This window comes from Pseudopipra pipra, chromosome 1, assembly GCF_036250125.1.
Source record: "Pseudopipra pipra isolate bDixPip1 chromosome 1, bDixPip1.hap1, whole genome shotgun sequence".
Classification (NCBI taxonomy): domain Eukaryota; kingdom Metazoa; phylum Chordata; class Aves; order Passeriformes; family Pipridae; genus Pseudopipra; species Pseudopipra pipra.
The window spans coordinates 124,391,807-125,456,122 of record NC_087549.1 but is presented as its reverse complement, the minus strand read 5'-3'; the positions used below and the strand labels follow the sequence as shown (position 1 = coordinate 125,456,122).

At 37.9% G+C, this 1,064,316-nt stretch overlaps 7 protein-coding genes and 2 long non-coding RNA genes across 31 annotated transcripts; 3 read left to right on the top strand and 6 right to left on the bottom strand.

Moving 5' to 3' along the window:
- Positions 1-127,628: 127,628 nt before the first annotated feature.
- Positions 127,629-247,147, bottom strand: SNX13 (sorting nexin 13). Of its 4 annotated transcripts, none has more exons than XM_064675807.1 (26): positions 246,959-247,147; positions 173,611-173,723; positions 168,756-168,858; positions 163,730-163,819; positions 163,176-163,297; positions 160,727-160,848; positions 160,490-160,591; positions 159,730-159,818; positions 159,236-159,319; positions 156,694-156,832; positions 156,090-156,178; positions 155,378-155,477; positions 153,648-153,841; positions 152,067-152,171; positions 150,462-150,594; positions 149,681-149,718; positions 145,239-145,308; positions 142,474-142,646; positions 140,005-140,112; positions 139,194-139,304; positions 137,832-137,993; positions 136,560-136,631; positions 134,608-134,753; positions 132,772-132,840; positions 131,687-131,799; positions 127,629-131,189 (listed from the first exon to the last, which is right to left on the bottom strand). In XM_064675807.1, exons 4-26 carry the CDS (start codon positions 163,805-163,807, stop codon positions 130,942-130,944), a joined length of 2,667 nt encoding a protein of 888 aa, XP_064531877.1. In that variant the 5' UTR covers positions 163,808-163,819; positions 168,756-168,858; positions 173,611-173,723; positions 246,959-247,147; the 3' UTR covers positions 127,629-130,941. The 4 variants fall into 4 exon arrangements, with proteins under 4 accessions (XP_064531877.1, XP_064531856.1, XP_064531846.1 ...); XM_064675786.1 differs by lacking the exon at positions 246,959-247,147 and adding an exon at positions 195,141-195,378 and having other exon boundaries at positions 142,474-142,613; XM_064675776.1 differs by lacking the exon at positions 246,959-247,147 and adding an exon at positions 195,141-195,366.
- Positions 195,369-207,251, top strand: LOC135424511 (uncharacterized). The gene is made up of 3 exons (XR_010435256.1): positions 195,369-195,542; positions 201,481-201,684; positions 204,070-207,251. It is a non-coding gene; the product is annotated as an uncharacterized LOC135424511 (long non-coding RNA).
- Positions 247,148-247,513: 366 nt separating the features above from the next.
- On the top strand, positions 247,514-707,787 carry HDAC9 (histone deacetylase 9). 16 transcript variants are annotated; one of them, XM_064675684.1, is made up of 28 exons: positions 247,514-247,726; positions 283,787-283,885; positions 433,802-433,864; positions 485,678-485,919; positions 486,891-487,041; positions 489,123-489,249; positions 491,197-491,318; positions 505,609-505,737; positions 507,580-507,695; positions 513,426-513,548; positions 515,266-515,313; positions 515,756-515,966; positions 516,362-516,579; positions 524,653-524,931; positions 563,062-563,239; positions 569,749-569,882; positions 577,511-577,631; positions 582,820-582,869; positions 597,492-597,599; positions 609,463-609,518; positions 609,761-609,848; positions 614,162-614,281; positions 614,606-614,703; positions 650,573-650,691; positions 678,430-678,563; positions 687,627-687,711; positions 692,821-692,974; positions 701,271-707,787. In XM_064675684.1, the coding sequence occupies exons 2-28, from the start codon at positions 283,867-283,869 to the stop codon at positions 701,308-701,310; spliced, it is 3,333 nt and encodes a 1,110-aa protein (XP_064531754.1). In that variant the 5' UTR covers positions 247,514-247,726; positions 283,787-283,866; the 3' UTR covers positions 701,311-707,787. The 16 variants fall into 16 exon arrangements, 15 of the variants coding, with proteins under 15 accessions (XP_064531754.1, XP_064531820.1, XP_064531831.1 ...); XM_064675750.1 differs by lacking the exon at positions 283,787-283,885; XM_064675761.1 differs by lacking the exon at positions 433,802-433,864.
- LOC135424431 (uncharacterized) lies at positions 316,810-324,506 on the bottom strand. The gene is made up of 2 exons (XR_010435222.1): positions 324,331-324,506; positions 316,810-319,104 (listed from the first exon to the last, which is right to left on the bottom strand). It is a non-coding gene; the product is annotated as an uncharacterized LOC135424431 (long non-coding RNA).
- Positions 707,788-746,018: 38,231 nt separating the features above from the next.
- On the bottom strand, positions 746,019-748,331 carry TWIST1 (twist family bHLH transcription factor 1). The gene is made up of 2 exons (XM_064675608.1): positions 747,383-748,331; positions 746,019-746,710 (listed from the first exon to the last, which is right to left on the bottom strand). Exon 1 carries the CDS (start codon positions 748,329-748,331, stop codon positions 747,426-747,428), a length of 906 nt encoding a protein of 301 aa, XP_064531678.1. The 3' UTR covers positions 746,019-746,710; positions 747,383-747,425.
- Positions 748,332-748,621: 290 nt separating this feature from the next.
- LOC135424417 (uncharacterized) lies at positions 748,622-753,619 on the top strand. Its single transcript, XM_064675621.1, has 2 exons — positions 748,622-750,079; positions 752,663-753,619. The coding sequence occupies exons 1-2, from the start codon at positions 749,920-749,922 to the stop codon at positions 753,247-753,249; spliced, it is 747 nt and encodes a 248-aa protein (XP_064531691.1). The 5' UTR covers positions 748,622-749,919; the 3' UTR covers positions 753,250-753,619.
- Positions 753,620-763,960: 10,341 nt separating this feature from the next.
- Positions 763,961-766,278, bottom strand: FERD3L (Fer3 like bHLH transcription factor). The gene has a single exon (XM_064668251.1). The coding sequence runs from the start codon at positions 765,905-765,907 to the stop codon at positions 765,338-765,340; it is 570 nt and encodes a 189-aa protein (XP_064524321.1). The 5' UTR covers positions 765,908-766,278; the 3' UTR covers positions 763,961-765,337.
- A 172,036-nt stretch (positions 766,279-938,314) lies between these two features.
- Positions 938,315-942,152, bottom strand: POLR1F (RNA polymerase I subunit F). The gene is made up of 4 exons (XM_064675598.1): positions 941,806-942,152; positions 941,579-941,720; positions 940,160-940,368; positions 938,315-938,779 (listed from the first exon to the last, which is right to left on the bottom strand). The coding sequence occupies exons 1-4, from the start codon at positions 942,135-942,137 to the stop codon at positions 938,389-938,391; spliced, it is 1,074 nt and encodes a 357-aa protein (XP_064531668.1). The 5' UTR covers positions 942,138-942,152; the 3' UTR covers positions 938,315-938,388.
- Positions 942,153-958,360: 16,208 nt separating this feature from the next.
- TMEM196 (transmembrane protein 196) lies at positions 958,361-978,181 on the bottom strand. Of its 5 annotated transcripts, none has more exons than XM_064675577.1 (5): positions 977,819-978,176; positions 966,192-966,248; positions 964,108-964,362; positions 962,143-962,216; positions 958,931-959,201 (listed from the first exon to the last, which is right to left on the bottom strand). In XM_064675577.1, exons 1-5 carry the CDS (start codon positions 977,963-977,965, stop codon positions 959,195-959,197), a joined length of 540 nt encoding a protein of 179 aa, XP_064531647.1. In that variant the 5' UTR covers positions 977,966-978,176; the 3' UTR covers positions 958,931-959,194. The 5 variants fall into 5 exon arrangements, with proteins under 5 accessions (XP_064531664.1, XP_064531647.1, XP_064531629.1 ...); XM_064675559.1 differs by having other exon boundaries at positions 977,801-978,170; XM_064675570.1 differs by having other exon boundaries at positions 977,807-978,083.
- Between the last annotated feature and the right edge of the window lie 86,135 nt (positions 978,182-1,064,316).

Here is a 1,064,316-nt window from a genome sequence, read left to right as displayed (position 1 = left end):
TACGCTCTGCAGTTTGACATTCATATCATGCATCATGTGACTTAGAGTATATGTCCTGCAGCCTCTAAAGATGCTTAGCAGGTCCGTAGCAGGTCTCAACGCGTCAAATAAAAAAGTGTAATTATTTGAAATAATTTGTATATTTTACATGTTAATTTAGCATGTGTGACTTTGGCACTGTTTGTCCTTCAGACATTCCCACAGCAAGCTTTCCCAACCTGTCCTCCAGGGGACTATTCCTAGGGGTGAGATGTAAATGCACAGTCCTGAATGCTGAACTCCTGCTAGTGTGCTGACAAAGCCCCTGACAACAGTTTTACCAGGTTTGCTGGTACATGGAACTGAAACTGTTTCTTCATTTCACCAAGAAAACAAACTTCAGAAGATCTTTTTTCAGGACAATAAAAATTTCTGGTTACTACTGACCTGGTCTGCTTCCAGCCAGTTAGAGAAAGATGAAAGATGCTTTCTTGCAGTACTTATCTGCTGAAACCTTTCAGTCTTTTCTAGCTCTGGATTGAAATATGACCAGTTTTAATCACCATATTGTTAAAACTTGTTCACTCTGACACAGTTAATGCAATGAGAATGCATCTGCACAGCAAATTGTTTGATCATTATTTCATTTTAAATGGGGGATATAAAATTACTGCAGTGCAGAAACTCCCATTTTTTAATTGAAGAACTCGTTCTTCCTGAGATTAACCATGACTCTCCCATATTTTGCCAACATTTTCTTCTCCAACTGTAACAGTGGTGTTTTCTGTGACTGCTAGGAATTCTACTAATCTACACTGAGCATTTGGCTTCAAAGGAGTAATAACGAGTAGGATAAATGACTGATATCTGCCTTCATTAATGAATCTAGTACTGTTTTAGCTAGAAAAGTATTGTCTTTCTAATGTGTGGAGTTCACTTCTTCACAGAAAGAAGGTTTTTCTTTTTTAAATTTTAGAATCTCAGGTGAAATGTGGGATTATCTTTTCTTATAATATTGTGGGCTTTTTTTGTGCCATGTGCAGTTTGTTTCCAAACAATTCAGAAATATGACTTTTGGACAAAACTATCTGTTTAGTTCAAAGCTATACTATATAATAAATGTTTTTTTCTACTTTTGAAAATTTCAACATCCTTCAACATCCTTCAACATCCTTCCCACAAAAGAAAAAAATCACAACAAAGACATACCAAGTACAGCTTTCAATATGAGAAGGTAAAAAAAAAAAAAGTAAAATGTGTTTTTTACGGAGGTTACATTTGAGAATATTGTCTGTAAGTGGTAAGCATGTTCCTTTTCTCACTTGTACTGATGTAAACCAAAGGTAATCACTGTGTAAACAAGGATATTCTAGAGAGGAATAAGGTTCAAGTGATATTAGCCAATTTTACGTTAGACATATATATATCTATATATATGCATATAAATATATTTATAGAGTGCTGTCATTTTGCTGAAAAATGTTCATGGAGGTAATTTTCATTTTATCCCACCACACAGGCAGTGTAATGATTCTGTAGGAGTTTCATTTGGAAATATGCTGTGGTTTAGTGCTAAGTTCACTTACTTTTTTTTAAATTTGCTTTGCATTTTTTTAACTATGTAGTTAAACATGTATTTGAATTACAGCACAGTTTAGTTATGGTGGCTTCTATATTCAGGGAAAACAAGGATAAATAAAGCTCTAAATAAAATAAAACCATATGCCAAGTATGAACGCTTTGAACCTTTGCAACAACAGAGGAAGTGAAATGTGAATTCTTTCCTGTGAAAACATTTGGGGAAATTATGAAATCTGGGAACTGGCTGGATTCTGCACCCTGTTTGTTTACTAGAGCAAACACATAATTGAACCAGGTTATGCAATGCACTGTCCTGTGTTACCTGTGGGCCCGTTGACAGAGAAGACTTTCAGGAAGGGAAACAGTAAAGAAAAAAAAAATCAAAAAGATCTACAATTCCCACATAAAATCAGCCCTTTCTTCTGGAAACCAATGCTTGATCCATAGCTTTGGTGAAGAGCAGCTGTTTTTGCTGGGCTGGGCGATCCCAGAGGGATCCTGACTGTGATCCTGACTGGCAGCCTTAGAGAAAACTGGGAGACAATTGGGGAATAATCTGAGGCAGACCAGCCACATGCATGATTCCTGGCCAGAGCCAAGAAAGGCCCTGGGGAGGAAGACAGAGAGAAAAACTGGGTTTGTACAAGGTGCTCACAGGGTGGACTGTGACCTACCAGGGTGGGACCAGACCTGCAAGTCAGAAGAGGAGGTCAATTTTAGGGGTCAGATGAAGGAATGGAGTCAACAAGAGGGAAAATAAAGGAAAATAAGCAGACAAAGAAGCAAAGACTCATCCAGTGCACAGCTGCCACAGAAGCCTGCCACATAAACACTAGAGACACTTTCCTTTTTCACTGCAGTTCCCCAGTGCCAGGGTTCACATCTCAGCACATCACCAGAATGGGCCTGTCTCTGACAGGGCTGAGCAGCTGGGAGCTAAAGAAACAGGCATTCCTCTGCTTAAATCCCTGACGGGCCATGGTCCGAGAGGTATTTGCAAAGCATGCTGAACACTCGTGACTGCCACATCCTTTAAACTTTGCCACAGAGGAGGGGCCCCTTGGTAGTGCTCACTTGCTCACTGGTGGGGCTAAAGCACTTGCCCAGGCTGCAGAAAAGCACTTCTGTTTCCCCAGCAGCTATCTTCAGGATCTGGGAACCCAGCCTAGACCTACACTTGTCTTTCCTAGTCAGGCCAGCAGGGAAACTATGGTCCCTAGAAGAGGTGTTGGAAATAAATTTGCATCCAGTTCATAGGAGTATCTGAGCCTTACCCGGACCAGTATGTGGTACAGATCTGGGGGAATCACATGTCTGTACCATGCTGGAGACAGGGAGAAGGACAGTCTTGTGCAAGAGGTGAACCAGCCTGACAGCATGTCCTGCAGGCGCTGCTGCAAGGTCATCTTCTCTGCAGTCTGCCAGCTGTGCTGGCTCCCAGTGCCAGGTGTCTGCTGGACCTCACGCACATCCAGGGACCCCCGGTGCAGATATCAGGGTGCTGGTAGATAGATTAGCATAAAAAAAATGGAGACCTTCAGTAAGTCAGAGCATAGTTGTCTTGGCAGGGGCAGACCTTGGCAGCAAAGGTAAAGGTGTGGTTGTTGTGCCCTGCTTGCTCTTCTGTCCCATGCAAGCCAATTTCTACTGCTTTGTATTTTTGCCATAAAAGCACCAAATAAATCTGACTGGCACTTTACATGATGTTGATTTATAGCTTCAGCTTCTAAGATTAATTTCCTCTTTTATCTCTTCTTTATTGATTTTACTTCCCTCAGTGGCATGCCATAAATGAGAGCATCCTAGTATTTATTACAGCCACATATCTTTGTTATACATCAATGCATGGCTATGGTAACAGAAGGCAATAACAAAGGAACAGTGTGAGAATAACCACTGTGTGTACAGTCACTGAAATTGTTGCTTGATTATGTTACTAAGTATGTGCTTTACTTAACCACATATAAAATTCAGTCTGTATTCCCCACATGTTGTCATCTTTAAAAACCTCTATCCTCAGGTTGAGTCCTCAGGCTCTGAATTTCTGTACATGACTCCATCGCACTCAGACCAGATTTTCCTTCATGGCCAGACTCCTCTCCATGTACTGTGTGCCTGCAGATGTGGCTCCAGGCATACCTGGAGCCTGTAATCTGGGGTGCCTGCCCCAGCATGCTTGGGGTTGAGTGCTGCCAGGCACAGCCAGGCAAGCTGCCTGCAAGACACGGCTGTGGTGGGAGGAGGCTGGCACCTGGTCACCGCTCAGCCCCTGCTGACTCTCATGACTACCTTGGAGGCAGTATTTTTCCACTAGAAAAATATTTCCCCACTTCCTCTCCACTCACACATTGGACTATGCAAAATGGAGCCCATTCCCTTTGACGAGAGCTTTAATAAGTTAGTAATTTGTTTCCTTATTCTTTTGTCAGTCTTTCTGTCCTGAGATAAAAGTGAACAAACAAAGAACTTTTTTATCCCCTTTAAAAGCTGTCAATTGTTTCATGCTCAAGCTACTGTTCCACTGATAGTGACAAATAAGTGAGAAGAAAAAAGGACAAAAAAGACACTTAAGATGGACTTAAACAGCAGTTTGTCATTTTATTTGTAAAAGGGAGGAAACACAGAAATCTGTGAAACATTTCTCAAACTAAGTTTATGTATCCCAAGTCAGGAATTACCACTGTGACCATGCTGGGAAATTAAGAGTTCTGGCCCATGGAGACCTGTCAGTGTTTGCATCTCTGCTATAACCCTTGGACAGAAATATCTTATTTTTTTCACCTAATAATCCTTGAAATCTCAACACACTTGGGTTCATTTTGAACAAAATAGGCAAGGAGTCTCCACCTCACCACCCAGCACAGTGAGTGCAAGATAAATCCTGATTTAATGACACGAGAATAATTACAGCACAACTGTAAGGGCTGAAAGTACTGATGAGAACAACCGTATACAATCCAACGACACTGTACTGGCAGCCTCAGGCAACCTTCCAGGTCTCCAGGAAAAGCAGGACTGTGGTACAACTGTGATGGCCCCAGCATCCCTCTGTGGAAAGCTACTCAACAACCTTCCCAACTACAAGTAAAGGTAAAGCACCACCTCCATCCTGATACTACCCCTCATATCTCTCTGTATATTCTGAAAACACAACCTAAGCCATAGACACTGTGATCCTTTCTGAGTACTGTTCTGTTGTTTATGTTGTAATCCCACAGAATCAGCACCCACCACACACCCCTGACATCATTTCCCCTCAAATTCCTTTGCTCTGTTCACCTCTCTCTCCGTTTACTAGTACTGTATGTCTTGGCATCAGACAGTACACACAACAAAGAAAAGATTGTGGAATTTCATTCTTTTTTATTTATTTAATAAATCTCAGGAAAAGAAATCTTTTTATAGGTTGGAAACCTTCTTTAAGGAAAGGTAAGATGAATAGACTTAGTTAGCAAGTAAGAAATCAAAACCTTTTACAATAACCCATAAAGCAACAGCTCCTGGGGTGGTATTATACATTGTTATTACATTTATTGTGGTATAATACATACATCTTTTAATATCACAGGAGTAACTCAAATTAAACCAGCTGAGAGTCCACCTACACTTTTTAAGGGGCTTTAAAAAGTTCCATAAAAGTCTAAGTGTAAGAAATGTCTGTAATCCATTGAAAAAAACCCAAAATACAGTGAAAGTATTTCACTGGGAAGTTTCTCACTGCCTGTGAGAAACTCTGTACACGTTCTGCAAACAGCTTCCAAACCAGAATATCTTAGCAGCTTTCATTTTCCAAAACAAAAAGCAATAAACTATATAATGCACTGTTACGCTGCCAAAATACTTTTTACCCTTATGGTTAGATAAGCACAAATACATCCAAAATGAATAAGGTTTGGGACTTCTCCTGTGTGTATATATGCTTTAGAACAACGATATTCATTTTTGTCTTATCCAAGGAGAATTGCTAACACTATAGTACACTACAGTTTTGGGTTTACAGCCAAAAACTTAGTCCATTGTATTCCACCTAAACTAGTCCTGTTTTGGCCATTAGGTTTTGTTTTGTGGGGGTTTTTTTCACCTCAGGAAACATAATAGGACTAGCCAGGTTCTCATTTGAGGCGTGTCTAAGATTTATTACTTGTTTTTAAAGTAAATGAAAAGAGAGAGGTGTCAGTTTAATTTGAAACATAATCTGAAGTGAGAGTGTGTATGTTATCCATTTTGAGTTTTGCCAAGAGTGATCTAAATATGTGTCTAAAACACTGGTGATGCCTGTTCGTTCTTTCAATCAGTAACACAGACCAGACCAGATCATAAGATGCTACTGCTAGCAGATCTTTGTCATCTGGACCAGAACTCCAAGTTAACACTCTGTGATTCTTAGTTGCAGATAGAAAGATTCCATTTTTATGGGAGACCTTGGGCTGAATAATCCCGTAAATTTACATATGACATCCTATTGAACCTCACCAGTAAAATCAATGCAAAAAGCAATGCATTGCACAGCTTGTCCATCTCAAAAATTTTTGTACTATACAGCAGTGGGAAGACTCATTTCACACTCCTGCCTCCCATCACCAAACTTATCCTCCCACTTCAGATCACTGTATTTGATTGAAATGTTGCCTGACCTTGAACTTCCCCAAGCAGTTGCTCTTCTTGGATACCCGGAATTCATGGGAACAGTTGAAAAAGCTATCTAGTACTTTTAATCTTGTTAATTCATGTGCACTGCTAGCAGTCACCAAGTTCCAAGTTGACACCTGGTTGACCTTATAGCTCCCACTGCTCTGGCCAGCACAGTTGAGGAGAATGGTGTTTTAGAGCTGCGAACGGTACCACAAACTGGTGTGCAGAATGCTGTTGCAGACAGTAAGACAGTATTATACAAGATAGAAACATCACACATTGATTTTCTAAAACTGTCTAAAATTGACATTAAGAAACATATTTATTTTTTTATATACCCAAAATACAGGATTGCCCAGTAGCATGTTTTTAACTAAAAGCAACACTTTTAGGGGAAGCTCGAGGATTGAAAAAGAGTATTCAATGAAAAAGGAAAATTGAAGGCCTTTCTGTTACATACTCCCTCAGGTTTAAGCTACTATTTTTCTTATTTCTGTCTCATCCAAGGTTTTGTTGAGGCAGTTCTTGGTGGATGGGAGGAACATCATTAACATGTTCTAACAGATGACACCATTACACCATTACTGAGGTGGCAGAAGCTGATGTACACCATTACCTTGAGTTTTTGTCTTCTCAGATATCCTTGTTCTGCTCATATCCACGATCTATTAAGACAGCAAGGAAACAAGGAGCTTTTCCCTGGCACAAACTATTTCTTCGCACTGCCATGCCTGGAATTTTTGTTAATGGGTTGTGGCTGGAGATTCCAGTGCTGGAGACAGTGCTACGTATGGGTCATGTACTTCTCATGTTCCTGCTTATAACAGAGCTCTCTGGTCAAAACTTAGCTAATAGTCAGTAAACATTTCTGTAAGGAGGGAAATCTAAAAAAACATCTTTTAGTCATAATATAAACAAGATTTAGGAGCTTTAGGTGTCTACATTCCACTGGAAGCTGGATCTTTAATTCCTCTAAGTTCTTCAAAAATCTTAGGCTTTGTTTGTGCAATAATCAACATCATTGCTGTCCTTCAAAAATTTGCAACTAACAAAGCCATTTAATTCTGGAATAAGCTCTCAATAATGCAAACAACGACACTAGGAAACCTGATCAAATTTAAATCTAGGCCATTGACAAATTATCTTTAATTTTTTATCAGAAGATTGCTCCTAGATTTCTTAGAAATTGAATCCAGTTATTAGCAGTAAGCTCTAATTTCCCAAGAAAATTATCTGAGTTTGAAAGCCAAAATGTTGGTTTTCAAGAACAAGTAAAATATGGTTCCAATAAATTTTATGTTCTTTTGAGTTGCTTGATCTCAGACTTGGTATTGCATGTCCTAGAAATAACTACACATTTGAAGCTCTTTCTTCAACTATTAAAGCATGGGAAAATTCAAAGTACACTTATACATTTGTATTTATTTAATCTGTTTTCTTAAAAACAATAAATGGTATTTATGGGCTCAAAAAGATCAGTAAACATTGGGTACCTACATTAAAGTGCTGTAAATTAATGTGTTATGAATTCCTAATGTAGATAAAAAAAGTGTAAATATTGACATTTACCAGCTGGACAAGTTGAAACCTTGCCTTCCTTTATTTTACAGTAAAACCTGTAAGCATACACTCACAATGTGGAGTCTGAAGCAGTATTTCAGGAAGTGACAATTGACACAGTTTAACAATCAAGTACATTTGTTCCAGGCAAGTCCATAAGTTCCTTGGGAAAACGCCTGGCAAAATGTCCAAAACTAGTTACCTATTTAATTTAGAATGGAATTCTGAATGTTGTGTAATCAAAATATTTGTAGCCCTGTGCTCAGTCACAGGGTTTTGGTGTGTCACACCTTTCTCACGGTCTACCTACCATGTGTCAAATGTGAATCAATGTGACAAACTGTCTTTCTATAGATGTGGCAGAATTTCTCATATCTTTGGCAGACTGAGCAGATTTTCTTATTCTGAAACTGCTGATGTGAGAGAAATGATATGAGTGTAAAGAAAGGAGAATTGTTGGCATAAAGAAATGAGGAAATTAAGGAAAAAACCCTGTTGTTTGTACAAGCTTCCATGTGATGACACTTCAAAGACAAACAACAAAAATGTTAGTGATCAAGGCAGGTTTAATATTGCCTTTTCTGGTCTGGAAGAGGGTGAAGCTGATCTATTGAACAGGTTTGACCCTCTGAACATGGAAGAGAATTCCAAATTTCTGAATGATTTACCACAGATAATTATGACTCCACAGAGACTCCACCATCTCTACTGCATAGTGAACACTATACTATATACAAATAAAATCAAATAGACATAAAGGTCTCAAAACCAATGCAAACAAATATAGACAGCATATGCTTGTTCCTAAGTTTATCCTAAGGCTCCAGATGACAAAAATGTTGAAACATTTGTTTCAAAACAATTAAAATTACCATGAATTCTGCTCAAGCATCAACCTGCACCATGTTTCTATTGAAAGCAGAACAAAGTCAGGGAGAGGTCACAGTCACTGCTTATTTATTTACTTGTACATTTTTGGAGGTAAGGAGGAGGATGGGAAAGAGATTGTGAAAAAAAAAAGTAGCAAACAATGATATACAGACTTTGGAGAGAGGGGCAACTCACCATTAAAAGGAAGAGGGGATGGGTTTAGAGAAAGATTGTAAAGATACCAGGGGCAAGAAGAAATTTTAAGTTCCTGAAATTTATGTGATTTCCTGTTTGAGTTCTGTCTCTTCCCATTGATTGCTAGCAGTTTTCTGCTTTTAGCTACAATTTGTTCCTCTTCACATCTGGTACAGTCTAACTCTTGAAGCTAAAGTGTCAATGTTTTTAACCTTTCTGATGGAACAGAACTGAATATCTGCTGCATCCCACCTAAATGAGTTAGACTTCAGAGATCCCACAGGCTCCCGTGGAGTGCATCTGGGGCGAGAAGATGAACAGATGTGCAGCAGATAGATAACAAGGAAGAGTTTGTTGCATAGATCAAAGTATTTATAAGTGGCAGCACTAACTCTAAATTATTATGACCCTTTGGTATGAAAGAGGGAGGTTTTAACAAGTGTTTGAGGCATCATTTTGTAGAGAGTTTAAGTGTGTGTTTAACTTACAATGCTGAAGCCACATTTGAATCAGGAAGATTTAAGTGTATTTCTTCACATATGCATTGCCTGTTGTGTTGAGAATATTTTGCAAACACTGATGTTTCTGTGCTAATAGAAAGGCTAGCAGAAGAGAAAGTATATCCCATATATATATATATATGTATATATAGAGTATATATATAGTTTCGTGTTTGAAATTTGTTTTTGTGGACAGAGACATCAAACATACAACCAAGAATAGCTATAAGAACCCATGATAAAACTTTGTGCAAATGGAAATGAAACATGATTTCTCATAAATACTGTGCTTTTGGAAAAGGTCTTTGTACTGTGTGAGAAGTGCCACATGCCAGTTTTATATTTCTACAAACCTTTATTTCCTAGAGGCAGTCATTGACTGAAGGTCCATAGAGAAGTTTTTTCCATACCTTCAGGCAGATGAAATATTTTCCTTGTGGAAACTTCTGGGCACCATAATGTCTTCAGAAAAACCTCTTTAAAATTATTTTCCACTTGGTGGCAAATACATCATGAAGGCTCCATGAAAAGCTGACAGTGATCCTGCTGATGCTGAAGAGGAACAGCTGGGCAATACACAGATAATCTGACCCCAGTTTAAATAAGCATGTTGCAGATAGGCATTCCTGTGTAAAAGAAACATAGACCATCCATATCACTTAGGTTTGAGGTGATGTGGGCCTGATGCATCTCCAACCTCCCCACTTCTGTCTACTTCCCATCCAAAGTCCCCCTTACTCAAACACTTTCAGTTGTACACCATCTCTAAACTTGTTACTCTATACCCCTGTGACATAATCTTACTTGTCTGTGTCCTATCACAATGTTCAAACACCTCTTGAGGTGCAAAACAGTGCAAATAAGCTCAAAAGCTGTTTCCATAGGCAGGCTATAACAGACAAACGTACTAGGAGGAAGACTGGAGGAGACAGACTGAATAATCCTGGAGGACTCAAACACATGGGACCTATGCAGCCATTTAAACTGCTTGAGCTTTAGCCCAGCTTTGTGTTAGCATTTCAGTTTTCTCACAGAACAGATGCTTGGTTTATGTTGTATCTTTCATATTGTGTCAATATTGAGCATTTCACAATTAACTTCGTCCATTACAAATAAACCCTGACAGAATTCAGTGCATGGGAGACAGATGTAAATGAACAGCATTGCTTTGTCCAGCTGTATCTGGCTGAACCTCAGAAGCTGTCCATGTAAAAGACAAACCCCTCACATCTTGTGAGCTCTGTGTGTGTGTGTGTGCACACGCTGCAGAGGCCTGAGCTAGAATAGCAATCATGCTAAATAGCAATCATGCTAAATGAGGAAGGAGAGAGCCTGTGATGGAGCAGCTGCTGCAACTCAGCACAGCTTCATTTAGCTTTTCCCCCTCCCACAGCAAGTGATAAATCTACCCTGCTAAAGAGGAGTTCAAACCATGAAGATATTCTCCACAGAAGAGGATTATAAAGCTCTGTGATGAACATGGAATGAAATTAAATATAGCCTGTGAAATGGGTGTGCTTTTCTTATTCTGCTCTGGGAGGCTTCATGAAGGAGATTTTGCCTCTCAAAGCAGTAAGTGCAATCTCTCATGGATCGATCCCAAGTTGTCCGCTGTGTGACAAATGTTCAAAAGAAATATGGCTGCCTTGTCTGGAGTCTTTTTTTGTGGTGTTGGGGCAATGGGAGCGTGTGTTTGCATGTGAGTATGTATATAGGAAAAGGAGGGCTCAGCCAGTCGATCAGATTTCATTAGGTTTCTGAGTGCCAGCTTTAGGCTAGTGGTTTTGGAATATTGCTTGGGAGCATTTCAAGTATTTCCAGCTTTGAAAAGTGAGTTGTTGTAATTTCTAATTAAAAGAGAGGAAAAAAAGGCCCCTTTGTCAGTTAATAAATAATGGTCATTGACACTTCAGTTCAAAAAAACAGGAAACTCTGGAGCTTTCCTTTTTCCCATCTTAGCTAAGGGCTCTTGGCAAGAGGCAGTGTCCCCAGCAGAGGACCACCTGCAGCTCAGGAGCAGCCAAGTTCTCAAGCTCAGATAGAGGAATCTTTTACATGACCATGATGTCCACTTCCACTCCAGGCCATCTTGAGACCAGATGCATTAAGATACAGAAGTGGAGGGTGCCAGATTTATAGAATAAAACACCTTCTTTTAGCATTACTCAGTCTGTGGGATCCCTGCTTGCTTTTTTTATCCCTCATAACACTAGAAAAGAATATGGATCCTGCCAAGTTTAGTAGTTTCATGTAAAGCACTGGCAAATAACCTTAGATGGTAAATTCTCCGGGAGCTCTCTTATGTCTGCAAAGTACCATGAACACTCCTGCTGAAGTATACATACATATATATCTCTAACATCATCTCAAGGTTAGGAAGAAGTTATACTTAACATTCCTTCTTGCCTCATTCATGTGACTTTTTCCACCATATTGTGAATCATGCTATCCATTCACTGATGCCAATAAGAAGGATGAATTTTCAAGTATGTCTAAGCACAGAATTCCTTACTTTGTGATGACATTGTTAGTATGGGTACATTTTTAAGGGTGTCTTCCACAACCTTATTGCCAAAAGTGAGGCAGCTATGTAAGATCCAAAGGTTGCTGAGGACTGTTGAGTCAAGAGAGAGAAATTGCTCCACGCATTTTCTTATCTCTCTCTGGTACCTGCAGAAGCAGCCTAGGCAATCGGCTTATACACAGCAATTGTTACTTGCATGCCTAAAGTCATATGAGATGAATCCAGCTCCTCCCTCTAAGTCACCACGGAGAATTCTTACCCTTGCCTAATAAAATCAAAATTATTTCATGTAGCCATTTTAGTATCTTCAGACAGTTTTGAAAACTGTAACACCTTCATATCTCCTCCAGATACATGGAGTTTGAGATCATACATACTTGACGCTGCTCAACTGAAACTACAGAATCATCCATGGGTTAATTAAAACCTAGCAGCAAAAGTAATCGTAGCTAGAGAACACCACACTCATTGCTTTTTCTGTGGCTCATGTGAATATAAGGATGGCCAGGGACAGCTAAGCTGAACCTTGTACCTCAATATGAAAAAGCAGGGTTCGTAAAAATTCTTCTGGCCTTTCAGAAACTTTTCGTCTCTATTCTGTTGCTGCATTCTGACTCAAAAATTTTTGGAAGGGTCCCTTCATAGAAGTTTTACATGACATCAGCTTTTCCTGTGACCAGCTCAAAAAACAACTATAAGAGGTATATATGGAAACAATAAAGACCTACTGTTTTTATGGAAGTGTAATGCCATCCAAATAAAATTCACCATCTATGGAAACTTTCATTAAAAACATAACTCTGAAAGGCTCAGTAGCAATAATTCAACAAAAAGAACCCTTGTTTTCTAATGTAAGTGGGAGTCCTGTAATGTCAGGGTTATCTCAGAAAAAAAAAAGAGCTATTCACAAACACATCACAGAGAAGTCTGAATATGAAGATAATGAAGGGCAGATGTTATCTTAGGGAAGATGCTGAGCTTAAGATTTTTTACAATGAATGCATCATATGCCATTGCAGAGATATATAGTTTTTTCATTGTATTTAGTAATATGCCTGTATTTTACAGGGGGACACAGAACTCCTTGGGCAAGAACAAGCTCTTCATCAGCTGCTGACAATGTGATGAATTGTCCCTACCCTTTTTTCTCTGTCTGAACACCTTTCAGTTCCCTGTACCCAGTTCTCTGCCAGTCCCAGAAAACATACGTAGAGTTAGGAGAGGGGACAGCAATTCTTTTTGATTGGTTGACGAGGGAAGAAAGGAGGTTTCAGAGTTCTCTGAGGACAAAGGTAAACTCATTGCACACCATGACCAAGGAAATCACAGGCTCACTTATGTGAAGAAATACAGACAGAATTTAGTCCCAGCTCTAAAGGGTTACAAATGCCAGTGGAAGAGGTTCCGATAACTCCTAGGAGAGATGAAAAGTAGTTTTACAAGGGCCATGCACACCTGGTGTCTGTTCACTGTGGTTAAACTACTATTTTGTCTCTTAAATACATGGAAAATTGAGCTCAGTTTATCAGAATTATCTTAGTGTATGTACAAAAATATGATTTTAAGTGGCTGAGAGAAATCACAGAATAACCTATAAATAATTAGATGACCTTTGCAAAATATACTTATTTTTAAGGTGATGAGTTAATATTAATTCAATAAAGGGGCAATAGCATAAATGGTAAACTTTTATCATGGGTAAGGATTTGGCTATAAAGCAAGAATAAGTAGTCAGCTTTCCACATGGAAAGTGATTATTAAGGTCTGTTTTTATTGAGCTGAAAAAAACCAACAGGGTGTAAAAAAGTAGATGTCTCAGAGTAATTTAGAATTTAATGTACTCCTGAAACTGTCAAGCTGAGGATCAAAGATGGCTTGCATTCATTTTAGATTACTAATTTGTTTATTTTTTCTGATGTTTTTAATTATGTTAATAAAGCAAAAAATTTTGTTTTAGTTCCTCGAGTAATAGAATTTGCACTATGCTTATAGGTGAAGAATTAGTTTGGGTCTCATAAACCATTATCTTTGGTGCTTTTCAGTGTCCAGTCCTGCTAAAAACACAGCTGCTACATATAATCTACTGACATATTTTTTTTTTTTATATACTGATGGGGAACCCTGTGAAAATGTCTTTAAAACATTTAGCAGGGGTTTAGATAACAAAGTTGCAGAGCATGGCTATCATGTAAGCACTCACTGCTTACGTGATAAGTGCACAGGGTTTGATAGGTAATACTTTGTACCTACTGTAATTGCTTGTTCTTGCAGATTGCAGAGTAATCCAGAAAGAATTCTATAGTCACCCTACATTAACAAAAAACAGGAGAGGTTGCAGTATGTACATTCCTTCTCTGATAACGGAGGCATAACAAAAAATTAAGTAGGTGTGCCACAGACCTGTTTATTTCCCACAATACAGACTGGTCGTTTCAAAGCAAAGACATCAGACATAGTAATGTGGAGAGCAGCCCTGGAGTAGCAAGTACAGCAGGTTTGGACAGGTACAGATAATGGCTAAACATTCTTACTGCATTTCAGGTGCACTCACTAAAAGCTGAATGTTGACACTACCCAGTCATTTTCAAGGCTATTACAGAATAGAGCTGGAATACATTATGGCCTGAACAAGACATTTCAATTCTAGTAGTTTTGAGGGGTGGGGGTAGGTGTGTGTTTTATCTGTATTTTCTTTAACATATGTTCATTTATCAGTTCATTTTTTTAATTTGTGTGTGGTACTTTATCAAACACTAATCTTTTTTGCATAAATAATTTCTCTTAGTTGTTCTTATTATATAAGCAAATTCTTACACTTGTCTTTGGAAGAGAAACAGGATTTATTTAAGGAAAATTAATCATTGTTAGCTTTATTCACTGTCATTGTACATTTATCAACTTTAAATGTTCCAAGATGGATTCTCAGAAAGATTAGGTGTAACCTGTTATCGATTCTTAATTTATTAATTAGAAAATGTAAGTTGCATATATCTCTAGGCAATAGCCTTCCTATGACATATTTACAGATCATAAAGCAAACATAGAGGAGGAAGCAAAATATAAAAGCCTGGGCAATATAAGCACACATGAAATCCCACCAGCAACTCAGCTGCGAAAAATAATTCAATTAATTGCATGCATTCAATTTATTCCATCTCAAAAAATTTTTATACTTTGGAGAATGACTGACAATTGTATTCAAACTAAAAAATGTCCTCACTCATATTTTGCATGATATACACACAAAACAAAACATTCATGGACACTGGTAGTGGTTGTGCTTGCGGTTGTGTCATGAACAGCATGCTACCTTTGCCAGTCCTCATTTTGCTTGTGATCACCATAAAAGATGAAAGACACACTGCCATAACTGATGCATCAGCAAATTATTTTAGGAATAACATAGCTGCACTGGTTCAAGCGAACTGCTGGCTTTCTGCTGTGCTATGGTGAGGAGATTCCCTGGGGCAAGACATATTTCTCTCACTCTTCAAATAACGGGAATGAGAAATAGCAAATGGAGCAGAGACATCCTGACAGAGTTTATCTGGGGTGAGCTGAAGGTTTGGCTTTTTGTATGGCTTAGAAGACCACAGTTTCTTATGGGAATGTGAAGGGATGGTCGAACAGGAGAGGAAAATATGAATAACAATTTTGAGGAATCCAAACTATTTTCATTAGATTTATCAAGTGCAAGAAGTTCCGGAAGTCTCACTGCACTCCATTTCTTAAAATCAGGCCTTCTAAAATGAAAATATTGCAAGTGTCCCAATCTGATGCTGGTTAACCATAACATTGCTAACGATTACCTCATACCTCAAATCTTGGCCAAGGGTTTCTATTTGCACAGGAAAAGGCTGGCAGGATCCATAGTCTTTGCTTCAGGGAAAGCCTCTCAGGTTGTTCTCCATGTTTTTCATCTTTCTAAATGCAGTCTTTTTATAAGGTTCCCTGATTTCATTCTTTCCATATGTTTTCTACTTGGCTTTTGCATGATTGCCCAAATTTGCAGGGCTGAGTTCTGCCCCAGGTGCTGTCAGAGACAGGAGTGGCCTGTGCTCCACCTGCTGCCGCCCCCTGACCTTGGCCTTCCATCACTTTCCCCCTCCAGGTGCTCCACCCCACCAAGGAGGCAGTGTCACCCTTGCTGTCCCTGCAGCCTCCAAAGAGTCCTTAGAGTCATCACCCTCCCTCCCTGTCTGGTCGGAGCACATATGGGGAACTGAGTCCAGTTGCATGAATGGGCAATTCTCAGCAGCCAAATTAGTGCCAGGCAACTGACAGAGTGCATTTAAATATCTGAAGCCAGGAGGCTCAGAAAAGACAGCCAGATGCATGTGAGGCAACTTAAGCTGGCCAACAGGAAATTCCCAGACAAGAGCAGGATTTAGTTCTCTTTTAAAAGGTAGTTCATCTGCAGATTCTTGAGTAGAGGGACAGAGGATTCTGTTAATATATACTTCACAGCTACAAATCAATTCCAGAATTAGAGTAAATGCAAAAGTGATGTTAAAAAAAGCCAAAAGAGGAAGGCTGTCATCCCAGCTGAATTCAAAGCAGTGAATCTTAATGTTCAAGTCCTCCTTGCATCTGATTTAGAGCAAGACCTTGAAACAAAATTGCTTTCCTCCCAAGAGAGTTCCCTTACTCTTAGAATAAGCTGAGCAAAGTCTGTGTTTGTTTAAGGTGATCCACGTTACACACATTAGTAGCTGTATGAGCAGAGACTGTGATCTAAATATAGTAAATTTCACACTCTGTCCAAGCTCAATGAATATTTAAGTATTTTTGCACAGTAGGACAAGAGAGACTGAGAGGATATCAGAACTGAAATCTCTGTATTTGCTTTGTAGTGGTCAGAGAATCTAGGTTTAAATTCTACACACAGATCAGGCAGAGGAAAGACCTGCAGCTGAATATCCCATCCTGCCTTAGCCCTCCCAACATTGATTTCCCAGTGATGAATGACAGGGGAAGACATGGGCTTTAATCAGTGTGTTTTGCTTGAAAACCATCAAATAGGGTCCTAAAAGAAGTTGAGAGGGAAGGCGTACTAAGATATTTCTGCAACATGCTAGAGCTTAGTCAAGAGTTACACACATTTTATGATGTCAGGATTTAGGCAGAAATATGCAAGAATTTAGGCCATGGAGATTGCAAGTGTCAAAGGCAAGTCAGGAAGGAGTACAAACTGAATGGACAGAAGGGTAAATTTAATCAATCCCTCCAAACTTTCCTAGCCTGAATATGTAGCAGAAGAAAGATGTCTTGACTTAGAGTCACGTGCTCTAGTGAGAAATTAACACTGACATGAAAGTCTATTTAACCTATGGGAAGAACTCTTGTGCTTTTCAGGGAAGAGAAAAGTTATCAGCAGGTGTATAGAAAGTCAGATCTGCTCATTTGAATTCTTTCACTGCCATGTGTTAAAATTATACACACACAGATTATCCAAAAAGCCACAATTTTAAAAGCCAGATAATTCAGAATTTAGGAAGTAGTAGACTTAAAAGTTGTTTGTGACAATAATCCAACTGTTTTGTACATATGCACTGAGGTAGGATCCCAGACCACCCTTGCCTTGTCCTATGCTCAGCATGGATGCCGTATCCCTAATAAGTAGGTATATGAAACTTAGTTTTCACTATGTGGTTTCCAGCCATTTTTACTGTGAACTGTTTAAATGCTAGTCAAGACAGCATTTATTTTTTCTCTTGTTTTTTCCTGTGTTCCTCAGGACTGTAGTGCCTGTGTGGGATAGTATCTGTATATTTTCCAGCTCAGTGGAAGTGGGAGCACACAGCAGGCTCTGTGCCTCTAAGTCTCAACTGACAGGACACTGGGGGACCTGGACTTCTTCAGCAGAGCTGTTTCACCACCGTCCTGTATACTTACCAAGTCAGCAGATCTTGGAGGCAATTAAATTTGTTAGTTAAGATCCCTATTGACATAAATACATGGAGGGGAGGAGGGTTTAAATTACTCTTTCGCATGATTCATTTGGCAGGTTTAATAACTTCATCACAGCCCAGTAATTTTCTAGCTTGCTTATTTTTCAAGACAAAACTTTGACACAATAACTCCATGCAGCACTACAGGCTAGGGGCAGAGCAACTGGAAAGAAGCCCAATGGAGAACACCTGAGGGTACTGGTCAACAGCTGGCTGAACATGAGCCAACAGTGTGCCCAGGTGGCCAAGAAGGCCAATGTCTTCCTGTCCTGTATTAGAAAAAGTATGGTCATCACGACCAGGGAAGTGATTCTTCCACTGTAGTCAGCGCTGGTGAGGCCACACCTCCAGTACTGTGTACAGTTCTGGGCTCCTCAGTTCAGGAAGGATATTGAGGTGTTGGAGGAGATCCAAAGAACAGCAATGACGCTGATGAAGGGGTCTTATGAGGAGAGGTTGAGGGAAGTGGGTTTGTTTAGCGTGGAGAAGAGGAGGCTCAGGGGTGACCTTATCACTGTCTACAACTACCTGAGAGGAGGTTGTAGCCAGGCGGGGGCTGGCCTCTTCTCCCAGGCAACCAGTGACAGGACGAGAGGACATAATTTTAAGCTGCGCCAGAGAGGTTTAAGTTGGACATTAGGAAGAAATTCTTCACAGAAAGGGTGATTAGACATTGAAATGGTCTGCCTAGGGAGGTGGTAGAGTCACTGTCCCTGGAAGCGTTTTAGGAAAGACTGAACGTGGCTTTCAGTGCCACAGTCTAGTTGGCATGATGGCGTTCAGTCTTAAGTTGGACTTGATGATCTCAGAGGTCTTTTCAAACCTATTTGATTCTGTGACATAATAGGTTCACAATGATACCTTCCTTTAGCTATTAGAGGATCCTTGTGGGACAATTTTCAACACTAAGATCCCTCAAAGGGAGTGGTCTCCACATCATCCCATGGATAATAATGATTTTACAGTTGAGTCTTCTGTGGTGCTGCCAACAGCAATGAGGACAGACTCTCTGTATCATAGAATCATTGAATGGTTTGGGTTGGAAGGGGACCTTGAAGATCATCTAGTTCCAACCCTCTTGCCTTGGGCAGAGACACCTTCCATCAGACCAGGTTGCTTAAAGCCCCATCCAACCTGGTCTTGAACACTCCCAAGGATGGGGCATCCTTAGCTTTTTGGGTAAGCTGTTCCAGTGCCCCCCTACCCTCATAGTAAAGAATTTCTTCCTAATATCTAATGTAAACCCACTCTCTGCACATGATTATCTCACACAGCACCTTCTTTCATCTTCAGAAAAGAAATTGTCATTGTTGTATGAAATACTCATCAGGCAGCAGTTTAAGATCCCAGCAAAGACGAGTTTCCTTGTCTTTTCATGCTGCTTCAGATCAGCCACACCCATTCCAGCTATTTGATTCTTGTGAAATATTTTTTGTGATTCTTGAGCACATGATAAAAAGAAACTCTATGATTTCTTTTTTTTCTGTTGTATCTTTTCGTGTTTGCCCAAAGTACCAGATACATCCTGTAAATTTTCCTCAGTACTTTCCTTGACAAATGATGAGTGGACTTCAAAAGGCAAATAGATTTTGCATCTTTAAGCACCAAGTCAAAGTAGAGATGCTCTGAAAAGTTTCTTTCTGAAATCTCTTTATGAATGCATTTGGGTTTACCAAGTTAATAAAAAGAGTAGCTAAATCATATATTGCATCTCATTTTAAAACAGAAGTCTGTTCGTTGTTCTCTAGAGAAAACAGTTGTTTCCTCAGAGTAGCTGAGCTCAGAGTACAGCTGGAGTGGTTGTGTGGTTTTCGATATGTCCTCTGTTCCTGTTTTTAATACATGGGCAAAACAAAGACAAAGGCACAGCGAATATTCCCTCATAAATTACCTTAACCTGTGGAGTCACAGTGTGATCTGAAGAAGGGATGGATCATAACGTAACCAGAGATGGTTTTTCATTATATTTCTGTCTGTCTTCTGACCTGAACTCAGGCCAGAGTTATTGTCTAGGAGTTATTAGGATGGGATTGGAAGGTTTCAGTGTTATTTTCTGCAAGTCAAGGGTTTCACCTATTAACTTCAGCTTTTCCTGTGGAAACTCTTGTGCCAGTGATTCACAAAACGGATGGTAAGTAAAGGAACAGATAAAAGAAATATGTCAACTGATTGTTGTGTACTTGTCCTTTGCCACTGTAATTAATGCTCTTGTAATGAAAACAATGGCCAGACTCATACAGGGGAACATCACTCCCTTGCTTTTATATGAGAAGAAAGTCAGGTACACTTAGAGGTTATAAACTGTCTGTTGCCTTACTCAAATCTCAGCTCTGCACTGGTAGATTTGTTGGTTTCCATTTATTATTAATTCCCTCTTCCGTGTCCTATATGTATCGGACAGATCAGCTCCAAGTACTGATTATTGCAACCACCTGGTTTCTGCAACCGACTGAAGTTGCTCTGAGGACTGAGTTCTTTCTTCCCACCCTTCTCCAAAGCCCAGAGGACTTGGAGGAGGTTTAACACCATTACAAATGCTCTTTCCTGAGAGCTGTCATGAAGGGCAAGAGCATCTACTGAGGGTCTGGACCTACAAATCTTATTGGTTATTCTCTGTGTCTAGCATAAATCACTCATAAGTGCTGCAAATCGGTGACAATTAGCGCTAGAATCCTGTGCATTCTTACTTCTTGCTGTTAAGATCTAATGAAAAGCGAAACCACGTTTCCTTGCAGATGGACAGGGAATGCAAAACTGAGCCAGAGTGTGCAACTGAAAAAATTGTGTGTTACAACAATTTTGGGAAGCTGGGCTTAATCTGCAATTTTCTCCACAGTAATTCAAATAATTTTTCTAAGTGACTTCAGTGACCTTTTTGTGGCAACACTCACGTTGCTATGGCAAGGTTTATATTAATACTAAAAGGTGCTGTCAAACCACATGCCTCCAGTGAGACATACAAACACTTGAAGGTGGGAAACCTGCCAAGATAGTCTTTCTACACAGTTAGGAAATGGAATGTATAGTTAATCATTGCTTTACTCAGAAGCAAGCAACAAGAGAGACATTTTTATCTTATGTATGCACCAGTCTTCAAGTATCAGGAAAAAGCAAGGCCCAAAACTGCACAGAGTTTTTTGTAAATATTACGAAAACATTTGAAAATACAAATGGTTTGACAGGAAGTTTTCATAATCACAAATGTTTATGTTTACACTGAAAAGAGAAGGCATGACAAAAAAAAATAAAAGAGATATTTTCAATCTCAGTTATACTGAAACTTCACTGACTTCACTGGGTTTGCAGAACTTTTGGAAATGTGTCAAAAGCTTATGAAAGTAGAAAATAAAAAAAACACATACTCAAAATTTTTATAATTATTCTAGAATGTTCTTTGCAGTGTTTGAGGATCAAATACTGCTTTCTTAACTCTCTCTGTCTTCCCACATGTAGGAAGAAGCATTTTTCAGCACTACTACTCTTTAATCTGAACACTTGCTACACCCTACTTTCTTCGGGTTTACATGAACATCGGCCAGTACATGTGGTTGATCTATACATTTCATATAAGATCCATAAGCAATAAAGGGTTAAACAAATACTTGGCTCAGTTAATTGTTTTTGAGAGCCACAAAACCTGATTTCGAGTCTGGCCTGGAGACAGAACTCTGGGTACTGCCCAGACCAGTGATGTGATGGATGGCAAACACTTCTGTATTTACAGTGGCACAGTGCCCAGCCTGTATACTGTCTGCTTCCTCCTCTTCACAGCTCATAGGGTCTTCAGTTATTTTTCAAAATTGCAGTCCTCAAATGATACCAGAATTCTAGACTACAGCTGAGACATACACATCTACAGCATACACGCTTATTTTATGAGAAATGTCAATCTCTACATAATGAATCCAAATAAGCTCTAATTAGCAGAAAGCTGAATTATATCCCTAATAACAGAATGGTCAATTATAAACCAGTGGATGAGGTCGTTATTTTCAGTCAGACTCTTCTGTCATAACTCAGAAAACAGAGGCTATTTACAAACCACTAATTTTCATTCACTTAGTAAGTAGCTTAGCAGAGTTCACATGAACATATGAATCGCTGTTTATCTTTTTTCATTAATTTATTTTATAAATGTGCCAAAGAAAACTCTTTTAAAACAACAATTTATAGTGTAATAAACTTTCCAATATGTATTAATGCTATCATTGTTACAAAATGAAGATCTCTTTTTTTTGTCTTTTCTTCTTGCTGTTTTTGAGGAAGTGAATATTTGGATTGTACATAACTATTTCAGTCCCTTTAGCAATAAAGTTCAGAATCCCTTTGGCTAATTCAATGAACAGTTCAGCAACTTTATGAACCAGCAGTTTCTGCAGACATGCTTTTGGATGGTAAGGCAACAGAGATGCAAATTAAGAGAACAAATCTATTTGATGTTTAAGTAAAAAAGTTTAGCCACTTTTAAGACTTTCTGAGCAGTGAGGATTTTTTTTTGACTTTTATACAATTGGATGAGAATGGATTTCCTCAAAAATTCACTCAAAATCTGTATAATCTAGAGCACAGTGAGGACTGAAACTCTTTTTAAAAGCCAACAAAAGATGCAACAGAGCCATTGACGAGGGTGATTCAGCTGTGGCTTGTGGAGAGTGAAATAGGTCTGTTCCCACACTTTCCCCATCTTTGAGATTTCAAATAGTCAGGTCTACTGGCTTCATCTGCTGCATTGATTTCTGTTATACCTTGCTGGGAATTGAAGAGAAATAATGAAAACAGAAATTTTAAAGTTAGTGGGAGACAATATCAATGAAAGAGAATGGAGGGTGACATCTACCAGAAGCTTTATCCCTACACATAAAGCATTGTCTTCACACAAAATAACCCTTACTGTAACAATGTTAATAGCAGAGTTTAAGCCACTTATGAAATTTGTAGATAAACATTAAGTTTTGGCTACCTACAGACTGTGAGGAATACAAATACTTTTTATAACTTACAAGGACATTCAGAATGAGATAATTGCTTCTAATACAGGGTTGGAGGGGCAGTTCTACATTAAGATTTTGTTTTGATGGTTCACAATAATGCTATTCAATGAAGCTCATGAAAGTGACTCTTGCTGGTTGGAAAACTCTGTTATACTTAAATGAAGTTCATTGTGCATTTCTACTGCTGTAATGGGGGAGGAAAAAAACTTACAAATTATTTGTTTTAAATAAGAACAATAATAAAAGTAATATGCAGCAGCTCTTTAAACTTTCACTTAAGAACTGTTTTCAAATTATACACAAAACATCTGTTACAGATATTAAAGTATGTGGGACTGTCTTCCAGATGTGAAATAATGTTTATCAAAGGATGGAACAAAAAGCAGTTATCACTGAAGTAGGTCAAGAGGGAGGTCTCTGAATTACACAGATCTACCAGCGCTTCACAATAGGCAAGGGGTTATGAAACAAACATGTGATCATGGTCAATATAGCTTTATTTGCCTTATGAATAGGGTACTTAACAGGACACATCACCAACTGAGACAAGCTGGGATTCAGTGAAATGTACTATAAATAACAAGCAACCTTATCCATACAGTTTGTGTTGTGAGTACATTTAACTTAAAGCGTATCTGTCATGTTAACAGAGAGATTAATTGTGGTGTTTAGGCACAGCTCCATCTTGAGTTACACCTTCCCTGAAGGAGTTTGGAGAGATTAAAATACTTTCCAGTACTCTGGAGCTTGTGGTGTGAACTTGGTATGTGCACCAGCTGCAAGCCTGTTCTTTGTGCCTCTCTGTGGGCTGGTCTCTTCTCAGTGAGACCATCAACACCTTCTGTGAGCAGAAACCAGCAGACCCCAAGACTGAACACAGCTCCTACTTTATAGCCATGCTAACTAATGTCACCCTTTCTACAAAGGCTTTTTCTTATAATTTGGGCTTCTAGACTTGCCTTTAAACTGCTTGTGTATCCTCTCCTCTGGAATTGGTTGTTGCCCTTTGTTTTCTTATTCAGCGATGCATCTGTTTTTTCTGTACTGCCTTTAGGAAGTTTCAAGTCATCCAGTACATATAATTTTCTCATACTGGGTGTGCAGACATTTATTTTACTGCCATTATTACAGAGTTTATTTCTCCCAATAAATGGATGTCAGAATTTTAAGAGGGCCACATCACCAGAAGCATTTTAGTATTCTGACATCATCCAGATTCAATCTTTTCGTATTCAGAAGATAGTGCAGTCCAGGGTTGTCAATTGACCCATTAAAGCTTACAAACCTTTCATAATGTATTGGTGATCCCAAAAGCCTTGTGAAGCTGTAAATATATCATGTTTTCAATGTAACCTTTGCTGATCTTGAAATCAAACATGAAAGCTAAATGAAAATATCAGGAGTGATGAGGTGAAGGCTCCTTTCACCAAAGCTAAAGACAGAGCTTGTGGCATCATGAAAGGAAAACTTCTGATCATGCACTGTTTAGCAGTGCACCACAATAATGAACAATGGTAGAATGCTGCATTCTAATGAAAAACACTTTGATCTTTGTTTTCAAGCAGAGATATTCTGTGTCCAGATACATAATGATGAGGTTGTAGTGGAATTCCTATCATGCTTCTCCAGAATTTCTCAATCTGCATTGCAAACATATAAATGAAAGGGTCAGCCTCCTGGAATTGCTCAGCGTTTGACAGCTTCACATAAATTCAGTATTTAAATGCCACCCTTTTCAGTAAGGTGCTTTACAATGGAGTTTCAAATAGATATGAGAAAATAGTTATAAACTGTCCTTCTGATAGATTAATAGATAATATGTGTATTTTTCCAATTTGAGGTTTCAAGCTCTGCCACTTTCACCTGTGTTGCCACATGCCCCTTGATTTCATGATTCCATATTTTCTTACATTCAGCTCGTTTCTAAATCAACAAGGTGTCTTTAGTCTTACTTCCCACAGTACTTCAGTAAATCCACTCCATGATCTGGCAGAGCAGGATGATTAGGTATTGCTGGTATATTGACGCAGCAAGTAGAGTTGGTTTTGATGTCTGAACAAGTCTGCACTGGCAGAAGGCCAGAAAAAAAGGAAGGAAACAAGCTCATGACCTCCAGGCAATTGCTGGCAGCTCTTTGGGGAGGTTACTGGGTCATGATAGAGAAAAAGTCATCACTGTAGGTTGTGGTATCTTGTTTCTGAGAAAAAAAATGTGTGTTCAATTTATTAAACTGTTTTACTTGTAACAAAAATTCTCTTACACTTCTAAATAGAATTATAAACCAAATTAAAGTCTTGATACATAAAGCAGATATCATCTATATACCAATTCTTCCCAATATGTAGCTATCCAAAATTTGGATACCAGAAAAAGAAACTGCTGGGCCTCAGCAGAAAGCCTTGGCTGGGGAAAAAACCTGCATTTGAGGACCACAGAGGGTGTCACCTGTTTGGAATGTCCTACCAAGATACAGACACACTGTGGTGTGATGTTATCAAGACTCTGCATAAAATCTGTTGTTGTTTTCCCCCTCCCTGTGTATCCTGTGTATTCTGTAAACATTGGATATCTCTCCTCCATGTAAATGCCCAAAAATGTAATCCTAAAATAAGTGGGTTTTCCCCATGATGTAAGTGCTAAACCCAAAAGGTGTAACTCGAGTTTTTCTCTTACCTCATCCTTGTAAAATCCCCTGTTTGTAATAGTTCGGCCCCCCTATGAGTATGTAGACCCTAATCCCTTAAAATATCAGCCCGTGTGTCCAATAAACCATTCCAGTTTCTGCCCCCAAAGCTGGGATCATGTTAGTTTCATTGACTCCTACACCAACATATATCAGTGATCCTGGTATCTGAATTCAAGAAGTACAGGGTTTTGCTTCAGATGAAAATGTGTGCTGCTTTCTCTTATACAACTGTTGACCTTTTAAAGATTACTGTTGGACTGTGAAAATACATTCTTGCAAAACAGAATCTGTGTACCTTTGCATATAATTAGATAAGCCAAAGTCTTATTTACCCAAAGAGAAAGGAAACACAATTCCCAAAAATGCCCTCTCTCCCCAGTTCAAATGAGTCATATGATTTCTACAACATCCTGGTTTTATTCAATGTTTCATCTGTGTTGATTAAGGCACCAAGAGGTCAAGTGACTTCAAGGGTGGCTTTCCCATAAAGGCAGATCCAGCAGCTGTCTACTGGAGAAAATATGAAAGCATTATAATATTGGTTAACACTGGAGCACTTAAATAACTGCAGGCCAGGAGGGGATGGCATTTTCCCATTTGCCCCAGAGCAGGCAAATCTTTAGAGAAGTTGCTAGAAAGATGGCTACAAGCAGGGGGCTTTTCACTGAGTTGGCAGCAGTAATTTTGCATTTCCTAGCACAGAGGTCTGATCTCTAAGCAATGCAGTTATGTCCACAGACATTTACCCGCTTTGTACCTATCCTCCTGATACCAAAAGAACTTTGCAATCACTTTAAAGAGAAGAGGATAGGCTCGTCACTCCTCATAAAATGTATAAAACACACATAAAATGTTAAAAATCCCTTTTAAAACCATTTATTTAGACTTATTTTCTCTTTGATTCTTAAGAATAAGGCTAGACATTAGAAGTCAATTATTTGCCAACACACTTGGGGACAAAGGGTGGGGTAAAAAGTAATAATTTCAGCCTGAACAGAGGCATAATCTCTGTGGGAGTGGTAACATGAAGAAGCTGTTGGATCAGTCCAGTGCTTGACTCCTGGTCAGAGGGCAAGGTGAGTACAGACACTGGCAGCGCTGCTTGCACAGAAACTGCCCTGCTACCTTCCTCCATGGCTTGCTACTGAAACAACGTCCAGCGTTATGCAGTGCTTTCATCAACACCACTGAGCTGGCCACCATCGGAATGGGAGCTAGGAGAAACACTCTTGCTCATATATCTTGGTCTGAATATGCTTTTTTCTTATGTCTGCCATTTGTGGGTCACATTCTGCTATGCAGACAAGATGTGGCTGGGAAGCTGAGCAAATCCTGAGTGGGGACATGCTCTTGGTGTAAAAGTAGCGCAAGTGTCCCTTGCAATAAACCTGGCCTTGACAGCCAAAAAAGCCTGATGCTCTCTTGAGTTATACAACCATTTTGAACAAAGTAGGGGAGGATAAAATCAACTGTTAGTATATCTTGCAAAGGGGACTGGTACTGTCATACAAGTTGTTCCCTTCCTCCTCTTGCAAATGAGGCATCACGTCAGAGTTCAACACAGCTCTCTCTGTTCTCTGGCTCAACTAGATTCGCTTCTGTCAACTTTGTGAAAACAAAATTTCACAAATAATTTCACTTTCAGTGAATATCTAGAGGGATTGTGGGTTTTTTGTTGTTGCTCTTTGGTTGGTTTTATTTTGGCCTTCAGTGCACTCCATGCACCTCTGTCTAGCAAAAATATCCAAAGCAGCAGCATGATTTAAGCAAGAATTCAGATATGGTGAAAGAAATTTCCCCATGTAAAACAAAGCTAATGATGTCAATTTATTCGTGGCAATAATACTTAGAAATTCCCATCAATTCCCGCAATTACTGATAATATTCATAGGCAGGAATCCAAGACTAACGCTTTTGATCTGGATAGTTTCAGTTTAAAGGGTCAGGAAGGAAAAAAGTATTAAGCAGGACAAAGTGGATCTTTGCAGCAATGCATGAGAAAGAAACTACATTATGTTCCTTGGCATTTCTAACACTTTTTCCCGGCTGCTCTGTTCTGAGCCCATTTATATAATTAAGATAAAGAAGACCTTTCTGACAAAACAAATTAATGCAGCTGACTTTTCTGCTGGAAATGTATCTTTATACAGCTGTTGCCTTAGGAAGAAAGTTTTCTTGGATCAACAGACTCCTCTAACAATACGGAGTAAATAAAGACAGGGAAGAGGGAGCCCAAAAAAATCTTAGGAAGTTTATGTAGTTAAAGAGGGATGTGCCTAGGAAGAAAAGGACACAGATTTTTAAAGAAAGCATGGATAGAGTTTCAGGATCTATACCCAAGATGGCAACACAGAAACTTACTGATACACTTGCTCTAAATCCATGAATCCTTTACTCTTTAGCATTCTTCAGCTACCGAAAATCCAACCTTGCTCTGTTTTGAAGAAGCTTTTGTCTAATTTCTCTCAAAACTGATTATAGAGAGAGATTTTTTATTTCAGGCCCCCGAGAGGAATAATTTCCCAGACCTCCTTCACCGGTCGGACCAGATGTCTCAAAAAATAGTGGTGATATTCCCTACTGTTAGTTTAGAATGTTTCCCTAAGAAATGGAAGGAAAGGTTTACACTCTTCCTCAACTTGAGGAATACTAAATCTGTATCTTCTACCTCTTATAAAAAGGCTGCCTAGCAACTGCAGAAGTTTTTAGGCCAATACATTAAGGTAAAGTGAATTCATGGCTAGTCATGCTAGACTGAAAAGTGACATTTTTAGTGCATATGGTTAAATATTCTAGTGAAGAGCATTCAGTTATGACTCCAGTGTCTATAATATTTGGTTCAAAGACACTAATTTCTAAAATGTAATCGCTGAAACAAAGGTTGTTCATGCCCATTGAGCATCTCACCTTAGAAAATGCAGATATATGGGATCTGAAGGTAAGATTCAGTACTTTAATGTTTTTTGCTGTTTTTCTCTCTCCGTGAAACAGCAATCCTTTCCTGACATTACCAAGGCATAAAATAAGAGGGCTGGAAAGTTCTCTTACCCAGAATATCCCATATCTGGTTGCAAAGTTGCTCTCCTGATAGGTGGTTTTGAAATCTTTCATCCAGACGAAAGATCTGATTTACTTCAGCTCTTAGTTCCTGTTTGTAAGCTTTAGCTACAGGGTCGTTTAACAGGTCATACCTACCCATTCATCTTTAAAAGAGTACTTTCACTGCCATGTTTTTTGGTGTCTGCATCCTTTATTAGACTGCATACAGAATTTTTAACATGAAAGTTGACTAGTGTTGATGCAACTTTCCTTCTGCTATTTCCCTTACCCTCTCTAATACAGCTTTCTTGATCTGTCTATTAACTAGTTCGACTTAAAATAGAACCCCTAGTCTGACCCAGGCAGATGTTTACAATGTGATGTATTCTGAGCAAGAACTATGTGAAAGCTGTGATTTTCCCTAAATTGTTCCTATTGTTCCTATAATCTTTTTATATCTGCTAAATCAATAAAAAATCTGGTAAACAATATTGAAATATTTAAATTAACATATAAAAGTCTGATATTAAGACTAATAAGCATATTAGTCTAATATAGACACTGGAGTTAAACACCTAAAATGTTTATGAACATGTTTTATGATGTCACACATGGACAGACAGTTTGGGCACTGAGAATAAGTTTTACTAATTCCTACCCACATTCTGTTGCTGTTTGAATCTGTTCTTGGACACTGCAGAGGAAGCTTCCCCTCATTTACAGTTTAATACATATGAGACTGACATACAGTAACCAGGCATTTTTTAAATGGAAAAATTTGGGGAGCTGGGATGGATTTGTCAATTCAGATTTGGCTGGAAGATTTTTGTGGCTTTTTTTTTTGTTTGGTTTGGTTTTTTAACTGAAATAATTAAGAGATGTTCAGTGTGTTAAATTTAATGATTCCATGACCATTCTTCCATATTCTGAATGTATCTGTTCCTAGGAAGGGTGAAAAATGAAAGTTTCTCTAATTTTTAGAGATTTGGGAAATGGCTTTCTTCAAATTACTGGTAAGCTCAAAGACTGGTGAATAGATGTGGTATTAACAGCTGTGGTTGTTACAAGACATGCAGTCTGGTCAATCATCAGGGTAAGGGTTAAATGACATCTAAAATAAAAGTTGGGGTTTTTTTCTGGCCTGTTTAAATCACTGTAAATGCCTACATTTGACAGCATCATGAGACAATGAGATCTGAGTATCAGCTGGTATCTGCACTTCACCTTCCATATGATGCAACTACAGCCCAGAAAACATTTTAGAGCATACTGCATATGGAGAGCCAGAAGTGACATGGGGTTCCAATTATGGTAAAATGAACCATATGTCTAATTAAATATATATGTTTTCTATTGATCTCCACACTAATTGCTGAAAACAGATGCACATGTTTCATCTAAACAGCAATTAGCTATGGGTAGCCATAATCTGTGATTCTCCCCCATACATCTTTTTCTCACCTGCTGTTCATCTTACCCATTGTGGAAATATTTATTTTTTTTAGGCTATAGGTTTCTTTTAACTTGGAATATGCATGAATTCTCATGCTTGTTCATATGTCACATATAATTAGCTTTCCCTGAAAGACATAAGCAAATATTTTAGAAAGTAGTGATATGATATTTCTGCAGTTTTATGGGAGACATCTTAAAGATTTCCTGAGGGTGGTGCTAAGCACATTATGAAAATCACCCCTGCAAGAACTGCCAAATTAGGAATACACAGAAATGCTGCAGATGTTTGAATGGAATTAATTTTCTTGGTTATTTCTTGATGAGGCAGATTTCAATAAAATTATTTCCCTAAAACTGTACAGAAGTAGGAGCAACAAAAGTTTTCAATGTGTTTCCAGTTTTAGCAAAACATACATAAATTATCATCTAAATAAACTGTCTTTTTTCAAGCAACATAAAAATAGAGCAGCAGTTCTTTTCATTATCCTAATCTAAGAAAAGTTATATCTCATGGTTAGACCCAGATAATGAAAAAACCTTTTCAGAAAGAAATTCCTGAAGTAAGGATGCAATTTGCAAATTTTTATGCAGTTGAAATGGGACACTGAAATCCTCCTGCCCAACTGCAGTCTTAAATGCATTCAGTTTTGTAAACAGAATTTTAACCACAAGTTAAATTGCATTTTGAATAGGGGAGCATCTTCAGCTGCATAATTCCAACCTGAACTTCCACATCCATGATTTGTCATATACAGTTTTTTCCCCATCATTTTTAAAATAATCCTTGTAGGCACTGTGCTGTGGAATATGCTCATTCTCTGAAAACATTTGGAAAGATATACAGCATAAATAAGTAAATTCTTTTAAAAGTTTTCCATTAAATATTCAGTGAGATCTTTCTATGAGAAAAAATGCTGCCTGAAACATTCCCCCAGTAAAAGATTTCTCTTTCAGTGGACAATGAGATATGTTTTTTAATTCTTGGAAGTGTATTTTTCCAAAGGCATTGCTCTGCATTGTTTCTACACCGGGTGTAGTTACACACAAATGGATATTTTCATCATTGGCATTGTCTCATTTTAGATGTGCAGCTTAGCTGTGTTTCAGCAAACTGAGAAGTTTGTCTTTTCCTCGTAGTCAAAGGGAGAAGGGTGAAAGCCTTCAAAGGACCAGGAGAGGAAAACAAGAGGAAGAGGAGTGGTACCTAAGCTAGATGTCTGAAATGGTTTAATCAGTGCCAGTGTTCAACATGATGTCAGCAGCAAATACCCCAAGCAGGCAATACTAAAGGTGAAACACAGACTGAAAACCAATTTAACTTTATTATGAGAATACCGTGATCAACAAAAAGCAGTTCATGAAAGGCTATAAATTTGCACATTTGCTGAGAAGGTGTCTGACCTTTCAGAAGAGATCAGGATGTCAAGGAATAATTCAGAGTAATGACTTCATTTGTGGGGAACTACATAACCAGGGACTTGTTTGGTTATAAGTTTTCCTTGTCTCTCTTTCAAAGTCCACAAGTTGTTTTCCCCAGTGTAGGCAGAGGTGAGCTACACTGGTTTAGCCCTGCTTTGAATGCAACCTTTCAGCTGCCATTGTGTTTCTGGACTTTGTTTTGGTCTGTTTTTTGGGAACAACGTATTCATATAACCTCTGTCAGTTATTGCTGCAAAAAACCAAAAGCCTCCAAAGATATCTCTCCTACCTCAAATCGTCATTTCCTGTTGATTATCAGAATTATTTTTGAATTTTTGAAGAAGAAGCAAATTCTACAGACATCATTATCATGAGAAATAGTCACATTTCATCAAGTGTATTCATATAGCAAGACATTTGTAACATAAGTGGGGTTGGCAAAGCTAGTCATTAGTCTGCTAGGCTGGATTCTTTAATATTACCTTTTTAATGGAATAAATTATTTTATTTGGTAACACATATTAATTTCAGCAGCAGAATCTTCTATTACAGACCTGAGAATTTGGAAAGGTCTTGTTATTACATTTACGCTTAAAGGAAAGATCTGAGTTAAATACTGTACTTCAATTCACACTTTTTTCCTGGAAAATTAGTTTCTTGCTTCACATTATGTAACACATTAGGAGATGTATTTCAGAACCATTTCTCTTTTGCCTAACTTTCAAAGTGGAATTTCTGAAATGAAAATAGATCAGATCACTTTGTTATCTTACTCTGATGAAAACTTCCCTTTCTGAAACAATCAACTCACTTTTGTTCTGTTTACATTCATGGGTCATATTGAGTAATGCCATCTGCTGACAGAAATACGGACGAGTGAGTCACACACTGCAAAAGCTAGAGCAGAAGATAAAGAGTACTCATGTTAAAGAAAGACTAAAGGCCAAAGAGCCTGACTCTGTCAAGGGTCTGAAGCTGATATTTATGAAAACAATGCATGAAAATTGTAAGAATATATGCCTCAGGTATCTGTAACATGTCTGTCTTTGAGGTACTTAATAGTGCTTAATAATCTTTGAAGGATTTTTCTTTCAAAATTCTCCTGTAGGATAAATCTTTTTGATTTAGATAAATCTGGTAGTAATTTAGGATTCAGTACCAAGTGTATCTCATGTTCCTGAGTACCACAGTGTAATCACGTGCGTGATAAATAATGTCTTTAGCTGGTTTTGTATGTTATCTTTTCTTTGAGTGTCCCCACCCCATCCTTTCTTACAAGAAACTGTTTATAATTTATTACTCAATCATTCATGAATTTCCAGAACATATGTAAAACTTTTCACCAAGTAGAATTTATATTCATACTTGGGAAAATCTCCCAGGTCCTTCTGAAGAATAATAACTATTAAGACTGCGGATTCACTACTGATCAAAACTGCCCTTTTGCTTTATGCTAACTGAAAATCCTACTCGCTTCTCTGCTTATGGGTGGGCAGCTCAAAATGAGGCAGCCATAGTGTGAGAAAGATGAGGTAAAAAGCAAGTTCAATAAAACTGGAAATACTTTTTTTCAGGTCTTCATGAAAATTCTCCATCACATATGCAGAGTTTTTTCAGCAGTGGTTGCCTTATCTTTGACTAGATGTGCAGTCTTCCGTAAGTAAAACAGCAGAGTTTTGTTTGATAACATCTGACCTTAAAAGAGTGGTTGGGGTTTTTATTGATTTTTCTGCCTAGACTGCATTTACAGTTGGGATGATTAATTAATGAATTTCTAGCTTCAGAAAGAGATTATTGTTACTTAAACTGATTAGCTAGCACAGAAGTATTTTATGGCTTTCCAGCAATTAATCTTTATAGCTCAACTGAGGCAGGAGTACCTTTTTCACTCTAGCCTATCTGGTTTGTACAGAAAACAGTATAGAAACAGTAGCTGACTGTTACTCATATCAATAAACAAAAATACAGTTATAATAGAAATGCAATGTAGAGAATGTCACAGGGCATTTGTATCATTTATTAATAGGAGAACATATTAATGACACTGTGAATTACATATGGACCTCTTTGTCATATCTTATACAGATACAACTTTGTGCACATTGTTGTGTAGATAGTATGGTTGCTTGCTTCTACAATGTACTCATTTAGACACTGAAAAAGTACTTAACTGAGCTCAAATACACAGTCTCCTCATAGTTGAGAAAAATTCCATGGATTGCTGGTAGCAATAGAGAACAAGAATATTTACAAGAAAAATAAGTTCTTTGGGTCCTGAAAAATAAGAGGCAAAAGCAAAATCAGAGAGGGAAATTGACGTTGAAATGTTGCCAGGTTTAGTTTGAATAATCATTACTTGATGTGGTGCTGTGTTATATATACAGATTAAATGTACATTACACAATATTTTTTGTAAGAACCATGCTATATTGGATAACATCTCTGCATTTAAGAAAGAACAAAAAATTCTAAAAGACTCTGCCCTTGGGAAACTGCCTCACACTGACCTAATTACTTTATTAAGCTTGGATTGAATGGTTGATCCCAAAGTAGATAAAGCTGGAAGCAGGAAAACCGAAAATTCTCCCTCTCTCCCTCTGTCTCTCTCCCTCTGGGAAGAAATGTCATTAGGATGACGCTTTGTATCACAAAAAAAAAATCTTGCTGTGTGTCTCTGTTCAGGAAATTGGCCTAGGTAGCCAATGCATTACACTGTGCAGAGCTGCAATTATTCATAAAAAAAAAGAAATAGCCTTAATCTTCACTTTGGAGAAGAGACTGCAAACAGAAAAAGGTTTGTGTTTTGTGGGGTATTTTGCACTTCAAGTACAAAGGAAAACATGTAGAAAAGAGAGGAGCTGAAACAGCAGAAAGAAAGAGAAGGTGGGAGGAAGTGCTTGGACTGCCAAAAAATGTGAATTGTGAGGGAAAGAGTGGGGAAATGGAGATTTCAAGAAAAAAATCCTCACATTTCAATCCCATCATAAATGACATAGAAAGCAGTGAATAAATCTGATGAGAAAAAATATTTTCCTCTTTTGGGGACAAAAATTGAAGAGCAAAACAAGGGAAGAGCATGATATTCCTGATGTCACTAACTACAGTGCAAGCCAGTCCCCAGAGAAAACGAATTCTTTCTGCGATCACTCCAGTATCGCCTGAGTGACCCGAAATCCCTAAACTATTTTGGATTAGCGGGATAGCAAAGGCTCTCTGCTTTCTCTCAATGTGCCTGCAAAGTACCCAAGGTACTTTGGATGCAGTATGAGGGTGCATGAAAAGACTGCAGAATATCTTTCAAGACAATTTCCAAATCTTTTTTTAAAGATTACTGGGACTGCATCAAAACAAATTCGTGCCGATGAAATAACTACAAAATTCTTTGCCTTGTCTCTGAATTGTTCATGCTTCTCCTTGTAGCTATGTGACCTTGATAATCTTTCACCAGCCATGTTCTATATATATATATCTGTATGTTAGATCCCCTTACTGTAAAACTTGATTTTCACAGACATATATGTACATATATGTAATTCTGTCTCCTAAGATACATATAAAAACAAAGGTTATAGCACTGCAGCCCTAATCTCACTAACTACACAGCAATCTGGTATTCCCTTGCCTATAGATACGTTTGCTCTCTTACCTACAGTGTTGAAGTGGGAGTTGACATTTAGCTGTCTATTTGTCATGTTTCCTAGCATATAATGTTAAAGTTTGGAATTTTTATGTTATGAGAAACTTTGAAGTTTGCATAATTTTTGTTCAAAAATTGAAGCTTCATGAGAAAATAAATAATACCAAAAATAAGTTTTCACGAGGGTGAAAACTTTCAGAATCAAGATTCTTTTCAGAATCTCCAAACTTCATCTGAAATACTACTTTTGTTTCTGTATTGTGAGAAATATTTTAACTTCATCCCATAGCATATTATGTATCTTACTGCTCACTACTCCTAATACTGAAATGTTAAAACATGACACTATATAATAGCTGGAATAGTCTATGCTATCTTTAAAGTCATTATAGACAGCTGCTATTCAGTGCTGAATGAAACATCTTATTTCCTTTTATAGATCAAAGTGTATACTGTGACACAGTATGTGACATAGCATGGCATTTGGATATTTTAAATAGATGGTCTTCAGATAATCTCTATGGACCTCAGATTTAAATTCCACTGGGAATAAAGTCACACAATCCTGACTTTTTCTTGTTTTCAAATAATTGTAACATTCCTTTCAAATGATATGGCCTTCCAGAGAAATGTGAAACATTTTAGTGTAAGAGCTTCTGAGCTCTTGAACTGAAATTTTACTGGTAGCTGGAGAGCCCACTGAAATAACAGCTTGTATATAGCCTTGAAGAAAGCTCTCAAATATGGAGAACAAGTGGACAGTAAAATAAAGAGAGGCTGGATCAGTGGCTGAATTTTCATACAGAGGCCTTTGAACTATAATCCTCAGGCTGGACAAAGCTGCCTTGACTGAATTTCCCCCATACAGGTGGTACTTTCTAAAGATTCAGGAAAAGAAAAAATTAAGTTCTACAGGTGGAGAATAAGCTTCAGTTTTGCTTCCAAGTAAAATTAACTTTTTGAACACAGTCTGTATTTAGAAAATCTACAGGGTTAAATATTTCAAAATACCTACAAACCCTTGCTGTGCTAGCCAGCTTTTTACTATATTTAATATACCTAATAAAGGCACAGATAACTTAAGTTGAAATGAACTTTAAATCACATTACTTACATATCAGATAGAAGTAAAGAGGAATAATACTGTATTTTAATCTTTTTATTCAGGAGTTTTCTTAGGGATCTGCTAAAGAATAACCAGTCACCAGACTCCAGCCTGGCTGGGTATAATATTATTCCAAAGGCCTGATGGCTGAAAATGTTCCGGAAGAATATGAGTAAACAACAATATTAATTCAACTTGTATAACTGTATATTCAGGATCCAGATGCTTGGGAGTGAACTATTAATGGCCGACTTGGCTTGTATATTAAATTGTATGTTGGATGTTTCATTCCCTGTACTCTGCTATCCATTTGGACTTGAGGCACAAACAAAAATGGGATAGTTATTCTAATGTAATAAACGGAGACAATGAATAACAAACATACTACAGTCTCCTGCTTCCCCACTGTTTTCTAAGAACAGAAGTCTTCTGAGAGTAGGACACTTTTCCCTAATTTTCTAATTGGCCATATTTTGCTTAGTTGAGCTGTTTCCATTTGCTATCATTTATTTTTATTGTCCTTTCCCCTCTCATGTAAGAGGGAGATTCTTGGGGTGGGAGGGTGGCAAGGGAGAGAGAGAGTGTTAAGGAGGAGACACAGACAGACAAAAAAATAGACAATATCATATGGCAGAAATCCTGGCTCCCTGATTTCACAGCTTTAACTCCAAACTAGTGCCATATCCTGAAAACAGATCTACTCTTTTTTTTACTGCGTAAGTTGAACAGAGTAAGGAATTTAAGTCAATTGACAAATTAAAAGCTTTCCACTGCAGCAAGCATTAATGTTTCATTGAATTATGCCCTCTCTGTCCAAAGCTACTTCACAAGATAGTGTTATTGACACAAGATTTTGTGTTTCAAAAGTCGAAGAACCACCCTGAAATCTGTTTTAAAAATATGCTTTGGAAGATTTATCCACAATACGGACATTTAATTGCATTACTTCAGTACAAAAGGACATTAGCCAATGCACTTTCCAGTACTGAGTGCAGACATGGATATTTGCAAATCTATAACATTCCACTTACTCTTGTAGAAATAAGTAAGTAATGGATGATCCTTGTATAATTATTTTATACCTCTGTAGGTAGCAAGCATCATAAATAAATAGCTTTGGAAAATTGGTTGGATACAGGCTGCAATTGAGTCATTTGGACTGAAAGTCACTTTACATTCACTTCCTCTAAAACTTTATGTTCATTTTATATGGAAAGTTATTTTTGGAATGAGAAACTGTCATGATTACATGTTTACAGAAGTTCTCATGCCAGAGGTATGCAGTGGTCATTAGAAGCACTTCTGTGGGTTTGGGAGCCATCCAGCAGGGACCAATAGGTAACTCACAGAGAGAAAATAGATACATTTGCTGAGTCAATTGAGAACTAAGAATAGTTCTCCCTGCTCTAGTGGCTTATCCCTTGGTTTGCACGTATTGCTGTTTAAGTTTGGGTTGCGCATAAACACAAATGTCATGCATAGTATGATAGTATCTGAGAAGACACCATCATACTGAATTTCTAGTCAAGGATCAGTGTCCAGATTAATTGGAAGTGACTGACAAAAAAGTATGTGAATAAGTAGATTGTTGACATTTTGACTGATCAGATACTGCTGCATCAAAGTACCCAGAAGAAATCACGTTAACACCCACCGTATTTGCACGCAAATGCCACACACATCTGATTGTGAGTTCTCTGAGCTAGCAAACTTATTTTAGGTGGAAAAAAAAAAAGATGCATAACCTGAAGGAGTTTGGAATGGCAAGAGTAATGATGAATTAATAAATTGTCCTCAAAGAACATCAGACACGATTGATACAACACAAATAGTGCCATCTCATTTTGTAAGAAGCATAATACTCATCTTTGTATACAAATAGTGCAATCCTGCCAAGTTATAAGAAAATCTCAGAGCATAAATGCAGAACTAAAGTACACTTAATACAGCTTTTACATTTAAGGAGTATTGAACTAAGGCAGATGTTTATGGGGCATGGGACTGTGGTATCTGAGAGACAAATGTTGACCCATGTTCAGCTGATTACTGTTATTACATCATTACTCTTTTCATTCCAGCTATTACTATGAAGACAATTGCAAAGACTTTATTAAACAGTTTTCCAAGTCAGTCCAAATTTATTAGTGTAAATAATTTGCATTCTGTTAGCTTTAATATGGTTCAAAGCAAAACTTTGCTATCTGGAAAAAAGCAACAGTTCTCAAAGAGTGTCAGAACTTCAGTCATGGATATCTTAAATGAGCAGTTGTACTCAATAATGATTTTTTAGGGTTTTTTTGTTTCTGAAGGCAGGGTGGACATTGTGAAAGCTCTGATACTGTTTTATGACATCTTGGGTTTTTTAAAACATGCTACTGACAAAAGGGATGTCATTGATAGTCCCACAGTCACTTCATGCATAGCAAAGATTACAATATATCAGAATACTATCAGGAATCTAGCTGTCTCTTCAAGAGATCTTCTATGTAACCCTGTGAACATCACCCCATTTATTTCTTTCTTCTGATATGAGTTTTTCCATGAGTGCATTTAGATTGAAGGTACTGACACAGGAATTGTTTAATAACAAGTCCTGATTTCTACTGGAACTCCAGGAATTACTACCACCAAATAGAAAAGTCTCTGCACAAAGAACAACTTATTTATCTGATGAAAAAAGGACAACTGGGAAGGAAGGTAAAATAGATTTTAATATATTTAGCTTTTTATACTGTATATTTGAAGAAATACATTACATTTAGTGTTCATGTCAGCTGTCATTCTGCCATTTTCTAAAGACAGGATAATGAAATTGATATTTGAAGTTGATAATGAAGTCATTTTGTAAGTATGACTTTCTCTTTACGGATCTTAACCTTGCAACTTCAGACAAATGCTGAGATAGCATAAAGTTTTGAGCTCTCCACACTTGTTGGAAAACTTGAAAGCATTTTCACAGGTACTAAGATCACGAGAAACCATTTGGATAGCCTAGCTGTCTAATGTACAGTTTTTTATCATGTACTGGTACTCATTATTTATTTATCTGTGCTTCTTGTATGTGAAATGCTTTAGCAAAACTCAGAATTCTGCATCCTAAATGTCTGATAGCTGACTAAAACTCTTCCTATACAAGTTATGAATTTCTGTTTTTTTTCTTCACAAGTTCAAGTAAAATTAGAATCATATAAGGGACTTATTGACTATGCCAACATTAAGAAATAGCACAGATTGATAGCAGTGGATCTGCTGAGTAATTAATCCCTTTGACTAGTGATAAGAACCTGATGCCCACATTACATATTTTGGGACCTTTTATTTCAGACTATCTCTAGCTGGTTTCAGTGGACTGAATGGCCAGTGATGGCTGGACCACATCAGCTCTGCATCTGGGGCATATCATTGTTTAGTTTCATCCAAAAAGGGTCAAGTTTCAGAAGCCCTAGAAACATTGATAACCAAAGTACAGCAAGAGGGGACAAACAGGAGACTGGCTTCGATACTCTTAATCTGAATAAAAAGTTACTGTGTAAATGCCAGGTTTTTTAATATCAGTTTTCAGGTACTGAAAAAAACCACCTCAAACAAAACCAAGCCACCCTGTTTTCTGAAAATCTGTGCTGGTAAGTAAGAGAAATGCTGAGAGAGTTGAGATAAATCAGTTCTCCATACCAAAGAAACAAAATAACCTTTTCTAATATCAGAGAAGGCAGACAGCTTTCTGTGTTACTTACTTGTTAGCTTTGAAGAAGAAATAAACAAAGCATCAAACCAGACTACCAGCTTCCCCAAAAGGTCATACCTGCCAGTAACATATCTCAGGGGGGCGAATTTCACAGTAGATCATGAACAAACCTGTGCTGTAAACGTCAAGGTCCCTTCAGATGTTAAAACCAAAAATTGTTGTGGATTTTGTGGAATTATGAACTCCCAACAATAAAGTGGATTTTATGTCTGGCAGCTTAAGAGTGCATTGTGCTAGTGAGTCTCAGTAATGCTGTTCTATTTGTTCTTTCTCTGGTCTATCCCTAAAATTCCAAAGATTTTAAGCTAAGCCCACTCCACCCTTGTCTGCAGGCTTCTTACGTAGGCTGCTTGAGAATAGCCAAACCACCTCTGCCTGTGATTCTCATACATTAAGAAGCAACATCTGGCTGGGCCCTAGCTTCAAGAAAAATGGAAAAATGAATAGATGGTTTGGTGCTGGAGGCCTCAGACAGCAGTTAGGAAACCTGGATTCATCCTTTTGCTCTGCCACAGGGTTTCATGTGGATCCTGGATCCAAAACCTTAAAGATTTAACATTTCTGTCATCTTCACATTGGAGCTTTCTTCTCTTTTTGAAGAAAAGACCTCACCTGCATTATCCAGCTCTGGTAGAAATAGGAAAGAATAAAAACCACTCTGCAACAGGCATTTTTAAGGACTATTATCATCCCTCCTTAATTCCTTATATCTTTCCAACTTAGATAGTTACTGTCCTTTTTTCAGGGGAAGTTTTAAGCTGTCTCTAATAACTCTTCATTTTAGAAATTTTATTAATTTTTCAAGAGAACAAGAGGTGTAATTTGTTCATTTGGCTTATCTACAGCTTTGCAGTTCTGCACCTACTGGTGGTGAAGTCAGAAGACACTTGTGGCTCTTTGCAACCTTTCAGGAAATTCTTTCTAGTAGGGCCAGTAAGGGCAACAAGGAGGAAGACTAGAGAAGATATACTGAGTTGTCAAAAGGTTTAGTGACATGCAGAATATAAACCCGTGAAAGAAAGGGATGTATCCATTGTCAAGATTCTGTTATCTGAACTATCCCTTCCTGAGATAAGATGGATGGTTTCATCTAGACCATCAGGAAAATAGTTACTTTATACAAAACCTGCCTTCTGAGTTGGCTCAGGAATCTAGAATTTCTTTTATTTGTGCATCCCAAATTCTCATCATAAGAAGTTAATGTAATCTACTTTCTTCAGTTGTACTGGGTTACTCAAACTCAGACAACTGTCACTTTTCTTAGTATTTCAAGGATGTGTGCAGTTTTCTAGGCACATGGTGAAAGATGCTATGGAAAAATGTTCTTATAAATTGAGAGTAGTAGCTCTTCTAGCTAGAGTGGTTAACCAATAATTGGTTTTCCTGGGATATTTCAGTTAAGAGAAAAAAAAGTGCTAGAGCTGAAGGAGTGGTAGCATCTTCAAAGGAGCTGTAGTTAGAATAGAAGCAACATGAATTCAGTAGAAATGTTGCACCTCTAAAGCAGTTGGAACAGCAGAAAAAGTCCTTGCCTCCTACCAGGTTCTGAGACTAACACATGTCAAAAAAGTACAAAATCCTTCTCTTGGAGATACAATGAAACAAACATAGCCTTCAACCAACACCTCCAACATAAAGCCCATTGTCTCCAAGACAGAGCTTTGCAAGCTTTTGTGAAGGTTCTTTTTTTCCATACTTCTCTATTCTCCAACTCAAAAACTTCTTTTCTGAATATACAATTTTGTAAAACAACCTTAAGCAACATCTTTCCACATCGATCATCTGAATTGGTATTACACTTGGGTTTTCTTCTAGTGGATGCATAGCCCTAGCTCTCTCTTTCAGCTACTTTCAAAAGCAGGCTGAAAAAGTAGCAGCTCTGACAAAAGATAAATCTAGCATAGCTACATTTGTTTTGTTCCACCTACATCATCTATCCAAACAAAAAGAAAGAGAAATAATTTAATGGATTATCAATGATGAAAAATGAAACATTGGTAGATTGCAGTCTTTTTTGGAAGTGTTTCACCTTGTCAAAATTTAGATCCTATCTAAGTCACTTTTTTAAGTGTACTCCAAGCCCTATGGTAGATTTCCTTTCAGTCACCAAGGAAGGGCCATGCTCAGCATAGTCCTGGGAAGAAACTATAATTTCTGTAAAATATGCAAGCTTAAATGTGTTCTGTCCCTACTATTCACTGTTTTATGACACTTTACAGGAAAATATTGTGGTATTATTTCCAAATTTCAGTTGAGAAAAGGAAAAAAAAGGGATATCTACATGTCATATCCTACAAGATTCTTAAATTTTGGATTTGTTTCTCTGAAGGTTTTCCAGAAGGAGAAATAAGACAGATATTTTTAGCATATGACCAAATGTACTGGACTATATTTCATATATCACAGGCCTGTCTAGAAAAAAGGGGCAGCTAAAACTTTGTGATTACAGGTAAATGTTTCCACTATTCAAACAAAGCCATGCAAATCAGAATCCATACGACCTCACAGTTTTCAAATCTATGCTTAAATTTAACTGATGAGAAAATCTCTGCAGATATCATTCACTACTGCCAATACCAATTCCTCAGTTTTGGTATCTGAACAGATATTTGCAAGAACCTACAGTCTGGCACGCCCCTTCTCAAAAATACCTTTACACTTGGACAGCTCCATGTTGCAACAAAACTTAAAATACCACAATACCACTGCATATGGGCCCTCCTCCCCAGATCATCTTTGGCAACACAAGCACAGCCCTTCCTGCACTGGTAGCTCTAGCTGAATCTGTAGGCTTCATACACTATAGATATTTTTCCTGCGTTTGGACAATATTTTTTTAATCTAGAAATACCCAAATGGTTTAGAGCTATTCTAGGAAGATTATCTATTTTCAATATCTCAGGTATGACTGCCTGCTAGTCTTACTGTTTGCTACTGTTGTCCCACTTCTTATAAACTTAAACTCCTGTTTCCCCTAGAGACCTTGAGATCCTGAGAGGATGCTGACATTCATAGCAGTTGCCTGAGCCAAGAAATCTAATAGCTTCACACACTCTGATTAAATACATCAATTTCTTTAAATTTATGTAGAAAAAATCCATTTCATTATATAAGTGCTCTGTTAGAGTATCTGAGGTACAATTCTAATAGCAGAGATGCTAGAACCAGTGATAGGTTTTCACCAAATATGATCAGCATGCTACAACTTCACAATGCTTAATTGAACTCTGGATTTATCACTCTGTGAAAGCAACATGAAATGCAAATCATATCAGGTGTATCTAGGAGTAGCTGTAGATCAGATTTTGAATTTTCAAGGACATCTAAAGAAAACAGCTGCAATAGCAAGGACATCTGTGAAGTAGATTAGCTGGCTTAGCATGGGGTGCCTAAACACAAACCTTTCTAACATCCGTACCAGCCATCTGTTACTCAGCCATTCTAGTCTGCTACTGCCTGTCACACACAAAGCTGGAGGATAGCCAGCTCTATTTAATCGTGCCTTCTATCATAAACCTTCTGATCCAATCTTTTCCCATCTCTGCCAGTGCTTCATAACATACCACCACTGTACGCGTGGTGTGAGCATATAACAGTCAGATCCACATAGGAAGTCCCAGGCTATCATTTTATATGGATACACCCGACTCACCCAGAGTGCCTCAGGACATATCTGTGCAATCTCACTGTTAACAGAAATGGTCTTCGTTAGTGGGAACTAACTTGTAAGTTTGTTCAGTAGCAAATATAAACCCTCTGAGTTTAACCTGCCACATGTGGGCCCTGGCAAATAAGTCATGCCAAGGTTGCTGTAGAGCCTACATTCATTCCTATGTGATCCTCTCAACACTGGTGACAATGACTACAGCAAATGAAGTCTGTCTTCACAAGTCATGTATTAACCCAAAAAGAAGACAAATGTTGCTTGAAATCACCGCAAACCAGCTTCAAGAGCTCATGGAGGACACAAAATTGAATTCATACAGATGCAGCAACTAGTTTTCATTTTCTCTGCTAAAGACTTTTTGCTACATGAGTGCAGTTTCTGGAGAATGGTCTGAAACTTCTTTGCAAGTTAGATTGATGTTGATATCAGTTATACCAGTGCCATTACACTAATGGAGACTGTTAACAGAGAAGTATAAAGCAGATAAAATAGCTTATATTAATACACTGAAGAAAAGTTCAGTTGCAGTGAATGTAAATGTAACCCACTAGTTAGTCTGGTTACCTTGTACTGGAAACAATCTTTACTTGTGACAACTCTAAATTCTTTTTAGCTGTTAGGGATCTGAAAAAAATTGTACTGCAATTGTGTATGCATGTGTATTATTTAATGAGGATTTAGGAGAACAGTATCACACAAAGTCACTAGTAATTAGCAAAGCATTAACAAGAGAGTACAAGACAAGTGTATTTAGATCTTGTATACTGGAAAACAGAAAAAAAAGGCATTCAGTCTCCTACATGTCTTTTTCTGCATACAACCTGAGTTGCCACATGCCTGTTCCTGATTTCAGGGTGAGCTAAGGAACTGCCTGTGTAGGGCTGACATGAAGTTGCTATGTGCTTCCCAAACCCATGGGTTGTGATGCCAGATTTGATATAAACATGCATACCATCCGCACTTAGGGAAAGAGGGAAATAAGATGCAGAAAGATTTTACCAACTTACGAATTTCTGGGAAATAGATCGGTATCTTCAAGGTAAGAGCCACATTTGAACCTTACAATAATAAGGAATTGGAATTATCACTTAATTTTATAATAAGTCAGCCAAGTAAAATCTGTAATCAAAATTAATGTGCAGTGCCATATGAGCCTTCTCCGATTCAGGGACGCAGAGAAAGCATCTCAGTATTATCATGTTACCAAAATATTAAATCTTTTGGAAAATAGTCTGGGGAGAGATGTTTCAGAAGAAGGAGAGGTGCTTCAGAAGGTTGCAGAGAGAATATTTTCTGCCAATCACCTTTGCAGATCTGTTCAGCCCTACTGCACACTTCTTTTGCAAGTTGCATGACAGCACACACGACTGCCTCCCTTTGACAATTCCCCACACGCACACACTGCTCTTTTCTGGCCCAGAGACACCAGTGATCCCATTCGTGGAGAGCTAATCCTCTCCAGCACTTCTATGGGTAGGAAGAGGAGAGCCTTCCAATGGGGTAGGTAGTTGAGGGGTGAGGTCTGCCTCAAAGTAGTGAGCAATGTGAGAGTCCCATTGTTGCTCTGGGTTGGGCAGTGGAGGCCAAGGCACTGCAAGCTCTTGGGACTAAGATTAGGGCTTTTCTGTAGCCCCTGCGTAACATGGAGAGGTGGTATCAGTGAATACCTAGGTGAAAGAATTATGGTAGAACTGGCACTTTAAATTTTTCCCTTTTCAATACTCCCAGTACTGACATACTATCAAACACAATGTATTCTTACTTCATTTTGCCCCTCCTCCATTCATTATAGACACACAGGCAGGATACATGCTGATGTATTTTATTGCAAAGGACTGAAACACCAGTTGAGCATTACAGGAGCCATTAGAATTCACTTATGTCCTCAGAAACAGAAAAAGATCTCTGATGGATGGCACCATATTCCTCTTTAAGAGGTGCCTTTATAAGTCCACCCTAAAGTCTCAGACATACAATAAGACTGCTGATTAGACCTTTGACAGACACTGAAAGAACTTTTACTGCATATGAAGATTAAATAAGATGTTCTTTGTCAAGTTTTTTTCTATATAAATGAACTGGATGAAGATGAAAGACAGGAAGTTACTCTAGTCTTGTATTTTCATAGAGTAGATTAAAGAAGAGTTAGTTCCGAATTTCCACTTAAAATGTCCCTTGGAATGCATAGCTAATTTCCTGCAGACATGATTCTTAGGCTTTTATGTAGTGTTGCAATAAATCTCTCAAAAATCTGTCCAAATAACTTTCAGGCACAGGATTTTGTCCTTCCTTTCAAATGTTTGTGTTCTCTTTTTGAATATAGGCATCAAGGTAAATTCCCAGTGAGGAATATTTACTGTGGTTCTGGTAGATAATCTCTTATAACTTTTTATACAGATTTTTGGAAGAATATTGCACATCGTAAAATGCAGTCCATAGAATGTAGAAGACCTCCATGGCAACACTCAATAGTACTGATTTTGTACAATGACAAATTACTTCTCCAGTTCATGTTATTGCTCAACAACACCTTGGTTTTTTTGACTGCCTTTGTAAATGAAATAAAGATTGTTGAAGATTTTAAGCTCTTACACACAGAACTTCTTCCAGTGATAGTCTCTATATCTTTCTCACTGAGGTCCTCATGTTTTCAGATAGCTTTTATTTTGGGATAAGCTTGATTTCCTCTTTGATTATGTTACAAGTCTTACCTGGCCTCATGTAGAAACATAGCCCTAGTACAAGCAGAGGTCCAGTAGAAGAGAAAGAAAGAGAAAGAAAAAGGGGAGGAGGGAAAATATTTAGAATGGTAGCATATTTCTTGCAGCACATACTTTCATTAAATAGAGTTTATGTAGATGTCATTGTCAAATATCTAATCTCAAACCATGACACATATTTATTTCTGAGTTCATAGGTCATTATCTAGAAGATAAATGTGCCTTCATATAAAAAGAAGTTAAAAATGTAACAGTTGATCTTACAGACATGTCGAATTTATTTTCATCTAGAAAAGTTATTCTTTATAGTAATTCTATATTATTTTTGGCAGATTAAAGACCATTTTTTTTTATTTTGCTAGTGACAGCTCTCATAATAAATAGGACTGGAACACACAGATATAAAAAAAAGGAAGAATTTATTAGAAAAACAAAAGTTATCCCATTGTTTGTAATAATAAAATAGCCTTTCTTAAGCATTCCAAAGATTCCAGGTACGGTAACACAGAATAAAGCCCTTCTTGGTTGTTCTATATATGTATTGAATATTTTGATAATATATGTGAGCTTTTCTTCCCACACATGCATTTGCTTTTTAACCTTTTATTTCAAATTATTGACTAATAGATATGAAGCCGTCTCTTAAAACTCCTGTAAAAGAAGCTTACTGCAGAATGACTTCAAGTTATATATTCACAGCTCACAGAGTAGCAGTGCTTGAGCTTAATGTATGTGGTTAGTGATATATTCCATGCATCTTTAAAAATATGTCCTTGGTGCATTGTTATAACTGTGACTATTTAGAATTTGGTGTTTAATGGCCTCTTCACATGACCCTCTAATTGCAAAGCCATTAACCTTTTGGACGTGCCTAAATTGCTGAAATATAACATGTTCAATATATCTGTTGGTGTTCAGTGGTGTAGATGTAGTAAACATCCAACAAGTAACCAGCTGTTGGACCTTCATTGTACGTTTCACTAATGACTTGCTTCATTCATGGAAAGCCATATATGTGGTATAGTTTCATGTAGGCAGTTGCTGAGCTGGACCTCAGTGGAGTGTGAGCTCTCAAAAGAGAAAATAACTGAACTATTTTATTAATCGGCTTTATTTAATGAGATCAGATGGTCAAAAAAGCTTTTTCCATAGATCAAAAAAGGAATTGGCAGAGGTTTTAATGGTTGGTTTATGACTTGATTTATCATTTGTTATTTTTAAAATTCTGACTGTGTCATTTACGTGCAATGATGGCAATATGAGAGTGTCAGTGACAAAATTTATTCCAGTTGTATTTGACTTCAGAGGAAAATTTTGGGATCTCCTATACACCATCTCAGCTCTCCAAGATGCCAATTCACTGCTGCTCTGGTAACAAAGTGCTTCCTCACCTCAACAGTCTCTAGGTACTAAAGAAGTAACTTGGAGTCACAATCAGTTTCTTAAATTGATCAGGAAGGAGCAATTCCGTGCAGATGGGACCTGAACTAAATTGTACAAACATGTAGAGTTTCTACCCCTGCTAAACTTCCAGAATTTTCCCCGTTCCTTTCAAAGCCACAGCTTACTGCCTAATCCTAAATTTTTGTAATCTCTGTTGGAACCCTTTTACACTGTTCTGCCTTTCACCTGGGATACTCCCCACATGGGCTGTTGTTCTTGCACAGCAGATACTTCTGTATGCTGCTTTGCAATCTTTTGAGAACTCTGCCTTCTCTGACCAGACGGGATTCCTATTGCAAATCAACAAATCACAGTATCACATGTTAGAGATGAGGTAGTTACTTGAAAACAAAATGTGGACCTCATATGGCCACACATGAATTCTGTAATATTTTCTACTATAAGCTTATGCCTGAAATGATAATTAACTCAACATAGCCATAGAGATGTATGATGCCCAGATGGAACATATTAAGTACTGAACAGAAAAAATATACCATTTGATGGCATGTCCTTTATGGGAAACTGATAACAACCTATGTGATACACTGATAACATGGTCTCTCTCCGAAATGCATGGCAAACTTGACAGCCATTTACCTTGCCATGTTTTTTTTAAGACCCTATCTTGGCATACACAAACATGAAATATCCTCCATAAAGTAAAAATAAGGGAAAAAATACTCTTAAAAGCAAAGAGACAGGAACTTTGCCCTTTACTGGTGACCTTTAAAGACAGGACTAATAAGTGGTTCTGAAAGAGCAACACTCAGGTAACCTCAGTGATCCTCTCTCTTAAATGTCACTTGATGTAAAAAAAAAAAAATCACAGTATATTTCCAGGTTTATAGAATAAAAGCTATCTGTATTACTATGTTTAGGTTAATATGCTGTTACAGAAATATGGTACCATATTACAATTGTTAAGTACACGGCTGATTCCAGAAACCCTCTGTATTTTCTAACTTAGGGGTATCATCCTCTATATACATTCACTCAGGACAAATGCATCTGTCTTGGAGGGCTTAAAGGTTACTTAATTTCTTTCTTGAATAAAAATGTTGATTTAATTCTCAGATGACCAATTTTTAGCAAGTGGTTTTCGAGTTGGTATTAGAGCTGTATAATCTTTACATTAACAGTCTAAATATTCACCTGGACCTCCCACATGAGTCAGAAAGTGCCAATTGGATTTTTATGATGTGCTGACTGCTCTGCTAAAATGACAATGAATTGATTTCTCACATACATAATATCCAACAAGTCAGTACTCCTTGTGTCCCTAAATCCTTCAGGAGCAGACCTAGTTTGTGTTGATTTGCTTTTCCATTTAGGACCTTCTCTGTATAAATGCATTTCAGCCAAAGAATTGCCAATAAGCTCTTTAATATTATTTGCAGCTTGGATATGTGACTAAAGCTACAACTAATGATCATCCAGGTTAGGTTAGATTAGAAATGCACTTTTGAAATTACTCATACAGCTTTCCTATTTTTCTGTGCTTTGGTTAAAAGAGCAAACTGGGTTCAGAGTACATGATCTGGATTGCTTATTGATGAAGCCAAGTTAGAAGATGATGCAGGTGCACAGGAAATGCAGGCTGGCTGTAGCATGAGAACTGCACAGAGAGCCACATTTTAATTTCCCTCCACAAATTTCCCAGGGAGTACAGAACTGTGCCCTATTCTGGGCACTTTGGCTTTCTCTGGGATCGTCCAGGTCATATGTAAAATTCACCACAGAAATATGCCCAGTAGAACCAGTGATGGAGATATAGGGTAGATGAAAGGACTTTTACCAATGTTTGAATAGCTGGGGAAGGAAAGAGAAGAGCATCTCTAACAATCTTAGGTTCTTCGAGTGTCAAGGCCACAAATCCTTTAGACTTGGAGCTCTAACCACCAAAGAAATTCCAGACATATTGCAAAGGGGAGAGAAATGCCTTTTGTTTGGCAAGAATAATGGCAAGCTCCCTACTTTAGCTAAAAGGAAAATCTTGTATTATTTGTAAAAATTTTTGGCTTGTATCGCTTTTGTTTTAAGGGAATAAGTAGCCCCTCGAGTAAAAGATGTGATAAGAGACTAAATTTGGATCTCCATTTGCAGACAGCTGTTAAATAAGTCACAAGTGAAATGACTTTGGCATTGTTAATTCTTGAAAACAGATACAAACCGAACATTCAACATGCCTGACTTCAGCACCTAATTTTTCACTCCATCTCGGTTTTCTGTGAGTCCTTAGACAGAACAACTTCAATTTTAAATTTATAGTCTACTGCCAAGAATTGACTGAAAAAATGTGGCTTACAAATAATGCTCTCTAGGTATACTTTTAACAGTAGAAGCTATCTTTAAAGTAGAGTAACTATTATACCATGAATTACATCTTAATAGAATTCCTTTGAATAGTTTTGAAAACTTACATTTTCATAATCTGCAGAAATTATTTTCTCCTGAATTAATTATTATGTCTCCCTTATTAGATATATTCTGGTGCATTTCTGAGCAGCAAAAATTCAGATTTTAGAACTGTATAAGATAAAATATAAGTTTTGTAAAGAAAATTATATTTTCATGTACGTGGATTTTTTAACTTAGATATCTCGAATTGCTTCTGGAGCACAGTCTGGGAGCTGACCACCACCACCACCACACCACCATTGGCAATGACCTCTTATTTAGGTTTTCATCTTTCCTTTGTCTTCCTCTTTGCTCTTGCTGACCATGAATAGTTCAACTGTATGTGAGGTTGAGTAGCTCCTTTCCTTTTCAAGTCCATCTTGACCAAATCCTTTCAGCGTGCATCTATCAGAAGGCAGTTCAACGTGCAGGAAATTTGCTTAGGATCTGGGAGATCTCTGTTCTACTCATTACTCTACTCAGGTGGCCACTGGAAAAATCGTTTGTTCCCAGTGTATGAAATGAAGACAGCAATCCTCGTTGCACATCAGACAGTAAAGACATTCAAAGACAGCTGCCTTCCCAAACTCAGTTTGGACTCCTTTACCCAACACAGTGCTCACAGTTGGCTGTAGTCACCAGTGGGAGCAGATAATCCATACTGCAGAAGCCAAGATATAGTGATTCAGTGTCTTTGGATGGTCAAAATATATTCCCAAACCATAAAAAGTATGGGATTTACTATTGCAAAAGAGATAGGTTTTAGGACAGCAGCACAAATTCAACCAGTGGACCAGCAGTGGTATCCTCTGAGGAAGTGCCTTTTAGAACAAGTATCCCTGTGAATAACACCTCTGACAGTGGTTTTACAAAAGAAGACAGATGTGGGCAGATGCCTTTTCTGAGTGAAACCCACTGAGGAACTGGAAGCCTTATCTGCTTCAGTTGTGCCCACTTGACTCCTTCTTGTCAATGAATCCCTTTCCCTTATCAAACTTGTTTTATCTTTCAGGGGATTTGACCTTTTTGAATTATACACAGAGCTCTTGTGTAACAGCCCTTATATCAGTGTGTTTACCATCTGTTCTCCCTTTCTGAATGCAGACATGTGTTACTGTTTATCCACTATGTGTCACCAGTTTACTACAACAAATTCAGTCAAGTGGAAATCAGGTCAAGGTGAAATTTATTTCAGGCACTTTTGTTCCACTTCGTTTTACAGTTTGCCACATGCTAATCATATGAATTCTGAACAAGGATCAAAAAAACAAATAAAATTATGTTCTGGCTTCTGACTGACATTTTCAATGGATTGTTTCATTCACCTTTTGGAAAACCTCATTCTGTACTTGGCTTCATTGGAAAATGTAGCTGCTGGAAATTTCAGCAGATTGTTGACTGATACGAAACCTTAATGCAAAGCTAAAAAAAGAACTATATTTTTGTCTTTTAATGCTATGTAGTGAGAAGTTGTGTACTTCCCATCATTTCCCTACGTGTACTGAATGCAAGGAAGGTAATGCACAATCCTGCAAAAAACGTCCACACCAACTGTGTAAGAACTTGCCACCATCCTAAAGATAACGCAAATTTTCATTTGATTCTCTGAAAATCAGTCTGCATTTTGCCTTTGGGTTATTGAACAATACAGTAATTCTACAAATAGAATTATTATTAATTCTATTCTGTGAGAACGAGGCATAAAGATGGGTTCAGAAGTGAGATGACTTCAGAGGTCATGTAAGAGAGGACAACCATTTACTCTGGGCCTCCATGACTGCTGCCGGCGAGATGAGGTATGATGGGTGTACTCAGCCCTTTAGCCCTCAGAGACTATCCTGGGACATTTACTTGGATTGTGCACATTGGCCTTAGCTATGGAAATTTTATGAACTGCTTTCGCTTTCCCCAGAAAAAGCAATTTTGTAGACCTTGAAGTACATACCAGAACTATTACCACCGTACTTGTGCAAAGAATCCCTTCCTCTTTACATAAACATAAATTACTTGTTTCTGTAGATCCCTGAGAAAGTTCAAATCTAGACAAGCTTTGAGGCATGGAAATTTAGTCAGTGAACAAATTTTTAACTTAAAACATGCATTTCTTTCACATGATAATATTTCTCATTATTAGATTTTCTGCAGCAGTCTATTCTTATCAAAGAAAAAAAGGACTCACAAGATGTTTTATTTGCCCCCACATGGAAGCATTTTCTGTTCACTTATTTTGTACCATTTCAGATGTATTTTATGACAGTTTATTAACAATGATCAGGTCAAAGATCTTTTAGCAGATAAAAGTAAATGGCACCAACCTCAATACCAAATAGAGTCCCAAGCAAACAAGACAGTTGCACTTTCCTCTCTCCTTTACTTCTCTTCTCCATAAGCAGATTGATCTATGATAAGATTGAGCAAGGATTCATTTCTTTGAGTAAATATATTAGGTTAGGTCAGTATAGAAAACTAACCATGGTTAAACTTAGTGAGACAAAAAGTAAGTTAATTGGAAATATGAGTTAATAGTGTTTATTCATATAGCATAAAGACTCCCAGTTTTGCTGGTTTGCACAAATGTTGAATACTTTCATAGAGCTGTGTCCTGTTGCTTGTAGATGTGACCCATGATACAGATCATATGTTGCCATATTCTGAAAAACTGATAACAGGGCACATGTAATTAAACATCATAACGTGCTAGAGTTATTTTACTTGTGACTAAATATTTATATTTTATTAATCTGGAAAAGAATCAGCTAGCATGGAGGTCCACTGAGCTAGGTAATGTAAAAAAATACAAAGGAACTGTTGCTTCTGACCCATAGAAACATGTGATCTATCTTTATATGATGGGACTATTGTAATCCCACTGAGGAAATGGAGATAAAATGTTGCATATGGGGTTTCCATAGTAATTCCATTTTAAAAAATCTATAGAAGTCTTGAAGTTAGCTGCTAATCCCACAGGATTCACTGTGCTGCCAGTGGAGATGAGGTCTCCTACGGGAGGATGCAGAACAAGAGCCTACACATTCTTTCTTGAGTTCAAAGTGAGACCATCAAGATTTCCAGGTATATGTCTTCCATGTGAACATAGAGCTACTGTCAAGGAGCCTCAAAAAGAAATTTAGGTGCTGCTGCAGTCAATGGAGTTTAGCTATAAATTCTAAGAAGGACAGAACTTCTTTGCAGGCTCTTTCTGCTCTGCCTTCATATATTCCAGCATTTGGGCTGATCTCCAGAGAAACATCATCTGTCACAGTACTATGTTTATTACCTGTAGGTTGAGGATTTAAATATTTATTTCATTTCTCTAGGCTTGATGCAACTTCTACTAGTACTTTTCTCTTAGCTGAAGAGAAATAAGTAGAAGCTTATGAACATATTAAACACATTTTTAAATAATTTGTTGCACTGACCTAGACTGGACCAGTTGCTCACCAAGCTGCTCTATCACCCCCCTCCCATGAGGACAGGGCAGGGAGAAAGTAAGATGAAAGAGAACTCATAGATCAAGATAAAGGCAGTTTAGTAATGCAAAAGACCACATGTGCAGAAGGAAAGAAAACCAAAAGACTTATTCTCTACTTCCCATCATCAGGCAATATCCATCCATTCCCTGGGAAGTAGGGCTTCAGTTCATGGAGCAATTGCTCCGGAAGAGAAACATCATAATAAAAAATGTCCCTCCTCTCCTCCTTTCTCTTAGCTTCTATTGCTGAGCAGACATCACATGGTATGGAATATTCCTTTGACCAGTTTTGGTCAGATGTCCTGGATATGTTGCCTCCAAAAATCTTGCCCAACACCTGCCTACTGGTGAGGGGGGAATGTTGGAGAGACAATGTTGATGCTGTGTGAGCTCTTCTCAACAACAGCCTGGTGTGTTACCAGCACCTTTCTAGCTGCCAATACAAAGCACAGCACAGTGAGGGCTGCTATGGGGAAAGCTAACGCCATCTCGGCCAAATTCAGTACAGTTAATTATTATATTGGGTAAATAATGTTTGATGAAGAGTTGTGTTTTTATAACCAGACATTGCCTGAATGCGTGTAAGAGTCCCTACAGAGCACTGAAACCCCTGTAGATTTAAGCAATTTTTTAAATCAGAATACAAAAATGGCTCTAAGCCCACCACTAGGGAGTTCAGAGCAACTGCAACAGCTGGAATTGATTCCTCCTTACTTCCCCAACACAGTTCACTGCAGTATGGATGTTTAGGTCACAGTTCTGTGTTAGGTTTTTGAGTCAGGAACATGGCACTTTTTGAGGCTCTAGTATTACAGTAAAGAAACATAAAACATATCCAAAATCAAAGGACAGAAAAATATGTATTTATGCCTTTTCCTTATTTAAGCTGGATTCCTAGACTGCCTTCACACATGGAATAAAGCTGTAAAATGAAAGAGTGCTGTTAAATGTTTGACCTTTGTAACCTGGCACCAGTCTCACAGCTCAGTACAAAGGTTCACCTTCCCCTCCCTCAATCTGCTTTGCACGACTGAGATCAGCATCCGTCAGCTCTGATCATGACTGCTATAAAACTCAGCCCTGTCCCCTTCTCACTAGTCCCACAATTTATCACCTACCAGATACCCAACAGAAGTGCTACTTACAGTAGCAAGCCTTGTATTTGTGGTACTGTGAGTAATGTTCAGTTCCCTCATTAAATCCATTAGGAATTTACAAATTAGTAAGTATTTTTTATGAATATTTGTTTAAAATAACAGAAAACATAAACAACTCTCTTAAATGCAAAACTTTCTGCACCTCTACTAAATATCTACTTGATTTCTGCAAAAGTGTTACAATTTGATATTAATAAAAACTCTTTCACCTCAACTCTGGAAAGCTAATATTGGTCCCTTTTGAATATCAAGAAAAAACTTTACATTATAAGCATGATAATTAAAAAACAAAAGTCCCAAAAGACTGTATAAAATTGCATGGTCTCTTCCACAATAGGAGTCCTTCAGTTGGGCTTATACAAACAGTTCATTGTATGGAAAAGATTTGATTTTTCTAATAAATAGAAAGTTTTAAATTATCTATTCCGTTGAAAAATTTGAAAAATGACTGTGTTACATCCATGGCAATATGAGTAAAGCTAAAAACTAGTATAGCTGAAGAAACAAATTTCTTATAGTAAGAAATGGAAAGAATTATTTGTGCATTATTTTAAAATATGGTATAGAATTATCTTATACAGAACTTGTCATTTATAAGATAATTCACAGTAGTTTAGTGGCATTCAATAAGTTTTTCACCATCAGTTGTTTCACTACATACACTTGAATTTATTAATTTTTTTCCATGACTGTTTTTGCTGAAGATACTTCTCTGTAGTATAAAAAAAAAAAATCAGATTCTATGAAACATGAGGAAAATAACAACCAGTATAATTTGTATCTGAAAAATAATCATATTCAGGAAAATTTTTCCATCACCCACTAGTCTGTTTCCCACTTTTCACCTAACACTGTTAGAATTCTAAGTTGATTATTCCTCACCTTTTCTTTCTTTTACCTGCAATGCCACATTTGACATTTCTACATGACAGAAATTAGCTGCAGTTACCAGAGAAAAAAATGTTGTCCACTGAAAAAATTCATTCTACACAAGAATTTAGTCTATTGATCATCACTACAAAGAGACATTAATTGTAATAACTTTATTTAAGGAAACAAAGACATATATGGCAGAACTTGGTAAAATATGTTGGCACCGTGATTTGGACATTTCACATTTGATAGGTTTCATTAGTCTTGTCACCTATATACCTCAGTGACAGTTGTCTCACCTCCATTCACAGATTTTTCCTCCTTTGGTGAGATAGTCTCATCATGTGAGTCCTTCCTTCTTTCCTTTTTCAAATTATCTGTGCAACCAATCCAAAGAATGGGGTTTCATTTTGCTCTCTGCAAGGTGTGAGGGCATTTGATGCAAATCCTGAGATGTGACCCTGGAACAAGAGCTGAGCTCACCTGAGACCTCCCCATAAGCAGATTTACTGACTCGGGTCTCTGCACCAGGCATGAACAAATGTTGGTCAAAACCAACAGGTTCCTTTCATGTGCTTCAGTAACCTTCATTCAGGTGGTTTGTAGGTCAGAAGGAATGAAGCAGAGACTGTGCTCCTCAACTAGGAGATGGAGTTTACCAACAAGGAACTGGTGTCCTCATCCCAACTCAGAGTGCCTGTCTAAGTCCAGGCCAGCCCATCTCTCTCAGGAGAGATGCTACCTGAGATCCTGGATGCAGTACAACTGTTCTGGCATGTGGTGCTGCAGCCATTCTCATGAGTAAGAGCTCTCTTGTTCATATCACTCTTGGATGTCCCCACACGTCTGCACTGGGTGCCCTGTGCTCCTACTCAGGTGTCCCCGTTTCCACATCTGCACTTGGAGGAAGATTTCCAACTGCAGCAGAAGAGAAGTATATTAAGACTGATGAACTATCATGCTGTGGTAGTGGAAGCCCAAGGGATAGATAAGGTAACATATACACAGTGATACAGTATTCTTTTTGTGAAATAAAGACATGAAAGAGCTCAATAAAATTCAATATTGAAAAAAACCTCGACAGGTGAGTTTAAATATATTTGATTTGAACAGCAGCTCTTATCTTTTATTTTTTTTTATTTTACCAGAACATTCTGTTCTGTATATTTCAGAAAAACTTCATCCTATTTATAAGAGAAAAGAGGAGAAATAAGGAAATCCAAAAACTTCCAGAAGACCATTGATCAGTCCATGAAACAATATAAAAATAAAAGAGAAGGCAGTACCTCCATATAGAAAAAGGTTAACATAATGAAAATGTCTGACTATGGAGACAATACACTTTGAAGCAACTATAATAAAGTTTCGCTTAATGGACTACTGCAAGTATTTAATAACTTGTCATATTGCCAAAGCTCAGACTAAACTATAGTTATTCTCCCTGTCAAAAACTATTCCTCTGTGCAATGTCAAGCTACCAGAAGTGGTCTTTATTGCATCCGTATGAGAAAACCTAACCACATTTCATTTTTCTAGAGTAACAGTTTTCTTTTTGTTAGCATGCTATGAATGTACTCAGAGATCAAAAATCTGTTATTTAAAACAAACTGTTAGAATGGTTCAAATTAAAAATAAATTATATTCATTTCTCTAACTGGGGAGAAAATGAGCAATCTAGTCATGTGATTGTAATTAATGCACACTAATGACATGGCAAATGAATTTACGAAATATAGGTGTATTTGTAAAGATTTGTTTGTAATATATCCATAAACTATAATCCTTCAGCTTTCAGAATATCCCAAAGTCACTCAAATATTACGATAAATTGATCATAGAATAATATCATCTGCAAGTTTTGTTGCTTAAATGTGAAAGTATCATCAGCTTACATAGTCAGGTGTGTTGGTTTAGGAACAGTACTCCCCAGTTCAGTGCCCCCACTGAGACACTCCCAAACCACATGCTGCTCTCTCATTTCCTCTTCCCCTTACCACTTCCTGATGCAGTCGGAGGGAGTTAAGGATTGGACAAACAAAAGGTGAAGATCAGGAGTTGAGATAAAAACAATTTTCTGGAAATAGCACTGAGATAAGGAAATGAAGCCACACCCTTCTTCTCCAAAGCCAAAAGGTCTCTTCCCCCATGCCCCCAGCAACGACATGATGTGATATAGAATGACCTCTGGGTCCTGGACACGGCCCCTCAGCCACATCCCCTCCCGGCTACTGCAAAAAATGAACCCTGTCCTGGCCAAAAACCAGGACATCAGGTCACCTTGTGAAATATCTCATCTGATTTTCAGAATGCACAAGTAGAGTTTGCATGTGCAGAACATGAACTATGAAGATCTCCTTTTTGACATTATACCTGACTTTTATTCTTTTATGTAGGAACTTATTAAGATGCCTTTGAAACTTTTGATCTGTTGTTTAACAAGCTGTTCAAGTTATACAGCCCTGCTACTATGGTCCAGTATTTCTCCATTCACTCGTGAACAATCTATACTTGCACCAGTTCTTTAGAAAGAATTAGCTTCCACTGGTGCATTCATAATTCCACACTGACAAAACTGTGGGCTGAGCTGTGGAGAAAAATATCTTCAGTTCTAATGTTGACTACTTTTTTTGTTCTCATTCAGTTTTTCCACAACTGGTGGACAAATGCCCACACAGACTTGGGAGATTCATTTTCTTATTGCAATAGAGGACTCCGAACCTTTAATTAGGAAATTAGGAGAGAAGTGCCACCATTTATGTATGTAAGTCTAAAATACTTTCTAAGAAAACCATGACTTGACAGACACCCAGACAATACGTTTGTTCTATTGCCTTTTATATAACTATTAAACACTTTGATGCTTTATTGCCAGCCATTGCTTAGCCTTTCTTTTTGACAGAAGTTCTACAGACAGTGGATTGTATTTAGCCAACCATAATCAGTACTTTTGTTGTAGACAGTGTCTTGCGCAATAAAAAAACATGGAGAATGAGGTCTATGGATTAAAAAGTGCCACAAAACACCTTTATAGACTGCAGATAGAGGACTTTAGAAATAAGGAAAGCTAGAAATATTAGCTACTGAAAGGTAAAAAAGAACAGGAAGTAATCTGTGTGCTGTCACATGGAAACCATAGAAAGAAGGCATCAAGAAAAAGTTAACAGAAGCATTTACAAGAAACATATGGATTGTAGGGAAAGCAACACACAGAAGGAATGTAAAAACCAGTGAAGAAGATGTAACAGCTGATATCATAGAAGAAGACGGAAACTGCCAGAAGAGAAGATGGTACCACTGATATTTCTTGGTATATATGGGCAGCAAAAGACATATCAATACCAGGATCTTAGGTAGAAAATTTAGCAAATCTTTTACTTCATTTATATGTAATGAAGCTGAAGAATAGTATTATGTAGGCATTCATTATTCAGTAGTTATTCACTGGATTCTGTTACACTTGCGAAAAAACAGATAGTCTACAGGTGTCTTCATTTGCCACAAACCTGCTTCTGCATTAATGCTAGACATTGCCTGCAAAGTTCTCAAGAACTGCTTCTTAAAGCTCTACTGTAACTGAATTCATGAGAGAAACTCATATCAATTTTAATGTTGGTTGTGGTAGGTTTTTTCCTAATTAGGATATAAAAAATTGTCTCTTTCCCGTTCATCTTCTGGAATACATTTATTTTTAAAATGTCTTATTGGAAGACTATTTTAAACACGAGCAAGCTTTTTTATCTTGCTGGGTTATTACTACAGAATTAGCAGTAGCAAAACCATCTATTGCATATTCAGTATGCTGTACAGACTTTTGCTGAGCCTTAAGGGAATATAATCCAGCAAGGAAGGAAAAATATTCCTCTCTTCTTTTTCCACAGGGTTGTTTTCATTTCCTCCTGCCTTCCACTGGAAGACATTAGACCTTCCCAAGAGAGGCCAGCTTCAGAGTCTGAAAGCCAAATGACCTAGAACAGAGAGACCTCTGGCATTATTCTTACTTTTTATATCTATTATGCATGTAAAAGCTATATAAAGAAATTAAGGAGAAATGTTTGTTAATTATTCCACTTAATCACAGTGAGAAGCTACACTGTGAGATTGTATTTATTTTATTGTGTGTGAAGACTTGTGCAAATGAACCAAAATTAATTCAGGTAGACAGGAAACAAAGGAAACTAGCAGGTCAAAAGTGCAGTAGACTTGCCATGCCTGTCTGCATAGCTTGTCCTCAGCACAGAAGACAGGGAACTGTGCATCAGTGGTAAGAAATGAGAGGAAGCAGCCAGCCCTTGAGTGTGATTATAAAATAGTCCGTCTAAATGTTATAACTAAGCTTTCAAGTGTTTGAGGTAAATGTTTAGAATAGTTCTGTTTTTCCTCCCTGATATTTTGAATTTCTAGGGTGCTATGCAACCTTATTTTACTTCTACATCCCTATCTCATGAAAGGTCATATTAGCAGTATAGGATTAATTGAACAGTACATTAAATCAGATTATCACAATTTATTTTTACATGTGCTGTTAGAATTTCAGAAAGCGGATGTTTAAAAACATTACCTAAGGCAATGCCATGGGCAGGGACAAAAATGCAAGGATTTAAGCTGTGGTGCTCTCAGACCACAATTCCCTTAATATTTTCTTCATAGAAAAAAATTCTTACACAACTTTGTAAATGGAGAATGGAATTTATCTCATGTAATTTTCACTATTTAAAAATTAACTTTTAATTAATTTTAGCTTTTAGCTAAAGTCACTATCCTAATTAATGAAGAGCTCCTTGACCCAAAGGTTTAATATAATCTCAGGATAGAGGGTAAAAAATCACTAGTTCCAGAAGCAAAGTCATCTTATTCTTTTCTCCAGTGACTATAGAGACAGGACACCCAGACAGGTATCTCAGGCTAACTATCTGACTTCTGGACACACAAAGTTAAATACACAAATGCAGTTAAAATGGCATGAGAATGCCTCTCTGATTTATTTGATATTAGGCCTCATGTCAGCAGACATGTAACAGGGCATGTGACTTCACTGTGGCTACTCACCCCTGCAGCAGATAATGTATTAGTATTGGTTTTAAGGGTTGGCACTTCGATAAGGTCTGGGAAAAGAACTATGGATACAATTTTGAAGAGCAGCTAAATTATTCTGAAATCTGGCCGCAACAAGGTAATTTTATCTCTACTGTCTAGCAAACAGGCTTGCTTGTTGTTTCCCACAGAAGAAACTATCACCTTGAGTGAAAAGTTTCAGAGCTTGCCTAGGTACAACTACAAAGAAGAGTTACACAATTTAGAAAAAATCATCTCCCCTGTGGTTGTGCTTTCTTAAACTGCAAAGAGCAAAAGTTACATAGCAAAAGCCTAAAGGTATTTCCTTTCCATACAGGACAATTCTAGAAGTCTTTGACCTTTTTTAAACTAGGTATGACTGCTGCTAATGATCAGGAGTTTTTTCCTGTAAAGTGCTTTAAAGTTTATCTGTTTCTCTAGCTTCATTTTTTTTTTTTTGTGGGAAAAACATAGTTATACTTCTAGAAGATAGATTAGAGCTCTTTCTGACAAGCCAGGACAGATGTTTATAATAGTTACATTACCACAAGCCAGAATTTCTCATTTTATCTTCAAAGACATGAATAATTTACCCAACACACTGATATTTCTTCAGACTATCAACTGTTACCTAAACAATCTAGATTTCTCTGTATGTGTAGGGGTTTTTAAAGTATTTTTAAAATTATTTATTACAAAATTTAGCTATACAGTTAATTGGGATCTCTTCTTTCTAGGCTTGTTCTACAGAACTGGTTACATCAGGGAAGAGAATGTATTTGAAAATTCACTGTTGTGTGTATCATGAAAAAAAAATATGGACAAAAGACTTAATAGAACTGAAACCCAGAAATGGTTCCTAGAACAACAGAACTAGGAAATTAGCAGAGCACCATAAAAATGTAGAGAATTGTTATTAACATTCACTAAACTTTCAGTCCTCCTGATGTTTTTAGCAAATAATTAACAGACATCAAGTTATTCATAAACTGCAATTATAAGACATAAAATCCAACCAACCCAAATATAGTAATTGCTCATCTTTATGAAAATATTTCTGAATCCTCTGGGATATCTTGAACTGATAACAAAAAATCTTTTTGCAAAGATTTTTAACAAAGACATTTAATATTAAGATTACTACTGTTTTTAAGCATCTATCAAATGGATTGAAAAAGAAGAATGTTGCCGAGCAAAATATTATTATTCATTTCGCTGCTGGTTATGCTAAGCCATACCTTGTGGGCCATTAAAGCTCTCTGTAGGTCTCTGCAATCAAAGATTAGCTGGTCCACAAACACAGGAAACTATGTTGTGTAAGGCTGGGAAGTTATGAGGGTAAGCAGTCCATAAGCACACTACAAGGAATGAGAATGTTGGCAAGGTGACAAAGTTAATTATGCAATTTGACTATTCCTGAAATATTATACAGAAGGCACCTAATCTAGGTGCATGTTCTGCATTCTCTAAAATACAACAAAAAATGCTCCAGCACTGGTTTATCTCCCAAAACTATATATGGATGTGTAATTCAAAATGAAGTATTTTGCAAAGACAGTAATATGTATCTTTGTAATATAGTACATGAGATAGGTAGATAGAGATGGACATATATTTTTGTATTCTAGATATATGTATTACACATAAAACTCTCCATAATTATTGAAAATATCCACTAATTCCTTTGTCACAAGTATTTTGGACTCCATGCAGGAATGTGGCTGATGTTCATAACATCAGGTAAGCCATCCCAAAACAGCCCTGTGGTACAACAGAGTGGACATCCCACAGTTTGCCAGGAGGGTAAGTAGAGTCTGGAATTTGTCTGACATGTCTCTGTCAAATTTATACTCATAAACAATTCAGAAGTTCATGGAATAGTGGTCTGGTAGAAACCAAGAGTGTTGCTAGTCCCCATGTTTACAGGTTAGATACAATTTTGATATGCACTGCTTTGCTTGAAGCTTGATGCAAAGGTGTTTCTTCTAGTCAGGAAGTCTCAGATTTTTCTACATTATGTTAATAGCATTCCTCCACAAACATTTTTTTATGAGGAAAGCACAAAAAGTTAAACAGCTTTTAGTGAGCTGTTGGAGGCCATTGTTAAAGGAGCGCAGAGCTGGAAGCACAGAGAGAAAGCACAAAGTCTGTACGTAAAGGGAGGTGGAGTGGCTCAGCTGGTCTGAATCAGACTAACTGACTTTATAGAAGGATTTCAGTTTGGACCATCTGAGATCAGAGCTCTAATATCAAAAAGGAAAAAAAAGGTGGAAGAGGAAATCCCACCTTCAGAAATTAAGATAAGGAATCAGCAAATTTTATTCCTATAAGTAATGTTTAGAACAACATTTAGCTTTTGGACTTTGATGAGATTACTCACTAATCTTTAAATGAGCAGACCAGAGCTAGTGCATTTTAGATTAATAGTTTCCATGATGGTTCCTAGGGTCAGTTTGCAGCTATACAGCTTAATTTGTCCAAAGTTACATAAATGAATGAACTCAGAACATAAAATCTGTTCTCTGGCTAATATAAATAAGAGAGGTAAAACCACAGATCACATATGGGGACAGAAGGGTAAGGAGTCAATTAAAGATTTAAGAAACACTTTAAGTATGCAAAACACTAATTTTTCCAGGGACTGTCTTCCAAGGACAACTCAAGGAAGCAAGATGTATTTTCAAAATAAATGTCCATTCCTTGGCCTGAAGCAGAGAAAAAACATTATAGAAAGAGACAGCCATTGGATTATCACACATTTTCAGGATTACTCATTTTTCCTGCCAGATAAGTAATTGAAATTAATTATTAATCACGATAAGGATATAATTTTTAAACAGTAAGTCTTCGGATTCTATTTTTTTACCTTAGACAGTGCATTTTTTTTTTCCTCAAGAAAAGCAATTTAAACAAGTGCCTTAGCTTTCATCAGTTTATCTTGATGGTGAATAGCAATGAATTCACATGAGCAAGACCAAAAAAACCTTACTTTGAACTGTAATTTGGAAAAATTCCATTTTTTCCTTTTGTAAACCTGGGGCTTCATTAAGCTCCCAGTCACACTGATGAACGTACCAAGTTACTCTAAAAAATCCAACCCATGTAAAGCTGTGAAAGCACCAGTGGGAAAAGCCATAGGAGAAATGTTATTCAAATAGCACATGCTGATGGCACCAGACTAAGCAGGTCACCCGGAGCCTTGCACTCACAGCTTTTCAGGACATCTAGCACGGCAGACCAAGTATAGCGAGCAAGTCCTGAAAACAGAGGTGGGATGGGATTGGATGGAATGGGATGGAACAGCATGGGAGGGGATGTGATGGGATGGAGAGGCTCAGAAAGATCATGGCCTAAGGCGAGAAATGACTGCCAACCCAAGGTCAACACAAGGGATGTCAAGAGGGCTCAGCAGCTGGCATCCTTTATGCCAAGTCATCACACAAAATGCTAAACAAACTTCCTGGACACAAGTTTCTTGCTGCCTGCATGTTGAGCAAACATGATGGTGCGAGTATAAATGGGTAAAATCCTTTTAATTTCAGTTTTAATTTTAAATTAAATAATATACTCCCGTCAGGGCTTGCATTGAGCTTTATTAAATTGTTGCTACCATATTACAACAGTATTTCCTATATCCTGTGGGGCATTGCATGTGTTTTCATAGTGCACTTTCCTGCACCCTTCCAGGAAGTTTTAGAGGCAGAAATTGAACACCTCCCACACATGTAGTATAGATGGCATTTCTACCACAGATCTACAACACCAGTGCAGGGCAGCCAGCATGCTCCTGAAGCGTGGGACACATCCCTACACTTCTGGTAGTACTGCCACTGCTAATGCTTTGGAAGTCCTGGGCTGCCCAGCACTCAGACACAAGAACAGAATGTATCCTAAGCTGAATTTGATAATAACAGTCTTTTATTCAACAGCCAAAGATCTGAATCACTCACCCATGCCACCATTCTCCATGCTTGGCCAGATAGGCATACCTTCTGAGCAAGCACTCTAGATAGAAATTTCTATCCTGTATAGAAATTTTCCTTACATGGTTTTCACAGTCCGTGTTCTTGAACTTGTGCCATCTTGAATCATCTAAATGATTTTTGACAGAGAGAATGAAATCTGAATTTTGTGACATTAAGAATGATTATAGCAGTTACTTTCATGAGATGACAAATATTTAATTAAAATCAAACAGCCTCAACAAGAGAGATCTATTCCTTTCAGTCACTGTCTGTCCCTTCCTCTGTAGTTATACACACCGATAGAAATATCACAAGCTCATTGCATTTGCTTGGGAGATGGCAAAGACTTGAAACTCAGCAAGCAGTAGGAGGCAATGAGTTTGGTTATCTCACATTTGCATGAGTGTCCAAATAACTGAATTATTGAATTAAAGATGGGCAGTGAAGCACCACTACAGCCACTACATAGGAAACAGGTAAAAGAGAAAGACTGTCCGATAGTGACAGCAGAGCCTAGCAAAGCCGAGAATCAACCTCACCATATATCTCTCTTCAGGAAATTTTTCTCCTGTAATAGCCAGTTTTCCCCTCCAAGTTTACTCCAGATCCCACAGTTCCACTGCTTTAGGTGTTAAATCTACCCTACTAAAGTTTTTTCTGGTTTTCTTTTATATTTCCCTGCAGACTGTAGTGTAGGTGTACCTGGTGAACAGACGACACGTCTTAGAAAACATAGGTCTGTGCTTTTACTAAACAGCAGATGGTCAAATAGTTACACCTCCAATGAATGCAAAGACAGATCCACTACTGTCAGAAAGCCCAGTCTTGAGGCTAATTAGTTCAGGCACAGCATCATGTTTATTCAGCTACATTTCTACTGTTACCCAAGCTAGTTATTAATGATTCAGCAAGGTATGGCATTATGCCACAGAAGCATACCAACTAGTTTGGTGATAGTTTCAGTTTCCTAACATGGCACTGAATTATTTCCATCTAGCCATGTCCTCACTGATGTAATCAAATACTGGAGAATGTGCTACTTGAGACTCTTTATCAAATTCATCATCCTTTGAGCAAGTCCCTAAAGCACAAGTTTGATCCCATCACTGTAATACTGAATTACATGGCTAAAAAATTGCATTTGACTCCTGCATCATAAGAAATCACTTTCTATCAGCATAAGCCACAGTCCATCCTATCATAAGACCACTATCCTATCAAATATGCAAAAACTGCTCAGGACATAACTGTTTCAGAAAAATGATGAAGACCTAAATTTCCACTTACAGAAGTCAAAGGGTTCAATTTTTAAGATATACAGTTCTAGTTACATAGAACTGTACGTAATGTATGTTTTTAAAACATACATCTACTGTATAGATTTATAGAACTGCATGGACCAATTTTGAAGTCAAAGGAGACCATGCTGATTATCAAGTCCAATCTCTTTCAGGTTTTTTTGGAAAAAAATATTTTTTTAATGTAGGCATACTTTGAACAATCTCAAGAAATACAATTTTTATTTCACAGAGTGATATTAAAATCCAAGAGTAAAGCTAAGAAAATTCATAGTTATAGTTTACATAATTACAACTTGTGGTTCATAGAAGACCAGAATGATGGCTCTCATGTAAGCTTTTTATATTTTTCCTAATTAAAATGGGTCTAGCTTTCTCATAACTCTGTGCTGGTGGTCTGGTAATGTGACCACAAACTCATTTTATCCTCTTACCTCATTGCTGTGAGTGCCAAATAAAACTTGTTTGTAGGTCTTCTGGAATGCATATTACATTTACTGCTGGGCTGCATATTTTTTTAGTAATTAAATAGATCTCACAAAGCTCACTAAACCTGGCTTTGCAGACAGAGGGAAAATTAGAATGGCATGCAGGAGCCCAATGAAAACTATGTAAATTGGGAATGGGTGTAAGGCTAATGTTAGATATGGAGAGAATATCAGAACAACAGCTGGGAGAATGGGTAATCCTAGAAGGCACAGAGCTAGCTGAAGATGATGGAGAAGCAAGAGAAACAAGTTGCCCTTGGTTTGAAAAATGTGTAAGCAGGAAATCAGTCAGAAACAAACCACCTTCACCTCACTAGATGTGTTAAAGGTGTAATTTTAAAAGAAGAGAATGAGAGATTTGTAAGAAGGACAGAAAAAAGTTGAAATCTAAAAACAGTTGTGAATGGGACCTATTTCAGCTTACTATATGCATGTTCCCAAATGCCATATAGTAAAAAAATTAAAATATATTATTGCCAATGTAATAGCAGATAGTTCCTTACCTTTTTTTTCCTTTTAAAGCCACAAAAGGTTTGAAAACATGGATAGTCGCAAAAAGGAAAAACACATTTAAAATGTTAAAGATTATTACTAGAATAATGACTATTAAGAATATAAAGTGTAATGTTAAATAAACATTGATTTTTTGTATTGGAAGTTGTCGGTTACTTTGACACAGAAGGAATGATTTAAAATGTAAAATAACTGCATGAAGGTGAAACACTACATTTCTATATTTTAATAGCTATTTGTAGACAGAAATGTTGATTTTTTCTGGAATTTATAGTAACTCTACAGTTACTATATCTAGGCTCAGATACTATAGAAGAGCTGTTTTAGGAGCTCATCACCAAGAAATATTTAGATTCAATGGATGAGATTCTGGTTGGGTTATTTCTGATATCCAAATCTAAGACATGGAAGAGTTGCTCTCCAAGGTTCTCTTTGCAGCTGCAAAATGTCTGTATTAAAAATATCAAGGTGACAGACATTCCTTTCTCCTGCACTGACACCAGTGACAGAAGTTTTTGCATCCAGGCTGTACCATGTCATCTAGCTAAGTAAATCCATAACCTTTTTGATTTGTTCAGTGGCTCCTCAATGGCTCCTGCTCAATGCCATTAACAATTCCAAATAGTTTTGGAGCTCTCACTTAAAGCAGAACACTATGCTATAAAGAATAGTTCAATTCAGTAAATTTTGTTCAGGGAAATAAAATAAATAGTATAGAATAAGAGCTACATTTACATTGCTATGTTTTAGATCATGGTTGTTTCCAAGCTGAGCAGAAAGTCCATACTTGTATGACAACAGGACTAAAAATTGCTACAAAATGCTGTGATACTGACAAGAAATTGCAGACAGATATCTAATTTTTGAAAACGCAGTTCATGTCTTGTTAAATTTCACCTCACAATTAGAGCTCTGAAAGTTAAAAGAAAGTTTTCTCAAAGAAGAAGCGAATGAATTCCAAGGTCTGATCACCTCTGCCACCCTTACAATTTCTCAGATGACACTTGTTCAGTAGGGTCTCAACAAAATTTTCTCCGACATATATTTAACACTTACAACCAATGTCAGCATCTCTGTGCCTTAAAAATTGGTGCTCCTTTTTTTTCATGTTGGAAAGCAAGAAATAGAAATATAATTAATTGTGTTTGCAGAAAGCTTCAATGACAAAAATACACACAAGTATAAACTTCTGCTACTATTGAAGCAAAACACAGCAGCATGTGTGTGACTTCATGGGTCTCCTGAAGTGCTGCTCTTCTGTTTCCTGTAGTTCTGGAGTTCTGGGTGCTCAGCCACTCCCAAAAACAGATCTATTTTTTATGCCTTGAATAGAGAGGACTCCAAATCAAAACCTTATCTCAGCTTTCTGTGATCTGATTTCCTTCACTATTTTGTGTTGTCACCACTCAAGAAACAGTTTCTTGTTTTTGTGCTTAAACCCATTTAAACCCAATTTGGCTCTCAGAGAAGGCTTTCACTCTGTCGTGACACTCTGGGCTCGGTTGCCTCATGGACATATTAAAACAGAAAAAAAAAGCACAACTCTTAAACTCTTTAATTTCTAAACAAAACTACTCTCAGAGGAATTTTTAAGATGTTCACAGACTTTGAAATTTAGGGAGAATGGACCCCCATCAACTTCTCTCAAGTCTGAATCTCTCTCTGGCTTGGACTCATAGGGGCCAGCTGGCTGTCCTTGACAGCAAGAGTTCATTTTGCATCCACTTTCTATAATATTGTGTTAGATATTTGTCTGAAGGACATCTTGGCATCTGCAAATAAACAACACATTCAGGAAAGCCTGTGTGTATACAGTAGTAGTAATTTGTAGAAGAGCAGGATGCTTCTGAATAAATGCTAAATTTAGACTGAAACTTCTCATTCACCAAAAACACCCTATTTGAATTTAACTCTTTTCTTTTTTTCCCTACAATTTTTAAATCTTTCCTTTTGAGTTTACCAAACCTTTATGATTTTCACTTTGATAGAATAGCCCAAAGAGAAGGTAAGCAGCAAATATTTATTCAAATAATGTTTTTCTTGGCCAAGATGTATCATCTTTTAAGTACTTTCAACTTTTCTATTGAATACTAGGATGTCCAGTGTTCTTCAAACTAACTTTGGTGTAACTTTGATTGAACTTGAGGAACAAATAAATGTTTGCTAAACAGCTCGATCTAATGCTAGACTATAAAAAGTAATTCATTAAATATACCAGTACATATGCATAGCTAACAAGTCAAAAATGTTACTTTCTTTCAAGTGAGCTTGTGTTTTCATTTCTCTACTGCTTTGAAAATTTGTATTTTTTTACAAAAAGCTTTCTAGTTGACGTAGAACTATAGCTAGATATTATTATATTATGTGGTTATATTATTATAATTAGATTTAATAGAGGATGTAAGCATAAATGGGGACAGATCTCATGAGGAGAAACAGATTTTGAAAGGACAGGGAGAGGATGGGACCAGGTAAGTGGAAAGAACCTCTGTATTATTTACAGAGAGGGCACTCTTTGGAAACAGACTGTCAGGAACTTTCATGTTTCAAGGCACTGGTTTTAAAATAACGCAAAATGTAAATATATGACATGCTGTTGAAAATGTTAGAGTTTTAACTTCTCTGAGTGGGATGCAGTGCCACAGAAAGAATGTCAGTAATGAGTTAAAGCACGTATATGTCTTGAAAAGCAGAAAAGAAAGAGATTTGTAGTGCATAGCACAGAAAACATCAGTTCCAAATCTGTAATGGGGGGAGAACTGTGTGCAACCACTGGTTGTGTTAATGCTCCTGTACAATCTTCTCCATCTACTTTTTGGACAGATCACGTCCTAATTACCAGCACAAAGTTCCCTCTTTGGGGTCCCCATACAAGTGTGCAAAGCAAAATAAAATAGGGGTGTTTGTTGGACCTGCAAACAGAAGGTACTAGTTCTGAGAGATTTCTGAATAAAGATTTTTTCATGTCATTGCAGGTATCACTGGAAATATTTTTTATGTATCATAAAGCAAAATTCTATCAAGTCTGATTCCAAGAAAAGAAACCATAGTAAAAATTACAAATAATACCACTCTGTCACATGGCTTCTTCTTAAAAATAAGTTATTCTAAATTGATATAAGATCTTTCAGTAGCTGATATTGCATTTCATTACTGAACAGTCAAGCCATCTGTATATTAATGCCCTAGGCAGCAGCTGTAATTTTATTAGGCAAAAAATAATTTGGGTTTGCTGCCATTGATAGCTGAGAATAATTCTAAAGAAAGTAAATGAACAAGCTGTCCTTTAATTAATGTATTTTTGTGGTGAAAAGGGTAGAATTAAACTGACAGATGACATGAAAAATACACTGATTCTTTTTGGCTAGGGCAAAAGCTCTGCTACCCTGACTATTTTTAGTTTAAAGGTTCTGAATGTCATAAACAGTGACACTGCATCTTCTGTAACAACATTCCTAAGAGAAAAACTTTGTGGGTTAGTGGAAATTAAATAGGGAAGATGGTGCCCACCTTTGCTTACAAGGTGAAGATATACAGGCATGGGGATTGTGTTGTGTCAGAGCAGTGGGGACAGAAGGGCAGCAGCGTTTTCTGTACAATTACACTATATTATTGGCTGGTGTGGTCAATGTCTCTTCAAATCCCCTTGCCTTTGACAGCAGAGGAGGGGAGCCAGGACTCCTCTGAGCCTGCCTTTGTGGTGTGATGGGACATCAAAGAACTCCTTTGATTTTGCCTTTGTATTTCTTGCACAAAATTTTAGAAATAATCTCATTTCTTCCAGGTTTTGTTCCCTTCCTCAGCCAAATCAGCCCCTATAATAGAGATCTGCTGTTGTGTTCTCAGAGGTGATGAACATAAATTTCATCTCAGTTAAGAAACCATTCACTTTCCCTGTAACTCCTCTAGAGTCTAGATAACTTCTGAGCAAAAATAATTCAATTTATCAAACCTAAAGTATAAAAATATAAAGAAAAAAAGTCATAAACACAGTTGCTCTGATATTAGTATGACTTAATGGTATTTTTAAATATAGTACAATTTATTTTTTTTTTATTTCTAGTGTATGGGCTTGATTCTAGTCTTTGAAGAAATGCTGCATTGTTTGTAGTTTGAGATGCCAGACTTTTAGGAAAGCCATTGCATGCAGGGTAGCTTACTCTCTGCTTTCATGTCTGCAATAGGAATTTAACTTGTGAAGCAGAAAGGCTCACTGTAAGGCAAGCATTGCAATACAGCATAATATTCCTGAGGAGAATAAGGATTCCCTCTATCTGGTTTCACCACCTCTATATAAGTCCTAGCCTGTATATGCATGAAACATACAAGGCTGAAATACCCATCTCTGCATTTCTTGCAGTGGTAGAATGTAAATTCAGGCCCTTTATAATCTGTTGCTCCTCAGAAAGGAGGGATTAATACAAAGTTTAATTGCTGGTAAAGCCTATAGTAAATATTTGTAATGTTCTTTAACTCCCTTCCCACAGCTCTGTACAACACACAAAACTTTAGCAACCTCAAGTTTCAAACCAGGATACAAAAGCACCGCCACTGTGCTGAGTTAAATGTTTTGTGTACCCAACATAGCATCACCAGGGTGAAATTCTCTGGTTTAGAGAGAGATGGCAAATTTGCAGCTTACTCCTTTTCTCCCAGAATCACAATATGCTATCCCAGTGGCTTTGAAGGAAGAAGAGCCCAGCTGTCTTGCCTTGATTTTGTATTATCTTGAGACCTGGCAGCACTACTATCCTCAAGATTTCACAGAGACGCTTCAGACTTTGAAGAAACTACACAGCACCTCTTATACAGACACAGACGTTGTTTTTGGCAGCTAGATGGAGAAGTAACACATGTGTTAGGAACATATGGCCTTGGCTGGTGCATTTTTAGCCATTTTTACTTCCCATAAATATGAAATTAACTCTGAGCTGGTAGAGCAGAGAGTTGTTCTCTTTTTTTTGCATTTTGACAGTCCAAGAGATAGCTACGTTCTTTACCGTCTGGTGATATTTGTAGCTGCACATGAAAGCCCCAAATAATACGAGTCTTACCCTATATTGACACACAGATGCATGTTGAAAAGGATATTCATATCACAGTCAAGACTTGCAGTCCCATATCCACAGCCTGAAAACATCTATATGTGTGTTACCATACTGAACTTAATGAGACAGCTTACCTAAGCATTGTTATGGACATGCATATGAGCATGACTCACCCTTCTTATAGGGAGGTGGAAAAAATATGTCCTGTGTAAATAAGCCCAAAGACTTAAGAGTCAAAGGCTGTAGACCAGCCCATCCTCCAGGCCCTCCTTCTCTTTGAAAAGCTGTCATCAATAATTATGGTGGAGCACATGGAGCTCTGTTTAAACGGGCATGGTCACCGACATGAACGGGGGATGATTGGTACCTGACAGGGCAAAGCAAGGATGTTGCAACTGTGTCAGTCATCAGGAAAGACTTGGTAAATGGAAAAGAGAAAAGGCAGCAAGAAGGCTTTTTATGGTGTGTGTTTTGGACATGTATATGACTCTTTCGGTATATCTGTTAAAGTTATGCTCAGATTAGAATGTCACCTTTATAACCTAAAAATCCTTTTAGGCTGAAAATTTCCTGAATGCATTTCATTTAACAAATTCATCAATAAACATTAATTTCTTATTGTTTATTCTCAAGCCTTCCTAAATACAAGGAATTGGCTTGAAAATGATCACAAGAAATATTTTAAATCACGTTTAAACAAAAGCTTCCTCTGTTCATCAAATAACATATACCTAACAAAAAAAGAAAAAAAAGCAGAATGTGTAAGGTTTTAGAGGGGGAGGAGTTAAGTGATTGTGAAACAGTCTGTAATTTTCCTTTAAGTAAAGATACTCAATTTAAAGCGGCCCCTGCATTGATTTGTATACTCTGTACAAGAGCAGGAGATTCCTGCGGTGTTTTGTGTTGAGCAGATTCTCATTTTGTGGGTGTTTCCGTGGACACAATGCAGAAAACAAAGCTGTGGTGATTTATTAAGTGTTTCTGGGTATGCAGATCTCTTTTCACTCCCTTCCTCTCCTTCCTCTGGCCAGGCAAAGCTCAGGAGGAAAACAGGCAAGGAGTGGAAGAGGAATTGTTACAGTAGTTGCTGGATCCCCAAACAAAGGCAGAAACACTGCAGTTTGCTCAAAAGCCCAAACCGAAGTCAAACCCCCCTCAGATATGCTTTGTCAGCGTCCTTCATGCTGAGGGGGTTAGGAGTGTTGTCCAGCTATGGTTCCTTGGGCAGGAAGGGCACTCATTTCACTAAGAAGAAGTTTATTCACTTTCAAGAGGAAAACTACTAAAAGCAAATGCACTATTTTCCCACTGAGACCACGAGACTGTGTCATTCCTGCAACCGGGTTGCCCAGGTACTTACTCCTACATATATACACTCATGTCTGTCCTGGGATATTACTGAAAGAAGAATGAAAAAAACAGCCAGCCAGACAAATCCCAGTTCAGCAAAGCAGCAAGTGTATAACACTCAGATGATTAAGCCTTCAAAGTATACCAGATGAGAACAGCCTTCTGCAAGGCACAGGCAAAAGGTTTTGGTGAAAACTATTAATTTCAATCAAAACCTGTACAATTCTTGGCATAAAAACCATCAGAGAGTGATCCTACATTTGAGGTATGGGAAATAAAAAAAAAAACTAACCCAACCCAATCTGTAGGTAAATCATCCCTTTTGCCTTGTGGCAGCTCACCAGGGAGCACAGCATGCTGCTTTGCCACACTAGAGAGCAGCTTCTTGCACATTTGCTGTACAGGAAGGTCACACAGCACTGCCAGAGAGGCAGCAATCTGTCCTGAGATGTGGTAAGTTTTCAGTGATGGATGTTCTCCATACAGTGACTATGGGGAGCTGAGGTTGATAGGATACATGACAACATTCCTGCTCTAACTGATATGTTGCACATACCCATGTACTTGGAAGCTCTTCTGAGCTGTCAGTTTGAAGAAAAATGGAAAGTTCATTAATGGTCCAAAAATGCTTTTTGTGGGGCATTGTTGTTTATGTTGGGCGGTTCACTCCAGGAGTTATTTTGGAATGTGCTTGCATTGGGGTTTGAGGTTTTATAGAAGAAAAACCATGGTTTATATTTATGTTTAAAATATACTTTTGAGGAAGAAAGGGCACAGTCCTTTGTTTTGTATATTTATCCAGGATGTACTTTATTGTTACATGTTCAGTTCCTTATCCTGCTGTCCTATAGCTTTTTGTTTAAGTCTTTGATTTAAAACATATGTATGGGCCACTGAAGGATTTTATTTGTCCTTTTCCCACCTCATCCCCTTCCCCCTGCCCCCAACTCCCCCAAAAAAAGGAAGTTTTACTGTCTTTGCGTAAAGGTACTCATCTCAAGGAAATGACAGGATAATATGGTATAGCTCCAGCCACCTACAGAACTCTTTTGGATCAGAAGACTTTAGAAAACAGTGAAATCAAGAACCAAGATAATTTTCTTAGGTAAAATAAATGATTTTAAATACTATGAAAATGCTTGTAAAATTTAAAATTATAATGCCATTTACCCCAGAGGTTATACACATCCCACTTCTCCAGCAGTAAAGGACCTGTTTAACCCATGGGTTGCAGGGGTAGTTGTAGTTCTCATGGTAAGTAGTAAGGCAGTCAATGGGTTGTGATTTGATACAAACCTGTAGTATTGTGTAGCAAGAATAAATAAGAGATTTCTTAGCCACTGTACAGGTTCTGATTCCCTGTGAAATAATTTTATCCATAAATAACTTTCATTTACCAATGGAAACAAGATTTCAAATCTACTGTTCATGAGTTAATATATCTTACTACTTTAAGCAGAAGCACAAAAACAGATTTCAGGCAACCAGAACAGTGACAAGAGTCATTGCTAAGTAATTGCAGGAGACTTACGAAGAAATAACATCCCTTCTGGAAAACAAATGCTTCACATTTTTACTTAAAAGATTAAAACTTAGAAAATATGAGGGTTAAATCTGCTCTACTGCAGCTTCTGTAGCATTTCTGGTGCTGCAGAGGAACAAAATCCCAGAAAAATAAGAAGGAGCACAATACCTCTGTGTTGTCCACTTGGCAGACCCAGTAAAGAAGGCCTGCAATGATGATGCTTGTGGTAGATACACAGTGTGTCTGGTGGGATTCCTCTGCTTCAGTATCTTCTGGAGAAGACACAGTAAAGCAAAATTTAGCAGAGCCCTGAATAAGGTTGCTCTTACCTACACTGTAGGCACAAAATGGGTAGACTAAGAAGGAGACAAGAATATTCTTTCTTTCTAAATTCTTCTCCACTTTTAGACAGAAAATGACTTGGCCAGAGCAGAGTGTCAGGGTCAGTGTATGCTTTTATTTTGACACAAAACACCATGGCCCTTTTAAGCTTAGGGGAAAGATATTGCATTCAGATGGATTTTTAGCACAGACCACAGAGAGGCTATTCTGTACTTTAAATTAACAAGGACATGCATTCCAAATTGTGCTCTGAGCAGGATCTGGCTTTGGTGGGGACAAGAGGTTTGTTGCTCCCACAACAAGGACTTATGAAACATTTTAATAAACAATAAGGCTTTGTCTGAAGAGAGACCCTTGACATCCAGTGTACAGAACTCGGATATATGCACAATACATTCAAACTGAACCACTGTTGTATTCTGAGAAACCATGGCAGACTAGTGGATGAAATCCTTATTTACACAATTGTTCACTTATTGAAGTGGCCTTTCCCATAGTATTTTCACAGGGGATTTAACTCCATGCCAGTTGTGTTTTCTCCTGTCTTCTATCCTGATGTGAGCATTTTTCACCCTTTTAGTAACAAGGGATCTTGTGTGGGAAAATGTTTTCTCATTATACCTTGCAAAGAAAAGTCCCCTCACTCTGAAATATTATGTTGCCATTAATTGCGTTAATCCCATGTTCTATTTATATGCTTATTCCAATGAATACTCTCAAAAATCTATGAACCATAGTTTTTCTTTGTTCAGGTTACTGAAAAACTACTTAGGAAAACTTTTATAGTATAAAAATTATGGGTTTTTTTCCATAGTTCTTTTAATACAAGAGAAATCAATTTAGGCAAACATAAATTAGTTTTAACAGACCTCTGCACAATTCTAGGCTTTGAATACCCACATTACTGGCCATACATGAGATACATTAGGTTCAAAAATGCTGGAATGCAAAATCACAGCTCTGGGTACAACAGCATGGTCTTTGCTTAATGGTTCAAATATGGGGACGTACTATGTCATTGCTCTCAGTCTTAGCACTCCTAGAAAACAAAGAAGTTAAAAGTTCTGCTTTGTGCACTTACATGGAGATTGAAGGACATGGAGACTCTCTGAGCTTGATTCCAGATTTCATGACTCACTAATGGCAACTTTTTCATTTTGTTTTCCAAACTATCTCGTTGTTTACTTCTACTGAAGTTCCAGGCAAAATTTCCATTGACTTCAGAGGAAGTCGGATGGCGCCAGTGAGGTTCTCACAGTTTTAGAAAGCTATCCACATTTGCCACTAGCTTCAAGAATTTGGTCTGAAAAGTCCTTTTTATATGTGGGTTAATTACTGTGGGAATAAACACAGCCACTGTGTGTACCAAGACATTTTAGCTTCTCTTAATACTGTAATTATATGTATTATCTTACATCGCTAATTAAGTTCAAATGTTCTTTTCTTAACCCTGTCATTAATAATCTGTAAAAAAACTGTCCAGAAAAAAACTAAAGAAGAAATCCACTGTAAAGACCACTTATAAGAGTGTAATCTGTTTTTTTTTTTTTACTGCTGACTTTCAGATACTGCCTCAGGGACTCCATTTGGGTGGTCAAGTAATTCTGTCTGATGAGTAATAAACAAATAATTCTACACCCAATTCTGTTTTATTCCCACTGAGTGGTAGCTTTTTATGCAAGTAGTTCCACTTCAGTATTTAGGCATGCAGTTAATCCCAGCTATTTATATGGCTAGATACCACTCCCTGAAACAAGGGATACAGTATTAGGCCGTGTAAAAAAGTAGAAAATTGCCCAATAAAATGCAAAAAATCCTATGTTGAAAAGACAGACATTATATTCAGGACCCAGGCACCAAATTAATTACAATTTTCAGGTGAAAATAAAGCTTCTCAACATCATATTTTAATACTTTTTTGTTTCTAAATTTGAGATGGGCATTCATGACATTCACATACATGTTTTTTTATCAACAGTGATTTTTTTTAATAGGTGGATTGTCCCCGCTGTCTGGATCTTGGTTAACAAGAGCTATTTTGGCACTAAGAATATTTCACTGAATGCTAAATGTTGTTTTATATTATCTTTAAGTAGTAGCTCTCAGGCTATTGTGAAAAAAACTCCAACCAACCAAACAAAAAGACACCACTTTACCTTCTGGGCACCCATACCAAAACACTTGCATGGAAAATCTAGAAGTATTTCCATTAGTGGTTTAACTAAAAACAGAGTTTGGCAGCTAATCTTCTAAACATCTAAACCTCATCAATTTCTTTCCTCTTCTGTTGGAGTGAAATGTATGCCATCCTTTGGAGAGCAATATTCAGGATGTGAAATATGAATGCATACATTTTCCTGTGCACATACTCTGGCAAAGATGTTTTTTAGGAAAATGTCACTACAACTGAAGTTAAATAAAGAACCTGAGCAGTTCAGTCTAGGATTTTTATATCTTAGTCTTTAGGAGTGAGATTTTGACCCCTTTATTCAAGTTAATTCATCAGAATTAGCAGTGAGGTTTAGTCAGCATTGGTGAAAGCTGCAGCAGGCAACAGAGACCCCTGGGTCAAAGCACTGTGAAAAACAGACTGCTTTTGTGGTTTTTTCCCTTTGTAATCTGGCTGCATTACAACTGCAGGTAGAAAACACAGCCAGCCTCACTTTACATTAATATTTAAGCATCATAAAAAGTGCTATGCCTGAAGATTGTTTCCAAACACTTTCCTATTTCATAGCACAGAGAAGCATACACTCATGCACAGCTACATGACCATCTGCACTGATACACAGTACAGCCTCAAAGAGTCCTGCTGCAAATCTCCTATTTGGAACACCTTTATTATTATTATTTTTTCTGATTTCTGTTCAGTCAAAACAAAGATAGTTTACTCAAGAAACAAAGATCATTAGTGACACTTCTGGCAAATTAGAGAACAGCATCTTAAACCTCTGATTTCAAAAACAGCATAAGGAATTTTGGTTCAGACAGTTGCCTGTCTTGCTGAACTTCAGAGATTGCATTCTCCTCTGCCTATTCTCAAGTGCTTCGAAACATAAATTTGGGAAAGCTCATGCAACTGTTGCTGGCACAGTTTTGGCTCTGCATTGTGAGGCTGAGTGCTACCGTCTTGTCTTGGTTGCTTCAAATCAAAAAATTCCCAGAATAAATCTCAAGAGCTGCCAGCAAGTTCAATTTAAAAGCAAAATCCAACAATATGAAAGAAAATGAAGTATATTTTACTGTGCTTTAAGAAAACTTTCTGTCAGTAAATTTTTTTACGTTCCTCTATTTTTTAGGTTGGCAGAAACTTTGAAAAATATATTATTCATCATCTTAATAATTCATTACTGTAATAATACAATTATTAGGAATGAAGAATAGAAATTAATTTATGTCAAATAGGATAAGGATAATTCCCAGGATGCATATACATTTGAGGACAACTGTAGTAGCTGACACCTCTGTATTAGCTCTAGAGATGCTGTACTTGGCCACAGAAAATACACATTAAAGAAATAATGAAGAACCTGTTCAATATTGCATTAATAAAGGAAGATAAAGTAAACTAGTGCCTCTCCACTGTTTCTGGAGAGGCACTGTCTTTCCATAGCACAAATCTCTAGAAAGGCCACTTCTTTGTCATCTGACAAACTACCTCAATAGAACTGGGGAGAGCACAGTTACCAACCTCTGATACCTGCAAGATACATTCCTTAGTTTGGGATCTAGCCAACAACATGTTAAACTCTTGTCCTGAGTCTTTGCTAGTTTAGCTTATCCAGTGTGATTTTTACCCTATATTCAGTTGAAGCACAGATTGTGAGTTGTCTTTGGGGCATTTTTTTGCTCCCAAATGTGAACCGAGGATGGATATGGGGAAAATCTTTCCTTCTCTAGTGCTCTGTTTTCTCACTGAATTTACTAGGAACAGCAGAAGTTTAGAAACAGTGACAACAAGCCTCTGTTACTTATGCCATGTAAACTGCTGCAACTCTGAATCTTGTTGTCAAAGTTCATTAATTCAAATTAGCATAATAAATGTTATGTTTTGGGATTTGGCTCAAAAGGGCCTCTAAAATCTATTTTGCCTATGGATTTCTCGGATACTAACTATTACAGTTTGTTTCCCTGCAAAGTACTCTATGAATAGAACAGGAATGAGGAGTGTTTGACAAGAAACAGAAGTATGTAATACAAAACACTAAAATGCTCACATTCTCTTTTACCTCCACTAGGGGTTTCTTCTTTCTTTTTTCCCCCAACCCAAGAAAGTAGTACTCTAAAGCCAGCACCCACATCCCTTTATAAGCCTGTCTTTAAATGTAGCTGTTGTTTCATTTAGGGCAGAGAACAGAAAGACTTCTTTTATCCAGATGTAACTGTAAATCTCAATAGAAGGCATCAGTTCCAGCTCACTGTGCCACACGGCTGGTTTTCGCATTTCATTAGTTTCTTTTAAGTCATCTGAGCAGACAAGGGAAGTGATTTGGACATAGCTGTGCCCTGTGATGAATCTCATGTTTTTTTAGAGCTTTGAAGGCATCCTCTCAGAGTGTGTGAACCAGTCACACCACTCTTCTGTTCATTTTAGATGGTGCTACTTCTTTAAATGATGCTACTAATGTCTTGACCATCTATTATCCTTCCTAAAGAAAAAACTGCAAGGCATGAAATTATCTGAATTTTGATGTCCACACCATACAGTGCTGCTATCAACTCCAATGGGAGTAGAGCTGTTTTAACCACTCTTTTTTATATAAGACAGTCAACTCTGCTTTAAGATCTAGGTACAGGAACACAAAGGCATGGCTGTACTAAAGAAAAAATGCTGTACAGACAAACCAAACCAACATAGCTAAAGGACAGGTACCACTCAGCAGTTTCATCTCCTGGAAATTAACTTGGAAATTCCTATGGAAGCTGAAACATCACATAATGTGGGTACTAATGGAACAGAACAAATTATACTGGGGTAGATGCACAGACCCTTGAACAACCGAAGTAGAATCCCTTTTTAGGCACCCAGCAAGCCAGGTGTTATGTCTTAATGTCCTTCTTCAATAAATAGCAAAAGAACAAGATGCAGTACATTACTAAGGACAATCCTGCTATATTCTCTATCCTGGGAAGGGTACAATGTTAAAAGATCCATTTAACTACAAACACAACTTCTTAACACAGGATGTTATCCTTACATAGAGATTTTCAAAAATAAAGATGAAGCAAACATTTGTTCAGCCACTCAATCTATCTCTATACTTCATAAGGAAGAAAGCTTTGCTATCCTTCACATAAATAAATAAACATCATGATACACTACCTAAAATTCTGTTACAATTATAAATATTTTAACCAAAAATGTTTCAAAGCAGGTGGTGATACATCTAAAAACATAAAAAACATGTGATTTTATTTCAATTAGACACAGAAACATAAAGGAAAACATTAAAATAAAATGTAGAAAATAATTCAGGAAATCTGGTTCAATTAGAACAACATCAAAGAACTCATTACTGTATCTTGAGTTAAGTAAGCGTGTTGTCACTCTAACAGACTGGTTTTAATTTATTCAAAACACTCTGTTGGGATGATTTATATTCCAGTATTTCTGGAAAACACATTTAGGAGAGTTAATTATCTTTTCTGAAAGGCACAACAGGTTTTCGTTGACTCAGCTGAGGTGCAGATATCAACACATACATTCTATAACTTTGGACAGGCTATTCGAATTGAATATTCTAATTAAGAACTTTAATCCAAATCACAATCTACCACTTTCAGTCTAAAAAAGGCCTTCTAACTTTATTTTTTATGATCTTCTTAGTTCTGGAGGCAATTTATGGAATGAAATTTATGGTGGGAACTGAGAACCATAGTGACCCCAAAAGAACAAATACTCTGTGGTAGTTCACTGACCCTTCAGCCACACCAATACAACCCTTTACAAGAAAGGGCGGGGGTTTCTTTGGGGTTTTTTTGTTTGTTTTGGGTCGGGTTTTTTGATTTTTTTTTTTAAATGTAGACCTTTTCAGTAATTCAGCTCACTGAGTAGCCCCGTATGCTGCTGTTCTTGTGCAATGAGGATGAAGTTTCTCAACAGCTTAAACCAATCTAAACCCACTTTGCCATCATCCTCCCCGTCTTTCTCTTGTGATCTCCACCCCTCTGCTGCTGGCACTGATGGTTCCCAGTGTCTCAAAGCTGGTTCAAAGGGCTTAACAGCAACCTATTAGCTCTTTCTGTAGCCTGAAACTCTCACTGCCAGTAGTAGTACAAGAGAGGTGGGGCAGAGCCAGAGCAAAGTCATGAGACCATGAATGTGATGACTCAGATTGGTTTAATTGGTCACAGAAGTGTGACCTGAGGGTATGGTAAACACCAGCATGGAGCATAGAAGGCACCAGAACAGATGGGGTGACAGGAGACTTCTAAAGCCAGCCCTTCCAGCAATGCCAATGTCTTTAGTAATTTCAGCCTATGCTCACAGCATGTCCTGCCACAAATGGGACTGCTGCAGTCCTTGTGCTGCTGAGTGCTGTAGAGGAGGGAGCAGTGGGAAGCAGAGAATCGGCAGATTTGACACAGCTAGGAGACTGTTCTCTGAAGGAAACATCTACAGGCCATGTTCAGACAGCTTTTATATTCTTATGCTCTCTTAAGTAAAACAGTTATTAAATACACTGCCTGTTATATTACTTTACAAGTTGGTTTGCTGCTTGTCTTTCTGCTCGTCCACTCGTTGCATCTTCAGTGCATTAACGAGCATGAATAGCTAACAAGTATTAATAAGCATTAATAGCTAACCCTATCACTTGGATTGTTTCTTTGGGCGATTTCTCACTGGGATCATTTTTGTGCCTTTTGTGAGCAGAATTGCAGACCAGAGTGAACACTGGTAACCCACATTTCCCAGTAAAAGGGTATTCATGTTGAAGGAGAGAAAACACAGTCAAGCCTGCAAGGATAATGTCGTGTCTGGTCAGTGGGGCAGGCCTGTGCATTCCCCTTAGAGACATAACCCTGTTAGAACTGATTCTCAGTGAGGTTTCTGAATTCTCTTTTAAGCACCACATGTAAAAACAAAGATTGTCCCCTACATTGCATTTATGTCTTTAAGGGCTAATGATTTGAAAAGCATTTTAGGATTGAAAGGGGTTCTCAGAAATTTCCTACACAACTCATTAGACAGAATATCAACAATATCACTGAGGAATTCAATTATGTTCCATATAAAATAAGCTAAAAATATAGGAAAGAGGAAGAAATAAAAGAGGAAAAAATATGGCATTTTTGTTTGTTTTGGCAAACATCCTTCTCTATGCAGTTCCGTAGAAGCTGCCAAAGAGTTTCTGGAAGGTTCAACATTTTTATTTCAATCCTTTTGGCCCATTTCAGAGGACAGTGACTGGTGGGAAGCATTATGCATGCTTACTCAGATAAATGTCCGAAATACCGCTGGAGGCTCCAGCTGTTCAAATGAGAAGGAAGAATGATTTAACTGCTGGCCATGACCAAACTTGGATGACAATAGTTAATGTGGGATTCCCATCTCAGTAGAAATTTACTTCAGCGTCTGCAATATTCAACAATAGAAGGAAATAGTGGGAACAAATAGCAGGATTTCCTTTGAAAAATCACTTTTATTCTTTCTTCCCTCAAATCCCTTTATTCTTGCCTAGTAAAAATTCTATACATCAGTAGCAGCTGAAGGGAATGCAACTTCAGGCTTGAAAACACCTCAATCCATCAGCAAAGAGGTGTGGCAGCTGGTCAGTCTGCTGTCCTGCAGGAAGGAAGCTGTAGCCTTCACTTTGAGTCATGAGAATCAGCCAAGGAGGGAATGCCTAGATGGTGGATACGGTAGGGTCAAGCTCTGAAGCAAAGTTGTGCATAGAAGATCCTACCACACAAAGCTGCTCAGGTCATCAGTTTACAGCAAATGCCAATGTTCACAACAAGAAACTGGGATCCTCTCCTTAGCAAGTGGTGGACTGTAATAGGATTATATCTTTCAACCAGCAAAGTTGTTCCTGAGGACCCAGCTTCTCCACTTCGCTCACTAGAGAGGGTTTTACAGCAGATTAGTTCTAGTCTGGCCTGATGGGTCAGAAGTGGTGTAAGCACATAAGGAGCCAGATGGATCTCTTCTGGTCGAAAGGTCTCCAGTTTGTTCCACAGTGTAATGTGGTCTTGGAGTGAACAAACTGCAAGTGGACAAAACAGGAGACTTGTTTCAGAAGCAGTCTTACAGCAGCTGGGTTTTCTCTGCTTCACTAGTGAATGGGTTGTGAGATCAATATCCTGATAACAGTCAGAAAGGAGATGTGCTGGCCTTGTTAAGTATTTACCAGCAATGATCCTCGGAAGGACAAGTCCTATCACTCCCCCTGGAGTCATCCCCCTGGAATCACATCAAAGGGATCACTGCTGGTCAGGAGTTGTGAGATCACAGCCAATCTACTGCTGAGAATAGTCAAGCAGCTATGGCATGACACAAGCTCTCCATTACAACCAAAAACACCTATATGAGAGGGTATATAGTTTAACCCCATGATAAACCTCCAATGGAAGTCTTTTCTATCTGTCACCTTTACAAGCTTTTTGAAATTTCTTAAGAACGAAGGCTGAAAAAATTTTAGCCAGACAAGAATATCATGTTCAGAGTTGGTGAGTTCTCTTTCTGTTCCTTTTCCAGAACTTATTGTGGTGCAATATAGTAGTACAAGTGCAACCAACAGCACTTGGTTGCACAAGGTAGCTGAAGCATACTGAATCAGCTCTTGATTGGCTGCCTGGCTTCCTCTGAGTTAGCAGCAGGCTCCCAAGAAAACACTTTGAAGAGTTCAGAAAGACTCTGTGAAGAAAAAGATCATATACAATAGTGTCTTCTACGCACAGTCACACTGTAACAAGCCCAAAACTTTGGAAATGCAAGTAATTTTTCTTCTATATTTATAGAAGCCTACAGGAGAAGCAGTGCTTTGTGCAGGAAACGTGAAAAAACAACTTAGCGAAACTCATATTGTGCCCACTCAGCTGACATATGCCATACATGAAACAAAAAGGAAGAAAAGCTCATCTTCTTATACTCTGATCTGGCTGTTTGACTACATGCTGTACAAAACAATAGTCAAACACACAGAAATGTTACAAAAACAATGTCAGTGTTCTGGCTTGCATATATACAGGCAGAAGAAATCAAGAATAATGGCTGAAACTCCAGCATCAACACGTACAGTGATACTCAAGGACTTCTTTGAAAAGACTTGGGATGTTTATATATCTAGGAATATGTGGACCTAGCCAATTATATGAAATTAACCTAAATCTGCATTTCCTTGTTTAACAAACTCCTACAGTTACAGGTGCTTTTTATTTAATTTTTGAGTAATTTTTCTTCCACTCAAATTTTCACCTGATTAACAAATATCGGGGAATTCACTACTCATTATTTCTTCACTGAATGCATGAAAAGACACAGATTTAAGTTTGTCTTGTATCATACATTGGGGGGAAAAAAAGGGAAAGGAAAAAAGCCAAACGATAATCCACTGAATTTGCTATGAAATTTCATTGATTTTACTGGAGCTGAGATTTTCCAGTGGTCCAACAGCAGAACAGGGAATGAGACCAGATCCTTCTTTTACTATTTTCGTTCTATATCACTCTGCCAATCTGATATTTGACTCCGCCGCTATTGTCTAATATGCTTCAACCAGAACAAGATTCATTATCATAAAAATTCTTAATTTTAAGAGGATCTATTTATTATTATTGTAATTATTAATTTAATAAAAATCCACTTTGTAATGTGTATAAAATTGTATCATGGTTCCCTGGCCCTTAAATGGCAATCCTTGAATGACCATCCTCATTCATGCAGAAATCTTTTCTGGAATGTCACAGCTCTACTTTTGATCATTTCCGTAACTGATGACTTCTGAAAATTTCCAAAGTAGAATTAAGTAACAAAAACAGTGAACTCAAGTGTTTGATATCTACTAAAAGAAAGTTTTTTATGCCTTCAGAACTTCAATCTTTAGAACAGAACACGATGTTCTTGGGTTGAGAGAAAAAGCACAGAGAAACAGCACCCCAGGACTGAAGCAGGGCTATGAAAATAAGCACACACTTCACTGTTAAGTCATCCCTTGCATTCTAAATTTGATTAATGAAAGCTGTTTTCTGCCATCAATGATCAAAGCTTTCATTAAAACTAAATGGCTTATGTGAAATTGGATGAAATTGCAATCCGTAACCTCAAAAGGAACCTCCAAAGGAGCACATGCACACACACACACACACACACACTCACATGTATCACCACCTTTCAAAATGTCTCTAGCTTGCTGATCTCAGAGTATATCTGTGGATATCTCAAGTCTGATATGATTGTGCTGAAATTGGACACTTCACACAAGGGCTTAGAGTGAACAAGTTGGAACATGTGGCCTAACTTTCCTCTCACACTCATATCAATGCAAATTAAGACTAACACTGGATTAATTTTTTTGACAAGCTGCAGAAGTTGTATGAAAGAGTCTACTTTATGGGAAACCCAGGGCTTCCAAACATTTCCAATAGGAAAGCATTTTGATCAGAAAGTATTTTCATTTTGAAACTAAATTTTTTTAAAATAAAAAATGCTAAATAAATCAAAAGTAAACCTAAACTTTATAAAACATCTCTTTGTCTTTTCTGCAAATGGAAAAATCTTACATGAAGTTGTCCATTCCATTTCCATGGTCAAAAAAATAAAGGCAAACAGATAGTTTAATATAGTGTACAAGTCTGTCCAACACGTGATGGTACAGAAAGTAATAAGGGACTCTCCTTACCCAGGACAATTTTGCTTAAACCATAAAATCAATTGATATTTTCAGACTGTTTCAGTACAGATCAGAACTGGCCTCCAGCAAATTTGATCAATTCCTTAAAGATTTCTTGCATTCAAACAGAAGAAATTACAGGGAGCTTCACAGAAAATTCGTACTCCTGAGCCCTGACTAAAGACAACGGAGTCTCACTTGCAGTGACAACACTTTTCAATGCTTGAGCAGCACAAAGTAACAATCCAAGTTATACTGAGTTCATTCTGATTTATCTTCACTTTAATTTTCCTTGTACCTCCTGGAAAGATTCAAAAGGGTCTTAACATAAACTGTGAAGCTAAGTTATACTGCCATTTGTGCTTACAACACCTCTCAATAATATGGTAATAGATGTATTGTAGCAAATAGAGTGCAGAGCACTCGGCCAGACTCTACTGGCTCCGGTTCTGACACTACCTAATGTTTCACATCTGCTCAAAAGGGAGTTAAAATGGCAATCCTTGAGATAAATCCTCATAAATTGAAATGACAATGCCTATTCTCTGCTCAAGAACAGAAGCGCATGTGTCTACTGAAAACTGTGTTAGCTGTGAGAGCAGGTTTTTTGATAGGTCCAGAACCGCAACTACCTTACTACCGCAAACTCAGTTTCTTTACTCAGTGTTGACAACTTTCAGAGCTCTTCAATCTAAGCTGATTTGAATTGCTAAAAAACAATTAAACTGTTCAATATGTAATTTGTTTCCAACTGAGATTTTTAAAATCTTCACAAGACTTTTACACATACACACCCAGTTTGCCTTGATCATCTCTGCAAATCATCAACACTATTATGACTATTTATCAGTATCACTTGACAGCCAAGACTGGCATGATGTGGCCAGAGAGCTGATCCAGTGTCCTCTAAAGGCAACAGAAATCCTCCCACTCTTTGAAGGATTAGTTCTTGATTTCTTTTTATCTTTGTAAAGCAGTTGGAACTTTATTTTCTGTACTTAGGCTTTGTTGAAAGACAGACTTTTAAAGGGTTCAATAGCCCTATGAACTGTAACATGGACTGCTATTTGGGATGTTTTAAAAGCTAGTAAAGTTTAAAAGGTTCTTCATTTCCCTAGTTATCTATCTATCTATCTATAAATCTATCAATGAATCTATCTATCTAGATTAGACTGATAGATTCAGGTTAGGCAAGTAGATATCTAGGAAAGAGGGAGGGAGAGAGTAAAACTATCAGTTCTAGATGGACAGGGTGGATTGATGGTGTCATTACTCACTAACTATTTGTTTGATTTGGGCACAGGAAAGACACTTCAAAACCTTCTCTGTCTTTGATGGAAAAGTTGAAGAATGACCATGGCTTCAAGACGCTTCTTGGCTCTTACCAGACAAAATGCCTTTTGAGTATTGTTGTCACATAGATAAGTCAGTGGGAAAAAGCAGGAGTGAAGTCATAAGAATGAGTTATGCTGTGCCAACTCTCGTAAGGAGAGAAAGGATGTTGCCAGGCCACCAACATTAACAAATTCTCAGACCTTTCCTGCACCCTGTGAAGGACTAGATCATTGTGTTGGGACTGCAGTGCATTTCCTTCCCAAACCTGAGGCAGGAAGCAGGAGCACAAGGAAACAAAAGAAGAAAGAGAAGTCCAGAGATAGTTCCATTATAATCACATGTGACACTGCAAAATATTTCCTTTCTTTCCTCCATAAAAAAAACTAAGCTATGAACCTGGATGAGAAGTGGTCTTCAGTCCTCCTTGTAGTTGCCCTCTTTTACTCCATGTTCAAATTTTGTCATATGATTGATATTGCTTATTCTTTCTTTTCCTGACCAGTAAAAACCTTGAAGTGCCTGACTAGTCAGACAGGAAAAAGACACAGGGAAATTGCTAAGTTACCAGAAAATCTGCCTGATTAACTCCGTCTCAGTTTAAAGGGGATTCGATGGATTTATTGCTTGAAAATATAATATTTTTTGTAATCGCTTTTCTTTTCCTCCTTTTCCCTGAGCAAAATATTAGTGCTCATTTTTTCCTGGAAAGATATCCACCCTAGTCTAGCAACTGAAGATTAATAAGGCACTGTTATTGCTAAATCAAAGGCACTGGAGGAATACTTACACTCCAACCCTTCATTGACTCCAGGAGACTTTGTACTGGGACCTCTAGGGGAAACATAATATGAGACTAAACAGGTTTTCCAGTAATTACATTTATTCATTCTTCCCAGTGAAACAAGATACACTAAGGGTTACTCCATACTAACCGAGAACATTTTTAGATTTCCAAATATACTTTTTGCAATTAAATGCATAGAGAAACAGCTTGAGGATACCATTTAACAGTTCCCTTCAGCACTAATCAGCAAAACACACACGCAAAAAAAAAATTATTCACACTTCCAAAGAAATAGTTAAATGTTGAAATTTAAAAAGCATCTTTCCATAACAGGATTGGGAGTATTACCTCTGGGCTAATGCATACAGTAAAGGAAATTAAAAGAGGCTGCAAAGCAAAAGTAAAAGTAGAGCTGGCTTTTACTGAAGTCAATGACAAAATTCATTTAAACTGCAGTAAGACAAGACCAAGCCCCAGCAGCCTGGATTGACTACAAAGCCAAGGGAGATTTTAAAACATGAGTAATAATAAGAAGGAACAGTACACAATTATTAACACTAAGAAGTTAGAAATATTTTAATATTTAGAACACTTCTTCAAATACACATTTTAATTTGTTTTTAGGATTAGTACAATGTTATTAATACAAAGCAAGGATCTATTTTCTCAATCTAATTTTGTTGGTTTTTCCTTCACAGTATACATGCAGTGTAAATTCATTCATATTTGTATATATCTTTACCATGTGTGCCTGCAGAGAGGGAACGGCCATAGTTACATGGGCAGGAAACAGAAAATGTTCCTTTTTCCAAGCTTATTCTTACCTTCAAATCATTACAATGCTAGATTTTATCAGGAAAGCTGTTTTAAAAAAATTAGAGAATTTCAGTTCCAGATGGAGTCTACAGTGATGTTACAAAGATAATATAAGAAACAGAAAGTGGAAACAGATGTGTCATTTTTACAGAAATGGATAAATGGATTACATTAGTGTAAAACTCTCCAAATGTTCTGTGAGTTGTGACATCTGCAGTAGTATTTTCAGACCTGGGTAGTTCTCTCCCCTTACCCCTGTGGGTTTCCTGGTTTGGATAGTAATTTCTGCCTTTGTAGCTTCATAGATTGTAAGGGACCATCTAGCCTGAGCCACTCACAGGCTGCAGAACTTCCCACAATTAATTCCGAAACCAAACCTGCCTTGAATTGCAGAATAGACAAACTGTGACTATACTTGCTAGCCATACTAATGAATTTTTTGTTGCTAAACAGAGAAGCCAAAACCAATCATTTCGGGAGAGCCATCCTCTGAGCCTGCTCACAGGATTGTCACCACTTGTGCACAGTCACTAGCTCCTCTGTTGCATTGCTCTAACATTTTATTCTTTGATGAATAACCTTCCCAAACAAAAATAAATTATTCTCTTTCTTTCTGAATCAGTACTCTGAAACCTTCCCTTTTTTTTTTGTTTATGTTTTGTTTGGTTTTTTTGGGTTTTTGTTGCTTTGGGAATTTTTAATGGTTTCCTTCATCCCCAGTCTCAGGGTACTCTAAAAACTTAATCAGAAATAATTTTCAAATTGTCTTTTATATCAGTGATGAAAGTGTTACCAATGCAAAGGCTGAGAACCACCTGTCCTCTTAGTGACAGCTCCCTGAGATGCTTAAAATTTGAGACATCGTGATGAGGTTTTAGTCTATGCTCTATTACCAATTGTCCCTTTCATGTCTTGACCAGAATGACAAATGACAGAACACTTCAGTGCCATTGTCCTTCTCAATGACACTTATCAAAACAAAACACTAAAAGCTTTTTTCTGAAAACCTTTGTCAATGGATGCTGACACTAGGACCTGCCTTTCATTTTTCATGTAGAAATTCTTCAGCAGCTTCCCACAAATCCTTCAGTTACTGGGGTCATTCCCTTGTTCTTTTAAAATATTGGTGCGAGATTAATTTTTCCCAACTCTAGGTTAGAACAAATGTCTAGAGATAAGTTTTTCAAGCTAACTTATTTAAAATATGTAGCTTCAATGGTGTGTGTTTTATGTCCTTCTTAAATACTGGATAACATGATTACTTACAGAGCATTCTGCCTCTTTGTGTCATTACAGACACTTTCCTTTACCACTGGAACAATAGAGTTGTGAGATTTCTTAGTATGTTTTAAAACTTCCCTCTTACACTCTGCATGTTGTCTCTTTGTGTAGTTTTTTTTCCTTAACAAGTGTTAAATGATTCTTACCTTCTTTAGTGTCCCTTCCAACACAAACCATTCTGTGATACTATGATTTTGACTTGTACCACTATCAAATTTGCCTTTCTTTCATTTTTATATAAATTTTCATTTTTTCTGTTTGGTTGGTTGGTTGGTTTGTTTGTTTCATATCTGTTTCCACTTTCGCTTTGAGCCACGGTTTCTTTTATTTTGTTTTGTTTGGGTGGTATTTTTTCTTTAAACCAATATGCCCTTCTCTCTCAATTGTGGCTTTTGGAGCATTTGGTAAAATATTCGTAAGCAGCTCCTAATTATCATTCACATTTTTCTGTTTAAAAGCTTTCTCCCAAATGATTTAGCTCTTAATTGTTTTCAGCTTTGTTTTTTACATTTTTTGCTAGTTGAACACTGGTTTACTTTCATATGCCTAATATAATATTGCCGAAGATGTATGATTAAGCACTAACTATACACTGGGTTTGAAATTCCCTTTTACTTAACAAGGTAAGTGCAGTTACAGAAACATTTTCAGATTTAAGAAAGGGGTAAAGAGAAAGTCCTACAGTTTTATGATGTTGAAAATAGGTATTTAATCATGATATTTAATCAATAGGTATTTAAACATCATGCTCTGCTCTGTCATTTGGTGCTGTAATATTCTTATGAGAAGAGCAAAGTTGAAAACAGGGTTTGATTTGTCATTTGTCATACTAGATAAGTAGATAAATGTCCTTCCTGCGAGACTGGTCAGATCTTTTCAAGAGACACACACCACTGCACTTCAGATTTCTACTATTCCCTTGAAATTTTCCTCAAGTGTCTTGGCTTTTGCTGGATGCTTGGTGAAGAGGCAGGCAGGTTTTTTGGTAGAATAATGAATATCTTTGGGGAACTGGGGGGGAATGGGGTTTGAGACAGCAACAGTACATCAGTTTCTATATTCAAAAGAAATAAAGCTTATATATTCAAAAGATAAATGTAATAAAAGTTTGAGTTTTCAAAGGCATTAAGACCTGAGCTACATCTATCAGCAGGTGAATTGTCACACTGTCATCAAGCTGAGTTGATAGATGCTTCCTTTTGCTCAGAAGAATTACAACAGGATGGCAATAATTTTTTTAGAACCAATCCAATCCCAAATTTTTAAATTAATTCAGAAGTGACATAGGTAAAAGTAAGAAACACTGACAAAGAATAACATCCTTTTTCATGCTTGTAGTCAAAGTTAAATACATTTTAAACAGATATTCCTTGCTGACCCACTGGAATAAGTGCAGATTTTTTTCCGCAGTGTTACATAATTTAATTATGGACTTTGTTTAATGATTCAGAGCACAATTTAGATAATTTTTCCAATGGGCTCCTTAATGAAATAATCACTATTCTCCTCTTAACAGGATTAAAAGATATGTAGTAACTCGCATGAATTATAAGAGAATTAGTGGCAGCAGTAATTTGAGAGATCCAGTGTGGAATAGGCAGAAGTAATTTGGATGCCAAGATCAATTTCCTTATTATTGTAAGGGAGCTTATACTTCCTAAGCTAACAAATTGAAAAACTGCCAAGATAATATTGCGGAATATTTTTAGTAAGTTAGTTGGAAAGGGTGAGGGATGGTCATTTATGGGGAGATTCCTAAATAAGTAGCCTTCAGATTTATGACATCAAAAGAGTTTCCAGACAACTTTTAGATATGTGGTTTGGATTCTCCTTTTGACATAATCAACTACAGCTCTCAGTGCTGACATGCTTTGTCTCTGTCTGGTCAGTAAGGAAGATCATGAGGGGACTTGAGTATTTTTGGGGAGGGAAAGTATTTTATTTAAGGTGTAGGCATGGAGATGTTTATTCTTGAGTGGCAAACACATTGACACATCAAACACTGTGCTGAATGTTCCCAGTCAAGAACTATTTCAAGAATAAGAGCAGACTTATTCTGGTCAGCTATCTCTATTTTACGTACCAGAAGAAAGGCATAGAATTTTTCAAAGCAGTCAGTCTTCATTTCACTTATTATGTCCAAGAAGTGAATGACTTAAAAAGGTAATCAGAAAAGTCTGATAACTGATTTGAAGGAAACAAAACAGTGCAGAGCAATAAGAAATAAAAATACTGATTTGGCTGAAAGAAAAAAAAAGGGTTTTAAAAGAAGGTGTCACAGACTCATATAGAAGTTTGATTTGGAGAGAGAGTACATCCTTTAAAATGTCTGTAGTAAGAGTCTGAAAAACAAAATAGTAGATTTAAAAATGCTTAAGGCTTTCACTTTTTAGCCAAAAACCCTATAAAATAATGCTCACAACTATAGGGACTTTGTTTCCATTTATTAAGGAGGTTTAAATATATGTCACCTAGTTCCTTAATAAATGCCTGAACAACCAAGTTGTAGACAGGTATTGAAAGGTTACCCTCAATCTCTCATTGCTTTTCCTCACTTCATATTAAAATACAAGACAATAATTGGAAATAATCACAGGTCTGAAATCTGCTTTCCTGTCTCCCAAGGCAACAGACCTAATTATTGTGCTAGAACGTAATTTATTTCTGTACTTCAAAAAATATTCAGATAACTGCATAAAGTGAAACCCCACTAATAAAATAGGGCAGACTGTATCTAGATACTTAAGAAGATCACTAGGGTACTCTTCAATTGCAGATTATTACTTTTATGTGTACAATGCTGTTAAAAAACTTTAGAGTTGAAAAGTACTTAGGATCTAAATCTTCCACTTTCTGAAAAAGCTCTCTGTTCTCTGGTTATTTTTCAAAAGACTGCTCAACACACCCCTCCCAATGTGTTAAGATGAATCCTGTGTGATCACTATGCATTAGGAAATGTAGAAATCACATACCTAGAAACAAAACTTTCAAAGAACTAAGGAAAGAGGAAGTCTAATTTCTTGACCCCAAAACTCATTAAGCATAAGGCAGGCTACTGACAGGAGTTTACTCAAACCAGATGAGCTTTTGGTGCACGCTCCAGTCATCATTCAAGGGACTGAAAATGTCTTTTGCCAGTCATTTCTGGGAGCTGTTGCATCAGATTTCTAGCTCTCCATCCTCTGCATGTGTACCAACTACCAAAACTGCAGCTTAGCTACTATTGTAGATCTTGCCCACCATGCATTTATCTAAACCTTTACAGGTTTCAAAGCAAATTACCAGTTCTGCATGCACAGACGTGTTCGGAAAGACCCAGTAAAACCATCTGATACTCACCAGGCTTCTGCTGGATTTCCACATACCCAGCTGTCCACTGGAGCTCAGCCTTATGCTGTTTCTTTCCACAGTTGAGGTCAAGTACAATAGTTGGTGGTCTTCTCTTCCTCCAACACTTACATTATTAACACCAGCTCAGGAATTTTGCTTTACACCGTCCATTTCCACTTCATGGGTATTACTGTCAGGCCCCAGCTGCCTGGTGAATTACCTTCCTTCCTTAGCAGCTGCATGCTAGATGGAGGTACCAAAAAACTCAGTTCTTCAAATGAGGAGTAAAACGATGATCTTAAATACATTTTGAGGTTCCAGTCGCTTCCTCAGTAACAGAGCAGAAGTGTGATTAAGGGCAAGGGAGATTGTAGGGGAGGGAAGGGAATGGAGACTTCAAATAATGGAGAGATACAAAGAGAAAAAGAAAAAAAACATATACATACATATAGACATACATAAGCAAATAAAAATGGAAACTAGTTAGAAGACAAAACAAACGGAATATAGAAGGAAGATTCAAAGAAATTGTGGTGGGAAGAAGAAAAAAAAGCAACAAATTATAAAAAAATTCAATCATCTACATTTTTAATAGTGAGGCTGAAATTAAAAGAGAAAAAAACCCCAAACCAACTTTTTCAGTTAAAAAATTCTGTTTAAGAAATGCTTTTCTTGGGAAAAAATACATTATGAAAATTTATTTATATTGCCCTGAAAAGCTTTTTTTTTCTTTTCTAAATAAAAACCACTATCAATAGGTATTACAAGTTATCTGCTGATGCAAAAAAAAATCTTTGCTCCACTGAAGTGAAGGGCAAAATTGTATATGACCATTTCAGTACAGAAATGTCAAGCATGCTTTTACAAAAGATATAAGCAGAACATTTCCAACCTGATCAGGCCACTAAAACTTGAAAAGTTACAACAAGAAGGGAAAAAAAATTACAACTGATTGAAAGAGTTTAATTAGGAGATCCTGCTGGATTGTGTCAGCTTTCCTTCTATTCAAAATTTAATCTAGTGTAAATCTGAAGCTGACATGGATAGAGTAATAATGATTAGGGGAACCAAAAGCTCTTCTCATTTAATTCTCATTTATGTATTGTTATATGACTCAGCTGGCTCTCAAACTGGGCAGAGGGAGAGACTTAAGAGAAGTAGCAACTCATCTGAATGCCAGCAGTTTTCCAGAAGAAAGAGGAAAATGAATTTTCTTTACAAAAACTCAGTTGCTTCAATGTGGCAGCATATGTCTGCGAGAAAAAACATCTATAGTGATTATAGTTAAGAGACTGAAGGTTTGCAATAGAAAAAGACTCCCTTCTAAATGAATAAGACATATACGAGATCTCTTTCCTCTGTTGATAATGGGCACGGACAGCAGTGCACTGTCACAGCTGCCCCTCTCCCCATGCCAGTGACAGGAGCGATGCTGCTGATGAAAATGAGATTTCCCTGGGTGCACATAGTGTCCAAAGATCAAATAGGAAGGGACAGTGTCAATGAGTTTTTCATTAATCATAGGAACGCTGAGGAGATTGTCAGGGAAACGAGGGTTGTGGGAAGACAGACGGCACTGAAGACTGAAGGTAATGTCTTGAAATTCTGGAGTCAAGGGCAAAACTTCTGTCATCTGCAGGGCCAGGAGCCCACCCTCTGCGTGTCAAACAATGAATGCAAAACTTACTAAAGGGAACAAATAACTTCCACATCAGAAAGAATTCTGTCAGGGAATCATCACACCCCCCTGCCCCCTTCACCATGAACACACTACGATGATTTAAAAGCAAATCTTTATGTTGCCTACTAATGGTGATGTAAATGAAGCTTAAAATGACCATGAGAAAGAAACTTCTGAAATTATTGAATGCTTGATATGGCAGCATGCTAATTTGTGACAAGAGTCACAAGACTTCTCCCACACCTGAATAATTTGGAACAAACTTCAAAGCACAACAGAGGTATGTCAGTTCTGCTACATCAAGGGAGTTACTGTGGAAAACCTCCATACACAACTACGGACCAATATGGTCTTCCTAAGATCTAACGCAATTGAATAACATATCAGTAGCCACCCTTGGTCATAATATACATATTAATCATTTTATTTTACCAAGTAACAGGAGAAATGTTACCACGGAAATAAAACTTTAGGAGCGCCAACAACCCAGAAGAGAATTAGACTGGATAAGAAGATTACATCCCGGTTTCCAAAAGCTAAAATCTACCCCAGCTTCTTCTCTCTCTACTCCTTTTCCTCTGCTGAAAAGTGACAGTGATTGATGCCTTCTCCCACCCAAAGTATGCTGCGGTTATTGCTCCTTATGGTTAGAATTAAGCTAACAGCCCAGCTCAAACACTCATCCATTTAGACGAAGTATTTATTAGCCACGACTCCTTCTGTTCTTACACCACCTCAAAGTCCTTGTGTACGTCACTGAGGAACACAAAGGGAAGGACTCTGGCATTCACTCGGAGGCTCCAGCACCAAACCCTCTAATAAGGCAAGCAGGCGTGGAACAGCTCTGAAGGCCCAGATGTTTAAACCATATGAAGCTGCAGAAGAAAATAAAGACCAGCTGAATTACAAAGGGGGGAAGGATACAATGTTTGTCTATGGTTAAACTACTGTAAACTTTGAAATCTGTATTATGGAATCCATTAAGAAACCCATAACTTTGATTTAAAAGTAATAGTCGTAAGATTCTTACTTTGCCATTATTTATGGTATAATGAGAAGGTACATTACTGGAATCCCACGAACTAAATAGATGGATTTCATTAAAACTGTCCCGATGAAGAGTAAAATTGAAGGAAAAAGGAAATAACAATTTTTATTTGATGCCAATTTATTTTCACAGGGTGCTTTGCACAGCAGAAACCTAGGAAGATGAAAAGACAGGGAAAATTTTCCCTCTCTTCCATAGCAGAGAGAAACTTTTTAATGGTATTTGAAGGGCGGAAATGACCTACTTCCAGTTGCTTCTATATTAAGAATCTGTCTATGTATTGAAGAGATGCCTGAAGAATCAAAGCAATGTACAAATTCAAATCAGGAGTTATTTGTCAACACATAGGTTAAATAGAAAATTTGTTCTAAAGAATGTGCTGTAAAAATGAGCGCTTGAAACTCTGCCCTGGTAGGGTCCTTCAGGGACATAACTCCAATGTTCACCTTGCCTCCCCCCTGCTCCCACCTGCTTTCCCTTCCTCTCTCCACTCTGATGACTGTCCTGGAGAAGCAGAAATCACAGGAGCATTATGGCTTGGTGCCCATCTTTCAGGTTGGCTTTTCACTCCAAAGGGCCCACAAACCGAGTCTGCACAAAGTGAAGCCAGGACTGTTGTGGTCACTGTAGGTTGTTATTGTATTGGATTTCCTTTTTGCGGGGATCCCCTTCCCATTGCAATCAATGAAGCCTCAAGAACTCACACATCCCACCTGGCCCCAAAACTGCTCCTGCCACAATATTTTTTCACAAGACAGAGCTCCTCCAGGAAAACCACCATAACCAGAGCAAAGTGACTGTGCTATCTTATGGATTCCATTTCAAAATATGCAACAGGTGATTGGCAACAAACAGGATTGGCAGAAGCCTGGAGGCTTCATCTCCTTGCTGATAAACCAGCACCACACCAATGTCTGCACAGGGAGTGCTGTGGAAAGGCTGCTCTCCTCTGCCTCCTCGCCAAGAACACTCCAGGGTGGTTTATGCTCGGGATATCATGAGACAGATGATAGGTCATGTAGCATCACTTCTGGGGCTTCACCTACCCCACGCACGGAGGAAGAGGAATGAATGGTCCAACATTTGCACCTTATTATCTCATGGAGAAACAGGAAGAATACAGTCCCCTCCAGAAGTCTTAAATCCAGTCTTGAGTTATAAGTATGGACATCATATAGTCTATAGTTAATTTTACAGTTAACAGAGAGGGTTCTGTCCACAAACTCTATTTTTCTGCTTTCCAGCTCAAATGGCCACTATCCCTCTACTAGGCTGTGATGCCACTTGCCTAGACTGTGTTTCTGTTATGGTTCCCAAAGCATGTTAGTGCTTTCCGACTTCAGCCCTTACTTACCATCTCCCAAGGTAAAGGACGGGAGCTGGGTGCAGCCTTCAAGGTGAGTGCTCAGCCAGGCTCAGGTCAGAGGTGCTAAAGGTCTTCCAGCTTCACTGGAAGCAAGACTTCTCCTTGATTCTAGGCCATACTTACTTTTCATATCAGCAGCCCATTAGACATCACCATAACAAGTTTCTTCTCATCTCTTCACTTGTTGCCTACAGACATGCTTATTCTTCCAAAGTCTGAGCCTTTGCATTCAATCTCAACATTGGGATGGCTGGAACCCTCATGCTCATCCATTCTTGTAGTGTTACACTCCAGTCCTTCTACCCACAACAGCAGTATTTCCCATATCTGTGTCATTCACTCACTCTGTAAGGGCCCCAGTGTGTTGTGCTGAGCCCCCAGCCCAGTGGAAGCTGAAATATGCAAAAAACTGGATCACATGGAAGACCTGGAAAAAAAGATATTTTTGTTTTCAGCTTTTCCGCATGAAGTTGCACTCTCTGGTGTGCAGATGTATCTCTGTATCTCTCAGATGCACCCTTGTGTGTACACACATAATATGAGCATTAAAAGAGCAGGCTTTAAAACTGCTCAGTCATTTTGGTAATTTTGCACTCTCAGCTATTGAACTACTGTCCCGAGCAGCTGAATTTTGCTTGGGATGTCGTGTTCTCAGACAAACTGTAAATTCAAACTATGAAGAAACTTTGATACTCCCAATTCTTGTTCCTATTCTGTTTTAAACCGTTGCTGTTGATTTATTAGGAGTAAATAATCATTGCAACAAAATAAGAGCCATTAATTCCTTTTCACTCATTTTTTTTAAGTCTACAGCCTTTTGACCGTCACTGCCTTACAGTGACACCTCCTGGAAAAATCTAGGAGGAGGCAGAGAGCTGCTCCATAGAGAAAGATAGTGTGTGTAGGATGGATATGAATCAACACAGGTCAGCTTTGGACCACTCATTTCTGGAAGACTTCTGATGTTCAAATACATGCACAGTGCTGTTACAGCCACCCTATGGCTTCAGCTCTCTTTACAAAACCAAATCTACCGCTATGTCATTAATCTGGTCATATTTGTTTTCTTCCATAAAAGAGTACTCAAGTGTAGAGGGGTCATAATATCACATTCTTCTCAACATCTCACAGAGATAAAAACAAATAAAACCAAAAGAAATTATTTTTGCTGGATTAAAGTTTATTCTGTTTGAAATACTGTCTAAAAGTGTTGCTATATGCTGAGAGACACTTGTGTAAATACTAAAAGCCTTTAAGGGAGAATAGTATCTGTGGTACACAGACTTCAGCTAGTTAGGCAAGTTATTTGATCAGGTAAGTGAAACAGGGAAAAAAAGCTCAAAATCCTTTACAGGAGAATAGCAGAAGATGTGAAAATACAGTTACCATTTCTAGAGAGCAGTTCAGCTGCTGACAATCTACTGTCATGGCACAGCTCCCAGTTTCATCTGCGGCCCCCTCAATGTTTAACACACAAAGGAGTTATGCCAGCATTGACAGTAGTTTCTGAGACCACTGTCATGAGAGTGGCTCTGCTGTGTCTCACTAAACTTACAAAAACAAAAGGCTTTGAGGTTGATTGCCATTTAAGCAAATGCAAGTTTTACAAGGAAGGTCTGGGATCTGGAGATGGCCATGTTCAGTTCGTTAGCAGTGCTATGCTGATGAACAGCTCATCCAGGAAGAGTGTAGGAGTAGAGAAAGTTTTTTATAAAAAGCTGAAATCTAACCAAAATCAGAGCTGTTAGGCCCCCACAAAGAGTATGGCAGGGTGATTTTCCAAATTCACAACTACTGACGTCAGAGGAACAAACTCCAAAATGTTTCAAAACTCTTACTCACATTGTCACTGATGACCCCTGTGCCATGAGTCTCCATTCGTTTGTATAACAGTGCTAGCTGTAAATTTCCAGCTCATTAATTAGTATACATAAGCATGAAATCAGCACAGCCATGATGATTTAAACCAGATGAGGGTCTGACCTTTGATTTGGTCACTGGATCATGTGGAGAGTATTACATGGGAAAGAGTCATTATAACTATCAAAATAACAAATTAGTCAGGTGAGCTCCACTGTACTCATAGGGGACTGAACCTTGTGCCCAAACCCACCAGCTGGCTGGCACTGACTCAGCCCAGACCGAAACACACTGTTTGGTGCCACACACTGCTGTCACCAAGCCCTCAACCCTGTGAGATGGGGCAGGCTGGCAGTGCAGTGTGACAAACTCTGGCCTGACCTGCCACCCATGCTAATAGGCTGTACCTAATGTACCTGACATGGGGACATCCCAGATTTCCAATCTCCAAAGTAATTCAGGTTGCACAATTGGTCTGTCTGGTCTCAATATGGAACCAGCACAGAGCCAACACCTGCATTAAGTCTCAAGAAACTTAAAGTTGTCCCAGTGCTGCCAACAAGAGAGGACTTCAGTTTTCAGGAGTCTGATGAGTTTACAATAGAAATCTTCCCAGTGCAGATTAGCCCAATCTTGAAGTTATTTCCAAAAGTTTCCATTTTCCTTTGTGTGCTGGTAGTTCCTTTACCTAATTGCATCTCAAAGGGCACTTTACCATTCCAAAAATAAATTGTACTTAACATCACAAAAAAGGAGTCAGGAAGACTTAGTTATCCAGACACTGTTTCCAGGAGAAAATAGGAGAAAAATCCATGGTGGAATAAAAAAAGATCTTGTACAATCAGGATTGATCACGGTTTAAAACCCATGAAGTTTCCAGATTTGTGACTTCCATCCCTTAGAACTGGCTTAGTTACGTCCTCCAGCTTCACCCAGAAAGTAAGGTCCTTAGGTAGGAAAACCATGGCAGCAGCAGGATGTTCTGAAAATACCAGGTACTGTAGGATTTGCAGTAAAGCAAAGGTAAATGAACACTGATTTTATTTCTATATATATCCAATCTCTATGTCTGTGTTGTTATTCCGAAGGCTGTGCCCTTTTGTAGCAACCCACTTAAAAGGAGGTCACAAAGTTGTGCACAATAGGTGTAATATGGAGAGTGCAAGAAGGAAGGGAACATAACATGTACTCACTGGAACTCACAGGACCAAAAAGGGAAAGAAGGATAAGCAGCAGGTATGATCAGAGACTAGTGAGGAGAGAGCAGCACGGTGATATAAGTGAAAGGGGCTTAGTGCTGGAATGCAAACTGATGGCTATCTTAAAATTTGATCTCATTGTTTTAATAAAGGGGAGTCAGATTTATCACAATAAGCTCAGACCATTTTTTGAAGACTTGCACTAGATGTCCTCACTGATTCTCTAGAAACAACACTGCAGGAGAAACATTAGAGAAACTGGAAGAAAGAAAGGCTTTTGCAAGGAACAGCTTAAGACAGTGACTATGAGGTTTTCTTTTTTTCTCAAGACCTGCTGAACGTTAAGCAAAAAATATTCAAGATACAAGGGATGCATGCATTTTTCACTGATAACTATGTGAGTCACATAGCTATAATGAGAAATTTATTTCAGACTAGATGTAAACCATTGATCTTGAAACCATGAAATTAAAGAGAGAAAGAGAGAGGGAGGTTGAGACACAGAAAGAGAGAGCATGTATATTTGCAAAAGGACACAATATGCTGGCTGATATTGCTCAATGAAGGACAGGGAGCCTTCTGTACTGTCTATGTGGTTACTACAAACTGTCCCTGAGAAAATATTTAAATGTAAATTTTATTTCAATTGAAGAAGCAACCTTCAAAAAGAACCATTTTACTGTAACAGTAATCCATATTAATTTTCTACAACAATAACAGAACTCAGTTTGCCAGTTGGTGTTTTGCTTTTACTATAAAGCTTGAAATGGAAACTGTGGCCTTGATGAAAACTGTAAAATTCCAGTAAATGGGATTAGTCATCCTTTTGTGTGCCCCAGTTCCACATATCAAATAACAAGCAGTGACACCCTCAGCTACCAAGTGGAAGTAAACATACTTCAAAAAGGGGGAAAAAAGCCTCAGAGTACATGAGTAACATTTGACATTTTAATGTTCGGAATTTCTGTAAATGTCTCTCTCCCAGAGGAGAAATATCTTCCAAAATATTTAGTTCATTGTGGTATTTCTCCTTGTTATAGTACTATAAAATCCAGGGGGGGAATCCTTAATTAAAACATCTGAATATTTAATTAACTCTTTGCAACCTGGGACCATTTAAGGCTTTTCAAATCAAGATTAGTATAGCAGATGGCAAAGGGGAATAGATTTCAATTTTAAAGACTCCTGCAGATTGTGGGAAACTTCACTGCCTGATCTCTCACCAATCCATAGCACCACGAGCCTTTTCATAGAATCATAGAATCAGCTGGGTTGGAAGGGACCTCCGAGATCATCAAGTCCAACCCTTGATCCACTACCACGGTGGTTACTAGACCATGGCACTAAGGGCCACATCCAGTCTCATCTTAAAAACCTCCAGGGACAGAGACTTCCCTGGGCAGCCCATTTCAGTGCCTGATTACCCTTTCTGTAAAAAATTTCTTCCTAATATCTAACCTAAACCTCCCCTGGCAGAGCTTAAGACCATGCTCTCTTGTCTTACTGATAGTTGCCTGGGAGAAGAGACAAACCCCATCCTCAAGAGAATTCCATTGAACAAGCAACCATTCCATTGAAAAGTAGCTATTCACTGCACAAATACTGTATGCCTAATTGTTTTGGTTTTGATGGAATATGAATAGGATGAATATGTCCATCCCAGGGTTCACTGTCCCCCATCAGAAACCTCATGTATTCACTTTCTGCACATCCTGGTTACACAGTATATTTAGTCAAAGCCTGATGTTCATGGCTGTTTGCACAAGCAAGGCAACATTGGAAAGGTTGCATATAGAAGTTTCTGGGTTAATTGTCTTTTGCCATTGAGTTAAGCACCTAACTGTTGTAAGATTTCAGCAGACTGAATGGATCTTAAACAAATTTCTGGTGCCAACACGGTATAATAGGGTTTCATTCTTCTGATCCATGGTCAAATTACAGGACAATAAAAATATATTTAAAATTTGTAGTTACAAATTTCAGTAATTGACTTAAAATGAAATCAACTGTAGCAAACCCAAATCCTTGTAAATGTTTACTGTTTTTATTATTCTCACTTCATGTCATGGATCAGAAATAAAAATCCCAACGTAACACCTCACAAGCACCAATTAAATCCTCACAATTACTGGTAACTCCACAGCATTGGAAACACCCTAATTCATTTCTCTCCATCTTGCAAGAAAGCCATGCTCCACAGCAATCCCACTCTTTAGTCTAACAAAGAAGGGTCTTCCTCCAGAAACATAGCCCTGGATGATTTCCCTTGGCAATGTTAGCATGAAAGCCAGAATGGGAGAGCTCCATGGGCCACCTATAAGTGGACAAGTGAAGTTCAGAGAGTGGTATCTCTTCTGCAATGGCAGGATGCTACAACAAAGGGCCACATCCCAGTCTTACTGCCCTGACCAACTACCCTGACAGAGTAGTGTACAGGTGAAGAATAAACTGAAGCCATCATAAAATCCACCTGCTTGACTTCTCTTGGACCCATGGTAGTAGACTTACATCTCAAAATATTTTGTCTATATTGCTGTTATAAACATTATTTGTGCCACACTCCTGTTAGAAAGGATGGAAATTTACCTTGCCTTTTGAGAAGAAAGGGATAATCCCTACTCTATAACTAAGCAATTCTTTGCACACTGCATGCAAGCATTTCGTGTACTTCAGGGTGGAATCCACAGAATTTCAGTTTAGTTTTCACAAGTTAATGTCTTACATTTAATAACAGCTCTTTACAAAGGAGCAGTAAGTTGAATGAAGAAAAATAAGGCACCCTTCACTGCATTCACTGACAGGCCATGCTAGGCAGTGCCTATGGATGAAAGAACAGCTGACATAGGTTGGCCAAAGTGCTTACATAACTGTAGGAAAAGGTTGTGTTCTCCAGGCTCACAGGAATTACAGCAGTAAGGGCACAGAGAGCACATACATGTTGCACAAAGCCTAGCAAATCCAAGTGGGGCTGCAGGCAGAGCTGGCCCCAATGCCAGCAGAAAATCACAAACGCCCTCAAAATTCTCCTTTTAAGCTGCAGCTGGCTGCCAACTGTTCAGTAACTGCAGAGAAAAGGAGGAACAGGGAAACTTTACAATTAACCAGCATATAGCTTTGGTACAAATAATTTCAAGGAGAAATGCAGGAAGAAAGAAAAAACATTAAACATACATTCCCCCGCCCCCATTTTAAAAGGAAATAAGAGAACTGTAGGAAAATTACATGGCCACTTACAGGCAGCTGTACCAGCTGAAAGACTAGTGAGAACAGAACAGACACTCTTAGCTAGATGGAAGAAGGACTGGAATTTAACTGCCCTATAGATAGCCAAAGGAGACTCTTCAAAGTATACAAAATACAAATTCACAAATCCCAGAAACGTTGACATTTAAAGAAAGCAAAGGGAGATGAAGAAATGACTCAGGACACCTGAATTAGAGCATGATTACCAAATGAGACACAAGACCCACCAGCGCACTGCTCTAGGCTCACAGCATCTGCTGACGAGAAGATGTATCACCCATAAAGCTAAATTAAGATGCACAAAGGAAGAGTGGCTTCTGGGAAGGAATTTCCAGTAAAGCCACACTGGCATGAGTAGCACAGACCACATAAGCAGACCCACCACAGAATAAAAATTAGTATCAGAGCTACATGGTTCCCCAGGCTGCCTGCTAAGGGAGACCAATAGGTAGGGCACAGAGGAGAAAAGGAGCACATTGCTGCTTTTCTAAATATATTGATATGGGAAATTTAAACTCATATGCTAATTATTTTCTCATTAAAACAGTGCTATTGTCCTATTTGCAGAGTAAGTTACTACTAAGCATTTTGTCCCTAATCTGTCCCTTAATAGGAACATATTGATACATACTCCCTCAGATGGAATACATTAGACATTAAATATAAAAGTTGTATTTATTTTTATGTAACTTCACACACAGAGAAAATAATATCCCACAGACTATATATTAATCATGTTTACTGATCTCTGCAGAGTATTAGTGCACTTTGAAGTCAGCCTACGGTGACAAGCCTCTGTCAGCTGAAGCCATAAATTTTCTTCTTTGCTCCGTGGGTAACTTTTTCTTTCTTTCCCCATGCCAGCCCTCAATGAGGCAAGATTAGATTGGAATTACATGCATTTTTATATTAGCCTGCAAGAGCTTACGAGATATGCGAAAGGATGACTTCAATTTGAAGGTACTTTTTCTAGTACCCAAGTCATCTTTTTCAGCCACTAAACATCTCAAACAGGCATTCTTTTTGAATTATTCTGCAGCAGAATGAAAGCTTTCCAAAGGTACAACTCTGCCCATTAGCACATCATTAGATAACAAAGTTTCAAGCCTAAGGCTGCAAGTTACCTTCAGAAAGCAGTGATTATAAATAAAGCCTCTGAGATACAGTTTCCCCATATTAGGGACCATAGTAATAACACATCCATAACTGAATAGGTATTTTGCATCAGAATAAAAAAACATGTTCCAGTTGGAAAACTAATACAAATAACAACAAAAATGAGCTGCTAGAACAAAATGAAAGGATATGTTGATAAAACTGAGCATAGCGTCTTGCAGAATTTTCTACCGTAACATACAAAGCAGCAGAAAAGGAGTAATCTTTCAACCATCAGCTGGTGTAGGCATGCACAGACATAACATCCACAGGGACACAGCATCAGCTAGCCAGCTAGTGGCTAAAGTTCCCAGCACCTCTCTGCAAATCCTGGTCCAGTAGAAATATCTCTTGAGAGTCTCTCAGCAAGAGTAACTAGAATTATTACAAAAGCACTTACTTTTGTAAGTATGAAAGCACTTACTGGATACCAAAGCATAAGCACTGCTTGATAAGAGCAGCTCAGAAAAGTCAGTCTAAACTATAAATCCTTCAACCATTAGCATCAGCTTCAGCAGAGCAAACAAGTAAATACACTACCACAGAAACATAATTCTGTAGCTTCACTCAGAATAGAAACACAGACTGCATATAAAGTCACACAGAAATTTTGGCTCTAGCTGGCATACAAATCAAAGCTAAGGAAGCAAGATGAATTTTCCCTGGAGTCACATCAGCACAAGTGATTGTTTGCAGCTATGCATAGTCAATATCTATATCCATCTGCATTGCATTTAAAAATCTAGGCTTCTGATTTTGACCCTCTGAAGAGTACTGAAGCAAGCTGCCTACAGTAGCTTGAAACCAGTGATGAACATACATGACCCCCAGTATATTTTTCATAGCAAAGAATTACTTCAGTCCCTCGTCACCATCTAAATACAGTCATTTAAGACCAAAGATAGCTATCTCAGCTGGAAAGGATAAAAATTAAATGGCCTTGAAAGCTTATTGACAATCTTTTTCCTCTGTCTTCCAAAAAGACAGCCCACATGCAGCTAACCAAATAGAAGTCAAGAGTGCTCAGAAAGCTAAAGTGCCTCTGAAGCTGCTGATAGCACCAAAAATAGCAGAACTGGCAAAACACGGTAGAGCACTTCAACCATATTAAGTTAACTTTATTTATTGATTTATTTATTTATATTGGAGTGAAGTGGACTTTTTTGCAGGCCAATGTTAAAAGCCAACCTGCAGTCCCAGTGAGTAAACCTGCTCCTTCAGGATGGACCCAGACTAGCAAGAAGGGGAAGAAAAAAATGTCACTACTATAGGAGAATCATGAAGGGGCTAGTACTCACCAAGCAATGTCTTCTCTATGCAGCCATGATGAGAAGTTGCTTAAACACTACTTTTCTTTGGTTAGGAAAAAGGCATATAAGGGGTATTTAAGTCAGGGATGTAACACAAGATTCTATCCCCAGCTCTGGGAAATTGTCATTGACACAACAACACCTGGAAGGCCATTGGTTTGACTGACCAAAGGGCATGTAAATGTCTTTTTTCTGACCCTGCAGCCAAACAAACGTGGCCTCTCTGAGTGTCTGAGCTGTGTGCTCCCACACCTATCTCCATCCCACTGGAGCTGCCCGTTCTGTGCTGTGCCTGTAAACATGGGATGTCAAAACCTTTCCCCAGCTTGTTATTCTCATCATTTGCTACTTTGTTTTTTTTCCCTGGCATTGTCCGGGGACAAGAACCCCAGATTCTAGCAAAGCATTTATGCTGGTTTCAGCTGAGGTAGAATTAAGTTTCTTCACAGTGTCTGGTATGGGGCTGTGTTTTGGATTTGTGCTGAACACCGAGTTGATAATATTGAGCAGTGATTACACAGAGCCAAGGCTTTTTCTGCTTTTTGTACTGCCACAGTGGCAAGGGAGTTGGAGGTGTATGGGAGGTTGGGAGGAGACACAGCCGGAACAGGTGACCCAAACTAAACAAAGGGATATTCCAGATCGTATGGCATGATGCTCAGTATATAAAGTGAGGGGAAGAAGGAGGAAGAGAGGTTTGGAATGATGACATTTGTCTTCCCAAGTCACCATCCCACACAATGGGGCCCTGCTTTCCTGGAGATGGATGAACACCTGCTTGCTCATGGGAAGCAGTGAATTAATTCTTTGTTTTTATTTGCTTGCATGAACAGTTTTGGCTTTCCCTGTTAAACTGTCTTTATCTCAACCCACGAATTTTCCAGCTTTTCCCTTCCAATTACCTCCCCAACCCTGCTGGTGAGGGAGTGACTGAGTGGCTGCGTGGGGCTTGGCTAAATCTTAAGGTTTTAAACCCACTGTCTTCCCATTACACTGTAAACATGCACACATTGAAGAGGAAAAATTATAAAATGAACACTCTCAAAAATATATTAGTAAGTGAGACTAGTCAGTGTTATGATTATGTCATGTAAGATGAAAGATTCCAATATCAAAACAAATGTATCTTATTCACAAGGGAGTTATTATTAGGGTAACAAGCCACTTGATCTCTAAATTCCCACTTTTTAGTTTTATATCTGAAATTTAACCTCATATGAATAAGATTGAGTGCATTAAGCAGAATGGCCTCCTTGGAAAAAAATACCTGCCAGCATGCTTATTGCATCCGTATCCACAGCATGCCCAGCGTGGACACACTCTTTCACCCACAAGATAAAGATAAAAGATTAGAGATCCTTTTGAATGCTTTAGAATTTGTTTCTTCTTTGAAAGGGTTAGTTATTCAGGCTGTGACACAATTCAGAGGCAGTTTTCTGATTATGCTGAAATGACTACTATTCTGGGCTGGGAAAGGATGTTACTACAACGGCTCCATTAGTCACCAAAGCATTTTTCTCTTAAATGTGCCATGTTTTGACCTTGGAGGTCAGCAATAGACTGTGTATCCGTTGTTGGTTGGTTTTCCTGAAGACTCGTATCTAAGTGCTTGTGCTGATGTTTCCCTAATTGCATTTCCTTTCTCCAGCAGTTCTCCATGTCCCCACTCGAAAAGAGGTTCATCCAACCTGGAAGTGCTTTTGAGACACTTGGGATAGAGTCTGCTACATTACTTCTGGCTGAAAAAGAACTGCCAAGCAGAGCAATCACAAAACTTGACATCCCAGTAAAACTAACCAAAGGAATTGATTCAGACCAGGTGAGGGGAAAAAAACCAATAATAACATAAAACAAAATCAGAACTATCCAACAACAGGGTCCAGTCGTCATGTGCCCAGCCACAAGGGGGCTTTTACTTGCACTCAACTAATGGCAGAGAACTTCTAGCATATGGACAATGGTATAAGAAGGAAAATAACAGAATTTAATACCAAAATCGAAAAAAACTGCAAGAAAGAAATAAATACCTTTTTCCTAAATAATTCAAACAACTGGATTAAAACTACGAAAAAAAAGAATTCTTCTTTAAGAGTCTCTCTCTTTGCAAAAGACAAATACTTCATAGCAGGTAGCATATGCTGTGACACATCAATGTTATTGATGGCAAGTGTTCTTGTTTCCAGTAACTATTTCAATCTCAAATGTGTGTTTCAGATAGCTTAAATAAATAAATTTTAAAATTGTACAAAACCCACTTCTGCCAAATAGAGAGAGGCGATATTTTTTCTTGTTTTCCTTCCATGTTACTTGAATTGCTACCTTTTTTGTGTGCATATTTTAAAGCAAATACCTTCAAAAACCTGTTTGCATTCACCCAAGTTGTGATATATAAGAAAGGCAAAACACTGAGTATTGTATATGTATCTTCTCTGTGTGTGTAAGACTTAACATTTACAGCATATGCCTCTGTGCAAAGTCATACTATCAGGCAGAAACCAGTCCCCCAGGTCACCATGGAGATGATAGATAGCAGATATGGATTAATATCTTAAATCAAAATCTGAGATCTGAGAATTCCTTTTTATTAAAAAAACCCGCAAAACACGAACAAACCCACACATAAAAAAATCCAACCAAATAAGCAGAAAACCAGGCCATCTGATCTTGATTTCCTGTTGTCATATCCTTAAACTCCACCAGTGAAAATGTTGCTCAGGAACACCATTAAACACACACGCTACCCCTGCGATCAGGATGAAGCATAAAACAAGTTTATACAGACACAGAATTGGAAACTTTTCAAAGACGTCACAAAAAATAACTTGCACAAGCTTTATGGGAAATTACATATGGGAAAAAAAAGTCCACGATGTGACATATATCACCTTGTGGCAATACTCTGCCAAATAGAAAAGCTTTTGCACGTAACCCTAAATACAGTCTGTTATTTAATGTCAAAGGATTCCAGGCTTGAAAACCAAGGAAAATATATTTAGTCTAAAACCTGCTCTTTCACACTTTATGATATAGATGAAGAAACTAAATTCATTTAGTAGAGGATTGTATAAAGCGGCTAACTCTTCCTTATTCACTAGGTGGCACTATGAGTCCATCAGTCCTTCGCTAATGAACTTAAAGTTCATCAGTATTTTCTCCTCTAGCTGTTGCAGCTGTCTGTCTGAAAAGCACTGTTATGTTTTAAAGCCTTCTTTAAGCGCTCTTCTGGGTTTGACTTAATGGTTTTTCATGTTAAGCAGGGAAACAATTTTTCAAAGAGAAAATAAACTCCCAAAATGCAGCATGTAAATATATTACTTTATATTTATAATATTCTGAATGGTGATATAAGCACACAGACTGAAAGATCTAGCATGGGGGGAGAAAGAAACAACTAATTTGTGTCTGAAGTTTGACATTTCTAAACGTTCCATTAAGGAACCTGAATAATAATAATAATAATAATAATAGCACTTATTTTGTTTGTCTCCATTTAGTTATTGATTCCTAAAACTTAAACTAATAGCCCATGTAGTAGGTTCACTGATCTTTATTGAGAAAACAATGTGAAAATGAGGGGAATTGAAGTTAGACTCTGACTTTTCTTAAACTGAAATGCTAATAACATGAGACACAATGCCCTGCTGAGGACTGTTCATTATCAAGGATGGCAGAAACCCAAGGGTTTCTTACAAAACCATGTAGAGACTGAAGAAGCAGTTAAATCCCCCAAAACTTGGGCTGATTTCTAACACTGTTTTGGTCAGTAAGTCAACCATTCACAAGGCTGCTTACAAAGAGAAAGATGGAAAGCAAAAGCTGATTTTGCTGTGATAGCAAAGGGAAGCAGCAGTCCCTGCTGCATACCTGTGCTGTTTCTCCAGCACCCTTGGTGGATTACTTTTCCTGGAGACCCCTACAGTTTTTCTCTCCACAGGTTGTGGACATGGTGGGTTCAGCTGGGAGCCACCATGGTCTCTGTCCAGTACCAGTCCATGGAGAGGAAAAGCAAAGTAAAGCCAAAATAAGAAATAGCTGTGACACTGCTCTGTCAAAGTGAAGACCCAGTGGTTGCCCATGAAAGGACAGCGCCCGCTCCCCTTGGGAGTCTTTTCCTTGCTGTGAAGGTCATGGACAGGTTCTGCTATAAAGCTCCTTTCCAATTCCACAGGAGAAAGGATCTACATGCATGAGCAACAGTTTTTAAGTGGTCTGTGGTCTAGCTATGAAACAGAGCTAATGGCAGACGCTGCTGTAGGTGAGACCTAGAAAGGAGAAACCAGGATGCCAGGGTAGGTCTGACAGGTACCCAGGGGAGAGGTATACAAGCTCTTGCAAGGGCTTATGAAGGCCACAATTCATATCTAATTGGTGCGTCACATAAGAGAGAGAACCATTCACATGTGGAAGTTCCAGACTTCCCACAGGACAAACTCCAGCCTCACTCAGGGAATAAATCATGTAGCAGGTTTCCAAATGACCAAGAGCCCTTTAGAATTATGTTTTCAAATGCACTTACCAGTTTGACTGCTTCTGAAAATCTGGATCTCAGGTGATTAAATAGGAGATGGGATAAATCTGACTCTTAGAAGCTGTCAGAATCATAAATATGAGGAATGAAAATCCCTGCTAAAACAACCCTTCTGCATCAAGCCTATTTCTAGTGTTTCCATGCAGGGCATTTTTTTAAAATCATATGTTACTGTTCACAGGAATGTGTGCTTCTGAGTAATTCCTGAGGTCCTTTAAAAGTATTTATTTGAATGTTTTTCTTCTTTCAGTTTGTCACTTGCTCACATATCAGAAGTTCAGAAAAAGGCACAGAGCACTACTGTGCTCTCAACCAACTCCTTCAATAGTCCCTCAGCAGCTGTAACTCAGCAGGAAAGTTAAGCTGCTTGGATGTGTTAATTAGTTGGCAGCTCTCCTCAAATTTTCAGCAGCAATGCTTAGTGCTATAGGTCTGTTTCCAGGCATACATTTTTATTTTGCTGTTCCATCAAGCAAATCCTGAAACAGGAAGAACAAGCACTGAATTTAATAGGAGTTAATGCATTACTTTGCAAGTGCTTCATGGCTGAGAGTCTACAGTCTTCCTTTCAGCAATGTGACTGAGACAGCTGCAAAGTGCTAGTAAATGACCTCCACTAAGTGAGTCAGTTGGTTCAGTCCAACTCCCAGCAGATAAATAACAGCAAACACATCTACGCTTCAGCTATTTACCCAACTGGGGGAAGGAAATAATGGCTGTGAGCCTTGTCCTGCTGTAGCTACACACAACCACCAGGACTCTGTACTGCAATGAGCGTGAGGTTAACCCTGCAACTGGGACCTTGCAGACACAGTGCGACTGGATGTCCCTGTCACACAAACCACCCAAGAGCATTAACAGCCTCCAATATGCATCAGTGAAAACATATTTTAGAATATTATGCCCAACTCCTCAACACCGAGGGTACTTTCAGACAGCATGTTACCTGGGATCTTCCACATTATCTGCACTGCAGGAGACTATTTCAGTTTTCAGAAACAATGCTGGACAAAACCAGAGTCACCTTTGAGCACTGGAAGGGTCCAGTTTTTAAAAGCCTAGGAATTTTCTTTTTTTCTGTTTCATCAATAAGCAATAATAAGTAGTAATAGTAAGTAATTAGCACCCTCAGTACTATTTCTACCTTGGTTTTCTGGACTCCATTAACAAAATACACACTGAAAAATTTTCTTTCATGAGTAGGTTTTCTTCTGTGGCTTTTCCTTATTTCCTGATAACAACGTAAGAGAATTTCAGTAGGCTGTATGTAGTAGATGTGAGTTCTATTCACCTGAGAAGAGGTATTGTAACCTACAGCCATATATAATTATTTGTACTTGTGTACTAAATGCATGACGTAAAAATTAAATACAATGCACTAACATATTCAGAGGTTAGTAAAAGGAGTTTACCTAGTTTTGTTTGGATGAGAGAGCATTTACACACTTCTCATACATTTTGGATAACTGGGTTTATCCTTAGTTTGGATGTATGTCTATACAACTTCCATACAGTCTGTCTGCTCTTCCCTTACAGCTGAAAAAAGGCCAGGAAAGCAATTTCATAAATAATTTTTAATTATCATGGTATAGCAAAAGTGCCACTCCAGGTGGCATTTGGATGGCAGAAAAGAGCTGACAGTGAGTGTGGCCCTTCAACACAGCAGGGCAAGAGGACTAAATTATGTTTTAATGCAAACTGTGCAAAGAGACAAACGTTGCTATTCTCTGTTATTAGTGCCCTGAGGGACAGATCAGTCAGAAAGAACCAGTAGCCAAAAAACAGCACAAGCATAACTTGGCAGCTGGGAAGAGGACTGGCCACTGTCACCCATGCACATGGCCAAGGCAAAGGCACCTGCCAAGACAGGGGATCCACGGCAGGGCTCTCCACCCACAGTGGTCCCAGCCAGGCAGTTTCGAAAAATATTCCCTTTAAAATCATTAGGGATGTAATTTGTTTATGAAATACTGTGTCATAAGGTCTGTAGCACCTCTTTCTTCAGGCTAACTTATGCCAACTGTTAAATATATGTCTTTAAAACCGGTATCTACAGTAGAAGGTAAATGTAACATTGTTTCACTGGCGAAGTGGTTCAGTTCTGATACTGCTGTTCCTACTTTTCAAGGAAGTCACTCTCGATTTGGAGCTGAGTAGGACTGCAAGTGTTTACCCATAGAGTCATACATTGAATAGAGATATTATCACAGTGCTTGAAACAACATTTGCTAGCTTCATTGCTTAAGTTGAAGAATTACAAGAAATTCTGAAAAAAAAGTGTTACTGGTAAACATCCAAGTTTTTCCAAGAGATAGTTTAAAGAGATTAAATATGAAATATTTCCCCTTTCTTATCCCCACAGGAACAAGCAGGTACTACAATTGTTTTTCCATTTTTAAGGTGGCAAAGATAGCTCTAACTGGTTGCATTTCCTGGAGCTATAATTATTTAATACCTTTATTTTTTTTATTATGTATGCCCCCCTGGATTCTAGGGCTTGAAAGGGGCCACAGAGATGACTAAAAGTGATAAACATCCTCGTAGTGATGGTAGTGGTTTCCCTGATACTCCTCTCCTCTGGTATCACAGACTCGTCACGATGTGGGAACTCAGTCTTTGACTGGCCATGCAGTCAGCTGGCACACAGTCAGAAAAGCAGGTATTAATATTGTCATCTAAAATCTGTTTAACAAAAACATCCCTTATTGCAATGCATCCAATTTAGCTCAGTTTCCAACCAGGAGGTGGCAATCTTGCTTCATATTTTGCTGTTTCCAGCCAGACTCCGGCAGCAGGACTGAGACCTGTGTGCCTGTAGAATAAATGGTGGAAACTAACTCAATTCTAAACTGGCAGCTACAGTCTTATTATAGGCACAACGTCAAAAGAAAAGGAAAAAAGCCCCTCATCTCTAGAGATAAAGGTATTCTCACGCTGAGCCTTTCAACTGAAAATAATATAATTTTTTAAAGTTGCTCTTGGTAGGTAGAATTATTCTGCATCTGGTCTTTTATTTATAATTACATTTAGGGCTGAGACACTGATCATGGGCCTATTTTATAGGCAGAACTTTTAAAGTGGAAGTAGATACAATGGAAAGCTTTTTCTTTACTGGAGGTATGATTTGCCTTCCTCACAAAATGAACACAGAGGAGCTCTGTATGGGAAAGATGTAAATTTTCCTTCCTGGAAGAACTTGGAGTAATAAAAAATTAATAGGTGTCTGAACACACAAAAAGGTTATTTGAATAGATATTCAGAAAAAAACATGCATACACTACAAAGCAATTCAGCCCTGGTTTGCAGAAAAAAATTAAAATAATTTCCCACAAATAAAGGGGAAGGAGTTACTTCTTACACAGGGCCTACTCCCACCTGCCACACCTTACTCAGTGAAAGAAATTGGGAGATTTACCACGGCAAAGTCCGTGATCACTACTGAACTGGAGAAAACCCAAGTCTGTGATGATTTTTCACTCCCCAGCTCTACTCTTCTCCCACAGCATTTCTGTGCATTTTGGGAAAGTTTGGCCATTCTGCCTTTCCAAGGTGCTGCATGTAGACAGAGACAAGCCAAGAGACAGAAGTGTATCACAGAGAACACTTTTACTCAGAACTTCTACAGGCATGGCAGCTGTACTTCTGCTCTCTGGAGGGATTACTGTAACACAAGCAATACTTGACATACTTTGGTATTTTGCACCCCAGAAATACACCAAGAAGTCCTCAGTTTGGAGAAAAGAACTCCCTCTTGCAAGCCGTGTGTAAAACCCAGAGATCAGTCTCTGCAGAGGTGTAATCAGGTAGCAATAAACTATTTCATTTCAGATGTTACAGATTTCAAAACATTTCATGCTAAAGAAGAGCTCATCCACAAACAGCACCCAGAAACCAGGCTTCTCAGCAGAGTCCACAAATGTGCTCAGTGTCAGGATTTCCTGCCACTGTACTTTAGACACATGCTAAGTCAGGCTTTTGGTGCATCAATGCATGGCTGCACCTACCACGACAGCAGCTGAAATGGGCTGTTTTCTCTGAGGCTCAGCTGTGCCTTGCAGCAGATGCTTTTTTAATCATGTAAATTTTATCAAAGAACTTTCCTAATACTTTAGGCAGTCCTATTTTAAAAGAAATACAAGCACAGAAGAGTAAAATAAAAGTATTTCTGGTTCTTTGAGTCACCATCCGTTTGAGCCATGCTGTAGCTGCTGAAGCACAGAGGCCCTCATCCTCTGGCTCTGAAAGTACTTGATTAATAGTTACTTTCAGAGGACAGCTTTGTGCCTGTAAGAGCATCAGTCTCTTCATCCTCTGCAAGTGGCTGTTGTTCTGGGCATCAGTACAGCATGGTGACTGTAAAGGACAGAAAGCAAGAATTAGGCCAGTAAATTACATATTTCAAAGCACAACAAACATTATGTTGTGCACAGATATTTGCAGTTCACTTAATGAAGTGAGAGTGAAGGCCCCAAGACCAAAGGGTGTGGAAGTCTTCAATCTGCAGACTTACACTAACTGCATGCCAACTCAACAGAAGACTAAAATAAATCACTAAGATAAGAGAAGATTCCTCCAGAAGGCTGAAAAGCACTGGAACATCTGGAAAGCGGAAAAAAAAAAAAAAAAAAAAAATATTTAGTTGAATGTGTGTTTTGGATGCTTTGTAGGAAAAATATCTGCAAGAGACTGTCTTGACTTTAAGCACTGAACATTGAGACCCAGGATGTTTCCTGGGGATTAATAACTACCTAGGAGAGTTAATGACCCAGAGAAAAGCTGAGGGTCATTAAAACCAGTCAGTCATCAGCTCATTGGGAATTGCTCTCTGCTCAAGTTTGTTACGGTTGCTGCTAGCACCCCTCCTTCTTGGTAAATATAAGAAAAGAAAAAAGCAGCAGCATACTTCTTTCTGCAGAGCCAGAAAGCCCTTCAGCCCTCCCTCTGTGAGGGAAATTGTTGGGGGGCACCACCATTGTGCTAAGCCTTGCAAAACAGACAATAAAATTTCTCCCCTTGAACTTAGATTATGTCACATAGACACTTAAATAAAACAGCGTGACAGAAGCTGTCCCTCGTCTTGCTGATAGAAGAGCATCACAGGCTGCAGGGAGGGGATGGAGAAAAATTTCTGAGCGTTTTCCATAAGTCCTCAGAAGTGAACACAGCACAACTCACATTTACAGAGGAGTTGGAAACGGATCACAAAAAACATCTCTGGGCCTGAGAACAGTTTTCCCCTCACTAACTTTTGCTGAGAGAACTGCTGCCCCACTCTCATTTCAAAGTGCTCCCTATGCAGAGCTGTGCTGCCCATCAGTCCATGCATGGGGGTCAAAGGGACACCCCCAGAGCCCAGATCACCCCTGGCAGTTCTGTCTCACCCTGGGACTGTGATACGTGTGAAACAGGAGACCTGCCAGGGCACAGAGGGTACAGCACAGGCTGGGACACTGGTGGCAATGCACCCAAAGCCCAGCAGAGCCTTAGAAAAAAACAGTGAGAAGGAAGAGAAAAGGCATGATCTAGAATATATGGTGACTGTACATTTCTTGCAAAATTTTGTATAACTATCACTTTCTTCTCATTTCCCTTAACTCTGTGGAGTTTGGGGTTGCACAAAAGGAAAGGTGATGTTATATCATGAAAGAGATTGAAAGCATCAAGTTAGACAGCCAGGCAAATCTTTGCAAGATCAAGCATTTCATATATAAAATGAGGTATGTATGATTTCCAAGGCAATTACTAGCTTGCAGTATGGGATACATACAATATCTGCACATTTCAAACATGAAAAGTAGTATTGTTCTATTTCAGTGCCTTAGATTAGGTAGAGTTGCATAGGCAAAGCCTTGGTCACCTTTCAGTAAATGCTAGATATCCATTAGTTTAACTATTACTTCAGAAGTTCTTTATCTAAAATACTAATTTTTAAAATAAGTGCAGTTACAGTTGTTAATTGGACTTTTAGCTGAATAGGGACAGAACAGGTTCCTGTTTGAAGGCACACAAATATTACCAGTTTCTTGAACTGTGATCTGGCAATGAACATTGCCAAATGTTCTTCTCTAAACATTTCATTTGTCTGAGAGCTTGCCAGTAACAAGGGGAAGTACAAGACAGGCAACAACTATAGGCATGTATTTCCTACCTTAGTTATACACCATGATACTGTTACAGGAGTCAGCAGCCAAAAGCAAAGTCACAATTCCTTTAGAAAAGACATTCTTTCAGGGAAACCTGCACCTGTGTTTAAGTTAAGGTAGTCAGCCATAAAAACCTGAGGAAGCAAAGTTTCTTTTAATGAGTAGATTTGGTAATGAAGCATGTCTAACCTAAAACTGCATTTTTACAAAACCTGAACAGTAAGAGGCAAGCTATAAAGGTAGCTTGAGCAAACAGCACCTATCAGTTATTAAGAGCTGCCATCAAAAGACGTTAAACACCAATTTTAATTCTCAGCCCTGCAAAAAGATCCAAGTGAACACAGATTGTTGACGCAGTGAAATAGCTCAGGTGCTACATGACTGGAGTCCTCCATATTGCCCTTCAGGCAGAGAACAGGAGAAGAATAACCAGGGAGAGCCCATGCCACCTCCTTCCAGCAGCAGAGGCTTCAGATAATTTTCAGAGAAACACAGAATCATTTAGGTTGAAAAGATCTTTAAGACAATCAAGTCCAGTCACTAACCAAGTCCATCACTAAATCATGTCCCTAAGCACCACATCTACGCATCTTGTAAATACCTCCAGGAACAGCAGCTCTACTGGGCAGCCTGTTCCAGTACTTGCCAACATTTTCAGACAATAAATTTGTCCTAATATCCAATCTGAACGTCCGCTGGCACAACTTGAAGCCATTTCCTCTTGTCCCGTTGCTTGTTACATGGAAGAAGAGATTGACCCTCACCTTGCTACAACCTCCTTTCGGGTAGTTGTAGAGACCAATAAGGTCTCCCCCGAGCCTCCTTTTCTCCAGGCTAAACAACTCCAGCTCCCTCATCCACTCCTCATAGGATTTGTGCTGCAGACCCTTCATCAGCTTCGTTGCTCTTCTTTTGCTGCATGGTAAAAGGTCTACTGCCTTCTTCCCCCACCAGTCTGGGGTGGGCAGTGGAGCTGTGTATGAACAATTTAAGAGACACAGGGCAAGAGTTCTGGTCTGAGAGAAAAAATTCATATAGACACTACAGTACCCATGCAATAGGGACCTGCTAAAACAGAAAGGTAATTATTCTAGAAGTCTCATTTTATAGATTTGAGTCAACTATGCAGAGCTGATAAAATAAACCTCTGTATTTTCTTCTGTACAGAATCTTGCTGCACTTTCAACTGGGAAGCTTTCTTGTTTCTCTTGACTGAACATATGGCTCATCTCAAAAGAAGCCTCTTCCTCCCCATCCCTTGCAGAAAAAGGATGCACCACTTCTTACAGACTTTGTTTGGATGTTACTCCTCATGACTTTTCAAGATGTGCTGGGGCTGAAATACTCTGAATAGCAACTTTTACTGCAGAAAAAGGAGAAAACTTCTTTTTAAGTGGTCCTACTTTAGAGCCAAGTACCTTAGTCTTTCTTTTTGGTTAGGGAATTTCTCTGTACTTAGAAAAATAAAAGTTCACCAGGATATAGAATGATCTTAGGAAGTTCAATCCAGTCTGCTCCCACAAGGGCTAATTAATCAAATATATTTTCCCAGTGTTTACTTCTCTTCCAAGCTTCACTTTTATTTTCTCTGTCTCAATGTGACAATCTTAGGCAGCATCACCCTTCATTAGAAAGAATGGAAGAGAAATTCAGCAGCTTCTACAGATTAACCTGTACATGCTGAAGTTTTATCTGACATTTCTGTAATCAGTAATAGGCACAAAAGTAACATTATTTGCCATATCAGCCTTATGATACCTTTTTGAAAGGGCAGGGTTTAATGTAAGGGTTAAAGTAAACAAGGAAAAGTGAGGAAAGAGAGAGGGAAGACTGCCAGCCTGCCATAAATCTCTTCTAACATTTCATACAAACCTACTTTTTGAGTTTAGCTAGAAATCTGTGAAAATTAGGTGCTACCATCTGCACATTTTTGACTCAAAGTAGTGGCAATCAGCACAAGTAAATATAGGCAAATAAACAAAACAATAGTCAACCTAATAATTCTATTATGACAAACTTGCAAGACTGAAAGAGATGAAAAAAACATACGGAAATTCAAAACAGAGAACCTTCCAATTTTTCTGGCATAACTTTGCCAAATATCAGGCACTATATGGAGAGCAAACCTCAGAAAAATGAAGAAAAATTAACCTTTATCGCTCAATTGATGTATCTATCTCATGCATCACACCAGGGTGATTAGGAAGGCGATTCCAAGAGCAGACCCAGGTCTCCTACCAGCTGCTGCAGCAGCCACCTGACTGCACCAGGAAACCAGAATCCCTGCTCCACATTTGCTTGAGGTGCATTTGCCATACACAGAAAATAGGTCTAAGAGAACTATAAAGTAGTACAGCTGGGACAGTTTCTTGAAGGGGGGTGTGCGAAGTCTGTTGCAAATCAAAATGAGCATGTGGAGGGTTTTTTTAAATACCATTTGCCAAAACTGCCAAAAAGGACTTTTTTCTGACTTTTGTATGGGATCTCTCTGCAGCTTAATTTTTCCTGCTACTACTTCTACAGGTTCTGGAGGACTAAAAAGGCCATGTACTCTGAAAACAACTACAGCAGGAAAAGCAGAAAATTATAATAGTCCAAGTTAAAAATATGGTCTTTGTGATAGTGCTCTGGAGAAGTAAGATTGCACTTGCCAAGGCTGAGGGAAAAAGCAAACTGCAATAACCTATATGATGATAGCCTTGACACGTGTTAAATTTCAAGCTTCAAGTAGTCACCGGCTGTGACAAGAGTGACTTTTCTAAAAATTCCTCTTTAGTCATCATGTGCGAGCAGAGATTTACTAAAAATCAAAACCTGAAGACTGAAAGATTGTTTCTTCTCAAATATCCATCCCACATCCATGAAATACATGCAGAACGGGGGTAACATTTCAATAGATGTCAGATCCTTTGCCCACCAGGAGCTTTTACAAATGCACAGAGGCAAGAAAGTAATAGAGAAGGGCAACAGAGAATGATCTGCTGAAACTAAGTACGATATTAATACAAACAATACAATTGTTTTGGGTTTGGGGAAAATAAGAGTTTCTAGAGCTTCCTTACACAGCCCCTGTGAGCTGGCAGGGCTGACAGCCACTTCCATCCAGGTCTTTGCCCTTTCCACCTACAAGATCATGTGTCTGATGCCTGCTCTGCCACCACCATCTGCAACCACAGCCTGTGCTGAACAAAAACTCTGTTAATTTAAATTTTGGTGGTTTTTTCCCCACGAAGTCACAAATATTACCCCCCCCCCAAAAAAAAAACCCAACAAAAAAACCAAAACAAAAAACTCCTAACCAAACTAAAACAAACAACAATAACATAAAACAAACAAAACCACAAACAAAACTGACCAAACAACCTTCATGCAGCTTCTCAGTTTAGGACCTATTTTCAGGAATATGTTTTCAATCTAACTACTTATTCAAAGACAACTGCTACCATATTCACTCTTCGGAACAGCTCTTTTGGGAGAAAAAGGAGCAGTATCATTTTACATAGAGAATGTACTACTATACAGGTGCTACTTTAAAACCCTATGTTTAGTGCTATTTAGGACTGTTTTATACTACACAGGACTTTTCCCAAATTAAAACAGGAAAACTTAGTAACGGCAGTCACAGTAAGTGTGACAATGAGTTTTGTAAGGCAATGAGCTTATCAGGATAGAAGTATCCTGAGCTAACAGGTTTCAGTGGTAGTCAGAGAACAGATTAGCTTCTGTAGAGCAAACTGCCTATTTAATAATATGCACCATGACATGCACACATCAACTTTTAGAAATTCACAGAGCTGACAGAAGACAAGAAACATTTGCTCAAGGAGAACAGGGCTGGCAATTTTCTTCCTTCTTGACCTGCAGCACCAAGATCCTCCACAAAGAGAAGCTCTGGAGATAAGACTGGCTTCTGTATCCTACAAATTCATCATCTTTCAGTCTGTCTGTTAATTTTGCCAGACAGACATGCATCTTATTTTTGAAGATAGCTGCTCTGGAGAGGAAGGATTAAGCTATCATAGCCTGAGGTCAAAGAAATTAAATTTGCTACTTCTCTGAATGTCACTTTGGGACTGCCTTAAACTTTTCTGGGGCACAGGGGTGGGATGTTGGATTTCTCCAGCCCTGCTGCTTTTTCTGTGCTTTCACACGGGAGGGAAGGAGAATGCAGCCCGTACATGTGACACACTCACAGTACAACTGCCAGGCAGCCTACCCTTCTGCAAATACCATTAGGAATCTTTTTGTTCAAAAAAACAAACTTAAATCAACATTAGCACCGTAATTACTGCAAAGCTGATGAATGGGCCACTCTGTTACCTAAAGTCCATTTTAATCCCAAAACAACATAGTTAGGATGGGAAAGACTTTTCAAAGGTATTTGAAATATGTATACTCCATTTCGGGTCCAGGGAATCAAGTTACCAGCCTGTAAGTGAGATAAGGCAGTAAGAGAGCACCCACATCCCGGGTGGCTGCAGGACTTGGGTAATTTGCTCAGCTCAGTCCTTGGGCTGAGCAAAGTCCCTGGTAACACCAGCTGGAACGTGCAGCCTCGGACAGCTGGGAGGAGAAAAGGCCAGTCACAAATTAAATTAAGAGGTGTAATATGGTGTGAGAAGAAAAACAAATTGAGATTGTGAAAACAGGTGCCAACTGACATTTACTCAATGCTCAGTCACACTTTCCTTTCTCTCTATGTGATTAGCAGCTAAGCTGAATTAGGATAGATTTCATGCTTCTGTGACCTTCTGGAACCCCTCTATGGGAAAAGAAAAACACCTGTAGCCAGAAAATTTTTTCTAAGAGGGTAAAAGTGCCAACTACTGTGAAGTTGGATTGACCAAGGCAAAAATAGGTGTATATGCTTGGTGACTACAACTGGATTAAATTTTACTTTTTAAAGAAGTAGCACTAAACATAGGCTTTAAAGTAGTACCAGGCTGGCAAAGTCATGGTTTTATTTATCCGAATCATTCAAGGCTGTCTTCCTAGTTATTTTTCTGAGAATAAGCTGAAACTTATGAGGACCATCCTGAAGTTCTTGGGAAGGACCAAAGTCAAAAGCAACGAGCCAAGTTGTTCCCTGCAGAGCCTCATGCTCTTTCTATGCCTCTGAAAGTAGAACTGTAATTTTGTATTAGCTCCATTTGGGGCTCCAGGAAAGAAAGGGTTTACCTGGGAAGGCATAGGAGATCATCCCAATACCACTACACCTGAGCACCATTCCTCCACTGGAGCTATAGCTGCTCATGTCACATGTTGGGATGCAAAACTCTCCTTTCACTGCCTGGGCAGTGTCTTCTGTTAAAACATGGAGGCTCCTGTGGGCTCAGCACTGAGCCTGGCCCACTCTCAGCTGGAGGACTCACCAGAGGTTTCTAGTTGTTTCTGCTCAGTGCAGACTCCACACAACCTGCTCCTACCCTCAGCCTCTCTCCTAGCAGGGAAACTACAGCAGATTTTCAGCAATTGGACCTGCAAACACACCAGTCATCTCTCTTGATGTGATTCAGATGTCAAGGAGGTCCCTAACTCTAAACCAACCTTCTGGTAGGATAATGTTAAGTAGACGACACGCTAGATTTAAATGCTAAATCCAGGATAACCTCCTTGTACATCCTCAGTCCTGGTAACTTCAGAGAAGTCTTCTCTGACAAAAGGATTGGCAGGTCTTTGGGATCAGAGAACTTCAGTAGGGTCTGTGGACACAGTGCAACTTGCAAAACAGACCTTTCCCTCTTCACAAAAGCACCAGAACTATCAGAACAAATGCCTTTGGGGGAACTTACTTCTGTCTGTGCGAGGATATGCCCATCCTGCATCATGCCTGGCTGCAGCAAAAATTCAGCCCTATCTTGTCGGGCTCAGAAACAGACTCACTCCCTCCTGCCCCCCTCAAACCAAACTGCAGAACATAATCCGCCCACATACAACCCCAAACATGCTGCAGTGCCCAAAGACTGAGTGCTAGGGGAGAAAATACTTCAAGCTACACCTTCCACTAATTAAGCTTACAGATTTTTGTGTGATAGCATGAAGTTTCAAAACTCTTGTCAAAGACAGCAGCATTGAATTAACATTTTTTTCCCAAAACCTTCCACAGCTGAACAGATGATGGCAAGCGTGCACCATAAGACCACTTTATGAAAATGTCAGGGGTCTTAGGAATAGTTCACATTCTCTGGCCTTCGGTTTCATGATCTTTATCATAGTAAAATGTTTTTGCTTATTTCTTGCACACCTGCTGTGTGTCAGTTTTCCCCCACTGCAGCTCCCTTACCACATGTACAGATCATACACAATCACTTTCTTTATACCCTGCAGATCTCAGGCACTATCACACACTGATAAAAACCACAGCACATAAAACACTTTGTGAAGAGAGAGGAATGTAGACTGGGAACGTGATTCAGGGCTAGAATAAATGAGAACAGAGGTCTGGAACTTGCTGCCATGAAGTTTTGGATGGAAATTCATAAATATTTCTAAAGTATTTATTTTCATCTCATACGACCAATTATTCTTGTGAAATGTCTGCAGCAAATCAAGCCAGGAGACAAGCTCCTTGAATTTTGAAGCCATAAAGCATAAACAAAACACTCTGCAGGGAGCGGGAAGGATAGACAAGAAGAAGGGGTGTAGATCCAAGAACTCCACTGCCTGACCTCTTTTTAACCTGTACAACTCAAGGGAGTATCAGCTCCTCTACTCCACTTCTTCCTAACTGCAGTCAGTAACTTCACTGCCTGTTCACGAGTACCTTGTCACATGCATCATTCAACTCTACACGTGCACTATGCAATCTCCTTCAAAATATATTTGCTTTTAGAAACATACAATCCCCTGCTTGTGTTTATAACAAAACAATTTGAGGAATAAAAAAATTGTTAACTTTTGACTATATAGTTGAAATAGAGCACATTTTAAAAAGTGCTTTATCTGGTTAAATTTATTTGGAAATATTTTACTTCTTTTTTAAGTTAGTTTAACAAAAAACAGTCTTTCAAAGATATTCCCACACTGATTAAACAGTTGCTGCTGCAAAACCTACTGAGCACCAACAATAAAAGAATTGCCTGGATTACTTCAAACATAAAATAAAATAAAGAGTAGAATTTTTTTAACTTGATGTTGAAAGCAAATATGGGAAATCTCAGGTAGTTATCCTTGCATTATTTTCTTCTTAGGACTTGTGAATTGAAACGACCTAAAAGATGTAGCAGGCTATTAGAACAGATTTTAACTTATATGTGGAATCGTTAATAGGAAAGAGAAGATTCATTTAAATAAAATTATTCCAGGCCCATAAAAAACAGGCACAGAAACAGAAGTCCAAAATGTGGTTTCTTTCTCATTTAACTTAAGGGAATGGCCACCATGTGGAAGGCAAAGGGCTACATGGTCAAAACAGGCTCAGACAGCAATTCAGGAATCATACACCAGAATATCCTGAGTTCAAAAGAAGCCACAAGGATCGAGTCCAGCTCCTGGCTCTGCACAGCACAACACCAAGAGTCACAACATATGCCTGAGAGTGTTGTCCAAACACTTCTTGAACTCTGGCACGCTTGGTGCTGTGACCACTGCCCTGGGGAGCCTGTTCCAGTGCTCGACCAGTATGCGCATTACTATTTTGTAATCAGCTAGTCAAGATTTCACTCTGCATTTATATTGAAAAAGTATTGTTTAACAACTCAGGTATTTCCATGCTCTGAACATCTGTAATGCCCACAAAACACAATTCTCTGTCCACATATTCTCTACAGACACAACCCCTCTACCTTTAAGCTAGTCCCACTGCTGTTTAAGCAATGCATGGCATCACTCAGAGTAAAGGTGTTTACACTGTTCATATTTTAAGAGAAACTTCATGAAAAACTTGAAGTAGCTGAAAACACTCCATGTTCCTGAAGAATATATGCAAATGTATGCCAGTCCTTTCTTTTTTTTCCTTCACCATTTTGATGTGAGAGATTATAACTAGTATAAAAGTACTGATTAGACTAAAAAAAGAAAATAATCAACCAAAAACAATTCTTCAAAACAAGTGTTAAGCTTGTCATATTTTTAAACTAAAAAATCAAAAGCATAATTTTGTTTCTCTACACACAATTTTAAAATTGCAAAGTTCCACAAAAATGGACTGAAGGAGACTTGTACACAATACTAATGCTTAATGTACCTAATGCTTTGCAACACACACATACACTTATGTAAGTATTTACAACCTAATGTTATCAAAAGTGGTTACAGATGTGTATTTTAGACTTCCTTGTTTAAGGTTTCCTTAGAAGAAGGAAAATAAGATTTGCTGATTGATTAAAAAAATAATCAGAGAAAAAGTGGACATTACCTCTGGCAATTCCTAGTGGTGGTACTTGGTCTTTTTTGTCTTAACAAAAAGAGAAATATTCTCTAGCTGAACTGACTGGTCAATGCAGATTTAACTAATTTTGATGTGATCAACAAAAGCAGTTTGCAAACACTAGGCAATTTATTTGGAGAGTGCTTCTCTCGATCTGTGATAAAACCTACAAATAGCTAATGGGAAAGGAAATGAGTACTGCTTGTGAAATAGTATTTTTCTGGTGTGAAACGCTTAATGCAAAATGTTTAAGTGTCAGAACCACGCATGCACACAATATTAGAGGTGCATGAAAATTTTAATAGACCTGCAAAATTCAATTATTTACAGTCTAATTTGTTTGAGCAGTGTGAAAGTTTAAAGTATTGGGACGGAAGGGAAGTTGGTGGGGGGTTTATTTAAGCTTTTAAAATAAATCAGAAGTTGAGAGATATTTCTGAGCCACCTCAGTTTTTCTTCTGCAGTGCTTTATTTTCAGTTTATTCAATCCTCTAAGTTAATGAACAAAGTTTGTGAGAATATTGTACTGCACATGCTGTTTCTAAATTCTGTGTACAAAATTTTACTGTTTTCTAAGAAATGGCTTAATGGACCCATTATGAGAGTACTTCTCTCAATTTACTAAACATTCACTTGACCTGGCATCAAATAAATAATCAATACAAAAGCTTTCAGTTAAAGTAACTTTTAAAATTAAATGGTAGCTTCTCATGGATTCTTTTTAGTTCTAGTCCACAATACTAAAAGAAAAAGGCTATGATGGCCACAGAATGTCACCATTTTATATGCATTGAAAACAAATATTTCACCTGATTTTCATCAACACAGATAGCTGAAGCTGTGACTGTCATTTAGATATGAATTATTAATCCAGGTTTCTTAACTATGAATTTAATAGATGATCTCGTATATAAAATAAAACTCAATCACATTTTCATATGCCATTTAGAGTTAAGAGCATAACGAGTGCCTTCTCTCTTTGCATACAGACATCACCAGAATGGACACAGAATGCAGTAGGTTTTCTTTTCCCACCTCAGTCACAAGAAAAATCAACAAATATTTTCCTGTCTAGTACCCACCTGCACTCTAGTCCATACAAGCTACTGATAATCTGTATTTAACTTCAGAAAACATATGACTGTTCAAGTAATTGTTCATGTATTCTTACTTCAGTAAGTTACCACTTTATTTGGAAAGAATGCCACTTAATATCCTCTACAGCATCACCCATGAATTTAACTCCTGTCCCCAATACTGTCGAGTTAAGAGTTCACCTATAGTGGTATAGATGTTTCAAGCACTTAACGAAATAAAAGCTCAATTTCTTTTGAAATATATAAGTAAATTACTGTTTTCGCAATATAATGTCCTTTCTTCCAAGAGATAAATTTTATGAAATTTGTAAAGACAATGCAGAGTGATGCTGACTACTCAGCTTCACAAAACTTTAGCAATTCTCACACATGCACTAGACATCAAAACCAAAATTAAACATAATGTGATAGACTGAAGAGTTAAAGAAGCCACAGACAAATATAAACCTCAGTTAGCAAATGGCAGATATTTTTATGACTTTTCTAAAAACAAGCTTATTATGGAGTATATTTTTTGCAATGAAATCACCCTAGGATAACAGCTTCAACTAATAAGAACTTGTAATCTACTAGTGAAATTCCTGAGATGTGTCTATATCCTGTAGCAAGAGCGTGAAAGCTAGAGAGAGTGGTAAGCACTTCACTCAAGGGTCAAAGAACTAACATCTCTGTAGCTCAGGACATCTTTTTGATGAATGTGAAACAGCTGGAATAAATATATCAAGGGCAACAATTGTGGTCCCATGGTACATCCAGCTGCTGCAAAAATAAACCCGGGGGGGAAAAAGAAAGAGTAAAAAAACCCTGTACATCACACAGTCCCACTGTTTCTGTGTAAGTCCTTTTAAAATACAGGACTCTTTGCAAACACTGGTCAAAAATGAACATAGAGATTAATTTGTTAAAAGCAAAATCAGTTTATAAAGCATTAAACAAAAAATAAATCACAGAATCATTGCTTTATTTAAATAGCAACAGTTTTATCTTCAGTGATTTTTCTCCAGACTTGCAAAATATTTGTACCTGCTAGTGAGAAAGTTATTTTAAAAATAAACAAAGACTCATAACAATCCTGTTAATACTTTATTAGTGTAATTTTTTAGCTTTCTATTGGACAGAACATAAATGCAAACTCCAAAAAAAAATTCAGAGTCCTCTGCCATTCAGTAGAAGTGACCATGGCAGCCTGTTTCATGTTCAATCTTTGTTACAGAAACGAGAGGAGGAGAAAGGGAGGGGAAAAGCATCAATAGAACAATTAGGCACACAGCTGACACACTGTACAATGATATGCACAAGTAATTTATAACAGTTCTATTTATGAGATGTGTTCTTCAGATTCTTCCTTTGTAACATATGAGCTTTGCTCAGGTGAGCAAAGATCATTGAGAACAAAGGAATTAACAAAAGAGTAACAAATAAGACTTTTAAAACAAGTCCTTAAATAAACTAACGCAACAACAGAATGCAAAAATTGCTCAGCTGAGAAGACATGTTTAACCTAGACTTCAGAACATTAAAAATTCATTTATTTTACAGCTATTCAAATACACATGCATTAAATGAAAATATTGCACAAAATTAAAATTTAGATTGTGGAATTTATATAGTTTTATTTTGGTACACATTCTGGTAGAACTTAAAATTTACTGTTTAGTTCTAGCAAACACCAGCAGCACAAGCTTGAGGATGAACCAAATGAAAAATTGCTCATTTTCTCTTAAAAATAATTAAGGCTAAAAAACAAGTGCATTTGTTGACAATGGCACAATTTTCAGCGGCCAGTCACAGCACCCAAAGGCCAGAAGATACATCCAGACACTGAAGTGCTGTATATTAACATTCAGTTTTGGAAACTTTCTAGGATAATAGGCTGCATGGGTTGACAGGGTAGGTATTTTAAATCATCGACAGGAAAACCATTTAAATGATGATACATACAAACTCAATTTAACAGAAAGTATTCATTTCTGATGGTTCTTGCCAGCCAACAGGCACCACTGAATCAGGAATATTCCATAATTAAATACAGAAGACTAAACTTCAATACATATATACATATGCACACATGTGTATATAAATGTGTGTATAGGTATATGTATGTAATAAATTCATTAGGTAAAACAAATAAAAAGCACGGTGTATTATGTTCAGTTCACATTCCTAGAGATATTATTTTATTTTTGTACAGATATGTACCAGATAATTAAAAAAAAAATAAATCCCAAATTTGTATATTATCACTATCCTCTTGAAATTTTTCATGGTACCTACAGATAGATAAAAGGTTCCACAGATTTGACAAAACAGTATTTGAACTTCCCACTTTCATACTGAATAACAAATCGGTGACTTAAAAGACATAAATTAGATTTTGTAGGATTAATGAGATATTTACTGTATCACCAAGAACAACTGCTGAATGATCTGTCATCAGTCAGATATCAGTTATGCTTGAGCACCCTGACATTAGAGGAAGGTATAGGCATGTAAACAATAGGAGCTGGCTATGTTGTACACTTCACACAGAACTCAAGGATTTTGTTAAATTCAAAAGCATTTAACCGTCACACTTTTACAGAATCTGCAGAGAGGAAGGGAGAGGGGTTCTTACATATTTACGAAGTTGTCTTCCTAAGGATTACAAAAGAAAGGGATTTAATTTACAGCATTTAGTTCTGCAATAAAGAAAAAAACAAGTGCACTTGAGCCCATGCATACTGTATGAGAATGTTAACAGTACAATATGATCATCATTAAGTAGTATGATAAAAGGCTACATTTCATTAATAGAGTCCATGAGAAAAAATGATCTATATAGAGGCTTCAGTCAATTTAACTAGGTCCTTCGAGAGCCTTCTATCTTCTCTTAGAATGCTTTCATAAAAGGTCTATGTTCCTCTCTCGCATAAAAGGACCATTTGTTCCCATTAAGACACAAATTACTACAAGGATCCTTGGGATCCTTGGTCCATAGCTGTATCTTACCCTGTGTTTAGCATTCAGGAAAAAAAGGGACTCTATAGGATTACTTTCTGTTCACTCAAGATAGTGATGGTCAAACAGTTGGGGACTATGAAAAAGAAAACACAAACTGAGATATGCTGTGGCCAAACAAGATTTGTTGTTACTGTATTTTTAATTGGACAGAACTTCTTCACTGAAACTAAACAGATGGATGTGGGGCCTTGATGTCAAATTTGTATTAAAATTTTACACTATGCAAAAAATAAAAAAATTATTTAAAAAAATATTGTAGTTTTATCTCCTTTTTATTTTCATATATACACTGATATGCGTTCAGAAATTTCCAAGTGTTTGCATATGACAAATGAAATCTTTTACCTGTGAGGAACCAACTAATTCTAACATTTTTCCATATGAGGCTTACACACTAAAAGGCAAAGAATCTTCCAATTAAGTAGGACATAGTCTTTTACATCCCAAAAGTGTTCCAGATTTTAATGGGGAGTTGTGTGTAAACTGTGTCTTAGTGCAATTTCCTCAGCTTCTAACACAACATCCATTCTCTTTGAAACATATACCCCCTTCCTTCTACAACTATCAACTTGACATATGTTCATATAGACCAATTGAACATAAATATGATGCTCCTTCTCCACTGAAGTTACATGCAAAATGTATGCCAGGTGCTGTAAGAGCAGCATATGGCCCTTAAAGCTACAGAATACTCAGAATAAAGGGTTTGTTTCTACTGCACCTCTGCCTTTACTAAAACCCCCATTAGATATAATGTTAGTTTAATTTTCGAAACATGAAAGGTGACATAAATGTGGCATAAAAGCCAATTACCTCAACCTTCCTTTAATAAATGTACTTTTACGATGGGGCTATAGCTATTTCTCCCTTCTCCTATGAACCTACTATTCCAGAGACTGCTTTTCCTGTTAGCTCAGCCTTTACAGGAATGTTAAAATAGCCCTACAGAGCCTCAACAGTCTTAATGTAGAACAATTCCACCTGACTCTCACACATTGCACTATCTCCCAGTGCCAAAACACCCTTTTCTTCAATTGTATCACCATAGTTGTGCTTTACTTGAACAGTCTGGCACTTTTCACTGCTGGCAAAACATCGACTCAGGAACGGAAGGGATCAGCATTCTTGTATATTGGCCCAGTTTTCTTCTCAATGTTGCATGAAGACGCACCAAATCATTTAAGACACACAAACCTTTCTGGTAGTGGTTGAATTACAAGTGAAGATGAGAAGATCCACAGGTCTTACAGATGCATTAATAATCTAATATGTGACACTAGAAGACTGGTGCAGAAATGACAGCATGTGAGTTTGAAGCCCCAGAGAATATGCCCAAGTAATTAGTCCTGGACAAACATACACCAGCTTAATAGGTTTGAAGTGTCACCTTTTCTGTAAGGAAGGCGCTTGAGTAGAGTGTAGTCTCTGCTTATATCTCTGCATCTGCTTTGACCGTGAATGCAGTTTGTTGAAGAGCTCAGGGAACTTATTTTGTGGAAATAAGGTTTCTAGGAATCTCTCCAGAAACACGTACACCATTCTCTTATTCAGTTGACTATGCTGGAACATTTCAAAGACTCGAAGAATGCCTTTCCGCGTAGTCTCAGCGCCTATGATGTGCTTCAGTTCATCTACAAAAATAGTAGTTAGCCAGAAGATTAAACTAAATTCTACATATTAACAAACATTAACTGAATGTTAAGTCTTTCAAACTATGTAGCCTGAAATTTGAAATCACAGTGCCTCTATTATACACATCTTGATTAAATTAAAAGTTCTCTTACAGCAGAAAGGATTTCTGAAAATTACTTCACTTTTACCCTATATACATGAAAACCATGTTAGTTTACAAGAAATCATACTGTATTGGAATATATTTCACACACTAAACTTAAATCCTCTAGTGGAGCTAAATACTGGGTTGGGTCTAAGAGAATTACAGTTGCAAATTCACAATACATGTGAAAATGTCCAATGCTTTAATAATTAGAAATCTCTTGATTTAAATACAGTTCATATGTTCAGTATTTCTTTTTTGATACGTCAAACAATTAAGAAGAATACTGACATTAATTTCAGTAACAACATATAGTAAGGATTATCAGGCTTCAATCCCAGACTCACTCACCTGGCATTACTTCTAGTAATTTGGTCTTCCCTGCCACTCTTGTTCTCATTCTAATAGCTTTGTCCCTTCGTGGAACAGTCTCTGCTAAAATGCCGTTGGGCCAAAAAGCATCTCTGTAACAAAAGCAAATCTGTCAAAATACATTAACATTTTATCAAGTGAAAGGCTCTTTCAAATCCCTCAAAGCTACCTCATAAAATACATACAAGAAAGTAATTTGCACACAACCTAACATACACTTCAAATATTAGAAGAGGAAAAAGAAAAGGCAAAGAAGAAATCAAAAGCAAGTAGTACAGCAAACTCAACCTATCAGTAAACCATATACTTTTTAGTACAAGAATCAGATGAAATAAAATTGTAATATTACACACCAAAACCATTCAAATACCATATAGTTCTTACACAAAATAGACCTAAGCACTACACTGAATAAAAAGTGTACTTTCTTACTCGGTTTAATTAAAGAATATCAGAATACTCATAAAGTATGATCCTTTGGTGAATACACCACCCTACTTTATGACTTTCACCCCAACAAAAAAAAAAAAACCAAACAGCAAACTATAGGAAAACAAATGGTGGGTAACTCTCAACAACAATGTAGAAGCCATTAAGACTTTTAGGAAATTGAAAGACAGAGCCTTTGATACTTTCAAATTCAAACTTCAGTTCTGTTGTACCTGTTCAATGTGAAATGTATTATCTTAGAACTAGGGCTCTTTTAGTACTAATTGTTATCCTTTAAAAGCAAGTATTGTACATGCCTTCATCGATCCAAACAAGACACTATATCCAGTAGGGATGAATGATGAAATTCCTAACTATACCCGTATTCTAACTCTTCTAGACTGATTAACAAGTTTTTTAAGGTAGAGGAGAAAACTCAAAAATACTCTTCTTCATATGACAATTACTTTCTCTCACTTAACATAGGTAAAAAGCAGTGTATGATTTGTATGATCCAACTGGTCTTCTTTGGAGTGATAATAATTTCCTCGTGTAAGAAGAATAGAAAGGATACACAGATATTAGACATCAATTGGCAAGAACTTCACATTTAACATCTATGATAAAAGACATACCTGAAGCGTTTCACTGCATCTGCTACTTGCTCAGGAGACGTCATCCAATCAACATGATCAACTATTTTTCTAAAATCAAAGCAACAAAGACCTTCATTTAATTTTTAGAACAGAGAACATATAAATGAAGCACTTTGAAGAGCACTCTAGGACAGACAAACTAAAACTTCAACTTTCTCAAATTTCATAAGTAGGTTCTATGATAGGCAAGGCAAACAGTGATTCTCAAGATAAAAATCTAAGCTCACTGATCACTCCCTAAAGATGAAGCTTTTTTCTTTTTCAGTACACGTATGATGATGAAGCTGGCTGGAAAAAATGGTGTTGCATCTCCCATCAGCTTTAGATAACTGGTTTGCTCGTAGAGCACTCCTCTTCATGGAGCACTCAAAGTTCTGCTTCTGTAAGCAAAAGACCTATTAAGAATCTCAAAATATCATACTTATGTATGCAGTTACCTCATAACCCTTAATAGGAGATATAGATGGATCATTCACCAGACCTTCCTTCATCAGCACATACACACAGTTCTATATCCAAATCTAGGATGCTTATAGAAATGATATATGCATCAGTATATCACCATAATCCTGGGACTGTTTCCCTAGCCACAATTTGAATTTAGTTTTCTAAGAAATAAAAAACCACAACTTTGCTGCAGAATGCCATTAAATCCCAGGAACTTGCCAGTATAAGGTATGACTGCTGAAGCAGATGAAGCCATGAGTATCTAGAATGACTCCAAATGCAGAAGCAAAACAGTACTGCAGCCATCTCTCCAATAAGGAAGCAGTATGCTGTGCATAAACTCTGCTACTTATTCTACAATCTGGAAACAGCAAAAAGTATTCAGAGTCATTCAACAGGGCAGCATTTTCTTGGAAGCACAGGTTTCAAGGTAGTTGTCACCTGGCCAAGAGGCATTATTTGAGAAAGACCAAGTGCCATTTTATTACATGGTTACATTCCTACTGGTACCACAAGTCTATATGTTTAACAGTGATGATGAAAATGTCATAAATATACTTGTGAAGGGTAAAAAGTAATGATACAGCTAGCAATATTATGATAAAAAAATAATAGGAAACTACTTCTCACCTGCTAGAAATTAAGTTTTTGGTTAGTGGTACTAAATCCAAAGCGACAATGTAGTGCTAAATCTGCCCCAAGAATTTTTTTTTGTTCTATATTTTTTTTTATATTTCAGAAACAAATTATTAGAAGGGCAATCCTGGAAACTGCATACCTCTAAACTGAAGGCAAGAAACATTACTTATTAAGCATTATTAACTGGCTTTGCATTTGCATGAATGAGGGTACATGTGAATTACAGAGCAAATGGAGGGGGTAGAACAGATCCCATAGCAGTCCATTTCCTTGCCCCCTTGCATCTTCTAAAGTGTGAGAGCAGAAACTTTACATAGCAACTCAGTATAGCTCACATAATTTGATAGTGTCAGTGTATCATTTGTAGCACGAAAGAGATGTAAGCAGAAATAGTACCAAAAGTAATAAACAATATTATTAACAAAAAGTGTAGTGTAAAACACAGGGCAAAAAGCATCAGTATTAAGTGATGTTCACAGAAATTTGAATTCTTGTTGGTATGTGAAAGCTTTTTTGTAAGTTCTCCGGCACATAAGAGTTACTAAGAGTTACAGTGATGTTTTGTGTTTATCTCCATTTTGCACCACATTTGTTCTTGGCTTATTGATCCTCTTCAAAGGGGAATATATGCAGATTCAAACCACAATAATTTAGTAATACCAAGAAGAATTTATAGACACAGACTACATAGTTTCACTCACACACTATTCAATATAAGAAAAGCAGTACCTATTAATTGTGTCACCATATGTTGCTCTAATAAGTTGCTGAAGCAGATTTTTTATATTTCTTCTTAACCACTGATTTCTTTCCTTTAAATCAAAGACTTCATCCATAAGAAGGAGCATTACTCTCAGTGGAATATTGTCATCCACCTGGCCACCAAGAAAAAAAAAAATCAGTAAACTTTTATTTCATTTCAAGAAAGCTACAGTTTTAGTAGCTCAGTATAAGCATAACAATGTGAAATCTTCCCTAAATCATCTGTAACACCATTAATAGCAAAGAAGGATTGAAAACTAAAGATAAACTTATATACATTGAATTTTTAAAATAAGAAGAAATAATTATTTCAAAAATCAACAGTTATCAAAAAAGTTGAGTAAAATTAATACATGTCCTAGAGAGAGAGCTGGTTCCTAACCTCTTCCTTTGGTTGCCATGCTTCCAACTCTGGAAAGAGCTGAACATGAAAACTCTGGAAAGAGCTTTTCTTTTCTGTGGCATCATTTTCTTATGGATGCTAAAAACAACGACATTTCATTGCAATGAAGTGCCTTTTTTTTAGGTATTGTTCTAACCTGCATAGCTACCAAGTGGTTTGATGTTCGGAGATTAAGAAAAGGATCATAATTTTATTATTTAAGAGATGATGTTACACAGATTTTTACAAAAAACACATTAGTATTATTATTTTGGTGGACCACACAACTACATCTTTAGATACACCTGGAACACAGACAGTGGGTTCATAACCCAGCTGGAGATTGTATAGATCCATAACTTGCTTTTACAGTACTGCTTCTCCATGTAAAATTCCATTCCAATTGCCATATTTTTGTCTAACTTAGTGACTGGAAGTTGTGAGCAAAGCATCTTAGAAGAGAAGTTGAGAGTTGAAAGGTTTTAAAATATCTGAAATCTGCCTTTAAGTAACATTTGATATGTTAACTTAGAAACTATCAAGAACTGTAGCTTCTCATCAGAAGATCAATGAAATACCTATAGAGAAGCTGCTCATATACTTGAATTATATTATTTTGTTTTGCCTGTGCAAAACAAAAGTTCCAGGAGCATCGAAGATGTTTAATTCCAACTGAAATTACAAACTTGGGGATACTTTTATTTTGTGAAAAATAATGCGGAAGAAGAAAATCCAGAAGAACTCAAGGCTATGTTAGCTGAGGAAAAATACATCTACCAAGCCTTCATAGCAGTTATGTACAGAAAAACAAACTGAAATGCTGTGATGTGACCAAAGAACTCAAAACATGAAGGGCAGAGCAGGTGCAGATTTATGACCATAGCAAATTGCATATAATCACTGGTAATCTTATGGCTTTTCTGTCCTACTTAGAGATAAAAGGTTTTTCCCCCAATTCTTTGCACATATATGATCAATGTTTCAATCAAAACAATAACAAAATACCATAGCTTATGATAACACCAGGAGCTTAAACTTCATTTTCAAGTTGCTAATATTACTACTTCACACTAGAAGTTTATTATTCAGAAACACATTCTGAAGGTTGCTTCACAATAACATAGCAAACACTTCTTTTGATCCACTAAACAAATGCTCTTTAAAAGGTCCCATCAGAAATCAGATCCATAAAATGTCAGCTGAAATTATGCTAACAGTCTGGTACCACACTATCTTTAACAGAAAGAAACTGGAGGGAGGAGTGAAAAAAAAAAAAAAAAACAAAACAACCCCCCCAACCACAAAACACGGAAGCAGTAGTATGTACACTCTCACAGTTCTTCCACATTGTGCAAACCATTTCAGTACTAACAAAAATGTTAATTTTACAAGTATTTAAGTTTCCTTTTATAAATTTAAGAACTATTTGTAATAATAATGTCAGAAAACAATAAAAAGTATAGTTTAACATAGAACAAGTAACTCATTCCTTCGCTTTCAGAGGAGTCCACTTTGAAAGGACAAATGTCAGACTCACGTTGTCATCAATTGGCGCTGCAACACGGCAGTGGTCAGGATCTGAATAGGTTTTCTGGATCAGAGGTGGCACCTATAATAAAAAAGATTATGTTTATGAAGGAAAAAATACTTTGGAGTATGAATAAATCAGATAATTTTTCATAAACAATTTGGTTATGAAACTAAAACATTTTGGTCAAAAGTCCAAAAGATAAATATACAGCAGTCCTTTCACTTTCAAAACCAAAAATCAAACATGTAGATATTCTCCTGTAGCTATCAAAGTTATCAACATCTTTAAGACAATCCAAATAATTCCTCAAGTGTCCAATGCTTCAACTGAAACCCACCTAAAAACTCATATGAGCCTGATACTGCTTCTGGCATTTCCTATTGATCTTAAGTCCTGCCTAGTCACGGACTTCCCCATGAGTATAACTGCAGATATACTGTTGGTCACACACCAGGGAAGTTACCAGCAATGAGAAAGTCCAGAGACAGTCATTTTATCCCACAAGAATTTAGAAAACCAAAAACAAAACAAAAAAACCCACCAACCACCCCCAGCTACTGATTTATTATTCCCTTTCATGGTTTAAGGGTTAACTCATTTATCTCAGTTGCTGTTTTACATCTGCCACATCTAACTGCTTTGGTAACACGAAAAGGGACAATCCCTGACCAGACCTCACAGCTACACACAGAAAGAGGAAGACAAGAGAAACGAAGGGAAGATGAAGATGTTATTACAGGACTTCTAGATGGTGTGCCATGCTACCGATTCCCCACCTCTAAGCTATCATATTTTAGAAATGTAAGAGATGAGGAAAGATGGCTAGAAAAACAGAAAGAAAACTTAATTTAAATCAGAATTCAGCAAGGAGTAAGCAGAAAAGAGGCTATCTCCCTGTTCTAAGTTTCAAAATATATGGTGGGTTTTTTCCCTCATGAATGCAGCAGATGCAGGAAATTAGCTTTATGAGAACGGTTCATTAAAAAAATATGAAAATCAGTGAATCTCATGTTCTTCTCAAGTGGCTGCACTGAATCAAGTAAAGGATCACTGTAACAGTGTGTAGATGCCACCTTAAAAGAATTTACTTAATAACAAAGAGAACTCCATATCTGTACTATAATGACTGCTGAACCTTATTAAAAAGGTGCAGGTAAAAAACAGATTGGTTTTCTGTTTAATGACTTGACTCTATAGTATATAACATTGGCTTAAGTGAGTCAATAGTGAATCTTCTATTAATTTACTTGTATGTATTAACTATCAATATTTTCTTACCTTGAAAAATGATTGCTTTATGTCTTGTCCCAATCTCTCTGACATTTTACCCATGTTGTCTGACATTTTAGTCATTCCCTCTGCCAGGCTGTCAGGGATAGACTTGACTGCATTTGATACGTTTCTCATAGAGTTACGCAGTGGGTTTACAAATGTGTCCATCTGAAGGGGAAGATGTTTAACCAGAATTGCATAATCTATGAGGGCACCAGTAAATTAATACACTATGAGAAGTATCACTATGTTCCAGAGACCAATAACATAAAAGAAAACTCAAATTATTTAACTTCATTACAGAATGCAGAATAAAGTTTTAGCTTCACTTCCATCTATATTTCTCATTCCTTACAGCCCTACTGTAGCTATCTACATCTTTCAACAGATGTTTTCCTGAGTCATTTCCACTTCCCATCCCTTGGCTTTTCTTAGCTTGAATTTATTTTCCTTTTCTTCTCCATTCAATACCATTTCTCCCTTCCAAGCTTTCTACTTCCAGATGTTTCACTTCTGCTTTCAACTCTTCATCTTTGAAACATGCCTCTTTTAAACAGCACTGGAGTAATATGCTTCAGTATAATTAAAACCATAAAGTAGTTCCATAGAAACTGTTACAATTTTTCTTTCAGTATATACTCTAAATTCAGTCCAAAAGAGACACAAATATTAGTGTGATGCCCTTAAAAAAAGTTAAGCTATAAAGAGTCTCATAAGCTGGAAATCACAAGTGACAACAGTCTCACAGATGCTTTTTATACCAAAATCACTAAAAGTTTAGAAATGACTACATTTGCAAAGCAGATGCCCGCACAAACTGGTCAACTGAACAAAGAATCACTTGTCTAAAGAGAGTTCTGTTGGCTTAACGAAGAGGATGCACAGCCCAGAGCTCTGAATTTGATCAATGACTCTAGATGGTTACAACACCTAAGTACATAACAGGTGCTTCTGAAGGGAAGCACATATCTTTTGGGCTGAAGAGTGAAAAGCATGGTAACAGCAGCAAATACAGAGTAAAGAACTGAAAAAAGAAACCAGAAGGAATGAGACCACAAAAAAAAATAAATCACAGATATCTGACAGAAAGCAACTTGCAACAAACACACTTGTCATCTTGGTGTTAAGTCCAATTTGAAAATTTTATTTCCTTGTCATACAAAAAAAAATACTTATTATAAAAATGTTAATTTTTGGTTCCACAGGTCCTTGGATACTTTGCCACTCAAAAGTATTAAAGCAACTCATTTGCAAGCTGCTTTTGAAGTGCTATATAGCTGCTTAATATCAATTCAACTTGTCTGTTTAATGCAATCATTGCACAAATGAATGCTCTGAAGTTCCCTTGACAATGCAAAACATTCTTACCTTCCGTGCAAAATCCCCCTTCCCTTTGCTGTAGGCTTTATTCTCCAGGAAGTCATACACATAATGGGCTAAGGCTGGAGAAGCTTTCATCATTTCAGGATTTAACAAGAGCTGAGTAAAATAAGTTTTAAAAGTTATTTTAATAAATAATGAACAAGACACAATCAAAGACACTGCATCTTGCAATGTATTTTTTTCATTCATTCCTCAATTTTATTCCAACATTACACTATTCTCAAGATTGAAGCAATGGGCTTCTTGGTAATTCCCATAATTTTAACCCCTATGTTCATTATGGCATCTCATACCTTTATGAACACTCAAACTGTCATTTAACAATATTTTACTCATCTTCATTATTTATTGTTAATGTATCCACTGAGTTGGTCAACAGACTTTAATGCAAAATGACCAGGAAATCCCTATGAAGCAAGACAACTGAATTCCTTTGCTTGAGCTGACACAGGTCTTACGTGAATGAAGAAGCTGTGTGGTTTCCTACACCACCAAAGTGGGTGCCACAGAAATCCATATGCAACAGCACAAGAGAAAGTGACCACAGACATGTGTGTTAATGAAGAAAGTCAGTGGTGTAAAGCTCAAAATCAACACAGCTGGAAACTCACCAGCTCAGAACAGTTGTGACAGAACTGGCTGAGAACAAACCAAAAGAGTAAAGAAAAGGCAAACCTATTAGACAATATCAAGTTCTTATGACATATTTATTAAGGACTGTATACCACCTACAACACAGCTTTTTTTTTTTTAATAATTCCAACCAAGCACAGAGCCAAAAAACGTAACAGCTTACCTGCAAATAAGCATTTAAATCTTTTTTCCTCTTTTCCAAAAATTCTCTGTCCATATTGTTAAATGTTTTTTTGCCAGGAAGTTTCAGTATATTTGCAAGGTTTTCAAACTAGAAAAAAGAAAAGATTTTTTTTTTGTTCTGTTTTCAAGAGTTTCAAATCTCCATATAAGGCCATTATATTCACCTATTCAACCATATAACATCTGAAAAAAAATTTTCTGCATCATGCCTGGCACTCAGAATCCTCAGAGAAGCCAAAATGAAAGGTACTCTGTCAACAAATGTATGAAAACTCCCAGGTGATTATCAAGAGCAAAATTTAATTTCTGAACTCACATGTGATACTCACTTTTGACATACAGACTCATACAGTGTGCAAAAGGCTTAGGCTCAAGATTTATTATTATTATTTGGGCTGAAGTTACTAGAGTTACAAGACTACATCAAGGGAACTTGTAAATCTTTCTAAAATCTCTTCCCTTTCCTATTCTGATCAAGCCTACTAAGGAATTATTAAGCTTTCATCCCTGGAGACATGGCAGCACCCAGCTTACACATAGGTTATCATACCACTCTCAGTGTGGTTATCACCTGTGCCTTTTCTACAGGGAATGACGGTGATTGGCACTGGTTGACGTGTTCCAGTTTTGCAGAAAGAATGGCAGTTCTGGGAAAGTAGCAGGGAAAGAAGAGGCCCTAACACTTAAGAAGGCTGAGTATAATTGGCACAATGCACAAAAATAAAAAAAGTGACAAGAACAAAGCTTGAAGAATCAGGACTATCCACATATCCAGACTTCCTGTAATTAATAAATAATATTCTTAAGGCAGTAAAGAGAGAAACAGAGTATCTAGGCTTCAAGAAACAACCCGAAACAGATTGCATCCTTTTCTCTCCAGAAAAGACCACAAAATTACAGTCTAATGAGATGGATTCCATTCAGTCCCTACAAGATCTCTTCCTGCATCATTAAACTTTGTAAGGTTACAAAGCTCATATAAAATTTATGGTCTGTAGGAAGCACCAAAAAATAACTCCTTCCAATTTCGCAAATCCCATTCCCTTGCAAGTAGGTCATGTGGGAAAATAACTGAACAGAAGATGGTCTCGTTTTTAATTGGAGACTTGTATCTAAGCAGAAGCAAGGTAAGCAATTAACAGTCTCTATTTTAAATACAGGTATCTATTCCAAATGACTGACTAAAATCACTGGTGTGAATTTATTCAGTACTTCAAGGAAAAAAACTCATATGGATTCTATACACAGCTAACTCCAATTCCATTTTGGATCAACTATCTGTTTTCTCTGAAGAACCTAAACAATCCCTGCCCTTCCTATTAAATCAATGATTCTAACCCTTACCCTTAAAATGCCTCAGACAAGCACATAAGACAGTAAGGATGTCTATTTTATTGTCAAGATAAAGCAAAACCGTTGGAAGTTTTGCTACAGAGAATCACAGGAATTTGTTTACTTTTTGCAATCCTAGTGTTCTAGGATAATGTTTCTATTCTCTGGAAATTCAAAGAAATCAGATTTAGCAACAACAAACACTGAGTCTTCATATTTTGAACATTTTCGCTTTTGCCATTTCTTTCTAGTCATTTGCAGTCAGGTTAGTTTTAAATGACTGCCCCGTATCAGCAGAACATTAACTCACTATAAGAATCAGAATTCTTCAAAACAGTGAAGTCATTTAAAAAAAAGAATCAATTTGAAGGAGTGCAAAAGTTGGTATTTCAAATTTATTGACAGCACTCTAAGATCATCACAAATTCAAAGGAAAGTCAGACTTTGTTTATAATTAATCCAAATATTCAACGCGTTTGCTTTTTCAATAAAGCCTTTTCCATTTTTATTACTGCTGTGACTTTTAAATGCTAACCTACCTGCACAGAATTTGTTCTCTATGCCTCTTTTTTAATGACAGAGTAAACGGATATAAATTGACACTTCTGACTAGTTCAAAGGTTATGCAGTCAAATCTGACTTCTCCAAAGGCTTGGTTTAAAAGTACTTCAGACTCCTTTTAAAAGCACTGTATTTTCATCATTTTTTTCATATCAGCAGGTTCTACTTTGTACCAGCTGGTAAATTACAACTCTCTATTTCTTCCTTTTTTCATTTTAGGAGGGTTAAAAGGCTGAGAATGCAAGTACAGCAGTAAAAGGCAGATTGTCTAGCAGTATAGTGAAGTGCTGTCAGCTCTCCCTTTTGGGACCCCACCAATTCTTAACACTTCACTTAAAACCTAAATACCTATTTCCCAAGCTCAGTTTTTACTTCTTAATCTCTAATACATAATTCCACACAACTTCCACACAAATATTTTAAAGTAAAATTAGGTAGGAAGGTGGTGGGGGGAAACTTTCTAAGTTCCATTTCCTTTTGATAGAGCAATTATACAGTCATTGGTTATTAAACTATAGAAACATGCACCTATAAAGATTTTTATGAGATTAATTACCTGCTCCGTTATCCTCATGTGAAAGTCATGGAAGTCACTGTAGCGTCGATATGTCTTCCACATCTCTTCACTATTTGGATTTCGCCGATGGACTGTGATGGCATACAGGGCATACGTCTTGCCATGATCATTACACACTCCTGCCACAGCATATGGGTCAGAGTCAGCATAGACTAGTAGTTTTAAAAACAAAAATAAAAAAGGAACAAACAGAAAGAAGGAAGACGAAAGGACACAAACGTGAAGTGAAGAAATGTCTGGAATGACAGACTTGAAAGACAAAAATGGACATGCAAGAAGAAGAGTAAGCTATCCTTTTATCCAAAATACTGTATAAGTGACACTCTCCAAAAACTTATTATGTAAACTTAAACAGAGATCAAGCAGCTTCAAAAGTTAGACGTTTCACTGACATGCAAAACATAAACAAACAGAAAAAATTTCAACTTTAAAATAATGAATAGATCTTTTAAAAAGTATTTGAACCTAAAGAACTCAAGATGGGGATGAAAAACAACTGTGAAACCAGAAGAAATTCCAGTCTGCAAAGTAGTCTAATCATATTGCAAAAGTCTGCCCATCAAAAAAAATCTATAAATACAAGACAATTATAGCAAGCTGCAAGCCTTCAGTTTTGTTAGCATCAGCAGTTTGTTACTAACTTGGCAGTTTGCTATTAACTCTAAGATAAAAAACACTCCCCTCACTATTTTAGTCAACAGAAACTATATATACAGACATATCTGTACATATATGTATACAATATATTCTCTGTGTGCATACACACATTTTATGGAAAAGTAAATTTATAAATGAAAAGAATACAGACAGCTGTCTGAAAGAAACACAAGCACGTTTTTGATCTTCATTAATACTGAAGTCCTCTTGGACATTCCTCCTTCACAGAATTTTCCCACTGTAGTTTGTTTCAAAACTTTTCATTTAGTCTAGAGAATAACCTAGAACCAATATTGTTTACAATGGGCACCTTTTAAATTGGCAACATATTGTATCTCTAAGTATTGAACCAATATCCAGTACCCACAATCTTCCCATGGCTAGAAGAAAATACTTTTTAATCAAGGTCTGTGAATTTTTCAACGCAGCCACACTCCAAAAAATATACTTTTCCTGACAAATCATCGATTTCATTGTCTGTGGTGTTTCCAATTTTGACCTCTCTGAAGTGTAATGCTTATGTCTAAGCAGCCAGGGAGCACCTATAAGATAGTGACAGCTGCTGACAGTGCCAGAATTATACACTAGAAAGGTGCACAGTGAGCACAGAGTATCATCTTGTCTTTGACATCTACCCTCTAGAAGAATATCGAGTGCTGAACCCCAAGAGGAAAGAGCAAGCAGTCAGGATGGTGCCAAGATTGCCCAGAGAATGGAGACAGGAAATCCCAGCCCCACAGATGCTGCACAAGCCCTATCCTCTATATTCACATTGACCACTTTGCCGTGCAGCCACCAGACCACATCTCAGGGGCACTGCTAAGCTACACCTTTAGGAAAACTGCTTCAGGACAGGAGCTGCAGAAAAGGAAAGAAGTTGTCCTGCTGCCCCTTATGTCATAGTCTCTTAATCAGTATTTATTTTGCAACACAAGACAGTGTGAGTCCTGAAACACATGGAGGTAAATCCTGTTTGTATACAGCCCACAAGCACAGTAAAGGATAATAATTGGCAGAGGAAAAGAGCCTGCTCACAGATGCAAGATGCACCTACTGCCAAACATGAAGTGCAAAAGATTATACCAGTTTAATACTATCTTACAATACAAACCTGTACATATTCCCTGTTTCAACTGAAGCATTATGGATATACAGAGTCAAGCTGATAGTTATCAATACATGCTGTCATCAAGACTATAAATTTTACCATTCATGTGGTTTTAAGTTTACCTCTTTTTCTTAGGTCAAAACATAGAAACTTCAAAGTTTAACTCCAAAAAAGGTATCACATACCATTGTAACAAAAAAGCAAAATGTGATTCTTAACTTTCACATTATTTTCCTCTTTCTCTAAGGACTACAATGGCACACTGACACTTGGATTGCACAGTGTTCTCACACTGGATTGGAATAACAGTTTAATATGTTGAGTAGCTGAATTCTCGCTCACAGCTCATGTGTCCACTATATAAATACACATATTTAAAAGCCTATTGCATAGTAAAATCTACTCAAAAATATATGAAGCTCAATTTAATTTAATTACCCAATCTCATTTAACTAGAATATTTGCAAATATTATCTGAGATTTTTTTAAAAGATAACTAAAAATGCCACCACTATAAAGACTGAAGTAATTTTCTTAAATTAAGCTATGTCAATAAGGAAACACGGAAATTAGGGGAAAAATATCATAGTAAGGGAAGTAAACAGTCAAGAATTATAATTGCATGACTAGAAAGAGATGGCTTCCAGAATTTCTATAAGCAATAGCTAAAATAAATACTACTCAATATTAAGTTTAATGAATGATTCTCCAGAGACAGAAGTAGTAGTAATAATACTAGTACGATAAACAACAAAAATTAAATCAATTTTTAAGTACAAATATACTATCTAGGTCTATCACCTACAGCACAAATACTGTAAAGATTTCCCTTACAAGGACTTAATGAAAAATATGAATTCAAATGTTTTATGAGGTCAAAAAAAATGAGAGGATTAGGATTTCAAGGGCCTGTAATATTAAAAAACTCAAAATAAATGGTGGAAAACAAGTAAGCAGGCATCATAACAGATTCACTTACCAGTATCTGAGATGTAAGCATGGAGCTGAACTGTCTCATCAGAAGGGACATTTGAAAGGTCATCTAAGGACTGCAGGGTGGGGGAGAAAGGGAAGAAGGAAAAAATGGGCAAAAAAAATTAGATCTGAGATACAACATTTAATTTGAGATGTGTTTGATTAGTCTACTTAATTTTCAAACTTTCAGTTCACTACTCTAATAGAATAGATTAATGCACTGTAACAATGCAAATAAGTGTTTGTACTGCCTGGTTACCAAAGCCTTTATTTTACAGAGTGTAAGGCTCTTCATTTCCCTTATCATTTTCACACAGTTTTGTGATCGCTCATATTTGATCAAACATATTTGCCACTTTAGTTTGATATCTCAACTCTAATGGAAGTATGGCTACAGATAGTCTTTTACTGAGTATTAAGCAAAAAACCCAAAAAATGTTCCAAACAACTGGGGAGATAGAGACATTGTATAACAGACCTTTTGGTTTTATTTTTATACCATTCTGTTTTCTTTCAAATGATTTAAAACACTACATAAAAGTTACAGTGCAGTAGAACTTGAACAGGTTCTCTGCTGTATGTAAAAAATCCAGCAAACATTCTTCTCAGGAATGTTTTCTGTTGTAAAAAATGAACAGGTACATTCTCGGTTGGCTAATGCCCCGTTTCCATATTCAGTAATTGCTGGGATCAAAAAAAGCCCAATGGGTCTTTTAGAGAAGCTTTGCTATTATATAAAATTATTATATCTGGCTACTAAGATTTAACATAATAAAGCTCTTCAAGTTTGTTGAATGGGCCACTACACATGTGATCCTAATCTTAAATTACCAGTTGGAGCTGCTTAAGTAGAATACACAGACACTGAGATCCCAGCTACTTTATATATTTTACCCTCAAATTCTAAAATTCTCCAAAGAAACACATTCAGAAAGAATATAGCTATCTTTTATCATTTAACCAAGCCAGTTTAACAGTGACTTGGCAGAAAAAGTTACCTAAAATGGGAATTACAGAGTAGCAGTGCCATGCCTAGGTCAAACTAAAACCTCAACCTACATCAATCCAGTTTCCAAAACTCCTGTTTCCTTACACATAAAACAATCTATGTAATTACAATTAAAAGATAGGTTTGACTTGAAAACATAAATTATTTAAAGACTCTATTCTTGCCCCTTCTACATCTGAATCTTTATCAACTCCACAATATCCCAACACAATACTCCACTCCTTCCTCCTTTAGGTCTCTGCAGGGAATGGCTCTTCTCTGCCTCAACCATCTCAATCAGCCTCTGCCTAAGTCCTCACTATGGAAGGCAAGGTATGTAACACTTCTGTTATAAAGTCTAGATACTGAATTTAATTAAAATTAAAAGAGTCTGAACACAGAAACTATGCTTTAATATATATTGCAGTAAAGAGTCTCCTGGGTATCATTCACCTTGTAGACTTACACCACTGAAGTCCCAGACTGAGAAAAGGTAGAAGAAAAAAAAGCTTATTTGGGAAATCCGTTTTGCCATTGCATGCTACTGTGCTAAAAGTTTATGTCTGTTGAATGGTAGAACAGATGAACTCATTCAAAACTACTCTGATAGCAGACATCATCTTACCTCAAGAATTCCCAAATCTATAAGTTACTGGATACTGGAGAATATTCTGGTAAAGTATCACCATAAGTGGGCTGTTCCTTTAATCTTTACCCTTGCTTTTGGTCATTGTTGGACATAGGACTAGACCTTCTCCAACTTAGTCCATTCTCAAGCAAGTCACCCTTGGACAGCAATGATGCTGTAAGGTGAGGTGCACTATACTGCAGTGTCCAAATTTAGGAGCAGAGCATAACCTGAGACTGGCAAACAGCAGGCATTTGTGGAAGCTTGGATAAGTGTTTGGCGTTCTGAAAGCTCTAGGATTTGATAAACAGTAAGATGGAAAGGATGCTATAAAAGAAGTCAATAACAGTCAACTGCTCAAATATTTTCTTTGCTACAAAATACCAACATTAAGGTAGTGTTATATTCTTTTAAAAAGCATCATTATTTCTTGTTTTCCTGCTTCTCCTCATTGTCACTCAAGTTCAGTTTTCTTTGTGATAACTGAATGGGGTTCAAACTGACATTTGGTAATGAGTGCTAGAAGTTCAACCCAGCCATTTCTGCTCTTCAAGGTCTTTGAGAGGTAACACCCATGTAACTCCTTCTGTTTACTCAATGCAAAAACAATATGTAAAGCTCCCATTATGGATCCATTTAGAAGAAATCTGCAATAGTCTATAAATATTACAATGGTGACATACCCTCAAAATGTGCCCTACTGGTTTAATGTGCCAAATTAAGAGGCAGAAATTAAGATATCTTTGTAAAATAACTGTTCCTCAAAATTGTTTTAAGCCTCTCTTTCATATTCTTCCAGTGAAAGTATAAACTGTAGGTGAGGTATTTTATAATAGAAACTTTAGGAAACACTTTGCTGTGGCAAGGCCCTGTACAGCAACAATTAATACAAGCAAATGAAAAGGTTGAAACTTGAACAGATAACACAACACACAGACACTTAATATGATCTAATATCTTTGCCATTAGGTATATTCACAGGAACACAAGTTAATTAAAAACCCAAAAATATCACATCACAACTCAATCTTATTTAATACATTGTCATTAGTTACAAGTACAGAAATTCCCTGACCTTTGAAGTAACCTCTCAAAGGTCTATTTTTCTTCATGTAACAGACTAACACAAGGGAGCTAAACTACGTGTACAGAAATTTACTTTTGACATGGAATTCAGCCAGGAAAAACTAATCTACCACTATTCGAGCACCTGTAAAAGCACTGAAGACCCTGAACGATATAAACTACAGAAAAGTAGTTCTGCATAAATAGAAATTTATTATGCATTGCTGCTAGACTGTTCTTCAGTCTTACTAAAAATAATAGATGTAGTATTCTATAAATACCCTTTTCACAACAGAAACAAAAATCAAGACTTGGAAGTGTCCCATGCAAATACCTATTTGTATTGCAAGAGTGCTTGATAAAGGCTTTAAGACTTTCTAGTTTAGCTGAGAAAGCCACATGAAACTAAGCAGCAGATAACTACTAGCTAGATAAGCCACCACAGTGACAAATCTCCATCAATAAAATATAACTCTGATAGATCAGAACATTATTAAGTACCTAAGAGATATTTGAAAGATCTTTTTAAGAGATCAGTCAATTAAAAGACTCTCTTGTGAAATGTTACCAGAATTGTATGCAAATTTATAAAAAATATGGCCAAATTAAGTTTTCTTCTGCATCTACCAGGATTTTGCATAAATTGTATCAGCTATTATTGTTCCAGCTAATGAACTCCCCTTTTTTTTTTGCATTTCAAAACATAAACAAAAGGAAAATAGTAGGAAAAAAAATCCCAGTTTAAATTAAAACAAACAAACAAACAAATCAAAACAACAAAGACCCCAACGAACACAAAAAACTAAACCCCACAAAGAAATAAACTCCACATGGAAACACATTTACATTAATGTTAAGTGTATTCCTTTAAAAAATACACTCTTATTCCTCTGCATGTAAGCATGATGTAATCAATGCAGTGGAACTCCAAAGGAGCTACAGCATTTTCCAAGAATGAACTATAAGAGCCTATGAATCACATAAGCCAGGAAATTGCATGCAAATTGTAAATCTTTATGTAAATTTTTATAAAACTAAAGGGTCTGGAAACATACTCTCATATGCTTAATTGAACATTGCATACCTTATGGCTTAGCTACACACAGTCTGAAGAAACAACTGAGAGGAAGGATAGGATATACATAAAATTTTTTACGCTTTTTCTTTTTAAATAACTGTATAAGATTTTTGGTTTTGGTACATTCAAAGTTCTGGCCAGCTGACACAGTCAAGAATCACTTAAAAAAAATACCAAAAGTTGAACTTGAAATTGGTAGAATTAGAAAACAAAGATACATTTTCAGAATAAACTCTGGATACTTTCATGTTTCCAAATCAAGTTCTAATAAAAAAAAAAAAAAACAACCAAACACCACCCTACAAAAATCTAATTAAATGGCTCATTTAACAGTCTATTTGAATTTAATCCTTTGAGATTTCTGTTTCAAAGGATTTGTTTTCACCTAACTTCAAATTTATCTCTATTTAAGAAAACCAAACAGGGATAAGAAAGTATGCTTTGCATAGATTAACTGTTCCTGTGAGAAACACTGCAAAATTTCATTAAACATCATAAAGTAAAAAAAGGGACAGTTTTATCTTACAGAGGAATTAAGAACTTGTGTCTTTCAATTTGATTCAAGAACTTTTTCAGAAATTAAACTGCAGTGAAGTAAAACCTTTAATGTACATAAGTTAAACTATTTTATAACATTTTCTGTGCTGTTGACGAGAAAAAAAAAGTTCAAAAAATCCAAGCACTTACCAGATTTATGCTGCTAGTAGGAGACCCATTAAAAGATTCTGGGAGCAATGAAGAAGAGGAAAGGAAAAAACAGGTTAGAAGCTTTTTCCCTGTTGTAGGGCCACACACAAATAAAAATGCATGGACAAAACATTATGGAAAATAAAGGAAAACTGTGGTAGGGGTAAAACGTTGCACCCAACATACAAGTGTTTCAAGTTTCCAATAAAGATACCTACAGAAATGCAAGATTATAAAAGGTATAGATACTAAATAAATACTCCAGGTAACATTTTTTTAAGTTTGTATCTCCAAATGACATTGCTTCATTAAGGAGTGAGTTTCATAGTTAAAACAATTTCCATTGTATTTGTACTTCAGTTACAAGAACAATGATTTTATTTTCTTTAAAAAGCCACATCTCCTACATACTTCCAATTTCTATTTCCAGAGGAAGACTATAGTTATATATTAAAACAACCCAACATATTGAAAAGTCTGAAATATTTTGTAATAAAAAAATAGAATGGAAGAGTTGCATATTTAGTTTAGCAACACACTTGTTACCAAGACCTGACAAAACTTTACATGAGATTAATAAACTTACTACAGAGAAAACTCTATTTGAGTCCCAAAACAATTTACGCAAAAAAGCACAAGGAAGAAGCATTAATTTAAATATCAGAGACACCACAGGAACAATTTAATTTCTTAAAAACAGTGTGGATAATTTTCTTGTTTTCATTTTAAAGCAGAGAAAAGAACAGTCCCAGGAAATAGCCCTGACAGATATAGAGCTCACCTCCTTCACCATCATCTGATCCTCTGAAACTAGGATCCTTCAGCATATCCAGCTCAGCTAACATACGCACATACAACACGTTCTGTTTGAACGAGGGGTAGAACCTTTCATCTCGCAGCATCAACTCGTACACCTTATTGAAACAAAAATGCCACCTTCAGAAACACTTTTAACATTTTTTAATTAATTGGACTACTTTTCATAAATTCTACTTGAACAACATGTATCTGTGCATACGTGTCTCTGACTTACTCTAAATGGAAAAGTTATGAGAGCTAATTGTGCCAGAAGTATAAGAGTCTCAGAAAATATCTCACTAGTGAGACATGCACGCATAGGAAGGGAAGTAGCACAATAGCTGTAAATGCTTCCATCCTCTCCTCTTAACTCTTCTAATCGCACCATAAACATATTTGGTCTTTATCCACTTCATAACAGGTTATCTCTGTGTCCTTCTTTGTTGATAAACTATAAAGATAGACCTGTAAACACTCAGGGTAAGAGGGGAGAAGAGGGAACGGATGGGCAGGAAAACACCATACGCTACCTTCCTGACAACTGCCAGTTTTAGTCAATACGGTACTACCCCGCTCAAAAAGATTTAATAACACCACTTCAAAATATGTAACTACATAGCCTACGTAGTATATATATACATATACACATACACATGTACCTACACATAGCAGAAATTATTTCATAATGTTTGGATACTCATGTCAAATCTAGAATATTTTAATTATGATTTTTTTTTCATGGAACACTGTTCAAGTGCTATCACCTGGCAAGAATGAAAAAAAAAAAATCATGCAGGTCTGAGGAAGTTCATTTCTTTTGTAACACAAGAAATTTATGCTCTTCAGCATAAATTGTCCTTGTAGCCTACTTTGAACGATACAGATTTCACAAGGTGCTTCCATTAGTCTTACATGTGGGCCTCAAGTACAACAGTGTGATTCTAAGTTCTACAGCTCAAATCACTAATTTTTAGTAAGAATGAGAACGCTAAATCAATGACCTAAAGTAAAAACCTCTCAGACTGGGTATGGAAGTTACTGTGAGAATATTAAGCACTCACTTTTCCTTTTTAAATACATCTATTAGACTTGAGTGATAAAGTCTATGTATGCAAGTTGTAAAAATACTGCTTTTCTTCAGCACTTGCTGCTTCTGACTCCTACACTGGGCAGGTTTGCAGAAACAGACCAATCAAATTAACTTCTGGAAAGAGATATAGAATTTAACACGTGACCACCACATCAACCTCTGAAAACAAGAGCTAAACTGAACTAAAACTGTACCTCTTAGTTATTCTACATGTTGCATGTTTCTTAAATTGGTGCATAAACACAAATAAAAATACCATAATTCTAAATTGTGCTTCATAATTAATTTCATACAGGATACCTACTCTTTCTGTCTATTGCTTTGAAAACCATGGGCTAAGTACAAGTTGACAGTTTAGAGCACAATTTTTACAGAATAGAAAAATGGTAGCACAGGTTTTAGATATTTGAGTTCCTTCTTTTTTTCAGTATCTGTAAAGATGTCTAATACTCTATACCATTAACAGTTCTTACGAAATACAGGATGAAGAGAGTATACCTTTCTCTGAATGTCATCAAAGATTTCAGGTGTTGGATCCTCATGGTTCAGTGTTTCTGCAAGTTTTGCTACTAAGTTGTCATCAATATTAACTCTCGGAGATGCCTGTCATAGAGATCTAAATCAACTTTTGCAGCATAAAAATAAGAAAGTTCTATTTTCACCAAAAAAAAAACCCAATCCAATGCTGCAATTCTTTAAAGGTAATGAAATTTCTTCTTGATGAATATCTCTATTAACTCTGTAGAACATACAACAGGAGTCAGATCCCATTCTCCCCCCCAAATTAACTTCAGAGTGTGTATCTAAACTTAGAAGTCTCAATATTAAACACTAAGAATTGCCTCAAAAACAATTTATGCATACTATTTTGAAGCAGTATCTAAACCAGATTTACTAAGACTTAAAAACAGATTTTATTTATTTATGAATAGAAAGATCTAGATTCAGAAATCAAGAACAAGCCAGTAAGAAAGTAAATGGATGAAGCCCTGAAAAGTCTGAGGAAAGGCTAACAGTTTTTCAACTCTGCCAATTTCTGGAGAGGTTACTGTAAACATAGTAACTTTTTATGCAGACTCTATCACAGCTACGAGCAGGCTAGTAGCAAGCATCATCTATGAGATTCCCAGACATTCCTTGGTATGAGATTTCAAACCACTGCCCATCAAGAATTCTTTTAGATGGGCCCAAATTCACACACTTTCCCCATTTTCTGTAACAGAGACAGAGAGCCAGCACTGAACCAGACTCAGCACAGCTTACTTGATAGCATAGCTGAGAGGCTGAGTTTATCAGCTTGGAACAGATCTAGTGTTAGGTGGCTTCTGACTTCAAACTTGTGAGCAGACAACTCAAGAGCAAGTTCTGCACAGACCACCATGATGATAGACTACTGAAGTGAAAAAATAAAGTAAAAGAAATTACATGGAAAGAGAATGCTACTAGATATTTGAGAGATAATTTCTTGAGGAAGCTTTTGAGCGAGAAGTGATTTTTATGCACACACAAATTTAGAACAAAGACTCTTTGTTAACACTAGTGGTTCCTTTCACAGAAGAATACATTACTGCCTATTGGAAGATATCCAATGGTGATATTTGAGCAATTTACACAGACAATTGTAGAGAGGCACAGGAAGTTATTTCATTTGAAAACCCAATCTTAATGCAAGTTTAGACAAATACTGGGCTCCAAGGGGACAGGCAAGGTTGGAGGGCAAAGTTAAAGGAAGGGAAAGGGCAGCATATGAAAAGAGACAGTATTTTTTACTCTGTCTTCACATTGTCTCTAGTTTGTCTATTCTAGAAAGTCAGCTTCTGAGGAACACATTCAGAGCATTTGACAGGATAGTCAGTGGCAGTATGAGCCTTTTAAATGGAGAAGGAGAAAAGAAAAAAAGAGGACAGCATTTTCTTACTGCTTGACATAAGGAGAGAGAGAGAGAAGATACACAATAGCTCACATGTAATTCATAAGCAACTACACCACAACCATTTCATATTAACTTAGCTGTAACTATCAAAGAAGTATCTGTACAAAGAATAAATGCCAAACAATGCAAAAATAAGTTATTCCTACCTTTTCTGATAAATATTGCTCATAAACTCCAAATGCAGCTGCCCTTAATAGACCCTTGGTCTGATTAGTCTGATGTTTTCCATCTTTCTGCCGGCTTTGAAGTACCTCCAGCTGTTGCTGGGCCGTAACCCTGTATCCTTCCACTGTCATCCAGAAAAACAGATGTGCTTGGCCACCAGTCTGCTGCATGTAATCTACAGAAAAGAGACACCACACAACTGTAGTTACTGTTGTGTATCTTAGAATAACAATTCTCTATGACATTAACTACACATGGAACTCCAGGATCTGGTTATATATCTGGAATACTTGTCATACGGAGTCAATAAAAAAAGGACTATATACAGATTGGTGATAATCAGTAAACAAAACTGAGAGCAAAGTCTAGGAACTAAGCACTGAATCCTCAAATACACATGTAAAAAGTGTGTATAACAGGCTTGTGCAGCATGATACAAAGAGGAAGTTCAAACTGGAATTCTAACAAATCAGGTTCATAGAATAGGCTGGAAAAGATGTTCAAGACCATCAATCTGCCACTGCCAAGTCCACTCCTAAACTGTGACCCTAAGCCATGCCACTAAGATTGCGACAGTGATTGTTTTCACAATCACTAATAAGTGAAGATCTACATGTTTTTTCAATACCTCCAGAGATGGTGACTCCACCACTTCCATGGGCAGCCTGTTCCAGTGCTTGACAGCCCTTCTGGTGAAGAAATGTTTTCTAATATCCAATCTAAACCTCCCCTGGCACAAATGGAGGCCATTTCCTCTTGTCTTGTCACTTGTTCCTTGGAAGAAGAGACCAACCCCTACCTCACTACACTCTCCTTTCAGGAAGTTGAACAGAGTGATAAGGTCTCCCCCGAGTCTCCTTTTTTTCAAAGCTAAACAATTCCAGCTCCCTCAGCTGCTCCTCATAAGACTCACGCTCTAGATCCCTCACCAGCTCCGTTGCCCTTCTGTGAATACACTACAGCATCTCAATGTCTTTGTGGTAGTGACAGCTCCAAAACTGAACACAGGACTCGAGGTGCAGCCTCACCAGTGCCAAGCACAGGTCACTGCCCTGGTCCTGTTGGCCACGCTATTGCTGATACAGGCCAGGATGCCATTGGCCTTCTTGGCCACCTGAGCACACTGCTGGCTCATGTTCAGCAGCTGTTGACCAGCACCCCCAGATCCTTTTCCACTGGGCAGCTTTCCAGCCATTTTTCCCCCAGCCCGTAGCACTATGTGGGGTTGCTGTGACCCAAGTGCAGGACTTAGCCCTTAGTCTTGTTGAACCTCATACAATTGGCCTTGGCCCATTGATCCAGCCTGTCCTGATCCCTCTGCAGAGACTTCCTACCCTCCAGCAGATCAACACTCCCAGCTAACTCGGCGTCATCTTCAAACTGACTGAGGGTGTTCATTTCATGCTCATTTTGCCCAAGACAATCTCCAACTATAACATCACCCACAAGTCCTCTTCGCAAACAACAGGTTCCGATTGGCACCTTTCTAGGTTGGCTGCCTCACCAACTGTGTCAAGGACTTATCTTCCACACACTTCTCGAACTTCCTGGACTGTTTCCTCTCTGTTGTAATGTATTTCCATCTACTGCATTAAAAGGATTATCACCACAAACATGGATATTCTTATTAATGACATTTAGCAACTCCATACAGTCCTGTGAGTTAGCATACTCTTCATAAATAAAACAGAATAAATGAATTAACGCTTACCCATAAAAAATTGTAGTGCAACATTGTCTACCAGAATATGGTCCAGAGGGACTGTGCAAAGTTTTCCAAAGTTTGCTGCCAGTTTCACAGTATCTATTTCCTGTAAGACACAGTTCATTATGTTCAGAGGTTTTATTTTTTTAATTAGCTTTTAAAACTTCTACTTACCACAAAGCAAACGTGATTAAAAAAAAAATTACAGATAATAAAGTAGCCTTTCAATGATTAGCTATTTTCACAATCACTAATAAGTCACGTTCTCATAATATTTGTCTTCAACATAGGCTACAGTTATTCTGCTACATGAGAAGTTGTCTGTTAACACTACTGTTCTTGTAATACCATACAGGTCAATTTAACCAACAGTGACACCAGCAGAAAATTAATTTACAAGAAGAATTAATTTCAGCATTTGATGGGCTCCAGATTACCACAACTTTAATTCATCTCTGTCCAACTTTCTTCTTTCTTGATACTACAGTAATGCCTCTGGGTCCAGCTGTAGAATCCTTTATCATTTTAGCAGTCAATATGTCCAATATTACATTATCTTGGAGCCACATCTAGGTCCAATTAAGAGAATCAAGAAACTAAGTGAAGTCAAACATACTAACTCTGTCAGCCTTAAATTACAGAACAAGCAAACAGAACAAGTAGTCAGTCATTTGCAACTTCAGTCTTTCGGAACTAAAAAAAATTTTAGAACACTTACTTTTCCTGACTGCAATCTCTGAATTCTTGAATCACATACTTTTATAACATATAATAAACTGTTTATTTGATTTTTTATAGTGTTGATATCTGAAAGCAAAAACAAAGAAGATTAAGCAATGCAGGTGAGTAAATAAACACTTGTTCTGAAATACTCTAAAAACATCATTCAAAAAGTGACAATTCACATACAAAACATATCACCTTCGAAGAGAAGGTTTTTTTCAGTTTAAATACCTTACTGATGGAAGTGAACAAAAAATACTTTTCTCTTCCCTTTTTCAGATTAATAGGTAACTGACTACCCATTGATACCTAAAGCATTACTGAAATTCAGAACCACTAGTCAAGCAGTTTCGATGTAATAGAAAGGCACTTACCTAACCAAATAGTCTATATTTAAAACAAACAATCAAACACACCAATCAATGAAACACTTACGAAAATTTAAGTTTTAACACTTCACCTGTAATTTATTTATTTTTTAAATAAAATATTTTATACTACACTGCATCAGAGCTTTTATTTTCTAAATTTTTGGAATATTTTTCAGAGCTCATGCTGGTAAATGCATTTCATATTTCACAAAACAATGCAGCACTAACCATCTCCCGCTGTATCTAGAGATCGAAGATATTGCAGTTCTTCACTTGCTTTATCTTTCACTGCTTCCAACTCTCCTATATTATCACTTAATTTAATAATATTCATAAAGGCCTCATAGTTACAGTTGGAATCACGAATCTGAAACACAAAGTGTTACACTGTGAGTTATGCAAAACATCTAAAAGCACACAACGTGATTTTTCATTAAGTGAATTACTTTGATACAGCACTGCAAAGTGGCATTTTGAAAGCTCTTTGATGCTTCTAAACATTCCTTTTGATACTGAAATTTTACGTTGACTAAGAAGGAAAAAGCATGCACAGTCAAAACCTATTTCACACCATCATTTTCTCTTTTCAAGAAGTAAAACACAGACACATGGAAAGTCCATCAACCTACTTAATGAAGATCTTCTCCAAAACCCAATCAACCTTATTCTGCTATTACCTATCTCCTTAGCTAAGTAGGCAGAAAGTGGTGAGACCACTGCAAAGGTTCAGCTTTACCAAGGTCTCCTGCAACTGTACAGGCTCCCAACATTATGGCTTCTCAAGATACAGAATTACAAAGAGAACTAAAACATTCTATAATATAATCATAACCTACAGAGGCATGGGGAGAAAAAGAAAATAACTGAATTAATATCTTCTCTGGATCCCTAATTCCGACAGCCTTGCAAATGCTATTAAGCTATTTCAATACATACTATTTTACCACTATTGGCATAGAGTGAACCTGCTCTAGGGACTCAAAGGAATTTGTGTGAGTGAAGGAAGCCTGCTGTGCTGCCAAGATCACTGGAAACTGTGTTGTGAATGCAGCATGGAGACCAGGGGAAGATTGGCAGCTTTACAACATGTGCATGCAGGTGCGGAGGGTCAAGTTCTAATGTTGTCTTTATTATCTGAAGCCCAAAAAGTCACTTCACCCACATCTCTTATAAATGCTCACTTTGATATGGAAATGTAATACTTGGTCTGTACCACAGAAGTGCATTGACATAAGTTGCATGAAGCAGAGAGAATGAAGACCGGATACCATTGATCAAAGTTAATGGAAAAATCCCGATAGAAATCTGGTTTTAGAAGTAATAGTACAAGCAGTACTTGAACTTCAAACATTTTGTAAAAATGTGAATTTCACAGTGAAGAGAAAAGTTGGAATTAACTTCTAATTTTATATTGAAGCTTTGTATTTTATTGCAAGAGAATTAATATCAAACCTTGGTATGCCTAGAAACCTGGAATTAAGCTTCTCTTTTTCAAAAACTGATTTTTTTATTCAAATCTGATTTTACGTCAAAGGTTCCAAAAGGAACCAGGATTTATTTCAGTCATCTCTACTTCTGACCTTAATTTCTGCAACAATCTTCATTTCATAAGACTTGTAATAAATTTTTGAAAGCATTTATTTTTCCTTATCTTTCCCCCAGCACATTTACTTCCTCATCTCAAAAATTAATATTTGGGACATGGTCCTGGTAATAGAAAGCTTTATAAAAAACTCAGAATTCTATCTCTGGATGCAGCCAGGGGCAGTGCTCAGTAAATAAAGAACAAGGACAAGTTACAAATAAAGAACATGCAAAGGAGGAAAGGGAAATCAAAAATTGAAAAGTCTGATCCACATGAGCAATTTTTTTTCTTACTAAAGCTATGTTCCTGTAGAATAGCAGTGTGTAAATTTTTACATTAAATGGAGGAGGTTGGAGTGAAGGAACATAGGAACATAGTACACATACACTTGATTTCATTCCATAATTCTGTACATAAGAACTTAGAAATGCAAGAGTGTTTTCAGCATAGTATTTGAATGTACACTATAAGACTGAAATACATGAATAAAAATAAAGAGAACTTGGGGAAAGAAAAATTAAATTTGATTCATGAACTCTAAAGGATAATAAACTATAAGAGCAACTTTTAACTTGCTTTGCAAAAAATCAGTAATGTTAATTAAAGCATGAATATTCTCTTTATGTTAACTTTACTATATAATACTATTTTTAAAAATTTTTTGGGCTTTTTTGCAAGTGCACTAGGGAGTTAAAGACTTTATTTCTTCCCATTCAGTTATATTATTAAGGGTTACCACAAATAGTGCTAAAACAATTGCCCTGAAATTTCCTTAGCAGAAAACAAAAAATAAATCTTACTACTTTTCATTCTTGAGGCCTCTTAAGCTTTAAAGGACAAATTGAAAACACAGTCAAGGGAAAACTTCCACAGTTACTGCTGTATTTCCTAAACAGCCAAGTAAAACAGTGAGTGGAGTCAACTTTACACTTTGTCATACATTTGTCCTAAGTCAGGCAACTTTTGACAAGCAATCACAACGAAGAGTGCAGATAATATAGAGTGTAAGTGTATGTGTGGGTGTATAAAATTTAATATAGCAGCCATAAGTTCACTATCTGCCAATATATCCATTGGTAACTTTTATACCAGACATCTATCTGCCATGATTGAAGGGAATACAGGTAAAACTTCATTTGAAAATATTTTGGAAATAGCATTTATTTTAAACATTTTAAATCTTACCATCCATATGACATACTGATTAATATAATCAGGATCACTGAGCTGGTTTATTAATGGAAGAAGAATTCCTCGGGAGAGGATTTCCTGAAAAACAAAGGACAATAAATCATTTCATACATTTATTCATAATGCTAATATATCTGCAACAATTTAAAAATCACTGTGTAGAAACTAAATAAAAAACTGTAATTACAGAAAACATTTAATAGGTACTAGCACATTCTCTTCTAGTTAGCATTACAGAATGTTAATACCTCAAGAAAAGCAACATCCATTTTATTATGCTTTTCTAATGTTGCTAAAGCTAAAACAACCTTCAAAGACATTTCACATAAACTGCTCTCTGCTACTAAATACTTATCAAGACTCTACTGCAGTTAAAATACCCTAATATTAAATTAGATCAATTTTAGAAAATAAGAGTAGCAGATTAGATCTAAAATTTTTTGAGATTAAACCAAAGAATTGGGATGGGTTTTAGAATCTGTATTTACCCTGACAAAGTATCGCATGATCTTGTTCTGGAAGTCTCCAGGAGGTAGCAATATATACAGTAAAACCTCACACAGATCCCTTAGGAATCCTAGAGAGGAAGAACAATAATTTTATATTATTTGACATCTTACCTGATGTTATAAAATCCTATAGATAAATCCTTAATTTTAATTTCAAAGATACAATCATATATATCTTACAGTCCAAGCATCACAGTAGCACCTTTCAGATGGAATATAAGCAGCACTGATGTTAACCTAATTGAGAGAGATCTACCTAAAAACCAAGACAACAAAAGCTGAATTCCAAGATTAAAAAAAAACAAACCAAAAAAACAAAAACAAACCCTAATATATTTTCCTTACTTTATATTTACAGGGTTTTTTTCCCCCTCCTTCAACACTTTGCCTAAAACGATTAACTGATTTTTTTTTTTTAATGAAGACTACAGAGTAGTGATAAGGAAGGCATATCTAACAAAAAGCAGTAAGAATCTACAAAACCATACCCTGCCTCCCAGAAAACATGTTTCTATCCTAAAATTACTCCAGTGAAAGGAGGAAGACTTATATATGTACAGACTTCATTGTAATTATAGCAATAGTATGTACAAATTAGAGTAAATATATGTGTATAGTAGATAATCTCACTGTGAAAGTCACATGCTAAGATTTTAATATATTTCATATGGCATATGCAACTGTTAGTATTTTAGTCTCCCATATTAAAATATTAACTCAGAAGATAATATTAAGAGACCTTCTTCATCTTTGGGAGAAGTGCAGACTAGATCACGACAGACTTCTTTTTCCATTTCAACTTCAACCTCAAAGAATGTATCTACAAGTTCCTCAGCTTGATCTATAGAAACGAAAATAAAAAGAAACATACTTTTGTAAAGATTAGAAACTTGAAAGCAAACTTCAGTCATAAAATATTTCACACATGTAAGATACTGGCCTGTACAGACTCAAATCAAAAAATATTTTACGTTACCTTTCATCTGATCACCTTTCTCTGCTATCCTCTGCTGAGCTTTTCTGAAAACTCGAAGATGAGTGCCAAAGTCATCAACAAGTCGTGTTGTGAAATAAGGCTGCCAATCTGTTTCTTTTGACCTATTAGACAAGGAAATCCAAGAAAATGAATTAATTTATCCTGAACAGAAAGAATAATAAATTTCTACTTTTTTTTCCTCCCTGCCAAGAACAACATTGATAGTAAACATGGTAAAACAAAGAAATAAATCAGTCTTCTAATTGCCTATTCCCTGGAAACAAACCAAGTATTTTAAACTACCACTCCTGCACCACATTAATATTTATGCATTAGTATTTGGGATAGTGTTCTGATTCATGACATTGCCAAATATCTGTGAGAAATTCTGATATAAATAGTTTACAACCTAGAATTAAAATACTCTCCAGGTCTTTTTCAGCCGTACTTTCTACCATTTTGGAAGGCACCTAAACAAAATAATTTTCTTCTGAATTTGCAGTATATGCACAAGTGAGAAAACACACATTTCACTTGAAACTAAAAGTAATCTAATATTATCAACAATTGATTCCACAGCTTATATGAGGTAATTAACATGCCCTCCAACAATGCCCATAGGTTTACAACAGAATACAGTCACTGTTACATTTGCATAAAACTATTTCCTTATTAGTATGAAAAAGACAAGAGATATTCTTATGATGTCTGTGCCTTACTAGCCAAACACAAAATGCGCTTGTGCGTTATAGGTTTAATGAAGCTTGATGTTAGTGATGGTCCTTCCCTGAACTAAGTATTCTACTACCTGAACTCTCTCAGACACCTACTTTGTTATAGCAGAATCCTTCTACAAGACTTCCTTTTTTGTATTTGCTCCCTCGCCTTCTCTTTCTTCCCTCTCGAAAGGAATAAGGAACTCTGGAAGAAAGGGAAGTCTACTGCAAAATCTAGATGGGGATAAGAAGCAGAGCTGTCCCAAAGGGCAGTCGATAATCCTGCTCCACAAACCGCAGGGTGATCGAACCGCACAAAACCACGAGGTGGCAGCCTTATACCAGGCTCCCAAGTGTGCAGCTCTCATGGAAAAAAAGAAAATTCCCCCAGTATTCATTCTCTCCAGAAGCTCACAGGGCTATATGAAATTAGTGGCGATGGTGCTAATCTAAACTGTTTCCGCTCTATCCAGCTACAGGCGTTATAAATACACTACATCATCTTCTGTGCAGAAGAACTTCTGCAGCCCTGTGAAGTTGATTTGCTTTGTACAGCAGAACAAAACCCTACAGGAGCAGCGCCTGTTTTTGAAGAGCTATAGTGCTGTAGGAAAGAAAAATAAATCTGTTATAACTTGACCTGCTTTGACACAAACTCAGTGACTGATACTGTGCAATGAAGTAACTTCGCCCAACACACAAAAGCATTGAAGCTGGGTAGCCAGGTCCATTTCATGTAACCCTAGGTTTGGTTGCTGTAACATATAGTTTATTTAGCACAGTTTTCACTATTTTCAACGCTGTTTCCTAGGATTTCCATTATCCTCCAATCAGTAAGATTATATTATAATGAATTTTTCTTCATATTAAACCTAGATCTACATCTTTGACCCTTCTTGCCAGAAAAGTACACTGACCTACATTTTCAAGTCAACAGAGAGAGGAGTAGCACACCTTAAAATTGCTAAAAAGTTAATTATATTTAGGTGACCCACAGCCTCTTCTGAAGAGAAAACAATCAGCCCAATCGGATGAATACTTGAAATAAAAACTTAACAAGGAAGTAGGTGGATTTAAAGGCATGTGATACCTGGGCTGAGAAATCATCCATACTAAAGAAGGTAAATAATTTCCCAGACAAATTGCTTAATCAAGTAGCAGGAAGTCAGGAAACAGCAGAAAAAACATGAAGAAATTAATAAACTATCCATTTGTTCTGAATCAACCCTATTATAAAAAATAATTTACATAGGTGACATACCATTTAATTCCCCAGACTACTATTCATTTAAAAATACCCATTGTTCTTACATATTGAAAAGCAATACCACTTTTAAAAGTTATCTGAGCTGATACCCAAGTTGAATCCAAGACTTTCAGATTGACTTACCTTGGGAGTGGCCCTGCTCTTAAATGAAACAGACCTGAGTACAAAGAGGTGATGATTCACAAACCCAGTGCTTAAGTTGCAAAAAAAAAAGGCTATTCAGTAATTTTAGACATTAATCTGAATTTGGAAATGGCCATTTTGCAAAAGACCATGACTACAAACATCATCATCTCCATTATTTCCTTAAGGGATCAGCAAAAGATTGTCGTTCTGAGATTACAGTCTTTAAATTTTACACATTCTTTCTATAAAATGTACTGAACTATGGCAATAGATAAACTTAAATCACTTATCTAATGCTATAAAACCCACAGTGTATTGATGTAAACACAAATAATCTTACCTGGCAGAAAACTGAACAAGTGCATACTGAAGAGCCTGCCTAATTTCCAGAAGAAATGATTCATCATCACTTAGCGTATAATACCAATACTGCACATAGTCTCTCAGGGAAAACTGGATTACCTGAAATTGAAAGGAGAAAAATAAATATGAACTAATGAAAAAGGACTAAAAAAACAAACAATAGGTTTTTCTGCCTGATAATGCAAGAGCACTTATCTTAAATGGTTAACACAGTGAACCATACTCCCTTACCATTATAAAATTGTGAGTGAAACAATATATTCACATACTGAAACCTCTTATTAATACTCGTTTCTGTGTATCATCACCACTACATTGACAGACTATAATATGCAGAAAACATACTCAGATATTGCCCAATATCCTCACCCATCCTCAGTGTTTTCTCACTTACCGCTCTCAAATATGATAAGACTTTTAAAATTCTATTTGTTGCTCAACTACTTATATATTACATAGTCAATATTTGAAAAAAAAAAAAAACAAAAAACAAACCAAACAAAAGGTTAAATAGTCCTGGTTAGAACTTACCTGTTGCAAAGGCTCATCAATTATATTCGCACCTGTCAGTCTTCTGTCAATCTTAATAGGTCTGGCTTCACGTTTCATTTCTTCTATGCACTTGAAAGAGATTGGGAAAGGTAACTTTGCACATTTTAGCTCTAATTAAAAAATAGTTCTACGGTTTATGATACATATACCTTCAGTAATGACTTTATATAACGTTTTCCCTGTTACTATAATTTATAGAAAATAAAGAATCACAGAATGATTTGGGTTAGAAGGTCATCTAGTCCAATCAATTCCCCTGCTCACTTTGACCTTGAATGTTTCCAGGGATAGGGCATCCATCACCTCCCTGAGCAACAATAATATCTCTATTTTTCACTATATAGTAAATAATGGTGAGGAACTAACCTAAAAACCTACTTCTTGCTCACTGAAAAAGAGCAAATGTTTGTTAAAATACTAAATCAGATGGAAATAAAACTCAAATAGTCAGAAAAGGAGGGAAGAGGGATACACAACAGCAGCACAAGACAGTTTTTGTGCAAGACTCCAGTTCCCTACTTGATTGTGAAATCTCAGGGAGGTAATTGTTCAGTTGGGTTTTTCTTGTTTCTTTATCTATCTCAATTTATTCTATATGCTAGAAGAAAAATTACTCTTTCATACCATTGCTACTTGACAGATGAATCTTTGGAAAGTAGTTGATGAGGGGGGAAAGAAATTACTCTATAGAAGGACTTGAAACTCAGAGCAGTTAACTCCAAGAATGACCTCAACACAGCTGAGTTTAGGTTGACATATTGAAAAAGAACACCCTTTATCAGTGCTTCTCTAAGTTGAACTAATACAGTGTCTTTCTACACAGTTCTGATTAAATATGCAATAAACACCTCTATTTTCACAGAAATAACAACCCAACAACTTACACTGCTGTTCAAAATAAGCAATCATTTTTTTTGTTCTAGAAAGAAATTTATTACTCTATTGGAAACATAGAAGAACTGCCAAAACCATAAATGAAGACATTATAAACCATACATCCAGTGTTTTTGTTCTGTGTGACTCTCCCTAAGTATTGCTCATCCAAACCACTTAACAGTGAACAGCAGTGAAATACCTGAGACCAGAAAAAAAATCAGCCTGCTACTTAACCAACTATGTATCACAACACCAAAGTATTTTGTTGCAAAATTCTCTATATTTTTTAACTTTCAAGGCAAGGGAACCATTCACTGCTACTTTAATATGAATAAAGCTGACTCACATTCAAACAATACCCCAGCTATATACTCATGATTTGTGAAATATTTTTGTCTTGATGGTTTCAAAAACACCAAAATGATACAGAACTGAATAATACTGAAAAACTTTTACTAAGCACAACATAGTTCAAGTTGTGAAACAAAGTTGTTAAAAGAGAGTTTTGATGGACTGCATCCATAAAACCACATTTGGAAAACAGAGGAAAAACAGCAGCAAAAAAAGGAGCAGCCACAAGAAAGAGAGAGAGGAACACACAGAGAATATGCAAAATTATTAGGTAAAAATCTAAATGTTCGTATGCTCACAGGATCCAAGTTTTGGTTGGAGCTTCAGGAATTCATCTTATCCAACCTCCTGCTCAAAGCAGAGCTAACTACAAGGTTAGACCATTTTTTCATATTCTTTTTCTCCAGTGAAACATTTATGTACCCACGGCATAATTTAATTTGCTTTTGGTATGTCTGAAGACATCCAAAATTTCAAATATGTGCTTTTATTCCATTACAGGTACAATAGTTGACCATAGTCTCACTTGGAAAGCATTGCTGGTTTTAAGTCTGCCTCCCAGACATGGACATAGAAGACGAACTTAAAGGAAGGACCACACACACATGACAACAACTGTTCTATTTAACTGTCACTTCACACACAGTAAGTCTGATGCACTCTACCAGTATTAAATCATGACTTAGGAAAAACAAGCATCACTTGTTATCATTAAATTTGACACCTCCTTACTTCATTTTAAGCAGGTAGGAAGCGCTCACAAGGAATGTGAGACATATACTCCATGAAGTAAGATGTAGCACAGAGTAAAGAAACCTAGGCTCCACAAGCACCTAACTGCACTGAGTGAGTAGCTTCAGACTCTTGCTTTGCTACACTAAAAGATATTTTTATGTCCTTTTTGAAACTCTGTTAGGTAATTGTTAAATACAAAATATGCTTAATTTGTACTGTGCCACTATTTCCCAAATCACGGTCACAGGATTTCCTGAGCAGACAAGGCACTCATTTACTCATCTGCATCAAATCTATAACATAGCATATGACCCACTGATTTAAAGAGATTCAGAAACTAGTCAGGGATCAAATATGCAACTCGCACTTTTAAGTTGTTCTCACTGTTATCTAACAGTAATTTGGCAATCTTATACTCAGTCTACAGAAACTCCTTGTCTTTTGGGCAAAGCATAGAGACATCAATTATGATAATAACCAAACATCTTCTGTTAAACTTGGAGTGAATCTATAATTCTAACTGAAAAGAGCATTCAAGTTAACAGTTCAGAAGGCTCTAAACTTGCCCTTCGTTCAACATGGTTTTAATATAAGCCTTCAGACTTATCTTGCAGAGACAGTACATTATTTCATCATAGAATAATACAATCAGCCAGGTTGGAAGGGACCTCTGAGATCATCAAGTCCAACCCTTGATCCACTCCCACCGCAGTTACTAGACCATGGCACTAAGGGCCACATCCAGTCTTGTCTTAAAAACCCCCAGGGACGGAGAATCCACCACTTCCCTGGGCAGACCATTCCAATGCCTGATTACCCTCTCTGTAAAGAATTTCTTCCTAATATCCAACCTAAACCTCCCTTGGCAGAGCTTAAGACCATGCCCTCTTGTCTTACTGATAGCTGTCTGGGAGAAGAGACCAACCCCCACCTGGCTACAACCTCCTTTCAGGGAGTTGTAGAGAGCGAGGAGGTCTCCCCTGAGCCTCTTCTTCTCCAGGCTAGACAACCCCAGCTCCCTCAGCCTCTCCTCATAGGACTTGTTCTCTAGTCCCTTCACCAGCCTTGTTGCTCTTCTCTGGACCTGCTCCAGCACCTCAATATCCTTCCTGAACTGAGGGGAAGTATCCTTGAGTATGTTGCTGACACAAAAGTTACGTAAGGCTTGCAAAAAGAAAAGCAAGTCCAATCCTAATTTTTAAGCCTCCCTATGTGTACGCAAACAAAAAAAAATAGCAGGAAGATATATGGTCTTCCATCAAGTGTACATTAAGTATTTCTCCTTAATGTGAAGCTTTCATTATATATTCACTAATAAGTATAATAAGCAGCAATCAGGGAAACCTACTAGCACCAAATCCTGTGTCGTAACTTACAGTACATTCTACATGTTATTTCCATCCACAATTTTGGTGCTCTGTATTATAAATAATTTCTGTAAAATTAAGCACTTGAACATTTATTTTAGTCTAAAAAAATCTCTAAATAACAAAAAAAAAAAAATCAAAACAGTCAAAAAAGTTCTGATTGTCTTTCTTGAAAAGAGCTGCTTATTTATTTCAGATTACTTCTCAGAGTACCACAAAAAAATTTTATATTAAGGTGAATTCAGTTTCTATTTGGTTCATGGAAGAAGTACAACCTATATAGACTAGCCACTAGAAAAAATATTCCTAGTTCAAGACCACTTAGGGTCACAATGGTTTTAAACATGAAAACAATTTTAAGTTAAAAATATTACTTTCCATATAGATAAGTCAGCAGAAATTTAATGCAGAAATAGCAAATAAGAATCACAAGCAAACTGCAAATTTGGTTTCGGTTAGGACTCATCTCTTCTTGCACTGTTACTGAAAAACTCAGCTACACTACCTAATGCAATTTTAATACAATGGCAAAAAAGAAATGCAAAACACTATTGTAGAAGACAAACAGATTCTAGTTGGTGAACAGCTCCAAAAAGCATTTTCTAAGTCAGCTAAAAATAAATACCTTCGGTACTACAAAACTTAAATCCAGAGATTAGTCAAGGCAGGTCAGTTGAGAAAACTGATGTGTCAATAATCCATACTCAAATCAGAAGTGAAACTACTGCAATTGCAAAGATTACACAAAAACCTCCAAAAGATTTTATTCTTTTATAAAGTAACCAGAACACACATATGTACTGAGATAAAAAAAGTAACATTAATATTAAAAAAGTGTTCATCTATGTATTGGAAATTTAAAAGACAGAAAAACTTCTTTAAATCTTCTCTCAAAACACAATGACGTAAGTAACACTCCACAATCCATATAAGCACTAAATTCTATACCACACCAGAACACTAGTCCTGTAAGATGAGGTTTCATTAGTGGAACAGAATCATTAGTTGATTGCTGACTTTCCCTTTTTCAGTCTTAACTGTTTTTCATTTGGACCACTGACCTTATTTTACAGTTTAGAACATACTTAAGTTGTAGATTTATTTCAACAATTTAAGTGAAAAGGCCACTTACCAACCAGTCACAAAAAAGTTCAGTGATTAGAAAACATAATGCTCAATCACAAGATAAATTTCTGTGTTACTACTGATAACGTTGAACATTCATGCCCTTTCATACACAACATGAAGTGTAGTTACCTGACGGCTAAGAAAGAGCAGGATGTTAGAGTAAAAACAGCTATTAGATTAAATCTAACATAGTTAGCAATCTTGGGGTTAAACTGTTTTCTCTATTCTGATGCATGCAAATGGATTAGGCCAAGATATATCTAAACTTCTGAGCTACCAAGATGTATTGGTTCATAAACCAGGAACTCCTAGAAATTCTATCTCTTGGCTACTAACAATTTTTTCTGTACTAAACAGATGCAGATTTATCCAATGAGGAACTGTGAATTTAGGTCCATTAACCAAAATGATCTGTTAAGAATTCAGAAAAGGAAAGCTGAAAAGTGGAAAAAGGCACAATTTTTAGATTAAAACTGATTATTAGTGTCATTTTAATTTCCCAAGTTATAAAATCTGATCTAGAAAATAGACCAGAAAACCTTCCTTACCTTAGGGATCCCAACTGATGTACAAGGGAGAAATGAATGTTCGCACTGTTCAAGGTATTTTTCTGAGTTGCTTTTTCCAAATAAAAGAGTAACCACAAAACCCCTAAAATGGAAAAAGAAAGACCAGCTACAACAACAGCCATCTTTCCCCACCTCTAGAAAATATTTCACAGCAAGTTACAGAATGACAATATATGACAGTTTGCTTACTCTCCTACTCTTTCACAGTGTAGTGTGCTGCTTAAAATAACTGACACAATACTGAGTATGAAGTTTCCCAGTCTTGTATTACATGTCTTCATATATTCTTATCACATAGCAGCTCTGTAAAGCACAGTTTACACTACAGAGACTGCTGCATGAGAAGAACATGTGATAACACACTGTCTATGCTCACAAATATGAAAGAGGGGTACATGGAGAGAGGGGTACATACAGAAGTTGCTCTCTTTGTATTTATACAAAGATTCTTTTACTTCGACACTATGAAGAAATAAACCTTTTAGTGATATGTTTAGGCCACTCCACTGTAGCATAAGCCACAAAAGCACAGTCCAAAAATAAACTGATGTAGTAAGCATAACTAACCACTGATTGCGTATGTTTAAAGATTGCACTCAAACTTGCTACAACAGCAATAATGTATTTACAGCTTACAGCACTAGGGCACAAAAATACATAAACATAAAGCTAGTTTTACTAAGAAAGAGATGAAAACCTAACCTTTGTGCCAATTACAGCATAAGCAAAGTATGTAGCTTTTGAAATATCAAGTGTATTGAAAAAAAAAGTCACTACTGCTCAGACTAGCCTGGGGATGGCTAAACATGCATAGCCTTTTAGAGAAATTTCAAAGCATTCCATTTAGAGGCAAGCTGACCAGTATTTGTGACCACAGGATCTCACAAAGCTATTTAGGCTTGAAATGTGGTGAAATAATACATTCTTTTAATATAGATTGCTGTTGATATATGATACTCACAAGACTAGAGAAAAATTCCTATCCAAGCTAAAATATGACATTTGAAGATTTTAATTTCCAAAATGGGAACCGTTCTTGTTAAGTCCCCCAGAGGCTCAGTAATTCAGAAGCAGGGAGGTGGTCATTTATACCTCAACAACTCCAGGAAAGAAAAAAAAAAAAAGCTACTGAAAATTATTACCAGTAACTAGGCAATGCATAAGAAAAGTTCACTCGATACTCTAATTTCCTTATAGCTGTCTTTACCCACCAAATGACAGCAAAAAATAAAAGCAGGTCTAATTGTTCTTCTGCTCCAGATAACTTTTAAATCATAACATCAATGGTGCTAGGAGCATCATAATTCAGTTCAAGGACAAGAACTTGCTTAGAAAAATTTCAATATTAGTTTCACTAATATTTGGTTGTTTTGTTTTTAATTATTAAAAAGTTTGGATTTTCTTTTGATTATCTATGACTTTTCTATTAGAAACCTCAGTTGTCTTTTAAAGAAAGCAGTATACTCAAATTTGGCCTAAAATCAGTTTTAACTTCAAACATTTATCAGCAAGTTGCTTCTCTTCTTTCATTCAGAAGGACTGAAGCCTTGGAAGTAACTACTATAGATTATATCTCTGTTTTTTCTCAAATGTGTTGATACTCTTTTAAGTTAATGACTCATTCAAAAACACTAATACCACCAATATAGTTTAAAAATATCTCATCTTCTTAGATGCCTTTAAGTATTTTCACTTTTAAGCTAGAAATACTAGGAGCTTCTGCTTCTATGCAGAAATTCTCTAATTTAAAACCTTGTGTGCCTTAGAGAAGGATACATAATCTCATGATTCAGGGCATCCATTAGCTAACCAGAATCTTGTAGTGTAAATGCTTATCTAATTCATCAAGAGGATTCTCAACATGGTGAATGAGATATGATTTTATTTTTCTCTAAATGAATTTATCAGGAAAAGGAAAAGATTGTATTTTACTTAATTTTTTAAAATTTCTTCCAAAGATTACTGGAAGGTCAGCTTTTCTCAAGGACAGAGTAACAACAGAACAAAGGTAAAAGACAGAAAAGTGAAGATGACAGATTTATCATTTTCCCCTCAAGTCTGAAAAGTAACAGCCTCAGCTGAATGCTTTGTGAAAGTCAAAAAGCAGCTTCAGAACCATTCCTGATTTGGTCAGCAGTTAGAATCATCAACATAGGCAGCCAATCACATATATATGGATGTGATTGAGTATCAATTGTTATGGGTTTTGATGACAGAGCAAATTCCCTCAAATGACAAAGCAATTGATGATCCAAGAAATTTCAATTTTTGCAACATCAGAAGCCCAAGCCTGGTGGGAGAGCCACAATTCACATAATTTTTATTTTACTTCCTTAGGACTGAAAGAAAGAAAGAAAATAAGGTAATTAATGCTTAGTAGAAAGAAAAGGCAGATGGAAACCAACAGGTCCAGCATTCAGATTGAAGGATCTGCACCAACACTTGAAAAAGAGGCAAAAAGTGTTTCATGAAGAATAACACCCTGTAATATTCTACACAGGTTAAGGAAACAATAACTATATTTCACCTCCTGTTTTTGGTGGAAAGAGCTCAGTTCCCTATGTAATGAGCTACCAGATCCTGAATCGAAAAAGGTTATCATAAATCAGCCTTGAAACAAAATGAAACAAGGAGAAATTTTGATATAGAACTTCTATTCATGTATACAAATGGTTTCAGTATTCTTCCACGTACACAAAAAACCAATACCATGTTTACTAAAAGTGATCTGTGCAAACACACAGTTGAGATTAAATCAAAAAGAAATAACTAGCACATAATAGAAGTTAAACAGTATAAACAGACTGATTATACTGATACAGATATGGCATCACCATTGTTTTCCTGCATAGCCCACTGGTGTATAATTTAAATGCTTAGGTCAATACTAAGAATGCAACCAGCTACGATTCAGCATTTTCTTTTGCTTAAACTGCAAAATGGGACAACAGCTGGACTTCCAGCTAGTGAAAGTCAGAAACCTTTGATACGGGTCACTTTTGGTTTTTTTGAGCAAAGTATAAAAACCTAGAAGTAACGTAAAATTCAACCATAAAATTCTAGCATAAAAAATCCCTGTCCAAAATTGTTATTTTGCTCCAGAAAAGGATATGATAAATATTATGGACACTACAATAATCAGGAACAAAACTACATTTTTATTTTCCAAATTTAGGTACGACATAAAATTGCAAATTGTAAGTTGAAAAGTTACTTTGTAACATTAATTTGTTTGTTTATAAGAGAAATACGATGAACCATTTGGCTAAACTTCTAGGGAATTAATTCAAAAAAAGGAAAAAGCAGGCAAGAATAATTTAGATATAAATCTGTTTGACCTAGTTGGCACTCACACTTCTGTGTGCTGAATGTTAACGTGTGTCACTCTGAAAAAGATTAAGTGTAAAAAATGGCCAGATCACAGCCTGAGCCAAAATGCATATGTTAAAGTAATGAAGTGATGACATTCTACTGGAAGGGCTGAGACTTGACATCTATGTCAAGTAAACACATCATAGGGAGATGGATACAAATTCTGCTTTAACACACACACTACCACTAGATGAATTTATCCTTAATAAGATCAATGTTTACTGACTAGCTGCAAAAATTAACCAAAGCAGCAGAAGAACCACAGAGTTTACTTGAGAATGAGTGAGCACAGGCACCACAGGCATTCTCATGGTGGTAGCTGGCTTCAGACACACTCTATGAGACACTGCTTTGACTGTTAGCTTCGAAAAGCCAAGCTACTGAAATTGAGCAAGAATGAAGAAGAAGCTCTTGTTTTTCGTACTGCAAATACTAAGGAAGTGGTAGTACAAAACAGTAAACAGAGGAAATCTTGCCCTTTGGACAGACTCTTTGCCTTTTCCTCTGGACAAACAGCCAGTAAAATACGATAAACATACATGCATCAAGACTTAACAAGACAAAAGCATTTACTTGGAGTTAGTTTGACATTAACTAAATCCTCATTCTAGAAGACTGACTATTCTGATTTCTCAGAGATGGAATGCCGAACTTAATCCAGTTCAAACCCATGCATAGCATCTGTAATCCTAGCTACAGAACTCTATTACATTTTTGATGAGACATACAGGAATATACATACATTCCATACTGTATTGAATAAGAAGGTTAAAAGAGTGTTCCAAACAAAGGGAAAAAATACTTAAAGGTAGCCCACACACCCCATTAGAATTCAGGCAGGTCTTGGAGAGCATAGAAATGTTGTTATTCTGCAGATTAGTCTTATGAGAGAGAAGAAGGAGGATCAGCCCATTAAGACATTTTGACCTGGCATCGAAAATGAAAGTTCTAATGGTTACAAGGCAGACACTATAAAATACAATGTAATAATGGTGCTAAAGACTATAAAAACTTCACCTGTTTGCTTCTTTTCTGTCTACATAAAGTACAAAATGTCTACAGCTGCTGACCTAATCTACTTGTTCAAAGTGTAGCATCATTTCCAAATACCCAAGAAAGCATCCACTAGCTTCCCTCATGAATCAAGTGTCTTAGGAAATGAGATTGTGATAGAAAAGGAAGCATAATTACTTAGTAAGTGCCTGGGAAAAGAACTGACACAGTAATAGAAAGTAGGAACTGAAATAAACATTGGTTTTACATCAGCATTTGTCCTCTAACACTCATTATAAATAGCCAAACTGAGATTTCAAGGAAAAATTTTTCATAAAAAGCTGCTCAAATGTGGAAATATTAATTACATAAAGCCACTACAGATCTTCAGAGCAAGCTATTTGCTAAAATTCACATTCAAATTTTACTTTCATAGATAATTACACAAAACACTAAGTAGTATACTTACCCACCCACAAAGCAGAGGATATAAAATGCAAAGTAAAATATAGCGAAGGGTCCAAAAGTTACTAGAAAAAGCACAAGGCCAAGACTTCCCCATCCCCATATGGAAAGACTGGTCTGTAATGAAGAACACATAGAAAAGGAACAGTTAATATGAAATTCATACAATTTTAAATCTCCAGAGCAATATTTGCAGTTTCTACAAAGCTTGATACATTGTAATTAGGTAGGAAGTAAGTTTTGCTTGATGAAATAAAAATTACCATTGTTTTAAAGACTATATTGCTATCAAATATGCCCCTGTTATATTGTGGGCTAGTAGTCCAGCTAAGCCAAAATTAGAGTATTTTTCTTTCAAATACTGTTACTCATCTCTAATTTCGGATGCAACTATCACCCTTTAGGGTGTCATTTCTTTTTCTTCTCTACCCTCATTTTGTGCACTTTTGTTCCTTGAGATTCCCCCCTTCTCCTTCCTCATGAAAAGTTCACTGACATTTCCAAGAAAAAAGCAGGTTTTCTGACAGAACGGGAAGATACAGAACACAACATTGTTTTACACACCTAAACATGTTATTTTTCTATAACCAAGCAATGCTATTCCTTCCCTAGATCAAAGCAGTTGCAAGACTAAAATGGTTTCCCTTTCTCCAGTAAAGTCACAGATGGGTCAACAGGTGCTCCAAATATTTCATGCAAGTATACTCTTACTCTCCCCCATAAACAAAAGGGAGGAAACTGATTACTACCTCTAACTATTACTACCACAGAAATTAAGGGCATTCAAACAATCCTTTGAAACATCCAAGTGTGATTTTCTTTTAAAACCAGGACATTTTATATAGATATAAAAACAATAACAAAAAAAAAAAAAAAGGCAAAAGAGATCCCAGATTAACACTTTTTCCACACAGGCATTACCACATTCTTAGAAGAGATCTGGTTTAGCAGGCAGGACTAAATACTTTGGCAGAGGTGGGGAGACAAGGGTTGTTTGAAAAATCCATGGGGCACTTAAAGCCAGCCACAAGAACATCTGTGGGATTGGTGGGATTTTGCATAAATGCAGCAGTGCTTCACCTGCACTGGTGGAGCTATCAGAAATACAAAAAAAAGCAGCAAGATTCAGGTTATTGTGCCAATACAGGTTACAGTATAAGTGCATTTATATACGCACATATATACATACACGATCTATCTACATAGACAGATGTGTGTATGCATATACGTATATGCAGGGTAATCTAAAAAACCACGGTAGGGAAAACCTGACCAATCTTAGTTTTTAGACTTCACAATGTTGCAATGCAGTCAACAAAGCTCACATAAATTTAATTCAGCCCAGTCTCTAGCTCAATCTGGAAAGCATGTTTCAGCCAAGTCCCAAGAGTGTGAAACCAATGATGACAAGTATTTATAGGCCACCGAAACCGTTCCAGTTCTGAGGTTCTCAACTTCTTTTTCTTTCTGTTGTCTAATTTACACCTTTCCTAACAGTGATCAAATGATACCCTGATGGGAACTCAGACAACTGCTATGTCAACAAGTAACACTAAGGAAGTATTTAAATAAACTTGTCTTGCAGTTTGACATTTAGAGAACAAGCAAAGATTGAACACCATATTTGCAGAGAGCTGTTTTTTAGCTTTTAATATGGAAGACAGGGGAAGCTTCGCTACAACCCATTTCTCTCAAGGACTACTTAGATTTCACAGGATTAAAAAAAAAAAAATCAACTTTTTCAAAACAAAGTTTTAAAAATCCTACAAACAACGAAGACTCTTACATAAAGTAGCTTTGATTATTTCTGAGAGCAACACCAAAAAGCAAAATCGCTCTGAGGAGAGACTGTTTCACAAATCTAAACTGTAATAATCAGAATTATTCAATTCTTCCTAGTTATAAGTTTAATGGAACATAGAGATGAATTTCTATTTTCTTCCTAGTTAAGTTTGTTAGCAAATGATATAATCTATACTGGCTTTTTTCTTAGTTTTGAGGCTGGGAAAAATTAAACATACAAGTACATAGATGAGTGTAATTAAAGTGTTGCAATTAAAATACTGCATTGAATACTGCAAGTTATTCAATTCTATTCAAGCTGAAAAAGTGGTTTATTAGATGATATAAACCATACAATCCACACAGCTAAAATGCTGAATTGGTGCTACAGTAAAAAAAAGAAAAATCTTGATCATGATTGAGTAGAAGATTTTGTTGTTTTGTTGACTCAGGATAAGTAAATGCAGTAGATAATTGTGTCCTTCCAGTACCTGAAGAGAGGCTACAGGAAAGATGGAGAGAGACTATTTACACTACACATGTAGTGTGTCCATGACAGGACAAGGGGGAATGGATTCAAACTGAAAGTGAGTAGGTTTAGATTGGATATTAGGGAAAAATTCTTTACTATGAGGGTGGTGAGGCACTGGAACAGGTTGCCCAGAGAAGTTGTGAATGCCCCATCCCTTAAATTAAGTGTTCAAGGTCAGGTTGGATCGAGCTCTGAGCAATCTGGTCTAGTAGAATGTGTTTCTACCCATTGCAAGGGGCTTAGAACTAGATGATTTTCAAGGTCCCTTCCAACCTAAACCATCCTATGATTTGATGATAAACTCTTTGGAGGGTAGAGAAGAGAGACACGCCAATCTACAAAAACAAACAAACAAAAAAACCAAAACAACCCGGACAACGCAACAATTAAAGTGAAAACAAGATCTCACTGTACCTCTAAATTTCAATATAAAAAGAAGGTTCTGCCTAATTATGCCCTCAGAAATACATTTTAAAACTTCTACAGAACACTACAAGCATCAGGAAGATAAGGAAGATATGCACACAGAAAACAACATTTAATCAGGATCTTTTTTTTGGTCAAAAAACCAGTATGCTTAATGGCATCATTTCAAAAAGTTTAAGTTCTAAATATGGGGTAAGCACTCTAAATGACTTAATTAAACTAGATGGCAGGATGCATATTCAGAGTTGGATGAATGCATAATTAACAAAGAAAGTTCTATAACTCTAATAAATAAAACAGTAACCTTTTGTCCTCTGCTCTAGTTTTGCAATTTAGCATATGGCTACAGAGATTCAAATCTCATTTGGTATTTTAATAGGATTTCTTAAAATTCATACAACTTGGTACACTGCAGCAAGTACAACAGATACTGGCCCAATTCTTGTATACTCTAAATGTGTAGTTTATAGTCTTACAGATTTTGAGACATTCAAAGGGATTTAATCATCAGGATGGTACCCTTTTGGCTGACTGTAAAAAAAACTTCTGCTAACTTCACACTTCTAAAAGGCACTTCAGCAGTATAACTCCTAGGAAAAAAATGAAAACTTTGCGTAAAGTTCCTTAAACACATCAAAATCAACTAATAAAAGAACATCTAAACATTACACAAATATGACTACACAGCTGATCAGTATAAAAATAGGTTCAGGTATTTAAATTCAAACCCTGCTTGCAACTTATTTCCAAATCAGTTTTATGATATTATTTTTTTAGAAGATTCACAGATTTACTAAAGCTCTGTCTAGCCTTACTAAAGTTAACTGCAGGGTGAATGCTTATTACTCCTGATAGAAAGAACAAGTCAGTCTTCTGAATAAATGGTATAAATGCTGGCATTTAAGTCACAGCCATCCAGACCCTTTAAAAGAAGCTGACATGCCCTAGGTTGGAAGGGCAAACTTTCAAGCTGAACTGGCATAGTGCTGTTCACTGACTTTAAAGGAAGTAGGGACAGTTACCTAAAGGTTAAAGAAGTACACAAGCCTTAGTCCCGTGGTAGGCATGTTTGGGTACATACCGTGTCCATACACACATGCACACATGGATAAAGGATCTTTATTGCAGAACAACAACTGTTCCACCTCACCAGTTGTAGCCACTTTTGCTTACCACCACTACAGATACCATATGTTTGCCCCACCATCACCACTTCTTAGCTTTCAGGTCTAAGATTTCACAGAGTTCTGCAGTGTATTACTAAGGTTATATATATACAATGGGCTAATGGAGCATCATGGTCACACACGGTAACTTTGTACAGTATGGAACTGGTTTAGCAAATTAAATTGCAGTTGAAGTAAAGGGTTGTCTGTAAGCTCAAACAGTGCACTGCAGAGCCTTATCAGGTGAGAACAGACACACACAGGTGAATATTAACACGTGTTTGATTCAGCTTTTAGAGACAACAAGACTATCACCTTGATGACACCACCACTTCGGGTTTTTTACTAGGTTTTGTCCATTTTTCCCACTGAACTCTTTTCCCACAGTATACAGCCAACTACTAAAAGTAGTACATTAAGAATTTGCTTTCTTATATACATCTGCTTTCTCTTTCTTTGGTTCCTGCTTCCTAACCACTGCGGAGGTCAATAAAATTAAGATGATCCCAGGGAGGCAAGAAGTTGGAATGCTTTTATTTGTACAAACCTGGTATTTGTATAGGTCTGAGGTACTACATATTCATAGCGGGTTTGCATATTCATAAGGAGGCTGGGTTTATTCTAAACAAGGGTTTTCACAGGGATGACATCAGGGGAAAACCCAGGTTAGCAAATCTTGATGGAGGTTTTTTCCCAGTCTCTGTCAGCCCAAGGCTTTTGTTTAAACCTAGCAGTTTTCTTTTTCTCATATCCAAATTTTGAAATCCAGCAAATCACTGCAACATTTTGATGGTCTTAGCTGCATACCCTTATGGCTAGCAGTGCTAAGCTAAGACTGACTATGTGATTTAACATGACCATTCACACAGGACCTTATATAAATCCACAACGCCAATTATTTATTCCCATAAAAAGCATAATTACATCTTACTAACAGGTAGCTCCAGGAGGTTTCTTATTTGCCTAATCCAGCTGACAAAGCTTTCAGACCTTTGCCTCTCTCCCATCTTTAAGCAAAATCCTCAGCCTTGACACACCTTTCTCTTAAAATGATTCACCAGGGTAACATAGGTTTGTTGTTTGGATTTAAACTAGTGCTGTCAATTTTAGCCTGCAACTGGCAGTAAGATATACAAGTGTCTCTAGTTTAGTGCAAAACAAGTGCTACTCCAGAAGTCCAGATGACAGGTTCTTCCTGTCCTCCTTGGTGCCGCCAAACAGTGGACACACGTGTTTTCTCTCGAGGCTCCAGGTGCCACCGTACTCTCACTCCAGCAAAAAGCTGTTCCCAGCACTTGTCTCTCTTCACAATTTCCCCACATGTTCAGAGTAACTGTGGTTACAAGGTTGGAGATGCAGTACGAGAGGAAATAAAGAACACCCATACAGAAAAGTCAGGCTGTGGAATCACCTACTTGTCAATCTTAAAGCTTCAGCAGAATACTACTTAAGTCTTACAGCAGCATCCGACAGACCTGTACCACTTGGGAAGATTGCTGATTATGACTGGTTTCAAATGTTGCAACAGAATAATTTGAACTTTGGAAGAATGGTGTCATTTAAAAATAAAAACATGTTTCTTTGCTTACGATTCCTTTACAGTGTTCATCAAATTACATTTGTCCATTCATACGTTAAAAATTACTGTAGCTGACCTGTCCCAAACAAGACATTGATAATCAAACCACTGCTTTCCATTTGGGTAGTTGAAACTATTAGAGTTTTTCTAATATGCAATACCAAATGTATTTAATGCCTCCTCTGGGTTCACATTAAAAAAAATTGTCAGAGATTACATATAAAGTAGATGTCAAGTTTAATTTTGTTAATTCTACACATCTGCCTTTTAATTTGACTTCCATTTTGAGTGTAAATGGAGCATGTTCACATATAAACCTTTCTACAATTAAGGTGAGTGTCATTTTTGTCAAGTGATTAAAAACATTATTTTAGGTTTCAAATTACTGTCTCTTCACTAGCATGACAAGTAAAATTAGAAAGCTGTACCAACTGGAGTGCCAATTTCACTCCAGAGAAATTGTTATGTTACAGTAGTCAGATAAATATTTAACAGTTGTAAAATAAACCATTAACAATTCTGTAGCTACCTTCTCCCATCTGGAAAAGTTACAGCAATCAACTGAAAGACATGTCAAAGAGGGTTTTGAAGAGTTCTGCATATTGTGGTTTCCTAACACCACTAAAGGTCTCTTTTTAACTTCTTTCTTCTTATCCTTTCTCCTTTTTCCTCCCTTAGCCCAAAAGGGCAAAGCAAAACAAAACCCTGAGCTCCACTGCCACTTCAGACTATGTAAAAATAATTGTAGTGAATCTACACAACAATTTACTGCAGTACTCACAAGAAAACTCTTGAGATTTTCTTAAATTTTTTTTAAAGGAACTTTACGTAGTCTATTTTGCTTTTACTGCTCTAAGTTTAGATTGATTATTTTTCCCAAAGCAAGCTTAAAATACTAAAGCATATAAATATACACTGATCATCCTTTAAATAAATAAAATTACACAATTAATGTTAAGAGTTAAGAAGTTTGGCCAATGAAGTTTTTTCTGGATAAGTGCTGTATTCCTGCTGATCCTTCTGGGTTAAGAGGCTGGAAACTCTCCTTCCCTGTTACACAAGAGTCCACCTGTCCACTCTCTACCTCACCTCTTCTTCTGCTCAATGCACACCTTGCATGTCAAATGGCTTAACTGGTTAACAGTTGGATTAATTCAAACGCAATCAGGTCTAATTGTATTGAGTTCAGATTTTCCTGCTGTTCCTTACACTGCACGAAACAGTAAAGCTTTTGGGATCATTTTCCCCTACCCTCCCCTACAGCTATACAAGGCAGTCTAATAAATTAGGCTTTTACGAAGAGGCAATAATTTTTCATCTATACTCTAAGACCACTATTACTGCACTGTTGACTATTCATGAAACTCTTTTTTAGAAGCGTAAACCTTTAAATGAAAATACATGTGACCATTTTCTTAAAATACATAACATTATAGTGTTTAACAAGAAAGTTTAAAAGTTATTGTGCATATTACTTCAATTTCAGTATTTATCCAACAAATTCCACTAGTAAAACCTGCCTGTTTGCTAAAGTCAGAATATTAGTATTGAATTAATAATATAATTACAATAAAAATAGAAAAATTACGTTCCATATTTTTATACAATTGGTTCTTTGCAAGAAAAAGACCAACCTTTCAGTTAACACTTCCAGTTCTACCAGAAATGGTAAACATTTTCAACATCAAACTTTATTTTCAAGTGAAAAAAGCAGAGTAAAATTCAGCCTGGAGTCAAGAATCAAGATTAGTAAAGATTATTTTTAATTCCTCTCTCACACCTGCTCTGCCAGCATTGCTGATCACTACATGAAATTAGGAAGTGAAAATTTTCATTTAAACTGACCTTCATTTTACTAACTTTTATTTTCAGCATTAGCAGCTACTTTATTATACCACAGAACTATCAGCAAGGGACAGAAGGCCTCATTTCACGTCACTGTTTCTTGAGGATGGCCCAAGTATATCTCTTATTATAAAAGCAAGAGGCAACCTTCACAGACACAGACATTCTTTTTGATAACATGCATGCATTAAAACACACTCTGAATCATGTTCCAGTTTAAAAGGATATGGAGTTTTGGTCAAATTTAAAAGAAGCATTTGAGCATCTCGGATAGCCGTGGGAAATAAGTGATGCAATCCAACTTTCAGATACTTTCTTAAATATAAAAGTGACATACTCAAACTCATATTTAATACTTTTTCCAAGAAAGTGATCCTTTTCCTTTGTAACAATCCATATTGACTTGTATCCAAGCTAATTTAGTTATTTGGACAGAAAACAAGACAAAAAGATGAAAGCATTTTGGATCACCTCAGGTGATTGAAACAGGGCCAGGTTTATTGCTTGACAGGATCACCTAGGGTGATCTAAAGTGAGAAAATAAAGTAATCCCTCTAACTCTATCTTGAATTTAAGCCAATGAGATAATCTAGACTGTTCTACATTCAGCCTCTGGATAAACAGATTACATGTATTTCAAGTCTTTCTAGTGCAAAGCAATTGCAAAGGGAAGAGAGGGGAAAGCCCTCAGAAGTTTTTATCAAGTGAAAATAAAATAAAATACTTCTGTACTCCTAAAGAGCTAAAAATAATGAAGTCACATGCTCTTTAGTCCAGAAACTGTTCTTGTGATTTCATTTGTGACTACTGCTCAAGCAGCATTTTAAGCTTTTTACTTTCTTGCCTTTAACTGCACCAAAGAGTTATTTAAAAGTTCTTTTCACCAATATTTTCTTTTTTCACTGCTAAAGAAACCTGATTCCACTGAATGAACTTAAACATCAGTTTTACTTCTAGAACAATTTCTACCACTTAAGGTTCCCCATATTTATCTGGAAGCAAATACATTAAATCAGTCTTTCTCCCTAAGAATCAGATCTTATAGGCAGTCTCTATGTCCCTTCTAATAAAAACTGGAGGGCAAAGCTCAGGGATACTACAGAAACAGTTGCATTGGACACATCTTTAAAAAGGTTCTTTATATCTTAACAGCTGAGCTTTTGGAAGGTACAAATTTCTTTAGTTTTAAGCTCTTCTTCCATGATACTGGTAACTTCAGCTCAACACACTTTCTGTCAAGCAATAAATGTCTGCCTGTTCCTTGAGCTTAAATCTCCATCATACTGCCCAATTTATGCCATTACCTGTATCAGCTCATACTTACTAAGAAAATTTATATCAAAGTTATATATAAATTGTTTGGGACACAGTCTTCAATTTAAAGGCAACCCATTCCTGCCTGTGATCTTTACAGGAAGGAGAAAGTGGAAAAAGGTGGGTTATAAGACATCTGATAAACACTGATTACTTTTCTTAAAATAAATCCATTATATTTTCTATGGAGATACCACACAATTTCACAGCAGAGGCTGTGTGCCAAATAGTTTGTGCAATATTTAATTGATAGAGTCAGCTTTAAAAAAATATGCACAGTAATCCAGTATCTGTTTTAGAAAATCTCAGTAACTTCAAAAAACCACCACCCCACAAAAACAAAAAGTGAAACAAAGTAAAAGTGCCTACTTTTTGCAAATACAAAACCGTCAAAGACATAAAGATATAAAATAAGACAAACTACATAAAATTATGAACATTTTGGAACTGCACACTGCAGCAGCAGCTATTGAGCTTTTTTTTGCTTTTCCCTAACAACTCATTTAATGTAAACAGCAGACAATACCTTCAAATTTTATACTTAAAAAATACTAAGATTTTTGTTTTTACCACTTGATGACTTGCTTGAAAGCATCAATAAGCAAATAATTATTTTCAAGCAAACTCCTTAGACTCAGTAGTTTCTTCTAAACAGACTGATAAACCATATGTTTCAATTCATATCTGCAGGATGTGTGATTTTTTTTTTTACTGAGAGTTTAACTTATATGTGTTTACACATATTTTGCATATACATAAATATTATACACACACACAAAATCTAGTACTTAAGTTTACTGTAGAAAGATCTAGTCATTAACTTCTAAACAACGTGTTAGGACTTTGGCTTCCTCAGGCTATAACATTAGTCATCCAAGAGTTTTGTTTAGTTCTTTAATCTGCTGGTGATATTATATGTGCTATTTGACACTTGTAGCACAGTTTTCAGCAGTATCCCACTAACTTTAAGATGAAACTGCTAGGGATGCAGTATAGTGGTTTACTGTGTTTTTTTATGCTTTTAATACTACATACCACAATCTAACAGTTCCCAAATAAGCAACATTCCTCATCTAGATGAAAAAGTTACTTTAAAAATACTACACTAGAAACATAACCTTAGAATATTTTTATCTAATACTAGACCAAATATAAAGATTGACATGATTCTGTGATACTTGCCTTATTAGGTCAGGATACAAATGTCAAACAGCATAAATGGAAGAAAATAATTTATATTATCTATCACAATTGCCAGAAGGAGTCCTTCAGTAATACTCACCCTCCTACCCAACATTCAACAAGTTAACAAGACTAACACCCTCCTACCCAACATTCAACAAGACTAAAAATTAATTTCTACCTTATCCTTGGTGATCAGGCTATTGTCTCTAACTAGTCAGTTATGTCATATATCTTTGTAGAATTATTTTGGTAAATGAAATTAGATGGTTTAAAAATCCCCATCCCTCACCACTCCTGTAAGAAAGTGTTTTTCTTTTAAATTACTATAATGGCCAGTCTTCGCAAGCGAAGATTTGGGAAAGGTCATAAACCCTTCGAGCCTGCGCAGTGGATTTTTTTTTTTAGGTGAGACACAGCGTGCGCTGAACTGAGCCCACCCTTTAATCCTGAGGTTCATCTGCCGGGGCCGAGCAAAGCTTGGACAGTGGCAGTGAGGTCCCCAGGACGTAGCTGGATTGCCATACAAGGCTGACGAGCTCCAGCTGCCCGGGGGGCCGGGAATTGAACCCAGGTCGCAGCGGTGCGAGTCCTGCACTCTAACCACTAGACCACCAGAGATTACTATAAAGGAGGAGAAAACCTATAAGCAACAATGTAGTGTTCAGAAGGAGAAAACACATTGGATTTCTCAGCTGTAATGTCAAATGGCACCTCGACTACAGGTAGTACTGCAACCGCTATCACGGAATCCAGAAAGCCAAAGCTCAACAGAAAGCCAATATAAAGATTTCCCGGACTATACTGACCAGAGCAGCTTTAGCACAACATCCCACAGCCTCCTTATCACAAAATTGGTGAGGTATGTGTTGGATGAGTAGATTATAAAGTAAGTGGAAAATTGACTGGATTGCTGGATGCAGAGACACCATCAGTGGTGCAAGTTCAGCACGCAGCCAGTAAGTAGGTGGGAAGCTTCAAGGATCAGTATGAGACTGATGTTGTTTTAGGTCTTAACAATGTGGGTGATGGGACACAGGGAACTGCCAGGAAGTCTGCACAGAATACCAAAGTGGGGTGAGTGCTCAGTACACTGGAGGATTCAGAGGGGTGTCAACAGGCTAGAGAAATGAGTTGACATGAACCTCAGGAAGTTCAATGAAAAACAAGCACAGGTTTGTATCTGGGGTGGACAGAATACCCTGGGCCACAATACAGTCTGGGGCCAACTCTCTGGGAAGCAGCTCTAAAGAAAGGGACCCAGAACTGGGCCATAAGGTGAACATGTGTCAGCAGTGTGCCCTCACAGCAAAGGTGGACAACAGTATTCTACCCAGTATCAACAGAAATGTCACCAGCAGGTCCAGCAAAGTGACCCTTCCTCTCTATTTGGACACTCCTAGAGTCCTGTGTCCAGTATTGGTCTCCCTACTATAAAACAAATCCATCTGGAAATGAATGTAGAATATCCAATTCCACCACAAGGGATGTTGTGCCAAAACAAAATACATCCATATAATGAAGCCACATACTGGCTATACTGGCCACCAAGAGAAGGGTAGATTTAGAAAGGTTGTTGGTGCTCCCAATTAATATTCTGACCCTCTTTTATGTGACTGAGAAGTAAAAAACAATTTTTAAAAGTATTATCCCCTTCCTCCACTCCTTGATGCTCATCTTTATCTTTAAAAATATACAAGCAAGAGCAGTAGTCTCTACACACCTACCACCAACATAATAAAAGGCATCTACTGCCTAAGCACTGGAATCTGAAGAAAGAGCTACCAACATTGTATTCACTGATTTTAATACTTAGGGGGGGTCGTTTTGTTCTTTTAATTCCAAGACCTCAACCAGTGCCAGCATCATGAACTAGTTACATGCTTGCAATGATCACCTCTACACTATATCTAATTTCTCTTGTCAAAAATTTACTGATAGTTCCCCAACATTTTTTACAAGTATGCAGTACTTTTTAATCAGCATTGTAATTAGCAAAATATAAAACAAAATGGATATAAAAATAGAAGAACTTCAAAGCAGAGTATGCACCATAAAGAAGCAGTTTTCAGTACACAAATAACAAACAGATCCCAAGCTGCAAACATAGTACATTTTTAAGAAACTTAAATCCATTGACAGAATACTAGCACCTTCCTCCAAAAACTGTGGTGTTACTCCACTGCTTCCTTCTCAAGTTTAAATTCAATAAAGTTCTTTGACTGTCATACATGTTCTCCAGTTACAAAACAGAGAAACTCTGATACAACCACTATTTCACTATAAATTCCCAGTGGTCTCTGAGAGTACATCCAAACTCCAATAAGGCCAAATTTCCTATGAAGCATACTTACTGGGTGAAGACAAAAATAACCATGGAAACAGCTGCTATACAAAATGACATAAACCTCTATAAAACTAAAGTAAGCCTCAAAACTTCCAGTTCCTGGCAGCTGTTTTTCTGGACAGAATATCATCCAGTTGCATAAAAAAAAAGCAATATTCAAGGAAGACTGCAACTTTAATAAGCAGCTGATGTCTAACTCTTGGCAGAATGGACAGTGCCAACACAAAAAATCAGCACTTTGAGGGTATGGCAAAAAATGTCCTTACTGAAGAGTGGGGGGAGTGTTTAAATATTATTGTCTTTTTCCAATGGGAGAAGTGTAATGGGAATATAATAAAAAGAAACCAAATCTTCCCCCCTCATGTATTTAATATCCTCCTTTCCTAATCCCTCTTCCAGTTCCTATTGCTTGTGTGCTTTACCCACTCACTTCCAAGAGATATTTGCCTCACCATCCCTTTTGGGAAGGCATACTTGCTTTGTGCATGGCCTTCATGGTCCCCCCTATGCACTTCTGCCTTTTCCTGAATACTGTTACTGAGAAAACCATTGTCTGCTGCCTGTGCAACCCTGAGAAACTTCACAAGTTTTATCAAGTGATTTGCTACAGAACACTGCTCACAGGCACCACAATGTGTAGCTCAGAAGCAAACAGGTAAGTGTAAGTAGGGTGGAGCCTCCTACAATTTCTTCCAATAACCTGTTCCATAACCTCTGTCCATCTGACCTCTCTATGGAAACAAAAAGTCTGTTGAGCATCCTAAATGAATCTTTTAGCCTCAAGTAGTCTTCTCCTCTCTTACAAAAAATCTAGGCCCAGAATCACCATATCAGCTGGATATCTCTCAGGTGCATATACTACCTCTCCCACTAAGACGCTGAAGAAGGAAAGAAAGCATGAATATCTACAAATAATGTTTATGTAGAGGGACACTTTTATGAACTTGCTGGAACACTTCATTCTCAAACATCAGGGCATGGAATATTCCAAGATATTCCAATGAATTTGAAGTGGGAGAGGGAAAGGAAACCACAGAAATGGTGCAAGCAGAAATGCTTGCCACTTCAAGATAATAGACTGAAACTAATTATAGATAAAACTAATTGAGTCATTTGAGTATCCAGCTCTCAGGGCAAGTTTACAGAAGATATCTAAAAACTTGAATCAATGCCACTTGGTCAAGAACAAAAAAAGAAACCTCACCAAAGTGGAGCTACCAAACCTTACTCATAACTTTTTCTGGAGTCAGAGATACATTCAGAAGTCACAGAAGGACTGATGACATTCCCTATTTTCAAAAGGACGGGAATTATTTTGGATATTGATTCCCTTTAGATGTACACAGAAGGAAATGCAGAATAGCACTACACACTCCTCTAGCACTGGACTGTGCAGCTGTTGATTTGGCACCTTCTCCCTTGTTCCCACCCTCGTATCTCTCCAGAAGGTTGGCTCACTAAGGCAAAAGAATGCAGTTGCTGTTTAGCTGCTAGACCTGATACAAGAAGAGTCAGACCAGCTTGTGCCTGGTGGGAGGGAGAAACCCTCTTTAGCAGCAGCCCAAACCAGATCCAGTCATGTCAAACATGAAGTGGCACCCCTAGCATCTCAAAATCCTTTATGCATGGAGGATATCTAAAGAATGACTATCCCAGTGACCGCAGCAGGAAAACAAAGATAAATATATAAGGAAAAAAAATAAGGAAGAAGGAAATACACAAGAACAACAAGTAATAAACCAAAGAACCATACAGACAGCAAGGTGGAAGTATTCATAGACTAACCCAGGTATACTATTCCAAAAAGCAACAATGCAATTATTTTGATCACTGGAAAACAAAAAAATGTTTTGCATAATGCATCAAAAATTAGAGAATAAGAGAAATAGGAGTTATGGGCAATTCTCTAGAAATCTAAGGAGAAAAATTAAGAAGAGTGCAAGTATCATGTTATATTAAGATTATTAAAATAGAAAAATTATTTAAAATAGGAAACAAAAACGTATGAGTAAAATAAAGCACAATTAAAAGTACCAGTAATGGGCAATGGCAGACCATCATTACTTGGAAAAGTCAATAAAGGAAAATAACCAATAAAGTAATGGAAGAACTTAGAAACATTTCTAGATATATTGTTTGCTGTTGGTGTCACTCTTGCTAATTCATAATATTCTCAAGAATTTTTTAAGCAGTTGTAGTAGTACAACTGTCAACTGAAAGACAGAAGACCAATACCATTTAAAGTCCAGACCTTAAAACCAACATGAAGAAATAAATATAAAGCTTATTTCAAAGTTTTAGGTACATATGCAAATCAAATTAATGCAAGCATGAAGCACTAGCCTAGTGTTGCGAAGAAATACCTTCTTACCAAAAAAAGAAAATTATATTCATAAAAAACAATTTTTTTTCCATAAGAATTTTTAAATTTTATAGAATAAACAAACCATATTAATTACTATTTCATTATATGTACCATCAGATTAAATCTGTAATTCAGACATTAAATCACGAGACTTAAAATTTCCATACTATATGATTTTACTTTACAAAGTTGATGACATTTCAGTTTGTTAGCATTGTGACCAGAAATACTAATTTGAGTATATAAAATATAAAAAAGTATGTTTCTTCCACATATGTTAGAAGAGGTTAGATACCTCAATCAAATATACTCTTCAATAAAAATTAAGATGTCTATCAATAAGAAATATGCCAAGATATACTGAGGGAAGGGAACCACTCACATAGCTTTTTAGAAAAAAAAAGAAAAAATTAAAAATAAGTCACACATCAAAATACAGATGTGATTTTCAAGCACAAATAGTTCCTTCAGTGGATAAGGAACAGATATCATTATTACTGATCCTATTATTTTCAAAGTATCACAAAAATAAAAAAAAATATTTTTATACAGAAATAAAAACATGTTTCAAAAAAGTAAGCTGATACAATGTTATCAAACACTACAACAGTTGGGGAAACTGAAAATAAACAAAGTTTCGAGTTATTATAGAGGACACGGAGTGCAAAGGTTTAAGTTGGCCTCACATAGGAGGAAGGACTGAAGACTCAGAGACTGCAGCAGCAGCTCAGCAACGAGCAAGGCTCCCTCATCTCTCCAAATCAAACAAGATCATCTTGACAATCAGCAAGGCTTTAAAGCAACCACTCCTTCTACAGTTACACTGGTTGCATACTTGTTTCCCAAAGCATGTACGCCACCAGATTTTCAACTCACCCTGCAGCCTGAAATGCCAAATGCTGAATAGAGGGTGACTGGGAACATCACACGTTTGTTCCTCATTGCCTTCAGTACCAATTAAGAGGTATGAGAGAAATTATCCCAGGTCTGAGGCACTGTTTCATAATCAGTGGAACTGCTGAGGTGAGAATTTCAAGATTCTAGAGTATTTTCTACTTGGCCTTGTCTAACAGCACTGACTGGAAGAGTGGAAATGCAGAGCATCCTACAGGACATGTAGCAATTCAAACTTCCTGCTCAAGTTCGTTCCCTTACATCACAAGAGACAGCCTAACCTGCACTGCTTCAGAGGCACCAGCAGAACGTTGAGTACAGTCATTTCTTAGAATTGCAAAAATATACAGAAGAACAGGAATATGTGATCTTAAAATAGTGACATTTATGAAATAATAGCATTCTGACACAAACAGATTTGATTAAAATAGAACTCGGATCACTCCGTTCCTTGAAGAAGCAAGGGATTAAGGGAAGAAAGGCAGAGGAACAGACATAAAAAATAAAAATAACACTGTAACAAATGCACAACTGCATTTAGGCAGTTAATACTCTTCAAAGTACATTCCCAAACTCATGAACATTCTTGGAGAGAAAACGTGCAAGGCTCATCCTCCTACCCAAAACTCCAACTACAACAGGATACTGAATTAAACATTTTAGACATCAGTGGTACCTGAGAACTTTTAACTAGGCCACATTGGCCCTCACTGGGATAAACACAGTGCTGTTTTTAACTGTGAAATAAAAAATAATTAAAAAAAACCCAAATCACAGTTCTTGAAATTTAATATTTCTGATTCTCAAAAGTTCTTCCAAGTGAAGTTGCAGAAAGGACACCATGCAGCCATTTGAGGCATGAAGGGATTTAATGGGAAGCAAGCCAGAAGAGACAAGTTTATCTCCTCCTGCTGGCAACTAGTGGACTGACAAACTGGTGAGGCTCAAAACAAATTAGCCTTGTGCTCACTCTCTGAGAAACACGCAAAACAGCAGGACTGAACAAATATCAGTGTCACTGGTAAAATAGTTTCAAAAAAAAGTGCTGTACTAACTGCTATGGTCCAACTCTGTATTCTGACCTTGGAAATCTCTGATTTTTCATAGAATCCCATTTGAACAAAGCTAGTAACAAATCCGTAGGACTTCTTAAATGTTTGTAAAATGCCAATTAAAATACAGTAATAAGTTTGACTCACACTATTTTAACTGTATAACTGAGATCATGTCCCCTTCGACACAGAAAACAACATAACTTCTTCAGAAAACCATCTCAGCGCTCTGACGATTTTACACAACTCCTGCTTTAGAATAATTGTGATCTTTAACAGGTATTCCCAAACTCTGACAGGGTAGGAATTGATCTCTCATGCAAAACAAATCGCAGTTATAAAAGGAGTCCCCCTAGCTGAACATAACTGTCAACTATGCTTACTCACGTTAAAAATAAACACCCATTTCACCTCATACCTGTAAATCACAATTATGCATTTATCATTTTAAGGTATGATACTATAGAAATTATGTAAACAAGGTTGGAGTGCTCTTGCTAAAGCTTGTCAATATGTTTACTTCATGAAATAATGCCTCAGGTTTTTAATTCAGAAATCAGACATTACTTTGGCAGGGGGAGAAGAACAAGCAGTTGGGCCCAAGATCACAGTGACTTTTGCTTCTTGAAGCTTCTTTCTCATGTAACTGCAAGTAACAATTGCAATTGATTTTTCTATCATTTCAGCCTTGGTATTCGCAGCCAAGCAACGGGGGAAAGTGCTAATGGGACTTCTAAATATTAATTCTTTAAGTGGTGCAAATAACTTAGATATAACCCCAATGGTTTCTTGTTTCTAATAATAGCAATTCTCTCAATGCTAGTTCAAAGGAAAACATGCTTTGTCATCTTTGTAAGGGTGGGGAGAAAAGGACAAACATATTTAAAACAGAGATAATTCCCTAGAGTGCAACTAGACCAAGGAAATCATCATGGAGCTCCTTCAGCTATCTAACCAGACAAGCTATTAGTATTTTTATTGAAGTAAGGAACTTCACACTATTCTTCTTCCACACAGCTTCGGGGAATGGTCCAGACTGATATTTTAGAGTTGTTGCAGAACTCTGCATTCAGTCTCAGCAGTTTAGGCCCAACTGTACACTCTAAGAATAGTCCTGAGTGTTTAGACACTATCTTTTACTAGTAGCCAGCAAAATATTTAAAAGCAAGTACTTGGAACATACAACAACCATTCTTTTCAGAAGATTAGTTTTCTTAATTTTACCATTCCTCACATAATTTTAACTGACACTTTACAAAATATGGAGGTATTAAAAGAGCTGCCATAGCAACAATTAGGGACAATGCAGACCTCAATTACAAAATATACTGAAGGAGAAAGAGGATTTTTACTCCCAAAGGCTTGCAACTCATGCTCCCACTAGATCTCATCTAGCAAAATACTGTCACTAAAGAAAGCCCCAGCATACAAGTTTCACAAAAGGACAGAAAACTAATTTCTTTCAGCGCACCGATAAATCTCTACACATTTGAAGCTGTCTACCAGCAGAATATAGTTCAGATACATGAAGTATCCAAGCAATTTGCCACTGCCATGTATCAAGGAAAAGAAAAAGACAGAAATGCTACAGTACATCATGCAGTTAACTGTGTTCTGTGTCTTTCAGAGCTGGACTAACATACATTACAATGTGCTACTGTTGCAGGAAGGCTAATTCACTATTATTCTAAAGCAAGTTAAAACAAGCTGCTCAGTCAACCTTTATTCTTAAAAATCAGGCTAATTTACTCAGTTTTGCTCAAAAGCAGTTCTCAATGGCTAGTATCACAGACTAACAAAAAAAGGTTTGTTAAAGAGCTCTTAAAATGTAGATTGTTTAATGGAAAGGAAATACTGCATGTAGTTAGTGAATTATCTTGACAGATGGCAATAACAAAAAATACTAACACGTCAGAGCTCATTTTGCATGGCTCACTTTTAGTTGTGGATACAAAAAAGTTTTCCTACTTCATCAAATTTCAAAAATCTTTCCAACCATCACTGGTACTGCAACAAGGTACCCTTGCTAAGCTGAGAATTAAGTTGTCAAAAATTTAGCTGCTGATAAATTCTGAAGAAAGTCCTCACTAAGCATCTCAAAGCAGTTTAATGAGTAAATGCAGGAAAAAAAAAGAAGAAATCTACTCCTCACTTTACATAAAGTGCCTTCTTCAGAGGTAGCATGGGCTGCAAATGTAGACAGCATCGGCCATCGCTTTGAGAGACATTCTAAAACTTCTCGTAAATTAAGTCAAAATCCTTTTGAATGTTTGTTCCCATCAGAATTTAAGACACTATTGACCACCAAGAGCCAAAGTGGTAAAACACCAGCTGCATCACTGTAGTCAGGGCAGTACAAGAGGCGAGCAGGACAAAGATGATTGTCCGAAAACACAAGAGACAGATCACTGCAACTTGTGCCCATCATGGCCTCGTCAGACAAGAAAGTGCTGAGACAGTAAATCACATGGAAACAGGCCACACTGGGTCTTGAAAAGCAGAGGAGACATCTGATGAACAAGAAAAGGGGAACAAGTGAAAAGACACAGAAAGGCCAACGCAGCAGACTAGGGAAACACTCACTTGCAGCAGGACTTGGAATGCGTGCAGATAGAATGTATTCAACATGATTGCAGAAATAAGTTTTGGTGGCCAAAATAATGAAAAATTGAGAAATGGCATTTGCTAAGTAGGCAAATAAGTGTATGAGCTTGGCATCCAATGACATGATTTCTGAATGCGACTAAAATAAGATGGGCAGTAAGGGCCAAATAAAAAACACAGTATTTTTTTTCCTGCCAGGAAGTGCGATCTTCCCCTGAAATTACTGATTACAAAGTCCTAACTCTAACTGCATCCACACAAAACTGAAATGAATCTGCTAGGGTCTGCACACATGGATACAGTCAAAGGATGTAGGAAACTGACCTTGACAAACTCTAAGTTATATTTTAACTTCATGATAACAATACATGTAGAAACTGATTGTGCCTTTCCTTCATGCTTAAATGTATTCAAGAAAAAATACTGTCTACATTCTTAAGTTATAAAACTTATGGATATAAATTTTTAATGGCTAAAAAAAAAAAAAAAGTAGAGTGATCTTGGTTATTCTAGACAGTAGTAAACTAGACGAGGCCACAAAAATCCAGCACCAAAAACAAGTGCACTGTTTGCAGTCCACCACACATTCCATTTCAATTTTCACATATTAAAAAAAAAAAAAAAAAAAAAAAGGAGAAGAGGAGAAATACATGTATCACTAGACTTGAAACAATCTGCATCTTTGTCCAAAGTCTGGTCACTGTTCATGTTTTAGCTACCAAGTTGCCACTGGAACACCCAAAAAAGTGTGCTGGAAAAGGACTCCTCCAGTTCACATCAGGCAGGTACTCCTGACAGGCAAGAGCTGAAGAACTCCCTACAACTGCTTTTTAAGCAAGCAAAGCCTGCAATTTTGCTTAAAATTTAAAATCATGTCCTTGGCAGAGACAAGCCTGGAATACTTTACCCTGAAGCATTTTGTCTACAAATAATTTATATACAGGAACTAGAAAGACATCAGAATCCTCCTGACACCAAGGCTAAGTATTATAACTCGTCATCACACATGTAATTACTAGGTTTTACCTCAAAAAGCCAATGGATCAAGTGTCATCCACACTGCTATCCACACTATAGCAGCATTATTAGAAAAAAAAAATTCAGTTCCCAGACAATAAAGTGTCTTGGATAGGCACACAGAGCCATCATCAAAAGGAACAAACAGTCCAGTATGAGGCACTGACCCAGAACGTTCTATGCCACCCTTAAAATAATCTAAATTACTATGGCTAATGCTTACGCGTCACACTCACCAACTCTTTTTAATGGACATTATTAATCTTGACCACCCACCAAATACCCTCAATGCAAAAATAGGTCATGTATTTTTACAGGTTTAACTCACTCCACAAATTTTACCCTCCTGGGGAAATCTGAGAGCTCGTGGCTCTACAGAACCACTTTCTTAATGCCCTAAAACTTTTAACTGATGCAAATTGAAAGGCAGAGGACACTTTTTACTGTCGTTCAGGAAAGCAAAGCTAAATTTTTCAGGTGTCAGAAAGCAAGCCTTCACCCTGAAAGACTTAAGACAAATAATTTTTGGATGAATAACCTTCACTGGAGGATAAAATGGCAAATTATAAAACACGGGTAATGCAATCATCATGTTGGAGAAGTATTTGCACTCCAGACACCTTGCTGACACAATAAAAATAGAAAATTGATTGGTCTTTGTAGAGGAAAATAGAAAACGGGGTAAAGTCTCATTCCTAGCAACTAGAAAGCACTGGCAGATAGTACTGCCAGGTTCCCCCTTTTAGAGTGCCTTTGGACACAGTAGACATTTCTGGCCCACGCTGATCCTCAAATACCTGCTTGCCTCACAGCTGAGCTGCCCGGCTGCTTCGGGACGGAAACCCCCCACTGGGGAGCGGCGAGCCAACTTCTAATGATTACCTACTGCCACGGATTCCTGCGAGCACAGCCGAGCCGCCCGGCTTAAGCCCTCCAAGGAGAAAGCAAACACGGAGCCTTCACGAAGCCTCCCCGGAGGAGGCCAGAGGGGCTGAAGCCGGAGCGGGTGCGCGGGGCCCGGGCGGGGGCACCTCCCGGCGCGGCCCGGAGCCCAGGCGGGTTCCCCCCCAGGTGCGCTCCGCTCCTCCAGCCACGGCCCCGCCGCGGGGGATCGCGGGGAGGACGGGCCGGGCCCGGCCCAGCTGCCGCACAGAGCGGGCACGGTGCGCCGCGCTCCACCGCGGCGCTGGAGAGCCCCACTCCCATCTCGCCCTGCCTGGAGAGGAGGCAGGGTGATAAGAGGGTCCCGGCGCTGCCCTGGGCGAGCCGGCCAGCGCCTCTGCCCTCCGCGGCCAAGGGGGAGGCTGCCCGCCGCCCAGGCAGCTCGGAGGCCCCGGCGGGCGGCAGAGCCGCGGCACTGAGCGCTGCCCGCCCGGGTGGGCGCAGCGCCGCTCCCCGCGCTCCCGCACCCTGCCGGCAGTGCTCTTACCTCTGTTAACATTATTATCCCGCTGCGCTGCGGCGGCGCCTCGGCGGCTCTAGCCCCGCAGCATGGTGAAGCCTGGCGGCCGCGCGGAAAGTTACCCCGCACCCCGCGGGGAGGCGAGGCGAGGCGAGCGCCGCCAGCCCCCGCCGCCGCCCCGCTCAGCGCCCGCCCGCCGCCGCCCCCGGCACCGCCGCCACCCTCGCAGCCCGGTCCGGAGCGGCCGCCATCTTGGGACGGCTACGTGCGGCGCCGCCGCCGCGCCCCGCCCGCCGTGCGGGGCCGCCCCTGCCGGGGCCGGGCTTCGCTCCCGGCCGGGCCGAGGGAACCCACCGACACCGCTGGCCCGCGCCGGGGTCCGGCCGCGGGGCACAGAGCTCGAAACGCTATCGTCGAAGGCGCTCTGCTGCATGTTGGGTTGTTTTTTTTTTCCCTATCTCCCTTGGTGTGATCTGTCTCAGAGCTCTTCGGTACCAGGCAGCTGTTCTGCGGGCGCTAATCGAAATATTTTCTTAAATTTCTGACCAAGCAGCATGCCTCTCATCCATCAGTGACGTATACAGTATTGCGCGTCGTTCCCTGCTGGAGATGTTAAGAAAGAGCACATGTCCTGCCTGGAGCACATGTCCCATGGGGAGCGGCCGAGGAGGCTGGGGTTGTTTAGCCAGGAGAAAAGGAGGCTCAGGGGAGACCTTATCCCTCCCTAAAACTACTTAAAAGGAGGTTGTATCCAGGTGTGGGTCAGCCTCTTCCCCCAGGCAACTAGTGATAGGACAAGAGGACATATTTCTTAAGCGCCATGGGAGTTTTAGGTTGGGCATCAGAAGAATTTCTTCACAGAAAGTGTGGTTAGACATTGGAATGGGCTGCCCAGGGAGGTGGTGGAGTCACTGTCCCTGGAGGTATTCAAGGAAAGACTGGAAGTGGCACTTAGTGCCATGGTCTAATTGACATGATGGTGTTTGGTCATAGGTTGGACTCCATGATCTCTGAGGTCTTTTCCAACCTAACTGATCCTGTGACTCTCTGAAAGAGACTTCTGTAAGTCTGTCACCTACAGTGCTGTTAAGTAGTGGCATATAAAACCACATCTCCTCAGAACCAGAGCCATGCCTGCCCCAGCCCAGTGAGCCCTGCTCCCTAGGCAACGTGCCCCCACAGCTCAGTATTTGAATACATGGAAAGATTCCTGTTTGAAACTTGTTGCTCTTTCTTTAAACATTGATCTGTGGGGTTTCGGTTTTTTGGCTGCTTTTAAACTAGACTTCAAAATTATAAAGTTAGCCTTAAGTGTATTAGGAGAGTAGAAACAAGATGGAATATTTTTTTCTGCATTGCCAATAATACAACATGCACACCAAAGAAATAGTAGTGGTTATCAGGAAAGATGGAGGAAAAGCAACACTACTATTATAATGTGAAGAAACCCAACCTTCTTCAATTGCAGTGTTTCTTGTCTCTGAGTAAAAGAAAAAATCTGTTTCCTTGCAGAAATGTGAAGCACATTAAGCAGGTCTTAAGGCTGGTGGGTTTTGTCAAAGTTCTGTAATTTTCTCAGGGATTGTTAAATACTTAGAACTTCAGGGTTACCTACTTCTTAGTTCAGCTGTTAGTCATGTGAATCAAAAACAGCAGACCCTCAATATTCATACTTGTTTATTTCCTATTCTAAATAATAAAAAGTACTTTTCTAAGTATCTAATATGCTTTGTACTTCTGAGTCTATATTTTGGAATGGTTTATGTTAGCATTACTCCTTCCTCCAGGGTGATCCCTCAGAGAAAATCCAAATCTCACAACACACACAACTCTAAACAATAGGCTTGACAGTAACAGAACCAAGCAGTGGTTTTGCACATGGTTTTTCACCATCTTGATAAATTAAAAATTGTTCAAAAACATTAAGCAATGGGAACTGTAAAAATACTAAATCCATTGTATTGCTTTGGTCCCCTAACATTTTGAAGGTGCTTATTTGGAAGACAGTCATATTTGTACACAGCTGTGGCTCTGTGTTCATGGCTTTCGTTACACTTCAGTTCAAGCAGATAATGCCCTGTGCTCAGATCTGTGGTAGAGGAAACCCTGAAGGTACACATAAGATAGCACAGTGGTCAGTAAACCATCAGTAGTGTAATTATGCAAAAACTTCAACATGTACTTAGCTAGATAGAAAATAGAATCAAAATACTTAAAGCATCTACTGGTCAATAAATACGTCCTCTGGGCAAGGCACAGTACCATGAACTGATAAGATAAATTACCCAGTACATAAAATGTAAGGAGTAAACAGGAGGTAAAAATCTCATTCTATTTATCAATATATGTAAATGATAGTAGTTGAAACAAAGTAATTTTCTAGCAAAAGAAACTGTCTCTTGGCACCATATTTCTTTACCTTGTATGTTTAGACATAGCAGTTAAGGTTTTCAAAAGAAATAATCCCCTTTGAAAACTTTTTGCAAAGCTGTATATATCCTGTGTGCTAGATGTAAAAGAAGAGCAAATGTTATGCAAATATACCAGCAAGATGAAGTCACAATTTGTACTTTGTACTTGAGTTTGCCTCTACTTCTGCTTGGGACTTGGCAGCCCAACAGTATACTAGTCTGGGAAGCACCTTTCATTCTGGTACTGCTGGAATAAACCTACCAATGCTTCTACTGAAAACTGTTCTCTGATTTTACACCAGTCAGCATAGCCTTAATATTATTCAAAATTGTTACTAATGGTAGAATGCTTTGTTCTAATTTTTGGTCAATAGCACCTCAACTTCAAAAGGGAAAAGCAGTGTAATTGCAATAGCAGGAATGAGGCTTTGAGGAAGGACTGAACCACATAAAGGTAGACCCAAGGCAGAAGAGGGGGAAGCATCATAAAGGAGAGGTGAGAAGAGGCAGCAGATTGGAAAGATGATATGAAGGACTTCCTGAAAAACTGCTGGGAGTAGCATAAAGGAGGAAGAGAAAAGAAAGCTACAGTTATGTTGCCTGTTCCCATTCTTAGAATAACTGAGAAATGTACAATTATTTTTCCCCGGGAATGAGAGTTTTTTCTAAATTAGTATGAACAGGTCTGGAAACAAAGCTTCAACAGAGACTGAAAGAATTATCAATGGTAGGCCATAAGCACTAGAACACTTATTTGTTTCCCTGCCCCCATCTTCAAGTGACAATAAAGCTATTAGACTTGACAAGTTATCCATAAGAGAGTTTTATCCATTTTATCTTCATGCATTCATTCCATACAGCTATGGACTGGCAGTGCAAGAAGCCAGCATATTAGCACGAGTGGAGCAGCCAAGTTAGCACCACACTCATCCAGGCAGAGCAGCACGCACCTTATTTTTCATGTCACTTCCACAAACCCGCAAACATGGTGTGAAGAACTGTGTTAGGGCAAGTATTTATATCTGTAGTCAAATGCAAACCTGGCAGAAAGTTTTTGCACCCAGTCCTTAAAATACTCACAGAATTTTTTTCTCTTAGGCCTAGACAAATGTTTAACTCAACTAGGAGTACCCAAATACTGATGGCTGCAAATACATTCATATTTATAAAACAACTACCTTTTGCTAAACATCCTGGTGGTCTTTGCATTCATTACAGTTTTCACTGTCTATAAGCAAAAAGAGTTGTCTGATGGTTTAGATCCACACTTTGAAATCCCACTGCAGCCAATGGAAGCTGTGGGGCTATCTACTGAAATGATGGATGAATGCAGCATTAAAATCTGAAATACAGCAGGAGGAGATAGGGATAGCACCATCAGGCTCTACACCCAGAAGTTTATAAAGATTTTTAAAGTAAAGCATAGCAAGTGCACTAAGTTAAGAGACAAAAATATAGTTGTGAGGAGGCGGATGCAACACACAGAAGCAGAGGCACAAGCAAGATAGAGCAATAAAAAAGCAACTGTGCCAACTTGCAGCGAAGAACAAAGGAGCACAAATTATTTTCCAAACCCTGAAAGGAGGGCAGTTCCACAACCTAAATAACTGTTAGCTCACTAGCTTATGAAAAATGAAATCAGTGACCTAATTGCCCTAACAATAACCTCTGAAAGAGCAGTAACCTGCATTTGGAGAGCAAATACAAGAAAACAAGGGAAGACTAAGGAAAGGGGAAACTACGGCAGGGTTGGGGAAGGGATGGACTGAAGGAACAACAGACCAATTTTGCTTTTCTAAGCAGTTTCATGAAAGTGGCTACAAGACTGTTTTTAATGTCATCAGCAAGCCTGAACTTCTGTGTCTTTCTCTACAGTCTAGAAAGATTTTTTACAGAATTATTTCTGAATACTGTAAATTAGTTCTGATTGTCCATAACACCTGACGTAAACCAAAAGTTGTCTTCAGTTCTCTTGTTTAAGTAGTTTGTAGCTCAGACTAGTTTGTAGCTCTGGTTGGAGTTCGCATAGAGTTGTTTAGTTTGGGATTCACTTTTTTGGGGGGGCAAAGGTGAGGTGAATTTGTAGCATTAAATGTTTCAAGTGTAAGTCTTTACTGTTTAAAAGCAATTCTCTGTGATTGCATTCTAATACATTTCAAATAAGATCACATGACCCCAAAAGTCTACCTAGTAATGTGACTGAAAGGGGAACTCAAAGCATCTTTTATGTGTGAAATTTGAATATTCCGTTATTTCAGGATGTTGCCAATTCTAAACTTTTTGGTCTGAGCTGCCTGATCAGAAGTTTTGTTTCTGATCAGGATCACAACTGTATAATTTCCAATTAAAGATTTCACTTTATGTTTTCTCAACACTCACCTGAGATGCAGCACAGACAGAAAATGCAAGGGTACATATGTGAGAGGGCCATTTGAAACATTATACTGTGAATGTTGGGCGTTTGATAAATAATTCCTGAAGAAGCATCAGCTTTAATTCCTGCTTCATCATTTGCAGTAAGGATGCAGTATCTCCCCAATGTTCATGTTCTCAGAATTGTTTACTGGAGGCTTAAATTTCTTTTAAAGCTTCTGCCAGCTTACATATCTTCACTGTAGTAAACTTTTTGCTATTCAAACAGCTGTCAGCAGCTAGACAGACACTGTTTCCCTTAGCAGCTTAATCCTAGCTGTCTAAGTAAGTATTAAATGATATTTTTAATACAAAGAAAACTCTTCCAAAATTACACTGGTGTCTTTTTCAGAAGTCTATCATGACATGACTAGAGTCATGTCAGAATTCTAACATAGATGTTAGTCATCAGCTGCTTAGCTTCTGGCTGGGGATTTTCTGTGAAAATAATGCACACAAATAGAAGGCTTCCTATGCTATTTGTACACTGCTAATATAAAGGCGAGCAAGATAGAATACAACAAACTGTTTAGAAAAGACATCTTAATTCTTAAAATTCCTTTGGAAGCAACCAAAGCAATTCTTTATCTGAATGATACCGTAATTTGAAGATAAAGCTGTTAAATGGAATTTTTAGTCTACATTGTGGTAAATGATTCTCCTCCTTTCAAGCAGGTTAAGACTCATGAGAACATGTCTGCGGTTTAAAGATATTTCTGTTGCTCTTCAGAGTATTCGCTGTTACCCATGCTTGACCTGGTATCAGCAAATACCTGTTGCAAAAAGGTTTGTCTTCTGAGATTTCAACCCTTGAGAGTATCTAGCAGGTAGATCAGCCTTTGTGATGGGCCCCCAGGTCTGAAAAGTACCTTTTCTTGGTATCCTCTCAAGCATACATATATGCATTTTTAGAACATACTGCAAACAATTTGTGTACATGGCTTTTAGTTTTGTTTGGTGATGGAGTCCTAGTGGACTCAGTTTATTTTTCTGGTAAGAAGAATTTGTTTGTATCATTATATCATTGTTATCCTTCCAGGCATTAGGTGTATATCCCAAGCAGGTGTTTGGGCCTCAATTTTACATAGTGATTACAGTGATACTGATGCTTTGATTAAATGTTACAACAATACAGAACTTTGCCAGTGACTTAAGAACAAAATTAAGCTATTCAGTGGCACGGAGAACACAAAATGGGTTATAACTAAAACACTTTGGTAGGAAATACTCAGTTAATAAAACTAACAACTAGTAAAAGGAAGACAAATAGAAAGCAAAGTTATTCAATATGCATTAAAAAAATTTAGCATCATTTACCATGTTTGTATTCTGCAAAATTGGTGTCTATTGTGTACTCTTTACATAAACCCAGATGAAGATATCATCCTGAGAAGTCTGAGAAATCTGGCTAACTGTATTGTAGTTAAGACATGGTATAAGAGGTCCTTAGTTAGGAAATACTTTAAAAAAAAAAACAAAAACTGAGCAGAGGGGAATTAGAAGTGATTCTAAACTTTCTTTTTTTTTTTTTTTTTTTTTTTTAGGTTATGTTTTCCACTGAATCCTAAATGCCTAATCCATAAGCAACAAACTTTCTAAGAGAGTTAATCTGCTTATAGGGGGTGGATGTGGGGGAGAAAATGAGAAGAACTGAATAACCAAGAGCAAAATAAATATTGTCTGCAGTATCAGCAACCTCAGGTGTTCAGAGCCATTAGCGAAGCTCTAAGAATCATGTCATTGGAACTGTAAGTTGTTTAAATTTTCCATGTCTCCTGAACCCCTAAGAAGTAGTCAAGTCATATTTTCAGGCTTTGCTTTGCAATCATAAATGCTACAGACTCTTTTAAAAGCTTACTTCTTACCTTTCTTCCCTTGTGCATCACTGATGTTTGCATCTTTTCTCTGTGTGAAGGGCTTTATTAGTGCTGTATATACTCTCAGGGTTGAAGCTTTAGTCCTTCAAGGCCACTTTGTAAGTTGCCTTCACTCCTCTGGTTGGTTGTTTTGCTGCCCACTTACAGCAGTTTGTTTATAACACATACTGATGCAAAAAACCTCTACAAAATGTAGAGATTTAATTTAATTCTTGGAAACAGCCACAATAAGTTCAACTCCTGAAATGAAATGCTGCTTGTAATGCATTAGGAAGAGGACAACACAGAGGAGTACAACAATCATTGCTTATTTGAATGGCATTTCCTCTGGTTTTGTTAAAAACAGAATACTCTCCCCTGTGTACTTTACAACACAAGTCAGTGTCTGCTCCCCTGAAAGAGCATTCAAAACTGCTCCTCTGTCAATGCCAAATTGTTTTTCATGTATTACAAGGACTACGAGATCCCTCCTTCTCCAGAAAAACCTGTTCCTCAGGCACTCCTCTTCCTCATAGTTAGACACATAGTCAGAGAGGCCATTATGAAGAATCTTTAACTGAGTAGATTTTATGAACTCATTGTGTAGTTGACTAAAGATTTGATACCTCTAATTGTTTCCGTGGTTTGTTTGCTTTATCTTCGATATTCTGTTTTACTCCTCAAATTCTTCACAAGTTTGGTTTTTTGCTTTTTTTCCCCTAATGTTACTTTTTGGAAAAAAAAAGAAAAATCTTTCTGATTGTGTGCGTTCTTCCTTCACTTTACAAGAGGACTAATTATCAATTGTCCATTTCATAACTTTCCTCCAGCTCCCAAAAAGACAGGCAGGTTTCTCCACAGTTTATTGTGAAAGAATTGGAACAATGTATGCTTTTGACATGACGACATCAGCAATACATCTAAGGTCATGAAGGATCAGTAAAGGCATAATCTTAAGTATGCTTTTGCAGAGTGACTCACATGCCTGAGTATTAATTCTTGCAGCAAAGGCATATCCTAAAGTAGGATGGTGAAATTTTCTATATTAAATTCTACCATTTCCTGGTAATTCCTGTTCTCTCTTAAAATAGTTCTTCTGGAAATGCCAACTTGAAAAGGATTTGTAAGCCTAAAATGCATGTTTTGTTTTTCCCTTTCTCTTTGATGTCAGTGGGTTTAACAAAGGGTATCACTTTTTCTTCAGGCTGAGAATACAGTACTTCAGGCTTATTTATGTCCCATATTACAAGCAGTACAGATACTGCAGTCAAATCATTGCCTTATATTAAACCAACAGTACAATCCCATGGATTTTATTTGGAAACACTGAATATAATCATCACTTGACCCAGACTACTCTGGAGTCAACATTGAGATTGCAAAGTGACAGACTGAGCTAAAATCTCTTAAACAGCTATGCACAGGAGTCTGCAATGCAGTTTTGAGTTGAAATTCAGATCTGCTTAGTCATCATACTGATAGGAGATTTTGGATTTATACAGATAACTGCTAGAAAAAGCCTAATTTACTCCAAACTCACCAGTGTTTTGAAGGTGAAAAGAGAAATGAGGAAAAATGTGTTCTGTCCAAGTCTGATACATTGCTGCTTTTAAAATTGTTATTTTGAATTTTTATTCACCTATTAAATTTTAAAATTGCCAGATAGGAACAATACTAGATACCTCAAGTTCTTCCTCAATACATGATGCAATTGAAAACTTATGTAATACCTTCACATGTTTCCAGAGTTGAAACCCAAACAGCACCTAGTTCTCTAATTTAAGTTGCAAATTATCTGACAAAAGTGACAAAGAGCAAGGCTGGAACAGAGATTTTCCAGTTACAGAACATAAATCAACTGCACTACATCTTTTCTTGCTCCTTTCTGGAGCAGTCCAATGAACACACAGCTAGAAAATCTATCAGGAAAAAGAAACAAAACTAAGCTGGAATAATATACTTATTAAGCAAATTTAAGATTAAAAAAAAAACAAAACCAACAAAATTACAGTCCCATCTACATCCAGCTGTGGAAAATAAACATCTGCCCTCCAAAGTCCAGTGTACATCTTCATCCATCTGTACTTGCTCTGCTAACTCAGTGCCTTTTTTTTTTTATTTCTTTTTGTTCCTCACCCTGCAATATCTGGAGATAATATTTTACTTCCATTCTTCCATTTTCATAGAGGGAATATACTTTCCCCTTCTTTTCAGCTCCTAGGTCCCTGGTGTGGCAACACCTCTACATTCCTTACAGAAATACTCTCTTTCTCACAGCTCAGCATAAATATGGGCTGATGTCTTCTGCTTAGCACCTGGGGAGAGAACCATCCCAGGGGAGTGAGCAAGCTCCAGGATTCATCTGTCTTCTGCCCCTCCCTCAAGCCAGAGAGCTTCTGTCTCTGAGAATATCTCCGAGAATGTGCTCTGGGATAAGGCTGATGGTAGTTACCAAAAGCATTTCTGGGTCTAATATTCTCACTAATGGGGAAAGGGTATATTTGCTCTGTAACTTTAAACTGTATAGCTTTTCAGTAAGTATGAAATAGCTTTAAATAGAAAAATCAAATAGAGTTCACCGTTACAGCAGGTCCTGTGGTTGGTTTTGTTGCTTCACCTACAGCTGCCATCTGTGAAGGCATGTGTCTGAGCCATGTGATGATGAAAGATTCTGCTGTAGGCAAGCAAGTTTTTGTCCTTCCTCTTGGAACAGAAGAGCTTAGTTATGTGAATCCTAAAGCCTTAGAAAACCAGAGAAGTAGAGAAGATGCATTTGTTTTCTGATACAGATAACCCCTTGATTCAAACCCCTCTATCTTTGATACTAATGCTCTAAGCCCTCAAAAACTTTTGCATCTCTTAACTTCACTGCTGCAATGACTTTTATAATCACTCAATGCACAGAACTAACACAAACATGTTAAAGTGTCTGTAGGATTGTGACCAAAGTACATTTAGATATCTTCTGCCCCCTGTCTGCTAATTAGGATTGGGTAGCTCTATTGTGAACCATGCTCCACAAGCAGATTAATATTTCAAAGGACATCATCAGTCTTCTTCTCCAAAATCTGGTGATTTCCAGAACTCGGAAATCACTTTATCACTTTGGCAATCTGTACCCAAAAATAACTATAAAGAGACAGAGCTTTGTTCCGCAAGGACATTTATTTCTGGGATGATAAGGAAAAAGACCTTTCTTACCTTAGGTGAGAGATGAGAGTAGAATTTCATTAATTCATTGGGATGCACATAGCTAGGACTGAACTAGTTACACAGAAGTTGTCAAAGCCTTTGTAAACTCTTTCTTAAACCTTTACATTATATCTACAGAAAGTTCATTTGTGGAATGAATTACAATGAAGTGGAATGAATCTAGAATGAACTGGAGTTATGCACTGAAGCTATCCACAGAAGACTTTCTGGGTTTTTTTTGGAGTTAGCACACTCATCATGTATGTAAAGTACACAGCTGCTGATTAGAAGATTGCAAAAGGGATGCAGAAAGTCTTTTTAAACATATAGAATGAAATAGTGTGAGTGGCATTTTGTGATTTGTTTTCCAATTAGGAACGACATTTAATTTTAAGAGTTGAGCTGTTTTTAAGATAACATTTTGTTGGTTCAGGTGCATATGCCTCTTACTATGATTACTGATTGTAATTCTCGGGATTTTAGGCAGAGAGAAGGCCACATGGTCCCTTGTGTCTCTTTTCAATAGTCTCAATTTTAATGTGTGAGACTACGCTTAATGTACAGAAACACAACCCCAAATTTATTTTTGGTTCCAGTTTTTATGTATTCCTAGATTATTAAGGAAAATGTAGGTTTTAGATCTTCACTGACTCCACTAGTATTGGAAGTAGACCTTTCTCTTCAAGAAGACAAAGGGAAAACAGAGCTTGTTATGCAGACTATAAACTGTCCTTAAGTCAGTTTTGAGTTATACAGGCATTAGCATTAATTTGAGTTTTTTATATTGAAATCCTATGGTTGAACTAATAAAATGTACTTTTTTCATAATAAATATTTTAAGTTGTTTAGCTAAAAAAGGCAAAAATAACAAGGAAAATTCACTTTTTTTAAGTATCCTAACTGTATGAAATGCTTCACAGAAATAAGTAAAACTACATCTACACTGGTAACTTGCAAATAAGAGGCTGCAGCAATGGCTACACACTCACAATTAACCTGACACAAACTGACTGTCTCCTTCTGTGTCCAGCTGCTCACTCCCATCATCTTTCTTAGTGCTGGTACAAGCACAGAGGCTTTCGAGCAGCCACAGTCAGGCATGTCAAGCAGCACATGCACCCATTTTTGCATGTAATCTGCAGGATTTAATCAAATTAAACAGATTGTATAATCATGACCTGATTCTGCAAAACTGTAATTTGAAGTTTTGCATCTTAAAGAACTACACATATTAATCATGTTATAGCTTATATGATGCTATGCACAAAACAGGAGACCTATGGCAAAGAAATCTATTTCCACTTCAGTAGGGTGCAGCTGACAGGAGTACTGTGGAAAACTGTGAGGAGGGAATTAGTAGGTCGGATGTGTGCTTTTTATATAATATCAAAAATAGGTGTGCCACGAAGTAAAAAGAGGAAGGATAAGGAACCAGATTATTTCCTGTTTTGCTTTTAGAAAATTGTTTACTTTGAAATGCTTGCATGTCTTTAAAAAATGCTTTAAGCAAACTGCCTAGATTAAATCAAAACAATAATTATGATTTCATGAGTTATTCTGTATCTTTTAGTACTGAGGCTTTGATCTCTGACATGCTGTATTATATTAGTGCTTATTACAGACCACCATGTTACTTGACAAATAGGGAATCTTTCCTTACGCTGGGACTTGCATATACTCAAAGTATCTTGCTGGGACTATAAAAATTATCTTTTTTTTTTTCTATATAAGCTTAATGCTATAGTTCAATTTTGTTTTTCATGAGCAACAGGGAAATTTTCCAAACCAAATAGAGTGCCAGCCTTTCTTTATGTACTTGCTGTTGTATAACATGCAGATTACTGCTGAAGGGTGTGTTTCAAATTGTAGTTTCAAATTTGTTTTTATAAGATAACAAAATTGCCTGTGTGGGCGCAAATGTATGTGTGTGACTGCTGTATGCATGCACGCATGCATGTTTATCTCTCAGTTTTCCATTAATGCCTTCGAGCCCTTTGGCTAATTCCAACAAAATTAACTTAGGACTGTAGCTCTAAAAATAATTATGTTCCTACAAGGCTTGGAAAATGGCCAAGTAAAATAAGGAAATCTTATCAGTGTACTGGTTAAAGGAAAAGTTGTCATGTAAGTGCATACATTATTAGATAGTAGAGAATCCACCTTGAGGACACCCTGTATAAATATCTCATATGTGGAAAAGAGGGACTTTCTTGGCTTATGCCTAAACTGGATGATGCGTGTTAAAATAAATTCAATATGCGCAGCTATCTGGTTTTACGTCTTCTTTCTTTACCAACCTTGGGAGTGTTTCCAAGTCCTCCATTCATGTGCAGCCTTTGATGTTCCAGATGGGAAGGCCCTGGAATACCCAGCTTCATGAAACTACTTGAAGAGTTATAAGGGTACCTGTTGCCTCCATCCAGCCCGTGTAGATGTTTGTTGCCTGCAGACAGCAGCACCAAACAGGCAGAGCCCTCCTGCAGGAACATACATCCAACCCTGCTAACTTGTCTTCTATCCTCTAGGATCCTCTATGGTGTGTGGAAATACACCATTCAGATAGATAACTGAAGTGTCTAAAGATAGATTTGCAGAAGCTTTTCACCCCATTTTCACCTGTGAAATCAGAGGCCAATATCCATGGACTAGCAGAGACTTGGTGCTGGCAGCCACCTTTAAAGGTCTCCAGAGCACTAGATCTCATAGCTTAAAGGAATTGAAAGGGCAAGAAAATTTGCAGGGTGTGCTCCACTTGATACTTTACAACAGTTTTGTTGTTTGGGGTTTTTTTTGATTGTCTGATACTTCCAATCCAAATACTATATGGCCAAATAAAGGTTTATCCTTTCTCATTAGTCTCATGTGTGTCTACGGTACTTTTGTCAGAGGTCTAGGGCTTACATTATCTTGATTTTCTGTTAAAATAAACAACATACACACACACACACAAAGTTTCTTAGGTTTGCAGTCAAAGAGAAAGCTTTAGGAAGTGATATAGTAATGAAAAACAAATAAAACCAAAAAGCCCACAACCTCACACTTATAATAATAATCTAAGATTTTTTGTAGACCAGTTTTATGATTCTGACTCAGGAATTGGTATGTCCTTGTATATTAATAGTCTGTCTTAACTGGACAAAGAAGTTAAGGAGGACATACAGAACACCCATAGCAACAGCAGTACTACAGTCACGTACTCCTTTCAGAATTCTTTTTGTTTGCATAGAAAAGGAAGAGGATATAACACTAAAAAAGTGTTCTAAGTTGTAATTTGGTCTTTTCTGGTTATTCTGCATGCAAATATATTCAAAATGCTTGATGAAGTACTAAAGATTCTTCTATATGAAACTGCATTTAATGTAGAAACTGGGAGAAGAAGAGATTGATTAATTGTTTTTCTTACTTGAATTGATGGGCATTGATTTCACAATAGATTTTCCAGGTTCTGAAATCCTAAGAAAATGTAAGGACAACTATTTACCTCTTTTAAAGTAATTATGGAGACATTTGGGGAAGTAATCATCATCCATGCATGAAACTATTGCTTTAAAGGCAAACACCAGTAGCTTTTTTATGTAATGGTGTATATATATATACATATTTAGTAAAAATTTGGAGGCTTTTATGTAGCAAGAATTTGGAAGCTTTTATGGAGTTTAGGATCTTTTATGGAGCTTTTTGGGAATGTTGGTATTTCTAAAATATTTTACTATAGAAACTTGTATGGAACACCACTGATATATAAACCAGAGTCTAATTATAAACTTTAAATATCTGTGGATGCATTCCATAGTTCAATCATAAAAACATATTTATAGGCAAATTGTTTTATAACTACATATATATATTTAATACAAAGGCCAATATACACAATGTAGAAAAGTTATCTGATTAAAGGTACAGTTTCTTGTTATTTTAGTTAAGGTATGAGATTTCAAAATAAAATTATTGAGGCTCCTGTAATGTCTTTCTACAAGACTTAGAATTATAAAACTTAACATTCTTGGTAATTTTAAGTTCAAAAATTACTTTTAAACTCTAGTTATAAATGATAAGAAGAAAAATAATCTGCCTTAAAAAAAGGAGATTAATACTAAAATGTGGTTTTCAGTGGATTTATGATCTAGTGATATACTCTTGCAATAATCCCATGTTGCCCCAGGTCCATGTAGCACACTCATTTCAGAACTCTGGTCTTTTCCAAGACCTTTGCTGGCTCTGTCCCTACCAATATCTCCAATGTCCACCATGATTTGCAAATATAACCCAAATACCCCAGCACCCCACATATCCTGAATCTATCTTAATTTTACTTGCTGTCTGTATGGTATGAGTAGCTCAGTTACACATGTGCTGGCTGGCCAGTGTATGTAGATCAGCAAAGCACTTCTACTTAATAGGATGTTAAATGTTTCCATTCTTTATGTCTTTCTTCTAATGAACATTAGTAGCAGCTCTTTTCTCTCTCTAGGTGTCATTTTTTTTCACTGAGGACATATACCAGCTATGAAACCTCAGTGTTTTTGTGGTCACTAATGCTACTGGGTTCCAAGCTGCCAGGAAGAGAACTTGAAGAAGAACCATTTCATAACCCTCATTTTCTGAGGGAAGTGCACAAAAAAAAAGAGAGCCAAAATTCAAGTTTAAAAAAGATCACAGTGTCTTCTGACTCTCTTTTGCATTTTTTCATAGTGGTTTTAACATAAAATCCATGAACAATTATAGAAAAGTAATTCTGAGCATGATCTTTCTGAAGCCTGTGGATTTCAGCCTGATGCATTGGCTCCTAAAATGATATTGGTTAAAGTATATGATTCTGAGCTGCTAAAAAGTGGGAAAACAACAGAAGCTGAAGAAGAATGAACCTATGAATCAATATGTCTCATGTGAAGACACATCATATTCCCTGGATAAGTATTCCAGGATGACCCTTTACTCTATGGCATATAATAGACTAGGCTGCCATTTCCACAGTCGTTTTGCCATCCCTAGATTGAGAGTACTGGGTGTCACTGATGAGCATTTCAGTTGTGAGGCTCATTCTACATTGTCTCTGTCAATCCAATTATAATTATGTTTATTCATGAAAATCTGTAGTAGTTTCTGGTGTTCTCCCAGGCTTCTAACATTAGTTCAGGAATACCGTAAGATTCTTTATTTTGCCAACTTCATAACAATCTGTCTGAATTTCCTCTTAATCACATTATCTTCTTTCTTTTTCCCATATAAGGCCTAAGAGATCTAATTTAGTGTGTTACATCTTCCACAGCGATGGCTCTACCTTTATGCTTTGCTGAAAAACTGACTAAAAATTAAAAATAAAAACTCATACAATCAAATAAGGTGTATAAATTCATGAAGTTATTTAAAAGTCATAAAATATATCTAATGCAGTTGCTATCTGTCAGACAGCCAGCCATGTCAAAACCCACACTTCTTATAAAATTTGTGACAAAATGTTTCCAAGAATTACTGTATTTTATTCATCACAACAACTGCCTGGTACAAAGTCTCTTGAAGATTAAAACCTGCATTCTCTGATGCAATACAGATCATAACTAATGGGAAATAAGTATTTTCTCCAGTCTTTGTCCCAGCTGGTGTTACTAATGTTTATAAACTTATACCTATGTTCAGTGGCCTTTTTAGGATAATTCTCTTTCTGAGAGGATTTCAGAGGCGGTCTGGTTCTTTAATGATATCAGCTGAGCCACTCAAAGCAACATTTTTGAGTTCTTTTTTTTCAGCAAGGGTGACTGCAATTTTGTAACCAGAGGAATTCTTATGGTGAATGAAGACGTGGCTCATGTCAGGGCTCCAAGTGCACAAAGAGGCTGCAATTGCTGTGAGAGGCATCACCTGGGACTTAGACCCACACAGCTGCAGCCTCTAACCCAAGATCTTCATTTAAGCTCTGTCTTCTCCCTTATTTGAAACTTAAGACCCCTACTATTGACTGTAAATGGGTGCAAAACTATGCCAAAACTCAGTTTTCTCTGTGTGCTATAAACCTATTCCTTCTGAAACCCTCTTTCTCAACATCTCAGAAGAAAGTTAATAAAACAAGTTCCCTGTCTAAAAGTCTGCAACTAATTTATTGCTTGATCTAAGTTCCCACAGTAGCATCTGAGAAAAGAGAAGAAGGAGGGGTGGGGAAAGCAAAATGAGTAAAATAAGCAAAAACATGCTTTGCTAGGAGAATCAAAGGCACTGGTTGCTCCATTGGGTTTTAAAAGGTCTTATGTGTTTTTTCACTTACCTCCCAAGTGATGTTGGTTTTATACTGGGGTTATGACTTTTATACTGAGGCTGTGAATTGTCATGCTGATCTGTCTGCCACGTGTAATTCTGCAAGAAGTGTTAAAAAATCATAGAATGGCTTGTGTTGGAAGGGACCTTAAAGATCCCATCCTGCTGCACACGCGTGTCTCTGCTATGGTCTCTGCTAGCATCCTGTGGTGATGCTCAGCAGGGCCAGCAGCCCAGAGCATGGCTGCAGGGTGGGAAATGGGGCTGTGATTCAGCCTGCTCCTTCCAGTCCTCCTACTCCACTTCAGTGGCAGCTCAGGCACCCTTATAAAGACTTTTTATTAGTTTTAGTTTCTTTTTTGTCAGAAGGTACAATTTTTACCAAATAAAACCATCAGCTATTAACTGATACCATTTTCCTGATGGGTGCCTGGAAAAACAGGACTTAGCTTGTGAAATTCAGACATAAGAACTACTTTCCTCAAGCAAGGTCTTTATCCAAACTAATCCTGCCTCTCTATCAGTACTTTGTGTATACATTAATAGTATTAAAATTTCTGAAGAAAGTCTGTAAGGACAATCAGGTATGTGTTTGCATTCTGTGTGTTCTTCATTGTGAACTTATCTCTTAGCCTATTCAGTGACAACAGAAATAAGAGCAGGTTATTAACTGCTGCTTTTTTTTGACCTCTGAATTGCAATACAGAGGGTTTCTGCAACCAGAGGCATGTTTAGAGTGAAGCAGCATCTTTCTTCAGTGCAGCATTATCTCCAATATCACTCATGTGATTTCAGTGGTCCCAGATGAAGTTGGCAAAGCATGTGACTAATGAATCAACTCAACTGCAGCAAAGCAGAATTATTAGGCAGGTAGAAACATGAATATTTGACCCCTTCTTTTGTCTTCTAAATGGGACTGAGATTCAAAATTCCAGACAGTACAGGTCATAGGTTGTGCTTGTTCACATTAAAATTGGGTCATTACAGTTTATTTTTATACCTCCTATTTCAGTGGCTGCCTGGACTACTAATAGAGTAATAGAGAACCCAGCCTCTGCATAGATTTAATAAAAGAAAAACAAAAAGGTGATCAGCTAGAAACCTAAATTTTGAAGGAATTAAGTTGTCGGAATGAAAACAAAGTATGATTTTTCAAATGTTTTTCAGGGCTTTGATAGTTGGCTATCATTGAACTTAAGTACAGAAATGCATAAGTACTCGAAGAAACCTGTCTGTATATATTGCAGATGAAAGCAGTTCTACATTTGAAAAAAATTATGACCTGCTTCTAGGGAATAATCATGCATTTATGGATAGTCCAGGTATTCACACTGCTTGTCCTAGGTATCTGAGGCTTTCAAAGACTGATTACTATGATAAATGTCACCTTTTTTTACTGAGTAAGGTGTTGTCTTGAACCTGATGATGTGGATCATCTACAAAGATAAATGTAGTTTTAATACAAAGTATGTATTAATAACTTTTGTAAAATATCACATACCATGTCCCTTTCAAATAATACTAAATTATGCTATGATTCTGAATATCCCCGGTACACTCAAAAGGAAGAACAGGATCCTTTAACTACTGCAGACAAGATATATCCCACATATTTCCTCTTTCTCTTCTATATTTAAATAATGCTACTGATAATGAAACTAAACAAACATTTCAAAATGTGTTAAGTGGATTATCTGCCATTACTATCTGTCAAACCTTCATTTAAAAGTCACTGGACTTATGCAAAATTAAGAGGATTAGAAGGAAAGGAATTGCTGTGCATGAGGGAGGTAAGAAAAGCTTAAAAGCAGAGCAGACTCACAAAGAAGGAAAGCAGTAATTCATTACTTTATAACTATACCTTGATACAGAACTATTTGACATAAGCTGAACTGCAGAGTTTCCCTGTATTGTGAGAACTCGGTACTTCAGTTGCAAGAATAGATGCAACTTTTTGAACATCTAATGGCTTTGTGCAAACCTTTTCACTACGTCAGTATCTGCGATGTGACAAGTCTTCACAAACCACGATCGTTATATAGCAACAGTAACAGCACGGCTTCTACAAATGCTTCTAAAGTGCTAATGACAGACTTAATTCTGCACAACAGCTCTGTAATGGGGAATAACATGGCTATAACATGTCAGATACTGTCTGAAATAGAATTTACTGATGGATTTGAGGCTTGCTGTAAGCTATTACAGAGGAGAGAGACATTCTGCTTCCAGCATACAGTGACAATACAGTGAATATGAACAATGAGCAATGAGAGTTTTTTATAACTTCCTTTTTGTGTTTGAGTTTTGTCAGGAGCTCCCTGTTCATCCATGAAGGCCTTTGCTTGACGACCTCCTGCCTCTCAGCCGCAGGGATCCTTGAAAAGCAACCAGCTCTTTTGGACCCCTCTTTGCTCTGATACTATTTATGGGTTTCTTCCAGGTACCTCCTGAACAGGCCAAAGTCTCATCTCCTGAAGTTCAGGGTTGTGATTTTGCTTATTTGTCTTGTTTCTTCCTCTCAGGATTCTGAACTCCACAATATCATGGACACTCCAACCAAAGCTATTAACAACCTTCACATTCCAACTAGTTCTTCCTTTTTTGTCCAGCAAAACTTGCTTCTGTTCATTCCTTAGTTGCCTGTGTTAGGAAGTGACCACCACTGCCCTCTAGAAACCTATTGGATTTCTTGTGCCCTGCTCTGATATCTGTTCATCAGATAACAGGTAGCTCCAGTCCTTCCTGACTAACATAGGGATTGCAAACATGAAGCCGCTTCAGTTGTCTGAAGAGGCCTCCTCTACTTCTCCCCGATCAGACAGTCTGTAGCAGACACCCATGACATTTCCCATTCTGGCCTGCCCTCTCATCATGGTCCATAAGCTTTCAACTTTTGTCCCTACCAGAGCAGAGCTCTGGGCATTCCTCCTGCTCTCATATATGAAGAGCAGTTCCCTCTCCTTGCTCTCCTGTGTCTGCCCTTCCTAAAAAGCCTACATCCACCCACAACAGCTCTCCAGTCATCGACCTATCCTTCAATATTGCTATAGTTCCGATGAGACTTGCAGCCACACACAGACTTCTCCTTCCCCCAACCATTCCCCATGCTCTGAGTGTTAGTTCAGGCACTCAAGAGGCACCCAGTTGCACTGATTTCCAAGAGAAAGTGTAAAATCATTTCCTGTCATGCTTTCCCCTTTGTCAATTCCTTATTTCCTCTTTCTGCCTTATCCATGTCTTCCTACAATCTTTGCTTACCAAACCTGATCTATCACTTTCTCACTCAATTGTTGGTTGTTATCTCCCTAGTTTAAATCCCTCCTCACCAGGTTGGCTGACCTGTTAAAGTAGATGCTGCTTTTTAGTCCCCATGTGGTCAGGTGAATCCATTTTCTTTCTACCCATCCTTGAATAGGTTCCCATCAACCTCAGCTGTGCAACCAGCTGTTGGCCCACACATGAGGAATTGTGATTCAATGTGCATGCCTATCCTGGGGGTGTACAGATCTTTATTTGCCAGGAATGAGATCTTGGAGGAGATCTTGAGGATATCAGCACAGTCTTTGCTCTCTTTTCAGCCTTCCATTACATGCTTGCTGCCAACAGCACTTCAGATTTTGTTAGCTGAAACTTACTGCTTTCTGTGCAAAGTTTCTGGATTCTTCTCTGCTGTAGAGAATTTCTTGCAGATAACTGTTTTTTTATTGGATGATTATTAATTTGAAAAAAATGCACAATGGATTTTTCAAAGTACGTATATTTTCTAATAACTTACAGCTGAGTATTTTCTTGATTGGATTTCATTTTCACAGGTTATTTGAGTGGTCCCAATCTCTTAATTGAAAAGAAGGCAAGGATTAGGAAATAATTAGCAAACAAATGTCAGTTGAGGGCATAAGTAATGATCTCTAGTTTGTTATAGATTTGCCTTTTATTCCTAATGCCTCTCTCCACTGCAATAGCCCCAATTATCTCTGAACCTTATCCTCCATATGGCAAACCAGGCAAAAGCCAAAAGTATGTGTTTTTTCAAATGTGCAGTTATTCACAGTTATTATGATCAGCTGGTTGCAAAAGGGGAGGGGAGATAAAATGGATTTTTTTGGCCTTTCCTTTATAGGTGGCTGTTAATTTAGATTTATCCTCTCTCTACTCAATCATAAATTTCTTCACAGCTTGTAGGAATTGAAATCTTCTTTCCAGTTCAATTTGCAGGAGCCAATGCATTAAAATCTTACTGAGGACAGGCTTCCAGACTTGTGAACATACGGCATGATTTAGTCAACCACATTGTATCAGAAAACAAGCTCAAAAAGGGTATGCTATAAGCTTATCCTACATTAAAGGACAGACAGGTGCTACTGTTAAGGGAAGGTATTGAAGTGATCTCACTTCTATTTCCCTTTCTGCCATAGACTGATATGGATCTTTTATGTACTTCTTGTTGTATCTCTAATAGGGATATAATTTTTAAAATATAAAATCTGTGTAAACTGCTCTGGGAAGTCAGATTACAGAAATCATCAGTGTCTGGAGAAGAGAGGTATTCACAGGACTCTGGTCAATGACTACCTGCCGGATTCCCCGCTGTCCTCAGCTGTCACAGCTGCCTTGATGCAGAGATTACTTTTCCACAGGGCAACACTGGATTTATCAGCACTTTCAAATTACCTGTTGGGACGGAATGGACTTTCCCCATAGCAGCACCTTAGTGCTGTGCTTTGTCTTTGTAGCTCAAGCAGTGCTGATAACACACCAGTGTTTTGGCTGTTGCAGAGCGGTGCTTGTACAGGATCAAGGCTGTCTCTTCAACCCCACCCTGCCAAAGGCCAGCAGACTGGGGGTGTGCAAGGGGTTGGGAGGCTGGGAAGGCTGTCCCAAACTGACCACAGGGATATGCCATATTATATGATATCGTGCTCAGCAGTAAAAGCTAAGGGGCAGGGGGTAGAGGAGGTGGAAATGGGGCACTTTTTATGAAGGTATTTGTCTTCTGAAGCAACTGCTATGCATACTGAGGCCCTGCTTCCCAGAAAGTGGCTGGACACTGCCTGCTGATAGGAAGTAGAAAATAAATTTTCCCTTTTTTATTGTTTTTGTTTTGCTTCTATGTACAGCCTTTGGTTCTTTCATTAAAGTGCCTTTATCTTGACCCATGAGCTTTTAATCTTCTTTTTTCCCCATCTTATTGAGGAGAGGAGCTAACAAAGCAGCTTGGGGGGCACCTGGCAGCCAGCCAAGGTCAACTCACCACACTTACTTAACATAATTAATAATATTGTAGTTTCAATACAAATTACAAAATAAAATTCAGAATTCTTGCAACAGGTATAGGGGGCAGTAGATGTTCATTTGCTTTAAAATGCATCTAGGATGAAATGAACCAGCTAATTGTGGAGACTTGCTAATATATGTGCAATCTCAATGGACCAAAAGTGACTCTCAAGTAAAACAACAGCACCTTGGTTTCAAAGAAATTTGCTCAGCCTTTTGATCACCATTAACAGAGTGAGAATAACATATGCTAGGAATGATCTCTAGTTCCTTTTTAAATAGATTTAGATAGATTTATATCTGTCAAGAAATTAAGCACATCATGAGATTCCACTTGTAATCTATGACAAATGTATAGTCCCTTTGCTAGTGTCCAAAGACTATGCTGACGAGCGGTGCCTGGGTCCTGAATATTGTAATGGTAAAGCTGTCTGCCTTGAATATATGTATCACTAATATTAACATCAAAGATTTAACTCTAGGTGGCAGTTTATTCCATATTTTTTTAAATGCAGGCTTAGCAGCAGCATAGTGATCAATAAGCTTTTGTAAATGCAACATTATAAATGCTGAAAGAGAAAGTATATCAAGCTGTGATAACAGTTTTTCTGATTTTTTAAAATAAATTTCTTCCTATAGCCAGGTCACTGACCAAATGGATTTTAGAGGGTATGACTCGGATTTTACTTTTCTGAAGATAAGTCTTTCCTATAAAAACAATAGAACTCAGGCCTGGAAAAGGTCTGAGCTTGACTCCAAAGCCCCTCTGCCAATTCTTCTTTTACCATATTTGGGGTCAGACCAGTCAGTAAGTACTGAATAAATTGACTTTAATATTCTTACTACTACTACTTCAAATGCTTGACATTGGTTGCTGCTCGTGAGCAGCCTGCATCCATTTTTCAGCCTCTGGCTGGGTTACTTACTGTTGCAGTGTCACCTTTTCTTCTGGCTTCCTGAAAGCTACTTGCATCAACAGTGTGGGTTCACAGCAAACTTCTTTGCCTGGTTGCACTTGAAAATTTGAAAAACTGCTTCCTTTTTAAGGATAAGACTTCCTCATGTTCTTTAAAAAAGAAATGAGGCACAGGAATTATAAACCATTAATTTAGGGGGAATGAAGTATCACTAAGTGATGTTGTAATATCACTGCATTGGTCCAAGGTCAAGTTAAGGCAATGCAGTTCTGGAGGGACTCTGATAAGGTCACTGACATTTTGAAGTAAAAATACAAAACAAAAAACCCCAAAACAACAATGAAAAAAACCACAAAAAAACCCAACCCAAACCAAAAAAACCCCACCCCCCAACAAACAAAATAAAAAACCCACAACCCCCTCCAAATAAGCAACCAACCAAACAAACAAAAAAAGAGCAGGTAGGAGCAGTCCAATATATAGGGGCTATGATGAAAATTTATTGGCAGGTTTCTCTATCACTGCAATTGCAAAAGATAATGAGCTTTTAGCACTAGTTGGGCTCTTTCTATTTCTCTTTGCCTTTTGATTGTGCAGGACATTGGTAAGCATTTGTCATGTAACAGGCAGATTCCTCAAAGGCCATACACACCCATCTAGAGGGTGATATCATTAGATAAGTAATGATTCTGCACTGACATAGTAGATGAAAGCTATATTCCAGTTTTCTTCTAGAGGTCAAGTTTACTGCAGATACCATTAAATGCAGTTGCATATTTAGGGAAGCAAATTTTCCAGGCTACATAATTGAAATAAGTGAGTGGAGGCTTGTACTAAACCTATTGACTTTCACAACCCTTCTCACAGATCGTTCTGCTCAGCTCATTGTCATAGCAGTTTGCCACCAACATGGTTTCAAATGGGTCTAATAACTAGAAAACAAATATAAGCACCAGTGGGTTGATGGTTGTAGCTATGTGGAGAAGAAAATAATAGGACCATAAAATAATTCAGGCTGGAAAAGAAGAGCCCTGGAGCGTCCTAGTCCTGCCTCCTGCTCAGAGCATGGTCAGCTGGAAATCAGGCCAGGTTACTCTGTTCTCTGCAGAGAGGTTCTTTTGCAGACTGATGAATTTGGTGTTCAGTTACATATGCAAAGAAAGCCAAGGGAAAGGAATGGCCATCCTTCATATTAACAGGAAGTAGTTACTCAGACTGACTATGTAACTCATAATTTAGAGAGTCAGTGGATACTATTCAGTGCTATGCATAAGAAAAATTTAACAGTTCTTTTTACCCCTACACACACCTGAACTATATGAAGAATTTTAATAGTTGTCTCAAATGACATACCATGATACTTCAGGTATATACATTTGAAATGCAGCAATGATCAAGAACTGTGATTTTCAGTTGGAAAACCGAAAATTTAAAACTAAATGAGCTGGGATTTCTGCTGCAGAACTTCTTTGCAAAACCATTATCAAACATTAATAGAAGATACAATGGCAGGCAGGTACAAAGGAAGGGCATAAATTCTTGTAAAAAAACCTCCAGCAGTTATTGCTGATGGACTAAACTCTCATCTGTCTGATAAGCTAGATGTTTAACACATGAACTAAAACAAAATTTAGGCCAAGAGCCTACCTGATCACAGAAAGTTTGTTTTCTGAAACAGCGCTAAGATCAGACTAGATGTTCTAGCGATTGATTCTAGACACAAAAAAAAAAAAAAAGAAAGCAGTGAATTCTTTGGATTTTATAGAATCATTTAGGTTGGAAAAGACTTCTAAGATCCTCCAGTCAACCATTCACATAACACTGTAAAGTCCACCTCTAAACCATGTCCATAAAGCACCACACCTACATGTCTTAAATACCTGCCTGTGACTCCACCACTTCCATGTGGCACAGGCAGTGGTAGCCTGTTCCAGTGCCTGACAGCCCTTTCAGTGAAGAAATTTTTCCTAATATCCAGTCTAAACCTTCCCTGGTGCAGCTTGAGGCTGTTCCCTCTTGTCCTATTGCTTGTTACATGGGAGAAGAGAGATCGACCTCCACCTGGCTACAATCTCCTTTCAGGTAGTTGTAAAGAGTGATAAGGTCCCCTCTGAGCCTCCTTTTTTCCTCTGGGCTGAACATCCGCAGTTCCCTCATCTGCCCCTTCTAGGACTTGGATGCTAGATCCTTCACCAGCGCTCTTTGCTTTCTGTCAGAGGAAAGTAAACACATTGTGATATGTTCTCAATCACTAAGCATTTGATAACATGGTGTAGTAGTTTAGCCTAGGCCTTCCTTGGTGACCAGTTTGTAACCAAGGAAGTACCCATATTACCCAGTATTCCCTACGATTTTTATGTAAGCCAGGAGTATAAGAAAAAAGGAGGAGAGGTCTTCGCTCTTTCCTTCTGGTGGCTCTGAGGGTGTGGGTTCCCTGCTGTTGGTTCTGCCGTATTGGGGAGTGAGGCCTGGTAAGGCCTCGTGGACCTTGGGAGGCGGAGGTTGCTGGCGGTCGTTCCAGCGCCATTTTCTGTTGTCCCAAGGAGAGTAGTAAGATATTCTTTTGCTAATTCTTTAGTTTGCTAGATCCTGAGCTTCTGATCGTGTGTATATCTATTTTGGTTTTTGCTTTGTTTTTTTTCCCTTCCCTTTCCCTTTTCCTTTTGAAATTGTACATATATTTCAATTGTATATAAATGTAATATAAGTGTAAATATATTTATATATATTGCTTTAGCTGCCTCTCTCTCGTTTCGGTTCTCTTGTTTTTTGTTTTTTTTTTTTTTGTTTTTTTTTTTTTTTGGTTGTTTTTTGTGTTTTTTGTTTTTGTGGGTTTTTTTGTTTTTGTTTTTGTTTTTTTTTGGTGTTTTTTTTTGTTGTTGTTTTTTTTTTGTTTTGTTTTGTTTTGTTTTGTTTTGTTTTTCCCTTGGTTTTGGGGGGGGAGCTCTTGCTGTGAGGTTTGGAGACTTGGCAGGGAGCCAGCTTCAAACCACCTCACAGGGAATGTTATAGATCATCCTGTTCAATTCTTTTCTGTGCGTGAAACTATAGACGAGTAAATGCAACTTTCACAGGAATTACTGTACAGTCAAACCGTTGGTATGATATGGTTCACCAAAGGAAATGTTCTAAATAACTGATATCTGAGGAAAAATAAGAGATGCATAACATGAAGATTTAAAAAAAAAAGAATGAATAGGAAGGCAAGAAGTGCAATTAAAAGAAAATGTTCGAAGTTAGGTAGAAGAGTATTAACTTGGTACACGTCGACAGTAGAAGCCAGAGAAGGAATTAAAAACATCAAGAAGGAAACTGATTTATAAACTTACTTTTTTTTTTTTTTTTTAAGTTGATTCAATAGCAGACAATCCCATCCTGCTGTTTTGCCAGTGACAAAATATTCTGTGACTTCAGCTGTGGCCACACCAGACTCACTAACTTTCAGCACCATTAGCTGAGGTGGGAACAGGTGTGTGTATACTCCATCTACCCGCATGCAGGGTTTACCATGTTAGCTGTCTGGTTTAGAGTTGACTGGGAAAGTCCTCTGTTTAGACCAAAATGTTACTTTCTTTTTTGTCTTAAACTCCTTGTGGGACAGTAAGTCAGACATAATATACTTTGGATGGTGTTTTCTAAAATTATTTCTAAAATCAGCTAAATATTCCAAAGATAAACATTAGTTTCAAAAGCGACTAAATATTTTGGGTTTAGTGGAGGGTCCTGCCTGTAGTGCAACTGATCCAATCCTGTTATATAATGTGGATTTGGCTGATAAGATTTACAGTTTCTAATTTTTAATTTAAATAGCTTTATGAAGATAATTTCAGTTTTGGGGTAGCTGTATCTATAATTTCAAAATGCAGTGTTGCAATTTCATAGATATCCAATCCCAAACTCTTATCTAATTGAGATGAGTGTGATGACTAAGGAATATAATAGATTGCTGCAAGTGAACATGGGAAGTAGTCCCAGAAATTTACATACTTATTTTTCATTTTACAAGTAAGAAACTCTCTGTGGATGACCATCAAAATCCTTGCACACAATTTAAGTGCTTTAAATGAAGTAAAGGAATTTTCTATTAACTTTGCATACTATGTATTTTCATTTTAAGTAATACTCTATTTAAAGGCATATTAGACTGTACACAACCTAGATGGACTAGAGAGACATGAGCATCAAACTGACACATTGGGTACCTAAAACCAAGCCTGATTTCTAGTGTTTCTGTAACTCTTGGTAAGATGCATGCAATCACCAAATTCCAGACAGTGGAGGTTTGATAACTAGCTCCTGATAGATCTGCAAAACATGCTTTATTCTCCCAAAGACAGAGCAAGAAACCTAGTTCAGATGTTTACAGATTATTGCCACTTCTTAGCTTCTTCCTCTGAAGGTTCTCACCCCCCCCCCAGCAGTTGGGAACACGCTTGGCTACCCAGTGTGACACTGCTAACCATGCTGGTTTAAGCTACATTGATGGGCTTTGTACAGAAGTAACCAAGACCTATGTGCATGTGCTGCACTCCGATACTTCCACTGTGGGGGTAGAGTGGCAGGACACAAGGCTCTAACAGACACCTGACGGAGCAGTGGTATCTCCATTTTCACAGCCATTTGCTAAGCACAAATCTGCCACTGTTTAAATTATAGCTGCAAATGCTTAAAACTCCCTATTCTTTATATATGCATATTGGTTCTTCCAAATGCATGTAATCAGACTTCATTTCAAACACGACAAATAAAAAGACATCCCCCAAGAGGTGTGGGTCTTCCACCATTTCTGCTTAAAACAAGTTCTAACAAGCCCAAAGCAAGCTTTCCTATCTTTTTTTTATTCACTTAACACAATTTAAGTCAAGGCAAGATATGTAATCTACTTCAATCACTAACTCCTTATATGCAATCATTAATTATCTCTCTTTTCAAAATCCCCATTCTCTTTCATTGCCACCAACAAAAATATCAGATACAGAGATCTGTAGTGTGGCCATGGAGCCCTGCTCTCATGCCTACTGAATACTGACAGCACCACTAGTTCTTAAATGGTGTCATTAAAAAAGGTTGGCATTTTGGTTCCAACGCTTTAAAAAGTTTTCCATGTGGTATAGCAGTCTCCTGAGCTTCAGCTTTTACGTTTTTATTTTTGTTCTGAAAATATCAAAATCCTGAACTCTCAGGTTTCTGCCTCAAAAGGATCTCCAGGGTTTCTTCCACCTCTTTTTCCAGATTCATAAATTCAATTAAGTATCTTAGATAAATACCTTCATACACGAGTATACCTACTGTCACTTAACTTTTTCCTCAAAAGTAAATACTCTGAAAAAAATGGTGGGCCAGTTTAGGTTGTTGACTGCAAGCTCTAGGAGGTACTCCTTCAGTTTTGGAAGTTCTGTGCCTACATGGGCATGTATCAGAAACTTTACCACCACCACAGCAGAAAGTAGGATGGTAAAACATGATTTACCATGGACCAGATGTTCCTGCAATTATGTTTATAGAGAAGTTAAGGCATCCAGAGCTGATTTTGTTTAATGCATTCTCATTTTTAAGCACCTAGTTATAGATCACAACCACTCTAAGCAGTAATATTAATTACAATTATTTTCTTGATTTATCATTACTATAACTCATCAAAACAATGTCAAACTCTACTGATTTAACAGCTGAAATTGCAATATTTCATTACTGCATGAAGAACAGAGTAAAATTTTCTTTTAAAAGAGCCTAGCTAGGAAAGGCACAAATTTCCACGGAAGAGCTAATTGTTATAAAGTAACTTGGTAGTTCTTTTTATACTCTTCTAAAGTTTAAACTGTTTTGCTTATTTCCTATGTCTCATACTCGGTTAACTTGGGAATTCCCTGACTTCATACTACTACATAAGCATGTTAGAAAATTGTCATTCATACACAGAAATAAATAGTCAGAATGGTAACTCAGCTCTAGTCAACAGAAAAAGGATGCATCTTTCTCTCATTCTCTCCTTGTGCTTAACACATTTACTACAGCTACCACTGTACCTTTTCCAATGCTGCAGAATTCCTCCAGAGCTGCACGTCTTCAAATAGATTTCCAAATGTGCTAATAGGAAGCCTCATGTTTTGAGCAGACTCATTTTCCATGTCTCTGAATGAAATTTAGGGAAAAAATTAATCTGTATTCTAAGAGAAAAAATGAAGTTTATAACCTGAGATAGCTTTCTCTGCTCTTCTTTAAACAGTACAGAAACACTATGCTATGTTATCTTCTGTCCAGATCACTGCCCTTAGCATTAGGATATCCATTACATGTAATCCTGAGATTACATGAAATTATGATGTGTTTTATTTTGACAGGTAAGTTTTGTAGATTGATTCTCCATTCTTTTGGCTATTTCTGTAATCAATTAATAACTTGCATTTAATAATTCCTGTGGAATGTGTCTATTTTCCTTTAATAATTAGCTCTTAACTGGTCTCAGGGCTATTTTAAAGATACAGAATTTCTGATACACAAGAATTCAAAGATCTTTTTAAAAACAGGTTTAATTCCAAAATATTCTTTTTGAACAATAAATAATGACTTGTTTGAAAAATTAGAGACTTCAGCTGTTTCAATGAAGATGGACCCAGGTATTTTCAAATTCTTGTTTTAGATACAGAAGACAAACAGAGATGGAAATGTCTCTCTGAAGCAGTGGGAGTTATCAGAGAAACACAGACTTCAATCAAAGAAAAATTTTATCAAAATGCAGTTGTTGTTACCCTTACAGAAAAGCAAAAGTGGATTCCCAAAACAGAAGAGTCTGGGTTGGGAATTGGGCTGCAGCAATCTATCAAAAATAGAAGTAATTAACAAAACAATAATATCTGAGCTAATTCAAGTATTAGTTATGAGAAACTTTTGATTCACTTTAAAAAGTGACTCATTTTTTTCTGGAATTATGCACTCACTGATGTTCTCAAACATCCTAGGAAGTGCTCAGAAATCATCAAAACCCAGGCCTTTTTGAATTCTGTGGTAGTTGGGTACTTAGGTCTTTTGAAAATTTCAGTCTTAAAGCAATACCACAGAGATGTAAAGGACAGGTAATTTGCCGAAATAAAGCAAGTATTGTAACAGTGCATCTGGCAGCATTATAAAGAGGAACAGAGGCAACCTTGGAAGGTGATGTAATCAATCTATCTGAACAGAACAGGAATATTATGCCAGGTCTCCTGCAGTCTCTATTGCTGTTAATTGATTCCAATGTGATGTTTGGCTTTTTCATAGCAGCATGAAACTGCTAACTCATGCTCGCTTTCCAACAGGACATAACTCTTAGTTCTTGTTTCAAAGTAACTTTGCCTAAATATTGTATTTTTGCACTCATATTGACCAAGCATAGTATTTTCACTTTTGTAATTGTATTTCATCTTTTTTTTCATGTTTCCCTGCTAATCTCTCAATAAGATTTGGAGTTCTGATCTTCTCCTTCAGTGTACCTATGGTTCTTTTTAGGTCTGTCTTTTCCTCAGGACTGTACTCTCCATTCCCTCAGATCCTGTCACTGGTCACCACAGAGAAGAGCTCAGTGCCTGCCCCTCCGCTTCCCCTTATGAGGAAGCTGTAGACCATGATCAGGTCTCCCCTCAGTCTCCTCTTCTCTAGGCTGAAGAAGCCAAGTGACATCAGTTGCTCCTTGTATGGCTTCCCCATCTTTGTTGCCCTCCTTTGGATGCTCTCTAACAGCTTAATATCTTTCCTATACTGCAGTGCCCAAAACTGCACACAATATTCAAGGTGCACCCTAGTGCAGAGCAGAGCGGGACAATCCCTCCCTCGCCTGGCTGGCGATGCTTTGCCTGATGCCCCCCAGGACATGGTTGGCCCTCCTGGCTGCCAGGGCACTGCTGACTCATATTCAACTTCCCACTGATGAGGACCCCCAGATCCCATTCTATGGTGCTGCTCTCCAGCATCTTATTCCCCAGTCTGTACGAACATCCAGGGCTGCCCCAATCCCAGCTGCAGAATCTGGTACTTGTCCTTGTTAAACTTCATGCGGTCGGTATGAAGCATTCCCCACCTAACATAAATTACTTTTTCCTTAAAAAGCCTTAGCCACAAGAACTGAACTGCTCACTTAGTCCTCACTGCATCACTTATTCATGTGTGTGAAACACAATCTTTAGACAGATCTAATGGCTTGTGGAAAATGCGCATTGAATTACTGGGCAGTGTTGCTACACTCCTGTAGTGTTCCTTTTAGAACATGTTTTACTTTAGGTAAACTTGCATATCCTGAGCTATTTTGTTCATGGAGCTGAACGTTACAGAAGAAGCCTTATGAGAAAACAACAATGAAGAGCACCATTTAGGCAAATGGTTAATTTTATCTTTGTTTTGCCAAGTCACAATTCATTGTCCTTCTTGATGGTGCACAACTAATTGGCTCTTATCACAGTCACATTACCTCCAAAGGCAGATAAAATTAATGCAAAGTAAACATCACCATGATCAGAGACTGACTGATTAAAAGGGAAATAGACTCTCATGAAGTTGATGTTGAAACCCACAACAGGCTCTCTCAGAGTTATAAATCAAGAAGTTTTTCAAGTTATCAGCTATAACACCAGTTTATTATTTTATATCCTTTGCTTTAACCTTGGATCACCCTTAATACATCTGCTCTGCAGCGATTAATATGACTGATGAAAATGAACTATGGAAGAGCAATGCTGTATTGCATAAGTAATTACTCTATTGTGTTACTTGTTTACATCTTTTAAAAATGTTTTTGTTCATATAAATAAATCAAAGCCTGTTGAGCTCTGTGTTGTGTGTGAAACGCTATCTTATCTGACTGTGAAACTTTCAAGGGGAGTAATCACTTCCAAGAAATTATACTTTGAACTGCAAAATCTCCAGCTTTTTATTTTCTTCCTTTCAATCCCTTTAATATTTGCCATGTTTGCAGGAATGTCCTGTTTGAGTGTGAGAGTAACGTTATTTCTCTCCTCAGAGTTCACACTTGAACAAATCTATATACTAAATTCCTTAAAAAAAATCTCAACTTTGGCATCAGACAATTACTATTCAGTCTGAATGGATTATGGTGGATAGGGCATGACCACTGAGGGGTCAGGATAATCATTTGCCTTTTTAAATTTAAAGATGATAATGCCAGTGACCTTATTTAATCCCAGTCTTCAAAGAAGAGTGCAGAAACATTCCTGGAAAACCACACATTTCAACTCAAAAAATAAGTTATATTTAATCAAAAGTTGCAGCTAGTTTTATGTGAAGTAAATAAAATTCTAGAAAAGATGAAGGAAAATATACGGTTATGTGGGATTTGTGTTTGAAGACTTGACAGTTATTCTGTACAGGATAACTGATTTTAGGAAATATGATTCTTAAATAAATTGAATGTCTTGGAGTCTGTTATTGGGAAAAATGTCTAAGAATTGTTAAAACCCACACTAGGAAAAGTTTAGAAATCATTGTGGTCCCCAAGTTCATACGCTGACACCTATCAACCGGGCAAATACGTAGAAGACTTGTCAAGAGGAAAGAATTAATGATTTCCCATGTGCACTGGTGATTTTACAAGAAGTCTAGAGCTTAAACTGTGAGGGAGGATGCTCACATAGATGTGCTCATACCTGGAGAACAGGGAAAGAGAAGCTTCTCTTCAAATTATTCCTGGAGAAGACAAAGCCTATCTCTTTCTCATGACCTTCATCACGGAAGATCCAAACATGACATGTTGTTCTCCAGCAAAGAATACATTTGAGATGATAGGCTTAATTAGATGGATCTATATTTAATATTTAATATTATATTTAAGATGTTTAATTTTAAATACATCAAAGAGAAGGTATTGATGTGGGAGCCTGAGAATCCAAAACATTAGGCAAAATGGGAATTTGGAGCCTCCATTCTATATGTGAAAATAGGGAGCAGCAGAAAGACAGAATCTAGAGAATGAAGAAGTTACTTGAGGAACTCAGATATCCATATGCAGTTTTCCAAAGGATAAGCCCATAATGACTGTAGGTGATATTCTGCTTATTTTATGCAATTTTTCATTTCCAATCCTTCGAATCACAATCTGAGTACCTCAATTTCTTAAAAAGCGTTACGCAGGTTTTTTATGTTGTTTTACCAACAACTTTGTCTATTTTCATGTAACATAGTGGGTGGGTTGTTGCCACAAGTAAACTAATTGTGCTCTGTATTGTCAAAGACAGAATTAATATATAAGTGGTGATGGTGTGCAGGCAATCTGGAGGCAACTAAACAGTAGGGGTTATGCTTTGTAAGCAGAGGGCCTGCACAGCATTCGCTGATAGTTCCCAGATGGTCACTGCAGAGGGTACATTGTCAGATAGTGGCTTTGAGGGTTATTTTCTTTTTGCTAGGCAAAAAGAATTGTTCATCTTGTAGGTGACAATGAGTCACTGAACTGCCTCAGTACTTCTGCAAAGCAGCAGGAGAGAAACTTTAAATTAGACAAGGCCACTCTTGGGGTAAGGATTGCTAAGTACTAGAATAGATGTCATGGGAGGTTGTGTAATCGTCTCCTTTAGAGGTTTTAGAGAGCAACAGCAAAGCAAAATCTCTCTCACAGCTGGCCTATTTTTCTGTGATACATATGTTACTTTCTAAAATCCAACATGTATAGCATTTTGCAGAAAACAAAATACATTACATTTAACATTGTTGACATGGGGTATTCAAAATATTCACTTCCAGTTTATCACCTTTCACACAGAACCCTGAGGGTGTAATAAAGACAAACCAAGCTCTTGTATCCATTTAACTGTTTTTCAATTAAATAGTTTAATCTTAGAGAGAAAAACTGCATTCTTTTGTTGTCAGTGTATTTATATAGTCATCTTTTTATAGTTATAGAACACCACCATCACTGTCTTTAAGAACAATAAACAATCACATCTGTGTTCCCTGCAATTGAATGAGTAAACAGAAGGTGAAACTTTTCTAAAGCAGCAGCTAAGTCGTCCTATAATGAGGGAATTAATGTGGGGCAAACATATTAGAGAAACAGCCAAAAGAGATAAACATGTTTTCATGTAAGTGCAATTTCTTACTTTTTAGTCCATAATTGGCCCATTCTGAATCTGAAAATCTTATTGTTGTCCTTTGTATTTCCCAGGTCTTTTGCTTTTCTACAACACATTGGTGAGGATTAGAGAACAAGCTGTTCTTTCCCTTTTCATCAAGATCAGCTTTTTATCTCACTTGGAGAAGCTTTCTTGCAAGGACTTTCCGCTGAGGCCTTTGACAAGCACCTTCTCATAGACCTTCTAACAGACAGCTAATGCCAGGCCCTCTGTGCTCCTCTCATGGCCATTAGCCTGTTGGCACCATTTCACTTAAAGTTAGCATCTTTGTATCATAGCAACACAAGAGAATGCAAAGCATAGATAATACAGAGGTGTTTTGTTACAAACAACAATTGGAGAGTTCCTGAATTGACTTTCATGTTTGAATGATTTTTATGTGCAAATTTGCAAAGCAGGTTTCCCACATCAGATACATAAATAACGGTATTCTAGCATTAAGCCAGTCCGGATGAAAAAAACCCAGCCTCTTTTCTTCTTAAAATGTATGACTATATCACCTGCTCTTCAGTCATGCAAGGAGGAACAAGTTCCACAATGTTATTGTGATGAGGGCAGGTCAACTGGTTATTTTTATCTTGAGCAAACTCCCACAAGAGGAAACATTCTTTACCTGTAGCTTATTAGCATTCAGAGCTGCACAACTCCCTCCATTTGAGCATCAAAACAGCTATTTTAGTCTTATTTTTACAACCAAATGCTTGTTGTTCAGTTTTAAGAAAAAGGTGACTCAGAAAAAAAGGCGTAATATGTTTCTGATCTAAAAAGCAAAATGTGAACACTGATTACTTAAGTCTCTGACAGTGAAGTAATTAGCACATAAACATTAGGACAGCCACTATTTGTCATTAATGACTATGGCCATTAAAATTCTCCTGGAGTTGGTAATGGAATTTTCACTGCATTTTTTAAGGTTTCTTTTAAAGTTTTCATATCTACATAGTTAAAATTTTGATGGAAGCTACACTCAAACTCAAACCTCTTTATTTAGTTCTGACATTAGGATGACATTTTAGGAGAGACATAGAATAATTCTGCTCATTGACCTGGCTGCATAGAGTCACACACCTAAGAGTTATCTTTCTCCTACTTAGCTAACCAGACACAGGTACCCAAAAGGGAATTCCAAATTAGCATCTGGAAAGGCTTGGAAGTATGATATACAGTTTAATATTAATTGCATAACTTTATAAAGGCATACCTTTATAGAGTTTCTTTAAAAAAAACCTCTCAAAAACTCCTTTTGCTTGCTGTTATCTCACAGATGTATGTCCATTGCAGGGTTAGATACTGTCTGAATTAGCAGATATATCCAAGGAATTACAAAAACAAAAAGACAGAGGGAAAAAACAATGCTTTGTTTAATTACAATACTGCACTGGTGTTACAGTGGATTAGAAAGGTAAACTTCAGTTAAATTTTTAAATTGTTAACTGTTTACCAAGAAAGAGCAGAACTTTATTTCTTTCCTTTAAAAAGAAAGGCAACTTACTTAAAATTTGTAAAATATCTGTCTTTTTTTATTATGATCAATTCTCCTTACAGATACTTGTTGATAATTCTTCTGACCACAGATGCCAACTTTTTAAAACCTGACATCAAAAAGGGCCCCATCATTCACTTTGTTGATGGAAGTCCTGAGTACTGCATTTATCAGAGACTCCTTCAGGTCCCAGTGTGCCATTTCCTATTTCCATCCATTTTAAAGATTTCCTGAAATCTTCTGCCTCCTTCTGTTCACTTACATGTCAAGAACTCCCTACCCTTTTTCCAGCCAAGTATCCTTTTTTTAAACTTCCCAAGCTTTCTGCATGTGTTCTAGGTGGTTCTTTGTTACCCTCATCTCACAGAAAATACTTCCATTCCCTCCTCTTATACTAGCATTTCTCTTTTCCAACTTCCCTCTACCCTTTTCTCTTCTCAAGATGCTAATTCTTCAGGATGCTAATGTTTAAAAGCTTCATAGTAGAGATAAATGGAGAGATGATGAAACTATTCTTTCTCTGGAAGATGTTACTAGCTGGCAAAGCCTCAGATGTCCGTCTGTCTTCAGTCACAAAGGCACTTGAAGCTGCTGGATATCTCACCATAATGTTAGCACACAAATTTGTCCTATATTTCTAATATTTTCTCCTCCAGCTTCCATTGACCCCAGTAGCTGCTTAGGAGTAGAATTCAAAAGTTCATTGCATTATATACAACAGAGGAATTAGAGCATGTAGGTAGGAGACTGGCTTTGCTAAGCAAGCAACATCACTGAAACAAGAATGTTAGAAAGTTCTCAGCAGGTAAGAGATATATAATCTGAGACAGTAGAAAAAAAGCAATGCCATTCAACACCCTCATTATTAATTGCTCCAGCTGAGTGTGATTTATGGGCAGATATGAACTTAGGGCAAATCTAAATGAACCAGAAGTAGTAATTTTGTGTGCGTGTATAAACGGATCATAGACCCGAATCAGTTATTTACTTTCTTCCTGAAATAAGTTTTTCCATTGTTTAAGGATACTTCTAACATAATGTACTGGTTGCAAGTACCTCAGTGTAAACTTGTAAAAGCTGATAAAGGCATAAACTGGTTCTCCTCCTTTAAGCATCTTTTGATGTTTTATTGAATGCCTTGCAGCATTCATGGATGTTGGACTACCCTTTCCAGTTACATTAAGAAAATGCATTTGGCGAATAGCAGTTATTAGTTTGTGAGGCTCTTCCTGTTTCTAAACTGACTATTTGGGGTCAGGTTATTATTTTATGACTTATTGTTTGAACTGAAACTAAGCTTTGAATTGACCACACGGTGTGGCCATGCTATCTGACATTCAGGTTTCTAGCACCACATCGCTGTAGACACCTGTTATGAACAATTAACTGTGTGAGAAGGAACCAATAATGATTGTGATTGGAGTGTAAGAAATCCTTAACTAGCAATTAAAGCATATAGTGTGTAGGAGTCTTGCAATTAGGACTGAATGTAAGCTTGTGCTCCTACTTGTACAGCAAATCTTTTTATTTTGGCTTCCCAGTCCATTTCCAGGTCAAGCTCCAGTCAAGAGGAAATGTTTAGTACCTTTACTGACCCCTTTAGCCAACACAGGAAGAATTTACTGTGTTCTTCCTCAAAAGCCTCATGGTTACACAGTACATTTCCCACCAATAGTGCACCTGGCAAGGGCAGGTCAGGCAAGCACGAGTAGGTCTGGAAATGGGGACCTCCAGGACTTCTTTGCACGCAGTCCTGCTGCCATGTCTCTGCTGCATCCATCACATATGAAAAAGTAACAGTTCCAGTACGCACCCTCTCCAAAGTGCAGATTGTTGTTTAATTTTGTGAATGTTCCTGTTAATTAAATTTGATTGCTGGATTGTTTTCAGTAAATAAACACAGAAGAACCATGAATGCTGCCAGAGTTAAAGCAATACTGCTGGGGAGTGATCGCCATGGTAGCAGAGACTTTTCGTGCTCAGTACTTCAAGAAACTACAATTAAGTCACAGACCTGGTAAGAGTTTGTGTACTACTGAACCTCCAGGGTAGTTAATTAGTTATGGATTGGTTGCAGTCCTAACTACATGGACTGTCAATGGCCAAGAGACAGGTCTCATTTCCCTCATCCAAAATGTTCTTTCAGCTCTCACACAGCTTCCATCATGGGATGGGAGCATATCACCAGCAGCTCCCATCTCTATCCTGTAGGAACGTTTATGGTCACATTAGGATGACTACAGGCACCAGATTAAAACTACATGACTTTTATTCAGAGTAACAAAATGGCAAATACCAGGGTACTCTTCCCACTTTTTGACCTAAGTTCTTGTTGTGATATTCAGGAGAAAGTGCCTATCAAAACCAGCCTGATATTCAGAAATTTTCACTGGTGTCAGTAGACATCCTTACGATATTTCTGTTAAATTGCTATTGATTTCCTCAAGCTAATCATTCTTCCTTTAATCTGAAAAGTTCCAACTTCCATCATTGGAAAAAAAACTGAAAAGAAAAAAGGAACAAAAAAACCCCTTAAATCTGACTTGCAACCTCTAATGAGAAAAGAAAAAAAAAATCTGTCATCTCATTCAGAAGAAAGAAAAAACGCTAGCTTTTTTAAAGTGAAATAAATGCTTTCTCTAAACATGATCGCAGTTGACAAAATGCTGGATGTTTAGGTGGCAATTATAGCCCTTTCAGAGACTGTCAAATCTTGTCACAACACATGTTATAAATGAGGACAGATTTAGACATCCTTTCTGACAGTTATGTGTAGGATGTGGATGGTTGGCAGTTAAATTTCAAATGCAGGGAAATTTTCCTTCCAATAAATCTTTGCTTGTTTATTAAGAGGGAGTTGCTGTGCACTGAATCTTCTATCTACCATGTGCAGCCTTTCATCCTTACAGCTTTTGACATTTCACTTTAACTTTATTTGTGACAGCCATCTGAACATTGTTTTAGGTAAAAAGTAACCTACGGTGCTCCGGAGATGTATGAATTCTTTTGGTGTTTTCATACTGAGATTACAGTAGGAAATGTGTCATATTATACACGGATGGATAGATAGCAAGAAAGCAAATAACTGACACTGCAACAATGCTGATTGAAGGGAGCAGCTTCACGATGCACACGGAAAATGGGATAATGCACTAGCCCACATTCATCATGTGAGATGCGCAAGATGTTGATGAAGTATTAGTAATAATAATGCGCATCACAAAGCACAATTCATGTGATGATAAATTACCCTGTGTATCATTAAAAGCCAAACCTGACATGGATTTCAAACTATTTCTGATGTTAAAAGGCCAAATGAGGAAAAGAGAGGTAAAAGGAATCATACTACCATGGGCAAGAGTCTTGGTTGGGTCAGACAGAACTTTTTTGGAAGCTCAGAAGGTGAACATGTTGGAGCAATGAGTGCAGCACAAGCCTTTTTGACTGCAACTGCCTCAATCTGTTAACCAGCAAAGACAGTGAAAAGCTTTGCATTCACCCTTTCTGCAAAGGCCCATAAAGAGGTGAGAAAAAGGGAGAGGCAACATCTCCCAGTTACATGGTGTCCAGTATACACTGCATCACATACAGTTAGGGGAGAGAAAGCAGCTACAGCTCCTTTAGTACCTGCTCCAATTTCCAATAACCCCTTCAAGCATCTCCTCCTGGAAGAAACTGGTAAGAGGAAAAAAAATCCTCTTATCCATTTTGTAGTCCTCTCACACTGGAATACGGCACATTATAGACTAACTTTTATGAATGGTGGTGTATAAAACCTCAGTGAATTAGGTAAGTGTAATGCTAACATTTCATAGAGAGAGCGAGGAAGAGATGTAATCTATGATATCAGGACCTTGTGATTCTCTTATTTAGCTATAGTAGCAGTTTAGCATAAGACAGTTATTCACGTGCATACTGTTGAGCAGATGCATGAGTCATTTGCTGGACCGAGACCAAAGTGCTCATTGCGTTGGAGGACTGAACCCATAAACTGGAACACTGTGGGCAGCTATACTTTTTTCAGAGCTGAAGTTTTAGTACTTTCTATTTTCATAAGAGTGACAGTGTTATGTAACTAGCATATAGATGAACTCGTGTTCATTCCTAAAGATCATAAAATATTCAGAAATATTTGTGCGATTCTGTCTTGAGTAGTACAGCTTAAGCCCTTGAATTCTGAATGGGTAGCTCTCCTGTTTCTGTCTGGTTACAGACCATTCACTTAGCCTTAATGACATGCATTCAAATAAATGCTTGCCATTTCACAAATGTGAAAATAAATTTACTGTTTCTGCGCTCCAAGACATCAGCATTTATTGCCTCATTTGGGAAAACAACAGACTTATTTGGTTCATTTATACTCTATTCAAATATTGCTTTGAGAACAGGGACCAGCTTCATCTCGGAGCTCTTTGGTAATAGGGCTATATCTTCCCTTCTATTCAATTGTATGAAAAAATCTTAAGGGGTAAAAGATTACCAAATGTCTCAGGTATACATAATTAATTTTCCCATAAACTACTAAAATGTAACATCAACATTTTTTTATTTATTCCGTTCCTTACTGAGTCGAGTTTGTATGTCTCATCTTGACTTTATAGGTTGATTTACTCTGTATGAATAAATTCTACCTGACTAAGTGTGAATAAATTATAGTGTCTCTCCTTCTCAAACATTTAACCCATGAAATCTTGTTGGTAATAAAATATTACAAAATGTTTGTCTGTTTGAGAAATAATTCTGACTAGTTTTAGGGAAATGTCATACTTTCATGTATGCATTCAGAATTAAAAAAAAAAAGAATTAGCTACTTCAGAAGTAATCTTCAATGTTATTGGATTGCTATGGGAGTACACCATCTAATTTTACAGCTTTAGACAGTAATTCTGATTGTGATGAAGCTTATCAGAAAATTAAAAGTACCAACAATTTCAGCCCTTTTTTAGTGTCAGAAAACTAATTTTTAGGATTATAATTGTTTAAGGTTAGTCAGACTTGTTCTCCTATATGTGCTCACATTTTTCTAATTACAGTTAAAAAAAGGAAAGATGTCCCCTCTAAGGATAAAATAAGCAAAATGTTTGTAAGGCAGCCATTGACTGAACTTAAAAAAATTAAAATGCAGTATCAAAACATTCATGTTTAGGTGGAAGCACTTGAAGTCTCTTTTCAATAAACGGCTTTCCTTCAGGTCAACTAGATATTTCAGTGCCCAGGGATATAGGTATTTCTATACTATACCTGTCCAAAATCCTGACCTCCAAATTTTTACATTAGACACCCATAAATGCTAGTTAATGGGACTGCCATTGATGCTGAGGAGGGGAAAGGATATTGTGCCATTCTGTCATATATCTACTCTTATTGTCACAGAGGTCATAGAGGCCACCTGGATCAAGATGGTAACTCTTCAAGAGAAGGAGAAATTTAACCCATGTGGGTACAAGTTCTTTAAGTTAGTGCTACAGTAATTAAATACACAGATAGCTACGGGGAAGCCCTATTCTATTTTCAGGGCACTGAGGGCACTGTCGAGCCTTACTGGCCTTGTCTTCCCTCCCTTGGAGCTCATCTCATCCTAACCAGAGCCCCATTTCATCCCCTCTTGGGGCTGTCAGTCCTTGAACCAATGAGGCAATGGGATGCTGCCACAGCCCCGCCATCACCCACCCCACCCATCCGACTCCATCCCCATGGAGTCTGCAGTCCCAAACCAAGGGAGACTTTGGCCCATATATATAATGTGCCCTCCATTAGGTAAAGAAATCTGAAACATGAAGAATCAGCAGCACAAGAAATCACATCTGCTCTCTGTCAAGCTCTACACAAACTTCATGGTGAAACCCAAGCAAAAATTATCTGATATAATGTCACCGTGCTCCATTGATGCCAGACAGAAAAACACATAACCATAGATTTGGGTGCTCAAATCCATGTACTCGTATTTGAAAGGATTTAGTGTAAATCTCAAGACCAGCACTTCATATTGAAGAAATGACTGGGTAAGTCTTCAACCTCCAGGTGCCCATGGCTGGGATTTGGAGGCTGCTTTGTATTTCAGCTTCTCAGTCTACCATTAAAAACTACCTGCAATTGCTGATAATCTGCTTCTGCATCACTGGCCAAAGCACTGGCCCAAAAATCCATAGGATGATTGTAAGATATTAATGCCCCGTATACATAATCAAATCCTGATGAGTTACTTGTTAGTTTTCTTCAGGGTTTGGGTGAAAATATAGAAGCCATTCCTTATATGAGCAGTGTATTGGGACAGGTTAACAACTTAATATGATGCTGCTAGGTGATCTCAGTGAAAAGGCAAAGAGCAATAGACAAAACACCAGAAAAATACAGTTGGGATGATTTGGTTTAGATAGAGCAACAGGAAAAAGCCAATTATTTGGACCTAATGATTGCCAAAGATCACAGAATCACAGATTATGCTGAAATGGATGGAACCCACAAGGGTCATTGAGTCCAACTCCTGGCTCTGCACAGGACCATCCCCAAGAGTCACACCATGTGCCTGAGAGTATCATCTAAATGCTTTTGAACTCTGTTGGCCTTGGTGCTGTAACCACTTCCCTTGGGAGCTTGCTCCAGTGCCCAACCACCCTCTGGGTGAAGAACATCTTTCTAATATCCAACCTAAACCTCCCCTGACACAACTTCAGGCCATTCCCTCAGGTCCTGTCACTGGTCACCACAGAGAAGAGATCAGTGTCTGCCCCTCCACCTCCCCTCATGAGGAAGTTGTAGACTGAAATGAGGTCTCCTGTCAGTCTTCTCCAGGCTGAAGAAGCCAACTGATCTCTGCTGCTCCTCATACAGCTTCCCCTCAAGGCCCTTCACCATCTTCATTACCCTCCTTTGGATGCTCTCTAACAGCTTAATATCTTTCTTATATTGCTGTGCCCAAAACTGCACACGATATTCAAGGTGAGGCCACCCCAGTGCAGAGCAGAGCAGAACAATCCCCTCCCTTGCCTGGCTGGCGATGCTTTGCCTGATGCCCCCCTGGACATGGTTGGCCTCCTGGCTACGAGGGCACTGCTGACTCATAGTCAACTTCCCACTGATGAGGACCTCCAGGTCTCTCCGTGACACTGCTTTCCAGCATCTCATTCCTCAGTCTGTATGAACATCTGGGGTTGCCCCATCCCAGTTGCAAAATCTGACACTTCCCCTTGTTGAACTTCACATGGTTGGTGATTGCCCAGTCCTCTAATTTGTCGAGGTAATTCTCATTCAGACAGTTCTATTGGCACTGGGATTCTGATGGGGTTCTAAAGAAAATGATTTTTCCATGAACTGATAATAAGGATTACCTCTTTCAAGACCAGGAGGGAGGCATCCCAACAAAGAGTAAGTCGAACAAAAACACATGGAGACAAATGTATGAATAAGGAGCTTCTGGAAAAACTTACCTTGTAGTGGGTAGAAGCATGGACAAATAGCCTGAAAAGAATACAGAGAAATTGTCCAAGCTGCCAGGGTTCAGGTTAGGAAAGCTAATAGATAGATTTAAAGATAGAATTAAATCTGACCAGGGGCATCAAGGCAACAAGAAAAACTACTACAGGTATGTCAGTGATAAGAGAAAGAATAGGGAAAATGTGTGCCCTCTCCAGATGAAAACAGAAGACCTGGTTACCTGGGATATGGAGAAGGCTGAAGTACTCAATGACTTTTTTTGCCTCAATTTTCACTGGCAAGTGCAACAGCCACATCACCCAAGTTACAGAAGACAGGGACTGGGAGAATGAAGAACCACTTGCTGTAGGAGAAGATCTGGTTCAAGACCATCTAAGTAATCTGAAGGTACACAAGTCCATGGGATGTGATGAGATGCGTCTGCACATCCTGAGCATCCTGAGGGAACTGACATATTAAGTGACTATGCCACTATCCACTATATTTGAGAAGTTGTAGTCCGGTGAAGTTGCCACTGATGGGAAAATGGGAAATGTAACCCTCATTTTCAACATAAGGAGGACATGGACTTGTTGGAGTGAGTCCAGATGAGGGCCACAAAGATAACCCGAGGGCTGGAGCACCTCTCCTACAAAGACAGGCTAAGAGAGTTGAGTTTGTTCAGCCTGGAGAAGGCTCCAGGGAGACCATAGAGCAGCCTTCCAGTAACTAAACGGGGCCTACAAGAAAGCCAGAGAAGGACTTTTTATAAGAGCAGGTAGGGATAGGACAAGGGGTAATGGACTTAAACTGCATGACGGTAGGTTTAGATTAGATTTTAGGAAGAAATTCTTTCCTGTGAGGGTGGTGAGACACACTGAAACAGTGGAACAGTGAAACAGGTTGCATAGACAAGTTGCGGATGTCTCGTCCCTGAAAGTGTTCAAAGCCAGGCTGGATGGGCCCTGAGCAACCCGGTCTAGTGGGTGGCATCCATGCCCACAGCAAAAGGGTTGGAACGACATGATCTTTAAGGTCTCTTCCAACCTAAATGATTCTATGATTCTACAATTTATGATTTCCCATTCTTTATCATCCACTAAGAAACAATGCTTCATCATTCTGTTTCAGTGGTGCTGACAATATTTAGCTTTGGAATCATATACTAAACCTTGCCAGACGCCATCCATGGCTACAGGCATAGACACAGAATTATAACAGCATGACGATTTTTATAGGATACAATAGTGAAAAAACCCTTTTTAATTCAAGATTATCAAAAGTTTGGTCATTACTGACTGGTACAGCAATCCACAACACCACCTTTGAAGACAAAAGAGGTTTGAGTAATCATAATGAAGCAGTTTCCTCACAGATTCTATTATTAGTTTTATAAGAACTGTCCATACTCTAAAGTTTTACTACTATCATACTATTATACCATAAACTAACTATAAAACAAATGCACAAATACCTTTGTAAGGCTTTGGCAAATGACCAAAATGTGTCTTGCTAGAGAATAGACAACTGTCCTTCCTTGTGTTCTCATCAAGAAACTGTACAAATTCAAACTTATTTGGGAAGGTTTGGAGGGAAAACCTGGGACCAGCAGTACCTTGATTTTGTCTTACATATACACCACTGAAAAATAAGTAAGATAATAATTGTTATATTTAGCTATATCTTTGACAGTTTATGTGATATAGGCAGCACATTCACATAGAAAAATGTATGTATTAGGTTTTGATAAATAACAGTAAAAAAATATAAACTTTCCAGTGAAAAAAATCCTTGTTTAATATGAAACTCTATACATGAATTTAAGACTTTCTAGAGTTTTGGTTAGAGGTATTACTTAAGTTGCATGGTTGCAATCCTCAGGAAAAAATGTCATAATGCTTTTCAATTGAACAGGCTTACACAAATAAATGTGTTGTTACATGAATCCTGTAACAAATAATGCAGTAGCTCTTTTATTAATCTTACTTTTTAAAATATCTGAATATTCTTTATTAGCCATATTGTATGCAGAAAAGATTTAGGGTAGAAATTATAGTTCCTCTCCCTTATATATAAAGACAAATCTAGAAAGAAGACAGTCTTTGTCTTCTTATGTAATTCTAGTACTGTGACTTGGTGGAATAGGAAGAGTTTCAAAGGATATGTACAGGTGAATTTTGTTATACTCATGAATTCCTTCTCTACAGGAAAAAGACTGCAGGAAGTTGAGATAAAATTTTTCACTTTGTGTAGGGCGATGGAGAGAGAGAGCTCTCAGATATAACATGGAATATATCTGTATGTGCATGCTTAAATATTATAAATATATTGATAAATACTTACGTATAAATATTATATATACATTTATATGATACAACTATATAATAGATATAATATATATATGTGTGTGTGTAGGATTTTATGCTGTACTGCATAATTTTTTTTAATAACCATTAGCACAAAATATATATAAGCAAGCCTCCAAGACCTGGAATATGTTACTCCTAGAGAATAGGTGATATTCAATGAGGAAGTACATTTTTTTCTTCAGGGTACAACAGATTGTGTGAAAGCTTTCAGAAACTGGTCATTCATGCAGTAAAGTGACCTCAACAGAGTTATTCAGCTACACTAAAAACAAATGGTAAGCTCTTGTTAGCAATGTTTCCTGAGTTTCTTTATCTGATAGATAATTGTGGTGAATGATTAAAAAGAAAAGAATGAAACTGTAGAGGACACAAAAAAATTAGAGTGGAATATCTAAAATAAGCTAATTACTAATAATTAGTAAAAGACACTCCTTTTTAATTCCCATTTCTGACTTTTCCCCTGAAATTACTCTCAAGACTTGTCAGGAGCCTATCAATGTCTCTAAATCACATGCATTAGTATTCTTGGTGTCCACTTCATCCTGTAGCATTAAAATTGCAAAACACCACAATTTTAGGAGTATCCATTTGATAATCTTGAACACAACACATCACCTTGATGGCATCTGCATTTGTAAGTTAATATTAATTTTAAAAATCCACAATTTACATATCTCTCCTTGGTGGTCTACAAATAAGATTTTTTTTCTGTCAACTTGACTGATAAAAATTTCCCTGTAAGACATAATGTAATAAAAAAGAAACCTTTAAAGACTGAATAAAAGACAGTAGACACCTCAAATGTGCTCAGCAGCTACATTTGAATGACAAGTTGTTCTTTGGAAGTATTCCTCTCTATTGCTTGAACAGTGAACTAAGGGTAATGCAGACATCGAAGTTAGGGCAAAAGAGTTTTGCTTCTTCTGTAAAAGCAGGATACATATTTCTGTTTGTAGGATGCGTCAGCTGGAGCATGCTAATACATTGTGATTGAGAAAGAAACGTTTTTCGGGGTTCATTGGAGAATGAAAGGTTTGACACTGCAGGCACCAAGGCTCTGTGACTCCTGTTGGCTTGGACGGGTACTGAGGGTGCTTTTTACCTCACGTGAACACCATGTCTCCTTCCTCCTGTGTGCTGAGCGCCTGCTGTGAGATGCTGAGCAACCTCAAACCTCATTAAAGTCATTGGATAGAGCCCTGAGCTATCTCATGAGATGAAGTTGCACTATTTATACTCTGAGAACATATGTATACTGTACTATTAGTGCTAATATTTTTGTCAGAACACTTTCTTAAAGCAAAATGTGAGAACATTTGTGGGCAGTAATCACAAAACAGGGTTGACAGCTCCTTCCTTCTCTTACTCAGTCACAAACGTTTTTCCTTTCAACAGATTATGAAATGTAAATGGAACTGGTCATTTTCAGAAACTAGTGTTATTTTATTGATAATACATGAACACCAAAAGGGAGCTGACAAGGTTGTTGCCAAGTAGAACTGATAATTGTAGGATGCCTGTGGCCCAACCTTAAACAGAAAGAGGAGTTACGCAGCCTGACAGTAATACTTGTAAGCAGGGAGCGCATACTACATTTACATCTTCATGAAAGGCAAGGGGGACTAAGTCCTTCTCTTCCATCACCACCTGCCTAGGTCAGTCAATTTTTATTTTACCAATAGCCTTCCATATCACTGAAGTCAATCGATAATAAGAAATACATATTTTATAATTAATATCAAATGTTACAACAAAACTACCCTACGTCTGTGTAATTATCTCTTTAACAGTGGAGTGCCATAACAGTGGAATCAATCATGACAACAGAAACACCCACAACACAGCTCATCTATCCCTGTCTGGAAATCCAAGACAATGACAACCTTTCCTCATGGTTGAAAACTGTGCATGAAAGGCTCTCTTTACATAGACATCCTGGTTCATGCTGCCCCAGCAAGAAACAATACTGGAAATAACCAATTCAGAATGAAGTAAGAAATTACAGGAAGCGATGATAATGTCAACAAATTGCTTTGTCCCCCAGAAAATGGCTTGCTCAGATGGTCTCATGGAGCTGTTTTTTGCACTTGATCATCCATGAATCATTGTCAGGCCCAAGTTGCCTGCATTGAGCTTATTGACAGTGGCTCCCAGCAGTAACTTCTGCCTGTTCTCCAGCACAACTCTGTCATCACTACAGAGAGTGGGATAATAATAAAAAAAAAAAGATAAATCAGAAAGCTGAAACAAATCCTACCTGATGAATCATTACAGTGAGAAAGATCTGCGTAATTTCAGACTCAGTCTCACTCAGAATCACATATATCCGCTAATGTAGCTAATTGTAATAACTGCGTGAAAATCTGATGCAATCATCCACCTGAACAAGCACGATCTGGTCAGGTATAATGACAGGGTGTTCCTCAGAGAGTTCCTCTTCTCAACTTAAACAGAGCTTGTTTTCACATGAATTCAATTAGGACATAAAGAAATAACATTCTTTATTCTCTAACAATGATTATGAGCAACAAATAATACACACCAAGTGCAAAGGCCAGTCATTTTATTTTTGTAATTATTAAGCACTTTTGTGAAGACTAATGCATTTGGAATTTTGTAAGCTAGATGTATTTATGAGGTGGGCAGTTCTTGATATAGTTGTGATCTATCCTTGTATCCAATTTCTGTTCAGGGGAAGTGAAGAAATACTTTAATGCCTGCTAGCTTAGTAATGGCAAAGAATAGAAACTATCTTCCAAACTGTGGATCAGCATGACAAGGCTGAAAGAGGTGCTCAGTCCTGTAAGCTGAGATTTGTACAATGAAGTGTGAATACAAATGCACTCCTTTGGTGGAACTGTATGCTGCATGCCAGGAAGAAGCAAGGACATCAGAAAATCAAGGAGACAGTAAAAAAAACACTGGGAATATGTAAACAGGACACAGAGTTATGGAACTTGCTGCTCGGCCTGAATAAGATGCTAGATAAGACTGTCACTGGAGTCTATGGTCAGATGACTTTGGGAAAGACACCAGGTTCAGAATGAATAAAGGACAAGAGATCAGAGAAGGGTTAGGACACCTGAGGGGTCCCTTGCACCAGTATAATGGGACACACCAATGTCTTCAACACAATGTTCAGATAATTAGGCAGCAGAAAAAATGGGAAAAAAGGATTCAGACAAAAAGCAGGCAAGATTGCAACAGTCAGAGGTGTTTAGGATATGGACAGAAGAGGATTCAGGATCAAGATCAGTACTGAAAAGTAAGGACAGGCTTCAGCTTCAACTCCAGTTAGACCAAAGCTAATGGAAAATCTTTCGACAGACATCCAAGCCTTTTACTTAGATCCCCTTTTCATATGAATGTTTGCAAGTTCTGCGCAGTTCACTACAGCATTGGGGGCCACTTAAAAACCTTTGCTTTGTGTGAGTAAAAGAACCACTTTAAGGGCATGGTTGTGTGCAGGCTTGGCTTCATGAGTGAGCAGCCCAGTATGGTCACTCATTTCACGACTTACTGTGTTCAAGGAAATGTGATATGTTTATATTCTCTGCATAAAAATAGGCTAAGATCAAAACACACATGACTCTATCATGTTTCTGAGAAATAGCCCACAAATTTTCAAATATTGGCTAACCACTGGCCCTAAAATAAAGGGGTAATAACATGTTTAATTTTAACCACCTGAATAGACCTGTTGAATGTAGGTATGTGTACACAATCCTGAAAGGCCAGGCACTGAAAAAGCTAATCACACATTAAATTATCTCCAATGTGCAGGAAATATATTTTCACAAGACATTTAAGTATATATAAGACAATTCTCTTTCTTTTAAATGTAAGTCTAGAAATTCCTATTATCTTTAAAATGTTAGCATCTGTGTTGATTTACTTAAATTGCAGTTAACTGTAGCAGTTAAGTGGTTATTTAAAAATTGCAGAAAACTGTCTGATCAGCTAAACTGCTGATCCTTTCTCTGGGAAAAAAACAAACACCTTCTGTAAACAAAATCAACAATTATAGCCAACCTAAAACATGTACAATTTCAATGTTTATGAGCTACTGAGCAAGATACTTACTAAAAGACTGAAAGTCTCACCCAAAAGAAGAGCTTTTAACTAATTCTCAGTCAAAATGACAGATATCACAAGTAAATTACACCCTTTCTCCTCACCCAATTTTGATAGTTTTCTTAGGGAAGGCAAATCTTAAAATTTTTAGAGAAGGACTTAATGCAAACATTCTTAATAAAATGCAAATGAGCACAACAACAGATACTCTTGTAAATATTTATACATATACAAAACATACACAGAGAATTGCACAGAGCTGGTTAGAAGGGCTACATATTTAGGCACATGGTACATGGATGGTGTGTGCAACATGCTAGGTAACAGTCCATTAATTCCATTTTAAAAAAAGTGATCTGAAGCATCAGAAGGATCTGGCCCGTTAAGGTGACAGAGGAGAGGCAGCTAGTATTGATTTCTACAGAGGAGTACACCATGACCTGGATTTCCCCAAACTTTGAAGATAAAAAGCAGAGCTATGACTTTCATTGAAAACTGGACAGGAACATAAGGAACAGATATCAGCTGAATTTTGAGGTGTTTATTCATCTTATTGAGCAAGTAGGTGGCTGCCTCCTTGAACTTCATATTGAATTTAGGAATCATCTCTGTAAAGTATGTCTTGTCAGTATGCTCTGGATGTGACTAGAAGCATGGGTGTGTTGCAAGATTACACCCGAGTATAATAATTGAAGTCTCTTGACTGCCAGAGATAATGAAAAGGATCTGCTGTCTGGCAGTCAAGGAACAGAAATACATCTAGAAGCACTGATTGTTTCAGTAAAAAGCTGGCATATATTGTCAACTAATGGAGAAGACTTAGATTTTTTTCATTCCTCAACAGTTTTCCCGCACAAACATTACTTCCATCTTATTCAGATCCGCAAGTTAACAAGTACATGTACATTGGAAATCCACTTTGGTATTGTTAAATGTTCAGGGTTTTTTCTGTTCATCTTGATTAGTTTCATTTTTTGTGAAAAGATGGTTTATGAACTGGATTGGAAAGGGACACAGCTGAGTATCATCTCAATGGTCACAAAGAACATCCTACACATTCCCTTTCGGTATCATAGTGAAAGAATTGCTCACTGCTTGATGAGTCTTAGCTGCTGCTTGATGAGCTGTTATACTTCAGTGCCTTTTTAACATTTGAGATGGTTTCCAGTGAATGCATGGAATTTCTGAAAGCTATCTTCCCACAGCATTAATGACATTAAAATATGTGTCAAATGGATTACTGAATGTTAGTGTTTTACACCTATTGCTTTTCAATATTTTCAGTGTTTCTATTTGATTAGGGGGAAAAAAAAGAAAAAAAAAAATCTCCTAGCACCTTTACTATGCACTACCTAAAGTGAGGAACCATGGGAAAGACAATTTTTCTGTTTCAGTGTGGTTTCCAAAACCTTTTGTGAGCCTCCCAAAGATTACCTTCTGTGTGAGCAATATGCAAGCTTTTTCCATTCAAAAAACTAGTAATTATTGTAAATTAGAGTGTATATGAAGGGCATCATAGCCCTACTGGTCAGCAGACACCAGTTCATAATGTGGCAGAGATGAAGCTTCAAGGATGATCCGTGTTTCTTTTCAGGCATAAAAATCTTCTGAGGATTGCAGCACCTCATCTCACGATTTATAAATTAAACTTATAAATTATACTGCAGGCATACCACATTCTTTTGTCACCCTCATGACTTTCAATAAATGTTTGTAATAACTCAGAAAGACAGTGATAAAATAGGGAATGCTACATTTGAATGAAGAGCTACACATATTCACTCCAGCAAGTCAGTCAAGTCTATAAATCATTTTTTGGTCAGTAGGATTAGAAGTAGATAATGCTGAAATGGAATAGAAATAGTAGATCTAGCAAAAGCAAGATAAAGGCTGGTGAATATTACTACCATGTACCACTTCATTACATTTATTAGCACCGAGTGGAAATAAGTGGGGCAATTGCAGCAGTAACCAAAACATGGAGGTCTCTCAGAGATGCCTGTTATTTTCCAATGTGAATTCAGAAGATCCCAGCACAGCATTACAACATTTTAAAATGCAATTATAATGCTGGTGCTTCCTTTGAGTAGACAGAGGACAAGAGTACATAATGAAACAAAAGTATGTATCAATTTGAAGCCTATCCATCTGTCAGGGAAACAGTGCTGTGTGATTTCATTAGCCAGTCTGGACTTGGATCTGTCACATGGCACTCCGTAACACCATCCAGCAATACCAGTGAAACCTATTACCAAACTAAAACACAAACCAAAACAAGCTGATGAGATTCCTCTCCAAGCTGAAACATACTCAGACACAGTTTTATTTCTAATTTTGAGAAATGAGATTAATTTTGAGGGTCACAAAAACCACTGCTTGTCACAGCTAAGTTTTCATCTGTTGTATCCCTTGAGCAGTCAACGACATTCAGGCCCAAATTCTTTAGCCACCAGCTTTACCATTTAGTCTTAGCTAGTTCTTCACCAGTCTTGAAACAACAATTTTAAAGATTTGTTTCAGGAAAGCTAACATCTGAAAGCAACACAGTGGAAAGAATAAGTACAATCAATCTAAAAATTTAAACAGATTAAAACACAGCATGAAACTTCTATGGTACTAAGGCAAATATATAAACACAAATGAAAATTCCGAAGCCTTTAGGTGGAAGATAGCTAATTCTTTTTTTTTTTAGAACTTTTTTTTTTTTTAATTGCTAAGAACTTAACTCCTTTGAAGCTAACTTTTCACTGGAAGGGGAGAAATAAAAGGTGACACTCCTTTCTCTCTTAATTAATGAAGATATCTATCCATAAATTTAGAGTAGAAATAAATGTGGCTAAGACAGATTCCACAGACTAAAGTGCTTTATATGTTGGATAAAACAGTATTCGGAAAAGAGAGTTCTGGAGACTCTTAATCATTATCAAGCAGACTTGATGTGGATTCAGAAAGATGGGCATCCTCTAGTTGAAGATACTAAGAGATACCAAGATTAATAAAAAGACCACGAGAGGAAAGCAGCGCTAGAGAAATGTGTGACCATCTCGGGGTGTGACAGCCCAAGGGAACAGAAACACCTACCACGCGAGGACCACACAGCAGCCTGCACACCTCCCTTCTCCCCGTGGCGAATGCCAGGGACCCTCTGGAAGCAGCGGCGGGTGCCGTCCAGACGCGTGTCCTCACTCCACCCCGCCGGGCCCCGCTGCCTCCCCGCGGGGGCTGCACGGCGGGGCCCAGCGCCCCTGTCCCTCGGCTGGAAGGGCAGGCAGGTGCACCCCCTGCACCGAGGGCTCACAGAGGGCTACCAGGGTGCCAAGGGCCGCGAAATAACCCCGCGGCTCCCCCGCCAGCCAGTCCCTCAGCGGGCCCGAGCAGCCGCAGTCCCTCGGGCGCGGTGCTCAAATCGCCTCCCCGTCCTCGGCCCGGGCACGGCGCCGCCCGGCGCTGTCCCCCGGCGGCGGCGCAGCGCGGCCCGGCCCGCCCGGCCCCCAGCGGCCACGGCGGGGAGCGCGGCGCAGCCCGGCCGCCTCCCCCCGCCTCCCCCCGCCCGCCGCGCCGAGCGAGCCGCTATTTTTAGCAAATCCTCCCCGCGTCGCCACGGGCGGCGATCGCAGCGCGCAGCCCCGCGCCAGCTGCCGCCGCCGCCCCGCCCGCCCGCCGCGCACGGCACAGGCTCGCCCCGCCGGCGCGATGGCCACCTAAGCGCCGCCGCGGCCGCCGCTGCCGCAACTTTTCCTCCCCGCCCCGCTTCGCTCCTGTCCCCGTCGCTCCCGTGGAAGATGGCAGTTGGGGGAAGCGCTGGAAGTTGCAGCCCGCGAGCGAAGAGATAAGGCGGAGGCGCGGAAGGTGAGTGGGACCCACCGGGCGGCTGCCCCTCCGCTCCGCCCGGCCGCGGCGGGCAGGGGGAGCGGGGCTGGCCGGTCCCGCCGCCAGGACGTCACCCTTGACTTGCCAGGGCGGTATTTTTGGGACCTTTGGGAAGGTTTCGGGAAGTTCGACCGTGTGAGGGCGGGAGAGGTGGCGTGGGCGGGGGGACACGGCTGCCCCCGGCAAGTTTTGCTTCGCGGGAGCGTGAGTGGAAGAGCAGTTCCTGGCAGAGCATGCCCGGCGGGGCGGGTGTGTCCCTTGCTGGGTTCGGGGGTTCCTCTGCGACCCCCGCGTCCTGCGGGGCCGTGTCCGTGTCTCGGGGTGCGCGGGGCACCCACGGCAGCTCGGGGGCTGGCAGGGAGCGGCCGCTGGAGCTCGGCGGGCGGTGCCAGCTCCCGGAGGTCGGCTGGGGAGCTCCAGAGGGTGTCGGGGGAGCTGCCCCGTGGGGGCCGAACAGGTGGGCGACGGCGGGGAGCGCCCCTCGGGCACCACCGCCGGGCCGGTGTCGGAGCTGCCCGGAGCAGGCGGAGGGCGGGTGCGTTTGCGTCCTGTCCTGTCCCGGCGCGTCGCGTCCCGTCCCGTCCCGTCCCGTCCCGGATGGGTGGTTGAATTTTGTGTAATTGTATTTTCGGTGGCAAAGCGGTTTGTGCATTCCGGCCGGCAGCTTCCCGGTTGCCAGTGCAGGGCATCGGGAAGGTAGTTTCCAGCAAGGGTGCAGTTGTTTTGACTCACCTAAAATGTCTGAGTTTTGATCTGAGATGGAACGTAATAGCAATCAATAATCATTCGTGCTCATCACTGTTATTGAAAAAAGCAGGTATTACCTGTTATGCACAAAATGCATATTCATCTTTGAAAGATCTACCCTGAGCCCATGGCAGTTTGTATTTTTAAGCGCTCCGAAGAGGTCTAAACCCACTGTTAAACTCTATGAGAATTTAAGAGGGGAGAAATGTTTAAAACAAATTGATCATTGAGAAGGAAGTAGCGAATCGGATTGTGGAGACCTTTTGACATATGAAAATGTATGAATGTGCTTTTCTGATGCAAAAGCTGTTGAGGTTCTCTGTCACAAACAGCATAGAACAAATGCTGACACAGAAACCGAGGAATTTTAAACATTTGTCTTTCAATGTTGTCAGCTTTAGTTCCTTGACATTTTGTTTTCTGTGACAGAAGAATAGTTTTGTGACAGTTATTCAGGATTTAATTTGCAAGCTCACAAAGGCCTGTAAGCTGTGCTGAGACCTCGTGAACAAAAACGGAAGGTGTTTCACATTAAGGTTTTTCAAATGTCCTCTCCAACTCCTCTCTCTCCTCTCCCATCTCTCACCACAGCCCTGGCTCCCCAACAGCATCCCCTACGTCTATTTGAAGCTATCTTTTTGTTGGGTGTTTCTAAATTTTCTCTCATGTCCAATGCATTCCTGTGTCAGTGGCCCCAGCTCACATTTTGTACCCTGAACACCTACTTTGTTCGGAAAGAGATGCAGGCTTGTTCTCTGTAGTAATACCAGAGCGGTCTTGGAAGGCAATTCCATCCCTTCATATGCTTAAGCTGCATTGTTATTTTTATAAAATATCCTTGTCTCAACTATATATAACTCTCCACTGTGAATGAAGCAAATAATGCACTATTTTAGCACCTCTTTTTCATTGTGATGGCAAAGATAGTATCCAAAACATTGAGAAAAAACAGGTCATGGCCCCAGAGAAAAGATGCGATCAGTCATATTTACCTACCTCATATAAGTAGCTTCCTCATATAAGTACTGAAATAGCTCTCTTTTGCATGAAAATGTCACTTCCAGTTCAGAGTTCCAAAAAAAAGAAAAACAAGCCATCATGCTTAGTGGCCAAGTTGATTCTGAGTGCAGCATCATAGTTAGTTAAGCCTACCCAAAAAACTGTGGTGTCAAATTACTTTGTATTTTGGTATTAAAGTCTGTGTGAATGTGTAGTACACTCAAATATTTTGAATCTGACATTACAATGTCATTTTTGAAAACAGTAGTGTCTGTTTTTCCATTAACCTGCTTTTCCACAAATGAAGTGCGGTCTACAGATGAAATGGGAGTAATAGTTCTTAAGCTGTTGTACATCTTTCATTCTCCACTACCTTCCTGTGCCCAAAGCAGTTTAAAAACAAAAACAAAATAGCATCTTCACTGCTGAAATTCCTAGCAAATGCTTCATTTAGAGCAGTTGTTCCTGTTAGATTTTTTCAGGGAAAAAAGGATAATACTGTGGTTGACTGGCATACGTATTTTCTAATTTCTTAATAAAAATAACATTAAAAAGAGATTTAATTATAAAAACTATATACTTTCTAAAAAGCATGTAAAGTGGAAAATAATTTTCAGTTCTTCATCTCACTAGCTGAGATAGTCCCATAGAAGTTGCCGTTAAAAATAAAATTTGCATACTGAAAATACAAATTTTTGTTTGCCTGTCCTGAAAATTATATGAATCCTGGTGTGAATTACCATGAATACTGAAGGTAACTAAATGTAGCTGAAGTAGTTTCTTAGTATTCAACTAATGCTTAGTAGGAGAAATGTAGCTTTGCGAATAATCAAATCCTGTGTGTATGAACCAACGAAAAATGAGTTGGGAGAGAGGAATGTAGCCTAGTCATCTCCAAATTGGTAAATTAAGCACATATTTACCAGACTGCCTATCTATTGTTGTTTTATATTTGTTGGCATTCAGACTAGCTAACTTTAAGGTACTTTGGGTATGTGTATTCAAACTGCAATAGAAAATATGTCTGGTTTGCAGCGTAGTCATAGTCTAACGATTTACCTGAGAGAGCTTCATGTATCTCAGGAGTGAGGGTTTTTATTCTTTTACAGAAGATATTTGTGCCAGATTTGCTGAGGATTATATGCTGTGTCCTATATGCATACTGTTTACATGAACTTCCTATAGAAATTCAAGTTAAAAGAATGAGTATTTATAAGTTTTCCAGTCTTCTCAAGCAGATGTAAGAAAATGTTCTTTAAGTTGCTGCATTGAAACAGGAAGCTACATAACACATCTGATAAGTTAACTCTCATGTAAAGACAGAACATTGGGCTATTCCATGATAAAATGTATTTGTCATGCTTCAGGGTTTCAGTAATGATTTCCAGATAAATAAGTATTTTTTTCAGAGAATGTTGCGTTGCTTAATCACTTGGTTGTTTGCTGAAAGTGATAGGTAAGACATTTTAGAGCTAACATTGCATGATGAAATCACCTTTCATTTTCTCCTTTTGGTTTTGAGTTTCTAGATTAGGATGATCATACATGACTAAAGAATTTATTCCTTATTCTATGTAACTTACATGTGATGAATGCATTATGTTGTGAACGTCATCGCATGCTGGGTGAGACTGCACTAGTGTTGAGTTTATTATTACAACTTTTATAATGAATTATGAAGTTTATGTCTTCGTGCTAATCTGTAGCTTTGCCTTCAAGCAGCTTAAAAATTACAGCAAAGTAGTGCTTAACTACTGCTCAGAAATAATGTTTTAATACTTTGAGGCCATCTTAGAATCCTTTCAGCTGCAAGGTGTAGTGTAACTTTGCCTTGAGGACGTACCCAAACTTCTCCATGCTTCTTCATTTTTATACAATATATAGTTATATAGCTTTCTGCTGAAGAGATTTTTCAATGCAAAACAGTTGAGTTCAAAACAATGATTTGGACAAGTTCTGAGATAAAAAATGTATCAAAGGCTAGAAAGCAGAGAGATAATGGCTCTGAATCAGAATGTCCCAAACTGGAAAATATTCTGAATGCTTCATAGTATTCCAAGCAAGTACCATTACAGGTTGCATTGCAGTTCCTCACTTTTCCTTATGCATTTGCTGTTGGGCATCTGTAGATAAGATCTTGGACTCTGAACAGGTCTTTGGTTCAATTAGATTTTGCTGTTCATACTTTCTTTTCCAGTCAAGGTGGGCAAGGTGATATTGCACAATTTAGAAATTCCTTTATAGGGAAAAGTGATTGAAAACTTTTGTTGCATAACCTTCAAGAAGATGTTTACTTGAATTAATTAACATTTAGTCAATATAGAATGTAGATTGTGATATGGGAAGGAAGTAGGAAGCAAATATTTATTCTTGTTTTCCAGTAATGTCTTGTTAATGGTATTTTTCAATATAAATGTTGACATTTATGACTCACAAAGCATGATACATTGTTGAAGTTTCTTTATAATGTGTAATAACTATCAGGATACTTTGTTTTAAAACTATTGCATAACTTATTTTTGTTTAAGAAAGTGAAATGGTCTTCAGTGAAGGTAGCTCAGAAATGCCTGTAAGAAGATGATTACTTACAGTACGTCTTTTGTTTTTCCCTAGTTCTTCAGTTTTGGAGTAGAAGATGTTGGATTCTGTATTTCTTCATTTGATTTCGACTCTGAGGCTCTCAGTCTTTGTTTTAGTTAATTTCTGTTCAAAACACAGAGTGCTCCTTCTCTCTCATGGATAACTGTCACTCTAGGGGCTTTGTTCACCCTTGAATCCAGTTACCTGGCTCAGGCTGAGCATGTGTGAGCCTCTCCCATCACGTTCACAGAGCCCAGCTTCTGTTGCCATGCTCTTTTAACCTGCAAGAGAAAAGAATGGTCTAATGAATGTTTTGAAAAGGTGATGCTTGGTGCAGTAGAGAAATTGGCATCCCTGAAGGAAGTCAGTCTTGTGTGTATGCAAGCTATGAGAAGGATTGAACATGAACTTGTTCGTAAAGAAGGTGGTGTGCTGCAGCATGCCTTTGGTGCCTCAACCTTTTGTGGTTCCAAGAATCTTCCATTTGCAGCTGCCTTTCTGTTGCAGCTCTGTAACTTTTCACCAAAGCTTCTAGGCAGTGTTTCCTTTCCTGTCCTCATGCTGTTGGTCTCATACTGTTACTCATGGCCTTGCACCTGCACAGTGTGCTGCTACTGTTATGTCCGGGAAGTGATTGCCACTGGTATAAATCACACTTTTTCACCATCTTTTTCTTGCACCACTTTTTGCAGCTTTTAGTATGCATTAGGAGAAAGATAAGTATCTGATAAGCATTCCCAGTAATATATGCAACACTTAACAGCCAGTTAGTTTGCAACACCAGCCTCTGATCAAAAACTACTCCAATCAGTGTTAATAACATCGTAAGTGGGGACAGGCGATAGGGAATTTGAACAGCTCCTGAGGAAACCTGTGTGGTTTCTATGGGAGAAGTGGTATGGTGGATCACCTGATGCACTGGAGAGGACACTTGGGAGAGGATGCTTAAAGGGGAATCCCCGTCAGTTCTCTTCTTGACTAGCCCCACTGGAGGGAGTTTTGCCTTTCCCCTTTTCATTTTGTCCTTTTGTTTTTCCAGTTTCCTTTCCCCTTTTCTGTGTTTTTCTCTTTCTATCTCCCTCCCCTTCTTTTTTTTTCCCCAAAAGAAACTTCTGGTTTTGGCTTTAATGCTTGTCATCAGCTATAAACTCTGCAAGTAAATCAGAAATGGACGTAGAGATGTTTACAGACTTGTAATGAGAAGTCTTGGTAAGTATGATAATAGATTGTTACATGGTCAGTTTATACCTGTGTAAATACAAACTATGTGATAACTTTCCTTGTATTACTTTTTGGTCAAACAGAAGTCATATATCCTCTGAGCCTTCATTTAGGCAGCCTAAGTTTACCTTTCTGACTTATTTTCATGTGAGAATATCTCTATTCCACCAGATATCTCTGTGCCCTTTTCTGTATCCCTTAACAATCTAAATTTATATTTCTTCAGCAAATGTGACCAGAATAGTAGTCTGGGCCCACAGAAATCTCATTACTGCCTTGTTCAAGGGTGGTAATACTCTCATCTCTTTTATAAAAAGCTTCACTGATGTGTACTAGGTTGTGTTCGGGTCAAACTGAAAGTTTCATTTCCTGTTACTTTTTGTAATGCTCACGATTACACTAAATCACAGAAACATTCCAGTTGGAAGGGACCCATTAGTCTGAGTCAACATAGAGTTCAGACCATGTTGCTTAGGGATTTGTTCAATTCTCTCTGGAAAAGCTACAAGAAAGCAATTCCACAACCTGTCTGGACAATCATACCCAATACTTAACTATCCTGATAGCAATTTTCCTTCTGTATGTTGAGTCATAGCTTCCCAGTTACAATTCATGGGTATCGTCTCCCGTTCCTGTGCCATGCATGTCTATGAAGAGCCTGGCTCCGTCTGGTTGGTATCCTCCTCATAGGCACTGACAGGCTGATGTTCGGTCCCTGCTAAAGCCACTTTATCTCCAGGCTGAACAGGTCCAGCTCTCTCAGCTTCTGACAGGGCAAGTCCTCCAACCTGCAACTGCCTGGATGGACTCTGGAGGAGGCTTCTTTCAGTTGTTTGGAACATTAAGACTGGATGCAATAGTCCAGAGGAGGTCTAGTTCTTGAGTAAAGGGGAAACTTAAGACTTCACATTGGCAAATCTACCAAATAGTAAATAGTACAAAATTCTGAAAATCCATGAATAAGGCATTAAGCAGAACTTTACTGTCTTGAAACCATAAAATTAATACAAGCTATTACATACTTTTAAGAATTTGTTATTAAGCTTACATGGAAACAAAGTTTATTTCATAGTTCTTCTCAGGAAACTTCTTGAATCTTGTTATTTTGGAGTAGGGAAGTAATGTGGCATTGTAATTTTATTTTAAAACACTTTATTAAAACATGCATTAATATATCTCCTTTATAGAACAGATGAAGAAAATTATATGACACATTCTGTATGCCTAGACTTTTAATTATACAAAATTCTGATTTTTCAAGTTTTTGATGGTTATCATTAGGTCTCCAGGGTACCTAACTATTGAACTGAAACCTTGCTTTGACAAGAGGTGGGTGAACTGCAGGCATGAATGTAAGATTTCCAAGGAAAAAAATTTAAACACCTAATTTGAAATGGGAAGTAAGCAGCATGCACATAGTAACTGTGTTTTGTGCATAAAATGTATAAATTATTGATATTTTACTTGTTTCATAGGTAGCTAGCTATTCAGTTGATCGTATATAGGTTAAAAATTATAGGGATATGCTAAAACTATAAAACAGATACAGCTACCACTTCAGTCTTTTGTGTTTCCTCATTTGGTAGGCAATAAACCCAACATTGATTAATAAGCCATAATATTAATTAAGCAGAATTTTGATATTCCATTTGGAGTTGAAGGTGGTTTAGTTGGGATATAAATAGTTACTCAAAGTCTCTTGGAAGACTGTGAAGTATCTATATTTATGCCATCACATAAACCTTGTCTTCCAGTCCATCTGGCTATACACATTTTCTTCCCCCCTCCCCAAAAGACAGAAATTGGAGTCCTGATATGAAAATGTGATTAAATATTGTTATCTTTCAATCATTTGGAACAAAGAAGGTCAAGGCTTCCGTTTGACTGGAAGATGTAGTTAGCAAGTGCTTTTTTTGGTCAAGAAGCTTTCTTCAGAAACTAGTGAAAAAGATAATTTAATGTGATTAATGGGTGTGTAACTTTAGGGTTTTACTGCATTTTAGTGAGATACATATGGCTGGAGCAGTACCAGCCTGTTAATGTGATGAGACTTCCTTTAGAACTTAAAAGAACTGTTCAACCATTTTTTGTTTTTTGCTAGTGTGTGACATTTATAGTGGTTCAGATTATGGAAAAAATGCAGATTTCAAAAGAAAGTGATGGAAAAGGACATCTTCCAAACAATTTCCTGAGAGGGACACTAATATTAACAGTATTAGGACCTTGATTGAAGAGGTCAAGGATTTTACTTGTCTATGAGGAGTTTTGCTGTTGACTATTATGAGGTCAGGATGTCACCTTGGCATGTGAAATTTTCACCTCTCAATGGGCTGTTTGTAATGAGAGAAATAGATGAAATTTCAAGGAGACCTTGTGAAAGCCCTGTTCAACGTTCAGATCTACTGAAGACGTGCACTGTGGAAGACTGTAATATAGTCATCTCTTTCTTAGCCAGGAGGAGAGACGGCAGGGGAGCATGGAAGCTGGGATTGTGGCTAGCAGCATGTAAATGTTCATTTAGTCATTAGGGCAACCAGCAGAGGCTGATTCAATTTAGACCAACAGTCAAAGCAGTGGACGAGCTAGAAGTAATTTTTGATTATTCTTCCTTGCCATCTTTTATCAATTACCTTTAAATAATTTTAGCAGATTTTGACATGTGCTCTAGGTACATTTTCCCTGCATTAAACTGTCTGCATTCTTCTGTCCCCTCCATCAGTAGTTTTCCTTATTGATGCCTAAATATAGGTTTGTAGTTTCTTCGGTATACTCTGTTTACATGCACAGCATGCTGATAGGTGTAGGAGATTTTTCTCAGTGTCTGGAAAATTAAATTCTTTTTCTCTAGGCCACAGAGTAGCAGCAGAGCTGCTTCTACAATTTTGCTGCAGTTTTTATGGAGAGTCTGTAAACATTGCATGTGAGAAATGTACAAGGGCTGATTGACTTTATAGTGACAGACTGAGTGTCGTTTCTGACCTTGCTACACATTTACTTATCCTCAGAATGGTCATCCATACTTTTGGAGAGAGTTGCCTGTGGACATCGCTTGCCTGTGGAGTCTTGTATGCATCATTTCTCCTCTCTCCATTCATTTCTGTGGAGTGTTTGTATTGCTGTCTTTGTAAAGAGACAGAGCTGGGGGAGATGGCAGGACACACAACTGAGAGTCTTTTTCAGTTGACATTTGGACCATAATTTAGGTTTTATGCATAGAAATGTCAGCTCAAAAAGCACTTCTGTGTAGATAATGAAGCAACATAATAAATCCATTATCATGTTAAGAGAAAAAGATATGTATTTTTTGCAATGATTTCAGTCTAAGTACTTCAGGAGAGAGAATTGAGAAAGCATATTTTTCATATTTTAAGGCCATAAGTATAATCAAAACAAATGAGAAATAAGCTAGATTTAAAAAGTGTTTTAAATTCTGCTTGCTTACTCTGATGGAGGGTGTTTATCTTGCATGAAATTGATTAACTATGTGGTATGTAAGCTAAAGTATTTTTCTTAAAGCATCGTATGATTGCTTTTTCTTTAGGTTGCTATTGCTGTGTTATGTACCTGGTCATTTTATGTTACTCTCCTATGTGAAAAGTAACACTATATAGCTTCCTGCTCCAAATATGTCTAATATAGGTGTAATAGTCTACTGTCTAAATAGGTCTAATATATGTATCTTGTTTAGTTCGTATTTGTTGTTTTTTTTAAGTCCAGCATCACAACAGAACGTGGACTTTGTGCTGAGCACACGTAAATCAAAGCAAAGGCAATTATTTTTCATCCTTAAAGCAGTTACTGTGCATTGGTGCAATGATCCATCAGATTTTCATATGCAGGCTGTTATTCTCTTATCTACAGACTTCTCCCGCTAATGTTGCGGCTTCAGTTAGGCAAATTTACTATATTGATATTAAGGGATTTGTTATTACTGACACATATCAAGGTAAATAAAATGAGAATCTGACTTGCATCAGGTTGTAATTGTGTAAGCTAGTGATTCACTCTAATTATACTGAATTAAATCTAATTGCATATCATCATCCAGTCCCCAGAATTTTAATAGTAATTGGATTCTCATAAAGTATGAGGGTGATTTTTAAAAATCTGAAGCATAATGTAAAGTCCATGGAACTTTCTCTGTAAAACTTAAATTTCTGGAAAAACTAAGAACTGTTTAAAGAAAATACCCATTTTGATCAGGAAGTTTTTGTCAGAAACTAATAATAAAGACGCAGGATTAATAAGAATAATAAATGTATAGCTCCAGGCTTTCCCCCTGTTTTATTATCTATTTAATGCTCTATTATGTGATACTGAATTACAGAAGTTTCATCATTGGTTATGAAAGCAGTGTACTACTACCAGTATTTCTGTTTTGAAAGATGACTGCTACATCTGACTTCTCTGCATTTACCCTGATGTGGAATAGTGTTGGCTGTGGCATCACTAGAATTAGAAATGTAGATAAAATTTTTGTGTAGAAGGTAGATGAAGAAATAATCATCTCTGAATCAAGAATTCCTATGGTTCTAACCATTTTGCAGCTGGTTAATTGTTAGAAGTCAAAGTAATGCTGTGCATATGGAGAGTAAGCATTGATGCTGCATAGCAGTTGGTCCTTGAAACCAGTTACGTTTCATTCTGCATCTGTCAATAAAGATTGTATTGATTAGACGCTAAAAACAGTGCTACTAGAAGAAATAAAGGGAAGTTTAAGGAAGTGAAAAACATTTTATTTTAATCTGTAGCAGATGAGGAAGCTCTTTAGTTCAGTAACTGCAAGGTTGTTCAGTCTGCAGTTCCCGTTTCCTAATAGTAATAAATTGGAATTCTGTCATTTCGCTTTACGTTGATGTTTCATTTGCAGTGCATCTGAAAATTAATAGAGGCTTTACCTATTTTCTTACAGTTCTGTAGTAAAAGGAGAAAAAATAAGAATTCCATGTGAGACGAAGCTAGTAAAATCTTAATGATTTAAATGGAAGTATTTCTGGGAAGCAAATGGAAGCTTGGACTTGGATAAAAAGGCTAACACAAGCAACTGGATTAGGCAAGATCATCTTGGCTGATGGCAGCTAGAAATCACTCTCTCTAACAGAAGTATCACCTGGGAGCAATAGGAAGTGCATATGTAATCAAAGAATTCTTCATCTCCATCCTACCTCTAACCTCACAATGGAAGCTGCAAGAAGAGGTCACTACAGAACTGTTCTCCATGGCATAGTATCTTGGATCTATTCCAGAGTCTCATTTTTTTTTCTTTCTCCCACTTGATCAAGGGTAATGCCAACACCTTATGTACCTTATGTACCTTTCACATAGCTATGAGACATATAATGAGTAAGATAAATATTTGAAGAGCTAATGAAAGGAGTCTCAAAGTGAAAAAAAAAAAAAAACCAAACAGAAAATCACCATATTTTTGTTATTTGAATACCCATATTCCCATTGCGCTGGAAATGTATACAATATAAGGAGTTGAATAATTTATGCTTGGATAGACAATAACATCAAATAATGGTGAAGTCTCTTTGTTTCTTGGTTTTTTTTGAAGGCCCACTCTATTTTGGTTTTGAGTTCCTGACTAGCAGGAATCATCTTTCATGATCCAATGGAAAGAAATTAGTTTTAATAATGTAATAGCATTTATTCACTATTCAGTACATAATTCCTGGAACAAGAAAGCATCGACAGGAGGGTCCTCCATTCTGTGTAAGGTTGTAAAATTTGCTATTTTTTTATAGAATGGGGTGTATTTTTTCCTTTTTTTCCTATTACTGACTCAGAGAAGGTAATTGCAGTTTTGTGTATAAGAAAGATTGGAGTCAACTGAATAACTGAAGCAAAGAAGCTGAAATAAAGGCGGCACATCCAGTACCTCACTTTTTTAGAATAGTGAGTTAAACTGTGCCCTCACCTATAAGTGAAAGAGCTAAACTCATTCCTCTCTATAACAATGTTAAATGCAGTCGATTTCAATCTGCTGTTTCAGGAGCAAAGGAGGACTTTTTCTGAATGATTCATGCAGAAAGAATGTTTATTTCTTATTCAGATTTCAATAACCCTCTAATTACTGTGTCCAGTGGGCATAAATTCTATTTAGATAAAGTGGAATGCTGTGACTAAGCACGTAGAGTTCTATCCATGATTGCTCATGAAGACTGGGGTTCGTTTTCCTGCATGGAGAAATGTTAGATGCCACTCTAAAGCAATGAATCTGATTTATTTGTGGGGAAACTGCTCTTGATTGTAGCACTAAGTTGAACTATGTGTACAATTTTATATCCTTTAGATGCTCAAGCATACATCCCAGGCCATGGCTCATCTAGATATCTAAGCATTCTCAATCATGCAAGGTGCTGGGCACATTGTCCATCAGTCCAATTAATTTTCTTATTTTCTTCCTTCTTCTGAGTACTGCATTGCACCATATCCCATAGAGAAGGGTCTGGAGTCCAGGAATATTGCAAGGTGTCTGTGTACATTGTCTCTTCTCAAACCCACTGTTACTGCTGGTTACAATAATGAGAGGAGGCATGTTACCCAGGGAAAACAGCTGGCTGGTATATTGGCCTAGTAACTGTGTAGGTAATCACAATGGTATTACCTATACCCACTAAGGAGACAACACTGAGCCAATATTGATGCAGTCTGTGCTGGTTCAAGACCTTCTTATGCATGATTGTGCCTCCTTTTGTGAGTAAGGATGTTTTCTTTCCTTTTATTTTTTTCCAACAGTGTTTTCCTGCTCCCTGTGACAACCTGAGTTCCATTCTGTCTCACAGCTCTGAACAGAAGGCTCTCCACCAACCAACACGAACAAGTCCTAGCCTAATTTTTTTCCTCTTGCTGGCCTGAATGCTGAATGATGCAGAATTTTGGATTACAGGCCTCTTAGTGAATCAGAGTCAAGAGGGACAACTTGTTGTGGCAGAAACAAAAAAAAGAGTTCATCTTTTCCTGAGGCAAGTTCTGCTATACTCAGCACCCAAATCACAAAAACCTGCTGGCTGAGTGAATTCTTCCCAGTCACAAGACCATGTACCAGCCACCATTCAGCTCTGTCTGCAACTTCTAATGCTTCTTGTCCAGCCTTCATGAAAGCCCAGTTATAGGCCAGGAGAAAGCCAACCTTTTATGGCAGGAAGGAGATAACAACCAAAAAAACCCAGGCTTAACAGACTGAAAACAGGGAAGCTTGAGCAGCATCCTGCCATTGCTCAGCATACAAGGGATTACTAGCTCACAGCACACAGTTCTGGACAAGCCAGGTATGAAACTTGGAGACAAAAGAGAGGCATGAGTGCCTCCTCAAGTGTCTTCAGTACTTGGTGCTCCAAGCCTAATCAGAGCTGTTGGTGGGGTATGCTATTAGTGCAGCATGAGTATGTGCTCCTGGCTTGGACAGCCAACAGTTTTGACCAGGTCCTGCCCACGTTACGCATTCAAAACCAGCTTATATTTACCATTTATTCCTCAAGTCTCTTGTTCTGCAAGTGGATAAATTCCCACATGCTTTTTGCCTGCTCATGACCAGGAGAATAGGTCTAAACAATATCTGGGATGTTTAAAGTACAGGGAAGTGAGCAGGTGTCTAGATAAGGTAGTTGTGAGCTTTGGCTTTGTAGACTGTGAAATACATCCTGGATAGGGCACCTAGAGAGAAAAATGGTTTATGGCAACTTGGTAATGCTCTGTCTTTATTTTGTGTGTTTCTAGACAACTAAGTGGATCGAGATACTCTTGATACAAGTTTCTCTCCTTCAGACTGGAGTAGACACTTGAAAGTGGCAGTTGTGTGCTCTCTCTCTTCATGACAACAGTGCTTCACTTGATGATCTGTCCCAGTCATATCCAGGAGTGAGCTGGCATAGCAACCCTAGAAGTGGGATGACTGTATTTGGTCCGAAATCAAGCCTGGAGGTCCTGCAGTGGAAGAAGTTTTCCAGTTTCACGTTTCTTAAGTAGCTGGGTGTCTACTGAGCTGCAGACAGGCAGTTCCAGTAGAGAACAAGAGTGCTGGGAGAACTGGAGTCTCTAGAGCTTACTCAAGAAGTCATGGCAGTACCTCAGTGCAGGGCTTAGTTGCCTGTCTTGCATGGTGGAGTTACAAGTCATTGTTTTCCTCTTGTCCTGCAGCTGGGAAAGTTCACATTTTCTCCTCCTGTCAAATACAGGTGGTATGATAGGTCTGAATTCCCCTAAGTCTCGGGACTGGCAATTGGGCAGGATATGTGCCTGTCACATCTGGCTTTCTATTCTGCTGAATCAGATTAAGGTACCTGTATGTGTACCTAGCCTTTGGCATCTCTGAGATGATTTTCATGTAAGAGCAAGTTTGGGGGTAATAGTGGAAAGGGACAGTACTGACTTAATCAGGTGTCAGCTTCCATGTTTTTACTGCTTGGTCAAGTTGTCTGGCAAATATCTAAAAGAGCATGTGTCCTCTAGACAGAACATGTATATCTTTACCCTTGAACTTCCTTTCTGTCCAACTGGCAAAATTAGTAGCTGTAGACACAAACTTAATCTAGCTCTTTCTTAGAGGAAATCAGTGAGATGCAGGAAACTTGTCTGAGTGCTCTAAGAATTTGTTTCTAGGCTGTGCTTCTGGTACGGATCTGGAAGAAGATCCTGAGGCAGGAGAAGTTGTCTGAAGGTTATTCTGGTGACTTTAGGATATGCTGTCAGAGTTTGTGGTGGCCTCTGAATGCTCTATATGGAAGGGACAGATGTTAATGCGAAGCCCAGGATAGTGCTCACAATTTCTGGATACTGAACTTTTATTAACTTCAATTTAGAACGTTTCCTTCCATTCTCTCCTGCAATACATGATGTTATTCATTGTCCTAATTTATGACCATAAAATCTTACTGGTAGCAGAATTATACATCCACATGTGGCCTTCCAATATGGCTTCCAAACCTCCCCATTGCTATATCTGTACCACCCTAATTTGTGCCAAGGGATTTCCTTTAGAAATGATATGGCTGTTTGTATAATTTTCACACACAAGCTTTGGTAGAGGATTGCTAAAGGGAGGGTGAAATACGATGGCTTGGCAATGTGGCAACAAACTGTTTTTATCTTGTTCCTTGAGTGTTTTTTTTCTAGAAAGTTATCTTTTAAGTGATACAGATTTCTTTCTTGAATTGAACATTCGAAAGGTAGGAGAACACGAAGTACTCAGCAAAGGCTACAGAAAGGCTCATATCCATAAGGACATTAGTGAGGAACTTGTTAATATCGCTGCTGCTTCTCTGCAGCTCATTACATAGAGGGATGTACACTGCTGTCACTTGAAGAGGTCACTTTTTTTCTCTGTTTGGAGTGATCATAACAATTTATCCTTCCTCCTGTGCCATTTATGGATCCCTTCTGTCAGTTTTCATTTAGATTTAGATTACACTATCAAATGTAGATATGCAGCCAGGTTATAATGTGAAAGAAGACCTCAATTCAGCTTCTAAAAATGGCATAGATAAGTGACAGCCCAAAGCTTTCTGGCTTAAGTCAGACTTATGCATCTAAATAATTTAAGTCTCTTAAACAGCAATTCATAGCTCAAAATTCACCTACAGTTGCTAGGAAATTAACAGTAAGCATATAACGAGATGAAAAAAAAAATGATTCTTTACCTCTTTCTTCCAAGTGAGCTTTTAATTTTCTGGATGAATGCTTTTTCAAAAATAAAACTTTTGTCTTTCAAATTCCTCTTTCTAACTACCTGTTTTTGAAAATATCTTTCTCCCAACTCATTTTTCCTTTGCACTATATAGTTTCTTGAATGGATTGTAAAAGCATTCGTGCTGTGGTCACTGTTCCCTAGAGTAGTTTCCATGGCATTTTTTCTTTATATCACAGTTGTACCTCTGGTGAGTTGTTGCACTGAGCAGGATTACTTTTTCAGTATTTGCAGCTTAAATACTCTTGGAGATTTCCATTTTCAGGTGCTTCTATAAGCCATGAAGACTTTTTTGTCTTAGGATTCTTAAACACAGTATTTTCTGTAAAAATGTTTAGATACCTGTAGTTTTGAATATTGCACCTTTTCCAGTTGATTTATCATAAAATCATAGATTTACGAGGGACCTGAGAGATCACCTAGTTCCAACCCCCCTGCCATGGGCAGGAACACCTGCCACTAGACCAGGTTGCTCAGAGCTCCATCCAGTCTGACCTTAAATACTTCCAGGCATGGGGCATCCACAGCTTCTCTGGGCAACCTATTCCAGTGCCTCACAGTAAAGAATTTCTTCCTATTTTCTAATCTAAACCTACCCTCCTTCATTTTAAAGTCATTGCACCTTGTCCTATCACTTCTACAGTCTGAACAATCCCAATTCTCCTAGACTTTCCTTATAGAAGAGGTTCTCCATTCTTCTAATCGTCTACTTGGTCCTCCTCTGGACTCACTCCAGCAGGTCGATGTCCTTCCTGTGCTGACAACCCCAGAGCTGGATGCAGCACTCCAGGTGAGATCTCATGAGAACAGAATAGAGGGGCAGAATCACCTCTGTCGACCTTTTGGCCATTCTTTTTGGATTTATTTCACAGGACTTTAAACTAAACTTCTTTCTTTCTAAGATACATCAGACCTTTTAAAAACCAAAGTAATGTAATTGAAAGTAAAATACTGAGTAGTAAAGTATGCATAAAACTGTGTGGAGCAAAGCTTTAAATTTTTTTTTTTGCTAAATAAAGATTTTAAGCTGTTATTTATTAAAGCATGTGGTGAAAAGCAGTTTGTGAAAAGAAAGAAATAAATTAGTACAATACACACATGCAATATTTTTGAATACAATGTATTTGGTCATACATACAGTATGTACAGAACTTAATTTCTTCTCTGCACAATTTATGTTCATTTATTTTCACATTTATTTTTAATACTAACATAGAGGAAAGTTCCCACACACCTAGCACCAGCAAATGGAATGCAGTAAGCAAGTTATAGTCAGCAACTAAATTTCATATATCCTGTGAGTTGATGTTATCAGGAATACACATCTGTTAAATCTAGCCGTGTGTTTTGAAGTTTGTTCCTTTCAAATTTCAATTTCATAATTTAGAACTTGGTCCTGCTCAGCATACATGGAAGTAACACAAAGTGAAACTAAAGACCGGTACCTTTCAAAGTACCTGTGACAGGTACTAGACTTCAGTGCTCTATAGAAGTAGAACTGTACCTGCCTAAATTTAAAGATGCTTATCCTGCTGGTTTTGATCTTTTTCTGTCAGTTTGATTATAGTAGTAATCTTTGAAGACTTACTCAGTGCTTTTATTTTTTTAAATGTAGAGAGGTTAAATATATTTTCTCTAATAATCTTGGTAGAAAGTGAGGGTTTTAGCTCAAAGCAAAGATGGCACAGATTAAGAATTTTATCTGTGTTTTCAAACCACAAAGATCTTTTGAAGAATACAATGATGACACATACCTAGATAGCAAAGCTCTTAGATTTATTTTGTGAATTTGAGTTTTCTTTTATGCTTTTTCTTCAGTTTTAGTGATGTCACTCATGTGAAATGAAGAAACCCTTTTAATATTCTTGTGTTTCAGCAACAGTGTAGTCAAAGAAAAAAACATAGTTGGGGCAAGACAAGTCATAGAATTTGGTGACAATAGTGGGCAATGTTGAAGTGAGAGGACTTTGAAAAATCAGAATAATTGTATTGACAGCTTAGGAGCACATCTAAACAGGAACATCTTTGTTATATTATTAGCAAATAAAAATAAATATATAGACAGGTATCTGAAAAGATATTACAGGAAAAAATATTACAGAAATATACAGATTTATTCCTATGCCTTAGATTGACATAGGTTGACATGGATAACCAGGCAAAATATTATTGGGATCAAAGCTGATTAGAGAAGCCCAGGTAGAAAGTGGTGCTGGATGAACACCTGGGACACACAACCAGTTGAATACATGTCATCTGGGAGTGGGAATGTGCCAGTAAAGAATGGAATTATGGAAAGTTGGTAAAGCATGATCTGAATAAGAAAAATATAAAAATTAATTGATTGTATGTAACACCGAAGTTGTTTCTCATTTTGAGGAAGCAGAGCTGTAGCTTAAAATGCTTCTCTTTCATAACGGAGGTTTTACTGTGGCAAAGAAAGAGTAATAGTACATATTTTTCATCAAAGGAGCTGCTGTAGTCTGTAATGTATTTTCTTTGGCAGATGCCCACATTTAATTGTGACTTCTGTGCCTAAACACAGGTAATGAAAGCCTCTGAATTCCAAGGGAAAAGTGTCTTTCTCTTTGACAATACTAGCAGATACTCCTAACTTGAAAAAGGTATTGTATTGTTTGAGGAAAATCTATTTTCTTTCTGAACTTCTTGCCTAATTTTCTTGCTATATGCAGTGCATCATGAAAAAACCCGCATTTCTGGTGAGTTATCAGTATCCGTTACTTTTCCCTACTACAATTAGTCATGAGTCTAGAAAAAGAGGAAAGAGAACTTTTTCTTGGGTCTTGGCACTTTGTCTGTTTTTTTGTCTGCATGTGAAGATCTTTTATTTTTCTTAAGGTAAGGATAAAAAAAGCATGAAACTTTGAAAGAGGTGATAGATGCTACTTCTTTTTTTATTGTCCAGAACTTGAACTGTGTCAATAAATAAATGTTATGAAATGGAAGTAGTAGAACATTGCCACAGATTTCAGCAGGATTGAATTTTTATTATTGCATTGATAAATGTACTTTGCACTTTTTTCCTGCTGAAATTGAAATGTTTGCTATCTTGCTGTATTTAAACTTCAAAAAAGTACATGAAACTGAGGACTCTTTGATTTGCTTACTTTATGAGTTGCCTTTTTTATTTTATTCTTAATTTTTTTCCTGTCCCCCTTGCCCCAAGCTGATGCTGTCATACTTTCATTTATTTCTGAATGGAAATTCTGCATTTCCGTACACCATTATAACTTTTACTTACTGTTTCTTTTCCTTGTCTTTTTATCATAATAGTTGACTATTTTAGCTGAAGGCATATCTTGGGATAAAGCTCAGTTCCTTACATCATATTCTGGCAGCCTAGCAAATTCTCTAAACCTTTTCCATGTCCTCCTTTGTCTTCTGTTTCTCAGCTTTGGGGTTATTTTTTCTTGACTGGCTGTAATTGGATCTTTTTACCTGCCTCTAAGAAAGTGGTTTTCTTCCTAGTTCTACTAAAAAAAAAGAGGGGTTGAAAATGTAGCACGCCAGCTTTCTAAGGCTTTGTCAGTGATAGTGAGAGATGCATCTTTTTTGTCTTTCCAGGTATTTAAAAAAAAAGGTTTTTAAAGTGATTAAACTGAACAATATTAATGAACTAATGCAGTGCATGTCCTGCATAGCTGCAGCATCTGCACAGCTGTTTTTTTAGAAAGTGAAAAGGCTACATGCCGTTAATATCCATCAGCATAGGTTCAGTTGCGTGCTTACTGTATTATTTATGGAGTTTCTTATAGTAGTGCTAGAAAAGCAATAAATAACTGTTTGTTGCTTCACATTGGTAGCTGTTTTATCAGTAGTTAGCTGTTTCATCAGTACGAAACCTCACACCAACATCTGTAACAACTTTAAATTTTTATCGGAAGCATCAAATTAGTCTTTCTTTTTGCATACTCAAAAATGTATGTAAATGTGAACTTAGAATTATTGAATGGTTTGGTTTGAAAGGGACCTTTTAAATTCACCTAGGCCCACCTACCATGGGCAGGGACATCTTTCAGAAGATCGGGTTGCTCAAAGCTCCAACCAACCTGAATTTGAACACTTGCAGTGATGGGGCATCCACAATTTCCCTGGACAACCTGTTCCATTATCTCATTACCCTCATCATAAAAAATTTCTTCCTTATGTCTGATCTAAACCTACCATCTTTCAGTTTAAAACCATCACCTCTTGTCCTGTCACTACAGGCCTTGGTAACAAACCTCTCTAATCTTCTTTATAAGTCTCCGTTATGTATATTGAAGGGCCACAGTAAGATCTCAACTTACTCATACATGACAATATCAATTCCATGAAGCTAATTTTTCATTCTACTGGAAAGTCAGTTTGTGGACTAGGGCTGAAATAGCTGAATACTCAATAATTACGGAATCACCGAATATGCCATGTTGAAATGGACCCACGAGGGTCATTGAGTCCAACTCCGGGCCCTGCACAGGACCATTCCCGAGAGTCACACCATCTGCCCGAGAGTATTGTCCAAATTCTTCTTGAACTGTCAGGCTTGGTGCTGTGACCACTTCTCTGGGGAGCCTGCTCCAGTGCCCAACCACCCTCTGGGTAAAGAACTTTTTTTTAATATCTGACCTAAACCTCCCCAAAGGTTTAGGCCATTCCCGCGGGTCCTGTCACTGGTCACCACAGAGAAGAGATCAGCATCTGCCCCTCCTCTTCCCCTCACCAGGAAGTCGTAGACTGAAATGAGGTCTTCCCCCAGGCTCCTCTTCTCCAGACTGAACAAACCAAGTGATCTCATGCAGCTTCCCCTCAAGGCCCTTCCCCATCTTCATTGCCCTCCTTTGGATGCTCTGTAAAAGCTTAATATCTTTCTTATATTGCAGTGCCCAAAACTGCACACAATATTCAAGGTGAGGCCACTCCAGTGCAGAGCAGAGCGGGACAATCCCCTCCCTTGCCTGGCTGCCTGATGCCCCCTAGGACACAGTTGGCCCTCCTGGCTGCCAGGGCACTGCTGACTCATATTCAGCTTTTCACTGATGAGGACCCCCCGGTCCCTTTCCATGGCACTGCTTTTTAGCATCTCATTCCTCAGTCTGTACATACATCCAGGGTTGTCCCATCCCAGGTGCATGATCTGGCACTTCCCCTTGTTGAACTCCATATGGTTGGTGATTACCCAGTCCTGTAATTTGATGAGGTCTCTCTGCAGGGCCTCCCTGCCTTTCAGGGAGTCAGCAGCTCCCGGTTTTGTGTCACCTGCAAACTTGCTTAGTATCCCTTCCAGTCCTGCATCCAAGTAATTTATGAAGATGTTGAAGAGCACAGGGCCTAAGATGGAGCCCTGTAGAGCCCCACTAGTGACAGGTCCCCAGTCTGATGTCACCCCATTCACGGTTACCCTCTGTGCTTGACCTGTGAAACTGCTCACCCACCACATGATGTGTTTATCCAGCTGTGTGCTGGACAGTTTGTCCGGAAGGATCCTGTGAGAGACAGTTTTGAAAGCTTTACTGAAATCCCAAAAGATTACATCAACTGACTTCCCCGATCAACTAGGTGGGTTACCTTATCATAAAAGGAAATCAGGTTTGATGAGCAGGACTTCCCTCTCATGAAGCCCTGCTGGCTGTGACTGGTGACTGCATAGTCTTTCAGGTATTTTTCAGTTCCTCCCAGAATAATGTTCTCCATAATTTTATGGGGCATGGAAGTGAGACTGACAGGACTGTAGTTTCCAGGGTCCTCCTTGTCTTTCTAGAAGTAGGCAAGTAGAAGGTTACTTTTTATTATTATTTCAATTAGTTTTACTATGCCAAATGGATATATTAATCAGAAAAATCTTTAGTCACAAATACTGGACATTGCTAGAGATCCTTGAAAAGGAGGCTTATGCTGCATTTGCCTGGTGCTGTTTTTGAAGCCTGAAATGACCTGAGATTTGGCTCACTCAAAATTTGAGTGGGTTTTGAAAGGAGGTGACGTCACTGCACTCATTTTTTGGGAAACCTCATCCGGTTTTACAGAGACTATTTTAACCACAGGTTTATGGTTTGGGATTTTTATGTTCATGAGGAAAGTAGCTTCTTCCAGCTGTGGGACAGTGTAGTTTTTCCGTAATTACTTGCTTTAAGCTCAAATTTTATATTGCCAGTAAAGCATAGTTGAAATTGAACAAAGAGCTTTCTCATTGTGAATGCCTGTGCCTTTATTTAAGTTGTCTGTCTTTATTAAATAAATAGTTTTAATTATTTAATAATTAACTAGGTTAAGCATTTTCTACTGGGTAGGGAGTATTTTTTGTTGTTTTGCTTCCTTTTGAATTTTGTGTTAGGTTTTACTTTGTACAGCTCTGTTTAGACAAATCTAACCATGAAGTTGTCCATGTGTCCTAAAGTCAAGAGGAATTTGATTACCATGCTATTAAAGTTTAAAAATAAAATAAAAAATATAGTAGTATCTTTATACTAAGTCAAAAGAACCCTGGATATACTGGAAAATATTTCAATGTGATATTTATTTACCAGTCTGTGGTATGGCATGCATAATATTCTCAAACATAATGATTCAGCTTCTTTTGAAACTTGTTTCTAGTTCAATTTTTAGTATGTTTACTGTTGTAACGAAACAAAAGGAGTTAGGTATCTGCAGTGAGGAGTCTTCAGCAGGAAATCTGCAGATGTGTGAGTGGTCATGGTCTGTGGACAGGTTGTTGGGACTCTGCCAGTAAAAATAATCTAAAATCTTTTCCTGTTTGTGTATCTGGACTTACTTGCTACAAGAATTTGCCAGCAAATCCAAATGTAACAGTATAATTTTAATTATATCCTTTTATGCTTCTTGCTTGTTGTGGGAAAAAATCTAGGACTGTTTTCATTAACTTCTCTTTTGCTATAGAAATATGGTTACCAAAGTGATTTATGCTTGAATAGGACTTTGTATGTGATTTTTATAGGGGAAAAAAAGGTGAAAATTATATTTTTCTTGGTTTAAAACCTGAGTTTTCCTAAAAGTGGACTGTTAAGCTCTATACTGAATATCTTGTAAACTCCTAAACCCCCTTTTTGATATACTCACAAACACTGTATCTGTGCCCTTTTTTTTTGTCTTTTTTCCCCTTACTACTGGAAGATCCGTCTTGCTCAAAGTTACATAGGAAAGTTGCTTGTCACATTGCTTCCCCCAGACATATGCTGCGAGCCCAGTTCTGTTCCACCTCCCCCTCCCCCCATGTATTGTGTCCCTTCCTGCCTCTGTGCCTTTGCTAAACCATCTGTACACTTTTCTTTGAGTCCCAAAGGCTTAAGAAATGTCCTATTTTGTTTGACATTAGTTTTGTGAATGTTAATCTGACAGGTGATGCTTTGATTTAGAATTGCTTCTACAACCTGAAAATTTTTTTTTGAAGGTGACATATTTCCCTTTCAGTGTCAAATTCTATCAACCTCAGTTATGCAGCAGTAATGAAAAGCATTGCATTGTCTAATGTTTGTGATTAATGTCTGATTGATTTGGATAAATCACAGACTAAGTACTACATTACCTTCCTGCTAAGACAGGGATGAATACTCTTTTTTGTGTAAGGAAATAGCTTTTACTATTTTTTTACCTATTTTATAGGCAACAGCAAGAGGAATAGTCTCACTGAACCATAAAATGAATTCTGTGATTCTTTTTGATTGGTCGACATCTGCAAACGTGTTTATTCCTACAGAATAACAAAAAAAAACCAAAACAAAACCAAAATCTTCTTTCACATCTGAGCACTCTAAGTTCATATCCTTAACAAACTGAGAAGCACCAACTGAATTTAACATGGAATCACAGAATACATATGTCCCAAGTTGGAAGGGACCCTATAACTAACCCGTATGACTAAGATCATCATCCAGATACTCCTTGACCTCTGCCATGATCTGTTCCCTGGAGAACCTGTTTCAGTGACTGACCACTGTCACTGAATAACCTTTTCCTAATGCCCAAAGGAAGTTCCCCTAATGCATCTTCATTCCATTTCCTCTTGCTCTGTCTTTTTGCCGCGAGAGAGACCAGCACTTCCCCCTGCACTGCTCCCTGTGGGGAAACTGTAGGCTGGGAGAAGGTCTCCCCTCAGCCTTCTCTTCTCCAAGCTGAACAAACCTAGTGACTTCAGCTGCTCTTACAGGGCAAGACCTTGTAAGTCTTGCCCTCAAGGCCTCTGGACAAACTCTAATAGTTTGATGACTTTCTTATATTGAGGCACCTAGAACAGTACACTGTGCTTGAGGTGTAGTGCAGTGTAGAGCGAGACAATCATGTTCCTAGACTAGCTGTTGATGTCTGATGGACCCCAGGAGATGCTTGGTCCCGTTGGCTTCCAGGGCACACTGTTGACTTGCTTTCAACTTGGTCTGGACCCCCAGATCTCTTTCCTGGCTGTTCACAAATGCAACCTCTTCCATGGATATTCAAATTACTGATTTCGAAAGATTAGGAAGAAAAATAATCAAGCTTTTAATGTATTTAAACAGCATCTTTATATGTTTCACATGTTTATGATGACAGGTGCAATGTTCTGCAGTGCTCCTTCTCAAGTGTTTGCCAAAACCATTAATTCCAAACTGTTTTCATCCAGTCAGGGTTGCTTGTTTAATTGAGAACAAACATTGAGTCATCTTTTGCCCTGGTTTTGCTTGTTGTGCTTTTGTTTTCACCTGAATCAAGTGGAATTTTTTTTTTTGTATGTGCATAGGAATGGTTTTGGGTTCTTTGTTCCGTTGTGTATGTGTGTTTTTGTGTCTGTTTTTTCCTTTTTTTTGGTTCTCCAAGTCTTCATGAAACTTGGTGGGTTTAGCTGTGATTTTTCTTGAGGTCTTGAAATCTGCAATTCAAAACTGAATTCGAGTGTTGAAAGAAGAAGCCTACACAGTTGAAACTGAAACGCCCGTGCATGTGAAATCTTTCAGATTAGAGTACTTGCCACAGTTGTAACCCTAACAAGAAGGGAAACCAAGTCACTTGGTAAGAAGTCCATTATTTTTGTATGTATGTAACTAGATGCAAAAGTGCATAGATATAGAATTTATTTTATTAAATCAGGACCTTGTTGCTAGATAAAATTTTTAAACATTTTGTTTTGGGAACTGATAGCTGATATTTGTGTCTGAGATTTACAAAGGTGTAAGCTCCTTGTAATTAACTGTATGTACAAAAAGTAATTAAGTGTATGTACAAAAAAATTTGCATTAAAAATAGTTGCAAGTATATGTATATCCATAGTAATCACTGGGGGCAAAACCAACTGGTTGGTTTGATGTGTGTTGGGTCTTATTTTATTTGCTTAACCTTGAGACACTGAGCAAGAGTGGACAAGAGCTCAGTCAAAATGTGCATTGTGTTGGGTTCCCCCACCTGCACAAGACTTACTTTCCATAACCTTTATGAATGTTATTAGCTTTTCATCTTATTGTGTCCTAGTGCTATTACTAAATGACAATATGCATTTGCAGCAGAGGTCAGCAAGTTTTGCTTTCTGTGTTGAAGTCATCACCCAGGTGCATTAATAAGTCTCTTGCATTGTGGCTGGCAAGTTCTGGTAGGAAGGACGTATTATAATACTGATGTATAAATTATCAAAGATAATTTTTTTTTTTTTACCAGCGACATTGGTGAAATCACAGAAAACTAATCATGATGAAAATAATTTTCAGACTTCTACCTGTGGTCCAGTATAACTACCTGATACAGAAAGTCTGTTTTCTTGGTTTGTATTCCACTGCTGAAAATGCCAAAGTATTAATCAAACTTCCATGTATCATTTAGTCTCTGCTGAATCATACCCTTAAAAAATGTCAGTCTAGAATTAAAACTTGTCTTGTGAAAACAAGTCAAGCTCTCCAGTAAAGAAATCTATTGTCAAAGGACATTCAATGTAAATGTTCTTCAAACCATCAGCTTTAGTGAAAGGATTACTTTCTTGTAAGACAAGTTATACAAAATTCATTGCTTATCAAACACTGCAAATAACAGTTTGAACAATTTAACATCTTGTGGTAATAGTTCTTTGAACATTGAAAAGCCAAAATTAAAGCCTAATGTATCTATAAGCTAGAGTAAAAAAAATTTGTCCAATCTTTGAGAAAATTCAATGACAGCAAAAATGATTCTTTTTGTTTGATAAATTTTTATAAAATGACTCATGTGTTTTCTGGCCAGCTATATGCTTTTCCTGAGGAAAATTTGACTGAAACTTGTTTTCAATGAACAGAAAACTACTTAACTGTTAAGCAACAAAAGCTGAAGGATTCTTCATGATAATAAAGACAAAAATCTTTTTACTGCTAAGCAGATAAACCCATTTTTCCATCATAATGAAAAATTTTGACTCAGTTACTTTTCATGCATAAAATAACATTGGACAGCATCTTGTGTAATGAATCACAACTAGGAAAAAATTCTACCTAGAAGTTACTTCTACTTCTTGCTAAGCTTGCCGACAACTTCTGTGTACCTGCAGACCCTCTACTGTGTTGATTCTCTCATTAGGGTGACTTAATCACTTTGTAAAAATCTTAAATATGTCAGTCGCCACTCGTCACTGTACCTGTACTAAGCTGTGTTGTCCCCCTCTGCTTTGTTTCCTGGCAAATGTTCCAAGGTCCTTGCAGGAGGAATTCTTTAGGTGCTACACAGGACAATCTTGTTCTCACCTGGGGTCTCTGTGTTAAATAATGGAAGTAGCTGGCTGCTTTCTGTAGGTGGTTGCCATGATTCTTGGCTTGTGTTTTACCTATTTGTAGGTGCTTCTCTTTCTTTGTATTCTTGTGACTCTTGACCTACAATGAAGTTGTCATTCGTTTTGTATTTTGCATGTCTTACTCCTGTGTACTATTTATTTTTCTCGAAAATTTTCTGTCTAGTAGAAGTCAGAATTCCCAACGATCCAAATAGGCCTGCGGATTTCAAGTTCTCTGCTTTGTATTTTCTTCAAATACTCATTTCTCAGATTAATATTTTAAGACCAATAAGAGATAAAATTCAGAAAGCATTTTAATTTTTTTTTCCTAAAACAGTATCTCATAAATGGCTTAGACTTTTCAAAAATCAGAAATATATGTAAGTATAGAAGAGTATAATAATTTAACTGTAAATGAGGTAACACTTCTATAGCTTTTTGAAGATGCCTGTGTCACTGAAGGAATGCATCTGAGACTGGGTATTATTTCTGTAGTGGAGAAGGTGGTACACATGGAAAGCTCATGTTTGAGAGCTGTGTTTTGTAGTCCACGTGAATGTACTAATTCAAGTCCATTGAGGCATGGTATAAGAGCTCTTCTGTATTTGACATTTCAGGAAAGTTTTGATAACTTTTAAAGCTCTGTTAAATAACAGAGTATCCAATGTCTTACTAAATGGTTTGAATCCTGGATGGGACATCTAGCTCTTAATTTAATAGAAGTAGCAAAAGTGGTTCAGAAGAAACCAAGATCAGTTTTTTAGCCTCTGTGGAAGGGCTGGGGAGCAGCAAAATATTATGGTGATTCACCCTGAAGTTTGTCTGGATTCATCCAAACCAAGTGTCAAAGCAAAGCTTGCATAGACATGTTGTGTTCTAAAAATATGAAGTGTTTGCAAATCAGATTCTCTTGAATATGATTATCCATGCTAATATCTCTACATAAACATACAATCTAACATGAATTTGGATTTTTCAAGGGTGTTAAGCTGTGAGTTCACTCTAGCCTTTTTGAAGGCAGTGGTGATATTGCCAAGTGTTTATATTTAGCTTTTTGATCACATCAAAATGTTTAATCATTACATAATAAGGAAAGTTTCAGTGAGGGAGAGTATGTCCTTTTGTCTTAAAACCTGGAAAACTTTATTACCATATATCTAAGTGAAATGAATGCAAATAGTTATACTGAAAGTAAATTTTTGGTGATTCCAAATTAAATTTTTATAATGTCTGGGGAACTTTATGCATAAAGCTGCTCTTCTGAAATTTTATTAAATTTTTTTCCTTTTAACTTAACCATCACATACCCTCATGTTTCCTTTAAGAACTGAGAAGGAAAGCAAGACTGATTCCTTCAGAGGGCAGCTCAGATCCCAGGCCAAGCATCTGAGATTCCCTTTGGAGGCTTTCTCTTCCAGATAAGTAGTTTCTTTTTGTAGAGTCTAAGACAGACAGACTTCCATACCGAGTTGTTTCATGAGATGTGTTCTGTTACTCTAAATAAGTACAACGTTGAAGAAATGCAAAAGTGCATTTTTGTGTGAAGGAAGCTTTGATGTTCTGATACAGTCTAGTTACAAAGTCTCACTTCTGTAAATATTTAAGTGCTGTACATCTCAGATTAAATTTAAAACATAAAAACTAGTTATACTGCCCTTGACTTGAAATGATAGAGTAAAAAAGAAATAGGGGAAAGTTGTGTCACCATCTGAAGTCCTTTATTGGTAGCTGTATGTTACCACACTGTGCAACCAGGTTCAATAGCAGCTGAAATACAATTCAGTTTAAGAGAAAAGAAGGGGGAGTCACTGAGAGAAATTTAGTTTTCAACTGGTGAAAAGGCAAATTTAAACCAAAGCTGAAATACTGTGGACAACATATTATAGGCTCAAAGGATTTTAGAAGTGCTCTGTTTACTGTCTCTTGTTCCTTTGAAGGAACTAATTTGTAGTTCTAGTGCTCTGTATTATGTTGGGTTACCTGAACTCCTGGGAAAAGTTGTGTTTTAATTACATGAATGGTAAAAGTTTGCATGGTTAACTTTTTCTTCTTACGTAGAACTATTTATTAGGAATGTGTTTTGAAGTGGTGTTTTTTATTCTGTGTATATTCAGACATAGAATAAACAGTCTGTCTACCTCATTCTCTTCTTCCCTCTACTGTAACCTGTTGTTAATAATTTTCATGGGTTAAAGTTACTCTAATCTCATGCATTTTTAGAGAAATGGATGTTCTTAGGCACACAGCAGGCAGAGATGGGTAAGAGTATGCTCAGGGTTGTTTCTTTTCACATACCTTAAAAGTGGGATTTTGTTTTGTTTTGTTTCTTTTTTGTTTTAATTATCAGTGACTAAGTTATTGATGATGATTGATAATAAATTACTGATTAATCAATTCTGGCCTCCCTAAAATATTCCCTAAATTAATCACAGTTTAGGCCAGTAGTGCAGAGCTCACACTGCTTATTTAGGTCTCTGTACTCCAGCTGTCATTTAACTTTGCTTACCACGGAAGTCTGCTTAAAATTTTTCAAGGGCAAATTTCAGAATTTAGAAAGCATTTCTAAAATAAGTGCTTGAGTTGTCTCTGGAGCTTCCTTCCCTGGAGCTTGGATAATGAGTTTTGGTAGGGCTGGGGAAGAGAGTCAAAATAAAATAAACTTAGAATTGTGATTTCCTTCAAAGTAATCTGTAGTTACTAACTTTGTCCAGCTTTTTGAAAAAAAGAAAAGGTCGTGAGAGACAGATTCTTTTAGTTGTATTCATCTGATGGAAGTTTCTCCACACGGCTGTGTAGGGGGAGAGGATTTTACCCACTTTCATACTACCTGTGAGGGCTGTTCTTTGTGTGTCTTGTAGCAGAATGGCTGAGGCTGGAAAGCTTCTCTAGAGATTGTCTAATTCAATCACAGTGCACAAAGCACAGCCAGCTGCAGTAGGTGGTCAAGGCCATGTTCACTTGGGTTTTGAGTATTTCCAAGGGTGGAGACAACACAGTCACTCTGGGCAACCTGTTCCAATGAAAAAGGCCTTTATTTCTTTGTTTCTTTCCTTATGTTTAACTGGATTTCTTCGATGGTATTTTTTTTCTGCTGCTAGCCACCAAACTTCAGTTTAGAAGTAGTATCTTCTCTTGTGAGCTACCCGTATGCTGCAGAGAACTTCTGATACTTGAACCTCTCTTTTCAACAGCTTTGTGAATACTGAGAAGTCCATTATGTTTCCCTGATTCCAGCAGAGCCTGTTGGCAGGACTCTGGGAATGCAGGAAGGAACTCTTCCCCTCTGGAAGTGCCAGTGTATGTTGATTAATGATACAGTCTCAGTTATATTTTACATTGCTTCAAGTGGTAGAAGTGACAGAAATCAAATTTATGCTTCAGTGACCTCTGTATTTAGGATTCATTTTCCCCAGGAGAAGTTCTTTTTGTTTCCAAACTGTTTATAAGCAATACTGATTAAAATCTGGCATAATTAAAAAAAAAGATCAAAATGTGGCCATAGGGAAGTCTGTCTCATTTTCTATTTCTTCTATGAAAGCATCATATAAACCAGTCCCTCACCTGGTGTGGTCCTTGCTATTGCCTGGTTGTACTTGATGCAGGATGAATCTTGTAGTTCAGTTCTTACTTTGTCAGAGCACAGCTGGATGTGCACCCCTCTTGGCACAGCCAAAGGACTGGCATGAAGAAGGGAGACAGGACAACTTAAGCTGCAGAAGCTGCATGGTAAACAAGTTCCAAAACCTGACGAGGCTCAAAAAAAGGTTGAGTTTATTTTATTTTAGCTATATCATATTTCTAACTGGTTTCATGGGGAAATGGAGCAGAAGCTTGTGCCAGTTTGATGTAATTGGCATAGCAGAAGTCCAGCCAGCAGCTTAGCAGCACATTATTTATTCCTATTGATTGAGCCCTTGGATTCTTTTTTGGTGGAAGACATGATCTCATCTTGCTCTTTAGGTATCTTGTTCGCTTCATCTCTATAGTAGATGGTGAGTGTAGAAGACATTATCAGAATGGCTGTACAGCTCTGTTGCTTGCTTAAGAGAGTTTCAGGAAGGGGGATATATCTTACTGGACAGAAGTCTGAGCCTCTCACAACAGCGTGAGCAGTGTGCTCGTGGCACGTGTGAGGTATAACACTGCTTAGTATTGCATATGAGTGATTGGAAAAGTATAAGAATTTAACCAACTGTTCAAAAGAAATAGTTATATGTTAGTAGTATAGCTCAGGATTCTTTACAGATTCTGTAAGAGGTACTTTTCCGTTAGGCAAAATGTAAAAAATTACTTTTTTGGGAAAATATAGAGGGTGACAGTCTAGAACGTGCTGCCAGAGTGGTTATTTAATACTGAACCTTCAAAGGTATGCTTGCAAAATTGTTATAGACTTCAAAAAATCTTTAAGTAGATACCTAATTAAGAATAAGATGCCTGAACATCTTGTGGTAAAATACTTAATTCTACACTGAGCTCTGCATTCTGAAGGCTTTGCTGTGGAACCGCTAAATTCTCCCTGAAAGCAGTTATATACCCAAGTATCTATTGAAAATGCTGCAAGTAAATCTGGGCTGTATTTGCATATAAAGGTCACTGCATAATAGCATATGCTGCATGATGTCCTGATTTTAGTTTAGCTTTTTCTTATTTTACAGTTGTAAACCAATTAGAATAGCCATTTGCTCTTGGAACTGATGTCTTTAAGTCCTTTGTGTTAGAATTCACACCATTCTTTAACACCTTAACACCTTTCACATATGCCAGCTCTCTTCCTAATCAAATTTAGAAGTTTCATACGAAGTTAGAAGGGTTGGATTTGGCACTCAGGATTTGGCTTACATGGGTGCAAATCACTTTAGTAAAAGTTCATTGAGATTTTTCTTCCAGTCTTTAAGTTGTCATGCCTTTTTTTTTTTAAGATCTGTAGCTTGATCTTTATTTAAATCTGATTTTCATTATATACAGTATGATTACCTATTCAATAATTTTTTCGAGTAAAATATCTTTCATTTAAAAGTGGTATTCTTTTTTAACCATCATATTTTTCATGTTCTGTAGAGAACAATTATTGTTCTTTCAGTTTATTTTTTTTTTAACCTTTCAGATTGCTTTTAATTGAGCTTTTTGCTAAACTGGTCATTGGGAAACAGAATTTGTACCATTCTGACAGCTGTTTTAGATACTTAGTTTTTTAACACACAAGCTGCTAAATGTGAGAAGTGATTACTTTTCCTTTTTGGTGACACTTGAGGCCAATGACCTTCAGCATTTTGATTTCAATTCCAAACAACAGTTTTGTTGGTAAGTAACTTAAAGCTATTTTAAAACAATATGTGCAGCAAAGAATTGACTTGATGTGTTATTAGGAGTGCTGACCTGTCATGTTCAGAATTTAATGAAGTGTATAATTCTATACTTTTATCTGCAGAATCTTCCATAATGATTTTCTAAACTCCTTTACAAATAGAGTTATTATGGAGTTGGGTAAAAAATCCTCCTTGAGGAGAAATATCTGGAAGATACCTCCAGGATGTAGTTTTGAAAACTATGGATTCATTTCAGAAGTTCTCATGAAAAATTCATCTTGAGAACAGGGAAAATAGAAGTAGGAATATATTTTTCATCTGAATTCTGTTAATTTGTATTCATTGCAGGCTATTTCAGAAACTCGATTCCCAAAAGAATTTTGAAGTATAGGCACAAGATAGAAAAAATATAGTCAGTGAATATAGTTTTGGGATGACACAGTGAGAGATGATAGTTTAAAGGAATAGTATTAACTTGAAATGCTTACTTGTGTTTGAAAATACTGTACCTACATATAGTCATGAGAAACAAGATTTGTGGTGGCTGGTGGGCATAAAGACCTACATTCCATCTTGCACTGTTCTTTTGTGGCAATTTCAAAGGTGCATCAGTCCTTGGAGCACATGAACTGTTGAATTTCTTTTGAAGAAAAAGGGGAAGGTTCCTGGGTAAGCAAATGCAACTCACTGATGTGTAGCATCACCTCCAGTGATATATGTGAAGATAGAAGTTAGTTTGCTGTATACTGTGCTATAACCTAATATTCTGAGTTGATAATGAGTAAAGGATGAATTATCATTCAGTTAAAATGTAGTGCCTTAGGAAGTGCAGTTAGTCTATACCAAATTCTGGAGCCACCTGCTGTACCTTAGTATCTTCAGGATTTGTCTGATTAGGAATTGTGTGACGTGTTTTGGGGGTGGAGTACAAATGCACCACCCAATGAGCGTAGTATCTCTCATGAAATTTTAATGTACAGTGCCCAGTGCTGTGCTTTTTTCCCTTTGGTTCAGTGCTAGCATTAAAAAATATGTTGCAGTCCCGTTTATAGGCTCTAATTTTGCAATATGACATTCCTTCAGTAAAAGAAAAGAAATTAAGCATGTCAGCTTATCAGTAGAAGTGTATTTGAATGAGAGTGTTGGCGTTGTGAGTGTAATTCTGTATATGGTGATGTGGAATTTTTCATGGTTCTTAATGTGAGCTTTGACAATATGAGCCTTATATCATATTTGCAAGGAGTTATTAAAATTGAACCTGAACAACAACATTCAGCTTAGTGAAAGCTTTGCATTTACAAGTAGTATATGGAAATAGAGTATAAGGAAGGATGCCAACTGCCACTTCATTAAATATAAGACTACCAGTGCAGTTGATTTTACAAAATTCCTTAACGGAAATCTTTTTATGGGGATCCCAGCAGAATGCTTTCTTATGCAGAAATTATTCTCAGTAGGTTTAACCACAATGAATATTCAGTGCTGATGCTGTCTATGATGATCTTGAAAAGGAAAAATCCTGAAGTTCCACATCATGTAATCACAGAGTAGCTCCAGACCTCTGGAGGTACCTAGTCCACACCCTTCCTCAAGGCTGGGTCTACTACAGCAGGTTGCCCAAGGCTGTATACAATCTCCAAGGATTGAAACTCAACGAACTCTCTGGGCAGCCTGTTCTTGAGATGTTTGACCTCAATAACAGTGAAAAAGTGCCTTGTAATTTAAATGGAATTGCCCATATCTCAGTTTGTGCACATTGACTCTTTTTCTGTCACTAGGGATCACTGAGAAGAGTCTTGTTCTGTCTTCTTCACTGCTTTTTACGTAGCTGCTCTGCAATGGAGCACCTCTTTTTCCTCTGACCTTGGTGTTCCTTCTGTTTCTCACTTTTTTTTCTGCCGCCCACCCCCTTCCCCCAACCTTGGCACATACATTCAGTAGATCCATTTTCTCTAGCCCATTGAAGTCCCTCTGAATGACAGCACAACCATCTGCTCTGTCAACCACTTCTGATTTCGAACTGTCTGTGGAATTGCTGAGGTTATGCTCTGTACCATGAGGCAGGTCCTTAATGAAAAGCAGTACTAGCACCAGTATTGACCCCGGGGGCTCCATTAAAATGACTGGCCTCCAGTTGGACTTCGGCCTGCAGATCACAACTCTTAAGGACTGGCAGTGCAGCCAATTTTCAGCCACCCCTGCTGTCCACTTTCCTATCTGTGTTTCAGAATTTTTGGGGATGTTTTGGGGGACAGTGTTGAAAGCCTTGCTAAAGTCAAGATAAACAACATTCTCAGCTCATCCATGTTCTAACTATTTCATTGTAGAAAGCTATCATGTTGGCCAAGCATGATTTTCCTTCAGAAGTATATGCTGCCTATTTCCCATCACCTTCCTGTCCTTCATGTGCTTGCAAATTGTTTCCAGGATTATTTTCTTCATCACCTTCCAAGAAATTGGGGTGATGTGGTCTGGCCTTTGGTTCTCTGTCTTCTCCTTCCTATCCTTCTTGAAGACAGGAGTGATGTCTGCTTTTTTATAGTCTATTTGAACCTCCCATAGTCATGATCTCTCAAAGGTGTTTTGAGAGTGGCCTTGCAGTGATACTGTCCAGATCCCTCAGCACTCAGGGAAGCATCCATCCCATCAGGTCACATAAAGTTTTGTACGTCCAGCTTGTTTAAATCTTCCCTAACCTAATTCTTCTCCAAGGATAAGTGTTCCTTGCTCCAGAAGAGCAAGGAAGAGCTATGAAGTGTCTTCTTTCTACAGAGTTTCAACAAAGCTGGTATCCATAACCCAATACGAGATTGATGGGATCACTGTTTTGAGTGTGGCATGTCAGTATTTTCACTGACAGGAGCGTGCTAGTCATATCTACTGATCTCTCTCACACACAGCTATCCAAATTACTTGAAATTACCTTTATTGGTGAAAAAAGGTAAAGATTTGTTTGTGAGGAGAAAGCTTAGCCATCTGAGAATGCAGTCTGAACTGACTACATGTCCTCTGGTCATACTAGCTTCAAATATCCATTGGGGTGGGAGGGTCTATGCAAAATGAACTTACACATAATTATAGTTTTAGCTATTGTGACTGTAAGTGAATTTAGAATATTAGAATATTGTCAAATTCTAATACCCACAATTTTCCTAATGCCCAAAAATATTATGTATTATGTTTACTTTAAACGTATACTGAAAATTTACTCTTGTAAAGTCCATAGGTGAAGCATTAATGTTCATTGTCTACTTTCTGAAACATACTGCACAGTCCCAGCTGGGGCTGGATACTGAATGAATGGATGTTGGATTCACTGGAAAGTATTTTTTCACGATCTTTGTAGCTGCTAAGATAATAATGAGCTCTCTAAAATCAAGTAGAATCTTAAAACTCCTCAATTGCATGTTGATTGTCCTTATATTGATGGATCTTGGAGCTGTACACCTGCCTCAGTCAAAGTAAGGATGTGCCCAAATGCAGGTTTTGGATTAGATTAACTGTAGAGTCTGTTCAGTTTAATAGCAGTTCCATCTGGTATTTGATGAATTTTGACACATCAGGTAAGCAAGGGAAAGTAATTAGGATTTTCATGAAGTATGAATTTTGGTTTTACAGGTACTATCTGTTGGAGTGCTGGATTTGTCCAGATGTCATCCCTATTTGAGTAGTGTATGTCCAGCTTGCTTTATGGGGCATAAAAGCAGAAGTTACTTATCTAAATGTGTGATTTACCTTTCTTGAATGATAATGATGCTAAACTTAAGTGATTATACTTGGTTAAAATGTAATTTACTGTCTGGAATTTGGCTGAGCTCAGCTTGAAACTAAATGTGCAGTTGGTGCTTTAAAAAAAGTGACAAAAACTGCTAAAATATTCAGCACTAAGAATATCTTTGACTATTTAGATGCTTTAGGAGCAGTGGCTGAATAGGATAGTCACAGTCGTAATGCACTACAACCTTCTTTCTCATGATGCTGTTTATATCATGCTTGAATGAAAATATATTTTAGTTCCCTGAAAGCCTCTTCTCTGCAGCTTTTAACTTTCAGCAGATGGGAGTATTAGAGGAACATTTTTGCCTCTGCTTCTGCATTGAACTGAGAAAGTCACAGGACTGTGAAAGGATTCAGCCAAATTGCAGAACCTTCCTTGCCCTACTCTTGAGCAGCCCACGCTATTAGCAACTATCTTCGTGGTGTCAGAGATTTCATTAACTAGTCGTGGGAGATCCATTCAACTATGCTAATTATTTCAACAAGTTCTATTCATGAGCTGTTTAAATATGGGAGCTTACAGAAGTAGTAGCTATTCCAGAAAGACTTTTGAATGCAGATCTGTTTCTGCACATTCATGTTTCGATGCTGACTGCAGACATCTACAGTAAGAGTAAAACTATGAATTAAACCATCAGGATATAACCCAGATATTTCTTCCTCAAGTTTTCTATTTTGTATAGTGCCCTGATCATAGAGGAAAGGGAAAGGACCAGTTCATCCTTTCACTTTCTGGTATTCTCATGTGACTATTGGTGGGCTGTAATGCAAATTTCTATTTGAATCTGGACTACTCTGAAGCTTGAGGATTTCTAAATGTTACTCTTGTTTTCAGTGTTCATGAGCTCTTGGATTTGCAGCAAAATGTACATGATAGAAAGAACCTTCAGGGTGAGAGATTTTAAATATAGTTCTGTTTAAGTGTGTTTGACATAATTATAACATATTAAAAATATTATGTTGTCAGTGTAGAGTCAAAGGTGTTTTTTCTTCTTTACTTTACTCAGATTTACTCCGCTTCTGGAAAAATCTCAAAATCTGAACGACTTCTTTACACTGTCTACAAGATACCATTCCATTAAGAACAATGAGCTCCACAACACCAGGTCAGTTTGTTTGTATTTATACCTTGCTCCTGCAGAACTCTGTGCTGTATTAGAAAGTACATAATTCTTTGTGTCGATGAAATGAATTTGGCAAGTGACTGATATGCCAACTGCACTTCATATGATATGATATGATAGGATAAAGCAGGACAATGGCTATACAGACATAAAAGGCTATTTTGGGGATAACTTGTCACAGTTGAATCGTAAAGCCAGTATGATCCTACAGTGCATTCAAAACATTTTTGTGGTTTTTATTAATAAACTGATTAATCATGATTGGACATGAATAGGCATTTTATAACATTTTAGTTACCAATATTAGTAATTAGTCATGATTTTCTGCCTTTACACAATTGCTTCTTTAGAAAAAAAGACTGTGAATGGTATTCTGTTATTTTTCTTTTTGGGTCCAAAGTCATATTTGCCCATAATGGGCATTCTCTGCAGAGCTTCATCCTTTAAATATACGTAATTAACAATGATCTCTTAACCTGCTTTATCTAATGCCTGCAAAATGAATTTACTGCAGGTTCACCTGATAGAAAGGGAATGATCAGTAGCTGTACACAGTGTTTAAACTTCCAAGATGCATATGGAACATGCCTTGGCTTCAGTTCTTTTGGGGAGCGAGAGTCCCCAGTTCAAATCTGTGCAACATCCCATATGGTTCGCACTTTGTTCACCCACACTTGAAGTATTTATTTCTAGTACTGTTGGTAAAATAACCCTTTACAGGTGGCTTATTTTAAACCTGCTTCGGTTTTGTGCAAACAGCCTATAAAAGCATCAGGGAAAACACTGCAATACTTTTTAAGGTGTATTTTTCTGTAGATGCCCTATCTCATAGAAATTTATTTCAGTGAGGACCTTTGGAGAATTGTCAATTGTAGTATTGAAAACTGGCAATAACTGCTTTTACATGAAATAGAGTCAAGCATAGCTGGATTTCAGCCTTGGCCTCTTTTTCTTACAGTGCAGTTTGGTGCATTCAGTGAATTATCCATACAAGACATGACAGGGCTTCAGCAGAAAATCATGCCTTTATCGCAGTGGTACCTAATATGAAATAATCCTGTACTTTCCTAACATGCAGTTCAAATGCCAAGATACTTCAGTCGACTGGGTATCTTTCTAACGTTTCTTCTTTTCTATTAGATGTAGTCTGTGGAAATAGGCCAAAATGAAATTGTCTCTTACAAAAAGAAAATAAATTTTCCAATGCTCTTATTACTATGAAGAAAGAAGACAGCAAACATGAATGCATATTTACTATCTGTTTCTACAGTCTAAATCTAATACAAGAAAGAAGAAACATTCAATATGATCAGATTACTTGTAAAGGTATTTAGACACTTCAGAATCATGGCTTTTAGTAGGAGCCTAAATATCTTTAAATCTAGTCTTTAGTGTCCCCCATCATTAGAGTTTGCCTCTGAAATCCGTGAGTTGCTTCAGCTACCATTTCAAAACACCTTTGTGACATGTACAGAAATGCAGTATGCAAGGGCAGTGTCAACCATGGGATTCTCATTTTTCTTTCCCTCAGTGAAAGGGAAATGAGGCAGAATTTATTTGGACTTAACTCTCGCATCCTGCTTAAAGTAAATGCTATGGACTAAAGGAGAATGACTGTCTCCACGTGACATCTCTTCTGTCTCCCGATTGAGGGAATCTGAGATATGTTTTGTGCAGTGTTCTATCACCTTTTGGCAGTCATTCAAATTTCTAGTTCCAGTGTGGTCACTGTAATGGACTGATAGGGAATACAGTGATAGGAGAGGTCTTCTACATTCTGTGATCAGTTAACACTTGATCAGAATTTTTTAGGAGATAAAAATTGCCAAGTTTTCTTATTGCATCTATAGTAACTGAGTTCCCCTTTTCCAGTCCTATTCAAGCATATGCATTTTTTCCTATATGGCTAATATGTCTTTGTCCCATGGCAATTTTTATTGCTTCTTTTTCTTTCTCCTGTGGTTTGCTTTTTATGAAGGTTAATCTTATGAGATGAAGAGGTGGAAGGACTGTCCCTTCCAATCCAAACTATTTTGTGGCTCTGTGATTCCTGTGATTCAACTTCTTACTTAGGTTTAAAATAAATATCAGGATGTACTTGTTTCACTTGTAAGACACTCCAGTTGAGGAAGTATCCCTAGTATTCCAAAAGAAAAATTAATGGATTTGCAGTGACATGAGCAGCTTGTTCCTGTGCTGGTGTGCCTGGAACAAGCTGGAAGGCAGTTCTGGCATTAATGGCACATAGTTTAAGTTGCAAAAGCCTAATTGAGATGTGTCTAGTACTGTCTGAGTTGAGGGTTTTGAGCTTTTTCTTTTTTAGTCCTGAGAATCTTGAGCTTCTTCAAGGAATAGGTTGCTATATTCAGTTACAGCCAGTGGTTAGGGCAGTTTAAAATAATTTCTAAGCAGCAAACTTTAGGCACATACAGTATACAAACAGTATTAGCATATTTAAACCCACTCTTTTTCTGTTGTGTAACACCAGGAATGCTACCTCATTTGAATACCAATCTATGTGTCTGGTACCTAAGACATGAAAATACATGCTGTTTTCACGAAAGACAAGTATACTTTCAGAAAAAAAAATGAAGAAAAAGCAAGAGGCAAACTTGTAAAGCAGTGGTACTCTGTAGATGAATGGTCCACTTCATGGCTGGCTTGTTCTGTCAGTGAAAAATTCTGAAATGCTGTAGAAGGTTCAAAGATTGTGTGCACTATGCCCGATTTCTGTGGTTTTATAATGTAATGTACTAAGTGAAGAAAAATACATATTCCTTAGAATAGCTTTCCCTTCATACCTAAATTGTTGGAAAGCCCATTGAAAGACCTGATGTGGAACAAGTAAAAAATTATGCACGTTTTATTCAAACGCTATTTGAGGAACCTCTTTGGATAGATTTTGTTCACAGCACCAATGCACGTAAGTATTTCTTTATGTTGTATGATGCAATGAAGGGGTTTCCAGCATAGCAACATCTACTTGCAACAACATTGTAGCCTCTTAAGTTGATCCCAGCTCTCTGAACCTTCAGGGATCAGGTTCTTGCTAATCTGTAGGGCTGTAAAGTAAATGCTGAATCCCAGCAGGGAAAGGTACTGATGTTTGCTTTGTTATAAATTGTAAGATCATTAAGGAAATGTTTACATTCTGTTGCCGTTGCATGTTCTGAACTGATTGCTGTTCATAAAAAGCATTGGACAGAAAAAGAAAATATTTATTTCACAGAATCGTAGAATTGTTAGGGTTAGAAGGGGCTTCTGGAGATCTTGTCATCCAACCCCCCTGCCAAGGCAGGGTCACCTAGAGCAGGTTACACAGGTTTTTAATGTTTCCAGAGAGGGACACTCCATGACATCCCTGGGCAGCCTGTTCCAGTGCTCTGCCACCCTCAATGTAAAGAAGTTCCTTCCTCACGTTGGTATTGAACTTCTTGTGTTTTAGTTTATGGCCATTGCTCCTCATCCTGTCACTGGGCACCACTGAAAAGAGTCTGGCACCATCCTCTTGGCAGCTGCGTGTGAGATATTTATGTGCATTAATGACTTCCCACCTCAGTCTTCTCCAGACTAAACAGGCTCAGCTCCCTCAGTCTCTTCTCATAAGAGAGATACTTCAGTCCCTTAATCATCTTTGTGGCCTCTGCTGGACCCTCTCCAGTGGCTCCTTACCTTTCCTGTACTGGGGAGCCCAGAACTGGACATAGTACTCCAGGTGTGGCCTCACTAGGGCCAAGTAGAGGGGGAGGATCACCTCCTTTGACCTTGCCACACTCTACCACGCCCTGTGCACTCCAGGATATCATTGGCCATCCTGGCCGCAAGGACGCAATTCACCCAGTGGTGAATTAATATACTCACAGGTGTATTTTGCAGTTGTCTGTCTCTAACTCTCCAGTACTTTGAAATATAATCTTCTGTTAACATGGTGGTGTAGTTAGGGATTGTTTCTGTTGTGTGCCTACCAGCTCAATTTCCAAGGACTTCAACCCTTGCGAAGGGTGATACTCATCTGAACAGGAGATTGCTTCATTTAAATCATGTGTTGGTTTGATACAATATTCATTACTCAGATTTTTCAAAGAAAAACAGCATCTATGGGGAAGGGTGAATTATAAATATTTCTGTGAAGATAGAGATCATAGGTTTTCTTTTTGTAACATGAGAAGGGGAATGAGTCCAGAGAGATTTCATTTCTTCTCCCATTTGCCTCTCCCATCACCCAGATCTTTCAGATTTTGTGCTTTACTTTTCACCTTGAAATTAAAAACAATATTAGAATAGTTAAATGAAATTAATTCTATTAAAAAACAAAACACCAAAACCACTAAAGTTGTTCATGGAATTACTTTTCACTGTCCTTGGTTTTCAAAAGTGTATCAACATGTGCCTGCTGCTGAACAGAACAAGTTCAAAATGTGTCTAGGTTACTTACCTACACCTACATGAAATCACCTCTTTTAGCTATTGGTAATAACTGAATTAAAATCCAAGTCTGATATATAATGTTTTGGAAATCCCTGTCCAAACTTCTTTCTGCTCTTCAACAACATTACTTATTTTTTCAGGTCTTTAGTACCTTCTACGAGCTGCCTGTTGCTGTAGTCAATAGAAAGTGATATTTCTTAATAAACTGAGTGGGAAGAGAAAGAAGTTGTGTGCTAAATTCTGCAAGTTCCTACTTCTGGATCACTTTTCTATCATCTTGATTCTGAATTCCTTTGATAGGCATTTGTTTGTTCCTCATGAGAAATAGCTTATTTTTCCTCACTGTGAAGTTGACTCCCCCTGTTTCTTTGTTCTGCTTTGCTCTGCATTTTTACAAATAATTTTCCTCATATTAGTAAAGGCTAAGTATAGAAAATGTTCCAAAATGCTATTTTCACTACGGTTTTAAAACTAAAATGCAGTGAAAGGTTATGTTGCAGTCCAGTAACTGTCTCTGCACCAGCATTAGATTCTGAGAACAGATGAATATTTTGATAAAAACTCATGTATGCTACTTTAAAATGTATTTGTCATTTTTTTGGTTAAAAGATTTATGAGAACTTTCAGTCTAAAAAAAAAAAGTAGTAAATGAAATACCAGAAGGCTAAAACCTATTCTTCATACATAGGTCTGCTTTGACAGGTGTTTTAGTTCCATGAAAGGTAAGTGCATGGATCTTTTTGGATCTCTGACTGTAGACTGAAGGAATAGTATACATTTGTTTCTTGTGATGACTTTGTGATTACTTTTCCATGATTAAAAAAAGAATACATCACAGGCTGGATTAGATATATATTTTTGAATTCACTGAGTATGGCCCAGTAACTTTCAGGATTAATAGTTATGTTATCTATGTCTATCTATTTATGACAGAGTACTGCAGCTCTTTAAGATATCAAAAAGGAAAAAATAAAATCTACAAGCTCAGCTATAATGAAGTGTATAAAAGGATTCTTCCCCCACAGCACTCCCTGCTTTTTTTTAACTTTCAATGCAAAGCACGACTCAGATGTTCAGCTCAGATTTTGACCTCTTGAATCTCCTTACAGAACTCCAAAATAGCTTCAGTCTGACATAAATCTTAGTTTTGCCCTCATGAAATGTAAAAGTCATTGCTGTACAGACTCTCTCTGTATTTTTCTCATAATAATTTAAGCCTGACATCCTTACCTAGGTATTTCTAGGTAAAATCCCAACAATTCACTAGCTTGAGTGAAAAATTTGGATTCAAAATGTGTTCTGCCACTGGGGATTTAATGTATAAGACTACCAAATAATGAATAAAATACTCTGTGCATGCATTGGATAAGAAAGCATCATCTTGTTCACTTGCTAGTAATTAAAATTTGTAAATACATTGAGCTACTTACTTAGAAGTAATTTACACCACTTACAACTAAAACTGATAATCAAAGCATTAAAGTGTCATCGTTCTGCCCTTATTTGTGTACTTACACTTGCACATGTTCATGAAAGTCTATTATTTTGTGCTAACTCTTCAGGTTTTAAGCGAATAAATAATGACAACGCCTAGACAGTGTGTTGTGGAATTAGTTACTACTTTCTGCAGATTCAGCTTAACTGAAGAAAACAGCTCTGAAGAGTATTTTTTGCTATGAATTTGCAGTGCTTTAAGGTGATAAAAACTTTAACCTATACATACATAAAAAATTCCTATCTATTCAAACAGATACTGTGCTTGAAGATTAGAACTATCTTGCTTTTTTTCTTTCAGGAATCAGTTGTTAATATTGGCTGCCGAATGGTTTTGTCTGAGAATTTCTCTTTAAAAATAACTGTTTTGTTGGTCTGTGTAGTCAAAGCACTGGTCTGACTTTTTGACCACTAGCACTTCAACAGCTAAATTAGCTTTCTGGGAATAAATCTTGAAAGCTTTATAAAGCTTATAAAGATTCTTCAGAATGGCTTTTTTAAATTAGAGGTGAAAACATTTTCTCATTTTAAGTACATAATTTATCCTCAGTGTTCACTTAGAACATGCATCTCTAGAAATAACCATCAAATTTATTGTCCATTAACAAAACACAGTATTTCACTGTCTTTTAGAGTTATCATAATTTTTGCTATGATTAGTTCATTAAACCAAGATGGCACAGTTACACTTTCACTGGAGTCTAGTGAACTTTAAATAGGTAAATGTATATGTTACTTTGAGTGACCTTAGGAAAGGCAGATCAGAGGATTGCATTCTCTCTATAGAGTGAAAATACAGTGTTTTATAGCAGTGTTGATAATTAACCATTGGATTATGCTGGATAATGGTGGGGAGACTAATTCCTCATCTGACTCATCCTTTCAAACTATAAATCCCAACAGCCATCTAGAAGTTGCTTTGATTGTCACTAAGTGTATGACAAAATTTTCATGTGTTTTTACTGAATAGAAGTCTGCTATCACTCTGAGTTTGGAAACCCTCCAAACTTAGAAGTTTGTATTCCAGTCTCACAGGAAATATTTAACCAACTCTGCTTTTATTATTTAACTGTCTGTAATCCTAAAGTCATTGTGCTTGCTGGAAGCTTACACAATGGAAGCATCCTGCATTGCCTTATGAAAGCTTGGCTTTACTTGAAGCAAACTCCTTAGCTTAACCTGTAAAGCCTTCCCTAAGTATAGGAAATTGCTCTGGGAACAAAAATATTTTGTAATTCCAAATCAAGTCAGAATCTGAAGGAGCTCAATAAAAGAAATGTCCTGTCTCCATGTGATTTCAACAGTTGACATGTGTCATTTGTGCCGTTTCCATGTGGTCCACGTCCTAGGGGAGAAGGGGACTGCATTCGGGGTATTGTGTTTTTAAGAAGATCTGATTAATATAGCTCAGAGTCTATAAAGTAAAATTTGGTCTCTCCAGGTGCTTCATTGCTATATTCTGTTTGGCAAATCAGTTGCTTTCCTAATTCTTGTCTGTGTCAATTCTCACATTTCAATTTGGAGAATTGCTGTTGCTGTGTCCAGATAACAGCAACAAAAATCCTTTTACAGTGTCCTTATTAGCAGGGTTCTTTATATGTGAAAATACAAGTAGTGTGAAAGATGCTCATGTTTCCCTGCATTGATGGAAACACACTTTACCTCCTGAGTGATTTTACTCATCAGATAGCTGTGTCACTTGAATCACTTACCAAATGATGTGTTGTCAAGACTCATTGATGTATGTTTGTCTTAGTGGGGGGAGAAGATAGGACAGAGTCACCTCTAGGGTAGGAGAGCAGGTGGGAGATTGCTAGCCAGGGAACTGCACAATTCCTCCACGAGGGGAGGTTACATTTTGAGAAATGACTTTTTCAGTGGTAGTGCCAGAATAAGCAGCTCTGGTGACTGCCTGCCCATTGTTCTCACTTTTCACAACTGCTCAGTTGTGCCAGGTATGCTTATTTGTGTGGCCACAGAACGAAACGGATTCAGGAACTGATCCAGGCTCAGCTATTCCCAAGAAAAAAGTTGTTTTTAGCCTGGATTGGTTTCTCATTGTGGTTTACTACATAGCCACACAATCAATGGTCTTGGCAAAGTAAGGAAGGAAGAGGGAAGAGAAAAAGTGTGTTTAACTCATCCTACATTGAAAAGAAAGGATCATGAGTGATCTTTGAGCAGGAGAAGTATGGTCAGCCTCCAAAACTGTCTAATGGGACTGCTTAGACTTAGGAAAAGCTGGAGAGAAATACTAAGGACTTCTTCACACATCTTCACTTTACTGGCTTTTTGTGGATTTTAAGAGTTCACAGTTCTGTCTACGCAGAATTTGGACGCTGAGTGAACATTTTTGTTTTTGAACTCTATAGCTGAAAGAAATGACCAACAAGGTCACATTGTCTGTTATACAGCATACCACTTTTAAAGTGATAGATCAGCATCTGCCCGCCAGGCATTCTTTCACAGCCATTAAGATATATGCAACACAAAGCAGTTAGGAGTATATGAAATATGGTTTGTTGAAAGGTTATGGAATTAATATTGTCCTATATGAATTTATAAGAGCTACATTTTTTGTAAGACTATGTTTTTAGAATATTGCATTATACAGAAAGTTAGATAAAACACCATGAATAAAACCTTTATTTTAGTTTCTTCATTTGGTAGGTTTGCTGCATGAATGTTGATTATACTGAATACCCTAAAAAAGACGTGTTTGCCAACTTTTAATGTTTTTCCACCCACACACCACCTCCTAATTTTGTCTCTGGCAGCCCAGATGTGTTTCTGCAGAATAAGTGTTTCTGCAGTGATAATTATAACACTTATAACAGGTAATTTGCAGATTTGGTAACTCAGAAAAAGCAGGACTATTTCACTGCGCCTTGATTTGGAAGCTGGTGGCAATTTCAAAACTTCATTACAAAGTCTAAAATGTTAGAGTGTATGGAATATCTTAGTCTAGAAATTAAGCACTGCTTTGTAGCGTTTAGCAAATGAATGTCTAAAGGGAGCTCAAGGTATGATTTAAATTGGGGGGGGTGGGTCATACTTTACTTCAGGCGATGATGTGTACATTGTGGGTAGGTCCAAAGTCTTGTTATATCTGGTGAACCAAACTCGTAATTTGGACCTGCCTCCGGACTTTTTTTTTTAATTATCATCTCTAAGAAGACTAGACAAATTTCAGTTTTAAATGCTGACACCACAGTGAGTTCCAAGGTCCCCCTTGATGACCTATTTCCATGTGTGATTTTACTTAAACACAAGGTTTCTACTCTTTTTGTTTATATTTCTACTAGTTATATCTGTTTCTGTTTAGCATTGCAGTTTAGATATGCAAGATTTGTAAACTCAGAATTTCTTTTGAAAGTTTAATGAGGTTTAAAACAGATTAACACAAAAGATCTTGTTTTAGACTGTTACTTTCTGCAGGAGAGGATTGTCATGTAATACCTAGATAACACTTTCCTTCTTTCCTTCCTGCCTTCCTTCCTTTCTTCCTTCCCTCCTTCCTTCCTCCCTCCCTCCCTCCCTCCCTTCCATTTTTACATTTCCTTAGTTATGACAAAGCTGGACAGCTGTCAGGGGTCCTGGGGTAATGCCCAGTTTTGGTGTGGACTGTAGTTCTAGGGGCTGTGATGCAGGTTGTCGATGTTGTCAACCTCAATGTCTGTCCAAGAGTGGAGTCTCCTTCAGGTACTGGTCTGTGGCTGGAAATTCTGGCAGAAAGGAAGGCAATCTGAGAGGGTTGGACAAAACTCCCATTCAGTATACATGGGATATTTTGAGTTTAAAATTTCTGGTTTGGCATTTCTGGCAGTTTCTGCCAAAACAAAGCACTGAGCTGTTTTAAAATTTCTGAATTCCTACCCAAAGTTCCCTCTATTACCAATTGTAATTAACTGCTGTTTGATCTGAAGACATAAGAACTAGTGACATCTGCCATGCTGTTTCCAACCCTCACTTGTTCAGTGTTCTTCTCTTAGGGTAGCATTTGTTAGTGTTTATTTTCAGTCTTCTCTTTACTAGATTGTAAAAATTAATTTCTTTAACCTTTTTTTGTAGATCAAAATTTTGAATCTCTTTTTGTTTTCAATTTTCTCTTAGATTCTTAACGTACCACCTGGAAGTGACAGGAAAATTTCTGGTACATAAAAGTAAAACTATGCAAGTACTTATTGTTTATTAATCTCTCATTTCTTAATATCCCTGGATTTGCAATCACTCTCAGTTGTCTGGATTATGGATTAATAAGGGTTTGCACCCCTCAGTGCTTGACTGCAGGACATTGCCATGGTATGAGTGATGTAGATGACAACTCATCACACGTGGCTTCGTCTGTGTACTGCTCTTTAAGGCTGCATCTGTGCTGTGCAGAAAAGAGTTTACAGGTTTTTCAAAATTGAATGTTTGTGTTGTTAATTTATCCAAGTTTCATGTTGTCTTTATTCTTGATTTCCTACACTGGGAAATGGAGAATTATCTAACCCGAGTGGAAAATTCTCAATGGATTACAGATCTGAGGCGTGGTACAGGATAAAAAGGTTTTCTGTAAGTATGGAGACAACGAAGTGTTGTGTATGCTCTGTGTTGTGTGACTCATATCAGTTGTATTAAAAAAAACTACACTGTATTTTAAAACAGTATTATTTTGAGGCAGTACCCTGCCGTAAAGGCCAGTGCACAATACACAAACTTTAAGCTGCATGAAGAAAGCAGACATCAGATATCTTTCACAGTTCCCCCTAAGGTGCTTGCAGCTGTTTCTGTAGCCTTGAAGTATATCTTTAGTGACTTAAAGTGAATATAATCATCATGGCTGGGCTTCGCGAATGAAGATTTGGGAAGGGCTCTACCCACATTTGTTACAAGCGCGCTGGTGGCTAAAGAGGCCAATGCCAGATAGACAAGTCTGGTTGCAAAAGGCACAGCAGAAAGACTCCTTGGATGGTATCGGCAAGACACGATTCCTTCTGCGTTGTCATCCCCAGTTCAGCTTTCAGTAGTTGCTGTGGGTGCAGAGAGCTTTCTTTTATAAGGCTCAAAAGCTGCCTCCGATCCTGATGTCTTTTTTTTCTCTATTGAAACATTCAGCAGTTGCCCTAGACAATTATTTTTGTTGACAAATTCACAAGTACATGTAAGGTAAGTCAGGAAAATCCTGAAATAGCCACTGAATACTTTGTATTTTCTATTCAGCTATTTTGTAAAGAGTAGAAGAGAGAGGAACTCAAAACACACAGTGTTGCTATATTAAATACTGCATCACCTTTCCCTGTGCTATTTCTGTGACTTCATCAACATTTTAGCTTTTCAGACTGGTATATTAGGACATTCCTTTTGCATCATGTTATTGCATACACTTGAGGGGTCTATTTGCCATCCCTCACATAACATGCAAGAAAGCTTGTTCCTGGGAGTACTCCTTAAGCCATTACCATCCAAGGAATCTGTGATAGATTGACAAATGATGTTTTGATTTTGATTAGCTGATTAGGAGTGCCTATAGACTTGTGGAGATGCCATTCATTTCTCTGGAAGGGAGACACAGCTGTAGTGACTGTCTTTGGGGTGCAGATCTGTGTACATTGGAATTTAATAATGTGGTCCTTTCAGTAGGAAACTCCCCAGCCAGTCAACTGAATAATGAAACAAATGCAGCATTTGCATGCAGAGGAGGATTAAGAAGAAAGACAGTGACACGGTGGCTTGAAAGCAACATAAAGAAGCGAAAATGAAATAGAGTGGAGACATTAAGAGCCATGGAGGGGGAAGACACTGGACTTGGCTTAAAAGAATATGGAACAAGGACATAAGAAAAAAGGTATATAGAGAAGACACATGCAAACCCCTTAGAATACATGAGAATAAGTGTGTCTAAAGTGTGAGTAAGGAAAAGAAATTTTTTGAAAGAACTTCCTGGGGAAATAGCTTCCCTTCCATTTGGCACTGGTCTTCAGTGTCACTAGGGAACTGGGACCAGCTTCTCTGGTGCTCTGCACGCCTAGCTGCTGAAATGGAGATTTGTTTCAAAATTGGCTAAGATTTTACAGCTAGTCAGTACTTTATGGTGCTGAAAACATTCCTGCTGATGGGATTCTAAGGTGTTTAGCTGGCACTAGTTTCAAAGTCTGTGAAATGGATATGGACTGTTAGTGGATATGGACTGGAAGAGCAAATTCTTTTAATTGCATGTTAAAAGGAAATCTGGGTTTCTTCTCTTATGTTTTGTGTCTTCTTACCTCTGGGAAGTGTTTCTGGAAGTAGTAAAAATCTTTTACTTTCAGGATTAATAGTTCTTTCGGTATAACCGTCCAGAACCAAATTCTGAGGGCATACTGTTGTGAACAGTGCTAGCAGGGCCCTTTGACAGCTGTCTGGTGCAGCTACTTGCTTTGGTTTGGAAGAGTAAAGAACCAGAGGGGGAGGAGGTTGAACGTACATAGTAGTCTATGCAATAGAATAGGTTGCAAGTACATGCAAAATGGAATTAATCTTTTAAATTGAAGCATGGTTTAGCTTTAGATTAACTATGTCTAACTTCATTATAGCTGGTTATTGATCTTAGCCTCCCCCCACCCCCTCAGTTATGATATTGGAGTTCAGTGATACCATGGAAAGAAAATATAGAGACCTTAAAAAAGAATCAGAAAACATGTTGTACATATAACCTTTCTGGTGCATGTGTTCAATATCCTTGTGAAAGGGGTGTTTCAATGGTACAGGAATGATCTGGTATTTTACAATCAAAAATCATCTGTAAACTCTGTGTGTGTATGTATGTGTGTCTATCTATAAAAAAAAATTTAAAAATTCTACTAAAGTTTCCTGTGCTTGCAGCATCCACTCTTCTGACAATTTCAGGGCTTTAGTGGCAGATTTCAGTCATTCTGAACTGTATATTGATAATTATTCCATTTGAAAAAAAAAAGCGATATATTTTTCTGAGGAGGGGTTGGGCCAAGAGATATGTACTCTCTTTCTAGAACATACCATCCGGTGTTACTTCAGAAGACTTAAATCATCCTTTTGTCTATCACTGTCTTCCTGCCCTTCAAGCCCTCCAGAGATGGTTTCTGCAGTCCTGTAAATAGCCAAGAGGTGGGGCAGGTCTCTTTAGTTAGAACACATGATGTATTATTTAACCATCCATCTATGTTGTGCAGTGAGCGTGCCACAAGAATTGCACAAAGCTTTTCTTAACTGTAGGTGGTTGTTCATTTATTAATGTAAACACCATGTGCCTTGGATGTGCGAGCACTAAAAATAAAGTTGCAGAGTTAAAAATAGATCTCTGGGAGTACTGAGATGCTGCTTAATCAGAACCAGCTGCAAGCTGTCTAGAAAATGTAAGTTATATGGAGCCAGATGGCTTTTGCCCTTTTTGCTTTAGACAGCATGTAATTTGGGTAACTGCAGCTACAGTAATGTATTTTCCCAGTCAAACTGTTTGATAAACATATTTGTTTCGAACAGACACTTCCAATTAGAGAGCCAGTGAAATGTTAATTTATTTTAATATTTCTCCACATGGGTGAGCCAAAGGAAGCTTACATAATACTAAATTCAAAGACATGCACAATAACTGCTCACAGCTGTATTCAGCAGGAGCTGGATTATGACTTTGCATCTTTGTACAGCAAGGCTCTTATTCTGGGAACAATCCCACTGAAAGCAAGGGAAGAACAATATAAATTAAATTAATAGTGCAATGATCAGTGGGACTTCTGTGGAGTAAGTTTGCAGGGGTAAGGCATTATATAAAGTACAGGAAGTGTGTTAGAATGATACTTGGCAAATGTCCATCAAACATCAGCCCATATGATTTCAGAAAGGGTTCCTTGCACACTTTTGCTTAACTGATGATATTAAAACCCAAACCTGTTCTGAGGCTTGGCAGTTTCCACAGTTCATCAGCTTGCTGCTGGGGACCTGTGTTCAGACTGTATTTGGGAATCTCAGTGACTAATCTAGGAAGGGGGAAACTGAAGCTCAAGTCTACTGTATTTGATTTGGAACTACTTGAGACAGGGGATTATGCTTTGATTGGGAGTCTTGAAGGTGAATACCTCAAACTGCAGGATCATCCTAATTCTATTTACAAGGTCTACTGATCTGCATCTGAGGGAGAGTAGTATGAAATTGCACAGCCTCAGACCATTCTAACTGTGCACATATAAATTGCTATTCAATCTCATACTTACGTACCTACGATTATAGGAAAACGTGGGGGAAGGAGGTGGACTGTATTTGAGGAAGGAGCCTCTTTTAGGAATTCATGTAGCTAAAGCCAAGCTCTACAAACCTGAAAAGCAAGTCACCAGGTTTTTAGCAGTGATGTCAGATGAAGACAGTTTTGTAGAAGATCCAAAAAATGAGTCTGGGTTTAAGCAAAGGCTTTTAAAAGATGGGATTGATTAAGGTGCCTGCCTTACAAGCAGATGATACAAATTACTTCCAGTTGGCATAAAGCAGTCATATTGAGTGATTAAATGTCTCCATATCCTTCTCGCATCACTGTTTGGCATTTTCTGTGGTAACTGGATTTAGTTAAGGTCTCAATGTTCTTTTGATATTCTAGCCTTTTTTTTTTTTTAGCACTATTTGCTGTATTTAAATGAAAAATTACATTTTCTGAATGAAATGCCTTTTTCTCCGTAACATCTTCTTTCTGTTCAGTAAGGATTTTTCTTTCTCTGCTTCATCCAATCTCCCAGAATTTCTCAACTTCAATGTCTACCATGCAAATTGTCAACATCTTATAAATATAAGCCTCCTATGAGAAACTACACAAAAATTCCAACCTGTTTCTGATGGTAGCCTAGTTGCCTGAACTAGCTTAGAGATGGGTTGGTAAAATGAGTTTGTTTTATTTTCCTAAATGCTTATATTTAAATATATTTACAATGCAAATTTGTCTGAAATTGGTAGTGTGACATTCTCTCATCGAATTTAATTCTATTGCACCTGTCATACTCATGAGTCATGAGATTTTTTTTTTTTAACTACAGGAAGTAGATTAATCAGTCTTTCTGTGGCCTGTGATTTTTTATACTAATTGAAACCAAGCAGAGTTCTAGGTTACGGGGTTTTTGGGAAGCATTTCAGTATGAAAATAACTTTCAAAAGTGCTTTGAAAATGCAGTTATTGACTCTTTTTTTTTTTAATTGCTCTTGTTTGGTTTATTTGATTATTGGCTGAAACTGCTAGTGATTTAAGAACTCGCAAATCTGTCCTTGCCTGAACATGATTGCAGGTTCAATTTACAAGTGGTTCTTAAAATAGTAACACTTAGAGTCAGTTTCTAAGATGTTTTAGGTTGAAATCAAATTACAAGAATTTACTAGTTTTTGACAGCAGAAGTGATAAAGCTGTGCAGATGAATTTTTAAGTACCTGTATACATGACATTTAGTCTTAAACTGATGAGTGCCTGGATTTAGATCATCCCAGCTGTAGGAAAAGCTCTGTGATGATTTGATTGCTTCCAGGCTTTATCACTGAAATATTTTGTCAGTGACCTAAAAATGATTACTGCTCTATTTACCTTAGGATAATTATGACCCACTCCTAAACAGGAGAACAAGAAAGGAAGGGGAAATAAGATCTCATGAGCTTTTTGGCTGAAACTGCAGCATTTCCTTTGTTAAGAGTCTGGTAGAGTAGAGAATGTGTTCTGTATCTACCGTTTTCTTCCGTTTCCTAATCTGTTGAGGAGATTAGGATTAGACATAGAATTAGCTTTATGTTGATTGTGCTGTTCGTCAGATCTGAATGGGTGCAAGCAAAGAATTATGCTCTGCCACTAAAGATATTTGCAGTACATTATTTGTGCAGTGGGAGCTTGTTACTTTTAAGGGAAGGAAGAGCAGGAAGGGATGCTTTTGATCAGATTTAGAGTAAATAACTGACTTCTGAATTTGGTGATTGTACTCTAACTTCTAAAATTTCAAGTAACTTCCTTCACAAATGCCTCATGAAGTACCTAAATATTTCACTTAAGCGGAATCACAAGGAAGAATTCCTCATTCTGATGTTTTCATCTGCCATTGAACACTTCCAGGGATCAGGCATCTACAAGCTTTCTGGACAACCTGTTTCAGTGCCTCACCACCCTCTCTGTAAGAGTTGCTTCCTAATGTCTAATGTAAACCTGTCCTCCTTCAGTTTAAAACCATTACCCCTTGTCCTATCACTACCAGCTCTTGTTTGAACATTAAGGTTTTGCTAATCTGGTACATTTTGACTGAAATAGCTTCAGAAGCAGCATAGAATAGCGGGAACAGCATAATGTGTGGCCAGTTAGGGGATGGAAGGTGTGAAAGACCGTCCTGGTGCACAAGTGAGATAGGCTACTAGGAGGTAGAGTTGCCCTATCTTGAAGGATTTCTTTTTAACTGAATTAAACAAACTCATTACCACATACAAGAAATTATGGCCTTGCTCACTGAGAAGTACTCACTATTTCCCAAGTATTTAGTTAACCATTCAGGATTCTCCCTTGTTCTGTTATAGCAGAGCCCAAACCTTTCTTAAAGTAAAGGCAACTGAAGCTGACAGAGCTGGGCCTTAGTTGTGTGGCTGTCTGGTTGTGTTCATAGACCTCTGTGTTTAGATCAGAAACTTCTGTTCCTCCTTCTTGCTGTGCATGGCCTGAGAGTTATTGTAAGCAAGGTAATCTTGGTGTTTCCTGTAAATGATGGATAATTTTAGAATATCTTATCTGCTTGAATTTGTACATGGGAGTAAATTAACATATTAATTTGCCATGTGTAAGATTGTTTTATACCTACATATAAATAAGGGTTGAACATTGAAAATAGGAAATGATGATAAATTTTATATAGTGCTCTATTTCTTTTTAGATTCTAAGAATAAAAACCTGTGTTTTTCTGGAAAATGCTAAATTTCTTTCCTATATAAAAGTAAATATTCCCAAATGTGGAAATGCTGTTTGATTATGACTGTTTCTAGGCTTAGCTGGAATTCTCACTCTGTGATTACTTTTAACATTAGTCTAAAAGTAGATCCTTGTCCTCATTTTAACACTGCCACCAGAAGAGAGAAAGTGATTTATTAAAGTAAAAAAAATAAATCCAAATTTAATAATTTAAATGCAAATGTCCCCTTTTAAAACAAAATTAAGTAGGGAAAAAAATAAAGCTGTAATAAAGGCTTATACTTATTATAGAGTGTCTTGCATGCATTATAGTGTGTGATCTTAAAACTATCCAGGTTTTTCTGCGTGACAGCATTTCTGAGGTCCTTGAGCTTATTTACACAAGGACACTCAAAAAATTAATCTGCACTAACTAGATTTGAAGCAGATTCATCAGATTGCATTAAATCCTTGTTCAGAATGCTTTTAAAATTGACATCCTTAATTTAATTTATATTACTTTATTTTGGAAGTGACCTAAACTGTATGGAATTAATTTAATCCTGAATGAGTATCCATAATATGGTTGAAATAGTTTAACTAATCTTTTTTAAAAGTAAGTCTGGATTCTTTGCAAATATTCTGATTTTCCTCTGAATTTCTTCTTCATTTAAGATGAAATTTGTAGAATTGCTATTACACATGTTTTTTGTGTGGTTTGGGTTTTTGGGCTTTTTTGGTTGTTTCAAACTCCTTCTCTTACTGTAAGAAAAAAAACCACCATACTTTTTTGATTTAAAGTATGTTGGTATTTGTAAGGGAGGGAACCCATTATATCTAATCATAGTTAGTGACCAGGAAGCAGATGAAGTGAGTTAGTTCAGGCTAGTTATTGGGAAAGAGCTGAGCTTTTTCTTCTATTTGGTAATATATTCCCTCCTGTGCAGTGTATCTTTTGAAGTGTACCATTATCTGGTTGCTTTTTTCTATCTTTTCTTACAACCTTTAAAGTGATACATTTCCCATTTTGTATTTGAAAGGGTGTTGATCTCATGGCAGAGTTTGCTGAGGGATTTCCATATCATTTGTCAGAAAAAATGTAGTAAAAGAAGAAATATATCTGTGAGGTTCAGTAAATGAAACCATTTAATAATAATTAGGGTGGATCTATAGCTATTAATTAATACCCAAACTAATCAATATTGGAATAAAATTTTAATGTAGTCAGAGTTTCCCCCAAATATGTATTTTTAAGCAAAAAAACCCCCCAAAACTCCATACTTCTTTAGTAGTGTTCAATATTTTAAATAACAGAATGCCAAAAGAAATAAGTGCAGATTATTTCTTAACCTCTGAGAATCAAGAGATTACGATGACAGTAGAAAGTAAAGAGGGAAGGGATATCTCTTTTCTGGCCTTTTTTTATATATGCTAAATGATTAAATTTTCAGCAGTTTTATTTTGGTGGATATGTAGCTAATTTCATTGACTGTAATGGTGTGTGTAAACACATTCATTCTGTGCATACTCTACAATAGCCTTTAGTGCTGTGTCTGCTTCTAAGTGTGTGCTCTTCCACTGTCCATATATCTCTATAAAGCTTAATATATTTGAATAAATGTTGTTGTCACTTTTCCTCCCAGACAGAAGTAAAATGCCTGATGCATCTGATAGACGTTTTTCCTACTTTTACTTAAAATATCTTTGAGAGGAAAGAGACAAAAGGAGGGTATATGAGATCTGACAGTTGTAGCCCACGCCAGGTCTTCTCAGCCCTGAGTAACTATAAAACATACTAGTGGTTCTCATCTTTCTTGGATTAAAAATATGGTATCTTTTTTTTTTTTAAATTAACCTATGTTATTGTATATTGGGCTTGTTGATGAAAAAGTTGTAGTATTTTGTTAAGTTTTGTGATATTATTTTGAAAATTACTGTTGCTCCTTGGATTCAAAGGCACTGTGACCCCGTTAGTGCTTATCTGATGTCTGTATCCTTAGAAATTCTGAATTCCAAGCTGCCACACTAATACTTCTCTTCATTCTACCTCATGTTATAATAATCATATTGGAGTCTCATTGCAATTTTCTGTGCTCGGTGTGTGTTCAAGAGATTTATTTGCATTTCTATCCTGAATGAATTAAAATAATTTTGTTGAAAATGGCTTCACAGGGCTTGAGTTTTCATATCTCTTGATTCCTGCAGACTTATATTCTAATCTGCTGGAAATGCCAACAATTTAAAGGTAAAAGAAATGCAAATACTTCTTAAACATGCATTCAGCATGTCGTGCTTGAAGAGATAAAACTACTTATTAAATTTAAAGAAGTTACTAATATTCATAATCAAAGCTCAAAAGTTTGAATTTTGGTACACCAACATACCTTTTTTTTTTCTATTGGTAGAAGATTTCTTTATCAAAAAATTTAAGACTTGCAGGAGTTAACAGTATATATAACAGGTTATATAACAGTAGGCTGAATATGAATTTACAAAAAGTTTTCTTATAGCTGGAAAACTAAATCTGGTTTGGGATGTAGAAATATACACTTAAAATGAATATATTCCTATTTTATCAATAAATGTGTCATTCAAACTCCTAATACTTCTTTGCATGCCAAACTATGTTTCTGGTATCTGCTGAATAGTTTGTGATTGACAAATTCTTGGATTATTTCAATGTGAATGTAGGACTGTGAGAAAGATGCTTTCCTTAATAAGCAATAATAATTTCCTGAAGCATTTGTGTTAAATTCCATGCTTTTAAAAAATAAATGCAAGTAATGTAAAGTATGATAGGTTTGTGGGTTTGTTTCTTTTTTTGGTTTGGTTTGGGTTTTTTACCTTTTTTTTAACAACATAAGAGGTGCAATCACAATAATGCTTAACATAGGAGTTGAACAGCACATATTTTAGACAGGTAACCAGATAAGGCTCTTATCTGAAGAACGGTTCATTTTCATAGCTGGTCAAAGTTTAAGTAGACTTGAGCCTAAAATGCTATTTTATAAGAAAATGGAAGTTTTGCTGTATTTTCAGAATTTTAAAGATCTAGCAAAACTGGACAACAAAATCACTGGGAATCAGTTCTAGGAAACCAGGAGAGTGCAGTCCCAGACACATTAATTAAATAATGATTTAAATACTCTAGCTGGTTATCTTTGTTGTTTTGGATGGGTGGTTTTTTTTTTTTTTTTTTGGTTGATTGGTTGGTTGGGGTTTTTTTGTTGTTGTTTGTTTGTTTGTTGTGTTGTGTTTTTTTTTTTTTTTTATTATTCACATGTATGGAGTCAGTCAGCCCTGGAGGTATTTTGCCACAGTATGATGTTGGCCAAATGAATGTTTCAGGTATCAGTTGTCAGGTTTTTTACTGGCATGCATAAACATAGCCACATTCTTTGGCAGTTGTGGTGGGTAAACCCTGGCTGGATGCTCCAAAGCTGCTCCCTCCCCTCCTCAGTTTGTTGGGGAGAGAAAATATAATGAAAGGCTTGTGCATGGAGATAAGGGCAGAGATATATCCCTCACCAATGACCGTCATGGTCAAAACACTCCACTTGAAGAAATTAAATTTCTTGGTAGTCAAATCAGAGTGGAGTAATGTGAAAGCAAACCTCAGGCCTTAAAACACCTTCCCTCCACCTCTCCCTTCTTCCCAGGCTCAATTTCACTCCTGATTTTCTTTATTTCCTCCCCTCAGAGGTTCAGAGGCACGAGGAATTGGGGTTGTGGTCAGTTCATCGCACATTGTTTCTACCACTCCTTCCTCCTCGGAGGATAGGACTCCTCACACTCTTCTGCTACTCCAGTGTGGATCCCTCCCATGGGAGGAAGTCCTCCATGAACTTCTCCAATATGAGTCCTTCTCATGGGCTGCAGATCTTCAGGTACTACCGTAGTGTGGGTACCTTTCCACAGGGTGCAGTCCTTCAGGAACAGGCTACTCCAGCGTGGGTCGCCCGTGGGGTCACAAGCCTTGTCAGCAAACATGCTCCAGTATGGGTTCCTCTCCCCATGGGTCTATAGGTCCTGCTGGGAGGCTGCTCAAGCTTGGGCTTCCCATGGGGTACTGAAGGGTATCATATGAAGCTAGCAGGAGACAGGTTCAGAACAAAGTAAGATGCTATTTTTTTTTATCTGAGTCTAAGAGGAGTCTGAGCAATTACATAGGGATAAATGCATGAAGGTTTCTTAGCCACAATCATATCTATCTCAGAAAGATCCTTGGAAAGGTTGGAAAGGGTTTGGAGTCTGAAGATTGTTCAGGGGAGTATTCTTTTCTTACTATTCCCTGGGCAGCTGCTTGGGAATATTGATGAAGATATTTATGTTATCTTATATTTCATCTGACAATCAGTTGAAGTTGTCCCATGTTATCTTTGTTGACTTCCTAATTCTTAAATTAAGAGGTTTTGTAGTTTATTCCTGTTTAAAAAGAAAAAACTGGTAATCTGATCTCAGCTCATCATCACTTAATGAAGAGAAACCGACAAACTAGTATTGAGATATCTGAAGGCTCTCTTAGAGGCACAGCTCCATTACTTTTGAAGAATGAATAGTTTCAATAACTGAATGTTAGCACTTTCAAACTGTGGACGAGGATACTTTTAAACAAAATGCAGTCAAAAATTTCAGTCTAGAATTTGTTTTGATTATATTTTAATTTTTTGATCAAACACACTCAATTCAAACTGAGCTTTGATTCAAGTGTGTATACATGCTTAATTGTTTTCCGTATTACTTTTTGTTCTATTACTTATGAATTTACAGTTGGACCCATTTCAGGCTACAAAATCATTCACATACATGTGACAAATGTTGCACTTATTGTCTTGCTGCTATTTGTATTTTTATTGGAGTTATGTTTTGGTTGATAAAGCATTTCTTCATAAAAATTTGCCCGGCAAAGACAAGAGTGTTAAAGAAATTTTTATTAACTACCCATTAATGTCTAATATTGAAAAGAATTACTCTGCCAGCCAGCAGCACTATGGCAGCAAAACCATATTGTGTTAACCTTATGCTTCTGTGAAAATAGAACAGGCTAGTTTCCCAGCAGGAGACGAAGTGATATAGACGGGCAAAGAATACTCCAGCTTAGCCATGTCTGTGTGGCTGCAGGTGGTTTGATGATAATGAGTAAGTGATAGTGGCCCTGCTGTGCTGTGATGTGAGGCAGCTATCTGACTCCCAGGCAGATAAACTGGGGGAATAACTTGGTAAGAGAGAGTAGGTATCTAACGACTATACCAGCATGACAATTAGGCTTTTTGCTTTTGTTCTGCTAGCTTTAAATAAGCCAAGTAATTTACTTACCAGTAGCAGTTGGAATGCAGTAGAGTATGAAAAAGTGAAAACAGAAGGTCAGTACATTACTGCTGTCCCCTCCCTGCCTCTCAGTGAACAGCCTCAACTTCCTCCTTAGAGCTTCTTGCATCCTGCTTAGTTGTGTAATCTGGAGCAGTCCTTAACAGGACTCATATAACAGGACTCCTTAAGAGGAGTCATATAACAAATATGGAAAACTCTGCTAAAGTTGCTTACAGGATAGCTAATATTGATAGGACAATGCTAATGGAAATACATTTATAACAGTATAGTTTCATTTCTGTTAAATGTGGGGTTAACACTCAAACTGGTCAGACCTTCTTTTATGGTTCTTTCCTGGAGCAGTTGAACATGTATTTCCTTTCTCAGGTCTTTCAGTCCTCCCCAGCTGAAAGTTGCTTCCCTAGCAACACATTTGTGTCCCATCAATTTTTTTTATGATCACAAACAATTTAGGAGAATTTTTCGTAGATTAATAATTGTCATCTCTGAGGACTGTAGGGAAAAGAGGCTAAAAACCACTGATATTAAAAAGTGGTAAGATACATGCAAGAGAAAAATAAGTTCACAACATTTTGTAGATTGTTTATTCATGTTGGATGTCCAGAAACGACCCAATGAACTATGGTTCTGCTGGAATGGAGCTGTGCAAACAGCATATGATACATTCACTGTGTGATGAAGCAACTTCATTTGCATTCAATTTTCAGAATTCCCATGTCCAAAACATTGTTTTTTTTCCTATAGCTTTAAGCAGTTCTTGAGAGAAGTGTGTTTCCTCTCAGAACATTGTCAAACAAATGGAAATCTTGTTCTTCAAAACATGTTGAAGATCTGGCAGGACAGGGATTTTATAGCTTCCTCAGGGAGGAGTTAGACAGGAAGGTCAGTGGCCCAAAATGACCAAGTTTAGCAAGTCCTTTTTAGGCTTATAACATTATGAAATGAGGATTCAGTAAATTTCTAGGGTAAAAATTATTTTTATTTATAGATTTTTTTTAGATTAGAAACTATTTACATGGCTGTATGATAAACTTCTGGTTCTGTAGACTTCAGCAGTATTGAGTAAAATATGTACAAATGATGTGATTGAACAAATGAGAATTTTTGCATGAGAATATATTACTTTATATGATGAAATTCCATTTAATGTGGTCTAAAATAGTTTTCTAAGACAGAAAAGAAAGCATATAGTTGGTAAGAAATTTACGCACACTTAGAATAAAAACCAGCTAGTATTATTGCATCCTGCTAAATTCCTATTTTTTCCATATCTGTGCAAATTTGAATCTATCATGATGATCAAAATGGAGAGACTGTCAATTTGTTTTTCAAATCTCATAGGAAACAAGCTGCTGTTTCATTTTGAAGAATACTGAAATATTTATTTCTATATGAAGTGTGTGGGGTGTCTCTATTTTAAAAAATACATATCAAACCCCACATATCTCTATGGTTGCAATAAGTTACTTCTAAAGATAAAATAAGACTTTTTGTTGCTGAAGGGTATGTCTTGCAGAGTTATATTTTTGATTGGGGAGGGAAATGGCATTGGTGTGCTAATGATAACAGCTGATGCAAAAATGTTCTGGAAGAGGTAGTATGTAGCAGGGCTATGAAATTCAAAGATTGCATAACATCTGAATAGCAATTAGTGAGGCAGTGGTAATTTATTGAAAAACATTTGAAATTTAAGTTGCTATAGCTAAATGTATCAAATCAAAGATTTAGAGAGATGCTTTTCATATTTGTGAACTGTTCTGTTAAATCTTGTGAATGTTTAACATTCTTTCATCCACCCTTTGATGATATAATTGTACAATTTGGACCACTACTATTTTGCATTCAGAAGCACTTAAAATAGCAGAAAAAGTCATCAGAGTTACTAAGAGGTAGGATATGATACCATTCCTGTCTGAAGGACTTCTACCAAAGGGGAAATGTGCGGGAATTTATACCTTTTCCCCCCCTCCATCCCCACAAGTCAATTTGGGACTGATAACTGCCCTCATGCAAAGCAAACCCAATTTGGTGGAGGGGATACAGAAGCATGCTTCACTAGGTGGTCTTTTTTCTGTTATTAAAGTAACATGGAAACTAGCCAAAAAGCCACTAAGTTTATCTGAAGTAACACTTGCAGCTTTGTGGAAGTATGTGGCTGAGTAATAGTACAAAAATAGCAAGTTATTTTGAGGAAGAGCATATGTTCTGTAACAATGAGAAATTGGTATACGGATAAAAGAAATTATGTATCTAAATATAAATTTCAGATGAGAAAGATCTATGGCTTAGTGCCACAAACTTTTCTATAGATGCAGCCATTAAAAGTTGTTTAATGCTCATTCTTCTAATGTAGTTATTTAAAGACACACCATCGTTGGTAAATTGCTGTACTGCCTTGAAGGTGCACTTTTTGTAGTCTGTAACAGTACAGATAATAGGCACTTCTTATATTCGAGTGCACACTGATATACAGGGTACCACACGGTGGTAATTGCAGGCTCTTTTTTTTTCTTACAAGAAAGGTACATTGCAGAGCCATAGTGTTTGCTTACTGACAGCCAAATGCAGCTATCTCCTGTTAGAATTAAAAATTAAGACAACATTAGAAGAGATTTTCAGGTTACTTGAGGAAGCACTTAGGTAAATGTGCTTAGACACTGGAAAACAAATTGCAGAACAATGACTTGTGCAATATCATTCAAAATTTTTCATGGTTCATCAGATAATAGCAAAGTTTATTTAAAAGATAGAAAGTATTGCTTTAAGGATTAAAACCTTCCTATGCAGAAGTTGTTCTATTTCGTGGAAGAGACTAGCTTCTTTTCAAAAATGTGAAGTGTGCACCAAGTCCCTTAAAATCTTAACCTTTAAATGTTTCTCCTTTCACTTTTTTTCTTTAAGCTTTCTTTAAACAATTGGCATATGTAAAATTCCTACTGATGAGCAGAACAAGAGATTAGAAGATTAAGATGCAGTTAGATGTTGAATAACTAGAATTTAAGGCATTACCAAATAAAATCCATGTAGAGCTGCTCTATTCATCAAGCTCTGCATAGTGTAAAGCTGATTGAATAGATTGAGCAAACTGAGTTTTGAAAGCCTCAGGTAATTACGGAAAATAAAAACAAAAATAATTTCTTATTTGGTTTTGGGTAAATCTTTTTCTTATTTTATGAGCCATTTGCACTTCAAGAATCTACATGCTACTTGCTACCATTTGCTGTCTATAAGAAGAGAAGTGATCATGCAATACTCCTGTTTCAGAAGAGGAAAAAATGTTGGTAGAGGAGAGACGCAGAAAATTTAGAGAGGATACGCAGGGAGAAGTTAAAGAGCTCAGCTGGAATTAGGCATATAATCACTCAATGTATATATTTTTAACCTATTTGTCTTTCTCTCTCCCTTTCTCCTAATCATTGAATAACCAGCCTTTCTCATTATTGTCTATATTATAAGCTACCTGTGTTTCTACTACTGGGGAAAAACAAGGAGAAAACGCGGGTTCCAAAACTGACATAGAAAATTATTAAGAAATTATGAGAAAAGCTGAGCAAAAGAATCCTTATGAGGTTTTCTTCCCTTGTTTTTTTTCCCCCCAGTATTTTCTCTGTAATGATGAGAGTATTGTGGCGAAGTAAATATAGTAACTTTAGCTCTTGCATTTACAATTCCCTGAAAAAGGGAGGTCACTTTCCTCTGAGCCAGCAGTCATTGCTGTATCTAAAGTAGTGCCAGAAAAGGGAAGTATATGAGGTAAGATAGTCTTTCTGGTGTTAAAACTTTAATGCACAAGCATGTATTAGGTGTTTGGAGTTGTCTTCTAGAAATAAAAGATAAGGTAAAAAAAAAAAATCCTAGTGAATTAAATGATCTTTCTGTATGTCTGGGATCTGTTCCGTGGGTACTTACTGGTATGTGCTGCAGTTCCTGGCTGGGCTACATACCCAGCTTTGTTTTCTGTGAAACTAAGTAGGAGAGGAATAGCTGATACATGTCCAGATCTCATCCTAATACAAATTTCAGATGGAGCCTGGAAACTTAAATGATAGGTAAATGATAGACAAGAAGGCAGAAGAATACAAAAATATCACCAGTCACTATAACTGTGAAATCTGGGCAGTTGGGGAGTAATCCCGTTGAGGATTTCTGGCCAAAATCAACAGTTGGAATATGTTTTGATGCTGAGTTTGGAGAGAAAGTGGAAGATATTTTTCTTTGATAAAGGGGAACAAAGTGGTTTTTATGGCATTCCCTCCTAGTACTCTATTTTACTTGTTTATTCTTGTGATTTTAAGAAAAGCTCCATCGAAAATACTCTCATTTGGAGCTTTGTGCATCCATGCCATATGTTAAAAACGTGATAAAGAATAGTTGTAGAATCAATGCAGTGACATTTGTCCTTTATCTTCCTCCTCACCCACACTGAAATAACAGATTTATAATCTGTTATTCTCTGTACCAGTTTTCCTCCTGCAAATGTAAACTTACTGGCGATACCAGGTCAATACTCTTCAAGTTGACCAAGGAATTTATATTTCTTTTTTTTGTTGTTGTTTTTCTGAGTCACATTTTGAGGATTGATTTTTAGGTTCTTTAAAACACTGGACTGGTATATCTGGAATACATAAACCAAAAATTGAAGCCTTAAAAGCAACTAAAGGTGAATAAAAAAAATCATTATGAGTTTTTTGAAGTACTGCTGCAAGCACCAGATTTTATGCCATTTTTCATTCATCTAGAAGTTAAAGGAAATTTTAAAAGGGTTTTGGGAGCCAACTTTAGTATTTTTGAACTTGTTTGAAGTGTGTAGTCTTCAAGGAGAAATTATACCCAATTTGACTTGTACATGCTAGTATTTTGTCTTGTTTCCATAGCTGCTGCATACTCTGAAATGTGAAAGAGGGAAAAGGTTCTCATCCTGTCTGATCTAATTTTATTTAAAGTTTTTTCACTTTGAGCATCCTGTGACAGCCATTTTTAGCAGTGGAATCATAAATGGACTTTAATGCTTGATTTGTCTTCTTTCCCACTGAGAGCAAAGGAAGCATCTAGACTGTATTACGAAGTACAATGTGTAGGTAAGCATGGAGAACCCAGAGCTGTTACAGGAAATGTTACAACAAAAGGTGGTACAATTTCATGTGCAAATGCCTGTGCGCAAATGGGAAACTCATGATTGTCTTTGCAAATGAAATGTCACACCATGTTAGATAGAAAACCATTATGCTTTTGTCATCGGTGGTTTGTTCTTGTGCATAAGTTGCTGATCTCTCTGGGTTTTGACAGATGTGTCTAAAAAATTTCTCAAAAACCCTATGTTTTAAAAGGAGTAGTAAATTTCACTGAAGAGTTTCACTTCAGATGTCAAGCCTTTGTGACAGCTTCATGGATCTTACTTTGGTCATCTCTTTCTCTAAGTCAAACTGTGAACAGTGGCCCAGATCCCATAGTCAAAATAATGGGATATTGAATTGTAAGAGAAGATGTTATCTAGGAAAGGCCTAAAATAGTTTTGGAAGTTCCAGCATGATCAGACTCTTTTCACACAGCAAGGATCCATGAGATAAGAACAAATATGTACAAAATAACTTCCTTTTCTGGCTGTGGAACGTGAGTAACATAACATAGAGAGATGCTGCTTTCTGACTATCACTTATGGAGCAGGCAGTGCTGAACCTTCTTGGAGCGACTCCATCCAGGAACAGCTTGAGGGGCCTGTACCAAGAGTAATGCAGACATAAGTTACATTTGTCTTCTAGACTCTGAAAATACGACATCTTTGTAAAGTAAATTTGCTCCTTGTGTAACCCTAAACAGGATAAAGAGCATTCTCATTTAATTTAGTGCTTGCTTAGTCTCAGAGTCTCTGTGTTCGAGAAGCCTCAAGGTGGTCTGAAAAAGGAAAACTGGGGTTGATTCTGCTGCAATTTGAATAATTCTCAAGCTTTTCTCTCATGGAGCTCTCGGCCTTGGGAAGGTTTTGCTATTCAAAAAAAAATTCCAGAAAACCAAAGTCGTGTGAGTAGCTGAGGGCTACTGTAGAACGTGCTGCACACATTAGGATGTGCAGCCCTGGCATTATACAATTAATTGAGAGTGTTTTCAGTCCATTGAACAGACCAAAATGTTTAGTAATAACAGGTCACTTTTTGAAAGATGCCATTTCTGCTTTGTCCATATGAACACCTTTTTTTCGATTCAGCTGTTTCTTTTTCCCCCCTGCCCTTTATGCAAAGATATTGTAAAGAAACAGCTTAGGGAAATGAAACAAGCTGTCCAAATTTGTAAAAGTTACACTTCCTCAAGGAATTTCAGTAATGTGTAACAGCTGGTCTAAATGGGGACTAAAACAGTTTAGATTTTTTTTTTTAAAGACAAACTCTAATGATTTCCCAAGACAGCAAGGATGACATAGCTAACAGTTACACTGTAAGAAAAATAGATATTTAATACATAAAAGTTTTCCTACTTTATCATGTTTTTGTCTTCCAAAATGAAACAGTAGCTATTTTTTTCCTCTATGGTGGTCTTAACCTAGTAGAAATGTCTGAGCAAACACAGCAATGTTTGAACTTAGTAGAACGAGTAGAGTAGTAGACAATTATAATTGACTATTCCAAAATGTGTGGGGTGACCAGATGTCTGGCATGCTTGCCATGTGGCATACATATTAGTTAGGTACATTGTGACCAATGAAGAAAGTTTTATGCACTATCTCCAGTACAGTAACTTTTATCTGCTCTCAATTTTCAAAGTTTACTGTTTCTTGATAAGACACTGTACAAATGAATGCTGAGATTTCAGCAGATACTGAAAGGATTTTTTAATTGATTCTTCTAGAGAAGAAGATGGTATCCCCTTTATATGATGCAATCCCTTGCACTGGTAATTTAGCTCTGTTTTTTTATTTAAGTAACTGCTCTAGCTGTCTCATAATCTGCAGAAAGGCACAAGCAGATACAGAGGAGACTCACATGCAGGGATCTGATGAGTTCCAAAGACACCATATTTGTGGATTTTCATGAAAAATGTTGAAGGCTTTTCATGGAGGTTTGAATAATCGTTTGTTGTTGTTTATTTAGTATATAAAGATAGTTACAGGCTGAGAGAGTTGGGGCTATTCAGCATGGTGGAGAAGGCTCTGGGCAGACCTTACAGCACCTTCCAGTAGTTAAAGGAGGTCTACAAGAAGACTGGAGAAGGACTTTTTACAAGGGCATGTAGTGATAGGACAGGAGGGAACGGATCTAAGATGAAGGAGAGTAGATTTAGATTAGATATTTGGAAGAAATTCTTTACTGTGAGGGTGGTGAGGCACTGGAACAGGTTGCCCAGAGAAGTTGTGAATGCCCCATCCCTGGAAGAGTTCAGGGCGAGGTTGGATGAAGCTCTGCGCAACCTGATCTAGTGGAAGGTGTTTCTGCATAAAAACACACCCACCTGCCCACCCACAATTTCCCTGAATATGTGTAGTGGAAAACCATCAAAGCCGCTCTTCTGCCTGAGATTTACTTGCACCAGTGTAGTCATTGCAAGAGAGGGAAAAGCTGTCCTTAAGCTAAAGGACAACTTTAGCATTAACAAGGAATGCTAAAGGTTACAAGGTTACAGGCGAGCTTTGAGTGATCTCTAGAAGCTATTCCAACATATGTATTGGAATCTTATAAATGTTTTAACCATCAAGTGAAACTATGGGACAGTATTTTGATAGAGAGACAGGGGGAACACACAGCAGTTATAATAGTGTGATGTGTTTATGAAGATGACGTATTTCCTTACTGTACCAGGAAATTGCATCGAAAGTGTGTAGCATAACCTAGTGCACATTTCTAGTCCTACTGAGTAGTCTCTTAATAACCTCCACAAGTTACATTTTCACCAGTTTCTGGAGGATCTCTGTCTCTCCAGATCCTTTTATCTTTTCCTCACAGAAGAAGGGACATGATTACACAGAGGCTGTTTATTAACTAAATATTGTAGAAATTAATAGTACTATTGTAAGGTCTGTTGCACTGTCAGGCTACAACAAATGGGCCTTGGCAATATGCAGCTAGTTGCTGTTACTGGGAAGATGCAACAAGAATTCTATGGGAAATGACCTTCTGTGAAAGATGATGGTGATGCATGTGTGATAGACTTTCATGGGTACATTGCAAGTTCTTACAAAATGGCTTCTCCATTGTGTTAGATGGGCAGTCCCTGTGGATGGAAGAAAGAAAAAAAGCAAGAAATGTGAGCGAAAGCGAAGTGTGGCAGTGTCCTGCTGAATGATGGCCAGGTCATTCTTTCAAGAAAGCAAGAGAGATTCTGTAGTCTGCTGACTGGGGCAGGGCATGTGGGCTAAGGAGAGGGACATGGAGTGCAGTTCCTTGTGGCCTCAGTCATGTGTTGGCTTTTGGTTGTGAGGGGTATTTTTGGTAGAGAGAGAAGTTGAACTTTGATCTAGTTTGTGATTTATCTAAAGTACTCAAAACACCCAAAGCCCTGGATTGTGTAGGCACTAAATTTTGATGTACTTTACAAATGCCAAAGGAAAGCATTGAGTAAACTATAAGACCACAAATGTGAAGATGAACTTGGGCTATTTCTGTGGCATAGCTTTAACCAACTCATCTTAATCTGTTTTATATTATTTTAATGCACAGAAACAAAGGACAGTGTCTTACGTTTTTTCCCAAATGATATTGCTAAAAGTGGAAATTCTTGTTGTTTAAAGGAGCTTACTAAATGAGGACACTGAGATTGTGTTAATTCTTTCAGTGTTCCTTTTACATGTGGTGTTAAACACTGTGTATTACAAAAAAATACGGCTTTAAGGCAAAAATTAAACATTAATTAAAAATAATTATGTAATTTTTAGTTCTTTTCTGTCTCTCATTACCCTTAGTCACTTGAAGTGACTATAAAATACTGATATTTTATAGATAGCATCCCTTCTTCATGTACAAAAGCATAAATAGCTGCATAAAAACTTCTGTCCATTGGCTCAAAGTGAGCTTGATCAGCTCCGTTAGGTAACTTGACTAATAATATATACGGCTAATTTATTCTTTCTTTCCCACTCATGCAGAATGGTTTGAATTTTATTCTCTTCACTTCAAAGCAACAGTGAGAAAAACTACTGTTAGCTAGATTTTTGTTTCTCTTTGATTTTTTTTTTATTTTCTCTCCAACTAAACAGAGACTAGTACTGCTTGGATGTTGTATCTAGTATCTTATTATGACTATAGGTATTGAACATCCGGTTTGAAACACTGTAATAAACCTTCAAAAGTGGTAAAGTGGTGTGGGTGTTTTGGTTGTTTTGGTTTTTTTTTTAAACGAACAAAATTAAAAACTGGGGTAGTAAGCTGAATTATGACCCCACAATTAGGTACTGCTGTAAGAAGTGGGAGGGAATAACAGAACCAGCTAGTTGACTAACCACTTCCCTTCATTGTTGCTTTTAATATCACAACAGCCTTGCTAGCTTTCTAAACCACCATAAGTTACATCAACGAGACCATGTACGCCCTAACTGGTAAGTTCTTTTCATTTAAGATCTAAATTGAAAGTTGAATTGGAAGTGATCCTCAGTGATTGAAAATTGAATAAGATGTATGGCTTTGTGTTATTATATCGTAATCATAAAAAAATTATTATCCTCTGTGTTGTTAATAGTAAATAAATCTAGACACATATCTGCCTTAGCAACAAACTTCGTGCAGAGTCAGAAGGGTATATTCACTTGACAAATCACGAGCTAACTACCAAAGTAATAATAACAGTTGAAAAAACAATGCAAGCCTGTAAGGTCTGAAAGGTGTTTTAATTGAGTTTTTGCATGAGTTGAAAAATAAACTTTGATTTCTCTCACAAGTGTGAGAGAAATGTGCTGTCTCAGAAGTATGCTGTGCTGTCCTTCACAAGCCGAAGCCTTCTATGCTGATTACTGTTACTACTTTGTGGTTGGAAAATTCTTCTTTGATGATTTCTGTTGCAGCTCCTGGTAGTAATAATTATTGTAGTTAAAAATCCTAAGTAATAGGCTAAATAAACAAGCAAATACTTTTTAGTAGTTTCACTTTAAAATACACTAAATAACCTGAAGTGAGATAGTCTTACAGTGGAGACATATAGTTAAGGCTAAAATAAGGGGGTTTTGTGCTTGTGGTGCTCAAAAAACTGTCAATTAGCCATAAAGTCTGTATTAAGTTCCTGGTTTCCTGGCAATAGTGCAGTGGAAGGTTCTAGCCTGTACTGGTCTGAATGAGATTTAGATTGGATTCTTATTGTGCAGCCAAAAGTTGTGATAGGGGGTTTAATTCTTACAACTATTTCTCTTTGTCTTATTGATCATGTGGATGTGATGTGGCTAAATATACGCCAAAGCTGGGGAAGGACACATCAGTTCAGAATCTATTGTATAGCTTTCATTTAGTGAGATGAGCTAAATTCTGTCATCAGTATATGTTTTTACTTAATATCTTTACATGAAATGTATTAGGAGCTTTTTAATGATAATTTTCCTAGCAGTAAAAGCCCAAAACCCAAACCAAACCAAGCAAGCAAAAAAACTCCAGTGATGAGTGTTTTTCCTCAGGAAGGCATCATTAAGAAGTTGTTAGTGTGTTTTGGGTTCTTCATTAATACATTTTATTTTACTGCAAGCTGTCTAACAAAATTGATACTCTATAGTTTCTACAGGATGTATTTACAAAGTGGCTTCTATGTATTCTTTTCATATTTGGATATTTACTTTTGAAAGAGGAAATGATTAAGCCAAATGTTTGAGGAGCTTCATGAGGTTGATAAAAAAATAAGTATTTGAAATTTTTATTGTTTTATTTATAATCTCATACTGAAAAACAGTACAAGTAATTCCATGTGAATCTCACACAAGAAAACATGGTGCACTGTGGAGGGTTCAGCTTAGGAGCAACCTTGTGCCTGTCAGCTCCTCTTGCTCTAACGTATGGATGTGCTGTAATGAGAAGTCTTCCACATAAGTTACCTTTAATACCAATATCTTTTAAGAGCCATCAAAGAAAACATCCAGTAAGTTGTGTAAGAAGAAAAAAATTAAACTCTAACAGTAGTGAATAAATTAGAGCAGTAATAGCTGCAAAAGATGTTGCTTTTTGAGGCCATCCACATCCCTCATCTGAGGACCATGAGCGTAATTAGCAATGTTCTTATGAAGTGACAAAATGAGCTTGTTTTGCAGACATCTTAATCATTGTCATCTGCTCCTTTGTACCAAATTTTGTTATTATTATTATTCTTTTACCTAGTTTTTCAGCTACAGGAGATCCCCTTGGAATTTTTCAAATTTTCCCCTCATTCATGCCAGTGATAAATTTCATCCTCTCGGCCTTCACTGCACTGCAGTGCTTGATGCTGGATCCTCAGCAAATATACACTGTTCTTAAGAGTCTTGGTGGACCTGTGTCAAGATACATATTACTGAAGGATTTGGTCAATGCTACTTTCATTTCCAACCGAACAGGAATCATGTAAACAGATGATCATTTCAGCTTTCATTACAGCAAACAAGACAATCAGACAAAACCAGCCTTATCCTTTCAGTGCTCCACCTAGAGCCCCGAGCAACACAATCGCAGCAACCTGGTCTCCGAGACAGCAGGGAGAAGCTCCTGGGTGTTCCCTCTCATGTCCAGCGAAGGCAGCCCCACAATGGGAGCACTAGTTGCATTCTCTTTCCCAGCTGCCAATTTTGGGAATCTAATATGTTTTACACTCTGTCAGACCTGGCAGAAATCACTCCATGAATTCAGAGTTATTGTGATGAGGGCCTAACGGATAAGTTTCATTTCCTTAGGAAGCCAGGCTAAAAATATCTTTTTAGGTCTTCTGTGTGCAGAGGAAAATTTTTTAAATGTTACTAACCATATTGTTGCAAAATGGGAGGCAAAAAGTGATTAAAAAATACGACATTTTAGCCAATCAGTGTGGGGGATCTGCTGTTCAATTTTTAAGGTGTTGGGTTGTCAGTTCTTTTTTATGTTCTCTCTGGCACTGAAATATACTTAGTGCTATTCCTGAGGCCATCTATTTTTGGTCTTAGAAGTAGCCATTATGACTTGGAAGTCTTAAAATGTAATTATCTGTGTTTCCAGAGCCTAACCTTTGGGACCCCAAAGCTGTCCAGTGTTTCAAATCAATGTTTCCAATCCAGTATTTAATCTCTAAGCAATTGTTACATTATGCATTCCAAAATCTGTGATGTTAAGTCTCATAACAATGTAGACTTACTGTTCATATTAACTCTTCAACTATCACTGAAATTAATGAACTTTATTGGATTCTGAATATTGGGGAAGAGGAATTCTTCCAAGTCAAGAAACCTCCTTTTTTGAGATGTGTTCCCAAGTACAGCTTGCTCTTAGACAGTTTTCCTTCTCTAGTTCAATTTTTTTTCTCTTGCAGTTAGTTGTAAGTGAAAAGGTGTGCCAGCAAATGTAAAATCATTCCAGAGTAACTTTTCCTGTGTGGTGTTAATGTTACGGGAAAAGTTACTGAACACCCCTCAATCCTTCCTAAATACACTTTTCTAGTCACAACAGTACTGTTTCTATATCCATAACATAGGCAAAGTAAATAATATTATAAAAAGGCAGGCCAGGCCTTAAAATCAAACTTCTGACTAGAAAATATGTAGTGCTCAATGTAGTTTTCAGTTACTGGCATTTTTTTTAAACATAAATGTAGTACAAGTCAGCATAATGTGTATGACCACTGCTCTGAGTGGGAGGGTATGTTGGCTATTTTAAATAATATTTTTAAAATCTAGTCACATAATACTTCTATAGGAAAAAGGAGGTCAGAAGGAGGAATGGTGAGGGAGTCTTTAGTGTTGCACTATCTGTGTCGTTGTCTCTGGAGGCATGTGGGACAAATGAAGCTGTCTCAGATTTCACAGTGTATAGAAGAAGATACTTAGCAGCTCCATCAGAATGTCTCTGTGGCAGTTGCACGTTCCTTTGCTTCATTCATCTGTAATCTCCCTTCCCATCATAGGTATTTGCAAGGTCCAGCCTTCATTTTTCACCTTCTGTAGTTACTGTGGAGAGCAAATGACATGTGGGCCACAATTAGAATTTTATTTCATTTCCATGGTGCATTCCCATCTTCAGTGTCTGAGTGCTTACAGGAAATGTAACTTCAGTTGTGTTTAGAGTAACGGTGGGGTTTGATATTTCCCAGCACTTTTTTTTAATCCAAAAGGATGATTGTGGTTATACAGCTCAAATTAGTCAAATTTGGAGGGTTTGTAGCTCATAGGAAGTAGTAGCATTTTAAAGCTTCTCTGAATCTTCTAAGTTGCTTCCTCTATATCTGAGATAATGGCAGCATCATTATGGCAGTGTAAGTTTCAAGAGTTAATGGAGAATTTTGAATAATACAATTCACAGAATAGTATGATTAATTTTTTTTAATCTAATTTTCTACCCAGTGTTGGTGGAAGATGAAATGGAACAGAATTAGTTTGAATAGTATATAGGAGTTCTGTAGGAACAGAGCTGAAATTGTCAAGTAAAAACTTGAGAATATTTTAATAGAGACTGTAAAACATTTGTCCTATTTGAGTTTCTGCTTAAAATAGCGCCTATTATGTAATAAATATTGGTAAATCATTGCATTCTCCATCCTAATTTTTTTGTCAAATATTCTTGTATGGAGCACCATCATTGCACATCTTTGTTTGGAAGCAGAGGAGGCAGGAGAGTGTATAACTGTGCAAAAGCTTAAAACCCCCAATATTTACAGCTGGATTTGATATACTATTGCAGTGAAATGGCAGATGCTGACAATTTTCATCACTCTGATGGCTCTTTAGTGTTGTTATATTTTTCAAATTATGCTCAGCTCACTAATGTGATACTCTTAACCAAGGCTGTTACCAGAGCTCTCTTATCTCATTATTTATAATTATATTTGGCTTTGTAAATGAAAACAATCCTGCTGCTGATTCTGTAATTTATAATCCAGGTAATTGTAGATTTTCATTAATTTCTTCTTATTTTTCAGATCTTTGGTGTGCAAAAGATTTTTATTGCTGTCATTTATTTAAGAAATGGTCTTATGTCTCAGGAGGTTTCACTGTCTGTCTTTCACCTGGCATCTATTTGTAAATTCCATGCATATTTTAAAAATAAGACACAAAATTGCAGGAATTAATACATTGTTTTCGTACAGCAGAAGATACTCACTGAATAAAATTTGGAAGTAAATATTACAATTAGTTGAAAAACTGTGAACAGCATATTCATTTCATGTTTAATGTTATGATTCCAGTTTCTTTTTTATCTGTCTTCACAGGGAGAGGAGTGAAGAAAAGAGGTCCATAAGTAAACTATCTTAGGCAGATGAACACAGTATTTAAGAATAAACAAAACTCTGAATTTTAAAGGTGTGAAGTCGTAAGAATGTTTTGGAGATTGCAACCATTTTTTTACTCTTTTACAGATTTCTGTTTTCAGATTCTAGCAAGATTGTTAGCTGAGTCTAACATGATGATTTGAAAGGATGAACTTTTATACCAAAATGTATAGCAAAGTGGGAGTAAAGTTTTGAAGTTATGCCAAGAGAGTCCTTGACTGACAGATGAAGATTTTTCTTATGATTTTTTTCCCCTGTTGTAGTGTTTTCCCAGACTGTGAAGAAGATTTTAGACTGTGTGAACCAGATTTATCCTTTCATGTACTCACTCACTCTGAATTGCTGCATTTAGAAATGTTACAGACAGTTGAATGCTGTTTAATAATAAATTGGCAAAAGTTCTAAAGAATATAATCTTTTCTCAGACATGTATTTTTCTGAAAAGGCCATGCAATAGTTCCTTAATGAATATTTATGGTTTAGAACCAAAACCTTCTCTCTCTAATGTCACGCATGTCTACTAAGAATACTTAGTGTGGAGACTGAATTAGGAGAGCTACTTTATTTTTCCATGAAGGCATGGCAAAGCTTGGAGTATGTCTGCTGAAGACTGTTCTTCCTTAAGTTAGTTATTTGTTAATTAACTTAAGTTATTTTTCATACTTGAACACATACTTGTAGACCAGAACAAATGTGTGGAAGACTACATACTATTTTACAAAACCATATTTGCTGCCTTGAATTAACTCAAAGTAAGTTAACTTGAGGGGGAAAATATGGAATCATTCCATACTTTGACTTGGGCTTAAAATAACATTTTATTTATTACAGTGTGACTCTTAGACACATAGCCAATAGTCCTGTATAGCCTACAGGTTATATATCTGAAGAAAATAAACAAAGCAAACCTTCTTTTTGACAGAAATGTTGAGTTATCTATGTAGGTAGGATTCCTATTAATTTTGAAAACCTTCATCCTTCAAGTACTTTTCCCTGCAATAATCAGTTCCTCCTGCAAGATGGCCTTCTAGACTCTGTGTTTGATTTTATGTGATTCTGTGAATATCTTGGTTATCTACTCTCTGATTCATAAGGAATTACATTAAAAGGGATGCAAGCTATATTCATGAAAGTATGGTATTTTATTACATTTCCCAGAAGATGCAGTAGCTTATTTGACAAACTATTTTCTTGTCCAGATTTTTTCTTTATTCCTATAAAAAATTTAAAAAACCCTTTACCCCTCCAAAATAATAGATCAGTCCCTCCAAATTACAGACCAGAAAAACCCTCTAAACCCACAAAGAGAATAAAAAATATCTTTCATTTATGTTAAGCTCTTGCTGAAACACAGTTTGTAGTAGTTTGGATATAGTGCATTACTAAGCTGCTTTTTTGGGTGGTAAAGGTGCAAATTCCTCTTGGGCCTTTCTAAATCTCACCTGGTTTACTTTGGCTCTATTTTGAATGCCAAAGTATAGTCCTGTACTCCCTAGCAAGTTACTCACTTCTTTCCATTTTCCATTTTAATGAAAAGGAATTATTTCACGTATTTTATGTATTTTCCATCATCATTCCCCATTCAGTTATACATCAGCAAAGTTCATAATCCTGATTCTGGTTTTATAGCTGTAACATCAGTAAGTCAATATGTCCTTTTTAGACAGATGTTAGTTTACTGTTTCCATATTGCAAACAGCTGGAAGATGATTCTCGCTGTATCCTGAGATTACAGAAAGTTCTGTTGGTACTGTGCCCAAACTAATTGAGCATATTTCTTAGCAGCAAGGGTTCTGTGCTGTCCTAATTGCAGTTAAACTGCTGTCTGTTAGCCCAGGAGGCAGGCAGAGCTTTATTGCATACGCCTTCCAACAGGTTAATGGTGTTGCCATTTACATTCACGGCAATTCTTCTCTTCTGTACCCATCCATGGACTTGTATGCACTTTGATTCTGAATTTTGAAAGAAGGCGTGAAGATAATAATAGATATCTTCAATTAGGCTTTAAAAAAATGGCTAGAAAACACACTCTACTAAGGAGATTTTTAATTTGGGAATTTGCAAAGTTATGTGCAGTACAGGACAGTACATATAGAACAGTGTGTAACTGGTGTTTACCTGGAACCTGAGCCAGAATTGTCTCTTCTGAAGTTTGGCAGTAAATGTATTTCTCCCTCAGTTTTGCTAGTTCCTTCACTGTCCTTCCCCATGATGGATAGCCTCCATCAAAGCTATTCAATGGTGTAATATTCCTATTGTAAATAAAACTAGAAAAAACCCCCAAACCTTATCTTGTCGTATTAATGATCTTCTAAACAAAGAACTAAGTCTAAACTCTAACTAAACCTGACCATTTGGCACTGGAGAGGTTTTGCTTTCTGAAAAAAAAATAATTTCTAAATAAGTCATTCTTTGTGAAGTTAAATAACTCTATATGCAATACAGTCATTCATCTAATTAAAATTCATTTTGTTATTACAGACTAAATTAAAATGACAGTGAAAGAACAGCCTCAGGTGTGTGACTGTGCATTTTAAAGTGCTACATTTAATGTTTATGCAGAAGGTTTTTATATTTTAGAAAGTGATTAGCACCTTGGCTGTACTGCTTTCAGGAGATTTTTCTTTTAACAGTGCATAAGATTTCAAGATTTTCTTTCAACATCTGACCTACTTAGGAAAAAAGTTCTGATTAGTACCATGTAATGTACTCCCTCAATTTTGGAAGTGCCTTTGGGTAATGTATTGTAGAGAAAAGTAATCTTATCTAGTAAATGGACCCTATCACATTTTAAGATATAGATTTTTTATCCCCCCTTCTATTTTCCATGCTTAATTTAGTCCTCAGATGCATCCCTGTTTAATGAATCCACATTCAACTGTTGTACTTTAGTGATAGCTTAATCTGTTTGCATACAAATTCTTTTCTTCCTTGGCTGATTAAAAAGAAACCGTCCCTTTGAAGTCAGGTGGCACAAACAGAGCCTAACAAGTTGTTAGTTGCAAAATTAAGCTTTTGGTTATTCTTCGTTTTCTGAGTTCTGTGAAGCAGTCTGTAGATGGCAGGGCCTAAAAAACTGTGTCCCCAAAAGGCAAAGGTGACCAATGACTGTGGGTTATGCTTCTAGTTAGGGAAAACCCGCGAGCAAGCCGAAAACAAATTAGCAGTAGCCTCCTGTAGTGGGTTGACCCTGGCCGGATACCAGCTGCTCTCTCACTCTCTCAGTCTCCCTCTGCAACTGGACAGAGGAGAGAGAAAAAAAAACAGCTAAGGATTCATGAGTTGAGATAACAGCTGGGAGAGGTCAATTACCGATTACCTTCACAGGCAAAACAGACTCAAAGTGGGGATATGAATTAAATTTATTACTTACAGGATAAGAGCCAAAGAGTGAGATATAAAACAGTCTTGAAAACACCTTCCCCCCACCCCTCCTTCCATGTTCTCCCTCCTCCCCCTCAGCGGTGCAGGGGGACGGGAATGGGAGTTGTTGTTTCTGCTGCTGCTCAGAGAGAAGAGTCTTTCCCCTGCTCCCGTGGGGTCCCTCCTATGGGACACATACCTTGATGGACCTTTCTGGCATGAGTCCATCCCTCGGGCAGCAGTTCTTCCCAAACTATTGCCCCGTGGGTCTCTCCTCCATGGGGTGCAGTCCTTCACGAATGAGCTGTACCGGCGTGGGTCCCCTACAGGGGCCACAAGTCCTGCCCGGGATAAACCTGCTCCAGCGTGGGTTTCCCTCTCCACAGGCCGCAGGTCTCCAGCAGGACCCTGCTCCATCCTGGGCCTCCCACAGGGTCACAGCCTCCTTCATGCATCCACCTGCTCCACCATGGTCTTCACCACGGGCTGCAGGGGCCACAGCTCCGGCACCTGGAGCACCTCCTCCCCCTCCTCCTGCACTGACCTTGGTGTCTACATTGTTATTCCCATGTTCTCACTCCGCTCTTCCCTGGCTGGAATTTCTCCTGCACAACAATCTTCTGTTCTTAAATATATTATCATAGAGGCGTTACTATCACTCCTAATTGGTTCGGCCTTGGCCAGTGCCCGGAAGTCTGTCCTGGAGCTGGCTGGCATTGGCTCCACCAGATAGGAGAAGCTTCCTCTGCCTCCACAGAACAGGGGAAGCTTCCAGCAGCTTCTAACAGAAGCCACCCCCATAGCCCCCACAGCTACCAAAACCTAGCCACAGAAACCCACTACTAGACTGAAGTGGGAGCAGGATGGTTTGGAAAGGACTCCGTACTTCCCATTTCTTCCTTTACCAGCCTTCCCATAATGTGGAGCATTTTTTACTGAGATAATAGGCATTCATCTGGGAATTGCTGAGGGAGTTCCTAAATATTTCTCATTCCAGGTAGTCAATAACTACAGGAAAGACACTGCATCCCTAAAGAAGTTGGCGGTTATTCCATTTCTTTCCTTGAATTTCAGGGCTGACAAGAGGAATAACTAATGTCTTAAAAAAAAAAAATCTAAAAAAAAGTTATCTTCTGCACTGCCTCACTGCTTCAGATGGGACTAACAGACTCACATGGTGGGTGAGACCTGTCTATTGCCACCAAAATTTGCCTGAGATAAGACTGAATAAATCCCACTTGGTTGACAGATCATGTAAAGAGTCATAAAGTTTTAGGTAATAAATTCTTGATGGTGCCTTTTGTACTTATAAGTAACCTTCACGGCTTTTTAGCTTTAAACGCTTATGAAGCTACAAGAGTGATAACTAATTTTTAGTGGTTTGGGATTCTGCCCAACCCTATTCTGAATTCAGGTGCCAGATGTGTATAAAAATGTGGTGTAGGTGTAGTAGATGATGAACATGCTTAATATCAAAGCTAGAGTGAAGGCTTGGCAAAACTGAGTAAGGCAATGTTAATGTAATAAAATGAAATGCTGTCCTCATAGAACAATCCTACCACTTCAGCCTTTGGTCTTTTTAGAGCACTGTTTCCCAGTTTTCCCTGAATCTTGAGTAATGATTGTGAATTCTGAATGAATAAAGCATTGTGGGCAGCCCCATGGTTTGCTCTCTGTGTTAAACTGATGTGTAACCCTGGACACGTGCAGGTCTTGGATTTGTGTCCTGCCAGCTGAGGTCTATTTCTTTTCTTTGCAGCATCAGCTTAATTATATTTTCTTACTTATTCAGGGTGGTACCTACAAACTTTTCTCCATAAATATTTTAATGATAAGAAGTACCCTTTTAATGAGACATTATTTCTGTTTTGTAACAGTTAAATATTTTCAGTGTTGCATACAGTAGATGTTTTTATTATTGAGACAGAAAATTCAAAGTTGATTTATTTCTACTTTTTGGTCTAGCTGTCTGTTTGTGTGGGATAAAGAAATAGTTATAAAGGTTTCTAGATCATGTTCCCTGTATGATATTATGAAGAGTGCCATCTTTCAATTTTTGTAAAGTTGGTTGATAGCAATCCTACATAGACATATTTTGCATTTTTTTCCTCAAAGTTACTGCTTGCACTATTGTCAATGGAGTCAGATGGCAGATATTTGGGGCACATATTATCAGTCTTTAGGAGAGCTGTCTTAGTCTCACCAAGGGACTAGAAGCCTGCAGAGAAAGGTTTTTATTTTTTATTTGCCCTCTTTCTCCTTCATGTATTAACGTAGATAAGGAATGCAGTACTGGATTACAGTTATTTATGCATCTTGATATGTGACATCTGTGTTTGACAAATACTTGTGTGCACTGTATTATCTGCTCTGAAATGCCAGAACAGTCTTATGAATTTGGTCATTCACATCACAGAGCCATTCTCTGCTTCATAATGACAAAGAATGGAACACTCTCCTAAACATGGCCTTTCTCTTATTTCACTTTGCCTTAATCATTTTACCATACTTAAAAATACCACTTTGGGCATAACTACTTCTGTTTTCTTCTTCAGTCTAATTGCCTTTAATGGAAATTGATATTGTAAATGATTGTCATTTGTTCATAAGCCTGGCAGTGAGCAACAAAAAGTCTTATCTAATTTGGAGAAGTAAATGAGCATAATGCCAAAGCATTTCAAATAGTATTACTTGCTTCATATTTATATTACAAAAGTATTTTGAACAATGTCACTATCTCCTAGATTTTCCAAGATGGTTACTTTGTCAAAATAGTTTGTCATTTAGTAAAATTGCATTTTCCTTAATAGGTTAACTAATTCCATGCCAACAGCAGTGGAATATGTGAATTGGTGTCCAGGCCTAGAAGCACATCTGAAGGACTAGCTAATTAAATCTTTGCTCTTGTAAAATCATCTTCAGTAATACATGTCTAAGTGTCAGGCTTTATCAGAGAAAATTTTTGTTTTCATGCATTAGGTAGAGATTTTTTGAAATGTGGATCCATGCAGGTATTGCAGTGATTAAAAAAAACAACAACAAAACAACCAAAACAGAAATTCCATGATTATTTATTATAATGCCATTTCAGTATTCGGAGTTGCAGTTTCACAAAGCAATTTGCACGACTGAAGAAGAGTTGAAATATTGTAAGAACCCTCTGAATGCTGCCCAAACCACTTATTTTTGATTTATTTGACTTGTATAGTACAAGGTAATGATTTGGGTGGAAATAGGTGCAGGAATTGAAATTTACATGAAGATTTTCTTTATATTGACTGAACTAAATTTGTGCATCTCTAGGTTCAGTGTATGGAGGCCTTTTTAATAACTTAATATGGAGACCTTTTTAATAGCTTAATAAAAGTGAAATAACAGACTTCCACAACAGTCAGATCTGAATAAAGCAATCAGTTGCTGGTCTGAATGGTGGGTTCTTGCAACAGTATCGTCATCTGGATTGTGTTATACTCCCCAAACCACAGTTCCACTGAATTCTTGCAACCCAGCTGACTCATGGTCTTTGTGCCCTCTGTGGCACGTGCACATTCATTGCTATAGAGTATCTTCAACTATGTACAAATCATCTCCTAGGAAATTTTAACTACAAAAACTATTGTGTGTGACCATTTGTGCATCTAGAGGAGCAGTTCACTGACTGTTCGCAGGTGTCTTACCTGTGTACAATTTGGTTAATTTCGCTGCAGAAACTGCCTGAGCATCTCTCTGAAATGGCCAGAGACTCCATTCAGGATGATAATCAGCGTATTGAACCAGATGAGTTTGTCAGGGCACAGCAGGACCTGCCTGGGGGAATCAATAGAACCATCCAAAACTCCCACGTGGCAAGCTCCTCTAGTGATTAGTCAAAATACATATTTGCAATCAGAGTTGCAAATAGATCCTTTTATTTCATCCCTGTAGAAAGCTACCTGGGGAGTTCCTGAGCCACTCAAGGAATTAAGGACTTATGTGCACTGCATGCACACACAGACACAGCCCTGTTACCAAGCTGCACCAAAATCAAAATAGATACCGACCTGGAGAGAAGAGGGATCAAGAAGAGCTGGTTGATTTCTCAAGGATCTCCCCATGCAAGCTCAGGAACAATCCATCCTGATGTATAGGCAGTAAAGGAAAACTTCTGGGAGCCTGTATGCATAAACAAAAAGCTCCTAACACAAATCTGACATCAAAAGTAGCATTCAGGAAGTTACGGCAAGGACAGGGGATTCTGGAGGAACAGGGAGATACAGGGTTTAGAAAGATGAAGCTTTGGAGTTGAACCTGGTAAGAGGTGTTTAAGAACAAGAACAATCAGAAGTGCCTCTGCAAATGTATCAGCCACAAAAGGGAGACTACGGAAACTGTCAGCCCACTACTGAATGGCATAGAGGATCTGATGACAGGGAACATGGAGAATGCTGAGATGCTCAATGCCTTCTTCACCCTGTCTTTGTTGCTGACCTTCAGGAATCAGGCCCATGGGACCTATCTGGAGCACAGAAGACTGACCCTCAATACAGGAAGATTGAGGAGTGTGAACTGGACATGCAGATGTCCATGGGAGCTGATGGGATGCCCCCATAGGTATTCAGGGAGCTGACCAATGCCATTGTGAAGGCCACTCTTGATTGTCCTTGAAGGACTGTGATATTCGGGACAAAGAAAACGTCATTCCTGTCTTCATGAAGGGCAAGGAGGAAGATACAGGGAACAGTCTGGTCATCTTCAACTTGATCACTTGGGAGAGTGAGGGACCAAATAATAGAGGGAATCACTTTCAAGCATATGAGGTGAAAGAAGATGATTGGGAGTGGTCAGTGTGGACTTTGAAAGGAGAATCATGCTTCACCAAGATAGCCTTCTGCAGGGGAGAGTCATGGATGTTGTTTATTTATACTAGAGTAAGTTTTTCAGCACACTCTCCTATAACATTGCCATGAATGAAGCATGGATAGATAAGTGAACAGGGAGCTGGAGTACAAATAGGCTGACCTGCCAGCCTGAGAAGTTTTGTAATCTGCAGTCCATGGTCCAACTGGAGGCCAGTAACTAGTATAGAGTTCCCCACGGATGGGTAACTAGTGCCAGAACTGCTTAACAGCTTCATCAAGGACCTTGACAGGTTGGAGAAATGGACAAAGAAGAATCTTATGTAGGACTTTGCATTTTTCTTTGTTGAACTTCATCCTTGGGTGGAATAACCACATGTACCAATTCTGACTGGGAGCCAATTGGCTGGAAAGCAGCTTTGCAGAAGAGGACCTGGAGATCTTGGTGGACAAGTTGGAAAAGAGCCAGCAATGTGCCATTGTAGCAAGGAAGGCCAACAACCCGTTAGGCTGCATTAGGCAATTTGCTATTCGGATATGTGTCTCCCTTTTGAGAACGGTTCAATATATGGTATTTTGGAAAACATCTAAATATCTACGCAAGGAGTTTATTTTTTTTAAACATGGCTGAGGAAAAAAAATGATGGTTTGTACGTTGTTTCAGTCCTCTTAGATTTTTTTTTTTTTTTTTTTAATACATAGCTATAAACAGCTTTTCCAGGGGCTTAAAAATCTGACTGCTTTCAGGGAAGTTGCTGGTTTTGATTCAGTCGGTTATACTTCCCATTCCTCTTCCTCCCTCAAATAAGATTCTCAGAAATTAATGTGTAAGCATGAACAAGTTTAACAGAAAAATAGTGTTTGTTGGAAGTTGCAAAAACAGATTAGCTTTATTTTGTCTTTCCAAATCTACTGTATTAGACAAATTACACTTTGGTAGCAAAAATCCTTGTCATTTTTTGTACTATTATAGTGATATACTGGGAAAAGGCTAATTTAAAATACAGCTTCCATAGCTCAAAGGTCAAATCCTGCTTCCAGGATTCTGTCTTTCTGCAGTTATTGAAAATGAAAACACTGTTGGGCATGTACTAGTTTCACTATGCAATTCTCAGGGTACCTGTTTGACATGAATAACCTAAGCCTTGTTTTGACTGTCTTAATTAGCATCCTTCACCACACCTCCTGAATGTGAAAGAAAAACCACTAATCCATACCCCTGGCACAGAGATTGTATGGAACAGTGCATGTGGAGTCATGTACCATTAGATGTATTTCTGAATATCCGTGTAAGTTGTATCATCCAGAAGCTTCTTTCAATAGCTCAATTAAAGAGATAATGTCTTCTCACTAGTGTTTCTTCAAGCCAAACCTGAGAATCGAGCCTTTTTTCTTGGCAGATATTTCTTTACCCTTCGGGTACTTTCACAGAAGCTTGTTAGAGACTCTGAGTATGTAACTATAGCAGTAAAAATACAGGGAAAGTTAAAGAAAAAAAGCTTTTAAAAAGTAGAAAAAAGATTATATGGGAAATCTCATACTGTATGAAATGGCTGGAAGCCATGGAGGTTCAGGGAATGACATTTACATCTACCCTGCCCATCTTGACACATGGCATAAGCTTTTGTAAAGTCCAAACTTAAAGGAATGGCTGAGGTTTTCTTTGCAAAAAAGCAGTTCTTCAAGGACTTTTTGAAGCTCCAGTTTAGTTCTGAGGTGAACTCAGATGAGGCATACAGATGGAAAAGTGTTTCAAAATCTTATACAGGACTTTTATACAATTTTAAGATATACGAAACAAAATGGGAAAGTTTCTATTTCTTGGAAAGGCTTTTGAGACTCATTTAAATGGCACAGAATAGCTCTCAACACTGCAGTGTCATGCAGAAGTGAAAACGTTCCTGCAGGATCTCAGGTCCACACAGCACCTGCTTTAGGCAAGCTGGGCAGACTCTGAGGTGGGGGCCAAGAGTTCATAAGACAATATCACGGTGATGAGGCACATCCTAGTTTTGGGCTCCCTTTCCCTCTCCTTCTCCTTCTCCCTTTCCCTTTCCCTTTTCCTTTCCCTTTCCCTTTCCCTTTCCCTCCCTTTTTGCTTTTCCCTTTTCCCTGTCCTTGCTTTTCTTTGACAGAAATAACATGCTATTTGGAGAAGCAGTAGCCTAAGCTGAGTAAAATTCTAGTGGAAAGACTGGCAGATAAAGACATGGTCTTTTAACTAGTCATGCTAACGTAGCATCCATAAGGAACTGAGGCAACACCAAATGGATTATTAGGGTTGTTAGGTTTGGGAGGTAGTGGAGTTACTGGCTTGGCATGGATATTGGCACAGGATAGCAATGTGTTGAAACTGGGGCTGGTGGTACTTATCTGCAAAAGGCCAGACTTCTGATAAGGAAGATGGTCACTCCACTTCTTAGTGTAAAGGATTCTCTCATATTGGAAGGATGTCGAAAAAGTAAAATGTGTTTCAAAGTGATTTTCTTGAACATTATAGTGAGCTCACTAAAGAAGTGAATAATTTTGTTTTCAAAGGAGGCTGTAGATAATGTTCCATAGAGTGAGTTTGGAAACTTTATTGGTGAATAAAGGGGAAAAAATATAAATGCTTTTCGTTAAATGAATAACATTCATCCCTGCTATAAGGATCCTAAGTAGCATATAAGCACTTAATTAAAATTTTTGCCATAATCCATGTAAGAACAGCAGCCAAATTAAAATGTCAAAGACAACCATAATCCAGAGTTTTGTAATTTGAAAATGCTTAACTTTGTAGACTTAATATTCTTTAAGAGTTTTCTGTTTGTAAAATATGTACATCAAAACCGTGAAAGTAGAGTCATGAAAGAGTGTAGTTCTGATTTTTGCTTTTTCTTGGTGGATAGCAGTTGAAAATCTTAATGGATAAGTGTTTTTTGATTGTTTTGGTTTCTGAGACTTATTTCTTTTGTTGATGATGGTGTTTGGGTTTTTTTTTTGGTGTGTGTGTTTTCTGTTGTTGAAGTTGGTTTTGGGCTTTGTTTGTTTGTTTGTTTGTTTAATTTTTTTTCCTAAGGAGATGTAAACTAATAGAGGAAGCCTGCCTAGTAGTATATATAGTTTCCCTGAAGTACTATAATTTTCGTTATCTAAGTTATATATGGTAAACTGCAGATTTGGACATAAAATGGAAACTCAGTTTTCACTCTCTCTATATTTTGCTGCTTGCATTAGTCTTTTGCTTAAACAGTTTAATCATGAATACAGCTAAATCCTTCAAACTCTTCTGAAAACATTTTGTCTCTTTGACAGCATATTCTTAGGAGCTCAAGAAGTTGGGCTTGATTTTAAGATCATTTTTGCAATTAAATATTTTGACAAATTACTACCGGCTTTGTTCTGCTGGCAATATTTTGACAGATGGGAGAAAATGTTTCAATCTTAGAAAAGTATTTTAAGGTAATAAAAGAATTGAAAGACTTAGAGGTAACATCTTTGAAAATACTGCACTCAGACTTCCCTAATACTGGAATGAACTGGAACCAAGACTCTAAATGCTCATTGTGTTGTAGGCATATATCTTTAATTCAAAAAAATTTAAAAAGAGAGAATAAAAACAGTTTTAAATACTTAGATTTTTATGAACAACTTAGAAGAATCTGAAAAGTTGATCTTGAAGATTCCTCAGATTGACAAAGCTTATGATTTTATTTTATTTTTTGTGACTGATACTTAGAAATGTGTACAATATAACCTCTGTGACAAGCGTAGGGAAAAATGTCCTGTGGGATGCATAAACTTTTATTTGCTTTAGCATTGCTAAAAGCAAAGCCCACTGTGGTTGTGGCATTTTGTTAATGGCCTTGAGCATTGGATATTTTTTCTCAGTTGGTAGCTGTACTAAACAATATAGTGAAAATTAGGTTAAAAGAGGCAAGAAGCTGATGGTTATTTGTGGAACTGCTATTGCTGACAGAGTGAGCTTCCTGCTTGTGAAAGGTAGATGGTGTAAGACTGCTAAAGAAATACCTCTGTCTGAAGGTTGTTGTTGTCTTGTTAGCTCTTCACAGCTTGTTTTGTAAGACACTAAAATAAGCTTTTTAAAATGGCCAGTTCTAGCTGGCAGCTGCTGAAAATAAAAAATCTCTCCTAAGCAGTATTGCTACAGAAGGTAATGAACTAAAGTCTCTCCCCACTTCCCCCCCTCTTCTCTCCCCCTGCCCCCCCCAAATAGTATTCCTTGATTTACTTTTAATTTGGTTCAGAATCCAAATTGGTATATATCCAATGTGGATTATGGCAACTAGGAGGCTTTTCACTGTCTCGATGAACAGTGTAGGAGCTGAAGTGGGTTAACCAGCCTTTCAGAGGACACTTTTTTCCTTGGGTTACACAACTAACTATTGTAAAAGACTCCTGAGGCATTCAGGTTCTCATCTTACCTTTTCCTCACACATCAGCACGCTCAGAAATTTTCAGCTGGTTTATACACTATATTCTTCATTCCTGAGCTAAAAGACAGTTTTACACCAAAAAATAAGAAAAAAAAGTCACCCTCATTAAGCAGATTGCTTTTTCTGCTCGTACAACTGTTTTTTTCCAATTCCCCTCTCTGTTGGATCACTTTCTGTGTCTTTAGACAGAATTAGGTATTTTCTCAATTTAACAAGTGGTTGAGACCTGCTGTAAAAAATACAAGGAACCAGCCAAACCTAAAATAGGTCTGCCACCAGTTCCTTAATCTGTAACACTGTTCTCCAGCAACTCTTCTTCCAAAGCTTTTTGTAGCATTTTGTTTTGGACCTACGCGTGGGTGTCCGAGGTAGAGTCATTCAGTACTGTTCTGGTTTAGATGGCAGTATTTAGCCATTTCGTGTCCAAATTCTTAATGGGCAGACTCTGATTCCTGTAACATTTTGGAAACGAAGACAGTATTTATGCCTTTGTAGTGCGGTTTCTTCTGAAGCTCTGCCTTTTCTAAGTGGCTCTTTGCTTCCAGGCAGCTCTCCAGGCACTCTTTGGTCTCTCGCTGGTGCACGAGCATGCCACATAGCTGCAGCAACCCATACTTGATGCAGTGTTCACAAATGTGTTAAATCCATGGAGTGGGTGAAGAGAATGGTTAGCTAAGTCCCAGGAAAAAGGCCTAATTGGAACAGTCCAGAACAAGAGGAATTTTTGAAGGGCAGATGTGAAAGCTGGGGAAGAAGGTGGGGCTGGGCCTTGACCTGGCTGAGGGTCAGCCCCTGTGTATGGGGCGGATCAGGGGGTAAACAACAAGAAGACAATTACCTACTATATCTTACTTCCCTGGATAATATAAAGAATGAGAAAATCAGACTTTTTTTTTCTCTGATCATTTGGGTTTTGGTTGTCCTGAGTGAGTAGTTCACTCCTGTGACTGCAGTGAAGTTACTTGAGTGCCAGGATGCAGTTCAGCTTGATTTGATCTGACAGTAATTCTCTTCAGCTGCCTGTCCTGCTCTGAAGTGTGCTGTCTTGACATCCTTCTCAGATATGGAGAAGGAGAGTCTCCAGTGTAACTCTGTTCATTCAATGCTTCTGTATGTTGAAAGAACTGGAGTCATTCCAGCATGCTGTGTGTGGAGTCAAGGTGTCCTCATCTGGCAAAAAAACTCCAAACCAAAACTAGATTTTTTTTTTTTTGCATGTTTTATTACTATGGTGATAGACTTAAGTGAGGAAAGCAAAGTAAGGAGAAAGTTTACTGCTTTATAAGTGTTAAGATTTCTTTCTTTTAATTGAGTTGATCTTTGCTTACTAAATAAAAAAATTGACCACTGCTGCAGAACTAGCAATGGGATAAATGCCCTTATCTATTTGTGCTAACTTGGGCATGTCAGTACTGTTTTCTAAAAACATTAGGCTGAAAATGACATTCAGTTGTGCAACATTCTGGACAAATACCAATAATAATAATTGAGTAAGAGGAAAAATCTGAGGAAACTGGGACAAAATACTTATTTTTGAACTGGTTTATTCCCCATAGTTAACTGTGCAGCTCTTTCCGATGATGCATTAGAGTATCCAATTCAGTAACTGGATTTGTATTCAATTATATACATTACCTTCTCTCCCCTTCCCTCCACCAAGTGAAGCTGTCAATGTATTTTCATGATAGCAAAATTTAGAAACTTGCCATGACTTTAATGGATCCAAGAGAAGGTACAGTCTTGCAGTGAAATGTTCTCTCTCTGTCAACGAGAGATGCTGCCATATGGTGACTGTCCAGCAAAGGGGCCATATTGCAGATGCTGGCACAGACAGCAGTTGTTCTGCTTTGGAGATGTATAAACCTTGTTGAGAAGTGTGAGCATCCTCTCCCTACATCTGTTAGATTTGCACAGCTGACTCTGTTATCTGAAGCATTCAAATGTGTGCTTGTAGGACCAACGTATTCTAGTGCTCCTAGAGTAAGTTCTGGTTGGGAATGGTCCCATATTGTACGTGTGATTGGGGAAGGCAAAGTGATTTGAGTCTTTTGTATATATATATTTGTGGAAATTGAGAATTTTAATTTTGTTAAGCTTCTATTATTTTAAAACTGTAAACACAAGAAAAGGAATTTGTCTGCAAATCCCCTTGGCATAAGATTTTAAAAAAATCCCAACAGCCACCATAGTTTTTTAATTGGAAGTTTGTTGATACAGTGAAAAAATGCTGCATTTATTTTTTGAGCTTTGAATCTCCTTTTATGTGGGATTCATCAAAAGGGAAGATATATTTAAACACTTCCATTTCCAAGGGGTATTAGCCTAGTTTCTAAAGAGGAATTTAACATTACCAGCTGGTAAGATTAGCATGTGTGCATCCTAACACCTTCTCAGAGCCTACAATTTCTCTTCAAGTTTTTGTTTGAAAACACCATTTAACTTTTGGCTTTGTCTAGTATCTTTAAGAATTGCAAGGTTTTAATTACCTAAACTATCAACTTTTATTAAACAAAGAGATGCTTTCCTGGCAGCAGTAAGATTAGAAAAAACCCTACACAAACCAACAGAGTAAGCATCTGAAGAGTTGGCACAGTAATAATTCTCCAGCCACTTGTCTGCCTAATTCTAGCCTCCTGTAATTAAACAAGTGTGCAGGTAGTGGTGGTTGGCTGTATTTCAGCTGCACCCAAAGATTTCAGTCGCAAGCCAGGATGTTATTGTACATGGTGTTAGGAGAGCATAGAAGTGAACAGTTTCCAAACAGTGAGCTTTTTAAGCACCTCTGGGCTACGAAGGTTTTTTGAGGGTTGGCTGGAATTGCCATGTTGTCAATATTTCTATTTCCTAAAGTTTACCACAGTGTAGAAAAGGAATCTGAAAGTGGTATAAATGTACTATTGCTCTTCAATAAAGTATTCGACACAGGACAAAAAGGGGCAAAGACTGAACAAGTCTACACAATCTGAAAAAACCCAGTAACCAGGCAACTGAAGAACTAGCAAAATCTCACCACTTCCCTTTGAACAAGCAGGATGGCCAGACATGGCCCAGCACTCTCCCCTCACACGTGGCAGATAACAGCAGTCGCTGTAGGCCTCAGCTCCAGATAAGCCAGACCGAGACAGGGACCCACCGTTCTCGAACCTCGCCGGAAAGGAAGAGAGCGAGGTCCCTCCTGCTGGCTTTATTTATACCTCCAGTTACGTAAAGGAATAGCATGGAATACTTCCATGATCACTTTCCTAGTTCCTTCCTGGTTACAAGCTGGTCTCTAGGAAGGCCTAGAGTGAAACCATCACATGTATTTATTGCATATATGTGCCATATGATTAGTTGGCATGTCTACTGCTTTCCCATTCATGCTAGATTTTTGGTCAAATACTGAAGTGAGAACAACTCATACTTTCCATCATGTATATATACTTCTCACTTACCTTGCAAAAAGTATCTGGAAGCAACTAAAGTTTTCAGTTACCACTCCACACTGTCCCACTGAGGGGTAAGAATTTTTAGGGTGCCAAGTGGAACTATGGTAGGAGCAGATCTCAGCAGTGCTGGCATTTTTCTTCAACAGAGAACGTGAGAAGGAAGAATCCTTCTCTGTGATGCTTGCTCTAGACAGGTCTAGAAAATCACAAAACCAAACAAAGTTCCAATGCTTTATATCCCCATCTATTGCTACCTTCAAGCCAGAAGCAAGGGTATTGTATTTGTCATTGTGTAATGATATGGTATGAAAGTCTTGGGCCTAGGGCGCTTACTTTTCCATGGCTTAGGAATATAGTAGCACAGATGTTCATGTGTGAGGTACATTAGCCCATGTGAGTATCCTAAAGCAAGTGAGTAACTCAGTAAATACCAAATTACATTCAAAGACAAATCTCTACTCTTCTGGTCTTCCATTTGAAATGGGAGTGATTATGATAGTATAACAAAGGTGTAACAAAAGAATCTGCACTGGAATTTGCACAGCAAAGGCAGTGGGACATTGGGATGTTGACAGTGGATGCATTGTGCAATACTCAAATATGTTTGTCTAACTTCAGTGTTACTCAAAACATTTTTTTCTGGAAGCATTATATATGTGTCAGACAATCAGCTACTTATAATGACTCTTCTGATATACAGACATTTTAATTTTTGTACTGGTATGTCCAGCACTAGTTCATCATGTGTTATTATATGAAGAAACTCCTCTGCATATCAGCTTGTAAAATATTCGGCAGTTACAGGAATTACAGGAATTTTTACCTTTCCAGGTCCCAGCCTTATACTGACTGTCTCTGTTACAGATGGAGAGACAGAGCAACGCTGCAATATTTGGGACTAGTGACTGTTTCTCCTTATAATTTTTCTGACTTGACTGTTTTACTATCAACCATCACATCCCAAATATTTACAAAATAATAACAATAAAGAGGCTATTATAAAATTTCAGCTTTTTTTTTGGTGGTGGCGTTATGATTCTGCAAGGAATGTTGAAACAAAAGGAGGTTCCTCTCTGAAGAAAATTAGATTGTAGATTTTAGAGATAATATTTCAAGTAGAGAAAACATTGCAAGTGGTTGTGGACATGTGCATAGAGACTATAGACTAGACACAAAAAAAGTCTTTGCTGCTTTTCACACAGGTATTGCTACAGAAATTGTATTAGTTTCCATAAGTATTTGAGCTTTGTTTTTATACAGCACATGGATTTTAGCACTATTCTGGAAGCAGTCAGCTTGTGTAACAAAAGACAGATCAGTGTGTGTTGTCTGAAGCATCAATTTGTCCATGAGTAAATTCCATTTGCCCTGAAGGGAGACTTTGCCGGCTTCTAACTCTGAATTCAAGAGTCCTTTCAGTCTCACATCTAAAGCTACTGTGTTCTTAAACTTGTTCTGCTTTTTATTTTGAGATTCACCTACTGCTTGTGAAGATTCACTTACTTCTTGTGTTAAGACACAAGATAATAGTTGAAAAATCTGTTTTCTGTGTCATATCTAGCTAGACACAGTTTTGTCAGCTTTTGCTGAAAATTGTGAAGTGCCTTGAGACTTGTAACGTGACAGACTCCATTTGTGTTGTACTATATTAAAAAAGTGTTGTTTAAAAAATAAAAATCACATTTTTGTTCCAGATCTGTTTGAATGCTGTTTTAGCAGAAAGCAGACTAAAATTCTCTTAAACTTATTTTCTGGATTTAGAAGTCATAATTCATAAGCATTCAGTGCTGTCAGAAGATGTGCATGTTCCAGAAAGAATGAATACTGCCTCTAATGGGCGCTGTAAAAATGTGTTGTAGTCATGGGAATCTGCATGGTAGTAGGTAAAAAACAAGTGGATTATGAGTTTTGGGAGGAAGAAAGGAGATGATTGTGAGATCTGTTAAGTGAGAGGGTAGAATATTAGAATAGAGAACCAAACTCAGTTTAGCAAATAAAGACTGGGAAATGATCTTGGTCTACTTTCTTCTATTGTGTTTCTGTTATTTAGTAAGGTATTTGGAATGTTTTGGAATGGATTATACATGATATCCTTCAGTATTTTCAGTATTTTATCAAAGAGTACAATATAACATAAATGTACTGTACTGTGTATATATATTTCACTCTGTATATGTATACTTCACTTCGTGTGATGAAACTACATCCAGTTTCTATATTTATTTCTGTACTATGCAGAAACAATTTACCATAGCTTAAAATCATTCACTAACCTCAGAAAACTGAAAGAAAAACCAACCACAAAACAGGCTGACAGCTACCAACATTAACTTCTTCAGTTTTTTATTTCTGAAAACTAGGCCTTTAACTGCTGTAATTTTCATTCAGTTTAAAATAACTTGTCAAAATTACTCATCTTCAGACTGTTAGAGCTTTAGATTAGAAACCTGTACAACATTTTTGCATTACTATTCTATCGAAGCATTATCATTCTATCAAAGCTTGTAGGACAGAGAGTCATTTTCACGTGAAATACAAACCAAAAAGGCAGTTTCTGTAATTTGCTGATTTGTTAATAGCAGCATAATTTTACTTTAATTTTTTATTTGAAATTCTTTTTGAAATGAAGGTTAAGGGCTAGTCAAAAATATGATGAACGTTGTTTAAAAATTAATACAATATAATGGTTAATTTGGAATGCTACAAAAAATAATTCTGGCATGCTTTAAAATAGAGAAAAAAGCAAATTCATTAGTAAAAGGAGACATTTGCAAACTTTTTTGAAAGATAATTCTAAAAAAGAAAGAATATGTAAATAAAAGTGAATTACAGAATCTTAGTATTTGAAATAATAAGAGAGAGAAGTAAATTATAATGTTATATAGTTTTAGTAACACTCAGGTTATATGCTCAGTCTTCATGCATTTTAAAATTAGAGTAAGAGCATACCAGATTGCTTCCAAATATCCTCCCAGATTTAAGACTCTCTTCCTGAGGCCATAGTGGGAAACATGACCTAAATATTAATGCAGCCTTACCATGTAACTAATTTCTTACATTTGCTTGGACTCTTGCTTCTAATACCAAATTCTAATACCCTACATAAAAGCAATCACCGAAGTGTTGCAATTGCTTGATTCTGTGATGTTATCTGGCTGATGGCAAGGATCTATCAAGCAAAATGAACACAACTGGGTTTTGTGCAGCTTTGTTAAGCTTTGGTTGCTGAGAGTGGCAAAACCATTCTTCACTCACTGAGATGAACGAGTGTCATAGGAGGAGCAGGAGTAGAGGTAGATGTGTACAAGATAATTTCTTTGTTTATTAAAATTGTGCTCTGATGTACTGCCATACTTAGGAAGGTTATACCTTGCTCGCATTTCAGTTTTTAACTTTAAATGGTTTTCAGATCAGTTGCTAAAACTTAACTGAATTCAGTCTTTCAAAGTAGTCTGTATCACAGCTCTTGGAAATCTATTTTACTATGCAAACCTTTCGACTTCGTCAGTTTAAGTCTGTTTTCAGGAACTTGTTTATTTACATAAGTAGAAAAAGGAATTCATGTGTCTGTGCAAGCATATCAGTCCTCCATTTTTTAAAACACTTGGGAGAACTTTTCTGTCCTAATTATTACAATACCAGTGGCTAAATAGAATATTAGATAGCTGTAAATCTGCAGTGTAACTTACCCTACTGTGGTACCCACAGTTCTCTGACTACCTAGAAACTAGTGTTTGTTGCATTAAATACTTGAGGATTTTCCCCTGGGTATTTGACTTCAATCTTTCTGGCCTCAGGCTTTCCCATGTTCTCTCATCTTTCCGGAATATACATGACTGAAATCAGTATGAGCTTTTCACTTGCCTCCTTAACGTAAGCACGACTACAGAAATACCAATAGGTAAGTGGGTGGATTGGCATGTAAACATTTATTTTGAGGATACTTTGCAGTCCATGTGAGCTAGGAATGTTTTGCACTAATGTCAAAAGTATTATATACTTGATTCATGCATGCTTTTTTTTTTTTTAAATACTGTGTCTTCATTTGGGAGTTTAAATAAAGTGTGTGTGAGAAAGTGATCACAAAAAATTTAGTCCAGATATCTATTGTAGTATTAGATGAACTGAGATATGGTTGTTTTGTATGAAGCTACTGTTATTATTACACAGAGAAATACCTCTTGATAGCTAGGTAGGGGTTATAAAATATTTTCTTTGCCTTTTTTTTTTTTTATTTCCAACAAAGGTTTTATTTGGTGTGAAGAAACAAAATTCTTCAAATAAAATGAATTGTTGTCTTTCTATCCTTAAAGCTGAGAATCTCCATTAATATGGAAATCCTACCAAGTTTCCTTTCCCTTGTACAAAGAAAAGGAAAAACTAATCCTTTGTGAGAAAAAAAAAATTGTCAATAAAAACAGAATGCACTAAAGCCTGGAAACAAACGTTACAAAACTATGCGTGCACTAGGAACTACAAAGGAAGATAGTTGTACAATACTAATTTAAAAGTTTGGTTTCAACCATGAATAGACAGAAAATCTCTTTAGTACTGAAAGCTTTGCTTAATACGTTGTGCTGCTGAATTGCATAAAGTTAACTGCTCCTCAAAGAATCAGATACATTCCATTGACTGGAATGGAGCAGTGGTGAGTCTCATTCTTTACAGCACTTCCTTTCTTATGTTTTGTACACTTCTTAGGGTTAAATAACTTTCTACTGTATTTTTTATGACTTCAAGTGTAGCGTACATTTCTTTACAAAGGTGTTGCTAGTGAGAAGGCTATTTGCGAAGGACATGGGAATTGTATTTAAAATGTCAGAGTTGACAAACTTGCTTACCAAATCTAAGTAATGTACTATCTTCAAGCTGAGTTCTTACCTCAGGCTTGACATCACACTGACATAGTTCAGGAACAGGGCAAGAAAGGAGGCTTGCCCAATGTTATGCCACATGAATGTAGCCTAGGATTGTAATGGAAACAGTTGTATCTTTGTAAAATTTTTTAATTATGCATTCTAAATGTGCAAATTGCAGTTGTATCTGAATTATTTACATTTATTTCAGTTTTCCCACTTTTTCCCTATATGTGCAACAAAACTAGTAATTAAAGCATACTGACTTTCCACTTCGCCTTAGATACGGAGCTAGATCAAAGCCTATGAAAACTACAGAAAAAAACTAACTTTGCACCCTCAAGGTTGAGGGGGGAGTAAGCATTTTATTTAGTCCTTCTCAGTGACAGAAAACATCAGGGCCTTGAGCTTGTTGCCCTCTCCCATGGTCTGGCTGGCTGGGCTCAGTGCCAGTTTTGGTAATGCAGTTGTCTAGTCTGGTGAAGTCATAGTGAATCTGGAAGCCTTAGATGTTGGAGGAAGGTGAGGTAGGTTGGATGGCTGGTTCTTAAGGAATCTTTCTGGGCATCATTCCACTTCATTAATGCTCACTCCTTTCAGTGGCTGCCCTAGCCTAGGATCAGTGAGGAACAGCTGCTCAGAGTGCAGAAGGCCTCTGGGCTCTGATTGAGAATTAAGAGGCCCAAATCACTTAAACCAGGGCAATAAAAGAGGTTTGGCATTTCAATCAGTGGGAGTTAGTTGCCCTGTATATTGAGTCTCAGTTTCCCTGGTACTGAAGAAACTTTCAAAGACTGTGAAGCATGAAGGTAATTCAGAAAGGGGTAGCATTTAATAACAGATAAGCAATCAGTTGGTCCTTGCTCAGGTACAGTGTTGGGCAATGAGGTCAGAAAGTATTTTTGTGACACTGATAATATTTTAGATTTTATAATCTCATTAACATGTGATCACTATGTTAGCAGCCCTGAAAATTAGCAATTTTTTTTTTGAATGGACAAACCCCTATAAAATAGCTCAATCTTTAAAAAAATCTTTAAAAAAATGGCTATTTCCAGTACATTGAGTCATCGAAAACTAGCTTTTATAAACATAAAATTAGTTATCAGTTTTAGTTTTTAATTCTTAAGCACCCTATACTCAAGGGCAGAATTCTGTATGCATTACTGCCCCCAAAATAAACAAAACAAATCAAGAGATTCTTATGCTCTAAGAAATGCTCTAAAAATCTCCAATTTCTATTTGTATTTTGCATTCCTATAGGTAATATATATAACTGAATTTCCTCTGAGGCATTGTGTTGTGGTATATGCGATATTTTATCTCAGAGCAGATTTTTATATGCGAACTATAACTCTCAGAAGCATACTCAGTTGACACCACTTTAAGTACAGTTACACTGGCAGTAATATATCTGCATGGGAAGAATCCACTAAACAATAAAATTATGTAAATTAGACTAAAGGAAGATTATTCATAAGCAAATGCCTGGATATAAGCTTAGCATGTCCTCTGTGGTTCATGGATTTTTTTAAAGTATGACAAACAATCCTGGCAGAAATCACAAGAGAAATTAAGATCAAAGCCTAAACATAAAGTAAAAGAAATGAAGTGTTTTCTGCTGATCAATTAACAATGTACTTTGCTGCCAGCCTGCAGTCATAAACCAAAGAGGAAATCACATTAGGCTTTATAATCAGGAAGAGAAATGGCACTTACGGCTAAAAAGAGAAGAACTCATCGCATTTATCTCTGTATTGTTTTTTAATTGTTTTTTTCCCCCATCATTGTTATTTCTCATAATTCATATTCAGATTAGATACCTAATTTTAGACGAGCGACCAAGTGTGTAATAAATGCGTAAATTCCATTTGGTTTAAATATCCCCACCTAATTACCCTGTGCTTTTGTTATCAATCTCAGATGTTAACAGTCTAATGGCAAAAAGGGTTTTTAGTAATTGAATTTTTAGTAGAATTATTGTAGAGCTTGTTGACACACCAAACACACTGTATCATAACTATAAATAGTCTGTAAAGGCTCTCAGTAGGAAGGAGATTAAAAAGCAAAAGAATATCAATCTGATATTTTATTTCATATCCTGTCTCTGTATTTGAAACTGTCTTATTCTTGTCTGCAGCGTTGTTTACCATTTTATGGGGTATTGAGCTTTTCCTTTCTGAGTTTCATCAGGATCTCTTAGATGCTGGAGAACAGGACAGTCCTGCTGGAAATCATATAGTAGAGCACAGACATCACTTTTCCATTTGCTTCTGTAAACGCTGCAATAGTGGTAAATGCAAGTACTAAGTGACAGTTGCTTTCACAATATTGCTTTTTTCCTCTCTCAGAAGATATTTCATTGAAAGAAAGCCATGGGAAGCTATGCTATAGAAAGGGTAGCCATGGTGTCCTTTCATATAGGACAGTAATGTCAGTATGTGTTTTTGAATGAGATGTGTGGAGTTGCACCTGGTTATAAGCTGTTGTATTAAATTCCATAGCAGCAGGGGACAAGAATATTCTTCTCATCTTCAGAATGAATGTAGTGAGTTGAGTTGTGTCTTAGTTTTTCAAGTAGGAGGTGAAAGTAAGGAAAAAATAATTGTCTTCAGGCCAATGTAATTGGAAAGATTATTTTTTTTCCTCTCTGCTAGGCTGCAGGCAGCTTTTCTGCCTTCCTTGCAGTTAAAAACAAAGGAGAGGAAGAGAGACAAAGCGTGAACTGTAAGCATCCATTGTTCAAAGAGTGATATAAAGTCCATTCCCCTCTGCTGCCATTCCTTTGCTGTGTAAAAGTTCTGTAGGTGAAACTGGACGTCTTCTTGAAGTGCAGTTTCGTTGCTGGCATTTCATTCTCTGTACTTCCCCCAGCCTGTCACATCCCCCCCTCGCCCCCCTTCTTTGCTCACCTTTTTCTCCCAGGGTTATTGCCTCTTCGCATCCCTTGCCCCAACTCCCCTTCCTTGCCCTGGCCTCAGTGAGTGCACTGCCAGTGGCATTGCAGGGTAAGTCAGAAGCCTCATTTGGCTCAGAAGCTTCACATTTGGTTAGGTCAAGGCTTTGTGCTGGGCTAGATGGGAACAGATGAGGTAAATCCTGTGAGGTCCAGAAACGTGGTGGTGGTTTGATACCTGTGGAAGCAGATACGCTGAGGTGCTTTGCCAAAGCTGGGGAGGGGAGGAAAGGCCAGGATCTGAAGAGACTTGGCTGAATGGCTTGTCATGCATGGACAGTCAGAATAGACTAATGGTTTGATTTTGGGATAGGAAGGAATTTTCCTCTGAGTCATATTGGCAGGAACTAATGTGGTTCTTTTTCCTTCCTTTACGGCATAGAGTCTTGTTCATCTGCATGAATCACCAGGCTTATTTCACCTGATAAAATTTCTACAAGGCTACTGCAACTCCTTTGTTTCTTTTTTTCCCCCCCTCTCTGTTTCTTGCCCTCCCTCTCCCTTGTCTCTTTCTTCCACTAGTTTCTTTGCAGTGTACTGCTGGTTTTGAGGTTTGTGGGTCTATCCTGTGAAAACTCTGGCACTTGTTCTAAATATTCTGAGGAAAATTCTGGAAAAATGTAGAAATTAGATTTATTTTTGGCTTTTGGCATTTTGAAGGGCTGGCATCAGTTTTGGTGTGTACCTATCTGGAAATAAGCTTCTGTTAAATCAATCTTTTTAATTGTGAAGAACTGAGTCAAGTGATCCAGGTAGTGCCAATCTGTCTTGAATTCCTCTTAGCTACTTTTAGGATGTTTCTTGCTCCTTATGCCAGTTTTGTGGTTTGTTCTCTGAGGTGACTAATTTTTCCAGGAACTGGAATGCCCTATAGTGGGACCAGAGGTACTTAACATTGTATTTTGCATTTGAGTCTGTTTACTACACAAAATTTAGCTGTTACAGCAATGATTTCCTTTACTGAGTTAGTCCTTGAATTTACTTGTGTTTTCTAAAGTGTATGTGTAAAGTGAAATTGGAGAGAGGAGCTACAATACATATGGGAAATCAAAGGCTTTTGATTTTGAAGATTTTGTTTCAAAAAGGAATGGAAGGGTTATATTTTTGTCCCCTTTTTAAATTCAATTTTAAAAATCTGGTTTATGTGCTAGGAGTTGCTTCTGAATGTGTAGGAAATGTACTATAGCATACACCAAGGCATAAATCTGTCATAACTCCTAAAATCACAACAGCTGTTGTAGTTGACCATAATGCTCGCTCCATGTTTATTAAGACTTTTATAGTTTTATATTTCCTAATTGTTCATCATTAATGAGGCTCCCACATCTTGTAGGGGTCACTTCATTGCTTGTATCAGAATATATTCAAATGGAGTTAGATCATGTTTGTCAGTGGGCTTTAAAATCTAATTAGGCAATTATAGCTTAAATTCCACAGCTCAAAATAAACGGAGCTCCATCTCTTCTGTGAGCTATTTTCTAACAATGAAGCCTGCTGAGTGCAGACTAACTACAACGGGCAATGCACAGATTTTGTGCATCAAGAATACAAGTGATGCTGAAGTATGCTGTTACACTCTGAGAAATGTTACAGGGCAAGGTTTGAAAAATTGGCATTTAGCAGTAAAATGTACTGTATATGCACAGTGTAGATATGGAGGTCACATATTTTGTGCAGACTCCCATTTGTACTTGCAAATGAATTATTATTTACCATGAAGAATGCACCTACAAGTTTAAAAGGGTTTTGCTTACTCCAAGCAGGTCCTTTGAAAAATTCACTTTAGGAATTAACTGCTTTAAATGAAACAATCTGTCTTTCAGAAATGTGAAGTAGTTGATTGTCCTGGCTTGACCCTGAAGTACTCAGAAACTTTTGCCTCTGATGATGCTTTTTAGCATTTTTTTTAAAGCTTTCATAGGTGCCAGGGTAGACACTGGTGTTTTGACATATGAAAAGTTTTTAGATTATATTAGCACTTAAATGTATGTGCATTGCACATATAAAGGCACAGATGAACCTTTGCTAGGTGCTGTGTGGTCATAGACAAGTTTCACTTATAATGAGCCTAAAATTCTTGCTTACATTTTGTATGCATACAGTGACCTGTAGATGAAGAGGTGTGAGCTAAACACTATGTTAGATGAGCGGCTCTCTCTGTATCACAGTCCACTTGGAAATGACTGCTCAGCAGTGAGGACATACTGATATAGGTTTGCAAACTGTGCAAACTGCACTTGAGTGTCAGCTACATTTCCATGTGGCAACACGTGCATTAACTGAGAGAAATTAAAGTTGTGTTATTTACATTACTTCTTATTTCAGGCATTCTATGCGTTTTAGTTATACAAAAGTTGCCTAGCTTTTCTCATTCTGCCTAAATGCTCTGGTCGCACAACTGGACTATTCCTTTTGGGTGTAATAGCTTTTAAGGAGAAATTCTTCACATTTCTGCACTCACCTGCATATGTTGATCACCTTTCTCTTTCACATTCTTATTTTCTTTGATTTTTTTTCTCCTATGGTATGTCAAGCTCTCATTTTGAATGTCAAAGAAGTTCTGCCTCTTGATTCCTTTTTAGAGTATGTTGGTTTAGTCTGAGAAATTAGCATTCTATCCCAAATATCTCACCACTGACAGTGTTAAAGTATTACATTATGTTGGACATAGTTGTGTAGATGACTAATTGGTAATTAATGCATCTTCAGTCTTCAGCAAAATCGCCAAATAATGGAAAGAAACCTACAGATGGTGCTTTAAATTAGTATTGATATGATATTGAAAAAAAATCTGGAGCACTGAGATAATTTTTGAGGCTTCTCATTATCACCTAAAATCTCCAAAATTATAAAAAGAGATTTTCTTTTTTCCCTCCCCTCCTTCATAGCAACATCTACACAGATGATTTAAAGGTGAGACTTAGTGGCCATGAAGGCCAGTCTCATCCTGGCTTTTATCAGAAATGGTGTGGCCAACAGGACTGGGGCAGTGACCATCCCCCTGTACTTGGCACTGGTGAGGCTGCATCTCGAGTGCTCTGTCCAGTTCTGGGCCCCTCACTGTGAGAAGGACATGGAGGTGCTGGAGCGAGTCCAGAGAAGGGCTGGTGAAGGGTCTGGAGCACGAGTCTTACGGGTAATGGCTGAGGGAGCTGGGGGTGTTTAGTCTGGAGAAAAGAAGGCTCAAGGGTGACCTTATTACTCTCTGCAACTGCCTGAAAGGAGTTTTTAGCCAGGTCGGGCTCGACCTCTTCTCCTGAGTAACAAGTGACTGGACAAGAGGAAATGGCCTCAAGTTGCAGCAGGGGAAGTTTGCACTGGATATTAGGGAAAATTACTTCACCGAAAGGGTGGTCAGGCATTGGAACAATTTGTCCAGGGAAGTGATGGAGTCACCATCCCTGGAGCTAATTAAAAGACACGTAGATGTGTCACTTAAGGACATAATTTAGTGGTGGACTTGGCATTACTGGGTTAACCCCTGGACTGGATGATCTTAGAGGTCATCCATTCCACCCTAAATGATTCTGTGATGCTATGATCCTAGTAGGATGCTTTCATTTTAAATTTTTAAAGTGCTGTGTTTTTGGATTAGTCCTTCTGACAGCAGGATGTATCACTTCGGTTATTCTGATTGACTAAGTCAAGTATTTTGGTGATGGCATTTCATAAGCTTCTTAAGAATGGGTGAAATCATGTTTACTAACTAGGATATCTCCTACTTAACTGTAAGCCCACAGTACACTGTAATCAAGGATACAGTTTCTTTTTCTTATATGGTAAACTAAACAACTGTCTTTTTTTCTCCCCTCTGAGAAGATTCACAAACACTTTAAGTAGCTTTTCATATCCTGTTGAAATTTTGATTCCCTCTGAATTGACTACTGTGGAGATAAATTCTTAGCATGTCTCGTCTTGCTTTGTTTAAAAGAGCTTTATGTATGAAAAAGGAACAAAGAAATTCTGAGATTTTGTGAAAACTCTTTTCTGTAACCTTTAAATCCTTTTGCAAAATAAAGTCATAATGTGGTAGTAATAAATTAAGAAAATGCCTGTTCTTTATGAGACTGCATGTATCAGCATATTTACGTTTGAAAAATCTTGTCTCTGTTAACAACTTGCTGAAAAGAAAATCAGTTCCCCAGCTTTAAGATCAGGTCACCAAAAACTATTGCTGCCAGTACCAAGGTATTTTTTGTTTATTTATTTAGTAGTTTAATCTCTTTTGACTTTTAGGGGAGAGAGGTACTTTCAGGCCTTGTACCCTCTGGTTGGTACATTACACATCTTAGGTTCCCCTCCCCGGCCCCAGAGAACCTGTGGTAGGTTTTACCAGCAGTGCTCTGGCTGCTTGGGCCAGCAGTAAGACAAGGGGTCACAGTGCACTGCCACAATGTTGGACACTATTTTGAGAAAAAAACCCCAAAGATATCATGGTCATAGTGACTGATGATTGCCCCCCTTGAAAGACTACTCTGCTATCCCAATGGTCAAGTGCCATCCAGTTTTTCTTCTTCCTCTGCTTATAATTTGTTTCAATAGATCTGTGACAAATACCTTAATGTGGGCTTTTTTTCTCCTAGTATCTCAAAAGTACTTTCTAATGCAGATTCCATCCATGTCATAGCTTCTTCTAAGGAAGGTCTCTTATTAGTGCCCAAAGTTTTTCACTTGCTTACTCTTCTGCCTGCTTTTTGATGCTGTCAGAAATTCTATTCTGCTGTCAAATTCTATTTTAGAATTAATTTTAATATGTTTGTATGCAATACTTTTTTTATTTTTCCTCCCTTCTTTTTTTAAAATGTCATTTAATATTCACCGAATATTTGCATTTTATTTACATTTAATAGTTATGCCTGATTTTCCTCCAAAATAAAATGGGTCGGATGCAGCCACAGGTCTGAGAAAATAGTGTAAGTAGCATTGGACAGAAACGTTTTACTGGTGAGAAGCTTCTTCAGGTAGCGAGTTTGCATTATAGACTGGTTCCCTTTGCCACCTCCACCATGGTCAAGCAGAGTGGTAGCAGTTGTGGTGGTGACACAGCCAGATGAATAGTTTTACAGTACTTACTTCAGAGGAGAGATTGCACAGCCCTTGAGGAGTCCCAGAACTGTTTAACGAGTCTGAAGAGTTCTATGATAGACTTCGGACAGATGTATCAACAAAGAAAAAATGAAGGATGGATAAAAGGGAGAGACTGTACTGTTATTTAAAATAAAAATAATAATAAAAAAAATCTTTGTGCATTAAATGGCATGAAGGCAACTGCTAGAACGACAGCCACACTTGCTATCTAGTAGTCATGAATTGCCATAGGAACCGTAAGTGTATCATCTCTTGTGTTAATATTAATTGCTGTTCATAGTGTTACATTAACAGTAACAGAAACCACAAACGCACTAGATCAGTGGAACTGTAAATATTGTGACCTTGAAAAATGTTTTTCCCCTTCTCTCCACTCCCAGTCTTTTTTATATTTTTGTTAATGTAGACCTTAGGACCGTAAGAGCATATACTTAAAATAAATGAGGGAACCACTACAATCATTCTGCCTACTACTGCCATCTCCTGGCTGGAACCGACCCCACATATGGACTGGTTTCTTTCCCTTTTGTAGTGAGGGGAAGCTCAGACAGTTGTCCCATGTGTTCGAGGAACTAAAAAGGCTGTACAGTATTTCCATGACATATGTATGTGGGCAGTTGATGTTAGTGGTGTAAGTACAGCCACAGATAGTTAAATTGCTTTACATACTGATGGCAAAATTCTGCATTTTATTAAATATCCAAATGAAAAAAAAAGCAAACAGCTAGATTCCTCCAGTTTGTTTGCATTGCTGTAGTCTTTTCTTTGAACGTAAGCTGCGATCAAACAAAATGCTGTCTGCACTCCTCTTCATTTCCATGGTTCTTGTTCTTACCAACAAACTTTTCCAATTCAATCTGCAGAGAAGGTCATCTTTATCAAATATATGTTTCTAGAATAAATATATACAACCTTCTGTATATTTATAACTATGTATGTAGGAGTGTTTTTTGAACAAAATCCTGTTGAGGCAGATGTCTGAAACTTTCTTTAGTTTTATGTCAAAGACACATGGCACATACCTCATCTAAATTTGCTCTATCTGATTTACATTGAGCAGGGATCTGGTCAGAAGTGGTTAGTTGCTAGAACTCACAATGGCATTAATATGGGAAGCTTCTGATGGTTATTAGTCATATATAATATTCTGATGGATATTAGGGATCACTATGGTGATTTACTGCAGCCACCCCGATATTAAAAAAACCCCACAAATTCATTTCCAAACTAGCAGTGTTGCTTTAAAAAGAAATCAAGATATACATTATTTAAGGGCCATACCATAGATCCAGTCATGATTGTGGCAGTAAGAAGGTGAGTGCAAATTACAAGTCATTTACAAGAGGTTAAAATCACGAATCAACCTGTATGCCATTGCTGCCCTCTCTTTGTCATTTATCTCTCTTTTGCATAAAATTGCATAGTTTTCTCTAGCATGGCCTGCAAATGCAAAAATACTTTGAATTAACTTCCAGGTACCCCAGCATTTGGAGCCTCTATTTGAAGCACTTTGTTCATGGCTATTTGGTTAAATTCCAGTGTCCAGGTAAATTGCAGTGCAGGGTGTGGTTGTCAGTTAGTATTGACACAGATTAAAAAGTTATGTTACATTAATGACATTTAGTGGAACTGAAGCAGCAAATGTTATCTAATGCCTTCCTCTGAATTTGACATAGTGAGTCGACAGGTCTAATAGTGTAGCTAGAACTGCAGATTATTGCCCCTTGTCATTAAGTAAAGGAATATTAAGGTAGGGCTTCTTCTTGCTTATAATGTTTTAATGGCTTGATCTGATCAGTCGTTGCTTTGGCTTGACGGGTTCACTGAGTCTTTCTACTGTGTTTTTGCCTTCTCGTTTCCTATGGTGTTACTGTGAAAGCATCAGGAGAAGGCTGATGCTCATGAGGGGAAGAGGAGGGGCAGGCACTGATCTTTTCTGTCTGGTGACAGAAAAGGAATGGCCTGAAATTGTGTCAGGGAAGATTTAGGGCTGGATATTAAAAAAGGTTTTTCACCCAAAGGGTGGTTAAACACTGGAACAGGCTTCCCAGGGAAGTGGTCACAGGACCAGGACTACAAGAGTTCAAGAAGCATTTGGACAATGTGCTCAGGCACATAGTGTCATTCTTGGGGATGACCCTGTGTAGGGCCAGGAGCTGGATTTCAGTGGTCCTTGTGGGTCCCTTCCAACTCAGGATATCCTATGATTCTATGTGAGACTGATGTTTTCCAGCTGCTCTCCTGCATTGACCTCTGGATAAGAAACACAAGGGTGATCAATGGAGAGAAAACTAGTTAAATTTTTTTATTCTTTCAAAAGCTGTTTGAATTGACCCAGTTCAGGGGAAGTGACCAACTGACTGACCTCTCATCTCTTACCGAACAGCTTGTGGAGGCACAGGTCCTTTGTCCTGCTGCCAAAACTGTCGGGGCAAACTGACCTTCCAGCCATTCGTGGTTGCCCTGCTTCCTAGGCTGGCTGGTTAAGCGGGAATGGCAGCAGCGAGGGAGAAGAATGGAATAAAAAGAACCCTCTTCAGAAAAATGGCACAAGGAGCATTCTGTGCTGGGCAGTGCACTTAAGGATCTGCACAGTCTGTGGGAAGCCCTTGAGAAGGGGGTACACAGTACAAAACTCTCTACAACCATCCCAAAACTACTCTGAAATTTCTTGCCATTGCAGAGCTGCACGGCTGTTTCTGCCTTATGGGTCCCTCTGCTGGCCTTAGTTGTTCGTTTGAGTATTTTCAAATAAAGCACCAAGAACGTGGTCAGAACAAACCCCAGCTTGCAGATCCCTTCTCTCTTCTTCAGTTTCAGGTCCCTGGTAGTGTTGCAGAACCTTTGGGAACTGGGGAGCAAACAGCAGGTCCTGACCAGTCAGAGTGGTTACATGATGGAGGTGTGTAACTGAAATACATGAGACTTTATTTAAGTACCTCTGTGTGATAGGCCAGGAAAAAGATACACTTTTCTCAAAGCAGTCCCAATGAGTTTCTCTACTATTTAGAAAAATTGTGAAATACATTGGAGTTATTGTTTATTAAAGTTTAAGCTTATCATCCTGTTTGCTAAATATATATTTATGACAATGCACAGATGTGTGTGTGACGGAGAGGGATGGAAATATTCTTTTTGAGCTAATTAAATTCTGAAGATGAAAAAAAGGCAGTACACAATCTGTAGATTTTTTTTCTGGTAGATTTTTGGTTTGGTTTCTCTTGGGTTTTTTTTTTTTTACTTCCTTCTGTTCTCTTGTTATATTGATGATTATTTATTGGCTTTACATCTCAGTTCAGGAGTTGTAATGCTTCTTAATTGTTTTTTCAAGTTTATATCTTAAGCTGTTCTCATAATTATGAAATCTTCGGTTTATGAAGTTTTCTTTACTCTTTTTCACTGTCAACCTGGATTGCATTCATCTTTTCTACAGCTGAACAAACAGAAGGCCATATCCATCAAAAACATAGTCTTGAACCAAGTGAGCTCATATAAGCTGTATACCTAAACAGTACTGAGTTAAAAATTGATTTGTACTTATGAGATGAAAAGTCATCTCAGATTTTCTGTTCATCTTCTAGGTTAGTTTATTAGTTACCTAAATTTAGCTTATATGAGAGTGGACTTAGCAAACTAAGTTATAAATAAGAAACTCCTGCCAGAAATAGCGGTGGTGTTTGTTTGTTTTATGTTTTGGTTTTTGGTTGTTTGTTGGGTTTTGTTTTCTTTATCTGTGGGGCTTTTTTCCCTTTTACTTTTAAATCTTTCTATAAAGCTGAGGTGAGGGAATTCTTTCAGATTTATCTTCAAATAAGAATATTGGGGAAAATGCAGTACTCAATCCCACTACTTTTGCCTTAAAAAACATTTTGCATGTCTATTGGTCTCTTAATTTTTCATTTTTTTCAGTAAAACCGCGGTCTGAGCTGATTCATATAGACTGCTGCAAATACATTTCACTTGCCAAATTCTGATTAAAACTCACTCATGCCTGAAGCTAGCTTGAGATTTTCAGGTTAGCATCTATTCTTGTACTTTTCACTGAGCTAAAGCAGATTTTTGTATCAAGTCTTTCCTTTCAATCTAATTTAGAGAAAAAAAGGAAAAGTAGAAAGAAAAAAGCCTGTCACATTAAGTTGATTTTGACTGAGCAAAGTAGGTTTTAGTGATGTAATGAAAGGTCACATTTTACATATACTGTTTTTTTATCTAATAAAATAGAAAAAACCACGACCTGGTGTTTAAATCCAAAAGTTGCATTTGCATTCCCAAGAATACTGCAGTCCAATTTGATCTCAGACAAGTCATTTTACCTCTTGATACCCAATCTCTCAGGATTCTGTATCATGCTTAGGTTTGTGCTCTTCTCCTTTGTCCTGCTTGCAAAGAGGATCTGGACCTTTCCTACAAGCTATACACTGTCTGTTGCTCCTCTAAACTAAACTATTGTGCAAGGGAGCATTGATAGTTCTGGAATACAGTGTGGATTACTGAACTTCAAAGTGAAATTAAATCCCACATACAAAAGAAACCTGAATATACTTTATTTCAGTCTTGTTTCGCAGCTGTATTTTCATAAGAAAGCTGAATTCTCATTGGTTAGTATGGGCAGTCAAACACATTGGTTTCAAAATTAATTATAATAATATTACGTTAACCTTGGTGATACTTTATGCAGTTTATGCACTTTCATTTAGGTAATTATATATCATAGTCCGGATCTGATTTTTACAGCATCATTATGTAGAAATGATAAATGACATTTATTTCTTAATAGAGATTTTTTCAGTTTTAAAATAAACTAGAATTAAATTTTAAATCAGCCTTTCAGTTTTATTTCTAATTATTAAAAAATTTAATTCTGCTACTTAATATAAAGTATTACATATTTTCTATTATTTATATTGTTTTGCCGTAAATATTCTGGCTATGTGAGAAACACACTTTCATCAGAACATATGTGTTTATTACACATCCATGTAATTGTTTATTAAAATTAATGGATTTTTTCCAGTTCCTTCATGGCTTAGATATCTGAAGTTGTTTAAAATCTCTTAGATGTTGTAAAAGGATTCTACGGTTGGCTAGGGCATTACATCATGTCTCTACAGTACACTACAACATAAATAACAGAAAAATATCAGAGTAGTTATTTTGTGTGCATACACCAATTTTTTTTGTGTAGTTTAGTGAATAAGAAAAAAACCCACCCTCTATCAGCCCTGTCCCCCCACTTCCCCCAACAAGGTATTTTTTCTAGATGCATGGTTCACAAGATACTGATTTACAGAATCTGTTGTAATATTAGAGTTCAAAAAACCAGACTATTTCCATAAGATGTGTTTGTTCTATACTTCTCCCATTGACACTAAGTATTTCTCAACATCTTAATGATACCCTCTAAGGAGAGAAGCTATTTAAGAAACTATTGCCATTTTTAAGGTCCAGTAAATAATAATAATAATTCTAGTAACAGTTCTAATAATTTATTAAAAATACTATTTATTATGGAAACATGTCTATATATTTGGTATTTGTAAGTTTCTGCTAAAGAATAAATAACTGGTTTTTTAGTGCTTTCCTATAGACTGAACCTGTAACTAGGATCTGAGCCTGAATTTAAATGAAATGTTAAGTAGAGTATAGAAGCTGTGGCAGGTAAAAATTCGTTGTCTGTGATTGTATTATGAAATAAGATCAAAAGCTCATATGCTTCCTGAATCAAACTTATGGTTTGGACTTTTTTGATGTTATACTATAAATGTCTAACGAGGCATTTCTTACTGTAGTTCTAACTGTATAGTTCATAGATATGATCTACTATATTTATAAAAATTTCCTTATTTCACACTTCCTACAGTCCCTTTCACTTCTTAAGGATTGAAAAAAAAATAAAATCTTTATAGGTATAGCCACTTTGAATTCCATTTCTACTTAAAACAGTAGAGAGATGTCCTGCCAGCATTGGTTAGCTGAGCATGATCTATTGCCATAAAGATAAACTGCATAGGTTTCCTAGCAATGAAGGTCAAAGGACACATGCACAGCTATTTATTTGCTTTTAAAACAGAAGGAATATGATTTATGCAGGATATTAGCTAATGTCATAGTGTTGAGCTTTGCAGGTGCGGCCATGGGAGCCTGACCCCCGCTAATCCCCCTAAGTGCAGCGGGCATGCATGCAATGGCTTTGTTGTTGCCGTGCTGCTTTGTGACTCCTTTTGTTCCATGGTTTGAGAGGTCAGGCTGCATTTCCTGGAGAGGATTCCAGACTTTTGATTAGATTCGAATTAAGCAAGTTACAGACACCGGGGCAATGCATTTGGACAGAATTACCAATACCTGCAGTTGCTTTTAGTCTTATTGCATGTGTTAGCTTGCTTGGGTTTGAAGCTGCTTCTGCTTAGTTTCGTATTCAACTTTTGCTGAAAGTACTTCCTAGCCTCCCAGCCATCTGCTGATGCAAAGCCTGCTGTGCCCCTCAACTGACTGACTGTACAAGGGATTCCTACAAATGGGTCAGCCTCAATCCACACACACTCTTCAGGGAAGTGAGCCAGTGCTGAGATTTCCGAGAGCTGACTGTAACTGCTGAAAGGTCCTAATAGTGCATCTCCAGAGTTTCTTTTAATGATGCATTGTTACCCTGTCTGACCTGCATTCTGTTAGATGCAAGGTATAGATGACCAGCTCAGTACAGGGAAGAGGCACATAGACTTTTAGGCCTTGTTACTTTGTTTAGCGTTATGTGTAGTGAGCAGAAGTGTTTTGTAACAAACAACAATCTTACTGCTTCTATTCTTTGCTGTTTTTTCTTATGTTACTGTTGGGCTTAATATGAAGTGGGGAGCTTATTCTTTGTGTGCTAGCAGTGTATAAACTTCAGCTGAGATGTAACTACATAACAGTCTTTAGAGTAGAATGTACAACAAAATTATTGATTCATTTGATACTGTTTGATGGGTTTCAAATACAAGTATAGGCCATAATTTTACTTTTAAAAATTAAGTATATAATGGTATTTTAACACCACTTAGAATAATAGTAAGAACAAAACCTGGAAGTGATGATGTGCATAAGTATGGCTAATGATTTTATTGAAGAAAAAATAATTAGTGATCGTTCACATCAGAGTTTGTCTGAGATTATTGTGAGATTATTAATTATAAAATTTGCATATAACTGCTTTGGTTTGAAATATTTTCTAACAAGCAGCTAAGAGATTGTGAAGATTTAAGAAAAAATACACGTTGAATTTTTACACTTAGGGTAAAGAAAAGGAGGTCTTATTATAGCTGTTACTTTTTCCACACAAGGGCAAAAAAAGCATCTCTTACCCAAAACTGTAAAATGTTACCGTGTCTAATTATTTCAGAATCATATAGTTCTTCTCCCTTACTAGGATATAAGAGAGAGAAATATTTTCCAGGGTATGCTAAAAAATATGTATTGTAAAGAGGCAAGCAGCAACCCCTAGAGGGAGCCACAAGCCTTACTTAGGACTGCAACAGCAAACTTTTATGTGGAGTTGTAAATTACTCTTTTTTCCCCCTTCTAATACAGTATTTATTCCTACTGTTTCAGTCTGAGTTTTAAGCATTATTTGCACTACTCAAAAATATATTTCACAATTTACATGTTGAATTTCATAGCTATTGACAGTGCTGTTTTGAAGAGGGGAACATGTAGCAGCACTGGATGATGTAGGGGAGCGTGAGTGTGTCCTGCTACTCTGGCACAGCACGTTCTGGGGAGCGTGTGCCGCTTGGACATGTTCACCTTCCTACCACAAATCACATCTGTTTCAGTTTTGGAATACGGTAGTAACACATTTCCTTGATTGCCTTACTTCTTTTAAAAAAACTGAAGGTATTACAATTTGTTAATGTTTGTATTTTCTGTTTAGTCCACCAAATTATGAAAAAAATGATATCTTTCATCTTTTTTTTCTCTATATAAGCAGAAGCAGAGGAGGAGCAAACAGTTCCATCTTTCTGCTTCTCTCCACCCTTCCTAGTCTCAGCACCCCAATCCTCACAACCTGTTCAATATACCCTTTGCTTTGTTAGTGCCAACAGTTTATCCCATGAGCAAATTTGTTGACAACATCACTATAAAATATATCTCCTTCTGGGAATGTCATGCTATGCACTCAGCAAAATGTCTCCATGTACCTTAGCGAATCAGCAAAATATTTTAATAAATGCTTTATTTCTATGAACCAAATACCCTGGTGGTTATTGGATTTGTCACAGGATATAGGGTTTCAACTGTAGCCATACTGACCTTCATACACTATTGTGTTGCAAGCGAAATCTTTGTGTAATCAAATGATGAAAAAAAAATCTTAATTAACATTAAATTTTCCCATTTTAAAGAATAAGTAACTAATTTTATGCACCATCATTAAAGCTTGCTTTTTTAAAATTCTAGTGGTTTAGCATTTTGATCTTAGTTATGAAAACACAGCAGGACATTGAACTATTTTTAATTGAAAGGTTATCAAACCACTTTCAGCAGGACACCACATTTATGAGTGGACTTGGATCTCGTAACTCCTGAGTGCCACAGAAATTAGTAAGTTATGAAAGGCTTTTCTTCTGGTAAAAAAATATATATGCTATTTAGCCATAAATTGTTATATACTCTCATTTTATCACTAAGAATTAAAGAGCGCTAGGTACATGACTTTTCCCTCCTCCTGTGTGCTCCTTAGACATGTTGCAAATGCTGGATTCTGTTGTTGAGTGGTGCAAAAGCTACTGTCATAATCTTTTATTCCCTGGGTGCAAAGTAGTCCTTTGCAATGCAATTGAAGGAAATCGATGACATTATTTGTTGTACAGTGTGTATCAAGAGCACTGAAGCAGGAGGGAGTGCACAGAACCAGTGACCACTCTGAACTACCATTGTTTAAAAGTTCAGGTCAGCAAAGATCTAAGTAATTATTTAGTTTGTGAACCCCTTTGCACTGTCACAGTATTCTTCTAATTATTTTCCTATAATGCTTAAAATTATACAGTGTACTTCTGTCCTAAGCAAAGTAAAATATCCATGACATAAAAGAAGAAAAGATATTCTAGCAGTTACTACTGAAAGTGAGACCAGTATGAATTCAATTGTATTTAACTGAATTGAGGGTAAACTTTATCATGGCTTTCAGTATGAACAATTTGTAATAATCTGTATAACAGAAGTTCTCTAACTTGCATAAATTCCTTCGGATGCTTGACACCAACTCTGAATAAAAACTGCCTTGTTTCAGTGGGCAGGTTTTGCTCTTCAGCAAACAAACTTGTAACAGGATGTTAGAAGGGAAATAGTCAAATTTGGAGTATAGCAATATGCTTGTCTGCATTTCGAGTATATCAGTTATACTTTTAGCTTGAAATCACTGTGTAAGTGTACATTTTATAAAGGCAGATGAAAACCTACCAGGTAGTAAGAAAAAAAAAATAGACACAAAAAAGCCCAAATGAGAACAAAATACTGTGATTTATAAAGCATGCTTCTTCTAGCAGCATTTCTGAGTTTCATGTGCTAAACACCTACTCTTGACCTCGAATTGACCTTGAAGTTTATGAGCTAAAGGTAACAATTATGCAACGGCTAAAATATGCAGACAGGACTTTACTGCCTAAAAAGAACTGCTGTCCTATGTTTTGTTTGAATTAGCACACTTTGCTGTTTATGAAACTTAACTTTGTCCTTTTGGGAAGCTGGGGGAAAGGAGTGCCGGTAGCTAATGTGCAGAAACGTCAGAACAAAGTGGGGGGCGAGCTCAGAAGGGTGGCAGATGCGTGCTGTTAGGTTGGTTCTGCAGAAGTTACTGTCTCTTTCTTTGTGCTGTTTCTGAAAGAAAGAAGTTATCCCAGTGAGTGTCTCCAGCCAGAGATTTAATGCTGAAGAAGCTCGGTTGCATTATAAACTTTCAAGGGGGGTGAAATGAGCCTTTGTTATCTAAAGCAGTCACTCAAAATAAAGTGGCCTTGTCAGAGACTTGGCTTTATTAATTTTTATCATGTGTTACAGCCTCTTCAAGGTGTCATCAAACTTTAACCTTCCAGTCGTGGTGCATTCAAGAGACAGTCAGGTGACTGTATTGCATTTTCTGTACATCACAGCTCTTTTTCTGTAAATAGAATTCAAATGTGAAAAATAATGTGCTTAAACTGTTATTCAAACAGTAATCACAAGTATCCCTTATAATAATTTAAATGGATATCTCCATTTTTTTATCCTTCTGTAAATAAAAGGCTTATTTTTCTGAGTAAAAAGAAAAAAAATCCCCAAACAAAAGCGCCTCTAAATCTATTGCATTGTTCTTCTATTCCTCTGAAAGATGCAATAAGAATAAATACCAGTGCATAGTAACATTTTTAAAGTAGAAGCACCCAGGCGTAAACATCTAGTTTTACAAAAGAACCTTTTTTGTTTTTCCTTTCTATCAACGTGAAATCTCAAAGCAGTACAGGTGATTCATGACATACATGCATGTCACTAATTTTGGCATTAAATAAAGCATTCCTCATATTCTGTTTTACTCTTTGCATTGGCCACAACCACTTGCTTTTTCACAGGAGGACTGCCAAAGGTGGAGTCTCAATTTTCCTAATGTTTTTCATCCTCTAAGACCTTGGAACAAGTGACACAGTGTCTGCCTCAGGTGCAGAGTGATATTTATATCTACCTATCTCACAGATGAGTTTAGGGAAGATGCTCGTATTTGAAGAGTACTTGTAATATATGAAGGGCTGGAACCTTACAGTCTGTTTCTCTCGGGCAAAATCAAATGTACTCTCTGTTGTGCTGCAACAAGGACTGAGCAAATTCCAGGGCATTGCTTTGAATAGCAGGTGTTAGGTTGCTGTGTCTTTCACAAACAGATGTTTTAGCTGCGCAAGAAACAGACCAAGTGCACGTACCCCAACTCTGCAGAAATTTAAATCTAAATATTTAAATATATGGAAATACTTTATTTATACTAGAACTGCAATATTCGCATCATTAAAATATTAGCTAGTGATAGGATTGGTCATGGAATGCTTTTACACAACGTAGAGATAACGAGTATGAATATCAGTGGAAACAGGGCGCATTTTCTCTTGAGAACGAATTGTTATAGATTCAATGAACTCTCTTGGGTATATTACTTATTCTGGTGACAAATTTCCCTAAAAGCATCAGAAAGCATTTTCCTTCATAGTTATGCTTTAATGCAGATATTTCTATGGCTGCAAAATCCTCTAAGTAGTAATGAAACCCTGTAATTTTATATTTTCTCCAAAATTAGGTGTGAATGTTATTCTCCATTAGGAAATTTTAATAAAATGAGCTTTGCCCAGATGGCTTTCCTGGGAACCAAAGGAGGTTTTTTTAGACAGAATAAAATCGATCTCTTCAGCAGTGACAGTGTGAAATACTGTTTATCATTCTTGCTACCTTAAAAATTTGTTACACTGCTGTTCTAGGCTTCATGGACCTTAAGGTAAATTATGACATATCATATATGATTCTTTTTCATACTTTCTATAAAAACAACTAGTTATCAATGCATGAAGAAATTTACAATGGGGATAAAAAAAAGAAAAGCTTTTTCCCTGAGGCTTATATTGTTGTATGTTCTAGTGAGCTGTGAGACCATCCCTGACCTTTGCAGGTTAACAAGACTCCTCACAATATAAGGGGCATGCTTTAAATCAAACCCTGTGTGCCAGTTTTGCTCTAGTGGAGTACCTAGGAAATAACTTGTAATATGTGTATAAATCCTGTGATGACTCCCTGCAAGATTTTTGTAACTTTCTGCCTGATCTCTTATTTGAAAAGTCCAATAGGAGACTCCTCCATAGCTTCAAAAGGTTTCTCAGTGGATCCAGTATAAACTTTTTATTGCAAAAACCCTTATTTAACTAACCCAAAACAAATCATCAATTGGAAAGTTTTATGTTGTATAGAGGAGAACTGACACCTCCTGGAGCGTTCAGGAGCCTCTTAGGCTGTGATTACATCTGGGGCTGACACTGGAGTGTCCAGCTGTGCAGCTGCTCAGCAGTTTGAGGCTGTTTCTCTTTCTGTGTTCCCTTTAGATGCTTCCATTTCATTCCTGAAACAAAGTGGGAAATTTTTCGAAGTCTAGTTATTTGACAGTATGGCAAAAAAGTGTTTTTCCCTAGGAGAAGGTCTGCAAGGCTCCTCTCATTTGGACAGGAACTGTCTTTCAGAGAGGACCCCAGAGCCCTTCGCTCAGCAGCATCTGGTAGGCTTCAGTGAGATTCAGCAGCCATTCCACTGAGCCTTGGTCTTGTAATGTGTCACTCATGCTCTTTAAGGCAGCCTCAGAAGCTATTAATATACTGCATGTAGATGATGTTTCTTGTCCTTAAGTCTTTTAAGTTGTTTGCTCTACTGGCTCTCCAGAACACATCACAGTTTTTGAAAGTTGAGAGTGGGAAACTTAGACATAATGTCAGTATGTCGTACTGAGTTTAATTAATATTGAAAATCTGATCTATGGCTTGGACTAGTTATTTAAATTAGTACTATCTACAGTAAAATGCAGAGCTCTGGAATTAGACTTTTTGCGTCTGTATTTTCCATGTGAATGCTGCAAAGTTGGCTTCATAGGACCGGAAAATTTTTGCTGGACCTGGGGGTAACTCCTTCAGTATGCTGAGCATAATGATAATGAAACACAACCTGCTATTCCTTATACACAGTGCTTAGGGGGAGGGGCTAGGCAGTGGAAATTAAGATTAACAACGGTGTATGAAAAAGATACCATGGGTCGAATGAAGCATTGTCCTGCAATACATCACCATCTCCAAGTAAATCGTAGTGGAGTACACTTCTGGATGGGAAAGGCAAGAAAGTGCACGTCAAGACACTACTTGGCAAGAAAGTGTGCATAGGTGGATAACATATAGAGGTTTTGCACTTGTGTCCTGTGTTTTTCACTATTATGTTTTCATCAGCCAAAAAGCAATAATCTCAGAGCTTAAAATGGCATTTAATCTGGCATGAATATAGTTGAAAGTTTGGGTGGTTTTTTTTACTGTGTATGTCAACTTGTTTTCTCAGCTTCACAGATGATATGGCCTTAGTTTCTACTGCATATTAATATCACCACATGCGAGAAACAAAATCCAGAGAAAGGATAAGTGCTTTTTCCAAGACCACACAACAAGTCAGTAGCAGAACTGAAATGAAACCACAAGAATTCCTGGCTCCTTATTAGATTTTTAAGGCATTTTGGAGGGCCTCATTCAGACACATAGGGAATAGTTTCTTCGAAAAAACATAAATTTTAAACATGCTCTAAGTGTGATTTACGCTAAGCTGTGTTCTATGGTATGATATAAACAGGTGTTTGATGGCACTGTCTACCTGCTGGCAGTCTTCTGATTGATTTTTCCAGCCATTTGGTGGTACTGTGCTTCTGGTAATAAAGGAAAACCAAGGTAAAGAGGTCAGTGGCAGCTACAGTAGATGGTTAAACCACATGTCCTTAGTAGCATTCTCACAATTTGGTTCTTTAAGGGGGTGACTGTGAAAGATAGGACTCAAAGCCCAACCATATGTGGTCCAGTGGTATCGGGTAGGTGAGACAGAAAAAGTTCTTTTGTAGCTAAATTCAGCAAGTAATGGGCATTGACTCTTGGAAGCACAACTGAACATAGATGCTGCTATGGCTACAGTTCTTTATTGAGACAAAAGATGGTGAAAACAACTTGTTCAAAACTTTTAATCAACTTTGATCTTCTTGAATGTAAATTATAGATTTGGGGGCTGGGCCAGAGTGGAAGTAAATGCTCAGCATCATATGCCTTAGATGAATATTTACAGTGTCTTTGAAAGCCTGCTATCTTTAATCTGAAATGTTTGCATTCATTTACATCAGTACAAAATGATAGAAAAAGTGGATAGCTGTCTTTCATAGCCCTAATTAGGTCTATAATTTCTTTCTTTATTCTAATTCTTATAGCAATGGTATATGGGAGACTCCCCTAATTAAAGGCAAATAAATACACAGAGAAATGAATTGATGGCATCATTTATAGTACCCATGTGATTTGGGTGATTGTTTATAACCCAAAAGAAAGTTTAACGAGCCAGCCTTTTCCTCAGTCTGCTGCACAAGCAGCCTGGGAACTGGCGTGCTGTCACGAGAGAACCTGGCACTGTTGTGTGCTTGTCCAGATTCACTGAATACTGAATTTATGCCTTACAGCTACCTTTTTTTTTTTTTTTTTTTTTTTTTGGTAACAGCAGCAGATTTAAACTGCTGTTAAAACTGCTTAAAGTTTGAGACACTCAAGCATGAGATTCTTCCTGCTGCACCTTTTACAGACTCTTAACTCAGATTCCTTTGAACTGGGAAAAGGAAATCACATGTTGTTTCTGGCCTGGCCTGCCTGGCAGCAACCAAAATGAGGTCAGAGAACTCAAAATTTGTAATAATAGATGGATTTTAAGTAGTTGATACCTACTTTTTACTTTTTAACTGAGTTTTGATTGTTAATAGAGCAAAATAATTTAGCCAAGCTACTGAAAGCAGTACTGCTCCTAGGATTTTTAGTTTATCTGTATTTCACATAGGCATTTTAATATGTCATTTCCTTTGCTATGCATAAGGAGAGGATTTTTTCACCTATGCCAGTTCTTTACTGGGAGAACTCTTAGCCAACTTTTCGTTGTTCTTGAAGGACTGATTCCCTTCCCCAGCTGGTTTGGTCCAACTGCAAATGCTAACTCAGCACTGGCAGGCTCCCATTAGCGGGAATGCATTCCTTCCTTTGCAGGATCTGACACTGGGAGAGCAACTGCTGCTCTGGGCAAGTCCCAAAGGATCGATAGCTCTTTCAGTGGGATGCATTTTGATGGTGAGAAAGTAGCCTGCTTTGTTAAGCTGTCCAGATGATCAGGTCAGAGACTGGACTACACAGGCCACTGTTCACCAGGCCAAATACCTGTTTCTCAAGACCCTGACCAACAAAGTGAAAGAAATTTTCCTATCAGAAAAAAAAATTAAGAGACTTATGGAAAATTTTGCTGTGAGAAGTAATTTGATATTGGTACGCATAAACCTGAGCTTTATCAACCTCTCTTCAGGAATTGCAATGTTATTGTTTTCATGAATTTGGGAAGGTTTGTTTGTTCTTTTGTTTTTTAGTTTGTTTGGTTTGTTTGGTTTGGTTTGTGGGGGTTTTTTTGTTTGGTTTTCTTTTTTTTTTCTTTTCTAATTTTATCTAGAAATGAAATTATAGGAAATATAAGTAACTGCTGTAGCTGAAATGTCAGTTGTTCCAATTGCTTCATCTTAGAAAAAGAAAATTTTGTGCTTCCTTGACTTTAATACCAAAGTATGTGTCTGAAATGTTTTTTCTGTCGCTTCTTTTTTAATTGGAATGTCAAGTTAAGAGTCCCATATGACTGGAACAAACTGTTTCAGTATAATCACATTGCAAGCTATATTTGTCACCTTCTTTGACTGTAGAGATTTTATAGCAACCAAAGTTTCCCTGCCCAGAATCTTAACAAATGTTCAAAAGATGTATGATACAAGAGTTTAAATCTGTGTTGTAATACCTTTTTTAAGAAAAAGAAAACTGAAAGCCTGTAATGAGGCTGTGACTCTGGTTTTGAACTTCCTATGAAACGGGAAAAATAAAATAATCTGGAAGGTAGGCATCAGGACCTAAATCTTCCCTCACCACTCACTCAGAGCAATGTACCTTTTTTTGCTTGCTTTTTACCTTGTGATACCCAAACTCTCCAACTGTCTGAATTCAAGTAGCTTCTCGGAAAGCAGAAGTTACATTTGGGACCTCCTCCAGCTAAAAAGCAAACTGGATCTAGGTCTTCCACTTCCTGCTAAACTGGGTTTTCAGAGGAAAGTTGGCCAGATCTGGAAGCTGTGCTACTTTTCTGGGACAGCTATGCTTTGAAAAGAAAGCTGCTATGTCTGCATTTTGAAAGAAACCTAATTTTGTTGATATAGCTTAGTTAAGTAGAGAGCATAGTTACAATAAGGGTGATTGAGGTGCTGCTCTGCCCAGTTTCCAGGATGGAAAGGGGTCAGGATCAACTGAAGCACTGACTACCGTGGACCAAAGAAGTTGTGGTTTTCACAAAGACTGACTTTTGGACACCTGCAGCCTCTTCAGACCCAAAGAAAAACACTTGGAGAGCTTTGGTGCTGCTTGGACTCTGCAGGAGTTCCTGAAAATTTTCTTAGGAGATTTGGAGTTTGTAAAACTTTAGTTATTTATATTCTGGTCTGTGATATGACTGAGTGTTGGATTCCCCATGTTGTACAGAAGAATTACTCGTGGAACTGTATTCTGATGTACTCACTTATCTCTTAAATAGCTTGCACATCAACCCTGGGCATGAGTGTCTGCACCTCTTGTCTCTTGATGACCTAAAATCCTTTGCAGTGATATAATCTACAGGAACTGTGACTATGGAATTCAGAAGTTGTGCTGTGCCACTGGAATGCCTTCTTGAAGCAGACTTGAAAATGTGTCATATGATTACTGCAACTTCTCGATAATGCTAATATTTGGGTTATTTTAGTTCTGTTACTCACTTTTTACAGATTCCTGGAGCTCAGGACTAGAACGGGAAAACTTCACATTCAACTGCAGGAATAAGAAAGTCAATATATGTTGTGTTCTAAAGCATTTTCTCCAGCATTCCCATAGTTTTCAGCACATATTGTGCACATAGTATCTTTCATTATGACCTAGTGCTAATTTTGCTGTAAGGAAATTATGTGGCTGTGAAATAGAAACAGAGATATCCATTAGGTTGGGGACAGGTGTTCTGTTTCTTAAGAAGATCTCTGTCAATATATTATTTACCCTTTTAGAAGAAGAACATGGCAAATCAGTGAGTGATTCCATTTTAGTCTGCACACAGAAGTCCTTCTGCAATCTGTGCTCAGCCAACATGAGACTAGGCTATTCGTAACTTTAGAAAAATATTTCAGCTTTTCTGAGCAGCCTTCAGTGGATTTCCTAGTGAGAAATGTAGAGCACTCATGCACAAATTCAAGCTATTTTTCTTTTCCTTGATTCTAGTATTCCAAGAGAGCCAGTTTTGCCACAGTCATGAATAATTTTCCTCTCGTAATCACCCATTAACTCAATGTGTGTCAGTTAGGACATGGTAAGTCACTACTGAAAGAAAAACCTTGGTCAGATTTTAGTTCATGGCACACCTCTGCATTTTGATCTTCGATGCTGTTGCAAACACGAATTGAGAGGGCAGGCTTGACTGCAGAGGGCTTAATTGCGTGAAAAGTTGCTTTCTCTTTCTTTTTACAGTGAAGCACACACAGACTTGCATTCCCAGTTTTTGCATCTTAGAAGGCTGGATAGAGCTCTTTTTAAAGGCAAGCAGAAGATGTCGTCTTGCAATCTGTTTTTACTGATAGACGTGGGTATGTTGGTAGGCTTTTATTTTGCCCTTGCTGGCAATATACCTGAATGTTGCTTGGCACATTTTGCATGAAGAGGATATTTAGCCCATAAGAATTTAGCTAATGAACCATTTGTCCTCTGGTAGGTGAAGCTTTAAAACCTTTAATGAGATGTCAGGTGGATGGGGATACCGAAGCACTGGCGAGGTGCTCATACAGCACTAAGGGGTGCTAAGGTAAAGGTCTTGTTCAGAGCTTCCTTTCATTTAAGCAACAAAGCTGTAATTACATAAACAGAACTGCTTCAGCCAGCACAACGTGTCGTTATGGATTTTCCAGCTAATCTGTCCATTCATCTTAATGGTGCAGAACTTGTGCTTCATGTCACTCTCTGCCTTTGTTCCACTCCTTCATCTCCTGAAACGTCTGTCATGAAGAAAGTGTTTATCTTGAATTATGTGTTGAAGAAGGTTAGAGTGCACACTTCTGAAGCTTGGCATGAAATTTCCTAAACAAACCTTGCCGGTTGCTTTGTGAAAATAAGAGAGGTATGGATTTCAGATTAACATTGTGCATTAATGTTTTTGGAAGCACTTAAAAATAACGGCTGTGGTGTTGGTGACTAAAGGAATCCCGTTGAAGTGCATGTGACATCCACATTATTAACAAATCAGCTTATTCATTGTAATGAATATTATTATGATAAATGTTATCTTAATGCACAATGATTAACAGTTATTACAGAGACTTTTTATGAACTGAAACATTTACTTGTATTACATTTAATTTAATACAAAATTTAAACACTTTTCTACTTGGATGTTTTTGTATTGGGCTAATACTGGTATTGTGTTGCTGTACAAACACTTGCAGAACATACGTATGTGGGTAAATGGAGAGTGCTGTGTGAAGGCTCTGGGACCTGCTGGAGCTTGAGGCACAAAAAGGATTATGCTGGGAACAGCAGAGAGTCTCTGACTCACAAGCAGCTCACACTGTAGAATGAAAGGATTTCACTTTAGCCTCTCTGCTTCTCTTTTTCCAATAGCTATCTTCAATTTAAGATGTGATCTTTTCCTTACCCTTCAATAAGAAATGGTCTCTGGTGAATTTATTCAAGTTATACATAATATTTCAATTCTTTTTCTGTAGCCACTTGTGCCCACTTGTTTTTCTGAATTTGATGTATTTTAATTTTTTTAAAACCAGTATTACTTATATTTCTGAGTATTTTTATATATATTTTGAATAAAAGTGCCTGGAAAATTTGTTAGGGGGAATGAAAAAACAGCTAAGTAAAAACTGAAATCTGTTCAGAAGTTTTTTTGGATTCTTAAGGTTTGTTTTCTCTATATTAATGTGTAGAAACAAATGAAAAAGAGAACAGGTTTTTTATATGCATCTGACTACTTTGCTTTCTTAGAAGTGAGGATGCTGCTTCTCCGCTTAAGATCTTTGCTGTTCAATTTTCAGCAATTTATGGAGGTATATACTAAATCTTAAGAATATGAATACTTCTATATGAATCAGTAGCACTATTTATGCTCAAAACTGAAACTCTGTCTCTGCACCATTCTCACAGAAGCCTGAAAGATGTAGTCCAATTAGCAATCATCTATTTTTTTATCACACTTTTTTTGTTTTTATTTCAGAAATAACACACTGTTATTCTTCCTGTGGATTAAGGATCTCTGAATGGCTGATATCAATACAAAGGGAATTTGGAAGTGCAGGTAGAACTCAGTAGTGTGTCTAGACATAGTGAAAACAATTTCTGTAATTTAAACAATATTTCCAGTTTAAATTTGGTTAAAATCTAGTTGATGATTTCTGTTTTCAAATAAAATTCTTTCAATCCTGTTAAGCTCAGTGGAATTGTCATTTTTTATTTGAACTCAGAACTGGTTTTCTTTAGGGTTCAATAATAAATTGAGTAGAATATGTGTGGATACTGCACCTACTTTAAAAGTAATGTCAAGGTCTTACAAATCCTCATTAAAAGTAAATATAAACCAAAAGAATTTGAGTAAGACATCTGTGGGTTTTGAAATGTCCACATTCTTTTCCAATCTTGAAATGTAATATTGTTCAAAGCGTGGAGTAGAACCAACTGTTTTATATCAACTTCCTCTTTATATATAACTGAACTGCATAAACAGCAGTGAAAAGTACAAATAATTACACTCTTTTTTGTCAAAAGAACAGGATTAAGGAAGATAGAACCAGAATGGTAGTCTGTAATAACCATTAGTTAATCTAATACCTAACAGCAGCATTGCTAATACCTAGGGTATATTCAGGAAGGATAATGGTGTACTAGTTTGGGATTTTAAGGTTTATACAGATGCTCATAGGTGACTTCTGCTTAAGGAAATTAGAAGGGCAGGAACAGATGCTTTATAGGATGCTCAGGTGCCAATACTTGTCGAGAGATTTGATAACAAGATTGAATTTCTCACCAAAATTTGTAGATCTCTGTCTTGTGCCATATGATTATTTTCGTTTGCTTGTTATTTCTTTGAGGAAATCAGTGAACCGTATAATTGTTTAGGAAATAAACTGCTGCTATAGTATCTGAAATGTCAATTTTGTGTGGCACTAGACCTCTTGTAAGTGAAAAGTAAGAGAGAACTAGGGTGCCAAAAATGACATTTCAATAATCCAGGTCACTGAAACAAAGTTGTTTCTAAAAGGGGTATATTTGGTACTGCTCCCGAAATTTGAACTGTTGAAGTTAATCTTTTGTATTGATCATTAACATTCCTCAGCTGTTCCTTGAAATTCCAGTTATCTCTTGGTGAGAATATTAGGAAATACATTATTTCTATTTTAGGACCTGAAACTTTCAAATAAACTTCGAAAATTGTTAACGCATTCATTGCTACTGTTACTGTTTTCTGCTGGGATTCACTGTGCTACCTTTTGGAATGGAATTTATTTTTCAATTTAAAAAATATGGAAAACTTCCTGGAAATTGACACTTATCATCTTCTCTTTTATTCTTAGTATGAAAATAATTCTAAATAGATACAAATCTGATAGAACCCAAAACCTTAGAATTAAAAAAAGGGTGGAAGGCTTTGGCAGACTTCATGCTGCAGAATTCTCAGTTCTGTCTGCATGTTGCAGCTCTTATCACTGAAATCCTTCTCTCAGCTGCTGCTGCATACCAAATTAGATCCTCAACATAGCACTGAATTGTTTATTAAACTAGGTTTTCCCCCTAATTAAGCATTGATGATGAAATCTTGACCATTAAAATAACGGCCAATATTTTGAGTAAATTTTAGACTTTATTATTTTTTTGTTTTCTATTTTAGTCCATTTATTTGTGATATCATCATAGTAAATATATTGGTGAAAAGTGCCAAGTCTCTATCATGAATAGCATATGATGAAAGTGCTAAGTCCATGATGCTTGCCTATTAAAATAGCTTCTGTACATAAAAACAGTTCTGTTGAGAACTAGCTTATTAATAAAATCAACCCTGTTTATAGCAGGTATGTGGCACTGCCTTTGCTATGCCCTCGCGCAGTGCTGATGACTTCACTGACTCCCTTGGATGGGGAGTTCATGTGTCTTTAGGAGTGTATTCACATTGAATAGACACCTATCCCTACTATGCATAATCCAGCCAGTGTAAATACCGTCCCATTGTTGACCTAGATTAATCATGCTAATGTATTCTTATGAAATTTTCTAAAATACTTTTCACCAAAACATGATTGTTTATGTTTTAGTTGATGTTTTATCACATGACAGCAGATCATACAATCTGAAATGAATTTCAGGTGATTTAATGATTTTGTTAACAAAATGGAATCACTTTTGAAAAGGATCATTATGCAGGTACCTCTTGGATGTGGTGAGCAGGGACTGAGCAGAGGGCACACAAAGGTGCAGCAGAGTCAGAGGACTGTCAGCAGCGCTGAACGATAGTAGCAGCAGTAACCCAAGTGCTGCCAATGACTGTGCCTAATGCTGTGAAAGTCCAAGGTGTGAAAATCACCAAAAGAAACCTCTTCCTAGGATGGCATGAGATCTGCCGTGGTTTTACCCCAGACAGCAATCAATCCCTGTGCAGGAGCTTGCTCACTCAGTCCCTGGTGGGATAGGGGAGAGAATCACGGAATCATAATGGCAGGGGTTGGAAGGGACCTTAAAATTCATCTAGTTTCAACCCCCCTGCCATGGGCAGGGACACCTTCCACTAGACCAGGTAGCTCAGAGCCCTATCTAACCTGGCCTTAAGGACATCCAGGGATGGGGTATCCACAACTTGTCTGGGCAACCTGTTCCAGTGCCTCACCACTGCCTCACAGTGAAAATTTCTTCCTAGTAGCTAATCTAACCCCACTGTCTTTCAGTTTGAAGCCATTCTGCCTTGTCCTATCACTACATGCTCTTATAAAAAGTCCCTCTCTGCCTTTCTTACAGGCTCCCTTCAGATGCTGGAAGGCCACAATTAGGTCACCCTGAAGTCTTAAGTCACCTCTTCTAGGCTTAACAATCCCAATTGTCTTAGCCTTTCCTCAAAGGAGAGGTGCTTCATCCCACTGTTCATCTTGGTGGCCCCCCTCTGGACTTGCTTGAACAGGTCAATGTCCTTCCTGTGCTGCGGAAACACCGGAAGGACATCAGGGGGTAAAAGTGAGAAAATTTGTGGCTCGAAATAAAGACAGTTTAATAGATAAAGCAAACGCCATGGACACACAAGCAAAACAAAACAAGGAATTGATTCTCCACTTCCTATCATCTCACAGGTGTTCTGCCATCCCCAAGAAAGCAGGACTCCATCATGCACAACAGTTGTTTGGGATGACAAATGCTATTTGCCATTTGCTCCTCCCCCCCATCCTTCCTTCCCTTCTTTCCCTTCCTTCCCTTCCTTCTTATTCACGTAGCTTTATATGCGGAGCTTGATGCCTGGAATGGAGGGTCTGGGATGTCCCTCTGGCTGATTGAGGTCAGCTGTCCCTGCTTTGTCCCCTCCTAACTTCTTGTGCATCCTGAGCCTGCTTGCTGGTGGGGTGAGGTGAGAAGGAGAAAAAGCCTTGGCATTATGTAGAAACTGCTCAGCATTAGCAAAAACTTCTCTGTATTATCAACCCTGATTTTGTGTTTTATCAACACAAACCCAAAGCACAGCCCCATACTAGCTACTGTGAAGAAACCACCTCTACCCAGTCAAAACCAGCATAAGATGAGGTTATTGCCTGAAGGGTCGGAGGACTTTATATGAGTTCCTGCAGCCAGGGTTCCAACAAACAGAGTGTTTTGGGATTGTATAAAACTTATTATAGGGCATTTTAATGGAGTTGTGAGAATGTACAAGATTTGGTATGTGATATTTGGTGCAAGGTTCAAAGGTTGATGAAAGTGGGTTAGGGAAGAGAAAGCACAAGAAGACAGAGAAAAAAGGATATAGATGGAACTTGTCCCTTGTAAGCAGATTACTGGTCATTACACTCATCTCACAGAACGCAACATCTGATTTATGCAGTCTATATTCTTATAATCTCCTATTTCTAGCCATCCCCTATGCACACCCTCTGCTCCTAGTCTGCCTGTATGAACCCTAAGAAACTTGTTGGTCAGCCTGAGTGCCAGCCACTGGCACACGAGGCTGTGGACCTTGGGGCTCTCAGTGCAGGGAATAGCAGAGATGGGCTCCAAGGGCAGCTGATGGACCCACTGAGTGTGTGGGCTGGTTTGGCTTCTGCTTTTCACAGGGCTTTGAATGTTTGTGCTGAGGCTGGTTCATATTTAGTATTTGGAAGTCAGGCACTACAAGTAAAACTGTATGGCTAACTATGGTTTATCTTCTGTGTGTTTAATATATGAAAGTAACTAGCAGGTGACTAGTAAGAAGGAATTTTGTTCTGTCCCTCATGTTAAGTTGATTTACTACTATGAAAGCAAACACAGATTTCCTCTCTTGTAGACTTGGTGCTTGAGACTGCACACAGGGTTTTGTACAGCATTCCTGAGATGCCAGAATAAGCGTGTGGACTCTCTTGTATAAATAATACTGCACATACTGTAATATATGTGTATATAACAATATTATTTCTTTAAGTTCAGTTCTACATGGATTTTATGAAAGGCAAATACAACATAATGCAAACACAGGTGGAGAACTTGGCTTTTTGGTGAAAGATTTTTAAAGCAAGAAGATCAAAAGATAAGAGTGTCTAATCAGAATAGGAAAAATTTGTTGACTGTTTCCTCCCACAATGGAGTTTGATAAAAGATAAATTAAATATCATCTATCTACAGATACATGATGAAATATCAATTTGTAGATGTGTATAATTTTTTTAATATTTTTTATATTTTTAGCAACTGATCAACTGATGCAGGTTCTCACAGTAATAAGTGGTTTTTTTGAGACACTGCATTTGACCAATTAAGAAGCGTAAGTCCAAGTGCATTAAGTTGTTTTCAAGTGTCTCTTGTGCCTCAAAAAGCTGAACTGTAATGGCTATCAGTGATTCACTTATATAAGGGAGGAAAAGGTTTTTTCTTAGCTGCACTTAAAATTGGAGATTTTCAAATGGTGTAGTTTCAACCACATAGCATCAATCAAAAATGTTATGTGAGTTACACTTAGAGCAAGTTTCTAATGTGGAGGTCCATGAGTATGCTGCAATATGTTGCTATTCAGGGGAAAAAAAAAGAAGTAAAAAAATATATTCAGCTGTTCATTCTCTCTTGGATCACAACATTGAACGTTTTGCTTGTGCTTTTTTTGTGCTGTGCTTGTGAAGGCAGCGGTGCCTTGCATGTACATGGGAACTCGGGAATTGGTTTCTTTAGGATTGTAATCATGTGTCAGTCTGTGATGTGTAGACATGGCATGTGACAGTAAATGTGAATCCAGAGTCTACATGCAGTATATATATGTCTTGTTTTGGAGCACAAGTTTCAGGTATAGCTATGCTTTTTATAGGAGAAAAAACCAACAAAAAAATTATACAGTTTTTTCTAGAGAGCTATTAAAAATCTTTAAATCACTCCATTTCACTATTGAGTATTTTGTATACTCACCAAGTATTAGGGAAGCCAATAAACATTTTAGAAGGCTTTAAATGGTATTAGAGGTATTGTTTTTTGTGCTTATATAAGGTATAAGTACCTTAGTTCAAAGGTAAGGCTTAGAGAGTGTCATAAACATAATCCTAAAGGAACTGAAATAGATTTCTGACTCATAAGTATGTAACAACTTTTAGAATCAACATAGTGGATCTTCTTAGGCATTCGAAAATGTGTATTTGCACCTTTCACCGAGAATTTTGTGAATCCCACATCTTTAGATGTGAAATTCATGCTTTGGGCCTGCTGCTGTTACACTGTACCTTTAAATATACCCTTTAAAGTCAGGGCATATAACCATATGTGGGTGGATAAGGGAATCAGTTGGTGGAAAGCAGAGGAAAACATTCTGATTAAACATTTGAGTGTTTTGTTGGACTTTGTTGCTTTTTCTTTGTTTGTTTTGCGTTTTTGGTCTTTTTGTTGGCTTTTTTTTTTTTTTTAAGGACAGAATGCAAATGGCTCTTTGAAGTTGCTCAGAATGTTGAAAACTGTTTCAGAATTGAAAATCTCTGCCCAAACCACAGCATTCAAAATATGAGATGCCCTGTTGGTATACTGACTAGATATGTGTGCACAAGACAGGCAGATTTATCTATGTACTGTGTAACATGCATAAGCCAACTCGGATGTGTGGAGATGTCTATGTGATGGATAACACAGCCTCATGATAAATGAGTTCTTTCTCTGTGTGTAGCTGAATACAAACAATGTGTGTGTCGTGGGTCCAAAAAACCATTATAAGTTGCCCTTCAGACTTTTAGTTAAATGGATTTCACGAAGGTGGGAATACAAGTGGGAATAGCAGCCTTCTGATACATCTAAGAGGATGTTGCCATGAAGATGGAGCTAGGATTTTTATGGGTGTGTCCAGCAAGATAACAAGAAAGAGTTGTCATAAATTGAAAATAAAAGGAAAAAATATATGAGGATAATTAAGCAAACAAATTACTCAGGGAGGTTATGGATCCTCTGCCACTAAAGGTTTTCAGTGCCCAATGAGATTAAGCTCTAAACAATGTGATCCAAATTCAGTGTTGATCCAGCAGAGCAGGACATTAGGCTGGAGATGTCCCAAGGTCCCTTTGAACCCAAGTGCTTACTTGCAGTAAACTTGGTTGAACTCTGCCTCCAAATGTATTTCCTGCTGCAAAAGTCAATGACTTACCTTCCAGTACAGCTATAGTAAAATTTACCTCTCATTATAAAACAGAATAGAAACCCTTTATCTTGTAGGTTTATCAGTACTTTACAGCTAAGTACGGTATTTTTTCAGTGACCTTTAAGATCCACTCTGTTGAGGCATAATCTGTGGTATAAGGTTCTTTTATTACTGAGTTTTAGTATAGAGTTTTATTAAAACTCTGAGCATGAGCATCTGCACTTGTGTTAAAATTATCCTGCTATCACTGGAAATCTTATCTTTTAGTTCACAGTGCCTTTGAATCCTAAACTTCCTTTTTTGCTTCTCTTGATCCTCCTTGAATTGGCTGGTAGGGGGAGCTGTTGGTTGGAGTTCAGTCCGTCCGGTTACTATTGTTTTTCTTTGGTATTATTATTCACTAGAGGACTGACTGGTTAAATGCTTGAGCGAAAAGACCGTTTTTTTCCAGTTACTGGAAAACATTCATTTGGGTACAGAAAAGGAGAAATCAGGAAGCATGAACAAGAAGCTCTGATGTTCAGCTCCAAACTGCAGCAACTTAATCCTTGTGAAGAAGCATTTATTTACCAAGTATTGCCACAGCCCTTTAAAGTCTTGAGTGCTGTATCTGTAAATAGGGTGTAGCCTTGAACTGATACCTTGATAAACTTCATTGTGCAGATCATAAAACCAGTAGGGTTCATTTGTATTTAGGATTGTGCTCTGTTCCAGCATTTGGGAAGTGTTTGATTTGGCTGCAGTATCATTCCCGGATCCCACCCTGGTTTAGATTGTGCTTTTTCTCTTTTCCTTTTCTGTGCTGGATGGTGCAGCTGAAGCAGTCCTTCACTTTCCACTCTGGCTAAGAGCAGAATGAAAGAGTTGTTTCTTCCCTTAGGGCTGGTGTGGGAAGGAGTAAAAAATGTCTTTTAAGAGTCTCTCAAAGTCAGGAGTAATTGATGCATTTTGAATTCTCCAGACTGTGGTCTGTAGCTTACCAGTAGACATGTTATGTGGTTTTGTCCCCATCTGCTTTTTCCTGGCAATTTTTAGGAGTTTATATGATCTTCACAACCAAGAAGTCTGTTGTCTTTTATGAAGACCTGAAAACCAGGAGAAAAAGGCCAAGTAATGTCAATATTCAGAACATGTAATACAAAACTTTCATTCAGCTCTTCTTCTGGTGCCGCTTCTAACGTCTGTCGTGATATAAAGGCAGGTTGGGAAGAAGCCCGAGAGCAATACCCAAGGAAGGCATCTAAGCATATGAGATGTGCTTAGGTTACCAGGCTCATGCCATGAAGTGCAAAGGGGGAACAATTGATTTTCAGGGGTGCCGTTGAAGGTAGCTTAGCTTATTCATTCACAAACTGCTTATGCCACAGTCAAGCCACCGACCTTTCTTTTAGAGTGTAGACACTCCTTAATATACAGTGTCTTCTTCGTGGCAAGGGTCCAAGCTGCAGCCAGTTAGACACTCAAAATTCAGGCACTTCAGTTCAGATATTATACCTAGGTTAAAGAAAAAAAACCCTGAAAATAAAATATTTATTTTAGATTTCTTTTCCTGCCATTAGAAGGGATCTGCTCACTTGTGCATTTGTTTTCCACTCAGACACAGAAATTACATGCAATTATAAGCTCCAAGGGTGAAATCGGCTGGCCAGGATTGCAGCCAGACCCCTGCAGAGGGAGCTGGCACAGAGGACTTCTCATGCTCTCTTTCCTGCTACCTTGGGCTGCTGGAAAGATTTGGTCTGTGAACAGATGAGCCTTTTCTGTTCCTATTTCCTCAGTTTGAAATGTTGAAATTTTGCTTGCAGATAATCTTTTGATCCTTCTTTGTCTGGCCCACAAACTTGTAAATCATGTCATTCATGTCCTCTTGGTTGCCAACTGTATTAATCTTTAAAAATAAAGCAAGCCACTATATTTTCTTATGGCAGACATCCTGGAGCCCTCTGTTTTGGATGTTATAGGCATCATGCTACACAAGGGCCAACAGAAAATTCCTCAGCATAAAGTGATGGAAACAATTTTTATATAAGATATCCAGTTAAAAAAAAAAAAAAAAAAAAGAAGAGAATAAAGAAAAAAAAAAAAGAAGGGTTTTGCAAATTAGGAGTCATTTTTAGGCAGCAGACTTTCAAATAAATGGCCTTGATTCATCCAAAACTGCAGTGACTCATAATCACAGCAACATATAAAATTTCTGCCTCCCACTTGGCTGTTTTGGCTTTCCAACTGATTAACAAGAATTTCTGACAATTGTCTTTATTTCTGATATACTGGAAATGTACTCCAAGATTTCCAAAAACATTTTTAATACAGGCATAGTATTATTGAAGAGCTCATGGGACCCAGGTGCTCCGTGCTGAATTATTTCTTTTCCCCGCTGTTTAGAAAAAATGCAACAAGGTATTTGAAATTAATTTCAGTCACTTAAAAGGGTTTAACAGGCACTCTGCTGTTGAGACTCAACTAATTAGTGGTAGTTTATTTTTCAAGTACTGTTTCTTTTCAATTTTGGAAAGAATAAAAGAATATGATAACAATAACACATTTCTCTGTGTCTATTTAGGTATGTATACGTAGATGTGTAATTCTTCAGTGAACTGGTTGCAACCTCTGTTGTTGGGTTGCCATACTCTTCCCATTGTATACAATTCCACAAGTATGTTTTGCTTTGAGAAGCTTTTCCACTTCTCATTTGTAACGTGCTTTAAAGCTATGCAAGACACAAAGATTCTTGTTTTTCTTTAGCATTATCTTTAAAGTATTAAACTTTAAAGTATTAAAAATTTCCACTTGTTTTATGCCAGATGTAATACTAAGGAAAACTGTGGGTGATTGATTAAATGATAATTGGATGTGAGCATTCCAGAAGCTGAAGCCCAAACTGCTCTAGCAGTAGAAAGAACAATAGGAAGGCCATGTTGGAAATGTCTGGGACCTTAGAGCAGCAGAAATGCTTGAGGAAAGGGAAAGACAGCTGGACAGCCTACTTCTCTGACTATCCTCAATACCTGAATATAACAGAGGTCTACGTCTTCATAGGGGGAATGAGTTCTCCTGATCTCTGGGTTGTGAGCAGAAAGCCATAATAAACTTCCTGCTGATTGTCTCTTCAAATTCTGCAAGTTACAGCTGGGGTGCATCCTCTCAGCTCTTTTCAGGAACAGTTTTCAGTTGCAGGCTGGTTTTCTGTTGAGCACCAGTGGTACTGCTTGGCAGTGCAGTGAAGGGCTGACAAATGGTTCTTCCTTGAGCTGTGGTGGTATTTGATGGGGTACATAAACCAGGGTTTATTTTTCCTTTTATTTCTTTAAACTCATTCTTCCACACTTCGTTTTGCTGCTTTGAAATTGTGTTGTTTGCATTGTGAACTCATGCATGCAAATTCAGGATATGCAAGTTTTCAGGAGCTGGCAGAACCTTATATATGTTTATATATTAGATTGATCTTTGAATGTATAAATATGCACTAAGGTTTCTGAAGGAATTTTGCTTTATTCAGAGCACAGGGGAATGTAAATAGCTCTTACACATCTTTACATGTCCTGGTAATTTCACTTGCATAAATATATAGCAGTGGACTCATAATTAACAAGATAAACTTTCCAGAGTGTGCAGGCTGTTCCTGCACAAGTACGTAATTGCATACCAAACTTACTAAATGTGCATTTAATTTAACTGCTATATAGTATGTGCATAATTGAGAATTAGAGGAGAGGGGAATATCCCAGTGGAAGTTTCTTTCAGCAAGCTGGGATTTGAAGGATAACTAGTTGGTTGAATCAATCATGAGCTCATCAGATAAAAACCATATTTGAAGGATGTTTTGATTCAACAGGCACATAGTCATGTGCAACAGAGGCTGTAAATAATATTAATAAATTTACTGACATGTTTGTTTTCATAGTAGCTTGTATTTGGATTTTGGACTTAATTTCATGTGCCCAGACCAATCAGAAAATTTTACTCATAGGAAAGTTTTTACACAGCTGTAAAAGGTGCTTTTTCTGAAGCATCATCTTCCTTGTCTGTGATAAGACGTTCGGTTAAAGAGGAATGAAAATTGAAGGGGTTTGAGTATGATATTCTAATTAAAACAGGAGCATAGTCTAGTCCACTTCTGCTTCCAGGTTCTTTCCCTGGCATCAGTTGAAAACTTGGGCTGGTCCATGGCATAAGTGCCCCTCTGCCCTCTGGAGATACTTAGTACTACTTTAGATAAGTCACCTCATCTCAGTGTTTTAGTTCTTTATTTATATTACAGAACTAGTATGTTGCTTCTCCCCTTGTTTGACTTTCACCTCCACTCAACAGAGCCCTGAGTTGGTCTTTTCTCTCCCTGGCCTGCCCACTTAAAAGCCTTGCTTGGTGGTATTCCCATCTCAGCTGGGGCCCCTAACCATTGCCATAATAAATTGATCTAAGAATAATTAATCATATTTTAAACCCACAATCCCCTATACATCTACAGGATTTTACATTGTATCTGTGCACCCTACAGTGAAAAAAGATCCTGCCTGCAATATTTCAACTTACTCATAAACATTTAATCACAATTTATGGCAATAACCATAACCCTGATGTAGTCTAAGACCTGTGTGCTGTGAATTCATTCAGTTCAGTAGTATTTCAATGTATAGTTTACAGAAGTTTTATATTCCTTAAAAATGGAGGAATTAAATTAAAGACAAAAATAAAATACGTTCAATATATTTTATTCAGGTTTTTCGGTTTGGTTTGTTGGTTTTTTTTTTACTGCCCATTCAGTTTCTGTTCTCAGTTTGTCAGTCTTTTCTGTGACTGCATGTAAGTACTTCAAACACATCGTTGGGAGGCTTGGTGCTTGTTGATCTTGTTGACAAAGCCTTCAGCAGTGGACCAGCATCTGATGGGGCACGGTGACTGAGGCCTGAGCCTGTCTAACGGAGCAAGACGAGGGTGGCAGGTTTATCCCTGCTGGACACCTGTGGAGCAGGACACAATGCCTGGCTCCACGGGCACTAAAGGTGCATGCTGGTAGTGCTGAAGTGACAGCAGCTGCCTGGGGCAGCCCTAGTGCTCAAGAACATGCCAGGGAATTTCCAGCATGCTTTGAGTAGGTGAGGCAAGTTAGCAAGTTAAAACTATTTAGGTTTTTGGTTGAACTGTGCCTGGACTGACGTGTCAAGTAAAGAATCCTGCCCACTGGCAGGGCTTTCCTCCGAGGAGATGGGCAAACTACACTAGTGGTTTAAGCCAAACAATGACATGGAGATGCATTCTCTGGAGTAGATGAATTCTGGTTTCCACTGGCATCAGTGAAACTTCTACTAATTTAGTGAGGATACCATATGGTCCATAGCTTTGCTTTCCTAGTCAGATAGAAAAATGTCATTTCACAAGAACAATGGGGATTTCAAATGGAAGGAAGACAAGTGTTTAATGAACTATAATGTAAAACCGAAGAAAAATAGTATGTTGAGCATGTATCATATATGAAACTTCTTTTAAAAAACCTGTTTTCCTAAATGATAGCAAAAATGTATCATGACACTTAAAAACTTGTAATCATTTACTGTCAGGATTTTAGGGCAAACAAACTGCAGTTTTAAATACAAGACTTTTGGCCTTCGTTCCTGAGACGATAAGGCTGAAATGATAACACCCTCTTCCTATTCTCCTCAAGCTTTAAAACACATTGGGAAATTTCAGCCTGATTTAGCAGAAGAGCAGAAGTCTGGAATTCGTGACAGAAAGTCTGCAGCACAGCAATGACTGTGTGACAGCTTGGCTTACTAATTGCTGACTGAAAGTATCAGGATCTATAAAGCTATTAATTGTTAATTTTGCTTTAAGATTTCAATTTCTGTTTTTTTTTCAAACAGAAATTAATTTTCTCATGGCTTTTTTAAAGTACATAGGTACACACAAGCCACAGTAGTATGAACATTTGGTACAGTTAGAATAGAAACCAACTTTGGGAAAAAATTATAATTTTTTTTATATATATATTTTTTTACAAGTGGGACCCTGTGTTCCTATTTGTTCACAATATTGGGAATATGTAAATTTAAAAAGCTAAAAGAAATATTTATGACAAATGTATTAATGCTGTCAATTTGTTTTCTTTAATCTTGGGTAGATAGTCATCCTGCTCTTTGTTGACACTGAAGTACACTGCAACCTCAGAAATTCATACCAGCTAGCAAACTGAATTAATCTTGCTTAAAGAGACAATTTCCTTCCTGCTACTTTTTGCTGCAAGAGCAGTGTGCAGATGTTCTTTCATGCTAATCATTAAAAAGAAAATATTATGCTTCAATTATGCTACATTTCTTTGGGCCTAGGCACTAGTCAATTTGAACAGCAAATCACTATTGTATGCCTAGTTCCTAACTCAATTTTAAGTTCTCCTCCTTTTCATCAGCAACGCAGTTTTTTTTCTTGACGAGTATTGTTTTGGGGTTTTTTTCTCATGTAGTTCAGTACCTCAGTCTGCAAGGAATTAATTTTTATGCCATTATGAATGAAAACTAGGAAAGAAAGGTTTTGAAGTCTTTTTCTCAGATTTTAAGCATTTGCTTTTTTTATTACTTTTTTTCATTTTAGCCAATAGACATTTCAGACGTGTGTGTCCTAAATATCTTCCAGTATATCTAAATAGATAGTTGCAGTCACTGGTTTGCATAGTTGCAGTCAAAACATTTCCAAATTTGCTACTGATATTACTAAGTAGTATCACTCTCTCTTATAAAAATATTTTTCTGCTATCAACTGACACACTTCTTTTGCTGCACACTTGCCTTCTGAAAGCTTCTGTCTTTCCCTTCCTTAATGGTGTGATGTTTTTTCTAAACCGTTGGTGATAAACTGGCCGTTATTGAAAGATTGAATGACTTACAGATAGGAAGAGACAGTATTATTTTATGTTAATATACACTAAACTAGATTATACATGTATATTTTTAATATCAGTTATGAACCACAGAATAACTAGGCTGATGCAAAACAATATACAGTATGAGGAAATACTTATGCTTTATTTTTACTTCTTACACGTGTTTCTGTAAAGCTCAAATTATCCCTTGACTAGTGGAAGACAATCCGTTAATTGAAACCTACAGTACTTTTCTCTTTCTCAAGGCCTAATTTAGACTAGATTTCAAAAACTAAATAAACAACAGTCTGCCTGCCCATTAAAAATGAGTGTGTCAGGTTTCTGTGTAATTAAGTCTTTTAAATAATCTCCACTTAACCGTTCACAAGGGGCCATGTAATCTTTAAAAAGATTAAAAGGCATTGCCATTGCCTTTTGTCTCAGAATGAAGGGTATATGCTTGAGTATTGCAGGGTGGGAAGGATTTGCTCACTGAAATACAGCTGCAGGTAAATCATCAGCATGTACTGTGTGGCACCGGCACTATGTGCAATAGCTATATTTAAAAATGGTGGGGAAAAGGTTTTGTCTATGCTGACACTTTAGTTAATACTAAACCCACTGACTAGTTAAGTACAGGTTTTAAGTGGAATAAGCTGTCCCTCTGCAATTTGTCTGTATTACAACCTTTTTTTTAGTAAAGACATTGCATATGTTGGTGTATAGAAGATATGTGTGACCCCTGTGCATTATGGCTTTGCACTGCTCCGTTTCCTGAACCCTGGGGATGGGCAGGGCTCTTCTGGCATTGTGCTCCTGCAGCTGCCTGTGGTGACCACTTTGGTTATTTGGATCTGAACCAACACTAGGGGTTTACAGGTAGAAAAGGCTGTATGGTGTGGGTTTCTGAACACACTTCTTGGGAAAAGACCCCAGAGCAGGGAAGGTTAACAGACCTCACAGTGCACAAAGAGAAACCCAAAGGGTTGGAAATAGCAAGACGTTTGAAGGAGGGGACCTACGTGGCAGAGGTGTCACAGTGATCTCTTGGGCAGGGACATTGTCTCTGTGGTTGGAAATTGCAGGATTACAGCTTGGGGCTTAGTAGATGAGGAGACTGGGACAGGAGAGAAATCCACTGTAACACTTCACAAAGTCACGGAATATGCCGAGTTGGAAGGGACCCACAAGGATCATCGAGTCCAACCCTTAGCCTTGCACAGGACCATTCCCAAGAGTCACACCACGTGCCTGAGAGTATCAACCAAACGCTTCTTGAACTCTGTGATGCTTGGTGCTGTGACCGCTTCCCTGGGGAGCCTGTTCCAGTGCCCAACCACCCTCTGGGTGAAGAACTTTTTAATATCCAAACTAAACCTCCCCTGACATAAGTTCAGGCCATTCCCTCAGGTCCTGTCACTGGTCACCACAGAGAAGAGATCAGTGTAAAATGCAAAGCAACTGTGCTTGGATTGCTGTAAGTGCTGTGCAGTGCTAACCACTGCTTAAAGAGAAAGGTAATGTCATGGGTCACGTTCCACATCAGCAACCAAGTGGCTCCTCTTTACTTTCAGTCTTCTAATGCTGCACTTCTGCTTCAGTGGATCATTGACCTGCTGCACATCTTATCAGACTTCGCAAAACTCAAAATTGAGCTGCAGTGTGAATGGAAGGAAAACCTGTAAGGAAATGTCAAGAGCCTGGAAGGAAATGTCTTTATATCTGCATTACTATTCCATGCAAAGAAAAGGTGTGAGTGATGATTACATAATGGTGAAAGAGGAGAGAGAAAAAGATGTGATAGAGCAATGACTGCTGTGAGCAAATGTGTCAGAAGTTTTGTAGGAAGAGCCAGCACATAGAGGTGTGGTTAGAGATTCAGTTACAGCAGCCATGCCACAAGGGTGTTAAAATGAAAGTTGCACCCTAGAGATTAATCTGGTATTTCCTGCCTTTTTAATCTTTAACCAAACCTTTGAAAGTTTGTTTGAGTTACTGTGTATGTGTGGTCACATATTGGTACACAGTCATGCACACTGTATCTGTACTGAATTACTAATAATCATTAGCATTTTGTGTGCTAAAACCAAAAAAAAATATTCACGGACAAAAATTGTTCTTACTCTTTACTAGGTACCTGCACACAAGTCACTGCATCAGGCTGAATACAGAGCTAAGTGAACATAACCTGTGCTCTGACCCAGGACATCTATTCCTATGTCACTATAACTTAAGAGTGTAAATTAAATAATGGCAAATTCATTGAAATAATTTTGAAGTTTTAATGCCAGAACTATTGATATCTTGCAAAAAAAAAATCAGTAATAAAATAATTATTCATGTGTCAAAGTTAAGTATAACATTTTGGATTTCTTTTTCAGGAGTCAAATTAGAAAATTATGTTTTAATTTAATTGTAGTTTTGAAAAATATACCGCTAAAAGGAGGAATATTTGAGAGAACATTCTAATATTCATGAAAGGGACTGGAAAGAGCAGTCTTTGAAGATAGTGCTGCAATGATTAGGCTGCCCGATTGGTATTGCTGGCTCTCTTTTGCCATAGGGGAATACTGGGCTTGGTCAGGAAGACGGTCACTGAAGAAATTGTTTAGATTATTTTTGGCTTTTGGGGTCAGTACTTCAGATCCAGACTCAAATCTTTGCAGTTTTGGAATTTCTTTGAATGTTTGAAACTTTATCTAGATTATTTTTGGCTTTTGAGGTCAGTACTTCAGATCTGGACTCAAATCTTTGCAGGTTTGAAATTTCCTTGAATGTTTGAAACTTTACTAATTTAAAAATAGCTAAAGTGAGTGTTTGGTGTATTTTTTTTTCTTGAATGTTCATTGAAAAAAAATGCTGCTGAATTAAGTCTTTACATGCCATATTCCAACCCCAAGCAGATCTTTATGGCTGAATAATAAACCCCTGGAAATGGGAGTTTATAATGGAAAATGCAACTTAACCTTAAGTAGAGCAATACCTTACAATAACACATATTTGGAGCCTACAAAATCCCTTGCTTCCAAGGGTGGTGTTACAGTGAAAAGGAGTGTAATAACAGTTTAATTTATCAGAAATGCATAACATATTTTATGATGATTAGTTTGTGTTGAAAAATTTCATCTTAATGTTTTAATAAAGCGACCTACTGGTAAACTTATTACAGTTGCTTTTCTTTTCCTTTGGCTCAGGGTTTCAGCAGAGTGAAGCATAAATGACTTAGTTTTAGAAGCTAGTTAATAAAAAGTAGATTTCTTTTCCCTTCGACTTGTTTATGAAACTGAAAAATGGAGAGACATATGACTGGTGTGTGGCAAGCTAATTTCTACAAATATTTAACTGACCATGAGTAAAATATTGTGGTGAAGCTGAATAATCCTTTTTTTTTCATGAACATGAAATGCAATAAATTATCTAAGATATGTAGATCAAAATCAGGAAAATTCCCATCCTCTAAAAAACAGAAGAAACAGATAAATGTAGACTGTGCTACCTTTTGGGCAGACTGGTCACCAGCAGTAACCCATACCAGGGATGGATTGGTCTTGCTTCCTTAGTTTGCAGTTCTACAGTGAGAGTTGTGTTTCTTAGCCATACTGTGCCTAAGTTGAAGTGGCATCAAGACTGTCACAAATCAAAGCAAAATTCATGTAGGCAGTTTCCCAGTAACTAATCTAACATTTGTGATATCTTCCTAATGAAATAGGGATTATTGAATTTTCAGTTTTGTTTATCTTCCCATCCTGAGTAATTTATAAATTAGAAATTGAGAAGTAGAAGTCAGGTTTTTATTTTACTGTACATTGTTGTATTTCACGACTACATTGGCATTATCTAAGTTGTAAAAGTGTGGAGGAAATAAAGGTGTTATTTGACATATTTTTTGTTGTTGTTTGGGAAACATTAGGATTGTTTCAATTAAACTTGGGAGGACTTTTGAATGAAGCATATGTTGTACACTGGCATGGTAAGATTATAGTGGTTATTGTTATTATTATTATTATTATTATTATTATTAACAACAACAACAACAACAACAACAACAGTAATGCTTTGTAGGCAGAGTTATGATCCTTAGAGATGAAGCTTAATACTGTATGCCAAGCCCTTAATACTTGATAAAAGTTATCTAAAATTACTTTAATAAACATGATAATTCTGAATTAACACTCATATTGAACATCTAGAGAGCCAGAAATAAATGGTATCGCTTGTTCTGTTTTAACCATTCTTCTGAGACCTCTTTCCTGAGAAGCCAAGAATCTCCAAGAAATTGTTAAAATGCCATTCCTACAAAATGTGAATGCAAACTGTTTTTATTGGAATATGAATTGAACTGATGACTACTAATGGAGTATATGCTTGATTTTATGGTGTAAATCTGGAATCAAGTAAATTATAAATTAGATATTCCTAGAATGTCACATCCTTCCATTTTTGTTGTAAACTATTGTTTTAATCTTCACCTGTAAATGATTTTGATCCCCTTTCCTCTATAATAATGAAATCAAAATTACGGTAGATAAGAATAACATGAAGTCAAAATGTTTTCAATTAGGGTTTATAGCCTGTGTCTGAAAATGTTTGGCCTATGGGCTTTGATAGTGGTTTTTTAGTTTGTTTTGGTTGGGTTTTTTTCCAGTATGGTACTTTCTTCCTTTCCTCCTCTGCTCTTACAAATATTGATTTTATTGTAATTTTCATAAACAGAGACACAAAGAATTGACTAAGTGACTAGGCAGGAGCTAGATTTTTAAAATTTTTTTCTTTTTTTTTTTTGGTTGGTTTTGTTTGTTTGTTTGTTTTAAGAAGCTGGAAGATGCTTTGAGTGTGCCATAAAGTCCACAGCTATTTCTTGACTTAGTTTGTGATCAGGTAAGGGAGCACAAATGAATCGCTGGGCAGTATTTCAGTTAATATTTCTTTTCAGTGGTAACGGATGGTGGTGTCCTGAAAAATGATCTTTTAGAAGTCAGTGCACAAAAAACTGCAGACCAAGATTGTTACTTGGCCTGAAAAAAATCACAGCATTTTGCAAACTGCTAATGATGATTCTTTCCACTTGCTTGATAGTTCTTCAGTGCCAAACACTTAGCAAGTTCTGAAGCTTTTTATTACAGACTGCAAAAGCAGAAAGATGGGAAAAAGGGATAGAAAAGGGAAAGAAAAACTCATGTTGAGATTCTTGTTACAGTAGAATCAGTTCAAAGCTAAGACTCTAAGAAAACTACTTACCCTTGCCCTTATATTGGACTTCATGGTACATAAATTTGCTCCTCTTTTATGATAAAGAATTTGTTTCTATAAAATAAGAACTGTTGTCTCTAAATTCAGTGTACCTTCTCTTTATCAAGTTGACTGGAGCATTAGAAATGACTTGAACCTTCAATCAGGGTGTTTCCAGGATTTGTCTAGGGCTATTAACTAGCTCCTCTAAATGGCTTACACTAATTTTGCATAATATTGGCTTTTTTGGCAACCTAGATTCAACTAATTTTTGACCCAAAGGCAAGATGTAACTGCAGGAGTCGAACTGTGTGGTGCCTTGAAGGTCCCCTGTGAGTGCAGCCATACACTCAGTTGTAAATCTTTAGTGCCAGGGATTAGGTCATTCTGCAGTACCTGCATCCGTGTGGCAGAAAGATGTCATGTAAACCCAAAATCTTTTCTATTTATTGTTTAGTTTCATCCCATTGCCTGTAGGCCCTCCTTTTTTTTTTTTTTTCCAAATCCTTTTACTTATGTCCTAAGCAATTTATGACTTCTTTTCTCTTAGCTCCCTTTTTCTCATTTGTTCTCATCCTTTTCAAACTGAATATCTCTCCAAATAATTCGTTTGCTTTAATTCCATGAAGGTCCAGGCTTGCAGTTCCAGTCATGTCCCACTAACTTTCTCCTTTTATTTTGTCGCGCTTACTCATGCCATCTGCCCTCCAGTAGTGAAGATGTATTCTCTGTTTGTTCAACAGCTTTCAGATGGACATCTTTATGCTGTCTCTTTATGTTTTTCATATTTAGGAGATCCTGTATTCACCCGCAAAACTGCATGGAATCTAAAAAAAAATTAGCACCAGTTCCTTTGCTGGATATGACTTGCTGCCTGCTACAGTTGGTGAACACTATTGTCTTTCCTGCCAATATATGTTAGATTTTTTACTTTAAAATTAAAGCTCTCAGAGGTGGATATGTTTTTATTGTTCTTTTTTGTTTTCAAGACTTAATGGGAGTGTTGGTCTGTGCTTAAGATCTGTGATTACCAATGGCAACACCAAAAAATATATTCTTCAGTACATATCTCCCAGTCCAGATCTACATAACTGTAACTATTTTGCACTACAATTTGTGTATTCATGAAAATGTTTTGAAAGCTGATACATTCTTAGCTAGTTTTTAAAGAACTGCAGAAAACCAAGGTAATGTTATTTGACCTCATTATTTCTTTGACAGAGTATCATTAAAAACATTGAAAACTATTGACTATATTCACACCTTGATTAACCTGCATTGAATAGCTGAATTCTGACCTTACTTTCTGTTTCCCCTTTGAGAGGAAATATTAGAATGAAAGTCTTTAATTTTTTTCTTTATTCCCCCCCCTTCTCCTCCCTCCCCCGCTTTCTCTTAACAAATAACCGCTTTTAATCCAGAGCTGGCTTTGTCAGGTCTACTGTCATATATAAAAAGTGATGAATTTTTTTCATACATAATACATTTATATTTTTCTCCTACTACTCAACTTTTAGTACATCAGATTAAAACTCTGGCTAGTAATTTTGTGGAAATACTTTCTGTATTTTGTGAAAAGCTCTTGGAAGTAATCAAAATATTGTACAAGGCTGGAACTTTACCTAGTTGTTAATTGGCAGGTTAAGCTTTTATGGGTTTCTGGTACCCTGGCGATACATGTCTATTAAAAATTGCAGGTGGTTCAGGGGAAAGGGGGAGGTGAGTTCCTGTGCCAGTAATATATCATAAAACTATATATTTCATGTGCCTGTTGTGAAAGTGGAGACTTTAATACTTTTTCACAATATAAGCTGATTAAAGAATCTTTATGGATCTCATTAAGTAAAGTTTTTCTCTGTGAACATTGAAAAATGTAATGCTTATGGATAAGAACAGAAAAAATAATTAGCCTCTGTGGTACCTCCTTTGGTTTAACAAAAGCAGTGTGGTATCAAATGTGCTTATTCATTCTGAGCTTATGTTTGCCCTTTTACACAAAATTCTGTCAATGATTTGGCCATTTTCCTTAATCTTGGCATGATCGAGCATAGGAAGTGAAAGGGTAGGATTGTTGCATGCTCCAACTGCAATAACATACTACAATGTGTTTCACAGAGTCGCAAAATCATGAAACTGTTGAGTTTGGAGAGAACCTCTGGAGATCATACTCTCACCTCCCTGCTCAGGTTGGCCTGGGCACCATGTTCCAATGTTTGACCACCCTCACAGGGAAAAAAGTATTTTCTTATCTTTAATTGGAACTTCCTGTACTTAATTTATGCCCATTGCATCTTGTCCTTTCACTGGATACTACTAAGAAGTCTGTCTCCATCTTCTTTACAACACAATCCCTAGTCAGACATTTGTAGACATTCATAAGTTTCCCCTGAGCCACTTCACCTCCAGGCTGAACGGTCCCAGCTCTCTCAGACTCTCATATGAGAGGCTCCAGTCCCTTTCTAGACCTTTGCTGGACATCCTCCAGTATGCTCCTGTCTCCCCTGTGCCAAGGACCTTTCTTTATCCCCAGAGCTGGACATAAACTTTCAGATATGTCTCACTAGTGTGGAGCAGAGTGAAAAGATCATCTTCTTCAATATAGTCCAGCTCCCTCAGAACTCCTGGGTGTATCCTATCAAGTCTTAGGGACATGTTTGGCCTTTCCCTAACCTGATCCTCCTCTAGAAATGGTCAGTCTTTGCTCCAGACTTTTCCACTGATCTCAGTGGCCCTCTTCTCCTGAACTACACAAGGCTGTCCATGACCTTCACCTTCCCTACCAATTCCTTATTCACCAGTATGAGAGAGTATGCTCCAGCAGAGCACACCGGCCTTTGTCCGTTCCTCAATTGCCTATCTTAGGAATTGACCACCAGTGCCCTCCAGAAACCTCCTGGATTTCTTGTGCCCTGCTCTGCTGTCCTTCCAGCAGCTAACAGGTGGTTGGAGTCCTCCCACTTGAGAATCAGGACATGTGAATTCGAGGCTTCTTCAGTTGTCCGAAGGAGACATTATCTACTTCTTCAGCTGATGATTTTAGAACATATTTTGTTCTGCTTGAAATGAACAGAGCTTTAATGCCTCATTCAGCTTTTGTAATTTTACAAGATTTTACAACAGTTGCAGTGTTAAATGAGGGACAAAAATAGTGAATAGTATTTGCAATTACCTTACTGGACCTCTTCTAAATAAAGTGTTGTTTCTTAATACTGTTCAATAGCAATGGTTTCCCATTAAGAGATAGTTTTGTGTCTAATATGCACAGTGTTTAATTCATTTAATATGTACTTTATTAGTAACAAAATAAGGACATTCAATCAGATATAGTTATTTTAATTAAGATAGAAAAAACTTAGGCATTCAAGTTCTAACAAATATAAGGATTTTCTCAACTCATGATTTCATCTTATTTAGTATATGGGTGGTAGATTTCATTCTCATGTAAGATAAATATCCTTAGAGATATTTCCTCTGTTATGTAAAAGTGAGAAACATCCCACACATTACTTTTTTTTCTGAGAGTCTGGTTTTTTATTTGCTTATAATGATTTTGTTCTTGGTGTCAAAACCAGCAGAAGGACACACGGAGACTTGTTTGGAATGGTTCACAAAGGCCAGAATGGTCTTGCTAATATTAGCCAGACTTCAGAGGAAAGGTAGGTGGTTGCTGGCAAAGGCTGAAGAGGTTTATGCTTGGATTTTTAGAATGTTCTTGCTCTGTTGTGTTAGTCCTGGGACTGCACAGCCCCTTTTTCAAAGCACAGAATGTTTCCACTTGTGAAGAGGTGCGTCAGGAAGCAAGACACAGCACCAAGCTTTGAAACTTGTCTGGTCAGGGATGCAGTGAGCCCTGCTTATCTAACTTTATCAATTTCTGAAACTCAGGGCAGGATCTCCCTGAACTTTTTCACTGATATACTTTGGCCTTCTTGGCATCCCTTCAGGGCTTTCTGGGTGTAGAAGTGCCCCAGGTTGTCTGAGATGGATGAAAGAAATTCAGTTGAGAGAAGTATAAGTGGTTGGCTTTGTCTCCTCCAATAGGGAAGATGTCTTCAAAGCCAGAAAAAGTGTTTCATATATATGTACAGGTAAGCATACATATCTATCAGGACAGCCTTTTTTAAAAACAATTGTGAGATTTGTATATGTGTTTCTTTCTTCTCTCCCTAATGACAGTGAAATAAACACCTAAAATCCTAACATAAAAACTTGAAATCCTGATTGTTGTTTGTACACTTCACTCTGCCTTTTTATGCCTGATATCCATGAATTAACTCAATTTTTCTGATCATTTTAGAGACAATGTCACTAAAAGTTTCTTGCTGGGAAAAGTCTTCATGTCACTGGGCATGAAATTTAGTCCATTTCTTTTTGTCTTTACTGAAATTCTGATGATGAATATTGGAAACAACTAGGCAGGAACCTGGAATGTGAAGTATGGCAATTCCAGAACAAAATAAAAATATTTTGATATAAATATCAAGATATTTTGGTTACTGGAAAGATCTTGATTTTTCTTTTCAAAATTTTATTATTAGAAATGCGGCAAAGGCTTAAACTGTATGTCTCTAAATACATTTGAAAATATAAAAGATCATTTACATTTAACAAATAGCCTTATTTTTAAAGCATAGCTTTACTTCTCATACAATTCAAATGCAAAATTCATATTTTGCTTTCATCATTTAATGTCGCTTAGTAATTCAAAAATTCAGTGGCTTCAAACCAAAAAGTAAAAAATTGCTTGAAATATGTCTCTGAGCTGTCACTGTACTGGAAGAAGATTTCTCATGCATTAGCACACAGAATGTATACAAAACATATCTACGTGTTATTTCTTGCTCTGTGATCTTCAGAAAAGCCAGTACAAGAAATACCATTAAAAAAATACAAAGATTTAAGGAAACCAACATCGCGATACAGAATAATATGCTTGTGAACAAGTATCACAATACAAAAATACAAAGATTTATCTTCTTGAAACAAAAGGATTAGTTACAAGGATGACCCCAAAGGTATGTGTTTCTTCATGCAAATAGAAATTGGAGTGCAGTGCTTTCCTTCAGTAAGAAATTTTATACTTTTCAAGGCATGAAAATAAGAACAACTCTCAATATTACATGAATTGGTTCCAGAAATTTCAAAGCGTGCAACCAGTGAAGCACTGGCTTTCATACACAAAAAGAATAAAATGGCTATTCAAAAACTAGACACTCGTCAGCTATATTTAATACTAGAAAATAGAGTACCACTTTTACATTTATTCCACAGGGCCTCATTCCAGAAAACACTTCCATGAATAGAACTCAAAGGCACTGCTAATATGCATAAAGGTGCTTATGAGCAAGAGTGTTTTCAAGAAGAATTGTATTTGCTATCTCTGTATTTGAAAAGTTGCAAAAGTTTAATTTATTCCATTTTGAGTTGGTGTTATAAAAGCCATGTAAATGCACCTAAAGCTTGATCAGCTTAATTAATTATCAATGCAATTTTAGTTGTTATAAAAGAACTTCAAAATGAGCATTAAATTTGTATTTCATTTAAACAATTTAAGGGATTATCAAACAAGTAATAAGTGAAAATGTGTTATGTTATTTGACTGAGTTTCACCAGATTTAAGTTACAAGATTTGTGGGTTTTTTTCTCCTTTATAATTAGTTATTCCTTGTAAAATCAGAGTCTACAAAAAGAAACGTATCTCCTGTACACTTACTTTCATTTGATATATGTTGAAATTAAGAGGCCTGTAAACAAAACGTTGAGAATTTCAAATATGGCTGGTGTTGAAATGGGAATTATAGATCTGGGATCCTTACAAATGCTATTACTTGAGCAGTAAAATTTGCTTCTTGAATGATAAATGGCTGCGTAGAATATGAAGAATGAACACATTTGTATCTTGTTCTTTCAGTAATAGTTTTCAGATTGTTGTCCTTAAGGTTCCCTGCAGCAGCAGCATTATTACAATTTTAATAGTATGTAAAATCAGTCCTTCATTACAAGAAAGCTCTTAGGCAAGTGCAGTGACATCTGCACATTACCAGCAATGAACACCAAGCAAATTTCTAATGAAAGAGAACTTCATGTGCTACCACACATCAACAATCCTGGCTTGTTTACCTGGTTTGTTCTGCTGTTTAGATTGTCAGCATCTTAATGCTTTTATTTCTTCATACTCATACAGAAATTACTCTTCTTGTTTCACATCTCAGTGTTGTGAATTTAAACGGGCTGTGAACTAAGTTCTTGGCTCCTTTGTCAGGTTATTTCATCCTGCTCATAATGAATGGTGGCATTTCTACATAATGGGCTGCAATACTGGGGGACCAGGGGAAAAATGACAGTCATCAGGGTTTTCTGTCTCCTCTCTTTTGTCTTGCACTGCATGAGAGGTGTGTGCACAGCAGGTTGTGAATCTCACTTTGTACATCTGCTTATCCATCTAAAGAATTGGGAAAATTTTCGCTGTTCATACTGCTCACTATTCCACCCTCTGCTTAAGTGTTGGAAATGGAGGGTAGTTGTTCTCCTCTTTTTTGAGAAATCTAGAATAGGTAGATATGTAAGACACAGCTGACATGCAGCTCATCACTGTGGTAGGCTCAAAGTGAATTGAACATGCATTCATTGTGTGTAACGTCTTTCACACTGGTCAGTTTTGTTTTTAACAGGGTTAGAAAGCAGAATTTTGTCTTCTTAGTCAGAAGAATGAGTGAAAAAAAGTGGCATTAAGATGCACAGAGCACAATTCATCTCACATCACTTTATCCATCTAAAAATCAAGCACCTGCTTCCTTCATTACCCAGTCGAAGTTGGTAGTGTGAATCACACTCTGAGGGTGCCCACCTGAGCTGTCTTTCTGCTATCTTGTGAAGGCACGCAGTGAGCTTTATGGTCACCCTATAAAATATAAAGGGTATGTGTAATTCTCTGGTAATATCACTGTAATTGTCTTATTGGTATTTTTTCATCCCTTTAATTTTCTGACAGTGCAAGGTTTTTTGTTACCAGCACAAGAGATACTCAGCTACTGGCTCTTAGAGATCAGTGTTTTAATTCTATGCAATTCATAAATAAACACTGGCAGTTCTGTGAAGGTAGTAAAGCAGTTCCACAGACTCACTGTGGCAGTGCTAGGTCTTAAATGAGGTTTTTCAATAAGATTGGGCTGTGGTCTGCTGTGAAAAGGTAAAGAATCTCTGCATCATGAGTTTGTTTGTTAGGGAGTACTTTGAACAGAAGAATGCTTTGCAGGGACATGGCTGTGATGATCTCAGTCCTAAGTCTTAAGAGTCTCAAACTCTTCACAATAAACTCATGTCTGGCATTCCTGTTTATATCTTTAGAAAACCACCCTTCAATTGCTGCCTGTATTTTGGTGCCTCTAGGCAGTTATGTATAATATTAAATGTTAGAACAAATGTTGGATAAAGCCATTGACATTCTGACAGTCTTGGAAGATGAGAGCTCTGAGGAAATTTAATATCATCACCCCAGAAGATGAAAAGTAATCTTACAGGTTTCGGTAGATGGATGGCTGTATACCCTGTTTTATTTTTCTGCATCGAGCTCAACAGTCCTAACTGTCATTAATCATTTCAGAATCTCTGCATTGCTATTTTTAGAAGCATAAAGAATTTCAGTATTATAACATGATATGTGCTAGAAAGAGGTCAAATAAATGGTCTGCAGTGGAGATTTGCTGCTAGAAATACATTAGTATAAAGTTGAAAGTAACTTCATAGTGCAGAACTACTGGCTAGTATACAGTAATTTACTAAATTACAACACCTTTAAGCTGCTGGAACATTTTTATTAATATTCCTATTTGGGTTTGCAATCCGGGTACCTCAGAACACAGCAGTTTATTCAAAATAGGTATCTTGGATTTCATTTCTAAAAATATTTTGTGTTTTTTATTTTTCTTATGAACATTTAAAACCCAGAGGCTCTGTGTGATTAAAACAAAACATAGGCATTTTATGCTTTCTTCCCTTTTGTTACCTATTGTAAGACTGCACATATTGTGCCAGATCATTGAATAGAACCATCTCTGATTAGGAACCAAGTGCTGCTTTGTCTGTGGGTCTTTGCAGGACCATGTAAAAGATGTGATGTCCCTCATTTGCATCCAGGTGTGGACATTTCTTAAGAAATTAACAGCAGCCAGAGACAAATTTAGAGCTCTGGCTTTTATGAACTTACTCAAGTGTATAATGTATGTAAAACACATTATATATAATATGGGGAGACTAAGCATGTTCTTATGGTGTCTCAAGGCCAAGGTTAGTGCATTAAAAACATAACTGGAGCTTAAGTTTGAGGATAAAGGCATCTTTGCAATGCAGAGCTTTACTGCAGAAAACCTCTTTTTAAACCGGAGTGTTGCAAGTTTGCTACATCTCCAGGTACTTTTTGTGCAGTTTGATAGTCAGCAAATACAAAAACTTGCAGCCTAAATTTCTGCCTTGCTAACAGATATCTTTTGGGGCTTGGATCAGGTCAACTGCCCAGCTTTCTGTCTCTTCTTTTAATATAACTTTTTGTTCAGGACGAATCCTGCTGCTTCTATCACAGTGCCACAAGAGTCAGTAGAATCTTCTAGACTTCAGTGCCTTATGTGAGTTAAATAGACAATAAGATTTAGAAAAAAAGAGTCTGTGCATATTGTTATTATTTTTATGAACAATATGGGTGGTAGTTAAGCATACAGTTAAGAATGATTTACTTTATTAAGTAAATCAAAGGCATTTTCTCCTTGAACACAGTCCTTGGAGATTCTGTGTCTTTTTGATGATGCAATGAAGAACAGAACAGTACTGGAAATATGGCAGATACACCTGCATATGGATATAGAGAAAGCTTTAACTTCTCTCGTGTCGAGCAGTTCATATTTATGATGACTGCGTAAACTAAATGGAAACTAAAATACAGCAATACACACTTGGGCTGTGACGGTGTTAGATGTCATAAGTGAATATGGCTTGGGGTTGGGCTCAAATTCAGGGGCTCATTTAGGAATTGTTTTTCTGAAAGATGGTATTTTACTCTTTTGAGTCCTCACTAAAGCAGTGTTCAATTACAACGTTATGGCTGCAGTTCTGGACAAGCTGTTAGTTTTGCTATAAAACAGAAACAACATGATATATGTTTGGGACAAATAAATGATCTCAGGAGTTGAAATCCTGACATAATAAATTCAGTAGCAGAATTTCCATTACCTGTAATGGGGCCTGAATCATCATCTTGGAATTTTGATCAAGGATCATGACATTTAACCTCGTTTTGGTAGTAGGTAAAGATACCAAGAAAAAAAGGTGATTCCTTGTCACTGATTGTTTGGAGCACTGTTCAAATGTTCATAGCTTGGAAAAATAACATATGTAGGCATTTCAAGATATATTGAATTCTTTTTATATGTCACGTTTTGAGATCTGCTGAAATGTCTCACAAAGAAAGAGACAGAAAGCTGTTCATTGTTCCCCATATTGTTAGCGGCCTATAGCCGTTATATGTATATATTAACATACAGAAAGAGTATTTTAGACTTAAATGGATGTGTTGGTTGTTTTTTCCCCTCCCTCCCCCTGCTGGTATCTGATGTATTACTGCTTTCAAGCTCAGTTATTTTAAGTGGAAAACCAAATGTGCGTCACCAAACCCTACTGAAATGACAAATCATATGCTGCTTAAAGGTTTAAGATGCTGGGAATTTTAGTTCTAAAAACAATAGAGAAGTTCTTGCTATTCCCTTTGTTTACCGCTCATGTCTTTGTTTTAAGTATATGCTTTATGAATCTGCAGATTATTGCCTTTATTGAAAAGTTTGCGTGTTATTCAAGATGACTTGTAAACTCAACTCAATCTTCCCTAGCAGGGGAAACAGGAAATACCAGAGAACACTAGACTCAGTAAACCTATAAAATTTGAGAATGCAGCCCATTATTTCTAGAGACTTTTCACATAACACTTAGGGAAGCAATGACTAATTAGTTTTTGGCTTTAACAATAACAGTTTGAGGGGATTTTTTGTTTTGTTTTTATAGCTTTCATATTAGGTAGGGGAGGGAAAGTGACTCTGAATGATGAAATATTGGCAGTGTATACACTTGCTTCTCAGTAGGAGCTCAGCTCTTTGATCCCTAGTACAATTACATTCATTGCCCAAGTTTTATTGCCATGCTGGAGAGTTAACAAGCAGCCGCTACGCTCATGACAACATCCTAATAGATTTTTGTTCAATAGGTAATTGAATATTTAAAATTAATGTCTTAGATTCTCTGGATTCTTGGTAATAATTAAATGTTCACAGCATTTTTTCTTGACTGCTTCACAGCAGTAAATCGAGAATTTATATTGATCTGATATATCAAACACTTCAACAATGCTTCTGAGCATTAACTGGGGCTAGAGTAACACTTTAGTTATTGTTCCTTTTTCCTGTCTGAACACTTCATTGTGTGTTAGCTTTCGAATTCATAAAAAGACAAAGCTTGACTGGCAGAGAGCTCCCCAGCTTCCTGATGCATATTTAAATTCATACTCACTTCAGGTTCTTTCCATAAGAATGGACTTCTTATCAAGTACTAAAGAAATTTTAAAGCTGCAAATATGATAGAAGCTTATGTAAACTACAGTTGCTAATTTTCTTTTTTGTTATTCACTGTTGTTATTTGCTTATTCCTTAATGATCCTTCAAGATTCTAGCTTATATTTCAGCTAATTATGGATAGGATATATTCTGTGGGTAGCTTTCTGAAAGGGGTGTGGGAAGATGCTATTATCCGGTGATTAGAACAGAAGACTGGAAATCAGAATTATCTGATTTCATTTGCATTTTCTCCTATTTTGCTAAGTGGCCTTGAAAAAGTGATTATACCCATAAGTGCTCTAAGTCTTTTTATTTACCCTTCTATCTTTTCTTTGTAGATTTAGAATCTGACCTTTTAGATGTGAAAGGAATCTCAGCTGTCAGTAGCTGGAGAAGTACATGCTATAGAAGTTAGACTTACAGTCAACTGCTTTACATCCTGGAATATGTTAAAAAGTTTTAATGATTTTCAATTCTATTACTGCCTCTCAGTGGGATAGTGTGAAAACATGGGGATGAGCTATAATATGAATAATTGCCCATGAACCTGAAGGGTTTTATCTGCCAAGTGAATGCAACATTATGTAATGTCATAAAGAATAAGGCGCTAGAATTTATGCCACTAGTTATAACTTGTGCCATAAGTAGGAAAGCAAAGAACCACCTGTGTGACAGTATATTTTCATACCATCCCAAACAGACAACTCTTTCTTGTTTCCAGGTTCAGCAGGCCTCACTGGAATAACCTTCTCTGCAGATGGTTTTCATTTTCAGGGTTAACTGGTAGTCTGATAGGTTTTGCTTTTCCAAATCATCCCAGCATGATTATCATGGCTTTGGGGGAAAAATAAAAATAATACATATATACATATAAAAATAATACTATATTAGAGAGATACATTTTCTATTAAAAAGCTAACCCAAGCTAAACCAAAACTGAGTAATATTCCATATTCTATTCAATGAAGATTTGTTTGATCAGTTGACAATAACAGATCCAAGGAAGGCAATTAGCATCAACACAAATTCCTTTCTTCTAGATTAAAGAAAGCAATTGCATCCTGTCAGGTTTCTTTGCATTTTGATTATACAGTAAGTGATTGCTTCATTATGACAATGGAAATATAAAAGAAGATGAAAAAAGGCCTCTCAGAACATTTTCTTTTCCTATTCTAACAGACCTTCATTTTGGCAAGTGAGGAGGGTCACTCCTTGCTATTGCATATAATCGAGGTTTCAAAGGTACAAGAAGATGTGGACTCAGGCTGATTAACTGAGTCCATTTAAACCTAGGTAGGTTTAAAACTGGTTTCTGATCAGTGCCTAAATCAGTGACTTAGTGCTGTATTAGACAGTGGTTAGGGCAGAGCCTACCAGACATGGATGCCCTAAATCAGTGGTGCCTAACCTCTTGTCAGCTGCAGAACTGCAGTGCACAGGTGATGGGCTCAGGCTATTCACAGTTTTCTCTTCCTGTTGGCTTTGATTATAAGGGGTTTTGATAGTCTACAAACAGATTTAAGCAATTTCTCAGTCAAATGGTATGACTGAGTAGAATGACTGAGTTGTGTAAAATTCCCTTACAGTAGTACTATGGCAGACCTTATTAAAAATAATGTGTTCAGATTTCAACTATCAATATTTGCCTTACATTTATTTCATTCCTGTATTTTACCCATTTTAAGATAAACACTTGGAGTGCAGCCCAAGTAAGCTATGGTCCTGATGACTAATCTAGCAAGGCTGTTACAAATTAGAAGCCGTTTTGAAATATTTTATGAAGGTTGATAGTCACCTGTCATAGAAACATAGAAATAGCAGTTTTTGGTGATGAAACATTTTCTGATTTAAGATTTTGTCAAAACAAGGTTCTCTGGGTAACAGCAGAGGTAACTCAAGAAGTAATAAAACTAAAATTAATGCCTGTTTAGAAGAATACTGAGGGAGAAAAATTATTAAAAAGCATTCATTCTTTAAAGGATTCCTCTGTCTGGTTTTACCTTTCTCATTTGCCTATAGAATTATAGGACCAAGAGTACAGGATACTTGAAAAGGTACTTATCCTCATAAGTACCTTTTCAAGTGAGATATCTCCTGTCCTGAGAGCAGGTCTATCTTGTAATTCAAAACCTAAATGGTTGAGTTTGGTCTCTGGATGTTGTCTAAAAAACCCTTCCTGTTTGCTGTATAAACTTACTGAAATGCAGTATGTTACTATGAAACCTGCTATATAACCAGAGTTTACTTGGCAAAGTAGTATTTATTTTTCTGGCAAGTGAGAGGTAAAGATGATGTGATGAAAATGACTGGCTCCCGCAGCCTGAAACCTTAGACCAGTTTGTGCTAATTCACTGATGGATGTGCCTAAACACATTAATAGGGCTAAAATAGACAGAGGCACCTAATGACGCATGCTGGGTTGGGGATAATGGACCAGCAGAGGGGTTTACCGAGGATCTGTTCCACTGGGAACAGAGCCTTTATATCCTAATTAAAGCCCTGTAAACCTCCATTTAGCACTGGAAATCCAGTATCAGGTTTACTGAGCTGATTTTAATTAAAACTGATGTTAGCCTTAACTTCGTGTGGGTTTCTGCCCAAAATAAACCTGTGTAAGTAACGTGTGTGCGTGCGTATGTACGTGTGGGCATACATGTGTTGGATTGTATTTGTGCATGTGTTTGTATTTGGTTGTATTGAAATCTTCTGTAATTAAGTATAGTTCATCCCTGTGTTTAAACTAGTAATTGTCTGACTTCAAAGGGAATACTGACAAGTTATTTTTACTTCTATTTTATCACCTGTCATGTTAAATCTAGTACCAGGTGAGGGCTCTGTGACCCTTATAGTGGTGGAGGTGGGAGGGAGGTTTATGCTTTCCTGGTCTATAAATAACCATCTTTGTGTAACCATTGCAGAACCAGGTGTCATGTTGTAGAATAATAAAGCACTACTCCTACCTATAAATAGGACCATAATATCCCAGCAAAGGAAATAGGGTTTCGGGTTTTTTTAGCTTGATTTTAGAAACCTGGTGTATACACATAGATTTTAAAAAATAGAGCATGGTATAAAATCTGAGGAAAGACAGCTGCCTTCTAATTTCTGGTCAGGTAGAATGGGAAATTCTTAATTAAAAAACATATTACATGTATTTCTGTACTTAAAGTGTGTGGGAGAGATATCCAGATGGAATTGGAAAAAAAGACGGAGAAAAAAAGAGAGGCAAAATAGTGACACGCTAAACCAGGAGAGTTAAACTGCAATTAGATTGTCAATATGCCCTTAATTTTCCTCCTTCCTTCTTGTGTATAGCCATTTTGCTTTCATTATTGTGACTTTTGTCCCCTACAGAATGTTCCTTGTTTTGTAATACTTGATAGATGGTCTGCTGTATAGGCTGTTCTGCAAAATGTCTTATTCTTTTTTTTGGGGGGGGTAAAGTTCTGACTTTATTTCCCACTTGCCCTTCAACCCTGCACTGAATACAGAATTTCATGTGTCCCGTAGCATTTTTGATAGTGGCTATTGACTATTTTATCTGTTTCACAGCTAATTATTTCTCAGAATGGCCTTAGAAGAAGAGATGGTGTTATTTTTATTTTATGGCTAGACAATTCAAACTGTTGGAGAGTTACTTTAGCTAGTTATGGTAGAGCTAGGTAGTCTACCAGAAGCTGTATAATAAGATGTTCTGCATCGTGCTTCCCAAATTAGCCTGAGTGAAGCACTATGGTTGTGCTATATTTAGACAGGATATCTCTGACTTGCAGAGCATTCTGCTGTTCAGACATATCCTCAGAGGTTATCTAAAATAGCAATATAGCTACCCAACTTTAAAAATTCTGTTTTTCAAAGAACTTAGTAATATTATCACTATGTATCAGGTCAGATCCATTCCATTTCAATTGCAAATATCTTTTTCAGCAGAAAAGCAACACTAAACCCCCACACTAATCATATCAGATCATTCAGTTAGAAAACAGCAAAAACACACGTGCTGCTTGGGATAAATTTAGCTTAAACTCTGTGTCCCAGAGAGGTCTCGTGCAACTAAAGTTAGATGGTGCTGTCTAACTCTTGGGCTCCTGCAGCAGCATCCTGGGCACACAGACTCTGCTGTCCTGGGGAGAGGCAGGAGTCCCACTGCAGGTTCCTGAGAAGCAGGGAGGTCTGTAATGGGCTGCTCCCAGCTACTCAGTAAGAAATATTGAGATCAGAAGTATGTTCCTCTCTGCTGTATTAGCACCTTATTCAGAATTCAAGAGCCTGCCTCCATCCGCTGGGCAACCATGACACTCAGGTAGATGTCCAGGCTCTGTCCTTTACATAATTGAGAATAAACTTTTTATTTCAAAAGAGAGCCATGGGAAAAGGGTGATGTCTCACATAACAGAGTGGCAGCTTACCTGCAAGTAACCTAGATGATAAACCCAGTGCAAACACCAACAATTAACAGCTCAAATGCAGAGGTGCTAGTTACTCCCTTCTTTCTGTGTGTTAATGGTTCTGCAAACAGCTAGCTTAAACCACCTTCAGTTTATTCTAAGGGTAAGCTTCCTTGGGGTGGAGGTGAGGTTCTGGTGGTGCCACCACCTGAGAGACAGCTGGCAACAGGGAGGAGAGCTGGGCTGTTGATTATCACCTCTTAGCTGGAGACTATTGCACATCACATCAGATTTTACTCTACTCCATGTCATACTGGTGTAATTTTTCTTCCTCCTCTAAAGGGGGAAGTTCTTACAGCCTGCTCCAGTCAGCAAATGGCTACATGTAAACAGCATGGGAGAGGCTCAGCAAGCCCTGGGCAGAGGCTTGGCCCAATGACGTGTCAACATGCCTTTAGTCTTTCACGCAAAGGGAAAATGTCTCACATGGAAGCTGTGTACTGCTGACCCATAGCTCTCATCTTTCCAGGGACTGAAGGAATCACTGGTCAATCACTTGAGCAGGAACTGTGTATCAGGGCAAGGAGAGAACTCAGATCTCAGGAAGTGTTCAGCTTCTGTAATCAAGAGGAAGACTTTTCTCTACTTGCAGTTTCTTTCTTCATTCACATAAAGCTTCGTAACTCAGTAAAAACACACAGGATTATTCCTGCAGGTGACAGTCTTCAAGCTGAGCTTGTGTGATGTCAACTCCACCTGTTGACAGCCAGTGGCCCATAGACATTGTCATGGTCTAGTTCACATTTCTGGCAGAAATTTCTGGCATTGATGAATAACAAGCTCAAGGAGGGTCTTAGTCAGATGTGGGCTAGATTGGCCTTTTTCAGGTAACAGAAACAGTGAAAAATGTAGGTTGGAAGGGACCTCTGGGGGTCTTCTGTGCCAATACCCTTCTTGAAGGAGGTCTACTTTGTATTTGATCAACAAATAGTTTTCTTATCAGTCCCCAGAAAGCTTTTTTTCCCCTTGCACAATGTTTAAATGATGTTTGTCAGATCTGTAGTTCAACTAAAGATTTATGAGGTGGGAACTGTAAAAGACACTACCCGGTCAAGTAATATCTTCTCTGGCAAATTTTGATACCTATTTCTACCTATTTCTAAGACACTGGGAATGTGGATTCTAAGATACTAGAAATGTTAGCAATAGGAATTTTAACTGAGAAAAACAATTTTTCCCTTCATCCAGATTTCCTCTCCAAAAGATCTGTCCTAGCTATCTCAGATGTTTTACCTGCACATTGCTCCCCCAGACCTTGAAAATTATGGGAGGTAAGCAGCTGAGTTAGTAACAGATTAAGTTATTTGCAACTATGAGGAGCCAAGTACAGGGTCATATAATGAAAACACTGGATAACCTGAGTGGTAGGTTCTTTCTTCACTTACTCTGTTACTACTCTGAAACATTCAAAATCATGGTTTAATTGGAGTTGTACTCAGTCTCTGGTAAGGTCATTGGGAGCAGAAGCAGCTGAAGCCTCTCTTTGTTGATATGGGATCATTTCTGAAATGGTTCAGGAAAAAGAAATCTGTTTTGATTTACCGCAATCTGCATCATGCCTGTAAAAATGATCCTGAAATGTTTTACTCAAAAGGCATTTTCACGTGACACCAGCATGTACAGACTTTTTTACAGCGGGCTGCAAGATATATGGGTAGTATGCAGGTCTCATACTCTGAAACTTGTTTTCCACGCTTGTTTTAAAAACACAGAGGAAAATAATGTAACAGTCTTGACTCCATTAAAAATGGATACATCTCAGGTAACTTTATGAACTACAGTGGAGTAACTGGCTATATATTGTGATAAAGGCTAGCATTTGGACCAATAACTTTAATGCTCATTTATTTATGTGATATGGGATGCTGACCGAACTGCTACATCCAGGATCAAAGCTTGCTTGCTGTGCTAGATCAACCTGATAAGAGTACAGTATTCTTTACATCCAATTTATTTTACATGATAAAAATGTTTCCTTGTGGTAGATTTCAAATATTATAGTATGGTATGGTGGGGTTTATATTGTAGGGCTCCAGCAGATGGCAGAGGAGACAGGTTTTGAATAGGTGAAGTTCTCAGGTACCCTGTTAAATTAGTACAAGAAAATAGGTTTTATTTGAGCTTCAGCAAACCTGCCAGTTTCTCTTCACTTGGTTTTACTGAAGTGGAACTAGTGTGTAGGGTTTATGGAGGCTTATATGCTCTTCATGGCTGTTGGACCTTAGTATGTGAAAATAAAACATGCTGTAATAGAGGTTGCCCATTTAGGATCTGGAAAGATTACAAAGGTCTTTTTCTCCTGTAAATTCAGTCATTGATTTTAGATTCAGCACCTGAGGGGAAAATAGCCTATGGGGACAGTCCTGCTCTCTGACTTAAAAATGCTTCATAAAAGACGCATAAACATAAAGGGCTCTGATGTTTGTAGGTAGGAGCCAAGGCCTGTCTCTGTTCTCATTTAAATCACAGTAAACCCCAAATAATAAAACTGACATAGTCCATATGCATTATTAAGAGACTCAATTTGGTCAAGATTCCCTGTCTAATCCCATAGAACACTCAATAAAGCACTGTAGAAATCTCTAGGTAAGTAAGAAATTGCCATGTAAATTAATAACCGATACACAGGCATAGCAAAGCTGTATTTTTCCTCTTACAAAATGGTTTTGCAATATGCTCTGTGCTCACTTGAATGAGAACTACAAACCTTGTAGTTGTACAAAGAACAGCATACACAGAATTGTGAACATACAGCTTGTGAACTGCGGTCTAAATTTACTGAAACTCAGCATGAGGAGACATGAAATAGAGGAAAACACGGGGAGTAAAGAAAAAATATTGCAACAATCATCATATTTTTCTGGAAGGAACATTTGTTGGTGAGGTAAGAGGACTCCTTAGGCCATTAGGCTGATACAAGAATTTACAGCCTCAGTGCATCCTCCCCTTTCTCACTGACAGTCCTCCAAACCAAATATAAATGGTTGTTCTGGATTGCCTGTGATCTCTTTTGCAAAGCAACATCTGTGGCTGCAGTGTTTTTCTGGTGGGCACTCTCTGCCCAAGGGAAGTTACTTTATTCATCAGCTTGACAGCAAAGTTGGTGTGCTACCTTAAGAAGAGATACCAGAGCAACTCTCTTGAATTCTTTCAGGGACCATGAACACCTATAGTTAAATAGAAAGTGCTGTTCAAGAGAACAGAATTGTCCCTACTTATGTCAAGAGCTGAAATTAATTTTATTATTTTACTACTGGTAGGATCTCTGAAATTAGGTAACTTTAAATGAACAGGTGACTAAATTTTCCTAGTGCATGATGCACAAACAAGATAGAACTTGCCTTGTTTACTAAGGCAATACTAGCCTTATGTTGATGGTAGAGAATGTTTATCTGAAGAAATTGATGTGCCACTGGTCACCATATAGTGAAAAAACACAGGCATAAGTGAGAAATCTAGTCAAAGGAAACAAGAGCTGCCACCTTCTTCAAGAACATAATATCTCAGTTTTAAAACTGTTTAAAGTCTTTCTTTCCTCTGTTAACTCTGGCCAAACAAGGACACCATGGCAAGGACAGAGGGTAAGTTTCTAGGTTTTTGCTAAATTTAGAAAGTGCATGTGAAAATAAATATTTTTTTGATCTTGTGATAATAGGATACAAAAAGGAGATTTTTTTTTTTAATGATGAGTTTTCTTATTTCTCAGAGAGGAAAAATTCGCCTCTCTTCTCTTGAGATAATAGTACCCATCACTAGCATCTATTCCAGAATGCCACGACTTGACAATCAAGTACATGTTGCAGGTCATGTAGTAGTTCTTTTGCCAGATACTTAATAGTTCTTATTCAATTAGTAGAATAATTTGTGAGGAACTTTGTTGCATGTTCTTGATGGAGAATTGCTATGTAGCCACTGCAGGATCCCAGGTATTTGTCAAAACCCTTTGGGCAGTAGGTCTCAGCCTTTCCTGAACTGCTCTAAAGATACATCTGTCTCATGTATCTGTCTGCTATGTCCAATCTTTATTCATGTTTCAGTCTGAGCAATCAAATAATTTGTCATGTCAGTAGATGAAATTAAATGGAACTGTTTCTAGGTAATTTCACCATTACCATATTTACCTACATCTTTTGCAATGTCTTAGTATCAATAGAAGCCTGTGAAAGTTTTCACTTCCATTTCTTTTTGTGTTATTATTAACTGGGACTATGAAAACTGTGAGTTCACTTTATAGTTACATCTCTCTTATGCCTGAGCTCTTAAACCCACAGTTTCTCAGTCCCTTACAGAATTCAGTCCATGCTGAACAATGACAAAAGTTCCTAAATTCTACATGAGAGTTTTGCACATTATAGGAGAGCATAATAATGGATGAGTGTTGAAATACAGTGTTGCTGAGCATACCTGTTAAGGAGAAAATTGTAGCTGTAGCAAAACTAATTAGGGTTTCTTTGTAAGACAATAATCGTGTCAGAGCCAGCAGATAACGTACTTAATTCTAATCAGCTTTCACTAATCGTGGAAGGTAAAATTAGTTATTAGTATTGAATCACAACTTTCCTTAAGTAGCAGTCTAAATCTAATTACCCTAAGTTACTTTACTTTCCACTTAATACTTTATTGTTGTCCACAAAGGTTTTGGTGAACCAGAGGCTATTTATACCTGAGTTGATGATGTGATTTTTCTTCAGTATATTTTTATAATTGATGTAGAGTGATCAGATACTAATTCAGATACTGATTTTGCAGCTGAAAAGTTTATGACTCTCATTAGAGTGAAGTCTGGTATCTTGATTAATCATATTATGTGTATTGAAGTAGGTTTCAGATTTGTGTAAACTGGTATGACTTCATGACCTTCCAAATTCAGTAAAACTCATATCTACATTTTTGGAAAAGAGGATTCAGAGAGAAGGGAAGAAAAATAATTCATTTTTAAAGTAACTTTTATTAAAATATAACCCAATTTTATTTTAACAATGTTTTTAATTTTTTAAATATTAAGGTGCCACAGCTTGAGAGAGTATGTTGGCTTCTACCAGATTCCTGTTGTCTTAAATAATAGTATGACCATAGAGTCTTTAGAATAGTAGAACTGAAATCAGTGGGAATAGAATTAGGCCAATGCTGAAGGCTTCCAAAAATTCTCTTCTTAAAATACTCGTGCTGTCTTATGAGTTCATTCTTGTGGTGAGGTCATACATTTGAACTTGAAGTCACCTCTTGATACCTTTAACTCTCTAACTGGGAGCATCTGAGGCCCCAAAGAGGAGGCTGGCTGATGGAGCTGCTGGTCTCCCCCACATGCACACGCACAGTCTCCAGGACAGCTGGCTCACTCTGTCCTGGAGAAACCCCCATAGCTGCAGTGTGGAGACACCTGCATGAGAAGGCTTGGGCTGTGGGCTGGCTGTGCCTGCCAGTATCTGGTGGTCAGCTGCAGTGATGAAGGCAGCTTTGATATCTTGGGTGCTGCAGTGTGTGTTGGACTCCAAGTGGCATCCAAAGCCTGCATTTCCTAGGGAGTGGAATACAAATAGACAGGTCTGCTGCCAGGTCTATGTTGGGGATGGAGAGCAGCTCCAGGCCTTTTAGCTGTAGTGACTCTGGAGCACAGTCAAGATCCCTGGTGTGTAACAGAGCCAGGGCCTTGCATGACTCTGCTCCTGACACAGGAGTACAGTTCAGACACTGAGGGGTGGTGGGGCCAAGCAGCATGACTGCAGTACTGAGGTTTTCAGTTTTCTCCCACCTTTCATCTCATCTGTATCCATTTAAAATAACTTTTTATGGATTTGTAGTCCTGGCAGCAAGTGCATAATTTATCCCTAGATGTTGCAATGCTGTTAAGTAAATAAATCAAAACAATTTTCTGGCTCTTAGGATGACTATAGTAAATATTTGCTGTGCAAAATCAAGAAAGAAATATAAACTTTAAAAAAAAAAAGAATAATTTTCTTTCTCCAAAATGGGATTTTGTGTAGAAGTCCCAAAACTTTTTTTCCAATTTTTATTTTTTTCCCCAAGTATTTAATGGCAATTCGTTGGGGTTTTTTTTGTGGTTTCCTTTTTTTTTTTTCCCCACAAAAAGCCATTTGTACTTTCCATTTGAAAACTATTGGTGCCAGCACTTCTATAAATGGCAGTTAATATTTCTTATACATTGTGAGAGCAGATTCCCTGCATCAGTTCAGAAAAATGCCAAGCTTTTGTTTTCCAGTCTTTATGCAGTTGTAGATGAAGTTGTATTATTCTGTGATAGCAAGCTCTGATCCCCACACGTAATTTATGAAAGTGTGCTTCAACCCAACTTAGGGAGAGTGATTAGCCATGTGAGAATTTCTGCACTGAAGTGCTAAGGCTCTGATTTTAGGTCTGTAAAGTAAAATTGCCTTTACACCTGCATTGAGCCTTAATTTAAACCTTTGAGAAACTGTTTCACTTCCCTTGAGATTGTTTTGGTGTAGCTGATTCCCATGGTGCCCATGTCTGCTCTTCAGGTAGCTGTTGTGGTTGAAGGCCTTATTATCTGTGCCACAGGCTTGTTACTTTCCATTATTATTATGTTATTTTATTTCTAAAAAATTGCCATAATAAGGGCTTGTGCAAATTCTGCACCAAAGGCAAAGGTATGAGACATCCCAATAGGTCATCTGACTGGTGTCCTCAAGTGAAAGTACCTTCTGCTAGCAGAGTTTGCAGGCAATGGTCAGCAACTGCTGAATTGCAGTGGGAACACCAATACTTCAAACCAGCTGGGCTACATTTGGAGCGGGTAGTCTATTAATGGCTTGAATTTATTAGCTATGTTTAAATTCACCAGAATAGGCTGCTTAAATAAACCTGTCTATCTATGCTTGACCCACCATCATAAATTATTTACAAAATAAATAAAAGTGTAAACCCCATGAACTTGTAAGTGTAGATCTAAGGCATAAGTCTTGCACTGAAAGGTGTTTGGGTGGTTTCCTTACTAATGTGGGGCACCACAAAAGATGGAGGATCTCACTGTGAGAACAAAGGGCAATTCATGCATGGCATGTTTCAGTAAGTTCTGACTTCTCCACAGAAGTTTCATTTTCCCCATTATTGAAAAAAGAATTATGAGCTACAGATGGTTGCCAGGATTATGTCCAGTCAGATTTTGAGTATCTCCACAGATGGAGACTACACCAGCTGTCTCGCCAAACTGTCCTAGTGTTTGATAACCTTCACAGCAAATGAGGGATTTTTTTTTCTTATTTCTAGAGACAATTGGCTGTAGTTCAATTTGTGCTCATTGTTGCTTGTCCTTTCACTGAGCACCAATGAGAAGACTCTGTTTCCTTCTTTACTATCAGGTATTTTTACACATTCACAAGATCTCTCTAAGCCTTCATTTTCTCCACTAAACATTCCAGATCTCTCAGCCTCCTCTCACATCACATATGCTCCACTATGTGACCCAAACTGTACTTGCAGATAGCAGGCAGTCCCTTTTAATCAGGTACTAGGTAATAGGGTTTTACCTAAACTCTGCTTAGAGGACATGGACTTGCTATTTAAAAGGACTTGCTATTTAAAAGTATTTAATTCAGTCAAAACAATCCACATTCTTTGAAGAGCAGAAAAGTCTCTGCGCTATTATTTCTCTCAAGGTTTTTTGGTTTGGTTTGGTTTGCTTTACTTTGGTTTTTTTTGTTTCACAAGTTTATTATTTCATCTAGCTTTACCTGTTAGTAAAAACGTCAGAAAATTGTACCTGTTTTGCCAGTCCCCACCCTTCATTCCTGTAAAAGTATGAGAGAATCTTTCATTGCTCAGCTCTGACCTCATAGTCCAGTTAAGGAAATGCATGAGAGACAGTGAGGCTGTATTGCCAACCCAGAATAAAAGTCATGAGTCAGTCCTCAAAACTCAGTAAGCTCAGAAGCTATTTACTGCATAATTATATACTGCTTGAGTATCTTTAGGACAGTCCTATGTTTGCCTTGTTTGGTTCTTTTTTTAGGTTGAAGATTTATGCCATGTTCTCAAGCATTCATTTGAACCTCGTAGGATAAAAATAACTTTCTATATAATAAACAAATTTTATAAGCATTTCATTTTTCATTTATATATATTTATATATACATATGTATGTGTATATGGAAAGGTAAATTCTTAACTAAAGTTCTAACTATTGAATTCAGATATGTAGAGACAAACAGAGATAGTATAGAAGGCGTCTGTGATAAGCTTGTATGACATATTAAGTACTGCATGTTGGATGCAATTCCATTACCCAAAAGATGAAATAGCCAGATGTAATTATTTTGCTTGGAGATTATTTGTGATGGGACATTTTGTGGAAATTGTCCCCTCTTGAGATTCAGTAATGCACTAAATACAACTTTGTGGACTTTAATATTTGAGAATAGTTTTGTTTACTAGCATGTTTCTTAGATTTGATTATATACAGGAGTATATGAGACATAATTCATCCCTCCAAACTCACTAATAGAACTCTGAGCAGAATAAAAAGAAATTTTTTCCCTGTCATAATCTGCACTCATATCTCCTTATCTCACCTCAGAATATTAGAAAGTGTGCTAATACTTTACAACAAAAAAAATGCAGTGTGAAAAGGTAATTCTTTACTAACATCCAGTAGAAATCCAACAAGTTTCTAAATTACATTTAAATGATTACAGAGGGGGGTTTTTTTGTTTGTTTTATTTTTCTCTGGTCTTTAATGTTTTCCCTGTAATTATTTTGCAGCAGGTGCAAGTATCCTTGATACCAGGCAACTACTTTGCTGGCTAAAATGTAAATACATGATTCATTGTCCCTGTGGAGCCCCAAGCATAGGCCTCACAGTTAATTATTAGTATAATGTTCTGGGGATGTATTTTTCCTTTTGTTGTTGGAGATGCTATTAAATGAATGGGGATGGCTTGCTTAGAAAAACTTGTTAAATATTAACTTACTGTGCCTTAAGGCACAGTTTATCTGAAAGGTGACATGACAGACATTTCATTCAGGCTACATTAGATTTATTATATTTGTAAGGTTTTGAAACTCCAGAAGATTCCAACCTATTTACAAACAGGTTGAACAAACAGTGTGAAATATAGTTGTATTTCAGAAAAACAGAAGCATATTCCTTCTTTTTTTTCTGGATTTACATAAATATATATATTTAAGAGATTGCATTTTTATCACACTGTAAATATTAGTCCAGATACTTTTTTTTAAAGCATCTTCCTTCCCACCCTATGGTCTGAGTGAGAGTCTTATTCTGTGTATTGGGCTGGCACTTCCATTGAGTAGTTTTTGTAGCGATTGGGCATATCAGCCATAAGGCTCATGTGCTGTAGGTTTGGTTTTCTGGCTCTACCAGATTTTCCTGCATGTAGAACAGTCCAGAGCCCACTGCCTGCTTGGGAACAAGAAAGTAGGGCAGGTGGGAGTGGACAGTCTCTAAATGGACTAAGTATTCTATGGAAAGCAGCTACAAAGTGCCCCTGGGATGGAAAGAGGTTGAGCACATCTGACTTGGTCTGTGTTGTACCCGTGTCTTTGCTTCCTTTAGTTGTTTTGAGGCACTGAAGCCAGACACTGAAAATAAAACTTATACAGAGGATAAGATTTCAGGGTTTTCTTTTTAGCTAAATACAAACCCAGTAAACTCCACCTCTGTTTCAGCAAGATTCTTTCAACTCGAGTGATGGCAACATCCAACTGAGACAGTACTAACCAGAATGGTGGCAGAAAGTGTCCTGCTGCAGTGTTACACACAGCTTCCCTATTATGCCATAGTGGTGCACTACCATAAAGAACTAGGTATCCTGTCTCCATGACTGGGTATAAAAAGATGTCTATGAAGAACTAGTATGATATTTCTTTTCAATAATCTCAAAACCTCCATCTGCTTTCACCTCCAGCGGCTTATTTTGGCATCCATAAAATCCTTTTCAGGGAATTCCATGGGTCTGTTACCAGGTCTGTGAAAAACTGCATCATTTTGCTTAATTTTAAGTGATTTTTTTGGGTTTCTTCTTGATGACATTTATTTCTTGTACTTAAAGACACTGAACAACTGGTCCCAATCCTCCATCTCTATAGTAGCCATGAACTTGAAGATCTTTGTCATTTTATATCCTTGCTGCCTGTCTCTGAACATCTCCCAATTCTATTCTATGCTTTCTGAAATGAAGGGATCCAATCTGTATTTGGTATCAAGGTGAGACAGTGCTGTGATGATGCTTTCAATTTTGTTCCCTGTTGTGATGACCCACCCTTAAGAGGAAGGAAGCACCTAAAATTCATTACTGTTCCTTTCCTAATACCATTTTCCATTGGTTGATGTCTTTTTTAAAATTTCTACTTAGCAGATATTTTCTTCTAAAACTATTTACAAATGTAACATTTAATTTCTGAGTGGTTGTAATTGTAAGATGTCATTTTATATGTGAAACTAGGTTTGCTGTACTTATGCACATCCCTTTACCTTCCTTGAGTTCACTTGCCATTTTATTGCCGGTTCAGTTTCAGAAATCTCTTCTGCAGTCCTGCCTGGTTAGTTCTTGTCTTTACCATTTCACCATTTACTCTTGTTTCTGAGAGAGCCAGTGTTCACTAAACATGCTCAGTATTGATTGAACCTTACTGCAATGGCCTTGTTTTCTCTGGATGCTGTTATAACATCCTGGAGTCTTTTTGTTACAACTGGCCTGGAGTCTTTTTGACAGTCTTTTTGCACCTCCTGTTTGAAGGCAGAATTATTAAGTAAATTTACTAATTGATCTTTTTACTTTTTAGAGTGGGATAGGGAGTTATTGTGTTCCTATATTTAATTTTCTTCTCTCTGTGGTTTTCATCAGGACACAACTTCAACTTTTTGAAGGATGTTTTCTAGTTCTCAAGCTCTCCTTAGTAGTATTATTAGTGTTGTGTTTTCAGTTGGGTGTTCTTCCATGTAATCTCTCTACAACCTCTGAGGATTTAGCACTTTCTAGTGTCTTGTTTCTGTTTCAGCTATTCACATCCTTTAACATAACTACCACTTTGGAAAAAAAAAAAAAGGAAGAATGAGGGGGAAAAAAAGAAATCTACCTTGTTGCCTTTGGCAATAGTGTAGCTGGATCAGGTCCAGCCAGGACCCTGCTGCTCAGGTCAGACAATTACTGTTTGTAGTTACATCCACTTTGTGAAGTTATGATGTATCAGACTTTATGCCTCTGTGTTTGCCACAGCTTTTTATGTTTAAAAGTTCATAATATTCTTACATGGTGTTCTTCAACAAGGGATTTCCCTGCAATGAAGCTGTTCGTAAATGTAAGCTACAGTGGACATTTTTATGAGAGGGGAACTCTTAGATTACTTGAATGAAAGATGGGGTTTTTAGTAACACCAGTTAAAATGATGCAATGCCAGCTTCTACCGTGGCATTTGCAACTATGCTGGTTGATATGCAGGACTGAGAAAATAAAGTGTGTGTACAAGAAATGGTAGAAATATTTGATTCACATTATCATTAGAGGTGGGGGAAGGCATGAAATTCAACCAATCAATCAAATGATGAGCAATCTGTACATCCAGTGCTTGGCTTTAAGGTCCTTTTCTTATACCTGATTGGGGAATACAGGGCTGCATTGTAAAAAGCAAAGAGCTAGCTCTTCAGTTTGGCAGGCGTTGAAGGTCTTTGTCAAGTTTTCCCAGCTTCACAGATCCACTGAGTTTTTGTCATTGACTGTAGGTGACTTCCTTGGCTTTCACCATCCTTGCACCTCCAAATCTAGCCAGCCATGTAAACAACCTTGAATGCAAGGCTTCAGGGCTTTTATCTGAATGAGTGTCACAGCTCAAGCCCATGACACTAGGTGCATGGTCACTTTTTATGGCTTGAGGCAATATTGCAGAAAATTATGAATATAATTTTAAGAAAATAATATATATTTGGGAATATATTTTTTCTTAAAACAAAGGAGCATTGCGCCTCATGTCTGCGTTATGCTTTCTTATAGTAAGAAGGTGATTATACCTGACAGAAACAGCTGTTTCTACCCAGATGCACATTTTCTCTATGGAGTCCACTGTGGGACCCCAAGGCACCCCTGCCGAGAAGGACTTGGGGGTGCTGGTGGATGAAAGGCTGGATGTGGGCTACCATGTGCACTTGCAGCCCAGAAAGCCAATTGTATCCTGGGCTGCATCAAAAACAGCATGGCCAGTAAGTTGAGGGAGGTGATTCTGCCCCTCTACTCTGCTTTAGTGAGATCCCATCTGGAGTGCTGCATCCAGCTCTGGGGTCCTCAGCACAGGAAGGGCATCAATCTGTTGAAGCGAGTCTAGAGGAGGGCCACCAAGTTGATCAGAGGGATAGAGCACCTCTTCTGTGAGGAAAGGCTGAGAGAATTGGATTTGTTCAGCCTGGAAAAGAAATGGCTTTGAGGTGACTTAACTGTGGCCTTCCAGTATCTGAAGGGAGCCTACAGGAAAGACAGAGAGGGACTTTTACAGGAGCATTTAGTGACAGGACAAGGGGGAATGGCTTCAAACTGAAAGAGACTCGGTTTAGATGAAATATTAGGAGGAAGTTTTTTCTGTGAGCATGGGAGGCACTGGAACAGGTTGCCCAGATGAGTACATCCCTGAAGTGTTCACAGTTTGGTTGGATGGGGCTCTGAGCAGCCTGGACTAGTGAAAGCTGTTGGAACTTTAAGGTCTCTTTGAACCCAAATCATTCTATGATTCTATGATTTTGACATGTCATAACATGGTAAAACCAGGCTCATATATGCTTTCTAGTTTGTTCTGATAAGTTGCCAAGTCACAATGCTTAATTCAGTACAATGAAATGGGGTTTTAGTGGGTTTGATAAGCTTTTGAAACACTAAGAGACAAGACACTTTTTATTTATAACTGAACTGTTTATGGTGGTAGGTTTTTATTGAAGCAGTAATTCAACTAACAATTGCGCTGTCAACTCTTATCTCTAGGTAGGAAAATGAAAAAAGACATTTGTATTGAACACATATTTCACTGCTGAGTGTTATGGTAATTTTAATTTGTAACCTTTCAAATGAAGTAAATAATTTTTTTTTCTCTGTTTAATGATTCCCCCCCCCAATCAATCAATTTTTCACTTTGAAATCAATTTTACTCTATTTTTGGAGCTATCAGTTGTGGGTGGCAGCAGGCAATTTCCTGTGGATTGGACAGATGTGAAGTAAAGTAGCCCTCAAGTCAAATTGTCTGTGTCACTTCTAAGCTGGAACAGAAACATCTCCACCAATGCTTCTCTCCTGCAGGTTCTTCCACAGCAATGCATACCATGAGCTCAGATAAATTCCTGACTGTAGTGGCAGAAGCTTAGTAGTTTGAATAAAAGCTCAGATCTCACCACAGCTGTGAGCAGATTCTTTGAGAATGTATTTAATGTAACATATCAATATGCATTATGTATTCTGATAAGCAAGTAAGTTTGTTGATTTTTCAATTTTCTTACTTTGTCCATGTGGTCATTGCAGCAACTTTTGGTGCTTCTTTCTATTCCCTGTGATAACAGTTATCCTTAATGGTTCACTAAAGTAAAATACAGAAAAGGTCTACTGATCTTTTCACTGTACCTTATGCTGTGAAATAGACTGTATTTTCTATGTGGTCTTCTGGATGGGATGCAGGGGTGGACTCCAGAGCTGCTTGAGACAGTGGCAGTAAAGTCCATTGGCTCCAACAGGAAAAACAACTCAACCCACGTACTTGGCTTTATTGAGAAGTATGAGATACAGTTGCAGCTTTCACAGTCCCTCCTAGAAGTCAGACATTCTGAACTTTGGACTCCTAATGTTCAGCTGCTTGTCAGAAAGTCTATAATAATTACATTTGAAAGGTTTTGATGCAATGTAATCTGAAGAAAACAAGCTTTATAAAAAGAGTGATGGTAAATTTTGTGTTGCACATCTTATATATCAGAAATGTTGTCTGTCATAAATGTTCCATTGATATGATATGTTTTCAAAAGAAATTTCATACTTCGTGCAACCACACATGGTTGTTGTGTCTCCCAACTTGAACAGAGGTAAATAAAATTGTTTTGCACATAACTGTAGACAAGTTAGCTTGCTTAAAAATGGATACTGTTAAATTTAGTGATATATCAGTCTTCCTTGGTTAATGATATTGTTATGAACTATTGTAGTTTTAATCTAATGTATTGACCATACTGAGTAATTTACAAATGGGGTTAGTTACTGAGCTGTGCGGAAAGTTTCCACTTGAAGTGGAAAGACAACAGAAAAGAATGTAAAGTGTAGTTCAAAAAATTGCAAAGTAGCAGGAATTAGGAAGTGTCTTGTTAGTTTCATAGTTTTGTCTTTGTAAATATTTTTAATTTTCCAGTGTCTCCTCCCTCCTCCCCTTTTATGCTCTGGGATAATTCAGAAATAGCTAGTGATCTCATCAATCCTGTCAGGTGGTATAGTGAAGTAAATAAGGTCATTTAAGGCTTATCTTTAATATGCAATGTCATTATTTTTTCGGTGGGTCAAATCTGCAGGGCTTAATATAATTTGAAGCAGGTTTGGTTCTGTCAGGCACTGGCTTAGATTTTGAAATGAACTTTAAAAATTAAGAGTAATTTAGTCTTTAGAAAAACATTCCCTAGGTATTATATATTAGTGGATAGCACTAATCCTGCCACTTTCTACTCTGTTTTTCCATGGTACCTATTCTAAATCAATCTCTATATCTTTTCTTCTGTTTTTTTCTTCCCATTTTACTGTTGTCTTTTGATTTGCTATTCTGCATTCAAAATCTGTCTGTTGCTGAGAACCCTCAAACTCATTTTCCTGTACCTCTTGGAAGGCGCTCAGCATTTCTCAAGGTTAGGCTCAGTGTTCAAATCATCACAGTTGAGATTTGTTTCTAATTTTAGATGTGACACCATCTTTTGTGACATGATGTGACCATATTTGTGAGGAAGGAGTTAGGACAGCAATAGTCATATCTTTAGCTTTGCGTTTAATATAAAAGCAACAAAGATGAGGAAATCTCAAAGAGGTGATTTTGCTGGGCTACTGTCTTTTCATAAATAAGAAAATATAAAGGAATTCAGGAACTTCTGCAACTAAACTGTCAGTATTTTCTAAAAATAAGAATAGAGTGGAAAACTGACTTAATATTTGTTAATATTTATGAAATATGGAAAACAAGGAGACAGATGGCTTTATGCAAGGTTTACTGATGATGCTTTTCTCAGCAGACTTACTAGAGTATTTGTAGAGCTCATAAAGGAGATCTTACAGCTGAAGGCAATAGTACATTGTGGGCCTGACCTAACCTTCATTGCATACCTCTAACATTAGCTCACAATGGTTATTTTAAGCTTTTCTTTTAATATAACCTAGTAATTTCTTTGCTATTTTTTACCTAGTTGGTATAAAGCACCTGTAAACATCAGGGCTGAATGTTTTGGTAGAATTATAGACCTCACTCCCTTTTGTTATTGTTACTTCTAGAAAGTTTGTTTTATTATGAAAACACACTGAGTTACTTAGATAAGCTTTTTTTGTTTTCTAAAATTTGCATGCTGCAGCTATATCTTGTCTTTGAGTAGCTTAGCTTTCTACTGTTTTGGCATAATGCTTGTTGATATTTGTTGATATTCAACTAATAAAGGAAGACTGGTACCAGTCTTGCAGATCCATAGATGACAAATTTCTGTCATGTGAAAGTGCAAGGGTATAAGTTGCTTCAAAATAAAGTCTCTGCTTGTCTCTGTAGCACCATCCATGTGCGTTGTTCTTAAAGTAAAAAATATGAATTGCCCCTCCATGAAAACACACTTTTGAAATGAAAATGTAGGATTTAGTAGATCCCTATCAGATTCTGCGTGTAAGACACATGGCTGAAATGTATGTAGTCTGCACAGCATGATGCAGATTGAGGAGCAAGAGGGGAATAGTGTAAGGGTAGTTGGGAATTTGCAGACTGTCCTGGTGATAGTCAGAGGATGCTGAATTGGCTAAATGAACAGTGTTACTGTATGCCACTGTGTTTGCTTGCTTTGAGCATGTTTTAAGGCAGGCATAGGCAAGTATCAATAGAGAGCTGAAGAAATAGTTGAAATTTGGCCTTTTTTTTTTTTTAATAGACCCTAGACTTATTCAGAAAGCTTTGCTTATGCTTTGCAGTCTTGTCTTTTGGTGACATTGGACATATGCTTTTAAGTCACTGTATCTTGTTCAGTCTCAGACTGATAATGTGGTTTTTCCCAAACTGCCATTTTTCTGTGTTTGTTTTTCTAGCAGGCTTCCAAGTTGCATAGTAACCATCCCTTTTCTGCAGCCACCTCCCACTCCTCCTTTTCTATTCAGGTGCAACTCCCCTTCTGTGCACTGTGGGAAGAATGTTTTCTCTCATGGAATAAAAAAGCCTACCTTTGTTTCACGTTTTCCAAAAGTAGGGGTTTATTCCTCTCTGTTTTCCATATAACAAAGGATAAAATTGCCTCTGGAAAGATTACAACTGATGAATATTAAGTATACAAGCCTCACAGTATATTCTCAGTGTCCTTACATCTGCTTTGAAATGGTGAGCCTTTGTAATCAAAAGGAAATGATGCTTTTTGGATGTTTCCCTTTCACTTGCCTATCCATTGATATTTCACTAATTTATCACATGAAAATGTTGAATTCAAGAATTGCCTCTGTTATCTGAAAAGGTGAAACAGGAGAGGTCTTTCCCGTTTTGTTGACTTCTTAAAAAACTAGACATTTCCAGGAGAAAGAGGCACAAGGTTAACAGCTACAAAACTTAAAATTTGGGATGACTTCTGAATGCTAAAACCACCACTGCCCTCTCCAAAAAAATGGAATGAGATGTGACAAAATTGTCTGTGTTTGAAGTTTTCTTTCAGTAGTTGAGACAAAAATTTCTGCAGTATCTCTGTAGATGTAAGAAAGATGAAAGTTTGCAAGTACAACAGGAAAACAACTGTTAAGGAACATGTTCTTAATTGTATTTGATGAAGAATGCTCAGGCTGTTAATAAAGAAATTGAAAGGCACAATGGCTATTAAAGGATCAAAGAAGAAGAGGTAAAGGTGTGAAATGTAGTGAGAAATATAGACCAATGAAGATTAAAACAAAAAATTAGTGATCAGAAGCTTCTGGGAGGAGGGATTGTGGAGCACTCTTTTTAGAAACCATAGAAAGCAAATACAAGACAGAAAACTGTAAATGACAGAGGCATTCATTTATGCATTAAAAGAATGGGAAACCTGATAAATGTTTGACATGAGCTGTTCTTTAAGGAATGCTTTGCATCTCTTTTTGAGTTCAACAGTCGACAGAGATTATGGCAGTTAAAACCTTGTGAAGTGAATTCTGAATTAATGGGTTTGGAATAAATATAAATTCTAATGATTATGAGGTGTTTTCTTAGCTCATAGCAGGACAGTGAAAGAACTTTTACTGCAGAAGCAGCTGTTGGCAAATCTGTGGAGGATCTCCAAGCCTCCATCAGTACAGGAAAGTAGCAATGGCAGTGGTAGTACAATGATAGTACAGAACCACAAGCTCTACTTCTATCTGATGGAGGGATGCACTTTATCATCGCCACAACAAGGCCTGTTCATAAGGCTTCTTCTGAGTAATTTTTTCAGCCTGAAAGGAAATATCTTGGCCATATGTATAAAATACGTATCTAGTCAGACATGGAAGAAAAGAACCATATTACTGGTCAGTGATTTTCTGTGCAAAGGAGCTCAATTCCTTGTATTGACCTAAGGAGGAGAGTTTTAAGCCAGCTGGTTGAAGAGAAACAAGAGACTAGCGTGGGAGAAACCTCAAAAGTGTGTTTTGTCTGAGGCATGGAGAGAGTCAGCATTTCATTAGCAAATGAAAGGTGGAGTTAAAGGAGAAGAGCAGGACAGGCAGTCGTGTATGTGCAATAATGAAGGAAGACTAATGGTAAGAAAGGAAAGATGTAGAAAAAGTGGTTCTCAGTTACTGTTTTTTCTCTTGGAAAACAGTGGTGGGAATAGTAAACAAAGAAGGAAAGGATCATATTTACAAACATGGGTCCCACAATACAAAATACAAAGACTGTTCTGGTCAGTTTGAAAAGAACATCCTACAGAAATATTTACCCTTATTTGCAAATGAGATTTCCAGACTCATGGGAAGGGTATGAAAAGAACTTGTTAGTTTAATGTTGACGAGGGCAGAGGCAATTTATCATGGTCAATCATTGTTCAAATATCCTCATGCCAAAAATAGACCAAAAACTAACTGACCATGCCAGGTCTGTGCTGGAGATGAAATAGAAGGAGCAGGTGGGTATGGCCACAGCTTTAGTGGAATGGGGAAAAAGTCCTTCAATTGATCCCATTACTTCATCAATGTACAACAGATTCAATGACAGAAATGTTTGCCCGAAGGCGTGCATTAGGTTTTTAGGTATTTGTTGCTTTTTTTTTTAATTTACTGTCTTGAGCTAAAATAGACAATTTTTTTCAACACCAGGCATTTAATGTCTATATGAGTGAGATTCACTGCTTGCCACAGCTGTTGCTTGTTTCTTGCTGTGAATGGAAATATCACTGAGTTGTAAGCCTGGGAACCTAGAGACACATAAAGTTTTTTTAATTGTGCTTTTTCGCAAGTGGCAATATTCGTTTACAGAACTATATAAAATGTTCTGAAGAGAAGGACAAGTTAAGGGAATACAGGTAAAAAACCCACCTTTTGAAATATGAAAGCAAGCACAGACTTTTTGTGTTCATCTCTAGCTTTTGAGGAAAAAACATCTACCCTTGTGGTTTGGGGAAATCACATGAAATTTTATTTGGTAATACTCAGCTATCTGAAGTAATGAAGGATCTAAAAAGCATTGAGAGTCATGGATAGTAATCAGAATTGCCTGTGGAAGGATGCAGATTACCAGTTCCTAACTGGTTGTACACTGTAAAAGTAGTTTGGCAAAAGTATTTTAACCTAAAGAAAGTGTATGTTCTCCACTTCCATAACATATGAGCACTCTTAAAGCACTTGTATTCTAAATAGTAATATGAAATATACTGCTGTTTATTCCATTTTGACAGATGGGGATCTGAAAAATAGAGTGTATGGGATCTCCAATCACTGGAAATCTGTGATCAGCAATTTCAGCTCAAGACTGTTCAATCCTGAGTGCCCTAACAATCATATTCTATTTTTTTAAAACATTCATTAACCATCTTTCATGGACACCTTTAAGAAATGTATAATGAATACATAGATATAAAAAGGTCACATTATCTTTTTGAATGTTACTGGAGGAAAAGTAGACACCTATAAGAAAAAAAAAAACAACCAGTCAAAAAAAAGTCCACTAGTGTTTTGTATGTGTCTAGCAGATACTTCCTTCCCGTGTGTCAATGAAAAGTTACTTTCCTTCTTGGTACTGCCAGACTTAAGACTGCTGCAGGTCTTGCTTTCTGCTTGTGAAGAATTACATTGCTTCAGGTAGAGGGACAAATGCTACCTTGCAAATATGGAACTGACCATCCATGTGAATCAGAATAGATTACTGGTTCTGCATGACAGTGAATGGCATGAGACGTGCTCAGACTGTGTTGTATGTGATATCAGGTAATGATGCTGTACTTTCCAAGATGACAAGGATTCAATCCTCTTCCAGATCGGGTAGGATATTATCATATCTTGCCTCTAAATTGAAAATTTGAAAACTGTATTATCAATTTTAGTGATGGGCAAAATTAGTTCTCTTCAAATCTGTGTGTTGAGCAGAATAACATTTAACAAGCCTTACTGTATATCCTTTTTCTCTTCGAAAGACAATTAAAATAAATATGAAGCTTATTAAATGGGGTGGCCAAATGATGTGGATTGTTTATCAGCCTCTCCTGTGATGCCAGCAGCACTGGGAATGTCCCTTTGTCCTCTCAGTGCACAAATGGCATGTTCCAATTGCTGCCTCCTCTGGGACAGAAAAATTACACACTGGTGGGAGAGTTTGGGACATTAGCATTGAAAGATGCAGAGGAAACTGAGACCATTCTCTAATCTAAGTCCTAAGGTAACCTTGATTTAGTTTGAAGTTTGATGAAAAGTAAAGGCATCAGATGAAGTCTTGTAGAAATTGCTTAACTCAATATTCCTTTTTCTGCATCATCAGAAAATGTAGTTTGTTCTGTACAGAAACGAATTGAAGAATACTGTTCTCCTTTTCAAAGGAGACCTTAATTTTTTATTTAATTAATGCAGTTTATATCTCTACCAACATGGATTTAAATTGTTAGAAACATGAGATTTAAAAAAACCCTGTGTTCTAAGACTTTTTTTTCCCCCATAGTGTTCAAAATACATTTGAGTGCTGTTTCCTTTGTGCATATCATTAAATGATGTTGGCTAGTTTGAGTAGTAAGTTATGTTAATTATATATATTGGGTTGGCCATATAGATTTTCTGTGATTCATCAATGTCTTCAATATGCAAGTCCTCTTGGATACCTGTTGTGCCACTGGTAATGAGAATTCTGGGTTAGTAAAGCACTATCAGGAGTCCTTTGAACTTCTCTCACTGTGCTTGTGGCTTGACAAGGCAGAGAACCTCATGACAATAAAAAGTTCTTGCTTTTTTTGCTTGCGCTTTTTTGAGCTGTATTGGCAACCTGGTCTGGTTTCCTTTAGAATGAATAAATATGTGTAAAACCTTGACATGCTGAGCAAGGCCAGGAGAGTAGCAGGAGCACTTGAGGGACTCCTTAAAATGGTATTGCCAGTGAAACCTCTCTGTCCCATCCAAGAAAACATCATTCCACTGATCAGCAATGCAGCAGTGCCAAGACTGCTGCAGTGCGGTTTGATTTTGATGTTCCATAAATGTGTTGTTTAGTACACATGGTCTTCTTTAGAGCATGATCATATTTAGGATGCTAGAGAAATGGCTGTCCTCAGATTCATGCACTGCCTAGAAACACATTCTTTTCCAATGCCACTTGAGAAGAAATGAACAGAAGGAGTTACCATGATCATTCAGTCCAGCCCTCCACAGCTGCAGGTCACTCTGAAGGAGGTACATAGACACTAATCTGCTAACCACCTCTGTACTTTCTTTCTCCTCATACTGCAGGAGTATGCACAAACCCCCCTGGCATCCTGTGACAAGGTTGTGGTCAGAAGGATCAGAAGGCAAAGTATCACAAAACAGCTGAAGTCCAGAAAAAGTGTGTGAGAATTGAAAGCACATCCCAAACTTTGGTGTCTGCAGTGCTAAATAACTTGGCAAAAAGATGAGATGGGAGCCATAGGACTCCAAAAGATTGACTAATGAAATATTTTTGTTGACAACCATCCTAGGGTATTTCTAGCCTGATATTCTTGTTGGTACGTATGCCTTGGAGATTTCCCCTTGCAAATATAGTTAGTTGCTCAACTTCTCAACTCACTCATTTTCTGGTGGGTCCCAGAATAGCATACTGTCTCTCTGAATTGCTGGAGGCTTTCTGCTCCATCTGAGAGGACACTAAATGAATAGAAGTGCATACAATGATTTAGGCCCCGAGTCAATAAAATACTCGATCATCACATGTTATAAGCTAGACACTTGTTTATGTACCTTTCAGCTTTTTTTTTTTTTTTTACATCAATGTATGTGCACTTTAGTATTTCAACTGTGGTGTGTGACACCAGTAGCTGAAAGTGCTTATTTATCTGTTAATATTTTTACACACACGCATATGAGATTTATACATATAAGGTCTTTAAGAGAAATAGGCTTTGTATGCCTGTAAATAGTGGTTGAAAGTAAACAGTGTGTTTAAGTAGCTTACAGTAGCATTTTCTTTGAAATTATCTAAATAAAACCAGCTTTGCTGTGTTACTTCAAGTAAATTACTCCTTAAATGCAAGGCTGTCACATTTGTGTACAGTGCAAAAATGGAGACAAGTGTTTCTTTAGAATGGTAAGCAAATTAATATTATAAAACATGAGGATGTTATTTTTAGAAGCATTCTTACTGGCAATTAAAAGAAAAAAACTAAAGCTTGACCAAACAAGCCTGTTTCATCACACTGGTAATTTACTTACATGGTGGTTTTTCAGCCCTATTATTACAGCATATCTATTTTTAGTTAAGGCACTGCCCATTTATCAGATAACACAAAACCAGTCTCATAGCTTTAGTTATCATCCTTTATCTTCCAACATGTAGGAAAGCTTCCTCAGTCATGGCAAATAAACCATTTGCAAACTGTATGTGCACTTTTTAGTTGTCAAAGTTTTCTGTCTCCACCTTTTTAGCTTTTCTTTTTTTCTGGTATTCTGGCAGAGGTAAGGAGAGAAGATGGAGAATACAGTCTAAGTTTAAGATAATCTAGGTTGTGATTTATTTATTAATTCCTGTGGACACATGGGTGATACCCGCTACCTTTAAGTGTCTAGTTTTTGTCCCTATTACTTTTAGCCAAAACATTTCCCCCATGTACAGCATTATTTTGTGGGCTGATGAAAATGCCCTCATTTTTTTAATAGACTATTCATAAAACCTTATTTGGATTAGATTAAAATTTAAAATGAAAAAAATAATCCAAATCTCAGGGAAACATTCTTAGCAGTTTATTTCATTGGCAAGTGCTTTAACAAAGGGGGAGGGGACTTGAAATGAAGTGCAATCGTAGTATCCACAGACCAGTCCCTCTGTGACTGATGACTTATGTAAGACCTGGCTTGTGATAGTGCAGATCCTCTGATTTGTTGACTGAAAAGTGCTGTTTTCCTGCCATTATCACCTATCTTGCCATCCTGTTCTCTTGACTACCAAACAACAGAGTATGAAGTGCATAGATGACTGTTATAGAGCTATGCTATATTTAGAACAGGCCCTGAGCCCAAGTTTGATTCTACATTTTGCACAGTCAGAAGCTTAAGCTCATCTAAAATAGTCTTCCTTCTTTGCTCCTGGCACTGGGATTCCAGCATTAGCGAGTTCCTTTTCATTTATTAATTCATTTTTTGACTGCCCTTTCCCAGCAGCAATTAGGATTGAAGCTAATTTGAGAGCTTTCCCCTCTCAGATTCTTTGCAAGATATAAATATATCTGATTGGAGGTGATTAGAATGGGAGTGTTGTCTGAACATGGATTCAGTGTATTATCCTCCTGCTTCCCCATGCTTTTCATGCAAATTATCAGTTCTGACCTGTGCATTTTTTTGGCCATTTCAAAGTGGGTTGAGGCTCAAAACAACCTGACAGTTTTTTTTGTAAACAGTTTTCATTCTAGGAAACTGTAGGGCTTGGTACCAGCCTTGCCCCTTTGTCCTAAGAACTTAGAGCACCTGCCTCTTGCTACTTTGAGCCAGTGATGGAGCAGATGAGGAACGTGTGGAAGCAGCAGCTGCAGCTTCCCACATCTGCCTGCTGAGGTGTGACTTTGCTGGGCCTTTGCTGTAGCTTCCCTCTCCATTTGTTCCATCCCTTCTATGGAACAGACTGCCCAGCAAACTGAACATTGCATGATTTGGCTAAATCAGCTTGAAGGATGAATAAAAGCCTTCTTAGGGCTGGTCTGGCCTTAGGAATACCAGTTGAATGCCTGTATTTACAAAAGTCAAGTTCATGACACCTTTTGGCAATATCATAGTATATTGGAAAGGTATTTTCTGTTGCACTAAGTAGCTGTATTAAGATTTTCAAGGTGGTTTGCTTAGCTAAAGGTTATATTTACTCAAAATGTGTTTTAATTTTCCTTTCAGAGTTATGAAACCTTGCTTTCAATTGTATTTTGATTTTTTTCTCTTTTGCAGTCTATAAATTTGTTGCTTACACAAGAAAAATTAAGATCACAAGATCTCTTGAGAGAAATGCTGGTTCTACTGAAGTCAGGCAAAATATTTAGTTTATCCATTGAAATCACAGTTTCATCCTTTTAGAATCCTTTTAGCCCCAAATTTACCAGCACACTAAAACCAGCTCCCAGGCTGGTGTATGTTGATTACCTTTTGATTTGCAGGTCTGTTCCTTATCAGAGTTCAAGAGGATGAAGAAAATTAGATGAAAACTGGATCTGGGTTCACTGAAACATTTGGAAAAAAAAAAAAAAAAACAAAAACACAACAAAACACAAGAGGATTGCTGCCATCCTCGTCCAGCTAACCATGAGGGGTTTGTGTGGTTTCATAACAACATTATTGACCAGCATGAGATATGACCTTTTCCTAGCACAGCAGTGTCAATTTGTTACTGCTCTCAGAGGCATGTTTGTGCATGTAACACACTTTCTCCATGTGCTCAAATGCTCCCCTGTGAGGGGTGGAGATGCTGGGAGAGGCAGCACAGTGGGAGAGACTGGCATGTGCCCACAGCCCAGCACATGGTCTGGCATCTCGGGTCCATTCCTTGGCCCACACATTACAGAACGCCCTTTTTAATGCTTTATGTAATTTTTTTTTTCCTGACCAAGCTTCCAATGGCTTGTAGTGGCAGTTCTCTGACTACATATTAATTTTTTGATATTTAAGAAAACATCTTACTTGCTTCGAAACTTAACAGAGTAATTGTCCCAATCTACATTGGTATCTATCTACTAGAAATTTGCTGTAAATCTACTATAGCTTTAGAGGCTGGTTGTAACATATTATGTAAAGCCACCTCATCACTTCATGAATCCAAGCCTGATTTTAGAAAGACCCTACTTTTGAAATCTAACTATTTGATGTAAAAGGGCAGCTTTGAATAGCAAGACAAAGCAAACACTTTGTGGGTCCTTTTTTTTCCCCAAGACTTTTTTTCTCAAGATATTTACAGTGCACTCCATTGTTCTACTCTTGTAAAAAATTATCTATTTGAATAGGAAAATAAACATAGTTTGGGTTAAAAAACAAAACAAGAACCATACCTCCACTTTTCAGGAGAGGGTGATTTAAAAGAAGAAAACTTCTGATGTAGAAATAATTATTCTATTTAGTTTTTATTATTCTATCTGTTATCCAATACTTTCTAGTTCTTATTAGCTTTGAAGGTATCCAAAGTGGGAACTTGCTGGTTGACTTGGCAGTGCTACATTATTGATTGGACTCGATGGTCTTTTAGAGGTCTTTTCCAATCTCAATGATTCTATGATTCTCCCCCCGTGATCACCAGATCTGACCCATCTAAGGTCATGAGATGAGACCTGTCTTGGAGTCCCACACAAAACCTTCCTTAAATTTGCCATGTAGAAGTGTCAGAGCTTTCTTTTCAGAGATGTGGCCAATATTGACATAAAGCTCATTTGTAGGTTGCTGCAGTGGTTAAAGTGTGTTTAAAATGCATGTCCACCTTTGGCTTGAATTTTTCTAACAGATGGATTTCTCTTAAAGCGTTGTTTCTTAAAAGAAAGACCATTTTACCATACCACTGGACATCTTTCCCTGTGTATTATGGATAATGCCAAGGCACCCTGAACTTCTGTAAACTTAGTATCACAGGTCTGAGTTTCCAGTTTTCAATGCTTTTCCAAACCTATTTTACGCCTATATGTGTAATTTTATCTAGCCATCCTAGTTTTTCAGCATTCTTTCTCAAGTATTTATACTGGAACAGTATAAAGTTACAGTATCCCAAGAATATTCTCTTTGATATCACCTCATTGCTGTTACTCAATATAAACTTGTTATATATCCAAAGATTTTATTAGCCTTTTTGGTCCTGGTGTAGTCCTAGGAGCTTGTATTTGGTTGGCTGACTTCTGCTATGATCCTAAATCCTTTGCGTGGCCATTGCTTTTCACAGTTCAGTTCTCCAGACAGCAAGCATGGCCTATATTTCTTGTCTTAAATCCAAAAAAATCACTTAAACCCAGGCATATATTGCAAGCTAGAGATGGTGTTCCTATTGGTTTTCTAGCCATAGAGGCTCAGTAGTCTGTTGTCCAGGAACAGTGACCAGGTTGATCTGACCTGCCAGACTACCCAGCATCAGGAGATGCTGTGCAAAACCCTGCATGGATGTACAGATTATCTGCTCAGTAGATGTGCAACAAGCTTGAAATGCCTGCAGCATGCTGAACATATTTCCAGCTGTTATGTGCTCTAGGGTTTCTTTATGCATGTCCATACAGGTGTGTCTCTCTAAGAAAGATTAGCATAGCCATGGAAGAGCCGGTAAATCTCACATTGCTCGTATCTCTGCTTACCTCATTAATGGCATAAAAGGGACAAAGTGCTTTGCTGGTCTGAGGCATTTATTTGTCAATATTTGATGTTGCTTTTGGCTGCATAGCTTGTGTGTTTATATGCAATTAACCTCAGTCTTGCCACAAAACATGGAGATTTTTGTTCCAACCTGATAAACAACTCTGTCAGCAGAATAAATGAATTTTGTATGTATTTCCTAACCTAAATATTTATTTATTTCATAGCTCTACATTGGTATTTGGGTTTTTTTACTAATTAGCTTTTTGATTCAGGAAAGTACCTTTGAATTTATGAAGCCCTTAAGAATATGCTTAACTTAAGCCTTGTGCTTATAATCAAGTATGTGTTGTTGAGGTGTTTTTTTCTGAATCTGGCAATTAATTTCTAGTAGACTTATTTATGTGAACAAAAAGTCATATTTTAAGAGGAGAAAGAAGTGATGTCATAAAGTAGTTACAAAACCCCTGAGCTAATTTGCATGAGAAAGATGTGAGGCTGTCTGTATTCTTATATGAGAGATGATAAGAGACCCATTCATTTATCTAGCATAGTGCTTCTTATCCTCAAAACTTTGTAAAGTTTTATTCTCCCATTGTTTGTCATAAAATCCCCTAAAGCTACAGATACGCCTTCCTTTGTCCTAGAAAATTCCTTTGAAGCTTGAATTGAGCTTAAACATTAGAATTGCTGTTTTCTCCTCACTGGAAAAATGTCCGTCATGTGGTTTTGCAGCAGTGCAAAGGAAAGCAACACGTATTCCTGCAGAGGCAATGCCAAGGCTTGCTACACAGAAAACTAGTCAGAAACATTCATGCACTACATATTTCCAACAGAGCATGTGGATTAAGTGATCCATTTTAACTTCCCCAGGGACTTGGAATACAGCCCCTTAGTTCCATCGAGGAGCAGGACCAGACCACTACAGCATCTCCCCCGATTTCTTACTGATCCCAAACCATCTGCTTCTCGGTGGTAATAGTCTTTTGCTGTTCGTTAACACAGTTAATCCTCTAGCGTAAGCTGTAGTAATTTATGCTGGATGTTTGGGTTTCACGTGGTACTAATGGTATCTAATGAACTGTGACTAACAGAAACATCTGTTCTACACAATAGTTAATTTTTTTCTTTTTTTTTTTTTTTTTTAATCCCAGTGATTAGATACACAAAAATAGTTAGGATCTCTTTAGGCTGCAAAGATTAGAACTCAAACCTTCAGTACTGAAATAGGCCAAATTTAATACTACCCATGCAACCTTGATTTAGCTCCCGCTTTTTTATGAATTGTTTGATTTTGATGCATGGTATGTCTTGCTGCCTTTTCACTAGCCAAATGAAAAAGGGGCTGAAGGAAGGTTGAATGGGACATCTGTAAGACTGCAGTGTCCTCATTTAACCATATGACTAGAAGCTAGAGAACATCTCTTTATTTATTTGTGTGTAATATTTGTTCTACAATTGAGCAATATGATAAAAAAACCTGTGCAAGTATTCATTTACGAGTAAGAAAACTGCAAAAGTTGAAAAGTTATTAATATTAATGAAGGCTATGCTCCAGAATAACATGAGTGAGAAATGGGATAGGCTAAAAACAACCAGTTATATACTGTTTGTACTTTGAAAGGAAAGTAAAAAAATTAAAAAAAAAAAAAAACAAAACGGAAGTGTTACTTATAGTGTTGCAGAGTTAATAATGCAATAGAAATCTTAGCTCTTTCTAATTTGAGGGCTTAATTTCTTAGTCTTAATGTTGCAGTAATGTGGTTTCCAGATTTAATATCCTTCTATTTGTTTGTTTTTAACAGCTCAGAGGGAAAATAAGAGAAACACATTGTGAAAATGCTGTAATGAGATCTTAGTGCTACTAACATGCCTTACATTTTCTGTAAAGTTGCTGATTGCATTTAGAGTCACCTCAGCAGCACTAAATCATTTCAGCAGTTTACTCTTACCAACAGTGTCATTAAATTTCCACAAGTTTAGAAAATGCATTTGAAAAAAACAGAAAGAAAATGCCTTGTTCTTGTATGAAAATGTCACTTTATAACATCTATAGTTTTAAAAATAAAAACCAGATTTTCTTCAGGCATGAACCCTTTATTCTTCCCCTGTGGGACTCCTAAGGAACTCTTTAAATTCACGTGATCGTGCAGTTAAAATCTGGGCTGACTCAGCAAAGTGTTTAACTATGTGCTTAAATTCTATTGCAATCAATAGAATTTGAGCATGTGCTTAAATATTATGTTGAAAAGAAATGGATTTACACACGTGTTTTAAAGCTAAGCATGTACCAAAGTAGGCCCATAATACGTCAAAGCAAATTGGAGGAATTCAGGTTGTAAAAGCCCTACCTTTGTGGTGACTGACTTCATGAGTAAAGTATTTTGATATAGCTTTTATATATAATTTAAAATGTACAGTATAATGCTGTAGTTATTATGGTCTGTGAATTAGCTAAGATAGGACAGTTTATGTGTCTGTCAGCTTAAAATACGTACACCGGGATTAAGAATACTTGCAGCTAAATATCTAAATGTACGTTTTCTACTCTTGCATATGGTTTGCTTTTATTTAGTTACTGAAGTATTTGAAGTCATTTAGAACTGTGAAGGCTATCTTTAAAAATGCAGCTGCATATATAAGAAGTTACAAATACGTATGGGTACCTAATACCAGGATCCCACACTCCACCATTTTCGATGTTCTGACCTGTTTTTAACTTATTCCTCCAGTGTTTCCCTGTAATATGAAACTTGATTATTTTGAGGCACTGAATCACCAGACAGCGTCATGTTCTGGTTGGCTGAAGGGCATAAGCAATTCCACTTTTTTATTTGCTTCTTTCTATAAAAAGCTTTTTCTGCATTAGAGAAGATTTCTGTTTCTCCTGGTGATCCCCCTTGCACTGTGTTAAACTTCTTCTGCCCCGTACTGTGAAAGTGGCACGTATTTTCCACAAAACATTTGGGTATCTTTATTTTCCAGAGAAAATGTTTATGACATCAAATGGTCAGCAGTCAATGATGCGATGGTATGTGTTATGCTCACCTGCTGTCTTGCACTGTAACACCCTACCTGTCACTGTGCTGCCATTGTCCCTGCTCAACCCACGCCCATGCCCCTTTGCAGAGCTGGATAGATGCCATCTGCAGAGCTTCACTGCTTCCCTGGGGAGCAGTACTGCCGTGGAAAATGGGGGGAGGGAAGAGAGAAGGCAAGGAGAGCAGGGTGGTGAGCAGCAATAGGTGCTAACTTGAGGATCCTGCAGGGAAACCCCTGCTGCTGCCAGCTGCTGTGGTCTCCCTCTGTCTGTCTGGGACAGATCCTAACCCTCAGCAGGACCAGGTCATTTGGCACATGGAGAAAGGAAATGGGATGATGGAGGAGACTTGAGGCACAGACCTCCCAGATGCCATCAAGTATCCAAACATCAGAGGAGTGTCACAGTACTTTGTTACCCTGAATCTTTTCTTTGGTAACACAATTGTGAGAAGTATATAAAAAAAATATACTTCCCTTGGCTATGATCTGTCATATAAGTTAAAAGGCAGAACCAAGCCTCAAATAACGGGCAGATTCTTGTGTCCTCAGGAGCAAATTATGTCAATAGTTGAGAATTTGGTGGATTTCTAGAAAGTTCCAAGACGACCTCTGTGTTGCCTTGATTCCAGTGAGGAATCGCATCCCAGTGGCCAGTGTTGCTCCCCTAGAGCAGGGACATGGAACAGGACTTGTAATTTTGGTAGGTGAGTAGTCAAGCTGATGCATAATATATGTAGGTAGCAACAGGCTTTAGTCACCTGTGTAAAAAGTGCTATAAGGCCGAGCAGGGCCCAGAGAAGTAAAATATTATCTGTAACAGTAGGTATATTATATTATATCTGTGTAGGTATATTAATCAACAAATGAGATATGCAACTTCTGAAATATGAAAAATGAACTTCACATATCATGTGTGAAACCTTCCCAACCACAGAGGAGCATGGTGCTGTTGTCTGATACACTGTCAAACGCTGCTCTTCTGAAACCACATCATCTTGTAGAACTGAAAAAGACGCCGTGCAAATTGCCTAATATTTCTAAAAATAAGCGTGAGCTGCTGTCTCTCTCCAAATTTTAACGACTCAACCAAACAGTAACACAGACACGGTGAGTGTGTCTAACATGCTGTGCCACAACTGGTGACTTACTATAAGAATTACATGAAGCATGCTAAATACGGAAAGGCTGCTTATAACTACACGCACAAAACCCGGTCCCAGGTTGACATCTGCCCCCGCCTTCTGCTACCCCCAACCCGATTAGCTGCAGAAATCGCCTCTCCGGCGTCGGCTGCAGGTCCTGCAGGGAGCAGGCAGCCGCCTGGCTCCCCTGCCAAAGCCAACTGTGGCGTAGCCAGAGAAACGGGCAGCAAAAATAGAACAGCAGGATGGCTGCGCGTGGGCGAGGCAGAAACCACATCGCCAGCAAAACCTCCCAGCGTTATTTTAGGACCGATACAGACAGAGGCCGTGGCGTTCTGCTCGCTTTTCACAAAACACTCCCCGGGGGAGGGTGAAGCGGGAGAGGGGCGCGAGTCCCGGGCAAGGTGCGTTCCTGTCCCGCTCCTGGCCTCCCTGCCTCCCCGGCCTCCCTCCCTGGCGTCTCCCCACCGAAACGGGCTGGGCAGGAGGAAGGGGTTAATTGAGCTCGAGGCCGAGCGGCGGAGAGAGGACGGGCGGCAGTTTGAAAGACAGAGAGTGGACAGCTGTGTTTGCTGTGGTATTTTTAAACGCATTAATGCAGGCTCCAATCACCCGGCCATGCTTGACCTATTTTTGGCTCAGGCCGGCCATTGTTCTATTTCTGCCGCCGCTGGGCCACGAGGGTGTCAATTCAAATGCAAATGAGTTATCGCTGCTGCTCCCGCCAAGTTCGCCCAGCCGCCTGGCCGAGGGACGGGCGGCCGGCAGAGGAGAGGGGCGCGGGCACAGCAACGCGGGACTAGCCTGGGGTCATTCAGATTAAATCCTCCGGGGCTCCTGGTCCCTGGAAAGGTGGCTTATTCGGGTTGATGGTTTGTTAGAGGCAGTTTCTTCCCCCCCCCCTCCCCCCCGCCCTGCCAGGAAGCCCAGAGCGCAGAGATATTTCTTCATTTCTCCTTCCACCTGCCGCTGGCTGCCCGAACGCAACTGCTCCAAGTCGGCAGCGCGCAGCCCCCCGCACGCTCACGGCTCCCTTCCAGCGGCCGGGGGCTGCCGCCAGTGGATTTGGGGTTTTCCCCCTCTCCTGATAGATACTTGTGCAAACGCTTAAACACTGCTAATTGCCGAAGCATATTATCCTACAACCCTCGCTGAGGAGGTAGGACCGCAGAGGGTCGTGCCCGACGCCCATGTGCAAGTGCAGTGATGAATCTCTTGTGTAGCTGAAGTGCAGACCAGTTGGAATATGCTGCAGACAATTTACGAGAGTGAATCGTGTTTTTCCTCAGATGGAGTTTCTGGACGCGAACAGCTCTTGGCTCAGCAAAGAATGCACAGTATGATCAGCTCAGGTAAGAGACTTCAGTGGCTGACCGGGAAAATACATGACAAGAAAACACCCTTCCGTTACAGAAGTGACAGTTTTTGTGGGCTTTATGTAAGTTGTTGTTAAATAGTTCTGGTAGTATTTTAGATAGCAGTTGCTGCTTTTGTGGGGAGTTTGTCTCCTTTGTTCTGCTGCTTTCCAGACACAGCAAAATGCTCACAACTGAAATCTAGTTTGGGTTTCCTTGTTTGTTTTGTTGCGGGATTGCAAAATGGGGCTCATGATATACAGGCTCATTCCCAGGGAGAGACTTCCTCAGACAGACGTTGTCAGGAGGCTGCACTTGGAACCCCTCATAGGCAATTCTAATCATATGGTTATTGTAAACAGGATTTGCTCTTTCTGTGAGTTTCCTTTTCCCTAGTTTGCATATGAAGGGAGTTTAATACCAATCCCTTTGTCTTTTCATTAAAGTGTTACTTTAAAATGTCTTTAAGCTGCATGGCTTATTTTGTTACTTTAAAAATATTTGTGATCCTGGCAATGGTAGTTATATATTATGACTCACTGAGATGTAAATTGGTTGTGTTATTTAATGAAGGTGTTTCAAAGCTGCTCTGAAAGAACATTGCATGTATTTGAAGCTACCCTTGTATTTTATAGTTTCTTTGCTAGCTGTATTTGAGACCTGCAACTGATGGACTGAGGATAAATTAAGTTGGAAGAATTGTTGCCATTCAGCTAAGATATCAATTTAGACAGGCTAAAAAGTCAAAATTTCAGGTTGCTCTTGCCTATTCTCTCCTAAGATGTGAATTCCACTCTTGTTTTTATTGGACTGAAACTCTTGTCTTTTGAGGCACAATGTTACCTGTTTTACATCTTTTAAAACCTAGTTTTCTGACTTTGTTCTGCATAAAGTTAGCTTTATAGAGGACTATATGTAGAATGCAGGGTGAATTGTTTGCATGTACTTTAGTCTTCGTTTATACCCCCTTTTCTCTTTTTTTCTTTTGATTTTCCTTTTTCTTGTTTTCTTTCTTTTGCTTTTCTTCTTTTTCTCTCTTTTTCTTTTTTTTTCCCTGTTTCTTTTTTTTCTTTCACAAAACTCGACTGTCACCAATTTTTGAAAAGAAATATATATGTAGACCATACCTCTCTTCACATGTTACCTGTTTTGGTACACCTGTTGAGCCCATGTTTGTTTGTTTGTTTAAAAATTGTTTATTTTCCTGCTTTATAGAAAAAGAGCTTTGAGTTTTACTTGTGATCCAGTTACAGTTCCTTTGTCAAGGACACAAATCAGGTGAAGATGTGTTTATAAGTCTGAACAATGAAGCTCTAGCAAAGACAGTGGGTAAAAGCAAAAGTTTCTCTGAAAGTGTTAAACTTTTGGAAAGCCATCTACAGTGTCAACCTCTTGTTCAAGAATTATTGCTTTTTCTTAGTTTTCCTGAACAGCTCAACAGGTGTCCAGCACTTCTGTATTGGTCAGAGATAAGACTGACTGCTTCCCCTCCCTCCTGTTTGTTGGGATTTTTTGTTTGTTTTTCATTTTAGTACTATGTCCAGTTGAAGTTAACTGTACACAAGTGAAAATCTGGGGTTTTTATCTCACTGTGCTGCCTTGTAGCTTCCAACTAATTTTTGTATGAGTAATAGCGGTTTGAAACTCAAGAGAAGGAGGTAATTTTCTGTAAGTTTATAGCTCTGCTTTTCTTCACTGGAAACACGAATATCACGTAACTGTTGATTTTTATCTGATAGTACATTAGGTAGGTCCACATAACATATACAGTTTCCTCTGTGGTGCCAAGTAGAATAGAGAGAGGGCTTTTTTAGACTAAAAATAAAAACCCCAAAACCTTAATCGAGAACATTACCTAGGTGAAAGATATTTAAGTATATATATTCTACACTATACAACACAAATTATTCCTGTGTTTCAGTTGGCCTTTAAAATACACAACTAGACTGCAAGTAGTTGACATTGTGCACAGTCTGCAGCTCAGCTCATGTCATGTGAAACCACAAGGCCTGGTGCTGCTCCTGATTACCTTCAGCTCCCTCCAGTTCACAGTCTTGCAGTATCAGGCCTGGTAACTTTTCAGGTATTGTCTCCCTTTATGCTGCGTATAGGGAAGAAAGAAATAGCCAGGGTATGACGATATGCAGTATCATTTGGAGTAGCAAAATCATTTGAACTTTGCTTATTACAGTGTCCTTACTTCGAAGTTACCTTCACTTGCATGGATATGACTTTTAGTCAGGTTAAAAAGTTGCACATATTGCAGAGACAAGCAGATCCCTGAACATTTACAGTTTGCTCCCTTGATATGCTTGCTTCAAAGACTTCAAGCATAATTTGAAATAATCAATGGATTTTTAGGTTTGCTGTTACCCAGATAACAACACACATATATTATGCAACTGTGATTTTAAGCTGGGCTGGAGCGATCCCCAAAGAGGAGAGGTTCAATGGCCAATGACTACGTATTTGCAAAGCAAAATGTCTAAGAACTCTCTCACAATAGCAGACATAGGAAATACTTCTGCAATGTGAAACAGTTCTCCTGGTATTCCCTCAATTACTGCTTTGCCTGTCTGTCTCCATCCCTGCTTGTAAGTCATACTATGAATGAGATGATCTGGATAGGTACCAATCAAAAGTCTAATTATGAATGGAGCAATCTAGATCGGCACTGACTCAAGAAGCTGTGTAATTTGCAGACACCTACACCTTACTGCAGAGAGCAGTTTCAGCTATCCTGAGAAGGCTGAACTAGATTCTCCCATATGGCACTGTTGCTGTAAAATGCAGTAGCAAGTGCTGTGCATCTTTATTTAGGAAAATGATGCTGATGTATTCTTATTTGATACCATAATTATCTTAGTTTCATAATTTAAAAAATAAACCTGGAGTCTAAAGCCTCTTATTTAGCTGGAATTACTATTTATCTATGCTACCCCTTTTATTCTACCCAAAAAACCTCAACTTCCATGTGTGTGCAATGCCACAGTGGACCCTAACATTCAGCTGGCCTCTGATCTTACCACAACACAGATAATAAACTGTATGTCCTTGAAAAAAAGCATTTGGTGCAGCACAGTCCATGGGAGAAACACTCATTAAAATATAGTTAATAAATAACTGGTGTAGGGCTAAATTTCTCAAATAGAGGGCACTTGTGTGAAAGAGAAAGAAGAACCTACCCAGCCATGGTATCTGTAGATGTGAGACTTCAAGAAGTAGTGCCAAGTTCATTAACTTCTGGTGATTTAATATACTGTGCTGTTTTTCCAAGGGGTAAGGTTGCTAAGTTTGCTCCACTGGCCATATCTTGATGTACAGCCTTGCAGCGGCCTGCCTGAATTCCACCTTGCCTTTTATTGAATAAGGTATCCTCTGCTTCCTGCCTAAAGCTGTTGTGTTGAAAAATCAAGAGTTCAAGGAGATCGTGAGCTTAAAGCTTGGCTTGTCAGCGACTTGACAGGTGACCTGAGCAAGTTACACAATCCTGCTTACGTCAGCTAACCCTTCAGTGAAATACGGAAAATGATACCTGTCAGGCTCAGGAATCAGTAGAGCAAAGCTATTCTAAAGAGGATATAATGATTCAGAATGATTAATTTGATTGACTTCATCTACCTACAGGCTTGTAAAACACCTGCAATTTCACAAATGTAGTAAGTGAATGTAGAGTATTTTATTCTCTGCACCAGTCAGGAAATTCACGCTGTGTCACTGGAATATAAATGACAGAATCAGTGCTACACGCCTCATGTACGTGGGTTGACAGGTCCTCATGAGCTATTTTCCCTTAGTAAACCCCAGTGTACAGATTTTGTCTTGTATGTTATATCTGTCATGTATCTGCATGGCCTCATATATACATGGTTTGTTTTACACATGGATTTATATTGCCTTCAGCAAAATTCTTTGATATTTGCTCTCCTATTTTTCCTGACCAAACAAAACCTTCACCTGCTCACCTGTTCCTGTGGAGAACCTGAAGAAAGCAGGTTAATTTATAGTTTTGCTCTGATATTCATGAAAAACTTGACTTATTTGCATATCTGAATCAGGTAACACAAACTTCTTACAGATACAGAATGTTGCATATCTGGTATGTCAGGCCCTAACACATCAGAGAAAGTAGAGAGTGAGAATAGATATGCTGAGCTTTTACTTTGTGATTCTCTTCAGAGTAATGAAAAAATTGAGTGCAGAAATTCAGTACAGGGAAGTTCTGGATAACAACCGGAGTGGCTTTTTCATTGCCCATTGTAAAGGCTAGGTACAAAAAAATCTAGTGCTTCATTGTAGTAGCTGAAGTATTTGAATTAATTGTTAGGGAAGAGTGAGGCCTTAGCCTTATACAATTAATACAATGAGAAGAAACAAGCAACAGAGACTGGCAGGTCTTATGTAGTTAAAATCTCACTGATTTTGGGTAGAGGCTCTGCCCAGCAATGTATACTGGACAAGACATCGGTTATGAATTCAGTTGAACAAAAATGTGATAAAATGGAATGAAGCTGCTTTTTCTGTTTTGCATTATTGAGAATACATCGATTACAGACTCATGATGCCAGTTTCATGTGTCTGATGCTGTAACAACGCTAAAACATTGCCTTTTCTTTCTTATTATTCAAGTCCCAGCTTCTGAAGCCATGTGATTACCTGACAGCCTTGCTTTGTATTGCAAGGTATATTTATAGGTTGTGGGAAAAGCCTGGAATAAGAATTTCAAAGTACAAGATTGACAAGAATAGCAAGTTACAAGAGCTGGAAAGTAAATAAAAAAGTATGCAGAACATTACTTCAAAACCTCTTTCAGCGTCTTTCCAGAGACCATTAAACCCTGCATTTAGTACAGAGGTTCACTAGTGCTGGCGCTAGGACACCAGCTCCCCTCTCTCCGGTGCATTGAGCTAAATCTCTTTATTGGAAAAGAGCTTTTTACTTCAGCCGTTTATTACTTTAGCTGTTCAGCTTTATAACACTCATTGGTTTGCACTGCACTCAAACACACAGTTTCAGCCAGAGTCTGCCATCCTGTAAAACTGTGTGCAGAATCCATTTAGTTCAGTAAGGTTTGCTCTACGTATGAGGAACGCTTGAAACTCATCCTGCTGCCAAAGCTTTAATCAGACCTGTGTTTCTGTACCAACTGCCCAGTCCCTTTCTTCTGCACAGTCTTTGCAGAGAAAGCAAAAGCTGTGAGAAAGCAGAATAGATAGGCAGCCTGCAAAATATGTTTGTATAGTAATTTATTTCAGGTTTTGGTGTAGTTGATGGGGAAGGTTTCAGATGTTGTTGCATTTTAACCTTTCCCAACTTCTGCTGGGGGTAGTTTTTATATACTGGATACAATCCAAAATATCGTAGAGAAACTAATTGGCAGATATTATTGTTAAAAACATGAAAATCTAAAATGCCCTGTTCTGTGGATCTCTTTAACAGGCTGACTCCTCTGGGTCAGTTATTCTTAGCCTAGTTATTTTCATCTTATGGCATTACAGGTCTAAGATTAGCCTGTTAGGCGTTATCATGCCATCTGAGTTACCTCCTAATATAACTATACACCGGAATGATTATTTATAGACAGAGCATTCTGTCATTTTTGCTTTATTTCTGGTAGTTTAAATAAAGAAGAGCAACATTCAAGAAAAACCACAGATTCCTTCCTGCTGCCAAAACAACATGATAACTGCCTGCTGAGGAGCAGGGATATTGTTTAAAATGTGTGCTTGCAGCAGATGCAAACATCTTACCTCTACTAAAACAAGGTACCTCAGGGTACCACTGCTCCCATCTCTTCTGGAGTAGAGAGCTGGGTGGCCAGATTGATGCATCAAATGACAGAGTAGAGACAAGGCCGGGGTTGCTGATGAGAAAAAGGATAACCAGGCGCTATTTTTAGGGGCCGGCACTGTCAAGCTCCATGTTCAGTGTGAACATGTCACATATGCACACAGCTTCTCCAAAATGGACCCCTCTAGTTTTGTTACATAAAAGTGATGTCTGCTGTACAATTAGCCTTCTAGGTGCTTTTCAGAAGATATAACGGGAAGCTTTAGCAAATTGTCAGATTTTTAGCAAACTGTTCTTTACGACTGCTTCACAAACATTCCTGCTCAGTAGAAAAACTTTAAACCTAAAATGGAGTTGTTGTTCAAGAACACAGTGAGGTTCATTCTCTCCTAAGGAAGTTCACTGGGATCTTTGTGCTTGCATGTGTGTAACTAGGAGCAAACTTTTAGCTTTTAGTGACAATTTAGTGAAGAGTGGCATAAACAGAAATGTAGCAGATCTTCAACTCGGTGTCAGGGCAGCCTCTGACTGTAGTTGTTGCTCAGGAAGCTGCCAATTTATAAAATAGTAGAATATTAATGGATTATAATTATCTAATGAAGTCCATCTTTTCTTTTTTAGGTTTCTGCTCTAAATAAATGGCATGTTTCTGTCTTTGTGCGATTTCTCTGCGTAATCGGGAGGCACCTGATTTGTTCTACTTTAAAATGTTACCGGTGTAAAAAGGCTTTCAAAATTAGTGGAAGCCTCTGCAAGGTTGAATGATACAGTACTGGTTTACCTCCCATTATATAATGTGTAGCTCATTTCCTTTTGTCAGTCTGGCAGTTCTGTGCATGACTGTAAAGGTACTTTGGCGTTTAGTATAATCTGAGCATAGCCTACACGTGTTTTATTTGTTTTGTCTCTCATGGTTGTAAACTCCTTCCAGCTTGCAGAGTGTACAAACATGACAAGAGCTCCGAGAATTCAAGCCTTTTGTGGATGAATATGCTAGATATGCAGGATGCTTTATTCTGATGATAACATGTTCTTTCTAGTAATGAAACTGAGTATCATCAAAGGGAGACAAGAAGTAACAGAACAAGTTCTTTGATAATGCCAAATATATAAATCATGTTTTTACAATCAAAGCCTATTGTTCTCTTTCATGATCCCTGTGGTTGAAGGTATGCATGCCAGAGGGAGGAACCGCAGTCAGTCGATTTCAATGAAGTCTGGAATGGAATAACGAGAAAGCTTAATGTTAATTTAATAATTTCCCCCAATTGTTCTGTTCTTAATCCAAGTTTCCTTTTTCTTTCTTGGTGCCCAAGGCCACCACCTTTTTGGTGTTGTGCAGTAACAATATGAGAGGGAGTAAGGAAAACAGTCTGTTAGTGCTTAATCATACATAGAGACTCTTTCTGGAGTTTCCTACTCCTGTTTCCATTTAGTAAAATGTTAGTGATGGCCTTTTTATTTACCTGTTCACAACTTCATTTTTTGCAGTTACGAGTTCTTACTTCTCTTCCTCAACTTGCTTGATTTCTAGATAAACGCCTCTGATGAAAAATGTATATTTTTCCTAAGCCTTGTAAAGTCTCTTTCTTGTGGACACAAAAGAAGTAAAACTCTAGGACTGTTAAAGTTTTTGATATTCAAATTTGAATCTGACCTCGAAGATTTAAAATGCTTAAAAGAATATATGTATTGCTATATCACAAAGAAACGTAAAGTGAAATACCTAGATATTTCGAGATTTCAAGCTGACATGAATAGTGATGGAATTAGTATGGGGCACAGAATGGTGTAAGAAGTAGCAAATGGGAAATCATCAGTATTTTTATTTATATTGCCTTTATATTAACATAGCTACTATTACATGTAGATACATAACGTTAAAGGACTATATAGAAATTACTAGAATGCCTCAAAAGGTTCATTGTAAAAATGAGCTTGCACAGCAGCAGCTGAAATCTAGTGGAACCTAAATACAGGAGAGCACTTTACCTTGGTCACAGTAGCCTGTGTCATGCATATGCTCAAAACTATTCCAGGCTCCAAAAGACAGATCCACTCATTCCCACACACATATCAGAAAGTTGGCATCCTTTTATTTGCTGTCACTGTTTTTCCTGGGGGGTCTATTTCAGAAGAAGAAGGTTTTAGCGTATTGTTGCTTTTAAGAATTGTCAGTAATTGTTATAGAAGTAATTCCATAGAATGTAGTAAGTTTTAGTTAGGTTTTCTCAAGGACTATGAGAGAAAAGACTGGCAGGAGAAAAAGAGGTTTAAAGAAGTTATGGAACAATTTTATAAATGGAGTAGTAGGGCAGAGATGAGCTATACAAGCACTTCCTCTGTTAAAATGCTGTTGTGAGGGAGGGTGGGAGAAGCACTGAAGATGCAAGAGAACTATGTGGGAGGTGGAAACCAGTGGTTTTGGAAGTACAGTTCTAACTGTCCATAAACACAGGAAAAATATAGGTGAAAACAGTTAGGAAAGTGATCTACTAAGATGAGAGAAGTTTCTATCAATAAAATCTTCACTGCCATCATGAGGAATACATGGAAAAGTAGGAATATTTTAGAATCAACAAAAGATGTTAAAAACAACACAGGGCTGTGTTACTCTTGTAGGAATTTCTCTTGCATTGTAGAGATTATTTTTCTGTTTTCTTGGTCTGAGAATGAGGTTTATGAGAGGAAGAGGTGTAGGACACAGTCTGTTTATGCACACACTGCAAATTCTGCTGCATCTCACCATCCTGAACTCCTTCCCTCCAAATGTAGCTCAACTTTCCTGGAGAACCTGCAGAGCAATCTCAGCAGAGCTTTGCCATAAATTTCCATCCCCGTGCCAGCTGCACCATCCTTGTCTTACCTTTTCTGCTTGACCTAGTAGGCAGTTTTCTGAGCTCTGTGTTTATTTTCTGGTTTTGGTTTGTTTTATTTTTCTTCTCGTGCCAATATATACAGAGTGATAATGATGCAGCTGGGGAACTTACTGAGACAAGAAGGGAAATTACAAATGACAACATGAAAGGGCTACAGGCAAAAAAATAAAGAAAGAATGCTAATGCAACTGAATTAAGTAATGATGATGCTATGGATGATTAAGAATGCTAATACTGACACAGCTATATTGTTTAGAAAATAAATGGTTAGAAATGGGAATATATAGAAAAATAACCCTTGGGCTAAAAGTCTCAAACCTTGTCTAAGAATGAATGCCTCTCTCTGGTTACTAGTCATGCATATCTAGTTGTCACTGATATGCGTATATAATTGCAAAGATGTATATACATGTACTTACCACCAGTCTTACTCTGTCTCTCCTCACTGAGGACACTCTGGTGGCTATATTAAAACCTGTCAAAAATTTTGGGAACTCTGGGTTTCACAAGTTAGTTCTGGTAAGTTTGAATGAGTGCCTAAGGTGATTTTCTTCTTCTGCAGGCCTAGCAGCCCACCAGAGGCAAATGTGCATCCCATAAACCTCATTGTCTGCCTGCTCTTCTTCATCTGCAGATACCCAGAGGTCTGCAGCAGTTCGTTTGTTCCCAAAGACCTCAGGAACTCATTCTTAAGGACCTGGTTTTGTTATTTCCTCTAGGGAATACTATTGCTAGGCCTGTTCTAGGTGGTGACTAGGAGCTCTAGGTGCAGCTCTAGGTTTTAAAAATTAGTAGCCAAATAGGCTTTAGTGCTGTCCTGCAGACTCAGAAAGACATGAGTGAGTGTAGAGATCTGGATTATTTCTTTCTTAATTTTCCTCTTTCTCCTTTTTTAAATCTTTTATTTTTGTTATCTGTGAATGCTGTGCCTGTGGTTGTACAGATGTAAGGCTTCAGTATACAGGAGTGAGGGAGGCCTGTTGAGGTGGCAGCTGGCATTGCTGCGAAGGAAGAGCAGTCATCCCATCATCTCCCTCGTCCTGGGCTGCCATTCTTCTGCTGAACAGTCACATTGCTTGTACCAACACAGGTATTCATGTGTCCATTGGGACTGATGGAGTGAACAGCTGTCCCTGGTTAAAATGTGACCTGCCCCATATCCTGTGCCACTGCTGTGTGTGCTGCAGTGTGGGGAAGGAGGGCATTATCCTCAGGGTCAGAGGGGACATGAGTGGGGAAGGGAGGGACAACCATTCCTCTCAACTTCAGCTCTGGCATACAGTGGCCCCAAATATATGTAAAACTGCTGCCTGGGAAAAATTCTGAAAAATACAGGCTTTGGTCCTCTCAACATTTGAAGGACAGAGCCTAAAATTTCATGCTTAATTAGCACCTTGCTAAACTCCATTGAACTACATAGCACTTTACCATTAAGTAGAATTTATGCTAATTCAGTCCCTATGAAGTTGTCAGTGATTTACCCTTCATCATCCATAGCTGTTCATCATCCATAGCCTTTATCATTTCAGCTGTTAATATGAAAGGAAAATACCATAAAAGCGTACATTGTTTTGTATTAAGTAGAACATTATATGTCTGTTGGCCTCAGAAATCTGCACCAGTAGCTGTCTGCACCTCAAAACTGTATCAGTCCTAGTGCAATGCCACATGAAGAGTCTGTTCCAGGAAAGCCTTCATGGCTGTTACATTCAATTTCTGCTCCATTCTTTATATCTGGAGAAAATGTTTTGCTAGAGATTCTTCCACTGACTGCCTCCTATCCTCCTTTACTTTTTGTAATGTAAGAGTGCTTTGGTATGTTCTTAGACTTCCTAGACAACCTGGAAATCAGTAGAATTCAAGTTATGGGAGAAAAATTTTCTTTCCTGTGATGCTGTTTCCTGGTTGCTGCTTAGGCACTGGTATCAAATACCAAATACCAAATGTAAACCAAAACCATGATGTAATTAACTGATTCTGACATGTTAGCAAACACAGATCAGAAGGACCATATAATTGTCACAGTTGTTGCTGTAAATTTCTTAGTGCAGTTTCAAGTTGAAGGCATAGTTTGACTTTTATGGCTGGCACTAGGCTGTGCTGAGCCTGGTGACACAAAGTGCAGACATTTTTTGGATCAGAACCCTTCAAAATGACTGTGTTCTTCACCCTAACAGGCAAAGTTTAAGATCACAGAATCACAGAATATTTTGAGTTGGAAGGGACCCAAAAGGATTGAGTCTAACTCCTAGCCCAGCACAGGACCATCCCCAGGCTTGGTGCTGTGACCACTTCCCTGGGGAGCCTGTTCCAGCACCCAGCCACCCTAAGAACCTTTTTCTAATATCCAACCTAAACCCCCTTCAGGCCATTCACTCGGGTCCCATCACTGATCACCACAGAGAAGAGATCAGGGCCTGCCCCTCCTCATATGGCTTCCCTTCAAAGCCCTTCATCATCTTCATTACCCTCCTTTGGATGCTCTCTAAAAGCTTAATATCTTTCTTATATTGCAGTGCCCAAAACTGCACACTATATTCAAGGCAAGGCCCCCCCCAGTGCAGAACAGAATGAAACAATCCCTTTCCTAGACTGGCTGGCGATGCTTTGCCTGATGCCCCCCTGGACACAGTTGGCCCTCCTGGCTGCCAGGGCACTGCTGATTCATATTCAGCTTGCCATCGACCAGGAGCCCCAGCTCCCTTTCCACGGCACTGCTTTTCGGCCTCTCATTCCCCAGTCTGTACATACATCCAGGGTTGCCCCATCCCAGCTGCACGATCTGGCACTTTCCCTTGTTGAACTCCATATGGTTGGTGATTACCCAGTCTTCTGATGAGGTCTCTCTCCAGGGCCTCCCTGCCTTTGAGGGAGTCAGCAGCTCCTCCCGGGTTTTGTATTGTCTGCAAACTTGCTTAGTATCCCTTCCAGTCCTGCATCCAAGTCATTCATGAAGATGTTGAAGACCAGAGGGCCTAAGATGGAGCCCTGTAGACCCCCTAGTGACAGCTCCCCAGTCTGATGTTCCCCCATTCACTATTATCCTCTGTGCTCGGCCCGTGAGCCAGTTGCTCACCTGCTGCACGATGTGTTTATCCAGCTCTGTGCTGGACAGTTTATCCGGAAGGATGTGGTGAGAGACAGGATCGAAAGCTTTACTGAATCTCAAAAGATTACATCAACTGGCTTCCTTTGATCAGTTAGATGGCTTACCTTGTTGTAAAAGGAAATCAGGTTTGATAAGCAGGACTTTCCTCTCATGAAATCATGCTGGCTATGACCAGACTGCATTGTCTTTTTTTTTTCAATTTCTTCCAGAATAGTGTTCTCCATGACTTTACCAGGCACCGAAGTGAGACTGACAGGCCTATAGTTTCTGAGGTCCTCCTTCTTGCCCTTCTTGAAAATCGGAGCAACGTTCACCAGATTCATAGTCAGCTGGGACCTCTCCAAATTCCCAAGACATAAAAATGCCAGATCTGAAAGGAGAGAGATTTTCGTTGCTGTTGCTTTGTGTGCAAGTCTGTACATCTGAACTGGTGACAGCCATAAACTATGTCCCCAGTGGGACAGGATGGAAAACCAGAAGCATTAGTTAGTAACAGTCATATAGGAAATAGCTTGTTCTGTCCATCTGTCAGGACTTTGTATTCAAGTAATTGTCCAAAACCTCAGTAGAGAGAAGAAAACTCATCTTTCTCCTTAGATAACATGTTCAGATGCTTAAACTTCATGATTCTGAATGCAATCATTATGTCTACCAGGAAGACAGTAGTTACTTTCTGCAGGAGAAAGGCTGTATATATTACTCTTACACTTCTGCACTGTCTGCTTTGTTTTTATATAACACCTGCACTCCCCAGAAGGCCTGTAGTTATGCAAATAATTCTCATTTATAATATGGTTTTCCTCTTCCCATATAGATGGATGGTTGCTTAGGTGGATATAAATAGTATGTGTTCCATGCAAAAAAAAACATAGTAGTGCAAATGAAAATCAAACTCTTTCTACTTATGGAAGTCTTTTCAAGCTCTTAATCATCTTAAATCCAATTAGTCTTTTCCTGTTTCTGACATGGCTCCCTTTGAGATAGGATAACAGAACTGAAATATTCCTGGTGACAAAGACTCATTAATGAATATGAAAACTTGCTTTTATCCTGCTTTCTGTACTTTTCAGTTTTGAATCTTGCTGTACATTGACCACATGTTGTCACTGAGCTGTCTGCAATGACAGCCATCTGTTTTTAAGGTTATATTAAGGTTAATGAAGCACAGTAAAGTATATTCTATTCATTCCTCCCAATAGAAATTACTGTGCACATGCAAAAAATGAGTGAACTCTTCTATTTTGTTTCCCAATCACAAAGCTTTATAAGGACCTCTGTCATTCCTCAGAGCCTTCCGTGAAATATCCTGAAGAGATTTGTTTCATCTGTGGTTTTAACCCAATCGATCTGTTTTTCATTACTCTTCTTTCCAGACCTCTGTTAAAATAGCAATTACTGTTGCCTCACTGCACTATCAACCTTTTTTTAAATTCAAAAAGAATATTTATTTCCCTTCTGCTTTTTATCTTTAAAACTGTTTCTGATCAGCGATAGAGTTCTTCACATAAAGTTACAGAACAGGACACAAATTCCAGTGAGGCACCTTATGAATGATGTTTTGCAAGTCCAGATAAGTCTGTGGACCAGATCCTTGGCTGGTACCAAGTGTCACAGCGTCAATGAAATCCAGACCCTTTCTCTGTCACCGTTTTGTTAAACCTTTGAAAGAATTTGTTATGCTTTTGTCTCAGAATATGTATGCAATTAGAATTCAGAGCTCACAACTGCATCTTGCAAAGTCAGTTTGCATCAAACTTGATTTGTTCCCTAAATGTCTATGAGATTAAAACAAGTTAAGTTTAAACAAAAATTGACTCCATTCTGACTGTTAACAGGGGATATAGTTTCTTAGAGAACATATGGGGAAAGAATATCTCTTTCCCCTTTTTCTTTTAAAATTGTGTACATGGCCCTCATTTGGCTAGAATAATTTTTGCCAAGACAAAACATTAGAAATTTTAAATTCAAAATAACTAATCTTAAAAATATCAGATTAAAGCAATTACGGTAGTTTATGCATTTCAACCTTGCCTCTTGTGTTCACAATTATATTGGCATAAGCAGATACTATTTAAAATGAAAAACATTTTTTTTTTGCTTCACCACTCATTTTCAATCCTGTCTGTAGTTGTGGACCAAAGAGTTTAAAATGAAAAGAAAATATAAAGATTGCAAATCTGATATAAATACTAGAGGATAAAACATATGAAGAGGGATTAAGGGAGGTATATTTATAGCCTATAACAGAGAGAGCTCAAGGGACATGGGCACTGGCTATAAATAACTTCAAGGTAACAATATAAATGAAGGAAGGGAATTATTTGTTCTCAAAAGATGGTGAAGCATGGAATAATAGCCTGAAGCAAAGCAAAGCAAAGTTTAGGTTAGATGTTAGAACTTCTTTCTATCAGTAAGAGCTGTTGAGAGCAGAGACTAGAATAACTAAGGTAGGAGGCCGAGGCAGTTTCTAAAACACAAACTACAGCTGTTTGGCTATAGATTCAAATTACTCCTAGATGGAGTTCTGTTACAAAATTCACAGGGGCAGACTTAATGGTGCAAACATTTTTTTTTTAATTTTTTTAGCTGTTACGTTTTATCATGCCCACATTTCATGGTATGCATTAATTTCCCTTGAAGACGATGTAGATACAACATTCCTTCCAAGATTAGTGAGCAGTTTTAACCAGATTAAGGGTAAAAAAATGTTATTAGTCAATTATAACCTCATTTATTAGTTAGATTTAAAGTTGTATTTAATCGAAGTAGTGGAGTCTCCTACTATTATTTCTTTTGGTCAGAAGGAAGACCTCTATTCTCAACAGTCCCTAGATGAGATGGTGGCTTTTGAACACTGTAAACTTAGGTTTCTGGGTAAGCAAAATAGTTTCTGTGAATTGTACATGATGATGTCAGAACAGGGGCAGTTTGCTGGGTACTGCTGTCTTCACTAGAATGAAATAGCTTCTGTAAGTTGGGTGCTTGCATGCTTCAAAGTGATATCTGACACAGCCATGACAGAAGAAAAAAGGGGGAGATAAGGCATGAACTCCAGAATGAATTGGAGTGTTGTAACTATCCTATCGCCCACAGCTATAGATCTCTGAAAACAATATGGCTCTAGTCTAGGTCATCACTTGTACATGTTTACCTTTTTTTCGTCCTTTAGTTCAATGTGTGTATGGTGTGCTTCCTAATGCTGGGCATTATTTTGCAATTTAAAATTTTTAGACAAGATGCTTTTGCTATAACCTGGCTAAAAGAAGTCAACACCGTGCCAACGAGAGCAACAGGGGAGGCTTGAAAGACCAGAGTTATTTCAAGGTGGTGTCAAATATGTTTGAGAGTGTGTGTAAGTGAGAGAGAGGGAGAAATCAATTGAGTAAAGGTGAAAAACTCTGCAGGTGTATTTGGACCTCTGCAAATGGCATATCACTTACTTGATCAACTTAACTATGGCTTTTCCAATATTCATAGGCTTTTATGTGTCATGAAAACAATATGACAAAATAAAATGTTGCAGTGTTAAATTAATATGACAGCTGTTTTTGCCTCTGCTTGTCTAACTTATAATCCATTAGGCAATAATAGTTTTGAGGGACTTGAGGCTTTAGTTGTTACGTGCAATATCCATAGAAGATATTGTTTGAGATAATATTGATCAAATCATATAAACATATTTTGCTTGCATAGCTTCAAGAAGTACCTGTATTTTTACAAGAGTAATATAATGTCTACTCATTTCTGCTCAATAGTCTGATACACTTGAGCTGTTAGCACTACTAGACATATCTGCTGCTATTAAATCAGGTAGGATCTCTTCTAGAATTACAGGCTTTTGGGCACACCTGAACCTGAGATTTTTAACTGTTAGTGGATTTGCCAGTGTATAATAGCTCAAAACACGGAGCTTTAATCTCTCAAGCATTTAGTTAATATTTAGCTCTTTTCCCTGTCTCTCCTCTGTATCTCTTGGCTGTTAATTTTTGCAGCTTTGAAAAATCTCTGTTTTAATAAGATAGTTGATATTATTTCATCTGGATAATAGAAGAAAAAAATGAAGATCCTATGTGGCAGAGTACAGCATTTGATTTTATACTTCCCACCTCTTTTTTTATCCCTTCTTGGCCTCAATCAAAAGCATGTTCCCTCTTAGGCCAGATGGCAGCGCTGGAAGAATAACTTCTCACTCAGTGGCCAACCTTTGAAATCTGGAGTGCTGTTAGGTAGATTGGATACCTCCAGTCCTCCTGGATTTGAGATAAGTTTTTAAGAGAGCGCTGGTTGTAGCTTGGAAATCAGTGGTAATTGCCTGTCATCTCTGTGGAGCAGGCACTGGCTTCCTCCTGGAGTAATTTGCCTCATTTTACTCCATGGTCTTTAGATTGTACATGCCAGTGTCTGACTATTGACGATTTTCTGGCAACTAATAATTTCACTTGGATGAAACAAATGTGCTTTGGGGAAATTCCAGCCTTTCTAAGAGATTAGACTGCTAGGAAATGAAAGATCTGGTTTAATTTGTGAAAACTTCAGTACAGACCTGTATGTTTGAAGGTCTGTATAAAACATAGTATTTCTTTATTTTTCTTCTTCACAGGGCTTGCCACGGTCTTCTCATCTGTAACCTTTGATTTTTTTTTCTTTCCTGGGAAGGTTGTATCTCACGTGCCATAAAAGGTGTTTCTCAGTTTTCTTCTTGGTATGACCCACATAGTTGAGAGCGGAGCTGGCTGGTGCCTCTGATTGAACTTCCCTGAATTGCATTGCTTTACACTGTCAGAAAAACTCAAGGGTGTTGCGACATGATAGTAGCTACACAGTGGTCCTTGTACACACAGATGTGCTCTTCCCATCATGAAGGAAAGAAGGTGAAAGTGTTTATAATCTGTCTTGCTTGTGATTCTTTGGCCTGAAGGATGTCTTACATTTATAGGATTTGTTTATATTTGCATAGTGACACATTTCAGTATTTAATGTTTGTTATGTTTTGAATGAGTTGTCCATAAATAATTTAAATATATTTTTTTGCCAAGAGGCATCTCTCTTACACTGTAAAAAGTCATTATTACTTTATTTATTTCACTTTCTTGACTGACAGTATCCTTGTTTCATACTGACCTTTCCCAAAATTAAATAAGATTAAGTCAACTTTTTCTGAATTTTTATTTCTATTGTCATTTTGCCCTTGTTCTTCATGCAAAGCTATAGATTTAATCATAACATCTTTGGAACACTTGGATTCTCCCTTGGTGTGGTGAAACCTGTTCTTATGTGGGGAGAAATCGCTAAATAAGAAAAAGCAAATACTAGAAAATCATTTATAATTTGGGAAAAATGATTTGCAGTTTTTCTATGCCAATTTTAGAATTAATTCAAATTACTTGGATAACATATCACAAAATATGAACAGCTCTCAGTTATTCTGGTAACAGACACTTTCTCACAGTGTTCCTTAGGGCATGTCTGGTAGATGGGTGCCAGTTCCTGTCCACTTCATGTTTTGACTTTGTCTCCTAAGCAATTCAAAATGTTGATCAGTTGTTCACAGTGATATGAATAGATACCCAACTTGTCCAAAATCTAAACATTTATTGCTGTTCCAGAATTAATGATCTTAATTTGTATCTGATGCCAGCTGGTAAAGTCTGGAATTAAATTGCCATTTTCTTTCAGTCGCTTGTCTTTATATATGGAAAAATATTCAGAAAAAGTTACTCTCTGATTTGAAGTTTCATTTGCTTGTATGTAGGCCAAAACCAAATGTTATACATCTGTGAAGGCTTACATACTTTATGAACTTGAAAAGGGAAGCATGAAATTAAGTATTATTCTTACTTATTATAGAAAGAAAAAAATCACATGCTGATGTTCTTCAGTCTTTCAGGAAATATTTTATCTTTAGAATGGAGGCCCCAGGGCTGCCGTGCACAGCTGAGCCTGAGGCCTGTGCAAAACTATATATTCTTATGCACTTTTTTCTGGCACCTGTGCCTACACTGCCGTTGTTGCTGGAGAAGTGAGAAAACCATACAGGCAGGCAAGCTGTGCTGAGCTCCCTACTGCTGAAGCTACTGTGCTGTAAGTAAGCAGAGAAGTAAATGAAAGTTGTCCCATTTTCATTACTGCACTGTGATCACACCATTGGCAGGAGCCCCAGGACATGCACAAAGGTCATTGTGGGGAGAAGGCCGTAGTTAATTCAGTTCTCTAAGTCTGGAAATAAATTCTTGATAAGTAAAGTTATGAATAAAATAATGTGTTACGCCTGTTGAGCACTGTATGGACTTTCTCCTGCAAGCTGATAAATATTTTTTTTCTTATCCAAAAAGGCAGGTGCCCTATGTTTAAAGCTCTGATGTTTAGAAACCCATGCATTTTTCATCAGTCTGAAATGGTGTGTGTTATACCTGGACCTCACTCCCTAAATGCATTATACAGAAAACCTTTTGTTGACAGATTCTGAGAACATTAGGTCAAGAAAAAATTCCTTATGTTTAAAGAGTTTGGTGAGATTAGAAGACTGTATAATAATTTTTATTTATTCATTTCTAAGAATTATTACAATGGCTGTGATAAAATGATGAAGTCTTACACTTCTGCTGTCATAATAGATGTCATTAGATTTTTAACTCAGCAGATTAAAAAGTTTTGTGTGGTCACAAGTATTTGAGACTTCAAATTAATAAGGATTTTTTCCAGTGGCCGCTTGGTTGGATATTCCTCATCATCTTAAACTTGATTGCAGCCTTTGAAAGTGCTTTTTTAAACTGTGTTCCTTAAAGCACAGGCAAATGTTCTGAGGAAGTACCTTTGTTTGGAGAGGAAATGAATTTCTGGTTTCATGCTTACAAAGAACTTGGTGAAAATATTTTACAGTTCAGGAAACAGCAGGACTCACAAGTTTGTATGAAGGCCTTACTCTGGATAGACTGTCTGTTACCTGTAACTGGATTACCCAAGCTTTTCAGCAGGCAAGGGAAAATGCATTTTAGGACATCAAGGTGGAATGATTATCAAGTTCCATAAGTTACGTATTACCCTTTTGTTTTAACCATTTGTTAGCATGAAAGAGCTAGAAACTTTTCTTTCATTGCCAATGACTGTTTCAGTTTTACTGTTCAGGTATATTGTTTTTTTCTTGTCTGTTCAGGAATCTGATTAGAACTGAATCATGATTGTAGCAGTGTCAAAAATGTTAAGGCTTACTTTTAAACCAGTTTATCTTTGAGATTTTCAGACTACTGTGATGTGCTACTAACATTTATAGTTTAGAAGGAAATGACAGTAAATATTTGTGAGGTTTGTGAAGGTGTCATTCAGCTTTCTGCTAAAATAAATGTGGCTTCGTTTTTTTTCCCTCGTGTTATTTTTGGCCAAAACATTTCAACCATTTTTGAGAAGGGAGCTAGACAAAAATAAACTATTCTCTCCTTGAAAAGTTCCATCAGTCTGCCTTATTGTAGAGCATGAAACTCTGGTGCTTTTTGTGCTTTAGATCGGGAATTTGGCATATGATATTTGTGGCTGAAAGGCGACTTTTCACTTTCACTGTGCAAATCTATTTTTGTTGGCCAAATTTAAATTGCAGATCAAGTTTTACTTTGTGTCAAGGTATTCTGTCTTTAATTAGCATTTATATTCTTGTTCTTTTTATCAGTCTTGTTTTTCAAGACAGGGGAGCCAAAAGCAGCCCTGGTGCAACTCCAGGTGCCTGAATCAAAGGGATCCAGTTGTATCCATCAGTTGCCTTGCAGACCCCTCCACCTCTGTCACCAAGCATGATAATGAGTAGACTTTGATGAAAGGCCAGTTGGTAACTGGAACCATAAGGGAGAGAAGGGGAAAAATGAAAACTGAATGGGGAGGAAACTGAGTGGTCAGCCAAGGAGACTGTGTCTGGTTGAGGACTACTGAGAAGCTGGGACATGGTGGGAAGAATGGAACTGGATGAACAATAGAAGCCGAGACTGGCTTGGATGGAAGCGGCAGAGAATGAATAAAAGACCTGAGAAAGACCAAAAGTGCAAAAAATGGTTAGGATTAAAAACTGTGTAATCACATAGCATTTTTCTTCTTATAGGACTTTTATTTTATCTATGTCCAGAGTAGATGAAAGATGAAAATGTTTCTGTAACACCATTGTTCCATGCCTGGCTGCAGGCATTATTAACTTCACTCTGTACCCTACTCAGTATGCTGTTTATCAATTTCTTCACGAGTTCATCTTTTGCAACTTTCCTAAATTCTGATATATTCAAACAACACCCTTCGTGAAGCGTAAGAGGTTGTTGTTGCTGTGTAATGGATGGGAACTAAAGCAAACAGCATTTAAAATACAAACATACTGAATATCTATGGATTCATGGTGCCCTCGTTAAACAGATGAGGACTTGAGGTTTCAGCATGCTTACTTTATATGGAACTGTTGTTTAAGGCAGAGTTTGGTGGCTTAGTGTTGCAGTCTGAGTAGAGTTCTGTTAACATAGATAATATAAAAAAAGGTTTTGTTCATTTCTTCATCTTTTAACAGAGAGGAAAAAGATGATTTATCTTTATGCAGGGTGAAGTGAGCTTCACTACAGGCACCTGAGCCCTCTGTCTGGCTTTGTGAAAATGTTATATATGATTTCTCAGTCATAACATTTTCTTGCAACATATCATTGCTTTGGATTTTGCTGAAGCCTGATTAATTAAGAATTGCTGAGAGTGAGCAACTGATACAAACCAAGTTCATACTGTAATATTTCTGAGAAATGCTGTCAATTCTTCTGAACTATTTTTAGCGGTACTTCTTTGTTTCCAGTGGCTTTTCTCCAACATGCAAGCTGTTGTTTTGCTGACTCACTGTTACAATTTCAGAAGTATCCTGGATACAAATAGTATCCCTCTGCATTCACTAGCATGTTCTGCTTTGCTTTAGATTAGCTTTGGATATATTATCAAAATGTCTATGAATACTTAGCCTTGGAATTCATAATTAGCTGACAATACAAGTAAAAACATCTAAAAAGGATCTTCAAGCTTACAAAGCTTGCAAAATTGGGAACTTGGGATATGTCAGAATTAAGCTACTTGTGCAGATGGTTATAATTCACACACTTGTTTTAGGGAGCTCCTAGAGAATATAGAGAGAAAGCATTTACTATGATATGAAGTTAGAGGAACACTTTGCACTTTGATTAGAATGACGATGGGCTTATCCCAAACCTGCTACCTCAGAATAACAAAAGCTGTCCTTTCCACTGTTTTGGGGATGAATACTATATTTCTGAATCTTTCTACAGAGGCTGGGAATTAGAAAATTCCAGTCTCTCGGTGGCATTTTTTGGTAGCTACTTAAGTTGCAACAAGAAGGAATACCAGCAGCTTAAGTGTAATATCTTGCCAGCTGACTCCAATAACTGTCTGGACAGAGCTGTAATGAACAGGGTAATGCTGAAGTGGAGTGAGTGAAGAAGGGAGGAAAGGAGGAGGAGGAAGCTGTAATGTTTCTCCTGTGAGTCTTTGGCAATAATTTCCAAACAGTCATGAGGAAATGATTTACTGTCAGCCTCTCTCCAATTAATCAGCTCAGTTTTCAATGTAAGCTTGATTGTGTTTGCAACCATATGCAGTTTCATGTCTCTCACATTCAGGAGAACTGAGAAACAGAGGTTCACTATTTCTGCAGTTCTGACAGGTAGGAGAATATTTTTTTCTTTAGTAACTTAATTGGCATTACAGAGATGTAAATACTGTTTGTACATTGTAGTTAGAATCCCTAATTAATGGAAGTTGGACTCTTGAGTTCTTCCTTATATGCTCTGCCATCACTTTTACAGAAAGACAGACCAAAGGATCTGAGTGCTTCATTGCTCCTCCCAAACGCACCAAGCTGACACCTCACCATCCTCTCTTTCTTCGTGAGTGCTGTGGTGAGATGAGGCTTTCTCGCAGCCAAAACACTTAGTCTTGCATGTATAAATGTTAATGTGTTAAGGAGGGGTGCATCCTGATTTTGCTTATCTGGTTTTTTTAAATACTTCTCTGGCTCCTTAGTTTCTGTCTAGGAAGCAGAACTGACCAATTTCTCATTGCCTTCAGCAATTATCTTCTCATGCACAACATCGAAGCTTTGGGCTTATACATGGCTCACCTAGAACCAGAAGTGTACTCGTTTGAATGGGCATGAGTGGAAACTCACTGAAGTGTTCCTTACTAGTAATGCTTGGGTCAGGGATAACAAATCCATTTGCTTTACAGCCACAGGTGCTCTGTTGCGGTCACTGTTCAAAGCTGCTTTGCTTTTTGAAGTAAAATGAAGCGTGCAATGAAGTTACCAGATGAAATTCACCCCTCTGAATTCTCTGCTAACCTATCAAAAGCATTAACCAAATGTAATGAAATTAAGGCCTCCGATTAACCAAGTATATAATTTGCTGATATGTGAAAGAACCTTGGCTCACTCTCTGCACTTGCTCGTCCTTGAAACATCTACCTTGACACAGGGATTCTTGTAATAGGAGTGACATGAGAGTGACTATTCCAGATAACAAGCCTGGAATCAATATAATATATAATTCTACATGGAACTTAAGCACACAAATAAGCTATTTTATAGTCCGTATACTAAAGTGTCTTCCTGACACTTGGACAGTCTTTTGCAGGATATCTCATAGCTTTACACAGGTCAGCTTCATTAATAGACCATTCTACTTCTTCAAAGTAAAGCTATCAGACTGATATAGATCCTTTTTGTAAGCTGTAGTTAGAATAATTCTTAACTTGGGAAATACTTTCATGTATTTATACCCCATCTCATTAGATTTTTTTTTAAGTCCTGATTTTTTTAGTTCTAGAGGAAGTATTTCAAAAGTCATTACCAATTTGAATTCACAGTGTACTACAGTCATGATTCCTTATGATAATTACAGCTTCTGAATTGCGAAGAAAGGACAAGTGATATGGAGAGTAACTTCCCACTAGGGACATAATCTAGTTATTAGTTTAAAAATGTTTAGAAATATGCCAACATTTTTGTAGTAATGATAACAATATTAATAACCTCAATACTAATAGAAGTAATAATAAATTTGGACTGTGTTGCTTGCTTCTCTCAGTGGCAACAAACCACAGGTACAAAAGCTAGCTAGAAAGACAAGATAAAAGCTTGGGTGGATTCTCACTGTGAAGGGCAGTATTTTATTCCTGAAGTAGTAAGCAGTTCTTCTGTTAGCATCAGTTCCTTTTTTTGTTCTTCTTGGTACACAGTGCAGAATGGAAAGGGAGACATTAAAGGCAAAACGATAAAACAAGAGGTGGGAGACAGGCTTGATTAGTGGGGACAAATGAGAGAGTGGAAAGAAAGGAAAAGTGCTGAAAGTAATGTGGTGTGGGTGGAGGTAACTGATTACTGTGGTGAACAACCTCAGGTTTTTTTGAGGAGGATGAGAAGACATTAAAGAAAAGCAGGAATGATTTTCTACTGAGTTACAAACATCAAACTGGCAAAAAAGAGTTAATTAAGTTATATTCTAGCAATAGAAAAACAAATGTGAGATGACATTTTAGCTGTGAGGCCCACTTTAGGCTGTTGAAAAGTAGCAGAGTACTAACAATGTTCTATTTTTTCCACAGCCTCAAGAAAACCTCATGGCTGCAGTGTCGCTGCTAATTTACTTTTACATTTCATCACACATTAGTTTTCTAAAGTACACTGTATGTCTTCCCAAAGCTTTTGTTAGACCTTTCTTACATTTTAAAGGTATATTTTTTACATTTTAAAGATAAAGGGTGTCTGCACTTCTTTATACTATTAGTGTAACAGCTTACATCATGATTAAGTGTCTTAGCAGAATTAAGAGTAAATAATCTGTCTCCATAGAATTAATTTTATAATTTACTGGAATTTTACTGAAACAAATACCACTGAGAAACACGTGGTTTAAGCTTGCTGTTAGGTAGTTTGAGGGCACATCTCTGCTGTTACACTATCTCCTCTCTTTCATTTGGGTACAGGATTGTTTTCCTTATTCTTTTAAAAATAAATGAGAGAGAGAAGGAAGTGGCCATACTGAGCCTGTATTGTTTCTACAAGGGTAGCTTATAAACAGATTATCAAAACAAACATTTGTGCCACACTTCATTCCACAAATAGAGAGCTATCTGATAGTAGTCAGCATGGTGCATCTCATAGAGAACTTGAATTTAATACCAGCGTTAGGCTTTATGTAAGAAGATAGCTTATAAAACTGGAGCCCTGCTTTGCTGTGTCGATGTGTCTGGAGCTCAGAATAAAATTGAGTTTCCTGCTTTAGCTGTATCTTGATCTTAAAATAACCTGCAGAAATGATAGTTCTGATTATGGGGAAAGTGAAGGACTTAGAACATTTTCCTAATAAAGTCACGGATGACACAAGACATAGTCATCTGTAGTCTGTCTGTAACGAACATTTCAGAGAGGAAAACAAGCCTTTGAAATTGGATAATTTGATTTGCAATCAGGCCTAATTACTTTAGGAACACAGAAAACCTTTGTTTTTGACAGAAATAATCACCTGGAATTCAGTTAGAGGAGAACAAGCCATTTAAAATACAATAGATGCCACACAATATGCATAGGAAAACTGATGTCTCGGGGGAGAGAGCTATGTTTGAAATGGACTCCACCTGTCGTTTTTCTTATTGCCATTTCTGAAATAAACAATTGAGCTCAAAGGACACATCACCCTAAAGGATAAATAAAATGCTTGTGACTGAAAGTACACTTAAAACCAATGCATGATAGACAGTAATTTAAAAGTCCTAATGAAGTCTTTTTATCATCTTTTGAGTATTACTGAACTTTACAGCCACAGAAAACACTTCAGGAAAGTAATTAATACTAGAATAAAACCTGACTATCCTCATACAAATTGCAAATTTGAGACCACCACTAGTTAACTGAAAAACAGTGTATAATTTGGAGTTAAGACAGTTCAGGTTAGCTAACATTATTAAAGAACTTTCAGCTCTTCTCTGGGGTTTCTTTTTGGATGCTATAAATTTGGTAAATCTTTATAAATTACTAGCAATATTTAAAGGCTTAGTCATTCAGCATATTATGCTTATAAATAGGTGTATGAAATATGGAGAAGTGATCCAATAAAGAGGTCAATTGATCCTATTCTTCTAATAGATTCATCGTGGGGGAAAGCCAGTGCTACTTTGGGCCTAGATAAGAATCAGAGTGTATCCAGTGCAAACCTAAAGCTTTGTTGCCTAAATAGTTTTGCTGGAGGGGGGCCAAAGACACATTGTATTATTTACACAGTTAATTAGCTTTCCTTATTTGCTCTACTAAATGTGGATAATTATCATTCATTTTAGGTTTTTCAGTATAAATGACACAGATGTCCAGACAACATATTTATAATTTCACCCCATCTGTGCTAATTTTTCTAAAAATGTCCTTTTAGTACAGCAAGCATCCTGTTTTATCAACAGTATCTGCGATGTTGAACAACATTCAAAGATCTGACTAATATTCAGCCCTCATTAAAAGAAAACATATCCATCCCCACCCCATCTCAGTGTCACAGCACAGTTGGAAATATTCTGGAGTGTCTTGGTTTGTTTTCTTTTCATGGGTTTCTGGGTCCAGCTTCTCCCTGCCCAAGATGTCCAAGGCTGACACCGTGGTGCTGGAGGGCAACAGACAACAAATCCCCAGAGTTTGTGTTCAGGGCATTATGAAGCTAAGTGTATTTATCCATAAAGAAAGAAGTCACAGAAATATGTATGCATTTCTTCTGAAATTAAGGGCTTTGCTTTAGAGCCCTTAATTAGAGCCCCTTCTTCTGCATATTGCTGGGTGGAGTGAGATACCTAACTAGAGAATTTTTAAAATCCTCAAACTGGGACTTAGTTTTGTATGGTTCACAGAGGAAAAGAGTGTATTATATGGGGACTGCTCTGCTGTCATTGGCTTCTTATGTGCTGTAGGTGGTTAATTGTCCCCTCTTCTCAAAAATTTCCACAGCTTGCCACTGCAGAGGCAAGTTTGCATTAGAAAAGACCCCACAGTGCTTGGCATAAAATCTTTTTGAGGTCTGTTTTAATAAAACACCTTAAATTCATCAACCTTGCTCAGGCTCACCTATACAAATATTGTGTATATGTGAAATTTATATAGGAAATTTATGTGGGAAGTAATTAATGGTCATTCAGAAAAAGTATGTTTCTAAATGAAATAACTTGATCATTTTTCATTTTTCCAATTGTGTCACCCAATTCCTGAAAGCCACCACTGCAGTTTACAGTTTAATGACCTAGGAAAATAATATTTCCAGAAGCGTGGCCATAGGAGCAAAAGAAAATAACCCAGAATCATAAAACAGCTAGGTATTTCGAGTCCCAACCTCAAAAACATTTTTGCTAAATTTGCAAAAGCAATTGAGAAAATGAGGTCAAGACCTCCAAAGTCAGTCTTATTTAAGAGGAAAACATCAGAGGAAGAGAAGTTCTAAATAGGATAGAGTTTAAAATGGAAACTCTTATCAGAATTGAAAGCTTCCGATACCCTACTACTTAAAGATGTATTAAAATACTTAAAAGTAGCATTAAAGTACACTTCTCAAGAAAAGTAGTATCAAGCTTTATAAGGTAAATTTCTTTTGCAGGTTTTGAGGTTATTTGATCAATTATGTGTTCTAGCAGTTCACTAGCACTAACTCCTGTTTCCTTAGGAAGGATTAAAAAAGGGAAGGCATAAGGTAGAGTAGTTCGATCTAGTAAATAATGATTACACATAAATGAAGCAGTAGCAAAGAAAGCACTGACATTTTTCCAACAATTAAGGTTGTGCTTGCATGTTTCCATTGTAATATGAGCGCTCATAGAAGAACTCTACCTATTCCACAGTCCCTGTGGAATCAGAAGGTTGTAGGAATTCTTCCTCTAGATGTATAAGCAAGTGAACAGCTGATCCTACTGTGGTAAAATAGCACAAACTCTGGAGTTTCTTCATTACTTAAGATCCACATTTCAAAATTATTTAAGTGTTAAGAAAATTGTACAAGAAGGAACTTATGATTCTCAAAAGCACTCGGAAGGCCAATGACTGCTGACACCTGACTCTGCACCTAAGTTCTTAAGGAACTAAGGGTTTTTAAAACCTTCTCCAAATTCTAATATATTTTCTATGTGTTGCTGCAAGTGAAGTCAAAGTCTCACTTTGGAGAATCAAACTTTTCTTACTAGTTTTTGTATCCTGATACAATTCCTGTATGTTGGTGTTTGTATACCAGCAAGATACCACTTCTGCTTGATGTGAGTGCTAGAAGCATGTTGCTGGAAGGGTAAAACTGCTTCTTCCTATTGCATCAAAAAAATCCTTTCTATCAAAAACTTTTGGTCTGTAACAGGGTCAGAGGAAATTAAAGTAGCCTTTCATTCTGTGTTACAGGAACTTCCTCTGAAGTTTCAGACTACCAGACTAGCAGGCTAAACTCAGCAGCAGGGATGCCTTCAATTAACTGTATCTGTTCTATTTGTAGTACAAAGGATATGAACAGCCTACATAGCTTAAAAGAAAGGAGGCTAAATAGAATTTAAAGAGGTACCCTTCATATAGCACTCTCAAAGGAAAGCAGTGGGATCTCTGCTAGTCAGCAGTTTAAGATCATGGCTAATGCAAAGACTTGGCTTGAATTTATACAGGTGTGCTGTCTAGTCAATAAGACGCCCAGGAAGAATTTCTATAGGAGAGGTTGCTCATAATGTACTCACTTTTTCACTGCTGAAAACAGTGCAAAAGTGAGCAATGAAAATGAGTTTTAGACAGAATTATTAAGTTCATTTTAGAGGAATGTGTGGTTAGCTCAGGGGATTGGTAATAATCTTGAGATCTTCATCACTAGAGCACCAGTTGGAATTTAACCTGGTTGTTGATGCCAATCAAAATACATTGTCCTTGTTACTGTTATCTGTGAAATGACTTTCCAATGTCCTTGGAAGAAAATCCAGAACCTGCAGATGACACATAAAAATATTAAGATAAAAGAATTTAACATAAGCATAATTGGCCAAAGAATTGAATGACCATTGAGTGAGCATGGTGATTAGATTACTACTTGCCTTCTGCAGACTGCCTCAGATGGATTTCTTTACAGGGACACTGGCAGAGTGTGGGGAATATCATATTGCTTGTCTCTCTCAACTAACACAGGTCTTCAAGGTGTAACCTGACATTGAACAGCTATTGAGCTCTCAGTAAAAGAGAAAGGAATTGTTAGAATATCTAGAATCATCAAGAAGTGTGAAACTTCACTGCATTTCTCTCAGTGAGTTTTCCAAATCCCCTTAAAAACATCTCCAGATTTGAGATTCTGGGGGACACTGCACCTTTTTTTATCAAGAATGATGTTAAAAGAAGGTTACTTGGCTTCAAGTGGCATTAATGCTTAGTGTACCAAGTATCTTAGTGTTGGACTGTCATCTACCTTTCTTAAGATCATGGCAGAAGTAATCTTTCATGATTTAGTTGCATTTCCTGGTGGTAAATATAGATATGGAAGATAAGGAAAAAGACTTTTTTTCCCTTTGGTTAATATACTCCAGAAGGTCAAAAAACCAAGGATAACTCTTGATTCAGAAAACAGAGGAAAGACTGATATATAGTCAAAATGTAAAAGAGGACTCCAGCATTAAAGCTTTAAATTTGTTTCATGTTATTAGGACATCACTCACTACCACTAGTGGTTTCACAAGCCATTTAATAGTGCCAGAAAGTGGAGGGATTGTGGATGCTAGTTAGTTTTGCTCTGTCTAGCAAAATGTTAAAGGTGGCACACATTGGCAAAGTTTCCATTTCAGTCAGTGGAGCTACCCTGTCATCTGGCTCTAGGCAACTAGATATTCACTGATGACACTGGTTCTGACACATGATAAATATGCAGTAAATTTTCTGTGTATTCAGTAACTGAGTAAGGTGGAATTTCACTCCAGGGAAGAATGAGCTGAGATTAACTGCCTATGAGGAAATGTGAAACACTTAGAATTCCTATTAAAACAGGTTAATATGACTACACTGAAAATAATTTTGCTTTGGGAGTGTATTCCAGGCATAGTAGCATGAAAGAAAACTAACATTACATGTCTTGTTGGTAGGGAAGCTCCCCCACATGAATTTTGTCCATAGAAGATACTTACTCATTCCAACTAAAACAATATCCAGTGGATTTTATTGCTTTGGAGGGTAAAGGACTTCTCCCAAACTACTATTTTTCACTAGTTCTCTATTTTTTAGAAGTGCAGGGCTTTCTTTTAGAATAGGAGGAGGAAGGGATTAGCTGTATCTGCTGCAAATGCAACCATACATTGCCAAACATTTAATTCTTAGAAACAAAATTGCATGTAATAAGTTACAAGATTGTGTAACTTACTGCCATGTAGTAACTGTTATATCCACAGAGATCTGATGAATGTTTCTTAAGAGCAGCATTGTTTCAATTGCATCACCAATAGGATTAATCTCCTTTTTTTTTTTTTTTATGTTTTGTGTTATATGTTAATATATTTTTCAAGACACTTTCAGAATTCATGCAGATCATATATTCATCTAGATTAAGCACATCCATCTCCATCTAGCAATTACCAAATTTTGAAAAAAAATCACATATACTTCTTGGGTGTTCTCATCTCACCTGCTATACCATTTGTTTTCCCTGGTGAAGGATTTCACTGAATACAGTGAAGTGTAAGTTTTGCAAACTGCCAAACAGAAATCTCTTTGGCATCTGAATTACATTCACCAGTCATTTATTCTGAGCCTTTCAAGTTCTTGTAGTCTATTCCTCGATTTCACATCATCTGCTTAGTAAAAGACTGATTTAAAGTAGCTCATTCCCACCATTCAGGAATAGTACAAACCACAGATGAGCATGGAGCTAAATAAATAATGATCAGCAGGTACTAGAGGCTGATGATATTACACTGGCCGGGGAAGAAAAAACAAACCTGCAAAGGTTTTCCAGGGTGTTAACTTTTTACCTTTCTTTCTTTTTGTTCAGGAAACTAGGGGAAGGGGGAAAAGAAAAGAAAAAAATTATAAAGTCTTCTTTGCAGTCTGCTTCAATACCTATAAGTGCACTGGAAATTGTAAGACTTGTAATTGCATGGGGTAATCACCTGCAGCTCACAGACTTCTGTCTCAGTAGCAAATCACCTTCCAGGCTGAATTTTGAAATTCCATTGGACTATTAAAGAAGAAGTTAAGGAAACTTTTGCAGTTGACCTCAATCAGAAGAAGAGACTACCATAATAATTATTGGGTTCTTAAAAGTGTGTGTAAAATTCATCCTCGTTGAAGTACATGTGATATTTTATATTCAGTTTGATGTAGCCAGAATTTCCCCCCAAATTTCTAAATTCAATGTTCAAGGATGTGTGATCTGTGCTTCTTTCTATGGGTATGTTGAGCTTACAACAAGGCATGCCCATCGAGTCTTGTGCCTGCCACAAGTTACTTTACCTGCTTCGCTGTTATGACTCACATACAGTGCTCATATTAAAATTTCTGCTGATCTTTAAGAGCATATGGACTATACATATTCAGGAACAAAAGTTTTGAAATTTGTTGTGGCAGAAATATACTAGTTACTCTCATATTAGAGAAATGCATTTTATTTACTTATTCTGTAAACATCTGGCCAGTATAAAGACTTTGGTAATACCATGGTTTCTGTGTGATAGAAGTTGAAGAACTGTGTAGATAACCTGAAGATTTAATCTCATCTACATCTGAATGTGCTCCATTTCAGAGCTCAGCTGTTTAGTTTTTGGCTGCCACAAGCTGAATCTGAACCTGGATCCAAGTACCAAAAGGACATCTGTCATTCCTGTGCTTAGTTACTCTTCTTGCTTTCCCTGGGTAGGAAAGACAAAAACCTGACAGGCTAAACTGGAATGCTGAGCTTGTATTGATGGCTAGGAACTGAGAATTAGAAGCTGAGTGAAGGGAATGTGGCATGAGTTGGGAAACAGATAAGAGGAAAAACCCCTTTGGAAAAAAATAAGCATTTGTGATTCAATGTTTGATGTAGACTAACAGCCATAAAACTGCCTTTTCCTGTTCTTGAGTGTGTACTTGAAGTTAGGGCCAATCTTGAGGTATACTTGAAGTTAGGGCCAAATTAAATTTAATTTAATAACCACATTCTATTTAAACATATATCCATGCAGTTGATTAACATTTTCTCTTACATTCTCTATACCAATTTCCTTCTTAGGAAATAAAATGTTAAGATGATTAGCAGTTAAATAGTAGCAATAACCAAAAAAGCCAATATACTGACTTAAATGGAATTATTACAGGTGTCAAAGAATTCTATTGAAGAGGCTTTTAAAGCACATCAGTCAGATTCTGTATGAATGAAGAAACATTTTTGAAGGAAAAGATTGTCTCTGCAACAGTTTACAGCTGGCAATTGATCTCTTGTATTATTTATGGTTTCTTCTTTCCACTGCATGGTTTTCTACTGAAGAATGTGGCTGTGGTGTGCTAGCCAGTGACTGAAAACTCCTTTAAGAAGTGTGCTTAATAGGGACCATTCTGTGAATGCATATGAATCTATAACAGTAATCAGTCTTGAACTGATTTCAACTATTTGTTAGCAATTTTGGCTGTAAATTAGAAGTCTGTGTAAGATTTAGTTCTTTGGAAAACACTGATTCCTTGATGTTTTGCATATTCTCTATGTATTTTCTTCCTGAAAAAAAAAAAAAAAACAACAAACACACACACACACACCCTCAAAAACAAAGGGAAATAAAGTTATATTATACTTCAAGTCTTAATCTGATCTTCTGTTTCTCGTCTGGAAATCTGTCTATGGAGGCTGCGTTGGACATAAAATGGTGGCAAGTACCGTTTGGACAGGTTTTCCACTCTTCTCCCTTTCTTTCTGCCTCATGGACAGGACAGAAAGCAAAAGCAGAAGAAATGAGGAATAGCTTACTAGCTGCAAAGGAAAATATGCTATTTTGAAACTATATCACTCAGAGAAGCAAGGGTTTGATATATGTCATATTTTCCATTATAATAAATATAGGGGACTTTATAAGATGGTAAGATTTTATTGAAATATCAGAGTGTCACCTGTAAGAAGTGTGGCAACTGTGAGACTGCTTTCCCGTTGTTATTTGGGGCCATGCTCTCTTTTCTTAGTTTCCTTCAAAGAGAACTGGCAATACAAGGACAGAAGAATGCTGTGTTCAAAAATGCATCTCAGGAGGAGGCAGACAGCCAGGATGGTTCTTATTTTGTGTCTTTCAGGAAAGCAGTTAGGATTCTTTGGTGGATAGTGAGGTGGCCATAACCTATCTGGTGCCCATTCCACTCCAGATTGGGGACGAAAAGCTGTGCAACTAGGCTTCTCAAGAGCATCCAACCACACTGTGCTCTTTGGCATTCATAAACAAGGTTTCCTTGGGAAAATTTGCCCTAGAGGCACTGTATACCTCAATTGTCCTAGCTGTGAATGTTTTCTAGGAATAGCAAGTCTCTCTTTTCTGTGTAATTCTCTGTAGTTTCTCACCCAGTACCAGCAGCTATCAGGAATATGCAATCTTATTTTATTATAGGCACACATCACAGATTTATTCACACAACCCACATGAAAAATGTTTCTGTTTTCTGTTTTTTTACTCCCTTGACATAGAAGTATCTTACCGAAGGCAATGGAGCTGTGTCAAAGATTCATTCTGTGCTCTGCAATGACATGAACTCATTCAGCACTGGTGGCAGTTGATTTGTACTGATGGAGACTTCCTACATGTTGAACACAGGCATAATCTGTATTTGTGCCAGAAATCATTGTTTCCCACCTGTACAGTATAATCTGCTCCTAATGCCTATGACCTATTTTTAAATCTTTGGCTTTATTGTTGCTCATGTGCCATATTAATAGAAACACTACCAAAATGGTCAGTAAAGAGTAGAGAACAGCCATGTACCTCTCCCCATTTTGTGGTATATTCTTAAAAAAAACCCCCACCAAACAGTGGTACAGCTATTTGTTGTGCATACTTCCTACTCACTAGAAGAAATTATATCTTTTATCATTTAACAACAAAGAGCTCTGAATCGTACATACCTTCTACTGTATTTTGCATACCTATCTAAGCAAAAGTTATCTACTCTGTGTCTTCACTTTCAGAGCTGACTGTTCTTTATCTGTATTGCAAACAAAATTGCAAACAAAAATGTAGTGGGAAGATACTGTCTATACTGTCTATAGATGAAAGTGCTTATAAATTAAACATACCATGCAACAGGACTTTCAGATTACAGACCTTATTTTAAGCTTTAAAAGTATTTTGTAATGGAGATGATATTAAGTTGCACAAAAACTACACAGAAGTTAGTAAAACACAGCTGTTTGCTAATAGCATAAAAATAACAAATTGTAGCAGTTTAATCCGATGAGGGATTAATTAATCTGAAAAGCAAATCGCATGGTGGTTTTCAGAACGGAAACCAGCATTAAAAAAGACTGTCATATCAATAACACCACATTGTAGCATTTCTGACTAAAGGATTATGCAATAGTCACAAAAACTGCAACACTATCACATTAATAGATTAAACTGGTAATTGAAAGGTGCAGTTTAGAACCCAGAAAGACATTTCATAAAATCATTTCAAGAGACCACAAATTCTTATTTATCAATCCAAGTATTAAGATATAGTAGCTGGGAAATTTCCAGTGTAACCAATCAGGTTTCAGTGTATGTATATGTGCAAATGTACGTGCCCAGATAAGAGAGATTACAAAATGTCAATACGAGAGAGGGTACACTCTCAGTGTGAATAAATATGGCATCTGCCAATAGTTTTGTCACTGCCTTGCTCTGCTCTGTTCCCAAAGAGAGAGCAGAGCAGAAAAGAGGCTCCAGCTCATCCACGTGGTATATGAGTCCCTCTTTTCTGAACATGCCGAGTATCATTACTTTAGGGGACTGCCACAGCCTGAAAGGTATTGGCAGACTGACTCTAAGCAGGACCCTGCTGAGAGCATGGGTCAAAGGGGGTAAGAGAGAGGTTAGGAATTAACATGAAAGGCATAGATTTTCTTTTAAATGCTTTTTATCTGTGTAAATACTCTAAAATCTTTCAGATCTCCGTACATCTGTTTTTTAATGCAATGGGGTTAAATGCATGACTTCCCTCGGTGCCTTTTCACCCATTTAAGTTTTTCTCTCTGAAGTTTTCTACTTTATCATAGATCAGCAAAATAGTGTGAAATGGCTATTGGGCTAAGAGAAGTGCTGTACTGGTGAGTACTCTGGTAAGGTTTAGCAGCCAGCTGAAATTGGCCAAAAGATGTGAGTAAAATCTGTAGGAATGTCAAATGAAAGCAACTTGTGATCCTTTGTTACATATTTAGGATGAAGAGAGACTTAAAAGTCATTGTCCTTTAAGATGTGTAACTATCACAACAGAAAGATATTGGCAACTGGCAAATCAGTATGTGTAAGCAGTTGGCACACATGGATTATTTCAGTCCAGTTTACTCAAACTTCAAGGTCTGCCATAGTGCAGTGGTTCATTAGAGCCATCAGCTGCACACCAGCAGTTTGTAGTCCTTTTTCATTTCCCTGTCTTATGAAAATCTGTGAAGTTCTCGTGCTCTGTCCCTTCTTCTCCACCTCACTTAAGGGAGCTGTTTCTATTATATGCCACTTATGGATCATGAAGGAAGAAATTATTTCTTTTATTCCTCTGTCTTACCCCATGTGCTGGGTGCATACCATGAAGCCAGCTCTAAGCAGGCAAGTACAGGGAGAGGACCACAACCAGAGTCCTAGAAAGACCAAGAACATGAGTTCCAATGCTCTGTCCTTATGTGACTGGTTCCTGCTCTGTACTGCACTGACTTATCCAGTGGGGAATAGCAGAAAAGAGGGTTCAACATGGAAATTGGTATGTCAGTGAGGGAGCAGATCTTTGTCTAGCAGACCCCCTCTTCTCCCCATTGCCTCCAGTACACAACCCTCAGCAGCCAGCCTCAGCAAAGCAGTTTGGGAGCCCTGTGGCTGTCTGGCTGAGATTTCTTGCCAGATGGTTTTCTTTACTTAGTTTGAAACTAGCTAAAGACTATTGGCTTCGTGTTGATGGTTCTGTCTTTGACAAGCTGCAAGAGTGGTCACTGAAATGGCTTGGAGGTTGCTGCTGGAAGTTGTCAATATCGGTTATCGTGGGCTATTTTTTGATCTGAAGTGGTGCTCCTGTGCTGCAGGAGTTCTGCTTAATGTAAGAGTGGTTTTATCATTGCTGAATGAAGGCTGTTCCCAAGGCACTGGGCTGTCCAACTTGGCACGTTTTTAAATAGTGTTCATATGGTGTTAATTGGCTTAATTGTATTAAATACAGGATTATGTTTTACTAGCTAAGTGTGGGATGTAGGAATCATATTCATCCATAAAAAAATAATTCTTTGCATGCTGTGCTTACACAACTCCTGCTTGTTTCAAAGCTCTCACACTTGCTTCTTATGCTTCTGATTATACATATCAGTTTAAGGCAATCAGGACTATCTATCATTGACTGTATCTCATGTGACTGTCATTTTAAGACTTAAACAACATATGCTGAGAAGGACTTCAGCCCGTGTCTCACCTCCTTTTGTAAAACAAGACCAAGGAGCTCCTCCTTTTCTTCAGGGAGAGGATTATGGCAGCAGATCTGTAACAGTCTGCACCCTGCTTGGGAGGGCTGGCAAGAACTGCTGGGAGAGGAGATGTGCAGCTTATGAGCAGCGTGAAGCAGCTTAGCTCCCTGAGGTGTAGTTTTAAGCTCTTCTTGGATTTAGTAATAATGGTTATACTTGAGCCGTTTTTCTCTAGCTTTCCATACTAACCGTTAACTGGAATATTATGTAAGAGGAAATACTCTATTCTAGTATGATCCAAATGGTTCCTTGTTTTGCAGCTCTTGGCAGAGCCTTACAGTGTGTGTTTCTTAATCCAACTCTCTCTCTCTATATATATAAAATTCAAATGTAAACTTCAAACAAGGTTGAAGTTACTTTTTCCTTAGTTGCTCTTCTTTGACTGTTTTATGATAGCAAACCTCAACGCTTCTGCAGCTTTCGAGTGAATTGTGTGGTTGTAGCATATTTCAGTAGTAACATAAAATTAAAAGTATAAAAATTAATATAAAATTATATGTAGATTTATAAAAATATAAATGGAAGAAAATTTCAAGAATTTCCCTTCTAAAGATACTTTTCAAATAATATTACTTTCACGTAGATTACTCACGGGAATGGCACACAGAAATGCAGCAGAGTTCATGCTGCAGCCAAAAAAGTGTTTTGAGAAGAAACCTTCATGGGTTTTTGTGTTTTATTCTAATCTTTTATGGTGCTGCAAGCTACAGATTCCAAAAAGCCGAAGAAAATGGTTAAGAACATTCTGTGCTAGCAAATACAGATATTTCAATGCATTTATCATTTTACTCAGCAACTCCAGTAGCGTGTTGATACTTCTGTACTCAAGAGACTGTGGTCAGTCCCTGGTGCCCAAGGTCGGGCTCAGAAGTGGAACCTCAGTCATTTAGCACTAAGTTTATACTGGTTCAGACTGTGCCTTGGAATATCGGGTAGCCTGCTGTAGAAAAGGAAACCACAGGGAAGGGATGAAAACAGCTCTGCATGTCCATGCCAACATATACCACTGATTCAGGGACTCTACCAGTGAAGCTTCACAGTGAGAGAGGGCAGTAGAGAATGTTCCAGTCAAAAGTAGTACCTGGAGGTGATGGGGAAGAACTTATAAATTGCATGGGAAGGAGCAAATACGCAGTGTCTGTTCAAAACACACCAAAAAATCTGAATTTCACTACACGATCTCCTTAAATATGGTTGTGTTTGGGTAGGGTTTCTTTCCACAGTTCCTTTGCTCTTTTTGCTGTCTCTGTTGTGATCTTCTTATTCTTTCAGAAGGTTTCTATGTATTTGAACTTTTTTTGCTGAAAGTATTGCAGTATGAAATAGGACATAGGTAGTTTAGTTTGAGCAGAAAATAATGAGATGATAGTAATAACTATGCATAGAGTGAATTTGTGGAAAGTGGATTCCTTTCATTCTGTTGGGGTTTTTTTGGAAAGTACAATATATCATCTTAAAATTACTTTAATGTGAAGTCCACTGTATTACATGAAGGGAGAAGTACTTGTTATCCAAGTGACAATAATAAGTGAATGGACAATCATTTGTCCTGAAGTAGTTGCAGATCTGTTTCTCGGAAGAAGGTCAGTTCTGACATTTATTTATGAACAGTAAATCGGAAACTGTTTATAGTATTTCAATATCTACAGTTATCTCAAATTAATAATTTTATTTTAAGCATCTTTTTACTTTACTGTTTTTCAGCAAGTTCATGATAGGATCAGTAAGTCTTGAAAGGCAAACTGCATTGAGGCCTGTCTTTGAAGGTTTTGGAATTTTTTTCCCTCTGGAAACAACACTGTACATACATTATAGAAATCTGTCTTGCTTTCCTGAGTCATGTTTGTGTCTTTCTACCCTTTGTTAATATGATTCTCATTTAGAAACAGGAACTGTGAAATGTGGTGTGGAATAAATAGATCTCTTCTAAATAGACATTGCCAAGAAAGAGCAAAGGAAGTGAATCGTGCAAATTCTTAGAACCTAGTAACGTTTGTTTCAGAAAAAGACATACTTCTCAGGTCAGAATGGCTTTTGCTTTAAAAGTTACTTTTTTTCTCTCTTTACTTTGTAAGTTACTTTTTCTCTCTCTTTGTAGTAATGGCAATGAAGAAAGTTGTGATGGCAGTTGCTGCAGCTGGGAAGTTTCAGAAGGTAGATATTTGAGTGTAACCACCAGCTTATCAAAATTGGAAAATCCAGCATAGTTTTAAGTCTGAGTGGGCACTGCATTGAAGTCTGTGTCACGTGAACCTGCCTGGCATTATCGAGATAATCTCATTGTGCTAGCAGTATTTTGAATGTGGAATCACATGGAACTGAACACACACACACACGGGGAAAACATGCCCTGTAAGGTCTTAGCAGAGGCTTTATTTAAAGGGCTGGAAAGTTTAGTGGGTAATTTTCCATCTAATCTCCCTCTTTTAATGGAAAAGTATCAGCAGTCCACACTGAAAAGGCAAATGTAACTCTGAAGAGGGTTAATATTGCTCTGAGTTCTCAAAAATAATAGAAAAGAGCAGTAGTTTTTCTACATGCTGTGCTCTGGAGTAGTTCCATATCGGCAACCATTTTTCAAGAACCAATGGAATTCTTAACCAATTTTGTGTAGTTTGCACACAGAGTGTTTCTTGGGACATTTGGACTGCAGCAGGGAAGTGTCTGCATGTTATTGAGTTGCAGGATTTTCACTCAGTTCTGGAGGTTTGGGGCCTTTAGCCAGATTTCTGATTGATTGTCAAGATTTTGGATGTGTCTTCAGATAGTTGTGAAAGACCATCACTGGATGAAACTTGTAAGATGATGTTTCTGTGGATTTTATTGAGGGTTTCATTGGCATAAGGGACAAAGTTTATTGATTTTTTTTTTTGTTTGGATGATTTGGTTTGGTTTGGTTGGGGTTTTTTTTGTTATTTCATTTATTGTAATATAAAACTATCTGTCTATATATGTATGCTGTGTCCTTAGGCTGACATCAGCCAAAATCAAAAGGAATCAAAATATCCTGTTTGTCAGACATAATTTCCAGTCAAAAATTACATTTTTCAATAAGTTGTATTTCAAGTGCATAGCAGAAAAAATTATGTCAGATGGTTCAAAAAAAGGTTTTCAAATGATCCTTAATAATTTTCTTGTTAAGTGTTCGCTTTAGCAGTTTGCCCCTGTCAACAGAAAGTGTGATCCCACCCAATAGCGTCTGGCCACACATGAGGCCACAATAACACGCTGTCAAGATAAGAGTATTTGCACAAAATTGTATCATATATGACATAAGGCTATATGTATGTCATTGTTTACTAACAATGAATCCTTGGTCTCCTAGTTCCGAGGAGTGCAGGATCTACAGTTGTTCCACCTTGTAACCCCAAGTCATGAAACTTTGCGTAATTTCATTTCCATTCCTTTTTAGAGGTGGGTGCTAAATAGAGCAGGGCATTGTCTGATGTCAGCCTCCTTGTAGTTCGTGGTAAGATCTCAGCAACTTCATTCCAGTCTGCAACTGCTCTCTTCTTTATCAGAATGTCCTCTAAGATGAGGTGGAGCAAGCTCTACAAAAGGTGGTGCAAATTCTGGAAATGTATGAATAAAGAATATAATGGAGAGTGACATTTGGTAGTTGTCCCATTTTTTAAAGGAAGATCATATGCCAGTTTTTTATCATCTTTGGTGTGGAAGTTGAGCCATTCATTTTACCTGTATTCAAAAGGCATTTTAACGTGAAGCACTTCTACATGTGTGTTGACCATCCACTTCAGTTTTCTTTTTTTGTCTGGCAGATGTAGGTGTGATTGGAAATGAAGTGGAATTTTGTGGGTGCATAAGTAAGCTCTTTCTGAACTCAGAGCTAGTCATTGGTCATTTTGTGACTCTGAGTTGTGGAGAAGGTGAAAGGTAATAGTATTGGGTATCAGCTTTTCTTTGTGGTGTTTCATCAGGTTCATAGTTCTCAATTGACAGAATATACTGACATAGTTGGAGTGAAATCAGTGACATCTCCATTGGCTGTATTTCCAGACATTTTTTCCTGCAGGTGGGCTGACTCTTGGTCATTCTCTCCTTATTTATTCTGTTTCCAGACCCTACTATTTCTGTCCTTTCTGTCCACAATGATGAGTAGCTAGTTGATTTTGTGTTAGTTCTAGGAATGGTGTTTTATGTTGGTGAGTAGGGTTAAGTCAGCTTCATGCAGTATATTCATGACCTTCAGTTCCTAGGACATTGTGTGAAATGTTTTTTATGGATATTACCATGGTCTCAGCATTAATTTAATTAATTAAACATTACAGTCTGCAGAGAGAGTGCTGGGCCAAGGTTGGTGACAGGGAAATCCATAACAGGATAGAAATTTCAGTTTAGGTATGCCCTATCAGATTAAGGGAAAAAAAACAAACAGAAGAACATCTAAAAATTAGTATAAATAACTTCATTCACCAAAATAAGTTCCTGTTTCTTAGCAGCATAACTCTAAGAAAGTGTGCATGGCACAAATATAAAAAGCCATGGGAAGTGAAAGAGTCAGGAAGAATTTTTACATTTCTGAGAAAAAACCCCAAGTTATACTGAACAGAAGAACCTCGTAAGGGATGCTGCTGCTGCAACTGAAATGCTTTGTTGAAAATCTTGGGATCCAGCCTTCTGCGGTGCCTTGATGAGGAGGTTTCAGGCTAGATTCCAGTTTGTCTCATGTTAAAGTAAACATGTTATTGACTTCTTTATGGTAACAAGCTCTCTCTGTGCTTCACCTTAAAATTAGTAGTACAGCTTTTCCATGACAAACCTTAAATTAGTTGTGCTGCCTTTTTCTCCCAGTCCTTAATATGCAATGCCTGATGCAATAATTCCATAACATATTGTTAATGCTGTCTCATTGATCACAAAGAGTTCTGCTTAGAGTGCAGAACGTGAACACTTACTTTCATGTTGCCTCTTGTACTGCAGAATTTTAGCTTGTAATGATGTTTCCAGACAGGTTCAAAAGCTCAGTCAACAGGACTAAATATTCTTCTTATTGCAGTGTGCTGAGAGTTGTTCATCTTAGATCTGGTGAGAGGGAACTTCTCCTCAGAATGATTAATGCGTTAAGTTGGGGGTAGGGGTTTCAATATGACTAGGATTTATTTAAATGATTACGCTAAGATTCTCAAAGGACCCAGAGAGTTTCTTAAAGAGTGATTTTGAGTGCTTGACTCCATTAGTCTAGTGTCCATGTTCCAGGTGTGACCTGTGGATTTCTAAAACTTGAATTTGAAATTTGAGAAGAGTTCCCGCTGATTTTTGTAGGCTTCTTAATAGGATATTTTGTTTCTGACAAAGCTTACTTGAGAAAGACTCCCTCATTTGAAACTGAAGAAATGCCCACTGGCTTACTTTCTGCTTATCAGATGAGATGAAGAGAGAAACAACCAAACCACTAGTAAGAAATGGACCTACTGAAATGTGGAAAACCAAAAATGGGTAATAACTTTTGGATTTCCAGTTTTCTGAACTGCACTTGCTAAGTGGCATCAGAATTGTGTAGAATTTTTCAATGTCTGTTGTTTCTTTTAACATGAATTTCTTAGAAGTGTTTCATTAGTTTCTGGAATGTTACAGAATGCAGAGCCATTTTTTCAGTATTTATTTAGACTAATAATGACAGAAAATATCTCAAGCTAATGTACTGAGAAAGTTTCCATCATCTTAATAATTTCTGTAGTTTGCTTTTCCTGTGTTTAAAATTTACAAAGGCAGATGTTTGGCAGAGTGAGGAGAAGTGTCTGTTTCTGTCCTGTGCTCTCCATCATCATTTGTTGACTAAGGTGACTGAACCATAAATAGACTGAAGAAAGCCTACTGTATTTACAGCAGGTAAAAAGACTTACGAGTACAGTAGTGTCTTGAACTCAAATAAGGAAAAAGTAGCAGGTTGGGTAAAAATATGAATATCTTATTATGTCAAATATTATATTTTTATTCCTTAAAATCGTATTGATCTGAAGTCATACAAGAAAGGTATACTAGTAGGAATTTTGTTAATGAGCATTTGAAGCAAAAGTAGTGATTTTCTTATCCCATTTAACAGAATCCGAATTAATCTTTATTTTCATCATGTTTGGTATCCACATATATCTGGATTAAACTGTGATATTTATTAGTGATTTCTTCCCTTCCCTTTTCTGTTCTTTCTGATTTTGTAGTTGTCCTGAAAAAACAGATTTACTCCCTCTGGTGGTTGAAACCAAGTCTCTGCATTCCAAAGAGAGCCTTTCAGAGATCTCTTCATTCTGGAGAGCAGAAATCATGAATAGTATTTACTAAGTTTAGTGTTACATCATTATAGAAAACACAGAAATAGTTTTCCTTGCTCTCATATTGAGTGTAGTGTCAGTAGTAAGTTGGTATTGATATCTGAAATCTTTTGAATTTAAAGCAGAGATTAACAGCACTTTTTCAAGAAATAAAAGTAGATCATCAAAATAAAGTAAACACAGATATGGACACAATAGGGTTGATATAATTTACTGTGGTGAAAAGTGAAAAAATTGTAAAGGTGGAATTTATATAAGTAGTGTAATAGTGATGATGCTAAGTATGTCACAAAAGTACATGAACAAGATGTTTTATACCTAGTTTGGGATTTTTTTCAGCTCAAAAACATTATTTGATTTTAAAAGTAAACATCTAAGAGTTTGCCTTTGCCAAGATACCCTTTTGTTATAAAAATGAAGACTTCTGCAATATTTGGATTACAGCTGTGAACCTAAGATGTCTGTCTCCTTTTTTCAAGTAGTTGTTCCAAATCCCAAATAGCAGAGTATGAGAGAGAGAGACTTTTTGTGATTAATTACTGCAAATGATTATGGTTTGGATCTACACTCTACAAAACCACAACTGTCTTCACATTAATGAGACAAAAATACAAGAAAGCACCCTGGAATATTGGCATTTCCTTGCTTGTGATTTCATAATGCTTTTTGTATATTTTAAGTAATCTCTTTTACTGGAGTGCCTGCCTTATGTAATGTTTTAGTAGTGGAAACGAGGCCATCCGCATGGTAGTCAAGGTTGTTCCCTGAAAGACATACTTTGTCTGCAGCAGAAGATAAATTAGATGAAGACATTTAAAACCTTCACAACCCTTTCATCAAGCTGAGAAAGAACTTCCTCAGTAACTCCTCCTTACTTTTTGTAGAGCAGCCCATCTTCTCTGCCTATTGATGGTCATTATCCATTTAACTTTGGGGCTTGCCTGCTGCATAATATCCCCATCAGGTGTATTACCTTTGTTTGTCCCTTTTCATATTCTGCCATGCCTGATTCAATTCTGCAGTCTAATAAACCCTTCCTTTCCTTTCCTGTACATCATCAGATTAGCTCAGTTGGTTAGAGCATGGTGCTAATAATACCAAGGTTGTGGGTTTGATCCCTGTGTGGACCTTTCACTTCAGAGTTGGGACTCGATGATCCTTGTGGGTCCCTTCCAGCTCAGAATATTCTGTGACTCATCCTGTGATTCTCCCATGAACTGTGATTGACCATTAGGACCATATATTTCCTGTTCATTTTCCCTGCCTTAGCCACAGTGTTTTCTCTATGCATGTTGTCAACACTTCTGCTGCTGGGTATCAGTGATCCAGCAGGTGGACTTCTGAAAAACAGCAAGCCAGTAATTTAGTATTATCTTTTCTTTTTATTTCAGTCACTATGCAAATAAACATCACAGTTAGGTGTTTTATGTGAGCAGAGGAAGCTAGACTCCTGAGTATGCTGCAGTTCAAGGCAACCTGGTACAAAGAGAAGCAGAACAGGAAAAATATATAATACAAACAAATGCATCTTTGCTAATAGACATCTACAATTGTTAATTTTGCATAGGATATATAAGAGCTTTATTTCTGAACTATAACAGTAAGTAGTATTGTGTTGCCACTTTCTGACTGGCATCTTACTTACTCTCTCATTAGAAAGATTCTTTAAAAGGTATTATTATCCTTCTGTTGGATTTTTCCCCTCAACCAGAGAAGATTTCAGTGCAGTCCTCCCTTTTTCTGTGCTTGGGATTAACATCATTTTTAGCCCCATATTTGTCAAAGTTCAGGATGTTCCATAAATATTTATTAAAAACTTTGTAATAATAGAAGATCATTTTTATTTCCTAATTGATTTTGTGAAGAAGTTACATGTACATACTAGTTTTTGCTAGGCAGTAAAAAGGAGGAAAAAAACCCCTCTAATTATTGTAGCATCTTGGGGAGCACATACTGCTACAAAAAACCCAAAACCTAACAAACTGGAAAATACTATTTTCAATGCATTTTTGCCTAAAAAACAAAGTTACCAACCGGTCCTTGAAAGATTTGCCCTATATCTTGCCTTTCAAGGGTTTCACTTGTAGCACTGTCTGTCACACCCCTGAAATAGCAAACTTATTTGGGGTCACTGGTTCAGCAAACCTCCACCCACCGTCTAATTTGCCTGGAGTATGATGCCCTGTAATACTTAAGGATGTACCTACTGGCATGCCCAAATGGTAGCTGTTTTGATACTCTCACTTCAAGAAGACCTTTTTCTCCTCTCCTCTATCTCTCTGTGTCATCACCTTGAGACTAGAATAGTCACGGCCCCACTGCTGGGAATTATTCAGTGGTCGTAAACTCAACATTGTCACCAATGTTCCCGCAGCCTTCACAGATGGAGAGGAGATGAAAGAAAGGGAAGTTAAAATCCTGTGTTCTGGATGTGTTCTCTAGTGGTGACGAGGCCGAAGGTCTCTAGAACCCCTCATGGTGCCCTTTCAGCCATCCTTGGCAACCTGGGGGACTTTATTCACCATCTTTTAATGTAGAATGATACCAATACAGTTGAAAGCATGTTGCCTTTCTCATGTGTACGTAGCATCAATCATTTATATGTGTTTTAAAAAGGAGGAGAGAGGAATCTGTTGATAGTATCATGTCTGCTCCACTGTTTTTCTTAGCATTTCAGGTTATGGTGCAAGAATTATATATGTATGCAAGTGCACACACACACATACATCACACATGCTTTCAATTTAATTAATTAATTTTAAGGTTGTATTGAACTGATTGGAAGATAGTAATAAGATGCTACCTGCTGACTTGGAGAGATTGTACCTACTGAGTTCTGCAACCATTACGTGGTGCTGCCACCAAATCAAACTTGACTTGACACCTTCAATGTGTTCTCACTGACAGTGGTACTGATCTGTACACAGAAGATCCACTACCAAAAGAATGCTATTTTAAATTCTTCCCTGACATTATTTTGTTCATGGATTCAATGCGGAGAGCACATTATTGATTAATTGACTAACTTGATGCCATAATTAACACTGATTTATTATCATTATTTAATGGTATCATCAGTATGCCATAGTCTTTAGAACTGAATTAGAATTTAGGATATTTATTTTCCTTATACCAAAAAGGCATTTTCTGGAAAGTGAAAATATGCCTGTGTGCTGATGGGTGTAGAGAACGTGTATGTAAGAGTTCTCCTAGGTGAAATATAAATAAAGTAACTCAGAAAGCCAAATAAAGCTCAGCTTGGATTTCTTGATAACAGATCATCCCAGGTTTGAGGTTAAAAGTGTTTTCACATTCTGATGTGATTTATTGGCTGTATTTGCTTTTATTTCTATGACAAAAGTGGTTGGCCTGATATTTTTATGAACTCTGGCAGGATTATAAGTGGAACTTTTGCTCATGTACTCAGTATAGAAGAAACAGCAAACACTATAACATTTATAAAAATTTTAGCGATAACAAATTCAATGGCATTTATGTTTGTGTTTGTTATGACTGTTTGACTCAAAAGTCTATTTTGAGAGAAGGAATCTGATTTTAGTAAATCAATATAATAAAGCCTTTGATTTTTTACAAAAGCCAGCTAGCTGTAACTTCAGTATTGGTATTTCAAGGCCTCTCACTGATATTTTAGAAGTTTGTGGTTGTTTGAGCTTCCTTTCCAAGCCCTGGGGAAATAAGAGTATGGTAAATCAAAGCCCAGATCACTGTTTGCATTTATTTTACTTCTCATTATGCCATGTATGCAAACACTTAAAAGAAATAGAGAAAAGGTATAATCATGATAAGATCCCTTTTATAGAACAAAGGGGAATACATTTCTAGTTTAATTTATTACACTTCTCCTTAGTACTATAAACTTGAGTGGCTCATGAAATTTGACAGTTCCCTTACACTTCTAATTCAGTGATAGTACTTTTTAAAATAATTACTGCCTCTTGAGGCATAATCCAAGAAAATAACTGGAAAGCATTTTTTCTGATCTGAAATGTGTCTTAATTTCTTGTCCTTTCCAAATGAGGAAGTTTAAAAAGTACAAACTGTAGTTGAGTACTTAACTGCCATAAAAAGTCATCGTGTTGCCTTTGAAATAAATTTTCCATTTGCATTTACTGTTTTCTTTCTGCTTTCCTTGCCTGTGACAACCAAAATCCAGTGTATGATTGAAGATATATAATGAATCAAAATATTTAATAACATTCAGTGAAATCTAAGTGTCACTTTTTTCAGCTTGATGCACTCTATAGCGTATTGTGAGAGTGGAGGAAAAACCTCTGCTGATTTTAAGTATTGCAGAAAAAGTTTTCTAAGTGTCATCTTAAATCTGGATGCTTTTTCCCTGTGCTAAAATGAGATGCTCTCAAGGCTGATTTCTTTCATCCCTGTTCTCTTGAGAGAGGCTCTGCATCAAGCTTCTCAGGTGGCATAAGGAAGGTTTGCATATATTGAAGTTAACAGAGAGATGACAGATTATGCCAGCTGAGAATTGAGGTACAAGATTCTAGCTACCAGAGCTGAAATGATAAAAGCATCCCATGGGAGGTAACCTAACCTTTCACAGTTTATTGATCATCTGACTTGTACTTCTGATGTCACTAGTTATTCTTACGATTTCAGCTTCTCTCTTGTGCCGTCTGCCACACAGGTCTTGCTGTGGCACAGCTTCCCCCAGAAAGCTGCCAGACACCTTTCCTTTGGGGACCAGGCTCCAGATTAGGACATTTTCTGCAGTCTTGAACACTGAACAATTGCTGTAGCAGTTTTTCATCCAGTCTTCGTCCTCTTTAGTCATGGCTATTCAAAACCACTTTGCTCGCTTAATTTCCCAGCATCCTCACAGCGGACACATAGCTCCTTTGTAAGCTCTTTATTTACACTGTGGCCTCACTGCCACCTTATCAGTGTGCCAGGGCTGCTCTTAGATTTCAGAGTGAACAGTGCCCCTCTGATGCTGCTTATCAGCGCAGAAAGTTCAGAAATTTTGACTCCTTTCCCTGATCTTCATCCTGTGCTTGTGTCTTATTGCGTGGCCAGTCCTTTCCTGTCCCATCTCCTGCCAGTTACTTGGTGTCTCACATGACTGCCAAAGTTTTGCTCTTGCCCTCTGTTTGTTAATCCTGCAACTTCCAGCCTGCTATGGTATTTCATTTTTTCAGTCTTTTCAAAGATTTTTTTCAATCTGTTTCAAAGACACTGTTACAGTGAATGAGTTGACACATAAATCTGGTTAAAAAATTCTAGGTTTAAACTGACGAGTAAATTTACTGATTATCTTTACTGATTATCTTTATTCCCACCATTTAGAGCTCTTTTCTATAAGTTCTTTAGAGCTCTGATTATGTCATGACTGACTGATGACTAATCCTGCAAAAAGGAAGAGTTTTCACTTTCTTTGAAAGAAGAGGCCAAATGGAGGCATTTTCTTTTGCACTAAAATTTGCAAAATTTTTCTAGTTTGTTTTCATTTTATGAAAAACATATGAAATCTATGAGAAGTACTGTACAAGTTAATAATAACTTTAGGTGGGCTTTGTTTTGTAGATCAAAGTTCGAAAGAGTAACACTAGTATAAACAGCTCTCTCATTCTCTCTTTGTAATACTTCACCAAGATGATGTCTGGGGTAAGGAGTGGCCATTTCTAGGCAGAATGGTTCCTCTAGATTTTACTTGGGTTTTGTGTGTTTTCAGAAATATGTTTTTATTGCCTAATACTGAAATTGCTAGTTGGAGGAGCTTGTGACATGTAGTTTTAATTTAGTGTTCCGGCTTTTGTAGTACTTCTTGTTCACTTCATAAACCTTAACTGCTTCTCCAGTAAAATTCTGCCTTGGATGACCAAGGCAGGAGAAGGAGCTCACCAGCTTCATGCCCTGTTCCTCTGTCCAGCCTTCCTTACTGTCCCAGCCCAACAGCATAACTGAGACATTCCTTTGGGAAAAGGTTAACTTGGATTCCTGCAGTCCCAGCAATTTCACACAGTTCCTCTTCTGTAACAATCATAAATGTACTAGACAAGATGGTCTGATAAGGAAGTCTACTAGGGTTCTTCTTCATTCCATCTCAAATCAGGATTGGTGACTGTTCAGCTGATGGCAGCGTTGCTTGTTTAGGTTCCTGGTTTTAAAGATGGCATAAACGTCTGCCAAGAAAGGTAACTGCCAACAAAAAAAGAAGATTGCCCCTCTTGGGAGATGGTAAGAAAGCGGACTGCTTTATTTTCTGATATTTTCCTTTAGCACGTCTAATTTGGAAGATCTGTGTTTCTAATACATCAGGAATTGAAACCAGTCACCAGAAAAAAAGCTTGAAATGCCCTTTCTTAGTGGAAGACTTAACAGTTGTTCAGTGTTCCCATTTTAAGGAATAGTTTCAAAAAGCGAAGCCTGAGGGTTAAAACAAGCTCTTTTACCTTTTTTTACATATGATCCAAGAATCTAAGTCACTCAGCAAACATGCCATTCTGCAAGTGTCTTATTTTCTTTCCACAGAATTTCAAAAGCCCTGTGGGAAGTGCCATTTATGGAATATAATTGATATGGATGCTCTTCTGAGACTATTTTTGTTGTTATGTTTCAAGATAAAAGCAATCGAGTATTTATAGGAAAAATAAATACATATGCCTTTTGCAATGTGTTGTAGCTGAAAATTAAATATTTTTCTACTCAAATTTTGGCATATTTCCTGGAATCACTGAGCTTTCAGTAACATTTTTAGTTAATATTCTGCAGCCTACTGTTGTATTCACTGCAGCTGACGTGAGCTCAGAGAGTTTGTCTTTATTTAACCTTAGAGAGGAATCCCAGGCTTGCTCTGTAGTCGGCAGAGCTGTTGGGAAGGATCTGCTCTGGACCACAGTGGAAAGAGTACGGACAGGGTCCCACTCTGAATCATGTCCACTACGACCTTACTCCATTGGTGATACTGAAAATCCTGCAAAATAAGTGAAGTTAGCCTTTGTCAAACTGATTAATATTTTCTGTCATTATCCATCCCTTTCCTTCTCTTTCTAATATCTTGATGAATCCTGTTGCTTAAGTCCTGCATCGCACTGATTCTCGTGATGTTTGAAGTTGAGGGCACTGATTAGGACAATTTTTTTACCTGTAAAATACATATATCTGTGTAGAGGGTGTGAAAAAACATATAAAACTCCAATGAGAGTAAACATTCTGTATCACCTTTGCTCTCTGGAGACAATTGCATTGGGAGGGGCAGGGAGGAAGATGCTTCAGCTAAAAGTCAGAGCTTTTAAAGACGCTGATTCTGATTCTCTGCTCTATTACATATTTTTCACACTGATGTACTTCCACAGGGCTGCTTCATCTCATTCTTGTTAGCTACTAACAAGTAAGAAGAATCTAAATGACTTTTGGCATTAGGACAGAGGAACAGAGAACAGCAAACCTTTCAGTTTGATTGGTAATCTTACAGTTACTTGTTTATAATAATTTAACTGATGAGGTTGACTATTACTCAGCTAATTATTACTAAGTACAGTTTTAAGATAGTAATTACCCTCAAAAGTTAGTATTTGCTATGTTAGCTGTTAGTATTGGATGTAACCTTAATGTTAGCAATATTTATGCCAGGAAATAAATGCTTGTCTTTATTTGCCAGTAAATAATGGCACTGAAATTACATGAAATATTATGTATTGATTTCTCTGGATTCAAGTCTCTGTAACTACCTTATGTCATTAGTGTTTGTTTTCCCCCCACATGAAGGAACAAGGTTAAGGCCAACTTGATGAAGTAGCACCACTGCAGTGCTAGATTTATTATTTGAGTGTGTGAAAATTCTTGAAAATGTGTAGCTTATCAAACTGAGCCTGGTTTCAGTTGTAGATTTTACTAATAGTGGAAGGAAATTTCCATTGTTAGAAAAATCTGGAGGCCTCCTCTCATGCTGATTTCTCTGAAAATGAAGACATGGGATGCTGGTCCATGATAGAATGTATAATCAGCATGAATCACAGTGAAGATATGCAGGGGTTGATTTACAGCCAGTATCTGCAAAGTGAGCTGCAGGGCTTAGTTTGCAAACACTATTGTGAACCAAACCCTGCGGGGTTCAGTTTGCAAACACTATTGTGAACCAGCCCTTGCAGGGCTTGCCGAGCTCCAGTTACTGCTACTGCTCCTAGTAAGGCTTATTATCCTGTCACAGAAGATGTAAGAAAATCCATCTCTCCCCTTTAAACTTGATAAACCTTTGTCACCTACAATGCAATTAATGTTAAAAATAGAAGAGTGCTGATGATAAGATTGTGACTTGCAGGCAATGAACCATTGTCCAAGTACAGGAGACTTATCTGGAGGGCCAGTCAGCCTACACCGTTTGCTGTCAGTTTGCTGATTGCCATTTCTCTCTGGGTTTGATGAAATATTCATGTCTCTGCTCTGCTCTCTGCAAGCACTATTGATTTCTTGTATAAACGCAGCTATATTTAGTCTAGACAAATGGAATGTGGATTGCTGCTGAATAAATGGGATGAAAGGCTGGGGTTTTGCCTGTATGTCTCTCTTGGTCGGTAGCAATTATTTATAATCAAGAGTAGTTTTTGTAAGTTAAAGGTGATTTTTTATAATTTGTTTCAGAACAAAAGTAAGCACTTAGACACAATCATTCTGTTGGGATAGAGGGTTAAGAAGGTGAGTTACACTCTGAGGTTTACAATCATAGTTATTAGGATTTTTTTTTAAAAAGGGGGCCAGAAAATTGTATATTTTCAGAATTTTGAGAAGAAAAAAGTATGAGCAGTAGAAGAGATTTTTTTAAATCTCTTCTTTTCTTTTTAAAAATTCTTTTACTAATAGATTTGATCATACAGTTAGAATTCAGTTCTTTCCATTTGCTGCAGTTTCAACTTTTACAGCTTCGATTTTGCTGCTTCTACTTGCTAAAATATTTCTGTTTCATTTGGTTTTCTCCTTGAAAACAAGTACAGATGAAGAAGAGAAAAAGGAGAAAATATGTTTGAAATCTTGTTCCAGAGTAATTTCTGACAACATGTTTGTTTTCAATTAATAATCTTATTTTCCAATGAAGATAGGGGAGGAAGAGAAACTGGAGAGAATGTGTTTGTGTTCCACTGTCCTCTCGTGGATGGAATCAGAACTGCTGAGCTTTAGCAGAGACCTTCAGCTGCTATTTATTTTTCTCTTGTAGAAATGTTACTTGCTAGTTTTTTTGTTCTGCAACAGGTAAAATTACATTCAGTCACTTCACTTAATGTGAAAACCAAAGCTTTACAAGTATTGTAGTGAAAATTATCAAATCTCTCTCCCTTAGTCCCTTCTATTTAAATTAGGAGATAGAAAAATAAGAATTCTTCATTAAGTACTTTAATGCTGGATTAACAATACATAACATAGCTACAAAAAGTTGGAATAATTCAAGATGTTGTCGTTTTCTTACAAGCCACATATAGTGTATTGTGTCTAATCCACTTCAAGCATGGTGGTCATTTTTCCAAAAGCTGTATTAAAACTTGTTTTGTGTGTGAAATTATTTTCCTGTAATGTTATATGTGTTATTCCTCTGTGTTTGCCAGGTGTATTTTTATGCAGTAGGTATGTGTAACACCAACCTTAAAAAATCTACACACTAGTTTTGAAAAATGTCTTGCAATACAGTGAGAATGGCAATGCCTTCATCTTATGCTGAGGAAGTGCCCTGAGTGTTTATTGTGTAGTATTAATAGTGCCTAGGAGATTCTAATGAAGTATGACTCCACTAGGCTATGACATGGTTTTAGAACAGGGTTGCTGGTTAGTCTGTTTAGCAGAATATTAATCTGTGAGTATTTTAACAGGGAATGGAAAGAAAGTGCTGAATAATTTGTAAAATCTCCAGTCGCTGGTAGGAATGTCTAAAGTTTGCACACAGCAGAGGTTGCATTAATGTTTTAAAAGGCCTGTATATTGAATCAGTCTTTGAGTGAAATTGGTCTTTTTCCTGGTAGGAATGATCTCTATTCTCCTTCTCCAGTTATATTTAATATATATGTTTTGTTTTTTTCTTCCCCCAGTGGATGTAAAGTCAGAGGTTCCCGTGGGGTTAGAGCCTATCTCACCATTAGACTTGCGAACTGATCTCAGGATGATGGTTCCCATGGTGGACCCAATTATGCGTGAAAAGCAGCTACAGCAGGAACTACTCCTGATCCAGCAGCAGCAGCAAATTCAGAAACAACTGCTGATTGCAGAGTTTCAGAAGCAGCATGAAAACCTGACCCGCCAGCATCAGGCCCAGCTCCAGGAGCACATAAAGGTAGCAACATTTTTCATTTATCCCTCACTTTATCTGCAAACTGAATATCCTTAGGCAGACATGAAAAGGGAACATGCCTGAAAGGTTTGCTGTGACTGAGAGGTGGTGTTGGAGTGCTTCTTTCTCTGTACTGAGGTGATAAATGCCTTTTCAAGCCAAACTCCTAGCACCTATCAGTGACTTGCCCGCAGCAGACCGAGGCAGTACTATGAGGATCATCAAGCTCATGAAGCTACCACAACCACAAAAAAATCAAACTATCTATTTTACAACCTGAATTTTCAGCCAGACTTCAATATGGCTGTCTTTTCGATATGTGCAGTTTTTGGTATATTAAAGACTTTTGGGGGGGCTACTGTGTGAGTTTGTGACAAAAAATCAAATATAGGCAAGTGCATAGTATTTGCATTTGGAAAATGGAGGCAGGCCCTGAAAGTGTCATGTTTTCGCTCTTCTCTGATCTGCCTCATAGAATATAAAAAAGAAATGATTTATGGGATTGCATGCACTATGGTGGGCTTACTATAATGGATTTTGACTGGGAATTTATGATCTTGCCTTTCTTTTCATTTTTCCTTCTTATCTACTTGCCATTATGCTGCTGTGCTAAGCTTCCACCGTGTGGGGCAGCCAGAGCTGGGTGATACACAGGCAAAAAACACTGTGCAGTTTCCAGGCATCTTTGCTGAAAGAGGGAGAAGTGAAACCAGAGCAGCAGGCTGCTTCCTGACATTAGAGTTCATTTTAGTGACAGCCATGTCACTATCCCGCATAATGCAGCATATCCATTCATATCCAGCATAATGCACTACCCTGCTTAAAAGACTGGGGAAAATCAGTTAAGAGATGAAAAGAAGTGTAAGCAGAAAGCAAGCACCAATCCACAGATACTCAAGGGGGTTGTTTTAACCAGGACTGACATAGAAAACAGTGCAAACTGCACTTTCTCATGTCTTTTTGTTCTGTGCAAGTTACAACAGGAACTCCTAGCCATTAAACAACAGCAAGAACTCCTTGAAAAAGAGCAGAAACTGGAGCAGCAAAGACAAGAGCAGGAACTGGAGAGGCATCGCAGGGAGCAACAGCTTCCTCCCCTCCGAGGCAAAGAAAGAGGACGAGAAAGTAAGAACCAATGTACCATGAATCCTAATAAGAAATTAATCTATTCCCCTTTGCATTCTCCCAGCCAAAATGGACTATGAACAGGAACCTGAGGGAAGCCTATTACTGTGTGAAATACGCAGCTTGACAGGTCGAGGCTGTGCTTGGAGAAGGGCAGGGCCACCCACTGCACCCACAGAAACACATTTCTGTTTTGTGTGCAGACTTGGGGGACCAGTGGAAAGCACAGTTTGACAGACCTGTGTATATGCTTCTCAAGAATCTAGCTCTTCTTATAAAAATTGAGGGAATTTGAAAACCTAAAGCTTCATATGAGAACTTTTTTCTGAAGAGCTTATTTCTTAATACAGAAAGCACTACAAAAGAGCAAAAAATCAAATTGCTTGCTGATTAACTTATTTGAGCATTGTGTCAAGATTGAAAATACAAGGAAATATTTAATGATTTGGATGAGACTTCTGAATACTTTTGCTAGTACTTTTACTTTTTCAAACTGCTTGGCTTTGTTCTTGATGCCATTTCATGAGGCCCAACCAAGAGCTATTTGTAGCTTATATATAGTTTTAAGGAAAAAAAGCCAACTATAAAGGGTTGGTGGGATTTGGTGCTCACTAGAGGGAGACAGATACAAATAGTTCTCCTTAGTGAGGCCAGTCTAAAAATCAGGTTTAAGTACAGTGTGAAGGTATTCAAAATGAAGCTGCCACAAACAGATACTGTTACTTGCCCTAAATGAGCAGAAGAACTAAGTGACAAAGACCAAAGCAGAATGAAGCTGTACAACATGAACCTGCTTTTTTTTCTTGTGTGGAAAAATGTATCAGTTCAACAGTTATAAGGTGTCCATGGTTCTTCCAGTACTTTGACGAACAATGAGCCCATAAAACATCACCAGCATATTGACCCAGAAGTGTGAGGGTGGTAGAAACTGCAGGAACAAAAGGTTCCTCTAAGTGGTATGAAAAATCAGCCTCCCCATAAACAGTTGGGCTTTATTAGTGCTCCTGCCAGAGGAAGAGTGGAGATGTGAACTCAATGGTTCCCTTCTCAATTTGACTTGCTGTTCAGTATGTAGCAGCCAACCAAGCAGCTTGTGACACCTCTGGGCCCAGCCTCAGCCCCAGTGTTGGTTGTTGCTGATGTTCTACTTAATGAGTAGAGGAAAAAAAGGAAGGTTCAGGGAAGGGATTTAGGGTGTGAAGCCTAGGGGTATTTTATGGGAACTAGGTCCCAGGGGGACATGCGCAACAGCTAGCTGTGGTGTATCAGGGTTAGGTTACCAAATATATGGAGTATCAAGTATGCCTTACTGCTGCTACTTTCAAAGAAATGGGTTTTCTTCCCCCCCTTTTTTTTTTCTTTTTTTGTCACTGATTGTGGAAAATCAAAAGATTTTTCTTTTTCATACTTTTTTTTTTTAAAATGAAGAGTATTATGGCTGTGAGTAAAGAAGCATGTCCTGTGCTGCAAGTAGGAGTTGGAAGTTTGACCTTACATTGACATGCTCTACTTCTTGTTCTGTATTGAGCTAGCCACCAAGAGAGGTCAAAATGCACTATCTTCTGTCTTCCAGACATTATGGGTACAGGCTTTTAAGGGGCTTCGGTAGAAAGTCTCACTGCTGACTCTTTCTGCAGTGTTCTGTTTATAATCAAGACAGTGTTTAGAGGGCAGTTTGCTGTGTTGTTACTATTACTTTACAAAAAGAAAAAAACGTTCTTTACTGCAAACTCGAAGTGACCTTTTGTCACTGTCTTTTTAGTTCTATCCTTGGTTTAGTATTTGGGAATTATTAGGAAATAATTTAAATTCTTTAGATACATCTGGCCCTGGATAAATGGCCTCCTCTACTGTTGAAATATTCCTTATGACTTCACTGGAGTTTGGGATTATGGCCAATTTAAGGCTTCAACTGACAAACATATAATCCAAATGTTATCTCATTTTGACTGATTTCCACCACTATTTTTTATGGTATACAACACTTCCAGCAACAAGACACAGGCTCTGTTTAGGGTTTTGTTTTCTTTAAAAAAGTAATTTTTTTCGAGATAAAATATATTTAATTCTGTGTGTCTCAGGGGCAGTGGCCAGTACAGAAGTGAAGCAGAAACTTCAGGAGTTCCTGTTGAGTAAATCGGCAACAAAAGACTCTCCGGCAAATGGGAAGAATCATTCCATGAACCGCCACCCCAAGCTCTGGTACACGTATGTTCAGTGTTAAGCTGCTTCCTTGCCTTGTTGAGATATCAGTTAAAACTTGCCAGAATGCTTTTGCAGCAGGGTTATTGAGCCTCTGCCTCCAGAGCAAGACAGAAGTTTAACAAAAAAATCATCAAAAAGCCATAAGTTATATTTCTGGTTAAACTGAGCACTCAGTGTTCAGTGATGAGAAGAGAGCTCCACAGAACAAGATTCTTTTTTATTTCAGCTGCTTCATCTTTTGATGCTATCACAAATACCTGTAATTTTTCCAAGTATCTTCAAATTTTACAGTTAGGACAACTTTGTGTTTGACTTACTTGGATTTGGAATCAATCACAAAACTTATTTCTTCTTGAAGAGATGCTGCTTTGATTCCAGTGAAGTTCCTTGAATGGCATGAGTAACTCAACGGGATTTTGAGAAAGATAGTGGTCATTTAATTTTTCTTATTCTGATGGATTTTAGTGTCTGAAACCACATATTCTTTTCATGCCTTGGCCTTGATAAGAATCTGCTTAGACCTTCAGGCAAGCGATTTTGTTGTCCTGCAGTGGGCCTATTAACATGTTAAGAGTTTACAGTTTTGCAGTTTTTATTCTCCCCCCCCTGTTTTTTTTTAACTTATTAGTTCCTTTTTGACTGCCCTATTGCAACAGACACATAAGTCAATCCTACAAAATGAACTCTGGCTACATTTCTGAAAGGCTTCAATGTTATGCCTAAACTGACCTTCAATAGGACAAATGGAAGTGCATATGGTATACTAGATTTCCGTCTTGTGCTTGTTCTTTTTGAAAAGGATTACTGAAGGCCTGCCCATGGAGTTTCCACTCTGAGCGCTGTAGTATCATGATTTAATGTATTGTTACATTGTCTTTGGTGCAGATACAATGCTTACTTAATTTTTTTCTTCCACATAATGTGTAAAATTCTCTTGAATATGTAAGTTTCCTGGACTAATAATCTGAGCTTAGTTCTGAGTCTTCAGATGAGTGGGAACGAGGAGCTTTGCAGAGCACGTCTTCAGCTACACTGCAGAAAGTAGTCCTTCCTCTCATGGTAGAGCCCCTTTTGACAGAGACATGGTATTAACTACACTGTGTTAGAAAGACAGGGAGAGTCTGTAAAAGGCCAAGTAAAATTATGTTTTGATAAACAAAAGTTTGAAAGTTTCCCTTCTGTCCTTCTCTCCCCAACTCTAAATAAAAAAATCAACCAAAAAACCCAACAAAACCAACCAAACAAAAAAACCTACCAACCCCTGAACAAACTATGCAATTTCTATGCAATTTGCAGTTTCTGCATTCAGAAAGATCTGCCCACGCTATTTCTTTCATCCAGCAGTTGTCAGAAAACACTCTTCAGCGTGGAGCTTCTCTGCTGACATGACTGCTGTGCGCTTCAGAGTGATGTGCTCACAAAACTTACAGGTTGAATTTAAATGCAAGATTTTATCTACTTTGTACACTAAATAGTTTATTTGTATTTTTTCACAGATAATAATAATTCAGTATGTCTGGGTAATTTTATACAAGCGGCCCCATCCTGAAAATCCCCCACATTTTGATAGGGGAGGCTTGATCAACACATCTATTTGTACGTGATAAAAAGGACTTAAATGGCTTTTGCTGTGTGTCAGCTGATTCATATTAAAATGCAACCATCTGAAATGGTCAATTCCCCACACTGGTGACAGATCCTGTCTGTAGGTCAACATGACTCTTATCCTATGTGACTTTTATAATGAGTGCAAAAAGTGAGTTCTTGGGAATCCCAAGGAGTTCCATAACTTACTGTAAGAGTGAAATTGGTTACATGAGCCTGTGGTTTGTGCACACTTACACGAACAAGAACATAAACACAGCTGAGACATATGTACAACATGTGTAGATAGTTACTGCTGGTCACCTCAGTGACTGCTAATTTGTGACCTCTCTGTGTCTGCTGCAGGGCTGCCCACCATACCTCACTGGATCAAAGCTCTCCACCCCTGAGCGGGGCCTCACCACCATACAAATACACTTTACCAGGAGCACAGGATGCCAAGGATGATTTTCCACTTCGTAAAACGGGTGAGTTAGCATAGTTTATTCGAACCCCTTGCCCAGCAGTTCTCCCACCCTTTATTTCAACCAGGCTGTCCATCAGCAAGGCATATACCATATTCCACAAATCCTTTTCAGGATGATACTATGGGTAAGTTCAAAGATCCTGGCTTCATCTTTACAAGGTCACACTGGCCACATGGTATCAAGAGTCAGTGTTTCTCAGTGCTAACAGCTAGTGCAAGCTTCGGTCCTGATAAATTCAGTTTCTAAACAGACCACAATTTCAGGGACGTATATTTTCTTTGTCTCAGTATTACTTCTGGCTTTAGCAGCTCTCTCTGTCTTGCATGGTAGATACAGTATCTATCTCCAGACAGTTTTCTGCCATTAGACAGTGTTTTTTCAGGGCAAATCATGAAAAGAGGAGGAATTGGATTAACATTATATTTTGTGTCATTGGTTGTCAAAGTTTGTATACGTATGTGCATATACACACATTTGCATGTCTTCTTATGCATAGGAATGTGTAATATTTTACAATGTTCTTTTGAAGGTTTCTAAATATTTTAGAAGATTTAGCAATTAAATGTTTTGTATTGACAGCAGGTGAACTGTAGACTTGATGTTTTTGCACCATAAAGAAAGCTAGAAGGATGGCGGTGGAGTCCATGAGGCTGTTGCCTCAGGTCCTTGGTGCAGTGACTGGTATCCAGGAATGCAGAGAGACACTCAGAGGAGGTGGGGGGAAAGGAAAAGAAAACATTAGATCGCTTATTGCATGGGTCTGCTGTTGAGTGATATAGTTACATTCAGAGAGAAAGTCTGACCCCCTACTGTGCTAACAGCCTTTGAATGTGATTTAGCCACTGGGAGATTGAAAACTAACTGCAAACTGGTACCGACTTGAAAAGAAGTGGCATTTGGAACCAGCATACATTCAGAAAGAAAATCCAATCTGTATCTAATATTTTGGGGCAGACTCTCTAAGCTCATATTATTTCCCCAAATATTTTCAAAGGAACGAAAGCATGAAAAGCAAAATGCTAATTTATTCTAGCTGAATTACCCTTTGTACAATATGGTGGCAATATAACAAGATTCTATAAAGTCTTGTTCGGGCTGTTCATCACAATAAGCCCTTATGTGATTCTCTGCTTAATAGCACTGTACTACATATATTTTCTGTGCCAATAGACTATACATTTTCATGTTTTTAAACAAAAGTGTATCTACATCTTCTAAATGCTGTGAATTCATCTACATGTTTTTAAATGCAAGCTTTTTCTTCCATGTGTATATATCTTAAATGTTATGATAGATATTTATGATGTGTCAGACTGTTGATCTGTAAAACAAAACATTTTCAAACATTGTAACAGTAAAGTTCTCGTGCAGCTGCTAATACTTTTATATCTCTGTGGGGGTTTCAAAATATTCCTTAATTCAATTCCCATTGTCTGCATAAGAGGACTATAATATAATTAAATCCAGATGTTTTCTATATGTTATTCCAAATATTTGGGCATGCAGTGCATCGGTTCCAAAATGGAACAAAGGACATGATGACCCTCTGAAAATATATCTACAGAATAAATAGACAAATACTAATAGAATCATTAGTATAGGCATTTCTATGACATTTACAGAGCAATTCTGATAAGCAAATATAAATGAAGTATACAGCATGTTGTACATTACCAGTGGAGGATATTTGATAGCTCTCCACATCCATGAAAATAGCAACTGTTAAATATCCTGTTTACACATCCAGTCTCTCTGTGTACTGGAGTTGTTTCATTCCAGCCTTCAGCAACATCCCCACAAAGGTTTCAATGATTGTTCATCAGGTTGAGAGTAAAAGCAACAGGAACCAGATCAACACAAGTCAAATGACCCTAAACTGATCTGGGTGGTTATAGGGCCATCCTCCAGGCAGAGGGGACATTGTGGAGCCTGTGTCATCCTCATGGGACCTTACCAGACAAAGATGTCCCATGAACACTCGTGTATATGGACAGGCTGTAAGCCTCAGAAATCTGACCTTTGCCATGAGGGGTGAACCTCTTTTCCTTCCCTTTAGGCTATGAATGCTTATTGCCACTGGCTCCTGGTAAACCCTCTGTGGTGCTGAACCTGCGTGAAGTCAGCAATTCATATGAAAGCAGACTTCACATTCCTTTCAGTCTCAAGAAAGGAATACCTGTTGTGGGGTTTAATCACAACTTTGTTTTGCTTTTTTTTTTTTTCTTCAATATTTAAAGTATAAAATACAGAGGTATCTTCCTCTTCTCCAACTTTAATATTATGCTCTGGAAAATAATTCTGATTGAATTAGCTACTCTGAGATCAGATTTAATGGGCAGCAAAGCTGAATGGTTCTCTCCTGACATCCTAATGTGTTTTTCAGTGCTAAGGGAACACCAAGTGTCACACAGGCATTGTAAATTAAGAGTCTTGCTTGCTTGCTTTCTTGTTCAGCAATCCATTTAATCTTTGTTTAATTAGTCCTAAAGTGGCATCTCCTTATTAGTCTTTTAAAAATTAATTCTGAGAGTATAGTAAAGAGGAAAATATTCTCTGCAGCTTTTAATTTTCTGGCATCTAAGTAATTGGATGCATAGGTAACTAGGGAAAGACTTAAGTCTTGCTCTTTCTATGTTTACAGATAGGTACCAGAGTTAACATCCTAGTGCAGTGACTATGGTTACTCAACAACTCTCAGCCTTGTGGATTGTTTCTTTCTGTACAAGATACAGCAGAAGTTGTCAGCAGTGGGCTTCACACAGTTTAGCTACATGGAGGATTGGGACTGTCCTAAGGGCTAGAGGCCAGGATATGCAACTCTTTGCACAGCTGCATTCAGATGCTCAGATGACAGACTTTGAAAAAAGCAGAGCAAGGGGAGCTATTGCTTCATTGGAGACATAAATATACCATAAGGAGAAGCTACACATCTGTAGCTAAGAGCAGAATTTAGTCTAAACAGCATAAGATCAAAATTTAAAAATCCAAAAAAAAACTTCCACCATCGATACCAGTCATAGATGTGTTTTCTACAAAGGACCCAAAAGCCTGAACAGCACATGGCTCATTAACTTTCAATGAGACTAATGCATCTAAATTACCCAGAGAGGTTTGAAAATTCCTCCCTATTACTGAACATTTTTGAAATTCATACTGACTGTTTTAAGAGCTCTGATGGGAGCTGTGCACTTTCAAAGACCTGATCATTTAATATGGAGAACTTTTGATTGCTGAGGTCCTTTGTTTTATGTCTGTCTGTCCAGGAAAATATTACCTGCTTTATGAGATTACGGTAAAACTAACAAAAATATAGTGAGCAACATGGGTTTGACAAGGTAGAGGATCTTTTGAAATATTTTTTTTTTCTTTTTTTTTTTTACTTTGTTGAAATAAATGCAGAAGTTCTGGGAAATGACCCTGACATTTGCATTTTCTGCAGTCTTTAAAATTTCACTTTTGTGTGCAAGTGTTGATACAAACCAGCAAAAGCTAGTAAGTTCCAATAAAGTTTAGCTCTCTTGCCAAAGCTGCATACTTTTAAAAAATGTTGCTGTAGGTGGAATTTCTGCATTTTGTTTCATGTTTTGGCTTTTGTTGGAAGAAATTCCTGGGAACATCATCATATCAAGTATGAACTGTTTTTTCTTTCCTGAGTTTAGCATAATCATGGCAGAACTGGAATGTCAATCAGTATTTCTATTTATTTTGGTTTTGTGCCAGTTGAATCTTTCCTTGCAGATGGATTTCTAAGCTTTTGACTTGCATTTTGCTTAGGGATCTGAAGATCTCTCACAATAGTACAATTTGAGAAGATGTTTGTAGCTCACTTTCCAAAAATTGGAAGCACGCTCAATGGAAACATAGCATGGGGTTATTTAAATAGCAAATAGTACAAGGTTCTTGCTTGGACAGGAGAAATTGTGTAATTTCATACAGGAAAAAAAGAGGAGATGAAGGATTGTTTAATACTGTGATGAAAGAGAGGAAGAGGGCTGTGCTGCACAGCCATGAAGATCACTTTGTAAAAACCATTTTAAGTTAACCTGATTAGGCAGTAGAATAACAGTGTAGCTCTTGTGTAATGAGAGTGAAAGATTCCTGAATGAGAACTCAGCAGATGTAATTTTTTAAGAAAAGAAATTAATTAGAATATTTCCTTACAATTCTTTCTGCACTTATTGACTCAGTAATTTACTGGAGCAGTTGAAACGGATAAGAAAAACATTTTGTGTGTGAAAGTTTTTCTCCCTTCCCCTTTTGTACCACAAAATTTTATTTCTGTTTGCATTTTCTAGGAAAACACTATTCTGTGAAGTAACAGTATATGAAAAAGCTGGATTTCTTTTGGTCTTCAGTTTAAAAAAATGTCTTAGATTATCCCAAACCCTCAATTACCATGTCTGCCAGAATGAAGAAGTCAAGCTCAGTGGAGAGAAGTGTTATTTTTCTCTGAGTTTATGAGTGAGCACAATAAATGGGAGAGGCACTTTGTTTATTGAACCAGGGAAACCAGACAAACATGTTATGATTCTCCTAATTTTATCTTATTTTTCAGGATGCTAAGCATTTCTGCCTCTCAGAGTCCTTGTTTTCCTGGGTTACTTAGTCTCAACAAATTGGGACTAGGTAATGTGCCCGAAAGAAATCATCAGTGCTTATCAAAATGAGAAGGGATACAGAAGGTATCCTGATCTTGACTCCTTTTCCCATTAACCACCAGACATTTTTAGCCTTCACGAATTCATTGTCAATAACTTGAGAGGATGTGATTAGTAGTAAGAGGTTTTAGAAGAAGAAGAAACTTTCACTTGAAATTGAGGAGTGAATCTGAAGCAAACTGTTGTTAACAGCTTTCAGATTCACGTAATGAACAGGCCAAAACAGCATTCAGTCCATGGGAGCCAGCAGCTCCAAAGAAATGTAATATGGCTGTAGCTACTGTGCTGGGCTGCAGTCATCTGGGCCTGTCAGAGCTCTGCAGCCTCCTAAGCTGGGGCTGAGGAGGGATGTCCTGTCATTCTGATTTAGCTCAAGTTAGAGGAGAAATTTTTTGAGGTAGATAGCTTAAAACTAAACAATAATGAATGCTAGGGTAGACTTAAATGACATTGTCAGAGAGAAAAGAACTTGTGTAGGTATGCTTTGGTATCATGTAAGCTTCCAGAGCCTGCACCAAGGTTTAATAGGAATCATCACCAGAATCACTCCCATGAAGGCCATCAGTTTTCCCATCAGTGCAAGGTTATTCTTCTATTAACACTTACTTTTAATTGCAGGAAAGCAAGATTTTTATGCATGGATGATTCTCACTCTTTTCAAGATTCACTGTATTTCTGTTTTAGCAAAAATCCCACTACTTGTATATACATCCTGTTCTGTCTTGCCAGTAATTACTCTGTTGTGCTAGATACTGAACCTTTTTCATGGCTAGACTAATTATACAGTCTTGGTCAAAATACTATCTTAATTCTTTTACTGCCCAATCCATAACCAAAATGGAAAGTTCTGCTTCACGTGATTACATAAAGGTTTTCTTACCCAAACTGTATATGTTTTCAAAAATGTTTTATAAATTAGCTTTAGGAAGTACCTTGCATAACTTTTTGATAAGCAGGTAATCAGATACTAGACATCTTTTTGACTTTGGAACCTAAAGAAACAGCTTCAATAAGGCACAGGGAACAGTTCTGAAATGTAAAGCATTTTAAGAGCATAATGTCCATTGACAATGAAGTTCAGTGGTTTTAATGGGCATTTCAAAGCCTATTCCCTCTGGATAAATAAGTTAAAAAATACTGCATATAAAATCGGAGACTCTTTGAAGTCAGTAGAAACTGTGCTGTTTGATTTCAGTAGGACTAGGACTTTTCTTCCACTGTATTTAGAGCAGGGACAGTTGAAAAGTAAACAAGAACATCTAAAAAATGGCAAAAAGAGAGAAACAGACAGCGAAGGGAAAAGTGGAAATCACATGGTATCAGATCATCCAAAATAGAAGATGTTGGTTAGTAAAGATTTCACTTCTCCAAAGTCCTGCAAAACATAGTTTCACTGAAAAATCTGTTCAAACCCACAACTCTAATTAAGGGGTTTAGCTGCCAAATAACATGTTCTGGCTAAAGCCAAGTAAGTATTACAGGGCCATTCATGAGCAACGGCATAAGCTTTGTACTTTGCTTTTGATTTTCTCATGGGAAAGTAATATAAATGAGAGTGATACCTCCCTGTTGGCTTTAACTGTTAGAAATGCAAAGCATGCTGAAATTGTACATAATTCTCTTCCAAAGGAAAGGAAATAGCATTTCAATGGTTTTCCTCAGTGTCTCGTTGAGTTATGGTGGTGCACAATTATTCCTGTTAAATTACTCTACCAGATGGAAGGTTGCATTGTATATTTAGCTAATTAAGTTGTAGGGGACTGGAATGCTATTACAGAGCATAAAGAATCTATCTAAAAGTAAACCTGTTTTAATTCAGTATCACTGTGAAGGTGCAGTATGGATGTCCAATAAGACTTTAAACACATAGGGTTTTGCTCCTCACATCCCTTAACATGGAGAGATAGTTTCAGAAAATGAGCCTTGCCTACAGAAGTTAGACAAACATGTTTTGAATGTCTGAACAACTTTGGAGCCAGTGTTATCTTCATTTATGTTCAATGCAGCTGAAGTGCCTTCCTACTTTTAAGATGAATTTGGCCTATGATTCTCATCTGCTAGTAAAGCAAGATATACTGTGGTTTTGTTGCTTTTGTTTTCTTGGCATCCTGTACTCTCTGTTGCCTTTGAACAGCTCTAGAGTATGCTTCAGCAATCTAGACCTGCCCAGCTCTCATTTACTGATGACACTGATGGGAGAGAAGTTGATGGTGTTTCATCATGAATTTCTGAAGGTTGATGAAATATTAGATTGTACTTTTTGCCCACTGTGAACGAGATGTCACGGCTAGATATTTTCCTAGATTAAAATCTGTGGGATTTAATCAACCTATTAACAAATTTTTTCTTGTACGGGGCTTGGGGAACAACATAATCATAAACATGATTACTCTATAAAAAAATAAATCATATATCTAGGGGTCAAATGGTGACCCCAGCAAAAGCCTCAACTCTGGGGGCTAGGGATTATCTCTGACAGTCCTTCACTGAAGAGAGTATTTTTTCTTGGGATTTAGTGAATGTGGGTGGAGGATTGCGGCTGAAGAGTGGGATTTGCTATATTTGCAGGAAGTATGATATTGTAGTCCCATTACTTCTACCCTCTAGAACCAATTGGTGTAGATGATGAGAAGTAGGGGCAAGAATAACCAGCGGAGAACTAACCAGAAGAACCGCCAGTCATGCATATCTTAATTTGCTTATTATCATTCAAATGAAGAATGCCCTCTATTCAAGGGCCTGTTTCACCACCTTCTTTCTCCTCTACACCTCCTGAGAACTCAGGTGCTAGTTGGCTCCCATAAGTGATATAAAGGTGTGAAAAAATTAAAGAATTTGGCAATATGCAGGGAAAATGGGAATTCATTTCAAAATATCCTTGTTATTTTATTCTATGGTTCAAGACAGTATAGTATTGATTGCTTTTTAATCCCCTACTTATTAATGGAAAAGAATATTAGTCTACCTGTAAGAAGATGGACCTGACATAGCAGCAATATGTCATGGTTTCAGCAGATTTGACATATAACGAGGACTCATAAGATCCAGTGAAACCATGGCCTCATTGAAACTACTGTATAGGCCAGTGGTGCAAATGCAGGATGCTGTTTCTGCACTAACAGAATTTATTAAAAATTCTATCAAGAGACCTGTTCTTTTGCCTCATAGGAATTATATCACACTGTTCAGATTTTCATGAAAAATATAAAGATCTCCAAATCTAGCTAAATCCAAGCAGTACAATAGGTAATTCCTACATCTAACTCAATAAATCATGCCTAGCAAGACAACACTTGTTTGCATGGGTAATGAAACAGACATTTTCCATTTCATACAGACGGCAGTGAATAACAAGGAAAAGTTAGATATTTAAAATAGCTGCAGGGAATATTTCATTTTTGAACCTGCTTTAGAAAATAAATGAAAATTTGCTAATCTTGTAAATTGGCCTCCTTAGCCTAAAGAGAGCAAAAGGGCTGCAAGATCCTCTCTAATCTAATTAGCTCTTTTACCATGTGTTTCACTAAACCTGTTTTTTTTATTTAGGGAATGGATATTTACTTTAGTCTGAATAAATAAAGCATTCTACCTTTTACAAAAGTAACATAAAGCAAAGGACTAAAGGGTTTCACATATGACCTGCACTCCCCATAAAGTGATTGGTTGTACAGGAAACAGTTTTGGTGTATCCTGAAAACACATTAGGTGATGCAAGCCAGAAAAACAAAGTGTCTCCATCCTGTACTGCTGTATCTGGTTCTCCCGCCTTGTTGGGACCACCCAGTGGTCAGGTCCATGTAGTTCTTGGAAGAGCTTTAGAGGGCATGTGTAAATAGCTTTTAGTCTCATGAATCTAATTTAAAACTCTTTCAGAAATGGCATTTTAAATAGTCAGAATTGAGAAGTCATTGAACCCACAGAATTTTACTACATGCTAGTGTCTTCCAGTCTGTCATCTAATCCAGAGGATGTCCCTATGTTCGTTGTCCAATATTGTCTTGTCAATACAAGGACGTGGCCTTCTACAGCAGATGTCAGTCAGTTACGTGTGAAAACAAAAAGGCACTGCTCATCTTGCCTGTGCCTTACATATTCAGCTATGTGGAGGTGGCTGAAACAGTCTGTGGCTGCCTACAGGAAGCCAGAGCAGCAGTCAGAAACTCCATTCAGAGCATATTTGCATGTCTGCAAGAACCACGTGTGGTAGAGGAAAGGCTGTGAGACCACCAGGTCTCTCAGAAGGACAGACATTCACAACTCTACATAAAGCAGCTGAGGAATCTGGAAGCAGCTTTGGTCTCTGATCTATGCCTCTCTGCCTCTCTAGCTTTCTGCCAGGCTTTGGGTTGCATTCCTAGTTATGGTGAGGAAGCCCAGATTATCTTCTCATTTATCCTTTCTGGTGATGCTTAGGGCTATCTTGTGCATTTCATTCTGCCTACATCAACCTGGGGGGGGAAACTGGGAAGCTTCTCCTTAGACTGTCGTGGTTGTGTGTTGTAAAGCACATAATGCTTATCTGTGCATGGGTCTCTAGTACAATACTATAAAAAAATAGCAAACTATGTGATGTGAATTAAGGAAGATTCCTATGTGTCGATTTATTGATACTTGTTAGATATAAGCCAGAAAAAAAAACAACTCCTGTAAGGATTACACCATAGATTATATTCAAATCAGTATCATATATGACCCTTCACATCTTAATAAAATGATAGCTGAAGAAATAGAGAATACTAGTGAAGATTTACTTCAAGGTCACGAAGTCTTTGTTTCCTAATTTTTTCTGTTGACCTAATCATGTTAAAGGAGTTTAAGTTATCATTTTAAAAACGATCTTAGTAATATCAGTTGGTGCCTGAGCAACAGCAAACAATTCATCTTTCTCAAGTAAGATGTCAATTTTGCCACTGCTGCTCATGCTGGTGTTGGAATCTTTGTAGTCAAATTTAGCATCATTTACCTTGCCTGCCCCACAGCTTTTCTAAGCCAGCCTGCCAGTGAGGAAAAGGAAATGCTTTCACTTTAGAGCCTTTCAAAGTCTTGACAAAAGCTCACTTTCTGTTCTTCAGGTTTCCTATATATGGTTTTAGCCTCAAGATGAGGACCTGCTCGCTATGCACCCTCTCCCATCCCCCATTTCCTGCCTGGGTTCATTAAATGCTGATTTGAAGTTGGCACACGCTCTTCTGATACAAAAGTAGTACTATGTTCCAGGAACCATCAGAAAGTAGTGCATTATTGTCTTTTACATTCCCTTCATATATATCTTCTCCCTGTGCATAAAAAGGATTTTTATCCCTTCTTAAATATTTCTGTGTGTTTCATGAAATGAAACAGTGAAGCAAAGCCTTGTCAAAAATACCTCAGCTCATTTGGGAGCAATCTGGCCCCAGGCTATATTCTTTAATGCTAGTATCTGCTAATATTAAGCAAAGTGGAGAACGGGACATAATGACTTCCCCAAATCATTTTCCTATCTCTTTTGCTTGTATCTGAGTACCATGTTTCTTAGCAGAGACTAGCTTTCCTTCACCTGATCACTGATTTGTGATGACTTTAATGTGTACCTACATAATGAGTTTGTTGCAATGACTTTAATGTGTACCTACACAGAAGCCTGCGTATTTTCCATTTTTAACAGTACAGTTACTTAATTCTTTCTTCCTCTACGAAGCCACCATAAAGTATGAGAAAAATCATTGGGACACTGTCATCTTCATCTACAACCAATGTTTGCAGTTCTGTATAAATCATTACAGGTCATGCCAAGGAGTTGGTAACCAATCCTTGGATTGCCTCTATTATCTTCTGTTGTTGTTTAAACTAATCTTTTTTGTATCTTTCATATCTGTTTGTCACTTACAATTATTTAAAGAGTATTAGCAGTCCATTATTACTAGCACTAGAAAGAGAATAATCCAGGTAATACCAATGAAACTGAACAAGCCATATACTGCAATATATCATTATTCCAACTTATGCTATAGCTACATAAACAAAGTCATTTTCAGACTAGTCTTTCCTGAAATCCTCTCAAGTGAATCGCTCAAGTGGGTATCAGCTGATTTGCATTGAGATCACTGACATGGGCTTTTATGGCCTTCAGAGAAAATGGCTGTCTTTTTGTTTTCTTTGCAACAAAACACTCTCAAATAATATATTAATCCTTTCTTCAAGTGGCAACTTGTTCCAAAGTGGTAAATATAGTAGAGGTGCAAAGATTTGTGGAGTAAAGAGGTTAACCTATATAGTGGCCAATTAAACCAATATCAGATGCATACTGGTTCTTAGAAGGATTTTAAATTATTAGCCCAATCTACTAGACTGCTGCCACGAAAATTCGCCATCCTGTTTTCCTTATCTGCCACACTCCTGGACACGTGCTCTTGTTTTATTCTTTTGTCTATGGCACTTGGGCTCCTTGATGGGATGATTCAGTCCACTATAGTTGGAGTCACCTAACCCAGCAAACCCCACTGCATTTGGCACCTCCAGCACTTTAAAGGAGGTCCCGTTTCCTCAGGAAGTTGAGATACAGGATGTCTGTTATATGGTGTAGAATTAATCTAGTTTTGAGTTCTGGACCACAATGGGATGCTTAACGTACAGCAAGTTAGCTACATGCATTAATTACCTTGCTGTGTCAGTCTCTTGGTTTATGGTTGAATCACCGTATAAAGTAATAGACTACCTGAAGGTCTTTTCAATAATTCTATGGTATCAAGGCAGAAAAAAAAAGGTTCATTCTTAGGGGTTTTTATTTGCATGAGGATGCTACTCTGCAGCAAGCCTGGGGAGTAAATCTTTAGCCTCAAAAAGTTATTTGGCACTGACTCCCCATGTGACACTTCTTTTCCACACGGAGAATGCCTTTGGGTGATGAACATACTCATCCTCAGCAGTGGATTAATTAAGATGAGCAAAGGAGCCAATAGTGTGCAGTAGAAATACTTATCGAGTGGCTAATGCAAAGCAGTTATTTTGAACATTATCCCTCTATAGACCACTTCTAAGAATCACTAGTTAAAATATTGAGCCAAATAATCATTTGAAACATAAGGCAGATTAATTATAATAATTCTTGACCATTTGTAACTACGACTTTCCAAGTGTCTTGCAAATACTAGGGGGAAAATTTAATTAAAATAAAAGGTTTGAAATATTTATTTTCACTTTTTGCTCACTTATTCAGAGTTTAAACAATTAAAATAGTTTCTGATTAATCTTACATGAGTGCCTTGGGGCAGGGAGTATGTATATATCTGTATATACATTTATAATTGCAATCCACAGCTCCATACTTGAAGGTCAAAATGATTAATTTTGCCTTTTTAACTATCAGAAGAGCATTGACAATAATAGATGTGTTATTACTGCCCTCATGTGCACTGAAGCACATAGGATTGCTGTTGTGATCCATACGTCTTGCAGTCAACAATAATTCTGCTGCAGCTTTAGTGGAGCAGGATGTTACAGGGATCTCTGCAGTCACACACCAAGTCAATGCCTCAGGCACAGCTAGGAATCAAGAAACCAGCGTCCAGTTCTGTATTTTGTTCATTGGAGCAATGAACATCATCCTCAAACTGGTTAGATTTATATATTTAGTGCACTTAAACCAGAATCCTTTTTGCTAGTCATTGAGTCCTAGTAAACACCATGTTAGGAGCTGGCAGTGTCTCATGGAGAACATTCAGGAACGCCAGTATTTGAAGCTAACACTCTTCAAACATTGGCATTGGTTTTTATTGTGAGGTTTATTTTATAATTTTAAAACCACCCTTTTCCATGCCTTTTAATTTTAAAATTGATTATTTCCATTTAAAAATTATTGCCGTCTTTCATGCATCTTCTCAGATGGCTCATAAACTCAGACATTGACTTCAAAGTCTGTTTTCTGTGCTTATATGATTGATTCAGATGCAGAATATGATGGGAATGTGGTAAAAATAGAAAGGCAATCGCTGTGACTGAGCATGAAGTGGAGAATTTCTCCAGTGAGTGTTGCAGAGGATTTGTATCACATTAGTCTGTCACGGGTACAGACATATTCTCCTAATTTTTAAGAGTACAGAATAGTATAAATGGAATTATTTGTAAGTGCAAAAGGATTGAGTGCCTTTTCTTTTAAATGTCATCACACCTGGTGCAATCTGTGGTTGAAAGTGTGTAGTGTAGTCGTAGCCCATTATTATATTTTATATTTTCGGTTTCGTCACAAATGGTATCTCAGATAGCAAGCAAGTCTTTGGTACTTCATTATCAGAACCATTGATCTTAACAGTGGCAGTAAGTCATAGAAAATATTTTTAAAATATTTTTACTATTAATGATTTCCAGTGTTTTGCTAGCCTGTGGATCTTGGTCTGAAATGTACTCAAGGCACAGGGTCTTCAGAGGGAAACACTTGACAAGTGCAGAGTAGAATGTGACAAAGGCCAGCATATGACTGCAGGTACTGCAGGCCACAGCAGCACTCTGCTGAGGTGCAGCCCTTTTGCTCTTTAGTGAGCATTTCTACCTTCCCCATCGCTGAGGGAACAAGTGGGACATCAGGAAAAAGGTGTGCAATATGACATGCTGGGCAAGAACTGGAATTAGAAGTGTAGAGTTGAGCTCCTGTCCCAAAGTGAGAAGGGGGTAATTCTGAATTGAGTGAAGATATAATTTATTTTGGGTTTCTGCTAACTCTTGCTCCTTCTTTGGGGCTGGGCTCAAGTCTTTGCATAGGAGAGAGAATTGATCCCAGTTTCCAGCTTTCTTTATTTTGAGATATTGCTTAGCCAAGCCTCAGTTTCAGAAAGGGAAATACAAACAAATTCTATTCTACTATTATCTTTCACTACCTCTCAGCAGTCTGTTGGATAGAGAGTATACTTAAATGAAGAGATAAATGAGTATATGAAATATTTTATCGTGCTAAAAATATTACAAAATAAAAAGCACAGCAGAGCTGGCTCTCATATAAAAAGACTGTGTGCATTTAGGAAACAAAGGTGGAACTTGCCCAAGGTGCATTAAATATAATCCTGGGTTTTCTGGGAATCAATCCTACTTCTTCATTTTCAGAGCATATATTTTTCTCTGCAAATGTTCTTAGGACACTGTCGTAAATCTAGTTGTTTGGTGTATAACTCAGAAAACGCTGAAGTTCTGGGCCTAAAATTGCTGACCAAGAAATGTTCTGCCAGCAAGGCTTGTTATAATTTATATTTCTAAGAGAAATCAAAAGACACCAGTGGAGGTTTCTCTCTATTTCTGTAATCAGACCTTAATCCAGTTATAAGGTTCCAAGGTCCAAGCTGTGTCTTCATCCAAGTTTTCACCTACAATGAAAACTAAATTGCATTTGTCTATAATTAATACTTATGATATTAGGAATAATTAATAGGTAACTTCAAAGTTGAAATAGGATGAGAAAAATACTTGGATTTGAAGCTCTTCAGCTCTCTTCCTCTCTTTCCTAGCCTCTAATTTAAAATGAAATTTTAAGGAGCAGCAGGATGTCTGGGGAGTAAAACCTCTGCCTCCAAGCCCTCCTCGAATGAGATGAAGTCCTACAGGGTCAGTGGGTCTGACACAAAGCAGTAATTCGATTTGTAGTCACGTATTTTCTTTTTAATTTCCAGCCTCAGAGCCCAATTTGAAGGTACGTTCGAGGTTAAAACAAAAGGTGACAGAAAGGAGAAGCAGTCCTTTACTCAGGAGGAAGGATGGAAATGTCAGTTCATTCAAGAAGCGTCTTTTCGAGGTGACAGGTAATTAAGAATGGAGAAATTCTGTATCAGTTGCCATAGTTCACAGGATAGTGGTCGTACTTTGAAATTGAAACTGTTTGCTAAACAAAAAGAGCATTTACAATATTTGACCTCATCCTGACAATTCTTGCTTTGACTTTGCATTGATATTTAGTAGCTTCATGACTTGCTCAGGTGATCAGGTGATATTTTTATGCAATCAAGTATCACTAGTCTGTCAGACATGTATCTGAATTCACTTGGTGTATCAGAATTATGTCACACCAAGATGGAACTAAAGCACAACATGAACAAATTCACATCAATGTCCTCGTACATGCAGTTTTTGTGACAGCTTTTCACAGTATGTCATGTGTGAAATTGGGACATGGATGTGAATATACATATGAAAGTAATTAAATAATTTCCTTATGAATTATTTCTGGATTATAATTTTTTACAGCTAGTTTATTAATTCCATTTTTGAAGCCTCTATGAGATTCTTGATCTCCACTTTTATAGTTTTAGCTGATGTCTTTATATTTTACACACAAGATATTTACCATCAGAGTTTTCTGTCTGACACCATTGAAAGAGCAAAAACATGAAAGTAGGTATCTTTGCTTCCTAGCTCTGACAATAATTTGGAGCCTTTCAGACTGTCATTATAGTTATGAATACTGACTATATGACATTTTGGACCTTTCACCCTGATCAAACACTGTTGTCTGAAGCCTTTTTCCCCTTACTTTTTATTCTTTTAACTGAAAATAGGCTTTTATTTAAATGCCTATTTATACAAAAAGTGCTATTTTAATTTTTTAAAAAAATTGGAAAAAAAGATTAAGTTTGTGTTTCTCGACTTCTATGAAAATTATTGAAAATACAGTCCAAGAACTTTTTTGTGACCAGAGAGTCTAGCTGGGTATGGATTCACTTCAGTAAATCAAAGAGTAAGAGATCCAAGTAAGAGCTAGGAAGTCTCCTCTAATGTCAGCCACAGCGAGAGCGTATTTTTGCATGTGAATTGCGGCAGAAAGAGTGAAGAAGCAAAGAAGTAGCTATAGAATATTTACAGCCACATTTAGATATTAATTATTTTAACTTCTTGAGTGCTTTAATTTGAAAGCTATCCCATGAAATAGGCTTACTTCCACTAATACTACACTCTTCCATCTTTAACCTTCTTAACTGTTTCCATTACATAAATGTAATTTATATCAGGGTAGAATTAGAACAACACACAACAAGATCATCCTCTTCTCCTAAAACAGAACTCAGGACATTTTAAATCAAAATAACATGCAGTCTTTCAAATGCTATTTTAATATTTTTGCATACTGTAAATATTCCTTCATATTCGTGCCCAAGATATAGCAAAAGTGTATATTTTGCCACTAGTATTGCATAGGTAATGATTAGTCCACACTGGGCTCATCCCTGTCCTAAACAGAAAGGGGTGGCAGTAGACCTCATGAATGGATGACATGTTATCATGACCTTTGCAGTCCTGCTATCTCTGTCATTTTGATCTCTTACAGAGACAGGACTCTTTGCAATTAAAAAGGAAACAGTGTCTTTTCTTTACTCATTACAATTTCTGTGTCTGTGTTTCTGCCTGATACTGAGTGTAAATGCTTCTTATGTGAAGTAGACAGATCATAAGGGGAAAGACCAAGAGCATCTTTCCTCATTAGCAAAAAAAGGAGGATGAACTAAAAATCTTCAATGTAAGTAAATACCATAACAGATAGATACTTTTCAACAACAAAGAAAGCCCTATGCCATAAAGAGTATATAATTAATCAAGATCACATGTACCTTTCCAATGTGAAATTCATGTCTGTTTAATCTGTTTTTCAGAATCCTCAGTCAGTAGCAGCTCCCCTGGATCAGGTCCCAGTTCCCCAAGCAATGGTCCAACCAGCAGTACAACAGAAAGCGAAACCTCAGTTTTGCCATCTAACATTCAAGCTGAGGTAAGACTCATTACTGTGGTGCAGATAATTGCTAAGATTTCTAGACTGGAGAGTATGGATGGTTTGTTTCTCATTTTGTTGGGATCATACTCACAAGCAGATTAATGGCAGAAGATGTAATTTTCAAGAATACCAGGACACTCGCAGGCTAACATCAAAGTGTATGATATATGACAGATGTCTTCATATATGAGATGCATGTTCAGGAGATGCTTTGGTAACAAAAGTCCAAGAAAAAGCAGCAGTAGTGCTACTGGAAGAAGGGAGGTGAGCTGGGAAAGAAACTTGGAAGCATTTATGTTACAGAACATTATTTCTGGGATAACCTGAAGAGGTGCTCAGTCCTCGATACTGATGAAAAACTCCCAGGTGGAAAAGAGCAATTTAGGCAGTGGTGATCCTAACACATATGAGTTAAGTTAAGGTAGTCCCACGTTCAGATGAGTGCTGAAGTAAATTCATTTAATTACAGTATTGGAGTTAGATGACTAAGTCCTTTGTCACATTTGTCTTTTATTTTGCTGTACCTCAGTTTTCTTATCAGGGCAGTACTTACCATCATAAGTGACATGCCAGAAGTCCTGGATACTTTTTTTGTAAAGAGAGATTGTAAGCGGAAGGAATCTTAACTACTCCTTATTCTGTTTCATGAATACGTGCCCATAACAACAGGAATGCAGATGGTAAATCAGTTGTGATAAACCTCATTTAGCATAGACCACATGCCTAAGTCATGCTTTCCATGACAGTATTGTAAAGGGACAGTACATTAATGTGACTAAGAGACAATCAATTTCCACAATATTCTGTACCCAGTGCTTATATTTACAGCAGTTCCTGCTTTGGTGTCAGAGTTTTCTGTTAATTGTTGGTTTATGCTGTTTATGTTAGAAAAATTGCATGAGAAAACGTGATTTAACAGAGTTTTAGTTAACGGAGATATTTCTCCAGGTCAGTGGTAGGACATTCACCTCAAAAAAAAAAAAACCTGGAATGGGCAGTTCAACCTCCAGCAGTGACTTTTCCCCATAATGAATTAATTGTGTGTGTGAACTATGATCCAGAGGGCAGGTGGGTGACCTCTGCACACTGATTAGTAGCCTCTCTCTGGCCCATAACCAAAAAGAAAAAAAAAAATTGCATTGATGGCTAACATGTGGTCTTGCCTCATAGCCCCTTGTATGTGATTGCAAAGAAATTTAAAAGATGCAGAGTAGGATCCATCATTCGGATTAGATCAGATCCTAGTTCGGTGGAATTGAGTTGTATATTTCACTATTGGGAATGTTTTAGATAGAAGTTGGTAATATGTAGGTGTTAGTGCTGTATTAAACAGGAGATCTTGACCAATTGGATTTTTTATTGACTCAGGCATACTGCAATATGCAAAGGCAGTAATGTCTGCTACATGGGGCTTGTTACTTTGCATGTTATATAGTTTCTGGACATTTGTCCACAGTGTTGAACCACCATCAGAAATACATACAATCTGGTCAGGCTGGCAGTCTCTGGGGAGATTTGGAAAGGTTGTAGCAAGACCATTAATATTAATATTCTTATCATTAATAGAACACTGCATTGCATATGATTTGCCATTACTGTGCCAGACATCAGAAATTATAGCCCCAACATGCAATCAAAGTTGCTCAAATGAGCCTAAAAAGTTCCTTTAGAAGTTGAGCTCTGCATGCTGGCATCAGTCACTTCACTCGCTGGATGTGTGCTAAGAAGCTGGGATCCAGTCAGGGATTTCTTTACTTCTCTGGTTACTTGACTGTTAGTACTGTGGTCCTGTGGGCTCCAACATTTTTCCATAAATCTCAGCTTCAGTGCATTTTTATTTTAGTGGGATTTTCTTTGGTAGTTTAACATCAGCCAAACTCCTACATGTCTCTTTCTAGTTTAGCATTAGCTGCCAGCTCTCAAAGGCTATACATCTAGTCAATTTTTCATCAGATACACAAATTACAGAAGTTTCTAATAATAGGATATGTTCCAAATCACCCAAAATATCACTTGTTTTTCTGTAATCCTGCATGACTCACAATGCTGTTGTTTCATAATTGTTGTTGTGACATTTGCAGTAAGTGTTGTGCTCATATCTGAGTGGGTGGATAGCTGTGGTTTTCATGGCAGCAAATAAAACACTTTTTGCTGGGGATAACAGGTTACTATGACAGAGCCATTTACCAGTAAAACATGAGTCAATACCGTAAATGATTACACTGTAGTGCATGGACAGAATTAGAGCATTATCAGTAATGAAACGAATTTTACAAGTATTTTTACCACATCCATTGAAATAGCGAAACTTTTAAGTCATTTACCCTTTGGAACAGACAGTCTGGTGGGTAGACATTTACAGCTTTTTGAATGAACAAAGGTGCACTGCAAATGCCACAGTTTTGCAGATAATCCTTTACTATCACAGTTCCCTTAATGGTACTTTCAGTACCATTTGTTAAAACACTGGTCTCACTATATGAAACTTAAAAGTTAAACTCACGATTTTAATTGCACCTTATAAATAAAATCTTGTTTTTATTAGGCCCAGATGTCTTCAGTATCATCAAGGTTCACCGCAGTAGCTATTTGTCTCCTGTAGCATGCCGTACACTTTCAGGTCACCTGCTGTGCTGGGGCTAAATCTTACTTGCCTGAGAAATGCAAGCAGGATTGAGCCCCTGCACAGCATGTCCCTTGAGTTCAGAGGGACAACCTGCTTTAGTCATGTAAAATGATTAATTTTAGGCATTTGCAGCCTGGTCAAAAGCCACTGAAGGCAATGGAAAGTTTCCAGTTGGTGTAAGCGGGCTTCAGATCAATTTCTTTCATTTGTGCTTCGTAGAGCAATATTTCCTAGAATATCCCTTATTAAGCAGGAGACATGAATTACATGTATTGCAGATAAACACATACTTGTTTTGTGCAACCCCATAGCCGTAAGTATTTAATACTCGACTCACTGAGGTGATCTTTGTAAGTGGCTAGTGGAAAAATGAGTAGGTTTCTGACTAGCTGATGAGGTTTGCTTCAAGTGTATGTGAAGAGAGTCTAATTAATTTTTTTAAAAATCATCCCAAAAGCCTCAAGAGATACAAAGGTAAGTAATTGTGAATATTGAAAGCTATGACAACCTTACTGTAGCTCCACAGCTGAGAAATATTAAAGCCACACCATTTTGTCTTTTCCTCGTAATCCATACATGCACACATAGGTGTTCCTGCTTCTCAGCAGGCCCCGGTGGTACAACCAAAGTACAGTCGCTCATCATGGTTACTTGTTGATCACTGTGCACTGTTACATTTAGTTCTTGTACTCTGTTTTAAGAAAGAGGATAGCTGTTGATGGGCTATTTTAAGCATCAGGAAGCAGGATCAGTGGACCAATGAGTAAGTATATAGATGAGAAAGTAAAGCAAGTCGCTCTTTGGGGTAATTTAGGTGCCAATCCAAACCACGATGTCTGCATGTAGGACAAGGACATGGCTTAGCCATTGTTCTGCCAAATGACAAAGCTGGCAACTCCAGCTTTGCCACCACTGCAAGATATTGTTGACCGTGTATAAAGACAAGCTGCAGCTGGAGTCATGTATTTCTGCCTCTGGGGGACCCTGCTTGAGCAGGGTGGTTGGACTAGATGACATCCAGTGGTCCCTTCCAACCTTAGCCATTCTGGGACTCTGTGATACAGAGGATCCCAATCTGTGCAGGTAGACTACTCCATTTATTTTGGAAGATGAGGTTTAACTGATGCTTAAGCTAATATTGCCTGAAAATATTTTTAAAAAATCAATCACTTACTAAAATATAAATGACATATTATTAGTGGTATTAGAAATTAGATGGAAATGCTTTTACTAATAAACTCCTGTTTTCAACATTAAACTCCCACAACATGATTAATTCTGCCTGATGAAACAATCATGCCTGACCTTAGTGTGGGAGTGTGTTTTACTGCTATGCACCCTGCCACTGTTGCATTTATTAATTCTAATCTTAGAAGGTAATAGTGGCATACCAAAAGCTAAAAATGAAACATATATCTTTGACATGGCTTTGTATAGATGCTGCAATTGTTATGAATTTGATTAATATTCTAGGAGGCACATTAGAGCTACTGCAGTGTCCTTTTTCCGTCAAATCTTTGTAGACTCCCTCCATTATATCTCCATAGTCTTGACATATTTGGATTTACTCATGGTCAAAGGTGGATGTTATCAAGGCAAGTCACTGTTAGCCAGGAATTAATGTAATATACAAGTGGAGCTTCTTTGTTTCCTATGCTATCTGTTGATATTCCCTAGGTACCAAAAGAAAATTGCAGAGATAGACTTCTACTGTTATTGTCTCAGTGATAGGTCGTATCTCCAAACAAACTGTATGAGGAAGGTTATGTTTTGGAATAACATCCTGTGTTTTTGTGCTTAACCACTTTTCAGTGATGGTCTGAAGTTGCATTGTATTAACACAAAGTATTTTACAGAGTTAATTGATATTCCAGGTTTGTCCAGGGGAAAATCTACAGCTCCCCACAACATGCTTGACAAGTTATTATATTTACTTTAGTCAAAGCCCGAGTGTGCAGTATCCCTCTTGGAGGTGGTCTATTATTGGAGTCCCATATGCTTTTTGTTTGGGAAGAAAGCAGTCACTGTGTCATACTGTTACACAGGGTATTCTTTTTCAAGGATGTTGTTCCCTTGGGGACCATATCATGCCAGAGTTCCTAAGTCTAATAAGACCTTTGTAGCTCTTATTGTGTTAAGTTCTGGGAGGGAAGCAAGAGTTAAACAGAAAATATAATTCAAGCAACTATACTAGACCACATGTTGAAAAACATCACTCTTCAAGCAAAAAGGCAAAGGCTTCAAAAAAATTCCAGTTGTGGTAATCTAACTTTTTATGTTTCTTCCCAGTTAATCTACGGAAAGACAAAGGGTGATCCTTGTAGAATGTCTGGTTTATTCAACAGTAATCAAAAATATATCAGCAGTTCCATGTCCTTGAAAATTATATCACAAGGCTTCAAAAGAAGTTTTAAAGATTTTAACCTGAACAGAATTAGGAAAGTTATGAGGACTATCCCATCACCAGGGATTGATAGGGCACTGTTTTTTAATATATGCAGAAAAAGAGACAAAACATTATTTTAAATGACAGATGTGTCAATCTGCCTTACTTTCTACTCAAAATTTCCATGTTAATGGAGGTAAATAATGTGCCTGAAATATCCCCATATCATAATCTGGCTAAAAAAAGAAAATTACTAGTTAGAAATAATCTTACAACAAAAAATATAACAACCATGGTAAAGGTCTAATACATCCACACTCGTGACACCTTTGATTCAGCTAGATATACTCCTTAATTCATTGGCTAAATTCCCACTGAGTTTCTAGTAGTGAAAGTCCAGTTGATGAGAAGAACTGATGTTGAACTGATGAGAAGTTGATGAGATGGTCTAGGAATCGTCAAGATTTCAGTTTTGCATGGAAAATTGATTTACTAACCAAGGAATAATCCCAGACATATATCAGTTGTTTCCTTAAGAACAGAACTATCAACAGCTTTCTTACAGGGGCAGTAATTTTTCTTATCTGGAACTCCACTGGGATGCAAATCAATGAATGATACATAACTGGCTTTCAGTGTATCAGATTATGAGGATAAAATAACAGAGATAAAAAGCTTGGAGATTTACTTCTGTTGTTTTTCCCATTTATTCCAGCATCTGGTTTCCCAGCAACGCCTTTTGATACAGGATGAATCAGTGAATTTGTTGAGTCTGTACACATCCCCTTCTTTGCCCAACATTACCTTGGGACTTCCAGCAATACAACCCCAAATCAGTGTAAGTGACCAGTCTCAAGCCTTCCTATATAATTTTGCTTCCCGAAAACCTACTTTATGATATTCTCTTTATTTTTTTAGCAGTTCAGAACATAAACAATTCAGAGTAGGAACCAGACATCTCTATGCATTGGGCAACATCTGGATATTTAAGGGCACAACTTGAAAGCAATAATCATTCTTAATCTCAAATAAACAAGTGGCAGTGTGGAGCTTACCTATGTATGGGCCATATGCATTGCATTTATGTAAGATAACAGATTTCAGATGTGACCTGATGTATATGAAGAGATTATTTAGTAAAAATGTTCAAATTATATGATCATCTCTACCTGATAAATTACAGCACCTGTAACTTTTTATGAGATTCCAGTAGCAACCTAAACTGGGCTGGAGCATAGTAGGGGAAGAACCTACTATTCCTGCAGCTAGGTTTGTGTTTGAGGGGTATGCTGTCAATCAGGCAAATAAAATTGGTGAGAAGTGAACAATTCTTAATATTTTAATGACGAGTGAAATTTGCTGCTCAGTACTGAAAATTTTGCTACTGGTCAAAACTTACCTGCTTTCCAGAAAAAAAAAAAAAAGTAAAAATACTGATATATTGTGATTCTGTACAACCATATATTGTGAAGACATTTTAGTAATTTAAATTTCTTAGAATGGGAATTGGTAACTTCTATGAAAAAACTAGGGGTTGTAAGCACAGCTTTTCATGGAGGAAAAAAATTATATCTGTGCAATCCACTATGTAATAAATGCTACTGAATTCTAGTGCTAAATGTAGTTTCAAGTCAAAGTTCCTTTTCACTTTATGGCTTATTCAATACATTTCCTGTTCTTAGCAGTAATATATTGCTGAAATCCAACATTTTAACATCAGATCCAGAACTTTGTAAAGAAAATTGTGTAAGCCTTAAATCAGTTCTCTGCAAGTCTGAGATATTTATAAGCAAATTATTGTTTGTAAGGGATGAAAAAATTGAACTGATCATGAAAGGTAGCACTTACTTTTTCAGAGGATATCAAGAAAAATTTCTTAGCTATTTCACAAAATATATAGCTAGCTTCAAAGTAATTTTATAGCATTAGAATATATGAAATGAAAATATGCTTCATTTGCTCACTCAAATCTTATAAGCTTTTGATGTGGCCAACTAGCAGCAAATAGTACTTTTGGCATTAGAAGAAACAAAGGGGTTGATTTACGCAAGTAATGTTTATTTCTGTTTCCAGAATAAGCAGTTGCAAATTGAATGTAAAGTTTACGCTGGTGTTTGTTTTTCAGGGAAGGGTGATAGTAAGTGTGAAGTAAGCATACACCAAAAAAATATTAGTAAAAATCTTGGTTTAGAATTTATGAAATTCAGATTATCAGATAAACTGTTTTTACCATGACGTACCATAAGTGGTTATCTGAAAGCCTCAACATGTATATTTCTGTTCAGTTATTATTCTTGCTGTAAAAAATGTTATTCTGCTTTAACTGCTGTTTTAAATTTTTTTTTTAATAGGCAAAGAGCAAAGAACTATAAAGTACATTCACAATGCTGAAGGATGAAAACTTCCAAAAGCTTTAATTCAATAACTGTGCAATTTATAAGGGTACTTTAAAATGCCACACATGTACAATAGCTCTTGACAATTCTGTAGATGAGGGTTTAACTGTACAAATTTACTTTGCAAAGGGTAAAACTTACATTTGTGCTGTCCTTCAGGGAGTCAGGGAGTGCTCCAGGAAAAGTAATAGCTTCCCACTACTACAGGTAATTATTTTGTTTTGCTGATTGGCTTGCTGTGTGATGGAAAGTTATGTGAAAAAACAAGCCTTGCCTATTCCAAGCTCAACGCAAACTATTTCCTCTGATCCCCTGGTTTCCTGCGCAGAAGGCTGTGGGAAGGTCTTTAGGAATTTTAAGGATAGGTCCTGTCCTTTCATTAATAATGTTCTAACTAGTAGTTTCTTATGCTTTGGCTTTTATTACTGATTTTTTTCCAAGTGGTTTCATTAAACAGTTTCTCACAGTGTTACATTTAACTGGCATGTTCTTCCTCCCTTTTTATCTCACGGTCAAAGTGTAAGATAGGGATGTTAACCTTTTCTTCTGTATGTATTCATAAAGTGTGATATATGACCATCTAATCAAGCGGAGGTATAAACATCCAGGTCTCTGAAAAGCAGTTACCAATGTTGTTCTTCTTTGACAGGCTTCATCGTCATTCAAAGAAAAGCAGAAGGGGGAGACCCCATCACTCAGACAAGGAGTGGCCTTGGCTGGACAGTATGGAGGAAACATTCCTCCATCATCTACTCATCCTCACATTGCTTTGGAGGGAAAGCCAAATAGCAGCCACCAAGCTCTCTTGCAGCATCTGTTACTGAAAGAACAAATGAGACAGCAAAAACTTCTTGTGACTGGTAATGATCAAAGCTTCAATACGACATTAAGATGTTTTTAATGACTCTTGTATTCAGTTTAAACTAAATGTAGTAATACAGATACCATACATCCTAACCATTGGAAAAAGTGGAAGGGTAGAAGAGAAAAGGACAGTATCTGTTTTCTCTTTTAGTGATTCTATTCCAGTCTCTTAGCCTGAAAGAATTCAGTGATTACAGAAAAGAGAAAATGATTACTTCATCACATTCTTTTCCAGCAGTGTATGATGAGGCACGTGGTACACATCTCACTGAATCAGTGCTGATGCAGAGTTCCTCGATATACACCCCTATTCTCACTGAAAGCTTTCTCTCCTATTAGAACTATTAGTTAGTCGTTTTTCACAGGGGAGTGAAATGTCCCTGTTTTGCAGGAGCAGTTCCTCTTCATCCGCAGTCTCCTTTAGCAGCAAAGGAGAGAGTCTCACCTGGCATAAGAGCTGCCCACAAACTGCCTCGTCACAGGCCACTGAATCGAACCCAGTCAGCTCCTCTTCCTCAGAGTACTTTGGCCCAGCTGGTCATCCAGCAGCAACATCAGCAGTTTTTGGAGAAGCAGAAACAATACCAGCAGCAGGTCCACATGAATAAGGTGAGTTCCCAAAGTAAAGAATTTCCAACTAACTTAAAGGTTGAAAACTACTACGGAAGCTTAGTTATTGATGCCATGTGGTCATGGACAGCAGAGAGGTTCTTGCACGAGTATCTTGTTTGTTTATGCATAGTTGATATATATATATTTGTATAGAACTTAATTTTTCAGCTTCCGAAATAGGCTACAATTCAACAAAATAGGGTTCAAGGCAGCTTAGAATTTTACATTACAGGTGGCTTCCTGTTGAATGGTAAATAATGTCTTAAAGATTACTAGATTTCTCTCCAACTATTCTGTGTGTACTTTTGAGCTTCAGCAGTCATTCCATTCAACTGCTTTTGAATTGTATTAAAACCTTTCTAATTGCGGACTAGTATGTGGTGTAAATGGATAACTCATTTGAACTCAATCAGCAGATTAAATTTATTGTTTCTGTGTGAGAAACTCACTAAATATCTGGAGAAATTTTTAATCAGCATTTATCAAAATTACTTTTTATCTGTGAGTCCATCACTAATGTGACATTTTGTTATCAGACCATATAAGGAGAAAGAGAAGAATGTGCTGTTGCCAACATTTGATACGGAGTTAAATCATGCAGCACATGATTGCCTGTACAGTAACACCTTATTCTGAGCAGGGTCGGGGGGAAGAGGAAAAGGGACCATCCATTAATAAACAAAGAACAGCAGAATCTAAATAAATTTATAAGGAACTAAGGCTTCTACAACAAATGTAATGCCATTCCCTGCTCTAAAATTAAGATATACAAGTAATTAAATGTTTTTATTTGGAAAACATTTTTATGCATTTACTGAATAGCTTTCCAAAAGTTGTTTGCTGAAGCTCCTGTAATATTTCAAAGATACTAATCATGCATCTTTAGTTGTCTTCTTTTGTTTGAGTATGACTCAATAACTCTATTTAAGAGGCAGTGGCAAAGAAGATGAAAAGAGGATGTTGGTTCCTTGTACCTAAGGAAAAAAAAAATCAATCCACCTTACTGGGTGAATTTCCCAGGGGTTACTGATTCTTTGGAATCTACTAAGAATTCCCAACAAAATTAGAAACAAACCTAGAGTTTAAGTACATAGTTTGTACAGTGGTTTGGTTATTAAATCTTGTCTTAATTAGGAAAAATGAAGACCAGAAAACTTCAAAGTTCAGAGCTGATCCTTCCATGTTAACCCCTCTCAGCTTGGGTGTTTTGATTACTCAACTAGGACTCCAGTTGGCTTTTCTTTGAGTATGCATTCCATATGTTTAATCAAGATGGCATATGTATATCTCATAGCCTCAGGTTTTGAAAATATTTCACCTTCCCTCAATTGTTTGAAAAGAAAAGAATTTTTAACGGGTAAAGTACTGAGTCTTTGTACTACAAACCCATCAGTTTATGCACTCCTCTCAAAGCAAAGAACCACACTGACGTGTTTTTGTTAGATAATATGCTTATTGTTATAAATTCCACCATAGTATTTGGGATATGTGCTGTGACATATATGTACGTTTGTCCCCAATGTGAAAATTAAACTTGAGGCACACAAACATATATTTCTAGTCACATAGGACAAGGAATGCATTGAACCTCACAAGATAAATAAGGAGATAAAAAGGCTGGAGTTGGTTGGGATAATGCTTGTTTCAGTAACATTTTTTTTGCTGAGTTAAACTACAATGAAAATACACATTAATGAGAATAATTTCCTCTCATACTTGAAATACACTTTCATTCTCACATGGTTCTTTGTGATGAAGAGACAAAATAAAATTCCTTATTTTAAAACCTGGTGAACCTAGCTTGTAACAAATGTGAATAGAGCCTTCCTAAATCTTCGTTCGCAAAGCCTAGCCATGATGATTGGCTATACATATATGCAGATAGTAGAAACTTAGTTTATCTTAGGGCCTTTCTCCACCTTGAACCTCTGTAACCTACTTATGCCCCAATAGCTTAGCAGTCTCCTTTACCCCTACTCCCAGAGCAGTCAGCCTTCTTCAGGAGCACAGTAACTCATCAGAGCAGAAAATACCTGAGAAGGAATGAGATCACATGGCAGCCATGGAAGCAGTGAGTTGTCTGAGGATGAGTGTGGTTTATCAGACTTTACAGTTTGCAGCATCTAGGTTCTTCTCCATTCTCTGAAGAATCATTTTGGTGAATAGTACTGAAAAATGTCAGCACTCTAACTGTGTATGTCCTTTGCAAGGACGCAGAAGGCCGGGGGCTTTCTTATGTACTTACAGAACCTGATTTTTAAAAACTGGAATTTGAGGGTAGCCCACAGAAAAGAGAGTGAAAAAAAATCAAATGTGAAGTAGCTTTTATGTACTGAATTTAAAGCTATATTCTTTAATCCTCTAGCTAAAAATTCAGATTGAACACCTGTGCCTATATAAGGCTTTTGTACTCTGCTAGCATGGTGGAACATACTTTCTTCAGTCTTAAAACTTAACTCGATTCACAGTTGAAGTTATTTGTTCATGACATAATTTGTATGGCTCTACAATCAAACTCTGCAAAGCAGAGTTATAGTTATTTGAAACTTTAAACAGTAGATATTCTAGATCAGGTAGGAAAACAACCAATATCTTCTCATTTCTTAGGACAAGACTGGGCATGTATCAAGTGAACACATGAACTTGTTATTTTCTGTTATTCTGTCCCTTACTCTCCTGTTCATAGGCTCTATAATGAAATCTGCAGAGGTATAATTTCCTTCTTTTCAGTCATGGAAAATGCAGGGGGTTTATTTAATAAGGAATACTCAAACATTCTCTTAAAAGTTTGGGTGATAAAGATCAAAACCATTTTAAACTGTCAAGACTATGAAATGCCAGTTGATCAAGAGCTTAGAACAAATTAATATCATCTTTTTTCTTTTCTATTTCTGTTTCCATTTTTTTTCCTTTGAATATTTGCCCTGAGCTAAGATCATGTGGCATGTATCAGCACTGCCTGAAAACTGGTTTTGGTCAGATCTTTTTGGCTGACCTGTAGGCGATTCTTGCTGTAACAACAAAAAGAGGAAGAGAACCAATTTTTCCCCGCCCTATTGTTCTTGTATTTAAAAAAACCATTTATTTTTTTCGAGGAAAAAATATACTTCAGCAGCAAGCCAGTGCTGATGTGAGGGTGATAACAAGCAAAATCTAACATAGGTCAGAGGTAGAGGATTTCCTTGGATCATTTCCATTCTGAAAAGAAACAAATCATTGCCAAAAGGTGTCCCTCTGTCCTTCATAACAAAGAGAAGCTCCCCTATGGATTTTTTCTGGTCAGCTGTCAGATGCCAGGCTTTTGATGTGGGAAATGGTATACATCTCCACTGAAGTCTGGCATGTATACCTGTGGGATCTAGTACACTGACCTTCTGAAAACATTCTGCAAATGTTGAGATCCCATCCAAAAGTAGGTAAAAACCGTTGTCCCAGAATTAGTAATGAATGTGAAGTAACCTGAACTCAGCTTGTCCTAGGGAACATCGGCTTTTCCATTGCCAGCTTTAATATACTTCTGTCCAAATGACAGCTTGTTTCCTCATAACACCCTTTGATCACCATTGCAAATCTTCATTCTGCTCAATAAAGGGAGTTCAAAGTCCATACCTCCCTATTAAAAGTAGTGCAATTGGGTACCAGAAGACCATTACTACCTTAAAAAAAATCTTAAAATCATGATATCATTTGTGTATATCTGTATCTAGAAAGCTTTGACCCTGCCACTAGCAAAAAAAAAAAAAGGATTTTGATATAACTAATGTAAGTGCAAAGCCCCTAGCAGAAGTCTGTGTCCAAGAAAATCTCAGAAATCATTATGTGAAGAGTACATGAATAAAAACCCTTGGTCTTTAAAAGTTATTTTTGTCATGTATGATGAATAAGGCCTGCCTCTGCTGAAGCTAAACTAGCATGGTCTTCACTGGAACCAAGATTTTATTTGATCAGTGTGGGAACTCTATTTGTGTTCTTAAATAGTGTATTCATAGCATTTTGACAATTTTTTTTTCAGTGGTAAAATTCTCAGTATGGTAAAGTAAATGTTAAAATAATGGGGCAGTTGATAGTGTGCACTGAAGTATGGGAGCTGTATGGATAATGCTAAAGCTTAGATAAGAAATACCTGAATTTCAGTTTTCATTCCAGCATGTAAATTGGTTTAAAACATCTTTGGATATGGGAAACAATGGCTGCACAAGACTGTGAGGTAAAAAATATATAGGAAGTGAAAATTCATTACTGCTTTAGATAATGTTCATAGTTGACCAATCTCTCTTAATAAAAATAAAAAATAATACAGAAATTTATATTGATTTATTGATGGAAAAAATAGGAAGATTATTTGTAGAAATACTGAAAAGATACAGTTAATCCCAGATTAATCATTCATTTCTCTGAATGATATTTAATGAAATGTGGCAGACTGGATCAGGTTCAACAGTAATAAATTAATCTAGTTTCATTAAACATATTACACTAAGGTTTTGGCTTTGCAGCTTACACATCTGACTAGCATCCTCTGAAGGTGAGAGTTATTCTTCCAAATACTGCTTACAGCAGGGGTTTATTTGGACAAAACTACAGCAAGAGCTGGCTGTGTTTGGAATTGGAAAATACCCAGAGCATTTTCTCCTTTCTTAAGAACTAATGTTTAAACCATAATGCAGAAGAATGATTTTGAAAGACAAATATATCCCTTAGAAATGTTGTACTACATGAGTAACAGAGACAACAGTAAGCAGGTGCCAAGTTATTTTCAGTACAGCTACAACAGATATAGCTGGTCAAAGTAGTCTGATTATCATAGGGAAGAAGGGGAAAAAGTGTGTTCAGAAAGTATATACATGAGTTCTTAGAAGCAACTGCCATGTATTTCAAAACAATTAACTAAGGATGGAAATTATGGGGTGGCTGTTGCAGAATTTCATGTTTTGTCTCTTTGTAAAGACATTTTATTTAAAATCATGCATTTTACAAGAGCTTATAATTTCAAAGGAGAAACAAAGGCAGGGGCTGCAACTGAAGGACCTGTAAAATGGTTTGTTGAAGTGTTCAGATTATTTACACTTAGTCTTCCATTTTTCTATACAAGCAAGCAGGTTAGATTATGTTTGATGACTTTTTTTGGTTGGACTCTTGCAGTTATACAGTGGAGTTGATGTCTGTAAATGCTTCCTCTTCTGCTGCCACTATTTACTTTGGCTCATGCGTATCCCTTACAGTTTAATTTCCTGAAAATAAAATAAAAAAAAAAAAAAAAGGTTACATTAGCATGAAGCCATTTTTCTAGTGACTGCTTTAGCTGGAATAGTGATAACAGTAAAGTATACTGGTTAAAGATAACCAGTATGTACAACTCTTAATTTCTTAGTGAAATAAATTATAGTTTTGTTATTATTTTTAAATGCAGTTTTACTAAAACTCAGATTAAACAATCACTTTTTCAAAATAAAAAATATGCATTAAAATGAGAAGAAAGTCCTGCATGTACCTACTGATAAATTCAGAAAAAAAATGGAAAGTGAGGATTTCAAGTGAAAAATTTAAACATTAAGTGTAAGCAGAAGTATCCAGCTGCACAGCGAAAAGACCTGAGCAGTGTTTCACTCAGAACTCATTTTCTGCTGTGTAATCCATCTTCAGATAGAGAGAAAAGATAGAATTACTGACTCTAAACTGCTATCTTCATCTGTCTCCAGATACATAATTTTCCATGGTACTACCAGGAGATATAATATAAAATAAGATGTTTATGGCTTAGGAGAACTGAACAGTCTCATGGTAATGCTGCTAATATAGTACTGGAATAAGTATTGGGGCCAAGCTGTCTTTAAAAAACACATTTCACAGATTTTTAGAAAATTTAATTTGTTTATCTCCTCCTGTGGCTGAAGTCTGGAGCAAACCACCTACTGACTTCCATGGCATGGGAAGAGGCCCCAAAACAGGAACAGTGGAAACTGAAATGCGCAAAAATACCACTCTGAGTCTCTGCAGCCCCCTTATGTATGCTTGTTCACTCCACTGACTGCATGCAGAAAGTGTCTGAAGGTGATCTGTGTATTCATTCTGTACTGCAGTCCATCATGAGTTGCCTCAGAAAGCTCAGCAACAGATCTGTGCCCATACAGCAGTGTGAATAAAAAAAAGCCTGACATAAAAGTGAAAAAGCATAAAAGAAGGGAGAGCAGTAATGAGCTAAATATGCGTCTTAACTTTGCTGTGGACATGCACTCGTTTTCTCTTGGCTTCCCCTCCAGAATAACCCACCTGGTGTCAAGTAACTGGCACATGGAATGGTTTACAGATGGATCAGCCTCAGTAACTCTTGTAGCTGTATATGATTATATGTCACACAGATGTTTCAGCTTGTATTTGCTCACTAGTAGCCAGCCACACAGCCTTACTTGTCTTTCTCTTCTTGTTTGAGGATGTTTAACTAATAAATAATAATAATTTATATAATATCTAAGTGACAGAGAGGAGTGTACCTGAGCTGATTTCACATGGTTAGTTTTAGTGCCTTTTTGGTCAGCGTCATCCCCTGAGAAGCAACTGGAAAAGATTTATGTATTTGATCTGAGACATTTTTTAGATGCTGCTTAATAAAAGGAGACACTGCGTTAGTTGCAGTAGTGAGGATTGCCCAGTTTAGAGCATGCCACCTGCAGCATGCAGGATACACATATAGTGATTTGCCAGTTACTGCAGTAATGAAAAAGGATTTTTTTTTTTGTTTCTTTTTAGTAAACCATTAAACTCCCATTACACCCCAAAAATGAAGGTTTGCTGTGACAGAAGTCAGACAGGCTTCCACTGTGGATTTGTTTCTCCACTGATGAGGTGTATGCATCAGAGCATCAACTGGGACTGCATAAACTGATCTTTCAGCTCTACTTGTGGATTTTGTGGGAGTTCCTAAATCCAGCTGTAGCTTCTTGATCATAGTTTACATGACAAACCTGCCCTGCACTAGAGGTGGCATTTTTCTGTGTGCATTAGCAAGCTGAATGAAACTGGATGGTCTATGGTTTGTGACAAAGTAGGTATAGTGAAGCCATCCAGTAACTCAGTATATGACACTAGCTAAAACTCAGTTTTAAAGACTTGGTATTTTGGGAGGGAGGCAGATGGGAAGAGGAAAGTATGTAAGAGTAATGGTATATTGATGATGATGAGCAGTATTTGCTTGAAATCAAGGGGGGCAGTTGAATAAATGATAATTACTCGACCCCTTGGAAATTCTTACTTACCTGTCTGATTTATGCCTCTTTCAATAAAGTGGGAATTTTGGACTAGTTTGCAATTCATTGGCTTTATCTTAAATAGCAAAATGTAAACTGCACGTGATTGCAACGCTCAGGCCTCTGGCACTTCAGCAGAGCTTTACAATAGCAGTTAATGGTGTAACACCAGTATTTTGGGTAGCTGTTCAGCAATATCATTATTGCTGAAGCTGGGATACCTGTACAATGCACCACAAAATCTGTGGTCTTTCCAGTCATGGATAGATGTGCTTGTAGTATCTGTGTGCCACGCCATGGGGGGCTGACGCCAGCTCTTTGTCACTGCTCCTTTGTTGGCTTACAGTGACTTCAAGCTTTAATTGATTGAGAAGTTTGTGTGAACATTCCCTAATTTGATTATAACAAAACATTAACCAGATTACTAATTTTCTTATACCTTATTGTTCCTTTATTATTTTGTGTTGTGGAAAATTAACTGTAAGATTGTATTTCTGAATTCATGTTTGAAGAGTATGAAGGGAGAGAAATTTCTCTTGGTTACCAGCTGTAACAGTCTAACAGATGTTTTCATTATTCTGCCTGATTTTTAGTTTATTATTATTATATAACACTCCATATACATGGTATTTTCTACTGCAGAAAAAGAAGTGACCTTTTGCTTAGGGACTTTTGTTCTTTTTTTCCCTGTACATCAATACTTTGGCAGTGCGTAGCTACATGGGTTTGCTGCAGAAGCTTTAATTTTGTCCCTGCAAATCTAGTACTTTTTGGTCTTTGGCAGAAGTGAAAGGAGTCAGTAACTGTTCCCCTCTTCTCTTTCCAGATGCTCTCTAAGTCCATTGAGCAGCTCAAGCAGCCTGGCAGTCACCTGGAGGAAGCTGAAGAAGAGCTTCACGGTGATCACTCCATGCAGGAAGAGCGAGCTCCCACCAGCGGTGCCAGCAGTGCCAGTGTTAGGGCTGAGAGCAGCAGTGCTGGTGTGGATGACAGAATAGGACAGCAGGTGGGGGCTGTGAAAGTCAAAGAGGAGCCACTGGACAGTGATGAGGATGTTCAAACCCAGCAAATGGAATCTGGGGAGCAAGCTGCTTTTATGCAACAGGTAATAGGCAAAGATTTAGCTCCAGGATTTGTAATTAAGGTTATTATCTGAACATCACATGCATTTTCTAGGCTTTGATAAGCAATTGTGTTTTGATTCACTGACCTAGCAAATCCTGATTTGCTGTTCAAAGAGTTTAGCAAGTGCAGAAGTGTTGTATGTACACTTGAAAACATAGTGAAGTTCATCCTTATGGCCACTAATTGAGAAACTACCTGTTGCAGTCAATTATTCTGCATATATCTGCATAATAGCTGATAGACTTTGTATTAACCCAGAATTACCTTACATCGCTTAGTTTTAGTGAAAGAGATCTTGTATCACTTAGCCTGTTGAGATCAGCAATTGCTGGAACTAGTTTCCAGACCTGATTGATGAAACATTCTTCTGCTCTGATTTTGAATCCTCTGACTTTTGCTTTCAGCTGTCTGTATATATTGTATCATACCGTAGTCTTGAACACTGTTAACATTAGGGTATTTTTTTCCCCAGTAGACAGGTACTGACTGCTATATCAGTGGTCCCAGGCTGATGTATAAAGTTAATTTAGAGAAAAGTACAAGGTGGATATAAAGAGGCAAAGCAAGGCACTGTTTTAAAATTGCATTGTTTTCTTTTTTTGCACTGCTTGGTTAATTTTTCATTCTGTCTTATTTGATGATAATGTCCTCAGAGACATCCTTAAATGCAGCGGATGAAAGTACTGGTGAGAAGCAAAATGCAGCATTAGGCTCCAGTCAGTTATTAGGACATTGCACGAAAAGCACAGATACGTTATCGTTATCATCTGGTATCCAATCACTTGTTTATTTTTTTTTAAATGAAGACTAATCGTAAAATATTGCATAACCTTTCCTGCCAGGGTCTCATGGACAAATCCTAAAATAACAACTGTGCATAAAATGCCACCTTGACAAAGGGCTCGTTCAGCTTCTCTGGGAGCTTTTCCCCAGAGCTGAGAGGCGCAGTGCGTGTGTGCAGCCCGCGAGCTGGTGTCCTTTTCCGTCCTTGTACCATCAGGCAGAGCAAGGCTGGGTGCTGTGCAAGGCCCTGTTTATTTAAGTCAATGCTTTGTCAGGTCCCTGCTGTTCTCCTGCAGAAAAGTGATTTTGGGAGGGGGGGCAGGAAATGCCTTATGGAAACAGGAAGCCCAAGTGATTCATGTGCTGAGGAATGCGGGCTGGGGGGAGATGGGGGGGACGGGGCAGCGCTCCCTCTGTTTTTAAAGGCACTCTATGAATTGATTTATTGTCAAAGAAAATAACAAAGCGAGTAGGGAAATTGTTAAGGAAGCTTTCCAGTGAAACATTTCCTTCATATTCCCTTTTGATATGTTTACCTTGTTTTATAGGTTTACTTTTGTTAAGCTAGTTAAAGATTCATTGTATTAAGATCCCCTTTAATATGGATAATCCCAAACTGACCTGGACTCCTTGTCAGGTTTTTTTTCTATTAAAAATATTTATATTTCTAAAGCTGAGGTATTTTAAGGTGCAGTATCCTGTTTCAAAAGAGATAGCTGTTTTGCCAAATGTAGAAATTGTTCTAAAATATGTTATTAGCATGTGTTATTTACATTATGCTCTAATATGATTAAATCTCTTCTAAAATGTTGCAGCTTCTAAAAAGATACATTATCCTTTTTCCTAGAAGATCTCCAAACAAATGACTAAATAGTTGCTGTTAACACAAAAGGCCTCAATAGATAGAAAAGATTTATTAATTGAGAAAACACAGGTGATTTTTATGTGTGCTTCATATTTGAACAGAAATCTTTCTCCACCTTGGATGAAAAAAATTGCATTCACATTCAAAAAGTGAAGGATGTAGAATGAAATTATATGTGTTTCCCATTCTGTGTATTTTTAATTTGCTTTGAAATCTAACTTCAGCCTTATCTAAAAGGGATAGTGCATCTTTAAAATACATTTGGGGAGAAACTTGCAATTGAGAAGAATTTTGTACAATATCACTTCAAAGACATGTATTCACAAAAGACAAAAGATATTTTTATAATGTCATTCAGATGAGAAAGCCCAATACATTAGTGGACTTTAATTCCAGAATCTTTCAAATTTGGATAAAATTAAAATAAGAGAAACTACCTGGAACCAGTGAAAAGGAAAACTGGGTTTAAACAACCACATTTCTAATTGATTATTGTCTCTTACATTTTAAATCTACTGTATTTATTATAATTTACACCCTTAGAGGTGATCTCTTGTTTTGTGTTGTAAATATATTCTGTTTGTATGTTCCCTTTTTTTTGCCTTCTGATATAAGTCTCTTCCTTTCTCAAATAAAGTTTTTTTTTAAAAGATCCCCTTTCACATATCTGACTTTGTGTAAATTCGATAACTTAGTTGTGCTTTTGCTTTGTATAACAAAATGTGTTTGCTACACATTGTTGAAACAATTTAAACTTCCAGGAACAAGGTTTTTATTACGGTATTCTTACAATAGTTACACAAAGTCTTTATTTTTCAGTCTCTTGTTTTATCCTACATCAGCCATTATAAGTTTTACTGAATGTTGAATAGTATCAATGCATGCTCATTTTCCCATCATGACATCTGTCTTGAACATATGATCATATATTGTGCCATATAGGAAAGGTAAAAGTGAATCCCAGTGCCTTGGCTTCTAATTATCCAAAATTCAAACAAACTGAAATAATTTCCATGATATTTCTAAAACCTGCCTAGACCCCTGATCTGAAAATGTGCTTGTATTGACCTCTTTGATAGTCATCAAGACCTTTGCAAAGCAAGAGTCCACCTGTAAATATGTTGGGGAAGAGAGAATCCAGGAACTTGGCAGACTTTAAAGCATAAGACAGTGAAGTCCTGCTGTAGAGAACTTCCATGAATATGTTAAATGCTCTGTGACATTTCCTGAACTTTACTTAGGATCTACAGAGAGAAACAGCTTGTACTGTCTAGCAATCCCTGTTGCTACAGTACATGAATTACTACTACCAAAAGACTTTGGAAAATTGTTGCATTCTAGCTCTTTTAACTGATCATTTGGCTCTAAGCAGCTTTGATTCTGGTATAATTTTAACTAAAATAAAATGCTTTCAACAACGTAAGTATTTAAGAATAAATAGTCCTGTAAATCAAATTCAATTATACTCACTGCAGAGTAATATTTCATCAGTAATACACCCACAAAAACATAAAATGTCAAGTTTTAGCTTAGGAAAGCTTAAAACAAGTCTAAACAGCATAACATTATACTGCTTACTCTTTTGTTTATAATGATTTGGAATCCTATGTCTATAAGTAAATCATGCTTTCAGTGGGATTTTATTGAGATTCCATTTGTTTAAATACTCATGTTGAAATTAAAAACCATAGATGTTTTCAACTTACAACATTCCTGTGTTAGAGGTTACACCTAGATTTTTTCCTAAATTATTTGTTTATCATGCATCAAAGCCCCCATAATGAAGAAAATAATAAGTTAATACAATTCACAAGCCTTATCTTTTTCCCAGAATGATGTGCATCTCTTTTTTTTTTTAACAGTATATGTTTATTCTGTCCCATTGTTCAAAAGAAATAAAGCCAGTATAGCTGCCAATATAGAAGTAATTGCTCCTAAATGAGGGAAAATGCTTCATAATATTTACATACCCACCCAGACCCACATTACTGGAAAGTAGGTACTATAACATCATATAGTTCTTTTTTCATCTTCTGGCATTAACAAAATAGGATTAAAAGCTGAATGCCTCAGCAAAGCAGGAGCACTTCAGACACTATCACTATTCATTTGTGCACTATCTTCATTTCATCTTCATTATCATCAGGATTGCTAAGATTTACTCCATGTTACTTAAGCAAACTATACCCTGTTTTTATCTTCACTGGCATTCTGAGGTAGAAATCTGTAACCATTAGTCCCAAGTAGCAATCTAAAAATTTCTCCCCCTTATGAACACTTCACATTTTGCAGCCAAAATTAGCTAAGCCAAGTTAATTTCCTTACTGTATTCTGTCCCACTAGCAGCATGTCCTACTTATCCACTTAAGTAATGTTTGTTTGATTTTCATTTATTTGTTTAGTTTCTGATTTCCTTATACAGTTCCCATCATCTGGGTGGTAACAGAGCTTCTGTACCTCATTTCTCAGTGGAAGAACATAGCTTAGAACACTATCTGCTGAATTGCTGGTCAGGCAAAAAGAAGAACATCCTGGATGAAATTATCTTCTCTGGACCAGATTTTACCACTCTGTTTGGGAGACACTGTGTTTTGTATTTTTTTTTCTCTTCTAATTCAGCCTAATTTGGAATAAGATTTAAAAAACAAAAAATACAAGTATTTCAAACTGCACAGCCACCAGAAAAGCTGGATTTCTCAGCCATGCTTACTCGCTTGCCCACACAGACAGGACTGGGAAGGCGCATCTTTTAGAACCTGTCCCAGTTTCTGGTCCCCATTTGCTGAGCTCAAGTGTCATACTCCTTCTGCTTCTTTTGATTCTGCACCCGTAACTCATCTAGCCCATACAGTATAAGTTCCCTGGCTACTTGTGGGCATGCACATCTGTTGGAGCCCCCCAAGAGTTATTTCAGCAGCAGCTGAGAGTTAAAAGGGTACTAGCTTAATAACTTGAAATCATTCAGGAATTCACTGTGATGGCTACTCAGGGGCCTTAGTCACTAGAGTTGTTTTGACAGACCAGATACTTACTTGTAAGTGATCCAGTGCTTTAATTAGCTGATTGAGATGTTTTAAATGTGGCTGTGGAGTCTTTGTTGCACTTGTTTTACTTTATTTTCCATAGTTGTCTTGAAGTAACTGCATTGACTCTTAACAGTACATAGCCCCGAAATACCGAGGAGATTGTTTGGAGGATATGATGTTAAAAGTACCCCTCTGTACACTGCAGGTGGCATGCCCTAAACTGGGCAATCCTTACTACTGCAACTGATGCAGTGTCTTATTTTATTAAGCAGTATCTGAAAAATTTCTCAGATCAAACCCATAAATCTTTTCCAGCTTTTTCTCAGGGGGATGACACTGACCAAAAAGGCACTAAAGCTAACTACATGTAATCAGCTAGTGTGGATGGAGCAAGGGGGTGGAGAGCTGTGTAGCTGGATTTGTTTTGTGAAAACTTTTCATTCATCTACACGCAAAGAATTCCCCTCTGAATACTTACCCTGCTTGCTCTCGTCTTTAGTCTTAAGGGCCTGTCCATCTCTATCAAGGTTCCAACTGTGGTCTCTAAAAACTGTGTTACAGAAAGAACAATTCTCTTTTTTTAATGCCAATTCTATGTGAAAGTGCATAATAATGACAATAATTACAAGTAATTACTTTTTCCCAGTTGGATTTGAAAATGATCCATTTTTTTAGGAAGCATCAGATTTAGTATGTTAATAATTGCCAAGGAGATTATTATTTTTGTGTGTCTCCTATTGTAAAATTTCTGTTACAGAAGGCGATAAGACTTATCACAAAATTAATTCAAGAACTGAATTGTCTGACTGACCATGTGGCATTACAGTATAAAACAATTATTTCATTTGATTGGTACCTGCATGGAATAATGTTGGCGCTGCTTTTATTTTTTTCCAAGATATTTTATGCTTCTTTTCCTCCTTCAGATACTTACAATGTAACACCCTGATACTTTCGTTACTGCTCCCTTTTGTCACAGAAAGCAGCCTTTTGAGAGACCTCTGGGGCAACACTGGACTAAATTCCTTTATCAGGGGTACATAAATAGCATGAATCCAAAGCTTATAAGTCCAGATCCCAATAATTATCACCGCACATTTTGACAGTCAGAGATGCTACTTTCATACCTTTGGGCAATTCATCATTTGCTGTATCAGACAGCATGGATTTTTATTAATATTGTCATTGAAGAGGATTATGTGTTCTTGGAAAGCTGCTTCTTTAAATGCTTCATTTGGGAAGAATTCTGTTCTGAACTCCGAATGTCTTTTTCCCTGTCAGCCACACGTATGTGCAAACATAAGAGTTTTCAATTTCTACCTTCCTTTAAAATAAAAGAGTGAATTAATGCACGCCTCAGTTTACTGCTGGCTAAGTCTTCATAAAACTCTGTTGTTTAATGTCTTGGAAGAGTAGCTCAGCCTGAATGCCTTTGAGACATAGGTGCTCTAAGGCAGAAAGCAGTGCATAATGTCTCCTCTCATGTTCTGGCCTGTGACCCTTGGATCCCCAGGAGACCAAGGAGGTCTTTCTGTTCATACTGCCTGTATTTCCTCAGCAAAGGGTCTTGTGAAAATTACAGCTATGAGATTGGAGCAACGCTGTGATGTCAAGGGCTTAAGAAGGCTTTGCTCAGGTTCTCTGTAAAACAGCATGGAGGATTCAGGCTCACACTCCTACCTTAGTTTTTTCCTTTTGCTCCCATCAATATGGAGGATGTGATAGTTTTCAGGTGGCAGCCTGCACATTTTTAAAGCAGATCTCTGTTACTGAACAGACCCAGAAAGAGCATGGGGCAGAAGTGCTGTTGGGAAATGCTCTCCTGCTGTGTGCAGAAGGATAGCTACTGATACCAACTGCTTCTAAGGCTTGCTCCCCTAGATCTTCCTCCACTAAAAATAAAAGTTGAAGAGTTAGTACATATCAGAGAGCATGACTCCATCATTCAGTTACCTGACTGCACATAGGGACAGATGGTGATTTGGTTTCCCTCATTTCTCAGCCATTTTCATCCATTTTGACACCTTGCCTTAACGTATCAAAGGCACCCAAGCCCAACAAGTGCATCCCTTGTCATCTTCCTTTCTTTCTAGAACTTCTTGGGTTTTCACCATTTACCTAAAATTTGTTCAGGTCTTTTGTCATAGTTTCCCCTAAGTTTCTGCATGGATTTCAGTTTTCTGAAGCTACTGACTTTATAGAGAGCAATTCAAAGCTTCTCTTTTACTGTTTCTGACAGATAAATGAAAATGGAAGTGCTGAATACAGGTGCCATCACCAGAGGCTCAGTCCAGGGACACCTGTCATCCATAGCTCTGATCTGGACATTTCTGTAGGTAATTGGGTCTGTCTAAGGATGCTAAAATACACACAGCAATACCTTTTGTGCTATGTGAGCAATTTTTTTCATAACAACCTCCATCCATTCCCAGGCAGGCTCTGCAAATGCAAACACAGGCAGCACAGGACCAGCTAGAAAAAAGGAACAGAAGCAAGAAATATTCCCGCAGCAAGAGACTGAGAATTAGCATGGGGATTGTTACTTACCTGTGTTGATGGATAATGCACTAACTAGGCAGGCTGCTCATTTCCCAAGTCCATCAACTGCTTTCAAGAAAGGTATCATTTTTATGTCACTATTATAGTAGCTTGGACCCTCCCATAAAAGAGGGAGTAATCCTTTCTTTCAACAGGAAAACCAAAACTGTCTAAGCCCCTTGGTCCAAGTAGTTCACCAAGGGCATCACCAAGGGCAAAACTGAATTACTTTCTTTAACATTGGCAGAAGACACTGGATGGAATTTCACATGTTTTCATAGGCCTAAGTACAGGGCAGCATTATAAGAGCAAAGCAATGCTACCAAGTTCTCTCTATTGGCCATACCTCCTCTATGCCACTGAAGCAGCTGTGGTGGTTCCCAGGGGTGGAGGTTCCTCACAGCATAAAGCTTGTGTCCCTGGAAAGAAGGTGAAGGCTTCTTTCCAAGAGCATTCTTTCCAAAATCAGAACAATTACACCCAAAGCTACCATAGTGTTTTCACCCTTCAGTGAATAATTCCTAACCATAAGCCTCCTCAGCCTCTTCTCCCTCTCATGACTGTCCATGCAGGTGTCCCCTGGTGTACCAGCCCCTCTGCCAAGTTCTCCACATTTGTCCCATTTCTGACAATCAGAAAGTGTAAGAGATCCTCCTGGGAAGGGCCATATGTCTTTAGTTACCACTGCTTCACACCTGTGCTTGGCTCAGGGAAGGCACAGTGGCTGGAGGCCAAGGCCAGTCAGGAAGGAAGGGATGTAGACGGAGGGGTGTCCTCCTCGCTCTGGCACTATTGTGGAATGGCATGGTGGGGAATGCTGAGAGGAGGCAGAGGAGGTGAAGCAGCACTAGTGAAACATCTTACAGACACCTTGTGGTTTAGCCTTGAGAGCCCTCCTTGGTTTGGAGGGCAACTCTGTCCTGTCCTGAGGATGACAACACTACCTCAGCAAGAGGCTCCAAGTTTCTACCTGCTGCAAAGTACTTTCTCCATTGTCCTTGTTCTCAGAAGACAAGATGGTAGTAAGGGATTAACTTCTTTAGATTTCAACTAATTGTTTTAACCCATTGTATAGAAAGTTCAGGCTAAATAATTTAAGTTGAAGTGCACTGGTCCTTTCAGGGAATAGAAGAGTTCAGATAGTTAAAGAAAGATTTTAAAAAAGAGATCTGCCACCTACTACCAAAATGAGTTGTTAGTCTTCACTGTCCTGTCACTGTTTTCTCCTTTACTTATTTTAGATCACTGTTAACACAAGTTTTCCTGATCAAGTGATAGAGATTAGTCAGTAAAAGAAAGCACTCAAAGGAGTAGAAAAAAAAAGTCCCAATTTCTACTTCTCCATACTGACTACATCTTGAATCTCACTTCAATAACTTGAGAAATACCATGACTAGTAAAGACTGAGCCAAGAGTATCAATGTTCTGTCATCTTTTATGCTACTTTTCAAAGATAAAATGACATTTATTTTTCCAGCTGGAAGCTTGTACTTTGATTTCATTAAATTGAATCAGTTAATAAACTTAATACCATAGCTCAATGGTGGACCTGAAATCGGAAACAGTGAAGTTACCATTGTTTCTTATCTGAGCTTTCTGGGTCAAGGAGGTATAGATAAAGTGAAGATGGAATACCTAAAATGCTTATGAAATTATCCAGTATATATTTCATCAGAAAACAGAGATATACATTTTTAATTTACTTTTGATGGACATCTTTTCATGTATTGTAATGGTTTTCTCTGAATTCCTAATACTCTTCATGTTAAGAGCATTTTGTAGTCTTCAGAATTCCTCATTTATCGGAAGTGTTCTTGTATGTCATCTCCTAAAAATCTCAAGGACTGGACATTTGAATCAGTATCCTCATTGATTAATAGCTTCTTCCAAACTGATTTGCAGCCTTTTCCCTATTGTGCAAAATGGTAACAAAACAGAAATACCAGTGATTTGATTTGGCCTCATCAACTGTAAAGAGATGGGTCAGAATAGATTGGCAAGTGTTCTAATTTATCTTAATAGTGTAGTGACAAGTAAATTCAAGGATGACAGATGATCCCACTGACTAGCAATTCTTCTGACTGTATTATGGCATGGATAAACGCGTTGGCTTTTCTAACAATTGGCCATGAAAACAAAGGAATTTGAGTTCATATAACTGTGAAAAACAGAACTGAAACAGAAATTCCTTTTTAATTCATGCTTCGAGTGCCTAGCTGTTGCAAAAGACTGACAGAAATATGTTAGGGTCTCAATTTGAAAGATAACCAAGATGTTTATCTTAACGTTACTGGGAGGACTTCCCCCCCCACCCTGATTTGGACCATCAGCACTACACTCCAGTGTAAATCCAGTAATGTTTCCTGAATGTTCACATGCTCAGAGCCTTTTGAGCTACACCTTTAATAATAAATAAATAAGGACTGAACTTGTTTGGCATTTTAGACCAATGACCAAAGACAGGGAGCCTAGCAAAAATGCTACTATATCACCTTTATTTTTGTGGGCATCATGCATTTTTAAAATGGTTATACATTTCCCTGAACCAATGTAATATAAAAGATTTACTGTTACAGTTTGTGTGTGGCCAGGCAATGGCATATGGAAAACATGTTTCCTGCTATTTAATTTAATTACTCTAATCACGTGCCAGCCCCGGGCATGTCATTCTGGACCTCTGAGGCTCTTTGTCTGTCAAAGAGATGGACAATATCTTGGCTTTGTTTAGTTGCTCTGCAGGCTGCAGATAAAACCACTGAAATACTGACTGTTTGTTTAACCAAAACTTTGCATTTTAACCATTTGGCTTTGATTTTTTGTTTTACAAGAAAAGATGACATTTTGGCCCTGGTGAGCTGAAAAGGAAATATTGGGGATATGAAGAAGAACTGTCACTTGTGGGGCTTAATAGATGAAAAAGAATACTCTAGCCTTCTGGTCAGAAATCAGCTTTGTTAGCAGAAACTTAAGACACACATCACTGTTGTTTTAGAATTGCCTATTAGCAAGGGCAGCTGGAAAAGTCCTGTTTATAACTGCTTCTTTCTAATATGGTTAGCCCTTCATTCAACAATTTCAGTAGATTTTAGTTTCTTTCATCTTAATAGATGAAACTCTTGTGGGTGAAACTAATTAAGATTCCATTGCAAATATTAATATCAACAATGTTGCAGCCAGGTATAAGTTAGCTTTTATGTTAACACGCTACAGTTATTTTTATGTAAGAAATATCTGCAAATTACAGCTTTAAGTCTTTTGACAAAAAAATAAGAGCATATAGACAGATTACAGTACTCCATTCATGTTATAAAACCCAAATATATAGAGAAATTAATCACACACTTAGCTTTAAGTATGTGCTTAACATTACCACTTCCTTCACTTGTAAGCAACTACTCAGGACCACCTTTTCCTGCATCCAGAAGTGATACTAAAGAGTATTTTAGACTGTATGAGGATATAATTTCTACAAATCATGTTGTCAGAAGAGGAAAGAATAAGAACCATCTTACCATGTATTACCAGACATAGAAAGACTTGTCTATTCTTACAACTTCAGTTAAATATAACTTATATTAACTTCAGTTAGCATAAGTTTCAACAGTAAATTAATCTACCTCATTATATGATAGTGTGCCAGCATCCTGCCACAGTAGTTTTCGAACTACATTTTATGAGAGAAGATGGGCAGGTCTATGAATATGCTCTGAAGAAGTCTGCCTCATCAGAGGGTAACATTGATGGGATGGGATGCGTAGAAGGAAAGTGTCCATCTTAACATTTTACATATTTCTGATATTTCAGTGTATGGTTCTCCAACTGGCTTTACTTTCTCTCCTGTTTTCTAGCTGAATCAATGAGATATAATAAATAAAAATTATTTCTTCTAAGTTGCACAGTACAGCAGTGCAAGAATTAAAAATGTTGTTTACTATGTACTGAATTACAGCTCCTGTCCCCTTTAGCTTTGAGCTAACCACTAGATGACACTACTTCCCACTTGCTTAACAGGTGTGGGCACATGTTCCAGTCTCTCCATAGAACAGTTCATATATTTATGTGCTTCTCAACCAAAGAACTTCAAAAAGAGTGTTATACAGGAGTTGTCTTCACCACTATACATTTTGATGAATTTCTGTAGATACACATAGCTATTTAGGTGTGTACATGAAATACACATAGATATTTAGGTCTGTACATCGCTTGTGTGACACAAAGCGATGTGCTTGTGTCTTTGCATGATTTATAGAAAACAAGCATTATAACTCACCGTGTGAGTCTTTAGGGTGTTGTAACTTAGCAAGCGTTGATGACAGCTCTACTTAAACCAGAGGAAGTCCAAGAAAAACAGGCTGGAGTTTGTGGACAACATTCCCCTTTTCTCCTATCCCCACTAATCTCTTCCCCCCCCCCCAAAAAAAAGATACTATATTGGCTGCTGTACTGTGATTCTGGAAAGACTAGGTGTAGAGAAAAATATCATGCTGAAGAGCTAGGCAAGAGTAGGCTGTACTATTCAAGTCCAAAAATGACAAACTGTGAGGAGGAGAGAGACAGAGAAGGGCTGTCATGCATATCCATAAGGCAGCGGCTGCTGCTGCTGCGGTTTTTGAATTAGGAAGAATGAACTTACCAGAAGGATGTGTGGAAAGAATCCCACATTTTTAAAACTCTGATTTCCAGAAATCCAGGAGCTCCAGATTACTTGAAAAACAGCTCCTCCAAAGTTAAGTTTATGTTACTGAATTGCATGCACAAGGGCATGAGTATATGGCAGTGGAGTAATAAGCACCTTCAGATACATTTTTATCTGTGCCTATGTCAACAAGCATTTTGCTTTGCTAAGATTCATTTCAGTGATTTATAACATATTTGCTCTATATGTGCTCTAACTATATGTGTTCTGTGTGATATACTTAAAGATTATTTTTAAAGTGGCCATACTAAAACTTGTCTTTAAAATCCACCTGTCATCTATTAGTGTGACAATGTACTACCCATAGTCAAAGAAAAAGTAAGAATTACTTTTTGGTTTAATAATCTAAATTTGAAGTATTAAAAATCTTCTTCATTTTGCACCTATTATAATCCTGATCTCCCATGACTATTGCAAAATGGGCTGTGTACATCCTTATTCTCTTATCACATTAGCTATGTACTCTTGTACTTCTGCTGAAGGGACTCTGCAAGCAGGGAGAGTGAGCCTCTTTGCCTTGGAAGGATGCTCTGCTCCATTTACATTTCACATTCTATCACAACCCATTATTTTAGCATGATTTCTTCTGTCTTAATGCAAAGAACTGCTACTAACGTGAATTAAAGCTTTACAATAATGTAATATGAAGCCTATATGGTGTCTATCTAGCACTAGATCAGTAAGCAAGGTATTTTTGCTAATAAGCTATATTTGTTATATCAAGTTTGTCATGAGACACAATCCCACTTGCTGATTTGTGGGACTTCAAGAAACTGAATGGCCTTAATAGTGTCAGTTTTGCTGTATCTATGCAACAGTTCAGTTAATGTAATGTTTCCTGTAGTTCTGTTGAATGTTTGAAAATTGTATTTACAGATAAAACCACTCCCATTCACAAGTAATTTCTTCCAGCTTACAACAGTGTAAGTCCATAGTCCCTGTAAAAGAACAATGATGTACCATAAACACAGCACCATATTTGTAAAATTATGGTTTAAAGTCATTTGTCAACAAAAAGACGTGTTTATCTGTTTGCAGCCAACAACTTAACTAGATCCATGTAAGAACTGAGATTTTCTCAGCATTTTAAGGGTGCCCTAGTCTGTAGAAACAACAATGGATGGAATCAAGGCTACCTCAATTGCAAACATAAGCAACGTAATCAAATTCAAAGATACGGTTTTATCCTGTGCATGTGTTACTTGGACAGGTTAATTTACTGGGGATTACGAATCTGAGGAGAAAATACATTTAATTTTAAACATAAAATAAGAGAAAGGCTGAGAAATAAGATGTTATCCAGAGATTTTGCTTGTTTATTAAAATGCTGTCTTGTATTTAAACTAAACAAGTATAATTACTTTTTCAGACTTTGATTTCCTCTGTAAATCTGGTGCTCTTACATTTCATTTAGACAGGGCATTTATGTGAATTGCTTCTTTTTCACCAATTTCATACAGTTCCTTAAATTTTTCAGGGAACATGCTTGAGCAAAGACTGCTTAGGAAGGGAAAAAGCTCTCCACTCTATTTGTGACTAAGGATGAGCTCCAAGAAGGTTAGCTAGAGAATACGAAGGTAGGCAAGACAAGAAAGCAGCTTATCTTCAGACCTGAATCTGGGGCTTGCTGCAGTAAAAACACCCCGTTGATGCATACGCTGCCTGTGCAGGGAAAAGTTCCCTGCTCAGTCTGATTGTAAAAGCACACGGTGTGAACTTTTGCATTGCTTTTGAAGGGACAGAGATAAAAAGTCATTTCAAGTCGCCTCTCTTCTCTCCTGACAGAAGGACTTTAAGTTACAGTGACCCAAGAAATGCAGTCTCTTCCCTTTCTCTGGGCTGGGATTCTTAGGAGGAAAGCATCTTGGTTATGCCTGCTACACTTGTGGAAAAGAAATTACAACTTAATGACGTTTCATTCTTGCCCTGTAGCAAAGGAATTCTTGTTAGCTGAATCTGACATGGCAGCAGAAAAAAATACCTTTCCTCAAGTAACTAGAAAGGCAGCAAAGCTAACTCAAAGTACAAAGTGTGCAGGCAATCAAATAGGTGTGAACCAAATTCAGAAAGTGGAAAGTAACCCTATGCAGCTTTGCACAGCCCTGGAAACGAGGTCTTTATAAAGTCCTCCCTCCCCTCACACTCACATGGTATTAGTGAGGCAGTAGGAGCAAGCATTTTGGAGCAGCACAAATGGTGACTGCAGGGATGAACAGCCAAATACGCGTTTGGTGTGAATCTGCCTTCATGTCTGCCAAGGACACTGGTGTGCCTTTTGACAACTGCTGTGAAAGCTCTGGCCATATAATCCAAAGTCATTGCATTTGGATTATCATTTTAAATGCCTTGCTAAAACTTTTGCTTCTGTACTAAACTAAGATTTGGATTAGAATAATCTACCATGTTACAGACTTTATCAAACTCTCAATTCTAAGATATAGTATGGAGAAATGCAGTTCAGAAACATGGTTTAAACTGAGTATGTACCAGTGGAGTAGAAGTTAGTTTTATTTTCAATAAGGAAGAAAAAAAAAAAAAGGCACTCTTCTGTGTATAGCTCTTCAGGCAATTTATAGCGAGGAGTTGTTAGCAGGAGTTATTGCTTCTCCACACTTTCAATATCATCAAGAATTCCTTTTAAAATAATCAAAAGACAAAACTATTCAGGATTAAATAAAGTTCTATGACAATTCAGTGAGACTTTGTTCTCAATAAATATTAATTTGGTCTGGCATTTTCAAATCTACCTTTTAACTAAGACAGTAATGGTGAGGTTCTTCCTTCCATAGAACCATGTGTGGTGATGTTTCCTGCAATGGTAAGATGTGTTTCTTAGCTCACAAGGAATGTCAAAGACCACACAGGAAAAACAAACAAACAAACAGACAAACAAACAAAACCACCAAAAAACCCTAAACCAACACCAACAAATTATGAAGAAAGAAAAAAAGCAAAGATACATAAAATAGAAAAAAAAATCAGCAGATACAAAAAAGAAATGGCTTTAAGCTTGCTAGAGGGAAGCTCTTGAATTTTGAAAAATAAAAGATGGAGCTATATGAAACTATTTCTGTGAAATGTGTTACACCTAGAGCACAGTTCCTTTCTAGCAGTTACTCATTTTACTAAAATTGTTGTAATAGCTAGTTTAATGCACTTGAGGTAGCAAATAGTGTCCAAGGCAAAAGATTTATCGTTTGCTCTGGGTATAGTGGTATGAGAGGAACTGGCTGCCAAAAGGGACTGTGATTTGAACAGGGCGCCTTTGGTTTGGTAGGTGGTGTATTTGTTCTGTGGCTGGAGTTCACTAGACAAAGTTGTTTGATGTACTGGCCAATGATAACTATCTTGGGAGAGGAAGAAACCGAAATCCTCCAAGTTTCAAGGAGAGACCAGAATGAAATACTTGGGTGTGTGGAAAAAAAAGAAGATGACAAACTCCATGGCAACGTGAAGTAGATCAATTCATGGGGCACTTTGTGGTTTATCACTTAAAAAAAAAAAAAGATTTACTGACCCCCAAATCGTGGTAATTTTTAGTACTAAATGGACCTCTTTTGAAGACTAAGCTGCTTGAGAAGGAGAGACAGTAGTTTTGGAATGGAGCCCTCAGCCTTTGAAATAACACTGCTGGTTTGGCTCTGCTTCCAATATTGTTGCCTAGTTTTAAAGCTTTTCAGCAGGACTTCGCTCCAGTCTGGTGACCAGCATGAATTACTGTGGAACAGATTAACACAGTGTTTTCCCAAGTGTCTAATCTTATTTTAAGATCAGAATACAAACAGCAGCAAAGCATCTTTAAGACCCACTGAGTCCTAGGGGCAAGTCTGCACTTCAGCCTGGTCAGCATTCACATTACCTCAGGCTCCATGGCATCACTTGGAGTATCCAGAATTCTTGGAAAATTCCAACATTTCTGCTTTGACCTAAAGCTTTACCTTTGCACGCTGAGTGCAGCTCTTGGCTCGACTGTGAGAATGGTGTTATATGTATAACATCTTATCCTCTAAATCCTGCCTGCTGAGTGGATTCTTCCTTTCAAGCTCTCTTTTTATTGCTAGAGGGAGAGTTTTTGGAGGAGCTGTGTCTGTATTCCTTCTCTTTTGCTTGATGTTTGTTCTGCTATTTTAACACTCCTGAAATCAGGGAAGAGCTTTGCACTTTTGAACCAGCATCAGTCCTTCCAAGAGGCAATGGCCAAGAGACACTGATTGAAAGTTTGCTAAACTGTTTGCATACCTCTACAAGGAGACCAAGCTAGTCAAATGCAGATAAAGGTCTTTAGAAGTTAACCAGAAATTTCTCGTATTGTTGCTGGATCTGGCATTTTTGACAATGAGAGATTGATTTAAACAAACAAGCAAAAATGTGTGGCCCATGTATGAAGACTAGGAGATATAAAAGGAATTAGGAATTATGGCAATAAGCAATTCCAAATTTTCTTGCCAAAGGTAATGTGTATAAAAAGGTACAAAGGTAAAAGATGTGGCAGGGAACAATAATGCATAGATATGAAGAAGGAGAAGTGCTTCAACCCAGTTCAGGTCACTGACTATCTCAACATACAGGAACCTCTGTGAAGTCATTTTAAGTAAAACCACCAAAACGCCCCTATTTTGAAGATGCCTACTTGCCTGTAAGTATGTGGGTGATTTCCTCAGAGGTCCAAAAACAACAACAACAGAAGAGTTCATGTATGAGAGGAGCCTGTATAACTAATGGTGGGGACAGCAGGGCCATAGACAGCCTCCTCAGGAGGTAGGAGATGCATTGCAATCTCAAAGGTACTTTATAGACTCTGGGGATTATTATGTGCTTCTCTGTGATTAAAGGTTGATAAATTTATTTAAACAAAAAGGAACAACAGTAAAATTTGTATGTAAAATTCCTAGCTTTCTGTAATAAAAGACTGAAGTGAGGGCTCCTTAAAAACATAACATATGAAAAAATTTCAACAATATTTTGAATATATTACAAATCAAAATGAGCACACATTTTTGCATGTCACTCCACTGCCTTTTCTCGTGTTACAGTTAGGTCAGAACTAAAAAAAATACAGCACTGCAGTAAGTACTATAATATAAAATTATATGTTGATTTTTCCATGGGCTATTAATATCTTGTTACTGTGAGACTGTACTGGTTGGTGGTTTCTGGCTTAGTGGTGTTTGGCTTGTAGGTAAAGGAAAAAAGGAAAAAAAAATAGAACAAGACCACCTCTGACATGAATACTGACCTCCAACTGCTATCCTGTGTAACTTATTTTTGGTTATTTCCACATTTTTGCATTTAATAGAAATTAAATAGCATTATATCTTCTTGGTACACATTTTTGTGCATGTTCAAAAAATTCGTGCAGAAGTACTTTTATATTGCTTACAAGTTTCACTAGTATCAAGACCAAGTCTCTCCTAACTTCTGGGTCCTGGGTGAAATTCCAAGGACTGTTCCAGTGGGCAGTAGAGTAGATGTAAAATTGGCAGTAAGGAGGAAAGAAGAATTTTCTCTCGCAATCAGTCATGGGAGAGGGTGGCAAAAGCAGTGTAGGAGTGGTGCCTAACATGTTCTCCTAGGGCAATGCCTTTTAGATGCTCCAAACACACAGTCATAATCCAACATGCTTTTCTTCCTCCCCCTTTCAAAAGTAATTGTATTCCTCAATATCTAACAACAAAATGTTGAAGAAGTTCCATTTTTATCTCTAAGACAAACTCTAATTTCCCTTTGCTTGTGAAATGACTTAGAATTAGGAGACTGAAAATGTTACCACATAGCTTGTAAAGGTTAATGGTATTTAGTTATTGGCATAAAAACCTTGGTGAGGGACTGCATTTGTAGGGGGTTGCTAATGGAATACAGAACCTTTCACCTTTGGGTCACTGGATCAAATCTGTCTCTTGTGGATAGTGACCAAAGTTTGCTACAATTGAAGTTTTCAGTGCCCTATATAAATTAAATATGTAGAAATTAGAGATGGAAAAGATTTGTTACAGTTTACAGCTTATCCCCCTACCAGTACAAAATTGTCCTCACATATTTCCCAATCACAGATTTTCTAGTACCTAGTAGGTCTTGTCCACCCTGCAGAGGAAAGCAGCTGGTATTAATTGATACCTGAGTTTAAACCCCCCTGAGTGGGGGTCCTGGTGAACTCCCCACTCTGGCATTGCAGCTGCAGGAGAGATTTGGCAAACACCCCTCTGCTGCCTTCCTCCATGGGGGCACTGAGTGGGCAGCAGCCCAGGGAGCTGCCATATTCCCCCCCACTGCTTTTCCATGGGGAAAGCAAGCAAAAGTCTCAGCTCCTTCCCACCCTGTGCAAAATACCTTAAAAGACAGGGGGATTACTGGATCTCATTCTCACTGCCATGCTTATCCCCCTTTAAAGTCCTACTAGCATCCCTTCCATTACCAAACAGCTGCAGGTCATAGTTCTAAATTGTCGGTCTGATGGATTAGTTCAGGTAGCTAAAGGGAAGGCCAGATATTAGTTCAGACAATGATAGGAACTAAAATTTTTCAAGAGTTTGGAAGAGGTTTGGAAGTTTGCTTGGGGCTTCTTTTTGATTTAAATGAAAAGGTTTGAATACTATTATCTTTTACAGCTTCCATTTGCAAGTAATTAACTATGTTGCAGAATGCCCATTATGAAGTCCTAGGAACTGGGTACTGAGAATATTAAGGTTAGTCTCATAAGGTATTTAAAGACTTCTGCTGGTTATGGAGCTATAGATGCACATAGTCTTTGTAAGCTTAAAAAAATACAACAAAAAAACCCACTACGAAAAACCAAACCAGTACAGTGTCCCATTCCAAAGCAAAATACACATGTAATAATTAAAACAGTTCTCATTGTCTAGAAAAGAACCCAAATGGGGTTACTTTGGGGTACTTTAACTTGCCCACCTTTGAGCGCCTCAAGATACAAGTTGCAACACAGAGTGTAAGTGGATTTCCTCAGCACTTCTAATTTTGGCCATATGTGCCTGTCCCATAGACTTTATAATCCAATGCTTCCTGCTAAAATTCTAGAAGTATAAATGCAGCCTTCAAAATATCAGAGTATTTTTAGAAAGAAAATGGAATTTTGTTGCTGTTGCTCTCTCAGTGCCCCAAAACCTAAAATGCCAGTGAGGGTGCCATGTTGGAGCTGCTCCCACACCCTGACATGCTGCTGCTGGCAGGTGCTGCTGGAGCTGAAGGAGCAGAGCATGCTGCTGCATGGCCACAGCTCAGGACTCCCAAGTACCTCATAAAACAGAAGTTTCTCCATTCGCAGTGCAGCTAACAACTGCTATGTTACCAGAGTTAACTTATTTCTGACATTCACAGTGCCAGAGTTCCAGCGGTTTAAAAATTCAAGTGATCATAAAGGAAGATCCTTTGGGCTTCAGAAATTTTACCATCAGGTGGTTTAAAAAAGAAGAATTTAAAATAAAAGAACACCAAACAGGAACACAAGCAGTACCACAACAATGGCAGTGAATCTGCAAAGGGGACGCTCCACACTTTTTTCCAAGGTAGAAAACCCCACAACCCTGTGTTGTGAAATATCTTTCTAAACACAGATTTAGAGAATGAAATTGAGGGTTATAAACTAGTAGCCAACAAAAGCAAGAAAAGCTGGAATGTTGGTAACCAATTGCAAGCACAGGATCCAAGCAAAACATCTTGAATTGCTGGTACTGTAATAAATTACAGTTTTCACTTTTGTATTCTGCAAGTGAAAACAGCACTAAGTCAAGCTTGAGAGAGGGAAAGTAAAGGATGACCTTTTTAATTCACCCACACCCATTACAAGTAGAGGAACTGCAACATGGTGCAGTGAGAAATGAAAATACAAATGCTCCTCTTGCGTGAAGGGACAGATTCTGCTCCCATAAAATGGGGTTCCTGTGTTACTGAAGAGTTAGTTGTCAGGTAGCAATAGATGAAAGCCAAACCAGGCTCTGGGATGGTCTGCAATGGTGGCTGTTATCTCATTTTCTTCCATGGATTAATTTTCCTCTCTTTAACTTTAATTAGATAAAAGTCTAGGGGCGGGAGGTGGCCCTGGAGTGCTCAAAGGGCAAGAAATGGTCAAGAGCTGTTTTCTCTCAAACTTTGATTAGCCTATTTGATAAGTGATACTAAGCACCCCAATTGGTTAATGAATGAGGGGTTCCCATGAGGTAAGTGGCTGGGAAATTTAGCCTCCCCCACAAGGACAGCAAATATGTAAACTTCTGTCCTTCAGTTAGGTATCTACTGTGGTTAGGAGTAAGGGTGATTTATATCCTATCTGGGTCCTGGAGTGTATCTACATTGATTGACTCCCTTGATCTTGACATCAGTCACTTGGGCTTTCAGAGAAAGGGGGAACATAGGAGATAATGAAAGCTACATTAAAGAAGACCTTAACATTTATGTAAACGTTATTCTATCTTCAAAGGCAGAACTATCTTTCAACAGAAAGGAGATTTATTTCCTACTTGAAAATATTAGAAAGTGGCAATATATTTAATATCAAACCTCTAACTTTGGTGCTGGTCTCAGCCTTTGGGGTTTGCCTCATTTCTTGAGTAAATTGCATTATAGCTAAAAGTTTTATTGCATACTGCTTGCAAACACTGATGCAGACACGCTAATGGCTTGTGCAAAGATACACCATCCTCTCCCAGTGGGAAGAAGAGGGAAGAAAAGAGAGAAAGACAAAATTAAGAGTTTGGAAAACAGAAGCACAAGTGTAGAGAAAACATCTGGAAAGTTCATACGTTACTGTGTATTAAATGTGGGGCTTTTACACATGCAAATCCATGGTAGTGCAAACCAGAAACATTTAAACATTTAAATAAAACTAAAATGCATCTCTCAAATGCTCCCCTAGTGAATGTTACCTAAATAATTTCCCTGTCTGGCTGCTAGGCTCCCCCTTGGCCCACAGAGGAGATGGCAGATTTGGGGCATGCTGGGGCCAGGAGGGAGCCTGGCGGGAGCCAGTAGTGTCCTGTCTCCGCTCAGCGGGTGACCCACCAGGGAGCTGCAGCACGGACATCAGTTAGAGGGGCATTTTCAGCAATGCTGAGCAGAAAAGCAATTTATACAGCTGAGAAGCAGGGCCATGGAAGGTTGAAAAAGTGCACACTCTTCAGGGTAAACATCTCTAACTCTGCTACAGAATACCAAGGCGTTCACAAAATCATGAGGAACTGTTATTCACGGAATCTTCAATATCAGATTTGGGAGCTTTTGCTGAAATTATGAGGAGATCAGTTTAAAACAGGCAAGATTTTTTTTTTGTCCTCTGCACCGTGAGCAGTGAAATTCTGGAATTTGTTGCCGTGGAAGATTTTAGAATGAGCAGTTCAAAACAGGATTAGACAAATTCATGGACAACAGAGTCATAAACAGATATTAAAGGAAAGAGAGAGGAATGTACCTGTAAAATCTACAACGCAAAAATTCTGGATGCTGGGAGAGTCTGAGGGGAATGAATTGCAAAGACTAGCCATATTCATGTGCTATCACTAAATAGCATCTCCTATTGTCTGAGTATTGGAAATGATAGACTGGCCTGATGCAGTAAGGCATTTCTTATGTTCTTATCTTCTTAAGTCCATTTTGGCTCATCTAGTCCTTCAGTCATAGCCAAACTTAGATTTTTCTATTAAATTTGTGTACTATTTTTCTGTCTAGCTTTAGGGTAAAGCACATTTCTGCTTTCTTTTCCTTAAGCCATGAATTATCTTTGTCAAGATAAACAACACAAACCTTTTCCCTTTTTAGCTATGGGTCCCAAAAAGCTACAAATCTGTCTTCAAGACATGCAAAATGCATTAGTTCTATTCCTGGGTAAAATACTGTTGGTAAAGTCTGCCTAAATGTGCGCTAAAGTGATAACTTACAAATTAAGAGATAGAGACTTTATAGCCTGGCATCATTTTATTTAATATGCCAGGAATTAGGACTAGTATGTAAGGCTAAAAGGTAAAACAAATATATCTGTGGGAAGTCTTTGTGTTAATTAGTATGTTTTTACACAGAGGACATGCAAATAAAGCCTTAGTTGCTAAGCCCTATATGTGATATTTGGTAACCAGCAGACAACATTTGCACTCTAAATGCAATACAATCTGGAAGAACTGGTCATTACTGTGTAACCTGCAGAGCTGAGATATTCATGTCGTAGTGAATAATTTCTTTGCAGTGACAACATTAGCACAAAAAATATACATAGCAAGGTGAGAAGGGACAGGAAGTTTTCTTCCTCTTCATCTCATGCTAAAAGCCTTTCCATTCAGAACACAGAAATGTAGAATTACACAATTTGAGTGAAAAACCTTATTTTATCAGCAATAAGACAGCACTGAACTGGAACTATGCTAATCAAGAGAGGCACCAAAGTATGGTCTTCATAATCTTATAAACCTTGTCATTTGAGATAAAAAAAAATTAAAGGGCTGGCATAATGCCTAAGACCAAAATGAAGTGACATTAAAACACCTGGTCAGAACAAGTAGCAGAAAGTTCAAATTGTTTCTTGGACAGTATTTCTGAACAGATAACACCTACTGAGTGATACGTGTAACATTATGCTAGTTCTACTATATTCCTTGATACTTTTTTCTGCAGTACTTAAAACAAGCAAACCTTTAAGTGCTAACTTCCCACCTAAACACCTTTAAAAAAATAAATCTAGGAATCAAAGCACAGTCAAGATGGTATGAAAAAATCCTTTGCAAGGAGCTGTTGCTGAGGTGTCTCCCCTGCGTTAAGGGGGTTGAGCTGTACTTGACTTTGAGGTTTCAGCTCTCCCACTTCCTCACTCTTAAATAAACAGTATTTTCTGGCAAATCAAAGAAAACCACACCTGACCTTACATTCATACCTGCAATTTCCTCAGGTCCACAGTGTTATTCTGAGAGAATAGAGAACCCATGACCAGAACCACCCCCATGGATTTATTGACTTCTTACAGAAATAAACAAGCATGACTCCTGCACTGGAGCTGCTGAGCTGTGAGATAGATTCAATGTAGGCAATACCAGCCCCTAGATCAGATTCTGAACTCTTCACTTAGTGACTAGAAGTCCAGATTCATAGAGCAATTCCTAAATTACAGTTCCAAAGACTCTTAATTGCTTGCTACAGAGCAGGCAAATCCATGCCACCAGCCATCAGGACATCTACTGGGCAAACAGCCCAGCTAAGCAAATAGTTTGGCCTAACACACACACAAGCCCATGGCATTAGATGAGAACCACACATGTGGTTATATAATCTGTTCTAGATGAAAATGTCTACAGAAAACGGTGTTCATGCTTTGTTAGGGTGTAGCAAGTACTCAAGGTGATAAATTATTTCTGTTTCTCCACCCAACCCTCCCCAGTTGCACAGTGACTAAATACCTTTATTAACCAAGTCTTAAGTCAAATCAAGCTTTTAAAAATTCCTCTTTCTTAATGCTCTAACATGCATGGGTTCACAAAATTAAATTACAATATTTTTATCTGTTTGGGATCAGCCCTGTTTCCTCCTCCTCATGTTTACTTTCCTTCAGTAGCTGACATCAAAATGTTTTCTGGAATGCTGAGGCTAAATAAGTTATGCTTAACTCAATATCTAATACAAATAGCCCTGGGGAAGCTCCAGGAACACAATCATAAAAGCTACAGTTTCTTTTAATAGGTTGCCACACTTTGCTGATATAGTATTTCTCTAATCACCAATCTTTACGTGCCTTCCTGACCTTGGAGCTCTCTGTCCAAATGACTTTGTGGTATCAAAGGCTTGTGTCATTGGAAGAGTGAATGGCTTTCATTTTTCTCCCTGAAACTTCCGGTTCCTGGCATCTGCAAAGAATTATTCCAAGCAGTGTTTTGCTGCCTTGCGGCCACTGCCCTACACTGGCCTGACTGATGGAAGTGACTTTTCCCAAAAAGGTTAGTTATTGTGGTCAGCGGTGGGCGGGTGCTGCAGTTGGTGCACAACCAGCCCTGCTTCCTCAGCTGATTTGGGCCACCACAACCATACAGTAGAGCAATTAATTTCTGTCGGGGTTTGGAAGGAATTGAATCAATAGGGTATATACTGTTTTATAGTAGACTAGAATAGTAAACAAAAACCTTCCAAAATGACACAGATTTAAAAGCCTTCATATGACAACAAAGGTGATCGAATGTTTAGACTTTTAAAGAAGTAATCACTCCAGGGGGACACAGGGTATCAGGGTTTCCTCAACAGAACCTCATAGTGTATGAATATCCAAAAACCACAATTGTGATGCTCTGACCGTTTCCAGGTGATGACAATGTTGGTGCCTGAATCCAGAGTCTCAGTTATTTATGATTTGTCTCTTTTAAAGCTGGATTCTTAGTCTCTCCATCCTGCTCCCATCTTTCTCTTCTCTCACTCTTTGTCCTTTTGCTCTTTACCTTTTTCTTTTTTTTTAATGAAATGTAATCAGACCTAAAAGGATAATTACTGTGCTGAAACAAACTAAATGAAACTCATAGCTTTTTCCTTTTATTTTTTTTTTTTTGGGGGGTGTAAGAAAGAGGATTTTTGAGGTAGTTTTTGATTAAGTATTTCTGCCTTAGCTCTACAACTGCAGTCAAGCACTCTTAGTGTCTAGCACTGAACTGTCACATTGCAAAGGACAAACTGCTTGAAATCTCCATAGTTAGAGATAAAGCCAGGATGAGATAAGGTGACACAAAGGCTCAGAGAGGTCAGAAGACTGGTGTAAGCTCATACAGCTGATCAGTAACAGCTAAAATTTGAAAATCCTGTTTTTTCTTTTAAGAGACAAGATTAAGACAGCATTCCTCAGAGAGGGATTATGTATTTCAATTACTTAAATTAAATTTTAATTCAAAGAATGAAAACAAAACATCTTTACGAATCCAAGTCCTCCTAAAGCAACCTAACTTGATCCAAACCTCTCTCGGGACTTTCAGCCCCTGGTGCAGCTCTTTCTGCAGCATGGACCTGTAACCCTTCTTAAATGAAAAGGAGAAGCTTTTACACCCCCCTCTACCCCTGGGGAGAAGAGAGCCACCAGGGACACAAACATTTCACAGCTGGAAGGAGCCAGCCATGGACCGCTGCTCAGGGCTTTTCACTCCTGTCTTTCTCATTAAAATACAAAGATTAGGAGACAACTCACACCTCTGGTTTAGGCACCAAGTATGTGCACTAGTCACCCCAAGCTCCCTCCATGGGAATGCATTGTCTACAACAGCACTGATAGAGTGTATTGCCTCTCTTGGCCAGGCCAGGGTTATGTAGGCACACATACCTGTCACGTCATGGTTTAACCCCAGCTGGCAACTAAGTACCACACAGCCACTTGCTTTCTTCTCCGCCTTCCCAGTGGAATGGGGAGAAGAATCAGAGAAGAAGATTAAAACTCCTGGGTTGAAATAAGAACAGTTTAATAATTGAAACAAACTAAAACATAATGATAATTAGTTTTTGCCTCAGATGTTCCTCTGGTCTTTTTGGTTAAGATTCAGTAGACCTAAAATCTCAATGCTTTCAGATGCCAGCTCCTCATAATTTAGCACAGTGCTCTCCTTCCTGCCACATGAAGTTGGAGTGTATTACTTCCACTGTAACAAGATGAATTTTGCTCTTAGCAATCATTGCATGAGTAGCAAAACTATGTTTTCAAAGCATCTTTGGCCTTATTAACTTGAGTAACTTCACGTAACACTTTTTGTACTAAAGTGATATGTTGAATCTCCAGTTATTTACTGTCACACACACACATGGCTAGAAATTAAATAAGGTAACAGATGCTTCCACCTGAAGTTATTAACAATTTTATATAAAATTTACTAGAAGTCTTGCAATTTTATGATACCTTCTCCCAAAAAGAATGAAAACCGGGAACTTCTGAAGGATGTAACACCTAGGATATATTGTATTACAACATTGGAAAATATTGCTCTATGACAGCAACAGTCATCAGGGCTTAAATTCAGATTGGGGGAAAAAAAAAGACCCTGGTCATAGCTTAGATTGATGCCTCACAATGCACAAGAAAAACTGAAAAGCAATCCCCTCTCTTATTTCCAAGTGTATAGTAAAAGGCTTTTAAATTCTCTGTAGACTGACTAAAAATAAGCAAAAAAGGCCAGGTAGCAGCCATCAGATTCTTATGAATTAAATTATATCCATATGTGTAGCACATTTCAATGTCCAAAGAGCCACTTGGATATGTGAATCTGAACTTTCGTGATGAAAACCAGGGATATTTCTAAAATTGTTAGTAAAAGTCAGAAGCTCAGCCACAGTCTCACATATTTTCCCCCTTTTTGAATATCACTAGTGTTTAATTGCTTTAATTATGTTTTTGTACTGAGAGTAGCAAAGAGAAACCCTAATACCCACAGTCAGAGGAGGATTCAGAAAAGGAGAGAGGGAAAGAGCCTAGAAGCTCATTGCCTGCGGTTGGATCTCTGGATAGCGTTAGGTTCTCTGGCTGGACTCAGGGCTAAATCTGCCATGTTTTAGCATAGCTGTTGATATTGCAATCACATAGGGTTTAACCCCTGTGGTTCCTGGGAAGAGACCTTTAAACATGTCTTGTCTCATAGAGTTCCAACAGGAACATGCTGTGCTGGCAGGACCCAGTGCTTTGAACCCTGCCTTAAAGCTTTCAGCCCACCTTTGCAGCTCTGCCAAGGGTCTGAGATATATTTGACAACATCCATTCTTTTTCAGAAGGTCCCCTATGACAAGCAGGGCTTCCAGGCCATCCCAATGGCAATGGCATGGATGTGGGATGCCAGCTACTTGACGTGCTTTGATACTGCCTGGCTTGGAGTGCAGTCAGTGCATCTCTTGGGACTCACAGTGCTCTAAAGGTTGGCTGTGACATGATGTGTACACACATCATGATGTGTACACCATTTTGTGGAACCACCTTTCCTCCTGGTTTCTCAGAGTAGGTTTAATCCTTCCAGAGGCTGGAAAGAAAATGGACTGGATATTCCCAATAAGATTAAGGACCACAATGACCTCAAAGAGACAGCAGCTGAGAAGTTTCAGGGTCCCCTTCACCACCTTCACCACAATGGCTCAGTGTGGGTCACAGGGATGATTAGCTTCCCTCCCCTCACCCAGTCTGCTCAGAGCCCTTTTGCATCCAGCTTAAAGCTATAGAGTGGTATGCTGGTTTAAAGGTAAAACAGCAGGGGAAATGAACCCAACTCAAAAGAGAGATTATAAGTCAGAATAACAATTTAATAAAATAATACAATAAGTACAATCATACAGACAAACAATTGGTTTTAACCCACAAAACCCAAATGTATAACCCAGCACCCTGGGGCATGAACAGAGTGGTGTTCGTTGGGCCCCCTGAGTCCAAAGTAAAAGGAGAGGGGAAAACCTGTTGGTGAGAGTGCTGTTGCAGTCTGGTCAAGAGTGGTGATTGCAGTCCAGTTGAGAGTGGTGGTTGCAGTCTGTTTGAGAGTGATGGTCTGCAGTCTGGTCGAGAGCGGTGGTCTGCAGTCTTCCTCTGGATCCCACGAGTGGTTAAAAAAGTCCCAAGACCCCAAGATTATATATCCACCAGTTCAGGCAGGAATGCCCAGTACCTCCCTCAGGGTGGGGAGTTCCACAATGGGTGTGAGGACAGAGAGGCACCCTCCTATCTCGCAGGCCTCTTAACACCCAGTTTATAGCCTGAGGAGTCAGGCTGCTCTGGGCAGAGGGTGTAAATGGTCTATTGATAACAGTTTCTGGGAAATGGCATGGAAGGCTATGGAATACACAGTTTTGGGTTACACCCATACAGTGATGAACTGGTCCCAGCTGTCCTAACTAGGACAAGTGGGGATGCTTTAATTTGTCTGAGCAGTACCTAAAAGCTGTAATATTTTATAGTGCTGACTGCTCCAACTTTTCTCTAACCCTTTGTCAAATCCAGCAGAAACAACTTCTGACTGTACCTCTACTGCTATTTGTTGTAATAAGAATCACTGAAAGCCACAGTGCTGCATTATTTCATAATTAAACCAGCCAGAAGTATTAATGCAATACAATTATTACTGATTCAATGGTTAAAGCAAGGACTTAAAAATTAGGATTTCTAATCCCCATGCACTTTGGATCTGTAATGTCTACAACCTAGCTTCTCCACACGAAAATACTCTCTATGTAGCAGATGAATTACAGATTATTTTCATTATAGCCTTTAATAGGATGGTATCAGGTAAGGGATATATACGCATCATATACATAAAATTTATTACAGAGAAAGAAAGACAACATTCCTAGGGAGAAAAACCTGAAAAAGCATAAGGGCAATATATTACATGATATATCTTTCTGAAGACAAAAAGGAGATTTAAGAAATGATATCCATGAAAATATGTAAAAACTACTAACCCATTGTCAGGCAATAAGCAAGCACAGCTTTGTTTTCAGCATATTAGTAGCTACACTTCTGCAACACAAGGAAAAAAAATATTCCAAGCACTAAAAGACTTCATTTGTCACAGGCCCCAAATCTAGAGCATTCGGGGACAGCTATAATGTTATCTTGAGTGAACACAGGGCCAACATAATTAGAAATAGAGAGGTAAGAAGCAAGGGGAATTGCCTGCATAACTTCACTTTGTAAAATCCTCCCATAGAAGTGGCAGGTAGGAAATCTGCATAATAACAAACTTGTCACAAGACAAGGCTAACTAAATACAACAATTAGAATTAACATTTTGCTTTAACTGGTTCCCAGAATTCCCTCACTCCATCTTCCCAGGTTTCACTAGTTAAAATCGTGGCTATTGATTTGGTGCAATACTTTCCATTATATATTTTTCCAAGTGTTGTGCAGCTTCAAGAAGACTGTCTCCCTTCTTTGTGGACAATGCTTTAAAAAGCAGCTACTGAAGTACCAAACCCTTCTCTCAGATATCCCAGTGAAAACCCACGATAAATTTCCCCTCTAGTCTATCTAGACTTAGATCTGTGTAAATAATCCAGTTTGGCCCCAAAACAGATCTAAATGTGTTATAATTTCCTTCTCCACCGATAGTCAGGTCTTCTTGAGAGTTGCTGGAAGCCCTCTGCTCTTTGACTGCACCCTCACAGCTCTCGGGACACTGTATTTGCACTTCCCACTGGCTCATCTTTCTCTTCCCAACTGCTTCTGGTCTTTCTGCTCAGCCACTGACTCCAAGACAATCTCCAGCATGTGGATGTCCTCCCAAGCTGCCATCAGACCACGATTAGGCAGGTGCTTTAAGAAACTGCACCAGCAATGGAGTTGATCTTCAGAGCTGCCTTCCCCAATACATAATTTGAGACACCAGAGAATGTGTGTGTGTACATACAAATTATTTTAAGAAATTGTATAACTCCTACTACAAATGTGGTGAAGAAAGGAATTCTGTTGACATTTTAACCACACTGAAGTAAGGTGTGAGATTTGGTAATATATCTCTCTGAAATCTTCAGAGAGGTAGAAATCATAGAATCACAGAATGGTTTGCATAGGAAGAAATTTAAAAGATCACCTAGTTCCAAACTCCTTGCCATGGACAGGGCACTTCTAGTGGATCTTCCACTAGACCAGGTTGTTCAGAGCCCTCTCCAATGCACCATGAACACTTCCAGGGATGAGCATCCACAACTTCTCTGGTCAGCTTGCTCCAGTGCCTCACCACCCTCACAGTAAAGAATTTCTTCTAGTATGTAATCTAATGCTACTCTCGTTCAGTTTGAAGCCATTCCCCATTGTTCTGTCACCACATGCCCTCCTGTGGGCTCCCTTCAGGTACTGGAAGGCCATAATTGGGTCACCCCAAAGCCTTCTCTTTTCCAGTCTGAACAAACCCAGTTCTCTCAGTCTTTCCTCATAGAAGAGGTGCTCCATCCCTCTAATCATCTTGGCAGCCCTCCTCTGAACTTGCTCCAATAGGTCAATGTCCTTCCCATGCTGGGAACCCCAGAGCTGGATGCAGCACTACAGGTAGGGTCTCACAAGAGCAGAGGGGAGGGGCAGAATCACCTCCCTTGATCTGCTGCCCACGTTGCTTTTGATGCAGCCCAGAATACAATTGGCTTTCTGGGCTGCAAGTGCACCTTGCCAGGTCATGTCCAGCTTCTCATGCACAAGCACCTCAAGTCCTTCTCAGCAGGGCTGCTGTTCACCCCCAGCCTGCACTGATATTGTGGTTGAGCCCTTCAGCAAAGGACTGGAACACAGTAACCATGAGGTTACAAATCTTCTGTCACATAGGCGACAGCAGGAATGGTCTGTACAGAAGAGCTCTTCTGTGGGCAATGGCAGTACACACACCCATTGGGGTTTTTAAGGTTCAATGACCTACACAAGTGATCTATAGAGAGAGAACAGTGTTGGTAAAACACCTTGGTTATGGCTCTTATATTTGGTGACCATACGGTCGACTGATGCTCCCTGTTCTGATCTCATGTACCTCCACACAAGAGAGGAGGCATCTGCAGAAGGCACCTATACACCCTCATGATTTTATGTTTAGACACTGATGTGTTAGTGTATCTGGGCTCTAAAGAGTAGGGTTTTCCAAGGTTTGCTCCCTATATGTCAGATCCAAGTAATTTCCATTAATTGTACAATAAATCCTGAACTGAGAAGAATTGCCTATAAAACCAAAGCAGAATCTGTTGAGATACACAGAAAACACAGACCTGCAGCAGGACTGCTGCTGAATTTAGCCTGGAGATTATTGCCCTGTGTGAAGGCCAAAGTAACGATTCTTCACTTAAAAAGAAACCATTCAAGTCTGCTAAGAAAAGTAGTTCCAATGAAGAGCAGAAAAATGAAAGTGGTTGAAATGATCTGCATAAAGTAACACCAAACTGATTTGCCAATACTGTTGAAGAGAGCTGGGTGACATTTCCCAGGGCAATGAAACGTGGGACAGGTGATGTGGTCATTAATTAGTTTTGGCCAACCAACATATCAACTTAATGATTTTGGAAAGCTGCTAGGATTAGGTGGTTGTAGCCATTAAATGTTATTATAGAGCCGATTAATTCTTCACATCAAAGTAAAAGAAGCAAATACCTCTTAATAGTGAAAGTTAGGGAGAGCTGTGGACAATGGTATTTTCCCTTTGGCATTCATTTCTGCGCTTCTCTGTATTCATTTTTGGAAAGCACCAAATGACTTCAGGAAAGTTGTGGTTTTTTAGTAAAAGCAATAAAGTAAAAAAAATCCTCTAAAGAGGTTTTATTGAAAAAAAAAAGAAGGAAAAAAAAAAGAAAGAAAGAAATAAGATGGTCTATTTCCCCCCTTCATTGTACCCCCAATTATTTATACATTTATGTAGAACTCAGAAAGTGAAGAAAAGATTTAGCCAGGAGTGCAAGCTTTGGAGAAGGCACTGCATTTTCTTTGGATGTGTGCTGTGAACATAGCACAGTCAGCAATTTAGCAGGAGTGACAGAACTCAAGTACCTGCCAATGTCAGGAGCAGAGAAGGCAGGTGTCACAGGAGCAGGAACCAGGAGTGAAACCAGCAGCTTAGCCAGACTCCTGGAATTTCCCTCCAGTAGAAAGTGCTTTGTCTTTAGGGCCCTCCTTTCTGTAACTCCCATCACTCCTTTCCTCTTAATCATGCCAGGCTTCAGCATAATGACTGCCTGGCTCATATTCTTTCATATTCTTCACAAAGATAGCTGAAAACTTCTCAGCTCATGCGGCCGTCTTGATTCCTCACCTCCATTGGACCAGCACGGATCATCTTTAGATGCTCAGACTTTTGGAAACTCTCCATCCAAGAGAGGTAACTTTTACCCTCTCTCCTTTCAAAACCACAGGTCAGCAACCCATCCATCTCCCTATGCAAGAGTAGAGGTAAAAGGCAGGGTCCTGACCATGCTGTTATGTCCTACGGCCAGACTTCCCACAACCCTGTGACCCCCACCCTGACTCACATATTTAGCCGTGCAATCCAACATCAAGAAAGCATCTTTTCCTACATGTCTTGAAGGCGCACCCTCTGGTCAGTCCATTAAGAGTCTGCTCTTCCCCTATTTCTTGGCCCACTAGACAAAAGTATTGTAATTTTAATAACATGTTTTGCCACCCCAAAGGTGCTCCTGGCCTAGAAAGGAAGGATGGTAGGAGAGGGGCAGAGACCTCTGTAGCAGCAGTTTTGCTGCTCCAGGAACAAAGGGGAAAACCAAAACCGGTTGAGGGTGGTGACCATGCCCTGGGCAGTCACTGCAGGAGTGCCATGATAAGTACTGAGCTCTACCTTGGCAGCAGCTGGAATAAGCCATTCCACAGTCCTCCAAAAGGCAAAGGGAAGGCAGAGGGCACAGGGTTGTTTTGCTGTGAGAAGCAGCTTCCTGCCCAAGGCAAATCTCTGCCTGGGACTCTAGGCAGTTCTGGGGTGTGGCTTTCATCCCGCCATTCTGTATCTGCACCTACCTCAGTTGATAAGATTTCATTTCTGTTTACACATTTTCTAGTCAACACTGTTTTCCTTGGATTACAGCAAGAGAAATCCAAATTCTATAAACACCCTGATAATATGTGACCTACTATACCCAGATGCCTTAAGGGTAACTGCCCTCTTTCCTGCTGTCTATGCTTTTGCTTGCTCTAAACCCATTTCTACCTATTCAATCTACGTATCTGTATCCACACTTGCAATTTATTTACTTTTCATAAAAATGCTGATTCTGCATTTGTGGTTGACTATATTTCAGATAGTGATACTGGGTTTTTTTGAAAGTGATGACTATGGAAGTTTGTGGCTTTACATGTGGTTTTGTCAAAAATAGTACTGGTAGGGTTTCTTGGTGATGTGTTTTCTTCCAGTGACATAGCAGTTTAAAACATCTCTCAACATATTCATTTTCAGGGATATCTCAGGCTAACTTCTATTTTAGGTTGTATAGATTGAAGGAGATAGGCCATTCCTGCACTTTCACACTTGTTCGTGCAAGTATTTTCAGAAGACCTCAGGACATATTTTTGCTCAGTTCCTGAAGGCAATTACAGTTTTGTTTGAGGACAGTAGGCAGAATCGTATTTCATAAAATTCCTGAGTTAATATTGCTAAATTTTCTGTTTACCTATGGTTCTTTCTGTCCCAATACTCCAACATATAGGAATTATTTGCTTTCTATGTTTTTTCCATCACTTCTGAGGATAATCAAGGTCAAACTAATTGATATACTGTATGAGATCCATGACTTCTGAAGAACTGTTGAGTACCTACATCTGAACTGAATGAGAAGTTTCTGAGTGCCCAGATTTTTACTGATTCAGACTTTGAGTGGTGCTGTCTTGGTTTGGGCCAAGGCTGCCATCGTGGTGACCTTAAAGCAGGACTGAGATCTGTTTGCTGCAAGCAGAGGCCATTTCACTGGATGCAGCCACTGGCTGGCCTGGACACACCCTGGGTGCATTCAGCTACAGCTGCACTGGGAAGGTAGGAAGCCAAGGAGGGTGGTAGAGAAGACAAGAGGCAGGATCTGAAGATACTGTGTTCCCATCTTGCTACAGGGGTCTAGACAGGGCTAAGGAGTAGGGCTTTCAACAGGAGCCATGGGATGAGACAAGGCCACAGAGCAGGTGTAAGAAAGACCTTTCAGGAGAAGGAGATAAAGGAATTACAGGTCTGGAAGGCAGCAGGACTTGTTTTCATCCTACCTAGGGCAAAACTTTCTGCAGTGCATGTGTGTATTTTTCCCCCTCAGGAAATTGGGTAATTTTCAGAAAACAACATGGAAATTAGCAAAGAGACCACCAAAAATGCTTTCGTAGGAAAAACTTTTTAAGGTTAGTAGTACTGGAAGTCTTTTGGGAGAGGAGGGCAGGATGGGCAAAACATGAATGACTTTTAACAGTTAATAGACACTAGCACACACTTCATACTTCAGCAGAACACAGTAGAGCCACAACAACAGAGGGCTATAAACCTGGCCACAAATGTATGAGAGATCATAAGTAGTAATCTTATTATTAAGAGATTCAGAATTTGCTATTCTTAGGAGAAAAATGTTTTCTACCACAATAAAATAAAGCCAAAGCATAAACCCTGAAGAGAGGTGTGCATATGCTCATACACACTGAGGATTATGCTACAGACATACAAATCTTGGGATTTACTTAGCTGTGATTAAACTAAATATTAACATATCAAATTACATTAAAAAACAGACTGTCAAGAGGCAAGAAAAGTTTTTGAGTGAACCCCACATTTTTTTTTTCATAATAGCTTGAAGGAGCATTAATCCATAGAAAATTCACCCATGCTTTATCATCCAACATAGACCATCTAATAATACAATGGAATGCACTTATAGGGCATCAATTCTCACAGTCAGTAGAAACATGGAAATAGCTCTCATTAAAATCCTTAGAATTAACAAAATGTTAAACACCGAAATGTACAAATCAGACATCTACATGAAAAGAGTAGTCTCACAAACCCAAATTCATTCCAACTCCTGCTAAACAAGCCTTACAGTAATACTAGGAGAACAACAAATATTTACCTCTCATGCTTCTAAAAGGCTCATCTTCTCTTTAGATAAAGATTCTAAAAATCCTCCTCGAAATAATTACCAAGGGCCTGGGCTGATTTCTGGGGAAGAGGATGAATGGCCCTCCACTAGCTCCAGCAGAGGCCCTAATTGCCTGATTCTACTAATAAACTAATCTCAGGCACCTGGAACTAGCAGGCTCCATGCCAGGCAGACACGGCTCGGGTTACGTAAGAAATGCTCCAAATATATTCACACAAATCACTAGCCCTGCAGATGTGCAAATACTGCTTTTGTCATATTGCTGGAGAGATAGACATGTGTTTGCAGGGCTGTAGCACATAAAACCTGAAGATGAGTTCACTGTATTGCTTTAATCCCTTCCAGAGGCCAGGTGGGCATTTGGGGAGCCAGACAAGTGTGTTGATTATCCACATTACTCACTGCATTAATCCATACAACCTTTGTCTGTGTGATACAGAGTATCTGTAATGCTCACAGCATAAATATGTAGGTGGCTGGAAAAAATATATGCATTTCATGAGTGCCTGTTGTCTGTAAAATGAAACCTAATCAGGAAGTTAGTGTAAAACTTTGACTAAAATCTAAACAAGTCTAAATTTTGCTGATGCATAGGGTTTTTAAAATTACAGTTAAAGGATCTGGAAGTCACCAAAGAACATAAGCCTCAGTGTAAGCTTGGACAGACAAACTACTGTACTTTTAACAAATTTTAAAAGATTTTCACAGGCAAACAATTTTCTGTGACCTCAGAAATTAAAGCAGGTGTCATACAACTTTCCATCGAACCCTCCACAAATTTCTTCTTCTCTGAGCTGATTAGGTTGATAAACATGTGTTAAATACTCAGGATGCATCTGGTTTCATTTGAGGAGGGGAGAATGATATAAACAAAACACAGTTTAACCGGAAAACAGGAGAGCAAGAACAGGCTGTCTTCTTGGTCTCTGTTGAAATAGAGAGCTGTCTGGTTTAGGTGGTGTTCACACAGACTGATAAGCATTAAAAAAAATTACCTTGATTTGCTCATATGCATGAAAAATAGTGTTTCTATTGCCTACATAGACACAAACATTTTAGAAGCACAGATAGGAACATCTTCCCAAGTTATCCATGTTTTGTGGTGTTCCAGACATTTTTTTATTCTTCAAGACACCATAAAAAAAATCACTTAAATTGACTTCTTTAGATCAGAGACCTGGAAAGATTATATTTTAGATATCAAATGAATGGCAAACTTACAGCTTCACTGAAAAAAAAATTGTGCGGGTGTCATACAAGTGAAGTTCAAGTCTGAAAGTGAAAGAGGGGCAGACAAGGCCCCTCAGGCCTTGTCAGCAAGCCTCAGGGTCAGTCAGCACCAAGAAAAGTCCAAACAGAAACATTTGTGCACAGCATCAGTCCCCCCTCAATGATATCTGAATTTCCAAGGTTTCTTTAAGAAGTATACTTAACTAATACTGTTTAATGAAGAAAGCCAGAATCCAGTGATACACCCTTACTAGTTTGAAGGGCATTCCAAAAGGGAACAACCCCTTTTGTCTTCTGTACTCTAGTAATTATCAGACAAGTGAACTCAATGAATTATCAACAGTGAACACTGAAAGACAGTATCAAAAATCCCCTTGCTCAAAGATACCAGCTATACACAGGTACCAGCTATTTAATTAACACAGTGAAGGCAACCTATAAGATTGAGGAGAGCAGCAGAAATGATTATTCTGCTGATTTCCTTTATGGTAGTAATGTTCTGTGTGATGAATGGCTTCTGCAGGTAGGAGTTTGACTTCTTCCAAACTGCTCAAACAACAGTTTAAAAGAGTAAGCAGGAGGCTGTGAATACAGAAGCGTCAGACAGACAGTGCTGCTGTCACCACTTAATCCTAGGATACAGGGAGTAATCATGCCACAGATAGCAAAATGCCTCCTGTGCTTCCTTCATTGAGCACTAAAGAAACCACTGAGGAAAATGAATGCTAAATTCTCACAAAGGAATGTATTTGCTTCTGTTCTCCATAGGGAAAATATTCAACACAATAGCATCATTGCATTCTTCACTTCTCTCCAATCACAGGTACTCCCAGCAAAGGTTACAAAAGACATGTATGCCTACGAGGACAAAAGAGATACTTCCTGGAATATTTAACAGTATATACATTAAAAAAGCAACAGGGAAAGCTGAGGATTGTATTTAAAGAAAGGGAAATGATTCAATGACTCCAAAACAAGATAATTATTGTAAAACCTCTTTTTGCTTACTCATACTTTCTTTCTTTATTTAGTCACTTATGACAAGGTCCCAGGTGATTTACCCTTCCCATGACCTTATGTCTTTTCACTGAAGTGGTGACCCCAGATATTAATGTGGGTTTTGAGGCTGCCTTTTAAGGCATTTGTTCTCATTTCAGTTGCTATTGATGAGCACTTGTTTGCATAAAGGACTCTTATTACATGCAGGGTAGACATTCTCACATCCCAGGAGCTGTCGATTTATTTTGCAGTGCACGAGGGGCTGGGGTACTCCTGGGTACTCCCACCCGCCTTCCCACACAACCTGAACTCAGCTTCACCTCTCTGAGCAGCCAGCAATCCCTCCTTGGCCAGGCCAGGCCTCCGAGCTGCTGTCCAAAGCAACAACATACAGCACTGCTAACTGTTACTGAGATTAAAAAACAAAACGAAACAAAGATAGAGACACATATATATACATATATATATATACATATACATACAGATATATACATATATATATATATGCCTGCATATATGTATATTGAGCCCAGGTGAGGATAAACAGAGCCCACAGTTGTAAGACACAAGCGTGAATTTCAGCTGAATTCATATTAAATACTTTGGAAATCTCTCTCATTCACTTTCTGTTGAGGGTCTAGGACTATAAGCACAAAAAGAGAAAAGCAGAAAGAAAAGCAATCCTACTCTGTGGAGTGAGTGAATGCCAAGGTTTCTACTGGCTTCAGCAGGGTTTCAGCCTTTGTCATGTCAGCAAAAGTGATTATCTGTTGACAAATAAAACAGAGGAGAAAATCTTCCTTTCTGCTCTGTCACAACCTTTTCACACCTGCCTGTCTTCCCTGAAGAGTTTTGCACTGCCTACAGCCAGCAGCAGTTATGACAAAAAAAGATGGTTCCTAAGTGGAATCTCATGTAACAACTCCGGAATTTCTAAATGATTTGTGAAAACTTAGATGCAAATTGTTCCTACTTTCCCGGGAGCTCTGGGAACTGAGTCCTCTGTAGAAGCTTGATTCACAGTTGCTCCTTTGGTATTGAGTAGTAAGAGCACCACTTTTCACTTTCAGTGCTGTGGGAAAATTTAAAATTTGTTTCTGTAGGATCATGAAATGCATATTCTAACATCATATTATGTATTCAATATATTAGAAAATCTCTGTCTTTTACAAGCCTTTGCATGTTAAACCATCTTTTCTGTGAGGGGGAACTGACAGGTTGCCTGCCATCAGGTACTCTCCAGCAAAATCAGCAACCCACGTTGTCAGTGTGAAAACATCTGTTGAATGGATTTATTGACTGGGACTTAGGTGCGAGTTGGAGGGTGGGTGTCCACACTGTTTATTACAACCCTGACCTAATGAACTTAATTTGTTGACATGTTTCCTTCAGTGTCTCACTTGATCCCGTCTCACATTTCTTTCTACTGTGCTGTTTTCTTGGAAACAGGAGTTCCTGGCACATCGGCATGTCCACCAGTTGCAAATCTACCAGGCTCAGATGGCTACAGTTGGCATGGCAGGATTAGATAAACATCAACCGGTGTCCGGGACCCCATCTTCCCCCACTGATTCCACATTACCTCACCCAGACACGGACCAGCCCAGCCAGCATGTCTACACGACTGGTAGGATTCCCTAAAGACTGCTTTTAATAGGCAGGGCAAATGCATTTGTTCATGTGGGATCAACAGACTTAAATGCCTCAAATACCTCCTGCAGCAATGCGTTCAGTTTTAGCCGTACTGCTCCTCTGTTTTATGATGCTATACTGGCACCAACTCAACCAGTGCAGCTGATAAATCACAGGGTTAATATTCACACAGTCATAAATTATTATCATTGACTGGCTCTGGCAACATAGCAACAGGTGCATTTTTGGTGCCTTTAAGTCATTTGTAGCTTTTCTTTCATTTCCCTATTCTCTAGTTCTTTTCTCGGTGTTCTTGTTTCCTGTGTAAAAAGACCACCAATAAGTTGAAAAAAGACCACCAGTAAGGAGGAAAACTGCGATATAATTCTAAATGTCTTCATTTGACAAGTCAGTCTCTGCTGCAAGGTCACTCTCTCTACAGAAATAGCAAAGCTGTAGGGATGACTAGGTGATGTTGGATACAACTTCTGCATCTTTCAATGGTTGAGTGGAGACTACAGAGGCAGGTTTTATGGTCAGGACCTGGGCATTCCAGTCACTCAGGGAGCACCTCTTGGGCTGTCCAAAGCAAAGTGATTGGAACTCCAAAAATCTTCAGTCAAAGGAAAAAAAGATGACCACAGAAACCTCATTTCTTATTATGGGTAATCTAACTTTCCATGAAGGTACATCTTTTTAAAAGCCTGAATGTCAGTATAACATTAGAGCATGGTTAGAAGTTAAGATTCACTTTGTGCACAAAAAAAGGGGAAACAAATACTTGGAGTTACTGTTTGTGAATGTTTATGCCAGAAGTATTAATTCCTTCACATCAGCTGTCAGAACTTGCCATGCCCTGAAAGTTTACAACTTTTCAGGCCATGACCACGGATTGAGGTAGAATGGAGTCCTTAACTGGCAATGTATATGACTGTGTGAGACACTATGCCCTCCCATCTTTCCAATTAGAATGTGAACTTGGAAAGCAAAAATTTGTTTTTACTTGTTGGGTAATGAACATTTGGATTGTACAGAAAGGAACATACTAATTCACTTTCCATGAGTTTCTGCAAAAAGAACAGCTGTGTATAGACAGGATTATTAAACCAGGCCACTGTTTTTCTAGTTGTGGTTCATAGAGTCCCCAAAACATTGTAAACTCATTTTAAGAGATTCACAGAGCACACCAAAAGCGAGCTCACTGTGTGTAGGCTTCACTGTTCCATTCAAAAATCTGCAGTTTCACTGAAAAAGTTGAATGAAGTTACAAATGTAAAGGCTGCTGTTTCAGTCTGATTTCTAAGGTTTACTGACATGTCCCTTTATAATCCTTAGTAATGGGACTTGGGTCAAGGGGGTTATGTAGATATGTGGACTCATGGCATCAGTGGAACTATTCAAGACAGAAAATGTGAAGCTGAGATGGAAGAATAAGAGAAGGAATGAAATTACGTAGGACAAACACTGAATGGAGATGGTGGAAATTGGACATCCCTGGTTTGTAATCTGACACAACGAAGACTGACAGGATCAGCAATGGAAGTACAGACACTGCAACTGCAGAGTCAGGGTGTATTAAGATTAGGCAGAGAGTCTAATCTTATCCTTTCAGTAAAACATTGCTACATGAACAACACCAGAAAGAGAGAAGAGAGAAAAAAACCCCTATCTTATTCCAACAGAGATTCTTAGTCCTTCACTGAATTCCTTTCACCAAATCTGAAACATCTTTATCTTGAAGCCTTGTTTTTCTTTTATTGAATCTTTTTTCACCCTCCATTGCTCTTTCAAGATAATCATCTCTGCTCATTACTGAAAAAAAAAACCCTCCTATTTTCACCTGCCCTACAACTTTATGCTTCTGCTTCTCCACTTCTGCTCTGTACCCTCATTTCTTTCATATCCTCTAGATACTGGCTGAAGACAGTGCAATGCTGTAGCTGCTTCCAAGCTGTATCTACACTAACAGCCAGTACCCCCTGGCTGATGGACCAGCTCCAACAGAGCACATACCTCTACAATTAAGCCTTTTGTTTCTGCTTGAAGAAATCTCTTTCTCTGACACGTGTCTGAACTTACAGACTTACAAATACAAAAGCTTTATCACTGCAGTTTCTGAGTACATTGAAAATAGAGCTATTTTCTAGGTTATGAGATTCACACCTTTGGAGTGACAATGAACAGAGACTTTGCAACAGTTCTAATACAGTTCCTGTAAATAAATAGATCAATCTGTGTATTATTAACATATGGTATGTTATGGTATAGAATGGCTTTTTTTGTGCATAGTATTTCGTGGATCTGGACAATGCTCTAGCATTTATTCATTCATCAGTGGAAAGAAATAAACCCAGACCTAGTTTTTCTCCATTCTTATACAGCCTTTCCAGAATCCTTTAGGATAAAAGTCCTGAGCAACCTGGTCTGATCACAGTGCTGACCTGCTCTGAGCAGAGCTGAACTACAGACCTCTGGAGGTCCCTGCCAACCTGAGCTATCCTGTGGTTCTGTGATTTTCTCCCTTAAGAGAGCACAAAATGCAACCAGCAATTGTCCACAGCAGTTGCAACACTAGCATTTTTAAAAGCATGGAAAAAAGGAATGGGGGGGTGAAAAGGGAGAAAATTCTAGTACACTGTAAAGTGAGGTCGAATTCAGACTCCAAAAATTAATGTAAAAACAGGTAGCAGGAAAACGGTTGTGGCAGATTATTACGGGGGCATCAAAATGAGCCTATATTGTTGTGAGTCATGAGAGAAAATGCTTTTAGCCAAATACCTGAAGGGAATTAGAATGATGATTGTTGTGAGAGAGTTAAGCTATATCTACACAATATATGCACAAAATAATGAGTTAAAGATGGAAAAAAAGATAAAGTATACTTAATTTTCATTTAGACAGTTCACAGAATATTTGATATTATTTAGTTCAGATTTTTCTTTGGAATAATTTATTAGATATTCTTCCCTTGGGTTTTCTTATTGGTACTGTTGTTCTCCAGGGCAATTAATCTTCTTCAAAGCATGCTGTTAGCCAATGATTTTTAGATCTCTTGCTCTCCCCTCTGTTTAAAATATTATTAAAAGAAGCTGACCCAAATAAAGTATTTTGGAAATGAATGAGTGCTAGGGAGTCCCCACGAGGAAAACCTTAGTTTTTACTGACTGAATGCAAATTCAGTTACTTTTGTCCGGTGTCCTCTATCATTATATGGTTCAGTGGTGGCACCATTCCCATCTGTCATCAGGGCCACATTCTGACCTCAGTAATATTGGTGTAAATCCAGAATAAATCCACCAGTCTCAGTGGAGCTGCTCAGATTTACACAAGGAATCTGAGAGCAGAATCTGGCTACAGGCATTTGTTCTGGAGAGACAGAATAACCATATTTTATTAATATTTCACAGCAGTCTGCAATTGAAAACAGTTGCCTCCCTCCCTTCTTTTTCTTTTTTTCTTTCTTTTTTCTTTTTTTTTTTTTTTTTTTTTTTTTTTTTTGTGGGTTGGGGAGATTATTGGCTGAATCCTGTCAGGGAAATCCTATAGGCTATTTTTAGCAGTAAACTCTACTGCTGCATTCTGGTATTGCATCAAGCACATGTGCTGTACAAGCAGCAGCCACACATCTGAATCACTTGCACATCCTAAACCAATTTAAATGCTTGCAAATAAATGAAAACATATATTTTAGTCTTTTCATAAGTCAATTAATCCTTCTAGAAATAAATTTTACACTCAGTGCAAATATCTTAGTAATTAAGTTTGGAGCAGATGCTTCTCCCATGTAATACTGACCTGACCTGATTAAACTGATTTTTGATTCAGACAAAATAACCCATGTACAATAAAATTACATTTTTAGTTATATTCTATTTTGGGAAAAATACTTATGCACTAAGACGGGGATGTTTATATTTATGTCAACCAGAGGAGGCATCCTGAATATACAGTTTCAGTGTTTCACTTCAAAATTGGTTGCAACCCTGCTATAGGTAATCAAAAAAGTGTCATTATTACACTCAATTCTGTGTAACAATAACATAGTAATATATACATATTTTATTTGGACTATTCAAATAATTAAAATTAAAAAATGTATTTAAAGAGTGGCAGGTAGGAGATACTTTCAACTTTCAGCTAATTTTGTTACCATTTAACAAGTGTTTCCATTCAAATCCATTTGTTATAACTGTCCACTCTGACTAAAATCTTCTGAAAGTTCTGATGCATGTACATTTAGCATCTGAACATCTTCTCTGTTAGTCAGAGGGATGGGAGGAAATGTTTTCTAATCTACTGGTATGATGACCACTGCCAAACTACAACATGGGTAGACAACAGATTGTAGAAGTTAAAACTCTGAGTGTCAAGAAAAGGAAAGCGAGGTATGTGAACATGCACTTATTTGCGTGCATACTTCCAAACAACTTACAAAACCTCATGATAGAGCAGCAAAGAACTGCAGAGAAAGGAAATTATTAACTACTTTGACAGTGCCAGCAGATATTTTAAGCTGCATTAGTTTATTAGCTCCAGATTTTCACTGGTTGTCCTTTTTTTTTCTTTAAAAGAAAACAAAACAAGAAAGTAAACAAGAATTTATTGCTAATGAGCTATCATGTTTGCTAGATAATAATTTAGCATAAACTTAGTAATGCTGCACTTAGATATTATGTTTGCATTCTCCTTATGCTAAACATAATTGTTGTATTATCATCTTGGCTTAAATAGCAAGATCCCAAAGGATCAGTTCTGAAGTGCATGAGCTAAGAAATATGGCAGCATAAATATTTCTTGAGCTGCATAATTTCTGGCTGGCTTCTAACTGAATTATCTCAGAACCTTAACTTTGAATTGCCCGCAATGTATACAGACTCTTATTCAGCAGAGCTTTTAAAGACTTTATTGATGTTCAATATCCATTCAAGAACTATGCTAAATAAAGGCCGTATTGGGCATGTTGTTGAATCTGGACTTTAATTTTGTGTTTTCTTCACTGGCTGACTTTTCAGCAGCAGGCTAACACAATTTTCCCAGAACTGTGTTGGCATCCCCAGTAGTGGTGGCACATAAGAAAGAGGTTTTGAGTGCCAAATATTGCAGCTTGCAGAAATTGTTAATTTAAGTCCCTTTCAACTGTGAGGGGAAGAAAAATCCAAGTGTTTCCCAAATGAAAATGGTCCACAGGGGTAAGGAAAATAATTGTTGTTCCAGACATTTTTAAGGGAAATGCAAGCAACAAATAAATAAAGAAAATAACTTTTCAGTGTTTCAGACTTGGTTTGAAAGCCTTGAAAATTGAATTTAGCTTGAGCCTCTTCACTAAAATTTCTCTTTGGCTCCCAATGCGCAGCTACAGAGCAATGTGATACTGATAGCTGTTTTGTATAAAGCTGTTCTGTCCTTGAAGAAATGACCATAGAAAATTCAAAAGGTACCTTGCATTGCAGTCAAACAACAGGATTTGGTCCTAATTGAGTAGTGGGTGGAACTTTTCATTTAATGAAAAAGGACTCTGGCTACCACTGTTTCAACTCTCTGAAACTTTCATTTGATATGCTTTGAGATCTGGAATTAATATGGTATTAGTTAAGCAGTACAAATGCAGAGTGGCATAGCCAATTCAAAATTTATTTTAAAATTTTAAAAGGTTTTACTGAATTATTTTCCTTACACTGCTATAAATATATAACATTTTCTTGTTATATATAGGTTAACAGATTCAACTAAGCTTACCCACTAGAGAAAAAGAAGTGATTCAGTAATAAGACTGATTTTTTCCTAGCCATAAAAGCTTTAACGAGACACTACTCCATTTCCTTTCTCCTTTACACTTAATTGTATTTATTAATATAATTTATTGAGAATTAATTTTTGCCTTATTGGAATCACAAGATATTCCTTGTAAATCAAAATTCAGAGTCTCACAAAGGAAAGAGGAATTTGGGTCCAGAGAAGGGTAACAAAGAGAGTAAGTCATATGAGGAGTGGCTAAGGGAGCTGAGGTTGTTTAGCCTAGAGAAAAGGAGGCTCAGGGGAGACTTTATTGCTCTCTACAACTACCTGAAAGGAGGGTGTAGCCAGGTGGGGTTCAGTCTCTTCTCCCAGGAAACCAGCGACATGACAAGAGGAAATGTTGTCAAGCTATGCTAGGAGACAGTCAAGTTGGACATCAGGAAGAATTTCTTCACAGTAAGGGTTGTCAGTCATTGGAACAGGCTGCCCAGGGAGGTGGTGGAGTCACCAACTCTGAAGGTCTTCAACAAATGACTGGACATAGCACTTAGTGCCATGGTCTAGTTGACAAGGTGAAGATTGGTCAAAGGTTGGACTTGATGATCCTGGAGGTCTTTTCCAGCCTAAACGACTTTGTGATTCTTTGATTTTCACCTTGCTCTAATTGTCAAATAAAATCCAGTTTTGCTATGGTATGCATGACAGGGAACAGTATAATTTGCATTTTTTTCACTTATTATTTCTTATTCTGCTGTCTTTGTGCTGAAGGTGTTGTGTATGACAGTCTGATGCTGAAGCACCAGTGTATGTGTGGGAACTATGCTAATCACCCTGAACATGCTGGAAGAATCCAAAGCATCTGGTCAAGGCTGCAAGAAACTGGGTTGCTAAACAAGTGCGAGGTAATTAAGAGTTAAGACCAGATACCTGACTTGTTAAAGTAAATGTCAAATTTATTAAATGCTAAATGTGTCTTCTGTAATAAGAGAGTAATTTGTCTTAGGAATTAGTTGGTCTTAACTGACAATATTAAATTAATGCACACTTCCCAAATCAAAAAATAAAGAATTTACACAGAGTCATTTATCCAGACATGATTATTCCTCACCTTTAGAAGGTAGACAAGCAGTAGTCAAACAGCAGTTGCAGTCCTTCCAATAACACAGTTCTTAACTTTTCAAACAGCTAAGGATTTTACTTCTGTAGCATAGAACATTGTTTTTTAACATAGTTTGTATCACTCCATAAGTCTAATTTCAGACTTTAAAGTCTGTTTTCATAGCATTTTCATTTGCCTGGTATATAACAAGTCCCATGTGAAACCCCAAGACATTCAAGCACAATCTTCTAGGCAATATCAGAGCAAATGTGTAATTTTCTTCTGCTTTGATTTACCTCAAAAATTGCATATTAAAACATGCTTAAATCAAATATGGGCTGTGATGTTCATATATGATTTGGGTTAGTTAAAAATAACTTTTTCCTACCATTCCCTGCTTCCTGTGAGTTGTGCAGCACTGTCAACTTTCTGCAGAAGCCTGTGGCAATTGCGGGTGCTTATGGCACTGCAGCACAAGTTAACAAAGTTCAGCACAAATTTGCTTATGTTTTGCAGGATCCCAGAATTTCCAGGGCTCGTATGCATGCATATGTTTTTACACACCCAAAGGAACTGGTTCAATATATCCCTTTGAACAGCTATTAGTGACTGTCCATGGAGACTTTCCGCAGGCAGCCCAGCATACTGGGCAGTGAGATATTGCAAGCACTGTAAATGGATTTGTTGTATACACTCATCTAACTAGATGGCAGCACTCTAACAGGCTAATTCTTTTTTTTTAGCTTGTATAATTTTTTTCAGTCTTCAGGAAGACTTTCTTTCAGCAAGGCCCTTAAGGCCACGTATCACACGAGTGGTTTCACTGGTGGGATCACATAGTTAAAGAGTAAGTTAAACATGCAGCTGAGTGCTTTACTAAAATAAAGCCTAGTTACTTTTTTGACTCCGGACTCCATATTATAAAGAAAAGACAAGAGAGAGAAAATAAGAAAATGCAGTGTCCTACTATGTACTGCTTTCTCCAGTAACAAACAGATATTGATGAATAGTAAATTGTGTAGATCTGCAAAAGGTGAAAAATGGAAAAGTGGTATAGGTTAGTCTGAGGTGCATGCAGTCCAAGGGTTTCCTGGAAGATTTAATGTTTCCTCTTGCAATTCTACAAATTTCAATTTCAAAAACTGAAATATAGCCTATTAGGTCTTGCAAAATCCAGTGAGGGGGCAGAGAGGAAATAAGTCACTTCGTGTTGAACAGCATTCAGCTAATTTTGACTCCAATTGTGTGCTTTGAAATAAGGCTGGAATGTGAAATGAGCTGTCAAAATGGAAACTGATGATAAAACTGAGGAATCTCAGTGTGAAGCTGGTTTGCAGATCTGGTGTTTATTTAGATCCTCTTATGTAGCTAAAGACAGGATCACATTCGTTGATGCAATCTGTCCTTTGCTTCACTGAATTATCTAGCACTTGCCTGACATCAAACAAGTGCTTAAAACTGCTCACTTTCCAAAATAAGGAAGGCTACAGTGATATACTTAATTGGTGCTCTGGTTCTTCAGGAAAGTCATTCAGCTGAATAGATAACTCGTGTCACTAAAGGAGAGGTTATTTCATTATCCAAAATATAAAAGGCCACCATTAAGCTGCATTCTGGAATATACCACACTGAGGATGCACAGTCAAAGCATCATGGACAACTGCACTGTCTCTTCTGCTGAATTCTGAATGCCCCCTCATGGACATTAGTATCTCTTAATACAATTCTCACTATAATTTCCCACAGTTTTTGTCAGAAGGAGGGGAGAGATCACTGGCCAGGTTTTGCCACGTGCACTGCCTCATACACTAAGTCTAAAGAGCAGCTTAAGAACAGAAACGTGCAACAGCCGCCTAGGAAATCCTGTGCAGTAACTGTGAACCTTCTTTTTTCCTCTCTAACTAAAACAGTAGTCCCTCAGGAGGGCTGCAGTCCTGCTCTTTCTCTGCTGAGGAGTTTTAGGATCAAAGGTAGTTCAGTCAGAGGTAGCTCAGATCTTGTTACTTTGCAGTATGTGTATCCTTACGCACAGGCTTGTGCCAGGGGGCCCTCCCTATTTTCTTAATTTAACAAGAAACCCTAATGAAAATGAACAACCTGTATCTATACAATCTTTGTTATCTATAGCAGGGAGCTATATGTGCTTCCTAAGTCATGTGGTGTGGATTAACTCCTCTCACACAGCTAAGGTCTTTGGCCAAGTATACATAGAATCGTCGTCACTAACTGGGTATAGGATGATGAAGGTCATATATACTAGGCTGACACCATGCTTGCTGCAGTTCATAGATTAATTTAGCTAGATTAATCTAAACTTAATTAATTATCTTTATATATTACCTATATATATTGCTCATATTTATCCCACTGTATTTTTAACATATAACTTGATAAAATCCTAACAAGGTTTGAATGGGGTACTAGAAGCTGTGTCTTTGCTAAGAAATAAAATGTGCCTGAGACTGTTCTCCACTCCTGCAGCCCATTGGCATGAGTGTTCAAACTTCCAGGAATGCTTCCTGGCCCATGCCAGTGACCATATCATGTCTGGGAGTTGTCTGGGAGAGTGCTAGCTGCTGCTCAGCCAAAACGGTGTGAAGGACCACTTTAGCAATTTAATAATACAGATGATTGTGCTTCTCTGCCTGGGAATGTTTGCTGGCACTGCTTAGTTTACTGCTGCAGACACAGCCAAGAGGACTTGCTTCTGCAGCCTGTATTTTGTCTTTCTAGCCATGAACTCTAGTTATTCAAACAACAGTTTAGAGGATATTTCCTCAATCGAGAAAACTAGCATAGCCTTCAGATTATTTTTTTTAATCATATCACTTTTCCAAACAGACAGATTAATGCCCCCATCAGCTTCCTCAAGACAAGGGAGCAACACATTCACACCATGGCCTGCCCTTGAGAGCCAGATTTGAAACACCAGTCCCCGACTGAGTCCAGGGCAGGAGAATGAAGTATTCACACACACACACCACCCCCACCCCCCCATAGGGAACTTTTTTATAGCCCTGCTATATACATATTGGAAAAATAAAATTCAGACACAATATTTTTGCATTAGTTTAAAAGCTTTGTGTATATTTACTCAAATGCCTGTTCGGTGTTTGTTAAAAGCTGACAAATGTAGAACAGAGAGTTATCAAATGCAGACCAGGGCAGCTAAAAGATGCAAAGATTGGCATAAAAACATCCATTATATTTTTTTTGCACTTTTCCCTTGGTAAAGAGCAATGCCTAGGCACTCTACCTTTGGGACAAAAAAAGGACTGAATTATGTTTTGGTAGTGGTGTCTACTTTCCACTTGTTCTAGGGAGAGGAAGTATTTACATACCTCCTTTGGGGCCATAATTTGTGTACACATGACTGACATCAGGCTACAGAGATCAGCACAGGTCTAGAAAAGAAAAGAAGAATGTAGACATGGTCCCACTTTTGTGCCCCCACCTCTACTTCCTGTGGTCCAGCAACATATTTCTTTTCAGCTTGGAATTTGATCTGAATTTTTGTAGTTTTCTGGATTAGGGAGACATCTTACACCTCCTGCCATCCACATCTTATGGACCAAAGGGGGGAGAAGGAAAGAATTTAAAGTTGAGTCTGCCAGATCACATAGACTGAAATATATGAAAAAATTCTACCCTTTGAACCTCAATTTACCACTGACGATTACATAATAAAGAAAAAGTTATTCTGTTTTTAAGAGCAAAAATCTTTAGAGTGTTTAACATATTCAAGTTAGGCACTGGAGGACCAAAACATATGAAGAGATAAATGCATTTCTATGTGGGTGCATGAGTGTCAGAGCTATGATTGCAATTCCCACATGATGGAGAGAGAACAAGCAATCTGGGTATACTGACTGGCAAAAGGCATGCTGTCAGCATTTTTTAAAAAAAGATAATTTAACAACTATAAGAAATCTCAGAAAGGCAGGAAAAAATCTGAAGACCTTGTTTACAAACTTGTCAGCCTGAGAGAATCTCCATACAAATAGCTGCAGTATAGGCAATGGACACATTACTCTGAGACCCTGGTGAGAAATATTCCTTAGCCTATGTAAATTCCTGATAGTTTAGCAGAGAGAAACAGGCACCATCACCTTTGTCTTTTTGAATCTCTGTCTGTGCATGAGTTTAGTCTGCTGAAAGTCTAACCAAAATCTTCAGGTTAATAGAGGTTACCTGTGTGAAATGTTAAAGGTCTATTTTAAACAGAAGACCAGACAAGACAGTTCTCTTTGACCTTAAATTCTGTGAAAGATCAAAGCATTTTCCTGTTGTGGGGAGAATAACTTTCTAGTACTAGATTGATTTTTTTAAGCACTCAGGTGCAAGTATTTTGCTCTCCTGAGATGCATAAATTTCTCTGTTGATGAGGGAACTGCATATGTTAGAGGACAAAGCCAACACACAAATTGTCATGCATATTAGAAAAGGATGACTTGCCTTCTACTAAAGATGTAGTAGATGGGTGGATGTAGTGTTCAAATTCCTCTGAATGAAACAGATACTGTTCATATGTTCTTCTATGCTATTTCTCCTTTTTTACTGGCTTTATGCCAATTTTCTGCTACATTTTACGGTTTTGATACTCCCATGGTCAATGAAAATTAAGAAAGACACTTCAAAATAAAAAAAAGATGTGGCTAAAAGTGTATGTGTAAAGTTATACACATGCATATGTTCTGTTGTCTGATAACTCATGCTAGTGAGAGCCAGAAACTATCACTTTGCATAACTGAAATTACATGACTCCAGACTCTGGCAACAGACTTAGGACATATGCTTGTGTAGATCTGCTAAATGCTGACATCATTATGTGAGAAGGGCTATTCTTAGAAATTATTACAGATAATTTTTAATGCAATTTTTTTCCTCTGTGTAGAGCCTTAGATAGCTGGGATTTTAACTTTCATTAAAATGCCTTGACAAGCAGAGATACTGCAAGGATGGGATGAAAGGAACATTAAATGAGGAGATGGAAATGCAGAAACAGCACAGACATGCACTGTTTACCCATCCCCTTCCTCCTGACATCTATGGTGTAAATGTACTTGTTGATGATGAAGGTTAGAGCTTGAGAAGCCATGAAGAAAGAGCAGATCTGGGCTCTGCCTGCCCTGGCAGCTCAGCTGATGGCTGCACTCCAAGGACCTCACTGTTGAGAGCTGCCTGGAGTGGGATGTCCTGTTTGGTGTTACTTGATTTCTGCACCAAACCTGTTTCTGCACAACCTATTTTTGCCCTAGACAACTTGGTTGGTGATATTGGGTAGTAGGTAGGTTGTTGGCAAAACATTTTGGGAGACGACTTCCAGACCAAATATGACAGATCACCCCATTGTAAGAATAGGCTAGCTGTGGGTCTTTTTATAGTTAAAGGAATATGGCATTTAAGACCCCCCCAAAAAAGCCAGACAATTAACTCTTAAACATCTCTGGAAGTTTTTGCATAACTTGTAGAAAATATACAACCAGAATGAGTATTTTGCTCAAGGTTCTTTGATGGGACCTTCATAAAATTCCTCCTTACTTTTCTGATACATTTATTTTATTTGTCCTGAAAGTCAGTCTCCCTTCCCAGTTTTCCTGTGGAGAATTGGGTATATAGATTTTGAAGCAGCTTGTTAGAAACATAGACCTTAATGAGAATGGATGAAGGAATAAATGTTACCAGTCACCTCACTTGTGAAGAAAAATATTTTATCTGACCCAGAAGAACAATTACAGAGTTTACTGACTCCATGAAGTCACATAATGTGCTGATTTTGATTGTGCAACTCTGTGTTAAAAGGATATGAGTGCACTGCCACAAATTCTCATGTGAGACTGGGAGAGGCTTGAAGAAATTAGAGATGAAAAAGGGTTTATTAAGTCATTTAGTTCTTGGATCATTCCCTAAAATGTTTTTTCCACTGTTGTATCTAGTCAAGTTTTAAACACTGCAAGAAATAGGGCTTCCACCATTTCCCTGAGGGGGAGCTTGTTCCACAGTCATCTATCTCTAACTCTTAGGATATTTTTCCTGATTAGTCAGAAAAAATTGCCACTGCTTAACTCAATATAAACTGTGCTCAGTTCTTCTGACCCAGCCCCTCCCCCCAGTCCCCAGGCAGCTCCTTTCCTCTGTAGTGCACATTTTCGATTTATAATATTGCTTTCTTCTCTTAATGCAGAGGTTGGTGCTTTCCAATGTATACGACAAGGTGTTGGATACAGTAAGAATTGCAACTTAACCTCTAATAAAACTAGAATTAATAGGCATTTCTGTAACATGTTAATCAGTCTACTTGAAAATAGGGTGATCTAGTTAGATAACTTTTATACCTGTTTATCTGTAGACCTTGACAGTTGGACAGATCCACAGTCTGAGCTGTGAGAGGTTTTGCCCTAGGTGTTCATAAGGACCAGATCTGCAAACAGGGTCCAAGACCTTAAAAAAAAAGCTGTTTTCTCTCCACTTTATCCAATATCAACAGGAAAGTTGATCTTGGGAGCAGAACTTTGTTGACAGTGCTGTTTATTATACCCAATCCCAAACAAAATCTAATTCATGTTGCTGTGTTTGCAAAAGCTGTGCAGCACTAGCATAAAGAGAGAAATAAATATGACAAACTTTAACTCCAAATACATACAAGGATGTATGTATCTGTTGAAAGTGTTAGTTTTATCTTTTCCTCCCTATCTTCCTTCCTTCCTAAACTCATTATATTTCAATGGATTTGTAGAGAGACACCCCAGATTTTTTACCGCTGATTTACATGGGGTGAGTACAGGCTGAAGAAACAGTTAAGGAGACAAACTTCACTTACAAAAATGTAAGGAAGCGAGTCAGCATGTGTAACAGCAAAAATGATCCTGGGATATTAATCATACATTAAAAACTTAAAAATATACAGAAATATTTTATTAAAGCATTTAAACTTCTTCTCCTTGTCTCTCCTCACTACGATCATATTCCTCCTAACAGCGTAAATCACAAGCACTAGTAATAATGCAAAAAACATTAATTCTCATTCCAAACACATCTGCAGCTTACAGGTGTGAATAATTTTTCGCTCTCTAAATTAGATATTTTCCTAGCCAGATTTCTTACTTAAGAAATATTTTACCTTTTGTTTTGTATCTCTTAATGTATTACGTAGAAAAGAGGCAGAACATTTTCTTTTCTTTTTCTTGTATGTGAAACCTTGTATTAGGTTAACTCTACTAAGTGAGGCATTTTGTGATAAAGCACACACACATTTGTTTTTCATATAGCATTACTTTAATAAACAAATCAGTGTCACATTCCTGCATGACGCAATTTCAACCCATTATTAATCATACTAAATGTTATTTTGGACCTTTACTTTTTTTTTTTTTCCTCTTCTCCCTAAATATTGTCAGTGGAATATTGTAGGCCTCTGCTGTTTTCTTTCAGCGAATTCGAGGTCGAAAAGCCAGTCTGGAAGAAATACAGCTGGTTCACTCTGAACATCATTCACTGCTGTATGGCACCAGTCCCCTGAACAGACAGAAGCTGGACCCCAGGAAACTCCTAGGTCTGTACAGGCCTCTATTCTACCGAGAACAGCACATTCCAGCACTGTCATTAGTCATAGCTGGTGTCAGTTTAAAACACTTGGCAAGCAGTGTGACAAAAATTCACTTTTTCCAAATGCATTGCTATGTGGAAGGAGAATGTTACAATGGAAGCCAAATACAGTTTAGCAAAATGCACGGGTTGGAAAGCAGCGATAGAAGTTTTTCCTCATTTACTTCAAAAATCATCAGTGTTAACCATTTACTGTAATTTTTTCTCCATTGGAGGTCAATGGCAATTTTGAATTCTATCTCCTTGTGTTCTCTGATTTGAAAACAGGAATTTAAGATACACTTGCTTGTCAGAATTGCTTGTTTGCTGTTCTCATTTGCTTTATTTCAATTATTTCAGCCATGCTGATTGCAGATAGCATGCCTAAGTTTTGCTAATAAGTGAACTTTAATGCCTTCCCATTACGCAGGATATGATGTTCTGAATAATGGGAGGGGAAAACACATTAAAATATTAAATGCCACTATGGGTGTACAGATTAGCAGAAAAGCAACAGGTTTCTCAGGCCAAATATCTTCATGCATAGCCAATGCTCAGTGCCTTTTATAACATAAAAGTAGGATTAAATTGAGCTCTGCCATGAGTGTAGCATGAAGCAGATCTATTTGTCAGAAACATACAAAAAAATAGTGCATTTTGGAAATAATCTGTGAGTGAAATCCTGCCCTTTATATCCCAGCACATCGGATGCAACATTCTAATTCTCAGTTATTTTTATAACTCTTTTTCTACGATCTGGAACTTTTCCTAAATGTAATGAAATCCAACCCAAACAAAAATAACACTAGCCAACCGAAGAAATTGCTGCCACAATTCTAGTAATACATAGTAATTATTTTGCTTTGGAAACTAATGCTAAGTGTTTCTTCTGTAAGGCAGACTGTTGTTTCAGTAAGTCATAAGAGTAGATATGAAAAATTTCTTGATCGCAGTGTTATATATGTACATTTTTTTAGCTGAGGCAGCCTCAAAACTGAAAAATACTTACAGTATAATAGGTTCTGAGGAGCCTGAATTTCTAAGGTAGGAAATCCTCCTTTAAAAGAAAAGAAAAAAGGTGTTTCCAAGAAAAAGCTCTAAATTCCTGCAAAATTAAAATTTGGAAACATTTTGATTTGATTTGATCAACATTGTCAAAATGTTCTTTTTGATACAGTCAAGCATTTAATTTAATATTTTTTGTTTGCTTAATTTAATTTTATTTTCCACATTATTTAATATAACATACATAGATATAAAATATTGTTCCAATTTTGGATCTCAGGGGTTGACCAGAATCTGGGATGCAGTGTGCAGTTGCAGATACAAGGTGAAAAAAGGAATGGACCCAGGTACCCTAACTGTGCTTCTGCTGCTGTACAGAGAATGCAGAAAGCTTTGTTTCCCCTATCTCAGAAACACATATCTTCACCCACAGTTCTTTCCTTGACACTCTCTGCCTTTTTTATTAGACACTTAGTCCAAAACGTTTATTCTCCAAGTTTATATCAAGATCACAGTCTTAGAATATATTCTGAGTGTATCCTTGGCTCAATGCCCTTTTCTGTCTCTGTTTCTAGGATGTTTTCTTGCTGCACCTCACATGGCTATTTACCAAGACAACAGCCAATAAAACACCATTCCCACATGCTTTTGCATGTGCCTGTTTTTTGGCTGGAAGCTCTAATCATTTGGGCTTCCAGACTCTTGGATAAAGGAACTTAATTGTCTCTCACACTATTCCAAAATGCAGTGTGACTGTTCCACCTTTTGTTGTCCCCAGTTCAGTGAGGTTGAAGCAAGCCAATCCTGACATTAAAATTAACATCTTGTTATAGTACAGAAATTCATGTGTACCAAATGAGAAAAATTTAAAGAAAATGTTTCTCTTAAAAAATGTTGTCAATAACAAGATCGTCTCAGAAAATATTTCTATTTCAATGAAAGTGTATTTTGTTTTCTAAGAAATACTTCCATCAAATAATGGCTTTGCATCCTATTGAAGAAGAGGACCTAATCATTCCTTTCCGTACTCCTCTACCCATTCAGAAAGACAGAGGCATCACTTTTCTCCATTCATGCTCCAGAAAAGAGTTTGTTCCCTGTTCAAAAGAGTACATCTGCTTTGTCTGAAGTTCTTTTTCTTTTTTCTTTCTTCTGTTCTGGAAGATTGCGTAACAAAATGACTGCAAACTACTGATATCAGTGAGAATTATGCACACAGTTATTGTTCACCTATTTCTACTGGTTTACAAGTATAAACTTGCTTGAACTCTTGGTTTTATTTGCCCTGCATCAGGGCCTACAAATGCATCTGTTCCAACTGATCACTTCAACTTCTACACTATTGTGTAGTTAAGATTTTGACTGATGTATCTTAGTGTGTTATGTTAAACAACATGTTATGTTGCACTTCGATTGTCTTGACACGAGGGAAACTAATATGCAGACTAAGTGTCACATCACATTATGGTTTCATGTGACAGAATACAATCTTACAAATCTCTTTGACTAAGTTCAAGGGGAGAACAGTAAACAGTCCTTACAAATTTGCTTCCTTTTTCCTTCTCCAACTGTCATTAAGCGTTACTAAAAGTCAAGTTTCCAATGATTAAAAATTTGTAAAAGAGAGAAATATACTGTCAACACATTCCTGACAGTGAGTCAGTATTTAGAGTATAATTAAAATATGCATTCAGAAAGCATCCATGCAATTGCAATTTCAAGTTAGTGAGGAAATAAACACGTAACAGAAAAGGCTTCGTTCTTGAGGGATGGTACTCAGAATAATCAGGTTAAAAGTGACCACAATTTTTAATTTATTTTTTTTTGAAAGTGAGTTTTTGCCCATCACTTTTCCTATTCATCAGACTCTCGGTCCCCAGCTGTCAACATTCTAAGCAGCTTCCTTGACTTCTGACCTTAGTTAGTTAGGGGTGCCTCAGAACCTAATTTGACAAACCAGCTTCTCCTGACTTTGTGCATTGATATTTAAGAATACAAATCTTGGATCATTTCTAGCTCTATCAGTAAATTGTTGTACTGAATTTCAAGTGATTTGCTGATTTGCACAAACTCTGCCCTAGTGCAAAGCCAAAACCACTTGGTTACTTAAAATTTGCCTTCTCCCTGACTTGAAGTAAACCAATATCTTCTGGGACATCAACTTCAAACATCATGGGAGATTCTCATTTCAATTAATTTTCAGCTTTTTGCTATTGATTTTAATTTCTGGCGGAGTGTCTTGAGCTCTTTCCTTTTTGTGAGGCTATCTAAGTGATGGTCTCACTTTCTTTTAGTACAATCTTTCCCCATTGTTCTTTTCATGAAATCTCAACATTTTTCTTGTTCTGCATAGTCTGTTAACTGCTTTTTTTTTAATATCATCCAATAAGAAGTGACTATCCTGGAAAGTTTCTTGATACACTGAAAAGGCTTACACGCTTGTTTCCTCCTGTTTTAGTACTACCATTTGATTGATTTTAGAGTTCCTCCTAACCATCTGCTTTTCTGCTTTTACTTTGTGTTTGTTGTTTTTAATAGTGTTTACCATGCATAGTGAGCCCATCTGCAGGGAGGTAAATGAGAATTCATCTGTTGTCTCCTGTGTCTCAACTCTGCAATGGAATTTAAGAAAAAAAGGTCTAATCATTCAATAATCTAAAAATCCCTTCTGTTATCTCAAATTGCATCTTATGATTCCATTAATGTCTCCTGGCACTTTAACAGCACTAATTTTTTAGTTACCCGATCAAGACTTTTTCATTGATCACTGGACCTGCTTAGCAAGAGTTCTGGAAACTCCAACCTGTACCTCTACTCTGACAATCTCCTGCAGCCAACATTTCCTTGCTTGTCTGGGGCCATCAGGACTCACAGTATGAGAATACTCTGTATAGCTGCTGCACCTGCATTTCCCCTGGTAGCTCCACAGGAGGTTTTGTTTGTCTTCTCTGGCACACTGTGCAAACTGATCAAAGACCTCAAGCCAGTTAAAAATGCATCTTGGATTTTACTCAAAGTGTAAAGCACTTTTTTAGTCTCAGACCTTGCAGTCTGGTCCCTTGTACTTCAAAGATGATGGCTGAAAATTGTCTTTATGCATTTTGTTGGCACCTGCTAAACATGAGTAACTGCAGTGTTTGTCCCTTCCCAACTGGTGGCTCCTCCAGGTTAACTCAAGTGATTCACTGTCTAATGTTTCCTCCAGATGGCAAGGTTACAAAGCCAGTTCTGTGATATGGCAGGGAAAAAGCTTATGTTCTCTTCTATGGCTGCCTTAGGATCAGATTTCATATTGGGACAGGAATTGCACCAAATCCTGAGATCCTTACCCAGTTTTCATATTGTCCTTATCAAGATAAACAGTGAATTAGGTAGTACAAAAAACCAAACCAAACCAAAAAATGCAAAAAAACCCCAAGAATAAATAAAGAGTATAAATATTAAGATAAACCCTATATTAGCTAATATATAGAGTAGAACTAGCTAGACATTAGATTCTAGAGCTTATTAAGTTTTTGTTCCCTTTAGTATAATGTATTTGCTGAATAATACTAAAACAATATATATATTCATTGATGGTATGTAAATGAAGAAAATAGCATTTTTACATAGATAGGAAGACTAAGACTGCAATTTTCAAAGGAAAAGCTCTCTCAGAGAGACAAATTTAAGAAATGAACAGTTTCGTTTAAGTTTAATGAGAGTTCCCTCTGTTATCAGTGAAAAGAAACAGGTATTTCTCAAGTATAATTCATCCCATCAGTCATCTAGGCTGGGTGGAGGTACCTGCCTCACTCCACCAGCTGGAGAAGAAGCTGACTAGCTTAGACAAGATGCTTATCAGCTACAGATATCGGGATGATTAGTCACCCTAGTTCAGAGTGACTTTCTGTGGAGATTTGATCATTACATTCCTTTAAAAATACTGCTTTCCAATGTTAAGATTTGTCACTGTTGCATAACAGTACCTTAACTTTCCCATGGCTGATTTGATTTCTAAGTATTGTGATTATTTTTATACTAATATATGGCATTTTCATAGTGTAATAATAAAATCTGAATTACTGTAAAGAGTAAGGAAATACTGTTTGAGTATTTAAATGTCATTTTGATAAATTATGCTTAATGTTTCTTTTTTCTTTAATATATAGGAAACGTGTCTCAAAAACTATTTTCCTTGTTGCCTTGTGGGGGACTTGGGGTAAGTATATGTTTGGTTTTTTTGCAAGAGGGACAGCACTCAACATATGTGTTCATTCATTAATACTTTAGAACTACTGCATTATCAGTTCAAAGTCTTCAGAAGCTGATAAAAAACAAAAGAGATGAAACCTGAGCCATTACTGCACTATTTTTTCAAAGACACAGAAGACAGTACATTACAATAAGCATATGGAAGAGTTAGACAGCAACACATTTCGTGTAAATGTACCCATTCCTTGAGTTGTGCCACTTTAGGTTTTTTTACGTAAGCTCTATTCTTGAGGAAAGTAACACGGGAGCAATTTTCATAGCATAATGAGCTTTGGAGAAGCTGTTTTGTGTACTATTGAAAAGTAAATATAGTTCCACATTTCTCTGAAAGGACAAAAAAAATTACCAAAACTAACATCTAGCATGAAAAGGGCTCACTAGCTGCTAGCTAGTAACTTGGGTATTGTTAAAGTTACAAATTATATGAGCATTTTTATGTCCTGTTTTGAAATGAATTAAACCTGAAATACAAGCTTGCAAGTATTAGGACACAGTAGACAAAAATCTCCAGACAAAAATATGTTGCAACCTTAGGTAAAAGAATGAAGCTAAGTTATTGAAAAACACATAGAATTTCTACTGATGTTGGTATCATGCTCCTATTAAATTCTAGTGAAGATAAAGCCAGGGAGAAATAATTTTTCTCATACATGAGTTTTTAACACAAAAGCACTCGACACTTTTGGTCCAACTGGGTCCATTATTTACTGATGTCATCAATATGAAAGTGAAACGATCATAATTCCAGATAACAATGGGCTGTCTGGATGAGATTTCCTTTCCCTGTTTCTGAGTGAATTCTCTGAGTATCTCTCTGAGTATCTGAGCGGAGATAAAGCCATAATCTCTGGAGGTCAACTTTCAATGCAACTTTCTACAGTTTTATTTACTTCTATTTTTCACAAAGGATAAATTCCATACCATACTAGTATGTTTATACAGGGGGGTTTTATGATGAGATATCTGAGAGAAGAAATACTCATTTTGTAAGGTTTTAACACACACACACACACAAAAGAAAAAAATGCATTTTACCTTTCAGTATTTAGTAATTTTTGAGGATTTATCCACTATGACTTAAAAAAAAAAGAATCAGGAAGTGGTAATCATTCCAGCTCCTCCACTGTAGGCCTAGCTTGCTGAAGATTCTGCCTAAAATTTGGAAGTAGTAACTCGCTAATTTGGAAACCTGGGTATCATTTCTGTACATGATTCAGCAAACATTACATATTGACATGTAGACATGTCCACATGCACCTCCGTAAACTTCTGTGTGCACATATTCACACATGCATGCATATATGTACATACTGGTGTACAAAAAAGGTAATTTTTCATACCGTTGTTGCAGAGAAAATTGAACAAGAAATGAATAAAGTTGAGAAAGAATGTTCAAGCTTCCAAGTAAAAACTGTCTTGAAAAAATCTATTTAAGGGCCTTGGATAGTAAATAGGACTATGGCACCCTTTGAAAATTAAAGGGTAAGATTTTTCTGTGAAACAAGTTATTGTGGTATTAAAAAATTGTGACTAGAGATGTTCTTTGAAATCCTCCAACTAATGACAGTACTTTGTCTACTCTAAAGCTAACACAAGTCAGAATTGCTCAGTGTAACCTCATTTTTTTAAGCATTTAAATTAACCTACACCTTTTTTTTCAGTCTGTATGCTTTATTTCTTATTTAAATTCATGGCAATTGGGTTAAAGAACATGTTGTAGAAACAGATCTTTTATTTATTTTTTTTCTAGTTGGTTTGCCTTTCTACATATTATTACTGTCAGGCTTGCTGTGGGGCTTTTTTAAAGGAATGGGTTATGACCTTTTTCAAGGTAAATAATCAGATTAGGAGCTCTCTTTCAGTGATATTTAGCTGTTGATTGGTTAAGATGAGCTCTGGGATAGGGAATTGCTTCAAACTATGTGGAAAGCAATTCTTAAGTTTACTTTCAGAAATGATGGTGGAAAGAAACAAGAAATATTGCTACTTAGTAACTCTGAATTTAATTGACAGTTAGAAAGTGTAACCAATGTAAAGGAGGAAGAGTAATTCATGCAAAGACTTTAAGGATGGATGGAAGAATTTTTTTTAATGTTTGTTGTAATTTTTTTCTTGCTTGTTTGCATCACTACTTGTTTGCTACAGAATACAATGAGAAAATGTTAAGAAAAAAAATTCCATTCTTGCAGGAGACTTTATGATTGCGTTTCAAACCAGGGTTTTCAGAGGTCTTTCATCCTATTGTCTTCTAGCCAAGCAGAGACCTTGCTGGCTGTTATTATGCAGGTCTATTATGAAACAGATTAGTAGTTAGACTACTCACATAGGGGATGAGAAACCTAGGCTTAGTTCTCTACACTCCCAGGCTGGATTTAATATCAGAGATCCCATTCTTAGTGGATCTTGTTACCACACAGGAGATCAAATGTTGTTTCTTGTTGGAGACCCTCATACCACGCACTGAAGCTGTGCCACTGCTGTAAAGAGCGCCAAACAAGTAAGGCAGAGCATATGTAGGATACAGCCCATGTACCTAAGGCTATAGTCTACCTATTTTATATTTATAAATACTGTGAAATCCAAGCTCTGAGGCCCTGCTCCACAGAAAGCTTATAAATTTGATTTGAAAAAAATCAGTGAACAGAATGAAAACTGTTCTTGGATCAAGGACTGGAACTCAGGACTTCACAGACATTGATCAACTGATGGGCTTTACAGATTGTATTGACATGAGTTTTGGATGGCTCACATTGTTCCCAAATTAAAGTCTAACTAACCTCTATAACTCTGAATGCTACTCTATTACTGATTTTGTTATCTCTGTTCTAAAACTGCAGTCAACATTAGAGATCCTCTTCTTTGGATATTACTTACAGTTACAGTGAAAGAAAGTTTTTTTCAAGAATTTTGAAAAGCAAACAAGAGGCAGTCTGTGTCCATAACTAATATTTTCTGATCCTTTTCCATCACAGCATTATATCTTTTGTAGCAGTGCAAAATGCATATAAAGTTACAACTTACTCATTTTGTAAGCACCCTTCATCCATATGAATCTTCTTTCAGGTAGTGCTAGGGATTGGTTTTGTCAGTCATTGGTGAATATATGGCTTGGTATGTTAGGCTTTCTGAAGAAATCAAACAATAAACTTCACAGTTTTATAAGAAACTAAGTAAGTAATAATTAGCTTACTTATCTAAGAGCAAAAGCTGTTTCATCCTTAAAGGTAAATTGAACAGTTCTCACAAAGAGAGACAAAAATTGTCTAAACTAACCTGCTAAATTTGCAAATAACAGTTTTTCTTTCAATTTTGGTTATTTTTCCATCATAGGACTATCCAGGGTCAGCAGTATAACATCCACTAAAGTATGGGACCTCCCTCTTGCAATAATGCTTTTTATTCCTTTTTTTCAAGCTTAACCTTGTTCCAGAACCAACTGCTGTTAAAGAATTCTAATACCAGGGGGATGAAATTCTTTGTGTTGGAGACAGACTAGCAGCTCTACGGCCAGCAGTTTTAATAACAAGAGATGGTTTCTTGCAGCTGGTCAGAGGTTTGGAATGTGAAAAGTTTTCCAGGAGAGGTGGGTAGATTGCAGGTGAAGTGGCCAAATGGGGAGAATAATCACAAATTATATTTTGGTTCTGTGGATTGTCAGATCATTCCACAGTTTTTCATCTGTAAACAGCCACCAGAGCTATAACTGATCATTTGATCAATGCAATTCCTATCCTGTTGTGCTGTGAAAATAACAATAAGAGAAGCAGAAATCTACTTTTAATGGGAGTAAGTTTCATCTCCTTATCTCAGTCTGTCACTAAAAATAGTGATTGTTTTCCTGCCTGTTTGACCTGCTGCTGTGTGAAGAAATCTTGAACTCATTTCTCAGCCATATTTTTTTGTCTAGCTGATAGGCAAAAAAAAAAACCACAAAAGGAAAGAAGAGCAGGCTTTTATGATAATGTCATCATCGGCTCCCAGCTTCAAACACTTCTGCGGCTTTTGAATTGTCATTTATAACTTGGAACTGAACCGACCCATAATTCCCTTGATGCATTTAGAGAAATTGATAACAGACTGCTTCTTTTATGGCTCAGAGGAGGCAACTCCAATCACATCACTATTGGCAGTCAATATTATTTTCTGACATGGTTGTAAAAGTATAAAGGGGCTTATGGCATTTGTTTAGATGAGGAATGGGCTCTCAAGCTGTGCTGGGGTTTATGGGTCCAGATTACTGAGAAGCAAAGGGAATATGATGTTTGCAAACAGGATATGATTTTATTTAAGTTTGGGTTTCATACGTTGTTCCCTGGGGATTTTCCTGCAGACAGAAGAGAATTTCACTTTTATCATATGAAATTGGGCAGTTATCCAATCCCCCTGCTCTACCCCCCTAAAGACACTGCTCCAAACCTGTAATGTGTAAAGTCAGACCTTTAAATTGCAAGAGGAGGAGCCGGGGAAGAACACCACCCTGCAAGAAATCAGACTTCAGAAGAATTAATGTTTAGTGAACTGAACAAAGTGGTTCATGGGCTAAACATTGAGCCATCTAAACAGCTAAGAATGGCTTGTACATATTACAGAATGTCCATTGCATTTCCTCTAATTCTGCTGTTACAGCAGTAAAACAGAGATGATATTTTCTGCTGGGATAAGCTGGTCTTGTTTCATTAACTGAAATGTAGCTTAGATCTTTCATATCAGAAGACAATTTGGTCTGTAATTACCAAGAAAAGAAATACATAGCTATAAAATCTCTCTATATTTTTACAAAATTTACAAAATATTCCTGCTTTCTGAATGTTAAATTTTCTTCCTGGCATCCCTTGCTGTGGCAGCTGGACAGTGCTACTTTTTGTCCTGACCACACAGGAAGAAATGCAATAAGAAAGGCAAGATTTCACTACTATACAAGTTTAGTTAGTAAGTCATCCAGGAAAAAAATTGTTTCTTGCTGCTTCTCATTCTTCCCTTGATTTTCTCAGTCCATGCCCAGGAAGAATTTTTAGCCTTTACACATTATGACTCTTATTCCTCTTATTTCTATAAGAGCTACTGGTACCATTACTGTGGTACAATAGTTTAAAAATTAAGAAAATATTGTCAATGGCATTGCCTCCTTATAGCAAATTTTAGGGTCCACGCTACTTAGGTGTCTCTCTCCTTAAGTGTGCACAAAAAAATCTGTCTACAATGAAATCAGACTGCCTGTGGTTTGGGCACTCAAATTAACCACCACCTCCACACAGATATTAGAATTAACTTGTGTCTTTCCCCTATATCTCAGGCTGTAAGAAAATAGGTATAGTCCTTTCAACAAAAAAAAAAAAAAAAATGTTGGTTTCCTGGTTTGGGGAAAGCAATCTGTAAGTGCCAGAAGCTTATCTATTCCATATTAAGCCTTCCACTGTCAGATCTTTAGTATACCATGCTGCCAATATATTCACTATTAATTTAAATGACTTATTATTAACCTACCGAAATTTGCCAGTTATAACATTTTGAACCATATTGTGGAAGGCTTCTGGGAATGAAGGACTCGTTTACCTCTTAAGCCTCTGTCAGCTACACCATCCCTAAAGAAATTTCAAGATTTAATCAAAACAGCCTCACAGCATGTTATCCTTTACTTGATATATTTTGCAGACTCTTTAGGACTCACAGGTACATGGTGTTGACCGTGTGATATTTTCTGCAGAGGTCAACAAAATATGTGATCAAAAAGACCGTTGTGGTACCACCTCAAGGAACAACTTAAGGCCAATGGGGATGAAACCAGAGCAAGGGCTGGAGGTTTGTCATTCCAGAGTATTTAAGGGACTTTGTGCTCCATCACTTGATGCAGTTCCAGATAAACCTACTGAGGCTATGCACAGGATGAGGGAATGAGGGTGTATGATGTACTCCCAGCTGTGCTGGTGAATGCACTTTTTAGGTGGTATACCCTGTCAGTTCTGGCAATTCATGGCAGTCAGCTGTTTCAGTGGTTTATGCTTTGTAGCAACATATCAATTAATATTACAGTTTAGTCAAGCTCTCATGCATCGAGGATTCTGGGTTTTCTAGCTGACAAGCTCACATCTTTCTTGAGTGGGCAAACTAATGAAGAAAGAAGGAATTAAGATAAAACTTGCACATTTAATTAACTTGCGGTTCAGAACAACAATTCTCTGAAAACTCACTTGTCCAGCTTTTATGTACCTAATCTAAGACAAATTACTGAAACAGCCAAAGCAGGACCCTGATCACCCTTTCTTGCCTATATAACCACATATAGCCATAAGTATCACTAGAGCAGGAGTCAGTTCACCTAAGATCAGAAGAACTGACTGAAGGTGTTTTGATTTCCTTCATTGACAGGGACTTGAAACAACTAAGTTCCAAATTTTAGGTACATTGATTTTAGGGGGAAAAAAAAAGTTAACAAGGTTGATAACATGAATCTCGATAACAGCAGACAGATAGCCTTCCTTTACTGAGGTACAGGGACTTCATCTCTGGTTCTGGAAAGTCTAACAGTGTCCCATCTCTGGGCAGAGAGAGGATTCCACACTTAGCATATCAACACCATGGCCATAAAAAAAGGAAAAAAATCTCTTCACACTATAGGGCCGATATTTTGTCCCTATCTTGTCCTTCCATGGCATAGAGGTGGCCCTGTGCCATCCACCACAGAGCCTGATGTTTAGACCAGTGAGAGTGAAAATATTCAACTGAGAGAAATAGCTCCTTGGTATTGCTGCAGGTGCAATGGACTGTTTTAGAATAGTCCTAAACTGCTTTTACTTGCAGCAGGTAAGGATAGAAAGCTGAAGTGGTAATCTGCCAACTTGCCAAATACAGAATTCAGTCCCCCAGACAATTTCTTTTCCCCTTTTTAACAAAGGGCCTTTTTTCTTTGCTACTTGACCAGGTTAAAATTGTAAACAAAGATACGACACATGGAACACAGAAAATTATTGGAAAGTTAATGAACTACAAAAAAGTCAAATCTTTAAAGGTCTTAGCTCATTTTCTGCATTTCCTAGAAACTGTTGTATTGCCAAAGGCCAGCATTATACAAAGAAGCCTTCTTATTTTCCAAAATAAGAAACATTACATAAATACAAATACGCACACATACGTTAAACAATGGAATAGTACCATATACAACCTATTATGCTATTCACTGTCCCCGGACTTAATCACACATATGGATTTGATGGGAATACTATAATTAAAGCAGAATCCACATTTGCACTTTAAAAACACATCATGTGTTTATTTATAATTTAACCCCAGAAAAGCTCTCTGAAGAGGAAATGTTCATGTGTTGCTTGTCTGAATAAACACCAGGTTCTAGCATAGTTCCATGGTGGCCTCTAACATAAAGATCATCTACATCCAAGAAGAAAGCTGAAATGCTATGTATTACTAAAAATGTGTTCAGCAGTAAATGACAAAACTTTTTAAAAATAAGGCTTGAATTTTGCACAAAAAAGTTGCATTTTCTGTAACTGTAAGCATTACAATCAACTATACATCGTTGTATTTACTTGTCCACAAACTCCCGGAACCTGCATGGGTCAAACATACGAAGGCAGTTGCACAAGCATTTTCACATACTAACCCATTAAATACTAAAACAAATATAAAGTGAAATTAATAGAGTTCTCACAGCTAGGTCTGAAAGTGCAGTAACACTTTTTACAAGCATCTGGTCATATATGCCACATATCTGACACTTGAATCTGGGCCTAAGTGTTTTATTTATGAGTTTTTTCTAAAAACAAGTTCTAATCCACATCTAATCCATGCTATCCTTCCTCCATTCCCCCTACCAATGATCCACACATCACTGTTTCATTGAGGTTTTGAGTTCCTTTACAGTGTTTAATGTATGCTTTATGAGATACAGAGATGCCCGTCATAAAAGTTAGTTTAAGTGAGAAACAAAATAAAATTATTTCTTCTTAAGATATTATTCTATTCAGGCTTCATCTTGACTTTTTTCTGAGTCTCATTTTGAATGCAAAGCTATTTATTTTTTAATACAGACCTCATATATTTACTTGTTTTTTTACAAACCTTTAGATAAACTCCATTTTTATAGAAGCAGGGGTGCTGCATTTTTATCAGTGGCTGACTAAAAACATCAGCAGCTCTGCTAGGCATTCAATTATTAATTTTTATTTAGCAATTTTTACAGAGCATTTTATGGAAATTGGCTTTGATTTATAATAGGTTTTCAAGTTAGACCGCTATTGGCAGGAAAAACTTTAAAGATGTTAAATATTCTACATACAGTGGGTACCTGTATTGTCCGCATTCCTTGTTCTTGCCAGAAAGAGACTTTCTGGGTCAAAATTATTAGCCTCCAAAATTCTTTTTAGAAGTCCTTTTCAAAGAATATTACTATTGATAAATTCTCCAACTGGAATTATTAAAACACAGTAGAGAAGCCAATGCAAGACCAAGGGAATTCCATACTTTTTGTTTAGCAATGATTTGTGATGATCCTCTGAACCATTGGAGCCTAAAGATCACATCCCCTTCACAATTTATTTGTAAACCACACTGGTAGGCAAGAAAATATGAAAAGCTGATATTTTGGGTACTCTTTATGGCAGGCGGTTTTGATTAAAACAGCCAGAAATGCCTTTGACAGAAAAAATCTTTGATACAGCTCTAACACAGCAGTAAAAATAAAGGAAGCTCACTGTACATATTTTTCCTAAAGTAGTCCACTTTTACACACTTCCTGTATGCGGGATTTATGGAAGAAACGTCAGCCGTGCAAACCTCTTCTCCTTTGTTCCTTAACGAGAGACGTGGCTGACAGGCCATTCGTTAGAAGTTGTTCCTTGGAGATGATGTGCACACCTTCGCTTCTTTAGTCATGGTGAGATGAAACAGCAGCTGAGAAGCACATTGAGGACCTTTTGCTTCTTAGTGGAAATCACAAAGGTGATGAATGATCACCAGGACATCTGTAAGAGTGGGAGGTGAGAGCTATGAGCGTGACACCTGGGAAGCTGCACTGCTCATGGTCAGGAGCAAAGTATTACAGACTTATGCGGTAGCGTTCGCTGGCACCAACTGTCTCCAAGAATGACAGACTCATTGCTGGAAGTGGTACCAAAATGCCACACACAATTTTTAGAGGTTGCAACACTTCAGGAATATATTTAATTTCTATTTTCATGCCAGAGAACTGAAAAACCCCAGTGATGGAAACATGTTTGCTCTGGCATAAGTGGAAGAGTGTGAGATTCTGAATGCTTTTAAAGCTAAAGCACAGGAATTTGCTCTGCAAAACAGAAGTTTTATTAAATTTCAGTATCACTGAGGATGTCTGTATTCTCCAATATTATTCGTCACGGATTTCTTAATCAGTTTGTTTACTTCAAATAGGTACAATGTTGTTAGCTAATCAGATTTTATTTACTCATCAGTATTATAACCATTTATATCAAAGGACAGAATTTTTTCTAATGTAGTTGTTTTTCCATATTTGTCTTGAAATGTAACTGTCTGAAGTGCACACCGAATTAACTTCCATGCAAGAATAGCTGAGCTCAACCTCTGCTCTTTAAAGGAAGGGCAAAGAATCCTTTTAAACTATTGTAAAGAACTGCTACTTTTCAGGTTGTTGCCACGGATATTGGACACATAGAATACAATGACTGCTATCAAAGAAGCATCAGAGGTGAAAGTTTCCATGAACACATAGAGAACAAATCGCATTTCTGATCTGTTCTCAGAGAATAAGTAGAATCTCTCTTGCAGAGACACGTAGTAAGTCTAGGACTGGTTTTGATTTTAATGATGGCAGCAATTGTGCAGAGAATACAGGGCAGGATGAGCAATTCAGTATATTTTTAATTTGTTTTAGGCATAAAATCAGAATTCCACTGTAAACGCTGGATTTACATTAAATAATAAGTTGTGTGTGTTTGTGTGCGTGTGAGCAGGAGTGGGGAGAGAAAGTTCTAGGATGCTTTGAATCCATCCCAAAGCAGTAGCTTGGGCTCTCTCTTGTATTTTTATATAGTTATCAGTGGATGTGTATTTAAGGCAACTTCAGAGTTTACAATAATTATTTAAGAGAGATAAATAACTTGTACAGATTAATAAACCATGCAGGGTTTGAAAAACAGAAAGGTTTGTCAGACTGTGAGCAGCATTTCTGGTCAGCAGAACTGGGATCCACTGATCACTAGGGAGATTCCAAGAGGTTTCCAAAAGGAATAGAACAGAAAGAGAGGAGAAGGAGTCAAGAGATTTTGCAGCAGGGAAAGGGACAGGTAAAACATAAAGCAGTTATAAATACATCTTAAAAATACTTCGAAATTATTCATTTTATTCACATTACTATTCACACTACTTTTTTGCCCCTCTGAAGTACATTCCAGATAAATGTAAACAGCAGGACAAGTAACATTTCCAGGGTCATCAACTGCAGTGATTTCATAAAGATCATTAAGTAAGCAATCTCTCTCTCAGATGTATTCTCATATCCTTCCTCTCCACTTTCAGATACACATGCCATAACTCAAGCAAGGCGTAAGAAGTATATCTATATATATCATAATATAACTTCCAAACTTTACAGTCAGCCTTAACACGAAATTTTCCAACCAAGAGGAGTTACAGTACAAGCTTTCTGTCTGCTGAAATGTCTCTGATGTTAGGCTTCTTGTTTCCTAGCTTGTTTTGAGTATGCTTGAAGTCTTCATTGTGAAAGTCAAGTTATCACATAGATATTTCTTGCAGGAAGCATTCATATCAATTTCTTCTTGTAGTGCAAAGCAGAGAATTTCTGAACATGGGGCTTGAAACATTAGTTTCATTCAGTCAGGAGAAGGTACCTACATTTCTTTTCACTTAAGTCATTCCCTTCCTCTTTAATGCCTCCACATCCACTTCAGGGACAGGTAGCTTAATTTCTATCATCTGTAGCTTTACAGAGTATTAGCTTTGCTACACATGCCAATGATTGAGCTATACTAGATGTGCTTGAAAAAGCCTGCAACCTACAGTGCTCATTCAGGAAACTCGGAGTGAAGTAAATCCATATGTGTGTTAGAAAGTCAGTGTTCAGATAGGACTTATGCTCTCTGGTTCTTGGGGCTTTCATGCACAGTCCTTCTTTGAAGAGCTGCAGCAGTGATAGGATTTTTGATAATGAAATGTGTAGTATGCTCATAGTTCAACACTGACATTTTGATGCTTTAAAAAAATGTTTTTGTTTGGTTAGACATTCAGAAGATTTTCCTACCCTGACAATTTCTTTAAAGGACTCTTAAATAGAAATAATATATTTAAATAAACAGAAAGAAGGCCTAAGATTCTGTGGTAGAATTCAGTTAGAAATGCTGAATTTTCTGTAAATTTGTGTAACATTGTCTGCAAAACAATCCTAATCAAGATAGGTTTTTCACTGAATTCTCTAGCTGCTCCAAAGAATTTGAAGACTTTTTCATAGTCTGTGATTCAGAAGCCATCATATTTGTCACAAATTCATGCATAGTCAGCATCTAGATAGGCTGTCAGATATATGTGATATATACATGAAATAGAGCCAGGAAACCACAGTGTCTAATCTTATTCTCTTTACTTGTATAAAATCTAACCATTTCATCTCACAGGAATAAAGAAAAGCATATCAACTAGGATTTTACATAGCTGCATTTCATATACAGCCTGACAACTGGGCCAGGCTAGTAGCTGTAATTTTAATGGGTTTGCCATTTATACCACTGTATTTCAACAGCAATTTACAAAGTAAACATTGAGTAATGCTAAAATAAAATCTCTGTTTAAACACCTGAAACGTTTAAGGCAATACACAGAACTAAAAGAGATATAAAATGGAGTGAGATGGCATTTTCTAGTTACAGTTAAAGCATTGGCTACGTGATGCAAGTTCTTCTAGGTTGTTCTTCATGAGATGTTCCTCAGAAATCCAGTCTTAACTTTGCAGGAATATGAAATAGGATTTGACATCTAAGTTTATAATACTGTGCCTTTTCAGAGTAACTATTCATGTATTTATGTTAGTTCTCTTTTATAACAGTGCATTAAAGTATGCAGCTTCAGTTGACTACCCCTGGCTTTGAGACTTTACCATTCATTTCATGTACCGCACCCAAGAGATTAGCTAAAATAGCCTGAATTTCCTGTGTTCATTTAGGTGGTCATTTTTGAAAATTTCTCAGGAAACATTGTTTTGTTCCCCAATTGTCCATTTTTTCTACCAGTCCAGGTATGTTTAGGCAGCAGTCATTCAAGTGGTCTGAAGGAAATTTTTCAGTGGAAGATACTTGGTCTTATTGTCACAGTTCAGTCTCCTCACACTCAGTTGAAAGCAGAAAATGATAAATGCTGTACCCTGGCCAATATTCAGCATTCAGTGAATGGAGAGGCTGCCGTCTCACATGTCAGAGCAGACAACTGTCTTGAAGGGTGGGTACTCTCAAGCTGTGGCTACAATTTTAACTTAATCAGACTTCTTGGAAATGAATCATGGTCCCTTTGAGGATGCAGGTTCCTGCTCATGCCCTGGTGTACTGAGCAGCTGCCATTGAATCATTTTCATCAGCCACTCCTTCATGTTAACCTTAATTTGCTAGCCATAAAAATGGTAAGAAAGTACTGCCTCCCAACCCTCTTATTGATAGTTCTCTATTTAAAATACTGCACAGTATTTTTCAAACTTTATTATTATTTGATTAAATTGATTTAACCAATGACCTCTACTTATTTATCTCTTTATTTGTTTTAAAAATGAAATTTGATTTACAGTTGCTTTAGAGCAAGACAGAGACAATCTGAAGGTCTGCCTAATGTTACATACATGTAATTTTTTTTTTTAATACTTGGCTTCTTTTTTATATCTTGTAATTTTCTTAGTTACCTATTAATTAGTGTGCATCTTTGGGAAAACTACTAAATTTCATTAAATGTCAAGGTACCAATCTACAAAACAGATATAACACATCATCCTGCATCAAGCCGATGATGCTTAATTGTGTTTATACAACATTTGAGTTTCTCAGATGAAAACACAGTGTGCTGTTAGATTACTGTTATTCTAAACTTTGTAAGTGAAATCCAGTCTTCTTTTTTAAGTCTACTGCGAATACAAACTATTGTCATTAGTTCTGCTGCATGCACACAAAACTGATCAAAATGATAGAAAAATCAGGTCCAGTACACTAGAAATTAAGATCATTTTAGTAGCTTGAAATATAATATTATTGTAACAGTAACACAGAAGACATTTGACAGGTGTAGAGAAGATCAAACTTCTTTCTGTTTCAAATGACTAATCAGAGAAATTCCTCAGAACCTCCAGAGTTGAGAGCAGTTGCATCCATTTTCAATTACTTGATTTCTTTTCTTCTTCCTTTTTTTTTCCCCCCAAAGAAATTAGGAACAGAAGCTTCTAGTTCAAACTGAAAACATGTCTTAGTGTGCTTGGAATGCATCCAAATAGCATCTGCCACAGTATTTTGTCTATCCCTAAACGATTTTCTTTTCATGATAAATTTGTACGGTATGATACAATTAAATGCACTTCCCATGGAGCATCGAGGAAGTCTGGCTGTCTCTTTGGATAACTTTTTCAAACTATTTAACATCAGCAAGTCTGCTTAGCATAATATCATAAAGGGATACACAATATTTCACATATATGTGTTGCTATGTTTCTCCAAATAAATAGTTCCTAAATATAGATTCCAAAAGTAAAACTTTAGCATACTGATTGAAGCCGCAGAATGGTGCTGCTTAGCCATCTTTATAATATTTTCTTTAGAATATTTCCTGTAACATACATGCAATGTCTAATAGGTTACACTGGCTCATCTAGAAATTGCAGAAGATAATTTTCTCTGCTTTAAATAACCACATTTATCTGTTACAAAATGGAACATAAGGGCTTTCAGTCAAAACTTATTAATTCATCAGAACTGGAGATACAGCAAGGGTCCCTCTTTATTTAATTCAATTTTCTGTCTATGGCAATACTGACTACCAAAATTACTCCGAAAAATTAAATCGTTCTGATTTCAGTCACAGCCAACTCCTGCCTGGGTAGGAAAGATGAGTGCTTACTGCTGTTTTTCGTTTTTAAGAAAGAGGCATTGGCCTGTGCCACTGACCAGCTTTGGTGGCTGCCCGTGCCGGCTGCTGGGGCCAGCGATGGCTGTTCCCGATGGACACTCGGTCCGGGCGGTGGCAGGTCCTCGCCAACCCTCCAGCCGGCGTGAGGAGCGTCTGGCAAGCAGGCCTGGCCCGGCCGATGTAACACTGTTTGTAATGAGAAATCTAAACAGGGAATGGCAGCGAGGCATGACAGGAATGTGTTTCCATTGGAGAAGCCCGTGCAGAGAAAAAGCATAAGCAAAGCCATGTCCAGAAGGCCTTTCAGCTGGCCAGCACGGAAGACTGATGTTATTGTACACGGGCTGTCACGCTGCCAGCCCTCCCTCACGGGTTTGTTTTCTCTCATGCTCTCCCTCTCCCTCTCCCTCTCCCCTCTCCCCTGCCTTCCTCCCGGGGCCGGCTGTTTGCTCAGGTGGACAGTGACACCGTTTGGAACGAGCTGCACTCGGCCGGGGCGGCACGCATGGCGGTGGGCTGTGTCATCGAGCTGGCGGCCCGCGTGGCCTCCCGGGAGCTGAAGGTGAGGTCCGGGCCGCGCCGTGGGTGGGAGCAGCGGGCGGGCCGGGAGCGCGGGGGGCTGAAGGCAGGCGTTGTTCCAGCGCTGTGCTCCGGAGAGGGTGGCGGGAGGGGAGCCGGGAGGGCGGCCACGAAGGTGTGGCAGTGCATGAGCTGGAGCAGCGGTGGGTAGTTCCAGCGCAGAGGTGCTGCAGCCCGAGGTGAAGTCATTCATAGCATTCGCATCTCCGGCGGCGCTGGCTTTGAAGTCAGTTTTTTTGTTTGTGTTTTTTTTTTTTTGTTTTTTTTTTTTTAATATGGTTATTTAGTCACGTGCATAACCTCAGGATACCACCCAGCGAGAGGGGAGGCAGGCAGCAGGCCAGGAGGAAGAGGAGGGCGATGGCCCAGGAGGTGCCCAGCTGCCAGGCTGCCTGCCCCGCGTGCTCCTCCCGGACCGCCTTCCCGCTCCTATCTCCGTGCCGCGCGATCTGCAAGGCATGATGTACGAAACCCAAATTATCCCCAGTCTAAACAATTTATAAAAGCTCCAGACCTGACAGACTTTGACATTTTATTTGGTAGTTTAACGGCCCCATTTAAAGGTACACCATATGCAGCCAGAGTGCAGGCTTGACCCAATAAACATTGTTGGAACGAACATGTCTCCTTAATGAAACTGTTTATTCACTTTCCAATCCACATACTGATGGATTCAGTCCTATTTCCAGAATCAAGATGGAAATAAATATTTTAGAATTAGCATGGCATGATGATTTTTAAAATTCTGAATTTTATTTGAACTTGAGAACTTTCTTCCTGTATATCTTTTATTTTAGTCAAAATATGTTAGTTATTTATTTGCAAGTGGGTACATTCATTTATGTACATATATGGATAGATATATAATATGTAGGTATATAAATGACAGCATGCTCAGGTGAAATGCAGTACTGTAGCTCTGACACAATTAAGTGCAGTTACTAAACTTTCATGTTCAGACACTGAAATGCTTAGCCAAGTACTACACAAAATGTACAGATTTTGAAATCTCAGATCAAGAACACGTAGCGTCATATGGGATCCTCTTGTGCATCCTGCCTCATGGGTGCTTCATCCTCTTTGGGCACAGTAGGATGCATAACTCACTGTGCATTATTCCCACCCAACACGACTAATGAAAGTGAAGAAGGTTTTCTTTTATCTCGTTTTTATCTTTGGCAACTGTAGGACACAAGGCAGTCTCTAAGGCAGTTTAAAAGTAAGTTTTGATAAGAATAATGTGTATGCACTTCACTTGACATGAGCAGGAGTCTGCTGCAGAATGTTTACAACTTACCTATATGTTTGTAGTGTTTTCCACAGTGTGAATGCTCTTGCTTATTTATGTGTGTGATAGCTGAAAAGAATCAAACATTAGCCATTGTGAGATTTCACTTACTATTGGTGTTGCAGTAGTCTGTAAAAAGATACTTTATATTTAAATGTTTTGTATTCAGTAGTACTAGTATGTGGTTTACTATAACATTGTTGATCCTAAGTAGAATTTTTTTCCACAATGTAGAGAATCGCACCAGTCTCATGCAACTTGTAGTTGAGACGTAGGAAAAGTAATTGTTCAACAGATATGCCCAGTATTTGGTTTATAGCAAATCATCAAGAAAACAGAAATGGAAAGGATTTGCTATGAACTAGAATTGGGAATACTCCTGCCATTCCTACAGGTGTTTATCTAACGTGCTCCTAGACTTCCAGCATGAAGCCCAATGACTTACATGGCAGTATGGCATCTGAATGAACTATCAATCTGCATGTGGTATTTTTAATTCAAGGTTACGGAAAGGTTATTAATGCCTGACTGACAGAAGAAAAGCATGCTAGAAGAAGATCTGTAAAAGCAACGATTTTGACATTAGCTATTTTGTCAGTCTTCCTATGCTTGCTTTGTTACTTCATCCATACAAAACTAGGGTTTGCTAGCAAGTTTTCTTGCAATACCCTCATATGGTAAATGGCATTAGGGGGGATTTTTGTACTGTATTCTGGAGTTTTCTACATGGTGTTCAGGATGAAACTGTAGGTAGCTGTAAGATTTTAGACCCAAGATCTGTATGTTGCAGTTTACCTTTATGCCTTTACGTGTTCCATTTCCATCTTGCTGCCATTTTTTCTCTAGAAAAATAAGTGTTGCATTGAATAGCTGTTTGTATTAGGGAAAATACCAGTTCTGTAGGGTACTTGTGAGGATCTGAGGGGAAGAAAGTGAAGCTGACCGCTTTCATGTGCATTCACTGAGTAAATATGCATGTGAAGTAACCATTGGAGGCCTGTACTGTGAGCACTGAGTGGGAGGATTAAGCTCTGATGGGAACCTGGAAAGATCTGCTACAGCCTCAGAATTTTTGGATGACAAAAAAAGCACCTTCCAAGAATTGTATGCAAGCTATCGCAGCTCTGCAACATGTAAACAGCAAGATGAGAGCAGTAGGGAAACACACTGGAGTTGTTCCCTGGATGTTTATCATTGTGGATTGCTATCAGATGGTGTGCTGTCAGCTTGGTGTAGTCTTAAGAAAAATGGTAAATTATGAGACAGGGCATACTGATTTCTCTGAAATTCCACTGAGAAGAGTTGCATATTGTGAAGTTCACAGTGGCAGATTTACAATACACAGAAAGGACTAACCACAGAGCAGTGCTTCAGATTGCAGCCAAGGAGGCAGTGGATTATCTACCCACTGCACTGGAGAATCACAGATGCCTTTTTCTGAAACAGCCATGGTGACGTTAGGATCATGTCAGAGGAGATCTATCTAGTGTTGACAAGGTTTTGAAACAAGAAGCCTCAGGAATGGGATGCCTAACTGTTTAATTTAACAAGTGCTTTTCTGACATGAGAATTATCAAATTTGTCAGTGTAGTTAGGTATCGGCAGCCCAGATATTTCTTACATCTTTGTGAATGAATATATATGTTTTCATGAAGTCTAACATGGTTTTCCTAAAGTTAAATTATTTTATAGACATGAATTCAATCAATTTAGAACTGAAATTTTTTACTGTACTTCTTATCTAGAGTGTAGAAACTAACAAACATAAAGTGTCCTGTATTGACTGGCATCTGACATTTAAAGGTTTTTTCAGGAAGGACTGGGCATTTCAATTTCTATGCTTATTGCTTGGTCTCTACTCATATCACTTGCTATTGCATAGAGTGATAGTCATAGGTTGAAACTATAGGTACATGCTGCTAAGAAAAGAGTTGAGACTACAAAATAAACCAAGAAAGTCTGCAGAACAATTGTGAGATTCACTACAGAGCTGGGCATGAGTCAAACTCATATGCAAGGCAAAGGTTTTTTACTTTGTTCTGAATTTCCTGAGACTGTCAGTCCCATTTCACACAAGTCTCATTGAGAACAGCAACGTGTTGTTTATCTGATTTGGATGGTGTTCAAAAACTGACCAGGAGTTAAGAGTTCTCTTCACTGTAGTTCAAACCCCTTGTGAGACATCAGATTTCTTTGATCTCTTTGACTAATGAGGAAAGCATCAGTATGACAGTACTAGGGATGTAAAACAATTTGGTTTACTGAAATTCTGTTGCTGCCACAATAGTAAGTTATTGTGGTGGTGGCGGTTTGTTTGTTTGTTTTCTTTGTTACTGTTGTTGTTTTTTAATCAGAACAAATCTTCTCTTCTCTGAGGAGTCAATCTAGATGGTTTTTACTTGATTACATCCAACTGTCAAAACTAAGCATTTTGGGGGGTTGCTTAACAATATAATGAGCACTCGTGGATATCCATTTGATACACTTTTGAGGTAATATTTAATGGAGAAAAAAGAATTACACCAATGATATATAAAGTACTATACGTGTGATGTTATACTGAATTGAATGCTACGCTTTTGCTTTTTTTGCGAATTTATTTACATGTCTGATGAATGTCATCTTGGCAATATTACAACAGGAGATGAGCCTAAGTATTGCATGAAGGTTACCCTTTTTTGAGGTTTTTATAATTAGAAAAGCTGGTGATGCACAATGAGGTATTTATGTTATATGGAATCGGTGCCACATCTCTCCTGTCTGTCTGTTTTATACATCTACCTTTGCTCCTTTCTAATTTCCCCAACAAATTTATGTAGATAGCTTTTAATAGTCTGCTGGCTGGCCACAGATCTTTAGAAGAGGGAAGTATATGGATCTGGGTGGATAGAATTCCACCAGTCATTAGCTATATCCAATAAAAAATTTTATCAGATTAGAGAAGTCTTATGATATATTCCTTAGGTCTTGGAGAAGAAATACAGACAGTGCCCTGCATATGATTTTTTGCATGCAGTATAGCTCATGAACTTGGCTTATGAATCATTGTCTCTAGCCTCTGCCTAATGACCACACTTTCAGAGAGAGAGTCCTAAAAAATCTGCATCTGCAGAGAGAGCATTTCTTTCCTGAAAGTGTCTGCTAAGGATCTCATTCCTCTCATTGCCACAGGAGGTGGCACTGGGAGGTGCTGTCCTGCCTTCCCTTCCCATTTATTTCAGACTGGTCCAGCTGCTTCCCTTACATGCTCAGCTCAGTTCATCTCCCTTCCCTGCTGTCACGCTACTTCACTCACGGGCAACGAGGCACCAGGAGACTCTCCCCTTGCCTATATGTGTCTGTCCTACACAGCAGGTACTTCCCTCCTGCTGCCCAACTGGATGAGTACAGAGGTTGTCCAAATCCCACATTAGACAAGTCTCAGAGGAAAACAAGGAGAGTTTCTGCATCTGTGGTCTTTTGGGTTTCAGATTTCATTTGTAACTGTTAGAGCTTCCAAAGAATCTCACCGTTAGGACTTAGCTTGCCAAATCATGGGTGAATCTTTCCTGAAAGAGTTTAAGTTGCTGATATTTTCGTTTCGTTAACAAAATTATTCAAACTTATGCTGCCATTTGTTTTGTTGCCATATATTAGGTGTTTATGAAATGGTTGATACTACATTTAAGCACTTGGTATTCAGATAGTGTATTACGTTAGTATGATAATTCTGCAATAATTATACTTTCTTGAATAATGTCCTCCAAAATGTTATTTGTTGTTGTAATGGTTGTTTTATTGTGTGTTGTTTTGTGAACACTACACGTGTCTAAACTTCTTTTCTGGTAACAAATTGTACATTTCTCTGACTGTCCCTTGATAGCTTAAAATTGACTGGCAGGTATAAAAGTACAGGTGGAAAATATAATTTAGAAAGAGTATATCTAATAAGAACTTCTTTTTGCAATGGGAGATGACTTTCTGTCATCATTGGTAACTGAGTGCCAGAGCAATCCATGGAACTACTGAAAATCCAAAGGAACACTTCTGAAACATTTTTCTTCAGCCTCAGATGACCCCCTTCAGTACTATTATAAGCCAGGATTAATTATTTTAAGTACAGAACCCATAATAAGGATTACTGTCTAGTTCACTTTGTATATCCTTTAAATATGTCAATGTTGGTGATGCCAACACTTTTCTGTGATAGAAACATGTAGTGCCACATATTTTCAATTTGACAAATTTGAAACAAAAGAGACCTACACAATAAACTATCAAGAGCTGACAGGATTTGTATGATTATTCCCTGTTTAAAAAAAAAAAGAAAAAAAAAGAAAAAAAAGAAAAACTTTGAATGAATTAAGAAGCAGTTTTCCAAAAGAGCACTCAAGAAAAAAGACACATAAGTTAAAAGCATGGTCTGAGGACTGTCCCGAATATCCACTTCAGCTGAATCGAATGAAGCATACGGCCTTTTTCTGCCTTATCATATGTATGTGTGTGCACACACACATGTAAAGTTGCCCTGCTGGTAGTTAGGGGTCATTTAACAGAATGAAAGCAATTGAAATGAGTTTCCTCCAAACCATAATCTGATACATTCCTGGGATGGTTCTTTCTGATAAGTCAGGTTGAATCAATACCAAAATAAACCTCCTGCGTTTGGTCATTGCTACTCTGGTGTCTTTGTATAATCCATGGATGACTTAAATTGAACCTGAAACTCTCATTCCAAGTGAGCTTGGTTTTTACTGTTCTCAAGGCCTTTGTCACACAGAACTGTGAAGGAATCATCATGTGGTAAGTAGCACTAATCTAGTGAATAAACAGAATTAGCTTAATCGACCTCCTCTTCTCCCCATGTTTTTAGTTTTCTAGTCTTAAAAGTATTCTGTTTAAAAATCTTCAGCTCTCTTTCACAGCTCTACTGCTACGTTTTCTTGGAACAAAAAACTGAAAGGAATTATCATTTTAAAGATATAATAAACAAAAATATCTGAAAACAAATGTCTTCCCAGTCCCACAGTGTCCTTCCTCCAGTAAAGCTTCCGACCAGCAAATTTCCATGCCTGCCTGAACAACCCAAAACCCCATACAGCTCCTCTGGTTACCTACAAAAATCTCCTTTCCTGGAAAGTGCTCTGTGCTCAGGTGCCTCCTGGACAGTACTTCTCATGCAAGCTCTGCCCTACCCTTGTTTCTACCTCCATGCCCTATAAAACTCTTCCTCTGCCTTAAAAAAATTCTAAATGTGACAGCCACTGAAAGAAGTATTTTTCCACACCCAGACATAGCATTTTTAACAACGCATAGTGTGTAAGAAACAGTAACAAATGAATGCTTATTTTACTACTGTTAAAGATACGGTTGATAAAAGCTATCAATCAAAATTACCAGTGAAATCTTTTAGATAGAAGTTTGTATTCTGTGCTTTTACAAAGTTACAAAAATTGCAAAATTTCATATGAAACCATCTCTTATATGCTTTATCCCAGCAATTATGGTTATATTTATAGCTGAATGACTGTTATTATTTCATATAATCATACAACTTTAATTATATGTGTGGTACATAGCTTATCTCCATGACCACTCTGTACTTAAAACTCTGTCTCTGCTTTCTTTCCCAATATAGTTAACACTAATTGTGGCTAAACAGGGCATCGTGGTTGTATAGAAGTTAGTCAGCAAGCACCAACTTCTGTGTATTTTCTGGTGCCATCCTCTTAGACCGTCAGGAAAGCAGACAGGGAACTCTTTGTTTCCATCAGAGTTCGATGTTTAATGTCCATTTCTGTGTTCTTGGCCTCTACTGCCTTCCTCTGCAAGGAAAAATGGTATTCCCTCCTGTCCATTACTATTTTCTTGGCAAATCTACATGCTTCTAATACTGCTTTGTTAAATCACAGGTTCTTCCTCACTGCATTCGTAGACCCCCAGGGTCAGATACTGGCTCCTGCTCTGGCAGTATGAGTAGCTTGCGGAATTGTCCTAAACAGGTACCCAAGGATCATCTCAGCCTTATACCACTCCCCCTTTTGCTTACCCTCCCTGATGGGTGGCATAGTTTGGGATTGTGTTACAGCATAAGTGGCATTGGTAAGAATAGGATTATCTTCTTCCTGTTACCAGTTGCAAGTGCAAGTCCAAGAACGCCATGTTCAAGCACTGCTAATTTTAAGAGCTAAATGCTACATAGGTTAAGGGATTTAGACATGTAGAAAATAGCAACTTTAACACCTAACCTTACCTTCAAGTGTGGAATTCAGACCCTGAGTTAGTTACCAGGTCTCCATCTGAAATACACAGAGGTTCCCAAGAAAGCTGTCCTTGGCAAGGTGTGCTGTTATATCAACTAGTGAACAGGAAAAAGTTCTGGTGAGAAATTTGCTCATTATTAGGGAATACACCCATTTTCCTGAAAGCCTTTTCTCAAAGATTATGAACTTCTGAACAGAATCTCAAAATCACAGAACAGCTGAGGTTGAAAGTGACCTCAGGAGGTCATTTCATCCACTTCCCTTGCTCAAATAGAGTGACCCTTGAGCTACTTTGTGTATCTCTAGGGATGGAGACTCCACAACCTCTCTGGGCAGTCTGTTCTATTGCTCAGTCACCCCCATAGTAAAAGGTTATTTTCATATATTCAGATGAAACCTCTGATGTTTTGGTTTGTGCCTGTTGCCTCTTGAATAGTTGGGTTAGATGGTAGTGCTCTTTCATACAAGGCTTTACAGCTTAAAATACAAGAAGACCTTCAATTCCTTCAGCTGGAAGGAATGTAATAATAATAATAATAATAATTCAAGGTTTTGATGTCTGAATAAGAGCTGAGGAAGAGCATACATGACTCTAGACCTATTGTTAGAAATCTCAGACTGAAAAGATGTGTCTCAATATCTACTTTATGGACCACATAATCTAAATACACAAAGAAGTGTGGGAAAAATATTTAGAAATTCATCCCCATGTTCAAGAAGTAGTTGAACCTGGGTCTTCTACTGCTTCAGTAAGTGCTCTTGGAGTGCCTGCTGGGATTCATTGCTATTTCTTGCATGGCACTGGCTTTTTTTGCAGTAACAAAAAGCCAGATAATTTTACTAGAGTAGTACCAGACTGAAACTACTATACACTGCTTCTCAGCGAGGCTTCTCACCATATCTGGAGTACCCGACTGGCCAGGTCACTTTTGGTCCACTTGGAATCAAGGCAGAGCAAGCTCCTTACTGTCATATGAAGGGAAGAGTCATTCACGCCTCGCCACAGTGACCACATGTTGCCCTAGAGAAAAACTGCCTATGTCTTGTTTTACCACCTTGTATGATAGAAACACCAGTGGAACTCTGCAATAGGTGGTCAGTCCAGTCCCAAGCCCTGAATTAATCACCCATGTTATGGTATTGTCTTGAGTACTTGTCTTGGAAAGGTTCATAGAGAGGCCTGGGCATGATGTAGCCCAGTACTGTAACTGAGCACACTGCAGAAAGGAATCAACTCTACCACCAAAGACAAGAAGGCCACAGTAGGATGTGCACCTCTGGAGATCAAAAATCCAAGTACCTATTTAGAGTCATGAAAGAAGAGAATACTTAGCTTACTGTGGAAAAATATTAACACGTTTTTTAGTTTTCATTAAAGGTCCATCTCAGTGGGTTTATCTACTAGGGGTCCGTGTAAACTGAATTTGGACAGACTTCTCTTCCTTTGTTATTCAAATATGCACAGATTGTAGAATATCTTTATTCAGTCTTTACTCTTTATGCTCAAATAAAGGTAATCACATAATGGCACACACATGATTCCTTTTTCTAATGTTCACGTCTGTCAGTCAGTCTAATGTTCTGTCTACTTATAAAGGTGTCTGTATCCTAGTATAAATAAGGCTCTGTACAAAAATGCTTTGCATTTATGTGTGTTGGCTTAATTTTTAACATATTGCTCTGTGTTAGTCTTTCTGTCTTTAAAGCAGATTTTTGTCTTTTTATCTATTGTTCTGAGCTCACTGTCTGGTATTTAAAAATTGCCTAAAGAAAAGAATTCACATTCCATTGTGCTAATGTACACTGTGTTCAGGCAAAGCTTGAAAGGAGGACAAATGAAGTGTTTTTATCAATTGCGCAAAAGTTGCTATTACTACTGTATGGTAACTATTTTTCAGTGTTTGGTATAATTTGACTATATGTTTTAACATTGGTATGAAATACACATTGTATTTTTTAAAAAAGAAAATTTCCCATGTGAACACTGAACATTTTGTAATGTAAAAACACATAAAATATGGTCACCTGATGTGGATATTCTGCATGCTCATGGAGAACTGTAATAGTTAAGTTCTGATTGCAGAAATTCGCTAGATGTCACAGAACAGGACTTCCAAAGAGTCATGTCAAAAAAAAGGAACAGAAAAGAGAAGCGTGTACTGTACTTTCATGTTGTCAAAAACAACAGTATTGATGTTTTCTGTCTCTATATTGCCCAATGAAATCCTCCCAGAGATAATCGTCTTAATTATATTGATCTCTTGGGAATGCTGATAAACTTAGATGATAATGAACTGTGAGCTGAGGAGGGGCAGTTGTAAGCCTTGCATGGACTTTTTCCAAATTTGTAAAAATATTGAGAGAACAAAATACAGGTAGCATCATGCTCTCTCTCTAGTAATACTCTCTTTGCTGAGTTTTTTTCCACATCATTATCTGTACAGTCCTCAGCATACACATACTTTGTTTTTTCATGAATGCTACAAAAGAATTCTTTACTGAATTCTTCTCTAAGTCATATTTTGTGTGAAAAGGAAATGTTAAAAAACCCTCAGAAGGATAAGGAATAGGGTTTTAGCTAAGTCTAAAGCTGGTTTAGTTCTGTGGATTACTGCAGTCCACAAGGCCTTTTTTTTTTTTTTTTGCTGGTGTGCTTGATCTATAGGCAGTTTATATCCCATCTCCAGGAATGCCTGCCTAAATCAGAACGTATATATTTTTTGTGCCTTTAATTGTTGGCTTGTTGTATTTTTTTGGGGTTGGTTTTGGTTTTTTAATGTGGACATTTAATGCATAATAAGGCATGATGTCAAATCCCTCAGATTCTTTAAATGGTGGCCAGAAGAACCACTGTTACAGATGCACTCTGTTTTCATTGTAATTTAAGTTTACTGAAGTCTGATAGAACTTTGGCCATGCTCCACAAAACTTTGCAGCTGACTGCTTGGATTACATTTGGCAGCAAATTAAATGAGACAACCTGATAGTATTTGTTTATAAAGTAATGCCAGTGAATCAGCATAGGTAGACAATTGCACAGATACACGCAAAACACACATCTGTAGGATTGTAAATAAACAGATTTCACAGGAACCAATCTAACTCTATTAACTGCCATGTTGTTTCTCCTTATTTACACCTGCGTGAGTGAAAGTTTAATGATTGTTATGTTTGTTTCAGATAAGAGAAGGCTGAAACATTCACATTTATCTAGTTTGAGTATATTGAACTGGACTCCTTTAATACTGATCATTAAGTACAGAAATATTCCAGTCTTTTTTTTCCTGTCCCCTCCTCTCTGAAAATACAGTGCTTGATGGTATTTGTGTGAGGCGATGTGAAAATACAAATTTGGCTGATACCTCATGTACAGATTACAATTTCTTATTTTTATGTATGTGGTAATCATCATTAATTTGATGGCAAATATATAGCTGAGTAGAATAAACCATCTTGAGTAGCTGAAATAAAGAGTAAGTGTAATGAAGCAGTGGTGTTATTTCTTAATCTGTTGTAAGAGAAATTTGATATGATACACAACCTTACGAAACACTTGCTTCTTTAATATATAATCTGACTTTCTGAACAGAGCTACCTTGCCAGAACTTCTACATTTTCCCTTTACCTTACCCACACTGGAAGGAAGGAATTTTCATTTTTCTTTTATCCTCAGTGACTCTAGAGGCAAAAATTCCTTGATCATCACTGATCCTAGTGCTGTACTTTATGAAAATTATATACAGTTCCAGAACGTGTGTTAGAAAATGACTTTAGGGAATCTATTAAACTTGCAAGCATGGCAGGTTCTCAAGTTTAATTTATGGTTTGCAGAAATATGGGATATTCATTGTCACCCTTTTTCTACTGTTAGAAATTACATGTGTGTGGGTCTGAATTTATCATTTAGTCCATACAGAGGTAAGGTCAACAGTGGATAGTCATGTAAAATATAAACCTCAAGCTACTTTGATTTTGAAGCATGTCAAGATGGAGCAAATTAACATCACATGATCTTAGATGCTTCCTTTAAATGTGAATTCTAGACAGCAGAATTGATAACAAGGGCTTTCTCATCCTGCCTTTTTCCTCCTCTTTAGATCACGTTGTGTGTATATGTATGTATGTGCATGTGTGTATTTATGTAAGTTTATATGCCACTGTTCTCAACTATATTATTTCTGGCAGTACTGTGAATGGGTGATTGGACAGAAAAAGAGCCTCTAATAGATTTCAATCCCATCTGCCTGCTGCTCTGTTTTGCACTCAGTCAAGTATTTTTTTAAGCTGATAATTGAAAACCTATCTTGTTCTTACAGAATGGCTTTGCTGTTGTAAGGCCCCCAGGCCATCATGCTGAAGAATCAACAGCCATGTAAGTACCAGGGAATATTGCCCATCTTGGAGCACTAAGGTTACTGGCAATCACCTGCGTTGTGCATGTCTCTGAAGAACTGTAATTGTTAGCAGATGACTGAAAAGGCTTTCCAGGTACTCCCAGAAGCAGATTTATGGCCTCAGAGATCATATAGCATTTTTTAAAATGCTCTGAACATTATTTATAGCTATTTTCCTGACTGATTTGCTTTCTTATTTCTGTTCTTCTCTATTCCACAGGGGGTTCTGCTTTTTTAATTCAATTGCAATTACTGCCAAATACTTGAGAGACAAGCTAAATATAGGCAAGATATTGATTGTAGATCTGGTATGTATTCTTGGCAAGCATCACACTTTCAATGCATCTAGATAAAATATAATGAATTTGTATTTATATGTCAGACTTTCCAGCTTTTAATTCCTACAAGTAATAAAGGTGTGCATTTCCTCTGATTTTGGGAACTCATTAAAGCCAGGATGGCAGTACTGAAGCTATAAACATGTATGTTTCACTTTAATGGTGTTAACTGCAATTTAATGAGAAGAAGGCACAGATCAGGGCAACTTTTATGGTCCTTAAATGAATTGATACTTCCACCGTTAAAATAACCCTATAGAACTCAAGTTTACTTTTCCCTACAGAATACAAACTTTAAATAGTCAGATGTTCTTTAAAGGATGTTGTTGCATTGATAACCAAATTGGCCACTTTGCCCAGCTAGCAATGACTTGACTTGTTGTGTAACTTCGATATTATTAAACAAATCAGCAGGTCATTCCCTCTAAGAAGCTTTCAAGTCATGTATGTCAGGTTTTGATGGTTCCCTGAATGAAAGCTATGTGATTAAAAAACCACTTCATTGGATTAGTCTTGTATTTTAATAGAAGGCATTCTTACACAATACTTAATATGTTTAACAAATGGATTATTTAAATGCAGATGACATTTGGCATGTTGGCTGTATTATTTTCATGAATAATGAATTGGAGCTCTGCCTTGCACTTAAAGGATCAGCCCAATGCACAGCCCAAGGAAAGTTGAATGCTGATTTATGAGCACCATTTTTGTTTTCCTACAGTTCATGACGAGGTGTAATAGGGTGTCTGACAAAGCATAGACAGGAAATGAACCCTGGCATCAAAACCTAACCTGTTACATCTGCACTTAATTAATTTTTGCAGGTGATAAAAGATTTAAAGACAAAATATGTTAAAGGGTTTTTGAAGTGCAGGGCTTAATAGTCTAAATCTTGTTCATATCTGCACTCATAATTAAATCTTATTGTGGAGTCATGGCCTTACCATCTAGCACTTTTGTTCAGTTAAACACGCGTACTGGCTGTTGAAGAGAAGCAGAGAAAGGGGGAGTATGGGAGAAGGAATGGCAAGTGAAAAATTAGTGGTAAAATAAGTATATGGGTAGATTAAGTATTCTTAGAATGTTTTTCAAATATTTCTCAGATTGGTCTCCTATAATTTATAAACATAATTATAAACTGACAGAAACTAGTATTTTTGAAAAATTCACTTCTACTATATGTTGTGTCTGTTCATTGACTTGAATCTTTCAGTTCATTGATGTAAGTGCTGGCCAAAAGTAGAGTCTCTGTTTATTCTCATTTTTAATAGGAAAATCCTATTCAAAGTTTGCATTTTGTAGATTTTTCTAAGTCTTTTTGTCTATAAGTATTAAATCTGCCTTGTCAGGAAAAGAAAACATTTCCCTTTGACATACTTAGGCAATAAACACTTAGAAATTCAGCTTCAGTTTCTCAAAGCAAGGTTAGATGTGCAAATCATTACCTGTGCAAATGATTACCTGTGAAGCTGCCTATCCTTGCCCAGGAAAGTACATAGGGAATGCTCAGCCTCTCTCTAACTCTGTCCCATTGGCCAGAATAACTCAGCTGATGAAAAGGAAGAAATATATGGCTGATACTGATTGCTTCATTCCTAGAGCAGTTGCAGTCCAGTCCCCAGTCTGCTCTATGGTCAGAGTAATGATGTACAAAAATTCATATGGAACATTTCTTATGCATGCAAACTATGGATAAATCACAGGACAAACTGAATGAATGAACAAGTTAATAGTGATGTCTTTATTCCCACCAACAGAGAACTTAGGGCATCTGAAGGAAAGAATGGAATTACAGATGTTAGACTTGAAATTAACCTTTAAGATTATATTTTGATAGTGACTAGCACAGCAGGATCCCATGTAAGTTGGCAGTTATACATGTTACTACAATATAAATATTAAAAAGTAATATCCAATCCCACACACTAAAGTATACTCTAGTTACAAATTAAATGGTGTCTTCATAGTTGCAACGTTTTCATATATAAATTCTTAACTTTTTAGTTATCAATCTTCCCTTCATTTGTTTCTACACTAAAACTCTGACTTTTTTTTTTCCCTTACCCACCACTTGGATAAATCTCTGTTTTTGAACTGACTTACATACCCTGAATACATTTGATCTACTAAGGGCAGATTATGAACTCATTTCCCACATGCTAACATCCGCAGTCTTAAAGAACACATTCCTTTGTCTAACCAGAGAAGTTACTGCTCTTCAAAACTGAGTAACCCTTAGTGGAATTAAGGTTTAGACAAGAAAGATAGCTTTGAGATTTGAATTAAAAAAAAATAAAAAGGAGAAAAAGGTGTCTCTATGCCACTTAAATATTTTTTTCTTCCCATTTGGAAACTGTTATCTAAAGCCCCAAATATGCACAGAAAAGAAAAACTAAAATCACAAAATGAAGTCCTATTGTGTTTTTAGTCATAATCCCTACAGATCTGTATATGTGCCCAGCACAGCTGCTCAGGTTGCAATCCTCGTTCCAAGATCATCCATACTTGTATGCATGTTAGCAGGATTTGAGTCTGTGTTGGGGTAAACCAATCACTTCTGTCACAGCTGAAGACTGAATGGATTTTCAAGGTTAGTCTGCATGCCAGAGTTTACTTCATGTGCCAGTCAGAACCCTCTAACACTACGCTGGCTGCCTTCAAATCTTCAACACCATCACACCAGTGTGTACTCCTTTGCACCTCTAATGTGTTACATTTACCCTTGGCATTAAGTCACAGTTGGGCTGTAACTCCATCCTCGTGTTGTTTCAAGTACTTTCAACTGAGAAAAGAAACCATTATAATATTACCCTACAGAGGTCCCAGAGGAGGACCAAGTCAAGCACAATGCAGTACAAGTAAGACTCAATCAATGTAGAGAGTTCTGAACAATGTGGGTAAAAGTCATGGGCTGCATCAGCTGCAAGGAGGACAAGCAATGGTCAGTGCTTGCTGTGCTGTTGACATTGTACACCTTGAGGTACACCTTGAACCTTCTGAGGTGCATTCTGAGGAAAATGTGACTGTCGTTCCTCTGATACTAAATTTGATTTAGACCTCATAACATTTGTAAAGTAAATACAGACTGGGTGACTGGGTGTTGCCATTCAGAGTACTTTGTCTGTCCTCCTTCTTTATTCTCTAAATCAGAAATGTCAAAGGGATGGCTTAGCAGAGGAGAATTAATAATATCTATAACTTTTCAGCCTCTTAGAAATGCCAGTGAAGAAATTTTTTTTCTTACTTTTCTTTTACTGAAAGGCAAGTGGATTCTCCATTTTTACTTGTAGAATTCTTATGTGCCTCACCACATAGTACAGCAGTAAAAAACAAGCTAAAAAAAATGGAAAAGCCTGCATCATCAGCCTTTGTTACATAGATATACTGTCAGCATTTCTTTTTCAGTATTTTATGTAATGACAGAATTTTTTCACTGTTGTTATATAATGTTTGAAATATGGAGACTAGCCAAGGTCACTCCTCGATTGTGAAAGGCACCATCCTATCTGCCAGATGATTTAATAGCTAATGAGATCATATTCCTATGTCTTCAACTGTTGCCGTCATGATTTTGCAAAAATGAAGTATGAAGTCCTTTCTGCATCTGGCATCTCTTTTGATGTGGATCTAACTGCTGAGGGACTGAACTGAACTGAATGTTTCAAGAAAGCCAATTTACTCAGCTGGTCGCAGAGCCTTTGACCTCAATAGTGGAACTTGGCAAATCAATGAATACTCTTATGTTTAGTGTTCTGTCAAGAATTGTGAAAAAGCTCTGTAAACCATAGATCCTTCTGCAAAATACTAGTTTGTAGTTTAAACATTAGTCTTTCTTCAGAGGCCAATGAGGCTAGTTAATTAAGCCTGAGGGGTTATGAACTGTTGGCAGTTAATAAGTCATAAAATTCTTCCATAAAACAGGATGCTAGATTCCATCACTGAGGCAAGGAGTACAAAGAGCCGGTGTATAAATATCTAATTGTACAAAAGGACTGGGATTTCTCAATGACTGCTCATCTGGAGTCTCCAGGGCACGCTCGCTATGGTTTCCTGATTTTTAGAAGCCAGTTTAAAAAATGAGTGCATTAAAGAGTAATTTGCCTGAAAGTTCAGGAAGTATGGGGTGGTGAAGGGAGGGGGAAAGGAAAAGACAAAAGGAGGGCAAGGGAGAGGGAGAGAAACTGAGAGAGAGAGAGGAGGGGGGTGTAAAAGAAAGCAGAACTGAGCTCTCTACACTGAGTTGGACATTATTACATTTGTCATCTGTTTTCTTTCTCCTTTAGGATGTTCACCATGGCAACGGTACACAGCAGGCTTTTTATGCTGACCCCAGCATCCTGTATGTTTCCCTCCATCGCTATGATGAAGGCAACTTCTTCCCTGGCAGTGGAGCCCCAAATGAGGTTAGGTTTATTTCTTTAGAGCCCCATTTTTATTTGTATCTTTCAGGTAATTGCTTTGCATGATTACCCCTAATTTTCTTGTCCTTCTCTGGTTCTTTAAATTACACCAGATTACCAAATTGTCCACTGGGAGCAGGGGACCAGTAGAGAACAAGTGCATAACCCAGAGCAGTCCTTGTCAAACAAGGCTAGGCTGATCTGACATGTTGTTTGATGTTTGTTTCTAAAGCACATTTGAGATTTTTTTTTCCCTTTCCCTCTCTCTTTTCCTCCTCCTTTTTCCTCTTTTTTCACTCCTTTTAGCATTTTATTCCTATTTTTCAGGTTGGAAGTGGCCCTGGTGAAGGGTATAACATAAATATCGCTTGGACAGGTGGCTTGGACCCCCCTATGGGTGATGTTGAGTATCTCACAGCATTCAGGTTGGTACCTTTAAAAGTTTTGAAAACTAGTTGTAGAGCATAAGCACATGAATAAGAGCTAATGTAATACTGAAAGTAAGGAGAATGACCTATGGTGAAACGAACTTAATTCTGGTATCCCAGTATATGAGAGTTTAGTAAATAATGTAAAAGGATAATTTAATTGTTGTGATCATCCATGCAGAATTAACAGAATAATTTCTAGTTACTAATTGGTCACTGTTTTTTTCATTAAAAATTGACTACCTATAACATTTGAATACAAGTATTCACACCAGGAAGAAGAAAATAGCTGTTCTCATTCACATTGATTGCAGTTACGTGCCAGTAGAGCAGATAGAAAGTAATGTGAAGTATGACCCAAATCCAGTGTCTCTCATTCATTTGAAAGACTCATCGTGATGCTCACAGATTTGAGCATTAGCTTTTTCTGTGAATTGTGGTAAAGTGTTATTTACCTAAAAGTAAATAATTGTGAAATATCACAGTAAGAATGATAGGAATTGTTACATGCTCTATTTCTCTTCACTTTCAATAGCTAATTCTAAATGAAATTTTATCCTTTCATAGATGATGCATCATAATATTTAGTGTTATTTTCATGGGACCAGGGAAGAGAAAACTAGTTTAAAACACAATCTTTTAGAGTTTCAGTAGTCCTGTCTTACTGCATTTCCTTTCATTGTAATGCAGTTTAATGGAAGGATTTAGTGAGCAACTCACCTTTCGAGACTGGGCAAATGCTACATATTTGTAAGGAGGTTTTCATTTAGTAGAAAATGGTAGGCAGGAAAGACAATGAGACAACCAATATGTATCTCCAATCTCTTTTAAGATATTTAGTTTGAAGTAGTGCATTTATCACAATATCCCACAGTTATTGTGGAAAAGGTTCTAATTGTATTTCCATTTGCCTGTATTTAAAAAAGAGTCTAAACAAATAGTAAGTGGCAGGCTCCAAATTTCCTACACTTCAGTATTGCCTCAAGCTCTTTCCAGGATACATCTTATTCTTTGATGAGATTTTCATATAGGTTAAGGAACTGGATGGTTCAAATAACTGATATTAGTGTCTGATATTAATATATTTGGTATTTCCACCCCAACATTCTTGATTTGGATCCAAACTGTTCCACTAATGATAGAGGTAATGTGGCCATCTATTGATGCAGAGAATGGTGGTTGCAGCTTATTCAACAGAAGACTCACAAAACTTGAACTGTAACCATAATTGGTACTACTGCTATCCTGAAGACAAATACATGGGCTTAATAGTACATTTACAAATACGAACTTCACAGTTCTGTTTTAAGACACGCTAGTAAATAGTTTGGAGCAGCTAATATTGCTGCTATGCCTATTACTCCAGAATTAGAGGGAATTTCAATCTCTATGCCTAAGCAAAGCAGCGCTATTTCTGTGAAATAAGGAAAATAAAATTCATGTAAGCTACTGGCTAACCATGTGCAGACATACACTTAATTATAATTATTATATTTTTAAGTCACATAAATTCAAGATAAAGCTTAGGATTTCCCTTTAATAAATTGCTGATGGTGAAAAATGTAATGCTGCTATTTTAAATGCATCCATTTAACTGTGTAATTAATGTGAAAATTACACATTGTGTTAAATAGGTAATTGCCTTTATTTTTTTTTAAGAATTATAATATCCTTGCTTGATTACAATAGATACTGCTGTTTTCTTTTTCTCCAAACAAGTATCAGCAACAGGAAATGTTTCCTTACCTCTCATCCCCTTTTGTGCCCTCTGTAGGGCTTATTGATATGGATTAGTATGACTGGTATGATGGTTTTGAGTGGGGATCAATGAAGCAAACAGCATGGAAATTTGAAGGGTGAATACAAAAATTCGTGAAGTGCATGGGATAGACCAGTAGCTGTTTTCTATGCATCTAGTCTGAATGTTAGGTAAATTTACAACTCCTCGTAGACACCTTATCCATGGACCAGAATCTATCCCTGCTATTATCCAAAGTGTCACACATAATGTAGCCTGAGTTCTCAGTTTGACCAGAACAGAATTGTGAGACAGTAGTCAGACAAGAGAGATCCACAGTTTATCCTTTAGCCATAGATAGAAAGGAAGGTATAGTCTTGGAGAAAATGAACAGAAGAGTTGGTAAAATATCCCAGCAAGTCAGCTGTTGTTCTGGAATTTTGACCTGCAATCAGTTTTTAAGAAAATAAGTGGGTTTCGTAGAAAGGAAAATACTGGGGTTTTTATTAAATTACTTTGTTTTATAGACAGACTTACAGACAAGATCTGAACTAAGGGGTGGAGAAAAGGTTGAACATCTTCAATTTTAAGAGAAAAATAAGGGACATCATACCTACTCTCCAGTACACAGAGAGGTTACCCAGTATTTAGTCCCTAATGAAGGCAGGAGTGGGTGTTGGTGAAGGTCCTGTCCCTTGTAACCAAGGTGTAAGTTTGCAGATGGGTGGAGCCTGTTTGGAGAGAAGCCAAAGCTTTCTGCTTACGGGCAGCCTCCAGAGCTTAATCCTTTGAGTTCTTAGATCTGAGAAATTTGCATTAAAATAATCTAAAAATCCCTATGGGGTGCACATAGCTTTCACCTTCTCACCAGCAGAGCCCTTATTTCATCCCAGAATTGCACCCAGCACATATTCAAAGTGTCACCAGCCTTGACACTAGGCAACTTGTTACTGCTTGATTGACTGTCAAATTTCACAGCAGAAATCCTTCTGAATGATAATGTCCACAGAAAAAAAGACCAAAGCTTTTTTTCTATCTCTAGAGTTTAGCTTATCATCAGGTATTATATATGACAATGTGTTTGATATCAGGTATATTGTTCTTAGGCCAGAATATATTTGTAGAAGAGTGTAAGCATTTACACATCTACATATATACACATGCAGGTAGCGGAATATTAGTTATTTTCCACTGCATAAATCACTAGATAAATCTATTTTCAGTAAATCCTTTTAGGATTGAATAATATTGAGCATCACTCTTCCTTCAAACTGTTTGAGAAAGTATTTCTATTTCTTCAGGAAGAAAACAACTTTCAATGTAAAAAAATGAAGAAAATGTGAAGGCATAATACAGAGTAGTCACTTCAAAGGCATGCTGAGTGAGTGGCTGCACTGGGACTATCGTGGAGAATAGCAAAAATAATGGTGTTGGTTTGTGTCTGCCATTTTGATTTCAGTGCTACATGAAGAGTTTATTGTATTTTTGAACTAACTCTGTGGCAAAATCAAATGTAAATGGCTGTAGCCAATTTTAAGATGAAGACTGCTAATTCATTTATAAAAGAATATGTTTTAATTTCTCTTCCATTTCTACTAAGAAGATGAGTTTGCTCATGTTAACTACAAGGAGGTAGTAGAAAATGCAGGAGAGAGAAGTCTCTGCATAATGGAAAGTGCAGTAATCAAATCACTATACCATTTAGTTCTGCCAGAAAAGTGTTGTTTGATGTTTACCATAGTTAAGCAATTGGTATAGCTACGGAAATCCTTGAAATAATGACATTTTTCTAAAGGGCAGGCATCTCTTTTCTCCTAAGATAACAAAAAGGCACAGCTCTTTCACATTACTTTCAAGGCCTGGAGTATCCCTCTGGAGAGTTTGTTTCATCATTTACTTCCACCTATTCAGGTTAAATTTGCTTTAATCTCTTTGAAAGCAATAGGAGATGGTGGCTATTTTCTAAGAGGATGATTTTACACTCGAGTTTATGAGGATGTAATCCGCTCTCTTCTGCCAACAGTTATAGAAAAAATAAGAGCAATGGGTGACTAGTAGTGTTCAAATAATTACTTTCATGAGCTCCACATTATACCAGATGTGCTCAGTAAAACAGGCAGCAGACAGAGGCTCAGGTCTGTTTTGTACATGCACATGTATCTATGTGTGTACTTGGATTTTACAGAGGGCAGGAGAGCTGTGTTTCCATAGAGTAGAATATAGAAGATACAGGAGGCAGTGGAAGCAAATGTGAGTGTTGAGAAGAGTGAGGGAGAAGCAAGAGAGAGAAGGAAACTGAAGTGTGCCTTCCAACCACTTTGCACTGTTTTTATTCAACAAAAAGTTGTAAATTTGGCTTAACCAACCAGTATGCTCTGGCTGCTTTGCACTACTCCAGAGTAGCATAAAACATCCACAGCATATCAATGAACGTGGCCATAAGAGCTTGCATAAAATGAAACATATATGTGTGTATGATTCTTGGAATGATTAGAAACACTGTATGATAATATTATTTTTTAGCAGTCACGTGTTTGATTTTAATTTAAGAGGGTGATCAAATTAAAAAAAATAGGTGCCATTAAGGCAGAGTTAAAGATTATCTACGATTTAATTTAAAATATAGCACAACATTTGTAATTACCCGCAAATATGATTTTAAACAAAGAAAGTTCAGAATTAAAATCATACTTGAAACCATGTGTGTTAAAATGTAAAAATGAAAGAAAATTAAGGTGTGCAGAAAATCTTCACCCTGTCTTGCAGTTCTCAGTGTTTGGTTTGAGAGAAAATAAATACATTTAAAACTGTTTGTATTCTAAGGTCTCAAAAATATTAACAAAAATATTAATTGTCATCTTGAGGCCATACAGGGCATAGTTAAGGTTATTTGAGAGACTGCATTGATGTATATCAACCCTTCTTTTTTCCTTAGTTTTGTATTTCTGGATCTGGTGACATTTAATTTTGACATTTCAAATTAAAAACTTTGTAAATGTACTTCTGTTGTTTTCAAATACATTGTCTTTGTTAACTCTGTTTCAGCATAGATACTGATTTTTCTTTACCATTTAAGTTATACTTTTAATACCCTAAGAAGAACACTATATTTCTATATTTTTCTTACATTTTTTCATTTAAGTTTGCATAGCTAGCCTATATTTTCATAAATTAAATTAATTTTCTTGTAAATTCTACTTTTATAACTTTTTGTTCAGTGAGGAATTGGAGATAACTTCAAGAAGTTTCATGTATCCTGTTGGTATTGAATTTCATGGTCTTAAGTATGTGTGTCTGAAAAACAAAAATTCTTTATTTAGCTCCAATCGCTACTCTTCCACTTTCATTAAATGTCCATTTGTTTAGGTACTACATGTGTAGATGAAACCCACATTCTTGCCTATTCACATTATTATTTTAAATACCTTTGTATGATCTCTGTCATGTCCTTTCCTATTTTTCTTCTTTTGAAATACAGTATTTCTAGTCTTTTTCAATCTGTCTTTGTTTAGAAATGTATTCAGTTGCCAGATAATTTTAATTGCTTATCTCTGAGGCTTGGCTATTTTCTGGAAATGAGCTAAATACACCACATGAGGGCGAGCCATCGATTTATATTATTTTGAATATTATTATGGCTATCTTTGACATCATTGCTCTGCAATATTGTATAACTCTCTGACTGAGTAGAAACCTTGGTTTCTGATAAACATAGCAAAGAATGTAGAAGACAAAAATCAGCATTTTTTCCTAACTGTACCTAACTATTTGAAGTGAGTCACAGTACAATGGTGTATTGTGATGTTTAATGAATTCCACCAAGAATAGCTTTTGAGAATAAAGTTCTTTCAAACAATGATTCTAAATACCCATAATTTAATGCTATTGATTTTTTATGACTGTAATATCTAGAGGCTGCTGCTGAGGCTATATTGTAGCTAGACTGCATCTAAAAAATATGGTGAGACTCAGCTTCTGATTCAAATGTTTGATAATGTTTGATATCTCTTCAAAGAGATGAAAAGACAAAAGTATAGGAGGGAGGAAGAAAAAGCCAAGTGAGCTGCTCAGCCTGGTGAGTCAATAAAAGAACTAGAAGTAGACTGTGCTAACATCTTTAGAACTTTAATCTATTGTGTTATCAGTGAACTCCATTTGCAATAGCCTCAGACTAGCAAAATGCCATGTTTATCTTTACTAATGGAAACTAATTATTTCTCAATATATTGCTTTGTAATAACTGGTAAAGGTTATTCCAACTATAGTTCTCTCTCTCATCTATTTGTTGACATCAATATGTTCAGCATTTCACTGTGTAAAGAGAAAGGCAGAATCTCTGTCCTATGTACGACAGGCAGCTAATGATTTACACAAATGGAAATGGACATCATTGAGAGTGCTAGTTATCCACAGTCCTTGTGCATTGTCAAGGGCAATGCTTTTGTGAAGAAAAATTATGGCTGAGCAGAACACAGTCATGGAAGCTCTAGGAAATATAAACAGTAGTTTCTATGTGGATGTATATAGTTTGCTTTCAGTCACCCACAGCATTCTGCAGAGTTATAAGTTACAGTTTCAATCAGTTTTTCATTTCTGACCTTGTTGACTTCTACCAAGTGTCTTTAAAAGATGCACATTTCAACCAGAGATGTCTTTCTTTTCCCTTCTGCCATAGAAAATGTCTTAGGAGAATTCAAATAAAGGTGTACCAAACAGCTATGGAAAGATAACTTAAGAGTATCTGAGCCATTTCTTTTGAAGAAGTTTGAAGAAGGCAGAAGTTTGCTTGAAATATTATTTTAAAAATCTGTTTAGAGTATAATTTTCATATATAAATATTCCATAGTCCTGATGATTTGTGATTCTAGAATATTTTTTGGGTGTGATGGGGAAGGTTTTGTAATATTCGTAAATTTTCCTGCTTTTTTTCTTTTCTTGACAAATGTTTTGAGCACTGAGATGATTAGTATCATGGGGATGGGGACAGAGTCCTTAGGAAATGGAGAAGCAGAGTTAAAAGCATTTGAAATACTGGTATAAACAGCTTTTCAACATTTTTTATACTTCAAAGTTCACAATAAAACTAAAACTAGCAACAGTGTTTATACCCTGTGACCTCTTGTTCTTCCTACTTCTTTATTTTTATTTGGAAAATCTAACTTCTGACTAAAATACCCTAAGTTTTCACCTTTTCTGTACCAGGATTTTTAAAACTGTATATGACGCTCCTTTCATTCACTGGAACTCAGAAGTGAAACCTTTCATTACAGAAATTAATTAGTGTTGGCTTACTTTTCTACAGATGCAATTTCTTTTATTGACATGGCAGACTAGGGGGTGGAGGAGAAAGGATAATAAAATATGGCATGTGTCAGGTTTATGTGGTTCAGGTTAAAAACTATTTGATTAAAACCCCAAGTCATACATGATCTGTAGTTTCAAAGTACTGAAAAATACCTGAACTCTTTTCCAATATAACCATTTTCCAATTTTTGTTAACCCAGACAGATGAAAGAATAGAGGTGTGTGGATAAAGATTTGCCATATTGTCAAGTACTTTGATGGAAAGGTGAGAAATATCACCAAAAACATCCTGGAAGAAATTAAATGCAGCAAGAATGCACAAGATATTTTTATCCTAAAATTTAAAATATCTGCGGCATTTAAATGGAGATAAATTTCGGGTCTGAATTAAAAGTCCCACAGCAACACTGAGTGTTTGTATAGATGTCCAGCCCCAATTTAAATTTTGTTGCTTTATAATAACTTATGAGAACTAGACTGTAGCCTGTAAAAAATATCCACATGTTCTCTGCTGGAACAGCTCCAGACTGTAACAGAACCACTAGATTGCACCCTGGTGCTTTATGTATTGTTTAATTGTTTTCCTTTGGTGGATATTTTTATTAAAAGCCCATTATCCAGAATCAGACAGAAGTGTTGTTTCAAGAACAGCAGAAACAGAGGCCTTTCAGCTACACAGTTCTTATTCATGCTTTCTTTAGCCAGCTTAGCTAATGAGACCTCCACTATTATTCTTTTAATTCTTAGAGAAGAAAAAGAAATGCAAGTTTTTATTTTGATCCTTTCAAACATAAGCAGGACTGCAGAGAAGTATTGTGAGGTCATGTGTACTCACACACCTGTGTCTCAGTGTTAGTTTCCATGTGTACATCCAAGGCATATCTGTGCTTAAAGATGTTCTCATGCTTTTGCACAAATAATTCCTTGGAGATATTCTTTTACCCTAAAGATTGTGTGTACCTGTGCTACACTTTGCCCATAATGTAATTGCATGAAAGGAATAAGTATTTTTCATAGAAAAAAATATTCTAGCAATTAAAGCTCCAGTAATTCTGAAGAAAAATAGAAAATCAGGCAAGAGTCAGATTTTGAAATCCTGAATTATGCTGAATAGCACTGTACTCAGTGCTGCAAGATGTTATGAGGGTTCCTGTTACTAGATATTGTTGGAGCCCCAGCCAAGTATTTAATTACTTTTTAAAGTCAGCTTTTGGTCTTCTGGAGAGAAGTTTCAAACTACGAAAACATAAATGTCTCAAAAATAGATATCTAGTGAATAAGTTCAGGGAGGTCTATGACTCATGATTATGTGGTATTAACAATACTGCTTGGGCCAAGAGTAATCCCATTAAATCAGTGCAGCTTCTTGAACAGCAAGTTGTTACCCAGTGTGAGGGAATCCGTCAGACTTCAAACTCTGAGATATTGTTTCTTTCAGGCAGCATAAGAAAAATGCTCAGTTGGAGTGATGTGCCATTGTGTATGTTTTTTTCAGGCAAACTGGAGTCTTTGTCTTGGGATCATGTTTACTAGGGTCAGGATTTAGAAGTAAATTGATCATTTGGGTCATTAGCTTATGCAGGTCTCAGTCGTGCACACCAACATAATTCATAGCTAAGATACAGAGTTGTTACTTATACAAAATAGTAACTTCTTGCAAAAATTACTGTTAAAAGAGTTTGTGAAATCAGAGGCTCTTCACCAAGTACATGTGGCAGGATCTTATCTTAGCTACTGTGACTACGTTTAACCTAATTAAGCAATCAAATCTTTAAGACTATATACAAGCAGTTTCAAGAGTTGTTATGCCTTGAAACAAACTAAACTTTGGAAGTATATAATTAGCTGATTTATATGTTTACCTACCACAAGTTTTCTTCTGATATTTGTATCAGCAGTTAAAATAAAGTTACCAAAATCATTAATTTATATTAAAAAAATGAAAAATGAAACCAAACAAATTACAGTGCAGTATAAACCAGGTTAAATAGCTATGTCTGGGATGCATTTCTCCTGTGCCACGCATAGGAGTTTACATGCTTATCAGAAGATATATGGTGGAGGGCTGAAGGGAAAGATGCAGCTAATTTGATTCTTTTTCTCCCTGTCAGTAAATTGACTGGAGTCTGGTGCTTTGTCCCTCCTGTGCAGGGAGTACATTACTAAAGCAGAGATGACTAAAGACAGCAGTTCCAGTAAGCAGGAACTGTGGTTATGACATCTGATTTTCTTCTAAACTGGAACAAACCCAAAACTATTCGAAAGCTTCCAAGAAAACAACTAAGTTTGTGTTTCAAACCCTTTTGTGACAATGTTCGTCTCTAACCTCATGGTGAGGACATCACCCTAGGAAACTAGAAAATCTTAAGTGAAAAACCCTAACCCTTTGGAATTGGACTTGACCTTAAGTTGCACCAGGGGAGGTTCAGATTAAATATTATGAAAAAAAAAAAATCACTTAACGAGTGGTTTGACATTGGAATAAGTTGCCCAGGGAGGTGGTGGAGTCACCATCTCTGGAACTGTTGAAGAGGTGTCTGGATATGGCACTTGGGGGATATGGTTTAGGGGTGATTATGGTGCTGCTGGGTTGATGGTTGGGCTACCTGGTCTTTAAGGTCTCTTCTAACTTTGATGATTCTGTGATAGCGTGAAAGATTGAAGACAATTTCTTGTCCTCCATTCTTACAAATCAGTGACTTGAACCTGACCTCATCACATCTGAAGTTAATGCCTTTGCAATCAGATTATTTGGAATGTTTTTGGGGGGTTTTTCTGCATACTTACAAGAAGTCTCCATCTAAAAAATATCAAAGATATGTACATATAAAAAAGATTATGTTTTAGTAAAAGAGTACATTTCTTGAAAAAGTTACTGGTCTAGTCCTGAATTATTAGGCTAATGGAAGAGTGGGGGCTAATTACCACCCTATCCAATCCAACCCTCCTACTCGTCCAGCAAAGATGTTTGCAGATTAAGAATATATTGTTAAACCTCAGCAAGTGTTTCGATATCTGTGCCACAGGGACTTCTCATTCCTCTTGCTTCATTAACATCTGCCTCACTTTCTATGTGATGAACTCTATGGAAACACATCCCCTTTGGATCTGAAAATGCCAGTTTATTATCTGCTCATTTGCCTCATTTTGTTCTAAAAAGAAAAAGTATTTCAAAAAGTTGCCCATCATTTTCAATGTAATTTTTATTAGAGACTGCAAACAAAGACAGCAAAAGAAATGCTGTTTGTAATAGCTTCAAGAGTAATTTCCAAATAACCAAGGAGGCAGTGATTATTTTCACTTTGTACCATCAGATGTGCCACTGCTAAGTATTAACTGCCCCTGAGAGTAAAAACATGCCGTGAATAAGTGTTTTTCAGCTCATTTTGATTTTCTCTGTGTTAAGTTCAGTCATTGGCCACTATGTGAAAAATCACTGAACAAACCCAGAATTTTTTATGTTGTCTTTTGTGGTCCTGCCAAGCAAATCTAAGAACTTTCAAATATTGGAAATATTTTTCCAGTAGTACTAAACTGTATAAATAATGTTCCAAGACTGCAAATACTCTCCCTCCCACCTTCACCTTTCTCTCTTGGAGTCATAATTTGACCATTCACGAGATTCTTCACAGCATCTGTAACGCCCCTTTTCTTCCCACACCTCTGTTGTATGCCTCTGATCACAAAGTTGCTCCTCATCTGCTCTTCTCAAACTCTTTTGCTTGTCACCAGGCCCTCATTCTTTTTATCATTTGATCTACCTGAGACACAAGCTTTTCTCTTCTCTTATTTGTCTATTTATCTTCAAGTGTACAGATTGCTTTTTGTTCTATGGTTCTATTCTAGACCTTCTCCAAAACAGCATCTCAACCTTCCTCTGAAACCAGTCTTAGCATGAACCCCTCCTGGCACAAAACTCATAGTTTATATTTCACCCTCATTTTTCTTAGCTTGTATGTCATCCACTTTTATTTACCCTAATGGTCTTTTTCTTGAAAATTCATCCTTCTCTCACTTCTGGACTTGGTAGCCTCTGGCCTCCACCCAACATTTCAAGTAGCTCCTTTAACTTGTTTTTTGGAATCAGTATTTTCCTACTTGATCTTTCTTCAGTGATTCCATGGCATTCTGCTTTTGGTCTTGGTCCCCTCTCCTGCTTCTTTGTGGTTGTCTAGAGGACAGTTCATCCACAATGCAAATCCTATTATTGTTTGTCAACAAAATGCTTCTCTGTTCTAGATATGTCTCCTCTGTACATCAGGAAATTTTATAGTAACTATATGATATGCTAATTGAGGAAATCTGCATTTAGTTCAATCTCAGCCTTACCAAACTTCTACCCCCAAGCCATTACTACTATAGGTAAAACCATTTTTGTGCCTGTCAGTCAGGCAAGTTCTTGTGTTACCTCTGACCTTCTCTGTTGGAAGTCACAACACAGCAATGTCTGAATTTTGCAAATTCTTTCTGCAGCACGTCTTTGAAATACAGAATATATTACCATCCCAACCAGCTAAAGTGATTTCTGATTTTCAGCCTTTTTGTTTATTATTGCAATGTCATTCTTAGAATGCTCCTATGAATTTCATTTTACATATCATGATACCAGGTGCAGGTTTTCTGGTTTTTTGTGTGATAATGCTCATACTTGCAGTATATTCTCATAAACAGCTACAAGGCTCCTTCATTAGCTTCCTTGAAATCTTTTATTGCACTTCTATTTTGCTATATTGCCTCACATAAAATGGGACAGTAGTTAAATTCCTGTACTGCTAAGATGGCTTCTATTCTTCTGGCATGTACCACTTCTGCCCATAGTTCAGCAAGTCCCCATAGTCTGAATGACAGGAAGCTGAACATGAGCCAGCAGTGTGCCCAGGTAGCCAAGAATACCAATGGCGTTCTGGCTTGTATCAGGAATAGTGTGGCTAGCAGGACCAAGGAAGTGATTTTGCCCCTGTACTCAGCACTAGTTAAGTTGCACCTGTCCTGTTCTGGGCCCCTCAGTTTAGGAAGAATATTGAAATGCTGGAGCGTGTCCAAAGAAGGGCAGTGAGGCTGGTGAAGGGACTGCAGCACAAGCCCTGTGAGGAGTGGATGAGGGAGCTGGGGTTGTTCAGCCTGGAGAAGAGGAGGAGGCTCAGGGGAGACCTCATCACTCTCTACAACTACCTGAAAGGAGGTTGTAGCCAGGTGGGGGTTGGTCTCTTCTCCCAGACAACCAGCAGTAGGACAAGAGGGCACAGTCTTAAGCTGTGCCAGGGGAGGTTTAGGTTGGATATTAGGAAGAAATTCTTTACAGAGAGAGTGATCAGACATTGGAATGGTCTGCCCAGGGAGGTGGTGGAGTCACTGTCCTTGGAGGAATTTAAGAAGAGACTGGACGTGGCACTTAATGCCACAGTCTGGTTGACAAGGCGGCGTTAGGTCATAGGTTGGACTTGATAATCTCAAAGGTCTTTTCCAACCTAGTTGCTTCTGTGATTCTGTAATTCTGTGATGGAGTACAAAGACATGAGCTATCTTTTTATTCATTCTGTGCAGTGTCTTATGCCATGGGTTTTGGTTCATAACAGTACGTCCAATGCACTGTACTAATATAAATGTTTGTATTATTAAGGATAATATTAAGATGTAAGGGTTAAGAGGTTAATTTAGGAGATATAAGTTCCTCTCTCCCTCTCATGTTGCATGGGAGGTATACAGCCCCAATACTGGTGACACTGGCTGCATGTGAGACATGGCGTGATATGAGGTGGTGCACTGGAGGGAGACCAGGGCTAGAACTAGGCTGGAATCAGGTTCTCTGATCTCATGGAAAAGGGAGTGTCTTCCCAGGGCTTGAGAAAGGCAAATAGGTGAAGGGATTAAGTCCTCTAGCCCAGATGTCTTTTATGCAAATTTTACTGACCAAAATTTATTTAGAACATGGGGGCACGGACCTGTATTCTGGAGCTGTTTTTCAGTTCCAGAAGTATGCTACTGGTAGGATTCAGTCCTTCCCAAATATGCTTTCGAAGTGTGATCCACCCTCTCATAAGGGTCCATCCATCTCAGAAGCACAGATATCACTCAGCATTATGATCTCATGAAGCCCATGAGCACATATCTTGTTGACATCTGAGGAAACATGATGATTATCAACAAAATGTAGGGCCTATTATACACTGTATCACTTCAAACACAATGATGTTATTAAGGCTTAATTACAGAAGAAACAATATACATGTTTTGCAAGCTTGTAGAATGTCACTTGCCGAAGTTATGCAAGATACAAGAGTTTCCTAAGTTTCTATTATACTTTTATTTCCAGCAGTATTCTTTGACAAACTAAATAAATTACTGGATGTATTGGACCTCTGAGGCTTGGGGCAAAGAATGGAAAAATTATTTACAAAAGCTTGAAAATATTTAATCACTAGAGGCAGGGGGCAACTGTGTTTTAATTAGCAGTTCCTCAGGCCATTGGCTGGCTGGAGGCTTTCTCAAACAACCACACAAACGCACTGAATAGCTGTTTGCCAGCCTTAGGGTCAGGCCTGAGATGAAACAGATAAGATAATTGGCTCTAATGAAATCCAGAAGGCCTTGGCTTTCTTGTTTGAGCTTGGATTTGAAAAGTGCGTGTGGAAGTGAGGCTTAATTCAAACCAGTCCTGAACTAGGCCCGTTTTTCAGTGACTTTGATATTGTTTGAAGTTCTGAAAGTGTTCGCCACACCACTAGCCTGCTGGGCTGGGCCTCCCCGGTCACCTTAATTACTGAGCTTTATTGCTGACTTTACTACACAGGAAAGGAGCCATTATATGTTCCATCAACATCAGCTCTCCTCAGATTGGAGGAAAGGGCAGGGTGAAAGGCCACTGTAGGAAGGCAAAAACTTCACTTTGAGGTAGTCAGATCATTTACCCGTGTTAAATTTCACTGTGCTATGTGTGTACATTCCTCACAACACAGAAGCCCAATTTCCATTTTTTTTAGCAAGTGATTACTTTTCAAAACATTTTGTTTGTGTCTGATTAGCAGAAGGGGACATTTATTCTTAGAGGTGGAAAGAAAGCAAATTGTAACAAACGCCTAATTAATCATCACAGGGGAAAGAAATCTAGTTAAAAACTGTAATAAAGAGAAATTGTTCTTAATGCTTCTTTGAAGTGGGAATAAGTGAGGAAACCCCTATGGTGTGTTTGCAGACCTGACACCCTACAGAACCGACTCCTTACAACCAGCCTGATATCTTCAGGGTAACTTGTAACGTGCTCTCCAAAACCAGAAAAGCTCCTGTGAAGTACTCTAAGGGCAAGCAACAATTGAGGTATTTTAGCAATGTTAGTTGTGAATTACTCTCTTCAGGATAATTGCTTTCAGAATTTGGTCCTAATCTCTTTAGCTGCTCCAGCTGGTGGTGCTGCTGGAAAAAAAAGCTGAACTTCTATACATGAATTGGTTTTCAGATCTAGACACTCTGTAGCAGGAGAGAAGTCTCTCAGGCTTCAGCATCCATAGTTAGGGGCCACCGAGGTTCCTGGGAAGACTGCTCTTGGGAAATACAGGACAGATCCTGCAAATGCTTAGACAAATATATTTACATATCAATTTATTAGTAAGTCGGTTAGGCTACTTAGCCTGAGTAAAGTTACACATGTGCACTTATGTTTGCAGATTGGGACTCCTGAGACTAATGAAAGCATATCATATTGGCAGATTTGTGCCAGATCCCATATTGCCAACACTAACACTTAATAAAAGAAATATTGATGAATATTAATTTCTAGTGAAGTTCAGATCAAGATACACAAACTTTTTTTTCCATGAGCTCAGGAGGAAAATTAGAAACAAATGAAAAATCACTTCTGTTGCTGTCTACTCTGTGAGATTTTATTTTGATTTTTATTTCCTTTGTTGGTGTTTTTTTGTTTGCTTGTACCTTTTGTGAGTTTTTGTTTGTTTGTTTTGTTTTCATGGAGCTAATATTTCTACTTTTCTTAAATCCTTGAAAATATCTTGGATTCCTTCATAAAAATTAGAAAGATACATTCCTCAGAGTATTCAGCCCTTTCCTTAAGGCAACACTGTTTCCTATAGAAGGCTTCCATATCTGAGATAGTTCCACCTTGTGTCATTTTATAAATAAAATATGTGCTATAATGCACATTTAGGTACGTATAGTTGAAGATTTTTTAACACAAAGGACTACTATTTAAGAACCCTCAAGGCTTATTGTTTTTCTTCTCTTTCATATAGCCTGTCATTTTAGCATGTTTTATGTTAGTAGAATGGCAAATTGGCTATATGCTTTAAAGAGAAGGAGCAGGTTTTAATATTTTTATCAACATTTGGTGAAATTTTAACTTGTTAAACTCATAGCCAACGTCACAGGGAGCTGGTTATATCTTGATGCATATTTTATTAGCACTAACGAATCTCTCTCTGAGCTGAGAAAATAACTTTACAAATCATCATAATTCATTACAATTATCAGAAAACAATAATTTCCTTTCTAATACAAAAGGTTGTTTTGTGAGAAAACAGTAATGTAGGTGTCATAGTGTGAGAGTATGAGAGTTCCTAAAAGCACTATTTCCAGATGAGCAGATGTTCTGCTCTTTATTGAGTTTGCTCACATTTTTAATAACAAAAAAAATGAGACAAAACCTTCTTTTTTTGATGCCATGCTTCCTAAGAGATAAGTTGGACTATTAATCGTAGCCCATAATTGTAAATCATAATCCTTGTCTGACTGTAGTATCAGCTGCATTCACATTTTTAGAGGCTAATGTGATAAAGAGGAGCATATATGATATTATAATAGCATTATAGTATACTGGAAAAGTATTTTTTAACTAGGAGAAGTGCAATTATACAATCTATTCATGATTTAATGCATACCTTGCAGATATGCCTAATGATGTTTTTACCAGAAGAAATAGAATTATAAAATTTACTGGTGATTTAATTTGACCTTTGCACATCTGTCTATAAACTTTGTAAAGTTAAGCTTAGGCGGGTGGTATAAGTCAAGCAGAGGATAGTGATGGAGGAAGCATTTTATTGCAGAAAGAAATTCCCTGGATGCTTGAATCACTTATTTCCAAGGTTTTCAAGGAAGTACAATGCTTATTAGTAAAAGGAGTGGTGATTTTTTGTTTATTTGTTTGTTTGTTTTGGTGAGGAACTCAGTTTCATAATTTTCACATTGTTTACAACTGCTTATAAATCTGCAATTTAATAAAAGGAAGTGTCACAAAAATAAAGTACATAAAGTAGCCATTATCTGATGTGATGGTGTTCTGTTGTGTATTTTCAAAACATATAGAGACCATGCAGCAAATCACTGGCTGAGCCAAGAGTAAATGTTTGGCTTTGTTACTTTCATTAATTCCTGCATCTTTAAAATGACAGATTTAATAAAATGACTGTTAGATGTCATCTTTCTGTGTACCCATCTGCTCTCCTGTTGATGTTTTCAGGTAGAAAATCCATATGCTTTCCTGTTAAAATTTAAAGGTAGATTTTGATTCTGCTTTTCATTATTATTCCTTTGTATCATTTTAGAATGTGTAAAGAGGAGGTAAATTGAACCACTTGGGTTCAGTAAGTCACTTTTTGATGCAACGACAATGACATACGTTTTAGCAGGACTGCATTCTGTTGTTCATTACCTGGTTTTTTACACTCTTTAAGAACAAGAGGGTAACTGGAAGATAAATACCATAAAGAACATTTAATTGGATGCTGGCTGCTTTACGTCTTTATATAATTATAGGTTACTTTCAGACATCTCTTACCCTGGTAAGGAATAGAGAAAGAGTTAATAAGGACATCACCTACCTAAGGTATATACAAGACACTTTGGCTGTGCCTTTTCATTGCTGTACTCAGTAATAACAGTATGAATAATTCACTGCAGAGAACTTTCACAGGGGATGCCATAGGTACATAATTCTTTTGACTAAAGAATTCAACTGGGATACATTTCTCATATCATGGCATATGCTGTATTCTCATAGATTACTTTTGTGTGATGTGAGAGATCAAAGGATTGTACTCCTATTTCCATGACTACAATAAACTTGAAAAGAACAAAAGGAAATAGTGGAGAATATTGCATAAAACCAATGGGAACTAATATGATTTGAAGAAAAGGACAATTAGAGTTAAAATGGGGACAGCATGCTTCTTTATTGTTTTTGGTTTTAGTGTGAAGTATTGCACCTGCTTGTTAACAAGGTCAGATTTAGGATTAAGAAAAAACAGGGAGTGCTTTTAGTTGCATATTTTCTCCTAATAGCTCTGTTTCCTTAATTTAATTCATATGTACAGTATTCCGAAATAACTACAGTGATTGATAGTGCTGTAATAAAACACAGGAAAATACACATTCAATGTTTCTTTAAAAGACTTCCCATTGTATTCTATTTATTATCGTGCTAAAAATATTTTTAGCAGAAGCAAAATTCAATTCTAACAGTAACACGAAGCATTATTTTCAATTTGTAGTCAATCCTATCCTTGATGTCTTAAAATATGGACTAATAATTCACAAATCTTAAGTTCAAAAACATGTAATTTTTTTACTTAATGGGAGCTACAGTTCCATTTTTTGTGGCATATTAGGTTGTGTAAAGATTGTGGAATCATCAAAGTGCAAAGTCCTGTATTGCCAATGCTGCTTATTAATACTATTATTCCTGGTAAAATCTACATAATTATTGTTATAAGTGAATAAAAGAGTATTATCTGCTCAGATCAGACTATGACTTTTGCACTGAAAAAGCAACAAAGTACAAGCCGTTGAGAGGAAACAGAAGGTTCAGCCTGCTGTGTAGAAACAATTTGCATTAGTACCCTAAAGGAAAATGTGGAACGCAGCCATACGTTTTCAGATCCCAGTTGAAAAATTTGATTATACAGATGTGATTCGCTTCCTTATGTCCCTTCTGCTCTGAACATGAAGAGAGATGACTTTATATTTGGAAAAAGAAGCTTGAATTCCTCTGCTCTCTACTCAGGACACCTTTTATGCCCCAGTACCTTAAGACTGGATTGAGAATAGCATTAATGAAAGGCTTCCTGGAATGGTTTCTCTGTGGGAGCTTTTAGCTTGAATGACTCAATAATATTGAAGAAGTTGTAATTTTTGACTTTCTCATTTCACACTGGGTTATGGCTAAAAACGAGCATATAAACAGAGATAAATTCAGATCAAATTAGAAAATACAGCCACGTCTCTGCAATGTAGGTGTCTGCATGTCAGCAAGGTGTCTGCTTTCCCATTGTGGAGCTCTGGATGACACAGCCAGCCCAACTGAGACAGCTGTGTGACTTGCCCTTAAGCAGGGATATGCACTTGTTTGAATAACTTTCTAGACTTCACTGTCTGTATTGACTAGACCTTGATTCAGTTCTCGAAACCATACCAGTCCAATGACATAGGAGATGCATTGGAGGAGGTGAGGTTTACTGCTGTGGCTGATAGCTATAGCAGAGGTTCTCTCAGAGATTGTGTCTGTTTGGAGAGCCAGGAGATGGCCAGGATGGTTTCCCCTGCTTCCCAAAAGCCACTAGTTATCTTCATGTAGGTAACTGAATCTCTTGTCTCTATGGAATACAGTGAGAGTTTAGACCCTCAGCTCCCATATAAACTCCTATAGTATATGCTTAGGTGTCTTCATCTGGATTTAGATGCCTTTCCTGCTTAAATGCACCTCTATTTTAGTTAATTTTTATTTACATATTTCTGGGGAAATTCAATTAACCACAATTGCATCCATATACAGTTAGGGACACTTTTAGGCCAGTGTTTCAAAGTATGTCTATACTTATATACTTGCAAAAAAAGTGTAAACGAGTTCAATCCAGCTTTAAGCTACCTATGAAATGTCTGAAGAATTCTCATGAAACACCCACAATAATTGATTTTGTCTTTGCTGCACAGTGTCAAAACGTAAATACACACTCTGTAAGTAGTTTATGTCTGTCTCTGAACTAATCTTTCAGAATCTTTCTGGAAGAAGCTTTACAGAGGCTAATATGCTGTGCTGAGATAAATTACCTTTTCTTAGCAGAATGAAATAGCCTGTACAAAACCAAGTCCCTCTGGCAAAAGTTTTTCAGTATCCCCAGTGACTCATTACAAAGCTACACATTTTTGCATGTAGCCGCAGTGTGCGTTATAGTCATATCCCTAGGCAAGATATCCACTTCAGTTTATTGATGAAGTGGGAGGTTTGCCACTTCAGTTGTAACTTTTTGTTATATCTTTGTATTACACCTTCGGTAGAGAGTATTGGTGGCTACACTTAGACCAAAAAACGTAAGAACAAGAACCTGGGAAGAGGTTGTATTTTAGTCAGGTCGTACTGTATTCTCCCAAAGGGATTACCTCTCAACAGGGACCCTTTCCAGAAATTTAGAGCTGATAATATTTATGAGAGTTCAGAGCAGTTGAAACATTGGCTAGAGATCTTTTAAATGGCTAAATTTCAACACACTCCCTAAGGAGCTGGGATGAAGACCGTTTTAGACCTGTCAGAGGAAGATCATGCCTTAATTGTACTTCATTGAACTGTAAAAAATGAGGCCTCTCCACTAGATTTAAGAGCCTGTGGTAATTGTGATCTGTGTGAAATGTTCAGGAAACTCATCTGGGATCTTACAGTGTGTATGAAATAAGCTTGTGTCACTAACAAAGGTAGAAACAGTCACATAAATGTGATGGTTTCTGTAATTGATCTTTTCTAAAAGTATCTCCAACTTGACAGGTAGCATCTTTTTCAGTATGATTTATTCTCTAATACAGTATACTCCAGTGGCTGCCATCCAAAAATGCTGTCTTGAATATCTGCTTACAAATAGAACAGCCCCAAATCACTCAGGTTCATGACTCCGGTATTTCATTGAAGGATGAACATTCTTTGGCTCTGGCACAGATACTAGCTTTTAGAATAGAGCATCTCTGAAAGCATGAAGGACTAGTTACATCTTTCAGTAGCAAGCCTTACTGTAACAGAGCTCCAAATTAGCATCTCAGTTTTAAAAATACTCTTTTAAAAGGTATGGTATGTCATGGAGTGTGAAATTACATGGAATAACACTGCTACTTTGATAAAATTAAAATCATCCAACTTCTGTCAGAGGGCTTATCTCCAGTCGCTATTTCAAAACTTTCACAGTTTTCACAATCATAGGGAAGAGATAAAGACTGTGTAATTAAGACAACTTGCAAGCTACATCTCTAAACCTCATTTATAACCTCTGGAAAGTTGTAGAAGTCTCTGGAGTTTCCAGAAATTTCCTCCACAGCAGGGCACCGATTTGTAGTGATTTTCCTCTTCCACTGACTCTGGAAAGAGCAAGAACATTACTATTTGCCCCTCCTTGGGGAAATGCTTGAAAATATTCCCTTGGATGGCATGAGGAGAAGGGCAGAGTTTGAGGAATGAAAGCTCTGACTGATGCAGATCTCTGCTGGCACAAGGGCAGACATGGTAAGATAAATAGAGCTTTCCTACTTCAGGGTGTTTACTTGCGGGAGAGGCCTTTTACTGTAATTGGGAAGGGAGCATGTAAGGAAGGGAGCATGGGGGGGTTCACTGAAGCTGGTAGTTCAATTAAGTGTCCAGACCAAGACACAGAAATGTGTAAGTAGTTCTGTGAATTATGCACCAGTGCACCATTTAAGTGATGGACCTGATGCTGCGGTGATGGTCTTGTGTAAGTGTCTTTGGCACTGCACCTCCAGACAGGTCACAGGAGACTGCACTGCAGAGATCACAAGGTAAATTGCACAAATATGAGAAATGAGTGAAGGCCCAGGAAGTGAGACCATATGCACACTTCTGGAAGGTCAGTACTTTCCTGTAATGTTTTGCACATTTGTGAAGAGTTTTTCTTTTTCAAGAAAGAAGACAAATAGCTTCAAGCTGGAATTTTCTGACTGAATTCTGACTGAATTAAGGATCATCAGTGATGATCATCAATGGCTAGATTACTGCTTTTGAGCTGGGAGCTGTGACATCCACGGTGTCACAGAGGTAGCTGTGGGGGATTAAGCCTGCCGTGTTAAGCCATTTTCAGTGAGAGAATAATGTATACGTTTGGCTCCAGATCCTAAAAGGTTTTAAATGCATGTCTATTTTTTTCTTTTTTTAATTTGAGTTACTTAAATTTTTGCTTGTATTCCAACATCACTATTATATTGCTTGTATTAACATTAAAATGAACACATTCCCGAGTATTCCTCAACAGATACAATAACATGCAAAAATAAAGTATTTAGAGTTTCCCTTCAGAGGTTAGTAAAGTAGATACCATGATTTTATGCTAACCTGTGTGCAGATAGGACACTAGGGAGTTACAATTTTCTATGAAAAGTACAAATGGGTCCTGTAGAAATTAATGCTTCCAGGAATAACAGCGCTATGTACCTTAGACAACATTCAGAAAAGTAACATGCTTAGGTCAGTGAAGTCATCCAAGCTGTCTTAACACTACATTAAAAGAAAAGTAGTTAAAGTTTGCAGGTCAAAAAAAGAAGTTACAGTGGTCAACATCTCTCAGAATGGAGCTCTTGGGTTTCATGCATTCACCACCTCTTTGAGACAACTGGGAAGTAAAGGGGATAATAGAGGGCTGGACTAATAGTAATGAGCAAGCAGATGAGAGAAAACAGAGTAGAAAGAGAATTTAGATGAGACAGAGTAGAAGAAAAGATGAGAGAAAACAGATGTAAGCCAAAAAGCCAATGAAGTGAGAGAGACAAGACTATAATGATTTACACAAGACATGGTGGAACTAGTCTGGATAGAACACTGAAAGAAATTTATACACTCAGTCCAACTCCAGAATAAAACAAAACTTGAGCAAGATTTTAAATAGGTTAAGGCAAAACTTTGTGAATCTTTTTGTCCTGGAATTTGAAACAGAGATACTATAACGGGATATTCTGATAGTATTGGTGATCTTGCATAGATAAGATTGAAATAAACATCAAAACATTTACATGTTTATATGAACCAAAGTTCAAATCCCTTGGGATCTATTTTTTGCTAATATATATTTCCTTCTAAAGCTGTACAGAGGCTAAAATTGAATCTATAACAAGTATAACATGAATGTATAACAAAAATGCATACGAAACAAGTTAAACAAAACCCTTGCTTTTTTTATCTATGTGCTGGAACACCATTTTTTCTCACAGTAGCCTGGTCTGATAACAATCTTCATTCCCTTAATAATAAATAATTATTTACATTTATATCAGACTTTGAATTTTAAAAAAATTCTAATTGAATTTTTTAACATATGGAAGGAGAATATAGGAACTGTTTGAGAAAGCACAAGTCTGAAGAAACTTCATATAAGGATTTTGCTTCATTTGTACTTAGAAATGCAGCTTGTGTACCCTGTGGCTGTTGAAACAACATATGCATTTTTCAATTTTAAATGCTTTTTATCTGCACAATATCTATATGAATTATAGAAATACTTAGTGTTCTAGAACTGCAGCGGCTTCTTTACGCATTCTTGAGCTGTACTCATCAACAAATAGCAATCCTGCTACAGTGAGTTCTTTTTAGATTACAAGCTAGAATAGTTCTGATTTGTTGGTTTACTCACTGCTTTTATTTTTTTTATTTTTTATTTTTTCATGATCAGAGTTCTTCTTTGGTGATTCAATGGAATTTAAAGAGAATGGAGTACAGCCAGAGGGAGATTGGCAGGATGAACATATTTTTACATACTCTTTTATCTTTGATACTCCTCATCTCTATGATAGCTTTTCTTGGTGAAGAAAGCACTGCAAGGAGGTGGTGGGAAAGCTGAGTTGCATTTTTTTTTAGCAAGCAAGATTTACCACTTCTCATTCCACGGTCAAGTCTCTTCAAAGATAACTATTTCCTTCCTGACTGTGGATTTTCACTTGGACTGACAGGTTGCCCCAGCGTTATGGCACCAACTGATGCTTGAGATTGGAATTAAATTTCAGGATTTACAATTGAAAGCTCAGATTTTTTTAGAATTCAAGGTATAAAAGAAGCATAACATTATACTAACTTACGGTTCTCTTTTTACTGCCAAAGACTGAATTATCGTACAGCAAAACTGTGCAAAGAATACAGATTTTAATGAGTAATTTTTTCCTTAGCTGTTCACGATGAAGGGCTGACAAATTCTTTTTGCTTAGGTGCCAAGAGTCTTCTAACCTTTCTTGAGGGGGTCACAACTTAAAAATCTACTGGATCACCTCCTATGTATTAGCAATGATAAAAACTTCCTCCTACTCACTGTAATTGCACAACTCCTTATGACAGGTTTGGCAGTTTCATGTTGGAAGAGTTATTTTAATGAAGAGTAGATGGGAAGAGTGTGCCAAATTTCTCAGGTCATGTAAAATTCCTTGTATTTAAATGCAGATTGGCAACTGGTATTGAAGAGCTCACTGCAAAAAGATTTTTGTTCAGTGTTGGGTACTGTTGATAATCCAAAGATAGAAGCATGAAAAGTGCTGCTTTTGAACTAGTCCCTTACACAATTTACAAGATCTGTTGGCAATTTTAAGTAAAGAAATGACAAAAGTATTTCATAAATTAATGGTAACTTATTTGCAGTAGGTACACGAAAGCTGCCTAAAGTCAAATCCTTAGGAGAGAAATGATTAAGAACTCCTGAAGGGGTCTGTGAAATACTTGGAAAATGAATGTTTTATCAAATATATTTTGATTTCAGTAAGAGCTCCAGTTTTTGGACAGAGTGAAGCATTTTACTTACATGATACCTGTATATTGTGTCATCCAAATATCAAATCTGAAAGAACTATTTTATTTTATTTTTAAGTGAAGTTGATTTGAGTGTACATTTGACTTACATTTACTACAATGTTTTCTGAAACTTTACAATTATTTTACTGATGTAGCCAATCTCAGTTATTATATTATTTTGACTGTCACTCTGAGAGATAAGTGCAACAAAAATAAAGCTAGAAGTGGAAATCATGCTAAGGGATGTTTTTGTTGCTAGTTTCAACATTGTAAATTGAGACAGACATTGAAAAAGGGAACTATGTGATTCAGTTCTTTCTTACATTTTCTTGAAATTATAATCAATCTCAGTTTCCTAGACAACTGACTATATGAGGATGGACCAGCCAATAATGGGAAACAGCTTTCTTTTTTTATTGCTATAGCATGTGGTAGAAAGAGTCTTTTTTGTTTCATGCTGTTGAGATGACTATCCAATTTATCACTCCAAATAAGATCCAAAAATGACTAAAGGAGGTGTGAGCACTTCAGTTTTGTAAGAGGAAAGAGACATGAGTTCATGGGGGAAAGGCAAATTTAGAAGCATCAAAATGTAGTTTTTAGATGGTCTTCAGTTAAATCCCAAATTTCACCTTGATTTTTCCTCTGACCTTCTTCAAGGGTCCTGGCAGTTGGTGCAACTGATTGTATTAGGGTTAGCAATGTATCAGAATGACTTTCTTGGGGTGAGTGGAGCTGCCTTTCTGCTGTAAAATGCCTGGCACAGATAAAAGGCTTCTTCCATGTACACCACTGATATAGTTAAGATTGATCTAGGACCACAATATTTTCCACATTTCTTTTGCAGTCAAATAAAATCTATTAGGAGAAATTTTGGTTCCATGAAGTCAATGGAAGTTTAAATAAAGTTGCTATATATCTGAATTTTCATATTTTGTTTCTCAGTCTGAGATTCCAAGTGCTTTGCTGTTCACTACTCCTTCCTTGGGAAAAAAAAGAAGAAAAAAAAGGTGCTGTGAAACATTTATGCAGGAGTCGTGTTATTCTTGATTTCTGTGGTGTTCTTTTCAGTCCTTATTTTTCAGACCTCTTTGCTTTTCCTTTTTTTCCTTCTCCTTTTTTCCTCACTGTGTCCAGGAATGGAATATATGTCCTTTTTTTTACTATTGTTACTTGAGTTTCTCCAGAGCTGATACAATATATTCTGATCATCTTGGATTTTGTTTCAGATATTGTGTTAATGCGGATTTTTTTGCTACTTTTGCATTTTAGTAAACTTCTTATCTGTGACATTGATTCCTTAATACCTAAAGTTCTTTCCCAGATGAAAATGCTTTCCTTTGAATTTCAGATATAAAACTCTATTTTTTTCATACTACTGAAGCCAGAAGCAAAATTACCGTTGTCCTCACCGTACCATATTTGGCTTTATATTCCCCTAAGCCTTAGTTCTCTCCAAGCCTTTCTTTGGCTTTGGTCTTCAAGTAATAGGTGTAACCCTCTTGCAGGAAGGAGAGTGTTGCTCATTTTAAGACAGCCTACCTGATGATATTCCTTGAACAAGTCTGGTACTTTTATTAGTGAATCGGGTCCTTCCAGTCACGTTCAATTCAGTTGATCTGTAAAAGCTGACATCCAGTTTTCTCTGTCCTTGGAGTCTATTGTATTTCCTCTATTCTGTTGAGTAAATGAGCGGAAGGGAAGAGAGGGGATAGGATAATATTAAAGAGACAGGATTCCTCCAATCTACTCAGAGCCAAAACATTTCTGACCAAAGTGGTGTAGCTGAAGCTGCACCGGAAAAAGTTGTAGTTTCTAACACCACATGGTATCTTGGGGATTAGTGCATTAGTGAGAGTGTTCCCCCTGCTCCCACAAATATCTTCTCTCTTTCTCTCTGAGAATTTTTTGGGAGTGGGGGACAGGTAGTGGAGAGGGAGGAGGAAAGGGCAGGAATTGAAAAGTGCTTTTCTGTGTTACCTTACATTATCTGTAAATATTTATTCTAAATCCCCAATAAAATTATATCAGTATGGGTCCCATTAAGTGGCATTCAGTTTAGGTAAAGTGAGTAGACTTGAAGTTTCTGTACTGTATAAAGCTTTTTTATATGTGGGAAGCTGTATTTTTGGCTATAACAAAGAAGGCCAGCTGGTCTGTTTAAATACATACCAGAGTAATGAGATGGTCCAAAGTGGCCCCAACTCCAATGACAAAGCCCTGCCAAGCATGAAGTGTTGAATGCTATTGCTGCCTGTAGCATCAGTGTCTTCCTGTTTAAGATCAGAGACACTTCCTGTTGGTTAATTTGGTTTGTGTGTAAGAAAATGTCTATATGTTCCTTTTCCACCAGTGTATGTTGATCCTCAGCAAAAAACATGAGGAAATGACATATGTCTGCATCTTTCCTCTGAAAGAATACTTTGCAACATCTGAAAAATAAGACTAGTCATATAAGCAATTTTCTAAATAGCATTACTTCGAAGGAAAAGTGTCAATATAGAGTAAAATAATAGTGGTTGTCCAGAAACTTGTGAAATCTCCATCTAATGGTAAACTGGAAAACCATGCACAGAGAAAATACCTTTAAAAATAGTTATGAGTATATGGAAGAAAATATAAGACAAAGCAAGAAAGTATCTAAGAGACAATGTAGAAAACTCTGAGAAAAAAAATAAGACTTCAAGTACTTTGTATTCACGACCATGTTGATGAATACAGCATGTGAAAAATTATGCTTTTGCAAGTGGCCATGACCTTGATGAATAATTTGATTTCTAGAAAATGTTTTTTCATTTAAAAGGAAAGAAAAAAAATCCTTCTGGGCAAAATACACTTTTCAGAAATGTAGCAAATTTTGTGGTAAAAGTACTTTTTTCAAGGGATTTCTGTATCTTTTATCCACTCAACCTATTGCTCCCATGAAAAACATAACCCCTCCAATTCATGTCTCCAGGCATTTTTTAACAAGATTTACCCTCCCTTCTTCCCCACATTTCACTTTTGCGAGAACTGAAAACTACTTTAAAATTCTCGAGTAATCGTTTCAGTGGTGACATAATCAGATTGTTAATATTGCAAACTGAGCTGTTGTACAATCAGTAACAGTAAATTTTAGGTAGTGTATTTTCTTCATTCCTGCTATATGTCAAACTGTGTGCTATATGCCTAATCTGGAAAGCTTTTCTAAAGGTTTTTTCATAGTGAAGGAGTGTAGATTTTGGACTTAAAGACAAACTTCATACTCCAAAGCCCTCTTCTCTTTTTAATTTATTCAAAACACCTCCATTTCCTTTTTTTTCCCAATTCCACCATTCCTGTGGAATGTAAGTAAAATAGGAACCAGGCTATCCTTACTGTTCTTAGAGGGCTAAGGAGTTTTAAAAGTTTCAAGTACCCTAAAAATACACTGAAAGGTAGAATATGATCAAAATAGTATGCTTTTTCGTAGAGTGTAAGAAATTCCTTAAAGAGTATGTTATGCTATCATTTATTTTGTGAGCTCTATAAATGCAGCACATTGAGGCAAGTTTCTACCTCTATATTTAAGTATTTCTGATATTGTAGCACTTATTTTTATCTTCTTAGGAACAATCTTATTACTATATAATAAGATTTACTGGGAGTGCAGAACTGTTTTAGTAGTATTATTAGTTTATTATGTTAACATTTTAGACCAAGTCCACTGACTATTATAATAAAAGTCAGTTGAAATAAATTACTTAGTAGAAAGGCAAAACCAATAGTTATTTTGTTAAAAAAAGTACTGTAGTATACTCAGCCTTGATAGAGATGTGATATGTTTTCTAAGAAATCATACAAATTTCAAAGCAGAAAATTTAAAGTACCCCCAAATGTGTTTATAATCGTGGCAGAAAAGCTTGTAATGATTTTTTTTTTCCTTCCATGAAATGAAGTAATGGGCACTGAATTTGTTTTTCTGATAAGCACATTTACACCATAACAACTAAATGCTATCTTAAATGATACTTGAGGGTAAAATTGGCAGTGTGTATGCATGCGTTAGTACCATTTCCCATACATGTTAGAATGGTTTTGATAGAAAAATAATTGTCTTAAAAGGGTGGGATTCCATACTCATAGCATTTTGCTTTCTCAGTGTTGGTGATACTATTTTAAGTCATGCTATGTTTTATTTTAAGCCCCGTCTTTGCAAATTAAACTCTGCTTCCTCCTAATATATCATCTTCAGTTATACAGCTCTTGGAAACCAAATCAGTTCTTTAGCTATCAACTGGAATTTAGTAAATAAATTTTTTTTATGTTCACGAGGTGGGATGGTACCAACCAGTTTTGAGATCTGAGAAATAAATAAAAGGTAAAAGTGGGTATTTTTTTTTTATCATGCCAGTGCTTCCACAAGTAAGAGTCTAAAAAGATGGAAGAACATTTAATAGAAAATGCAGATTTTTTAAACTCTGTTACTTTTCAGAGTAGAATTGTTCTGTAAGGAGATATTCTGCCATTGCGTGCGCTACCTTGGCCTGTATTTCCATAGAAGGCTTTATATTTGCATACTGGCCTTTGGTTCTTTCAAGGTAACCTCTTCTTTCAACTATGCTCTTTGAGAGATACAAAGACCCATAATTTTTGAGCAAGCTTACCATAATCTTTAGCCAATACCTTTTCCTGTTAACCACTGAACTTTGAATTTTTCTCAGTTCTGAATGTGGACATGAATGTCCATAGTAGGTGTGTATATGCATTTGCCCATGTTTCTTGAAGTTGGATTATTCTATTTGACTATGCTATTAATTTTTAAGTGAATTCTGGAAATGACAAAGTAATATTTTTTCTCATTTTTTCCTGTTTGTTAGCTTCTCCTTATTTAGATTCTTTTTATACTACTTCAGAGACTCTGAGTGAGGCATATCATAGATCAAATGTAGCAGAATCCTTATAATTACATTGAAACCACCTTTCTAAATAATAAAAATAGAAGGATGGGCAGATATTGTAGTCAATATTTCATATGCTTTTTGAGTGCTTACAATCTTGCAGTTTCAGCTGTAATAGAATTCAGGGAACTTACATGCAGGCTGCCAGACTAATTAGTCATTTAAAAAGGAACCCACAAATAATAGCCTTAGGCTATGAAAATGTCTTCAAAAGCCAAAAAAAAACCCCAAACAAAACCCATCAAAAAAAAAACAAAAAAAAGAAAGAAAGCAAGCAAGTTGGTGCTTCTAAAACTTTTCATTCAGTAGCACTTAGATATTCCTACAGATTTAACACTTTAAATTACTAACTTGGGTGCATCCATGGAAGACATTTAAACACTTTGGCATATGCTTAAATTTAATACCATGTGCAAAGCCCAGTGAAATGACCATGATTTACAGTAGTGAGGATTTTGTATTGATGTGGTACCTTTTGCCCCTTGAAGAAATAAAAAAAAAAAAAAAAAAAAGGAGATATTTTGGATCTCCAGAAAGCAAATAAGGTAACTATAAAATAAAAGGGCAGGAATATTGACTGTGCTTATTAAAAATAAAGGAGAAATAAAATTTTTCAAAAGATATAAAAAGAAAACCTATAAGGATAAAAGGAAATATATGAAAATAAAGTCTGAAAAGACAGAACTTATGTAACATATATAATTTAGAAACTAATGCAGACAAAATTGCCAGAATTTAGATATGCCTTAGAGAGTAAGTCCAGGACAAAGCTGATGGTCATATGACAACCAGCAAGGAGTTTTAGGGGAAAGTTCTCAAGTTTGGCCTTGATGAACTTGGGTCGACAGTAGAACTGGCATAAAGAAATGTGATGAAAGTATACAAAAATTCTAGTGAGACACACTATTATAAACTCAATTAGTGCAGAAAAAATATTATCTGAGAGTTGTACAGAAATGCTTTGTAGCTTTCTATCGGAATAGACATTATTTGATATTGTGTTACATTAAAACGTAAATGCAAACAACACATAAAAATACCTATAGGGACCATCTTTTAAATACTTTCTGATCTGTTCATATCAGGGTGCATTCAACAGTTTTCTTTAACTTGTGTAATTTTAAGATAGGACAACATAGTCATTGTTTGGAACAATATTTTATTTGCCGGACGTGAAACTGAGAGACTGTAGGCAGACCTACATTCTATCAAACAACAGACTGTGTCTCCATTCAGCAGCTAAACCCCCACTATAATAGCACTAGCACATTGTATATGTATTTCTTGCAAAATGCAATTTTTTGTAACAACAAATAACAGTGCTTTTATGGTTGTTTTTTCCTACTAGTTGAAGTAATGGACTTAGAGTCTTCTGCATTTTCTTTCAAGGTTTTTCAAGGGACAGCTAAGTAATTTATTCAAGTCTTTTACCAGCTTTTAGATTTAGCTGACTCATCTGTGAAGTGGGTACAAGAAATGCCTGCTTTAGAGGACTATGCAATCAGAAACAGCTATACTGATTTATACCAGCTGAAGATATGAGCCTTTCCATTTTTTGATGTTCTGAAAGTACTTTGAGATCACTAGATGAAAACAATGGAGGATTTTAGGGAAAGAGCAAATAATTTATGTTATAAAATATTCTAATCTGCAGTTTTAGAACAGCGTGGATTATTTTTCTCAGTTACATAAATTATTGTCCTGGATTGGTATTCCTGCTCATTTCCTTTTTAAATTACCAATACAGCAAAAGAATTGTAGCTATTTGCATAATATGTTTAACTTTCTTTGGAGATTTCCAACTCTGTGTAATGGTACTTGGAGAGTCATTTCTGGGTTGGGTACTTCTCTGCAATCTCTTCTGGGAGAACAAATGTTTGGGAGCATCCTAACCATGTGCTTTAGATGTACAAAAATAGAATGGAAGAATAAAAAGAAGTCCCTTGGTAGAATCTCTTTAATGTCTTGCATCTGATGTTCAGATTGGTGGGAAGGGGAGGATCGCATGCCTGATGTTTTCTCTAGAACTACACCCAACTGGAAGCCATCCCTTGGCTTCTCTGCAGACAGCAGCATACCCAAATGGAACATATTAATTCTTTGGGGAAATCTCCTTAGTGGGACAAAAAGAAATCTTTTCAGCTTCCCAGACACATTCTCTGTTCCCAGTACCTTCAGACTGAAAGAAGAATCTGTGCTACCTTGGGCTGGAGGACACAGTTTCATTGTAACTGCAAGGTTTACCATGGATAAATAATTTCTGTGATGCAGCTGCTCAAGCTTTCAGGTTTTGACATGTTTATTAATGAAAACGATTTAGAAAAGAAAGAAAGAGTCAGCCAGGCAAGATGCCCCTGTAACTCTGCTGTCATCATTAAGTGAATATGCTGTACCAAATATTTATGCTTCTATATGATTCAAGATCACAGAAAATAAATATCTCTTTTAGGTGTTTTATTTTCTTTGGAGAAGAGAGTGGAGGAGAGTGTGAGTCATAGTGGACGAATAAATTAATTTCTCTTCTGACAAAAGCTGCTCATTTTGTCAGAGAAGTATTCTAGTATTAACTTTGGTTTCCTGATAATCTCTGCAGCCTGACTGGCTTCCAACAGGAAGTGATGGGCTTCCAGTCCCCAGTCTGTACCTGTCTGGTGAGCTATGGCCAGAAGCCAAATCATATTTCTTACTCCTGCTGTGTGTAAGATAATAACTGTTCCTATCTGGGTCTGAGTGCAGGCTGCCAGTGCACTTTGCAAAGGATTTCTGGTGAGTAGAGTTTTGACCCTTAGCACCGTAACAAGTCCTGGCAGCTGCAGCCTGACTTCTGAGCATAGGGTTGGTCTGAGGAATCTGGGAAGTTTAACATAAATATGTATTAGTGTGTGACCAATGCTAGTTGTATGATTTAGAAAAAAAATAAAGCCTATTTTCTCTGGATTCAGAGGGTTGCATTCTTAGGCAACTGAGAAGGAAAGTGCTATGTTTGTTGGAGCTCCTTTGGAGGTAGTTGGTGGATGATGTCTCTTTCTTACACCTTCCTGTGCCCTCCAGAGTGTAGATGGGATAGAAAAGGTGCAAGATACAAGGTCTAATGATTCTCTGCTCCCAAGTGATAGTGAAGGATCAGGAGCTGTCCCTGCTCTTCCAACTGTCCTGAGGTGGGAGAATACTGTTTATGAGGGAGAAGTGATCTTCGTATTGCTTTGTGTAGGCTTTCTTTACAACAGCTGGCCTCAAAACATTTTTTTATCCCTGCCTACAGCAGGGAGGATGGATGGGGTGATCTTTAAAGGTCCCTTCCAACCCAAACTATTCTAAAGTTCTATGATTCTGTGATTTTTCTAAAGACAGATATTCAGGGATAATGAAGGTGCTAAAGCCTGAGAGGTGGTCAATGACAAAAGGTTTTATTTATGTCCTGGTGAAATTAAGCCTATATTTAAAACTGTGTGTATATGTCATTCCATATAGAACTTCATAAGACAGGAAAGTATCTGTCAGTTTTTGTCTGTTTTGTGCCACAAAGGAATTACTGCCAAGGCAAGGCAAAAGTTGGAAATACCCTACCTGCATAAATGCCAAACTGAAATGCTGTGATGTTTTCCAGACATTAAGCTGCTCTTTTCTGAGCAGAGATGTCTTAGCATTTATTCAAAAGAGGAACCTAAATGTCTGTATGTTAATGTAGAAGACCAGATTAAAGATTTAGGAACCAAAGGTCTATATGGTCTTCTCTGCAATTGAGACACTTGTGGCTGTCATCCTTTTGAAAGACCAAGTAGTAGTCTTGGCTGCTGTAACAAGGACCATGGATTCCCTGAGATGTTTAAGAGAAGAATCAAGCTTGCTATCCTAGTAAACAGATTATGTTTTCCTTAATATCTTTCCAAAAGAAAAGTTCTTAAGAGTTTCCCTTCAGTATTAAATTAAGAACAGTAAGATGGATGAGGTCTGACATTCTAATTCCCTCAATATTGCGGAGGATGAAAAATAAATGAAGAACAGAGAGCATATAGGTTATCTCTTCCAGTACATTATATGCAGAGTAGCAGCAGCAAAGTTCTGACTTTGTGAGACAATATTATAGCAAAAGTAGGATGCCATTCTTCTGGTGAAATGTAACAGACACTGTGTACATTTTTGAAAGAAAAAATGATTTCTTTCAGAAAAACCCTCTTAGCTGTTACTTTGGTCATGTGAATTCAGGTAATACTGAAAGCAGCAAGAGAACAGTGAATTCTAAATGCTACCTCCAGTTATTAGCCTTATAGCCTTCTCCTTTCTTTAGCTGAGATTCCTATATATCATTTCTGTAGAGATTTATGAATCTGCTACTATTTCCTGTTCAGTACTCTTAAAGATGTGTTAATAGCTGTTCCTGGTGCTTTGTGTTGAAAGACCTTGCTTTCAGTATTTAATAATTTTCTTAATGCTACTCAGTATGGCTGGCAGTTTTAATGTCAGACATATTTATTTGACAAAAATTTTGAATAGACTGTGTCTAAACAATTTTTGTTGCTTCTATGAATGAGATTAAGGGTCAAATGCATTGTTTTGCCCAAGTTATTAAAAAATGTGCTGACATCTTTACGCATTTGAGCAAGGTCTTGAAATGTGGTAGAAGTGTGGTAGATTTTCCCAATGTTCCAAATTATAGGACTCTCAAAAATGTCTTTGTGTTTTAGCCTGGTTAGGTTTGTTACTGCTCAGCAACTTGAGTTTCCACAGCTTCTGTCTGCACTGAACACACTCCATCCTCTGACTCCTGAACATAGTCTATGCTGTACTCTGTGGTGCTGCCACTTTGTTTGACATGAAGAAATAAAAAACAGAGCCTTACTTAAATTTAAGGAAATGTGAATGGAGAGGAGGAGGGCAAAAGCTCAAGTGGCTGCAGATAGGGAGGGTTCTTCATAGAATCCCTCCTTCTTTCAGTGTATAAGATATATGGTGCTATGGGGACAGATGAAGATTACGTATCAGCCACAGTCCTCATCAGTAATCAGGATCCATGCCACATGTGTTGCAGACGTGGGGAAGTTTGGAAAGTATGTGTTGCTTCAGACAATGAACATATAATTAGAGTATCAGAAGGTATGTACATAAGATAAGATGTGGTTGCATAGGAGATCTTTATTCCTGATATTGTTCCCTAACTTTGTGGAGATTATCCTGCAAAACTGTTCAGTCACTGTAGTGCCTAATGCAATTATTTGTATGTGTACTTCATGTGTTATATAGTTATACATCATGCAAAAAGAGGAAAAAAATCTAGAGGAGAAGTAATTGACCTCCTGCCTCAAGGCCATGTCAGCTTGAACTGTAGCAAGCTTGAAGGATATTTGTTTTACCTTTTATAAAAAAATAAAAGAAATTTTCTTAAACATATTATTTACATTATTAACTATACTTACTATTAAAAGCTTCTTCCAGTGTCTGAATTACCGCTTTTCTGCTGCAACTGATTCAGGTCTTATCCACAGTGTAGCTACAGTACAGGTAGCTACAGGTATTTCCTCTTGCAACAACCACTTACAGTTTGTCGACTCGTTTATTCTCATTTTATGCAAATCAAATAATTATGATTCTATTATTTATCCACTTAGATTATGTTTTTTTGAAATTTTTTTCTTTCCTTTTGATCTCTCCAGTTGGTCTAAGTCCTTCTTGAAGTCCAGTGCTCAGTATTGGAATCCATATTTCAGCAGAGGCCTATTAATGACATATTTTTAAAAAAGTAATATTAAAAAATTATATCACTATGCCTGCAGATATTTGTGGTGCAATTTCAGCAATATCACCAAAAAAATTGAAACTGTCTCCGTTCTTTTTTCCTAATGTAAAACTATATTCAGTGAAATGCTATATGCCCTGACAAAGACTTTTTGCTTAGCCTGAATTTTCTTTTTTTTGACTAACAAGTAAAGGGAGCATTTTCCTAATAATAAAATTACCTTTGAGGGAAACAAAATAAAGTTTATAAAACACAGATCAAAAACTAACCTAAAGAAAAACCCAGAGAATTGTTAAAATATATTTAATGTGATTTTTATTTTTTTTGCCACAGAAAACCTAAACCTTTCAACAAAAATATGATCTCTTTGGCCTAACTTGATTATAAAGTAAATTATTAAACATTGAACTCAAACAAATGGCATTACACATGCATAAAATTAATCTTCATATTCTGTCTGGTGTAGACCAACTGGGATTTCCTTGAGTTAATTTATTTGTAATAGAACATTCATTCCTGTATTTGCCTTTTAATGTTAGCGATATCCCTCGATTTAGCACAGCCACTACAGGCTCAGTCTTTGTCAAACTAGTGTAAAAGCTGTCCTTACACCTTCCCTTTGGAGTAAGCCTGAAAGAAGGCATGTGCAAGTGCAGAATGCAAGGGTTTATCTTCTCCTTCAATACATCTTTCATGCTTTGAGATTGGAGAAGGGCAAAACCAAAGCGATAAAATATCCCCACATAACTTTGTCAAGGAAGGGGTTAAAAAAAGTGGAATCTTTGTGACTGTGAGGAGCTGAATTATCTTCCTGACACCAGCAGGGGTTGCTGTCACTAGTTTGTGGTTGTCACATTCCTGTTATGCTTGACCTTGGAAAGGCTTGACAACATAGTCTGGATTTGATTAAGGGAATTTCATGTTTTTCCTTTGCTAGAGTCACCCCCCACCTCGACAAACATTTAAAAATGTTAAGAAGTAAAAAAAAAAGTTTGGAAAGCAAACATTTTCCCAAAAGAAATTTATAGTTCAAATTTACACCAAGTTCGCACTAACTGGAGCAGTCCGGGTTTCCACTCAGGCTTTGAGAGCTCTCTGTAAGCCATTAGTCACTTCCTTGGAAGAGGCAGCTTTTTATAGGCAGCAGGATAAAACAGACACAGATGTGTAAGTAATATTAGAGGCTTTCACATGTACCTGCATTTTTTTTCCTCAGTCTTAGAAAAAAATAGTAACTATAGAAAAAAATTAATTGAAGCCTTGGACTTCGTTTTGAACAGCTACCATGGAGATTGGTTTAATTAAATAAAATATGTTGTGCTGTGGTTTTTTTGTGATTGTGACAATTTATATCATGAAGATAGAAGTTCTTTTGATTTTAACGTGTTGGGGTTTTTTTCACTCTACAGGACTGTGATTATGCCAGCTGCCAACGAGTTTGATCCAGAGATTGTCCTGGTGTCAGCAGGATTCGATGCTGTAGAAGGCCACGACCCTCCTCTGGGCGGGTACAAAGTCACAGCTAAATGTAGGTATCATCATAGGCACATGTTTCTGAGTTGGTATTTTTTTATTTAGGAACCTTATCATAAGTCCAGTTTACATCCATGTCTCTGTTTTGTGAAATGACAGCTGTGTCACTGAGGGCAAGAACTGTCCATCAGTTAATACCCAGAGGTGCCCATGGAGCTGCAGAGTTTGTCCAGCTCACGGGACAGGGTGAAAATGAACATGTTAGCATTTCTGGCTCACTCCTTTCTGTTCCTCTTTGCACTTTTGTCTTGACTTTTTAAAGTATTACTTTTCTGGCATTCAAATAACATTTTAGAGGTTTCATGCTTTCAATAGGCCCCATTTTCTAAAGGCTGGAGTAAGTTATTTCTCTTTAAATATATATTGAAGATTTTAGACTTTGGAAGCATAAATCTGATCTCATATTGCTCTTTAGTTATTGTAATCTTTTCAGCTTCATGGCATTAATCCTGAATTACATCAGTGTTTACGAGGGCCAAGGATTTCTAAAAGACTACTCTGTTGGGTCTCAATATTTGGATGTCCATTTCAGTCTTCCAAAATGTGTGTTTGTGGCAGAGATTTAATACTTTCTGAAAAACAGGTCTGTCTGACATGTCTCATATATAGGACTCTAAAATCACTAGCTCTTACAGAGTATTGTGACAAAACTGATTCTGAACCTGGGATGTTAAGCAAGGCTGGGTGATCTTGTAACTCTCTGTGCAGTAATGTGCACTGTAACATCGCTACGTATCAATTGCTTTCTATGGAACAACACCAAATGGTTTCCTAATGCAATGCTGTGAATAATTTTTTTCAGTATATCTACTTTTATTCATTGCATCTCAAGAGGTACCATAATACCATGTCAACATCAAATATGGATCTCTGCTGCTAATGGCAAATGCCTTGGAAAAAGGCTGGAGAAGTTAATGAGACCTAATGGCATTTAAAACACTGCACAACTGCCTTTTGTTACAGATCAGTAGACTAAAGTTGTTGTTTGCCTCAGGAGGTGCAGGGAAGAGATGCGTATTTTTATTTTCATTCTCACTGAATGCTCAACAGGTTCCCCTGAATACCAAGGACAAAAAGACTGATGGAGAACTAGAGTGACTCTCCATAGTGATGTGCTATGGAAGGGGAGAATGTAGAGCAGTGCAAGGGTCTACCCAAAGACACTTACACAGGTGCTAATGCACAAGTGGGTTGGAAAGGGAATATCCCTGTGGTTGCAAGTAAGACCTATTGAGTTTTAGCACACCTTTACAGTTCAATGCAGTGGTTGCACTAGAGAGGAAAGAAATATAGCAGGCTGTATGTATGTTGGATATAATTTTCCTGTGTATTATGACTTTTAGTAAAACATTGTGTATGACGAGGTAAGAGATTTACTCACTGTTTTTTAGCATGTGTGGTGCCTGGTCAGAGGCATCATTCCATGAGCTTATAAGGTGGGGGGATGAGCTTTCAGCTGGTACAAAACAGATATTTTGTTGAGTATCATTGTAATAACTCTCTGTATTTAGCAGCTGAGAAGGAATTCTGCATGTCCCTTAAGGATGCGTGATGCTCCAGTAAGATGCTTTGGCATATGTAATATTCTGGCATAGCAGCTTCAACAACTTTACTAGAAATTGCAGCAGAGAAAAACTGTTTGACATTGGAATTAGTGTTAATTTTCATTCATGAGTTAATTAATTAACTTAATAACTTTTTTAAAAACTGAAATCATAATATATTTTTTAATATTAGAAGGTACCCATCTGCTGCTGCATGTGTCTGTAAGCAAAAAAAGTGATTTACAGTAGGTGGCTCTTGTTTAAATTAAGGGAAAAGCCAAGATAGACCCAGATAATGATCACGCACCTGAGGGATGAATAAAGCCTTTTGTACAGAGCCAGAGGAATTTATTATTTCCCCAAAACAAAATTCTCCACATTCCACCATACCATTTTGAAACATAACATACTGTATGTGGTATGCAGAAAAATGAACAGTCTATTAAAAAAAATAAGGTCCAAAGAGAACTTTCATATTAAAGACTAAAAATAGATATTCATGCAAAGTTTAATTGGTTTAAATATAATTGGTTTATAATAATTAGAAATTATGCACCAAACAAGTAAATGCAAGGTAAAGCTTAACCTGTAAATATTGTTTCTTTATAAATCCTTAGCCCTTTGTGTACACTTAATACACTGAATTTTCTGATTTCTGTGACTTAATACAAACTTTACACTTATAAATCAGGGAGATATTGTCATCAAAGGAGAGAATATGGGCCCTTGGCTACTAACATTGCTGTTAAAGAGAGTTAGGAAGCCACTGGATGCTTGAAAATGAATTATTTATATCTTTCCCTCAGAGTACAATCAAAGAGAAAATAATAAAATTAAAATGTATTAACCAGTCAGCCTTCCCAAGTAAGGAAGGATGAAGGATGAAGATAACAGATTGAACTAATTACAGCCTTGGAGTAAACATATAGCAGGTGATTACAGAAAAAAAGTTCTACTAAATCTTCACAGTTTGAATTATAAGTGATAATCTGCTTTAACCCAGAATTTTAATTTTTTTCTATATTGACATACAGTCTTACTTACTGAGAAGTTGCCACTTCTGATTGGTAAATAAACGTGTCAGCAACAAAATAATCATATATATTTTTGCAGCTGATTTGAAATCCATGAGTCTGATGTGAATGTCAAGATTTCTGACAGTGAGGTGACCCTCAGCTCCTCTAGAAGGCTGTAGGGTGGAATCTGGCCAGCTGAGATCAGTGATGATTGCAGAGCTTGGAGATATCTGACTTGCCTAATTTATCTGCAGTCACATTTAGTAATGAACTAATGTTTTTTTTTCCACTGGAAAAAAAAGAGATAGAGTTTAAAGAAGATTGGAAGGGAATTTCGAGTCTTTCCTGTCTTACTGTACTTTTCAGATAACTTGCCCTAAGTAAATCTATTTCTCCAACTGCCTTTGCAATTTGTACTAAAAATTGTATTGGCAATAAAATATAGGAAAAATATTGGCAGAAGAAATAAAGGGAATAAAGGAATTTTATATTAAGAATAGTAAGGAAGTACCTAAACAGTATGAATCTACTTTTTCCTGTTATCCTGATGATCCTTAGATAGATCATCAGAAGATGGAGATGATACATTTTGTGCTTTATTTTAGAGTTAATTTTTATATAATCTGCTAAAATGTATGGTATTATCACAGTATTTGAATTTTACATAGTGGACGAGTCCAAAGAAAAGCTGCCAGATCTGGTCATAAATTTGCAAGTTGTTAGATCTTGTAAGAGCACTGTTTTTAAGTTTAGCTCTGCTGAATGATCTCCATGTAACATTATCCTACTTTGTTTTATAGAACAGCCCTTAGAATAATGCTTGCATTAAAGTCACCAAGATCACTTTACTGTTAGAGTAAATATTCTAGATAATTGTTCATTAAATGATGACCATTCCATAAAAAGAATAAAGTAAATAGGAAAATGTCAAGCCTGAATGAAGATTTTTTTCGAGGTACTTAACTTCCTGAAGCACTTTATTTGTTAAGGGCTATGATGATTTACTGGAGTTTTCTTGTTGTTTTATTCTCCTATTCCAAAGATGCTATTTGACACCAGAGTGCAAAATAAAATCAGCAATTAGCAGTAGGAAAGGATACCACTGTGGGCATTTAAAGGGTAAATGATATTTTGTCTCATTGGATACTTGTCTTCTGTTATGCCAAATTTGTAATGAAAAGTTGCTCCAGTGTCTAGAATGTAACTGACTTTATCTAAACTGATTTGCAACTTTTAATGTTTTTATTTGAGAAAATAACTCCCTTAACTTATAAAAAGCTGCATTATGCTGTATACACTTTATTCAAATGGGACCAATGAAAAAAGTGCTAAAGTTATGAGCAGTTCCCCTCCTCAGGGAGTCTAGGTTATTTCCAAAGAATATGTCAGCATAAGTGGTAGAAATTATTGTGCAAAGAAGGCTGCTTTTTTTACATGTAGCCAACAGGTCTTCCATTAAGGAGTCTCTTCTTGTGGGTGAAACTGATACTTCTCAGAATACAAATAAGAGTAACAGGTTGAACTTGGGTGCCTATCCTGTTGGTCTCTGCTTTGCCCTGCACATTTTAGTTCCAATTTCCCACAGGGTGGTTGCTGCTTCCCCTTCTGAGTTGTCTGTTACTTACCTTGGACTGGCTTTGGTTCTGTCAGATCTCTCTGTAAACACATTCAGCATTAACTCACCAACCCATCAGAAAACTTAGTCAAAAAAGTGGAGAGATTTCTGTTGGGCTACGAAGCTGAATCAGATTATGGAGGGATCAATGTGTGCCAGGGCAGTAGAGAAAGGAAGAGATTGTGTAGGATACCTTTTGGTAGCAGAAAACTGTTAAATTACCTCAACTGCCACAGATCGCTTCTTGTCTGAATTCTTTTGAGTTCAGAGATTTGATTTTTTTTTTAGCATAATTTGGTTATTTTGTTGGTACTTGAGGTGATAAGATGGTTATCTGGGAGGATAGATCTTGAGTTTTTGACTCAGAGCTAAAAGCATTGGAGGTGGCTTGGAGAAATATCATTGATACAGTTTTTCAAAGGGGAGTCTTCTCATTTGTATCAGAAATGTTCTTTTTGTTCCTTTTGTTTCTTTGAAACTGCATGGTACCCAGTGACTGGCAGCAAGAAAATGCAGCATCAAGAATTTGCTTCCAGTTGTTCACTTTGGAAAGGAAAATTTGGGTTTTCTCTGGAGTGATTTCTTGAATACTAATTAAATGGTAGCTTGGTACAATACAAAAGGCATCAAAAGAGATGACAAATTCATTGGTGACCAACACTCAGACATGATTATTTTCACAGGATTTATTGTGAGGAAGAAAACAGTTTGGTTTCTTCTTCCTCCTAGCCCACAGCAGTCATTGCCATATCATATCCTATAGTTTGGACATGGCCATTGGATTGCCCAGCCTCACAAGTTAGATTATGCTGTATTTACTCCTGCATTTGTACTCCTTAAATTTGCTCTTGCAGTGCAGATATTGGTGAATTATTTGCCAGTAACCCCAGCATCTGGTACATTATTTTTGTGTACACTACATTTACATTATGAATATGAAATGCATAAAATTTCAGAAATCATATTTTGTTAGGAAGAGCAGTCTATTGAGCAGAGATTGGAATTCACTGTAAAAAATTACTGTCCTCTCAAGGATATAGCATAGTAAAAGACAAAGGCAAAGGTGAAGATAGAGGAGGAAAGTCCTTTTTTTTTTTTTTTTTTCCCTTTAAAGAAGGGATTAGTACTTGGAGAAATTCAGAAAAGTTCTAAGGTTTGGTTGAGGAATCTGCCTTCACATACTGTCAAGTAAGCTTGTGTCAATGGCTTGGACTATGGATTTGAACCAAGAGGAGACAGATAGTGAACAATTCACCTCATTTACTGAAGCTAGGAAAATCCTCATCTTCAGACTTCAGGGCACTCATGTCCAATGGAATACATATTTAAAACACATCTGAAGGATTCAGAAATCTTAGCAGTGATTTTGTTATTGCCCAGTGTTTTCAATGACTGTCTCACTAACTGGTGTATCTTCCAGAAAGGGTCTGCCTGAACAGAAAGTGAGTGCAATTAGAAATATTAATAAATAAGCACTGATTTGACCTGCTTTTTTGCTTTCACTTGGTCTGTCTTTCTGCAAATGAGCCAGGGGAAATTTCCATTTTCCACTCCCACTCCTGCCTCACAAAGAGAAAACCTGTCTGCTGGCTAGTTAACTAATTTGTACAAGTGAAAAACCACCTGTATACTGTGTTCAGATATACAGTGCCGATCCATCTGCAGAATGCATCACGTGCCTGTTCCTTGATTTAGGGCAATTGCTGGGAACAGAGCAGAGGATAGATCACAATGGGAAAAAAAAGAGGATCTACAGAACCATTAAGAATTATTTTCCCTTTTTGGGAAAATAATCCTCATCTTTCCCTCATCTCTTCACCTACCTCCTGTTATGTTTTCTTTCATGCTACAGTAGTGACATTGGCTAATGACAAAAACTGATGTGAAGGATGCAATAAAGGTAAAATTGGTGGCATCTTCTCTCAGTTTTGGTTAAACTTATGAAATCTTTTTCCTTGTTAAAACCAAAACACTGTCACTTAGTAGAAGAAAGGAAAGAGCACAGTATTTTTTTGCATAGGCAGTATTAATCTTGTCAGATTGCAATTTAAATACAGCAAATTAAATATAAGATTTTTCGGGCTGTTTTGAAACTAATGGAGCTTGACACAGTGTTCAGCAACTTGCATGTGCCTTCCACAGGATTGGATCCTGAGAGAAAATTGTTGAAAGACATCTCCAAATGTGGAGTTCTCCATAACAATGTGTCTGATCTTTTATAGCATCGTTGCATTGGGAATTAGGCTTGTCTTTGGGAATTTGTAAAGTCTTTAGTAGAAGAGCATGATTGATGTCTTAGAATTTAACTATTCTCTGTAATAAATAGAAATGTGCCACAAGTATTTACTTGGTTGCGCCATGGGAAAATTTTTAACATATTGTTCACAGCTTCAAAATGCTATAAAAGAAGGCATGTAATTTGAAGACTGGACTATCCTTTGTGATTTCTAACCAATAGATTGATTAATATCTTTCAAAAGAGACAGCAGCCAAAATGTTTACATCTCATTAGGCAGAGAAGAAGGGATCACAGACAATTTTGATTATGAGCTTGGATGGTTCATTTCTTTGGGCTTCACATCCCTACTAGTTAAGGCAGACTGTAACTTTAAGACATTATCTCTTGCCTGTGGAAATAAACAGACAGTTATGCTTTTTATGGTGGGTAGTTCTCAAACCAACAGGGGATTAGAAGATATTAGCTGGAGTTTGTGGTTCCCTGCTGAACTGTCATGGGCTCCATGGATTCCTGTCCTGAATATTTCACAGAGCAAACACCTCTTATCTGAGGTGATATTCTCACACTGGCCTCTTGGCCATGGACTTCAAAAGCTGATCACAGGGAGGGCTAGAGAGGCAATAACCCTTAATATAACAGTGTCTCCTGATAGAGATAGACAAGGTAAAGGTAAGGAGTCTCTGAAGTTTGCTTTTGTGTGTTTAGCCCCATGGGGTGATAAGGGGCCATCTGTTTTTTCAGTCTGCAAACTCATCTTTTTCACACTACCCCAGTATCAAGTACACTTTCGGTCTGACTGGTATCAGCACAAGCAGTTCTTCTCTAATCTGAAGAGACTTTCTTGGTATTTTTAGCTTTGATCCCAGCAATTGTCTTAGTTGCTGTTGTGTTTGTTTTTTTTTTTAACCCAAGCAAACATATAAAATAAAATTTAAAACATTAAGTTCAAGGTACTACTGTCTAAAAGAAAATAAATTATTAAAATAGGTCTTATAACAGGTATGTTAATTACTTGTGAGCAAAGGGAATTTTTTGTGCTTACCTATGTGATTAAACTCAAACCATCAATTCATAGTAGTAGTTTCAAGAAGTCGCATATTATGCATCACCACACAAGGATGCTTGCATCTTACTTAATTCTTCAAACAGAATGTCAGTACTACCAATTTCTAGAAGTTAAAAAAACACTGCTTTAGAAGTCAAAAATATTGTGAGAGCTATTAAAGTGCTACTCAAATTTATTTTTGGAGTTCCCAGGACACCATTCCTTCATATTTAAGCTTTTCCCTGCAGCCATTTTTTTATCAACCGAACACTCAGATTCCATTACAGTCTCCTGATCATAATAGGTTTAATGCAAACACTGAATACAAGGAAAGCTACAATAAAATGGTGCATGTTGCAAATATTGGCACATTAAAAAAAAAATAAAAATTATTACCTTTGTTTGTTGTTTTGGGGAGTGGTGATGGTGGCTGTCTTTAAGGAAATTGTTCTTGCTTATACCAACTAATTGCCATAAAATTTCTGGAAATGCAAGGATGTCGGTCCTAATCCCACAAGCTTTTACTCACTTTGAGCAGTCCTATTGATTGAGACCACTCCACCAACCTGATTAAGATTTACTGAAATAAGTAATGTTTACAGGACAGATTTTGCATTGTAAATATTAATATGGTACAAAAACATGCTAAAAACTCTTCAAAAGCATATTCACATGAGAAATACTCAGTGAAGTTTTGTAGAATTAATTTGGAAAGCAATAGGAGCAGTTCTACTGTAAAATAAATCCATCTGAAATGAATTTAGTAGTAATTTATTTACTTCAGATTCCTTCTTTTCTCCCCATCATCAATTATGATTCATATACACTAAAATGGACCAAGGGACAGATCTTGGAAGTTCTTCTTTGGAAGAAGAAACTAAAATTAGCTAAGTATTCAGAACAACAAAATATTGCTAGTTAATAAAAAAATCACTTCATGCTTTCTGTTTATGATGGTAAATTAATTAAATATTTGTTTCCTTTGATCCAAAGTCCTATCCCTTTTTCTTAGATTCCTCTCATTAAAAAAAAAAAAAGGTTCTCTCTTTTGGCTTCTGGCATTGCATCCATTCAGAGGCAGTTTGTTAGTGCTAGCTGGTTTCTAAATATTTTTTACTTACTTAAAATGGATTAGCATTCTCCAAAAGCAAAATAAAATAAAGCTGTTCCATTTAATAATCCTTCAATACAATGAAGAGGTTTTAAATGTGCTGGCTTTCAAAATTATTTTCCTAATATGATAAATTAACATCAGATATGAATTCAGTGATTTAGTTTTATGGAAATATGATCACTCACATGTATTTCCATATAATTTAGGTTTCCATTTGTGATTGCAGTTTAGGTATATTGTGTATGTTCTTCTGCTTCATCTTCTTATTAAGCAAAGTTGAAGGTTTGCAAAAAATAAATTGTTTTGCATAGTATTTTTATGCTGTCAAAAATTATCAATTTAAAATAATACATATAAATGTCAATAAAAATTGATATATCCACAAATCTGTCTTATTTTGAAAATTTTTGTATAGTATATTTCTTTTTAAATTAAAGACAAACAGAATTATTATTTATTTCTGTTAAAAATTTAAATTTTTTCAAAACAATGGAAAAAAATTACCTGAATTTTTTTTTTTTTTAAGAGAAGAGGTACTGACTAGTAACAAGTCAAATCCAATTGTTATTATTTGTATTGATTTTATTTCTGTTAAAAAAGGCAGTATCTGTAGTCTCAGGAATTCTTTATTTTCACCTGAAAGTTATAGAAGCATATTTTTATGGTTCCTACAGGAAATGATATGCAGTAAAATTGTTTTTGAATATGGCTGCTCTGTGTACTAACAAATTTACCAGGAATTTCAAGAAATTTTGTCAGCTTTGAAATAGTTGCGTAATTATGTCCAATGTTTCAAAACATGTTATCACAGAAGTAAAAGTGGTAAAGTGGAACCTAGTATTGTTGAAACTTCAGAAGCCAACATGCACAGGTTAATTTTTCATTCACTCAAATATTTGAGTAAGCAACCTCCTTTAATCTGCATCAAGCCCTGGGAAAAACAGTAATGAAAATCCATTTGTCAAGTAATAAGATGTAATTTCAAAACTTGTGATTTAATTAACAAATATGCTACATCAAAGGAATTAGTTATCAAGCAATTGTGGTATTTATATGACCTTGTAAACAAACATTTATTTTTCTAGTGGCGTTAACTGCATCATCTATAGCTTTGTAGAATATATATGAGGACAGGACATATGTTCTGAACTATGTAATTTTTTTCTTTTGACCCTTTTTGGGTGCATATATTCCCACACCCAGTGCACACCTCTGGGAATTTCCCAGCATGGCTTTTGAGGAAAAACATCACAGTCCCAAAAGTTGAAGATCTTTAAGGGATGTGGAAAAAAGTAGTAGTTCTGAAATGTTTTTATCCACATAGAGTTTCAGTGCTTCTAATTCAGGGGTTTTTTTTTCAAATCACATTACAAATTTGAAAATTATCTAAATGGACCTTTTTTTTATAATGTCTTATGTTACTGATAGAGTAAAGAAGATTGCTTTAAGAAACACTTAAGAGGGTCTGTGCAGTTTTAATAGCTTGAGTGAAACAAAACACCAAACAGGATGTCTTTGTCCCCTTTGAACTTGAGGCATCACATTGACGTGAAGCTACTGAATTCTGATTAGTTATGTGATGCTGAACTGCCAGTGGCACTTAATGAAGATAAGTTTTTATGCAGTGCTTTCAAAAAATAATTGGAAATTGAATCTGATCAAATGTAGTACTCTGTTACAGTCATAATAAAGTTGGACAATCAAGAAAAAAGAAAGAAAAAGAAAGGAAAGAAGAAAAAGGAAAAGAAAAAAGAAAAGAAGAAAAGAAAGGAGAAAAGGAAAGAAGAAAAGAAAAGAAAAGAAAAGAAAAGAAAAGAAAAGAAAAGAAAAGAAAAGAAAAGAAAAGAAAAGAAAAGAAAAGAAAAGAAAAGAAAAGAAAAGAAAAGAAAAGAAAAGAAAAGAAAAGAAAAGAAAAGAAAAGAAAAGAAAAGAAAAGAAAAGAAAAGAAAAGAAAAGAAAAGAAAAGAAAAGAGAAGAGAAGAGAAGAGAAGAGAAGAGAAGAGAAGAGAAGAGAAGAGAAGAGAAGAGAAGAGAAGAGAAGAGAAAAGAAAAGAAAAGAAAAGAAAAGAAAAGAAAAGAAAAGAAAAGAAAAGAAAAGAGATAGATAAGAAAAGAAAATTTAGAATTTGAAATAAGAGGAATGTCTTCCATTCAGACCAAATAAGATTTTCCTTATTACAATTTGCATTTCATGGTTAAAAAAAAAAGAAAGGAAAAGTAAAAAAGGTACTGCTCATTTGCATGTTTGCATAAAATTTTCAAAATTACTTAAAGATGATTGGTCTGCTTTTTTATTATATTTCATTATATTCAAAGAAAATTTTATAATTCATTTTAATGGAACTGGCCATCTTATTACAAGGGTTATACCTGTAGCATAACCACTTTACTTATACAGCCACCTCTAGCATGGTGACCACTGAGCATCAGAACTTGTCAGACCTAAACTCAGTGTTTTTAAGAGAGAAGGTGGAAAATATTTTCTATTCCAAGGTAGGCCATGTACTTAAAGCAGAAACTAAGATAATATATTTAATTGAGTAAGCAGTCAGCACTGTTCTGGATATATTTCGTCTGAAAGACATCCTTTTGGCTTTGGCTGACTACTGACAATTAGAGCATCATAAACCAGATGTCAAGCATTATGTCTTGAGTAACCTACTTTTTTTTCTTCAAAATTTGCCCATCCTTCTTGTCATCGTGACTCAACTACCTAATTTAGTCCATTGAATACCACCATCTTTGCTCAGTACCTGCTTTTACTCTTTATTTTATTAAAACTCCAGTGAAAGAAAGTATCTGGGATATATATTGATTTGCTGTGAATGTTTCCTTAACTTCTAAGAAAACTGATGCACAATTAGTAGACTGCTTCATAATAACATCAGAAATAAGTGTACAATCAAAAAAGTTCAGAGAAAAGGCCTCTTACTACTGCAGAAATATTCCCTGATCTATTTTATTATAATTATATCACTATGTTACTGAACTGTTCCTTCTGTGTTAGTTTCAGATCAATGACTTTTATCACTTGCTGACTTCGGGAGATCAATCTGTGCAGATTTCAGTCTCGGAGCCCATGTCCCTAGAGATTTGATTTTCATTTGCTTCAATTTATCTCTCTGAACAATCATTTCACTCTCTCAAATGTCTCCTTTTTGAAGGAATATAGATATTTATGGTAGCACTGTTTAGAGATATGTCAGCTGCTAATGTGAAAGAAAGGGCTTGAGAGCAGCAAATTAATTCATGATGGAGGAGGAGATTTTCCAGTGTTTCAGCCTGGGAAATCCCAGGTGTCAGGATGAGGAGGCTGGACATCAGACATCCAAGATGGAATGATTGTTTTCACTGGGTGGTTTAACTTCTAAAACACCAGGACAAATGGACAAATTCCCCTTTTTTCTGGGATATCTAAAAGCCACCCTGATAAACTCATATCACTTACCAATTTTTGTCATGTTATTAAGCAGAGAAGTGCCACTATACTCAAGGGAAAAGAACAGTGGACTAAAAAGTGCTAGGGGAGATAGACCTAAGTACTGAGCAGACCTTAAAAGAGCAGATAATGTATGTCCTAGACAAAGAAAGTGAGGTACAAAATGGGTTGATAGAATAGCAAATATTTTGAGTCACAAGAAGTGTAGTCTGAGGAAATATTACTGAGATTAGTGGAACAAATTTGGCATAGAAATTCTCTGTGTGCATACAATTATTTTCAAAGTTTATGAATCAGGGAATGTTCTACTAGATATTCATAGATGAATCAGCTCTAAAGCTAAAAATGTGGTAATATGACTTCTTGTGCATTAGAAGTAGAGCAAACATGATTTCTACACCATTTCCATGGTTTCTGTATAAAAATACCCCTGCTAGCTTGAGATTTGAATAATTATTATAAATATATTAGATAGTATTATTATATAGAAAATATTTTCTAAATAATTTCCTAGTAACTATATAAATAACATACTAATATTGTATGATTATATTAGTATTATAAGTTGCTTAAATAAAACAGGCAGGGCTCTGTAACATACAATATCTCTGTCAAGAGTAATTTAAATGCATTTATCTTTAATTTCATATTTACCTAAGAAGCTTCTCACTGAGCCTCCTATGTTCACAATGCCAAAGCATGACCTTGGTAGATGGAAGCATATTTTACCTGCCTGGATGTACGTAGTCTTTGGAGCCATAAATGAGCTTCCCTTCTCAAAGTTTGACTTTCAGAACATTATACATCTTACCGAGTCCAGATTTGTCCACGAAAGGCAATACAGAGGTGTTTAATTCCAAAAAGATCTTCCTCCTTTCTGAAAATTGATGCAGCGGATCTTTCTGGGGATATTCCTCTCTCCCCACTGAGAAATAAATAGACTGGAGGAGTAGCAAAGGCAAGACAGCTAACTTTTTGCTTGCTTAAAGGTAGGGGAGAATAACCCTGACAAATGTTAAAATCAAGGGGGGTTTTTTCCTCTTCAAGAGTATTTGCTTCAATATGTAGAAAGGTCATCAATGGAATATGAAGTTAAATGAAATGATAAGTGAACCTTCTGTTAACACAGATCAATATGCTAAAATGGATAGTTAAATGCCATAAAAATAGAAGGAACTGCAGAACCATCAATATTTGGCAAAAAACTTACACAAGTTCTTCATACATTTTTTAAGAGTGGTATTGTGGAATGATCTGGAATACAAAAAGAACTTTTGCCTCAGATGCAGCTGTCATTATTTCACTGTTAACAGAAAGCAATATTTTAGAAGGGATGCAGAGATTAAGCAATGGATGAGATGGTGAAGGTAAGGAAAGAGATACCATGTGTGAGGAGATCTTCAAGTGAGCTACCAACATGGAGGTGTTAACCTTCCTCAAAGTCCAGCTGCCTTGTTAACCTTGTTAAACCCTGCTTCTCCAGCTTCTTCAGGTGTCATAAATACCCTGCACATATTTTCTACACATACAGATTGGTCCTGTATACATATGTATTTGGGCTGACAAGAATTATGGGGGGGGGGAAGCAGGTTTAATGCTCTTCAAAACTCTCAACACTTTCAGGACTTGATCCATTCAGAACTTGCTTTCAATATATTTGGTAGGTAGACTGCAATTAAACCATTCTTTGCAGCCGCTGGTGTTGGTACCTTTAGATGATGCTGGTATGCACTAAAATTTTCCACAGAATGGAAGACCCTAAGGAGGAGAAAAACTATAAAACCAGTTGTGATGTTCTTGTTGTTTCAACAATTTTATCCTTGAGCTGAAAGGGAGAGAGAAAAACAGGAAGAAGCTGGCCAGAGAACAAATAAATATGGCATTGAATCATATTCATTACAACACATTGGACAAAAATGAACAATGGCAACTATCAGCTTTCATGCACTTCTTTGGAAAATGCCGGTGTTGTGTAACCAAAAGAACCATGTATGCCACTGCACATATACAGCCCAGAAGGAGAGTCCAACAAGCACTAGCAGAAAATATCTGTTTTGTTTGGAGATCCTGTTTACTTAGAATATTTATTGCTTTCATCCAGAAGTATTAGTTTAGCATATCACTTGCACATTTTCTACTCTTTTGGTTTTCATAAGAATTCCAATAAACTCATTTTGCTACTGAATGGAAAACATATTAGAAAGTACTGTTCGGAGACTTGAGAGGATAGGAAGGAGAAAAGAAAGGTCAGCAAAGAAGAAAAGGCTTAGATGAAGGTATGTCAGAGTAAAGCTTCCCATGAAAGATTATTGAGAATAAAGCTTTTTTTTAAACAGACATAAAAACAATATATAAATCAAGAGCACAAAAGCCCTGTTTTATGATTTTTTTGGTGCTGTTTAATTTCTTTATATCTTTTTTTGCCATTGTTAAGAAACAGCCAAAACTTCAAAGGCAAGCTGCATGTGTTCTAAATCAGGACTTCAGTGCTGATGTATGACAGCACAAAAATTAAAACTAAATAAATGTGCTGTCTAAACTACCATTTTTCTCAAAAAAATTGCTTTAAAGGCTTTAAAAAATTAGAGTTATTGCTTGATCTTACTTTACCAACCATAATATTTTCACAGAGTAAATGACAAAATATTATATTAGAAAGAGAGAGAGAGAGAAAAGAGCATTGTCTGAATATATCTGAACACCTGTATTTGGCTGTCTTGCAGTTTTGTCAGACAGGCAAGGGGAAAAATTAAACTTTGCAGTGATTTGTCTGATAGTGGATATGGACTGCATAAATTCTCAGTTTATCCACTGTTTTCTCAAAGACTCCTTTTAAAGTCGGGGTAAATCAATGAAAACAAGGCAGCATGTCTGTGAAGGAAAAAATAAGATTTCTGATTTATCACGTAAAAATGTTTGTAGAGTGGACATATTGTCATGAAAAACAGTTTGTGCAAGTTTTCTACTATTTTCTTTTCAAAATATGAACTTTGTAACATGTTCAGTTATGATTCCATTTTACTTTACTGCCTTTGGACATGATCTTGCTGTTTTCTCTTCTTAGTGAAATGGCATGCCTGACTCTAAAGGTGTCTGGCCACAGCACACCCATTAAATCTGCTTGCAAAAAAAAAATAAATTGCGTGACTGGGGCCTTTGTGGCGTCCCTTTTCCTCTGGCCTCTACTTTTACAATGGCCATTTGCTGTTCTTCTACTAAGTCATCTTGATTTGTATTGACTCATTTGTTTTATCAGGTTACAAAAGGGGCAAGTGGCCCAGGCAAATAGGAATGCAAATGCTGTTCTGTTTCGTAAACATTTCCTTTGCTTTTAGAACTCATTCATCCCATCCTGCTCATGTTCTTTTTTCAATTCTTATTAAGAAATAGTAACAGGCTCTAATTTATGTTCTCATTTAAGTCTGAGGAGTGGTATTTCTTTGCAAAGGTTCCTGGATATTTGTGTCATCAAGAGAACTGGTTATTTACTAGTTATCACTTTATCTTAATTAATCCCTGTTCTGTTGTATATAAAGCTTCAGTTACACATTAGGAGAGCAGATACTATAGGATGTCATTTTATGAGCACTGATAAGAAATGGATAATTAAGTTTAGGAAGTCTAAGTAAGCAGTTTTCTGGAAGTCTCTAAGCTGAACATAGCATTTGGCAAATACTAACATATGCTTACAAGCAGTGTTACGAACATGAAGCAGGGGTACACTATCTGAACTATTCATCTGTTATTACTTCAATCAGTTCTAGTAACATGCAAAAGATTGGCCATACTTAGAGATAATATAAGGACAAGGATAACCTCCTAGGGAGTTTGAGATATTCTAGGCTCCCCCAGCTTTAACTACCCTACCTTCATGTCTGAATTGAAAGCCCAGGTCCCTGAGATGACTAGTGGTACTTCCAGAGGCTGACTCAAGAGTACGAGAGCTCTCCAGAAGTGGCTAATCCCAAAAGAATCTGTCAGGATTAATTGCAGACTTTTGGGTATTTACTAAGTGCTAAAGTTGCCTCTCCCACATGTGGACTTCGGAGTTTGCCAAAATTCATCTTGGAGCCAGTTGCTTTGAGATTTTTAATGAGCACTGCTCATATAGATAACACATTTTCATTTTTGTCAAATTTTTTAATAAAGGCTTTACAGTGTTCCATCGAGGAAAGGATTTGTCACTGTTTCCATATAGACGTCACCTAGAACACACGTATGGAAGTGATATGTGTGCTTTTCATATTGAACTTTTTAAGATGTGGCCTGAAATTTTGTTTATAGAAAAAAAGAAATATCAAGAATTTAAGATACTGCACAGTTATAGTAGGAGCAAGCAGAAGTTACATTTATGCTGTCTATGTTTTCTATTCTGCCTTTTTCTTGGAGAAGTCCTCTGAATTTTTTATTTGTAGCAGTCATTTGATGACTGACAAAGGAATACTCTTGGACTGGCAGATTGTCTTATATTTCCCTGTAATAATCTCTGCTGTCCAGTGAACTGTTAAACCCTGTCATTTCTCTTTTCCTCATTTCATTCCTAATTAAGATAGCAGCATCATGTAAAATTAAAGAATTTTAATCTGGATCCACTGGAAGTAGCATCAATAGAGACTCTTTCCACAACAAGTTTTCCAGTTTGGCACAAACTTTCATCCATCTGTAGGATGAATGAGTTGCTCACCTTAGTTTTGCCTGAAATTGTTTACACACTCTTTCTTTGAAACAGTAAATCTAGAAATTGCATACAAAAACTGTGCTCAGAGGAATTGGGTTGTAAGGTCAATTACTCTGAAGTTAGGCCACGTGAGGTTTGTAATTGCTTGCACAATGCACCCCTTTTGCATATGCTGTAAGATAGAGATGTTAATTAAATGAACATCTACTATTCTGGACCTTTTCTCTGCATGGAGAGGACTGAGTTCAGATTGTAACTATAAACCAGCAGTAAATGCCAACTTCAGAGTTTCTGCCTAAAGCTAAAAAATAGAGGAGATACATGTTCTTGTACCTTTATACCTATATATACCAGGGTTTTTCTGTTATCCATTTTTCTATCATGAAAAACAACCTTAAAAAATGTGATTTCTGTGGGTCATACAAAAATGGCACTGTGGAGCCCTAAATTTCTTGTTTCTTGAATCTTAATTTCAGATTAAATGAAAATGTTTTTAGTTTTCTAATTTTCCAATGTGCAACATCAACTGTCAGATCACTTATGCATTGCAACCGCCTACAAAAAGCTACAGCCAGAAATTCAGGTAGAACTCTGATATAAATATTAAATTGCATGCATTGTATAGTAGTCCCATAGAAAAGGTAACAGTCATGTCAAAACAAATTTTTATTGAGCATTTCCAGGCACAGTGAGGGTGCAGGAAGACCCAGTACAGCATTTACAAGAAGTAAAAACCTCAGAGTCTGAAGGGGTCATAGGGACTGTTCCTGCCTGTTTCTGGGGCATCTGAAACAGGATAGGATCAAAAAAAATGTGGTTTTTTACAACCTCCTCTGCCTGCAACCACACACCTGCTTAACCACACCTGTATCAGCCCTGCTGGCTGCATGTGTTGGATTTCACACCTCCTGAATAGGCAACATCCAGATCTTACTCTGATTTGTATAGATTTTTGCACATTAAGAAATGTGTTTTATTAATAGCTATCACTGCCAAAAATAATCTTCAGTTTGGAAATTAATTTTCCTTTACCTATCTCAAGGACTTGTACTCAGATATGTTTTCTACTTAGATCTGAGCATTCTGCCCTTTCAAGTGTTCTAATAAACACAAAGATTTACTGTTTAAGTTCACATTGGATACAAGGAAAATTAAAAGAAAATTCTTTTTCATTATCTTTTTTCAAAAGACTTCCAGTCCATCTTTGAGCTGTTCCAGGTTAGACTACATATATGCCAGGGCTCATCAGCCTGAGATGGAGTCATACATCACCTGGGAGAGAGACAGAAGCCACCTTTTCCACTGCCACTAAAGATTTGTATATGCAGAAGAATAGTTCGAGTTTATTTGTAATGACCCATTAGAATAAGGCATGGTCTGGGAAGATAGAAGTAGCTGAAAGGTTAGAAGGAACAACTACTATTGGTTCTCTGCATCCCATTCTAGAAATAAGATCATAAACCACCTCTGCTTTCTTTACTTTCTGACCATTGACAATGGTTATGAGAAAATCTGTTTCTTTGACAATGTTTAGTTTCTTATTCATGGTCATTTTTGTTCTTGCTCACCTAGTAATTAACATGCCTTTATTGTCTTTTAGTCATGAATGTATTTATTTATCATCTTATTTAATAACAGACTTTTTGATTAACCCAACACTTTCATCCTTTCTCTAAATCCCTTATGTACCATCTTTTATTTTCTGTAATTAATATTATTTAATTAATTAATTCCTTCTATCGTAGTGTCCAGCAGTAAAATGTAGGTAAAAATGGTTGGAAGATGCTAAAATTTTGTTCAAAACCCATTTTTTTAATGAAATGAGGTCACCACTTTGGCCAAAAATGAGAATGACTAAAATGTTCATCCATCTCTGCCAGAGTGACCACTGCCTGCCCTAATGAGTGGAACCATTCTAATTTTGATATTTTGATATTTTTCCTTGTTGATCTTCTCTATTTATTTGTAGTGAGACAGTTGAACACCTTCATTGTCCAGGGTTTTTAAGTGGCTTTGCTACAAAGTTTGGATAATATTTGCCCAAGCTTTCAGCTGCTGTGGCTGTTCAGCTTTCGTTAAAAGGAAGAATAAATGCAATCCTGATGTGTCAATTTGGTATACCTTGTTTGCTAGGATTCTGGAGCCACTAGGGAGCTTTGAACTCTGGCAACAGGTTATTTTACTTCTAACTGTTAAAACTCTTGAGGGAGAAACAGTAGCTATTCTGCTAGTAGACTTTCAGTGTCTCCAGTTAGAAAAGCTGATGTATTTTTTCCCTTGAAGAAGAAATTACTGTTGCTGCTCAAGAAACAGTATCTCAATGTGGAATGAATGGGTTTTGCCCTGTTGTGAACTTCCCACTTTTGAGGAGAGTGACTAAGATGACTGTTGCAGCTGCAACAACATCTGGAGTCCTCAAATTACCTTGACACTAGTTAGCTGGATTTAGGCCTGAGTGTAGCACAGAAACGTCATTGTTTGTCTTGATGTTTCTGTTGTTCAATTAAGATTACTAATTATTTCAGGTTTACCATCCTCCCTTAATACTGCTGTCATGCTGTGGTAACAGCAGAGATAGTGGAAATTTGCTTACATATGGATCTTGCAGAATCAGGTCATTCTGGAGTGATTTTGCGTCTCACTCTGAGAAAATCCAGAAAGTGGTACTCCTTGACTGCCCAGTCTGAAGGCATTTTTCACCCAGGCCTTATGATCATCGTTTTAACTTTCTCTAAGAAAAGGTAGAAAACCACTGAGTAAAGAATTCCATGAGGGCTTCTGAAGCACCACTGGTCTCAAACGGTGAATCGCCATTTGGCTGCAGGAGCTCACAGGAAAGGTCTTTCTGATAACTGTGTGTTGGAAGACTGGAAAGACAGGGACAAGATATTCAATATTCTAAGAAAATATTTTATTCTCATATGTGTTTCTTGGGATAGGCAGAGGAGGAGGGATTCTGGGGAAGCAAAGAGAGCACTTCCACTTCAGTTAACTTGTTAAAGATCACAAATTGTATTGTACCTGAAGCTCTCTCATTCACCCAGCAGCGAAACATAGCCCTAATGTCTACAAAATAAAAAAAGAAAAAAAGAATTAAAAAAAGTAAATATCTGTAATGAGAATGAGTCATATATTTCATTCTAAGCAAACAGAAAATAAAAGTATCTTCTATATATTTTTCACCTCCTGTGCATCAGAACGAAGGAGCATCCATCCTACCTTCACCTGAGGCCGATGCAGCTCCCTGCCCTTTCTTGCGCTCCCACCAGGTTAAGGCTCCTGCAAACTCTGCTGTGTAATAACATGAATGACAAGGGTCTGACATAACTTCTCTATTTGTGGAGAAGGCTGGATAGAGCCACCTATGTCATTCAAATGGTAGCTACAGTTCCTTTTACTCAGTGGGGGTTTACCCACCGTTTCAAGGCATCTGTGTGTCCTTTTAATAGTACAAAGAGGTACAAAGGGACTGTTGTATGGGTTGAAATCACATCCTTGATTCTTACATGTTTTTGTAATAGAACAGCATAATAGAAAGTTGCTCAATGTATTTTACTTGGGAATTGCAATTAATCAGAAGACTATAAGGAGTCAGGCCCCAAAACTAGTTTCAATACCATTTCCTTTAGTGAGTTTTACACATTACCTTTTCAATAAGTGGTGACAGGCAGTGCATTTCTGGGTGATTATAGCATATGTCAGGTGGGGTTAACGGGCACAAGGCCAGAGGGAAAGTGAATAACTGCTTGAGATGTACAGTAATCCCTTAGAAATGCACTGCCTTATTCCCTTCTGATTTTATAAAATGATGTTTATTAAACAACGTGATCCAAATCCTGAGGGGCACTAGACCTCTGATACTAATACTGAGTTCACCAGGAGACTTGATGCCAAATTAGTCAGGAAATAGAGTGTTTACATCAAGCTATCCACCTAAAGAACCTATCCCTGGTATGCTTATTGTATCTATATCGCTAGTCTTGGAATGATGAATGATCCACATCTGGAGACTAGGTCTTTAGATAATGGTAAATGCTGATTAACACTGGCTAAGGAACTAGCTCTTAATTTAATCCAATATGTTGATGTGGCAAGGTCAATAAATGACTGAAAATAAAGTGAGAGCCCTAATTTGTAGACTCTGAGAAACTGTATAAGTTGGAAAGATTGCTTAGTCCGTGTTGCTTTTCTTGGCAGAATTTTGTAGACCATCTTCAGAAAATGGCAGTCAGTTCTGAGCTTCTGACTGATGGACTTTAAACTAGATCCTTTGTGTCAATTCAAAATTAACTGACTTGGCTTTTCATCAGTTAGAAAAAGAAATACGACTAGATCTTCCCATCAGATTGTTTCCAGTCATAACTCAGTACCCACATTTCATATATATTCAGAAACTTCACCCTACATATTTTAAAAATGTGTCAAGTTGGTTTTATGGGCAGTAGCATTATAATAGACTTGTCCAAACTTAATCAAGCTTACTGATTTATTTGTATAGTCAATAGTAGTATCTGATTTTTATTCCAGTGTGGATTAGACACAGATTCCTCATACTTTAAATTGATTTTTTTATCAGATATCTTGTTTTTTAGGCAACCCCTTACTGAGTCTAGACTCAGATTTGGAGATATAATCATCTGTCACTTGTAACATCAAATGCATATATTATATATCTGTTTAAATCAGGAAACTTGATCAGATTTGGAAGAAGTTATCATGACAACTTGTGTATGCATTATCACCTTGGCAGATTTCACAGTACATAGGACAGACATCATAGATAATTATTACTCTGATTAGTCCATCTCCACAGAATCCCTTTAGAGAGTTGTTAATCTCCAGGAAAAAACTCCCCAAACTCCATGGAGAATCCTCTCACCTCATAGATGAAACAACAGCTTTTTCCAGAGAGATCTGAATCCCAGATTCTGAAATGCCACTTTGTTATTTGAAATTCTACAGTTTGTCTCGACTTCTGTTTTCTGATGCAGAATGGCTATATGTTCTTGAAAAAAACAGTGAAGAACTCTGTTGTACGGATCATCTTGCATCCTGGCTGGCTTTACTTAGTTGAGGATTTACTAAATAGAAAGCAAAATAAAAAAAAAGGGCAGAGTTAGCAGGACAGTGGAGAAATTATTACTTAAGCCAACTGTGACACTGGGTAGAGATGAAGGGAATGTGAGGAAACAGAAAAAAAAGGAAGAGACAGAGAAAAGAGGTAGTAAGAATACCGCTAAAATCATCCAGCCATTTTGGGAATATCTGAAAGTTCCTCCTTTGACTCTGGCAGCTGAAATCTGTGGTTGAATATTTTCCCTCTGAATCCACATGACAGCACTGTAACAGCCCTAAAAACTTCATCATTAGTTTGTACATTACTATGACCTTTCCTTGGAGAATGCACAATCCCTAGTGCCTGATAATGCAGGTTAAAAAAGAAATCACTTCCTTTTATTTTTAGCATGAATTAATTTGGAGAAAAGTTTGGAGGAGTCTTCTTCCTCCATGTATTTTCTCTGAGGAACATTTTGTCCAGTGGTCAGTGCTGCCATTATGTGGTGAAGGTGTACAAATTCCTCCTTCCTGAAGGACTAAGCAAATGCAGCAAACTATATGACACACTTGGATACGTCCATATCTCAAGAGAGTTGAAGATACATAAACCATCTTATTGAGCATTGTCAAGGTGGCCTTTTACTGTAGTGAGTCAGGTTTGCATTTTTTTGGCTTTCAAAGAGGTATACTATGTATCTTTGAATATGTACTTAATAGAGATTTAATAAGTTATGTTCAGTGTAGCAGCTAAAGAGCAGCTAATTATGAAAAGCATAGTGCTGTAGACCTAGCAAGCGTGCAATAAAAACATCTATTACATAAATTGTTAATCCATAAAAAATGTGTTCCTGAGACCATTGGTATTTATTTAACATACAATTACTGTCTAATTTAATCTAAATTAAATGCCTGCTTGAGATGTAATTTGAAGTGTTACTGAGCTTCCTTCTCCGTTATTAAATCAGCAGCTAATGCCTGGAGGCCAAACGTACCATTTAAATTCAGGTACCTCAACACTAACATTTGTAATTTCAGCCATTTGGAAAATGTTTTTCATAAGAATGTATTTGGCATTAAAATCTCCCTTTCCCCCTCACTCAAGGCCACATCCAGCCAACTGAGTCAAACCTCTGACTTAATCCAAATGAAGTTTTGACTGAATAAAAGGTCCTGAATTAAGAGTTGAGAATAAAATGTGTTCTCTTATCATAGAGCACAAGCTTTGCAAAAAGTCCCAGCTCCTGCTAGTGCTGGAAGGGTCATTTGACTCCTGTATGGACATATTTATTTAGGACACGTACCCTAGTGAGTCAGGAAGTTATGTAAAAACTGACCCAGTTAATTTTAGATGCTATTGTTGGAAGAATATCAATGAAAATTAATCAAATAGTCACGAAGGAACCACAGGGAAGGAGCACAGAACACTGGTGGGTAGACTTTTGGCGGAGATCATTGCAACAGTTTTAATGAGAGGAAAACACATTCTCAAGTAAATTAGCAAGTAATGACATGATTAAATGGTAAATAATAGTTAAATACATGCTTGGAGGTCCAGGACAGAGACTGTGGAGTTTTTGTGTTTTGCATGTATTCCTCTCCAGGCTGCTCCAAGTATCCAGAGGAGCTCACCAGAACTGCCTGTAATTTAGGGTTGGGTTGTAGCTTTTAAGATACTGAAGCCAAAAGAGCTGTTGGGGCCCTTCTGTTGAGGCTGAGAAAGCTGAGGCTTTCTCCATAGCTCTAAAGCTTCGCCAACCTTTCGATTGTTGATGTGTCCTCGTTCCTTCACCAGCTGCCTCCAATGAGCAAGGGCCAGCACCACGGCTTTGTTCAGCCTGCCATCACCCAAAGAATGACTGTGCAGGAGACATCTGCTCTCCTTATGCACAGTGGTGGAGAGGGAAGGAGTCTCTTTTCTGCTGAGGCAGGTTTAGTCCCCACTAACTGGGTGTTTGCACATTTGCTGGCGAGCAAATTGAGTTGCATATATGACTGTTTATGCAAACACGGAGTGCTGTGGTGCTGGCTGAGAGTGCACCCCATCCATATGGTTCCTTTCCCTGGCTGCTGAGGAAAGGATGTGAAAAGAATAACATTCACAAGTTGTCTTCATTCTCAAATGTTTCTTTTACAAAATGGGAGGCTGTACATACAAACTCTGGCTTGTTAGCTTCACTTCATCTAGCCGTAACACAACACATGGTTGTGTAATGAGTCTGTTGGAGGGGAGCTGAGCCAGATAAGAGGTGTTTTACCTGCCTTCTGTTTCCCCTTTCCATTTCAGGTACCTCAAAAACAACAAAAGAAAACTGAAATAACTCTGGATTGTCTTTTTATAGGGTTAAACATCTTTTCTTGGTTTTCAGTAAGAACAGGTAGAGTACAGTTGCTCCAGTGACTTTGGTCAAATGAGGCAGAAGCCTCACCCTTGCCATTCCTTGCTGCTTGGCAGAACTACAAAGAGTGTGTGGGGACCTTGTCTGTTGTAAACAACAAAAAACCCCAGAGTCCTTACTGGGGCATCAGTCCACTAAAAGATGAATGACTTGCTTAGATGGTAATTCAAGTGATTATCACACTGTGTCCTTCAATAACAGCCTGACATCTTGCTCAGTAGTATAATACAATATTAATTTTCTCTCTTCCTGCCTTTCTGCAATAGAATATTTTCTTACATAAGTCTGAATATTGTATCTCCTCCAATAATAGCACTGGAAGAGGAGAAAGGGTATAATTAAAAATTACGTGTTACTTTTGCTTTGAAAGTTTATATTTTTACTTTGAGGGCAAATAACAGGTCATATACTGTTATTTATGTCTCTAGTGCATAACATATTTAAAATGGTTACAGTTTTAATCTAGTCTTTGCTTGAATGACAGTTGTGCACCCACAGGTTTTTTGTCCAAAAAATATAAAACAGTTGGTGAGTGGGAATTTCAGAATTACTTAGTAGTGTTTTAATGTTGTTTCTTGTGGAAATCAAAGTTTAATCATAATATTTAATAGGATCATGGCAAATGAATGTTAAGTGCTTTTGCAAAGTTATACCCTGAATATCTAAATATGTGATCTGTGAAGGAAACAGGTACTTTTAAATTACAGAAATTATGAAAATAATAGTTGGCATAAAACCATTCTCACAATTTCCTGTCACACTGCATGAGCCTAATTTTAAAAAATGCTTCTACTTCTCTGAAGTACAAAGTCACTGAGCACATTTACAAGAAGATTTCAGCAGACACAGTAGAAGTGCCAAGAACTGCCGCTGATTTCTAGAAATTCATGAGAGTTGAAAGATCCAGGACTGAAAACGCTTATCTGACTCCTTTCTCACCTTAGAGTTGGCCAGTGCTTGATCTCTTTATATCAGGGGAGATAATGGATTCTTTTAATGGTGCTTGTTACTATTTTCTTCTTGTTTTCCTTAATTATTTGGCATGAACTACAGCCCATCTTAAAACTATTATTTGACTGAGATTCCTTTCTTTCCATTTTCTTACTTCTGCACTCCAGGGGATTTCCTTGAGAAACTTATTATCTTTCCTAGGTTGCTGCAGTGACACAAGATCCAAGTTTCTTTATTAAGAATTTCCATAACTCATTCAGTCACCTGCAATGTTAGTACTGTTGGCTAAAGTTATTTCCTCACTTTCTAGCAAGTCACCTTTACTTTCTCAGGGTAAATACACTGAAGAAAGGCCCCATCATCTTAATTTGGCTTGGAAACACTTTTTCTTGTTACCATGATCTGTATTAGGAAAGATGCTTTCTGTATGGCTCATTGCATCCTGATTCAGTCAGGGATTATTATTATAGCATTAATACTAGGAAAAACATTAGGAAACCAAGTAGACAAACTAATATTGTAACAATGTCTATGTGTTATGCTATGCGTGGTTGTCTAAAAGGAGAAAAAGGCATAGCAAGAGTCTTTACATTTATTGCCACATATACCTCAGAAGATTACAATGTGGTGGTAGCAATATTTGCCGTCATAAAAAAATTTTCAAAATGTGCAGAGGAAACGTGATAGAGCTTTCCCTTCATAGAATCTGTATAACACAAAGGATAATGTTGTCTTAAAAGTGGTGTTGGATTCCTCACAGACCCAAAGAGTGAGTTACAGATGTGGGGAGCCTGTGCCTGTTCATTCTTCTTCATTTCCTTTAAATGCTGTATCTACGACTCGCTTTGCAATCTTGGCACTCTCTTCTTATGAACCCACAGATCTCATGTGTAACATGCAGACAGAAATAAATCCTATAGGTAAAAGAAACTAGAAGTTGGCTAAAGATCAAAGGTTATCCTCATTCCACTCCTTCCTTCACTTTTATTATCCTGTCTAAATTTGGGTTTTTGTAGAGGATTGGGTGGGGGTTTTTTTGGTTTTGGTGGTTGTTTTTTTTTTTTTTTTTGTTTCATGAGGAAAGGTTGAGTTTAAATGAGAGTTTAAGGTTTTATTTGTTTTTCAACCCTTTATGTAATTTAAACCACAGTGTAGTTACTTTGCTAGAATCAAGACTGCAGTACTTATAGGGTATAGAAGATTGTGCAGTGGCTCAAGGAAACAATATTTCACCTCAAGTGTTCTGTGATCATCTGTAGATGAAGTGGCAAGTAGAGGAGGTTTTGTTGGTTTGGGTTTTTTTGTCTGCACAGATAATCCAAATCTGGTATCACTAAAGTCCCTGTTCTAAAAACAGTTGGACGTATGCTTAACAAAGTCCTAAAATGTAAACTAAATTAAACATGAGATTGCTTGTTTGCCAGATCAAGCCTTAAATCTGTGTCTTGGAAAATTTGCTGGAAAATATACTTGTAATTTTAAAAGTTTTTAATTTTCAATGGCCTTCTTCACTGGAATGTAGTAAAGATATGTGGGTTTTCCTGTCTTTATAGAAGCCCAGGCTTTAGCAGGTACCTTCTAAGTGCTTTATATAAGGGTATGAAATGCACTGGAATGAGTAGGGATGACCATCAGTAGAGCAACTAGTACAGACTAAGTGGAAAAGTAAAGAACAAGATGTGATGTTTATTTAACGTCAATAGCTTCAAAGCTTTATTTATCATTACTTGCTTAAAAGAGATTAAGCAAAAGCAATAGCTGTCCTAGGAAACTACCACAAAAATTCTTTCAAAAATCTTCACTCCAAATCGACATATTTCATACAATTTTTCTTGTCATTAAAAATGTAATAAATTAATTTTACTTGAATCACAGATGAAGACTTTGTGGTAGTGTTTGTGTAGTTATAGATCACCACAGAAAATGAAGTACTATCATTTTTGGCTATGGTGCAGAGTTTCTTAGAACACTGTTGGTCAGGAATGAGGAATACTGGTAGAGATAGCTACAAAGTTCTGGACAGTTTCAACTTACACCAAAACCTCGAATCAAAATAAGTGATCTAGTTGTTAGTGCTGCTTCCAAAAACACTTCAAGATGGAGCTAAAAGGTAACATATGTTTCCGCTATCTTTCAGTCCATGGTTTTATATTCTGAAACCCCAAATACAAAGGAAGAAGCAATTTGTAAATAAAAAAAAAATTTCATCATCTCATTTTAAAAAAAAACAATTATTTTTAATTATAACACTATAGTTGAACTACAAATATAATTTGTCCTATCGATGATAAGTGACCAGAGTTATATCAGATCTCTCTAATGACATAGGTATATGTCACACATATGCAAATAGCAAGAGAATCCAGGGTGATAACGGTTAACGAAGGTAAGAAGAGAGACAACCACATATTTCAACTAATCTCCAGCAATAAGGGATCAGCATGAGTGACATTATCTCACATCTGCCTCCAAACCATCTGGTGTGGGCCATGGTCAGAAACAGGATACTGGACTAAGTAAATCCTATGCTCCCTGTACAATATTTGAGAGCCTTCTGCGTTCTCGTGCACCAGATGTGAAATATGCCTGTAATATCTATTCTGCTTTAATTATTTGCACTACTGTATTTGAATACTAGGTTTTGGTCACCTAACCAAGCAATTGCTGAAGTTAGCGGATGGCCGTGTTGTGCTGGCACTGGAGGGAGGACATGACCTTACTGCCATCTGTGATGCATCTGAAGCCTGTATAAACGCCCTTTTAGGAAATGAGGTAAAACATAAATCATACTAGGTGGAGAGAATGATCCAAGTTTGCTGAAGCTGCTATCTTTGATATTGTTTCAGTAACAATGGTGTCAGTCTTTTTTTCATTTGGCATAAAAACCATGGAATTTGAACATGTCTTAGAAATGAGCAGACCTCAAATGAGCTGGTTTAGATAAATACCTCTAAATTGGATTTTTATACAAATCCTTTAGTATATGCCTAAATTATTCCCAGTTCTGAGTAATATTTAATACCTTCAAATTGCTTTTAGTGATGTGCTGAATACAAGACTTGACATCATTGTTAGTCATTGGTGTGCATATTATCTATTAGGAATGGACCTTTCAGCCATCTATTGTGGAAAAAAAAGTCTTTTGCGAAGTATCTGGTAATCTTAGGAACTGGATATTGCAAAGGCACATTTTTTGCAGTATTTTGACACCTAACTTTTGAAACATTAATAAAAATGTGTCCAAGATTAAAAAAAAGAATTAATTTTAAAGTGAAGATTCAGGTTGATCTGTCTGTAGTTTAAATGAAGTTTTCAAGATTTTTCAAGCACTGTATATATTATTTAACAACTTTTGAGAGGAGACTATAAGACTAAGTAAATATGAGTATGTGCCATTTATGTACACAAATGCAAGATAAGCATTCATATTAGTGAATTTTTTTCTGCTTTCCACTAGAAATAGCTTTTCTCCTATAGATATGCTGAGAAGGAAAACAAACTTGCTGAAGGTGCAGCCAAAATAATTTATGAAGGAACAAAAGCCTTTACCATAAATTGTGAATTTTGCAAGATCTTGTTATAAAGTACAGTGTGTTACCTTTTTTTCCCCTCTGGGGAAGTGTTAATAGCTATATAATCCATCCAATCAAATGTATTAGTGCCAAATTGCAAACTAGTCTGCCAGTTCCCTTCCAGTTCAAGACTTCATACCTATGTAAATAAGGTGAAATAACATGTCTTCTAATGGATGTTGATTAGAATGATTTTCTTAGTATTCTTTTCAATCTTTGCTTTTCATCTTTATGACACATCAAGAACAATATTTTAATGCTTATTATTTTTTACATTATACATACAATGACTAAAGTGTTAGCTTTTTCAAAGATAGATTCAGAAATGTAAACACCAAAAAAAAAAGGAGAAAAAAAGCTTTCATTGGGTTTTATCTACTGTCACCTTTGACAAGCTCCACAAGGAATGTTTTCCAGTGTGGTGCTATGTGCTACTGAAAAAGCTGCTCAGCTGAAATATGGATTCTGCAACCCAGCTTGGGGCATTTGACAATCTTAGTTAATGCAGCATTGCCTTCCTGATTAGCTGCCATTCCAGAGCACTCTTATTGATATTTCTGTTGTCATCTTCCCTAGGAGAGTAACTTATGACATCAGTGGCTTTTCATAGCCCTTCTAAACTCACTCCTTGAAATTTGCACCCTTTTGGGACTAATGCGAATGGTACGATGCTGATGATGTGATGTGTCCTCCTATGTGTAGGTGCCTGGGTCCCTCTATCCAGTTACGACCATTTGGTGGTGCTACCCATTTATGAAAACTGCCTTATTTTGTTTTAACACTATATCACACCCAACTATTTCTGCTGTCACCGAAATTATCCAAGAAAAAATAGTGATTGTGAGAAAAAGGAACTGGATAAGTGTACTGGAATAAAGATTTTCTTCCATTTTAGAGTAATTAGAGACCAGGAAATTAGACAAATTGTGAGTCTATCTGTTTGCAAAATATAGCAAAGTAAATTTTGGGAGAGACAAAAATTCACTAACTGAGAATGAAGACAGAAATAACCATGCAGCCATTTTTAATTCACTTGTAAAAGAACATGTTCCTTAATAACTCGAGACATCTCATGGAATAAGCATTATTCTGATGTGCTCTTACAGCGTTTTCTTCTGGGACATGCATCAAATGGTCTGGTGCAGCATATTTTCAAAGACACAATATGCTGTGGCTGCTAAGAAGAGAAAAGTACTCCAGAGAGGACGTTGTTACCAAGATTACCATAAGAAACTGTCATTGGCTTAAAAGAATAAGTAAAGGTGTTGCCGAGGAGCAGACATTAATGAGGAAGTCTGATACCTAGTTAGCAGTTAGAAATCAGCACATCTGTTGACATCTGTAGATTTATGGCAATATACACCACATGGCCCACAGCATATACATTGCTTGATTTCAGCATACTGTTCATGAACTTGCACAGCAAATTCCAAGCATGTTCTGCCCAGGACAGAAAAAAACTTTTTTTCTTTAAACAACCAATTACTGTAATTTGTGGATGCATTCTTCCCTGAATGCAATTCTTTACAGGTGATTAATAGGATAATTAGAACTTATTATCTGCCTTTCATTTTTACAAACAGTGGTATGTAGTGCAACCCTAGTTTAAAAACATTGGCAAGATGAACTTCAGTTCTAAACACTACACGTATAATTGAACTCAAATTAGAAAGGTTGGGAAAGGCCTTTGTGAGGTACCCTGCAGTTTGTCAGATGTATTTATTCATGTGCTGAGGATTAGAATTCATAAACATTTTGCAGAGCTTTTTGAAAACTTTTTCTTTTGTTTTGTTGTTTTTGGCCAGGACTTGTCAATACAAAAATCCACTGTGTCATATGTTCTATTACCAGTAGAATAACATTTTTTAAAAAAATTGGTAAAGCAAGCCACAACTTCCAACTTTCATGGAGCACTGGTCTGATATATAGAGGTAATATCAAATTTGCAAGTGCAAAATGCTTTCTTAATTTCTCTCTGAGCACCAAGAAGGAAAACAGTTTGACATCCAAAATACATAAATTTTGTTCTTATTTATGTATGGCTTATAGCTTAGTGATTTTTTTAGCAAGACAACTTTTCAATCTTCTCTTAAAAAAATGTGAGTGAAGACAGAATGAAAAGAATGCCCTTTAATTAATCTTCTTTAAGAATTGGAGCGTGAAAAGACTGGTAGAAGTAATGTAGAACTTAGAAGAGATCCACACCCTTTCTGATCAGCAGCTGGAAAGTGGGCAAGACACCCTATAGTATCTGAAATGGCTCTATCTGGTTTGGTTGTGTGATTCTCTCCCTAAATAATGAGCAAATGAAAAAGGAAATTATAGAATCAAAGTTAAGGATAAATTTTATAAAGATAAATTATTAATTATAATGCTTACCTATAAAATTACTTTTAGAATATTTTGATATCTTAGGTTTTTCTGTCCATGCTTCTGTCTACAAGCAGAAAGAAAAATCCATTTGACCATTTGCAGAGCTAATTAGGAGCACTGTAGGTTATCTCCTTGGAAGGAAATCTTCCTAAGAGGTGAGAAGAGATTAAGCAGTTGGATTCCCTTGAAATCCAAAATGTAAACATGGAAAACCTTCTGGAAGGTGAAAAGGCAAGATGAGCATCAGTTGCCTTAAAATAGTCCTGAATTTTCTCAACATGGTTTGCGAACTTGTCCATTAAAAGAGCATCTGTCAAAACAAAGGAAAAGATAGTTTCAGATAATTGCAAAAAAGACATTGCTTTTAAACATAAGCATTTCTGAGATTATGATATATGTGCTTAAAATTAATTATTTCATTTATGTACAGTTTTTCGGAGATTGGTTATATAGTTTTAAATACTCATTTTAAAGTGTATATAGATATACATATTACTTCAATTAAGAAAACCATTAAATTTTAAGATTTGTATTTTATTCCAAGAGGTATGTGAAAATTGGGTTGAATATTGAGATTTTCCCCCAAAATCTTTGTCACAGAGTGTGGAAGTTCCACGCTGTTTTGTCGATCCTAGCTTTGGTGCTATAAGACCTCTGCCATGACTTTTGGTGCAAGGTGGTGGTGAGTGAGGCTTCTCTAGACATGCAAGGGAAGGTTCTGCTTTCTTTCCTCCACATTACTTTTGAAGAGTCATTATTTGGATCTAAAAAGTCCTTGGGCATAAGTTTTCCTTGAGATCAGTATGCTAATTCCTGCATCTTATTTCCAACATAACTGCATTCAGGTAGGGGCTTTTCTGCAGCCAGAAAGACTAAGGAAGGATTTCTTCAAACACAAAACTCTTTGTGTCAATAACTACGGATTTAGCTCTTCCTTCATCCCATCCCTTTTCAAGCAGCCAGGTGTGATATTTCCATGGGACACAGAAGTCAGTCTAGCATCATGGTCCCGCTGGTCTGCCTCTAGGTTCGGGCAGTGTCTCTTAGCTCTCTGTCATACAGCAGTTTGCTGTGGTCTATAACAAGTGATAATTAGTCACAGGCGGGGTCATGCTCTTCTTTGCACAGAGGAAGCAGAGAAGTGCAGTCCACAGTGTGCTTTGCCCAGCGGGACCCTGCAACAAAGGCACAGAGAGGATGCATGTCTGTTCTCATTGACTGTGGCGGCCAACGCTGAATTTGGCCCTAAGTGTGAAAACATTTCTAAGTGACTAAATTTAACATCTTCTAGTAAATATTCTTCTGGCTTGAGTTTCAGTCTGAAGCAGAATTTGACAAAACATTGTGATTGGTTGGCTCCCAAGCATGCTTGAAAACTTACACCGGACAATTTTCTTGCAGAGTGTGAAGTATGTGCTTCTTTCTTGCAGTCTGTTGAGCTGGCATTTAGGAGGGGATGGTAATTTAAGTGGAAAGCTCGTACTCTGCAGCTTTCCTGCTGATGATGAAAAGTTGGCGTTTTCTTCTTTGTGGAATTCAGTGTGAATCTGGGGCTGCTTGCCAGCTAGGCAGCGAGCTCTGCCAAGAGGTCCTGGACTTCATTAAAAGGGGTTATTTACCAGAACAGGTAAGCATTCCTCTCTTCAAAATGGAAATATTCACGGAAGTGAATATGATCTGAGATCAATTTTAAATTGCATGGTAAACTTTCTCACAATCTCACATCCTCATTGTTAATCTGAGTCTAATAGTAGAAAATAATTAAAACTGAGTCTGAGGCAACTATCAACTGCTGCTGGCATAAACCCAGAGCATAGAAAGAAAGATTTTGATGGGATAGGAAACTGGAGCAATGTATGTGCCAGAGGTCAGCATGGTGACATCGAAGTTCCCAAGGTGGTCAGTGCTAGTCAGTGAGTGGTTTGGCTGAGGAAACAGAATATTCTGATTCCAAAGTTACATAATGCCAAGGCATCACTTGTTTTTCAGGGACTGAATGACCCGTTGTATTTTTGAACTTACTCCCTGCTGAAACGTGTTTTGTTTATATACTGCATTGTAACAGTGGATCACAAAACTACGCCTGAAGTGTTTTATGTGTAATCAGAGAGTGCAGTAACTTTGAGAAGATTGCTTATACAAGAACACATAATATGGAGGACCTGTGAGATCTTCTAAATTAGTCCTCTGTAATCATAGCCAACTTTAAGAGCAACAAAGCTCAGTCTTTGTGCTGATATGCTGATATGCTTTTTACACAATGTAACCAGAAGAGGGTGGTTGTAGTGCTTCCCCCTGCAGCCCTGGCATCCCTGAGGAGCCTGTCTGCCTTCTCCCCTTTCTCTGCTTCTGGCAGGACTCTCCATGCTTCTTACCTTGTGCTTGCACTTGCCTCATTTGTCAGTAATCTCTAGCTCCAACAATCTTCACTGAAGCTAATCTTGGTGCTTTAAAACATGACAGTGCTAATGACTGTGTGGATATTGCTAGAATTTTCAGCTCAGTACAGACTGCTGTAGTTTCAAATTCTCTCTGCGTTCCCCAGGATCAATTCAGATCCCTTTCTGGGCACATAAAATTTCCATCATTAATTCCTTCTTCAAACATTTGTTGATATGCCTCTGGTAGATTTAGGCAGCCCAAGTGATTTTTGCCCATTTACATTGTTTTTCCTCTTTTAAAAATGATTAGTGGGCACGGTTTCTACTTTCATCTGCTACTTTGGGCACAAAAGCCCAATTCAGCCACGTATAAGCTTTGGAAATGTGACCCTTTGTGACTGGTCTAAACTGTCTGTACAGTGGTTTGGTTATTTCTGCAGACTTGAGCTGTTCTTCTCTGAAAGATTTCTTTCCTGATGATGTATTTCCAGTGCTCTTTTCAGCTTTCTTCCTGTTAGCCTCCAGATTTAATACACTTCATGGTCTGAATGCCAGTAAGAGTAGGAGGGAAGGTGATGCTGCCATATATGCCAGGTGTAGAGTGATTTCTTTTGTTCAGTGTTGGGTCTAACTGCTGATATTTTCCAGGGACACCTCTACGTCTATACAGTTGTATCCAACCAGTGGATAACTGCCAACAGAAATCATTCTTTTGAATGCAGACAGTCTCATTTCAAAGTGTATAGAAATAGCTGCCATAACCCACTGTCTTTATTTCTGCAGTGTTTTTGTAATGGTACTGCATTTTGGGCTGAACAAGGTATATGATGTAATGAACTTTCTTGTGGAGCCTGATATTGCCCTGATATGAAAGAGGGTCTTAGGTCTGTTGAGCTATCCTTAAGGGTGAGGAGACAGAATAGCTCAGGAATCTGCTTCAGCCAAGCTTGATATACAAAATGAAATTTTTGTGGAAAAAAGAGTTGAAGAAATGATCAAACACAACCATTATACTCACATCACCTACAAATCTGTTAGTAGAGCTAACAGACGGAGTAATGTTTGGGAGAAGTGTTGAATGTTTTACTCTTTCTTTAAGGATTCATCAGCTTATGCTGATTTCTAAAAACACACCTGCCATTTCTAAATACTCACCTGATATGTCTAGATATTCAAGTGCAGCCTACTTGTTAAAAAATTATTTCTATACTGATAAATAAAGAGATGAGTTTTATAGATTAAGAAATATCAAACCTTTTTTTTTTATTTTGGGTCCTGCAAAAATCCTGCTCTAAAGAGGGCAACAAAATATCCACCTTTTACCAGAAAATCTCCTGTAACTGTCTCTGCATCATTTGTTCCCAGCTTAATACTTAGTACAAAAGGTCTGCATAAAGAATCTCAAGGTATTGAAAGGGAAAAGCAAGACACAGCTCTCACATATTGCAGTCTGGCAATTCCATAACTTTTACTATTATTCCTACTGCTATAGCTTGGAGCTATTTTGTTCTGTTTCAGGGAAGTGAATTGGTCATCAAAGCCTTAGGAATTAGGAAATTGTCAAAACAGAACCTTAAACTACTCTTTGCTTCCCCTTATGTGTTCCTGTACCCAACACAACCAAACAAGCCTTCAGTTTTGTACTCTTCCTGGACAAATGATAGATTACTTTGAACAGAAAATGGCTAGTGAAAAAGTAAATGCTATTCATCAAGGTATAGATCATTGGTTTAAAATCTATAAAGCTTGATCTGTTGGTGGGCATTTTTGCAGATACAGAGTTTCCCCACAGGCACTTACAAGAGTTACCAAATAGAGTAACCTATGAAGATCATAAAGTAAATGTGGTTCAAGAATTGCAAATGTATCTGTAAATGTTATTTGTATTTTAATTGCTGTCTTTGTTCTAATCCATGATGCATATTAGATAGCAACAATCTTCCTTTGCACGTTGGCCTCTTTGGTAACAAAGTAGAGCTGGGACCCAGTCAGGTCCAACCAGCACTTCTCTGCACACTTGTTCACTGTGCAGAATGGAATAATTTATGCTATTTGAAAACAAAACATAGTGCTATTGTTTCTAGCCATAAGAAAATCTTCCAGCTGCAATGCCATATGGGCTTCTAAGGCAATAATGACATGAACAGTCCTGTTCATTTTAGTTACCAAGACTCCAAAAGACTGGTGATATTTGCAATGTCTTTATTGCTGACAGGCATTCACTGCTGATTGTAACAGCAGGATCCCAGAAGTTCTGGGATTTGTAGCTGAGCTTGCTTAAAATAGCACCACTAAGGGAGTATCCACACTGCAGTTACTTTCCACTTTATTTGCTTGGATCAAAGTTGATTTTATCTTGTTGGTGAGTAGCAATGCAGCAGTAGCAACCTGAAGGACAGTATATGATGGCTACTGAACTATTAACTTCACAGAGGAAGCTCCTTGGGTGGGCTTCACTTGACCTAGTTTAAAATAGACCCAGGCATGCTTAAGAAAGGAGTTTTGTCTGCAGTACAGATGTCTCCTGTCAACGGTGGTTGAACTTTCTTAGCTTTAGAGAGGAGAGATTGGTATTGATAATGCTCTTTTTGGTCCACCTTGACACAGTTGCTACTCCTCAGGAAGCACGCCTGCACACTCAGCCATGGCAGCCTATGTGGGGAAGCAGAAAAAGTGGCTGGATTCTAAGCAAGGAGAATATAGTTATTAGAGTGAAAGAAGAAACATTTAGCCTAAACAATTTTTTAACCTTTTTCTAGGAGAAAATGTGTGGAAGGTGGATTAAAAAAATCTCACGTGAGTGAATTTCAAAATACAGTTTGCTTGGTATATCTATCCATTTCAGGACAAAAATAACTGTGCGGTAGCTGAACACTCTGTGCTAATGCAGCCCTACTCAAAGAATATAGAATTAAAACTGGCTAATTAAAATGCAACTGATTCTATAAAAAATTTACTTAGAGAACTCTTACTGTTGATCTGCATAACCCTTTTTTATCTACTGCTTTATTTGAAATTAATGTAAAGTTAGTAAAAGCAGCTGTGTTTTATGGTTTTCCCCCATAAACCTTAAAATGTGTAAGATGGTTAGATGTAATAACACCAGAAAAATAAAGATAATAGAGTGCACGCTTTGGTTCCAGTGCGGCTTCAGCAAGGTTTTGTTTGGAGTGCCCAGCTGCGTATACAGACACAGTGGAATTTGGTTTGTGAGGAACCTACAAAAATTACACAAATAACTAGCATTTTTTTAATGAATAATTCACAGACATGCACCTGCTTCAGAGACTCCATAGATTAGTCTTGCAGCCAATAGAAAAGCCCCTTGGAATTCAATTACATGGCTGGAAAACAGAAAACAAAATCATGGCTATACATTTAGAACTGATATCAGCAAAATGTTAACCGGTTCTTTGGGCTGAGTTTTTCCTGAGGATTAGGTTGTTTCAGTTTGTTTTATGTCTCTGTGGCTTATTGAATATTTATATTATTCTATTCTATTCTTTCAGCTGGAGCCTCTCCCGGAAGATGTTGTTCACCAAATCCCCAACATGAATGCAATAGCTTCTTTAAAAAAGACCACTGAAATTCAAAGTATGTTTCTCAGTTTGAGTTGGTGGGTTAGTGGGTTTGGATTAATTTTTTATTATTAATTAATGTCATAGACATTATTGTTTCAGAGAAAAAAAGTGAGCAAATGTTTTATGTATAAACTGACATGTTGTGTCTAATATATGTATATCTATGCTTTTATTTCTGTTTCTTTGACATCTCTTTGTTTCTGCTATGTATTTAGCCTTAAGAAAACTAACACACTAAAATTATTTAAAGAGATTTCTGATTCCTGAATATTCCCAAATCTTTTTATTCCAGAGCAGCTTGAATGAAATAGATGCTTGTCAGTGAGGGACAAGAACAGACAAGTAAACTAGAGCTCTAACAAATAGTTTCTTCAGGTTCTGTTTGTTCTGCTCTTTACAAGGTACTCACTTTGAGATGCATAGGAGCTTGAGATAAAGCTAAAAAGCTCAACATGGGTACTAATCCATGCAATAATACTAAAAAATACATTGTTCTGTTTCTGGTGCAGAAGGTATGTTATAGTTTCACTTTTGTGCCCTGACCCTAATCCTTTACTACCTAGATGCTTTACTACCCAGGGCATTCGCTTACTGAAGAACTTTCTCTATGCCATCAGTTGCTTTAATCCAACTGAGCACACTTTCCTTAAGTTCTCTCACCTTCTGTTCTCTGCCATTTTACCGAGGCAGTGGGAGCTTCCTGACTTCTAATGTTTGCTGGCTCCTTAACAATAAAAAATGGATAACAAATGGTCTTTCTTCATGTTAGATGAATCACAAATAATTGGGATTCATCTACATAAAATAAAAAACGCAGTTTTTAAAAGGGACACCATGCATTATCCACTGATCATGCAGTACTTTTCAATCTGATTTGAGTTGTAAAGTGACAAAGGAAATTAATTGTAGGCATATAATTTATCCTTCATATCCAGTAGATACCTATATGCAAATGCTCTAAGTAAATCAGCTTTATATGATACATTCCAGTAAATCCTTTTTACTGAGTGGCATGTCCTAGGGTATCTCATGAGTTAAAATTCCATGTTAGTAATCTGTTAATGATCTGGAAGGAGTCAGCAAGTTAAGGAGACTCATGTACTGTGCAAGATAGTAAAGATTTTCAAATTATAGTAAGGACAGAATGCTGCACGCAGGCCACAGACATGAGGAAAGACGATGCAATTCTGTTTGAAATAAGACATGTATTTAACAGAAAATGGATCTGAAGCCAAAAAAGGGTGAATTGAGAAACAAACAAAAAAATGGCTCTAGAAAGGCATGGTGTCTTTACTAGAAATACACACAAATGATGGCAATTGAGGGAGAAGGGGTGGATTTAGGAATGAATATATAGTGTAAGTCTGAAAACATAGTCCAGAGCTCTGCAGAGTGACTTAATTTTGCCACACTTAGTTTTGAGCTGAACCAGTACAGTCCTGCAGTCCAGCAGGCTGTTCTTTGGAAACCTAAGTCAGGCTACTCGGGGTTTGGAGCTATTCATACTCAATATTCTGCCTTTTCTTGCAGATATTACCTAAAAAGTTATGTATACCTCGTTTTGTCAGGAGAGAGACCAAGTATTAGAAAGGAATATACTTGGATGACAGAAAGGGGCACTGAGGAAGTTCAGAGCAGCTTTATGGATGATTCATATTTTGATCTAAGAGAAGCAAGTGTATGTGGAATATTATGGGGAGTTATGCAGGCTGGAGAGCATTAGGCTGTGAAATAGCACCTCAAGAGATACTGAGAAAACCTGATTTGCTTGGATCTTTGTTTGCATGTATATTGGGTTTGTTTTTCTGTGATCCAACTTTCATAATGAATGTTAGCAATATTTTAGACCAAATAAGTCCCTCCTCTGTGCTCTTTGCAAAAAAATTGAGGCTACAGTACTTAGAAAATAAGAAACAACTTTTTTCTAACTAAAATAGAATTTGTATAAATGTTTTGTATGTGACAGTGATCCAGAGATCCTTTGGAAATTTAATACATTTGGAAATAGCAGTTCCCACACCCATGTAATATGCTATTTCTAAACAATTCTGTTCACCAGCTTGAATACCACCCCCAAACACTTCTTTTTTCAAGCAAGCCATGGTATGGCACGTCCAAATCTATCTGTGAAAGGCAATTGCAAATGCCTGTAACAGTGACAGAAACTTTCCCTTTTATTATTTCCTGGTAATAATCAGTGCTCCCACAAATCTTTGAGGGAGACTTAAGCACATTTTCATGCTGAAAGCCAAAGCATACCTAGAAGACTGATTTGGTTTCATTGTTTTTTTCTTGCAAGCCGTGATTGCTCATGTTTTGTATGAATGAAACCAGCAGCGTGCTTCATTCTTTCCCCTGAGTTCCACCAAGTTCTTCTCAATGAATGTAACAGGACCGGTAGAATTTCACATTCCAGTAGAGAACAGCAGAAATGGCATTTTCAGAGATGTGAGCAATTTGAGGCAGATGCTTTTTGAGCTCATTTAATTGTCAATCCACAGCATACCTAGAACTTGTAACAAAGCTCCTTTGCAGCTGCATGCTGTGATTGCCTCTCCATCCCACAACACCTTGCCGGCAAATCTTTCAGCTGAACACGGATCAAGGCCTGTAGGTTTTGTGTACAACACATAAATGTTGTCCCAGAAAAAAAGTAGCTTGCAGAGCTGTTCTGCTTACCCCAGGTGTTTGTAAAATAGTTTTCTGATTTTAAAGAAAAACCTCTTCTTGCTTTTTCACAAGCGTCACAAAGCTCTCTTTGCATGAGGTACCTGCTGCTACCTGGATGCTATTCCTAACTGGGACTGCTTTAAAATTTCCTCCCACAAAACCACAAACACCCTGCCACGTACTCCCTTTCTCTAGGACCCTCCGCTGCAGTATAGGTGCTGTCACCTGCCTCCTGGCCCGACTTCACTCTCTTTCTTTATCACTGAAGCCCCTCTCATAATTCTCAATGCATGGAAACAAGGAAAATCACCAATCACATGGGAGCAAAGGGCAGTTAAATGGGCACAGAGAGCCCACTAATATGCTTGAATTGGCTCTGAGTTTTAATGTTACAAGAAAGTCAGGATTCAGGGGGCAGCTGGTGTGTGAGCCTGTGTGTGAATGAACGAATGTGATGTAGCAGTCCTCACTGATGCTGTTTTATTGTTGCTGCAGGAGAGCAACACAGTGGTAGCTGGGTACTAATATTTTATTTTATGAATAAGAGCCCTTGAAAACTCCAGCAGTGAACATGGGTTCATTTCTTTTATAGGCAAGAGGGGGTATTATTCCCATGCCAACAGATTTGATTTTCTTGCACGTCTGTTTCTGCAACAAAAACCCCACCCACTCTGTGAACATTTAGCTCATAAATTATAGGGTTTGAATTGGGTGTATATTGCAAAGACTGACTTTTGCACATATGATCTGTGAGAACATTGTGGAATGCTCATATAACTTTTTTGTTTGTTTTTAGTGTATTTTTTAATGAATAGAGAATATGGTCTCTGAGCACAGTAATAATAGAGAATATTTTTGTCTTGTATTTATAAAATTTGCCAGGCTCCAATCATTGAGCCTACTGTTATGTACATAACTTTTTAGCTCTGTCTTTCATGTTTTTGGAGCAAAGCCAAACTCCTAACACTTAATCTCAACTTTGTAGGATACTTAATACACTTTACATTTTATCCCCAGAAGGTCCCCGTTATTTAAAGATTCTGCTAACTACTCAAACGTGCACACTATTAGAGTTCAAAGAAACACTCTGGCCATGCTCACTGGTTGTTCTTGAAGATTGACTTGGGCTTTCATCTTGCAATGATGTTTTTGAATAAAGACATTTTCAGGCTTTATTGACAGCTGCTTTCTCACTGGAGGGAAAAGTTCATCTTTCCAAAAGCCTGAAACTGTGTTGAGAGCTGTGTTACCAAAGAAGTGGTTTTCAGCAGCCTGTGTGCAGCACAGGCAGCACCACTGCTGGCCTGGCCTCCCAGCTGTCAAAGCCTCCAACTACCCTCTGGATAAGCACCTCAGCTCAGCCCACTGCCCAGCTGCCAAAATCCTCCTTTTAGTCCTCGGAAAAGTCCCCTACTTGATCCCCACTCTTTCACAGCTGTTGAAACCCTCTGTCTAATTCCCAGATAAGTACCCTGATCCAACCTCTGCAGCAGCTGCTGAAAGCTTCTTGCTAAACACTGAATAAGCTCTGGTCCAGACTTCCCAAAGCTCCTAATTCCCAGGTGTCATCCACCTGGCAATTAGAGAGTGCTCAGTGTTTTGCTGGACTATAAGAAATATATATGTAAATTCTTACTTGTTCATATGGCTATCAATAATCAACCTATTTTTTAATAGCCCTGCAGTAGCAGACAATTTTATATGTTGAGGATGAGTCACCTGCCATTATTGTTTGTGTCTCTTGAGGACCTTCTGTTGAAGGCAGAAAGCTGAAAATATTCATGTTTTTAATCCAACGCTGTGTTTTTACACGGCAAATTTTACGCAGCAAACCAGAAGTCTCTATTCCTTGTGATACCTGGCAGCTTTCCAGCAACAGCCAGTTCATATATGAAAGTTTTAAATAAATTATTGTTCTAGTATACGCCCTGAGGTTGGAGGAGAAAGAACATCCAGGACTAACAAACCTGATTGTTCTGGCAACACCACTTCAGTCCGAGCTGGCATTTCTGACTTTTTTCCTTTTCAAGACAGTGCTGTGTGAGCACTTTGTACAATAATGTGCATTTTTCTACATTTTGCTGTATATGCATCAACTTTCTGCCATATCAGAGCTTCTAGATATTAGCCCTGCTCTGAACTCTCTTCACCTTGCGTAGATAAAGGCAATAGCCTGCCTGACAATCTGTGTTCATTAGTCTGTGTGTTACTCCTCCAGTTTATTACCTTCTGGGGAAGGGTGTGACACAGCCCTTGGAATGAAAGCACTTTCCAACTTGGCATTCCTAGGTTCAGAAATATATGTCTTCACTGCAGTCTGAAATTTCAACTGTACTGCTTACACCACAGTGATTTTAAATTATAATCACTCAGTGTTGAACTAACTGATTACTGTGCTTGTACCACCATGCTAGCTAAAATTCCCATAAATTATTATGTGTGTTTTCCTTAGGCAAGTACTGGAAGTCAGTGGAGCCATACTCTGTGCCAGTGGACTGTGCTCTGGCTGAGTCTCAGCAACAAGAGAGGGAGGAGACAGAAACGGTGTCTGCTATGGCCTCTCTTTCAGTGGATGTTGAGCAGTGTATCCCTCAGGAAGGCAGCAGGTAAGTGTATGAAATCATTAGAGAGAACAAGCCTTTTGCTCCAGCCAAGTGAGATGAAGAAATAGATAGACTAGGCTTGCTTCAAAATTATCTGCTGATTGAGATACTGGAAATTTTCATCCCTGAATTTGAGTACTCTCACTTGGCCTCTGGAAGCAGAGGTATTCTGTGCAAGCACTTTTGCTTAGGTTTTTTTTTTTTTTGGTGTGTCTATTTCTTCACTAAAGCTCATGATTAGTACAAGGACCTTGTTTTCTTCCCATGTCTGATGCTCACTGATGCATAAAAAGTGCAATATCCATATGAGGTAAATAGACATGATCAAATGTAATCAACCATATTCTTTTCTCATTGGAAGCTTTTCAAATCTGTTTTAGTTTTAATTTTCTAGGAAGGTATTTAACACACAGATAAATTTAATAAGAATGGACTTAAATCATTATTAAATTATATTAGACAGGCATTAAAAGTTACTTCCCTGGAAGCAGTGGAACAGTGCCAGTATAAAACTTAAACCAATCTTGACAAGGATTAGGGCCAACATTTTCTGTGTACCAAGATGAAGGTAGACCGGCAAAGAATGAGAACACTGTTTTTTCCAGCTTGTCATCTGCTTTTTACATTAATGAAGATTGTTTTCAATTTCCAAATTGAGAAAATGGTACAGTAAGTGCTGTTGTGTTTTTTGCCAATTACAGAAGAAAAGAAAAATGGATAGCCACTGAATACTGTGTCATCTACAATCAGAAAAGTCACTGCAGAAGTTTTTGGAATTTCCTATTTTTTTCATTTTAAGGACAAACATCCCTAGTCTTCACCAGTAGAGAAAGACCCAAAATGTAGTGGAACCATTCAGTTTCCATCACAAAGAAAAAACAGGAGGGAGGAGGAAAGATGAAAAAAGCCTTATAAGGAGACTCATCGGCTCCCTGAAGGGTATGGAGCAGAGCTGTAGCAACAGGAGAGAAAGGAGGGAGCTGTGGGTAGGCAGAGCAGTGATGGGAGTGGAGCCAGAAGGGTCCATGGCTCCTACATTGTGACAGCTTCTTATTTAAATAAATTCTTCTTATTTGCTTCGGTTCTTGCCTCCCACGTTGGATCTTTTAATCAGAACTGAACTGATAGGCACCCAGGGGACTAGTGCAGTGCTCAAAGCTGTGGATGTGTTTGGGAGCGAACATCTCATACAACAGTGGGAACGCTCATCTGTCAATGAGTTGAGAGGCACAGCTCAAAGGGAGACACAGGGAGAAGAGCTAGCTAGTAAAGTTCACAGTATTTTCATAATTACCTTTCCAATTGTAATTGTAGTTTTAATACTCTGTAGCTATTCTTGTGCTAGTATTATTACAAACAAATTCACAAAAGCTTAGAGAGGAGTCCATGATGAACACAAGATGTATTTTAGATTTGTGACTGTGCTAATCAGTGCTCAGCTAAGGAATAATGTGAGAGTTTCCATATAAATTTCTAACAGTTATGAGACACTTCTGCTACCTAGGGATAGAAAGGTACATACATCTTGCATAGCTCTGAAATATAAAGAATTTTACTTAAAGTGTTGGAACTAATGTAGTCAAATAAAGCAAAGCTTTAAATTGTCTGGAAAAGGGTGTGGTTAATTCTGTGTATTTTTACATTGCTGAGAATAACCAAGAATTGTATTTATGTGCCTCCACTCGCTTAAAACTACAGCTATTGAAAGCAACTGCTGATCCTGTGTGATTTGAACAAAATAACCCTTTACCTAATGCTGCACTTAATTATTGTACTTTTTACCTACCAACTGATAACCTGTGACAGTTTCCACCCATTCTGAAAACAGAATTTCAGCACAGAACTGAGAAAAATGGAAAAAAAAATAGATATGCTGAATTGTACACAAGTGGAATTCATGTGGCTGCCAGATTCATTACACTTCATCAGTTCTGGACTCTTATAGGGACCATTCCATCATGATGAATTGTTTTGTGGAAAAATGGCTTCGTTTGAAATATCTTCTGTGGTGCTGCAGACATTTGTCAGCAGCACAAAAAAAAGCCTGCACACACACGTGTTCTGAAGTTTGCTTCCACATTCGTTACCCACAAAGAGGTCACATGAAACCAGATTGCCATCAGGGAGTGACAGGACAACAAAAGTTCTGTCCCCTTGGACCGAAATTGATAGTTAGGTTTCTGAGGCTTCTGGGCATCATTGTCTTTGTTTTCTTCCTGATGAAGGTAAGGAAGAATATGGGATCAAAAATGGCCCCCCTAAGGGTCTGATTCTGAGGGTTGTCTGAACTATGGGGAGACCTGAGAGGACCTGGATGCACTTTGAAAATGAATGAAAGTCCATTATGGAATGTCCAGGGACTGATTCTGTGACATTGCACACTTTTTGGTTCTGTATGATTTCATTCATTTCATATAAGCATGCTGTTCATTTCATAGGCACATACCAACACAAACTGCAGTAAGGTAGAGATAAGTTCAACCTTGCTCTTTCACATTTTTTGATTTTTGTTGTAATAAAGGACTATGTATGCAATTCTTCTTCTCCAGCCACTTCCTATGGCAAACACAGGGCTGCAGGGATGTGAGAAGTCATGTGGGGTCTCAAGCCCTCTTGGTAAGACCACCTTAGATGCGCCCTTCCCCCTACTGTTGTGGATGGGGTCACCTTTTGAAGACCTGTTGCAAGCTTTTGCATTGAGTGTTTGTTTGGGAAAGTTGTTTGTGACAGGTAGGGTGGGATGAGAGCAGAAAGCACTGTGCCTGACAAGTTGGCCTGAAGGGCTCCTTGATTACACCAGGAGTCCATTTACTTCCTCTTAATTCCTCTTAATTCCCACCACGGTCAGCCAGGCTGATAGTTCTGGCCTGCAACTCTAATCCTGTTTCACTGATTTGATGATAAAGATCCTGTCGACTTCGGATCTGGATGGTCAGGCCTCCAGATGAAGAGAGCAGCAGCAAGAGTCTCTTTGTGGGAAACTCTTGCCAATTATGTTGGAGGATATATTGGTGTTTGGAGTGAGATGACTCACTTTAAACTCAGATTTTGGGTAAAGGAGCTCTTTTCCTGGCCAACTCATATCTGACTCATTTACCACTGATGAATAAAGGATAAAATGCTCCTGGCTAAGGCCCATATTAAGTATTTCTATTTCTTTCTTCTCTCTTTCTTTCTTTTCTTCAAGTGACAGTGCTGATTACTTTTTTACTTGATTTTCTCTGGCAGGGTAAATGAAGAAAAACGTGAAAAGCTGCTATGCTTTTGGTGTTTTATTTTACCAAAGCACAACTCTGCATTTTAAAGTCCAATTGAATCTTGATTATAGACTTCAGAAGAGAACAGATATAGAATAAAGGGTTTGTGGATAGGAAAGAAAACATGCATGATGCTAACACAGATTTAAATACAGATGCAATTAAAGGAACAGGCATGCTCTATAAAACATTTCTAACTACCAAAACTTTAGTGTGTTGATAACTGTTTGTTCCCTATGTGAGATACAGATTTAGCTGATTAGAATTTTGCTTTGGCCAGACATCTGTTTCAGAAATCGTGCTGTGAAAATACTTAGTACCCTGCTGTCTCTGATACATTGGAGCTTCTGGATGTTTCTTCTTAAAATGGAAAAAAGAAAAGGGTGTGGAGGGAGATCTCTTGCACTTACTATTTTTTCAGGAAACAGTAAATCTTGAGAATGACATTTATCAGAATTTGACTTTATGGCTCTGATTCAGCTGAGCGTAGATTTTACTCAAATGGAAATTAAAACAAAGTGTAATTTTTACTCTTGATGTTACAGAGCTACCAGTTGCAGTTTAATTATATTATATACTAGAGCAACTGGTTGAATCATGGGATACAGCTAGCCACCATTTAGGGACACTCGCTGTATTTGTATATCAACTCATAAAGCTTCACTTGGCATTTCATTATTTGGATATCTACCTCAGCTGTGCTGAGTAACCAGCACCTACCTGGCCATACCCCACAGGATCTGCTTCCCCAGGTCAGCCTGCAGCCTTATCTTGCCCACCTTTCTCTCATCCTCCAGTGGTGGTTGCATAAGGAAAAGAACCAGGATGAAATTGTTGGAAGACTTTCTTTGCACAGGGATGTCATTTGATCCCTCTCCCTAATTTCCTTCATAAACTTCTAATAAATTTGTAAGGCTTGCTATCTTTATAAGTGTTAAGACCTAACTCAAATTACTGTTACCTAAATGCCTATCACTACTTTCAATTTCCCCATAAAGGCTTACTATATCTCCTGTGGTTTCCAAAAGGGGAACTGCATTTGTTGCCTTCTCTACCTCTTGCGTGGATGCTGAGTTCAGCTTTAGAATATGCTCAAAAACTATTTCTTTAACAGCATCCTAATCACATTTCCCTGGAACTTAGCAGACAAATATCATCTGCTCTTAGAAATTTGGCAATGTTTGATATATCAGTTTGTTCTGGTGCTGATTCAGTTTAAGATAGTTCATCTGCAAATAATAAAATCTCCCTGACACTTCTCTAGTGAACCCAGATATAAATAGTTCATTTTGCTTTTGTGGTCTACCTTCCTTGATGCTCCTTTTATGCTTTGATCATTTCTTCTGATGTATTTTGAAAGATCTTTTTATTATTAGCTTTTATGCTTTTAACATGTTGCTCTTCAGACTCTCCTTTGTTCTGCTTCATTGAGGGTTTACATTTAACTTGCCAGAGTTTATATTTTATTTAATTTGCCTTATTTGGACATTACTTCCTCTTTTGAGAGTATACGTGTAGTTACTTTATTTTGCTCTTAAGCTAGGATAGTTTTTACTTTTAGTTCCTTTCTCTTTGATCCATACTAAGTCCAATTTTACTAGGATCTTGTATATAATATCTTTATATGCTCCCCAAATCATCTCCATGGTATAGAAATGTACCTCTTTTTTCCCAGCTCTCTGCTACCAGAGGATCGCTTTTCAATTACAACGATCTTCCCGGAGACAGCTGAGTTAAATTAGGAACAGATTATGGCATAAAACAGCCATACCATGCCAGAAAATCTATCTTTTGTTCAGCAGTTTCTGTGACTTGGAAACATACCTTGAATTTTTAGTTTTATGTGTGTGATGATGTAGCTAAGAGGAATCTCTGTAATTCTAATTTAAAAAATAGGGTAAGAGAAACATTTACTTTTTAGGATGATGTTCTGAGTTTATCTATATTCTTAAATATTAACTTTTTAAATTGTGGATATTAAGTATTTTAAATAATATTCTCATAAATAACATTTATTGTCAATTGCCACAGAACAATATTTAAGATGTCACATGTTTTGCCAGATTTTATCCATATGGTAGGATTTTTGCCTCATCTATTTTTCTTGTTTTAAGGTTCAAACAGAGTCATTTTCTTTAGCATTAACGGCAAAGAGACTACTTAATTCTGCCATGGTCAGAATTGTACATATAGAGAGCTAAAGGTGAGCACTCTTCCCAGCCCATCAAAACCAAGAGGGCTCAGCTCCTAGGAACTTGCAGTTTAGATGAGCCACAGCGAAGCCTTAGAGAAAAATCACACTCGTGATTCTACAATCAGTACAGTCTCAACTGTTGTATTTCTGAATCTGCTGACCACATGGAATTAGTTCAGATCAGACCTGAACTCACAGCTGCGTCTCGAGGAACCAGTCAGAGCATACAATACAGGACAGGGGGGTTTGACTATTTTGTGTTTTTATGCCAACTTCCTGTCAGCTACAGAAGACTGACTGAATTGATGTAACTAACAGTGACAAAGCTGAAGTAACATAAATTTGGCCTGTCAGAGTCTACCCCCTTGATTTTTCTTTTGAGAACTTTTGATTTTGGCAGAATGGGTATATATTGATTCACTGCTCAGTGCTATGGGACTTAGAGTGTTTTTCTCTATATACTGAAGGCCCTGAAACTGTACTGGCTCTCACATAAAACTCTGTCCTAAGCCATTATCTCATAAAAATACATGTTTTTAATGATAAGCCGTTGGATAGATCAATGACTTCTCTGACACGAATAAAGTGAAGTTAAAGCATATACATAAGTCTTCAAAAGGAGACTGAAGAAGGCTGTGAGAGTACCCACACTGAGAGACAACAGCTGGATTGCCAGGGCACTCTAATCTCCTCTCCTTTTCCAAAAAGGACCTTGCATCTGCCACTTGCTTATAAAAATTTTTATTGGTGCTTTCACTCTGGTTGATGCAGAGTATTGGCCTATTGTTGGAATATATTGGAATATAGCACTGGATGTCTGAGTGCTTCCTGGCACTCAGAAGCACCCTTGTCAGTGAAAAATTTCCCAAGAATAAAGCCCTGAATAAGATCCTCTCAGCTCTACTATGGTCAAGAGAATGTCAGTCCCAGAAGCCAAGTACATGTGAACAGACTGTTGTATGTACTGATTCCCTAAGTTCTTATAAATAGACCAAACTCCAATTCCCACTTCTAGAGGCTTCCCAGAGCTTCATTCCTTCCTGCTCTGCCAATCTCCAATTGAAGTCTATTAACAACTATTGCTTCTCGTTCGCTTACTCACAGCAGAACCTAAAAACTGAGCTGTCACCTGCTTCCAAATTATCCTCTTTCCTGACAGACCCATAAAGTTCTGGATGTTTAACAAGGGCTTATTGCACTTCTGTGTTATGCCAGGGGAGGTTCAGGTTTCCCAAAAGTGGCTGGAGAAAGTGGAGTGTATGGTCAGCACAACAGCAACATACACTATCTGTATGAATTCTCCACATGGTGTGTGATGCTTTATCACACCTGAGGACCTCAGCAGCAGGCTGGGCTCCATCCCACCCTGGCTGCCACTGTGTGGTCTGTGCTGTAAGACAGCACAATGCAAGAGGGTAAAAAGAGAGAATGCAAGAGGGCTTCACCTCACCTCTCAGGAATGAGGGAACTGCAGTGGTTACTGTACATAGGAAACATTCTCCACCACGTGGTGAGGAACAAACATTTGAGATTTATAGATCAATAATCTTTTAGGTTCAATACCCTTTGGGAAGTGATTAATCTGAAAAACATCTTCTTTTTCATATATCATTCACCTGACATATTTTTCAACATGCTAACTGTGATCATTCCAAATCATAAAGGAATAAGCTGCATAAAATCATTTAAAGACATACTGCAGATTTTTTTTCATTGGGAAAGATGTTAATAAATTCCAGATTCATTTAAAATTCTCTGCTCTCCTTGCTGAATAAACTATCAAAGCCCAAGCAAGCCCCCATTAATTACTTTTCTTTTCCGTGGGATCTCATGTGTTTGTGCTTTCTGAGGGATTTTTTACTGAAGTCAGTTATTATACTGGCTTACAGGATTATCTGGTAAACACCCCATTTATTAATTTATGTTTACTTTTTGTTCTCCCCTCATTTCATAATTACTTAAAGTTATTATTTTAAAGGAGTTCTTAAACTCATGTATCATATGGTATTCTGACAGACTGATGTGAAAAATGGTTTCTGTCCAAATTCTTTGCCCTTCAATAGTGAGGTCTTGCTGTGATCTCAAAAGCTTTTCATTTTATAATTGCCATGATATTCCTCAGGTGCAGTAGTTTGTCAGATACAAGGAATTACAAGACTTTAGGCCAGGTCATCATATGTGTCCTCATTATTTTCTTATTGATTGTCTTAGAGAGCTCATCCTGCCCAAGCTGAATATTTCCCAGAAGTTTTCAAGTAAAAGATACACATGTAGTCTGATTTTATATTATAATAGATACCTTCTCTATGGTAGCTATCTGCTGATCAGGTTCAGAATTTAGTCTAAAAAGTTGCGGGCAGGCAGGCAATGCGTTTATGAAAGAACAAAATCAAAAATTAGGAGACTGGAGAAGAACCTCAGAGGAAACACTGCTCACTACTTGGTTACTAGTGAGCTATTTTGCTTTAATGGTATGGGCCCACTTGAAAAAATAAATGCATGTATTTTTAGTTGCAAAATCTTGTAAAATAAAGTATCACAGCTTTTTTTCGTGAAATTATTTGATTCTATTGACACAAAGCATGTACGTTTCTGGACAAAAAGTTATAAAATATTCTGACATATTTTAATATAAACAGGAACATTTTTGGTGATTGCTTGAATCTAAAATGTTTTTCCACTTGACATTTGTTTATACTTCCTAGGAAAGAAACTCTATTTATGGATAACTGAATAACACAAATAAACATCTGAGAGAGCTGAAAAATCAGCTTTGATTATGCATGAAAATCTACAATGTCATTGTGTACTCTTGTGCTGTATTCTGATTGCCTGTTTATTTTTACAGAGCTGCTGGTGAGCCCATGGAAGAAGAGCCAGCCTTGTGAAGTGCCAAGTCCTCCCTGATATTTCCTGTGGGTGACATCATTGTGTATCCCCCAAAGCACCCTCAGACATGTCTTGTCTGCTTCTTGGGTGGCACAGATCAGATGGAACATAAACACTGGGCACAACACTCTGAATAGCAGCTTCACTTGTTCTTTGGATGGACTTGAAAGAGCCCAAAAGATTCCTTAAATGTAACTGCTACAATTCTAGAGTTACAGAAAAATGGGCTTGAGAGAAAGAGCCTAGAGCATGCTTTTTATATGCTGTTTGACCCACTCACCAACAGAAATTGTGAAATAGAGTATTGCAAAATTCTACATGATAGATCATAGATATGAGAATTGCAACAGCCAGCAACATACTCTGTGAACTCCATGAATCACTTTCTGACACTTTTTACTGGGTAATTTTTTTTCATACTGTGTTAAATTGTTAATAGAATTTGTTTTCTTTGCTCTGTTTCATGAAGAAAAATCTCCACCCTTATTTTACGTGCCAATTTTTAATCTCCTCTAATGAATTCTTAGCTGAATAAGTGAAAAGTGTTTAAATTATGACGAGGGATTTTAGATAAAGGGAAAGGACTTTTTCTTGTACTATAAGTCCCCCGAAGTAGTGTGCTTGGTGGTGCTTTATTTTCTCTTCCCTTTTCCTGGTGCCTCCCCATTTCATGTAATCTTTTCTATCATAAAAACACATCCACGAATCTCTAAAACAAGCGATCTTCTGCCTTTAAAAAAAAGTGCTGTACCCTCTGTAGTTGACAGTAGCGCTCACCATATGTGCAGCAGAGATCAAGTATGGATAGTTTTTCAAATGTGTTTTTAGTTTGTTCTGAAATGTTTCTGCGTTCTGACTCCAAAGCAACGATCTTCAGTAACTGCGTGCAGCTCATTTGAAGCTCAGGTGTTTCTGTGGAGGTTGTGTGGGGTGTTTTTTACAGGTCGTGACGTGAATATGAACTGATTCTTTTATGTAGTCCTGCACCAAGAGACTGATGTTGCTTAAGAAGCTTCAAAGGGTTTAGGCTTTATTTTAGATCCCCAAAGTGCAGCAAGATCTCCCTGCAATGTGACTTCAGCTGTTTAATTCCATGTTTGAGAACGTTGCATAGAGTTGTGCCTTTAGCTGATAATGAACGCTTAAACTGTTACACGTGTTGCCTTACCGTCAGAGAAAGAGATAGGGCATGTATGTAAGAGTACTTCAAATGAACAAAACTCTGCTACAGTAACTTTTATTTTGTTTACAACTTTCTCACTTAATGAACCCACGAGATACTGTGAAGTATTCAGCTTGCAGTATTTGATAGTTTGCTCAGCTTTTGAAAGAAAGTGATGTTCGTTTTTTATATATTTTCCAAATTCAAAAAAAAAAAAAAAAAAAATTAAAGCCATAAGTGAAGACTGTCATGCTTTTTATTCTGAAATCTGAAAGGAACCTTAATTAAAACAAGATTTTGGGGAAGGCCATGATATGAAAGATATGGAACAATATGGTTTCAGTTATAGGCAGACTCAAACCTGTAAATCAAAGATGAAAGATTTCACTCAAATAGAATTATATAATTCTCTTTTGTTATGCAGTCAGACTATATCTTTCATGCACTTGGGTTTGTTTACTATTAGCATTTTAGTTTTAAAGACTTTTATTACTTATACCAAAGCTCTCCACTACAAGTTAGAAATCTGAGGCATGCTTTGAAAAGGAAAATCTAAAAAAAAAAGAATGTCATTTCCTATAATGAGAAGTAAACTTTTATTCTGAAAGGTTTACTCTAAAATGTATGTATGCCCCTTAGAAAGGGAAATAAAATTCTGACTCTCAAAAAGTGAAATAAAATTCTCCCCCCTCCCCCCATTTACAAGCTAAAACCATGCTTGTTTTAGTAACACAACGAGTCCCAGCAGGCTAAATTAACTCCTGGTGTAAACCACCTTGCCTGATTTCGGGCTGTTCTGATGGGGTTGTTCACATGACTGAGGCAGTGAGGAGTTCATCCTGCATTTTCAGCAGACTCGTGATGGCAATCTTACTTGCCATTTTCTGCAGTTTTGTTGTGATCATCAAAGAAATTTCCCTTCAAGAAAACAAAGGACTATAGCTGATGAGATGGGTAACTTGTAGAGCTTTTCCCATTTTGAAATAATGGCTGCAAAGTTTTAATTGAGTGCATAATAACATAGTTTAAAAATTAATTAAAATGCAAAATCTGATTGTGTCGTTAGCTTACATGAAACTGAATTTGAATTGCAACCTGAAATGTGAGTTACAAGCTTTTCCAATCAAAGGCTATATTCTGGGGTGCAAATCAACTAAAGCTGTCCTTTGTAGCTGGAAATGCTTTTAAAATGCCAAAATAATTTGAATTAAACCACATTACAAACTCACAGTTATACATTCATACAGATGTAGCCTAAAACAGACATCTAGACATACTATTGGTTGAAGTTAGGATCGTTTGGATAAGCAAATGTGCAAATAAACTGCACACAGATTGTGTCCAGAGCTCTGTTCTTGCTAAAGTCAATAGCAAAATCCTCTTTGATTTCAATGGGAGATGATCAGGCTGTGCTTTTTTTTTTTTTTTTTTTTTTTTTTTTTTTTTTTTTTTGTCCTTTAAGTCCAGAACACCATTACTTTTTGATTATGTCATTACAAGGCACCATACAGCCCTGTGGGAAATGATTGAGGCTTATGGTGAATATCAACACTTCCTTCAAAGCAGACCTGGACTTTCTGAGAGGGCAGTTTCACTTGCTGCTGTTTTCTTCTCACAGTATTTTTTATTACCATCAATAGCTCCCCATGGATTAGAGTTAAAATATCTTCCAGCAATTTTAGTCATGCTTCCAGGGAAATATTCACATAGACATTCTTAAAAATGCCCAGTTTTAACTGGATTCAACAACAAATTGCAAGCATTTCAGAAAGATGCATGAATTGCGTGTTTCAAATGTCCAGATTCAGAGGCTAAGGAACTGTTTTTGAGGAGACATCAGTGTCTCATGTCTCCCATGGACGTCTCCCTTAGGCTAGAGGGATTGACACCTCTGAAAATTCATTCCCAGATATTTCATGCTGGCTGCCAAAATATCTACATTTGAGCTTAGATTACATCTAAAAATGAGCCAAAATGCATAAACAAGATGGGAAAAAAGTTGGTTTCTGTGTGTGATTCCATGGAGAAGGTGAAGCTGAGGAGGTGGCAGAGAGCATTCGGAGCCAGGGTGACCCTGTGTCTGGTGATGGTGGTACAAGGGCTGCAGGCAGAGGGACATCCCACAGTACCCCCACCCGAGGCTCACAGGGGAAGTATGCAGTCATTTGCACTCTACCCCAAATCAAGATGTCCCTAAGTCACCAACTACCAGAATGAGAGATGCCTCAGCAGCAAGTACCACTAACATGCTTGCTCCAGTTCACATTCTTCTCCAGTGTTTGGGACTAAATATTAAGATGAATGTGGCTTTTCTTGTATTGTTATGCTTTTCTTGTACTTTTAGGTCATTAAATACTTTTCTTGTATTCTTGGGTCCTTCAGTGCATAGTAGAAACTGAAAACTAAAAGAGATATGACTCAGGATGTGAAGAAAAGAATTAATTTTATCCAGCTTAATGCTCTTACCTGGGCTGGAGTGAGAACAATCATGAACAGCAAATCTCAGAACTGCTGTAACCTAAGAGTGTCTTGCACTTCATTTTTGGATTCTGTGTGCAGGAATTCTGTATGTGCTCATTTGGCTTTAATATAATCTGCAGCAATGAAGTGCTTGATTATATGATCCCTTTTCAGGCAACATTCCTAGTGAATAATCAAAGTTCATGGGAATTTTGCCAGTGTAAAGATAACAGAATTATTCCCTTTTTTAATCATGTACCTTCCTAATTTTACTTTCAGTAAAGATGAAGCAATTAATTCCAAGCAAGTGAATCTGAGAAAAGTAAAATCATTAAGCTATCTTAAATAAATATAATAAAAGAAAAAGAAAATGTTATGCAAACAAAGATGGCTATTCCTTTACTTTGCAAAAAAGTCAACAACATGCTGCCAGCTGAATGTAAGTAGCAAAATTAATCCCTCTCTAGAGTATGTGGTATTTTAGTTGGTGTCTTATCTCAGTGCAGCCTCTCTAAAAAGCTGAGAGTCATAACCAGAGATGAAATATTAGAAAGGTTATGCTGCAGCCAACACCAGAGGTCCTGTAGAGAACAAGAATGTAGAGACTAACTAATTTTTGTAGACAGACAGCAGGACACTTTCGGGGCAACGTGTCTGGGACGAAGAATTAGAGGGAACTTTTCCAAAGGCACTGATGGCTGTGAGACAACTAACTCCTATTAGCTTGCAGGAGCAAGGAGGTGCTCTGCGAGCGTTTATTCTTTGGGAAATGCCCCCTTGTCCCACAGGCATGCCCACACGCATGCAGACATGAAGCTTGCTGTACTATTTCCTGTCCAAAGTAGCAGCAGCAGCAGCAGCAGCCAGGTGTGCTGCCCTGTGTGTATACTCTGCATTTGCCCGAGAAGTTATCGACCTCCAGCAGACACTTCATAAGGTGACTGATAGGGGAAATTATTTTTTTTCTCGATAGTGGCCTTTCCAGAAGCATATCAGTGCATGGTTGTTTTATTTTTAAAGGTCACAATAGAGCTTTGTGAACCACTGTACTTTTTTTTTCTTTTTTTTTTTTACAGACTCCATATGGAAGTAAAACAGAATATGTACCTGGGGAGGGGGGATGTAGTGTGTGGAACCTGCTAGGAAAGAATTTCTCTTAAATCAAGTTTCTGCTACCTGCTTTTCATCCTGGATTTGAAGGAGTTTGTGTTCTAAATTGTCATTCAAGATTTTTCTTTGTCATGTCACTTGCTTCGTTTTTGTACCTATAATTTAATCCCCTTTTGTAGCACACAGAAAACCACACAAAAAAAAGTCTGTGTTTTGTGACAGATGCCCCTGCTCTTGGTGTGGGAATGAGAGTAGCTTATCTTTGTCACTTCTAGCAGCAATTAAATGCTTTTGTGACAGATCCAAACTGGAGCAGTATTTTAAAAGTACAATTTAGCTAGCTGTCTGCTGACTGTTAAAAAAAAAGAAATTGTGAAACTTACATTCCTCTCAAGCCTCAAAAGGGACCCATTTTGATTTTAACAATGTAATATTTTCACTTGATCCAGAAGAGTTTTGTCCCATGACATCTTGTTGCTAGCTCAGTTTTAATCCCTAGTAAGTAACACCAGAGAGGGTGAAGACCAAAAAGGATGTTCCAGCAACAATCAATTATATGTCTTCTGCACAATCCTTCATCCTGCTCTGTGATTCAGCATATTAAAATAGATTATAGCAAAATATAAATTCCCAGCACCATCAAAGATACTGCTGTTGGGATGTCAATTAGCACACTGTGAGTTGGGCTGTAATTTATAAGGGCCGTAATTTGTATGGAAGCCATGCTTCTGTGTGGATGCGTGAAACCAGTGGCACTGGTGCTATGCAGTGAGAGTGATTCTGTGCTAAGATCCCCACATATTACCCCCTTCCGATGGTATGCCTGCATGGCCAGAGGCACAGGTAACAGAGCCATAGGATGTCCTGGTTCAAAGAGCACTGAAATCCCTCCTCTAACAGGCTTTGGGTTATGTCTGGGAGGCAGCTAAAGAAGAAACCTGAACTTTGCAGTCAGCCACACGAAACTGTAAACAAAGCCCAAGTAACAGATCTAAGCTTGGCCACAAGTACCTGTTTCTGATACGAAGTGCCAGTTCTGCTTCTAGAAAACTCTGTCTGAAAGAGCACTGACAGTAGTGGGTCTATTCTATTGGCTTCACAAGAGCGTAGACGACATGTCTTATGGGAACAGTTCACATGTCTCTTGCTGCATAGTTTACTGCTATTTTAAATTTAATGATTGGCTTAATATTCTAATTTAGAATGCAGTAGGAAAGCATAAAGCAATACCTGGTGAACTCATAACTAAAGCTTTCAAAGCAAACTTACTGCTGTTGGTTTTTACAACACTGACTTTTTGGTCTAGGGATGCACAGCTGAAGTGTCTATTTTTTCCTTGGGAAATTGATGTTGCTATCTGTTTCTACAATAAAAAACAGTCCTTTTGCTCAGATCTCTAAAAGTTTATCTGTAATTTGTCTTTCCAGGCAAAGCAGATTCTAAGGGATAAAGTATCAGTGGGACTGACCCAAAGGACAGCATTTTCAAAGGTCAATAGTAATATTTCCATAAGAGTAAAAGGAACCATTGTTATTATTCCTGATACGTTTTTGTATCTAAAAGCATCCAATGAGTAATGTTAAGTAATATTGTGCTCCAAAACTTTGTTGTTTATAGATATATGAGCTCTGGATTGGCGTGAAATAGTCTTCAACCAAGTTGTTAAAATCCTTTTTGTTTTGTGTTTTGTATAATTCTTTGGCTATAGTCTTGTCCTAGTGTTAATAAAAGCTATTTGAAGTAATCTCTGTCAATACTCTAAGGGTTTTTTTTGCCTGTTTTGTTTTTTTTTTAATCAGTGCTAAAAAGAAGTAGAGCTTTGAACATGCCACCCTGGTTGGATCATAGGATTCTGACTGTTAAAATATAAAGGGGGAAGCATGGTGAAGCTGGAGTGCATAAAAAAGGAACCACAAATGTTAATGTAAAAGTAATGTTACATACCAGGCTAAAACACACACAAAGCAGAGCCCCGGCTCTAACACCAAGCTCCTATTCTATAGCTCCTTTGGCTCATTGTCCTGAGGCGTTGCAGAACACATAATTCTCCTCCCAGTGAAGCAATTTAAATAGTACATGCACTGTTTTGAAAGCTGTAAGGCCTCTAATTTGTGGGAGGTGGGGAGTACCCAGCACGCTGCAGGAACGCTCTGGACCACGGTATTGCGCCAGCCCTGCTGCTGTAAAACTGTTACCCTGATAGAACAGACCTGGTTTGAGAAAGGCACCCCACAAAAGCAGTGGAGTGAGGAAGAAGTGTGTTTACTGTGAGCACATTTTGATCACTTGCACATTGTCAAAAGTAGCTCACAGACTGAAATTGCTCCTGTGTGTGGAGCCTCATACACCTGAACTTTAAAACTGAGTGGGAAGGAGGGTAGCTGGGAAGTACAGGCACTTTGTTTGCACATGGAAACCCCTACCTCCTGGCACATATCCAGAGCTGCTCAAGAAAGGGATTAAAACCAGAATAAAGCAAACCAGCATTCTATAATTTCAGCTTTTTCTTTTTTTTTTTTTTTTCCATTCTTCAGAATAACACATCTTTTTCTTTTCTGGGGAAAAGGACCCCAACTCGAGAAATACACAGCTCCATTCCATCAATAAAATACTGTTTGAAAATCTGAGCATGCAACATGTAATTTCCTTGGCATATTTCAAAGAAGTGCTATGCCCAGAGGATCTTAATCTATGCAGTCTATCTATCTACTTCTCTGCTTTGCTTGTTTCCTGTGATTCTATCGTGATAAATTGCAGAGCCCTGTGATAAATTGCATTCATCATGTCTTTCTGGCTGCCTCACCTGCTTTTTGTACATTAAACCCTCTCTCCTGGGTCTACTTCTAACATTCCAAGCTTGTGAGAGATTCCAGCTAGACACTGTTGCTGCTTTAAAATCAACCTGCCAGAATTGACCTTTCCTTTGAGATGTGGAGTGTGTTTTTGTAAACCTTCAGGCTAACAATGCTTCTAGGAATCTCCCGTAGGTGGGTAGGAGTGAATTCTTCCATAGTCCCTCTCTGATGCTTCTTCACTTCTTCCCCTGGAGATCCTCCTCCCCAGGAAAAATCTTTCTTTTCATTGGCAGCTTTGAAAAGAGTAGCAAGAGTTGGATGGCTCTTTGTCAAAAAGGGTAAATAGTGAGATAGAACTGAATGAGCATGTGTTGAGCCACTTCTCTTTTTTATTTCTGTCTCTTTCCCCTGCCAAATAAGAGGAGGAAGATACTAAAATCATGGTTTCAGCATACTAGAGCTACCTTTGGTTGATTGGTTGTTGCTTTCTTGGTTTTAAAGAGAAAAGTTCAGTTTTTAGCTTTGCTATCACAGTGGCCCAGGTACAGTACTTCATTCATAAGGCCTCCTGGAGACTTGTAAAATAAGGTTTCACAATTCTTCTTATGTCCTTTTCTGGGTTTGATTGTAAAATGGAGCAGGTTCAACAAAAACCCAAAATGAAGTTCTGTGCTTTACTAGAAGCTGAGTAAGAGCACGAGTCCAGGATTACAAAGTCCAGACTTTATAGTCTTAGCTTGTATACTGCTTCAGGCTGAACTTCTCTGATCACATATCACTGAAAAATACCCAGCCTGTTATGACTGCCACATGAATAGATTATTAATAGATTATTAATAACTGAATTGAACATTCTTGATAAGATCCCAAATTACCTATTTTGTGGTATTTGACATACAGACAACATCATTTTACATTAACATCAGATGGTTACATCATTTGAATGCATTATTCTTTAACTGATCTAATTAAATCTTACTCTGTGATAACATTATTGTTATCAAAATAAAATATCCATCAATAAATCAAGGTAAAAGCATGCATTACAAATATTTATGTTCTCCCAAGTCAGTATAGGTTCATTTTCCATAATCACAGTACCTATCTTAGCTGGGACAGAAGCCCAGCCTAGCTGTGTGCAATTCTACCAGACTCTACACAGGAGCAAAGAGTATAAAGATAACTGGGGTAATTTGTAATATTTTCTTCTCAACTTCTCTTGCCTTTCATTGTCTAAATTCTGCTCTCCAACTTTGGCTGTGTCACAGAATCACAGAATATGCCAAGTTGGAAGGACCCACAAGGATCATGGAGTCCAACTCCTGGCCCTCCACAGGACCATCCCCAAGAGTCACAACATGTGCCTGAGAGCATTGTCCAAACGCTTCTTGAACTCTGTCACACTTGGTGCTGTGACCACTTCCCTGGGGAACCTATTCCCGTGCCCAACCACCTTCCGGGTAAAGAACCTTCTTCAAATATCCAACCTAAACCTCCCCTGACACAACTTCAGGCCATTCCCTCCTGTTCTGTCATTGGTCACCGTAGAGAAGAGATCAGTGCCTGCCTCCCCTCTCCCCCTCCCAAGGAAGTCGTAACTGCAATGAGATCTCCCCTCAGTCTCCTTTTCTCCAGGCTGAACAAACCAAGTGACCTCAGCTGCTCCTCATACGGCTTCCCCTCAACGCCCTTCACCATCTTCGTTGCCCTCCTTTGGATGCTCTCTAATAGTTGAATATTTTTCTCCATATTTTAGGTATTTTGGGAACCTTATTGGAACATCTATAGTTAATCTGGAATAGAGTCAATAATTAATCTAATTAATTTGGTCTATAAGGAGGGAAAATTTTGGTGATTCCTTGTTCTAGCTACCAAAATAATAACTGATTCTTAGGAAACAAGACCAAAAATAATCCTGCAATTGATTTCTCTCATTCTCAACTGCCTCTCCTCGTCCCCTCAAAATCGTGGTATATAAATACATATTATGTTAGCTGAAATGCAAATGTGTATTGTCTGTCACTAGATCTGATGTGTAGCAGTTCAGTCTCTGCCACCTTAGCCAGAAGGAACCAGTCCTGGCTCCTTCTGAGCCTGCAGTGGGTGTTTGGGTTTGTACTGAAAGTTGAGCACGTAGTTTAAGAACAGCTGCAGTATCATCTGTAAACAGCAAAAAGAACATAAAAACTTCAAAAATTAATATGCTCCAGTTCTCCTTTAAAATGTCCAGGAAATTATTTCAATTAGAAGCATCATCACAATATAGTATTGCCTTGCAATGAAATCTTTCCATCTTCATTGAGCTACCATAGCTCGTGTTATCTCCTTTAAAGCCTGTATCTGACCTGGAGATGTACATCTAGAGTGCTGTCAGGTAGCTCCACCTGAGTCGTCTTTGTAACATCAAAATTTGCATGTAGTCATGACAGCTGTCCTTTCCTCTGTTGTAGGTGTAAGTAACTCTTTCTTTGATTACTGCTTGATGGCACGCTATGGAAGAGTGGTCCTTGTCACAGACTCTTACACAGATCTTGCTGCTTCTTACTGTTGCTGAACATGTCTCCTACAGGGATTTAAGTGTTTTATTGATTGAGTTGATGAGATCTACTGAGAATTGATTGTGGCTAGCAAGTATCTGCTGCACAGAACTTCTTTATTGTTTTTAAGTTAGGAGAAAAATATGTCAGAAAAAAATGTTATTGATGTTAATACTGAAGTGCTGACAAATGGTCAGTACTAGTGTGCACCTTGTCTTTCTCTGTCTCTTCCATTTCAACAGAAATAGACTTACTTTGCATAGCAAAATGGCTCAAAGTGAATTACTTTTGGGGCACTTTTTAAAACTGAGTGGTTTGAGGAAATATTTTTCTTCCTGTGGCACTCAACACAAAAATCCAAGATCCTTGTAAACAGTCAGGGTTTCATTCTCACAACAACCACAGAAGCAGGCCAGTTGCCTCTTTTCACAGATAGGATTTAAAGAGTTGTTTGATGATCCACACAGAGCTTGTAGATGATGGAAGAATCTCCAGAGCTACAGTCTTTATGCCAGCACCCAGACTGTCCATGTGACTATATTTCTTCCAGATGCCTTCACATTATAAAGTAAGTGTGACTTCAGATGCTGAATCTGCCTCTTCTAATTTTAGCTTATTGTTTTGAGCTTGCTTGTTCTCTGGCATGTGTATTACTTGCTGGAACATTGCTAAACAACAAAAACTTCTATTTATTTTTTCAAAGAAGACTGTATGCACATATAGAGGAGACGTGGGACTTTTATGAATCATATCCTGTAGTTTCTTTGTGTTTTTTCTTTTCTTACTTGCTCCTTGTTTTTAAATAACCTTCACAAAAGAGAAAACTGTTTGGGTTGTGTAACAATCCACACACAGGAACTAGACATTTTCTTTACTCTGCTAGATGTGTTGGCTGTTGTGATTTGAATATAGATTGCAAGGAACACAAAAATGTCAATAAATACTGCACTTGTTTAAGGGTTAACAACTGAACCATTTTATATGAGGCTTCAGGGGATTTGGAAGGAAGTTATCTCAAGACTCTCACTTTTTATAAGCATAATGTTGTGGTTCTTATTACTGAGCAAAGAAACATCAGCCCCGTCCTTATGCTCTGTGTTAACCTTAGGGATTCAATGAATGAACAGGTCAGAACTGCCATAGGCTGCAAGCACCAGGCCCTCACAAATAAATGTAAAGCAAAGCCCTATACCACACTGCAAGCTAAGTCAGAAATTTTGGAAAAACTGCTTCTTGGGGAACAGGTGATTTCTCAAATCTGCTTCTATTTTCTGCCTTCTTTGAATTCCTTTGAGGAGTGTTAATGACTTTTCAAGATAAATTCTGTTAGATCCTCCTATATACAATGGTTTAAGCATCTTCATGAATGGATGAGGGAAGTCAGAATAACTGCTGTTCACCTGTAAATTTGGAGTCCTTCTTTCTTTAAGACTCTCTTAGGAAGACTGAGGTGTTCAGCTCAACATACACGCTCTTAACTTCAGGCAAGCAAGAAGATGAAGACAAGTATGCTCATATATCAAGCATAATGAGACTCCTGTGTGTGCTGTGCACCATGTACCCACAGATCCATGGTGATGGGACCTTAACAGTGTAGAGCAGTAGGACATGATTCAAAATGTCTGGGACATCCTTTATCCTCTTGCAAAATCAGAATAAGCTGCTGGAGAGAACCCTGTGAGAGCCCAGAGGAGATCTACGCTGAGCCTCACACTGCAAATCTCAGAGGTGAGTGGGAAAGGATGAGAAAACTCCACAGTTGCACCTACAAATGAATCATGAACTGTGATATGAACACCAGTTAGTATCTGAGCAGCTCAGAGGAAAGTTTAAAATCAGATCTCAGCAAAAAGAGTCTGCTGACCTCCAACCTCATATGCCCATCTTTGGTTCAAACAGAATGAAGAAACAAGGCATGATATAGGAGGAATTATCCCAAGTATGTAACACCTATTACCTCCTCACATTAAGCACATGTCTTTAAGAGAGGAATTTTCAGGACATTGTGAACTACGTCTAGAAATTGAAAGGAAAATATGCTCTAGGAAGAGACTGCACTCTCTGCTGCATAATTCCATGATTGAATTCCCAAGTGACAGAACCTTTGCTAAGGGGGTGTGCTAGGTCTTACAAACATATCAGAGGAGAACAAACACATTGATCACATTGGAGCTCCAATTTCTTCTTCATACAGAAATAACTATATAAATTCTCCATAGCAGTGTGCTAATGCTGAGCTTCCTGGCAGCAGTCTGTAAGAGTTATTATACATGGAGTCAGGCAACCCTTACTTGGCTGGGACCCTGTCAGGAGTGCTGGCAGCAGCACATCTGTTCACTTCGCAGACTTTTAGACCAAATTCAATGTGTATGTGAGGGACAGTAGACTGACTTACCAAGAAAGATGAGATTTGAAACACGTGCAGTGTGTTTACTGATGTTGTGATGTATTTCCTCCGGCTTCTGCTATGCCTATAGTATCTATATCTAGCATCTACATCCCTGGTTCACAGCAGGAACAAACCAGTGTGAGGTCTGGACGGTACCTATATCACACAAAGTCAAGATCCTTTTTTACAGTAGATATAATGGTATTAAGTTGACTGGAGGCACAATCCTAAAAATGTAACTAATGATGATTATTGAGGAATGCTACCTGTATAAACAGTCAGGCTATTGTTAAAATAAGAGATCAGTATGCCCCTTTGATGGTGATGAGCTGCATAAAGTTTGTGATGAATATTTCTCTGCTCCTAGTTCGCCAGTCACAAAATGTAGTGATAATTACCCTGTACCTGGAAATGCTGTGAAGCACAGAAGGACTCTATGAAGTTCCCTGAAGACAACAGGATAATACATTGAATTCTGTTGAAAAATATAGATTTTTATAATTACAAGACTGTAATCTCTAAAATCCTGTATTATCTATTCTATAGACATTTATAAAGATCATGCTTTTAGACAGTGTTTTACTTGGTTGCAGAACATCAGTGCTGGGCTCATGGGCCTGGCTCTTTCAATCCAGTGGACGGTGTCTGCTGACATTCCCAGGGCTGCTGCTGGGCTGCTTCCTAATGCTGTGAGCACTGATATTGCTTGGTCCCTGCTGGCTGCCAGTTCCTGGGCTCATCTGCTGCCCGAGCGCTGTTATGATCCTCAGGGGAGGTATTTTGGCAGGATATCACCTTGCTCATGCACCACCAAGGAAGGGCTTTTGTTTTGAGTCAGCTTCTCTCCCCTCTGAATCCATGGTTTGAGCATGCCATGATTTTCCTGGGAATTTTAGCCATGTTCATCCACAGTCTGCTTGGTTTGGTAGATGTGTCCATTCTGCACAGTTCCTCCCATTCCTGCAGAGAACCCTAGTCTCCAAAAAATTGAAAAGAACTGGACAGACTTCAGGAGACAGGAGAAACCATTTTTTCAAATGCTAGTTTCATTCTTCTTCAGAAAAAATTGCTTTATCTTTTCTTTTTCAATCCCAAGAGTTTAAAACCTTGTGGAAGGGGGACAAAGGGAAATACTTGGTCTTTGTTTTTTTTTTTTTTGTTCTTATTGTTTTTTTCACTCGGTTTGGGAAACACGGCCATGTGGTTATTCCCAGGATGAATTATATTCCCCAGTACCCTGTCAGCTGCTGATTGTGTCCGATAGTCCTGTCAGCTTCACAGCTGCTCTTAATAGCCATACCCTGCCTGCTGTGGGACTGCACCCCTACCTCCCAGGGCCGTGTGTAACCACTGAGCTACACAGCCATGCCTGATCACTCTCTGTCTCTCCCGATGGATATGCAACCACTAGGCATTTAAGTAGCACATAAGTTGAAGGTGCATCTGGTGCCCCCAAGTTTCAGTTCCCTCTTGGCTGCTTTGAGTTGTCATATGCCTCCAGGCAAGGACCAAAGCTGTGTCTTTCTCAAACCCTTGCTGGTCTAAACATAGGAGAAAAAACAGAAGCATGTCACTCCAGCTGTTTTTGTGCATGGCCTAATCCTGGAGGTATGCTTCAAGAAAATCTGATATAATGGGCCCTGTGGATGGCATAGGTTTCAATCAAATGCCTGGGGCTATGGGTCCTAAAAGAGGATGTTGCCTCAGACTGAAATGGTAAAAGCCAAGGGCAGTTTTGAGGAAATGGAATCAAGTTTTCCTCAAAAATTTCAGCAAAAAAGTCTATCTCTAAAATAATCCAACACAAATATTTACATAAACTAGATTTTGCCTCGATTGGAATTCAGATCCAAATTCAGAGCCACGTTTAGACTGTGATATATCTCTAGCATTGCTATATGACGGGGTAGTGAACTGCTCCTAAAGACCAAACGATTAATACCCTTCCGGCATTCTCTTTCCTTTCTTTTCTGATATATTTTCAAATATGTTTTACAAAGAAGCCAGGTGTGGGGCAGCCAGAGTGGAGCAGATGAGTTATTTGTGATGATGTGCACCTTCTGGGCAGGCAATTGACAAAATGCAAACGACAGCAAACTGCACAAAAGTGCCCTGCCTTTGGAGATAAAGGCAACTACAGCTGATGTCTTCCATGAACTGGACACCCAGGAGGACCAGAGACAAATACATTCTGTGCTGTGGATTAAAATAGCAACAGATGGGATTTCTGATGGTGTTTTTATTAGCTCTTATAAGAGTTAAGAAATTCTTTCTTTTCCCTGGAATAAATAATAAAATGTGAGGAAGTCCTCACTGCCTGTTGTAAAGTTGGATTTTTTTTGGCTGCAAAATTATTCTCTTTCTTACCCTCTGCTATAGCATCTACTTCCCCCTTACCTCACATGTTTTCTGTTATGTTATAGCCCACTTGAAAAAAGATACTAAAAATAAGCTTTCATTAGCTGTATATGTTCTGAGAGGGCATGCATGCAAAGAGAAGTTCATAAAGCTAACAGAAGAAGATAATAATTTAAGCGTCATATTCCTCTGAACAATTAATCGAGTTTAAGAGTGAGAATAAAGTACGCTGATTGGAACTTGCCCTTCTATATATAGCTTTTATTCCCATTTGATTACATTTATTTTTCTACCATAACCTTTGCCTCATTTGAGTTATTGTTTCCCACAATCAAATGTTAGTGTAATAGTAAAGATTTCCAGAAGGACTTTTTCCCCCTCTGCTACTTTGGGAAAAGCTCTGCATGTAAACTGCTATATGACTGCATGCAAAGTACATACACTAAACATGATACGTTTATTTTATCATTTGTAGCTAAAGAGGTGTAATTATTTAAGTGGGTGTAATTTAATGTTATGGCATCCCTCAAATTGCAGTACTGAAATTACTTTAATCTGTACTTTGGCTGGGGAAATACATGAGAAATTGAAAAGCTAAAAAAACACTCCAAAACCCAGAAAGGAGCTGTTTGTGTGGGTTGCATAGGAGTCCTCCTGACATCTTTTCAGGAAGCAGTCCTACTTTTTCAAGAGCTTTACTATCTATTGAACTACTTATGGACTCTTTATCATGTCATCACTGAGGGTGGTTTACCACTAGTAGACCTATGTGTCAAACTAGAATTGGGTGCTCTAGGCAAGCTACATCACATACTGTGCCTTTTACTTCCTGTGGAAAGAGTGAGGGACTGCACTGTCCACTCTTTCAGGAACACAGAACTTTTGCTGCTTTTAAATGTAACAAGTCTCTAAATTAGAAATTTTGAATCTTTTCCCATTGTTTACATGCAAACTTCAAAGCCAGCAACACCAAAATTCTGTCTTCTGATGCTTCAGTATTATACATTTTGGAAGAAAAACCTCTCTAAATTCATGCCTTTGCTTTCTAGCAATTGCTATTCTCTGAGAAAATCAGTCTGAGTCCTTTAAAGAGTGGCTTCATTAAGAATGTGTGCTTTATAAGCTGGGTGTGGTATCCTGTTTTTCTTTAATGACTTAAGCACATTTTGAGCTAAGTAGAGTAGCTGTCTAATACTTTTGCTAGAATGGAAATATCAAAGTCAGTTCTTATTATTACCAGAATCTTTTCTATGAGAAGCCATCACAAACAGAAGTTTGTCATATCTGCATTTAAATAAATTTACGTTCTTAGTAATTCTCTAATGACTGTGGACTACGTCCTGTTCCCATTGAAGTCAGTGGGAATGTTGCCATTGACTTCAATGAGCTTGGGATTTGGTTTCCTTTCATCGAAGATCGTTCTAAATGCAGAGCCCTGCAGTCCCAGTTAGGTATATATCTCCATCCCAGTTTAGCGTGAAGTTAAAAGCACTTCTTGCAATAAACTAAAGCATTTTACTTCCTTTTAGAGCCACCTCCTGCTACCACCCGTTGAGACTAGGAGAGTTGCCCTGTTTTTTTGGGTTTATGAGTATGTTTCTTTTTCCACTGTGGATGACTATGTTAACTGCTCCAAAGCTATTCCTCCAAAAACCCAGAACCTCTGTGGGAGCCGAGGTGGAGTGGTTTGCTCCTAGTGTGCTATCCTGCCTCTGTAAGAATCATGAGGGGAAAGTTCCATTTTCTCTCTAGACACCTGGCACTAATAATGTCTAATGTAAATCGTGGCTTAAAGCAATAAGCGGACCCTGTGAATGTAACATGAAGAGCTCATCTGTGTGAATTTTACCTTCAAAAACAAGCTGCTCATAGACAAATCTTCTGCTAACTTTTGTAGTCCTAGAGTAGAAGTTATTTTTTCTTACTTTTATTCTGCTTTGGTATCTACCAGAAGAGACAATGAAACTTTTGCTCAGACAGTGAAATACAGTTAAAAGAACCTGAGCCCAAATTCACTGTTTCTATTGGAGCAGCTTTGCCCAATGTTACGATTTCTGTTGTTGCAGAAGGTCCTAATTATTCTATCTCCCAAATCATATTTTGTTCCAAGTTTGGATAGAGAGATAGATTCTTAAAGAAGTCTGTTTATTCAAATTAATGCCAAGGAGGAAAGAAAGCTGACTCAAAGCTAATGAAAAATAGTGTGAGCAATAATAGGGAACAGGAAGAAAGTAGCTATGCAAACTGATCTTCACAATGGGAACATACAGACAAGATGAACCAATGAAGCAGAGCAGAAATAAAGCATCTGAGAAAGGACCTTAATTAAGCTGCTGCCTTCTGCAGTACTTCAAGAGCAGGGTATCCCATTCCCTCTGCATATATGTTTTTCAGGGCTTTTACTATGATCAACATAAATCCCTTATCTTTTTTTTGAGGCTCCTACCCAAACAGTTCTGTTGCATTCTCTGGGCTAGTTTTCCTGAAAATAGGGTTTAAAGAAGAAAATTTTTAGTTAGAATAAGTGTTCATGAGTTTTAGTTGGAATTATTGTTTATGTGTGCAGTATGTCAGAAGCCTGATCAAAACCTACTGAAATAGAAATAATTCTCTGTCACACTCAGCCGTGAATAAGACCTCCAGAGGACTCAGACTTTAAATGTCCAGGCTCTGAGGATGCCTACCTCTCCCATAGGGATTTGTTATTGAAACAAAAATGTGCTACTGAAGACAGCTATCACTGACATGTTAATATACTTGACTTATTTCCAAAGGTGTTTGGTTTAGTATTTGTATGTGTGTCTCTAATAAGTGAGGTTTTTTAATGTGTGCAGAAGAGGAGTGAGTAGTGGCTTTAGTGTGTGAGACATAAGTCTCCATGGAAACATAACAAACATGGCTGAAAAACAGTGATGTTTGCATTTCTATGTATGTATCTGTTTCTTGGTCCATTTCTGTCCCGCTATTACCTGGGTTACACATTGTTGCACTGTTAGCATAATTAGTGGCCCACTTTTACATCTGCTTTCTTCATTTTATCTAATTGGAATCTATGCTCCATGACAAAATATCCCATCATAATCTAGATTTGTGCTTTTATAATTTGTATTTCTGTGTACCATTTTGCTCCAAAATGTGTTTAGGATGTCTTCACTGTTTTATTGTAGTAAATGTGAAGAGCAGACTTCAGCCACTTGACATTGGGCTGAATGTTATTTCTCAGTTGAAATTGCTTTGAAATTGTTTTGAAAACATAAAACAAAGATGGGAATACAAAGCACACTATGAGGTCAGGGAACAGTTTAGGGATGACAGAATGGTAACTCACAGAGATGTTTTGGAAAATGTTCTGTGCTTTAAAATAAGACAGATTATTGTCTTTGTCCCTTTTGATTACTGAACCAATGTATATTGTTCTCCAGGTGGGGAGGGGTTGTTCATTGTGTTAGAAGCACAGTTTTACTAAGAAGTTACTTACCACTGTCACTTGTGGCAAGCACATCTATGAGTTATGGAGCAGCATTCTCCGCTTTGAGCATTGTTTAAAATACTGTTCATGGTGCTCAGAGCAGAACACAGTTTAGCCAGAGCCAGAGGCCTCACTTCGTTCCTGCTGAGGAGTAATTTCTCAAATGAAATATGTCATTGAAGAGAGCAAGAGTGTGAGTTATTTACCTGTGTGAATAATTTATTGCAACATTTTTTGTTTAGATTTGGCTTTTCTCCTACATATGATCCATGGGCAAGAAATGAAAGCTTTAGTTTTCACATTAAATAGCTGAACCTGCAGGGATAATAAGGTATGTGGAGGGGTTTCCAGTCACTTGTGAATTTACCTAGAAATTACTGAGCTACAGAGATCTTCCCAGAAGGCTACTTCTACAAAGTTATTTCTTCTTCATAGTGCAAGAAGGACCATGAAAGGCATGACTGACAAAAATGAACTCCAGTCACTAAAGCAAGCAGCTAAGCCACCAAGTACCACAGAAGATGAGCTTGTTGACTCAGAAGATGCCACTTTAATGAAGTAATTTTAAAGCCAGAATTGTATTTTAAGATAAATTAGATGACTATCTGCCAAACTACCATGGCTGTATTTAGGTTAGCTATCCATCCAAATGCCAAATTATATGAGCATAGAGTACTGTAATGCACCATATATGTCTATCTCTAGCACTGTACATACCACAGCTATGAATATATGTACCATCATGGAATTGAAACAATAGGGAAGCTGATTCTTAGCTGTATATAGCATTTTAGCTCCACTGAATGTAAAGTCTAATGGTGATTTTTCTCCAGGGAACATCTTGGCCTCCCTGAAGTTAGGCCTCAGTAATTGTATACACCAGTCCTACGAGGGTGCAGTCACACCCTTGGGATGTGCAGGTGGGTGCTGGAAGCTTCAGGGATGAGGGATGACCAGGATTTGTCTAGACCATGAAGAGATCTCTTTGCTCAAGCACTCCCAGCAGTTTAGCGTGTCATCAAGAACATGTGAGGCCATTCAGGGGCAGGCAGGTGTGAAGAATAGCAGTCTTATGGTCCCCATGGACTTTTCAGCAAATATGCGTCAGCACAGAGGCTGTGACTTTACACTTCAGTATTGCATTTTTTAATCCAGTCTCTAATCCATTTATTTTATGAAGTGAAACATTCAAAATTTACAAAAGGATTTGTGTTTTATGAACATGTGTGAGCTGGCTGGAAAGACTGTGAATTCTTCATACCTTTCCCTATAGCTAACTTTCAGGTCCATCTTCACAACGTTGTGGATTAACCTGCATTTCACACATGTCTTTAAAACTTCTGTTTCAGGTTACTTTCTGAGATAAGTGATACCCAATGAGAATGGCTTTCTTAGAGGAAAGTTGTGATGGAAATGTTTAAACATGAGGATAATGACAGGGAAAAAACACTCTTTTGTGTGTGCCAAACACTAACTCACAGAAGCCGACCAAGTTCTCATAAACGCCTGTTGACCCTGGCAGCAGGGTGGTGATTTTTCTCACTGCTAGCATTACTGAAAAGTCCATAAAGTAGCATAAAAAAGCAATAACAATTAAATAAATACAGAGGCAATGGTGCTAACCAGGTTAGGTAGTGATAGCCCTTTTGACCATGCTTATTGTGTTACACTGGTTTAGCCAAGAAAAACCTTATCTGATTAAAACAATAGTTCCCAAAATGCACTCCTTTTAAAGAAATTAATTTTCTTCAACATGGGTTTCCAAAACAAATATAACACAATATTTTAAATTTACCTTTGCAAATCTATCAGGACACTCCGGCCAGGCAATAAGTCAAATGAAGATAACCTTGGTTACTATGTTACCCTTTAGCTGTGAAACTGTTTTGAGTTCCACTTCTGGTATGGCTTCATCTACACATGTGAGTACAAAGTGGCTTAACTCTCTCCTTTGAGTTGTCTTTTTTTACAGTACAGCTGGAAAGAATGTTTTTCACCGAACAGAGTACATTCCGTGAGTGACAGTTTTCTGTTATGAAGTTATGATTTTGAAAATGATCACTACCTCCCATTGAACAGGGCCCAGAATTTATGTACTTTCTTTGGCCAACATTTGAATCTAGCTTTGAAGCCAGATGTGAGAAACAAAGCATGCAGGAAGATTTTCTTTCTTTTAATGTTTTTTTTAAGCCAATGCACTTACTGCATAGAGGAAAACACATGCAATTTTTTCATTTGACAGCTTTCATCCCTTTAGATGCCTTTCCTGACCTCTCTTCACTATCTGTACTCCCTTCACACACCTTCTAAGCAGCTTAGGATGTGTGCCACGTGGTAAAAGAAAGAAATATATTTTACATTATACAGAGAAATAGTTCATGCTCTTTTTTCATCTGAATCATGTGAAAACCTAAGAGCCAAAACCACTTCTTTCCCCATCTGCCTCCAGCCTCCCCCAGACTCTCTGAATATATTAAAATATTCTTATTGTGAGATTAAACATTGACACAGACATCTCAAATTTTCCAACTACCTTTTGTACAGAAAAAAAATTGTTGATTAATTCTTTAATTTCTTCTCCAATCAAAGTTCAGTTCCAAATACAAGTTAAAGAGCCTTGGAGAAACTTTATCCTATATCTCACCAGAGAGACCCTTACTTATTTCAAAAGCTGGAACAGTCTTTCCTCCTGATACTTTCACTTCACTGTAGCAGAAGTTTCCTTAATTTAGTCATTCTGATACTCTCTGTACTTTTATAAGAATACCTGGAGGTCCCTCAGTCCCTTCAAAAGAAAGAAAGAACAAAATGAAAGTAGCCTTTAATCTTTAAAAATAGTAAAGTTAAATTAAAAAATACAAATTAAAGTTTCAAAGTCGGCCACAGTGTCTCAAGTCCATTTCTTGAGTTATATTTGTTATATAAGACACCTAGAAACACAATGCAAATTTCATTGAGTTTGTACTGTCAATCTTATATTTATCCCACTTCCTTAAATACGTTTTATTTATTTCTTCAGTGTTTTCTTGAATAAAAAGTACTATTTTTCCTAGGACACTGTAGCTGACAAGGGGTCAGAATTGTCATTTATACTTGTAGCAGTAGCTAAGGTATCTGTGAGATGGTCTAAGCACTCTACAAAGTCAACCCAGTGGAAAAGCTTCAAAACTGGTATTTAAAGTTTTTCTAGGTTAGGCATACCCCAGGGGGCAATAATATGGTCTGTTCTTCTCCAAGGACACCTCGTCTATTGAAAATGCTCCATGGCTTACTGAGCAGGGGTACAACTGCAGCTTTGGGACCTAAATAGGTGATTGTGTTAAAAGTCAAAGTGCAGGGGGAAGTAAAATATACTAGGTTATTAGAGCTAGAGCTGGGATGGTTCTGGTTCACATCAGAGAAAACCCCCTGGGAAGGAACTATGCCCAGCAAACCTTCAGGCTGGTCCAAGAAAACTTCATTTATACAAAGAGTTCAATGCCTTCAAATTCTTTCCCATGCAAGCAGTGGATCAAAGCCTTTGCTGCTTTGCTGCACAACACAGCAACCAGGCTCATGACACAGGCCAAATTAAAGCAATTTTGGATAGGATCTCATGGAAGGTCACACCCCTTGTCTCTCTACAAAAGCACTGGCTTCTTCAGCAGGATTGTGGAAAGAAATCCTGTGAGAAGCCTGCAGCTCTCCTTAACACATGTATGCCTGGCTCACATTTAGGCATTAGATCCTCGTGGTTGCTTCATCACCCTATTCCCTATGACAGAACACAGCTTGTATACTTGTGCCAACTCTTTGTGTTTCAGGCTGCACTCCCTCACATCAGTTATGTGATGCAGAGATGGAAGGAAATCAGCAGTAGTATTGATGCTCCTATCCAACTTCTCCATTGTGGCTTATCTTGGCTTTCCCTGTATTCCCAGTCAGTGCCTGGACTCCTCACATGCTGGGGTGAGAGATGTTTGGTTTTTCAGAAGCACTCTTGTCCTTCATTACTAGATACCCTCACAGGGTGAGACCCTGGTCTTTCCTTAGCTTGTCTACCTTACAACCAATAAGCTTCTTTGGGTAAAAAGCTGGAGTGTGACCTTAAATTCAAAGGAAATTGCAACATTTTACTCTGGGTTTGTATTTACAGTAGTGAGAGGAAATAAATGCACTGGCAGCAGCTCTGAGCAGACCAAGGAGATGTGCTCTCAAGCATGATCAAAGAGGGAAAGAAGAGATGAGAATTTTAAAAAGGAAGAGAGTTTTAATTGGAATTTCCATTGTCTAAAAATGAAGAGAAAAGGATTTATTAACTAATAATCCTATAAGACAGTGATCAAAAAATAAAACTATAAAAAGAATGTAAAATTTTATTATTCTTCAGTTGAATACAGCTTTTCTGGTCAGGGCTACAGGAATATAAGCTGTCAAGTAAAATGCTTTTTCTTTAAGATCTGTTTCATTTGAGGGATTCCTCTGCTTAAAATGAGTCTCCAGAATGATTCTAGCATCTCTAGCATCAAGGGTAAAGGAAGGTTATTGTAACCTCCAAATTTAGCCAGATGTATGAGTGAAGTCACTGCAGCAACCTCCCACTAAATTGAAGCCTGGAGTTTGAGATGTACTTTTGTTAGCTGGCAAAGTGCTGGGGAAAATGTAAATCTGCCTTGCTGTATAAGCTTGCATTTCCCTCTCTTTCTGTTTATTGCATTCATAATGTTTTATGTCACCACTTAGCTGAGGGGAGGGGAGGAGAGGAGAGGGAAGGGAAGACCCATTCCAGTGGCTATTTAGGATGCTCTGTGTACTCCATCTCATATGAGTTCTGGTACCCTGCTCATCACAGCTCTGTTTCTGCCACTCATGTAGCCTCTTATACCTGAAGAGGATTTTAGTCGTTCTTTATATGCCTCCATGTGCATCTGAAGCTAGAACTGAGACTGCAGAAAGAAAGGTGATGCAGGGGAAAACTGTTCATGGTCCTTAACCACTCACCAGAGCTAGGTTATAACATATTCCTTCTATTTGAGGAATTGAGGAAGAACATCCTCAGTGCATGGTAGATGCTCTAAAGTACTGGTGCTAGTGCCAAGGAATTCAAACATTCAAACATTAGAATGTCTTTTGTGTCTGTGTAATCTGTTTTTTTTACTGTAAAGGTGATTCTTCTGTATGTTCTAAATTAAGTATATTTGGGCAGGTTTCTTTGATATTCAATATGCTTACAGATGTTCATAATAGTGTTAATGTTCAAAATGTGGCAGCATTTAAGCCACAGCAATGCAAATACAATTCTTCAGGAAAACATTCCTAAAACTAAATGAAACCAAACCAAAGTCAAGAAAGCTCATTCCTTTCTTGAAATTTCTTCTGTATAGATACAGGCTACTAAATTCTGGCTATGCAGGGAATGCAAGGCTTTACCCTAGCTAGCATTACCCTGTGGGGAAGCATCACTGCACCTGGGATACTTGAAAAGTTAAGTTCTGAGAATGACAGAAGTCATACTTCACATCTTGGATGTTGAACCATTTCCCAGGCAGGCTGGAGAAAGAGAAGTTGCAGATCTTTCTAGTATTTTCATCAGCTTGTTCTACCACTTCAAAATACACTCAGTCCTCTGCCCTGATTCGGTCTTACCCTGAGATTCTTTCCCCCTTCAATAGGGGGTGTCACAGACTGTCGACCATTACAAGGAATGCCTGTTGTATACCTAAAGAGCACCTGTATGCAAAAGGTTGCATCCAAACCACCTTTCACAAAGTGGGATCAAAGTTGCACCAACTTTTCTCCAGACAGGGAGTGTCTCCAGCACTGCACTCAGGTGTGTTTGCCTTCTTCCTCTGCCGCAGATATTTAAGGCTAGGTCACTGTTCTTACCTGCAGATGACAGATTCTGAATGTGCTAGACATAATCAGTTCAGGTATTTTATAAATCTTGCTAGCTATTTCCTTTGATGCCTAATAACTTTTCTGATTCTATTTCCACATAAGTTAAAAATAGAGAGCAATACCACAAAGGATTTGGAATGCTCACCAATAAGAGGAGTGGGATAGATGGACTTTTCTTAACTGATCTGCTTTAGCTGACATTCAGATCAAAAGAAAGAAATTAAATTTTTCATCACAACGGAAAGAGGGATAGGGCTCAAATTAAAAAAAAAAAAGTGCAGTTATAAAGAAAATATTTTTGCTCATATTTATGTTCAACTAAAAAGTGGTAAAAACTTTTTGACATAATCAAGGAAAGATGGATAAAATTTCAAACATATCCAATCTCAAAATCAAATTTAAGGGTGAAGTAAAAGATGGGAGCCAAGCACAAATCATGGGTGGCAACATTTAAAATTACCAAAAAGTAAGATAACAGAACAATCAAGACCTTTTTCTCTTTCTGCACCAGACAACAGGAAGTACAATTATCTCCCATTTTCCTTAAGCTGCATATATATGCATGTATCCACACATATATACTCTTCAGTTCTGATGTGAAACATGCTATTTTTTTCATCCACAAGTTCTCATTACTGATCAGTCTTAAAATCTTAGATAAATTCACATTTACATTTATTTCCAAGAAAGCAGCTGGTTTGCCCTAACATTTAAGAACCAGGATTAATGTAAAATCAGCACTGATGTCAATGGAAATATATCCAGTGCTGGTGCTAGATGTGATGTGCCTTCTATAAACCATTGAACCAGAAGCTGGAAATGAAGTCGTAAAGTGTGCCACTACACCTGTTCCTGAGCCTATGCCCAGCTTCTCTTCCTCCCTTTCCCCAGAGGTTATTGCTCCAAAATCTACTCACACAACAGTCTTTCTAATGTAGCTGTAAAAAAAATATTGATTCAATTGGACACTTTTAATCCATTAATTTTTTTAACCCCAGTCATTTTTTTCCTTCTCCAACAAGAGAATTTTTTAACCCTAGTCATTTTTTCCCTTCTCCAATAAGAAGAGAGCAAATAAGCAAAAGACAGCAGCATAAGGACTGAGGGAAATGGATGAAGATCACTGAGCTCAGCTGTGATCAGAACCGCCTGTCTGATTGCAACCTGAATATAGACCCATCCATTCCTTCCCTGACCAAAATATGTCCATATCAAACATAATAAAGTAAAGCTAAGAAGAACCTCAGTCTGAGCTAGAGATTTAAACTACTAGAAAACTGGAAAATCGTCCACATCATACTTCTCATTCCTAAATGGTAAAGGAATTTATAGTCATCCTAAAAAATTATTATATACATGTTACACAAAAGCAGAGCCATTGCTATCCCCACAGCCAGAGCTAATTATGCATTGCTAGGAGGCAGTCCTAGAATCACTTTTAAGAGGTTGTTCTCTTTATGCACAGACTCAGTGCGGTCAATCTCATTTAGGGATGGAAAACAAGAGCCAATCTAGCAGAGACAGTTTACTCCACCTCAATTTCTCCTTCTCTTAACAAGGAAAGTGGCAAATTAAGCTTGTGGTGTTTTCAGGCCATGATTACTTGTGCCTATAGGCAATTTCCACTGCAAGGAGTTTTAAAGAGAATAAGTACACCAACAAGCAAAGAACTAGTGAGGACAGCAATGATGGATATGTGCCTCTTTCATGTGACTCACTAAATCATAGTTACTGGCTGTTCCAGCAGATTTCAGGGAATGATGCACTTCAGCACAGGTTTGTTAGATCAGTAGTTTCCTTTCCAAACTTATTTCACTCTTCAGTAGAAAGAAGATACTTTATGAAAGATATCCATCATTTATGTTCATTTTCAAGTAGGATTCAGGATGGTAAAAGCTGCCTTCCTATCTCCTGAAGGATGGAGCTCAAAGCACATGTTTCCAAACAGGCACAAACACTGTACAACAGTAAGGAAAAATGGGAGAATAGGTTCCAGTAGTATTTTCTTGCACTATTCATCAATTCATCAATGCTTCATGTTGTCCAAACCCTATCAGCAGTGGGAGTTGATGGGAGTCGTATTAATGACTCTCATTAGTTCAGGATTTCATTCATAGCACAACTGGAGATTTCAGGTAAAAAGCAAGTAAAATAGAACCACATAATCTCAAAGAATTTACTTTGAACATCAGACACAACTCTTATTTTCAAATATGCATTAACAAAAACAGCATCAGGTGGCCTATTTCCAGCAACTTTACTTGGAAAAGACAAGTTGGAGATTGGGTTTGGAAGAAGGAGAGAATTACCTTCCAAGAAAGTTCAGAAAAAGTACTTCAAGAAGGGATTCTGTGAAGGAGTGTGCAAAGTTATTTGCGAATGAGTGGGACTAACAGTGGTCAAGGTTATACCTGCAGGCTGCCCTTGTGTCTATACGAATTCAGTATGAATATTTTCTCTGAGAAACTTTTATTTTCCAATATGCACTTTTTTTTCAACCTAGGGATATTTTCAGAACAGATAGTATCAGTTCTAATCTCCTTGTCATATTTCTGCTCCACTCGTAATTTAAAGAGGGCCAGAGATAGTTCTCTGCCAGTACAATGTGTTCCTTCAAAGATTCCACCTCCATATTCGTTGTTCTGCATAAATCTATCTGCTAAATTATTGGCTGAAGTTCAACAGAGTCTATACAGTTCCCCAGTTAACCCATCACTTAATGATGGCCAATTGGTGACCCTAATGTGCTTTGTGGATAAAAAGCTCCAAAACTTTTTCAGATCTGAGAAAAAGGGAGGGAGCACAACTGTGTTTGTACCCACATGAAATAATATTAATAATCTTCCAGCTGTGAATAACCATACATTTTCAGATCACTGTGAACATGTGAGCCTTTTACAATTATATACATTTATTACATACAACTAGTGCAAATTTCTGTATGCTAAAGCACCAGCCAATTAGTTGCCATCCACAATTAATCCTCCTTTCTCTCTCACCTAGTTAGCCTTGAGCGAGGTTGGTGCGTACTTGAATTCTCATGTGATTCTTGATTACACTGTTGAATATGATCAAAAGGCTCCATTTGAATGTGAATGAGTTTATTTCTCGCTGTACTTGATGGCAGTTTACTTAAATATGATACTCCGCAGGAGAACTTGTTCAAAGTTAAGTCACAATAAACAGTTTATCATTTCCGTGTGCAGTATTTAGAAATATTGCCTCTTGAAAGCCTTAAAAAAACCCCCAACAAACCAGCAGAAGACAATGCCAAGAGGAAAAAGGAAAGCACTAGTGTGACCATAGTCTTCATTATCAGTGTGGAGCAAAATGTATAAGCCTTAAATTAATAATGTGATTGCCTCTAGCCCAATAATGAGCAGCCTCCTAGTCTGAGAGAGCACAGAGGTAATATCATTGATAACATGAAGTATTAAAAATTCTTCCAGCCTGGTTGCATTCCATGCAACAATCTCATCCATCTGAGCAACTAAATCCTCTCATACCTGATGACTTCCATGAAGGCTTGCAGTCCGCAGGTACAAACCTAGGAATTATTGTCCAATACCTGGCAAATTTAAACTATTATGGTGAAAAAGCTTCATACAACTAGATCATCACAGATAAGCAGCTCAGGAATAATGACAAATACACTACAGAAGACAAATGCTATAAAATACTGGAGTTTTGATCACTAATTTTCAGCTCTCTTCTAATTCTCCCACACTTCTTACTTCATTAATAGAGTCATCCTTCATTGCAAATAAAGCCACAGGAAGAATATTGGAGTTATAATATTCCGCTGGTCTAGACTACATTCGTAGCATAACTTTTGCCCCTGACTTAACTGACTATAAGCCTAGGTAGATACATATGTCATTTAGCAGCATTTGTTGATACTAATAAAGAAGACAGTGAGTCTCAATTCACAATGACATTTTCTTTCCCATATCCATATTTCTTAAAAGAAGTTTTCTATCTAGTTGACGCATCACTCTCAGTTAGCAGTAGAGAAAAGGAAAGATGGATTAGTTCTGTTCGAGGCTACCCAAACCATCTCACCATCTTTAGATGAACCTACCCAGTTCATCTGAACTGGTGATTTTAATCTTGAAAAAAGGAAGCAGCACTATCTTATCATCAGGTCCGGACACGTTCTTTCTCTGAAACAGCTGTCTCGAGTACTCCACAGTGGTTCCCAAATTGTTTGTTTTCCTCTGTCTGACTGGTAAAGAAAGAGAGGATGCAAAGCACCACTTCTTTATTGCCTCTCTTCTCTCCTTGCTAGTAGAGAAGAAAAGCTGGTGTATGTAGCAGCACAGGACTGTGTTGTTTGTAGCTCTAAATATAAAGTAGATTGAATAAGGTAATGTTTCTTCAGCAGAATAAGAAGAGCACAGACCATTTACTCTTTTCTTTGTGGCACAGCTCCTAAGGCAGAGCAATGCTACGACAGCTCTTACTCAATAGTTTTGACTGAGGTTTGAAGTACCAAAAAGTCCTTCATAAGGGAAATTAGAAGAATAAATAAGAATTAAGGATAAAAATGTAATTTGTTACAATTTTAGATAGTTAAATAATGAGAATGTGAATAAAGCCCTTTTGAGTCAGAGTAGAGGTCTCTCTTTTGGTGCCAGAGACAACTGAACTGTGAGTCTGGCACATATATGCCTTGTACATCTTCAGCATCCACAGCTGCTATTAGAGCTCTTAGAGCTAGACTGCTCCCTAGGTTTCTGTTTAACAATATATTGCCCATGATTTTGTCTAATTCTTTGGAACCTACTGATACTGTTTGCTTCCAAGCTTCTTGTGTCAGCAAGCTCCAGAAGGCAAGTTAGGCTGTAGTGACAAAAATCCTTTGTGAAGGTGAAAATTTCTCAATTGCGAAGGGACCTTGAGCTTTTTCCCATTTTTTTAACAATAATCATCTGTACTGTCAGAAATCTAAGGATGTGCCTAAAGATATCACCCGGTCAGGTACTTCCTGTTGACTGATAGTGGTGTTCAACTGGTGAGAAAAGGCAAGGGCAATAACCATGAGCACCCAGGCAACCAAGGTCTGTCTCCCACTGCCCTCACTGGAGACACTGGAGACACCATGAGGTAAATTGAGGTTGGAGTATCAGATCAGAGTTTCAGCTTAAACTCCCAATTTCCTGGCTTTTTGTGGGTTTTGGGCAGACCCTTAATGTTACTTTAATGTAGGGGGTTTCTTGTGGTTTAATATTTCTAAAGTCAGAAAATTATTTCCAGCATATGTAAAAAAGACAAATTTCTCATGTGGTTAGCGACCACAAAGCAAAACAAGAAGCAAAAATACTCAAGAGTAGGGTTCTTGAGAAAAGGTTATAGAGCTTTACACCTTCCTTTTGATGTTACACACAGAAAAAGAAAGTTTGGTACAAGACAGATGATTAATACCTTTACAAAGCATAGTAGCAAATAAGCACAACCTGTGTCCACCATCTCTGCAGATCTGTACAAAAACCTTTTTGTCTGCTGTGTTACCAAACACTTTAAAAAAATGTCCCCACTCTCTTATATTCATCCCATAAAAATTAACTACTGAGTAATAAATGTATCCTACCTTGTGAGGAGAGGTCCCAAGGTGGCAAACGATGAAGAAAATGTTGCATCAAAAAATGGTTCATTTCCACTTATGAATGATTAATTTTACTTAGCCTTTCCCATGGAGGGGAAAGATGGGTGAGCTGATGCCTGAAATCACAGTAGAATTGTTGCTACAGTTGAGTGGAGAGAAACTGTGAAGATCTGACTGATATTTTCAGATAAAATCCATAAGGCTTAGGAAATCACAATCAGTGTGGTTGGACAACAGCTTCATTATTGCAGGCAAGTCTCCTCCAGTAACTGTTTTAACTACAAGGCTTGAAAGCACCAGTTACAGCTCTTGTGGGACAGATGACCACACAGGCATTAGGATTACAGGACCTGTGGAGTCCCTTCTACAGCAGTGATGTGCCCCCTGATGCCTACTGTGCACCCCACACAAAGCCAGAGGGTCATTACTCTGCAGGTCCTCAAGGCTTGGCTAGCTGACTTGGGGCAGGTGGCCTTGGCAAGCCTCCTGCTCATGTCTCTAAGCCAGGCTTGTGCAATGAAAAGAAACTACCATTGGTTCACCATAGCCCCAGGGAAGAGCTTATTTTGATGGGAATAGCAAAGTTTCTGTTTTCATACTTGAGAACATTTGGGTAAAAAATTAGTTGTTGAGAAAACAAGATTTTTTCGAGAAGTAAGATGTTTTGACAGTACTGACAGTCAGATATATTGAGGATTGTTCATACTAGCTTTGTTCTCAGCACCATTTAAAAGCTCTGGCTGCATCACTGACAGAATTCATCCATGAGTGCTAAGGGAGTTGGTGGACACTACGGCAAGGCCACTCACAATCTCTTTGAAAGGTCATGGAGAGCAGGAGAGGTACTTGAGGACTGGAAGAAAGAAAATGTCATCTCAGTCTTGAAAAAGGGCAAGAAGGAGGACACAAGGAACTACTGGACAGTCAGCCTCACCTTAATCCCTGGAAAGGTGATGGAGCACCTCATTCTGGAGGCCATCTCTATCCACATGGATGACAAGAAGGTGATCAGGAGTAATCAGCATCGACTCACTAAATGCAAATCATGCTTGTTCAACCCGATTGCCTTCTATGATGAAACAACTACCTGGATGGATATGCAGAGAGCAGTGAGTATTGTCTACCTCAACTTCAGCAAGGTTTTTGACACTGTCTCTCACAACATCCTCTTAGGGAGTGTGGACAGGATGAGTGGACAGTGAAGTGTTTTGAGAACTGGCTGAACAGCAAATCCCAGAGGGTCGTAATCAATGACACAGGGACTAGTTGGGGGCCTGTCACTAGTGGTGTCTGCCAAGGTTCAATATTGGGCCAAGCATTGCTGAACTTACTCATCAAGGACTTGGATGAAGAGGTAGTGTGCCTCCTCAGCAAGTTTGCTGATGACACAAACTACAGGAGAGGAAATTAATTTGCTTGTCTTTCTCAAAATATTTTCACTGTAGTTTCTGGGATAGTGTGGGAGGAAATGCTAGTAGTTCAATGACATCTTCAGGAGCAATTTTATAGGCTTCTCACTCCAGAAATGTAATCATAAATTAAAAGAGAGGTAAGAATGAAGAAAGAGTTTGTTTACGTTGTTCTCCCATGCATTCAGTTGGAGTTGAATGAAATAAAGTGCTGTGTATTAGAAGTTAAGAAAGCTGCACATTGCCTTGAGACTGTGATTCTTCTCTTCACAGTACAGCTACGCTTGGCCGTAACAGTGGTGATGAGAAGAAGAGGTTTAAAACTGAAAAACAGAAAAAAAGGCTGCTGAAGTCTCAAATAAACACCAGCCCATGTGACTACATCTTTCGAGAGGAATGTTCTTCTGTTAATACAGCTGTGAAATCTATAGTCTGCATTGGAAAAGGCAAACATTATATTTGGTGAGGCTGCAAAATGTCCAGACTAGAAAGTTACTTAGGTGTTACTTCATTGAATTATTGAAGATTTCCCAAGAGAAACTAAATTGATTAAAAATTGACAGATAATTTAAAATTCATTTAATGGACAATTAGGTCCAATGTTGTAACTTGCTGGCTATTCTTCTTTTGCTGGAAAACAGTTAAAAAGGTCACAGTCGCACTTGCTACATCACAGTTTGCAGAAATTATTCACTTCACGCTATGAGTGGAAGAGATATTATTACTGCCAAGCACGTGGTGCAAAATTGACTCAATGAATCACATTCTGCTTTGTGAATCCCTTTTCCTCTGTGACACTGGAATTCCGTTCTTCCTGGTCAAAAGCCTACCATTCTTGCCAGCATTAATACCTCTCCTTTTTAAACGAGAATTACTCCAGGCAGCTCTGGGATCCCAACTCACAATGAGTAACTCCTTACTTCATTAATGGCTCCATTTGCTTTAGTGGGACAATTTATAGGGTGACATGCTACTCAATGTGAGTAAAAGGGTCAGTGCTCACCTAGTCAGCATAGCATTCAGCTTGACTGTTCCCATAAAAATCTGGGTATAAAAGTCCATACTTTCTTGGGAGCATTAGGTTATATTTAATTTACAAGCAATACAGATAATGATAACCTTAAACGAATCTTAAAAGACTGAAAATTTGTCTTTAAATTAAATAAATAAATAAATATTGCAGATTTTCAGGCAACATGTTTACTATTGCTAAAGTAATATTAACATTACATTTTACCCAGTCCCTGTAATGATGGCAAATTAAAAGCAAATATTCAGAATGTCAGTCACACTCTTCTCCATGGTCTATGAGCATCTATTAAGACTGGCTGGTTTAAATCATCTTCATTACACCAGGGGGATTATAACCAATAGTGTATTCCATAGAGATGTAATTATATGCAGTTAAATGATGTGGTATGCATAATGCTACACATTGAATTAAAGAATTAAATATGTTGTATTTAGGTAACACCTTCCATTTGATATACTCAGAATATTTAGAGGTTAATGAAATAATCCTCCAACAGTCCTATAAAGTGGGCAAGTATTATTAATCTCTAAGAACTTTCTTGTATTCTGCAGGAAGTACAGGACACAACTTTGAAAAAGCCTTTTTTCCTGGCTGATGTTAATTGTTTTCTCTGCCATTATAGGGCATAAAACATACATAACCTTATATATATGGTGTATACTGGCATTCATCTGGAATGTCTGCATTACTTGGCAATGCACGTGAATAAGGTAAAAGATCAAAAAGTAATACAAACATATCCTTTACGCTACATTCTGCCATGGAGTAAATATTGGGGTGGAGGAAAGGAATTGGTTAACAGTCCATGGGGAGAAAAAAAAAGGAGTTAATTTTTTTAGCCTAAGAGACTAACAAAGGCCCTATAAAGCCAAAACCTTCCAGCTGCCCTGCCTCCAGCTGCATAAGTATCCATGGAACAGAAAGGTGATAACCAATTAGTAACCAGGCAGTAGCCAATGTCCTTTCCAAATAGGCATCACTGTTCAAACACCTGCTATTCATGACCTGTGGATACTAGAGGAAGGTGGTGTATTTGGACAAAAAAAATGACAACTATATTTTACCCTCATTTGGCCTAAATTTAACTCTGCTTCAGGATTGGTTTTTTTTAGAACTCTGTTTCATGAGCTGTTCTGCATTGAGATTAAAGAAAAAGGGAAGGCAGATGAAGAAGAGATTTGTTTCACATATAAAGTCAGGAATAAATCATCCTGAGATGGACCGGTGAGCAAAGAGTTGATGAGATCAACAGAGGAAATAAACAAAGGTGGAGGGTGGAGTGTTTGAATATACAACTGTAGACAAAAAGGCTGTAATTTAAATTTAATGTATATTGGTTTAGGCGCCTTATATAGTTATAGGTACCTTGCATATTTATTCTTCTTAATTAAAATAATGAAAGCAATGGCATGGATGTGTGTTTTCATTTCAGTAGATTCTGATATATGTCACCAGAAACAGTGGTTCTCATGTTTAGAACCGTCACTGCTTAGATCTGCAATGAAGTCAAGTCTTGCTAAAAGAGTCGTGTGTGACAATAATAGAAGGGACTTCTCAGTCTGTTCCATTTCAGTCCCCTACCTCTGCCGGATTGAATTTCCCTTTATCTAAAACGTAGTTTGGGATATACTAAAATAAACACAGCAGTAGCCTAGGCACTGCCCCCAGAATTGAATTGAAGGACTCCTACAGAGTTGATCCTGCTAGATAAGGCCTTATAAGGAGCATTCCTCTGCCTGACATTGCTAATGATTGATATATTGAAGCTATCTTTAAAATTGAGGTTTTCCTTTTTCTTTCATTAGAAAAATATTCGGGATTTTTTTTTCTCTCTCCCCATATCTGCATATGCAAATGGAGAAAATTCACTTCAGTCAGCAAGAAACTTATCAATGCAAATATTCTTTTTCCTGTTTACCACACACACACACACAAAAGATAAACACATGTTTTTCTCTGCATATAGATATTTAACACCACTCTTTCATTAAGTGGGGTACAAATAATCACTTCCTTGATCACTAACCTATGATATGCTAGTTTTAGAAACTGTCGGCATTGGCTACAGTTTCAGGGTGTTATGCTGCCTTTTGGTGGGGACACTGTCTTGACCAGCAAATATGAAAGTATGTTGTTGAGTTTCTTCCAAATGCCAATACACATATCATGTTTTTGGTGTTGTAAGTGCTCCCATATGTTGCAGTAATAATTAAATTTTTACTGACTTTTTGGCCTGGCTCCTAAAGATGAATATCCTTCAGATGCTAAACATTTGATAGGTTTAAAGTTTGGGGAAGTTTCCTTTCATTCCATGGAAAATATGCATGCAGCAGGACAAAGGCAATCTTAGTTTTTTGGTATGGTTGGCCAACAGAGGAGAGAGGAGCAAGGCTGCCTTTCACTAAAAGAGCAGATTGTCAAACTGCGGTTGTTACATATATTAACTTTTCTGTAGGGGTTCTGATTAGGGTTCGGAGAAACAGGATCAGTTCTGCATAAAAAATAAAAAAATTGCTTTTGATCCATTTATCATCCACAGGAAGCAGATGGACTTGTAAATTGAAATAATCTGCGTGCAAGTAAAGGGGTTTATTTTCCTTTCCTTTCCTTTCCTTTCCTTTCCTTTCCTTTCCTTTCCTTTCCTTTCCTTTCCTTTCCTTTCCTTTCCTTCCTTTCCTTTCCTTTCCTTTCCTTTCCTTTCCTTTCCTTTCCTTTCCTTTCCTTTCCTTCCTTTCCTTTCCTTTCCTTTCCTTTCCTTTCCTTTCCTTTCCTTTCCTTTCCTTTCCTTTCCTTTCCTTTCCTTTCCTTTCCTTTCCTTTCCTTTCCTTTCCTTTCCTTTCCTTTCCTTTCCTTTCCTTTCCTTTCCTTTCCTTTCCTTTCCTTTCCTTTCCTTTCCTTTCCTTTCCTTTCCTTTCCTTTCCTTTCCTTTCCTTTCCTTTCCTTTCCTTTCCTTTCCTTTCCTTTCCTTTATTCCATATGGCATAATATGATCACAGCAATAAGCAGTCTTTAAAAATTAGCCTTATTAGATCATATTGACATTGCAGAGAGGAAGTGATGAGATGACACTTATTGCAATGCTAACTCTAACATGTTGATAGTTCTTTCCCCACCTAGTACCAGCCAAGTTCAATGTAATTTTTTGCTGATGCATTCAGTTTGGGAGGAGGGGCTCTTTCAATTTCAGATGAAAAACTGTCTCTTAGTGAGATCAAACATTTGAGTCCACCTGCCAAGAAATGCAGGGAAGAAGTCAACACATAGTGAATTTTGATCTATTTTTGTTTTTATTTCCTGCTGTTCATGAGAACCAGGAATGCAGATCAGGCTCCACCATCCATCGAGAGGCATGTATTAGCAAGGCTTCCGCTACTTTTTGGAGAACACCCATCCCCTTGCAGCTTTTGGACAAACCTTTTGTTCTCTGTGGGCCTTGGGTAATTTATCTGTGACTCATCTCTGGCAAGGGAATCCCAAGCCTGTTGGAGTAGCCTGGGAGAGTTCATGGTGATTTATGTGCTCTGAAGATGAATGCCCCCTGTTTTCCTGTCTCAAATTCTCACTCCATAGTTGCCCTCTGTTCAGAGAAATCTCTGAAAAGCCTTGTAGTACAAGGATCTCCAGAGTCTCCTGACGATTCAGCTGGTCAAATGACAAACAGGGTACAGAAGATAGACAAGCTGACTGAAATGCAAACTAAGACGATCTGAAGAAAGGATTTGGTGAGAGAAAACTGTCCTGCATTCCTCTGGACAGATAGAACAGATTCAATGTTGCACATCAGTGGATAGCCTGGATGCTGGAAGGAGACAGAAACTATTGTAGAAACCATTTGAACCATTGGCAATGCTCATAAATAGGTTCCTTACTGGGCTTGCATGCCACCTTATTACCCCAGAGCAGCTGTTTTAAAGAGCAGGCATAAACTCACCCTGGCTATTGCCAGCACGTTTTATGCAAGGTGAAAGGTTTGGCATCTGGAAGTGTCAGAAAGGAGCCTTTTGCCATAAATCACACCAGAAAGCAGTCAAATTTGACAAGTCCCTTGAGACCACTTATATTTTCACCCCTAAATTCCAATATCAAAGAGCAGCCCTTCAAGCTGTAAACTCCTATAATACACTACATCTGACATAAGAAGATGCATTAGTGGGGAGTTGAATGGCAGGAGTCTCCTTGACACCTAAGGACTGCTCACAGACAAGGGCTGACACACACAGGGCCGCATGAACTCCCTGGCTCCATGCCCTGCTCCAAGCATGAAGAGGCTTTGCCTTCACTCAGATGCAAAATCGTTTTCCCCTCCATCTCTCCCTTTCAGCTGCCCAGTTCCTAGAAGTGGAACCAGCTGAGAGCAGAGCCAGGTGCTCCTGGGCATGAGTTCCCTGCTCTGCACTCAGGACTGTCCAGGGGCTGAGCCCAGCATGGATAATCAGACATCTCATGTTTCATTCTTAAAGGATAAGGAAATGGGTTTAGTCACTCTTTCCTCGGTATCTAGCATTTTTTCTCCAGTCAGAAAAGAAAATACTGTGGCACTTCTGCTCTTGGGATAGTCACCAATGGTCATGAACTCGCTCCATATATTTTTTTCCTGCTGAAATGCCTCCATAAATAAAACAAGCCCCCATAAAACAGCAGGAAAAATCCACTCCCAGTGAGACTCCTTGGAGGCAGTGGGAGCGGATGACAGTGAACGAAAGGTGGGGATAAGAAGCTGCCCCCCTGCTTGCTCACACAGACAGCTGTCTCTGACCAGTTCACTTCTCCTGATGATTTATGAAGCCCTTTGATCAGAATCGGGTTTTAATTGCCTGAACTGCAGAATCTGACACGTGCTTCATCAAGTCAAAAGCTGAACCTCTTCCCGACGCTCTGCTTCTCTCTTCTCTTCCTTGGATCCATGCCCTGTAGGATTTTAGAAATCCACCTAACTCCATCTTTCAACTAGCCATCAGCTCAATAGTTGACAGAGGAAGTAAGAAAAGAAAGAAAGAAAAAATCCCAAACACTTATCTGTCTGAAGTACTGTCGAGTTCCCCAACCCATCCATCCCAAGGTCTCAAGAAGAGGGCCCAGGAAGGGAAAGAGGGGAAAAATCCTCTTGGTGGGGCTCCTACAGGCACAGACCGCGGGGGAGCCCCCCTGGCGGGGACAGATGCCGCGGGAGCCCTCTTAGTGGCATCAGACTCTGGGGAAGCCCTCCCGCCATAGAAGTGCCCCATCCACCAGAGCCGGGTCCCCCGCGGGGAATGGGCTGCCCACCCCTGGCCTGGCCGTCACTGGAGGGAGCGGGTATCATGTTACTGCTGGGCAGGCAGAAGAAAGGAGAGTGTCAGGCTCTGTCACGTATTATTAGTACTATTTCTCCCCATTAAAACCATGCCTCTGAGCAAAGGGGTTTCTTTCATGTTCTCCCCCACCAGTACTCTGACAGAACTCCTAAAACTCAGGAATTTTCCAAATCAAAGACTTAATCGTTATCCTTCTGTCCGTTTCCCCCCTCTCTGCCACACACACTATACCCCAAACTGCTTTAACTGTCATTATCCCCAGCACAGATGCCTGTTTAAATTCTTGATTCAAGCTGGAGGACATTTAATAGCTGCCTGGATTAAATATTGCAGACTCCAGCCCAGAATCTCTTTGAAAATACAGGTCGAGGAACTATGTCTAAATTTGCTGGATGAAAACCGATCTATGATATATGTTTTAAGTTCAGATCTGAGGACCGTGAGGAAGGGGGAAGGGAGTCTGTTCTGGATCTGGTTTATATTGGTGTAAAACCCTTGAAGTTGAAAGGTGTTCCAGGATGCTTAGAGAGGGAGAAAGACAGAAAGTGAGAGGGAGGAGGAAAGGATGAAAGGAGGAAGGTAAGGATGAAAGGAAAGGAGCAAGGAAAGGAGGAAGAAAAGAAGGAATGAAAGAAGGAAGGAAGGAGGGAAGCAAGGAAGCAAGAAAGCAAGAAAACAAGAAAGCAAGCAAGCAAGAAAAACTCATTAATTTGCTAATCTTTCTACATGAGAAGTGGATATATTTTCCATTGCAAATAATTAAATACGAAGCACGGCATAGCACTTTGAAAGTGCTGAGGTTCTGTGGAAGAATTAGCCGCCTGTTTGAAATTAACACTAATTTGGCACTTACATCAACAACCCCTTCGTAGACAGCATCTCGCTCAGTCACTAAACATGTTTGATAGCTCCAGGGTTCAGAAGCGAGTGTGCATGTGTGTGTTTGTGCCTGTCACACACTTGTACATGTGAAGAAAAACTTTATATCTTCTCAAATTCTGACACAAAGGTGAAAACTACTTTCCCATTGTTTTCTAAATTGCGTTAAAGAATACAATACAAATCGGCATTTGCTGAAAATTGTGATATCTGCTGAGTATCCCAAGTCCTTCGTTTATAACATTGATGGAAAAGAAAACAAACAACAACAACAAAAAAAAAAAAGGACTCCACTCCTTTAAATAAAAGGACTCCTTTATTTAAAAAAAACTTTGAACGTTTTTACAAGATCAAGTGATTGGGACTCAAAGGCAATAAATCTAGATTAAGAATCCCTAGGGATTTTTAGACTGATGCTATAGATTATTGGTAGCACCTCAGTCTATGAATCTGTGTTATATATGCCTGCATTGTCATTTTCAAAACTAATGTGCTTAATATCACTCCTTTTGCCTTTGAAAACACTTGCATAAAAAGAAAAGTTATGACTGAATTAGTTTCTGTCTGGCAAAGTTCAGTGAGAACTCTTCTATTATTTAATACGGGTACCTATTATAAAAGCCTCCACTGCAGTTCAAAATTAATATATCAAACCCACTTGTAGAAGTAGATGCGCAGAAATAAGCGAGGCATATCTACAGCTCACCGAAATGATCTGTGAATGAAACACAGTCAGGTGTTTGCAGGAGTCCGAGAGTCCTCGGCTCCAGGGAGGGTCTTTTCCTTGTCCGTCCCTGACCTGCTGGCTGAGGGGCTGGCAGAGGGACAACTTTCCGCCCCGCCACCTGCCAGAGTGCCTCAGCACTGATAACGGTGGGCAGCAAGGATGTAACACGAGCAATAGATTTTACACTAAAATGCCAGCAATAACCTTACAAAAAGAATAAAACCCACCCCGGAACGCAGGGCTGGTACCTACAGAGGGACTGGTTGCCCCTTGCTGCGAACGTCAAACTGAGGACAACTTTTAATTTCCTGGAGAGCCGCTGCACTGCCGCCCTCCCCGCGCCGGGGCCGGGCCGGGCAGGGTCGGGCAGGGCAGGGGGTCCCTCCGCCCGCGGACCCCGCTCCCCGGCGGTGAGCGAGGGGCCGGGAGCGCCGGGCAGAGTCGGGCGGTGCCGCCTGCCTTCCCCGCGCCCGGAGGGCTCGGAGCTGCCAGCCCAGGCTCTCCTCTGCTCCTCTTAGCAGCCTCTACCACCTTCAAACAGAAAGCAATTGATTAGTTTCAGTTTCTCCTCCCAGCAGAGATCCGATACTTTCCTTGGGATCAAACACACCCGAGACTAAAGGAGGGGGCAACCGCCAGGAAAGAGGGAAAGAGAGAGAGAGAGAGAGAGAGAGAGAGAGAGAAAGAGAGAGAGAGAGAAAGAAAGAGAGAGAAAGAGAGAAAGAGTGAGAAAGAGAAAAAGAGAAAGAGGGAAAGAGAGAAAAAAGAAAGAAAGAAAGAAAGAAAGAAAGAAAGAAAGAAAGAAAGAAAGAAAGAAAGAAAGAAAGAAAGAAAGAAAGAAAGAAAGAAAGAAAGAAAGAAAGAAAGAAAGAAAGAAAGAAAGAAAGAAAGAAAGAAAGAAAGAAAGAAAGAAAGAAAGAAAGAAAGAAAGAAAGAAAGAAAGAAAGAAAGAAAGAAAGAAAGAAAGAAAGAAAGAAAGAAAGAAAAAAAGAAAGAAAGAAGAAAGAAAAAAGAAAGAAAGGAAGGAAGGAAGAAAAAGAAAGAAAGAGACGGAGGGGGAGAAAGAAAGATAAAAAGAAAGTAAGAAAATGGAAAAGAAGAAGGAAGGAAGGAAGGAAGGAAGGAAGGAAATTTAACTAGGCTGACTGGAAGAGGATAATATGTTTGAACGGCTGCTTTTTTTACAAACAAGCAAATAAAGCAATTTAAGTAGAACCTATGTAGTCCATATCTGTGTGCAGATACGCATATAGAAAAAGGCAAAAATGATCTACGCTTGAATTTCTGCGGGTCTTTCTCTTCCCAGTGTTTACAAGGCGGGGCTCCATTTGCAAGTTGTACATCTGTTCGCTTCACGTGACATTTTCATAAAAGCTCTAACATCTGGTCAAAATAAACCTCCTTCAGGTACCTGCTTAACTTTTCACATGTCAAAATCCCTTCCTCGCTGAAGCTGTCCTTTCCCCCACGGCTGTAGCCGTGTCTGGTGCTCCTTTCTTGACTGCTTGTTTAATGACTCTGCCTCGTCCCGAACAGAACAAAGTAACCCTAAACTTTCAGGGGCGACCCCGACCCTTCCCAAGAGCATCATTCCCCCTCTCGCCCCCTCCCGTCTCCAGTTTTCCCCACATTAGGAGGACAGAATATGTGCCCTTCACCACCGCACGATATTGCGGCGGGATTTCTGCATCCCAGCCAACAGAGTTTGCGGTCCCCCCTCCAAGCGAACTCACAGTCCTGCTCGGGCTAATATTTTGCACAAACACTGATAAAGCTCCGAAAATCAAATGATCAGCACCTAATTCTCACAAACCTATTTGTTATTATTTCTGCTATTATTCATTGCGAGTGTTAATAGTTGTAGCCGTCTTGATGTTAGCGTGGTTCATCTGGATTGTTTTGGAGTGAAACGCGTCCTCTTTTGCGTGTGTCCATACGGTGAAAAAGAGGTTTTCTGTAAAGCTTCTGTAAATTTGATATCATCTCTTTATGAAAAGGGTGGGGAAGTGTCTGCTACCCAAGATGAGACGACTACCTAAATAAGAGGAGTGTAAGTGTTCCTGAGCGGGCGAGGGAGAAAGGGAATTACTGAGAGAATGGACAATTATTCCCCGATCCTAATATTTTAGTTTTGTTTTGCGTTTTATTTCGGATATTGAGACGAGTGTTACCATCATCATTATGTTTCCGGAGCTTTATTGTTCTTGCTCTGTAACACCCTTCTAAGCCTCCCGCAATCTCGATCACTTGGTTCTTATAAATGGCCGGCTCGTTTGCTTTTAAAAAAGAAAAGGGGGACTTTTGTACAAGTGATTTTAACCTGCTCCACCTTCAAGTGACCTGCCAAATGCTCCTTCTTACTTTATAGACATCTGGGAATTCCATACATGCCTTAAACTCCAATTACACACCTTCTTCAAAGGACACGTGCTTTGATTTGCCAAGAACATTAAGTGGACTGAAGTCGAAAGAAGCTGGTTTAGAAGTTAATGTAAAATACATCCTGTACCCTGTTTACTGCTGGCAGGTTATGTGTGCAGTAAATAAGTCTCGGTGGGATGCGGATGTGTGCCCCTATTTTTTTTCACTTTAGCCTCCCGGATCCCTCTACGGAGTGGACTGGACTTGCCGTCACCACTACCACCACCCTCTTCCTAAAGATGCTAATTTATGGCGGGAGCGCTCCCGCTCTCCCGGTGGGTCCCCTGCCTGCCGGAGTGGGACAGGTGAAGGGAGCAGCGTGTGAACGGAGCGGACGCAGCCCCCGAGCGCGGCTGTGGGAGCACCCGCGCCAGCAGTCGAGCCCATTCCCGGGAAAGGCTCCCGGAGACGCACAGTCCCGCAGCGGCTCCACCCGGGCGGCAGGTGCCCGAGCTGCCGGCGCCGCAGGTGAGCCCTTCTCCTCCTGATCTTTTACATCACTTTTGTGCCACTCCCCGCTCCCTCCGTTTCCCTTTACATCCCCACCGCCCGTTTGTTTGTTTTTCTTAAAATTACAGATGCAGGGAAAACCGCCTGACATCATGGGAGCGGGACAAGCGCGCACTTTGAAGGGCTCCTGGGCAGGACTTCAAGTGAAATCATACGCCGGGGAGGAATCCGATACCGGCTTGGAGAAAGCAGCGGGGCGGCCCCTGCCAAACCGAGGAATGCGCGAGGGCCCGGGGCCGGCGCCCCCCGCCCGCCGCCCCGCAGGAGGCGCAGCGCCGGCACCGCCGCTCCGCGCCCCGCCAGCTCCGCCGTGGACGCGGCGCTGCGACGGGGCGGCTGCGCGGGCCCCGGACCGCTTCCGATTCTGAGAATAAACGGGACAGACTGATGCCTCGGAGAAAGAAGTGAAATCAATCAGGACTTCCAAAGGCAGAGTTAATTTTCCGATTGCAAGAGTGTTAAAAATTCCCAGAAGGCAAATTAATATACACATTATTTCTTTTTTCCTTCAGTAAGCCTGACGCTGACTTAATCGCTTTTGGCTTTAGCACCAGGAGCACCAGGCCTCTGCAGTCCCCAGTTCCAGCCCAGGAAAGGGTACGCTTGTATTTTTAAAAAGGATTTATCTCCTTTTAATGATTTTTTTTTTAATGAAGCAAGGCTGGCAGTTGGTAGCCGGGAAAGCGCACCGACTGAGTGCCTGGTGCCCGGGAGTGCTACGGCGCCGGCAGGGACTCGGCCGGAGGGACACGGGGTGGAGGCTGGGAGACCTGCCAGTGGCATGAGCCCCACGGACAGGAATTGGGGATTTTTTTCTCTCGGGTGTTCAGCTTGCTCCAAACGTTTCGCACCGTCTGGGTCAGGGGCCTCTTGCTGGTTACAACAGGGTCAATCAGGCTTAACTCCATCAAGTGGGGTTGCTCCGGATTTTTAAGGGAGAGCAGTTTGGTTCGTGGTTTTTGAAGTGCACTTGATTCCTCATTCATATTTCGCAGGAATCCCCTTCCATGAAACGCACCTTCCCCTCAAACCCGAGCAGCTCATCTCGTTTTCGGTTTTTCGTTGGTTTGTTTTTTTTTTCCCCGAACGTGTTTTCTTCCTAAACGTGAGGAGTTCCCCCCCTCCCCGCTTTCCCCGGTGTGATTTCTCCCCCAAAAGGAACAACTGAAACCTCCCACAACCTCTCAAATCCCTCCAGCTCCACTACCAAAGCCGGGTCGGGTCCCCATGCCTCTCCCTTTCTCTGCAGCCGAGACATTACCTCCTCCTTGTCAGTCGGGCGCATCGGAGCGGGTGTTTGGAGTCGCTGAGCGAGGACCTGCGGGTGCCCGGGTGCCGGGGAAAAGCAGCGGCCCCCTGCGAAATCGCAGCAGCTCTCCCTCCACTCTAACACAGAGGGCTGCGACCACCAGGCCCCCCATGTAATTTTCAAGTTCTTGCTAATCCGGCAGCGCAAAGAAGCTCTGCAGGCTCTCTACTGTAAACATTGCGCACTGGCCTAAAATATGCGCGATATTAAATTCATAATACTATTATGTCAGCAATACACGGCAATGCGTGGATACGGAAACAAAACCAGTCAGACAATGAAGTCAACTCAACACGGGCTATGCAAACAGGTTCTGCTTTGAGAAAACACCCCATCCTATTTATCCTAGATCCTTGCCGAACCCCGGCGGCAGGGTCCCTGTCTCCGCTGAGGACACTGCTCAGCTCTCAGCACACCCACGCATCCTTCGCGGCCACGGAAGGGCAGGAGGTGCCACTCCACGCGCACCGCCAGGCTGCCAAGGGCTGGGAAATGAGCAAGTGACAGCAGAGGTGGAATCAGCTGTCCGGTTATAGGGGTTGAGTTTTGGTTTGGGTTGTTTTGTTGTTTGGGCTTTTTTTTTTTTTTTTTTTTTAACAACTTCCCTTTCACCTTCTTTCCGAGCCCTCGGATCTGGAAATTCTCTCTCTCTTGCAACTGGGGTCTCGCCGCATACTGGGACCTTGTGGAGGGTATGGTGAGAAGAAAGAGGGGCAACATGCCCCCTACACTTAGAAAAGGAGAAGAGGGCGGATTAGCATATCCTCCGTGCTTCGCACAATGAAAATGTGATCGCTAGTATATATATTATATTAAACCCTGGAGAGCAGACCAGTCAAACATCACTTCCACCGGAAAACCCCACTCGCTACACACTTCCCTGTTTCAATCTCACTTTCTCTTGCTTTGCCTGTGAATGGACGAATCTCTGCTTAAAACCGATACCTCTTCCTCAGGGATATCAGCAAAAATACCTACGCCAGGGGCTGAGGAATGGGACCTGCTCCTGCCTCACATCTGGAGGCAAAACACAGCAGCAAGTGCCAGAGCTCTGCAGCGAAAACTCCACTCCCCGCACAATTCCGCTATGTTTGGTTTTAAGACTAAATGGGGAGAGGGAGAGAAAGAGAGAAGAGACAACACTTTCCTCTGCAGATTCAGTGAGCTTCAGCGTAGAACAATAAAGCTGTCTCAATAAATAACGTACCTGTGTCTGTCAGTAGCTAGTTTATTTGCTTTTTTCTTCTGATTTGTTTATACTAGTGATCCCTCTCTCTTGGGTGTCTTTACAGCTCAACAAGCAGGTATGCATCTCAAATTCGACCCTGAGTTCTCAGATAGACAAAACTTTAAGGTTATTAAAATTTCAATCATATTTATTTATTGCAGAAAAATAATATACAATGATATTTACAAAACAATCATAAAAATAGGAATGCATTTAGACACCGGATCTATTTGCATTTTAACATGGGTCATCAATAAATAAATAAAATGTTTATTTTTTTTCTCAGAGGAAAAATAATAATAATAAAAAAGTTAGGAACGGGTGTATAACAGCTTGAGCCCAGCTTATTCCCCCCTAAAAAAAAAAAAAAAAAAAAGTTTTCATCTCTACAGGGATATTTTTGGTTGTCTGGTTGGTTTCATTCAAGAATGAAGAAAGTCCACAATAACGTATTTCCTTTAATCAGTGGCTCATAGGCACGACCTCTTGGGAATGCATGCAAAAAAAGGGCAAATAAAATAAGTTCAATTCCAACATTCTTCGTCAAAAATTAAAAAAAAAAAAATAATCGAACGATTCAGACTTCTATCAGAATGCAGAGATGTGTGTACTGTACCGACGCCCAAAGGGTAGTCACTGTCCAAAGCCCTTGTCTCTTTCTCTTTCCTTAAGTGCTCCCCATGCCCTGCTTAGAATTTGCATATTGCTCTTCTAATTTCCAAGAAATCCTTGGTACATTTTTTGTTAAACAAGACCAAAAAAAAAATCGTATCCAACTTCAGAGTCTCTAGATTGTCCATTTTCTCCTTCTGTGGGAACAATGTCATCTGCAAAAACCCAGAGAGGGCGGAAAACTCGTTACTTAAATGAAAGATACACACACATCTATCTACACCTCTCTGTCTCTGGAAATACACGTATCGGGCAGGAATGAAGAAGGAAGAACCCGCCGTGCGATGACCGTGTGACACCCCAGCCCGGTAGCCCGCGGTGTCAGAGCCGAGGGAAGGGACTGCTGGGGCGATAGGAAACGTTCATCGGGCAGCACAACTGACGGACATGGATTCACTTCAAAATACGAGCAGCAGCAGCAGCAGCGGCAGCAGCAGGAGCCATCCCAGCAGCTCTGCTGGCTCCGCAGCGTTTGGTGAAAAAGTGATCTCCGACCGGCCCCATCTGGTTGGGGCACACCCGCACCGCCGCCGCCTCCCGCCCGCAGCCCACCCCGCCTGCCGCCGGCAGCGCCCGCCACGCGTGGGCCCCGCGGGGCCGGGGGCGCACCTCGGGCCGCGCAGGAGGAGGGACTCGCCGGGCTGGGGGAAGCACCTCCAGAGGCACCTCCAACCACCCCGCTCTCCGGCTGGTCCTGGAAGCCAGGCCCCTCCGGACGGGGTGGGGGCCTTGTCGCCCCTCGGCCACGCGTGCCCGGCCCACGGCGCAGCCGGCGGCCTCTCGCCTTCCCCCCTTTCTCCCCGCCGGTTTCGGGGTCCCTGCCTTACCTAGGGCTCCTGCCGGGGGGATGCGGGTGGGGGACGCCGCCTGCTAGTGGGATGCGGACATGGACCAGGCGCCCTCCATTCTCCACACCGAGAAGGCGTAGCTGAGCCGCTCGTGGGCCACATAGCTGCAGCTTGCCATCTTGGAGTCCAGCTCGTCGCTCTGTAAGACCTGGTAGAGGAAGTCGATGTACCTGGCCGCCAGCTTGAGGGTCTGGATCTTGCTCAGCTTGTCCGAGGGCAGAGTGGGGATGATCTTCCGCAGTGCGGCGAAGGCTTCGTTCAGCGACTGCGTGCGCTGCCGCTCCCGCACGTTGGCCATGACCCTCTGGGTCTGCAGCTCCTCGTAGGACTGGGGGCTGCCGCCGCCGCTGCTGCTGCCGCCGCCCCCGCCGCCCCCGCCCGCCCCGCACTTCTTGCCCCGCTTGCCTTGGGCCGGGCTGCAGGGCTCGTCCGCGGCCCCGACGGCGCCGCCGGCGCTGCGGCGGCTGGAGCGGCGCTTGCGCCCCCCTCTCTTGTTGTTGGGCAGCTGCTGCCGGTCCGGCTCCTCTTCGCTGTTGCTCAAGCTGTCGTCGGCGGGGGAGACTGGAGAGTTTGACTCGTCCTGCTGCATCATCTCTGGGGGGAGACGCGAGAAGCGGGCCGGGAGGGGGGGGAGGGCAGGGAGAAGAGGGGGGCACCTAACCCGCCAGCTCCCCCTTGATCGGCTGCTTCGCTGGCCTGCGAGAAGAAGGAGGAGGAGGAGGAAGGGAGGGAGGGAGGACCTCACTTTGGGGGGAGGGGGGATGGCATCAGGATCCAAGAGGAAAAAATATGAAAACGCCAACCAAAAAAAAATCCCTCCCGATCCCTCCTTGGAGCCCCTTCGAAGTGTCTGGGATTGGGAGAAAGTTGAAGACTTGGAGGTTCTTATAGCTCCTGCTGGCGGAAAGTTTGGGGGCAGCAGTGTCATTGGCCTGACGTGGAGAGGAGGGACTTTTGCTGAGTTTTATAGGAAAGTTTCCGCTTCCCCCCCTCCACGCCCTCCCCCAATTATTTTTTTCAAGCCATTCACGAGTGATCTGGCCTCCCCCCCCTCACACACATACATCCTTACCCCAACGTCTTTCTCGGTTTCCCTCTCCGCGGTTTCTCCCTCAGGCTCCTTCGGTTCGCTCTCGGCCTTGGAGTGCTGCTGAGGGGCCGGGCCGGGCCGTTATGGGGGTGCCCGACACCCCGTGCTCTGCTGCGGAGGGGACAGCGGGGCCGCTTAGTGCCTGCGCTGGGGGGCGAAGACCCCGTAGCAGCTGGGGAAGCCCACATCTCTCGGGCTTTCCTCGCCGCAGCGGGCACGGCTTGCAGCGAAAAAAAGGAAAGGGAAATTACCCACGGGACAGCATCCAGGCACATCCTAATTTTGTCCCGCTCTAGCACACGCCGCGCTCCCATCACCGAGAGCCCCCGGGGTCTGACTTGCCGAGGGAGTCGTACATCTCTGGTCTGGGGAGAGGTGGAGGCACAGCCTCGTCTCTTTAGGCTGGAGGACTGCGCTTGGAGAAAGCCATCTTCAGAGGTGGAAGCAGCGGGAAAATTAAGCACTGGCTTCGTACATACATAAGCATCAGTCCTTGAGCTCGTCTTAAGAGAAACCAGGGAGGTTCTGTGTGCCCAACCTGGCACACAGGGAGATGGAAGGGTGTGCAAACCCTCTCTGCCCACACTCCGTGTCTACTGACCACTCACTTCAGCTCGTCCTCCCTCAAGGCGCCAAAGTCCGAGTCACTTCCTGGGAAAGGAGCTTATTTATTTTAATTTCTCTTTTATGTTTAGAGCCAAAGTAATTTCTCCCCAACCCCCTCCTTTGTGCCTCCTTCCCCGTTCGCTGGCAGTACAGAGCAGGTGGTGTGTCTTTTTAACAACAGCTCAGATTCAAACGGGGAACGCCTGGGAGGGAAAGATAGAAATTACCATCCCTGAGTAAATGGGGTGAAGCACTTTCGCTGCTCCCTGCGCGGGGACAGCACGCCTGCCCTGCCGGCCTGGCAGCCACTGCCTAGACGGGCAGCGCCGGGTGCGGGACAGAGCGGGCAGAGCCAGCAGCGCCGTGGCTTCCCGTCTTGTTTGAGGTGTGAGTGCGGACTGGGAGAACGGAATAACAGAGGAGTGAAAAATGTCCTTGTCTGGGACAAAAAACTCGAGGCTTCTGGAAGAGCGCTGTCATCTTTTCCGGGGAAAAGAACTGTCACTCCCCCCTGCCTGGGGGCTCCCTGTCCCGGGAGCTGACACGGGTCAGGACCTCGGCGCGGCCGCCGTCGAGGGGCAGCGGGCCCAGCGCGGCCGATGGCCCCGGTACCCGCCGCAGCGCCAGTCGGGCACCCGTCGGCGCCGGAACTGTCCCGACGCTCCTCCGCTCGCTGCTCCCCTGGGCGACCTCTCCTCCTCGGGTCTTCCATCCCGCGGTGCGAGTACATAGGAGTCTGCTCTAAGCCTTATCTTTTGGGAAACAGCTGGAAACAAGACGGGAGAGAAGAAAGCGACCGACTTAGCCGGCAAAGGAAGACATGCCGCCACACAGACCTACAGCGAGCCAGCACAGCTTCCCCGGCTTTCGGCTTGTCCTTGCTGTGTCTGCTGCGACCACAGGCCTCTCTACTCAACACCATGGCTTGTTCGGGGAGCTTCAGGGGTTCCCTTGTGTTGGCTGCAGCTGCTGCCCCCAAGGTAAGAAGAGCTGGCTCTCCTTTCACCTCACCAATAATTTTGTCTCTACCCAGAGCCTCAGTGCTCCTCTGGGGTGTTGAGCAGTGTCATTACAGACCAAAGGTTGGAAACAGTAGTAGTGAGCATCTGTAGGTGGCTGTTGGGACCTTCCTTCCTTCCTTTCCTTCCTTCTTTTCCTTTCTTCCTTTCCTACCTTTCCTTCCTTCCTTCCTTTTCTTCTCTTCTTCCTTTTCTTCTCTTCCTTTCTTTCCTTTCCTTCCTTTCCTTCCTTCCTTCCTCTCTCCCTGCCTCACTTCCTCCCTCCGTCTCTCCCATTCTTCTTACGGAAAAAAAAGTTGAAGTGCAAATCAAACCTGGATAACTATCACCTTGCTTGGAACAGGATGCTGCCTGAAAGGAGAGAGAGGCAGCACCTTCTGAGGTGATTCAGCAGGAGGCACCACTTGTCTGCATCATCCGAACTTTGAGTGGGATGCAGGACATCACCTGCTTGTCATGGGGCGGGAGGAGGGTGTGTAGAGCAGGGTGTGAGAGAGAGGCAAGGACAGGTGGAGAAGCAGTCTTACATGACTTGCAAAGGCAGAATGTGTGGAGAAATGTAGGGAGGGACTGAGTTGAGGAGAGAGGTTGACTGTAGTAGATGGTTGGGTTCAGTGTTAGCTACTCTTCATGGAAACTGCAGCAAAAACAACCAGCTAACAGTGGTTAGCAGGACTCATGTGGTACTACCTAGGACCTGCACACTGCTCTATGAACTATGACTGCACAGAAAATCACATCATTTTCATTTTGGCTTTTGTTTCATCTTTGACTCACAAACTATGGGCTCAGGAACAAAGGAAACTAAGCCCATACTGTTACTGCCAAGACCCACATAGGAGTGCAGGGGCCAGATGAGCTGTGGTGGCAATGGTCTGGCCTGGGGGACCTGCTGCTGGGCTGGCTGTTGAAGCCTGCCTGGATCTCCCGGGCCTGCTGGCTGGAAGCACACCTGCCTAGTGCTAGGGTGTGTGGAACCGTGTCTGGAAGAGGGTGGATGTGTCAGACAGTCATATCTGAGGGTCTGTGTGAGAAAGATATACTGGCTGGTTTTATGTGTGAGAATGTGTTTGCGTGTGCATGCATGTACTGTTGATCTTTTGCACTGTGCACATATATATATGTGTCAGAGGGAAGGGGAATGAAGTCTGTGAAGATATTAAAGAAAGTCAATTAAATTCTGATTTATTTTGAAATGTACAGTTCTGATGGGGGTTGAGGTGGAGGCTTTTTGTTCTGCATTAAAACCATAATCATAGTTTAGTTCATGCAGTGTCAGGTCATCTGTTTTGAACCTCCATTAAGCCACTAAGGTGGTCCTGCAGACCACTCCTGAGAATTGGGTAAGGGATTCCATGTCCTATTCTCTACTATGCATATACATGGCTTGGGTGAGTATTCCTCTGGCTCCTTGGGTAGAATCTCAACCCTTTTTCACTGTTTGGTGGCAGGGTAGCATGCAAAACTGCAAGCTTCCCTGGGCCTCAGCTCAGGAAAATGTGCCCCCTTGCATGGGGTAGTGGCAGGACACAGAGCACTCCAGCATTTTGTCATCTGTCCAGTAAGGTAAACTAACCATCTAGATTACAGGCGTGGGTGTGAACATGGAGCTAAATAAATTACAAACTCCTGGGAAAGCAAAATGAAGAATAAGTTGGGCTGTGATGATCAGCCAAAAGAAATCTCCCCAACTATATGCTGGCCCTTGCGAAGGCACCCATTAGCAGCTGAGGCACTCGCAGGCTGGGACAAACAGGATCTGCCTTAGCCAGGCAGAACATCATAACTTTTGAGGGAAGCAGGCCAACAGTTTGATTCTTTCTTTGATTTCTAAGAATGAATTAAAGGTTTGATTTTTTTGCCCGTTAATAAATCAGTGGAGAAGTTTAAAAACTAGGGTGCTCAAGATCTGGTGGTTACAACTACAGTGTTGCTCATCAATGTGTTATACACATTGTGCATACACACAAATTACAGTTGTATTGCAACAAAGCTGTTCAGTATTCCCCATGCGGCACACAAATACACACGTTGCAATTTAGCTCTCAAAGACTGCTCACTGTAGTAAAACTCTCTCACTGGTGGCAATTTCTTGGAATATTGAGTAATGTAAGTATTACATATGTGCATATTGAGAGACAGCCTGTCTGAGTGTTTTTGATGCCAAAGCCTTCAGTCCAGTGTTTCCTCAGAAGCTGTACCTTTAAGACCTATTGCAAAGGCCACTAAAATCACTTGAAGTTACCCTACCAATTTTTGTGGCCAGGAATTCCTATGCACACTAGGTGAAAGCCTGGTTGAGACCATATCCCTTCAAAGGGGACAAGAGAGCACCTAGCAACTTTCCATACTGACGTTTATGCTGTAATTTGCTCTGTCTTGAAAGCACATCGGGAAACAGGCTCAGAACCCTCCCTGTGCGCTGGTAAAAAGTTGTGCGCAGCAACAGCAAACGGGTGGAAGGAATATATAAAGGGCAGGAGAGCGGGATCCATTTTTCGCCTTCTTTCACCTTTTTTTTTTTTCTTCCTGATACCGCGGCAGCTCATACAACCAAGGACGTGGAAAAGCTGACAAGTACCTCACTCGATACAGCCTCGCTACCTGGACCCCGCGGGGGTGGGCGCGGTGCTGCTCGGCTCGGCCGGCGAGGCTGGAGCTGCGGGGCCGCCCGGCGGGGCCGGGCAGGGGGCAGAGCGGCGGCCGGGCTGTGCGGCCGGCGGCCACCGGAGGGCACGATTCCCCGCCGGTCCCCGCTACGGCAAGGGGTACGGCTCCCAGGTGAGTCGCTCCCACCTCCAGCAGAGCCAGGCGGGCATCCGCCGTGCTCCTGCGGCAACCCAAGCCCCGCCAGGCTGGGCCACCCGAGCTTCGCGGCTGTGAGGTGCCGCCCGCCCGCTCCCGGGTCTGTTTGCACAAATTATGCGTTTCAGCGAGTCCCGAGTGTTTTTTCTCGCCGAGGCGGCCCCAGGCGGCGGGAGTGCCACTGCCTACACAGGCTGCGGCTGTGCTGGAGCTTGGGGGGAGATCCGGCACAGGGATCCTACGCGGACACACGGACACTTCCCATGGGCTTGCTTCTAGCCCTCGACGCTCGCTTCGTTTGGAAGCTTTGGAAAACAGGCGCATAATACGGAGTACTCCAAAGAGTCAGTTTCGTTGTCAAAATTACTACAGTGGTTTTTATTTTGTCTTTAAGCTCGTTGTGATGTGGTCGTTCATCTAAAAGTCCTAGCGGCTTGCTGCCACAAAAGCAGTGTTGGTCCCAGTGTTCGCAGTGTCCCCGGTGCGCGGCCGGTCCCACAGCCCAGCCCTCCCGCCCCTGGGCCGGCGACAGGGAGCGCTGTGCCCCCCGAGCACAGCCCCTCGGCATGTCCTGCATCCTCCTGTCTTCCCAGCTCTCGATTCCGTGCAAGGCCGAGAAATACTTATATCCTATTATCAAACCAGCAATCCCACACAGGAGTCAGATGTCCCAATAAATTAAGATCTGAAATTATTTGCAACGCCTGTTTTTATATGAAATCTTTTATTTGTATATGTTTTATTCAGCTCCAGAAATAAATCCTGGCAGTGGATGTGGCTTTTTAAGTAGAGCATAAGTAACTTGGTGGAACTCTTAGTGATATCCTCTCTTGTATCCCAGAGAAGACCAGTCCTTCCCATCACAAGAGATCAACATATCTAATGCTGTGGTGGAGCTCTGCCCCTAATTTTGGCTCTGGGTCTTGTTTATGTGGTTTCACATCTAAATCTGAGAAGACTGCTTAGTAAAGCAAGCTTATCTACACTCTAGGGAATAACAATTATTTGTATTAATAATGGAGCTTATTTGCTATTTCAACTCCTTTGATTTTTTTTTTCCTTTTCCATCTCTTCCATCTTTCCTGAACTGTACAAATATATCTTTTTTGTATTCTGCCTGCTCCCACACATTAGTTAAATCTATATATTCAATCTTTCAGTACGCTTGGTCCATAGAAACACCATAAAACTTTAGGTCTTTTTAGTCACAAATCCCGCTTTTTCTTCCAAGGTGGGGGAGGGTGCATCTCCAGCACAGTGATGGATAAAGCATTCCACAAAGCCTTCTTCCTATGGGTGGACTCAAACTCTCCCTACAGCTCATGCAATTCAAGTCAGAGTCCTAGAGCCAGAATTTCAGCATGGAAGTGGGCTTTTACCCTGTTAGCCATGTCTGCAACCCTGGGGAAGATCTCCCCTATGCTTCCTACTATACGTGGTCTCCTTTAGACTTACAGTTGCTCTTGGAATCTCACAAAAGAAGATGAAAAAAAAATCTTGTAAGAAACAACCATAATTCACAAGAGTCCCATAGAAATACGTTAGACAGGGTAGTAGGCTGTCTTTTACCTCTGAGGCAGGCAGCAAAGTCTGGTGTGAGGGAAAGGGCCTGGAAGGTCATCCCAACATATATATATATATATATGCTTTTCTAGGAAAATGGAGATTGTTTTTTGATTGGTAGCCTGATTGAATGTCACGTTTGCAAGTTGGAACTCATTCACCTTCTTCTGCCCATAGCCCACAGAAGGGCTGACTGTAGCCATGCAGAGTAGGTGAGCCTGAAGAGGGAAGGTTCACACAAACCATCCATCTCATTATTTTCACAATTACCTTACTTCTAGGGACACCTGCCTAGAACTAGAAGACCTTTGGAGGAAGCAGGGGTTTATTTCCATCTCTGCCAGGTTGTATATTCTTTCAGAAAAGGCAATCAGTGTTGAATCAAAGTTTACATATTTATTTCTAAGTGGGGAGGTTATAATTATTTTGTGTTATGGGCTATCAGCTATGATGCCTAAAGATCTGCTATCCACCATTATCCCTTGTATTGCAGCCCCTATCCCATTTCTCCTTCCTCCAGAATACAGGATGATGATTAGGGTACCTCGCTCACTAAAGAATCATCTGTCCATAGGTCCACAACGTGGTTTTAATTTCTGACCAAAGACCATATAGTAGGTCAACAATGAAGTTGATCTAGATCACAAATCTTGGTTACCAGATTCCAAAGGCAATTTTCCAGAGAGGCAGTAGTTTCTTAATATGTTAGAGTAAATAAACATACGCTCACTGTTCATGTATTTATGTATGTTTGACTATTTATGAACTCTGACCTCCAGACAAGCATCTGTATTACTGTCTGTGCTGTATTGCAAAATCCTGTACTGCTTCTGCCTTGAAAAGTATCTATATCTAGCATATTTTCATGCCAAAATCTACTATCTGTCCTTGCAGCACTAAAAATAGTTCATGTCAGAAGCAGAGAAATATTAGTTTCTCCTTTTAGAACATTCGTGCTTTCGTTCATTAAGGACTTGGTCCAAAATCCTTTGATGTCAAGGGGATTGTTTCCATTGGCTTTGGATTAAGCTTTAAAATGGGTTAATTAAACTTTAAATAAAACAAAAATTATAACAGGTCCAACCTAACAGTTTAAGAAATATGTAAGAGAGGCTACCTTTGGAGTAAAGCATTAGTCATTGTTCTTTAATATTTATCTGAACTTGTAGCATTTTTCATTATTAAAAAAATAATCCTTTACAAGTGGGACTAATTAATTTTCAGTCTTCAAAACATCCACATTTTGCTGCATTGTAGAAATGTTGTTGCTGACCTAGTAACTGCAAAGATGATGTTAGCTCGGTAGTACATATATGGGCTGGACTCTAAGTAGTAAGATATGGACCAGATTTTCAAAGTCAGAGCAGAGACCTAATTCTAAAATACTTTTCTGACTCTAGAATATGTTCAGGTTTATGTCTCAATTCATATTTGAGAAATTTATGACATTTTCTAATGTCTGATCTAATGTTAGACTTCTCTGTTGCACACTTTGCAAAAGGGATAATGGAGCTCTTGGCAACAGCAGATGTTGTAATTAATTTAAAGGTAGAGGATGTGCAATGGAATATAGCAAGGACTTTATAATGAAACAGTGAACTTTATATCTTCAGGTCCTAATCCTTTTCTCTACAACAATGCATAGTATTTAAAGGATCCATTTTAATAAAAAAGAAGCCAATATTAAAACAAACTACAGCCTCACAGAGTTTACCACACTGTTTCCTTGTAATCATTGTATCAGAGGTTTGAGTAATTTGAATGACATATGTCTGCAGGGATTTTTGCTGAATCTGGATTATTTGACAATAAAATGTAATTGTTCCTTTCAAACAGACAGAAGTTTGATCAATTATGTTGCAGTGGCTTACAGCCATATGCTATCTACAGTGACATTTATGATCTATTTTTGTTATCCCCAAATGGCCTTCAACCTAACTGTTATCTGCCAACACGTTAAAGTTTTGGTCAGTGGAAATCCTTTAGTGTCTTGGAAAGATTCATAATGTTGTCTTTTGGCAGGAGTCCATTATGGGTAACTATAACTTTATCTATGTTCAACGTATGTAATTGAGTGGCTGTGGTATGGCACACTGTCATTTGGCTTAATTTCAATCAACTTAGATAACTCTCTGTATTTTCTTTCCTATAGCACTGTGTCATGTTGCTGTACAAAGTGAAACAGCTGCCACATTCTCCTTCTTGAAGATGAATCCCAGAATGGGTTGTTTCTTCCGAGAGGACAATGTAGCTTCCAATTTGGCAGGTAAAATTTTACAACAGCAAATCCTTCCATCTGTGGTTTCATGTTGTCAGTTCATTGCAGGAACTAATAATCTGGTCTAGATGCCAAACTATCTGATTTGTTAGTGTAGCTGGCAGGTTAACTGTCTAAGCCCTACCATTTCCTCACAGAAATCACTGTGGTTAGGAAATTTCATCCAAAAAAAAGAAGAAAAATAACCACCTTTAAAGATTAGATGCACTGTTGGGAAATTAAGTTCTTAATGCTAAATCAGATGTATAATAGGAGGCACTTCATAATTGCTCACATCAAGGGTAAGGCACAGAGACAGGAGGGGAAAAGGCAATACAGTCACTCAGCTATCACTACAATAAAAAGCCCTTCATATTCCCACAGTCCTGATGTAGGTCAGAAACAAGCTATACTGCCATACAGAGATAGAAGATGCTTTTTCATTCCTTGTGGTTATAGGAACGAGAGCCATTGTATTTTTTCAAACATATCCCTCCCAAACTGTTCACTGAGGCAAAAAAGGATTTCCGCTGCTCCTTCAGTCCTAGAGGTCAGCAAAATATTAAATGACAAAAAGTCGCAGTTAAACTTTGCTCAAGAGCATTTGAAAATGGTATACAAAATCCATGCTGGAAAAGGTGCTCCTGTAAGGGCATCAAAATTGAAAGGAATGGATTAGCAGCTCCTCAATAACAGCTGTGGCACCACAAATGATGCAGATAACATCACCCATTTGCAATGCAGACACAGGAGAGCAGTGCCATACAGGCAGTAGTAGAATTATACATAGAGAGGAAAGAAACCACAGTAAATGTAGATTTGTTTTCCCTAGGTTTTCGCTAGGTGCCACCTGCATTTCCACCATGTGTCACTGGATGTTTTCAGCTAAAGAAAACACTTTGAGCATAAAGTCTTCTCTTTTAACTTCTGAGGTCACACTGCATCTTTGGGGTGATATTTGGTGTTTTTGTGCTACGGAAGTGATTCAGAAACCCTCACAACAAATATTTCTAATGACCCACAGCTTCACAAGAACTGTGTTTTGGGAGGGGAAGCAGGGTTGAAGGGTGTATCATCAGAACTTTTCCCTTGCAGCGCTGTTCTCACCTACCTAGCATGTCTTTTCAGCTTGAAGGCAAAAACCACTGACCTTATACTCAAATATGTCCTCCAGTCAAAGATTTGTCTTAGGCACTGAATCCTTCAAATGATTCGGCCAATGGCACACTGATGACTCCTACTTCTTTTGCTCTCAGAGAGAATATGAGAAATTTCTCTAGGTTTTTGTTTGGTTTGGGTTGGGTTTTGTTTTTCAGGAGATATGCCTGTATATTTTAAATATGATAAATACTGTATGCTCTCATCATAGCTTTGGTAGAACTTACTTATCTCCAAGGGTGAACCTCATGCTGTTAACATGACAGAACATCCTCAGTATGATGTGGTTCAGTCTGTAGGTATGGCAGTTATGATCTAAGAGGGGATGCTGTAATCATTAAGTTCCTGGATGTCTGAAACATATGACTGTGAGAACTGACTTGTGCTGTTGTCAACCCAAGTATGGTTGACAGAATAAAGCAAAGAATAGTCTCCATGTCTCCAAACTTAATATCTTGGGGCTGGTAAAGGTGTTTTCAGCAATAGGACTTAAACTCCATCTTACCAGGGATTGCTTTAGTAGTTCAAGCACAGCTATCAGTACTTCGGTGAAAGTACCATTTGCTCATGATTAAAATTTGGGTTCTGTATGTCAAGGAGGTGGCACCTGATGAGGACCTAAACTGTCAGTTTAATCATATTTGGCAACAATCAAGATATCTACAAAGAAAATTTAAACTGAGTCAGATGCAATATGAAATGAATTCCACAATTCTTCAAATAAGGCAGGGAAAGATCTGAGATAGGCCTTCATTTTACAGTCTCTCAATCATCTGTTTCCTTTTTCTTTCCTTTTTTTTTTTTTCTCCAAGACTATTATTCATCATTCCACAACTTCTCTTGCATCTGGTAGTTTGCAGTTATGAGAGTCAATGATGTTGCAGAATTACTGCAGTGTTCTAGCATATAATTATAATATTATTAAAAATACATTAAAACATCTTTCTGCATGTTGCAGAATTACTGCAGTGTTCTAGCATATAATTATAATATTATTAAAAATACATTAAAACATCTTTCTGCATATTCACTGAACGCTCTTTATATTTCATTTCACATGTGATAATATTAACAACAAAAATATGAACTACTTAAGAGTGTAAGTACTTACAAATGTCCCCAGATGATATTGCTGAGTATTAAATCTCTGATTCAGCTCAAAGCTATTTAAAAATAATTTTAAAATTATTCCTGTACTCTGAAAATTTCCTGCCAACTCAATGACTTAGCTACGCACATTATTCTAAAAGACTTCATAGGAGCTTAGATGGCCAAGATCAGGTCCAAGAGCACCTTGAAACATCTGAAACACTTCAGCGTTTGGATAATTACATACTTTTGGGGCCAACCCACATTTCTCTTTGGAAAATGTTTCCCCTGCATGGCTGCAGACAACAGATGGATCATATGATCTCTGCATTTGGAAAGATGGCATAATTCTGGCAGACTGTCAGTTAAGTGAAGGAGGCTGATTTCAGATCCTCATTAAGAAAATATACAACCACATGGAGTGGACTGAATGGCAGAATGTGATCGCTGGCGCCAGTTTTAATAGAAAATGTAGCACACTTGCAACATGAAATCTGCTGAGCTGTGGCTGGATCTAGCTCTATCAGGTTTTATGTTCTTTTTTCAAATAAATGTGTTCTAAAGGAGACATTCTTTGTATTGCAAGGGACTTTTTTTGCATGGAGCCGAGCAGTGGAGGGATAAAAAGCAAATTCTGAGAACTACCAGCTCTAGGGTTAGAGTGGGGTGCTGAGGATTTGTTGGGTCTTCCCTTACACTTGCAAAAATTTCCAAAACTTTTCTTTGTATTCTAATCACTTACTATATTTATTAGGGTGCAACTGGGACTTTACCCAGAAACACCCCTTGGAGACAGCATGGCCCCTTCCTGCTACAGGGCTCTGGGAGCAAGGCACATGGGTTTCCACATGGAAGTAGCCCTGCCAAACACATAAGAGCTTGAGTAGGAAACCCAGGCACTGTAAAATGCAATATAGTTTCCCAGCAATACTGGGCAATATGAGCAGTAAGTTCATTGCTCATAGCTGAAGAGAAAAGGGGGACCGGAGCTGCACACCTTCATTTCACCATCAAACACCAAAGTAATGGCTACGGTTTCAGGTCACAACTTTCAATGTGTTTTGTTTCAGCAGTGACATCAGGATCTTTATACGATATCTTGTCTTGGTAACACAAAATATGAACAATTCTAAATTTTGAAAGTCTTTCTGAAAGTTATTTTGAAAGTCTTTTTTAAACTACTTTTTATCCAGATTGGAGACATCATCTACCCATACAAACCTGAAATGCTCAAGCAGTAATGGTAGTTACTACGGTATATTTATTCCTGTATCCTTTGTGCTAGATCACCATCTTCCCTCTGATAACTGTAAGTTTCAAAAGTTAGAATCATTAACAAGGTTAAAGACTATGTAGTAAGTAAACAATGCTAGAGAAAAAAAAAATCTGAATTAAAGTCTCCTTCTCTCGGTGCATGTGTTTATGTCGAAGACCCTCCATGCACAGATTTCCCCTTTGCTGTGTAGAAAATCACAAAATATACTACTTTCCCTTGATTCCTTGTAAACCTTGGAGCAAGACAAGATGGAACTGTAACTAAAATGGACAGTTAGTATATATTTCTTCTGCTTTCAGAGCTAAGGAGAAACAATTGAACCAATAGGATGCTCTTTATCCCTCATTTTTAAATTATGGCAGAGGTATGACAAAAGCATAAACAGGCCTAGAATCTCAGTGTGCTTGATTACTTGGTTTGAAACAAAGCTGTGTGTGACAACAGTGAAGCCTGTCCTTCTGCAGTACAATAACTCTATGTGGGAATTATCCAATATCCCTAAGTGTGGGAGGAGAAGAACTGAGTCACAGTTACGGCACTGAAACCTTCAAAAGCAGTAAAAGCCACGCTAAGATAATATATCACACACAACAATTTGAATATGTTGAAGTCCTTGTAAGTATATATTAATGTAGAAAATTGCACTACAAAAGTAAAGATTAGAGAATCACTCCCCAATTTTGACTTCTTTGAATGAATAGGGATTTCAGGTATGTAAGGACCACTGAACTGGAGTTTAGTGGGTCATCACCAGACTAGTAGCCACAAAAAATTCAGGGGCTTAAACTTTACTGCCAACCAGACCAAAGATAAATGCTGAAATTATGAAAGAGAAGGGGAAAAGCAAAATCCGGATTAAACGTAAATTTTAAAATATTATCTGAACTACACTTCTTAAAAAACTAAAATTTTAAGACAATTGCAGTTGAATATTTTTATTCCTTGAATTCTTTTATTCTGGGTATATTATAGACATAAAATAAAGTGAAGAATATTCTGTGAAGAGCGTTCTCTGAAGAATGCTGTGAAGAATGTTCCTCTCAATATCTAAAACAAGCATGGGTTTTGTAGCAAAGTTTAGGAGCAAGTATTCTGAACTAACTATATTTAGCAACTTTTTAGAAAAGACAGCAATTTACAGTACTACAAAAAGAGTATAACCAGTATATCTATCCATCCATCCTTGAACTATAAAGCTTGGCTGTCATTGTTGCAGATTTGTAATATTCAGGCCTAGTAAAAACAAGTTCCCATGAAAACAGAGACTCAGCATGCACAGCAGTCATTTTAAGCTTCACTATTTCAGCTATTTTTAATTAAAAAAAAAAAGAAAACAAAACAGAAAACCAGAAGGTCCAAGCTAATTGAAAGGACCAATAGGGTTACATAGAAATTTTCTATGAGAAAAATCACCGATCTGAAAAAGAAATCAAAGCCGCTTTTCCATTAGTCTTTCTTAGTACCTCCATGACTTCAAAAAACTAATTTATATTAAAGTTTCTAAAAGAAAAAACGAAGTTGTCAGACTCAGACTTCTCTTATCAAGTTTCATCCCAGAAGGAATTTTTATAGATGAGTTATAAATCCTCCACACTAGAGTGTTTATAATGGAAACGCTGACAAATGTGATAATAAACACCAACCATGGGGCCATGGTAGCTGGTCAGAGAGTGGATGCAGAAGTTTGCAGCACTATCACAATATTTTGTTCTGTTTCCAGTGCTAATTTGCTTAAAATTTCTTTCAGGTTCAGCAGCTGTAAAACAAGATCAGTCTGACTATAGATTGCAAAATCTTTTGATTATTTATACTTCTTTTCAAAAGCTTCAAAATTTCCCTCTCAAATATGATTTCATTTAGTCTTATTTTTTGGTTTACATGTCTGAATACTAATTGTAACATGATAGCTTCAAGGGAACTCAACTTTCTACCAAAAGTCAGCCTTCAGTGTCCAAAGAGAATATAAACAAACCAGCCTCAGACCAGGGTCTAAAAATGGGATATGATCAAACAGCTCTAAGGCTTTAAAAAACCCCTTATTATGTTTTCCCAGAAGTAATTGACACTGTCAGTTTTTGTTCTTAATGCGGTGATAATGGCACAGTGCTTCGGGGAGACCGAGGAGCTGGACTCAGCTTTGGTGGCAGCAGGGTTTCTGTGCAAGGGAGAGGCCTTTCACTCCAGTGGGTGAAATCCAAGCCTTGCTGAAGTTAGCAGCACTTTTTCACTCACTTTCTTAGAGTCATGGTTTCTCTATCTTCCTAAGCCTGGTATGTTGTTGTACTGTACTGTGAGTCTACAGACTAAAACGCAGCTATCTTGGATTGAGACAAGAATTAGGGGAGAAAGGATGCCACAGTTTTGTTATTTCAGGGAGATGGGATTGCACTTCAGCAAGAAGCTTGTTTGCAATGTTTCTGTAATTTGTTTATATTCTTAGCAGACTGAGCTTCCAGGATTTTGACACATCCATGGGGGCCAAGTGATGGGTCAGTATGGCAACTTTCTGTTTTACCGAGCTCTTCACGGCTATAAGAGAATGCTTTAGTTTTAACATGGATGCCTTGGATAAAAATCCATCTAGGCTACTGTTTTGTTAAATCTCTGTTAGTTTTGAAAAAGCATGAAACAAAAAATTTAAAGACCATTTCATCAGGTTCTCAGGTCCTATAAATCAATGTGTGGCCCAGAGGCAACTCAAAATGCATCTTCATACTTTATCTGTGCTGTTTGCACATTGTGTTCACTGCATTTTTAATTTTTAATGTTGTTTTTAGAATCAGTAGCTCATGTAAGAATGTTACTACTGTTTGGTATTGTTGCTGCAAAGTTTCCAGTGATCCTTTAAAAATTAAGATTCACAACACAAGATCCATTTGTATTTCAAAATACAATGTAACATTTTCTTTCTGCTTTTCTGTAGTCTCTAACACAAAAAACCTTGGATCTAGAACAATGTCCAAAGTTTTGTTATTAAATAATTTTTGAATTATCTATTGCAGATATGTTTACGTTACAAATCTCTTAACTTAAGACTATGTGCTATAGAGTTCTAATTTCATCCAGTGACATGTGCAAGAAAAAATATGAATATGTATATAATCATACTGTGAGAGATCATAGAAAAAAGAGTGCTAAGATATGAATATTGAATTGCATTTTTCATTTTCCTTAAAGAATTTGTCTTCATAATTTTGTTTGAGATGATGGTAACAGTATTATGCATTTGAGTTATGTGAACAGCTGTTGATTTTGGAACTTTGTTCATTCTTAGTTCCTTTTCTCATTTTATTTTTAGGAAGAAAAAAAAAGAAAAGAAAACAACCCCCAAAACAACACAAAACCATCTGAAGAGGTGAAACCCCCCAGTTCCTAGAAAGGATCCAGCTGCGTTAACTATCCAACTGTCTTTTGGAAAAAAAAGCATTCTGACAACTGGAGAGCAGATGCAATGTGTGGAGTCAGGGAGGTCAATAAAAACAAGTAGAAAAAGAAACCAAGGAAACAAGTGAAAAGAGAAAGAATATTAGAGTATTAATACACGATATTAGATCTCTCATGATAATATTAAAATGAGTAGAATGAGAAAAAGAAGAAGAATCACCACAGGAGCTGACAAAACGTGAGAGAAGAAATAAAAGAGACATAGGATCTTAGCTACACTAGCCTGAATCCAGGGTAAATATTGGTTTCACTAATATCACGATAATTTTCTATAGTGGAGATAAAAGCTATTCTGTGAAGCCATGCGGAACCGCTGCCCTAGATGGGCCGTTTAGCGCGGCTGGACGGGACTGTGAGCAAGCTGTTTGCTGCCCGTCTGCTCCGAACGCAGGGACAAATCCTGGTCTTTCCCCGCAGCAGCGACTGAAGGTACCAGCAGGAGCGAGAACTGGGGCAGGGTGAATCGGGGGGGGGGGAAAGGGGAGGGCAGAGAAGGATCGGAGAGGCTTCTAGGGCAGCCGCGGGCCCCACTCCCAGCCCGGTCACGGCCATCCCCCGCATCTGCCACTCTACCGGCACCTCGCCTCTGTTAAGAGATGCCTGCGAGGCATCAGTAGGTAACACTAAAACACGATCCCCGGCGTGACCCTGTCCACATCCCCAGGGTATGTACGGGCCGGGTTTCCCCCATTCCTCCCGCTCCATGTTTTTAGAACTAATTTATATTTATTCCTTGCAGCAATTAAACTCTCTTGGTGTATGTGTGTGTGTGGGGGGGGGGTCCAGCGAGAGACAAAATGTCTCAGCTCGACCTCCCCAAAATCAAAGCCCACAAGCTCTCATGTTTGCTCCCTCAGGAGGGAGCAGACGGCTTCCCAGGCCGGGCCCCCCGGTGCCGGGAAGGCTGCGAGGCATCCCAGCCAGCCGCTGCACCTCGTCCCCGACGGGCCGGGCCAGGCCGGACTGGGCACTGCTCTGTCAGCTTCTGCTCCGTGCGAGCCACGGCGCTGGCTGCCCACACGCAAGGACAGAGCTGGTCCCGGGAAGAAAATCGTGACAACAAGCGGTTGTGTCCAGATGTTCGGCTTCCCTGGCCCCGTGACACACGGCGTGGACTTGGCAGGCTGAATTTCAAAGAAAAGGGAGTTGTTGTTTATTTTTTAAAAGACAGAAAGTGCTGGGTTAAAATGCACACGCCGAGATTTCACTGGCAGGCAACTGGGCAGGAACCGAACCTTCTGGAAACCTGTTTCACGCATTGGAAGGGCTCCACTGCCCCAGCCCAGTCTTCCTCCAAAACAACAAATTGGAAATATTTTAAAGCAAGCAGGCGATGTAGCACAAACAAAAGGGCCTCGGACCTTCATTTCCCCCCCCCTTCCCCTTACAAAAATTACATATATTAAAAAATCTACGATATACTGAGCCTCTCTATCCGTCCTCTCCCCAGCTCCTCCCCCCGACCCGAGCGCACGCTGCTCCAAACACTCCTGGTTTTGCATCCCACACCTACACGGTCCTGGCTGCGATGTGAGAAGCCGAGGTAGGAGACACAGCTCTGCGTCCCCAGGAGGGAGATGCCGAGGCCACCTGCTCGGTGCCGCGCCCCGCCGGGCCCAGGCGCTCCTTAACTCGCCTCCTGCCTGCTGCATCCGTCCAGGAGCTCAGTCATGAAGGAGATGTACACTATGGCCAGACGCAAGGTCTCTATCCGGGAGAGCCTCTTCTCGTAGGCGAAGGTGGGCACCTTTTTCCTCAGCTGATCGAACGCCTCGTTGAGGTTGAACATTCTCTTCCTCTCCCGTATATTGGCAGCCTGGCGCTGGGCGTATGTGATGACCCGCTTTCTCCTGGGTCTATCCAGGAGGGAAGCGCTGCGCATCCTCTCCTCTTCCTCCTCCTCTTCTTCGTCCTCGGGATCTCCATCTCCGAAGGCAGCCAGGGGCAGCCCCCGGGCCATTCCCTCCCGGAGCGACAGGGCTCTGTCGCCGAAAGGGGAGCCGGCGGTGACGTCGCAGAGTCCCAGGCCCGGCCCGGCCCCGGGGGGTCCCTGGGGGGCTCCCAGGGACAGGTCGGCCACAAAATCCAGCACCGAGGCGCCAAGCAGTCTCTCCGGACAGGGCACTTGCGGGGCTCTGCCGTGAAACTCATCGAGCAGCCCCGGGAGCTGGTGGGCTGGGAAGAGGCTGGCTGACATCTTACTTCAGAGAGGGCTTAATTTGGTCCCCCATCCCCAGCGATGTTAATATTTATAACCCCCCGGATAACAGGATTAGCAGGACTAGAAAGAGTTGCTGTAAAATTTCTCGCCGTGATGCTGATGAGAGGAGACAGGCAATCCCCTCAGGGACACGTGGACGCTCCCGAGAGAAGAATCCCCAGCGAGTCAATCCTGTCACAGCGATCAAGGACAGTTCCTTCTTGGCAAAACCCTCCGCTCTTACCTGCTGAGCACTTTTGTCTCTTCTTACATACCCGCAACCAAATGATTTTCAGCCTCTTTAAAGCCAGCAGCCGCAGAGCCGGGTCTCCACTGAGCCTGTTTTCCTGCTTTCTCTCGGGATCTCTGAACCCTGAAAGCCAGCCTGACAACTGATGTCAGGCAAATGCATGTATGCTTTTAATGATGTCCTGAAGAGGAGACCTGCACGCAGAAGGTCACTGCGGAATGTTTACCCTGTATCCCAGCGCAATGGGAACTGAATGACAGGACCTCCATTAGCCTAAGTAAGCATTGTAGGGGACCCGATATTGCATTCCCAGTAGTAACTATTGGAATCGTCACTCCATTCCCCCTAAACACCCTTCAATCACAGTTCAAACACCTTTCCAGTAAAAGGCTGCTTCGTACAGCTCCTTTCGGTTTAGGTAATCTCATAGCACTTGTTTTGAAACTCCCTTCTCCTGCCCATGAGAAGACGATAAGCTGGTCCTGTTCAAGGCGGCAGTTGCTCTCACACCTTTGGTACAGCCGCCCCGGTCACCGGCAGTGCACAGAGTAATCAACTAATAATGCTGGATACGTACCGCAAAATACCGTGAAATGCACATGAACACACCTACCCGCACACCCGATACCGCTGAATACCTTTCTTTGATCAAGGTTTCCTTGAGGACGGACTCGGGATTGTTTTGCTTTTGTCTTGGGAGACTGTAAGAGTGGCTGTGTCTTCACCCTCCCGCACCACAGACTCTCTCTAAATAAACAGCCCGGTCCTGGCAATCCCTGGCAGTGTCAGATATACCCAGGTCGAATCGGATCGATTTTCTTTGGCACGCGATTTGTGCACACAGCTGTCTCAGGAGTGGCTGCCCATCACCCCTGCACTGCATTCTTAAAGCCTAATCTTCGCCTCTGTCATGCAGTGTTGTCACTCTCGCTTTGGGACTAATTAGTCTCTAATTTCTAAAGGGAGTTCAAAGCCCACCAGATCAAAGGAGGTGGGTGGGGGAGGCCGAAGGATCCCTCTCCGCAAAAATACTTCCTGTTTGACTACAGGACGGTAAACATTTCCCGCCGCGTACCGGGATTTGCCGTCATTTACAACTCAGTGAGCGAACCACGCACCCCCTTTCCTTGGAGAGATGCCGCGGGAAAGTCATTCCCCTCCCCGCTTCCCCCCGGGTCCGCGGGCTTCCAGCGGCGGGGCCGGGCAGGGCTGCGCGGAGGCCGCGGAAGGTGCGCGGGGCGCAGGTACTTTGGACAGCTCCGGAGAAGGGCGGCAGCTCCCCGCGGCAGCGCCGGCACTGCAAGTACCCGGCGGCCCCCTCCTCCGGGCCGACAATCCACCTCTCCCCATCCTGTCGCACCGCCACTACAGCCCCTGCTCAGATAAAAGGCGAAAAACAGGGTGACTGCCTGTATTCTTATTAGCGCTAGGTTTTCTCAGCGAGCAAGGGGAGAGCCGCTCAGAGACGGGTTTATTTGTAACAAAAATGGTACGGTAAAGCCCTCGGTGAAAGAACTAATAAGGCAAAGAGGAGCTGTAAAACATCGGTTAAGAGAGGTGTTGCCTAGAGAGCATCCAAAAGTAGCACTCAGCGAAAGAAAGAGCAGATAAATTTTTATGATTGACCCTCAAAGAAATGTAACTTATTTGAACTCCTTTTAGGTAAGATGACAAATATTTCTTTTAAAGACATGGAGGTATAAATTAAAGGTAAATAACAGCAAAGGTGTGCGACTACAGGATTCAAAATTCTGGGGGAAATTCAAATACTTCAGATAATAAAATGAAATGGATGGAGAAATGTGAATTCATTAGTGCTGTGTCAGTTTTCACATGAATTCACCGTTGCGTGTGAAACTGGCATTTAGTAGAGGATAGAGCAGCCCTTCAACAAGGTCTCTTCAGAAAGAAGCTCTTGCTCACATCTCTAGTTTCAGATTTTTTCAGGGCACAAACTACAAGGATAACAGCAACTGAAAGAGTTCTATATTGCAAGAACATAAAGGGAAAAGCTTTTTGAGTTAATATTGCATCACGAAGTGATATAACATGAACCATAAAAGATTAATCCATGGTGTGCCTATCGCTGAATTCTTAAAGGAAGCACTAAAGATAGGACTGAAACAGGACTGGGGAGGTCCTAGCAGAAAATGAAGACTTATTGCCAAGGGGAATCATCCGGTCAAACTAAATTTTTTTTTCTGCTTTGTATCCTGTTTTTTTCCCCTCATATTTTTGCTAAAATATAGATTTTTCTCTTATATTGACTATTTTAGATTATATATAATGAGGTCAATGAACTGTGATTTGTAGTATGTTTTCAGATTTTTCTTCATATTTCTTGACTTTTATCACATTGGGGGAAGTATGGAGGTGAGGAAATGCATAACGTGTATCCAGTGCTGCAAGAGACAGGTTTTCAGTGCATAGATAATGCACCAATGAAGGGGAAGCAGGAGAAGCAGGATGAACTCTCTTGAGGCAAGTTCAGGGTTATTCTGAAATCTCAGACCAGATTAGGTGCTCTGAAGTCTGTTCTGCATTTGTTTTAACTATGAATGCAGTTTGCCCTATGATTGTTTACCTTCCTTCACCCATCTCTTGTCCTATCTTTTAATTTCACTTGTTTATGAATAAAATTTTGATCACAGGATGCTTAGAGATGTTAAGCACTGATGGCTACAATTTCAAACTCCTGTGAGGTTATTGCCATAATTATTCTTCTTCAGAAATATATGTAACATGATTCTTGATGCTTTTCTGATCTATTATCTCTGTTCTCTTCTGTCCACCCTTAATTTTGTTTCAGTTGTCAACAGTTTTGAAAATCATTGTCTCTTAACATTTGTCCCTATATAACAAATCAAGTACCATTTGTACTAGCGAGAATAAAGTTAATATGCATTTTGACTCAAAACACTTCTATGGAAATAGTTTTACTCCTTTTATAACCGTGTGCACTGTGTGCCTGTGCTTATAATTGTTCACATTATCACACAGGAAAAGATAGACCAGACCAGAACAGTGCAGTACATATGTGTGGAGACAGGGCCAGCTTGCAAGGGAATAGGAAGAGTTAGAAACAATATCTTATCTTGACACTTGCTCAGTCAGTGAAGAGGAAGACACTATGGGCACCACCAATGAATTAATACAAAAATGAACTATTTAAGCAAAGCTAATGTAATATTGGTTGTTGGGATGCCAGAAGAACGCCATAGTATTCAGATGAAAGCAAAATGTGATTGAATGTGATATCTCTGAAAGAGTAAAGAAGACCTCAAATGTTTCAATGCATTATGTGGTTAAATAGGTAGTGAACATTGGACTGTGATAGAGTTCATGTTCAAAGGTTTTAGGTCTGAGTCACTTGTGAAGCAGAAGGAGGCCTAACAAAAAGTATAAAATGAACTGGTCAGTACTTTTTTGAGTGAGGTGCAACAAAATCAGAAAGGAGGAGGCCAATGATGTCAAAGTCAAAGCTAATATAGACCAGAGGAAGCAATGCCTTAATGGATGAAAGAGCTGGCAAAGCCTTTGGTATGTTGGAGGTAGGTGAAGTGTACGAGGTGAGGACAAGGTTTCTTCAATTTGACTTCCCCAGTCTCATGTGCTTAAAGAATTGATTGACTCCATCAGTTAAGAAATTAATATGGATACTAGAAGTGGGCTCATGTTATCTAACTGCTGAATCTTATCCAAGTATCAATTATCAAGGAGACATCCTGAGTGTTGCAGAGATGTGAGCACGTGTAGTGAACTTTGCAATCCACTTGAAGTCTGTCTCCCCAGATGGACTGTCTGAGGAGTTTGGAGATACTGGCTTCAGTTCTGTGGGATGAAACTTAGCTCTAGAATTAACAGTCTATGAAAAAGACTTAAAAAAAGAAAACGGAAATCCAGCAAAGTGTATATGCAGAGTAAGGGGGGGGGAACCAACCAGTTATGTTTGGGTGCAGTGACTAGAATTTGATTCTGTAAGAATACTCTGCAACTTTTTTTTCCTAAATAGTTTAGCTGTATAGGCAGTATAAGAATTAACTTTATTCCTTATGTTGATGATATATGTGAGAAACCTCTCCTCACAAAGCAGGTGAAGTCCAGTATACAAGTTCAGCAGAGGGACCAGTTCTGTTCTTAAAACCAAAATGTATCCAGTGAGTCAAAGTCTGGTCCTATCAGTAATTTCAGGCACTGATCCTACGTGCATCTGACTGTATTAATACATTCCTGTGTCACAGCCTGCCTTTAATAGGACTCCAATTTGAATACAAACACCTACTTACAAAGATCAGGTTTCACAATTTGGCTCTCCCAGACAAAAATATGACATTCGGTAACATCATTATTCCCTGACACAGGAAATCATTAGTAAAAATCAATATTTTGGGAAAAATGTAATAAAACTAGGTATGTTCTGCCAGTAAAGTGCAGTTCATTTCTATTTACAGTGGTATTACACACCATTTGAAGACTTTAAAGAAGTAACTGTTGATATTTCCCCATACGGGACCAAACGATGAAGAAAAAGTTTGAAACTGTAACCTTGGGTAAATCATAGACAAATGAAATGAACAGCTGTGGTTAGGGTGTGATGTGATTCATCATGCTTGCAAAGTTTTATGAATGATACTTTTTCCTTAATCATAACCTTAGGAGTGGGAGCGATGGAGAACAGGACATGTATTAAGGTTGGAATGACAAACTTAACTTTGAATTTCCTGGCTTTTTATCAGCATGCATGAAAAAATCTAATGTTATTTAAACATAGCTTCTTTCATCTCGATTTTGTTTTATAAATATTGTTTGTGGAAGTGGAATGCAATAGAATATATGTTCTTTATCCAGAAGTCTAGATTTTTTTCCAAATCTCTATTACAATTATTTAATTTTATTGTTATATAACTATGACTAGAGTCATTGATTAATGTTTTTTTCTCTTCCACTTTTCAAAATTTGTAAAATGCAGGGAAATGTCAGTCTGAAAACTCTTGTCATGTGAAGACTTTGCTTATATATGAACAGAATAAACCTTATATATCAGCAGAATGAATCTTGGTGGACTAAGGTTCATTACCAGAATCTCATATGTAGGCTCAATTTTTTTCATTTGGTGGGAGCACCTTTGGTCAAGTGAGCCATGTTGTCTTTTGACCTACTCAGCTTTGGGTCTTCTTATCATGACAGTACACATACCAAGTAGGATCTTCTACCTTTTATTTTTTCCCCTTTTTTTTTTTAGAGCTGGAGTTACCAGATGTTTTTTATAGTTCACAGGTGTATGTCCTGCAACCGGCAAGGAGGCTGAACTGCTTGCTGAACTGAAACTCATCTCTAAAAAAACAAGTCTCCTTTGCCAAGCTTCTCAACCATCTATTGCCTTGCTATCTTCTGGTTTTGTTATTCTCCTAAGGATATGGAACTTCCTTCCTTAATAGTCCCTCTTAACAGCTTTTGTCTTTGTGCATATTTATGACAATAGTCTCCAATTACAATATCACATAGTATCTTTCCCACTGGGTTTCCATCTCATTGACATTCAATGTATTAAAAGAAGCTAATATTATGAATAACATTTACTTATTGTTGCTTAGTGATTCACTTTTTTTCCCCCCCATGGTAAATAAGCCATGATTTAAAGATAAGTTTAAAAATTTCATATGATTTAAAAATGTTTCTCATATTTCATCAGCTGTCATATCAATGTCCTTGATAGATGTGGACTGAATAAGCATTATTTCTGTTTGCAAATGGAAAGCACAAACAGAACAATATGTCAAATAGGAATAGCAGGAGTTATAAGGTAATAATCATCATGAATGAGTAAAAGGTTTTTGGAACTACATAAGGAGCAGTTGAGTATGTTAACACCTGGGAAAGTGCTAGCCTAGACGTAACTATCAAGGAAGAAGACCAGACATGACTTTTGTGGAGTTGAAGTGTTTCTCCCGTTCCCTTCCCAGTATGAAGAGGAAGGGGAGACTTTCCTCTGTTATGCCTTCTAATTTATCACAAACACGTTGCTTTCCATTATATATTAGATTAGAAGATCTTCCAGACATGGACTGAATCTTGCTTTATATTTCTGCTGTGACTAGTAAGAGGGAAAGCCCAGACACTACTGGACTCTTTACGCATTACAAGAAGATGAGACAAAGACGAATTCACAAGCATTTCATGACAAAAAAAAAATGTGTATTTTAAAAGGAGAAAGAGCTAAACAGAGTCATAGCCTAACTGGAGAATGGGAAGCACTAATTGCGAGTACATGCTATCTTGATGGTGGTGGTGTGGAGGGAAGGCGAACCCTTTCATACTGCACCAGCAGGTCTGGAAACTTAGTAGGAAGATAGAGCTAGTTCTGGCAAGACTATAACATACAGATGAAGCCCAGGAGTCGTGGCATTGAAAATGTTTTTAATTTTTCAAATTCCAGATTCTGCCTAGTGAAGAGAAAATATAACATAGCAGGACTGAACCTAAAAGTTGTAGCAACTATCATAGTGCTACTCATGGACTCAGTGATTTGAGGGCACGATAGCAAATGAAACTATATACAAGTAGTAAATTTTGAAAGAAAACAGTAAATAAAAAAATGCACCCAAGTGTATGTTCAAGGCTAGAGAGTGAGGAATGAGAATTCATAGTCTACCTATTCTATAAATTCACTGATCTCAATGCAGTTTGTTCATGCCCTATCCCAGGTCATCCTTGCTTTGAATTTGCCCAACTTCAGAGAATTACTAAATAACAAAGTCTCATTCCCCTTTAGGGATTTTCCCCAGGCTAACAATGAGGAAAACCAGCATCAATTCATCTGCACAAAGGACATGGTGAATCATGGACAACTTCATCCTTGTCTTTAAAATAGCCTCAGATCTTGAATGCAATTATGTAAACACTTAAAGAAGGACCTGTAGATATTAACTGCTACCCACATAAATACAGAGTCCTGGCTATGACATGTTTTGTCAACATTAGAGTGAGTTGTAGAAAGTAATATTATTCTGTTACTCTGTCTTTTTATGTTGACTTCTGTTCAAACATCATGTAGAAAGGTCTAAATTGCAAGTATAGATATGTAAATACAACACCAGCAAAATGTGTAAGTATATCATCTTGTGAAGTGATAAACTGAAGAGGAGTAAATTATTTGCACTGGATTACCAAAATACGTTAGTTGCAAACCTAAGAACAAACTGGTCTGCTAGCTTAATTCTTTAATTGCTAGGTAATCCTGGCTCACAAACTCAGGGAAAGTCAAATCATTTGCTTTTGCTTTCAAAGCTAAACCTCTCTGGGATTATCTCATTTGTGAGACCAGATCCAGAGAAAATAAGTTAGAAATAGAACAATCCCTTTTAACTTTAACTCCAGAAAGAATGAATAATCGGGCAAATCTATTTTCTCTCCTATTTTTCAGAAATAAAAAAGACACATAGGAATCTCATTTTACTTAGCTCAGGTATAAAATCAGTGTTTTGAATTAAAAACTTGATATACAGTACTACACAGTAGTCAGTCAGAATGAGTGTCTTCGGATGTTGAAGATTAGCCATGGTGGTTTTGGTTTGGTCTTTACTGCTATGAGAGATTTTTTCCAGGATTTCTTGACTCATTCCTCTAAGCCTGTGTTGAAAGGGAGTTTCTTAATGCATTCTGAAGCAATCACATAATTTTTTTTTTTTTTCATTTATCATTTAGTAATAGAGTTAATTTCTTCAGAATATTTTAAGATATGTGTTTCAATTGCATCATGTATTTTTGAAAGAATTAATATTATTTTATTCATTATTCAAACACAAACATAGCAATGATATTTTAAAGAAGTTGAAAGAACAGGGAGTTCTGGCTAATGGACTTCTAATATTCAAAATCATTATCTTACCAATAATTTAACTAAAATTAATCATTGGATAAAAATATCTGTAGATCTAGGTAGTTGCATAAAGTTAACTAGGTGACATATTTAATCCAGTGCTCTTTTCATTGACAACGGATTCAACAAAATTTCCCACTGGTTGTGTATGAGTGTAGACATTTCACAAAATAATTCTGCTCAGAGGGATGAAAAAAAAGAAGAAGCTTGCAATACTATTCTGCAGCTAGGTTCTATTTTCAGTCAATGATAGAACTTGCTACATGGCCAGTCTTAAGGTTGACAGCAAAATCTTGGAAAAATAAGGAGCTTAAAAGGCCAAGAAGTCAGAGGCTTAAAAATAAACACTCATTCCTCCCCCACCCCCAAGGAGAGAGAAGTTCTCTAACACTGACTGAGAAAAGAATACAAAAAAATCGAGTGGGTCCCTACCAGAGCCTGAACTCTTCAGATTTTATCTGCCACTGTTTCCCATTTTAATTTTCATGTTTCCTCAGCAGACTGCTTACAGAAATGCACCATGAAGCCACAGAAACTATTTTTGTGCATCAGTCTGTGGAAATCCATTCTCATTTTAGCTTCACAAGTCATGAAGTCATGACTGGAACATCAAGGACCAGTGCAGCCTAATGCAGCTGCTTGACTGGCCTAAGACCTCACACTAGCTCTCCTTTTGCCTAAATGGGAAACTTTCTTATGAATTGAAACACAATGAGAACATACAGTTCTCATTGGACAGTGGAAAGAAAACAGCCCCCAAACCACATTTATAGTACACTTTCTTGGTATTTAGGGACAATGTGAAGAACAATATTTAGTCTGAGCTAAAAGTTGTCAGGGACATAAAAGATGGTGAGAGAAGACCCTGAAACTAGTTGCAAAGTAATGTTAAGGCAAAATGTGAGTTTGTTGAGACAGAAAACTTAGTGAGAGGTGATACAGAAAAAGTTGAAGTAGACTTCATTTTTTTGTCTTGGTTTTCACAGATAATGCCTGATCTTACACCTCTGTGTTGACCAATGCATTTTGGTAAAGAGACAACCCCCCAATAATGCAGTAGAAAGAGGATATTACTGAGAGAAATTTAAAGATAGTGGAGATGGATGGCACTCATTCAAGGGCACTGAAAAAGATGGCTGCAATGTTGCTGTCTCTGAAAAAACCTGTGCTTATCAGGGAAGATACCTTGCAACCAAAAGTGGTAAACACTAGGCCCATCTTAAGAAAAGTGAGGACTTGGGGAATTTTAGGCCATATTGATCCTTGTAAAGATTGTAAAGCATGTCCCTTTGTAATCCATCTCTAAACACATGAAAGCAATCAAGAATAACTAGTTCAGACTAGTTACATGAAAAATCATGTTTGACCGACTTGATTGCCTGCTATCATGAGATGTCATGTTGAGTGGGCAGAAGGAAAACAATGGACACCTGGCCTTCAGGACGGCTTTTGACACTGTCCCCAAAAGGATTCCCTATGAAAGCGGAGACAGTATGGACCGTAAGAACAGTTTGTTAGATGCATTGTAAATTGGCTCTACCACCACAGTAAAAGTGTAGTAAAATCAGTGCTTTGAGTTCCAGTTGGTAATGAGCAAAGTATCCTATAGTTTGGTACTCGGACTCATATTTTTCAGTATTTCCATCAAAAGCTTAGGTAAACTCACAGAATATGTCTCAGATAAATCTGCAGCTAGTACTAATAAGGAGGAATGATTGACATGAAGAATTGGAAAACTTGAATTCAAAGGGTGCTTGAGAACTGGGCCAACAAAAACATCATGAGTATTCTGAACCTGGGGCAGAACAACCTCATGTACCCGAAAAGGTTGGGAAATGATAAGGTTGTGATGGACTACAGGTAGAATATAAACCAGTACATCAAATTGCACATAAGGTAAACCATGTATTGGATTATATTAGTGGGAATGTGGGAGCCAACCAAATAAAGTTATTATTATTCTGTGCTTGGCACTGATGAAGCTGTATAAGGAAAACAAAGCCTGATTTAGAGGGATGCTGAGAAACAAGAGGTTACAGTGATGCACATTGAAGACGATCATGAGGAGAAATTGAAAAAGCTGGACTTTAGTCTGACAAAGAGGTTAAGGAATGATCTATTAGCAACCTAGCAACCTGCAACTACTAGAAGGAGAGGTAAAAAGATGACAAAAACATCTTAATTGTGGCTGACAGGTAATGAACAACACTGGAACAGGCTACCCAGAGAGAATGGGGAATCTTCAGCCTTGAAAAGTTTCTGGACAGGGTAGCACTAAGATATGCCTTACCTGACCTACTGCTAGCTAGCAAAAGTAAACTACATGTGGGAGAGACCTCCAAATATTCCTTACAAGGAGAAGATCTATGATTCTGTGATTCTTGGAATCTGGAATTCTGAACCCCATTGCCTTTTTGCTTTGCAACAACACATTTTTTCCCAACAGGAGTAGATGGCGTGTCCCCTTAACTTTAGGTTCTGAAAAAGTTTCCACAGAGAGTTTATTTAGGATAAAATAAAAGCTCTTGAATGTATTTGTGGTTATGGCATCTGAGAAAATATATATGAAATACAGCAGAATATTTTGATATGGTAGGTCTGAGCTTTTTAGTGAATGATTAGATCCCAAAAAGGCAAACACCTTTTTTGAGTTCACAGATATCCATACAGAAGTAGTGCCATTCACTTCAAGTGCAATGAAAACTTGAAGTTACCAAGTGCTTGAGGGATTTGTTGCTTATGTCTTTGGTTCTTCTTTAAAATGAAGTACTAACTGCAAAAGGCTGAGGGCTGTGTAAAATGCTCACTACTCACAAGCAAGCAACAACAACAATAAAGTAAACAGTCAAACCATTAACTATCTAAAAAAATGAATCTGGAAGATAGCACCTCTTTTAATGGCTTATTTACAAAGCTATTCAAGCAACTAGAGCATAATTTCAGTGTTCAGTTTCTCACCTTGGAATTTGTTCCTATTCAGTCATTTGTAGTGAACAGACAATAACATCTGGGATGTTAAATTAAAAGAAAACATCAGCATAGAATTGTCTTAATGATTAGATAGTATGTTACTCAAACATAGAGTGGAAGCTCACTAATTTGTACTGTAGAGGCAAAGATATTTTGTGTCATATATTTTTCTGTCTGCTTGTATTGTACAGAATTCCAGACTGAGCTGCAGTTTTTACAACATACAGAGTACTCCACATGTGTGCAGTTTGGATTTCACAGGACTGTAAATAATTTTAACTGTTTGCATTCGTTGTTGGTTTTAATCTTTTAGATGCATGAACTCTTGAATTTTTATCAGGTTTTCATGAAACTTTGATACAGGATTATTCATCTTAAAAAATTGCATGCCTTTACTGTAAGTCTGAGAAGAATTTATATCCCTAGGGCTTTCCTCTAGGATATCTTTTGACATCAAAAAGGTGAAATTATAAATAGATTCTATTTCTTTCAGATGTCTATTTAATTTTTTTCTTCAAAACACTGTAATTTAATTTTAAAGTTCACTTTGAAAATAAACAATAAACGGAAGTGTTTTCAGAGATAATGCTTTTTCTTTGCTCGAAATAAAAGCAGACATCTGGTTCTAAATTATTATCTTTTAATTGTCTACCTAATCACTAGGTTTGGTGAATTTCAAAATGGCATTTATTTACCAATCAGAAAAATACATTGCTGACAGAAATCTTTTTGCACACATATATGAATACAACATGCTGTCTTTTATTTTTCATTTGTATCCATTCACATCCACTTACAATGTTACACATTCAGAATATTGTAAATGCAACAAACATTCTTATTGTATAGTGCTTGCTATTTTGTTTATTAGCAAAACCAGTTTATTCTATCAATGGGCCTGTGTTTGTAGAAGTAAATATATAATATTCATTAGAATTCTACTCTTTCTTCTCCTTGCTATCATTCACAGTCTATCGATATAAAACAAGTTCTATCTATCCTTCCACCCAGATGGTTGACGTTACATGTGATTGCATGAAAGCTCTGATATGAAATGCCTATGGCTTACTGGATTACCCTCTCCCCACATGTTTCAAATTAATAATAAAAAAGAAAGAATAAAAGAACCAGTGCAATCTTGCTACAAAAGAACAAGAGTTTATTGTATAACAGGATTGCAGATGTGGAAAGGTGCTCATAATAAGGCTACACTATTTTTGTTTCATTGTGCATCTGGAATGCCAAAGGATCTTTAAGGCACTGGGAGCTCATACTGGACAGTTTTGGCTTTTTGATTAACTTAATATTCAGAGAAATGATTAGGTTTTGTAAACTCTGTGCCATTCATCATCATATTGTCATTTATGTAATCACAAAATGATTTACAAAGTCAAGACTTTTTTCTAATTTCTGAAACAATTTTAAGACATCAAAGGCTTTCAGAGAGAAACATCAAAGAGTAGTCCAAATCAGAGATTTCTGGCTAAGACAGTTCAGTTCATTTAATATCCTCTGGTTTTCTAAGGATTAAATTACAGCATATAAAATTCTTGGAATCTGTCTAAGTAAGCTGTATCATATATTTATTATTTATTACAGTATGGCCTTTTTTTTTTTGTGGGGCAAAGTACTTCGTGGTATAGAAGATGCCATCTTTTCAATTTATCAAACCAGCAGCAAATTCTTATGAAATATTAGAGGTACAATGATCTAATCCTACTGGGAATGGAGAAATGTGTTAACTAAGGAAATATTTGCACATGAGCTCAGTATGAAATGCAGTTCTTCTCTTGTAATCAGCCTGCTACAGAGGGATGCTTATATAAATTTAGTAAGTATTAATAATTGGTAGTAGAGAAGCTGGCTGTATGAATGTCAGGCATTGCATGTCACCGGCACACATGCAAGTCCTAGCCAGAGAATTTAGAAGACACAAACATTGCAAATTGATCTACTTAAGAAATGAATCAGTAGAGACATAGAGGTTTATTTTTATTGTGCACAGCCAGGAATATAAAGAAATGCAATTACCTTCACTGTCCACCTAAGAAAGACAGGATGTTAGCGATTGCCTTCAAGTAAGGAAAGTAGGTGAAAATGCGTGCCTGGCTTACCAAATATCTAGGAGGATCCTACCTGAGAGAACAGCTCTGTGAATTACAAGCTCTCTCCAGAACCTGTTCCTATAGACTAATAATTAAATTTATAAATGCTCATCCTTGAAAGGCATGCTACAACTCTTTCAAAAGCAGCCTACTGACTAGAGGAACTGAGTTTCTAGGAATTTGATCTCATACTACTGTATAAGAAGGTTTTGCCCAGCTGGATTTCTATTCTAATACTCACAACAAGCTGGGTTAGGTTCAAGACAGTTCAGAAACTCAAGCAACAAAATGTATGGTTTGTAAGTAAAAACCCCATAACTCTTTCATATTTACATTCCTACTTTCTATTTTAGGAAGATAATGAGATTACATGTAGAACAGTCACATCAGACCTTGAATGCAGAATTATTTTTCAAGATAAAACTCCAGGAAAAAAAAAAAGTTCCGTAAACATGAAGAAACACTTGACTTTTTACCAAGATTTTTATCTTTCAGATATTTCAGTGCAAAATTCTAAAAGGCATTGCTGTGTACAGACAATGAAGCTTATATTCTCTTTGCTAATATCTATGGAACTTTATTTTATATAAATACTTGGTAGAAAAAATTCTGCTGGTCTTGTGCAAGAATGTGAGAAGGGGGAAGATGTTCTATGCTATTCTGCACATCCATTCTAACTCCTATCCAGCATTTTATTTACACAGACCATTGGTGAAGCTTTATGCCTATCCATTCAAAGTAGAGAAAGCAAACTCGCATGTGAGAGAGAGACAACTGCATCCTCTTCTGTACATTTAATCTATCTGAGGCAAATACAGTTAATATGTTTGGAATTTCTTTTTGTCTGGTTTCTTAACATATTTGCAAGGTGCTCATCATGATGCACTACTCAGAGTAGATAATTTATATTCAAGGATAAAAGAACTTTTGTCAATGACTTGCATTGGTGTAGTTTAGCTTGAGTGCTGGTTAGAAGAGTCCCTTGGGAAAGGATGGGGGTGGAGAAAGGGGGCAAAGGCTCCTCTCAGACTCCATCAGGATTGGATTAAACCCAGGAAAGAAAACCAGGGCTCTAGAAACTTTCAGGGCTGAACACAGGGAGCAGCCAAGGAGGAAGCTTAGGAACAAAAGCTTAATTTTAGCAAGCTTTTGAAGATGAATTCTAACTTAAGTAGGGACTGGGATTTTCCTTTCATTGCTACCACATAACTGTTATAAAGAAGCTAGAGACTTTGATATCTAATTTAGTTAAGAAAATTATAGAGATAGGATTACAATCTCCTAGCATTTGAATAAATTCTTGTCCCAGTGTTAATACGGGGAGCTTTACTGAGGGATTTCTTCTGTTCTACTCTGCTTCTCTGTTTGCATGTATTTGGATGAGTTGTGTATCTGCTGAAAGGGTTGTGGTTCTGTGAGAATTCTTTGAAAAAGCGGTTGTAATTGTGGACTTGAATTTCGTAAAAAGTTTGGTTGCATTCAGAAAGGACATAAAGAATTTTACATAAACAATATTGTGATCACAGTGCTATTTGTCTTTCCTCAGAATATTATCCAAGGAAAACAGGAAGCTTTAACAGGCTTTATGTTTCCTGAGATAAGGGCCATTTTTTAAGTGTTTTGTTCAATGCCTCCATGCAGTTAGGCTCAAGTTCTGCCTTCAGGCATAGTTAAAATAAAAATGTTACATTAAACCCATGTCGTATTTGCCCCACTCCAGTGAATAAGGGAAGTATTATTTTAGGATTAACAGCCAACTCTTTCCACCACCCAAAAGCGCCCCCAGAAGAGGCATAGCACTCAAGCACCTGTAGTGCTCTCTCTCTCACAGCCACACACACACACTTACTGTACTCTTACTCTTTCTACTCTCACCTTTCTTTAGATCCCCTAAATGTGACACCTGCTCCCCCATATTCCCAGTATGCCCTAAGTAACAGCAGCCTACCTCATTCAGACATACTTGGCACCTCTATCGTTTCCCTTACCCCTGGTTCAGTTCTTCAGTGTATTAGCACACTAGTCCTTATCCTGACGGCACTTTTCCTTACAATGTCAGTGATTTCATTCATTCCTCATGGTTATGTGGATACTGGACACTGATTTCTGTATGTTTTTGCCTAAGTGACAATTTATGAACACTCACCAATGTATTCTGTAAGATTTATTTTTATTTTAGATTTTAATTTATTGTCCTAAACCGATGCAGTGACATTCCTTATCAGTCATTGGCAAGCAGTTGGCTTTTCCTAATAGTACTGATGTAACTAAGAAAATGTCGTATTTGGAAAATGTAGATTTTAAAACTTCAGTTTGACATTACTTGCCCTAAAAGTGGATAGACTTATATTCATATGTTTATAATTTTAAATATTAGCACCTCCAGTTCTTTTTCAACAACTTAAGGAATTCAGGAAGAGCAGATATTCTCATCTGCATTGTATTCCTTCCTATGAATTGCACAGGTAGTGAGTCTTTCAAGACTGTGGTATAACAGTATTGCTGTTTCACTGAGTAAGCAGAACAGCAATGACTTCCTTAGTGCTAAAGATGAATCCAATCAGGCATTTTTATTTAAAGAGGCTTGGATTCTACAAGAATTTGGAGTTGAGTGGAACTTGGCCATATGATTTAGTTCTGGCTTATTTTTTTAAGCCCAAATTAAATATTTTCATCTGTCTAATCAATCAGAAAATGCTGTAAAATTTTGGTTTGGAGTTAACTTAAATCTCCCATATGGATTTTTTGTGGGTCCCCAGTCACCAAGTTAAAAAGGAAAAAATGTTATTCGTGAAGGACTACACACAAAATCATGTCATCTCAAATGAGCAGCTTATAATAATTCACCAATAACATCTGTATAGACAGGCCCAGGATGGTGCTCTCAGGAGATTTATTTCAAAAGTCTATGAGAAGAATTTTGATATGTGTATTGCTGGTATGGCTGTTTGGACCTTCCATGATACAGAAAATTCTCTAGAAGAGGGTCCAGTGGCAAGACAAGATTTCTTACGTTCCTACGCATTAGCTGACACCAAGAGAGGAGCCACAGACTGAGCAGAGATTCGAAAAAATGACATCCCTCTAATAGAATAGCAGATTTGAAATCCTGAGAGGTGAAGGGGTAAGACTATTCAATGTCAAAGTTTCCCCACACATGTTCCTTTTCCCTATGCAGTTATTTAGTTCCATTTAAAAATGAGGAATTTGGCAGTTTATTGTGAAGACCATGTGAACTGGGTGAAATTTGTTTAGTTGGGGTTTAATTCATCTATAAGATGATCCTTTACAATATGATGTGATTTCTACCCTGTCAATTAACTGACCTTATTGAATAAATGCCTCATGCAAATGTTCAAATAGGATCGTTACGTTTACAAACAGCGCCAATGGGCTGGTGCGTTACTGAGCAGTGGTGAGGTCTTGCATGGTATGTGTGTTGCCTGTTCCTAGTGACTTCTCTGAGCATTAACTGACACTTGAAAAATGAATAGCAACTCATGGGCCTAAACCTAAATGTAGTGGAAAAACTCTTCAGCTGGTAAAAATTTGCATGTGCCAACTTCCAGCTGTTAAATAGTTGGTCTGATTTATTGAGTCCTCATGGCTCAGAACTATGTCTAAACCTTGGTATAATACAATCAGTGCTTCTTAAGGGCATAAACAGACTCCACATGTTTTGGTAAATCAGTCACTTAATGATTGAATTATATTTTAAGGGAGTCCATTCTAGTTCATCTTTTTTGGAATGAACTGTTTAAAATACGGTCCTTTTGAAGATGCCTCGACTACTCTAGTGCATGCCAGATGCTCAGCATGGCTCTCCCTCTAATTGCTCTCATTCCAAATAGATTAACAAACAAAAGTGATGGATATGCATGATGATAATGCTAAGTTTCATATTTCAGTAGTCAGGCTGTTCACTCTTCATGTCTTGGAAGTCCTGGGAATTTAAACCTGACCCCCAAAAGATATACGGTCTTAAATTTTGGACTTCCTTTTAGATCATGTATCATATAAGTACAAAATTCATTATACCATTGCCTGTAAAGTCTGTGCCAAATTGCAACTTTTAACTTACAGAAAAGATTAACCAATCCTTTCTGCTTCTATTATTTTCTTGGCTCAATGGCTCTGCAGGGATTGGTGTGGTCTCATTATTTGTGAGACATGATACAGTAGGGGACATGACAAAAAAAAAGGTAAGGAGGCCCTTGATAATTGCCTTAGGCAATGCTATCTACGTCTCAGACAGTTCATATGGTAATTGTGTTTATGTGAGTTCACCCTGGAACTATAAATCTCATCTCTTGTACTGGAGGGGATTTTGAGGTGTCTTGGATTAGCTTTTTTTACTGCTTCAGTTATGACACTATAACTATATAAATAAAAATGGTGTGCTAGCAAAAATGATGCCTGCAAAGGGACGAAGAAAGACCACAGCTAAGACGTAACCTTCAAGATAGCTGTAGCATAAAATATATGCTCGTAGTTCTAACTTAAGTAAGCAATTTTCAATAGTCTACCATGTAAAATAAATTTATTGTTTATTTATTGTTTATTTACCTCAGCAGTTTCAGAATTTCACAAAATGAGCACAATACTTCTTGTCAAGTGACATCTATATGCTTTTTTTGAGACTAATTAATATAAACATGGAAATAGAAATGCATTTAGTTGACAATGTGGCGTTAGGCCATAGGTTGGACTTAATGACCTCAGAGGTCTTTTCCAACCTAGTTGATTCTGTGATTCTGTGTATTCTTAACATAGAAAGAGTATTAGTTTAGAAGCTTATCCATTTTTCTTAATATAAAATATCTGGGGAAATTAATATGGGACTTGAAACATTTTGAAACCTATTCAGATTTTGAATAAGTGCTTCCCTCTTTTCAGTAAATAGTGGAAAAGATATCTCTCAGCACATCAGCTGCACTCTAATTACAGACTATGATACTAAGAAATAAGATAATGATGGAGACTGTCAGCCATAACACTTTCTGGTAAGCCACTACTATCATTTTTTCCCCAAAATATGACTGACATCTTTCCTTTAACCCTCCCACCCCTTAGACTTTATGTGTGTTGGCATTGTGGCCCTGCAACTATGTGGAGTACCATATTTTTGTTGCTAAGCACTAGAAGAGAGTGAGCCATGGGAATCTTTAGCTATAATTTGTACTGAATTCTTTGAGGCTCTCCTTCAGCATGAATAAACAGTGGAACTTTTAACTCATCCATTGGCATTATTGATGAAGAGGTCCTGGCCTTTTAGCACATTTGAAGGCCAGTGTGTGCTGGGCGATGGTTAAATAACAGAATCATTAGACTGCCATTTATAAAGGTTGTAACATGGTAAATCATATTCACCATTCACCATTATTAGGACCAGGCACACTTCCACTGCCTTCAGGGAATGACAAGCATTTTATGTCAAATTAATTTGGTCCTGAATCTTCAAAGTGCCCTTGTAAATTCAAATTATTCTAATAATAGTTGATTGAAAAATTAACATGGAACTTACATTTATGAATAATGTGATTTGACCAGAAATCCATGGGAATGTTGGAGGTGCCAAACTCTTCTAGACACCATGTTAATTGAATTCTGCTATCTCACACAAAATTCTGGTATCTTAAATTTTGCTTTAACCTGAAAATGAAGGCAACTAATTTATTATCTGTCCTTCACTATGTATATTCTTCCTGCCTCACAAACTTTTCTTTCTTTCAAGTCAGCACTTACTCAGCATTTAGATCATTTTATTAAAATGAAAAAACAAAAATAATTAATAAAAACATTAACAAATGTGGAACTCAGGAACTGATGGTCTAACTTCTCATTTTGTCATTTTTGTTAGGTCTGCTTCCAGGCCCAGGTAGATGGTAAATCACCATCTGTGATCAGCTCTTACATGGAATCCTTCCTTTGCAACACCGAAGGACAGGCACTATTTCTTTTCCTTTTCTTTTTTTATTTCATTCTTTACCATAAGGGAAAAAAAATGCATCAATGACGAATATAATTTCAGGTAGACTACATTACAGAGCAGATATTTGGGGGTAATAATGCACTGATTAATAATGGGACATCTCTACACACAATGTACTGCATATTTGACAACCTGGATGGGTTAATAGCAGTTGCAACTCTATGGATAGATAACTGAAAAATTTTGAGTAGCACATTTTCAGAAAGGAAAGCATAAACTATCCATGTAGGGACAACTTTTTTTTTTTTTTTTTGACACGTGCAAACATTTGTTGCAAAAGTTAGAGTTATAGGAACAATCTCTCAAATATTCAACCATAGCTTGACTATAATACATAGTGGTAAAGCATCAGTCCATTCACCTTTTACCATTATTGTTACCATTAATGGATTATCATTATTACTTCTGTATCAACACTGAAAACTTCCGTTGAATTCTTTTGAAGATTCTAATTGGGAACTTACTGGTTATGCATCTGACAGAAAGGACAGGAAAATATTAAGGATGAAATTTCATCTTTTCCCATTTCGCAGCTCATGAGTGTTTTTTTCTTCCTGATAGAATTAAGAGGTAAAGTCTTCAAAACTGGTCTGTTCTAAGGGACAGATAATAATGTCAATAGGCTAGATGGAAAGGGGCACCTAGACCCACCAAATGCTTGCCTGAATAAGCACATCTTCATATTAACAAAGTAACAAAATCTTTTGTCTAAAAAGAAAAGCAGAAGTAGTTTGAGGCTTATTTTTCCCAAGATAAAGTATAGATTGTTAATAAAATCCACAAGCTTTTAATTCAGTTTTGTCTCAGTACAGTTTTGTTTTCTGTTCTGGAGATGACATGCTTTTTACTGTTTTCCATATCAGCTTCTCACAAATTTAAAAACATTATAATGCATTTTGGGGTTTCTTTTATTTTCCTCTGTATACTGGATTCCTCACAACTTATATGTATCTGTTATTCAAGTTGGTTTTTTTTTTGAACCACAAATGAACAGAATGAAATTCTCACTTTCTCATGTATTGCCAGGCATAAGGTCTTTAAGGAAACTAGTAGACATTTGAGACTCAAGAGGCAATCTCAATGGTTAGTTGATTTTACCAGGAAATCCAGGTTATGCCTTCTTAGTGAAGTCTTAAAGAATTTCCATGCTGGATACATCAGCAGAAAGTATTAGCAGTGAATGCGGCCCTTGGTGATTAACACTATAGAGGGCACAAAATAAATAGATGTCCACTGACATTCTCACTAGATTATCTCCTTTTGATTGGAATGCACAGTGCTGAAGTGCACAGTATGGACATCAGATACTCTCAGTTCTGCGGAAAGGAGCTGTTCTTTCAACATCTCTGTGGCAGCTGTGAGCTGTCTGATTGCTGTGTCTGCATGTAACCTGTCACGTACTTGCACTTCACAGACAGCAAAAAGCATACGTAGAGATCCTGTTTGCTCTGAGAGGGGAAGAATACACACAATGTAAACCCCATCATGCAATGGGATTCCCATCACTCCCAGAACTGATGTCTACAAACTACATCTTTTTCAGTATTTCAAGATTGGCCTTTTGTGATGTGAAATTTTGGCCTACAACCAACAGACTCAATAGTGTCTTTCGTTACAGTAATGCTGTTATCCTCTTGGCTCTTCTCCTTTGGTGTATTTATGTTAGATCTTGACCCCATAACATCTTTTAGGAAAGCTAGCTTAAGTTCATATTTCATTCAAGTGGAATGTTTAATTTGAATTACATACCAGTGTAGACATAGTGTAGCTTATGTAATTTCTCAGTGAAATGAACTTTCCAGAGCAGTCCCATTTTAATCTTTCTTTATAAATGGTTTGTTAAGGCCTACCACACCTGTATCATTCTTCAACTCTTCTATATACCTACACATTCAAATTACTTAATTTCACTGTAATTTATTTGTTTGGGCCCTTTTCTTTTTTTCCTCTTTCTTTATCTTTCTCCCTTTTATTAATTTTTTCTAGAAGTTTTGGCACTCTTTGACAATATACCTTCCAGGAAGGGGTACATTTTCCCTCCTACTGGCAATTCACATGAAGAGCTCTTGTTCTGGACTTTCCCCAGAATTGTCTGTGTGATTGAATGCCTGAGGAGAGGTCTTCCAACTGACATGTACTTAATCAACTTTCTGCTACCCAGTATTTCCTTCTCATTGCATCAGCTGAATTTTTACTACCTTCTCTGTAAAAGCTTTTTCTTGGACATATTGGTGTAAGTAAGTATAGTGTTTTCTCCATGTCATGTTCTATCAGGTTGGCTTTAACTGGACCACAGACTCCACTGACATAAAGTAATTGGTTACACTTGAATTCCTTTGTATCAGGGAAACTTTTAACCCTTTTCTACTTCTCTTGAGGAAGGATGTTTTTCTGTCTTAAACAAGTCTTACTGTTTTCTGTGTTATTTTAAGCTGTGTTCCAAACTTCGTTAGGTTTCTACTTCTGAGGTATGAGGCTAAAACCTTTGGTCTCAGGTCCTGATTGTTAGAGAACTACAAGCTTATGCTTTAGCTCAATAGAGAGAGACAATAAAGTGGGCACTGGATCACAGAGTAGCTCAGTAACTAAAAAAAAAATACATATGTTCTTAATAATGATCTTTTTTTCACTTCATAGAATCAAAGAATGTCTTGATTTGGAAGGGACACATAGGGATTATTGAGTCCCTTTTTGTTGTCAGGGCATACTTTTTTCATGTGTTTGAGATGCTCCTACAAACCTCAGTAAGACCAAAAGAGCTATTTGCCTTTTAATTCCTCATAAAATGTTAAACTTTATGAAGACTAATCCTTGATGGTTGACAGCCAGCTGTTGATTGCACTCGTGTTAAAGGACACTTCCTTGTCCTGAATCAAAGGATTTCAGATTATAACCGTCATCTTCTTAAAGGTGGTGAGTACACTAGGTTATGGACATATTACACACACTGCTAACAGTAGAAATGTAGTAAATTTGAGAAAACTTTTAGTAAAAGAAATCAGGAGGGAAACTGCTGTTGGGGTACCCCTAACCTGCTTGCTGGCTATTACTTTGTGATGTTCTGAAGTCTTGTGATGGTCTCAAGTGACCAGGTGCCGCATAAGGAGTGAGAAGAATTTCCTGTTTGGTGTTTGCTGACATAATAACAGTAATGGTCTGACTGCTAAGAATAAGCCTGGACTTGACGTTTACTTACTGTGTCAGCTTTTGGAAGCAACTTGTCTGAAATTGTACTGAAGAGTGTGGGCAGAGGAGAAGCTACAGAGTGTAAGCATCACCTGCAGGAGACCTGTCGCCCAGTCCCAAGGAAAGGACCAACCAGCATAGTCTTCTACAGACTATTATAATTTACTGCAGTGGGCTTATAATAATGTATTTTTTTCACCTTGCTATGTGTTTGATGCAATATTTTTTTCAATGGCAGCTAGGCAAAGGCATGAAACTTGCATTTTTAAAGTATGGCATGTTTAGCGTCATGTTAGTTAAATTCAGTACTACATTCATTGAAATCAGTTACATCTTGGGCATCCTGTCCAGTAGGACGTGCATTAATTCCTTTATCCTTATTATGTATCTATTGACATATGTAGTGAATAATTCTGGAAGACAAGAAAATAATAATAAAAAAGGACTGCACGTTATATAGGAAACTTGTAGTTGTATTAGAGACAGACCTGAAGAAAGTTACCACCTTTTTACTTCATGGAATAGAATCATAGAATGGTTTGGGTTGGAAGGGACCTTAAAGATCATCTCATTCCAACCCCCATTCCATGGGCAGGGCCTCATCCAGCCTGGTCTTGTTACTTCATTAAGTCAACCTGACTTCCTCTGCCTTGCACAGCTTCTCTCTTTTCCTTTTTCCTCTAATCTATCTATATATTTTATTTATTTTATTTTATTGAAAAGAAAGAACAAAGGAGGAAGTTGAGCCCCAAATGCTACAAATATGAAATATTTAGAAGGGAGTCTAATCCAGAAGAGGTCAAGAAATTCAGAGGTAAGTTTACTTCAATGTTAGTCCCCTTACTTGATCTCCTCTCAACAGTGTTCTCGCATCTTTCTTCTCATACCACCCTTATCTTGGCTCCCTTGTGAAAATGAATTAAGATAGGACTTTCTGATAGGTAATTTCCCAGATGTCAGTTTACCTGTGCAATCTGATAACTTACTGAAATCAGTGTAGGAAATGTGTCTATGCTCCTGGTCTAATTAACTAGTATTTCTAAGATAAATATTATCAATTGCTCAGTGCTAAATGGTCACGTAATCAAAGCCTCTATCGTAATTCTGAGACACAAGTGATAAAGATAAGGGTGCAATGTAAAGTGGACTACAGAGAGAAACAGGGTTAGTCTTTTTCCATCAGAGACCCATTCCAGCTGTGCATTTTCACAATCTAAATATGTCAGTAAAAAGAAGGGTTTGCACAAGAAAGGAGTAGCCCATCCACCAGTGAAACCTAAAACATGTAAGAACCCATTCTGGGAATGAGGATGTACTCTAGGAGTTTGACTAAGAGTATTTAGTGCTGAGCTTCCCAAACAGCAAGACAGGAGTTTAGAAAGAGGTGATGCTTTCATTTCGTGTTTGGTGATGAGAAGAATTCACAGTCCAGTGCAAGTCTTGAGCAACATGGTAGCTTTACTCAACTCCATACTATTCCAGTGTTTGGCTCTTCCATTTCCTCTGAATTATTTGGATAAATTTTTCAGATGTCTGCCTTGTGTTTTGTTTAAAATAATTAGACAAAAGCATCACAGGGAGGTGTGATGGGGATGAATAATTGTATGGAATTTTGAAGATCAATGTTAGCTGGTGAATGGGAATATGCAACAAAGCTTCAGGCAGCAGATATCTGTTTATAAACATGTGTGTCAAGTATGAATTAGGGTTTGACTGAATTAAATTTAGAAGAGGGTTTTTTGTTTTTGTTTTGGTTTTTTGTTTGTTTTGGTTTTTTTTTTGCTTTAACTCCGATGGAAATAAGATCATATGTTTTACATCCAAAATAAGAATATTCCAGTCCAGGACTGTGTAAAAAGAAGATACATTATTTCATACAGTGTGATTTCTTTTTGCCCTCCCATGGGCTAAAATATGGTATGTTACAAAAGAAATGCTTTAACAGTTTTGGCAAGCAAGCCATGGAGTGACATGAGTTATAGTGTAGTTGGCAGTACTGTAAGCATTGGTGGTAATTAAGTTCAATGTGAGATGTTTATTACAGAGTGAAAAAAATGATCCAATCCAGCTGAATTAGAAGATGATACCAGCACTTGCTTCACTTCTTTATTTGTTGTCACGTGTTTGTATACATTCAATGCTTTGAACAGCAGGGACAGGAAATGCTCTTCCACTTTGTTGGTTATACATTTTTAATACTATCTTTAAGCAATTAGACTTGTCTTACTATTAAATTATTAACTTAAAAACACCCTTTCTTGATATTATTATGATTCATTTTGCAAACCTAAAACTATTTTACTGATGTTAGTATGAGGTCCTGGTTTGGTGCTGTAAGTATATTTGCCTTGGTTCTTCCTACCTCTTCTACCAGCCCCACCCAACTGAATAAAGATATAATATGTTAAGCAGATTGACATGCTAAAGCAACTCCTTTGTATTCTTTCTGCCAATGAAAAGCTGAGATCTAGTCAGCTGTCCTGTGAACCCCCTGTCCCATGCTGTCTTTCATGGTGGATAAAAATAAGAAGACAAATAGTATGGTCCCATTGATAGTCGTGGCTCAGGGATACATGTTCACTGAACTACATTTTTCTAATATTCATAGAATCATAGAATAGCTTGGGTTGGAAGGAACCTCTAAAGGCCATGTAGTCAAACTCCCCTGCAATGAGCAGGGACATTTTCAACTGCATCAGGTTGCTCAGAGCCCTGTCCAATCTGACCTTGAAGGTTTCCAGGATGCAGAGTTTTCATAACAAGTTATTATGCATTTCTTCACTGCTCCCCAGTTACTGTCACTTTAATAAAGAGGAATTTGCATTGTTGGAGTTGCGTTTGATTAAGATGAACGAAAAGCAAAGCCAAAGACACGCTCTGCCCAGAAAATTCAAAAAAAAAGAGAAAAAAAAACCCAAAGAAAAAGATGAAGAAAAAGACTCTTAACAGGCATGAGGTAGTAGATTAAATTTAGAACTGCTTGCTGCCTGCAGCTGTCTGTCTTGCTCCTTTGACAGATGTTGCTGTTTTTGACACAACAATGTGAATCAGCTCTTGGACCCTTGCAATTTCCAGCCCAGCCTGCCTTCAATTTTAGTTTATATACTAACTTGGAAATTTACAAAGGTTCAAAAGCAGAATTACAAGAAGAGCAGATGTTCTTTGCTCATTGACAGCAATATCCATTCAACAGGTAAGGGGAACAGCAGGAGAGCTTTAGTTGCACACTGAAGGGGTTGACAGTGCTGTGATTAAAGTAGGTTATACAGCTCTAATGCAGATCTCATTTGCAGTGCTTCTTCGATCTGACAGTGACCCTACAGCTTTGAGGACTGTAGGTCGTATACTCAGAAGAGAAGCATGGACCCAGTTCTAACTAGGGTGAAATAATGTGACAGATAGATAATATAATTTCCCCCATTTTTTGCTTCAAGCAACCCTCATAAGAATAATCTATTATAACAGTTACAGATTATCTAATACAGAAATGTATGTCATTACCCCATATTAAACTCTGAGACTAGGTAAATATGAGCAGCTTTTGTGTTCCTAGGAAACTCATTTTCCATGGTACTATGCTCTGATATCAACACTCATGATGTGTCCAAGTCTTGTCTTCATAGCTGAGTAATAACTTTGTCAGGCTTAAGTTATAGCAGTGTTGCCAAAAGACAAATAGCAGTCAGTAACACTTCTGTGTTCAAATGCAAAGTATAAAAATAATCTTTATCCAAGAAATACACAGCATGACATTTTGGTTACTGTGATTTTCATGTATAGTAACAGAAGCAACGAAAAGATGTCATTGTGCACTATGGAAAAATATCAGTATTTGTAGTTTCTTCCAGTCATATAACACTGTAATGGGAAGGATCACAGAAGTCATTTCAAAGCCAAGTCCTATCAACTCTGGGACTACAAGATTTTTCATCTTTTTCTACCTCACTTCTTGGCGTGGCTCAAAAGATATAATTCTTGGCTCAGAGAGATGCAGCTTTCATTTTGCTTAAGAATTCTTTAAATAAAAAGGGGCCAAGATTTTCTAAAAGAACTGTAGATTTTCAGTGTCTTAGTGTCAGGAGGCTCAACTTGACTAGATGAAATTCAAATGTCCTGTGTGTTGAATTTTCAAATAAAAACCCCCTATAATCACTGGCTGCTTTGAAGAGCCAAACAGTTCTCCAGATTAACTATGAAAAATTAATTTTTGTCTGTTGTTGATCTGATCCCAGATGAACATGCATTCTGAGGACACAGTAAGATACACCAGGTACTGCAGCTGACTTGCTACCTGTTGGAGTATTAAAGTACCTAAGAGTCACCTACGTTCCACTTAGTAATGTAGTTTTAGGTTATTAATTAGTAATTTATAAAAGCATTTCTCTGTCTTGGTGGTAGTTGCTACTTCAGCTTCCCTTATTTTTCTAACAGAAAAGGAAACATAATGCTGCATTCCAGGCGTTTCTATGGTGAGGCAAGAAACTGCAGCTGTAGACCTGAAGGAAAAGGGTGAGGTAATTTTAGGCCCTAGAGACTTGGTAAATATTAACTGTAAAAAAGTTAAAATAAAGTAACCAAAAATATACTCCATTATATTGATGAGTCAGTTTTACAATGGCCAAAAAAACGTTAACTTGAGACTAGCTGTGTCTTGTAAATATTTTTATGGATTTTCATGTATTTATGCAACAACAGTCATTTCAACCCATTGCCCTCCCCCCCCCCCCACCCCCCCGTCTCTGAATCCCCTCAGGATTTAAATGTTTGTTTTCAAGTTAAAATTGGCTTAGTTCTGACCTCTCTACATTGAAGTTTCTGTCCAGAGACAAAGAGTTAAGGCTAGGACTAGCAGTGAAGGCACAGCCTGCACAAGGGGGAGCCAATCTAACCTGACCTTGGAAGGCTCAGCACCCTGACAGCCCCTGGGCACGCTGAGGAGGAGAGAAGCCAGTGCCCCTTTGGTGTGGGCAACCCCCCCCCCCCCCCTGCCAGTTTACTCCATCTCTGAATCTCTTGGTTGAATGGCGAAAGAGGAGACTGCCTTGCCCTTTCTCTTGATCCAACCTTGCACTGCTGAGAGACAAGTGTACTCATTCCCTATGGATATGGCACTGTATGTTGATTCCCACAGCAGGGTGAGATCCAGTCCATTCCCATATCAAACGCTTCCTAAAAATTCAAGGAATTAATAATTTACCATCAGTCTGAGATTATTTCAGTGAGGCAGCTGATGCCTAACTCTGGGCAAGATCCAGTTGAAAGCCTTTGGTATTACATGGTAGAGGCTGACGGTGGTAATTTTAGGCAATTTCCGTAGCGGAATCAAGAAACCAGAGCTAAGCATTACACTTCTCATGCATTGCCTGAGAAAAGACAGTTGTTTCTGGCCAGTGATAGGAAAGATGTTGTTTTTACATGAAACAATCACTGCACAAAATACATAATGTTGAGAGAAAGTAACAGAGCCTAAGACTGCCTAAGACTGCCTACCAGAAAAGAACCTTAAAAATTAAACTACTCAGCCACACTCCTTCTAGGTGGTGCTGTGAATCCTGAACGGACTTCCATAGAGGAATACTTCCTGTAGAAAGGGTGGCTGATAAAGCCTGCTTGCAAGAGCCTGTGTCTAAGTGTGAAATATATATTTTAATCTCTTTGGGCTTAAGCCCACATAAATTGGAATATGAAGAGACATCTCTGTTTTAACTATAAATTCTTTGAAGCAACATACTTCACTGGAGGAGGATGCTTGATTCTAACATTTCTCTCCCCATAAAAAGTTTTGATGATCAGGCATAATGATACTCCTCTTGCTGGTGTTTTCATTCTACTACTCAGTTTATTCTATTAGGGTGTCTTTAAGGATCAATGAGTATGCAGCCTTGGAGCACTGTGTAAACAGACTGCCCTTATCTGAGATGATGTTATCTATGCAGAGAAATTCAAATTTTCCTCACTCTTCAGAACAAACTGAAGAGTAACAAAATTCTCCACAATAAACTTATTTTCTGACCAAAATCTACCCTTTGACTTTGAAACTTTAACATCATTTAGCAAACTAATTATTTAAGCATATGTGCAATATTCAAATCTTCCTAAAGAGTCTTTGAGGGATGATGCCTAGAATCATAAGTCCAAAGAATGAAAAGTTCATAAGTTTGTTTATAGAAAATAACCAAAGGAAGATTCTTGGAAATGTGATGTTGGAAGACAACATTCAGGGTTGAAAAACAGAGTGTCATTAAAAACTCTTGGTCTAAAATATATGATGAAAGAAAAGATTGAGAAGTATATGAAGAGGAATGAATTCTATATGGAAATTAGGCATCAATATTTGGAGTGTCCAAGGTGAAGGAAAGAAGTAATCCAATGTCAAAGATGTTATATCAGATGATGATCTCAGAATATCTATTTTTCATGTACTGACTGGTGCATGACCTCCATTAATCTGTAAATTGAAGTTAAATATGAAGGGATTTTTTTTGCATTTCTTTTGGGAATGTGTGGAGGAATCTGACAAAAAGTGTTTATAAGAAACCAAAACCTATTATATATTCACTAGTGATATCTATTTTTATCCCATTGCTGAAGTATGACCTAAAGAACAATTAGATTCATCTTACTTCATTTCATTCCTTAAGAAACTACAAAAGAATCTACAAATAAATTTTGCAAAATTTCTAAGGTAAGAAATTGTATCAATTTCTTATAAGAAAGTATAAGTATCTTACAAGAATAAATGTATTGAAATAGAGCTCACCAAAGTTAGAATTCATGTAGGAATACAGGATTTTACAATAGTAAATATGGATTTTGTGCAAAATATTATTCAGGAATTTGGTACTATATTGGAATGTTCTTGCTTGCCTCTTCAGGCAAATATATTGCTCAAAGACAGCCAAAGGGGCATTAGTTGAGTAATATAGATAATTTGAAAAACAGGAGGTGGGTAAACTCAAGTCTGATTTATGTCTTCTCATATACACTAAGGTTTAGTTTCATGTCTCCAAATTTCAGCTGTGCAGAGGTTAACTGTCCAATTGGAGGTAGTGATCAAATCCTCCTCAGTCATTAGAAGAAAAAGATAGCTATTTCCAGAAGAAAATTTTCCTCTCCGATATTAAATTTCTAGTTTGTGCTCTTGGATTTTCTTGTCTTTCTTCATTTTTGGCTGTGGGAGACTAGATAATTAATTTTGCTTTAGACTAAATAAACCTAAACAAAGCATGGTGAGATACAGAAATATATTCCAAGTCATTCAAATAATGGAGGTATCTTAGCTCAGTTTTCATGATTATGTTCTTAATTGTATAAATGTAATTTTGAAGATGGATTATGTGCTCCGAAAACATTGCAGTACTTAAGAGAATGTTAGTGTCACAGGTCAAATGGTGTGAATGAGATACCAGCATATTCCTACAGTTTCATTGTATCTTCAGAAACATCATAAAGCCACAACAGCTAAATTAATCTCATCAAGTCTTGTAGCTTAAATTAAGTAATTGATTAGTCATATAGACAATATTACCAAGGAATATGATGAACTTATGCCCAGTAAAGCGCCTGCCAAGACTCTTTCACTGATTTCAGTAGGAGCTGAACAGACTGTAGATATGCAGCTGTAGTAGTTTGTAACCTGGAGTCTTGTAGCAAACTCCAGTTCTCCCCCTCTCCCCAACACAAAGCAAACTTTCATTTTACGATGAATTCTTAGTTATCCTTTCTTGGCTCATCTACTCGTCTAGGACTTTCAGTTTTAGATATCATGGCATTTCTTCTTCCCCCAGTGCCATAGTGACACAGATGCCAAGATGCTTAAATGCAGATCCTCAATTTCCTGTGCTCAGCTCTGAGAAAAGAATGATGAAAACCCTTTTACATCTCTGTCTTTGGAGTCAGGAGAGCAAATTGATGGCAAGTAAATACATCAAAGAAATGCAACCAATTAATTTATCACTGAAACTTACACTGATAGGGGGTGGGGACAGGGATTTAATCGGCCATTTGCTGATTAATTGTGCATTAGATTTTTATATGACTTGTGGCTTGAAAACTGAATCTCAGCAGAAAGCTCATCAATTCAGAAAAAATATTTAGGATGACAAAGAGGCTCTTTTGCTATCAGCTGCTTAAAATGTTCTTGAAGACTCGGTCCAACACCTTTAGCATAAGACAATATGTGTTGTTGATTTCACTGGAATCATTATTTCATCCATTGTCTTCAAAACAACATGACACTTCAAATTCATAAACTCAAGTTCTTTCCTAGAGTAGAACTGGGGTCTTTTTTAAAGAAAAATCATTTCTGAAAATGATAAAGTCTGTGAAATAACGATCTCTGACTGTAAAGCAATTACCTATCCTCCTAGCTGGGTTGCAAAAAACTCATCTTGAGTAGAGACAATTTTGACACCCCTATCTACAGTTCATTCCACAATTTGTGAGGGTCACAGTATTACTTTTCTTAGCACAGAAAAATTGTTTGCTTTGTTTGTAAAGGCAGCCAGCAGGTCTATTCATATTTCAAATATTCTTCTCTTGACAGAATAGACTTTATTTCACTATCTTTAGGGTAAGCAGTCAGGTGGGATGTAGTTCTTATAACAAAGAGCTTTACAAGTAGGCATTCTTTTGACTTTGATGGGAGAAGACATGAATTGTAATTTTCTTCCAGCTACCATAATGGACCCTGAAAGAAGAGTCTTCAGACTTCTGCAGTCTGCTAATTCAAAAACACCACATCTCTGTATTGGTGCAAATTGAATTATTGTGTACTGCAGTTACTCTGCCTCTTTGCTGTCCTTCCACCAGCAAATACAAAGGACCTTTATCATTTCCTCAGGAAGACAACAAAACAGAAACAAACCAATGAAGACACAGGATCACTTTCACCAACAGAGCACTATAGATAAGACACTTGAAATATGTCCTGCACCAAGGCAATATTTCTGAAGGGCTTTCACTAATGACTGGCCTAAAAATCTCCTGTGTAACAAGGATTTCAACCCACAGAGGTGTCTCAGTGAAGTATTAAACATGTTTTTGGTAGAAAGTAGAGCATTATTGGGTATATGGGTGAATGAGAGATAAAATCTAAAGAAAATATACCTGCTAAAACAGTTGAGTCATTGCTATATAAAAGTGTACACACTTGAATACTACATTTATGCAGGACAAAAGCTTATCATAAATCTACTAACAAAGGTGAGACTGCAGATTTGCAAACACAAACTGAAAAGCAGCTCTGAAACTACAGAAGACTGCATTACCGGTCAAATCTGTCAAAGAAAATGTTCCATGAACAATGAAGCACACATATACCTAGGAATCTTTTGGGACTTTTTGAGACAATAAATCATTTTGCTGCCAAATTTTCTTTCCAGCAATGCCAGAGTTGCATTAAAACTATGTGGTTTGCTGCTCAGATTAATTATTTGCCTTTGAGGATGTGGGTTATATTGAAAAGCAAATGAATGCCAAGCAATCTACGTAAGGTTTTTAATTTTCAGTATATGTACTAGACAGTTGTAAAACAAAAAGTTAAAACTAAAGAAGCATGTACTTCAAAACTTGATTAACAGTCCCACTGCCTTATACGTATTGATTTGCACTAATTTTACCATCACTTTTCCATCCAAATTATTTGAATGCAATGAAAACCTCATTAATTGAAGAAGTGAACAAGATACTCTGAGAATCGCTGGTGGAATCATGCAGCTGCCAAACACAGTAAATTGAGACAGAAATGGTAAAAATAAGTTGTGATGATCAGAGATCTACAGATATTTTATATGATGCTGCAGAGGAAACACTGTAGGGAGCAGCCGGGAATGGTACGGAGCCATGATTGTAGTCCTTTAACCTGTCACTCCTGAGCAAATTTTGTCAATTATGGCAGTAAAATGAACTAGAGAGGAAAGAAGACTCCCTGATTCAGTGTGAGGAATGGATGTCTGTGTAGTTAAAACTGCCATGGCCAAAACCAGTTAGAGTGTACATATTAAAATGTGTATCTCCAGGACATAACCCTTTATAACTTTTATCTTCTATTATAGCCCCAGCTTTGAAATATTTATACTCTGCAATGCAAAGACTCTTTTATGCTGTTAAATAAACCCCAGGATCTGCTTTCAAATAAAAAAAAAAGTAAATCTTAATAAAATAGAACCATTATTACAGAATTTGTCAACTTTTCCGCAGATGTTGAGTAGCCCTTGCTAATAAGCTTTTTATATATTTCCCATGTGTTAACCTTTTTCCCCCATTTTCTGTGTATGTAATGAGTGAGTGTCTGTGCGCATGTGCACATAAATGTGGCACACTAAATGCAGTTATATTTTCCATTCAGATTCCTCTTGCCCTTTTGGTAGTGAAGCTGGGAAATATTGTATTACACAGAAAGTTTTACTCCTAATAAAAGTAACTCTTTCTGTGACTGCCTTCTGTGCACATTTTGGACCACCATGGGTTTTAATGAATTTCCACTCTTTCTTGTAATGGAACACTGTGAGGCAGCATGTAATAGTACCAAGGCTGAGCAAGACCCTGTTTCCTCCCCAGGCCTACACAGGACTGCATTACGTTACGTCATGCTTTTGATAATGTCCTAGTCAGAAGAATGCCACATGTTACAGAAACACTTGAGAAATTTCTGCTCTGCCATCTGCTTCAGCCAGGTGTGTTCCCTGAACCTCAGTTACACCCCTTTACAACTGCCTCACTGTTTCCTTTATTCCATATATATTTTCTCCCATCTGTCCCTTAAAATATTCACACACTTTCTCCTGATTAATAGGTGGCATTCACAGCATGTGTTTTCTCACTGGTCTTTATCATAACTTTCTGTGGGACTTGTCCTATTCTACATCTTTCTTTCAATGATCCAACAAACTTCCAGTCTTGCACATTCAATTCTTCTTGCCTTGGGTGACCTTCAAGTGATACAGTGAATAAAAAATAATACAAAAGGGAAGATCTATCTGGCAGGAGCAGAGTAGCTAGGTGGGTTCCAATTCGGAGGAGATTCTCATTTGATGTCTTTGGATCCAGGACCTATCCTAATTTTTTCACTTCACACCAACCCAGCTTCGCAAGGAAGTGCTTCGAAACATTCTTCAGCAGCTTGATCCTGTTTGAGGATTTTGCATCCTACAAAAGGAAAATGGTAGACCTGAAGAACAGTTTTGGAAAGTCTGCTAAGTGTCTTCAAATAACTAGTTTACTGTTGTATGGAAATAATAAGAAAAAGAAATATATTTTATAAGCTTCAAAGTGTAAGATTGTTCTTATGTTATGAAACAAATACCTGAAATCCACATTTGAGCCACACCTGTTAATAATCTCTAAGAAAACAGTTTTATTCACTTCAAAAATTGTTGGGCTGTCAGACATTATCTAGGATCCAGGCTTTAAGTGGACTACTGTCTTGACATTTTTCCCTCTCCTGCATAGGACATTAGTCTGAGGGCAAGCTGACCTTTTATTCATGTTGTCTTGCAAGGTTCTTCAATGAATTTGGTCTGAAGTCCTGTCCTACAGGTGAGTTCTGAAATTACTTATATAGTACCTCAGAAATCAGTCCTCAGTGAATGCCTCCTCACTCAGGACTGTCACCTGATTTCATCTAACATTTCCTTGTCTTTTAAAGATACTTTAGAAATGCTGATGTCCTTCACATATTTTAAGAGGGTTTACCTCTAAAACATATATTTAAAGATGATTGCAGAGCGTACAGTTTTTATTTCCTAACCAAACTAAATGCAAACATTATCCTATTACAGCATTATCCCTGCAGGTTGACAAGGAAAGTTTTAAATCTTGTGATTTAGCTCCATTAACATTTTCTCTTGCAGGCAAAGCAGTTTAAGAGGTTTCCTCTCTGTTCCTTTCTCATACCTCCTAATCCCTTGAATTACTGCCCATTTGACTCTCTACTAATTCACAGGCTTGTGGGCTGTGCTGTAAGGTGGATCAGGGAAATTACCCGACTTTAAAAAGCGGGAGTATAAATTGATTCAGTATAGCACGTACATCTAAAAACATTTGCATAGGTGTGCAGGAGTAGCCAGTTATCTAAAGGAGATGGAGTAAACCACCAAGAGAAGATTAAAAATAGGAAGTTTTTTATATGGTCTTGCCATAGAGAAGAGCATATAACTCCTGTATTTAGCATATAACCCCTTATAACAATTCAGTGAGCTTGGGAAGCTGTGCTAGAACACTCAGAGCAGACAGAAGAAATAGTGTCATCAAAACAGTTGATAAAGAGCCATAAGACCCAACTCTATAATAGCAGCGATAACAAAGAATCAGCCACTTAGTTGAAATTATAATAGGATTGTATGTTCTTAAAACTGAACAGACTAACCGAATCTTCACAAAACTCTCTTTGATATAAGTACAGAGCAACAACTATGTTGCTTTGGTAATTGAAGCAATAAGCTCAAGTGACATGACTGAAGTCATATAGTGACTGAAACCTTTGTGTGACCATATTATGTGTGTCAAACAATAAATTAGTGACTGGTTTTAGTAAAGACATGGAAGGGATGTGTCTAGTTCAGGAGGTGCTGCATGAAAACAAGATTATTTTCTATTTTAAATATAAGTCTAATGACTTAAAATGTCTTGAGTTTTAAATTTGACTATTTTAAAATTAAATGCCCTAAAAATACCTTTTTTTTTTCCTATTATAAGGGATATATTCCAAATCGGCATGATCTGAATGGCACATTGTCATTCATCAGTCATATATTTACTCATCAGTTCATGATAGATATTTTCTATTGAGTTATTTTTAAATAATGGATTTTGTAAGGGATTATGTAATAAGTTAATAAGTAAATTTCTGCTTGTGTGGAGGTGAATATGCATTCCAGGACTTTGACGTTTCCCAGATCACTGTTTCTGATGGAATGACTAGTTGAAAGACCTAAAGTAAAGAAAATACTGGTGGGCAGTATTTAATATTGCCTGATTTGAACAAAATCATGTTCAAAACTATATGGTATTTAAAACTGTGTTGTTTCCTCAACAATAACATTCTTAGTAACATTACTTACATCATTTTAATAGTAGTGTGAGACTCCTCTGGGAAGAGATGAAAAAGTAAGTATATTTTACTAGCAGAGGATTCAGTCAGTCAAATGAATAACCCTCTCTTTCATAAAGGCTGCTTGCAAGGTCTTCTTTAATTAACGAAAAGTAGCTTGTTAACAATAAAAGCTGGAATTTGTCTTGCAAAAGGACAGAAGGTCAACTGATGGCTTGGCAAGTTGATATAACCACGTCATTAGTTATGAGCTACAATCAGATCTAAACTAAGCTGGATGCTTTAGTTCCTGGTGAAAAAAAAAATGATCCCTCATTTTGGAAAATGTCGTTACAATTGGCAAACAGTTCCTCGTTCCACCCAGGAGATGCTTAAATTTGGAATTTTACGCTTCTTGAACTGTCGTCCAAAACTTTGATGACTACTAGGACTACTTAATTAAAAAATAATAATACATTATTAATTTTATGTCAGGAAATAAATTTGGAGGCCCACTGTACAATAAGGAAATGACTTAAAGTGTTACAATTCAGAAGTTCATGAATGAAACCTGTAAGATTACAACAGGAAGAACTAAAAATAAAACAGATACATTTCTGATTGTTATAAAAAAGCCAATACTTACTAATGGCTGCAACACCAAATTTGAAATTACCTAGCCTGTATTCACGTGTCTTGTCTTTAAGTCTCTTCTAGACTCTCTTAATGCTCTGGCACTGCAGCTTTTGATATTATAAGTTAACTTAAAAAAAAAAAAAGAAAAAGATTGCTGAACCCACACATATCCAGATACAGGAAAGGGAGCACAGAGACAGGTATATGTTCATATAAAGCGTGCATACTTCCTGGGCATGGCTTTCTTGTAAATAGATGTGCATACATGTAATGCAAAGAGCAAGAGATTACCAATGAGAAAGTAGTATGACAAATACATATCCTAATACATGGAAGATAGATATTATTAATCTAAGTGCTAGAGTTTGGAATGGCTTTGTGAGTCTGGAGTGGATTTGTGGGTAGTGAAATCAGGACTGACTCACCCTTAGCAAGTACAACAAGATTCTTAAACCATAACACATTGTCAAATACTCTCTACATATCACTTACACTAGAGAAAAAATACTTTACAAATATGTAAACATCTCTAAGAATGTACTTGGGGCTATTTTTCTACTGAAAAATGTCTTAATTCCTGTAAGTCATTAATAAAGAATTTGTATGATGTCATACACATTCATATGTCTTCATAAAGTTTTAAAATGCATTTTTTTAGTTCCAAATTGAACTATATACTTCATGTAATGGGGAATGAGAATTTTCCTCTCAAACCAATTTAAAGGTCTTATTTTTGTTCCTGCAAGGCAAAAACCTTTGTACTTCAAATATATATGCTATAGATATTGAACTTAATTATCCATGGTTTATTTCTAGCACAAGTAGTGAATTGAGTACCCTGAATAATTCTGAGAGACAGCATTAGTGTATTAATGTCTTTCATAGATTTGTCTCTATTCACAAAATGAATGAGACTGGAAATCTTCTGTCCACTAGACAACAACCACCAAGATTGCTGCAAGTGAACAACAAAATTAATTTAAAATCAATTTCTAGTAACTCTGGCAAATGACACTGGCCCACTCTTATTTTTGAGAAAAGGGAGCTCTTTATTGTGTTTGGAAAACAAGTCACCTGTGAAGTGCCTGAGATCAGCTGATACAAAGAAATTCTGAAGCAGGTTGCAGTAATGTTGGAAATATTGTCAAAACAAGCCTGTAACCATAATTATGTGTTTGCTCCATAATGATGGACTGCTCATCTTAAGGAATGTCATTGCAAGCGGGAACATTACACAGATGGCCAGGTTCAACAGTCATGATCATGTAAGCATAAGCCCTTCTTGTTTTATTTATGAGCTGAAAATTCATCCTAAGGTTTTCCATTGTCAAGTGTCTACCACAAATGTTACAACATGTTTGCCAACATGGTCTTGAAGGTGAACCTCTGATGCACAATTGCAGCCAGAAGGATGCCGCAAAATCTTCATCTCTTAAATAAGGATTCCAGTGCTCCTGGCTCACATTCATAAACAACAATGACTCAAGCTAATCTCAGGCTCTGATTGCAGCCTGCTATTATAAAACCATGTGTTAGCAGTCATATTCTTGGATATTCCCGCAATCACCTGTCAATCAAAAGCCTATTATGGAAGAAGTGATGATGCAAACACAAAAAACATCCACTTAGAAAAAGCCAAATTCTGGCTTGTCTAGCAATGAAAGGCTACATTTAGTTTCCTTTGGTTTCTGAAAGCTTCTGAATTTGAGCTGCCTTTTCTTGCACTCATCATACAAGAATATTCCCATTGTTGCTTCCACTGCAGACAACTGAGATGTATTTGTCAGGAGAATTATGAGCTGCTCCGGTTTTATGTCTTAATCTTTGCTTACCAGCTTTTAAAGTTGGTATCATATCTGCCTGGAGAGATAAGATTAGGATAAAATAAGATTAAGATTAGATAAGATTCTCTTTTTGGAGAAAGTTTTAAAATACTGAAAGAGAAATAATGAAGGTTTCTCCCCTTTGCAGCTATGTCACTGAGAAATCTGCTTGCCCTCGCTAAATATTTCCCTTGCATGACAAGAAATACTTTTACAAGGTCAAACGCCATATCCTCTAATGTGCTCTACAGTTTATTCCTTACTCTAATTTACCCCAAGACAATTCTGCTTTTCTCATACCTTTATCTATGCAGGTGGATTGCTAGTGCCAGGTCAGATACTAACTGGACAGAAATTTAGTTGATCAGACTTTCTGACTAAAACTGTAAAATTAGCCCTAAGTGCAGATTTTAGTCTTTCCTCCACTCTGGCGGATCTAAACTTAGCTCCTTGTTTCTTTCCCATGTTAATCTCAAAACCAATGGCATCTCTTTATGAAGCAAGATACCTCACTGATCCATGTATAAACCCAAAATGAGCTTTCACATTAGTTCTGTACCGTCCTGTCAGCTTTATCTTGTGAACATAATATATGTAAGGTCAAGTGTAGCCAGCACAACTTAATATAATTCCAAATTCTAGGCCTAAATTACCCCAAAAAATCATGAGTGAATATACTGGCAGGCATTTTTGTGTTTGAGTTAGGTTTGAAGTTGTCAGTGTATATTAGTTTAACACCAGTACTAGGTCTGAGCAGGTGGGGTTATGGACTCACTGAAAATGTACACTCAAATTGCTTACACCATGTGGCATACTGTGTTCCATGGAGTGTATCACAGGTTTTAGAGAAATGAAAGTATGCATAAATCTTTACAGAAACGTCTAGTGTCAGCCTCCCCTTCGTTGTGTTCAATGTCAATGGGAGTTTTGTCTTTACGGACAGATCTAAAAGCTTTGGGAAAATACTTCCCTTTTCAAACTCTTAGACTGATTTAGCTTAGTTTCAACTAGAAATATATTCAGAATTAATTTTATCCATTACCCTTCTTAAACTTTAAGGATCCCTTTTCTATATTGTAAAAGAGGGATGATTTCTGACAAATTATAAATTCTTTTCCAGGAGCAAACCACTTTAGAGTTGAGCTGAGAACACAGAGTCCAGCACAGACAAAATGTTAGCTCTGCTGATTTTTGCTTTGAAATTTTTATTATTAATATTGTCAGGAATGTTTGTAGGTCCTTTATGTCAGGAACTCTGAAACCAGAATCAATTTTCATTAGAGCTCACTTCTTACTCAAAATTAAGGCAAAGGAGCCATAAAAATGCTATATCTGTAGTGAATAAAAAGGCACTTTGAGACGTGTAAAACTCAGGCCCTTGACAGACAAATTCCAGTTGTGGGGAGGATGCCTGTTTCTAAGGATGATTCCTAGGATACCCAGTTTCTTGTGTTTCCTCCTCCTGTACTCCAGAGCAATCTTTGCGAAGTGCTATTTACCTATTTCTCTACTTAAAATATGCTTTGGGTATCAGTACTATAAATAAATGTGAGACACAAATAATAGATCAAAATAGTTTGGTTTTATGATGACAAAACATTTTGGGGAACTGGCATTATATAGGCAGATGGAATTCCTTTCTACTTTATGAGGCAATGTGTTTTGTCTAATGATACTGCTTAGTTAGCTCCTCAAGAATCATGTGGTGGATACAGGGGTGACCTTTGTGATATTGTGATATGCAAAAAATGTATTTCCCAATATTAGTTAGATCCTGTCAGTAGTTGTCCCTAAATATCCATTTCTGAGGGTGTAGCTGGATACCTGGCAGCAAGTCAAGAGATTGTACTATATAGCTAAAAATGAGCCTCCAAACTGAGCACTGAAACTTTGGTTCTTGTGAATACTTGTTTCTCCCAACATTTGGCCATAAAATCTTGTTTCTCAGCAAGAAAAAACAAAACAAAACACCCTACGGTTTGGAACTTTCCTGTTTTTTTTATGGAACTGCAGTAAGGTTATTTGCCTCTTGTTATATACCTGACATGTTTTTACTAATAACATGTATTTTGCACCAATAGTTAAGAAAAATAATTTAGAGTCTTAGTGGGAATAAAATGGTAATAAAGGAAAAGAAAATGGAGAAACTGCTTGCTGGTGGAACACCCCACTATTATTAATATTGAACCATGTGATCTTGGCAACCCTTGGATGTACCAGAACCGTCCACTCCCTTGTAAACTCTAGCTGGCATTCCCATACATTATTATGTGGATTCCTTGCAACCACTTCCCTTTCTGATTTTCCAGAGACAGAGTATAAAGTTTCCACAAATGCCAATAAAACATGAAATCCTATTCCACTCTTTAGGTTTGCATTGTGTAGTCATCTTCTAAAATAAGAACCAGAAAAGGTTTTAAACATTGCTCTTTTCTATTTTTACCTTCATTCAATAGTTGCTATTCTTTATAAACATTAGTTTTTGTTTCAACATCTGTATGTTTTGGGGTTTTTAAACTGTTGGCTTTAATACTGAGAAAAATTGTAAGTATTTCCTTGCTTCTAAAAAAAAAAAAAAAGAGAGACTGAGACTTACATGAATATGTTCTGCTTCTTCATCTTCATTTTGCTTACAGTTATACTGTGCCATATAACACAGATGTCTAAAGGTGAATGAAGTTTGAGTAAAGCATGTTAAGTAAACCACATTTAGCTTGTCATTTTATAGGTAAAAATAGCCCTAAAGCAGTGTATAAATATTTAGCCTTAGAAGTTCTTTGGTTTTCTGCTTGCAATGTCCTCTACTTGTCAAATGCATAGTAATAATGCAGACACTGTTGTTGACTGAAGCAACAAAAACATGAGCTATTTTCTGATCCATTTTGTTGAGAAATAGATGCAGGTGAGGAGAGAAAGGCTGAGTGTGGGTGGGTGGTTTGTAGTAGACTTCATCATCTATAATTTATTCTTCAGGAGGAAAAGCTTTTGCAGGACACTGGTATGTAAGAACCTGAACATGCTTACACAGCATTACATCATTCCCATTAAGTTATTTCAATTTCTTGAAAGGCTGCTCAGATTAGCACTTGGACTCATAAAGATGGAAGAATAAAAACATTGATGAATCTCTAGAAGCTGCAGGAGCAGCAAAAGGTCATGTCACATGAGGGCTGGTAGAGGGAAACGAGTGAGATAAGCCTAGTTTTAATTAATAGGTGTTAAGATAAGAAATGAAAAATACATCATCTTCCTTTTTTGGACCAGTGGCTCCATACCTGTCTAGAGCAAAATCTCTCCTGCCTTCCTGGGAGGCATTTGGGACTTGGGACTTGGTACTTTAACTTGCGATTACTCCCAGTGATGCTCTATTCTAAAAGCATACCTATGTCCTAAAAGGGGATGCAACCAAGCTATCATAGTCTTTTAAGTCAGGTAGATAAGTAAGTAATCAGTAAACTAAATTTAAGTAAGAGAGGGAAATTCTCCACATATTTACGTATCTTCATACATTGAAATAGATGTATACATGTATGTATTTTGTAAAGCATGAAATTATTTCTTAAAAATATCCTTATCTGAAAAGTGTCAGAGGCTACATTTCAACCCTATTTGAAGATTCACATAACACAGAAGTAGTCTGCTAATGTTGTCAATATTTCCTGCACCTCTAAAGTTGCTCAAGTAGTAATTCTTGCAACTGCTACCATTCTCATCCTAAGCAACACTAATTCCCATTTTCTTCCATTACTCTCGCTGCCTATTTCTCTTGTCTCAGACACTAAGCCATTGTGCACAATTTCTTTTCCTCTAATACTGCAGCAACAACCCTTGGGCAGCCCTTGGGGCCGGAGGTTTTCAGCTGATGGGTCTGTGTGTCTGGTTACGTATTGGGTCGCACAGAGGTTGAGCTGCTCTGCTGTTTGCTGTTCAACCCTTGATCAGAGCTGGTTTCTTCTTTTTCCCTTGACAGTTGGGAGAGACTAAAAAGCACCTCCTGAGAACAGGTTGTCCCACTTTAAGAAAAGCTTCTGAAGACAGGTGGGATAAATGGCCATATGTGTCTACTTCCTCTCTTGAATTATAGGGGGGAGCTGAGAGACCATCTTATTTGACAACTAACTTTAGATGATAAAATGATGTTCCGATGATCAGTTCCAAGCTGACTCAACAACAAATTAAAAAGTAAAACATTGGCATGGGCCATGGGCAAAGAGATTTTGGGAATGTGCCATCAAGACAGAATTTAAGATAACCCAATATGTAGGAAACAACAGTCAAGCTGAGGGGACTTAGTTGATGTGCAGCCAGCTCTGCTCCTGAATTACACAGGGGATATCATAAAGAAATGTGATCATTCCATGGGTCTCTGAAAACTCTAGAAAATTAGGATTAAGATAGTCAGAGAAGTAGCCTAATGATTCCAGAGGGGGTTGCATAGCTTAGAAAGCCATTTTGCAGCTATTGCAGGCACTTCAATTTTGTCTGGCCTGCAAAACATTCATGTTCTCTGCTTTCCAGGTGGGAGTCCCAGGAAAAAGGGACTTAGTGTTGGCTGGGCAGGCATTTTCAGTGTGATCTGGGCATGAGGAAATATGGAAGGCAGGCTTTCTTTGTTGGCTGGCTGGCTACTAAACTTCACACCTTGCTTTGGGCCTGGAAATAAAGAAATCAGTGACAAATATTTCAGTGTGGTCCTTGGGGACATTACAAAATCTCTGTTCATTGGGAGCTGCTGTTAGGAAGTGCCCAGTGAATCATGGCTACACCATGGTAACAGGCAGAACCTGACTCCAGACGAGTGCCTCCTGCTTTTTTATTCCTTTCAGTTTAGATTAGTTTCTTCTAACCTTTTCCATCACTATGTATGCAGAGCTGGATCAGTGCCTGCATGTCTGTGCAAAGATTTTATTAGGTTCTGCAGTATGGGCCTTGGGGCTTAGTCTCAAAATCAGAGAAGAAAGATTAAAGTAGGCTGTTTTGCCATAGCAGGTGGAACAAGAAGAGCTCTTCACACTTCATTTCAACACATCTTGGTACAGCCTCACACTAATGGCGATCCTTTTTTGAACAACGGTCCGTAGAACAGTGGAATCAGAAATGAGTGATTTCTGACATAAGTGATATTACATCGGCTGCATACGCTTGCATGGGACTAAAATTTCAATGTAGCTTTTCCACAAATTTAATTTTGGTTGTAGTTTTCTATGCTAAAAATTAGTCTCATTTAAGATTTCTGTGTTATGTGGTTTAGTGGCTTAGTGGTTACAGCAGCAGTGCTAGGTTGACAGTTGATCTAAAAGGTCTCTTCCAATCTTGATGATTCTATAATTCTATGAAGATTGGATAAAAACCCTTTCATTTTATTATGGCTTTATTTTAATATGCAAAGGTCCTTAATTCCTTAGAGGAATATTTGTAGTTCGAAATGAGATAGACTTTGATAAAATTGTAAATACGAAGTGAATATAAGAGGTTGAGGAATCTTCTGTTACCAGGAAAGAACCTTACATGCATGTGAGCAGTTGTAGGATGCTCAGACAACATGAAAATCACACCTAAGCCTTTTTTGGGGTTGGTTATAAGCAACTCTACAGACTGAATAACGACAGCTGAATTGTTGCAAAATAATTGCCTCTCTTTCTAAAAAAGAATCCATGCTCCATGAAAATGAAATAAAGAATGTTTAATGATTGCATTTACACTTCGGTCAGGATTTCCTAAAAAAGTGGCAATTAAAAGAAATCCCATGTAATTTCCATATTATTTATATTTATCTAAATTTATATTTATCTAAATTTGTGCATCAAATTATTTAAATATGCCTTCTTTTTATGTAGTCTCTTAAGCGCCTGCAATGGTCAGAAACAGGGTACTGGACTAGACATACCTTGGGGATAAGCTAATACATAAGTCCTATGCCCTAATATAAGAGCATAAAACACATCTGAGGTTTTCAAGCAGGACGACCTAGTGCATCAGCCCATCTTATGCCATTTTATGAATTGTTCTGTGGCATTTACTTCATATGAAGTTTTGAATTCCCAAATAGATGTGTCCTTGAACTGATTATTCCTTGAAAGCATCTCAGTGGCAGGAATTTGCTCCTGATACTTATCAGAAATTTGTATTTTAGTCCTACCTAATTAGTGCTTATTGTGCCTATGTGCCTTTCTTTTCTTTTAATCTTCAGTAATTTTTAAGATCTTGTAAGTGTAGTTTTGCTAAATTCTGTGCATTCAGCTATTAATATTTTCTTAGATTAAGCCTTCATATATTGAGAAGTGATGTAAAAATTGCAGATATTTTACTTTCAAAGGCAAGGAATCAAACTTTCAATTAGATAGGAGATGAAGGCAAATGAAGCTAAAGAAAACAATGGTCTGAATCCTGTTTCTTTCTCTTCGCTGCTTCGGAGTTGCAATCTATCCAGAGTTCCCATCTTTTCTCCTAATAAACACATGACATTTACAATCTAAAATTTTCCCTAAAAAAGATAAGTACACAGAGGAACTAGGGTATTAGAAGAGCTTAACTTGATTTACTTTTTAAAAAAAATTTTCAGCACTGATTTAAATTGAGCTATTCCTGAGTAACCCTGCCCAAAAGTCCTACCTACATTGGATGTAAAGGGAATGAGTGCTTTTTGAAAAAAACCCTAATGCCTACTAACAAAAAATCTCAGGGAAAGTTCAGTTTAACAAAGCATTAACTGCAAAGTTTAACCGCAAATTGAGGTTGCTTATCTAAATATTAGTAAACTGTTAAAAAAGAACAAAGGTCCTTGGGAAGCAGCCTTTAAATTAGGACCACACAACTTCGTATAGCAATCTTACTGCTAATTAAAAATTAGGCATCATTGTGGTTAATGACAAGGCTAGAAACACTGGACCTGTGGCAAAAGGACCCAAACTGAAAGACAGACAAACTCTGCTTGATTATAGTGATTACATCATGGTCATTAGAATTTAAACCGACTAACCCAAACACAGACATCATATCTTCATTTGATAGCTACAGTCTAGTAAATAGTGGGAAAGGATGTTGTGTATGGATTAGCCCAGCTGAAATGAAAACAGACATTCTTTTTGAACCTGTCTGGCACTGAAAATGAGAACTTAAAATCAGGCTGTAAAGTGGACTTGTAAAGCCAGAGGCCTTTGATTTTTAAGGATCTGCATAGTGTTTTAGCCAGTGTTTGTTCTGCGGGAAAACCACCTCAGCACCCGGCTATGAGGCATCCTTGTGTGCAGTCTATTACTGTGCAAGATGTTGAATTTATCTGTGGGAACACATGAATATCAGCAACGTCCTGCTTTGTGCTTCACTGCTAGAATTCCCTCTGAGTTCATGAGTCACTGTCAGCTGTTTGCTAAAAATAACTCCTTAGCACTGCTTGGACTCATGATGGTGATGTGTTGAGATTACTAGCGACAGGATAAACACTGCATATTTAAAATGCATTTCATGTAAATTAATCTTAAATGTCACAATTTAACAGTGCATGTGTAGGGGAGCATTTCAATGTCTAAAATTACTCATTCTCGTCACCACCTGAAAAGAGTGGTATTCTTGGTCTCCCCCTATACACAAAGCCAAAAAAAAATGCTGTGAGTCATGCTTGGTCTTTCAACACAGAGGGAACCTTGACACTGAGAACTCCTTTCCCTTTTCGATTTTTGAAGTTAAAAGTTATAATATTCATAGAAACCAACATAAGAAATCCTTCTTGCATTTCTGTCTAATAAATCTGTACGTAATAAATTGCAAGGATCAAGGTCATTCCCATCCACAGTTAAATTATTTTAGTTCAGAGACTGCATATAAATCATAATAGCTGCAATGATTTTCTGGGCATCAAGACAAAGTAGAGAGTCAAAGACAGGAAGGCCTTCAGAGTATTTCCTTTACCTAATCTCAGAGTAAAGACATTTATTATGGTGCTGTTCCCGTTAATACTTTGAGAAAATCACACTTGGAATTTGACACATCCAGGTTGTTAAAAAATGGTTGTGTTAAAACAAATTGTGTTATTATGAAAAGGCTCACATCAGAGACAAACAACAGAGTCAAATATAACACATATACATTTAATATTTAATAGGAGATGACAGTTCTCAGAAACTCCCAAAGACTCTTCACAGACAGACTTATCTCATACTCCCAAACCAAAATCCCTGTGTCAGCTACCATGGACCTTACTTATTTCACCAGTGTTATTTCAACTTTGCCTGACTTTTGCCATCTAACAACTGGATACGGCTGTTTGACATAGTAAAAGTATGGAAAAGAGAGCTCTGAAATGGACATCAGAACTACAGGCAATATGGCAATTTCACTAGTTGCACTTGATCATTAACATCAGATCTCAAGCTTTTGCTACTTAGAGAAAAATTCAAAATTTAATTTTTTCAGAATTTTTCATGCTAAGCATTAGGGGCTTTAGAGGCATAGCACATGAAACTTTTGTAAATATTAAAAGGATATGAAGCTGTGTAATTAATTTTACATCTTCATTCCTTCCTTCCTTCCTTCCTTCCTTCCTTCCTTCCTTCCTTCTTCCTTCCTTCCTTCCTTCCTTCCTTCCTTCCTTCCTTCCTTCCTTCCTTCCTTCCTCCCTCCCTTCTCTTTCCTATACATTTCCTGAAGTGATATTTTTATGCTTTCATATTGCCATATTACTATAGATAATAATAACCAAACTGGCTATATTGCCAGGGGGGATGGAGTGCTATTTATCCATCCTGGGTGGATGCCGAAATAATGTTTTCAAGCCTGCAAAATCGGATGAGAACTACCTCCTAGGTCTCAGACTCTGTAGGTAAATAATCTAACAATTAACATGTGTTGTAAACATAGATATATTCTCATACCCTTCAGGATAAGGTACCTAATGCCCTGACTTAAAGTCCTTAGATAACTCTCAGACCAGCGATAAGATAATGCTGGTGAGCAGGCAGTCTGGATCAGTAGCTGAGCTTCAATTATGTGGATTAGGCAGTCAGATCCTGGTTCTGATTAATCTAATGTCCCCAAAAAATCTGCTAATGCATTTATTAGTGACAAAATCTATGAGAATAATTCTCTGATTTCCATGTAATGAAGCACTGCAACCCAAATAATTTACGTGTGGTTTTCTTGTATAACTGGACCTGCATCTTGCGTGTTACTTCTACTTGGGGGTAGAAATAGTTAAAAATTAAATAATAAACCAAACAAAACAAAACAATACTTTTTAAAGGAAAAAGCTTTAAAAGAAAAAGATCTAAAGGATGTGCAAATATGAAGGGAAAATTACTAGTATTTGTAAAGAGCACAGCTGGCCACCAGAAAAACAGCCAAAATAAGAGAGGGAACCAGTCTACAAATTAGGTTCATTCATCTGTCATTGCCAACATTTGGGGGCTTCATGGTCAAAGTAAATGAAGTCATCTCTTTGAGGCATCGTATCTTCTGAGATAAGTTCTGCTCATCTATCTTAGATGGCATGTAGAAAATCAGGCTGCTGACAACAACATAGATAGAATCAAAGAAGGATAATAAAGAGCATTGAAAAACTCAAGTAGTCATTCTAGTTGAGTAATCTCATGGCTATTAGGAAAAGTGAAATCCTGACTCCTCTGATTTTGTACCTCCCTGACCTTCTGACCTCTACAGTGACACAAGACCCTTAAACACTATCTATGGACATAGCACTATATGCTAAGTCTGAAACTTAGTTATAACCTAGGATATCTGTGTGAGACATGCCACCTCCTAGATGTGTCTGTCCCTCTCCCTTGGTTATAGGTGGAGCCTCGGCAATTACCTTAGAGAAGACATCTTGCTACTGGGGAACAAAACAACTTGAATCAGATCCAAAGTCCTTGATATGAGTCTGAAGAGCTTTTTCATGTAACTGTGTAAAAAAATTATGGCTTTTGCACAGCTAACATAATAATTTATTTAATGCTACTAAAATCATATTTATCATTTTGCATATTCAGCAAGCTCAGTTCACAGAGGGTGAGACACAATTAAGAGAGAGACTGAAATTTCTCTTTATACAGGGAAAGTAGCACATGCAGATATGAGTCACAACGAGTGGCAAAACCCAGTAATAGGAGCAGTTCCATCCCTTCCCACAAATGTTAAACTTATGCTGTCATATGAAAGGAAAGAAAAAAAAATCCCCAGAATAAAATGTGCTACTCCAACAAAAACAGCAAACCACATTCCTCTAAAAAAATTCCATTTATGAAGCCTTCTATGTTACTTTTTATCTTACTTTATGTATTATATGTCAGTTGTAACCCTATTGATCACTCAGTGTTACCTCATGTGCAATCAAAATTTCAAATCACAAACCAGTTATCTAACATAGGGACACTGGAATAAAAAAACCCCACGAAACAACTATGGACAAGACTGTCTTGCATGCTCTTGCAAGAGAATAAGGGAATGGAGAGTAGTAAACTGTATAATATCTCTATAACCTATATCCAGTGCAGTATTGTCTAACATGTAATGCAGCAGAATGTGCAGAAATATCTGCATTGTTTAGCAGTATGACACTGTTTGTGTTCTTAATATGTATCCAGCTAGTACAACAAAAAAATTTGTTCAAGCAAGCTCATTTCCATATAATGCCTTTTTTGGTGGTCAAATATGCTCATCAGTCTGCTCAAGGAGTTGTTCTCTGTTTTGCTTGATTGTGGATTAAATATATTTCCCCAGTTTTTGTTATTTTAGAATTCTTTTACGTCTTTTAAAATCAAGAAGTTGTATTTCCTATTGCTAAGGCCTTGTCAAAACTTTGTAGCTTTCATCTTTTTAATGCTAGAATAAATGTTCTTCACAGCCAGCATCTTATCCAGGGAATCCTAAATTACAAAAATTTAAAGCCTGGCTGTTTTATAAAACGCCAATGAAACTTAATGACAATGAGGGGCAATTTATATAATAACAGCAAGTTAAAAAAATAATGTACAGAATACTCATTCTAGTTCATTAACGTTGTTAAATGTGTACACAAAAAAGAAGTGGTAATAATGTGAAAAATGTTAATTGCTTCACAATGCCATGCTGCAAGTAGCAGTATAGTAAACATTTTGGCATCTTACTACATATATTAACAACAGAGCCCAGCAATTGCTAGGAGGTACAAAACTTCATATCCCGAGAGCCTTCATGTATATGCTTATTTACTCAAAATAAATTCCCTTCTATCTGGTGCTGTTATACACAGCATTACTCCTTTATTAGGAATGGCAGAAAATTTGTCTTTAGGGCTATCAGTTCTGCCATTTTTCTTCTTCTGTGGAAAACTTTTTCTGTATATTTCTGGTTGTACAGCAGAACCTTCTGGCAATGGAAACCATATTTAGCAACATATTTTATTACTTAAAAATAAGTTAAGATTTCTGAAATTCGGTGGTAAAGAAAGCTTCAGAGCAAGAATATTTTGCAATAAGTGTGACACTGAGACACCAATTAGAGCAAAGGTATAAGCTGCAGATTTGCAGGACAAAATACTAACTACAAAATCTTTCACATCAACACTGGAAGGTGTAGGCTTTTACCCCAGATTCATCACAACTTTAAAATACTAATGCCAGCCCTGTGTGAAACTCAACATTCTTGTGTCACACAGGGTTCATTTTGCTGAGTGTGGGTTTGCACCTTCTCATTTTCCTGCTCAGATTTCAGACCTGAAAGGTCTCAAGCTCTCCAGTCACAGCATGGAATGGGTCATGCTTCCTGCTGCCCCATCTGAAGAATTGCCTCCTTTAATGAGAGAAAAAGAGCAAACAATGAATAACAGTGCATTTCTGCTTGAAAATCTGAAGTAGTTGGTGTGGTTGATCGCTTTTTTGTAATATTGACTATAACTCCTGCAAAGGCAAGTGTCCTCTCTGTTGTCCTGCTTCAGCCCACTGGCAGTGTGTTGAGGAAACAAGTGAAACAGAGAGATGTGGAAAAAAAGGAATTATGCATAGTTCCCAGAAACAGCATCAGAGCAGTTCCCAATGATTACTGTGGCCTTAGGTTTTAATATTATTCCTTGCCGCTCCTATACATCCATGACAGAAATCTGGGCCAGCCATCTTCCAGGAAGATCTTTCCCCTTCCTATTAAATGCCTTATATAGAAGGCAAAGAAAATGTACTGGGACTAAGCATAGTGCCACCGTTCTCCCATATAGCATGAACATTATAATTAGTTTCCTGCAGTTGTGTCTCTGGCTTTCTGCATTAGTGATGAGAGGATTTGCTTTTAAATTTTGCAGAGAAGGTGTGTCAGAGCAATTGCCAATTATTACATCAATGAAAGAATAGCTCAGATCATACCTTACAGCCTCTCTCATCTGATTCCAACTTCCAAACACACTTAAAAATGCATAATAAATCTGACTAATACTTTAAATGAGTGCTGGTATGCACATTTTGGGTGATACTTGAATGGTAGTATACATCTTTGCCAAAGGTGACCACTGGCTGACGTAGCCCAAGAACAACAGTTTGGAGTAGGCAATACTTAAGAATAATCTTCTTTTTCTATGAAACTGCCCTTTGCTTGGCTGACATGGCTTTGATTTCTATTTCAAACTTGCTTTATCTTTTATCCCTTAAATATCAGTTGGAATAGTGAGTAAAGGGTAAAACAATTTTACTTGTAATATCTATACACTCTTTCCCTAGCTGCACTTTCCAAAAGCAGAGGGTTACAGCCAGAGTTGAAGGCTGACATTTTTCTTTTAAAATCAAATGATTGGATAGTCACAAAGACCCCAGAGTCTATTTTTTAGAGTAGCATGGCTGCACTCTGGCATGAATAACTCAGAATAAATGACTCGAAGTAACCCTGCCAGGAAAAAAGGAAAATTGTGTTGAAACCAAAACGATAACTTCGTTGTCAGTGTGGCTTAAAAGAGAAAGTTTGTGGCAATAATTTCTGTGAGCGACAGTTCAGGAAATTTGTGCTGGTAAAGATTGAAGTCTTAAATTTTTACATTCTTCAATGTGTCCTTGAGTGTGGAAATAAGAAATATCAGACAAATGAAGGAAAATATTTCAAGGAAGAGAACTTGGGAAGGGGGAGAGAATTTATTTTAAATTTAATTCTTATATAGGTTTTTTAGCACCTACAGATGAGAAAAATGCTTTCAGCAAAACTATATTTCATTTTATCTATATGGGTTAATACATGACACATTAGTGGTAGAGACTACTTTTAAAAAATGTTACTGTTTTATGAAAGGTGTTAAGTAAACACAGTTGTGTTGAATTCTGACTTTGTACTTCCAGTCTCACTGACTCATTTTGTTTGAGACTCACTGTGTCATTTGGATATATGGTAAAAAAATTAGAAAAATCCTCAAAACCTAAGCTTTTGAAAAGAGGACCTTTTCCACCTTTTGAAAAATATCTCATGGCCGTTTTGAGCAGTGGTGATCTGTAAAGAAAACAGATTAGAAAGTTTGATAATAGAGGAAGGAAATATTATTATCACAGCTTGAAATCTGTTAACAGGGCCTTCCAAATGGGGCAAACATTAAAGTCAAATAGAAACTCAATTACAGGAAGATTTTCGACTTGTCAAAAATAATTGCATTAATGTCAGCAATGCTGAAGGTCTAAAACAAGGAAACTATTGTACAGTGTCTCTAAAAAGAAAGATTAAAGGAATGTATAGCACAGTTTTAGCAAAAGGTCCAAAAATGCTCACATTTATTTTGGTTTTGTTCTGAGGCCAAAGACCACAGTACTGAATAAAACTGAAACATCAAGCTGTAACTTTCTGACAGATGTTACATCACACAAAGACTGTGGAATACTCAATAAGAGGAACCATTTATCTGCTTTTCTGTGAACAAAAACTTGTAGTAAATACCATGTACAGGACAGAGATTCAAGCAGCTTGGAGGAGCTGGATCTTAGTGATAGGAACTGGTCTGTGCCTGAACATTTAGCTAGTATTACAGCAGGGAGTGTTCTGCATTTGTAAATAAAGCTCCAGTAAAGTAAACTTTATTTAAGAAAATCTATTGAACTATTAAAGAAACCATATATCCATTACTGATTTAAGTGGGATTTTTAACAATTTTTTACAAGTAAGACTGGATTTCTTTGTCACCTGTTTTCCTAGCCAAGACTGAGATAATATTTATAGTACTGCTGTCTTCATCAGCAGTACCTGTGTTCATTCTGAGCAGGAACTGCAGAGACACAACAGGGTAAACTAAAAAAGCAAAGAAAGAGCATCAGAAGTGCTCTTTTCTTTATCTCTGTGCTGTATTGTAAGAATTCATATATAAGGGCCTGCAATGCACAAAAATCTACTGATTGTTTTTTTATTTTTCTTCTTCCTCCTGGTGTAATTCCAATAATCTACTGTGGCTTGGATGTCTAACTAGTCAGTGTCTAAATTCTGCTGAAATTAATGGGAATTAGACCTCTATAAGCAAGCACCTGGTGAGAATTTCAGAAGTTCTTGGTAGGTTAGCCCTTTTTAAATATCTCACTAAAGACCTTTTTGCAACTGTAAGCCTCCTGATATCTTTCAGGTTATGAAGATGTCTTATAAAAAGAGGGAGCATGACTTTTTACGCAGGTAACAGAATAGTAACAGAACAGTAACAGAACAAGTGGGATTGGTTTTAAACTAAAAGAGGAGAGATTTAAATTAGATGCAAGGAAGAAAAATTTTACTCAGAGAGTAGTGAGGTACTGGAAAAGTTTGCCTAGAGAAATGGTGAATGCCCCATCTGTAGAAGTGTTTAAGGCCTGGTTGGATGGACTCTGAGCAACCTGGTCTAATGGAAGGTGACCCAGCTCGAGGTAGGGGAATTGGAACTAGATGATCTTTAAGGTCCTTTCCAACCCAAACCATTCTATGATTCTGTATCTGTGATCTTTTCCTAAATATGTAAGTAATTTTCACAGGGCATTAGATGTTACGAAATTAATTGCTTTGAGAAATCAATATTTTCTTTGCTTAATCTGTTGAAATATCTCACCTCATTTTTGGTTTTTTTTTGGCTTTACAAAACTGGGACCTGATTATGTCCTATGACTGAAATGGCTTGTCATGATAGCCTGACCCATGGAAGTGCCACAAATATTAATTTTCCTTTAATGTTCACAAGCTCTTGAAGTTGCACAGTGTTAGCACTCAATAGCTCATACAAATATTTTAATAGCCAAAGTGACACCCACACTGTCAGAGCCAGTATTCTGCTAGTGGCCAGAGTCAGTAACAGTTTTACAGGGCCAGAACAAATACTTTCCCAATCAGTACATTTCCTAAAATTATTTCATGGACCAGCGATGAGAAACAAATGTTTAACTTCTGGTATTGTTTTTTGAAGAGTTATAATAGGTCCTCTCAAAGCATCCCTTCACCTTTGGAAATCTGTTCTTGTTTCTTTACACAGATCTGCTTCCAAACTCTGTACTGTGTCATAAGGGCACAAGTAGATGTACACAACCAGAAATGCTCTTAATTTGTGCTAGCTATTTATTTTAGTTACATCACAAAGAGATTTGCTGATCACCTTCTCAAAGCTGCATGTAGCTGTATTTCTGTATCAGGGATGTAGAAATCAGGCTCACTTAAGTGCTGAGCTAGGATTCAATAAACTTGTCCCATAGCTTACCTTGTACCATAATTTGTTTGGGCTCTCCTGTTTCAATAACAGAGTGCTATGGTAATTCTACATCAGAAGCAGCACATGAACCTGCTAAGACAATCAACTTTGCATTAAAGTGCATGGATTGCTCTCCAGAGAGGATACCAAGTTAGAATGTGTCATGGCTCCCTCAACCTCGCGTGCATGAAATTTTTTTCCTAAGAAACTAGGGCATGGCAGAAGAGGAATGGATTGTGCCTCATTTTTCTCTGGCATGGAAACACAGTGTAGTGAGGAGGTGCACCAAGATAAAGGAGGTAAAGAGCAATTACAGTTCCAGGAACTTGGTGCCTCTGAGACAAATAAACTTATTATTTCACCCAACTCACACTCAAGCACTATGTTAATTATGTGGATCCATTGAGTATTGGGCTCTGAAGTCTTGAGCTGGATTTACTTGCAGTTGTGTCTAGCCAGTAGGGAGGGAACAAGGGGTGTTCCTCAGGAGACATCTGTTCCACAGTATTTGATGATAAGCTAAGGAAAGGTAGACTCCATTTACTCCTTTCCACCCTGACTATACTGTTTCACATGTCTGCAGTTCAGGGGAACACTGTGGAGGCAACAGATTTATCCCACCTCACAGAAGATAATTACTTGAGGCAGCTTTAGTAGTATAGTAATAGTAATAGAGAAAACTAAGATGAAAATCACTTTCTGAGAGTACCTGTTTCTCATCAATAACTACGGAAGCTGAATAGAGTAACCAAGAGAGGTGTCTAACATTGTTTGGGAGGAGCCCATCCCAGATTTTCTCCTCCTGCTGGGAAGTCTCAGAGAGTTCCCTCATACTCTGGTCTCAATAAAAGAAAAACTTCACTTGCTTGTTATGTTTGCACACATCAGGAGAAAACCTGCATGAGCAAATGAGCATGTGTGGAAATGCAGGATTTTACCTCTTGGTGGATAATGACACAGTAGAAGATTTAACCTCACACGTGCCAGATGGGACTGTGCTGGCCCAAAGAAGCCTACCTTAGTACAGCAGTATGTGCTTTTGCCAGATGAATATTTACTCCTTCACTTTTTGTCATCAAACTGTCAGAAATCTCAGATGTTCAAGGGAAGCATAAGCAAGGAAGAAGTTTATCTTCAGACTGAATTTGAAACCTCAAACATTTTTAGGGAAGACTGGCCATTTATGTGCTGTTTCAGTCTTATTACAGCAATGTAGCTCTTCTTCTCATTGGAGTTTGCATTACTGACCATTATTATTATTATTAGGCCAGATCATCAGCAATATGATCAGTGAGGTTCTAATCTATTACCAGTACATGATTGTAACATATTAACATGACTGTAAGATATAATTTTGTCCTATTTTAAAATGTTCAAGTGAGTTACATAAAAAAACTGTGCAGAAGACAGCCTTCTATCTTCCCTTAGCCTAAAAGAGACATTCCAGCACATTACCAGACTGCAATTTAGCAAGGACTCATTCAAAATGTTTATAATGGATTAAATAGTTTTAAGCAGAACAGCATAAAGAATCTCCTCCTGCTGACTAAAATTTATAGCTGTGGCTTACATATTAGCTTAGCAGTTCACATATGGCTTATGTCAATGGCAGAAACCATGTTATTTTCTAAATCACATTGATTTGTTATGTGGTACTGAAAGATCTTAAACAGAATCATTGGCTATAAATTAGAGAATCTAGTCTTCTACATTCTTATCTGTGTTTCAGATCCGTCAAAATGAGCCCACGAGTCAAGTCTTCTATGTACACAATGCTACTAGTCAAAGAATAAGAACTAAGACCATTCAATTTCCTCCTTTTTTGGAGCCAAGCCAGACTGACATTTTCCTTTCTGTTAGTTTTGGCAAAGACGAAAGAGAGGGAAAACTTTACTGCTCTGTTACTGATGGTTTTTTTATTTTGTTTTTATTAAAAATGTTGAAACATGGGCCCTCTGTCAAAATTATTTTATTATTGAAAGCTGGGTGGGGTGAATGAACTGGCAACAGTTCAGAAAGCCATTAACGGTACTGATAACGGGGAATCCTATTCAGCCTCCACAGCACTGCAATACTTAAATGCAATAAATTTTACTGAAATCGGGTTACTGATGTGCACGGTTAATGAATCGGTAAAGATTCAAAGGTTAATCTGCTGGGAGGTAACAAGCTCTGCCCATCTGATATTGTAACCAAAATATGATATTTGTTAGTTACATGATGATATTTTTTGGGCATACAACAGAAAAAATGAGTTTTTATTGGCTGCAGCTTTGTTAGGTCTCCAAGACCGAAACATAGAAAAAGCAACAACTCTAATGGTGATTCTTGAACCACAGACAAAACTTAAATATATTAGAGGTGAAACGTGACTCCCTGAATAAAATATATTGTCAAACATCAAAGGAATTGCCAAAGAGGCAGAGTGTTCCCTGAAACAGAGCTGCACGTGTGCCCAGGAGTGCCCCCACCTCAACTCTCAGCCCTTTTCCAGCCAGTACACCCCATCTCCTGAGAGACCTGAGAGACATGATGGCCATGTGGAATTTGGGAGGGGCGGGGGAGAATGTGCAGTGAAACCTCTTAAGAACTTCCCTAACTATAAAGCAACTTTCTAGAAACAAAGCAACAAGGTCAAAGCAGACTTAGGATTTAAGTGTAAACAGGAATGGAAAGGAAGAAAAAGGTAATTCAATGAAAAACAAGAGGGGTGGATGAGGTTAAGAAAGCCAATGATTAATGCCCTTGCTTCGCCTTAGAAGGCACACATTCAGATCTTATTCTGCCACATGTATTTTGCGGTGTTAGACATGCTGTTTACACTCTCTGGCCCAAAGCCTTCCTCTTCTCTCCCATCCTTTATACAGGGGTAATGGCAGCTACCACACAGTTAGGATAAAAATGTTGAAGCCTGTGAAAGGTGCAGATCTTGCAGATATTTGTGATACACAGAAACCTTGCCATGAAAGAGCATGCTCCGGGTGTCTTTAACAACCCATGGCTTGAAAGATAACACTGCATCCTAAACTCTCAATTGCCAACTCCCAGCAGAGTGACATAGTCTAAGTAAGGCTGTCGGGGAGTGAAATGTGATGATTTCTCCAGTATATTTATTCCTCTGTAGAGTTGCCCATAGACTAGCAAAGCTTGGAAACTTCTACTGCTGATGGGAACCTGTCCTGAGCTTGGTCCCTCATCTCTTCACATCTCTTGACATAGGGTGACATCCCATGAAGCCAGATCTTGCTACGTATCCATGTCAATCCAGTTTTAGAATTTCTGCTTTTTCCTCCTTTCTTTCAATGCTTGGACCGAAGGTTCAGGTATTCTATTAAAAATACATTAGTATTTTATTCCCTGCCTGGATAGACCTCTCTAGCACTGGGGACATAATATAATAACTATAAATTTAATGTAGTCTAATTCATTTAACAGTGAAAAGGGATGATGAATATCACATATCACATTCCTTTTCTGTAGCACTTCTACAAATAAATCTTAAATCACTTTCTGAGCAGGGTGCTGTAGACATCATTACAAGACTTGAAAGACAAGAAACTGATGAACATAGCAGCAAAGTGCCTTGCCTGTGGTCACTCAAAGGCTACTTTGTTTCTCCAAGGCCAGAAGACCTCCTCTCAAGAATTATCCTATTATTTGCTATTGATTTGTCAACAGGTTACGACAGATCCAAGCTGTACACGTTCTGGCTCAAGCTAGCAGGATAAAGCATTATCTCTGTGTGCCAGCTGAAGTCTTCTATTTTGGGACAAATCAACAGTTGCTTTCTCTTGCGGGATTTGCCAAGAAACAGAATGAGCATATTTCAGTTCAACTCAGATGCACGTTATCTAAGAGCCAACTTGAACATGTTCTAGGCTCCAGTCTGGAAGTTCATATGGGCCTGGGATGATTCCCAATGGATGAAGCTAACAACTTGCAGGACCTTTGTGCTGAGAAAAAAGTAGTAATCAAAGGATGATGGAGGGACAGCTGATGCATTTGGAATTCCCCCCCAGTTTATTTTGAGTTCTGAATTTCCTGTGTCTGAAAACATCCTTCCCCCTGTGACCATCTTGGTGACAAAGAACTGTCAGCTACAGTGCTGATGGAGGGTCGAAAGAAGGAGGAAGGAATCTACTATTGAGTGAGAAATTTGACTGTGTGCTCCTTCATGGCCCTTCTTTCCCTTACTAGGCTTCTGAGTGATTTGTTATAATGTAATAATTGGTTATAATGCGATGTTTTTAGTAATAGCCTACCTACAGGTAAATCTGCAGGTAAAATATTCCTGTAGAGGGAAAATTTTATTTCCAATACAGCTTAATACAAATGCAATTCAACTGTCTATTTCAGAACCTGTACATGCCAATGAAAGACCTCTGGGGTCTGGACCAGAATCTAACTAGATCTAACTACAATTTCAGATTGTGGGTCACTGCAACATTTTCATTTAAGGGCTGAGTGAAATCTCATAGAAGCAAGTCATTGGCATAGGATGGTGTGAAGATTATGATACTCTCACAGTAAAGACTTTTCCTTATTTGAAGATAGCTACTTGTATCAATATTTCAGGACAGGCTTCTTAAATTAGTAATGATAAAGATTTGATTATGTTTTCAGATCTTTGTAGAATAGTATGAGAAGATGTTAATGGCATTAATAGTATTAGAGAAGTCATATGCTAACTTTCAAGTTCAAGATAAACACAGAGAAAAAGTTAGAACATACTAAGTAGTGTGCTGCTGTGGGACTGTTAGCTAGGATATAAAATTGGATTGAAAAGAGATTAGATTATTAAGTATCATTTTTACTGAAAGACCAGCAGAAAGGTAGAAAGCTGAATTTTAAGGGCACTTTGTTTCTTCTTTTTTTCTTCCTTAATATACATTGAATACATAGGGCCAGGAGGCAGTCAGCAGGAGTTCAGCATAAGGGCTTGAAACTGCAAAAAATACGTCTTTATAGTTAAGCTGCTTTCTTAGTGCCAAAGGAGGATTTATAACGTGAGAAAGAGAATTTGAAACTTTAGCATGGTAATTCAGGACATTTTGGAGAGAGGTAGGGTATTATTTTTGTTTATATTTTATTGCAGATTCTGCGCTTATATTGAGATTTAATTAGTATAAAATTAAGGACTACCAACAGAATAATGCAATGTGATTGCCAGGGCTGTATATTTTAGAAGAAAATATTAATTGATTGAAAATAAAATAGGTTTACAAGTTTGTAAAAATACATATTTGTATCAAGAAGATCAGTTATGAAAGGTAAGGAGGGGTCACTGGAGAAGGCTAGGCTGAGGGTTATAAAATTATTAAAATTGTAAAATAGTAAGTGCCATGGTAGTCAAAACAAGCTCCAGAGCACGTTAAAATAGCATGAGAAGGGCTTAGTATACAGCAGGGTAAGAGGTCAGAATTCAGAATTGCAATTCAGCACGACAATCTTGAATAAAAAGAAATTTTCCTGAAATATCCCCTAAATATATTTTTATTATAACTGCCTAGTGATCAAACTTAGGATACTACCATCTGTTGACTGACTCTGTCAAGTAACCTCTTATGGACTGTCCCCGAGCTATCTTTGAGTAATTTACTGTCTGTGATCTAACCAGGGAATGTCATGTTCAACAGCAGGAATACATGACAGACAATGCATGTTCGGAGTCCATATCCTGAACATGGGCACACACAGATCAGCTATGCTCATCTACAGCAATGTGCCTGAGAAATGCAATAAACCAATCCCAGACAGTCTTTGGCTTGTGTGACCCTTGAGGACCTGTGCAAAAAAATAGGTCGCTGTATCTTGAGGAAAATTCTAATTTAGCAGGGTGATAAGAGAAATAATGTGCACAGCAGCTCAGGCACTGTCAAGATGCTTATGGAATGGCAAAAGGATGATCTCTTCTTGTCCAGAAGAGAACAAGAAGAGAGAAGTGTTCAGAAAAATTCTTGATGCATTTCTTTTCTGTTCCATCCAAAAGCTGCAGAAAACATTAGAAAAGGAACCTACTCTGAAAATGTTAATACACAGAATTTTGCAATCGGATAGTTTATATTGTGAATAAAGTTGTCATTGATACATCATACTGATTCACAACTCAGGCATGCACTTTAGGACTAGTGAGATATTCTCTGAACACCATTTTCCTAGTTCAGTACATTTGATTCTGATTGTCAGAACTAATTGGTGCCTCTGGGTATCCAACATGAGGGGTCAGATTTACAGTAAACCACCACTTTGTAATGTATCTTAAAAAAAAAAAAATCACCGGTTGCTTTTTAACAGTTTGGCAGTTTTGTTTTTAAATAAATTCTCCTGTACAGTTCTTTGGTACCAATGGCATAGCTGGGCTGTGACAATCCACTTTAGTGCAATCTGCCTCTGTGGCACTTTGCAGTGTCATATGCAGAAAATTCAAACATCAGAAGCAGAAAGAAGAGATCAGGTAGTAAAAGCAACGAGATCAGGTAGTAAAAGCAACATATCCTTTAAATAAGACGTATGTAAGTCATGTAGTTTTAGATATTATGTGGAAGTCTGTTGTTGAGCTACCTTCTGCTAAAAGACTTCTTTAAGTTTTTTCTCAGTTGTTAAAGATGTTTCCTAAAGAAAATACCATACTCTCTAGCCCCTTTAATTCTTATCTACCATCAAGATGCAAAACAGAACCAAAATTGAGGCTGTTTCTTCAGCACATGAAACAGGTGGAACATTTCTTCCTTGTCTTTGTCCAACATGAAAGATTGTTGCATCTCTGAAGTTTAAGGCATGTGTCCTTTGGAGTTATGCCCCTTCCGCTGGTTCTCCTCAAGTATTGGCAGCTGATCAACTTCTTTCCTTGGCTTTGCCAATGATAATATTCTGTGCTTCAGTGTTTCCTTTCCATATCTGTGTCTGACATGGTTTTCCTTGCATACAGAAAGAAATATACAATACTTTGGTTTGAATAGTGTAAGTGAAACAAGTTGCCTGCAGACTTTACACAAACAATTTTTGCAACATGTAATAGTGAAGGAAATACATAAATGAGTTTAAACATTAAATTCCCTCTGAAATAGTCTGATAAAAATATAGGCTGGTCCTTACACTGGAAGATGGACTTTTGGTTCTATGAGAAGAAGGGAAGAAGACTGAGATGCTCCCATTCTGTCCAAGCCACATATGTATCACTAACCACAGTATAAATCACTCCAAATGCTAACACTGCCCTGTTTGTACTGCTTTATCTGCCTCTGTCTCCTTGCCTCACCTAGTTTCCAAACAAGATATGTGCACGTTGAAATTGGATGGACTTTTTTTCATTCTTACTGTTGTGTCTCATGAAAAGTTGCTTATGACTACTAGTAGAATCTCTCTGGAAAGGAAAAAGCAAATGTATATTTAGGCCTTTAAAAGGCAAATGTCCACAGTGGCATATTTTTAGCATGAGCAGTGTACTGTTAGCAGAGCTAAGTTTTGCAAAAATTATGTGGTTTTAGGTCCTCTGTTATTTTGTCACTCTGAAGTGCTCTAGTTTTCATCCTCCTTGGATCACATATTAGGTACCATTTAAGAGAAGGGGTCCTGGACAGTTTGCAGGATTCTTTTTTTCTTCCTCTTTTTTTTTTTTTTTTTTTTTAAATAAACCTAGTGTTAAAATATACTTCAGCCTTTCATTTTCCTTCTTTTTTTTTTTTTTATTTAATACATAGCAGTGGTCTACATTGGAACAGATGGAAAAAGACAAAGTGCACACAGGAACATCCTTTAATTTTCATCTGCAGAAGGAGTGGTGACAGTGAGTAGTTCTGTATGTAATTGTAAATTTGTTTTTCATTACATTTAAAATATTTATAGTGTTGGCTTCAAGATTAGAGAAAGTCTGTGCAGGAAATCAAAGCGTTAAATCCACACGTCTTGATTTGACATCAAATGTAGATCGAAAGTTTTCTGATCTCAGTTTACCAGAAGTTCAGATGATAATATCAAAACAGGACAAGAAAGGGGAAATAAAAAAAAAATAAAATTTAGTATTATCAAATTGCAGCTCTGGACTAGGATTCGCCAGTCCAGCACAATAAAGTTCTTACTGTCTATGTGACTTCAGAGAAACCAGTCTTTTTACTTGGCCTTTGAAGTCACCAAGACACCATTGCCTGTGATAAAAGAGTTTATTTATAACTTGGTCAGCTTATGTCTTTTCTCACTGAACCAGCAGGCTTTCCAAGGTTTGGGGATATAATTTCAAGGGCTGTTAAACCTCTGTCAAAGTTTTTCTGGCCCCCTAAGGAGCCTGACTATCTAGCATTCTGTTTGCTATGACAGGGCTTCATGTGGAAACATTCAGAAAACTGACAGCTTCAACTGCTGCAGTTTTTGTAACTGAAAGTGGCATTTAATCTGAAAAATAACATTAGTAAATCAGCATATAATTGGGTTTTTATTTCCTGCTTTTCCCTCTTTTCTTTTTACTGTCCTAAGAAATAAGACAACGCACAATACTTTAAGTTCCTGATCTCCATGGGAAGATGCTATCTATATATAACCTAGCAAACTGCAAGAGGTAGGAATCAGGGATTTTAAAATGATGAAACATGTTAGAGCAAATCCTTAAAAGAGACTATGGCATGGAATGCAGTACTGGTTTAGGATAATATGTAATCCTTCTGCCAATTGTTGTCAACAGCAAACATAAAGACTGGCTTGAAATATCTGAAGTGGTAGTTCTCAAAGTGCCCAGTTTGTCATGTCACACTGAGCACATCTACTGCCAAGAATTTTACCGAAAACTCTGCATGAAGCGTTATGAAGAGTTAACACCGAATCATTTACTGTGGTCCCACAGGCCTCTACATTTTGTGAACCATCGGTCCAGAGGTCCACCCAAAATGAGCAAATACCAACTGGGCCCATGAAAGTCTGCCGTGTGGAGCTCCAGACAGTATTTTGATCTTTCTCTATTTAAAATCAGTCCAATAAATGAGATTGCCAGAATCATAAGACTGGCCTAAAATCCAGTATAATTTGAAAAATACTGAGAAATGCAGGCTATTCTTGTGACAACTCGACTTCCCTTTTTGAACCCTGGGGATCTCTAATTTCACAATTTTCTTCAGTCTCGTGAGCAAGAAATTTTCTTTTCTTCTTTTAAATTCAGGCCAAAACTCTCACATAATCTGACTCAAGATATCAGGATTAACGTAAGCAACACATTTCATGAGACTTCCACGAGTCACGGAAGTTGTTCACACTTCTCTGAAAATAATTGTGCATATGTTTACCTTCATATAGTAGATAGCAGAGAGATAGGCACAGTAATTTAAACATACTGCCAGCTTAGTAGTAGAACAGTTCTTAAAAATGGTCACCTGCGGACAGAGTTAAAGTCCATCCCAACCCCTGACAGCGGTCAAGGGCAGAAACATTTGGAAGAATGTAAGGGCAGGACAGCTGTGTTGTGATTCTTCCCTCGTGTACGCCTCCAGACATCAGCTTTTGGGGACTTCCTAGGCCTGAGCTAGTTAATTCAATAGATGTTTAAAAAAAGAAAAAGTAAAAATAAAACAAGGACGAGGAAAGAGGAAGGCCGAAAACAAGGTAATAGGGACTGTTGCATTTATTAGAGTGAGTAAGGAATGCTGATGGAAGTGCTGCTTTAAAGAAAGCATCATAATTTTGACAAAATTGATGCACTGACTGTTATTGTAACCACAAAAATATTTTATCAGTAAGTGTATTCAAATACATTTGCCCTGACAATCACAACCTTTACACATTCTTCTTAATTACTTCTGTTAACTTTAAACAAGGTTTTTGTGAATGTCACGGTGCAGAAAAATTTTTGTCATCTTGTCTTGTTGATATTTTACAGCCCTTCAGCAGGTAACCTCACACTGCTGCAGATCAAGATGGTGTTGTAGAGCTGATTTTGCATGTCTGCTTTTTCCTTCCTTTAATATGAAGAAGATCCTAAGCTGTAGGAAAAAAAATCATTGTCCTTCAATATGTATAAGACATTCCATATTTGTATACATTATATGTGTAAAGTGCCTTGTGTTCATTAAGCAAGAAGTATCATAAAATGGAAAATTATTATTATTATTGAGCAAAAAATTTCTACATGTTGCTCCAAAAGGTTAAACTGGTGTAAAGAAATTGTCACTGTGTCAAGGCAAGTCAACAAAAAATGCATTAACACTTTCTGCCTTTGAAGTCAAAGATCTTGAAAAATATTATGATGGAAAATAAATACTTTGTCCCTATAGCTGTATCTGTTTCCACTGTGAATCTATTAAAATAAGGAATTTCTCTTACAGATTAGTGGCACCCAGAGCTGAGTTAGTCAATGACAACTTCGGAAGTCAATTTATATTTGAATCAGGAAATGACTCAGTATTTTCTGAAGTGTAACTTCAAAGCTCACTCTTTTACAGTTAGGTAAAAATGATATCACATCTTCAGAATGTTAAATTAAACAATTACACTGAGGCCAGGATTTATTTCTGGTGATGATTTAAGCTGTGTTTTCTTACAGTATATACATCTCCCAGGATGATTTTTGTCATGTCCGAACAATTAGGGAATAGTGTCATATACACACCAGTTCTATGACACCTTTTGCAATACTAGATGTCACTCTGTTTTATGTTGCCATACATATAACTTGTCTGCAGTGTGTTAGAAATAGTGGTCTTATGGTTAATGAATCTCCTGACATTATATCCTATTATTACATTAGCTGGAATGGGACCTTCATGTGAAGGTGATAATAAAAAAAGATGGTAACCAATAAGAAGTATTTCTACAAATGGTCAAATGACAGTGAAAAGGGAAATATTTTAATGAAGCAATGTTAATACAGCCCAGAATCAACACAAATGAAATCCCTGAGGAAGATTATCTGAAGAAACATACCATACTTTTGGCATAGCGTGCTTTACTGCATGCCCGACACATTTTCCACTAAGTTCTTGTATATTTTCTGTATGAAAATCTAAAACATAAAGTCTTACATTTAGCAGTTGAAAAAATACTGGAGATTTAAAACAGCAACAGTTCTGCTCTATGCCTACAGATTGTTTTTGGCAATTAGATCTGAAGGAAATGATCTATCTCAAAAAAAAAAGAAAAAAAAAAGGTGTGTGGGGAAGGCTGATGAATGGGGTCATATAATATGATTGAGGTCTTTCTTTCTCTAACAAGCAGCATGGGACCAAGCCCTGCTTGCTCATGCTATAGTCCCTTTACGTGAAGGACACTGAGATTTTCTCCAAGCTGATGATGCAGTTTACTCTGTCAACAAGAGCAGTCTGCTTGGACGCATAGATATGCCGAGATGAGAATGCACTGTACAGTTACCTCAGTCGAAGAGTGTTGTTGCTTTTGTCTGTGTTAGCAGACATTTTAACACCCTATTTATCCATCTGTCATGGTTTGAGATCCCCAAAATTCTAATTCCCTAGTCCTAGTCCCTTGTCCCATCTCAATCCAGTGTGAGATGGGTTTTCCAGACAAACACACAAGACTCAAAGTAGTGGGAAAGGGACACCACCTTAACCCTCTTTTATCCTGCTATCCTCTGTGTTGTGAAGTGCCATAGGCATTTTACATATGCACTGTTGATTGTTTGCAAACCTTTGACAATGCAGCCAACGTAAGTTGCAGGAATTCAAAGATATGCACAGGTCACTCATAAGCCTGTGGTGCTGTTGATGGACACATCTGCAAGAACATAGAGGAATCCCATTCCATTAAATGGGAATTTGACTCTTATTATTTCTTCTCTCCAGATGAACAGAAATGAAGAATCACCAATATTCAGGGACAACTAGAATGAAAGTTGACATCACAGTTCTCTTTATTTCTTGAAATAAATAGTATAAGCTATTATTGTTCTTTTAATATCTAACACCAGTGTGAGATTCAGTTTTCTTAGATGACAACATCAATAAGAAATTATAAATTGCAATTATTCTTAAAAAGATGAATCCACCACACTTAGTCGCAAATCCCTCAGATGGTGGAAAGAAGCCTTCTCATTATCCCATTTCAATCTGTTGAAATAAAGCTGGTCCACACTCCTAACACTAAAAGAAATAAGACAGGAGGATGCTTTACTCTGTAGGAGTGCTCCTATAGACCTTTTGGGGGATGTAATGATCTTGGCACACAAATCACAGAGCCTCAGAAACTTTACTGTGATGGAGATGGGCTGGTGGGCCAAAGCTGGAGTCTTCAGCATTGTAAACAACCCAGTGAAGAGGGTACAAAATGTGGCTGTTAGAAGAATGATGCAGTGTCATTCCAAATTTTAGTTCAATCTACCACTGTTATTAAGAAACCAAATGTAGTTTACGGAGAAAAATTTGATCCACTATAATTAAAATGAAAACCCCAAACTATATAAAACTCAAAAATTTTGAAAGACGAATACCTAGAAATGTTGAAGACAAATATCCTCATAGCTTACTTAAGCGTGGGCCTAGAAAGCCAGATGTCATAAGGGAATGCCAGTGGCCAGCTTAGCTATTACTTCCCATAGTAACTCCCTGCTGAGATGCCACCATTATTAATGCTTTGTATTTATGGCAGTATGGGAACAGATTCTTTCACAAGAATCCCAACAATGACCAGTATCTACAGGTGTTGCATTTTAGGCAATAGTCCAGTGTTGCTGCTCTCAGACACTCTTTTTCTCAATCAAAATTATTCCTGAGTTTTGGTACAGACTTTGATTTATTATTTTGCATAATATAATTTAGAAACCATGCTTATCTGCTATTTCAGTAGATCTATGGGTATAGACTGATGTCAGGATGAATACTGGATTCCAGACAGTTGTCCTAAGATAGGAGAATGGAGTACATGACATTCAAAAGTAGATTTAAGCTGTTTTCTGCAGTTGTCTTCACTTGATTTTACCTCAGAAGAATTTCTAAGGGAGACACTGTTTTAAGATTTGCATTGGAATTCAAAGTGTGTTTCACTGCCATATCCACAAACAACAAAGAGCTGAGATATCTTTGTAAGGTTTAGATCACTTGGATGCATGGGGAAATTGCAAAAAGGCAAACTGGATCATCCTCAGAAAATCCCCTGGGCTGAAAACAGTTTTGGTCTATGAGAGTTTTTCCTCCCTCTGTCTGTGTATGGTTTCTGATGGATATCCACTACCAGGTTAACAGAACTTTTGGTACCAGTCCTGTCATTCACCCTCCAGTGAATGCAACAGCACTCCAGGGCAGCAGCAGAGCTCAGCATGTAGGCACAGTCTGGGCAGGTGTCTCCAGGAGTGGGTGGATGTATGCCATGACTAACTCCCGCAAGGGAAAACCAATTAGTTAAAAGACTTGTTCTTCCTCTTCAATACATGCATGGTTACTTCTCCCCATACTTTCAGCACTTTTTCCCTGCTATTTTAAAAGCCTTGCAAACTGATGATGACTTAAATTTGTCTTGGTGTTCTGTAGCACCTGCATCTGTAGTGCAGATATTGAAACTTTTGATTTTTTGGTAACAAAATTCTTCTATTTTTTAGAGAGTACTGGGGACGAAAAAGAGAGGGAGGGATTAGGCAGATAGAGGTGCAGAAATACAAAAAAATAAAAGTAAAATTAAAATTTGCCCTGAACTAAATGTCTCCTCAATGCTTTGCTGAAAACGAAGAAATTGAAATTCTGCTCTCATTCAAGAACTTGTATTTTGCTGAAGGAAAACACATGAAAACTTGAACTTTCACTTGTAAAATCTCTGGTCTATGTATAGATAAATGGCAGTGAATGGAATTGCCCATAACTTTTTATTTACTGTGATCCTTGGGTTGTTTGTAGAGTTCTGACTGTGTTTAAACAGGTATGTGAGAGGGTGTACTGGTTCTGGCCAGGACAGGGTTAATTTTTGCAGTAGCCAGGGGAGGGCATGACTAGGACATGGAGGTTATTCTATGCTCACTCATGTTATTGCCAGGTGTGGACAGAAGGGACTCTCACTTCCTGGGAGAAGGGGTTCAGAAATTGTGGTGGGGGAGCCATCCAATATTGTTTATTGTCATGGGCTTTCCTTATGAATCCTTTCTTTTCTTATATGTTTTGTTATTGATATGGTTGATGTTACTGTTCATTTTCTTATCTCATTGTTGTTTCCAGTAAATTGTTCTTATCCCAATGCATGATCTTAGCCTTTTGTTCCTCCAGCTGGAGGGGGAGGATGGGAAGCGGTGCGTGGCTTTAGTGGGACTACTAAGTTGAAGAATACCATTCCTAAACCACAACAGAGGGAGCAAGTGCCAAATGAATGAACTCAATGAATTTTTGAGTCTCAAGAGATGAAGGTGTAACCGGGCATGGCAATAAGAATGCTGCATCATAACTATTCTGAATGCTGTAGAATAAAAACTACATTTGAAAAAATTAAATCTCGTTGCAGTTTAGAAAGAACATACAATCATCCTATCCTTTCTGGAATGAGGATTGGAAACAAAGACTTGCACTGCTCCTTGTGGCTTCTCAGTAGAGCTTTGGCTCAGAGATACCTATGTGTGGGCAAGACTCATCAGATTTTTGACAATACTGAAAAAGTTTTGCATAAATGCGCTAAAATATATCTCAACCCACCAAGAGAGACTTTCACCTAAAGAAACCCAAAAAAACCCCCCAAAAAAACAAAAAAAAAAAACCAACCCCAAGAATTTAGGAAAAGAACTGTCCAATCTAGGAGCTCATATCTGCAACTGGAGCCATCCTTACTCTCAGGTGAACTCTAAGGCTGAGAACCAGCCACCACAACTCCAGCCAGGGCACCCCAGTCTTGGGCTGGCATGACCTGCACCATGTAACCACATGGATGCTGAGCTCCAGGAGGACCCCACAGTCCCAACAGCAGTTTCACAAGTCTCCTGTGTGATGTGAAATAAGTGCTTCGGCATAAATGTTCTGGATTTGAGTCTTCATACTTAATTTTAAGCAAATGATCAGTGTGTGTTTTTTAATAATGAGTGACTGTACTAAAAATTAAATGCAGGGGAACTGCCTCTTGGCACTTGTGTGACCAGCAGTTCCAGGAAAGACTACTCCATCCAATGCTGCATCAAAAAAGCTTTATTTCAAACGAGGAGTCCAGATGTTAACTTTGTACATTATCTTTCTGATTTCTTCCCCTATGCTTAGTTCAACTTTTCAAATATTTTATCTCTTTTCCAGATATTCAAAACCTTCTGCTTTAGGGAGAAGACAATGAGATCACCATGTCTGCAGTCTAAAGAGCTTAAGAGACTAGTTGCTGTTTCAGTCAGTTTTAAGTCCTTAACTCGTGACATAGTAATAGAAACTATTATCCCATTTTGAGCAAAGTAGTTCATAAATAGTCTGGCTGACATAAAGATTGAACCATTTAAACAGCGGAGTAAATGCATAAAAAATACTAAGTCAAGCTGTAAGCTTTGACTATGTATGTGGAGTACTTTTAAAAGCTGCCAATAAATCGTAACAGATAGCTTAACACTTTGAAACACAGTGGAAAAGCCAATTAAAAATATCTTGGAGCAGCAATTGGAAATACTATGAGCCATTTGGTCAGAGCTAGCTTTCAGAAATAATTCTGAGCTTACTAACTTTATTGTTAACAGTCAATCAGAAATACAGCAATCAACTGGAGTATCCTGATTTTACTTTGGACTAACACTAGTGTCATAAGCAAGGATACTCAAACTAGAACCATTCCTTTGACATGAATGTCAGCCCAGAACTTTTGTCATCAGAGACAAAGTAGGAGCTAATCATGTAATGTATTCATTTCCTTTTCTTCATAACATCTCTTTTAAACTACGGATTACAAGTTGGATGGAGCCTGGGACAGGGGGATCTCCCTTGTCAGTGCACATGTGTGGAGCAGTGAGATCCCAACTTATGGCTGGAAGTGTGCAGTGCTAAAATGATATAAGTGACAATTCACAACATCTGTGTTGTCTTTTGGGAAGTATTTATATTTTCCAAAATATAAACCTAGCATATTTAGGGGTCTCAAGTGACACATTTTGGCTATCTCGTGTTGCTGATAGGTGAGTGCTAACTTTAACTACTATTTTTTTGCATTCTGCTAAATCAGTGGACCATCTTTTCATGCATTTTTCCTGGAACCCACACCTTAAGGAAGGTCCCCTATTCTCTCTCATAATTTCTCACAGTCCAGAAAATCAACTCTCTTGAAGATGCTTTCTTCAGAGCTGCAGGTGGCAAAATGAGTAAGTATCAAGCAATGCTGGTAGCAAGGTTTGATGCTGAGCCTTCACAAATGTCATTTTTCTGACCAGTCAGATCTATGAAATGGCTGTCAGTCACAGCCCCTTTTGTGTTAAATTGGAAGATCTCACCTCTCCTCCTCTGTTCACCACATTCTGTCAGTGAAACTTTGACTTCACATGCCCCAGTGCAGGGGAATGAAGCCTCTAATATTTCACTTACTGTTTTTCTCTGTTTTTTTTTCCCCTAGAGGTATGGATGTGATAAACCGGCAAAGAGACATCTGCAATAGCTTTCTTTTCCTTTCACCTCAGTAGTTAGCAGTGTGCTCCCAAAATGGGTCCTGATCAATCTCTGAGCAGAAGCATTAAATAAATATATTAACATCCCTTCCATTTATCTCCTATGCAGAGGCATAATTTGACATTCATTTTGACATGAATGACACAGTTTATAAGGTTTGACAGACTGCAATATTTGGAATTTCTTTTTTAATATTTTGGAAAAATATTTGTAAAATAGTATGGACAACACCATAGTGACATACAGGAGAATCATACAGGCTACTCATGCCTCTGGCTTGGCAAAAGACAGTCTTAAATAGGACTTGTGGAAATCCTAATACTGTCTATTGTGTTCACTGTTATATTGTCAGCGCATTTTCTGAACAAGTTAAAAAATGAAACATAATTTTACATTCTCATATTCTATTAGCATTCAGACTTGTCTAAAAAATGCTTGGCTACCTCATATACCTTAGTCATGGTGAAACATCAAAGTAGACAGGAGATTAATAGTGAAGACAGGCACATGGATCTCAGAGAGAACTTCAAACAATTTGAGTGACTTAGTTCAGCTAAAGTTCCCCAAGGAAAACAGCACTTCTTATATGAAACTTGACCCTCGAAAAATGTTAAAATATTTTTAACATGATCACCTCACTATCTGTTGTTTCATAGCACTTCTAGAGGTCTAACTTATCATTTCTATAAACAAAGTGATTTCCTATCTTCAGTCAATTGCTTAATTGAATGAAGCATGCCAGCTGATAGATCTGATTGTAGCAGAGTTGCAAAAGAAGAGCATTAAGAAACGGGAAAAAATCCCCACTCGGGGACATGCTACGAAACAGTGTTGATTTTCTGTCTTTCATTTTTAAGAACTACTCTCAGAATTTAGAAAGAAAAATCTCTACTTTACATTCTTTGTCAGTAGGACTCTTAATACTATAGATTGCTCCAGGATGGTGGTGGGGGGGGGCCAGAGAGGGGGTATGGGGGGGGAAGTTTTCTTTTCATGACAACTGGATAAATACTGCCAAAACTCATATTTTCATGTTTTCCATTGAGATAAAACAAGAAACCTTTTCTTTGATAGGATTTACAATCTGTTTCAGCTAGGTTTGGTATGAATAATCATATGAGTGCTTTTTTCCTCCACAAGGAAGCTCCCAAATGAGAACTGATCAAAGCAAAAGATTACTAATGGCTTCAAAAAAAACCTTTCCACTTTAGCTCTCAGAGTCCATATTTGGACACAGAATGTGTATTTTTTCTGGAGGAAAGCTCTGATTCCTCAACTTAGAGCAGTTTCCACTAGACACGAACTATGCTCCATAAATTGCAAGCTAGGTATTTTGTACTAAGACTACAAAACATATAACCAATATATTTCCCATGTTGTGAGACCACTGTAACTCTATTGATCACAGTCTAAAACAGAGCTACAACTATATTTTGTATGAAATCCTAGCTCCAGAGAAATCAGTGTCTCTTTTGTATTAGCTTTTGATGGACCAAAATTTCACCCCTTCTCTGATTGAGAAAACATATTTATCATGTGGAAGCTCATTGCCCTGGGTATGAAGTGCAAGTTCTGATCCATGAGCTGTAAATTATTTTGTATTATAAATCGACTTTTTGAACCTCTAGTGGAATAGATGACAGTAAATGGGGAAAGAATATAATCCACTTTCATTTGGCCTTTGTTTTTTCAGGTTAGCAATAAGTACTGATTTTTGTCAGGAAACAACATGTCCTTGCCAGCATTTGGTAATGCTTTTCAGAAATGAATAAAAGTCGTGGTAGCATTAGCATCATTATAGGCCTGAAACTGAAATTTCAACTGACAATTTTATACTGGCTCTATATTCTAATGTTATCACGAAACTACATCTCCTCAGGTGTTTTCATTTTGTTACTATAGCAGGAAGCTAAGAATTCTATAAAACATTGCACATAGCATAGAAGATTACACTGGAAATCTGCAATATGTCGTTAATTTCTTTCCTTGTGTGCTCTGGCACATTTTGAAAGGAATTACCAGTACAATATTTACTAGGTTTTTTGAAGAGTTTCAGCTGTGATTGCCCAGATGCCATCTGTTGAAGTGCTCACAGGTCAGAGCCCAGAGTCAGGATGGTATTTCAGTAAAGCCAAATTACTTGTACGATCAGAATATGAGGGTAGTTGGTACCTCATTATTTCTCACCATGCTACACAGATTTCCGCTGTTTGCTCTCCTGGAAAGGACACTTTCTCTGTGACCAAAAAACAGAATAGTGAAAAAACCCCTATAAATATTTAAGGATTGCTATTATTACATTTTGTTGCCCTTTATGACCACATCATGACCACCTTACGGGAAATCTAAGACAATCTAAAGGCCACACCAGAGCTGGTGGTGTCTCAGGCTTCTTCAGTCCTGCCTGTTTGGACTGACCCCACAGCTTGTGGGCACCAGTTTGGGGAGCTCCTCCTGGCCCAGGCAAGGAGCAGCGCCAGGCTGGGCCACCTGCAGAGAGGGCAGCTGACTGAAGGGAAAGGAAGGTAGTACAGCAAAGAAACCTTGCCATTGTGGAGAGAAAGAGTGGCCCTATTTTCATAAATAGCTCAGTCACGCGTGCTGCAGCATATCAAGCCCAAGCAAACACAGTTTGCTGTTCACAGAGTGACAGGCTCACAGTGGGGCTGAGGCTGGCTGGCACCTCCAGAGGTGGCCTCATCCAGATCCCTGCACAGAGCAAGGCCAACCTCAGCTGTGCTCAGCTGTGTTTTGAATCTTTCCAAGCATGGAACTCCACAGCCTCTCTGAGAAGCCTGTTGTTAGTTTGTGTGTTTCACCTGCAAAACCCAAGTTCCTTTGCTTTGCAGAAATGCCAAAAGGCACCGTTCAGTAGCTTCTGCAGAGACAATGCTGCCTTTCAGCTCTGTGCAACTGTAGATGTTTCCAGAGGACACCAACCTCTGCAGGACTAACCCAGAGCACAGGCTTTAGCCTTTAACCAGAGACAGGGTGCAGTGGCAAAATGACCACGGCCTCAACGCCTACTCTAAGCTGGAATTCAGGCAGCAGGTCTAAGTGCTGCTGGAAGGCGTGGCAGGGTCAGCCCTTTTAATTTCTCATCTTTCATCTCTGTCTTACCTCAGTGCCACAGCAGAAAATGGTCCACCTTAAGGGAAGCAAAACTGGCTTTTGAGAAGCTTTAGGCTTTGGGTTTTTTGCTTTATAATGCAGAGAAAGAACAACAGTTTCTTCACGACCAAAATGCCAGTTCAATGCATAATCTGTATTTATGAATTACTGCATAATTACTCCAAGTAGTTTGACCCCAAAGAGAAATATCATGTTAAGCCCAGTCATTTTACCAGTATTTAGCAGCACAAGATATATTTCTAGAGACAGAAAAAAAATTACCTAACAAAGCAACCATCAAGCACCTGCACAAGCTGACTTGCTACTGATTTTTTCTTCTAGGACTTGATCCTGCAAGCTCCTTCCACTCGTGATCCTTCCTGGTGACATCAACTTAGAAGATGTGGATCTCAACTCATCTACTACTGCAATTCACTTACAAACTAAAGTAAGTACAGATTCAACAATATTTTAATTCTGATATCCTCTGATATAAAGCATAAAAGTATACAGCATAAATGGCAGCCAGTCCCAATTACTGAGTTATCAGATCACTGAGGAGGTCCAGAGATGTTGAAAGACATTGGAAAAAAGCTCTAGCAGGAGAAATGCATGAAGGGAATTTTCGGCCCATCACCCAAGATTTCCCAGATTTTTCTTTATTCCTACCCAACAAATTAACAAAAATATGATGCTTTACCCCTCCTCAATCCTAACCTTTTCCTTCTCTCCTACTCTCCCACTCTCCCAGTTTATGTTAGAGAAGTCTGGGTGGAAATAACTTTACATTTTCAAATGCTGTGATAATAGCCGGTCCTGTAACACTTCCAGAGCAGCTTTACTTCAAATACTGCAACAGCAGCAAGCAGGTCTGATGAGGATTAACACCTCCCTGTAATTGGTGGGTTTTGATCATTTACAGAAGTGACGTTACTCCCACTGCTCTCATTGATTTTGTTTCATAAATCCCAAGTGTGATATTATCCCCCTGTAGTTTAACTGCCTTTTAGGTGGTGGGAAGGATGGTGAAGGGGAAGCAAATCGGGGCAGGTTGCACAGTTCACACTACATTTAATACTCCAATCTATGTGTTTTGTTTCAACTTTCTCTGGTTTAGACTGCCTTATTTTCATTTTCAGCTTTCTTTTTTTCACTTCTCATGACTTCCTTCATCTTCCTTCAGTTTGCAATGTGTTACCCTGCTTTCTACCGTCTAAATTTGCTATGCATTTAGAGGTGCTTGGATTCAGACGTAAAAGAGGTCACACAGAGTTCAGAAATGTTTGGAAAGGGAAAAAAAAACTCTGAGAAAGACCCCCTATTTTTCTTTTCTTGATGAAGGTTGCTGATGGTTTTTTGATTTGCATGGTAAGTGTTACTGGGGACTAGCTCTGGTATGGCTTGCCCACATGCACTCAGGACAGTGCAGGGTTGCGATGCTGTTTCCTTGCATGAGATCATATCTGCAAATGAGCAGTGGGAGTTCTATTGGGGGTAGGTGGGGGGAGGAAGGGGAGACACAGACTGCAGTTCAATTTGAAATAATTAATCTGATCTTTCTATTACTACCCTGACCAATTCATATCATCCTTTTCCTCAAAACAAACTGTTGGATGTTGCATTCTCTTTTTTATAGACTTCCTGTAGCCATTAGCCCTACATCAGCTTATGGGATATATCATGTATCCTTTAAAATTCTACATTCATTTGAATGAGTTCTTGAGTTATTAGTTCCTCCATCCACCCACTGATCCCTCCCTTCCCTTCTCTGCTCCAGGTAATCAGCAATTCAGCAAGACACTCAAAGCACCTACTTACAAACTTATCTATCCAGGAGAATGTTAGACATTTTATGTGTATAGAGAAGAGGACCAAAAACAATTGGCTGGGTAAAACATTTACACATAACTTCTGGCTTTCTCTCAGGCACAGCTTTTGCTAGGGATTTATAGGTCAGATCAGCTCAGCAGTTTCAGCCTATTGCCCACCCTACCTTAACAAAGCTTGCATGTGTTTGTACAGCTGTGCTCATAGCTGTGGGAGTCCCAGGGATCCCACAAGCCTTCAGTTCCTCTACCTCCCCTTCATCATTTACCAGCACATAAATGCGCACAGAATGAAACTGTAGAAAACTGTCTGACTAGCAGGTTAAAGGCCCAGGATTCAAACCCTGTTTATTTTCTTTGCTTGAGTTCCTGCTGCTACAGTGAGTAAATGGTATTTTTCTCCTTGCCTTTTTACCTGTTTGTCTATCACTGTTTGGCGAAGAATGAAAGAAACCGTCCTTTTCAGGCTCCTTCAGAGGACTTCAAGGGACACAGAGTGTTTATGTGCTGCTCTGGGTCCTCAGTGTTTTGTTTTGTTTTGGGGGGGATGTTGATATAAAATGGGATATAAAGTCAGAGATACAGAAGTAAACCCACCTGCATCTCCTGAAACTTCATGCTAAGGAAGGGACTTCTTTTAATTAATATTAAGCCAATTCACAATTAAGTCCAGTAAATGCTTGCTGCTGAGCAGTTTAGAGGCAATTAATATACCTTTTTGAACTAGTGCCATGAATTACAAACTCTGCCATCTGGGGAGGTATTACATTTGAAATTAAATAAAAAAAGTCAAGATGTTTCTGAAAATTAGCTAGCAAATTCCAGTCAACCTTACATTCATTAGGGATTTTTTTTTCTGAACAGCTAAAGAAAATAAGGAGAAAAAAAGGTTCTTAAATTATATCTATTAACCTAATAAAGTCCAGAAACTCAGAATTTCAATAAAATGTTAGCTTAGCTAGTGATTTCAAAAGAAACACTATTTGTGTTTCAAGTATTATTGTCATTCCTAAAGTCTGATGCCAGTTTGATAAAAGCTCTAATTCAGAAAAGTATAAACTCTACTAACAAAAGAAATTAAAAACTGTCACATTTTCAAAGGATCCTGTTACTCAGTTCTTGCAGACATTTCTAATTAGAAAACTGTATTCATTAACACTTGATATGTTAGCAATCTGCCAAGATTTCTCCTTTCTCTTTCAGTCATTCAGGCCTCTGTTCTGCAATGAGCTAAGCAAAGACTCACGTCCACATCCAGACTGACCGAAGGCAGAAATTCAAAGAGAAGGAGTGAGGGCAGGAGGTGGAGAGACTCCATCACAGAGCTTGCAGGGCACAGTGACATTTTAGTTCCTTACTCTTCTGACCCCTCCCTTTTTACATTTTACCATTATGTAGACATAAAAAGGAACAAGGAAAACTTCGAGTGTTGTCTCCTTTGACACCTATTTCTGAAAGCAAGCTCACTGATCATTTTAAAGAGGATTCAGGCACTGAAGAGTAAAGATTGCATCCCTGTTTGAAAATCATATCAAAGTTTCTGGCTAGGAAAAAAAAAGTAAGGCTGAAATTTCTGTTGCAGTGCTCAGAATTGTATGGGAAAATCTGGCATGTTTGAAAATGTGAAATAAAAGACCCCAACTCCTTCAAACTTTTCTGGGGTGCTCTAAACTAGTTCTGGTTTACTTTGTTTTTCTCAGGTTAATCCCAGCAGGTAAGATGCTCACTAGCTGAAATGAAGTGAAAAGAGAAAGTGTATGGATATACAAGTAACATTCACTTATGAAATGACCGTGTTAAAGCTTTTCATGGTCTGTCTCAGTGAGGTGCCCCAGGGAAGTATTATAAAGAAACATTGCACGGAGAAATGAAATTAAGCATAAGAAATCACAAAACACCGTATTCTTCTGCATAATCACCCATATTATTGCTACTTCAAAGCTTTCAAAAATCTTGAGATTCACTTAAAAGCCTGAGGTTTTTTGGGTATTTTTGTGGTGGGGGAGGGGAGAGCAAAGAAGAAGGAGGAAGCTCGGGGAGAAGGAGAGGAATTGCCTTTTGGCTTTTGACACCTTTTCAGGTTCATATTTTCATGATTTCTATACAAGTTTAATGGCTGAAACAATTTTTTTTTTCAATTAAGAGCTGAAATTATTTTCTCATCACACATGTCCTTATTTTAGGACATGGAGGAACTTGAAGGAAGAGCTTCATGCACAACTGAATCAAAGATCCTACTTAGCATGTGACTCCACGCTTTGTTTCTTTCCACTCACATACACACAAGAGACCTGCAAGAGATCTCTGGTTGTCACAGTCCTGCCTCTTGACTTGGTAGAATTACCTCTGCATCCTGGAAATAATTGCAGGGGCATTGCAGGGATAACACAATAGGATTTCCAGAGTCAAATAACAGTGCATATTGTCAAATTCTGTACATTTGCACTAAAGAAGTAAAAAAGCCGATTCGCTGCTGAAACTATGAACAGCTGAAGAAGCAGCTAATCGTCCTTTCTAGTTAATGAAGAAAGTTAGATTACAAGCAGACAGCACAGGAAGGGGGTGTGAGACTGGAAAACTCAAGCCCTTCCCCTGAGATACATTTGGAAAAAATCTGTGGGAGAACTGAAGGAGTTTTTGTTTGACTTTCCATTTGTTTGGTTTGTTATACTTCGAAACAGAAAAAGAATGTGGAAATAATACAAATCTCCCCAGTGTTAGAGAAGATCCACCTCCCATATTAATCAAAACGTGCAAAGATAGGCATTTAACTGAAAGAATTTGTACAGTATGGCAAGAAAGAGAGATTTTTGCAAAAATATGGAATGAAACTACTCGGTGAAGAGGGATAAAACACAAACTTATCTGTAAGTAAATGAACATGTTTACCTCCTCTTGGCGTACATGCAAAATTCATGATGCTTTTTGCATCCAAATGAGACAAGGTATCTTCAAGACTATTAGTCTAAAGGTTGCATGTATTTCTGAAGAACTCTTAGTCCATAACTTAGACCAGAAGACTTTCTTTTGCTTTTTTTTTTTTTAGTTTTCCATGTACCACTGAATTTTAGACCCGCCTCACCCAAAAAACAAAGATAAAACCACACTACAAAAAGGAATTGGAACCAAATAAATATGCAGCCTCCTAATTCCTTACCTCTTTTGTCATCACTGATACTAAAATTAGAGGAATATCCAAGTATGCAATATTTTTTCACCACCTTGTGCCAAATGCTTGTTTATACTGATTATGATAGGGAGCACATCATGCCAAGAAGCAAGTCTGCTTGCAACATATAATAAATACAGCTACATACAACATGTTAATAGCTTTCAGACTTAGATACTTATGATGCTTATGATCAACAATGCAATGTTCAAAATTCCTTGATGCAAGATATGGTTTATGGGATTTTTCACCAATTTCTGTAGCACAGAATACTGCATCTCACACTGGGAAATGTTATGCAGTAACTTTCATTTCTACTGATAAGAGGCAATGATTCTAGAGATTCCCATAAATTTCAATCAGGTTTGGATTTTGTCCTCAGCTTTTGTTTTAAAAACTGCAGAGTTAAATTTTATAAGTATATAATAAACAATGACATAAAGCAATGAGAAAGTTCTGTAAAATCAAACTGGGTAAAACGTAGCTTTTTTTATGAAGGCTTATCTAAGCTATTTTCACTTGTGAATATGAAGCAGACTACAAGACACTAAATTATTATTGAACATTTTCAATTGCACATATTTATATATAAGGGGTATACATATGTATTTGTATAAGGTAATGTAGAATGCTACAATAAAATATACTTAAAAAGCAACATTTTCATTAGAATTGCAGTGTATAGGAAGGTTCAAGAAGCATTTGACATTAACCTCATTTTGTATGTGCATGGTTGGCTCCCTTCTTCCCCATCCTTCTCATCCTTGAAAGCAGCACCACTGTTAGCCTAAGTAGTCTGTTTCCAGTCTAGCTTTCTTTAATCACAACAAAAAGCCTAAAAGCCAGTAGAAGATCCAATGTAATGATAGTTTTTTAAACAGAGAAACACTTGGCAAATATTTATGGTAATTGGCCTAATTATAACAGTAGCAGAGATGTGCCAATATGTCCATTATGGTTTTCATACTTGCTGCAACATCTCATTGGAGAACTTTCAGCTCTAATTAATGGTGGCAAACCCAATGACATTTTTATGGCATATAACATCCGAGGTCCCTGCTTATTTGGGTCTAGTTCACATTGGTTCTAAAGACTGAAACGACTCCTGGGTTGTTTTTATTTTAACAGTTATGAATGATACAATGCCATGTACCTCTTCCCAACAGACTCTTTACTATTAGAATTCACACCAAAGGACATCAGAACTTTTGCTTGGAGGTCATGAATGGGATGTTAGAAACTATGATTTTTGGGTTTCTTTTTACTATATGCAGAGATTAAATCCTGAAATACTTGGTAAAAAATAACTGTTCAGGTACTGTAACAATTGGTTTTGGCCTGACTTATAGCAAAAGTGGGAACTATCCTATTGCGTTTTCAGGCAAATTTCACAAAATGTAACGGTGCATTGAAGGGGAAAAGTGATGTAGTCTTGCTTACCAGAAGGAACTAAGAGAACAGGAATTAAAAACTTGAACTGAGAACTCATGGGCTTACTGGGTCTCCACACAAAGATTCTTTCTTTCTCCTACAAGTTTGGGTAGTAACTGTTTGTCTCATTGTATTTCATTCAGACTAGTGCAGAACAAAGAACAGGATTCAACAAAATGGAGGAATGGTGATGCATCCTCCAAAAGGGCTGAGCGTCGTGGGGAAATGAGAAAGCTTGCTTTCTGTCATTCTCCAGATCCAGCAAGATCGCTGTCTTCCTGAAAGTCAGTTGAACCAAGAATTTTCAAACTGGGAGCTCAAAGTAAGGACCAAGCATCTGGTCAGACAATGTGCATGTCTGTCAATCAATACTAGGGAACAGCTTTAAACTGGCAATTCAGTGGTCTTAACTCTAGTTTATTATTTTGACATTTTCATACCAAGGAAATAAGCTTGTGCCAAACATGGACACAATAAACATTTTTATTTTTGTTTTCTTGTAGCAAATTTCAGCTGCTCACCTGAATGTATTTATATACCACAGCGGTACAAATTCAGACTGGATATTTAAAAAACTGTAAGCATATCCGCTTTCTATTTCTTAGGTCCAAAGGTAACATCACACTTTTATCTACAGACAGCATGAGAAATGCAATGCTATCTGTCTCCTTTATCTTTCAGAAGCAGAAATAAACAGCAAGACTGAATCTCTTTATGGCTTCAAACTAAGATCCTTTCATTTCTTGTACCTAATTCATATTCTATTTACTCTAGTCAATTTGTAACAAAAGTGTCTTTATTGTCCTCACTTGTTAGTACATTTAAGTAATGCAATAGGGAACAGTAGCTTAGCAGTGAAAGCCTGCTCCACATTTCCTGTTTTCCAGGAACAAAAGGGAGATTTCATGTATATTTGCTATGCCTTATGAACATAAGATTCTTTCTCATCATCCCAGCAAAACCTTTGAATTATGAAAAATGCAGGGCTGATCTTTGGGCACTGGAAATTTCCTGGGAACTCTCACAAAATTTAGTGCTATTACCTTATATTTTTAAATAACTGCTGCTGTGATAAACATTTCTATTTCATATAAATTACTGCTTCTAAGGTTCCCAAAGTTTTATTTTTATACCGTATGATTTAAAACACAAAAAATGCATTGGTATATTTTTGTGCCTTCTTCATATTTTTAAAATTTATTTCAAAAATGCATATATGAAGTTAAGGCATTTATTGTTTGATTTTCTAAATTACCATTAACTGGTTTTCACCTGAAATCACAGAACTTATTTTTATCCAAGATATCATAATTCTGGCCCATATTACGTGATTTTCAACCACTTCATAATTTTTATAGGGAATAATCATGAGGATATAGCAGTCACCAGATTCTTTTCTCACTAGGAATATATATGTATTAATTTATATGCACAATATGCAACAGGAAAAGATTGATTCCAAAGGGAGAATCCTATAGCACTCAAGTGTGCTATTGCATATTCACTATATGTGAACATTTACATGCCCAGCTACGCCGTATAATCACTGTAATTGTAGGTGCAAATTATGTAACTGTACATACTGGTAATTGCTGTAGCTGTTTGCCTGAGAAGTCACATATTTGCATGTGTGACAGTGGCATCTGCATTTTCAAATTAGGGAAATCATTGTGGGGCAAAACCTTTAAGGAAATAGATCCCTAAAGAGTAACTCTTGCTTCTGTACAAATGTCTCTAACCTTGAAACAAATTGGGAGAGATATATGGAAAAGAAACTAAATTATGTCTCCCAAGAATGTTATTGGAAGATTTTCACACAGTGTCACAAAGTTTTTAAACAGCAGTTGCCAAATGGCACTGTTGCAGGAATCAGTATGAAAGAGCATGTTTAAAATAGCATGGACATTAAAGAGTAGTCATACAAGTGTCAGTTCCATTTTGCAGCGATTAATCTAATGCTTCAATCTAACAAATATTTCCTGCCATTATATTTCTTTGCTTGTATCACCTGGCCTTCTCCAAGGGTAAGTTAGCCGCTCCACAGAAAGAGTGGAGAATGGGCCTGGTTAGCTGACTGACTGTTCTTTCTCAATCTCTGGCTCAAGTTCTTTTTTCCTCTTACACTCCCACAAAGCAATCTTAAACTTTTATGACATCAGGGAGGGTCACTTGTTTCCTTAATAATTAGGAACCTACTACTGACTGCTGGAATTTTAGAGAGAACAAATCTTCCATAAAACACCGACTTTCATGGTCTGGATGGGCAAACATTCAAAATTATGATTTAGTTCATAGTCTCTTGCTTGAAAATGATGCATGATGTTAACCTAGCCTTAGAAGAAGATTATTAAGAGCATACCTACACAGTCTGGTGCAGTATGAGGGAGAGTTTTTCCAAGGCAGTGCCACACAAATGAGTAAACCTTTTGTTAGACTCCAGATCAGTAATTGTTGGGTTGGAACCAGCTTGTGGACGTGTGTTTTTGTGGAGGCGGAAGGGATGGTCAAACCTCACGGAGGTAAGGTGGCGTCTTATCCCTCATGGCAGGCCCCTGGAACCCACTCGGGGAAGCCGCAGAGTAGCTGTCACAAAAAGTCCAGGAAAACTATAACACACCGCACCTCGTGGAGCCCCTAAACCTGCTCAGACTGGCAGAGACAGTGAGGACGTTGCCCCTCACCCTGGCCTGGAACCCCTAGAGTAGCCAGTGGGTGAGAGACCTCGTCTGGGGGCATTGGCCACAGGGACCAGAGCAGATAAAACCAAAGGCATGTGTTTGCCATGTGCCGTGGCCCTGCCATCTGGAGGTGTGAGAGCTGGTCCTCCACAAGGTTCCAATAATAACTATATAATCTATCTCTCCCTCTTTCTCCTTCTCTCATCTTGCTACCTATGCTTCTCTTTCTTTGCTCCTTTCTTAATGCTTTGAGTGGCTTGGAGCTGGAGGGATTGGATTTTGACTTAAGTGTTGTGGATTAGTATGTGCTGGGTTAGTATTGTGGTGGAACGTTTTGTCTAGCTTGTGTGGTGCCCCTTAGAACTTTTGCCAAGTTCCTTTTTTTTCTACCCTAAATTATCAATTAAAAATACCTCTTGAGAACAAGTCTGTGGCTTATTCTCTTGATTTTATCTTGAGGTATTAAAGAACTGTATATATTTATTTGGAAGTAAAACTCCTGACTGAGCCCGTGAACCTGCAGCTCCGGTGCCAGTGTTACACCTGTACGCTTCAGTATAGACCCAAACAAGTACACTGCTGATCCCAAGTTAATTGAGGGATTATTCCTGCTGAGGTGTTTTTCTAACACACGACTCCTTAGCAGACTCCTAGTACAGCACTAATGATCTTCCATGGACTTACCAAGTAAGCTTTTGATCGCTTGTACTTCGATCCTTAACTTCTGTAATCCTGTCTGTTTAATAAGCACTTTGAGGATAAGCATTACTTCAATAGTTTTGTAAATTAGTTCTTCTTGTGACTGTGCAGCATTAATCTTACACATTTCAGTAGACGTGCTAAAATCACTTCCAGTCATGCCCACTTGTCAGCTTCCAAGGTGGGTCTTTTCTCTACATACAACTTGTCCAGGAAGATGGAACAATTCTGTTCTGTAACAGGTAAGGTAACAAAATCTGTTACCTTCTTTTCTGTTTAAAGCCCGTGATGGGGGGTATGACAGCTACGTTGGCATCCACCAGCTATGCAAATGGTCCCCTTTGTCCATTGCTTTCCAAACTGAGCTATTTCCTGTTCTCAGACTCTACCTCATATATCTTTTATTGGGGAATTCAGAGGCCTCAGAAAATGATAAACAAAAAGTGGCACTTGTACCCTATCCAGCCGTCTCCATTTGACAGCTTCCAAGTCAATCTCATGTATAAAATCAAACCTATAGTTTGTGTCATCCACTCAGAGAGACGAAACCACTGGGAAGGATTCAGAGAAGAAAATATATGTAAATTCTTTGACAAAAGACAAATGCTGCCAGAGGTATCTTACAAAAGCCCATCTGCTCTGGTGAGCAGATATTTGGGCATGATCCCCTCTTTGTTATTTAAGTTGTGCTTAGATTTGTAATGTGGAGTGAGAACAATATCCCTGTTCAACACCAGCTGTAAGATTTTAGATAGCACTCAATAGTCAATTGCACAAGACCAAGCCCAATCTGTCAGTGTAGTGTGGTCTGTCTTGTCACAGGAAGTGTTGTTTTTGGAACAATTTGAACAGCCATTGCCATTTTACTGTCTACTGACAGAAATTAATAGTGAAGGCCTCATAGAGTAATTTATCAACAGCCATTTGAATTCACACTTTTTTCAGCCCTCCTATCTCCAGACCAGAATGGCTGCCTGCCTATTTATGTCAAAATGTCAGTGGAAGGTAGAAATTGAGCAGGATCAGCTCCTGGGAGTAACTGATCTCAGTGACACAGGGTTTGGTTAAACTCCACTAGGACTGATTTTGAAAGTGGCTGAAACGCTCCAGCTCAGGCCTCTGACAGATCACAGGAGAGATGTAAACACAGATGCGACAAGAGAGCCCAGCCCTGCAGACACAGCGCCCCAGATAGTGCAATCAACCCCGTGCGAGACAGAGCGATGGCAGAAAACCCCTGAAAGGAGCAGTCGCTTTTCATTCAATTCAACCTTGTAACATAAAGTAAAAAGTACAGCTATGTTAACTGACAGGAGAAAGAGGTTTATTTACAGTCTTTTCATCTTTTTTTTTTTTTTTAACAACCTCATCCCCCCACATTCCTACTCTGAGAAAAAAATCTGAATTATGCCTGTTTGAAAATCTTTTATAAATTGTTTCTTTTGCTGAAAACACCAGGCTGAGATTATTTTCTTTCATATCCACAGACTATACATGTGACACGAAGTGTATTACCATCCTCTTTTAATGATAGTGTAATTCTACTAGAATACACCAGTATTTGTAGATGTACATTATTAGTAGTGACAGGGTGTATACAGAGAGTACTAGGATGACAGTGCAATTTCAGTACTCATAAAAAAATAAGTTAACATCAGAATGAAATTCAGGGATAGTGTACCATACAAAAGACCAAAAAGAAAGAAGCTCATGGAATATTGGTAATCTTGTGAAACAAATTTATTTTGGTTGTTTTTAAGGAAATGATAATAAAAAAAGACTATTTCCTAATGGCAAAATTATTTGAAATAATATTTTTGTGTATATTTGCAGAAATATAGATTGAAGTTTAATCTTAATTTAGAAAAACCCACTCTGAGATACATAGTGATTCTAAAATGATTATCTTTTTAAGCAAGAATGCTATTTATGTAAAAATACCTTCGTATGCAATAGCTTTGAAAAAGATTAATCTCTACACAGGTTTGTCCATGCAGTTTTTCTCACAAGCTAGCATCACTAGATAGGAATAGACTTTACATCTTGTAGAAACTTTGAAAGCACATTTTCCAGCAACAGGCTTTATTTTTAGCAATTTATCTTTTGCTGCTTCCTTTTTTCGAATGCTACTTTTGATGCTGTTTTTTGTGAAGGATAACAGTAAACTGTCTGGAAGAATCTCAAAGGGGGTGGGGGACAGGAAGAAAAAAAGCCTGCCTTGGTTGACAATGAAAAATAGCTTTTACCATTCTGTTATGCTGAAGGTTGGTTTTTCCAGTAGAGAAAAAAGCTGTGTTCTAAAATTTATTGCAGCACCTAACATAGCCTTTAGTATTTGCTATCTTAACCACATCATCAAAACCTTAAAAATTCGGTAAAGAATTTTTTTTCTTCAAAGGAACTCGTTGCATATTTCACTGCGAATGCAGAGAGGAGCAATTTTCTTTCCTCTAAGAGGTGTGATTTTTACTGCAAATCAGAAAGGCTGTGGAGGTCCAGACTATGATTTATGCCAAAAGACTGGCATACAAGGAGTCTTTCTGACATACTTCAGGGTCAGGAGCTGTAAAAATTCATGCAGAGAATATACTCCTGTTAATAAACAGTTTTGCAGAATCTAATCAGCCCAGGAATGAGTGGAATATACTTTTTTCTTAATATAGTATTTGCCTGTGGTAAATAACTCCTTGGGAATACTGGCTTGGTGATGTACATATTCTTCATTCAGACATGAGTTGAAGTGAAAAGGTAGGCACGTCAGAGAAATATGGATAGGAACCACCAGAGCACAGTCAATGGTGAAGAAAGATTGTTCTCACAAAAGGACAAATAGGACTTTGAAATAGCTTTATACACCAACTCAGTATAAAACAATTGCACTGTGAAATTTCACCGACCAAAATGCCTGTCCTGAATGGTGTAGGATGTGAATGTTGAATCACTGTTCTGCAAGGGACACAGAAGAATCCTCCTGCCAAGACCCCCTTTGTGCATCTAGTGAGTTCCATTTGTGGGTAAGTACAGCCATATAAGTTGAAACTTTTGAGACAATATGTCATTTACCCATGGCATTTGTATAGCAGAGTCTGGGGCATACTACTCATACACAGGACATTTTTCACTCCTTCTCTCAAGCTGTAGGTGTATTTATGAAGTCTACAGGTGGCACCTAATAAATTCAGAGAAGAAACATCAGCAAAACATGAATATAAAGGTAGGGATCTAGTTAGAAGTGTGAAACTGAAAATGTAACTGTGGATTCACTGTGGTTATACTGTCCATGTTATGGATCTGAAGATAGCCAGAATTCAATCAGCAAATACATTAGAAGAAAATACCTAGGACTATCAGCAACAATGTGAGATCACAGTTAAACCCAGGTGCTCAGTCTATCCTGAAAACACTCAAATGATCTCTGTGTACTTCATAATTATCTGTCTATTAACTTTGTTTATCCTCTGTATACTTCGTAAAAGTGTATTTCTTTACAAGACCCTCTCTTTCAGCACTTCTTTCTTACCATTCCATAGGATTTTTTTCAGGTGATACTGAAGCCAAGAGAGAACAATCACTTCTCCCAGCTTCACAAAATTTACCTTCCCTGTCAGATGAATGCTATTATTCTGTTGAACATATTTCTTCTCTCATCCATCTATCTACCTTTCCCTTATATCAGAAATTGTATCTCTGTGGTGGTATGGGACAGCTGCTGGGTGGACAGACACATCTAGATCTTTGTTGCTTCAGTTTGGTTCAGTGTCTTGGAATAAATCCACCTTCACTGTAATTTAAGGAGCTAGGAGCAGCCAAGGCACAGTTAAATGTGTGTGCTTTAAGAGCTGTTCATTGCTTCTGCCTTGGACAGTGGGAAAAAGTGGCATCTTAAATTGGTGTAATTAAACCAGAGCCCTAAATCAGAGAAAGCCCTAATGTAATTCTCCTTTTTCTAAAATTACTTTTTTTCAGCTGATAGGACAATAGAAAAACCAGAACAAATAATGGTACCATTATATTATTCCTCCTCTGTGTGACAACAAAATGAGATAGTAAAAGTAAGTAATGATAAATTTAGGCAAGCAAAATGTGAAAGCTATGAGAGAGCTATGAAAACTATAGCCCTTTTCCTGACCTGAGCATGTAAAGAGGATGCTGAACCAGCATTGGTATTAAAGAAGAGTCAAATCAGAAATGGTCATCATAAAATAAACTTTTCAAGGAACCAGAAAAATGAGAAAACAGGTAAAAATATGGTTGTTTACATTTTTCAGTACACTTTTTTTTCCCCAGAAAGTTTTCTTAATCCATGAAATATCATAATAATTTTACACTATTAATGCATTTTGATGGTTTAATTTTCCTGCTTGGTGTTGAACAAGTGTTCTGTGATTGTGAGACCTGATGAGATCATTGTGAAAGAGCTTGTACTTGCACCTGTTTCACTTTCAAGACAGTGCACTCAACAGACGTGGAAATAAGAGGGTCAAATAAATCTTGATCAGAGCTTTACCCACAACATATCACAGGGGTTTAGCCATAAGGCAGTGGGAGATAATGTTTCAAAGGTGAGTAAGACTGTGCACAAACTGCTTTTGTCTTGCCAAGAGACTAATCTGATTAGCAGACAATTGTTTCATGTTTTGGATGTAACATCCTAGAAATTAGACTTTTGAACCTTTTTTCACTGAATTTCCACCAGTAGCAAGAGCTGAACAGGTTGGTTTATGTGCTTTCCACTGAGATACATAAGCACAAATAGAGCTGGTTCGTAGATTATTTCAGCTGGTAGAGCCTCTCTATTCTTTTTGTATAGAAAATAGGTGTTTATTTCTTGGAAACCCAATAGAGAGCTATCCTTTAATCATTTAACTGTGGGATCTGACATGTTATAAAATGCACCTGTTGGAGGCTGTGCTGGAATTCAATTAGTTCTCATGTGACTTTTGCAGCTGAACTAATGGGCTGAAAGGTTATACTGGGTAAATACAAGATCCCAAATTGATTCACAGAGAAGTTTGAAGAAATGTCATGATTTCACTTTGTAAATTTTGACCATATCACAATAATTACATTGTTATTTTGTGCTAAAAAGACCATGACTAGAGCAATACTGCTTACTTACTTAGAAATTTCAAAACAAAAGTCTTAGTTAATACCGCTCTGTTAAATCTTATGTTTCTGAGTAAGAAACAAAAACTTCTGTACTGAAATAGTTACATTTTGATAAATGGTGTCCATTCATTTGCAGTTATTGTTTATGTTGTCATGTTTGACTAGTATAGCTAGTCATAGAGCAAATTCATTAAGCTTATTAGGATTTGTTATAAGAAAACACTGTTTATAATTGACCTGCCTAATATTAACCTGTAATTACATTATAAAAATATAATAATAAGAGGTAGTTTTCTTTTATGGCATATCTGGTATAGATAAGATTTTTTTGGTGTGTGTGTCCACCAAGGATTTTGTGTGTTTATTTCCCTTCCTGTTTTCATTTGAAATTCTGTAGCATGGTCTGTTGTCAACTGCATGATGCAGTTCCTCCTTTTACATTGAACAAACAGATCTTTTATGGGTTTACTAAATTAAATGATCATAAAAGGTATGGCTTGGATCAGCTTAATATAATATTTTAGTATCTTTTACATTTTGTACATTTTAGATTTTACATCTTGTAAATACCAAATTAGAAATACTTGGTGCTTGCATAGATCTACATAGCAAACACATAAAACCAGAGCGTGAACAAAATCTATGTTAATATCTACACAATTTTTGTTATCTTGTCAGATTTTTTTCAGTCCTCCACCTGTTGAGGTTGAAGCTAACAGACTTTAGTCTCTTGTTCTAGCCCTACTGCCTCCATGGTTCCTATATCTGTGCATTTTTCGTGAACTACTGCTTTCCTAATCCAGAAACCTGAGATATATTTTGCTTTTTATAAATCCCATGAAGAGACCTTGTTCTAAATTGACCATAGGAGTTGATTTTGTTTCCAAGTGGAATTCCAAGTGTATTTTGTTATAAATTAATATTTGGATGCATAGGTGTGTACTTTATGATGTATTATCTTGATGGTAACATTGGGTTTCCCCTTTTGGGAGGACCAGTGGAGCACTGCACCATCCTGGGGAAGCTGGAGTCCTATTGAGGTGCAGTCAGAGCCCTTGCACCAGCTCCTGCTCACCATTCATCAGCCTCTGAGATCAGGGATAGGAGGAAGCTGAATCATTACCCTGCCTCCTGACTAAGTTATATTTTCAATAAGCTTGTTCAAACAAACCACGAACCGATTTCAGCTGAAAATTTCAAAATAAATTCAACCTGAGGCAGAGTCCTGGCACAGAGAATTTAAGCCTAATGCACTGTTTTAAGTGGCTTCTGAGAGAAATATTAGTTGTGATTCTTAATGGGACAGAAAAAGTCTTAAGCCTAGGGGAGTACAAGAAAATCAAGCAGTCTATTTTGTTACTGTGAACGTCAGATATTGGCTAAGTTGGTAGGTCTTCTTGTCCTCCTCACGCTCTCCTGGTTTTAGATTTGCATTTATTTTGCATTTATTTTTTTAAATGTTTATTTATTAGCACAGTACAAAGCTAAGCTGAAGGAATAACCTTAGTAATCCTTTGAATGGGCATTGCTCAACATTTCTTTTTCTGATTTTTGGTCATGTTTTCTTTTTTTATTTATTCAAGTGAAAGATGCAACAAATTTTGACAGCTAAATGACTATAATCTGTGGTTTAGTAGAATGAATACATCCTTTATGAAGTTTTCTAGTTTTTGAGCAAGGAAATCTAACATTGCTTCTGTGTATTTAAGCTGCCTCTAGTCAGTGCTTGGAGAACTGCCATTCCCTGCTGGTTGTTGCTGTGGTTAGGAACCTAAGTGAGAGCAAATTTATCAGGCAGCTGGATATAATGTTAATTAATATACCTTGAATATCTCAGCCCATAGCTTCATAGCACAATGTGCATTTATAAGTTTAGGAACTTTTATTTTGTAAAAATTAAATTAATTTTTAAAATTAATTGATGATGTTTTTCTAATAGATAATTTATTTTATTATTTAATCCATGGTGTTCTCTGGGATTTCCTGTATGGAGCACCAACTTGTTATGATACAGATGTCTTGTCTGTCTTGAGATTGTCCCATTAAACAATTCTGATTATGAACAATAAGACTGTCTGACCCCATAATGACTAATCAAAGTGCTTTTGCTGACTTGAATCAAATGTCCTCTTAGGCTTTAAGTTAATTCTTACTTAAATACAGAACTTAAAAATAAAAAATAAAATTAAAAAAGATCAGGCAAGCAGCCCTGGAATCATTTTGATTACTCTTACAATGATGGAAAAATCTGTAGTGCAAGAATTCATAACAGAAGAAAGTTCAAGATGTTCTTGTTCATAATGAAATGAACATAATATTATCACTGTGAGCCAGATATGCCTCCTTGAAAATATGAAACAATTCTCTTTTTTATAACATATTATTGAATAATTCTGAAGGATTACAAAATTAAGATAGGCATCTTTCAGTATCAAGTATATTGATTAAAATATTTCTGTTGGGAAAATGTTGTCACATCAGTTTCAACATTCAAAATAAGCTCCCCTCCATGGTCAGTGAAAATCTGGGAGATTTCCTTCTCCTCGGCTATTCTTTTTCTTTCTCAATGGTTGTGTTTAATTTGCACTAAGCTCCTATGAAGAGAAAGAAGCAAAACCAGCCTCTTCTATTTACTCCAGTTTTAGCCAAAAGCAACAAGAAGTTGCCACCCAAAGCATGAGCCCGAAGGCCAGGCTAATCAGCAGCTGAGGCACACAGCAGCACTATGTCTGGCTGTAAACTGCACTTGATACACCCATGTCTGCTAAGTGCAGAGTGGCAGACTTAAGCAAGAGAAGTGGCAGTGAGCATTTCATCGAAACAAAATCGAGGGAAATAACTTCTTTTGGGCACCACATTTGTTGTCGATCAGAGGTAGATTTCTGGGCAAGAAAGATGGTTGCTCCTTTTAGTTTCTATGGACTGCAAAGAAATAAAGCATTGTATATTTTCCATGGCAGAAAGGAAAGGCACCAAATAAATACTCTCATCAGTTTGTTCTCTGAATAATCTCAGCAAGACCTTGAATGGTTACTGATCCCCTGAGCCAAAAAGGGAGCAGCTCCTCCCTGAGTTGCAGGAGAGCTGAAAAGCTGGGGAGATGACAATGAACCTCATACCCGACTCTGCAGAACAGCATGTGCCCAGTGGGAGCCGGACTGTTGAGTTGGGAACTGGAGGGCGTCCCTCATCTCTTGGAAGCGCAGTTCCCCAGCTGGGTACCACTGCAGCATGTGCTGATCCTTCCTACCTGCTCCTGGGCACAGGGGTGTTCTTCCTCCAGCCCTCCCTGTGTGCTCATGGGGCTTTACTGCTGGCGGGCTCACAGATTTACTAATCCGCTTTCAGTCAGTAGTGTAGGAAGGCAATTATCTCACCGTCAGCCAGCAAGGGGAGAGTTCTCACAGCAGCTGAGGTTTTCCAGGGTATGTTTTTGGGCCATGCCTGCAGAGGCTCCAGGGCAATGCTCATCTGGTGTGCATTGTCAGCCTTTCTGCACCAGTCAGCAGAGAACTGTCAAATTTGCACTGCCTGAGAAGCTGTTTCTCCAGTGACAGCCCTGTGTGGTTGGGCCTGCTTTGTGTTAGGAGGTGACTGGCTCAACCCCGTAGAGACCTCTGAGCACAGCTCTCAGTTTAGTTTCGGGAAAGTTTCTTTGAGGTTCATATTAATGCTGCCACCAGGAGAAACTGCATCTGACTTCAGGGTAGGAACACATGTTCACCTTTTAAGTCCTTGTCAGGGTTTCTAAGACAGCAGAGAGGTGGCAGGATCTTTTAATATCCAGCAGAGAGATGGCTTAGCAGCTGCCAAGTAGGAGCGGTTGACATTGCTTGGGAACAGGAGCAAGCACTGCTCTTGCTCACTCCTCCTACCTCCCTCAGCAGACTGAACATAATAAATATAGTGGTAAGAAACAAATGGTTTCCCCCACTGCTTTACTAGAAAGTGGAATGTCAAGTCTTCCTCTACTGCATAAAAAAATAGAGCAGGCAGGATGTGACAGGATTCCTAAAATAAGCTTTGCAGAAGGTAGAGTGCCTCACAACCAGGATGTGAGCAAGAGGGTGGATATGATTTGAAAGGGGCACAATGGCATGATGGAAAGCCCTGAGGAGGAGTGGGAACAGAAAAACCATGAGCACTTGGTACGTAGCAAAGTATTTACAGTACCACTTTGAGGGATGTTTGTGGTTTATGAGGTATGCTGAGGCAGCTGCTGGATGTGTATTAATGTATTATCAGAGTAATGGATTATGTTTTAATTCCCTTAACGTGCCCAATCCTGAGTAATGCAAAGAAGCAAATTTGGCTTCTGTGCCAAACAGTAAGTTCTGTCACAGGTTTAAGACATTCTCAGAAGGATGTCATGACTCCTCATCACACATTGTGTGGGACATGAGTCCTGCATGCAGCTAGGTACAGCCCCTCTACCAAGTCTTTCTGCAAGATGAAGGATGTCTCCTAGGGAGGAGAAACACTCCCTGCCCTGTCCCTAGCAAATCCTTTTATTGACAGAAAAAAAGTAGCAGTTTCTGGTTTCATCTGTCAGTTTAGAACTAGATAGGAAATGGGCTGGAGCAGCCTCACGAGCAGGGTCAGATCCTCAGCTGGTGCAAGTAGTCAAAGTCTCACCGATTCCAGGTAGGCTGTAGTAATTTATCCAGCAAAGGTAAAAAAAAAAAAAAAAAAAAAAGAGTGGTAACACATGTCCCCAGGAGAAGAATCTCACTCTTATTTTTCACATCTACACCTCAAGCATAGCCACCATTTTTGGCAGAAATTATTGTAAAGGAAAACTACTCTGCCCTCAGTTTTGGCAGAGGGGATGCTGGTCGCCCCAGAGCATGCCAAAAGAGAAGTGAGCAAGGAAAGAGTGTATTTGCTGTGTCAGTGTTTGGGTTGAGATCGTGATGAGCAAACTCAGGGTGGATAGCCTGTTCCTAACAATGCACCCCTGTTTGGAACTATTGGCTATAAATGGATGAAAAGACAATCTCGGAGGAAAAAGAAACTCTGATCTCTGATCCAGAATGTTTAATCAGTGATATAGTATAATCTCCTACCAAGTGTTTACATCAAATCGGAGTTACCAAATGACAGCACAGACTAAATAGCTGGACTTCAGTGTGTTACCAAGAGACCAAAATCAATAGACAGAGAGATCCTATGGTTGCAATATCAAAGAGATTTAAGAAAATACTCTCAAATCTCATAGAGGAAACGGGCAGTTGGGGACCTGATGTGAGTGAATTCAAATATCTAAAACCAATTAATAGAGACAGTGCTAAACAGCAATCCTAATTCAAGCATGGCTCTAGCAAAAAAAAAAAAAAAAAAAAAAGCTTTTCCCTCTGGGTGTGGCCCTAGAAACTGCAGAGCGATCCCTGGATCCCTGGAGCTGTCAGACATACCCTACACATGAGTCAAGAAACAGTTATATAAGTGTCTTTGCACTCGTGCTATTCCATCAAGGGCAGGAGATATTCCGTTCAGGTAGCAAAGGGTACCTGTCTAGTTCAGTGAAAAAGTTATATTCTCTCTCAGCATAGCAACATACCTGAACAGCTACTCTGTGGTGGAAATATTCCCTGAAAATGCTATATTTGTGTCCAACGGGCATTAAGAATTATCAAAAAGAAACACACTCTTCATGTATTTTCAAGGCTTTCTGTACAGGATCAGTAAAAAGGGAAGGTGTCAGATGATTTGATAGCATACATCTAAAATATTTTCTTTTAACAGTCTCACTGGTTGTAGCTGGGGTGGGTTACTTGTAAGATGATCCTCTGGACACATATTTTGGAAACTTTTTGGTTAACTACCAGACAGCCAGCAAATTTAGGGCGGGTGATTAAGTTACTGAGGCTTTTGTTTTTTATGTATGAGCTCCTCAACATATCTTCCAGGGCTAGCCATGTGCTGAGGGGTTTGTAATCAAACTGTGATTCTCTTTCATGCTTTCAGAGGTCTCATTACAGGTTGCTGGCACCCGCAGCCAGCTCCCTGCTTATTTCAGATGACCATACCACTCAGCAGAGGCAGACAAGTCAGTCGATGAGTGGGTCACAAGAAGTCAAAATGTACATTTCTTCCTGGAATGCACAGGGGTTTATTTGTTACAAAATGGTGGTGTGCAACTGTTCTGAGCCCAGAGAGAGATTGGAGCTCAAGCAGTTCTTTGCATAAATACTTTTTGACAGAAGCCAAGGTCAGGCTTTGGAAAGCAGCAGGACATTATGCGGAGTTTTTGTAGGTTTTTCTAAGATGCAGGCTGCAGGAAGAGTCATTGCTTCAGATTCTTGGTCAGGGTAATTTGTGTAGCTCCCCTGGCTCCCTTACTGTTTAGCCAGTAGATTTTAGGGCTAGCGATTTAATTGTGGAGAACTTTTGTTTTGCATCCATATTGTGGTTTATTCGTATAATTTAGTTGCCATCCTACTTGGACTATGCTAAGAAAACCATTGTGGGTTTGTTTTTCTTTTTTTCTTCTAAACAGCTTCAATAATTTTTCCTCCCCAAAACGTTAATATGTACTTACTAAATGTTATATTCAGCTCCTCAAGTCAAAGGACAAGCTGAGGTCAATGGAGTTTGCACCAAATGAGGATCTGGCCTATGACTTAAAAACAGACAAAAGGAAATATTGTCCAAAGCTGACTTCTCTATTACAGTGTTTCAGCCTAAATGAAATGCTTTGAGGACATGATATTGGGATTTTTTTTTCAAGAGGATCAAATGCAAGAAATAAATAGGCATGCAAAGTCTGCTTCCCAGGTTATTCGGGTTTCGGAGCTCTGTTTTGTCCTGCTGCAGAGTCTTTCCTTTTGCTTTGGTAAAACATCAGAGTGTAGAGGGTGACCCTGTGCACTTGTTTCAGATGAGTGTAAACAGAAGATGATATTACTTGTCTGAATGAAGTGGACTATCCCATGGAGGAGAATAATAGCTGTCTCCTAGAGCTGTTTTTCTCAAAAAGACTAGTGAGAACTTAAAAGTCAAAGACCCAAGAAGAGGGTGAAAGTTGATTACTTTAAGGATTAAACTGTTACCCTGGTGAAGTCAGCAAATACTGTTTCTAAGCAATGATTTCAGTGTCTCTTGAGCACTGTGAATCTGAACCGTGCAATTGGGAATGTATTTCTTAAAGATCTAAATATAATGTTATTAGTTTTTTAAAATGCTGTTTGGTGCTTTGACTTCAATAAAATGCATTCTGGAGTGGTGTATATAAATCAACATATGCAGAGAATTTAATCTACATGTGTGTTTTTAAAATATGTAAAAAGTTAGAAGTATGTAATTAAAAAAAATATACAGCTCTTTAGTTTGCATTGAATTGTGTTCGTTTAAAAATGCACTTGCACTTGGTGTAGATTTTTCCCCACTTTTTCTTCCTTGGAATTCCTTGTAAGAGGCAAAGGAAAGCAACGTTGCTTTGGTAGCGTCTTGTTAGGTAGGGAGTGATTTTTCACAAAGTCTTGATTATTATTTCATCAAGAAAGTAGGTAGATATTAAAGGTTACCCAGATGGTTTATATATTACTATAATAATCTTGTTCATAGAAACTCTCACAAAGAAAATAATTAATCATAAACATACTGTGATCCCCCTAAAGCAGTGACTGTTTTAAGTTGAAATCCCATAATGGCTATGACCTCTAACCCTGATGTAACTGTTTCTATCCTAGCTACTAAAGTGGCTGCTCATGAAAGGCCATCAAATACAGAAGTAAATGCAGAGGTTAACAAAGTTAGTGGACCAAACAAACTTGATACTGAGAATGAACTTTCACATGTAGCAAGAAAATAAACACAGCTCTTCCAGACTGATCTACACAGGAGGTTTGAGATGCCAAAATATTAAATGTTATTAAGCGCATAATCTCTATTTTACAGATAAGTGTTTACTCTGGGGGTTACCATCCTTTCATATTGATAAAAAGTCTTTGCTCAAATTAAAAAAGAAAAAATCTTCATGCCCTAGTGTGTTTTCAGTGAGGTGGTGTTTGCTCGACTACTGAGAGAGCACTGGTAATTGGTTTGGGAAAGAGAAGAGATTGCACTGAGATGTGTAAATCTTAAGCACTTTTTGTGTGTGGCCCAGTTATTAACATGTCATTTCATTTTTAAACCCCTCTGCAAGTGTAATCTTTGCATGATACTATGCTTCAGGAGTCTGGTGGTTATTGTCAACATTTTTGTGTGCATTCTGTCCCCACCCACTTCCCCCCTGCCACCTCCATAGATGGGGAAAATGAATTTGCTGCTCTAATGCATTTGCTATCGTAGGAGGTTTTTTTTGCTTCATAAATAGAGATTACTAAGTGCTTTGCTGGTTGAGTTCAGCAGGAAAAGACTTTGTAGTTGTTCAGCTCCAAGAAAACTTGCAAAGGAATAGCGTAAGGGCAGGTTTGTATGTGGGATATACAGGAATACACTCGTAACTAGAAAAGGCATCTTTCATATGTGGATATAGTGATTTCAGCAGTCTTTAAAGAACAGTGTAGGATTCAGTAGTCTGAATTTTATAGTTGTCCCCCATGTTGACAGAGGAGACACCCACCATCACCGGAGTATCAATGACTACTATTCCAAATTCCAGCTGCCTATGGTGTCCTTTAGTGGGATCTCAGCTGCACCTCATGCCTTGAAAAGCACAATTCCACCTCCTTCCTCAGAAACACTCTTTAGCATTAGGAGGAAAGTTTCTTTTTCACCATCGTGATCCTGTGAACACGCGTAAGACTGCCAGGAAGCTATTCCCAAATGGGAGAACAAAAAAGGCAAGCCATTTTTATGAGTTTTGAAAAGAAAAACAAAAGCTTTCCTATTAATTTAATCAACCTAATATCCTAAGACCCAGTCAGAAATTTTTGGGTTGCTATGGAATAAATAATTCAATGATGAAAAGAGAAAGAAATGTTGGTTATATATAAAACTTGACAGTTGGGGAAACTATTTCCCTTGCCTACAAAGTAGTTTTTCAGGTAGATCAAAAAGAGTTGTTTAGCTCTACACAATTTCCAGTTTTAACAACATTAAATACATTTTCTCCAGTTAGATATCAGTCTTTGAAGATTTTGAAATTGTTATTCCTGTGGGGAGGAGGATATTGAATAATTCCTAGCAGTTATGAAACTCAATATTCTCCAGATGGTTATTGAGACATGCTTTTATACACCATTGTAAAATGGGTTTAAAACATCCTGTGCTGTGATTGACTAAACAAGTCACATGGCTACTGCATATAGGTTTGAACTCCTTTTTCAACTAAATGACCTTATTAAAACCACAAACAAAATGGTACTTGAATGCTGGGTTTAAAGCAGTGGCTATAAATCCTAAATTTATTGTAGTACAGTTCTGTTATTTGTGTTAAAAAAGAATAAAAACTAAGAAGGCCATTTTGGACATGAAATTATGCCTTTAGTTATCAATTGGTTTAAAAAGATATAGTTCCATGTGTTTTCACAGTTCTCTAACTTTTTCTTCAAATGACTTAACAAAATTTCATGCATTCACAACCTAAGCAATGTCAAGTAGTGTAAGAACTTGAGCCAGCAAATGTGAAGGAGCAAAATCCTACAGTAAGGAGGAGTGTTCCTTGAGGAACACTCTGTCTTCTCTTCCAGGAGAAAATCTGTGCCTGAAGAGACCTCTATCATTGCTCTCCATAAAACCTTCACTGTCACCTGTGGTCTAGTGCCAATTTGTGCTGCAATGTTAAACAGCTGTAGCAAAGACTCTGCAACTCACACAATATGAACAAATAACCCCAGAAAGGGGTACCTTGCCATCTAACTGGACAAGGAGATGGGAGTCTGCCTGGTATGGGTGGCAGTGGTTGCTTGGCAGGGCTGGACTGCTGTGAGGTTGGAATGAGGATTTCTCATCCATCTGTCTGCTGATGCTCTCTGCCTGCTTCTGCTGCCCACTGCAGGGTGGCTGCCCCTCATGCAGCCAGATGCAATCCTCCTGGCCTGTCACCACTTCTCCAAGTGCACAGACAGAGCCTGCAGCACAAGACAGAGCAAACAGACCAGAGACTTCTATGGGAGAAGAAAAATTATACTGAAGACCTCTTCTTGACCAATGCTTGCACTGCAATTTGCTGCACCCTGGGGGAACGACAGCAGGCACCTTTCGTTGTTTATCTCCTCTACCATAAAATCATGCTTACTAATGTACATTTTTTTTTCTGTTTTCATTAGGATGTTGGTTCTGTAAGTTTTCTACCAGAAATGGCTACATTTTAAAATTACTAAACTGTCCCCTTACAGTTTATGGGACGTTAAGGATCCCAGTTTACAAAACTAATTATCCTTATTCAAATAAGCACATGATTCAGTTAAGAATTCTTTGTTGCTGTTTATGGATCTCTCTTTTCTTAGGGTGAGAGTCTAACAAAGGTAAATTATGAGGGGAAAGGCTATGTAAGTGCAGAGTGGTTTTAACTTTGAGAATAATACCATGGCATAATTCCATGGCATACTCCTGAAGTGAATGAAACCCTGGGATTTTCCTTGGTGGGAACCAGCATTTTCCCCTCTTTTGCATTTCTTATGGCTTATGAAAATGAAAAAAGTGCTTCAAAAAAACCATAGTGATGAGAAATATGCCCAGGGATTCATATTTCTTTAACAAATGCAATTACATGAAAGAGAAAGAGGAAAACCCATAAAGTGGTTGAATCTGGTACTACATCTAAAATCATGCTGTTGAGAATTTTTAAAGCAATTTTATTTTTTCCTCTTCAGTAAATATTCCAGTTGTAGCGTAACTCAACTCACTTATCAACACTTATTTTTTTTTAGGTTATTTAATGTGCCTTGGTTTCAGGATTTCAGTTTAATATTGCTAGCAGTCTTAGTAAAAACCCCAGGATTAACAGCGTATTTGAACACCTGCAAAGTTCATTTAACAACTGGAATGGTAAATGTTGCAAAATTCAAAATATATTTAACATATTTGTCATTTGTGAATGTTAACAACAGCTGTTTAATTCTGTTGAAGAGGGTTGGAATGTACATATTTTATACATCTCAAGGAATAGCTATGATTGATGTCCTTTCATGTCAACTGTTTGATTTGCTGAAAGACAGAACCAAAAATACAGTGGAAGGGGGAAAGTCTGGGAAGAGCTGCCAGACCAGAAAACTTGTTTATTAAAAGAAAAAAAAATTATCCAAGTTTGTCAGACTTCTGAATCTTAGTTGGGTTCATTAGAAAAAGGGGGCAGAGCAAAAAAAAGAAGATAAAAAGAAAGTAATAAACCCAGACAAAACAGAGAAAAAATGGTTTATTGTTTTACTAAATGCATTCATACCAATGAATTATCCTATCATTCAGCCATATGGAAGTTCAACAGATGCGTCATCCATAGCTATGTATATCTGATGTACAGGTTTTTACTATCCTTTCACCGCCAGATTTTTCAATGGATCATTCACAAATCTTTCAGAGAAACACACTTTTCTATGATTGTTGGCACTGACAGTATCATTTCCCATACTAGACTCAATGATTAAGCCAGATGCACTATATTAATTTTTCTTTTTCATTCTGAGGAACTGGTTTTTCTCATATTTGTGCTAGCTGTGACTACTACAGCTCAAAAGATTTTATTTGAGTAACTCTTGATTTATTTTGGGGTAAGAAATAAAGCCTCTTAACCATTTCTTTTCAGTATTGGTAGATTTAATGTACTTTTGTTCAGTTTTTAGCCAGTTTCAGTTCTAAGCAAAACCATCACTATGTACAAATTTAACATTTAATTTTCTAGGAAGCTTTGGTCTTCATGTCTTAACACACGGGCAGAGATAGAAAGCCTCAAAGTAAACACATGCTGCACCCTCTTCTTTTCAGTTTTACAGGAGCTACTTCCTTAATTCTTTGATAATTAACAAATGCCATAGACATTCAACTAACTTTGCTGGCAGCCAGAGTATATATCCTGCATTCCTACATTTCAACCATCCATCTAGAGTAAAAAAAGTATTGCAGGGCCTTAAAAAAAGATCTACAGTTGTGCATAGCTTTTAGGCCATACCTATTTAGGGCAAACTGTTGAACACACATAAGCTGAAGAGACAGTAGTGTTCACATACTTTAGTCTAGACTTCCTTTGTGTTCTATCTGAGTCATCAACTCATCACTTAGAAGAGGTATAAATGAACAAAGACGAATGTGGACAGCAGAAAGATTGAAATACTTTGTGGTGTGATCTTCATCACCTAACATATCTCTGCTGTGGGAGACATTTTAATTGGAACTGTAACTTTAGTGTCCCTTCAGCCCAAGTAATACTTAGGGGAAAAATCTTCATCTCTTTCTATGATGAATCAGAATACTCTGTCCCATTTTAACGAATATGGGTCTGATCTGAGCACCTTCATTCACTCTTTAGGACTTTTTTTTTTTACTACAGCTGCTCAATATATTGAGAAAGTCAGTCACACTGAAAAAGCTTTAGACATTTCAAAACTCAGTATGCCAAGAGCTCAGTAACACAGGTGGCTTACCCCCACACTCCATTCACTTGTTTCCCTGTGGAATACAAATAATAACAAATGCTATTATTCCAACACTCAAAGCCCAGTATGAATTTGGCTACAGTTAGATGACGACTAAACACTTCCCTTGAGAACAGGACTTCCCAACAACAGCTATGTTTTTTTCTGGGAGAATTAAACTGTGCACATTCCAGAGAGGTGTTTGAACGCAAATGCTAGGGGAAAAAAGGAACAATTCAGAACAAAATCCAAAAAATAACTGTGATGTAGTTCTGCTCAGTAAAATCTGGATCAAACGAAGTGTCGAATAATTTGGCTTGAAGTATTGAAAAATATAGTCGAAACTGTTTAAAACTAAGTTTACAGGTTTACTTCAAATATGCCACTCAAGTATGTGTTTAATTACTTTTTCCAGGATATTTTTTTGGCAGCATCTTGAATAATCAAGCTTTATACTGTTATTTTATGTACCTAAATGCACAGTTAGCAAACACATAATACACAGAACAGTCAAGCCTTCTGGGGAGGAAAACAGAGGGATTTACATTATGTTTTATGGGTTTTGTTTCTATCATAATATAATTTGGAGGTGGTTAGATAGTGATAGATTTATTTTATTTACCTTTTTTCTTTATAATGTTTATTCAAGTTTTCTTCAGTGCAATAAGGCAATTTAATGACATGTTGTCTATACTCCTAATTTTTCACAACAGGAACTTATTGAATATTGGTACTTGCCATAGGCCAATGCAAGATCCTGTATATGTGCAAGTGAGAATTTCAACTATAATAATTGGTAAAGTATATTCTTAGCAAAAAATTGTAGTAATAAAGCTTAACTGGTACATTAACAATTGCTGAACAAAAACTGTTTAAATTCTTTTCTACAACAACATATTTTAACTATTTCTTTTTCCTCTGTCTGAGCTACAGCTTGCTGCCTAAGTAGAGCTTTTGTTGCCTTTACTCATATCAATGACACTTATGGAATCTGTCTTTCTTGGCCCTAAATATGATACACGTGTCTAAAAGACCAAGGGAATAATTTATTGCTGCAAATTACTCTTTGCAATTTAGCTCAAAATCAGGTATATGACTATTAACTGGTATATGTTAACTGTAATCAGGTTATTCCCTCACATTTGAGGGCTTGAGTGCATTAGTGACCATTTTTGCATGTAATTGTCTTATTTTATTTTGAAGCTCAGTCCTTGAAACTCTTTTGCACTGAAACACGCCACCGGCCTTCTTCCAGATAAAAATGTGCAAGTTCCACAATCTGGAATTAATTGTCCAGACACCATCTGGAGGTCCTGTTCCTTGGTAGATGCTGATGTAATCCTGAGGCTTTCATAGCAGAAGTGGCATTTTACAGTATCCTTAAGATCTCAAAATATTTCAGAAATATTTCAAAATGTTTCCAAATGCATCTGCCAGTTAGGGGCACTGGGAAGGTTGCCATGCCTATAAACACTTACACACCCGTATGCAATACAGCCTGTTTCAGGTAAATACTGTCCAAAATGAGAAGCATGAGAAGCTGGGCAGGACACTGGACAGACATACTGAGATGGGAGCAGTGGAGGTGAAATCTCCTGAGTCTGGCAGCATAGCTGTTGCTCCTTTCAACCTACTTTTAACATATCTTTTTCTCAGGCAAAATGCAGAGGTTCTGTGGGTGGCTGATCCTCCTGCAAGAATGTAGGCCTAATTATGTTCTGCCTTCCGGTATGTGAGGAACTCCCCAAAACTGTATTCTTCTCTAAATTCTGAACTTCCCTTTCATTCAACAGACCATTTAATGCAAGAAAACCCATTCTGGGAATGGGTTTTGGCTATTAACAAAACTCTTATAGTACAAGTTTCCAACTTCAACCATTTTAGCTACCTAAGCATTATGATAAGAAAGCAGCTAAGGACAATAAGTGAAGAAAATATGAAAAATGAAGACCTCAGAATTTCTCGCATTATGTTTTGGGCTAAGGAATTCATAGCTTGGAGAGAGAAATATTGAAGCCAGGAAAAGACCTGGCTCCCAGAACCTCAGTGGTATAGAACAATTTAGAGGTTTTGTAGGGGTTACCTTGGTATTTGTTAAACTCACAGATGATTTATTATTTCTGAGTGGAACATTTAACTTCAAGCCAGAATTCACCAAAAACAGCTAAAGGCTTTGCATTTCCTATGGGCTTTCAACTTGACACTTAATGGTCAGGGGAAAAGTCTTTTTTTTTCATACCATCTATGCAGATTTCAAACATTTGCATGCTTAATACTTGCTCAACCCAAAATCTGCTTTATCTGAAACAAAGCTATACAGTGACAATCAGTTAGAATTAATTCCAGTTCAAAACAGAATCTACACACATTCAGTGGTTGGTCAGTCTGGAGGGGAAAGACATGGCATAAGTGCTTTTCTAGTACAGCTTTCTCATATACAGAAATGTGTCTCTGTCTTCAACACAGATGATGGACCAAGGGGATCTCACTGCACTGAGCTGGAGGACCAGGACTATGAGAATGATCAACTCCCAGTCAATCCTGAAACTGTGTGGGATCTGCTGCTCCAGCTGGATCCCTGCAAATCTATGGGGCCTGATGGGATATCCCAAGAATCCTCAAAGAGCTGGCTGATGTCATCACAAAATCTCCTTCAATGATTTTTGAGCCACCTTGGGAATCCGGAGAGGTCCCAGATGACTGGAAGCTGGCGAACATTGTCCCAGTTTTCAAGAAGGGCAAGAAAGAGGACTCCTGAAGCTACAGGCCCATGAGTCTCAGTTCGGTACCTGGTAAACTTATGGAGATTATTCTAGGAAGTATTGAATAATACCTGAAAGACAACACTGTCATCAGTCACAGCCAGCAGGGCTTCATGAGAGGGAAGTCCTGCTTATCAAACCCGATTTCCTTTTATGACAAGGTAACACACCTGGTTGATCAAGGGAAGCCAGTTGATGTCATCTTTTTGGATTTCAGTAAAGCTTTCGATACTGTCTCTCACAGGATCCTTCTGGACAAAATGTCCAGCACACAGCTGGATAAACACATAATGGGCTGGGTGAACAACTGGCTCACGGGCCGAGCACAGAGGGTAACAGTGAATGGGGGAATATCAGACTGGGGGCCTGTCACTAATGGGGTTCCACAGGGCTCCATCTTAGGTCCCGTGATCTTCAACATCTTCATAAATGACTTGGAGAAAGGACTGGAAGGGATACTAAGCAAGTTTGCAGATGACACAAAACTGGGAGGAGCTGTTGACTCCCTCGAAGGCAGGGAGGCCCTGCAGAGAGACCTCATCGAATTAGAGGACTGGGCAATCTCCAACCAGATGAAGTTCAGTGAAGGGAAATGCCAGATTATGCACCTGGGATGGTTGTCTGGGGAATGAGATGCTGGAAAGCAGTGCCGTGGAAAGGGACCTGGGGGTCCTGGTCTGTGGCAAGTTAAATATGAGTCAGCAGTGCCCTGGCAGCCAGGAGGGCCAATCATGTCCTGGGGGGGCATCAGGCACAGCATTGCCAGTTGGCCGAGGGAGGAGATTGTCCCGCTCTGCTCTGCACTGGTGCGACTTCACCTTGAATACTGCATGCAGTTTTGGGCACAGCAGTATAAGAAAGATATTCAGTTCTTATAGAGCGTCCAAAGGAGGGCAACAAAGACAGTGAAGGGCCTTGAGGGGAAGCCATATGAGGAGCAGCTGAGGTCACTTGGTTTGTTCAGCCTGGAGGAGACAGAGGGGAGACCTCATTGCAGTTACAACTTCCTTGTGAGGGGAAGAGGAGGGGCAGGCACTGATCTCTTTGTGTTGACCAGTGACAGAACCTGAGGGAATGGCCTGAAATTATGTCAGAGGAGGTTTAGGTTGGATATTTGAAGAAGGTTCTTCACCCAGAGGGTGGTTGGGCACTGGAACAGGCTCCCCAGGGAAATGGTCAAAGCACCAAATGTGACAAAGTTCAAGAAGCATTTGGATGATACTCTCAGGAACGTGGTGTGACTCTTGAGGATGGTCCTTTGCAGGGCCAAGAGTTGGACTCAATGATCCTTGTGGGTCCCTTCCAATTTGGCATATTCTGTTATTCTGTGATAATTTGCATCCAGGCTTTCAGAAAGTCAGACTGGAACACTGCAGTGAATTTCTAGCAAATTTTGTTCATGGGAAAATTGGGTTTACAATGGAAAAAATTTTGTAAGTAACAATAGCAGCAGCTGTTAGCTATGTTGCTTCTCTAATAATAAAATCCTTTAGGAGTAATTGACCACGTTCAAACACAAAAATGTTTCAGCCAAGAAAAAATGTCTTGTTTTACTGAGATTCCTTTTACCTCCAACTGGTTTTGTATAATTAAATCTATCCATAAGGAAACGTCTTAGAAGTGGGGTTTTTTTGTTATTTATTTGAACTTTTTACTTTTTTCATGTGTTGCCTCTACATGCTATCAGGATAAATGCTGTTCTCAGTCACAAAGGTTTGACTCCAGAATTACTGTGTTAATATCAGCCACACGAAAGTCAGCTCCAGAGCCTAGATATAGCTCTCAAAGAGGACTAGGTGAACATTGTTTTGACATAAAACCATTCTTCAAGAAGAGTTGTCTTCCTTGTTACTGCTTGGTCATTTATAAACAGATTTACTACCATTTTGACATTGACAGTATTCTGTGTTCCTTTAATCATAATGCAGTGTTTCCATAGTGATAAATTTTCTGCTTCTTACCTGAAGACCTTTTAAGGTTTTGTGGCAGATAACTTTGTCATAGTAATTCATCTCATTCCACAGAAGCCACAGCCCCACCTGTACAATCATCTGAACTGAAGAGATATATAAAAAGCCCCTCCCTCTTTCCCAAACCTTCCCAAACCTTCCCTTCCCTGCCCTGCCCTGCCCCGCCCCGCCCCTTCCCCTAACCCTTCTCCTTCCCCTTCTTTCTTTTTCTTTCTTTCTTTCTCTCTCTCCTTCTTTCTTCCTTCTTTCCTTCCTCCCTTTCTTTCTTTCTTCCTTTCTTTTTCTTTCCTTCTCTCTCTCTCTCTCTCTTCCTTCCTTCCTGCCTGCCTGCCTGCCTTTCTACCTTCATTTTACTTTTGTACCCACTGGTGCTCTTGGGAGCAAAGTCCATGGGGAGTCTGCCAAAGCACAGAATATCAAATACATACGTGGCAACTTGCTCCACATATCTCACCACTGCCTGAGATGCTGCTTACAAGCCCTTGCACCAAGTTAAAGTTAGAAGTATTATACACTATCATTCAAATTGTTTGGATTTTTACTTTTGATTCATGCCGTTGCTGTATTTTGTATGTCCTCCTGACCACTCTTAGCAGCTGTAACAACACTTGCGGTATTACCAGTAATTTGCAACTTATCAAACATGATTGAACCTTGTTCTTTTGTGTAAACGAAACAGAACTCTCTGGTTAGCTTTCTTTATACTTTGGAAATAGTGCAAAGGAAACCAAGTCTATATTTGAATGCCAGACAATGAAACATAACACACAGTGTATACATGCCTTTGACACTGTAATTACTAGCTGTTGTTTAGATTCCATGTATGGTCACTGGCTTTGGCTGTGTTGGAATCAGCTGTATCAACATTTAATCAAAGTCTTATAGATGTTGGTTGTATATTTTTCTAATGTCAAAATGGAAATGCAGAGACTAAAAAATAAGTTCTTAGGTAAGAAAATGCATGCCCACTGCACTGCAAAAATAATGAACCTTTGTAGCATAATGAACAAAAGCACCGGAGATTTTGTAAGTAACTGAGCGCAAGAGAACAGGCAACTTTTAATTTCATTTACTTCTTCAAGATATCAGCGACTTTTGATGAATGTTTCTGGAATTTGAACTTGAAACTGTGTTAATATTACCTTGTTTATCAGATAGTAAGGCTTAGCTTGCCTAAATCTTCTTAGAAAAGAATCTTGATAGAGACTATTGAGCATCTGCTGGTCTCTGAAAAACTGAGTTGGTAAAGAAAAATTGATCACCATACAGAGTCTCGATAAGGGGCACAGGGCATGAATGTAAGCTCATAAAGCTATTTCCTGTGCTGCGGAGTACCCATGGACAACATAGCTGAGAGCTGGGAGCTGAGCACACACCTCTGAATCCCCCAGGAAAGTATTGCCTGTGTGGTCCATGAAGCTTTGTGCTTTCTCAGTAAAGTGAAAGAACATACTTTACACTTAGATGGAAGAGTTAAAGTGAAGATCATAAAACAGAGTTTGCCTTTTGATAGTCTTATGGTCCAACCCACTTTGGAAAAAGTTTGAATAAAAGGAAGCAGTCAATGCTTTACCCAGCACTATCCAATTAATTTCACGGTCTTACTGAAATACTCCTCCTGCTATGACACAATCCCTGTAAAGGTGTTGGTCTCCTCTCTGATTTTTACATAAAATAGTTGCTTTTGAAATGCCTTTTTTTTGTTGTTGTTGTTGCTTATCTCTGCAGGACTGGGAAGCCAGTGGGATTAATGCATCTCAAGGACATGATGGAAATGAGGATTTCTTCCGTAAGCAAATACCTACTTAATTTAAATCCAAATGAGCAGAGGTATAGTCTTTATTTCCGAAAACACATCCAAGATCATAATAAAAAAAAAAAAAGAGAAAACTTGCAGTTGTTAGCTATTACACAAGCCCTTAAGCATTTCCAAGGAAAGGAGAGCATGGGAGTAATGAGACAGCAAAGACAAAAAACTAAGCTAAAAATGCTTAATGAAAAAGTAGGGCTGATAGTAGAAATGAAATAATGAGCAAACACAAATTGTTCCAGACCTTCAGGCCACATATGTGAGTAGAACTTTTATTGCTCACAGAAAAACTCTTAACCTGCCTTTCTCCTTGAATATATAACTAGAAAAAAATCTTAGTAATTCTTTTTATCATTATTTGGAAGGAAGAAAAGGAAAGGGATGGGGGAAGGGGAAGGAAGGAAAGGAAGAAAGAAGCAAGGGGGTAAGGGAGGGAAGGAAGGAAGGAAGGAAGGAAGGAAGGGAGGGAGGGAGGGAAGGAGCGAGGAATTCTGAATATTAGCATTGTGAAAAGTCTGTGTTTGCATCAAAACGAGCATGGAGTTTCCTTGGGCCCCACTAATTAGGTTTAGTTTTACACTTCAATGTTTTTTTCCATAAGAGGAATGGGAGAGACAAAGGGAGGGAGGAAGGGAAGAAAGGAAAGGAAGGAAAGGAATAAAGGAAGGGAAGGAAGGAAGGAAGGAAGGAACGAAGGAAGGAAGGAAGGAAGGAATTCTGAAAATTAGCACTGTGAAAAATCTGTGTTTGCATCAAAATGAGCATAGAGTTTCCTTGGGCCCTGCTAATTAGAATCAAGAGAATACAACAAAATAATTGCTCTTTATGAGGAAAATGACAAGCTTTCCTCATTACAAAAATAAAATTGGAAGACTGAAAAACAATGATTAGAGAATGAATAGATGAAAAGCAAGCTAACACCACATTCATTTGTAACATCTCATGATTGGGGGGGTAGGGAGGGGCTGATGCTTGTTTCCAAATGTGAGAGGTTGGCAGCCCCACAAATGTATCCCGGGAGCAATGGTTATTATTCATCCATCAGATGACTGTGATACTCCTAAACCTTCAAGTAATTATGTTACACAGGACTCCGCATTTTTAAGCAAGCTCATTCTTCTGTAGTCCTGCTTCTTTAGTCAGGATATGCTCCACAACTGGAACAGCTTGCACTGGGTTAGCCCCCTGGGAAAGTTCTAATTTACAAAAGCCTGTTTAGAAAAATCAAATCTATTTAAAGGCATTACATTATAAACATAAACTCCCTAATGAGCTGTAGTGAAATGGCTCTAGGCAATAACTTGTGAAGTTCAAATGATTTAGCCATTTTCTGCCATGTATTATTCTCATTTAATCTGCATCACAAGGACTGTAAAGAGTCCAGCTGTTCAAAGTGAGTCTTAAAGATTCCTGCCAAATGCAAAGGCTTGTCCAATTGTTTCCTTTTTTACCATGTTTGGTTAAAGACTTATTAATTGATAGATCAAATGGTTTCTAAGTTTAAAAAGGAAAAAAAAAAGTATACAAGGGAAGTCAACATTTCTAATAGAAATGTTGATGCTAAGAAAGATTCCACTTTAAAAATAGCCAATTAGAGGTCACAGAATAAGCAGAAAAGAAGGAATGAAGGAAAGAGGAAAGGAAGAAGAGAAGAAAGGACGGAAAGAAAAAGAAATGACGGAATATTTATGCACCTGAGCGCTAGTGTAGTAGAACAATCTGTGCTTTCATGTTCAGATCATTACTCCTTTGGGACAAAGGGTGCATCCTGAGGATGTGATAAGCCTCTCCCTGACTGACTTTTTCATCTGCTGGCTGTAGCGCAGTTTTTTCTCACCTATACCTGCAAGAAAATTGGCAGGTTAATTGTATGGCAATCAACTTCTCCTTTGAGAAGTTGATTTCTTTCTAGGACATGTTGAGATCTTTCTAGGACATGTTTCAGAAATCCCATGATCTTTACTTAGAAGCAGGGCTAGAAGAAGTGATGGAAGATACAGAAGTTCTTCTAGAAGAAATGCAGTGTCATATTTAGAATGGAATGGTGACTAATAGTAATTTCTTACCATTCCTTCAGAGACCATTGTCCTGTTAAATGCAGGCCATGGTTTGCCTGAGGTTAGACTTAAGTTCTTGAGAGATTTATTATGTAATTCTGTAATAAAAAGTTGGAATATAACATCAGCAGTACCATTGAGTACCTGCTCTTTTCAAGACTTAGTTTCAGCATCCAAAAATGCAACTCTGTTGCAGGATTCAGCATTTTGGTCTGGACAAAATCATTTGACATGTTTAAACATCAAAAAATAATGTTCTGAAATGCATAAATCTTAAAACCACAACTTCCATATAGTAATGGTGAATAAACATACCAAACTTGATCTATTTAATAAATGAAGTGGTGTCATGTTAACTGGAAGAGGTGGATTACATTCATTTAACTGCTTCCTAGTTTAAGTAATTATTGTGAAAACATCATATGCTGGTGACAATGCCCATATCAAAAGCAAGTATAAGAACACAATTTTGATTTTTTATTTTAACTTATTATCAGAGATGTTTGGTTTGAGCAAATATTCCCTGTATTTACAATGGGATATTGTACTGGAACACAACTTCAGATGGTAAGCTTTGGGAGAACATGGGTCAGTTAAAGAAGTGATGAAGTAAAAATTGTGGTTCTGTTTTTCAGCTCAATTGAAAACCTTGTAAGGGTCCCTTGGTGAAGGCAAATACAACCGTACTGGCACTTAAACTGCATAAGGATTGTTTTATCTTGCTAGACTGGTGTAAATGGATGAACTACGGATGAGGATCCTGTCCAACATATACTGCAATATGTATTCTTTACAAAAGAAATTAACTAATTTTTCTGATCTTCACCTATTTTCTTTGGTAATTTGCCTATGGTTTCATCACACAGCAAGCATATGTAAAAGCTCTTTGGCTTTGATGACACAAAACCCAGTCCTGGATAGCCTACAAATATAAATGAGTTTGGTGGCCCCATCACAATCCTGGAAGGGTAAAAAAAAAGTTGGGATTCACCACAAAGCCACTTCACAGCTCAAAAAAATGTGCAGTTCTATTTTTGAGACTATCATGCATATTACATATCAATACTGATTTGAGAACCAGATCAATGGCTATAGCTCAGGAACATTGCATGCCATTGCAGCTGCAGAGCACAAAGACAGCTTTAAGCCAAATTTGCACTCTCCCTTCACTAGTGCTTAGGAGACCCACACTCCAAATGTCCCTCTTGGCATAATTTAAAATACTCTGAGGGACTGACAATTCTAGGAAGACAAGCCTGAGCTCAATGATGCATGAGAAAACCTGAGACACACCCCATCCTTCAGTTTAAAGGGACAGCTTCAAAACCGCTCCATTACATTATGAAGACAGTAGCACTGTGGCATTTGGAACAACTTGTTCTGTAATGGTTAAACCCATGAGAATTTCTCTACCTATTCCTCTAATGACTTGCCAAGCAGGAATTACCATAACCCAGAAAGACCAAGAAGCACAAAGGTACCTCAGCTTACTTGAGATTCAGACAGGAGGTCTAGACAGTAGAGAGGTTGAGTATTGCATGGTTCTCCTGCCAGTGTGACTAACTTCATGCTTTCAATATATTCATATTTACCAAGACAAAATTGGCTGCAGTGTTGTATCAAAATACAGAAGCTCAATTTTAATGACCTTGCTTGGGTATACAAACAGAACTTGTTATCTCTTGGTTATCAGACCTGGCTTTTCCTGCATCAAATTAGCCCATGTAATGTTTCACTGCTACTAGTATTTGAGCCAGCTCTGGTGTAATAGAATATAGTCCTTAAGTTACAAGAGCTTCCATGACCTGCTTCCAGCTGATATATATCAATATAGTTCCACTGAAGTAAATTACTAATCGAAAATTTTAGCTCATGAGTTGAGCTACAGTGCTTTGACCAGGCAATCAGTCTTTACTTCTATTTATTTGGTTAGAATCATGCAGTGCAAATGAGATTACAGCCTGGGGATTAGGAAATGCCTTTCCAGAAAGGTATGCTGAACTGGAGAGAGATGACTGACATGCTAACCATACACAATATCCATGAACATGCTGACTACTTTCATCAGATTAATGAACTGCGGACCACTCAACATGTGGTCCAGACAACATTGTACGATAGCAGTGGCCATAGAGAACACAATACATCAAAGCCAACAAAATAAGGAGTTTGTGTCTAATTTGTGGTGGTGTGCTGTTACAGACATGTCCATACTTTACTCAAATGCATGCAAACAAATGTTAATCACAATTTTTTTGTTATCTCTTCATATAAATACACTCTCTGTTGTTTCTTTTTCCTGCAACTGGAGAAATTTAACTTCATTCTCCCGGGAAAAAGATGCCTGCCATGCTATTTTTCATTTTCCATCTGGTCTGTTTTTTGAATAAAACTGCCTGGACATTGGAAGAGTGTTGCTTGCTTTACTGTCATCACTGGACAGAATTATAGAATCCATCCTGTGGATATTTATACAGTTACACAGATTAGAAGTAACTAATAACTATGAGATAAGAAAACTAGTTTTCCTGTCCTCTTCTCTAGTACAAGTGGTTTAGGAACAAGTGAGTGCGGAGATTTTGATCATTCCATTAAAAACTGGAGGTAGAAAATTAGGATCAAAGAATCTATTAGTGAGTTATATCAGCTTATAGTAGAAGTTGTATCAGCTTATAGAGAAGTTTGCTTTCGAGTTCCTGATGTTTCCCAGTCTTAAATAGAAATGAGTAGGTACTTCTAATACTTCATGGAAAGGATAGCAAACTCAGTAGTCCTTAGCATGACAAAAGCTTCTAAAAAGCAACACACCAGGATAAAAAAGATTGATGCTATGTTTTCCATGGGGAAAAGGTGTACTTCAAACAAGATGGTACTACATGATGTAACTAAGAGAAGTTAAAGACAAACTAATTTCTTCCTCACCCTAGCCTTAGGTCTCACTGAGGTGAAACATATTTGAATTATTACAATGGTCATCATTATTGTTACCTTCTAGACAGCATGATGGGAGAGAACTACACTACAGTTTCATTTGGCCATGACAGAAGAGGTGCTGTGGATGGTGGAGTTATTTCTCTGATTATAACTATTGAAGTGACTCATTAAATAATCTATTCACTTTGTCCTGTTGGCCCTCTCAGCTTAGTCTATCATTACATTTCCAGCAGTTCCCACACAACTTGTGTTTGCCCTTCATCCACAGTGAATCTCTTCCTGCTCCGAGGTGCTTCCTGTAGGTACTAATGTATAGTCAGACATCCTGGCATTTACCTTCATGATTTGTTCACTTGCTTATCATCACCACCAGCAGAGCCTAAGGCTTTGGGACAGAGTTGATGGAATTGTCCTTAGCTACAACCTAACTGTAACTCACTTTGTAAACTTAGTAAGTATGTGAGAAACTGACATGTGTTAATCTTACAAGTCTCTTCAGGGGTTCTAGCCCTGTATAGGACTGACAAACACTGTCAAATTTACCCTGTCAAATCACTTGTGTTTTAAACTTGAATCCAGCGACCAGAGGTTCATACTGTTAATATTCCCTGGAACATAAATGCCAAACTAATATCTGCTGAGTGAAGATGGGAAGGATTTGCTAGTGAGGCAGAGTAAAGATTATAAACTGTAAGAGGAAACACATTCACTGTTAAACAGTGTATTTTGGTTTTGAAGAGTTAGGTTTAGGAAGGATTTCTGAAAAGAGACCACCAAGCTCATCTATGTCCATCCAGAAGACGATATGCATCAGGGTTGTTTTACAAGGAGGACTAAGCTGAAATAATTCTAAAAGAGGATGTCCACCAGCTGTGTCTACCATGTGTGGCAGGATAATCACAAAGACCTGAAGTTAAACCAGATGCAATTCTTCAGCTGTAAAATTGTCTTGCTACTGGCCCAGGGACCACCTTCAGTTCACCCTTCAAGCAACTCTGCAGATCACACTCACCTGGAGCGTGGAAGGCTTCAAGTCTCCATGCATCCCAGGTACTTCTGAGGTGTCAATACTGTGCCAAGTACAACATCAGGATTTTTCCTGCCCAAAGTCCCTCAGGACTGCAGTCTGTCTTTTTCTCTCCACACACACAGCAGAGGTTGCTAGCTATGTGTCTCTGCCCCAGTGGGAAGCCAGAGCTTTATAGCAAGCACTGTCTGGTACAAGGAAGGTGCAGCTTTCTCCATCAAGGTTTTTTTGCATTAATGTTGCCAGGACACGGCAGCCTCCAAGAACTGGCATTGTCTTTATACCAGTTCTGAGATTCTTTACATTCCACCAGGCAGTGTAAAGAGGCCATAGTTCAACTTCACGAGAAAGCACTTAGTTTTGCATGTGTCCTGAAAGTCTGGTATTCTCTATATTTATCTAAAGTTAGCCACAAAATAGAAGCTGGTGATTTTGCATCCTACCTAGCCCATATGAGACTCGTTCCCTTGCAGACCTTGCCCCTGGAAGGTATATGCTGTAGGAAAGGAATGGGAGGAGGCAGAGAACAGACCAGATGGAGGCTGAATCAAGGTGCTGGGTAGGCTTATTCCAGGAAAGGGTATTAGTGCTGTGTGCCAGGATGCTTGTAGGAGGGAACTGATTCCAAAGAAGACTGCCTCTATTTTTCAAAAAGACCTATTGAAAGGAGTTTTGAAAATAAATTAGAAACATGATACTATGGTATGCAGAGTTGATGTAAACCTCCAGTGTCAGCTGATTTTGTTGAACGCGCAGTGAAAGAAAAAAAGAAAAAAGGAATTGATAGTTAACATCTACTGAAAAATAAATCCTTGACAAGTAATTTGAGCCAGCATAACTTTACTCAGCAGGAAAACAGGAAAAGTCGTTATTTGCCAAAACAAATCTTTCAAAATCTGATAATGTTTAGGAAATAAACAGCTCAATCAACAGACTCAAAAAAGTTCAGGCAATTTCCTTTCCTGAGATGATGTTGGGCAACGTCAAGCAGAACCACACAAGGTGCTGTCGTTGTGAAAAGGCATCCCCTAGGACATCTCCATGCTCTCATTGCTTGTAGAGAAACATATTTCACAGAGACCACGAATGGGCATGTGCAGTGCACGTCTCCTCCGCAAGCAGATAGCTGTTTGGCATCTGCATCGTTGAACCAAAGGCTCTGACTTCACTTCTGCATTTTTACATAAGTTAAGATATTTATCCTATTGTGAAGTCCATGCTGTAATTCATTACTTTTAGTGAGTTAAGACAATTGTAAATTGTATGATATAAATGATGATTGCAGCTAATTGAAGACAGTACCCTTTACTACTGTATGAATCAGCAGTGGAGGACTCAGAAGGGATTCTGGTTCTGATTAAGCTCTGATTTTGGCCAAAGGCTTTCAGCAATTTTTGCCTTTTTTTTTTTAATTTGAATTCTAGCCAGCACCTGTTGGATAACAAAAGAGACTAAAACCACATTCAAAAACTCTTTAATCAGTGAATAAACTAGCAAAAAAACCCCCATGAAGTCCCGAAATCACTCTCCAATCAGAATATCTGTTACTAGCAAAGCAGAACTATTTACTCTTGCCTGAGGCTCAAAAGGAAGAACAAACCTTCTGGTCTTGTCTTTTTCCCAGACATGGATGTGATCAAAGAAAGAAGATATTAGTCAGTTTTCCTAAGTCCTTCTAAAAGAATAAAGAAGTCTGATTTTCTCAATACAGCATGAAGTTCTTACCTTATATGTCAGCCCAGAGTAAATCAGAATTTAGTACTGCAAATTAGCATGGAAGGGAATGGCATGAAGCAGAACAAGGAGAGTATGATGAAGGACCACTGTTCTTTTCTCCTTTGCCATTTAATGTTTTGAATTTTTTCACATCCTCATTTTGTCTGGAGTGCAAAACCATTCAAAACACTGAATTTAATAATCTCTATGTTTCTAGGTTTTGTGTGAATCCTGGCCCCATCAATATAGAAACTAAAAGGTTACTGGAATTGGAAGTTAAAATTCTAAGTCCTGTTTGTCCTGTTAGCTAAAGGTGAAAGGTTGAATAGCTGGAAAACTACCTCTCTCTTATGTTATGAGCAAATAGCTCCTAAAACAAAATGTACCTTTTGTGCACAGGAAAACTGAAAGACAGCTTTGAGGTTGCATTTCTCTGGATAGAATTATGTTTATGATTTAAAAATCCTCATATACAGATTTTGAGTCTTATCAGATGACAAAGAATAATACGATCTCCATTACCCTAGGCCGTGTATGTGAAGGAGAAATTTCAAAGCCAGAACAATATAAGAATACATAGCACAAGGTACTAAACAGGGCCTTTTGGTATGCTATTTCAGATGAACTAATTGCACCCAACAGGCAGAAGGGAAGGAAAATCGATACTAAGGGATTCATGACAGTAAAGCAGGATGCAGAGACATTTGTTACTCCACTGGGTCTAGTGAAAGCCTACAGTATATCACTGCACAATTGTTCTCAGGACCTTTAGCTATTTTGTTTTATAAATCTTGGGTGCTGTTCAGATGCAGAGGCTTTGGAGAGGAAAGACTGCAAGCTGATAAATAATAACAAGACAAATTCAGCTTTAACTTCATGTATGTTGTGGCCCATGGTATTTACAATAGCAGCGATTTGTTTTCATGACAGCATGTTTTTGTAAATCCAAAGAGATAAACTTTCTCAGCTATTTATAAATCAGATGCTTACATTATGATCTCTTGCCAGTAACTATGGTTGCTCTTGAACTTTGCTGTGTTCAGTTTAACAGATCTGTTTGTTACTGTACTGCCAAAGGTGAGAAAAATATACCGGAATCCTGTAGCGAAAATGTGATAGCTCTTTGTGGCTGGGACAGTGATGTCCTGCCACTATTAGGGTAAAGGGAAATCAAATACCTTAGTCTGAACACAGCTAGGAGCAAACACTCACACATTCTGTCTCAGATCTGCTACTAACTTGTTGTGTGGTCTTGGAAGTGAGTTTTGCCTTGATAAAATGAAATCAATATTATCTCTCCACTCTTCAATAGTCTGGTGATTCTCTATTAGATAACATATGTAATTAAGAGAATTATAATTAGCATTTTTTCACTTTTCTTATTTTTTTTGCTATTAGTAGAATTATTAGAATTATTAACTAAAAGCAAGATGAATTTCATAGCCTCCAGGAAACATACCACAACAAAAGAAAAACAACTTCTTTGCTCTTTAGAGTATCCTTCGTTTAGAAGAAGCTCAGCAATTTGCTATATCCTTCTCAAGGTAGAAAATGCATGCTTAACACAAATGAGTGATTTTTAATGAATCACTTCTATTTTGAATAACACTTTGGTTCCCACAACTTGTCTGGGTGAGCAGATCACAGATATCCTAATGGGGCTGTTGGGAGCTTTTTGTTGAGTAATTTACGCAGTTCTGGAGCTGTACATTTCAAACCCTTTAAACAGTAACCTCAATCTCTTTTGGCATGTGAATATAAGACCAACTGTATATGATCAGGCTACAGATCCATTTAGTTTAGTTTAGTTTCACTGTAGCCAAAAGTGGATAATTAGTAAAGCATGTAAGAGGAGAGAAAGCATATTCACCAGGATCTGCTCACAGTTTCTAACAGTTTGTTAGGCCCAGGTACATATCTTTATGGATAACAGCTACTTGAAAAATCATAAAAGGCATACTTAACATTTTTATGCAGACCATCCATCAGTTATCACATACAGAAGTGTAGAGTAAAGCATGAGAAAGATAAATGCAGTGTTAAGCCATAAGTGCATTGTATAGCCAAAACTCAGCACAAACTGTTATACTAACTCTTTTCCTGTTAGGTACCTGTAAATATTAACTCACCCTCCCTGCTCAAATATACTCACGCACACACAAACAGTGACTTTTTGAATCTCTCTTTTCCTTATATTAATAGAAAAAGATGCTGATGTTTGAAAGCCTAAGAGAAGTAACTGTAGAAAAACTCTATGGAAAGATATGCTATTGCAATCCTCACAGAAATATGGTAGCCACACCAAAGAAAGTAGTTCTGCATCTTCTACAGCATAGGCTGTAGAGTGCAAACACATGAATTTAGCACTGTTCATAAGTCAGTACCTCAGACTACACACTAAGATTGCTTTAAAAGCAGAAGTGTCATAGCTGGATCAGTAAACAGACCTAGGAAGGAAGGATATGGCCAATTTTTAAAGTATTCCCATGTTTCAGTAACTTAGAACTGGTCTTTGAAACTTGGCAGAGCCTGGGGCTGGGGCCTGCCTTTTGCTAGTGCTCAAATTGCCACAATATGCTGGGCTGAGCTGAGTTCCGAGCACTGGAAGTCTCCAAAGTCCTTGTGCTCAAATTGCTCAACATTATCTGGATAACCAGCAGTCCTCTCAAAATCTTCTATCAACAACCCACACTTATCACCCTTCACTTCAGATGCAAGGAAAAAGGATCCTTCCTTCCCTCCAAAATACCCTTAGAGCTACTAAAAGATACATTGAACTGCTGCAGTTTGTAATTATCTTCGATCTGCTGCTTTGTTTCCCATTTCAACGATCTGAAAAGAAGGGCTTGCAAATATTTGTACTAATTGGAAATCCAGGACTGATTTCCTGAATCTCATTCATCTTCTGAAGCTCAAAAAGCATGATGGCAAAGCAAAAGGAATGATCGTGCCTTAGATCTTTTCCTGTCACATATCTAAAGGTGAGGAGAAGGAGAGTGAGGGGTAAAGAATTAAGGTACTGACATTCCCCTCTTTCTGAGTGCCAACCTCATTTATACATATATCGATAAAGGTAGAGTAGATGTAACTAGAGGAGTGTGTAGGCAAACTGCCTCCCTTAACCCTGATACATGCCCTGTCTTTGGGCATGACTCTTCACAGCCCACGCCAAAAACAGGAGCTAGACTTTATTTGACAAATGGGAGGGGGGGTTGTTAAAAAAACTCCTACTTTTGTTTGGGTCTCCCTTTACCCATGTGCAGCACTGGAATGCATATGGAAGGATAGAGTTTTCTCTAGTGCTACGGCACTGATGTGATGAAGTGAAGGAGGCCTGACGTCCAGTCCCAGTTCTGCCCACAGTCTGATGGATGTCTCTGAACAAGGAATTTTATTTCTCATTGACTTAGTTTTCCCATTCCCAGCATGAGGAGAGTCATATGTTGCTTCAAAAGCTCCTTATACACACTCATAAGAGAAGATGCTCTGAAAGCCACATACTCATATTTGGCTTTAATGAACTAAATATGGCAAGAAAGGATGAAATTATGTTTCTTTAAGCAACAACAGGATTAATTGATGGACTACTTAAATGCCTGACAATGCAAACAAACAAACTCCATGCTCAAACAGGAAATTCTGTGTAATTTAAATAATATTTTCTCTAAATTTAAAAGTTTTTTACTGCTGTGTTCCACTGTCATTGACATAGTGAATGCTACTAAAATATTCTGATTGCCACACAGAGTTCATAAATCAGGAACTATGAAGCATATTTTGGGGACAATCCATATGTTAACATTTCTGAGTATGAGACCAGAGCATGCCAGAAAGAATTGGAAAATTATTGTAATCATATCCTTCAAAATTATATTAGACTTTTTAATGAACAGCTTAATGTGATATGAAATTACCTAAAGTCTGAAAAGCGTTGAGAGGCAAATGGAAAACATAGGATTACTTTAGCTCAATTAAACACTGATGAGACACTTTAAAGACTTTTCCCCTTAGCTGAAATACCATGACTATGAACATGTAATTATGAAATCTTAAGCAATTATTCTGAATCATAATACTGATATTTTTATTGAAAATAACATTTCATTCTCACAAATATTTTGAAAAGTCATAAGCAGTTAGTAAAAATTGACCTATGTGCAACATAATTTCTCTACAGTTGTCAAACTCATGCTACAAGCCTGTTTTAGTCTCCTCATAAATGTTGTAAATGTTCTTCAAACTACAAGTTTTAGCTTTATTCTGAGTGCCCAGGAAACCAGACCTTACTGCTGTCCTAGTGCCTGATGTGGCATACAGGATGCCCACCTGAGAAAGAGACATTGCACGTTCTTTTAGTTACTACTAAAATTTACTACTTTCTACCCAGAGAACACACAGTTTTTCTCATTACCTAGGAGATCAGGAGAACTTCTCTGTGAGGATACATGCATATATATGTAACCTTCTTCAAATATAAATGGTTGGTGCATTTCTGAGAGTTCTCAATATTCATGCTTCAATGTATATGCTTGCCTTCCTCTACAAGTCTGATTTAATGATGCTAACAAACCTTGAACTTCATTTAGCCTTCTGGTATGAAGTGGGTAGGCATGTGTGTGTATTGTCATGAGACTGCCAAAGATTTAATTTTATTTGACAAAGTTTTATTTTCCAAAAGAGAAGAGAGTGTATTGGATATCATTGACTAGTCTGGGTGCTGTCTAAGGAAAAATGAAATACTTCAAAACAGAAACGTCAAAAGACTTTGAAGCAAAAAGAGTTTCTCCTAATCTTGTGTCCAGGGTATGTACTGACCTCGCAGAATCACTTACAATTAATTCTAAAAGATGTGTGAAATGTGTGAACCCTTCCTAGAAACTACAACTACTGCATGCATTCCCTGCTGGCTATGAAATGTGCTGTAATATTATTCTTAGACATGTCCAGAAAAAAAGTCCATATTTTTCCCAGTATTTTTAGCCATTTTTGTTCTCTCTTTTTTTTTTTCACTTCCACTGCTGCTTCTACTACTACTCCGCCTCTGTGTCTGCCTCCACACTGCAGGGCTGGTCAATTCTCCCATTTCTTACTTTCTTCAAAGTGCAGATGGTCAGCTACAACACACAGTTGTTTCCAGTGGGCTGGCTATGCAAAGGTCTATTGTGAAAAGATCATGCAAAGAAAATCAAGAATAGTATTCCTTCATTCAAAGGCCCTAGAATTATTTTAATATAAGTGTCTAGATTGCATTAGTCTTTGCTTAAGAATTACATTCCCTGTGCATCACCAACTAAAGCAAAAAATTCTGTGTACTCTACTAATCTCATACAAACCAACTTCTGATAAGCTTGGTGGTACTATTCGCACACATAAGATTTTGAAGAATTAGGATTTGAAGGGGGTACTTCAAGATGGATGGGGGATGTGGTACCAAGTGAATGACTATGTAAAATTCACCTCATATTAAAAATCTTAATAGTTTGCTGACTCAATCAACATGGGTGGAACAAAATTAATTCTGTCTTACCCATTAATCTGAGAAAAAAGATGAAGCAAGTTTTTCCCAGTCAGATCAGGAAATAGATATTACTGTAGTTTTATCCTCAAACATAGAAATAAACATCAGTATTTACTCATAAAAACCCTTTTCATTAATTATTCTGTTCAATACCAAGCTGATGTGGAAGTGTTGTGCAGTATTGCAAAGTATTGAATCATACTTTTCACACACCAAAATACCAAAATTTGGACTCATTCACTTTATGGACCTCCTGTATTTGAAATCAGAGGTTCCAAAGAAAGATTTGCCCAGTTCTTACAAGGATCCATATATTGTGTAATCAGAGAAAGCCTGGAGCAGACCCTGAAGATGGTCATCACTTCTTTAGAAGTTAAATAAGATCAGGCAGGCCAGTTTTGATGAGATTTAGCTTTGGTAAAACACATTCAGTAGAAATTAACTTTTTTTTACAAAAATATTTTGTGTTCGAAAAGAATCTGTGTCAGAAATGATGGCTGATTGTCAGGCAGGAGATAGAGAAGCACATGTGCCTGCCACACACCTCCACCAAATAACTCAAGAGCTATGTGGAGTTGCTGTGTGCAGCACACTCAGAAAAACAAACAAACGAACAAACAAAAAATCTCCAAGTTTCTGGATTAAGAGGATGGAAGCCAAAAACCTGTACCTTCAGTGAGGTAGGCCAAATACTTGAATTTCTGTGCCCCACCTCCTAAGCTGGACACCTACCCACAGCTACAGCATAAGCATACACGAATTTGTTCTTTGAAAAAGTTCAAAAGACCTTCTTTCTGCCTCAGTGGAAAGACAATACAAAATTAAATAAAACAATCAAGACACCATAATTTATAGAAATTAATTGTTATTCATGCCACCCAAGTGCCCTCGTATACCAGTCAAGGCTTGGTGGTATGGTTTGCATCTGCATATAGTTATTAGATTTTGAGGTGCTTTGCTGGTAAGGTGTAGTTTGTGGAGGAGTGGAAAGGCATGTGTTGATAGACCATATGGTTTTGTGCTGGAGCTCCTGATTCCTGAATGGATTCTTAAAATAACAACTTGCCAGTGTAATGACTGTTAACCAACAATGTAGCAAGGGAGCATGCTTAATGAAAATATGAATATATCCACAGAGATTTCTCTTTGATTCTGCCTTGAAAATGAATTTTTAAATTCCAAGTCATTGATAATGTTCTTAAATTTCACTCCAGTGACTCTTTAGCTCCTAAAAAGCATGGCTTCAGTTCTAGGCATGTGAAAAATACTTTTGTGATGGTTATAGAAAATATTGGCAATGGTTTTATGAATAAAGTAATCCCTAAATGATTCTTGTTAAAAAAAAAAAAAAAGAGGAAAGAATAGCAGAAAAAAAGCAGGAAGCCCACCAAATGCACAATGAATAGCCAAGTACACTCACTCCCCTAATAATGTGGTTGCTTCTTGTGTCTGCTGTAGTGAGGACCCTGCTTGGAGACGGATGGAACTAGAAATGCAGAAAAGCAGCATTAATGTGATAGTGCACAGCAAAGGGAATGATAAATTTTATGGAGCATAGGAACACAGTCAGGGCACAGCAATGCCATAATGCAAGACCTTATTTTGTGGTTACAGAAATGCATTCCCTTTCTGCAGCATACAGAAATCCTCCCCGGCCCTATACTTTCTCTTGCTCAATGTCAAAAGGTTGAGTGCCTCTAGCAGAGTTGCTCTGAGTACAGTGCATGCCAAAGGTAACTGAGCCCCATCAGGCACAGAGAAACACAAACCAAGAAAAAATAAACAAAATTCAGATTTGCCAAAACCAAATCCACCTTCCCCCTAGCCAACTCATGATCGTTGTTTTCTTTCTTTTTGTTCACACCTAATGAATCAAAAAATCTTCCAGAAGGTGATGTTTAATTAGGAGGTCACAGAGCAAAAGTACCTGCATGGTGAAGAAAGCAGAGATTTTCCAGGGCCATGGACACCCTGGAAAAGCATGGTTTGTCTGGGACATGCTTGTAGTATGGGCATTCTAGTGCCACTTTCTGAGATTCAAAGGTGAGGAGCAGTACACTGAAGTGCACCAGCAGAACACCTGCAGGAACATCTGCATTATGCCAAAACCAACAGATGCATAGCTACAAGGCAGTACTACTCAGACCAGTAGCAAATGAATTATCTCAGGCCAAAATTATCTGAGCAAGAATGAACAGAGGTGCCACAGAAAAAAAGAGCACCAAAGGTTTAGAGGGCCCTATAGGGCAAAAGGAACTGTCCATACTATACTGAATAATGTGTTATACAAGGCAAGCTCCCTAACCCTGAAAACATTGTAGTTTGTTTTCTAAGAAATAAAACTACTATATCTGTGTTCGTTTGTTGTTATCTAGTCCTTCTCTGACATGTGCAGCAAGAGTTTCTTTTTAGATCTAGGGCCAGGCTAATGTGATTCCTCTACCAGAGTTCACTCTCCCACAGTGCTGTAAAGCCACATACAACCAGTCACAGTAGCTTCTGAGTGGAAGTAGATATATTGTGTTTGCATTCAGCTAGGGGCATACTCACATTGCTTAATTTTAGATTGCTTACTTTGAAGGCCAGTCTTTGCTTTTGGTAAGGAAGAAATGCTCTTTCAAAGTCCCAGAGAGAGGAATCTAGGTCATCTCTGTCTCTTCCTGAAGGAGACCCTCTTCCTTAATGACTACCATGATATTCTCAAAAACTACCAATCCCTGTGAAGCTATTATGCTTGGACTATTTTATTTATTTTTGTATATGAAGCTAAAAAAAAATACATTCAGTTGGAGAAAAATAGTTTAAAGATTTCAATATAGAAACATTTTCTTTAAAAAATAAAAGCAACTCATCAACTCTCTTTTGCTTTCTGTTCTATTTGCTATGTCTTGTACCTATTCTGCTGTTGCATTACCTTAAATTTCTTGTTACATCCTTGTTCTCTCCTTTTTTGGCAGCCATCCCCAGTATAGGGCTGTTCCTGTGTTATGTACAGATGTTGCTGTAGGTGTCCATTTGTGCTGGCACTGAAGTCACACAGAACCCTCGAGACAGTAATGTTTGTGGGACTGCTGTAGCTTCTTATCAGCAAGCACTTGATAAAGTATTTAACTTAAAAAAAAGACGAGGACAATTATTTTTTTTTATGTTTGGTAGACCTACAGACCTGAAAGAATTCTTCTGGGGGTATCTGTGGAGACTGAAATAGGAACTGGGAGATGGCACCTCAGCTTAAGCCATGGAAGGATGTCCTGACACAGGTCAGAAGTGTTCTATGAGCCCAACAAGCAGCGACGGCCCATGTGCTCCAGATCAGAATGAACCTTTCAACTAAATTTCTCACATATTCTAATGAAAATTTTTCTAAAGGTTGTTCTAGGATGAGAGCACCCCATGTAGTTTAAAGGTCCCAAAAAGCAATGGATTAACTTAGGCAGTGATTAGTTAGCTATGGTGTCACTAAAAAAAATTGCATCTCAGTCCACCATCTCCTTTTGGACCTGGTTTCTCTATGGTAAGGAAAGAAATCCTATCCCGAAAATTACATTGCTGCCAGGGTGTAAACATTACATACCCTGTGCCTTTAGCCTGTGGTTTGCAGACAACCACTGGCCAGAGAGCTACATCTGAAGAGATTAAGAGAAGTAACTACGAAAAGAAAGATTTTTTTTCAGTAAGCTAGAAGTCTCTCTACTGGTATGTGCACCCCTACTGGAATATGCTGAGTGGAGACATATCCAGAAAGCTTGGGAGTCACAGTCCTCTATCCTTCTATTTTCATGAGTATTGAATCCTGGAAATTTAAGTACTATATTTTACATTTGACATGTAGATAGTGGCAAGAGTGTAAACCAAATGTAAAGGGGCCACTGGATTCCAATAAAAACATACTTCTCTTTTTCAAGAGCAGACAAGAAACGACTTCCCATATCTAGCCTTTCTGACTGGAAACAGGACCCAGCTTTCACATTTTTGTGATCTTATGTCTGGCATGTAATTCCAAAGTCTGTAACATTTTTATCCCTGGGATTGAAATATATCAGTCCCTAGAGGTGATTCAACCCAGGGCTGTCTTGGTAAGGAACTACAGGTTATTCCAAAATTTGACAGAGACATACTTTAGCCACAATCTTCAAAATAATAATCAGTTTTACAAAATACAGTTTTCCCTTTTGAAGACTGAATTGCCTTGGCCAGAGTTACATGCTAAAATGAGGGTCTAAGGTGCCTTTCTTGGCTGTGCCATTGGCTCAGTCTTCACTTTTTAGCAAGCTATTTAATTTTTCTGTGCTTTCATCTTCTCCATCTGTGAATTCCAAGTATTAACTATTTGTGGTATTTTCTTGGTGAGCCACAAGCAAAACTGGCATAAAGATTGTAGTCTAAACTTTCTCTTGTCAAAAAAAATGGGGCTGGCATTCAAACTAGTTACAATGGAAGCACAGCAGCAAGGATAGTAACAGCAACAGCTCAGATGAGATCCTCACATCCCAAAAAATATTTAAGGTCAAAGATGAAATTTCCCACAAAAAAAGGTAACAGTTCCTCTTCTGCCAGTGCCTTGTGAGAAGACTGGCTGGATGAGGAAACTCCAAGTACCTGCTTTATTTGATTCAAAATTCAGTGACTGGTATCTCAAATCATTATTACTATGAAGTAATTTTCTCCACTGAAATTTGCAGAAAATATTTTCGTTCTTTTTTTTTATATGCATGCTTTTATGAAATCCTCTGTGTTTTCTTTTTTTAGCTTCAAGCTGGCATAATTCCTAACCACAGGTACAGAATGGCACATATCCATTACAAAGAGTTTCTAATGCTCCAGGTTTTCATCAAGAGAATATGGACAGTAAAAAAAAAAAAAAAAAAGCAAATATAGTAAAAGAAATCAGGAGTCAAATTCAAAAACATAGAAACCAAGCCATAAACAAAAACAGAGCCAGATACCACAAAGCCAAAAGGAATCCAAACAACATCCTTCAAAACGTTTGCGTGTTTATGAATTTGAAAGGTGTGAAATAGCTGAAACCAAAATCTGAATAACATTAAACAGAACTAGCTCTTAAAAGCAACATCTTAATTTACCTTTGAGAAGAAATATAAATGCTGAAAGATATGATAAGAGGTATTTTTCTTTTTGCAAATGTTAGGACAGCTGCCTTAGAGTGTGCTGGGTGATGAACGGGCTGTTGCTGTATTCCAAATCCAGCCATTGCCCTGGCTCCTCAGAGCACTGACCAGTTTAAACTGAAGTGTTTCCGTGCTATCAGCCATAACTTTGGAGAGTTTATTTTAGCACAGCTATTAAAAGCAAAAGGTGAATGGTAGTTTCTTGGCTCCTCTTTCTACAGACAAAAAGTAGGTCGTTTTATACCACTCAAAGCTTTGTAGTCAGTGGAGGGAGGAGGTCGTCTCATCCAAAAGCCTTTTGAAATCGGTCCCATGATTGACTCCATTATGGGTCCTGTTTCTCTTCAGCAGCATTGAGGAGAGCCTGGGCTGGCAAGGCTGAGCGCCGACGCCGAGCTGCCGCAGATGGGTGAGCTGTGGCCCCCTCGCTCAGCTGCACCCCCTCGGGCTCACACCCACGGCTGCTCTTTGGGCTGCCCCGCTCTGGGCAAACACAGGCAGCTGCTTCAGCTCTGCAAAATGCTGCGGGTTGCAAAAATGCCCCAGTTGCCTACTTTGCTAAAGCCAGGAAGCCTTTTGCTGTCAGAAAAGGTACTGGGGAGGGAGAAACCTGCTCCACCATTTGCAGGCACCCTGTGTCTCCTCTCCTTTGGGGACAAGAGAGGATGGAGCAGACATGCCCATGTGTTCAGTTGTGCTTATTTCACTCTGATTCTCGAGTCTTGTCTTCAAAAATAGGGAAACGAGCATTCATATCTTACTTATGGTAGTTGGACCAGGATAGGTGAATTCAAAGGGAATTACACTGAGGTAGGCTTACACATATAGATAAAACAAATACTCTAAATTTGCATAATATATGTGAAGTATATATGGATTTTTTTTTCCCAAGAAAATGATTTATTTGACAAAAAAAATTGATTCTGAGTTGGTCAAAACTATTCACAATTTTTTGCCAAGTGCCAAGAATAGCTTTGGCCAGAAAAGGTGGAGGCTTTTCCTTTTTATGTAACAATACTTCACTTCAGCTTATTTCAAAACAGAATGTTTTGTTTCAAAACAGTGATTTGAGATCAAAGTTGATTAAATTGAATACAAAAATACAATAAAACCAAAATTAAATTAACAGACTCTAAACTAAATCATTTTTGGAGACTGAATGGAAAGGTTCATTTGACTTCAGATAAAGTTCTGGGAGAGTGGGTTGCTTTTTCAGATCAAAAAAGAAAAGAAACATCCATTAACTATTCACTCAGCTTTAGTCTGGAGTTTTGGTTCAGCCACTTTTAGACAGAGTAGCCAGCTGCAGAGTTCAAATCCAAACTGGAAATTCTCCATGCTTTGGGGAGTAGAAGGAGAGAAAACAGGAGGAAGCAAAGGAGAGAGAGGGTGTTGGAAAAAAAACGCTGAAAATGACAAAAAGTAAAAGCCAAAAATAACCAGTCTGATTTAAAGGAGAAATATGTCAGCACAGAATTTCCTTAACATTACCTTATGTGTATAGTAGAAATCAATGATAAAACTTTCATTGTCAAACTCAGAATTTCAAACACAAAAGCATCATGCAGTGCCATGAAAACTGTATAGGAGTGAATGAGTTTTAATTAAAGATAAAATAAATGAATTCAGTATAGCTACAGTGAAAAAAATTTTGGAATAATATTTTTCAAAGAGGTAGGCATAATTAATACAACAGTAAAGAACACTTTCATATTTTTACCCGTTAAATGCAGACTAACTAATACAGACAAGAAAAACAAGTAAGTAATCTCCAGGCTTTTTGAAGGGATTTTTAATTAGTCCAGTAATAATAATAACAACAATAACAATAATAATAATAATAATAATAATAAATGTTTTCTTTTAAAATATATTTCTCTGCTCTATCTCTGGTTTTTAAGACCTTTTTTTTCTGGTCCAGCAGCTGCATTCCCTATCACACTTTGTCACATCATCAGTCATATGGCTACTGAAGTCAACTCCCCCTCTGCAGAAAGGGACACTTGTGAGTTTATATTACTGCCATAAATTTTTTGGCAGTAAATTTCTTAACAAATAATCCCATATTCTCCTGTATACGGTGCACAAACTGGCTAATAAATGATTTCTACTTGGGGATTTGTGGAATGCCTCCATCTTCAGTCAAACGTAGACAGAAGTATCTTGTAAAATGTACTGGAAAGTTCATAAGTTTCAGGGTTTGCAGGATAACTCCACCTGGTGAGAAAAGCAGATTTAAAAAAATAACAACTTAAAGTTCTCCAAGTTCACCAGGATCATGAGCCAAGGAAAACCTTAATTAGAGTCAATGGAGAAAGTTGAGCAGTTAAGAGCTGGCCTTTTGGGGCTAGCAGCACTCAAAGAAATCAAATTATTAAATAATAAGTTATTTGTGGTTCTGAGGTTTGCATTGTGAATATGTTAGCCCATGCTTTATTCCAGCCTCTTGTCCCTGAACATTTATCTGGAGATACTTGAAGTAAAGTACAGTGAAAACCTGTAGAACTCCCTGCTGGTCTTGCCTTAATTTGGGTTCACTTCTCAACTGCACTTTAGACTCTTAATAATCCTTTGGCAGTGTAAACAGATTTTGAGTGGATATAATGAGCTTTCTAGGAATGAAAATGAGAATCATGTCTTGCCCATAAATAACCCTGATAAATGACCCTTTATTTTTTATCACCCTTCATACATAAATTCAGTAGCCTCTTAAGCAAGTGTTGAATTTAGCCCTCAGACTTTCTCACCATCCTGGGGTCATCTTACCATTTTTTAGGATAGAATGAATAGTGAGAAAAAACAATGTTTGTGACTTCTAAACTTAATTTGTGCATATTTTCCTGTTTCATTCGGTTTTCCCATAAATATATGCAATAGCAAACTCTGGATCTCACAGTGGAGAGTCATTTAAACGCTCAACAAAATGCAGTTTGTAATTACATAACCTACTTCATAGCACATAAAAACCCCAGGTCAGCCAAAGGAGAAGCAACAACAGTATACGGCTTAGGAGGCAGTCTCATCAAATTAGAGTAAAGAAATTCTTAGAGAAGTAAAAATGGTAATCAGTGATGGAAGTTCAACGAGGGTGGAATTCCCCTCACTTAACTTCATATGACCAAAAGCTTCCAAATCAGATAGCCTCAGTATGTGAGTCTGCTGCAAAAACCTGGTGGTTTTGCCAAAAAATCATTAGCAGTAATGATGAAGAGCTGAGAGCAAGATGCTTTCAGGAGCAGTAGAGAGCTCTGAAGAAAAGCTTAAGCTCGAGATAGGGACAGGTAGGAAGCAGTTAATAAGACTTGAAGAGAAAGTGGGATTATACAAATAGCCTAGTTTTAATAAATGTGGTAGGGACATTTATAACATGTGAGCAATATAAAAACTTCATACTTTTATAAATGGAAGTGTTCCTAAGTACCTCACAAAACCAGGGCATTAATAAAAGCAAATGTTTCTGCAGAAAAAGTTCCTGCAACAAGCCCAGCAGCACTAGAAATGGAAGGAAAAGACACAGAAAAACCTACCCTTTGGTGCAATAAAATTTATTGCAGAGGCCAAACAAAGGCTGAGGAGTTCATAGTCTCCCTTGCCCGACTCTTCCAGGGCTGAAAATTATGGTGCTATTTTTTCACTCTATCAGCATCATGACAACAAAAAATGTCATGTAAACCAAGTGTATATCAGGAGTGACCTTCCCCAAATGTCAGTAAGCTAAAGAGAAAAGGGAGTTTCATTATCTCTGCATCAGCAGTTCTGGCAAGCAGTTTGCTGCAGGTCTGAGATACAGTGCTTGCCCATGTCCCATACACTGTAGGCTTGTTGCTGTTTAGTGGCAGCGGGTTACTGAGCATTCCTTGATGCATCCCTGGAGTTTGTTTGGTTACCTTTGGGAATTCAGCTGTGCCAGTAAATTACATTTTAAGGATGCCTGCCATTTAATTTAAAAAGAAGTCGCTCATGTAATATAAAACTCCTTCTCTCATGAGGTTTTTCTAAATAATTCTTTTTTTTCAACCCTGATCATTAGGAATAGAGTATGGTTTGTATGTTTGTGAGTTGAGTTCTAATCTCCTCAGCTTTTGGAATCTGTGGTTTTTAGGTGTTTGGCTACATTCAAGGTCAGTTCACATATATATCATCTGACACACACACCATGTTAACAGCACACAGACTCTCCACCTACATGAATATAAAAGGGTTCAGCAAGATCTAATTTTTCACATCTTCAAGTGAAGTGATGAAATTTAAACACCCCTATATTAATGAAGGAGGATTTTTCTTATTCTGATTTTCTTTTTCTTATTTTCCTATGTGGGAGAAAAAGCTAAATTGAACCAAAATAGAGTCTCTTTGATTTTTCTTCAAGATGTGCAGATGTCCAGTGTAACTCTTAAGAGAAAAGGAAGTAAAAATCTACCAAAAGAGTACAGACATCAATAAATGTTTGTTACTCAGACTGTGATCTGTGAGCCACTTGTGGTCCAAACTACATCAGATGTTTTTTCTGCAAAAAGACTGCAAACAAATTAGAACAGAGTGAAAACAAAAATTAGGTGCACAAAGGCAAACAAACAAAAAGCGGTGGGAAAAATAGTACTAAACTAACATTGAAAGGTTTGGCAACATTTATATTTCATTGTAAATAAGAAAACATTCCAGCACAGCATGAGTAAATACAATAACCACTTTATTGCAGAGGAAAAGGCTTAGAAAAATAAGAAAAGCTCTGAAACCAGAAAAACCCCCTTAAAGCTGATGATTTCTAGCAAAGACATGTCGCTCCCATCTTGGAAAGTGAAGAGCAGCTATCCTTCAGGCAAGAGGTTTCAATGGGTCAGCTCCGAACACTTTCCTGGGTGTCTCCCATGAACTTGAGGCATGATTCTGCTGGGAACAGCAGTCTCATATCCTCCTTCCCACAGAGCTGGTGTGTGGCTCTGGCTGCTCATGCCAGTGTTGCCCTGGGGCAGTTCTGTCTGGGGTACTATGAGGGGCTACAGAATTGTCCTGTGGCTGCAGATACACCAAACCATGCCACATGGTCCGCAGGAGATTTTGTTTGTGGACTTTACTCTGCACTCCTCAGATGAACAGCATGTAAGGAAGAGAACTCGTTCTTACTAATAATAGCTTAAGTTGTCCTTGTGGGAGTAGAGCAGCCCCATAACTACAGTGTAACAGGATAAGGGAATGAAGGGTCACACTCAAAAACAGAAAGACATTTTAATATCTCATTTAATTTTTCCTACAGTGTTGTGCTTTTGCTCTCTGGAAAATGGAATTTATTTGTGTTTCTATCTGTTTCTATCCAGTTTCACCCAGCTTTCACAAGTTAGCCCAGTGGTCACTAAAGCAGAAATGGAGTATTTCAATCCCATGTCAGCAAGTGTAAGTAACTATAATCCGTTTATCTGTAAGACTTTCCTTCAGAATAATCTTGTTCTTCTGTAGTCTGTAATCAATCACAGCCACAAATCTTCTATTTAATGTAGCTTTTTTTTTCCCGAGAAAAAGAATCCAGTGTTTTATTGTTTTAAGTAATTGTAGGTGATGAGAACACTAAGAGGTGAGAAAGATTGGGAAATTCTTGTTTTCTGAGGTACAGTAAATGCTTGTCATAGTTTGGAACAGGAAAAAAGCGAATATAAAGGAAAAGCAATTAAAGAAAAAGCAGATTTGGTAAGAATTCTTTCTAAATTTTTGCTGTCAACAGCCGTATATTTGCAAAACCATCTGGATCAGGAAAATTGCAAAGTGGTATGTGTGCTGGTGCCTGGCATTTTGTTCTGTGAATGAAGGAGAACATGAGTGTAACAGTTGAAATTTAGGTTAAAAGAACTGAATATCTTTAAGTACTTTCTCCTCTTCCTACAGAAATTTTTGGCAATACACCTTCTGAAAAACTTGGCATTTCAATCCCCTCCCACAATCCTGAGACTAAATCTATTTAGAAGAACTTGCTGGAGTATGAAAAGACCCAAAAATCAAGCTTTGGAAGGCAAGAAGTTGTAAATGTCACTTGGTTCCTGAGGATAGGGACTGCTTCATGCACATAGCTACACTTGATTGCTTTCCTGTTGTCTGAGAACATATTTTAAGCAAATGTCTAGGCATTCTTTAAGGTAGCCACAATAAAGAATAAAAGACAATGGTGCACAATAAAAGAAAATGGTACATTTAGCATTAAGAAAAAAGGATCTATTTTGCTATTTATTTCAAGAAGAGTTGTACCAGTAAACACTCAGTAAACTCAGGGAATAAACTCAGGTAATGGAACTAAAGGTTATTAGAAGCTGATGGTAGAACTTGTCCCAGCAACTCTGATAACTCAGCTTTTGTAATCCATGAGCTCTAACAGCAGCTATGGGATTTAGGTGCAGAACATGCAAATAGTGACACGTGCATAACCTAAAGACTCGTAAGTCAGAGGTCTCAAGCGTGTCAGATTTTACAGCCTTGGCCTCTGCTTTGCGATGACCAGTTTTGTTCCACCAAATGCTACAAATTACCATTGCTCTAGTTCTGAATTAAACAGAGATTCCTGTCTTGGTGCTCCAGGGTAGGACTGATGTTATTATTAAATCTGTCTTCAACTCTCCTGTTTATGAATCTGGGAGCTTCAAAGCCCTCAGAGAATACAGCCTCTTTGCTTGAAGCCATGAGGGACTTTTGCATACTCACATTTTAAAAACATCTTACTGAAGAGATTCCACAAGCCCAGAAATAAAGGTAAGATTGTTATTAAAATGGAATTAAGATACCTTTATATGGTTGTCTTGCTACTCAAAATATTTGTGCCAATATGTTCAGAGCATCATAGAAGCAGAATTGAGAGCTGGAGCAATAGACGTGCAATAAATTTCAATAGCATAAATGAAAGGCTATATACATTGGAATTATTAACAGAAATCTTTGCATCAACTGAAGGATATCTACGGACAAGAAGAAGTATTTGGATTAATTAACTGATTGCATCAGGACCATGGCAATTACCAATTTGAGACAGGCAGATGTCATGTTAGGATTAACCAAGTGCAGTTTTTCCAGAAGTGTGAAGTATCCAAGGCACTGGTGAGTCCTCATCCAGAAGACTGTGTACAGCTTTGGCCATTAGTATTCAAAAAAGCTGATGTCAAACTAGGGCAGATGCAGGTAAAAGCTAGAAGAAAGAAGTAGAAACTCTGTCATGCAAGAGACTGAAGGACATGGTTTGGATTACCTCACATAATGATCCTTAGCGTGTTTGTGGCCCATAAATGTATGAAGAAAATAGATACTAATGAAAGAGAGAAGAAGAATTAAAGTAAACTTGTATAAAGCAGCCTTGGAGAAAGGTAGAGCAGAAAGTAGATTTCCTATGATCAACAGGGTGAGATCCTTGAACAGCCTTTTGCTAGGAGTAGTAGGGGCAAAAAGACTAGCTTATTTTCAAATGATCAGTTTGTGAGGGAGATTATATGGTAAGAATGCCCGAGTTTGAAGAGCACCAAACGTAGTGATCTTTCCATCAGTGTGTTTCTAGCTGTACGCTGGTGAGCTAGGAGTTTGGGAAGTTTGCCTTAATCATAGAAGTAACTCTATTGAAGGGAGAGAGAGGAAGAAAACTGAAGTTATGAACCTTTGCCAAGGCTTTGGAGACATTAAAATAGAAACTCAGGAATTCATCCAAGATTTTATGTGACCTAGTTCAGCAGTTACAGCTCCCTCCCCCCACACACACATCTTAAAAAAGATATAGTAGAATTGAAAAAAAGTAAGGACGGGAGTAACAGCGATGATCAAAAGTATGGAACAGCTTCCAGGTGAAGAGCAATTAACTACACTAGGACACTTTGGCCTCTAAAGAGATGTCTGAAGACAGGTACTTTATAGAGATCTACAAAATCACACACAAGGCAGGGTTGTTGCACAGGCAACGTGTGGTCTCCATGAGTGGAACTGGAAGATGTCAAAAGGAACCATCTAGAGACGGTTTTGAAAAGCAGGAGACTGATGTGGTAGAGCTCCCTTCTCCAGGGTGATGTGAATAAGACAGGATAAATTCTTTCAATGAAAAAATTTCATATCTGGCTAAGTTGCTAAAGTATAAATTACTGCAGGATGTGAAAGTATTTCTGGGAAGAAGTATTATACTCTCCACTACCAACTTCCACTTGCCTATGCCAGCAGCAAGATTCTGGGGTTAGATAGTGTTTTGGCCTGATTTGACAAAACTGAACGGTTCTGAACCGCTCAGTACTTGAATAGCATGCCATGGACAGAACAGGGATCACATTCAGGATCAGCTCTGTGTGCCGTGCAGTTGGCAAACGCAGTCCTGGCACGATCACACAGGACGGAGATCTTTGGCCACACCTGCCTGACTACACCCCACACACTATCTCAGGGCCAAGCTTGCCCAGGCCAACTAGAAGTATAGGCAGAAGGCAGGCAGGAGCTGTCAAATTCAGTGTTTTTCATGCAATATAGCCACAGCTGCTGAATGCAAGATACATTCAACAGCTCTTGGCAAATTGTGCTGTTGCAGCACAGCTGAGAACATTTGGAGTGCATCTGCAAGAACATTTGCTGAAATGCTTACACCTGGGTCCTACTGTGTTTGTAATGGTGACCCCATAAAAAGGTTGTGGGCTTTGGTGTCTAGTGGCTAGTCCATATAAGGACAGTTGAGGCTTGTGGGGGTATTCAAGGCTTTAGAGTTACTCAATTACAGGGAGGAGTATCATAAGATTTATACAACTTTCTTACCATTCTCAGTAGAGTTAAACAGTACTGGAGTAAGGTAATATTAAACCAAACATTAAGTTTATGCTAATTGTCAGCATTAGTCAATGTAATCTCTCCAAGTCTTTGTTTTGCTCCTCCTCACCTGATTTGCTCTACTACATTATCTTTCAGGGCACTATCCAACGTTGTCAATAACAGCCAAGAGACAAAATGATCTCTAGGGCCACATTACAGTGCCAGAAGTGCTTACAAAATTCCTATGTAAGGTACAGAAGCTGGCCACAGCCTAGTTTCATACAAGAGCGAGACTATGCACATGTCAGGCTCCCACACACCTCAGCTTTTGCCAAGCACCACCCCAACATGGTCTCCAAACAAAATTTCTCCTCACCCACCCTGTGCCCACTTTCCAGGCAGCACCCAGGGGTGTAGATGGAACCAAAATACCAAAGCTTAAGCAACCTGATGCCTGTAGGCTTTAAAACTGCTATACTTTTAACATCAAAATATCTCAGCTAAAGCTGAGATATTCACGTGTTTAAAGTTAAGCACATGTTTAATTAATTTGCTGGCTAGGGGCCTAAAAGTACAGTAGCTGTTACCTAAATGCCTCACCTACTGCTGCTCTGTGAACTCCCTGCTCTTTTTTGTGGTCTGGGTCTTCTCTTCCCCCATGCATGAAACCAAAACATTCACCCCTGCAGTCGAGGTAACCAAGGCTGCCATAACTAGTTTAACAGCTTCCAAGGAGCTTGCTGTTGGGAGCGTGTTTAGCCATGCATAACCTACAACTGTCCCTGGACTGGGACATTGAAAGGCTCTCTTTTTTGCTGGAGAAATAATAAATTTCATTGACACTTCTGCTCACTCCTACGCACGACTGGGAGCACTTTTCAATTCAAGCTAATGTTTTTATTTCAAGGATTTTCCCTTCTTCTTTTTCTTTAATGGACTGCTTTGCTGCAGCAGAATATTCTTCACTGTTAGATCCACCATCTCCAACAAGGAAAAAGAGTTCCCTCTAGCCACCGGCTTGTGTAACAACATCCAGCTGCCTCAATCCAGCACTTTCCTTTAAATGTGAGTTTCTGTTTGTGTAGCAGTAAAACTGTAATCTGAACATCAGTGACAAGTCTACTGAATAGTTATTTAGCTTCTAAATTATTATATTGGTTTTTCAGTGGGAAGGAAAAACAAATTTATCTGGGGGCAGAGTGAATGCCATCCTGAGAAAAAAAATACTGACCATAATAATAAACTAAAAATGTTTGGAATAATTTAGGATAAAATGCTCATTCAAAAATGTTTTCCAGTTTTTGGAGAAAAGCCAGTTTAGCCAAATAGGTCTGGGAAAAAGTATCCTGAGATCAGAACAAGAAATAATTAACTTGTAACAGAATTCAAAGAATCCTCATTTTAGTTCCTCAAACAGACTCAGGAACTGAAAATATTTTTATTTAATTTCTATTTATTTTATATGTATCCCAAGGTACTAACTTTTGGTGTTAAGTCTTGCTTAAAATCAACCTTCTCAGGCTTATTCCAGTGATCAATGCACTCTTCAGTTCACTTTGAGTGTTAGGAACAAACTAGAAAGAGCAGATCAACATTCTGCGTAAAAATGATGCTGAAATACATACAGATTCTGCCAAACCAATATGGCTATAAAAAATCTCTGTCAAGTGGTTGAAGCAGACATGGTGTAGACACCTCACAAACAAACCAGTGACCATGTTCAAACACCACTCAGCTGAAGACTCTATCCATAGACCACTATCCAAGAATACTGAGGAAATGAGGGTGGAAGAAGGGATATCAATATGGGAGTGTGGGAGGTAGAAGAGAGAAGTCAATTTAGTATAATATTGAAACAATAATTCCAAAGTGAAGTGAAAACTAGGATAATATACAAAAGTGAAGTAAATGATATACAAAAATGTATTCCTGGGAGAGCCTGAGAAAAGACTAGAGAAAGAACAAACAGAAATGATTGCTATAATAAGGACAGAAAAACACAAGAGAAATCAAATTTGACATTAATTGTAGGATTGCATAGGATTTATTGTAACTATGGAAAGATATACTGAGCTGTGGGTTGCATACTGCTTTCAATATTTACATGATGTTTTTCAAAGTTAACTACTCTTTTATTATATCATATGAATAAACCAAAGAAGTGAATGTGAGAAAGGAAAATTAGCTCTCAGGACAGTGGAAAATGTGCATCAGTATTTGTCATCATACTGGTCTAATACTCATTTTCCATAGGAACTAGATTGTCATTAAAGAATAACAAAAATTCCACATCAGATTTTAATCTCTACTAGAAACTTATGCTGCTCAAAGAAGCATTGAAGTTCTTTATCAGTCCTCCTATTGGAATTCAAAACTCTTCTCAGGCTCCGATGTCCAGCTTACAAGGCCCTGGCAATCTAATAGCGAACATAGAGTTAACTTTTTTGATTAACTTTTTTTTTTTTTTTAAGATGTTTGGGTTTTATTTAATAGTGATTTTCTTAGTCAAAGGGAGAACTGACACCATGAGTGCTTAGCACACCATCCTCACTGATTACTTCACTGCCAGGTCCCTCAGGGCAAATGGAGGAGAAATCCCTTCTCCTGCTGGTGAGATGCAGCCAATTTTGGGGTATGACACGGTGTGTTTTAGACAGTGCACAACAGGTCCTCACAGCCACTGTGCATTACTGTACTGACAGTGCTGCAACTATGGCTTGGATTCTCTTTGTCAATGCTCACAAAATCTGTTTCTTTGCTGAAGAAAACCCTAAATTGATAATTCCTGGATGCTCCATGTTGTATTTAATTTCTTTCAACATATGGAGCTATCTTAGTCTTCAGTCTGACCTAATAAGGCAGTTTTTATACTCTAAAGCTTTTTGAACATATCTGTTCAACTGACACAAGTATTTTCCATTTTAAACAACTTGACTTAAAATAATTTTTTTATATCTCAGTCATGCATGTCCTTCAGAAACAATCAGATAACAATTCACTGGCAACTGATTTTGCTTGAATATATATTTCCTAGCAATGGCCTATGAGCAGTTGATAAATTTTCAACTATTTATAAAAATGAGATTAAAAAAAAGCTGATAAATATGTGCACATTGTGAGGACATAAAAATAAGCCATTCATTTAATGCAAACTATCTACATGTCATTAATACACTGTCACTAAAATGTGTATCAGGCAGTGGAGTTAATACCACTGTCTTCTCAAAAAAAAGTCTTTGTAGATGTTGGCTAAATATTCACTAAATCTTCTTGTGACATAGGCTTGTTACTAAATGCAAGACCACCTCTATTCATCAATGGCTGTGGATTTCTTCTTGGAGGATTTACCTTCTCTGAAATACATAGTAGACCATTCCTTTTGTGAGAGTTGGCAAGATCAGAGCAGAAGTCTGAAAGATTGACAGCAAAAGCAAATGAGAGGAAAATAGTTAATGGGAGAAAATACCTGGCTTGTCTGTTTGAACAAGCAGTCGATCTACAAGTGCTATTTGATTTCAGTATAGACCATTTCCATGACATTTATTCTAAATATTTTCATAAAATGCATTTTAAACAGATTGTATAAGTTGCAAATGAAGTCGGATTAATGTTTCAAGAAAGGTAAAGTTAAAAACCAAAAATGCAGGAAGTGAAATTGTTAAAATTTAAACTAAAGTCTAAATCTGTTTGAAAAACTATTTTCACACCTGTTATTCATATCAGAATAATGTCACGCAAGCCTCCTAAATAGTGGATAAATATTCAATTGACATATATAATATAAAAATCTTGGATATTAGGTCTTTGATTTTCTTACACACTTGTTTCTGACCAGGACAGAAGCATGTCCCTTGAAGACTGACATAGAGTTGGTCTCACTGCTGAAATACCTAACCTTTATGACCTACTACCAAATTTGGACAAGACTGCTGGACTAGTTCACAAGAGACAGCTCCAGTGTTCATTCTTTTATGAAGTGAAATACAAATGATACCTTCAGATGAGCAGCAAAGTTTCAGCCATAGCAGATTCCAGCAAATACCTTCCCCTTTCATGTGCAAGATTCAAAGCTTTTTGAGTCTGGAAAGCTCTATAGAGGATGGAGAGCTGGCCAGATTCAATTCATTAGAGCACATCTTAACTGTCAGCTTGTAAAGTAAACCTTCTCCCCCATCTCTTCCACCTCCTTCAAAAAAACATAATGCAACCCCAACAAAAAGCTGATAACTTCACCATGAAAAAGAAAACCTGAAATCTGCAGACAAGGATTTTACTGTGTGCTGAGCCTGGAAAGGAAAATTATGTAGCATTGTCCCCTATACACAAAATTTCAGGTAGAAATCCTCCAACAAAGTAGAAAATATGTTCATGATGTCCAGATTCTCACTTAAGCAGGGATAGACAGTGGTTTTTCTGTCATGGAATGGCTTGTGGAGAGCTGTACTGTATAGAAAGAAAGGATTCCTTATTATATATACCTGTCTGCATCTATACCTCCCCAAACACACACAGGAGAGGGAACACACACGTACTCCTGAGATATTTATCTTTTATCCATTTCAGACTATTTAAAAACATTTAAACCTACGGACTTGGATCTGCTATGTAGAGTTAGTGGTGCTCTTCCAGAGTGAATGGACAGTTAAACTATATAAAACATTGTGTCTTAAATAGATGTTGTCCTAGGCAAACCTACCCTCTTAACCAGCAGAAGGGGAATTCCCAGAAGTGGTCCCTGCAGGATCTTGGTGTTCCTTCAATCATTTTCTTGACCAAAAACATCCTAAAATAAGGTGTCAGGCACTGTGCTGGCACTGTATTTCTCATTAATTGTCATGCACAGATATGCATGCAGTATTTGGTGTGCAACATGCATCATGACTATGTGTGAATACATTTATATAAGAAATACAAAACATATAACTCTCTGTTAGTGCATATCAGGCTACTAGTTTTAGCACACTAACAGATGCAGATCTCCCAGTTCTACCATGATTAGAACAGTGTATTCAATGTACAATTTACTAGCAAATATTTCAACTATTGATTTTTGTCAGTGGTTTCCCTATCATGGTTGCTACAGTCACAAGAATAAATCTTATGATTCTTTCCACTGTTATGCTACAGAAATAAAAGACAGAAGTATTTTTACTGTTTCTCTAACTGTACAAACACCGACTGCCAACCTTCCCAAGGACACTTCTTCCTCTGTCCTGCGATTTTTTAACAGTTTCTCTAGAAGTGATCCAGTAGCTGTATGTGTCTCGGGAATAATGACTTGGTACCTAGAGTAAATTTCAGGATTTGACCTGCATTGATAAAGGCATTATGCATTATGAAAGATGAGAACTTTGGTTCTTCATAATATCAAAACCACCTTTGCATGTCAATCCCCTAATTCTGCAGAACTTGAAACTTGAGAGATGCAGTGGCAGTGAGCAGAACAGAACCCAAAGACTGAGGACAGGAATGGAAGAGTGATCTATTCCACCTCCCTGAAACAGACCTTGTACATTTAAACACTAGTTTCACCTCAAAAACAGGTACAGGTCAGTCTGAAGGGAAGGGTGAGTGGATAAAGGGAGAATTAGATTCTCTGGGTTTTTTTCCAGGTATGTTCACTTGGCATCTGACGGAGAACTGGTCTTGCCCTAAACTACACCACGAAGAAAAGAGAGGAGAAAACGGTAGAGAAAGTATCAATTGCCCCTAATGATATTGATTTCTTGTTTCTAAAATTCTTCCTCAGGTCAAGACCCTGTTAACTGGATCTGCACCTGAGTAAGAACAGAGTAACTCAACTGCTTACAGGAGCTGGTTCTCTACGCTAGTGTTCCCATTGCTCCATTTTCCATGTGTAACAGTCCTGTATGCCTTTGTCAGAACCTGAAACTAAAGCTGCTAGAAACAAACAGAAAAGGGTGTTTTATTCTATGAAATGCCCCAGAATGACTCTCAAAAGACATGTTTTTTTGGCTGTTAGGGTGGCTGCCCATCTGGTTATACTTTTCAAGAAAAATAATGATTGAATATTTCTTCTTATGTGAAACAGAATTGCTAATTCAGAAGTATCAGAGTGATCTGGTTTTTGTTCTGTCACAGCCTCGTGTTCAGGTTAGTCTATTAAACTACTTCAGCACTTTATTTCATCTACTCCAAATCTGCTATTCTTTAGCCAGACTTTGGATACAACAGTCTTGACTCACACTCCTTGCCATTCCCTCAGATGTCTGTAGCTCAACAGTCCACTTAGCATTTAAACATTAAACTCTAGGAATAAGCTTTAATGATCCTGTCCTGCAGAAAGTGCACTTACTGAATTTGGAAACAATCAGGACCTAAACGGGCCAAAGCCTCTCCTGCCTATGGATCTAGGGATCACTTTTCCTCTGACTGCTCTGTGGTTCTGGCAGAACTGACAGTTTAATCCCTTCCTCTTCTCATCTCTTGTGCTAGACAGTTGCTTGATGTGCTCCTCTTCTCATTTAGTCACACATGTTCACATTCTCCCCATTTTCTAAGAGTTTTACTCCATCTTGCTTTCTGTAAGAACTTTTGGCCCTTGTGGTCTCAGATATATGAGACCTTATGTACCATGTACTAAGATCAAAGGGAGGAAATTGTGCTACATTTACTAAGGCTAAGTAACATCTTTGTCTGTGATGCTGCTTTGAGTAAGATGCCTGAATAAAGTGACTCCTAAAAGTGACTGGGGAGCCAGACTTACCTGTGTGTTTTGTAACAGTGGCAGCCTTCTGTTTGTCACCCAAAGTCTGGGAAATTCACGTTAACTCACCGTTTAGCATTTTCTATCTGCTTTTGGCTGATCACTGATTTACCCTTGAGTTTTATATGTAATCTTGCACCAAGTGTTGATTTAGTACTGAATGTGGTTTGGATTAAAGGTGCCTGTTCATCATCATTACAGCCTGTGAACCATCTACTCTGATAGAATTGATTTTTTGTATTCATTAATTCATGCTTGAGAAATGCTTTACAATTGTAAAGCAGTACATAAATGCAGGTTTACTGTTTTTCTGAGATGTGCTGCTGATCATCCTGTTGAGGTTTGTTGCAGAGTTTACTGGAGGGTGTATTGATTGTACTGTGTTCTTGGCACATCCATGGGCAGAGACTTCATAGCCCAAAGGAAGCAGAAGAGAGCTGAGTAATGATGGCACAAACCTATTGCCACTTGGACAGAGATCTCAGCAGTCCCTGTGTCCCTTGTCACACAGAGGATGCAGAAAGCAATGTGCTATTGCAGAGGACAGCCTTTCCCTCTTCCCACCCTCCTTAGGGAGATACTGGTACACCTCCAGCCCACCCTCACTGCACTTGGCAATCCAGAATCTCAGCAAATGCTTTCCCAACATGTTTCCTCTCCTCCTGAGTGCAACGGCAAAGCAGGTTTGGCATCTCCTCCTTACAAGCCTCACTGCTCTCACACATACATCATACAGAGACTCAGATCACAAATTAAGTAGGATTTCTTGGCATCACATACTGCATGACTCAGTCTGGGTGGTCAAGGTCCGTTAGCATCTTTTAAGGAAAGAAAAAAAAATGCAAGTATATTTTCAAACACAACAGAGTTCACTAGATAAAGGAGATGTTCTTCTATAATATGAAGTTTTATCAGGCTGTTAAGCTGAGTTACCCAGCCAAACCCCAAAATAGTTCCTGAACAGTCACATCTCTGAGGGATGCCAGTCTGTGCCTGTGTGGAGCATCTTTCTGCTGTGGGAACAGCCTATCCATAATCCAATAAAATACCTTAAAATCAGGCTACTAGAAGTAGACAAACTTTATGGACAATGATATCAAAAGGTTAAGTAATTTATTACAACTCCAGACACAAAAATAGAACAATAAAATGGAACATCAAACTTTGTCTAAAATTTTGGTTTCATTCCCAGCTGCCGACATTGATCTTTCCCTGGAGTGTCCCTCTTTCTATGTCAGGCAGAAACCAAGTTCACCCTGTCAGTGTGCTGCTGTGGAGAACTGCTGTGTGAAACATCTGAGCCAGCAAAGGCGAGGGACTGATTTAAGAAGCAGTACCAGTGTGGAACAGACCTTCTGCTCTGATTTGTCCGCTATTTCTATGTTTGTCTGTCTATTTATATGCTAGCTTGTCCATTGAAAGCAAACTTAGAGGAGTTTGTATTCCTCTCTGTTCCTATAATTATAATTTCACGTAAAAAACTGATACTTTAAATATGCTTAAGTGAAGGTGTAGATACTGATCTCATTGGCAAGAATAAAAGCTGTATTTCACCTAACAACAGAGGCTCTGTCTGTAGCACAAATGGAGAACGGTGTCTGAAAAGGATTCTAACTTCACATAGCTGTTGTTCTTCGTATTGGAAAATTCAGTATTGTTGGGGGTCTCTGATATATGACTGTCTCAGCCTAACTGTGGCATATAGAAAATGGGTCCTGTTGCTTTCCAGACTACTTCAAAATAGCTAACTCAAAGATCTGTTGAGAAAAGAATGCAGAATTATTAAGGAAAAGTTTGTCCTGCCTAACAAAACCATTCTGAGCTCATTCAGACCTACCCCAGCTATGAATGAGGCCCTTTCAGTTTAACATAGGAAGGGTTTGCAGGCTTCAGATTCCAAGTTTGACACAATTAATAGTGTTTATAAGTTCAAGAATGTTACTGTTAGGATGGAGCGTATTCAAGACAAGTGATCATATTTCATAGCACACTTAGAGGGTGAAGAGGCACTTGACATAAGACACTCTTTTTTCCGTAATTCAAATCATTTGGTTGTAGATTTACATTTTTTTCAGCCTCTTTCTCTCCCTTTTTCTACCAGTTTCATATATAATGCAATTTTTATTTTTCTCTTATTCCAGTTCCTTGCTTTTGGGAGGATCTAAACAAGTGAAGAAAACCTCAAACAGTTGTGACCTAAGTTTCAGCAAAACTGAATAGCAGCAAAACCAAAGCACACTTTTGCATTTAGTGGTATGTGGCTCTGCAGCCTCATGAAACAAGACTGTAGCAGTGCAACGAAATTCACATCATGAAATGAATAGTGATGATTCTGTCTATGTGTCTGACGATGTGTATGTGCATTTGGGCGACACAGAATTTGGTAAATGCAAATTCTGCAGTCAAAATAACTGCAAGATTGACTTTCTTTTTTCTGCACTCCCAGCATAATTTTTTTTACCAGGACCACTAGTGAAATACATACTGACTTTTGTTCTCTTCAGAACTGGAAAACATTGACAAAAAAGTAGGTTCTGCTTCACGGAAGAATTAAATTTAGTTGCCTGAGTTCCACTGAAATCCACATGCTTTAACTTTAGCCCACATACATGCTACCTCATATTGAGGGCAAAAAAAAAAAAAAAAAAGAGAACAAAAAGTTCAATCTGAAGCAAATACCTTTCAATAAAGTGTACCTTTAAATGTTTACATGCCACCAGGTGCTGCTGCAAAACTGCTAGAACAAGAAAATGCTCCATGAAAGACCAATTAGTTAGATATTTAACAAGTATACCAGAAGGAAAACCTGGCCTTGATCGATTAACGTGGAAAGCATGTTTACCCTGCGGCCTTTATGGAATTGTGATTCCTCAGCTCCTCAAAGAGTCATGATTGCCAGCAACACCTTCTGCCTGAGGCCCTCAGGGTGCACAAGACAGTTTGTGTATTTCCTTGGGAATGAAGGCTAGTCCCAAATTAATGTGAATTAAAGACTTCAGCTGAAAATAGCTCTTAGCAGATACAAAAATAACCTTGAGGGAACTTAGGCAGTTGCAGAGCCTAGACCTGGAGTGGAAATGAAGCAGCCTGTATCGGGCAACTAACATGCACTGCACACTAGCCTTCCAGGTGGTAGACCTAGCTTGTGTTTTGTTATTTATCAGCTCTGAAAAATGAAGAACAAAAAGAGAAAACCAAAGTAAAAAAAAAAAAGAACAAACCTCAAACAAAAAAAACCTCCAAAAAACCTCACAAAAACCAAACCAACCAACTAACCAACAACAAAAAAAATAACAAATCTTCCTGAACAAGGAGTTTCTTTCAGCTGCATATTAATTAGAGAAGCAAATGTTGAATCTCCTGGCCCTCTGCTGAGCTGCTTGCAGTGAAAAGTACAAAGTGAGGGCCTGCTGTGTGGGTAAACTGATGACTCACTTTTAATATCAGGTTGAGCCAGGATCTTGAAGGCTGCCAAGTTAACTCTACAGGGATCCCCACTTCAGCCCACTCACATTTCCTAATAACAGCACCGCATTTCAGCAGGTTGTGCTTAAGCGAGACACTTTGATTTGTAAACAGAGGCAGTCTAGGGAATAACGTACCAGTGTGGTTAGCTGGATGATGTCGTAAGACAACAAGGTATAATGGCAGCACTGGTATTAAATGGCCAGAGGATATTGCTCAAATCTGAACGTGACAGCGATTAATAAGATATAATTTTTAACGGTATTTTAAAATTCTACCCGTGCCTTCCATAGTCCTGGGAGAGGTATTACTGCCCCTCTTTGAATTATATGAGAGGAAAAGGCTGCTGGTAAATATATGTCTACAGAAGCACACATTTTAAAGAATCTTAATTTATAGTTAGAAGACCAAAAAATATTTTATACAAAATAGACTGCTTGTTCCTGTGTTTTGACATAAGGGCTTAAACCGTCATACTTGCTGGAATACTTTTATGGGTTCTTTAGACATTTATTTCAAGTCCCCTAGTCTCAGCCTGGTGAAATTTAGGATGTGCAGAAACGCACCAGAGTAGTGACTCACTCCTGGCAGATTTGCGTGTCATTCTATCCCAGCATAAACTACGAATCGTGTGTTGTTGCCACGCAGATCAAAAGATGCATGTTTATTGTCTTGGCACATGACTGAAAATATATTGCTGTGTAAGCTTTGCACTAGGTTTCCTGCTTGAGGACAAACCTCTTTCTGTTCAGACATACAAAGGTTTCTTAAAAGAGACGTCTGTTTGGTTATAGAGCTCCACTGCCAAACTGATTGCAAATCCAGTAGTGTATTCTGAAATGTTAAACAACTCTGTGAAAGAGGTTTAACTCCTTACCCACCCTTCCTACTGTCTTTGCCCACTTGGCTAAGGCTTTAAATTTCTTTGTGGCAAGAGTCTTCCACATGCCACACACTTGGTGCTCTTTCAGGATTATGGTCTTGTGCCTGCCCCGTATACACAGGATAATGTACAGGAGGTATAAGTCCTGTGGTAGGAAATGAGTGCTTTTTCCTGCTCACTAAATCACTTTTACTTCCACTAGGCAGTCACAGAAAGTGAGGAGAAAATCCTAACCAAGGGTTATTCAAAAATCTAAACCCAGGCAAATGAAAGAACGAAAGGAAAAATCCTCAGTTGACCGGTTCCATTGAGCTCACCTAGACTCCCCCAGCCAAGGCCACAGGGCAGTAAGCATCCACCACACTCTCAGTCCACTTCAGCTTAATCTGCATGCACTGGCTTGTCAAACCTGTGCTCCCTGCTAGGGTCATGCTCCATAGTCATCAGCAGGTAGCTTCTAGCCACATTAAGGACCTGCTAGGTTCTGGATGTGCCTTAGGTAATTCATAAACCATGATTTTTCTTCTGATTTTTCCAGTGGTGCAATACGATGTAAGGCTTTTTCAAACTTTATTCATAGTTCAAGCAGAGAACTGATTTTAAGTTACCTTAAAGATGGCAACAGTCAGAAAAAGTAGTGATTCCTAACTGCACCAGGTGTAGCAGCTCTTACTGAGATGGATGATGGCATACAACTGCATGTATGCGAGGCAGTTATTTTGACATGTAACCATCAGTTAGAAGCCTGTTTGAAAGGAAGGGAAGAAACCACCAGTTGTTTCAAAGGAAATACTACTAAACAGTGATGTATGTCACTGTGGCATTTGCAGTTCCTCAGTGCCTGGCTGACTATTCATCCTTGTGTTCTGGTTCTGAACAGAGCATCTTCTAAATTGTAAATTTCGTGTGAATAATCTCTAAAAATCTTTGCCTCACATATAGGCCAAAACTGCAAGAACTTCAATAGAATTGTACTGCAGGAAGTACAAAATTTGTCCCAAAGCTTATCAATGCAGTTGCAAAAAATGCCACACGTTGCCCTTCGTCTCTATATGTACATTTGGAATAATGTCCACCATATTGAAGGCTGTGCAGAAATAGTAGTTTAATTGTAATGGGCCACCACACTTTTTGGCAGCACTAACTGTAACTGACCTTTATGTTTTAAATGCATTGAAACAGGTTCCCTGAAATGTGTTCGTTTTTCACTGCAGAGATATTTTTCCATTGATATAGAGGTAGACTGAGACAGCATGGATATAATATAGCCTGCTCTATTCTGGTTTTATGAGGAAATGCCAAAGCTAAGCCATCCCCAGTCTTCATAGCAATTAAACCTGGCACAGGTGCAGTAACATTCTTGTCTTGCTGTCAGGACTAATCCTGATGGTACTGATGTGATTGTTTCTCATTTCAGTATTTCACACTTGCTAATCTTCTCAGAAGACAGCCTAGGGGCATTGATTATTTTTTTTCAGCAGTTTCCTAAGCCCATGTTAGAAAGTGTCCATGAACCTTCTGTGGGTAAAGATGGCTCAGGACATTCAGGATGGTAATGAGGGTCAGAGATGTGCACGAAAGAGCCTGTGGATGACAAGTGGGAATGAGATGTACTGTATCATTTTCATTTGATGGAAGTCACAGGGATAAAATCACAAACTTTTATAACACTCATGAGAATACAGGGGCTCCACAGTGCATTGTAAGCACATGGGAGCACAAGAATTGAGAGAGAAGTTTTCTTGTCCTACTGTAGCTGAAGAAATTTTAAACAGTTGTGGGGTTTTTTTCTGGTTCCCACCCTTGGTAAAAACCAACCCAAAACCCCTTTTCCCTCCAAAATAGCCATGAGTCTAAGAGTCAGAGAATTCATCTGGAATCACAGAATGACCGAATATGCTGAGTTGGAAGGGACCCAGAAGGATCATTGAGTCCAACTCTCGGCTCTGCACAGGACCATGCCCAAGAATCACACCATGTGCCTGACAGTATCATCCAAACACTTCTTGAACTCTGTCAGGCTTGGTGCTGTCATCACTTCCCTGGGGAGCCTATTCCAGCACCCAAACATCCTCTGGGTAAAGAACCTTTTCCTAATATCCAACCTAAGCCTCTCCTGACACAACTTCAGGCCATTCCCTCACGGTGCATAAGAAATGCCAGTCCCTGAATAGCTTACTATCAAGGCTCTTCTGCAATAGATAATTTTCTGGAACCCAAATCTCTCTCCAGGAGCTGGGGTAATTTATTATATCACCTTCCTTTCTGCAAAAGTGGGGTGTTTTGGCATCAAGGACTTTTCTACAGGCACTTCACTGGAATGAAAAGACACTGGTGCACTGACATCAGGGAATTCACATTGCTTCTGTCTGCTGTGAACTCAGTACTAGCTGGGAGGTTTCAGTAAGGTCCTTTATAATTTAGAATTCCATTTACTTTTTTCCCCACAAAAAAAAAAAAAAAAAAAAAAAAAAGAAAAAAAGTAAGTTTGCAGTTCCAGCTGCTGGATTGATTTAAAGATTTGACTTCATTTGACAGACTGCTTTATAATTGCAGTAGTGACACGTAGGAGATCTATTCTGGCCTCCAAGAGATTAAACAAAATCAGTCCTGCCAGGCCTCTGCAGAAACCCATGTGGCAATAAGAAGAGCAGATTCAGCAGATCTCTTTCCTTTCTGTAGACTTAGTTCAGCAAAATAAGCGTATATATGAGCACTTCAAACTAATTGTGGATACTGAATGACAAAGATTATAGATTTGTTCAAAGATTTTAGGAGCATAATTGCTAAGAATTTGAAAAAAATATAAACAATTTTGAGGAAAAAGCCTAATACTTTGCCATTATATTATTAAATATATATTAAAGCAGTCAGTTGCAGTATTTTCCTAAAGCACAAGAGAACTTTGGTTCCATAGGATTGAAAAAAACCCTGAATTCTTACAGGAATTTTTGTGTTTATTTTCTTGCTTTTCAGCCTAGACTATGGCAAAGTGAGAAGAACTCCTTGAAATCTTCTATGGATGTTACTAATTGTCCTAATTTATATGAAGATTGCTCAGCTACTTTGGTAATGAGCAGGAGGCAGGTTAAAATAGCAACTCCATTTTTCTAATGAACATTTCTGATTTGACGCCACCCCATCAATAAAAAATTATTAGCACCTGATAAGAGACCTGACACTGCAATATATGCATGAATGACATTCATGCCCGGCTTGTTGTGCCTATACTAAGCAGTTCATGAATGCTGCTGCTTCTTACCTCCAAAACCAGACAAGACAATCCCTTTGCTATTTCACAGTTGTCGTGATAAGGATTCTGGGACTCAGTAGGATCTCACCAATTTCTCCACTGTAGGATTTAATCTCTAGTGAATTTTCAGGCCAGAAGAATGGGTTTCAAAGAGCAAACCCACTTTTCTCTGCAGGTCTCAACATCAAATTGTTAATCTAATTAGCATCCATAACAATTTAAACCATACATTGACTCAACTGCTCTTTGAGCCCCATGGCACCTAGTTAAGTTACTTTCCTACATTGCTGTAAATCAAAAGAGAAAGGCTAAGGTCACTGTGTTTGCTGTATGCGTTTGCTGATTGCTTTACCAACTGCTCATTGATGTTGTTTTCATAACTTGCTAAGGAATACTTCACTCCTTGCTCCAAGATTTTAATTTGCATCCTCACCTGACATGCAAGGTAGCCTTTAGCTTGAATATAATATGCATACATTTGAAAAAACAAAAAGCAATTCAGGAAAAGTACTTGCAAAGGACAAAGTGTACAGCAAAGATTTAACATAATCCATAGAAAACCACATATTTCTCTAGTGTTTTGCTTTAAAGTTTTCCATTCCAACTGGGCACAATTCCCATTCTTACAGGGAACGTTACAGACATACTGTTTGAGAGGAAAGTAAAAACTTGGATAAAATCTTCGAGAACAGTTCCTGTTGAGAGAGTGACCCAGCAAAACAATGCAGTGGATAAATAGCGGAACAAAATGTTATTGGCTTGACCTGATAAATGGTAATGGAAAAGCAGAAGGAGAGAGAGCAGACCCAGGGCAGGATCAATCCTCAGGACAGATGTCCATCACTGACCTGGCTAGGATGGCTCATCTGTTCTGGGCTGGGGTGATTCCCTTGGGGGATCAGAGATGTTGCAGTATGTGAATCTCTAACGTGGAGTTTCAGGTAGGTCTGGGTCATGATGCATACTGTATTTTAAGCAATACCTTTTGTTGCGCTGATTAAGTGCTTGGGAAGCATCAGCTCTCAACTGTGCAAAATTATGTCACAATGCAATTTTCCAACTAATACGAAAAATGTCAGTGAAAAATTATTTTCATCCACAGTAGATATTTCAAATTCCCAAATAGTGGGCATTTAATATTTTATACCACAAGTTAAATAGATTTTACCTGTCTTACATTTGTTCTGCCTTTCATATAATACCGTATAAACCATCCTGTTAAATCTGAAGAAAAGCCAATAGCATAACCAGGGGTCAATGCAAGGCGAAAGTGTTGATAAGATTTACTCAAGTCTCCTGTTCAAGGAGTGGGTTTTTGCTGGGAAAGTTTTCACTTGTAGACAAGACTGTTATAGCTGACAAAACCTAAGGAGATTTTGAAATCAAGTGAGTTAGATGTGATCCTGGAAGTTTAGACACACAGATACTAAGTTTTCTTCTACTAACAAAATTCTGCATTGAAGAAATACATCTGGGAATGAAATTGAGTACATTTATATTCCATATTTGGTCATCCCTACAGTTTTTCTCCCTAATGTTTTGCAAATGTCAACATCTCTAAAATACAGCCTCTGTTTCTGGTATCCTTTGTGCAAATACCTTTTAAGATATCTTTCTGAGACCTTTTTACTCCAGGGAAGTAATCTTAAACCTTGTTACTTTTCTGTGCAAGTACTTGTTTTCATCTATAAAATATCCCTAAATATTCCTTGGTCTTCTTTTAGTCCTCAGTGGTTTTTTTACTACCTTTGTTTTTATGGTATATATCTGGAAATTACCACAACATTTAGGCTTGTGTGTTTGCTCATACTGTCCCATCATGCCTACTGAGAATTGTATACAGATTTTTCAGGGTGAATACATGGGTTTTTTTATTTCTATATTAATTACTAATCCTTTCCTTGAATGGATCACATCCTACAGATATTATTTCTGAACTAAAGGACCTAAATTGAGGCTGCATCAGATATTTCAGACATGGAAGAGATTTTACTTTAAAGATTCACAAATTATGCTTAAATTTAGAACTGAAAGGAAAACCTAGGAGTCATAAATAATGTGAATCCAGGCTTGAGACTACTCTGAAAAGCTTCTGTTTCCATGATGTAAGCAGGAGTCACAAAATCATGGAATCATTAAGGCTGGAAAATACCTCAAAGATCATTGAGTCCAAGTATTTTGTTCTGAATTTGAAAAGCCTCTGACAACATGTGAATGTGATTCTGATTTGAATGGGGGGACGTACACTTTTCTATTTTTGTCCTTGTTATGTAAATGGATTTTTCTAAGTGTAAAATCTAGTTCAAACAACCTGTCTGCCTTGAGGGTTTTTGTTATTTAAACTGACATATTTGATAGTTCTTCTGCATATGTTTTTATTAGCCTATTTATTAATCTCCAATTTTCGTAGAGTCTATCAAATTGTAACTAGACATTCGATATTATTTTTTATTCATCTATGTCCAAACAAATTATAATTTAATTAATAACGTGTGTGTTTTAATCAGACTGAGAAGAACCAAGAATGGGGTGTTACAGCTGCAGTGAACATGGCCCAGTGCCACCCAGTTGGGCTGTTAAAAAGAAGACATTTCAGCATACCCCATTTCCAAAAATCTCCATAAAACTTTCCATGGCCAGCTATGACTCCAAGCACATCACATATATAGCTGTGGAATGAGTGGGATTTACCACTGCCCCTTTCTTGTAATCTCCAGAGGACTTCTACTCACCATGCTAGCAACTAGCTGACCATGTTGCATTATATAAACCAATGCTCAGCTGCTGGCAGCACAGTGAAATGACAGGATTGCACTGGCTGCTCTTCCAGTAAAGCCAGTGAGAGCTGGAGTGGCTGTGGCAGGCTGTGGCTGCAACTGGAAGGCTGGAGACTCCTGGTGGACTCCCACCACCTGCCCTTCTCCAAGGGCTCTGGTGGAAAACCACAGTTTAGCCCTTTGGGCTGATAACCGGATACAACTAACTTGGGAGAGTTAAAGGCAGGGTTGAGAAAGTCAGCCAAACTGTCAGGATAAGCACATGAAACCCCTGTTCTGACTGCTGGTTTCGGAATAATACCTCACCTGAAATACACACTCCCAAGTTTCTCCTCCAGTTTCTGGAAGTGATGGTTATTTCAGAAGAAATCAATAAATGTCAGCATGCATAAAATATGGGGCAGATCAAATAAAGGCATTTCAGTATTAAAAGCTATTAATTTTGTGCAACATACATTTGAATTACAATATTATTAAATTCCATTAAGCTAAAATGATATATTTAACTCAGACTTCAGAGTGCTAATTTCATAGTCCCCTCCAAGCTGTTCCTGCAAAGGTGTTAGGGGTAATTAACTGCCATTTTCTCAGTAATTCAGAATCTGCAATCAATCAAAACGCAGGGCCTGGGTGATTGTAGAACAGTAACACTTAGTTTATTATGCAGTACATTCTCATTCTGGTTGTTTTATGATGGAATCAGCTACACTTTTCCCCCAGAATTTATTATGCTTACCCCTCAGCCAATAAGTTTTTCTCACTTTACTTTAACTTAAAACCTGGTGAGTTTGTTATATATATGTGTAAGTTTGCCTGTCAGTTATATTGGTCATAGACCTGCAGGACTGCATGTGTTTAAACAATTAGGAACCCAGTATTGTCCAGAAAAATGGCAACTTTTCTTTCTTAAAGCAGAATTTTTTCTTTAAAAAATGTGAAGGGGAAAAGGAGAGCAATGAGAAGACTATTTCCCATACCTACAAGTGCCTGGCATGGAGGGACACCCAGAGCTACTCAGGGACAAGCTGTGGAGTCCAGATCTACAATTGCTTGGCTGTGGTACATGGATATGGCCATGCTTCCAGATCATGCATGCAGTGCAGAATCAATCCCTACCAAGGCATTGGTATAATGATGAAGCAGAGATATTTGATCTTCCCATTCTAAATCAAGCATAGAGGTAGTATTTCCATGGAAGTTCTCATGTAGTTTTGGAACTCAATACTGCTGCTTTGGCACATGTTGACTTTACAGCTAGTCTCACAGGGAAGGAGATTTTAAAATTATAGCCAGTTAAGTGGCTACTTTGCTGAATACTACTGGAGCGGATAACAGTAGCAGGCCTCCAAGATGGCCTGATGGGATAGTATAACTGACTTAGTCCATTTTTGTTTCCTAGCCATATAAACCTGCATCTGGAAATCCTTCTCTAATTTCACAGCTGTGGTGTTGAAACACATATGGGGATGCTGTAGAGTTTAATCAGTATTTAAAAGATAGAAACTCTGAAGCAAACCAAAGTTTGACAAGAAAATTACCAACATAAAACCATAAGAAGGACAATACTGAAAGAATTCCACTGTTCCTTAGAGTATTGGTAGAAGTCAATGTCCCAGTTTGATAAGATTAATGCTGACTGAAAGTGTGCAGTACTATTCAACCACAGCACTACAAATAGTTTGACTATAGCATTATTTAACACAAATATAATTTAGAAATCTCGCTGCTGGAGACTTCTTCCTAACCTTTGTTACCAACCCCATCTCTCTGGGTGCCTACAAACGCAGGACTTGAGTAGTTCTCCGCTGGAGCCTGTGCTCTTATTCTGTCACTGCGAAAAGGTGTGCCTTATGTGAATGCACTCAGAGGTCCTGCTCTAGGCAGGACTAGGCATTGTTTCTGACTTATAAAGGGCCAATTAACACATTTGGCAGGTCTACAGAATAGTTCTTGATGCTTAATTTACATAATACTGGTGCAAGTGCTACCCTCTAGGAGAGCAGAGACCACACTCTGAGCTGAAGGAAGGGCTTTGTTGTTAGGCTCTTATAGGCTATTACTTTCTCTTACTGATCTATAGTGGACAAAAGACACTTTTTGATGGGGTCACAGCTAGGTCAAGACTACAACACAGAGTACTGAAAACTGGGAGACCCAGCATGTCTGCAGAGTACAGGTTTTGTGCACAAAGGAGTTCTCCCAAGAGCTAATGCCAAAGAACAGAGGATATTCAGTTTGTAGATGGCATTGCTAAATGTGGTCCTGTTGGGATGCACCATAAAAAGTCAGAGTATCAAAATGAAACTCCTGCCTTGAGATAAGCATGGTTTTAAAGACATACTATATTACTTTTTGACTCATATATCCTATTAGGATCCGAATAATCCGAATGACCTTGCAAAGTATCTTGAGAGACTGAATTTGGCAAGATAAATTGAATATTTATTTGCCAGGGAGCCTAAAGAGATGCGATATTGAAAGGAGTGACACAAAATTGAGATCTCACAGTGTCCTACGTAGATATTAGATAAACATGAGAAGTGGCAATACTACTCTTGTGATTGTTCCTGTGATGTAGTCAAAAATGACAAGTGGTATTTCAGTCTATCTTACATGGCACCACACAGTCTTACTGGGTTTTTTTCTTTTCTTGAAAAAACAGTGCCAAAATATATTTCTGTTTCTTGATTCCAAAAATGTAAGATTACATAGAAGGAGGGGAATAGAGGTCTTCTATTTCTATTAGGCTGAAACACAAAGGGAAGTGGAGTAATAAAGAAATTTTGGGAAAAGGAAAAGTTAGGAACAGATTTCATTGTTTGTTTTTATTTCTCTCTCCCTATCCCTATGATTATAATAAATTATCTCTTTTTGCAATGATTAGGGAAGAAGGGGATTACATCAAGGTTAGACAGAAGCATCAGATAAAACTGAATATAATCCCACTTAAATCCCCTATTCAACATTACTCCAAAGTAGAATTACAGCTACTGTGTAAGTCTGGTGCTTGGAATAAGTGAAGATGTCAGAGTAGTGAACTGTCTTTAGACACACCCTGGAAAAAATTAAAGGCAGTTTTCTATTTGGTCTTTGAATTGATTTTTATATTCCAGTATGAATGAAATAGATCATCCACATAATTGGCTATCTTATGTTGGTTAAAAGATGAATAATAAGAAAAGCAAGTAAGGATTTAGAGATGCCAAAAGGAAAGGTCATGTCAAAAAACTCAGGGCCATCCAACATATTTCTGTGTAACTGACAGTAGAAAAGACATTTATATTGTTAAAGAGAAGGTTGGTTTATCTGAACAGCTCATAACTCTTTAAATTACTAATACAAAAAAAAATTAATCAGCTACATTTTTCACTGTTCATATGTTTGCCTGCTTTTTTAATATTTGAACTTTGAAAATCAAACCAATGTTTTTACAGCAGATTTTTAGCTCTTTCTTCCGAGTATGTTTGTCAAGTTCCAGAGTTTAGCATAAGATCCAAATCCATTGCTCCTTTTAATTCACCCCTTAAGAAGTCTAAGCTAAATAAAAGTATTGCTACTCACCTTCATGTTATTTTCTAATATAATCATAGAGATCAAATAGATAGCAAAAAGTAAAAAAATCCTAGCAACAAACCTCTGTGTTTTCATGAACATGAGCGTGACAAATTGTTTTCAAACTTCAGTAACACTAACTTCTGTGATAAATACACGGGCTTATTAAGAGTTTCCACTTCGGAAATCATTAGAATCCAAATATATTATGTTTTGCTTTGGGGGGACAAGTCATGCTATTTATCTGTCCTATAAATGAAAAACATTATGAAGCTTCAGCAAGTTGTAACTGAGAGGAGACTCTCAGATCATGAAAAGCCAACAAGGTCTCAAAAAATTGATACTGAAGAACTAAAGTCAAAATTATTGGAGCATCTCCACTCTAGCCTGAATCACTTGGAAAATCTTAAGCAGGGCCAAAATGCGTGTGAATTTTCGTAAGCCATGAAAATTCATCTGTTTAGAGGTACTGGTAAGTTTCCTTTTAATTTATGAACTATTACTTCTCCCAAAAACTTACAACAAATGGCTTTTTACCTTCTCCTCCCATAACACCATACAAAGCTTTTTGCCAGGCTAGTAAGCATTAGCAAAAATGTTAATGTTAGTCTTGTATTGTAGGAATCTGTCTCCTGGGATATAGATACAGTAGCATAATTTAAAGCTTTACCACAGTGAGATTCTTTGAGTTTCTGCACACACTGCAATTTTAATAGAATGTGTATATTCTTTCTGCACCTCAAATGTTTTTTGTATTATACTCTGTTCTATTAAAAATGACACATATGAAACTGTACTTAGGATTAAGATATGAGTACTTCATGATATAATTCTCATGCTTCAAGGAATGATTTCCCTAAAAATGGTTCAAGTTGGAACTTGGCATACAAAGTTTTAGTTGGGGAAAGGCTGGGATGCAGAATGGTTTTACAAAGTTTCACATAAATCAGTCTTGTAATTTTAAAATTATTTTTTCAGAAGAGCACAACACCCGTTTTAGTACCATTTCTTATTCTCTTAATATTTGCCAAGTCTTAAATAGAAATAAGTTCTTTTTCTGAGTTGTTTTCACAGCCTTTTCTTGTCAGTTTAATTTGTTTCACCTCAAACAGAAAGTTTACCAAGTCTCAAATCCTACTTAATACTTGCTTTGCCTCTCTCACAGCATGTGTAATGATGAATGTTTCAAACTAATTTAGTGATGTGAAAGGTGCCAAACTATCAGATGTAGAAACTAAAATAGTCTGTTTGTGTTGAGAATATTTATTTTATTGTTAAAATTGCAGTTGGAGGCTTCTCCAGCTTTGTGCAGCCACAAAGACCTGTAATGTTGGTGGACATGGAAGCTGGTGAAAGGGATGAGGCTGTAAATGGAAGCATGCTGACTGATTTTTGCAACAGGAAAGACGGCCTGGCACAGAGCACTGTAGTTTAAGTACTTCTAGAATACTTGTATATCCCTCATCAGACTATCCAAAATTTTGCTGAAGGCAAAGGAAAACACACTGGGACAAAAAAATGTTTGATAGACACAGATTGCCAATATACAGCAAAAAGATCATCAATCCCACATGAATAAGCACAGGGTGAGCTACTGTTGAGAAAACTAGAAACTGCACCAAGTTGCTCCTCTGCAAATCTAATTATTCAGCTAATTTCCCATAGTCACAAAGGCAAAATAGTAAGACATGCACTTTCTCTGGCTGAGGATAGCAACTTCTATTCATTTCTTACCAGTCCAGTAAAGTACATCATCCCTCCTTCAGCTATCTCCTTATGTTTTATATTTTCTTTTTTAGGTTAGGAAGGCATTAACCTTTGTTTTCTAAATATCTACATCCAAAATGACTAGCAATGGACAGATTTGCACAGACACATTTAAGACAAAGGATGTATCTAATTCTTCATCTGCTGAATTGGGCTTTTATTCTTTTTTATCTTTAGCTTGTTATTGTTTTGCATTACAAACAGTACCATACAGAAAGAGTGGACATTTCATTCCTGGGGCAAATACCTACATTCTCAGTAACAACTACTAGAATTATGTGAGTTAGAGAATATGTGTCCATGTACCTTAAGAGCTCTGTTTTTATTTTTCTTTAAATTTATATTCTCTTGCCAGAAGCATTTTCTTGGTAACAAATTAAAAAAAAAATTCTGATCCTTCTGGAGGTTCTTTTTTTTAATGATTTTTTAGATTTCATATCTGCTACACTCTGTTCAATGTCACTGTGTTAGTACAGGAGTATGGCTATAACATTCTTGCATGTGAAGCTGTACATCAGGCACATTTTAACAGATTTATGTCATCAACCCCTACACAGCATTAATCATTCTTCAAGGTCATTTTTAGCTATCAAAGTAAGAGCCTTAGTAAAATTTCCAAGGCAGCTTTCAAGCCAAGCCAGTTGCAAGTTTTCAGGTGCTGAGAAAAAATAAAAAAAGAAGCTGAGGAATTCACAAAACAAGTTTCTTGGCAAAGTGTCCATAAAGGTCTGTGATGGGAGAGTAACCATTCATCAGCATCCATGCAAGCTGTCTCTGTTATGAAAACCAGGGCACATTTAAAGGAAAAATAAACAGATTTATCAGTCTGGTTGCAATTCTACGAAGTACAATGTTGAAAGGTTTCCCCTGTCTGTTTCAGACACTGACATGATAAACTAGACATGGGTAAGGCTGAATGTGTCACTTCTGTCAGGAGCTATAAGTATGAAAAGTCAGGTATGGTTCACACATGGTCTCCGACTAAATTTCAGACAAGGTTTATGTTCCTTTATTTTGTTTTCCACGTTTCATCATTGCTGAAGCCAAACAATCAATGACATAAGATTTGGGGATGTTTATTACCACACCAAATGGCTGAGGCCTGCAAGTATGGAAAACCACATCAAATTGTTGGTTTTATGTGAGACCATGCTGACATTTAGCAAAAAATATTTCAGTTATAATCACTTGGGAGTTCCACTCTTTGCCTTACATTTCAGAGAACTCAGTAACAAGGTGATGCTGGTTTTCTGGGTCAAATTCAATTACAAAGGCTGTGCAGGCACAAGAGGTAGCCTGGAGAACAGTTAATATACAGTAGCATTTTACCAGCATATGGGTACCAAATATCTGCTGTGGAGTAAATTCAAGAGCTGATCAAAGCTCACAGTGTTGCTATATTAAGTTTAGGATTATTTTTTACATAAATAAAGCTTTTAGGTATTGTTTATATGTTCTTTAGGAATGTGGAATGGAAACGTTACATGTAAGGGTGTCTGCAATGAAATCCTTTTTCTCCTACTTTTTTCCCTTCTACATTTTGCTCCTAGAAGACCTTTTCTTTGAAAGAGACACGAAATATCACATTAAATAGAACTTTTGATATTGTAATGGCCTCCTAAATTATACGTATGGGCAAAACAGGGGCTGATAAAAGAGAGAGATCACATATGATCCCCTCTTTGCTACAATAGTTTGCATCCCACAAGCTTCCTCTGTTATTTAACTCATTATTAATGTAAGTCCCCATCACACCTATGAGCTATGTAGGTATTCATAACTTACTTTCTCTAGACAGACAGAAATGGGAATTAAAAGGAAAATGTGATAGATATTAAAGAACAAACCTCAAAATATTTAGGGGGAAGTGGAATTAAAAGAGAAAGCTGATACAAGAAAGGTATAACTAATCAAGCTGTAAGGAAAAAATACTGAAGGTGAAAGAGTTTAGTGTGATTTTTTCTTTCTAGTTTCATCTCTTTGTATTCAATTTTTTTTAACTTGTCCCATGCACCTTTGTGATAATTCATGCAACTGAGCTCTTGAGTGTTTGCCTCACTTTTTAAAAAAAATCAGAACTGGTGTCTTCGCTTTGATGTGCTGGCTATCCTCACAGCAGGACTGGCAGGCTTCTCAGCAAGCTTGCCAAGATGCTCAAACTGTCTTAGAGACAAGGCCATGAGCTGCAGAGGAGCCTACTATGGGCTTTCAAGTTCACAGTCACCATTGCTGGCACCCACCCTATTTGAACTATACTGACATCAAATATGGATTATTTCCATTGTTTAATCCTTCCTTCATTGCAGCTAGTGTAAAGAAAGATTCAGTGCTCAGTTGGTTTTATTGCATGATGCACAAGCAACTAGCTTGATCCTGGAGGGTCAAAATAACACCCAACTAAATATGAATGAAAAACAGAGAAGAAAAATTATGTTCTGGGAATGTTATGTTCAGATCCCTGGGAATGGGAAAGCTGTATGAGACATGATGTTGAGAAGTCAGGCAGAGATTAAAACGTAGCTTCTTTTGCATTCAGTACATGCAGATATTCTAAGAGAAAGCCAAGCATCAGAAATGTCTGTCTAGCACTTGGTGGCACAGGTAGGAAGAATTTGCATCTTTTTTCTGATGAGTACCTAAAGTGTACATCATTTTGTGGGAAGAAATTTCTCTTTACCAAAGTCCAACTTGCTCCAACAGGAAGCACTTCAGCAAAAGTAATATGCCATCCATTACTATACAGGAATAAAGGTCATCATATTACACCAGAATAGCCAGTGCAGAGATCTTTGTGCTGAGCTCATCAAGGGCTTGATGCTGCTGATTACAAATTCATAAAGGGGAATAGAGATGTTTTCTAGTACTCATGAGAAAGAAAAGAATTGATTTCATTCTGCTACCCAAACAACATCTTCAAATAGGGAACCATAACAGACTGACCTTCTTCTATCTCCATCTGCACACAATGAAAATTACGCTCCCTATAGTACCACAGTTGACTTTGTCAGTACTTTGTAATGAAGATCATGGCCATTTTTCCCTGTTTGCTGGATCCTCAAGTACATAATCTTGGTTTTGACCTCAGGATTTGCTATTTATGTTCTTGTGATCTTAGACAGCACCACTGTTATTCTTGCATGATCAGTTAAATACATTGGAGAACGTAAAAAAAGTTTTCTTATGTAAATACTATTATTAATTATGAAAAGAAATAGGAAAAGCATGCAAAACACAAGATTGGTAGATATAAACTGTAAACAGAGGAAATTGGAATGGTTTCTCTTATGAAAAAATTGGTACTTAGAACTAGGGAAAAACACTGGAGTATTTGGAAGAGTCATTTTTCTCAGTGCATACAGAAAAAAAACTCTTTAAGCCTAAAAAGAAATTAAAATAGATGGATTTCATAAGCTTTATTCCCACCTCTGCTAACTGACTGAACACCTTAAGCCTATTTTCTATGATTAAAAGGACTGTTAAGGAGACAGTAATGAAGCAGTCAAGGACAAGAGGCAATCTGATACTCATAGGTAAAAATAAACAATAAAAATGTACCTGCTGAGATCCTGGGGTTGGTTTCAGTAGCCCCACTACTCTATGGCAAAAATCCTATTGACTTGATCAAGGCTAGACTTTCAACTTTGACTTTTAAAAGGGAGAAATTATTTTAAAGAAATAACATAGGCATCATGCCAGGTGCACATTAAATGCAGATGGGGATTCCCATTCAACTTTTGCTTCAGCTGCAGAAACCAGGCGTTTGCAATTATAAAAATAAAGGAAATCTGTGATTCTTTGAAGATTGAAAGGAATAGGATTAATTTGTTGCAGTCATGTTGAGAAAAGTAGTGACAAAAAGAACGCATAGCAAATGGGACCAAAAAAGTGAGAGTTGGGGATGCTGCTAACTACTGAAGACAGGCAAACCAATAACCAGAAAGCTGAGAAACAGTTGTAGAAGAAAGCCATTACACTAATAAAATGATCAATTAGAACATACCATGTTCTAAAAAGCAATTTTAAAACTGAATAATAGAAAAAAAAAATAACACTGTGAAATCCCTTTAAAGCTAACACTTATTGACCCAAACCTGCATGAGACTCACAAAGATGGGGCAGGGTCTAAGGTATGGTGTCCTTGCACCCTGGATGCACGTGCATATGTCTCACTCTGGTTTGTCCTGAAAGCCTGCCCTTGGCCTGGTCTAGGTAAGAACCTCCCTTAAAATTCTTAAAAACTCATAACAATCACTTTTGCCTTAAGCAGCAGTCCATTCCTGTCTCAGGAGTAGCTGCTAATGATTGGAAGATGATGAAATATCATTTATGTTACTGAGATGTACATGTTTTATCTGATATGAAGGACATCGAAGGGCCAGTTCTTCTCTCAATTCATTACTGTCTTCCTTTTTTCTTTTCTAATTATTCCAGAATTTTAATTAAACAGGAATACTCGGTTCTTGGGTAGTGTCTTCCTATGGCTACAATCATACTTTGAATTGAGATGGTACTTATGTGTACACCTCCAGCCCAAGGAGAGGAAAGATGGGGGCTCAGGCTGGATGGGGGCAGCAGCTCACCCTGACAGTCCTCTGACCCTCCACAGCAGGATCCAGCTGGTGGAGCATGTGGCAGAGCCCCTGGCATAGCCATAAATTACCTACAGTGTGTATGACTATGATTAGCTGTTTGACTTCTTGTTAAGCAACACTTACAACATCTGTAGGCACACAGTAAGCAGTTCGGAACTGCTGATTGCTCTCTGATTTACGAGGGGTGGTGGAGAAGGATGAAGAGAGACATAAGTCTTATTTCACTGCAGTTTGGAAATGAGATGCAAAACTTAACTGACAAGAAAACTAGACAGGAATTTAGTTGTCACCCCACAATACATACATTTGGGGCTTTTTTTTTCTCTTTAAGTAATTAATGCACTATTTATCTTAGCAGTTTCAGCTAAAAATGAGACTATCAATACAGGGAAAAAAGGCACTCCAGATAGCATTTCTTTAATATCACATTTAGCCTAAACAACAGCAATACTGATAAGTGTAAATTCAAAACACAATTCAGATTCATGAGATTTCCAGACCAAACAATGTTAATGTGCTTGGAAGAAGTTCAGCTATAGAGCTGCATTTTGAACGTGCGTCCCTTCATAACTTCCCAACTGTTGGACACTTGCTCATCATTTCTTTCTCAAATGATGTTTCCAGATCAACAAACTTATCCTTCCCTGCAATCAGTCATTTCCTTAGTCTTGCCTTCTAGAATGCAACCCTTTTACTGTCTGTTTTATGACACTAGTAACACTCTGTGCTCCAGTTCTGTATTAATCTTCTGAGAATGTTATTTATTTTACAGTATTGGCACAGCAAGAGACTTTCCTCTGCTTTTGACAAGGGCCCCTGGAGACAGCTGACACACCACTAGCACAGTGCCAAAAAATACTGCAGGACATTCAGTCTAAATTAGCATAAAATACTAAGATAACACCATTTCTATTTCTTCTGATACTGATCAGGTTGATACATTATGTTATGGAGAGCAGACTGAGATCATAGTTTTACTCTCCTGTAACCTCCTAACCATACCCTCTTAACTGTCTTAGGTTCAGGCCATCAACAGAAGTCCCGCTATTCCCCATCTTGGCTTTGCTGCATACTGCTATGAATCATACTACATAAATTGCACAGACACACAGAACTAAGAATTTACTTGATTTGTCACTTAAACAATATTTTAGTTCTGATCTCACAAGCAGTCTGTTAATTTTATATTGAACTAGTGAGAATAGTACTCTCCTTATAATTTGTGTTCAAAGTTTTTCCAATTACAAAATCTGCCAGCTCAAGGGGAAAAAGTGGTTTAGATTAAGTTTTGTAGCTGAAAAAAGAAACACTGCCAATTTCCCAGCACTAAGGACTTTTTACAGAAAGACATTTTGAAATTTTTTTTTCAAAATATATTTTTTTCAAAATATATTGTGGGTGTTTCAAGACTAAGAGTAGATGAAATAGCTCAGTGGAGAAAGACACTTCTTAGTAAGTCTTTAAGCATGGGTGGCATCTATCAAAGAGAAACTTCTGTTTTCTAGAGTTTTACTAAGCAGAACTGCACAAAAACTGGTCCCACGTAGGCTGTTTTTCTTGAGAGGGTCCTACACTAATTTTAATATCCCATCCACTAGAAAGCAGTTTGAACATCTTCCATAGTTTAGTGCACAGTTCCATTATATCCCATTAGCTGTCTTTCATAGCAGATTTATTCAGTGCTGCCTCTAAGATTATTAATTAGTCTTTTAACATTTGAATTTTAAGAGAATCCCCTTAATTCCACTCTCTAGTTAAACTTAAAAAATCATGCAATTCCTAAAATAATGACCAAGTCTGAAGCAATCTGAGCTAGATCCACATCCACTTCAGAGCACACACATAACATAAGCACAGTTTCATACTCTATCCTGTTCTATGACCAATGTTCACAGACACAATGGCAAAGTCTTATGGATGTTTTTGAGTCCCCATGCACACAAGCCTGAAACCTCTCTCAAAGAAAAATCCCCACAACCATTCCATAAGCAGGGCTCAGTTTTCTTTCAAAATGTAATCCATTACTAGAGGTAAAGAATTTGTTATCCACCTTTTCTGAAAAATTCTAATGGCTATACTGCTCAGATGTAAAACACATGGATTTATATTCGGGTGGGAACATTACTCAACACACTAAGGAGGATTAAGACACCTTTTAACCTTCCCAGTGAAGCTCTACAGACAAGCACTTAAGACTACCTTATTAAGAACAAGGCAAAGTGTAATTGAGCACATTACTGTATTTCAGTGCAGTCAACTGGGTTATGGTCTCAACCACCAAGAAAATTTCTATATTTTACTTTGTGACTGATACAGTGAAGAGGGCTAAAAGAGTAATCTGATGCCAGCCTTTTTACATTAATATATTTCAAATATGTCTACTAGTGGTATTGTCATAGCACAGCAGCCTACACAGGTTTGTGGTATGCAGAGAAATTCCCCCACCTCTTTTTTGCTCTTTAAAATCTTAATTCCAGGTCTTACATCAGCCATTGATATTTGACATGACTGATACTGAGCTTTTGATGATTAACAGTGGGCTTATGTGAAAACTAAAATGCCTTTATGAACTCAAGAATAACATGGACTTTTCAGCCTCTTTTTTCCTTGTTCCCAAGGAGTACAAACTACTCTACAGCAAACCCAGAAAAAACCAGAGGCGTGAATAAACACAAAATAATTCTCTGTTGTAAAAGACCAAAAAAACCCCCCAAGCACAGGAAAGACAAAACCAAGTTGTTTCCTCAGCACCAGAACTAAGGATGCCTCCCTTCCCTTTCCCTCATGCCTAATGAGGTGCAAAGTTCTGCCTGAAGCTTTTCCCACTGCCATGGAGTCCACACAGGGACTTGGGTCACTTTTTCTTCAAAGAGAGGAACTAATACAATTTCTCTCCCCTGTCCAACAATTAATTCCCATGAAACTTATAGGGATTCAGTCTTTCATTTAAGTAGACAGAGGTCTGCAAACCAAACTGGCATTAACTAAAAATTTACTAAAGAAGGACAAACAAATGCACCTACACACCACAGCATTTGCATGTGCTTGTATTCACAGCATGGCCACGTAAGTCTCTTTTCCTATACAAACAAATTAGGAAAGAAAATGAAATATGAATAGTGAAAAACTGGATGAATACATGTATTAACTGCACTTCAAGATATATGAAAACTAGAAAATAAACCAAACCAACATGTTCACAGCAGCTAGGGTAGATACAAAGTTTTTGATGCTGCTATACAGAGCACATACAAATTCTGTTTGTCTCTTCTGGTCTTATTTCAGTTAGCTGAAATACTTCCTCTCATCAAACACAGGTCCACAGAAGTTTTGAATTTTTTAGATGACAGATGTGGGGAAAAGGCCTGAAAGAAAACGCAATACTCCACCATGTGGCATTGCATGAGAACAGGCAGAACTCTTTCACAAGCCAGACTTTTCCAAGTCCTATATTGATTTGATATAGAAAGTGTAAAGTCACTGTGGAGGAGAGCAGTTTTCTTGGAATCACATTCTGACACATTTGAAAAAAACCCCAAACCTACCACCAACAAAAAAAAAAACAACTAAAAAATTCAGTCAATTTCACCAATATGAATTTGGGAGGAAAAAAAGCCTTCAGTACCCAACCATGCAATTCAGATACAAAGAATGGAATACTTCTCTATTTCAAATGAGAAGTATTTTAAATATTTTATATCATACTCCAAAAAACTTGAGAAGTATTTTGAATGGACTGAAAATACCTAATGGGGAGATGAGAGAAATGCCTTTAAAGAGAAAATTTCAAGTTTCCTTTAATTCTCAGGAAAGATTTTGACATTTCAAAAACCTCCTTAATCTGAAATTTCAACTTTTGTACTCTTTATGAAGAAATAACCAGCTTTTTCTCTTTTTTTAATGCTTCTCTCCTAGTCAGTTTTCCATATATTCATTCATTTTTTTAAAACCATTTTCCAAAGTGTGCTCCAGTAAGGAAACAAACCAAGTCTAACCATAAATAATTGCATTAATAATTAAAAAAAAACCAAAGAGCAAAATCTGAGGTATCTGAACCATATGTACTCAAGTTTTCCTAACCACTAGAAATATTATCTACAGAAAATTTTTGCCCAGAGGCAAGAAAAACCCACCAAATTAAAAATACTACAGAAAATTAAAGTATATTTTTTTCTTTTGTCACATTTCTCATTACAGAATTAGAAGCATTCAAAAGAAAAATGCTGAGGGAAGGAATCCTTCAGCACGTTTTCACATATCTTTATGATATGAAGAAACGCTGCTTGTATCTATGGTTCCTTGCTGCTGATGCTGAAGTGTCTTGCTGCATTCACAACCTGAATGTTTAAGGTAAAACATGAAAATGTTTAAGAGTGCAGCCTACCTCAAGCTCAGCATGAACTCTCATAGAAGACACTGCAAAGGTATTTAGCCTATTCTTTTTCCACTTTACATCCACAGCTACTATTTGACTAAAAAGAGGCAATTTTTATCAGACTAAATGAATATTTATTCTTCGTTCATGAAACAGATCACTCTCTTATTGCTGTTATGTTACTGGTATTTGAATTCAGTACAGTTTGCCAACATCTTTCAACTATTGTTTCTTTCAAGTGCAGTTCCAAAATCTGAATGCCTGTCTCACAAATACAGTAATTACTCTTCTGTTCCTAAGATTTGTTCATGAAATGAGAAAACAGCCTTTGGGAAATTTGTTTTGCCTGAGAAAAGACATTTGTTACACTTAATTATTAAAGATTAAAAGTTATTTGCAACAGCTTGTCCTCACATTCATCATCATAACATTGTACAACCACAGATTTATAGGATAAATATAAATCAGGAGTGAATATGATGATGCTGGGCTCTATTTTGGGATCATTTATGACAATGGTTTTGCAAACCAGGCATTGAACTGAGATAGAAATAACCACAATACAGATGACTATACAACTAATCTGTGACCATCTGCATATTTTGGTAAGTAAGAAATGCTACATGGGTAAAAATATGAATGTGCAAATTCACTTAAATCTGTAACACATGCACACTTTTCTCTACTTAGAAACCTTACAACTGTCCATAATATCACTCCATTGGCCCAAGAAAACTAAGAGTTCAAGTTTAACTAATATCTAGTCAAAATTAAAAGATGAATTTTCAAATTATACATATGACAGAGGAATTATCCTCTCAGAAAAAAATAGGAAAACATGAGATTTAGGAATAACAGACATAAAACAGGTCACATGCTAAATTTAATGTCAAGAAAATCATATCAAAAGTAGATATCAGTGCATCCCATATATCATCAGTGCAGATTGTCCCATGTACTTGTTTTCAGTCACAATATACGGAATTTCTTTGAAAGGCAGAGGTCCTGAACTGCTTCTCTGGATAGAATGTAGATACACTAGAGGCAAAGGCATGCCCCCCTTCACAAATCCACAAGCTAATGTCAACAGGCTCCATGAAGAAACTACAAATACCTACACCACCTGCACGCTTTTTGTTTTGTTGTTGGGTTTTTATGGTTGTGGTTTTTTTTTCATCAGGGGGACAAACAGCTGTCCTCCTAGGAGAGTGCTTCAAAAAAACTGGTCAACTTTGAGTCCACAGAGAGCTCACCAAATCTCTGGAGAAAAAACGAAACTTCAAGCATAAATGTAATATGCTAGCATTATTGTGAAAGAGGCTCAGATGTTGCTGGTTTGTTATCTGAAACAAAAAAGGATGCAAAAATTTGATAGAGATCAATTTTTATTGATATTCATGTTTACTGATGCAGGATAGATTTGGTTTTTTTCTTTCAGTCCAGCTTTAAGTGTTGGTTTGACTGATCCATACAGAATTTTTAATTCATCCATACGCTAACATTTTTATTATAAGAAAATAAAAGCAAAGAAAATAAAATAAAGGCTGTGCCTTATCACGGTCAGCTGTAGCCCAGTACAACTCTCCTTGAAAACAAGATGATTCTGGATTCAGCCAGCTTCATGAATAACTACTTTTGACAACATGCTTTCAATGAAATCTGGGACTGTAGTAGCGCAGCCTGCATTCCATGAACTGCTGCACTCCAAGTCTCCAGCAGAAGTTGTGTGTGCTGGTGTATGTATGTGTCGCAATGAGGTCATGCCCACTCATTATGGCTTTGCAGATAGAACTGCATTATTATTTCTGAATGCAACTTTAATTGAAACTCAGGTCAAAGGATTTGACAAAGATCTGCTTCTTTCAGAGTCCAGACTTCTAAGCAACTTAAATGTTGCTTAGAAGCTCACATACCTCATGTACTGACAGACTGGCTCTTACCAGAACTTCTTAAACAAATGGTTCTCCTCAATCAATTTGTGCAGCACAATGAAATCCTGGTCTTGAATGGGGCATCGTATTTCAGGTGTAGTAAGAATGTTCTTGGAGAAGTTCCCATACACCAAAGACACCAGTGAAAGAAAATACAAAGGAAAGAGGAACACAGGGAATAAGGAGCAAGGAAGCTTTGAAGTGCAATAGTCCTATCTCGGTAACTGTATTCTTAGTAAGTATCATATAGATTCAGAGACCAAAGATCACAGCTCAACCTTCTATTCATATGAAATACACTGATATAATCCATAAAAGAGGAAGATATTGATCATGAGTCTTGTACCAACATTCTTGCCTCTATTCACAAGATTTCTTTGCTATGTACGAAGAACTGTTGCAGTTCACTCACCTTCTGTACAGAAAGTTCATTTTAGCTGTTTCTGTAGATAGATTTCTCAAATAAGTTCTCTGTCAACATGAACTGTCTCTGGCTGAAACAGAAAGGTTCTAGCAGCAATGATACATTATAGACATATCAGTTTGGGAAATGAGAGGAGATCATCTATGTATTCAATGTTATAGTGCTAAGGTCCTTAAAGTGGGAAAACTAAAGCTTATTCCTTCTTTGCCTAGAACAGTTGGCTTCAGGGAACTTGAAGTCATTGCCAGGCTCCAATTGCTTCTGACTGTATAACATCAGGTCAATTGATTAGCTTAGGACAAGACTTACACCCAATTTAACCTGAATTTAACCCAACTCTAACTTAGTTATGTGTAAAAGCATGATGAAGGACAAAAGAATCATGAGTTGTATCTATAAAAAACTTATTTACTGACAATGTTGGAGAAGTGCAAAGCTTTATTTTCAGAACCTTATTTTTGTTCACACGAATCTGGAAGACAAAGTATCTTCTCCTTATAAACAAAGCCTACTGGATACTGAAGTCCCTCAAGCTTTATTGAATAGTCGGGGTTTCTGAAAGCTAAATAGCAGAATAGAATGAACACTATGGTAAGAAAAATATATGCCCTATTAGAATGAAACTATTTCTGTCCTTTCATAGCCTGAGAGCATCAGGTCACTTAACCTCTTCATAGGTATACAGAAGAAAATACAACCCTAAGGGTTTGAGTATGCAACTACCCCCAGGTTTTTACAGCAAAGGTCTGTACTGTCTGAGGGCTATCAATGTTTGGGATGCTTCCAAAGGCAAATTGTTTAGTCAGAGGCAGATTTGATCAAGGCTCATGCTTTCCAAAAGGCAGCCAGCTTACTTAGGCCCTTTAAAAAATCCTTTCCCTAGAGCTCATCCACTGGGCTGTTTGGGCGGTGTATTTTGAGCAGCAGCAAAGTGCCAAGTCAAAAGCAAAGAATTTGTTTCTAAGAGAAGAAAGGAAAAGACAAAGAGCAAAAGTTAACACTGCAGATCATTGCAAGCTTCAGAGTACAAAACAATTGTTTTAACGAGAGCTAAAAATACTTCCTTGTAAGAGTGCTTGCTCTTCTGCCAAAGACATGCAATACACTGAGAAACATGTTTGCAGAATCAAAATATTTATACTACAAAGTAGCAGTTCCTACTTTAGAAACTTATAGCTGATTAAGTTTGAACTACATTTTTTATAATACAGACAAAATACTATCAACCACAGCCAAATGTAAATATTGGCTTTGTTGTGAACTTCATGTTCAAACAGGAAAAAAAAACCAACCCAGACCACAGTTACCTTGGTGTAACTATCAATATATTTATAGGACAAAATACAATATCCTTTCTAACCTACTCTTTGTTATGTGACACAAGTTGTACTAGAGTGCACCCTGAAAAAAACTAACAGAAAGGCTGTGCAAACAAATATGAAGTCATCTGGCCTCATGGGAAGCTTTACAAATGTCTGTTCTCTATACTCAAAAATCTTGTCTCAACTCAAAATTCAATACAACTCTTCATTTGTAGTCCAGGGGAACACAGACAGTTAAACGTTTATAGAGATCAAACTTCAGAGAAACTTTAACGGAAAGTGTCAAGTTCAGCTTCTTTGTTAGTTTCAAGCATCGGAAAATCTTGCTTTTTTTAAGGGGAAAAACAAAGAGAATTGATTTAAGTCATAATCAGAATGACAATTAACTTCTGAAAATCCACGTTTTCTTGCCATATTTAGAGAATGCAGAAACAGTATCTACAGCAACATCAACAGTGCAGCTGTGAGGCTGCCAATACTGCCTCCAACTGCGTAAAGAACTTTTTTCTTCTTTTTTCAAGTCTTTTTTTCACTTTTCTCCTTCCAAAGACATAAAACCTAGCAAGAATTTAATGTAACGTTATGGTATTTGTAACACTCGAGCAACAACTTGTTCAGCAAACATTAATTGTCAGCTCCTGCATTTATTTTTAATTGTTCTCTTTTGTTGTAACCCAAGAAAGAAAACCAATAAATGATACAAGTGGGTGTCAGCCACACTTCTGTGCCAAAACCAAACAACCTTCCTCTAGTTAAGGCCCAAAACTTGAGATTACTGTAGGCTTTCAGAAAAGACTAATCATCAACAACAGTTTGCATTGTTTGTTACAGTAAGAAACTCCCAGTAAGGGAATGGTAAAGCAGCAGAAGTAGAAGAAGAGCATTCAAAGTTCTGAAAGCATTTATACTACCTATGTTACCTGATTCATTACTCGCAACTTCAGTTCTTCCCCCCTGAATGTCTTCTTTCCTTGCTGATGAAAAGCTGGAACAGACCAAGACAAACTTTTGGTGCTACAAACTGGTTCTACGAACTAGTGAGGCTTGACTCACCAGCAGTGGTTCTGCTGGAGATGTGTTTCCCTCCCCTAAAAGTGAAAGTGAGATACGATGATTATTAAGGAGTAAGAGATAAAGTTGCATGACTCAGTCTCTGGGTCACCTCCAATAGCAACTGCCTCCACCATTCTCTTCACATCAGCAACAAAAAACGTCTGCACTTGCCATCCTCCTCTCTGGTATGTCCTCCATACCCACCCATCCCACTTCTTCCTTCAAGCCATTATATAAATATCTGTAAAGGGGGAGCTAGCAAATAATTTCTTACTGTAAATTATGTCCAAACATTCAGCTTGTACTAAATTTTAAGTACATTAAGTACAGTGTTGGACTTCTGTGTTATTCTCTGCATCACTTAACATACCAGAATACTGCCCTGTGCTGTAACAACTACATTACAAACATCATCTGACTTCTCAGAATTTGTCACAGTATAGGAAGAATACATAGATGAGCCAGTGTCCCTAAAATTGCATGTAGATCAAGTGTCAGCATCATCATATGTAGAGACACAACAGGGACAATTCACGTTCATCTCAGGACGGTCCAGAAACCAGCTTCAAGACCAAGTACTCTGAAGAGCAAGCAAAAGAGGATATAGGGAAGTTTCTGCTGCCATTAGCTAGCTTACCTTCCTATAAGTCTTCAAATTGAACTTTGTTCTTTATTGGTGTCATAACTTTAAAATGCCTACTATGTATTGCCAGGCCATCAAGTCTGTAAGATGGTAACCTTGATGTGTCTTGGTAAATTTGGAGCTTTAAAGATGCACATAAGACATTAATATAGCACAAAGTGAGCCCTAAAACAAGCATTGTCACACTTGAAATTCAGGTCCACATGTTTGATGTGGACATGTTATTAGAAGCTGTATACACATCTATTAAAGTGAGCTAATAGCATCAGTATTAATTACTACAGGAGAATGTTTTGTCACTTACAAACAGACAGATGAACTTGCTGCTCCCACACTCATGTTGTTTATTTACTGTTTACAAGGCTTCCAAAGATCCAGTTATGTTCTTCTTGTAATAGGTAAATCAATACCAAAGAAACCATTGCCTTCTACCTCAGTTAAAGACTTAGTCTAGACCATGTCACACTGTAGTTCTCCCCAGAACTCCTCACAATAGAAAAGAGCTGCAACTCTGATACTCAAAAAAATATACATCTATACCAGGAAAATTAATTCTTCATAAAGGCACATTTATGAATGTTTGACTGTCATTTTCTCATTGTCAGAACCTGCCACTAACATTAATTCCAACAGTATGGAAAAATCTGACAGTAGGTGCCTCTTACTCTAGAGAGCAGTATTTGAAAGTTAAAACTAGAACAAGTTGGGAGTTGCGTTGCAGTTTAGCTTTTTTTTTTTTAAGGAACTGTAAAGTCAGCAAGTGTGATGCTCAAAATGAGCTTTATCAAAGCCTGTCCCATTCCCATCTGCTTTATCAACCTGTACCTCAGCAGTATTCTGACTTGCAAGTGGTACTACATCACATTGGATCACATTAATATCCAGTCTTCCCTGTTCGCTATGAATCAGCCAATCATACTGTTTTTCCTAGAGTACCATGAAAGGTGTTCTGAAAGATCCAAGACACTAAAATTTGTGTAACCTTTAAGTCAAACTACAGTTTCATTCACAGGTATTCATGGTCCCTTACTACATTTAAAAAAAAAAATCTCAACCCCCGGGAATTCACACATATTTCCCAGAATCCCAAAGGTTATCCTAATTTACTCTCATAAAATCAAGACACCAAGTGGTAAAGATGGAATCAGAGTAGCAAACACCACAACTACCTAGTGACTAATGTGTGGAACTGGAAAGCAGATGCAGAGGTGATGCACGTGTTCCTGTAATTACATTCCATGTTTCTTTTGTGCCTTGTTTTTCATTAAATAAAAAAGGCAGATATTGCTTCTATTCCATTTCTTCTATCAATTCTTTAAAAGCTCCTGCCTTTCAAGCAGGAGTTGGACATATGCACACAAACATCATCCAACCCTGCATAGCAGACTGTTTAGTAAAGAAATACACATATGCATTTTGAAAACAGGGTTTTATTGGAACTTACAAAACAAGTCTGAAATCTAATTCAGGAAAGGCACTTCAGGCTTTAGTCCCTTTTCTTTTTAGCTTTGGGTTTTTCTGACAGCTGAGATAATTCACTTTCTTCAATTTCACAATGCTTTCTTTTCTTTTTCTTTGACTTTTTATGGTCACTTTGGTAACCACTGGAGTCACTGGTAGGCAAGATTTGTTCCTGTTCTTGTTTGTCCTTTTTCTTTTTCTTTTTCTTCTTGCCTGTTTCATCACATAACCCATTCACACCATCAACACTTTGCCCTTCTTCATTTTCCCTCCCAAGGTTATTTGTCTCATTTAAAGGCTCTTCTGTTACATTATCTTCCCCAGAGTCATTCAAGCCATTTTCCTGGTGGCCAAGCTTTTGAATTTCATTCCCATTTGAACTGTCAGTAGCGGTCTCAGATCGTTTGGGCCGCATGCTGTAAAAGAAATACACAAAATAAACTAATTTAGACACATGTTAGTGCACCTCACACAGCAGAATCTCAAAATTCGCTAAAATGCAGTATTTACACCAAGTACATAAAAGAGAAAAATTTGCTAAAAATAACAACAAATGGAGAGCATGATACTCTAATGACAGAAAACTATAAAGCCAGTTTAATACTTTCAGGGTAATTTTTATTACCTCACTAGCCTCCTTTTTACCTCACAATGAATATTCTTTCAAATCTTAGCCTAAATTTCTTCTCTAAAACACTGTACAGACCATTTAATACTTCCTTTTTCATCCCCCAATTTATAATTACACATCATGTAGTAAAGCTTTTTTGGTTTTTTAATTCTTTCACAAATACACACAGCAAATGGTCTAGTCAATCATACATGAGACACACTTCTGATTTTACCAAGCAGTTGATAACTGTTCTAAACAATTAAAACAAAGGTGATGCCAGAAAACTAAAAAAACAAATGAAACAAGAAAAAACCCAAACAAAATCAAAAAACCCAGCAGGTATTGTGCAACTCAAGAGCACTGGAGAAAATGTCTAGGAAGATAAATATGGAAAGAATGCAGTTTAAAACCATGGAAGAGGAGATGTCCCAAAAGGCACTAAGGACAAAATAATAAAATTTCGTTGTAAATTCACTGAAACAATCCAGAGCACCCTTCTAGATTAAAAGAAGAAAAATCATACAAAAAATATTATAGATTTCTGAGTAGCAGTCATATTGTACATTTAATTAAAAACATAACCATGTTGGCAGAAAAACACTGCTTAGTAACTGACTGATCTAAAAAAAAATCTGAATGAACTCTTTTAAAGACAAGATTTTTTGCAAGCTGCCCTAAAAATTTAAAGAGGCCTAAGGAGGAAGGTGATGCATTTTCTTATATCGTCTTTGAAATTCTTATGTTTGAGCAAGTCATCCACATCTAACTATTTGGGATTATGCAATATACACACATCTTTGTGTGTAAATGTCAATGTAAACACTATGTTTAGAAACTCAGCTGTTTTCACTTGAAAAGCCTATGCACATTCATTAACACAGCTACTCTAGATATCTCAGGGTGTTATTTTAAGCATTTAATATCTACGCAATCAACAGTTTCACAGGTCAACACACGGGTTTTTAAAGCTCAAAAAAAATCTAGTTTTAATTTTTCCAGAGCAAAATTCCATGCAAGTCCTTAACAGTGGAAAGTTTAATTTAAAATACCTAACACAGATTACATACAGACATGGATTTGTACAAAAATAAGAAAGCTTAAAGATTAAGATGTAATTAAAATAATTTAGTTTACAACAGACCTATTAAAACAGTTAAAAATATTCTCTATCAAGGCACAATACCTTTTTTTAGTGAGTCCTCCTCGAATGAAGAACACCCCAGCTGTATCGGAATCCAAGTGCAACACTTGAAATTTCAGTTCATCCCCTATTTTTAACCCCAGCTCTTGCCACTGTACAACTGACATTTGTTCAGGCTTAGGGATAGATGCATTGAAGCACCCATGTATCAGGCAGCCAATATGACTAGGGGCCACTTTATTAATTATACCCTAAAAAAGAAAAAGAATGTCATGTGAAGATACAGCAAAGATCAGCCCTTTAAATGCACAAAATATATATTTAGGTTCCTATATGGACATTTTTCAACAAGAGTTTATGCACAAGTTATGGAGTCAGTTTATCAAGCAAATAAGGTAACTCTTTTTCACTAAAATCAACGATATTCCTGTATACTCTTCGTACAATTCCTCTGAAAATAGAACTCAACTGCAAGAGAAAGTAAGTCAAAACATGGGATTTAGCCACAGTGAGTACCTGAATAGAGCAGGTAACTCTTTCCTCACACTACAGGGATCAACTTTGATTTGAAGCCATTTTAAGTCTGATTTAGTTTTCTGAAAAGGTCTTCAGGCTGGCACAGCACTACTTAGCAGCTGAAGATACAGAAGATGCACAGGAAGCTTTTAAGTACTCCATTTAGTGGGCTTCGGATACATCTGCATGTGCAACGATATTCACCTTTGTTTTGCCTAAGAATGAATGACATACACCGAAAACGTTTTCATTCTCTTCATTCTTAAACACATTTAGAAAGACACAAGCTATGCTGCAAAACGTATGGCATAAATACGAATGTAAGCCAACTCTCAACTCACTTTTCCCAAAAGTACTGTTGCAAGGGTATTAACAAGGTAAAAGCTGTTCTGTAAGCCATACATCTCCTTTTATTGAAGGCAAGCTTCAACTTAATGTATTGCTCTTGTAAATGAAGGAACTAAACTCATGAGAATATTCTAAACCTTCTTATCAATATAACACATAGTATGGCCAGTCTTCGCGAACGAAGATTTGGGAAAGGTCATTACCCTTCGAGCCTGCGCAGTGGATTTTTTTAGGTGAGACACAGTGTGTGCTGAACTGAGCCCACCCTTTAATCCTAGAATTACGGGCTCTTCAAAGAAGCATGGATATGATATACACGACTATGGCACAGTAATATGTAATCCTTATGCAACAATGTTTTAGGTAATACATAATTATACATAAATTTAATAAATTTAGGGACAGACAGTACAGATAGATAAGTAAAAACTACCGCTACCAACCGGTAATAAATTGCTATTAACTAGTCATACACGAAAAAAACATATCTCCAACTAAGCTCCCGACCACTTGACGCTGGAGATAAATCAAGCTTTGACTACTTAACTAAACAAAAAAAATAAAACCGCTCCGTGAGACGCCAAGGCATTTACATACCACCAGCTTTTTCCCTTTCTTGGGGCTGAAGATGACAAAGTCCGCCTCGATGTTGAGGTGGATGAATCCCTGGTCGTCGTAAATGTCGCCAAGCTCACCCACCATTTTGATGTTGTCGTAAGCCACGGGCACACCCTGAAGGCTGGAAGGGGAAGGAGGGGCGGGCCCCGTTATCTGTTAGTGCGGACACAGTCCCCCCCGCGCCGAGCCCGCCACCCCGCCCGCACCTCTCCGAGTATCGCAGCAGCTCCGCGTCCAGCTGGGCGCGGATGCCGGAGCGCTTGCGGCCCAGGAAGCGCGGCGGCAGCGCCACGTGCCTGCGGTGCGGCGCCACCACCAGGCACGAGTAGCGGCGCCCGACGAGCCCGCGGGCCGCGGCGAAGGTGGGGGCGGCGGCGGCGGGGGCGGGCGGCAGCGCCGGGGCGGGCGGCGGCGGCTCCCGCGGCACGGCCATGCTGCGGGCGGCACGGGCGGCGCCCCGCGATGGCGTCAGGCGCCATCCATCCGGCGGGGCCCGGCCGCGGGCAGTGACGAACTTCCGAGGGCCGCCCCGCCTCATCCCGCAATCCCCGTGTGCCCGCTCGGATGTCCTATTTCGTGCCTCAGCGGGATGTGCCTCCGTGCCGGCGTCATCTGTTTTCTCTTTTCAACGGGTTTTTGCATCCGTTTGCCCCGTGAACTGAAATCAAACATTTGGTAGTTTGGACAGGAGGTGTGTTACGATGTCATCGCATATTTAAATTGAACATCTGGTGATTTAGCCAAAAGACGCACTGACAAATTACCTTAAGTGGCGTTCTTCTTACATGGCAATTTTAAGAATACAGAATTTGTTTCCTGTTGCTGGAGCCCGGGTCTAATTTCTGCATATAACGAGAAGTTTACTTGTAGAAATTTAGAAATCTCATTACTTCCAGTGATACAAAAGCCTTTGAAACTAAATGCTACATCACCAGAAGGTTTCTTTGATTGAGCATACTGTGAAGACAGGACATGGGTAGTTTTCACAAGTAAAATAAATAATGATCTTTGATTAACCACAGACTAGAAGACAGAAGGAGAAAAAAGATAAAACTTACAAAAATCAGAAAAAGGGTTGCCGGCGCACTGATCACTGCAATGACCTACAGAGTAAGCTGCAGCACTACAAATAAAAACCTTGTCCTGTTGTAGCTGATGGAATTTGTTGTTGGATAGTGAAGACTTTGTCTAGAAAAGTCAGACTTTACGTGCACTCAAAGGTGCACAGTACCGCCTTAAGATTTTACTTTAAACTGATTTAACTGAGCTGGTGCAAAAAACTTGAAAAGGTTTTAAATCTCATTGATTTTAATCTTAATTTATATCAACCTAATTTGTTTCAGGAATGTACACTTTCACACCGATTGAATCCACATGAGGATTGATATATCAGTTTCATTAAAGGTGTTTTTTTTTTATACTGTGGAAGCCTCAGAAACACTGTTCTGTGAAAACAAGCTTTAGTCAGATACCAGAAATCCTTGAACTCCCTAAAAAACATTAAGTGATGCAAAAACTTTTGAAACTACTGAAATACTAGATCACCAGAAGGTTTTCTTTGACTGAATGTACTGTGAAGACAGGACATGGTTAGTTTTCACAAGTAAAATAAATGGTATAATTTGCAGTACTTTACTGCAAGTAAAGTTGGATTAGTGTGAAAGAACTGACATAAAAATGGCTTTCAGATGTCATATCAAACTTGCAAAATTGAAAGAGAAAATGTCTTGAACTACTGTAATCTCTATTCCTTTGTGGCTTTAGTCCTCCAAGGTATTTAATGTCTGTTGAAATTAATTGTATGTTATACACTTAGCTTTCTGGAAAAAATATCTGTATTTTTTATTTCATCTATTCGAATCATATTTAAACCTTGCAATGTGCTTTCAATAACTGCCTGCACTTCTATTCCTAAAAGAAATATATGTTTCATAACTCTTATTTATGAGTGGATTTAGTTTGCAGTGAGAACATATAATACACAAAGGGCTCTACTCAACGTTATCCAGGATAATAAAACCTTACATCTGCTCTTAAAATAAAAACTGAGAATAAGGTGGAAAGGCAACATGAACAAGAATGTGGACTTTTGTCTTTCATCCTGTAGTCAGGTTGGACAAGATGATGTTGGAAAGGCTCTCCCTCTCTGAGCCTGCAACAATCCAAGGGTGGTCTCCTTGGACTGTACTTTCTAATTGAATCTCCATTTATCCCTTCTATTGTGCTTGGTCTTCATTGCACAGTGCTCTTGGGACCTCCACATTTGCTGTCAGGCTAAAGTAATCTGGAGAAGGAACTTTAAATCCTAATGATCCTTAAGTCTATGTGGTAGGCTAGACCTCATTCAAAATAGCTTTCTTGAAATTCTTTTACTGTAGATAGCTGATCACAGCACAGGCTGTTTTTCTCTGTGAGTCCATACCTGTCAGGTCACTCTGCTTGCTGATGCAAGATAGCCTAACTGTACCAAAAGCGGTGTTGTCTTGCAGTCTTCTAGAGACTTCAGACCCATAGTATGACTTGGGCTTTCATTACCTGATTGTAAAAGATGTTCTGATGAGAGACATCTTAATCCAGCTGCCAGCTGCCGCAGCCACAGATGTTCTTGAAACCCTCTGGACCATAACACTTAAGTCCTGTTGATTCCCTCTGTTCATTTCTTGTCTTCTTTTTCTTCCCTAGTTGTATATCTTTTCACTTCTTGATGTTAGCTTTCAGCTTAGAAAGTCTGTCTTGGATGACCTTTCAGCAGCACTGCCGTGAGCCTGTGTCTAAAAAGGCAGCTAAAATCAATGTCTAAAACAGTACAGCCATTGGTATGTTTGCCAAGTCTCACGATGGCTGATAAGACTGTGCTGAGCCTGTTTGTCTCTAGTAGTCAGGTTGCCAGTAACAATAGGGACCAAACCCAAAAGCTGCATTTGCAATCACTGCTGTTCTTTTCCTTTCTGTTTTATCTCTGTTTGTCTTGTTTTCTTTGTGAAAGGAAGGCCAGACTCCAATAAGGAGACTCATTAACAACTGCAAATTCAGCACCTCTCAGCTTGTCTTTCCATATAGTGATTGCTATCTTCCATCCAGGTTTCTGGATTGACATTGTATGTTCAGTAGAAAGCTCACCCAGTTGCCCATTGATGATCTGTTGTAGCAGCTGCAACTCATTCATTCAGAGGGCTGCCTGTATCCAGTATTAAAATCCTGGATGCAGAATATACTGCATCTCATGCAGAGTGGAGGAGTGCCTGTGGCGGTGTGTGCTGGAGTGGGAGACACACTCCCCTGTAGGACTGTGTGCTCAAAGGACTCAGTGCATTTTGAAATTGAATCCATCCCAGGTTCCTTATTGCATGACTTGTGCGCTATAAAAAAGAGAAATGAAGAAATACCTCAGTTGCATAGAAAGGTTGGATACAGTACAAAACTTGTGCTCTGAATTTTTTTTTAAATATTTTAGCTGGCTTCTCATTTTTCATTTTTTAACCCTACAGTATTTTTAATGACAGTTGTTGCTGTCATACTCAGAATGAGGAATCAGTAATCAAACTCAGTTTTGTTTGAAGTTGTATGGTGACAGATTTGCTTCAGTATATTTGACCCTCATCTCAAATAGAGACTAATCCTAGCATGTTTGGTCATTGAGAATTAAGCATCTAAATGTCACTGAGGGTCTCACCTCGTGGTCCTAAATATGGAATTCTGTTGGGCTAGTTTTGTGTAAGTTATTTTTGAGAGGGTCACCATTTAGTTATGTATAAAATCGATCAGTGTAAAGGGTTAGCTAAAGTTAACAATAGTTACAGTAGTAAAAGCTCATTTGACTGGAAATGGGAGAGGAATTAAGTTATTACTGTCAGGCAAACATCTCATTTGAGCAAATACAGGTTGTTAGAATGAATACTGTCATTGGCCAAAGGAGGTAGATACCAAAGAAGATGTCAGTATATCAGGAATCTCTCTGTCTCAGGGTTTGTACTTCAGCTAAGTGTACCAAATGCTGAAAATCCACCAGATGGCAGACTAAAGCCTTGATACTGAAAAGTGCCGTCATCCAAAAAAAAGATGGTAACTGCATGACTGGCTGAAAATTTAATCTGTTACACCTTGCAGACTCTGCTTTGTTTTGTCAGCAATTAGTAGGTCAATCTTTAATAGCTAGGAAATTACTTAGAAAAACATTAAGGGGAAAGAAATGGGATAAGACATCAATTATGTTAATTTGTTTCAGCTAATAATTTGTCTTGATTTGTAGTGACGTTCATGATTCAAAGACAGGGACCTGTTAGAAGGAGTCTGGAGGAGGGCCACAAAGATGATCAGAGGGCTGGAGCTCTTCTGAGAAGGCAGACTGAGAGAGTTGGAGTTGTTCAGGCTGGAGAAGAGAAGGCTCCTGGAAGACATTATAGCAACTTCCAGTATGTAAAGGAGACCTACAAGAGAGTTGGAGAGGGACTTTTTGCAAAGGCATGGAGTGATAGGTCAAGGGGGAATGGCTTCAAACTGAAAGGGGTTAGGTTTAGATTAGATATGAGGAAGAAATTCTTCCAAGTTAGGGTGGTGAGGCAGTGGAACAGGTTGCCCAGAGAAGTTGTGAATGTCCCTTCCCTGGAAGTGTTCAAGGCTAGGCTGGATGGGACTTTGAGCCATTGGAAGGTGTCCCTGCCCAAGGCAGGAGAGTTGGAATTAGATGATTTTTAAGGTCCTTCTACCCAAACCATTCTGTGATTCTGTGTCTGGGATAGACATCTCCTAAGTGTTGGGGACTGCCTAGATTTGCCTTTGGCCCTTGATTCTCTAAGTAGGTTACTGCCAGCTGGGAAATGGCTGATATGGCTGGCGATCACTCTTGTGGAGATAAAATATCTTGTCTATAAATATATTACTGAAAGAACTGTATTCAAGTAGCTCCCTGGCCTTACATCTGTAGAAAAGAAGGAACCTGATGTAGGATGGCTAGTGCTGGCTGTGGTGCCCCTCTCCAGTTTTGCTGGTGCTTTAAGGTGTAGTTTCGATAACAGAGACATCATGTAGAGATCTGGCTGCTGGGCTAATGCTGAGTCTCTCCTCTGTGTTTCCAGCCAGTGAGTGAAGTGTGTTCAGATATTGGCTTAAAGTACAGCAAACAATGTGAGACCATGACTTTTCCCATGTATACAAGAGGTGATGTTTCCATCCGGGAGGAAAGCAGCCTGTACCAACATAAAGAACAGTAAGGCTTCTCCACAGCACTGTGAATGCTTCTAATTGAATGGTGCTAACAAATGAGATGGATGCATAGGTTGTAAGTGCAGTAAATGAGGTGTTTCGTGACAATCTGTCTGTGCTATTTTGTAGTTCATACTCTGAGAAACTTCTAGCCTTGTTTTTTTACTCCAGTGGTTTTAAAATTGTCAGGAAAGATAAGAATTAAGGATCCACAGGGGATTGCCTCCAGAAAAGTCAGCTATTACTAATTTTAAGAGTAGAAAAAAATGTCTTTTTGTCATCCTGCTTTATGACTCCTCTACTTCTTCCAGATACTACAAAAGACAATCTTCTGGTTCTACTAGTGGTAGATTTCTCTGTCTTTTCAGTGCTCATGTTCTGTTAGAAAAGAATCGTGAAGACATTTATAATGACAAGAAGAACATTGAGACATTTAGATCTAAATCCTTGCTCAGACAAAACTCTAGAAATTTTGTAGTTTTTGCTGAGACACAGAAATTTTTAACTTACAGTACTGTTCCTAATTTTGCATCTCTTTTTTTAATGGAAAACCGTTAATTCTTCTGGCCAGGAGACCAGGTCCCAAATCTGAGGAGTTTGCCATTTAAGAGAGATCCAAAGTAACCATGCATTTGAAAGAAGGATACTTGATTATATCTCCTAGGCTACTTTCAAACTAAAGCCCCCGTCCTGCAATCTGATTTTTACAAGTGAGTTTCAGGAGGGTTGATACTTGAGAAATATTAAAAACAAATATGAGGAATTCAGTTACGTGGATTTTTTTTCATTTTATCTGCAGACTTTAACAGGTAGATTATTGTCAACTGTCTTTATAGTAACAAATTAGTCTGTTTTCTTTTTTCTGTATTTTCTTCTGCAGTTAAAGGTATATGCTTTTCTGTTGATAGACTGGAAAAGTTGATGCCTTTGCCCCAAATTTAATGGAAATGAGAAAAGATATTTTTTGAGGTTCAAAAATGTGATTAGTTTTAGTATTGTGACAGTATAGTTTTGTTTTGGGTCAAATATGGACTTGCTTGGATATTATCAAAATACTTCTTGTATTTCCATCCTACAAGAATGAAAAGAATACCTCAAATCTGATGGGAATTCTGTTCTCATATTGTAAGCCAAGGAGGCTGAGTAAGCATCATAGCATTTGCCTGTTTATGCTGTTTATTTTCCAGAACCACTGGGATTCCTTTTCCAGAAATATCCTTTGATAACTGAAATATAAGCTTTTAGTCATTTTTAATCAGTATTTTGTGTATAAAAATCTGCCTAAATTGTGAAGAAATTCTTCCTAGATCTGTGTTTGAAGACGAGCAGAAAAATAATGACACCAGTATAAAACAATTTTAGATTTATTATTTTTCTGCTGATCTTCTCAGGTGATGTATACTACTTCAGAAAATCTGTAATATAATTGATTTTCTTAGAAGAGCTGAGCTTCTGACTATCAATAACAGCATTATCTGCCTTCAGGAAAATAAAAGGTTGTAGTCATTATTTCCAGCGGATACTGAAGAGCTTGAAGTCACCATTTGCATTTGAGTACAGCAGCTCTAGGTGCTGAAGCAAAGGCACCTGCAGTAGTTTAGGTAATCTCCAATGCACAGTGCCTATAGTAGCTCTTATATGGAAAACTGTTTGAGTGTCACTCACCTCTGAACAATTCAGTGCTAGATATCACTTGATGCCTAGATGGTAACTCTGAATGACAAGGTTAAAGATCAGATAGCATATTTTTTAGGCAATTGCCAGGTTGTCCTAGTTCAAAGATATTTGGTTTTCCCTTAACTTCCTGCTGAGTTCGTGGTTTAATTTGGCATGTCACAATGTTCTTGTTGACCTGGTTCTCACTGACCTGCTTACCATTACTCCATCCACCCACATGTAAAAATCCCAAGATATCAAAAGTTATGGTTATAGTAAAAAAAACCCTCAAGTGAAACAAAAAACCCCACAAAAATCCTGAAACCAAAACAAACCAATAACAAATAAAAGGCCAAAAAACCCCAATCTGAAACAAACAAACAAACAAAACCCCCAAACAACCGATCACACAAAATCACATAACTACCAAAGTGAAACAAAAGATGAGTATCAGGGACTCTTCTGTGAGAGTCGTGACAAAAGCACAATTTTATTGTTCCCTAGACAGGTGGAAGTATAAAAAAAAAAAAAGCAATGTGAACAAAATCCTGCCCTCCTATCGGATTCTGTTTTCACTTAGACAGGTCGCTTAAGAGCATGAGAAATTTTCCTGCTTTGGCAGTGATGGAGGAAAGAAGCCCCAACACCCAAACTTGAAAGAAACAGTGCAACAAGCCATCAGCTACAAGGCTTGTAGCTGACTGTCCTAGTCAGTAGTTCCCAGAGCAGTGCTGCTTTGTGTGCTCCTCTGTGCGGTAAATCTTTCATGCTTCATTCCGACAGAAGAGGGCCTCCCAGCGTAACCTTTAGTGAGACGGTTGACGCTCCTGAGAGATGGGAATGGGAACTTGGATACTTTCAGACTGAGCAAAACGGGCTCTTGTGTCTAGGTGTGGTTCAAGAGGTATCCAAGTCCTCTCGAGGCAACCTGAGTTTTTAAATGCTCAGTTCCTTCACAGGTTCCTGATTTAAGGTAAAGATTCAGAACTCTGGATTAGGAGAAATATTTCCTCTGGAGGGGCAAAGCTCACCCCTTTCTCCCCATTTAGCCAAATACCTAAATAAACTTTGGACATTCCATAATATGTCAGGCTTGCAAGGCCTTGTTTGCAGCTTCCAAAAGTGTTTATCTGAATCTAGTGCCTTTTAACACTGTATTGGACTCATCAGTGGGATTTAACTTTTCATGGTCTTAAATTGTGCTTAACCTCAGTTTTAGTATGTTATACTGTCTCCATTGGAGGATTTCTAAAAAAATCCAGACCGGTTGTCAAACTGGGGTTCACTAGCATAGCCAGCCTCAAGCTGAACTCCAGAGAAGTGGTGTGAGGACATTGTGTGCTTTAGTGTGCTCACAGCTTCTTCACAGCCAGATGAGCCATGTGTGGTGCAGCCTGGCTCACTCACAGGCAGCCAAGGGTCAGCTCCTCCACAGCAGCGAGGCTGACCAGCTGCTGGAAGCTATGAGCAGTGAAGGTCACAGGGTTCAGCACACTTAAACCCACACTTAGGCCTGTTCCTAATCTCTTGCTGATGAGCTATCCAAAAAGTTGAGTAATCTGGGCTAAACCAGCACCAAGTTCTTTCATGGTGAGTAGTGTCTGCTTCTCCAGTCACCCTCCGTGCAATCAGTGGGGCAGTTCATGTGGCACATGAGCTTGTCATTTGGAAAAATACACTTTTTTTTTTTTTCATTCTGTTTTCATTTCCTTCGTTGTTTTCATTCTGTGTCTCAGAGCAGAAGGCAAGATGCCCACATTAGTGTTGTACATCTTTGGACCATCTCCACAGATGCTTGCTGACAGGAGGAACTGAATAGCTCTCCCTGGCAGCCTCCTCCCTGCCAGGCTGTGTGCATCCCATGGAAGAGGACAACTTGAGGTGTCTTTGTCTTGTGACTTTTTGGTAATTTTCAGCTCAGCAGAAAACTACAGACACTCTTAGGAGGAAAAGGCCTCATGTAATTTTTCACCACAACTGCATTCCAGTGAACCTATGGGGTATCCTAACGTACGGTATAATTTTCCTGGCAAGTCACTGCTATTTCATACTTTGAGGGTATTTATTTATCTACCTTTACTGGATATTGTGCCTGGGTGGATGCATTATTTTGGATAGGCTGTCTTGTGCAGGTTTATAGATTGAGAATAATTAAACTTCATGGTTGTCATACAGTTTTGGTAGGAAATATTCCATATGTTTATATGGAAAAAGATTGAAAATTCTTAGATTTATAGAGAGAACAGGAGTATACCAAGTTATGAAACTTTATTTGGAAATAAGGTTCTACTTAAATGTTCTTAAGACAGTAGTATAAACATTGGAAATGTAAATGCCAAAGATATCAGTGTCATCAAAGACAGAGATTTAAAATTAAATTCTTAGTTCCAAATAAATGTGCTGTTTTGACAGAACCTCTTCTCTTTGCCAGTAAGCTGGTGGGCATCTGTTATGTTTCCATTCTTTGATAGAACCAGTAAATATCCTGGAAGTCCCCAGAATGTACATTTATTTGAAACCAAAAGTAAATAATTCCAAACAAACCTTCAGTGTTTAAGCATGAAACATTTCTTTGGGTTAAGAACAGTGTATTTGAGGGAACCATTGAAAAGAGTCATCTTAAAGACTTGCAAGTATTGCAGACTATAAATTTAGGTGTCATGAGGAGTGAAGGATGGTGCACTCTCCATTGGAGGACTGTGCAGACAATGCAGCTCTGATTGCATTGACTGATAGAAATGGGCATTTTTCACTGTTGGGTGCTGATGGAAAGGTGGGGAGAAAGCAGTAGAAATCTCTTTGTTTGTCCCTTCTTTTCTTTTTTTTCTTTCAGTAAATCTGTACTTACAAAATTTTTCTTTATTCTGATTGATCACTTCTATGCCTGCACATCCAGTTGCTATTTTTGCAGTGTTCAGGGCAATGCAGATTAAGGCTCTGATTCTCACACTGACACCACTGCAAACTAAGAACAGTTACTAGTCATTGGGCTTGTCTGAGTTTTAGTCTGCCATTCATAAAAGAATCCTTGTTTGAGACAGTTGTCCAGGTTTAATTTTAAACACGGGTCTTAGTTCCATTACTCTCAGTGGAAGCAATCTGTTAGCACATCTTATATATAGTCCTCAAAAGAGACATTAATTTAGTACTTGAGAAGCTGGGCCCCAAGGTACATGCACATACTACCTTTTCTTCATAAAGCATGAACAATTAATTTTATATATTTTTCATGTGTGTGGATTTTTCAAAGCAAATATTGAATATAATAGTATGCAGCATAGGGGAGTCACAGGCATATGACATAAAAGAGTAAATTGAACACAAAAAAAAGTTGTTACAATGAAAGTGAAGAATTTAAAGATATGTTGATCAAACCTACCTTTTTGGATTTGGGGGGTTTTTTTGTTTTATTTTTGGTTTTGGATTTTTGGTGTTTTCTTTGATTGGTTGGTTTTGGTTTTTTGTGGTTTGGGTTTTTTTTTTTTGGTTTGTTTGTTTGTTTTTGTTTGTTTGTTTTGATGTTCTTTTGGGTGTTTGGGGGTTTTTTTTGCTGCTATTACAGTTATGATGTGTCAGTACATCAACTAACCTCTAAACTTTTTCCTCAGATTTCTTTTTCCAAGTTTTCCAGTCTTGCAACAGGCCTATACAAGCTCATCACTGCAGCCATAGAATTACTGCAGAGTGAAGACTGTTGCAACACTGTCTTGAATGGCAAACTGCGATAAATTAGTATTTATATATCCTTGAAACTGTTTTGTTGGATGCTCATCCTGGCTCCATTACTTGCCAAGAGGCTATTATGACTCAAGTCCATAGCACAGACTCTGAAAAAGCTGACATATACCCTAAGAGGGGGAAAAAAAGGTCATTCCCTGTTGAGCAAGCCATTTAAAATAAGACAAGCATCTTTCTTTTGACAAATGGGAGTGTAATCTCTACGTAGTCTTTCAGCTTTGTTTGACAGCTGGCTTTGAAAGTTAGTGAGAGCAGAGCTCTGTCTGTGCCAAGCTAGGCATGGGTTTGAAGCAGTGTAGGTGTGCCTGTGCCAAACAATGTGTTACTGTACATGCTCTGCAATGTGCAGAAACATTGTATTTGTGTGTGTGTGGTTTTGTTCAGGTTTGTCGGCCCTACCTCCTAACATGGCCAAGTAGCTCAGGTCAGGAGTGCCTCAATAATACAACTTCACTGTAACTGGTTCTGCATCTGAGGGTTACAGGGGCTCTGTAGCATTCCTTATGGCTTAGTGTAAACCTTTTAAGGTCTTAGGTGTATAGGCATCAGTGTTAAACTTGCCAGCCTGCAACAAATTCACACGAAAGATCTGTCTATCCATTGATGGAAATCAGGGAAGGAGACAGATTCTAAAATATATATATAAAAAAAATCCTTATTTTCCTCATTACTCCTATGGTGAAATAGGCTGTTTGTCTGAGAAGAAACTGGGGAGAGAAAGCTCAGAGAGTATGAAATTTTATTCAATTTTAAAATCCTTATAGGATAAAAATTAATTCGAAGCAATCAAAGAGAGATGAGATGAGAACTCAGCCTGCTGGCTGTCAGTCCAATGTAACTTTGGTAAGGCAGGGATGAATGGGATAAGGCATTCGTGATACTGGCATAATTCCTGTGCACAGGAGAGAAAGGGTAAGTTTACATGGGAAAATTGTAAAGGGTTTAGGAAAAAAGTAAAATATAGATATTGTTTGGAAATTTTTCCCACAGTGAGGGAACCTAAGAAGCTTACCTAGAAGAAGGATAAGACATGACTTGATCCCAGTTTCTCCCAGGCTCCTTAATTTAGCAGACAATAGAATAGTGAGAACCAATGCCTGGAAAATCTCCATAGAAAAAAGTCACTTTAAAGTGGGAAAGTTTGTACTCATTGGAGTAAGGGAGGTGACAGATTACATCTTTTGATGTAAAAACATATGTTGCTTTAGCAGATGTTATGCGATTGATAAAAGAATTGTCAGATGAAGTATAAAGTATCGCGTCTTGTACTATACAGAAGGAAAAGATAATCATAAGTTTCTTTCTAGTTTTAAAATCCATTCAGGGATTTCTTCTTGTGCGAATGTCTTAATTTACAAACTCAACAGTTTTATTCATGGTTTTGTACATTATTTTTAGCAAGCAGAAAATAGAAGCAAAACAATCCATTGTATAAATATGACCATACAGAATCCCATGCCTTTGGTAGCATTTAAATCCAGAACTCTTGGACCATTTCAAGATCTCTTCTGCTGCCACCATAGCGTGGGTATAAGTATTACCCTACTGTCTTTTATGTGTAATAGTTACCAGAGGAGCTCTGATACACATACTTTTCCAGGACACTACACAATTAATAAATAGTTCTCAGAAAAATAGTATCTGTCAGCATTCCTGGAGTTTATTCCTGGATTTAGGGGGTAAGACAACGATATCAGTAAATGTAGTAAACCACAGGAATTTAATACTGTCACTCTGCATGTTTGGACTTCATGGTTTAGATTTAGAGTTGCCTTGTTTGCAATCTCACTGTAAAATGAAGGCAATGATGAGTGTTTGCTTTCTCTGGGCAAGGAAAGTAAGAATTGACTCAATACTAAGCACTTTGAAGGATACACTGCATTTTAAGAGAAAATGAGAAATAAGGGTGGATATAAGACATTACCTCCTAGCTTCAACAAGCATTAAATTGGAGGAGGAGAGAAAAGGGTTCACTGATGTTGTGGGAGAGGAGCTGGACAAGTTTGTGATCCTGGTAACATAATTTGATTTGTCTCACGCTAGCTACTAGTAATGGGATGCAAAAGAGGGCAGGAAATCCTAATGGTTCTTAGCTCCTTTAAATCCATGTATGCTTTCTTAAGAGTACAGAGGATTCGTGTTGACTCATATACCTGTCAGTGGTATATATACATATCAGTGGAATTATATGCAGCATTATAGTGACACTTTGCAGTTCAAAGCTCTTTCAGTTGTCCTTATGGTCCCTCTTCCTCCCTGCCTTCTTAACATGTTCCCATTGCACTTTATGCCAGTTCATCAAGACAGCTATTTTCCTGGATGTAGAGTTATTTTTAACTAATTAACCTGGTCAATCTGTTCAAAATGCCATAACTGCATATATTTTTAGAAAGACACATTTTGCAGTTTATGGCAGGATTATACATTTCAGAGTGATCTCTGGGGAAAAAAAAAACCCAAACATTCTACTGGTCACAAAGCAAAATTACACTGATGTGAAAGTCACTAAAGCAGTCTGCTGTGACTCCATGCTTAAAGGACATAAAAGATACCTTACAGTAAATCAAATATAATGTAATGTAAGGGGAACCCCCCCAAAAAACTACCACTGTCGTATATGCTCAGAGCTCATTTGCGGGAACTGCAGAGCAGTTGTGAGGGTGCTCTGCACAGTTTATTGTTAGTTGTCTGGCAGAACTAGGTGTGCCTATGCTGTGTCTTCGATGTTTCTTTGACTACTTTGAAGAGAGGTGTCAAGAGAGACCTTGGTGCAGCCCTCTAGACTTTTTACTCCAAGCCAAAGCTGCTTCTTTCTGTAGCAGAAAAACACTTTCATGGCCAAACAAGTCTCTACAGGCACACACCTTCTAAAATTCCAGCTACTGATTTATCTCATCCAGTTCCTTCTTTTCCTTCAGAACACCAAATTGCATTTTCATAATTTTATAATTAGGAGGAAAAAAAGATCTTTTTGAGTAAGTTTCACAAGGTCATTTAGAGTTTCTCAGGCTGATAATATTAAACTAGGATGGATTTAGCATCAAATTATGTTCTACGAAATATATTCTGGTTTGGTGAGTTTTTTTCTGCTCTCCTCCCCCCCCGGAGACTGAGTCTGTCTGGTTACTCATTGTACAAGTTCTAAAAATATTCTTTGAAATCTGTCCAACAGATTGTACATGTACAACAGCTTTGGTTGTACACATTGACTGGTTTGTGTTGGAGGTTTATGGTAGAGCTAAGGATGTCACTTTAATACAGAAAAGGAAAGCCAGCTAGAAACATTTTAGGCAGAAAGATTATGGAGTATTATCTACAATGATATGGTAGCCTTAATACCAGTCTTCTTTTAGATTTTTCTAAGCTTTTAATTATAAAAGGCTCCTTTTAACTCCTTAACCTGCCTGGGATTGGAATCTGAAAGGATTAAAAATGGCTTAAGCCATTATACTCGTCTTTTCACTCTATCTTCAAAATCACAGTCTCAGGGAAAATTCTGGTACAAGCATGACTATTTGTGATTATGACTTATGCATATCGATTTCCTATTGAATGTGGTCTGCTCCACTGTTCTTCATACCTTTCCAGACCATCTGAAGGGTAATTCATATGTCCTAATGCAACAAATATATATTGAAGATTGAGCAAGACAGAGATTTAAAACATATTATACATACTTTTCTGCACAGTTTGCAATAAGAACTGTTGATTGTTGTAAATTCAAAACATGTGTGTGTTTCTCATCAGCTGGGGTTCAATGAAATGCAAAATATAACCTAAAATATAGCCTAAAATATAAAACATACATCAAGGACTTATCAGGTAAGTCCTACGCACAAAGTTCAATAAGTAAGTCCCTTCAGGAAGAGTGTTGCTTGACCTAGTAAATAACAGCTGACTATCTCTGTGAGAATCTGAGCCAGCATCTGCTTTTCCAGCAGCATGAATCAGATATAACTGCGTCAACAGCAATACATGTTTCATCCTACTTAGATTAAAATGAATATTGGTGCCCAGCCTTCAAGCTGTTGGTGTAGATACATTGGCTGGTCTCATTCTGAAAACTGGAAGTTTTGTTTTTCATGCAGTTGGATAAGTGGAATGAATGTCCTTTCAACTGTATCAGTTGTATGTAAACATACGGTTTGTATAAAAACATACAAAAAATGTTTCCATTGCAGTTGAACTCTGTATGCAGTTGTGGAACAAAACTTCATTAAACAAAGTGAAACTTTTCCTAAAATTCCCTTACTTCATCCATATATTATGGTCATTTAGTTTGAACTTAAGAATCCTGATCCTCTTTATATGTCTCAGATAAAAGCGGTCTTTGTCACATTTGTTCCCAAGTCTTTTGAATTCCAGATTTGCTTTTCAAGGCTTTTATTAATGCAGGGACCAGCCAGTTTTTCTGAATTCTACAGGCTTGGCACCAAAAGAAGGAAAAAAAACCCTAACAATTGAATCTGGGGCCCAGATCTCTTCTCTCTCCTTCCAGCACCTCCTGAAATGCAGCAGAAGTGGTGTAGTTGTATTTCATAAGTTACAGTAGGGCTTCTAACATTGTGAGCTTAGAGAATATATCCTCATTTCCTTTCCAAAGCATAAGAAAGTGGTTATTGTACTGCACTACTGTGTTGGTTATATAAGAATCACCCATTTCCCTGCACTATCCCATACTCTTGCTAACATGCCAGGAAATAAAGTGTTTGTAATAAGTAACTGGGTGGTGTTATGGTCTGTTCTTTCATGTAATTCCTGAGCAGATTCTGAACTGCAGCTCCAAATTACTCTAGGATTTGGAGCTACCACTCTAAGTCCTGAGGTGCCACAAAAGACCCCAGGGAGAACTGCGATTTTGCAGGTGTCCTACAGAGCTAGTGATGAACCTCAGCCAGGTAGTTCTGAGGTGGATTTTTGAGTAATTTTTTAACTTACTCTTATTTTTCTTTTACTGATGCAATGGGGAAAGGAATCTGACACAACCACTTCCTCTGGTTGTATGTTCAGTGTAGATTTTTCAACATATATGAATCCCTGCAGCCCATTTAGACAGTGGTCCTGCCTTGGCAGATTGTGTCTGGAGCTGCAGAAAAAATGCTCCTGTAAGGGGCACGTACTTGGGACAGATATATCCCATGTTTCCTGCTGCAGAGGAAGAGGAACGTCAAACTGAAAGTGCAATGGCCTCTTATAAAGAGCCCAAAAAACCTGGAATGTAGTAGAGGAGACAGTCTAAAGAATGGTAGTACCTGGAAGGGGGAGCATCTCCTTGAGCAGAATGCCCTAATATCTAGTTATTTTGCTATGACAGTATCTGTATTCTTATGAACTTGAACAATCTCATTTGCCATTTCTAATGTATGTAATAAATATTAGTATATCAGGGTCTTTGAGAAGATTCAAAATACCTTCAGAATAGTAAGTGAAGAAAAGCCTTATAATGTGGACCCTTTTTCATAAAATTAGCTCGAGATGTTAGCACAGTGAGAGATGATCCATAGTTGTAGAAGGACCCTAGCGACTTGACATGATTTAAGATGTGACATTACTGATGACTGCCACAATTTATACCCATGATTCCCAGAGAGTTATGAATAGAGTCTTATTACTTTTTAAGCCATGCCATAAAAATGTCTATATAGACATTTTTATGGCATGGCTTAAAAAGTAATAAGACTCTATTCATACCTCTCTGGGAATATGGGTATAAATTGTTGGCAGTCATCAGTAATGCTCACATCTCAAACTCATGTCAAAGTGCTGGGCTTTACAATATGGTCATATACTCACTGTGTAACATATGAGTAATTTTATGTGAATATTTTCTAAGAATATTATGCTGTATATGTTCTGTTGCGGATTGAATCTTCCATTTTTCATGGCTATATGAGCCAGTAGGTCCTACAATAAAGTTTGGGATCAGTTAAAGCTGCTCTCTTAACATACATACTGTGTTAATATACTCCAAACTCTCTTGAGGGTGTGAAGAATTGCCAGTATATTCTGACCTTGACCATGCCTCCGTTCAGCCTTCATTTTTTTTTCCTTTCTGAGCTTGCTTTATCCATTTAGGAACTTTTCAGCACGTTGTGCAAAACTGCAAGCATGATAGTTAAGCTTTGCAAGATCTTTCTAAAAAGAAAAAAACATCTCTCTATAGCCTCTGGTTTAGTTTTCATTTTATTTGTCATCTTTTATGAACAAATTACGAAATATACTTCATTCACAAATTGGAAATATTTACAATTTCTTTACAAGAAGGCATTATTGAGGTTTTGAGTTATGGCATTCTTAGAGCATTCTGTCTTTCAAAACAAAGACATTGGTGTTGTTTTCAGCACACTGTTCATTTACTCTCTGTATATGAAATGGGAGCCTTTTGGAAGAAGAATTTGCACTCTCTTTTGATATGATCTACTGAGGATAGGAAAACTGAGGCAGGATGCATTCCAAATGTGTGGAGGGAGACTGTGCAGATGTGTTGCTGTACCATGCCATGATCTGAAGCCATCATATCACACTAGATGCTGCTAAGTGGAGAGGAGAATAAGATTCCCCTGAGCCATTCTTCCTCTGCCTTCTATGAGCTGGCTAAATGTGGTCCAGTTTAATTATTTTTTTTTCTGTTTTTTGAGTCTTCATGAGAATAAGAATCTTGAGAAGTCTATTTCAAATACTATCACGATTCTGAAAAGTTATTCAGACAAAAACTGAGAGACAGTAGCCAGGAAGTGAATAAATACTGTATATCCGCAAAATGTTTAGAAGACAAATTTTGAACATGGTTCTGAAAGGGAATTGCAAATGTGCTGGTCTGCAGTTGTGACATTTGAGCCATAAAAGCTAAGATAGTTCCATTTTCTCAATTTCTTGGAGTCTTTTTTTTTTCCTGAAGAAAATTCTAAAACCACTTCTTTCCATGGAACTTTTAAAAATCTCTTTAATATACACTTCCATTATAAATCAGATGTGGGCCACCGTTGCTTAGATTGTCTGTCATTTCCTGGAACAAGAATAGAAAACACTAATTAAAATTAGAATTATTTTATGGTCGTCAAAATTCAGTTTGCTAAGGTTGTAATAAAATTTGAACAAATTCTGAACTTCAAACATTCAGAAAAACTTCACATTTTTTATTTGGCTTGATAAATCTCACTATTAAAAAAAAGAAATCAGATTTCTTCCTACATAAATTAAGTACATTTGAAAGCTGATAGACTCATTGATAGTGATTGAGTTGGACATTACACTCAGACCACATATACAGCATTGGTGGCATCTGTGCAAGTTTTTTGATGTTGTCCTTTGAAATTGCATCAATTTTGTGCTAATCTACAAAAGAACAAGATGGTAGTTAAGTCTCTGTTACCATTCAAACCCTTTTCTGTGCTGACATGCCATAAACAGATGCCATTCAATGCTTGCTGAGATATACATTTAGGAAGTAGGTTCTGGATCCAAACAGGATCTGAGGGTCTTAACTCCTTGCTTTCCCTTGGGATGGGCCTGATTTTGGTTTTCCCTTAATATGCCAGTCTACAATTTTTAGCAGTTCAGCAATTGCTACTCCAGTGGAAGGTGAGTCATCCCAGAGTAAGCTGACCTGCTCATGAGTCAGAATCCTAAAGCAAGATTTCTTTGGAGTTTGATTTTCTAATCCTGAAATTGAAATCCAAACAATACCCACTTAGCAGCTGCCTAAGCATGGAGATGGCTACAGTAATTAAGCAGTTCCCTGACCTTCAAGGCTGCAAAGCCACACAGAGTTTATGGTCAGAACAGCCTTATTATGAGCAGTCCTAGGCCTATTTCATACCAAATTGAATCTGGATGCAGAAATAAGTGATCTGCTGCCTATGTCTAATGACAGAGAACATCTAACTATGCCAAGAGGAATGGGCATACATAAAATTGCAGCTTGGGGTATTTTTAAAATTCAGGTAGATGAGGTGGAGGTGCCACTATGGAACTAGTTCTAAAATAGTTGCATGAGGACCAGAAACTCTTCTCTGTGTGGAAAGATTTAATTCCTCTGTTCTTCCTAGGAACACTTGGAGAAAAAGTGGAATAAAAGGGATTTGTTTGTCCCCCTTCGCGTGGAAGCTTCTATGAAAAAAATGAAGAAAGATTCATTGGCCTAGACAGAGGGAAGAAAAAGAAGAAAGGAAGGAAGGCAAGAAGGGAGGCAGGCAGAAAGGCAGAAAGAGAGAAAGAAAGAAAGAAAAAAAGAAAGAGAAAGAAAGAAAGAAAGAAAGAAAGAGAAAGAGAGAAAGAAAGAGAGAAAGAGAGAGAAAGAAAGAGAGAAAGAAAGAGAGAAAGAGAGAAAGAAAGAAAGAAAGAAAGAAAGAAAGAAAGAAAGAAAGAAAGAAAGAAAGAAAGAAAGAAAGAAAGAAAGAAAGAAAGAAGGAAAGAAAGAAAGAAAAAGAGAGAAAGAAAGAGAGAAAGAAAGAGAGAAAGAGAGAAAGAAAGAGAGAAAGAGAGAAAGAGAGAAAGAGAGAGAGAAAGAGAGAGAGAAAGAAAGAAAGAAAGAAAGAAAGAAAGAAAGAAAGAAAGAAAGAAAGAAAGAAAGAAAGAAAGAAAGAAAGAAAGAAAGAAAGAAAGAAAGAAAGAAAGAAAGAAAGAAAGAAAGAAAGAAAGAAAGAAAGAAAGAAGAAAGAAAGAAAGAAAAAGAAAGAAAGAAAGAAAGAAAGAAAGAAAGAAAGAAAGAAAGAAAGAAAGAAAGAAAGAAAGAAAGAAAGAAAGAAAGAAAGAAAGAAAGAAAGAAAGAAAGAAAGAAAGAAAGAAAGAAAGAAAGAAAGAAAGAAAGAAAAAGGAAGGAAGAAAGAAAGAAAGAAAGAAAAAGGAAGGAAGAAAGCCTGACTTTATAGCTTAGTAGCTGAGATTCTTGGTAAAGAGAAGAAAATTGTGCAACCTTGTCTTTATTACTAGCCTTGCTCTTTCTCTCTCTTCTTTTAATCTACAATATTTGAGAAGCAGAGACTGGAACTTAAGAGTTTAACATAAAATGGAAGCACTGATGCCTCCTGTCTCAGGTATTACCAGCTACATTTGAAAGAAAGAATGTCCTATTCCTCTCAACAGGGTAAGCTTAGGGCCATCAAACGAAGTAGCCTTGCCTGTTAATACTCCTAAATCAAGTATAAGCCTCGCAGAAAATAAAGTGTGTAAAGTTAGTGAATTTTGAGTATTTTCTACCGCCCAAGTCTCTATTTGCAGATGATGGTGTTGGATGTTTTTGTATGGTGCCTTACTCTCCTCATATACTGAACAGGAACAGGGATGCCTAACACTGGACTCTGGATCCAAGTTTGGGGGTTGTCTGCTCTGAAACAAGACATTATGTTTTGCTTATTTGTAGGTGCCTAAAGCCTTTGTTGGATCTACCCTGAAGAAATCTGTCAGCTGGGAAAGGGACCAAGAATATCAAATCCCTTTAATCATAATTAACAGTCAGCCACATTTTGATAGCAATGATCTGTCAGAAGGCTATTCATGAGTAATTTTTCTTTTGTCAGCTTTATCACTTGAATCTTCTGCAGATATCAGCTATTAGAACATCATCATAATTTCAGAAACTATTGAAAATCATTTCCCCAATAGTCCTATTAAAAAAAAAAAGTATTAATACATTTTTTTAAAAAAGTTGCTAAATTCAAGGAATTAAGAGCACACAGATTAGAAGCAGAGTGAATCAATGGTGGTTACATCCAAATAAGAGTATTTGGATGCCTATAACTAGGGTGAATATTTTAAATACTCAACTTACTTCCGGATTGCAGCGTTCACCACGTAGCGTTATGTCACTACCTGGAAGCACCATTCCTGGCTCAGAGTGACATCACAGCATCAGCCAATTTTGATTAGCTGAAACTATGACTTCCTCTTAGAGGTGGCCCTTCCTGAAGTGACATAACAACATGGTAGCTCCCTAGTGTTCAGCGTACCTTGGAGGTAACTCTGGTGTCGGGGGAATCACCGGGCAGCTGGGCAGGTCGGTTATTTCAATACCCCTCAATCTCTAATATAAATATAACAATTATACAATAAATATAGCACAAACAAATGCACATGCAGTACATGTCTATATTACTGTATATCAGTATAAATATACAAAATAGTCTTATATATAAAACACTTGAAAGCTATTTTCTAGATCCGGGCCTAATTTGAGGTAAGGTTTTAAGCAGCCTTCATTATTTTTAGGGCATGCCATGAGCTAATGTACTCAACCCTGCCAGTAGCAGGCAGTCCACAGGTCTAGGAAGTCCCAGATCAAGCCATCTGCACATGCATACTTGATCCTACAGAAGACATGCAGGAAGTCCCCCATCAGTGGGGCACATCCCACATCTGCTGAGCGTGTGTAATAGAGTTGCTCTGCATATGTGTCATGGCCATTCACCCGAGATATGTGGACACCTGGCAGTCCTTGCTGCTAAGCATCAGAAAGCTCAATAAATCAACAGACCAGGAAAGTAGGCATTGAACTACTGCTATACATTGTCATCATCAGCTCAAATTGGTAGGGTTGGCAGGTTTCTTTATCTTGAAAGTTTTTTCTTCCCAGGCCATTTCTTTTTCCTTTCCTTCTCTTCTCTCATCTTTGTCCTTGTTGAGAGAAGAGCCTCTTTGAAAGTCAAGATCTAGCCTACCATCTGCAAGACCATGACCCTACTTGCCTACATAGCTCATCAGAAATCTACTTAATTTTAAAATGAGATGGAGAAATGTATCTCTTCTCTTGATTTTATCACACTGCTTTATGTTACTGTTGTAACCTTAACTATTTAACTTTTTAAAATGTTTAAAACATCATCTTTCTAAAACATGTTTCAAACATCATCTAAGGTGAATTCAGTCTTTATTTCTACTTGAAGTCTCATCTCAGTTAAGAAACCAAAGAATAGTGACAAGTCATTTTTACGAAATGGAAAATTAACTGCTGTATCGTGTTTTGTCAGGGAATCTGAAAACATTCTATAGTTTGAGTGAATTAATCCTTGCTCTGCTGTTCAGAGGTCTTAGTAGATATGATACAGACTGTTGAACTTAACTGTAATGCAGACTTGCCTGTGGAGGTTTACATGGGCAGTCCACTTGACTTTTGTTCTCTTTTCTACTCGTTTCACAAATGAAAGGCATTGGATAATAAGTCCAAATGTAAAGCACAGGGTAGCAGTGAACATTTAAGGAGTTAAATATTAATCATATCTGTAAAGTCAAGGAGCTGATTTCAAGAATTCCATTCAATTAATTGTTTTTACCCTGTGTGTTCAGCTTTTAGAGCTTCAGTTTCAGCACCTGGATATGTTCCTTCCTATACACCTTACTGAGCTTCCTTTTAATAGAGAAAGGAAGCAAATACTCAGTGCTGCTGCAAATGAGTCCAGTTTCATTTATGTGTCTAAATATGCCCTTAGATGCTTAGGTTTGGTTATCTAAGTTTGTGAACTGTGGCTTGTGTGTTTAAACAACCTACTTTATAAGCTGAGTACTTGGGAGAGGAAGAAATTGATTAAATCCTAGAAGCATGCAATGATGTGATTACAGAAAGCATTCTGTGTTTTTTTTCACAGTGAAATACATGATAATCCATATTAATAAGCCTTCAAATTATTTATGAACTGCTATATTTAGCAGCTAAGCCCTTGAATAGCTATATAATGGAATTATGTTGAAAATGGATGTACTTCATTGAAATGGATGTACTGAAAATATACAGTACCTAAAAATAGCTCCGTATAATGCAACATAATAAAGCTTACACAGAATGGCAGCATTTCATGTCCCAGAAGCTCTTTCTCATATAAAATAGAAAACTGAATACACCTCTTGCCAATTGTAAACTTTAACACATACAGTAACATTTCAGGAGAAGCAGAACAAATAAGGGAGGACACACAACTCACTTTTTCTGCCATTTCATGGGAGTGATGCAATGAATGTTCTCTTTCTGAGAACATTCGCCTTTGTTCATAGCTGGCTAGCCGACAAGTGAGCCATGAAGAAAGGGTGCAACCACCAATTCCAATGCATGCAAGAGACATGGAGGCAAGATGCAAAGAATAGAGAGCAGATGACTTCTTTGTCAGAGCACGAAGAAATTGAAAATTTAAGATTCCTCCAATTAGTCCACAGATGCAACAGGCAGAAAAAAGTATCATCTGTCAGGAGAGACAAGAGAAGTTATGTCACAGTAACATTTTTCAGAGATGGATTCATGCATATAAAAAATGAGACTAACCATAATTCAATTCTTTGATAACATCACTGGCTGCAAAACACCACACAGACACTTGTTTTTAACTCCCTCAGCTCCCACATTGCTCCAAGGGAATACATTACTTTCTGGTATAAAAAAGTTAATGTTGATATTGCATGTAAGATAAAGCTGGGTAAAATGAGTAGGTAATATTAAAACCTAGTCAATGGAAGGACTGCTAGGACATAAATGTGATTTCCACCTCTTCATGCAGAACAGTAACATGACAGAATGTGTTGTAATTTTCTATTGTGCAGTTTCTCACTACGCCTCAGGAGCGAACGGCTCACGTGTTTGTAATCAATCTCTTGCTTTTTGTACCGTCTGATTGTCTCCTGCTCAATTATAATTTATTCAGTCAGACAGCAGATTGGAGGCTTTCTGCAGCTTTTGTGGGGACTTTGGAAGTATTCAATGTGAATGTGCTGGTCAAAGAAGCAAGAGAAACAACAGAGAAATCTGTGATGCTGCTCTACAGAAGGTTAATTTGGTGATCGTGTGTTTCGTTGGTTGGTTGATTTGGTTTATTTGATTTTAACTTGATTGAAATGTTTCTGGGAATTTTAGAAGGCTGTGAAACAGGGTGCAATTAATGAGACGTTTAAAGATCTCCTACTGCTTTTAATCGCAAAGATGCTGTCCTGATTCAGGATGTACTTGAGACACAAATGGCTCAAGAGCAAAGGACCTTCTTATGGAGACAGTACTAATCAGAGTAAGTGTTATTCACTTCCCTTGATACTACTGACCTGTCATATGTTGATCTAGAAGGGTCTTTATGTTTCTCAGTATGGCTTTGTATATGTACTTATCTACTGTGGTAGCAACAATTTATGGAGCCTTGCTGACTGTTTCTGTATGCAACTGGGATGAGAATTTCATCAGGAGTGTGGCATTGAGGCTGTCTGTTGCAGTCCACTGCCAAGTGACTATTCCATGAGACCACCAGAACAGACAGCTTTTAGAAACTGGATATGGTATGCATGTTTTAAGAAATGAGGCTATCATTGTAACAGGGTTTAGGATAACTCATTGATATTAAAAAATAATCTGAGAGAACTCTTGATTCCCTTTGCACTTACGCTGGTTTTATGTGACTTCCATCTGTATGTGGCAGAATAATCAAGCTGACAGAAAATTAAGTAAGGCATTGTCACTTACAATAGGATCATGTCTATTACAAAGTTCTGCTGTGACTTGTGTAGTAATAACACCATTTTGCTGCAGTCAGAAAAATGACTGTACTTCTGATTCTTAGAAGAGACAGAAAACATCTACCATCGCTTACACATATTTCAGATTGAAAAATGAACTTACTAAAATACTTAACATCTATGATATCTAGAATCAAACTTGGTCAGCAGCCTTATTGAGATGGCAGCCCAGTATTGTTTTTTGAAGGAGAGAAGATGCAATCCAGTGACGTTATTGAGAAACATTTATTGACATGATATATATCTGTGTCAAAAGGTTTCCTATCCAAGTTTATCCAGAAAATGATAAATAGGGATGTGTGGCTTAAATAGCATGACCTACATAGGCCATTTCAGAACTGCCTTGTTTTGCTTGAGTATCCCAAAGTGCTGATTGCATTTTTGGATTGCTGACTTGAAATTTGTATAAGTTTTTGTCAAAAACACTTGGACACAGAAAGCTGCTAGTAAAGAGTTCAAGTTAGATAAGTATGCCTTTCATATACTTATGTGCTATAGATGCAGTGGAAAAACTTACAACAAGTCCAGATTTTTTTTTGGCGCACAATATTCCACATATGCCGCAAAGCAGGAACTGCAAGAAAAAAAACCCAACAAACAATTATTTAATCATTTAAGGTATGAAGTTTAAATCTCACTGTGTTACTGTGGTGGTAACCACAACAGTAGTTTAGGCAATGATTAGACTTGACAGCATTTTTATCACAAACCTTATTTATTTTCAGGAAGTTATAGCTCAACCATAAACATACTTATCTGATAAGAAATTGGAATGAGAATGTGCATGATTACTCATAAGAAAGGAAATCCAAATTTTAAGCTTCTTGGCCAAACAACTTGAGAAAAAACACCAATGTTGCAAGCAAAAAAAAATGCCTTTTTACTGTTGTTTTTTTTTTTTTTTCTCAGAAAAGTTTAGCCAGGTAGTAGTCAGTGATCCAAATCATCTTCTTCCAAGTTTAGCTTAGGCACTTAATGTTGTGATCCTACCATCTGAACTGAGGGATGATACATGGATTGTTGTCTTCAAAACAGTGGAACTTTGGGCAAGAATGTAACTCAGTCACCTCTGTGAGTGCAGCTGTAAATATGAATACACTACTCTTTACTCACTTTGCAAGAGATAGCATGAAGGTACCTGTACTTTGTTTTATGTAGTTCCCTCACAAAAACTGATCTGCTAATTGTGGCATCAAGCATTAGGCAAAAACTAATCAAGAAAACCAAAACCACTCCCTACCATCTGATATGAATTGATGTTAATGGTTTATAGTGACCTCTGTCAAAGACCAATAATGTTCTCTGATGTCTCTTTTTCCTCCTACAGAAAAGTTTAATGAAGGAAACAGTGAATAGTCCCCAAGGGAGCAGTCATGGTAGCAAATACAGTAGTTGTGTGAAAGCAATAAGGCCTTCTCCAGGTGTTAGTAATACTGTCAAAAGATTTCCTTGATACCTCATAAACTCCTTTATTAAGAAATCTAGGCTACTTATTTTCAGCAAAGCTAACCCTACACCCCTATTGGGAAGCAATTTTGTAGTTTTAAAACTGGATTTTTCCACGTTCTTTTAGCACTGAGACAATATTTCTAGCAAAAGGCTGTGATTGACCTTGATTTAAGATTAAATCACAGAGCAGACCTGACTGTTACATAAAAAATGAAAAAAAAAAAAACCACAAACAAACAAACCAAAAACCTAGGCGGTTTCTATATGGCATTCAAGATCCGTGTAATGTGTTACAGTTACATCTCATTTACACTCTAAAATTTTGCAACCTCACTATTTCAGTTGAGGAGGTGCTTTAATACATAGTTTATCTCCCTCCAACTAAAGTAGCTCATGCATATATCTAAGCTAAGTTTTTACTCTAAGTTGGACCCATCAAATCAGTTCCCCAGAATAAATGTGGTTATATATTGTGTATTATTTACCTTTACACTAAGTACGGGATGTGAGCTTAATACCAGTCTTATTACAGAGAAGTCATGTATATCATGATGCTGAATGGCTCAGGACATACAACTGGTAATTCCTACTAGAGCCCACTGACTGGAATAATAATAGAAAAAAAGCAAAACAAAACAAAAAAATCACCAATGAGTAATGCTCCCCTTACACCTTTCCCATAAGAAGAGGAGATTTCAGCTCATCATATCTGCTTTGTAAGTTTTCACTCAGGCTTTCTGTGAAGTTTTGGAGTTTCACTCCCAGTCCTGTCATTGCAGATTGCCTTCAACAGGTATGCTTCAGATTTTCACATATAGTATTTTGTATTTCTCAGCATTAATGCAGAAACCTCAAAATAAATTTATTGAAGACATCTTTGTAATTAAATTCTATTCAGTCAGATTTGATAAAGCGAATTAATAATATAGTTATTCTCTGTAGTGAATAACTAGGATTGAAAGGAACTTTTTGTACATAGAAAAATTAATGAGTTCTCGAAAATACAATCAGTAGAGTACAATACAATAACTAGTTTAAAAAACTGTGAGTTTGATAATTTGCCTTCAAAGATGAAAGAATATGAAAGAGTAGGTCACCCATTCTTTCAAGAATACTCTAATTCTGCTCCAATTAGAGACAATGGAGCTAATCTATGACTCCTAATGTTTGCTGATGATACTAAACTAGGAGATGCTGTGGACTCTGTCAAGCGTAGAGAGGCCTTATAGAGAGATCTGAATAGACTAGAGAGTTTGTCAGTCACCAACCATATGAAATTTAACAGGAGCGGATTCTGCACCTAGGACAGTGTAATCCTGGTTATACATAAATACTGGGGGACAAGAAACTGGAAAGCAGCACATGGAAAGAGATCTGGGGGTCTTGCTCGATGACAAGTTGAATATGAGTCAGCAGTGCCCCGGCAGCAAAAAAGGTCAACTGTGTCCGGGGGGCCATGAGACAAAGCATCGCCAGCCAGGCGAGGGAGGGGATTGTCCTGCCCTGCTCTGCACTGGTGCAGCCACACCTCGAGCACTGTGTGCTGGTTTGGCTGCCTCAATATAAGAAGGACATCAAACTACTAGAGTGTGTCCAGGGGAGGGCAGCCAAGATGATGAAAGGCCTCAAAGGCAAGACTTACAATGAGCAGCTGAGGTCACTTGATTTTTCAGCCTGGAGAAGAGAAGGTTGGGGGGTGACCTCCACACATTCTGCACTTTCCTCAAGGGGGGTCACTGGAGCAGGAGGTGCTGATCTCTCTCTAATAATCACTGATAGGACACAAGGAAATGGAATGAAGTTTCATGAGAGGAAGATTCTTCGCTGAGAGGGTGGTTGGTCACTGGAAGGGGCTCCCCATGACACCAAGCCTGTCAGAGGTCAAGGGGCATTCCGAATGCTGCTCTTAATCATGTGGTTTAGTACTAGGAGAAACAGGGAGCAGGGAGTTGGACTTGGTGATCTTTATGGGTCCCTTACAACTTGGAAAATTCTATTACTTTATGACAGTATTTTATTGTGTCATGTATACTCTGTATGTATTTTCTCTACATCTACGGTATTTATACACATACACATGGAATAACATGTTCCTCAGTTGAAGAACTAAACAGAGAACCAACTGAAATTATTCTGTTCTAGCTCAGAGAAGCTGGGTGTTCCTGCTTCTTCCATGTTCTTCTATGTAATTGTGAGATGATCATGCCTAAGTTTTATAATCCATATGACTATGAGACAAACAAATTGTGAAACTGAATGCACTTATGTGCCTGAATATGTTAAAAACCTCAGAATAAAAGCACTTGGGCAGTATTAAAGGATTAATGTTATTTAGGTTAAGGATTTTTTAGATGACAGTGTGTTACATTCATAGAGAAAAGACTTGCCCAAAACCCAGTATGGTTATTTATTTATGACAGCAGGCATTTTGCAACTAAAACCAATGGATGAATTTGAGCCACAGTGTCAGGCAATTAAACCTCATGCAAAACTTTGAAAATGATGAGCCAAGTTTACCACCCTCTTCTAAGGCTGATTCACTGGGAGCAGTGGAAACCTGCTTTATGGAGAGAGAATTAGTAATACACAGGGCTCAGGAAAACTGCTCATACAGAGTTTCTTTAGGCAGGCTTCTCAATGTGGAGACCTCTAGAAAGGTTAGGATTTCAATAGGACATTATGTGATAGACTCTGTTCTCTGGTTTTTGAAAGAATAGCTACAGATTTGGGATTTTTTTTTTTCTTTTTTTTTTGGTGGTATAGGCATTTCCTGTAAAATTTTTGATGTCCCAGTGTTGTGATCAGCAGTAATGAAAATTGGATGGGAGAAACTACACTAGCTCTTTGTACCAGAAAAAGGATGTGAATATAAATCAACTGAAAAGGAATTTCCTGTGTTTGTCCCTGTTTGTCTTTCAATTAGAAATCTTCTATTTTATAATACTGCGAACTGGAATAGAGTCACCAGAGGCTCTGTTTTCTTTACACTCTCTGTCTGTTCCTGGCTATCCTGAAAGACTTAATCTTCATGGTAATATGTCATACCAGTTAAACTTGGTTTCCAACTGTTGAGCTACTCTGGACTACAGTTTGCCCATGACTAACTAACACTGTTATTGTGAGGACTTGCTCCTTTCTACTTGATTATTGATTATCCTCGATCAGTTTTTACCAACCAACCTCATGGATTCTTTAAATGTAGTTACATTTTCTAATCATGTCACACCTGAGGTAGGCTAGGCAAACAAACTTATTCTGAAAATACAGTAAGTGAGGAGTGGAAAAGAAATATATCACTGAAGATAAACTCCTTTTAAAGAATGTTCAGTTGTTGAATTGTTCACAATTCATGCAGAGAAAAAGACTAAAATATTTCATTAAGGATAAGCTAAACTAATAAGGCTTACAAAATAACCTGGGAGCCAGACAGGGACCTTCAGTTAAGACTTGTTTAAAAACAGATGTCTCACTCTTGGACTTTCTTTTTAATTATTATTCATAAAAAAAAAAAAAACATAAAATGCTAAAAAATATCCAAAAAGCTCACTTAAAAAACTACATAGGTCACTAACTACAACCAATCCCCATTGATCCTAGGGTTACTTTTGGTTGCAGACTTATTCATACTTCCTATATATATATGATGTTTTGTGTCAAAACTAGCAGAGCAGGCATGGATTGAAACTGTTGGAGCAAGTCCAGAGGAGGGCCAGAAAGTTGATAAGAAGACTAGAGCACCTCCTCTACAAAAACAGGCTGAGAAAGTTGGGGCTTTTCAGCCTGGAGAAGAGAAAGTTGTGTGGAGATCTCATAGCGGTTTTCCAGCATCTGAAGGGAGCCTGCAGGGAAGCCAGAGAGGGACTCTTAGTTGGAGCTGTAGTGATAGGCCAAGGAGTAATGGGTATAAATTGTAAGAGGGGAAATTTAGGCTATATATTAAGAAGAAATTCATTTCTATGAGGATGATGCGATACTGGAACAGGTTGCCCAGAGAGGTTGTGGATGACCCAACTTTGGCAATGTTCAAGGCCAGGTTGTACAAGGCCTTGAGCAACCTGGTCTAGTAGGAGTGTTCCTGTGCATGACAGGGACAGTTGGGACTACATGATCTTTAATGTCCCTTACAACCCTTATTCTATGATCCTATGATTCTGTGAGAGTGTATCATCCAACAATAGACAGGGGCATAACCACTACTGGGTGAATGGTAAAAAAGCCAAAGAAAGAAACTAAAAAGCATAAAAGCTACATACTCAGTGAACTGTGAGTGCCTCAATCCCCCTTTCAGTGATGATTCACCAGGGAACTATCACAGTCAGAATCACTCTGATAGCACTGTGTGATTGCGAGGTGATGCAGTAGCATTGGTAGAGTCTTTGCCATTCCCACTGCAGCTGTGCCTGCTAATGTTCAATATGCATATTGGAAAATCTCTCTTTTTGTCAGTTGAACTTTGGAATAAAAACCTAAGGACCTCCCAGAAAAGGGGAATGTTTATTTTGAGCCTGCTTTAATTTACTTTATATTAAATACTGGCTTGAAACAAAACCTCAGATCCAAACACTCAGAAATTTTGGTAAGGAGGCTGAAATCTCAATTTAGGTTCAAGTTCTGTGGTTTGGAACCATCCCTATTTCATATTTTCTGGAACAAAAGACTTGGCCTCTTTCACGTTCTCCTGGAAAATGGGTACTTTCTTCCTGGTAGTCTGAAGAAAAGATTCAGTTTTACTTATATTTGCAGGAAGCCAAAGGTTTGTTGCTTTCCACCATGTAGAAGGAAAGGGACTATCTTTATTTTATATATTGGAGCTAAGAAACCTTTCTGCCTTCTGTTTGAAGAGGCAAAAGCAATGATGAGTGTAATTCCCTTGAAAAAATGAAAACTTTACATGGAAAAATTTCCTGCAGACAGACTGAACAAAATAGTAGAGAAATCCTGTTGAATATAAGGACTGCTTGATCCCTAGTCATTGTTCATGACACAGAAGACCACTACACTATACATACTCCATGAAAAGTCCTCTGTCATTCTGGGTCATCCATCTGATGAGATAGAAGAAGGGAAATTATTCTAAATATAACACAGTGAAAATTAAAGTGTATCGTACCTATTCAAATGATCCTCTACTTGGAAGACTAAACCATCAAGACAGTCAACAGCTTCACTTTTATTTACCCTTGTCAGGTAGTAAACCAGACAATCTCTGTTATATACTAAAGCTGCATAAACATGTGACTTCCAGGACAATAACCAGGAATTTGAAATTAATAATGTAAGGAAAGGATGACTGTATTTAATAATGATGTTTCAACTCCATCCAAACGAGAAAAAGCTGAAATCTCTAATGGATGAACTAAACAGAGGAGGTATATCTAATTGTAACTCTTCTTCAAAGCAGTATTTCAGAACAAGAATTAAGTTTTCTTAGTGGAGGCATAAAGGGCACAGAATCCACTCCTGAAAACACAGGCATCAAACTAAAGAAAAATTACAACAGGCAAAAAGAGCAAGCCTAGGTAGTATGTTGAAAGTCATCCAGGCACAGAACCAGCAGCAACAGCATTGCCACAACCCAACCCCGTGTTCCACCAAATCTGTCATGCTGAGAGTGGAGGGTCTGTCATAAGTAAGACATAGTGTTAAAACATGTCTAAGCTGAGCTAATACCTTGATCTGGCAGTGTGCTATTGGGTCTTATCAGCTCAGGTGCTGCTACAATTTCCACTGATTCAAGCCATATTCAAGCAGTTTAAATTCTATCCCAGTCCCTGTAATTAGTGTTTCCATTCATCTGATTCTAGACCTGCACAGATGGGAAATGGTTTTTGGAAACACTCAAGGAAATTTAGAAGTGTGTCTCTGAATCTGAAAGTCTACCTGCTATCAGTGATTCAAAAAACCTCTATTCATCTCTAAAAACACTTAAATTCTCAGCACAAAATAATATTTATTTAATTTGTTTACAGTCTGTCAGAATAACAAATAGAAATAATACTTTTTGTTGGTTTTCTATCAAATATTTCTATCAAATATTTCTATCTTTTGAGATTCCTTACGTCTCAAAAAAAAAAATAAAATTAAAGATTATTCCCTGTAGGTGATTTAAAATCTTATCTTAGCAAAACATTTAAGCATGTGCTTAAATCAGCCTATATTCAACAGATCCTCTAAATCCAACCTAGGAACTACAAGTCCCCTTAGATAGACTATCTTCCAGATTGATTCATGCCTCTAGAGTCTCTGAATGATAAGGAAAACCTACTGAAATACTTCAGTTGGAGTGAAATATCCTGACCCCATGTGAGTCAAGAAGCTCCCACATTTGGTACATCCTTCCTTATCTATAGGTACAGAACTCTTCCCAGCTTCCACTGAGCTCATTGAAAGTCCTGAGATTCATTTCATCAGGAGTGGGAGCCAGACAGAAATATGGTCAGTTTGATGAAAATGCAGTGCACATGTTAAAATAAAGTAGGATCACATCTGCATTTTGTCAGCATGCTGAATAATAATGTGATTTTTTTTAGTGTTATTTTTTTAGGAAAAAAATAGTTTGACTGTTCTTTCCAAAGGAAACTTGGCAGCAGTAAAAACTAAATGCAAAATTTAGTGTTTTAAAATTTTAGGCCACCAACATTGATTTAATAGTCTAAAATGATGTTCTTGCTCTGGGAGAGCTCCATACAGACTTACACTTTTTCTTTTCCCTCAAATCCTGGATAAAAAAAAAAAAAGTCATTTAAGTCAAATATTTCAAGTGCCATCTTGGAACAAATTTCTGTAGCCAAATTATAAATGTGGATTTTTAATGGGCAAGCAGACTTCCACTATGCTAAAACCAAAAATCATGGAAACAATAATTCTGCCTCTATTTACAGACAGGCAGCCAGACCAACATATAGAAAATGCATATCTCTCAAATATATTTAGGTATTTGTCTTAATAAGGGAAGAAACAATTACTCTTGAGAGGCATAGCCATAAGTGAATCATTGGGTATCTCTCTTCCACATAAAGGTGGATGGCATATTTGCCTAAAGATGTGGCCTTTGTCTCTCATTCTCTCTCTCTTTCTCCTTTTCTCTCTCTCTCTCTGTGAGGGAGCCTCATATAAAGCAATAATTTATTCACCACTGCAGAATAAATAAGGATTAGAACCATACACGTGTGTGAATATCTAGTCGCTACTCATAACGATAGTGATGCAGCCACTATGTTCTAAATATAGATGTGAAAGTATGTGACCATTTAAAAAATATCTGAGAATACTTTTTGGATTATTATCTTCTGATTTTTTTTTGTTTGTGCAAAAGCCTTTGCTATGGATGCTGTCATTCTTACTGTGTTAGTGTTATTGATTGAGCATTCTCATTGATTGGATCATTTTTATAGTACGTCATATAACTGAATTGGAATGGTGGATTTCAGAAATATACCTCAATTTTTGAGAAAGAGAGAAATCTGGGAAACACTGATTACAGCCTGTGGAATACTTTATCCCAATAAATCAAAATAGAAAGAAAATTCAGAAATCAACAACATGTGCACCTTTGGGTATTTGGGACTGTTTTTATGGTGGTTTTTTTTTCAATTTAGCAGCCATGGCCTATTTAAAAAAGGACAGATTGGCTATGATGTAAATTGGATAGTTGTCTCCACATGCTCCAGATAATTTGAGAAGTCTGTCACACCTTCAGTTGTTTTCTTTCGGCTAAATTTTAAACAACTCTTACTATCTTAATCCAGTTCAACTCCAATGAGAACAACAAATTTAGAATTTTTTTTTCCATTTCCACTCATTTTTGGTGTAGACATTGCCTAGACCTTCAATTTCTTAGTTCTAGTCTACTCTACTTTCACTGGCTTGTTTACACATAATGCAGGGCATGCAATGATCAGATCACTTCAGCCCATGCTTAACTTCAGTTGTATCTCTAATCCTAGGGGTGGGATTTACAGGGTTAAGGACAGGTATGTTAGTAAATTATCTGTCTGAATGGAGACAGTGAACAATAAGAAAAACTATTCTAACAAAAAAGCTAAAGTTCATCAAATGCAAAGCATTGCAGGGAGGCAAGTATAGAAGATAGAATGTGCATGATTTTTAAGATGCCCAAATTTTAGGAATTCAGGTTAAGGTTTCCATGGTGATGCTATCTTCATCTACTTCCTTCTGAACTTGGGTCTCTGCTGAGTTACACCCACATAAAAGGATAGAACAGGGTCAAAGGTTTTCTGCGTATTTCAAAGTAAATTACAACAGAAGGCATGACACTGTTCAACTTAACTCAAGTGTCTTGCATCCTAACATGTCAAAGAATTAGTTTTTCCTTTAATGTCCCTTTATTTTCCTTATTATATGTTTCTCAAAGGAAAACCTTGATTCAAGAATGTGAATTAGAAGAAAATAATATATTTTATGGAAGATACATTCTTTAATACAGGCAACATGAACTCAGTGTAAGATCCAGTGAACAGAAAGGTGGCTTGTGCCACTTCTGCAACAGGACAATCCTGAGGATTGTCCAAACAAACCTTTCTCCAGTTGTTCTAATTTGGATCTAGTTACCCCTGTCCATAAGCATCCCCGGAGAATAGTAAATCTCTGGCCCCTTTCTTTTCCTGTCTCAGCTGCTAGTGCCCTAAGTAAGAAGAATGCAACCTAACAGACAGTTTGAAGTGCTGGAGCAGTACAAAGAGAGTGCTATAATGATGACAATTTAGACCACAGATCTTTAGGTCTAGGAAAAGTAAGCAAGCCTTCATAACCATGTCACCCCACTCTACATGCTACTGTGATTTCTCATTTCCTCTGCTACATGAAGCATAAGCTGCTTGCTTCCACTTTACAGTTTCTATAAGGCCTTTCTCTGCCTACCCAACCTGTAGTTTTTGCTCAGTTTCCAGCACTTCGTGCCAGCCATGCCAGCCTCTGCTGGCTCTGGTTGTGGGCATCCTTTGTTACATTTGCAAACAAGTCCCTTTGGGCTCCCTTCCATGCCTCTGCACTCACACATGAGGATAATTTCCTATAAACATCTGCAAAAACGCTTTATTGTCCTCTCTCTTATTCCTCTCTAAAACTCTACCTATGAACAGCTTGAAATCAGCCAAACTGCTGGTGTGTTAATGCAACCACCTGTTATACCACTCAGTTTTGCTTTGTTGTTTCTTCATACTCCCTTACACTCTTTTATCCTATATCTCTCTCGCTTTGATTATATGGTCCTTGGAGCCAACATCTAATGCAGATTTTAATCTATGGCTAGTACAAATTCTGGTAGTACAGATAGCATAAAAATGAATGAGGCAGTTGTGCAGGAAATGTGCATTGTCATGAAATGATATCAGCTATGGTAGCATTGTCACAAAATACAATCACTGCATAAAATACTGATGTGACTGACTGATCAAAGCTCTGACTAAGTGAAACCCAGGATATTGCCCTCTGTCATTAAATCTTCAGATAGACACATGTTTGTAAGTAATTTTTTTCTTCATCAGCAATGATCAGAAACCTCCCTTTTTGAAGTGATTTTGACAATATCATTACCTGTTGGCCACTGTCTTATCTGATCTGGTCTTCATTTTCATTTCTCGCCTACCTGTTCTGCAGTGCAGAATTATGTTTGTGTTTATATGTTTATATACTGCCAAAAATATTTATGACTGTTGTCAATAATTAATAATTATTGACAGTGAGAATATTACATGAAGTACTTTGTCAGAATGAATCTATAAATTACAGGAGGTTATGCAGGTGAACAATCAAGAGTGTTTTGCATTTCTCATGTTAACTCAAAACAATCCTTTTACAAATACTGCTGTAAAATCCAAGCTGGCCAAAACCAGATTTGGACTTCAAAAATGCCCACTCATGTTTAGGCTGATTATTCAATATTTCTTCTCTTTGTTTCATAAATATAAATAACCATTTGAAGGAAAATTCTTCCTAGAAACATGCATATCTCAAACAGGAAAAATAAAGAAACATTTTGAGAAGTGGGAAATGCTCTGTGATATGAACATGCTGCTTCTATTAACCCATTATTGGTTTTTCTTTTTTTTTTTTTTTTGGTTCATTTTACAAGAAGCTCAGGGTGTCCAGGTCATGAGAACATATCTTTCCTTTTCTTTCCCATTTCCTCTTTCTCTTTTTCCTCCAAAAGCCTGGGACTCGGCTGACATACCCTTGACATTAATTTAAAACACCTTCCAACAGTCTCCTTGTCTCCTCGTAAGGGATAGGGCTGTTCTTTTTAAAAAGCAAAGCTCACAGTCAATTTAAAGACTGTAAGCTATGGCCCGTGTTCCACTCGAGGCATCGGGCTTTCCCAGGTGTGAGAAGGGGTTCATAGAAAGTTCAGTTGTGCACAGCAAGATTGAAAAACGGAAAGGAGCGAGGAAGAAGGGGTCTCCCCCCGCCCAACACACACACACACATCTCTCCCCGCCGTGCCTCCCGCCCCACGACTGTGCAGACCGCACCGCATGCACATCGGAAATGGACCCGGCGAGGCTCTCGGCGCAGCATGCACACGCGGGAAGGAAGGGAAGGAAGGCAAGGGAAAGGAAGGGAAGGGAAGGGAAGGGAAGAGAAAGGAAAGGGGGATGCCTTCGCACGGTCTGACCATCACCATAAAGAGTTAAAGAGAGAGTGAAATGGCTAACGTACACACACCCCGCTCCATACCGGAGAAGAGTCTCCCAGCTGAGGTTTATGCTCTGTGAGGACCAGGCTGAAACTGACCGCCCCCACGGCCACGCTGGACACCCCTAACCCTATCTCCAGCACGGAGAGCACCAGGAGGCTCCCGATGATCTGACTGCTGGTGCACATCCTCCCTTGGTCATCCTTCCTTCCCGATCAGCCGGGGAAACCGCGCATCCTTCTTCTCCTCCGGCGCTCCGGCGGCCCTAAGTCGCCCCCAAACTTTTCTTCCTTCGGCGGCAGCCGGGGCGGAGCGGCGCATCCGCGGCCGACGGGAGCTGCCGAGGGGCGGCGGGGCGGCCCCGGCACCGCCGGGCCCCGCGCAGGGAGCGCCGCGACGGCCCCGAGCGCGGCCCCGAGCGCGGCCCCGAGCGCGGCCCCGAGCGCGGCCCCGGCGCGGTGGAGCTCTCCAAGGTGCCGACACGGCGGAGGGTGCGCGGCACCGCGCTCCTTAGGGGCTGCGCCTCCACCGGGAAAGTCGACCTTGTCTGCTCGCCTCCTGCGCTCTCATTGGAATGACCTCACCGGGATTTTTCCCCCCCTCCTCGTCTTGTTTCTCTCCCCCTTCTCTTCCTGGGCTGGGGGCGGGGGGTAGAGGAGCGTGGCGAGCCCACCCCGGTTATACTTATGTATGAACGCAGACCCAATGCAGGGGCGCGGCGCACGGCAGCCCCGCCCCGGGGCCACGGGCGCGGCACCTTCCCCGGTGCCCCCCGGCTCCCCGCACACCTCCGCCGTCCCGCGCCCGCCGCGCTGCCCGCAGCACCGGGAGCCGCGGCCATCCAGCCGCCAGCGCCCGCCGCGCAACCAAGCGCGAAAGGTGACCCCCTCAGTGGTGTGTGCGCAGGCCTCCCTCCCCCCAGGTGCTGCTGTGAAAATTCAGGAGGAAGCCCATTTTCTTCTTCTGTTAGTAAGAGGTCTGGAGCGTGTCGTGTCTCACCACTGCAAAACTCCGATCTTCTCCAGAACCCTACTGCCAAAATACCAATTTCTGTAGCCATTCCTGTCACTCTGACAATGGACAGAACTGTGTCAGTCCCAAAGCAAATGAGCAACAAAGCAAAACAGAACAAGAGATCCAGGATTGTTACTTGAGCCATACTGGATGGCTTAATATCAATCTTTATTACTGTGCCTCAGATACAGAGAATGCTTTGCCACTCTGACTACGGTTTTACAGTCCAGATGTGTTGCACAACATAGTAACACATGGACACTCAATCTAGTACGTTTACTCTCCTAAACATAGGTAATTAACCTTTGGTCATTCACCTTAACAAGAGGGCAAAAGAGATACCTGGAAAATTGTATCCCCCAAATCTAGATCAGGATTCAAAAACATTGGCATCCTGAGTGATTTAGCTAATTTTCTCTATATACATGCTATTTTTTTTATTCTAAGTAAAATATATATGGAATTTATCCTTGTATCACAAATTACAATTCTTAACCTGTATATAAAGCCTACATTCAAGTGTTGGAATCCAGAAGGGCAGTCTAGACTTGTCCATTAATTTTACGATGCAATTTGGAAGCAAGAGTATAAGATTAGCAAGGTCCTGATTGAATTTACTTCTTTGGACTCCACAACCTGTCTTGTGTATTGAGAATAGGCATTGTATATGCTTGAGAAGATTAGATCCACCATTACAGCCCAGAGTTTAGTCCTTATTTGTAGAAATCTTGAGTACTTAATTGCTGTGAGTGGCGTTAGACTGTCATTGAAGTCTCTCACCTTAAGCTGTTTATGTTTTTTTTAGGTATTCCAGAGTGAGAGGAAGAGGTCTTGAGATAGGATCTTAATGCTTTCTAGTTTAAAACTTCAGGTGTTTCATATTTTCTCACAATTTTACCACTTCACAGAAGTAGAACAGGTAACTAAATCTGAAGGAAAACTGCATTATAGTTAAAGCTGAATTGTCCCCTTTTCATTTCTTATGTTTTAAATGGCACCTGACATCTCTTATCATTAAAAATCAAGGCACAGCATAAAAGTTCCTAAGCTACTATATTTGTGTAGGAGGATGGAGAAAGCACAGATTTTCAAGTACCCACATGGGTGTAGGAAGGTGTTTCTGCAATGACAGTATCCTTATTATGTCAGATTGTTATAAACGTTGAAGTGTGCTAAGGTGCAATGATTTTACTGCTCAGAGTATATTTTACCAGGTCTATAAAAACCAGTGGTGATAAGAGAGGAATTGCATAATGACAGATATAATTAATATACTTAATACTTACAGAGAGATAGAGTGCCTGTCACATCAGAATAGAGCTCATGTGACAGAAATAAGATTTCCATAAACAGCTTGTTTTATGTAACATTTCCACTTCAGTCATAATAAGCTGTCAGAAAGATGGGGGGAAAGAGACCTTGTGAAAAGTGTGCCCTAGATGGAGATCACTTCATGCAACAGTTATTAAAACAGGGATCCAATAAAACTGGAATCCAATGGCAGGAGAGGAAGTGCTCTGGGTGCCCACTTTCTAATCTCCAGACTGCCGAGAGGTGAAGAACTAAGCAAGACCTCAGCCAGACTTAATATCACTGCTCAGGAGGAGCTGCACGAGTTATCTCTGTTTCACATCTTTTCAAATAAAGACAGGAAGGAAATGTAATATTCTAATCACTATATTTTTAAAATGGAAAGATGCAGTCTTTGTAAATGTAATCACTTAAGTTTATTTGTACTATGGTGCTGCATCATCATTATGTGCTGATCTAGGCAATTAACTTTACACATGGGACTATTCATGCATACATTTCAGCACATGCTTACAGCTTTGCAACTTTAAGTTATTTAACCAGTCTCAACTGGCTGGTTTTGAAATGTTTCCTGTATTTTTTATTCCTGTAACAAAAAAGATTATGTTGAAATATGAAGGAAAAAAAATCATTCAATATGCAGGCAAGTTTTCATTATAACTGCAAAAAGTTAAATACTAAAATCCTATCTCCAAAGTAAAATTAATTAGAGTCATGAAGGCTTTAGATTTTTTAATTTAAACTGTTGGGTTCATGAACAAAAGTCATCAATCTTCTTGTCTTCTTTGAAGGAAAGCTTTTTTTTCCTCTTTTTTGTCATTGGAGACTTTAAAAATGGTTCATGACAAAAAAAATTCCAGTCACAGAGCGGGATGAAGGGTAATTGGATGACATAGTACTGGCAATGAAGAAGCAGAAATCAGAGCACAAAGATTCATTTATATTAAGTCCCTTTTGTATGTCTCTGGTGACCAAGAGACCCAAAGAAGGTTGTAGCCCATCCATGGGAAATTACCTGTTTTATATAACACTTTTGAGCATGTATTCATAGCTGAATACATCTTGTTAAAGTGGTTGAGTTTGTTTATCTTCTAATTCCATGTGTCTCTAAAACAATACTGTAAAGATCCTTATTATGAGTAAGAACTGGGCCTATAGCATTAAATCAGAACTCAGATCATTGAATCTAATTCAGCCAGGAAATTGTGAATAAAATTGAAACTGTACACCATCCTATGGCTGCTTAGAGGAAGAGAAATAATTTGGTGCAGTTCCAAGAGGGGAGATACTCCCTAAACACTGGTGTTACTGATATGCGGGTATAAGGTAGCAGCCTTGGACAAATAAACAGAAATATGAGTGATCTTGGAAGCTGCCTTACTCTTTTACCTTATGGATTCATTTTCTAGTCAGTACCAAGGCATGTCAGTTAAGCTATCTTAGAATATGTGACATAGACTAAAAGACTTCTACCAGGACATTGTTTGGGAAATGGAAAAATTCAGCCTCAACGGCAGCTTGCAAATCCTTTTTTTTTTCACAGGTACCTTCTGCTTTCACCTTTACTTTGCAGATTCCATTTCTTTACACTGTTTTGTCACCTGTAACCCTTCAATTCAGTTTGACTGAAGTAAAACCAAGGGAGAGCAGTACTCTAACATGCACCTTTTAAGTGTTTGGGGTGATACAGTGCCTTGGGTTCTACAGAGAGATTTCATTCTAAAACCAGGTCTGTAAATTGCATCCTATCTATAGAAATGTGTGCAAAACAGCCTTTAGAACATTTCCTCTTTTTTTTCTTTTTTTTTTTTTTTTTTTTTTTTGTAAAATCAACTCTTAGTACCTTTTACTCCTTAGTTTGTTCATACTCTTGATTAGTATCCACTGGTGTTATAAAATGGAAAGCAAATCCCATCAGAATCTCTTATGGGAGAAGATACGGGACTGTCATTGATTTTGTCTGCTAAAAGTTCAATAATCAGGCAAACTTTCTGCTAAATGAGTAGCTCAGCTCTAGCAAAGCTAGGATCTATAGCACTAAAGTGACTGGTAAGGTTGATAGGTCATAATTGTTTTTCTTCAATCCAGTCATTAAGGTATTGGCTTATAGCACACATACATAAAAATCTGATGACATAATCTAAAACTACTTGGCACATATTTTCATTCAAGAGAAGTTAGAGGATTTGTGACAGTCATTTATATTGGATGGAAAATTTCACATATTTTCAACTTAGTTTGAGTAGTGAAAATTGAATGAACTCTGTATAGACCAAATTAAAAGCTGCTGTATATTACTCTTTCTTGGGTTTATTCTCGAATACCACTTCTTGTCTACAACTGCAAGTAATTCTTTTGCACTCAGGCACCTTTTACTAACTTGATTAGATGATGGAGGAATCCTCCTTCTGTAGAAGAAATCAAAAATCTGTGCAGAAATCCTGTCTCCTGCTACTCATCAAAACATTAAGAGTGTGTGCGAAATCACTCCCATGTTAAATACAAGGGTATGAAACACAGCGTCTTTAAAGTAACTTGCCTAACATTGTACATCAAGTCTGTAGCAGAATTGAGAAGACCTCTTTTATCCAACACTAATGTCCTGTTAAATAAGCACTCTTTCTTCATTAATAAGAATGATCATCAGAAAAGGCTACATTTTCCCATGTACTGTGATACTCTGGCTCCACAGCAGATAATTCCCTGCCAGTGAAGATCTTTAGATGCATCTGCAGACCCATGTTCACCCAGCAGCTCTGCTCCAAATGTGTAATTAAAGCAAGTACTCCTCTGTTACTGATATGGATTTTATACTTGTAAAACAGTTCTTGACCATTTTTTGGTGCAGTTGTGCCATGCTAAATAGATTCTCATAGAGATCTGGGGAATATACATCATATGAGATTACATTTAGTAACTGAGAGGGATAATCTTTATAGACCCCTTACCTCTGATCCACTATAAGTTTTCACCCACTGAGGAATCTGAGGCAGAGTGGAAAACTGGTTGCTTTAGGAACTGTTTTGAAGTGCATGGTCAAACACAGTGTGTATGAAATAAATTTAAATTTACCAAACCATCACTAAAATATTTGCATTTTTCCATAGGGTGAACAGGTCTTTTAATAGGGAGATAGGAGATTTCAATGGTACTTTCCGAAATGGTTTGGGATGGTGGTGGCCTTTCAGCACAGATTGCTTTGAGAAGAAGCTCTCTCTGCTTAGGAGGAAGAAGTCCTTTAAGCTGTTAATGGAAAGTTTTCTGGAGGTAGTATCTGTCTAGGATTGTACCCTGCTAAGAAAGGGTACAGTAGATGCAAGGGAAAATGATCTTGACATGGAATTTCCATGGGATTCAGGATTTAAGAAGAACAAAGAAAAGGTTCTCCATACCATGAAGAAGAAAGACTTGGAACTACCTTCTTTTGGAGGACAGGAACAAAGAGCGCTGGGGACTGACAACAGTTGGGATCAGCAATTTATCATTCTGAGGGGTTTTTATGCTAATACCCAGAGGAGGAGAGCATTTACCAGCCCTTGGGGATAGCAAATGCAGTAATGTGATGATGACAGCATAGCTTGTTGGAAAAGGGTGAGGAGATCAGAGAGGGATTTCTAGGAGCTGGCAGGGCTGAGAAGTTTCAGCATGCTCATAGGGATAAAGGAGTTTAGGAGGAATATGGTTATTGTGGTGGGCTGAGGCTGTGAGAGAGAAGATAGGACAGTTCAGCAGGGGCAGGAAGGAAATGGGGAGTGAGAGTGTTTGGAAAATAATGAGGGGTCTTCCTATCTGTTGCTTATCCTTGCAAGTATTGATGGACTTGCTACGAATCCAAGCCCTTATACATTAATATTTTGAATACATGAGAGGAATAGAAGGGCTCCATAATGCATTTCTTTCCACAAGAATAGTGGGGGATAGAAAACTCAAAAAAACTTTGCTGAGGACCTTTTGTTTTGATGCTGAGTTGTGAGACAGAAAGTGTTAGGGCAAAAGCTGCCTTGCACACTAACTGTGCATCATCAGGAACAGAGACCTCTGTTGGTCCATTAAGTTCCTGTTCCTTCTGACATATATCTGATCAAATAATCTGCTCCCTCCAGCAACCTGATGACTTAAGCTATTAAGTATGTTGTTTATGAGAGACTGAGGCAGGAATAGGTTCTTACACTGAAGGAGTGAGTCCTTGTTGAACTCTCCAGCTTCTTCCTGTCTGACATATATGTTACTATTCACATCTTAGCATCTCTTCTGGTTTCCTAGTAAGAGAGGCTGCTATGAAAAAATTGGGTCAGGAAAGGATGATTTTTACACCACCCCTGGATTTATGTTGGAAAGAAGGCTTCTTTCAGAGACCTTTGCCTAGATGATTACGTTGAAGATGATCTGCAGTAAGACAGTAGCTAGAGGCACTTTGATTTTCCCACTCTTATTTTGAAAAGTTAAGAAGTTATTCCACAGCTCTATAGTGCAGCTCATAGCTCCACTCCTGAAGCTGTGAAGCTATGGAGAGGTGTAATAGAGGATCACTGTGATCACTTATAGAGGATCAGCATATAGCAGCTCTGCAAAGAAAATAAACCACTGCCATGGACTGCCTTCTTGTACTTTATCCAATAATTATTAAATCTACTAAGACAGTGAGCATTTTGTTCAGACTGTTTCTGAAACCTGTGTACAATCATGAAGCTATTGCACTTTTCAATAATGCACTACCATAATAGGTGTGAGCATACAAAAGCTACCAGATACTGTTCCTAGCACCAGCTATGCCAAGAGGATCTCACTGACATCTTCTGAACACCTCTCATTTTTATCTTGTCCTCTGTAATAAACTGAGTAATTTTCAAATGATGTTCATGTTGTCACTGCTTGCAAGAAGTCTCCACCAATTTACTCTGCTGTTTGGTATGAACGCTAAGAATACTGATCTGAAATAGAAAAGGAACATAAATCTTTATTCCAAATAATTTATTTGACGCAATGACCAGGAAAAATCCTGACTTAGTCACCTTTTTTTTGTTTGTTTTAACCTTGGATGTTCAAAACAAAGCAAAAGAGATAACATCATTACTGTCTTGCTGTATAAACAGAATGTGAAAAACAATCTCTTCAGGATAGTAAATTAATGTGTGCTTTGAATTGCACGACTTACATAACCTGTATGACATTCTGCCATCTTTCAATCTCTGGCTTTCACTTTGTGAGGTGTCTCATATTCCACAGAAGTCCTTTATATCTAGATTTAATTAAACTCTTCTGATCTGAATGCAGTAAAAATATTTTCTTACAGTGAAGACTGTACTCAAGCATTCTCAAACCTAAAATGCTATGAAATGAGTGTCTAACTAGCACTTCAACATATTATGGATCTGCCATCATATTTTAGAATCCTGCAGCACATTCACATAGTAACAGTTCGAAGGTATCTTGGTAATTTTAGCCTTCTTACACTACAGCACTCAAGTGTGTTCAGAGTTCACCTTATGAATAACACTTTTCTGAATGAAGGTGAACCTAACACATGTACAGCTAAATATGCATTAAAGGCTTTGCTGAATCAGAGTCATTACAGCCTCCATCATGTAGATTCTCAAAGCTCACATTTGCCTATCTGGGAGCTCAGACTGAATGAGGGCTAGCACAAACCTGCACATGTAAAGCAGCCTGAAAGATCACATAACTCATCATGATAGGAATATGTGCTGCTACAGTAACCAGAAATAGTGCCAACCCAGAAAATAGCACTTGAGAACCTCATCACCAGTATCTGCTCCCATTTTTGGCATCCAATACACTGTAGAAAAAGGCAGAGTCCAGGCTCCAGCTGTTGCCTGCTCATATTCTTTGGATGAGTCATTAAAGAGATAACAGCTGGGATAAACTCTTTTAAGAGCTCTAATCTGAAGCCTGTCAGGATAGTTTTGCAGTTGAATAAGTAGTGTGTTTTTTCCTTTTGCCAGCTCTTTTAATTAGATCAGAATTTGTCTCCCACTGAGTAATTTTTTTCCAGTGATGAGATACATTGCAATGAACAAAGTCCTTGAGCATGGGGTATCTGAGCTGTTACTTGAGAAGGTTTGGAATGAGGTTTTCTTTTGTTGCATTGTTCTTTGCCAAACAGTTGTTAAATTTTTGTGTCCAAGGTAGAGGAGAGAAAAAAATCATTGAAAGTCTAAAATAAAAATGAAAGTATTTGGGGACTAAAGCTTAATTATTCACATTCTTTCAATGTTAGGCAAAAATAGGAATTAATGGTTTGCAAAAATAGGAATTAATGGTTAACAAAAAGATATTCCTTGAAATGTGCATGCCTCCATCAACCCCTTTTCTCTGCCAAATTGTAATAATATTTTTCATTAGAAACACACTTTATTCAAAAGTGAAGAAGGAGTCCGAAATGGTAAGCTCAGAGGGCACAGAGTTGAAAGAATGATTTGTCAACATGCCTGGAAATCATAGTTTTTGTTGGATTATACCCAGCAAATTGTTAGCTTCTGTAACACATGATTTTATGGAAGATCTGTAGTCTGACCCAATTCCTTGTCTAGTTAGTAGAAATCTTACAACTGAACGAAATGTAATTGAATTGGATATTGCTGTATAATAGCTATTCGTTGGTCAACATTTACAAGTTGCTTTTACAGCTGAAAAAGCACTGGGTATATTGCTAAAGTCCTGCTACAGCCATCTACAAGTCTCAGACCCTTTTTGGTTGATAATGTCTGTATATTGCTGATGGTTTAGCAGCAGCAGCTAGACCTGCTGTCTGGCTGGGAAGGTTGGCCAGTCACACCACTATCAGGGAATTAGAGGTTTATGCAGAAATGGCCAGTGTTAGCAGCGTGAGGAAGCCAAAGGTTCTCTGGCTCTTTCTTTCACTTTATAAAATCACATCTGGGCTTTCTAAGAATATATGCTACAGATGTAATATTATAAATCAGAATTCTGGCCTTACAGCTCTGAAAAGTGTAACAACTTTCCCTAGAGACACATCTCTGAGCTCCTGGTTGCCCTTGGTGCATTTGGTTCCTATATGCTTAGGTCAGACAGTTCACATATACCTGACACAAAAACCAGGCCCCATAGTCAAAATCTCCCCTCACTTAGGTACTGATGTGCTTTGCACCAGGAGAGCTCTGCTTACTCAGGTAGTTGGCACCTGCACGTGAGACAAGAAAATGTGCTTTCTTTGCATCTGAGTCTTAATGATCTGTGCTATCATTCTGTCCTGTTAATCAGCTCTCTGACTCTTTCTAATTAAATGTTAAAAATGACAGAACATCGACAAAGCTGTATTCCTTAGCTAAATTTTACAATGATTAATTTAGTAGTGTTTTAACCTGCGTGAGCAAGAAAATAATGTAGCTCAGCAAAAAACTGCTGAGGAACATCTTGCAATTGTTTGGAGACAAAGTATGGAGGGCAGAGGAAGGAGTACAAATAATGGTCTTAAAATTGCATCCATCTGCAACCAATTACTGTAGTTGAGCAATCAAAATAATCTCATACCTTCCCAACTAGCTGAACAGTGGTCCTAGCTAATAGTAAAGACTGATGTTGTAATAATTTCTAACGGTCATATTGCAATAGTATTTTCACTTCTGCTTAGTACTTTCCATCTTGAAAAGATGATCACACAACTGTGTGTTTTGGTTTCTCATTTAAAGCTCATTCCCCAATATGTGTTCCTGATATATTTTTTGACTTTATGTGTTATATCTCCACATGATAATTACACCTTATACTTTAAAAATGCTTATTACTGCACAATTTTTGAGACTTAGTTTGTGTGTGTGTAGAGAAATTCAAAACATCTTGAAATAAGATGATGGCAGCCTTAGAAATTTGTATTTAAAAGACCTTCACAGATTCCCTTATGTTCTCCTTAAAATGGATCTGCAAGCACCACAGTCTCTGACGGAAGGGAGCAGGTTGTCTTCGTGGGATTGACATTTCCTTTCAGAGCTGGGACTGGGCTATTCTGAGAGAGAACCTCCACCAGACTTTCAGGAGGGGAGGATGAGCACTGCCTTAGGTATCTCAGCCATCTCTAGGAGACTTCATTCCCATTTGCTTTTTACATTTCTTGTTCATTGGGAATGAAGAGACTGTCTCTTGTGAAAACATGATTTCCCTCACTGTTGTTCCAAACTTTCTCAGTCTAAACCATACTCATAGAAGTCACTGATCATGCCTTGTGTATTTTGACTGCTTCAACTACCATAAAAAAATAAGTGGAAACTATTTTTATGACCTGCCAATCATTTGAGGATGTTGCCCTTTTAGTATATTCAATATAAGCCTTTTCTCCCAAGTATATCTGGAGTAACTTTCAGTGTGCTTGAGCTGAAACGCCTCCAAAACAATATTTTCCTTCTGAAAATTAAAAGCTAAATGTACACATAATTAATCAAAATATCTTAAAGTTATTTTTAAGATGAAATTAAAAAAAAAGTTATATTGTATCATGCCTGCAGGATGCCTACATCAAAAATAGTGATAGTTCAGAAATAAATGCTTTTATGAAAAAATATTTTGGAAAAAAAAAATTTTTGTCATTTACAGGCTTAAATAGACTGAAAATTAAGCATTGAGTGCATTAATCTTTTTTTTAAATCTGGTGGAGCTGAACCAATGAATTATCACCCAAAAATCTACCCTGAAGGAATGGATATGAATGAAAGCTTCCTCACTCATATTTAATATTAAGGTTTTTAGATTTGCCTACTTCTGCCACATCACATACAACGTTTTATTTATTAGCTATTTCTCTGAGATGTAGTACCTCATCATCCCTAGAAGATTGTCCTGTCATTCATAATACATTTATGGTTTCCCTCGCTGTAGGTGTAGATTACAAACGAAGATATGGAATTTGAAAAGTACAGGAAAAAAAATCATGTTATTTACAGGAGACTGTCTTTTTGTATTATATCTGTTGTATCACTGCTTCAAATTATTTAATGTTTCTCCTTCTGGTTACTGACACAAAAGGAAAATTTCCACTTTTAGAGTAGAATGTTATTGCCCTGGTTAAGTGTTCAAATGATTTAAATGTGTTAACCAAAAGATGGTACTTGTATAGGATCTAAATAAACCTTTTGCTGAAAACTTCCTAGCATGAAAAGACAGGTCAATTTTTTCTATGTGGCCCTATCTATATAATATTCATAAAGAAAAAACCATCAGAACTTGAAAAAAAACTGAAACAGAAAACAGTCTTTAGAGTAAAATCTGCAAGGCCAATGAAATACCAAGACAAATTCATAAATTCATAGTCACCTTTAAAGTTGAATAAGAAAAAAGCCTCATCCAGATATACTTTGTATTCTCTTATATCACCATAAAGCAGGAACGTGCAGCTGAAACTAGTGGGCCATCAGCAAATGTAAAAATGAAAGAAGTGATTCTGTGACAAGATAAGTAATTTCTGTGCCACATGCTCATGTCTAACACCTACATTTCTGGAGCAGCATAAAGAGATTTCAGTATATACAAGAATCAGAATATTTGCTTCCAATTAAGTTATGGAGTCTATTAAAAAAAAATCTGTTGTTCCCTGAAAATATCATAAAAGTGAGTGAATAAATTATTCCACAACTAACTTAAGCTCAGAGGCACAGAGCAAGGGCTTCCTGTACCAGTGGATTCAGGGTGAGCAGTGGCAGGGTCAGTTTCTAGATTTATTGATGAGACAGAAGGACAAAATGACAAGATGGTTGAGATTGGAAGACACTGCTGGAGATCACCTGATCCTTCCTCCACAAGCCGCACCTAGAGTCAGTTGTCCACTACCATGTCCAAACAGCTTTTGAATATCTCCAGTGATGGAGAGTCCACAACCTCTGTCAGTGCTCTGTCACCCTCACCATGAAAAAGTGTTACCTGATGTTCAGAGAGACCCTCCTGTGTTTCAGTTTGTGCCCATGGCCTCTTGTCTTGCCATTGACCAGCACTGAGAAGAGCCTGACTCTGTCCTTTTATTGCATCCTCCCCTCAGGTATTCATGCACATTGAGACCATGTAAGCCCTTTCTCAGGGCCCTTTCTTTCTGCATTTCCCATTTGTAAGACAGAAATAATTGTTGTTCTTTCCTTTTTGTCTGATTTGATTTAGAGCATGCCCTTCTCAGAGGCCTGTTTCTTGTTACATGTCAGCACTGTGCCTACTCCAGTACCATTTGCTCTCATAGAAGAAAGCAGTAAGTGTTGTCACTCCAGGTCTGAATCAGTAGGAATTTACTGTGATGCCAGCTCAAGGCACAATATTCTGTGGTTTTGGACAGACATGGTGATGCTTCAGTCCAGAGCCTGTCAGCAAGAGTATCCTCATTAAAAAGAAGGTCCCCGACTGTTTAAGGTTTAAGGTTTCCTTGTGAGATGCTTCATGATAACCACCCAAGCTCTTAAAAACAGGCCATGTCACTGACTTCCACTCTTGTTTCAAGAGGATAAAGGTCTTCAATTAACTGAAGAACCACTAAATGAGGTTTTCCTTATTTGGAAATAAATGAATGCCTTTTGGTTTAGATTTCTATGCTCTCCATTTGCAAAAGTGTGTGAAAAGAAACATTAATTACAGATATTTTGTTCTTAATTTTTGCTGCTGGGCAGAGAAAATGCTGCATAGTCCTGAGAATTTATAACATGTCCTTGGGCATACAGTTTTCTTAATTTAAATAAACAAAACAATTAGTATCTTAACAAAAAAGGACTGAAGTTATTTCTTGTTATTCAGTTTCCAAAACAACTGACTATTATTCATTGTACTTTAACTTCAGGACAACATTTTTCAAATTAAATTAAATCAAAGAGATCATAGGAAAATGCCTCAGGATGGGTAAATACAGCATAATCTCTGACACAGGCTATTTTAATAGATGTTGCTGGCTTCAATCCTTTGTGTTGCCAAATAAGCATAAATCACAATTTGAAGTTATTTGAGCAGCAATGCTCAAGAAACAAAGAAAAAGAAGAAGAGAACAAATAATATCTATAAGTAGACAAGGTCAAATAATTTTAAGAGAACAGATCATTTGAGAAAAAAATTTACTTGATTTTAATAATATTTTAAAATAAAAATAATAAATATTAGTTTCATTTCCTGTTAGTCATTTTGTTTTCCATTTTTTTTGTGAATCAGTGTGAAATTACCCTCTACCTGATAACTATTAACTTGATGTAGATATTCTGTGGCAAAAGAAAATATTTTAACTTGACTTTGTTCCAATAGAAATTAAATTAGAAGATTTTCTCACAAAAAATAAATATCAGGTCACACCCTCTACAAGTTATCATACTGGTTCTGTTCCAAAGCTATAGAGATTAAGGTGTAAGCCAACTAGTTTGTCTGCCCTGCACACAACTTGAAAAATAATGCTTTCCACAGTTAAATTCCCTTACTTAAACTCCTAAGTCAGGTACAAGACATTTCCTGCTCCACTGGTAAATCTGAAAAAAAAAAAAAAAATAGTTCCTCTTCATACTCTGAACACTGTATTTGTTCCCTCCTCATTCTTACTCATCCTTCCTGATCTTCCATTTCTCACTCCTCAGTAGGTAAAAGTATCTCAGCAGATTACTGTGATATTGTAGAAATCCTTGTATTTATGGCTATTGCTCTTTTATTTGGGTTTTTTAAAGTCACATTAAATATTTTACACAATGTAAAAATATTTTACACTACCAGCTTCTTCCTGTGTTTGTCTGCAGGATCTGGTGACAACTATTGAAGACTAGGTCCTGCTGTCACTGAAGTAATTAAAAAACTTCTGCCGAGATCTGGTACACTGGAATAGCTGCTGTGGTAAACCCAACTGGAGAACTGAAGAAATTCAATAGCAACAGCATTGTGGAGTATATTAATTTTCTAGTGGGTGGGCTTCAGATAAGGCAATGTAGATGGAGGTAAATATCAGCTTATCATCACCACCACCACCAGCTATTATATCAGTAACATACAGCTAAAACAGATTTTGAAGAACAATCTGGATTTTCATCTGCCTTGTGTATGAGCGGCGAAATTGCCAGCTAAACCCTAATTGTGGATTCTTTATGACAGGTAATAATAGGAGATGCAGAGAAGAGCACAGCTTGTATTTCAGCTACCATGCTGAGCTAACAGCTTAAAAACAATGCTTTGATTTGTAAGCAAAGCACATTTTATTTGGGTGTCACCAAGCAAGAATACACAAGGGACCACGCTGTAGACTGAAGCTGACCCTGGGGAAATCAATAGAAATTTTCGCAATGACTTTAATAGAACCGGGATTTCATCTATTTTCTCAATATCCCACAGCTTTACAGACTTATAAAAAACCCAAAACAAACAAACAAACAAATCCAAGCCCAACCCACACCACCAAACAATACTCATAAAGAGCACAAGAAAGACTTATTTGCAGAAACATATTTTTCTTTCTTTGTCAAGCACTCTGCCTTGCAGTGTAGGCATGCTGCTCTTGCCAGCTTTGGCAGGAGCAGAGCACACTCACACTGGGAAGAATTTGGCCCCTGAGCTTGGTGTCCATTTAGTGGTTTGGCAAACAACCACCAAACCCTCTGGATAGTGGTCTTTTTCCTTCTACCTGTGCGTTGACTGGAATTTAGCATTACATCCACAGCTAATCTAGCTTTTAACTGGTTTCTGAAATCATAAGTGACAGTAATTCTTTTCAGTATTCAAGTCCAGCTTGAAGTTTTATATGACTGCAGATGGTTTCTAGATTAGCCTTCCTATAATGTGACAAAGGATAATGTGTTTTCATCAGTACAATGTAAGTTTCCATATAGCTAGTTTTGTGCAGTAACTGGCTCAGTAAATCTCTCATTTAAAATTGTTCCACAGCCGATGACTGAACTTGGAAGCACACAGCAGGGTTTATAAGATGAATCTCAGACACGTTCCCTAGACTATGAATCCCTCTCAGGTTAGAAGTTTTAAATATAGTCTGGTTGGGAATGACTTTTGCCCTCACTTCATTGTAGTTGTCAGTTATTTAGACAGGCATCTGACGTTCCTAAGTCTGGTGTCTCTTGTAAAGTCTCATGCCTGGCAGCAGAGAATAGGTCTTTGAGCTCATTCTTTTCTGCTTGGCACCTGCCAAGCTCATGTTCATAGAAAGTAAGAAGTTGTTCTAAAATGCCACAAAATTGGAATAAAGTCATCTCACCTCAAGAATATGTGTCATGGACAAAAAAAGCTAACAGACAAGGGAGCTGTGGACCAAATTCTGCTTTCTGAGGCATAGTATTGCCATTCATATTTTGTATTTATTCTTTTCAATGTCAAGTAAAGGTGCCTTTGACCCTCTAAATCTTAAGCTAGGTTTTCCCTCACTGTAATATATAATTTAGACCAATGTTGTTAATTTTTATTCCATGGTCTTCCTGGTTGATCTCTCTCTAAGTGTTTCTATTCTATGGAAAAGTGCTTATTAAGAAAAACTTCAGTTAAGTATGTGAAGAATTTGAGTCATATGCATTTATCAACATGACATCTCCTTTCAAAAAATATTTTATGTTTATTCTGCAAAGCCCAGGACACTTTTTATTTACTTAGAGATCTCTTGCTGGTTGCAGTTTCCTTTTTATCTCTTGGAACACAAAGCATTTTTTGGAAAAGGAAAGGAAGCACAGAGGCCAATTCTACCCTCCATCACAGTGATGCAGACAGGTTATTCGAGTATCCCTTGTCTCATGGAAGCCTCTGAGTTCAGTGGCGCTTTGCTGCTCCATACTCTGGCTGTTAGGGTGAGATGTCATATCCTCCACCAAATTGAGTATCTGGAACTTAAGAAAGAAATCCAAGTCATGACAACAGAAAAAAAGAAAAGGAAAAAAAAGTTGTTTCCTTTTCATGGCCTTTATGAGACTAATCACTCTAAAAATAGCTACGCTGAAGCTGATTTTCAAAGGAGTTTCCTTTTAGACTTTTCTGCACTAACCTGGGGGTCAAAGCAAAAACGATGTCTGTCAATGGCACACACTGATCTGAACCCGTGCCAAAAGACTGCACACCATTGCTCTACCTGATCTTTCTGAGCCCAGGAATAAGAGGTGGCTGATCCAACTCCCCGTGCACAACTCATTGCACAGTCTGTTCTTCCTTAGCTGCGCTGACTCAGTGGATCCTCAAGGCTTGGGTGAATATTTGATTGCGGTCTTAAAGAGCTAACACTGCTAATTATTGCAGCTGCTAATTATTTTTGGTCTCTCACATGCTTTGTATCTGCAGAGCATTAATGAGTACCTGCACATGAGTTGGCATAGAGCAATTTTGATAGCATAACTTGAAAAAATGCAGTTCACTTGTATAAATATGCACATACTCACTCTGATGAGACTAGCTGTACCAGTTCCTCCTGTCAGTAACACGCTTCAAGCTCCACCAACAGCTTTGCATTGAACTCCACAATCTTCAGATTGATGGCAGATTGAATGTTGCTGCAGGTTGTCTTAATACTAGAGGAGAATAAAAGCCATCTTACTGCTGGTGCCAGCCAGGCTAACTATGGCTGTCTGGCAGCCAAGCCAGCTCTTGAGCTCTGCAGAGATCACCATGTCTCCAGCTTCATTAACACCTAACTCCTCTGCTTGTGTTCAGGTCCTCATCAACTACAGGACCACTGCTGAAGAGTAGTAGCCTGCATGATGCTTTGTTCAGTACCAACTCTGTTCAGTACCAAATCAGCTGAGACTCATGTTCTGGCAAGTTGTACCCAGTGGTTCAACTTTATTCATGAGGAGAATATCCGCCTGGCACCAGCTGCCTTGCATTTTTCACAAGCAGGTAAATTGGTTTCCAAAAGCAAGATTGTGTAGCACCTATTGCTCTGCAACCATGTTGCTAATGTGGGTATAAATTACAAGGTTGGGGGGATCCTAATGACCAGCCTCTGACCGAGGAGGTCAGGGACTGCCCTGGTCCAGACACAGCCAGTTCCAGCCACCTTGATGGACCCACTGCAGCACACAGCTCAGTCCAACAGTGGAGTTGGTGTTGCCTCTGAACCAATCAGAGGAGTTTGCGGGGACTCAGTGAAATCATATTTCATAAATTACAGAAAGGTAGTAAGGCAGGAGGAGTAAGAGGTGCTTTGTGCTGGAGCAGGGACAGCCCAAAAGGAATCGCAGCCCATGGATGAACTTGCACCAGATTAGATGGACCCATTACAGCCCTTGGTATTTAAATGTTTGTTTCCCAATACCTGAAACAGTAATTAAGTATTGTAGAAGAAGTTAAATTCCCCAAGCCAAGTCTGTTTTACCCATGTTAATAACTGCTGAGTGATTTCCCTGTCTTTATTTTAACCCCTGAGCTTTCTTGTGTTCTTTATATTTTCTCCCTTGTTCTGCTGGAAAGTGGGGAGTGAGTGAGTGAGTGAGTGAGTGAGCAACTGTGTGCTTGGCTGCTAGTCACATCCAACCCACCATATAATGCTCATTTTTTCTGAGAACTAATTTTTTTTCTAGAATATTTCTTGTGTATATTTTAACTCCTTTTAGAATTCAGAAAAAGTAGATGTGACAGGAATTCGTGATGGAAACAGGGAGAGGAGAAATAGTTTCTTAGTTCTAAATACCTCCAGGTGTATGGGTGAACTTAATGACAGGCATCCTGCAAGGTATGAACACATATTTGTGGTCCTTAAACTCTGAGAGAAAATTTAACCACGTAAGGATGTACCCATATGGATGAGACTTACTGACAGGAGGACAAGTATTATTTTCCTAATAGAATTGTTCATATGTTTCTTCTTCTGTTTTCAATTACATATGATTTTCATTTCAGTTCAAAGCTACCTATAGGGGTTATTTTCTTCTAAGTGTACAGATATTAATTCTTGGAAGAAGATGACATTACTAGACATGCAAACATGCAGAAGGACAACTATCAACATCAGGGTCAAATATTCATGTTTCTATCCGTGTAAAAATTTCTCCAGCCCTTTCTCTTCTCTATACAAGAATAGCGGTTGACTTCCTCTAACCACAAGTCTTGCAATCTTGCTCATTTTTTATTTGAACACTGTGCATGCCCAGGTATATGCAGTATAGTTGCCTCTTTCTATTTGAGCTCAGAAAAAATTCAATATAGAAAAAAATGCTGCAGCTCATCTGTTCAATGCTCCAGAGTAACTTTTTATATTCCTCTACCTCTCTGTCCCATTTCATATATGATTATGAAAGCTTTTGCTTTCTCTCTAAAGTGCCTTCTGCTTCTGTTTATTCTCACCTTTTAGTTATTTCACTCTGTAATTTCACCTTGCTTATTCTGAAGATTCCATTCTCATGACATCTTTAAGAAGAGGTGCTCTGAAAGTAATAATGGTAACACTTTTTATTAAATAAAACATTTTCCTAAATGGAAACATAATAGTTACTGACCTCACTAAAAATAAAGGCTGACCAGAGGACTGTTGAGCAGAAATAAGGGGTTTTTCTAAGACTGAGCTCTAGAATAGGAGTCTTCCATCAGTGGTTGTCCAACTGGAGACATTACCGTGCAAATACTTTGAAGTACAAAGAATACCTTTTTTTAAAAAAAGTCCTTCATTTCAGATAACATTCCACATCAGCAAGATCCCATACAGATGAACTGGTGTGTGACAAATCTAAAGAAAGAGAGAAGAGGTATCCTACTATAAAAATCTCTCCTGAAAAGAGTGGTAAAGTTACAAAGTACATGACAAAAAGAAGAGTTTGGAGGCAAAAAGGACTTTGCCTTACTTTTGTTAAAAAAGGAAAAGTATAAAAAGTATTTAATTTTTTTGTTTGTTTACATAAATAAGTAGCTCTTACTTTCCATAATTAGGTGTTACGTGTGTAATGAAACATCCTGCACTGGTATTTCACAATATTATTTTTTGAAAACCTTAAATGAACTTCAAACAAATTAGAAGCTACATACACTTCATAAGGTTAAAAAAAGTTTTAAGCACACCAAGCTGAGTACTCTAATAGTATTTTTCAGTGTCTTCAGGCAAGGTGGTTCACTTCAAAGCATCCAAAGTGTGCCCAGGAAGAGAAGGTGGGATATTTGTGGCTGATTCAGATAGGATGCAGGATTCTCAGTCTTGATCTTGCCAAATAACAGAGGGGTTGCTTGGTGCTGTGCTGAGATACAAGAACTTTCATAGTCTCCTTTTCAATAAAGGTTATCCTCTGTTATTTTCTGGATATTTGCTTGGCCTTGCAAATTACCTCGACTATCTTCTCACTGTTTACTTTGGTGAAATTTCTAAACATCAAGCTCCCATTGCCTGCTTACTTTTTCTAGGTTAGTGAACCATGTCAATGGTGCATTTCATTTTTTTCTATTAGGTGACAGAACAAGAAACAAACTGTATTTTCTCATGGTCAATTTTTAATTTAAATACAAGCCCATTTAATTAATCACATTTGTTTGTATCCTTCTTGAACAGTAGTTTTCTAGTTTGGAATAGTTAATGGAGTATTTTCTACAAGATACACATTGAAAACTAATGAAATCAGCATGAACAAACACAATAAATAATTTATTTGTTTGTCTGTCCACATAATTTTTGTAGAACTTTCTTCTGCTTACTTTAATGCAAGAAGTAAAACATTCACAGTATTAGTCCTATGTGGTTGTGGGCGTAGATGGTTTCTCTGCATTACAGTGATGATGGAGGCTTATTGCCAGACTTCCACTTCTTCATGCATTATAATTCAAAAAGAATAGAGCTTTGACAGTGTTGTCAGACTATAAACTAATTATAAAAAAAACCGAAAAGCTTTGAGTCAAGGACTCAGTGGGAAATTCTGATAGTACTGAGGCAATGCCAAAACGGGAAAGAAGTCATTCAGACCTGACTTTATGGGGGTGTAGACGCAGTTGGACATGTTTTGCATGCTATCATAGTGCAAATCATAAACGTTGATAGTTGTCTACGGTACCTGCTGATACAGCCCAGAGCACTCAGGTGGCTAACAAGATATGGCATTTTCAGGAGCTCTTTTAGAGACTCACTGTGATACTGTTGGCCTTGGTGGGAGGACTGTTTGATCAATGCTGAGTGCTTTGGTATCCCAGCTGAGGAAGCCATAAAAATTTTTAGACAGAGTCTAATAGTACTCCTAAAAAAAGTTCCCTCTGCAAAAAAGAAGTTAGGTTGAATAAAGGAGATAGGGTTTTTTATGTATTACTCAGGAGACCAAAGATCTCTCTGGATAGCCAGATTGGGCTCTAAATCACATTGGGAATCTTTCTTGCCTGAAGAAGAAATCTTTCTAGAAAGTACTGGAGACAAGCCAGAGGGATCAGTTTTTGTAGACTAGCCTAAGAAACAATCAGTTCTGACGGCTCACAGTAAGCTAACAAAATGTATTTTGTAAGCCTTTGCTTATTCTGAAGCAGGTAGCTCTCTCAAATGCTGAAGATATAGAACTACTTTGTTAAAACTTTCCTACTAGCTTCTTCCTTTGTGGATCACCAACGTATTTATAATTATCCCGAAAGTGACCATATAAAGCGGAGGTGCAGCTTAAGCAAAACACAAAGAGGTCTGCCACAAATCTCAGTGAGGTCATAATAAATAATGGTCACACTAATGGTCATCCATTATAAGCCCAAGTAACATTCCAAATTAATCACTGTTTGTACAGAAGAAATAGCACCAGTAGTCACACCAACTTCTAAAAATTAATATTAGGTTTCTGCTAAAATCCAATCCTTAAGAAAATATTTGAACTTGCTTTCTGAATATCCTGTGATACCAATTTAGCTGGACAATTTCGACCACCACAACAGACTTGCAAAACGATGGATTTTGAATGATAAAGCCAACACATTTTGTTGCTGATGAGGAGAGAATAAAATGTTGTCTGGTGGCACTTTCCTCAATTCCTCCCTCTCAAACATTTCCTGGCCGGAAAGATTTTGCACATGGTGTGTACAAGGCCATATTGAGCATGTTAGGCAACATACCAGTCTCAATTTTTGAAGTTCTTGTCTTGAGAAGTCCTAATCAAGTTCAAAAAGTGGGGAGAAAATATTTGTTAGTAGCATAATCTCCCAAAGTTAAGGAGGAATATATGTAAGAAGAAAAAAACTCAAGAATTTTCTCCATTTCAAAATGAATTAAAAAAAAAAAAAGTATGTTCAGCCTAGAGCAGTCAACACCACCTTCATTTTTACTTTGTTTGGTACCACAAAAGAATCAATAGAAAACCTGGGTGAAGGATACTGAGTGTACCGCGTGAGCTGTGCTATGATTTCCAAAACTACAAAATAATTCTTAAAGTGAAAAACTTTAACACAGCATTACTTTGATCACCAAGGATGTCCTCCAGCTCAGTAAATCTGTCAATGAAGCTAAAAATCACAAGACCTTACATTCTGGGGAAGAAAAATTAAACAATAGAAGGCTTTTAATTTTAAGAGGGTTGAAGAAAGGAAGGAAGTTGTAGTCTCTAGGAGGAGAATTCCAGGTAGCATAATTTACTGAGGAATGCAAAAGTTGGAACAGGAGAGTAAGTATCTGAATAAAATCTGACTTAATGAAATATTTAAATGCTTCAATCCTGAATTATAGCAGAGCACATTTCTGAAAGAATTTCTGATATCATCTCTCTAAAGGTCACAATGCAAAACCATGACATATATTTTTATACATTCTTGTGTAAGTAATAGATTCATCTGAGACAACACAGAACTCCAGATGGAGTTGTATAATACAGCTTGACTTTTGACAGGTGTTCCTCCTATATATGTGCACATACGTTGATTTATGCATAGTAAGTCTTTTAAATGTATCACACATAAAAATACCGACAAGTAGCAGTAAAATGAAGTGAGGGAAAAACATGCATCAAATTCACAGTTAACATAACTGCATTATTGTCTATGAAAATATACAACTTCGTGATATTTATCTCAATGCAATTACAGCAGAGATTAATATAATACAAGGTCTAATTCACCGAGACCGTAAGAACTAAATGCGCAGATATGTTAAACCTGTTTGTGTCTAATTAAAACAGACTAATAGAGAAATAGAGGAAAGTGTAACTAATATCCTAATAATGTCTATAGTTAACAATGGATTGCTAAATATTTTGAACTCATGCTTTAACTGCTAGAAGTATCAATCTACATCTCATAGGAACCTGTATGTTTATTTATCACAATGTTCAACAGCACTTCAACAGATTTATTTCTATTTTAAGTATATAAGGTTGTTTCTGCTCTGGTCTTTATTAAGGCATGTGTAAGCTGATGGATAGAGTTAAACCTAGAGGGGATCAGAATTTTATGGTAAAAAGCAGTTGCAATTCCCTGAATGGAACGGAGTGTAGAATGAAGTGGAGACTACATGGCCCCCCTCCATTCTAATCCCAGCAGAATGGGAGAACATTGTGGTACTGTGACCATACAGTACCTGTCAGACAAGGGATAATCAAGATGTTCTGCTGCTGAAGCCAACAACCATGTGGAACCCCCTCCTCAAGTGTCAAACCACAACCACCACCCCCCTCCCATTAGGTAGACCAGTCAGAAATAAAAGGTATTTATGACTAGGGCCACTCAAACTCCACCCAAACATAAAGAAAATAATATAAAAGTAAGTTAGGAATAGGGGGAAATGGGGAGAAGAAGTCCACCAAAACTGCTGGGATCAATTGACGGGCTGAGTCCATCTTCTCCCCCTCCAGAGGGACGCCTTGGGTGAGGAATATACTCTACACGCGTTAAATGCTGCTTTTAGGACTAGAGCTTTTGCTCGTGCTTACCCCATATCATATTAGTAGATTGCTTCGCATTAGAGTTCATGTCTGCTTGATAGATGGATCAGTAGATTGCTTTAAAACATATTTTTGCAGTAGACACTATCACAAACAACATTCAAACCTCATTAATCTGTCACAATTTGTATTATTAAAAAGTGTTATTCTGTAAACTGTTCCTTGCAGTCACTGGCAGTGGATAACACCAGTCGCAGGACCTGCTGAGGGGTCTTGGCTCTGTTGAGTTCCCCCTAACAAGGAAGGTCGAGGTACCCTTTGGTCTTGTGAATCGGTTGGCGAAAGGCCTCATTACGAGACGCTGATGGACTGTTGGGCACCAGGGTCTTGACTCTCCCAGGGATACCGACAGGCAAAAATCTAAACTCCCACCTTTCACGTGACAGCATGTCATAAAACTGAAGTAAAATGTACATCTTTGACTGTATTTGTAGAAGAAGGAAGAGCATTGGCTGGTGACTTTCAGGCTGCAGAGTAATTCTGAGGATACTGATAGTCAGTGAAAATGAGACAAGAGTGCTCCCTTGTGAGACGAGAAGGTCAACAGTGTCTGGGGCTGTATAAACACGAGTAGAGTCGGTGGATGGAGGGAAGTGATTATTCTCCTTTACTTAGCAATCCTTAGACCAAAAAGCATTAGATCTAGATATTGCATCCAATGTTGGGATCCTCACTATGAGAAAGATGTTGATAAATTGGAATGAGCTCAGTGAGGGCCACCAAGGTGTTTGCAGGCTGCAGCATTTCGCTTTTTGATGAGAGGCTGGTAGAACTGGCCTCATACAACTTGGAGAAGAAATGGTTTCAGGGGACCTGGAAGCAGCCTGATGGGGTCTGTAGGGAAGCTATTGAGAAGATAAATCAGGTTCTTCACAGCTGTATGTACAGTTGTGCATGGTGGGAGACTGAGAGGGAATGGCTGTAAGATGAGAGTCTTCAGAGAGCTATTCAGACTGAATATAACATAGACAAAAAAAAATTGATCATGAGAACAGTTTAGCAGTGGAACCAAGTGCCTAGAAAGTACTGTCTATAATCCTGGAAGTTCTCAATATCAGGCTGGACCGAGTCCTGGAACAACATGATCTGATCTCTCAGCTTGTCCAACTCCGAGAAGGAGTTTGGACAAGAAGAAGCCTCTTCCTCACTTGTATTGCATTATGATTCTGGAGGGCTTTCAATATGGATTCATGAGAATATGAGTAAAGAAATACTTCCTATTCCATATTCTTGCTTTTCAACACAAAGGTCTCTGGTCTGCTTTGCCATGGTGTTTTCTTTTTTTCCCCAAGGAAAGTTCTGCCATTCAGGAAGCAAATGTTAGTAATAAAACTGACAAACTCAAGCATACTGTACAGTTCCTCAAACTGCATTAGAAATGATTCACTCAGTATTTTAAACAGACCCAGATCAGTATTTTATATAATTATACAAATATTCACCATGGAATTGTCGAAGCTGAGATGATTCAGCACATAGATTACATGATATAATTCTGCTCCATTCCTGGGTGAGTATATTAATCTTAGTCAGGCATGAATATTTACAGTCACAAATGATAAACATCCCTTTTAAAAATATTTTGTAATTCTCTCTTAGAAGTCACTGTTCTGGTAAATTTTCCTGAAATTGGATTCATTTATCATAATATTTGCAAAGAAGTGCCACAATTGTAAACACTGTAGTTGGAAAGTTTCTTAAAGTCTCACAGAGTATTCACATTTAAGAGGCCATTTTTTTCTGATTTCAGAAGTTTTAGCTGGTGTTCAATGCCCGCTAACTTGTGCACATGGCAGGAGGGTCAAAGCTCATTGCTTTGTCATGAGAAGGGCAAGGAGGTAACTATAAAGACAAATACTACAGCAGGCTGCTTTTATTGGCCTTATTACCAGTTTATAAATATATATATATATATATCTCACTGGAATCAAAATAAACAAAAAACTCATGATGAATGGCTTAGTCTTTTAAACATAGCAACTGTTAAAGAAAACTCTGGGGAGGATTAAATTATAATTTATATAAAAAACCCTTATCGGTATGGGCTATTCTTTTCAATGTTCTTATATAACCTTCCTTTTCATCCTAATAATCCCAATGATTTTAAGTCATCAAGCATATAAGCTTATGTAATTTTCCTATAATAATTTCATCTTAAGGTTATTGAATATCTAGACACTGTTACCATGGGGAAATAAAAGTATTACTAATTTCAAAGTAGAATAATTCAACTTGAAAACCTGAAGGGTTTCTTCAGAGAATTTCATATGGAGGAGAGTAATCCATTGCAATGAATACTTCAAAGTGGAAATTTAAGGCTACAGTTGTAAAAGATTCACATAATACTTGCAAAACTTCAGTTAGTCTAAACTGCCAGTGTCACTCTTTTCTAAATACAGTGCACAGCTATCTAAGTTTTAGGTTTTCAGGATTTTCCTCCTGTTTGCCATTTACACTCAAGCCACAGAAGACAATCTAAAAATACAGGAAACATGAAAACAGATGTTCCAGCTATAAAATATAAAAGGAGATGTGGAGAGGAGACAGAGTTAAAATACAACAAAAATGGCATAATGGGTTTACTAAGTGTTTTAAATGATTGGGAAAGATCAGAGGAACAAACTGGTCAGGGATATGGCAGCACGGTTGCTACCAGAGTTTTCATCTGTTAATTCTACATCTTAATAACACTTGAGCCAGATGGCAATTCCTCTGCAGACTATTATGGTGTGGTAGGCTATTTAGAAGCTGATTACTGACCACAAATAAAAAGCAATAGAGTTCCTCATTTTTAAAAGTAACAAAATGAAGGCAAAACATTTGACTGCAAAGTCAGACCTATCAGAGTGAGGAAATCCAACCCATTTGGACATTGCAGCAATTCAATATGAAAATTAGACATTAAAGACACAAAAGGTAAAAGGCTTGAAGTGCTGTGGTTACCCAGCAAAATTCATTCCATGGTTGACTCCTGTAATTTGCAGTACACTGAGGCAAATTCTCTCCTCATCCTACGTCCACTTGGTGCAGAAGACATTAATTATCACTGAAAAGAAACTGTATATACTGCAGGTATTTCAGTTTCTGCTTAAAGCTGACCTAAACATAACCTAGGGCAGCCTCAGGGCTGCTCTAGTTTAGATCAATTTCTTAAGACCTTAACATAGTGCATTAGAGCTCCTTTCTGCTTCCCATCTTTATCAGCTTTAAATATAGTTTAGACAGTTATGCCCAGCCAAAGGAAAGAAGACAAGCAACTTCTCTGGGCTAATCTTCATACCGACAGGGCAAGCCCAAATTGGCTGTTTTGTCTGAAAGTGGTCAGATAATCTGGCCCAAGGGACAGAAAAACACCAATTCAAAATATCTGAAGTACAAATGTGGTCTAAATATAACCTAGGAAGTTTGGTTTGTTTTCCGAAACCATGACCTAAGCTGAACTATCCAGTCAATATTTGTTAGAACAAGCATATAAAACCCATGAAATTCTAGGTTACAGTTAAATTCCATTTTCCTCTAGGACTGGTATTGAAAGATTTTATATCTGCTGCACATAGGCAGCTGCCAGTTTAGTTAGCATTTGGGAATCCCCAGATGGCATAAGAAAGGACAAAGCTTTTGCACAACACACTGCAATATTTCTGTGCAGAAGAACATTCCTAGGAGAGCTAGAACAACACTTCAATTTACCTGGGGACTTGTTTATCACAGTACTAAAATCACTGAGAACATTCAACCAGCTGAGCTGGTGAAAATCAAAGCTGTATAGCTTCATTGTTCAGCCCACAACATGGCACAGGAAGTGATAATTGAATCAATATGATGAGCAGTTCAAAAGAGCCTGATTGTTTTGGCTTCTTCTCAGGAAAGCAGAGAATCATTTGAAGACAACAGTTGAGTCCTAATTTCTTGTTCACTCCTAAAACAGAATGGAAACCCAGTCCCCAGCCTTTATGAGGGAAAACCAGAAACAAACCAGAAACAAACAAGAACAATTGTCATCATGATGTCTTGAGTTTTGGACAGAAATCTTAAGAACAACTTCACTGAATTTCCAGTAAATGTGTTTTTCCTATGTACAATAAATATAAAATGTTATTCAATTAAAATCTGCTGTCCTCTGTCATCACAAATCCCATTTGACAATCCATCTTCATCGGGACAAATATCTAGAGAGAGAAGCATTTAGGGAAAAGCAGAATTTTAGGTAGAATAACTAATTATATTTCTTGTTAAATATATGTCACTACGTCTTTTAGACCTGCAATAGAATCAGACATGTTGACATGAAGACTCGTTCCCTTACTCCAGACTCCTCATTGTCTAACTACAGTTTCCTCTCATGAGTTATATTTGACTTATGGGAAACATTCTTTCTCAGACTACCATTGAAAATATTTGATTTCTCAGTGCTTTGAACCATTAAAGGAAAGTAGCTTTCAGTTTTACTCAGTTTTCATTTTTTTTTAAAGCAAAAATATATCTTTGAAATAAATATATTTCTCCTATAATAATGAAAACAATTATCCAACCTAGCTCTTGATTTGTGGAAGGTTTCTGGAAAACTACTGAACTTCTGCATTAAATCATACTCTAGAGCTAATATCCTCTCTCTATTGTACTTTTCAGTCTGGCTAGCTTTGTCATTAGACAATTGCCAACCACTTCTGTTGTTCAGTATACAGTGCCATGTACATGTGCCTGTTTTTCCTCTTCATCTAATACCTTCATCCTGAGATATCTGTCTGGCTCTACTTATTCAACACTAAAGTGCACAGTTTCTTTAAATGCTTTCATTAAATGCTAGCAGAATGCTGGAGGCAGCTGGCTTGCTGTCTGCAGCCAATAGAGGCTCTAGAGGAGGACCTTCTGCTAAGCAAAGGTTTGTGAATAACGCATTCCTCCAGCATAGCACATAAAGAGCAATTTCATATTGTTATTTTCTTCACAAATGTGCGTATTGGGTTGGTAGATAATTGCATACTTGGCTCTCTCCTGTCTAGGATGTTGTTGGTCTTTCTGTTCAACGAGGAGCAGATTTTTCTCTGTTACACTGCATAAGTATTTACATTAATGGTGCACTAATGAACCCCAGTGAAATTTGTTTCTCTATATACACAAAAGGGCGGAAAACAAAAAATTTCTGCCAACACTTCTATTATTGCTCCCAAACCCTTTTGCTTTACCTGCCTAGGACAATACAAAATATGCAGGACGGGTATTAATATTAGTCAGATATTGTGATTGTAATACTACTAGTTACTGAGACATATGGCTAGGATTTCAGAGAAGTGGCAAAAGAACTATAGGAGAGCAGATTGAAAAAGAAAAGAATAGAAATTATAAAACTAATGTCACACATCAAGAGTTAATCTGCAGTTCCACCAGAATCCCTGTTAGCCATTCAGAAGAAATATTTCTGAAGAAACACAAGGTGGGATCTCTGACTTTGAAAATTTTGAAAGTACTTTTCTTTTTTGTATTTAATTTTTCTCATAAATACTTTATTCAGTCATACTGAGGGGACTTTGCAAATTCCAAACTGAAGTCTGGAAAAGAGTCAAGTGAAAAATATCTGATAAAAAAGTTCTTTCAAGAGAGGCACAGAACAGGTAAACATGTATCACTGTGCTGAGTGATGGAGAGGATATGAAAGGCAAAGAGGAGAAAAGACAAAGATATTCTAAATTTTAAAAAATTTGATTGCGGCATGATGATATTTAGGGACCAACACAGAGATAAATGTGTGCCATGCAATTCAAATTTTCCTTCTATTTTAATTTAAAATGTTTTTTTTTCAATAATTGATTTTGGCCAACAGAATCTATTCAAGTATTAAACTATATAAGATATAAAGCTAGCTATCTTTTATTTAAGATTTCTACATTAACTTCCATGATAGTAGGCAGCTAACAATACACCTCAAACTAGCATTTTAATATAGTAATTTTGTGTTTCGTTCCTTTAGATTCTCTTTGTAAATTTTACATTACCATTTCTAATTAAGCAAATGACAGCATTTTCCAATTAAGTTCAGTGAATACTGTGAAAAAAGGGTTAGTTACTTTGGTTTTACACTTCCCCAGATCCAAGCAAATTTTCACCCAATGCAGAACTCAAATAAGAAACTCTTTAAAACAAGCTGACATGTTGCAGAGCAGGCTTTGAAATGACACAGGCTTTTAAGCAATGCAGATTCAGGAAAGACTGAAAGAATATTTGCCTAAAGGCTTGGGTGAGAGACATTTCCCCATTGTGAGAAGTATCACCAAGATCTGTTTGACATTTCATCACAATGAGCTCAGCATTAACTATAGGGATTTGCAAACTGGTTACAAGCGCTCTGACAAGAGCACTATCACTGTGAATTATTTCATCTATGATCCAGAAAAATAGAAAAAAAAAAAAAAAAGGAAGACATGCATGAGACATGCAATTCCAATGAAGTATTTGGATATTTGTGGGTTTGGCTTTTTATCAGTTTCACTAGTTGCATTTGTGAAGCCAGGATTGAAATTTAAGCGTATTTTTGCCTCACAGCTTTCTTTCCTGAGTGGTTTGACTTAATTTTTTAAAAATTAGGAACACCTGACTTCTTCAATTTGCTATTTGTATCAGAAAAGTGACAATAATCTTTAAAGCTAAGGGAAAAAAGAAGATATTATAAGGTTGTTTACAAGCAAACTACCTATCTGAGGCACTTAGATTTTGCTACAGAAGACAGAAAAATTAAGTCAGTGCAACAAATATATTTTGATTGTATACCTGTTTTGAGCTTAGCAAGAAATTTCACACAAAGAGAAAAGATGATTAATGATGAATACATAACAAATAACTCTATCCATATGTCAAAACAAATCTTTTCTGGAAATTTTTCCTAACATTCTTTACAAGCAGTAACAGAGGTTAGTTCTTCACGTAATTCATGAAGTCCACGGACCTGCCTCAGAAAAAGAGGGAAATATAAATAAATTTTCTAAAAGTAGGTTATAGACATTTCTGAGAGCAACTGGAACTGGGTTCTGCTCCAAGAAATGTGTACACTTGCAGCAAAATGCTCCATAAAAATTCACTTATTTATGCCAGAATATCAGAAAAATTCAAGGCCAATCACTTTGCACTTGCATCATGATCTGCATGTCGCAAGTTTGGGTACAATTTTTCACTCTCTTCTGTAAAGTGTATTTCAAATTTTAAACTTGCAAGATGCTGGTAGTGATTTGGTTCCTGTACATGCAGCTTCTAAAATAAGACAGTATGGCATGAATCGTGATTTCTACACAGGATAAGTTCAGAAATGAAAGATTAGAGAGCAGGTCTCCTAGGACCAATAGGCCTACTGAAGCTCAGGGGTTACTCACTTTCTCTGAATCTGAGTTCAGAGGCAGTGTTTCAAGTGTTTCAAAGGATATCTTTCACTTCTGTAAGCGTAGAATTCACTTGCTTTTTAGGAAAGTCATCAAATTGCCATGCATATAAATGCTCTTTACAAACATTCGAAGAGATACAAATTGAGTACATTTTTTGATCTTGTTAATACCTACTTGTCTGTTGTTTTACTCTCCTTTATATGCAGGCATGAACAGATGAACTAGAGAAGATCACACAGTCAGTAGTGCTATGAAACACAGTTTTCTTCCTAATCCTCATTTAATATTTGAGCTAACAATAGAAGAAAACCTGACTTTAAGGGATATACTTATTAAGAGAAATAGGGCAAGCAAGCAGTTTTGCTGTTTACTGTTTGATAGAATTAAACATGAGTGGTTTTCAAAGCTTTGATTTACTTCTACAGTCTTTTGTATCAGTATTGTCTTGAATTTGTCTTGCATTTTGATTTGTATAGTAGGTGATTGCATGCCTATGTCATGGTTTGATGCAATTAAGGGCAATTCATCTTTCAAGGTTTATTTTGTTTGGTCTTAATGACGATTGCTCTTCAGGCTAGCATGCTCCCCCTTAATAGTTCCAAGTACTGCCTCTATGGATTTTGGAAGTCTCGGTGCATGCAAAAATTTACCACATGCATGTATTTTCACAACATTGCAGCTTTTCTAAGAAGAGATGATGGTGTGATGTATGAAGACTGGAAGCCAGACCTTTGGTGCTAGCTTCAGTGTTCCTGAAACTATTTTTGTACACCTGACCAAATGAGTGTTGATACATTTTGTATACATTACCCGCCTATGCTCATGTGCTGTATGGAGCTGTTGAAAAGTAGAGGGTCACAAGAGATACTACCCACAAAGATACTACCCACCTGCTTCAGCTTCACTTTGAACTGTGCTGTTCCTACCTTTCATCTTACTGACATCAAGTGCAGCAGGTATCTGGGACAGTGACCCAGAACCAAACCATGATTTCATACATGATTGTCACATTTTATTCACTTAATCTGCAAAACAATCTGTGTTTTGATCAGAATTCCATAACCAGTATTTCAAATTGAAAAATGTTGATGCTTTGTTATGAGGACATGAATTTCTAGTTTTTACAAAAGCTCATCTAAGCATCCTAACAAGGCAGGTGGAAAGACCGAGCTATGAAAAGGTGTCTCATTGTTGAGTGCATGTTTAAATGTAGAGCTGCATGATTAAAACTGCAGCTGGGGCTTAGTTGTGACATTGATAGCAGTTATAGCACACAAATATCTTCCACCCAAACAAAGTTCAGGGAAGGGTATGTTGCTTTATACTGACAAATGATGAATCAAAGATACACCTACAATGCTTTCACAATTGCAGTCAAGAGCTTTCAGTATGAGAGCAAGTTAATTTTATACTACTTCTACCAAGCTCAAAATCATGCAACAGGCTCTTCATTAACAGGTATTAATGTTTTCAGAAACAGCACTGTCCTCTTACTACCTGATTATGTATTATTGTACCTGTGATGATGTTATTCTGTCTTGGACAGTTTGCAAACGTCCTTTCCTGAAGGCATAATTTAGAGGATTAGTTGAATTTAAAGAGAAAATAAAAGCTTTTAGAACTGGAACTCCTCCTGCACTTTTCAGTGATACAGTGAAGTTATCTGTAAATGCTACCTTTTGTTTTGTTTCTGTGCTGAAAGGTTCATAATTACAAGGTTGGCAATTTTGCAAATTTTATGGAGCATTCACTACTATTTAAAAAGTGAGTTCAGAGCTGCAATCTTATGAACACCATTACAATTTCTCAAGATTCAGTGTGAGACTGTAATGTAGCCCAGCCATCGATTCCTGAGATATTAAAAACCTGTCCAGAGGCATTCATTCTTTAACAAGTAACAATGTTAAATGTCAAGATTGAGTCATTAATGTACTAATAGCTCATTCAGTAAAGTTTGTTATAAAACCACTCTTAGGTTATTATGATTTCCCCTTATGTAGAGGTATGAAACCATCATATATCTATTCATGATTGACTCAGTAGAAAGCATGGTTTGATTGAAATAAAAAAACAAGGTAGATGCCATTAAAATTCCTCATCTTTGTTTATCCAGTGGCCTGATAGGGTGAGGAAGGAAGAAAAGAGGGAGGCCCAGTGATAAAGCTCTGAATCCTAAAATGGAAAAGAATAAAACATTATTATTAGTAGTAGTAGTATTACTATTATTATTATACTTTTGATCCTTATGATTGCTATACATACAGGGAAAGTTGAACAGTAGTCAGCCTGTGATTTGAAAAATATTGCTAACCCAGTCTAGTGCTGCTTGCATTAGGTGACATCAATGCACTGAGTTTTTTCTTAACATTGAATCATAGGTTATAAGTTTTACAAAGTTCAAGGAAAAAAGTTCTGGTGATCAATTAAAGCTACAGCTCAATTTTGAACTAGAAGAAGCTGAAATTATATTACTTACTGCATGCCTGTATCTCATCCCTAGACATATCCAAATCAAATCCTAAACCTAAATGAACCAAGAAGTCACTTGCCCCTGAGAATTATCATAACTTCTGTGACTATTCACTATGATTTAAGTCTCAGATGAATCACTTATTAACTGGATCTATGTTGACTACAAAAATATGGTAGACATCTTAGTCACAAGCAGTTACCTATATTTAAATGCATAAATTAGGCACTTTAATTTCATGCTGAGTACTACGTGAAATAGTTTATATGGGCTGTCCACTTACTTCCTCAAAAGCACTGGTTCCAAAATGACAGCAGGTAACTTCTTTTTATATCCAATCCTATCTCATTCCAGAGACAAAGGGTAGCTCAAAAAAAAAAAAACAAACAAAAAAGAAACAAACCAAAAACCCCTTAAATTATAAACAAACACATCTCCTAGGCCCAAATAACGCTGCCCTAAATTTAGCCTAGACAGGTTTTATAACCACACTATTAAAACGAATCATGATCACTTGGCATTCTTTATCCCAAGCTCCAGGTTTGACTCAGGTGCATTATAATGGAACTGCTGGAAATTCACTTAGTGTATTACTTCATTTTGTGTACAAGCCCTAAAGGTTATGTTAGCGAACATTTCTAAATCCAGAATTGACTGCAGCTCATAACTGTCTACATTTCAAAATCTTAACCAAATTCTAACCCTTGCAACCACAACAGCATTAGAAACCTAATCTTGTATACATGTTGGAATCCAGGGAAAATACCTTGGAAATATCCAGAAATAACATTGCTCTAGGTCCTAAAGGAACCGGCCGCAAGCCTAGGTGGATTAACATGTCTAGGGCCTACAATAACAGGAGCTGCTCAGACTTTCCATATCCAGAATAATGATTGCTACATATCATCTACTTCCGAAGTGGTATCCTGGAATTTTACATCCTAATCTAGGATTATAATGGCAGTATTGGATTTCATCCTAGAGAAATAAATCAAATCCATCAAGTTTTAGAACCTTTCAGACAGGTTTGCAATCCTACCTACACTATAGTTCAGGACCCCTTGTAATTCCAAGCATTACTGTATACATCATTAAGACATCTTAGTTTTTCCCAAACAAATTGTGTCAGGTTTGCTTTTCCCCTTGCAGAACCAGTAGGGAAGAAAATCCAGAAGTAACTTCAGTTCACATTTCCTGGCATTCCCAGGCAAACCCTATATCTAGACCTAACCCTAATCCTAATTGTTTATGTTTGTTCACTATCACCAAACTCAAGGATGGAGAAGAGGTGTGCTTTAGCAAGTGATGCCTTCAAGAAGAATACTGAGTAAAATCTGCCCGCTCATAAGTAGTACCTGTCTGGACCCTTCAGACAACCCCACTGACAGCTGAGAGCAGCCGTCATATACTAGCACATACCACTTCTGTGAAGAAAAGGTTTGAAGATATAAACCAGCTACATGTATCACAAGAGCTCTCCCTTGTATTTTTCTTGTCCTTTCTCCCTCTTCCTTAGTCATCCTGTCCATGTGTGGAGAATACCTTTCAGTACCCCCTCCATTTACCATGGCTCTATTAGCAGGGTAACAGTTTTCATTAGAATAAAAAGAGTTGTAAAAATAAGAGGAATAAGCTACAAAAAAAACCCAAATAAGCACTAGATTCAAGCAGCAAGGAAGATTCAGTCTAGACACTAAAAAAAAACTTTTCCATGGTTTGAATAGCTAATTACCAAAACAGATTCTTGAGATGATGCTATTGTCTCTCTGAAAAAATGGGAACTGTTTATGCAGAAAAACAACAGGTTCATGAAGAGGAGGTCTCATAGTCCCTCTTAACTTCTTTTCCTGTGATTTGTATCTAAATGGTAGAGTAAGGTGATACAACAGAGAACCACTATGGCTAAACATAAATCTGTCTTCCCACAAGGCTGAGAAGCAGACCATCTCTAGACTCCGGCAGTGAACACTGCTGTGTCCCAGACAAGCTCCAGGTCTGAATCATCCAGATGTTTTCTTTTTAAATATCAAACACAAAATTATTCTGATACTTCTTCACTGCATCTTTATTTTGAGTCTATGCTTTGCAGACTCAGACTCTGAAATGCTTTATAGGAAATAATTTGTATCTTCACTAGCATAATAACTGATAGACTTTTTGAGGATGTTCCCATCTATTTGCTCACATTTTTTAAATGAGAAATGTGTGTTTCTACTAACAACCAAACAATTCTATTACCCACTTGTCTCAGTAAAATAGACACTTTGGTCACGGTATCCTCCATAAGGCTTTACAGAGTCCAGACAAGCTTACACTAAACTTTGTCAAACCAAGCATCTGAGCAGGAGTGGCAAACAGCAGGAACTGACACCACTAAAATATAGAAAAAGAAAATGTGCAGAGAAAGAAATAGGTGCAGAACACTGTTTAATCAAAAGTTTCAAAGGTATTTTAGGAGCTGAAGGAGAAAAAAGAACAAATGTCTAGATGATTTATAGAAGCCATAAGAAATAAGGTTCCTTAGTGCTTAACATTGTAACTATTGCAATATGCATTGCCTGATTGCAGAATTCCTTGCAATTCGTAAAAGTGTTATTTCTTTCTTGTACACTGTACTCTGGCATAGGAAACAACAGTTAGCAGGAGTTATTTCCTAAGTGGTCTGATTAATATAAAATTAGTCTGGTTTAAGTTTCAGTGGTCAAATTCTGCTTATGCAAATAATTTTCCTGGTTAGCTTGAGACATACTTCTCTCCATGATGAAACAAATAGGGAATTTGGTTGTTCTTATTTTTTTTTCCTGTGAATCCTCATCTAGTACTAGAAGAGGTGACAATCATTGTCCATTATCCTTTCGGAACATCTCCTGTAAGTGTCATAGCCACCCTACTTTTTTCTCCATGGATGTGGAAGGTATTCTCCCACTGCCAAAACTACAGCTCACTGAAAGAGGGACTGGAATGGGTCAAATTTTCACAGTTACATGTACAAAGGCTTAAGAGCAGCATGTCACAGAGGGACATTTCCCCCTTTTTCATCTCTGAGGGTGATGTAGATTCAAGTTCTGCCCAGTTTTGAATTTTCTCACTTTTCTGATTCTCTCCCCTATAGCATCGGGGGCCAGAGAGTGAGTAATCATCTATGTGGGGCTTAGTTGCCAGATAGGGTTAAACCATGGACTAGATCCAGCTTCACTGAATTGAGTAAAAAGACAAAGAGCCCCAAACCAGAAATGCCAAAAAGTGGTAATGAAAATTTAACTTCCCAAAGGAAATGAAAAAATTATTTGACTGTGGTGCTGTTAATGCCTTGAAACTAATCAAGACTTGACAAAATGGAAGGAATTGAAAAAATTCCATGTCTCAGTGCACCTTATGTGTGTCTATATAGTTCATTAAACTGGTATTAAAAAAAAGGCTTTATATCAGTACCATAGTATTATCTCAACCTTGATGAAGAGTACAGTGGCACAACATAACAAATTCTATGTCCTTCAGAGGCCCATAACATCCATGACTTGTCACTTGTATTAATCTATCTCTTTAAGACCCTTTCTCAATTTCAGAATATTCTGTGATTCTCTTGTAAGGTGTGTCACTGTTGGATGTTACAAAATGATGTCTGAAGTCTTGTATGTCCATACCTGGTGAAAATTCAGACAAATTTCAAGTTTCAGTGCTGTTTCAGCTTCTCTAAAATACTGATATAAGGACGCCCAATAACTTCATTTTTAAAATTATCCCTTGCAATAGCATTTTTAACATTTTTCTGAAAGCAGCATCTTGAAGGAATAATAGGAACAGTTCAATATCTCAATTCTCAAGTGGCACTTCACACTTCCCAGAAGGGCTGTTTAGCACTTTAGAAATACAACCGAGTATGTTCTGTTTCATTTAAACAGACTCTGCTCATGTCCTTTAACAGGCAAACTGTTTGCCTTTCAAAGAAAACATTTGGTTAGATGCGACCACAAAATGTGTTTCTTTGATCACTATAAATAACTGACTTTTGTTTATGCAATGTGATTTAAGCTTTAACACAGCTAGAAAGATGCTGTTGTGCAGCACATCCTTTGGGAATCTTTTTATCTAAGTTTTCTCTACTATTCCTGGAAGATCAAAACCAAAATCTGAACTGCCATCACTGTTATGAGGACTTCAGGTCTGCAGATGCATCTCAGGCCAGCTCCTGCTGCAAAGCATTGGCAGCAGAACATAACTAAAGATGAGGTTTTGCCTGAAGGCACCTATGCTTCTTCAAGTAGCAAGAAATTGGTTGCCTGGTGGAGCACGTTCCTCACATATTCAGGGTTGAATTGAATGCTAAGCTCTGGTCAGGAAGGATTTTTGTCTCCTCAGATGGACAGAGAGTTTTTTTGAAGGGCTATATCGGGGGGAAAGGCTGTCTTTCTATTCTCCTTCTGCTCTGCTCTGCTCTGCTCTGCTTGTGGTACATCACAACTTTTGCGACCTCATTTTCCAAAGTCCTAATTTTGCTTCCCATTCCAAGGAAAGAAAGATAAGTGCCCCAGATGGTATGTATATCTATTCAGATAGTGCGAAAACATGCTAAGCAAGGTATGTGCATTTGCCTGCTTCCTCTACCCTCAGGAAGACAAAACATGTTTGAGCAGGTTGTCAAAGCAGAATGTATATAGAAAATTAAGGGAAGTATTGCTAAAAATACTGTTGACATTTTATTCCATTTGCTTTTCTTACACCTGCAAACTATACAGTTTTCTTAACACTTAGTTGCACGCTTACTCACAAATGTTGATGGGAGCAAATATTCACAAATAAATCTAGATTGATAGCAGTTTTCACAAAATACAGTTAAAAAACTTTCTGTTCCCAAAACATTCTCAGAAGTTTCAGATTTATGAAGCTTCAGTTACCTCAGCAGGAAACAAAAGCTATTAGGAAGATAACATATGTGATTAAACCCATGGTGCCAGTAGTGAACCCTCATGAATAGCATATAGTAAATACTGGGTTGCAGACAAATTTTTATCTCCTGGTAGTGCCCGTCATATGCTATGTGAGCACGTACAGCATGCTCCCCTCCTGAGCAGCTCACTGCCTAACAAGCACATTTCATCAGAGTGTTCAGAAAAGCTGAATACATATTTCAGCACATTCACTGATGGTTTGTAAACTAAAAATGGCTACACTTGACCTCTATGTTATTTTCAGTGAAACATTTCACTAAATTCTTCTTGTAAAGTTGCAGACCTCATCTGTCTTCTGCCAATGCAAGGGAAATGTAGATCATGGAACTAAAAATGTCATTTTCAAGGTACACCTTGGATCTGATTTTGTATATTACTAAACAGTCTTTATTGAGGGAGTGGCAGATTTTTTACTGTACTCACAATAATATCTTTCAGCAAATGCTCAGCTTCTCCTAATCACTTTTCTCTACAACATTTCCCAGTTTCAGCAGGGACATAATTAGGCAGCATTACTAAACAGCTGAAAATAAGATTTACCTTGCTAAGCATTTATCTGGAGACATTCATTAGAATAAACACATTTTTGTTTCATTTTAAGGAGTGTTGTTTTAAGAAAGATGCATATATATTGCTGCTAAGTTGCAGCATGAACACTCATGATCCCTAGTTATTGAGATTGCTTGGGATGTATTATTTCCAATTAAGCAAATATTGTGTTGTAAGAGGATGAGGCTTGGAAAAGAGCTGTCTAAAAATAGAACTGCTGATTCCACAATGGTCGCTACTTTACCCTCAGGCTTTATGCCTAACTGAACAGCAGTGCTTGCCGAGGTGCCAATGCAATAACCTCATTGAATGTACTCTACTATTTCGGGCTTATCACTTCAGCATCTATATCACTCCAGCTTTGAAAACTGCACATATTACAGCTAAGAGCTACATTTTGTACAAATCTTATGTTTAAATAATTTCTGGACATAACAAAGAGTAAATATATGCAGAAGCACATCTACAATAGACTAAATACTTACGAAGGAGCTGTTTGTAAAGGAAGGGACCTTATTCCAAGCTATTGTGTTTGGTTTTCTGAGGGTTTTTTTTCTCTGTATTTTTCAAAATATACTCAGTGCTACACTCTGGTAGCTTCTGCAGACTATATTTAAAACACCATAATCATAAATCATATGCTACTCGATACCCGCAGGCACAATCGGTTATAATTCAATTGGTTAGCCTTGCTAAATGCTGCAAGGGTCTCAACCACCCAGCTGAGGTGAGGTTTAACCATCTGCTTCAAAAGAGTAGTAGCAGAAAAAAACTAGCAGAGCTGACATGCAAGTCTCTCAAGGAGAAAAGAAGCCTTGGGCTGCGAAATGTCAAAACTGCTTTACTTCTTAACCCACCACAGTGCCGAGTCAGCTGTGGAGTTTGAAGATAAATGATCCACTGAGCCTAAGTACAACTGCTTTGGCAACTGGTTATGCCTGAAAGGAGGGTATTTTAGTCTATCACATTGCTTCCTTTATCAAACGCATTACACCATCTGTAGTATAATAGCTTTGTTTCCGAATTAACAACACATAAACCTATGAGCAAAACAGAATAGCTCTAAGTGCTGGTAGTCCCTTAACTGCATTTCATTTTATAGCAAATATATAGCTAAGCAGATGCAGGGGTGGTTTGTGAGAGAGTCAAAATGTCTGTTGTACTCCCTTCTATCCTCCCTGTGAAAATGCCATGAAAATATTAAATATTGTTTCCTTTAATTTCTTTTCTTTTTCCCCTCCTCACTGAGCACAGACTTAGAGTGGTCTGCAGGGTAGTTTGAAGCTTGGGATGCTTTCATCAACAGCTCCCCAAATAGAAATTAACCCAGACATGGGATCTTGCTTACAAGAAACCTGTGTCGTCATTATCACTACCTGTCTCTGCTTGAAAGAAAGCTAGGGTCCAGCAAAAATACCAGAACAGATATCCTGTCAATCCAGGAGCACTTTCCTCAGAAAGATCCACATATCCAGCCACCTCAAGGAAAAAATTAAAATCAGTATCAGTGATCTGCTTCAAAAAGCAGAGCAAAAATAGGCTGCACAATGCAATGAGGATGGGAAAACAGTAAATTAGAAAGTGTTCAGATGCTTCTCTGTGAGACTTAAGGCTTGGGCTGGTTTGATATGGCCTCCTTAGATTCTACAGAACTGTTGGAATGCAATCCCACTGACATCTAGTGTCTCAAGGCATCCAGTAAACCAGTCCCTCAGACATCAGCAGAAAAATTTCTAAACTAGTCCACATGACAACAATTTTCCAGAAAGCGATCCTGCATAGCTAATTTTAGATCCTTGCAGTAGTACGGACACAGCTACTACAAGGGTCTTCAGAGGCACTTGCTCTTGCCACCACCAGGGAGGCAGAAAGGCACTTGTTTCAGGAGTGTACCTCTGATGAACCCTGTTTGTATCTATCAGTTGGGTGCACTGCTTGTTTCATACACAAGGACATCTTACTGACCCAGTTAGACATTCTGAATTTCAACTTCCCTCATATTAAAATCTTCTTTTGAAGTATGGCAGAAAGACGTGGCACACTTTGGAAGAATGGAATTGACATAAAGTTTAAATTAATTTTTCCCACAACCTCATAAATTCATGTAATTTTTTTGTCAACTACAAGCAGTGATTTTTTTAATTTTGTACATACATTGTTCCTAATACTAAATGTGGCAGAGTGATGCCAGGTTTCCAACAAAGCTCTAGGCTCATTATAAGCAAAACCATATCTGGTATCTTAAACTCTATATCCATGGCCTCAGTCTCCACATGACTTTTTTTTTAAAATGAAAATTCAGCAGTTATCTACCCACCCAAACAAAATAAACAAACAAAAAATCTTCTATGTGAAGTGTTTTCTTCTCATTTCCAAAGAACCTTGAAACCAAAAATCTCAGCAAACTTTCCCAAATACTGGTCAAGTATTGCAATGGATCTATAAATCTGCATTAAGACTAACACAGCCAGCACTAGTAGAAGACTGATGATGTTCATAAGTGTCTGGTCCTTCAACAGCAGATTTTCCCTCAAATGTCAACCATGTGCTCCCTGCGTGTGCTAGTGGAGTCATGACTACCTAACTCTCACAGCCAAGGAGGGAGATGAAAATGTGAATTTGAAATAGTAATTTGAATTAAGAAATTAAATCCAGAACCATGCAAAATTGTTAAATTAAAATTCTGAACTCCAGCTGTCTTGATCCAAGTTCAATATTAATTTATAAGCACATTTCATAAATAATCAGAATGATTATTGTGTATTATGTTACTTGTGTTGTCCCTAGCTGTATACAGTATAAAAGCACAGTTTCCTAGCAAGTCTCAAGTAAAAAATGGTGTTTTAGAGATGATGTGACATTTCTGCTACATTTTTTTATGATTAAAAGAGGCTTGGATCCATCATAGTGACATTTTGCATAGCCATGACACCCCCTGTATTGTTATCTGCTGAACATAAGCAATTCAAATACAACATCAAAATCCTCTAGTTCTTGAAACCATCCTCTGTGCTTAGAGACTAATTACCTATATGACAGAATGTATCCCTAAAATACAGCTGAAGTCACCCAAACCAGTGCTATATAAAATCAGCTTTTAAATTAATTGAGGATTTCCCGATATATAAGTCAAAGAAAGTACAATTGTGGTGACTGTATTTTTTATTCTGAACCTTATGCAGTAATCATAGGACATATGACACCTGTTCTAAGGTTTCTTTTTACATGAGCCCATCTTATTTTCTTCCTAGTGATTTTACGCTTACCTTTGTGAAAATATATGGTTTGTTGCATTTTCTGTACTTCTGGATTGCTTGTACTATCTACCTAAGGAATTCAGTCACTATAAAAGCAGTAAAAAAACTCTTAGCACTCCAGGGTAAGGCTAGCTGTCTAAAAAAAGGCCAGAAGGACAAGGATTCTGAACTGAAGGAATTTTCTTATTCTCAATGACAAAGTAATGAACCCTAAGTTCATTTGCTACATCACAATCTCATGACAACATCCATACTTTTTCTCTCTGTCACTTTATTTTAATAAGTATTTGCTTAGCTTAGATTTCTGAACTATTCCTTCACTCTGATCATAAGTGTAAAACATAAGTGTAAAAGAGATCTTATTCATTAATTTAGTAACTGCCCTGCTGCACACTTTCTATTGGATATTAAATAAGAAGAATTCAAGACTCACCTGAAATATCTGCATCAGACTTTATAATTTTCTCCCATAAGAAGCACAAGACAATAGAAAATTTTAGTGCACAGACTAACTAAATACTTCAGTCACCACAGTTTAATACTAATGGAGAAACCTAGTATCTTGAAAAAGTATTTTTTGCTTAAGTTATATTTTTTGTCCTTTTAGGAATATAGAAATTTGTTATCTGTGTTTTAAAATTATATTTATTTGCAATATTCTATAGAGACCAAAGTTTGCATGAAATTTGTTAACTAGGGTATAATCTCACCTGAATTACAGGTTTCATATATGAAAGACTATGCGCTAGGGTTTGGATCCCACCTGGAAACTTAGAAGGTAACAACTCCAAAGCAATAAATAAACCCCAAGTTTTAGTTAAGAAAGATGGTCATTAACATAGTCTGTTTACTGTCTGAACAGGAGATGGCTCCAGCTAGCCATACCCAAGGGGCGCTGGCATTTTGTAAGTGCAATGTGACATTATCTTGAAGTTACAAATTATGAGAAATCTTGCAGGGAAGCTATAGTGCAATCTGAAGAAAAACATGAAGAAAAAGAGTCTCCAGATTCAAAGCACTTTTAACTGTAAGCAGTATCCAGAACATAGGAAATTAAAAAGAGGTAGCAAACCTCTGTAATTTATCTGTTTCTAAATTTGGTAACTGTTGATATTGGGATAACAAAAAGTACATATTTAGTTTACGTTAGACAGTTGTCTGACTTTGAAAGTCAGTGCTGGGAACAATCAAATCCAATGGCATTGCATCCATATGTCATAGTAGAGTGATGATCTCAAAACCTGGATTACTTTGTATCTTATTTTAGACTACTACTTTCTAATATCCCAGAATATTAAAGAACAGTTTTTTGCTTTCTGGAAAGCAACAGATTTTAAACATAGTTATATCTAGTCTATCTTAACAGAGCTAGCAAATTAATAGGAACAGCTCCTATCTCTGTGGAAACTGATTTCAAAGTTCCATAACAGAAGAAAAGTTTAAATCAGAAACTTCCCTCTTTACAGACAAAAAGCTTATTTTTGGAGGAATTTTAATGGATATCTACCTTGGGAGAACAAGCCATCTGCCTAGAATCATTATAAGAAACATTTACATTGCCACATGGCTCCATATGACTTAAAATCTAATAGTAAATTGTAGATTTTAGCCACACAAACAAAATAATAAAAAGCAGAGCACTCTTCTCTCTTTTTTTGGTGACAGAACAATTGGTACTTGTTAATTCCAGCAAAAAGAGAAAGGGGGGGGAAAAAAAGGATTTTCTCAATAAAAGTCAGAACAATGGAGTAAAATTGTTTCAAGACATTTGGGTATTCACATGCGTGATATCAGCATTATTCCAGAGCTGCTTAGATCTTATCCAAACCTTGAAAAGCCAAAATCCTTTCAAAATCTCTTGTGAAATAAAGGTCTGGACAGAAGCTCCCAGAGAAAGCAGCTTTGTTCCAACTGCAGATGCTAACCTTACTGGAAACTCAAATTCCCAATTGTTAGCAGATACCATTATCCACCTGGAAGTGCACAAAGAGCAAAACTTTGGCACTGGCTGGAAACCCTCACTTCCCTGTCACTTACATGGAATAGATATTTTGCATTTTTCTTGCACATTTATATACAGAATAAAATGCAGATTCAAATGAAACTCTGGATTTTGATTAATTGTCCAAATCACAGAAGTGTAAAGGTAAAAAAACAATAACACATGTATTCAATAACGATCAAATAATTTTCTAAAACACTAACTTTTTAAGTATGCTTTGGTTAACATCTTTTGGGGTTTTTTTTCTGTATGTAATAAAAATCCCTATTTTTCTCCTTTCCTATTTTTATGTGATTTGCCTTCCATTTTAACATACGCCTCCTCAAGAAAGCTATGCAGTTAGTTAGAAAGTGTGACTGAGGACATTATAGCTCTTAATATTACTAGTGCAACATGCGTGTCCCAATTTAAATCTGACTCCAGTCTTGCAGTTGTGGTAAATCACACATGAACAGTGCCTGGGCTCCACCCGGTCCCGTGAATAACATCCTCAAAAGCCTGCTGGATTACTGCTTCAGTTCTCTAATCAGAGCAAGAATAACACATGAACACAGAGTCTCTCGTTCTTTTTGAACATTTTATAGCTTTTTTTTTTTTCTGCCTTTATGTTTTCAAATTTCAATCAAAGAGGCATACTCAGAGATTACCAGTAGGGTCAAACCCCAGATTAGAAACAAACAAACAAGCATACAAACAAAACCAAGGTATCATGCATTTCTATCTCCTATGCTGGAGTCTTTTGAGTTAGTATCAAGGTATCAGGAATGCACATACGTATGAGCTTGCATTTCTCTAGGGAATGCTCTAACTACTCAGCTATACCTCACTGTAGAGTATGTTGACTGTGTTCTTCCTCTTAAAGCTAATCCTCTCAGACTAATCAAATAACCATTCAGTCAGGAAGAAGCAAGACATTGCTGCCTTACAACTAGCCTGTTCACCTGGGAATAAATTTAAGTAATGAAATATTTTACACCAGGCACTGACTGTAGGAGGGGATGAAAAAAAGTCTCCCTTGAAGTCTGGGTAAGCGCCTTACCTGCTAAGATACTGAGTCTCCAATGAGCTTCAGTTTTCACGAGTAGAACATCAGCAGCAGGAGAAGCCATGGTAGTCTTTATACCTCAAGGCATGTTTGTTAGCAAATTCTCCAGAGACAAATGTTATGTGGGCTCAATTTACCTGAATACAGAATAGCTTCTACCAGTCCTCATGATGGGATGTTTAGTGCAAAAGAAAAGGCACCATACCTGCTTCAACACGTGCCTATGACTTCCAGCAGCAGATGGACTCTTCCATGGTGCCAGCAGGTATGCTGAAAATACATATTCTCCTTGGGATGTTGTTTCATAAGAATTGGCAGCCACTTTGGTAATTTTAGGAGTCCAGGTCAGATATACCTGTGTATACCAATATACAGAGCCTGCGTACCTGATTGAGGGCCTTGGACCCTACAGAGACGGTTGCTATTGTGGCAGAGAAAGGAGCCCTGCTTTTTAATGTCCTCCACTATCATCTTAACTATGAGGAAAAGCAGAGCACAACTATCCTAATGAGCCCGTCCTTCCTACATTTTTATAGCACCTGGTTTTACAGCACATACCGCAATGAGATAAGGGAAGGATAAACAAAAGGAGATTCATTTTCTGACTTGCAACCAGCCTTTTGGGTATGGAATAGTGAGATGGTTGTGGAAATGGGCTGTGGTCATTAAGCTGTGGAATCAGCAATTTATTTAGCTCTCACAAAGCCCATGACAAAACATTCATTGAGTTAATGCAAATGTTTTAGCCCCAAGTAACATACAGTAATACTCTGCAGTCTCTTTATAATGGGAAAAAATATCTTCCCTCTGTGCTGAAGAAGCAAAATACTTTATACCACCTTCAGGAAAACGATCTTCATGATGCCTAACAAACACTAGTTAATTTAGAAAATAACTCCAGCTGTGCTGTCTCTGTTCCCCAGTCAGCTGACATCCCTTTTCAGCTTTTTGGCATGTTATCTTGTGCCTGACAACACTGTTTTTTCCCCTGTTCCATTTCCTTGAGCTTTAGATTCAAAATGCAAATATATGGAAAACAGCACATATATTGTTTGCAGTAAGCAGCAAGAAGCCTTCATTGGTTTACTTTTTGAACAAGAAAGGAAAATTGGTCAGCCTATGGTTAGACAAGAAGCTGAGTTCAGAGTTCAGCTCACACAATTTCTCTTTTATTTACAGGCTCCTCTGTAAATCATTTAAAATAAAACACACTGGCACTGCATCATATCTCACTACATGGAATGTAAAGAAGAATAATCACTGCTTGGATGACAAGCCAGAGTAGCAAGGATGTAAGTGAAGAAGAGTTGGAAAGGGGTTAGTTCAGGTCAAAGAGCTGCTACATCAACTAGTACACAGCATATGAGTCAACTGCTGACACAGAGAAACTTGGAAGATAAACAGTGGCCTCATATAGGAACAGGGAAAGAAAATGAGTTTAAAAAAGGCCACCAGGAAACTCCTTAAGTATTCTGCCATCAGAAGATGATTCTGTAGCACCTTGGAAAGGGCGATGATAAATTACTTTTTCAGTGAGGCACAGTGGATGAAATTTTTAGTAATTCTCTTCAAAAATGAAAGAACAACCTTAAAAAAAAAGGAGGATGGGGATAGCTATAAAAATATATTTTCTGCCCACGTATACTGTAAAGAACTTGGTATCTGTGGAAGCAAGAAGTTATGCAAACATCGTAAGTTACTAGTTTATGAATATTTTTCACCATAACCACCATAGCACAGGGTGTACCATAACCTATATACATGAGTATACAAGGGTATAAGTGGGTATACATATACATATGGGTAGTATACCTATGTATAGTATACTTATATACATAGTATACCCACGAATGTAGTCTTTGAACATGTTATAGAAAAGAAAAAAATTTTTATTATTTTTCCTTTGGGAAACTGGAAGAAGGGAAATATTCTAGCAAGGAAATTGCATGAAAAAAATTAGTCCAAATGAAAGGGTGCAGAAGCTGCCAAAGAAATCTATCAAAGATAAGTTGTAATAAATTCATATGTCTATTCTTCATGGCTTACAGAAAAATCTGAAGTAGAGAAGTAAAAATGGTATTATTTTAACACAATCTGAAGATTTTTTGAAAGACATTTAATACTTGTGATGTCAATTTTCTTTATTTAAAAATTATTTATTTGAGGATCACTCAGGTCACATTTTCAAGCTTCCTATTGTGTAACCACAAAATAGTAAATGTAATTTAGAAAAAATAAAGTTCCAAGGTGAACCTCTAAGGTCAACTTAAAAAAAAAAATAAAAAAAGAAGCTACATTCACAGAATCTGTGACATTTTCTGACATCCCTTCTTTCTTCACCTCCTACAACAAAAAACAAGTGACAACTTAAGTGTAGAAGGCATTACACTTAAAAGACACAACTTTCCTTGTGCTGCATCCTAGGGTTTTAGTGGAAACCTCTGTGGTTCCATCTCATCTGCTTCCCTCCCAGTCAAAGGGAACATGATTGATTTACTCACAGAAACTGTTTTCCTCATGATGTGAATTGGCCAGAGATGAAGCCTACCCTAGAGAAGTACTCCTCCAGCATTGTGAAACCCCTTGCTTTAAAAAATACATCACTACTCACAACTCCCACACAATTTTCCCTTTTCGCATATGCCAAGTTTAAAAGCAGAAACTCATAACTGAGTTGGCATCAAAACAACTATTCCCCCAGTATTTGCATATTACTTACCTAATGCTCTCATGTCAAAATGACAATACAGTTTGAGAGGCAAATTGCTGAAACATTGCATGCCTGACTCTAATTCTGCTGATCTTATGGAAACAATGTCCCACAAAGACATTGTGCCTGTGCAGCACATCCCGTGCTGAGCATTTCAGGCAGCTTTGCTTGAGCTGAAGAGTTGATCTCACTTATGCAACATGCAGGGGACAATTTCATACTGTATACACAGCCCTACCTAGCAAACATCCTCCATGCAATGCAGGGTGCTTTTGCATAGTGCTTAATTCAGCTTATTGAAAAGTCTTGCAGTCCATCAAATGGCCAGGGCCTGATGGACACAAAATGCACTGAACTTCTATACTGCTTTGCAGGTAAATATGCTTTTTATATTAGAGGTATGTTCTAGGGAAGTAGCTAAAGGGCTTCCAGGAACTGAAGACATCCCTTTTTTGTTTGCCTCTCAAAGTTACAGTGATACAGCTGGTCCTCCATACAAGATTTATGAATTATGAACTCATGATTCATAAACATGGATAGGAAAGAAAAAGAGGAGCAGAAAAAAAGCAGAATCCATATACTGAACATTTATTTAAAACATCTAAAGTGCTTGACACGAGAATCATTGATTTTAAGACTTGGGAGATAAAGAACAATATTTGGATATATCAATATAGTAATAGATGAAGAACAATATTTTGAATGGCATTTTTTTATTTTTATTTTTATTTTTATTTTTATTTTTATTTTTATTTTTATTTTTATTTTTATTTTTATTTTTATTTTTATTTTTATTTTTATTTTTATTTTTATTTTTATTTTTATTTTTATTTTTATTTTTATTTTATTTTTTTTATTTTATTTTTTATTTTTTTTTATTCTTGTTTTTCAAGGCCATTTTTGTTTCCTGAATTCTCTTATTGAAAAAGAAAAGCCAGAGCTGGAACACCAGTGCCCAAAATCTGGAGCAAACAACAGCCTCTTCTGTGTTTGCTCTTAGCACAGAAAAAGCAGGGATTTTTCCATTTTGCATGATTCACATTTTGCTGCAGCAATGCCACCAAGCCAGCAGCATATATACCTCAATACAAATTAGTAAAGGCTTTTATTCTGCCACTTGTCATAAAAGCTCTCTCTGAGAACACAAAACACATATTTCATTTCACATCAGAAGCAGGCTGACAACAAGGCTTAACTTAGTGCACCTCCTGCAGTTAGTTACAAAAAGCTTTCAAATAGTTTCTCAGATACCACTGACATTTCATGAGGGCACAAAATTTTGCTAACGTGCCGTCCCATTGAGGGTCTTTTGCCTGACAAACAAGAAACAGAAATCCTTTCTCCAATACCACCACCACCAATTCCTAATGACATCAGTAAGTGGCTTGAGACCTTCGGTATTCACAGATTAGCTGAAGTCATTAGTCACAGTAGATCATATTGTTGCTGACTGTTAGTCATTGATTTTCTATTTAAGTTTAATGGTAAATTTAGTGCTTACCAAGGCTGCCAAATTAACAGCATTGATTAGAAAACTGAAGTAACTTCAGAGAGAAAAAAAAAAAATAACACTGTCCAAATTTTTCCACATTGTCAATATTTGCTCCTTGGAGCAAGTCTGAAGAAAAAGGATCTTCTATATTACTACTCATTTAATTTCAGTCTCTATAGAGAGAGCCCAGAAGAGTGTTAAAATATGGCAAGGTTTCAAAACCCTGAGAAGATTCCTTAGTCATGCTCTTATTTAATTTCCCCAATAAAATTCCATTAGCTGGCTATTATTCTCCAGGAATTCACATCTTATTAGAAGGACTCGTCTACTCTGAATCTACCTGATGCCATTGTCTCTGGCCAAATTACTAGAATATGGAAGAGTACAGGATATAGCTTAATATAAAGCTTCTGTATTCGTGGGTGAGACTGTGTTTGTGGCTTTAGTAAACATCAACCACAAAGGTAGCTCAGTCCTTTACAAAAAAAAAGACACATTTCATATTTTAAACAACTTAAAACTTTACACTTTTGAATTCTTTCAAATCACAGACTATCAAGCAGTATTAGTATCAGAAATTGTACTGCTAAAAACATTGGTACTTTTTCCTAAAAATTTATTTACTACAACCATGGTCAGCCATGGCTTAGAACAAAAGTAAAATTGAGAACTTAATTTTTCCTCCCCTCTGGCACGCTACCATTATAACCATGGCATAAAAATATTTATTTTTAAAAATCAATAAAACCTAAATTTAAAAGGATATCAAAGAGCCAGAATAAATAGATGGGAGAATCAACAATATGCCACTTACAAAGACATCCTTTTTTATGGGGGAAGTCTTGTAAATGAAAGAAAATAATCTACTCTCCCCCCACTCTCCAAGATCTTATTTTCTCTTACTAGGAATAAGCAGCCTGATAAATTTTTCATTTTCACTTGTAAGGGTTGGAGAGGGATATTTAGCAAGGGAATATTACATAATAAACTCTCAGTTTGGTGTTATTAGCAAACAAAAAAACCCCATTATATTAATGAAGCTTGGAAGATGTGAGGAATGTAAAATCTAGCATCTACTACCGAAAGTAATCCTGCCAGCAAAAGGCAATATTTTTCTTAATGAATATTTTATCCAGAAGGCTCTTGCCTCCCAAATTCCTCCAGCTGAAAACCTAAACAACTGAGCATGAAGTCAAAATATAAAAGAACAACAACAACAAAACCCCCATTCCCTCCCCAAACCTTTTTCAAAATTCCCAAATCTTGAATAAATGAAATGAGAACTTGTCAGAAATCATTAGTTTCTGTTGACTTTAGTGAAGGCTAACTAAATGCAAGAACTATCAAAATGTACCAAAGAATTTCAGCTTTCTTTTTCAGAGGATATTGAAAGCTGGCAGGGCTTCAGTCACTCCACTGTTTTCAGGTCCAAAGCACAACCAAGATGTTCTGGAGCATATTAAGAAATCTGGGTTGCTTCTAACTACTTCTCATGACTAACCTCAATTTTTAAATTCCCATCAGCTTCCACCCTCCCATTTCTCTGATAGCTTTTGGTTGCAATTTTTAATCCTCATTGTATTGTTTATTAGAAGTTTTTAGAAAATGCTTTACTGAGTGGGTCAGTTAGGACTTATAGACTACTTTCCATAGACCACTGATGACTAAATGATCATTATATGGGTTTGTGTGCTCACAAGGACAGGAGTACACACTCAGTGACACAAATGGTCCCACCAAGTCTTATCAGGAGGAAGATAAAAAGGTAAAAAAAGAAAATCTCCAGCACTGGCCTGCTAGGAGTTGTATGTGGAATAAAATCACTGAGACAGCAAAACATGGATCTGTCAAGTACCTTGTCTCTGACTGACTGCCATGGGTCATGTTTTCCTTCAACTTTGCCTGTTTCTCCCAGTTTGACTCAGCTCTCACTTTTCTTACAAACTAAACCTGGCCAAAAACCTTTTTACAGGTTTTTTTTCATACAAATCACGTTCTTGAAGCCAGAAGAGTTTTCCCATGGGTATAAGACTGACTATGTTTAAGAAATAACAAAAGGACCCAAATAATTTTAAGTAATAAAATGCTGCTGATAATTAACATTAATGTATTATATTAGAACATGACTATTTAATATCAACAGAGCTGCAATTTGAGTACAGCCTTAGAAGACAAAAAAGAACTATAGACATTAAAATGTTCTATTATTCACTATTGCACAGTTTTTTGAAAATCACACAACACAAAGTTTCCATAGATCTTTTATTTTCAAATGAAAACAATTTCTTAGAGCTTTTTTACTCTGTATTTTTTGGTACTACTGTGTGCTACTGGATACAGAAGTAGATCTGCTTGAAAGTAGGAGATGCATATTAGATGATCTACAGGAAGATACTATGCTTTATAAAACATTATTAATCTAGCATGACTAATCACTTGACAGTGTTTATGTTCAGAGGGAAGGTCTATATTTCTTTGGACCTTCACCCTGACAGACTCTATGTAGCCACAAAGATTTTGCAACAGGATCATTTATTAGATCACAACCCTGAGAAGACCAGTGTGGAGGGCAATTGTTTGGTACCAATTGAGGGTTCTATCCATTCCACCGTATCTTTTGGCAGGATTAGAATAAACAAGATATGAATATAGAAGAAAGGAGGACTAATCAATCCCACTTTGCTGGTGAGAGAGTGAGGTGTAGATCAGTGAGATGTCTTCACACGCTAAGAAAAAGCAAGGAATTGAAACCATAACTTTCAAAATCCCCAAGTCTTATTAATTTTCTTTTAACTTACCTTCATGCTTACTGTTTCCCACTGTGTTATCCCACCACAGCAAGTATGTCTCTCTCAGCCTGTAAGTTACAGAGAAAGCAAAATGTCATGATGCGCCTCATTTTCCAAAGCCCTTTAAAATGTTGCTGGATGAGTACAGTGGTTTTTTGGTGGTGGTGGTGTTTTAAATTCTTGAAATCAATTTTTAATGCAAACAGGATAATTTACGAAGTACTTCCAGTTAAATTCCTAACTACATCAGGTTTTATGTATGAGTTTCCATCATGCTGAACTAAGAGTTTAATAATACAGCTGTCAGAGCAGCTAAAGTTAGCAGAACTTTAAAAGTTGTCTCTCAAAAAAGGTGTCCTAAATCTCATGAAGGATAAAGGATGAAAAACAAATTTGAGAGAAAATAATCCATAGATCTTTGGCCCCAGACATTTATCTCCTTTTCCTCTAATAAATAAAATGGATGTATGAATCATGGGAAAAACAAGTTCTGTGTCTTCTACTGACAAATATTTTCAGTTCAATTTAAGCATTGGCCTATTATTCAGAGCCCCTTAACTGGCATGTTATAGAGCTTTAGTTCCCTTGAAGAATTTTATTTTTCCTTTCTCTTCTCCTTATTTAGAAAAGTTTCCACTTCAAGGGAGAAATTAAAACCTCTGCCTGGCACATGTTTAATTTTACTCATATAAGGACTGTAGATGGCATAGCATAAATATTACTGCTTCACTAATAACCATGATCAGACAAATTCATCAAAACTCATAGTGAGAGCAATTACATAAAAGCTTAAACAGAAAGAGAATCATAGACTCATAGAACCAAAGAACCATTTAGGTTGGAAAAGGCCTTTAACATCATTGACTCCAACCATTAATGTAACACTGCCAAGTTCACCACTAAACCATGTCTCTAAGCACCACACCTACACTTCTTTTAAATACCTCCAGGGATGGTGACTCAACCATTTCCCTGGGCAGCCTGTTCCACTACCTGACAACGCCTTCAGTGAAGAAATATTTTCTAGTATCCAACCTGAACCTCCCTTGGCATAACTGGTAGCCATTTCCTCTTGTGTTGTTACTTGGGAGAAGAGATGAACCCCCACTTTGATACAACCTCCTTTCAGGTAGCTGCAAAGAGTGATAAGATCCTCCCTGAATCTCCTTTTCTCCAGGCTAAACAACCCCAGCTCCCTCGGCTACTGCTCATGAGACTTGTGTTCCACTTCCTCCTCCATCTCCATTGCCCTTCTCTGGACATGCTCCCAGCACCTCAATGCCTTTCTTTTATTGAAGGTCCCAAAACTAGATGCAGCACCTGAGGTGCAGCCTCATCAGTACAGGAGGACAGTCACTGCCCTGGCCTTGCTGACCACATAATTTCTGATGCCAGGCCAGGATGCTCGAGCACTTGGGCACACACTGGCTCACGTTCACCACCCGTCGGTCCTTTTCCACTGGGCAGATTTCCAGGCAGTCTTCCCCAAGTGCTATGTGGGGCTGTTGGGATATTGGCACTTGGCCTTGTTGAACTTCATACAATTAACCTGAGCCCATTGATCCAGCCTGTCTAGATCTGTCTGCAGGGCCTTCCTGACCTCCAGCAAGTCAACACTCCCCACCAGCCCAGTGTCATCTATAAACTCACTGAGGGAGCACTTGATCCCCTTGTCCATATCATTGATAAATATATTAAACAGGGCTGGCCCCAACACTGAGCTGAGTCCTGAGGAACACACTTGTGACCAGCCACCAGCTGGATATAACTCCATTCACCACCACTAGCTGTGCCAGGCCGTCCAACCAGTTTTTTACCCAGTGAACAGTGCACTCATCCAAGCCATGAGCAGTCAGGTGCTACAGGAGAATGTTGTGGGAAATGGTGTCAAGGGCTTTACTGAAGTCCAGGTAGAGACATCCACAGCTTTTCCCAGCAAACAAATTAAGTACGAAAAATATTTTTCTTAAGCTAATACTCTTTATTACCCATAATTAAGGAGAATTATCCAAAGTTTTTCAAACACTTTTAAAAATAAAAGAGGTTCTACATTTTGCCAGAATATATTCTATATGCAGAATATAACTTACTTTCAAGTCAGCTTTATTTCAATAAAAACATTAACCTGGTTTTGCTTCTGCTCTGTTGAGTCCAGTGGAGCTGACATACAGAAAACTCTTGTGGTGCTGGGGTCTGCAAGGAAGCAGTAACCTCTAGTCTGACTCATCTCTGCTGCGAATTGAGAGAATTATGATTGCTGCTGCCTTAGGCCAGCTGTGTACGCAGAGGCTGTGCCTTCCATAGTGTAGTGAGTGCAATGTTTACTGAGGGATAAACCACAGTCCATCCAGACTGGCCAGAATAAAAGATTCACTCTTGCTATTTGAACACTATTAGAGCTACTTAGGAGCTACATCCTCACAGGTGCAAAGGAAAGTACAGTACATGAAGTCCTGAAACAATTTTTTTGGGCATCTTTGTGTGTTATCATCTTGGCTTGGACATGTGTCATCCACATGGAGTTCAGACAGAATATACAGTCAAGACTGCTTGTCTTCCCTCTGTTGCAGCACATGTACTGATATACTTGAGTTCAATTGCCTTGTTCATCATTGAGTACAAATTCAGTGAATACAAATGCTTAGAACTAACTAACTAATGAAATAAATAAGTAAATAAAATCTATTGTAACTTAATTTATATTCTACTCACGGAGTTACCCCTTCTGATGATAGTTCAACAGTTGGACTCTGTGATCTTAAAGGTCTTTTCCCACCTCAGTCTTTCTAAGTTTCTATAATTCTGTGATACTATGAAGGCTAGATGTTAACATAAGGTTAGTATGGCATAGGTTCGGGTAAACAGCCTTCCTCAGATTCATTAATGTTATTAATAACTGTTAATTTTTTCATCTCTATCTAAATTGTTTTTTTTGCTGCAATGTTTTTTTGAAACAGCTTTATTGCAGAAGAAAATCTTTAGTAACTTTTTAAAAAAGAAATAATGTTCTTTTGATAAGAAGAAAAACATGAAACAAAATAATATTCTCACTGTGACAAATTTTTGATGTTCAGTTTTAGCAGGAAAAGTCTTCCCATTAAATTTTTGAAGTCACCTGAGTGCACTTAGTATAAGACATTTCATAAAAAAGGTGGAGGCTAGCAGGATTTTATCAGCTTCTTAGTTTTTCTCAATCCAGAGATTATTATTTACATAAAAATTTATACTTGAATGTACAGGACTCTCATAATTTTTTTTTCTCTCTGCTATTTTTTGCCTATTCACTAACTTCTTCATTTTATAAGTTCTAATATAGATTGATTATTATTTTGGGAGCAGAATTATACTCCTCCAAAGCACCCCCTCTGAGTCAGTCTGTGGAGGAGAAATTTGTTCTGTCTCCGTGCACTGTAAATAAATTGTATGCTAAGGAGATCAGCCTTTTTAAAGATCATCATGTCTTTTTTATTTTATGCATCTTCATCTTTCCAAGCTCAATATGAGTCAGACTAGAAAAGAGAAAAAACAAACAAACAGAAGTGCAGTATTACCTCCGCTTTCCAAATCATTAGGTATTTTAAATTAGATGATGACATTATAGTACCTCAGCTAATATTTAGTTTTCCCTTACCAATTGGCACTGTGAGGTACACTTAATAGAGTCCATATCTGGAGGGAATTTGAGCAAGATCATTTTAGGTCCCTAGTTCTACAGAAGCTTTTGCCATCCACATTTAGCAGTCCCTAAACCAGCAATTAGTCTTCCAGTCAAGTTGTAAATCAATCCTGATTTTTAAATCACTCTTAATTCTAGAGTGATCATTTGACAGCAGTGATACTGAAATCACTGATCTTTGAAGCATCCTGGTCCTGCCCACAGTCTAACAAAACTTAACACCCAACCTAGTGACATGATTAACAGGGTTCCACAACCCCTCTCCAGCTCGCAGCCTTGCTCCTGGGCTCTCATGTCCTCTTCTTCCAATCCTCTACTTTGAAGTTTCTTCATCAGTTCCTTTAGCATTTTCAGAATGTTTCAGAAAGGAACAAGATATGTCAGAAAAAAGGCAGCAGACAAGCCATGGGAAGGCAAAGGGTAACCTTCATTGCTCAAGGAAGGGAGGAAAGAGAGTGTATCCAATTCCTGCTGCTGAAGGATGTCTTACTAAACAGGAGATATTAGGAGCACTGGATGGCTCTTTGCCAGCACCCAGAGGGTGGCTGGGAGCTGGAACAGGCTCCCCAGGGAAGTGGTCACAGCAACAAGCCTGACAGTTCAAGAAGCATTTGGATGATACCCTCAGGCACATGGCAACTCTTGGGGATGGTTCTGTGCAGGGCTAAGAGCTGCATTCAATGATCCTTGTGGGTCCCTTCCAACTCAGTATATTCTACAGTTCTGGGATAAGCGATGGAGTAGGGACAGATCAGAAGAATTCTCCCTCAAACAGAAACTTCTTGTATTGTTGGATCTTGCTCTGGAAAAAATGCCATCCCTGAGGCTAGAACTGAGGAGCTGATAACCCAAATGTCCATATAGCACTAAGGATCTTTGAGAAGAAGACCAGCCTGCTACAAAAAAAAACCCAAAACCAACAGTAGCGGATCATTATGGTTGCTCCAAGTGAAGTTCATTTGCTACAGGCTAAAGCCCTGGGACTTGGGCTGTATACCTGCACATGAAAATAAAGGATTTGCAAAACCCTGAGTAGCATGTCTGTCTCTTGGCTGACAGAAATGTAATAGAGGAGTGAAAGCACAACTTCTGAAAGGCTGCTAGTCTCTACCTGAATCTACTTACTAATGTCTATGTCCTTCCTTCCAGAGGCAATGAAGTAAACACATAATTGACACCAGTTTTTACACGGCTATGTGATTATTTTACACCCAGAGCTGAGTTGCAGCAAAGGATTATGCTGTGACTCTGGTTCTTGATTGGCAATACCATATGCTGCCCCAGAGCTGACCTGTATGTGTCCAAATCGTTGCACTAAACACCAAACCAGTACTGAATTAGAAAAATAAAGCACTTCCCTTAATAAGACCTCCCAAGATGAACACATCAAGGCTACCCCAAAGCCTTCCACAATCCTAACCCACAGTTCCAATATTTTATTTTGTTTACATTTTTCTAATTATGCTTCTCACTGTTTGTTTCACTACCATTTTTTATCCCTGCCTTCCTCATCTATTTGTGCTATCCATACGTCAGTGCTTTGTTTTATCCTAATTACTCAGTTTTTACTTTTTTGATATTTACCCTGAAAGATGTATTTTGTTTTCTCTTCACACAGCTTAATTTCCTTCCTCTCTAAATCTCTAAATTGCTATGTAGAAAATACATTACATCAAATACACACTGCTATAGAAGCTGAGAATAAATGGTTTGGCACCTGATAGATGCTGAGTTGCCAAGTTACCACTCCAGATATCTGCAGTCTCATTGTGGAAATGCTTGTAACATTCATCCTTCGCCTATATGTATGACAGAGTCATAGGAAATAAACAGAAACCATATTGAATAGAGAATCTTACAATTTGAAAATATGATATGAGAAAAGAACCTCAGTGATAAATTTCTGGAGTCGGTTTGTGAGATCTTTAAACCTCATGAATCATTTCCTTCAGTGCTAGTGTCCTTAATTAAATCCTCACTAGTTCTGCACTAACTCCAGGGTAAAATTACCATCCTTGATCTTTTCATTGGGATTTCTAAGCTCTCCTGTTCACCAATTTCAATTCTCTTGGAAAAGAAGAAAGAATGAGAGAATTAGGTTTGTTCACCTTCAGGGTGACCTAAACACAGCTTTCCAGAACCTGACAGGAGCCATTGCCAAGGGGGAATGGCTTCAAACCAAAAGAGATCAGGTTTAGATTAGATATTAGGGTAAAATTCTTTACTGTGAGGTTAGTAGGACGCTGGAACAGGTTGCCTAGAGAAGTTGTGGATGCTCCATCCCTGGAGATGTTCAAGGCCAGACTGAATGAAGCTCTGAGAAACCTGGCCTAGTGAAAGATGCCCCTCTTAATGGTAAGGGGTTAGAACTAGATGATCTTTAAGGTCCCTTCCAACCCAAACTATTCTATGATTCTATTCTTTTTCAAGTGGCTCTCTCTGCATTTCCTCCTTGTAACACGCCATTTCTTCTGTCTCTGTGTCCTCTTCCTCTTAGAGATACTGTTATTAGTGGTATTCCTGTGTATTATTCCTAAAGTCAGGTAATCAGAAACAGTGACATTGATAATACCTTTCCTTGATCATTTTTTCTGTTATGGTCACAGGCCCTGGATGTCGATTGAGGTAGAAAATGTATGGAATACAATAAAAATATATCAACCTCTACCTGACATCTCTTTTTGCCTAAGTGGGTTTATGTTTTATGTCACCTTTTTACATTAAAGCATACTTTTCTTTGTACTTACTCTTCATAAAGAATCTGATGAATATGTTTTATCCATTTAAACCCCATTGTGTTTGGCAACTTGTGCACATTTTTGGGGAATTGGTTGCTGAAAGCGGTCTATCTGTGGTTGAAACTACGTATCAAGTTCCTCTACCTGAGACTAATAACTGAAAGTTTTTAACCTTTTTTGAGATCTCTTTAAGCCTTCTGTCATTTCACTCAGAAAATACTATTTCAGAAATAACTTGCAGCAGCAATATTCACAAGACTGGGATTATTTTATTTCTGAAGTTATTACTATTTATCATTAAATAGCAGCAATATTTTAACACTTACTTTTCCAGCAAAATTACGTAATCAGAATGACTCCAATTTGAATGGGAATGAGAATACAATAAGGAAATATATGGAAAGCATAAGGATAAAGGTGGCAGAAATATTATTGTCAGCCTTGCAAGAACCTTTTGTTTCTATATTTGTATTGTCTTGCATGGGATACTAAATTTGTATTTTACTTTTGCCTCTTTTCCCAAAAAACACTCTAAAACCTTGACGTCATTTTTCTTGATTTCTTGAATGAATTAATTGTTCCTTTGGGCTTTTCCTGGACTGTTTTCTGTATGCATTTGCTTTGGTTTTGTTTGTTTAATTCTTGCTGTTCTCATTTTATCTTTAATTAGTTCAGTGTTCATCTTTCCAGTCCAAGTTGCACAATGTTTTTTGAAGTAGCAAAGAAATAGGTTGGGAGGGAATAATTCTGTTCCTCAGGAAATGGTGAAATTTTGATTTTTTTTTTTCCATTATGAAATGGAATTAAAATTACCTATAAAACACATTTTCAAAAATATAATTAAAAACATTTGGGGGCATCATATTGCATTGTTACAAAAAAGTCTAAACATTTTACTATTAAAACATTTAAAAACCCGACATAATTTGTATTAAGATGGAAGTTATTTTTAAGTAAATTTGGAAAAAAAATTATCCAAAACTCCCACAAATATCAAAATGGGACAAATCTCTACATTTAAAAAATGTGCCAAACAGGCCAGAATTTCCCAGTGTATTACTTTCTTTTTCTTATAATTTGGTCAAGATTCAATACTCTCCACATCCAGGTAACCTTCAGGCAATACAGAGCAGGTATTTCAAAAAAGAAACACTACAGCTTTCTTCTCTTACAGAAATTTTCTCCTTTCCCTTTGCACTGCACTCACCTGCTTCCCTATTGTCTTCTGAACAGCACTGCATGGCTCTTCTGTCTTGCTTGCTCAAGTTTCCAGCAGCCCCTCTCCTGGTAACTCCTCTTCATGTCTGACATCAACCTACAGATCTCTGACTCTTCTTGATCAGCTTCAATTCAAGTTGACTTTTTTGCCTACCTTTGAATTGGCAACATCTATTATGGCTTCATCACAGCCAAAGTGCAGAACTGCCCCAATCTGGAAGGGCTAACAGCCATGTTTTGTGCTCCTCCACTTCTTCCATGTGACTTCCCTGTCTCCAGCTGCCCTCGCTCTCCATAATTTCCATTTGTTCTCCTTATATCAGGGCTTCAACAGGTCCATAGGTCTTTGTCACACTTCATTCCCCTTATAAACCCATTTCTGTGAATACAAATTCAATTGCTATCCTGATACTGATACACCCTACGTAGAATCTTTCTATCCTCATAAAAATGTCAGTCTTTTTTCATTTGCCTCATTTCTGTCAGTTCGATACATCCAAGACATTTTCCTTTCCAACTTTTCTCTGCTACTGGGCTTTTTGCTAAGCACTACCCTTTCTACTATACCAGTTTATAATTAGGTGTTGAACTTGATCCACGAAGCACGTGAAGCCCTGCAGAAGTTTATAACTATGTCTTCCTTTTAGCTTTCAACCAAGATTAGTAAGGACACATCTGCTGGACACAAACATTCATCCAGTAATTAATTCATCTTGCATTTTGACTTCTGCATCATCCTGAACTTGGGACTGAACTAGAATTGCCTGAGAATTGGACAGAATAAGCAGGAAGAAATTGGACTGAAAGAAAGGACCCCAGAGGAAAGGGCAGGTAAAGGTGTAATTTATTAATACTCTGGAAAGAAGCAAATGGCTTGTATCTGCTAGAGTGCATACTCTTGGGAGTTTGACATAGAACCCAGGATTTCTAATTGTCACTATTTTGTCCACCATTAAACACCAATTTGGTCTTTTGGTGGTTAATTACTCTTGTCACCAGTCACTTTGATTTCTTAAGTGGCAGAAATTTACATGAATCTAAATACTGTTACTCTGCTGATGAAATACGTGATGTCCACAGTTAATATAAGATGATTCTTTTCTTTTTACAGCCTGCCTAGGAAGAAGAAAGCTTGTCTACAGAAAAAACTTAATCCAGGAGGCATATATCTCTTCAGGGAATTGGGTAAAGTAGAAAAGTAGATGAATGGTTAATTTTGTGCAGGTAGATGAAACCCCAGGTGAAAGCACATTTATGTTAACCCTTTAACACCTCTCCAACCACAGCTGAGCTCATTTGTACAAAGACTTTGCAAAGCACCCTTCAAGGAAAACAAAATGAAATAAAAAACATAATACGTTCATTTCCTCCAGTGGACATGAAATACCTGCTCTGGGATTGACTTGGGTTTTTATAATTAAGGTGACTGTCACATATCATATTTCTACTTCATTTCTTGCAGATTCTGTGAGCAATCTCTATACTATACCAATTAGAAATGGAAACATTGCACTTATTGTAAAGTTCCTCTCCCTGGAGAATGAACTGCATAAGTGCTTAGAATGTGTGACTTGCCTTCATGCCAAAGGAGCTGTGCTTCATATTTTAAAAGTATAGGTACTGCCAACATATTTAAAGGAAAAATGTTGGGGCCAGTTATGTTTTAAGTTGAGCACCCAAGTTAATTTTTGTCTGTAGTTTAGATGTCTTCCATTTACATGTAGAACAATAACAGCACACTGTCTTCTCAGAAAGGTCATGAGAAGATTCATTCCCTAGTATGCACCTGATTGTGCTTGTGAAGGAGATTCAGACCCAGCTACTACTGACATACTGACTTCAATTACTCTGAGGGTCTTCAGAGTGAGCTTCCAGGGCCTGAACACCATGATTCTTAAATAATGTTTGCCAAGGTGAAGCACAGTCATTTTACCATTATGTCTTTAAAATACATTTTGAAAGCAAAGTAAGCTTTATAAATGACAGAGTGAACATAAAAATATTATATAACTAGTCATTAAATGGGCATTACCAATTTTGTTCACAGGAGGATACAGCAAGTATTTTGTGGAAAAAATAGCATGTGAACATATCCTACTGTATATGCAAGTGAAACTTAATTAAGGGTGATGAGGCATCCCTTATTATGACAATTCTTAACTGCCAAGTGATTGACCCTATAGTTACAGTAGTGTTATTCTAATGTAACTATGTGTGTGTAACTGAACCAGTCGATATTCTGCACATACTCTTGATTTCTGATGATTTCAGTTGATTTCTGACTGGTTCTTCTCATTACTTTCTCAATAGCCCCCAGTACATGATAATATCTTTTGCTGCAGTCATGCTGATTGCTCAGCTTAATTCCTAGTGAATAAAACTTGTAATATAAGCAGCTCACGGGAAGTATAGCACACTTCAAATAGTCAGCACAGTCAGCTCAGCTCACTTCTTGTGCATTAGAAACAAATGTTGAGCTCAAAAGCTGTGTTGTAGTTCAGAATCTCTGAAGCATGACACACCTTTACCAGTGCTTTCTAGTGACAACTTTGGATAATAAACCAGTGGTCTGTGACCTGACTGAATGCGCAGACGTGTTCCTATTTATTTTCTGTTGGCATATTTTTCCAGCAGTGTGTCCATTCACAGTCCCTTTTAGTGGCTGAAGAAGAAAACAAAAGAGAAAAATCAATTTATTTATATAATTGATTACTGATATAATTGATATATTGATATAATTTAAATAAAAGTTGGATCTTTCCTTGTGTGTGAGCACCTTCTAAGGCACCAGCAGCACTAAGTATCTATGGAGAAGTTTCACTGGGATACACAAGTAATGATCTAGAAACACCATTATCTTTAAATATAGAAGAGCCAGATCTGCTGGGAAAGAAAGAATGAACCAAATGGTTAGAAAACAAACTTGCCTACAGTGTTTCTGGTGGGAGGGGGCGGAGATCCTTCAATTGTGCATTTTAATGAAACAATTACCGATAGCCTTCCTTGGACCCATGTGGTCTCTGTATCTTGAGGTGTCTCTCTTTCCTTTCTTCCTCCCAAGGCCTAGCTGTTCACCGTCCTTTTCAGTACACAAGTCTCGTTGCTTCACTCTGCAATAGGCACAGAGGAATATCAATCTACCCTTAGTTCCTGAAGAGTTGTTGCTCTGGCTTCAGCCTCTTGCTCTGGCAAGTATCCAGGTCTGTCCTTCCTTCCAAAATATTCCACTGAACCCAAGGGCCAAGAGTTCAGATCAACACAGCATCTTATCACAGCATATGGAAGATATTCTTCTACATCAAGCACTGAAAAGCAAACCAAAGACTCTGGAGGAGCACAGCAACAGCCCTGTGATCCCTAAAGAAAACTGTATAGAAAAGTACTGTCCATTCCTTGAAGGAGAAACATTCCATATCTCCTTATCCTTGGTGAAACAGGTCTAGAAGAGAATACTCTTGAACCAAATACAGCATAATATAAGCTAATTCTCCATCAGAGTGCTATATTTCCTGTATGCACTATATATGTCCATATATATTTATATAAATAGTATGTATATGTGTACCTTACTTGCTGTATGTACTAGATTTTAAATTATTATATGGAATTAATATTTAATGAAATATTTTTTTCATCTTATGTCCAAACTATTCTGGTCTTTCCCTTTTATGTGTTAAATGGTGTTTATAAAGTCCCAATGAGTGCTCTGTGAAGAACACAACAAGAGTTACAGCTGCTTTCAATTATAAATGCCCTGAGCAAAGTGTATTGAGTTGCACATTTTCTCTGACCGTTGGAGCACTGCAGTGTTGCAAAGAGAAAAATGCAGGATTTATCCATGAAAATCAGATGTTATAGTAATAGAAGAAATTATGATAATGTGCCTAATTAATAAAAGGTACCTCTCACACTTTTGTCTGAAGATTTTACTCATAAGAAGACTTTAGGCTGCTACCTTCTCTTCATTAGCAGCTTTTTTAAACTTTTCTTGTAAGATTTTTTTTCATTACTCCATATTTATTGAGAATTTTCATTAGACGATCTCAAAGTTCTGAGACTGAACATGCCTAAGTGTTGAAAATTCTACTGGTTTTTTATGAACTACAACTGAGATTAAGTTAATGGCCAAATCAATGAAAAAGTAAGAAGTCAAACACACTGGGCGCCTTTGTCGGGCTAAGTGGCTGTTAGAATCTAACATAACCACCTGCCTGGAGTTATTTAAAGGGGCTTTCTGCATTGAAGACTTTTCTCATCTGAGTTATCCTTCTCTAAAGAGCTTTCTGAAACACAGCCCAAATCAGCTTAGGTAAAGGATGTTGATTTTAGAAGGAAAGAACTAAGGAAACTCATATTTAGGTATTATTTCAGCCACCTTTAGAAGTAATATTATACCACCTGAAGCAGATTTATAGAATTAGGATCTAGTGCAGTGTTTGTTGAAGTCAGTGGAGGTGCACTTAATAAATTGTGGATCTGAGCTCTACAGAGTCAAGTGCAACTCAGTACATTACAATCATGCTACCTTTTGAGTACACAGTTTACTTCAAATGTGAAACCAGAAGTTTTATAAAGCTTATCCCTCATTTGTGATTACGGTCATCTTGCTTATAATATTGGATTTTAGTGGCAAGACTCTCAGTCTCTCAGAATTTAAACTTAGTCTATTTTTCCCTAAATTGCTCTTTAAAGCAGTAAGGTAACAGACAAAATCAGGGATAAGGTGCTGAAGAATGCTGCATATAACAAAAAAGTTATGTCTGCATAAAAAGGAATTTCTGTGTATTAATGTAACCATGCAGAATGTCCACAATGCTGCATTTTATGGATATATTTAAAAGCGAGATGAAAGAAAGAAAATTGCCTTTCTGGAACCAAAAAAGAAATGCAGTTTACTGTTTACACACTATAAGACAGTTAATGATTCCAGAAACTTAATGATTCTGCTAAACCCAGTATAGCATTATGGTACATCCAGAATCCCCTGAGTTCTCTATTTTTTCAGCATCAAATACCACAAGATCTTTAAAGAGGATTGGGGATTCAGAAGCTTGTTGGCTTGGAGATGTTAATAAGCCTCCAAATGGGTATGGGTGTGTCAACTCATGATGCAGGGCCTATACAAAGTGTGCATGATCGGGTGCTGTTAACTACTATGTTCACTGACAGGGGCAGGATTTTAAATTTGTGAGTATTCTCAGAGCAGAATATGTATATTCCTTTGGTATAACAATGATATTATATTGATTTTCCCTCATACAGGACACAAGCTTATGTTATTCTCGGGTTGCACTCATTTGAGGGAGCAGGAAGTTGAAATCTGAAAGTTTTTCATTCAGGCTATTTGTTGGATTTAACTGTGTCAGGCTGGTAGTCCCCTTGTTTCCACTGTGCTGTACCTTTAAAAGTAAAGACAACCACTACTTCTTCCTTTGCTGTACCTTCCAAGGAGGTGGCAGAAGAAGTATGGTAGCTCTGCACATAAAGTTACAGTCTCCGGCAATGTTGTTAAAACTAGAACTTGAATGCTGGTTTTATCGACTTGATCCTGAATATGAAAACAAAAGTCTAGATATTGGTATCTAGATTATTAATCACTTTGCTCTAAGTTTCAGATTCCCAATATCGATAGGTAGCATGGCAGCCCAATAAATCATACTAACATCATGCAACTGAGAAGAAAGCAATGCCTAGTAAAAGTCTGAAATGTCACCTCTCTACAGATCTAAAGGTTGAACCCAAGTTCAAGATGACAGCTCTGAGTACTGAGAACCAGCACCCTGTGTGCTACAGAACCACCACCTTATTCAGTTCCCACACCACCTTGATTTGAAATCTTTCCATGTGTATTTATATGGTTACCTGTGTATCCTACCTTAAAATTAATGAGAGAACTATGTAGCTTGAAAGTGACACTATTGGCATCCCTGGAGTTCTTTATCAGCTTTTTAAAAATTTCTGAACCATCCTATGAAGCCTGCTATTTCTCAAGAAATCTTAACCCTGGTTTTAATCAAGCAATACTACTTCATTATTCCACAGAATTATTACTGTTTTCACTAAGAAGTTCTTTTCAGAATAGTAATATTCAGTCTCCATAGTTTGAATTCCTAGCTAGACTGTTATATAAAAAAAAAATTTCTATATGTGTTTCTATGGAGATCTGATAGGAAGAAGACACAGTTTATAATCCTGGTAAGTGCAAATCTTTAGTTTTCAGATCTACACAAAAATGCCAGTTCGGATAAGCTTGCTCATTATTATACATCACTTTATTCTTATCTGACATCCAATTTTTCATATACAGAGGAACTTTATGTTTCAAAAATTGTAGACAACAAGCAGATGACCCAATCAAAGAGATGTTAGGGTATGTTTTTAAAAGAAGTCAGAGACTCAGAAGCGTAGAAAGTGTCTAGGCTGCTCTGACTCCAGAAAATAAAAAGCATTACAATTTACATTACATCATTCTGTTTTATTGACTCTTTGGCTATGCTAAACACCAATAATTCTTTTTCTTTAACTTTTCCTCCTAAGTCACCCTGAATTTATGTTGGGTTTTTCTGCAGAGAGCTTTAAAAATTCCTCCCATAAAAGAGAGGTCTGTCAGTAGCATGGTCTCTACCCAGCACAGTTGTGCCAAGAGAATCTCAGTTATTGCGTGAGCACCACCAGCTATATAAGTGTTTATACTCCAGAGCTTTTTATTCAGAATCTTCCAACCAGATAAATAATTCTTTAGTACATGCAGAGAGAAAAAAAAATAAAGGTAAAGCTTTCTCTAAACAAAACAATAAGCTAAGGACCTTTGGTTGGACCCTATTATTTGGTCCATTGTCAACCTCCTTGATTTCCTTTATCTCTTGAGCTGATCCACCCAATCAATCTTATTTGGGATAGAGCTCAAAAAGTCTATGTGAGGTTTGGTTCAGTTCTCCTTGAAAAGTTAACTACACCCTCAGATTGATTCAGCAATGCTATAAAAAGCATACATTTATCAGTCTACCTGAATCCACATATGGAATGTTTTACTGGCTAATTGGCTACAATATTTTATGTTTTATCTATGGAATTTCCCTTTCTATAGATGTGAGATTCATAACTCAATGTCCCTGGCATGGTGCAAAAGGGGAATTTCCACTGCAAGGCTGACTGAACGCATGTCCCAGGGTCTGACTCGCAGCCCTCAGCAGATCTCTGCTCTGCTCTGAGTCAAACCAGCAGATGTCACGTACATGTTGCACTCTGTTATGCATCATCAAGGAAAAGGGTTCCTCTTACTTGCGTTGGGTTTGTATTTGTTTGGATTTTGTGTTCATAACCTGTTTAGTTCTTCATTTATTTTTTGATGAAAGTAAAACAATCTTTTCTTCTTTTTTTTTAATAAAATTATAAAATCTTCTCTCACAGGGGCTGAGAAGGAGAAAACATTTCCCCAGAAGTAATTATTTTTTGTCATAAAAATCAGGATTCTCTCAAATGTATGCTTCTACTTATAGTCCAGCATCAAAAATTATGAAATACATTGGACAAAAAAAAGTACACAATGAAAGTAACAAACTAATTCAAAGAAAATGTTTAATATGCAGAACCTGCATATTAACTTTAACAATAAAGATGATTCTCTTATTAAAGAGTTGTACTTTTGAAGGATATTTGATTTGATTTCCAAGTTCTTATACTCACAGAAGCCATCACCATTCCTGCAATATATGTGTCTTCTGATAAGGCTGTGCTATGTATGTGCCTCACATAACTCTGCACTCCATGCTGGAACTCAGTAACTATTCTCTTTTAGGAAAAGGATTTAAACTGTGCTCTTTGAGTCAAGTGAAATACTTTGGACTAATTTTAAATACTGTAGCATGGAGGCAAACCTCCTTGCACCCCAGAGCTATGCCCAAGCAGAGGGCAGGAGGCTGGCCATGTGGCTTGATGTGCTGCCAGAGGGCAGGGTTGCCAGGGAATTACAATCCACAGGATTACATCAACTGTACCACTGCTTTGAACCACAAAATGAACTCTATAGTCTATCAAGATACAGTTCTCTTTGTTTTCTGTTATTCTCTAAAAATGACTTTCAGATGCGTTGGCAATTACAGCTCTTGCTGAAGGCAGTTGGGATTGCAAATGCTTATCTCAAAGCTGATTAAAGATCAGATTTGTGTAAAATGTAAATATTTCATAACAGAGCTGTCATCCCATTTTGAAGTGAAAACAAGTGTAAGAGCTGACTAAAAAACTCAGTTTGGTATTTAGAAAAGAAACATTCCTGTAGTTTTGATAGTATTTTTTGATTTAAGATCTATTATTTTAATTGTGTCTGATTATATATATGACATAATCAATACAAGTGTAGAATTATTTGTGTGGATGTTAGGTCAGGTGAGGTTCTTTTGCCACATTAGCAAGAGCTCAAATATGGTTGTCTTTTGATTGAGGCCTTTAGTGAGCCTGATGAGGCAGCACTTCTGCTAATGCACTCTCATGAGTTTTTCTGCAAAGCAACGTGCGAATAGAACTGCTTTTTTCTCTCAGAAGAAACAAACGGAACAACATCTGTGTGTCTGAAACTAGTCAATGAATCCCTCTTGCCCACAGGCAAATTTTTCCTCCCCACAGTTATTTAGCCATAAGAAGAGATGGTTGAGTCCCTCCTAATAGGCTCTGACTATAGCTCTGAATTATGCTTTCCCAGGAAACCTCTCTTGTTCTAGGTATGTTAATAAAACTTGGGTTTAGGCATGTGTGTTCAGATACTGTGGTGAGTATGGCATGTTTCTTTTCAGGTATCTACTGTGCGGACTTCGAAATTCCACTGGTCAAAGCAGTTTATTCTTGAGTAGTCTCATGAGCTGTTACTAACAAGCACAAGTTCCTTTCACATGCCATTTCTAGTGGTGAAGTGAGTTGTGCTCTTCTATATTTTTATATATCCCTTTAATTTCTAGAGCTTAGGTTTTAGTATCTAAAGAATTGGGCATTTAAATACAACATTTACTATCAAGCACACTTTTTATTTACATGAAGTAGACCTCACATATGGTAAGCTTTCCCAAAAATCTATGTCTGGAAAAACTTAATGTTTCTTGTAGGATTTAAAATTGTATTCACGTTTGAAAGTTTGGCCCTACCTTCATTTAATCAACTTCAGGTATCTATTAGAAATATATCTCTCTCAATCTTTTGTACCCTCCAAGCTAAAGCAGATTGCTCCTCATCACTTATTTCTTATGTATCTCTGTAGAATGAAAACTATTTATGGGACAAAATGTTTCTTTGGAGAGCATGTAATAAAAGGCAAACAATAAAATCACAATTCATAAACTTTCAGAAAGTACATAATTTAATTTAATTTGAACTAATTATCCCTAGAAATCAATTGTACTAATTTTATGGCATTATCCATGGCTTTTGCTTTCATTGTGACTGAACATGTGGCTATGATATAAATTGTGTCTTTCTTAATTTAAAAGAACAGTAAACTGTTCTGCAAAGGAGCTAGATAAAGTTAGGAAGAGGATGTATTTTCCTGTCTCAAATGGGTATTTCAGGTGATTTAGAACTTCTTCAGCAAAACACTGAGGAAGCAATGGGAAAAAAATTCTTAGCCAACATATTAAAAGAAAAGAAACCTTCAAAGATAATATTTTATTAGGAAGATATGTTCAAAGACAAGATTGAGAAGTCTTGAATTTACTTCTTGCTCCAAATGTGGCTGTTTGTGTAATCTTAGGTAGTTTAGTTGTCAGCTTCTGTTTACATTAGCGTGACTGTACTCATTGATCTGCCAGTACAAGAATCTTAAAATAGGCCAAAATATAATTAACTCTCACTTGTAGGCCACTTTACCTATTGAACATTATGAGAAGGGACCTATTATAACTGAAAATCAGATCTCTCTACTTCTATTTTCCTATTTCAAGAAGAAATGGAAGAGAAATAAGTAGGGGTGTGGGTTTGGAAAATCAATTATTTGGATCACCTCAGTAAAAATTTGTTTGATTTTTCACAGTGGAATCCCCAGAATATAACAGGTAGTACATCTGTAGTTTCTTCAGTCAATTTAGAGCTTACTTTTTGGTTTTGTTTTAGTGTATTTTTGGGGGGGAAATGTGTTGTAGCATTTTTAGGTCATGTAGTCAAAGATAATTTTTCCTTAGCATTTCTGAGACTGGCTTTGGAAAAATAAATTTATTGATAGTGGGAAAATGAAATAACAGACACCAGCAGTGCTTAGTATTTGCTTTATTTCTTTTCAGTTCAATAGTGTACTTAAAATATCAATGGTTTATTTTTTGTTGTTAAAAGGAGAATTATAGTGAATATTAAAATGTAGTGGACATATTTTCTTAGCATGAGTTACTCAAAAATAATACAACTTTCAATAAAAGTGCTACTTTTTTATTATAACCTTAATGCCCACCTTCATTCTGGCTTTTATTGTAACTTTTAAGGAATAAAATAATAAGCACATTCTTGCTTGGCAAATGATTCCTTGATGAGAAAATTCTCAGTGTTTAAAGCATCTGCCAGACATCTTCACCCTACACTGTCTATTGATAATACACTATTATGGGCTGTGTGCATGTGTGCAGGCATTTGTCTGTTTATCCAGATATAGATTATAGTGTATACCTTGGCATTTAAAATTTTGTCAGTCCACTTGTTTCACATGAAATCCAAGACATTACATTTCTCAAAAAACTTCATAAAGAAGAGGGATTTGACATAAGACTTCTTCAGCGTACGCAACAATTGACTACACCACTTAATTTTCTTCTGAGGTATCAATATTACGTTTTATATATTCCACACCATACCCATTCCTTTGACATCAGAAGGAATTACATGGTACAGTTAAAGATATAGCTTGGGAACAGAATTTACAACAGGAAAATCAAGAAGTTACTTGTATTATTTATCCCATTCAGCCTGTTATTTTCCTACAGTACTGAGCCAAATAAGTGCTTTTTTTTTTTTTGTAGCAAGTTGCTCTCCTTCAGGTTTATGCTACTTTAAACTGTATGCAGACTGGATTTTTTTTTCTTTTCCCACTGGTAATTTATACCCTAGTTTCTAGTATTGTAATCTAATATATTCTAAGACAATTTAGGATTTCCAGTGACTACAGACATAATATACTCAATACACCTAACAGTATGAGTATGATTTTCAGTTACAGTATAGTCTGTAGACAGCTGAAGCTAGAGGAATTGAGTCTGTTGATTCAAACAGATTCTGGATCAAGGCCTTAACTCTTGGATAAGAAAGAAGTAAGATTTCTGGCAAAATTCCTTCATCAATTTGTCATTAATTTCTAGTTGGAGTTTATAACCTCCTGGCTACTTTTACACCGACAAATTGAAAAGTCAACATTTGAAAGAAGTTTTACCAATGTTTACTTTGCTGTGAGGTATGTGACAAGAGTTATTTCCTATTCCAAATGTCTGCAAATGCTAAGTTTCTCAGGAAAAGACAATAACTAGTGAACATTGAATATTTACAGGGAACTACTGTCTGGTGTCCTTCATGAAAATCAATTATGCTCAAGCAAAGTCTTTCTTGACGAAGGGAGGCTATTTATAGACACATCTACAAGGATTTTAGCTTAAATTTAACTGCTTACACAGGAGCTCACTCCAGTTAAAGTGACAGCGCTGTTCAAATGAAACATGCAAATGAAATCTTCCAAAAAATTCAGGAAAATCTGGAGAAAAATTGATTCTCTTTGGTTTTGATTGACCAAGAACTATGTGCTTTTGGATAGTTTAAGAAATCCTCTCTTTTGGAATTTGGTTGCTAAGGGAAGAAAAATAAACAACCAAACCAGATTTCCAATTGACTTTCAGGAGTCATTCTATTCTTCTTGTGCCTCCTGTCTCTCCAAATAAAAAATAAATAAAAAAAAAAATTAAAAAATCAGAGGATTAAACTTTGTTTTGTAATTTGATTGAAATTCCAGCTTGGGATAAATTTGGAAAGCTCTTTCATTCAGAAAGAAAGTGATGTGAATGAGATTTGAAAATTAAATTGAAAGAGCATGTAAAAGAAAATTATGATGACAGAGGAGAACCCTGAACAGAGGGAGCAACAGAGCAACACCTCTCTTGACATTGTAAGCATAGAAGCAGCTGGATATCTTTCTGAATGGGGAACAAGTATTTGAAGGTCATAAAATGAATGGTATTAAATCTAATACAATTTATCACCAGTTTTTCCTCTTTAGTATTTTTTCCTCTTTTCCTTTCATTCAGGATTAAGAATTAGGGTGAAAGAAAGATGTGTAGAGTAAGAAAGACAAAAAATGAATAAATACTCTTTTTGTGCACTTTACAGAATACTGTGAATTGCAACATATAAAATCATCACAGAGTTAAACAATTTCTAGGCACTTTTGCACAGACTGCATGGTTGACTCATAAAAAAAATTTAAAATAAACAGCAGTGTGATGAGAAATGCAGAGATCACTCACAGCAGCAAGTTCTAAGTGCTATATGCATTATCCTTGTCAAATTTTATACTGTGGAGAAATTTATTGGATTTGAAATTAGACAAAAATAAACAAAAGGAAAATAAGAGCTCATCTGAACTGATTTTTTTTCCTTTCTACTTCTGCCAGATATATTGTCAGCTTTTTCTTAAAGCAATTGATCCTCTGAGCAAAGCCTAGAACTTTGACATTGGGGAGCTAAACCACCTATTTCACAGACAAGTATGCAGATACAAACTATAAAAAGAGGGGTGACATAGTAAAAAGAAATTGAGAAGTCAGTTTTATTTTGCAAATATTATTTAACACATAGGAAATTTAAAAGATCCATCACTCCTTTCAATGGTGAATTTCTTTCTCTAATGGCACTTGTGGTCAGAGATTTCATTCTGCATAGGAAATGGGGAATTGCTCACTCCTTTCTTGTCTACTTAGGATTACACAGAATTTCTTGAAATATAAATATTGAAATGTTTAAATTCATAGCTAAGGATGTGTGATTGCCTGTAACTTCCGAGAAGATATGTTTCATGGGAGACCACCAACCCTTTTTACGTGGATGAAGACCAGCAGCAGTCTTGCCCTTTAAAATGTTCTGGAACATTTCACACTTGTATCAATTGACGTTAATCCTCTGTTTGTACAAGAAATATCATAACCATGTGGGAAACATTTACTGGCCCAAGTAGCAAAGACTTTGAAAATACCATACCCAGAGTGTCAGTGACTGATGAGATTTATGTTAGTGGGAGGAAACACGAGCATTAAATCAGGAGATATTTAAGCAAACTTCATTTTACTGTGTATTTTGCCTTGTTATGAAGTTATTTATAGGTACAATTTACTTAACCACTTAATCTGTGTCTGTCTTCTGTTTCAAAATTTCTTCAAGAATTCATCATTTGATTTGTTCAATAATATATACTTTGAAATGGAAAGGAACAAACTATAAACGACATAGGAGGGAAAGAAAACATGTGCTGCTATATATTAATTTTTAATGGATATGAATCATGCAAGTGAATACACGTAAAATATATGGGAACACTTGTTTGCAAGATAGTAAACAGAAAGAGTTAAATGATGTTTCCTTTTCATAATTTCTGAATTTCTCCTTTAGTGAAATTTAATGGAAGGAGATACTTTGACTATGCACATCAGGAATCTTAAATTCAGATCATTCTGCCCCCTTGCAAATTGTACTTCATTTCACAGATCTGTACTTGGTGTAAAGAGCCCTGATATCTGAGTTCAGAAAAATGTTCATTCAGCACCTGGGGAGGATCAGACCCTTGGAAGTCATTGCTTCTAAATTGGTAGCTAAAGTTTTGCTTCAGAGGACCAGTCCTGCATTTCCAGCCTCGTCCAAGGTGACATCATAGAAATGGTGAATGAATTTGGATACGCTATTTAGTATTGATCTTTGTATACCCTCGCTAGCTGAAAGAAAAATATACACTGAAACCAATGCAGATACTACTGTGAGCAGTGAATGGGGTGGGGCCTCAGGCTTGCAGGTTTTGGGCATGTATCTAGCAAGTGTGTAGTAATCGGAGGCAGCACCAGGAAGATGGAGAAATGGGATTTGGAAAAAACCTTCTTGCATAACCTTTGATTCATCCTTACAATAAAACTGTGTTCATGTCATTGTTAGTGACAAGAAGATGAGTGTAATCCCTGTGGGATTTATCTGTTGGTGAGTCTTAATCACTTCTCCCCGAAGGCTAGTGAAGGGCTCATGTCAGCAGCCAGAATGCAGACAGTGATGCTTAAACAAAAACTTCTTAAAGCCTTGCTGGCAAGAGTCCTTATTTTGATTCCAGTTACTGTCAAAAGCATCAATGAAAAATGAAAAAGTCCCCAGGCATTTCTTGAAGTAATTAAGTGGAAGATTTCTCCCAGAGGAAGATGGACAAGTTAGAGAGACACATATTACCTTGCATTAGGAGTGCCAGGATCTCAGGAGAGTCCTATGCAGAACTTTCCAACCAGCTTCTGAAACTGCAGCAAGTAATTGCACGTCAGAGAGCCTTATAAAATGGTGAGATGAACGGAAAGGCTCTTTGTGAAAGTAACCAACATTTGCAGGCTTAGAAGAAATTAGGTTATTGTACTTTATGGATCCATGATCAAAAGAGCTTCAGAGCCCATATATAAACATTTCTCATAACGTTCCAGTTCAGTTGTGATATAGAATTGAGAGACACATTTCCTGTAAAGTAGTTGTCCAAGTTATTTAATAATAAGCTTAAACATGAGCTGCAATTTCTCTTGGTCAAATCCAAGTGTGGTTGGATTTGCTGTTAAATATCAGTGTGAATCTGTGAGCTCCATGATCTGAAGGAGCTCTAAGCTACCACATGAGCCTGGACCTCTCTCTGCTTTGATTTTCTTTTTGCTTCCAGAGTCCAAGTCAGGATTTCTGCTGTTTCAAAGCATACTTCTAATATGTATTCTAGATGGAAGAATTTATCACCTTTCTCTCTTTTGCCTCTTCCCTCAAATCTTTCTGTGGTTGGGACAGGCTCCGAGGATCTGTGAAACCTCCCTTTGGCCAATCAGACAAATAGGTCTGAAAATTTTAGCAACATTTTCAAGTCATAAATTAGGTAAAGGTATATGCTAGTTCATGGACAATTTTTAGTTTAGCAAACTGTTGACACAAAAGTTTGGGATTTACTGAATTAGAGAATAGAAATGATAAGAACAGACAATCAGAAGAGCAATGAGAAATGTCATCCTGTTGGGTCTCAGCACAGAACTTCAGCATGGCTTTTTCTACAGTCCCCTTTATATGCAGTTGCATAAGTGAACTAAATTAACTTGTTTATAGAACTGGAGTGCAAAAAGTAGGGAGTTAATAATTGAACAAAATATTTGAAATTTTTAGGTGATAAAAAGGAGAAATTATATATTTTAGATGGCTAGATATCCCTAAGTGACATACTGTTTGTGGAAAGTCAGTCTGCAAAGAGTTGTTTCTCCTCAGCATTATATAGTGAGCTGTCAGACTGACTTCAGGAAATATTTTGTGATAATACAGTGATAAACAAGATTTCTTAGTAGGAGTTTAAGAAACCTATAATATTGGGCTCAGGAGTGTGGGGGTTTTTGCCATCTGTTGTATTTCTGGGCTGTTTTTTGTTTTCTTTCTCTTCCTGGACCTTCTCTCGACAATATGGGAAGGGTACTTGCACGAGTTTTGAAGTTTAAACAAAGAAAAGTTTGTTCCTCAAAGGAAAATTCACCCTTTTTGTTATGGAGGCAAAAATGTACATCAGTGTCCCCAAGAACTGGATGCATCACGCTTCTCTTTTCCTATGCCCCTTCTTGGGGTGGATGTTGGTAACTAACCGCAATGAAAGAGTCCATCAGATTCTTAATTTGGTTCCTAAGTGAATCAGTCATTTTCTCATCTAAAAACTATGTATCTTCTGTTCTCCCTGGACATCTGAGAATGACAGGTTTTGTGTTTGTAATCATTATTGCTATCTTATTCTATTGTTACCTTATTGTTGTTTCTATCTTACATGCTCTTTTTCACTATGGTTTATTTTTAGTGGATACTCACAATGTAAGATTTGCAATTAAACAATACCAAATGAGTCAGTGTCTTCAGAAGAAAATATAACTGTTAGCATGTTATTTATTTTTGTGATAGATAATTTTATTCGAATTAGATTGCAGATTTCTCCTCTCTCCCATTCTCTTTAACAAAACACAGCAATTATGGATGAATACAAGGCAAAATATTTCTTTACCTTTCCTTTTAAACTAATTTTTCACGATGGTAAAAAGAGATGATTTGCATGTTTGCATAATGAGGTACAAATGAAGGCAGACTGAGTGCAAAGGAAGAGCAATCACAGCAGCACTCAGGGTTCCCCATACACATTAGGGTGGCTGATGGCCTTGCTAGGCTCAGTCAGAAAGCCATACAAATATCAGTATACCAATGGTCTTCTCTGACTTTTTGGTATCAGGGAGGGGTTTCTGACTGCAGACGCCTGTGAGTTGAACTCCAGCTCTGTTTCTGTGAGTTTATGTTTACATTTATTATGTTTACATTTTAAGAGGCACTTACCAGAGTATAAAAATGAAAATGCCCACATATTGGCTGTGCAAAATTCATTGTAGGGGGCACAAAAATCCCTTTGCTTGTCTTTGTGTGTTTAATCAGAATAATTAATGAGCCTGACAATTTAATTCTGCATAATCGTATTCTTATAAGAAACTCCACAACTCCTCATTAATCAAATTCTGCAGGAAAAGCAGATTATGTTGCAAATATAGGCATGAATGAAACCCTGGGCTCCACTGAGTGCTGGTGCACCTGAACTTTCAAGAAAAAAAAAAACCATGTAAGTATGGAAAGTAGACTCTTCTGTCTCTAAGGTAAAAAATTTTTGCTGCACATGTGAAAGATTAGGAAGTTGATTGGACCCTTCCCATGGTTCACATTACTGGTGAGCAAAAATCATGAAGAATAACATAAATTAGAGGAGGTAACACATGATGTGGTCAATATCAGCCCCTAGGAAAGGTATATCTCTTTGAAGGCAGAATTGCCTTTCCTGATGACACTTTCCCAGTCAAGAGAGACCAAACATTGACCAGACTTGGTACAAGAGTTGTTCATACTGCATGGCACAAACTCTTTCCTCAAAAGTACAATATTAATATTCAGGTCAAAGATTTATGAATTATTTATGCTTAATTTTAGTTCTTACCAGAATTATCTATAGTATTCAGTTATCTTCTGAGGGATCAGGTATAAGGCATGCAGATTTCAGAAAAGATATCTGGTCTGCTGTTCTTTCCATCCCTATCAGAAGATGCAAAGTCATAGAATCATAGAATATACGGAGTGGGAAGGGACCCACAAGGAACCACTGAAGTCCTACTCCTAGCCCTGCACATGGCCACCCCCAAGAATCACACCATGTGCCTGAGAACATTATTGAAATGTATCTTGAACTCTGTCAGGCTTGGCGCTGTGATCACTTCCCCAGGGATCCTGTTCCAGTGTCCAACCACCCTCTGGGTAAAGAAACCTTTTCCTAATATCCAGCCTAAACCTCCCCTAATACAGCTTCATGCCATTCCCAAGTCCACTTATTTCTACTCACATCTGGTGTTACCAGTGACTCTCAAGTGACAGACTCTATTCTCTTTATGGCATTTCAGTTTTGAGGAATATGTCACCTATTTCTGGCAGCATTGTTTCTTTAGAGTCACAACCCTATGAGACCCTGGGACAACCTATTGTGAATCACTGTTGGTTTTGGGTTTTTTGAGGTGGAGGAATTTGTTTATTAGTTTGGTTTGGTTTGGTTTCCAAAGGAAGCATAGCTCTAATTTGGTGCTTCTAAGACATTAAATCATATCAAATGGTCTTTGTCTTGCCCTTTCTTTCTTTTTGTTTACCTGTATCCTTACTAACAGGAGTGCAAATATTTTAACACCCCAGAGGTTCTTATTGCGGATTTCTTTTAAGCAGGAACAATAAATTCTATTTTGTAATATAATCATGCTAAATACAGAACCTACTCCAACTCTGCATTCATTCTATTTAAATTTCTATTCTTCTGTCATTCTCATTCTCTACCAGAAAATTGCCCACACATTATAGAGGGTGTGCTTATCCAAGTTATGTATATTTTGCATACCTGGGCATCACCCACAGATGAACTAAACAGGTCCTTTTTGGAAGAAGCCTGACCAAGAGGTTAGTGCTTCTTGAGGTCCCACCCCTCCACATTCTATGTTGGTACCAGAACTCTCCGGTTTGTATGGACTCCAGTGATTTCATGCTTCTCTCCTGTTTAATGTAACACATCCTCTCCATAGACCCTTATTTCACTGCACAAATTGTTATAGTCTTGGACAGATTGTGCTCAAAACAATATATTCCTGCACTAGGCCTGTACTTGTGGCTTTGCTACAGCAATATTTAATATGGAGGGTGAGGACACAGTTAACAAAGCAGGTATAGGCTGTTTTCTAGGAACCAGCATATCATGCTGGATCAAATTTCAAAAGATGGAAATTATGAATTCCAGGACAAAAGCTTTTATTCAGAGGCAGGTGCATATAGCTTCCAGAATCTGAGACATCTTTGAGATGATAATACCCAAGCATGTGGCTGTCCTTTTCCACCTTCTTCAACATAAATACAGAACAGTTGTTCCATCATTGGCTGTCACAAGCGTCAGAGCACTAAATGCTTCTGCCTCCCCCTGGAGTTTGTCTGCCTGGGCTCAGCATGCACATAGGCAGTGGTGCTGGTGTTGAGCCTCGAAATCTTTGAAATTACTCTACCAAGAAGCCTTGTGAGAGCTTTTTCTTCCTGCTTTTACCATCCCTGCTTTGTTCAGGAACTGCTTTTAAGATATGTTTCAGCTTTCTCTGTGGATGTTCTTTTATCTCCCTTGCTCTGATCCTCTGTTGTGGTTTATTCCCAGCTGGCAACTAAGCCCCATGCAGCTCTCTCACTTCCTCACCATTGGGGTGGGGGAAAGAATCAGAAGGGTAAAAGTGAGAACACTTGTGGGTTGAAATAAAGACAGTTTAATAGGCAAAACAAAACAAGGAATTACTTCCCTGCTTCCCATGGGTCTCCATCACATATAATGGTTACTTGGGAAGACAAACTCCATCACTCCAAATGTTCCCCTTTCCTTCTTCTTCCCCCAGGTTTGTATAATAAGCATTATACCACATGGCATGGAATATCCCTTTGGTCAGTTGGAGTCAGCTGTCTTGGCTGTGGCCCCTTCCAGCTTCTTGGGCACCTTCAATCTACTCAATCGCAGGGAAGCGTGAGGAGTAGCAAAGGCCTTGACCCTGCGAGCACTATTCAGCAGTAAATAAAACATCCCTGACTTATCAACACTGTTTCCAGCACAAATCCAAAGCATAGCTTCATAATAACTACCATGAAGAAAATTAGCTCTAACCTAGACAAAACCAGCATAACACCATGATTCATGGATGACTTTTTGGTCCTCAGACCTGCCTCATCACTGTGCACTTGATGGATGAAGATTGGACTAATGGATGAGCTTGCTTACCATCCCAGATCTGCTCTCTGTACTCACACACTGTGGGTCTGTTACTCTATCCCTGCTCCCTCTGGTCATGGAGCAGCACCTGACCTGGCTGCTCCTTGACAGTCAGAAACAGACTATCCATGTGTACCCAGGGGGGACATCTGGATTCTGAACATTCAAACGTCATTTATTGACCTTTGTTGCTTATCATAGTCTCTCTCAATCATCTCCAAGGACTGACAGTGACCTGTAGGATCAGAATTTCTCATTCATATATCAGAGGGTTTGCTGAACCACCTAGCATATGGGTATCCACATCATTTATACAGTAGTAAAATGTCTGTGAAGCAGACTGTCTGAAATCCACACAGAATCTTGTAATGAGTAGCATGAAAAGATGGATAGTCAGTAAGATGGCACCATCGGCCTTCTCCATGAAAAATCCAACAACATATTAGTAACTCCCTATTGGTTCTATAGTGTAAGGGGATCCAGACTTCCTGCCAGCTCTGCTAGTGCCCTGGTGGGTGGAACCGTAGGTATGTGGTGCGAGCTCATGCAATAACGCAGATACCAGTCTGTCACCAGAACTTTTATCTTGAAGCTCATTCTCTTTGGAACTAGATGATCTTTATGGTCCCTTCCAACCCAGACCATCCTTTGATTCTGTGACCAGCTTCATTAACCAGTGTCCAAAGTGGAAGAGACTCATTCTTATTGCAGGTTTAAGACCTAGGGAGAGGACCATGATAGAAAACTCTGCTCTTTGAGATTTTATCAGTTTCTCACTGCCTTAGTCCTAAAAATACCTTCTAACAGTTTTGTCCTTCTGATTTCTCATATGTTTTTTTTTTTTTGCTTACTTTCAGTCCTGGTCAGTTGTCACTTAGAACTTGCAAGAGATGCTTTATTGTGTTTCATTCTGAAGTCATGCATAAGGACAATCCTTATGCACCCTCAGTCCTCGCACACACACGAACACTCATACACACACTCCCCCCCCCGCCCCAATTCTCCATGGAAATCTACAACTAAAGTTCTGCCTATGAGGAAATGGACGAGGGTGAAAAAGAAGAAATGTATTGTGTAGAGGTACCTGTCATAGAGTTCTTTGAAATCTACTGTTTGGGAATATAATCAATTTACCTTTTTGGAGGAAGGGGGTTGTCTTCATTAGCAAAGAAAAGAAAAAGGTTAGCAGCACGAAGTTTCATTCTTGGGATGTTGTGGTGCTTATCACAAATCTATTCATCCCATAACATAAGTCCCATTCCCAAATTGCTTTTGTCCTTCCTAGACTGGGAATACATAATGAAATGCTTTCTCTAGTCATCAGAATCTGCTACTCCTTCCATAGCAGGACCTGTACATTCTAAAAGGGAACATTTCTGGGAAAATGCTACAGCCCGTAATGGTTTGGAAGAATTACTGAGTACTGTCTTTTTCTTGATGCCTGCAAGTTAGAGAACAATGGCTTAGAGAATGGGGATTGGGAAATTATGTTGTGGAAACAGTTGGCAGTAAAAACCACACAATCAGTGAAGTAGGGAACTAATGGCATACTGAAGAGTCTATAGTTGATCATGTGTCAAGAACTGATGATAGAACTCAGTTCATCACATATTGTTGAAGTTCTGTAATTACACTGAAGTAGCTGAGCAGTACTAGCATCTAGCTAGATCAAAAAATACTATTTCTTGTTCTCCTTGCAGAAATGTTAATTTAATTCAAAACATTAAAACATTTTTTAAAAGGTTAGCAGAGACTTTGGAGAAGTCTCATAATGGCTTTAATTAGTAGGCTATGAAGACACATTTAATCAAAGTGTTATCTCAGGTAGACAAGAAATACAGTCAGCAGAAGGACACAATATGTTCAGTTTCCATGGAAATTTACTCAAAGGAAAGGGGAAGGTAAGCACTTCTTCCATAGATAAGACAGTAAAATATTCTTTAAAACATCGTAGTCATCTAGTCGACTATAAAAGAAATAAATGAAAACCAAAAGAAATTTCCTAATTCTGTACCTGTAAAGATAAGCAGTGTAAATTTGTAGAGGCAAAGCAAGCAAGAGGAGATTTCAAAATTATACCTGTTAATAAGTTTGCTTGGTAACAGGCACAGTCTGCTGACTGAACCAAAGCTGTCTTTGCCAGAGTAAGTCCTATTTTTAGAATGATCACTGTATTCTGCTAGCTCATCTGTGAGTTCACCGGTTAAATCAAAACATTATCTGTCCTGACAAAAATCCAAAAACAGATGACAATTTTTATGACTACATCTACAAATGTAAATGAGACTTTTGTGAGGTTTTTTTATTGATCTTCCTTTTATACTGGTGATATTTGGGTTTGTTTAAAAAATGCAGGAGTCCCTAGTTTGGCAGTGGAAACAAGTGATCTTTAGTAAGGGGCATAATGGCATCTTGAAAATATAAACAAAAGGGGTTTTTCATTATTTTCTTGTAATCAGTGATATATGTATTTTGTATATTTAACAGCAGTATTTGTTTATTGACTTGTTTTGACCGTGTCTTCATACTTTTTTGTTGCCTATCTGGAGTCCAAAATACTCTAAGGGAGTCAGGAAGAAGTCTTTTACAAACAAGGAAAGCATCGGCTTAGTTATTGGTCAGCATCTTTCAGAAATATAAATATATTCTTAGTAAATTAAATAATGGTAATCCAAATGCAAATGCTAAATTCCATAAGCATAATCTGTAAGAGATGATTAATAAAACTTAGTTTCATTTCAGTGAATCACAGTCCTTCTGAAGTCACCTCTGCTGCCTGCTGGCTACACATTACATTGCACACTTAACAGAAATCTGTCAGTATCTTTAGTGGCATCGTCACATTTTAAAGGTAAATTCATCTTATGAATACCTTGTTGAATGAAGGCCTTATCATGAAATTTTGGCCCATTGCTCATGTCTTATTTTGTGAACAAACAGGTAATCCCTGGGGACATAACTCCATGGTACAAGCAGCATCGGTATAAGCCCTCCTTCATTATTTCTTTTCATTACTGAAGCAAAGCAATCATTTATGTTCTATTTTCATTTCAACCTACTGATTTTCAACAAGAGTCACATGTGATAAACATCATAATTTTAGCCATAAATGTTAACTCTTACTACTTCATCAGCTAGATGTTTATTTGACTCTCACTTTTCATCAATGGTGAGTCTTTCATATGGGGCAATGCAAACGTAAATCCATAGTAAATAATTAGATCTCCAATCTTTTTGCAGAGATTTTGCCATTTAAGTTAGCTGCACTGTAAGGATACAAGGTTCTGGAATTTATGTAGTAATTATATTTTGCTTTTAGGGTCTGATCCAGATTCCACTGAAGTTAATGTACATTTTATTATGCCAAGAGCAATTGTCTTAAGCGTTTAGGGGTGAACTTCTTAAAATAACAATTAAAAGAAAACAAAGCATCTTCTTGCTTTTGTATTAAATCATATCATATTAGGGAGATAATTAGGCTTACTGAAAACTTATGTGTTTAGCAGTCAAATGCGAAAACCACTTCAGAATAAGAATTCTATTTAAAAGAAGCACAAGATCATTGTTAGTCAAAGAAAAATAGTGCTAGGGCAAAAGACCAAATTGAGAGTTTTGCTATCTTTTTTTTATGTTTTGGAAGGCATTAGGACTTGTGCTAAAATAGATTTTTGTCTACCTGAAAAATACTTCCAGGCAAACTTCATAGTCACACTTTGTGACTGGACATTTTCTTTTTAGTCATGCAATATTGTCAAAATATTAAGTAGACATAAATAATAAATATAACCTGTTAGCATGAGTATCACATAGCAGATTTGGTGAAAGCATGGAGCATCCCTCATGCAGTGGTAAAAATCCATTTCATTTCATATTTTCCCCAATACTGAAATAAATTGCTGTGCAATTGCATGGCATTTGGCAAGGAAGGAGTAAAATCCCTACAATGCTGAGGATGTCTTAGTTATGATGTTACTATTTTAGATCCTCCAGAATGTGTGTGTCATATTTATTCCTGAAATGTTTCCTCCAAAGAACTATACTATTGGTTTAATTACCTAATGCAAATTTTCCCCCAATCCAAAATAAAAACAAATTAACTTCTCAGATGCAGATAATGAAAACAAATCAATAACACCATTGTAAAATAGTACTAGCTTCAGGAGACAGCTGCAAGAGTAAATAGGTCCATTTGTTTTGAAATCATTCCTGAACATCATGACTCATCTTCTGGTTCTATTTTGGGCTCTGTCGTATGTGCATGTGGCTGAGGTCACACAAGCCAGTAATCCAAGCAACTGAAGCAGTACAAGTTGTCAAAAAGAATAGTTTATTACGTGAATTTGCTGTAGAGAAATGTCTTTTCATGCTCTGCCTGTTCATAAAAGAATATGAGCAATAATCTGCCTTGGCAGCAATGACTTAAATCTTCCTATTCAGAATTGGAGAGAGCTTCAAAACCCTTCTCTAGGTAATGTCAAATCTAACCCTTAAATTCCAGGGAAATCAGGTAAAAATAGTTAAGATGGCTTTTCATTTTATCTGGAAAGCAGGTTTGGAGGAGTCAGAGAAACAATATATATTTTAAATAGAAATAAATGTCTAGGTTTAGATAGTAACATTTACTGTAATAATGCCCTCAGAAGACTAAAAAGGTCACTAGCTGATTTTTACCCTTTCATCCTCTAATTAGGAAAATTTGGTAGGTATGCACTTGATGATATGCATGATTATGAGTGCTTTTTTGGCTTGGGTCTCAAATTTGCGGGCTTCAGAGAGTGCAGAATGCCAGTGTTCACTCTCTGGGACATCTGCATGGAGATGTCGAGCTGGGGCTCATTCAGGGCACACGATGAGTCATCTCTGGCTGGCAGAGAGTGCTGCTCAGCTCGGTGAGCAAACCACTCTGACCAGTGTAACCCGCTTGGAAGGAAGCAGATGTGTCAGGAAAGGAGAGAGAGGAGACACTCACAATACATTCACATAGAAAATTATGTGTTTTCTCCAGTTTTTAAGATTTTCATTTGCCCTTTTGAGAGCTGAGAATACTGGTGTGCTTTAATACAAGCTTCTGGATGAAATGATGATAGCTCTTAAAGTCAGACAACGAGAAGAATAAGGATCCACAAGTTTTAATAGAGTACTGTCACTGGGCACTCATCACTTCAAAGTGCTTTTAGATTTGACAGTTTTGGAATTCCAAGAACAATATTGTGTTACACACAAGCACAAAGAAAATGAAACCTATGATCTGTACTATGCAATAAAAATTCTGGGGCAGTTTATGTCTGCCTCAGATCATAACTTTCAAAGAAAACTTGGTTGGCAGTTTGGTTTGGGAGTTGCTGCTGCTGCTGATCACCTATTGAATTTCTGACTTTTTATTTCAGTTTTTTTCCCACAGAGCTCCAAAACCCTTCACAGTATGGAGAACTATTAATTTTCTAAATAAAGTAGGGTGAGGATGGGTGTTTCTTGACCAAATGCCCACCCTAAATTAGGATGGGACTTTGATGGATTCTGACCAAAATTTATCTCTAGATTAAATTCTTTTCACCAGTGTCCTGGGAATAATGTACAATGGGAAGCAAGTCACCTTATGGCTGGAAACAGCAGGCCAGCACTCCATCTGATCTCTGAAGTGTTAGGCCCTCTCACTGTTGCTTTCAGGATTTGCTATAATGGACATCCTGATCCTATCACAGCAAAGCTTTGGAAAAACAGAAATGATCGGCGATCAACATAACCAGTGTAAGCTTTATGAAGAGTGTTGAAAACCAGGGCATCTGGACACCTTGGAGCCAGCAGCTAATGTAGAGAAAAGGGTATTTATCAAACAGCAGCATAAAGTCTCATGTTTCTTATTATCTTACTGCATATAACCAATGTGCTTTAGGGTGGACAGCTTTTCAGACTAACTAATAAAGCAAGTGAAGAAACACTGGTTATATTTTCCTAATCCACTGTCCGGAGAAGAGGTCTTTCCATTTCTTTAAGGAAAAACAATGTTTGTAAAAGATTTGTGCTCCACAAAAGCTCCCATCTCTGCTATATGCAAGTGAATATATCAGTGCTGTGTCTTCCAAATTCCTTGTATTTATTTGTCTCATACACTACTGTTACAAGGGACTCTAGTATCTAGAGTAGTTCTGGTAAGAAACTTATCAAGTAATCTGAACACACATAGTAAATTCTAATTAGAACAACGTATGTTGTTATCAAACTAGAGGTACTAAAGATACCCCTGTTCATTCATCTGGAGCAAAGGGACCTCAGCAGTATATCCAGCAGCATTCTAATAAGTGAAATGTGAAAAGTATCCAAATGGTTATTAATTTGTCTTTGTGTTGTGGAAGTAGTAACAGGATTGTATGCTAATGGAACAAGAACATTTTTTTGACAGTAAGTCAGCTGGGTAACTCCTTTCACCAATAGGAACTCATTGGTTTGTTTCTGCAGATAACGAGATATACTCTAGGAGGAAAGGGTGACTTGCTATGATTCTCCAAGTTGTAATCATCACAGCAAAATGACCGGTAAGTATCATTATATCCTGCTTTAAAAAAAAAATAAATTTTAAAAATCAGAGAGAATATACTTTTTCCAAGGTACAAAAAAATATAAAAATTACTATGCCTAAATTCCATGTTTGCCAGGCCTGAGATGTACAGACCAACTTCTGTCTATGGCACAGATATAAAAAAGTTGTAATAATGTAACCCAGTAGGAGCTTTGGCTTTGGCATTTAGTGAGTTTTTTTGAATCCAGACCACAGTGCTTACCTATCTCATGGCAAAGCTCTGGCATTTTAATTAATGCAAATCACAGACAAGTTGCAACAGATGACAATGTGCAATGGAAGTATAAACTGCTGTTGTTTGTTGTTGCCCTGTACTATGGAAATTTGGAAGCTGCAATAGAAAGGAATCTGCTGAATTCTACAAGAACATGAAAAAGTAGAGATTTTTGCAGGAGTATTGGATGTGAGTTAATGGGCTCATTTTTCTCTCAAGGGAAAATAGATTTCCCTTCTGTAAAGATTTTCTTTTTTATTTCCTCATGGTGTACATTACTATAAATCGCATGCAAGGGCCTTGGTTGAAATTTACAAAAGACTATAGCCTTTTATTGTGTTTTATGCACTTGTCAAACTAGAATGGCTACTGTAACTGAAGTTATATAGTAGTCATTTTCTACACAGTTTGATTTAGGGAAATCTAATGTCTGATGAGGACTTATTATAGGATTGAGCATTAATAATATTTCCTCCTCTTTTCTGGTTTAATACCTCCCTTCAAACACAAAGCTCATTGACATTCTCCCAGTAAGGCTCAAGGTTATTAATTACGTGATCATTACTGTGTACCTTCAACTCACTTTTGGGGAATTTCCACTCTCAGGCAGTTACAGTGTTTGAAAAGTCCTTCGAAAATTTTGAAGTTTTGCGAAAATGTATAATAATTGCTTCTTTAGCACTATCCAAATTCTGGGTACTGATGAGACGCCCTGTCAGTCCCACCACTGCCCCACACAAGGAGCTGCAGTGATGACCCCCAACAGCACAGCTGTAGCTTTGTTCCATGTTGGTGATGGCAAGTGAAGTTTCTAAGTTTACCATGGGCC

Excerpts from the sequence above, each read along its gene's own strand:
- SNX13 (XM_064675776.1), bottom strand. Across the intron at positions 168,859-173,610 it reads ATCCTCTGCTTTGTGGGTGG|GGGTTTTGTGGTTACTCTTT; the intron begins GTAAGTATACTA and ends TTTCCATTTTAG. Across the intron at positions 152,172-153,647 it reads AGCAATATTTATCAGAAAAG|GCATCTCCGAGAGTTAATAT; the intron begins GTAGGAATAACT and ends TCTCTATGACAG.
- HDAC9 (XM_064675647.1), top strand. The coding sequence starts at position 433,759 with ATGCTGCAGACAATTTACGAGAGTGAATCGTGTTTTTCCTCAGATGGA. Across the intron at positions 524,932-563,061 it reads AAGCTGCTTTTATGCAACAG|GAGTTCCTGGCACATCGGCA; the intron begins GTAATAGGCAAA and ends TCTTGGAAACAG. Across the intron at positions 577,632-582,819 it reads GGACCCCAGGAAACTCCTAG|GAAACGTGTCTCAAAAACTA; the intron begins GTCTGTACAGGC and ends TTTAATATATAG.
- TWIST1 (XM_064675608.1), bottom strand. The coding sequence starts at position 748,331 with ATGACACTGCTGCCCCCAAACTTTCCGCCAGCAGGAGCTATAAGAACC.
- LOC135424417 (XM_064675621.1), top strand. The coding sequence starts at position 749,920 with ATGCCGCCACACAGACCTACAGCGAGCCAGCACAGCTTCCCCGGCTTT. Across the intron at positions 750,080-752,662 it reads CTGCAGCTGCTGCCCCCAAG|CTCATACAACCAAGGACGTG; the intron begins GTAAGAAGAGCT and ends ATACCGCGGCAG.
- FERD3L (XM_064668251.1), bottom strand. The coding sequence starts at position 765,907 with ATGTCAGCCAGCCTCTTCCCAGCCCACCAGCTCCCGGGGCTGCTCGAT.
- POLR1F (XM_064675598.1), bottom strand. The coding sequence starts at position 942,137 with ATGAGGCGGGGCGGCCCTCGGAAGTTCGTCACTGCCCGCGGCCGGGCC. Across the intron at positions 941,721-941,805 it reads CTGCTGCGATACTCGGAGAG|CCTTCAGGGTGTGCCCGTGG; the intron begins GTGCGGGCGGGG and ends TTCCCCTTCCAG. Across the intron at positions 938,780-940,159 it reads GGAGGACTCACTAAAAAAAG|CATGCGGCCCAAACGATCTG; the intron begins GTATTGTGCCTT and ends TTTCTTTTACAG.
- TMEM196 (XM_064675559.1), bottom strand. The coding sequence starts at position 977,965 with ATGTGCACCAGCAGTCAGATCATCGGGAGCCTCCTGGTGCTCTCCGTG. Across the intron at positions 966,249-977,800 it reads CGGTATGGAGCGGGGTGTGT|TTCCTGCTTTGCGGCATATG; the intron begins GTACGTTAGCCA and ends TTTTTCTTGCAG. Across the intron at positions 962,217-964,107 it reads CCCATGAAATGGCAGAAAAA|AGATTGAGGGGTATTGAAAT; the intron begins GTGAGTTGTGTG and ends TATTTATATTAG.